General features: G+C 33.5%; 5 protein-coding genes and 2 long non-coding RNA genes across 12 annotated transcripts; 2 read left to right on the forward strand and 5 right to left on the reverse strand.

Moving 5' to 3' along the window:
- Nucleotides 1-36,300: 36,300 nt before the first annotated feature.
- LOC118198045 (uncharacterized) lies at nucleotides 36,301-44,556 on the reverse strand. The gene is made up of 2 exons (XR_004759692.2): nucleotides 44,294-44,556; nucleotides 36,301-36,464 (listed from the first exon to the last, which is right to left on the reverse strand). It is a non-coding gene; the product is annotated as an uncharacterized LOC118198045 (long non-coding RNA).
- Nucleotides 44,557-92,743: 48,187 nt separating this feature from the next.
- Dys (Dystrophin) lies at nucleotides 92,744-763,732 on the reverse strand. The gene is made up of 72 exons (XM_085813682.1): nucleotides 763,531-763,732; nucleotides 498,603-498,664; nucleotides 498,416-498,508; nucleotides 495,622-495,699; nucleotides 495,438-495,530; nucleotides 493,323-493,414; nucleotides 489,645-489,725; nucleotides 489,413-489,528; nucleotides 488,276-488,394; nucleotides 487,642-487,809; nucleotides 485,130-485,311; nucleotides 481,603-481,747; nucleotides 480,931-481,021; nucleotides 480,595-480,833; nucleotides 479,989-480,171; nucleotides 476,607-476,693; nucleotides 475,896-476,093; nucleotides 471,449-471,536; nucleotides 469,937-470,184; nucleotides 467,475-467,628; nucleotides 465,134-465,306; nucleotides 462,950-463,165; nucleotides 458,766-458,879; nucleotides 455,581-455,727; nucleotides 449,971-450,150; nucleotides 449,556-449,769; nucleotides 446,912-447,015; nucleotides 446,682-446,834; nucleotides 446,103-446,264; nucleotides 441,865-441,993; nucleotides 441,577-441,750; nucleotides 435,943-436,089; nucleotides 428,325-428,492; nucleotides 425,966-426,124; nucleotides 424,500-424,646; nucleotides 424,068-424,220; nucleotides 421,287-421,514; nucleotides 419,029-419,334; nucleotides 417,817-418,188; nucleotides 415,843-416,015; nucleotides 415,225-415,375; nucleotides 409,079-409,254; nucleotides 408,734-408,881; nucleotides 408,542-408,652; nucleotides 406,087-406,260; nucleotides 405,470-405,725; nucleotides 400,489-400,667; nucleotides 260,752-260,860; nucleotides 222,325-222,536; nucleotides 194,666-194,820; nucleotides 192,147-192,336; nucleotides 138,541-138,713; nucleotides 138,117-138,385; nucleotides 137,831-137,994; nucleotides 134,668-134,802; nucleotides 133,560-133,785; nucleotides 132,178-132,238; nucleotides 132,019-132,080; nucleotides 130,137-130,211; nucleotides 129,847-130,051; nucleotides 127,919-128,007; nucleotides 127,672-127,751; nucleotides 122,414-122,491; nucleotides 116,427-116,593; nucleotides 113,579-113,690; nucleotides 111,008-111,216; nucleotides 109,810-109,857; nucleotides 109,263-109,332; nucleotides 108,285-108,376; nucleotides 107,047-107,290; nucleotides 106,098-106,224; nucleotides 92,744-94,281 (listed from the first exon to the last, which is right to left on the reverse strand). Exons 1-72 carry the CDS (start codon nucleotides 763,589-763,591, stop codon nucleotides 94,157-94,159), a joined length of 10,869 nt encoding a protein of 3,622 aa, XP_085669808.1. The 5' UTR covers nucleotides 763,592-763,732; the 3' UTR covers nucleotides 92,744-94,156.
- On the forward strand, nucleotides 605,388-632,227 carry LOC146998224 (uncharacterized). Its single transcript, XR_015040379.1, has 3 exons — nucleotides 605,388-605,639; nucleotides 615,995-616,075; nucleotides 631,944-632,227. It is a non-coding gene; the product is annotated as an uncharacterized LOC146998224 (long non-coding RNA).
- On the forward strand, nucleotides 761,497-885,211 carry LOC118180045 (phospholipid phosphatase 5). 6 transcript variants are annotated; one of them, XM_085813687.1, is made up of 8 exons: nucleotides 761,497-761,616; nucleotides 837,643-837,756; nucleotides 840,370-840,475; nucleotides 846,951-847,038; nucleotides 849,097-849,160; nucleotides 858,135-858,259; nucleotides 860,957-861,127; nucleotides 873,142-885,211. In XM_085813687.1, the coding sequence occupies exons 2-8, from the start codon at nucleotides 837,683-837,685 to the stop codon at nucleotides 873,333-873,335; spliced, it is 822 nt and encodes a 273-aa protein (XP_085669813.1). In that variant the 5' UTR covers nucleotides 761,497-761,616; nucleotides 837,643-837,682; the 3' UTR covers nucleotides 873,336-885,211. The 6 variants fall into 6 exon arrangements, with proteins under 6 accessions (XP_085669813.1, XP_085669811.1, XP_085669812.1 ...); XM_085813685.1 differs by lacking the exon at nucleotides 761,497-761,616 and adding an exon at nucleotides 837,179-837,328; XM_085813686.1 differs by lacking the exon at nucleotides 761,497-761,616 and adding an exon at nucleotides 837,183-837,312.
- A 2,843-nt stretch (nucleotides 885,212-888,054) lies between these two features.
- On the reverse strand, nucleotides 888,055-914,875 carry Trs23 (trafficking protein particle complex subunit 4-like protein Trs23). Its single transcript, XM_085813689.1, has 5 exons — nucleotides 914,570-914,875; nucleotides 911,320-911,494; nucleotides 909,391-909,494; nucleotides 896,407-896,533; nucleotides 888,055-888,196 (listed from the first exon to the last, which is right to left on the reverse strand). Exons 1-5 carry the CDS (start codon nucleotides 914,742-914,744, stop codon nucleotides 888,124-888,126), a joined length of 654 nt encoding a protein of 217 aa, XP_085669815.1. The 5' UTR covers nucleotides 914,745-914,875; the 3' UTR covers nucleotides 888,055-888,123.
- A 29,332-nt stretch (nucleotides 914,876-944,207) lies between these two features.
- On the reverse strand, nucleotides 944,208-945,455 carry LOC146998225 (uncharacterized protein F54H12.2-like). Its single transcript, XM_085812470.1, has one exon. The coding sequence runs from the start codon at nucleotides 945,453-945,455 to the stop codon at nucleotides 944,208-944,210; it is 1,248 nt and encodes a 415-aa protein (XP_085668596.1).
- A 2,442-nt stretch (nucleotides 945,456-947,897) lies between these two features.
- LOC146998226 (uncharacterized) lies at nucleotides 947,898-950,301 on the reverse strand. Its single transcript, XM_085812385.1, has 3 exons — nucleotides 949,114-950,301; nucleotides 948,839-948,997; nucleotides 947,898-948,749 (listed from the first exon to the last, which is right to left on the reverse strand). The coding sequence occupies exons 1-3, from the start codon at nucleotides 949,165-949,167 to the stop codon at nucleotides 947,898-947,900; spliced, it is 1,065 nt and encodes a 354-aa protein (XP_085668511.1). The 5' UTR covers nucleotides 949,168-950,301.
- Between the last annotated feature and the right edge of the window lie 80,575 nt (nucleotides 950,302-1,030,876).

Genomic DNA, 1,030,876 nt, shown 5'->3' on the forward strand with positions numbered 1-1,030,876 from the left:
AATTGGTGTCAAATAATTTATTCTAGAAACAAAAAATATAATCATTGCTCAGCATAAGATATTCTTTCATAATGCTTTGCATTAAATTGCATTTATGATTACAATACACCTACTTTTATTATGTTTAAATAACAACAAAATATGCGATTTTGAAACTAAGCACTCTATAAATCCATAAATGCACTGCTGACCATTAAAATTACTAAGCTATGAAGGTTCGTACATTAAGTGAAGGCGGTCTGCAACAAACTTCAAATTTACATGAAAGGTACTACATGCTGGGATCTGCAAATAATTAGCATTCTAACGCATTCTCAATTCATATGCATTGTAGATGGCGTTACAAAGCAGGTATGTAACGTCATCTACAATGCATACGAATTGAGAAGATTGTACAACGGGTTTCTTGTTGGAAATCGAGTTTCAATCGTGGTTATTAGAGTAAAGCTCGTTTTATGGCTCGCGTCAGAAAGATAAACTCTTACCTGCACTTGATGGAATTCGAATACGGCAGGACATTGGTTTATCGGGACTGTGGTTTATCATTCCTCGGCACTGCTGATCAGGTTGGACAGAATCTCATAACGGCCAGATGAATACGAAATTTATGGATTTAGGAAAGGCATACTGAATGTCTGCAGAATATCAGCAGCCCTGGGTGGCCAATGTTAGGGAGGATGGACATGTTCTTATTTTAGCCTAGCGGAATCGTACAGCTATGTCACTAACCATCAGTCAGGAATTTGACTCGTGGTCAGAACAATAACGTCCCGCAAGGACATTCTAGTGATACTTGCAGCACCATGGACTGTCAGCATGGCGATCACTGCTCTGCTGAAGCCACTGTCTCAGCTGAAGCATCACTTGACGCTTCAGCAGAAACAGGCGCGCTTACAGCTGTGCAACGAACGACGACCCTGGACGTAGGAGGGACACCACGTCTTCTTTTTAGACGAAGCCCGGTTCTGCATATAGCATCATGATCGTCGTATCCGTGTATGGAGACGCCGAGGAGAACGAAAGTTGCCAGATTGCATTGTTCATCGTCATATGGATTCCGCACCTGATGCACTTGGTTTATGGGATGCCATTTTGCGTACACATCCCCATCATCTCTTATGCACACAGCCGGTAATATGAACAGCATCCATAACGTTACTGAGGTGTTACGTAGCGTGGCTGTTCCGTATCTTCTAGGCCTGCTTTGATGCCACCTTTCAACAAAACAATGCACTGCCGCGTGTTGCTCGTGCATTCCTGATTTTCCCCAATACAGAGGGTGTTCGACCGTTACCCTAGCCAGTCTGTTCTTCAGATTCTCTCACCCATTGAAAACATCTGGTCAACCCAGGTGATTGGCATTACCTCACCCCACAGCAAATACGATTATTAAACTTTGACATATAGCTGAGGCCGCACTGAATGAAGTATCTGTACCGGTCATCCAAACTCAGCTCGACTCTATACTCAAACAGATAGCCGTTTTTGCTGCCAGAAGTAGATGTTCTCTCTAATGAATCTTTCACACTGTTTATCCCAAACCATATGCAAATTTAATTATGTCTTCTTCCCTTTATAATATGTGTGTGACTATACCTAATACTGTTTGCTTTCCTTTCTGGTGTAGCAATGTTAATGGCCTGCAGTGCATATTAAACACATACCTATAATTCTAGTCTAGATAACTTGTACAGCATGATGAACATTATTTAAAATACAGCTATTCTATGTTAGAGTGCTGTTCGTTATATCAAGAAGTCTGATATTACGCCTATAATTAAGACACAATAACACGCCGAATAAATACTAATTCAGAAGACAAACAACAAAAATCAGCGTTGTTGTTTGTCTTCTGAATTAGTATTTATTCGGCGTGTTATTGTGTCTTAATTATAGAAGCCCCAAACAGGCTTACTTTTGCTTTCTTTTTTGCACGTTGTGTGGCCGCCATTTTGTGATTGCGTGAGTTTCGGTAAGTACTTTTTTGCAATTTTCAAGTTTTGTTTATGTTTTGTATATTTAGATATTGTGCTTTGCTTGTATGATTTCATGCATTTTGCTTACAAACCTTTTGTTTTCTATTCATTTTAGTGAGGGATTTTTCTGCTGTTTTGTGTGTGCTTTATTATTGCTTAGTTAATTTAGTTTGATTTTCTGCATTGTTTATCATGCCCTCATCCGTTAATCGTTTCACTAAATTACGCCTGAAGCGGGGAAAATTCCTGAATCATCTTGACTTTTTTTATTACTTTTTATTTTTTATTTTTTATTTTTTTAAAATTTATCCCCAATTTTATTCAAATCAAATCTAATCAAAAACCTTCGAGTCGCGTTTCAAGAATTCTGTTAAATTGCAAGCTTGCCTTACTTCGGTCCGTCATTAGGGATACACGTCAACAATTGTCCAAAATTGAACTTGAACTCTATAAGCTTCATCTGGAACTCGCTAAATCATATCCGAAATTCACCGCCCTTGAACAAAGGAGAATGCAGTTAACCGTCATAAAAACACCCTTGCAGTTAAATTTGAAAAACTCCTTTTAGAGTCTTCCAGTTCAAGTAGTTCAAAAAATCTTCCCATTGTAAACATCAAGCCAATAGTTAATATTTCTAATGTTAGTCTTTCAGAAGAACAAGAGAGAATTCTAAAATATAATTTTAACTTCTCACAAACCTGTAAACCCTCGATTCCAAAGATTTTGGCTCCTATCGAAAAAGCTTTCAAGTTCAGTAAAGTTTCAGATTCACAGAAAGAAATGATTAGGCATCTTATCGCTCATAATGTGAAATTCAATAATAAACCTTTGAAACCAAATCTAACTGCGAGAGAAAGAGCTACAATGCGCGAAATTCATTCTAACCCGGATATTATCATTTCAAAGGCCGACAAAGGTGGCCAGATAGTCGTCATGGATAAGAACACTTACATCGATGGTTAACTAAACTCTTAAACGAAGGACCATATAATCCGATCCCTAAAGATGCTTCCGAATTGTCAAAAATAAAAACTCCGATCAAATCTTCGAAAATCATTTCAAGCAACTTAAAACATTCGCTTATCCCCTCTGTTGCGAATTGTGCCAGATTATATGCTCTTCCCAAAATTCATAAAAGTGGTATTCCTTTCCGCCCTATTGTATCAAATTTAGGTACTGCCTCGTATCCATTAGCTAAATATTTGGTTTCTAGATTTTCCACTCTATTAGACCATAAACATTTACACCATTAACATTATTTACACCATTTACACCATAAACATTTTTTATAGACATTTACACCATAAAAAATTCAATAGAGTTTGTAAAAAAAGGTTAAAAACATTTCTCCTAGTAATTTATTCATGGTTTCTTTTGGTGTAAAATAATTATTCACCAATGTCCCAGTGGAGGGTGCATCAAAACTTCCCGGCATGGTTCCGCTATGTAGACGATACTTTTACCCTGTTTGAAGGTAATAAAGATGATTTAAATAAAGTTCTTTCAACAATAAATTCTATTGATCCTGCTATTCAGTTCACTTTTGAACCTGAGACTTGCAATTCTCTTCCGTTTCTCGACATTCTGGTCACACGTAACACATCCAACTTCAGTACTACGGTTTACCGTTAACCTTCATCGGTTTGCCTTCCACCACACTTTAAATGACGTCATCCGACTAAACAAAAGTTAGCTTCATTTTATTCCTATGTTTTCCGCACTCTTCAGGTTTGCTCCTCCAAACTAGCCCTTGATGAAGAACTAAATTATTTAAAAGCAATAGCTATTGACAGGGGCTTTTCACCCAACATTATTAATCAAGCAGTTAAAAAATTCTCATCTCAACACACTAAAAGGCACACTCTTGTTTTAAGAGATTATAAAAATTCTGTTGTCATTCCCTTCTTTCCATCAATTAGCTATAAAGTTGCACATATTTTGCAGAAATTTAACTTTCGGGTTGTTTATTCTCCCATCAATAAAATTCCGAGTTCCATACTTAAGGACTCCATTCCGAATATGAACTCCTGGGGTATTTATAGGATTCCTTGCCAGTGTGGTTTAATTTACATTGGCCAAACTAAGAGAGCCTTAAAATTTCGCGTCAAGGAACATGAGGCATATGTTAGAAAAAAGGAAACACAGAGGTCTTCTGTTGCGCAACATTGTTGGTCCGAAAATCACACTTTCAATTTTTCTGCCGCCCAAATTATTCAAAAAACATCTTCCATTGGAGAACTGGATTTTCTAAAGGCATTTCACATTCATAAAAATATTTCTGTTCTAGTTAACGATCCTAATTCCAATCCAAATTTTCCTTCGGCCTTTAAAGAAATTATGTTTTAGTTCTGGCTTCACCAACAGATGGCGCCACTTGCTCATTCTTGTCCAGGCTTTCTTATCTTATCTAATCATTTTTTCCTATCTTGTTCATTTGCGGTTTTGCAGCTGAGGATGGTGGTTCGGTAAAACCATCGAAACTAGTCCTGTGAACATTTTGTAAATATAACGCTGATTTTTGTTTTTTGTCTTCTGAATTAGTATTACGCCTATGTTAACTAAAACTACATTGTTGTAATATGTAGTTTTCTAATAGAAATTGTTTTCAATATATCAAAATTATTCAATTAATATCATTGATCTTACGCCTCTAATTTATCGTTGTATTAGTCGCTAGCGCATCAGGCGTCTAAAATCTTACATTATAAAAAGCGAAGACCAAAAAAAGTATCAACTATAAACTCAATCAGGTGTTAAGCAGTCAATCAGCTGTTAAGACGCAATCAGCTGTTAAGCGTTGCCATAATTTTTTTATATTCGATGTACAATCTATGTTTGTGGTATAAACTGATGAAAGTATTCGAATTTACTACGGATATTTTCTTCTCTAAAAATTGCCACTACTTAATTTTGTAAAAAAGTTTCAAAATTGTTGGTTAATTTTTTGTTCTTCTGACATGTTTATTCAAGAAGTTTATAAGAGTTGTTAACGCACAAAATCACTAACACAGTATTTGATACCACCGGAGAATACCTGAAAGTTGTTTATTTATTTTTGTTTAGTTTTGAAGCTGTGGATAGCAGCGATTTTAAAGCAATTTAAAATGACATTCTAAGTTTTAAAATTTTTATTTCGGTAAACAGTTAAGGTGTTATTTTTATATATTTAAAACTGTGAATTTTAAGATTTTCATAAAACAGTCAATAGGATTTTAAAAGCTTTAATATTATGATCTAAATTTATGATTTGCATTTTGCGAGCTGTTTTGATGTCAGTTTTAATGTATTAAGAGATGAATTATATGAATGGGCTTTAAGACATGAGTTTCTGCTTTAGTTTTGTTTACTTTAATTATTATTTATTGTTATTTTGGTTATTATTTCCAATCTTGCCAGTGACATCAGCGTCTTGGTTAATATGATTTAGAAGGAGGAAATAGAATAATCGAAACAGAGTAATCGAAAATATAGATTAATCGAAAACAGTGCAAGAGATTGAATAGGGAAAAGAGCTTATTTCTCTCTAAATGCCTGAAGAGTTGACATTAATATTAACACATGAAAAAAATTATTCGATTGGTTCATTGGGACCAAAAAAAGAGTATTATTAAAAAAAAGGGAAGATATTGGACAAAACATAAGTACGTTGTTTGGACAATTTAATTTAAAGCATAATACGATTCGTTAAGGAATCTGCTTCCTAGTGGCTGTTATAAAAAGAAATATACGTAATGATTTTAATAAGTCTAGCTACTATAATTTTATAAAATATTTGATGAATATTTTAATTATAAATAAACTTATTATATTTTATATTGCACATTCACTCTATCCCAAAGGTGTTTAGACTCAAATTATATGTTTCAGAAAAATAAAAAAGTATAAAGTTACACAAGTCAAATACGTGTGCCTAGCATTAAAGTAAATATTTAATTAAAATATCAGTCTGTCTTTTACAAAATCGAAATAGGAAAAATATGTGTCCCAAAAGTTTGCAGACAAATGTAATTTTATGAAAATTAGTTAACAACAACCATGATGGGGAACTTGAACTTTTATGTGATAATGCCCTCACTCAAACTTCCAGTTTAGAAAAGAAAAATATCACTTGAACTGCATTTAAGAATGCCTAAAGTTACACAAATTTCTGATGCTGAAATTCATAACATTCTGAACTTTGAATTGTATGGTAGGACTGTTAAAACAATTATTTCGAAACTTAAACTGCATTTCAAACCGCGGTTCAAAACAAACCGCGGTTCGATTCCCGGCGAAGGCGTTTGCTAAGTTTTCATCTCTCATGCTTCAAAAGAAATCTTAATGTCTCTACTAGGTATATGATAGACTAAATGTACTGTTACGAAATGTACAGGCGCGGTGAGATAGCTTCTCCGCAAAGCAGTTTTAGGGTTGCCATAAAATGGCAAGAAAAGGCAAAATTGCCATATTCGGCGAAAAATCGCCCATATGGCGACAAAATTCGCGATATACCATAGACGGAGAAAGAAACTTCTGGAACGAATTCTTACCGGTTTAGCCCAGAATGTTCTTGACCACAAGCCGAAAGCTATATAAACCCTGCTGGTCCGCAGTCAGGGAGAGTGTGCCTCGTCGAGAGGGCGAGTATAGTTTGCGCCTCGTCTGGAGAAATGATAGCCAGTCAGTATCGATTTGGCGTCTCATCTAGCGAGTCAATTCCTGTCCGAGTTGACAGTCGGGCAGGGAGTGCCGAGTTGGTCGTCTAGTTTACCGAAGGAGTATCGCGGTTAGTGCATCGTCGAGAGAGCGTGTTGAGCTCCGGAAACAACTGAACCGAAGAGTCGGGAGCTGTGCTCGTATGTCGTCGGGGGCATCGCGAGTTGTAGCGTGGAGTCTCGAGAGTACGTGGAGTTCTGAGAACGACCAAGCAGAGTCGGGAGCTGTACTCTGGTGCTTTGCAGGAAGTTGTCTAAAATAGGAAACTAATTGAAAATGCTTAAATGTATGGAGTTTTTTGCGCCTGTATTGAAAATTAACACTGAATAAATACCAATATATGCTCAAAAATAGTATTTTTCATATTGCTCAAAAATAGTATTCAAATCATACTCCAGGTTCATTATTTGTTACGAAATTCAGTTCTACAGTAAAATGAACAAGATCAAAACCGGAAAATTACTAAACAAATATGTGTAAATAGCAAATGTTGTTAAAAACTGATATTGCAAAAATAAAACATGATTTAATAAACTTAGGATTAGGGATTTTTAGTTTTAATCAACTGTTAACTTGCCATTATGCATTATTGTTGCCTTTTTATTAAGGAAGAGCATATTTAGTAAAATATATATTCTTCAAAAAACAAACCAGCAACAGCCAGATCTTAAACATGTATTTTATTACTACCATCTTATTACCATTTTATTACTACCAAAGTATGTTACATCGATTTCTGTACTATTATTTTAAATGTAAAATTATTTAAGAAAAGTTAAGATACGTATTTGAAATTAGGAAATGCAGTCGATGAAGGGCAAATCGGATATACATATTTATTTATTTAAAACCAAATGATATAAGCCTTCTGCAATGGGGGACTACGTTTCATTTTCTCTCGTCTTAAGGGAATAACAGCGATAAGTTGCTTCATGTGGCAACCATGCTGTCTGTAGATAAGGACGACTTTAGTGACGTAGTGTCAGCCGTGCTGTGGCTTTCTTTGTAGGAGGCAGTGGTTGAGCTCCGAGAACGACTGAACCGACGAATCGGGAGCCGTGCTCTGTGTGTCGTCGAGTGCATCGCGAGTTTTAGCGTGGAGCGTCTCGAGAGTACGTGGAATTCCTAAAACAACCGAGCAGAGTCGGGAGCTGTACTCTGGTGTTTTGCAGTGAAGCTGTCTCCACCGTTATTGCCTGACAGTGTAAAGGCTGTGTCGCTGATTGTTCCAGCGTGTTTATAGTAGAACTTCGACGACTGTAAAAAGTGCTATTGGAGCTGTCCTGATTAATATTGGCTAAATAAAGTGTGTTTCGATACTTCATCAAGTGTAGTCGTTATTCACTCCATACGAACCCCTTTCGAACGGGAAGGAAGAAAATAACGTAACAACTGGTGTCAGAAGTAAGAAAGAACGCAACAGTACTAAGTATGATGAATGCTGTAGGCCTTTCCTGCGAATTGTTAGCACGGTTTCAGCTGAGTGGCACAGTTTCATCTAAAATCTTCACATTAAAATACAACATCTCAAAGGAGGATTTTGTTTTTAAGAAATGTAAAGGCAATCAAAATTTCAAAATAGTTTCAATGTTAATTACGTACCACATGTCTTTAGTAAAATCTGTATAAATTCAAAAAGAGAAGACAAAATTACAAATGCTCATGAAATTTATTAGTTTGTTAAATCATGAATTAAATACATTTTCATTTAAATTAATCAGATACATTATTTAAAAAGTTAAAAAAACGTATCATTAATGTTTTTAATTTGTGACTTAATAATTAATACTTTTAGTTTATTAATCAGACTAAATTTAATGAAATTTGAATAAATATCTTTCACTTTGCTAAATGATTATACACCAGCGAGTGGAAAGTTAAATGCTTTATATCTAGCAAGATCAATATATTTCTTTTAAAACTCTGAGTTTGTTAAGCAAAAATTACACGCAACGTCGAAATAAAATTTTTAAAATATAAAAAATATCTGAAAGGGTTCGGATTTTAACTGTCGCTCCAAAATCGTCCTTTTAATATTTGATAGGGTTTATCAGTGCAGATTATCGGTATGTCTAGACATAACAGCGAAACATTTTATAGGATACTACATGAATATACATTTAAACTACCAAAGGAACGTTATTTATGTCTCCTTTATATCTGAAAAAATGAACACATATATACCATAATCCTAACAAATGGCTTAACCTTTTTAATCAGATATATCATGAATTAAATGCACTTTTATTTAAATCAATCCGATTAAAAAGTAAATAAAATAATATTTATAAGGGCTGCATCTATTGCTTTCAAATAGCCTAGTTTGTTAATTACAGACAGAATGAATTTGAAAGATAACTATATTTTGCCGAATGGCAACAGACTCCAATTAAAAATGAAACACGGCATTGACAGTGAACAACATTTGAAGTGAATCAATGCAAAATCATGGTTTAAACCTATTAGCACTTTTTGGCTGAAAATTCGAAATTCTAATTTCGACCTTTTATTTGCAATTGTTGAGTGCAAGCCTCCCTATGTGAATTTTAAATTTGATAACTCTAAGTGCTGCAGTGTTTCCATAATTCGAAGATGTTTGGCTTATTTGATTATGGCAAAGCGTTCGACGGCTATGTGGGCTAAGGAGAGGGATGCCTTCATGGAGGACTTTCTAAGGATTTGGTTTACACAATTATGGCAAAGCACTCGAGTGCTATCTTCCTAAGGAAAATATTTCTAAGCATTGGAAAACTTTCTAAGGAAAACGTCCCATACAGCTAGCTCGTTCACCGAGATTTGAATTCGGGACCGAACCACCAGTATTCAGCGACTTGTTGTCAGGCCGCTGTTGGCCCCATGATTCGAAAAACAAATCACAATACAGATTCTTCAATATTTAATCATATAAATTTATCAGATTATTCTCTTATTACGTAAACAACAAAAGTAAAAGAGCTATCGTATCAACAGACGATGTGGATACAACTTTGATTCTTTCTCGCTGCCTTGTACTGTTGCACGGAAAAGGCCAAGTAAATGATGATTTTTTATCATTGCTTCATGCTGACAGAGGGAGCACGATTCGCTACGCGGTAAACTTACAACATTTATCTCATCGCCCGTAATGGATATGATGTTCTAATGCACCTTATTAACTGAATGAATTATAAATCATCCTATAACTGGTCTTTGTTCTTCATTCCGATGCGGGATAAGCTGAGATAAGAAAATTATCTTATGATCGTTGTTCATCAGTTTAATATTTTAAGCGTTTGGACATTTTGATTGTAACATAAAATTTTCATATTAGCTGCCCTCAAGAAACATATTGTGAATAAACAGGTTCCACTTCGGCATTTGAAGCATAATTAGGTGATCAATACAGTTAGCACCCTGTAAAAATTAAACATATTAACATTTTTAATCATTATACTGTATAGATATTAGGTATTTTTTGGAAGCAGGCAAGATTAAATATAAGCAATCACCTTTGCCGGGAATCGAACCACGGACCTCTGGAATACCACTATACCACGAAGGCATGCCAAGAAGGTGGGAGAAACACCTTATATACTCCCCCTTTTAAAGGGCGACTGAGATTTTTAGGGGACCCAATCCCCAAATCCTGGGTGGGGAGAAATCATTTCCCACCACCCTTTTAGTTCTGGCGCCACTGTAGAGACATTAGGTGTTTTTTTGGAACTAGGCAAGATGAAAAATGAGCAATCGCCTTCATCGGGAATCGAACCACGGACCTATCAATTACGCTCTGAGCGTGCAGACCACCACACCAAGAAGGCGGGAGAAATACCTTATAATATAGTGTGCAAATTAATTCGGGGAAAGCAATTTTTTGTAATTTATCTGCGTACCTTCACTGATAATAATAAAATTAATAGAAAATATGTCTTTTTTTAAGAGAAATTACCTCTAGAATGCTCCCAGACATTGACTCTACGAGTCTTGTGCATATATGTTTCACTTTTTTATTATGGAACCACATTTTTATAGTGTTCTTAATCATGCGCTCTTTTGTCATACAATCCATTTTGCTAAAATGTTCCTTGAGAATGTGCCACAAGTTTTCCAGTGTATCCGACCGGGAAATTTCCAGCCCAATCTAACACAAAAATTTTCTTTTCTAACGCAAGCCTTTTGACAGATTTCGAATTGTGGCATAGAGCCAAGTCATGTTGAAGTATCTCCTCAAAGATTTTCCTGAATGGAACAATCCTGCGTTTAAAATTTTCTATATACTTCGATAAATTCATCGTTCCATGGACAGAAACTAGATTTCCAGTGTCAATTGCAGTGAAGAAAATCCCCAAACATTTGTATTTGAGGATACTTTACGGTTTATTTGATACACTGAGGTTTTATTGATTCAGCCTTGCTTCGACTAACAATATAAGATATGTAACCCATGAACAAATAAATAAGTCTCAGCTCTGAAAATTTCCTCTTTCCAGTCATTTATCTTCCAAGATTTGCATTTTTTTTTCGGGGGGGGGGCTAAAGTAATCGCTTTTGCTTCATTTGACATAGCAAAAAGTGTTTTATATTGGCTTTCTTCCTTTCCGAGTTACAATTGTAGAGTCATTAGGTATGTTTTGGAAGCAAGACAGATGAAAAGTGAGCAATGCTTTCGAACCACGAACCTCTGGAATACGTACCCGTCATGCAGACCACTACACTACGAATGCACGCTAAGAAGGCGGGAGAAATACCTTATACAGTGAGAAGTCTGAACCACACATTTGAAGCAACAGAATGTTAATACCAATAGACGTCTTTCAAGGTCTTTACTAGCTTTTATTGGCCCAAAGGGGCGATAGCCCAGAAGGGATAAAAGTCTCAAAATGGCATTTTGTGGTGTTTCTCTATAAACGCCGATTCACTTTTTAAATTGTTTCGACCAAATATTATTGCCCTATATTATATTTAAAGAAATTAAATAATGAAGAATTTGCATGAATGCATATGTATTCCTCGCATTGTGAAAAAACGACGGTACCTAGAGCCATCAAATTTTGAATAACATAATCCTCCACCCGAACATGAGCCCCTAGATTCGCGAATGTTTAGTTTGGAATTTGTTTCATTACCCGTTTCATATTTTGTAAAACTTAACCAATTTTTGATTAAAAAACTCGAAGATTTCAAAGCGAGCCACGGCAGCACTGTAATCTCTTTCTTGTACCAAACAAACGGCGTTTAAAACTAACAGCAAAACCTAAACCTTCCTTTAATATATTACTTTCAATAGTGCGGAGATGCTTTCCATTCAAACGATTCACGATTAATAATCATTTTGGATTTTGATGTTAGCTGCTTTTGGATCACTTGGATCACTTTGTGTATGATGAAAGAAAGTATATCAAATGTAATCATATGTAAGAAAATTAATATCAAATGTTAATTACGCAATTTACATTAAAATCGGTAAAGTGAGGTAATTTTGTGCAGTCGTATGCTTTTCACAAAAAACAAGGGACAGTGCTATATATCCCGCTCCGTTCTATATCACTATCCGTTCTATATCTTCGGTTCTACTGGACCGATTGACGAAATTTAATTTGCGTTTTTCGTATTTCGGAAGCACTGTTTAGCATATGTATTAAATTTATATTCAGTGCTATTTTAACATAGGTATCTTAGCACAAAACTGGAGTTCTTCTGAAATGACATACCGATTTTTTACATATTTGTGTTCTGCGACTCAAATTATGCCAAAATAAAAGTTTTGTAAAAATCGCATTAGCAGTTTTTTAAAACGTACCGCTCAAAGTTGTGGCTCCTTATTCTTAATGGAATTTATTATATAGTTATTAATATCTCTTATTTTGTTAAACTTAATTGATTATTTCTTTCACATTTCGAAATTTAGATTCAAGCCAAATAAAATTCACAGATATTTTCTGATTTATTTTTAAAGATCGTATTTTGTAATGTTTATAAATATTTTTAAACAAATCACGACCTATAAAGTTTTTGGCGTCATCTTAAAGTAGATATGCTTCTAGCCACATCTAGAAAAAAGAGATTTTTTATTCAAAACTTCCCAAGATATACGTGAATTTACATATTGACGCGTTTCGAAATTTGGCATATTTGTTTTGAGCAATAATAACACCAAATGTGCATTACGCATGTTCTTAAAATTATTTGAAAAAATGAACAATGCAATTTTTTCCCACTCGTGCACAATGTAAAGAAAAGGGAAATAGGTTACCATAAATTAAGAATTTCGCCAAGTGAATTACTCTTGGTGCATCTGAAAAAAGGCGCACGAAGATAAATTTTTAAATTCCTCCTCGGTAAGTTTCTCACCAAATTTTAGAAATTTTTATAGTTAGGTATAATTTGAGCCGTTGAATCGAAATACGGAAAAAATTAATGTGTGATTTCAGAAGAAGTCCGATTTGGGGTCAAAATACCTATGTTAGAACAATGCTGCATATAAATCTAATATATATTCTAACTCGCGTTTTCGAGACATAGAAAAGACAAAATAAATATGACTTATACTATATGTTTCAAATAACATATATGAAGAAAGAAATGTCGAAGCAAAAATTCCATATTAAAACAGCCACACGCCCCCCCTCAAAAAAAAGTCATAAAAGCTTTCAAAACGTTCAAGAAAACATGGGAATCGATACTGCGGTGGGAGAAAAGTCAAACACAAAATGAAAGAAAATTTTCAAATAAAGAGAGTGAAAGAGTGGGAAAAAAAGCAAAAAAAAAAAAAAAAAGAGGAATCCTAACTAATAAATTGATTTATAAAATAAACTCATGTGATTGGAAAAAAAGATTTTTAATTAAGTTCAAAAAGAGCTTTTCTCAAAGACATAAATGAAAGATAAAAGGAAAGAAATGAAATGGCTAATTAAGATCAAAACATAGCAGTTAGAAAATTTCTAATGAAGAAAAAAGCAAGTAACATGAATGATAATTTAAGTTAAAAAAGAAATGTTTCGATTAGTTGCTGAAAGTTTGTGTCAGAAGTAAAAATCTGAATTTGAAGAAGCATTTGAATTTGTTATTTTTAATATATGGAGTATTTTTGTATTATTTAATACTTATTTTATTGCATAATTACTTTAATAATTGTGTTTTCTTGCTAATATAAAATCTCTAAAAGAGTTGCTTGTGAAGTGTGACGTCACAAGCTCGTTTTTCTGGGAATTAGTATGGGTTGTGTGTGTGTCTGTACACATTTTCTGTAGACACACATAAGACGTGCCTGTTTGTGGGCAACAACACTCTTTTATGGAATTGGATCAGTACCATTCGCTCACTGAAAATGAATCAATCCTTTCCTGTGACTTACCGCTCACTAACAATAAACTTAATGAAAAAGATCTAGAAAGACGAGTAAATCAAGAGCGGTTATCAACGATGAAATGCCACCTAATCGGTACGAGAATATCGCAAATAATTGGCATAATGATAGAGAACGTTTTGCGAAAATGTGAGACATAGTCAACTTCTATATAAAATAATCTGTAATTTTAATTTATCGTTTAATGTTTTAAAGTTTATCTTAATAAAACGCTTTGCCATCTTTATACTTAATGTATACTTAACGTATACTTAATGCTAACTGAAGAGCTACGTAAGGTGATGACTTCTGATTTTAAAGTTACTGAATCTATAAGATATTTCCTCCCTCCTTTCCGCCTGCCTTCGTGGTGTAACTTAGAGTACGTCCGGCTAGCAGTCGGGAGTTCGGGTGCTCGAATCAAGGCGAAGGCACTGCACATTTTTCAACTCTCTTGCTTCACAACAACTTAATGACTCTGCAAGTTACTTGATTCTTAAAATTTAGGGAGACGGTTGTGACAGGTATGTTAACATGTTAAGTAAATGACTGAAATAAGAGCGGAAAAGAAAAGAAAGAATGAAAATGAAGTTGAAAAACTAAAAATAGAAGTAAACAAAGAGCTTGTTAATTATAAAAGGAAAAATTGGAAAGGGAAGCCTAAATTTTTGGAAAGTCCGCTGAACTTATTAATAAGGAATAAAATAGTTTCAAAAACTTCCCCAAAGGATTACTTTAAAAAGATGACACAAGTTTAATTTTAAAACTATTGGATACCTGCCAGAAATCATGCTAGTACCTGAACGAAGATGAGTTCTCAAATGATTAGACTCTTTCTGCCAAGCTCATTAATCTAATTGCATCTATGTTACTTTGTTAACTTAATTCAAGTCCATAAAGGTTTTAAAAAATTCTTTCAGTTTCTGTAATCTACAGAAAATATCTAGCATTAGATTTACAGTGAATTAAAAAATTATGTGAGGTCAGAATACAGGCTTTATATCTCTAAAAGCATTTACTGACTCGAATGAATTTAGTAAAAATTATTCTAGATGAATGAACATGATATTCTCAAACTTGCAATACGCATTCATGATTTCGAGAAAATTCGAAGAATTCTTTTATCTGAAATACCTTAATTCTAACGACACTGAGAGAGAAAATTAAATGAATGTACAATATTTCGAAGAACTAAAACACTCGAATGAAACAGATACATCTATCTAAGAAAGCCGCTAATAATCGAAATCCAATAAGAAAAAATACTTAAAATAGTAAGGAAAACGTCTTCAATGAAAAGAAATATTCTAACGATCAATTTAAATTTTTTAACTATTTCTCTTTCCCTAACACTATTGAAAAAAATGCTAGTATAAACCTCGAAGGATAAACACAGTCCAGCTTACAAAAGTCGAAGTAATTTATATTTAATTATTGCATAAATCGAATTTTAAAGTGGATTTACATTAAAAATAGCAACTGAAATATATTTGTATGCAAAACATTATAATGAATTTAACTTCAAGCCTGTTTTAGCCGTAATCAACAAATATATTGCCCGTATGTCTTGAAAATTTGAAAATCCTAAATTGTTTTAATTATTTTTTTGAATTTAATGTGATCTTTTATCTTTTAACTCACCGAACTGGTGACCTGAAAGCTTTCGGATTTTTTTTTATTTCTATTGTTATATGAAAACAATGAAAATATAATTTTTTTTGGAATAATTTTCCTTCCTACCCACATAAAATGTAAGAAACATTAATATTACTTTCAATTTTTTGTAGAGACATTAGATTTATTTCGGAAGCCGGAGATGTGAAACATGTCCTACATGATTCAATTCTAATATCCTAAAACCTGATGTCTCTACATGATTGAATTCTTTGTAGAAACATCAGGTTTATTTCAGAAGCAACGCCTTCATCGGAAATCCAACCATGGACCTCTGGAATTCGCACCCAGCTTGCAGACCACCACACCACGAAGGCATGGCAAGAAAGGTGGGAGAAATACCTTATATCTTTTTTAACGTTTACTTTTCTGAGGGATGTAGGGTTTCCACAAAAATGTGAAAGAAAGAAAAAGAGGGGAAATAAATGCTTTTATGAATTCCTTTAACCGGCAACGTTGAACACCATTCATTTAATCCAATGATTGATAGAGGTGATCCATCTGTACTGCTCAAGCCTTATGAAATGCGGAGTGGAACTTTAGTAACAGAACCTATGCTCCATAATCTCTTCAACGACAAAATTCATAACGGAATTTAATATTTTATTGCGCCGAGGTTCAAACCACAGATCATCCGATGCTACCTGGACATGCTACCATTTACATCCTAAAATCCCGTACGAATATAAGGAGTGAGATGTTCTTTAGATAGTTCCCTCTATTCTTCTGAATTTAAAAGGCTATTAGGGAGCGGTACGAGATTCAGTCAACCAAATCGAGATGATGGCGAATTATTATCCACCACATTTTAATTCGGGAGTTCGTCGAGAAACATTTCGTTTTTCGGAGCAGCAAACACGAAAAATCAGTTATTCCTTCGCAGGGATTCGAGTCATAGATCTTCCAACTAGCTGAATGCCCTACCACTTACACCTGATAACATTCACAAGATAATGCGTACAGATGAAGTATATTTTCAAATGCTAACACAAGAATTAATATTCGAAACGAATCTATAGAAATAAGAAGTTCAAAATATTTGTCAAGTTTTGCATAAGTTCCTTAACTATTTCAGAAATAAAATAAATTCTTTCTGCAGATGTCGCGAAAATTGAAGAAAAACAGAAATGAAGCTAAAGCGTGTTTGCTGTGAGCTAATTCTAAAACGCCGAACGTATCATAACCGTAGAAAAGAGAAGTCGCATCTTTTATATCAAAGATATAAAACACAAAATTAAGCAGAATTCTTTAGGCAGAGAGGCGAAGTAACTAAAGAAAAAAGGAGTGGTTCTTAACTGGAAAACAGTCGACAGGTTCAGGAAACGAAGAGAACTGTGAAACTAGTGATGTACGTGTGAGTAACACGTGCATACGAAAATATCCCTAACATTAACTAGGAAAGCCGAAATCTTAGTTAAGATAGACATGTTACAATTAATAATCAAATTTAATAAGGAAAAGTAACAGTTGCCGGGTACATTATAACGGCTTAAGAAATTCAGAGCACAGTACAGATGCGAGTACACAAGATCACATATCTCGGCGAAAACAGAGACGCACACATTTGTTGAAGTAGTTCCACTTGACTGCCGGGGAAAAATCTTCTCTCTCCGTCAGCCTGTAGGTTTGCCAAACGGGTTTACTGTTTCGCCAATTGGCGCTTTTCTGTACAGTTTTTAAGTCCGTATCGCCTGTTTGGCGCTGCCGCTGCATACTCCCTCCGCAGTGTCAACGAAATGTGACATACCGATGCGGGGGTAGGATTAATCGTTCAGAACGGGTGATACAATTGTCCGAAGTTTTTTTCACACTCTTGGAAGCAACTTGAGAAGAGTCCATGGTTACAAAAGCGGGTTTCAGTCTATCTATGGAGATTGTTTGCTTAGTCCCTTTTATTTCGAGATCAAACGTTTTATCTCGTCTTTCTAGCACCTTAAATGGTCCATCATAAGGAGTTTGAAGTGGTTTTCTAACTCCGTCGTGTCGAACAAACACATATGTGGACTTGTGAAGGCGTGGATGAATGAAACATGTTCGCTGGCCGTGGCTAGATGTCGTGGTCGGGCGGACACTGGCAAAGTGAGATTTTAAATCCTCCACAAACTGTTTGGGGGACGCATCCGGAGGTGTCGGATTGAAAAATTCTCCTGGGAGACGGATAGTCTTTCCATACACCAGTTCAGAAGTGGTTGCTCCTATGTCCTCTTTGAGAGCGGCGCGGAAACCCATCAGCAGCGTTGGAAGGGCAGCCACCCAGTCACTGGTATCGTGCGCTTTTAAGGCAGCTTTCAAAGGACGGTGGAATTCCTCGATCAGTCCATTCGCCTGTGGGTGGTACGGAGACGTCCTGATCCTCTTGATTCCCAATAATTGGGAAAGGGCTCGAAATAAGCCGCTTTCAAACTGTCGCCCTTGGTCGGTAGTAATAACAGTCGGACAACCAAATCGAGTAATCCAGTGGTCATAGAAAGCCTGTGCTACTGTGCGTGCTGTTATGTCTGGTAAGGGTACTGCTTCGGGCCATCTAGTAAATCTATCTATCATAGTTAGACAGTAATAATTATTTTGAGAAGGAGGTAGGGGACCAACAAGGTCAAGGTGGACGTGATCAAACCTCTGTGATTGGTCTGGAAACTTCATTAACGGGGTTCTAGTATGCCTGCTTACTTTTGCTTTCTGGCACGGAATGCACTGCCGTGCCCATTTCGCGCAATCTTTGCGGATGGAAGACCAAACAAACCGTGAACATACTAACTTTGTTGATGCGCGAATGCCGGGGTGAGACAAATTGTGCAAGGTGGCAAAAACTTTCTCACGGAATGCCGGAGGAATGTAAGGGCGGGCGTTACCTGTTGACACATCACAATATATCGGTAAGCTACAATTCGGTAAGGTAAGTTTTTTGAGATGTAGAACTTTTGACTCTTTAAGCAATGTTTGTAATTCTGGGTCGATTTCTTGCATTTTAGCGATTTCCTCATAGTCGATAGGGTTAGGCATGCTTATTGCTTCTATACGCGAAAGTACGTCGGCAGCGATATTCTCCGAACCTTTTATATGGCGAATTTCAGTGGTGAATTGTGAGATAAAGTCTAACTGCCTAGCCTGACGAGGTGAACACTTATCCAAACGCTGTCGGAATGCATACGTGAGCGGTTTGTGATCGGTGATTAAAGAAAAGTTCCGTGCTTCCAACATCTGCTTAAAATGCCTAATAGCAGCATAAGCTGCCAATAGCTCTCGATCATACGCATTATAGTTCCTTTCCGCCTGCGAAAGCTTTCGTGAGAAAAATGCGAGAGGCTGTAAATTTCTATCAACTATTTGTGATAGCGTTCCACCGATCGCGAAGTCTGACGCATCAACCTGTAAAACCAACTGGGCATCTTTCTTCGGGTGTGCCAAAAGAACAGCATTAGCGATTAGCTGTTTGCACTTTTGAAATTCACTCCGCGCTTCCTCAGACAAATTCAGGATTGTCTTATCATTTTTCTTAGCCCCTTTTAAATACGAAGTTAAATGTATTTGATTCTGGGCTACGTTGGGTAAAAATCGACGGTAAAAATTTAAAAATCCTAAAAATCTCTGCAAATCTTTTACCGTTTTAGGAAGTGGGTAGTTAAGTATCGGTTCCACATTGTTCGTCAGAGGCTTGGTACCATCTTTATTGATTATATGGCCTAAAAAAGATATTTCCGGAACGCCGAAAACACATTTCGAAGCGTTAATTGTCAATCCATATGAAGTTAATCTTTCAAAAACAGTACGTAGGTGAGATTTATGTTCATCTTCCGTATCACTAAATATCAAAATATCATGTAAGTAGACGTAGGCGAATTTTAGATCTCCAAGAATTTCGTTCATAAACCTTTGAAAGGTTTGAGCTGCTCCGCACAGTCCGAAATTTAAAAACGGAAATTCGAAAAGACCAAATGGGGTGCAAACTGCAGTTTTCGGTATATGATCTGGATGGACTGGTATATGATGATATGCCCGAACGATATCAATTTTTGAAAAAATTGTCTTTCCGCTAAGCGTATTATTAAAGTCTTGTAAATGCGGGATAGGGTATCTGTCGGGTTCGGTGCACGCGTTTAGTTTTCGGTAGTCTCCTACTGGCCGTATGTCGCCCGAACTTTTAGAAACTACATGAAGAGGTGATGACCATGCTGATTTTGATGGTCTACAAATACCTTGATCTATCATAAATTGAAATTCTTTTTTTACTGCTTCGTATAACTTAGGGCTTAACCTACGCGGTTTACTGTGCACAGGAGGACCGTTTGTTTCGATGTAATGAACCGTACTATGCTTTACTCTACCCGAATCGGATTTTAACTTCAGTACTTCCGGAAAGTCTTTCAAGATTCTGTGATATGGTGAATCACCAGATATTAACTTTACCGAAAAATAATTTTTAGAATCGGAAAGAGAACCAATACGAGTTAATTTCGTAGTATTATCGATAAGCCTACCTCGTTTTAAATCGATTAAAAGATCAAAATGCCTTAAAAAGTCGGCTCCTATTATAGGCACTGGTACATCGGCGATTAAAAACTTCCAAGAAAAGTTTCGTCTAAGTCCTAAATTCACAGTTAACAATTTTGTTCCATACGTAGAAATTCTGGAATTATTCGCGGCAAATAATTGAAGCGAATCAGGATGCATTTTCTTAAACTTAGAAGTCGGTGTCACACATGAAACATCCGAGCCCGAATCAATCAAAAAGTTTAAATTTAATCTGTTATCGTAAACATGTAAACGACATGAATGCGCGACTGCCGATGAATTTCGATCGACAGCCGCTGCTACTAGTTTTCCTGGGCCGTAGTGTTCTGAGAAAAGGAACAAGGTGCTCGACATTTTCGTGCATTATTACCGAATCGCGAATGAAAATAACAATAATTGTTCACACGCTCTCGGGAATGCCCACGCGAAAAACTACGTGCTTTGTTATGTTGATCCCGGGGGAAATTATTCCTCGTTTTTCCGCGGGAGAGTCGCTCGACTTGTTTACTTAAGGCAGAGATTTCACTCCTTAAGGCCTTAAGCTCCTCGAGGGGGGCACCAGAATCGTTAGGGTTTCTGGGGGAACTCACCGAAGCTGCCTGGACCGCGAACACGCTGTTGTTCGTTGGCGTGCGCACTTCAGCTATTTTATCAGCCATTTTTGCTAAATTGTCTAAGGATTCCGAACTTATTGATAAAATGGCATGCACCTCGGAAGGTAACCTTTGCAGCCATAATGATTTTAAAAATTCGTCAGTTATACAGTTTCCACATAATTCTCTCATTTTTCTCAATAAGTGAGATGGTTTGTCGTTCCCTAAATGCAATTCAGAAATAAGTCTGCGTATTTGCTCGCTTTCCGAATCTGAGAATTCTACTATTAACCTAGCTTTAAGGACATCATATTTAGCCGTCGCTGGGGGATTAAATAAAATATCTGATACTGCGGAAAGAGTTTCAGGGTCTATCGAAGAAACCACGTGGTTGTATTTTGTACTATCGCTACTAATCTTCGCTAAAGCAAAGTTACTTTCAACTTGAATAAACCAAAGTTTAACATTTTTTTTCCATAAAGGGGGAATTTTAACTGCCACGTGTGAGATTTGTGGCTCCTGAACCGCCATATTCGATTCCTCGTTGGTTTGGCCTTCCGATCCTGGCATGGTTGACAATTATAAATATATCGTAAATCGTAAACTTAATGTTTTGCACTATACCTTATCAAAACAGTATCAATTTAGAATAAAATAATGAAGACATTCAATATCTCAATAAAAGTGTGAGCACGAATATTACCCAAAGATCAATTTTAAACAATCAATAATTAAATTAAAACTATAATTTTAGAGCAAAACATATCACAAAAACATAATTAAGACCAATCACAGATAATTAAAAAAATTTGACCACATACCTGTAAATCCTCCTTAAGTGTGATAAACCACGTGTAAACCGTACGATAAAATGAGGAGGAAATAAATAGGGAAGAGCCTTTATCAGTCATAAGGAAGAGCATTGGCATCAAAATAAGGCATATTTTTAGTTTTTAAACAAAGATTGAGACAGATAGTCATTAGGGATCGAAACAGAAGGAGCGAGGGACAGGGTCACCAATGATGTACGTGTGAGTAACACGTGCATACGAAAATATCCCTAACATTAACTAGGAAAGCCGAAATCTTAGTTAAGATAGACATGTTACAATTAATAATCAAATTTAATAAGGAAAAGTAACAGTTGCCGGGTACATTATAACGGCTAAAGAAATTCAGAGCACAGTACAGATGCGAGTACACAAGATCACATATCTCGGCGAAAACAGAGACGCACACATTTGTTGAAGTAGTTCCACTTGACTGCCGGGGGAAAATCTTCTCTCTCCGTCAGCCTGTAGGTTTGCCAAACGGGTTTACTGTTTCGCCAATTGGCGCTTTTCTGTACAGTTTTTAAGTCCGTATCGCCTGTTTGGCGCTGCCGCTGCACTAGTTTGCAGTCAATAGTTACTAATTGAAATTTTTAACAGAAAAGTGGAATAACAGACGGGCTAGCGAAGAATGATGGGGAGAAAAGTGAATATTCATACATTTTTGTACCTCTTGCTGCTTCCTTTTCTTTCAAAGTTTTGCATACATTGAATTCTTTTAATAAGCAATTGAATAAGATAATCATAAAATGTAAATAATTAGTTTGAAAGTAACTCACAAATATTTTAATAATTATAAATGTTTACTTTGCATATTATTGTATTATCGTTTTTGGCAACCGTTTTTATCTTTGGAATCTAATTTGTTTTTAAGAAATAGAAGATGCGTGTTTGATTACTTGAGTTGGTGAATAAAATTATATTTGGTGTGGCTAGGGTAATCGTTTTATTTTTTAGTAGTTCACTCAAGCATCCTTGGAATAGCAAAATTTTGTGTGCATCTTATGACGCTGTATCAACTGAGGATTCATAATAGGTGTACTTATAAATCTCTTCCATTCTTTAACATTATCTTTATATATTTAATCGACTTAAGTGCATGTCGCCGATAGTTTATTGTTGCCACTCGGAAAAATGAGCGCAGTTTTTAATTAATATCTCGGCCGATTAAGTCGTACGAAGATGAGAACGGTATCGATAGATTCGGAGAATGTTTTGGAAAATAATTTAACCAAAAGCACGGCGGACCAAAACGTGATTTCCTGCAATTTTCAGAGAATAAAAGTTGATCAATTTTCAATATATTTCATTAACTGTACATGGCAATTTTAAGAGCTGTTTAAAGCGATTTGGACTTGCTTTACAAATTTACTTTGTACACTTTCAGTAGCGGCGTTGAAGATATTATTCTTCCTGAGTGCGTTCATCATGTCCAGGATACTTCAGGCAGCTTTGCAGCACCGGTATAGATCTTGGTTACCGATTTTCTCTGAACGTTTTCGGAATAAAGACATAATTTCTGCTTCTCGGAATTTCATTCTCAATTTATAGTACAGGTTTCTCCTTTCCGTTACTTTTTTTTTTTTTTTTTTTGTTTCCTCTATCAGAGTAATTGCGAAAGGTTTCTGATATCATATTTCAAACAAAATACCCATTTTGACAGCACTTTAATCCATTTGAACGATTTTTTTACGTGGCATCTGTACATACGGGCAGAATAAAGAACTTTTTTTCCAAAAAAGATGGTAAAATGATTTGAAATGGATTCAGAAGAGATTTTTGCGTACGTATAGACATAATAGTACGTACATATGTGAGATACATATGATCTCGCACAACTCAAACACGAGTAGTGGTAGAATGTTGAAATTTTGTATGTGCGACTGCTATAACATCTTGTTGTGCATTTACCCGTACCAGACATGAATATCTACGTATCTATATTGCCACTCTGTGAGCAACTCTGTGTTCCATGAGCTCCATTCTTTTATTATAATATTTTGGTAAACTGTGCATTTTTCCCTTTAAAAATAAATGAATTATATTGTTCTTATGTTCCGATTAAGGTTTTAGGCTATTAATTAACCTGCATACAATAGTTGTAAAATTATTAGCAAAATTTAAAAATTTAAATGGAGTTAAGCTAACAAGGCCGCCATTTGTTTACATTTGAAATTCTTAGTAGAATAATGAATTAAGTCAGTTAGTGCACCAATTTCAGTGTCTTTTGCCCAGTGTCACCCAAAGTTATCTTTCACTTTCGTTCGCGGAACATTTTATCTTCGTGCCCTCTGGCGAATTGCTTGCTTTGATTTAGAAACTCTAATTTCAATTGTAAGCATTGTTTTCTAACTGTTTTTAATTATATTTGGTGTTTTAAGTTTTTCTTCATTTCACAAATTTTATTGAAAATTGATTTTTTATGCATTTTTGCCTTGTTTCGAATTGATTAAATTAAAAATATATCTCTAATAAAATTCGAAGAAATAAGTTTAAACGAAGTGCAACAAAAACTGTGTATAATTTAGTATTCCTTACAAGGAAATTTTGTGGTGTCCATGTCACATATTTTTTATTTAGTCTTATTAGCCCAAAGGGACTTTAGCCCGAACGGGCTTGTAGTCTCCAAATGGGATTTTCCGTCACCCCTTATAAACGGCAAACCACTTTTCAAATTATTGCCACCAAATACTATCCCCCTGTATTATCTTTAAAGAAAATAAATACTGAAGAATCTGCACATATGCATGTATGTTCCTTGCATTGTAAAATCGACGGTACCTAGAGTCATTAAATTTTGAATAACGTTGTCCTCCATTCGAACATGTGCACTTAGAAGCCGGTATTTTGAATTTCGAATTTTATATTTAATATCTTGTAAACAAACTTTTATTGAATTTTTGATTAACAAACTCCGGTGGCTCGAGAGACTGTCAGTCGGAAATTCTAAAGATATGCTGTTTTTAAATATTTTGGGATTTAGGTGTTGAATTTAAGTGTATGTGAAGCTGTTGAATTGAAGTTAAGTGCAAAGAACGTGATGTCTAATAAATAAAGATAACACACAAAGCATTAATAATAAAAAGACACAATTTTTTTTAATCCATTTTACTAGGACAACTGAACATTGATATGATGAAGTGAGAAAAGGCTCAGAACGGAAAAAAAAACAGAAAAACGTATGCCAACAATTAACACTGCAACGGAAATTCTAAACATATGTTGCTACGCTGCTTTTAAAATTTTTGTAATTCTGTAGTTGAATCGTTTATCGTGTAACTGGGAAGAAAATGGTGCTTAATAATAAAGCTAACAGGAGTGAGTGCAATAGCAGACTTGTAGACTGCGAGCTAAGCGAAAGGGTAAAAAACTTATACAAATATATTTATAAAACAAATACTTTTGGACGATCGTTAAAATCTGAACTCTTTCAGATTATTTTTTTCTTTTACTTGTTATTTATTTTAATTATTTTTTCCTCGTTTTCAGTTCTATTGTACATTTGCTTATTTATTTTGCTAATGTTATAACTTACTTGCGTAAGTCTCGTGGTATACTTTATGGAACATACTTGTAATTAAAGTTAACTAAAAAAAAAAGGCAAAGTGTTTTATTTACGACTATTTTGAACTTATGATTATTTTAGGTTATGACTATTTTCAACTTTTCGAATTAAAACAACTTTTATTTCGGTAGCTAAAATTCTAAACATTCTGTTAGATCCTCGCATACAAATTAAACACGAAATACACCAACCACTTAACAATATCACACATTAAAAGAGACACGCAACTAACATAAGCTTCTGTATAAAGTGGTGATAACATTTTAAGAACACGGGTATGTCGGCCTGTTAATCCCCTAAGACTTTTCTCAGGTTTACGACACACTCCATGTTACGTCAAGATTAGCTGTGACATGTTACCAGCCCATGCAGTTTTCTGTTATAGTAAAAGGAAACCTACGTGATGCAAATTCTGATACTTTTAGAGCGTAAGTTTCCTTGAATTAATCTTAAATTTTCGAGCAACTTCTTCATAAATACTTTTACAGCTACAATTCATACCAGACGCTGCGACTGGATACGAACAAATATCTGGATCTCCTGTGGAATTCCATGCTGCTTTTGCTTAAGAACTTTAATCACTTCAAAGGTCCACAGTTGTATTTTGTCAATCAATCAATCAATTTATAAGCCAGGAAAGTGTATAACGTGAAGATAGTTTAGAACATTTGGCCCAATGAAAAACACACTTCAAAGAGACATTGCTCCATCTTCTTTTAAATTTAACTTAATAAATTATATCAGTTCAGTAAGATTTTAATCCCTCTTGCCACTGCTCTGACCATTAGAATTAAGCGAAAAGAGAAAACTTTTTTGGCGTAGATTTTGAATAAAACATTATCAATATTGAGAGGATCAGAGACAAGTCTCTTTTTACAGAAGCAAAACGAATTCTGCAAATTGGGAGGAGATATGACCGTATTTATACCGAAAGCAATAGTCGGAACCAAATACGAGCCAAACTGAAAGCGAATATAGCGCCATCTCTCAAGGAAAATAATAATGAAATGTGAAAAATAAAAGTATTAGTATTCTAAAAGAGTTAGTAAGACCTAGATTTAAATTATCATCAATACGTAAGAAAGATATATTTTTGTGAATATCAGAAGTTTCATGTAGATGCATTTCACCAACTGAGGAAGCTTTATTCTAAAAGAGTTAGTAAGACCTAGATTTAAATTATCATCAATACGTAAGAAAGATATATTTTTGTGAATATCAGAAGTTTCATGTAGATGCATTTCACCAACTGAGGAAGCTTTATGGATTATTTCCGCAGATCCGAAATTTAAGAAAATACGAAGATATTTCTGCAGAAGTCGAAATTCTGATTAAGTTTCCAACAATCATTAGCTATAAAAGATTTGTTTATTTCTTCTTTTCGGACAGAAGATTCGTATTCTTTGACTTTGAAGCTTTAACCCCCTTTCAGTTTGGCCGATATATCTCAAACCACACTGACAAAGTATGCTATGAATTCTCCAGGAATTACAGTCAGCAATGGAATTTTTTAAGAATCGAACGAATTTTACAGATAGAAGTGTAAATGGCCTAAAAGTTCTGCAGAATTCCTGTGACTTTATTATATCTGACAGAAAGATAATCTAGAATGATGATAAAATTCTTAATTTTATTTCTAACAGCGAGTGTCTCTTTGATGAAAAGAGGAAAATTGTTTAAAAGCATTATCAACGACCATCGGATAAAACCCCTGTTGATTGCGACCGATTTCAAATAATTATGTTCATTAGAGACAATGGAAAACAAACTTTGATAGCGCGATATACATGTAATAAATAGAAGCCATTCATTGCGTAGCAGGGTGGTATGATTTAGCATGGGAAAGAAAAATACAGAAAATGATTCACGAGAAACAGTGGTGCTGAAATTAGATTCATTGCCGAGAATTAGAATATCAAGATAAAAAAGGGAATTTTCAGATCCAGTTATAGTACCTCGTTCTTTATAAACTAACGAGCTTTCAAAAGACTATATGAGGATTTATCCCCAGATCTTTATAACAACAGACAAAGTCAGGAGAAGGGTGTCAAGGACCCTTTATTCAATCCCATTTAGTTGAACAGACGGCCCCACTTCGACTTACATAATGTCAAAACTTCTGTTTTAACACAAACAGGTAATGTTGAAACTAAAATAAAAGGTAATTTAACTAGCCTAAAAGCTCACAGGATAAATTAACGCGTAGGTCGACTCTGACTCATAGAAGCTGGCGGAAACAAGCTTAATGGCTAGAAGCACTCAGGGCCACAGAATCAAATCGCTAGTAAGTCAAAGTAACAACGTGGCCTCAAGCAGGCATAACACGCTCTAAAAATCTCCTTCCGAACCCTTCGCTTCAGTAGGATTTCTTTCTCCCTTAATTTGAATACACGCGGGCTGTCTGATTAACATTCGGGCAGGAATGCGTGTGTGAAAACGGGAATATAAGAAAAGTCGCTTTAACTAAAATTAACTGTTAGTTAAACTAAATAAATGAATTTTCATATAGTTTCAAATGTTGATTACTCTGTTAGATCAATCGATATCATAATAGGTAAAATCTGAGTTAAATATTCTTTATAGAAACTATATAGTTAGGCTTCCAGCCTTGCTCGATCTTTCACTATGGGGAAGGCCTTTACTAACGATTTTTTGAAATTTTCAAATGTATATTCCTGGCTTCCAAATTCCTCTAATAAAAATTTGCCTATATTCTTCCACCATAGCGCGGCCTGTCCTCTTAGTGCAGATGTGGCGATGGCAACTTTTTGTCTTTCAGGCGCAGGGTAGAGCTGAAAGTGATTTTCTAGGCCTTCTAGAAATATCGCCACCGAATTTTTTCCGTCGAAATTGACGTTTGGCTTGATTGACGCTCTCAAAGTCTGGACCAGGTATCCAAATCCTTCCAATTGGCTTGCCATTTCTTGGTGTTGTCCCGCGGCTTCCATCCGATTTTCGGCTATTTCAGTTGGATAAGTGTTCGGGCGCCAATGTAGAGTTGCGCGCCTCCACCCTGCACGCAACCAAGAGGTGACTGTTGAAACTGGAAAACAGACAGAGTCTTGCTAAGGGTTTAAGTCCCTTTTTATTCAACTTAAGAAATTACAATTGCGTGCTCTTGACGCTCACAAACTACGCCGACCCGGCGGTAAAATAAAAATAAGAACCTGAAAAGAAAATAATAACAAGACTCTAACTACGAGGCTCTCTAAAAGTAACTAACCTCACTGCGTCTTACAATACCGCTGCTAATTCAGCAAACTTTGAATATCACGTTGAACGATTAACAATTCTCCGAGGCAAGCACACAGGCCGAAACGCGGGGTTCTTCAATTTCTGGCTAACTACCTCCGCGCTCGTGAAGTAAGAACAGCACATTTCGAACTCGTTTCCTTTCTATTTAACTCAAAATACTTCCGCTGATAATTTGAATCCTTGCGCGTTCTACTAAAATTTACATACTCTGGCATTGGCAGTTCCAGGGGAAAGTAAGGCTTGACAGGAAAGATAGTTTAAACTTAAAATAAATGTTAGTTAAAATAAATATAAACCCTACACCTGTTTTGACAATAGAAATTTCAAAAACGAAAACTTAATTTTCGACAAGTAACGAAACGTAACTTTTAATGCGGTCCTACGGTTCTGTACTCATATTTGGGAAAGTTTTATACTCGTTATGGAAAAACAAAGAAGTTTGATTCCTGTATGACAGAAATTGATTGGGATATTTACTTTCAAAATTTGCAGTTGGTGATATCGTTTTCAGCTTGCCTTGAGAAATTGGTTAAATAATTTAGAACAATTCGAGGAAATACGAGTAAATGAAATTCAGCAAAAATATGTATAATTTAATAGGCCGTGCAAGGAAGTCACGTGGTGTCCATATCAAATGTTTTACAACCACGAGAAGACCAAACTATATATGTTTGATCTTCTCGTGGAGATAAACGAGAGATATATATGTTTAGAAAGAAATCAATGGAAAGCTATTGTACACATTGCACACACAAAAAAAAAAAAGTGGGCAACTCAATATCTCCCGTTCTACTGGGCCAGGTTGACGAAACTTAACTTGCATATTTCATGCGTTTCGAAAGAGCGATTTAGGATATATACTAGGTTTATATATAGCATTGTTCTAACATAAGTATTCTGATACAAAATCAGACATTTTCTGAAATGATATACAGAATTTTTTTTTTCCATATTTCGATTCTACAATACTAATCAAATTATGTCAAAGTGCCAAGTTTAGTTAAAATCGCGCGAGTGGTATTTTAAAACATTTAGCTCTCCAAATTTTAGCTCATCAGTGTTAACTGAATTTGGTATAGATTTTAAACTTACTTGATTCCTTGTTTCACGTTTCGAAATTTATGTTCAAACCAAATATAAATGTTCAGCTATTTTCTGCTTTGTATCTAAAATTTGTATTTTTTAGTAATTGTATAACGTTTTTCGAAAGGATTTTTGAATTATAACCTACCAAATTAAATCATCTTAAAGTAGATGTATTTCTAGGCATACCTGCAAAAAAAAATTTTTTTTTTTTCAAAATTTACCAATATATATGTGAGTTTGCATGTTGCCGCGTTTTGAAATTAGTTTTATTATAAGCGATAATAACGCCAAATAGGCGTTACATATTTTGTTAAATCTATTTGAAGGAGTGAACAATGTACCTCTTCCCGCTCGTGCACAATGAAAAAAGGGAAAGTAAAATAGCTTGCTATAAATTAAGAATTTCGCCTAGTGACTTATTCTTGGTGTAAACTGAAGAAAAGGCCTTCAAGATAAATTTTTCAATTTCTCGGTAAGTTTCGCACGAAATTTAATTATTTGGACATAATTTGCGTCGTAGAATGGGAGTCTGGAGAAGAAATCGGCATATCATTTCAGATAAAGTCCGAAATTTTCACGGAATCAAATTGTGATTAAGCGATGGAAAAGAATAGCTTTTCAAAGATGTTTTATTTTCCTTTTCCAAACATAGGATTCGTGTTTTTCGATGTGAAATTTGAATGCTATGTTAATTTGCCTATATTCATCAAATGACACTGAATAGAAATGCTGTAATTTTTCCAGGAATTAAAATCAGAGACACGATCTTTTGTAACCGAATACAGTATAGCACTGATAAGAGAAAAAAATGACCTGAAAATTGAACTTCTGAGAAATGCGAGAAATTGAACAGAAGAATAAAATGAAATGATGGCAAGGTTATTGCTGTCTGTTCTAAGAGCAGAATGTTTTTAATGATGGCTAGAGGAAAAATTCTATTAAGGCTTTATCATCAGAGAAAACCCTGTATCAATGACAACCAATTTAAAACAACAGTCCCTTGAAAAAAAAAGTATCTGAAGGAAACTCTAGAGAGTTGGACATAAAAATAAAATGAAGCTGTGTTTGTTTATTAGGGTGACAGGATTTAGCACTGGAAGGTAAGGAAAGAGAAAAAAAATTCGGTAAACAGCAGTGATGAAATCAAACTTGTTTCAAATAATTCGAATGCCAAGAAAGGAAAGTGATTTGTCCGATTCCCTTCCAAACGTTTATTGAATAACTAGATCAGTTCCAATTCTTAAGACATGAAAACTATTTAATCTACATTATTATAGTCAAAAAAGCCAAAGTTTCATCAGCATTGCGAGTCTGGAGAGAAAAAGATAGGTTCTACACATTTGACCTTAAAATAGTGGATGTAAAAGTCAAAGTAGTACACTGAAGTGATTACATATAGGTAATCGTACAATTTGAAAACAGAAATTATTTTGATAAAGAGTAATGAGTTATTAATTTAGAAGTCAAATAACAAAAACCATAGTTATATTTTCAAATTTTCACAGGACTAGTTTCGATGTTTTACCAAACAATCATCCTCAGCTGCAAAAGCTCAAATGAACAAGATATAGTGATTAGATGAGAAAATATAAGAAAGAATGGATAAGCGTCAAGCTACTGGCGCCAATTAGGTTTGATGGAACCAGAACTAAAACATAATTTCTTTAAAGAACATAACTGAAGGCAAAGATGGATTGGAATTAAGGTCTTTAACTATAACAGAAAGATTTTTTTAAATCTGAATTGCCTCTAGAAAATCCAGTTCACCAATGGAAGGTGTTTTTTTGAATAATTTTGGCTGCAGAAAAATTGAAAGTGTGGTTTTTGAACCAACAATGCTGGCCAATAGAAGACTTCTGTGTTTCCTTTTTTCTAACATATGCCACATGCTCCTTAACGCGAAATTTTAAGGCTCTCTTAGTTTGATCAATGTAAATTAAACCACACTGGCAAGGAATCCTGTAAATACCCCAGGAATTCAAGTCCTGAATGGGGTCCTTGAGTATGGATCTCGGAATTTCATTGATGGGAGAATAAACGACACGAAAGTTAAATTTCTGTAAAATATGTGCAGCTTTATTGCTAATTGATGGAGAGAAGGGAATGACAGCAGAATTTTTATAATCTAAAACAAGAGTGTGCCTTTTGGTGTGTTGAGATGAGAATATTTTAACTGCTTGATTAAAAATGTTGGGTGAAAAGCCCCTGTCAATAGCTACTGCTTTTAAATAACCACTTCTCTCGCCATCTTAGTTAATCATAGAAACTTATCCTGTGAAAATTTAAAAATATAACGCTGAGTTTTGTTGTTTGACTTCTAAATTAGTACTTGTTTGGCGTGTAATGGTTACTTAGTAATGAGTTATGTAAAAATACCTTCTATACTTGCTGTCTTTCTGGGTGATGTCGTTCATCCTGCCATAGTCAAAGCCAAATCTAGTTGAACCGCTTTCTTTCTGACCAAGACTATGGGAGAAGCCCAAGGAGTTGATGAGGGCTCAATAAAATCGCGTTCTTACATGTCCTTTAAAAGTCCTTTTCTGACTTCCTGTTAGAAAGCCGTATGCGTCTTCGATGCTGCTTGATCGGTGGATGATCCTTATTATCAATTATATGCTGTGCCCAATCGGTTCGACCTATGATAGAATAAGTGCGGAAAAAACATCTTGAAATTAGTAAATGACACATTCTGCAGCACTTCTCTGTCATCTTCTTTGGAAAGAAGTCCAAAGGGGTTGTGCCAGGTGTGGTAGCCATGACAATTGTGCATTCTGCAACAACTCGGATGTAAGTTCTCCGAAGACACAAAGATTGGATAGACACAAAATCTGGAAGGCAACGCAGATGAGTTTATCTCTCATTTGTTGAATCAAATGTTTTCGAATGATGATAACATTGACTCCTCTATCGGTGGTCATATTGGAAGGAACTCCATTTGTGCCAGAAAAACTGTAGTTACCAAAGGCTCAATAAGATCAAAGGCAATGCTGTTTCTAGTCCTTAGGTCTGACCACTCTCAAGTCTTGTAAGGCCTTGTTTAGATTATCAACCAGTTATTTTATGCTAAACTGCTTTCCTGTCCTCCTCTTTTCTCGTTTTTCTGCTAGAATATAAATTTCTAGCTCTCGTGAATTTCAAATTAGGTAGAAAGCAGATAATTTTTAAAGGAAGTTTTTAGATGGTAGAATCATAGCGTGTTCTACCTAATGAAGGCCACGTTGCTAATTTGTGCAAATTATCAGGCCTATATTCCAGCTCTGTTCATATGCGATGCGACATGATGGGATCAATGACTGCAAAGGCAATGCTGTTTCTAGTCCTTAGGTCTGACCACTCTCGAACGGTGAGCAATATCTTTAATATAGTCCCACAGAAAGAAGTCCAAAGGGGTTGTACCAGGTATAGCAGCCATGGAACTGATCCATCTCTTTCTATCCATTGTAAGGGAATGTTCTGTTGAGAAAACAGCAAACACAACATTCAGTGTGGTGGTGTGCCGTCCAGCTGAAATGACCTCTTGTTTAACACCTCTAATTGATAGTCTTTTTGACAAATGTAATTATTCAATGTGTAGAGGTTGATTCCGGTTGTTATTGTTTGTTCATATACGAAAAATCATCCTAAAATCTTGTCATGCAGCATCTCACACCAAAGACTCATTTTCGAGCTGTTCCGCTTCAACGCCTTTGTGACATCAAGATTTTCGTATCCCTAAATCCTCACATTATATGTATATAAAACCAAAAGAAATTGTTGGACGAAAGATGTGATGTGTTTGTAATAATACCACAAAAATTTACAGTGTTACCTATTTCATGGTGCCCACAATAACAGGGTAATATTGTTTAGAGATTTTGTGCACACCCTGTATATTAATTACCCTTTCTTCAAAAAAGTTTATTTGAAAGGCTTAATTTTAAAATATGGACTTTTAGTCTCTCAAATGTAGTTTTCAATTTGATCCAAGTGTATCCTCAAAAGTCTTCGAATAATTAACTGTGTCATCTATGAAGATAGATATTCTTTATACATATATTCATGACTCTCATTTTACTTACTTATAATTTTCTATCAAATAGTATATTCTGCTTAAGCTTAGATGTTGTGATGTTGTTAGATGTGAAAGATTGTCTAAAGCGATAGACATAAACTTTGAAGGGCAATGGGAGGATTACGCATACCAAATGAGGTGCGTTACGTATTCATAACTCCGTGAGAGAGTTGAGAAACTGTTTTTGAAAGTATTAGCTACACATATTTTCACTACTTTCGAAAGTATTATCTACACCGATTTTCATTTGAAAGGTACCGGAAATCAAATCAAGTATGAAAAATATAATTTGTCCCCCTCGAAACTTTTCAGTAAGCTGGATCATGTTAGTTAAAGAAAACCAGTGCTATACAGTCTTTTCTTTGAACTATCTGATACTGTTTTTCGAATAACATTGAAGCGTTGTTACGGTTATTAATTCCTTTCATCGTGTTCGTTTCATTAAGTTCCACAATCTATGGGTCAAGCATTTCTCTAAGATCATAAAGTACTTAAAGTTTTGCCTAGTTAAACTATTGCTGGAAAATGCCCAGTTGGAGTAAGATAGCTGAAAAACAACTGCTACTACTTTAATTTTATAGAAAGGAATACTTAAATAGGAGTTGGAGAAAAATGCAAAAATTGTGTTTTGTTCACGAGTAGTGATCTTCAGTTGTTGCTAGTAGTTTCGTTAGCAATATACAGGAGAGTCTATCAGCGTCACGGAGAAGTCATCTGCCTGATTCGTTAAGGTGGCGTCGATCGGATGGATGGAAATGGGGATGTCATAAGCTGATGCTGCTAAAAGTCTCAGTGTCTCTCGTAGTGTTGTCCACCGACTATGGAATCAGCTTGAATCCCAGGAGTCTTCCAGGCATATAAGAGTTAGAAAATCTGCGGGAAACCGTCATTTAGCTCGTTCGAACCGAAGGGGGAGCAACATAACTATGCTTCACCTCATGGCAGAGCATTTATGGCAACAGGAATAAGAATCTCAACTACTACAGTGTCCAAAAGCCTGCACAATACAAGTCTGTATGCAAGACGACCAGTTGTTTGTGTCCCCTTGACTCGAAGACACAGAGGTACCCGTTTATGATGGGCAAGACAACACGTCTCCTAGATCATTCAACAACGGGCGTCTGTTCTCTTCACAGACGAGTCCAGATTCACACTGGACAGAGATTCATGTCGTCAGCTGATCTGGAGGAACAACGCAACGGATACAACCAATCCTGCATTTTTGAAAGACACAGTTAAAGAGGTAGTAGAATAATAGTTTGGGCTGAGATCTGTCTCGTTGGCACACTGCCCAGCATGTGTTTTAATGGAGGAGTTTTGACGGGTGTGCGAAGTTGGTAATATATTTACTAAAGTTGTTTTTTATTTAATCTGGAGACTTCACCTCTCTATCTTAAAAATAGCGCTACAAGTCTAAACTGCGTCATTGAAATTAATCATGCGATCCTACGTAACGCATAATGCAGATACCTCTTGCCCAATCAAATAATTGTAAACCAAAACTTTTTAACTCGAACTGAAGCTTTTGTCACCCTCCCTTCTTCCTCTGAATTGATGCTTCACTTTTCGTTTCAACTTCTGTACTGCGTGGATGCTTCGCTATGCTCGCTTCTATTGTCATCAAAATGTAAAATATTCTGGAAATAGACACGATTGGAGTGCCAAGTGAATTGTGGCCACAAATGTGAATTTAAATAAAATAGGAAATTAATCCTGCTCGACTTGTTCCTCTTTAATGGGAAGTATTTACGCTAAACAACATTGCTACGCTTCTACATCTCAGTGTTCTTACATCAGTGTTTCCAAAATTGTGCTTTCATTACATATATATATACACTCTGTTACCCGGCTCGGTGAATTCAGTTTTCTTATTCTTGTATGTTGGTGAATTGTGCTTTTTTTTTTTCGGCTTAAAAGTTGTTGAATTATCTTGTTCTTATATTTCGGCGAATGTTTTTATGCCTTTAGTTAATCTGCATGTAATAGTTGTAGATTTATCAGCAATTTAAAAGTTGCGTAAGTGTTACTGATCATAACAAAGCCGCCATTTATATGCCTTTCAAACTCTTATTAGAATAGTGAATTAAGTCAGTTTCTGCCCCAACTGCAGTGTCTTTTTGCGGAGTGGGACTAAATAAGTCTTGTGCCCGCTGACCGTATTGCTTGTTTTTGTGTAGAATTTTAATTCCAAAAAAAAATTTAACTGTATTTGGTGTTTTATGTTTTCCTATATTTTACAATTTTTAATGAAGATGTTTTTAGTTTTTATGTATTTTTGCCTTGGCGCGAAGTGAGAAATATATCTTTAATAAAATTCGAGGAAATAAATTTAAATGAAATGCAGCAAAAACTTAATATACTGTACAAGAAAGTCATGTGGTGTCCACATCAATTTCTTTCTACTTTAGCTTGTTATTTTTCATACGAATGCAAATTCTGCAGATATCAGAATCGAGGTTCAAACTGTTACTGTAGTGACTTTCTAGAGACTATATGAGCTCACGGATGTAATAAACAAACAATACTGAAACTTGATTGAGGAATAGTTACGTAAAAAAATAGATAGATTAAAAATACGTGTTTAGTGAACATAATTTTGTAGGTAACTGTAAGTAACAAAAAGTTTTAAAAAATTTTAACGTATTAATTGTTTAAAGTAAAACAGACATAATTTTAGAAATTAAATAAGCATGAAGTGATAAGTTGTGATGTCTAGTACTATTAAACAAACATTTCTATTCACAAATTTCAAAACATTTTATTCTTCTAAAATTGGGAATGTTTTAAACATTTTCATTAAAAGGCAATGAATTTCTGAAGCTTTTAGAATTTATTAACGTCTGCAGAGAATTTTATCCATGTAGATATGTAGATGAAGTGTAATCCAATTCTCCATTTACAGATTCCTGAAAGCAAATAAATTAATTAATTAATAAAAAAGCATCTAAGAAAAGTTACTATAAATTTAGTTTAATAAATATCAAAACTACTCCTTAATGTGGATTTTCTGCAATTAAATTCACGCATTTATAGATTAAAAATGACTACATTTTAAAAAGAGACAATTTTATTGAAACGTTAGCTTGTTTTCTGTGCTCAAAAAACTTCGAGAATTGTAAGCCGGGGATAGCCTGGCTGCTTTTTTTTTTTCGTTTTGGATGCGTGAAAGTTAAAACTGAAAACTGAAAACAGTACTTCAGTTAAAACTGAAAACAGTACTTGCCAGAACCTGAAACAAAATTTTATTATTGGTCAAAACGAACATGTTTCTATGCATGTGAAATAAAAAAGAGCATTCAGTACTGTTGCTGAATTTAATACACGTGTACAAGCAAAGGAACTTCCTTTTCTGATCAACACTATTTTTACATAATGGTAGGAAAGATATTACACTTTAAAAATGGGCAATATTCGTAAAGTAATATTATTCAATTTAAACATACGTATCTTTATTTCTCTATTCCAAATCTATAGTAGTCTAGTTTCCAAAATAAATTTTAATCTTCCTAACTGAGTACAAATAATAGTGAATTTACTGCGTATTATGTTAACTCACAACATTTTTGCTGTACGCGAAAACTGACTTGTCTCATATTTTCGGAGATCACTTCTGCAGAGAATGGATATATCATAAACGTGAAATATAGAATTAATAATTACTGCATCTTTTACTATGAACGGTTAAGTTAAGAATACATTTATTAAAAATCTCTGCATCTAATATTAATACCACATTTACGGATTTAGCACTCTAGAAGAAAGAATACTTTTTCTCTCTAGGGAAAATATTCGCCACAATTTTTAAATTCACCACACTACAATGCCGCAAGAAGTGTAATCTCATGGCATCAAAAATATAGCGCACATCATTAAGAGTAATAATCTTTTCATTACTGCTATCAAAACGTAAACAAATGGTATGAAGGTGTACTCTAGAGCCTATGCAAAGGCTTCCTAAACGTAGAAGAAATGATGTCATCAGAAGCTATACCCAATCCCGAGGATGTATTTTTCCCTATGCGCGTGGTGCGGTGCAGAATGCTTATATGCATACCGGTTACACTAGTAGTATACTATCGCTACCGGCATATTATAGTACCATCAGTATTGCACATCAATAAAACCACGAAAACGACCATGCAGCCAACCCGGTCGCGGGATTCGAACCCCGGACCGAACTACCAGTGTTCAGCGACTTTACCGCTCGGCCGCTGGTGGGCGTTTCTTGTAAAGAATTCTGCAAAGCAGAGCTAATCCGTAGAAAAAAGGCGATGCCCATTATTTGTTTTCGTCTTTTTAAGATACGAATGAGCATTAATCACTTTGTTGTAGAGTTGGCGCTGAGCATTTTAATGATTGTGCAACTGTTCTTTGACTTGTCGAGTTTCCTTTCAACATTCCAAATCTTACCTTTGCAATATTCGAAACATTCCATTTTTTCCTTGGATAAATATTTGGAGCAATTTCTCTCCTTGAAGCTAAACTTCACCGTTTTTCTCCCTTTCATGTTGACAATACTACCTATCGGGGCTGGCTGCATGGGTGTTTTCGTGGTTTCCCCGTGTGTAACGTGTATACGAGCCAGTTTCCCTTAGAAAGTCCTCCACGAAGGCATCCCTCCCCTTAGGCAGATAGCCCTAGTGTGCTTTGCCATAATTAAATACTCCACCTACTACCTATCGTAGCTTCAGATATCGAAAAACCATGGCTTTCCTGTAGCTAACGGAGTTTTCTAAAGAATTAAAGTAAAACTGATCCTGAACTTTAATTCTTTAAATATATTTTTTTATTTATTATTTTAAAAGTTAAGTACTTGTTGAAGTAAGCTGTTAAAATATCAAATGCATCAGAAGCATAAAAATACTTTATTGAAAATAGAAACTCGGTAAAATCTTAAACAAATTTAAAACAAATTTTATATTTTATTCTATTTTAATAAAAATATTTCACCAAAATAGAAACTCTAAAATCTTAAACAAATTTAAACTTTTAAAACAACTTTGAAGAACTGACGAAATTTTAGTATGATAGGAAAACATTTTATATAGATAGTGAAGTGATTTATTTTGTAGTTTGTTGGGAACAAAATCATTTTACACTTTTTGAATAACTATTTTATCTTTTAAAATCGCTTCTTTGAATGGACGAAAAAGAAACGGATTATGACAGATGCAACACTAAAAATATAATAGATTCTATATCAAATTTAGTAGAATATTTCAGCGATGGCGAACACTTTAGGCTTGAATAAGAGATTCGAAAAATGAGTAATTTGGCTAGCAGTACATAGCAAAAACCTTATTAGAAGTTGCCAAATTTTCAAAATGCGCAAATTCTAGCAACCGTGCAATAACTATCCTTCAGGCAATTATGCTTATAGCAGTACTTCAACCAAGCAACGTCTTCATTCTATTATGCATTCTTTTTGTTATATTTGGAAGTCCAATGTTTTTTATTGAAAAATCGTGATGTTTTTTGCCACAAAATCAATTTTAAAACATGCGCTTGTGGAATCTCGCAGTAGTGGGAGAAACTCCAGTAAAATTTCTGCAGGAATACAGAATTTCGCAACAAAATCGCTAAAGAAGGCAAAGATGAAATGCGTTTCTTAGACAGTTGGTGTCGCCGAAGTTGCGTGATGCCGAGTTTATGCGGTTCGCTGATGTTTTCTAAAGCGAAGACCGGTGTCTGTGTACATGGCAAGACGAACAACGCAAAAAAAAAGTAACACTTACGCGAAAAATACGTTTTATTTCTTTAATGTATCGTATAATTCTTATTTAATAATTAAAATTTGTATTTTAAGTTGAAATGCAGTTCTTTTTTTTTTTTTTTTTTTTTTTTTAAATACGTTGAAAATGTTTTGGGCACAAATACTGATAGTTAGGGAATCTTTTTTTAAAAAAATCGCGAAAATCGTCAATTTGGACCCAACAAGTAAGTTTTACCTTTTCATTTGTAAAAAAAAATTCCAGATTGCGCTTAAGTGGTTGCGTTAATACGTAAGAACTCCACCCTCAACCAAACGGAAAAAAAGCAAATTTTTAAATATTCTGTTATGAAAGTTATAGTTAAATCATGCATAAGATTGTTATGAGATTGTACAGTTAACTGCAAATAATTATGAAAATTAAATATGAGTAAAATATCCTACTGTAAAAGAATAACAACATAAAAACATTTTCATTAAAATAGCTTCATGACTCAAACCAATTTCATATAGTAGATAATTTAATTGAACGGCAGATAAAGCTCAGTTTACGAAGAAGGAAAGACACGTTTAAGAAAAATACCGTCCCAGTATTCAAACATTCACCGAGAAAAACTTCTTGAGAGTGATTTATAACTAATACTTACATCTGTATTTTTTTCCCCCAAATGGCGGGCACTTGCCTATGCCGGAATTGGCCACACTAAGGCCAGATGTGGTGGTCTCTTTATTATGGAGACACCTAATATGCGGGCCACGTTTGCCTCCTATGAAGGGACAGACAATTTTTACATCCATGCCTTCTCCGGTATCTTCTTCGGTATCGCAGTCTTCTTCGGTATCGCAGTCAGACAACCACTATACCGTCTAGGTGGCATTTCCATACTGTAATTGAATGTATCATCTCTGTCCACATATCTGAATCTTGCATTAGCTTTAAGTAAGAATAATTGCATTTAAATAAATCGTTTTCTAGTTTTGTGAGTTCATTCAATCGTTATTTGCGGGGACTAATCTACGGAAAAAGATTTACTCCAAAGTACTGCAATGAGAAGGAAGAATGACCTTGTTTGTTTACATTAGCTGTACATAAATCACGCGATGTCTTAGGCCGTCTACGCATTGTTTATTTACGTTAGCTATACATAAGACATGTGTTCTCTAAGACCATCGGAATGTATCTCATTAATGCTTGAGCATTTTCTGGCAAATCAATTACATTTAATCTTCTAGTGGTTAAGGTATTTCTCTCGCCTTCTTAGCATGCCTTCGTAATGTAGTGGTCAGCACGCTCGGCGCGTATTCGAGAGGCCCGTCGTTCGAGTCCAGGCGAAGGCGTTGCTCATTTTTCATCTCTCCTGCTTCAAAGTACCTAATGTCTCTACAGTGGCGCCCGAACTAAAAGGGTGGTGGATGATGATTCTCTACATTCAGAATTTGGCGGCTGTGTCGCCTAAATCCCAGTCACCCTTTAAAAGCGGGAGTATATAAAGTATTTCTCCCGCCTTTTTAATGTAGTGACCAGCACGCTGGGTGCGTATTCCAGACGTCCGTGGTTCGATTCCCGGTGAGGGCATTGCTCATTTTTCATCTTTCCTGCTTCCAAAAATTCCTAATTGTCTCCTCAAGGAAATGATAAAATTTGGATAAAAATTTCTTTGCTATGTTAAGGAGAATTTTCTAGATTTCTAAATAGTTGTAGTTGGTAAATAGTTGTAGTAAAATTTTAGCATTTGTAACCGTAGGCAATAATCGCGAGTAACAGAGTTGTCTTTTAGTTTTTGGTCACGTTAATGCAAGTTTTGTTAAGATTAAAACTCGCCCGAAATAACCGATTGTTAGATAAGTGATTATCTTACCTGTAATTAGTTTTTGTTAGCAAAACAATTTTGAAATACGCATTAGTCTTCAAAATATCTAGATAGTAAGTAACTCCAAATTTACGATGTTATGAATTACGGTAAAGAATGTGAACTTATATACCTAAGGTATGGGATCTTTGCGAGGCCGGATTTAGCCTTGATAAGGCCCTAAGCTATTTGAGATATGGGGCCTTTTATAAGTCTGTTATACTATATTTTAAAACCATATTTACACTATATATTAATTTTTTGGGAGCCCCCAAGAAAGTGGGGGCCCTAAGCTATAGCTTGTGTAGCTCATACGTAAATTCTGCACTGATCATTTGGTGAAGAACATTCTACGTGAGGCCAGTCCAACTCAAAAGGCTTGCCGTGCTGCCTTGGAAATGCATTTTACTCCGGGGGGTTGCATTGTATACATATATATAATTTTTTAAGTTAAAATTTAAGACAATATTATTAAAAACGTTTTTATCTTTATTCATAAATTACCAATAGAATAGTTACTGATTTATGCCTATGCATAAATTATTTTAACAATTAAGTCAATAAAACAATCGAATAATATTATAATTAGTGCGATATTGTTTCTGTATTCTTTCGTTTAGTTTTTTTTTTCAACTCGATATCACTTTTTGTATTTGCACACTGAAATTGATGTCAGAGGTTTTTGTTATTTGAGCATGCCTGTGATTTATTGTTTTGCGAATTTTATTTGCGGAATTAAAAATTTAATATTCGCAGGTGTAAGTTAATTCAAAAGCACTCACAGCTTTTTGTACCCTATTTCTTAATTTCTTTGGAGTGGTGAAAGGGTTATATAAGTGTCTTATAAAAGTCAGTTTTTGATTCTGATGTTTGAAAAGTGCATTTCAGTTCGTCAATGCAAAGTCAATTGGAGATTTTTTCGACCCGACTCGATATCAACGGGAAAGGAAGTGGAACATATTTCAAACATATTACAGTGTTTGCCTAAATTGCTGAATCGATTGTCAAAAGCAGTTATAAGTTTTCCTTTTTTTTTTTTTTTTTTTTTTTTTTTTTTTTTTTTTTTTTTTTCCTCTTTTGGCATATTGAGAACCATTGCCATATTTCGAATTTTTAAATTCTTTCAATGATGGAAAATGTTGAGCGTTACTATTTTTGATACTGTAAGAATTATGTTAATTTTATTAACAGTTAAATTTTTAGTTAAACTTCCTTTCCTATACCTTCTTAATTTTAACTTACCACTTCTGGCCTAAACGTAGTTTTAGAATCACGCTTGAATGCAAATCGAGGAAGAGCGATATTTAACCGCGAAGTTCTACTGTTTTAGAGAGTACAGATCATAACATCTGCATTTGATGTAACTCAAATTGATTCTCGATAAGACAAATTTTGATTTTATGAATAAGGATATAAATTAACTATTACTACTGTATTTTTTCCTTACATTTTCGGAAAAAATGATTAAAATTTGAGACCTGTCTTCTACAGAACAGCAAGCAATGCAATATTTGATTCTAATATGCTAATCGCATTAGAATAAGTTTAGTTGTTAAAGAGAAAATTATCGTTTTCTGTTTGGATGTATTTAGATTTGTAAAGGAATCGTATTTGGAGCACACGATAACAGAATACGCGATAACATTTCGTTTCAGAAGTGGCAAAACTGCTAGTAAAACATATCAGATGATGCAGAACGCTTACGGTGAAGAGTGTTTGTCGCGTTCTAAAGTGTTTTTGCGGTTTGGTAGATTTCAAGATCGTACAAATGACGTAAAAGTTCACGGGACGTCCTCGGAACAAGCAGAACTGGCCCGAACATCGAACATAAATCAAAAGAGTCGATTAATAATTAGAATGTTTGCAGAACATTTAAACACTGATAAAGGAAATGTTCGTACAATAATTGGCGAGGATTTAGGAAAACGGAAATTGTGTGATCGTTTGGTTCCACATTCATTCGCAACAGAAAAAAAGGTATGATTGAGGTTCGGCTTGTCAGAACCTTCTTCACTTGCGAAATCCATACTTAAAAAAAATCATCATAAGTGATGAATCGTAGTGCTTTGCCTACGACTTAGAAACGAAAGAGACAGAGTGCAGATTGGGTTGGCCAAAACTCGTCAAAGCGAAAGTGCGTTTCCAAAAATCCAAGATGGAGGCAATGTTAGTGGTTTTTAACTAAAGAGCACTGATTCACCAGGAATTCCTTCCTGAAGAAAAAAAGACAAAGAACGCTGTCTTTCATACAGGCGTATTGGATCGCCAAATGAAATGCATTGCGCGTGTCTGGACTTTCATACAAACGAAAATTGGTTCTTCTTGCGCGATAATGCTCCGTCTCACAACGCGTTTTTTTTCGGGGGGGGATGAAATTGTGTCACACGCACACTAATCTCCGGACTTATCACCAACAGGTTACTTTGCATTTCCAAAACTGAAATTAAAGCTGAAAGGCTATCGATTCGGCGATATCAAGAAGATAAAACAAAGCGTTACGCGGAATTTAAGAAGCATTCCAGCAGATGACTTCCAACTAACTATGAAACGGCTAACCGCGCTAACTAATATATAACTTTATAAGGGTTATAGGTAGAATAATTGGTTAAAAGATTACTGCACTTATCTTTTTTTTTTTTTTTTTTTTTTTTTTTTTTTTTTTTTTTTGATGAGCTCAGTCCTAAAACATTTCAACCGGATTGTGTATAAATAAATAGAAATATGTAAATACAGGTATAATCATTTACTTTAACATATAACTCTATATTGACTTGATGGTATTTAATAAAATACAAGATGGATTTAAATCTGAAGTCACATGCAAACGAAAAAATATTTCATTATTCTTTAAATGAAACCGAAATAAAGGAATAGCATGGTTTAATGCCACATGTAACAGCTACATGACCCAAAGAATGTTAGGCTTATAGATAGCACAAAATTCGAACATGATTTTTGTCCAAATTAATAAGACCAAAGGCACTGGACCTGTATTAGCAACTGTTACATTCATCTTTTATTGCCGATATTCAAAATTTAATTTATTTCTAGCGATCCCACTCTTTTAACATAAAAAATTGAATATAAAATGTCTTTTAACTTCGACAACTAAATGAAAATAAAAATGAATTTTAAATAAAATTGTATTACTTAACTATCAATAAGTATCACATACTTATCGGAAGATCAATGAGAATTCAGCCTAGCGTGTCTCCCAAATATCCTAGAAGATCTTCGTTCTGCTGCTCCGGCACAGGTTGAGCCTGAATGGCAATCATTGCTGCCAGCGCCAGCGTCAAAAGGAAAACCAAACTGCCTCGTAATACCTCCATTTCGAAGATGCAAGAAACTGATCTGTTTGAATGCTGTTAAAGATATTCCATTTATAAGAAAATTTATCCACGAAACAATGAATAATATCATGCAAAATAATGAGGATGCAAAACAGGAAAGAAATGAGCGAAGTCTGTTTCGAAAAGGCGGAGCTATACATATTTTTTCACCTGAGTCAAAGAGGTAAAGCCGCGCCCTTGTATGCAATGCCATTTCATGACACACCACCAAGCAAACAAACAAAAGAGAGATGGAGAAATACACATACAATAAAATTTTAGCACATCTGTACGCTTTTGTTATTCATTAAAGTTAACTACTCTGTTTCCAATCACACTATCAAAACTCTTGCAATAAGTTTAATCATATCTTTAGATATTCAGAAAATTACACATGTATAGAATTACAGTTTTGAAGAAAAAAAGCATTAAAAGAATCTGAAAGCTTTCAGATTTTATATAACGCCCAAAAAGCCTTTTTTTTTTTTTTAATTTATTTATTTATTTATTTATTTATTGACATGTTTCGAGAGCATTTGGGCTAACGGTACATTCCGCTAAAAATATTTAAAAATAGCATATCCATGCATGAATTTCCGGTAGACAGTCCCGCGCGCTGAAGATCAAAATATTTTATTTCCTACAGAGTTGCCACTATTCGGTTTGGAATTGTTGATTTTTTTTAATCAAAAATTCGTTTAAATTTTATTACATATGAAATAAACAATAAAACAAATTCCAAATTCTGGCTTCCAGGTGCCCATGTTCGGGTGGAGGACTATGTTATTCAAAACGTGATGACTCTAGGTACCAACTCTCTGAACTACTGTGATGACTCTAGGTACCAACTCTCTCATCACGTTTTGAATACTCTAGGTATTCAAAACGTGATGACTATTTGTTTTTTCACAATGCGAGAAACATACATACATTCATATATATTCTTCTTTATTTAATTTCTTTAAATATAATACAGGGAAATACTATTTGGTGGCAATAATTTGAAAAGTGATTCCGACATTTAAAGTGATTCGACGCAAAATCCCGTTTCGAGATTAGCTCTTTTATCCCTTCTGGGGTAAAAATTTTCCTTTTTTATAAATGGCATAGGCATATATCATTGAAATAACATAAATAGTAATAAAACTAATATAAGAAGTATTATTACACTAAGTTGTCTAGTATTTTAATTCTCTAATTTTTCTTGCTTTTAGCGAACCAAGATCATATAAATTTTCAAAATCTATTAATTCATTTTATTCGTATTCTATAGAAAAAATGACCATGTTAGAAAGTTTTTAATGCTGCTTGCAAATTCGGATACGATTGAACTAAACTATGTTCATGAATTATACTTCAAAGATCTAAACTTAGAGATACTTTTAGTGTCCGGAATTATTGAAATATTGCGTTTATTAAAACTCTGGCTGAATTTCTCCATAATTTATATCATTTCGAACGTTGAAACATTTAATTTGTTCTCTTAACATTTCGCTTAATTTTTCGTATCTCTATTTCAGTTGCAAGATTAAAAGAACTATGTACTAGAACACATCGATAATTTCTATTATGAAAAAAAAAATATTTTTCTGAACGGGGCGTTTTTTTTTTTCATCTGATACCTGATAATAATAATGATAATCTGTTTGGTTTTTTGTTCAAATTATGTTGAACCTGATAATCTGTTCGGTTTTTGTTCAAATTAAGTTGAATCTCTAGAGTTAAATTTTTACATCCAAATGATCTGCATAAAGGAAAATGAAACCTTGTATTAAGCATGCGGCTTTATAAACAGTTAATCGCTTTTGATTGTAGTGCTTTAGTCCATTTGCAGTACTACTGAATTCCAAGCAGAAAACCTGCAGAGATATTAGTTTATATTGATACAGGAACGTGATAAATGTGCAATGCCCTAGCAGTGCCGGATTTATGTATGAGCTGCACAAGCTATAGCTTAGGGCCCCCTTCAAAAATTGTACTATATCCCGCATTAAGAAAAAAAAAAATTTCTTATCCCTCATAAAGGGCTCCATATCTCAAATAGCTTAGAATCCCGGTCAAATCTAAATCCGGTTCTGTGTCCTAGACGGGATTCGATCTCCAAAATGCACGTCTAGCGTGCTTCCAGTTGCACTATGAAGGCATGCGGAAAGGAGGGAGAAAATACCTTAAAAACATTACATAAAAGTTTAACTTTGATTTACTTCAAAATGCGTTTAATTTCCTTCCAATGCAATAATTTATCATTTGATGCCACAATTTTTAATAACCAATGTACTTTGGTTACTTTTAAATGCAATGCTTTAATAGCAATTGTTCTTGGCGTCCATCGCATATCCGTGTTGCTTGCTTTGAAAAGAATAATATAGTTAAAAGCGATAAGACTAAAAAAACATTTCTAATTTACAGGGTGCTACAATACTGGCATAGGTCTCTGTGTAGAAATTTAATGATGTCTACACAGGTATCTCTGTGTAGAAATTTAATGATTGACTTGTTGTTCTTACTAAAATCGTTTAATTTTCTCAAATTCTCATAACACTTTGCCACCTGCTGGTTGGAATCCTATTACTTTCCATGAATTTTAAGGATCGTCAGTTTACTTTAATTCACCTTTACCATAGATCAAAAAATATTTTCTTCCGACATGTTAAGTAAAACGTACAACTTTCGTTTTAAGAGGCATTCCTGCCCGCAAAAACATTTTCTTAATAATTGCTTGCTTTTAGGTTTTCTGCTGATCTTCGTTATCACAAGTTCGAGTGGATAATTCTGGAAACTTGTCTTGGTACGCTTCAAGGAGAGCGGGTAGCTGAACTGTATAGTTTCCAGAATTTCCCCATGTGTAATTTGATTATGAAACAGTTCCTGCCATATCATCAACGAAAGCATCCCTCTTAAGCAACGAGAGCATATCTTCAACGAGAGTATCTCTTCTTGAAGGTTTGCTTATGCAAAAACTAGTTTGCCGTTGGCTTCCCCATACTTTAATTGAGCACCAAAAAGAGGGGCTTGTTAGAATCAGCAAGAAGTCCTTCAATTACTTAAAGATGACAGCCATCGCATTATTTCTAAATTTGTAATTAGTGATGTAACGTACATATTAATTTTTATAATATTTGAAACGTACATATTATTTTTTAACTTAAAACACACGATGATGTGCCAAAATAGCCTTAACCACCACCCCCAACAGTCTTGATTTTATTCCTGATTTAGCCCGAACTGAAACAAGCTTTTGACCGACATTCTCATATTAGCCTTCGTTTTTGCCCTGTTCACACAAACGTAAAGAAAAGTGAGTTTATCGCCTTTCGCCAAAAATTTTTAATTCTTTAATGGAAGAAAAGCAAAGCTCCGGCGATACAGCAACACCAAAATTCTCATTATAAATTGTTTACCTTCACCCACCATTTCTTACACCGAAACAATCATGTGGTACATATTAGCTTATCTTCGCACTCAATCTTTCTGAAAGACCCTTTTTCAACATGACATTTACAGCACTTTTATTTGCTTCCTTTTACTTCCTTGTACGAAGTAAAGGAAGTATTGTAATCACGAAAAATTCTGGATATTATATTTCAAAAAAAAAAAAATATCCATTTTGACCGCTATCGAATGCAATTTAAGGATGTTTTTGCATGACATCTGTACGTAAGAACAGCATAAAGGACTCTTTTTCCCAACATGAAATATAAAACTGGTTTAAAATAGATTCAAAAGAGAATTTTTCGTGGCATCTGTGCGTACGTACGTACGTAAGTATGTATGTATCTGGCATAACTCAAAAATGAGTAGCCTCAGAACATTGAAATTTTGTATATCGGACTGCTATAACATGGAGATGTGCATGTTATAGCACCAAAAGTAGCAATCGGTCGCACCAAAAGTATATAAATATATCCACTGTGTTACTCGGTTCAATGATCTCAGTTTCTTTATACTCATATGTTTGTAAATGGTGCATTTTTGGCTTTAAAAATGATTGTATTGTGTTGTTCTTATCTTCCGGTTAAGGTTTTTATGCCTATAGTAAATCTGCATGCAATAATTGTAGAATTATCAACAATTTATAAGTTGTTTAAACGCGGCCAAGTCTAAGTTTTTTACAATAGCAGCCATATTTGTTTAAATTTGAAACTTAACAGAATGGTGGATTTGTTGCTAATCTAAAGAAACTAAGCTTCGCAACAACAAAGAAAAGTCTTCTTTTATTATTGAGAGTTAATTTATGCTTAGTCCATGCTGGAACGATCATTTAAGTTATTAAATTATTCCATATATTGACTCAGGGTCCACAACAAATTAAATCAGTTTCTACACTCTCAGTGTCTTTTTTCTGAGTGAGACCAAAAGTAAGCTTTCAGTTCTGTACACCGAGAAATCTGTCTTCTTGCCCGCTGGCCAAATTGCGTGCTTTTGAATAGAAACTGTAATTTTAATCGAAAAAAAGAATTATTGTTTTAACTATATTTGATGTTTTATGTTTTTCTATTTCATTCAATTTTTATGTATTTTTGCCTTGCCACGAAGTGAGAACTGAAATAATTGAATGAAAATACACCTCTAGTGAAATTCGAGGAAATAAGTGTTTCATATTAGCAGAAAATACTGTCGCCAGTCTGCTTCGGACTGAGGAGAATGCTTACGAGTAGGGCATGCGCATTAGGTAAGCAACGGTGAATCGTCTGTGAAAAACTGTTTATTTTTTATTTGCTTAATTTCTTTTATACTTTAGATTTATTTTAGTATTTGAATAGAACATGTGGCAGCGATTAGATAATTCTTCAGATGATATTTTTTTTTTCGCTTCTGAGTTATAAAAGGAATGAAATGTTACGCTGTTGTGAATCTAGTGCCAGTGTATCGCTATGGTTAATAAATATACTGAATTTTAAAATGCTCATTTATTCTATTGGGATTTATGCACTATTGACGAAGTAGCTTTAATTCAATTCAATAAGTTTAAATGAAATGCAGGAAAAAATGCGCATAATTTAATATTCCGTACAAGGAAGTCACGTAGTGTACACATCAGATTTTTTTTCTTTTGCTAACTTGTCGTGCTATCCTTTAGTGGTTACGATAGGAGTTCTTTTACCAAAGTCATAGAAAAATGGAACATACTGAGATGCAGAAGGCCTAAAAGCGATTGTTTATGATATTAAAACATACGTATAAAAGAGAAAGTAGGCGTTAGGTTTGCCAATTACAATGGAAGTATTCTCATAAGCTTGCGCATACTGTATGCACAAGAGATGAAACAACAACTGAAGTACAAAAACACAAAATGAATTGGTTTAGAAGATGCCGCGAAGAATTAGCAGCCATTCTGACGACATATAAAAAAAACTTTGCACATGCTTCGGATTTAAAGCTTTTCCTTAGTAGTTTTCCTTAGTAGATTTCCTTAGTAGTTAGTTCGTTGTCGCTTCCAATCAACAAAATCATCCATCAGACTTTGCCATAATACTCTTGGGTATCAAACATAATGTAGAATTCATCATCATTCCAGAAAAATATTCTCAATTTCTTTTATTATTTGATGAGAATTCGAAAAATAGGATTTTTGAATTCGGAACTGTACTACGAATAGTTTAAAAGAAAACGGAAAATGTTTTATTAATAGAACTCTTGGGTTATGTCTGTTGCAGTTTGGTTAGCTTTGTAGTATTCACGTATGTGTTAGAAGCTCGGACGATGTAGCAAATATTGCCATTTATATATGGGTTCCTCCCAAATAAAAATCAAGAAGCACATGAGAGATTATTTTTTCCTTTACCGAATAACAAAATGGCATTCAGTTGTTAAAGTCGATTTTGAATTATCTGTTATTAGTGCTATTAAGAAAGTTATCCCTTTCATTGAATTGAAAGCCTTTAGCCTCCATTATAACCAATGCTTGCGGAGGAAGGTGCAAAACGTAGGTTCAATAAACTTACTATAAAATCAATCGAGAAACCAAATCTCACATTCGAATGTATTCTGCACTGGCTTACGGTCTTTTAGAAGCAGTAGACAGAGGATGCTTATGTATAATGAAAAGATCTTTGCAAAAAGAAGAAATAGAAATTCTGAAATTTTTAAGAAACTCTATGCTTTTAAAGTTATACTTATGAAGTCTGGAATGTTCAAAATAGTCTTCTTCAGCATCAACGCACTTCTGCAGACGAATTTTCAAATATTAAATGCTTCAAAATATTCATCTCTTGGAATCGATGAACAGAATAGACTTATCTCATCTTCGGATTAGAAACGATGTCCATTGTTGTTCTCTTAGATTAAAAAATAGCTATAAGTCACACAAAGCTAGATCTGGTGAGTAGGGTGGTTGTTCTATCACTTTGATTTTTCTCAAGAAACTCTTATGTCAATCTTTCCGAATTTGAATATGCATTGTCATGTATATAGTATTCTAATATTCATTTCTTGAAGAATTTCTCTAATATTCATTTCTTGAAGAATTTCTGGAAGACAGTTGTGCACCAGTTAACTGTGACTGTCTACTGTCCTTCTAGCGTGATGTTCCAACCAGTCCTGTACTTCTGAAGAAACTGACATACATTAGTTTTTTTCATGGCACGTTGTCTTTTCACCATTGTGAGCGTGGGATCATATTCAACAACACATACTTATACTATACGACTGTACTAAAAAAATATTGGGTTATATAAAAAGTCTTTCCGCTTTTTTTTGGTACATTTTGGAACAAAAATTTCCTTTATTGAAATTCAATTTTAATCAAGTACATAATGACGATTATTATCTATGATCTTTTGCCATTTTTCGGGTAACTTCATAATTCCATCGGTGTAGTAGTTCTGCGGTTATCGTCGGAAAACTTGGAAGAGTGATTTTCAACTGCTCTTCGGTCGGCCAATTTTTTAGCATCAAAAGAGTTTTGCAGAGACCGAAGAAAATGATAGTCAGACGGTGCAAGGTTCGGGCTATATGGTGGATGCATCAAAACTTCCCAACCAAGTTCCGGCAATTTGTTCTAAGTCATCAAAGATGTGTGTGGCCGCGCATTGTCATGATGGAACACAATTGTCTTTCTTTTGACCAATTCCGGTCGCTCTTTCTGTATTGCTTCGTGAAAAAGGTCGAGTTGGGCACAGTACAGCGCCAAATTGATGGTTTCGCCAAATTGATGGTTGCAATTTATGTGGCACAAAAACACTAAGCATCTTTTTGTAACCTGCTCTTTTCAAATGATTCCAAACTGTCGTGTGGTTGATGTTTAGTGCCTCTGTTATTTCCTGACAGCTTGCGTGACTGTCTTGCTCGACCAGTTGCAAACTTTCATCGTCTTTTTCAGTGACTGGCCGACCAGAGCGAGGTGCATCTGTGATTTTGATATTTCCGGAACGGAATCAAGCAAACCACTCCTAAGTCCTTCGTTCACTCACAGCATTCTCACCATACACTTTACAAATATTTCGGCATGTTTTTTCAGCCTTTTTACCTTTTTTATAGTAAACCAGCATCACATAACGTATTTCTTCACATATTTCACTCATTTCCAAATCAATATAACTTTTTACACAAGCAAAGAATTAAAAAACTATTTTCACAAACAATGGAAGCTGATTGTCACCTTCTAAGGACATGTTCGTTTGAGACAATCGGGTGAATGTTGCCGGATATATAAGCATCAACACCGTCTAGTGGCAAAAAAACGCGGAGACTTTTTATGTGACCCAATATTATGTACGTTTCATCACCACTTACGATTACCATCTTTAAATAATTTAAGGGCTTCTTTTCTGATTCTGGCAGGCTCCTCTTTTTGGTGCTCAATTAAATTATGGGGAACCCAATGGCCAACTACGTTTTTCATATGCAGTTCTTCATGAATAATTTTTGTATAGCGGCGATCCAATATTAGCTCTTGCTGTATCATTTGATAGGTACAGCGGTAATCATCGATTAGCATTTTCCGTATGGCAGACACATTATTTGGAATTATTGCAGACAATGGCCTTTATGTATGTTCTTCATCCTGAAGATAATTGCGAACTCTTAAAATTTTGTGAACCATCTGAATACAGTAGCACGAGATGGAATTTTATTTCCAAATGTAAATTGACGACGTTGAACGCATTCTTCTTGATTTAATCCCTGTTTATAATCATAGAAAATCATAGCGCGATAATGTTCTCACGCCAACTTTAATTTTCCTTCTGCCTAAAATGTATTCTACGCTAAACCACTTGCAACTGGCCAATAAAATATCGTCTTCTGGGCTAAGATAATTCATATTTTCAAATCTAACCGTTATTTCTTTTTTCTGCCAGTTATCGTCTGCACGTATCTCGAAAATTTCAGAGTGACCTCCGTATTATAAAATTTTAAAAACTGAATAATCAACTGAAGTAGTAGTAAGCTGCATTAAAATATTTTAGAAACCAAACAATGCTAAGCCATGTTGCAAAATTTTAGAAAATGAATAACAAATTTCAAAAAAAAATAAATATTAGTAAGTAAATCTTTTGTTGCATTTCCATGTAAGTATCACATATTTTAACTTATTGAAATAACAGTGTATTTAGAATTTCATTTTTAAAATTGTTTACAAAATTATTTTCTCAAACACGAAAGAATTTGCAGTGCATTTGTTGGTACTAAACAGATTCGTGCTGAATTAAATATGAATCTGTAGAATGCAATTGATGTACATAAACAGTGAAATAACGTCTATTTAATATGTTTCATACTAATTTACGAGCACTTCAAAGCCCTGATAAGCATTTTATCACATTTGTTATTAATTATATTATAATATATTCCCTGTTATTCAAGAAAATGAAGAATAATGCTATCATGGATAAAATCGCAAATCATAATTAATTTTGGAAGGCTAAGCAATTGTTACAAAAAATGTCATCAATTCATATAGCATTTTAAGCATTTTTTCGTAATTGAGTTAGGTACTATTTAAAAGTGTTTTGCAGAGGAGATAAATAATAGATGGTAGATCGCATCATTTATTAAACATAATAACAGTATAGACATAATGAAATAAGTATATAGCTTAGGAATAATGTTTTCTCTTTGAACTAATTTTATAAACATAGTAATATTCTTAAAAAGTGCGCATATTATTTTTAAATCACCCAATTTTCTGAAAATTCGGTTATGTTTTGAAAAATAAATTACAAACCTTATTCTACATAGAATGGCAACACATAGAGATAGGTGACCTTCTGAAGTAATTTACATTCTGCAGCACAAATTTTTTTTTTTTTTTTTTTTTTTTTTTTTTTTCGTTTTTAATTATTTTTATTTAAATCTCAAAATGAGAATATTTAAAATAGCAGAGTAATAGGAAATTCAGTGCGAATGTTTATTAAACTAAATTATTTAAACTGGAACTTACGCATTAACGGAACCACTTTACAAATATTTGGCGATTTTTTACAGATGAAAAGTTAAAGTGCAATTTGTGTTTCCTGTAACTTTTTTAAGAAGATTCATCAATAGTTTTCGTAAGTCAGCAAACATTATCAACATATGAAAAGAAAACAAACTTCAGCAATTAAAAAAATTAATTATTAAGTAAAGATCATGTAATCCATTAAAATAACACTTACGTTCTTCATAAAATCTTTCTATATTTTTTATTGTGCTGTTGTACTCCCAAGTACACAGCGATTTGTTTTCAATTAAAAAAAAAATCAGGGAGTTGCAAAGACTCGGCATCAGTCCATTAGCATGGTTGTCAGAGTGTGGCACATTCTAAAAATCTGCAACTTCTACTAAGGTGGTTGCCATAGCACGTAAGTACCGAACAACCTACTTGTATATTTAGAGCTTTACTGCCACTGCTACCACAGTTTAGTATTTCTTACGAGTGACTGTGCTTAATATGGCCGACAAATCTGAAATAGATGGCAACAGTGACTTTCTAAATAATTTCATTTTCTGCTCAATATTAAATTTAAAAAATCTGAAAGCCTTCAGATTTTACATTACACGCAAAGAGGCGTGCTTTTGACGTTTTGTGTGTTACCTTTATTTATTAAATATCATGTTCTTCACAGTTAAACCATAAAATTCGATTCAACAGTAATATCGCAAAATAAGTTTTAGATGAGCATACCTTTAAAATTTCCGATACACAGTCTCGTGCACGGAAGATAATTTTTTTTTTTTACAGTGTTGCCATTGCTCGCTTTGAAATCGTTGAGTTTGCTAATCAACAGTTTGTTAAAGTGTTACAAAAAATGTAATCGAAAATGAAACGAATTCTAAATTAGGACTTCCAGATGCCCATATTTCGGTGGAGAATTACATTATTCAAAATTTAATGACTCTGGGTACCGTTGTTTTATCACAATGAAAGAAACATACATACATTTATACAGATTCTTCATTATTTAATTTCTTTAAATATAACACAGGGCGATAATATTTAGTGGCAACAATCTGAAAAGTGAAGCGGACAATTAGAGTTTTCGACGCAAAATGCCAAAACGAAATTAATAGCCCTTCTGGGCTAACGTCAAAAGGCGTCAGCCCAGGTATTATATCATGTATTATATCTATTGCAGATGAGAACAGTGACCTTTCTAAACAATTTCATTTTCTGAATAATATTAGATTACATGAACTTTATTATACTTCATGATGTTGCATATCGTTTTCCGAGGAAAATTTTCATATTAAGACAGAAAGAAATGAAGGCACGATCTGTATACAAATCAGTTCCATGCAGCTGGAAAATATACATAATTTCTTTTTTCTTTTTGACGTTCAATTTATCAGGAAGCAATTTCATGTTCTGATTAATGTTATATTGTAACAGCCTTATTATATTTCATGATGTCGCACATCGTTCTTCAAACCAAACTTTTATGTTATGAGAGAAATTAAGTACCGATCTGCATGCAAATCAGTTCCGTGCAGCTGCAAAAACATATTTAATTTTCGCTTTGGCAAATGGCGACACTGCTACACTTTAGATTGCACGTTCGCTTAGTACAATAGTTATTAAGAGTTTCAGTGACTGTCGCCTTTGGAATCTAAAAGTGAGATCTCCCTTTAACACCTCGTGGTAGACCAACTGAAAAAAAAAAACAAAAAAACTTACATCTAGCAGGCAAACATATGTTTAAAAAAGGTTACTAAAGTGCCATTTTTGGTGATTTAAAAAAGTGTTTTTAATTTTTCTATCAATAAAAAAAGCTAAAACTTTTTTTTTTTTTTTCTGATCTTTGGCTGTCGTAAATTTTTTCCTAGCTTCATCAAAATGAATGTTTCTAGCTACCGCATTTTCAATGGAAAGGATTTCCAATCTATTAAGCCTTGTATGGCTCAATGTTGATCGAAGACAGCTTTTAATCAATTTCAACTTTGGAAAGCTTCTCTCGCAAGAAAAAACACGCGCTGTCAAAAATGTCTCTAGTGACCAATTATAAATTAGGAACTGATGCTTGGAAGTCCATTTCCACAATAAACTTCAACATTTTCAATGCAGCCCACATTTCAGCTTCTTGCATTTATATATTCCTACATCTAGGTACATACACAGATTGATCATAAAAAACTTCCCCGATGTATAAACCCTTGTCAGCATGTTCGCTCAACCAATCGAAATAAAATTCCAAACGTTGTTATTTCATGGTATGCTAGCGCGATTGTGACGGTTTTAAACAATAGAAGCTCGCGTAATGGCAGACTGCACATTCAGTTGGTCAGTGTTAAACGAATTTCGCATACTGCGCATGCCCAGAGAATTTGGCGTAACTACGACTTTGGCGCAATTTTAAAAGAAGATAAATTCAGTATTTGGTTGATATTCTGTTGTCTGTTATCGTAAACAGTTCGGGGTTTTAAAACTTGTTAATTCATTACTTAGCGTGTAAATATCCATTGTAAACTACGCACATATTCATTTAAGAAGGATTACAAAACAGAAAACATTAAAAGATATATTAGCTGAATGTTTATTGATTATACTTTTGGAGGATAAAAGCAATCGAGTATTTACCATACCTTCCATTCGTATATACTTAAACAAATTAATGAATAAATTTAGTTTAAATTAATCAATTAAAGTCGAAGAAATTATTATAAGTAACTGATATTAAATGTAATGTTTATGAACAAGTTAAACCAAAATGAAATGAAACAGAAGCAAATACAATAAGCACAAACAAATTTCCGCAGTATTGCAATTGTAAACAGTCGATAAGACCTACATGACGAGCAAGCTTCTGTACGGTTGCTTATGCCCCCCCTTAGTCGCCAGTATTTCGTCCCACACCAACGGTACATCATTGAGCATTCGCAATAAGCGAAATTCAGTAACATTGATCAACTCAATGTGCGGTTTGCCATTACGCGCCCCCGGTTACAGTTACAGTGAAAACAATTCGAAATTTTCAAATGGCATCACCCACCTTTTTCCTACGCAAACTGATCAGAGCACTGAAAGCATTAATGGCGTTCGAACGATAAGCATAGGAAGAATATTGCCGGCATAAAACATTTGAAAAGAAGACCAATGTAAAGGACAAATGACAACCTAAAGACAGGGGGGGGGTAAGTCTTATTGGAATTACAAGATTTTAACGTGCTCTCCTCCGCAGACAATAACACATTCCATATGGGAGATTGTTGACAACAATGACTAAAAAAACATCGCACGAGGAATCTGTATAACTTCCCGTTTTATCGCATCTTTCAATTCTGACAAATCTAGTGGATTTGATGTCTACGCCTTAGATTTCAGATAACCCCAGAACCAGAAATCCATCGGAATGAGGTCGGGGGATCACGGTGGCCACGTAACTGCAAAGTTAAGAGAGATGAATCTATCTTCAAAGTGCTCTTGTAGCACTTGCTGTACACATGTGGTGACATATTAAGGTGATGCACACGACCTTGCATCCATACAATGCCTTCAACTACATTTCGCTGCTCCAAATTTAGAATTTTGTAATTCTGCAAATTCATACCTGTGAAAATTGCCTTTTCAAAGAAGTACGGACCGAGAACGAATATGCTTGCTATGCCGCACCAGACAGTCTCTTTAGCTTTAAAGCCGATGGTGCCATATCAGGAAGATTTTTGTTAAATAAAGTTATAAATAAATTATTAGGATATGATTATGTAAAAATGTGTCCGTGCACCTCTTCTCTGTCTTGCCATTGGTCTCTACAATGCTCTTCTTTGCAAATGTATCATGCCAGCAATTTTCATCATGCACGTATCTTTCTAACACCATTTATGATTTTTCAGTGCCCTGGTCAATTTGAGCAGGAATAAAAATGTGTGTTGTCATTCGAAAATTTTGAAATTTTTATACTGTAACATTAACCGTGTGAGTTCTATTGTTATAAATCATGACAATGTCGACCGCATATCTTCAAATAACAATATTTGAAATTTAATTTCGATTGGCAGATAAGCCGCTAGGGCTTCGCATATACGGAGAAATTTTATTTTATGACCACCCTCTTTATATTTGTGGGTTGGCATCGTTCATTTATAATCGGATGACGCGGCAAGCTGTGAGAGTAAATCTTTCACTTTTTCGATGACGAAGGCAGTGGATTCCGCCATTAAGACGATGACGCGATTCAAAGATGTTTGCTTATGAAATACGATTCCTTCTCTTCGTTTGTAAATAATCTCACCTATTTCCTTCTACGTATGTAATTACTTTGTAGTTTGTAGCAACTATTAATGTTTCGTTAAATATTCAAGTTATTTGTAAATTGGACTAGTTTATTAGCCCCTAGACAGCGACATCGGATGTAAGTTTACGAACATCATATTTCTAGACAGTAAGTACCGATTCTACAGATTTGGGCGCTCAGGCCGCGATGAGCCTAGGAAGAAGCATTATGAATATTACAAAATAAGAGAAGTAAGTTTTGTTTCGATTATTTCCACATTGTTACTTCTAAGAATAGTGTTCTATGATACTGTGCATTAAGATGACTACCTTAAATTCTATTCCTAGAATTTCAAATTCTTTAAAGACTGGGCCTACTAAGTCAATTAAACTTTTACATCAAATTGTGTTTGGAACTTTGGGTGATCGAAAAAATAGAGCTAGATTGCGTAACTTTTGTGGTTTTCCATCTGATTTTAATATTGAAGAAACAAAACAAAAATTACTTAAAACTTTTACTGCAAATGATTTTATTTCTGTGTGTAATTTGTTACATCTTAATTATGACTCAAATCCTGATAAAAACTGTGATTTAATATTGAATAGTCTTTGTGATTTTAAGCTTTTAAAATCCGAAAGTGATGACGATGAGGGGTTATCTGAAAACGAAAGTGTTTATGATTCTGATAGAAATGATGATATTAAGTCTGTTCTGTCAGAATCACCTCCCATAAATAACTCAGTGAATGAAAACATTATAATGCCTAGCAATATTTCCTTACATTTTCGTGATATTTTAGAAACTGTTTCCGAATTTAATGGCACTGATACATATCCAGTTGAATCCTTCATTGGTGATTTAGAAGAATCTTTAAATTATTTAAGTTATCGGAATTACAGAAAATCGTGTTTGCTAAAAAATTGCTTACTGGTTCTGCTAAAGTATTTATTAGGTCTTTGAAGGGTATAATATCATGGAAAAAATTAAAAGAAAATCTTTTATCTGAATTTGGTTCTAAAATAAACAGTGTACAACTTCATAATTTGTTACAGAAACGACACTTAAAACCTGGTGAATCACTTTCCGAATATTTAATTGCCATGCGTGAAATAGCCAGTCGCGGTTCTGTTGATGATTCATCAATTCTTGATTATGTAATCAATGGGATACCAGATCAGAGTAGTAACAAAATTGTTTTGTACGGTTGTAAAACTATTTCTGAATTCAAAGAGAAATTAAAAATTTATGAGAAAATTCGCGTTCCAGATACGAAGAATAAGGCTTATTCAAGTACTAACACACAAAATAAAACACGCGCTGTACCTAGTAAGATTAAAGAGCCAAGGTGTTATAATTGCGGAAGTTTAGGTCATAAGTCTAATTTTTGTTACAATAAGAGTAAAGGATTTAAGTGTTTTAAATGCGATTTGTTTGGACACAAAGCCATAGATTGTTCGAAAACATCATCTAAAAATATCCAAGATGCCAAAGCTGTTACTCCGATAACTCAGACTTGTCAGAAAGAAATGCATAAAATTGTTAATTTGGGTAATTTGCAAATTGATGCTTTAATAGATACTGGTAGTCAGGTAACGTTAATCGGAGAAGATATACATTAGAAGATAGGTTCTCCTGAACTTAAGTCGGCAGATCTACAGTTAACGGGGTTTGGTAATGGGAAAATTAAGCCTATAGGAAGATTTGAAGGTGAATTCGAAATTGATGGTTCTTCATTTCGATCAAATATTTGTGTTATCGCAGAAAACGAAATGTTTTTACAAGCGATCATTGGTACTGATATTATAAGGCAAGGGGAATTAACTGTAAATGAAAAAGGAGTCGAAATTAGAAAATTGCAACCTGAAAACTATTTGATGTGTATTCGTGATATTTACAATGACGAGGAAATTGATTTAAGCCATATCAAAGAAGGAGTACATAGAAATGAAATACTACACTTAGTAAGGAATTATGAGCCAAATAAAATAAAAACATCTGGCCTGAAGATGCGAATAGTGCTGACAGATCAACTTCCAGTTTATTGCTCGCCGCGACGCTTTCCCCCAGCTGAGCAGCGTGAAATTGATAAACAGATTTCGGAGTGGTTGGAGAAACAAATCATTAAACAAAGCTGTTCTGATTACGCAAGTAATATCGTGCTAAGTAGAAAAAAATGTGGCTCATGGAGACTTTGCGTGGATTATCGGCGCCTGAATAAAAAAATAATTCGCGATCGCTTTCCTCTGCCATTAATTGATGATGTTATTGATAAATTACAAGCAGCAATGGTATTTACAACACTAGATTTAAAGAACGAATTTTTTCATGTTGAAGTGGACGAAGAAAGTAGAAAATACGCATCTTTTGTGACACAAAACGGACAGTATGAATTTCTGAAGTTCCCGTTCGGTCTTGCCAACAGCCCAAGTGTTTTCCAAAGATACATCTACGATATATTTCGTGATCTTTTAAAGGACAATATTGTTGTAATCTATATGGACGACATCATTATTTCTTCCGAAAATGAAGCTCAGGGAATTCAAAAATTGAAACGCGTATTACAGATTGCATCGGAATATGGACTAGAACTAAACATTAAGAAATGTCAATTTTTGAAGCGCGAAATCGAATTTTTAGGACACAAAATTAAAGATGGGAAATTATATCCTTCTTCTTCTAAAACGAAAGCAGTAATTAACTTTCCAGAACCTAAATGTGTAAAAGATGTTCAAAGTTATTTAGGTTTAACTGGTTACTTCAGAAAATTTATACCTAATTATTCATTAATTGGAAAACCGCTTAGTGATTTACTGAAGAAAGATTCTAAATTTAAATTCGAAACTAAAGAACTTTATGCTTTTAAGGAATTGAAACGCATATTGACATCAGAACCTGTTTTGTGTATTTATAATCCGAAAGCAGAAACCGAAATACACACTGATGCTAGTGCTGACGGTTATGGTGCGGTTCTGTTACAGAAATCCTTAATTGATAATCAGATGCATCCGGTTTATTATATGAGTAGGAAAACGACAGGTGACAGGTGACGGAGGACGGGGACGCCTGACGTATAACATAGGTAAACAGGCATATGTCCCACGTCCTCCACTATCTCGAAGAAGCAACTCGCTGGAGCCCCGTGAGACTGCACCAGGAGTTTACATGGCCATACAGGGGCTAGATGTCGGGTAGTTTTTACATAGGACGTTGTTAATAACACAAAGTAACTTAGAAAGAATATAAAGGATAGCATTAAAACACTAAAACACTCATATAAGCTGAAACACATAGATATACAAAATTAAACGTAAAAGCATAAAAACACACTCGTAATTACGTAACATAAAGACATAGAAACACACACGAAAATACATATCATGACACATAGAATACATATGGAAACACGTAGAGCACATAAATGCAAATATTACACTCAGAGGAAACATATAAGACGTAGTAAGGTGTGCGTAAAGCAGTAGTGCTGTGCGGAAATATGCTCAGTTCCCATAATACATAATGTACATACTTTCATTAGGGGCTTCTGTTGCATGAATTACATATTTCGTTGCATACACTACATTCGTGCATTGTACGGATATTATATATTTCGATTTACGATAACACATCATTCCATTGGGTGCCCAGTGCTTCACACTGATAAACATGTCAGTAACATTATATCTGCAAGTTGGTGGCTATTGAAAGCAGATGTTAACACGAGGCTCGAAATTGAATGTGGAATGTGTATTACAGAATGTGTACATACTGCGAATATCTAATAGTTGAGTACATTGTCTGCAGTACCATGCTACTGTGGCTCGCAAATGTCTTGCCCTAGGGCGTTGATTTGCTGTACAACTGCGCAGATGCTCCTTATAGCTGGCGGGTGTTTGATTATGAAACGATAGTAAAGTGTTCTATCATTCGTTGGATGTGGTAAGTGGTGGTTTGTTGTTAGACTGCAGTCAAATAGATAGTGCTCGGGAGAACCTAGCATGCCACAGACACAATTGTCAGATGCTGAGATGCCATGACGCATAAAATAAGATGGAAATGGGCCATGACCCGTTATGTACTGTGTCAGTGGGGCTATTGTTATAAGACGTTCCGTGTCTACCTTTGGTAGGAAGTTATACGTCCTTCTCCCTGTGTCGCCACTATTCCATTCTTCTTGCCACTTTTCTTTACAGATGTTACGCAGAGTTTTCTTGAGGTGTGAGACGGGGGTAGGGGCACTTATAGTTTGAGCGTGGATGTTGTTGGCAGCCTCATTAGCCAGTCGGTCTGCGACGTCATTCCCTTCGTTGTCGGAGTGTCCTTTTACCCATACCATGTTAAAGCGGGCTTGATGATTATTGCGTAAAAGTTGCTGTATATCTATGATGATGGGTGAAGTGTGGTGATGATCCCTGAGTGCGTGTAGCACTGACATGCTATCTGTGTAAAAAGTCGCATTGGTAAGGGAAAGGTTGAGGGCATGTCGTAGCGCATTCAATATTGCTAGTGCCTCTGCTTGGAAAATACTATTGCTGTTAGTGAGATGTCCTTTCCATTCCTTTACTAGTGTGCCATGTTCGTAGTGAGCAAACGCGCAGCCCACTCCCTGATCATGTTTTGATCCATCAGTGAACAGTTGTGTAATCGCACAGGAAGTGCGTTGTCTGGAGTGCGATGGCTGATGTTGGATTTTGACATGGATCCCTCTACCTTTGATGGCAGGGTGGATGTGTTGCACACTGCCAGGGAGTGACATTGAACGTAAATATTCGAGCTATGAATTAGAGGTCAAAGCAGTAGTAGAAGCTCTTAAAAAATTCAGGGTGTACGTATTAGGCATACCATTTAAAATCGTGACAGATTGTAATGCATTCAAACAAACTATGAGCAAGAAAGACATTTGTACTAAAATATCTAGATGGGCATTAATGTTACAAGATTATGATTACACATTCGAACACAGATCTGGCACCCGTATGGGACATGTGGATGCTCTTAGTCGAAATCCTGTATGTATGGTAATTCAAGATGGTATAACATTTAAAATAATTCAAGCTCAAGAAACTGACGAAAATATAAAAGTTATAAAAGAAGTTTTGAAGTCCAAGCCACATGAAAATTATTGTTTGCGGAATGACGTGCTTTACAAAATGGTGAATGGATTTGAAGCACTAGTAGTACCTGAGATTATGCAAATTGAAGTAATTAAAGACGCACATGAACGAGGTCATTTTGCTGCCAAACGTGCTGAAGAACATGTGAGACAACATTTTTATATCCCTAAATTGAAAGAGAAAATTGAAAAATGTATCGCAAATTGTATTACCTGTATACTGGCCAACCGGAAATCTGGAAAGAAAGAAGGATTATTACATCCTTTACCTAAAAAAGATATTCCTCTAAACACTTACCATATAGACCATTTAGGACCTTTGGAGAGTTCTAACAAGAATTATAAATACATTTTCGCGGTTATTGATTCGTTTACAAAATTTGTTTGGTTACCTCCAACTAAAACCACCTCTAGTAAAGAAGTAATAGCTAAACTTGAAATTCAAAAATCATTATTTGGAAATCCCTGCAATATAGAAGCTGACAGAGGTACTGCATTTACTTCTCAAGAATTTGCTGATTATTGTACTAAGGAAAATATTCATCTATCCTTAATCACAACAGGATTACCAAGAGCCAATGTACAAGTAGAGCGGTTGAATTCCATTATCATATCAGTCATTTCTAAGTTGGCTATAGATGACCCTACGAAATGGTACAAACACGTAAATGATGTCCAGCAAATAATTAATTCGACTTTTCAGAGGAGTATCAATTCGACACCTTTCGAGCTTTTGTTTGGTACGAAGATAAAGACGAATAAAGACAGGAAGATTAAAGAACTAATAGAAGCTGAAATCCAGAAGGACTTTATCGAGTCTAGAGAAAATCTACGTAAAGAGGCGAAAGAGCAGATTCGGAAGATCCAGAAAGAGAACCGAAAGACTTACAATCGAAGTCGAAAAATCCCTCGTAAATGCAAGATCAATGATATGGTAGCTATTAAACGCACTCAACTAGGGCCAGGTATAAAGCTAAAATCCAAGTTTTTAGGTCCATACAAAATCACCAAGGTGAAACCTAATGACACATACGACGTGGAGAAGGTTGGTTTTACCGAAGGACCTTTCAAGACTAGTACCTGTGCTGAATACCTGAAACCATGGACAGACGATCTTTGATAATGAAATACCAATTATGATGATTCCTGATTATAAACATTTTCCCAGGTTGACAAATTTCTTCCGATTTGACTATTATTTTAAAGACGTGAACTAATTTAAGAAGACTGAAGATGATGTCTAAGGATAAAATGTATGAAGAAATACGGCTTAAAGAAGATGATTTTGAGAAGACGCATTCGAATGACGGATCTTGAAGATATCTAAGACGCATTCAGAAGACGTATCCAGACGGTATCTAAAAAGACGCATTCAGAAGACGTATTCAGATGATGTTTAAGAAGACGTAAATACGAAGATGAATTGTTCCAGACAACATCAAAGGAAGACGTGTTTGTAAAATACATGTATTCAGATAGACTGTTAAAGATGAACGAACACTGAAAGAGCATTTAAGAAGAGCTAACGCCGTTATTTCTGAGGATGTTAAGATGATGAGAAAAGATGGCTGAAATGAACCATTTAAGACGACTTTTCCATCAATAGTAACTAAAAATCTCTTTTTTTTTTTTTATTTTTTATTTTATTTTTCAGATCCCTAGATGTAGACAGGGGTGCTACGAGAATGCGAGGCCGCATTCCATCAGGATGGACGAGCAGTTGTGGGTTGGCATCGTTCATTTATAATCGGATGACGCGGCAAGCTGTGAGAGTAAATCTTTCACTTTTTCGATGACGCAGTGGATTCCGCCAATAAGACGATGACGCGATTCAAAGATGTTTGCTTATGAGATACGATTCCTTCTCTTCGTTTGTATAAATAATCTCACCTATTTCCTTCTACGTATGTAATTACTTTGTAGTTTGTAGCAACTATAAATGTTTCATTAAATATTCAAGTTATTTGTAAATTGGACTAGTTTATTAGCCCCTAGACAGCCACATCGGATGTAAGTTTACGAACATCATATTCCTAGACAGTAAGTACCGATTCTATATATTTTAGTCCAAAGAGACAATTTGCCCAGAAGGACTGTGAATTTCGTTTTGGCATTTTGCGTCGAAAACTCTAATTGTCCGCTTCACTTTTCAGATTGTTGCCATTAAATATTATCGCCCTGTGTTATATTTAAAGAAATTAAAAAATGAAGAATCTGCATGAATGTATGTATGTTTCTCGCATTGTGATAAAAAACAATGGGACCTAGAGCCATCAAAATTTGAATAACGTAATCTTCCATAAAATATGGGCATGTGGAAGCCTAATTTGAATTTGAAATTTGTTTCATTATCGATTTCATATTTTGTAACACTTTTTTGATTAACGAACTAAACGATTTCGAAGCGAGAATTTTTTATTAATCGAAGCAAGAATTTTTTATTAACAAACTAAACGATTTCGAAGCAAGCAATGGCAACACTCTACGGGTGGGGAAAAAAACCTTTTTAACTCCAGCGCGTGGAACCGTGTATGGGAAATTCTAAAGATAGGCTCATTTTAAAATTATTTTGCGACATTGCTGTTGAACTGAATTTTATGGCTTGTGCAAAGAGCATGATAATAAATAAATAACGTAACATACAAAAATGCCCCTTTGGACGTAATTTAAAATCTGAAAATTTTCAGATTTTTTATTTATTTATTTAGAAAATTACATTTGTTAATAATAAAATAACCAAATAGATTCACATATTTATATATACATACAAAATAATATGTCGCTTTTAATGTCTACATTCTTATTATATATTCTTCATAATACTTTTGAAGCGACATTCATTTTTCGAAAGAGCCAGACCTAAGGTGTCAAGTGCATTTAAATTATTTCTAGCCTTTTTTTAGTGCCAGAGGCGTTATTAGCCTCGATCATCAGTTTTTTGTCCGTATCACTTTTCATATAAAAAGATGTCGCCTCCAAATGTAATAGCTATGTTTTATTTTCAAATAAACAATATAATGAATATGAAAAATATGTATGGCAACACTTGACAGGCATCAACAATTTCTGAAGGTAGGCCGTTTTGAATTTTTTTTTTTTTTTTTTTTTTCTTTTGTTGAACTTTATGTTGCAAAAGTGCAAGGAAAGGGATGTTTCATAAGTTAAAAAGAAAAAAAATAATAAAAAGACAACAAATAGTTGTAAAAGTCATCTTACTAAGAAAGCTGAACATTGTATGAATTGAGAAAAGACTTGTTGTTGCTGATGCTCACTTGGCTGATGTATAGTTAGCCCAAGCCTACTAAATTCTTCGTAGCAATGCGCGCAGGATTACGCCTGTCTTTGGCAACAGCCTTGAGCACCATCCAGGTGACAGTGCGATTTAGCTCAGTTCCGACCCCCAATTTTGATGGAGAGAACCCCAAGGGGACGGGTCGGAGGGTCTCCAACCCCTCTTTCCCCTACCACCAACCTCTCGAGAGGACTTTCGGCTCGCCGAATATTTAGAGGGCACCCATGACGCACGGATACTATTCATTTACAAACATCAATCAATGTCTTCTCCGGGATTCGTACCTGGGCCTTTCGGCATGACAGTCAGCGACGCTAACCACTATACTGCTTGGGTAGCGAACACTTAACGCTGCATATGGGAATTCTAAACAAATGTTGCTTTAAAAAACTTTTGTAATTTTACTATTGAATTTTATATGGCGTAAGTTTAAAGAAAGTAGTGTCTAATAATAAAGTTAAAAAAAAACAAAAAAAAGTTGTGCAGGTCATCTTATTAAACTTAGAAAAGAAGGTGGAATAGAAAAGTTAAAAATAACACTTAACACTGTATCGGGAACTCTAAAAATATGCTGCTTTTAAAACTTTTATTAAATTAATGTTGAATTATATGTGGCATAAATGCTCAGAAACCGATGATAAATTCGCTAAATAGCATTAGTAGACTAATGCTATTTAGCGGACTAATGCTATTTAATTAGTGGAATGTATGTTGTGGTTTAGCATTAAGGATAGCTCTCAGAAATTCTTGAAGCTTTCGAAACTCAGCTTGTGGATAACTTTCACGAAAGTTTATGAAATTACGCATATAAAAGAAACAAGATTTGCTACCGAGAAGTCAATCCATCACCAGTGGCTTATCCGCAAGCATTATCGGCTATTCGAAAGAAAATGAGTGGATTGTTTTATCGACATGGAAGTTTAAGGACATATTTTCTTGCTTTGTCGTTTATTGAAGGTTATGAGAGCGTGAACTTCATATTCTTTCCAGAATCTCTATTGTGTTTTTCTGCATGATAGTATAAAATAATATATTTCACGTGTAGTCTCATAAATAATATAAAGTTACATTTAAATATAAAATTAAAGTAATATTCTCAAAAACTGTGCTATTTTTTTAAAAAATGATAATAATTGAATTAGATAAGTTATAAGGCATTTTCTTCCACCCTCCAGCATGCCTTGGTGGTGTAACAGTAGCACACTCGGCGCGTATTCGATAGGTCCAGGTTTAAGTTCCGGCAAGGACATTGCACAATTTTCACATCCTTTAAAATAAACTAATGACTCTACAAGTGGCAGCCGAACTAAAAGCTGGTGAATAATAATTCCTCATCATCAAGATTTGGCGATTGGTTCCCTTAATCCTCACTCGCCCTTTGAAAGGGGGGAGTATATAAAGTTTTCACTGCCAGGAATGACTACTGGCCTGGCTTGGCTACTACTTTATTACGGAGGCACCTAACAGGCGGCCACCGTTACTTCCTTTGAAGGAACAGACAATTTACAAAAGTGCTTAATATTAGTTAACAACCGCTTAGTGGTTGAAAGAAGTATGATTGCCTGTTTAACGAGACAGAGAGAGAATGAATGACCCTCAGCAAAGCTGAAAGAACAGCGAATTCCATGGAGGTAGGAAGTAAGATGGAGTGGCCCTAAACAGGTTTCTCCCGTACCCTGCTCTGAAGCACTAGAGATCCCTACGTGGTGACCAAAACATTGGGTCATTTACCATTAAGTTCAATCGGATGTAAATATTTTGTAATTACGTCGTAAATATACATATAAATGTATATATTTTCTTTTTCTACAACACTTCAGAGTCCTAAGTATATGAAAACAACATATTTTTAAACAACATTTTATTCTGAATGGAATTAAATGCTATACTTTTCACAGAACAGTTTTCTCAGAATGGTTTAATTTGAATGAAATATTTTCGCAAGTTTTCGTTAATTACATTAGAAAAAATATTTAAGGTAATTCGATTTTATTCGTTAAGATACAAAAATTAAGATCAAAGTTTATTGTATTATTAATATTAAAATTATGCATTATTTCTTTTATATTTATAGAGCTTCTTCCTATAATACTTTCTTAAATATGACATGATTTTTTGGCTTCTGAGGCATTTTTAAATCGAAAAATATAAGTCAATTTATAATTAATGGTCTATTCGGTTCATTTTAAATTAGAGAATTATTAGAAATTAGCGAAATACTTTATATAGTACTTAACTTTCTCTGAACATTTCTGAAAGAGAATAAAATAAGTTTTTTTTTTTTAAAAAGAATTATTTAAAACTTGTAACTGAGGTATTATAACATGTAAGGGGAATAATTCTTTTAATTATACTTATCAAATTTTTTTTACCCTTAATTTCAACAATACACATTCCAAAACTCTTTATTACTTTCTTAAGTGCGCATCTCATAGCATTTGCTTTACAATACCATTTAACAGATTGCTTTCCAGTACGAACAATTCTTGCTTAAATAGCTTTATAACGTATTTGTCAAGAGGATTTCAATTTATGTTTACAGTTCAGTATTAAGGTTATTATATATTTAGATAACATTTACAATCATTATAAATCAGATACATTTAATAATTAGATTTCTTCACAGTTGTTTATAAATGAATAAATTCTTCATTTCAAATACATTTATAAATAATTTAATGAATATTTATGTATTTTGTTAAAGGCAGATATCTGCTTTTTGCAAGCACATGCATAAATACCCATACATATTTCCTATTTTTCATTTCCGGCATGTGCAAATCTTTAATTTCTGTGCATTCACTATATTTTTCGAGTAAAGTAATTTACACTAATTTAGCATACACCCGAAAGTTTTACATAGAAAATATATATGAATATAATTTGAATGATGGATTGCAGCATTTGATGGTATTTTTTTTTTAATTAACCCAAATAAGTAAAATGTGTAAGCCCAAATTGATTATTTTTCAGACATATAAAATTTAAACGATGAGTTTAAAATGAGCAGCAGTAAAGCCTCTCCTCTAAAAAATTTTAAAAGGTACATGTTACAATAATATATGGATGTGAAAATCATTTATTTTACTTAAAACATTTTGGCGTTTGGAACATAAAATAAAAGTAGCGAATACTCTATCAAGGATATCGAAAGACGTATACAATTTTAAAGGTACCGTCAGGTATTTTTCACTCTTTAAGCATAACATTTTTGTTAAAATTTATATTTTTGTAGTTCAACAGCTTAGAATTTTATAAAATAAATTCATAATCAAAATCGCTGTTGTTAGTTATCGAAAAATAACCAAGATGTGATTTTTGCGTAAATGTCACTAAACTATACAAATTGCTATTATCCATCACACTATGAATGTTTCTTTCATGCGAAAGTGTCCCTTTTTCGATTTGTATGGAACTGTCGTGTGTCGAAATACTATCAGAACACTGTCAAGGGAGCTTCTGAATGTAAACAAAGAACACCCCATCTGGTGACCGAAGCTTCGAAGCAGCATGGACCTTATAAGAAATAGACTAACCCAAACGGGTTTTCTCCCTCGTCTGAGGTGTTGCCGGCTGTCACCTTGATCACGTCCGGAAGAGTAGGGACGACTTGTAGAAATTTATCATTTGTTGCCTATTGTAGCTTGTATAATTGTCAAGAAAAAGCTGGTTGTAGCGCCTCATTTCACAAATTAAAATTTCTACATATTTTTATTTTTTAAATTGAGATTGATTTTTAAAAATTTAGCATATTTATCAAGCATAATTATCGTTCCAAATAGTTATAAAGCTATTGCATGCTTTCAGGGCTGGATATTATTTTAGCTTTTCCTATGCTGTAAGGAAATTTGTAACTACTTCTTTTAGAAAATAATATTTTAAATCTGAACTAATAGAAAATTTCAAACAAGCAATTTTCTCTTGCAATTTTTATGCTTTTTATTGGTGTAAATAAGTAAAAAATACTAAAATATTTAAAAACGAATTTTCGAAAGTTTCGTTTAAAATTCTAAATTGTGCTGCTTTTTTAAAATTATAGATGAATATTATAGCACAATTTCTATAAAGAAATTTTATTTCAATTATATTTCATAATACATCATAGTGATAAACACATTTGACACCTTAAAAATTTTTATACATTTAATTCTAATATTAAAATTGTATTTAACCGTAATAATTAGTTTTGCTTGTATTTTATAGTGATTATTTTTTTAAATTTATTTTTAGTTCTGCATAAGATTTTTTTTTTATTTACTGTTAATTTAATGTATTAGCCCAAAGCGGCGATAGCCTAGAAAGGCTGTTAGTTTCGAAGCGGCATTTTTCGCTGTTTTACTATAAATGTCCGTGTCTCCTTGCAAATTGTTGTTACCAAATATTATCGCCCTGTATTATATGTAAAGAAATTAAATAATGAAGAATCTGCATGAATACATGTATGTTTCTCGCACTGTGACAAAAACGACAGTATCTAGAGCCATCAAATTTTGAATAATGTAATCCTCCACTCGAACATGGTCATCTGGACGGCGGAATTTCGAATTTGTTTTAATTTATTTAGTATTTTGTAAAACATTAATGAATTTTTGATTAACAAACCCAACGAGTTCTGACCGAGCAGTGTACGGAAAATAACAGTTTTATCTCCAGTGCGGAAATTCCAAAGATATACTGTATTCAAATGTATGTGGTTTACGGTCGAAGAAGATGATATTCAATAAATATAGGTAACACACAAAACTTTAAAAAAAGGTTCCTTTTGGGCGTAATATAAAATCTGAGTGCTTCTAGATTTTATTTTATCTTTTTTCTTTTCCTTCATTACGCTCAGAAAATTTTATGCTCCGAAATTTATGAATTATTAAAATAACGAATCCACTTTAATGTTAATAATTTAATGATCATATAGTCAAATAAATATGATCGTTTCGTAATGTTATTATAGTTTTGAAAATCACTGCCTGAAAATGTTTATTAAATTTTTTTAAAAAATTATCAGATCTTGTTTAATTTTACCTTATTTATTTCAAAGCATCACGTACTATCAATCTTATTTAATTTTACTTTATTTTTACGCAAAATTAAGTTTATAAATTTTGTTCCTAGAGTTTTCACCGTTTTACCAAAGTAAAGATGTTTCTACAAGAATTACCCGTTAAAAAAATGCGCGAAATTCAGTAAAAAGTGCTTTAATAAGATATATTAAATCCTATTTGGAAGAAACTGTGGCTTTCAAAATCTCATCACTATACAACGTATCACATTTAATAATTAAAAAGAGTTATGTGATACAAACGCCATAGGTTTCAGTGTTAAAGTAAACCAGATCGTCCCTACTCTTTCTTGCCGACATGTCGGTGACGGGCGCCCTGCCCACTGGGTTAATCTATCTCTTATAAGGTCCATGCAAAGCAGTGCTTCACTTCTAGTACCGGTTGGCCACGCCTTCCCTTTTTACCTTCATGGCGAATTCGCTCAGCCGGGGGGCGGGTTGCTGCGTAAACGAGTAGAGTGATACTTTCTAGGCGCCTCCCCTCCATAACAACGCCTCTTGGGAAATGGTAACGCATTATATGCACTTTCTAGAGTATTAACCATGGACCTTATAAGAGATAGACTAACCCAGTGGGCGGGACGCGCGTCACCGACATGTCCGCAAGAAAGAGTAGGGACGATCTGATTTACTTTAACACTGAAACCTATGGCGTTTGTATCACATAACTGTTTTTAATTATTAAATGTGATACGTTGTATAGTGATGAGATTATGAAACTCGCAGTTTTTTTCAAATAGGATTTAATACATCTTATTAAAGCACTGTTTACTGCATTTCGCGCAATTTTTTCAGGCGTAATTCTTGCAAAAGCATCTTTACTTTTGTGAAACTCTAAGCACACAATTTATTAACTTAATTTTGCTTAAAAATAAAGTAAAATTAAATAAGATTGATAGCACGTGATGCTTTGAAATAAATAAGGTAAAATTAAACAAGATCTGATAATTTTTTTAAAAAATTTAATGAACATTTTCAGGCAGTGATTTTCAAAACTATAATAATATTACGAAACGATCATATTTATTTGATTATAGTATGATCATTAAATTATTAACATTAAAGTGGATTAGTTATTTTAATAATTCATAAATTTCGGAGCATAAAATTTTCTGAGCGTAATGAAGGACAAGAAAAAAGATAAAATAAATTCTAGAAATACTCAGATTTTATATTACGCCCAAAAGGAACATTTTTTAAAAAAGTTTTGTGTATATGTGTTTCTATAATATAGGTAACCCTATATTTATTGAATATCATCTTCTTCGACCGTAAACCACATACATTTGAATACAGTATATCTTTGGAATTTCCGCACTGGAGATAAAACTGTTATTTTCCGTACACTGCTCGGTCAGAACTCGTTGGGTTTGTTAATCAAAAATTCATTAATGTTTTACAAAATACTAAATAAATTAAAACAAATTCGAAATTCAGCCGTCCAGATGCCCATATTCGAGGGGAGGATTACATTATTCAAAATTTGATGGCTCTAGATACTGTCGCTTTTGTCACAGTGCGAGAAACATACATGTATTCATACCATGGAGACATGTATCATGGAGACATGTATTCATAATTCTTCATTATTTAATTTCTTTACATATAATACAGGGCGATAATATTTGGTAACAACAATTTGCAAGCAGACACGGACATTTATAGTAAAACAGCGCAAAATGCCGCTTCGAAACTAATAGCCTTTCTAGGATACCGCCGCTTTGGGCTAATAAATTAAATTAACAGCAAATAAAAACAATCTTATGCAGAACTAAAAATAAATTTAAAAAAATAATCGCTGTAAAACACAAGCAAAATTAATTATTAAGGTTAAATACAATTTTAATATTAGAATTAAATGTATAAAAATTTTTAAGGAGTCAAAAGTGTTTATCACTATGAAGTATTATGAAATATAATTGAAATAAAATTTCTTTATAGAAATTGTGCTATAATACTCATCTATAATTTTAAAAAAGCAGCACAATTTAGAATTTTAAACAAAACTTTCAAAAATTCGTTTTTAAATATTTTAGTATTTTTTACTTATTTACACCAATAAGAAGCATAAAAATTGCAAGAGAAAATTGCTTGTTTAAAATTTTCTATTAGTTCAGATTTAAAATATTATTTTCTAAAAGAAATAGTTACAAATTTCCTTACAGCACAGGAAAAGCTAAAGGTATATCCAGCCCTGAAAGCATGCAATAGCTTTTGGAACGTTTTGGATTATTTGGAACGTTAATTATGCTTGATAAATATGCTAAATTTTTAAAAAATCAATCTCAATTTCAAAAATAAAAATATGTAGAAATTCTAATTTGTGAAATGAGGCGCTACAACCAGCTTTTTCTTGACAATTATACACGCTGCAGTAGGCAACCAATGTTTTCTGCAAGTCGTCCCTACTCTTCTGGATGTGATCAAGGTGACAGCCGGCAACGCCTCAGAGGAAGGAGAAACCCCGTTTGGGTTAGTCTATTTCTTATAAGGTCCATGGTATTAACGTGGTGACGCAATTCAAGGATGATAGGTAGGCAGGGTGTGGAATACGGGGCTTCCGATCGAAGGAATCTTTTTGGAAAAGTTAACCAAGTTCGAAGTTTTCAATTTTATACCGACTTGGGATAAGCGCCGAACAGTTAGAGCAAACGGGCGAAAACTGAATGGGAAAATAGAGTGGAAAAGCTGTAGACACATGCGCAAATTTGGCTTCAATAAGTGGATACGGCTTAGACCCTGTGTCGCAGGTGTGAATGGAATTGGCGCATTTTATTCCTTGTGACTATACCTCTGTGACGTTTATGTCGCCGTCTGAACGCAGCCTTATGGTGTAGAAATATAGTAAAAAGGTAATCAAATAGAACATTTAAAACACAAAAATTGTAGGTAAAATATTTGTGTAAATACAATGAAAATGGTCTAAAATGTGCGAATAGCCTATATATATATATATATTAATTGAAAAAGAAAATGTAAAGCGAACTGGTAATTAGACGTAAGACCTATCTGGTCTCAAAACCTTTTGCGCATAATGATGCAAAAAGATATGAAAGAATAGTAGTAGGTAGGAACATTGCAGCAACCTTGCTAAAAAGTTACCAGGAGCTAACATAGTACTACATAAACAAAAAGAAATTTGCCTGGTAAAACTGGAAAAACTGTATAAGCGCGATGAAACTGCCAAATTTTAGTGCTGGAAGACTTGCTATTGCACGAAAAAAATTAATTAATCTGACCGTTGTGTAATGTGAAAAGTTAACTCACATGAAAAATAGATGGACGGAAAAAATATATATATATATATATTAGGAAGTTACAAAAAACATGGATTATAAATGTCAATATATAAAATGCCTATACATAAAAAAATTAAAATTAAAAATTGCCAATATATAATATGCCAATACATAAAAATTAAAATCAAAATTAAAAAATATAATAAAGACACAAAAAGCATCAAAAACTAGCTACAAAAACAATAATTAAATAGCGGGAAAATGGTATATTAGCCCACCCGTACTCTCAGTTGGCTTTTCAAGGGAAAAAAACTGTTCTACGAAATAGGCTAAATACCATTACGCGTTTCGCCGAAACAGACCATTGAAGCTCTTGTTTAATGCGAAAAAAACTTTTTACAAAAGTATATTAGTATTTCCGAAAAAATTCTTTTGGAATAAATCCTTTTTAGTAGCTCCACTGCTCTGTCTCTTTTTCCCGACGCGTCCGCTGAAAAACACATTAAGGTGTCAAAGGCTATTATGATTCCGAGCGATGTAAAATAAAAATAAAAATCAAAGTAGAAAAATAATAAATTAAAATAAATAGCGGTCTGCTATTAGTCAAAATACACATCAACGTACGGGGTGGTCCTTTAGACCTTAAAGACTTCGTAACTTTTATTAAAATGTATTTAAAGGTGCTGTAAACAGATAAATATGTAATCAACATTGTAAGTAAAAAAATGTATTCAATTTAGTAAGTAAAAACGTCGCAGGGTCTTATTAGGACCAAAAAACTTATACAAAAAAACTGACCTGAGAGGTTCCGTCCTCAGCTTTCGAAAAAATTTTTGGAAAAGGGCGCAAAATCCTTGTTCAAACCAACCTTCCTTATTGTACAATGACGTCATCGTGCGAAGCTATTAAAACTGAAGAGGCCAATGGGCTGAGAGAGTAAGTTGGCGGGAAGTCTTGTCCCCCTCTTTTTTTACAGAAGGGGGTGACATATGAGAAAAGACACGGAAAGAACTCAAAATGCCGTCAGTCAAGTTGCAGGAAGAACAAAACTGTTAAAAATAAGTGAAAATGGCTAATTCAGCTAAAATTACTTATTTTTGGCCACAAAAGAAAGTGTAAATTGAAAAATAATCATCTGTTAATAAAAGTCGTCATTCTTCAAGCTAGAGGGCTGTCAAGCTACTATGAAAAATGAAAAGGCCCGATTTTGTTAATAAAAGCAGAGTCTGGCCTTCTAAGTAATTTAAAACTATTACATAATAGTATTAAAGTAGAGTGCCAAAAACTTTGGAGGAAAGAAAATGTTTGTAGAAGAATTAACTGTACATTTACATTTGTACAATTTTTACATTAGATAATCTGAATTAGCCATCCATCATCTGCCCTCCAATAGGCTTTAAGCAGAAAATTTCATTATCCAAAACTAATTATCTAAAAATTGGTAAGGCTAATGCCAGCTTTTTTTAAGGTATTTTTAATTATTTTCTTAGGAATTTGGTTATTTTTCAAAATTGTGAAGAACTAAAGTACTTCTTCTTGTAAGTGTTCTGTTGTATTACAGATCCTTTTTATTCTAAGAAGCTGTGAAAAAATTGTGTTAATGATGATTCTTTTGGAAATATTAGAATTCCAGTTTGTTAACTTTAGTGTAGAAAAAGTGAATTCTCTCCTCTTGTCGTAGACTTTAATAAAGTTGTAATCAATGATATTACGGTCAAGGTATACTACATTATTTTGCACCGTATTTGTTTTATTTAGCTTTAAGCTAGTTGGGTAAATATTAGCTGCTTCTATTTTGTTATGGTTGTTAAAGGCTATGATATCATCAATGTAACGATAAATGTGTTGAAAACATTTTTGTTCTGCTACGTCCAGAGATCGGACAAATGTCAATTCTCTTGTGAAAAGGAATAATTCGCAGACGGAGCTCGAAAAATTTCCACCCATTGTGATCCCTTGTATTTGTTTAAAGATACAATTGTTAAAGAGAATATAATTATTGAAAAGCATGCTCGTAAGAAAAAGTTGCCATTTTTCGTTATCAATTATTGTAGAAATCTGAGGAATTATATCTGGTAGAGCAAGTAAGCTGGTATAAATTTCTTCAAGCGGTAAGGTAGTATAAAGGTTTTCGAAATCGTAGCATTGTATATGGTCGGTTTTAATTGAATTAATTGTCTTAATTACGAGTTCGTTACTTGAAATCATCCAGTTGCAATGCAGATCTTGAAAATCATAGTTATTAATCAAGTCACGTATTAAACGAAGTTTTTTTGCAAAAAGATAATCTATTTCTTCAAGATAACTTTTGGTACTAATGGCAATGAACCTGAATTTAATAGGTGACTTATGAAATTTTGGAAGGGCATAGAGATTTGCGAATCTGTTATTATATTTCCGTGGATGTATCTTAAGTCTTTTATGTAGTGCGTTAAATTTATTGATAAGAATTTTGATGTTGGTGGTAATTTTTTGGTAAGTGCCATTACTATTTAGTTCTTTGTGCAGAAGGTCGAAATAAAACTTTTTTCAGAGAACGCTAAAATTGTTGCTAGCTTTGTCAATTTTGTAATGATAAAATTATCTTGTAGTTTGTTGATTAGATCAAAGAGTCGTTTCTTATTGTGTAGAGAGTTGAAAGAAGGTGCCTTGAAGAGTGAATGTTGAAATTCTGTAATCAGTGCAGCTTTCCATTCAAGAAAAATGGTAGTAGGTAAATTGGATTTATTACTAGCTAACATGATAAATTTATCAAGATCTAGATTGAATTGTCTGAGGCAAAGATGTTTATTGATTCTAAAAGTAGGACAAAATTTGGTGCCAAGTTGTAAAAGGTCTCGTAATTCTAAGTTTTCAACGATGTTAAGATCTCCTGTTATCACATGTTGGTGGAAAGGATCGACATATTTTTGATAAAGAGCCTGTTGGCAATGACACATGCAATTTTCTTGAATCTCGTGGTGGTTGATAACTAGTTGACCTAAGTTCTTTTCAAATTTAAAGCAGGGCTTAATTTGGAGTTGTTCAGGAAGCAAGTGTAGATATTTTTTGAAAATGTTAGGTATTTTTAGTTGATCGTAAGAAGGGTGTGACCTCATTTCAGATGTTGCAGACTCATTAAGAATCTTTTAAGAGGTCAATGTGGCCAGCACTTTGCACACTCTTTTGCACACAATGTTGCATTACCCGTCTGAGTTTGTTTCTGACCGCTCCGTTGTTTGTCAAAACTAAAGCCCCTGCATTCCGATTTGTTGCACTTGGCGACTTAAGATGAAATCCTGCCGTGTGTGGGCATTCAGATACATAGTGATCGGGAACTCCAATAGTCGCAATTTACTGCTGTCAATGTTTGCCCAAAGAAAGCGTTTAAAATAATATGGAAATAGCCCATACCTCGTGAAAAAATAGGTCATATAACCACTTTTTATCCTCAGCTCCATACTGACTCTTGGAAAGAAGCTGAAGGTTTTTCTTCCTCTTGAAGAATCATCCCATCTTTTTTGAAAAATTTCCATTATTTTTATTTTTATTATTCGTTTCAGACAGGAAATTGGGGCCTTTTCTCTGACCTCCAATAAGTTAGGATTGTTGGCAGTGGATTTAGCTATCTTATCTGCCTCCTCATTGGAATACATAAGGTATTTTCTACCACCTTTCATCATGCCTTCGTAGTGCAATTGAAAGCATACTCGACACGTATTGAAAAGGTCCAGCGTTGGAGTCCCGGCGAGGACAGTGCATATTACTTACATGTTATGCTTCAAAATAACCTAAAGACCTATTTAAAAAAAAAAACTTTAAATAGGCATTAACTCGTAATTTTTTTTTTCTGACGGGGGGGGGGGGTTCTTCGCTTTCTTCTTCTTAGCTGTATCGCAATTATTCACTCTCTTGATTTATGATTGAAAGATTATGCTCCACATGATTTCGTTATTTATACAATCTTAATTTATCATGTTTTTCACTAATATTTATATTTTGTCAAGCTTTTTACGAAATGTATTCGCAAAACAGGAATTTTTTTTATTTTTCAAAAGGGTTAAAAATGCCTCAGTCAAAATCATACATTAACTTTATGTTTAAAAAATAGATAAAATATAGTTAATGACTGATATCTGATAAAAATTAAGAAAAAACAATATATTCCTTTTAGAATTATTTTTCGATTGAAAATAGTACGATAGAATTAAATTTTGTTAGTTTTCAGAATTTATTGAAAAAAAAAAAAAAAAAAAAGAAAAAAAAAAAAAAAAAGAAAGAAAGAAAGAAACTAGATTGTAATTTAAAGCCCTTTCTTAACTTTTAAATTGATACAAATACTTATTTTTTAAATTGATACAAATACTTAACTTTTAAATTGAGATATGCACTACCAGCTTCTACCTTCTACTAAATTTTTATTTTTTATTTTCTGTAGCTGTAACTTTAATAAATGCTTGTATTCAAGATTCTAACGCAAATGCTTTTAACTGAAAGCATTCTAACTTTAACATAATAAATAAAAGAATAGAACTTTATTAATTCCCAGAACTTTTCGAGTATGCGAAATGTCTTCTGTATCATTACTGTTAAAAAATAACACGTTGCTACCTTAATAAGAAATCGTAGCGGCATATATAAAAGACAAATGAAAAGTGGAGACATTTTTAATCCTTTCTCGTGGAAAGAGAGAACTGAAATTTGTGCCAGTCAAAATTATGATCCAGATTTTCGAAAGCGAAATAAAAAATTTTCTAAGTCAAAATAAATAAAACAAATATTCAGCTTTCATGTAAGCAAATCTGAATAAATATATTTTTCCTTGCTTTCTCTTCCCTTCCATTTACACTCTCGTATTTGATTATAAAGGAAGAGATGATTTTGCAATAACTGTTTGTTTATTTTTTAGTAACTGTCTTAAGTCGATACTTTCTACTATTGGATGCGCCTTCAATATTGTAACAATATATTAATAAAGCAAAATTAAGAAAAGTTTTTATACGGTCAGCTTTTATTTATAATGGATGTGATAATTAGCGTAAAAAAATGGAAAATAATTTGTCGTATAGTTTAATGGAAATTAATTTACAGAATTCATTTACAATTTTAAATCGAGAGTAAAAAAAAACTTGAGACATTTATGAAAAATTAAAAAAGACAATGGCAACGTTGCAGTTTCCCACGGCTACATTCCTTCGGTCCTTTTCCATCCCTATAGGCATCGCAAGATTGGCTCCACTTGTGTATATCATCTGTTGCATTATTAAAGCAGAAGCGTTCTCGAACCTTATGTAGTCTTCAATATTTCGAAGTGGTCACCTGTCGTACTGCCATGTAATTTTGTAAGGACCTTCTTTGGGATCTTTGAAGTATCAGCTACCATCGGAATTCCTTTCCATTATCCGAGTCGAACGTCCGGTACAGAATGCCATTTCGAATGTAGAGTAATTCCCAGAGAGCCCAGTATTATTTTCTTCTAAGATTATGGACCGAAATTTTCTGCCAGCTAGGTTTCCTATTTCAAGACTCCACTAAAACAATTATGGATTTAATGTCGCCGTTTTCCAATTGGTGTTCCTTGATTTCTTCGTTCCTGCATGGGTATGGGTCAGCACAAGTTGAAGTTGTAAGAAGGCGTGCGACCAGATTAACGAGCTGGCATTTCGCTTCGACCCTGGGACAATATCGGCGGTTTTCTGTGCAGGGTCTTTTAGACGCACTGGAGAAACGGTATAGCACCACCTACCCCTTGTCGAACAGATAGGTAATTTCGAATGCTGTCAAAAAGTAATTAGCATGCGATGATAACTAAAGTTAATTTTTTTACAATTTTAAAGTTCTAAGAATGGACAAAACAGGAAATAAGTTCAATAGGAATTTCAAAAGCTTAAGTGCGCGCCAAGTTTCAATAGGCCTAAGAATGCCATGTGGGAAAACTGAAAAATGGGGGATCTAGCTGGCGTTAACCTGATACAGGAAGAACATACATAACATTCATATAAATATTAGGTAAAAAGTATGAGTCTCTCGGTGCACTAGTGGGAAAAATTGAACACCTTAATTTTGGTAGAATGAGCAAGCAGAACCTTAATTATCAACACAATATAACAAGCACACAACACATTATTTACAAATTAATCAATATGGCTACTAAGTATAGCAGTAGGCTATTTACTGTAATGTGGATCAGTCTAATGCCTGGTATTACATTACTTCGATTGACATTATTAACATTATTAGATACATTATCTTTACATTGCTCCTTGACTTGTATATTTTTAACATTTCTAGCAATGCGGAACTTCGGACAACCACGGTAATTGGCCGGGTGCCCTGGTGGTTTGTAGTTACAGTACATAACATTGTCAATTTGTTTTGCGTTACAGTTTTCGGTTTTATGTGTTCCCGCACACTTGACGCAGCGGGGCTTTAGTTTACAATTTTCTGACGAGTGGTGGAAGTGTTGGCAGTTATGACAATGCACAGCACTTTCGATAGCATTATATGGGGTAACAGTAACATAGAAACACATGAAGTAAGTTATATTGTAAATATCTTCTATCCCTGGTCCGTTCTCCAACTGGATTTAAAATAGGGCATAGGAATCTTAAGTTTTGAATCTGTGCATTTGGTGAGACTTTACGCACTTCACAGCCAAGAGCTGTAAGCTCTTCATGAATCTCATCTCTATAGCAATCTTTGGGTAGTCCTCTGAAGACAACTTTAATAGACGTTTCTACCTAGGGTCTTTTAGACAAGGTGTCGGCATTTTCGTGTGACAGTCTTTTCCCATGACGGATAGTTAAGTTCCTGGAATCTATACCCATCTGGTTAGCCAGGTCAATGATGCATGATCTGTGCGAAGCAGGAATTTTCTGTCGTAGAGTTAATGGTGGAATCGTCTACAGTTTTAACTATGGTCTTACGATGGAAGAAAGCTTCTCCACAAATCTCCTCTAGCAACTGAAAGCCCCAATAAATTTCTCAGCTGATGGATTATTCTCATTTCAGTGCATCTTTATTCTTTAATTGCTGGCACTTCTTATGGATCCGTACAAACACCTTCAGCAGAGATGACATGTCCAGTAAATCCCTTTCTGTCTGAATAATTTACATTTGGCGAGACTTAATTTTAGATTGACTTCCTACAATCTCTGAAGCAATTTCATAATATTTTCTAAATACCTTCAAAACTCTTTCTGATGATAATGATGCCATTAAAGGATATCCTACACGCTTTGTACGAAAGACCTCTAAACACGGTCTCCAAGAGGCATTCGAATGTTGCCGTTGTTTAACATTATCCAAACAGCATCAATTTAAACTGCCAAAATCCTTACATAATCCAAACGGCAGAACTTAAACTGACAAAGTCTTTGTCCGGTAGTAAATACTGTCTTTTCTCTGTCATCAGGGTGTATCTCTCTTGCTATTATCCACTCTTTAAATCAAGCGTTGAAAACCACTTGCTTCCAGACTGAGTGCCCAGAATGTCGTCAATTCTAGGAAGAGGGTAGATGTCTTTCTTCGTGACATCGTTCAACCGACGATAGCCAAAGCAAAATCTAAATGAACCATATTTCTTTCTGACCAGGACGATGGGAGAGACCTATGGACTTGCTAAAGGCTCGATAACGTCGCTTTCTTGCATGGTCTTTAAATTTTCTTACCTGTTCCTGTTTAACAATCTGTAGACGTCTTTGATGTTGCTTGATTATTCTATGATCCCTCGTATCATTTCTATGTTGTGCCAAACTGATTCGATCTGCATCAGAAGAGAATCGGGAGGGAAAACAAATTGAAATTATTGAATGGAACATTCTGTATAATTCCGATACAGGTTCGTTTAACGCGGGTTACTGGAGTACATATTGTAACCAAGTCGCCTTTCCTAATAACTTTCGCTTTATCACTTACGTAGGCAACTCTCACTGATATTACCGTCCTTGATAGGTTGACGAGTGACGAGGCTGTTAGTTCTCCTTTGGAGCTAAGTTCTTAAGTTACTCTATGATGTCGTACCGAAAATTTCTGCATTCGACGGTCAATGCAGGAGGTAAAAATCATGTTCTTGTTGGTACTGTGACACTTTCATCTTTAATTCCGAACAGGGTTATGCCTCCGAAGACAGAATGCATTTCGTTACCTTTAAAATCCAAAGAAACTTTCTATTTTCTTAGAAAGTGTAATCCGAATATGCAGCTGTCTGTCATATCTACCACATATGCCGTGTATGGTTGTCGACTGTTCCAAGTGTGTTGCTAACATTTAACTTTCCATCGATGTCGATTTTATCACCGGCTACAGTGTGGAGGGTAACACGAGATGTCGTCCAGATGAATTTACTTTCCAGTCGTTGAAACAGATCGTTCCGGCTTTTATGATGATGGCTTTTATATCGACAGTCATATTTTGTAAGAAACTCTATTTATATGTTCCTTGATGACAAGTCCATTACTACCGCCACACGCTGTAGAAATCTGAAGTACCGTATATACCCCCGTATAAGTCGAGATATTTTGGACAAAAAAAAGGCTTCAAAGTGTGGGGGGGGGTCGACTTATACGCGGGGCCATAAAAAATTAAAAGAATCGTTCAAAAATTTCTTTATATAATGCAGTTGTTTTCTTTCCGCACTCAAATTGGACGACTTATCAAATAAGTCACTTTGTAGTAATTTCATGACTTAAATTATGTGACGAACTAATCACAGAGTTTCATACTTTAACTAGAGTAAGTTTCGATTAAACCAAAGAATTTTCGGCCCCCGAACAACCGATCAATATCGAGCAATAAAAAAGTTTCGCCAACATGCCAAGAAAAGAGAAATGCAGATAGTTTTTACGTACGTATAAGTCTTTATAATAGTTATTGTTCATTCAAAATTAAAAAAAATAGAATTCAAAATAAATTCAAAATTTAAAAAATACATATCATTTAAAAAATGTTGTATTAGCATCGAACTAGACAGCACGGAAGATGATACTGTTTTTGAAAGTGAAAATGACAACGAAGGCTCTAGTAGTGATCGTAACAATACAGAGTTCGAGACTGAAAATATGCATGATGACGAGCCAATGACGACAGAAGAGTTCTATGAAATGTTTGGCGAATCTGACCATGACGTTGAAGGATTTTGATTTTGTTTATTTACCAAGGTATTTTTTATCGTATATTTACTTTTTTTTCTCAGATGATTTTGAATAAATGTAGTACTTAACAAAAATTTTTCGAAGTTTCTCGATCGATTTCGGAAGTGGGGGGGGGTCGACTTATACGCGGGTATATACGGTACTTTAGTATGGGGCTGCTCCATATCTGTTAACTTCTGATCTGCGAGATGGCCGCTAATTTGTTTCCTGCTTCCTTGCTCGGAAGTGGTCTTCGCTTTCGTGTGTTGGGGTGTTCTGCACTTCTTTCGTACGTGGCCTTCAGAACGGATTTTAGGGTCAGTTGGTTGTCACTCGGATACCTCTTCAAGGCCATTCACTTGCCTGGTTAAATCGTCTAAACGAGCAGACAGTTGATCGAATGGCTCCTGGAAATAAAGTTTTGATTGGGTGGCGGTCTGTATAGGTTACCTGGAATTTCATTTTTATTCTTCACATCCGCCATTCTTAAGTAATCTGTATCTCATGATCCCGGATGCCATCGATGAAGTACTGAAGGGACAGGATTTCCCTTGTTTCTGTTCGACAATCTTAAAAAGCGAGATGAGACAGCCTTTTAACAACCATGACCTTTTAGAGTATTTCTGTGGGCAAGATTTTAATCGAAATTTTAATCTTATAAACATTTCTCACTAAAGCACAGGTTTAAAGCAGCGCAGAGCTTAGAAATCTAGCCTCTGGTTTTCGGTCAGAGTTTGAAGGCTATCCTTTGCGTATGCTCTCAGAAAAGCGACGAGATGACAGGCCTTAGTTTCGGCATCCCAACCATTTGCATTTGCCACTATGGAGAATTGAATCTTGTACATTCTCCAGGAGGTTTTCTACTATTGCAAATGTGTAGCTTTAGAGATAGGGTCGAGAAGGCATTGAATTTGAAACAGTCAAAATTGCTTTCTGCAGTCATTATTGTCAGATGTCGCCCAGTGATCCTATTCCTATCGACCGGTACTATTCTTGCAGCTAGAGTATACACCTATACTGAATTTAAAACATTCATATCTTTCTAAATTAAAATTGTTTCAGATTAAATTTAACTGATTTTTCACAATGAAATATTATTTAAATTGGAAATGTCAGTTGCCACAACGCCTTTTTATTTTCTCTTTTATCAATCTATCTATCAGTGTCGATCATTTTATCTTTTCTCCGCGAACCTCCTGAGTCCATTTCATGGACCTCTGGGGGTATGCGTAAAACGCGCCAGCTTCCGCAGCAGGAGTGAGATATAAGTACCATGTACTTTTTCAAGAACTGTTCGACGGGCAAAGTTTCTTCAGAAATCCGATCATTCGAAGACCTTCATTAGTAGCATCACTTTCTCAATGTGCTTGACAACAGATGCCTAAGTCTTCATCTGATATACGGCTGTTTTTTTAATCTGGACAACAAGTCTGTGATTTAAGAAAAGCATTATCTTTAAAGGTTTGTCGAAACATAACAACAGCTGCAATTTTCCTCAAGGAAAAAAAAAAAAAAAAAAAAAAAATTCAAGTCTACTCTTTATTCGTTGTGATCGCACGTCACAAAAATGGTAGGATACAGCGAACAGAAACACGCACAAATGAGCACTGAGAACAAATCGCTTTATTCAAATTGATGTTACTTAGCAAATAAGCGGGGTCGTGGAACAGGGCCGCCCAGACGGTATAGTGGTTAAAGGAGCCGACTGTGATTCCAAAGGGCCCGGGTTCGAATCCCGGAGAAGGCACGGTCGTAAATGTCCGTCCCTTCATACGAGGCAGTGGTGGCCGCCTGTTAGGTGCCTCCACAATAAAATAGCCACCACTTTTCGCCTCAGGAGTAGCCATTATCGAATGGGCAAGTGCCCGCCATTAGATTAAAAAAAAGTTCATGTAACAAGGCCTACGTACATGTATGTACACTAATGGAATAATTTGGTTTTTGACTAAAATACAGTATCACATACCAAATCTTAGCTATGAGTTTTATAATTGAAGTTTTCACTATGAAATCTCAAATGGAATAATATTTGTTGTGCAAAGCTCTTGGCATAATTTCGAATAACAAACAGGCATATTTTCTCTCTTTCCATTTATCTATTTCATTTTCTACATTCTACTTTCATAATAAAATATTCAGTATAGGAGTTTGTAACTCACTCTTCACCAAAGTTCCACCAGAATACCTCTCACAGACCAGTCCTTACTTGCCCCTTTATTAATTAAATTTTCGTCTATGACAAAGCAAAGGTACAATGGCAGTTCTACCTTTGAATTTCCAAATGGTAGAAGATGCAACAAATTGTTATCAGCACACACACACAAAAGTTTTTGTTACACATTAAAAGTCCATTCACACTCACTAGTTTCTTTCAGACAACATTCACAGGCAAAGGCTTTTCTACAACCTAATAACAATCTACCTACATTCATTGACAGATAATGGGAAAGGCTTTCTCTGACTCATCACTTTGTGCTTTTTCTTTACAGCAATAGCAATGTAATTGTAACAACCAGTTCATACTTTATGAGTATTTCAGAAATAGTATGGTAAGTATCTTAAGTTTTACTAACGTTTATTTTATTTTAAAACTTTACATCTCTTATTTTCCACTTTCGGCCAGAATAAATGCGTTAAATTGTTTATGCAAATTGTACTTGCTAACGCTTAAGTATTTAAGTTGTGGCTTTTTGCCAAGAGAAGTGTTAGATGGGGAGAGAGTGAACTTTCTTGCCACTACACTTCACGCGCGCTTGCAATCAGTTGCTGTCCGCCTTTTAAAGCCAGATGTTTTAGTTCTCCTGAAAACTAAAGACATATTGTAGTTTTTCGCAGTTTGCGTACTACATACGTAATAATTTAAAAGGCCAGTCTTAGTGTTAGTTATTTGTGTAAAGTTTTCAAAGTTAACTCTTATTTTTAGTTAATTAGTAGTTTGCATATTCTTACGTTCAGATCACAAAAGGTTCATCTTTGTATCCCGAAGTGCGGGAGAGCCTATAATATTGTGGAAAATAAAGGGTCATTAAACCCTTTTCATCTTGTCCATAGGACATAGTTTGTAGTCAAACTCAGGATGCGTCATGTTCGCCAAGCAAATTAAGAGAAATACAAGTCCTGATAGTATAACAGAATTTATCTTGCAAAAGATTTGCAGCTTTATTTTGTTCAACAATACATTTTAATTAAAATAATTTCCTTTCTTTATGAATGGCAATAATCTTCATTTACATGATTAGCATGAAGATAACTTGGGCCCAGTAGCACCTCAGAAAAGATATACATGGAAAAGTTTTATCTCACAACAGGGTTTCCAGCATTTAAGCTATTAGTTTCTATTATATGCAGCCCTGTACATCCATCCATCATAAAATCTCCACAGTTGACTCTTATGGTGTCAATTCGCCAAAGTAAATTGTTATACTAAGTGATCACTGGTTCTATGCAGCTGGTTTGCAATTGTTATGTAGCAATCATATGGCTTTCAGCATACCAATGTTCGGATTTTTTTTTTTTTTTTTTTAAATTTTCAACAGGTAGGCAAAATGTTACAATGAACTAAAATCTTATAAATAGAGGTTACAAACAATAGAGCTAAGAACAAGAAAACCGAAGTCATTGTCTAAAAAGCGTTCTTGCCTCCCAGTACCTCTTCTGCAAGACCATGAACAGCTCCACATCAGAACAGGTAGTCCCCGCCCATTTCTTCTCCAGAATCACAAAGTAGGCAAATAGAATCGCTTGAAATGCCTATGCAGTGCAGGTTGGCGGCAAGGCAATAATGCCCTGTAAGCAGACGGAAAGGCACAACTGTATTGCGTCTTGGACTATCATGTATAAGAGAAGGACTTACATTCTGCAACTTTTTAAGGCTGCGCAAGTCTGAAGATCTCATAAGATATTAGATGTATGAAGATCTCATAAGATATTAGATGTAAATAGCATGTTTTTTTAAAAATAGTTTAATCCTCCAATACAGCTGTATTAGGACGTTGTAGTTGTGAGTGGAAAGGCAAGTAATATTTGCCTGACGGTCGGTGGTAAAATTAAATGTACAAAAAAACGTGAGTAAATGATCCTTGCCCTTGTAGTAAGAGAAAAATACTTCCTGTCCTGTTGTATTAATCAACAAATCATTTCAAAGCTGTTCGAGCTCAGTGCAAGTCAGTTTCTCGATGTGCTGCCAGAATAAACTCCCAGAGTGCATTGTTTGAGTTTGTTGGTAGTCCAACATACTTCATAGACTCAAGATTTGTTTTTGTTTGTTTACATATTTTTATTTTGCTCATTCTTTTTCAATATTTACTTATCTATAAGTGACTTTTGATATTACACATTTGACAATTAAATGTTTTATGTAAAATTCATTTTTAGCATAAAATTTCAAAGTAGTTATCTACACATAGTTCTAATTTGCAATCCTTGCATTCATAATAGCTCATCTACCTTTACGTGGCGTTGTGAACAGATGAAGCATCGCAATTGCACTTTCCTAAATTTCCATTTGAACAAAGATCTTCCTGTCTATCTTTGAAAGCAGTTTCATAATCATTCTTTTTTCTGCAAAACCAACATCTCACCAATTTTTATTTTAGGCAGCAGAAAATTTTTAGTCATTTCTTTCCTTCTTCTCATTTACAGTCCCACAAGTGTTTGTTTTAAGTCTAAAGAGTTCATCCACTAATGATGGAGACACAAACAATGAATATATAAATGATATCCTTGACTACAAGGTTCGAGTAGACATTTAACAACTTTTTCCCATGTATAATCCTAAAGTTTCTCTTAACTCTGTATCTTTTCCCACACAAATGATAAAGTTTCAGATATAATCTGCTTTAGATTCACATAATTTGTTAAAAATTTTTGAGGCATTGACATTGTAAAGCTCAAAACAGAAATATTACATATAAAAGGTACAATTCTCAATTAGAATCTCAAATGCAAACCCAAATACCCAATGCTCTAGGGAAGGAAACAAAATAATAATTAAAAAAAAAAAAAAAAAAAAACGACGATGGGGGGGGGGGACTCCCATAATAAATAAATACCAAGCATGCATTTAAAGAACCCTTGGGAAACCTGCAAGTGCAGAGCATGCCTTTTGCCATAACTTTTATATAATTAAAATCCACGTGCATATGAGTCATCTTTGTCTCATTTCGAGTAGGAGTCAAATCTACATGTATCACAAATCCTATACAGTACAAAGTCCGAAATCCGAACTCGTTGGGACTTCAGCAATTCCAGATTTGGGATTTTTCCGGATATTAGATTATCAGTTTAAATCTAGTGGGATGGCATGTAGAAATTATAAAACTAAAAATATGAAATCGTGATTTATGAAATAATGAAGTATTTATGATCTAAAGGGTATCAAAATTTACAACAACAACAACAACAACAACAAAAAAAAAAAAAAAAAAAAAAAGAGGGAGAGCTTAATATTTATTTGTTTACCCTATTAAACATTTCTTTCAATGTAAGTTGTTTAAGTTGCTTCGTTTTTTGTGCTAATATGTTCTCTTTAATTCTGTAGACAGACATAATCTCTTGTTTAGTTACATTGTTGAAGTCCTGTAATTGGTGTTTGGAGAATTCCGGCTAACTTGTTAATCGAAATTTTCTCGTTTTCAGTAACTTCTCTGTCACTTTCTTCACTATCGGTAGCGGTATTTTCTGAATCTAGAATCATACTACAAATTTTTCCATTCATTAATTGAACGATGATTGAGAAGCATTGTCATCACAATGAAAAACTTCTTTTATATCATCTTCATTTATTACCACTTCTCCAAATTTCTTTACAAAATCGGTTAATTAGAAAATTTCACCTTTGTTTTGCGATATCCGAAAACCTTTAAAATTAGCGGCTATCATCATCAAATTTAGCTATCCTTCACTATATATATTCTGCTATGCATCAAGACCTTGGCGACTAATGACAAGTTGTTCCGTTAAGTTTTATCTTGCTTCTATTGCGCACTGAGACAATTAAGCCTGAAATGTATTAGTTTAATTATTATACTTATGTCTATTTCTTGCACACGTTTAAGGCTTATAAGAGTTCGATGCAGATACGCAGCAATGGAGCCAACAACAACTGATCCTATAAATTTATGCTAAAATGATTGTTTCTTCAGTAACAAGGTATTTTATTTAGTGTTGAAGTGAAATTAAGAATAGAGACTCTCCATATGTTTTATTATGCGCAGAGGGAGGAATCAAATGTGCATGCATAAAGCCTATGAGAAAATGTTGTTGGTGGTTTTGAGGTCTGGATTTTAGATCATTCCGGATAATGAAGTCCAGATTTCAGACTTTTTACTGTATGAAGGTTGGTCATAAAAAATTTCCCTGATATATAAGGCTATTAGCTCAACTAATTGAAATGAAATTTCAGATTGAAGACATGCTTATTATAATATGAAATAATTATGAAATAATTATGATTTGAAACAATACAGCTGTCAAACTTATTGTTACAGTGAAAAAAATTTTGAAATTTTTGAATGGTAACATCTACCTTTTCCACTGTACAAATTGATCAGGACATTTAGAAAAAGCATAAATTGGTTGGAAATAAGTGTGTATGACAAAAATTGCTGGCATAAAACATTTTCACAGAAGAGCACCATAAAGGAGAAATGACAACAGAGAGGACAAGGAAAAAAACTTTTATTATAATTATTTGTTTCTAACTCAATGTCCTCACCATAGCAGATGATAGAGCACTACATGCAGGAGGTTGACAACAATGACAAACATAACATCATAGAAGGTATATGTATACCTTCGCATTTTATCGCATCTTTCATTTCTGACAAATCTCTTGGATCAGATATGTACATCTTAGATTATACATAATCTCAGAATTAGAAATCTACCAAAATGAGGTAGGGGGATTGTGATGGCCATGAAACTGCAAAGTTACGGAAGATGATTCTATCTTAAAACATTGTACGTTTTGAACACTTGTAATTTCAATAAAAGTTTTTTTCCCTCCCATCTCTTAAGTTATCATTGGTCCTTTACAATGCTTTTGTTCGCAAATATTTTAAGCCGACAATTTTCATCATGCATATATCATTCCAACACTATTTATGCTTTTTAAATGTGCTGATCAATTTGTGGACGAAAATTTGGGTGTTGCCATTTGAAAATTTTGAAAGTCTTTCACTGTAACCATAAAAGTTCTACTGATTTTAATTGTTACAATCTCTACATACCTCCAAATATATATATTTGGAATTTCATTTTGACTGGTTGAGCAGATAGACTGCTAGGTGTTCATATACTGGAGAAGATTTTATAAGTACCCTGTATATCTGGTACCAAAGACTGATGACTCTAAAATGTTCCAAAACTCTGACATGAATGTGTTATGGGCAGTGGTGAACAAGAAAACACACATGACGGGATGCTAGCCAGGAAATGAGTGCATTTCATGCTGGCACATCACAGGCAGCATGAAAAGGTTTAATATTATCCAATTAATATCAGAATGTGTAGTCGCTAATTTTTAAATGCAAATACAGTACAGCTCCAAAAACCCAGATGTCCAGTATTTGAACCAACAGAATTTGTTCTCTTTTTATTGTTCGAAATCCCTGCGAGTATAGACATTATACAATAATAAAAAAATACTTACATGAAAAAATATTATTAATATCTTTTAACCGAAAAATAATAATTCAATCTAATTTTTGTTTTGTGCAACTGTTAGGAACAAAGACAAACCCTGCCTCCTCTAAGAAGTAAGCATTGCAATTTTGTTCTTAGTATTTGGCCATGGCCTTCTTTTGTTAATAATAGTTGTCCATGAGCATTTGCATACATATATGTCTAAGAACACTAGTTTTTTTTTAACCATGTCAAATGGAAAATCAAGATGGCATGCATCATAAATCTATTATATTTCTTGATAAATACAATGAAAGAAAAGTAATCAGTGTATGTTTTTTTAAAAGTAAATCGGCATTTGATATTTTTCAGCTATCACATTAATGAATGATTTTGATTAGACAATTTTTCCAGATGTCAGATTCGCAGAAGCAATGAAAAAACAAAAACTACTGTCTTGCTCTCTTCCTATACTAGGCTCTTAGCTCTTTATTATTGCCAAAACATAGACAGAAGCATTTGATGGTCACAGAACTGAAATATGATGTCTTCAGACTTATTTACTTTCTTTCATATGCATTTCATATAGCATGTATAATATTTCAGCCTTCTGTTAAAGGTAATTTGGGAGAAAGGCACATGTGTGAAAAAAGTTATTTCAGACACTAGAAATAATGATTTTGTGTGTAAACAACAAAATAGTATAACATGAAAATCTTAGAAAATTTTAGGAATGCGAAAACGTTGGAAGAAATATGTTGTACATCAAATTAGTGAGAATACAGTCAAAAACTGGAATAGAAGAGACCTTAGCTTCCGTTTTTAGTTAACCATAGAGAAGGAAATGGCCAACCGTGACATACTGAATATGGCTACCAAGGGATGCTACCATGTGTTGACACAAGGGGCTTTTCAAAATGATCCCTCAAAACCTACATAGATAGATATTTAAAGGTGCTTGCTGTGACACCCTGCTTGCCATGTAACATCCCAACTAGCATCTTTCAAGGATCCAGCATACTGCTGCTTCAGTTCTGTGCCAACAATAATAAATGGTACAATATTCTCATTCTCTTGGGCAATAAAAGTGCATATTTTCACATTAAATATGTTTTCTGCCATATTATCTGCAACAAAACAGCACTAATTTCAACGTATAATACTCAATTTTTTTAATTTAAATTCACACACATATTTTGATATAAGTTAGATAAAAAGAAAAAGAGAAGAAAAGATTCCTCACTTAATTATTGACTTTATTGCTGCTAATGGGTTTGAACATTTTACACTCACCATGAAGTGCAAAGAATCTCCAATTTTAATTACCATATAAAATATGTGCATGTAAACATCTTATTGTATTCATTTTTCCCCACTGGAAGAACCACAATAAAATGTAAAACTCAAATATGACATATGGGGGAAAATGATGAACTCAAGAGCATAGAAAAGAAATTAACATTAGATTTTACTTGTCTCAAGCAATTATTTTATTTAATAATTTCATAGGCATAGAAAAAAAAAAGGTAGAATTGATGCTGCATGGGAGAATGTCTTCCTTGCTTCCCAAGACCATGTATTCCTAATATGAAGTACAAAAACATTATGAAAATTACACAAATTCTTTTCAACAAATGATATGAATTTTAATGCTTCCTTTAATCTCTAATTTGTACGAGTACCACTTGTGTATATATTAAAAAAGAAGGTACAGGAAAATGCACATCATACAGACAATGTTGAGCGATGTCGCAAACATTTGCAGTTTTTTAATGTAGTATTCTGTGAGATGTTCGTGATATGGCACATGAAAACACTACTTTGTGTAATGAATTCTTCTGCCCAGGTTCCTGGGACCTGAATTGCTTCCAAAAACAACTTTTGGTCCAAAATTATAAAGTAAACATAATAAAGATACAATATGATACAGTTAGTAGGCTCAAGAAGACAAACGTCCACTTGTTTAACTGAACATAAACTACAGGATCTCGCTTACTTAGGTTTCATCTAAATTATGAAAATATGTCCAATACATACATTACAGTTATGTTACTAATGGAATAAAACAATGAGCATTTCAGTACAACTTTGATCAAGATTAATTTTTCGATAATTTAAAGTACATTGCACGAAACACTTTGTTTCTATAACACTCTTAATTTACAGAATATGAAAAATATAAATTTGAAATGATTATAACAAAAATCATGATATGATGAAAAGGTTAATCTCCAAAGTAAACAAATATATTCACAAAAAAGACATATTAAAATTTAAATTTCTAACAATGACACAGATGGAAATTTTAGGTGCCGAGCTTCAGCATTTCGGAAAGAAATATAGCTATTTGCATCCTAAGCAAACAACCAGTACTCAACGCAAAAGCGACTTAGATACACAATTTAAAAAAATACTATTCATAGTCACATATGAAGAGACACCCCTTGTGCAAATACTAAGGCAAACACGAAGTGACGTCCAGACAATGGTCTATGATATGTTTCGCATCCAGTTTACACAAATGCACATGCATGAGGTATGGTCTTTTGAGATATCTCGATGCAAAAGGTTTTTTTGCTTTCTTCTGCATTTATGCTGGTCCAGTACACATGAATTTAAGGAGAAATTATGACAGACTAAAAAATGAGTCACTGTTTCAGTTCATCCTCTGAGGCGCTAGCATCTTCATCATCTGTCATTACTGTTACGAGTGTGCCGACAGCTTTGCCTAAGTTTCCTGCCATGTGTAACAGATCACCAACACGAGCAGAACCTGAATAAAAAGTGATAAAAATACCACTTACTAAAGGTATAAAATGGCTTTTCATGATAAATACAATGTCTTTTAACGTTAGGCAAATTACAGTATATTTTGAATAAGTAACATTATTAAATCAATACCTAATAGCTATTTAAAAAATTTTTGAACTAAGAAGTAAAGTAGCCTTCTATTAAAAAATTTACAAAAATAAATAAATAAATAAATAAATAAATAAATAAAATAAAAAAATAAGCATATTACTTACAATATTTAAATTTGGTTGTCAGAGAACATCCTAATACTTACCTTAAATAACATCTATAAACAACATCAAGAAAAACAGTTCATGTTATCTTTTAAACTGAATTTAAACCATTTTTAGACAAATTGACATGGTGCCTTATTTTGAGCATATAACATTTGTAAAGAAATTTAATTTATTTGATCAAAAACAGACCTCAGTTGTGGTATGATCACCTGTTTGCAGAATTTCTCACCCTCTGATCATGCTATGCTCTCCTATCAACTATTATAGTTTGCTTTTTCTTCATTCATCTTCTTGTATTGCTCTTTAGTAGGGAAAGGGGCAACAAGAATCATGTTATTATATGAACCTTTATTTTTTATTGTTAACAAAGTACCCTGGAATCCTGTGATTAGTAAAATGATTCAATGGGTTTGAAAACACCTTAATGCATAAAGAACTGCAAATAAAATAAATGAATCATAAAATGAGGTAAAATCTCTCAAATTTTAATCATATCCTCATTTTGCATGGCAAATGTCCTTCAGTTTTGCTCCAAAATGGCACTTCAGTTTTGCTCCAAACCACCATAAAACATTTCAGTGTTGATGTTGACCAAAGTAACTGTAATGTGTTGGAACTCCTCTAATGCTATTGCCATTAATGTTACATAACATATTCCTAAAGGAAAAGAGGCATAAAATTAAAAATTAAGACACTTTGGTGGTCGTTTTGAACAATGGTAAGTCATCTTTCCCAAGCTGACAAATACAACAATGTCATCTTCCCGAAATATAGAATTTTCTGAATCATCTTTCATTTGAGAAAATTAGTGCAATTGGCAATATATCAAAATATAGTTTTGGCGAATTCTTTTTCTGCTCAATGAGAGAATGACAATGTCCATTAACTGGGCACTCACTGTAATAGGTTATCACTTTGCATAAATGGAATGTTGAATTATCATTGAATAATAGAATGGTAACATCTTGAAATGCTTCCTGCATGCAAGTGCAAATTCACAGCTCTTAACAAAATCATTTGCCATTTGCTACATCTGCAAACAGTATGATTTTAATTGCAATAACAATAACCATCATAAAATCTTCCAAATGGTTGGTTGAAAAATAGCAAGTTCACAGCAGCTCAGCTTGTTGATTTTTGTAGACTATATTACAAGAATCTCTTAAAAGTTGTCCACTATTCTATTAGAATATTTGATTATTTAGGATTCATGTATTTACACAGACAACCACTGCACTTGGACTCCACTACAAAATGCTGTAGTGGCTTAGTGGATCTGTATCATACTAACTTTGAAATACAAATTCCACAATAACAAAGGATAAGTATTTAGCATATTCCAAAAACATAACACACTTTTTGCTGCAAGTTCACTATTCTAAAAATGGAACTCATAGCTGTTACACAATGTGTTGGAAAAAAGTCTGTGCACAAAAATTTAAGATTATTATTATTATTTTTTTTTTCATTGTGTGAATATTAAGAACATGGACAATACATAACTTAAAAATTAAATACCGTCAAAACCACTCAATAAATCATAAAATATCCTGCGTTTAACTTAAAATTCCTGTTTTTTTACTGTGCAAGTCAATGAGTGACAGCTGAGTTGTTGGTATGAAGTCTAGATTAATCACAATGAATTTTTTTCATCAGTTCACTTAAAAATCTTGATTTATATTTAATCACAGTTTACTTGTCTGAGTTGAGAGAAAGAAACCATTGCAATGTCATGACCTTTCACCAGTGAATCTTCAAACAGTTCTTGATATGGAACCATAAATTAGATTTTATTATCGAAATAACCCTAGAGATTAAATACAGTTTAATATCTCATGTACTTCAAACAAAAGATCCTTTTTTAAAGAATATTTTACGGTTCTAAACATAAATAATTTCTATTAACAGTAACAAAAAAAATTGTTTTCATAGTACATTCTTATTCTCTGTGAAAAATATGTGCTGAAGCAAGTGTGAAATTACACTATAAATACAAAAAGGAATACTAACCAAATTATTTGGAAATTTCAAATATATAAATGAATTGAAAATAATGAATAAATGTTTAATTTGTTAAATTTTTATATAGATTGTGGTACTGAAATCTAATATTAAAAATAATATACAAACAATATTAAAATATTTAATGAATAATACATTACCTAAAAAATAATTAATGCTCTTAAAAATCCACTTGTTAAGAATAAAAATAGAATTAAATTTTAACAAATAATCACATAAAATTCATGCAAATGGTAAATTAATCCCACACAACTGATAAAAATATTTTGAGCTAGAAAATAGAAGTACGTCCAACAACCATATAAAAGTACATTTGCATGCAAAGTGTTAACATATTTTCATGCACAAAATACTAAGACAATTCACCACATACCACAAAATGAAAGACAAGAAGAATCACAAAAAGCTTTGTACAATTAGTAACACACATCAATAGTTAAGAAAAATGAAGGAAAAAAATATTTAAGTGCAGGCATACCCCAAGATTCGACCGAGATGAGTTGCTTGAAATATGGTTGAATCTCGGGGCATGATTTTCCACAGAATTACATGCTATAATGGGGGTTGCATTCTTCATCGAGATAAATATTTCGAACTTCTAATGCTATATAAATAAAAGGATCACCTTATCTCTATGGCTATACATGAATAAAATCATTTAAACAATAAAAGTCAGTAAACAATTGAAAAATTATTAAACATAACTTGCACAAAAGCAAATCAAGTAACTCCAAATACACAATATATAGAAACATGTATATTTAATATCATTATGTTTTTAGCTAATAGCTATGATTCATTGAAAAAAAATCCTGCTTTGTCAAAAGGTGTTTTATTGTAATAATTTTACAAATACTGATATAATTCATCCAGTATTTAATTAGTTACATTCAAAATGCAATATATTTTGTAATATGAATTATAGCCTACTTCAGTATTACATGTAAGACATACATACATGAAGACGTTTCCTTCCTTTTGTCTTGCTTTTATATAAAATGTTGCAGATATGATAAAATATTTTATTTTGTGTATAATAAATAAAATTTATTCATAAATTGAAAGCTTCACTGTCAAAATTGTTTAAGAGTAAAAAATTCATGCACACAAAGTTTAAGAGTAAAAAAGTAAAAAATTTTCAGAACTTCTAAATGGAATATTTGAAAATGGAACTGATAAGATGTAATCCAGCTAATATTTGAGAGGTTACAATATTTTGCAGAGTAGTTTAATGCAACTAATTTTTAGTACTCTTTATATTTTCATAGTTTAAAATTTATTGACTTTAATCAAGGTTAATTAATGTACTAGCAAGATTTATTTACCTTATATTGTTAACATTGCCATGTTCATACATCTTTTTCTTACATCACACTATTCCTACATCCTTTCTTTCTCATAATCCATTACAACATCATACAGCAATTAGAAAATAAATATGCATCTACATACTTTTATTGTAATGAAAAGTTAACATTTGAATTTTAAGTGTGAAATATAAAATATCACTCAAGTAGCTTAAATGCTTCACACATTTACATATACATTCATTTTGATATATTTCTAAGATTTGCATACACAAAGATATTTTGTGTAACTCATGAATATATGTACTTCAACATTAGTTTTAAAAATAAATTTACAGGTGCACATTTTTAAGGTTCAGAATCTTTATATACCCATAATAATTGCAATAATTTTAAATTTTACCTTCAAAAATTACTGTTCATAAATTACTTCAGAAATTACTGTTCATAAATTTATCTCATTTAAGATATTACCACCACCTCCCTTGACATAACTTCCAAAAAGGTATTAATAAAAAAGGTTTATAATAGGCTTCAAATTTAAACCTACTGTGATAATTGATTTAAACAACCTTTTCAGATAATTTAGTGGGCATATGAAGAATAAATTATTTAGTTTATTATATGGTAAAAAATTGCTGAAAGTTGGTAATGTCTGCCTTCCATTGTGTTTTCTACAGTCATAATGCTTTTAAAAATTTTTAATATGTTGAAATATATGCAGTTTCTATCCTAAAATTCTTCAACGAGATAAACTATGTACTCTTGTAGTCCAACATACTATAGAGGATTAAAGCACTTGGCTGCAGCAAAAAGTTACATATGCAATTTTCCTGCAGGTAAAATTTTTAAATTCATTCAAAAAAAAAAAAAAAAAAAAAAAAAAATTAAGTGTTGAAAATAAAAAAGAGCTCTATATGAGATAAGACAGTATATTTTAATAATGCACATATTTTTTTTAAATAGGATAACAACTTGAGGTTTAATATAAATTGCTTTAATTTGTCAGTGATGGATAAATTGCTATTCTACACATTAAATCTTTATATTTGTCTCTTTACAAAATTTTAAATAGCACTAAAAAAATATTCCAACCATGTTCAATTACACACACACATGTAATAGTCTGAAGGAAAACAGATAGATATATTTACAATCAGGGTCAACAGAACTATTCTCTCATTTTTTACCAAAATAATGCTTTTATTACAGATGAACATTTTTGATGTATCACCGATAAATTGATGCAGTAAGCCCGGCTATTCTTGAAAAACTTACACGTTTTTAAGACACTATGTGAGAAAAGCAAGAGCAATCTAGCTACATGCAGAAGGAAGTGTATGTGATGTGTCAAGTTTAGCTCAGAATAATTCACTTTCAATTAAAATTTATTCCTATTGGTGAATATTAAATTTTGGCTCCAAATTTAAAATCATTATTGGCTGAGGCCTTCGTAAGTATTTGCATCATGAGCATTTGGCATGGATTAGTTTTAAAATGATGGATTTGGGAGAGATGCATTACAAACAACTACTATTTTTAGAATAGAAAGGGGGAATAACCAAATTAAATATTTAAGGAACTACTGCAAATTAAAGTTGGCAGTTTGAGTTAATTACTTTTTTATCTTATATATCTTTAGAAGGTTATCAAGGGGGTATCTTACATGTCAAGGGGTTCGGAGGTTCGTGACATGAAGACAGGCAATAATCATACATGAGTATAGGATTGCATGCGCAAACCCTATGCGCTACATGCCTACAAAAACAGAGACAGAAAGATGCAAGGCAGATCACACATAATGAGGATTTATTAGGCAAAGCATACACAACATTAATGCTTCAAATGAAGCAGTTAACCCTATGTGGCTCAGTGTTCCATTGGAACACCCAAATTGAATCGCTTCTGAAACCTTTAAATTCAACCGTAAATAGATAAAAAATACCTTTATAATATACTTTGAACTTTTCTTTTTAAACATTAGATAGCAGCATATCACAAGAGTCACAGAAATTTCATTTATTATGTGTTATTAAAATACACTTTTTTCAAGTAATTTTCTCTATTTTTTAATGATATAAAAAATTTTATTTGAAAAAAAAAGTAGGCATAATTTTGCTGGCTGTACTCCAAATTATTTGTTTTATATTTTTTTTTATCTTTCATACAAAAAACATACACAGAATGATTGAATAAAACCGGGTGTTCCATTAGCGAGAACACTGCGCCTTTAGCGATCTCATGCTGTTACGAATCAGAACATCTGTGCTTAGAAGAGAACATCCGTTGTTTACGTTTTCTATTTCCGTTGTTTTTTTTGGGGGGGAATGAATTCAAACAAAGCTGTATTGAGGAGTGAGGTGTGTTTTGTGTTATGAAAACCCTAATATTGGCATCTCAAATTTTTTGGGAGTTGTTTTTAGGCGGGAATTTTATTAGTAGGACTCATCTTTACTTAGACCTGCGTGAATTTTTTTGCTGTCGCTTTTTAGTCTCATTCCCATTTATTTTCAATAATTGCGTAGATATTTTTCGTGTATGTATATATTATAGGCTTATTTTTTTATTGTTAATATTAATCGTAGTTAATTATTTTAATCGTAGTTGGTTTGTGCTTCCATCAAAAAGATGTGACTTGCTTTGAACAATTTCACGAAGCTAAGAAATAGGAAAATTCGTAAATATTTTTGTATATATGACTTGTGTATAGAGATATTTATCTCTTTTATCTGTATATATTCAAGAATATTGTGTATATCCAGGAAACCATGTATACAGCCATAATACAGAGTTTTTTCGTTCTTGTACAAACGCTTCTACTCCTTTTCGTGCTTCACTGCAATGCTCGCTTATCAGTATCACTGATACGTCGCTTAGTTGTAGTTTTAAAAGCTCTGGTGGCACAGTGTTCCACCTCACGAAACACCCACAGAATTAAAACGGTAAGTGCAATTTTTACAAAATTTTACCTGTATACTACATAGACTTCATACAAAGTTTTTTGTTGAAATTCCGATGTTAAAGTATAGTGCGCCGCAAAGGGTTAAAGAAAGTGTTTGAAGTTGTGTCCTGCAAATGCAATACACACCTTGAAATGATGACGCACTGGCCAATGAACACAGGTGTACAGCAATAACACCACTTGCAGCAACGACATATGCCACTAGATCCATGTCTGATTCCACAAGTAGTTTTCATTATGCTAGGCTTTTCATGTAGTATAAAAAAATGTAGGGAATAGATCTGGGGATTGATGTATGAGCAAGAACTGCTTCAGATTCTTGCTTTAGATACCAGAGTGGTGCATGTGACTCTATGTTCCTATATGATTATTGCCTGTTATTATGTTCTGAAGCTCCATGCACATTTCTGAAATACCCTGTATATTTCAGTTTAGTAAAACACTGAAAAACCTACATGTTTCGATGTTTTACTTAACGTTTTTACTGCATAATTTTACTAGCCACACATCTTTCACACTAAACTTCACAAATTTCCATAAAAAATAAAAATATTTAATTTCCATAAAAATAAATTTAAATTTTTAATATATAATCCCTAAATAAACTGATTGCATACCACTAAACATACACACAATTCCTAGGCTTGATATAACTTGTTTCATATATGTGCTGCTGTATTATCAAAGTAAGAACAAAATTTTAAACCACTTTGTGAAGCGGACTGCCAAATTTTGTGTTCCTGCCAGCTTTCAAAGTTTTTGAAAAGTAGAAATATTGTGGACTTTAATTTTCAGTAAAAAATTAACACTCGCAGCCTTTGTTACTATAATTCACACACAGATGACAGCTGATTTTACAGACCATAACTTAATTTATCCACAAGCTCACCTAATTTCTAATCGCACTGCACAAAACCCAAACATAACTAAATGGACTAGATTTTGAATCTTGAGATAGGCTGCCTTGATGGCATTCTCACAAACTAGTTCAACTGATTAAAAATTTGTCAGACTAAGGAAATTGTTGAACCATATATGACTAGATTAATATGGTATAATCTTATTTTATTTAGTTTTGTTTTGTTTTACATATATCTTCACAATAAATAGAAAAGTTTTAATTTCCCACAGTTCCATTTTTGAGCTCATGATATAATATAAATTTCTGAATATATCTATTTACACCTACTTAAATTATGAAATATTTGAGTGCATTTTTGAACTGATAATCATGAGTATACAATATATTAATATTTTTAAATAATAATAATTATTATACATATACACACAATTAATACTCCACAAATGTCCCCATTAATTTCACCCATCATTATTGCATTAAGGGAAAGAACAGAGCTATGGTGTCTGACTGATAGACACATCAACAACAGTTAATTGCTTCAAGAAAACAAAGTTTTCTAATGTTTTTTGTTGGCTCAGAAGCTCACTGCATGTGACAAGACAAACTGAATGATAACAAAGACAGTGACAATGGCAATGACCTGCAAGCTGTGGCAGATGAACAAACAACAATTTGAGCGGCATTAAATGATTTGCAGTCTAAGGATTATCAGTTGACAACAAAAGGAAACAACATTCAAGATACAGGGAAACAGACATGAAGATATTTTATTAGATAATTTTGGTGTTATTAGATAGTTTTGTGTTAATGTACCATGTGTTCTTAAAGGAATGTATGTTTCTTTGAAATAAATTGTACTGTGATAGTTAGCGGTAGTTTATCCATAAATTTTTTTCATTTCTTTTGTACTTTCTGCGATGGCGTCTTTCAAAAATTAAATTATTTACATAATTTTCTTCTCGATTTTCATACAATAAAATTTGGAATTTAAGCTGGGAAAATATGTGAGTAAGTACGGTATTACATAATCAACAATATAACACACCATGCACAATTTATGTAAAGTTATTCTTCACATAAATTGTGTAAACAAAATTTTATTCCTCTTTTTTTCCTTTCAATTATGATATTGCTATGAAAAGTCCAGGTGCGATAAGATAGCTTCCCCGCCACGGAGTATAATGAAGGAGGTGAAACTGCCTAGTAGAAAAACGGTCCTAAAATTTCACGTTCACTAGATGGCGCTGTTGTTCCATCTTAGTAGTTCCAAATGTAAACATTTATTGAGTAGCCAGGCGGCGAAGCTTACTACCAAATGAAAAAATGTTTATGTTTTTAATGTCATGGATTGCGTTATTATCAGCGTTATAATATTCTGCTCACTAATGATTGTATTTTAATCCTCAAATTATAAAATTAATTTACAGCTTTCATGCTGTAAGGCTTGTAGTACTTTTTATGAATGATTAATTTAATGATTATTTTTCAGTTCCTCTCCCTTAGAAAAATAATCATATTAATAGTAATAATACTTGCTTTACATATGTTAAATTTAATTAGAATAGTTTCTTCGCTTCTCTCATTTTGTAAAATGCCTAGATACACAGCTTGATATAAACTGTGGCGAAATTTTAATGAAGCTTATATAATTTTTTGCTTCAGTCAGTACATTTTCATGACTATCATAATAAGTTATTCTTTTTTATGAATCAGATGTCAGTTTTCATTTTGATATTTTTATCATTTTCTGTTAAAAATTTCCATATATTTGTTATTTGAGAAGTATGTTTCAAATTGATTTCAAAAGATTTTAAAATAGAATTCGGATTTGAATTCAGTTAAGTATTCTGAACACTTGGTTATGCTGAACTATATTATTCATAATTAAATATAAAGAGTAAAAAATATTGACTAATTCAATATATCTTTAATTTTGTCCTGCTTGAACTAACTTCTAACCAATAAATGCAGTATTTTAAGTAAAAATATAATGCAGATCTTTTTTATTTTAAAAGTACATGTCCTCTTTTCTTTCCAAAGGAGGAAAATTCTATCCTATTCAATAGCCTAAAAGATGAATTTCTTATGTTCAGAAAAATTTTATCACAGCTATCATGTTATGATATTTTCTCGCTGTTAAGTTTCAAATTGGCACATGTAGCTTTTTTGAAAAAAAAAAAAAAAAAAAAAAAAAAAAATGCTTTGCATGTGTTATGTTTTACTGGAAAAGATCCCCTATTTTTTATTTTCATTTACTGAACTGATCATTTACTAATAGACTCTAATTACATTTGTTGCAAAACTACCAGTTTAATATCAGAATACCTAATGTATGCTTGCTGCGGTATTTAAAAAATATCATTAACTATATAAAAGTCTATATAAGTACTATATATATAAGTCTGTTTTCTCTTGCAGTAATTATTTACATTTTTATTCTCAATTTAATATCTCTTTTCCAACGATTAAAGACTCGCAGTGAAAGAAATTTAATGATTAAAATTTAATTTGAAAATAGTAATGGCAAATTAAAATTTAATTGCAGCACATAACGCTTGAATAGTTTTACACATTCAAATTTAAAATCCTTGGGCATAATGGTTCTCACTGTGCAGTGTATCAAGATTTAAAACTTAATTTTTAACAGCCATTCAATTATGTGATTAGGTGGCATGATTTTATAATATTCATAACTTATTTAATATGCTGAATTTATCTCATGGAAAATCAATTTTTCATTACACTTATCTGCTGTTATGTTTTCACTCAACCATGCAAGTAAAGTTAATTTTAAGCAGCACAGTGTTCATTTCCATTTATTATAAAAACCTACTTCAAACGGAAATGAAGGGGAAATGAGTTAATCTTCTTTTCTGTAAATGAAATAAAGAGGCAAATATTCCATCATTCTTGCATAATTCCAGAAATTTATTTAACTTTAAAATCTCAGGATTGCCTGCTTTCATGCACGAAATGCAAATGCACATAAGTTATGTGAAATATTTAACTAGTTTCCAATTTAAAGTTCTGTGAAATATTTAACTAGTTTCCAATTTAAAGTTCTGTGAAATATTTAACTAGTTTCCAATTTAAAGTTCTGTGAAATATTTAACTAATTTACAATCTATTAATTTTTAAATAACCTCTTATTTACTAGCAATCCAGACGTTCTCTAAAGTTATATAAATTCGTCTGACTGTGATCAGGCATGATATAAATGTTGCTCACCTTTGGAGCTCTAAATATACTTGGATTCTTGATTCCCAAGCTTTTATTCTTCTGCCTAACAGATGTATAACCACTGTTGCATCGAGGGACGAAGCAGGTTGCGTTACAAGAATTACTCATGATGGAAATTGATATCAAATCAATATTTTCTGTATTGCTGCCTATGTCATATCCTATGAAAAGTAGAAAAGCTAACGATTGCAGTGCCCTCTATAAATAATGCAACAAAAGTGGACCATTTTTGGGAAAAGTTGTAATACCAGTTTCTCCTCCTTCTTTATACTCCGTGTTCCCCACAAAGCAGGTTTAGGGTTGCCAGAAAATAGCAAGGGAAGGCAGGGTTACCACATTTGGCGGAAAAATTACCGATATGCCATAGACGGATGGAGAACCTTCTGGAACGAATTCTTACTGGTTTAGACCAGAATGTTCTCGAACACAAGCCAAAAGCTATATAAATCCCACTGGTATGCGGAGTTAGTCAGTGTGTGCAGAGTTAGAGAGTCCATCGAGTTGATAGTCAGTCAGCCAGTTAGTCGTCGAGTGCATCGAAAGAGTCTCTTAGTGTATCGTGGCTAGTGCATCGTTGAGAGAGTGTGTTAAGCTCCGAGAATGACTGAATCAAGGAGCTGGGAGCTGTACTCTTGTGTATCATTGAGTGCATCGTGAGTTGTAGCGTGGAGAGTCTCGAGATTACATGGAGTTTCAAGAACAAACGAACAGAGTCGGAAGCTGTACTCTAGTGCTTTGCCGTGAAGCTGTCTTCACCGCTATAGCCTGATGGTGTGAAGGCTGTGTCGCTGATTGCTCCAGCATGTTCATAGTACTTCTTTGATGACTGTAACATGATTTTGGAGCTGTCCTGATTAATATTGGCTAAATAAAGTGTGTTTCGATACTTCATCAAGTGCTGTTGTCGTTATTCACTCCAAATCCGCACGAACCCCATAATGTACGAATGTCAAGAGGAAGGGGGGGGAAACGCAACAATATTAAATTCAGAACTGTTATTAATTAAACAACAAAAATGCTGTTAAACAATTTCAAATACTATACAACATTTAACTGAATTTAATCAACTTAATGTTAGTCAAAAATCTTTTATGGTGCTATTTTAATAAACATACAAAATATCGAACATTTTTGATGATGCACTCAGTGTTAATTTCATGCCCTTACCACTATGATCTGATATTTGGCCATTTCTCCTTGAATTTTGCTCGACGATAACAGTACGATTCCATGAAGTTTGAGGTGTTCCATAGCCATTATTTTGAGGATTGCCACGGCCTGGAACTGGTTGAGGCTGTAAGATAAATTCATGATCTATAAATCATTTTACACCACACAAATGATTTTTTTATTATGAAATATCGTAAAAATTTTATAAGAAATATCTGAAATATTAAAAATACATAAAATAATTTTGCAGAATAATGTAATATTAAATTTCATTATCTTTTGCTTAAAATGTCACAAATATTTCAGACAAGATATTTGAATCATTGCTTAAATGATAATGATGAAAAAAAATAGTAAACAAAAGTTTTCTTCGTTAAAATATTTATAGAGAATTATTTTCATGCATGCAATTTTAGATTTATTAAGAAATTTTATTGCAGATCAGATGCCTAGAGATTTAACAAGAAAAAGGTTCTTTTCTTCCAGCTGAAACACTGAACAAATTTCTAAATTTCAGTGCTATAATTGAGGCTCTTTTTAAGATTCATTATGACATTATATGGAGAATATCAATATTGTTTATATGATTGAAAATACAATAGACATGGAAAGTATAACTAATCCTAGATATGAGAAATCTTTCCCTTCTCCTCTTATTAGCTCATTACACATTTAATGATAGCAAATAGGAAAATAAGGCTAAACCCATATGTATTTTATGCAAAGCTTTTTATTTTTTACAGATATTTCAAACCTATACAGTTTACCTATGAACTTTTTATACTACTACAAATCTCAGAAAATTTTCAAATACATTTACTGATAAAAAAATCTGCAATCTGCATGTAAATAAATCTACACAGTCTAAATTCAAGCTGTTTAAAACTTACTGTGTACACCTTTCAATTATCATAATATTAGTTTTAACATATTTTTTTTTTCTTACTTCATCTAAAAGCTGCCTCAAGCGATGTAGCTGTGCTTCTAATTGCCTATTGTGATCTTCTAGAATTTGCATTCTAGCTTCTAAACGACCTTTATGCTGCCTTAATAACTTAGCTTCTGCCAACATCTCTTCATCTCGGATTGGCGTTAGAGGTGTCTGTTCTTCTTCTTCTTCTGTGACTGTTGGTGAAACACTCCGACAGCTTCTAGATCCTTGAAGCCTTTCATATTCTGATTGTAAATGCCTAAAAACCCAATATAAATATATATATTAAAGCACAAATAATACAATTTTATATGACAGAAAAAACATAACCACATAATATAAATTAACAAAAAAAAATTCTTTGAGAGTTTTTAAATGAATTAAAATCCCTTATAGTATACATATATATGCAAATTTTGTTTCATAATACATTTAAATGGAAATTAATCATTTAAAAATCATCAGACATATTACATTATTTTCTGAATATATATAGGAATCCACAAGATAAGTACAGCACATTAACTTAATTCATATCCTTTCAGGGGCAAATGTAAAATCAAATAACTGTATAAAATGTTGCTAAACTTCATCAAAAAATAATTTATCAACATGGTATATCATTAAAATTTTAAATCAAAAAGGAATTCAATTATAACTATAATTCTTGATAACTGATACCTATTAAAAAGTACAAAGATCTGAGAAAATTAAATATTGGTTAAAGTTACAATGATCATCTTGAGTGTTGATAAAAGACACAATATGGTTCTTCTAAAATAATATGGTTCAAAAATATCTCTTAATTTTCAGTTCAGTATGGTTTTTGTCTTATACTAAAACTAAGATTAAATTTCAGTATGATATTCATGGGTTTGGGACTAAGACAAATTTACTAGAAAGTAATCACAAACATTAATTTGCTTAATTCAGTTTTCATGGGGCAAACAGTACAATTTTTTGTTATTTACAAGAAAAACTCATATTTGCTATATTTGTGCTCTGTATACATTACAATTTTAGATAACTGATGAATTATTGTATTCGTGAAAAAATTGCATTAAGCTAATGAAAATTGGTTGAAGTTTACTTACGGAAGATACATATATGAATGGATTGTTATACCAAGGGTTACATAAATGTATTATTTTAATAAAGTAGAATTTTCTCTAATAGTAAACATAAAATCTAATTCCACTGATTTTATTTTAATTTTAAAATATCGCAACTAGCAAAATAATAGCATTTCTTACCTGTTTTCTTCTTCTAATTCATGAATCATTGCTTCCAGCTCTTCTCTTTGTTCAGCATCAATTGAAGCCATAATTTGTGCAGGACTTCTTGGCTGCAAAATAAGCATAAACAAAAATTATATATGTATATGCAATTAAATGGATAAGAAATTGAATACAGTTCCGCCTTAATTATCCATACACTAAATATTAATAAAGCAACACATTTAAATAATAGTGAACTGGAAAAATAATATATGCATCAGAATATAGTTTATGCTACGTTATTAAAGAAAAAATACAAATGAACAATCCTGGAAACCAAATAATTCTTCTTTTCTCTCTTTTTTTAATTATAAAAAAAGATATTTATTACATTTGCTTATGATATGCAAACACAGACATGAAATCAACTTATCAAAATAATTAACAGCTACGTGCAATAACTATATTCCCATGGCAAATGAGTACATGTTTGTTAAACATCTTGCATGCATATTTGTGATATATATATAAAATATCTACACATTTTTAAAACTCTTTTTTAATTTATGAAGTGTTACTTTCTAGAAGCTGATAATTAAAAAAATTAAAGCCAGGAAACTAATGTGGACACACAAAATGTTTCCACCCAAAGTCTGGGTTTAGTTACCAAGACAATCCTTAGATAAACATACACTGTCTTAATATACAAGCTATATCATGCCTTTAATATGTGAAAAGTAAAATTTAAAATTCCTAATTGAGCTACTAGATTCTTAGATGTAAATTTAAGATTATTACATCAACATACAGCTGCCATAATGCAATTTTCAAGAAATCAATTTTTCAATGTATGAAACACGAACAATAATATGATTACTAACTGAAGCAATTGAAAATGATAAAGTTCTAATTTCTATAAAACTGCATTAATTTTACTTCTATAAAATTCACAAACATTTTTAATTACTCCACAGATAAGAAAATTTATACATTTCAAAAACAGAGAGAACTTACCACAGGTAATGCCAGTTCTCCACTCAAGGTCTGACAATACTGTGCAATCAACTGATGTTCATCTTCACTTCTAAAATATTTTTATTCATAAATTTTCATGATAATTTCACAGTCACATTTGTTTTAAACAATAAAATACTGATTAACTTATACATAATATTTAATAATAAATTGGCGAAACTAGGTAGCTGCCTAAGATAAATTTAGGCAAATAAACTGCAGTTAAATATTACAAGAAATTATTCAACTTAAGAAAGATATAGAGAAAATTTATTTTGTCCTTAAAGATGCATGTTTATTTTAAATATACACATATTTAATTATTATAACTGAAATGAGATACATTAAAAACACAGAAACTATCAAAAATTGTAAAATACATTATCTTTCTCACTTCCCATTTCAGAATATAAATGCTCCATATTTGAAATCCTTGCATTTATAACAGAAATATTTTAAATTAATTAAAAAATTTCCCATTCCTGAAACAAAGCACTCTTTTATTTAAGAATTTAAATAAATATAAATTACATAAATGTATTCTTACGAATCTGGCGTTGAATTGCTCCTTGCTCTCAACTCTACTTCAGCTAACCTAAAAACAAAAGAAAATTTTTATAAAATTATGAAAAATGAATTTGTTGAAAAAATTCTTCATTTTTCCATACGATACATAGATTTAAGAAACGTTCTTTTATCAATTATAAAAACAATGCCAATGTTCAAAAATGTTTATAATTTGATATAATGCAAAAAAAGATCTAATTTATGAAGAACAGTATCCACAGCTGATAAAATATGCAGTTTGTTATACATTTGCAGACTGGTTAGACGAGAGAGATAAAATCAGAAAAGGAACAACCTTGTTGCTGGTTTAGTCAAGAACTCAATCAATTTAAAACACAAACAGGTACAGGTCCCTTAAGGAGCAAAGAAGTCTCCAAGACTGGATTCCCACTTACGGGTTTCTTTGCTCCCGATAAAGAAGGACAGTTTGCCTCCAAATCGATTGAGTGTTAGACTAAATCTATGCCAAACACGACACTGTTGCTTTGCTAATTTTATATTTAACTTTGGCATGTTTATCTTCTGTTTTGAGAGAGATAAATTAAAAATCTCATTCATTTCATACAATTACAATAACTAACAAGTTGTGAGCATAATAAATGCATGGCAATAATGTAATGACAAGTTGTGTCAATAATAAGCATATGGTAGAATAATGTAACAACACACTGTATGATGATGAATGCATGGTATTATAATATAAGCAATGGAGAGGCATTTTAATGTTTGTAACTTTTTAGATTCCAAAGCAAGAATTTAAGTATTTAAAATCTAATTGCATCATTACTTATAAAAAAGATGCAAAGATTGAAAATTTAAATTTTGAATTTATCACAATGACTATCTCAAAGGTGAATTATGTAATTTTTTCCCCCCTAATACTTACAAAAACCATTATTTAACTTACTTCTATGGCTTACGTTATATGTAATTTCATTCACAAATTCTGCTACACATTATTAATGCTTTTAGTATTACCAATATCATAAATTGTATATTAAAGGCCTAACAAAAAATGAAGTCAATGTGAGAAAATTGTACTTTAAAAAATAAGAATCTCAGCACAAAACATATAAAAAATGAAGTCATTGTGAGAAAATTTTACCCTCAGGGATTAAAATAAAATAAATAAATAAATAAAAACTTCCTGTTTTCTCAATAATAAAACTATATAATACCTGCTAGCATAAAGTTCAAGTCTGGAATGCATTTCTTGTGATGACAGTGTATGTTGAGGAGATGGAGCAGGACTTTCCAGATCATCCCCTTCTAGAACTGTTTGTACAGGGAGGTAGCCTAGCCTTTGATGCTTTTTGAAGTATCGTTTTGACTTGAATTTGTTCTTCATTATTTTTGTGAAGTCTCGGACATCTTCACCTGATGTTGTCTGATAAATTAAATATATAAACACACACATAAACATACATAACTAAAATAATATATAACCTGAGTAAAAATGACATTGTCTCAGTGTTCCCCAAAAATAAAATAACACATTTGTTACTTCTGTTAATATTTACTGGGCGACTGCAATAAAATTAAATTTAGATTTTGTTATTTGTCATCACTCCCCCCCCCAAATTTGACATTGCCAAATCTAATATTTTTGTCATTAAAAATACTTCTGTAATTGGAAGTGTATGAATACAGCCAACGATTGTAATAATAAAGGAAAGAACTTTCAAGGTGGGTTAGGAGTGTATGTACGTAGTGTGTTTTTAAAGTAAGGGCCGTTTTTGTTGTATACACTAAAACTATTGTATACACAACTATTACTAATAATACAATAGTTGTACACATGGTAAAAGTACTGGAGATGTTATACATTACTGATCGTATATTTCATGATGTAAAGTTTTATAAAAATAGATTTGAGTATATTTTATAGCAGTAAATGGTAAAATAGACTGGTATGTACACATATTTTGTGTATTCATCAATATCCAAAATTTTCAATTTTTCAATGTTAACATTTCAAAATGTTTCAAATTTTTGCACGTTTTTTAACCTGCAAATGAAAAGAACCTTTGAATAATATTTCAAATCTGCGTTGTTATAAGACAACTATAGGTACAGACTAAAATAAATACCCCTCTCACCCAAAAAAGTTTTTAAGTTACTCAAGTTTTATTAAATGCATTAAAAATTCATTCTTTTTGAGAGATAAAGCCAAATGTGGCTTACGCACTTAAAGTACGAATGATGACTTTTTTCCCGCTCATCTAAAATGAAAAACAGGAACAGAAAAATAGGTTGCTATAAATTAAAAAGTTCGCCAAGTAAATTATTCTTGGCGCAAACTGAAAAAAAAATCCGAAAAGATAAATTTTGGAATTTCTCTGAAAATTTCGCACCAAATTTTACAAAATTTAGGCATAATTTGAGTCGTAGAATCGAAATATGGAAAAAAAATTGCAATGTCGTTTAAAAAAAGTCAAATTTTGTGTCAAATACCTATGTTAGATTAACTGCTATATATAAATCTAATATGTACCCTAAGTCGTGTTTTCGAGACATGAAAAATGCAATTTGAATTTTGCCAACTGCCCAGTTAAACGATAGACATAAAACTGTCCAACCCTCCTCATTTTCTTTTTAGTCCAAAGGAGCTTTGTCCCTGAAGGTCTACTGTTTTCATTTTGCGATTTTGCGTTGAATCACTTTAAACAGCAAATCACTTTTCAAACTGTTGCCACCAAATGTTAGAGTCCTGCATTATATTTGAAGAAATTAAATAATGAAAAATCTGCATAAATGTATATATGTTTTTCGCATTGTGATACAGTAACAGTACCTAGAACCATCGAATTTTGAATGACATAATCCTCCTACAAATGTGGGCATGTGGAAGACCAAATTTGAAATTTGGAATTTGCTTTACTATGGATTTCATATTTTGTAACACTTCAATGAATTTTTGATTAACAAACTCGGTGATTTCAAAGCGAGCAATGGCAAAACTGTATGAAAAAACCCATTTTTATCTCCATCGCATGAGACTCTGTATCAGAAACTCTAAAGATAGACTCATTTTAGAATTATTTTGCGATATTGCTGTTGAACTGAATTTTATGGTTTAAGTGCAAACAACATGCTATTTAATAAATAATAGTAACATACAAAACGTTAAAAAAACTATCCTTTGGACATAATTTAAAATCTGAAATCCTTCAGTTTTTTTTTCCCCTCAATTAAAAAATTTTTATTTTATAATTTGGTGTTGTGCTGCCCCACAAAACGAACTGTTAATTCAAGCTTCGCACGAAAAGAACAATGAATATTCGTGTCGCTGTCCAACGTGTTAAACCACAAAATTTGTATCTATTTTTATAGCAGATGATTTCTTTGGACTCTCTAATAAATTAAGTTCAGTCCATACAGCACTTTTCCCTTTTTAATGACACTTCCATTCACAAACATTTTTTGGGACTTGTTTAAGTTTGTAACACTCAGCTCAACATATATAATCATTTTGCAGTCCTGGAAAAGCCTTTTGTGAATTTTGAGAACTAATAAAGTTTTCCCAGAAGGTCTGCAAAACCTTACTACTACTGTTTTAATATTTAGGCAATCTTTAGATTTGTATATGATATTCAACAGTGTCAGAAAAATGTTTCTACAGATATTTTATTTCATTTTCATGCTTTATATTACAATATAAACTGGTATAAGAAAAATAAAATCAACATTCATATTGAAAGTTATAATTCAAGATTTACAGTTCAAAACAAAAAGTTATAATTACTTACAGCTGTGCAATATTCTTGCATAGGATGTGTGAGCTTATGATTTTTAGCTTTTCTACCAGAGAAAAAGCAATTCTGACATAAATCGATATTAAAACATTTTAGACAACGATACCTGCAAAATAAAGCATTATATAAAATTTTTAAAAAATCTGAAAGTTAGGCATTAAATTAATACAAATATTTAGAAATATTAAGTTTTAAAGAAATCAAATATATACTAAAAAATAACATGCCAGAGAAACTACACACCTTTACAATATATATTGCAAGTTTAAAAGAAAAACGGAAAATCTGACTTAATGTTTAAATTTAAATCTTTATTACAGTACAAAGTCTTTAATCCGGACTCCTCAGGACTTCGGCGATTCCGGATTAGAGGTTTTTCCAGATTATAGATCATCAATTTAAAAATCTGGTAAGATGGCATGTAGAAATTATAAAATTAAATATATGAAACCTAATTTATGAAATAAAGAGCAATTAATATCTAAAGGGTATCAAAATTTACAAAAAAAAGCTTAATATTTATTTGTTTACTTTATTAAACATTTCTTTCAATGTAAGTTGTTTAAGTTGTTTCATTTTTTGTGCTAATACTTCCTCTTTAATTCTATAAACAGACATAATTTCTTGTTCAGTTCCACTGCTCAAGTCCTGTAATTGCTGTGTCGAGAATACCGACTAATTTGTCAATCGAAATTTTTTCGTTTTCAATAACCTCTCTGTTTCTTCACTATTGGAAGCGGTACATCGAAACATGCTTTCGCTTTGTAGATCCTTTGGCAGCTCCAGAATCGGAAACTCTTTTCGACATAATCGAAAGTTCAAGCTTACTTTATATAGCTAAGTATAAAATTGCTCTAACAGTCTGCAAAAAATAATAAGCCGGATCCAATTAGAAGATTAAGGAACAATGCAATCTGCAACATTAATTGAAATAGATAATTAGATAATTTTAGCCTAGCTTATCCGTTATATATTAAACGTGCATGCATAAACGTATTATGCGCATGCACAGAGGTTTTATGTGCAGAGGTAAACGCATTGCATTTATGCATGTGCATCATTATCATCACATTATGAACAATAAAGATAATACAAATAACTACATACTTTCAGTGCCTAAGCTAACAAAGCCCAAAGCCCTAAGCCCTAGGTTTCAGGAGGCTAGGCTTCTTTTATATTTCCCAATAATCCTGTTTTTTTCCCCTTTATAAAAGCAAGGAAAGTGGACATTAAGGACACCTGAAACAGTGCTACCACCTAGGGCCTAAGACTGGAAGTACATATTTAGATTTTAAATTAACCATCCTTACAGGTAGATAAAGCATTGGTTTTTACGAGGGCCATCCAGGAAGTAGATTACGTTTCCGTCTGTGTCCGCTAGGGGCGGGGCTAGCGCGGCCATCTTGGGGTCAGAGCGTTGCGCAGCTCAGTCTGCATCTAGCCGTGCTAGTGAGAGGTTCGTGCTGTGCTCCGTTCAGATACTGTGACGGTTTGAAATGTCTGCGTTAATTGAAAATCCCGCGAGCTGCGAGGTGCGCTCAGTAATAAGGTTTCTGACTGCAAAAAACTGTAAACCGATAGAAATCTATCGGCAGCTTCGTGAAGTGTATGGGGACAACATTATCACTGAAGGTGGAGTGCGTTAGTGGGTCATAAGATTTCAAAATGGCCGAACCAATGTTCACGACGAAGATCGAAGTGGGAGACCCAGCATAGTGACCGCCGAACTTCTCAAAAAAGTCGATGCTAAAGTCCGTGAAAATCGAAATTTCACAATAACGGAACTTTCTTTGAGTTTACCACAAATTTCGCGAAGTTTGTTGCACGAAATCATCAGCGAAAAGCTTGGTTACCACAAGTTTTGTGCAAGATGGATTCCAAAAATCTTGACAGAGGACCACAAAAATCAACGAATGGCTGCAGCGTTGAACTTTTTGGATGCTTACCATAAGGATGGTGACTCTTTACTCGATCGCATCGTTACTGGTGACGAAACATGGGTGAAACATGTGAACTGTGAAACGAAATTGCAATCAATGCAGTGGGGCCACACAAGTTCTCCCCAAAAACCCAAGAAATGCATGCAAACAATGTCGGCAAGGAAGATGATGGCGACTGTTTTTTGGGACAGAAAAGGTGTAATTTTGGTGGACTTCCTGGAAAGAGGTACTACAATAAACTCTCAAAGGTATTGCCAAACTCTCCAAAAACTCAGAAGAGCAATTCAAAACAAGCGCAGAGGAATGTTGAGCTCTAAGATCTTGTTGATTCACGACAACGCCCGGCCCCACACGGCAAATGTCACTCATAAAGTTCTTGAATCTTTTAAGTGGGAGTTGTTTCCTCATCCACCGTACAGTCCCGACCTGGCACCGAGCGACTTCCACCTATTCCCAGCAATGAAGAAGTGGCTGGCTATGCAGCGTTTTGATGACGACGCACAGCTGCAAGAAGAGGTAACGAAGTGGTTGAAGGCGCAGGCGGCCGAATTTTTCGACGAAGGAATTTCCAAGCTCGTACATCGCTACGATAAATGCCTTAATTTGTATGGTGACTATGTAGAAAAGTAGTATTTGAGTGTGGCTTTCATCTGTATATAATAAAATTTGTTTCCTATACTTTGTTTATTTTTTTATTCCAAAACGTAATCTACTTTCTGGATAGCCCTCGTATAATGATGCACGGGATAATCACAGAATTAGCTGATCCAAAAATGCATTTAACTATATATAAGAAATGATGAATAAGGAATACCTCTTAAAAATCAACAGTGAGGTTTAAATTTAATTTATTTGCATCGCAATAGTTAAATTCAATGTTTAAATTTCATAACAGTAGTTACCTAAATCCAACTATTGGATACTGTTTACAAATATTGCATTTTGCCTGATGTTTAGCAGTTTCTGCTGCAGCCATCCTATGAAGAACTGGAAGCCAAACTAAAGATTGAGGTTCTTGTTGCAACCATGTTAAGAAATGACTAGCTTGGATTTCTTTCTGATTTCCCGCCTAAAATATAAAGAAATGAGCAAATATAAAACATATGAATTTGCAGCAACCATGCAACGAACTTTTAAATTAAATGTTAACTTTGTTTTTTTCTTGTATAGCAGTGCTGCAACTAAACTCTGTACTTTTCTCTCAAGTGAAGTGAACTGATTTGTTGTAGTTAGTTCTTCCTCGTGCTTGTGCCATTATCGCTAGCGTGCATATACGCTGCATGATATGTTTTTGTAGAATGTTCTTTTTTTTTCACTATGTAAATTAAAAATAAATGTGATTGATTGAATAAGTAGCTTATTTGTGAATACACAGAACGCAACCTTGCCGTAATTGGTGACCTATGGACGAAAAATAAGTTACGTTAATTGGTCACATGCTTCGCTAAGCCTTGCTGTGGTAAGCCCATCCCACTGTGGCGACTTCGCTTTCTGGATAATTACGATTATTTTGTTTCTGCTTTCCGGAACCATTTCCACATACTAGCGATGCCTCCACCCGATCAGCAGAGCCAAGTAGCGAAAGTTGCACTTCGCATTCCACCTTTCTGGAAAGCTAACGTGCGGTTGTGGATCGCACAATGTGACAATGCCTTCATTTACAGCGGAATTACGAGTGATGAAACGAAATTTTCTGCTCTTATAGCGAATATAGATGCGGAAACTCTGTCGCACGTCTCGGACATTGTACTAAACCCTCCGGACTTGGACAAATATAAAAAACTGTCTGAGAGGCTCATCAGTGAATTTGAAGATTCTGAACACCAGAAAATTAAAAAACTCCTCACTGAACTCCAGTTGGGGGATGAACGGCCTAGTCATCTCCTACGGAAAATGAAAGAGCTTTCTGGGAAACAGCATAATGATGACTTTTTGCAAAATTTATGGATGCAACGGATGCCAGCCCATATCCAAACAGTTCTGTCTGCTTCTTCTGAAACACTTGATCAGCTAGCAATTATAGCTGATAAAGTCGCTGAGGTTGTTCAACCTAGTGCAATCTGTGCTACTTCTGGAGCTGGAACATCCTTGGATCCCAATGCCATAACAACTGAAACCCTAGCCAGGCAGATCGAAGAACTTACACGCCAAGTTTCTGAACTTTCCCACGATCGGAGGACAACTAGGTTCCTGAGTCGCTCAACCTCTCGCTCCAGAAAAAGTAATACTTCCAGTAATGTGTGCTTCTATCATAACCGTTTTGGTGATAAGGCACGCAAATGTGCTAAGCCTTGCGCGTACCAGCAGCAAAAAACCCTGTAACTCCCGTCTTAGCTGGGATGACGGAAGTATCCAAAAAGCCCAGTCGATTATTTCTTCACGACAGGAAGACTGGTCAAAAATTTTTGATCGATTCTGGTAGTGAGATCTCAGTGTTACCTCCTTCTCCTAAAGATAAGAGAAACTGTTGTGAAACATTTGCCCTTTTTACTGCCAACAATTCTAAAATTCCTGCATATGGATTTGTGCGCAGACAAGTCGACTTGGGTCTCCGGAAGCCCTTCTCATGGACATTTGTGATTGCTGATGTAACTTCTCCTATCATCGGTGCAGATTTTTTGAAACATTTTAATCTTCTTGTTGATTTGAAATGGCAGTGTCTTATAAATCCTGAAACTTCACTGTTTACTTATGGCAATGTTGCTCACAAAAGCCAACCTTCTATTGTCACAGTTTCTGTTAATTCAGATTATGACTCCTTGCTTTCTGAGTTTCCAGATATAACAAATCCTACTCTAATTAAGCAGACTGTTCCTCTTAACACAGTGCATCATATCTTGACTCGTGGACCACCTGTGACTTCAAAACCGAGACGACTCCATCCGAAGCTGCATGAAGCAGTGAAATCTGAGTTCGAATTCCTCCTGGATCAAGGGATAATCCGTGCTTCCAAGAGTCCATGGAGTTCACCATTGCATGTCGTCCTTAAGCAGGATTCTACAGTTCGTCCGGTTGGAGATTACTGCAAGCTGAATTCTGTGATTGAATTTGATAGTTATCCTATTCCGTACCTTCAAGACTTTGCTCATTCACTCTACGGTAAATCCATTTTCTCAAAAGTAGACATCTAAAGCATTTCACCAAATTCCTATTGCAGACGCTGACATTCCTAGAACAGCAGTGACAACCCCATGGGGTCTCTACAAGTATACTCATCTGTGTTTTGGCTAAGTGAATGCACCCCAAACCTTCATGCGCTTTATGCACGAGGTCCTAAGGGGTCTCCCATTTTGTTATGTTTATCTTGATGATATACTATGTTTTTCAAACGATGCAGTGGAGCATAAGAAGCACTTGCATGCTATATTTCAAAGACTGAGTACTTATGGTCTCAAGTTAAATGTTTCAAAATGTGTGTTTGGTGTCACTGAGTTGGAGTTTCTTGGTCACCATATAAGCCCAGAAGGGGTTAAAGCCTTGCAAAATAAAGTCCAAGCAGTCCTAGATTTTAAGTTGCCTGAAACTATTGGTAATTTGCGTAAGTTTCTAGGCCTAATGAATTTCTATCGTAGGTTTTTGCCTCATGCAGCAGATAACCAAGCTTTGTTAAGTGACATCCTAAATGGTTCTGGTAAGAAGAATTCAAAGAAACCAATTATTTGGACTTCGCTTGCAACAGAGGCTTTCAAAAAATGCAAACAAGCACTAGCTAATGCCACGTTACTTGCTCATCCTTCTCCAACTGCCCCACTTGCCTTGCATGTAGATGCATCTGATCATGCTATTGGTGGTGCATTGCATCAGGTTGTGGACTCCAAATTGCAGGTTTTTTCTCGAGGAAGCTCAGTACAGCAGAAACTCGGTACAGTGCTTATGACCGGGAGCTCCTTGCTGCTTATGCATCCATTCCCCATTTCAGACATATGTTGGAGGCTAGAGACTTTGTCCTCTATACTGATCATAAGCCTCTGTTATATGCTTTCCATCAAAAGAATGACAAGTGCTCTCCACGCCAGGTGAGGCATTTAGATTTCATCTCGCAATTCACAACTAACATACAGCACATTCCAGGGCCTGAGAATATTCCTGCAGATGTCATGTCCCGTATAGCTGCCTTAACTCTTCCTGCAGCAGTTGATTATTCTGAAATAGCTAAAGCACAAACATTGGATGATGAGTTGAAGTCCTTACTGTCATTAGACACATCCCTGCAGTTAAAAAAAATTACTCTCCCGAAATCAAACATTGATCTATTCTGTGATGTATCGACTGACAGAGTTCGTCCCTATGTCCCAACACAGTTTCACCAGGATGTTTTTGCCTCATTACACAACATGGCTCACCCTGGTGTACGCAGAACACAACACATTGTGCGGTCACGATTTGTTTGGCCTAAAATGTTATCGGATATAGCAGAATGGACCAAGTGTTGCATCCCATGTCAAAAGGCTAAAATTCATCGCCATTCAAAAGCACCTTTGGCAAGTTTTAAGGAGCCTTCTCAAAGATTTGACCATGTTCACTTGGACCTTATAGGCCCTCTCCCTCCCTCAAATGGTTATTCTTACTGCTTGACTTTAATTGATCGTTTCTCTCGATGGCCAGAAGCTCAACCACTCAAGGATATCTCTGCTCAAACTGTTGCAGAAGCATTTTTCACATGCTGGGTCTCCAGGTATGGAGTGCCCTCTACTGTGACAACTGACCAAGGATGCCAGTTTGAAGCTTCACTTTTTCGCTCTCTCACTCATCACTTGGGAATTCAGAAATCCAGGACGACTAGTTACCACCCCTAGTCGAATGGGTTAATAGAGGAATTGCATCGACCTCTTAAGACTGCTATCAAGTGCCATGCCACTGAGCGGTGGACTGAAGTCCTTCCTGTGATTCTTCTTGGTTTTCAAGCTGCTTTGAAAGAAGATTTGGGTTGCACACCAGCAGATTTGGTTTTCGGCACCACCATTCGTCTGCCTGGGGAGTTCCTGTAAAACAACCGGTTGACACCACAGATTTTGTCAGCCACTTACGTGCACATATACAAACACTTCGCCCCATACCACCCAAGAGACATGGTGATAGCAAAGCCTTTATACACCGTGATTTAGCCACAGCTGCCCATGTTTTTCTTCGTCATGATATGGTGAGACGCCCACTTCAACCTCCTTATGATGGACCATTTTTAGTTGTTCGTAGAACAGAGAAGGTCTTTTACCTAGACATAAATGGCAAAACTGTACCTGTATCCATTGATCGTGTACAGCCAGCTTATGTTCTGAACAGGGATAAACCAATCGCTCCACCACCAACTTCACCTCACCGTTTGCAGGGCACTCTGGTACATGATTTGCCACTTAACCCAGATACCCCATCAAATGAGTGTTCATCTGATATCACCACTTCAGCACAGCCTGCAACAAAGGTGCAACCTAAGACTACACGTTCTGGGTGTCATGTTCATATCCCTGTACGATATCGTTGACACTGGGAGGGGAGTATGCAGCAACCATGCAACGAACTTTTAAATTAAATGTTAACTTTGTCTTTTTCTTGTATAGCAGTGCTGCAACTAAACTCTGTACTTTTCTCTCAAGTGAAGTGAACTGATTTGTTGTAGTTAGTTCTTCCTCGTGCTTGTGCCGTTATCGCTAGCGTGCATATACGCTGCATGATATGTTTTTGTAGAATGTTCTTTTTTTTTCACTATGTAAATTAAAAATAAATGTGATTGATTGAATAAGTAGCTTATTTGTGAATACACAGAACGCAACCTTGCCGTAAATTAATATAAATATAAAGAAATGTAACTGTAATGCTGCATGCAATTACATGTTATAAAATAATATGCAGGTGGTAATGATTATGCATAAAAACAAATGTGGAAATACACAAACATCATATACAGATACTAAAATAAGACTAATTTAAAATTATGGCTTAATAATCTTAAGATACATATATAAAGAAAATATAATTCATGAACCAGATATACTAATAAATAATACTATGTTCAATACATTAATGAAATGATATTTTAAAATATACCGTGGAAATTATTTAATTAATTAATAGACATTTTGTGTTAAATGTGACATTTTGACTTTTCAGAGTCTCTCCACCAGCAGCTCTGTTAGATACATGCTTGACTTCACACACTAGTTGACTAGGAACAGTGAAGTTCCTAAAGTGTGGTCATGGCTAATATCAGTGAATGTACAGTGGTTGGCCACAGTGAGATTCCCTAGCCAGCAACTATTTGAAAGTGATACATAGGAATACATAATATCTCAGTTAGTTGGGAGAAAAATCGCTTTTGTGACATACAGTTCTTTTCTAGAACATTAGATTCTCCATTCTTAAATTGTGTAAGCGAGGGGGGGGAAATAGGATAGTGGCATAGATATTTTATTTATTAGATTACTCTGAATATTGGATTTTTTACTGTAATTAAAGTTTTATGTATATCACTAAACAGAAACATAAAAACCAAAAAATAATAAACAAAAGAATAAATTTTACATATCGTAGAAATATTAAATTTCTTCAAGAAATAAAATATGTCTATGATTACAGTAATAAAAAATTACATAAAAAAGCAGGGAGGAAGCAAAGTCAGACTAGGTATTCTCACTTTTACATTTGAGCAAGGAGTTCTGCCATACAATATATAGTTAACTAAGATATAAAAAATTTGCACAAGGTACATAGTTATAAACCTAGACTCACTAAGGCAATATCTGTTTTGAAATATAGCAAGATAAATACAAATTCATTAGATATTAAAGAATAATTCAAGAAGTACTTAAGCATTCAGTAGAATTTCTTTATAAGAATTTTTTAAGAATAAACTACAGATGATTATAACAGAAATACTAACTATAAAATTAATTACCTTTTCAAAACAGCTTCTAACACTAGGTTCAATGTTGCTTCCACCAAAAGCTGCTATTTCTCCAAGAAGACGAGGAATCTTAAAACATAAAAGTAACTTAAAAGCTAATAAATAATAAGAATTTTACATTATATTTAGGATAATCAAAATGTTCATATTTTTTTATAACTATATGCTACACATGTGTCCAAAAATTAAGGAAGCAAAATTATTGCCACAGAATCTGATAAGTTAACTTGCAGTATACACATTAGAAAACAGATGAATATGCAGATCTCGATTTTACATTTTGGGGTCATGAAGAAACTCAAAGCATGTGAAATGAAAATTAACATTATTGCAAAACTGTCTGAAACTCTGAATGTAAAAGAATATATCTGTATATGTGACATTTATATAATGCTTCAAAGATGTCATCTGGATTATTTTAGACCTTATAAGGAAGCTGAAAGAAGGAATCTAATCATCAGAATTGCAATACAGTTTAAAATCTTATGAACTGTTATCTCCTGGTTTTCATAAATGTTTAAAATCATTAAAATTCCTAGACACTTTGCTGGAGAAGGGTTTTTTGAAATATACAAGACAACAAATATTAGTGGTATTAGCTGTATGCAGTTGACACTATATGGGCAGCTAACATGTCAGGACACCTCTTCTTTAGCAAGGGAATACGGATATATGCAAAAGAGTAGCCTAGATTTGAATTAAGTACATATGCTAAGAACAAATTTGTGTGATGCTCGCCAGTTAATACCACAGAAGGTGTTTACTGTAGTATCAGACTCACTAAGGCAATATCTTATTTACTAATGACAATCAATTCAATTTAAAATTGGATATTGGATTCAATACACCAGTTCATTTGACACGAGCATACCAGCAGGTAATACAAGAAAACTGTCATTATGGTGGTGCTGGAGTAATGGTTTAGGCGATATCATAACTGATTTATATATTGAACTCCAGATGTTGGATAATAATATGATGGCTAGCAAATGCTACTGTAAAAGGGTTACTGAATATTATGTTCACTTTCTGTGTGGTGACAATGGTCAAGCATTTCATTTTATAGATGATAATGCCCACCTCATCAGACTAAAGTAATGGAGAAATCTCCTCAAATATACACATGTTTCTCAAAGAAACTGGTCTGCGTGCTCTCCATACCTCAAACAGACTGAATATGCATGGGATATTATGAGAAGAGGAGCAGAGCTTAACAGTTTTTTTGTCAAAAATTAGTCAAGCAAGGAATGAAAATCTGCATCTGGAAAGAATGAAAATCAGCTAAAGAAGGAACCACTCAAGTTGTCCCAGGAGCAACTAAACCCCATAGTGTAAGGAGAATACCAGGACATTACAATTGCTACAGCTCAAAGCTAACATATTCTCTACTAAAAACACAAACCAAGTGGGCACTGATAATATCGACCCTTTACCTATGTCTAACTCAGAGTTAGTTTTCATCGACCTTTTACCTATGTCTAACTCAGTTGCAAGTAAGAATGGCTACCAGAGCTTTGATTTGTTATATCCAACAAATTGCTGGTTACTGAATTTAATACAGGAAAATAAATAGTTTACCATACCATTCAAGTACATGCCATATATGCATCCATTCAAGTACCTTTCCCTTTATATATACAATAATGTCCCTCCTACCAGAAATTTTAACATGTGTATATAAAATTAATTATTATTTTTTGTCTAATATGCTTATTATGCAAAACTTAATTTGTTAATTAAAAATTCAAATACATGCACTAACTTTATATTCTGCAGTACAAACAAGCGTTCAATTATAACAGTGGTTTTCAATCTTTTTTATTCTATTCCTCTCTTTTTCCTTATGGTAAGAAAATCCCTCCCATTAACATATAAAACACAATTTACAATAAAAGTGATATTTGTTTTACCATATTTAGAAATAAATAATAATAATCAATGAGATACATTTCACAAGAGAAGAAGAGGGAAAATGCGGTCACGTAGTTTAAGAAAAACAACATCCGAATGTGCTATGTTTACAATGGAGTCGATAGCAGATATTAATTGATTTTTCGAATTTAGAAATTTATGGCTATTGCAAGAAGTTAAAAAATACGCTTGGAGAGAATTTCTCTTTCCTTCATGTCAACAAGAAGGGTCTTTTGTCACTCTGGGAAAAACATGTGAACAATTTTTGTTTCAAACTAATCCCAGATAGCACGGTACTTATGATAAGCTGTGTTAAGACCGAAATGAAGAAATCAATTAATTATAAAACATCTGTGCAAATTTCTGCAGAAAACGAGGTAAGATTTATAATTTTTTCTTATGCATGATGCTTACCAGTATTAATAATGTTTTCATTAAGAATATTAAGTGTACATAAATTAACTGAAAACTATTCCCGAGACCTTGAATAATGTTTTTAAACTTTTAAATGTAAATGTAATAATAGTATATTCATAGTTCATGAATAGTTCTTCTAAATTACTGAAATAGCCGAATTCGTGAAAGATCTGTTTATCTGGAAGAACATAAATACAAAGCCAATTTTCTCTTGTTCATAATAATTAGTGTCATAGAATATTTTATGCAGCTAAAATTTTATTAATTTCATCAGGATAAGTTTTAATATTTTAACTTTTGTAATCGATTTTTAATGAATACACATAAATATCAAAATGTTCATTTTTTAAATACCTTCCCATTTTAGATATTAAGGATACCAAAAGCTTTAACCAGAAGCATCAGTGAAACATTTTAATATAAAAGGATGCTTTTATAAGAATTTATACTTAATTCTAAATTTTCATGGGAGATTGCTGAGTTTTTTAGTTTAAATATTAAATAAGTATGTATATTTATTTAGTTCTTGAAAATCAGTGGTTGTGTCAGTCCATAGTTTGAGATAACATGTGCCTTAGGTATATGCATTAGAATTACACTAGTCTATTTCCTATGGTAGATCTTTTCAATAAATACACTTGAAAATCTTTCTGAGCGAGATGATTTTAAAATAAAAAAATTCTGCACATAAATTATATAACTTACAAGATTACAAATAACTTACCAGTATTAATAAATGAAATTTATTTTTTGAATATTTAAAATTTATACAGATAGTACTTTATTATTATTAATTATTATAAAATGAAGAAAAATGTATAATGAAAAATTATTAGTTTCACAGCTAGTACTGCAGTGAACTCAGTTGCACAAATTTTTCTCTGTTTTTTTTTTGTTTTGTTTTGTTTTTACATTTATATTATAGTATACAAAATGTGTTGATTTGCAGTTTATACTATCAACAGAATAATAGTTAGTTGCTAAAAATTAAATTTTAAATTGTATAAAATTATACATTAATTTTGAACCGCACAGAATATTGGTATCGTTATCCTTACATGATTGAAGGGCCAATTGCATTTACAGTGATCTGGAAATATGACTATTACGATTTTCTGAAACCAGCTACTTATATTTACTGTTCTGCTTGTTAAACTGATAAAATGACTTTAAAATATTTATAGTAACATTATTTTCAGTGTAAAAGAACAATCTACGTAAATATGATTTTATGTATTCATTTTTACATTTTTATAAATGAATTAATTATCAGATCAAGGAAAGAGTTCATAAATATTAACAATCAAAACATGGTAAAGCAGCGAACAAAAGAGTATTGTAAAGATAACAATAACATATAAGAGTTACCAAAATTATACTAACCAAATGAATGAACAGTTAATTAATGGATGAAATAGTAATTAAAGATGAAATGCAAATTTCATAACTAATTAAAAACAAATAAAGTTTTCGAATTTTCAACACATCTATCGCAGCACAAGCTTGTTTGTTTACATTAGCAGTTCTTACATCACGTGACCTCCGACATCACCTGGATGTATCTCATTACCCTGTTTATTAATTTTTGCTGTACCTACATGAGCTTAAACTTAACTTTTCAGCTATTTTCAATGATGTAATGTCATACCATACGTACTTTTTGTCAGCTTCAACATACATGAAAAGTGACTTCTGTCACAATTCAGAATGACAATCTGAAGTCAAGCAAATCTTGAAAACAATGGGATTTTCCCTGGTCAAGAATGTCTGGAACACAGTAATTCAAAACTACCCCCCCCTTTAAATTTAGAATTATATTTCCCCTCTGTGAAACACTTTTCATAATTTATTTTGAAACCTATATATGATGATAGCATGAAATCTTAAGCATCAAAACAAAAAATCTGATGTGGACAACCACATGACATCCTTGTATGGCATATTAAAAATTATACACATTTTTTGCAGCATTTCATTTAAACTTATTTCCAATTTCTTTAGAGATATATTTTCATTCAGTCAATTCAGTTCTGACTTAATAGCAAAGCAAAAATACATAAAAACTCAAAACACCTTCATTAAAAACTGTAAAACAAAGAAAAACATAAAACACTAAATACAGTTTAAACAGTCAAAATAATATATATAATGTAGAATTAAAATTAGTTTCTATGGCAAATGAAGCAATTTGGCCAGCAGGCAAGAAGGCTGATTTTTCAGTGCACAAAACTAAAAGTTTATGTTTAGTCCCAATTGGCAAAAAGGCAACGAAGCTGGTGCAGAAACTGAATTCACTATTCAACTAAAAACTTCAAATGCAAACAAATGGCGGCTTTGTTAGGCTTAGTAACAGTTAAAATTTTTTTCATTTTTGATAATTTTACAACTATTACATGCAGATTAACTAAAGGCAAACATTAACTGGAACATAAGAATAACATAATTCAATCACTTTTAAAGCAAAAAGTCCTCAATTTACCAACATATACGGATAAAAGAGCAGAGCACACTGAGCTGGGTAAGACAGTGGGTATATATACATATATTTTTGGACCCTGACTGCGACCAAAAACAAAGGCGCATAATTATATGTTATAGCAGTCCCTCATAAAAAATCTCAACATTCTGAGGCTATTCGTTTTTGAGTTACATGAGAATATATGTACGTACAGACGTCACGAAAAAATTTCTTCTGAATCCATTTTACTATCCGTTTTGGGAAAAATAGTCCTCTATTCTGTCTATACATACAGATGTCACACAAAAACATTGATCAAATGGATTCAAAAGTGGTAAAAATGGATATTTTCGTTGCATATTTCAACGAATGATATATTATGATGATAATATTTTTCGCAGTTACAATACTTCCTTTACTTCATACAAGGAAGTAAAAAAGCACAAATTCATAAAGAACATACCTGTACACAATCATGTAGCAACAATCCTAATTTCCTTTCATCAGCACAACCATTAACATCAGCAATCAGACAAAATAAATCTACAAAAAGGAGAGAATTTCTTAAATCATACTTTTAAAAACATGGAAATACTTTATCATGGTTAATGAACAAAATCTTCATTAAAAAAATGGTTTTGCATTTTACTTAAAAATCATCTTTTAATTTGACTTTTTTGAATGAAAATATACATGATCCATTTACTAACATCGAAATTTGTCTTCCAGGCTGCCTCGGCTAAGTAAGATAATTCCAACTTTGAAAGATAATATACGAATATAACCAGTTCTAGTGACCCTAAAAAATAATTGTGTGTTAATATATAAACGTATAATATAGACAACATACATATTAAATATTTAAATAAATTTTGTTATTATAAGTCACAGAATTTAAAACATTATATATTGTAAGAAAAATAAATTTTAATGTACCTAAAAGACAAAGCCACATGGGAGACAACTTTAACTACAAATGTTTTGCTATGAATTTATTACACTAACATTTGAGAAACTTAAAAGAACATGTAAATTGAAGTTTACTGTCTCACCAGTTTGACAAATCACTATCATACATGATCAACTGAACTAAACTGACTGAATTTTCTGATAGTGCATTAAGAGTTATTAAATCAGGAAATAAAACATATATTAAGAACAACAATAAATTATTTAAGATATTGCACTTTGCCTATGCAAACAGTGATTATCAATAAAAAAGATAGAAAAATAATCATAAATTTATATGCTTCTAATGGGCTTCATGTACAACTTAATATAATTTTCTCTTGAAGCTCTTTGCATATTAAAGGAGACGTTGAAAAGCAGTTAATAGCGCATTTGAACAGCAAGTCCTGGTTGCTTTTATGGACTCCAAAATCCATCCAAATCACCCATCCAACCTAAATATCTGGGTGTGCAAAAGTTAACAACATTTCACACTGGATATCTTTAGAATTCCCAATAAAAGGTTAAATACACTATGCATTTACATATATATTTCCTATATTATTTCTTCAAAAATAATAAATGGTGATAACAGTTGGTGGCAGCATCCTTTTATTTGTTTTCAGAGTACAAAGTCCGAGATCCGGACGTCAAAGGACACTACCAACTTTTTTTTTTCTTTATTATATATATATATATATTTGTGTGTGGTTGTACAAATGTGCATTTGATCCCCCCCCACAGTGCATAATAAAATATATGGAGTGTCTCTATTCTTAATTTCACTTCAGCACTAAATAAAATAACTTGTTACTGAAGGAACAATCATTTTAGCATAAATTTGTATGATCAATAATTTGGCTCCATAACTGCTGGTCATACATCTCAAACCAAAACATTCTACAGATACATCAGTGATTTTTACACCTAGTAATATTTCATACCTTTGATGAATCATTATTTATTATTTATTATATTTTGCTTTCATCACCAAATGTTTATCAACACATGACAACATGAGTAATGACTCATGGAGCGATACCTAAACACCTCTTTTATATATATACATATTAGTAGTTGAGAAACAGCATGGTAACCTTTTATGTTGACATTACGCTTAGCGATGATTACAGATTTTTACATATTTAAGCTAAATGTGCTAAGAAATGTTGACAGCAAAAATTTAACAAAAATTTCTTTCCATATGCTAAAAGTAGATTTTGTTAATGATACTCATAGGCCAAAAGATTACATTTAGTTCTATTTGAACTATGAATAATTGATTTGTTATTCACATAAACCCAGAACCAGCACGAGTTCATATGACCACACCGGGCAGCAGAATTTAAAGAAGACAAATGGAGGTGGTTAGTAGCAGAATTTAGGAGCCACAGAAACTGCATCAGGCACCTGCCATGAATTTTTGGTAAATTTTGATATGCTCTAAAATGATTCATTATTTCATAAATCACGATTTCAGATTTTTATGTATTATTAAAACAAATAATACTAAATATTGCATAAAAATGGGAACTGGCACAGTTCTCACAATTTCTTGAAGAAACTAATATAGCAAACTTCATCATGCTAGGATGAAGGAACATATTACACATGAATTTCGAGTATGAATATGTGACTATTAAAAATAAGATAAAGAAAAGAACTAAAAGTATTCTTAAATATAACTCACGTATCATACAAGTTGAGCAACCAATTAAGACACAAATCCAAGGACAAAGGAATATTAATTAACGAATTGTTCTCTGTGGCAATGCCTTCATAAATAGTAGAGAGGCATGTAATCATTTCAGGAACACTTATTAGTTTGTCATTCTGTGCTCTTAACCCATGCTGGTCAAAAGCATTTATGGCATTATTCATATTCACCATGTCCACTAAAAGTGAAAATAACATCTTAATTAGTAAAAATTAAAGAAAATTTTGAAGACAAATAAAAAAGGTGCATTAAAAGTGACTTACAGCAAACTCTTTTTTGTACTGTCCGAAGCTTCATTGCTGTTCTATATGCAGAGTATCGTATATCATTTAATTCAGCTAAAATATAAAGCAAGCATTATTTTCAAAGCAGGGAAACCAAATGCTTATTCACAAAATGATTATCATTAATATTCATTACTATTAAGCTAACATTTCTTTCAGACCACGTCCACAATTTTAGCTGATGTTGTTGTTTCTAAGAGGGATAGAATAGCATGTATCATTGATTAAGTAGGCCATGAGTACTTTAGAGGTGACATTATTGTTCTATCACTCTTCATCCCAATTTTAATAAAGAACACACCAGGTACAGATCCAACATCTCAAGGGATCTTTCAGTTTGATAGTATTTTAAATGCCCTCTTACCCCAAAGGCACAAAATATTTATAAACATCCACATCCTCTTCACGATCTTAAACAAAGTGCAATGATGTGGCAGCTGGAACTACCACCCGCTTTACTAATCACGGCAGCATTAAATTAAATGTTCTGTTATAATGCACATTTTCCTTATTCTAGTTTTTCTGATAATTATTAATATTTGTGTTGGTTGAATGTAATTTTTTCTTATTTGAAAAGATTTTATTGATGCTTCAAGTATCTTTAGCAGACTATTTCCAAAGCTATGGTTCATTATCTCATGTTACATCATGTAACATTAGCTGGTCTTCTAACTTCCACATTTCTGCAAATAAGTAGCTTCATAAGCATACTACCTATACCATAAAGGCAGTTTCATTAAAGTGATATTTTATAGTCATCTTAATACTATTTTCTTTCAAATTATTAATAATGTATCTAATTGATACATTATTAATTTGATTTAATAATATTTAATATTATTGACAATCTATTTAAATTTGAATATATTCAACTGATAATTTTTTGACATTTGCATGTTAATCAATAAATATATGTTAACTAATAACATATTAATAAACACTGTTTCTTACAGCATATTTCATGTGCTTAGTACAGAATCATTTTCTTTTATATTACGTACCTTAAAAATATTAAAAATCAGAAAATTTGAACTAATGCCATTAACACCACACATTTCTCTCCTAGAGGTGAAATTCAAAACTTTCTTTCAGTAGTCAAAACTTTCTTTCACAGCAAACCCAGAATTTTCAATGAAAGCTATGCAACTGTGTCATTCACTTATCTGGGAGACACTGAGCTGCCATGATGTAAAAAGTAATTTGTATGGCCCAAAATATCTCATCTTCCAATGTGGCCCATGGAAGCTAAAAGGATGGATGCTTCTGCTTCTCCTTTATATAGTTATTGAAAAAAAGATCTGCCTTTAAACCTGAATTATTAATTTGAGTAGATAATTATGCCTAATTAATAAGCTACAATCTGCTCTGAGGCATGCAGCAGTTTGGATAAAAGCACTTTAAAGAATTTTCCAATACGAATCATAGCATCAGATCTAAAAAGTTAATTATTGAGAGAGAGAAAAAAAAAAAAAAAAAGAGAGAGAGAGAGAGAGAAAGAAGCCTGTACTGATACTACAGCAGAAAGAACTATTTGGAGAGGGAAAGGGTAAGCATAATGAATTAAAGAGAACAGACAATTCAAAGAGACTTTTGTTGATTTCATTATGGAAATCTTCAAGAAGGAAAATTAAAATAAAAAGATTGATTATTGAAGAAAAAAGGTTAAAAAATAACTCACATTAATTTTTTTAACTCATTTATCTTCATCCTAATTCATAATTATTCTTATTATTAAAATAAATCAGAAACAATATCAACTAAATTTTACAATTTTACCCATCTGAGCATTTTAAAATATATTTGGCATCTGAAACATATATAGAACTAAAATTTCTTAAGGCAAGAAATTTTCAGGGCATACCTAATGAATCCATTAGTTCAATCATTTTTGGATGGTCCCAATGAGTAGTTTCAGTTAGATGACTGAAATAAATAAATGTTGAGACATTCAGGGATTATTTATTTTCATACAGTTCAAAACTTAAATCCATTATATGTATTTTACACAAATAGAACTTACTTTACATAATAAGGCACTTTGTTTCCAGCAACAGCTCTTTCCCACGGATGAGTAACAGAAGCTATGGAAAAACAATGTCAGGTAAAATTTCTTCATTTAAGAATTAAAAAAAAAAGTAACAAAACATATAATTAAATGAAACTGAAACATTTTCCTTCCTGAACTACAACATACCCTTCAACTTTTATAGCTTAGAATGGTGTTTTTATTTTTCAAAAATTATGAAATTAAAACTTTCTCAATCACCTATAACAAAAATTACCCTATTTGGAATTGATTAAAAATATAATTAATGCTAATTAATATTAAAGTAAAATATTAATTCATTTCAAGTATATATTTTTCAGAAAAGAACCTTTGATAATCTGAGTGAACTTTATACTTACAAAATTTCTATAATAGGTAAAGCACTCAACTTTAGTATATGATGCATCAATAGAATTAATGATAAATCTTGCAACCAGAAATAAATGTGTATACAGCAATATAATTTTAACAATTTGTACCACTAAATGTTTAAGCTCCCCAATCAATGTCCAGAAAATTCAAGCAAAATGTTATAATGAACAGATACAAGACAGTTAAAAATATAAATATTCCTTACAAAACACCCAAAAATTTATTAATTATATTACTGAAAATTCTCAACAAGAAAAATCATTAAAATAACATACAGACAACATATTTCACTGGGAGCTAAATTCAAAATTAACAACAATTGTCCTGAAGCTTCGATCACTCAACCAAAAGTGACCTCGGATTTAACTTAAAAAAATAATTATTCTGCTTTATTAATGCAGAACTATACACACTGTAAGAAAAAATAATTTAAAAGTACCAGTACAGACAACTGATAATTAGAAACAATGTGCCAGTTATTAATACTAATATTTTAAAACGTATTTTGCATACAAGAAAGTACAACTTCAGTTGAATAATACAAAAGCTTCTTTTGAACTATCTGATTGGACTAAAATATGTTATACTTCTTCTGATACTAAAAAAAAATATACAGCCCAATCTTATGACTACACACCCATCAACCCTGCCCCCCCAAAAGAACTTTCAAAGGGGATGTTATAGCTCTGAAATGCATAGACACAAATGATAAATTTATGTTGGTACATCCAAACATACCATTCTGCAGTTTTTTTCTTATCGCACAATTTTAATACTTTAACTATGCAAAAGCAGAGATTTCAAGACTCATTTTCCTCTTAAAATGAAATACACTATTATATGTAATAATGACTATCTTAACTGAAATCAATTATACTTTTGAATTTAATTATCTAATTAACAATTTATTAATTTTACACTCTTAACTGAACATTTTAAAGCTTTACAAGGAAAAGTAATTACATCAATTTCAAATGACTTACCACTCAAAAATTGCTGCTGAGCTGAGCCCTGATCTAACAAACAGTGCTCTAATTGTTTACGTCGATCATCAACAGCTAACTGCAGTAATCTCCATCGTGTATTTAGTTCTTCTAGTCTATTGAGATTAGAGTGAGACAGCAATACATTACAACCCGTAATGCGAGCAGCAGCCTCATTCACCTCATCAACATGCATTTGAAGGGGTGCAGTACGATCCTTAAATGCCTAAGCAGATACCAAATATGTTTATTTTTACATTAGAAAAAATTTTTGAAATTAAATTTCTTGCTTATTACAGAAACATTAAAAATATTAAGACAAAAATGTGACATAGTTCTATAATCAGTTTTCAAGCTCTTTACAAAACGAGTACATTAGTATTTATATAAACAATTAAGTGTAATTTTGCTTTATATAGGTAATCAATATTTCAGATTTTTTAATTCTTCAAGTCTAAAAAACTCCAGTAAAGCAATTTAATATTTCTGATAATTTTTGAATGATCCAGATTACATACAAAAAGATTTTATTACTGCAGCAACATATAAACAAAAGCATCAGGAGTGTTTTACAAAATTAACATTATGTTTCTTTATACATAACTGTTTTATTCGCTATAGAGAAATCATTATGTAATATATGATTTATTAAAAAGTATTTATTTCACTTTTCAATGAACATTAAAATGCATACATTTGCAATCCATTTTTACATAATCATCATCATACTTATAATAGGCTAACTGATGCACATGATGATTCACTTTTAATAGCACATTACTACTTATTACCATAAGATTACTTATACAATTCAAAATAAGAACAGCATTTATGAAAGAAAACAATGTTTTGTATGAAATGTAGTAAATCTGTCATTCTAACTAAAATAGTAACTTACAAACAAATCAAAGGCTGAACCTTAATGTTTTCTGTGGGCTTATATAATGATAAATATCAAGTAAAAATAAAAACGGGGGGGGGGGGAAATATAGTTTATCACATTTTTTCCTAAACTAGATCTTCTAGCTAGATCATATATATATATATATTCCAACTGATAACAATTTCGTTTTTTGTAAATTAAGTTAATGCATTTTATTTTACTTACTTTAAGTTCATCAACTTGTTCAGGCAGTTGGTCTAAGACAAATTCAGAAACTGGAGGCCACTTAGATTTTGCAGTCTCAGCTGAATGCAGCCTTGTGTTAAGATCATCCATTGCTCTTTGTAAGGTCTGCATTTTCTGTAAAATCAATCTGTAATTATTACTACTATTTCATGTGAATAATGAATCTAATTACAAAATACACAGATATGTATAATACAGTCAAAAGTCGTTAATCCGGACTCGTCGGGACTTCGTCGATTTCGGATTATCGATTTTTCCGGATTATAGATCATCAGTTTAAATTTCGTAAGATGGCATGCAGAAATTCTAAAATTAAAAATATGAAACCGTAATTTATGAAATAAAGAGCAATTAATATCTAAAGGGTATCAAAATTTACAAAAAAAAAAGCTTAATATTTATTTGTTTACTTTATTACGCATTTCTTTCAATGTAAGTTGTTTAAGTTGCTTCGTTTTATGTGATAATACTTTCTCTTTAATTCTATAAACAGACATAATTTCTTGTTCAGTTACAAAGTTCCGCTGTTCAAGTCCCGTAATAGCTGTGCCGAGAATACCGACTAACTTGTCAATCGAAATTTTTTCGTTTTCACTAACCTCTCTGTCACCTTCTTCGTGTCTTTATCCATTTTCTGCAGCAATTCCACTTTTTGTTTGATGGACATCGAAACATACTTTTGTTTTGTAGATCTTTTGGGAGCTCCAGCATCGGAAATTCTATTTGACCTAATCGAAAGTTCAAGTTTACTTTTATAAAATTGCTCTTACAGTCTGCAAAAAATAATAAGCCAGATCCAATTCGAAGATTAAGGAACAACGCAATCATCAACATTAACTGAAATATATAATTAGATAATTTTAGCTTATACCGTCCGTTATACACAAAACGTGCATGCGAAAACGTATTCTGCGATTGCGCACAACCATATGCGCAGTCGTAAAGGTCTTACGTGCGCGCATAAACGCCTATGCACATGTGTGAACGCGGCGCATGCGCAGAAAGTTTTTAGCTTTGAGGTCCGGATTATAGGTGTCCGAATTAACGACTTTTGACTGTACCTATCTTACATAAGATACAATAAATGTGGATTTAATCTCTTAAAATCCGTTTGAAGAGGCCCCACAGCTGCATACTAATACCACTTAAGACACCTTAAAATTCAAAAATTTGCAGCAAATGATTTATGTCTCCACTGAGTTGGATAATATGATAATTGCCACTTTAAAAGGCATATGAGTAGCACAGGCCACCTGCTATGTTGTTTGCTCTATGTTTGATATTAAATCCTAGATTAGGCATATGCATATGCCACTGTAGTATCTGAGAAAAATAGGGCCATTTTAAATCAGTGAATCAGAAAATTCTTTCTAGAATGCATGATGAGTAAAAAACTCTTGAAATTCATCTTTGGGATGCTTCTCTGTGAAAAATGGACGAGACAGACATTTAGCCATCACAGATGTCAGTCTTTTAGCAGACATAACCCTAGATTCAATTATGTGTAATCATGAGCCCATTCATAAGTGGCTATATGACTGGAGATCGAGAATTAACAACTAAGTATAAACTACTTAGTTAACCTAGCAAAAATGGATGTTAAAGTTCAGTTTAGATTTAATTGATCCTTTTGATGATTTAAATATAATGACAAGAGGAAAAGATGTATACAGCTCATACAGCTGTCAACAATGAAAATTAAAAGAAATTCTTTTAGAAATATATATCAAATTTAAACAAAAGTTTAGAAATATACACAGCACAGCACATAAAAATTCTACATATATATTGTATTGTGGGAGCCAGTTTAATATATTGTATAAGAATTTAATAGTATAAATGTCAATGTTTTTAATAACAACAGAATATTACAAACATCAGTGTAATAACTTTTATTTTAATGCTAGATACAATGAGCTAGAAGAAATACTACTGCTCATGCAAGAGTTAAAAAATACAGTACAAAGTCCGTAATTCGGACGTCCATTATCCAGACCTCAAAGCCACAAACCTTTTTTTTTTTTTTTGTATGCTTTACGCATGTGCATACATTACGCGCCCTATACTTCCACAGTTATAACACCTTGGTTCTTTACTCTTATTAGGTATAGCGCATGCATATTTTGTGTGTTAGCACTTGAATAACCCTTATTCTTCGTATCTGGAACGCGGATTTTCTCATATATTTTTCTCTTTGAATTCAGAAATAGTTTTACACCCATACAAAATAATTTTGCTACTACTCTGATCAGGTATTCCATTGATTACATAATCAAGAATTGATGAAACATCAACAGAACCGCGACTGGCTATTTCACGCATAGCAATTAAATATTCGGAAAGGAATTCACCAGGTTTTAAGTGTCATTTAAGTCCAGACATAGTCTAAATGAACTGCAATTTTTTTTTTTTTTTTTTTTTTTTTTTTTTTTTTAAATTTAGCACGCTATTACTTGCATAATCAGAACAGCTTAATAATTTGTTTCTCTAACCATTCCGAAATCTGTTTATCAATTTCATGCTGCTCTGCGGGGGGAGGGAGGGAGAACGTCGCGGCGTGCAATGAACTGGAAGTTGATTTGTCAGCACTATCCTCATCTTCAAGGAATTTTTTTTTTTTATTCAGCTTATAATTCCTTACTAAGTGTAGTATTTCATCTTGATGTACTTCGTCTTTGATATAATTTAAATCAATTTCCTCCTCATTATAAATATAACGAATACACATCAAATAATTTTCTGTTTGCAATTTTCTAATTTCGACTATGCGTAATGCATGCTTTATGCATGTGCGCGTTGAAAGAAATGTTTAATAAAGTAAACAAATAAATATTAAGCTTTTTTTTGTAAATTTTGATACTCTTCAGATCATAATTGCTCTTTATTTCATAAATCATGGTTTCATATTTTTAATTGTATAATTTCTGCATGCCATCTTACCAGATTTAAATTGATGATCTATAATTCGGAAAAAACCCTAATCCGGAATACGGATTTTGTACTGTAATATGTTTATGAAATTTTGAAACCACTGACCTTGTAAGATTTAGAATTAGCCATTTATTTTGTTATAAACTTTATTTTTTCATTTTACACAACTGACATCTACTTATACCCTTCAAATAAGTAAAATATTACTTGCCACTAGAACATCATCAAGTCGCTTCTGTCTCTGTTCTGTTCTTTGTAATAGACCATTCCATTTGTCTGACAGCTTTTTAACTTCCCTCCTAATACTTCGAGTGATTTCTCTTGCTTGTTCTTCAGCACTGCGATAACCCCGACTATCACCTTCAAATTCTTTTGCTACAAAATAAATCACAATCGAACAATTTCATATGCTATGTTTACATATGTCTATAAGTATTTCATTGCTTTCACTTAGGAAATGGTTGCATTTTACAACTAATAAAAGGAAGTACACTAACCTTCTGAATCACTGGTATCAGAAAGAGGTGGTTCTTTTGCAACATAATGTCTACCTGCCAGAAGACTACTTTCTACAACAGGTCTTTTGTCGTCGAGCTGCCTTCGGAAAGCCCTGTGCTCATCTTGCTGTTTAACTATACAACCAACATCTCCACCAATAGCAGGTTGAGCAGATAATTCTGTTTCCTTTTTTATTACCCATTCAGTTAGTTCTCTTAATGACAAAAGAAGTTGATTCCACTGATCTGCACTACTTTCTAAACGATTTCTGAAATATAATAATTCTGAATATTTACATAATTCATACAGCAAAGCTAAAAATTTAAAAGATTTATTTCCAGACCTGACTTTTATTCAATGTATTAGTATTGTAATGAAGTTAAAATTGAATTATTTGCTTATGACAGTGACATATAAAAGTACCTGAGTGACACCGTTTTCAGCCTGAGGGCATTCCACCTATGATTCATTTCCTGTAATTTACGCCCAAGAAGCAAAGCATCATCTTGACTTTCCAGACTTTGCAACAAGTGGCTACTCCTTTCACTTAAAGTTTGGTGGAGATCCCTTTGAGATTCTATTTCTCTCTGTAAATCCTATGTGAAAAAATATGTTAAATAAATAAAATATAATTACACACTTTTAAATTCAAACTATTTTAATACCTAATAACCACTGAAAATAAGTTTTCATAAGAAAGAATTAAGAATCTGAAACAGTAGATTATAATCAACATAATTATGCATTTTGTAAAATGAATTAATATTTTTAAGTAATTGAAGTCAGGTTAAATTACATTATTTGAATACAGCAGAGAACACACCTGTACACTAAAGTTATGATTTGATATTAAATGTTCTCTAAGTTCTAGGAAAATGATGTGATAGCATCCTACTCATTGCACGATGCAATGGCATCATTCTTCCATCATCAGCAAATGCTAATAATCCAATTTACACTCATATGCAACTTATTATAGAGATAATTATTTTTCTGAAGGTTATTAGAATTAAAATGAAAAAAAAAATAAATAAAAATATTGTTTTAAATTCAAAACTAAATTCAAAAATTCAAAAAAAAAAATTAGCATAGGAAAATAAAACTCGCACTGGTTTTTTAAACCAGAGTAATCTTTTGCAAGCTTTGTAATGCTTCCATTACAATTATACTTTCATCTCCTATGTTCTGATACAATGTTGCCCTTCTCTTGAGGGAAGGGAATTTTATGCATGTTACCTAAATTTGGTTGAAATAGCAGTTTTAATTTACCGTAATTTCCGGAAGAAACGCCACGGCGTTTACGTGTTTAAAATTTAAATTTTCAGCGGGTGTGGCGTTTCTACCCATGCGGAGTTTAGGTGCACTAAAAATAAAATATTTCCTATGATGGTCATTGTACATAGTTTTTATGGCCTTGTCATTGTGCATAGATTGGTGCTGTTCCCACACAAAAGACCACTCAGTTGCTTTTTGGGAACGTTATTTTGTTTACGTTCTTTCCCTTGAACGGACCTACATGCCTTATTCACCCTAAACGAGATCTCAGAACAATAACATTCTTCCCCCTTTCAAATCAACATTCTCATCAGTTTGAATAGTCTCTCTCCTCTGCCATTCGATGAATCTTCCAGAACCCATCCTCTTTCCACCCCTGCCTTTTCTGCAATTTTTTTCAAAGGCGGACACGACTCCACCTGCCTCGCAATAACGAACTCTGACGTATTTCCCCTTCAGCATGAATTGATTTTTCTTGGAATTCTGCCAAATACAGATCCCATCAGTTAGGGTACAAGTACTTGTTGGATAGTTTTTAATTAGGGAACGGAAAATTTTTGAAAATGTCTCTAAACGGCACAGAAGCTATACATTCCTTACCTTTAATTTATTTTTGAGTTATGGTTTCATTTCATGCATTTTTCTTAACTGGTATGTCATATATCAGGACTTAGGTTGAGTTTTTGCATCTATACGACCCACGACGATGTCACGCGCAATTTAATCTATTGCGGGGTTTCTGTGTAATTTTAATTTTTTTCCCGCCATTTTTCTCGAGTGCGGCGTTTACGCTGATGCGGCCTTTCTTCCGGAAATTACGGTAATTTGATTGATTTGTATTTTTATGACTAATATTTTTAACACTACTTAAATTTAATCTAAGCCCTTTATCTGTCTGTTAAGTTTTAAGGAAAAAATTATTTATTTTTTATTACATACAAATATTACATCTATTAGCACCTCTTTTATTGAACAGATATATAGAAATGACACCTTTTTCTTTTAATTCATTCGTGTAGATTATATTAATCATACCAACACCAAATTCCTAAAATCTCTATTCATAAATGGTTAAGAAAAAACTGTAAAGTATTTTCTCTTTCCCTACTGTGTGCCTTCATAATGTAATTTGGAAGCACCTCTGGCTAGCAGTTAGAATCCACAGTTAAAATCCCAGTGAGGACATTGCCTGTTTGTCATACTTCCTGCTTCGACAAATGTAATGATTCTACAAGATAACATAGCAATGATAACATGATTAAAAATAAATTCTCATAATCTGAGTCTTACCCTCCCCTGGAAAAAAAGCACACCATTGGAAACATACAGGATATAACGTCAATTATGAATTACGTATGTTTTTAAAACGCTTTTCTTCCTCTTTTGGTTGTAAAGCAGAAAATTTACACATTAATTAAATAAATATGCCCAACTCGAGCAAATTAAACTTACATTTTTTTTTTTTTTTTTTTTTTTTTTTTTTTGTGAATATACACGAAGTATAGCTATACCATGTACATTTAAATTACCACTTCTAGTCAAAGCACATCTAATGTTTCAATAATTAGACATTAGAAACATTTCTAAAATTTAAAGAATAAGCATGAACAAGAGTACAGCATTAACAATGATAAACTTCATCAAAATTATAAAGTTCATAGGTTTAAATTGCATGCAATTTAATACAATAAATTGCATTAGGGTGATAATTTATTTTATAATCGGTGAAAATTCTAAAACTTCACATCCGATATAATTTTAGATATTGAAACTTTAAAATCATAAATATGAAACAGTCTAAAAATCGAGTAATTAAAAAAAATTCAGAAATAAAATTACACTTTTCACATAATTTTTGTATAATATTTTCCCCGCTCTATTCGATGGTGCAAACAGTAAAATTCTGGTATGCTTAATTCCCTGGTTAAATAAAGACATGCTCAAAAATCGTTTAAACATTGAATTTAAAGAAATCTAAACCGACTTTTCAAAAAAAAAAAAAATCCTTTCACTACATTGCATTGTCATGGAAAAACAGTGTGTGCACAAAATTTGAGCTCGATAGCTAGTCAGGAAGGAGGTTAAAAACCGATGACAAAATCCACCCACCATGAAACACCATAAATAAACTAAATAAAAGCTTATAAAAAGTCCCACAAATGCAAAAAGGTGACCTTAGAATGAATTCAATATAAGTAAATATAAGACAGATAGATTTTACACCAAAAAATAAAAAGGGAGATGGTAGTTTTCTGGTAACTATTCGGCAAATTTATGTGGTTAGCAGGCATACATGTCCCGACTCCCGACATCTTACATTAACAAGGATAAATTAATATAAGTTAAATATGAAGCATAAAGATCCAACACGCTTTTATGCTAAGGTATTACAGTGAGAACTCTGTTCTTGTTTTGCCGTACAAATGTACTTTAAAAGGGTGTTAGTGCGTTTTACTACAAAGCAATGCTATAACATGAATTTCGGGCAATTTGAGTTGCAACACTTTACGATTCCAAAGACCAAAGGGGTAAAAAATAACAGTTTACTTTTGAAGCGCCTTTTATACATTTACGTAAACGTATTAAGTCCTGAAAAATTGGAAAATCGAGTTACAAAAGTGCTTCAACATATTTTTAAACAGCGATGGGAGCCATTTTTATGCACAGAAACAATAAAAATTTTGGGACCCTCCCATTTTTAATACTTCTATTTACCAGCACTTTATACCAAAATCAAAGATTATTTTGCACTGCTTACAAATTACTCTCATTTAAAAATAATTACCCTATAATACTACCATTCGGTTTTAAAATCATTTAAAAAATCAAAACACGAAATATATCTTAAGTCTACATTTTATAACCTCTATGTTCTACAGGCAAAAACTCATAATTTAGTAATTATTTCATGAAACATATTCTTTATTTTACAGTTATTTCTCAATTAATATCATTAAAAGAAAGAGTTGGAGAATATGAACTAGCAGAATTATTTTAGAGAATTTGCAAAAGTTGTTATAAATTTCAAAGCTACAATATCTCCAGTGAAATCAGCTGCATTGCCGTTTCTAAATTTTCAAGAAAACTCTTAAAGAAAACTGTCATTTTTTGGGGGTGGGGGGGCAATAAAGGTGCGGCAAAATATGATGATATAACGGTGAAATATTTATGATGATTAAGATAACTATTCAAACAGGAAAAATTATTGTAGAGGGGGGGGAACTGAACGTTGCTTTGCCATAAAACACAGACAATATTTAGAATCACTTTTACCGTGTTTTTTTAATAATTAACACACATTCATAAACACAGAATTACACATAAATTATTTAATTATGACATACACGAAAGGAATAATTAAGAACTTCATTAACTGCATCTAGGAGAAAAGGACGTAATGAGAACGTATTCCTCCACATGTCATTTATACAACTGATCTTAGACAAGTCAGTAGAGCTGATTTTTTCATTCTTATTTCCAGCTTCTAAGTTAACTGATTATTGTAATTAATAAGATATTCATTTTATACGATTAAACGCTAAAGAATTAAAACGAACGCATCTTATTCTAATACAACTCATATTGTAACTACGTAAATGCATATTTATTTCTTATGAAAGAATCAACTATGTGGTGGGGTAGAGGAGGGAATTATAATATTTGTAACAATCGCAACATACGTACTTTTAGCCATTTCATGTAACGTTGTAAGTAATTAAATCCTAATTGTGAGCATTTCCTATCCTAGAGCTTAACAAAAGAATTTTAAAAATTCGGCTGCGAACTTTCCTTTATTGCCGTTTGATTTTGGAGATATCAAATGATAAATTTCACTTTACAACTAATTTCTTAAACATGAAAGTTCAGAAAAGTAAGAATATAGCTTCATAATCCCATTTAAATTTGAAAACCAACTTACTCCTTCAAATTGCCGTAAAGTCCTCTGAAGTGCAAGATTTACAAGAACAAGGCTCTTTGCATTTATTACACTTGTCTTCATTTCTTTTAAATAAGGTAAAACATTCTAATTAACAAACAAATGCGCATATATACAGCTGAAGCACAGCAGTGAAGATTCTGCATTCAAAGCAGAATTTATTTTTTCAATATTAAAGAAAATTTCAGCAAAGTTCTCACAAAATTACTTTTAATAACTTGCAGCAGTTCTTCATTCAAAGATAGGAGTCATATTTGCTGATTTTCTTTTACCCTAAAGGCCTTTTTAACAAAAGAAATCACAATGACGACATCGTTCGAACCATTATGGCAGATGGAATATTCAGACAGCTGAAGAAAAAGCTTGCCTAGTTCCATCGAAAAGAATAACAAAAGAAGATGTATAACGAACGCAAGGATTTGAAAAGGAACAAAATTAAACGCTAAAAAACGTAAATGTGGCCGCTCACCGCAGACAGTTCTTCGAAGAGTGAATTTCAACCTCTCCATCTTACCGCTAAACTTCCTCGAGATGTGCTATTTAAGGTGCAGATAAAAAAGTATGTAGAGTTTGAAACTAGCTTCCTAAAGATACACTACTGCCCATCATGTATGGCTGATGGTATATCTGAGCTCCAGAAGTCCAGACACTTCAAAACTCTTAAAGGGAATGTTCCAAAACTGAAAGAGCTAAGAAATCTACTATAACTTAGAAAATAAAAGTACTCCCATCTTCTCTAGTCATATAGGAATTTTCCCTCGAGATATACTTATCGACATACAAAGCTCTTGGGGAAAAAAAAAAAGTTTCCCCTTAAATACATAAAAACTGTTTTAAAGTAGGCGCCAACTCCGTCTCATCTCATGAGGCAGGTGTAAACAAAACGAGTGGACATCTTTAACTTTTACTCGGATTATTCGTGGATTGAAATCGATATTCAAAATGTCCCTCGTAAACCGAATAAATAAACAAGAAAGTATAGTTTTATGTAAAGCAGGGATCATAAGAAAAAAAGCGCGCATTTGAAATATTTTAGAGTGTCCTTACAGTAAAAAGGATTAAAGTACAGTATGCTAAATAAAAAATTATTTTACTAGTACGGGAAATGTTTCCCTTCATAACTGACAAAAAAAAAAAAAAAAAACTGAAAACTTCATTATTAAATTTCAGAAAGTTAAAAAATATCACAGTTATACAATTAACAAAAAATTACAATCTGATCTTCGTAAATACCGAAAGTGTCTTAAAAGTTTTAAACTAAATTATGATAGACCAGCTTGTTTAAAAATTAGTTCCGGAAAAATTAAAGACACAGAACATGAAACCTCATTGAAAAAGATGGCATCTAAAGTCGAACAGACTTGCGAATTACGCTGCTGCATCTTAAACACTATTAATTCAACAAAGTAAGAGACAACAAATAATATTTAAAAAAAAAAAAAAAATTAAGGTCAATTCCTACTTAGGTCAACAAAGAAAAATTTTTTTAAATTTAAAAATAAAAATACAATAAAAATTAGTTAAAAATTTAAAACATTTTTAATATGTGAAAAAACTGTATTTTAACTTTAGTGGATGAATAAGAAAAATTTTATTAACGACTGAAAATTAATTAATAATTAATTAAATAAAAAAATTAAAGTCAATCACTTAGGTCAACAAAGAAAATTTTAAAAACACAAAAAAATTTAAATTAAAAATTTAATATGTGAAAAAACTGTACTAACATCAAGTGTCATCCACTACAAGTTTAAAAAAATGTATTCGAACTTGAGTGGATGAATAAAAAGAGTTTAATATAACGACTGAAAATTTGAACAAGATATAGGAAGAGTGTAAGCTAACAGTAAGAATTTAAAAAAAAAAAAAAAAAAGACATTTTATCGCAAATTAACGACAAGTGTAGATCTGTGTATTTATTTAACAAAGAACAGATTTCATAATTTACCACTATTTAATTTCACTGAATCGCATGCATATGACTCCAATAAATTTTCCCCACAACCGTCAATTTTCATTTTGAGAAACGTCAAATCCGCTTATTAAAATCAACAAGCACACTAGAAGAGGTTTTTTTTTTTTTTTTTCCCCATGTAAAATAAAAACAGAAATAATAAATAACTAATTGGTGTTAACGTCTAAGCAATCAAAAGTCAAATAGTATTTAAAATCCGCACATGGCCAGAACATGCTATTCTTTTTTGTTATTACGTGCTCCGCCCTTGGGCACAACAGGGAAAGAGAGGGATGCCCCATGGAAGTCCTTTTAAGAAAAACTAGCTCGTATCCACGTTTACACATGGAGGAAAACTTTGAAAACGACCATGCAGGCAGCCTGTTCGCACTCGAAACGAACTACCAGTGTTCAGCGGCTTTTACCGCTCGGCCGCTGGTAGGCCAACATTCTACTTTGGAAATGCAACAATTCTAACCTCGGTGATGCATTACTACAGCAATCTTTCTCCTCAAGATGGGGGGTCCACCAGCGGCTAAGCGGTAATATCGCTGCACACTGGTAGTTCCGACCTGGGCTTAAATCCAGGCGAACGGGCTGGCTACATGGGCGCTTTCATGGTTTTCCCCGTGTGTAACGTGTATACAAAGAATAGCCCTTAGAAAGTCATCCACGAAGGATTGGATTGGATTATTTAATTATGGCAAAGCACACGAGGGATATCTGCCTAAAGGTAGAAATGCCTTCGTGGAGGACTTTCTAAAGGAAACTGGCTCGTATACACGTTACACGTGGGGAAACCACGAAAACGCCCATGCAGCCAGCCCGTTCGCGGGATTCGAACCTCGGACCGAACTACCAGTGTTCAGCGTCTTTACCGCTCGGCCGCTGGTGGGCCCTGTACGAAGGCGTCCCTTCCCTAAGGTAGATACCCCTAATGTGATTTGCTATAATAAACTAAACCAAACTAAAATGTCCGCATGATGAACGCAAAACTACCCAGGCAACAACAAAATATTTAAGAAATATGCAATTCCAACCGCTATTTAACGATATCCGTGATTTAACGTCTTTTTAATAGATCTAGTTCGAAATGAATATATATATATATATATATATATATAAACAGTGGAAAATTATCCTATATTTAGTAATTTTTAAATAATGTTTTTACCGTGGGTGCGCTTAAAACATAAAAATCGGGACGTTAGCAAAGAGACAAAAAGAATAAGCATTTTAAGATGTATTCATGCTTAAAATTGATTTAATGTGATTCTTTCATTTAATGGTAACTCTGTCTGAATGATAACTCTTAGCAATCCCCTGACAACTGAACTTGAGATTTCACTGTCTTTCATTACTAATAAGAATAGCTTCAAATAATTGAAAATGGGAAATTTATTTATTTTACATAAGTAAAATAAATAATAAATCAGCATATAGTAGGAAACTGTCGTATCTTGTTAACGAAGCGTTCTGAGAAAAATACAATTTAAGCAATTAAAGTTGCAAGAAATTTTACGTGGAAATATATTTTAATCGCCAAAGAGGGCGCAAATCTTTCATGATGTTATACTTCTTGTTCTTGGATCGCCAGTTGACTGTGTGTTAGACTTGAATAAACTTGGCAGTTTTGAAATCTGTTTCGTAATGTTCATTTACTTTGATGTTGTGATTTGAATTAGTGTTTTTTGAACCAGGATAACTTGAAAATCTTAACGGCTATTATAATATTTTATATTTTTTGGCGCCCAACAGTTGCGCACGAACAATTTTTTTTTTTTTTTTCATTCAGAATGCGGTGTTTTTCGTGTTAGTGAAAATTTATTCCTTTGCACTGAACGTGGCAGGATTAACGTTCAGAATACTTTTGAATGCGCTTCACCAGGAAAGTGAGTTCCTAAATTTGGATTATACCATTTGAAGCCTGCACCAGGTAAGAGAATAAAATTACTTTTGTTGTTATTATGGCAGACGATATTATTAAATTGAAACCTACTAGAAAAGTCATGAGACAAGCTATTTCTAAAATAATAAATGTACTAGAACCTGAAATTAAAAAAGACATTTGGGTGTTTTTACTTACTTTTAAACAGTCTGCGTTGAAAGAAATTAATGAAAAAATATTGGATTGTTTTAAAGGGGATGAATCTGAAATTGAGAAAGAATGTAATACTGTGTTAGAGTATGATGAAAAAATAAGTTCATGTATTTTTAGGGCTAAAAAGAAACTTAATTTATATTCTCAGATAGTGAGCATTGAAAGTGAATCACCTGGTAACCATACTGCTGCCGTAAAGGTCGAAAACAAAACTAACATTCGGTTACCTAAAATTTCAATTCCTAAATATTATGGTGATCCTAGTTTATTTTTGGAATTTTATAATTCCTTTGAAAATGCTATTGGTAATAATAATGAGTTAACAAAGGTCTAGAAGTTTACCTATCTTAAATCCTTACTCGCAGGACCTGCTTTAAGTGCAGTATCCGGGTTTGCACTAGCTAAACTATCTAATGAAAATTATGACGCTTCTATAAGTTTAATTAAAGAAAGATTTGGACGAACAGATTTGGTAATATCTTCGCACATGAATAAACTCTTGAATCTTGAACCGGTTAGAAGTTCGTCCAATGTGAAAGCACTAAGAACACTATACGATTCCTGTGAAATCAATATAAGAAGCTTAAATTCATTAGGTATTGTTTCGGAAGCTTACGGAACCCTTTTAGGACCTGTTATTTTAAAGCTTTTGCCAGACGATATGAATCTGGAGTTTAATAGAAAAAGAAACTCTGAACTGCAATATTGTTCGAGATTTGCAAGAACTACCCATTCTCCTTTCTCCTAATAAACTTAAAATAAAATAACTTTACATATAAAGTTCGAAAACGTCATATTTATTTTCAAAATCTGTACAACTGCAACAAACTACAACAAAGATCAGATGGTTGCCACTCTTACAGTGATAAACTATGAAAAGAAAAATAACAACTGAGGCTGGGTTCTAACAATACTCCCACCTTCTGATTGATGACATATACTTAATCAATCAAAACAAAATATAATAAAAAATACTGTCCACACAAATATTAAGGCTAAATAATAAACAAAAGAAAAAATTAAGGTCTTGAATTTCTACTCTAAAATAACTCAAGTAGTGTTCAGGTTAGAAATCTAGATGGAATTTTAATTTGTCGTCCACTTCTAGTCACGACAGTCTTAATGTCCTTTGATAAATCTGCAGCTGAATTATTCTTTGGTAATTTTGAGATTAAACTTTCTTCACCCTGCGTCTCAGTTTCATTTGCCTCATCTGACTGCAAAGATGAAGGTATTTCGAGAGGGAATATTCTCTGGATTGGTCGAACTAATTCTCCAGACATGGTTTTGACACGAAATACTCGAATGTTGCCGTCTTTTCCGGGGTATAGTTAAATCACTTTTGCTAGAGGCCACAACACCTTGCGTTTGTCATAACATTCGATAAGAACTATATCCCCGATTTTTATCTGTTGAGAAATCGGCACTGTAGATGGACGTTGCACTAGCAGGCCGAGGTATTCATTTCTAAATCTCTTTCTCAAGAGCTCTCGTAAATTATGTAAATGTCTCAGTCTCTTGTTGAAATCGATCCAAGTCAGGAACTCCAAAGACTGGAATTTCACCTAAAAACAAGGACGGTGTCAAAGGGATGAGATCATCTGAGTCCTCTGATACATAAGTGAGTGGTCTGGCATTCACAGTTGCTTCGCAGTCGCACAGCACACTCATCAATTTTTCATAATTCAGACATGACTGGCCTAGGACTCGACGCAAAAGCTTCTTAATCATTTGAACAAGTCGTAACTTTTAACTCTCCTGAGGCCCACCAGCGGCCGAGCGGTAAAGTCGCTGAACACTGGTAGTTCGGTCCGAGGTTCGAATCCCGCGAACGGGCTGGCTGCATGGGTGTTTTCGTGGTTTTCCCCATGTGTAACGTGTATACGAGCCAGTTTCCCTTAGAAAGTCCTCCACGAAGGCATCCCTCCCCTTAGGCAGATAGCCCTAGTGTGCTTTGCCATAATTAAATACACCACACCACTTAACTCTCCTGATTCTCTTTCTTCTTTCCTCTTTCGGGTATTTCCTATGAATCTGTGTATCCACCCAATCATTCTAAGTATTTTCTTATACTTTGAAAAATAGCCAAAGAATTGTGAAGACATATCGCTAACATTGCTTAACGAAACTATAACTGCTTTACGTTTTTCAGTATTCACATCTTCTTTATTATCGATTGGGATAGAACGAGGCCATTCTTCTTCCGGCAGTGCCAACCAAGCTGGGCCCTCCCACCATCTTGATTCAATGAGTTTCTTCACAGAGCATCATCTTGATGGCATATCGGCTGGGTTTTCCGCACCTGGTACATGATGTCAATTTTCACGATCCGATAGGATTCTAATTTCTGAAACTCTCTTATTCACAAAAGTGCTCCAAACTTCTACAAGGGCGAGTCAAATGAAAGTGAGCCAATGCGAATATATGACAGACAGAGTACTTTATTTAAAGGTAGTCTCCATGAACATTGAGACATTTATCCCATTGACAAATGAGCCGCGTGATCCCCGTCTCATAAAACTCCTTGGGCTGTCGATTCAAAAAGTCTGTAACCGACTCCTTCACGGCGTCGTCCAACACGAATCTGGTACCCTTCAGATGTTTTTTCAGTTTCCCGATAATGTGAAAGTCGCATGGCGACAAATCTGGGCTGTATGGAGGATGTTGCAGCGTGTCCCACTTGAACTTTACCAGTTGTGTCTTAACATCATCAGCGACGTGGGGACGAGCATTGTCGTGTAGCAAGATCACACCATTCGTCAATCTTCCAGGTCGTTTGTTCTTGATTGCGAAACGCAGCCGATCCAATATCGCGAACTATTGATAGTCTTTCCACGTTTAGCAAATTCAATCAGTAATGAATGGCCCCTGACGATCGAAAAGAAAAGTCAATAGCACCTTTCCCGAGGAAATGACAGCCTTTGCTTTCTTCGGGGGTGGTGAATTCAAATGTTTCCACTGTAAGCTTTGCCGGCGTGTTTCAGGTTCGTAGTGGTGGCACCATGATTCGTCTCCGGTCACAATTGCAGACAAGAAGTCGTCACCCTCATTGTGATACCGGATGAGATGAGTCAAAGCAGCGCCGAACCTCTCCGTCTTCTGGCGGTCGTTCAAAATCTTGGGCATCCATTGAGCACACAAAAGCCAATAACCGAGATGATCATGAATTATGGTGTGAACCGAACCGTGACTGATGTTCACACGCTCTGCCAGTTCATCGATGCTTATCCTCCGTTCTTGTCTAATCAGCTCATCAATCTGTGCAATTGCGTCGGGGGTGATTGCAAGGTGGCTTTGGCCCGGTCTTGGATCGTCTTTGCAACTTTCACGTCCTTCTCTGAACCGTTTGCTCCAACGCTTCACAGTGGCCAATGCGATGCAATGTTCACTGTACACAGCAGTCATATGGCGACTAATTTCATGTTGGGAAACACCTTCAGCTGTCAAAAACCTGACTACACCACGCTGTTCCTCTTTTGGAGAGTCCATTATGTCACGCTACCGTCTTCAACCCAGTGTAAGAGCGCCTTAAAGAACTTTAACCTCACACTTTCGCGCCACTTTCGTAAATGAAGGCTGTCTCTGTGCTACCCGCATGCGCCGCAGATGATGGACCGAACCATTCTTGCTGAGGAGGGGTTGGCTCACTTTCATTTGACTCGCCCTTATACGTTCTTCATCCAGAACAGTGCTGTTGACGAATCGGTCCAGTAATTTGACGAATCGGTCACTTTGACTTCTTTATTTTGACTTCTCAAATATACTGCACTTGCATAAGATCCCTGTGAAACATCGGCAAACGTATGCAAAGTAAAAGATTGTCCTTCTGTCAATGAAATTAGTCTGGGAATCTTCACAGAGGATAACAAGGGCAATTCTTTGACCCACTTCAAGATTTTTCTTTTAATATCTTCAGGTAGCTCTGCATCCCAGCTCTTTTGCAAGTATAACTTTGGAAGGAGAGTAAAAGGGCATGTGAAACCTATTGGGTCAGAAACTCTCTGTAGAATTGATAGTACGTTTCGTCTTGTCACTGAGAGATCAGTCAAGTTGATATTAGGGATGTCACAAAACAAAGAATCTTCATATTTATCCCACAGAAGACCAAGTACTTTCAATAGTTCGCTCATTGTAGATTTTCCACTGTTCAGTTCTGTTTGCTCCCACCCTCTTAAGTCAAACTGAGTTGATTTTGCAATATTCTGCTTCTTCATTCGAATTCACTGAAGTGACAGTTGTCAACATAGAAGGAATTTTTCAATTTTGTAGCCACTTCCTTCAAAGAAGGTTCACATTGGTCTAAATCAGAGTTGATCACTGCCCCTAAAAGAAACGGACTGCATTTTAGTCCGAAGACTACTCTGCAATGGCGAAATTTTCTTATTTCCTTTTGTTCCGAGTTTTTCCACCATAGGAATCTTAGGAAATCACCATCAGATCTTTGAACAGATATTTGAAGAAAAGCTCTTTTAATATCTGAGATAATCCCTATTTTTCCTTACCTAAATTCAAGAAGCAATCTAGGTATTAATTCGATTAAATTTTGACTTTTGCTAAACAGTCATTAAGTGACAGCAAATCTTTTTGCTTGCATGAAGCGTCAAATACAGGCCTTACTGCTGTTGTACAGTTATCTTTGAAGACCAGTCTGTGGGGAAGATAATGATTGTTAACTCGTTCCTCTTCTTCTGTTACTTCTTCTATTACTACAGATTCGAGCCATTCTTCGAACACTTCATTGTATGTTTCAAATTTATCTTTCAACATGAGCTTCTTTGTCGTGGAAATCAATCGCTTTTCAGCAACTTCTCTGTTACTTGGTAAAGCTTCTTTATCGTTGATCCAAGGTAAACTGACTTCATAGCGATCATCCACCCTCTTCAGAGTCTTATGAAAGTGATCCCACACTGCTTCTTCTAACTCTGAGTCAGTTTTACTTTTTTGGCATCTGTAATTCCCAGTGCTTCTAGCTTCCACAAGTTTTCTATGTCACTGCTGTGAGTCAACATCGACGTTATGGTTGAAGACATGGACAAGGAGTTTCTTTCTGAAAAGTTATCTTTTATCTTTCCCATGATTGTCCATCCAAGTAGTGATTCCACAGCAGTCAGCCCATTTTCTAATTTCTGAATTCTTCCGGTTAACAGAACACCTGCGACGTCAGCTCCAATAAGAACTTCTATTTTCAAATCCTTTTTTCCAGCATCAGATGCATGGATATTCTTCTGTCTTAGTTCTATCCATGGTCCAGGCTGTAAACTGACTAATGGTCCACAAATCTTCAACTGTTCCAACAAGATTAGTCGTCTAGAAAAATCACTTCTTAGGCTTCCTAACGTTCACTTCATAGCGTTTGTGAATTTCTCTCTTTGTTGTTACTCCTCCAAAAAGTGCAAGGATTAAAGATTCAGATCCAATTGCGTGGCACCCTATGTCTACAGCAGTCTCCTTTAATATGTATGAACGTTGCGATCCTGTATCGATAAGTGCCCTTACTGTTTTCTGCTTTTTGTTTGCGTCTATATTAATTAATAGTGTTTGAAGAAACACTTCATCTAGGAAATTAGTGCTCGCAAGTGATACGTTTTGAGTGTCCTCTTCTTTATTCTTTTCAACATCATTGCTCTTTTGATTGGTGGACAAATCCGGACACATGACACGCCAATGTCTTTTCGAGCATATCAAACATCGTACATTTGTCTTGTACGATGTGTCCGATTGGAAATGTGTCCGATTTTGAGGCAGAAGAAGCAACCCTTCTTTTTTTTAATTTCATCATTCTTTTGACTCAGAGGCATCCTCTGAGCAACAAAGCAATCTCGACTTTCATGAAATTTTTCACAAAATATGCAAGAATTCTTCTCATTATAATTGGTTGCTTTATTTTGGCCTGAGAATAAATCATTTGCTGTAGGCACGAAATGTTCACTCTGGTACTTTTATCGTTTCTACTTTCTTTCTTGGCACCCGAATCAATTAATTTAAATCCAGCTTTTGCCAAAGAAATTCTCTGCTCTCTTTCCACTTCATTCTTTAAAAACAATAATAGTTGTTTCAATTTCTCAGATTGAGAATTCTCTGCTGTAATTATTGATGCATAATTTCTAATCCAAACTCGTAAAATTTCCTCTGGAATGCAAGATTCCACGAGCGGAAACAGCATTGCAGCGTATTTATCGCTTGTCATTCCTATTGACTCCAACGAACGTAAATACGACTCTAACTTGTCCTACAATTCTGATATACTGCATTTTCCCTTTTGATCAGTGACATTTTTAATAATCAAACCCAATTATTCCCGAATATAGAATTCTACCAACAATTCTTCCCTGCCAAACCTATTTTTTAAGCTTTCTATAACCTTTTCATAATTTTCGGCAGTTGCAGGGAAGCTATTTACAATATCCCGTGGTCTCGTACCGGGTTACGGTCGCTTGAACGAGATAATGCATCTTATCCTCGTTTTGAATTTCTTTATCTTCATGTATTCGCCGAAATTGTCCCCAAAACGGTAACCAATCTTTAATTTCGCCACCGGATTGTTTTAATTCTATTTTAGGTAATTTCAGTTTCCGTTTGTTCGAATTCGGTGGAACAGTGCTAGTTGATTGTATAATTTGGCGACTGAAGAATAATTCCGTTTTTACTCAAATTAAATCTAATTTTTCTTTGTATTCTTCAACTTTCGCCCATTCATTTTCAAACTGATCATTTGAAGAAAATTCTGAATTTAATATTTGAGTATCAAATGCATTAAGTTCAACAGATAAACGTTCTAAAGTAACAAGTTTCGTTTTTATAAATTCTTCATCAGGAATTACCTTTTCTAATTCCTGCAAAATTGCATTAATTGTTCTCGTAAAAGACACTCTTGACAGGTTTTCGTTTCTCAATTAACGATTGCATTTCAATAAAAATAAATTTAATAAAGTCAAATAGAATTAAATTCGATAAAACCAATAAAATTACCTTGATTTGTTTTACCGATCACTTCCGTCGTCACCAAAATTGTTTGAGATTTGCAAGAACTACCCGTTCTCCTTTCTCCTAACAAACTTAAAATACGAGGGTTGGAACTTTGATAGTGGCAACTATTTATTTACAAAGAATACAAAAGTGATTGATGTCACCATGTTTTACAGTCCTTCAATATAGTCGCCAGCATTGTGTACAACCCGTTTCCAACGATGTGGAAGTCGCAGAATACCTGTAGCAGCAGCTGTTTTGTTGATAGTTGAAATGGACCGGTCTACTGCCGCAAGAATCTCAGGAACAGTTTGGAAGCGAGTGCCACGAAGTGGTTCCATCATCTTAGGAATTAAGTCATAGTCACAAGGGCTTAGATCTGGGGAGTATGGTGGATGGTAATGCACTTCCCAGCCCCATCGCTTGAACAAATCAGTCACAGCTTGTGCTGCATGCGGCCTAGCATTGTCATGCAAAATGAGAGGAGCGTTCTGCAGAAAGTGTCGCCGTTTTTTTCTCAAAGCTGGTCGGAGATTGTGCTCCAAAAATGAGCAGTAATAATGCGCAGTGACGGTCTGCTGTGGAGAAAAGGTATGCATTAGGATGACACCATCACAGTCGTACACGAGAATCACCATAACTTTCACATTGCTGGGGTTCTGACGAAATTTCGAACGTCGTGGTGACCCGTGATGACGCCATTCGTTTGATTGGCGTTTCAGTTCTGGCTGGTACGATCGGGCGCAAGTCTCATCCAGCATAATGATACGGCGTAAAAAAGCATCTCCATCGCGCTCCAGGTGGGTTCGGGCAACATCGTATCGTAGCCATTTCTGCATTTCCGTCAACTGATGTGGAACCCATCGTGAAGCAATTTTCTCATGGACAGGCATTCCTTCAGAATGTGCAGCACAGTTGTATGCGCTAATCCTGTTTGTCCGGCCAGCTGACGAATCATTTGGCAGCGATCACTGTCCATTAGTATGGCAACAGCTTGCACGTCTGCATCGCTGGCACTCGGACGACCTGGCTGCAGCATGTCTGCCACGTTTTGGCGTCCTTCATTGAATGTTTTCACCCATCTTGCTACGGTTCTGTAAGGCAATGCAGATTCCCCCAAGCCTCTTGAAGCCCTTGATGACACTGTCGTGCTGTACGACCTCTGGCACATTCAATTTTTATCCAACATCGTTGTTCTTGTTTTGAAAACATCCTGACAACACTTACTTTAGACCGCGAGCTAATACAAGGATCGTTCTTCGCGTCACTCTGCATGCGCGTGACGTAGGCAGGACGAGTCTTTTTGCTGAGAGGTAAGGTAGGTATGTAGTTTATGTGTGGTATAGGCGATATTCCTTGGTTTTGTTGCGTAGCGTTTTTTCAGCTGTGTTGCCACTATTAAAGTTCCAACCCTCGTAAAATAACTTTACATATAAAGTTCGAAAGCGTCATATTTATTTTCAAAATTCGTAGAACTGCAACAAACTACAACAAAGATCAGATGGTTGCCACTCTTACAGTGATAAACTATGAAAAGAAAAATAACAACTGAGGCTGGGTTCTAACAAATATAGCCTAACAGAACTTCTCGAATTCATTAGATTGGAAGTTGAGAGTCGGGAAGCTTCTAATTTAATAATAAACTCAAAGAAAAGGGACACAAATTACAGAGTTAAGCAGAATAAAAATAATTACTTCAAAGGGGCAAGTGCGGCGTTAGCTACAGTGACTAAGCCGTATTGTTTCTATTGTAATCAAAATACACATGATGTAGGAAAATGTGAGAAACAAATGAGCAAAAAAAGAGCGATATTAAAAAACAATGGACGTTGTTACAGATGTTTTAAGAGAGGCCATGTATCTTCCAGATGTAAAATTAAACTTCAGCTTGTGAGTTGTGTAATGGTTAAAATCATAATAAGCTATTTTGTAAAAATATAGTTCCTGAAGTGGAAGCAGTTTCAGATGTTAAACAGAAAGTAGTTACAGTGTCAGATTCTAAGCAGAATGTAGTTGCATCCCCGTCGTTTGACTCTAAGACTGTTTCTGAAACTACTGATAAAGGTGTATATTTACAAACTTGCACTGTTTACGCTTCAGATACAGATAATGTTAGAAGCCAAATAGTAAAAATCTTAATTGATGGTGGATCACAGAGGTCATTTATTAGATCTGATTTGGCTAAAGAACTAAAATTAAGGACTTTAAGAAAAGAACGGTTATATATTTATTCATTTGGGTATATCCAGGGTAGACTAATGGAATATAATGTTGTTCAGATTACTCTGAAAAGTATACATTGCCCTAATGAATCAATCACTCTTGAAGCTCTTGTTACAGATAAAATTTCTGGAGCGATCACAAAAATTCCCTCCAAAAACATTTTAGAAATATTAAAATCAGAAAATCTAAAATTAGCCGATAATGGTAAAGCAGCTGAAATAAAAATATTGTTAGGATCTGATTCATGTTGGGAAGCGCAAACAGGCAAAAAGAAAAGAGTAAGTAATAAATTATTTGCGGTGTCTTCTATATTTGGTTGGTCCTTAGTTGGATCTTTAGAAGGTGATCAGTCTAGTGCCTGTATTTTTACAACTGGTGCTTCTCATTGCTTGAAGGAAGATAATAATTCAGTTAATGACTGTTTGCGAAGGTTTTGGACTCTGGACCATTTGGGTTTAGAGGAGAATGAGAAATCCTGACGATAAATCAGTCATTGAGAAATTTGAAAAAGAATTGCATTTTACTAATGGTAGATATGTAGCTCGTTTGTTATGGAAATCACATCATGCAAACTTGGGTAATAATTTAGAAAATGCCAAGCGACGTCTAGTATCTTTGGTTAATAAACTAAAAAGTGATGAATGGCTTAAGGCGAATTATGATAGCATAATAAATGAACAGTTAAAAAATGAAATAATTGAAAAGTGCGAAATTGAAAGTTGTGATAGTAGTAAAATGTATTACATGCCACATTCTCCAGTTGTAAGAAAAAAATGTATCAAAAACTAAAGTCCGTATCATGTTTGACGCATCTTCGAAGTGTAATGGGGTATCTCTAAACAATTGTTTGATGCCTGGCCCAAATTTGAATCCTTCGGTTTTGGACTTGATATTGCGGTTCAGACAATACAAACATGCGTTCTCAGCAGACATTGAAAAGGCCTTTCTCCAGATTGGAATCTCTGAAACTGATAGAGATGTATTAAGGTTTTTATACTTTGATAATAATTACAATTTGAAACATTATAGAATGACTCGCGTTCCTTTCGGTGTGTCATGTAGCCCTTTCATTCTGGCGTGCACTATAAAAAAGCATATAAAGAAAATAGAGTTAGAAAATCCAGACATTTTTGAGATGTTGAACTGTTCTATCTACGTAGATGATGTTTTCTATGGTGCAGATTCTGTGGAACAGGCTTTAAAGTTAAGTACTGGAGCCTATTGCGTGCTTAAAGATGCCGGAATGAATTTGCGTCAGTTTAATACAAATTCGGAGAAACTCAAAAAACTTTGGGATGATTGTGGAATAATTAAATCAGAAAATGAACTAAATAGGTCTTTAAAAGTATTAGGGCTTAACTGGTGTACGAGTAAAGATGTAATTTCCTTGAACTTGGACAACTTGTGCGAAACATTAAATAGTTGTAGAAAAACCACAAAAAGAAATATATTAAAGGTGACTGCTACTATTTTCGATCCAGTAGGTTTCTTGGCGCCATTTGCCTTACGTGCAAAATTTATAATACAAAACCTTTGGCAGTTGGGTTTAGAATTTGACGACGAAGTTCCAACTGAATGTAAGCAGTTGTGGTCCGAGTGGAGCGGTGAAATTGAAAAGTTAAAGAAATTTGAAATTTCTCGAGAATATTCCCCCGGCAAATTGAATCAAAATAAGGATATCGAACTTCATTTATTTTGTGATGCATCTATTAAAGCGTATGGTTCAGTTGCATATTTTGGATCAGTTGAAGAAGGACAGGTAGCATTCATTATGGCAAAATCTAGAATTGCACCAATAAAACAAAAACTCACACTTCCAAGTTTAGAGTTGCTAGGAACATTAACATCGGCAAGACTTGCTAAAAATTTAAAAGAGCTGTTTTCAATTCATGAAGAAAGTATTTATCTGTGGACTGACAGTATGATTAGTGGTTCACTGGATTCATAGTGCTCCTGAACGATGGAAAATGTTTGTAAAAAATCCAGTATCTGAAATACAATCATTAACTTGCCCAAATAACTGGAGACATTGTAATGGGAAGTCCAATCCAGCGGACATTTTATCTCGAGGATGTTCAGCCGAATATTTGTTGTCTTCAAGATTATGGCAGTTTGGGCCAGACTGATTAGTTGAATCAGTGAGTGCTTGGCCTAGTAAATTTATTGCGACAACGGAGTTTTCTGATACTGCCGTCTATTGCAGAAAAATCTAATTCTCTGTTGAATCTTGAAAATTATAGTAAATTAATTAGAGCTATTAGAGTGACAACATGGATATTTAGGTTTATTCACAATCTGAAAAATAAAACTGACAAGAAAACAGGACTCTTGATAGCAAAACTCTTTGCCACAGAATTATATTTCATAAAAGAAGTTCAATATGAACATTTTTCTGATGAAATAATTAGTTTAAATTCTGGACAGTTCATTTCGAAACACTAAAACATTTATGAACTAAATCCTTTTCTAAGTGAGGAAAGAGTTTTGTTAGTAGGAGGAAGACTACAAAAATCAACTTTGAGTTTTCATGAAGAAGCATCCTATAATTATTCCTTCAAAAACTCATTTTACAGATCTTCTGGTAAGTGATGCACATGAACGAGTTCTTCATACAGGTGTAGCTAGTACTCTCATGTTCCTCCGTAATAAATACTGGATAATTAGATCCAGACAAAATGTGAAACGTGTTATAAGAAACTGTGTACTGTGTCAGCGTTATAACTCCCGACCAATGTGACAAGTCATAGCACCATTACCTCCAACTAGAATTGAAAAAGCAAACCCTTTTGATGTTTTATAGGACTGGATTATGCAGGTCCACTTTTCGTGAAAAATGAAGATACGAAGTATTATATCCTATTATTTACCTGTGCAGTAACTAGAGGCATTCATCTTGAACTAAAAGAAGATCTCACAACTAAATCTTTCCTACTTGCTTTTCGTCGATTCATATCAAGAAGAGGGTTGTGCTCTTTAATATACTCAGATAACGAGCGTACATTCAAGGCAGCTGATGCAGAGCTCAGAAAGATGTGGCAGGTATTAAGCCATCCCGATGTAAAGAATTATTATGTAGCAAAGGGCATTCAATGGAGGTATATCATCGAAAGAGGAGCCTGGTGGGGCGGATTTTACGAGACTTGTGCGATCCGTCAAAACAATATTAAGAAAAATTCTTGGTAGAACATCACTGCTACCTGAAGAATTGGAAACTGTACTGACTGAAATTGAGGCGGTGATAAATCGTCGACCCTTGACTTACGTCCAAGATAATGAGCCCCAAGTTCTGTCACCTGCTCATTTTCTGCTAGGGCAGAAACTTGCTACTTTGCCTGCTGTCAAATACACTCATGAAGTGTGCAGTACTAAAGAAATTCTTTTAAAAGCGCATCTATATCGTGAAAAATTATTAAATAACTTTTGAAAATCTTTTATAAAGGTTATTTGTTGAATCTGAAATCTGCAAATTGTGTGAACAATCACCGTGCAAAGGACGACTTGAGTGGGAACAATATAGTGATAATACATGATGAACATTTACCACGTAACATGTGGAGATTAGGAAAGGTTCTTAAAATATTTACTGGTAGAGATGGACTAATTCGCAGTTGTGAAATAAAAGACTGAAAAAGGCTTTATAAAGAGACCTTTACAATTATTAGTTAAGTTAGAATGCTAAGAGTGTTAATATTGTATGATAGTATATTTCTTATTGAAAATGTAATCTTAATGCTACTAATGTTGTATCTATTTTATTTAATTGCTATTTAAAGAAATGTATAAGTGTGTTTAAAATTTTAATTTAATTCTGAAAAAAAAAAAAAAAAAAAAAAAAAAAAGACAGGTTTCTTGTAAAAATTCTGGTATTTTAGTTGAATTATGATAATCTTGATTTTGAAATCATTAGTTTAATATTATCTTGAGTTATAAAAATTCTTGATTTAAATCCTGATGCTTGAACAGGAATGTTATAACAATAATTCTTGATGAAATTTACTTGAAAATTTACTTGATATTCTTGAAAACATATGGTAAGTTTTACATGTTCTTGATATTTATGTGACATTTCTTGATTACAAAAACTTGAATTTGTATTGAAATGCATAATGATTCTAGAAAATAATTCTTGAAAATGTTCGTGTATTACTGATAATCTTGATTGTTCTGAACTACAGTTCAGCCGGGCCCAGTGTGTAAGAAATTTTACGTGGAAATATATTTTAATCGCCAAAGAGGGCGTAAATCTTTTATGGTGTTATACTTCTTGTTCTTGGATCTGGCAGTGCCAGTTGAATGTGTGTTAGACTTGAATAAACTTGGCAGTTTTGAAACCTGTTTCGTAATGTTCATTTACCTTGATGTTGTGATTTGAATTAGTGTTTTTTGAACAAGGATAACTTGAAAATCTTAACGGTTATTGTAATATTTTATAAAAGTAATAACGAAGTAAACAGCTCTCGCTGGATCTCTTTTTAACATGTTTTGATGCGTAAGAGATTTTTAAGCCAATAGAAACTCAATGTATAAACTCACGTTAGAATAAAGTAACAAGAAAACTTTACAAATCTGGAGACAGGCAAGAAAAAGAAATACACTTAAGAATTAAAAACCAAAAGAAGTTCAAGATGGAAAAAATAGTTATATTTGTTTTCAGGAGATGCTTTTCAAGAAAACACGCATGGAAACGCTAAAAAGATAAATACATTTTATTAAGACACAATAACACGCCGAATAAATGTTGATTCAGAAGTCAAACAACAAAAATCAGCGTTAATTCACAAAATTTTCACAGGACTAGTTTCGATGGTTTTACCGAACCATCATCTTCAGCTGCAAAACCGCAAATGAACAAGATAGGAAATAATGTTTAGATAAGATAAGAAAGCCTGGAGTCACATTCATAAAAATCTTTCTGTTCTAGTTAACGATCCTAATTCCAATCCAAATTTGCCTTCGGCTTTTAGAGAAATTATGTTTTAGTTCTGGTTTCGCCAACAGATGGCGCCACTTGCTTATTCTTGTCCAGGCTTTCTTATCTTATCTAAACATTATTTCCTATCTTGTTCATTTGCGGTTTTGCAGCTGAAGATGATGGTTCGGTAAAACCATCGAAACTAGTCCTGTGAAAATTTTGTGAATTAACGCTGATTTTTGTTGTTTGACTTCTGAATCAGTATTTATTCGGCGTGTTATTGTGTCTTAATTATAGAAGCCCCAAACAGGCTTACATTTTGCTTTCTTTTTTGCACGTGGTGTGGCCGCCATTTTGTGATTGTAGGAGTTTCGGTGAGTACATTTTTGCAATTTTCAAGTTATGTTTATGTTTTGTACATTTGGATATTGCGCTTTGCTTGTCTGATTTCATGCATTTTGCTTACAAACATTTTGTTTTCTATTCATTTCAGTGAGGGATTTTTCTGCTATTTTGTGTGTACTTTATTATTGCTCAGTTAATTTAGTTTGATTTTCTGCATTGTTTATCATGCCTTCATCCGTTAATCGTTTCACTAAATTACGCCTGAAACGGCAAAAATTCCTGAATCATCTTGACTTTTTACTTAAATGTAAATGTAAAAAATTGATCCCCAATTTTATTCAAATCAAATCTAATCAAAAACCTTCGAGTCGCGTTTCAAGAATTCTGTTAAATTGCAAACTTGCCTTACTTCGGTCCGTGATAAGGGATACACGTCAACAATTGTCCAAAATTGAACATGAACTCTATAAGCTTCATCTGGAAGTCGCTAAAACATATCCAAAATTCACTGCCCTTGAACAAAAGTCTTGGTCTAGAACGGAGAATGCAATTAACCGTCATAAAAACACCCTTGCAGTTAAATTCGCTTCTTTTACAGTCTTCCAGTTCAAGTAGTTCAAAAAATCTTCCCATTGTAAACATCAAGCCAATAGTTAATATTTCTAATGTTAGTCTTTCAGAAGAACAAGAGAGAATTCTAAAATATAATTTTAACTTCTCACAAACCTGTAAACCCTCGATTCCAAAGATTTTGGCTCCTATCGAAAAAGCTTTCAAGTTCAGTAAAGTTTCAGATTCACAGAAAGAAATGATTAGGCATCTTATCGCTCATAATGTGAAATTCAATAATAAACCTTTGAAACCAAATCTAACTGCGAGAGAAAGAGCTACAATGCGCGAGATTCATTCTAACCCGGATATTGTCATTTCAAAGGCCGACAAAGGTGGCCAGATAGTCGTCATGAATAAGAACACTTACATCGATGGTGTCACTAAACTCTTAAACGAAGGACCATATAATCCGATCCCTAAAGATGCTTCCGAATTGTCAAAAATAAAAACTCCGATCAAATCTTCGCAAATCATTTCAAGCAACTTAAAACATTCGCTTATCCCCTCTGTTGCGAATTGTGCCAGATTATATGCTCTTCCGAAAATTCATAAAAGTGGTATTCCTTTCCGCCCTATTGTATCAAATTTAGGTACTGCCTCGTATCCATTAGCTAAATATTTAGTTTCTAGATTTTCCACTCTATTAGACAATAACATTTACACCATAAAAAATTCAATAGAGTTTGTAAAAAAGGTTAAAAACATTTCTCCTCGTAATTTACTCATGGTTTCTTTTGATGTAAAATCATTATTCACCAATGTCCCAGTGGAGGGTGCATTAAGATGTCTAGAAACCAGACTTCGCGAATTTCATTTCTCTTGCATCGAAATTGATGAGCTAATTTCTCTCACTCAACTCTGTTTGAAACAAACACATTTTGTTTTCCAAAATAAATATTACAAGCAAACTGAGGGATTAGCCATGGGAAGCCCCCTCAGTCCCATCCTGGCTGATATCTACATGCATTATTATGAATCAAAATTGTTTGAAACTTTAAACTTCCCGGCATGGTTCCGCTACGTAGACGATACTTTTACCCTGTTTGAAGGTAATAAAGATGATTTAAATAGAGTTCTTTCAACAATGAATTCTATTGATCCTGCTATTCAGTTCACTTTTGAACTTGAGACTTGCAATTCTCTTCCGTTTCTCGACATTCTGGTCACACGTAACACATCCAACTTCAGTACTACAGTTTACCGTAAACCTTCATCGGTTTGCCTTCCACCACACTTTAAATCATGTCATCCGACTAAACAAAAGTTAGCTTCATTTTATTCCTATGTTTTCCGTGCTCTTCAAGTTTGCTCCTCCAAACTAGCCCTTGATGAAGAACTAAATTATTTAAAAGCAATAGCTATTGACAGGGGCTTTTCACCCAACATTATTAATCAAGCAGTTAAAAAATTCTCATCTCAACACACTAAAAGCCACACTCTTATTTTAGGAGATTATAAAAATTCTGTTGTCATTCCCTTCTTTCCATCAATTAGCTATAAAGTTGCACATATTTTGCAGAAATTTAACTTTCGGGTTGTTTACTCTCCCATCAATAAAATTCCAACTTCTATACTCAAGGACCCCATTCCGGATATGAATTCCTGGGGTATTTATAGGATTCCTTGCCAGTGCGGTTTAATTTACATTGGCCAAACTAAGAGAGCCTTAAAATTTCGCGTCAAAGAACATGAGGCATATGTTAGAAAAAAGGAAACACAGAAGTCTTCTGTTGTTCAACATTGTTGGTCCGAAAATCACACTTTCAATTTTTCTGCTGCCCAAATTATTCAAAAAACATCTTCCATTGGAGAACTGGATTTTCTAGAGGCATTTCACATTCATAAAAATCTTTCTGTTCTAGTTAACGATCCTAATTCCAATCCAAATTTGCCTTCGGCTTTTAGAGAAATTATGTTTTAGTTCTGGTTTCGCCAACAGATGGCGCCACTTGCTTATTCTTGTCCAGGCTTTCTTATCTTATCTAAACATTATTTCCTATCTTGTTCATTTGCGGTTTTGCAGCTGAAGATGATGGTTCGGTAAAACCATCGAAACTAGTCCTGTGAAAATTTTGTGAATTAACGCTGATTTTTGTTGTTTGACTTCTGAATCAACATTTTATTAAACTAGAAATAGGGTCGAATTAGCGAATAATATCACCTAGAAAGCTGGTTTTTTCTTTTCTTTTCTTTTTTTCTTTTTTAAGCCCATAGGGGCAATTTGCTCAGAAGGGCTATTAATTTCGTTTTGGCATTTTGCGTAGTTCACTATAAAACGGCATTTCACTTTTTATATTGTTGGCACCAAATATTACAGTCCTGCATTATATTTCAAGAAATTAAAGAATGAAGAATTTTCATGAACGTATGTATGTTTCTCTCATTCTGAAAACATAGCGGTACCTAGAGACATAAAATTTGAATAACGTAGTCCTCTACTCAAATATGGACATATGGAAGCCCTAATTTGGAATTTGTTTAATTAACGATTTCATATTTTGTAAAACTTTTACGAATTTTTGATTAACAAACTCAACGATTTCAAGGAAAGTAATGGCAGCACTGTACGGGGGGGATATCTCCAGCGCGCGAAACTGTGTATTTAAAATTCTAATAATATGCTCGTTTTAAATATTTTGTGATATTGCTGTTGAATTGAATTTTGTGGTTTAAGTGCGATGAACACGGTACTTAATAAATAAAGGTAACACATAAAACGTTAAAGAAACGTTCCTTTAGGTGTTTTCCCCCCCATAAAGCAGCCGTTTCTAAAACAATGTAGAATAGGGCGGGGGGACAACATTAGCGCCACCTTTTTTCTGAATTCTTCACTTTCTTTAGCAGCTTGAAAATAACCCTTAGATAGTCTACACAATTATTTGTAGAAATATTATCAATATGTATTTTGACAGCCTTCAAAGAAACAAACCTTCTGCTCATTCATGGAATTCTGAAGTGACCTAAACAAAAGGCAAGCTCGGATGAACATAGCAAATGAACTAAACATCCCAGTCCCACTTTGTCGAACCATTCACTAAAACGCGTGGACAAACATTGTCGTGATGACACATACTATCACCTCGACGACTGGTCAGCTCTGGACGCTACGCATCGATTTCTGCTTTTACAATTGCCATCCGAAAATAGTATTTCTCTGAATTGATAGCTGATTGCATGCCGATAATTCATAACAAATTATTCCCATGTAAGTCCAATCACACACAGAGCACCACTTTTGGGGGGTTGAAGTATTCTAAAGGCACTTTAGTACCTTTTAGAGTTTCATTGCGAACCAAATCAAATGGTTGTTGATTACCAATCAACGATCAAAGTTCGTTCGATTTTTCAACGATCTTTTTCTCGTAGCGTGCTTCGTTTCGTTTCAAAAGAGAATCCATGACAAAATTTGAGAAAGCATATTCGAATGTGTCAGAGCATGGGAATTGACATATCGTAACGGCTTACAAATACAAGTTCCTTAAAGTGATCATGTACTCCGTTTTTCAGAATATTTATTCTGTCTGCTGATTCTTAAACTGTATAATGGAGTTTTGTGAAAGGGGGGTAGATAAGATACTTGTTTACAAAGAAGGATGACCACAACACGCGTCATTTGGTGGGGGGGGCTGTAAACTATGCTTCAACTTTTTAAATCATCGTCGAACGGTGTCATCAGAAATAGCCCTTTGTCCAAACAGTGTACCAATTTTACGATCTGTCTGAATGAACCATTTTTTACTTTTTTTGAAATAAAACAGAGTAATATGACGAAAATGAAACTTAGAATGAAGAGTAATATCACGAAAATGATCATCTATTTTTTTTAATCACACTGAAACAAAAGTTATGTTACAATGCATGCAACACAGAGTAGGAATGAATCAAGGACATTCATTATGAATGATAACAAAAAGCGGGGAAAAGGGGCGAGAAGAAAGAAAAAGAAAGGAAATGTTCCTTTGTTTAAAAAAAAAAAAAAAAACCTCAGAATTTTCTGGATGTCTCATTATTTTCAGCATTAATACATGACTGCTCCCATGAACATACACACTCCAAAAAAATACATGGGTATACATTGATACTTTAAATATGATTTTATCACAGTTGTTCCGTAATACTGTGAGGTAACACATGTTCAGGATAATATTTATATTTTTAAGATTAATCTATCAAATCATTACTTTACTTTTCCTCACAAAATGTTTCATTTACAATATAAATTTAACCTGAATGATCTATCAAGCTTCATGTATACCCATCCGTCGGCAACCGTAAAACCATTAAGATGCTCCATACCATATTCCATAATGTATGTGCCTTAACTTGCATAATTATGACTGCGAGTCCAAGATATAACTGAGCACTGCTACACAAAGGAGAATGTAGACAATGCATTTCAGATATCCTTCGAACCAAGCCGAATATGGACTTACTGATTGGATTAGAAGTTCTAAGCGTAATGACTCTAGAGATATCTTAAATCCGTATTCCCAAAGGCTATCCTAGAACTGTAGTATCTGCTATTATGGCTCATACTTTTACCGAACCACTTCGTCCAATTTAAGCTAGTAAATTCGTGACATATACCCTTCAGCTATATAACTGATGTCCATCGCTCTGAAATAAATTGTTCATAAATTTAAGTTCTTAAATCTGGAAAAAGATATAAGATTTAGATACTTTGAAAATATCTACGTAATCCATTTCAAAGCTGCTTCATAATAAAGAGATTCAAAACTGTCATTTTCAACTTTCCAATAATTCTTTTTTTTTTTTTGACATATTAGCTAATAATTTTAAACATTTCGGAAGTTTTAAAATACACATACAAGATTTTCTAATTTTTATACTCCAACTGATAAAAAAATTTTCTGTGTAATTCTGTGTCATGCGAGAGATTAAATATACATTTATATGGATTGTCAATTATCTTATTAATCATATCGAATGAAATTTCATTATCAGTAAAATTATAGGGTTGGTATTAGGTAAAGAGTTACATCCCTCCCTCACATTACAAATATATTGAGAAATAGTGACATTAATGAGGACCAGAAAAGTTAAAATTCAATCATGCATTCCAATAATTGAGGGGGAAAACCAATAAAGCAGACTTATGAAAAAATAAGAATACAGAGGAGGGAAGAAAATTTTACGATTACTGAAAAAGTTACATGTACAATTTAATGAAACTTACCCACAATATACAACACATAGTAAGGTATCAAATTACATAAAAAGAAATTACCAGACAAATATGGTAGTATAGAAATTAGCACATATATAAATGAACAAATCGAAGGTGTCAGTTTGCTATAGGAAAAGTACCTTCAATATGGAATATGATCGCCTCTAGAAGCAATACAGCACATACAGCGATGTGTGATGCTTTCAATTATGCGGTCTATCAGTTCCATAGGAAACGAGAGCCATTGCTCTTGCAAAGCAGTTGAAAGCACGACAAAGGTTTGAGGGGGCAGATTGAGAGCAGCTAGACGTCTCCCTAAAGCAGCCCAAACGTGCTCGATAGGATTCAAGTCCGAGGATCGAGCTGGCCACTCCATGCGCATAATTGTTTCCTGTTGAAGATAATCATCTACGATGCGAGCCCTGTGTGGTCTTGAGTTATCATCCTGTAACAGGAAAGCATCACCTATTGCCCCGGCATATGGGCGCACATGAACATCAAGGATGTCATCTCTATAAATATGAGCATTCACGGTTCCCCTTGGAAAGACATGGGGGTCTGTGCGTACACCCAAACAGATGCTACCCCAAACACAGACACTGCCCCTTCCGTATGCATCTCTTTCACGGAGGTTTGACGGATGATAACGGGTTCTGGTTTCTCTCCATATCAAATAACGCCTACTATCACTTTCTACTGGACTCATCCGTAAAGAGAACTGCCTTCCATTGATCAGACGTCCAGTGGACATGTTGTCGTGCCCACTGAAAACGGTCCCTCCTATGGCGTGACGTGAGCGGCACACAAATGGCTGGTCGCCTAGCATACAGACCACCTTCGTGAAGCCTTCTACGCACAGTTGACGTCGATACGAACCTTCCGGTGGCTGCAGCAAGGGAGGATCTAGGAAGAGTCGGAGAAGCGGTTTTATTCCCGAGTGCACATAATGCCAAATATCGGTCATCGGTGCTCGTCGTAGCAGTTGGCCGTCCTTGGCTGAACCTCCTAAATGCCGAATCTGTGGTTTAAAATTGCCTCCAAACTCTATCAACCACAGAAGGACTCATATTTAGGCATCTGGCCACTTCTGTTTGACTTTGTCCTGCCTCTAGTCTCCCAACGGCTCTCCATCGCAGTTCTGCAGGCAAATGGTGCCTGGAGGTCATTGTTACGAATTGGCTATCTCAGATTTCTGATGTCACTATCACAGTGAAATATGTGGACTTGCTCTCAAACATGGACTTTTATGCTCCTCGCAGATGACATATTCCGAAAGCAGCGGCACTAATTTGCATATCGCAGTTTTACTCAGCTACTCTTACTTGGCAACATATTCAAATTTTACACGGTTTGGCTTATTTTTGAAGGAGTTATCGCTACTTTTGTGATTTTTCCTTAATTTATGATAACTAGTGTAATTACAAAAATTTCTTCGATTTTTTTGTAATTTTTTAAACACCACTCAACGTTATTAATACACCTAGTTTGTTATGCAACACGCTGTGGAACTTATAAATTCTACGCCTCTGGAAAAGAAAATTAATAACAGCTCTGCAGAAAGTATGCTGTTCATATTCACAAAATATTCCTGTATATTTGTGCAGACCCCCCCCCCTCTAACCGCACAGTGGCATGTGCGGCTTTCGGAACAGGCAACTTCTCATAAGCGTTATCTGATCAAACAGCCAGCATTTCGCATCAAAATATGCAAGATAATGCAGAAACTGGAGGAATTGGGAACAGATTTGTGCAGTGTGGAGTAGTTCCCTGTCAATCTCTCTTCTATCTTTATTTATTTATTTATTTATTTATTTATTATTATTATTATTTTTATTGTATATATTATGAAACATGTATGTATTACGGCCCACTGTATATATTCTGAAACATGTATGTACTATGACCAATGAAAATTATTATGAACTACTATGTATGTATTATGTAGCATGCTCAATATATTATGTACTATGTAAGCATGTATATGTATGAACTACGTATGTAAGCATGTATATGTATGAACTATGTAAGCAAGTATTATGTAAGCAAGATCTATGTATTATGAACTACTTGTATATAAGCATGTACAACTATGTAACTATGTAAGCATATATTATGAACTATGTAAGCATGTATACAGGACTAACGTATGCCCTTATAGTCCCCATGAGGTGTTGCCCCGGATAGTTGCGGAACCTGGACTAGACCCGAATAGTCTTAGTAAGCCGCACGGGTGTCCAGATTCTGCTCTCAACTCAACTCAACCCCCAGTTCTAGGCTACTGTGAACGACTTTAAACTGTAACGTTGATGTACAGAGCCGGATTTAGACTTGATTAAGGCCCTAAGCTATTTCAGATATGGGGCCCTTTATAAGTCCAGATTTTATATGTCAGTGCCAAATATGATTTTTGGATACCTAGAGGGTTTTTTAGGAGCCCCCCCCCAAAGCGGGGACCTTAGCTCTAGCTTGTGTAGCTTATTCGTAAATCCTGCACTGCTGATGTATATGATTTTAGAATACTATCAAGAAAATCTTACAAGGAATAATAATAAAAATGAGTATGACGCTAGTGACATTGGATAAAATCTAGCAAAGGTGTAGTACAATGTCCTTATCATAGACTATTCCAAAAAGATTTCATATCATAGAAAGGAGGAAATGGAATGCAATAATCATGAAATAAAAAATATTATGCAACCATCATAATACAAGAACAGAATGGTTTCACCAACTGGAAGACCGGAAAGTAGATTTACGAGTGAAATTATTCTCTTAACAGCTTTCTTTTATCAATCTTCATCATTAAAAACTGCGGGTATTGATAACAAACGCGACAACAATATCTTTCTCACATATTTTTTTTTAATATGGATTTAACATAAAACAATGGTTTGTTATTCAACTCCTAGAAGTTAAGACAGAAATAAATCATCAAAACCTGACGGTTTCAGCTCCCACTACCACATCCATTTTATTAAATTTATATTTCCTTTCCTATTCATATTGCTTTCGTTTCCTTTTATATTCAAATTTTTCTGACGTCATCGCTTTTGCATTGGAAGGATTTAACAGTTGTTTTTGAAGGATACAGGATACTCAATGCTGGATATAAAGGGGATTAGATTATTCAAACCGCATGTTTAAATTTCTTAATTTTAATACGTTATGTATCTTATAGTAATGTCTTACTGCATGGTTATTGAAGGATAATTTTGAATATGAAAATGTAAGTGATTTTTATTACTTCATTTTAAATTACTTATTGAAAGCTTTGAGCTAAATTTATATAGACAGTAATTTAATAAATTTCAAATTTTTATAAGTAGTATTAAATGAAGTAAAACTCTTTGAGGAAAGAGGCTAATCATGTTATTAAAATTTACTTTAATTAAAGTAATTAAATTCATTACCTTTTCATCAATTTGAACACACTAAACTTCGGACGTCATGAAAAGATTTTTATACTTTAACCATCAAGAATAGTCATTAGAAAATATTGATAAAATATATCCTGAAATTCATAAAACCGGTCCTTATTTTGAAAAAATTCCTAATTTATTCTGACTCCAATGGGAAAAAAAGTATTATCACTCAGTATTTAAAAAAAAATTACGTATAATTTATATAAAATAATTTAAATTTTAAATTTATTATAAAATAACAATTTTAAGATTTTTCAGTAAACTGAATTAGCTATTATTAGTCCAAAGGGGCTTTGTCTCTGAAGGACTATTGTTTTCGTTTTGCGATTTTGCGTCGAATCACTATAAACGGCGTAACACTTTTCAAATTGTTGCCACCAAATGTTAGAGTCCTGCATTATATTTGAAGAAATTAAATAATGAAGAATCTGCATAAATGTATGTATGTTTCTCGCATTGTGATAAAGCAACGGTACCTAGAGCCATCGAATTTTGAATGACATAATCCTCCTATGAATATGGGCATGTGAAAGACCAAATTTGAAATTTGTTTTACTATCGATTTCATATTTTGTAAAACTTTAACGAATTTTTGAGTAACAAACTCAACGATTTAAAAGCGAGCAATGGCAACACTCGGGCAACACACGGGGGGGGGGGACACCTTTTTATCTCCAGCGCGTCGAACTTTGTATCGGAAATTCTAAAGATAGGCTCATTTTAAAATTATTTTGCGACATTGCTATTGAACTAAATTTTATGGTTTAAGTGCAAAGAACATGATATTTAATAAAGGTAACACACAAAAAGGTTAAAAAAAACGACCCCTTTGGACGTAATTTAATTCAATTTTTTTCCCCCTTTAATTTCTGTTTCAGGTTGTGTTGGCGCATTTTACGCCAACGAATCTTGCCAATGGATGGCGTCCTACGATTGAGGCAGGCAGAGTTAGAAAAGAAATCTAACCGGCTGACGTGAGCAATTACTATAATCCAAAAAATTTTTGTATACGATATATTTCTTAATAAAATAATTTAAAAACGAAGCCGTGAAGCTGGTCCATCGATAAAAATAAAGACAATTAATTTTATTCAGGTTATTTATCAGATGAAGAATTTACGAATTAATTACATTATCTTTTTTTTTTTTTTTTTTTTTTTTTTTTTAATCACTGCTATCTACAGCAGTAAGGTGCATACAGTATGGCATCCACAGAATACACGTTAATGATTCGTCCATGATTAAGAAGCAAAGAATGCATCAGGCTGTTTCAAAATTTTACCTTCAAGCCTATTCCTGTCCCATTAAGGAGATGGATACTTTGTGTCACTAACGCCTTTAATATTTATGTATATAATTTAAAAAACAGCTGAATACATTTATAAAAAAAAATAAACAATTACAAAGCGATGTACTATCCAAACGCTGAAAACAGAGGAAAATGCGTAGATTACTTGAAAACAACAACTTGGCTGGACCGTAAAAGGAGCAGAACCAGGAAAATTTAATCCACAGGACTGCACCATCAAAGAAAGAGTTTTAACGATCAAACGAGAGATGCTCGTAGCTACTCCATTTTCTTCTTAGCACCAACAGGATGCGAATTACTGCAGCTGTGCCTCTGATGTGTTGAAGAAAATATGCTAGCCGATGCTTAAGTGCTGATTCCGAAAATACTGCGAAGAGAAGCCGCAAAACCGAGATACGCATTGCTGAAAAGTCCATTCTCCATCCTCCTCTATTAAGTACCGGCAATTTACAAATGATTCAATTTCTTCAAAATAAAGCTCTTCGGGAGACTGGTAATTCCATCTGGTCCGTCGGCAACGAGGACATCGACAAGGTACGCTACATTGCCATCAAGTTATTTCAGACAGACCAGTAACAAAAATGCCATGACATTAGCCCATAAACATAGTCCTCTTTCACTGGAATAGCGTCTATATTAAGCAATAAATCTTACTTCAAAACCAGTTTATTATCCTTTCGTCAGGCACAAAACACGATAATCTTTTCAAAACAGATTTCGCTACTTGGTATATCAGGCAGCAAAAGAAATCTCCTACGATATGTCAGTTAAGATAATTTCTTCAATTAGCCCTGCAATTTTACGACATAAACATAATACTGAATACGTCACTGATAAGAAATAAAAGCTATTTTTCTTCATCTATACCAAACAAAAGCGGGTTTCGCCCCCAATCCACTACTAAATAGGATCTTAAATATACCACATTCCCCCCTTTTTTTGCTAACTAATTTTATCGTCCGACAATCGAGAAGGGAAAATTATGTGAATAATTTGCTTTCGGAAAGTCTCGGTAACAGTAAGAACACAGCAAATGAAAAGCAGTCGCGGTAACTATCAAACTATCACAATATTATTTCTTTAAAAGAAACGTAAATTCCAATAAAAATGCATAGTAATATAATAATATTAATATTGCAATATCTAATAGATATCTTCATTTCTAGTTCTCTGCAACTTAAATCTCGATCGTTCTAACTGCTGTCTCTGCTATTCCTTATGTCTCAAATCCTATTATAAATAATTCGAGAAGATGAGTGCAGCTGATTCAAAGAAATTGTAAACTAAATGTCAGTTCGTGTTTGCTTCGCTGCGATTGGTCGGTTCGTAAATTAGGCTGCGAGAAAGTTTAACAATTAAAAGAGAAAGATTCGGCGTAACCTTCGCAGGAAATTTGCAAATCATTCTCAAATCTATTCGCAGGTAGCTTGCAAGGTCGTAAGGTATTTCGCAAGTTTTTGTTAGTAAGAACAATAGAAATAGAAAACAATAACTAAGTGTAAGCCCGTTTTAAAATTTACGGAATGTCGTTTCCTGAACGCATTGAGATGAAAAAATTACTCGACCATTTTTAAAATTTTCAGAACCTGGCCTTTAAAAGCTAAAGGGTGGGGGATAATGGAAGCAATACGGTAATACTGGAATTATGTATTTGAAATCTGTACGTTATTAATTGATATCCGAGTCAAACATTAAATTTCTAGAGAAAATTAAACCCTTCGTTGCACTAATAAGGGGGGCTCAGGCAATGACAGAATAAAAAAATTCAAGGATAAGAACTGCTCCTAAAACTGTTGCTGCTGCATTAAATATTAAATTGCAACATATAAAAATAAAATACTAAACGATTTAAATAATCCCTTCTTGAGCTTACTGAATTTTTACAATTTTGCAAAACCGGATATCTTATTCTTCTACAATGCAATTATAAAGCAAAGAGAATTGCCATTTAAAAATACAGACTCCAGATAAAGTGATATTTTTTCTGAATAGTATAGTCCTAAGACATGGTCAGTATTTTAAACATTTCACATGATTAACTGCGGCATAAAATATAAGATTGAACTGCGGCATAAAATGCCGCAGTTCAATCTTACATGCTTATGCTTTTCAGTAAAAAATATGTACAGTTTCAATCTTCTAACAGAAGACTTCGTAAGAATTATCTGTTGACAGAAGAAAGCGCTAATTTTACTGGATGCTGTAGATCACAAAGCACATGGTCATATTTTTTTAATCAGACTTTTGTCAATTTTTTATTCCCCTATGAATTAGAATACATAGAAAATTTACTGCGTAATATTTATTTTTCCATAACAAGAGCTTGGTCACGCTTAATAAGGGGTTAAGAAGTTTTGCATTAGTTTTAATTTCCGTCAATAACCATTGAAAGAGAACTCTGAGAATTTTTAAAATACTCTTTCATAATAGCCAAAAAGTTTTCACAGTACTTTTATATTTAAAACATATGTAATATTTATATGGAACATACCTGCATATGTTGAGAGAAAACTTTCAAAGTGCAATGTACTCTCGATTATACGGGCGCGAATTATCCACGCCTGGCGGTTGGCCGCACACGCACATTCAACGGTATGCTCCAACAGCCGATGGATTGCATCATTAGGTTTCTTCACGTAACTCTTTCTGAGGAAACTAATTTAATAAAGCTCTGGAAAAAGCTCATCGTACTGGAAGTTGTATACAGAGTAGCAAAAGCTTGATCGAAAGTAAAATCAATTACATTGGTTCGATGACGAAGAAATATTCTTTCTAATATAGAAATCGGAGATTAATCTGATTGTTAAAAAATCAAGGCAATAACTGAAGTTGTATGCCAAAAAAAACTGGAAATGTAAAATTCTTTGAAATAAATATCGGTCGGGAAAACATCGAGGAATCGTTCGATGGCGATTCGACTGAGACGAGCTTTCAATGTTTGAATGATGAGGATATCGTTTCAGGTTTGGTTTATTTGATTATGGTAAAGCCTCGAGGGCTATCTGCCTAAGGATCAGCCTTATCTGCCTTAATGAAGGACGTTTTAAGGAAAAGTGGCTCGTATACACGTTACACACGGGGAAAACCACAAAAACGCCCACGCCGCCAGCCCGTTCGCGGGATTCGAACCTCGGACAGAACTACCAGTGTTCAGCGACTTTACCGCTCGGTCGCCGGTGGGCCGACATCGTTTCAGATGTCACAAGAACAGAAGGGGCAGAGAATGATAGTGAAAATACAAGCGATGTAGATTTTACAACAGTCCCGAGACAGCACCGACTTCTCTTGAAACTCTATTGGATTTCGTCGACCAAAGGGGATCTAAATACAATAATAAAATAACACGCAGTGAAATTCGACAAATATTTAAAAGTTTTCAAACAAAAAGTAAAATTACTGATTATTTAAAGACACACATACGCGATATGCAAGAAAATTGATAGTATGGATCATCTGTAGTTTTCAATCATCCGTGACCTATTTCGCCGGCATTACCCCGGATAATCGAGGGTACACTCTTTTTGATATATCTTGCTCGGGGGTGCCACAGCTAAATCTACCAGTACACAGTCAAGAAACGCAAATTATTTACCTCCTACACTACATGGCCTGGTAAGAATAAAATGTCATTCACCTACCTATGATCCCTTAAAAAGCACAATTAAACTTATCCGGATGATTATTTTGAATATCTTCAAAAGAAGGTACTGTTCTGTTATCGGGACCGGAGTCATCGCCAAATGTTGTGCTAAACTCGCCAAAAGATTGATTTGTATGAAGTCGCCAATGCTTAATTTTAAAACTGTTATAATATTTACATTTAAAAAAAGTAAAGAATGCATTTCAAAATTGGGAAGGAGAACACAAGTTCTTTAAGATGTAACGGTCATATCTGTTATTATTATTCTTGTATTTACCATGGATTTCAAAATTTGGGGCTTACCTAATGATGAAACATCTTCTACACAATTTCTTCATGAACGAGGAATCATTCACTATGGAAGAAAGTGCACGAAAAACCATAATATGAAGTTCTACTTCAATTCGAAAGGAGCAGCAGAATGGAGATGGGAAGATCCGGATTTGAACACTTCTCTGTTAACCAGAAGTATGTAATTTTATCGATCCCGATACTAGTTATCATACTCAAACTTTGAAACATTATGAGACAGTGCGAAACAGACTTCAACGCGACACTGAATGTAACCAATTAGATTCTTTTTTTGAGTTAATGTGGCGGCAGTAGCATCCTAAAACGCAAATCTTTTAAGATGTTTTAAATGATATCCGCAGTTTAATGCCTCCGCATTAATCTTAATTCTTTAACCGATTTTTTTCCCTAATTTCTTTGGTAAGTTGCTTAATTTATATTAAAAATTTCTAATTGTACGAATTATCTGTTGTTATTTTTTCCCTTGGATTTTTCTTCAACTAAACCGTATCGTAAATATTTTGGCAATTATTTTTATGCTTCGAATTGTTCACCAGATCGTCACTTCTGGCGATGTCTGAACCCGGTCTAGATTAACAGAACAGTACCCAAAAGAAGGACCACTTCTTATTTTGTCTTACCACGCAGATTTTATTGTGGACAATATTTGGGAACATTCAAATATTTATGGCCATAATACTTCTCTTCATAAAAATAAACAGCAGAGACTTTTCTCATCTTTTTTACAAAACTAACTAAGAGGCGATAAATCGCGGATACGCATTAGTTGAAAACGTCAAGCGCACAGCAAAGCAAAAGACATCGAAGTATTTCACCAAAATATTCGTTTCTTAATAAACTAACGTCTATTCCACGAGACATTAATATTTCATTTTTCTACACATGGTTTCCTACAACTCAGATACGTGTACTCCGGCATGTAGACATTTGCAAAACAATTAAATGAGTTCCTAATGGCGCATCCCACAACATTCCTTGAATAATTAACTCCCCCTCAGGCTTCCTTTTCATTTATTTTATTTTTTATAATTCCAGGGAGGCGCAAAAATAAAGTCTTGCTGAATAAAGAACACACTAAGTAGGCATTTTGAGAAAAGAAAATGTCCAATTACCATTAGCATTCAGAATATGCCACCCACTACAGCACAGGAAATGTTTTCCCGCTAGAAATGGCTTTCTCTAAAGAGAATATATTATAACGAGAAATTATTGACGTTTAATTGCTTTTGGATAAGAGCCAAGTGAATTATTATGCAGTCGGACGAATCAATTAAAATATAATCATGCTATGCATATTTGGATATGAAGTTGAAAGAATGCTCAACTTTCTGAAATGGAGATGGAGTAAATGATACGATATGGAACTGAAAACAGAATAACGATAAAATAATGCGCAATAAATATTTCATCAGCACCGCATATTTTCTTTTCGAAGCAAAACTGCTCTAAGTTCTTCATCGTTCTTTAGTAAGACATTAATAAAACTGTCACAAATCGATATTTACCCACGCAGGTTCTATAATAAGCAATCTCCAAAATGGCATATTATACCTTACTTATATTTTGGCGAAGGACTAGTGGTGTAAAATTGGTGGCGGTGGACAATAGAAACTAGGCTAGTCCAATAGTTTAGATGACGTATTTTCAAGTAAATTTTTACATAACATTCAAAAGCATTAAGAATATTTATCTCTTTTAAGAACATACGGCATTTGACTGCAGTCGGATTTTCGTGCGATTCGGACGCATCGCGGGCCCACCAGCGGCCAAGCGGTAAAGTCGCTGAACACTGGTAATTCGGTCCGGAGTTCGAATCCCGGCGAACGGACTGCCTACATGGATGTTTTTCCCATGTGTAATGTATATATGAGTCAGTTTCTATTGGAAAGTCCTCTACGAAAGCATTCCTTCGTTTAGGCAATAGCCCTTGAGTGTTTTTCCATAATCAAATAAAACCAAACCGGATGCGGCTATGCAAGGAGAGATCAGCTAAGTTTCACCAGTTTTCATATCCGTCTTAGACATGCCATGTACCACCTAGCAGTAGCAGGTCATAAAAAATTTTAATTTTCCCAGGATCGTTATAAGCGAAATAAATTTAACTTTTAATGCTGTATTTTACTTCATATTCATAAAATTGCTTCCGTGATACGTAAAAGAATTCTAATTAAATAAACCGGAGCAGTAATTCTGATTTAAAAATTTGGAGAGGGAAGCCATACGAAGAACGCATCTCCAAACAAGAGATACTTAACGAAGCATGCACAAACAACACATACAAAGTCACATATGACAATGCGCTAATCAGCTGTCAATATCACAGACCTATAATCTCGATCGCCTCTCTACCACACCTTTTGGGGTATTACGTACTATTTTGAAAAGAAAGAAGAAATATTCATAAAAGAAACGCTTATTCTGTACAAACATTTGTTCTAATTGTACGAACACGAAACATAAAACAATTTCAAAATTATTAACGATATGCAACCTAAAATGTATTCTGTTTTATTTGGCTTGTATTCTTTTTGAGATAAAAATGTTTCCACGTGTCTACACATAAAAGCAACAACCGCTGTGCAGTTTGGCAACTTTTTGCATAGGAAAAGGAAATACGATTTTTAATTGCAAAAACTTATTTTTTACATACACATTTTATGTTTGAATTACATATTTAGCCCCAAAATCAGCAATAAACTTATCCATATGCCGGTTTGCTTCTGTTTGTTATAATTGAAATTTCGTGACTATCGCTTTAAGAATAGATTTAAAGTATTGTCCCTTTAGCAACTTTATAGGGAACATCTGAAATTTCTGTAAAAATTTTATCGCAATTACTTCCACTGCAGGCAAATTCCCACAAGCAGGTATTGTTAAATTGAGTTTAAGGCAAAAACATCACGATTTGTCTACATAAAAAATGAGGAGAATAAAACTTGGAATAAAAAGAACGCGCATGAAAATGCCGACATTTGTTGTTGCTGTTATCTATCTTGTCCATGTATTTCATGAAAGAATGATTGCCAGAGCTTTAAGGAGGTTGGATTTCTACTTCACCCCAATTTTGAGGAAAAGCAAATCGGAGGGGGGGGGGAAGGTTCTCCCATCCCTCTCCCCTACCACCAAATCACATGACAGTTCTTTCAGCTTGCCATATATCTAGAGTGTCCATATGTCAAAGACATTATACATTTACAAATATAGATGCCTTCTCCAGGGTTCATCAGTACTGCAGTACCCTTTACCACTATACCGTCTGGGCGGCCTGATTATTAAAACTGAAAAAAATTTTATTCGCATAGTTCCCTGAGCTAGACACATTTTGAAAATGTGGTGACTTCTACTAAGACGGTTGCCTTAATATATAAATACCGTTTTTAATTATAGTAGACTCACGAGTATATGATTCGCGACTATCCGGCCTCCGTACTGCCTGGCCTAGTTTTCTTTTACTGTAATTAAATGAGGAACAAATTACATGGTAAGGCGTTAGAAGCAGTCGTCTGCTACTATCCTCCCACGTGTCGTGTGCAAAATACAAGTCGTGACAGGAAAAGAACAGCGTTCTGCTCTTTGTTTTATTGTTTCGGCAAGTATTCATAAATTGTTCTCAGGGTGTACTCAATGTTTTTCGTAAGCGTACTGCAGTACAATACCGAGTATTACTGAAGATTTCAAAATGGGTGATAAACGAAAGAAAGTTGTAGTGACTATGGAGCAGAAATTGCGCGCTATACAACGACTAGACTCTGGTATAACAGCAAAAATTATAGCTTCGGAGCTAGGATTGGAAAAGTACAGTTGGGGATTGGGAAAAAAAATCGAGCAGAAATTAAAAAGTGGTGTGCTGCACAAGTTAGTGGAAGTGGAATAAAAGTAAGAAAAACCACGCTGAAAGATAAGCATAAAGAAGTTGAGGAGGCTTTATTTTTGCGGCATGAACACTTAAGAGGAAAATGTGCACCTATAACTGGGCCAATATTGCAGGAAAAAGCTTTAGAATTTAAGCCACAAATAAACGGACATGATTCATTAATTAACTGCTAGTAATGGATGGTTAGATCGCTAAAAAAAAAAGATGCGGCATTTGCCAGCTGGTGTCCCCCATAATTTTACCTGTACATGTACCGCACATCGAAAATGAAGCCGCTGCACCAGGATACAAGAAAAGTAAGGAACGAATCACCATTTCGGCTTGCAGCAATGCAACCGGCAATCACAAGCTCCGGTTGACTGTAACAGGAAAATCTAATCAGCTTTTAAAAAGCTATAAAAATCAGGAATCAATGCCCCTATATTACTGACATTAAAAAAAAAGCATGGATGAATTCAGAAATTTTTAAAAACTGGTTCCAAAATTAATTCGTATGAACTGTAAAAAAAACAAAAAATTGCGAAGAAAAGCTCTGTTAATTCTTGACAATGCACCTTCGCATCTGGCCACTGATGAACTCACAGAATGGGGACATTAAATCTTTCTTTTTACCAACCAATGTAACAGCCGTTTATCAGCCCATGGACCAGGGAATCCTTGAACAGCTAAAGTAAATAAATACCACCGGCATCTTCTCCGTTCATTGATATCAGGGATTGATAATAATGAAAACTATGTATCCACTCTGAAAAAGACTGACACGCCATATGTCAGAAGGTGGTCGACAGAAGCATCGGAAGAAATTCCAAAGACATCATTTATAAGGTCTTGGAAAATTCCTTTGGACCATGAAGATGGGCATTCCAACTCTGAACAAATGTGCGAAACCGAAATGGAAGACTAAAACGCTCAACTTGTTTCATTACTTGAAAAGGTGCCAAGCTGTGAGGATATCACTGCAGAGGGCATTACAGAATGGGTGGTAAACGATGAAGTTGATGAAATAACAAAATGATATTATAGAAATGGTAACACAAGGAGAAGTAATAGAAGAAGGGAAGCAGGAACCCTTAGATGATAGGAAAAAATCTCATCCCACATTCGGAAGGGCTCCAGACAATTGAAGCAGTGTTGCAGCATATCAGCAGGAAGAAGCAACACCAGCTGACATCTGTTTGTGTGAGTGGAGGGACATTATGCAGCGAAAAACAGCCAAAATGCAGAAGCAGTCATCTATAAGGGACTTTTCAAAAACTAAAAGCTGCAAGTTTTAACTCTTATCTTAGGGCTACCTTTTCATATCTGTGTAATCATTTATCAGTGAAAAATAAATGAGTTTGAATCAATTTTCTTCAGAAATAGGCCTACGAATTCCATTCATGTTCTGATCATGTTTCCTGTATTTAAGTTATGCATTACAGAATTTATGTTAAAATGTAAACAGTTTATATTCTCTAACTTACCTTTTCTCTATTAAATTCTTGAAATGTACAGTGCAGTACGTAAACATTTATAAACTACCGGTACAGAGCCTTCTATTTTAACTCAATACATTAGCTGCAACTGCTTCAATGATTCATCGGGCCACGTTCACATTCTATGTGGCTTGAGATAAATACTGGAGGGACTAAATAAAAGGTGAGAAAATACAATGGGTTTTGGTAAAAAAGTTTTTGTTTTCTGGTACTGAGGGAAAAAGAAATGAGTTCATAGAGGTCCAGCCTATCATGCTTTTTGGTTATCCGGCCTGCCCTTCTGTCACATTAGGCCAGATACTCGGGAGTCTAGTATAATTACTAACTTTTTAATATATCCATCAGATTAAAAATTTATTGATTTATTATGCCATTACCCCTTTTATCCTCCTATGATTTTCACTCATTTATTATATTGCCATACTCTCATATTGTATTCAAAATACAGTAAACTCTGTTGTGGCGACAAACTCTTTAAGGCAACCATTTCTGAATGTGACCCATATTTCTAAGAACATAAATAAACACTGGTACTGAACCTCCTTTTTCTAAGCTAACCACCTCCATCAAAAATCGAAATCATATTAGATTTAGGCATGCAATTTTGATTCATGCACAGCATTTTTTGGCAAAAACCACAGCATTGTGACAGATAGTGTACTAAAAAACTCATTATTCCTAATGGACAGGAATCAGATGATCTCCATTTTGTATTGGGAGAGATAAAATGTTTTGTTCCACAATTACAGAAAAATATCAACTTTGCAGAATTTTTCTGTAAATTCCAACAAAGAATTATTATGTATGTATTATTCCAATAAAGAATTATGTAAAATATGTAACTCAAAGCCAGCAAACATACTCTCTTATTACAAGAATCTCACATCAGCAATAGCAGACAACAAATCTCAATTACAACACTGAGGTAAGAGCATACAGAAGAGATAAGAGATTTAAGTGGCATGACTGTTCTAATAAATACAAATGATGATGAAATGTTAATAAATGATTTCTTTTTTCTCGCTCCTGCACCACAATTTTCTTGTACTTGCACCAACCCAGCCTTTAAGGATTCCATTTCACGTACCTTCACCAAAAACCACTTTTCAGCGTATCAAATCAGCTCACTGCCTTCCTAATTTCAGAAAGTGACATCGTATTGCATTGCATATGCATACATGTAATTTCTGTTTCACAAGTCTAATTTATTAGTTTTCTTATATATGTTATTAATTAGCTATATATGTTTGATGTGTACTAAATTCATATAAAATATTTTAAACTACATATATGTTGGCATACTTAAATGTTTTAGGTATATTGAGGAAATTTATCAACTTTCATTTAAGCATCACATATTCAGTAAAGCAGAAGAAACAGTTAACAGTTACTTGAATTGGAGAAATGAAATTACAATCTAGTATTACTCCTAGTAGAATGGAGTCTGCAGTGGTATTTTCATTTGTAGATGCAGAAATCCCTGAATTAGAACTAAACAAGTACATTCCTAATTTTGATCATAAAACAGTCAATATGAGTTTTTCTGGACTTGTTTGACAGGCAATTAACCCTTCAGAAGGTAAAATCTCAAAATGAGTAGTGTATCTTGTTGATCTTCTGCCAAACAATGTTACAAAACTAATGGCAAATGAATTTTCTGATGATGGTCAGGATCATCAGAACAAATTCTTTTAAAGTGCTTCAAATTAAATGCCAGGAAACTTCGACAACTGCTTACCCAACATAGGAAAAATCCAGAAAACACCTGGACAGCCTTTTATTTTGATTTATAAAGCTATTTCAGTGGGTGGCTTAAAGAATCAAAACTCACAGTATATAAGCAGTTTAAGAATTTTGTACTGGTAGATCAAATTAAGAAGAAAGTCCCTCCAGATTAGACAGAATGTTTTTTGGATAACTGAAATGAAAAGAATAACCCACTTCAGCTTGTGGAAAAATTAGATCTATATAAATAAGTTAGACATGCATGAAATAACAATGTTAGTAAGAAAACCCCTAAGTTTCAACTACAAGATGGTCTCTTACAGGGGTAATCCTCAACATACTAAAAACACCTCATCAAGAGATAATGCAAAATATGAAGATTGACAAACTGTTAGTTGCAATGGTTGTGGGACGTCAGGCTTAATTAAGGCTAAATACCCCATCCGCTTCCTTTCTCTCCAGACAGTAGAAGCTGATTTCATAACTATACACCTTCAGACATTAGATGATACTATAACCTTCAGAAATTTTGAAAGTAAAAATAAACAGGTTATATGGAATTGTATGCACTGACACTGGAGCCAGCTGCACTATAGTGTGAGAAACATTATATCATCTTTGAGAAAAAGAGGAATAGAATTTAGGAAAACCAGTATGATTGTTACCCTCGCTGATGGTCTCCAAAAGAAATACCCAAATAGGAAAGGAATACCAAATAAAAGGAAGTTTATACGACCCAAATAGATATTGAAATTGATGGACTTTTGTTCTGAACGACTTTATCTGCATTACCTACAGCAAAAGATAACAGAATGCTTTTAGGAACTGATTTTTTAATGCTGTACTGGAATTGTTTTAGACTTTCTAAATAATAGATGATCATTAAACAGAAATTTAGCTTTAGTCATGATGTTTTCAAAACAACTGAGTGCCCAGAAAATAATGCAGAATTTGACATATTTTGATTAAGAGAAAATAAAGGAAGACAGTTAATTGAAAACCAAAAGCAAAATTTCAATGCTCTGTTAATGAAATACAAAGCTGTGTTTCAACCAGAGGGAGAAGCAGTGCTCTATATTGAACGCCATATAGGAAATAATCCTTGAATTTTAGTACCCCCATATTGGATGTCTCAGCTAAGAAGGATATTCTAAAGAAGGACCTTGATGATCTGCTGAAAAAGAATATCATTGAAGAATGCGATTCTCCATATGTTGCTCTTGTGCCCAAACCAAATGGAAAAGTCTGACTGCGTCAATTACTGAAGATTGAATGCTATTATGATGTCAAGACTTTTATTCAGTACATAAGATGAATGATTTACTGCATGCTGCTAAACATACACTGTTTATGACAACCACTGATTTGTGTTCGGGGTACCATTAAGTGAGTATTTGCCTTACAGATAAAACAACAATTGTTTGTCTTTTTGTAACTTTCCAGTTCATTTGAATGCCTTTTAGAATGAAAACTGCTCTTGCCACTTTTCAGAGATTAACAGATAAATTCAGAAGCAATTTGAAAGCTATGTTAATCCTTTCTTACTTAGATGATATTATAGTTACTATCATACACTTTCAAAAACGTTAGCTGATCTAGAAGCAGTTTTCAAGAGACTATTCTAATTTAAAATTAATACAAATCACAAGAAATGCAGTTTTGCTTACTGTAAAGTGAACTTACCATGGTCACTGGATTACTAGTAAATTAGTAGAAGTTTATCCAGAAAAGATATATGCTATACAGTAAATGCCTGCTCCAAGAAACATGAAACAAGTGCAGTCTTTCTTACGGACCTGTTCCTGAGATTCATATTGAAATTTTCAGAGAGAGCTAGACCTGCAAATGATCTAACTAAAATAATGGTCGGAAAGAATACACTAGCCACTTGCTGTCGGTAGTTGAAAGAAATTACTCTACAACAGAATGAGAAGCTCTTGCTGTTGGTTGGGGGCCTTGAGTAAATTCCGTGACTTTATTGATAGTCACGACTCGTGACTCACGAGCTTACTGTGGCATCTAATCACCAACCATCGAAATAGCTTTTAAGCTTAAAGACACCTACGAGCAGACTTGCTAGATGGGATATGCAATTATAACCTTATAATTTGAAGATGGAATACATTATTGGAAGAGCTAATTTTGTAGCCAATTTGTGGTAATGTTCTGTGTGCAAATATAAAGGAGAATCACGACGTTTCTACGATAACCTTTGAAAAGACAACGAGAACTGCAGCAAAAATTTATGGAGTATACAAACCTTAAAAAGATTATAGGATCTTTTAAAAGTGAAGTAAAAGAGGAAAATTTTCCTAATTGGATCAGATGAGGTTATACAATGAATCTAATTTTGTATAGCCATTTCCCAGATGCTGAATTAAAGGAAGCTCAACTAGTAGTACCAATACAAGAATGAGAAAGAATTCATAAGCAATATCATGATGCTCCTACGGCATGACATTATGGTGCTGAAAGAACATATCACAGAATTTCCCACATATATTATTTCACAGGAATGCACAAATACATTGCTGATTACATCAAAAATTGTGATGAGTGTAATCACCACAAACCTTCAAATCAGAAACCATCCCGGTTGCTCTAAACATAAATATATGGCCAATGTTTTGAAGCATTTGATATTGATTTATTTAGTCCACTGCCTTAAAGTACCAATCAGAAAAAATGGAGTTTTATTCTTGAAGACTGCAGCATGAAACGGGTGGAGCTTTTCACTTTAATCACTGCTGCAAAGGAATGGTATCATTACATTAACCAATGAGGTTTTCTTATGATATGGATTGCCTCAAAAGCTAATCAGTAATAATGGAACTCAGTTCATTAGTGCTGCCATGCAGACAGAATCTTGTAGAGCGAAAGAACAGAGATTTGAAACCTAGATTAGCCATACTTGTGGGCAATAAACATTGTTCTAGGGCAGAAAAGCTTCCAACAATCTGCCTTGCAATGAATACTCAGAAATGCCAAACTGCTACAATCCTCCAAAATGGAAGACAGCTACATACACCAAATGATGTTACACATAACCTTAGGCATATTATCTCTAATGATAAATTTGTAACAGAAACTCTCCACACTTGAAAGTTTTTCCACCACAGTCAACCAGCTGAAAAGAAACCAGAGTATCGAAAACATTATGCTGATATATGACAAAGACCTGAATTCCAATTTAAAGGTGGAGATTGAGTTGAACAGAAAACATTCAAGTTTATGCCTCGACGAAGCAGCCCCTAGGTTATTATGACTCAACACTCACCCACTACCTATGACATTTCAAAACTAAATGAACCAGATACTCCATTCGCTGTTTATCATTCCTTGCATTGACTCAAATTTATCACTTCTCCAACCTCTTCACAAAAAAAGATGCCCCAGGAAACCTACAGCTAGTTCCTCCTCAGGATGACGTTGGAGCCAGAGGGAAAGGCTCTAACAAATGAAAAACTGTATTAACTTTTCTCCCCTCATTCTGAACAGAGGGACTGTGATCTCCTTACCCCTAAGGTTCTAATTTGGATTGTGCCACCACTGGCTGACAGAAAAACGATGACTGCTTAGTATTCTTCAGAACAGCTAACGTGATATAATGTTATATATTCCAACTGAGCTGTAAATATTATTTAAGTTAAATATTTTGTTTGTAATTCTTTTTATGTTATATTTAAAAGAAAATATATTAAATATTTTGTCAGTTTTTTTTTTTTTTTATTTTTTTATTTTTTTTATTTTTAAAGGAAGGAAACGTACATTCTTGTTATACATATCTTTTGTTTTCAGTCCAAACAGACTCTGTCCCGAAGGAGTATTGTTTTTGTTTTGTGATTTTGCTACGATTCACTATAAATGTCTATTTCACTTTTCAAACTGTTGCCAAAAATGTTAGAGTCTTGCATTATATTTGAAGAAATTAAATAATGAAAAATCTGCATAAATGTATGCATATTTCTTGCATTGTGATAAAACAATGGTACATACAGCCATCGAATTTTGAATGACGTAATTCTTCTATGAATATGGGCATGTCAAAGACCAAATTTGAAATTTGGAATTTGTTTTATTATCGATTTTGTAAAACTTTAACGAATTTTTGAGTAACAAACTCAGCGATTTAAAAGCGAGCAATGGCAACACTCTACGTCAGGGGGGGGGGAAACTTTTTCTCTCCAGCGGGCCCAGAACTGTGTATCGGAATTTCTAAAGATACGCTCATTTAAAAATTATTTTGCAACATTGCTCTTGAAGTAAATTTTATGGTTTAAGTGCAAAGAACATGATATTTAATAAATAAAGGTAACACACAAGAGGTTAAAACAATGTCCCTTTAGGCGTAATTTAAAATCTGAAACCTTTCGTTCTTTTTTTTTTTTTTTTACTTTATATTAAAACAGATACTGATTAACTTTTAGTTCTTAAAAATTGAAATATTGTTTAAATGATCAAAGTCTGATGCAAGAGTTCTCTTCAGTCTTCTTATTTTTTGCAGAACTTAAAATATTGGTACGTTATTTTCTTCCTTCACATTTGTACGGCGTTCGTAGATTTGGAGTTAATAACTACGACACTTGATGAAGTATCGAAACACACTTAATTGGCCAGTATTGTCAGGACAGCTCCAAAACACGTTTTTACAGTCGTCCATGAACAACTATAAACACGCTGACACGATTAGCGACATAGCCTGCAAATTATCAGGCTATCACGGTGGAGACGGCTTCACTGCAAAGCACTAGAGCTCGCGACTCTCTACGCAATGCATTCGACGATACTCAGAGCACAGCTCTTGACTCTTTGGTTCAGTCGTTCCCGGAGTTCAACACGCTCTCTTGACGATGCACTAACAGACTCCTTTGGTGAACTCGATGACAGGCTCGGAACTCACTTCGAGACACTCGCTCAATGACTGACTGTCAGCTCGCTAGGCGAGACACTCACTAACTGACTGCGGGCCAGCAGGGTTTATATAGCTTTTGGCTTGTGTTCGAGAACATTCTGGGCTAAACCAGTAAGAATTCGTTACAGAATGTTCTCCATCAGTCCACACACATTGCCAACTTTGTCGCCAAATGGGTGATTTCTCGCCAAATGTGGCAACCCTGCCGTCCCTTGCCATTTTATGGCAACCCCAAAACTGGTTTGCCGGGGGGGGAAGCTATCTCACCACACCTGTACATTTCATAACAATATTATTATTTATCAACAATACTGTTTTTACAGAAAACACTGGTTATGAAATGATTTAAAAAAAAAAAACAGTTTTGTGGCCTTTTTGGGAATTTTACTCAGCTCAGCTTTTTCTTTTACTGGCTATGTTGTTATTATAATTTTTATATTTTAGAAAATTATTATAACTTTTACATTTTAGACAAAATAAAATAGACAAACATAGTTTGTCAAAGAAGTAATTTCTGCAGAATTAGATACAAAAATAAAGATAAAAGTTTAAAAAAGTAAATTTATTAACTGCAAAATGACGGAGAAATTAGAACCAAATCTATTAGCATGAAATAAAACAGACTACAGAAAGTATAAGAAAGGAGAAGAAACATGCATTAAACAAAAGTGGTGGTAGCAGTTGATCTCACAGTATTTGGGAACTCTTCCTTTTAGCAACAACAGATAATTTAGCTGCATGTAATACATAAACATTGATCAATTGCTTAATCATAAAAACAACTAAAGTACACAGATATAAGTCTTCTGTTTCATAATGACTTCTACCAAAATGCAAGAGTAATAAACCATAAAAACAAATCAAGTACACAGAGATATTAGTCTTCTCTTTTATACTGACCTCTATCAAAGCGCAAGAATAAGAACATTGTTTAGGCAAATGTGCTTATTTGCCAGATTAAACTCTTTAAAACATAGATACATTCTTAATAGTACTTTTCTGTTAATTATAATATGGATTTACCTCTTTCCTGTTTTTTTTTTTTTTTTTTTTTTTAAATTGGCCTCAAATTTCCTATAAGATCATCACCAGTATTCCGCTAGTAAATCACAAAATGGCTATATATCCACTATTCTCTTACCTCTTTTATCTATAGTACAGATAAGAAAAAATTTATTGTCTTTCTGTAACAAAATTTGTTAAAAATTTGAAAATTTAATCCCAAGATCTTCCATGAACTAAAACTGTATGAAAATATATAAACGTAATTTGAAAAATTCAACTTATAAACAAAGAAATTCTTTGGATTTTAATATTGCTCCAATTAAATTTTTTTTAATATTATCTAGCTCGCTTGACTTGCCACTGTCTTGTGCCAGCACCAGTTAGTAAATAATGAAAAATGTCCTTAAACTTGGTAAGTGACCTTCAGGAATCAAACTAAAGCCTATGAAAAACCAAACATCATACTACCAGGCAAAAGTGTGCTTTGATCTGTCATGCCAATATTGGGGTTTTCTTTCCTGGAGGAAACTCAGTAATTTACAAACTATAGTGCCAGTTGGTTGACTTTGATGCTACTACATATTATTCTATCAAGCATATATTCACTTGCTTTGCTAAAGCTACTGACATGTAGAACATAATAACTTTAATTACCTTCCTTGGATATGATCAGTCCTCAGTGCTCCCATTTGGTAAAACATATCATCTTTAATTTATATTTCACATTAAATCAATTTGTAACTGCTTAACAAACTGAATACTTAGTATTAAGTGCATTTCTTAAGAATTAAAATCTTTATTATATTATTTAAATATATCTTTTGATATATATCCACCTAACGAATTTTAGAAGAATTTGGAGTTATCGTAATTAAAAAAAAGACATTGCTAACATGCACATTACAAAATGTTTATTCTTGTAATTACAGATCTCTATTATGAGTTTTCTAAAATTAGTGAAAATTCCATTCAGTGCTCTAAAACAAGTAACATTTCCCTGCATCATCATTACTTTCAGTTTTATTAACTTTATTTAATGTAAACCTATTAATACTGTAAATTAAGATTCATGACATTTAGTGAATTTTGGAGAAATCATTTCTGTTGAAGCACTTGTAATACTTCAATGTTAAATATAAATACTCAACAGAGTTTGCAAAATGGACAAGCCAATTAAATACATTCACTAATTTAGATAATGCTATGTTCAGTACTGTTCTAAGATTTAGAAGAAGCTGAGTTGTATTATAAGCTTTTCTTTAATTACAAAACTAAATTATTCACAAAAACAAATTTTATCATTTGGCAATTTACAGTAGGTTTAAGGAACTAACAAAACCATTATCCCTACTTTAATGATTTTCTTTAGTGCATTCACCATTCTTAAATCAGTATTTAAGAATATTAAATAAAATATTGTTGCGTTTTTCTTTTTCTTCTGACAAAAGTAGTTACGTTATTTTCTTCCTTCACATAAGTACGGGGTTCCTGTGGATTTGCAGTGAATAACGATGACACTTCATGATGAAGTATCGAAACACGCTTTATTTAGCCAATATTAATCAGGACAACTCCAAAGTCACTTTTTACAGTCATCGAAGATCTACTATACACACGCTGACACAATCAGCAACATAGCCTTCACACTGTCAGGCAATAACGGTGGAGACAGCTTCACTGCAAAGCATCAGAGTACAGCTTCCGACTCTGCTCTGTGGTTCTCGGAACTCCACGTACTCTCGAGACTCTCCACGCCACAACTCGCGATGCACTCGATGACACACAGAGCACAGCTCCCGACTCTTCCGTTCAGTCGTTCCAGGAGCTAAACACATACTCTCGACGATGCACTAACCGCAATACACTAAGAGACTCCTTCGGTGCACTCGCTGCCCGGCTGTCAACTCTATCGACTCTGCACGGACTGGCTAACTCGAGACACTAACTAGGACACTAATTTGGTCTTGCACTAACTAGACACTAACACAGACTGGCTAACTCTAGACGAGATGCTCACTCGCCCTCTCGACGAGGCATTCTCGAAGACACTCACAACTGACTGTGGACCAGCAGGGTTTATATAGCTTTCGGCTTGTGTTTGGGAACATTCTAGGCTAAACCGGTAAGAATTCGTTCCAGAAGGTTCTCCATCCGTCCATGGCATATTGCCAATTTTGTCGCCAAATGGGCGATTTCTTGCCAAATGTGACAACCCTGCCTTCCTTGCAATATTATGGCAATGCTAAAACTGCTTTGCAGGGAAGCCATCTTACCGTGCCTGTACATTTTGTAACAATATGAAATATTATCATATTTAAATAAAAACTAAGGAAACATTTTTGTTGGTTTTGGTATACTTGAATAATTCTTACATTGAACTTTATTAGTTCTCTTTAGTCAAGCGATTTCAACTACACTGTTAACCAGTCCTTTAACATCCTTCTTCTGTTACAGTTGGAAACTACTACGCCCAACAAATCCTGTTCCTGAAAACAAGACTGACGAATTCCCAATTTTGGAAGATACTGAATTTTCTAAAATGTTATCGTTAAACTGAGGGAATCAATTGTTAAACTTGTGATAATTTGGAACTAATTTTATATGTTTTAGTTTGCAATATGGAAGCAAACATTCAATTAAGAATATCATTAAACTGTGCATTGGTAGACTGGGGTTGGAAACATCCCATCCTAATTATCCAGCATTTATATATTGTACTTGCTCACAGATATAAATATAGCCTAGCATACCTTAAAACTGAAAGACTTCCAAAAAGCTACACAGGACTGGAAAGTTGAAGATAATCATGGATTCGTAAAAATTTTATATGTTTTCAACTTACTCTGATCTGTTCATGACACCCACGAGACCGATGGAAATCATCTCTAGGCCCATACTTTTCTTCTTCAGCTTCAAGTAATTCTAATGCAGATTCTGTCTCTGACAACCATGCAAGAAATCGGTCTAGAGCTTTGTCCAGTTGTTGTAGGGAATTCAAAGCATTTAACAGTGCTTTTCCTCGTGACTGCACACTAAAATATACAGATAATATGAATAAAAAATTAAAAGCGTGATTCAGAGAACACTGAAAGTATCTATTTGAATTGAAAAGATCTGAAAAAAATCTTTTCACAGATTTGCAAAGAGATTTTTTGTTTTGAAGAAGGAAAAAAAGTATTTATTTGAATTGCAAAAGATCTCTGAAGATTTATCTAATAAATTGATAGCTGACAGACTTACACAAATTTCAATATGTGTAATTTATGGCACACTCGGCAGAAGATTTTAAGAATAAAACTATACTCAGGTGATGGATTTTGAATTTCCTATTAAATATTTTATTTAACACTAAAGCTAGTAAACTTATTCAAATGATGCATTTTGAATTTTTCTTTTAATATTACTGAAATTATAAAAATGTTTTCATTTGAAATTAGTTGTTTTTTTTAAATTATGAAAAAATAATGCCTGAAAATTAACTTTCATTCATTACTTTAATTTGAAAAAATGAATATAATATACAAAATCTGTCAAAACAAAGGATTTGACAACTTTATAGTTCTTAATCAACAATAAGAAATAATACTAAGACTACAGTATAGATTACAATTACAAAAAATATTTCAATAATATTCTCATTCCTGTATACGAGGATTACCAGAAAGTTTTCTTTGAAATAATTTAACCTGAAGTTCATATTAAAAAAAATAATTATTATCTTATTGAAATTATTAGCTATGCTGTAGCAGATTTTTTAAATCAATTCTTCCATTAGTCCAGAGAAAAGTGTAATCCTGTTATTATGTAGTCCAATTAAAAAATAGCACAAAAGATCTAATATATCTATAGTACTTCTATGAAAAAAACTGTTGAATTATAAGCTTCTCTTAATAAAAAGCTAACACCAGGTATCCCAGAAAAACTGTGAAATTCGATTAAGATCAAAATCAAATGTTTGACTGAGATAGGACCTTGGCCCAAGTGCTTAGGCATGGCTTGAGTTTCATAAAGATAGATTTCGTAAACAGGACATTTGTCAATCTAGATAAGGCAATTACCATTCAATATGTACAATTTAAAAATTTAAAACACGAAACTTCTAAATTCAACTTGAAATGTTAATACAAACTATTTAAAGTATAAAATTCAATTCAATTGTGGCATGTCTGCGTTTTGCATTTATAAGGAATTTAAAGACCTGACTCGTATAAATTCTCTCGAAACTGAACAAAAATTTTAATTTGGAACCTCTCCTTGGTACTTCTTTGTTAAAGCAGCTACCTCGATTAACAGTTGAAATTGCCAATTAGTCAGCAGAACTAACAAACTTAATCAGTGCATTTTTAATATGCAACGATTTAACTTTTAGAACAGATCTGATTACAAAACTGTTCATGTGATATCAGTGATTAAATTGTAGATACATTAGGATTATTTGGAAGCAGGCAAGATGAAAAATTAGCAACTCCTTTGCCGGGAATCGAACCACAGACCTCTCAATTACGCGCTGAGCATGCAGACCACTACACCACAAAGGCTTGCTAAGAAGGCGGGAGAAATACTTTATAATTTTTTTTTTCTTTAAAATGTTTACTAGTTGTAATTTATTAGTAATTAGAAAAGAAACAATATTTTTTCAATACTACTGATAATGTGCAACATATTTGGTTATCATGCACACTTTAGATCATGGGATATGACTCCTCCATTACTTTTTGTTTCTTATAAAATATGCACCATGTTTAACTGTTCATCAAGTGGAAAATAAGCAGAAGTTCTTTCGTGATATCATTTGTTTCTTCAGATTCCTTTCCTTTAAAATATTAACTGTATTTATTTCACTGTAAAAACCCCACTGGTTTTTGGTTTAAAATAATAAAATTTTGCATATTGAATGAAAGTGAAGAAATGGTTACCATTTTATTGGCAGATAAAATAGATGGAAATAGTTACATTGAGAGAGGGGTGCATCTTCATGCAAATAATTTGTTTCCTAGCTCCAAGATTCCTTTGCTTATTGCACTGAACTTCATATACTGTTGAGTGGAATACTAATTTCAATCAGATGGTACTATACATAATTAAATATGGGTACCAATATTTTAGTCTACATCAATTGCTGAATTATGGCCTCCATGAAGGTAAATAAATGCTGTCTCCCTCCGACACATCGAAGTTTTTTGTTTTTCGAAGGCTACTACAGTGTTTTTGTAGTTTTCGTCAAATTAATTTTAAATGTTGCAAAATTTCGCAGAAGCGTTTGCAATGGCTGTTTGAACAAGGAAGTATCCTTTTCTTTAAAAGTAATCAATGCAACATGAGATATACAATGGAATAAAAAAAATCTGATTTAAGCCTTACCTGATGGCAAGTTCTGTATATCTCTGATTGATACGATCAGCAATGGTTCGCAGTCTGTTTGCATCATCGTGCGGGCAATCAGCGGCAATTTTATGTGCGGTCCGTGTAACTCCTTCAACAGCGCTTTTCCACTGGCTTACTTCAGCTTGCAAAACCTACGAATTCATAACAGATATAAAAATATATGATAAGTAGATAATTCTGTATGGCTCAGAAAACGATACTTTCTTGTTAAAACGGCCTTCGCTAAGTTTTCAATGATATCTGAAGTTTCAAGTAACAGATTTGAGAGCTTAAGTTTGCCAATTTTGACTACTAAAAACCGTGGCCGTTTTAACAACGATGAACGCAGAAATTTTTCTGACATCTATCAAAAACAAGCTATCGAAATAAATAACAATGAATATGAAAATAAAACTAGAACACAATATAAACGATGATAATAAAGAGAAAGCACAATTTCATTTTTATTCAGGTATTTGATAAACCATAAGCATTAAATGACACAAAGTTACAAAAACCACCTTAAAGAAGAACAACATTAAATTTCACACACTATCAAAATGAACTTTAATCAAATATGTACAGTATAAAAATTATAAGCACTAAGAGCAAGTATTACAATATCATAATTAATCAGTTAAACATTTCATTTTTCTCAAATCCAGAATCTTAGCGATGTATTACCGTTCTTCTTATATATTAAAAAATTAAATGGGGAAAATTATTTCACTCCTATTAAAAGCGTCCTCAGACAACCAACTATGTGAAAGAAAGTAGCATTTCCGAGAATATAAACAAACATCAGTACTGAACATCTCCAAAAAATTATGCCCTTCATAAAAGACCTAAACGAGGAGGAACTGTGGATGATCGTTTTAGAGAGGGCTAGCTGTATGTAACTTTTGTATTCTAAAGCCGAAATATACAGGGTTGTTATTAAAAAAACGTTCTCAGTATAGGAACCACCAGCGGCCTATACGGTCATCCAATCGAAATGAAATTTAAGATATTGTTATTTGAAAGCATTCGCTCGAAATTATTTAAAAGAATAGAGCTCTCACGGTTACGGTTACAGTAAAAAAAAAAAAAAAAAAAACAATGAAAACACTCACTTTTTCCTGCGCAAATTGATCACCGCATAGAAAAACCATAAATGGCTTAGAGCAATACACGTATGATAGGACCAATAACAAAACACAGAGGTGGTACACTTGACGACGCACTTTGCATAACTTCGGCGAAATCATAAGCTAAGATTAAGCCAAAGCCCATGTTTCTTAAAAACTGTACGTGATTTCACAGAAAATTTTCAAGAAATTGGGCGCACATGCGATAGACTGCGATCCGGACGACCATGTGTTCCTACTGAAGTTGCTGAAAATAGTATATAATATTACTGCAGGTCCATTGCATACTGCAAGAAGTGATGCCCGAAGTTTGGATGTACGAAAACCATAGTCCTCAAATTCTATGGATGTTTCCTTATGGATTCCATGGCGGCGAATTCGTTAATGTTTTTCCTCATCAGATATGATGAATATAGCAGGCAACCGCTGGATGGATGAGGCGCATTTCTCCTTAACTGGGAACGTTGACTCCACGAACTGCGTTCACTGGGCTGACAAAAATCCAAACACTATGACACCAGCGCTGTTACCTGAAGTTACAGTGACTGTGTGGAGCAGCTTCACAAGCACATTCCATCACAAGTTGTTCGGTATACAACAATATTGCTGAATTACGTAATCCATGAATTGAAGCGGCGAAATGTCGATTACGACATTGTATGGATCCAAGATGGTGTTCCTCCATACATCACCATGCGTTCAGCAAATGCTGCAACGACACTTTGGAGACAGAGACAGCTCCCGTAACTTGCAGCTTCGTAACCGCTGCAATTTCCCGCCCTCACTCCGAAGGATTTCTGGTTCTGGGGTTATCTGAAATCTAAGATGTACACATCAAATCCACATGATTTATCAGAATCGAAAGATGCCATAAAAAGTGAAGTTGCACAAATTCCTCTTGCGATGTTATATTGATAATTGTTGTCGACAGTCTTACGCATAGAATGCATTATCGTCTGCGAAGGTGGGCACGTTGAAAATTGTAAATTTCAATAAAAAAAAAGTTTTTTCCCTTTCCTCTTTTATGTTGTCAGTGATCCTTTACGTTGCTGTTTTCTCAAATGACAAAACTGTTTGTCACATATTTATCGTTACAACGCCTTCACTGCTACCGTAATATTGAGAGCTCTAGTCTTTTAAATAATCACAATTCTCGAGCACAGTATTTGAAATTTCATTTCAACTGGTTGAGCGGGCCCGCCAGGGGTTCATATATCGAGAATTTTTTTTTTTTTTTTCTTTTTTTCTTTTTTTTTTTTTATGACCACCCTGTATTATTCACGTATTTACATTATTGCGATAGGAGGTCAATATTCAGTAATTGCTCAATCGAAAGCTTTTTAAGTATTTTTTTAATCCCACCAATATGGATAAACATTTTGTCCCCTTCCCCCGATAATCATCTTACTAACAAGCCATATGCAAAATTTTGCCCAAAATAAGAAAAGCTTCATTACCAAATTAACAAACATCAGTGCCGCTATTCGGCACACAGCTTAAATAAGAGGCGCAAGTATCATTATAAAATTTGTGACAGATGTTTCTAATATACTTCTTCTTTTCTTGCATTTCATTGCAAAAAACAGAAATATCATTTAACTCAAAAAGAAGATTTTGAATGAATACAAAAGACAGGGCACCTGTTGTAGAATTTGCTTCTATAGAAACTCAAATCTTCCAAACCCTACTAGACTGACAGACAAGTTGCAGCTCTAGTCTGAAGAAAATGACAAAAATCTTACAACGATTAAAATTAACTTTTTTATTTAACTCTTGAAGCTTAAAAAAAAAAAAAAAAAAAAAAAAAAAAAAAAAAACACTACTTGTGTTACAAACCAACCTCCTCCACTTGCAGCTACTTACAATAACATAAACTTAAATGCAAATTAAATTACGTGCTTTAAGACTACACACAAGATAGTTTACTTAAGCTGGCTCAAGTAATTAACGGTGCACTTTTAAAGTCGGTTAGCTACATGGCTGAAACCGGAATAAAGTAGTAGAGCTTGGCGATAATACGTAACTGCAAGCAAGGCTGCTAGACGCTCGAACTCCTAGTTTGCATTCTTGTGAGGACTAAGGAAAGAAGTTTTAGCAAAAATTTAAAATCATAATAAGTAGTTAATTAACATAAAAATCCTACAATGACAATAACGGAACAAATATGCAATAAAAACAACATAAACGTGTCAGCTTTTTACTTTAAACCAAATGAATAACAAAGCAGAAACCGAAATAGAATCATACAGAATGACAAACAGCGGAAGAAAACATTTTTATAAAGAAAAAAGTTAATAATCGGAAGATCACATAAAAAAAATAAACTGGAAAAAACATTTCCCGCCCTCCTCCCACACATCAAAAAAAAATTTACTATACGTAAGTCAAAAAGACAAATACATACATATATATAGAGAGTTAGTTAAGAATAAGCACACAGAAAATTTTTAGCACATTCTTTTGAAAAATCTCATACCATTTATAATAAAAATAGCACTGTGGTGGAGCTAGTGCCATAAATTACTCACGAATTCAATTTTTTTAAACAAAATTCAACATGATGTGAAAATATTTATTTCATATAGATTATAAGTCTAGAAATAATGCTACAACCGAATATATATATAGCATATCTGGTTCCTAAAGAGACAAGGAAAAACAGCTGGTTTTGCAGACACTAACCAGATACGAAATGAATCATCTTTCGCCTAAGAAAGCTATCTGGCAACGGAGTCATTTCAAATAAGATCTTTCGAATAACCCATCGTCAAGTTTATTTTGGGAAAAAATAGAAATTATTTATTGGAACACACAATTTTCGAAATCACTGTTATTAAGAACATATTTTCTTAATTTTCTTTTTAAAATCTTTGTTTCCATTTTAATCTCCTTAAAGAATTTATCTGCATTTTTTACATTCATCACAGTTATCGATTTAACCAACATTCTTTACCTGAAGTTGGAAAAACGCATGACGGAAATTAGCAGTGGAATTAAATGATAGATTTTCAAATAAAACAAAATTCATAAATAGTAATTCTAATTCAAAAACTCATAAATAAAGCCATATATAACACCAAATTTCCAATTTCAAAACTTCTCCTATGAACTTCTCAAAATTTTGTCTCCACTCGATAAATTTCAATAACAAATGGCAAAAATTTCCCTCTGAATGAACAATAAGAAACTTCTTAAAAAAAAAAAATTACGGGAATTTCTAATGCTTTCATTTGGAGCTATTTTATTCTCTATTACAGAAAATCTCAACACAATCACGCATATTTTAAAGCACATAGCTTCATTCAATGGACGAAGATACTCGAAGCTACCTCTTTGACAATTCACATAATTCACATCTCGCATAGAATAATTCACATCTCGCATAGAACATAATGCAATAATGCTTTTTCTTTAGAAAGATGCGTTTATTTGTAAAGAATGAAATAATAAACATGCAATAAAAAAATGAGACAGCTATTTTCGATCTTACATATTTTTGGTAAAAAGTAAAGTTATTTTTTTTTTCACTATTGCGGTTCAACTGATTTCTGTTAAACTGGATTTCGATTACTGGAAATTCGATTAAACGAAGTTTTACTGTATACCTTTGCAGAAAATTAGTACGTTTTGTTACATGAGTATACAGATCTAAACAACGGTTTAAACATTTAAAAAAAAAAAAAACATACACTGCTGGTATTTTGTTATTTACAGGATTAAAACTTAAAATAATTCACGATCTTTAAGATATTCGGCGAATTTTTTTTACATAGACCTCTGTCACATAGCTCAATTTATCTTAAGAAATAATTGAAGCTCTAGTTTCTTAAGGCAGGCAAAGATTATTAAACTAAATGTCTTCAACCATTGCAAGACCGCTATCAATATGATGGATAATAACTTCTACTTTGTAATTTGCGCTAGCTTATGTGAGGTCAGTCTATTACGGGATTTACGACTTCCACAAAGGCTTCCAGAAAGATTATGGCTTCCATATCATTTTGTACAGTAGGCTTTTATCTCTCTGGGCTACAATATACCCGATTACTGGCGCTACATTCCATTGATTACTAGAGAGTTACAATTCGATACTAAGAAGAAACTACTTGAGATAATCAGTTATATGACACAAGTTAGATTACAAAAACGTTATGTTCGGTATTGGTTCTGAGAAAGAAGATAGTGTTTTTTTAACTTTTTAAATGTACCGAGTAATTGTCATCAGGTAAAGACAAAATTACATCTATTACACTTTTAAATTATTGTAAAGCGAAGAAAAGCTTGTTCACGCAAAAATAATTAAGTACTCTATATAAATAAAAACGGAGAATATGTTAATATTAAACACTAAAGACAAACGACAGAGCAAACTTTCAAGCAGAAATAAGAATAAAAATAAAATATGCAATGTTAACAGGATTGGTCAAATTATGTAACTAGTAGTGCCTTACGAAATGTTAATGCGAGTGTTTTGCATCCATTACAAAGCAAATTTTCGACGCGATTTTTTGTATACCTGCTGCCGGTTTGCAAAAACTCACTCCACCTTCTATCTCTGCGCCAATATGGTTCAGTCCACAATGATGGAATATTTTTTCCAGGAGGACGAAAAACAATGATATTTTAAGCAATTATTTAGACTCACTTCCGTTCATTTTGCTTTTCGTCGTTGGTAAGTAATATAACAGTGAGAAATAAGTTTTAGAACACTTATGAGTTAACCGTGTGTACTTTAAAAAGAAATGTATTTTCGCATTTTCCCAACAGACGAATGTAAACAAATATTTCATTTTCATACGAAAATCACATAAATACATATACACATTATTTTACCGCTAAAGTGTCAGTCGATATCATAACCAGATATAGCTAAAGACCTCCAAAATGAACAATGCTACTTACTCCCTTTCGAATAAGCGGATTGAGGCAAGCTGCGAATAGACGGCTTGATATTCCACTCCACAACTAACTCAGGTGTACGCCTGACTCATCCTCTCCTATATAGAGTTATATCTTTCATTATACTATGTACATTCTTCTTGTAGATGATAATGAGCTTCTCTTCTATTTCTCATAGACTCCAGAAATGGAGAACAAGCTGATTCGTGACGACTTTTACCTGGTGAGACCGTGATATATGTAGCCATTCCTCCGAAAAAGAAAGCAATCAGTTAAGCATACATTTTTATATGACGCTGTATGCTGCTCTACATCTTTGATGAAGAAATCGTGACTGCACTAACAACGGAGATAATATCTGACGAAAGAAATCTTTTACTTGGCGTCATACTTTTTCCAAAGTGGCATCGAACCTCATTTTATTTTTATGGATAGCGATAATGCGCAGCACAAAGCTCATTTGTTTCCGAATTTCTTATAAAAATAGAGCATTCGTTGAATGAAGATGTATTCTACCCTCTAATCCACAAAACAAAGATGAAATGATCATAAAGGTGGTCACTTGACAATACTGCTCCCTTTCAAATCTTATGTGATTTAATACATAATAATCATACTGCAACTTCATACATGAAAATGCTTACACTGCTGAGCATCGAATTTGAGAGTGCAGGGATGATATGATGGACAGTTGCATCCCGCTCCACGTCTTCGATGAAGGTGGTGTGACGGCACAGCGCAAAAGAAAACATTTGACGAAAGAAATCCTCTCACTTCACGTCAAACTTATTCAAAGTGCTGTCTGACCACCTTGCACAACATTCCAGGATGAAAATATCTTCTCAGCTTTTTAAAATATCATTGCTCATTATATTGTTGAGTATATTTTGTACACGATTTTAAGAAACCTGAAAAACGCAGAATTATAACCACTTAGCTGCCATATTTGAGAAATTTTAGCAGGCAGAACAACACGTACAAAAATCGAGATCGAACGACAGATCATAGAGTGAGCTGGAAAATTCTCCATTTTCTTTTGCAGACAAATTTTCAAGATTTCCGCATGTTTGCACGCATCATCATCATAATAATAAGCATGCTAGAAGAAAGTGTATAATGATTTCTCACTTTGGCCAGAAAGAAAAGAGATTATTAAAAAAATTAAAAGAAAGAAGAAGAAAAAAACGGAAGAAAGAAAGAAAAGGAAAAAAAAATTGCTCTTAACAAAAGGAGCAAGAAAAAAATATCTATGAAACAAAGCAACTTTAAAAAAATTCAGCGTATAGGTTCATAGCACTGAGGCAAAAAACAAAAACAGAAGCATCTGATGTCTCTAAAAGTAAAGCGCTATCGTTACTCTACTCGCAACAACAGCGTTATGTTCTCCTTATCTTTTCCAAACACTGTAACCTGAGAAGTAAATAAATATCGGACTAAAATACGATTACTGAGATTATTTATTTTAGATTATAACGGTGGAAGTGCATCTTTATCTTTAGTTATTTTTCCCTTCCCTTTTCCCCACGCTACAGACGCTACGCTTATTGCTAAAGATTATTCTTCCGACTTCATTTCGCGCATGAACAAAAATGGCAACTTGTCGACGTATTTGAATTAATCGATCATTTACCGAATTTGATTACAGTCACAATTTAACTATTATGAACCCCATCGTGATAACCACCTCGACTACTCTCTAAAAATTATTACTATTTCTGCGGATAAATAATCATCAATACTGAACTGCATCTCTCTAAGCCGACCACCTCCACAGATGACCCAAATTAGACAGCCGTCTTGGAGAATGTTCACAGTAGTTAAAGGGAAAAAATAACACATAAAATATTCTGTAAAATATTTTTGGCGTGTTCCCGTTTGACAACATTCCGCATCATCTAACTCTCAAACTATTTCAATAATGAATTTATTTGTATTGCATGCTCATATATCTAATATTTAAGACTAATTACGAAGCACAGTTAATCCTTTAGTAACGGCCACCTCTCATACTTGCTTGCATTTTGGAGAATATCTTTATTATATGCGGCTTAAGTGTCTGTTTGTCGCCGATAGTTTATTGGTTGCTTGCGTAACCGGACTAGCCAATGGGGTTAAGTTGCCACCGGCATTCAAATAGTCCATATACACTGATACCATACATGCAGTTATCATTGTTTTAATTAAATTATCATGGTATTTAAGAACATTTAAATATTTTTAATTCATATAATTGTTGCTTATTATGCATTTAACTATATTTACATATGAATTACCTAAAAACTTGCAAACGTTGAGAAATTAAAGGAGACGAAACCAACTAACGAGTTGTGCGTAGTACATCTCATCAGGTAGGTTTACCCAAACTCCTATGCTAAATATCTTTTAGTGTAAAGAGTGTAAAATTTTACCCGATTATATTTAGACATTGTATTTTAAACTGAATCTTCAGCTGAACGGAAATTGAGCACGTGATTTGTTTACATTAGCAATCATCTGTTTTTGAAATGGTTTACAACTGAACGCAAGAGTTCGTGAGTTCTTGTTCGAGAGAGTTCGTGAAAGAACAAACATAAAATTAAAAATAATGGATGGTCCTCTGCAAGGCGAGCTTAAACATGATGGAAAGATCTATACAAGAAATGTTGTGTACAAAGAGACCTTTGACATGAGAATTAACATTTTGTTATTTAAATCACCTTTATTTATTGAGTTAGCGGTGGCTTTTAAGAGATGTACCGCCACTGGTTTCCTTCATTGCACTCTACTTTAAGCAATTAAGCAAGTAGAAGGGGGAAAACCGTGGGGCAGTAAACAAAGGGGCGTCCTCGCCGCCTGACCTGTGTAATTCAGTTTGAATTAGCAGACACCTTTGCACAAATCATTTTAATTACAATTTATAATATCTAGGACAGCGATCATTTCGTATGATCGCCGGGCTTTCTAGTATTATACACTCATGTCCATAAATTAAGGATAATGCAAAATCAGGCAAAGGAAGAGTTAGAAGCAAAACAAATGACTTATTTGTAAAGCTTATTTATTAAACAAAAGGTAAAGAGCAAAAAAAAAGATGCTATATGTTTGATATTATTAAAAAAAATTAGCGATTTTTTTTCTCCCTGGAGCAAATTAAAAAAAAAAAAACTATTTACAAAAAACCAATATTACATGGTTGGTAGGATTGTTAATACATGGTAGGTCTCCCAGACGATGCAATACAGTCCGTACAACGCCTACGCATGTTGATTATCAAATTATCGATCTGATCTTGGGGGATATTAAACCACTCAAAAAGCAATGCTCTCCGAAGTTCCGGTAGACATTTAGGAGGAGGTTGACGGGCTGCAACTCGCCGGCCAAGCACGTCCCACACGTGCTCTACTGGATTCAAGTCCGGTGAAAAAGCTGCCAGTCCATACGGGTGATATCCTCCGATTGGAGGCATTTGCTTACGATGTTTGCATGGTGAGGACGGGCGTTGTCATCCATAAACACAAATTGTGCGCCAATGGCGCCCCGAAACAAACGTACATGTTGTTCCAGAATGACGTCCCGATAGATTTAGCTTGTCATGGTTCCAATTTGAACATGCAGGTCAGTTCAGGAACCCAGAATAATTCCACCCCGAACGAGCACTCCTGCACCACCGTAACGGTGTCGTTCAATGATGTTTTCTTGGTGGTAACGGGTACCTGGAGCTCTCCATATGAAAGTGCGGCGAGAATCAGACTGCAAGCTAAACTGCACTCGTCGGGAAACATCACACAAACCCACTGTTGCGGTGTCCATAATGCATGCTCTCTACTCCAGGCTAACCGCAGGCGACAGTGAGTTCCAAGAAGTGGAACGCATCTGACACGTCTACGAGCATATAAACCAATCTGCCCTAAGCGTCTGTACACGGTCTGCCTTGAAATTGTCGTACCAGTGGCTGAAGAGAGCTGACGAGACAGGTCTGCGGCTATGCTCCGCCTGTTTCTTTTGGCAGTAACTGCTAAATACCGGTCCTCATTCGGCGTTGTAACTCTGGGGCGACCTGTGCTGTAACGTCTACTCACATTACCATTATCTTGGAATCGTTGCCAAAGCCTGGAGATGACACTCAGGGCAATTCCAAGTTCGTCTGATACTTCCAGTTGGGTACGCCCACATTCCAGACGGCCGATAATTCTACCACGTAAAAAATCATCCAAATGCGTCCTTTGTGTCATAACTATTCGGTTATTGCACTGAAATGCTTATAACGCGCCTGCGAACAATTTTACCTCTTTGCCTGTATTACTTATATATCACTCTCTTACACTCTCGTCATTGTGACGTACCATCGGTGCCATCTGGTTACTTCCTGAAATTTGCATATAATTCTTAACGATGTGTGCAGTGATTTTACAGGTGATATATTTATTTTAGAGTTCGATTTCCGCGTGACTCCAAATTATCCTTAATTTATGGACATGAGTGTATAATGAACCTTATTTCCCTGCCAAAACCACTACCATAAAACACAATATCACACGGAATCGCGGGCAGTCGTCTTAGAGAGGGTTTATTATAATTTTATAACAGGCGTTCCCAACAAGGCAGTAATTCCCCTCTGAGGGGGAGGGTATTTTATACTTTCAAGGGGCGGGAGAATGCAGTCCGTTTATTCAATTATTAAGGATTTAAGTTTCAATTTATGAATTTAATAAACTACTTTTACTCTGATATTTATCAATATTCTATATTTTTTCTTTAATTCAAATAACACACAAAAAATGTAAGTTTAAATGAATGTATATATATTTTTAGAATTTTGGAAAGAAGGGGAAAAGAATAACCATCGAATGGTGAAAAGGATGCATAGGGCAAAAAAGGTCGACAGACGCTGTTTTGTAATTATTTTGCATTTTTTAATTTATTATTTATAATTTTTAAGTTATCCATGTAAAATATTTGAAAAAAAATTCCCCAAAACATCTATTTAAAATAATGATAATAATGTAACATTGTAATGTATTTTGCAGTAATTTACAAACAGACAATCTTCTTAGTAGAACATAAATTTTATTTCTAGTCACGGTGGTAGACAATTTTATACAATTCTTAAGCGGCAAAAATTTCATACTACTCCTAGCTGTAAAAATCTTCAGAATCCTAGCTTTTAAAACAATATCTCACGTTGCTGACGTTTTAATACAAATATGGCGTTGCCACTTCAACAATAATTATATTTATTTATTAAATAACAAGATATTACAACCTCTCCCCCCTCCAGATAAATTTTAATTTATATTTTTATAAATTAAAGTTTACGGTTGTTGTTGTTGTTGTTGTTTTTTCCCCCCTCCTCAAAACAACAATATTAGCACAATACAGAATTTAAATACAAGATATAACATAATAACATACACTGAGGAAGAGAGGAAGGAACAAAATATTTTTTTATCTATATAGAGAAACAAATTATTTAATCAGGCCAGGGAGCACGACTTAATGCGTCTACATTTTTATGGATTTTACCACTTCGATGAACGATCGTGTAATTGTAGGGTTGTAGTACTAGTGCCCATCTCATAAGTCGTGGATTTAGACTCGCATTATTTTTTAGCCAAACTAAGGGATTATGATCGGTCATGATGAGGAATTTAGTATGCCCGTCTAAATAACATTGAAGTTTCTTCACAGCAAATATTATGGCGGCGCATTCCTTTTCTGTGGTAGAGTACTTTTTTTCAATTTCTGTAAACTTCTTACTGAGGTATAATACTGGATGCTCATTGTCTCGTTCATCTTTTTGAGCTAAAATGACACCCATACCAGAGTCTGAAACATCAGTTTGCAAAATAAACTCCTTATTGAAATCAGGTAAGTATAACAGAGGCTTTTGTGGCAGTTTTTCTTCTTCAACAACTTGCTCTTGTCTGTTTAGTTTCTTTAAAAACTTCTCCTTGACTTGCATCTCAACTCCAGAACTTGGCAATTCATCTGGAACTTTTAACTGAGAATCGTTTAATTTTTTCAATTCTTTCTTTTCAGATAGTTTTTGCTTGTTGCGAGATGAACCTTTGTTCTTATCTGTTACTTGCATTCTCATTGAATGTGGAAACTTTGAGTATCCTCTATAATGTTTATGCCTCTTTGATAAGTTTTCTGACGCGAGCTTATATATTGAATGCATTTTTAATTTCTCAGCTTTAGAAGCACCTTCATGAGTTCTTTTATAAGAATTTCTTTGATCTGCTGCTAACAAACTGTCAAACACATCTTTACTTTTTGGAGAAGAAGGAACTGGGGAACTTATAGAGGAATAATCATACACATGATCCATAGAAGATGAATCACCAGGTAAATAAGGTGAGTCAACTTCCATATAAATAACTTCAGTTTTCTCATCAAGAGATGAACGCTTAGATTGTTTGTCAGATTTCTGTGAAGCATTGACAGGAGCTTGACTTTTAGGAGGGTGAGTATTGACCAAATTACCTTGAGTTTTAGTACTATTATTTGTTTGGTTCTGTATCAAAGATGTATAGTTCTGCATTTGATCCCTATATTTTTCAGGAATAACAATTAATTCCCTTTCATTTCCCTTTTTATCTATTTTTCTCTTCGCAAACAACCCGTTTTCTTTTTCTTTGAAATCATTTGTGTTGCTGAAATTTTGGCTTTTAGTTTCTCTAAACAATGAGGCTAGATCTCTACTTTGATGCTGAGATTCAATTAATTCCTTAGAATTAACATTAATTACTTTCTTCATTTCTTTGTCTTTCTCGTCAGCTTGCATTAAAATATCTTCATCAGTCTCACTAACAGACAGTGCTTCTGGTTTTCCCATTTTAGTGTCTCTACTTCGATCTTCTTCACGAGATCGTTTTACTTGAGATCGTGTCAAAACCGCATTTATCTTTTCTAAATTTAAGAACTGTTTATCTCTGAACAACTGGGCAGTTTTGTTACCCAATATGTATCTGCCAGGATCATTTGTAACAACGGCTGCATTTGTCTTTATATGACCAAGATGGCAATTAATTTCAACTTCCGCTAACGGTAGACACACTAAATGGTCATTTAAAAGATATTGTACCCAGACATATTCTCCAGTCATTTTTGCGTTATCAATGTATTTTCGAGAAATAACATCAACAGTGGCTCCTGTGTCTCGAAGAATAGGCATTTCATACCCATTCACTAAACCGTTAATTGTATACGTCTCTAACAAATCATCATTCGAAGATACGCAATTTACCTTTTCATTTGGTTTTAAACGAGGACACTGAGGCTTAAAATGTTTATATGATCCACATTCGAAACAACGTGGTCGATATCTTTTGTCATATAAATTTTCTTGGTTTTTGTTTTGGAACTGATTCCTTTGCTGATGATCTTATCAGGTTCAATGTTCCGTCTTACTTTCTTTGGGAACATGCACAGACCTGACTCGGAACAGGGAGCTTACTAAAGCTATGTTCAATAACTGTGGGAAGTAGACAAGATACACAGGAAGCGTATACAAAACCCTTTATTTTTCACTCTTTACAATAATTTCCGTACTTCGGAATACAGAGACCAACTACTTGTGGTCTGAACGTAAGAATATAAAAATATAACTAAACTCTAACTTAAATTTGGAATAATCAACAAGGGCCTACGTGTAAGATTGGCCGGATATTAACAGGAAGCCGTATGTAGTACAGAGAACTGTTAACACTACAATACGTTTAAAATTATCACGAGGATTAAACCTCTGGCCTGGAAGGCAAACAGCAACCGAGTAAAACTTCTAAGGCAAGCGGCCTGCTTCGACTAACTCCTTCCTCTCTCTCGCTTGGCAAAAAGACACAACTTAAGTACTTGGCGTTCGCCAGACAAATTTTGCAGAAATAAGCTAACGCTTTTAATTCTGGCCGGAAGTAGAAAATAAGAAGTGATAGTAAAGATTTAAAATAAAATAAACGTTAGTAAAACTTAAGATCCTTACAATCTTTCTTGTATTTTGAATCATCCCATCTATCAGAATGCTTAAAATGAGGCGGATGCTCTATTTTTTTCACAAAATTATCATAACGCGGTTTAAATGATCCTTTGTTAATTTTCTCAGTCTGATTGGCAGAAAATTTCGGTTTTATTGTTTTTCTCACATCTTCAAAATCTTCAATTTTCTTAACCATTTCAGTAGGTGAAATGAAGGTTGTCCATTGATCCATAAAATGTTCTTTGAAATCAGGAGAAGTACGCTTTTTTATTTGATCAACCAGCATGAGATCTTTTAGCTGTTCAAAAGTTTTAATCTTTAATCTGTTAAGCCATCCTTCTAAATAATTCTTTAATTCATAGAAGAAATCATACCAAGTACTTTCAGTAGATTTTTGGTGTTTATCAAACAGTTGTCGACATTTTTCCGCACCCAATTTAAATCGTTGTAACAGTAAAGTTTTTACATATTCATACTTTTTCGCGTCCTCTTCCGGTTCTCTAGCAATAAGCTGAACAATTTCAGGAGGCAGCAATGAAATAAGTTGAGTCACTTGATTTTCAGCAGGTATATTCATTATTTTAGCTTGACGCTCAAATAACACCAGAAATAAACTTATTTCCTCTTCTTCAGAGTTGAAACGTGGCATGACATCGTGAATTCTGATTTTTAAAGGCTGCTCAGGTAACTGCGTAGTTTCTACCGGCTGTGCTGTGGCAGCCATTGCTTCCAGCTGAAGTTTCTGTAGCTCAAAGGCTCTAATTCGCTCTTCTCTTTCAAGCTCTTTTTTTCTTTCTTCTCTTTCGTGTTCTTCTCTTCTTTCTCTTTCTTCTCTTTCGCGTTTCTTTTCTCTTTCTTCCCTTTCGCGTTCTTTTCTTCTTTCTCTTTCTTCCCTTTCGTGTTCTTCTCTTCTTTCTCTTTCTTCTCTTTCGCGTTCTTTTTCTCTTTCGCGTTTTTTTTCTCTTTCTTCTCTTTCGCGTTTCTTTTCTCTTTCTTCTCTTTCGCATTCTTCTTTTCGTTCCCTTTCTTCTCTAATTGCAGACAGTAGTTCTCGCGTAAACTCCTCATCATAATCGGGACTTTCAGTAATCAGTTTATGCAATAGAGCAATCTTAAATTCAGGTTTCACGGTTAAACCTAACTCTTCTGCTAGTACTTTTAAATCCTGTTTTTTACTCCTAGCTAAGAATGACATGTTGACACAAGTTACTTTTAATAGGCTTCCCTTTGAAATTCAATCTGAAAGCTCGTACTTGTATTAAAAATATATAATTTTTGGAGAGACTTAATTTCTCAAATACGAAATTCACACTAACCAATTGGAGAGAATTATTTAAACAACTTTGCCAGGTTGGCACAAAATACTATAATACTACGTCGGATTGACGTTTTAACCAGGGTTGCCACTCAAACAGGAGAATGAAATTCCCTGACTTTTCCAGGTTTTCCAGGTGTGTTTCAAGAAAATTCCAGTCTATCCGCGTAATGTACATTGGCTGTGCTAAGAGGTAAATTAATTATGGTATTACTTGTATTGTGTAGCAAATTCACTTAATTATTCAATAAGTCCCAGAGGACATTTATTCTTAATTATTCTTGGTATACTTTGTTTGATAATTTTGTTTAGTTTTCCACTTAAGAAACTTAATAAAATTTAAGATGTATATATTGGATAACAAATGTATGTTTTATTTAATTATTACTCATGATCATCACCAGTTCAACATGAGGCTAATCCAGTCCTCATAAATCACAACGCAATGCTAAATAGTTAGGTTAGATTTTAGGTAAATTTAATTTGCGTGAGGTATTTCTTAAAAGGCACCTTAACACTTGAAAACACAAATATAATTATAATAGTTGTTGTTTTCTCCACTGAAGATTGAGATTAGAATCTTCCCAATCTGGAATAAAATAAGGCTTTTTTTGCAGACATTCTGCAGCTAAACGAAAGAAAGAAATCTATTTTAATAAATTGAGGTATTTTATATTTATTTCGCAGCATACATAAGGAAAAAATATGTGCATTAAATTTCGTGATGGTATGTCATCATACTGCTATAATTAATTTCAGGATTATGCCAGAGAAAATTTCCTGAAATTTGGAAATATTATTTACTAATAATAAATAAATTTAGAGGGAAGAAGCAACATTAAATTATATGAATAACATAAAAATAATTACTTAAAAATTGAATTAGAATAATCAACGATATTTTAGCGAATATAGTTATATTACATGGCTAGCCTAGATGACTGATTACTATTTTTTTATTTTACTGCAAAATGGCAAGGTATTTATTAAAAAGAAAAGAAAAAAAAAAAAAAGGTTTAAAAAGATTTTGCGGTAAAATTCTAGTATACGGTAAGGCTTTGGCACGATTTTGAAAATTTTTGCCAAGACCAAAATGACCCGTTTACTGCGCATCAAGATGTCGCCAAATCCCATTATTATTCTAACCAAAGAACGTCTATGTAAAGAAGAAAAGGTTCCATACAAGTAAAATGCTATTACGCCGCTAGAATGCGGAGGGAAAATTTGCCAAGGGATTTGGCGACGGAACCTGGCGGCCAGAATTTCCCTCTCCGCGATGTGTACAGGAAATTGAGAAACACGTGTTAAGAAGAAACGCTCTTTAACAAAAAGAAAACTACGAAAATCCGTTTTTAAATTATTGCGAAAAATCCAAGAAGAAACGTTTTATCAAAGGACGTTTCTTCTTGGATTTTTCGCAATAATTTTAAAAACGGATTTTCGTAGTTTTTTTTTTTCCCCTGAAAATAACTAATCCATGAATTAATTTACTTGCGCCAAAAAATATTTTCTTTTCCTTTAGAGTTTAACCACTTGCGCTAAGACTAAACTTCACAGTTGCGGTGCCGTGCGCTACAATATAACAAGTCGTAAAGTGTCTCATTTACGCCGCTCCGCATCTGCGAGTGCAATCCAGAGCTGTAACTCGAGAAATAAACAATCTCGTTGTTAGGCGACGTTTGCACCACGTTATTTTCATTTTTGCGATAAATGCTTATCGACGTGGTGTTCACGTCGATCGCGGTTTGAGACAAAAGCATCTTGACGTGCGTGGCACGTCTTTTTAGCGCAAGTGGTTAAAGAAATTTTAAACGATATTCATTTTATGAACTCTTGATAACGTGACCTTCGAACTTCGACACCGGTTTCGAGCTTTGGCGACAGATATATCAGACATGCACAGCTGTTTTCCCTCTATGATGGAACGGAGCCACAGCCACGCCTGTTGCAGAGAAGTTTTCCTTCTTTACAATACATATTCTTTGATTCTAACCTCCATGGTACCGTATACTAGGATTAAACCCATTTTGTTTTATACAAGAACAGGTACTTTCTTTAGTTCATGCACTGCACATGCGATTCTCGAGAATATTGGAAACCAACAGTTGCGGGAAAGTTGCTTTGCCTTTCTAAAAGACAATCAAATTGGAGCTGCGAAAATTGGCTCTATGCCAGCTACCCGAATGACACTCACGTGATACATAATTCGCCAAAAAAAGTTACCTCTTCCGACGTCGGCGCAAAAATCGCTTTTTTTGGAGGGATCATTGTATGAACTTCCCTGACTTTTCCAGATTTTGACAAAAATACTAAAATTCCCTGACTTTTCCCTGAATATTTTGGTCAATTTTCGAATTCCCTGACTTTTCCCGGTTCTCCAGGTAGCGTGGCAACCTTGTTTAACTCACTATTCACAAGCCTCGTTAGCTATAACTATATAAACACATTTGCCAGTTAGGCAATACAATGGAATTTTACCCACGTCAGTTTGACGACTTTACTATCTATCTCCACGCCTGGTTGGCGATAACAAAAACAATTTTTGCCAGTTTGGCAATACAACTTTTAGAATATACAATCTGTAATACGTCGGGATGACATTACTATCTATCACACGTCTGGATGGCAAGAACTAAGAAAAAAATCTTTGCCAATTCAGCAGTATAATCAAATTACACTTCGTCAGTTTGACGTTATTACTTATTTTTCACGCGCGTGCTTGGCAACAAATTCAAAACTCAGCTAGCAGTTCTTTTTTTTTTTTTTATAAACGCCGTGATGGCTTACACATATCAGTTACCAACATAAAAATTCAATACAAATAAAAGTAAAGCATAAATAATAATTTTAAAATACTTGGCTAAATCGCAGAATAGGCTGCATCAGTCGATGCTGTGTTTACTTCTTATGCTTGGACACGCCTTTTTATGACGTAATATTGGTTACGCCTCTCCTTAAAAACAAGTATGCTATAGCTTCGTATTTAAAGAAAACTTAAATGAAGTTTTAACTGAGTTGAAATGGTGGGTTTATAATGTTCTGCGCGAGATTTTTTTAATTATAAATCTACTTTTGTGTGGTGTGTGGTAGTGTTAGCATTTAACGCAACGAATTATCTCTGACAAATGTATTATTAAGATACCAAACGATGGAAAACGATCATTACCAAACGATTGAAAATATTGAATGCATGAGTTAAAAATTATAACCGTAACTTCTGAAAATACAGAAAAGAATTCTTTTGCTTAAAGAATGTTTTGATTATTGATGAGTGTGTCAAAATCGATTCTTACTGCAGAATGGATGAGTATCTGAATCTGGATTTTTTTAATCAGTTGGAGCGAAGAGGCAAAAAGAGCGTTATTGAGTGGTGTATGGAGAAAAGTTTGATTGCAATATCGTATAAGTGCCCAATTTGTGGAACAAATATGAAACTAGTAGAGAGATGGTTTTGAGACGTATAGACGATTTTGAGTGGTGCCCAATGCCGAGTTTGTGCAATTCTGAGATTTTTTTTTAAGTGAAAATAGATCGATGTGCACATGCGCAAAGCTAGTGTGGTGCGCAATGCCGAGTTTGTGCAATTCTGGGATTTTTTAAGTGAAAATAGATCGATGTGTACAAAGCCAATGTGGTGCGCAATGCCGAGGTTGTGCGCGATGCCGAGTTTGTGCAATTCTGGGATTTTTTTAAGTGAAAATAGATCGATGTGCACATGGGCAAGCCAATGTGGTGCGCAATGCCGAGGTTGTGCAATTCTGAGTTGTTTTTTTTTTTAAGTGAAAATAGATCGATGTGCACATGGGCAAAGCCAATGTGGTACGCGATGCCGAGTTTGTGCAATTCTAGGATTTTTTAAGTGAAAATAGATCGATGTGTACATGGGCAAAGCCAGTGTGGTGCGCAATGCCGAGTTTGTGCAATTATGGGATTTTTTTTAAGTGAAAATAGATCGATGTGCACATGGGCAAAGCCAATGTGGTGCGCAATGCCGAGTTTGTGCAATTCTGGGATGTTTTCTGAAGTGAAAATAGATCGATGTGCACATGGGCAAGCCAATGTGGTGCGCAATGCCGAGGTTGTGCGCGATGCCGAGTTTGTGCAATTTTGGGATGTTTTTTAAGTAAAAATAGGTCGATGTGCACATGGGCAAAGCCAGTGTGGTGCGCAATGCCGAGTTTGTGCAGTTCTGGGATATTTTAAGTGAAAATAGATCGATGTGTACATGGGCAATGCCGAGTTTGTGCAATTCTGGGATTTTTTTTAAGTGAAAATAGATCGATGTGCACATGGGCAAAGCCAGTGTGGTGCGCAATGCCGAGTTTGTGCAATTCTGGGATTTTTTAAGTGAAAATAGATCGATGTGTACATGGGCAAAGCCAATGTGGTGCGCAATCCCGAGGTTGTGCGCGATGCCGAGTTTGTGCAACTCTGGGATTTTTTTTTAAGTGAAAATAGATCGATGTGCACATGGTGAGTTTGAGCAATTCTCTGATTTTTCTTTAAGTGAAAATAGATGGATGAGCACATTGACACCGAGTTTTGGAATTCTTTGATGTTTTTCGAGCGAATACTGATCGTTGTGTAGAAGAGAAAACGAGGTTGTGTGTGATGCCGAGCAGTAATGTAACTTTATTTATGTGCAATGTTTAACATATCGTTAGTGTATTTTAAATTTGTATTGTTGTTTTAATTGTGAATTATATTTAAGACGTCATTTTTCATTTAAATTGTATTTTTAATTTTTTGGCTTTGATATGTTTATAACGCTTTCCGACTTACGGCATATATCGATAGTCCGACGATCTACTCAACAGTAGCAAAATTGTTAACTTTAACTCTTGAAGTAACGTTTACGTCATATTTTAATACGTAGTGTTTGGTATCGTAATTGCCCTTGATAATATGAGTTCATTGATAATATGTGTGTGTGTGCGTATGTGAAGCATTGCTTAGTGTTCGAAGTTTGTAGTATTTATTTTATTATATTATTTTCTTTCATTCTGAGAAATTAGATTTTTTTATTTATTAATGCATAGAATTCTAGCATGCCTACACAGAATATGACGTGATTTAGGAATTTTAGAAACTGATATGAAAGCTGTGTAATGATGTTCATATGCAATAAAAAATATTCTTTTTTTATTAATGTAAAGTTTAAAATTTTTAGAAATAATGAAAATTGTCTATTTATTGGTATGTAAGGAATTATGTCGTTACGTAGCAAGAAGGTAATTTGTAAAAATGATAAAATTGAAATGTTCCACAATATGAATTTAAATTCTAAAAAAAAATATTTTATTTGTATAAATAAAAAAAATAATAAAAATAATAATAATAATTTAATAAAAATCTTTGAAAATATTGAAGCTCTGCAAGTATTAGAGACTCCGACGTTGTTTATCGTTTTAACAATTGGTAGAATTCGCTCACTGTATCATGGTAATTTTAAATATAAACAATTTATTATACTTATTATCAGTAACGCCTAAGCTTAAATGTTATAAATGTAAATTAAAAGTAAAGAATTTGATATTAATTTACAATAATAAACAATTTATTATTGTTATTTTTAAGAGAAAATAGAAAGTACACGTAGTGTAAATGCGAGACTACATTGTGACGTCATAAGCTTAGTCCCACCCATTTATGGATGTCACACAGCTCCTCCTACTGAACTTTGTTGATGCAGCCTATTCTGCGCTTTTACCAAATACTTCTTTACCACAAATATCAATTATAAATTTAAGCTGAATTTTTTAGTGTCAGTTATTTTAAACAAAATCTTACACGATAAACTATAATTCTGAAAAAAAGTATTAAAATTCAATAAAAGCTTTTTTAAGAAAACCAAAAGTTGATCTTATCTTCAGAGATCAGCAATATCCTATTTTTGACAAGTTTTGCTCGGATGCAAGTTATAGAAGCACAGAAGATAACCTTTGAATGATCTGCTTCAAATCTGGCTTTAAAACAGCAGACTTCTTACATCCATTTCTCCTTGAAATAAACAAACTCGGCAATTGGTATTAGCAAACTTGTACTAAAAAATTCAGCAAATTTCTGGGATTAGGAGACCAGCAGCATCGAAATTGATAATTGCACTCCTAATTTCCAGTATCTCGGTGGAACCTCCAATTAATTATGACTGTAATGTATTTTGCAGTAATTTACAGACAATCTTCTTAGTAGAACATAAATTTTATTTCTAGTCACGGTGGTAGACAAATTTTATACAATTCTTAAGCGGCAAAAATTTCATACTACTCCTAGCTGTAAAAATCTTCAGAATCCTAGCTTTTAAAACAATATCTCACGTTGCTGACGTTTTAATACAAATATGGCGTTGCCACTTCAACAATAATTATATTTATTTATTAAATAACAATATATTACAACCTATTTTTTACACACAAGTTCTTTCAAATTTTAATCAGGCAGAAATGTAAATAAAGAAATTATAATAAAATGTAAAAAAGAATTATAGTATTTTTAATTAAATTCTCAAATGGAAAATTGACAGTTAAAAAGTTAAATATTAGATCCATGGAGAGGTAGCTTAAGTTGCGTGATATTGAAAATACGAGTTCTTAAGTAACAGAAAAATTAAATTAACTTGATATTGTACAATAAATAAATGAATACGCATTTATACAATAAAGTTCGTACTTTTCATCAAATTCTAAAAAAATCAAAAGTTAATATGCAAGTCACATTGTCTCTAGAAATAACAAGCAATCTACAGTTCAAGCACTTTAAAATTTCTTCATCACACGAATAGCAAACATATATAAAAAAAATCATAATTAGCTAGGAGCCATATTTCGATTTAAACAATAGCCTATGAAATAGAAATTTCGAAAGCAAGAAAAATTTTTCAATCTTTGCTGAACAATAAATTATACTAAACTAATAATAATTAATGGACCAGAAACATCTTCCCATTTCATTAAGAGATCATGATACAAGATATCAGAGGATAAATAATAATTATTAATTTCTAAAGTACCATTTTAAATTTAATTAATAGTTCCAAAAATATAAAAGCTAAAAGATTAACTTACCTGAGCAGAAACAGCGCTTCATTCCCCAAAATCGAAAACAAAAAGAAAGGATAGCATAAAAGCTAATGAATGAAAGTTTCCAGAATGCTAATTACAATATTAATTTTCTCGTTTCCAAGGAACTATTTCATCAAGGAAAATGTTCAGAGTAAACAACATATGAAACCACTTTTATTGGAAAACGTAAAGAGAAATAAGCAATATCAACTATCATAAAAGCAATTACAAAAGGATCTCTTCAAGCAAGTCCATTTTGGAAATTAGGAAGACTTTTAATGAACAATAAACATGTCGATGTACCTTCAAATAAAAGCAACAACATAATACATATTTCAAAGGATTTTTTTCGGGAGGGCCGAATTTGCGGTATTCTTCGATTTCTGCAAAATTTTCCCAAAGCTGACTGTCGGCCACATAAAGAGCTCTTTGAGCTGAAGTTAGGCGTCCAATGAGAATAATGCACGCTTGTTCGAAAGCTTCAAGGCCGTATTCGCTTCTTAAGGAGAATATAAACACTAAATAACGAGAATGTTTTAAACAACTCCTTTTGGCTTGTTCTTTTTTCGTTTCCGTTCGAAATGGGTAAGTTTAATTTTTATACTACTCACTATAGGAAAACAATGTACGGCAAAACTAGTAGCATATGCATGGATTTTCGAATTTAGCAATTCAATATTATTTTTTTCACGGTTTTCTTAAGCAAGGTTAAGATTAAGGGAAGATCGCTTAAATGGAGCTTTACTTACATGTTTATCACGCCATATCTGCTATGTTTTACATTATTATTTACTACTAAGTGTAACACTAATCTGCATTATAATTATAATGTCATGTAGAATCGTCTGAACAACGAAAAGTCAGAAACATTCTATATTCACAATGAAAAATTCTGCCCTTGCATGAAAAAATAATAACAAAGCTTTAAGATTTTTCCCCCCGGTCACAGGTTGTGAAACCTTCAGAAATTTACACATGGAGATTCAGAACTCAAGACAACTGTTTGACTGCGAACGAATGCAAAGATTTAAAAAAGATAAGACATCAGTGATGCAATGATCAGTGCCTCAGTGATTCTTGCAAGAGATTTACTATAAAATTAAATGGCTATTTAACGACTTTAAAATATATGCTTTACTATAAAAGTCGTTTATGTAGCCGCCAAAAATTTTCTTCGACAAAAAAAGAGGCACAAATTCAGAAAGTTTAAGAATCCTTCACCTGAAGTAATAATACGCAGTTTTTATCGTTCGAATTCGTTTAATAACATGTCTAGGTAATTGGTACTATCATTTTGCTTATGAATATTCATTTGATTTATTTCTCGTAAAATAAATATAAAATGGGCGCCTAGTTTACTAGTGAACGATTAAACATCCATGAGGATAGGAATTAGCAGCTAACCGCGTCCAGAACTCTGCAAACCTAAATCCTAAAAATCAGTTTTCTTGAAGTTGGCGAACTATCAGGCCCGGTGTAAATTCTGTCAGTCCTAAATTTTGCTGCCCCGTACCTTCATAAATTCTAAAAATTTTGCCTTCCTTAAATTTTTTATTAAAATCTTCCTTAAATTGCTGCTTATCTAAATACTAAAAATTTTGCCCCCCCCCCTGTGCAGTCGCACAGATTGCAACGGCTATGGCGCTGGCTCTCTGGTCTATACCTTTCAAATAAGCAGTTTTAAAATTACCCTTAATCATAAAATAGATGGTATTAAAATAAAACTGAATATGCTACAATAAAAATCTGTGAATCTAAGATTTTAGAGAATACTAACATTAATAACCTTCTGATGTTTTCTGCATAAAGTGGCTAGGATTTAAATAACACAGATAAATTTTACTCATGAGCTAATACTTTAAATATGAACCTTAATTTATTTTGTTGATGGTAAGTAAGTGGACGTGTACTGCTACACAAGGGGAAAAAGAGAAACAAAAGTCTACAATACATTCCTTTTAAGGAACTGACTTAACATCCTTCTAGAAAACCGTAAACGAAACTAGAAGATAGCTTCTAATTTTTTACCGCCCTAAATGGAAGGAAAAGGTAATCTGCATTATTTGCAAAGCTTCTTGAACCAATTTTCTTTTCCTTTGTATCTCTTCTTTTCGTTCCTTCGAAGGCTTCAAAAAACTAGCTGAACAAGTCTAAACCGTGCGGTGCATAATGATAAAATATTATCCATAACAGTGTTTGGCTAAGGTCTTAAATCACATTCTTTAATAAATAAAGAAAGAAAATTAAAAAGAAAAGAGCGAATAAAGAAACTAACACGTAGTTGACACGGAATCCGACAACAGTCAGCGAAGCAGTCAAGTACGACTTTCTAAAACTTTTGATGCTTTTTTCTCGTATTTTTAGTAAAATACCTAAAAGTTATTTCAACTATTTTTTTTACTTTCAAAATTTTCAACTATTTATATTTTCTAATACTATTAAATTCTTAAACAAGGATAACTCCACCTTCCCCACACACCGAAATTAGACACTCTAAGCTATTCAAGCCACTGTATCATTGTGTCTGCAACACACATGTCAAACTCGCGCCCCGCGGGCTGCATATGACCAGAAGTGGATGCAGCTATTTGGAAATTCGAAAAATTTCCAGAGGCACAGTCCATAGCGCCGCATCATCACTTAATGTGAATGACTTAAAAAGGGTGAAATATTAACCATAACTGTAGGATTTATGTAGCCAAAACAATACACTCATAGGAAGAAAATACTCAATGGAACCCATTAAAGAAATATCAATAAATTAATAAAAATAAACTTATGGTAAATATACTAAACCCATCATCTTAGGTCCGTCGGCACTAGCTCATCAGGTATTAATAAATTATGGATCTAATTATTTGCTCCATTGCACAGAATCAGGAAATTTCCTGTTCCAACACTTCGAAGATTTCATAACGATGCCTGTCATAAAGACGGCGGCACCTTTATACAAGTTGGTGGCTATTTGCCAAGATAAAGACGTTCACATGGGCGGCGCGAATTTCTGCGTCTTTATGTCGCGGCAGCCCTGCGTCTAGTGTAAAGGTGCCGATGTACGTTTTTTTAATCTGACCGCGCCGACAAGTCAGCCCCAACTGGCCCTGCATATGGTCCTTAGCTCATTCCCGACAAAATTAAAAATAAATAAATAAAAATTTTAAAAAATCTAAACGGTTTCAGATTTTAAATTACATCCAAAGGGGCGTTTTTTTAACGTTTTGTGTGTTACCTTTATTTACAAAATATCACGTTCTTTGCACTTACCATAAAATTCAGTTCAACAGCAATATAGCAAAATAAATTTAAAATGAGCATATCTTTAGAATTTCCGATACACAGTTCCGCGCGTTGGAGATAAAAAGGTCCCCCCCCCGAAGATTGTTCCCATTGCTCGCTTTTAAATCGTTGAGTTTGTTGATCAAAAATTCGTTAAGGTTTTACAAAATATGAAACAGATAATAAAACAAATTCCAAATTTGGTCTTCCGGATGCCCATATTCGGGTGAAAACGTACGTTATGCAAAATTGGATGGCTCTAGGTACCGTTGTTTTATCAGAATGCGAGAAACACACATACATTTATGCATATTCTTCATTATTTAATTTCTTTAAATAAAATACAGGGCGATAATATTTGGTGGCAACAATTTGAAAAGTGAATCGGACATTTATAGTGAACCAACGCAAAATGCCAAAGCGAAAAAAATAGTCCTTCACAGCAAATTGCCCCTTTGAACTAATAAATAAATTATAGCTATGATACATTAATAAAAATTGGAGCTCCAATGAACATCGAGTTGTATATATAACTTTGGACTCTCGAAATGATATCATTACAAAAGTATTTTCACAACCGATGTTGAAAAAAAGTACTATCCGATTTGCGTAGTCATCAGGTTAACTTCTGGACAGGAAACATGAGCATGAACATCGACCTTCGAATGAACATCGGACCTTCCGATTGCTAGCACCCACATAATGAAGGCATACGGTGAAGAATGGGAAAATTCCTTGCACATTTAAAGATGGAATTAAACAGAAATTCAATGAGACTCAGCTCTAAATGAAAAAATTCAGCAAAGTGGGTATTCAGTGAATTTTGCAAACACTTGCCAGCGCTGTAACTAGAAATCCGCAAATTTGCATTGTATTTGATTTCGATGTTGGCTATATTATGCAACAACCTAGTTAACTTTTCCCATGTATGAAAAGGACCAAGCTTCAGCGAGCTCCAGGTTAACAGACATTCATCTAACCTCTGCTCCGAAAATTTAAAATACCAGCAGCAGTCTTCAGACATCCGAGAGCTGGTTGCAGGAAAACGAAAATGATGCCAAGAGTCGGAAAAGAAACACAGGTATATATATCAACTACACGGATTCCATCTATCAATCCGCCAAAGAACTACAGTACCAGATAAGAATTTAGATATTTACCCATACTTTAATTACACCAACCATTACGTACGAAAATGACATGCTTTCCCATTACAACCCATATTACAGTGCACTGATGACTGTTCGACCCACTTGAGATATATAGCTAGACACGCCTGGTCTACACCTTCCAATTCCCTGCTGGTTTCAAGGCAACCATTCCCTTTTAGGTCTTTTTGGTTTTCCATTTATTTCATTTTCATTTTGGATTACAGTAGTGTGTGAAATCTCTTCCTAGGGGCTAAATTCTACAAAAGAATTACTTCAATTTATCACTTTGACCACATCAGAGAAGTCATACTTTTTTTGCAGAAAAAGGCATGTAAGCAAGCAAAAACAGTTTATTTATACTACGGTATACACGACTAACAAATAAAATTTATTAGCCCCAAAATAATAGCTTGAAGCACATGGATAACGTAAGTGAACTTTTACAGTGGCTCGACATCTGTCGGGCTCGCGTTACACCATGTCGCATCATTGTATATGTAAACAAGCTACCGACACACATTTTTAGTATGAGGAATATATTTTCCTCCTCTACTCTTGAACTTGTGGCAAAGTGTTAAAAATAACATGCGCGTAATATCAGCAGCCTCGGTCCGTCAAGTCACGTTTAAAACCAGGCAGTGTCTTAAGCAATTAAAAGCAGTTGCTTAATGAAAACTTTCAATCGGTATGAACATTTTATTAAAGCAGCTTCTTTTGCTAGCAAACTAAAGAAATCTCCACGAAAGTTGTTTTGGAACTAACAAAGAGCTAAAAAAGAATTAATTTTAGGGAAGTCATAAGTTGAGCTTTGTTCGCCATAGGTGGTGGGAGCTCTGTTCGCCATACGAGGAATGAATGAACTTTCTCACTTACTTTTTGTTCTTTGAGCTGCGCTTCTAGAATATCGAGTGTTTGGCCGACGGGTGGAAGACGTTCCAAACGAGACTGCAATCTAGATAGCCAGTTCTCTACTTCCCTCCTCCTCTCGTCGAAGCTGCGTCCGTCGGACAGCATCCCTTCCAGCTGACGCTTCCGTTGCATTGCCCCCTCCCGCACCTCCTCCCACTCGGAGTGAAGATGCAGAGCTGAAAGATGAAGAAAAACATGCTTCATACACTTATTTAAATAACGAGGCGTGAATGAAGCAGATCACTTTGCGAAGAACTGTTACAGAAATAAAAAAAGCACAGATAATAAAAGCGTTCGCTGTTGTAAGTAGGTAGTATGCGTTGGCGTGCCTTTTTGCAAACTTCTTTTGTATCACATAAAATCTGTCGGATACAGCAGCGCTTGGTGAAGTTGTCGCTTTAATTAATATCTCAGTTTATTCACTAACGCGCGCAAAGGCAAATATTTGTACACTGTGGTAGTAAGTGGGTAGTGTGGGGGCTGAAGGAGGATTTCTGATAACTTTCTTCTTTGCTGAGGCTGAAAATGATACTAAATAAAATAACAGAAGTAGTATACGTTTTTTTAGAAGAACATGAAATCGATACAAGTAAGGTCTTTTCCCGGAATAATTAAAATCGAAGTAAACAAACCTACTCGTGCTTGCTTTTAAATTTTAACGGCAAAATCATTAAAATACTCTTACAGCCTTTTTGATTCACTCTGTTGGACTAGTTCGCGTTTTCCTTCATAATTGCAGATTAATTTTTACGTAGATTTATTCTTAGAATGATGTACAATAAATGCACGATGACGATTCACAAGTCAAAGAAATATTACGGTAGGTGATTTTCTAAGGTAATCAACCTAACAAATTCAGCAACCTAGAGATGAATACCTTATTTAACATTAAGCAAAAATGCAACTTACGATTGATGCATTTCAAAGGGCATGATGTTTCTTCTCTCTCGTCGTAAACCCTATTTTTCAATAAAACCAGAGGAGATCAAAGGACTGGCTTTCACAAACCTAAAATTTGAAACTATTCCATTTGTTTATAATTAGTTTCCAAATCAGTAAAAAAGGGTTTATAAGACTTTTCGCCCAAATGATGTTTCGTCTTATTTTTTTCCATCACTTGCAGGGGAGAGCCTTTTTCCCAGTCCCCCCTGTCCGCCTAATCTCAACCTCACGTGGCAGATGAGGAACTATATATGTTACTTAATTTTCATTCGGTTATCATTAAAAATGATTTAGTAAATTTAAGAAAATTTTCTTATACATTTATCTCTCTCTAAAGTGTGTTTCAGAAAGTTTGCACTATATCAAGAATTTATTGTTAGGTATTGCGCAAATGATTACTCTGCATTATGGTACGTAATATATGACATTAGAAACATCTTTTATGAATTAAAATTATTTGCATTACCACAAAATGACCCAAGTATTTTAGATGAAAAATATTATAAATGAAGAGCCATTTTATTTCTGAGTTTAACTATTTTCCTTTGCAGAAATATCTAAAATTTGTCACTTCTCAAATGATGGAGGGCCAGAACTAATAATCACATTTGATGAGTGGCATTCCAAGTTGAATAAAAAGCTAGCGGTCCAATTTTAAACCTATATTCATTGATTCAACTTTTACAGCAAGATGCAGCAGGTCATGCGGTTTCTAAGTTGCTTCAATAAAACATGGAGATTCCACACAAAATACAAAGAATTCAATTAAAAAAAAAAAATTAAGAAAAATTATTACGCAACGAAATTTTATTGGAAAATTATTTCGATACTGTGTGCTACTGCATTCATTTAGAAGCCATTATTATTTTGTAAATTTCATGTCAGATCTTCGCATATACATTTTTTTTTAAATTTACTTGATTTTATGTAGCGTATTATAGCTGAAAAAATTAACCAAATTATTTTAATACTTTGGATATAACAATTTTAATCTTAATTTAGATGTGTATTTATTTACATACGTTTATTTACACAGTATACACAATTTTAGATTATAAGCAATAATAAAAACGCTAGTTAATTCCTTAAGATAACAGTTAAAGAAGTATTTTAGCATTATCAGTTTCACAAATTAGACTTCCAGATATACAAAATAATGCTTACTTTCATGCAATAATAATACATTATATTTTGCTCGCATTATTTCTCTTTTAAATGTCAAACGAGATTAACGAAGAGAAACATTTCGGGAATGGGTATTTTAAATTTAATAAATGGGTAAAAAATTGGGGGCTTGAACTGTATGATTAATAAAATGTGACTTTTTTTAATATCTCATTTTAGTAGCTTATTTGGGGGGGGGGGATCTTTTTACTAAACGAATACTACGATTTTGTTTAAAACTCTTGATAATGAATTACGATGCTAAGAATTTCTTTTCACTTGACTGAGTTTAGAGCAATAATATTATAAAATCCTTATTTTAGAAAAATGTATATACATTTATGTTAAGCTATTTCTTTATGAAAGACTAGCTTGTTAGAATTTTCCCCACTATGACAACCCTCCTGCCACACTAATAGTTTTCGCGTGTCAGCAATTACACAAAATCCAATCTTCTTCCAACCTAAATCAAAAATATGATACTTTGATTAAAATTCAGTTTAAAATTAAATACCGAATTCAATCCGCATTAGCCTTCTCAATTATTATGACATAATATTTTTTGCAAATTCTACAGGAAATTTTTGGCTCTTCAGGTTATGTTAAATAGTAATATCTAAACAAGAAGCGTCAAATTTTCAATCATGAACTACCAGGAAGTCACTAGAGGGCTTTTAATAGCTCATGTAAAAGTACTTCAGTTTTAAGTTAATATAAATTAATATAATAAAGTCATATCATAATTCGCGAGTCACATGAAAGCTGTGACAATAAACTGCTTTAAAACTGACACTATTCAGCTGCATTCGGAATTCTCCAGAACTGAACTGGAAAATATTCATTTAGCTGTATCATGGGAAATTCAACAGAATCAAAAGTGGCTCGTCTCTAAGAATACCGCTCAAATTGCGGAAATTTGAATTTCTGCCTCAATAGAAAATTACGTCTTTGACATTTTTCAGAGAATGTGTAAATTTTTAACAAATGAGTTAAACAAGCATCGCATAATCCTAAATTCTTCCGTGCAGTTGTTCAAATGCTTTAAATAGGTTCGTAGTTATTAAATAAATTAAAATTTTAGAATATTGCACGTGTATTAAATTTAGTAATTATCATATAAATACATAATGGCACTATATAAAATACTGTTATTTACATTGCATTGTTATGTAGAATATTTTATGCGGCCGAGAATACTGTTATGAATTTTGTATATAAAATAATTTTAGTGAAAATCTAAGTGAAATAGTAGTATTTTCTAAGTGAAATAGTAGTATTACATTACTTATAATGTAACATGAATAGCCTGAAGAAAGCGAAGCTCTGCTGGAAAAATACGATTACAGGGGCAAACCTATTTAACTTTAAGGGTAACTGGTTGTCTCACCAAATTGGCAAGATATCACCAATTTGGCGATGGTTTTGGTCACAGATTTTGGTCACCAAACTTCGCGACAATTTGATGACATTTCAGTAGGGTCCCTTTATAACTGTAATTGATATTGTAATTGAATAACTGTAATTGATCTCTATATGTAATTGTAGCAGCATCCGAACCTTTTATTAACTTTAACCGTATATGCCTTTCAGTAATTTTGATAAATAGAACATAGTAACGATTTCTTGGCGCCCCTCCTTTATTTAATTAACGGCCGGGGAAAAACTAAACACGAAGAGAAATCAGTTCTCAGTTTTCAAATCAGAGCTCATTTCAGTGTACTGAGAGGTGTTCATGCGAATTTCGCTCTTTACATGAACTCTGCTTTGCGTTCTCTTTAACGTTCTTAGTAGTTTAAAGTGGTAACTACTGGTTGTTATCCGTCATACTGAGAAGAGCTGTACGAGTACTTTTTGTGGAAAGTTCTAGAATTGTAAAGCGTTTCTTTTGTGAAAATAAATTTTATCTAGTTATCGTCGATTCTGTGTGCACTCAATTTATCACGATCCTACACGCAAGGTTATCTTAACCAGCAGAAAATCGAGAACAATCTCGGCTTTTGGATAAACGAGGAAGAAGTGAGTGTTATCGGAAGGATAGCTGCTCTGCTGGGGGGGGGATAAAAATAATATGGGCGAAAGAGATCGGATGAGGAGAGAGAATCATTAAAGGCAGGTCTAACTGTTACCCGTCGATAGGGGAAAGGAATTTTTGGAAGAAATCGCATCACAGAGGGTGACTTCAATTTTCCATTTGGTATAAACTTGCTTCTAAAATTTTGAGTACTCACTGTCCATATCTTACGAGGCCCACATAACATAACAGTAAAAAAACAAACGCAAACGTATAGAAAAATATTTAGCTGTGTGTCTTAAGTGCCCAACATAATGAACTCATTAAGCAAGAGTTCATTTTGCTGCTGAAGTTCCTTCACCCAATGTCTACATCGATTCATTTCTCTTTTTGCCACTAGGGGCACAGCCACCCTTCGTCGTTAGGATAAAGCTATTCAAAGATTTCTGCTTCCATCGATCATCGGGAGTTTTTAGTCAAAAAAAGCCACATGTTGGTTGAACCCATTTGGAGATGGCCGCATCTCTGGAAAGCCCATTTATTTTAAGTGACAAAAACGCTTTGGAAGCTTTCCAAATCGCCCTTTGAATTCCAAAAACAAACTCTCCCGACTCATAAATGGGAAGAAAAAGGGGCTCGAAATTTATGCCGTTTTCTTTGCGAATGTCCTTATGCGATGTTACAGAAGCTATTCCACATATTTAGAACAATGTTATGCGGGAGCTTTGTAGCTTTGTTCTGGGAATGGCCGCTATCACAACTCGATTTATTCCGCAATTCTTCTTTTGTCCTTTCGGTATTTTCCATTTGTTTTCTTTTGAATGAATAGAAGCGAGATTGTTTCATAACAACGGAATTCAGACGGCATAATAACTAAATTTTTAAAAAAAATCTGGAATGAAAATATAACTTTTTTCGAACTGTAATTATTTTAGTCATTCGTTTAAGTTCTAAAAGATATCTCCAAACATTATACATACACACACATTAACAACTTATAAAGTAATTAAGGGAAAATATATTTAAAAAAACAATTTTTTAATGAAATGAATTTCTGTCTGATATTTGAGACATTGGTAATGTGAAGAAGACTTGAACTAAATAACCAATCTAAATCCTGAATTTACAGAGAATTAAAATTCAGTCATATAACCGCATCCTCCGCCATATTTTGGAGAAAAAAGCGAATGAGTTCCGCTCAGGCTTTATTCAAACCATTTCGACTAATTTTAACAATTTTCTGAAGTAAGAAGAAAATATGTATGTAAGCCAGCAGAACAGAGAGTAATTTTTTTCGACATTACTTTTGCAAAATAAAATGTCAGTAGGGATAACAAACTACTAAAATGAGTCATGGAATACTTCGCAATTTGTTTATAACGGAAACATTCTAATCGTAATAAAACATCCTTACCCTTTGCGGCGCAGTATGTCCGGTCTGGACGCACCTAAAAATTTCCTTGAAAAAAACAGAAAAATTGAATGAAAAAGGATTTATAGGTTACTATAGGTTACTCTGAACCTTCTTTATTTATAGCAGATGGCAGCTCAACACAAACCAGTCCATATATTTTAGCCATGTTTAGTTTTTTAAGACCCTCCTTTTTCAAAGAAATCTTCCAGATCTTTTTTAAGGTATAAAAGGAATTGTTTGAAAAGAAATTTCTATGTTATTTTTTGGCTGTATGCTAATCTCCTTATTCTCTATTAGTTTTAAATTTTTACCTTGAAATCTTGCCTAAAATCAAACGGCGAACCCTAGGTGTGCCCAGATAGGGCTCACCGATAATCTAGGACAACTGAAAGTCTGTATTCTTTGTTTCTCCGCATCTCATCGGTAAATTCATTGACAACAATGCTCGTTTCAGCACTATTTTCGAAGCTCTATTCAATTAGTGTGCCACTTTGGGCACATCCACAGAATTAAAACGATAAGTGCTATCTTTACAAGACTTTACTTGTGTACTCCTCTAGGCCTAATTAGACTGCCAACTTTTTTTTTTTTTTTAATTCAAATTCAAAACTCCGACTTTAAAAAGTAGCGTGCCGGAAATGGTTAATATCCTAACCATAATCTTGCAATCCTGCCTTTAGAGTAAAAAAGAGTCAGGGAACTGCAGCTTGAATGGATAGTAGAAAGTCAATATTTAGAATATGACATTCTAGTGAAATTCAAATATATAACAAAAATTGATTTCATAATGAACAATGACTTCATCAATTAGGTTCGGGCATATTTAAATAAATGGATAATTGGTTCGAAGCACATTCCGAAAAATCTGTTCGATAACTCTCCATCAAAACTAAATAATCAACATCATAAGATGATTCATATACCATCCATCACATCCCTATTACTTATTAATATGTAATAGGGATTCACTTCAAGGTCAATAATAAATTTAAAAAATAAAATATTCACTTCAAGGTCATTCCCTACCAAATCATGCCTCACAACCATCGCAACGGCTGCTGGGGGAAAATGTCAAATCCTCTAATTCCTTTTATGCAGTGATGATAACAAACGTTATGCTCATGAACATAGGAAAGGTCGCTACGACTTTGAAGTACATATTTTAAAGTCGTAAGTATAGTTATTGAGAAGATTCTGTCACTGAATATCGGTAATTTGACCCAAGTTCGAAACGGCGGCTATATATTTGTTTTTCCTCACGTTGAAAATGAATACAAGCCATTTTCCCTTACCACGTCCTCCATGAAGGCATCCCTTCCTCAGGCAGACAGCATACACGTGCTTTTCCAAAATGAAAAAAAAAAAAAAAAACAACTCCTTCACATTGCTTTCTAAATGAGGGGAGAACTATAAAAACTTCTCAGCAGCCATTAAAAGTCAGTCGAGGAAAAATTAATAGTTTGAAGTACACACCAACTGACCGTAAACAATGTATTTGAAGAGAGAAAAAAATTCTACAGCAGTTATTTAAGTATTAAGATGTGTTTTTACTTCCTTTTATAACGGTTCATCGGTACTTAAAAGTGTTAAATAAATGTGTATAAATTTAGATAAAAATAATCGCATTTCAAGTTTTATGACCTTTCGTAAGCAGCAAAAAATGCATTTAACATTTACCATACCCAATACCCATTCTGATGATGAAACCTTATGAATTTTAGCTTATATTTACTTAAAAGTTTTCTTTGGCGCGTACGTTCATTATAAGACAATTTGTGAGTTATAAATTTAAAACCCTTACATTTTAATTTCTCGTCATCGTTGCCAAATCCATAAATTACGTATTCATTTCTACTCACATTCTAACATTTCAAAGAGGACTAAAAATGTACAAGCCTTAGGAAGCAGCGCTTTCATAAAGTTATTTTAATTAGATAACTTTGAAACAATTTAAATTTAAAAAAATAATTTTAAATAAACTAATTTAATTATTATTTTATTAAAAATTAAATATTAATCATAATAATTAAATATTAGTCATAATAAATTATTATTTATTATTTTAACTTTAAATAAATTTCAAATAATAATTTAAACTTTTCATGAAAACGAGGGGCCCACCAGTGGTCGAGCAGTAAAGTCGATGAATTGGTTCAAATTGCGTTCTTCATGTCTCGAAAGCGCGACTTAGGATATATCGCTTGGCGAACTTCTTAATATATGGCAACCTAGTTTCCTTTTCCGTAAGAGGAAAAAAAGTCACCCTCGTTTCCTTTTTTCCAAATAATATTCTTTATATTATATTTTTAATTATAACTTATTAAGTAATTTTTTCTTTTTCGAATTTCATTTTAATTGTTTAAGTTGCATGTTTTTTTTTTCTTTTCTTTCCCCCCCCCCCGAATAACTGTTTTAAAAATTTCTGTTTACCTATTCGAACTGCGTAAATAAAGGTGCAGTGTTTATTTCGTTTATTTATTTATTTTTTCAAATAGTTTTCTTTATATACATTTTTTGTCATAGTTATTATTTTAGGTAATTTTTAAATTTTTATACTTTTATTTTAATTGTTTGTGTTGCATTGTCTCTTCAGATAATTGTTTTAAAATTTTCTATTTATTCCTTCGAACTGAGCATTTGAAATATATATTATGAATATCAATTTTCCAGAATTTGATTTTATTTATTTGAATTGCGTTTCCTTCGGAAGAATACTTTGTAACCCAGACTACGATGCGTTTGAAAACTGCATATATTAAAAGAGAAAATACTAAAGCACAGCTTTTCAATGTTCCGTTCAGAAAAGATATATATAAATAAGAGAGATGTATAACCGATATTTTAACTTAGGATGACTTGCATACACTGCTTTAAACAGTTTTATCATTGTGCCCATTGCTTTACACAATTTTATCCTACATTCGGTTTCTTAAAATGTTATTCATATTTTAGTCAAATATTTTTTTTTTTTTGAAATCGCAAGAATCAAATATCATAAGCTTAAAAGGTTTTAAATTTAAAAAAAAAAAAATTAAAAATACAAAATTTTACGCAAAAATTTATTTTTTCTTCTCTTTTTCTTCAAGCATTCTACTTCATTCTTGCTCTTTTTCTTTAGCCATTCTGCAAGTATATTAAAAAGCACCCAACTTTTCGAAATATCTTGATATTTCTGACAATCACTTTAAATAAAGTTATCGCCTACGATTTCATAAAGGCCCACAAACGACCGAGCGGTAAAGTCGCTGAACACTGGTAGTTCACTCCGTTGTTGGAATCGCGGTAAACGGACTGGTTGCATGGGCGCTTTCGTGGATTTTCTCATGTGTACCGCGTATGCCAACTGGTTTCCCTTAGAAAGTTCTTCACGAAGTATTTGGTAAGAGCTTTTATCAGTCTTTAGAGGCTAAACATTTTGAAGGTATGAGATAAAAGGAAAGACTGGTTTCATCAAGAGGTTTTGGTTTAATTATGACAAAGCACACTAGAACTATCTGCCTAAGGGATGGGATGCCTTCGTAGAGGACTTTCTAAGGGAAACTGCCTCGCATACACGTTAGACATGGGGAAAACGTCCATGCAGCCAGCCCGTTCGCGGGATTCGAACCTAGGACCGAACTACCAGTGTTCAGCGACTTTACCGCTCGGCCGCTGTTTCATCAGGAGGAAAAAAAAACGTCTTTAGGTGACATCCACATACATCACTGGATAAACTCCTGAATCTTCAAATAATTCGAATGAGAAAATTATGGGATTCTCCATTTATGATACGATATGATGTTCTATAACGTAATTTAAATTTATACAACCATATAGTCTAAAACCAGTAACTCTTCACTTTAATCTGCAATCATATCGTTTTTGTCTTTTCTGTTAACCACAAGCTCAATTGATGGTATTTGCTGGTGTACACATCCAAGTGTTTTCTCTTTGAAAACCTAAATTCTTTGAAATATACTGAAAGTGTATTCAAAAGCGTCCAACTTTTTGAAACATCTTGGTATGTCTGGCAGCCAAATTTCCCTGCAAATTTTTCTTACTTTTCTCCCTAATTTTCTTCTTTCCTTCTACAATTATTTTCAGAGCTCACACTAGAAAATTAAGATTTTTCAATTGCTTTACTTCCATAAATTTTGCATTCTTGTCAATTTTTTAAAATATCAATTACATGAATTGCGTTTCAGCTGAAGACAGCTTTTCATTTTCTAGTCATTTTAACTATAAATAAAGTTTAAAGCGAAGTCCAAAGGATAAATATTTTAATTAAAAGATTTTTGCTAAATTGCAAAGAAATAAAGCAGTCCAGCAGGGTTTATTCTGTACCACCGAGTGGCCCGATTCTTATATCGGCTGAAACAAACTAAATCATATTAAAGATCATGTTTTTTTATACAATCTATAACGCGAGAGAAATCTAGCTTCTTAAAACATTCTTTCTAAGAAGATTAACATAAAAAATTATATATATATTTTTTCAAAGCTGGGACTTGATCCAAACTGTCAAACTTTTCAAGTTTAATTTACATGATGGTTATAATTAAAGTTTCAATTTGAAATGGTCATAAAAGGAAAACTACCGGACCAAATGTTATCAAACTAGGGAATCGTGTAAAGGAGGTTATGGGAATTTATTTTCCGCAGAAAAAAAAAAAGAGTTCAAAAACTCACCACCAGGGAAAAAATGGCTCTGTATACAATATTGTCAAATGAAATAAGACACGAAAGCATCTGTTTAAAATGTGTTTAATAGTTTCCGAAACGTGTTACAAAGCATGTTCAAAGTAGCGTCCAGCATTTTCCGAAAGCAAGTTAAATTCTGTTACTGCATTCTCAACAGCTCTTAGCATATCAGGAGGAATGTTACGGCCATGTCAGTGTATCACATTTTTCATTTCTGCCAAATTGTTTAGACTATCACAATAAACAGTGCTTTTGAGATAACCCCATAGGAAAAAGTCACAGAGGTTGAGGTCTGGTGGGAAGAGGGGAAGTGTTGGCCTATAAGACGTTCATTCGTGAAATGTTGCCTAAGTAACTGTGCGACACATGTGAGGTGGGGCCCAGCCTTGCATAAAAATCGTAGTATCTAAATACCACGTTACTGCAGTTCATGTATCACGAAAGATTTTAACATTGACTCTAAGTGAGCTGCAATCACAGTGGTCCAGCTGTCGACTACTCTTCAGAGAAAAATGGTTCAGTTATAAAACTAGCTGTCATTCAACACTAAACGGCGTGGAATGACTACTATGCAATCGAATGCAGAAGGAGAATGCAATGGAACTAGATAGATAGCATGAGGGATTTCTTTGGCCCAAATCGATTAAAAGCGTTTTGAATCAGTATCTTCATGTTTTAGGGCCGAATTCAGGCTTCAAAAATTACAAATTAGCGATCTCTAAGAAAACGATTTCCAGATTGTACGCACTTGTGCGAGAGATTTGCGATATCACATTTTCTAATCGCTAATTCGTGGTTTTCACGGGCGAATTTCTCACTTACACGGATGGCGCACTCGACTTTTATCGAATTTAAGGCTTTTAAATGGTAATTTGCCTACTACAAAGTTTCTTAAAGCTATACAACACATTAACCCCGTGTAACAAAATGTTAAGTTAGATTCCGACCCAAATTTCGTTTAACGATAATGCATACAGCAGCATTTTCTCCCTGGTGGCGAGGTTTCGAACTTCTTTTTCTTCGCGGAAAATAAATTCTCATGACCTCCTTTACACGATTACCAAGTTTGATAACATTTGATCCACTAATTTTCCTTTTATGACCGTTACAATGTGGAACTTTAATTATAACCACTCTGCATATCATTAAATTTTAATTTGAAGCTATGCGTTATATGTATACCATGCGTAATTTTTTCGCTTTTATGGAAAAATAAAGAATCAAAGCAAATATTCTTAGGATAATGGACTAAAACTGAATTTCCCCTCCCTCCGAAAATAAAATATTGAAACTTCGACCTTGAATTTATTGGGTTATCGAAATATTTAATTTGACTTATCTTCTAAGTCCTAGTTCCGACAACAATTCCGTCAAAAATTCCAAATTACTTACGCTGAAGTAAAAGATTTAGTATATATTCACTGTATGTTATTAAAGTAATCAGAGTGTAATAAAAATAGATTATAGAATTTACTCTGACGCAACTTTTTGTCTGACTGCACAACATGTAATGAAAGAGAAGGCTTGTAGAGATTTGTTTTTAACATGCCTCTAAAAGTAGATGTCATACTCCTTTTGTCTCTTCAATGTCAAAAAACTTTCCTTTGAGAGGCAACTTTAGTTTTTGGGAAGGATAAAAAAATCACAAAAAGACAAATTTGAAGAACATGCAGGTCGATTGAGTACACATACTTATTTTCGGAACAGAAGCGATTCTCCGACTGGTTATTGAATGAAAAGATGCATTGTCATGCAATACAAAATATTTGGAATACTTTTTTTGACTGAAAACGTAAGATTAAAATTTATCTGCTTAATTTACAGCCATTTACAAGTCAACTACTCGGGGAATTGCATAATCGTTTTGATCCTGAGCTTGTAAGACAAACTTAATATCACTGGATTTATACACTTCTTTAATCTTCCGAGAACGTTCCTTCTTTAGCTCATATTCCAAGAATATTAAGTGAATACAATTATTGCAAAAGAAATTGAATATTTATTTGCACTACGGCTTGGTAGTTTACTGACGAGTTAACAAAACTTAAATTCTGCTTTTTGTGTCTAAGAATACAACAATATTTTAAACATTTACAAATAAAATATTAAATTGGAGTTTAATTGGAGCCTCACCAGTTGCCTAGCATTTGAAGATTGTTAAATACTAATTGTTTGTTGCGAAGTCTAACCCAAGCTGCATGGTTGGTTTTCGTAGTTTTCTAGGTTTTCTTTACAAAGGTCCTCTATGAAAGCATCTTAATCAAATAGTTCCCATGTGCTTTCTATGCTCAAATAACCAACTAACCTAGTTTAAGCGCGATTTCCAAGTGAAGTTACTAGCAAAACCCGAATACTCATTAAAATTCATGTAGCTTGCCAATCTGGAGTAACATGAAAGATACGGCGCCAATAATTGAATTGCTGTTACGGTACGCTGTTTCTAAACTTAAATGGTCATTCTTTAATTAAATAGATCACCAGCGGCCGAGCGGTAAAGACGATGAACACTGGTAGTTCGGTTCGAGGTTCGAATCCCGCGAACGGGCTGGCCGCATGGGTGTTTTCGTGGTTTTTCCCATGTGTAACGTGTACACGAGCCAGTTTCCCTTAGAAAGTCCTCCACGAAGGCATCCCTCTCTTTAGACAGATAGCCCTCGTGTGCTTTGCCATAATTAAATAATCCAATCTAATCCAATCCAATCCTTAATTAAATATAATTCATTTGTAACTTCTACTAGAACTGACGGTAAGAATTGAAGTGCAAATAAATAATATCGTGTGCAATCTTGATTAATAAAAAATATTTGCATGCAGACAGATTGTTCTTTGAGATATTTGCAATTACTTTATAAGAAGGATTTATCAATAACCGTAATAATTACTTATTATATTACTGATGATTAGGATTCAGATCTTGACAATTACATTCTAAATTAGAATTTTAAGGATATAATGAAAATACGCTACACACAAAAATACATTTTAGGATAAAAAATGAGTTGATTTTTTATGTTTTAAAACTTCTTAAATTCATTTAATAAACATCGTATCCTCGTTGTTAATTGAATCCAGCATGTTGGGTGTCGTTTATATAATTATTCTTACTTGTCCACAGATTCTGCTGACTTATCTAGCCATTAAGTAGCTGCAGATCATTTCTACGTAATCATTGAACTTCCATTAATTCAGTCTCTAGAGGGTTGTATGTTTATATCATAATTTGACTTTTATAAAAATGATTATTCTAAATCTTATGTTTCTATAAAAATAAATTGTGCTTTAAAAATATGGATGATAGTATCAGCCGCTCTTTCAGCCACTTCAAAAGCAACACTTTGTTTAGAAATAAATTATGCAGTTAATGTCATAAAATTCAAATAAACATCAAACGAAAATTCTCAGTTTTGGACAATTCAATTTAAACGAAGTAAAGTAGCAGACGATAAAACGCCGAAGGTAAAAATTTACTCTTACAAAAATTTACTCTTATTTAAAAAAAAAAAAAAAAAAAAATAGAGAGAAATTTTAAAAAATAGTTAAAATTTGAATTATATCATCTATAATTAAAAAAATGGCTTTTCATATAGTAATATAAATATTTATTACGCATCATTGAGGGAAAAATATCATATAATTAATTCTCCGTAAAATTTCACTTGAAATTTAAGCTTAAAAATAGCTGTGACTATTCACTGTAACAAAAATCCATACACCACATTTAACGTTATTCTCGCTCAAAAAAAAGATGCCAAATTTCAAAACGCGAAAATATGTAAATTCGTGTATATCTTAGCAAAATTTTGAATAAAAAAGTCTAATTTTTTGCAGATATGCCTAAAAATATAGCTACTTTAAGATGATGGTAAAAATTTTATAGGTTATAATTCAAAATTTTTTTCGAAAAATTTATAAAAATTATTTAAAAATAGAAATTTAAAAAATAAAACACAAAAAATATTATAGGTTATATTTCAAAATTTTTTTCGAAAAATTTATAAAAATTATTTAAAAATAGAAATTTAAAAATAAAACACAAAAAATGGGTAAATTTTATTTGGAATGAACCTAAATTTCGAAATGTGAGAGAAAAAATCAAGAAAATTTAATAAAAAAAGAGATATTAATAAATATTTGCCAAATTCAATTAACATTGAGGAGCTAAAATTTTTAGAGTTAATATTTTAAAAACTGCTCGTACGATTTTTACAAAACTTGGTATTCTGGCATAATTTGAGTCGTAGAATCAAAATGTGTAAAAAAAAAAAAAAATGGTATGTTATTTCAGAAAAAGTCCGATTTTGTGTCAAAATACCTATGTTAGAATAGTGCTATGTATAAATCTAATATATATCCTAAGTCGCGCTTTCGAGACATGAAAAACGCAGTTTGAATTTTGTCAATCGGCCCAGTAGAACGAGAGATACAACACTGTCCACCCCCCTTTTCTTTTTTTTTTTTTTTTTTAGCAGTGTACATCGACCGAGTTCGAATGGTGAACCTGGGTGGCTGCATAGGAGTTTTTGTGGTTTTCCGCACGGGTAACGTGACATCAGGCCAGTTTTGCTTAAAAAGTCCTACACAAAGGCATCCCTCCTCAAGGCAGGTAGCTCTCATGTTGCTTTGGCTTGATCAATTAATCTTACCTCAAGAAAATTATTAAAGAAATTTTACTCAGTGAGCTTATTCCTGAGAGGTCAGAAATCTGTGGTGTTCAATGATTTCATTCACTAAACTTCGAGAGATAAAACTCACAGAGCGATCAATAAACTCACATTATTTACAACTAAATTTTTGACCGAATACATTTTCCGCTCGTTATCTAGAATTCGACATAATCATAACTATTAATTATTATACGATACTTAAAAGGAAACTAATCAAAATTAAACAGTAGTCAGAGTTATATTCCTGTTCTTTTAATTTTGAGCATCTGACAAGGAGACATGTAGTTTATCGATTGTTTTAAAATTTGCTTACAGATTTCAATAATCTGTTCTAAAATAGATCTGTTAGATTATAGTTTAAATCTAATTAAATAAAAGAGATTTGTTTTATTTTTTTAGTTAAAAATTCGAATTTTTTTTTAAACTTTTGTAATTAAAGAGTAACTTTTGTATTTTGCTTCATTAAGCTCTTTCTAACTTTGTATTTTGTTTCATTAAGCTTCTTACGAATCTCGACCAGATTTCACATTTAGATTCATGCATTTCAAGGCTGAAAACAACATCTGAAAGCATATTCTTAAATGATTTGAACAGCTTTAAGTTAAGCAACAAAAGAGAACACTCTATAACGTCGTGTATACTTAGCTATCACAAAATGTTCGCAACGTTGAAGACTGTGGGTGAATTATCACCAAATTTTCTAAAGTACTACAAAGTCAGAAAGAAGAAGGATCTTAAAGGGCTTTTTATTAACTCAAATAAAGTTTAACAGTTGGCATCAAGTCGTGCTTATCTAACAGCAACTTTTGGCTTAACTCAAAAGGTAATAAAAAACTTAATCGAAGTCGGCGTAAACAAACCTAATGGCAGGAATAGCTCAACGCCGCCGAATTCTAATCGCTTCAGAATCAAAGTTAGCGACATGACTTTCAAGCAGACAAAACACGTTCTGATTTCACCCTCCAAAACCTTTCTTAAAACGCTTCCTTCTTCTGCCTAATTTGAATATTGCGCTTGCTGGAAATTTGCATTCCGGCGGGGAAAAGAAGTTAGGTGTGATAGTAGAGGTACTTAAAATAACGGGTTAGAAAATTAAACGGAACTCCACAACTTTAATAATTTAACTCAACAACAACAACTCTCAACAACAACAAAAGAACAATACCACACGCACACAAAGAGAAAAAAAAATTACATTACTGTTCTAAAATGCTTCCGCAACGCATAATTAAAGTTAACAAACTCGGAATGAATATTCTGAGAAAAGCAAAGTAGTGAATTATAGAAACAAATAAATAAAATGCAAATAAAAATAAGATTATAAAAAATCTGAAAGGCGTTCATATTTGAACTGTTTGCCCAAAAGGACTACTTTAAATTTCAGTAGGGTTTATCAGCAGAGATTATCAATGGAGATGGCCCAGGTGCAATAAATAGCATTGCAATTTTATAAGCTACTAGATCAATACACAATTACACTAACATAGGAACATTATATATCTTCTATATTTCTGTAAAGTGAACAAAATATACATTTGCCGAACGGCAACAGACCATGGACCTTACAAGAGATAGACTATCCCACTGGGCGGGGCGCGCGTCACCGACATGTCGACAAGAAAGAGTAGGGACGATCTGGTTTACTTTAACACTGAAACCTATGGCGTTTGTATCACATAACTCTTTTTAATTATTAAATGTGATACGCTGTATAGTGATGAGATTATGAAAGCCACAGTTTTTCCCAAATAGGATTTAATATTTCCATTAAAGCACTTTTTACTGCATTTCGCGCATTTTTTTCACGCGTAATTTTTGTACAAACATCTTTACTTTGGTAAAACGGTAAAAACTCTAGGCACAAAATTTATGAACTTAATTTTGCGTACAAATAACGTAAAATTAAATAAGATTGATAATACGTGATGCTTTGAAATAAAGTAAAATTAAGCAAAATCTGATCATTTTTTTTTTTTTTTTTAAATTTAATGACCATTATCAGGCAGTGATTTTCAAAACTATAACATTACAAAACAATCATTTATTTGATTATATCATCATTAACATATTAACGTTAAAGTGGGATATTTATTTTAGTAATTTATAAAAATTGGAGCATAAAATACTTTGAGTGTAATGAAGGGAAAAGAAAAAAGGTAAAATAAAATCTAGAAGCACACAGATTTTATATTACGCCCAAAAGGAACTTTTTTTAACGCTTTGTGTGTTACCTATATTTAGTGATTATCATGTTCTTTGCCAGTAAACCACATACATTTGACAAAGCATATCTTTAGAATTTCCGCATTGGAGATAAAACTGTTATTTTCCGTACATTGCTGTCTCTGAACTCGTTGAATTTGTTAATAAAAAATTCATTAATATTTTACAAAATATGAAATAGATTAAAAGAAATTCGAAGTTCAGCCGTCCAGATGACCATGTTCGGGTGGAGGATTACATTATTCAAAATTTGATGGCTCTAGATACTTTCGTTTTAGTCACAGTGTGAGAAACACACATGCATTCATGCAGATTCTTAATTATTTAATTTCTTTAAATATAATACAGGGCGATAATATTTGGTAACAACAATTTGCAAGGAGACACGGACATTTATAGTAAAACAGCGCAAAATGCCGCTTCGAAACTAACAGCCTTTCTAGGCTACCGCCCCTTTAGGCTAATAAATTAAATTAAAACAATAAATAAAAAAAATCTTATGCAGAACTAAAAATAATCACTATAAAATACAAGCAAAATTAATTATTACAGTTAAATACAATTTTAATATTAGAATTAAATGTATAAAAATTTTTAAGGAATCAAAAGTGTTTATCACTATGATGTATTACGAAATATAATTGAAATAAAATTCCTTTGTAGAAATTATGTTATAATATTCATCTATAATTTTAAAAAAGCAGCGCAGTTTAGGATTTTAAACAAAACTTTCAAAAACTCGTTTTTAATTATTTTAGTATTTTTTATTTATTTACACCAATAAAAAGCGTAAAAATTGCAAGAGAATATTGCTTGTTTGAAATTTTCTATTAGTTCAGATTTAAAATACTATTTTCTAAAAGAAGTAGTTACTAATTTCCTTATATCATAGGAAAAGCTAAAATAAATATCCAGTCTTGAAAGCATGCAGTAGCTTTATAATTATTTGGAACGTTAATTATGCTTGATAAATATGCTAAATTTTTAAAAATCAATCTCAATTTCAAAAATAAAAATATATAGAAATTCTAATTTGTGAAATGAGGCGCTAGAACCAGCTTTTTCTTCACAAATTATACACGCTGCAATAGGCAACCAATGTTAAATTTCTGCAAGTCGTCCCTACTCCTCCGGATGTGATCAAGGTGACAGCCGGCAATGCCTCAGACGAGGGAGAAAACCCGTTTGGGTTAGTCTATTTCTTATAAGGTCCATGCAACAGACTTGAATGAAGAGTGAAACAAGGAAAATCGCTTTTTGAGACCAATAGCCGTTTTGGGCTAAAAATATTTTTTCATAAATCTGATTATGCGCAGCTAAGTACAAGATCGGCAACATCTGGAAGAAACTAAATTTAATTTTTCTTAGAGCCAGATATTTTACGATTCTTCTGGTTACATGCTATCTTTCTATATGAGAATGCAATTTAAAATAATAATAATAATAATTCCATTATCTGAAACATTTTGATTAAAATTTAGAATTTAAATAAAATTTAAAAGAAAATATAAATCATAAATATCCCCCCCTGCCTTAAAAAGATGCAATTTTATTTTTGTCTACAGATTCCAACTAAACAGTTACGGCAGAATTAATCTTTGGAATTTCAGGATACAAAATATAAAACAAATTTTAAAACAGCTGTTCCGAACAGTATCCCAAATAGTAATAGTGGTTGCTGTGGATATTATTCGCGCATGAATTAATGCTACATGAAGACAAGCATAATTATTCACGATGTAGCTACATACTTTTTCCCCTGCATCGCTCGTAAGATACAGCAAGAAAAGTAGCACCAACTGTGGTTTTTATCAGATCACGAAGAACCGCGCAGTGAAAGCAACATTTCTCTTGGAAATGTTCGAAAAGACGGGATATGTAACAGCTGAGTTTAACTTTTCATTATTAACATGCATTAAAATATCATTTTTGCCTCTTCAGTTTTTTTCATTGCATAGCACCAATACTTTCTCCTCTGTCATTATACTTTTTATATTAAATTACTTTAAAATTGCAACTCTTATTTATATTTAGAATTATTTATCAAGCTTCATACGTTTATAAATCATTTTAATTTCTTTTCTTTTGTTTCTTATCAATAAAATGAAGAATTTCAAACAGCTTCGTTCACGCTACGAAAAAAATATAAAGGAGTAAACAGGACATTAATAAAGTTCAGTAATAACACATACATTTTTCATTTATTCGCCTTCGTGTTCCATTCCTAGAAAGCAACATTAAAACGAAAACTTGAATTCACAATCTTGAAGTTACAAAAAGTTATCACACGTTATCTTTTTAAGCAGAAGATTCCAATACTTAAATGACAGAAATAATCTCTTACCACTCGGTTCTGAAGCAATGACTCTCGAAACCAATATTTCCACAAAAATAAATTGTTCCCGCTCTTAAAATATTACAAAAATATAATAAACCTCTAAACTCCACTCTTTTTAACAAAAAGTTACTCTAATAGTTTGACATCTCAGATCGAATTGTATTTACGCCACATGCTGCATTAATTGATGATCATTTCTGGCGTTATTTATTCCTCGAGGATTGGAAAAATAAGACTCAAGATAGTTTTCTTCTCTCCCGCTTTATCATCTCGTGGAAAAAGCAAGAGAGATCAGACGAGATTTCGTAGTCGTGCTGACAGATCAGCGGTAATGGCCGCTTGCTCACAACTGGCGAGAAAAGTTCCATCTGGCGCAGGAAACAGCTGGCCCCTGAAAACATTTCTGCAAGAAAGAAAGTCAACAGCACACAGGCTTCCTATGCACCATTCTAGTTTAAAGTCACTAAATTTTCAAGCAAGTTTCTGATAAGATTTAAAAATAAATTTCCTTTAGATGCACATGAATTAAGAGCAGGGGGAAACTGAATATAGGATAAGTTTTTTTATCTTTAAAATAGTTACAATAACAAGCTCGGAAATTTACGGTCACTTGTTATATCGTTACATGAACAGAATATCAAAGTGGGAATAAGGAAACTCAATGATTTAGTATTTTTAATTTTTGCATGAAAAATAAGCAAAAAGTATTATTTTTTTATACAAAAGGTGTAACAAAATTTTTTTCACATGTTCAGCCTCCAGATGGCAGATGCGTCGATTCAAAAAACAAGTCAGCTTAAAAAAAAAAGTTGTTTGTTTATTATGGAAAGACGAAAAAATTACTATCACAAACCAAAAGCGCAAAACAAAACTGTCTGCGGGAATACTAAAAGAGAAAGAAAAATAAAAAACAACAGGGAAACAACAGGGATCGTAGATGATGTCTGTTAGGATCCTAAACTCCATCCCCTACCCCCCCCCCAAAAAAAAAAAATTCTAAGCGCTTTTGCTTCGCGAGTTTCAGCTCGGTGCTATTTTTCAAGTTCACTTGTAAATTCTATAAATTCTTTGATGCCATTTACAACTTTGTTCCTAATTTTAAATGCTGTTTATTCTTGCATTTTAAAAGATTCACATTTGTTATATAAAAGAAAAAGGTCTGAATGTTTTACAGAAATGAAGAGTAATGATGATAATCATATAACTTTCCCTCAAAATATAGTAACTCCCATAACTAAAATTAAAAAAAAAAAAAAAAAAAAAAAAAAAAAAAATCCTTTGCTAAATTTTAGAAAATTCGTATAACTAAAAATTAATAATACTCTTTTCTGGAATTTAAAACAGAGTTCATAAACTTAATTCCAAATAAACTCGAAGCAACCTATGGAAATCTAGTTAATTTGCTTTTTTTAATTTTAAATAAATAATGTAACAAAAACTAAATAAATTTCACAAATGCGATTTTTTGTGAAATTATTATATGATTATCACTTCTGTATCTTAATCAAAATTATTGTAAACAGTTTATGAAGCACAAAAACTTAATTAGTTAATGTTTTTTTTTTTTTTTTTTTTTTTTTTTTTTTTTTTTTTTTTTTTCTCCAAATGGCAGATTGTAAACAATTACAAATGTAACCCAGTCTATTAACCTATACAGGGCCGGATGTGGTGGTCTCTTTATTATGGAGGCACCTAATAGGTGGGCCACCATCGCCTTTCCTATGATTGGACGGACAGTTACAACCATGCCTTCTCCGGAATTCGAACCCAGGCCTTTCGGCATCGCAGTCAGCTTCTCTGACCGCCATACCTACTGGGCGGCAAAATTAGTTAATGTAGTTAATGAGAATATTCAAGGACAAAAGAAGAGCTCCAGAAAAGAAATTTTAAAATACCGATAGCTTCAAATTTCTCAGCTATCATTTTACAATTGAAAGAAAACAAAATTAAAAACCCATATATTTCAAATGAATAAAATACTTTATTCTAATAACGTAAATATATTATTAAAACGAATTATATGTTAATTACTAAACATTTTTAATAGGCTTTACAATCTGTAGTTGCTATATAACTTTACTTATTCACCATTATTATTAAATGCGATAAAAATAACTTGTTAATAAAAGAGATGTGGTTTAAACTACATCAAGACAAGTTACATCAAGACTACATTTTTAGTGTCTTTTTGTTTTCAACATTTTATACCCACGAAAACAGCACAAGACTCCAAATTCCAGTTCACTATCTTTCCCAACGATATGGCAACTGTTACGCAAGCATCCTTGTTTAAAAAGATACCATCCTCAACTGCAACATTGACATATACTTGAAAACTGATTGGTCGGCAAACGTATTGTCAAGGAAAACTTTCAAAACGACTATCTTCAGAAAAGCTACTCCATAAACACGCCAAACACTATATATTTTTTCGTACAGAAATTGACTGGATTTTTGAGGCTTAGTATATGGGTATAATACTTGGCAACAAGTTGACTGTTTGTTTGTATAGACTTACTCTTAAATTTAATGTCAAAACTTATAACTCTACATCCCATCCTTTGGAAACTTCACGTCCTTTTATTCTTCATCTTCACCGCAATAGCTTACAAAAGATGCAGATTAGTAACAGGAAACTATATGTCGCAGATGAAAGAGTTATGAATATAATTGACGGATACATTCATTGCACAGCTCATAGACAATTCGGGGAATGAGAAATTACTAATCAATGTCTTAATCCAATTAATTATTAAATTCAATCACATTAAGTCATTTACCGTTTATAAAGCTCTATTTCATACATTTAAAAGGTATTACAGTTCTGTTAAGAATCTCTACTTATTAACATTAAAAATAATAATAATAAAATTTGGATAATAATTTAAATTATTCTTGGTTTAAACCTACATATAGCACAGGATTTGGAATTGTAATATCTGTTTGATTTTGCATCGTACCTAACCGGGACTCGAATTCTGTATGTACCTCTCAAATACGCCTCAAGTATGATTTCGGTTACAACACAAAGGCATACGAAAGGAGAGAGAAAATACACTGGTTATCAAAAATGCGCCTCAAGTATGACTTCGGTTACAACACAAAGGCATACGAAAGGAGACAGAAAATACACTGGTTATCAAAAATTAAGAAAAAATCACAAAAATCACGATTATTGAAAAAGTGACATGTAGAATTTTATGAAACTTACCCACAATATACAACACATAGTAAGGTATCAAATTACATAAAAAGAAATTACCAGACAATTATAGTAGTATAGAAATTAACACATGTATAAAATGAACATATCGAAGATGTCAGTTTGCTATAGTAAAAGTACCTTCAATATGGAATATAATCGCCTCTAGAAGCAATGCAGCACATTCAGCGTGCTTTCAATTATGCGGTCTATCATTTCCATAGGAAACGAGAGCCATTGCTCTTGCAAAGCAGTTGCAAGAGCGGCAAGGGTCTAAGGGGGCGGATTGAGAGCAGCTAAATGTCTCTCTCAAGCATCCCAAACGTGCTCGATACGATTCAAGTCCGCGGATCGAGCTGGCCACTCCATGCGCATAATTGTTTCCTGTTGAAGATAATCATCTACGATGCGAGACCTGTGTGGTCTTGCATTCTCGTCCTGTAACAGGAAAGCATCACCTATTGCCCCGGCATATGGGCGCACATAAGCATCAAGGATGTCATCTCTATAAACATGAGCAGTCACGGTTCCCCTTGGAAAAACATGTAGGTCTGTGCGTCCACCCAAAAAGATGCCACCCCAAACACAGACACTGCCTCTTCCGTATGCATCTCTTTCACGGATGTTTGACGGATGATAAACGGGTTCCAGGTTCTCTCCATATCAAATAACGCGTACTATCGCGTTCTAGACTAAACCTGGACTCATCCGTAAAGAGAATAGCCCTCCATTGCTCAGGCGTCCAGTGGACATGTTGTCCTGCCCACTGCAAACGGTCCCTCCTATGGCGTGACTTGCGCAGCACGCAAATGATAGTTCGCCTTGCATACAGACCACCTTCTTGAAGCCTTCTACGCATAGTTGACGCTGACACCAACCTTCCGGTGGCTGCAGAAAGGGAGGATCTAAGGAGAGTCGGAGTAGCGGTTCTATTCCTGAGTGCACATAATGTCAAATATCGGTCATCCGCGCTCGTCGTAGCAGTTGGCTGAACCACCTAGGTGCCGAATCTGTGATTTGAAATTGCCTCCAAAGTCTATGAACCAGAAAAACACTCACATTTACCCATCTGGCCACTTCTGTTTGACTTTGTCTTGCTTCTAATCTCCTAATGGCTTTCTGTCGTAGTTCTGCAGGCAAATAATGCCTGGAGATCATTGTTACGAATTGGCTATCTCAGATTTCTGATGTCACTATCACAGTGAAATATGTGGGCTTGCTCTCAAACTTGGACTTCTATGCTCCTCGCAGATGACGTATTCCGAGTGCAGCGCCACTAATTTGCATATTGGAGTTTTACTCGGCTACTCTTACTTGGCAACATATTCAAATTTTACACGGTTTGGCTTATTTTTGAGGGAGTTATCGCTATTTTTGTGATTTTTCCTTAATTTATGATAACCAGTGTACTTTAGATGCTCCCCTTTTTAAAGGGCGCCTGAGAATTAGGGGACTTAATCGCTAAATCCTCTTGGTGACGAATTATCGGCCACTACCTTTTAGTTCGGGCCCCCGCAGTGAGCAGAAGACGTGAAACGTGTACAGTGTTCTCGCCGGGACTCGAACCCTGAACCACCCGAATACGTATCGAGTCTGCTTCCAATTGCAACACTAAGGCATGCGGAAAGAAGGAAGAAAATATCTTATCATGAGATTTCGGTTAGAATCCAAAAATAACAAGCAAGATAAGCTAAGATCTTACAAGCAAGATAAGCTAAGACCTTACAAGCAAGATAAGCTTGTAAGAATTATGTTAATTTTATTAATAGTTAAATTTTGAGTTAAACTTCTTTCCTGTCAAATTCTTAACTTCAACTTACTACTTCCGGTCAGAACGTAGATTTAGAATCACGTCTGAATGCTAATGAGGAAGAGCGGTATTTAACCGCGAAATTCTACAGTCTTAGGATGAGAGATACCAGATATTCTGGCTGCACGCGTCCGCCTTTTTTAGGCTACTTTCTCGTAAGCTATTATTACGCTCGGTCGTACTTTAGGCCCTTGATAGCTTCGCAGTCAATTAACGTTAAGGGGCCAACTCTATTAGAATCTTGATAGCTTCGGCTATATCTCTTTAGTTTAGTTTAGTTTAATTCTTAGTTTTTTAAGTTCAAGCACAAGTATCGGTTTTATTGTACAACTCCAAGACGAAGTTCTGTTACACTTGATTGGAATAATAAAGGGTTATTTTACCCTTCTGTCTTGTTGTTTCCTGTCATACAAACTCAAGCGATTATTAGCTTATTAATTCTTAAGATTCTTCACTTTCAATTGTAACTTAGAAATACACAGTGAAGAATCCCACAAGCTGAAGGTAGATGGCTTCGCGAACAGACTTGTGTTTACGGGTGAAGTCAATCTTCACGTTTCTGACAAAGTTAATCACCATAATTTACTATTTTGGATCATGGGAAATTCACATGGTGTAATGGAACTTGAGCGTGATTCTCCAAAGGTGAAAGTTTTCTGCGTTATTTCCAACATCTGTGTTTTTGTCCCTTTTTTTTTCCGTGGAAAAATCGATTATTGATAGCATTTATCAACCTATGCTATCAGAGTTGTTGTTCGTCGGATTTCGAACCCCGGACCGATCCACCCGTGTTCAGCGACTTTACCGCTCCGCCGCTGATGGTCCCCAAAAAGAAAATTTCTCTTCGTGTCTTCCATGATTGCCAAATTCGTACATAAATGCGCCTGTACCAGTCCAACTACTGAATAGGACTAAACATTACAGCACAGGACAGCTGCACAAACATGTCAATAAACAAGTCTACAGCCCAGTCCCCTTTTTTTATCATACGGCTGGCTTGTGCCGGCTGGGAGGATCAGGTCTGTGCCCTTATAATAATAACAATGATAATGTCTATAGCTCAATAGCACTGCCTGTAAGTTCTGGGTACTGAACTAGATCTTATTTCCTAGAACTTTGGACACATCCTATGAATATTCACAGTTTCATATACACAACAAAAACAATTTTACTTTTCTGCAATGATTAAATAGCGTCTTCATAAATTGCAAACACCGCTAATAAGATCCATACTGTTATGAATCAAAAAGAGAAACGCGATAAAATCTCCCGACCCATAGCGCTTTATCGAAGTTACTAGCCGAAACGCTTTAGCTTTATCATGAATTCATATTCTGCCTCAAGAGCTTTTCTGCTTAGGGAATACAAGTCAATGACGCAAAACAGTAATGAAAGGTGCGAATTCTCGCAACAGTTCCCCCATGCTTTTAACGGAGCAGGTAAAGCGAGTTAATTTTACTCTCGGAGCAAATGCTTAATGTAAAACGCTGCTATGCTTCATCAGATGAGAATTTCCATTTCTGTCCCAGCATCATAATTAGTGCTCCAATGAAGATTAAAGGCGAGAAGAATGGGAATGGAAGGACTCGAGGGAAGGACGAATTCTGCACAGAAACTAATGGCGCTAGCCGAGTCGTTAATCCTGTTTACAAGATATGTTCCTGTCGTTGCTCATCAAGCCTTTCTCTCAAATGCATTCTGAAAACTAGTTCGTGCATGGAAAGCCGATCTCAGAGGCCAAAACTTGCAGGATGTGCTAAAACAGTGTAACATATGATGATGACGATGAAAGTCAGAATAACGCGAACATTTAACTAAAGTCAGACATTATGAGGGTTAAGAATAAATAAGGAAATTCGTATAAGTATCTCAGCAGCACAATTAATTTTTGCTCTGTAACAGTTCATATGAAAATGCACGAAAAATCAGGAAAGAATATATCATTCTTACCACACAAAATTACAGCAATTTTGTTCATTATAAATAATGTACACAATATTCTGTTTTGAATACTGTGTTTTCAATAATATACTTATTTATATATTTCTCCAGCTGGATAATTACATTGCATTTGGCATGTGACAATGTCCAGATACTTAAGCCGCCAACTGCAACAACACGATTTCGTGGACAAGTTAGCTCTCGATTCTCTAACGAATCCAATAAACGAACGCATGAAACTCGCTACGGTACGAATTGCATGGGAATAAGAATGGGAGAATTAAAAAGTAGAGCATAAATCCAACTTTGAAGTTGTATATACATTTTGAGATACGTCAGATTTTGCCACAAATCATTGACTCTAGTTACTAACCTTTAGGATAAGAAAGGTAAAAATTTCGCTCAAATAATTTTCCATATCCCAGTCACTAACCTTTGGGAAAGTAAAATAAAAAAATGTAAGATTTTTTTCTCAAATCACACACCTTACACTCATCAAGGAATAGCCTAAGTTGTTCATATATGCTTTAAATTTTAAAATGACCATCCACGCTTACCTGTGTGCAGCCCACCATTCAACCCTTTCTCAAAGGTTCCAAAAGATTATTACTTGTTTTCAGTCCCCAATTATCTGTCTCGAATAACTTTTTTGATGTGTTAATAATAATGTTAAACAGCTGGCGCAAGGAACGAAATAAAATGATTTGATTGTTCAATCATCTCTTCTCAGATTGTTTTTCATTACTCTCATTTCCGAAAACATTACATACAAACATAACCATTAATCAGCTGACTACGTTCACCGCGAAAACATTTTTTTTTTCCCCCTACTTGTCCTTCTTTATAACCATTTTTTCCTCTTCAACTTTCTGAATCATATTAACCAAGATGCTGACGGCGAGGCTAACGCTAATAAATACTAATTAAAGCACGCAGGTTATACCTTAAAGTTCATTACCTCATAATATCTTAAATCTAACAACCAAACACTTCGCAGAAAGCAAATCATACAATTATATCATAATAATCAGGCTAACATCCTCTTGATTCTATTATTAGAATCTTAAAACTCACAATTTTAAATTTATAAAAATAACATTTTATCTGCTTTCCAAAATAAGTTTTAAAACTTGAGATGTCCTTTCTAAGTGCTTTAAAAATCATTGCTATCCTCAACTTCGAAACAAAGAATAATTAAATTAAATATTTGATATTTTCCAGTGTTTTCAAATAATGAGTTAGCATTTTTGCGTCTTTACAGTTCCTATAAACTTTGTGAATAAACATGGTAAAAGATCACCCCCCCCCCCAAAAAAAAAAAAAAAAAAAAAAGGAGAGAGAGACAGAAGAAGAAGAAAAAGATTCATTACAGAATTGAAAGCTTATGAGTTTCTTTCTAAAAGGTTTCATTCATCAGATATTTTGTATTATCAACTCTGATGGTCTACTCTTTAAATAAATATTGATATTAGTTATGTTATTTTTTATCGGAAGCGTTTGCTTAGTTTATTGCATAGTTTATTCTTTCTCACAAGATAAAAGAAATGAAATTGCTTTCATTGTACAACTTTCAAATGACATTTATGTTTATTACACTTCTGAAATGTTCTCTGTTCTCAGGATCTGAATTTTTCCAAACTTTATCCTAATTTTGTTCATTCAGTAAAACTAACATCACGAAAAAGGTGAATTAATTTTATATGATGCATACTCAGAAATATTACAAATATTGTACTTCTATAAATAGCTTGCGACAATATTTCCAAGTGTATATATATTCTTGGTCAATATTTCTTATTTTACTATGATTTTCAGAACTATATTGTTGCCCTTCAGCAAACTGTCGGTCTTAATATTTCTAATCTAAATCTCCCAGTATCAGTCATCAATGCATACTTAATTAAGAATTAATATGATTAATATCCAGTTTATTGGAAAAGAAACGCATTTCGCTTTACGGGCTATAAAATTTCTCACCTTTTTTTAAAATATCTGATGTGGACACCATATGACTTCCTTGTACGGAATTGTACTTCCTCCTATTAAATTATACACATTTTTTTTGCTGCAGGTCAATTAGATTTATTTCCTTGAATTTCATTAGACATACATTTCTAATTCAATCAATTCATTCGCGTCAAGGCAAACATACATCAAAACTTCATTAAAAATTGTAAAATACAGAAAAACCTAAAACACCAGATACAGTTAAAAACAATTCTTATAATTAAAATTAGAGTTTCTACGCAAAAACAAGTAATTCGCCCGGAGAGCAGGAAGACAAAAGTTTTTGTGCACAGAAAGTTAATATTTGGTCACACTAGGTAAAAAAGCACTGAAGTTCGCGCACCAACTGACTTAACTCACTACCACAACTCACTTAACCACTATTCTACTAAGAGTTTCAAATGTAAACAAATAGTAGTCTTGTTAGGCTTAGCACCACTTAAAACTTTTAAACTGCTAAGAATTCTTTAAAAAAAAAAAAAAAAAAAAAAAAAAAAAAAAAAAAAACACTCAACTGGAACATAAGAACAACATAATTCAATCATATTTAAAGCAAAAAATGCACAATTTACAAACATTTAAGAATAAAAAACTGAGCTGACAGAGCCGGGTAACAAAGTGGGTGTGCGTGTATATATAGAGAAGAGAGATTTCAATTAATTTCAAAGTTCCTCCCCCCCCTGATGAAGTGACACTGAGATTGATTGAATTCCTCTTCAGTTTTTGATCATTTTTCTTTAAATTTCATAATTTTTCGAGAGGGTTTTTGCTTGTTTGCAATGTTTTGGTTTTAAAATTTTTAAATTTATTGTTGCATTTCTATGATTATTTTAAAGTTATCAATTATGAATTTCAATTTTCGGTCTTTCACAGCAAAATATGCTCTAAATTTCTTACTTTATGTATATTAATTTATTATTAGAAAAGGTATTTATATGTCATCCATCTCCAAGGAAAAGAAATTTAATTAAAGCTATGAATTATTAGAAAAAAACTTTAGTTCTGGTCTTCAATCAAAAACTTCCATTTCTGGTCTTTGTGAAATATTAGTTCTAAATTTCTTATTTTATGTCTTTAATGATAATTTTTCTGCAGCTTAATGCGCGAAAAAATCTAGGCATGTTTGTGTTTTGTTTTCAAAATATATATAGAATTATTTAATATATTATTTCCATTAAACTACACGATAATTTTTCTCCTTAGTGCATTAATTATCATATCCATTTTAAATAAAAGTTTATTATACAAAACTTTCTTTTTAACTGCAATGTACGATTTTTTCTAGTAATTGAACAAAGCAACCTAACACAGGTCAACTGACCTTCTGGTGATATACGCAAAATAATAGCATGCAGTGAAAACGATCAATTCTAAACACACAAATTTCTCTGCCATGCAAATTATTTTTCATGAACGATATCCATTTCATCATCTTTACTAGCATAGCCACAGAAGGTACGAATTTTTTTACGACATTTTATTTGCATGCAAGTTCATCACTCGCTTCCTTTAGACACACACAAAAGGTATCACAAACGGAATGCGTGAAATACTGAATAACTGAAATACAAGTGATATTCGATACGAATCGGAGATGTATTTCATACTTTGTTTCTCATTTAGCATTCTATAGAATGTCTAGGAAATGTGTGAAATATGAATCGTTTCATACATTGTCGACTAGTTCTAAGCATTATATACAATGCTAGACATTCTATAAAATGCTAGGTTTCAAACTTCGCCGGTAACACATATATTAATTAATATTCTGTTCCAAGAATCAAACCTAAAAGTTGTGGATAATTCCCAAATGATACTAAAGGGATCCGGCCCCAAACCGCTGTTAATCCGTTATACCGGTTGTCTAATGAATTTATGAAAATTATATAGAGAACTTAATTAGCTTTTCCCCTCATTATAGAATTATACTGTAATTTTAAAGTAGCATATTTACATATTCGATAAGACAGGTACAATGAATTATAGTGACAATTATATACAGAAAATAAATCTTTTCCTTAGTTCATTTGACTACATGATAATTCCAAATGGCACATTTACATATTCGACAAGACGGCTATATTTCGTTCGCATTAAGTAACGGATAACATGCTCCCATCCCTTCCCGGTACTATAAAAGAAATGAATATACAACAACATGTATGTTAAAAATCTCAGTAACACCTCAAACCAACAAATATTTAAATTTATGGTACATGAGATGCTAAACGAAAAGCCTTCAGAATGAAAATACTCTACTCTGACACCAAATTCAATTTGGGTTTCTTCAGGAGAAATATCAATTTCAGTTAAATATACAACCAGCCAGTTAATCAAAGGTGGTCCTATCGCAACTTTCGGTGATCGATAATAGGGAACGTACACTGGAGATCACTCTGCAGCAGCCGCTGTGAGATATATAAAAGTGCTGCAGAGGAAGTTGAAAAAGAAGACGAATTCAAATTGAATTCCGCCTGAACACCCATCCAAGAGCAGGGAGGATTAGATTCTTACGCTGCGCCTCACCAATCGAATTATTTTCCTCCATGTCGCATTATGCGTTGAAACTCCATCCAATGGTCCGGTGAAAAGAATTATTTCAAGTTTTGAAATAGGCTGAAGAGATAGTCTGCATTCTGAAAGCGAGAATACAGAAGTTTCTGATTTAAGTAATCTGCAAAACACAGTCGCCGAAAAGGAAGAAAAATGAAAATAGGGAATTTTGGTGCGGCATCTTCCCAAAAACTTATTTACGGTAGAATAAATCAGCAAGTTTGAGAAGAAATGCATCACGTGAGAGTCTGAAAAAAGAATCCATACTTATTAAAGGATCCTTTGAAAGCTTATATATTGAAAACTTTTCTTCACTCATGCAACAGGTGAATTCTTTATACACTCATGTCCAAACTTATGTTTACATGCATAAATTCACGGATTTCTCAGAGACTATGACTTATAATTTAATGAATTTTCGTGGAATCATACATAACATGATGACACATAAATGCAAAAGAAAAAATTGAAGATCGCCTCATATGATATAAAATTGTAGCATGAAACAATAAAAATGGTAATAAAGTGTGACAAAGAGAGTTCAGAAAAAAAGGAATGATTCAGAAAAAGAATTAAGTCTTACGAATTTAATATGGAATATTATCTCCCCTGACTAGTACACACATATCACAACGTGTTTTAAGGCTGGAAATAACGTTGTTAACCACATTTTGGGGAATTAATCTAAAGAACACTTCTTGAAAATGAGAAAACTTCGTTAGCTAATAAATGATAAAATCGTAAAACGATCGTTTTGGACAAATGTTTTCACCGACTTTCTGCACCAGCCTACCGTTAATGACACATGGTTGTCTACTTCGTCCCTCATCATGTTTTACGATTTAATTATTATCTACAAAAGTTTCCTCAAGTGCGACAGAACGCTTAAATTATCGGAAGTTATGCTCACGCTAGGGTAAGAAATGGTTACCAAACTAGACTTCTACGATGATAGAATTTAGTCATAATGATACGATAAGCGTCATTATGTAGTGAAAATTATGTTGAAAAGTAGTTTAAGGCCCTGACATTCATTTAAAAATAAAATAGTTAAAAATTGTCCCAGCATTTATGGAACCACTCTTGTTTAAAAAACTTGCCTCGTATGATTAGTTAGTTCATAAGCAGAAATTACGAAATTTGATGTCGGAGATAATAAAAATGAATCAGCTCAGGTTACAGTGTAGAGTCATCAGGTTATTTTTGAAGCAGGAGACATGAAAAAAAAAAAATGATGCCCTCGCACGGACTCGAACCTGGATCTCTTCAAACAGGCATCCAGTATGCTACCTTTACAACACGAAGGCGTGCTGGAAGGAGGGAGATAATACCTTATATACTCTCTCTGTTAAAGAGCAACTGGGGATTAGGACACATAGTCGCCAAATCTGGGTGGTGACGAATTAGTCCACCAGGATTTGGTTTTATTGTCCACGACCTTCGTTCGGGCGCCACTGTAGAGACATTACGATATTTTGAAGCAAGAGTGACAAGAACAGCCCTTTCTCGAACCTGGACCTCTTGAAACGCCGTGCTACTTTTACATCACGAATGCGCCGAGTGTGCTACTTTTACATCACGAAAATATGAATACTGGAAGAACAGGACAGGGACAGGGAAAAGTGGACGAAGCACCAGAACTTCGTCAGTGACTTTTACAGGTGTTGCTCCGCCGCACTACTGTACCCCGTTGGGCTTATAGTTGCCCCGCATCGGATGCTAGCCTACCAAGACATTTACATAGTAATTTTACATTAATACTAGACTTAAGTACTGAATATACAATTACAAAGACACAGTATACAATTATTACAAAGAAATTGACCTATTAACAAAAGTTGGAATATGGTAGATTAATATAACATAATTACTTCGAACATACATACAAACTTACATTGTACATTGTACTTCATACAAACAATATATTTACGTTAGTATATCAAGTTACATCGAATTACAATAAACATCTTTTTAAAGAACTGATTGGGGAAGAATTTTTTTTTTTTTTTTTTTTTTTTTTTTTTTTTTTTTTTTTGGTGCATCTTATTATACTTAGTTGAATTACTAAGGAGAATTATCTTATTAATACACTTCCTTTCATTTTTTAACTTGTTACACACAACTGCATCAGCACTGAAGTGTTACATTATTATTTTTGTAAATTAATGTATCATAAACACAGAAAATATACATTAGAAAATCACATAATACTTACATTTACACTAATATATCTAATAGAGTCGTATATTATTTTTTAATTAATGATTTAATTATTACAAGATTTTTCCCTCTCATCTCCTAATACAGTCCAAATTCTTAATGTAAATATTTTGTAAAAACTATTCATACTATATTTAGCCTGTTACAGACATTTGCAATATTTCTGAAATCTTGCATTATCTTTGCAAGTTATGGAATAAGAGGTATTTATACAGATGTGATAACATCTTGACATATGTCTTCTCTTTTATATGCGAAAAGTTTCTTCATAATCAAGGAAACCTTTTGTTGTAATTGAGGGATCGTTAGCATGCATTTAATGTACTCAGGCGTAATTTGTGACCTTCCTTTGCAGTGTAGCTGTTTTGTGAGCTGGCACTTGAAAATATAGTGCTCTGAGTCTCCCTTTTCCCCACATACGCACTTGTCTGAATCGCTCAAATTTCGTGCAAAGTAGTACGTGGGGAAAGGACCATGTCCAGATAAGAATATGTTGATGAAGAAGTTATAAGAGATTGGATCATATGTGGGTTTCTTGTAGAAGTTAAAAAGCCTTCTACCTACTTCTGCATTTTCCCATTCAGCTTGCCATTTCTTTAATGTAATTTTTTTTTCAATATATGTTTCACATACGATTTAGGGAATGGGACATTGATTGGAGGTAGAGATGAATCTTGAGCTGCATTCTTAGCAAGCGCATCTGTCCTTTCATTTTGGGCTTGTCCAGCATGCGTTTTTACCCACTTTATTTTTATAGATGTTCTGTTGTGCTGCGATATTAAATCGTAGATCTCTTGTACTATTGATGATTTGTTTCTTGCATCATCGACAGCTTTAATTGCCGCTTGGCTATCACTGTAGATGGTAACATATGTTAGAGCTTTTGATGAGACCATAGAATAGGGTGTTTTATGGCTGAAAGCTCAGCTTGGAAAACGCTGTTGTTATTCCTTAGGTGTCCTTTCCATTCTGTTGTTTCTTGTTCTGAGAGGAGTGCAAAGAACGCGCATCCTACTTCTTCGTTTAACTTTGACCCATCTGTATACACGACTGGAAATGAAGGTACACTGAGGGTGTCTTCTTTTGTAGATATTCTGAGTTTTGCATGTACTGCAGGGTGTCTTAGGTAAGGATTTCGTGGCTGTTCAAAATCAATGGGGTACAGGTTTTGATCTTATACCTCTATGTTTTTTTTGAGGTGGAATAACGTGGCTAAGTCTGCATCTTCTTTTGCTTTCAGATGGAGGGGTGGGATTCCTGTTAATACACAGAGAGCTGCCGTTGAGGTAGATCTTTATGCTTTTGCTGTTTGTAAGAGGAAGGGGTGTTGGATCGAAGCTAAGAGTCTTTTTTTATTCACTGTCATAGGGTGAGCCCATGCTGATGCCCTGTAGAGGATTATTTTTTCGATCACGGTATTATAAAGAATGTTTTGCATCCTCGACTTGAGGCCTCACGTCGTGCCTTGCATCCTTGCGAGGGCTCTAGAAATAGTTTGGGTCTTCTTCCGAATTTCCGTGAGGTGTGGGATCCAAGAAAACTTTTGGTCAATTTTCAATCCAAGTAATTTGATTTCTTTTGAGATCTTCATTCTTCTATTATTGATTTTAATGCAAGGTAACCTTTGTAGCGATTTGCCCGGTTTTGGAAATAAAATAATATGTGATTTGGGCTCTGATATTATTAGTTTTTGATTGACGCAGAGGGAATGGAATATGGAGAGAGTCTCGTTACTATTCTTTTCTAGTATGTCTCTTGAATGTCCATTTGTTACAAAGGCCACATCGTCGGCAAAGGCGATGAGCTTTGTATGGTCCGGCCACTTGTAGGAGGTGAAAAGTTTCTTCATAATCAAGGAAACCTTTTGTTGTAATTGAGGGATCGTTAGCATGCATTTAATGTACTCAGGCGTAATTTGTGACCTTCCTTTGCAGTGTAGCTGTTTTGTGAGCTGGCACTTGAAAATATAGTGCTCTGGGTCTCCCTTTTCCCCACAGGTCTGCCCCACAGGTAATTGAAGGTGATGTTCCACAGGTCTGTGCTTAGACAAGAGCCCTGTGGTCAGCCCCTTGTTATCCTTCTTTCTACTATACAGTTGTTGCTGATGATTATCGTTGCTCTGTTTGTTAGGAAACTATTCATTAGCTTGAATATGTTCTGAGGGTATTTAATGTTGCGCAAGGCTTCAAGGATACCAGACCACCACACGGAGTCAAACGCATTTTTGAGATCCGCTGCAGTCTTCCGCTATGTCAATATTTTTGTGTCTAAACTTGGTGTTGGTGTATTTAATTATGGCAAAGCACACGAGGGCTATCTGCCTAAAGGGAGGGATGCCTTTCGTGGAGGACTTTCTAAGGGAAACTGGCTCGTATACACGTTACACATGGGGAAAACCACGAAAACGCCCATGCAGCCAGCCCGTTCGCGGGATTCGAACCTCAGACCGAACTACCAGTGTTCAGCGCCTTTACCGCTCGGCCGCTGGTGGGCCTGTGTCTAAACTTGAGTTTGAACATAGGTACAACGCAAACTGGGGAAAAAGTTTATAAAAAATTATTCAGGAAGTATCACATTAATCTGAAAGCTGAACGCCTCCTTCCTTAAAATAATCACGTGTTGAATTACCAATTAATGCACATTGAAAGAAAACAATAAAAGTATATAATTCCTCTATCATCACCTGAAGGAGGAATAATAAGATGTATCAGATTACTAAATCATAAAAAGTAATAAACTGGATTGTATAAAATGTATTTATTATTTGACTAAGATGTTTTTAACACCGCCCGTCAAAAAATAAATAAATGAATACAGATGTTAGAATCGTACCTGAATTATTCATCTTGCATGTAATCTGTGCTAGATTTAGAAAGACTTCGAGAACGTTCAAAGTTTCATTTTATAGAAGGATCAGTAACAATCTTCTTCGCATATGCTGTGTAATTGAGAAAGTTACCTTCTTAATCTCTGGCTAAAAAGCGAACGGCCAAAAAGCCGGATAAAAGAATTTATGTAAGAATAATTTTTACTTCCTTGTACAAAGGAAATTCGAAAAATTTCGGGTAGCGTATTTTAACGGAAATATCCATTTTGACCGATCCCGAACACTTTTTTACTATTTTTTTGTTGGACGTCTGTAAACAGAATAAAGGAATTCTTATTCCAAAACGGATTGTGAATAGATTCAAAATGGATTTTTTCATGGCGTCTTATACATATTTACATACACATATATCTCGTATATCTCAAAAACCACTAGCTTTAGAATGTTGAAATTTTGTATATGGGACTGTTTTAGCATCTTTTCCTGCACCTTCTTTTCTTTACTGCAGTCGGCATTACCTAAAGTATCTATCTATCTCTCTCTCTATATATATAAAATTTTGTTTTTTAAATTTTTTAAAAAACAAAATATAAATATGCCTAGTATTTTTTCGCTTTAAGCTGCAGAAATCACTTTCGGTTTCAATTTTTTAAACAAAATAGAATTCTCTTTATTTAAAGTACAAGTTCTAATTGAATTTTTTCCCGCACTTCGGGAAAGGGCCAGAATTTTCGGAGGAACTGTTATGATTAAATTTTGATTAAACGATTTTGGAGAACTATTATGATCAAAAAACATTGAAATAGTTCATCGGCTAATTCTGGATACAGAAAAGCAAGGATTTTTGTAGAAGAGAGATTTCAATTGATTTGAAAGTTCCTTTCCTCCGATGAAGTGGCACTGAAGTTGGTTGAATTACTCCTTTGTTATTTTTTTTTTTGGGGGGGGTATTGCTTGTTTAAAAAAGTTTTGGTTTTTACGTTTATTAAATTCTTTGTTGCATTTATTAGATTATTTGAAATTTATTAATTATGAATTTGAAAATTTTTGTCTTTGTGAAACATTAGTTCTAAATGTCTTACTTTTTATGCTCAATCCCTTACCCGGTCTTCGTTTTTGCGATTGTCATATACTTCCAGTTACAGAAGTGTTTTAAATGAAAATTTAATGTCAAATTAAAAAAAAGAAAATTGACCAACGAAGAAATCTAACTTTTAATGTGGTCTCCTGGTTTCCTACACTTAATATAGGGAAAGTTTTATACTCGATACGAGGGGGAGGAAAACATAACAACAAAAAAAGTGGGAAAAGAAGTTTGATTTCCGTAAGACAAAAAATAACCGGGATATTTAATTTTAAAATTTGCAGTTTTGGATGTCATTTTCAATTGGTCTTGAGGAATCGGGTAACTAAGTTAGAAGAATATGAGGATATAAGCTTATGTGAAGTTAAACCGAAAAGTGTATATTTTAATAAGGAAATCATATGGTGTCCACATCAGAATTTTTATTCTATTTAAACATTCCCATAACATAATATTAATGAAAACATCTGCATACTATTTCTTTAATACAAACCCCCAAACTATTGAAAAAAATTACTAAACAAATTAAAATACCTTACTTCCTGCAGATAGCGAATAAAAATGTAAGGTTTAGCGAAATAATAATAATAATAATAAATATAAAAAAAGGTTTATTGAACAATCACTTGCTTAAATCAGGAAATATTGTGAATACTTTCGTGTGGATCACCTCCCTAAAACAACTGCTTATGAAAGTGATCAAAATTTCTGTGAACAAATAAAAGCCACTACATCAGTTCTCTAGCAAGATATCTCCACAAAAGACCAAAATCATCTGTAACCGTAGATGATCGTCTTATAGCAGAAGAAGCATTTCAGTCAACCGCACTAATTTTTGCGCGATCCAGCAATGGTCAAGTAGTTAAAGAAGGCTGAATGCTAAGAGTGTGACCCGGGTTCAATCCCAGGCGATGGCGGCAGTTCCATAGTCGGTTTTCGTGGCCTTCCCATGTGTAACATGGATACACTTTTGTTTCTCTTAGAAAGTTCTCTGCGAAGGTACCCCTTCCTTTAGACACATAACCATTTTATGGGAATTCCTACTTCCATACATAAACTTTCGGTTTTCACTTTTCATACTATCTTTTCGCGGGTTTAAACTTTCAACCCACATATACAACACTATGAAAATAGAATATAAGCTCTAAATCTGCAAGAAAGTTTGAGGGCAATTTCTAAATGATCTTCCAAAACAATCTACGGATTTCTCATAACATTTCGGAGGTGACGGATCAAATTATTGAGAAAAACCATTTGGCTGGTGAAGTAGCGAGGACATGAAAATAACAATCTAATGGGGAAAACACTTACCTCTAGCTTCTAATTCCTTGTTGTAGTCTCCTTTCTGCCTGAAATGCGCAACAGCCGCTAACAGTTTCTTTAACTGTACATTCCTCTGCTCTTGTTCGTTTAAGAACTTCTACAAAGAAAAAACAAAAAGTTAGCTACGAATGGAGAGCCAATGCTTCATCTTATCGCGAGAAAAGAAACATACAGCTGTAGTGACAACAATGATAGATCTTTCTTCTTTCTAGACATATTGACAAATCGGCAACACGTAATAAAGCCAGGAAGAGAAAGGCCCACAGCGGCAGCAATGTATTTATAGTGAGACATCGTTTTCCTTAGGACCTCAACGCGATAAAAGAAAAACATTTCTCCTTCTACGGAGGATATTTTTCCCCAAGCGGAAAAAGTGCCCATAACATAAAAACTTATTAAATGTAACAGAAAATGGTATAGAGAGTAATACTGTTTCACACAAATTAAATGACAGATGTTGCGTATAGTACTTATATTACAAGAAAACGAGGAATTTTTACTTCGTATTAAAGAGATGTTTTTATATTAAATAATTATAAATTAAATGTACATTAAAAATATCGAAATTTACACTACTTTTAATCAATTTTTCAATATTTGAGAGTTGCTATTCACTATTTCACCCAAATTTAAAATGGAGCGTAAGATAATATTTCTCTTTCAGTTTTAATCCACAAAGTCGGCTTTCTAAAAGCAATGTGTTGCCTCTGCTGAAAGAGAATCTTTATTATCTCCACGCACCAACGTGTTGCCATTTCAGTAAAGCGTAAAGTGCTTAACTTTCATATTTAATTTTTCTGTTACTGAGTAGGAAACCAAGTGATTAAAAAAAAAAAAAAGTAGTTCAAAAAATATTTTTTCTACCTTTTAACCTGATTGATTAATAAGAAAAAAGCATTCTAATCATGAGATGTATTATATTTAAGAAATGACACTATCTGGATTTATTAAAATCATTATATACTTTTTTTTTTTCTTTTTTTATAGCTCTTTTAGGCGGCTCGAGCGGTGCGTTTTAAAGAAATAATACAACGAATATAAAAAAAAAGGTATGGCAACCGCTACAACTCTTATCGGAAATTCTATAGATATGCTATTTTCATATGTTTTGTGATTTCACTCTTGAATTTTATGTCGCGTACGTGCGAAACAAACGGTGCTCAGTAATAAAGCTAAAAAGACCAAAAAACTGTGTTAGCAGGAGTCAGCCAAAGAACAGATTGGGTAACCTGCAATGCTCAGCGACAGAATACAAAACCTTAACAAGTCTTCTCGTGCAACATTAATATCTAATCATTTTCCGATTTCCTTTCTTTTTAATTTTTATTTCAATTTCTTTTATAAACAACAAAGGAACAGTTTTCGCTTTGTTTGAAATTTTAAACATTGCAGATCCTTCATAAATAAATAAAAAAGTTAAATATATGTTGTTTCAATAATTGATTAAAAAATATCTTTGATATTAGTTGAACTATGCTTCTACACATTTGCAATAAATTGATAAATTACATCTTTTATAGTATTTACTATTTCATAAGCAATAGAATTCCTTCTAGTAATTGCCCTACCTGTGCCCGAGTTGCTAAAATCGATGAATATTAGGAGTTCGACCCCAGGTGAACGGACTGCCAGCATGGTTGGTGTTCTTTATGTGTAATGCGAATACGAATCAGTTTTTCTTTAGAAGTTCCTCCATGATGGCATTCCTCCTCTTAACCAGACAGCCCTCGTATACTTTGCCATATTCAAATAACCATCATTCTAGCAACTTATAAGGTTCATATCAAATTTTCTCCATTTCTTTGGAACATCTTTACTGACTACTAATAATATCAATACCTTCTTGAAAAATTTCGGGGCATAAACCTTCAGCTTAATGAAACACTGCCAAATCGTTAGCAACAAAAATTGTATATCTTAACATTTAACCATCATTTAAATAGATAAAAAGTATATCCCCCTCCCAAAACGAGGAAAGGGGATTAAAAACGTATAATCCTATCAAATTGCTTAAATTTATGGACAGTACGTCAAACACACTTTTTGAAAAGATGCCTTTAGATTATATTCCTACGTTAAGTCCTAAAAAATTTGGATACATATTTTTAAAAAAATCTGCTAAAAGGTTTCAGATTTGAAATAACGCCTAAAGAGAAGTTTTTTAACATTTTGTGTGTTACCTCTATTTATTAAATATCATGTTCTTCGCACTTAAACCATAAAATTCACTTAAGAGCAATATCGCAAAATAATTTTAAATTGAGCATATCTTTAGAATTTCCGATCCAGAGTCTCATGCGCTGGAGATAATTATTTTTTCTATTTTATTTATTTATTTATTTTTCTCTCCCTGTACAACGTTGCTATTGCTCGCTTTGAAATCGTTGAGTTTGTTAATCAGAAATTCGTCAAAGTTTTACAAAATATGAAATCGATAATAAAACAAATTCCAAATTTTAAATTTGGGCTTCCAGGTTCCCATATTCGCAGGAGGATTACGTCATTCAAAATTGGATAGCTCTAGGTATCGTTGTTTTATCTCAATGCGAGACACATGCATACATTTATGCAGATTATTCATTATTTAATTTTTTCAAATATAATACAGGGTGATAATATTTGGGGGCAACAGTTTGAAAAGTGAAACAGACATCCAGAGTGATTCGACGTAAATTCGCAAAACGAAAACAATAATCTCTCAGAGACAAAGAACCTTTAGACTAAAAATAGATTTTCATTCATTTATTTACATCTATGGACATATTGCAACACTGTTAACAGCGCAAAAATCCATCTAAAATTGCCAATTTAACCTAATTTTAAAGACATTAAATCTGCAAAAATGGGACAGTGCCATCTATCGATGAAAATGCGAACTCTATGGTACTTAATGTCAAAACAATTCACTTCTGTAATAAGTTTTTTGGTGCGTACACCAATTCGTCGAGTCCATGGACCTTATAAGAAACAGACTAACCCAAACGGGTTTTCTCCCTCGTCTGAGGCGTTGTCGGCTGTCGCCTTGATCACATCCGGAGGACTTGCAGAAATTTAACATTGGTTTCCTATTGCAGCGTGTATAATTGTCAAGAAAAAGTTAGTTGTAGCGTCTCATTTAGCAAATTAGAATTTCTCTATATTTTTATTTTTGAAATCGAGATTGATTTTTAAAAATTTAGCATATTTATCAAGCATAATTAACGTTCTAACTAATTATAAAGCTATTACATGCTTTCAGAGCTGGATATTTTTTTAGCTTTTCCTATGCTGTAAGGAAATTTGTAACTACTTCTTTTAGAAAATAATATTTTAAATCTGAACTAATAGAAAGTTTCAAACAAGCAATTTTCTCTTGCAATTTTTATGCTTTTATTGGTGTAAATAAGTAAAAAATATTAAAATATTTAAAAACGAATTTTTGAAAGTTTTGTTTAAAATTCTAAATTGTGCTGCTTTTTTAAAATTATAGATGAGTATTATAGCACAATTTCTATAAGGGAATTTTATTTCAATTATATTTCATAATACATCATAGTGATAAACACTTTTGACTCTTTAAAAATGTTTACACATTTAATTCTAATATTAAAATTGTATTTAACCGTAATAATTAATTTTGCTTTTATTTTATAGTGATTATTTTTTAAATTTATTTTTAGTTCTGCGTAAGATTTTTTTATTTACTGTTAATTTACTTTATTAGCTCGAAACGGCATTTTACGCTGTTTCACTATAAATAAATGTCCGTGTCTCCTTGCAAATAGTTGTTACCAAATATTACCGCCCTGTATTATATTTAAAGAAATTAAATAATGAAGAATCTGCATGAATACATACATGTTTCTCGCACTGTGACAAAAACGACGGAATCTAGAGCCATCAAATTTTGAATAATTTGATGTCCTCACCAGAACATGGGCATCTGGACGGTTTACGGGCGAAGATCATTAGGTACCACACAAAACATTAAAAAAAAAAAAAAAAAAAAACACGTTCCTTTTGCGTAATATAAAATCTGAGTGCGTCTAGATTTTATTTTATCTTTTTTTCCCTGCATTACACTCAGAAACTTTTATGCTCTGAATTTTATAAATTACTAAAATAAATAATCCACTTTAATGTTAATAATTTAATGATCATAAATAATCCACTGTAATGTTAATAATTTAATGATCATATAATCAACTAAATAATCGTTTTGTAATGTTATTATAGTTTTGAAAATCACTGCCTGAAAATGTTCATTAATTTTTTTAAAAAATATATCAGATCTTGTTTAATTTTACCTTATTTATTTCAAAGCATCCCGTATTATTTAATTACATCCAATATTATTTAATTTTACTTTATTTTTAAGCAAAATGAAGTTCATAAATTTTGTGCTTAGAGTTTACCATTTTACCAAAGTAAAAATGTTTGTACAAGAATTACGCGTGAAAAAAAATGCGAGAAATGCAGTAAAAAGTGTAATGAGATATATTAAATTCTATTTGGAAAAAACTGTGGCTTGCATAATCTCATCAGTATACAACGTATCACATTTAATAATTAAAAAGAGTTATCTGATGCAAACGCCATAGGTTTCAGTGTTAAAGTAAACCAGATCGTCCCTACTCTTTCTTGCCGACATGTCGGTGACGCGCGCCCCGCCCACTGGGTTAGTCTACCTCTTATAAGGTCCATGGTCGAGTCGACATGACGGTTTTAAATTTGCCCAGATCAATAGAACACAAATACTAGATAAACAGCTGTTTTTCAATACTTTTACAATTTACATTGGTGTGTAAACAGAAATCATTAAAGTTTCATTAAATAATAGTAAAGCTTTGAGAAGTTATCAGGATGCAATTCATTATCTGGCATTTAGATTTTAAAACAGCAATTCAATAAACCACATATTAAACCACTAATCTGGAAATGGGCAAATAAGCAATCGAACAGAAAAACTGATAAAAAATGTGAAACGTTTAAGATTAAGCATAATTACAATCTAATCCAACTAATATTCATATTTAATTCACAAACCAGCCCATATTCATTTATAATTCAAATACAAATCCCAGCTTTTCTTTGCAGCTTATCTCAAAAATCATTTATGATTTTCGAATGATTCAAACTCATAAATGAATTCGAAAATCATTAATAAAAAATCATTTATGATTTTCGAATTCATTTATGAGCTTGAGTAAAGTATATATTAAAGACTTGATACACCTATAATAAAACCGGAGACTCCTGATGTCTTTTGCTTATGCTGAGAATGACATAAGAAAATCACAGCTCAAGGTACTTGTAATATATAATAAAAGACCATCACTGACAAAGGATTAGGAACGGAAGGATTATGTACCATATCAGCATCACAGTAAACCTTTTTTCTTAATAAGTGCATCAGCAGAATAGAGGTTACTGTAGAAATAAACTAATGTAATGTCGAAAACGGGGGCATGAATTAAATTATATGAACAAAAATGTGAAAGTCTACTTTTAACGAAGGGGCAAAGTTATTTCGCAGCAAATAAAAATAAATTTGAAATAAAGACCGTTATTTTTCCATTAGCAAAAGTAAATAATTTGATTTCGTTGGCTCGTTGCGAGCATTTTGTATACATTACGGATAATTACATTAAGTCCTGATGCTTAAAGAAGATTAAAAACGACGAGAACCTAGTGTCTTATGAGCACGCAGAAGCAATACTCACTTAGAAAGGAGGAAAAAAGAAAATTCCAAGTTCATTTTAATTTGTTTGTTGCAATTTCTAATAGCTCAATGATTTAAGTTGCATTCATTTAAATACTTTGTAGCACAACGTGCCAAATGGATTAGTCGGTTGATTAATGAATGAGGACAAAATATCCAAGTTCCAAGTTCTTTTGCTTAAAAGACTTTCTACGAGAAAACGGCATGCTTTCATGTTACAGGTTAGGTTGGTTAATTTAATCAAGAGCTCTCCAGGGCTATTGGGAAAGGGAACGATGCCTTCATGAAGGTCAGTTTTAGGAAAACTGGGACATACTGATATTATATACGCATGGAAAAAAAAAAATGGAGCTAGCCCATTCACCGGAATTTGGACCTAGATTGGGGCCCAATAACGGCCGAGCAGTAAAGTTGCTGAGCACTGGTAGATCGATCTCGGGTTCGGACCCCGGCGAAAGGGCTGGCTGCCGAGCTAACAGCCATCAGGCGTCTTTTCCACTCAATTATTGTTATACGTAAACCTTTCGAGACGGCGCGCCTTTGTTTCAGACGTTCCCTCGGGGCGGAGGAGAGTCGAAAGGAATGCTTCCACAAAACATACCTAAGACTAACTAATCACTACAAAATAGTTTAAGTCCTAATGTCATAATTTTTGCTAACATTTTAGATTATTATTTAAGTTATAATATAGTTAAAATTAGCATTTAATAGTCTTTTTACTTTACAGGAAAACATATTAAAAAAAACTGCTTACTTTTAAAATAATTTTCGGATGAGCTATTCAAATTATTCCGAAGTTTTAGTTGAAAAAACGCATTAATAAACTTCAAAATTAATTTTAAAAAGTACAAGAAAGACTTTTTACAAGAAGAAGTAACAAAATCTTTCAGGGAAATGGAAGGCAGACACTCAGAGAGCTCAGTCTCTGACAAATGCCTTTATCAGGATCACTAAAAATATCACTTTAGAAAATGAATCATCACTCCAATCCATGCCATGAATTCGCTCATTTACTACACGAGTATATCTATCTCTGATAAATAACGCTTTCTTCCCATAATAAACTGGAGTGAACGTTTTCCAAAATAAAAAGGGAAGAACGCGAAATATATCCGAAAGCAACATTAAGCGTAACAGAACTCCATACATAAACCTTAAAAGACCCTGCAAAGTAGAGGGGAATTAAAAAGGATTCGGAGAAGTATCAGAAACGCGAGAATGTTTGTATCACGTGGCGAGTTACAGGGGAGACGATCCTCTGTTGTTTACATTATACTTCCCTCCCGAGTGAGTAATGTGTCTCTTATTTCGAGTAGAAGATCAAATCTACATGTATCTCAAATCTATGGACATTCAATGCTATCTTGTTGCAAAAGTTATACTTTTTAAAACGTTCCAAGACACTGGCACAAATATGTGACGGCCGGGAGTGAACGAGAAAAAGCTCTAGCACGCCACGGTGCCGGCCCGAAAATGAGTACGTTTCTTTCTGGCACGTACGCGTGACAATCGGCGAAAAAGCGTTAATGAAAACCACGAAAACCCCCACTCCAATTCATTCTGCCTGTTGGAAATCAACCTGGAAAGCTGCATACAGGGCTCTCGAGAAAAGGTAGGCAAATTTTTATCAACAGATTGAATGATACTAAGAAGGAAAAAAAGAATGAAAAAACTAAGAAAAAATCCTTACCTCTGAAAATAAGCGTTATATTTAGAAAGTTACGTAAGATCTAAAATTAATGCACCCAATTATGAATGAAATTTCAGAGGCAAATAAGAAACTTATGTAAATTCCTCGTAAAATAAAAGTACTGAATTTTAATACATAACTGAAAATCAAACGATGATTTTATACTAAAAACTACTATAACAGATGCCATAACTTTTATCAATGAACAATATATAAACACTACAAAACTAATATAAAAATTACAAAATCCTTATCTTCAGTCTCTGAAACTTCTTAATTTGATATCGGGGGAACACTTTAAGTACGGCATTTAATACTATTATAGCTTTGCAATACAGTTAACTGGTTTTCACGAGCGAAGAAAATATAATAGTAAAAGAGCAGCTAGGGAGCTAGACTTTGTTCCATAAGCTCAGTCACTGTTTATCAATAATCCTTTTTTTTTTCCCTCTTTTAAAATTTGATACTTAGACGCTTTAATTTTTACTTCAAAAATATTTATGCTACAGTTGAAACGCTAAGAAAACTATCTTTAAAAAAGTTTCTCAGAGCAAGAGTTTATTTAGAATTTAGGATTAACAGAGTTCTGGAAAAGCTAATTGTTAATTATTTTCTCATTATGTCGATAATCAGTTTAATTAACAAATATCAACAACTACATTGATCCTTAGAGCAATGAGTCAAACAGTCTTTGACAACTAACATAAAATGCAATTATTTCATAAAACTCCGATTTAAAACTCCGAATTATATATTGTAAGGATCTTACGTTTTACTAACGTTTATTTTATTTTAAATCTTTACTATCACTTCTTATTTTCTACTTCCGGCCAGAATTAAAAGCTTTAACTTATTTATGCAAATTTGTCTTGCTAACGCCAAGTACTTAAGTTGTGGCTTTTTGCCAAGCAAGAGAGAGGAAGGAGTTATTAGAAGCAGGCCGCTTGCCATAGTAGTTTTACTCGGTTGCTGGTTGCCTTCAAGGCCAGAGGTTTCATTCTCTTGATAATGTTGCGTGCGTACGGGTTCGTTATGAAATGAATGCACAAGTCCGATGAAAAATGAACAAAAATTTATTATTATCACTACAAAAATGCTTAAATTTTCTCAAATTATCATGCAGTATTACAATATCTCACAGTAGTTATCTTTTAACTACTCAAATGTCCAATAGAACGTCATTCAAAACAGCTAAAGAACGCTAATCCGCGAATTCGCTACAATCAACAAGAGCAGTTTTCTAAACAACAACAAACTAAGCAACTACTCCAAACTGAGATGTTTTCCTCCTTTTATAAGATTTTAAAATCACGCGCTAGAATTTTCCAGCACTTTCTCGAAATCAAAAAGAGATATTTATTTATTTAACGCACGCGCTCTTGTATTTTTAATTTTTCCGGCTTAGCTTTCTTTTAATATTCGTCACGCGCTGCACTGCGCGAGAAATAAAACCATTTAATTTATAATTGAACTAACATTAGCTTTTTAAATACCAAATTCGTAACAATAATTTTAAACGTATCGTAGTTTTAGCAGCTCTCTGTACTACATACGGATTTTGTTAAATTACGGCCAATCTTGAAGTTAGGCACTTGTATATTAATCCAAAGTTAGTTTTAGTTAGAGTTTTTAGTTAGTAATTTTATATTCTTACGTTCAGACCACAAGTGGTTGGTCTCTGTATTCCGAAGTTCCGGAAATCGCTGTAAAGATAGAAAAATAAAAGGGTTTTGTATACCGTTCCTGTGTGTATTGCCTACTTCACAATTTATTGAACATAGCTTGAGTAAGCTCCCTGTTCCGAGTCAGGACAGTTCATGTTTCCAAAGCAAGTAAAGAGGAATACAAGTCCTGATAGTGGCGCCCGACGAAGAAGAATAAGCATGGTCGAGTTTCAAGAAGAACCTGTGGTGCCTGCAGAAGGGGATCAGAATCCAGAAATGCCAGATGCCGCCCTGGAAGGATTTGGTTACATCGTCCAGACCATGCGCGCGCATCGATGAAACCAGAAGCAACATTCAATGGAAACTCACCGGTAACCAGTTTTTTTGAAAAATTGGATGACCACTTCATGCTGTATCCAGTCCATGAGTTCCAGAAAGTCACCTTAGCTACCAGCGCTTTGAGGGGCCAAGCGCTTAATTGGTACAAATGTATAGGCAGAAACCTCTTGAGTCAAGCGGGAAGTCCCACCTATACTTACGAAAATTTCAAGACTGCCTTAGTAAAAGCCTTTCCTGCCGTAAGAAATCGTTCAAAGTTAAAGCGGAACTCTTCAACATATACCAGCAGCGAATCGAAAATCTTTCCACCTTTATTTTAAGAAAAATTCACGTCTTTAAACTCTTGTATGGAAGCCGTCCGGATCCTGAGATAATCCAAGTGATTTTCCCCAAGTACAAGACTTTATTGAATTAAGGAATCCGACTACACTGGAAAAGTTATTTGAGCTAGCAATCCAGTTTGAAAGTAAAAGAACGGCGGACATTCAAAGAAGACGCAGTATGAGCAACGAAGCCAATTTGGTGCGCCAAGACCACAGCAAAGGCAAGAACACGGCTACGGAAGCAAATCGAATCAGTGGGCAAGGAACTTGAGTAACCAAAAACAACCGGCGAACGTCGACAGTTCAATAGTAAGCCAGAAAAAAAGTCTGAAGGCCAGCGGAAAAAGAAGGAAGGCATGGAAAGGAAGAAAGAAAATTTAAACTAAAACGGATTTCTGCTGACGGGAGGGTGCGGAAATCCGAAGGCCAAGAAAACCCCTCTTCCTTCAAGTTAAATACAGTTATTGTGAAAAATTTGACTCTTCCAAAGACTGAAGTTCTGGTGAACAACATCCCAGCCACCGCACTCCTGGATACAGGCGCGCAGTGTTCCTGTGTGGCAGAAGATTTTTTTAGGAAGTATTTCCGTAAATACCGCATATATAATTCGGATAATACGACAGTGTTAAATGCGCAGGGAGAAAGATGCAAATGCATAGGTAAAATACCATTATATATTCCTATCAAGGACGAGAAAGTAAAGATCATGTTTTTTATCGTAAAAAATTTACAAGCACATGTCATTTTAGGGATAGATTTTTCTTTCAGAGGCAGAAGCAACGCTGGATTTTAACGAAGCGTCCCTTAAGCTGACGATGAAATTAGTTCGAGAAGAAAAAAGAGAACCACCGACGTTAAATCTCAACCACCTGCCTACGGGAAAGCAACAAAATATTCGCCAAGTGGTAAGTGAATTTGCTTCGTTATTTAGTAATATTCCCGGATTTACTCAAGTTACTAACCATAGTATCGACACCGGAGATTCACTGCCAGTTCGCCACAAACCATATCGGTATGATAAGAATAAAGAAAAAATTATAGAGTGGCACATTCGAGATATGTTACGTAAAAAGATCATAACGCCCATCTCAAGTAGTTATGTTGTGTTATGTAAGAAAAATAATGACTATCCGGTAACACATCCGAAAAGGTGGCGTTTTGCAATTGACTATCGTAAATTAAACTCAATGACTAAATATCCGGTATATCCGTTACCTATTATTGAAGAAATTCTAAGGAACATAACTCCTACCAAATATATGACTACGTTAGACTTAACGACTGGTTATTTTCAAATAGGGATTAAACCAGAAGATGTGCCTAAGACTGCTTTTATAACCAAGTCTGTCACTTATGCATTCTTGCGTATACCGTTTGGCCTTTCAGGGGCACCGGCAACATTTCAGCGATGTATGGACATTGTGCTAAGGCCTGTTCTAGGAAAGACCACATTTATCTATTTAGACGATATCATTATTACTAGTGATAATCTGGACCAACATGTACAGGATCTAAGACAGGTGTTTTCATTATTAAATGAGGCCGGTCTAAAAGTTAATGTCGAAAAGTGCAAATTTGCAGCCCCTGAATTAAAATACTTAGGTTACAAAATATCTCAGAAAGGAATCGAGACGGATGAATCAAAAATAATCGCTGTGCAAAAGTATCCGCCGCCAAATACGGCGAAGAAGCTCTCTTCTTTTCTAGTACTTTGTTCATATTATAGATCCTTTATAAAAGATTTTGCAGCTATTGCTGAACCATTGTTAAAATTAAAAAGGAAAAAGGCAAGATTCTCGTGGACCGCCGAAGCCAATAGTGCTTTCGAAAAATTAAAGCAAGCATTAACGCAAGCCCCTGTTTTGAAATTTCCTCAAAACGATGAGAATTTAGAAATTTCAGCGGATGCTTTGGATTATGCGGTAGGAGCGGTACTTTCGCAAAATCAGCAGCTCGTGGCATTTTTTTAGTAGAACTTTAAATCAAACACAAAGAAATTATTCCGCGACTGAGAGAGAGGCACTTGCAGTTCTGTTAGCAGTGCAAAAGTTCCGAGTCTATTTTGGAAGGGCGCCAATAACAGTGTATTCTGATCATGCGGCGGTAACTAGATTGTACTCAGGGAAAAACTTATCCCCAAGGTTAATAAGATGGGCACTCAAGTTACAAGAGTATAATCTGGTAATCAAGCACACCCCCGGAAAGGAAAATATCGTAGCAGATGCCCTATCCAGAACAAAAGTAGATGAAGAAGAATACTGTAAAGGTGGCAATGCTCACAGCATGTACGATACATTCCCGAGAAACTGTAATAACCGAAATGGGTAAGGATCCTGAATTTAAAAATATTTATGATTATTTAAAGGATCCTGAAAATTTTAGCCACCGAGATATGGTGGCGATAAGAAATAGGGCGGCCCATTACGAACTAATAGATGGTCTATTATTTTATACAAAAACTACGAATTCCAACAACGAATTTCGACCTGTTATCCCAGCTAGTCTTAGATTAAATATACTGCAGGAGTTACACGACTCCCCTTTAGCTTCTCATGCTGGTATTCGAAAAACCATCCAACGCGTACGCGAAGCAGTTTATTTTCCTGAGCTGCAAAAGTTAACAAGGCCGTATGTTCAGTCCTGCCCAACATGTCAAGCAGTTAATTATATTAATTTACGCCCGGCCGGGTTTCTAAATAGCATTAAATCGGAATTTCCAAATGGAATAATTGGCATCGATTTATTGGGCCCTTTCCCAAAAAGTCAGTTAAATAAAAGTCGGTATCTCCTTGTTATGCTTGATCATTTTAGTAAGTGGACCGAAATTGTTCCCTTAAAACGAGCCTCCGTGAAATTAGTTACTGATTCTTTTTTAAATAAATATATTTTAAAATACGGGGCGCCCTAAAAGTTATATCGGATAATGGTCCTCAATTTGTAAATAATATATTTGAAGACGTGTCAAAAACTGGGCATACGTCGTTTAAAAATGGTCCCGTATCGGCCGCAATCAAATATAGCGGAACGGGTCAATAGAAATATAGTGAAAATTATCCGTAGTTAGGTTAAAAATTTTCATAAAAGCTGGGATAACTATGTCAATGAATTAGCTTTCGCCCTCAGGACCGCAAAACATGATACGACGGGCAAAACTCCTGCTGAGTTATTTTTAGGCAAAACGATTATAACGCCGTTAGATAAATTATTTTATGTTCAACAAAGAGCCCCAGAATTTAAAATGGGCGATATAGAAAAATTAATTAAAGAAGCAAAAAAGAACACTGAAGTAACACAGAGAAAACAGAAGCTTTATTATGATATGAAACGACGGGGAGTAACTTATAAAGTAGGGGATGAAGTGTTAAAAATTAAGCATTCACTTTCTTCAGCACCAGAAGATAAAACCGCCAAATTTTATCCACGATTTGAAGGACCATATGTCATAAAAAAATTAACTCAGGCTGTAGTGGTGTTACAAGACAGGAATGGTGAAACCTGCACCGCAAACGTTGACCAGACAAAACCATTTTATAATCGTAATAAAATGCGAATATTTCAAGATCTTTTGCAGGATCCGGCACCGCAGGCACAAGCTCCAGAAGTGGAACAACGACAATCACAAGGGCAAGCCATGAGTAGATAGGAGCAATTGAAAAGAAAGTTCCCCCCTTGGAAAACTGAAGGTTACAAGAAAAAGAAGCCCTTCCATCGACCAGAAAAAAGAGGGCACGACCACCCCCAGAAGGGAGAAGTACGACTAATGCAAAGAGAGCCAGGAGAAATGACAGCAACTATAACCCGGCTCCAAAACGGAAGATCTACCCATCGGATAGGAGTCTACGCAGCAAATGTCGACGAATTGATGAAGGAAGACCAGCTGCAGATGCAAAGAAGCAAGAAAAATTTGAACAGCCAGCAACGAGATCCAAGCAGGAAGAGAGAGAGTAATCCTGAGAGAGAGTTGTCCCGGTTCCGCCAAGACCAGCTGCCATCAAACGGCCAAGACCACAGGCAGAGGCTAAAAAGTAGGTCTTCAAGGGTGACCGAACTGGAAGGAAAAGAAAGCTCATGGAGGAAGGAACCGAAGGGCGAACCCGCACAAGAAGGAAGATAAACCAAACGGTAGTCTTCGCTACTTTCCAGGACTGGGCAGAAAAAAGAATGTCTGAATATCACAAAGATAAGTAAAACTTTATGTTACTTTGAAACCTTAAGTTAATTTTTCATTCTTACTGCAAGTGGCAGAATTCAAGAAGTTTTACCTCATGTGAGACCTACCTTTATCGCCAAAAAGGCGAGAAATGAGTTGTTACCTATTTTGGTATTGTTTTTCAATTACTCGCGAGTAAAACTAAAATTAATGTATAATAGGAATGTGTAAATACTTGAATATTGTAAAAGCATTGATAATCTTTGAGAAAGGTACCTTAAGAAAATTGTAAAAATTATTATATAAAATTTTATTTAAAAGATTCTGGCAAGAAAGAAGTTTTAGTCTGAAAGACTTTTGAAATGTAGTATTTCAATGTAGAAGAATTGGCACTTGCTTGGAAAAGAATAGAAGTTAACAATGTACTACTAATGTATGTTTTAAAATGCGTAAAATTAAAGGCACGTTAATATGTTCTTATATACAATGTGAACTGTTATCTTAAAAGTTAAGAAATACTGTGATATGTTAAAAGTGAAATTATTAGAGTAATGCAAAAAAAAAAAAATTAACTTATTGGTGTGACTGTAAAAAGAGCAAATTATTGTGAATGTGTGTTAAAGGTTGAATGAATGTAGTTAGGCTCTCTGACGCTACACTTCAGAGTTAGCCACTTTTCAGAATAGTACCTCAGGGTTTAGAGATGAATATAAGGTGTGTTCTGAGGTCTTGTTATGTTGAATTTTAACACGTTAGTGTTTTGATTGCAGGCGGTAGTGTTGAACATAGACACGCTCGTGTCTGGTGTTTTTCTTTATAACACATGTCAGAGAGCACGGGGAGATAATTAAATAACGTCATGAATGAAATAAGAATTTTAAAAGGAGAAATATAAATATTCATGTTACTTGCCATTTGATTGTGTAACATTTCATTAAACTAGTTTTCCTTCCAGATCTCTGGAAGGAACCAGATTTCAACTAAGAAACTCTTGTTTATAGATGCAGTACAGATGAAAAATCTTGTCCATGGAGTTGATAATGTAAAAACGACTTTTTTTAATTTCTAGTTTCTAGTGAGAAATGTTTGTAAAAGATTGGCCTCGCGTTAGATTCTAGAGCTAAAAGTTTTCAACAAGGTCGTTTTAGACCTCAGTTTCAAACTAATTAACTCTGGCGGGAAGTATGTAAGGATCTTAAGTTTTACTAACGTTTATTTTATTTTAAATCTTTACTATCACTTCTTATTTTCTACTTCCGGCCAGAATTAAAAGCTTTAACTTATTTATGCAAATTTGTCTTGCTAACGCCAAGTACTTAAGTTGTGGCTTTTTGCCAAGCAAGAGAGAGGAAGGAGTTATTAGAAGCAGGCCGCTTGCCATAGTAGTTTTACTCGGTTGCTGGTTGCCTTCAAGGCCAGAGGTTTCATTCTCTTGATAATGTTGCGTGCGTACGGGTTCGTTATGAAATGAATGCACAAGTCCGATGAAAAATGAACAAAAATTTATTATTATCACTACAAAAATGCTTAAATTTTCTCAAATTATCATGCAGTATTACAATATCTCACAGTAGTTATCTTTTAACTACTCAAATGTCCAATAGAACGTCATTCAAAACAGCTAAAGAACGCTAATCCGCGAATTCGCTACAATCAACAAGAGCAGTTTTCTAAACAACAACAAACTAAGCAACTACTCCAAACTGAGATGTTTTCCTCCTTTTATAAGATTTTAAAATCACGCGCTAGAATTTTCCAGCACTTTCTCGAAATCAAAAAGAGATATTTATTTATTTAACGCACGCGCTCTTGTATTTTTAATTTTTCCGGCTTAGCTTTCTTTTAATATTCGTCACGCGCTGCACTGCGCGAGAAATAAAACCATTTAATTTATAATTGAACTAACATTAGCTTTTTAAATACCAAATTCGTAACAATAATTTTAAACGTATCGTAGTTTTAGCAGCTCTCTGTACTACATACGGATTTTGTTAAATTACGGCCAATCTTGAAGTTAGGCACTTGTATATTAATCCAAAGTTAGTTTTAGTTAGAGTTTTTAGTTAGTAATTTTATATTCTTACGTTCAGACCACAAGTGGTTGGTCTCTGTATTCCGAAGTTCCGGAAATCGCTGTAAAGATAGAAAAATAAAAGGGTTTTGTATACCGTTCCTGTGTGTATTGCCTACTTCACAATTTATTGAACATAGCTTGAGTAAGCTCCCTGTTCCGAGTCAGGACAGTTCATGTTTCCAAAGCAAGTAAAGAGGAATACAAGTCCTGATAGTGGCGCCCGACGAAGAAGAATAAGCATGGTCGAGTTTCAAGAAGAACCTGTGGTGCCTGCAGAAGGGGATCAGAATCCAGAAATGCCAGATGCCGCCCTGGAAGGATTTGGTTACATCGTCCAGACCATGCGCGCGCATCGATGAAACCAGAAGCAACATTCAATGGAAACTCACCGGTAACCAGTTTTTTTGAAAAATTGGATGACCACTTCATGCTGTATCCAGTCCATGAGTTCCAGAAAGTCACCTTAGCTACCAGCGCTTTGAGGGGCCAAGCGCTTAATTGGTACAAATGTATAGGCAGAAACCTCTTGAGTCAAGCGGGAAGTCCCACCTATACTTACGAAAATTTCAAGACTGCCTTAGTAAAAGCCTTTCCTGCCGTAAGAAATCGTTCAAAGTTAAAGCGGAACTCTTCAACATATACCAGCAGCGAATCGAAAATCTTTCCACCTTTATTTTAAGAAAAATTCACGTCTTTAAACTCTTGTATGGAAGCCGTCCGGATCCTGAGATAATCCAAGTGATTTTCCCCAAGTACAAGACTTTATTGAATTAAGGAATCCGACTACACTGGAAAAGTTATTTGAGCTAGCAATCCAGTTTGAAAGTAAAAGAACGGCGGACATTCAAAGAAGACGCAGTATGAGCAACGAAGCCAATTTGGTGCGCCAAGACCACAGCAAAGGCAAGAACACGGCTACGGAAGCAAATCGAATCAGTGGGCAAGGAACTTGAGTAACCAAAAACAACCGGCGAACGTCGACAGTTCAATAGTAAGCCAGAAAAAAAGTCTGAAGGCCAGCGGAAAAAGAAGGAAGGCATGGAAAGGAAGAAAGAAAATTTAAACTAAAACGGATTTCTGCTGACGGGAGGGTGCGGAAATCCGAAGGCCAAGAAAACCCCTCTTCCTTCAAGTTAAATACAGTTATTGTGAAAAATTTGACTCTTCCAAAGACTGAAGTTCTGGTGAACAACATCCCAGCCACCGCACTCCTGGATACAGGCGCGCAGTGTTCCTGTGTGGCAGAAGATTTTTTTAGGAAGTATTTCCGTAAATACCGCATATATAATTCGGATAATACGACAGTGTTAAATGCGCAGGGAGAAAGATGCAAATGCATAGGTAAAATACCATTATATATTCCTATCAAGGACGAGAAAGTAAAGATCATGTTTTTTATCGTAAAAAATTTACAAGCACATGTCATTTTAGGGATAGATTTTTCTTTCAGAGGCAGAAGCAACGCTGGATTTTAACGAAGCGTCCCTTAAGCTGACGATGAAATTAGTTCGAGAAGAAAAAAGAGAACCACCGACGTTAAATCTCAACCACCTGCCTACGGGAAAGCAACAAAATATTCGCCAAGTGGTAAGTGAATTTGCTTCGTTATTTAGTAATATTCCCGGATTTACTCAAGTTACTAACCATAGTATCGACACCGGAGATTCACTGCCAGTTCGCCACAAACCATATCGGTATGATAAGAATAAAGAAAAAATTATAGAGTGGCACATTCGAGATATGTTACGTAAAAAGATCATAACGCCCATCTCAAGTAGTTATGTTGTGTTATGTAAGAAAAATAATGACTATCCGGTAACACATCCGAAAAGGTGGCGTTTTGCAATTGACTATCGTAAATTAAACTCAATGACTAAATATCCGGTATATCCGTTACCTATTATTGAAGAAATTCTAAGGAACATAACTCCTACCAAATATATGACTACGTTAGACTTAACGACTGGTTATTTTCAAATAGGGATTAAACCAGAAGATGTGCCTAAGACTGCTTTTATAACCAAGTCTGTCACTTATGCATTCTTGCGTATACCGTTTGGCCTTTCAGGGGCACCGGCAACATTTCAGCGATGTATGGACATTGTGCTAAGGCCTGTTCTAGGAAAGACCACATTTATCTATTTAGACGATATCATTATTACTAGTGATAATCTGGACCAACATGTACAGGATCTAAGACAGGTGTTTTCATTATTAAATGAGGCCGGTCTAAAAGTTAATGTCGAAAAGTGCAAATTTGCAGCCCCTGAATTAAAATACTTAGGTTACAAAATATCTCAGAAAGGAATCGAGACGGATGAATCAAAAATAATCGCTGTGCAAAAGTATCCGCCGCCAAATACGGCGAAGAAGCTCTCTTCTTTTCTAGTACTTTGTTCATATTATAGATCCTTTATAAAAGATTTTGCAGCTATTGCTGAACCATTGTTAAAATTAAAAAGGAAAAAGGCAAGATTCTCGTGGACCGCCGAAGCCAATAGTGCTTTCGAAAAATTAAAGCAAGCATTAACGCAAGCCCCTGTTTTGAAATTTCCTCAAAACGATGAGAATTTAGAAATTTCAGCGGATGCTTTGGATTATGCGGTAGGAGCGGTACTTTCGCAAAATCAGCAGCTCGTGGCATTTTTTTAGTAGAACTTTAAATCAAACACAAAGAAATTATTCCGCGACTGAGAGAGAGGCACTTGCAGTTCTGTTAGCAGTGCAAAAGTTCCGAGTCTATTTTGGAAGGGCGCCAATAACAGTGTATTCTGATCATGCGGCGGTAACTAGATTGTACTCAGGGAAAAACTTATCCCCAAGGTTAATAAGATGGGCACTCAAGTTACAAGAGTATAATCTGGTAATCAAGCACACCCCCGGAAAGGAAAATATCGTAGCAGATGCCCTATCCAGAACAAAAGTAGATGAAGAAGAATACTGTAAAGGTGGCAATGCTCACAGCATGTACGATACATTCCCGAGAAACTGTAATAACCGAAATGGGTAAGGATCCTGAATTTAAAAATATTTATGATTATTTAAAGGATCCTGAAAATTTTAGCCACCGAGATATGGTGGCGATAAGAAATAGGGCGGCCCATTACGAACTAATAGATGGTCTATTATTTTATACAAAAACTACGAATTCCAACAACGAATTTCGACCTGTTATCCCAGCTAGTCTTAGATTAAATATACTGCAGGAGTTACACGACTCCCCTTTAGCTTCTCATGCTGGTATTCGAAAAACCATCCAACGCGTACGCGAAGCAGTTTATTTTCCTGAGCTGCAAAAGTTAACAAGGCCGTATGTTCAGTCCTGCCCAACATGTCAAGCAGTTAATTATATTAATTTACGCCCGGCCGGGTTTCTAAATAGCATTAAATCGGAATTTCCAAATGGAATAATTGGCATCGATTTATTGGGCCCTTTCCCAAAAAGTCAGTTAAATAAAAGTCGGTATCTCCTTGTTATGCTTGATCATTTTAGTAAGTGGACCGAAATTGTTCCCTTAAAACGAGCCTCCGTGAAATTAGTTACTGATTCTATTTTAAATAAATATATTTTAAAATACGGGGCGCCCTAAAAGTTATATCGGATAATGGTCCTCAATTTGTAAATAATATATTTGAAGACGTGTCAAAAACTGGGCATACGTCGTTTAAAAATGGTCCCGTATCGGCCGCAATCAAAAATATAGCGGAACGGGTCAATAGAAATATAGTGAAAATTATCCGTAGTTAGGTTAAAAATTTTCATAAAAGCTGGGATAACTATGTCAATGAATTAGCTTTCGCCCTCAGGACCGCAAAACATGATACGACGGGCAAAACTCCTGCTGAGTTATTTTTAGGCAAAACGATTATAACGCCGTTAGATAAATTATTTTATGTTCAACAAAGAGCCCCAGAATTTAAAATGGGCGATATAGAAAAATTAATTAAAGAAGCAAAAAAGAACACTGAAGTAACACAGAGAAAACAGAAGCTTTATTATGATATGAAACGACGGGGAGTAACTTATAAAGTAGGGGATGAAGTGTTAAAAATTAAGCATTCACTTTCTTCAGCACCAGAAGATAAAACCGCCAAATTTTATCCACGATTTGAAGGACCATATGTCATAAAAAAATTAACTCAGGCTGTAGTGGTGTTACAAGACAGGAATGGTGAAACCTGCACCGCAAACGTTGACCAGACAAAACCATTTTATAATCGTAATAAAATGCGAATATTTCAAGATCTTTTGCAGGATCCGGCACCGCAGGCACAAGCTCCAGAAGTGGAACAACGACAATCACAAGGGCAAGCCATGAGTAGATAGGAGCAATTGAAAAGAAAGTTCCCCCCTTGGAAAACTGAAGGTTACAAGAAAAAGAAGCCCTTCCATCGACCAGAAAAAAGAGGGCACGACCACCCCCAGAAGGGAGAAGTACGACTAATGCAAAGAGAGCCAGGAGAAATGACAGCAACTATAACCCGGCTCCAAAACGGAAGATCTACCCATCGGATAGGAGTCTACGCAGCAAATGTCGACGAATTGATGAAGGAAGACCAGCTGCAGATGCAAAGAAGCAAGAAAAATTTGAACAGCCAGCAACGAGATCCAAGCAGGAAGAGAGAGAGTAATCCTGAGAGAGAGTTGTCCCGGTTCCGCCAAGACCAGCTGCCATCAAACGGCCAAGACCACAGGCAGAGGCTAAAAAGTAGGTCTTCAAGGGTGACCGAACTGGAAGGAAAAGAAAGCTCATGGAGGAAGGAACCGAAGGGCGAACCCGCACAAGAAGGAAGATAAACCAAACGGTAGTCTTCGCTACTTTCCAGGACTGGGCAGAAAAAAGAATGTCTGAATATCACAAAGATAAGTAAAACTTTATGTTACTTTGAAACCTTAAGTTAATTTTTCATTCTTACTGCAAGTGGCAGAATTCAAGAAGTTTTACCTCATGTGAGACCTACCTTTATCGCCAAAAAGGCGAGAAATGAGTTGTTACCTATTTTGGTATTGTTTTTCAATTACTCGCGAGTAAAACTAAAATTAATGTATAATAGGAATGTGTAAATACTTGAATATTGTAAAAGCATTGATAATCTTTGAGAAAGGTACCTTAAGAAAATTGTAAAAATTATTATATAAAATTTTATTTAAAAGATTCTGGCAAGAAAGAAGTTTTAGTCTGAAAGACTTTTGAAATGTAGTATTTCAATGTAGAAGAATTGGCACTTGCTTGGAAAAGAATAGAAGTTAACAATGTACTACTAATGTATGTTTTAAAATGCGTAAAATTAAAGGCACGTTAATATGTTCTTATATACAATGTGAACTGTTATCTTAAAAGTTAAGAAATACTGTGATATGTTAAAAGTGAAATTATTAGAGTAATGCAAAAAAAAAAAAAAATTAACTTATTGGTGTGACTGTAAAAAGAGCAAATTATTGTGAATGTGTGTTAAAGGTTGAATGAATGTAGTTAGGCTCTCTGACGCTACACTTCAGAGTTAGCCACTTTTCAGAATAGTACCTCAGGGTTTAGAGATGAATATAAGGTGTGTTCTGAGGTCTTGTTATGTTGAATTTTAACACGTTAGTGTTTTGATTGCAGGCGGTAGTGTTGAACATAGACACGCTCGTGTCTGGTGTTTTTCTTTATAACACATGTCAGAGAGCACGGGGAGATAATTAAATAACGTCATGAATGAAATAAGAATTTTAAAAGGAGAAATATAAATATTCATGTTACTTGCCATTTGATTGTGTAACATTTCATTAAACTAGTTTTCCTTCCAGATCTCTGGAAGGAACCAGATTTCAACTAAGAAACTCTTGTTTATAGATGCAGTACAGATGAAAAATCTTGTCCATGGAGTTGATAATGTAAAAACGACTTTTTTTAATTTCTAGTTTCTAGTGAGAAATGTTTGTAAAAGATTGGCCTCGCGTTAGATTCTAGAGCTAAAAGTTTTCAACAAGGTCGTTTTAGACCTCAGTTTCAAACTAATTAACTCTGGCGGGAAGTATGTAAGGATCTTAAGTTTTACTAACGTTTATTTTATTTTAAATCTTTACTATCACTTCTTATTTTCTACTTCCGGCCAGAATTAAAAGCTTTAACTTATTTATGCAAATTTGTCTTGCTAACGCCAAGTACTTAAGTTGTGGCTTTTTGCCAAGCAAGAGAGAGGAAGGAGTTATTAGAAGCAGGCCGCTTGCCATAGTAGTTTTACTCGGTTGCTGGTTGCCTTCAAGGCCAGAGGTTTCATTCTCTTGATAATGTTGCGTGCGTACGGGTTCGTTATGAAATGAATGCACAAGTCCGATGAAAAATGAACAAAAATTTATTATTATCACTACAAAAATGCTTAAATTTTCTCAAATTATCATGCAGTATTACAATATCTCACAGTAGTTATCTTTTAACTACTCAAATGTCCAATAGAACGTCATTCAAAACAGCTAAAGAACGCTAATCCGCGAATTCGCTACAATCAACAAGAGCAGTTTTCTAAACAACAACAAACTAAGCAACTACTCCAAACTGAGATGTTTTCCTCCTTTTATAAGATTTTAAAATCACGCGCTAGAATTTTCCAGCACTTTCTCGAAATCAAAAAGAGATATTTATTTATTTAACGCACGCGCTCTTGTATTTTTAATTTTTCCGGCTTAGCTTTCTTTTAATATTCGTCACGCGCTGCACTGCGCGAGAAATAAAACCATTTAATTTATAATTGAACTAACATTAGCTTTTTAAATACCAAATTCGTAACAATAATTTTAAACGTATCGTAGTTTTAGCAGCTCTCTGTACTACATACGGATTTTGTTAAATTACGGCCAATCTTGAAGTTAGGCACTTGTATATTAATCCAAAGTTAGTTTTAGTTAGAGTTTTTAGTTAGTAATTTTATATTCTTACGTTCAGACCACAAGTGGTTGGTCTCTGTATTCCGAAGTTCCGGAAATCGCTGTAAAGATAGAAAAATAAAAGGGTTTTGTATACCGTTCCTGTGTGTATTGCCTACTTCACAATTTATTGAACATAGCTTGAGTAAGCTCCCTGTTCCGAGTCAGGACAGTTCATGTTTCCAAAGCAAGTAAAGAGGAATACAAGTCCTGATAGTGGCGCCCGACGAAGAAGAATAAGCATGGTCGAGTTTCAAGAAGAACCTGTGGTGCCTGCAGAAGGGGATCAGAATCCAGAAATGCCAGATGCCGCCCTGGAAGGATTTGGTTACATCGTCCAGACCATGCGCGCGCATCGATGAAACCAGAAGCAACATTCAATGGAAACTCACCGGTAACCAGTTTTTTTGAAAAATTGGATGACCACTTCATGCTGTATCCAGTCCATGAGTTCCAGAAAGTCACCTTAGCTACCAGCGCTTTGAGGGGCCAAGCGCTTAATTGGTACAAATGTATAGGCAGAAACCTCTTGAGTCAAGCGGGAAGTCCCACCTATACTTACGAAAATTTCAAGACTGCCTTAGTAAAAGCCTTTCCTGCCGTAAGAAATCGTTCAAAGTTAAAGCGGAACTCTTCAACATATACCAGCAGCGAATCGAAAATCTTTCCACCTTTATTTTAAGAAAAATTCACGTCTTTAAACTCTTGTATGGAAGCCGTCCGGATCCTGAGATAATCCAAGTGATTTTCCCCAAGTACAAGACTTTATTGAATTAAGGAATCCGACTACACTGGAAAAGTTATTTGAGCTAGCAATCCAGTTTGAAAGTAAAAGAACGGCGGACATTCAAAGAAGACGCAGTATGAGCAACGAAGCCAATTTGGTGCGCCAAGACCACAGCAAAGGCAAGAACACGGCTACGGAAGCAAATCGAATCAGTGGGCAAGGAACTTGAGTAACCAAAAACAACCGGCGAACGTCGACAGTTCAATAGTAAGCCAGAAAAAAAGTCTGAAGGCCAGCGGAAAAAGAAGGAAGGCATGGAAAGGAAGAAAGAAAATTTAAACTAAAACGGATTTCTGCTGACGGGAGGGTGCGGAAATCCGAAGGCCAAGAAAACCCCTCTTCCTTCAAGTTAAATACAGTTATTGTGAAAAATTTGACTCTTCCAAAGACTGAAGTTCTGGTGAACAACATCCCAGCCACCGCACTCCTGGATACAGGCGCGCAGTGTTCCTGTGTGGCAGAAGATTTTTTTAGGAAGTATTTCCGTAAATACCGCATATATAATTCGGATAATACGACAGTGTTAAATGCGCAGGGAGAAAGATGCAAATGCATAGGTAAAATACCATTATATATTCCTATCAAGGACGAGAAAGTAAAGATCATGTTTTTTATCGTAAAAAATTTACAAGCACATGTCATTTTAGGGATAGATTTTTCTTTCAGAGGCAGAAGCAACGCTGGATTTTAACGAAGCGTCCCTTAAGCTGACGATGAAATTAGTTCGAGAAGAAAAAAGAGAACCACCGACGTTAAATCTCAACCACCTGCCTACGGGAAAGCAACAAAATATTCGCCAAGTGGTAAGTGAATTTGCTTCGTTATTTAGTAATATTCCCGGATTTACTCAAGTTACTAACCATAGTATCGACACCGGAGATTCACTGCCAGTTCGCCACAAACCATATCGGTATGATAAGAATAAAGAAAAAATTATAGAGTGGCACATTCGAGATATGTTACGTAAAAAGATCATAACGCCCATCTCAAGTAGTTATGTTGTGTTATGTAAGAAAAATAATGACTATCCGGTAACACATCCGAAAAGGTGGCGTTTTGCAATTGACTATCGTAAATTAAACTCAATGACTAAATATCCGGTATATCCGTTACCTATTATTGAAGAAATTCTAAGGAACATAACTCCTACCAAATATATGACTACGTTAGACTTAACGACTGGTTATTTTCAAATAGGGATTAAACCAGAAGATGTGCCTAAGACTGCTTTTATAACCAAGTCTGTCACTTATGCATTCTTGCGTATACCGTTTGGCCTTTCAGGGGCACCGGCAACATTTCAGCGATGTATGGACATTGTGCTAAGGCCTGTTCTAGGAAAGACCACATTTATCTATTTAGACGATATCATTATTACTAGTGATAATCTGGACCAACATGTACAGGATCTAAGACAGGTGTTTTCATTATTAAATGAGGCCGGTCTAAAAGTTAATGTCGAAAAGTGCAAATTTGCAGCCCCTGAATTAAAATACTTAGGTTACAAAATATCTCAGAAAGGAATCGAGACGGATGAATCAAAAATAATCGCTGTGCAAAAGTATCCGCCGCCAAATACGGCGAAGAAGCTCTCTTCTTTTCTAGTACTTTGTTCATATTATAGATCCTTTATAAACGATTTTGCAGCTATTGCTGAACCATTGTTAAAATTAAAAAGGAAAAAGGCAAGATTCTCGTGGACCGCCGAAGCCAATAGTGCTTTCGAAAAATTAAAGCAAGCATTAACGCAAGCCCCTGTTTTGAAATTTCCTCAAAACGATGAGAATTTAGAAATTTCAGCGGATGCTTTGGATTATGCGGTAGGAGCGGTACTTTCGCAAAATCAGCAGCTCGTGGCATTTTTTTAGTAGAACTTTAAATCAAACACAAAGAAATTATTCCGCGACTGAGAGAGAGGCACTTGCAGTTCTGTTAGCAGTGCAAAAGTTCCGAGTCTATTTTGGAAGGGCGCCAATAACAGTGTATTCTGATCATGCGGCGGTAACTAGATTGTACTCAGGGAAAAACTTATCCCCAAGGTTAATAAGATGGGCACTCAAGTTACAAGAGTATAATCTGGTAATCAAGCACACCCCCGGAAAGGAAAATATCGTAGCAGATGCCCTATCCAGAACAAAAGTAGATGAAGAAGAATACTGTAAAGGTGGCAATGCTCACAGCATGTACGATACATTCCCGAGAAACTGTAATAACCGAAATGGGTAAGGATCCTGAATTTAAAAATATTTATGATTATTTAAAGGATCCTGAAAATTTTAGCCACCGAGATATGGTGGCGATAAGAAATAGGGCGGCCCATTACGAACTAATAGATGGTCTATTATTTTATACAAAAACTACGAATTCCAACAACGAATTTCGACCTGTTAATCTAAGACTAGACCCAGCTAGTCTTAGATTAAATATACTGCAGGAGTTACACGACTCCCCTTTAGCTTCTCATGCTGGTATTCGAAAAACCATCCAACGCGTACGCGAAGCAGTTTATTTTCCTGAGCTGCAAAAGTTAACAAGGCCGTATGTTCAGTCCTGCCCAACATGTCAAGCAGTTAATTATATTAATTTACGCCCGGCCGGGTTTCTAAATAGCATTAAATCGGAATTTCCAAATGGAATAATTGGCATCGATTTATTGGGCCCTTTCCCAAAAAGTCAGTTAAATAAAAGTCGGTATCTCCTTGTTATGCTTGATCATTTTAGTAAGTGGACCGAAATTGTTCCCTTAAAACGAGCCTCCGTGAAATTAGTTACTGATTCTATTTTAAAATACGGGGCGCCCTAAAAGTTATATCGGATAATGGTCCTCAATTTGTAAATAATATATTTGAAGACGTGTCAAAAACTGGGCATACGTCGTTTAAAAATGGTCCCGTATCGGCCGCAATCAAATATAGCGGAACGGGTCAATAGAAATATAGTGAAAATTATCCGTAGTTAGGTTAAAAATTTTCATAAAAGCTGGGATAACTATGTCAATGAATTAGCTTTCGCCCTCAGGACCGCAAAACATGATACGACGGGCAAAACTCCTGCTGAGTTATTTTTAGGCAAAACGATTATAACGCCGTTAGATAAATTATTTTATGTTCAACAAAGAGCCCCAGAATTTAAAATGGGCGATATAGAAAAATTAATTAAAGAAGCAAAAAAGAACACTGAAGTAGCACAGAGAAAACAGAAGCTTTATTATGATATGAAACGACGGGGAGTAACTTATAAAGTAGGGAATGAAGTGTTAAAAATTAAGCATTCACTTTCTTCAGCACCAGAAGATAAAACCGCCAAATTTTATCCACGATTTGAAGGACCATATGTCATAAAAAAATTAACTCAGGCTGTAGTGGTGTTACAAGACAGGAATGGTGAAACCTGCACCGCAAACGTTGACCAGACAAAACCATTTTATAATCGTAATAAAATGCGAATATTTCAAGATCTTTTGCAGGATCCGGCACCGCAGGCACAAGCTCCAGAGGTGGAACAACGACAATCACAAGGGCAAGCCATGAGTAGATAGGAGCAATTGAAAAGAAAGTTCCCCCCTTGGAAAACTGAAGGTTACAAGAAAAAGAAGCCCTTCCATCGACCAGAAAAAAGAGGGCACGACCACCGCCAGAAGGGAGAAGTACGACTAATGCAAAGAGAGCCAGGAGAAATGACAGCAACTATAACCCGGCTCCAAAACGGAAGATCTACCCATCGGATAGGAGTCTACGCAGCAAATGTCGACGAATTGATGAAGGAAGACCAGCTGCAGATGCAAAGAAGCAAGAAAAATTTGAACAGCCAGCAACGAGATCCAAGCAGGAAGAGAGAGAGTAATCCTGAGAGAGAGTTGTCCCGGTTCCGCCAAGACCAGCTGCCATCAAACGGCCAAGACCACAGGCAGAGGCTAAAAAGTAGGTCTTCAAGGGTGACCGAACTGGAAGGAAAAGAAAGCTCATGGAGGAAGGAACCGAAGGGCGAACCCGCACAAGAAGGAAGATAAACCAAACGGTAGTCTTCGCTACTTTCCAGGACTGGGCAGAAAAAAGAATGTCTGAATATCACAAAGATAAGTAAAACTTTATGTTACTTTGAAACCTTAAGTTAATTTTTCATTCTTACTGCAAGTGGCAGAATTCAAGAAGTTTTACCTCATGTGAGACCTACCTTTATCGCCAAAAAGGCGAGAAATGAGTTGTTACCTATTTTGGTATTGTTTTTCAATTACTCGCGAGTAAAACTAAAATTAATGTATAATAGGAATGTGTAAATACTTGAATATTGTAAAAGCATTGATAATCTTTGAGAAAGGTACCTTAAGAAAATTGTAAAAATTATTATATAAAATTTTATTTAAAAGATTCTGGCAAGAAAGAAGTTTTAGTCTGAAAGACTTTTGAAATGTAGTATTTCAATGTAGAAGAATTGGCACTTGCTTGGAAAAGAATAGAAGTTAACAATGTACTACTAATGTATGTTTTAAAATGCGTAAAATTAAAGGCACGTTAATATGTTCTTATATACAATGTGAACTGTTATCTTAAAAGTTAAGAAATACTGTGATATGTTAAAAGTGAAATTATTAGAGTAATGCAAAAAAAAAAAAAAAAATTAACTTATTGGTGTGACTGTAAAAAGAGCAAATTATTGTGAATGTGTGTTAAAGGTTGAATGAATGTAGTTAGGCTCTCTGACGCTACACTTCAGAGTTAGCCACTTTTCAGAATAGTACCTCAGGGTTTAGAGATGAATATAAGGTGTGTTCTGAGGTCTTGTTATGTTGAATTTTAACACGTTAGTGTTTTGATTGCAGGCGGTAGTGTTGAACATAGACACGCTCGTGTCTGGTGTTTTTCTTTATAACACATGTCAGAGAGCACGGGGAGATAATTAAATAACGTCATGAATGAAATAAGAATTTTAAAAGGAGAAATATAAATATTCATGTTACTTGCCATTTGATTGTGTAACATTTCATTAAACTAGTTTTCCTTCCAGATCTCTGGAAGGAACCAGATTTCAACTAAGAAACTCTTGTTTATAGATGCAGTACAGATGAAAAATCTTGTCCATGGAGTTGATAATGTAAAAACGACTTTTTTTAATTTCTAGTTTCTAGTGAGAAATGTTTGTAAAAGATTGGCCTCGCGTTAGATTCTAGAGCTAAAAGTTTTCAACAAGGTCGTTTTAGACCTCAGTTTCAAACTAATTAACTCTGGCGGGAAGTATGTAAGGATCTTAAGTTTTACTAACGTTTATTTTATTTTAAATCTTTACTAACACTTCTTATTTTCTACTTCCGGCCAGAATTAAAAGCTTTAACTTATTTATGCAAATTTGTCTTGCTAACGCCAAGTACTTAAGTTGTGGCTTTTTGCCAAGCAAGAGAGAGGAAGGAGTTATTAGAAGCAGGCCGCTTGCCATAGTAGTTTTACTCGGTTGCTGGTTGCCTTCAAGACCAGAGGTTTCATCCTCTTAATAATTTTAAACGTATCGTAGTTTTAGCAGCTCTCTGTACTACATACGGTTTTTGTTAAATAACGGACAATCTTGAAGTTAGGCACTTGTATATTAATCCAAAGTTAGTTTTAGTTAGAGTTTTTAGTTAGTAATTTTATATTCTTACGTTCAGACCACAAGTGGTTGGTCTCTGTATTCCGAAGTTCCGGAAATTGCTGTAAAGATAGAAAAATAAAGGGTTTTGTATACCCTTCTTGTGTGTATTGTCTACTTCACAATTTATTGAACATAGCTTGAGTAAGCTCCCTGTTCCGAGTCAGGACAGTTCATGTTTCCAAAGCAGGTAAAGAGGAATTTAAGTCCTGATAATATGAATGCAAATTTTTGTTTAATATAAAATTCAAAATCTCTCAACTAGAGCATCAGTCATTCTAAAGTTCGCGCAGCTAAAGTTTTTTCCTACGTAAACTGACAAACCAGATTAAATCTTTTCACAAGCCTAAACAAAGCTTTATTCTCGAAAAAAGAAAAATTATAAATTAAGCAAAAACTATTCTAATATTAAAAAGGGAAAATGAGATTTGCTTACAATTTTTTTTAATTCGATTTTACAAAACTTAGCTCCCGCCGGAGGGGGGGGGAAGCGAAGAATTATTATAATTATTATAAGCGAAGAAGATTATTCAGAAATCTTAGAAGAATCGGTAGAATGCATTTATAGTTGATTACATGCCAACAGTTGTTGTTTTTCTTAAATTCGTTTTCTTTATTTCGTGTGATAGCAACGCCGCTGTATCATTCGCCTTTTATAAGAATTATTTGAAAGTTGATACTATGCACAAAAATGTTCACAAAATATTCGAAAGAGCCAAACACACTTATGTCCATAAATTAAGGATAATTCGGAGTCACGCGGAAATCGAACTCTAAAATAAATATATCACCTGTAAAATCACTACACACATCTTCAAGAATCATATGCAAATTTCAAGAAGTAACCAGATGACTCCGATGGTACGTCATAATGACGAGAGTGTAAGAGAGTGATATATAAGGAATACAGGCAAAGAAGTAAAATTGTTCGCAGGCGCTTTATAAGCATTTCAGTGCAATAACCGAATAGTTATGAAACAAAGGACGCATTTGGATGATTTTTTACGTGTTAGAATCATCGGCAGTCTGGAATTTGGGCGTACTCAACTGGAAGTATCAGAAGAACTTGGAATTGCACAGAGTGTCATCTCCAGGCTTTGGCAACGATTCTAAGATAATGGTAATATGAGTAGACGTTACAGCATAGGTCGCCCCAGAGTTACAACGCCGAATGACCGGTATTTGGCAATTACTGCCAAAAGAAACAGGCGGAGCACAGTCTCAGACCTGTCTCGTCAGCTCTCTTCAGCCACTGGTACGACAATTTCAAGGCAAACCGTGTACAGACGCTTAGGGCAGATTGGTCTATATGCTCCTAGACCTGTCAGATGCGTTCCAGTTACTGCAACTCACTGTCGCCTGCGGTTAGCCTGGAGTAGAGAGCATGCATTGTGGACACCGCAATAGTGGGCTTGTGTGATGTTTTCCGACGAGTGCAGTTTAGCTTGCAGTCTGGTTCTCGCCGCACTTTCATATGGAGAGCTCCAGGTACCCGTTACCACCAAGAAAACATCATTGAACGACACCGTTACGGTGGTGCAGGAGTGCTCGTTCGGGGTGGAATTATTCTGGGTTCCTGAACTGCCCTGCATGTTCAAATTGGAACCATGACAAGCTAAATCTATCGGGACGTCATTCTGGAACAACATGTACGTTTGTTTCGGGTCGCCATGGGCGCACAATTTGTGTTTATGGATGACAACGCCCGTCCTCACCGTGCAAACATCGTAAGCGAATGACTTCAATCGGAGGATATCACCCGTATGGACTGGCCAGCATTCTCACCGGACTTGAATCCAGCAGAGCACGTGTGGGAGATGCTTGGCCGACGAGTTGCAGCCCGTCAACCTCCTCCTACATATCTACTGGAACTTCGGAGAGTATTGCTTTTTGAGTGGTATAATATCCCCCAAGATCAGATCGATAATTTGATACTCAGCATGCCTAGACGTTGTACGGACTGTATTGCATCGTCTGGGAGACTATTAACAATCATACCAACCATGTAATATTGGTTTTCTGTAAATAGGCTTTTTATTTGTAATTTGCTCGAGGGAGAAAAAATCGTTATTTTTTTTAATAATATCAAACATATAGCATCTTTTTTTGCTCTTTACCTTTTGTTTAATAAATGAGCTTTACAAATAAGTCAAATTTGTTTTGCTTCTAACTCTTCCTTTGCCTGATTTTGCATTATCCTTAATTTATGGACATGGGTGTAATTCAAACTGCGTTTAGAGAGATAACAAAGCCTTTGATATTAAAAACAGAAAAGATGACCAAGACACAAAATCTGCATAATCACAGAACTAAAAGAATGTAGCTTAATATTTTCTAAAAAGATGATGAGGAACATGAAAACTCATTTAGCAGAACTTTCCATAATGAATATTCGAAAAACTAATCAAAATTTATACAATTCTGAGACCACTCGCAATAATTAAGTTTACGAAATTTTCATTCGGACAATTTTCTTGAAATTTGAGTATTGTGCATGTGCAAAATGGTTTTACCGAACCACCATCCTGAGCTGCAAAACCAAAAATTGAAAAAAAAAAAAAAAAAAAAAATTTATAAAATATGAAATCGATAATAAAACGAATTTCAAATTCCAAATTAGGGCTTCCACATGCCCATATTCTATGGAAGATTACGTTATTCAAATTTTGATGGCTGTAGGTACCGTCACTTTATCACAATGCGAGAAACATACATACATTCACGCAGATTCTTCATTATTTAATTTCTTTAAATATAATACAGGACTCTAATATTTGGTGGCATTAATTTGAAAAGTGATTCACCGTTTATAGTTTTAAACACAAAATGGCAAAACGAAATTAATAGTTCATCAGGACAAATTGCCCCTTTGGACACTTCAAGTTAATATGTATACGTATGACGTCATGATTTAAATTTACTGTAATATAATAACGTTTTCTCAGTATCAATAAAAGAATTAACATGTCAATAACATACTGTGTCAATTATCTTAATCTGAACCAAAAAAAAAGTTGCCAACAGCAGCTATTTATTTAAAATGTTGACATTAACGAAACATTTTCGACATCATGGACCTTATAAGAAATAGACTAACCCAAACGGGTTTTCTCCCTTGTCTGAGGCGTTACCGGCTGTCACCTTCATCACATTCGGAGGAGTAGGGACGACTTCCACAAATTTACATTGATTGCCTATTGCAGCGTGTATAATTGTCAAGAAAAAGCTGGTTGTAGCGCCTCATTTCACAAGTTAGAATTTCTACATGTTTTTATTTTTGAAATTGAGATTGATTTTTAAAAATGTAGCATATTTATCGAGCATAATTAACATTCCAAATAATTATAAAGCTATTGCATGCTTTCAGGACTGGATTTTTTTTTAGCTTTTCCTATGCTGTAAGGAAATTTGTAACTACTTCTTTTAGAAAATAATATTTTAAATCTGAACTAATAGAAAGTTTCAAACAAGCAATTTTCTCTTGCAATTTTTATGCTTTTATTGGTGTAAATAAGTAAAAAATATTAAAATATTTAAAAACGAATTTTTGAAAGTTTTGTTTAAAATTCTAAATTGTGCTGCTTTTTTAAAATTATAGATGAGTATTATAGCACAATTTCTATAAGGGAATTTTATTTCAATTATATTTCATAATACATCATAGTGATAAACACTTTTGACTCCTTAATAATTTTTATAAATTTAATTCTAATATTAAAATTGTATTTAACCGTAATAATTAATTTTGCTTGTATTTTATAATGATTATTTTTTTTAATTTATTTTTAGTTCTGCATAAGATTTTTTTATTTATTGTTAATTTAATTTATTAACCCATGCATGAATACATGTATGTTACTCGCACTGTGACAAAAACGACAGTATCTAGAGCCATCGAATTTTGAATAATGTAATCCTCCACCCGAACATAGACATCTGGACGGCCGAATTTCGAATTTGTTTTAATCTATTTCACATTTTGTAAAATTTTAGCGAATTTTTGATTAACAAACTCAGCGAGTTCAGAGCGAGCACTGTACGGATATGCTGTTTTCAAATGTATGTGGTTTACGGGCGAAGAACATGATATTTAATAAATATAGGTAACACACAAAACTTTAAAAAAAGAGTGCTTCTAGATTTTATTTTATCTTTTTTTTTTCCTTCATTACGCTCAGAAAATTTTATGCTCCGAATTTTATGAATTATTAAAACAACTAATCCACTTTAATGTTAATAATTTAATGATCATATAATCAAATAAATATGATCGTTTTGTAATGTTATAGTTTGGAAAATCACTGAATGAAAATGCTCATTAAATTTTAAAAAAAATTATCAGATCTTGTTTAATTTTACCTTATTTATTTCAAAGCATCGCGTACTATCAATCTCATTTAATTTTACTTTATTTTTAAGCAAAATTAAGCTCATTAATTTTGTGCTTAGAGTTTTTAGTGTTTTACCAAAGTAAAGATGTTTGTGCAAGAATTACGCGTGAAAAAAATGCTCGAAATGCAGTAAAGTGCTTTAATGAGATATATTAAATCCTATTTGGAAAAAACTGTGGCTTGCATAATCTCATCACTATACAACGTATCACATTTAATAATTAAAAAGAGTTATGTGATACAAACGCCATAGGTTTCAGTGTTAAAGTAAACCAGATCGTCCCTACTCTTTCTTGCCGACATGTCAGTGACGCGCGCCCCGCCCACTGGGTTAGTCTATCTCTTATAAGGTCACCATGTTCGACATACAGGGACGTCACATGGAATCACGTGCTTTCTTCAACATGACGTTATATAATAATCATAATAATACGTTTAATGTTTGGCAATGCTATTTGTATTTCATATTTTATAAAACTTACATGCTTTTTATTAACATACTCTACGATTTGAAAGCGAGCAGTTGCAACACGTTTCGAAATAAAGCAGACTTTTATCTCCAGCATGTGAAACTGCTGCCACTCGGAAAAATGAGGGCGAAAATTAGCGTTTCTAATTAATATCTCGGCTGATTAAAGTCGAAGGAAAATCAGAATGCTCGAAATGGCTTTCCACGAATTTTTAAAATCCTCTCTCGAAACTCAACTCCCCTCCGCCGCAAAGAAACAAATAAACAGACAGACAGACGAGCACAGATTTTAATAGTATAGATATTTGGAATTTCACAAATTTTTATCTCTTTAAATTTTATCTTGTTTGTTTTACTTTCATTTCACTACAGATAGACAGATGCATTTTGATGAAAACTGATACAGCTTCCTCTTTTGCGTTAATGCACAACTAGTTTGGAAATGTGATTAGCGGAATGTTTCTTTTCTTTAAAAATGAACTCCTTAAAAGTAGTGTCAATCTTTCGAACTCCAAATGCATATAAGTTTTTCTGTAAAGAAGGGTGGTTTGTACAATTAAATGCACGTATTTCTGAATAAACTGAAGTTCTTGGTCGGCTTTGAATTTTGCACTTCTCTTAATGCATTGCAGTAAATTCTAGCACCTGAATGTAATTGGCTTTCTTAAATATTAAAATTTAAACAAAAACTAAAATGACAAATGCCCATACTATTTTATACATAACGCCCACTGTTATAATCATAATTTTCACGTATACGTCTTTTTAGAGGCAGCACGCTCAAGGAGTTGGAATTTACAATGTCCGACTGTTCGAAATCATTGGCTCCAGACAGCAGCAGACTGAAGAAAGAAAAGAAAGGTCCATCTCCTCGCCAAGGAAAAGCCAACAACCTCTGAAACCGGGCAGAGGACCAACAAGGATGTCTAATCGGCGGCGAAACGATCGATGGGCAGACGACGCACAATCAACCCCGGGCGGACGGCTTCCGGAGGATGAGACTATGTCCCGGCACACTAATTTAGTGGCAAACTAACATCCGAAAACGGAGACAACTCATTTTCGCTGCGACGATTTAATTCTCCTTAAAGAAGAATGGTGTCATTACGAAGGAGTTGTAGTTTTCCGTTCACATTACACATAATACAAAAGCACTACCTTCTCATTCTTCTTAACAATGCGTTCTTCTTATTTGATGACATTTTGCACACTGATTAACGAATGTTCAAATGTCTCGCCTTACGAGTAAACTACCATACTTTTTATGATTTTGAATATTTTGTTGAATTCTATTATCTTTTTATAGAGCAGGTCTATTTTGAGAAAAAAAAGCATTTCTAATAATACATGATAAAAATCAAGAGTATTTTCTGTATGTATGTTTCAAATGCCGTCCAAACACTCAAATTCAGTATTTTAAGTAAAAAGTAATTAATAACTAAAGAGACAAAAACTGTAATTTATTTAACTTCGGTTTATATAATGAAAAATACTCGTTAGATAGAATAATGTTAAAGATTATAAAAGGAGATTTTTGGATAATAATAATTTATCTTTTAATCCAAACAGAATGAAATAGAAACACAGAGGATAAAAAAAATATTTTCGTATTAATTAGCAAACTAAAAAACACGTTTTATAGCTCAAAAATTAACTACAGTTAAGTATAAATTTTCTTTTTGCAATTCTAAATCCAAGACTTTCCCTTTGTATATGTCCAAAGCTTTTTAAAAAGTTTGGAGGGATACTCTTGCTCGAGATTCATTTTTGAAAATCTTTTATTAATATTCCTTATTGTAGTGAAGAGAAATAATAACTTCTTCCATTATTCCATTCCGTCTACGTTAAATTTGCATAGCAAATTCAGCACAAGGATCTCAACAACGTGCTGCATAAGCGCGGTCGGGTTCGGTTCCCGGAGGTTTAACGGCTGTCTGCACGGGGCTTTTGTAATTTTCTCCACTTATTACGTAAATAACAGACAATTTCCTACAGAGCCCTACACGAAGCACTCCTCACCTTAGGCAGATAGTTTATAATTAAATTCTCTCTTTCTTTCTCTCTCTCTCTATATATATACGCATTTAAAAATCGTCTACTGATATCGAAACTTAACATACACATCTTAGCAGTAGAAAACACTGTGTAAAACATACAGCCAACGCACAAGAGGCAATGCTCCATAGAACGTACGTAAATCAGATTGCTGAACTACCATTAGAACTTATGGCTGTTATTACTACCAAATTAACATGCCTTGAAAACATAACCGATGACGATAGAATTCATTTAATTATTTCTTCAAAAGGTTACATTGCCTTCAATGAAACGTGCTGGTCGCACTCATAAATCGATCCGCAGAAAGCATAAAGGCTAACGGTATAGAGGTTACGACAAGTTCAGCATGAAATCTTGTCGAGAAGTTGATGGCATAATGAATATTTGCCATAAATACATGGACAGCTTCATTGTTTGCCATCCAAAATCTCTAACGCAAAACTCTTAGATCTTTAATATTCAAACTACCGTTGCAAGAAAGATTCAAACTACGGCTACAAGACAGAAGCAGTATTACATTGCTAATATGCAATAAAAACATCTGCTACTCTATTGTCGATCCTGGACATCGCCAACAAAGTTTACTCTGTACAAAGTTAACAAAGAAACTTTATATAGAAGGGATTGGAGGCGTATTGCACACAGCCATGAATACAGGTTTTCGCGTTGCTCGGATGTCCGGTTAATTCCTCTGTGCTCATCCAACGCAATATGCAGCGACAGACGTCCATCATACAAGCGCTAATATTTAAGAAACTCTGTCATCATTGATGGTTCGTAGAAAATTCACAAATTTTTAACCACTTGAGGGTGCGATAACAACAGCCTGCGACCTGGTATCTTGCCCATGCTGTCTCACTTCTCGGGTTCCATCTTTCAGATAGATAATTCCTGTCCGCTCATGACCAACATTTCCAGAGCTTCGCTAGTTATCTTTGACTTTGCCAGGTTTTCAGAACATTTCCCAATCGAACAGTTATAGGACGTATTTACAGCCATCTCTGATCTGAGTGAATTTGTTGAGCAATTTCAAAATATATGCAAACAAATTTCGTGGAACAGCTTTTATATCAGTCCATGACAGGTCGAATAATCCTTAAATATTACACTATTAGGTAGTTATATAAAACTAATATGCATAGATTTTGGACCTATGTTTGCTAAATACATAAAATGATTACTTTCCCATTTTAGTTAAGTTTTTCATCTTTGTTCTCATTCCTGATGTCAAGTTTCACGATGATCAAAAAAGTCACCAAGGACCAAATGGTTAACAGATCGCTGAATACAGGCAGTTCGGCTCGAGTTCTAACTCTAACCAACGGGCAGGCTGCATAGCTGTTTTTAGTGATTCTTCCCATGTGTAACATGAATATGAGACGCTGTCCCATAGAAATAGCTCGAAAAAATTCAAAAGCTCGAACTCTAACGAACGGCCAACCTGCAAAGCTATTTTTTTGTGATCCTTGCCATGTGTGAATATTCTTTCGTGAATATGAGCCTGTGTCCCTTAGAAATTCCTCCTCGAAGGCATTTGTCCCTTTCGGCAAATAACTGTTCTTTGCCTTGCCATTTTCAAATAACCTAAAAAGACATAAAGAGTGCTTTCGACACAGAGAGCACTTGAGTCTATATAAAGGCGCTTAAGAGATATTCTTTCTTTTTCCTGTGCAATTACTGATTACATTTCAGTAATATTTTTCTTAAAAAAACAATATAATTATTTAATCTGTTTTTTAAACTTCTCATAAGCTATCATTACCCATCTTTTCAAGAAGATGGTCAGCTTTGGTATTTCAAACCCATGTTTCAAAATCTTTAGAAAGAATATGGTAACTAAAAAACACAAAGTAATTTTCCAGAAATGACACAAACAACATACACATATTTTAATTAAAGAAATCATAAACAAATCAGCAGAGACAATTAACAGTGAAAGAGAAAGAATGTAACTGAAGACGTTAAGACCAATAATCTGCTTTTCCTTTCGATAAAAAACAGAAGAAAAATTCCCCATACAACTAAAAGAAAACTGTCATGCATCAGAGTTTGTTTAACAGATGTGAATTTTCTCATTTAACGGAAATTATAGACAAAGTGCGAGGAAAAAAATGCAAGAGTATAATAACTCAGCATTCCACTCCAATGGTCCTGCTCTTAAGCAAGTCCTCGTTTCAAATTGCAACACGAGCGAATTACGATCCCGGCAAACGATGCTACTCACTACATCCTTGCTCTTCGCTTTCTGAAAACAAAAAGAAAGCTTGGATAAAAGAAAGCATTTCGCAGCTTAAGTGGAGAAACAAGAACTAAAGCAAGAAGAAACGACGATAAAAGGAGGCAGTGCTGACAGGCTTGTTGAGCGATCCTCTTTAGATCTGTCTGAACTTGTTTCTTTACAGTCTTGATTAGCCAAGAAAGAGAAGACGAACAAAACCTCAAGACACAAGACTACTTAGTCTCTTTCTTTTTCTTGTATTATTCAATATACTTCGAACCATCGATTTAGAAACGAATATGAAACCATGAACTATATTGTTACGAATTTGGTATTTAAAAAGCTAATGTTAGTTCAATTAGAAATTAAATGATTTTATTTCTCGCGCAGTGCAGCGCGTGACGAATATTAAAAGAAAGCTAAGCCGGAAAATTGAAAATACAAGAGCGCGTGCATTAAATAAATAAATATCTCTTTTTGATTTCGAGAAAGTACAAGAAAATTCTACCGCGTGATTTTAAAATCTTATAAAAGGAGGAAAATATCTCAGTTTGTAGTAGTTGCTTAGTTTGACATAACATACAAATTTTCATGCAAAATTATTTCTTTGAGTATATTATAAAGCTCATTTAATTTTAAATTATTTGTACAAATTTTAGACAAATGTAACATGTATCAGTTAAAGATTTATCAAAGCTTACTTGTGGTAACAAAGAAGTGTGAAAGATATTGTCACATTAGCGAACATGACGATCATTGATGCTTAGTTTAGTAATTTAATAATAATACTGAGAAATGCTGGGAACTTTCAGAAATGGACATTTTGGAAATGATGGGCTTCATAAGAAATTTACATGGTTTTATTATTTATTTTTTAGTTAAGAATGAATTTTGGATGTTCATATGAAAGAATTGTTATAAGTTTGTCATTTAAAAAAAATGATTTAATAGTATGCAATTATCTTTTTATTATACATATATTACTATATATTTCTAATGCACTATGTAAATGCCAGTGCTAAACAATTGAGATATTATTGTAAGTATAATTGCTAAAGTAAATTTTTTCTTATACTCGTACATGAAAAATTCTGATACTTTCTGATCATCTGCCCTCACAGCTTCAACTTATGCTAAAACTACAAAAGTATGTACACGATAATAGCAAACTATGGATATGCATACCACACACATGTATTTACATGCTTTGCAGATAGTCAGAAAGCACCAAAATTTGTAATAATGTTAAGTTTAAATGATGTTCTATACTTTTGTGTTAATTTTTCTATTCTGTTAATTCTATTATTGTGTTATCAAACTTTCTGTAGGGATTTCAACTGGTTAAGCTGTTATTACCATGCGGAGAGGAATTTGGTTTTCAAGCTTGAAAAAATCGCAGCTTAAGGATTTTGTGGAAGGTTAGTCACACTGGTTTTAATTAATTATAATTTAATTTTGGGTGAGGAAGTCTCAAATTTATTTATCATAAGTGTCTAAAAGTCTTCTAAATTTAATTCTGCTTGTTTTGAAATTTTTCATGACATTTATACTTTGATTATTATTTTTTTTAATTCACTAACTTATGTCCATGCATATAGTTTTGCATTTAATGCCATATCTTAAATATTATAAAATGTTAAAATTATACATTTCACTTAAAAATGTGGTTATGACAGTAAATTTTCTGTTACATTTAATCATATCTATAAGCACTGGTATAGATCATTTTTAAATAATCTATACTATTAATCTATATATTATTCTGTGTATTTCTTTTACAATCAAGATCTGGCATATGACTTGCTTTTCAAATTGATAACATGGTGTAATAATGTAATCTAATGGTTAAAGTTTACTGTGGAACTGACCAAATTTAATTATTCTTTGATAGAAATTTATTCATGTGTTCAGTCTGTCTCATCTCTTAAAATTGCTAAAGTAAATTTTATGTACTTGCATTTAGGAATTTTGACTGTATCAGTGTAATTTTGTTTCAGTTATTATAACATGGAAGGAAAAAATTCCTACATAGCTCTGTATTTAAAATTAGTAAATTAAATTCCCTAATAAAGAGGGATGTTTTGTTGTTTTTAAAGTCGATAGAGTTTAATTCAAAAATATGCCACATTAAGGGTTACTTTTTAACCTAATTTATAATTTTCATTACCTTAACATGTCCAATAATTGTTATTTGGAATGTTATTTTAACTCAGATATTGTAATAAAATAAAAATTCCGTACATTTTGATAGGTAATCCAAATGTGAAACAAGAAAATAAAAAATTAAAATGTAGAAGTATTTTTATTTCATAGCTCTAAGAAACAAAAACAACATGTGCACTATTTACTGTCAATCTGCATAGTGTGGCATGTCCAGTAAGACTGAGACTTGTATCGTCAAACCCATGTTTCAATTAAAGGAAATGCATGCACAGTCTTCTCATTTTCACTTCGATTAAGGATTCTCTATATACTCACATAAGAAATCTATTAGTTCATGCAGTGTTATATATCAATATTTATAGACAATTATTGCGGCTATGTTTATTATAATCTTGTTCACCGTAATGGCTGGAGTGCCTAAACCATCATGCTGTGTAAACAAAACTCAAATCTTCATCTCTGCATACTGCTCCACTATTGTTTAAACCACTGAAATGGTGATTGTGGTAGAGCATCTTTGGTAAAAATTTACTCTACGGTAACCCTTGGCGAATCGTTTCTTTTTTGATACCAAGATCGTCACCTGAGAGAATCAGCACCAATTTCAAGATGGCCGCTACAAAAAACCAAAATAAGAAGTCAAAGACGTACACAAACTCGGTGTCCATGTACACATCAACCTATTTTAACTTTAAAAAAAAAAAAAGAAAAGAAAAGAAAAGAAAACTGCACAAACTAGGCATTGTGCACTGCCTTAAGTTTGTCCATGTACACATCGATCTATTTTCACTTTAAGAAAATCAGAAAGTTAAAACTATCATGTTAACCAGAAAAAATTCGCCGCTGTCTTAAAAAACAGAGACCAAAAAAAAAAAAAAAATACACAAACAGAGTGGAATAAGTTAGAAAAAATACATATTTCCTAACATAAAAACATTAAACAACAAATCCTTTAACAAAAATTAACACACAGAGACGAATAAATAAATGAAATGTCATTTTTTAACATACCTTTTTTTCACATGCATATGTTTAGGCTTCCCACCACCATCTCTTCCATCCTCCAGGTAAGCAATTCAATTAAAGTTTTCGTCTCTTAGTCACCTCAGACGTACTCAAATGATGGTACCCACACCAAAATAATAGCAAGTTCAAAATACAAGACCATACCACTTACGTGCAACCAAACACAGCAATTGAAAAGAATGGTAAGAACCAAAAACCCGGGTCCATACAAAAGGGTTTCTATTACAAAAAAGAGCCCAAAACTAAATTTATCACAATACGTTGGCAATATTTGCGGAAATAACCCTTTTTTATTGACAAAAACTTAATTACCCTCTCCCAAGGCTACTTTCGCTAACATTATCAACAATAGGATTACCAAAAAACTTATTTGACACAATGGGCTTCCAGATTTCATGAACAACCAATACCACTTTGCGATTTTTTTCAGACAGAAACCAAGGTGTACCATATAGTAAAGATTAGCCACATCTTCATTTACTACTGTTACAACATAAAATATACTTCTTTGGTAGATTTCTGCAGTTAAATAAAAAAGTTTAAAATGAATAAAATCTACACTTATGTGTTGTCAGATAAATGTTACCAGATGCAGTTAATTATTTTTTACTTGCCAATCTCATGAGACAAGTTTTTTTTTGCTCCTGCAAGATAACTTTACTTTGTGTTGCAAAATAAATTCATTCTCACTCTTTTTGGACTTGCCTACACATTAAATTTAAAATAGTTTTATGATTAGGTAAGATGTGATTATCATAATTCCGTTTCTCTCTTTATCTTGGCAACTTTATATATATTGATTCGGTATCCAAGTTACCTACCAGTGGCTGATTGATAAAACTGCTCATATGTTCAGCTGGTGGTGTGAGTTTAGTTTCTGACATAAAAAATTTTAAAAGGCATCCTTCACATTTATTTTACTATAATCGAATAATCAAATAATTTCTACTCTGTTTATAGGAACTAAATGTTAGAATATTTTAAATGCTTCCTTTAATTTGCATTCTAATAGTCATTTGTTTAAATTTAATTATGAATTATATTCACATATAGTAAATGTGAGTGTTTTTTATTTTAGATGCTGTGAAAGGCAATGGCAGAGATCCAGTTTATCAAGAGTTCTTATATACATAAGAATACATATTGATTTTTTACATGGATATAAGATAATTTTTCAGGAATTAAAAGAAAATGTCATAAATTGGATTACTAAAAACTATTTTGAAAAGTGTTTTTCCTCTGTTAATCATAATATAGTGCCATAAATTTCTGAATGTGTTTATTTTTCATCCAAATAAATATTTTTACAAAATTTGTCATATTAATAGTTATTGCAGGATTTAGCATTATTATAAATATTTATTATAACAGATTTGGCTGAACTACTTTTTTAGTCTCTCTGCAGATAAGTCACAAAGGTAAGTGGTTAGATATTTTTCTGTATTCCCCATTAAGTAATTTTATCTGGTAAATTACCATTACGTATATACTAAAGGTGAAAGAATAAGCTTTCCTTGAAAATACAAAAATTTTTAGACATTTAAAAAAATTGGTATACTTAAAAAATTCTCAATTTGCGACATATGCGAAATTGAAAATGTTATATATGAAATATTTCAGAAATATAAATATTTTCACTATTTGTTAACTATAATTCACTGCATTTGTTATATATAATCACGGATTAAGGTAGTAGTGCTTTTCTCACTCTGAGTTCTCATGTATTTTGATTCATAAATCCACGTATTTGGATTTCTCTTTTGAGACCGAATAAAAAATTAACTGAACATTTTCGTTGACATTAAGAGTTGAATAACAGCTCACCTCAAAATAAAATGAATGATTAATTTGTGGAAAATTTTACACAGCATATATTAAGCAGAAAGAGTAAACTGAATATACTTAGAAGTATTAATAATTGGTTTAAAATATTGGTTTGATTGCAGAATAAAATGCCTTAATTGCATGGTAAACAGTAGATCTTCTTTTTGAGTTTTTTGTGTGTTGCATAAAATGCAGATTTAAATTTTTGATATTGATTGTCATATAAATGGCAATTACTGTGTTATTCTGCTCTGAAATGAATGGTTAGTAATAAAATTCTGGATGAGATAACTTTTAACATGCGCTAGAATTTACAAAGTTTAATTTGGTGCTGATTTCAACTGGTAAACTTCATTTTACTGAATTTTGCATAAAATAATACCAATGAACCATTGCAAATTATTTTCAGAACTTTTTTTTTTTTTTTTTTTAAATCCTAAAGGGCTATTAGTCATGAAATGTGACTTCATATCGTCAATCGTAAACTTGTTTCGCTTTTCATTTAAGTCTTGCCATTTGGCAATATTTAACATATTTCCCTTTAAAATCTAATCTATTATTGATTAACAAGCCAAGCTGTTTAAAAGCAATACACACAGTTCTTAACAATGCTTTTTTTTAATTTTTAATCTGATTGATTTAAAATGCATTTAATTCATGATATATCTAATTGAAAACATTAAATATTTTTGCATAATTACATGATATATAGAAGATATTTAACTTTCTAGTGTCAGTATCTTATAAAATGTTTTGCTATTTTCCACTGCCCCATCTGTATTAATAATCTATGCACTAACAAACTTTGAGCCCTTTTGAGTGACTGCTAAAATCTGAGGGCTTTAAGATTTTTTTTTTTTTTTTTTTTTTTTTTTTTAAAATTCTGTTTGCTATTTTTCACTGCCCCATCTGTATTAATAATCTATGCACTCATAAACTTTGAGCCCTTTTGAGTGACTGCTAAAATCTGAGGGCTTTAAGATTTTTTTTTTTTTTTTTTTAATTCTGTGATCAGAAAGATAGAATTTTAGAAGAGCTTCTTGAGTTACTTTTTGAATGATATAAAGAATTGTTAACATAATGTCAAATTTTTACAACTAAATATTAAATATATAAAAACATATTTATTTATTCTGAGGCTAGGAATTGATTTAGTTTTAAAAATACAATTTATTCCTTTTAACAATTTCCCAACAGTGTCATCAAAACACTATAAATTCCTTACATGTTTTAAAGAAAGATGATTCATTTATGTAAAGATTATTAAATGGCTGATTTCATTACTGAATTTTTAATACAAATTAACTGATTTTGTAAAATAATTTAATTATGAATAATTCAGTTTGGGGGCTATTGGATGTTTAAAAATGTTCAAAAGATTTTTAAAATCTTAAAAATAAAAGCAAAATTGTCAGTTTTAATGTTTTGCATTAATAATTCATTTTAATTTCCTTGCTCAGTTTTAATATATTCACAAATTCAGATTTAAAAACAAAATAAGTTGTATAAATATTTTCAACATTTCATCTGATTTTTCCATAGTAACCATAGGAGAAGGATTTGAGACTATTTGTGTAAAATAAGTAGGTTTTAGATCATCACACCACCTTCACATACTTTTCACTGGAAGTTTCCTCTGTATATATAACTGGGATTTGACACTAAGCAGTTGTGAGCATGTATTTAAGAGGTTAAAGGGATATTGTAACTAGTATTTCAAATCCTGATAACATCCCATATGCTGTCGGTGGGACCTAGATAGGATGTCCTAAGGATATACTGGGATGTGACATTAAGCACTCAGGAGGATGAGTTTAGGAGGAAACTGGGATATTACGGGATGTCCTGAGGATGTAGTAAGTAGGACTTTAAATCCTAATAACATCCCATACGCTGTCGATGGGACATAGATAGGATGTTTTTAGGATATGATGGAATGTGTTTAGGAGGTTAGTGGGATACCCCGGGATGTCCTGAGGATGTAGTAAGTAGGAGTTCATATCCTAATGACATTCCGCACACTGTCGATGGGACTTAGGATGTCCTGAGGATATCCCGGGATGTGACATTAAGCATTCGGGAGGAGGTGTTTAGGAGGTTCGCGGGATATTCCGGGATGTCCTGAGGATGTGCGCATATCCCGCGAGCAACATCCTTGGGATATCCCAAGGATGTTTTTGTGCTATGTGGGCCTGTTTCGCGAGTTGCATCGCGCACCTCTAGCATACAAAAAAAATGACTTGCCTGTTGTAAAATAGTGGATGGTTTTCAATTTAATTACAATGCTGATATCACACCAGGGAAAAAAAAAAAGAAAATAATTTACTTGACACTCTGGTCGTGCCTACTCAAGAACACTTACATTTTTTATACTGACTGTAATAGGAAAAGAGCACAGCGAAATAGCGTCCAACGGCAACAAAGGTAGAAGTTGCAAAATTATCCATATGGAAGCTCATCAAGAGGAAGGTTTTGGTTTAGGTTAGAAAAGTTTCAGTTCTCAAATTTTAGAGTTCATGCTCCGAATTAGCTATGTCACCGGAGTCATGCAAGCAGTGTGACATAGATTAATCTGGAAATGGCGCAGTCAAGAAAACTTACTACTACTTTTAGATTAAAAGGGAGAATATACCCAAATTAAAAGCTATTAGTAAATTAATTTACAAAGCTGATATACATATTTTTTATCTTACATACAGTGTCTCACAAAAGTGATGGGACACTTGTGCTTTACGAAAGGAAACTGTAATAAAATAAATTAAAAAAACATGTAAAAGTTTTTTGTGGGTGTGTTTCATACTTAAATTTAGTAACAATTATTACGTAACATACATTTTCTCAAAATATTAAAACAGTAATTTAATAAAAATACAATTGTTTAGAACGGAGCAAAAAATGGCTCACATAAGTGATGGGACACTTACTTTTCCATCAAATATTTATCCAAAAATTTTACTTCTTAAAATGTTTTAATATTTTGTTGGATTTCCTTTTACTTTTAAAACGTGATTTAATCTTCTTGGGATGGATTCGACTAATTTTTTTGTGATTTCTGGAATGATTTTACCCCATTCTTCTTGAAGCAATGATTTTAATTGTTGTTTTGAAGAAATGGTGTGTTTGCGAATTCGTGATTCCAATTCTTGCCAAATATTCTCTATGGGATTTAAGACTGGAGATTGTGGTGGTGTTTTTATTATTTCAGGACAGTTATACAGCAGCCAGAGTCTAACGTTCAAAGCAGTGTGCTTGGGGTCATTGTCCTGGTAGAATTTAAAATCGTTATGAAGGTTCAATTTTCGTGCTGACGATTTCAAATTCTGATTTAAAATCTCAATATACTTGCACTGATCCATTATCCTGTCAATAAAAACAAAATTACCAACTCCAGCGCGGACGACATACACACCCATACCATCACTCCTCCTCCACCATGTTTTACTGTTGGCACCAAGTTCTGTTTACGAAATTCTTCCCTGGGTTTTCTCCACACCAAGATTCTACCGTCAGAACCAAATATATTAAATTTACTCTCATCAGCAAATATAACTTCATTCCACTAATCAGAATTCTTATTTATGTTGGATATTGCGAAAGCCAGTCTGAGTTTTCTATTCTTTTTACTTACGAGGAATTTTTTCCTGGCTGCTCTACCGTGAAATCCAGCAGATCAAATTACTCTTCTAATAGTCTCAGGATTATTAATTACTCCATATAATGCTTGTAAATCAGCAGCAACTTTAGGAGCACTCGTTCTTGGATTTTGTTTTAATACTTCGAACGATAATTCGCTTTCTTCCATTGGATAGCTTTGATGGTCGGCCAGGTCTTCTTTTATCCTGAATCATATGATTCTTTTTATATCATTTAATGATATTGGAAACTGTTGAATGACTCAAGTTAACTGTTTCAACAGTTTCTCTAATAGATTTTCCACGTTCAATATGCAAATTAATAACTAATTTTCGAATTTGAGGCAAAGTTTCTTTTCGTTTAGCATTCATACAGAGAAAAATTCCAAAACAAAATGGAGAAAAATACTGCAGACGATTTTATAAATTATTGCCAATTGCTTTTGAGTAAAAATAAAAACACCAAAAAATATTTTTATTGTAGTATGTTAGTGGCATCTAATGGTGTCCCATCACTTATGTGAGCCATTTTTTTGCTCCGTCCTAAACAATTGTATTTTTATTAAATTAATATTTTGAGAAAATGTATGTTATGAAATAATTGTTACTAAATTTAAGTATGAAACACACCCACAAAAAATGTTTACATGTTTTTTTAATTTATTTTATTACAGTTTCCTTTTGTAAAGCACAAGTGTCCCATCACTTTTGTGAGACACGTCATTGCTGGGCCTTTATTTTCGACATATAAAAATGTTTTAAATAACGCAAATATTCCTATTTAGGATTTTTACGATTTAAAAAAATCAATTTTGTAAAAATTATGAAACACAGCTTTTGGTATATTCCCTCGGTCTTTAAACTTATATTTAAAAAAATTTTATACGCATTATGAAAAGCACAATACAAAAAGAATTTGAATGACAAAAAATGTAAATGACATATTTAGTTTTAACGTTAGAAATCATATTCAAAGGTTGTACAAAAATTAAAGACCGAAGTGTTTGAATTTGTACTTAACTAAGAATGAAATATCGGTTTAGTAAGAGTTTTCTGACATTAATAGATTAAGCGACTAGCATTTCTATGCAAATTGCCATGAAAAATATTGACCAATATAATTCTTATCTCCTTTTTTTTTTTTTTTTTTTTTTTTTTTTTTGCCTCAAAATATATCTTATTCACATAATTTAATAGAACTCTTCCAGTAAATACTACAGGCTTCAATATTGTCATACTGTCAACTCTTAACATTATTAGCATAAATAAAAATTTTAAATATTTCTAGTTTAATGAACTTTGCTATAATTATTAGTTTAGGATTCTAAACTAAAAATTACGAAGTATTAATATGCTCTTCCAAAAGTCCACAAAACCGGTATTCCTTTTCGACCAATTGTTTCCAACATAGGTACTGCTTCATATCCTTTGGCCAAATATTTAGTTTCCAGATTTTGTCTTCTACTTGCTAACAATATTAACACTGTAAAAAAATTCTGTTGAAGTCATTAATAAACTTAAAAATATTTCTCCACTTCGTTCCATTATGGTTTCATTTGATGTCAAATCACTGTTTACTAATGTTCCGGTCGAAGGAGCACTAAATTGTCTTGAAACTAGGCTTCGGGAATTTCACTTCACACATACTGAAATTAATGAGTTGGTTTAGCTTATTAAAGTTTCTCTAAGTCAAACCCACTTTGTTTTCCAAAATGCATATTTTCGTCAAGTTGAAGGATTGGCTATGGGTAATCCTCTCAGTCCGGTACTTGCTGACATTTATATGCACTATTTTGAGATGAAATTATTTGATAAATTATCTTTTCGTCTTTGGATTCGGTATGTTGACGACACTTTCGCACTTTTTGACGGTTATAAAGATAATTTATCCGAGATTCTATCTATTATGAATTCAATTGATCCAGCCATCCAATTCACTCTTGAAATTGAATCCAACAATTCCCTCCCCTTCCTCGATATTCTTATAATCCGCAATGAAACCGATTTTAGCACCACTGTGTACCGTAAACCCTTTGCAGTTTGTTTACCACCCCATGCCAAGTCATGCCACCCTGTTAAGCAAAAAATGGCTTCTTTTTGCTATTATGTTTTCCGCGCGCTTAAAGTTTGTTCCTCTGAATCTTTGCTTACCAATGAACTTAATTATTTGAGAGCAGTTGCGATTGACCGTGGATTTTCTCCCGTGATTATTGATAAAGCCGTTAAAAAATTTTCAGATTCCCATCAAAGAAGACATTCCACTGTTAGAAATAATATTAATGACCTTGTCGTGCTTCCATTTTATCCTTCTGTTAGCTATAAAAGTGCACGGATTCTCCAGAAATTCAATTTTCAAGTCGGTTTCTGCCTTATTAATAAAATTCACCCTTCGATTCTAAGAGATTGCGTTTCTGTCTTGAATTCTTGGGGAATTTATAGTATATCGTGTCAGTGTGGTTTAAGATATATTGGCCAAACAAAAAGAGCGTTGAAGTTTCGTATCAAGGAACATGAATCTTATGTCAAAAAAGGCGAAATTAACAAGTCTTCAATAGCGTATCATAGTTGGACTTTTAACCATAATTTTGATTTTGGGTCTGCAAAAATCATCCAAAAGGTTTGTTCCATAGGTGAATTGGATTTTCTTGAGGCTTTTCACATTCACAAAGATTTAGCAAGTTTAGTTAATGATTTGAAGTCCAATCCAGTCCTTCCTAATGCCTTTAAAATTCTACTATCTTAATTCAGTTATTCTTGCCGATAGATGGCGTTACCTCCTCGCGTTTGGTACTACCAGAGGGTACAAAAATCCGTTTTTGAAGTTCAGATTTTGAGCGTAAGGTGCATTTGCCCCTCGCTCCCTATTTTAACTCGCTAATATTTCTTTATGCTTGATCAGATAGCCTGGCTCAGTAAAAGTAGGCGGCCAGTGCAACTCTGATTAAACATCTAGTTATAACCACGTGCAGTGCTGATAAGGACCACGTGTTTCTGTGACTCCTTCTCCTATTTTCTTCTTTCTATGTATTTCTTTCTCCTGATGAGGAGGGACCTTTAGCTGCCCTCGAAATCGATTGAGTGTTTCATTATACCTACGCTAAATACAAGGTTGTTTTTTACGATTTTGATTATTAATAACGTATTTCTAACATTTTAAAATTTTTTAATTATTTTGCAGAAATTCTTTCGGCATACCAGTTATATAACAAAGTTATAAATTAAAAAACGCCCCACACTGGTAAATTAAAGAAAAATACTACTAAATGGCATTTAAAAGGGGAAAAAATCAACCTCGAACTACTTCAATTTATTTATGATTAAGCAACACTAAGAAAAACTGAAAATAACTTCAAAAACCGCAATTACTGAAATTAAATAATTCGTTTAATTTTTGTCGTACGGAAGTCAAACTTTTTGTACAGTTTGTTAATTTTTAATATATGACAAAAGCAACTTCAGATCAACATAGATTTTTTATTTAATTCCTATTATTATTCCTATTAGTTGCAATAATCACATTTACTGACAGTACATTGCCGTTTATTGGGAATAATAATAATAAAAAAAGAAAAAAAAAAAAAAAAGAAGAGGAAATATATAACCTAAACAGGAAGACAGAAGTAGGTTTCTTGAAACATTTAAAAGAGAAATACCGTATTTCTTCGCGCGCAATATCCCGCCTCTTTTTTTAGCCCGAAGGGGCAATTTGCCCAGAAGGCCAATTAATTTCGCTTTGGCATTTTGCGTTGGTTCACTATAAAAGTGTAAATCACTTTTCAAACTGTTGCCACCAACAATTAGAGATCTGCATTATATTTAAAAAAATTAAATAATGAAGAATCTGCATGAATGTACGTATGTATGTTTCTTGCACTTTATAGGCGTTGGTCATTACTAAGATCGGAAGCGGTGGCCTCTTTATTATGGAGACATCTAATAAATGGGCCACCGTTGTCTCATGTGAAGGGACAGACAATTTACATCCATGCCTTCTACGGGATTAGAAACCGGGCCCTTTAATACAGGGATTGTTCAATTATGGCAAAGCACACGAGGGCTATCTGCCTAAAGGCAGGGATGCCTTCGTGGAGGTCTTTCTAAGGGAAACTGGCTCGTATACACATGGGGAAAACCACAAAAACGCCCATGCAGCCAACCCGTTCGCGGGATTCGAACCTCGGACCGAACTACCAGTGCTCAGCGTCTTTACCGCTCGGCCGCTGGTGGGCCAATGCCGCAGTCAGAGTAACTAATCACTGAGACCATTCTTCAAACTTATAAATATGTCTACTACAAACAATTGCAAAAATTAAAGACAAGTAACGACTTTTGTGAATACAGTGTATAAAGAACAAGTAAAACTAAAGATGTTATAAACATGAGAGAACAAAACAGATATATCAAATTCAAAAATGAAAAAATTTCCAGCATCACAAATAGCGTACATCTCATTGATTAAAGAAATCTCTAGCGTCACAGATATCTTTAAATTATTTGCGCTAATTTCTTTTCCTATTTCAATTCTCATAAGATTTAAAAATAAATAAATAAAAAACGCTTTGGATTCCATTAGACCTCACGGCTGTTTGTCATTTATTTTCTCCCTTCCCTGAAGTTCTGAAGTCAATTCATTCACACAATAGCTCAGTTACTCTTTTCTATTCACCGAAAAGGTAAACCGATTGATTAAAAAAAAAAGCAGAAAGTTAAATAAGTGAGGAAAGTTCATCCTTCCAATAGAAAAATGCTCTAATATCACAAATAAGTACCTGCGAATTAACTGTCCCATTTTAACACCCTGAAGAAATGTAACAAATTTTTTTGGAACGAACAAACGAAAACTCCTAGCGTCAGTGAATAGAGTTGCCATTACAAAAAAGTAATAATAATAATAATAACAATAAAATTAAAAAAAAAAAAAAAAAAAAAAAAACTGTTTGAGATCAATATTAAAAGAGAATTAATTTCAAAACTTACTGCGCATAACGGCTGATTTAGTTTTGAGATCTATTGTATTTTTTGAAAGTTCCTCTTCCCTGTAACCAATATAAATATATCTAACAAGAAACAATATTGTATTTAATTTCACTGACAGGGCTCTTATTGAAATTCATTTTTTAATTTCCCTGACTTTCTTTAATCTTCCATGATTATACGAAATAATTACCTTAATCCAAAATAATGAACTCATAATCACATTAAATATAAGAAATTAAAAATTTTTACATGTTTACTACAAGATAATTAATTTAAATTCACGAGCTATATAAAGAAGATGAAAATGACACAGAAGAATTCAAAGCAATAAGAGAAATTTTATATTAAAGCATCATTGATTAATTAAAATAATTACAATAATAAAAAAGACGAATGAAGGAAATGACATTACTGCTCAGAATCAATAGTTAAAAAATTTAAAACGTAGGGATACTTTAATATTACGAGGTTCCCACTGAAATCCATATCTTTATTTCTCTTCTTTCGTGCGTACGGGTTCAGAAATGCACACAGAACCAATAATAGCTAGATAAATTTCTTTTTTACGAAAAGAAACACTTTACAGATCTGAAATTACCCCCCCCTTAAAAAAAACCTCGTACAGCTCTTTTCAGTAGAGTACAATCAATGCAGGCCGAGCGGTAAAAGTCGCTGGCCACTGGTAGTTCGGTCCGAGGTTCAAATCACGCGAACGGACTCGCTTCATGAGCGTTTCTGTGGTTTTTCCCATATTTAACGTGTATACGAGCCAGTTACTCTTCGAAAGTTCTTCACGAAGGCACCCCTCCGCTTAGGCAGAGAGCCCTAGTGTTTTTTTTTTTTTTTTTTTTTTTTTTTTTTTTTTTTTTTTTTTTGCTATAATTAGATAAACCACTCTGAACTGAAATATCTTCAATTTTTCGAAATTATTGCAAGGCATATACGGTTAAAGTTACATAAATGCGCCAGATGTGGTTACAGTTAAATATAGGGATCAATTACAGTTACTTAGTTAAAGTATCAATTAGTTATACAAAGATCATGCCGCCAAATGGTCGTCAAGTTTGTTGACTTTGGCGATTCCTCGCCAATTTAACGGGATTGCCATTTACTTGGATGTTAAATACACTTGCCCTTCCAATATTTTTCCAGCACAGATGCGACTCTTATACATTTTCATGTTACATTACATAAAAGATTCTACAATTTTAAACATAACATTTCACTAAAATTATTTCCATATATATACAAAAATTCGTAACACTCTGATCAAATGGAGCAATTTTCCTGATCAAATGGAGCAATTTTCCTGATCAAATATAATGAACTAATTACGACATTAAGTATAAGTAATTCAATAATTTTAAATGCTTGCTATGAACTAAAATGCAATAACTACGAACATTATAAAAATTTAATTTTTTATACTTATTATAGTGGGAAAAAATATGTATAGAGTGCAAACAATTTACACGCTACATATAACACCTCTATAATATCTAGCACGAGATAATGTTCTCTATTACTGAAAATGAAACACTTCATGCATATAAATAAAACTTTACTGGTAAAGAAGAAAGAATTATAGCTTTATTTAACAGTAGCTAGCACAATACTGCAATAAGTTAACTTTTCAGCCATACGAGATGATAGGACTGGTTTGAAATAAAGGAATACAAAAAACGAACACAGATGTGAAAAAACAGAATACAAATTAATACCTTCAAATAACATACTGTTTTTAGTCGGTGCATCGTAAATTTAATGCAAAAGAAGTTTAGAAACAGAATGTTACTTTTAATACAAATTCAATAATTACTTAACAGAATAATAACAAATTTAGAAAAAACATGAAAAATAAAATACGAGGATATACAGAAATAATATGAATTCTTAAAACATGAACTGCCAAAAAATAAAACAAAAAGCAAAATAAGATAATAAAGGAATTAAACGCCAAGTATTAGGGACTGAATCCTTATAACAATAAAAACTTCTATAACGCATTCATAAAGTCTCAGAAAACCCTGAACTACCGAAGAAGGAAAAAAGACAGCTTCACACCTATTTTTATTGTTAGGAAGCATTTATCAAAGCGATTACACAAGAATAAAGAAAAGAAGAAAAATAAACAGTTTCAGTCCCGTAAATGCGCAAAGCGAATCGTTTAGTTCTATCACACGGTAAAAAATTTCGATCGGAATGCATGGGGGTGTGTTTGATATTCGTATCAATTCTCAGCACGTTCAAGACTCGGCATTTCTCATTCCGTCTAGCGAATCAGCAACTTTCATATTCCCAAATCCCCAGCATTCTGGAATCGGGTGTCACGTACTATAGCCAACGCTGTAACGACACAGGGGGCCTTCAAGAATCTGCATTTCGGGTTCGACCGAGGACAACAATTTTTCACACTTTCTGCATCATTCTTCTTTTCTTTCCCCCATTTTCTAAAGTATACCGAACTGGACGCTGAATACTAAATTTAAAGCAGTGAAAGTATTTTGCTAAAATATTCAAATGCCTGAACGTCTTAATAGAAAAATAAAAATAATTTTAAACTTCTTAAAAGGCATTAAACATACTGAATTGCTACACCTTTCGCACCAAGAATTAAAAATTGCGTAATAATAAAATTTGCAATTATGTACCTAAACATTCAGTAATTCGTAAAATCATCTTTCTGACCCTTTCGTTTCAATAGACAGGGTCGGATGAGAGTAGTATCGGAAATTCGGGACATTTCCCGAGGCGCCGGTGCGTGTGACGCTACTTGGTTTGTTACTCGATTATCGGTGGTATGAAAAAAAGGGCAACATTATTGTATAATTCCTGCAAGAAAAAACAGTAAACTCTGGCACTCTATAAAACTAAGACATAAACTAATCGTATTAAAATCAATGTCTTAACGTCGTCATTGTTAGTTAATTGCAAATACTAATTCTTCACACCTTTGCATAAAAGCAAGGAATTGTGTCGCGCCACTCGAGTGATTCAAAAACACACACACACAAAAAAAAAAAAAAAAAAAAAAAAAAATTCAGAAATGTTAATTCCAGAGCCTTTATACGTAGGTAACTGTTTGTCAAGATGAAGACCTTCAAATGGGTGTCCCGGGAGCTTTGATGATGCTGTCTGCATGATACCGAACTTCATTTCGTACATTTCTGTTATCGGGACCGGATTCAGAAATGTATGCCAATGTACTATATGTACACACACATACACGCATATACATGCATACATTTCTGACTCCAGTCTTAATAACACAGAAGTATCCTTCATTTATGCCTTTTTCAGTACATCCCATCTGCTTTGACGACTGACTATCAATTTGGGAAAGGTGCTGGAATCTTTATTAAAGTTGGCAACTGTTCGCAACGATTAAGATCTTCAAATGGATGTCCCGGCAACCTTGATGAGGGCTGCTTTCCTTACAAAACTGAACTCCATAATGGCTTCTGGCACGTTTGCACAACGACACAAAATTTAGGATTCGTTCCAAGCTGAGTACAATATACGGTTAATGATTTTGAAAATCAACATAACCAAACTTTTTTATAACATTTATGTACTTTACAATATCGACTATTTTTCCTCTAAACGAACCTTCACCTTCAATAAACTTATTATATTTAATTTACCTGGTAAAATAATGCAAGACGTGGAACTATAACAAAATTCCAACGTAAGCTTTCATAAAACTTAATTTATCTCGTATTGTTTTTAACGAAATACTTTTAAATTATTTTTAAAAAATGATGTCATTCAGATTTTCAATTATTTTTAATATGGATCTGTAAAAGAAAATTGAGAATATCCTTCAAACTTCGGTATCTTCTTACGCTCGCTTTTAAAGATACAGTTTTCAATACAACCAACAGATTACCTCCAACACAGAAAGAAGAGCTCCGCTCCAAGATGGTCTAGCAACTTGCCTTTTCCCCGTACTTTACTCACTCTCTCACAACGGTCTGCAGTTACTAGGATTAAGAAATCAGACACCATCTCGTTGCTAAATCATCATCTCGTCTTTGAAATTTCTTTTTCGGCAGATTAAAGATTTCACATGCTTCGAATTCCATGTTTTTTATTTTATTTTTTAAAGCCACCTTTTATTTCGGTATTATAGATCTCAGTTACCAAACTAGATATCGAATATAATCTGAAGAGGTAAAACATTTTCTTTCGGATTTTCACTTTCAAACAACATCCTGTTTGCAGATAAGATTTCCTCGTCATGAGTGTACATCAGGTTACATACAATTATAAAAAAATAATAATAATGGTTTTACTTTTTTTAATTTAGTGTATTTCTGTAGAGTTTTATATTAATTATAATTCTACTAACATACTTCCGCTCTAGATATCAGATCTCATATATATGGTTGAATTATTTGGTTCATTTCTTTTATCTAGATAAATTTATCGAAGTGATTCTTCCTCTCCCACACACGCACGTCAGATTCTTCGTTAATAATGCATTTAATTTTTTTGTCGTGTATCTTGAATTTTTAGCTGACTATTCATTTATGATTCCAATCTCTGCTGGATTATTCTTCTCCGTTGGATTAGTTATAATAGCAAATACTTAATTTCATCATCATCCAGTGGCACCTAATTAACAGATTACAGTAGGAGTTTTAAAGAGATCTTAGTTCTGATTCTATAGTGTTTTTTTTTTTTTCCCCTTATCTTAAAGTCAAAAGCATAGATATAATTAAATCATGAAAATGAAAATCATCATGTCACTAAATTTAATGTAAAGGTATTGATAATTTTTATCTCTTATAAACAATAAGAGTCAAGTAAGAAGAGTCTACAAATTCAAAACGACAGGAGCAATAAAGATGATTTTGCAGTCGTTTGTTGTCGTCTCTGAAGTTCTCAATTTGCTAGCAGCTTCAAGGCAAACCACATAATAAAATATCTAGAATGAAGTGAAAATTCCTCTCACGTTTTCATCTCAAGAGACAGTTTGTTAAATTATTACGCACATAAAATTACAGGAATGGAGAAAAGTTGTTTCTTTCAAATCTTTTAAACAACTTTTAGTATGATATAGTAGTAATTCAGAAATATAAGGCTGTTCGCAAATTATTTTTGCACCCTGTTTGTAAGTATGCTCGATATGAAATTATACGCATGTGAAAAATGTGAAGTCATACATATATAAAATTCGAAATGCCATTTTTTATCAGTTTTATTTTTATTACAGTTCATAAATATTTTAGATCTCTGCCCTTCAATTTTTTAGTTTATGGGTTTAAATTTTAATTTGCGTGGAGAACAAATTACAGAAATCATTCAAGTGAGTACAATCCAGTGTACAATCTACTTCCAACTACACTATTGGCTATACCTGAAAATGCTATTTTTCTTCCTCCGCCTACAGAACAACAGACCAATCTGGGAGAGGTGCCTTTCGGCTAAGTCCTGTCGAAGATTTTGACGATGCTTCGGCGCCATACGGCCTGCCTCTTGGATATTGTCTTTGCAAAAGCGCCGATATTAAAAAAAAGTCAACCTTAATTTAATATAGTGCACATTATCAGGAAACAAATGAAAACATAGGTGCATTATTCTCAATAATAATAATGAAAATAATAAATGTTATTAACTTTTGCTATGAGTATACGGCTGGGCACCACAGAACTATCGTGATTTCTGACTTTCTCTGGGCTAAAACTGCTAAAATGTAATATTCTTTAATAAAAATTTATATAGTTAAAAAAATAATTCGGATTTTTTTGAACTAAGCCTCTTGTAATTTTACAATATACACACATAACCTGGAAACAAAAACACCCGCTGATCAAAAAGTATTTTTTATTCATAATCTTATTGGGGGCGTATGTTTCGCGTTTTTTCCAACTTTTAAATAGCTTTTAAATAGACTATCACATATTTATTTATTTATCATCAGATGACCAGCTGCACCGCGTTTAAGACATTCAGCTTTTATGCTCAACTGATGAAGTCATCTACCAACTGTGTTGTTATAAATACAATTCAATAAAGTTATAGAACTTTGATAATTACATAACAAAAATTAAATATCAAGAAATAAATACATAAATAGATACAAAAAATAAAAATTAAAAATTTAGAATTAGATAAATCCCTAAATACAATGTTGTTATATATAAAGTCAATATAGTATTAGGATTGTGAGAATTATATAATAAATTTTTTTTTAAAATTAAATATATAAATACATAATACCTAAATAAATATGTAAGTAAATGAAACATAAATACGCGAATAAATACTTACGAAGATCATTACAAATTTTGAAAATGAACAACATAATGTATGAGAATGTTAAGTTTTGTAAAGAGTTTAGAATAAGAGTATAGTTTTTGATTATGGAGAGTGAAATCATGACATTATGGAGAGTTTATGAGATTATGGAAGAATGAGATTATGGAGAGTGATTATGGCAGTGGTGCCCAACCTTTGGCCTATCGCGAGCACATTTTGGCCTATCGCGAACACATTTCCAAAACATCAACATTTTTGTTAAACATATTTCATTCTTATGTGATACATCTGAAATATTAATTTCGGCAAATGAGTTTGAGATGAATAATAATATTGGTTGAACTTTATGGAAATCAGAGAAGCGGAGTACAAAATTATTTTTCAGTACATTTAGGTTTTCAGAGTATTTATCTGTTTCAATCTTCTGTTCTGCCCTGTGGTTATTAATATGGCTTGATAAATTCTGAAAATGGGTGAATTTTTTCCATCTGATTTATCCACAAATTTAACTTTATCTGAAAAGCAGTTAAAATCTCAATCAATTCAAAAAGTTTTTTTTTTTTTTTTTTTTTTTTTTTTTTTTTTTTTTCCCCCTGGAGATCTTCGTTCACTTTACTCAGTTTAGCTGTTATATCCGTGAGATCGGATAACCAATTATTATCGTCCAATTCCTTATAACTTTCGTTTCCGGATTCTAAAAACTGCTTTATTGGCAAAAGAAGTTCTACAAATCGTTGAAGTACTTTTCCCCTGCTGAGCCATCTAACATCGGAATGAAGCAATAAGATTCCATATTCGCTATCAAGTCCATCAATCAGCAATCAATTATTTTATAACGTCTTGCAAGATATCTCTTATGACTATAAATGCATATTTTAACAATTAAAAATATAAATGAATGGTTGGTTATTTTTAAAATATTTTATGTTAATAGTACCCAATCGGGCTGGCGAGCACATACAAAACGATCGGCGAGCACAAGGTTAGGCACCGCTGGATTATGGAGACTATCACATATGTAGAAAAAACATCACTAATACTCAAACAGTTATTATTAATTTACAATTTATTTACACGAATTAAAACGAATTATGTAAGACACGGCCATGCAATTATAACTGTAACTGAATGACACAACTATAATACGCCATCTAGATGAGTGTGCAGAACAGCAAGAGCAACTATGACAAACAGGTATATGCAATAGTGTCACGAGTATTCTTCTTTTTCTTATCACTTTTAATTCATGAAAATAAATAATACTTTAGTAATAATAGGATGAGTATTAGTGATGTTTTTTCTACATGATTAACCTTCTTATTGCATACGTTCTCATGATGACAAGCTCTAAAAGTGACCAGCATTTCATTACCAGCACTAAGCGTCTGTAAGACACCCAATTCTTTAACGAGACTATTTATATTGCGATTTTGACCACCAGAATTTTGCTGATATTCCATGTATAGAAATATCTCAAGGACTATAAATGCATATTTCTGCATACATTCTGTATTAACTGCATACATTTGCAGTTCTTATTATAGTATCAGAACTAATTTTCGAAAAGCAGTACTTTTTTTTATTGATAACTGATTTTATTGTTTCTCAGTATAGTATTACGCCCTGTGTAACTGTAACTATAAGTATAATGTAACTTGGCTTGGTGGTCATCACATTCCTAAATTGTTAATACTAACTACATCTTTCAAACTAATATCAGCTTTGATGTTAATACTAATTTCATCTGTGCAACCAGCGAAGTACAATAGATGAAAGTGAAAGGGTCCCAAAATAGTTTATTTCTGTTTTTGACATTACTGCGGACCGTCGCGCCTTTATCGAGTTTCGGCAGTTCAACACACGTATGCGCGTATTAAAGTTTTTTAAATCTTTAATTAGATTATGATGTTTCAGTAACTTTAGATCAATGATCAACAATAATCATACATTATGACTGCAAAACAAAACAAAAAAGTAAAAGTATTACACTTAGAAACATAACTAAAAGTTACTGAAAATGCTGCTGGATGTCTGTCACAAATAAATTTGGCAGAAAAGTATAATAGACGGCAGATAATAATACCATGTTTGGCTCATTTAATACTTTATAAGGCTAAAACGATTTTTAAAAGACTAAAAACGAAAATCTAGGAGTAAATTCACCGCACAAAATTTTTAATAAACAGTGAATGTTTTGAAATTATTTAAAAAATTATAGTCGTCGTATTTTAAAATATTACTCATTTAAAATAGCCCAGAAAATTAAGGCAACTGTTTCCCTAATCTTCCCTTTTTTTTGCAATATTACCCACTTCTTAATAATATAACAATATATTAATTTAGAAGTCAAACAACAAAAAATCAGCGTTATATTTTCAAATTTTCACAGGACTAGTTTCGATGGTTTTACCGAACCATCATCCTAGTCGACCTAGTCCATCGAAACTAGTCCTGTGAAAATTTGAAAATATAACACTGATTTTTGTTGTTTGACTTCTAAATTAATACTTGTTCGGTGTGTTATTGTATCTTTTAATAACAATATATGTTGTAATTCTATTTCCATACTTTTATACATAGATTTAAGAGCCCTGACTAAGATAAAGCCACAATGTTAACCGATAATGAAATTCTATATGACTATCCCCCCCCATAGTCGATGGGTTGTCTTAGAGAGGTTTCAATACATCATTTTATGAATAAGTTTTCTTTAGAACACACGCTCGTCTTTTCCACTTTAAAACCAGCTGACCATTCTGAAATTTCCTCATAATTTTCCAGCTTAATAAATTCGAAATCTATAGGTGTATTCTTTATTTTTGATCTCAGTATTACAACAGGTTGCTTCGGTCTAGCTTCATCGCCCAGAAAATACACATGGCCTCAATTAGATAATATTTAATCTCACTGTTATCGCTAAAGCTCCTTAAAACTGATGTTAAGCTTTTTCCGACACACCGCTGATCCACTTTTTAGGTCGAAAATAAACCGTCTAACAGAATACACTGCGTTAGAAAAAGGAATATTCTAAACAATTATACAGATTTCAAAATCTACAAGGTTATCGTTTCATTTTTTTGTTTATGATTTGATATACACAGCGTATTCAAAAAATGCCACTTGTACTAAAGTACAAATGGAGATCTGAGATTTGATTTCTCGTGGCCGTTCAGATCAACTTTTTTGAAAAACATTTTCGACTAAGATTAGACTTAGTGTTTTCAGTATGATATGGAGACAAACGGCTAAAGCGTTGAGTGGACAAACGAGGTGAGACCGAAAACGAGTCGGCCGATGGAAGTTCACACAAACGGAAACGAAGCCGATCACCTTTTTTATGATCGGGCATCATTCGTCAAAAATTTCATCATCAAGGTTCCACTGTGACTGGTATTATTCTACATGGATATTTTGCATCAGCTTTCGAAACGAATGCGGTGTATGAGGCCCGATTTGTTGGACAATCGAAACTGGTGTCTCTTGGACGACAATGCACCGTCTCACAAATCCATCCTTGTGTAGCCATTTTTGGCGAGAAGGCAGGTCGTGTGTATGCATCAGCCACCACCACCCCCGTACTCACTAGATTTGTCCGCCCGGACTGTTTTTTATTTCTCAAGTTGGAATTGAAAATGAAGGGGCACCGGTGCTGGTCGACAGAAGAGACTGAAGCGACTGTGACATCGGAAACTCCATAGTGTAGCAATGGAGGCTTTCAGAAAGCGTTTACGGATCTGTTCCACGCGCTGTACTGAATTGGGAGGAGACTATATAGAACTTTAATATCAAATATAAGTATATCTTCTGTGTTATATGTTCTGTGTGCGATCAGTCAAGGAACTTTTAAATAAACTGTGTACACATGCACGAAGTAAAACAGTTAAAATGTGCCCTCAAAGCATTTGCCTCTTAATACAGAAATTTGAGTTTCGTAAATAGTATAGATAACAATACAATTTCCATTACCTTCATCAACTGCACACCTGGAACACACTTCATAGAAGAACTAGCACAATGTTTAAGTATCTATTTCCATAAATGTATAATATTGAGAATGGTTCAGATTTTTCCCAGGGGATCAGTACCCAATTAATAAAAATATTAATACAGATGTACGATGTTTTCCTCTATATTCGACTTTTTGAAAACAAATAGCACTCTAGATGATTATCAATTGCCGCACAATTCAATACTAACAAAATATATGATGATACACTCAAAAACACAAACTATATACAGTTCAATACTGACAAAATATATGATGATACACTCAAAAACACAAACTATATACAGTTCAATACTGACAAAATATATGATGATACACTCAAGAACACAAACTATATACAATTCAATACTAACAAAATATATGATGATACACTCAAAAACACAAACTATATATTCTCCACTCTTCTTCTATTCTTTACTTCACGTTCGGACAGAATGTATAATAGCGCGTACCGCGATAAGCGCAATTTTCTCTTTTGTCACAGTTCATTTTCAGAATTTGCGCAAAATTTATACATACTCCCGGAAATTACATAATTTATGGAATCAGCTTACGGATAAATAAATAAATTTACGCATTTATATATCTTATTAGTTAGTTTATGGATACATATATTGTCCAACGTAATTCAAAATGAAGTTTAGTACCAAGAAAACGCACTTTTACGAAATATTCTTTACAAAAACTAAAATTTTATAGATTCAGTTTTCTGAAACCTTTGAATACAATCTTCAAAAACTTTCAAGCTTCCTGAAAACAATATTAATCAGGTGATCCTTGTCAGTTCAGCATCCATGGAAACCAGAGAGTGCATGCTCTAAGTATAGATAAAGTTCCTTCTCAAAATGCAATACACGAAGGATTTTCGTACACATAAAAATTTACTTTTAATACGACTTGCATTCTGTAATATATCCTGTACAAATAACAATAAACCAAACATGCAGTCAACTGCCCATAATTGGGAATACCGGGAACTATCTATTAGCTTAACTCAACTAATGAGCGTTAATCTAAGAATGATTAAAAAACAAAAGAAAGAGAAATAATCCATACTACAATTAACAATTTAAATGAATTTCCAATCAGTTTAATGAGGTTCGTTTCATACTCTAAATCCGAATTCGCTGCCCTGATAATACGATTTACATTCTGTAATACACTGGTGTGCAAAAATTATCAATTGCCGCACAATTCGAAAATCGAAAAATTAGCATATCAGCTGAACGAAGAGGCAGAGCGGACAGAAAGACCAATCAGGAGATTGAGTAAGGTGATGTACGGTAGCACATGCGCAGATATGCAGGTAAACGTAATGGAGGAGTGTCTGAGTAGTATAAAGCATGTTGTCGGTGTAAGATCAGTATTTCTGGCAAAGAGATTGCACGCCGTATAGCAGTTAAAATCACACCGAGTTGCTGCCTCAGCGAGAAATGGCGAATAATCAATCTGTTAGACGACATCTGGATGCTTTTACCCGAGGTCGAATCATTGGGAAGTTGGAGGAAGGCCGCAGTGTGACAAGTGTGGCTGCAGAGTTCGGAATTGCTCACAGCATCGTTTCACGACTTTGGAGACAATTTCAAACTACAGGAACAGCTATCCGGGGGGTTAGTAGTGGTCGTCCACGAGGAACCACACCCGCAGATGACCGGTATATTGCCTTACAGGCCAGAAGAAACAGGCGGCAGACAGCGGGAGAAATCGCTAGACACAAGAGACAGGCGACTGGACGACCGATATCGCGTTTTACCGTTGCCAGAAGACTGCACGGTGGTGGTCTGTTTGCACGACGCCCTGTACGGTGTGTACCTCTAAAGGCCCGTCCACACGAATACGCTCGAAACGTATTCGTGTGGACGGGACGAAGCGCTCGAAACGCGCTTTTACGTTACCAGCGTAAAAGCGTCCAAACGAGTACGCTTGCGAAGAGTGCGTTTAACCAATAGAATTATTTTGGGCAAAAATCACGTGACGCTGTAATATAGCGTCAACAGAGCCGTATCTTATTACTTCGCTGTTCTTCTGTATGTTTGCGGCAAGTTGTCCGAATCAGATGATTTTTTTATAGCTGAAACTTTATGTACAATTATTAAGCAGAGGCAAAACCGCAAAAAATGGCAAGAATGGGTCCGAAAGATTTATTTAGAGCGACCTGTTCAAAGAGTTTTTTTTTTTTTTTTTTTTTTTTTTTTTTACTGCCTTGTTTGCGAAAGGAATATCTGGAATTATTAAATTCCTACTATTAGCTCACACTCTCCCTATATCTTGTTCAAATTTTCAGTACGTAAAATGCTTTTTATTCATCCACTCAAGTTCAAATACAATTTTTTAAACTTGTACTGAATGACACTTGATGTTAATACAGCTTTTTCACATATTAAAATTTTTTTAATTTTTAATTAAAAAAATTCTGTTTGTATTTTTATTTATTTATTTATTTTTGTATTTTTAAACTTTTCTTTGTGGACCTAAGTAGGAATTGACTTAATTTTTTTTTCGGGGGGGGGGGAAATACTTGTTTTTTAATTCCTTCAGGCATGAGTATCGACCAGTTTGACAGACTTGCAGATTCTATATTGTATGAAAATTAGGATTTATAAAATTGGTTTGGAATACAGTATATAAAGAGAATTAAATTACTTAATTCTCTTTATGTACTCCATCCACCATATAATAAAACCAACTTCATATTTTTTTAACTCGCTCTTCCTTGGTCTTTTGTTTTTATTTATTTTTAAATTTAGAATGAGGTTCAAACTTTGGACAGTTTATGAGAAATTATGTGCATGATAAAATATGCAATAAAGTAAAAATAAAGAGAGAATTTATAGATGATATATGATAAAGAGATGCAGATATATTACTACATAAGGATTTCTATTTGCACTGCACATTTTAAACTAAATTAAAAACAATAATAATAATGAATAAAATAAGAAATGAAAACAATAATAATAGGTAAAATAAGAATATAATGATTCACGATTAAATATAAGAAACACGTTTCAAAATGAGAAAAGCTAACTGAATTTATATACCGTCTACGGGTGAGGTTCGAACTCGCCACCTTTCCATTCCTCCGCCACCAGAGCAGCGCGCTAACCACTCAGCTATCTGTCATAACAGTGTTTGTGAAAAATAATGTAACAAGTAGAAGTCGCTGCAAAGGTAATTTAATTATATTTCAATAAATTATTGCTATATGACACAAGTTGTAACTTTCCTCCAAAATTTCATAATTCTATTTTATTGAATACTCTTTCACAGTCAACTGCTTTATTTTAGAAGTTTTTATATTGCTGAAGTTAGTTTTTGGTGTATTTAATATTGGGATATTTATAGAGCTTTTTATTCCACATGATATAGCCAATATTTATAATAATTAAGGAGAATTTTGTAAGACAGAAACTGTAATTTATTTAGGTTCCTATTACTTACGGTGTTATAAATAGGTGAAGCATATGGATATACTGATCGGATCATTGCTTAATAAGTATACAGTCTTCCCCTTTAATGAGAATTTTAAATGTATACCAATATGTACGGTTTGAGAAATCTGAAGATAGCGTGAACAATGCTGATTATTTTATTGCTGTATACAGTTATATTTCTAAGCAAAAACTCATCTCTGTGTGGCTCTGACGCCATATTGAAACGGGTAAGCAAGAAGGTTTTCTGATTATGACACGTGATAAGAACTCGGTTAGCTATTGGCTATACGCGCGCGTCGCGGGCGAAAAAGCTGAACAGGAGCGTACTCAGTTTTACGTCTTCTGCGTCCTGCGAATTTACGCCGGCGTCAAAAAAGTTACGTCAACTACGTCGGGAGCGTCCTCGTGTGGACGGGCCTTAACGCCTGCCCATCGGAGAAGGCGTTCTCTGTGGTGCCGGGAACACCGGAATTGGAGAGACAATGAATGGGGACGAGTACTCTTTTACAGATGAGAGCAGATTCAATCTGAGTAGCGATTCTCAACGCATATTCATCTGGAGAGCGCGGGGAAGCCGCAATCATCCCTCGAACATCATTGAAAGGGACAGGTATGGAGGTGGCGGTGTTTTCGTTTGGGGAGGCATCATGCTTGGTAGTCGTACAGACCTTCACATCTTCGACGCAGGTTCAGTCAACGGGACCCGTTATTGTAACGAGATTCTTCTTCCATATATGCGTCTTTTTAGAGGCGCTATGGGTCCGCAGTTCCTTTTCATGGACGACAATGCACCATGTCATCGCACAGTAGCTGCCGAACAGCTCTTAGAGAGTGAGGATATTGAACGTATGGATTGGCCGGCACGATCTCCGGATCTCAATCCCATCGAGCATGTATGGGATTTTCTAGGCAGACGCTTGGCAGCTTGTACCTTACCACCAGTAACGATTCCGGAGCTTCGATTGGCGCTGCAAGACGAATGGACAGCAATGCCTCAACAACTCATTGACACCCTCATTCTCAGCATGGGCAGACGCTGTGAAAACTGCCTAGCAGTCAGGGTAGATCATATCCCCTATTAAAGACCGGATGTTTCTTGCTGGACACGTATCACAGGGCTGTTTCGGCCTTCAGTCGCATTACGCTCCATGCTACTTTTTCAATAAAGCTTCTTTTTATCCCTCTGATTTCTCTTTTAGTAAGCGTTGCTTACATTACTCATGTCCTTGCGTATTGGGGATCTTACGGTATTAAATGTGTTGATTTGGAAAGCTTTTGTACAAAGTTATATTGAAAAAACCGTCTCGTCCTTAATTTTTGCACACCAGTGTATATCCTGTAAAAATGAACGGCAGGCATTAGTCTGCCGTTCATCGTTAGGAACATTTTGTTAGGATTGGGTTCGAATCCGGAAGAAAGCTCGAATCGTTAGGATCATTTCATTAGGATTGGGTTCGAATCCGGAAGAAAGCTCAAATGTTGTAAGCTTATCGAGTTTGTACGGGATGGAGGAACTTAAAATACACATCCTCTCGAGTGGTATGGTAAGAAAATAAGGGCGAGAAATTCTTGGATTCCCCAGAGGAGGACTCAAAACTGAGGCGGAAACGGTAAACTGTCACTTACAAAAGGCGACCAGGGTGAGGCCAACGAAAGACGTAATTCCTACGTCGCGATAAAATTCGTGGACTTACTCTGATGTTACTGTCCGACAAATGAGATGTATCGCAATACAAATCTGTATTCAAAGCAAAATCAACATTACATACAGAAAAAAACTGAAGCATAAACATCCTTAGAAATGAGGAAACTAAGTTAAAATGGCATTAAAAAGCCAATATTTACAAGACAGCTTAAAGTAGCATTGACTATAAACTCGTATAAAAAGGGCAGTCAGAAGCTTTTCGTTTTTTTGGCAGATATCTGCTGTCACTGTTGTTACCCAGGCATTATTCTTTCTCTTTTAGTATTTCCCAAATATAGTTAAATTAATTTAATTTTTAACAAACACGTATAAAAGTAAAAAAGCACATTTAAATCCTAAAAAAAAATTTAAAACAAAACAAAAACAAAAAAAAAAAAAAAAAGAGCAAACATATAAAAGATTTAATTATCGAACTAATCTACAATATCATTTAAATTCAGAAGCATAAGCAAATCAAGTGCAAGATCAATCCATGAAAATAAATTCACTAATTTAGCAAATTAAAATTAAACTAAATAATTTTTTAAAAAATGCATAAGTGAATGACCGTTGAGTAGGCAGGAGACAGACTTATCAAGGGGAAGTTGCCTCCAAACCTAACTCTCCAATCATTCAATTCGTGTTTCGTCATTCATGCAGGCAAGGGTAAAAGTCAAAACCAAAAGAAATACCAATAAAGTGGTACCCTTAGAAATTAACATTTAAGAATTAAATTTAATGACGAAACACGAATTGAATGATTGGAGAGTTAGGTTTGGAGGCAACTTCCCCTTGATAAGTCTGTCTCCTGCCTACTCAACGGTCATTCACTTATGCATTTTTAAAAAAAATTATTTAGTTTAATTTTAATTTGCTAAATTAGTGAATTTATTTTCATGGATTGATTTTGCACTTGATTTGCTTATGCTTCTGAATTTAAATGATATTGTAGATTAGTTCGATAATTAAATCTTTTATATGTTTGCAAATTTTTTTTTTTTTTTTTTTTTTTAATTTTAGTTTTTTTAGGATTTAAATTTGCTTTTTTACTTTTATACGTGTTTGTTAAAAATTAAATTTTAATTTGTTTAAATATATATATTTCAATTTTTTATTTTCAGAACAGGTCCCGGTTAATTGGCAGTTAACTATGCAATCTGACACCATACTTTCCAACAAATTATCAATACCATTATGAGAAAAATATACGAGAATTTAAGCAAACTACTTTTTTCCTACTTTCCATTTGGCACTTTTTTTAGACCACTGCGGCAGTGACATAACAAGAAAAGCTTCCAATAATGCTTAACCCAATGAGGAATTTATTCCAAAGATTATTTGGTCGATATCTCCTGGCTAGACACTGTATTTTCCCAATCTGCACACCTTTGACGGGCTCAGGTGTGCATCCTCACCTTTGCAAAACTTTCCCGGGCTTTCCAGCATCTAACGCCAGACGATGGTGTGGTGATGGCTAACGCGTGCGGTGATTCGGAGGAGACACCATAAAGGTGGGGAGAAATCCAGAACAGCCACTCGAAGACACCGCCTCCATTATTTAACAACATAGACATGAAAATCAATACTTGAACAGATTATTTGTTTTTCGTTAGGCAAACACGCAACCTCCATCTAACTCGATAGCTCTTTGTGGCTCTAACGCCAGATGAAATTCCAGTTGGTTGGTGGAAGCCAATAATCATCCTTTTTGTGATGTAATTATCGTGTTTTCATGTCTGCCAAAAATAATTATTATAAAATTCGCTTTGAACTATATCATCTTAAAAAGCTACTAAACACTGTAATGAAAGAAATTTAATAATACATATTTTATATACATTACTTATTATTTCTACACGTATTTCATATTCTCCATCTGGATTACATACTAGAATAACCAGGCTGTAAGGTTATCACAGTTACGGACTTAACCAATCATAAATCAAATTTTTATCACTACTGAATAAACAATTGTTTAAAATTACAACAAGCTTAAAAAATACTAAAAAAATTTTAAATATATAAAAGTTTTAAGCTTAAAAAGAAATCACGAACTGCCCTTGATAAGCAGATTTAAGTTCAACACCTGAAAATGTTTTAAATTACGGATTACTAGCTTAGATATTAGTAATTTATATTAGTGTCCCAGAAATTTAAAATCTAACACATAAAACCTTGTATTTAAAATAAGTTGCTCAAACGATAAAGTCAGATGCAAAGGGAAAAAGATATTAGGCTATTATTTAATAAAAAAATAATACCAAGTAAGATTTGTACATTTACTTAACGATTTGTACATTACTTACTTACATATATTTTTTAACGGCTGAATATAAAAAAAAATTAAAAAAATACTTTCGCATTTTGACTGAATCGCTTCCTTACGAAGCTTGAAATAAATATTTCCTCCAAACGGCAGCATTTATTGCCATTTACTATATTATTTACATTTCACTGTAAAAATATTTCGGGATATATGTAATTTATTTTAACATTCTATTTGTGGAAGTCGCAAAAATACAAAATTATCCAATTAGAAATTTAAAATATTTGTTTGATAATTAGTCAACTGCATTCTAGAAAAATGTACAAGTGCATTAATGAAAGAGCTATCTATCTGCAAGACAGACGTGAGCATGCCTCAAATAAATAAATATGAATGGGGGAGAGATAAAAAAAAAAGAAAAAAGAAAAAAGCTATTAAAAATTTTTCTTCTCATAACAGTTACTTTTCTTCCTACTACATTTGTTTTCTACTAAATAACAGTGCAATATATATATATATCAAATATTGTATGATCTTAAATTCATTTAGTTCGAAAACAAGTTACTACTACTTGCGCAATTGCTGCAAAGTAAGTTAATAATAATTTATTTACTAAATAATATTGAATAATTGATTATATTATCTCCTAAGTTTAATTAAAGTAGAATTATCTTAAAAGAGTGAATCCATACCAGTACGTTATATTTTGAAAGATGTTTTGAAGTAACTTGAAAGTAAAATGTTAATAACGTTGAAGAACAAAATTTCAATTGTAAATGGAATAAATTAAAGGCAAGAATTAAATTAAATGCATGTAATCATTGTCAATGATCGGAAATTAGTTGACTTTTCGAGGGGAACAAACCAACTCCCGTTCAATGAACAATAATTAATAAATAAATACGAAGGTGTTTCATCTTTACTCGAGCAATAAGGCTAAGCTAAACCGGCAATTCAAGTCAGGCCAAATATTTCCGTGAATAGAAGGGATTATGAACCAATGCTGATATTCAAAGAACTTATTCCTACGAAGCATTTAGCCAATTCAATTTTGAGTGAAAAGCAATTTCTGCAGTGAATTTCGAAAAAACTCGAGTAACCGTCCCCCGACACCCTCGTGTTTATGCATTTGAGTTCAATATTATTTGTAAAAATTAAACATTGGAAATTGTCATTATGAAATAGAATTCAAAGTATAAAGTTGAAATAAACATTAGAAGATTACAAAATATAAGAAAATAATGCAAATTTTGTAAAAACAAATCAAAAATAATATAAAAATAAAAAATATAATTAGAAAAGTGAATGTACATGAAGATATAAAGGCCAGAAAAAGTATTAATTAACTTACGTTCTTTCTAGTGGGGAGTCGGCAAAGTGTTCTCTTCGCGTCTGACTCAGAAGTGTAGTGTTTCCGAAAAATTCTTAGCGGCAGCGGGGGCTTTGAATAATATCAGTCGGTAAAACTTGGGTGAAGTAATTTATGGTAGTGGGTGGGACTCGGAATTCTTGAGGGATGTATTCTGTGGAGTTCTTATTTGAGTGAAACCGTCTGTTAAATTTTTTTTTTGAAAATACTAGTGAATGGAAATTAATTAATTTCTGGCTAATTGTCGTGTCGAAATGATTAAGAATTCAAGAAAGGAAAAAAGGAATTTTTACTGTCAAAGAGCTATTTGACAGACTAAAGATTATGAAATAGCATGCTTCAAATAAATAAATAAATATAAATGGGGGAGAGAGAAAAAAAAGAAAAGAAAAAAAGCTATTAAAAATTTTTCTTCTCATAACAGTTACTTTTCTTCCTACTACATTTGTTTTCTACTAAATAACAGTGCAATATATATATATATCAAATATTGTATGATCTTAAATTCATTTAGTTCGAAAACAAGTTACTACTACTAGCGCAATTGCTGCAAAGTAAGTTAATAATAATTTATTTACTAAATAATATTGAATAATTGATTATATTATCTCCTAAGTTTAATTAAAGTAGAATTATCTTAAAAGATAATTTTTTTAGTAAGAGCATAAGTCTGAAGACAATTAGCTTTTTACAATATATACAACTGAGTAATTACACTATATACAAATCCTTCAACTGATAGTCATCCAACTTATATCACCTTCTCAGGTTTAGGAACAAATTATCATACCCCTATTAGTTAAATGATTTAGAGTGAGTATTTAACGCCGGCTCTTTTAAGGCAATGGTTAATAAATTGAATGGGTATTAGATTATTTTTGAGAATTTTAATAAGAAGCAAAATTTCGCGTTGTAAATCTATTGTATCTGTGCAAGATAATTTTAATTCGTTGTATTTGATTTATTATTGTATTGTTAATTACTTTTTTGGATATGCTGGAATTCCAATTTATTAATTTGTTAGTATTGAAATTGAAGTTTCTTGTTTTGTGAAAAAGAAACATGATTAATGATTTGAAGATCTAGATAGTCTATGCTATTTTGTGAATTATTAGTTTTATTAGGTGTAAGACAATTTGGATAAATCTCGGAGTGTTCAATTTTACTAAAACTATTAATTGTAATAAGGTCATCAATATATCTGTAAGTGTGCTTGTGGTAATTTAACTCTTTATATATATATATAAATTCTAAAAATTCAATTCTAACTACGATCGAAATTAGCAGGCAGGATGCTTAAAGTAAATATTTGGAAGTGCCATTCGCCAGTAATTTTTTTTCACAGCTTAATTGATTAGGCCAGACTATATTGCACTAGACGTAATGACTGCGTGGAAGACTTTCAGAAGGTAACTGGGCTCGTACTCACGTAATTCGTAACAAAAAACAGAAAAAACTCATACAACCAATCGTTTTGCATTCTCATATTTGAACGGGGGAAAATTTATAAATTTTCGTAATTATCATTTTTTAAGAAAAAGACAAAAATCTGTCGTCTTATTTCAAGCTTAAAGCTAAAAGATTAAATACATTTTTTTTAAATTCATAACATTTATAAGCGTTTTACCTACTCCCCCGAAGCAGTATGTTCTGCAATAAATCTTCAACTGTCCGAAAATGTCCACGCGATATTGCAAAGTTTACTTAATTAGAAAATACGCATGCAACACGTATGATGCATTTTTAAATTTTATGAAACGTAATTTTTTATACAGTTTTTCAGAACACAACTAAAAAGAACACATGACACAAAATTCTCACATTAGACTGCAGTAAATCCTTTCACTTACTATGAAAAAAAAGTTAAAAAGGTAAATAAAATAAAATAAGAACGCTTAGTACCTATAACAAAGTATTATACGAAAAACATAATCATTAATAATCTAATCAAAAAGGGATAAATACAACCAGCTGTTGTCAATTCTTAAAAACTAAATTAGAGTTCAAATCTAATTATTCTTTGTTACATTTATTCTACATTTGTTTTTTAATAGATAGAAAGAGAATTTTACACCGCGACTGTCTGCAGTTACTTCGTTTATTCTATGATGTTTGTCGTATTTAGCATATTCTGCTTTGTGGTAATCAGTTACGCAATTGAATTCCGAATGAAAAGAGGATTCTAATTTAAATCATACTTATTTCAAACTTCCGGGATTAAATAAAACGCATGTAATTCAGCTCTTGGCGCAATTAACAAACATATAATGACCCAAAATAACGCACCAAGCTACTGCTAGTTAAAGGGAACGTAAACTTCTTTTTCTTTAGCAAGTCAGTACACACGCCAAAGCTTTCTCTAAGAATTCTAGCCTTAGACCCAATTAGGTGTGGAAATAATTTATTCCGATTTCTTGTCTTACGAGAATCGCAAACTTATTACTGCACAGGAAATGATTACAAGTCATTTCAAATGCGAAAATTCCAAAGTAACAAGCTGATTTACTTATTTCTACCTCATTAAATATCATTACGTACACGCAAACTGATTTCCCTACAGTGAATTCTTAAAAATTACTAAATTTATTCATACTTCGGTTCTTTCAGATCTTCCGCTTCAACTGCCAGTGCATATCAGAAGAAAGCGAACAGCGCACAGATTAAATGCTAACTGATAGTTAATTAAAAGTAATATAATTACAACTTAAAAAAATAATTTTAAATATTTAATATGCTTTTGATGCTGCGTTTAACAAAAATGTTAAAACACAAAATATATTTGCTTTCGTTAATGCTGAAATGAATCAAGCAATTACTTTTTAAATTAACGATAAAAAATGACGTTAAGTAAAATGCCTAGTTGCAATTAAATTAATCTCCAAAAGTAAAAGTTAAAAATTCGATCATCATAGCTATGTCTCTAATACCTGACGAACACTGGCTTCAAATAATTATTTTACTGCAATAAATTAATAATTAATTTTAATGACTAAAACTTATTGCAATCATGACATAAATTAATGCACTAAAAACTGTATAAACAAACTTATATTAATAGAATCATGATTAGAATAACTGCATTATTTATTTCAAGATTTCTGTATGCTTTAATTCCAAGTTCCTTTTTTACGAATATTTCTTATCAAGATTTTCGGTAACTTAGATTACTCGTATTAAAAACGTTCGAAGAGGTGGGGGCTTTTTTTTTTCCTTTAATACAGATTAAACATAAACTACCCTGTGTAAAGTTTCTTAAGAAAAGACAGAGAATTTTATAAAAAATAATAAAAAACAATAAAATTTATAAAAATTACTTCGATACAGTTGATGGAGAGCAAAATAATTGCTTTGATTCAATGGACATCTGCGGTCATGGACTCGAAAGCTGAGCAAAGTATTAGTTATGCTGTAAAGCGAAAAAGTCGCAATATTTTAATAAATATAACTGAAGATGAAATTTGATGCTTTGTTTTTATGATCTAGAGGAGAGTTTCTTAAACTGTGGGTTGCAATTCCAATTGGGACCTGCAGCAGGGGGTCGCTAAAAATTTAGCAATTTTGATATTTCTTTAACTTATTATGATTTTATAATTACCAAATATTTTTACATAATGTATCTGAAAATAGATTAGATAAAACAGACAAAGAAAAAACGAAAACATTTCGACGCATTTTTTTATAATAGGAACGTTCATTTTATTTTAAAAATTAAAATTAATGACCTAAAACTGCAATAGTGTATTATAGTACAAACGAAGAAACTGATAGTTTCACTCACGCGTGTGTCGGATTTGCGCAATTCTTATGGGTCCCACAAATATTTTTTGTAAATATTAGGGGGTCCCTACACAAAAAAGCTTAAGGAACCTTGATCTAGAGATAAACGTCAATCATCGCCTTCGGTTGCAGAACCTCCACTAAGGCTACAGAAGCTTCGGTTTTCTAAATTAAGGTAAAGACCATGTTCATAATTTGTTTCGACAGAAATCGGACAATTTCTTCCTGTGAAAAGATGGCTAATTCCGTGTTTTGTAAAAAATGTAATGCAGACACTTTGGAAGAGAACTTAGCAAATTTCAATCGAATAGCTGGTTTCTAGCACGATAATGCGATGGCACACAACACACTCATCGTCAAGCAGTTTCTAGCCAAGTGCCACAATTCTTATCCAGCCCGCTTATTCACCAAATATAACATTTGGAGACTACTTTCTGTTCGCTAAAGTGAAGCCTTACTATAAAGGTCATTATTTTAATAGCACTAAAGAGATTCAGAAAACCATAACCACGGGTTTACACAACATTACAAAACATGAGTTCCACGAAGGAATCAAGCAACTATATAAACTTGCTAGCATTCTAAAGACTTACGTAGAATGCATATTGAAGGCCATGAAGTAAGAATGCTTTTTTCATTAACTTTCGATTTTGCGTGAACTTAAGATGCACTACATAGGTTGATAATCATTGTTCAAAAAAAAAAAAAAAAAAAAAAAAAAAAAACTAAACACAAGTTCAAAGATGAAACTTCTCCCTCACAGTTTTCTCGAAATTCTTGAATTTGGTCAGTGCAAGGACATAGGTTAGTACGTTTCAATCGAATGGCTGATTTCTGCCGCACGACAATGCGATGGCTCACAGCACAATTATCGTCAAGCAGTTTCTAGCAAAGGAAAGTATCACAATTCTCATCCAGCCCTCTTATTCACCAGATCTGGCATTTGCATACTACTTTCTCTTCCGTAAAGTGAAGTCTCACTATAAGGGTTATTATTTTAATGGCACTAAAGAGAATCAGAAAGCCATAACAAGAGGTTTACATAACATTATACTCCGGCTAAAATTTTTATGCTTTCAGTTAATCTGCATGCAATAGTAGTAGAATTATCAACAATTTAAAAGTGTAAGTAGAGCTAGGCCTAACGAGGCGGATATTTGCTTACATTTGAAACTCTTAGTAGCATACTGAATTAAGTCAGCTGATGCCCCAACATCCGTGTTTTGGGGCCAAATGGAATCAAAAGTTAACTTTAAATTTTTGTACAGCGGAAATAAATATTACGTGCCTTTTGTTTTTCGTTAACCAAATTGCTTATTTTTGCGTAGAAACTCCAATTTTAATTGCAATTTTTTTTAAGCTGTTTTTAACTGTATTTGGTGCGTTAGGTTTCCTGCATTTTACAATTCTTAAAGAAGTTTTGAGTTTGTATGTATTTTTGCTATGCCACGAAATGAGAACTGAATTGATTTTGTGGAGCGCAGAAAGAAATGTGTATAATTTAATAGGCCGTACAAGGAAATCATGCCGTGTCCACATCAGTATTTTTTAATATTAATTAATAAGTCTGAAAAAGCAAAGAGACTGGCGGATGAGCATCTGTAATTCGTGATAAAGATATTTTCTGATAATTTTTTAGCATAGAAATGAGCGATCAAATGAGCTTACTTCACAGCCGATGGAATCGCTATACTTTCCTGAAATTTTTAATTTCATTCAAGGAGGTGTAAATTCTTTCTTCTTCAGATATAAATTTTAAATTTCAAATAGAAAATAAATATAAATTGGAATTCTTTCTTTGCGTTATTATTTTATTACTGTTTATGCAAGTCTTAAAAAATATTAAATGAATAAAATTTAGTATAAAAAACTCATCATCATCCCGTCATCTACTTTCAGATCGTGGATTTGGCCGATATGAAATTTGTGTTTGAGACTACTGGGCATAGATAATGGAGATTTTGAGTTTAAAAACAATATCTTTAACATTCTTCTTCTCTCAAAAGAAGCGAAGGGAAAGGAGCCTGAATCTAAAGGATTGAGATCTGCAGAATTTGGAGACTTAGGTGAGAAACGGTTGTTCGCTTGCTTCTCTGGATTGCAGATAAAAGGCTTTCAAATAAAATATCTGCTACATGTGAAAACAAACTTTGTCAGTCCCAACTAATGTCATTCCTTTCAAACGATTCCTCATTAAGCAAAGTTAATTCCTTATTAGGCAAAACTTTAAATTTGTAAAATTATAAACTTATTAATTTTTTTTGCTGAAGTGGGAAATAATACTTGTCAGCCCGAAGCTGAAGTGGGAAAAATCTAAAATAATACTTGTAGTAGCATATTTGCTTTTTCTTTAAATTCATTAATTTATTTATAAGCTCATATTAACCTTATATTATGAGCATAATGTGTAAAAGCTTAATTAAAACATTGAGATTATTTGTATGATCGCTTTTATGGTTGCTTGATATTGAATTTTATGGACTTCCCGAGCAGTGGACATTCTAAACATTATTTTTAATGCAATTGCATTTTACTTTTAGTTCTTTATTCTTCTTTCATTTAAATAAGTTTCAAAATTTATACTTTTAAAGCTTTTGGATTGTAATATGAAAAACAAAATTAATTTGATAATTATTATTTAAAGTTAAAATAAATCTATTTATTGGTGAATGTGAGACAATACCTGTTAACCGATGGTAAAGACCAGGTGTCCCCTTCATGTTATTATTGTTGCTAATGCTCCCTTGTCTGACCTATGGTCAGCCCAAGCCCACGAAAATCCTCCGCAACAAGGAGCGAGGATTTTATGCCCTTGTATAAATACATAAATTCTGGCAAGAAACAGAAATTTTGTCACGGGCTTTTTGCACTTTGGGGACCACCAACTGATTGTCAGCATTCTCAAGCTTTAAGATCCATTTTTTGTGCTCTTGAAAATTACTCTGTGATAGAAATTTAATTAGTTAATCAAATCTGTGAAATTCACGCATATGGGAAGAAAAAAAATTGACTGAAAATTTTGGGCCTATACCAGCTGAAATAAAAAAATTAATTATAAAAGTTCTAATATGACAGAAATTCCCAAATGTATTGTTTTCTCAGTCTTCACATCGAGTCGAAATGTATAAACACTGTTTTACGTAGATTATGTTGGCATTTTATATATCCAATTTCCATCCCGGTTTATCAAAAACATGGCATTTATACCGTTGCTCGTAATTAAATCCACCCCTGAATTTCTAGTATATGCGTGTACGAGGTATCAATATTATTTTTTCTTACATGTTTTCCGTAATATCTTCTTCCCCAAGCGGTACTTTATTTTTACTGCGACGTAGATAAGATAAAAATCTTGGCGCAGAGAGAGATATCGGGAGAAAATTGCCGCTGCTGTGTTGGTATTTGAACTTCAGCGTCACGTATCTCCACTACGGTGCCCATCGTTAATTAAACTTCCCTTTGATGTACGGAAATGAACCAGCGGGGGGAAAAGAAAATTCAATCCTCCGCAGTGCACCTTTTTTATAATTTTTTAAACCAATCGAAACGACTGGTAAATGAAAATACTTGTGTGTTTAACTGTGCAGAGAGGTTTTAATATTGCTGTTGGTTAATTGCATTTATTACGCTTGCGAACGGTTCTTCCATTAGCTCTTCTCCAGAGTTCAAGGATTAATATGATGTGCTTCAGAACGTTACGTTTATAAACATTTTTAAATTGTAAAGTTAATTTTACGCCTCAATGATCTTTCGTCTTGTGTATGCTATTATAACTTTGTTGATAATGTCTGTAACTGCACTAATATTATATAAATTTTTCGCAATATTAAGGAACTACTTCTCAAAAATAAATTCATTTTGCATAAAAAATTATTATACTACATTTTTACAATTAAAAAAACTACCAGTTGTTTATATTCATTCGTTTACTATTGACTAGACCAGTGGTGCGCAAACTAGGGGTCGCCAAATTTTTATGAAATGCATTTTGCCTGCATGCTGCATACCATACAGTGTACATATAAAGAGTGAAGCGCCGTCACTCACTGTTTAATTGCAATTTCATGCTGTCGGCTCTTTCTTTGACCGTAATGCGTAATGTATGTAAAGTGTGAAGACGTAAGTTTTTCACTCCGGTAGATAGCGCCTTGTTCGCGGTAATTCGCCAGTTTTACTGTAAAGTGTTTCCTGAAATGTCACGAAATATCGAGTCAGAAGTCATAAAACGCAAACAAAATTCATCTGTATTTGCTTTACAACTGGACTAGACTACCGATATTACTAAAATGTCACAACTAATTATTTACGTTAGGTTTATTTTTAATGAAGATATATAACAGAAATGTTTTTATGTTGCAAAAGTTTGGAAGGAAAAACAACTGGAGAAAAAATATTCGAAGTAATAAATGAATATTTTGAAACAAAATCCCTTACCTGGGCAAACTGTGTTTCGGTTTGTACTGATGGTGCTGCAGCATTAACAGGTTCGAATAAAGGGCTCAGAGGCTTAACTCAGAAGGTGGCGCCTCATATTGTATTTAATCACTGTATGATTCATCGGCAAGCTCTTGTTGCAAAAGAAATGGATGAAGAGTTGCACAACATATTACAAGACGCTGTTAGTTCAATTAACTACATTAAATGCAACAGCCACAACAGCCGTCTCTTTTCAATACTTTGCAATGAGGATGGGTTCAACGTATGAGAGATTACTGTTACACACCGAAGTCAGATGGCTTTCACGTGGGAAAATACTGCGACGGATATTTGATTTGAGAAATGAAGTGTACATGTTTTTAATCGAAAAGAAACATAGATTGGCAAGTTATTGTATCAATGAAGTTTGGCTAGGGAAGCTGAGCTATTTAGTTGATATTTTCGAAAAACTTAAACGACTTAAATCTGAGCTTGCAGGGTGAGAATTCAACTATCATAACTTCAGCCAGTAAAATTCAAGCTTTTAAGAATAAGCTTAGTCTCTGCAAACTTAATAAAAACAACACCGACATGTTCCCTTGCTTTAACGATTTTATCAAGGAAAATAATACAGATATATTTACATTTAAAAACATCATTTCCAATTACATTGAAAAGTTAAAGGAAAAATTTTCGAGAAGATTCGAGGATTTTCCTGAAAGCGATCTTGGTTGGATTCGTGATCCATTTTCCTTTGACATATGCAGTTCAACTCTTCAAATTAGTTATAAAGAGCAATTGATAAATCTAATTAGTGATTATACTCTTCGAAATCAATTTAAGACTCAGCCTTGTCAAAAATTTTGGCTATCCGTGGTAAAACAATATTCCGTTTTACGCAAGAATGCCATCAGTGTGTTAATACAATTTGCATCAACGTATTTATGTGAAACTGGATTTAGCAAACTAGTTTCAATAAAAACTAAATACCGCTCGCGTTTAAATCCTGAAGATGATATGCGAATTGCAATTAGCAACATAATCCAAACATCGATGAGATAATTAGAAACTTGCAGCCACATACGTCTCATTAAAGGGCAATTTACCGATTTTTGTGTTATACAAAAAGTATTTTCTTAAAATTATAAATAAAATTAATACGAGTCAGATATGATGATGTTTTTATTCGATGAAACGAAAGAAATGCGCTAAATATACATCGTATTTGTGAACATACGTCACCAAAAATTTTCTCTCTACAAAAGGGGTCGCAGTCGAAAAAAGTTTGCGCACCACTAGACTAGACTTACAATAAAAATGACTATGGTTTGTATTTTTTAAACTACTAATCTTAGACCTTTTCGAACAGCAATAGTATCAGCTTTTGCAATATAAGTAAGAAGTTTCTTTCAGTAATTGCAATTTAAAATAAGCAGAATTTTATACTAGAGAACGTGACACTCTGTTATATTAAATTTAAAAATATTAAAATAAAAATCTGCAATCCGAAAACTTCAGGTTACAGTCTTAACACATCGCCGTCTTAAAGGTTTATAAAGCGGGAAAAAATACTTAAAAATTTGAAAAATACAAAACTCGTTAGTGTAACAACAAATTGCATCAGTTTTGAAACAATTTTAAGGCCAGCTTGGTTTATTTGATTATGACAAACCACTCGAGGTCTATCTGCCTAAGGGTTGTATCTCATGGCACTAAATGAAAGCTTTAATAGCCTTTTCTAATCCACTTACTTGAAACAGAGAACAACACAGTTAGGAAAGGTAACTGACTTAAGAAACCCCAACGCTATTTCCCAGCCAAACGACCAAGGCTTTTGCCTATTAGCAGAATGTTTCCATAAAATGGGAATTCATTAGTCTATATATATTCATTTCCCGATTATTCGGGTTGTTAAATAACTGCCCTTCTTATTTCATATATTTATATATGTATATATAGGGTGTATATACAATCCTGGCGGTCAACCAATCGAAATAAAATTTCAGATATTGCTATTTGAAGATATGAGCTCGAGATTGTGATGATTTAAAACAACAGAGCTCTCACGGTTAAGGTTACAGCGAAAGATTTTTGAAATTTTCGAATTGCAACAGCCTTTTTTTTTTTTTTTTTTTTTTTTTTTTTTTTTTTTTTTTTTTTTTTCCCTATGCAAATTTAATTAGCTCCCCTAAACTTTAAAATGGATTGTCCACGCAGGTATTGCTTTCATCTTTAACAAAAAAGGCCCTCGCAAACTACCTTCGAAGGTCATGCTAAACCTTTCCCTTCTACATGTTGAACTTTATGCCAGCCTAACACAAGAACTGATTCATCACAGCGAAACAAACACGACTGACATTCAGTCTACGATTCCACTCAGTTAGCTGCCTATAGACCTTTTCTGATTATTTAAGGATGATCTGAGGGCTAAGGAGTCGCAGAGACAACAGTAAGAACGGTAAGAATGAGCAAGATTCAAGTTATGGGGCAGTGGAAATTGAGATATCTTATTAGATATTGCAACGTTCAAATTACTATGTATTCTTATTGGAATTAGGCTTCTTTTAAAGAAATAATGTGCTAATTACTTGTAGTTTATCCATGACTACTTTCTATTTTTACGTTCTTACTGTAGCGGTTTTCGGAAATTAAATTATTCGCATAATTTTCCCTTTTCGGACGATAAAATCAGTAAAAAAAAAAGGGGGGAATACACAAGTAAAAAGTGTATTAAGCGATTTCTATCCAAGTTTCTCGTTTTCGAGATTAATGGTTGGCTATTGGATAATAATACTTGTTACCAGCTTTGCAGCTGTGATCCTGAAACTATTAATCACGAATGTCTTCGTAAATTTTACACGTAAATGAATATAACATTCTGTATTTATGTTACTTAATGTATAAAAGACATTTACTATTCGATCATTTTACTCTACTCTACTGGAACCATATAGAAAGTTAGAATTTGCACTAACGATGATGGCATTGTTACTATGAGATTAATTATCTTATTTTTAAAAACTCTGCAATTAGATGAACACATCTCTTAGATTAATATCTGAGGTAAAACATGAAGCTACCCTTTTTTAAACACACTAATGTTATATTCTTATTGATAATTCGATAAAATTCAATTTTTTAATTGCTGCTAATATTTAAAAAAAAAAAATAGCACATGCGTTTCAAAGGATTCTGACACGAGTCTCTCTTCTTCAAAAAGTAAACATAACTGAATTTTTGTTCAATTTAAAATTCAAATTAGCATATTCTTGCTAATATCACTTTAAATTAATAGTGACTCAGTAAGCCACTATTTATTTAAATTAACAGATGTCTTACTGCATTAAGATAATTAGCATTAATTATCACAGCTTTCATAAATCAGAAAATTTTTTTTTAAATTAGCAACGAAATTGAAAGATTTAAATGGATTATTTTAACATTCACTACTGAGGCGATAAATGAGTTGTAAGACTAAGAGATAAGTGGCTGGTGACAAAACTGCCTCATATCTCCCCCCCCCATTTACCCTTTTCAAAGCCAACTAAGTTGCAGAATAGAAATTAAAAATTTTGACTTAAAAAAAAAATCTCATTGCTGAAGTGGGGGAATCTAACTTTCAAATGAAAGAAAATTAATCATCATCGATTTATGCAGAAAATGGCATATTCAGCTTTTGAAAATTACTAGATTTGCGTGATAAAATAATGATGATATCAAAAAGGAGCAAGTTAAAATGAGAGGAGAAACATATATTCAGATTCATGAAACAATAAAATTAAATTAGATTACACACATCAGTATTTTCCAAGCGAATACTCAGAAAATCATGCAAATACTTACACTGCGATGGAATACCAACAAGATTATTTAAAGCGAAACTGATAAATTCCAATACTCCTCGCTATAAACTGTGGCACATTATCTAGTATTTAATTGTTTGGCAGTGCATTTCGCGCCGAGAGGTGACGATACAGAAAAGGCTTCTGGTGACAAACATTTTAACGTGTTTCACATTTCAGAGAGCTGCACGAATCGAACTCCATCTCTGCCCTACAACGATACAAATAATTCGGGATTAGCGACTAGACAATCTTGAGTCACCAAGACGACGCGTCCTAATGAGCGGTGACCTTCGACCGCTAAGAACGCGGATGGATAAATAAATCATAACACACGAGTTTTATCACTGGGCAGAATAAAAACTAAGAACAGACAAGAACGAAAAAAAGAACTAAGAGAGAGAGATACGAACATTTAGAAATTTAATAATTCTGCGAGACTTCATGTTAGAGGACTGAATTAAAAAAAAAAAAGTGCGTGGGTTAGAAACTCACTCACTATGCGGCCCCAAGGGCGGCTACAAGAAGGAAGTAAACGAATTTAATCCTTGCAAGACCTTTATTTTCCTTTTTTTTTTTTTTTTTTATCAACAAATAAAATTTAATTTTTAATAAAGTGCCTTTACCTTATTTTTTAAGCACGCACAAGTATTTTATGATTTATTTTATGCCATTCTGATATTATAAAAATATCCACTCTCTTAATGAGAAACACGTGCTTTCTTCGCTAGTCAGAAATAAATTATTTTAATCGCCAGTACGATCCAATATTAGTTGAAAAAAACTAAAATTCAGGTATTGATAATAAATTACATCCTATCGTACATTTATGAGAGGTGGGAGCATACTCATAAGCAATAACATGAAATGGCTATAAAAATCCACAGGTAGTTTTTATGGTCTAAAAATGGATTAACCTAATTGTTATCTAAATTGTTATGTAGATTTTTGCATAATTTTATAATTTTTTGTAAATATTTAAAATATTTTTGATCACATTGCTGTTTTCCTGCATTTCTTGTAATACTGTGCTGTGTTTTATTTAGTTATTTATATATTTATTTCTTGGCTTTTAGGGTGATAATAATTTTAGGTTTTATATTGTTTGTAAATGAATTGTATATAAATGTTTATTTCTTATTTAGAACTGCCGATCTTTCAAGTCCAAGTCCAACAATGTATAAATTGTAAAAATAGCTAATGAAGAACACTATATACTATAGACAAACACGCTCCTGAATGGCCCTGAAGAAAATGTTTGTCGGCAAGTTGGATGCATTATGGCGATTCTTCGCCAACTTAGCAATATATTGGAAGACTCTGGAAAACACATTTTCGAAAAAGCTTTCTTAAGCTCGTGCTACAGCTATATTCCGACAGCTAGATTTCAGCTGCGAGCGTTAGGGTCAAAACAGAGTTAGCTGAATTGCCTTTTACAGTTTACGCCGTTAGTTATTTGTAGAGTTTACGATATTTTTTTCATACGCTAAGGAGGAATTGCTTCAGATTCACCTTGATTTATTTACAGCTATTTATTTTACTGTGTGATGTTAGTTTTTTTTTAATAAATTACTAATTACTTTCTGCTCATCCGGAGCGATTTTTAAAGACATATCAACGAACCCCTAGCGCACAATAATAATCATAATTATACATTTTCCAGAAAAGGGAATTAACGACATTATTAACCATCATATTGAATATTTAATACATAAAATAAATAAACAGAAAAACATTTCGCCAGTAATTCTTGTTTCTAATCTATCTAATCTGATTAAATCCGAGTATCTGAAATAATGTAATAATTATGTAAATTAGGTAATTATATCCTGAGCCACGACAACAACAATATCTTACAATTTTATTTGATGGTAGCTCCTAATGTTAGATATGCGAGGACGCGAGACAGTACCACCTAACCTCTAGATAATGATGGTGTCTTCCTCCAACTGTTTCTAATTTAAACTACAAAAACTTAAAACAATTATGATATATGGAGCATAATACGCATTCAGACTTAAAATAAAGATAAAACTACAAATATGATATAACCAAACAAACAGGTTTCGGGAGTTTCACCGGGAATCAGTAAGAAAATACATTATTGAACCTATCATAATCTTGATTTTACAACATGCAATTTACAATATACGATTAACAATATACAGATTAATATACAATTCACAAATAATCAGGGTTCAATGTACACCTAGCAATATTAGAACCCTTTTCGAAGAATTATTATTATTTTTATTTTTTATTGTTTATAATCGCAAAAATTAAGGGATTTTCCTTATACCTAACTGTGAACAATCATTAAAAATTCAATGATTCGTTTTATTTCAGTTATTATCACAAATAACGAGTTTACAAATATACATAGCGAGTTAACAAGAACAGAAAATTTGATAAGAATTGCAGTTAAACCAGGCTACAACAAACTTTCCAAAAGGCCGAAATTTTATTCGCTAATTGTCCTATGGTTCGTTATAACCGATCCCTTAAGAAAAATGGATTTGCCCAAAAACCGTAAAAATTGACTGATAATCACGACAGAATTGATTGCATTGGCTACATCTACTAAAAGATGTGAATAACAAGTTAAATGTTAACTGCAACTATTTTACGCATAACTATTATTTTTTCGTTCGTTTTCAGTTTTACAACACGTTAATCATTTTGCGCGATAAAGTACTTACCATAACATTTCCTCCCTCAAAATACATATCTATTTCCAAAATATGCTTTTAAAATTAGAAATAATCATTTTCATGACAAAATATGATCTATTAAGGGGTGTAATGTGTGTCCTATTACTCCAAGAACTGGGTATTACACGGCTTCGAATTAGAACACAAGTGAAGGTGTTATTTAAAGAGCGAAAATGTAAAAGGGTTTTCCGTTATTTTGATAATCTAAACACGAATGATTTTAAAGGTTAGCAATTTTTCGATTAAATCTTTCAGATATGCTGAAAAAAATTACAAAAAAGAGTTCCAGCCTAAGATATCTCTGAAATCGTTATCACTCGGATACTGTTATTAAATAGTCGAAGTTCCGCCCGTTTTTATAAGAATATATGGAAAGTACCTCGCTTTTTATGATAAAAAAATCGGTTAATATGATCAAAATATTATAGAATGAAGTTTTTAAACTAAGATAAAGTCGTAAAATAAAAAGCAAAGTCGTCAAATATGGTAAAATATATTATAAAAATTATTAAGTGACACAGAAATGTCGTCAAGTAAGGGATTTAATAGCCACACATCTTGGTCTCATCTTTAGTAAACTATTTTATAACCAATTAAATGAATAATTAACCAATTTATTTTAATTTATTTATAGCCAATTAATTTATAACCAATTAAATTAACCAATTATAGTTTTCTTTCGATTTTGAGGACAATTAGACACAAATCCCTCTTCTGGAGCGAAAACATTTCGGAAGAATTCTTTTATTTTCTTTATTTTTTTTTGGGGGGGGGAACACAAAAACACCTACGCTAAACTAAGATGGCGTTTTTATGGGAGTATTTATTAAGATGGGGGTATAATATCAGCCAAACAATTTTCAGAAATGTTACAAACAGTTCATAAATGAACTTTTACATTAAAGTCATTATACCAAGTTTTGTCTTTCCCCAAGTAAAATGCTGCGAAAGCACCTATCTGATATGGTTCTAGTTATATTTTATTAAATTAGTTAAGTTCCATTGCTGTTTTGATCAATATTTTTTCTCAATGTTTAATACCACCATTCGGTTAATGTTATCAATGTTATCAAAAGGGATTGGACAAACGTTTCACATTAAGTGTCGCCTACTCTATATCGGATTTTCATACAGACACACTGTATCCGTATAAAATAATACTAAAATGCAAGATTAAAATTTTATTAAAGAAACTAGATAGGTCTAAAATGCTCGTTCATTATATGCGGGAGTTCGTTATAAACCTGGTGCGCTACTATAGTCTTATTGAAAAAACATAAGTGTAAAACAGCTTACCTATCACACATCTGGTGTTGGCAGAGAAGCTACATATACAATAGTGCTAACCGCTCCCATAAATTAATTAGATCCTTCCGTTTCCCCTACTGTCGTCGAGAAAGACCTAATTTCGCGACTTCCTACTGTAATAATTTAATGCATAACCCCACTAATATTTTAAGTTAAAAAGAGAAAAAATTGAGTTATAAATCTAACGTATAACTGATGTCCAGACTTAAAAAAGTTCCTTACATTTTTGTCGTCTGCTCTAAATCCAAAATCGCGCCGACAGATTTTAACACTTCAAGCTAATCTAAAATCTGCAACCCTTAAAAGTACGCTTTTTTATTACTTTTGTATTCATATTTTATTTCTGAAATCTTTTTTTGCGTTTCCTCTTACTTTTCATTAAGGCAAATGCCCCGCTCCCTCCTTCCGGCACGGTTCTGTCTTAAGCCTCCAACCATGAAACTGCATTTTTCAGCTCAATAAAACAAGCTAATTAAATTATTCGTTACGAAGTAAAAGCTTCCCCTTTTTCTTAACGAAAATATATTTACAGGCATAAAACCATCATGATATTATTCTCAAAAGACGAATTACAATACTTTGTCTCGTTCTCTGCTTTACGCAGATCTGATTACCCAGTTCAAATACTTCTATTTCGGGAGAAAAGTTGATCCCCAGAAACATATCGATCCGATCCTCAAATTTCTCTTTTGTAAAAATCTTCATGGAAAGGATGTGCAAGATTCTTCAGGTACAGTCCGAAGACTTTAAATGGATTTCACCAAGGACAAAATCGGTTCTAATGCAAACAGGTTAAAGCTTTCTTCGCTTCTGATGCCCACAGGCGCTCGAACCAGAATTGCTTTAATCATGCAAATGCCCTTAGCTCTTAACTCTCTATCGTCATTCGACGCTAATGGCGCCTTCAGGCGTTTTCGACCAATATTTCTCAAATAAGACTCCTTTCCGAGTTAGACACTTATGCATTATATTATTATTTTTACTATAAATACTCCACTTCCCCCTTATGAACTTCATAAACTGTAATAACCTTTTATAACTGAAATAACCCCAAGGACACTTACCTCTTTAGTCGTTCCCAGTGCTCATTATTGCTTTATCAATATGTTTATCTGTATACTAATTATGCTTATCTGTTATTTTTTGTTGCACTGTAGGGATTTATATTTATTTTAAATAACCAATTTTATTTAATTTTTCCTTTTTTTCTATAACCCTTCATTCCCCTAATTGTCAAGCGAGAGCGAAGAGAATATTTAAATTTGGTAGCGCACGTGAAGCAATGCAAATTCTACGTAGAGGAGAAAAAGCTTAAATACCGAGTTTTAGAAGGAAAGTTAGAGAGTTTAGGCTATTGCCGTCCCCTCTGTTGCGTGAGCTTCGATTTCCGCAGTTATTGCTGGTTTACGTGGCATAACAGCATTTATTTTCCTGCCACTAGTTTTCTACGCGGGTTTAAAAAACAGGAATATCTGAGCCCTGTATCTTAATTTCTTCTACTTGTTAATATCTTCAGATTTTTAGTTTAGTTCTTGTTGTTTCAGTTGCCGCCCAAGTGAGGCGTAGTGTGTTAGCGTCATCTGTGGATTTCAAATTGTATTAAGACTATATTGCAATCTCTTTATGTCTTAAATCATTTGTACCATAATAGATAAAATATAGATCATTTGGAAAGCTTCAGTTGTCCATTTCCTCAACATTTCTTTGTAAATTCTAATGAAGCTTAATTTTTTATTTATTTACTATTTTATTTTATTTTTAAGAGTTAGTATGAGATGACATTACAAGCTGACCCATGGTACATTGCTGCTGTCACCCATAATTTTACTCGTACCTATACATAAATGCTACCGAAAGGGAGGAATCGCATCAGTCGTAGTTGAATGTTTACCACTTGTTACAGCGAAAGGACTACGAAGAACATTCAAGAGTCTTCAGGAGTGGATGGGGCTTTCAAGAAATTTTCTCGAGGCGGCGGTGGCGGTAAGTCAGCTTATTTACCTGATATCGATAGTTTAAAAACGAATAAAACATTAATCAGAATTCAGGATTCATACAACAAAAAGCAATTAACTTCTTGGAAGAAAAAGAATTAACGACACAAAAATAAATAAATAAATACTGGATTATTCGGATGTGGATTATACAATTCTCGCTGTGCGCGAGAGTGTGCAAATATCAAAGCGCCACGAAGAAATATTCTTCGTAACATAGATATTAAAAATTTATCTCATTGTGAAGAAGTGGAGACGATGATCGAAGTTGTATGCCAAAAAAAAAATGTAAATTTCTTCGAGAATGTCAATCGGGAAAACATTAAGTCATAACTGACTGATCTAATTCTTAAACCCATAGCATAAAGTGGGAAATTTTTTTGTTCCGCTATCCTGAAGATTTCAAAATGATGCTGGCATTTTCATGCAACTCGGTGACTTTACGCCATCGACAAAACGGCTGGCCCACCGGGTTAGATGCTCTTCAGCCTGTTGGATCCCGCCTCCGAGAATTGATTACATTTAGAGCTTAGTGCTGTGTCCTCCGGGAATTGACTAAGTGAGGAATACTGAAAGAAGGACCAGAACATCTCAAGAATGTGTATGGTGGGGATTGTTGAGACTAAGGGGAAATGCTGACGACCATTTGTCTTGAGCATTGCAAGGTTGCTGTTGCTTGCAAAAAGGTTTTGTTATTATCAAGTACAATGTGTTCATAGTTGTAACGCGTACTGATAGTTATACAATTAAGTTAAATATATATTAAATACACAGAAAATGCATGAAAAAAAAATGATGCCGTAGATGCTACAGTACCCAGAGCTTTACAAAATGGTACAGATGTAAAAATGGAAACTGAATTACATTACAAATCATGAAATACATTAAATGAGTGCTGGATTAATCATTATAGTAAACATTATTTGACTATTCACTCAGATCTTCACAGTGGCGCTCCAACATCTTGATGAAGGTTTCAAACGAATCTGCAAAAAGCTGCTGGAACTGTTAAGCAAGCTGGCCGCACTGGTCAGACAAGCCCCATCCGGCCTTACAGGTATTAAACGGTATTTTAACAAATTATATCATTCCTGTTTTCTATTCTGATTTAAAACGGCAGCAGATAGAAAAGATGAAATGACATGATGATGAGGGGGAAGGGAACAACGAAGGCTGAAATACAAAAGAAGTGGAGGGGAGAAAAAAACCAACGGCAAGACGCGACAGTGAAAGGGATTGGACGCTATTCCCTGATATGACCATTAGAGCAGACTATCAAGTTCCGAAAAGACTTAACGGAACAAGAAAAACATTTTATGACAGTCATCGCATCATCGGTTCCTCCCGTTTAATAACGCCAGGCACAGCAGTCCCGGGCGGCCATCTCCTTTTTTTGTTTCGGCTCCAATGGCCATTTCTTTCCACGGGAATTTTCTCTTTTAAATCCAGACGCTATTTGCATCGATCCCAAACCCTCTCGGCCTGAAAACAAAGGAGGGGCGTCACTCTTTTATTCCAGGCACTACGCACGCAGAACCTGGGGAAATGTTTCTGAGACAGATGCTGCATGGGTCACTTCATAAAAAAGGCGGTACGAGAAATACCCTGCCATTTATTCTCGCTCACCTAAAGCGATAAACTATATACACTGGCAGCAGCAAATCGAAGACAGCTTTGTTCGATTAACACTTTCTATTCCTTTATACATTGATGTTGTTATGTTTTCTTGTATGAGCAAGAAATATTTCGGAAGAATAAATTCATCATTCCTTATCTCTACTCTTAAATAAGGAAGAATCTATTGGTATGTATGTATGTATGTTCCTCGTACTGTGGAAAAAATGGCAGAACCCACCAAAATAGCAAATTTTGAACAGATGCAGTCTTCCACCTGAACATGTTAACCACGAAGCCCAAATTTTGAATTTCGAATTTTGTTCCAACCATATTTCGTAGGAATTTAATGAATCGCATTAGCCTAGAAAGGCTATTAATTTCATTTTGCTATTTTGCGTTGGTTCACTATAAACGGTGTTTCACTTTTCAAATTGTTGCCATTAAATATTAAAGAAACTAAATAATGAAGAATCTGCATGAATGTATGCATGTTTCTTACACTGTGAAAAAGCAACGGTATCTAGAGATATCCAGTTCTGAATAACGTAGTCCTCCACTCAAATATAAGCAACTGGAAGCCCCAAATTTGGAATTTGTTTTATTATCTATTTCATATTTTGTAAAACTTCAAAAATTTTTATTAACAAATTCAACGATTTCAAAGCGAGCAATGACAACACTATAGGGGGAAAACTTATCTCCAGGGCGCAAGACTGCGTATCGGAAATTCTAAAGATATGCTCTTTTTTAATTATCTTGTGATACTGCAGGTGAAATTAATTTTATGGTTTAAGTGCGAAGAATATGATATTTAATAAATAAAGGTAACGCACAAAACGTTAAAAAAAAAGCCTCTTTGGGCGTAAATCTGAAAGCTTTCAGAGGTGTTTTTTTTTTGGGGGGGGGACTAATAAACTGCGATTTGAAAGTGAGCAGCGACAACACTGTTCGAAATAATGCCATTCGGCAAAATTTGTCTTTCAGTTTTAATCAACAAACTCCGCTATTTAAAACCATTATGTTGCCACTGTCTGAAATAAAACATTTTTATCTCCGACGTGCACATGTTAATCTAACTGCCTGCTAGAGTATAACTAACGGATTCAAAGGAAATAAACGCAATTCTTAAGAATGTATTTCCACTTTTTAACCTGACTGATTTAAATAAAAATGCATTAAAATCATGAGATGTCTAATTAGAAATATAAAACATTCTTTTGAAATTACACTAGCTGGACTCATTAAAATCGTTATGTATTATTTCATTTTCGTCACAACTATTTAGAAGGCTAACGTCGTAAGCGGCTAGCAAATAAAATTATCAAATTATGTGGAATATTATTTTAATTTTGATACAACTTGAGATGAAAATTTCTATAAAATCGGAACTCCTTCCACTATTAATTATATATTTGTCATTCTATGAATCCACTTTTGTGTTAAGCGAAAGAAATTAATGTGCTACGTTTCTCTAAGCAAAAATATGCATTTCCAGACGATAAATTTTCAAGACGTCTGCTTGACAATTATATCGTCAAGTAGACAGTAAATTTTCCTTAGAATTTTCAAAATATTAGTTTAAAGTCCAGTTCTTCACATTTATATCAGTTCAAGGCAACAATACAACTGTAATTTTTTTCGTTCTGGAACTCCTGCGATCTTTTGAAAAGTAAATGCTACATATTTTAAGCGAAATAGAAAAGAAAATATCATTTATAAATTTTGTTCAGAAAAGCAGATCCACTTGATTTTAATTTACGTAACAATAACAGTAATTCTTTTTAACATTATTCATTTAATTACTTCATATGCTTAGCTTTAAGGTTCATATGGATTAAAAATGCTCTTTCAAATTTTAATTTTCATTTGCGGATCCCCTATAAGAGTTCCATGAAACCCAACTTTTTGAAGACCCTAGTTTAAATAAAAATTCTTATTATCCATTATAATTCAATTCCTAAAGTTAACTCTTAAACTAAAATACACAGCAGAAAGTTGTAAACAAAAAGCTCCCTAAGTCAAAATATATATCTCACAGTAGCATACAACGAATAGAATACATAATACCTTAGCTAGAACCCACTGCAATAATAAGCGAATTAAGTTCATAATAAAGCATTTAAACGGTAATTATATTAATGTATCTCTTTCCTTCAATGAAAGGATTAAAAAAAACCGTAACCACAGTAATTAATCATCTCTGTAATTAGCACTTAAAAGTCTGCCGATTATCAGATTTTATATAATGCGAAAACACGATCTTTATTTTTTCAATGTTCTTAAAAATAACTTCGAAATTTAATTAATAATGCAAACAAATTTTTATTATATTATTAAACCACTTATTAGTAACTAAAAATTACTGTTTCATACATGGGATCTGTTTTTTGCTTTTTTAAGTTACCTTTTAAATAAAAATCTAAATATGAAACTTCATATTTAGAACACCTCAATCTGCATTTATTTTTCTTGCATAGCAATTGTAGAAGGATCAACAGGTAATTTCTTAATACAGTTGTCATAATATTTAATTAAAGGTACATAATACATGCCTACTGGCGCTTCATCCTTTTCAAAAATAAGATAAGAGATAATGGTGCGACATTGTGATGTTCGAAACAATTAAACTTGTTCTTTTGATGTTCCAAATTACTGTTTTTTTTTTTTTTTTTTTTTTTTTTCCCAACCACATTATCTCCCGCCATCATGGCATTAAATATTCAAATGACCTGAAAATTTGCCAGTATGCAGATATTTTGCCATTTCATGCAGCATATGATATTTAATTTACCATTCATGCGAGCAAATTAGTTTTGAGAGCTGCTGTCATCCCATTCCGCATAAAATCTTTAATTCATATTTCAAATTAACACAATAGGTTGCTTAACAATAATATACACCTTTATTTAATTTTAGTAATCTGTCTCAGTGATATAAAAGCGTATATTTTACGATTGTTCACATAATTTACATCTGGTAAAAAGTTGCAATGAAATTGATATAATTAATACATTTATAAATACTCGCATCTTTAGTTTCTAACGCCATATACTATATCGACCATGACTACAAAATAATTGTCCATACACTAGTTAAGAAGCAGACAGTTACATTACATATTGCTGCGAATTTTGCGTAATGCAATATGAAAAGTCTGAGAACAGAATGAAGTTCCGCCGGAAAAATAAGGTTACAGTGGCAAGTCCATTTAATATCGAGGTAAATGGGTATCTCGATGGTCTATATCTAGTGGAGAGATATCGCCAAACTACAGATGGTTTTGGCGACTAATTTTTGTCGCCAAAATTGCCATAATTCGCTTAACATGGGGATCATTTGAAGACATTTTGCTCCGATCCCTGAATAATTGTAATTATCCGTATATGTAACTGTAACCGTATACGCCTTCCAGTAATTTTGAGAAATGGACGGTACTAGAGCTTTCTCGACACCGGGGGGGGGTGAACTATGTAAACCCAGAGAAAGCATCAATCCTCAGTTTTTCGGTTTACAGTAGTTTTCGGAGTATTGTGAGATCTCCGTGACAGCTTCGCTCTTTAGATGCGTTGCGTTTAATGTTCTTAATAGTTTGATGTGATATATTTGCGCATTTGCTGCAAAGTAAGTTAATAATAATTTATTTACTAAATAATATTGATTATATTATCTCCTAAGATTAATTATAGTAGAATTATCTGAAAAGAGTGAATCCATACTTAGTAAGTTCTATTTCGAAAGATGTTTTGAAGTAACTTGAATGTAAATTGTTAAAAATGTTTAACGGGGACTTGAATTAAATCATGACAAACACTTGTCAGACCACAATCATTTCATTTATCACAAAATTTCTGATTCTCTGGTCCCGCTCTTCTCTCTTTAGCAATACAATTCTACGAATTCAGTGTTTACAGGCAATTGAAGCTATCCTAAAAGGTGAAACTTCCTTCTAAGGATACGTATTAAAAGAGGCATTCCTTCATACAAGACAGAAGAATTTCAAAAGCGCTGAATGCCCAAGAATGTCAGAAATGTTAAAGCAAGTATACATATTCCGATGGATGCTACTTCGAACGTGAACGTGTTAAATATAACATTTGAGATTTCAAATAATAATGTCACACAAGCAGATTCTGTATTTTTTTTTCCCCCCTTCTTTTTAATATAGGAGCATTATAAAACAACTCATGAAGTACAGACCATGAGTTTGTGAACTGTTTGGAGAAGATGTGTCAAATGAATGCACAAATCCTCACATTTCGCAAAGGATACGACTGCTACAACATAACTGAAATGACACAATAAATACCAAACATCACACCGTTTCTACCATAGATGATAGCCCCATGAGTAGACGAGCACTTACGATCGCTAAATACTGGTAGTTCAACACGATTTCAAATCGAGGAGAACGACCTGGTTGCACGGTTGGTTTCCATGTATGTAACGTAAATACCAGCCAGTTTTCCCTATAACGTCTTCCACGAAAATATCCCTCCCTTTAGGCGGATAGCCCTCGAATGTTTTGCCATCTTCGAATAACTTAACCTCACCAAAGACAATAAAAAACTAAATTTCCACGGCAAGAAATGCTTGCAGTTTGATATCTGTATTTTACACTACACTTTCTTTTTCTATAAACAAAAAACCAATTGAAATATAAATTTAGCTCAAAATTGTGTTGAGTATTTATAGGAAATTCTATTTTTTAATTGAGGGAAATGATGGAATAATAACGGTTTAGTAAACACTTAAATTATAATTAGGCAATTCATGAATAATTAATCAATCTAATTTGCAAATTAAGTGTCCATTAATAAGGTCATGCAAAATAATTTTTTTTTTATAACTGCCACGATTACCCAACATATATACATACACGCACATATAAGAAATACGCCGCATCCACAAATTATTTACCTAGCCTATATTTTCGATTTCGTTGGTCAAACATATATACCTATAAAAAAATTTCAAATAATGCAAATATTCATGTTTTGACATTTCTTAATTCTGAAAAGTGAGTTTCGTAAAAACTGCGAAATATTAACTGTTAAGACGTTTCCTCGGTCCCTAAGCTTATATTTTAAATTTCGCACTTATAAGGAAGGCGACTGTGTAGAAGAAGCATTCAGAATTTTGGGATGAACAATAATAATTAAATAATTTTAAATGGTTCATCAGCTAATTTTGGATGAACAGAAACACAGCGGTATTTCTAGGAAATGGAGTTCAACTGAAACCTATCCTGATAACGTTGAATCAGATTTTAATTGCATTCCTTTCCCTTTTCGTTTAAAAATACTGAGTTGAAGGCTTCGCTTTTACATTTTTTTATTGGGAGATTTCGGGACAGCAACTGGTTTTAAATTTCGTTACTTTTTTAGTCTATAATTTAATTAATTTTTTGCAAGCATTTTGCGCGGAAACGATTTTGACATATTTCGTAAAAAATTCTATATTACAATATATATATATATATTAAAAAAGCACACATACAAAGTATAACCGCCATTCGGCAAACATTGACTGAGATATTTGACATTAAGTTCGGAGATCGTATTCAAGGTTAATCATACACAAACTGAGGAGCAAAATGTCGGCATATGTATCAATTTAAAAAAGATTTTCTGAAATTAAGTGATGAGTATTTATCTGAAGGTTATTGCGAAAAATATACATCAATGTACACTTTTTTCAAAACAGAGATCTTATTCACAGAATGTAATAGAATTCACGTTCTAGAAAACAGCGGCAGGCATCAGTAGTGGTACGCAGGCGATTCGTAATATTAATTGCATCAATTAAAAATTAAAAATATTTACAGTTTAATAATTTTTGTACGGTATAAGATTATGTTTCTTAAGAAATAAAACTTTATGAGAATATCAAATAACGTATTTCTAGACTTACAAACTTGCGTGAGAATTCGGATTACAAATTACAAACTTGTGTAATAACTTTCACACTTCTGTCAAAATTCTTTCAGCATACCAAATGCAACAAAATTATAAATTAAAAACATTAGTAAATTGCAAAAGAATAGCATTTAAGAGCGGAAAATCAGCTACGAAGTATTACAATTTATTTATTAATTAATACTTCAATGCAAATCGAAAATTATGCAAAAAATCCTAAATTTTGAAACTAAATAGCTCGGTTAATTTCTGTCGAACGGGAATGATATTTCTAAGCTTCATTTTTTACAAAGGGTACAACATTTTCCTAATTATAATTACAAGGCACGGGGTAGCATATAAAAAGTTAGCCTCCATAATGGCTTACACAGCTTAAATTTTTTTTATTAAAAAAATTTAAAATGAATTTTAAAAAATGTAAAAACAGGAATATTTGCGCTATTTAAAACATGTTCGCTATTGGAATTACATGCCTATAACCTTACTTACTTACCACCAGCTGAGTTGCTTTAGCCCCTGTTATATGATTATCAGCATTTGTACTCAATTGGTGGAGCCTTCTATTGTCGCTACGCCTAGCCAAAAACCTTGATAAAGTATTAAAATTTGTAACGGAAATTATAAAGTTACTTCGGAAGATGGGTATTTGTTACCTGTGGTTATTAAAGAGACCATGTTAAGACTTTGATTGTGCTGAATGAGAATTTTAGCAATGTTTTATACTCATTGTGATTCTAAGTTTACAGAGAATGTTTGCTCTCGAAGTCTGTGGTAACCTGGGATACAAGTCATTCTGATGCATTATACTGAACAATATCATCTAGGTATATTAATGCACATCATATGTGCTGTTCACATATTTGCAGAGTTCCAACGGTTGCGAACGCAAAGGCCAGGTAATAACTCCTGTGGATATAATTTGCATATATATATCCTAATCACACATATTCCTACACTTAGCAGGTGGCCGAGCGGTTAAGGCCGGTGAATACTGGTAGTTCCACCTGACCAGGGTTCAAATACAGGCTAATTACAAATACAGGGCTAGCTACATGATTGGTGTTTGTGGTTTTTCCACAATTGTGGATCGGTTTGTTTTACACTGCAAAGATATTGTTTTTGTTACCAGAGATGCTTGTTTTGAAATTAAATCTTAACACTTGAAATACATTCCGAATGTTCATGAGCACCGTGGCAGCTCAAAATGATGACAGGAAATGAGATTGCAGAATATAATATTTATGACGAAACTAAAATACTTTTATTCAAATTAGCAAAACCATTGACAAAGCTTCCTAGAACGGAGACGACTGAAGTAAAAATAAGTAACAATAATAATAATGTTTTGAATGCACAGAAAAATAAGGGAATCGATTAAAAAAATTATTCTTTATAACATTTTTTCTGCAAACAATCCCCCCTCCAGTTTCCAAAACAACTGCCCATATGACAAAATCCTAATGCTATATAATAACCATAATTTATGTAATAACTATAATTTATATATTATTCCTCATGTAACTATATTCTTGAAAGTAATACATATCTGCAAATTATAAAACATGAAAACCTCGAATTAAAAGTAAAATAAAGATCTAAACTTCTGTAACTTTTCAAAAACGCATTAAAATCTTTAGTAATTTTCAAAATGATGATATTCTTATTTAGAAAGATAATTAACATGAAATGCAAGATTATATTTAGCATCTGACAAAGAAGAAATCCTTCACGGAGGACTTTTTAGGGAAAACTGACCATTGTTAAAGCTGTACACACAAAAAACAACAAAAACCTCATGAAGATTGTGAGTTACCTGCATTAAAATCCAAGTCACCCTGCAGGTATAATGACGCTGACTGTCGTACCGATGAGCTCATGTTTGAATCACGGAGAAGGCACAGGTATTTGTGAGCGTTAAGTGTCTGTGTGGCAAGGGACCACTAAAAATAAGAGCGAGTTGAAAGTCCTTTTGAGTGTTTGATGGTAGGTAAACAGGGGTGGGAGACTATCGAACCACCCTCCCCGGAGTTTTCTTCATAAAATCTGGGACGGACTTAACAGTTAGTAAGGCCATGAGACACCTAATGTAGTTAGTACCTTAAGGAATGAACAGATGCCCGCTATGCTTCAACCTGTACCTGCATAAAATCCACCTGCCCTAATCGGTATAGTGGTTAGTGCTACTGGCTGCTATGTCGTTGACTCACGTTTGAATCCCGGAAAAAGCAGGTGTCTCTAAGTTTATATAGTGTCTATGCAGCATCGGGTATGTAAGTTTATATAATATCTACATGATACAAAATACATGACCAGACGGAAGTCCTTTCGACCGGCTGGTCGCAGGAAAAAAGGTGTGGAAGACCCTTGAACCATTCTCCAGGGTGCTCTTTATCAAAATTGGGGCATCATTAAAGGGGCGGAACTATACCTGCGTAATGGATGTGAAATTATGCCCCCCCCCCAGCTTCTGCCTGCATTAAAATCCAGAATATACAGCACTGACATTCAGCAGCTTCAGCTACAGCCGGCTGATAAAAAAAAAAAAAAAAAATTGAAAGGTTTCAAATTTTAAATTACGTCCAAAGGGGCGTTTTTTTAACGATTTGTGTGTTACCTTTATTTATTAAATAGCATTTCTTCGCACTTAAACCATAAATTTCAGTTCAATAGCAATGCCGCAAGATAATTTTAAAATGAGCCTATCTTTAGAATTTCCGATACACACTTCCGCGCACTGGAGATAAAAAGGTTCCTCTCCTCCTGTAGAGTGTTGCCATTGCTCGCTTTTAAATCCTTGAGTTTGTAATTCAAAAATTCATTAAAGTTTTACAAAATATAAAATCGAGAATACGACAAATTCCAAATTTCAAATTAGGGCTTCCACATGCCCATATTCGCAGTCAGCTGTGATTCGCAGTAGGATTACGTCATTCAAAATTCGATGGCTCTATGTACCGTTGTTTTATCACAATGCGAGAACTATACATATATCTATGCAGATTTTTCATTATTTAATTTCTTCAAACATAATGCAGGACTCTAACATTTGTCGGCAACAGTTTGAAAAGTGAAACGGACATTTATAGTGATTCAACGCAAACTCGCAAAATGAAAGCAATAGTCCTCCAGGGACAAATAAAAACTAAAAAACAATACTGATTAATTAAAATTAAACAATACTGAAAAACACTACATTATAAACTAAAAAACAATACTGATTTTCCCAAAATATTTTACGACTTCAAATACCTCACAATTTTGGAACTTCTGGGCAGTGCTATGCATTCATCATAAATGTGACAACAACAAGTTATAACACATGTCTTCCATCAAAGAATGATGCCCAATCAGTGCATAAGACTACTCACGAATGTTAGTCCCTAATACAGTTTTCAGTTCTTACATGAGATTCAATCTTTTAGGGGGTTCATCTGAAAATGTTTGAAAAATTTATTGCACGAAAGGGTTTTTCTGGAATACTTTAATTCAACGGTATAACGTTGGCTACCATTTATGCTAATATGTAAGTCCGTTCAGTTCCAAACAGCTTATGGTATTCTGGTACCTGGCTATTTTTTTGCTTCTGTGCAAATATATTGTAATTTTTTTTAACAATAGCGGAACGAGAGACAAAAAAAATATTGCAATTAAAAAAGTGTTACATGAAATATCATTAAAATTACATAAAATTTATTCCATCACTAATAACAAAAATACCCAACTGCAAGTAATTTTTGTTTATTATTAAGTTACTGTCCACAATAATTCGTAACATTCTGTGCATTTTTTATGCAAGTTTATTTAGGTGTTTTCACTGCTTGCTAAGTTCCCAAAAACTAATCACGAATCAAACCTTTAGCCAATTCTATCCAAGTGATTTTCTTGAAAGCTTACAGACATATCCATCTGCAACAGCATCAGAGTATGTCAACAAATTTATCCCTCCCCTTGGAAGGATTCTTCATATCCTTTGAAAGATAACAAAGATAGTAACAAAACAGCTAAACGCTGAACATAAAAAGTGCACTGATTAATGCTCTTATAATTACAAACAACATAAATCTAGGTCATATTGCTAAGAAACGAATAAAAAACAAATTTAATATCCGAAAATACATTATTTTCATAATACTCGAGGGTCTTTTTTAAACCATTTGCTCATACATCATAATTTGCATTTTAATGTCAGCTAACACTTTTTTTTTAATTTCGCTTAATTTTTTTTAATTTTAATTTTAGTTTTCATAAGCCATTAGAAGCAAACGAAGAATACAAAACCTAACTCATCAATAACATAAATTCAAGGCTTCAATTTAGTATTCCCGTCTTTCTGGTTAATCCTCTTTCTGACATGAAAGATGAACTGAGAGGGAGAGTAGAGATCTTTAATTTTCTTTAATAAAAAAAATTCTCAGTTTTACTTCGGTCTTTTTTATGTTAAAAGACGATAAAAAAATGCTCACATACATCTCTCTTATAGTACGATGCATAAGATTAAATGCCAGAAGGCGGCAACGGCATGGGTTTACCTGGAAACCCTACTCCCGCTGCCCCCTAAAGTGAAACATATTTGGCAGTCTGCCAAAAATGATTTGACACCTGCTGTGATGTGGAGCGCCGTTGAAATGGTATAATCAAAAATTGATAACAGGCTTTCTCGAATTCCAATACGCTTCATGACAAATGCAACCGAACCTGGAATTCTACACGATATATAAATTATTAGAAGCAACGAAAATTCTATTGAATTCCATCAGTACTTTCCGTCAGCAGAATTGGAATTCCAGTTCAATAATACAGTTTTAACACACAGCAATATAATTGGCTACGATTTAAAACTATATTAAATATATTAAAAAAAGTTTTAACTAGTAGAAATTTTCACAAACTGTAATTAAATCACAGTTATCGGTTATGCAAGATAATGATACAGACTGTATACAGCTATTTAACATTTGAAAGCATTACAAAAAATCTTATACACAAACATGAAATCGCTTCTCCATACTAAAGGCATTACAATAACAATGCAAGCAATGTATTGCTTTCTAATGCATTTAAAATGACATTAGAAATGTTTTAATGGATTAAATTGTAATGGTATTATAATAGACTTTTCTTGGTTTCTCATTTAATAGTCATATTACATTAACACGGTCAAAATTCTACTGTACAATGATTATTTTAATACACGTACAAATTCGCAGAAAAAGATTTATATATTATATACTAGTATGAGAGAAAAGTATAACTAACAAGAGAATTAAAAAAATTACAATAATCCTGAATGGTAGTTCAATTAAATTTCTCTAATATTGAATGAAGTTATAATGACAGCTTTCGATTGTTTAAAATTTTATTTCTATTGGTCTATTACTACTTTGAAAACAAATTCTCATCTGTCTTGCATGTAATCTTTCACTAATTAAAATTCAATTGCTAAAATTTCATTACGTAATTACTTAAAATATTTAAGGGGAAATAAATTCTGATCTATCTTGCATGTAATCTTTCACTAAATAAATTTAAATGCTAGAATTTCATTCAGTAATTATTTGAATTATTTTTAATTTTTGTAGTTTTCACATGAAGAAATTTAAAATTTCCTAAGACACAAAAGAACTGTCTATAATTAATAATATGTTTTATCTACTAACGAAAAACTATCTCAGGTAAAAATTAAAATAAATGAATTAATATGAGAAACCAAAAATTAATTAACTTGATTAATGTTTTTAAAAATATCCCCATCTGGAAATTCTTAAGTTTGAACAGTTTGTTTTAACATTGAATATGAATCAACCATACGATTACACGAATGTGAAATGTAATTAAATATGTTGGCTAATCATAAAATACTAAGAATTTATAATACTAAGAATTTTGCTACGTACATCCGTTACATTTGTCTAATTAGTATATAATAAAGTCTATTACTTTGATCTTTATTACCTATATGCAAGAAAAATCAATCAATTCCATTGCCCTTTTTTGTCCCCTTTTCAAACAAACCAGTTTCTAACAATCTTACGATTCACAGAAAGGAAACTGCATTGTAATAAAGATGGAGGTAGAGTAGAAATATTCGACCATTCAAAATCTCTCGCATAAAAAATACACCATCGGTTTCACTTCAAAGCAGCGCCAGATTCCTGACACGCGCGCGGATTGGATGTCCAACTTCAGACCGCAGCACATCGCTTTCCTCATTGAGAAATAGGAGACGTTAAGAGAACACGTGGAAACCACGGATTGTAAAAAACTCTCACGCAGCAGCTAAGCCGCATATTGTAACCAAAATCAACATTACGTATCGTACTTTTATAAACATAAGAGTTTTATTAAGAAAAATTATTACAATACTTTTAAATGAACTGATATTCATCTGAACTTATACCTGACATGAGAGAGTAAATGGATAATCGATATGGAAATAAATAGATATGGAATGCTCTTAATTGATATCGTATATCCTGAGAGCTCTAAGTACATCTAAGAATATAATACAGATGAGATCGACTGAGAAGGAAAGATAGTACTTACAGTGATAGAGTGAAGTACAGTAGACGTTCAAAAGAGGTAAGCGGCAGGTGATTTTACGTTAGATCTATTGAAGAGAGTTTACAAACAGAAGCGCGGACAGACAACCAAAGGCAGGGGCCTAAAGGCATCTGATTGACTAAAAAAATAAGAAGGGGGGCCTTTGCCACTCCCGGCAATGGCAGCCTCCAGTGGGCCTCGAGGATCGATGGGAGCGCCGCCCCGAAGCATGCCGGGAAGAGGCCGCCGGTCACCAAGGCAACAGCGAGGGCGGCTCAAATCGACAAGCAGGGATGGCTGGCATTTATCAAGACTCTCTCTATATCGAAGCATTCGGCACCAGAATGAAAATAAATTGTTACTATCAAGAGAAAAGGTGGAAAAAGTAATTAAACATTACAAAGAAATTCATGAATTAATAAGGAAAAAAGTTTGCATCTCTTGTAATTTCTTTGCAAAACAGTCTTCAAGCACTGAATGTTACGCGTGCATTTTAAAGGAAATGTTATGAAAAAGTTTCCAAGATTTATTCTACACCTCAAAAACACTTTTTTGAATTTATGTGCTTTTGATTATTTACGAAGAAGATTTTAAGGAAAGTCATTATTTGAAAATTAACTTCATATAACTATGATTTCGTACAAAAGTAATTTAAAAATACTGTACTTCTTTCTTTAATGTCAGGTCGCAAATTTCAATAAGTCTGCACTTCTCAAAAAAATAATAAAGGTGGAAAGCAGGGGGGGAAACTATAATTTACAGGAAGTCATATACTTTTATAACTTTTAAATACTTCTGGCTCTGCTAACTACCAAGAATCGGCATTTCAAATATATCACGTTGATGTGCAAACACACACAAACACCCTCACAACATCATAAAAATTCGATGAATATTTCTTCCCATCCCGTCCCAAACAAAATAAACAATTACGAGATCGCGAAAAACATATTTTACAAAGATCCTTAAAGAAGGAAAAATTAACTTGAAAATTAAGATTTTTACTCAAGCTTAAATTAAGCTAATTAAAGCTTACATTAAAAGTAAGATAGCTTAAATTAAAAATTAAGCTTAAATTAACAATTAAGAAATTTTTACTCAAGCTAAGCATTTGCTTACTCGAATTAAAGAAGGAACTCCAATCTCCAAGCTTGATGACGTAATCTATTGATGTACTAAATTTACTATAGTCCTGACTAACAGAAGTAATGTTGATACAAAATCAATGGTAATCCAAAAACAATTAAAAAACTACACATACACTCAAGAAAGATGAATAGCCCATATTATAATTCAAAGAAAAAAAAAATCTGATGTGTACACCACATGACTTCCTTATACCGAATATTAAATTATATGCATTTTTTTCTTGAATTTCATTTAAATTGATTGGATTGAATCAAATCTACTTCGTCGACAGCGCATAAACCACAATAGAATAAATGCACTCTTTAAAATTCACTATATTTGTTTACTATAACGACACTCTGAATGCACAAAATTTATATCATTTGAAGAATTATCGTTGCCACATGTTCTATTCAAATACTATAATAAAGCTAAAACGATGTATGAAAGAAACAGAAAAGAAACAGTTTTTCACAGACGATCGAAGGCAAAAATACATAAAAACTCAAAATATCTGCATTAAAAATTAAAGTAAATCTTAAACACTTATTTCCTCGAAAAAATTCCAGAAAGGATTAAGCATGATTTAATTCGCAATAATAAATGAAGGCGTTATTTTTGTGTTGCGTAGCTTAGTCTCTCTAGATTGGCAACAAATCTACAATTCTGCTGTTTCAAATGTAAACAAATATGTTCACCATGTTATTTAAAACTTAACCGCACAAACAGCTTTTAAATTGTTGCTAATTGTACAAATATCGCCTCCAGAATTACGAAAGGCATAAAAACCTTAACCGGAAGATAAAAACAACATAATTCAATAATTTTTAAAGCAAAAAATGTACAATTTACAAACATATAAGAGTAAAGATACTGAGATTACTGAGCCGGGTAACAGAGTGCATATATATATATGCATATATTTATATGCTTTTGGTGCGGCTGATTGCAACCAAAACATAAGGTGCCCATCTACATGTTATAGCAGTCCTATATACAAAATTTCAACGTTCCTAGGCTATTCGTTTTTGAGTTATGCGAGATACGTACGTACGCACGTACACTGCTCAAAAAAAAAAAAAAAAAAAAAAAAAAAAAATGGGACAGTGCTATATCTCCCGTTCTACTGGGCCGATTGACAAAATTCAACCTGCGTTTTTCATGTCTCGAAAGCGCGACTTAGGATATATATTAGATTTATATATAGCACTATTCTAACATAGGTATTTTGACACAAAATTGGACTTTTTCTGAAATAACATACCAATTTTTTTTCCATATTTCGATTCTACGACTCAAATTATGCCAGAATACCAAGTTTTGTAAAAATCGTACGAGTAGTTTTTAAAATATTAGCTCTCAAAATTTTAGCTCCTCAATGTTAATTGAATTTGGCAAATATTTAATAATATCTCTTTTTTATTAAACTTTTTGATTTTTTCTCTCACATTTCGAAATTTAGGTTCATTCCAAATAAAATTTACCCATTTTTTGTGTTTTATTTTTAAAATTTCTATTTTAAAATAATTTTTATAAATTTTTCGAAAAAAATTTTGAATTATAACCTATAAAATTTTTACCATCATCTTAAAGTAGGTGTATTTTAAAGCATATCTGCAAAAAATTAGACTTTTCTATTCAAAATTTTCTAAGATATACACGAATTTACATATTTTCGCGTTTTGAAATTTGGCATCTTTTTTTTTTTTTTTTTTTTTTGAGCGATAATAACGCCAAATGTGGTCTATGGATTTTTGTTACACTCTATTGCCACAGCTATTTTTAACCTTAAATTTCAAGAAAAATTTTACGGAGAATTAATTATATAACATTTTTTCCCTCAAGGATGCGTGTAATAAATATTTATTAATACTATATGAAAAGCTATTTTTTTAAATAAATTGTTTAATATTTTTTTTAATTTCTCTCTATCTTTTTTTTTTTTTTTTTTTTTTTTTTTTTTAATAAGAGTAAATTTAAATCAAATTGTCTAAAACTGAGAATTTTCGTTTGATGTTTATTTGAATTTTATGACATTAACTGCACAATTTATTTCTAAACAAACTGATGCTTTTGAAGTGCCTGAAAGAGCGGCTGGTACTATCATCCACATTTTTAAAGCACAGTATACTTTTATAGAAACATAAGATTTAGAATAATCATTTTTATAAAAGTCAAATTATGATATAAACATACAACCCTCTAGAGACTGAATTAATGGAAGTTCAATGATTACGTAGAAATGATCTGCAGCTACTTAATGGCTGGATAAGTCAGCAGAATCTGTAGACAAGTAAGAATAATTATATAAACGACACCCAACATTCTGGATTCAATTAACAACGAGGATACGATGTTTATTAAATGAATTTAAGAAGTTTTAAAACATAAAAAATCAACTCATTTTTTATCCTAAAATGTATTTTTGTGTGTACCGTATTTTCATTATATCCTTAAAATTCTAATTTAGAATGTAATTCTCAAGATCTGAATCCTAATCATCAGTAATATAATAAGTAATTATTACGGTTATTAATAAATCCTTCTTATAAAGTAATTGTAAATATTTCAAAGAACAATCTGTCTGAATGCAAATATTTTTTATTAATCAAGATTGCACACGATATTATTTATTTGCACTTCAATTCTTAACGTCAGTTCTAGTAGAAGTTACAAATCAATTGTATTTAAATAAGGATTGGATTGGATTATTTAATTATGGCAAAGCAAACGAGGGCTATCTGCCTAAAGAGAGGGATGCCTTTGTGGAGGACTTTCTAAGGCAAACTGGCTCGTATACACGTTACACGTCGGGAAAACCACGAAAACACCCATGCAACCAACCCTTTCGTGGGATTCGAACCTCGGACCGAACTACCAGTGATCAGCGTCTTTACCGCTCGGCCGCTGGTGGGCTGTTTAATTAAGGAATGACCATCTAAGTTTAGAAACAGTTCAATTATTGGCGCCGTATCTTTCATGTTACTCCCGACTGGCAAGTTACATGATTTTTAATGAGTATTCGTGTTTTGCTAGTAACTTCACTTGGAAATCGCGCTTAAATTAGGTCAGTTGGTTATTTAAACATAGAAAGAACATGGGAGCTATTTGATTAAGATGCTTTCATAGAGAACCTTTGTAAAGAGAACCTAGAAAACTACGAAAACCAACCATGCACCTGGGTTAGACTTCGCAACAAACAATTAGTATTCAACAATCTTCAAATGCTAGGCAACTGACGAGGCTCCAATTTAATATTTTATTTGTAAATATTTAAAATATTGTTGTATTCTTAGACACAAAAAGCAGAATTTAAGTTTTGTTAACTCGTTAGTAAATTACCAAGCCGTAGTGCAAATGAATATTAAATTCCTTTTGCAATAATTGTCTTCACTTAATATTCTTGGAATATGAGGCAAAGAAGGGCCGTTCTCGGAAGATTAAAGAAGTGTTTAAATCCAGCGATATTAAGTTTGTCTTACAAGCTCAGGATCAAAACGATTCTGCAATTTCCCGAGTAGTTGACTTGTAAATGGCTGTGAATTAAGCAGATGATTTTAATCTTACGTTTTCAGTCAGAAAACGTATCCCCCCCCAAGAAAAAAGTACTTTGTATTGCATGGCAATGCATCTTTTCATTATTCAATAACCAGTCGGAGAACCGCTTGTGTTCCGAAAATAAGTATGTGTACTCAATCGTCCTGCATGTTCTTCAAATTTGTCTTCTTCTGATTTTTTTTTCCTTTCCCAAAAACTAAAGTTGCCTTCTCAAAGGAAAGTTTTTTGACATTGAAGAGACAAAAGGAGTATGACATCTACTTTTAGAGGCATGTCAAAAACAGATCTCTACAAGCCTTCTCTTCCATTACATGTTGTGCAGTCAGACAAAAAGTTGCATCAGCGTACATTCTATAATCTATTTTTATTACACTCTGATTACTTTATTAACATACAGTGAATATATACTAAATCTTTTACTTTAGCTTAAATAATTCGGAATTTTTGACGGAATTGTTGTCTAGGACTTAGAAGATAAGTCAAATTAGATATTTCGATAACCCAATAAATTCAAGGTCGAAGTTTCAATATTTTATTTTCGGAGGGAGGGGAAATTTTTTCAGTTTTGGTCCATTATCTTAAGTATATTTGCTTCGATTCTTTATTTTCCACAAATGCGAAAAATTTACGCTTGGTATACATATAACGCATAGCTTCAAATTAAAATTTAATAATATACAGAGTGGTTATAATTAAAGTTCCACATTGAAACGATCAAAGAAGGAAAACTACTGGATCAAATGTTATCAAACTTGGTAATGGTGTAAAGGAGGCCATGGGAATTTATTTCCGCGAAAAAAAAGGAAGTTCGAAACCTCAGCACCAGAGGGAAATGGCGCTGTATGCAATATTGTTAAACGAAATATGGGTCGGAATGTAACTTAACCTTTTGTTACACGGGTTTAATATGTCGTATACCCTTAAGAAACTTTCAAGTAGGCAAATTACCATTTAAAAGCGTTAAATTCGATAAAAGTCGAGTGTGCCATCCGTGTAAGTGAGAAATTCGTCCGTGAAAACCACGAATTAGCGATCAGAAAGTGTGAGATCGCAAATCACTCGCACAAGTGCGTACAATCTGGAAATCGTTTTGTTAGAGATCGCTAATTTGTAATTTTTGAAGCCTGAATTCGGCCCTAAAACATGCAGATTCAAAACGCTTTTAATCGATTTGTGCCAAAGAAATCCCTCATGTTATCTACCTAGTTCCATTGCATTCTCCTAACTCCATTCGATTGCATAGCAGTCATTCCACACTGTCTGGTTTCATAACTGTACCATTTTCCCTGAAAAGAAGTCGACAGCTGGATCACTGTGATTGCACCTCGCTTAGAGTCAATGTTAAAATGTTTCGTGATACACGGACTGCACTAACGTGGCATTTTAGATACTAGGATTTTTATGCAGGGCTGGGCCCCACCTCACATGTATCGCACAGTTACTTAGGCAACATTTCACGAATGAACGTCTTATAGGCCGACACTTCCCCTCTTCCCACCAGACCTCATCCTCTGTGGCTTTTGGCTATGCGATTATCTCAAAAGCACTGTTTATTTCTGCCAAATTGTTTATAATCTAAACAATTTGGCAGAAATGAAAAATGTGATACACTGACATGTCCGTAACATTCCTTCTGATATGCTAAGAGCTGCTCTTGAGAATGCGGTAACATGATTTAACTTGCTTTCGGAAAATGCTGGACGCTACATTGAACATGCTTTGTAACACGTTTCGGAAAATATTAAACACATTTTAAACAGATGTTTTCGTGTCTTATTACATTTAACAATATTGTATACAGCGCCATTTTTACCCTGGTGGTGAGTTTTTGAACTCTTTTTTTTCCGCGGAAAATAAATTCCAATAACCTCCTTTACACGAACATTTGGTCCGGTAGTTTTCCTTTTATGACCATTTCAAATTGAAACTTTAATTATAACCACCATGTAAAAAAGCTTTAAAACATTAAAGTTTTTAAAAGATTAAAGATTTTAAAGCTTTAAATGATTGACAGTTTGGTTCAATTTCCAGCTTTAAAAATATATATATAAATATAATCTTTTATATTAATCCTCTTAGAAAGAATGTTTTATGAAGCTAATTTTCTCTCGAAAAGCTAATTTTTCTTTCCTATAGATTATATAAAAAACATGATCTTTAATTAGATTTAATTTAGATTGTTTCAGCCGATAGAAGAATCGGGTCACTCGGTGGTACAGAATATTAGACTGCTGGACTGTTTTAATTCTTTGTCATTTAGCAAAAATCTTTTAATTAAAATATTTATCCTTTGGACTTCGCTTTAAACTTTATTTATAGTTAAAATGACTAGAAAATGAAAAGCTGTCTTTAGCTGAAACGCAATTCATATAATTGATATTTTAAAAAATTGACAAGAATGCAAAATTTATGGAAGTCTAGCAGTCGAAAAATCTTAATTTTCTTGTGTGAGCACTGAAAATAACTGTAGAAGGAAAGAAGAAAATTAGGGAGAAATGTAAGCAAAAATTTGCAGGGAAATTTGGCTGTCAGACATACCAAGATGTTTCAAAAAGTTGAACGCTTTCGAATATACTTTCAGGATACTTCAAAGAATTTAGGTGTTCAAAGCGAAAACACTTGGACCGGTACACCAGCAAATACCATCAATTGAGCTTGTGTTAACAGAAAAGACAAAAACGATATCATTGCAGATTAAAGTGAAGAGCGACTGGTTTTAGACTATATGGTTGTGTAAATTACGTTATAGAACATCATATGGTATCATAAATGTAGAATCCCATGATTTTCTCAGTCGAATTATTTGAAGATTCAGGAGTTTATCCAGTGATGTATGTGGATGTCACCTAAAGATGTTTTTTTTTCCCTTCTGATGAAACAGCGGTCGAGCGGTAAAGTCGCTGAACACTGGTAGTTCGGTCCGAGGTTCGAATTCCGCGAAAGGGCTGGCTGCATGGGCGTTTTTGTGGCTTTCCCCATGTGTAACGTGTATGCGAGCCAGTTCCCTTAGAAAGTCCTCCACGAAGGCATCCCTCCCCTTAGGCAGATAGCCGTAGTGTGCTTTGTCATAATTAAATAAACCAAAACCTTTTGATGAAACCAGTCTTTCCTTTCATCTCATACCTTCAAAATGTTTAGCCTCTAAAGACTGATAAAGGCTGTGACGAAATACTTCGTGAAGAACTTTCTAAGGGAAACCAGCTGCCATACGCGGTACACATGAGAAAATACACGAAAACGCCTATGCAACCAGCCCGTTTACCGGGGTTCGAACCCCGGAGTGAACTACCAGTATTCCGCTACTTTACCGCTCGGCCGTTTGTGGGCCTTTATGAAATGGAAGGCGATAACTTTATTTAAAATGATTGTCAGAAATACCAAAATGTTTCGAAAAGTTGAATACTTTTTAATATACTTTCAGAATGCTTAAAGAAAAAGAGAAGAAAAATAAATTTTTTCGTAAAATTTAGTATTTGTATTTTTTTAATTTAAAACTTTTCAATCTTATGATATTTGAATCTTGCGATTTCAAAAATAAAATATTTGACTAAATTATGAATAAAATAAAATATTTGGCTAAAATATGAATAACATTTTAAGAAACCAAATGTAGGATGAAATTGTGTAAAGCAATGGGCACAATGATAAATCTGTTTAAAGCAGTGTATGCAAGTCATCCTAAGTTAAAATGTCGGTTATACATCTCTCTTATTTATATATATCTTTTCTGAACGGAGCATTGAAAGGCGTGTAAAACTGTGCTTTACTGTATTTTCTCTTTTAATATACTATGCAGTTTTCAAACGCATCGTAGTCTGGGTTACAAAGTATTCTTCCGAAAGAAACGCAGTTCAAATAAATAAAATCAAATTCTGGAAAATTGATATTAATAAATATATTTTAAAAGCTCAGTTCGAAGGAACAAATAGAAAATTTTAAAACAATTATCTGAAGAGACAATGCAACACAAACAATTAAAATAAAAGTATAAAAATTGAAAAATTACCTAAAATAATAACTATGACGAAAAATATATAAAGAAAACTATTTGAAAAAAAAAAATAAACGCTGCACCTTTATTTACGCAGTTCGAATAGGTAAATAGAATTTTTTAAAACAGTTATTCGAAAAAAAAAACGTGCAACTTTAACAATTAAAATCAAATTCGAAAAAGAAAACATTACTTAAAATAATAAGTTATAATTAAAAATATAATATAAAGAATATTATTTGGAAAAAAGGAACGATGGTGACTTTTTTTCCTCTCACAGGAAAGAAAACTAGTTTGCCATGTATTAAGAAGTTCGCCAAATTCTTGGCGCAAACTGACAAAAAAGTGCCAACATAAATTTGTGAATTTCTCCGTAAATTTCGCTCCAAATTTTACAAAATTTCCTATTTTGGCGTAATTTGAGTCGTAGAATCGAAATATGTAAAAAAATTGGTATGTTATTTCAGAAAAAGTCCGATTTTGTGTCAAAATACGTATGTTAGAATAGTGCTATATATAAATCTAATATATATATCCTAAGTCGCGCTTTCGAGACATGAAGAACGCAATTTGAATTTTGTCAATCGGCGCAGTAGATCGGGAGATATAGGACTGTCCCCCCCACCTTTTTTTTTTTTTTTTTTTTTTTTTTTTTTTTTTTTTTTTTGAGCAGTGTACATACGTTCGTACAGACGCCACGAAAAATTCTCTTCAGAATTAATTTTAAAGCAGTTTTATAATTTTTTTGAGGAAAGGTGTCTTTTATTCTGTCCTTACGCCCAGATATCGGGCAAAAACATTGTTAAATTGCATTCGATAGCGGTCAAAATGGATATTTTTGTTGAAATATGTTGCCTGAAACTTTTCGCAATATTTCCTTTTTACTTCGTACAAGGAAGTAAAAAGCATTTACCATTCCTCTGTATTTTCACGCAGTTTAATCTGGAGAACAAATTAATTGTATTAGATAAATTAAAGCAATATTAAAAAAAAGTAAATAACGGATGAGGGAAGAACAAACACCACGAAAAGTGTAGAAACTAATTAATCACTGAAGAACAATACTTAAAAAGCTGAATAAAGACGTTAAGTTTAATCTCTCATAAAACGTCTGAACTTTCTTCTTTCTTAAAAAAAGAGAATTTGATTTTTTTTTTTTTTTTTTTTTTTTTTTTTTTTTTCCCGTACAGTGTTGCCATTGCTGGCTTTGAAATCGTTGAGTTTGTTAATCAAAAATACCTTAAACTTTAACTAATTTGAAATATACAATAAAATATTTAAAAGCAGTATATCTTTAGAATTTCCGATAGACAGTTTTGCGCGCTGGAGAAAAAAAAAAAATCCCCCCCCCTTCATACAGTGTTGTCACTGCTCGCTTCGAAATCGTTGAGTGTGTGAATCAAAAATTCGTTGAAGTGTTACAAAATATGAAATTGATAATAATACAAATTTAAAATTCAAAATTCAGGCGTCCAGGTACCCATGTTCGGATGAAAGATAACGTCAAAAATTTAATGGCTCTAGCTACCGTCGTCTTTCCACAATGCGCGAAACATACATACATTCATGCAGATTCTTCATTATTTAGTTTCCTTAAATACAATATAGGATGATAATATTTGGTGGCATCAATTTAAAAAGGGATTCGCCGTTTATAATGAAACGAAATAAAATGGCGTTTTTAGACTAATAGCCCTTCTGGGCTATCGCCCTTTTGAGCTAAAAAAAAAACAGCGCCCGGTTGATCCGCAAATCGGTTAATCTGCGCTTGGTTAATGGAGAACTGATTGTAGATGCTACCCTCACAACGAAATGTACAGCACAAAATTTAAAAGTACCATCGGTCCCTCTAAAAATAAAAGATTCTTTCTTATTTATTTACTTACTTCAGGATAATTGAGTAGATGTACTTTCCATAATTAAATATAGAGCCCACAACTGAAAAATACCATCCGTATAAAATACAGAAATCCTTATAAAATACAGAAGCGAGAAATTGAACTGACAGCATGTTCTTAAGTTCCTATCTCGATCTTCAGCGATGCCACGTTATTACAGATTTTATGCCGCCCATACGGTATAGTACTTACTGACGTTAACTGTTGTATCGATGGGCCCGCAATCGAATCCAGGAGAAGGCACAGATGTTTATATGTTCAATGTCTGTGCAGCATGTGGGCACTCAAAACATAAGGCGAGCCGCAAGTCCTCCGAAGTGTATAGGCCGAGTGATTTAGTCGTACAGAAGAGATGTGGGAGACCCTCGGAAACGCCCCCGGGATGCTCTCCTTCAAATTCTATGATATTCTATGCGGAACTGAGAAAAGTCGCATTGTTACTTATACAGTGATTCATACCAGCGACAGACGCAGTCTTACACTCCTTGTTACGACAAAATTTGCGGACTTCTTCTAATTAGATGAGATAAGTGAGATTAGTCACAAAAACATGTATTTTATATAATCATAGTGATATTACTCTATTAATTCAAAACATCATTAAAGTGATTAGTTGTCATTTGCATTTATTTTCTAACAAGCGTTCTTCTGCCCTTTTTCCTTCATCTTTTAAAGTTACCTTATATTTTTGAACTTTTCCCGCAAGCGTTCAGATTCATTCACACTGAATATCTGATGCAGTTGGCTTCAATGACATCAGCAAGTGTTTTCAGAATTTCTTTAGCAACTACGACATAATTTCATTAGTCATCTTGACGTAAAACTGTAAGATCTAGCTTTTTTAGCTATAATGCAATGTGATTAAGATCTCAATGTCCAACCTGGCGTCTTCCCGCACATGCGTGAAGGTGAACATGACAGGAAAAGGGTGTAAAAAGCCCTTTATATTCAGCACAACTCTTTAAAAGAAAGACAAGGACTTACAATAGCACCGACTACTTGCGGTGAGAACGTAAATGTAATTTAACAATAAAATTCTAAAGGTAAGATGTAGTGCTAGACTACACAATTTAATTTAATCTAACAGGCTGACTCAGCAAGCTACACCGGTGATAGACTAACTCTTCATGGTGAAACAAAATTTAAAAAGAACATGGTAAATTATATTCAAGCAGTAAACAGGTAAAAGTGCATCAGGCACTACAGAATCGATCGACTTCACTACAGAATCGAACAGGTATTCCTCTTTTGTAGCTGCCGAGAATACCACCAACTTCAAGCAATTCTGGTATATTTACCATCATTATAACTGAAACTGACCCATCAGATGCCGAGCGATCAAAGCCGATTAACACTGGTAATTCGGTCCGGGTTCGAGTCCCAGCGAACGGGCTGATTGCATGGGCGCTTTCGTGGCTTCTCCATTGTGTAACGTGGATGCGGGTCACTTTCCCTTAAGTCCTCCGTGGGGCATACCTCCTTTTTCTTGCAGTGGTCTAATGACGGAGCACGTAATCAATTAAAAAAAAATTCGTTACTGATACACTAAAATGCAGAAAATTTATAAATGATTAAGAATCTCAGACACAACGCTTAAGAGTTAATGTGAGTGAACAAGTCACATTGTTGATGTTCTTCATAAAAATGGAAGAAGGCTTCACTTTAGACGCTGTTCAAAATCCTTGTCGAAGTTACCTACATGTCACAAAATGGCGTCCCTAGAGATTGGTTTTGAGCTTAGGGAATAAAGAAAATCAGCTGAACGATAGATGGTAGAATCTATCGTTCAGCTGATTTCCTGAGACTGACAAATCCTGAGACCTTTTTTTTAATCAGATTTCCTCACAAAAAACAACGCGAAGAATGAATGGCACAATGAAGCGGTGAAGAAACCAAACACAGTAGAACCTAGATTATCTCAGGTAATCCGGTCCGCAATCACTTCGGATAATCGAGAACTCAATTAACTGCCTAAATTTTTAATTACGAAAATTTTACTTTCCATAAGTCTTTCTGAAATGGCTTACTTGAAATTTTAAATTTAAAGCACAAGTACTACTGATAACATTTCAAAAGACTTCTTTACTAGAATTTTTTTTACTTTAATTAGACAAATAATTCATGCAAGATCTTTTTTTTTCTTTTCGCGACACAAATATTAATGAAAAACTAAGGTAGACAAATTCCATCAAAATGTTTCCGAACTGTGAAATTTTCTTCAAGTTTTTATATATCTATTTTTGTCCCTTTAAAAAAAAAAAAAAAAAAAAAAAAAAAAAAAAAAAAAAAAAAAAACGTAAATTACCCGCTACATGATTACGCCAGTTTTTGATCAGCCAAAGATCCACAGAAAGAACATATTAGGGCTTTGCTCTAAATATTAAAGAGATTTCCTCAAGGCTTCAATGACCAGTAATGGCTTAACCGTAAAACTACTGAACGCTGGTAGTTCGACCAGAATTAAAATACCGAATAATAGTTCGGTTACATGAGAGTTTTCAAACAATTTCTCATATGTTAAGTGAGTACCAGTCAATTTCCCTTAAAAAGTCCTCTATGATGGCATCCCCTCTCGTGTGCTTTGCTATGATCAAAATAAGGCAAAAATAAAACTTCAGCGAGGCTATTTTTATGCTTGCTTCATTGTCAGCGACAAAGCAGTTTTTTGTTCTCAGCCATAAATGATTTCTTCGTCACTCAGAATTTGAAAAGTTGATTCGCTAATTTCTATATTTATCCATTTCGAAAATTCATCCCTTTACCATTTGGAATAAGGCTACGAATTAAATATAAATGTTTTAATTTTTAACAGATGCAGCTTCCGCTCCAATTTTTATTGTAATGCGAAAGAGACCAAAATGCCAATCACTAAGAAGAAAATTCGCGAAAGTTACTGACTTCCGCTAAACCCTACTGTGAGTGTGTGATTATGGCAAAGCTTCGAGGGCTATCTGCCTAAAGGGAGGGATGACTTCGTGGAGGATTTTCTAAGGGAAACTGGCTAGTAAACACGTTACACATGGTGGAAAACCACGAAAACGCCCATGCAGCCAGCCCGTTCGCGGGATTCGAACCTCGGACCGAATTACCAGTGTTCAGCGACTTTACCGCTCGGCCGCTGGTGGGCTTGATGAACCACTTGCAATATTGCTGTTGAACTAAATTTTAGAGTTTTAGTACGTAGAAAATTATATTTTAATAAATAAAGGTAACACACAAAACGTTAAAAAACGCCCCTTTGGACATAATTTAAAATCTGAAAACTTTCAATTTTTTTTTTACTTTTGTCCCTAAATGACTATTGTTTTCGTTTTCCGATTTTGCGTCGAATCACTATAAACAGCGTATCACTTTTCAAATTGTTGCCACCAAATGTGAGTCCTGCATTATATTTGAAGAAATTAAATAATTTACTCACGCACTGGGGAAACGGTGTAGCACCAGGGTGCCTGGGTCAAGGACCCTACCCCTTGTATAGCAGATATGTTATTCCGAATACTGTCATGAGTAACTAGTATATATTTAGAATTATATATATATATATATAATGTTGTATGATCTTAAATTCATTTAGTGCGAAATCAAGTTATTCTACTACTTGCGCAATTGCTGCAAAGTAAGTTAATAATAATTTATTTACTAAATAATATTGATTATATTATCTCCTAAGATTAATTATAGTAGAATTATCTGAAAAGAGTGAATCCATACTTAGTAAGTTTTATTTCAATAGATGTTTTTAAGTAACTTGAATGTAAATTGTTAAAAATGTTTAACGGGGACTGGAATTAAATCATGAATAACAAAATTTCAATTGTAAAAGGAATAAATTAAAAGCAAGAATTAAATTAAATGCAAGTAATCATTGTCATATATATACATATATATATATATATAATTAAATCATGTTTTTAACATTTTTTTTAAATTATAAGAATAGAAATAAGATAAGAGATAAATTAAAAGATAAATTTCTAAAAAGACTAAAGTGTGCGTCAAGTTTCAATAAACCTGAAGTACTATCTGGGAAGGCCGAGAAAGGAAGAATGAGCTGGCTATAGCCTGATGCAGAAAAAACATTCGTATAAATAACAGGCAAAGTAGTGTGAGTTCTTGGCGCACTAGTAATAATAAAACCTTAAATCTATAACACAATAAAATTAAATAATGAAGAATCTGCATAAAATGTATGTTCCTCGCACTGTGATAAAACAACGGTACCAAGAGCCATCCAATTTTGAATGACGTAATCCTAGTGCGAATATGGGCATCTGAAAGCCAAATTTGAAATTTGAAATTTGTTTTATTATCGATTTCATATTTTGTAAAACTTAACGAATTTTTGATTGAAAAACTAAGCAATTTCAAAGCGAGCAATGGCAACACTGTACGGGAAAAAAAAAAAACTTTTTATCTCCAACCTGCGGAACTGTGTATCGGAAATTCTAAAGATATGCTAATCTTAAAATTATTTTGGGACATTGCTGTTGAAGTGAATTTATGGTTTAAGTGCAAAGAACATGATATTTAATAAAATAAATAAAGGTAACACACAAAACGTTAAAAAAAAAGAAAAGATGCTTCCACGTAGGACATTTTAAGGGATATTGGCTAGTATTCACATATTACACATGGAGAAACTACAAAAACTACCATATAGCCCAATCCACTCGGAAGGCTTTCTGCGCGCTGTAGAAAAATAAGTTGTTGACACTAGATACGTAAGATGTTAAAGGATAATTAATTATCTATATTCACGTCAAGATGCATACAATCAATTTATGTTCACTCACTTCCAACTTACAACCTACAGAAGAGGGAATCATTTTCACGTAAAATTTACAACTATCGAAGCCACAGAACATGCGCTTTTCACAACATTAGGTTCCAGTTCACAGCAAAATAATGGGAGATACCGGCGTAAATATAGGTATGCAAGGTATGCTGTCACTTAGGGACCTTTCGAACTGACAGAAACAGGGAAGGGGAGAAGAAGCTACGCATATCAAAAAGTTAAAAATGAATTCGAATAAGTTGTAGAGACATTAGGTATTTTTGGAAGTAGGCAAAATGAAAAATTAGCAAACGCCTTCGCCGGGAATAGAACCACGGACCTCTGAAATACCGGCCCAACGTGCAGAACCACTACACCACGAAAGGAAGACGGGAGAGATACCTTATATACCCCCCTTTTATAGACTGGGGTTTTTAGGGAACCCAATCGCCAAATCCTGGGTGAGGAGAATCATCATCCAACACCCTTTTAGTTTGGGCGCCACTGTAGAGACATTAGGTTAATTGGAAAAGCCGGAGAGATGAAAAATGAGCAATCGCCTTCGCCGGGAATCGAGCCACGGGCCTCTGGAATACCGGCCCAGCATGCAGAACCACGAAGGCACGCTAGGAAGGCGAGAGAAATACCTTATAAAGTAATAAAACGAATTACACATGCTTTGACTCTTTGATGCACAAACGGAAAACCAAGACATTTTATGATGGTTCTGGACTATTACTTTTATCAAACACTTTAGCCAACTACAATATCAGTTTAATTGAAAAAAAAATTATAGAACACTGAATAGAAGAGAAATACGGAATAAAAGAGTATACAGAAGGAAGGACCAACAATTTATATATTTTTATATAAAAATTATATATTCAAAATCAATTATGTTTACGAAGTTTCCATTATAAATTCATGTTTTAAAATCAATCTGTTTATAACAACTTACGAGAAAGGCTCTTTTTGATGAAAAGAGAGAAGATTAAATGAATAATTTCGATCTACAAGAATATACATCAGCATTATTACTTTTTGTATATCTACTTATGGAGCAGTCTGTAACTTTTCCCGTTTTCATTTATTTACTCATTAATATATATCCAAAAAGAAAAAAGAAAAATTGCGAAAACAATTCATTCCAAAAAGCAAAAGATGGATTAAGATTCTTTGATAGCCTCAGCACAAGGTCGAACCGAAACTCCAATCTGCAAATTCTGAGCTTTAATCAAATGCTTATATTGCTTAAAAGTTCATCCAAACCATTATTATTCAAATCTTGAGCACTAGATGTTCCTTTTCCTGGCGCTGTAAATCGGGTAGAGGGGAGATAATGTTACACGTAGGGGACAAGAATTCTCGTTACGCCCCTACTTAAACACAGAATAGTTAATTTTATAAATATAAGAACAACCCATACTAAAATCAAAACTATCGCAATTCCTCCATCTGGCTGTCTAATAAAAAGAAGCTAAATCTGATTCCAATTCTCGGATTTTCTAGAAGCATTTCACATTCATAAAAATCTTTCTGTTCTAGTTAACGATCCTAATTCCAATCCGTATTTGCCTTCGGCCTTTAAACAAATTACATTTTAGTTCTGGTTTAATCAACAGATGGCGCCACTTGCTTATTCCTGTCCAGGCTTTCTTATCTTAGCTAGTCATTATTTCCTATCTTGTTCATTTGCGGTTTTGTAGCTGAGGATGGTGGTTCGGTAAAACCATCGAAACTAGTCCTGCGAAAATTTTGAAAATATAACGCTGATTTTTGTTGTTTGACTTCAGAATTAGTATTTTTGAAGTTGCAAAGACCTATCGCTACGAAACACTGTCCTTGATTGGGTTAACATGCAAATGCATCATCTAAAGATGCTATGCTGGAAAATCACAGTCGGTGGATGAAGACAGTTCTTCAAAGTACTGGCCAGCCTAGATACAATTCTTTAAAAAAATAAAAAAAAAAAAAAAGAGCAACGATTCAATTCTAAAACGTATACTTCTCAATAACGTAGATTAATTCACGCAATGTTACTGGTATAAAGTGTCACTCAATTATCCTAGCATGTCCCTGGAGTTTGTTAAGTACTCTCCATTGATAAGCTGATATGCTGTATGTGAAACAACAGCCTGGCAAATTGCGAATGCAATGGATGAAGAGAAGTTTCTGTACAGTTTTGATTTTCTGTGCACATTCACTCTTGAATTGTTTATTCCCGATAATTCATTCTACAGGCATACTTTTTTTAATATTATATTGTCCGACGATTACGGGCCAAATTCACATAGCTTGATGGCTGGCTGCCATATGCAACTGTCACTACGTCACAAGAGCACTTGTACTATCTCTGTGGGATGGAAACAGACATATCAGACTGATAACTTAAAACATATATTTCGGCTCACAGCACGACTGCTTAAAATAGACTGAACACACATAAAGGCAGGCGACTCTAAAATCATACAATTATGAAAGATGCGACATTTTGCGCTTTAATTTTGCAAGTGCGATATGCCATACCAGACTTCTACTAACAGCAGCACCCGTTGCGCAAGACATGTATAATGCATATATATAACGGACATCATCGTACAGAAAAACAACTCGTGATTTAAAAAATTTTACGCTTAACTTCACATATGAGACTATCCGTGAAGAACTCATTCCACTGACGAAGACCAACTCTATGCATTACTCTTCTGCCTCTGAGCTTCCGTCGGTTAATATGAAATTCACAAGAAGTATTGAAACTAACGGAATCCACCATCCACAAATATCGATTGAAATTCGATAAAGCCACCATCCGTCAGTTTACGTTATTGTTAGTACGATCTACGAATCACGGTTTTTCCGAGAGAAATTCGCTTGACCGTATTTCCATCAGCGACAAGCTTCTTGAAGGGGTGAAACCGAATTTTTTGAGAAGGCTGTTCATGAGAAATGAATTTTATACGAATATTTTGAAGAAAATGTCATACTGGAGAATTGTGGTACATAATTAAAGCCACGTAAAGCTACTCAGAATGATTTTGTTTGTTATTGTAAATCTTAACAATGAGCTTTTCTCAGGTTACCAGAAGGTTATTAGGAGCAAATATTGCTCATAGCAAGATGTTCTGAATGCAATAATTGAAATAAGGCCAAACATTTTAGCGACAGAAAATTGGCGTCGTATTCCAGCTGTAAAATTGTCAGACTTCCTGTTTCACTATGAATATGAGAAACTGTCGGGCTTTAAGTAAAGTAACCTGCCTCGCGCGGTAAATATTGCTTCCTCGAGTAATCATATTTTCATATTTCCTCGTGCAGATTCCGTTTCTTTGGAAAAACAAAAAATTACATACTAGGAAGGTCTGCGAACTTTCAACTCATTTCAGAGGGGAAGGCTAATTCTGTCCATTCAAAAACAATGATATCATTTAAAATTACTGGTTAATTTTTTTTTTTTTTTTTCTCCGCAAATGGCGGGCACTTGCCACTACTAAGGCCAGAAGTGGTAGCCATTTTATTGTGGAAGCAGCTAATACGCGGCCACCGTTACCTCCTATGAAGGAACAGAAAATTTTACATCCATGCCTTCTCCGAGATTCGAGCCCGGGCCCTTTAGTATCGCAGTCAGGCTCCCCTAACCATCTGGGCGGCATTACAGCTAATAAAGAAAAAGTATTAAATACGAAAAAAAAGCAAATATTCTGATAAAAACTTTTTTTAATAAAGTTAAAAAAGCAGCATTTTAAAATTTCGGATAGTAGGGAAACAGCGCTGCATTGTTTAGTTTTCATCTAAATATTTTAAATCGTTCTTTTACATCAATTATGCTGCGGTTTTCTTTAATATTGATCTTTTATATGAACGGAAACATTTGAAAATTCTAAATTTTTTTTTATTTAGCGGCACTTAGCATCTTGAACGTCTCTCATCAGAAACAAATCTGTTCACGAACAAATTACCTGATCAAAAACGGTGACAAACTATGTCTCAAGTAACGAATACTCAAATCGGTAAAAGACGATTTTGAAAAATTTTATGAGGCAACCTGTGATTCAGAATTAACACTTGGAGACAAAAGCATAATACCAGTAATTTTTTAAGCTAAAGTAGCAAGAGAAGAATGGGAAAGTCGCAAAAATATCGTGTAACGTCAGAAATCACACGTTTTGTAATGCCGTAAGTGCGTAAGCTCACATAATCTCTGAGGTCATCATAAATTCAGTCTCCGTGTTACGTAAATTACGTACAGTCATGTGATTGCCGATCATTTTACTTACGTTATTAGTTTCGATGAAAATTTTAAACTCACATGACTAATTTACCATTGTTTATATCTCCATTTCATGTAATTAATGCTCGGTTAATTTAGGTTGTTATTTTTTAGTTAATTTGTTCATATCCGTTGTTAAATGCTTTCTCAGGTTTGCATTGTTAACACTGTTGTACTAACTCTTTTGACTTTGTTATTTACTTTTTGAAGTGCTCTCAGTTCACATTTACGTAGCATGCAATAAGATTTTATTTCACCTATTTTCATTCTTTCTAATCGAATCCCAAACATACGCATTTAACTTTGAAATCCTACTCAAAAATTACTAAACTATTAAACAAAACAATTAATCAAGCATGTGAAAACATCAGCGGTTAGTGTTGAAAACTGAGTGCACATGCGGTCATGGAGTACGACTGCAGGACTTCCAGCTGACAATTTTTATTTAAGCTTTTAAAGACATTAATACTTTTCCTTATATTGTAAATCAATCTTAATAGATGCATAGTAAACAAATTTGTGAAAAATCACAATATCTGGCAACACAGGGTTCCTACACATTTCTGCACAAGGAAATTAAGTTCTTTTAAGGACTTTAAAGGACCATTAATGAAAAAAATTAAGGACCTATGAACAAATGCGAACTGAATAAATTCAATTAAAAATATTATATCTATGCCTGAACGTGAGTAGGATGCATTATTATGAAACATAACTTAATTAACGTAATTATTAATATGTTCGAAAATAAAATTAATTTTCATAAATTTATCAAGTAACATTAAATATTTTACACTCATAATAATTCGACATATTTGAAAGAAGATATGTGACATTTCAGTTACATTTTACTAATAGTTAGCTTTTTTTTTAATGTCTCATTTTGTCACATACTTGCTCAGTCTAGAGGTTCAGTAAATAGTAAGTAGATTTTATATCAAGCAGCATAGGTTAAAATGAGCATTAAAATCATAATCAGCATGATTCATAACAAAAGACTGGCTGTTGTCACCGCTCCTGCTTGCCTATAGAGAAACCTGCTGATCAGAACAAACCTGAAAGGCCTGATGTAGGCAGAATTAGTAAGTTTTGAAAGTTAGCTGATCTCTGTCTGACCCTGTTAGTGTCATAGCTTCGTGTAGATTTCCAGGGGTTGTAACTCAGTTAATATACTTTAAGGTTCTATTAAGCCACTAAAGCATTAGCAGTGATAAGTTGTTTTGCATTAAGTCTCACTAGATGCAAAGAATGAGTTTCACATGAATTTTTATATTTTTGTGTTTTACCTTGTGACCACGGTAAAGGTTTAGCACGTTGAGCCCGGCGCCGAATTTGCTGTCCTCTCCGTTCAGCCGGCTGCAATATTACGATCAAGCGGTGCAATATTGCCGAGTTAAATTATTAATAAATTATACAAAAAGGAAGGAGACGCACATAAAGTCCAAAAGTATTGTTCGAAATCTTATGATGACAATTCAAAACTATTTGGATGCAAAATAGCCAAAAATGCTACCAAAATAGTTGTTTCGTATTGTAATATGTGTAAAGCTAAGCCGTATTTTTGTTTAGAATGTTTCAATAAATTTCATTAAAACTACATTTGATCACATTTTATCGAGACTAGACTTATTTTTAAACTCTAATATTGTCGGTCTGCACCAGCCAAACGAAAATTCCAGTGTCGGTTCCCAGGGACCGACGCCGGGCTCAGCGTGTTAACGAAAGGCAATAACTTGCTTTAATATAGAGAGATAATTTTTAAGAGAATACATTTAGTTATAATTAAATTAGGTATTAGATAACCTTAGTCATTATGCATTTACATGGCCCCTATTAAATTAAATTTATTTTTTAATAATATTTGTTAAAAAACCCCATTAATATCACAATCTCATAAAATTTCACAGTTTAAAATACATGCAATTTATAACATTGATTTGTAAACAATATTAAGATAATTATACATTAAAAGCTACAAAACATAAAACTCAACAAAATAATCATGCGTCTTTTTAATTTGAAGGCCTGCCCAGACATTTTGGCTAATTTATATTGATTTCCTTCTCCTTAAGCATGTTTTCTAACAATTAAAAATTTGTCTCAATATGCAAAACAATGTTCTCATTAGATTCTGCATGTTTTATCTCCTAACTGCCAAACTCTCCACAATGTACTATCTATGAAGATTTACTTGATCAAGTAAAAGTTAAATAGTCCGACCCCCCTTCCCCCCGACAGACGTGAGACAAATTATCACTATGTCCTATGTATGACAAATTATCACTAAGTAACTATAAATCAGATAATAAATGTAAATAAAGGTTTAAAACAGCTTTTCATTCAAAAAGAACTTGGAACATATAGCCCTGTTCTTATGTTAACAAAATCAATAACAGTTTGTGGTGATATAATTAAACAAGAAGAGTCAAATTCAAACTAAAAATATGGACTAGTGGTCAAAGAGACTATACAATTTAATTTCAATTTAATCTGGTGCAGTAACTCTATTGTCATAATAAACTCAAATGTCAGTAGCAGTAATGGAAATACTAATAATTACAAATTATCAGAGCTGACAGAACTAATGCAGGGAGCAAGTGGAGGTCATAAACACACTTGTCTTACACTCCAAACCCCTCAGTTTAAAAACTGTCTAAGTGATTTGCATTCTGGTGAGGAAATAGAAATGGGAAATTATAGTAAAGGCTGAAACTGTAAATAATTGGGTAATTTACATAATAATAACTGTACATATCTTTGAAGAATAATTTTCTTTCTCTTTACATATTTAGTTTCCTTTTTCAACATGTTTCCTTTGATACGAACATTCAGAAGAAATATGAAATACATATTGTAAAGTCTGGTCACAGAGCTGGTGTGGCATAATTTTTAAAATTCAGGGACACACTGAGCAACAAAATCTAGAAATGGCAAAACGTTTGGAATTTAGAGCAGGCATTGGAAGCAGAATTTAGAAAGGCACCAAGCAGCAGAATTTAGGAGCCACAGAGACTGCCTCAGGTGGCAAAATGCCTAGCGCCAGCTCTGTTTATAATGCATCAAGACATATTAGATGAATCTTTTGAATTGACAGTTTTCAATTTCTTTATTAATAAAAAAAAACCTTTCTATAATGTCTGCCCATATGATAAGATTAGAAGTACTTTTGATATTTTCCATGCTTGTATCTAGTGAAAAGTAAAGAAAATAAAGGGAAGATAAAAATGTTAAGACAGCGATTCTAGAATCAGAAGTAAAACATTCAACTATTATGTTTTCATTGTTCTTCCAGATGTTCTCCAAAATGTAAGAAACTGCGCATTACTACCATGGAGACATTTTTCATTTTATCACATTTTTCTGGAATCTTTTAGAATTGTGGATCTATAAATTTGCCTTAAAATCTTTCTAAACTTTGCAAGCTCCAATGTCTAAAATCCTAAAGAAATATTACACCTACCAATTCTGTAACAGCAATAGGCCAGAAATGTTTTTAAAAAAAATCGGAGGAAAAAAGTGTGAAATTAATTTTATAGAGAAAACTGGTGCATTTTCTAAGAATTCTGATCATTCTGAGAAATTGGAAAAATTCTTACCATGAAAAAATTACAAAAGCATTTTTAATAAATTACACAGCTATTTTGCTTTTGCTAAAAACTGTTTTGTAAACTGTGCTTTATAGCATTCATTATTGCTTGCTTATTTTTCAGATTCAAAAAATTGTATAATATGTGGCCAAAATGGAACTTTATAATATGACAGTGAAAAATAAAAATGCTTTATTTTAATGTTATTTCTTAAATATAACTCCAATATATTACCATTATTTTAATGAAATTTATCAATGTTAGAATGTTCTACAAAAATCGTCAAAGTTCCCAGATCTCGGAATTAAAAATTTTCTATAGAAATCAATCTTAAAATCGCCAAAATGTTGTTAATCGCCAAATTTAGAACTGTTTAATAAAAGAATTCACATCCAAAAGCACAAAGTTGTTTGAGAGCTCTTCATTACAAAATATGAAATAATTTTGAAATGCTTATGGTTCACTTCTTGCTCAGAAACTCGAGTATCCCACCATTATTTATATTACAAATAGGAACAAATTATAACTCATCAACCCATTAAAAAAATAGCCATATTTGTCAGTGAATCACCAAAAATATTAATGCAAAATGCTAATTCACACCCAAAATGGCAGTCGTAAAAACAGACAGAAATTTCAGATGATTAAAATTAAGGACCTTCTGCCAATTTTGGCCAAAATTAAGGACTTTTAAGGACCAAAAATCGATTCTAAAAAACTTAAGGACTTTTAAGGACTGTACGAACCCTGCAACACTAGGTTTAGGATCTGGCAACACTACGCAACATGATGTTAAATAGTTTCTAAAGCTCAACACTTATTAACAAAGTCTGGCAGAAAATGATTTACAGAACCCTGAATCCTGCCTGGAAGAAATTATGGTCAAATTGTGTTGCAGCCATACACTTTGATAGTGTTTTAGTTACTTAAGATTATTATGCGTCTAGTGAAAATTAACAGTGAAGACGTCGAAGAGTTACAAAAGACGTTGTAAAAGAAACAACCAACTTATCTATTCTTGTGCAAAATAGGATGTAAGATTCTCAAGTTAATTAATCAGTTATTATTACGTACAAGTCAGTTATTATTAATAGTACACTTCTTTACCATAGTTTATTCTTTCCATATTTCTCACCAGAATGCAAATTTTGATTATATTTAAGCTGAGGGTTCTGAATCTTAGAAATGAAAGAACTTCAGCCACTCACCTCTGCTGTTAGTTTCTCGCCAACTATATTTAAAAGTGATAGTCCACTGCCTTTGGCTTTCTCGTCAGCCGATGCTTTAGAACTACACGCAGTTAAAATAAACGAGCCAGCTTATTTATTATTTTACTGAATATGTAGTTTTAGACTACCCATTCCACGTTACCTGCTTTTAAATTTAATTGTCCCTGTAATACCTGCATTTAAATTTAAATCTGTCGCTACTTAATAAACAGCCATAAGTGGTGGCTTGTCTATAGCACAAGCCCAGCCTTTCGATATCTTATCTAATAGGGTCTGCACGACTTAACTTCAGTTTCGAGTACACTAGCAATCCTACAAGGTTAAGGCACAAATTAGGAATAGCAGGCTATAATTCAGCATTTGCAATAACAATGCTATGTCTCACTTAAGAAACATTTTACTTACAAACACTTAAGAAACAAGTGCAGACAACAACAAGTAACATAGAACAAATTTTGAGGGAAACGGAGGCCAGTGAGTTTCAAGTAAAGTAGTGCTGTGAGACAAAGAAATGGAACAAAGTCTCCCCAGCAAGACAGTTTACCTCATGGTTAAAGAGACTCCTCATTCAAACAAAACATCTTTTCTCTTTCTCGTCCTCATCATTTTGGACTTATGCCTCTAATCTCCTTCGTATGAGCACGGTAAAATTAATTCAATTTTCGCAACCTTATCTGTCTAATATTATGTGTATCTTTTCCATATTAAATCCAATGATTTCTTTTGTTTTTGTGTTATGTGCTTCTAAAAGTACTGTTTCAAAATTTAAATAAATAATCCTCTGTGATCTAGGAATGGATTAATCCACATTACATTATTCATTCATTAGTATTGGGAAAATAAATTTTGATTTACAAACACTTAGGTTGGCGAATGGTCTTCAGAAAACAATTACATTCATGAACTGAATTTCACTGTATGTTGATATTACTTTTAACATCGTACTTGATGCATATACTTTCATTGCTTTATCAAAATAGCTGCTTCATCAACGTCCACCAAAATTATAATCTGCATTTCAAGTAAAATTATTAAGTTATTTTACTGGGGATAGTGATTTACTCATATATGTTTACATAGAAGCAAACTGTTGCTAAAACTTATCTGTGTTCGGCAGAAACTACAAACTTTTACAATTCTCAAATTTTCCCCCTCTCCTCCAAATAGCAAAATATATTATTGATCTGACTACTTCTTCAATGCATTCATTCTTGCACTATGCATTCATTTCATAATCAACGTACTGATTGTCACATAAAGTATTATGAGTATATCTTATCTTGTAAGTGCAAACTTGCAGTATAAAGCATCTTCCAGCAATAAGATGTTCAGAAACTGAATTCTGAACTCATTTTGCAAACGTTAAATTTCTTTTTTATAGAGCTAGTTCATTTACCCAAAAATGATAAGTATCTTACACAAACTGTTGTAAAAGCGTGAACAAACACTGATTAAAAACAAATATCTTGCTAATCATAACTTATAAATAATAAAATATAGGTTTTAACGAAAATTTCCCGCCACCGCAAATATCGTCTGTGAAAACACAGTTTGCGTTGGCGGGTTTAATCATTTTTCTCAAATAATTTTTGGCATTTGAAAGAAAGAGAATTGCTTTAGAACACTGTATTGTGAAATCTGCAATACAATGTCATTAAGTACAAGATATCTGAAATGGAACTATCACACGACCAGATTACAACCATCATTTACTTCCGGTTCTGTTACAAAAGTCAATTACAAAATGTCACCAAATCATGTGCACAGCTTTAGGTACTAATGTTGTATCATATGACACAGTGATGGTTTAGTACCGAAAGTTCAAAAACAAGGACTATGACATTCAAGAAGCAGAGTGCTCTGGCCGGCCTACTGATATTGATGAAGCCTGCCTGCGAGAACTTGGGAAAGAAGATCAGTAATGCAACCACTCGAAAACTTGCTAACGAAATTAAATGTTAGTGCCATGTCTATCAGTCGCGCTATGCTTCTCATAAACTTGACGTACAAGTTCAATTGCTGAGTGCCGTATGAGTTGACTCATGCAGATAAGGACAGACGTGTTCGCGCCTGCACTAATCTGCCCGAATATCAACGCAAGGACAAAATTCTGGACCGGATCGTCACTTGTGATGAAAAGTGGATTTACTTCAACACAGGCCGAAAAGATGTTGATTCCGGTGAGCCGGCGGCAGCGTCGCAAATATAATTCGGCTAACAAAATGATTATGCTTTGTATCTGGTGGAATTCCATAAAGAGTATCTGGAAAACGGTAAAACCCTCAACAGTAAGATGTACAGCGAGATGCTAGCCCGTGTTGATGCTGCTATCAAGGGCAAACTTTGAATTGAGTTCCGGCGAGTGATGTTCCATACAAATAATTTAAGAACGTATGTGTCTGCATTCCCCGGCTGGACTCTACTACGGACTCCAACGGGATCTTTTGCCACATACATAATAGTCCCAACATCGCTCCTTCGGACTTCTACCTTTTTCACACCTGGCAGATACATCTTGCTGGCGCTATCTTCCATTTTGCAGAGGAGATCCGAAATGAGTTTGATCTGTTTTTAGATTCATGGCCAGTAGTTTGACTTGTGACATGTTAGGAAGACAAATGCCATGTAAGGGTGCACCTAATCTGCAGATAGTCTACAGCTTTAATGGTCTGTTTTACCATAACTAAGGACGCAAGAGCCACCCATGAGAACGTCTCCCAAAGCAGGTCATACACAGTACTGTACAGCAATACTGTACATACCCCAGTACAGCATACACAGTACTGTGCAGGGGAAGAGCAACTGTTCGCCAGGAAAACAGTGTACCCTGACACTATCATCGACATGATGAAATCGTGATTTATCGAACCAGGCAACTGTCTGCCAATTATCCATGGTCCAGGATGGATGCTTCCAGGCCCACTGTAGGCCTAGTTGGCAATGACGCTTGATCAACAAAGGCACACCAGTGGGACGTCTGCTGTGTTGTTCCATATCCAACAGTGTCCGCTGAATTGTGTGTTCTAAAACACTTACATTTGGACCTGCATTATATTCGGCTGTCAGCTGAGCCACTGTCTCGCGTCAATTTTGCTGTACCAAGTGGTACAGCCTACAACACCCTTTTTCTTTAGTGACACGTGGACATCCAACACCTTGGCATCTACTACTGGTTTCACAGTCATTTACCCACTTTGTATATATACTAAAAACAGCAGATCATGAATAATTTAAGAGTTGTACAGTTTCGGAGATACTCGTTCCAAGTCTTCGGCCCATTACCATCTGCTCTCCATCGAATTCACTTAGATCAGCAGCCTTTTTTATCACTCACAAATTAAATGCAAAAATGATTCTTTACCTTCTAGGGCAGCAGCTACATACCATTCTCAATTAATCACATGCCCTCCATGTCATCCAGACGTGTTCATTTAAAAATGTGAGGATGTTCATAATGTTTTAGCTCACCACTGTAGATTAGAAAAAAGTTTCTTAAAGGTTATAAAAAGTTCGAAATACCTGTAAGTCCTATTGTCGAATTTTTATAGGTTCACTCGTTCCCATAAACTTCTTATTAATTTAAGCGGTATACTCACCGTGCAGAATTTTCTAGAACATGCTTGATACATTTGTGAGACACTTTAACAAGAGGTAGTCACCCAGAGAGGAATTCCCCTTGGCAGAGAAAGGAATTTTATAGTTTCAGGAGGAGGAATAACATCAGCGTTTTATTTAGTTGTTAAGTATTTAGTTTACGAATGAAAAAGCTACTTTTTTTTTTTCAAATTTTGGCATTTATCAACTTTTTTTTTTTTTTTTTTTTTTCTGTTTGATTTATAAAAACATTTTTTAAAATAATCCAAATCTCAATAAATGTGCATGTATTTATCGAGTTTTGTAAAGGGAGGGGAATGATCTTTCAGCAATGGTCGAAACAGTGCATGGAGCAAAACAGGTAGAGAAACAATGCTTTAAACCTTCCTATTTAATATTAACTGTGCAATTTTTCAGTCTGAAAATAATGAATTATGGAAAATGTACTCTAATAAAGAGAATTACACAACAGAATTTAAACATGCCTCAATTTGCAAAACCTTTCAAGTGGGTAGCCCCCACCCCCCAAAAAAGGCTATTTTACATTTTTGTGAAACTAAAATATTCAAAGTATTTCAAAAATTAACTGAGCATTTTCTACATCCATTAAGTAGGAAAATGAAAATAGTCAATTTGGCTCAGAAGAGCCTTTGAAAATGAAAGTTAATTACTTTCATTGTCATTTTCTTTGATCATACACTTGAAACAGAGCCGTGATGAAAACTGTAAGCACTCATTTCACAGCCCACACAAAGAAACGAGATTTCTTTTCTTTGAATGGATGCGTAAAATTACAAATCCTTTTTTATAGGGATTTAGTGGAAATATAATAATCATTACAGATTTCTTTCTCAGTTTAGACAGAGAATCATAATTGCCTGGAAATTATAATGTATAACTGATATTTTAACAGAAGTTTGACTAGCCATTTAGCAAACATTTTTCATAAAATCAAATCCTGGCCTAATTTGCTCTCTTTATTTGCTTGGAATAAAATGCACCTACCAATGATGCTTGATTCTATAAATACAGCCATTGTCCAATTTCTTCCAAAGCTGATATAACTTTCACTCCGACATATACATCACTTGCATGTTTAAATATAACTTGATACAAAATCTTCATTCTTAAGTTTTCAAGATTTGACTATCCATGCTACTATTTAATTCTAAATTACGTGATAAATATTACATATTTCTATATGTAAAAAGGGTAGAGATATTAAAGAATAAAAGAAGATATCCCAGAAAGACAGTTATCTGATATTCTTATTTTCAAATAATAATATCTCTTCTTTTATCTTTCTCATCACTTTGGACTTATGCCATCTACATTCTTGTACAGGTATGATAAAAGTAAATTAAATCAAATTTTTGTGTATTTTATCTCATTAATATTATTTGTCATAGATTTAACAATTTCCATTGATTTTATATTATGAATTTGTGCAAAAAAGTACTGTTGCAAATTTTAAATAATCAATCAGGTATAGACCATGAATGGATTAATATATTAAATCCTATGCAGAAAATAGTTCCTGTTTATGAACATTTTGATTGACAAATGGATTTTAGAAACTAATAAAATTCATGGGTAGAGGTTACACAGTATAATGAGGTCTAGAAGCTAATAGACCAAGTTAATTAAAATTTAAAACCACTGACATTAAAAAAGAACAAATATGTAACATATACACCAAACACCCAGTTATTTTCCTCTTTCTATTCCTTAATGCAACAATCATTTCTCTACTAATCCCTATTAAAATTCACCTTCTGTAAATTAACACAATAAGTTGGCCTCTATATCAAACAGATACTACAGTCAAATACAAAAATCCGTCAACTCCTGAAATCCACATTGCCTCTCAAAATACAAACATTTAGTACGAAATATCGAAAAAATTACTTACCGAATAATGACGTCATAATTACCGAATAATAATAAGTCATAACAGAAATACCAAATTATTGGCATCATGATAAAAGTTTTTCCCCTCTAATCTGCATCGAGGTAAAAAAAGCAGACAGTTTACTCAACTCTTCTTTCAAGTTCACGATTTGCGTTGTTGTATTTTCTTAACTTTGTTACTTCACGAGATTATTTAGTGGTGCCACTTTTTTTATCCGGATAGTTTGTGGATAAATTAAGAGTATTTTAAATTTCAGTCCTTTTTAATACAATGACAGATAAGAAACGCGCTCATGATTTTGGTGCTTGTAACGTTGAAAAACGTAAATATGTTGCATTGATGGTAATGCAAAAAGTGCTAATTCTGCAAAAGATGGAGGCAGGTGCTACTCCTCGGTTTAGAGCAGAATCGTATGGAATTGCGACACGATTGTGTATGATATACAGAAAAATAAAAAAAAGCTGTTGAAATTTTACAGCAACAGTGATTCTAACACCGAGATCCGAAACCGGAAATCTGCATGAGGCAAAATCGGCAAACCTCGATGCTGTGTACATATAACACAATGAATAACATAATCAATTTATATATGTAATAATAATTTAATGCATATAATTAGTTATTGCAATAATGTATATAATAATTTAATTAAATGCATCTAATACGCATTATTTATTTTGCACTTTTAGTCTGAATATTACGATTTATCTTTTCTGTCCTGAAATCTGCAAAATCCTAAAATCCACACAACTTTTGGTCCCAGGCTCTGCGGATTTCTGGACTTTTACTGTATCTGAAAATTTTAGAATCATGGCAATTTTTATTCATCATAACTGTTATTTTTACTAAATATTTCATTTTTTTTTTAAATTCCAGCAAAAATTATTATCTAAATTTAAAATAGTGTGCCACCAAACAAATCCTCACCATTTCAATATTACAACTTCAAACATGAAGTATCAACTTTTAGGTTTATTACAATTATCAGTCTACTTTAATTACCTAAAAAACCCTGTGATAATTATGCATGAAATTAGCATCCCCTCATTTCTTTAATCTACTTCATTCAAAGAAATGCTTCACATATGATTATTTATCAAATAATTTCACAACCTAAAGAAATCCTGAAAACTGAATTCTTCAAATGAGGCATAAACAATTTGCCCAATCACTGACATCACTGCATTTTCATGGATACTTGAAAAGCAAACAGAAAATAAAAGCCTAAAACTATTTTAATCAAAGTTATCACCAGCAGTATCAAACATAATATCAAGAGCAATATGAAGCAGTATTTCAAGTGACATATTTATACTGAATGAGATGTATAAATGAGTACACACAAATTCAAAAGAAACACATTCAAAGTTTACTTTTGCGAATAAATGCACTGCAGTTTAATACAGCACTGAGAACGCAGTTGTTGAGAGGAAACTAAATGTACTAACCTACTATACTGACTGGTTGTATTTATGGATGGAACAGTACGTCCTTAAGCAGGAGAATGGGAAGAAGACATGCATGACTGCATTTCTCAGACATGCATAAGAATGCAAGAAAGGAATATTATACTGACAGTTTGGAAAAAATTTACTGCTTTTTATTGCAAAGCTTTTGATGATATATGATACTGATAAAACATTGAGTGATTCAAAATGTTCTGTAGTTTTTTATGTTAAATAGAAATGAAGTAGTATAGAAATTTAAAAACGTTTCATAAAATCACAGAAGCACCAGTTTTTACTATCTCCCTGGCAACTGGAAAACTCCTTTTTTAAAGAAAGTCATTAGATTTATTCATAAAGTAGTAATCAAAATACTGTTTACCAGTCTTCAAAGAAGTGAATTCCAGGTTGTTCAGATAATTTTAAAGTGACCTGAAGCTACAAAAATCCAATGAGACAAAACCTAGGGAATATGAGAGGTGACAAAAACATTCCAGCCAGATTCAGTAAATCTATATGGCATTCATTGAAATGTGGGTCCAATAATTATCATAATGGAAGACAATACCTCAATGATTCATCAGTTACGATATTCAATACTTTGTAACAATATTCAATTCTTTGCTTCAATTTCTTCCTTCAGAACTGCCATTCAGGCATAGTATTTTTCCAAATTTATTGTCTGATTTGGTGGCAACAATTCATAATATATTATTCCTTTGGCACAAAGCATTATTATTATTATTATTATTATTATTATTATTATTATTATTATTATTATTATTATTATTATTTTAGGAATAGCCCTCTCTAAGCATTATTAAAGGAGGTTCTTTTGCTTACCCTATGATCTCTTGCTTGTAATTTTATTTATTGTAAAGTGTCCATTTCTCCTCTCAAGTAAAGAACATTTTAAAAAAGAAGCTTCTTTATTTAAGACACAATAACACGCCGAATAAATACTGATTCAGAAGTCAAACAACAAAAATCAGCGTTAATTCACAAAATTTTCACAGGACTAGTTTCGATGGTTTTACCGAACCATCATCTTCAGCTGCAAAACCGCAAATGAACAAGATAGGAAATAATGTTTAGATAAGATAAGAAAGCCTGGACAAGAATAAGCAAGTGGCGCCATCTGTTGGCGAAACCAGAACTAAAACATAATTTCTCTAAAAGCCGAAGGCAAATTTGGATTGGAATTAGGATCGTTAACTAAAACAGAAAGATTTTTATGAATGTGAAATGCCTCTAGAAAATCCAGTTCTCCAATGGAAGATGTTTTTTGAATAATTTTGGCAGCAGAAAAATTGAAAGTGTGATTTTCGGACCAACAATGTTGAGCAACAGAAGACTTCTGTGTTTCCTTTTTTCTAACATATGCCTCATGTTCTTTGACGCGAAATTTTAAGGCTCTCTTAGTTTGGCCAATGTAAATTAAACCGCACTGGCAAGGAATCCTATAAATACCCCAGGAATTCATATCCGAAATGGGGTCCTTGAGTATAGAAGTTGGAATTTTATTGATGGGAGAGTAAACAACCCGAAAGTTAAATTTCTGCAAAATATGTGCAACTTTATAGCTAATTGATGGAAAGAAGGGAATGACAACAGAATTTTTATAATCTCCTAAAATAAGAGTGTGGCTTTTAGTGTGTTGAGATGAGAATTTTTTAACTGCTTGATTAATAATGTTGGGTGAAAAGCCCCTGTCAATAGCTATTGCTTTTAAATAATTTAGTTCTTCATCAAGGGCTAGTTTGGAGGAGCAAACTTGAAGAGCACGGAAAACATAGGAATAAAATGAAGCTAACTTTTGTTTAGTCGGATGACATGACTTAAAGTGTGGTGGAAGGCAAACCGATGAAGGTTTACGGTAAACTGTAGTACTGAAGTTGGATGTGTTACGTGTGACCAGAATGTCGAGAAACGGAATTTCGCGTCAAAGAACATGAGGCATATGTTAGAAAAAAGGAAACACAGAAGTCTGCTGTTGCTCAACATTGTTGGTCCGAAAATCACACTTTCAATTTTTCTGCTGCCAAAATTATTCAAAAAACATCTTCCATTGGAGAACTGGATTTTCTAGAGGCATTTCACATTCATAAAAATCTTTCTGTTTTAGTTAACGATCCTAATTCCAATCCAAATTTGCCTTCGGCTTTTAGAGAAATTATGTTTTAGTTCTGGTTTCGCCAACAGATGGCGCCACTTGCTTATTCTTGTCCAGGCTTTCTTATCTTATCTAAACATTATTTCCTATCTTGTTCATTTGCGGTTTTGCAGCTGAAGATGATGGTTCGGTAAAACCATCGAAACTAGTCCTGTGAAAATTTTGTGAATTAACGCTGATTTTTGTTGTTTGACTTCTGAATCAAGCTTCTTTATATCTTTTCAGCAAAGAATCATATGCCAAAACTTCAGTAAACCTATTCTGCCCTATTAAAATATGGGGCACCTATGCATCACAGCAGCTTATATACCTAATTTTTTTCAATGATCATGTACTGTATTTTTCAGATATTTAGTCTGATAGTTCCTGAATAGTATAACATATATTTTTAGCAACAGCTTCTTTTAATAGGTTCTTGTTTACACAGGATGGTTGTCCAGTGCATGAATCACCTTCAAAGCTGAATTTCCATGTTTAAACTTTCTCAGACCACCTTGAAACTAGGTCATCAGAAAAAAGCAATTTGTTCATACACATTATCGTAATTTCCGGAAGAAAGGCCGCATCAGCGTAAACGCTGCACTCGAGAAAAATGGCGGGAAAAAAATTAAAATTACACAGAAACGCCGCATCAGCGTAAACGGCGCAATAGATTAAATTGCACGTGACATCGTCGTGGGCCGTATAGATGCAAAAACTCAACCTAAGACCTGATATATGACATACCAGTTAAGAAAAATGCATGAAATGAAACCATAACTCAAAAATAAATTAAAGGTAAGAAATGTATAGCTTCTGTGCCGTTTACAGACATTTTCAAAAATTTTCCGCTCCCTAATTAAAAACTATCCAACAAGTACTTGTACCCTAACTGATGGGATCTGTATTTGGCAGAATGCCAAGAAAAATCCATTCATGCTGAAGGAGAAATACGTCAGAGTTCGTTATTGCGAGGCAGGTGAAGTCGTGTCTGCCTTTGAAAAAAATTGCAGAAAAGGCAGGGTTGGAAAGAGGATGGGTCCTGGAAGATTCATCGAATGGCAGAGGAGAGAGACTATTCAAACTGATGAGAATGTTGATTTGAAAGGGGGAAGAATGTTATTGTTCTGAGATCTCGTTTAGGGTGAATAAGGCATGTAGGTCCGTTCAAGGGAAAGAACGTAACCAAATAAAGTTCGCAAAAAGCAACTGTGTGGTATTTTGTGTGGGAACAGCACCAATCTATGCACAATGACAAGGCCATCCAAACTATGTACAATGACCATCATAGGAAATATTTTATTTTTAGTGCACCTAAACGCCGCATGGGTAGAAACGCTGCACCCGCTGAAAATTTAAGTTTTAAACAAGTAAACGCCGCGGCGTTTCTTCCGGAAATTACGATATATTTTATGAGCAGTCTGACAAGCACTTTTTCCTTCATAATGCAGAGATGGCAGTGGTAGCATTTATTTTTATATCACAACCAGCATGAAGGTAGTCAATGACATTTTGTGACATTGCAGAACACTGCATAGCATTCTGAATATTGTAATGCAAATGAAACTCTTGAAACATGGTATTGTATTGTTCTAGATACTTCTTTAATACTGCTGCTGATAAATTTGATTAAAATAGTTTTTGAGGATATATGTTCACTAGTAAAATATTAGGTCCTTCACAGAGTTCTGCAGTTTCTTGATGAAAAATACAAATGAAGCAATACAAAAACTTTAGAAAATTTCATTGAATCACAAAAACCCCATTTTTACCCGACTTTTTGCCATCTCTTCTGACAACTGGAAAATACACCCCCCCCTTTTTTTAAGACATTATTTTTTTGCTTTTTAAGCTTCCATTCACTGCAATTGCATTGACTTAAATTAGACGCAATATGCCTCAATAAGCAAGGATTTGTTATTTATCTTTCATCAAATCATTACATTCTCTATAAGGATATTTATGAACTCAAATTTCTGTAGCTTTTTGCAAGTTACAATATTAAACTTCATTTTGTAAATCAAACACTGTATTATTATTTTTTCCCATTTCATCTGTAAGTCAAAGTGTTCTAATTTGTGTTAATTTGCTGTAATAATTAATTAAAATTTTATTGCTAGACATTCTTAATTCAATTTCTTTTTTTTCTGAATGTAAATATCTCAAGTAAGGGTACAGAAAACAAAAGTTATATCAAGACCAGTTATTTTAAAATGATCGTCAATTAGCCAAATTCATTTCATTGTCTTCACTTAGCCATTTAACACCAAATAATTAATTAAAGAGCTAAGCTCTAAATTGCTAATTATCTCATAGTTCTTGTCATGCAGACTTAGGAATTATTAACAACAAAATTAATATTTTCATAAAAATCTCTAAGATAATATGTATTGAAAATCTTTAATAAATATTAAATGTTAATTTTTAAATATTATTTATTACCAAAGAAATTTTTCATCAAAAACAAATCTTTCAAAACTTACAATATGCATTTTATACATACAATGAATTTCAAATAAATGCCTAAATCATTCAGTATTATTTCAAAAAGAAATGTTATTTTTAATAAGTAATTAAAAATAATTAGCTGCATACTATTAAATTTCAAGATAGGTTAGGTATTTAGCAACTGCAAAGCAAACAAATGCCTCAAGATAGAAACGTGCATTCAGATGGAGAGGGGTGATTGCACGGAGGACTTCCTAAAATGGTCTTCCATAAAGGACTAGCTCATATTTATACTATGAATGAAAAAAAATTAAGATTTAATCAGCCTTTTCTACTGATAAAACTATCAATATTTAATGGTAATAACCATTCAGCTATTGATGGGATCCTTAAATTTTAAGGATCTAAAATAAATTTTACAGATCAAAATACTTTCATACCTTTAAAAAAAATACACTTTTTAAATCCAGTTAGTTAAAAGAAATTATCTTAATGATAAATATGCTAAGAAAAATCAGCAAACTGTAACAGCAAAACTTCTTCTGGTAGGGAAAAATCCAACTAATGAAAAATTAAAAAATTCTAACCTGCACTTTTTCCACAACTGCAACTATGGCATCTGAATCAGTCACATCCACCACCTGCATCTGCAAACTCATATCTTGTGTTTCCAACCAATCTTGCAATTCACACAATTGATCTGCCCATACCTTTCCAGGGCCACTTGCAGGAAGAGAACCCCCAAAATTAGTCCTTGAACGACGAGCTATAAGAATTAAAAATATATTAAGGATAATGTTTCAAAATGTTAATGTAATTAAATTTAATTTAAGGTAATAATTTTTAAATTCATTTTTAGCTTCCTTTATTTTAGCTTTATTCACTTTTAGTTTTAATTGATCATAAATTTTATAACACCAAAATCCGGAATTGTTGCAACTTTGACAATTCCAGATTTTACATCATTAATTTAAATCTTTTAAGATTACAAGTATTAATTAAAAAATTCACAATATGAAAGGCTGTTGCAATAATAAAGAATTTATGATCACAAGGAAAAACAAATTAAGTTGTTGAACATAAGTTGTCTACATAATTTCGCTTTCTTTTTAATTTTATACAGCGAGATAATTTCTAGTTTAGTTATGAAGCTCTGTTGTTCAAGTCCTGGAACTGCCATATCAAGAATTGGTAGTCAATTGAAATGAGTGATATGAAATTAAGGTTCTTAAACATAAATTGTTCATGCAATTTCATTTTACATGTTCATACTTTCTCTTTAATTTTATAGAGACATAATTTCTCATTTTGATATCAAGTTCTATTATTCAAGTCCTGTACTTGCCATGTTGAGAATTCTCATTAAATAGTCAACTGAAATCTTTTTATTTTCAACAACCTCTTAATCACTTTCTTCACAATAGGTGATATTTCCTGGATTTAAAACCATACTACAGGTTTTGTCACGTGTTGACTGATTGAAGATCAGAACATTGTCACAGCAATGAAGATTTTATCATCTTCAACCAGTACTTTTTCACACATTCCTTTAATCAGAAAATTTGAGTTCTTTTTATCAAAGCCTCTCAGTCTTCCCTCCCCCCCCCTCCCCCGCCTTTTCTTTCATGTATTTCCTTCACACCAAACATCACCGTTTGGTTTCTTTTCTGGCACAAGAAATGAACAAGTAACTATCCAATTTTTTAAAAAAACAATCTGATGTGTGCACCACATGACTTCCTTGTACAGAATATTAAATTATATGCATTTTTTCTGGAATTTCATTTAAACTTATTGGATTGAATTAAACCTACTTTGTCGATAGCACATAAACCACAATAGAATAAATGCCCTATTTAAAATTTACTATCTTTGTTTACCATAGCGACACTTTGGCCCTAGGCTCACTTAAAAGCACTGCATTTCAATCATTTTTTTAACTCAGAATGCACAAAATTTATATCATCTTAAGAATTATCTAATCGTTGCCACATGTTCTATTCAAACACTATAATAAATCTACAAATCTTAAACACTTATTTGCTCAAATAAATTCCAGAATGGATTAAGCATGATTTAATTCGCAATAATAAAAGAAGGCATTATTCGTTATTGCGAAGCTTACTTTCTCTAGATTGGCAACAAATCTACTATTCTGTTGTTTCAAATGTAAACAAGCAATGGCCGACATGGCAAAAATTATTAGGCTTAGCGGCACTTAAACAATTGTTAAATTGTTGATCATTCTAAAAATATTGCATACAGATTTACTAAAGGCATAAAAACCTTAACCGGAAGATAAAAACAACATAATTCTATAATTTTTAAAGCAAAAAATGAACAATTTACAAACATATAAGAGTAAAGAAACTGAGATCACTGAGCAGAGTAACAGAGTGGATATATATATGCATATACACTCATGTCCATAAATTAAGGATCATTCGGAGTCATGCGGAAATCGAACTCTAAAATAAATATATCACCTGTAAAATCACTACACATATCTTCGAATCATACGCAAATTTCAGGAAATAACCAGATGACACCGATGGTACATCACATTAACGATAGTGTAAGAGAGTGATATATAAGGAATACAGACAAAGAAGTAAAATTGTTCGCAGGCGCATTATAAGCATTTCAGTGCAATAACCGAATAGTCACGACACAAAGGACACATTTGGATGATTTTTTACGCGGTAGAATTATCGGCCGTCTGGAATGTGAGTGTACCCAACTGGAAGTATCAGACGAACTTGGAATTGCCCAGAGTGTCATCTCCAGGCTTTGGCAACGATTCCAAGATGATGGTAATGTGAGTAGATGTTACAGCACAGGTCGTCCCAGAGTTACAATGCTGAATGAGAACCGGTATTTGGCAGTTACTGCCAAAAGAAACAGGCGGAGCACAGCCTCAGACCTGTCTCGTCAGCTCTCTTCATCCACTGGTACGACAATTTCAAGGCAGACCGTGTAAAGACGCTTAGGGCAGATTGGTCTATATGCTCGTGGACCTGTTAGATGCATTCCACTTACTGCAACTCACTGTCGCCTACGGTTAGCCTGGAGTAGAGAGCATGAATTGTGGACATCACAACAGTGGGCTTGTATGATGTTTTTCGACGAGTCCAGGTTTAGGTTGCAGTCTGATTCTCGTTGGACTTTCATATGGAGAGCTCCAGGTACCCGTTACCACCAAGAAAACATCATTGAACTACACCGTAACGGTGGTGCAGGAGTGCTCGTTTGGGGTGGAATTATTCTGGGTTCCAGAACTGACCTGCATGTTCAAATTGGAACCACGACAAGCCAAATCTATATTGACATCATTCTGGAACAACATGTACATTTGTTTTGGGGCGCCATGGGCGCACAATTTGTGTTTATGGATGACAACACACCCGTCCTCACCGTGCAAACATCGTAAGCAAATGCCTTCAATCGGAGGATATCACCCGTATGGACTGGCCAGCATTCTCACAGGACTTGAATCCAGTAGAGCACATGTGGGACATGCTTGGCCGACGAGTTGCAGCCCGTCAACCTGCTCCTACATGTCTACTGGAACTTCGGAGAGCATTGCTTTTCGAGTGGTGTAATATCCCCCAAGATCAGATCGATAATTTGATACGCAGCATGCCTAGGCGTTGTACGGACTGTAATGCATCGTCTGGGAGACATACAATGTATTAACAATCATACCAACCATGTAATATTGGTTTTTTGTAAATAGGGTTTTTTTTTTTTTTGTAATTTGCTCCAGGAAGAAAAAAATCGCTAAATTTTTAATAATATCAAACATATAGCATCTTTTTTGCTCTTTACCTTTTGTTTAATAAATAAGCTTTACAAATAAGTCAAATTTGTTTTGCTTCTAACTCTTTCTTTGCCTAATTTTGCATTATCCTTAATTTATGGACATGAGTGTATTGATATGCTTTTGGTGCGGCTGATTGCAACCAAAACATAAGGTGCACATTTACATGTTATAGCAGTCCTATACACAAAATATCAGCATTCTGAGGCTACTCGTTTTTGAGTTATGCAAGATACATATATACACACAGATGCCAAGCAAAATTCTCTTCAGAATTCATTTTAAATTAGTTTTACAATTTTTTTTTTTTTAGGGGAAAAAGAGTCCTTTATTCTGTCCTCACGAACAGATGTCAAGCAAAAACATCGTTAAATTGCATTCGATAGCGGTGAAAATGGATATTTGCATTGAAATATGATGCCTGAAACTTTTCGCGATTACAATACTTCCTTTTTACTTCGTACAAGGAAGTAAAAAGAGAGAGAAAACCAAATCAGTGCAGCTCTGCCCCGACCGATTTTAACTACAAATGAGCAAATGGGGTGTTGGATGGATTGATATAGTGCAGGCAGGTGGAGGTTATGTGATGTGGAACAGGCTCATGTGACTAACAAACGAGTTCAGTGAGAGCTAATTGATCACAGCTTGTATGTCTGTGTGTACAGTGGTCAGTGCCTGGCATGTCGAAAAGTCTTAGATGTGTATCTACTCAGCACATTAAGTTACTTTATTTTTTAACCAGCAGCAGATCTCGCAGGTATTTTCGGCATCAATTTAATAAATTGTTATAATTTTTTACTGCTGCTTTTATTGTTATAAAATGAAACATATTTTAGATTCCACCATTTTTGACATGATTACGATGAAAAACAAGGAAAAACGGAAGACCAAAAACTGTCAATTTAAAGTTAAATGGACCAAATCACTTGCATTTATACAAAACTCCGAAATGTCTTACATGTCAAGAAAAACAGGTGCATGACATCAAATTTTTAGAGGCACTTTACAACTAAACAGATGTATTCAGTATGTGTTCAATTATTACTACCCTAATGTCATTTTAACAATATTTTCCTAAATCCGAAAATAAAGCAACTACATATATAAAAGACACTTCCAATGCGAAACCTTTGTGCAGTTGTTATTAAGTACAGCAAAACACTCTGATATCCTGACCTAGCAAGCAAATCAAGAGTTTCACTAGCAAAAAACTTAAATTCATGAGATTTTGAATGTTTACACTTAGCTAATGGAAATTTTCATCCATCACTCAACTTTTAGTTTTACCTTTTGCACAACATACACTTTTTAATTGAATTTAATTTCATGCACTAATGGTAGAGAGCTTTCCTACTTAAAAGAGATTTTCTGAAACTTGATTCAAACATATTTGACAGTTTTTATTTTGGTCAATTTTAAAACACAAAATGCCTTCTCCATTGCAGACATGGCCATTTTGTCTACTCAATCGTATTTCATCTAAAGGTCATCTAAGTCACCACACTGAATACTGAGAAAGAAACTTCACATTTGCGTCCAAATAATCCTTTAGGTTTCACTCTGATATTTTGTAAAATAGTTTTTAATGAATTATTGTAACTGTATACTTTAATCTGTAATAAGCTGGATATTGTCAAAAAATACAGCAAAAGACAAGACAATATTACTGGAAATCAGTACTAATTCCATATACAGGTTACATTCTCAAATTGTAATGCAAAGAGTTAAGAGATTAAAATAAATCTCACCTTCAACTATAGCTGCATTTGTAGGAACTGATGCCAAGGTCTCTAAAGGCAGTGGCGATGGGCACCTTTCATAGGGACTTAATTTCTTAAGAATTTGTGTCAAAGCAGACCATTCTGAAAGCAAACCATTTGCATTTTTCTTTACAGATGGAGGCAGAATCAAAGAAGCTTTCTGAGCTGCAGATTCCAATTCATATTGCTGACGCACCAATTTTGAAACAGCAGCATGGTGTTCTCTTAGTTTATCTTGAGCCACCTGTAGCACAAGAAAACACGAAAGAGAATTTTAATTGCACACATACATATTACATATATATATCATTATGTGTGTTAATTCTGTTAGATTGAGCTTCTTTATCAGTATGAACATATAATTAAAAATTATTCTTAAATTTTAATTATGTAAAAGAATAAAATACAAATAAGCGATTTAAATAAAATAAATGATCTTGCGAATACTGACATAAATATATAAATTAACTTCTTGAAGCAAACTGCATTGTAATGTCCAAAATTAGGGATTAAAACTCGCTATTTAATCATTCAAAAGATCTGCTTTTACATGATCAATTATTAATCACTTCCTGATATTACCAAGGAAATAAATTGATACTTACAATATTTTTCTCATCAACAGTTCTTCCTGCACTGTATAGTGCAAGTCGATCTTCCAATTTCTTTCTAGTCTCTAGTAACCAATCCTTTTCAATTAATGACTGCTCCTCAAATTCTGAAAAGTTTCGTACATAACATTCCAAATGCTTCCTTCGTTCAGGTATAAGACTAGTTACCTACAAAAATGTATATAAAACGAACTTTGTAACTATGTATATAGGCAAATAGTGCAGCATCTGAATTAATAATAAATAAATACACTCAGGTGATCATGCATAATGTGATCATGATTAATGTTATCATTGTGATACTCTTATCAGATTGCCAAAATCCCACCCATTTGTGTGTGAAACCATGAAAAATACATTGGTTATTGTGATCAACAATTTGGTTAATGATGTCAAATATATTATTAAATATTTTTTTAACTGAAGTTTAGAAAGCCAAAATATATAGCAGATATTGCAGCCAAGTACCAGAAAAATTTTGCTAAATAAGGGATTATGTTGCCAAGCAGCTGTTTTCGATTTTAGTTAACCATTTAGAAATTGGCAAAAAAGCAAACTTAGTTTGGCTTAGATATTGGATAACTCTAGTGATTATGAGGATGATCTAATACAAGACCTCCCTCTTTAAGAGCAAAAAAATTTCTGCACACTTTTTTCCTTTCTTAAAAACGTTTGTGCTAAATTAAGGTTGTTTGCATCTGTATTTTTATGAGTAGGTGTCTGGCATCTGTGAAATAATTTCCAGAAATGTTTTGAACTACAGCCATAAAGATATTTTGAACAGTTCATAAATAATTTTTGTATTTTCTTAACAATAATTCTGTGAAGGTACTTATTTATACGTTTCTTGTGTATTTATATTAAATTCATGAAATTTCATTGCTGCTTTGAAGTGTATTTTTTCTCATTCTCATATTATCATTTCGTTAATGTTATCAAAATAGTCATGGACAAACAAGATCACATTTAGCAGTGCCTACTGTAAATAAATAAAATAAGCTTGTTTTAAATTTAAGTCCAGCAACCATCTCAGAATTGTTAGAAAGTAAAGATGCAGAAATTTAAAGCAATAATAGAAATTTTACATCAAAGCAACATTTATTAATAAAATATCAGTTACAGTAATAAAATAAAAGATGAATGAAAGAAATAATATTACAGTTGCAAATGAAATATTATGCATAGAACATATGAATCTAAAGCATTTTAAAAAATAAATAGTGTTTTTAAAAAACATCTAACTCTGGGGAGGGTGATTATTAATTTGCAAACGAAATTTATAACAAGACATCGTAAATTGTTTAGTGTTTCAAAATAACACTAGAAAATTAGACTTATACTGGACTGAAGAAGATTTTACTTATTACAGGTATTTAATATAATGTACTATACAATGTAAGAAATTCTTAACTATTTATTTTTGAAGCACAATCACAGCAACAAACTTCTAGTTCTTTGATTACACTTCTAAAGATTGATATAGAAGAACAGTTATGTCTCTAAAGAAAAGAATAAATATTTGCTTACTACAAGTGAAAAAGACTGTGTGTCGATAAAATTGCATCAGAGAGGGTAAAATAAGAAAAGCAAAAATTACACTTTTTTAAGGAGCAATTTATTTATTTATTTATTTACTTTTATTGAGTACTATTAAAACAAGCTTTTTATTATTTGAATAGTTCCTTGACCACTTACCCACTTACTTCCTTCCACCCAGGGTTACAAGTTAAGCGTGAAAGTATGTCTGATCAAGCTTTATATGTAACCTTTAAAATGTTATGTTAAAAACCTTAAAATGCCAATTACGATATAATGAAATATAACTTAAGAAGATGTTAATTATATACAAAATATCAATTATGCTTTTGATGCTTTATCTTGATTGCATGACTTGTATGTATTGAACTTATTTATTATAACATTTTAAATGTGAACAGTGTCCAAAAACATTAGAGTAATGAATTTCTGTTTAAGTTGAGGTCCATCAGTGGGTGAGTGATAAATAGCATAACATGGGAAATTTCATCTTGAAACTTGAACCTTAAGTAAAACATTTCTAGCTGCATAGGCAATTTCACTGTTTTGCATACTTGTAAAATAAATAGAAATAAATTGTCAATAAGAAATTTCTACATAAATGCTCTGCTCTCCAACTAATGAACTGTTGTGACTTGCCATAATTCAAATAACCTAAACTTTTAGTTGATATGGAAAAAATTCAAATAAATGTCAGTCAAAGGTTAAATTTATTACAGAGTGTTTTGATCTATTTCTTTCTTCAAAATCAGTATATCTAACTCAATCTAAGTCAATCTCACAAATATATAATTAATTCAGATGTTAAAACTAAACCACTGTTACATAAAATTAATAAACTTGGAAAACTAAGATCTAAAATACATTCTCTAAAACTAATAATTTATACATTTACATTCTGAATTATTCAAACCTTAGAATATCGCTGCTCTAATGTTTCAACTTCCTCTGTGTTAACTAAAGTTCCAGCCAGCATTATTGTCAGTAAGCTACTTCTTCGATATGGTATATCTTGTTCAATATCCTAAAGATTTCAAAAATTGAATGATATATTTTCAAAAGAAGTAAAAACTGTCAAAGAAATTTATAAATTATCAATTCATACTTTTAATTTTCCAAGCAATATTTTAGCAGCAGACAAGTCTGTTGTACGTGGTGTTCCACATAGTAACATTTCTGTTTCTTTCAACCACAATGAAAGATCTTCTATTTCATCTTTCACAACAGCTAAAGTAGTTTTATCTTCTTCCAGTCTTCACATTAAAAAAAGAAAAATTAGAATTATAATGAAAATATTTAATTTAATAATTCATTGGTGTTAATATAAAACTTAGAAAAAATATTTAACACAAAATAAAAGCTAAATTTAGGAAATTAATGAATGAAACAATAGATTGATGAATGAATTGGACAAAAACAGGGAGGGGAAGTCTTGGAGACTAAAACTTACTTTGCTTTTCGTGCTGCCAGTTCGGCAACTAGAGATTTCCAGCGCTTATTTAAAGAATCAAGTTGTTCTTGTAACAGAATTGCATCAGGTGCAGAACACTGTTCTAGTACTTTATGTCCTATCACATTTAAACGTTCCATCATAGCCATTTTTTCACTCACTTGTTTTTGCAGCATCTAAAATTATTACATTAACTCAAAATTTTAAATATATAAAGGTAAAAAAATAATAGTTTAACATATAGATGTCATTAAAAATTTTAAATAAATGTAGTATCTGTAAGTGCAACACAGCCACCAGAGGGCCTCACCTATGCGCCTGCAGCGAGAGCAAAGTGAAAGAGGAGTATGACAGATAGACCGATATGGAGCCCACGAGAAGATGGTAAGATGCAGGTCTACACATGAAGGTGGTGAATATAGAAGTGTATGTTTCCACAAAGAGGTGGTAACTTAACTGCATATACGACAGTTAGTGTGAGTAAGTGCTAAGCTGCTATTTAAATTCTAAAAGTGATAAAAAAACGGCCTTTATATCTAACAAGTGTGAGAAGGTGCAACAGCACTTTTATTTAATTCAATCTGCACCTTTTCTGTTATTTTCATTAAATGCTCTGTGGTGTGGAAAACGTTGGAATTGTTAATTACCCTAGACTAGCATCTTCAACTTCCACTGAAAATCTGGAGGCTCGGCCAGGATACTTGGATACTTTAGAGAAGGTACTGTGAAAACTTTTTTGCTTTTCTTCAAAAGAGTGATACTTTTGTTTCGTTTTTAAAATGAGTTTCTTAAATAATTTAAAGAAAAGTGATTTAATAGTAATTGCGGAACAAATCGGAGAGACTGTTCCAGAGAATGCTAAAAAAAAGCTGACATTAAAAAAAATTGTCCAAAATTCTGATGCCTTCAAGACGAACGCTGAATTTGTTTGTGGCCTCGTTAAATCGATCGCCAAGGATCGGACGCCTACAACAAGTAATGAACACTATCTGTTAGAGATCGAACGTCTTAAATTAACTCAAATTGAGAAGCAGATTGAGTTAGAAAATTTAAAATCACAATCATTATTGGGTAATAGAAGAAACGCGCAGACTAGTGTTGAAGATAAGAGCATTAAAACACTAACTATAGCTGTACCCCAGAAACCGGAAGCTCTGCATTTGTTTTTTTAGTCACTTAAGAAAGCTTTTACTACTAAAAGCATACCAGTGGAGTTAAAATCAGAAGTGTTGATTAATTTATTAGGTGATATAATTAATTTATTAGGTGATAAATGTAATAATGTTTTGACGTATGTTTCTGAACAAGAGATTGCAGATTATGATAAATTAAAAGCACTAATATTGAAAGAATTTCAGACGACACCACGTGAATGTTTGAACAATTTTAAAAATGCACTGAGATATTCATCTGAATCGCATGTTCAGTTTGCGTCTCGACTCAGTGCAACTTTCAATTATTATTGTAAGTTAAGAGAGGTAGATGACTTTAAGAAATTGTGTGATCTCATTGATTGTATCTGATAAGTTGTATGACACTCTGGATTCTAAAACAAAGGAACATAATAGTGTTCTGGAGGGCCAAAGTTGGTTCCCAACTAATCAATTGGGAAGAGAATGTGATTTATTTTATTAATCCAGGGGTAAGTCTTTAGCTGATACCAGCAACATGCGAATCGAAACTCCAGAAAATAAAAAGCTTAATTTTTCCAAAAACAATCATAGAAAAGCTCAGAGCAATTTCAAGGATTCAGGGAAGCTTGTAAATCGTAATAGTAGTAAAACAGAACGTATTTGCTATGTATGTGGAAGTAAAGTGGAATTATTTCCTTTTGCGAGAAATTGTCTCAAACGGTTAGAAAAGGAGGAAAGTTTGTCTCCAAAAAAGGTATCTGGGTTAAAGATTCGATCGAATAATGCAGCTAGAACTAAGTTAGAATTTATTGAACTGCTGATTGATGGTAAGAAAGTAAAATGTTTAATAGATTCTGGGAGTGACTTGATACTTGTAAAGAAATCTCTTTTCCCGAATAATATCATGTGGATGTATAGAACTCAAAAGTTCGTTTGGTCATGTGGTTAAAGCAGAAACAGCTAAGTTTACTAAGTTTACTTGAAAGCAAAAAACAAATAAAGCTAGAAGCAGCGATGGTTTATGACTTGATAACAGACTTATTTTACCCCCTTCAAGGTGATGATTACACAATATGAAAATGATTCCATCTCTCTGGAAAGGAATTTTTTGTCTTTTATTTTTGCAGCCATTGAGGGAAACAGCAAAATAGATTTATCACACATTAAGGATAAAGGATTATGCAATACTGTTTCTACTGTTTCTACTCTTATTAATGAACATAAACCCCTAGAAAAGCCACGCAGTACAGACTTAAAAAGAAAGTAATATTAAAAGATGAAATTCCAATTTCTCAGCGTTCGGGGAGAATTCCTTTTGCTGACCAAAAAATTGTTGATGATCAAATAGATGAATGGTTAATGGATGGGATTATAAAGCCATCGTGTTCAGAATATGCTTCACCAATTGTTTTGTGGAGAAAAAAATGTGGCAAGACATGAATTTGTGTTGACTTCAGGCAATTAAATAAAAAAAATAGTTAAGGATTCTTTTCCCATGGCACAAATAGGAGAGGTTTTAAATCATTTGGTGAAGCAAAGGTTTTTTTGACATTAGACTTAAAGAATGGTTTTTTTCATGTTCCACTGGAGGAAAACTCCATTTGGCATTTATTACTCATGCAGGTTTTTACGAATTCCTAAAAGCACCTTTTGGTTTGTGCATGTCCCCTAGTGTGTTCCAAAGATTTATTTATAATGTGTTTAGAGATTTAATTCGTGATGACATTGTTGTTACTTACATGGATGATTTTATTATTCCAGCACGAAACTAGAATGAAGGTTTAGAAAAGTTAAAATGCGTTTTAGAAGTAGCCAAAGAATACGGTTTGGAGATCAATTTCAATAAATACCAATTTTTGAAAAGAAAAATATAATTTCTCGGGTATGTTACTGAGGATGTTACAATTTGCCCCTCTACTGAAAAAAACCAGGGCTGTTCAAAATTTCCCGGAACCCAAAAACCTTAAGCAGATTCAGTTTCTTGGGTCTTACTGGGTATTTTAGGAAATTTATTGCCAACTATTCAAAAATAGCGAAACCACTAGGTGATCTTCTTCTTAACGCAGCAGAATTCAAATTTGGGTCTGAGCAAAAAGATGCATTTAACAAACTGAAAGAACTTTTATCGACAAGTCCAGTTCTTCATATTTTTAAACAAGAAGCACCATTAGAATTGCATACAGATGAAAGCAGTCATGGTTTCGGCGCTTTATTGCTACAAAAGTCAGATGCTGGACAGTTACACCCCATTTACTTCAAGCGTAAAAAAATTAGCCTCCAACAAGAGAAGCTATCTAGTTATGAGCTTGAAGTTTTAGCTTTAATAGAAGCTCTAAAGAAATTCAGGAATTACCTTTTAGGATCTAAGGTCAGAATAATTATCGATTGCGATGCTTTCCAGAAGACTATGTTCAAGAAGGATCTAAACCTTAAAGTGGCGAGATGGTCATTACTTCTAGAAAAATTTCACTATGTAATTCACAGATCTGGGCAGAAAATGAAACATGTGGATTCGTTAAGTAGAAATGCTGTCATGATGGTTACCTGTTCTCAGGGAGAAGTTATGGCCAAAATTGCAGCTGGGCAAAGAAGTGATGAGCATCTCCAGTTGCTAAAATCCTCAGTCGAGCAAGGACTAAAGAAAGATTTCCTAGTGAAGAATGGTATACTATACAAGTTCGACAGTTGTTGCGAGTTACTTGTGGTACCCAAAGCATTAGAGCCAGAAATCGTATGTATTATCCGCAACGAGGGACACTTTGCAGTGTCTAAAACGGAAGATCTGCTGAAAATAGACTTTTATATTTCTAATCTTAGAAAATGAATTGAACAAGTTATCTAAAATTGTCTAGAATGTATTTTGTGCAACAGAAAATGAGGTAAGGACGAAGGGCTGCTGAATACCATACCAAAAGACAGTATCTCTTTGAGCACTTTTCATATCAATTTTATAGGACCATTACCTTCGACAAATAAGAACTACAATCATATTTTAACCGTGGTTGATGCATTCAAGTTCATGTGGCTCTATGCAGTAAAGTCTACATCAGCTTAAGAGGCACTGCAGAAGCTGAAATTGCAACCATCAACTTTTGGTAATCTGTTGAGAATAATAAGTGACAAAGGTACGGCATTTACCTCTAAAGACTTTGAAGATTACTGTAGTCAAGAGATCCAGCACATATTTACAACTAAAGGTGCTCCTAGAGGAAATTAGCAAGTTGAAAGAATTCATCTCACTCTGATTCCAGTCCTATCCAAACTATCCATAGATGATCCAACCAAGTGGTACAAATATGTTGTAGATGTAAAACGTATCTTGAACAGCACTAAGACCAGAAGCACAAAAAGTTCTCCATTTGAGCTCCTCACTGGTGTTAAAATGAGAAATCAAGAAGACCTAAAGATTATGGGAATTCTTGAAGAATGAAATATCATGATGAAAGATCGAGAAGATATAAGATAGGAAGCAAGGAAAAACATTCTAAAAATTCAGGAAGAGAAGAGAAAAACATACAATAAGAAGAGAAAAGAGGCACAAGTATACAATGTGAACGACCTAGTTGCCATACAAAGAACGCAGTATGGAGGTAGTCTAAAGCTAAGGCGAAAGTTCTTTTCTCCTTATCATGTAACAGCGAGGAAAGGCAAAGATCGGTAGATCGGTAATTCAATCTGTAGCTTTTCTGTTATTTTCATTAAATGCTATGTGGTGTGGAAAAGGTTGGAATTGTTAATTACCTTAGACTAGCATCTTACACTCCCCTTCCACATAAACATAATGCAATTCCTTTTGTAGAATTTTATAAGTTTTCATAAAAGTAAATGTATTATTTCATTATGATGCTTTTGAAAAGAATGTGTACACAAATACAGCATAATATTAAATGAAAATACAATTTCTAATAATCTGCAATTGTAGCTTAAGGTAAAATAAAAAATTTTAAAAACTTTCATGTACTTAGAAAATTGTACACAGAAACTGTTATGAAGCATATATGGATATTTTAATCTCTTGCACTATTGTTCAATTTATGAAACTAATGCAAAAAGTATTTCTTTTTATCCAAGAAATAAAGCAATTATCAAGAATACAAACAAAATACACAATTATTTGCTATTTTAGGATTTAAAAAAATAAGCTCATACAGAAAGATTCAATTTTATCACAAAAAAAACTTGCATGTACAGATTTCGAGGCTTAAATGATTTTTATACGCAGATTAATATTTTTTAAAAATTTTAATAAATTTCTTATAATGGTTTATTAGATTATAAATTTCTATTCATTAAATTTCTTATAATGGTTTTATTAGATTATAAATTTCTATGCATAATATATAAAGAAAAATACTGTTATGATCTCTCGCAGAAGACAAAATGTCATATCATACATGTTAAATAACAATACATTTCTATCACTGCTGTCATCAGATTAATTATCTGAAGTAGTAAATTATCATATTAGAGAGTCATTATCAAGTAACTAACACCATAATAATACTTAAATAGCATATGTTTATATATATCATAAAAATATCTGCATTTGCATGCCAAATTTCAGCTGCCAAAACTATAATAAATCACAAAGAAGTTAGCAATCTTAAATATCAAAATTTTTTAAAATATGTTTCACTTGCATTGTAAGGTATCTGCTGTCTTCAAATGTATTATGCAAAATATGATTTCTTCAACTGCACTATGGAGCATATGCATAATGGCCTCATGAGTGCAAAAGAAAGGATCAACACTTTAGCCCATCATATAGACCAAGGAAAATTTTACTGAGTTTCCTCTGAACATAAATATCTCAATGCAGTTAAGATAACATTTACATACTAATACCTTGTTTAAATAATATTAGAAACAATCTAAATGACGAAAATGGAAAAACATCATTAAAATTTCTCACTAAACACGTTTCTACAAATTTGAAACCCGTTTGTTTAATTCTTAACAAATATAGAAAATTATCATTAAAAATTTGATAACTAAAGACAATAAAATTAATACCTCTTGATGCATTTTTGCTCTCTCATAATCTAAATCCCCATTTGGTAGACGACTATGAGCTAAAATTGTATCTGAACTCACAAGCCATGATGTCATACTACGAAGGTCACTTTCAAAGCCTTGCCACACATCATGTGCTTTTAACCATCGCCTAAAAAAAAAGGGAGAGAGAGAGAGAGATAGAGTCATTTTGTAAGTAACTTTATTTTTTTTAAGTTTAAAATTCCTCTAATTTTGAAAACAAATTTTCATTTTAAATTTCTAATTCAAATATGTTTTAATCACATTACATAAAAAAAGGCTTCATACATATTTAGATAGTTTCATTGATTAATTTGAGAATTAAAAAATACTTATGATGATGAATTACAAGTTTTTGAAAGAGCTTCAAATAAAGAATTCTTACTTTTATTAATAATAAAATATCCAAATAAAATACTTACTGCATTTTACTAATGCTTTGTGCTTGGATAAATAACCTTAATTTATCATATACAATATAAAAACATTTTATGAGCATGTATTTGTGCTCATAAAAATATTAATTCTTTATTCTGATAAATAAATCCGTTTATTCAAACATAAATGTAAGTTTTAGTATAATTTAGGCTTTCTTACTCATGTCTTTCATCATGAGCTGCATTCAGTTTATTCCATTCTTCACCAAGTTTTTCTGCAACTCGCTCAATCTGTACAGCATCAGATTTGGAAGCTTTTTTCACGACATTTTCCTTCTCTGCTAAAACAAGCTCTACATTTGGCTTTAAGGCATTTATCCCATCCTTAATAGCCTGATTTAAAAAAAACACTTTTTAGTTAAAATTAAAATAAACTTATAATGAACTTAATGAACTTTTCAACTTAACACATTTGCTGCTGATCACACATTAGTGCGTGATTCGCATTATTGCTGAAGAGCCAATCACGCCTTGGCGTGTAGTGTGGGGTCAGTCACACGCTGGAGGGGGAAAAAGCATCGTCTCATAGTTTATTTGCAAGTTCAAATGGCATGATGTTTCGACTATGTATACTGGCATTGGTGTGGAGTGAAGGTTAGAAACTAGTTGTAAATGTATGTGGTTTGGAATGGAAACAAAGTTTCATTTCATGCCAAAATCATACACGAATAAGATTCTGAAATACATACTTTGCAATAATATCATAGTAACTATCTTATAATAAAATCATTTGCAATATATATATTTATTTGCGATATAGTTTCACTCAAAAATAACATATATTGTTACTTATTTTGATTAATTTTTAAATGTGATGCACCAATGCATAATGCAGCATTGCAGAAATAATTTTACCTCTAGTGCCGATCATGCATTCGCATGTAGTCATAAAATTCTATGCTTAAAAGGCTTAGTAATCAATATGGTACACATAATAATCTTTTATTAACTAAATCATATTTCTTATAAGTAAGTCGGCATATGGGTCCAATCTATTTCTAAAACACAGGATTCTCTATCACCACAACCTCCCATGATCAGCAGTAAAAGTGTTAATGAACAGTATGACACACTGTACACATGACACTTCAGTTTTAGTTACAGTATTTATTGTAACATTTTATTTCCCATTTAGCAAGTTCTAAACTTAATTTAAAAAAAAAAAAAAATCTTTTCAGTTACAATTTGCTATGTATGTGTATATAAAACATAGAGGGGGGAAAAAACTTAATTTTAATCTACTTGATGGTTATTAACTATCTAACAAAAACAAACATGATGAAGCAAAAACTTTGAAATTAACAATGGACTAAATATAAAGTTAAACAAAACAAAACAATTGAAAAATCTTTTTTTTTTTTTTCTTAAGAAGCAACCAAAATAATTGATTGTGAAACTCTTTTTTTTTTAATCATGTATAGATAAATTACTGTTTTGAGACAAAACTGAATTTTATAAACAATTACTTTTGGGAAAAAAACATTAATTTAATATACAATTAATAATAAGAAGAAGAAATATTTCTACTACAGTTATATAAACCAACTTACTGTCTGAAAGGGAGGAAGCTGAATTGACCAAAAATAAAAAAATCTAATTTTTAAAAATTTTAAATAAATGAGGGAAGAAAAATTAAAAAGAATAGTTTTGACATACTATTGTGTATAATAAGGAAGTAGACAAAATAAGCATGGTATACCTTATTTGCTAAAGTAATAAATAAACAAATAAAAATAAAATTATAGCAAAGTTAAAAATTAGATAAAATACTCTAGTTGACAATCTGGAAGTATGTTTACAGATAAATGAAAGTAGAGAAATTACTGCTAAACCATGCTTAACAAAGATCTCCCCTACAATCTTTCATATATCTGATGTCAATTCTGAGTACAGCAATGTGTAGAAACAAAACAAGATGATAAACATGATAAAATCATCCATGCTCCAGCTGATGAGGCAGACGGGTTGTCTGTGAAATCTCCTATACTTTTATTTATGTATTTTATCTCATTTTTAACTTCATTTTAACCATGCATCAAAATTTAATCTTAACAAGCAAATTTTTAAAATTATAATACTAATTATTATATTTCTAAAATTATAAAGGCATGTGCTATAGATAATAAACAATTACCTTTAATGAACCTTCTTGCCTTCCAAAATCTTCAAAATCTTTACCAGAAAGTTCTGGCTGTGTTAGTTGCCGATTTACTGCAGCAATAGCTTCCCGAACTTTGTTCACTTTTGCGATAAAGTCAGGAATAATTGCTGTATTTGAAGTTTGTAGGAGAATTACATTTTGTTTATCAGTTTGTGTTCGAACAGTTTTCACAGATTTTTCCCTGGATGCTTCAATTTCATCAATACGCATGCTGATTCCTGCCAGAAGTGTAGTTGTATCTTTTAACAGTTTTTGGAGATGCATTTTTGAAACACCATATTCAGCTGCATCTTGTTGCAAGTCTTCAACTTCTTTTTGAAGTTTCTTAGCTTCACTTTCTAGAACCTAATAAGTAATCAAAATATTAGTTTTATGAATTCCTTATATAAAATAATGATTAACTAATTATAACACTTATGATTAAAATCTCTTGCAATTTTGACTTTTCCATCAATATCATTGTTTCAAACATTACATCAACAAAACATTAGCATCATTATGAGTTTTGCCATGACACATGCTAGAATTACGAATGTATTTTTCAAAAACTATATTTAAACATCAATCAAGATCAAGATCCTTCAATCAAGATCCCTTCTTAGCAGCAGTAATAAAATAATTAAAAGAAAATGCACTTTGATTTGAAAAACCAAAGAATTTTCTAGATGACCTAATATTATACTCTTTAATTTATGTAAGATCTTTGAATTTTCAAGAAACATGATATGAAGCTTTAAAATCAAATAACTCAGATAATTTTTCCTAAATAAGGTCAAAATTTTTTAGTTTCATTTCATAACAACTGTAAACATTTATTAAATATAAATCTAATACAGACTACAGAATTCGAAGCTAAATTTTATAATGTTTAGAAAATTTAATTTTTTTAATTTAAAAATGGCATAACATGAACACTAACTAGCCTTATTCAAAATATTTTTGTAACAAAGTGTATGTCTGAGCATTACCTTTAAAAATAAAGGAAATAAACGCCATATTAGTTTATAGACACACTGTATATCAATTAGTTTATAGACACACTGTATATCAAAATCTTTAAAAAAAAAAAAAAACTAGCATTGCCATCATGCCTACACATATTTAGAAATAGTTCACTAATTTTTCCAGAACATTAATAACAATATTAAACATTTTATATGACATAAACAAGATATTAATACTAACTTTTTGTTCGCTGGGTGAAATTTTTTCTGCATCATTTAACTTGGACATAAGGCACAATGAACATTCATAAAGGTTGTTCCTCCTCTCTTCGATTTGAGAAAAGTTTAAAATTTTTTTATTTAATTTTCTGTGATAATCTTCAGAAAGTTTCTGTGTATGACTCCATTTTTCTCTCAAAGACTGCATTTGGTGCTGCAGTTTTGTAAAATTCTGGTCTGGATGATCAGTTTTTCTCTCTAGGACATCCCAATCACTAATGAGCTGTTTCACATGGTCTTCAGTATCCAGAGCTTTTTCCTTAAATGCCTGTGAAAATATATGATTATATAATGAAAGAACACTATACAATAAAAAAAATTAACAAAAAAAAAAAAAAAATCTGAAAGGATTCAGATTTTAAGTCACATCAGAAGATTCTGAATCCTTATGTTAAGTTTTCAAGGGTCCAACTGATAGCAACTTCTTCTTAATGGACAATAATGCTTGTCTCCAACCTGTTTCACCAGTGATGAATTGAGACAAACAAATCCAATGGATAGAATAGCTCTTTGAATTCAAATTGAAGTAGGTATGAGATGCACTAGGATACCGGTTTACATCACTGCAGCATACACCAACACTCTTCAGGAGCTTCAAGGCACTAGTATTGTGAATATACATTGTTACTGCAGGAATTCCTGGGCCATCTAATACAGAGCATGGTAAATCACTGTAAAATTTGATGGTCAGGAGTTATCAGATACTTTGCTAATCCCCCCTTATGTATCTCTAAAAGTTGTTAACATCAACTTTTCCTTACTGAACTTTATATCACATTACCTATGCTCCTATTAAAATGTATTTTTTACAAGAATAGGTAATTGTGCATGCTGAAGATATGTGAGATATGAGAAAAAAATTAAGTTCCATGTTCTAAGCTGCAAAATCATTGAAGTTACATGAGCTTTTATGGTTGTTCTTTTAGTTTCTCCCTCTTGTGCATAATGGAATTTTTGAGCAATCAATCTTTGTTCCCCTCCTTCCACAGCATTTAATGGATTGTCAAAAGCTCAAAAAACTTAGGGAACCAAATTAAAACATAATTATTTGAAAACAAACCTTATCATACTTCAAAATTCAATGTAATTGCATCAATATGCAAACCTCACAATTCAAGAGAAAATCTATAATATAGTGAGCAAAAAGGAAAACAGGGGCCTATTTAAATAGGTGACTTGAATCCCAGCATTAAATTTAATTTACATTTCTGCTGGTGTTGGCCAGACACTAACATATGCTCAGGAATTTGAACCAAAGACCACATCTAAGCACATCACAGCAGTGCTGGTTGATTGGCTCTCAAGATACGTTTGACTGTGAGTTTCTTTCAGTTTCTAATGTAATTAAAACGAAGCTGCAATTCACATGCACAGTCTAAATTAGTAGATACAAATTCTTTTTATTGAAGCATGTCAGTAGGTTTTTAAACAATATTCTTGATATATCTTGATCAGAACATAACTAGGCTACAGTAAATCAAATTCTCATGAAACATCCAGCTTGTGTGATTATTAAGGTATGCTTACCAAGGAAAGAATCATAATGCAAAGCAACCACAACCTACAAATACTTCAAAGAAAACGAATGGCTGGCTAAACATGCAGGTATTATATAAAAGTCTGCATTCCTGTAAGAAATACTCAAGTGAAATTTCGCATGCCCTTTTTTATGACCTATCAAGAAACTACTGGGCCAGATTTCCTTCTAAAACACTTCAGTATGCTCATCTAGTAGACAAGTACTTGAAACTGAAGGATATCATTTAAATACAGGCTACTATATCTGCTAGACTGTATGCTCTCAGTAAGGTACAATTTATAAATTAGCCTTTAATTTTGCACAGTTTGTATTACATATGCTGATATGCCACCAATGTTCATCCAAATGTACACATATTGTCAATTCATTTCAATATATAGATATGCCCAATATAAACTGAATGACTACACCAGCTCCAATACAGCAAAAATCCAATCAATAAAATCATATAATATACCAAAACTTACAGAATACTTAACATCATTTTTATATAAACAAAGTTCACAGAAAACATCAAAATCAGAAAATGCACTGACTAGGTTAAACAGAATGTGCAAACTTGCTGACTAATTAGATTTTATATGTATTTTAATCAAAACATAATTAATCACACAAAATATACATAATATAAAACATTTATTAAACAAAAAAGAAACATGGATGAAAAATTCAAAACTCACTTTCAAAAGATCTTCTAAATGAGCAACTGAGTCAAAATTTTGCATAGCAGTTTCATTCAAAGCTGATTTTTCTAGATCCTCTATACGTAAGCGAGTCTGCCTTATTTTTGTGCCAATATCTCCGGTTCTTGGAGACCCTGGTTCAGAATTTGGAAGCAATACAGGTGATGCTCTCAACTGCTCTATGGTAGTGCGTTTTACATCAACTTCATGGTTTTCAACAAGACTCTGGGGGGGGGGGGAAATCACAGATTTAGAAACAATACTTTGATTATCTTCTCAGTGCTTTTGTTTAACTGTCATGCACTTCCTAAACATTCCATATTCAGTATGTTAATGTTTTATTTTACTGATTATGAAGAAACACAAGAGGATTATCAGTCTAAAGGAAGGAATGGCTTTGTGGAGGACCTGGAAAACTGGTTCTTGGAGGGAAAAAATGGTTCATATTAATTGTGCTTTTCAAATACAGCAGATAACTAAAGCAGTTATTACATATTAAATAAGTATTATAGGTTATTGGAGAAGTTAAACAACAAGAATCAGCATAATGTTTGTAAATTTTTGCAGTACTGGTTTCGATGGTTCAAATACAGAATCATTATCTTCAGCTGGCTAAGTGCAAATGAACGAGGTAGAATATGGTGTCAGTACCTTGACTTCTTTCCACTCATGTTTATCTTTTCACAATATTCTATCTCGTTCAAATACCCTTAGGCAGTTGAAGAAGATGGTTTTGTACTTAAACCATCAAAACTAGTCTTGAAAAAATTTACAAACATTAAGCTGATTCTTCTTGTTTAACTTCTCCAATAATCGTTATTTGAAATGTCATGTTAACCTAAAGGGAACTAACTACTCTTATATGCACCCTCAGGTTGCCAAATTACTACCTAATTTTTTTGTCTACATTTCAAATTTTAAGCCTAAAATGTCTCCAAAAACCCCGTTTTGAAGACACAATTTAAGCTAAAAATCTGGAACAAAAACAAAAAATTTAGATACCAAAAATATTTGACAGGAATCCATGTACACAGCGATATGTTTTAACTTCAAAAAACATCTACAAATTGCACATTCTAGGCAGCGAAGGAATCTACAAACTACGCACACCTCGCTTACCATGTACACAGCATTCTGTTTAAACTTTAAAAAAATCTATGAATTGTGCAAAAATCAACCACATAAACTAAACTAAATTACAAACAATTCAAAAACCAACAATAACAACAGAAATTCATAGTAAAGAAAACAATGAACATAACATTCTACAAAATAAAAACAGTAAAATAAAATGCACTTACATGCTTATACATTCTTAAATAAAATTTTGCCAGTCACACAACGTATCTGAACAAAAATGCCACGATTTCGCTATATCACATGTCTTTCTGAGATTCAAAATTTCAAAAGTAACAATAAAAACTCCCTCCAAAGTTAACTTACTATACCAAAACCACAATCCAAATCTATGTATGACAGCCATATACTTTACCAGCACCCATTTGACTGCAAATCCACACAAGAACTATCAGAAACACCCTTCTTCATCCGAGTTCTCATAGCAGCTCTGCATTTCGAACTCTGTTTGAAATGTTCCACAGAAATTCCAAAAATAAACTTTAATCATCATAAACACACCCGTGAACACTGTGAACAAAAGACTCGTTAACAACTCCAATATCGTACCTTTTAAGACTAAATTTACTTTCCACACAATCTAAAAATATGCGACTGAAATCTTGCCACCACGTCTATCATTGCAAAATAGGCCATTTCAAAACACGCACGACACGAACGATCGAGCAATTAAACCACTCCAGCAAAAGATTTTTCAACGTCAACAAGGTTGCCATACAACATGCAATCGCGCCAAAAACCAACACAGAACACATATCACCACATTTGGTGATGGTGCATATAAGAGTAGACCCACCTAAAGTATTATAGCTATTATATTACATTACTTACAAAGTCTAGAAGTCTTGCATGATATTTAAAGAAATTTAATACCATATTTTTTTCCTCACTTTAGTTCTGCACATTTAGATAATACATATGAAATGTAACTTATTTCATTTTTAGTATTTCTATATCAAAATACATCACGTACAATTTCTAAGGAAAGGAGCAGGGCATCAATATGAGCCATATTCATATAGGAACATAACGCCAGAAAAGGTTAGAAGGATCCAAAGGCACAGAAGCAATATACGACTACTCAGAGTAAAAAATATCCATTACATCCAATATAACAGCTCATTGTAAACAGTGAATACATTGAGGTAAATACAACAGATACTATTAGTTAATGTCATAAGCAGTAAAGCTGGCCTCCACTAATGCTGCATTAACTGTGGACAAGGTCAAACAAACCCCGTACTTCCAGAGATAGCAGCAATGATGCAGGCAGTTCAGGCCATAAGTTCTATGTCAGATACAGAGAGTTGAGTCATCTATTTTAGCATCATTTACTGTATCCAACATTTATATTGAGCTATTACATTAGATGTAATAAAATTTTTACACTGCTGGTAGTCTTGAATCAGTACCTTGTGTCTCTTCTAACATCATTCTGTGGCATGTCTGGCATGCTTTCCAATGTGAATGAATGTTCCATATTTTTGATCATTTCATATTGTGTTTTCTACCTTCCCTTTTAATACTAAATTTAAGTCTGTATGCAGAGTTTTGAGACACCCTGCATGTCATTTGCTTTCCATATACAATTAATATCACAAATAATTTTTATACAAATATTAATTGAATTTTTAATATTACCTGAATTTTACTGGACAGTACTTCCCACTTTTCTTGAACTTCAACAAGCTCTGGTTCAATCGCATATTTCTCTTTCATTTTATCCATTTGTTTATTAGTTTTCATGAGTTCTTGCTTCTTCTGTTCTATGCTGTACAACTCTTCTTGAAGATGCTATAAAATAATTAAAGTAAATATATCCAAAAAGTAAACAATTATGAATAAAGTTAGAAGAAGAGTGAAGCAAAAGCAAGAAAGCTTAGAAGCTGGTAAAATGCAGAAGGTTGTTTGTTTCTATTCAGAAATCACTAATGTTATTCAGTTTGGCCAATTACAGGTTAGCTTATTACGAACCTTATTTTTAAAAATGCACATCCAAATATGCTCTACACAAGCAATAGAACACAACAAATGCTTCTGGGTTACATCAAACTGCCCTAAAAATTCACAAACCTTAAGCCTTTGGTGCTGAGAATCTGAAAGTTTCTGTTCCTTAGGAAGCTTCTCATAGTTATAAACAAAGTTTGCTGCAGTCTGTAACCAGTTCTTCACTTCAGCTAATGACTGAAAGAATTCTTTTGACTGATCTTTAGGATTACCCTAAATTTCAAACAAGAGTAGAAGGGCACATAGTTCATGAAAGACAAGTCAAGTAGAGAACATAACAGAGCTTATTGAAAGAAGAATAGGAAAAGCAAAGATCATATATAGCAACATCAAAATTATTATTAATTATTTCATATTATTAATTATTTCATATCTTTTATGGTTATACATTATTACATGGTTATACATTACTTTTATGGTTATACATTAAATTTAATTAAGGAATAATTTAGAAGAAGAAATAATAAAGCTTAACAGCAGAACGTTTTAAGTTTAAAATAAATTACAGTCATAAAACAGTGCTACAGAATTCTGTCTCATGCATATTAATTAGAAATGGCTAAAACCATTTTTTCTTATTCAATTTTTTTTTTTAACTTGCACATTCATACTCCCTTAAGATGGCAATATTATACCGAAATCCCCTATTTATTTAAAAAGAAACTGGAGTGCATTCAATACCTGAAAAATCATTACAAACTAAAACACATTCAATTACTAAAAATCTTTAAAAATCAAGTATGTTTCCTTTAAAAAAAAGGGAGGAGTGCAAATTTAATTTCATTGCAAAAATTTCAGTAATGGGCTGCAAATAATATAGAAAGCATTAAAATACATAAATGTACTTAAACAAAAGTTCACCTTTAAATTTACAAAATATGACATAACGGGTCACAAACAGATGCATCACACATACAGATTCTAGTTATGAATGAAAAGGTGTAAAACGGTTGTTGAAAATAATGGAATGCCCATAACAGGAGTTCTGAATCACTAACTTTAATTATTTGCTTATAATTTAATAAAACTATAATAGTCTTAACTATGAGATATTAAACATTTTAAATCATATTATCAAAAGTTTCTTGAAATACAATCTCAAAAACTGAGAGAAGGAGGGTGCATTAATTGTTAAAAATTGAAGAAAATTATGAATTACAGAAAAAAAACCTTAAGTATTATTATCAGATAAATCATTTTCATAAAAAATTAATAATTAAAACTGTCATCATAAAAAAACACAAATTATCATTTTATTCATCCATGTTAATAAATACCTAGAACAAAAATTTATCCAAAAATACAGTATCAATTTTTTGGCATATACTAGCTGAGGCACAACCATAAGAGATCAAATGTAGTACAAATTATGCATTATGTTTTAAAATAACTGTCACTTTTGGACTATAATAAAATCTTCAAAGATATTATTAAAAAAAAACATGGAACAAAGTAAAATTATGAAGTTTTGTTGCTTAAAAAATTACTAAGAAACTATAATAAAGGTATAGTTTCAGGGTAATTTTGAATACCTTTAAAGTTTCAATGCGCTTCATTAGCTTTTGTTCAAATGATAAATACTGATTCTGCAAATCCACTAGATTTTCATCTCCATTTTCATCAGCTGATCTGTAATCCTCAATTAAAGAATCCAACAAATTTTTCTTATTTCTAACCTCAGAAAGAATATCCTGCAAATAAATAACATAATACATTATTAAAAACAGATTTCAGAATATACAGAAAATAAAAGAGAGAAATAAATTCTGAAGTATGCATGCTGTAATTTTACAGCAAATTGAAAATGATTCACAACACACTTCTCTTTGTGAAATAAATTAGTTTAAGCTTACATCAAAATTATTGCAATTAACATTAACTAGAAAGGCTGAATATTTGGAGGTCAATCTCCAGGAATCTCAGGATGACTGGGAATATTTAATTAACATCTAATGAGGCAGATGTATTTCAAATTTAATTCTCTCTCAATAAATAAACTGATCTTTACTTTAGCCCCTCATTTTACAGAAATTATCCTGCAAATTTTCTTCTGCATTAAAGTTAAAATATCAAAAAAGTTATTTATTGTCACTTATCTCATTTTTCTGACAGTAATAAGAGAATAAGTTCATTAACTTTATTATGACGAGGAGTGCAGGACTGCATCTGTCATTGCTATGTATTTTGGGCACCCTATAGGTGATTATCTGCCTTAAGCTCCATCGTACCTTTGAAAGAGAATCCCCTAAGGCACAGATCGAAAATAACTCCCCCCCTCTTTCCTAAACATCAAGTGTTTCAAGAGGACTTTCAACTTGCCATGTATAAGCATCTCTGTGCAGCAAAGGCACTATACACTTATAAATATCTAAATCTTTTCCAGGATTTGAGCCTGGATCCAATGATAGATAATGCAACCAACATTGTTAACTACAATACTGATCACATCAGCACATCAAAAATATTAACAACTTAGGTACAGGATAAATTAAATTAGTTCTTCAAATGAAACAGCATTATACAGAATACATGAAAACATCTTAATGCACTGATATGCAGCTAAAAATATTTATGGCAAGCTATGCTAAGTTTCTATGCTAATAAGTTAAAACTTATTAAACTTGTAATATCAGTATAACTAACTACTACAAAATTATAAGTTATAAAACACATTTTAATTTTTTTAATGAAATCAGAAATTTTTGTTTACCAATAGAAATTCAATCTAATACTATAGATTTATCATAAAAACAATTTTATAAATACTTAAGGACATGCAAGCATAATAAATAGAATTATTATTCCACACAGAAATAAAATTTCTATTCCAAACATTTATCATTTCAAGTAGTGCATAAATTTATGATCACATTCATTGTAAATTTTTATGATCATATAAATATTCCACATCTGGTAATCTCAATGTGTCAACTTTCAGAGAAAAAGAATCTGATGTGGACACTGCACGACTTCCTTGTATGCCTATGAAATATATTTTGATGCACTTGAACTTATTTCACTTGGCAGATACGATTCTCCAATTCTTCAATAAAGTGGACAGTTATACAATTGTTAAAATACGAGTTTTACTAACAGCAACTGTTTATACAATTAATAAATCAACAATATTACCTGAAATATTAGGATAAAGTAAAAGTTACAAATAAATATCTTTTATCTAATACTATATTTTTAATTATGATGATGTAACCATCAACAAAAAAAAAAAAAAAAAAAAACACTGGAAGGTTATTAATTTTTAATTTACATCTGTAATATCTTTTTACTTTGTTTAGAAACCCTTCCACTAATGTGCCTTTTTGGTACTGCTGACTGCAATTGAGTTATGCAACATATGTATGCATAGGAATCACAATATAATAGTCAAAATGGATATTTCTGCTGAAATTTGAAAAATTGAAATTTTTTTGCAATTACAAAACTTGCTTTAATCTATACAAGGAAGTAAAAAATTAGAAAGGTGCACACAACTAGATGTTATAGCAGACCCATATTTAAAATTTCAACATTCTACAGCTGATCATATTTGAGTTATGCAAGATACATATGTACATACAGATGCCATCTATCTGGGGGAAAGAGTTCTTTATTCTGTTGGTGTCATGCAAAAAATCATCCAAATGGATACGAGTGCAGTCAAATTGGATATTTGCAATGAAATCTTAAACAAAATGTTTTGCAATTACAATACTTCCTTTACTTCACACAAGGAAATAAAAAATTAGAAAGTTTTTAATTGCATAGGAAGAAAATGCAGGAAAATTAAATAATTAGTAGAAAAAATAAGCATTTCTATGTGTACCCTTGAAAATGAATTTCTTAAATGACTGAAATTCTTAAATGCACAAAAATATTGGAAAAAAGTCTTACACTACAAAGTTGTATTTCAGAATCACCAACACTCTTGGCCTTTTCTGGCGCTGCTTTTTCTGCTTTCATTCGCGCTGAATGAAGCCATTCTTGAAAATGAAAAAGTTGAGCTTCTATACTGTTACCCTTTCTTACAGCCTCTTCTAAAATTGATCTATTTTCTGTTACCTGATGGTGAAATTGCATTAAATTAAACAATCAATGAAAAATAATTAAACTATAAATACCAGAAAATCAAAATGGATAAGTACCCAGTTTAAATTTTAACAGAGTAAGTAAACAAATAAATTACAAGCAGTTAGCAAAAACACAGCAAATGGTATAACTCAAATTATGAGAGTTTAAAATTAGTTCTGTTAATCAGCCATAAAATTTTGTAAAATTTAAAGAATGCATATAAAACTTTTAACAAAATAAAGTGGAACACATAAAAAATGAAGTTTTCAAGATTAAGAACATAAAAGGCAATGCAATGCTGATTTCAAATAGTAATCAGACTTTGAAAACTTGGTATGATACTAGTGAAAAAGCCAAATATTTTGATAGCATAGCAAAACAACTGACCACATGCAAAGCCTTACCTCAAATTAGCCAATGTTCTGCATCAAAATTTTTGTTTTTCATGCACATACCATCACACATGAAGAACACAGAAAAGTGGAACAAAATATATGTTTGGGATAATTTAATGTTAATATTTCTAATATATATAGATATATAGAAATTCAAATATTCTAATTAATGCATCATTAAAATATTAATTTGTCTGTCTAACTATAAAAATTTTAATAATTTGGCACATTTTTTATTGGGTAAAGTTTAAAGAAATGTTTTCAATAAAACAATAAAAATCTTAATAGATCTGATTAAAAAGTTTTGAGACTGCCTCATATCTATAAATTCTTCCCAATATTAGATGTGTCAATTCTGTTCTGGGTTTCATGACGGCTATATATTGGTGTACTCAAACCTGCAGGTGGACAGCTATAGTCTTCAGTATTTAGTCAATTAAAAATGAAATATCTAGCATATTTTGTCAAATGATGATATATTTATGACTATACAGCACAGATAAAATTGAATCTTGTGTTAAACTTGTAAAAACCCATAAATGTTAACCCCAAAATATTAGAAGTGCAATATTGCAATTACAGTATGCCCACTATAGCATAACTCTAAGCCCTTGTTTCAACATTCCAAAGAAAGAGACACTTTCAAGTTTAGTGTCTCTATCATTAACTTTCAAGGCGTAAAGTGTCTCTATCAGCTGCCCAGATGATATAGTGGTTAGGGAAGCCGACTGTGACACAAAGGGCCGGGTTCGAATCCAGGAGAAGGCGTGGTTGTAACTGTCCGTCTCTTTATAGGAGGCAATAGTGGGCCACCTATCAGGTTCCTCCATATTAAACAGACCTCTGTCTCTGGCCTTAGTAGTGGACAAGCCAAAGTTGGCTGAGGGGGAAGGGGAGTGTCTATATCATTAACACTGGCAGGAGTGACTAACAAAGAATATTCTAATAGGCCTTTTCTGCAATTTAGGAATATTAACATTGCACACCGATCAATAGAGAGTTAATAGTTATTATTATGAAAATGTGCTGAAAACCAATGAAAATAGGAAGAAAGAATAGGATTTCCTCCAAGATAATGCCTAGCTGCAAGCTGTTGCTACTGTGGCATCAGCTGTACTCTTTGAAATTGTTATCTCTAATCGCATTCTTACTGGTTAAAAGGAAGTATAGCTTTCTGCCAGGTCCGAGTTATTCTGAAACTTAATCCCATTCTGTATATTTCTTTTGATTGGTTATTTATTGTGTCTTGTTTATGATTTGTTAAACCATGATCTGTTATAAATTTATATATATGACCTCTGTAACTGCTTATGGCTGCTAGTACTTGTACTTACTTATTTCTGCTTGCATGTAACTCTGCGTGTATCTCTGCATATCTTGGTAATAAATATTTGCTTTGCGAACCATGGCATTTTCTATGTTTAACAGCAGAGCGTGGTTCCTTCAAAAGTTAGAATTCGCTGATATTTTCCCTAATTGAACCTTCCAGTGTAATAATTTATCGTTCGCGTGATTTTGTGAATGATGGCTTTTTCCAGAAGTCAAAGGGAAGCTTTTGGTGTAGCGCCATTTGATGGTGTTAATAACTTTACTGTGTGGTGTCAAAGAGTTCAGGCAGTATTTACTGCAAGGGAATTGGATACATTTTTGGAAACAGAAGCAATTGCGGACAGAGTTTTGAAATCAAAAAAGGCTTATGCCTTAATACTTGCGCTTCTAAGTGATAATGTTATTGCTTCTCTTCAACGTGAAGACACAGCATGTAAAATATGGAAGAAACTACAAGCTATGTATAGCGCTAAAGGTGCAGTGAGTCAAATTTTAACGCGTAAACGTCTAGCTACCATAAGGAAATCCAAGGATGTGTCAATGAGACAGCATATCGACAGCATAATGAACTTTGTGAGTAGTCTACGCGTCTCTGGCTCTGAAGTAAGCGACTTTGATAGTATTATTTACATTTTAATGTCTTTGCCAAAGGAATATGAAAATATTAAGGCATCTCTAGAAAATCAACCAAATAATAATTTCAGTTTAGATTTTGTTATAAGTAGACTTATTGATTGCGAATCTCTTATGTTTGATTATAAAAATGAAAATAAGTATTCTAAACCAAATACGGATAACTCTTGTTTTTATTAGTGCTCATAAAGAATTGTTTTGTACTTATTGTAAAAGAAAAGGACATTCTGTTAGATTTTGTTGGAAAAAGAACTGCGTCTGTCATAACTGTGGGAAAACTGGTCATTTCAAAAGTGAATAATTCTAAAAAGCAGGCAAATTCAAATAGTAATAAGTATGCATCACCTGCAATATCTTTTATGGCTGGAAATCTTGTACATGATCAATTTATTATTGATTCTGGTGCAACTTCTCATATGTCTTCTCACAAGCACTGGTTTACCTCAATTAAGCCTAAGACTGGAACTGTTAAGTGCGCGTCTAAGTCGGCGGTTTTAGAAGTGGAAGGAATTGGTGATATTTGCAGTAAAACTAAGAATGGTGTTGAAATAATGTTAAAAGATGTTCTTTACTTTCCAAAATTAAATAGACAATTAATTTCTGTAAAAAATATTGAAGCAGCAGGTTTAAGCGTAATTTTTAAAAATGAAATAGTTTATATTGAAAACAAAAAAAAAGTGGTGTTTTAGATTTGGATATTTGGACAAATGCGGACAATATTTTAGTGATTTTTCACCAAATTTATTTACAGCTTTAGCAGTAAAGAATGATGATCTATGGCACAGAAGGTTAGGACACTGCTGTGATCAAAAATTAAAACTAATGAATCTTCCTGCAAAAGAATCTTTTTGTGAAGTATGTGTTCGTGCCAAACAAAGTGCTCTGCCTATAGGAAAGGGTCCTCGCATAAAAGAATCCAAACCGCTTATAACTATACACACTGATATATGTGGTCCAATAGAACCTCAAACACTCCATAGGGAAAAGTATTTCATGACTATAATTGATGACTATTCGAGATTTATGGAAATCAGACTGCTCAAAAGAAAAAGTGACATTGCTGATGAACTCAAGCTGTTCTTTAAATTGAATCCAACTGTTACAAAAGTGCACTGTGACAATGCGAAAGAATATGTCAGTGGAGAATTGCATGAAGTTGCTGAAAGAACAGGTGTAAAAATAGATCCTGCACCTCCCTATACACCTTTTCTAAATGGTGTTGCTGAACGAGCAAATAGAACTGTGCTGGAAAAAGCTAGAGCAATGATACTTGAGGCAAAATTACCAAAATTCCTTTGGGGTGAAGCAGTACTTACGGCTGCTTATATAAATAATCAACTCCCAAATAGTACGATTGACAATCGTGTTCCTTATTTTCTGAAGTATGGTGAAAATCCTGATTTAACAAACATTCATGTATTTGGCTGTGATGCTTATACTCTAGTGCCACCATCCCAAAGAAAGAAACTAGATGCAAAATCTGTCAGAATGATATTTGTAGGTTATTCCACAATGGGATATCATTTAATGATTCCGGAGGCGAGACGCATCATTGTTTCCAGAAGTGTTAAATTTAATGAAGAAAAGAAGAAAGTAGAAAAATAAAAATATATTTCCGATAGTTCTGATTTGAGTGAAAATGACAATGATGACAATTAAAATGAAGACAAATCAATTTCAGACATTGATAATGGCGAATTAAATGCTACAAATAAGAAGGAGGAACAAAGAAAATGTTCAAGAGAAAAGAAGCAGCCAGTTAGGTATCCTGATCCTGAGATTTACCAAGTAAATGTTTGCACAAGACGACACTCTGATATTGTGTGTGTGTGTGTGTGTGTGTATTTAATTATGGCAAAGCACACTAGGGCTATCTGCCTAAGGGGAGGGATGCCTTTGTGGAGGACTTTCTAAGGGAAACTGGCTCGTATACACGTTACACATGAGGAAAACCCCGAAAACACTCATGCAGCCAGCCCGTTCGCGGGATTCGAACCTCGGACCGAACTACCAGTGTTCAGCGACTTTACCGCTCAGCCGCTGGTGGGCCGACACTCTGATATTTGAAGATATTATAAATCTACCACAAGTAGAACAAAAGCTATGGAAAAGAGCTATGGATGAGGAAATGAAACCTATGGAAGATAACGATGTCTGGGATCTACAAAGTTTACCACCTGATAAAAGAGCCATTTACTGCAAATGTGTACTACGTAAAAAAAAAAAAAAAAAAAAAAAAAAAAAACCGAGATGGAACTTACAAAGCCAGGCTTGTTGCTCGTGGCTTTATGCAAAAGGAAGGCGTAGATTATACAGAAACATTTTCTCCAGTGATGTATGTGCTCTTTACGTTTAATCCTGGTAATTATCAATAATGAAGGTTTGCAAACTTTTACTTTAGATGTCAAGACAGCTTTCTTGAACGGTAAGTTAGATGAGGTCATCTACATGGACCAGCCAAAAGGATATGATGATATGAGTGGTAAGAAATGTAAACTTAAAAAGAGTTTATATGGTCTTAAAAAGTCTCCTCGACAATGGTATCAGAAATTTCTTAATTTTGTTATTAAATTAAATTTTAAGCAATTGGACTCTGAACCATGTATTTTCATCGGAAATTTAAATTGTAAGAAAGTAATTATGGCTCTTTATGTGGATGACTTATTAATTGCAGGTTCAGATGTAAAAGAAACAAATATTATAATATCATTGTTGTCTAGTGAATTTCAAATGTCAAAATCTGAAATTGTCTCAGGATGTTTGGGTATTAGACTGAAATTTGAGTCTGGTTGTTTGTATTTAGATCAGAAACCATATATTGAAAAATTACTTGATAAATTAAAAATGTCTGATTGTAAAACAGCCCAAACTCCCATTGAACCAAAATCTACAGCAGCTGATTTTCAGAAAGGAAATGCATTGCATGGCCCATACAAAGAATTAATTGGATCTTTACTTTACTTAGCATATATCACAAGGCCAGATATTGTGTTTGCAGTAAATTGCTTAAGCCAACTGCAGGAGCATCCTACTGATGTTGCCTGGTGTGCTCTAAAAAGAATTCTTAGGTACTTGAAAAACACCTTAAATTTAAAATTGATATACAAAAAAGGGTAATTTGCAAAGGGCAAGCTTGTGTTTGTATGTAGATGCAGATTGGGTGGGGGTGAGATACTCAAGATAGGAAATCAATTACTGGTTACTTTATAATGTTTTCAAACTGTCCTATTATGTAGTGCTGTCATAAGCAAAAGTGTATTGCACTTTCATCAACAGAAGCTGAAATAATTGCTTTATGTAAAGGTATTCAAGATGTTTTATGGATAAAAAATGTAGTAAATGAAATTTCCAGTGTTAAAAATGTTTATATTTTTGAGGATAACCAGTCATGTATCAAAAGTATTGTTAATGAAAACTTTTCGGGTAGGTTGAAACATAGATATAAAATTAAAGTTCACGCGTAAGACTGTTAAGGAAAATAATATTAGAATTGAATATCTACAATCAGGTTTACAAATTGCAGATATGTTAACTAAGGCTTTGTCCAAAATAAAATTCTATGAACTGTTATCATTGAGCTGTTTAAAAATTGTGTAGCGATTAAGGGGGAGTGTTGAGATATTTGTAATCGCATTCTTACTGGTTAAAAGGAAGTACAGCTTTCTGTCAAGTCCGATACATTCATTAGCTTTCTGCCAGGTCCGAGTTATCCTGAAACTTAATCGCATTCTGTATGTTTCTTTTGATTGGTTATTTATTGTGTCTTGTTTATGATTTGTTAAACCATGATCTGTTATAAAGTTATATATATGACCTCTGTAACCGCTTATGGCTGCTAGTGCTTGTACTTACTTATTTCTGCTTGCATGTAACTCTGCGTGTATCTCTGCATATCTCGGTAATAAATATTTGCTTTGCGAACTACGGCATTTTCTATGTTTAACAGAAATCAACACAATTAACATCCTATAACAATCTATTGGTAACATGTGAATTCTGAGTACTCTCAATATTATAAAGGTAAGGTACTTAGATATCACTGTAACAGGTATTTACATATTAATGTAACAATCTTAGAAGAAATCACCAAATTTTCAGAATGTACCAAACTCGGGCAAACCTGCTCATACTCATTCTTCTGGCTACCATACTCATAACAACCCTTCAATCAAGCAATGCTCCCAGTTTTGTATGCGTTTTCTTTGGAAGAAAATACAGTAAAATTTCAGCAAGAATACAGAAATTTTGCTGTAAACTTTCTAAAGGGAACAACTGAGTTTCCTCAATAGCCACTGCTGCTGAGGATCGGACAAAACCAACTCTCTACAATCTCTAATTTTTTTTTTTTTTTTTTTATTTTTTTTTTTTAAGAAAAGAGATTCCTCTGTACCTCGAGAGATGAATGGTGCAAAAAAAAAAAATTACAAAAAGGTCTAACGAAATATGTAAGTGCTTTGTATTTTAATGCATCATGTAATCCTTGTTTAATAACTGAAATTTGTATTTTAAAATGTGAAAGTATGTTTTCTTTTCATATGTTGATAATGTTTACCGAATTATGATATATATCGATAGTTTGGATTTTTTTTTTTTTTTTTTTTTTTTTTTTTTTTTTTAAAGGTACAAAAACCACCAACTTGCATTCAATAAGTAACTGTTACATTTTCATCTGTAAAAAAAGCAAAATTTAATGTAAAAGACTAATTGTTAACAAAAAACAAGAACACAAATCTGAGATAATATTCTCATTCTGAATAAGAGAATCAGTCTCAAATCTTTTCAATCAGCTTATGAACTACTCATCAAAACGCTTACAAGTTTATTAAAAATATTTACAGAAATATTATTTATAGAAATACTTATATGTGATGAAAGGTGTAAGGTAAAGAGACTATGCCTAGCTAGCTTCATCAATTACTTAATTATAATTAACTATCATAAAGTAGTTATAAAATGTATTTTGTTCCTCTTTTCAAACATACTGCCACCTCGAAATAAAGACGGTTTTCATCACAAACAATATCCATTGAGATGCAGACAGTTATTGGCAACAACCATGCAAGAACAGGCTTATCTAATCTAACCTTAGAACCAAGAAGATTGTATTTATTCTTGTAGAAGTCTAAACGCTCTTTTAATTGAGCAGACTGCTTTGAATCAACTATCTGCCTCCCTTGACGAATACACTGTTCCACTTCTGGCTTCATTTCACTGAGAACTTTATACAATTGCTATAATAAAAATGCACTTTAAACACCCAAATATGCATGCTTTGCAAGGAGGTTAAAAAAAATTATATACAGTACAAAGTCTTTAATCCGGACGTCCATAATTCAGATCGCCTCCTGGTACAACGGTGCTTTGGTACACCAGGGTACCTGGGCCGAAGGCCCTACCCCTTGTAGAACATTTTGTAGCTTCGAATTATGTCAGAGAAATAACCAGTTAATTTCTAGAACAAAAGCTGGTGAAAAAACATAGATCATAATTAACATGGCATAAACAGTTACGTAAAAATTTGGGTACTGGGAAGCTGAAATACAAATAATTAGCATAGAAGATGGTTAACGTGCTAATAGCGGCGAGTTAGGCATAAACCGTCGAGCTGGTGAGTATAGTCCTCTCTGTAGTGGTATAAAGTCCTGCCGATAAACGGTAGTTGCTCATTCATCAGAGCCAGTCACGTGGGAGGTCAACCTCCCAGAAACTGACCCCACTTGATGCTGCTTGAGAAACCAGGTTAACTGGTGAGTAGAATAAGTGAGATCAAGTAAGAAAAATGAAGTAGAACGTTGAATTACTGCATTGCATGGAAAAGCAAAGTCCTTAATATCCTTCGTCGGCTATCTTCATCAAATACATTTCAAAGCTACAAACTTTCTGCGCATGTGTAGCATTTACGCATGCACATAATACCTTTACGCATGCACATAATACATATAATGGACGGTATAAGCTAGGCTAAAATTATCTAATTATCTATTTAAGTTAATGTTGCAGATTGCATTTTTCCTTAATCTTCTAATTGGATCCGGCTTATTATTTTTTGCAGACTGTTAGAGCAATTTTATAAAAAGTAAGCTTGAACTTTCGATTATGTCCGATGAAAGAGTTTCCGATTCTGCAGCTGCCAAAGGATCTACAAAGTTAAAGCATGTTTCGATGTCCATCAAACAAAAAAAAAGGAATTACTGCAAAAAATGGATAACATGAGGAAAGTGACAGAGAGGTTAGTGAAAACGAAAAAATTTCGATTAACAAGTTAGTTGGTATTCTCGGCACAGCAATTACAAGACTTGAACATCGGAACTTTGTAACTGAACAAGAAAATTATGTCTGTTTATAGAATTAAAGAGAAAGTATTAGCACATTAAACGAAGCAACTTAAACAACTTATACTGAAATAAATGTTTAATAAAGTAAACAAATATTGTTTTGTAAATTCTGATAACCTTTAGATCATAATTGCTTTTTATTTCATAAATTATGATTTCATATTTTTAATTTTATAATTTCTGCATGCCATCTTAACAGAATTAAACTGATGATCTATAATCCGGAAAAAACCCTAATCCGGAATCGCCGACAAGTCCGGATTAAAGTCTTTGTACTGTATATATAGCTTTTATTATGTTTAAACAATTACATACACACCAATACAACTTAAAAATTTATACAAGTATATATTTATATATACTTGTATAAAACGAGATAAGTTTCCTTGATAAACAATATACTACGTGCCTTCTATTTTAATAACATAATAATCTGACAGCATAGTAATGTAAACAAAGAAATTCAGTCAAAAACAACAACACTGTTTTCTGAAGCAGGTAGGATTAGTATTAAATTTCAAAATAGAAGCAATTTTAAATTCAAATATAAAAACTAAAAAAAAAATTCAATCAAAACTTTCAAATATTATCTTTAAGCCTTTTAAATGAACAGTTTATAGTCAATAGATTAAGGTTAACTGAAATTGAACCACATTTCCAATCTATTTTTTACATAAAAAATCACTTGTAGAACATTTTGTAGCTTCGAATTATGTCAGAGAAATAACCAGTTAATTTCTAGAACAAAAGCTGGTGAAAAAACATAGATCATAATTAACATGGCATAAACAGTTACGTAAAAATTTGGGTACTGGGAAGCTGAAATACAAATAATTAGCATAGAAGATGGTTAACGTGCTAATAGCGGCGAGTTAGGCATAAACCGTCGAGCTGGTGAGTATAGTCCTCTCCGTAGTGGTATAAAGTCCTGCCGATAAACGGTAGTTGCTCATTCATCAGAGCCAGTCACGTGGGAGGTCAACCTCCCAGAAACTGACCCCACTTGATGCTGCTTGAGAAACCAGGTTAACTGGTGAGTAGAATAAGTGAGATCAAGTAAGAAAAATGAAGTAGAACGTTGAATTACTGCATTTCATGGAAAAGCAAAGTCCTTAATATCCTTTGTCGGCTATCTTCATCAAATACATTTCAAAGCTACAAACTTTCTGCGCATGTGTAGCATTTACGCATGCACATAATACCTTTACGCATGCACATAATACATATAATGGACGGTATAAGCTAGGCTAAAATTATCTAATTATCTATTTAAGTTAATGTTGCAGATTGCATTTTTCCTTAATCTTCTAATTGGATCCGGCATATTATTTTTTGCAGACTGTTAGAGCAATTTTATAAAAAGTAAGCTTGAACTTTCGATTATGTCCGATGAAAGAGTTTCCGATTCTGCAGCTGCCAAAGGATCTACAAAGTTAAAGCATGTTTCGATGTCCATCAAACAAAAAAAAGGAATTACTGCAAAAAATGGATAACATGAGGAAAGTGACAGAGAGGTTAGTGAAAACGAAAAAATTTCGATTAACAAGTTAGTTGGTATTCTCGGCACAGCAATTACAAGACTTGAACATCGGAACTTTGTAACTGAACAAGAAAATTATGTCTGTTTATAGAATTAAAGAGAAAGTATTAGCACATTAAACGAAGCAACTTAAACAACTTATACTGAAATAAATGTTTAATAAAAGTAAACAAATATTGTTTTGTAAATTCTGATAACCTTTAGATCATAATTGCTTTTTATTTCATAAATTATGATTTCATATTTTTAATTTTATAATTTCTGCATGCCATCTTAACAGAATTAAACTGATGATCTATAATCCGGAAAAAACCCTAATCCGGAATCGCCGACAAGTCCGGATTAAAGTCTTTGTACTGTATATATAGCTTTTATTATGTTTAAACAATTACATACACACCAATACAACTTAAAAATTTATACAAGTATATATTTATATATACTTGTATAAAACGAGATAAGTTTCCTTGATAAACAATATACTACGTGCCTTCTATTTTAATAACATAATAATCTGACAGCATAGTAATGTAAACAAAGAAATTCAGTCAAAAACAAATCCACTGTTTTCTGAAGCAGGTAGGATTAGTATTAAATTTCAAAATAGAAGCAATTTTAAATTCAAATCTAAAAACTAAAAAAAAAATTCAATCAAAACTTTCAAATATTATCTTTAAGCCTTTTAAATGAACAGTTTATAGTCAATAGATTAAGGTTAACTGAAATTCAACCACATTTCCAATCTATTTTTTACATAAAAAATCACTTCCCCCCCCCCAATTTTTGGAAGACATATACGTTGTGCAAGAACAGAAAAAAAATAACAGTTCTTACTTTCAAATAATTTTAACAAAATGCCTAAACCACATTTATGATAACACAAAGCAATAATAATCGCTTTCAACAAATATGCCAAATTTCAAAATGTGCCAATATATGAATTCACATATATCTTCGGAACATTTTGAATAATAATTTGTAATTTTTTGCAGGTATGCTCAGAAATACATCTACTTTAAGATGGTGGTAAGAATTTTATAGATTATAACTCAAAATTTTTTCGAAAAATTTATAAAAATTATTTAAAAATACAAATTTAAAAAATAAATCACAAAAATTCATGAATGTTATTTGGAATGAACCTAAATTTTGAAATGTGAAAGGAAGAATCAAATAAGTTTAATAAAAAAATAGATATCAATAAATATATACCAAACTCAATTAACATTGAGGAGCTAAAATTTTTAGAGATAATTTTTTAAAAACTACTCCGATTTTTACAAAACTTGGCAGTTTGGCATAATTTGAATAGTAGAATGGAAATATGGAAAAACATTGGCATGTTATTTCAGAAAAAGCCCGTTTTTGTGTCAAAATACCTATATTATAACAATGCTATATATAAACCTAATACACCGTATTTGAAGGCACATAAGACACACTTTTTTTTTAAATTTGGTCTTAAAAAGTTACCTGTGTCTTATACGTGAAGGACACAGGTTAACTTTCAATACTGAATGCTATTTTTAGCCTGGATAAAGGTCTAGACACACATAACTTTTTCTACATCTACATGTGTGTGGCCTTCTAAATAAGGGTGTGTCTTATATGCCAGTGCGTCTTATATGCCAGTGTGTCTTATATGCTGTCAAATACGGTATGTCCTATGTCGCACTTTCGAGACATGAAAAATGCAATTTGAATTTCTTCAATCAGCCCAGTAGAATGAGAGATATAAACTTGTCCCAATTTCTTTTTTTTTTTTTTTTTTTTTTTTTTTTTTTGCAGTGTGTACCAATGAGTTCAAATATAGCTTGAACAGTGATTGTTTTATGTGTTTTGATCTGGAAAGAGTGAGAAATAATGCAGCTTGCTATCCCTTGTTTGTAAAAGATCCACTCACACAGATGTGATTTCACAGTTGGGGAAAAATCATCAAAAATGACTGTGTGTATCTATGATGCAACCAGTCATATATTTGAAGTAACCATTCTGTAACCAGTCACAGATGTGTGGATGTTGTCTTGGAACCCCATGTAATGCTATTTAAAAGTAATTTTTGGTCCACAGCTTTTACTAATGGATGACGGTGTCTGTCCACATCGAACATCTCTAGTGTCTAGTTTATTTGAAAACAAAAAATATCATTCAAATGACTTGCCTATTTTACTCAGCAGACCTAAACCTCATTAAGTATGTAGGAGAAACCCTAAGCAGCCGAACTGTAGCTTATCAAATGCTTCCCCAGACCATACCAGCGATATAGTCACTGAACACTGGTACACACAAGTTTGGTCTGGGGTTTGAATCCCAGCTAACAGGCCAGCTGCATGGGCATTTTCATGGTTTTCCACATGTGCAATGTGTATATGAGGTAGTTTCCCTTAGAAAGTCATCCACAATGGTATTTCTTTCCCTAGGGAGATAGCCCTCTTGTGCTTTGCCTTATTCAACTAAACCAAATCAATGTCAAACCATCCAGGATCCTAAAAATGCATTTTCAGAAGAATGCCATACATTCCAAAATATGTGATCAAGAGTTTGCTAAATTCTATGAAATCAAGACATGAAGTTTACATTCCTGTCAAAAGTGATCATTCCTCACATTGAAAGATTTGTTACAAAACACTGGAGATCCCTTTCAACAAATTTGATATTAAATTTAATATTTTGACATTAATCAAATAAGAAACATGCCACCTAATGCTTCTGTATAAATTGTTTTTAACTTTTTTAATAAGTAACCGTTAAGTTTCCTTTCCATCAACAACCTTTAATTTTTGACAAACAGTGTAAATTATTTTAATTTTGAAATGAGTATGAATATGAATAGTGAAATTTACCAAACATTTTTCTAACTGGCTTTCAGCAGAATCTGAGTCTTCACCTGACAGATTAATAGAATTTAAACCATCTTCAACTTCATTCAGCATATTTCCCACATGATTGAGTTTTGCTTCAAAATCACTAGGTTTCTGGAACTTGATAAACTTTTCTTGTAATTCAGAAAATTTTTGCTACGATTAATAAAAAAAATCAAATTAAAAGAATGAATAAATTTGGCATTACATTACATTCACAACCTTTTTTTTAATCCCTTCTCTAAATAAAAGTTTGAATATAAAAAATACCTCTACTAATCGAAGTTGTTCTTCAAGCCGATGAGCAGCTTCCATACGTCCTCGGGATCTGTAACGCTCTACATCTTCTTCTAAATCTTTTATACTGGCTTCTTTTTCAGAAAACTCAGCTTCTAATTGCTAAAAAATTATTTTGCATGATAGTAAGCATAAAACATTTATAGTTAATTATTAAGTATATATCACAAGAACATAATTTTCAAATACCTCAAAAAAATAGAATTTGATATCATTTGCAGTGAACATCTTTTAAGACATTTATACACATCCAGCCTACTCAATGATTTTCAAGTTTTGCTTCAAAATCAAAATTAAAAATCTTAAACCTAAGGGATTCCCCCCATTTTTATTTCGTTCATTAATACCACAAATTCATTGCTATTTAATAAGGTCTTCCATGACATATTCTGCTATGTATGGACACATTTAAGGGACTCAGTTCACCCTTTCATGAAATAAATATTTTGATGCTAATACTTATTTTATTAAATTATTATATTCTATTATCAGGGATGCTTATAATATAAATATAATACAGTAACCTCAAATGCTAAGCAGATCCTTTGTAAAAATGTTTTGCATTACCCAGCACAATGCCAGATTGTTATTGCTCCAGTGTGGGTTATAAACAAAACTAGTTAGCAACTGGAAAATCTGTGATTTGAATCCTGGCAACAAAACACTTGATTTTTCATGTTTCTTCTTCAAAAAAACCTAATGGTATCTATAGCAGCACTCGAACTAAAATGTAGTAGCCGACAATTTATCACAACCTGGATTTGGCTGACTGGGTTATGTGTCTCTCTGCAATCACCTTTTAAATGGGAAATACTAAATGGAGTTTTCACATTTTCCCATCCATGCACTCATTGTGTCAGTGATTAACATGCTCAGCTAGCATATGGGAGATCTGTGGTTTGAAACTTGACCATAACACAGCTGATTTTTCATGTTTCTGCTCTGAAAAACTTAATGGCCTCTACAATAGGAGCTGCATCTAAAATGCAGTGGCTGCCTATTCATCACTACCTGGATTTTGATGATTGTGTCTCATGCCTCTACCTGGTCACCTTTTAAATGGGAAAGAATATATACATTTTTTGCATTTCTTCTTACATGTTCTCATTCTGTAAGGTGATCAGAAGTATGCCTAATTAGCATATGAAAAAACTGCAATTCAGATCATGGCTACAGAACAATTAATTTTTCCTGCTCCTGCTTCAAAACACCTTATGGTCTTTACAGTGACAGCCGGCCTACAATATTGATACGAAATGCCCAGCCACTATAAGATAGCAACCCTGCAAAGTAGGTATAGATTTGTCAAAAAATGGCACGGTTGCCAGATTTAGTGCAAAATTGCCCATTTGGTGACATCTATTAGACAGAGTGAGAATATTCTAAAACAAATTCTTAAGGATGTGTATTAGATTTATATACAGCATCATTCTAATATAGGTATTTTGACACAAAATCGGACTTTTTCTGAATTTAACATACCATTCTTTTTTTTCCATATTTCTATTCTATGACTCAAATTACGCCAAACTACCAAGTTTTGTAAAAATTGCACGAGTAGTTTTTAAAAAATTAGCTCTCTATATTTTAATGCCTCAATGTTAAGTTTGAGATTTTAAGAGTTTGGTATATATATTTATTACTCTCTCTTTTTTTATTAGAATTATTTTATTCTTCCTTTCAGATTTCGAAATTTAGGTTCATTCCAAATAAAATTAACCCATTTTTTATCATTTATTTTTAAAATTTGTATTTTTAAATAATTTTCATACATTTTTCAAAAAAAACTTTGAATTATAATCTATAAAATTTTTATAATGATCTTAAAGTCAACATATTTATAAGCATTCCTGCAAAAAATTACAATTTTTTATTCAAAATTTCCGAAGATATACGCGAATTTATATATTGGCGCGCTTTTAAATTTGGCATATTTGTTGAAAGCGACAAAACATCAAATGTGGTTTAGACACTTTGCTAAAATTATTTGGAAGTAGAAATGATGTGATCTTTTTCTGCTCATGCACAATGTATAAAGGTAGGAACGAGTTGCCTTTTTTCTGCTCCGGCATAATGGAAGGGAAAGGAAAATTGGTTGCCACATATTATAAAGAAGTTTGTTAAGTGAATTATTATTGGCGAAAACTAAAAAAAAAATTGTGCCAAGATAAATTTTTGAACTTTTCCGTAAATTTCGCACCAAGTTTTACAAAATTTATTAATACTTAGGCATAATTTGAATCATTGAATAAAAATATGGAAAAAAATTGGTATGTTATTTTAGAAAAGGTCCGATTTTGTGTCAAAATAGCTATGTTAGAACAATGCTATATATAAACCTGATATGCATCTTCAGTCGCGCTTTCGAGACATGAAAAATTCCTTTGAATTTTGTCAATTGGGCCAGTAGAATGGGAGATATAGAACTATCCCCCCCTTTTTTTTTTGCACGGTGTACCAATTGTTAAAAGTACCAAGCTGAACTGTACACATGAGAATAAACTACAGAGTGGTAAGCAAACTGTTTCAGATCTTCATGTGGATGAAAAATCTGAAAGAACTGAATCTTCAGACTGTGATAAGCAAAACAGAAATACATCTGAGAACTGCAGTGGAAAAGTATTTAACCCAGTTATAACTTAATGAAAAACCTGGGACTAAAATTCATTCTGAACTTTAATTTGTATAATTTAAAATTGTCATACGGTAATTTGTGTTAATAACTTGTAAATAGTATAAATATTTGTTTCTTTTACCTTTATTTATCTTATTTGTTTGTTCTATTACTTTTGTTGTTTGTATTGAATTTGGCTTCTGATGGATAGCTTCCCCCGCAAGGTTGGTATAGGGTTGCCAGAAAATGGCAGGTTACCAGATTTGGCGACAAAAATGGCAATAACCCATAGACACAGCCAGAACATTTTAGAACGAATTCTTACCGGTTTACACCAGAATGTTTTCAAAGGCATGTCAAAAGTTCTATAAACCCTGCTTGTATGCGAAGTAGCAGTGTATTCATTGAGTTTTATTCTGAGTGTATTGAGCTCTGAGAGCAATCGATCCAGCCAGGAACTGCACTTTAGTGTTTTACATGAAGTTGACTTTATGCAAAATGCTAAAGTACAGACACCATTATAACCTAATAGCCTGAAGGCTGTGTTGTCGATTGTTTCAGCGTGTTTGTCGCAGTTTTTCAATGAATGTAAACATGATTTTGGAAATGTCCTGAGTAATACTGGTAAAAAAATTTTGTTACACTTTTTCATCAATTATCATCAATCAGTGCAAATCCACGAACCCACAGAATGCAACAATATAAAAGCAAATCATCAAACCTGAATTCAACTGATTGGGTCTCATGCCTCTTCCCTATCGCCTTTTAAGTAAGAAAAACTATATAGATTTTTTGCATTTTCCCATGTGTATGTTGCATAACTGATTAGCATATCCAGCTAGCAACTAGAAGATCTGCAGTGCAAAGATCTAGTTGACTTTTCTATTTCCTGATCCAAAATGTCTAATGGTCTCACACCTTAATGATGCCAAATGTACTTTTATTAGATATTGTTTATATTATTTAACTTCATGTTATTAATATGTTGAATAGTATTTTTGTTAGCCTAATTACCCACTAGTTATAATTAAATAGCTATCATAACTAAAATTAGAATTTTATTACTGCAATTATTTTGCTATAATGTAACTGATTACAGCAAATTAGAGAAATTCTGCAGCATCATAGGGAAGAATTGAAATTTTATATGCATGCATATTGAACTCAATTCATTTCAGTAAATTGATTAGCCATTTTTAGAGGGGATGCAGCTTTATTTTTAAATCCATTACAAATACTAGCAATTTTATTTTCTATTTATAACATATGCATAATCTATGTTGAAATCACTTCTCAAAAACACTATAAATCATTACAAACAGCCATTGTACTACTGCTTTTTATAACACATTTACTTTTTCAAAATAACCTTTTTAATTAAAAGCTATACTTTCACTAATCCAATTATTTCTAACCATTTTAATTAAATTTTATGTCAGTAAATATTGTTTTAGTACACTATTTAAATCATTCTTAATATAATACAAAATTAATCAGTTCGACAAATTAGCTTGTAAGACAAGCAATGAAAAAAATTTCATGAAGAAGTAACTTAAAAACTATTGTATGAATTAAATAAAAGTTTATTTATACATACTGCAAGTTCATCAGGCACATCTTGAGAAGATATGTCATTATCTAGTCTGTTTTGCAGGACAGTATCAATGTGTGAAATCCAAGCTTGCACAGTCAAAATGTGACGCTCACATTGTTGAGCTTCTGCAATACTGTTCTCTAATACTTGCTGCCTTTCTCGACCCTATTCAAAATGCCATTTTATAAAAAAAGGGAATATATTTAAATTTTAATTCATTGTTTCACGGTTAAAATAAATTACAAGTATACCTCACTTTGTGAGCCACATGTGATATACTTGAATACAAGTTAATATTTTAAAACTAAAATTCAGTTAAATTTAGTGGAAGAATGAAAACTGTATAATTTATTTTATTTAATGCAATAATCATCATCACAGTAATGTCATCTGAGACATAAAAAATGCAAATTAATAATTATATTTTACTCTAGAAACATGCAAACTACTTTTATACGAGTAAAAACAAGGTATTCATATACGTAATAAAAATAATGAACTTGTAACTATTTTCATCCATAAGTGGTATTTAAAATAAAATATGAATAGTTAATGGTTGTATAGCAGTCCAGTAGTACATACCTGTCTACTGAGGTCTTCAAAACGTTTAGTAACAGTTTTTACATCTTGATTTATTTGATCTATCAAAACACCCTTCTCAATCAAAAACTGGCCAATATTCTGAATTTTTGTAATTCTTTCTGATGGGTGATGTCTCAAATAATTTTCCAAATCCTACCAAAAAGAAATGAATATTTCAAAATGAATTATAGATCAAAATTAATTTTTAGGATGAGAAAAAGAACACTTACATCTAAATTTTCGGAAATTTCTTCAGCATCTGCCGCAGACTCTGGAGATCGTTTAAGTTTCTTTTCCAGCCTGTCCAGCCAATCATTCTCTCTCATTACTAAATCTTTTATAAAATAACTCTAATGAATTTAATACATAAAAGTACATAGGGAAATACTACATGTTTAAAGATTACAGAATTTATTAAAAAAATACAATAAAGTAAAAATATCTATATTTTAAACATATTTTGACGTAAAAATTTCAGAAAAAATTCCAATATCTTACTTTGTGTTAAGTACTTTTCCAGTGAATGTAGATTTTAATTATTATATTTTACATTAATTTTTCAAGCGCATTTTTGTCATTGCAAGCAGACTGTTGCATGAACTTTGATCTCTTTCATTTTCAAATAAACAAGATGCATTTGAATTTCAACAAGCTTTCAAAACCTTATACCTGTGTTAACTTTCTTTACATTTAAAATTGCTGAAGATTTACATGAAGGGAAACTGAAATTTACCTAATTTCTTGACATTACTTCTGAATCAAAAACTGATAAATTTCCTTAAATGACACACAACTTTTTCTCCGTCCTTTCTCCATAATTGGAATTTAAATTATATTCATTATGGAAAATATGAATTATAGCCAAAAAACTTGTAATCAAAATAAATATTAACAGATACAACGTAATTTGAATTTTAATGATTAAAAAATCTATCTCTAACTTATAATCATATTTCATAAAAAATACAAAAATTATTTCTCATTAAGTGCATTTTAGACTTACATTTAAAAGTAGCATTTGGAAGAACATTATTTTTGAAACATACAAAAATTCCGACCAAAAATTCCATTAAATTTTGCAATTTAATTGAAATATTTTATATTTGTTTATAATTAAAATATATAAAAAAGCTGCTTTCTGAAAACTTCAGATTATAATCTAACACCTCAAAGAGTTTACCATCAAATTTTCAAAAAAATGCAAGGGAGATCTTAAAATACAAGGTGTTAATAAAGTCTCTATACATTTTTTAGAAATACACTTTAATTCCAATTTCTTTGGAGGAGATTTGAAAGAATGCTGTCAGCAGAAGTACAGCCACGGTTTGTTCCTGTACACATGGATTAACGTACCAACAAGTGCAGGAGGATTTCAACTGCAAATTCAGAAAGCAAGCCCCTACCACAGCAGGTATTAAAACCTTAGTAAAAAAAATTCAAATGAGCTGATAAAGATGAAGACCATTCTTGGAGCCCTTCAATAACATCACAAGTTGAGCATAGCATACAAGAAGTGATTATGCGTAGCTCTCAGGCATCTACACAAAGAATCAGCCGGAAACTCGGTGTTTCGTTTATTACTGTTTGGAAAAGTCTACTCTGTCATTTAAACAAGGATGCCTACCACATTCAAACCGTGCATAAGCTTGAAGCCGAGGCCTTTGCAGCTCAGGAAAGTCATGTGTTAGTGAGAACTTAATGGAGAATGTTCTCTTTAGTGAAGATGGCACATTCCATCTCAGCAGCCATGTTAATAGGCATGGGCTGATCAACAACCAAATGTGTTATACGAATCTCAGGGAGCCACACCTAACAGTTTATGTATGGATTGGAATAACTAAGCTCTGTGGACCTTTCGGTTTGCAGAAAGGACCACCACTAGAGAAATGTATCTCGATATGTTCCAACAATATCTTAAACCATAGGTAGTATCAAATGACATTATTGACACTGTTGTCTACCAACAGGATGGGGCACCTCCCCATTTTGCCATTATTGTGCGTAATTATCTTAATAAAACTTTTCATGATAGGTGGATTGGTTGTGGCTCTTAATGGCTTTGGGCTCCACAATCATCAGACTTAACTCCCCTAGAATTCTTTGTATGGGGGTTTTTTCAAGTCAAAAGTGTACCAAGAGAAGACTGGCAGCATTGAACAATTAAAACCGTAAATTATGGCTGCAGTAGCTAAGGTGTTCCAGAGTGCAGTGGAATGGTGGCAATTGTACCTACTCAGGGGGGCCACATTGAATTAATTTTACTAATTCATTGAATTAACTATTAATTAATTCATGTACTAATTTAGTGTTCTATTATGTTGCATTTTCATGTAAATAACTTATATTTCAGAATAAAGCCTGTTTAAGCAAAAATGTATAGGAACTTTATAATCAACCTGTTTAAAAATTATAAGATCACAAGGAAATATCAACCTGAACCTGGCATGCAAGTTTTAGTTTAGCATTAGAAACAATGAGTAAAACTATGCAGTTATAATTAGGTTTCTAGTTTTCTCCATAAATTAAAGATATAGAATATAAAATCTTATATTTAAAATGAATTATACATAATGGCAAATCCAAAGGATACGAAAAAATAGTTTGCTATGGTAATATTTTATACTAAATTTATATCACAGAGACTCGTGCACTTATTTAATTTTAAAAACATACAATTTTAGACACAACTGTGCTTTTATTTTATTAGATTGCAGGCAAAAATATTTTTTCAAGTGGTATTACTTTTTTATTTTGCTAGAATACAAACTGAAAACGATAATTACAATGTCTTATTGACTATTTTAACACCTTCTGTAGAGGTTTTCATCAGAAGTTATCAAATTGGTCAGTAAGGAAAATATATTAACAACTTACTGCAAAATTCACTGTATTTTGTTGCTATTTCTTTATATTTTGCAGATGAATCTTTAACTTGTGAAAAAATTTCATTCCATTTAGAATTTAGTTGTGAAAATTCTTGCAATGATTCTTCAAAAGAATTATTCTTTTCCATGGCAGCTATATTCTGAACAGTTGAAGTGAGTTTCTCAAATTCTTGCTGCTTACTTTCTAGTTTACTTTGTAAAAACTGAAATACAAATAAATTATAAGTAACTATCTTTTGCCTTTTCCAAGATTTGCAAATATTACATATAAAAGGGAAAGGGGAAATTAATTATTTAGCACAGTAACTTTCATAAAAAATTTTAAATAATTTGTTACTGATCTTTTACTGAAGTTAAGGGAAAAAAGTAGGCATAATTATACATAATTGAATTTCCAAACTCACTTGAAATTTCTTGTTTTTTGAATTCAAATCTGAAGAATTTGAAACTGGCCCATCTTCTGGAATTTCTGTTTCTAATTTCTGCAACCAAGAACTTAGGTCTGTAATTTTTTCTTTAACTTCTTGAGTTCCATGAAGAGCATTCTTTAATTTGCAATTCTTACTATTTGCTTCTTCTACAACCTGAAAGCATAAAATGTGTTTAAAATAAAAATGGGAAATAAAAGCAAAATAATAATTAAAACAATTTTAAATGACAGAATGTAGAAGAATATTTTAAAGCTCTGGTAAAATTTTATTATTCTTATAATATTATGATAAACTTTAAAAAAAAAATCAATTCAAATTTGTAAATTAAATACAAGAAAACAAAAATATTAACTTTTATATTTAACAAACAAATAGAAAATGTATTTCCTATACAATTTTAGAACAGTACTGAAATTGTTAGTCCACAGGGGCTTTGCCTAAAGGACTACTGTTTCCGTTTTGCAATTTTGCATTGGTTCACTATAAATGTCTGTTTCACTTTTCAAACTGTTGCCAACAAATGTCAGCGTCCTGCATTACATTTGAAGAAATTAAATAATGAAAAATCTGCATAAATGTATGCATATTTCTCGCACTGTGATAAAACAATGGTATATAGAGCCATCGAATTTTGAATGACTTAAACCTCCTGCCAATATGGGCAAATGGAAACCCAAATTTGAAATTTGGAATTTGTTTTATTATTGATTTCATATTTTGTAAAACTTTAACAAATTTTTTATTAACAAACTCGAGGATTTCAAAGCGAGCAATGGCAACATTGTACAGAAAAAACATTTTTATCTCCAGCACGCAAGTCTCTGCATCAGAAATTCTAAAGATATGCTCATTTTAAAACTATTTTGTGATATTGCTGTTGAACTGAATTTTATGGTTTAAGTGCGAAGAAGATATTTAAGAAGATATTTAAGAAATAAATGCAACACACAAAAAGGCTCCTTTGGACGTAATTTAAAATCTGAAACCTTTTTTTTTTTTTTTTTTTTTTTAAGATAACTAAGAGTTGAAGATAATTGAGACTGTAATGTGATCTAACATTTATACATTTAACATTAAAAAATATTTATGGAGAAGGGGGCTCGAATGACATAATAGTTTGTCCATATAAAGATAAAAGCTTGGCCAGCATTTAGATTTATGCACATCTTGCATACACATAATTTTTCTCAAAATTTCAAATTTCAGAGATAATATTTTATTATATAAAAATATTTAAAATGGATAATGATGGCATGTTATAAAAACAAAACATAATATCCCATTCTTTATATTAGTAGCATTTAGATCATAAAGGGTTCTAAAAGAGGACAAATAAGCTGCTAAATGAATTGACAGCAACTTTCCTGAATAACATTCTAAGTATGTTCAATACGTAATGTTGAGATAACTGCGATCTAGCTGACCAGTTCATTTTCTGAATGTCCTCATTCTGCAGAAAGTCATCAACAGATACAGTCCATTGAAGTTAAACAATGACACCCCTCGCCAACAAAAATGAAATGTCAACAGTTTTCTTAAAAACTTTCATAAAGTTTTATAGTCTCTCTCCTGCAGTATTAACAATTCACTTTTGAATAGAAGCAGCCTTTTTGTATAATTCTGCTTCAAATCAGTAAACTAGCTCTTTAAGGAGACTGATTTCTGAACATGCAAAGAGTCTTTAGAGAAAAAGTCTTTAGTTCTTTTTCTGACAGATGAAATTATGACAAAAATTAATTTGTAAGCTGATTTACCCATTAAAAGGATTTGCAGTTAAGGTAAAATAACATGCTGAAAAATATTAATTTAGAATGTCAAACAACACAAAACAGTGTTATATTTGTAAATTTTTACAGAACTAGTTTAATGGATATTTACTATTTAAGTTTATCTATTTGCTATTTAAATTTGGATGCCAGCTTACCAAATATAATGGTTCAACAATAACAACAAAAAAAAAAGGAATAAGAAGCCATTTCTAATAAAAATTTAATGAAGTTTTGTGCTAAAGATTTTTAAAATGTCAATCAAAGAAAAATGAAATTACTATTTAAGTTGTTAAATAACATTAACAGACCTTAAATGTTAAGTTCTACTATATTGTAATTATGATATACATCACATCTGTCTTTGAAAATATGGATTGATACAATAATAATATTCACTACCCTTTATTTTCAAAATGACTAAAATCTCATAATTTGTTAGAAACTTCTGTTTTTTCAACTTCTCTACATATTCTCAATGTGTAGTTTTTCCTTCACTCGTTTCAAATTACTTATACACTCGTTATTTTACATTTTATTTACTTATCATTATAATATTCAACACTTTACTATTAGGAAAAATAATAAAAGCCCTTTTTCATTATATTTTCAAATACATGGAAACTTTATTCACAGAAACAAAATCTGAACAATATAGAATGATACATAAAAATACATTTTCACAGATAAAAAAAATTCTTTTTAATGGCAATGCAACAAAACAATGAAAACATACAGAATGAAGTATCATTAAAGAAAAATTATCACATCACATTTGAACAGATACCGATATAAATTTTTGTAAAATGATCTTAATGTTTCATATATACTGTCTTTTGATAATACAACTACTGGTGTAATGTAATATTTATGTAAAAACTAGAAAAGGCTTGCTTTCTGTGTGCTAATGCTCATCTAGAAAAATGTTTTATGTCTTCCTGTAACCTTGGTAGACTCATCTTACCAAGGAAAAAAAAAAAAAAAAAAAAAACCTCTATTAAAAATTTACATATTCAAGCAAATATAAGCAACTGTTGAGTGTTTCATGAACTTGTTGAAATATTATGCTTTGAAAAAATTCACAAAATATTACATCCATTACATTATAAATTCCTTTATATTAGGCTTATTTATAAAGGAGTCATTTGTCCATTTTGTGAGGAAAAGCAATCTTCATTTCTCTTATTTCATTTGTGCAGCCCTGAAAAAGGCCCTTTTTTAAAATAAGACTGCCTCAGGATAAGGTCACCTATATCACACTAGGAAACTGATCACATTTAAAATTTTACTGAAGCGATCATTTTACTTTTTTTCAGATACTCTTAATTTCATCTTATGGAATTCAGAATATGTTTTCTCAACACATAACACTTATTTTGCAGCATATTGCGCAAGATGTTTTCTTGACCAAAATTGTTATTACTGCTTTGCTTGATAAATTATTTCTTTTTCGCAGCTATTAGCGCAAAAAAGTGTCATTAAGTTCTGATATAATCAGTTTTTCAGGTTTTTGAGCTTTAGCTTATAAGTTGCCGGGAACTTTTAACAGTTCCACTTTCACGATAGGTTAGTCTTCCTCCCAAAAAAACACTGTAAAGCAGGAAAACGTCTTTAACCTTTTGGAGCAGCAGCTCTTGGTAACTTTTAGGCGAGCTTTCTACAATTTTTATTTTTTACTTATTTTGCAGCATATTGCGCAAGATGTTTTCTTGACCAAAATGGTTATTACTTCTTTGCTTGATAAATTATTTCTTTTTCGCAGCTATTAGCGCAAAAAAGTGTCATTAAGTTCTGATATAATCAGTTTTTCAGGTTTTTGAGCTTTAGCTTATAAGTTGCCGGGAACTGTTAACAGTTCCACTTTCACGATAGGTTAGTCTTCCTCCCAAAAAAACACTGTAAAGCAGGAAAACGTCTTTAACCTTTTGGAGCAGCAGCTCTTGGTAACTTTTAGGCGAGCTTTCTACAATTTTTATATATATATATATATATATTAAATTTCTTCATTTAATATATATATATTAAATGAAGATATATATATATATATATAATAAACAATATAAATAAAAAAGCTCTAAACTGAGAAATATTCCTGACCACGAAATAATTTTTTAAATGTCCAGTGAAAGCAACTTTATAAAAGTGAATGTACCATTACAGCTTTAGTTAATGTACCTAATAAACTATACATAACTTAGCTGTAGTAATTAATTTAAGGTCTTGAATCTCCAAATAAAAAAATCTGATGTGTACACCACATGACTTCCTTGTACGGAATATTATACGCATTATTATACGCATTTTTTCTTGCATTTCATTTAAACTTATTGGATTGAATTTAATCTACTTCGCCGACAGCGCATAAACCACAATAGAATAAATGCATTCTTTAAAATTCACCCTATTTGTTATTCACCCATAGAGACAATCTGGCGCTAGGTTCACTTAACAGTATTATATTTTGTTCATATTATAACTCATAATGCACAAAATTTATATCATTTAAAGAATTATCTAATCGTTGCCACATGTTCTATTCAAATACTATAATAAAGCTATGACAATGTATAAAAGAAATTAAGCAAACGAAACAAAAAAGAAACAATTTTTCACAGACGATTAAGTATTTCTCATTTAATTAATTCAGTTCTCACTTCGCGACAAGGCAAACATACATAAAAACTCAAAATATCTGTATTAAAAATTACGAAGTAAATCTTAAACACCTATTTCCTCAAAAAAATTCCAGACAGGATTAAGCATGATTTAATTCGCAATAATAAATGAAGGCGTTATCTCTGTTGTTACGAAGCTACGTTTCTCTAGATTGGCAACAAATCCACTATCCTGCAGTTTCAAATGTAAACAAGCAATGGCCGCCATCAAAAAAATTATTAGGCTTAGCGGCACATAAACAACTTTAAAATTGTTGATAATTCTAAAAATATTGCCTACAGATTTATTAAAGGCATAAAAACCTTAACCGGAAGATAAGAACAACATAATTCAATCATTTTTAAAGCAAAAAAAAAAAAAAAAAAATGTAGAATTTACAAACATATAAGAGTAAAGAAACTGAGATCACCGAGCTGGGTAATAGAGTGGATATATATATAAATATATTTATATACGTTTGGTGCGGCCGATTGCAACCAAAATACGAGGTGCACATCTACATGTTATAGCAGTCCTATATACAAAATTTCAACGTTCTGAGGCTACTCGTTTTTGACTTATGCGAGATACGTACGTACATACGTTCGTACAGACGCCACAAAAAATTCTCTTCAGAATTAATTTTAAAGCAGTTTTATAATTTTTTGAAGGAAAAGAGTATTTTATTCTGTCCTTACGTACAGATATCATGCAAAAACATCATTAAATTGCATTCTAAAGCGGCCAAATGGACATTTTCGTTGAAATATGCTGCCTAAAACATTTCACGATTACAATACTTCCTTTTTACTTCGTACAAGGAAGTAAAAACAGTAACTACACAATGTAACTTCAGTTTTAATACTGTATCTCTTTTGTGAATTTTGATATATGTCAAAAAGCATTTTAACCCATCAAAAAAAAATATATGCATCACAATTTTATTTTCAATATTTTATCTCATTTTGCAAATTTTGAAACATTTCAAAAGATATATAAGTTCTCTCTAACAAGTTCAAATACTGTCAAAATATACAGAGTTGTTTTATATTATTAAAAATAATTTAATTAAGAATGATTATTCTAATATTCTTGTGAGGTATTATAATGAATAAAAAAAAAAAAAAAACAGCCCCTTAATATGACATTAAAAGTTGGTTACCTTCTTCCATTTTGATTTTAAATCAGACATTTTATTCCTGAGTTCATAACTAAAGGGAGAATCCTGTGCATTTTCTATAAGCTCTTTAGCAGTTCTCTCTATTTGTTCTACATCAGGCTCGAGCTTTTTAATATCATCTTGCAGTGCCTATAAAAATAAATATTATATTTAAGTTCTCAATATCTTCAATTAAATAGCGATCATTAAAAATAATAGTTATTAATTAATTAAATGAAAAAATATATTAAAATAATTCAAAATAAATTTTGGCTAAAAAAATCTTTAAACATCTATGAATTATGAAATACATAAACATACATCACTAAATTTTCCCATGATAAGATTTTGTGATATAAACACTGATTCTCAAAATTAATTACTAATGTGTGCATCTATTAGAAAATAATGATGCCTTTGAGGATTATATACACAGTGAAAGTCAGCAAGTATATTTTACAGTGAAAGTCAGCAATTCATAACCTAAAGGATATAACAAATTTACCCTAATAATTGCTCTTATATATGTTGAATCATTAAGCTTTTCCTAAGGAACATCATTAATTCTTAAAGAAAATGCTTAGTATATTCTAAAAGCCAGCAATACATATATTAAAAGAATATTGTGTTACTTTCGTGAAAATATGAAATACAATAAAACAATCTCACTCGACAAATCAAAGGAAAATATCATATCTATATTGTTGTGTGCTCACAGGTTTGTAAAAGATTAAATACACACAGGTCCAATGATAAGTTGATAAATTTTATTTTATCAGAAGAAACATTTGAGAGTTCTGGAACATTCCACAGAAATATTCGCACAGGTATTCACAGTAATGGGGAATAAGTTAGTAAGTTACACTTCAGACTAATAAGAATGTTAAACATAATGCAAGCAAAGGACATCTAAAAGATGAACTTTTCAATGCTCCAAAGTTGCTCTGAACTAACAACTCACAACAACAACTGAGAGCAGATGCTCTCTCCAGCCTTTACACCAGGCCACTGAGATATTTTACTTTTACACCAGGCCACTGAGATATTTCTAGTACTTTCTGTTTCTCAAAATTACTGGAAGGCATTTGGATATGATTGAAACAAATATATAATGATCAATTACATTTATTCAATTACAATACCTGTTACGGTGATATGAGGCCTAGACCCAAATGCCACCAAATGGTTTTCTGACTTCTGGAGATTTATCGCTAAATTTGGCAAAAATTAGTCATCAAAACCATTGCCAACTTGGCAATATCTCCCAATTGAGCAAGACAGCTATTCAGCTATTTACAATGTTAAATAGACTTGCCCCTGTATTTTTATTTTTTCAGCAGGGCATCATTCCTCTAAATTTTCATGTTACATTATACAGAAAAATGAAACAATTTCACATATAATTTTACTAAAATTATCCATATATGTACAAAATTCTTAACAATATATATATAAAGTACAGAGATAATAATATACCACAACCAAAAACTGAGTTATTTCTCAGCACTTTTATCTTGAAAAAAGCAGAAGGCGAAAGGAAAGGAAAACTATTATATGGATAAGTGCTTGCTTATAGCTATGAAGGAAACATAATAATACTGTGTAAAAAAAACATATTTTCTGAAAAATTCAACACAAACTGGGCAATTTACAACTATTAACACTAAGTAATATATACAGTGAAATATTTTTTACATTTGATAAGACAACACAGAAATACTATGAATCTTTATATCATCTTCAATTAAAATATCATCTATTTTGCTAAAATATACCTTTTCATGGAACTTTCTGTGAAAATTTATAAATATTCTTCCTTCAAGGAAATGCTTCAATGAAGAAATTTTTAAACAAGCAAAGTTCATTCTGAATTTTGTTTAGCAAAAAGACGAAGCTGATTGAAAGCATGAAGACAAAGATTAAAATTAATCCAGAACAAAATCATGATTTTATTAACAGAATCTAAGGATCTTGGATTTTGAGGAAATTTTGAAAAGTCTTTATTATTGACATCATTTTACTCCCAGCAAAAACGAATTTTCAAGCTAACATTTATAAAGTAACATATAATCTTGCATTATTATGTCATTGATATTTATGTGAACATTTAAAAATGAAAGATTTAGAGCATGGTTGCAACTTTGATTTTAAATTATTTTAACAAAAACTACAGAATGTGCTTGTTTAGAGCTCACTAATATAAAATGGATAGTCTGAGTCCCAATATAAAATGAAAAACAAAATACTGTATTAATTTACTCCCATACATATTACTTGCATAATTTTCCTCTCAATTTTTGTATGAAAAAATCAGTAAATAAAGGACAGGAAAATACATGCAAGTAAATACATTTAAAAATTTCTATGACATATCTTAAATTACAAACATATCATGAAGGTAAAAATAAATGTCATTAATATGTTTCCAATCTTTGATATCTTATATATCAGCAAGGGTTAAATAATAACAAAATAAAATATTTTATTATTACTAAGCAATAAGTTGAATAATAACACCAAAAAGTAAATGAATTGAATTTCACTAATCAAACTTTTTTAGTTTAGTATTTTAACATAAGCACAACATGCATGAATTTTATCACGTTTTTGCTATTTATTTAGTTATTAAGTTAAAAGCATTTCATCCACCTTTAAGAATTGAAATTCAAAAGGATTAAAATTATTATTACTACTACTATCATATCCATGTGAATTTAGTGAATCAATCACTTTCTCACAGCATTTTAACATCAATTAAGCACTGTACTTTTTTAATGACAACAAAAGGATCATTTTTCATGGGACAGAAACAAGACTTGACTTTTACCTGCTCAAATATGTGTTCAATTTATAATTAAAATTTAATTTATCTACTTAAAATACATTTTATATACTTAAATTACACTGAGGTGTACTTAAAGTATCCTCACTAGAAAGGAATTAAGACACTCAAATTTTACAACTTTTTTAACCAACACTAGATATTAATGTTGGTTATCTTTCCATATTTTAATTTTTTTAACTAAAACTAGCTATTAATTTTAGTTATCTTTCCATATTTTGATTTTTAACAAGCAAAGAAAATAATTAAAGAAATAAACATAATCTTTTTTTCCTTTTGTCAGTTTCAATATATTTTAAATTATATTAAAAAACTCAATATAGTAATATGCAGCAAAACTACTTACATTACTCTGTTCTAATTGTGCTTCTAATATGCTTGTATCACCAACAGCTGCATCTTCAGCAACTAAAAACTTATCTACATCTTGAATCCAGCTGATGAGACCAGCAACTTCATTCTAAAATATTTAAATATACATTTTACATCCATTTTTGTCTAATTAATACAAATAAAATTAATATGTTAGCAAGAGAGTTAAAACATAAAACACTATTTTACACATAATTTTTCTATATAATTATTCACAGCTTTTCCACTTTCATTCTTTACATCTAAACATGCCTTAAAATTGTGTGATTTTAAATCTCTTCCTATAACTTAACTTTTTGCAATGTATTTAACCCCTACTAGTTACCCACTTGAAATTATTACCACTGCCAAATTTTTCTCTACATTTTAATATTAATCTAGGGAAAAGATGAAAAACATTTGTAGCAAATTTAGTATAGTGTAGGTGATTAAAATTTCAGAGCCAAAATCATTGAGAAAATTATTAACTACAGCAGCAACATGATGGGGCATAGCCATGCAATTTATATATATATATATATATATATATATATATATATATATATATATATTATATATATATAAATTTAAACAAATTCAAATTCTTAACAAATACGTATAAAAGTAAAAAAGCAAATTTAAATTCTAAAAAATAAAAAAAAAATTTTTTTTTTAATGTGCAAACATGTAAAAGGTTTAATTCTCGAACTAATCTACAATATCATTTAAATTCAGAAGCATAAGCAAACCAAGTGCAAAATCTATCCCTGAAAATAAATTTACTAATTTAATAAATTAAACAATTTTTTTTAAAAAAATGCATATGTGAATGACCGTTGAGTAGGCAGGAGACAGACTTATCAAGGGGAAGTTGCCTCCAAACATAACTCTCCAATCATTCAATTCGTATTTCGTCATTCATGCAGGCAAGGGTAAAGGTCAAAACCAAAAGTAATTCCAATAAAGTGGTACCCTTAGAAATTAACATTTAAGTATTAACATTTAAGAATTAAAGTTCAAAAAGGAAAATACTAATGAAGTCTTTTGAGAAACAAGCTAGTAAAGTCAAGAATTAAACTTTTTCTTAAAAAATTAAAATTTTTTAAAAAATTAATTTTTTATAAAATAATATAATTTTTTATAAACAAGCTAGTAAAGTCAAGAATTAAACTTTTCTTAAAAAATTAAAATTTCTTTAAAAATTAATTTTTATAAAATAATAAAAAATCTACAATTCAATGTATTTTAGAAACCCTTGTCTACAGAAACTTCGCCTACACAAATATGCATATCAATAAAAAGAAACTATAAAAGAACTATACATAATCCATATAAACCAATAAGAAACAAAAAGAACTAATTCACAATTTTTAAAAAACAAATATATATTTAAAAATATAATTTCATTTTTAGGAAATACTTAGATACTACATAAAAAATTTTTAAAAAATACTTAAAGCAAGTAAATAGTAAGTTTTAATTCTAACTTACCTACTATATGAGTGTTGGGGTCTGCAAAAGTGTTGTGAAAGAGAAGTAAGTGTGTTCTTCAAATTATATAGATGGTGCTTATATAGGTAAAGTTGAGTGTCAAGCTGCTATCTTTGTTATAGTAAAAAATTTTTTGTAAACATTAATATTAAAAATTAAATTAAATTAAATTAAAAATCCTAAAGGTAGTAATATCAATTATTTAGGGAGTTAAGTAACTGAGCCAATCAAGAGTTGTAAATTTGCTTGAAGGAAATTAAAGTGAAGTGGTATGTGAAAAAAATGTAAACTGTTTGTAATTTGAAATGTGTGTTCTGTTGAAAAATTGTGAAAATTGTTAAAAAAATTAAGTGAAAGAGTTTTTGTGTGAAAATTGCAAAAAAATAAAGTAATTAAGAAAAACTGAAACATTTTAATATTAAAGTTTTAAAGTAAAATTTCCCAAAATTTTTTTGAAATGAAGTCTTTAAAAAACCTCTAAAATTTGCAGAAATTCCTTTAGGAAATTAAATAAAACTTAAATTTGATGAAAGAAAATATTAAAAGTTTAATAATTGATTTCAATTTGATTTCAATTGGTATATCAAAACTTAACTAAATACTGGCTAAAGTATGGAAAATTAGAAGAAGATTAAAATTTTCACTCAATTTGGGCTATAATTGAGACTTTTGAAAAGAGTTGGCCCTTTATTAGTAAAAGGAAAGAATCCAGTATTGATTAAGTATACATATTTACAAAATATTTACAAATAAAAATTTACAATAATTTCTCTACTCTTTTATATCCTTCATTACCCTCCAGCTAAGGTTTAAGGTAATGTTATGATATCCAAAAGAGCCAAAAAATTATAAAGTCAAGGCCTGCCTTTTTAATATAGAAATTAATAAATTTTGGTGGTACTTGGTTATCAACTTGTACATTAATTAGTTTTATAATTTCTTCCTTTAAATCGTCATTTTCAGTACATATATTTTTTATTCTGATAATTTGGCTATGAAACGTGTTTTCTATTACTTTTCTAGAGATATTAGAGTTCCAATTAATTAGTTTAATAGTAGGTAAATGGAAATGGCTTAGTTACTTAACTCTCTAAATAATTGATATTACTACCTTTAGGATTTTTAATTTAATTTAATTTAATTTTTAATATTAATGTTTACAAAAAATTTTTTACTATAACAAAGATAGCAGCTTGACACTCAACTTTACCTATATAAGCGCCATCTATATAATTTGAAGAACACACTTACTTCTCTTTCACAACACTTTTGCAGACCCCAACACTCATATAGTAGGTAAGTTAGAATTAAAACTTACTATTTACTTGCTTTAAGTATTTTTTAAAAATTTTTTATGTAGTATCTAAGTATTTTCTAAAAATGAAATTATATTTTTAAATATATATTTGTTTTTTAAAAATTGTGAATTAGTTCTTTTTGTTTCTTATTGGTTTATATGGATTATGTATGGTTCTTTTATAGTTTCTTTTTATTGATATGCATATTCGTGTAGGGGAAGTTTCTGTAGACAAGGGTTTCTAAAATACATTGAATTCTAGATTTTTTATTATTTTGTAAAGAATTAATTTTTTAAAAAATTTTAATTTTTTAAGAAAAAGTTTAATTCCTGACTTTACTAGCTTGTTTCTCAAAAGACTTCATTAGTATTTTCCTTTTTGAACTTTAATTCTTAAATGTTAATACTTAAATGTTAATTTCTAAGGGTACCACTTTATTGGAATTACTTTTGGTTTTGACTTTTACCCTTGCCTGCATGAATGACGAAACACGAATTGAATGATTGGAGAGGTAGGTTTGGAGGCAACTTCCCCTTGATAAGTCTGTCTCCTGCCTACTCAACGATCATTCACATATGCATTTTTTAAAAAATTGTTTAATTTAATTTTAATTTATTAAATTAGTAGATTTATTTTCATGGATAGATTTTGCACTTGATTTGCTTATGCTTCTGAATTTAAATGATATTGTAGATTAGTTCAAGAATTAAATCTTTTACATGCTTGCACATTTTTTTTAAAATTTGCTTTTTTACTTTTATACGTATTTGAATTTGTTTAAATTTAAATTTCATTCCTTGCAGCAATGGCGCAAAGAATATTTAATTAAATATGTATTTAAATTTAATTTCTTCTTATGAAACAATTATATATTATATATATATTATATATATATACAGATATATAAAGAACTCAATCAAAAGCCAGCCTTTTTCTATGGAATCAGGAATAATTAAATATGTTTTCATTTTTATAATTTCTTAAAATAAGTCTTTCTACTCAATAAGGGAATTCTGATACTGTTCTGTTATTGGGACCAGATTCAGATATTGCCAAAAGCTGATGATCTGGCAAAGAGTTTGAAGCTGAAATACAATCACCAAAACATTTAAATTACAATATATGATTACAAAAATGATTCAGATACTTTTAACCTAAATATTAAGAGTATCTATATATAAGTATCTATATATTAAAAAAGGAATAAAAGTATACCATAAAGATCATATACCAATCATAAATTGAAAAATTATTTTTTTTTCAGTGTTTTTGGTGCCAGAAGAATTAATATAAAAAATACTCAGAACAAAATTTTACAAATGGGAAGGGAGGGATTAAGAAAGAAAATCATTACCAGAGAGAAATAAATTATCAAATAAAAATAATGTACCTGAAGCTGTTGAAGTTGTGAAATATATTTTTCTAATTTCTCTGTTTTAAGTTGAATTTCTTTACAAACTTCTGACCAAGTGGTTTCTAAATGTTTAAGTTGTTGCCTTAAATCATTAGCCCACAGAGCACCAGAATCAGATTCTAAAAGATTCTTTCCTGTAGTGATAACAAAATGCAGATCATGCTCTTCCTCTTCAACAGTAGATTGTATTTCCTACAATAAATAACTTAAAGTTCTAAAAGCAATAAATTGCAAAATAAATAAATAAAAAAATTTCTTCCTCAAATCAAGCACACTACATCTATTAAAAACTACTACAGGTTAGGTTAGGTTATTTAATTACAGCAAAGCTCGAGGGCTATTTGCCTAAGGGAAGGGATGCCTTCGTGGAGGACTTTCTAAGGGAAACTGGCTCGTATACACGTCACACATGGGAAAAACCATGAAAACACCCATGCAGCCAGCCCGTTCGCGGGATTCGAACCTCGGACCGAACTACCAGTGTTCAGCGACTTTACCGTTCGGCCGCTGGTGGGCACTAAAAACTACTACAGAAATGTATTATAATACATATTACACTAGCAAACGGATCAACTCGCATAACTCCAAAAATGGCAAACCTATTGGTCAATGGTTAACTTCTGAAAAACACTTTAAAAGAGAAAAACAATTAGCTTCATTTTTAATGTTATTATAGAATTAATTATTATATTTAGAAGCCTAAAAAGACTTTTAAATTATTCAAATATAAAACACAAAAGGTTAATAAATATGTATCATCACCGTCACCAATGAAGGTAAATTCACAATCAACATGGCATCATGTAATTGCATATCGTGCAATTACATGATATACATCACATCAATAAAATTAATCTGTTGGCAGATATTTTTCTTCATTTTGTAAAATAAACTGTATTTTAAATGCTTTTCCCACCCTACTAATATGATTCAAGTTATTAACAAATGCTTTTCCATGAACATGATTATAGCACATAAAATTATGAATCTGAAATCTTATAAGATCGTTTTACATTCAGAATTCACAAGTTATAATAGTTCAATTGTAAAGCTAAAGATAATTACATATTTTAACATTTCGCCCAAAAGAAAATTTTTAATTTTATAAAACCTCTAAAAACTTGTTACATAAAGTTTTAGCTTTTTGCAAAATAATAACAAATGCAAAACTGCTTCAGATTTTTACATGTTACTGATCCACTTTTGGAGTAAAATTTTTTAAAAAATACGCTTACTGAATATATCATAAAATGGAAAGGAAGGGAACAGTATTAATTTTCTTTTTAGTCCAAAGGGATTTCAGTCCCGAAGGACTATTGCTTTCGTTTTGGCATTTTGCGTCGGACTCATAAACGTCCGTTCACTTTTCAAACTGTTGCCACAAAATGTTAGAGTCCTGCATTATATTTGAAGAAATTAAATAATGAAAAATCTGCATAAATGATTGTCTATTTCTCGCATTGTGATAAAACAATGGTACATAGAGCCATCGAATTTTGAATGACGAAATCCTACTCCGAATATGGGCATCTGAAATCCCAAATTTGGAATTTGTTTTATTATAGATTTTATATTTTGTAAAACTTTAACAAATTTTTGATTTACAAACTCAATGCTTTAAAAGCGAGAAATGGCAACGTTATATAGAAAAAAAATACTTTTATCTCCAGCTCGTGAGACTGTGTATATCGGAAATTCTAAAGATATGCTTAATTTAACATTATTTTGCAATATTGCTCTTGAACTGAATTTTATGGTTTAAGTGCAAAGAACATGATATTTAATAAATAAAGGTAACACTCAAAACGTTAAAAAAACGCCCCTTTGGACGTAATTTAAAATCTGAGAAATTTCAGATTTTTTTTTTTTTTTTTACTTTGTTTCATAGAAACGAAACAATTTACTAAAAAATTAGAGAATATGAATAACTATATTTCTCCTTCAATCTCTCTAAATACAAATAAAAGAAATACTTTTAAAACAGGAATTACTTTTTGATACGTACTTTATGCAGCTGATATTATGCTTTTGTGAAAGATAAAAAGACCCAAAGTATAAATAATTAGAACCGATTTATTAGCAATGAGAGGAATGAAATAAATTCTGAAAATTTGTAAACATTAGTGATACAGATAAAGAAAAAATGAATAGGCTAAATACCTTTAGTTTCTTTAGTTCTTCCTCCATATTTTCAATTTCAGACACAAGAATCTTTTCAGACAACAAAGCTTGATGCACATCAACCAACCATGCGTCAAGAGCCTTGGCAGCATTTATTAATTTCAATGGTGGGGTTTGAAGCATTTCATGATTTAAGCTGCGCTCCATTGATGCTATAAATTATTTTTACATAATAAGACTAGTTCTAAAAAATACAATGCTCTATCAATTAGAAATTACTAATGTATATTATTTTTCTAATTAGAAATCAAAATAATGTAAAATCTTAAGTTTTTTAATTACTTTATAAAGTATTTCTCACACCTTCTTGGCCTGCCTTTGTGGCGTAGTGTTCCGCACACTTGGCATGTATTGAGAGGTCCGTGGTTCTAGTACCAGCAAGAGCATTGCTCATTATTCATGTCTTCTGCTTCTGAAATAACCTAATGTCTGTACAGTGGTGGCCGAACTAAACAAGGTGGTGGATGATGATTCTCCACCACCAGGATTTGGCGACTGGGTCCCCTAATCCCAGACACCCTTTAAAAAAGGGGAAGTATATAAGGTATTTCTCCTGCCCTCTTAGCATGCCTTCATGGTGTAATGGTTGGCACGCTCGGCGCGTATTCGAGAGGTCTGTGGTTCGAGTCCCAGCGAGGGCATTACACATTTATCACATCTCCTGCTTAAAAAAAAACCCTAATAATTCTACAGTGGCACCCTAACAGGGACAAAAGGTGGTGGATAATGATTCTCCAATAACAGAACTTGGGGATTGGGTCCTCTAAAACCCAGTCGCCCTTTAATAGAGGGAGTATATAAAGTATTTCTCCCGCCTTCTTTGCATGCCTTCCCGATGTAGTGGTCAGCACACTCAGTGCGTATTTGAGAGGTTCACCAGGGGGCGTTACTCATTGTTCACGTCTCTCAGCATTAAAAATCTGAATGTCTCTACAGTGGGGCCCCAACTAAAAAAGGTGGTGGATGATGATTCTCCACCACCAGGATTTGGGTTCCCTAATCCATAATCGCCCTTTATAAGGGGGAGTATGTAAGGTATTTCTCCCACCTTCTTAGCATGCCTTCATGATGTAGTGGTCAGCACACTTGCTGCGCATTGAGAGGTCCGTGGTTCGAGTCCCAGCAAGGGTACTGTACATTTTTTATGTCTACTGCTTCAAAAAAAAAAAAAAAAAACCTAATGTCTCTATAACATTTTAAGTCCTAAAACATTTGTATAATTTCCTCATTGACCTGGTGACTCTGAATGACTTCTGTCCCATGAAATAAAAAAGGGCAAAATGTTTTTATTTTGAACTATTTAAGAAAGATTGTTATATAAAAATGGATAATATTTTTGTTAGCAAAATTTATGTTAATGAATTTTGATAGTAATTTATGTAAATGTGAGATCTGCATTGCACAGTTACATATAAGAATATTATTTTTTCGGATCTTTAATATTCTGTAATTAAATAATTGTCGCTTCTCACAGTAAACAGCACTAGTATACAGAAAGAATTCCCAAGTCTTTCTAACTGCATATTATTAACTTTTAAGAATAAAAAATACCTTACTTTTAAACTTAATTTTATAATTAAAAAAGTTAAATATAAAAATAGAAATTTAGTTAAATATAACAATTATGCCATAAATTAATTACAAGCTGAATAGTTGTTTGATAATTTTCTTTAATCTTCATTTATCATTACATACAATTTGCTTTAATATATACTTTTTATACGAGATATTAGTTTTTAAAAAGATTTAATTTTGCTTTAGAGAATTCTACACTGAAAATCATTTTGGAAAAGTCAATTGTACAGTACAGAAATGGTAATTTAAAGAATTTGTGATCAAATTTTATATAATACTGGGTTTTCTTCCATAAAAAAATTAGAATTTATTAAAATGAGGGAAAAGTAATCAAAATTCATATTTATTAGTTTGTGATACAAATGATAAATATATATTTGTTGAAGGTATTTTAGATAAATTATTTTCAATTTTTAAATTAAAAAAACTTTTAAAAAATAACTAAACTAGCTTCACCTTTGGATTTTCTTAAACTAATAATATTCATACATAAAATAAGAAGTGTATTTATACAAGAAATTATTAAAATGGTAAATTACACTTAAATAACATACATATATTGATAAACTTAATATTTTAAAAGTTTCTGCATACTTTTTTCTTTCATTTGATGATTGTACAAATACTTTAATTTCATACACGGTAATATCACATTTGCTTAAAAAATACAAATATTTAAAACTCATTATATAATATTTAAAACTTTTTATGATGTCCTTCAGTATATTAAAATCTATATTTTTACCTAACCTCCCAGACATATCTTCCCAGTCTTTGCAAAACTGATCAACCTCAACGGCAAAGGACATGAGGGCAGGAGATTTCTTTTTAGCTTCATTCGTTTCTCTCTTCAACCTTGAAATTTTTTCTTCCTGGGCTTGCAAAGACTTAAGGCGAAGCTTAAGAAAAAGAAGAAAATAAATTTAAAAACTGAAAAAACAGGTAAAATACATATAGGACAAAAAATAAAGCAAATTTGCAATATGCAATTAAAAACAAGTTTTCGGATACATATTTTTTAATAAATTAGAAAATAACACCAAACTTAAGAACAGTTTAAAAATCACAGTGATACTTTCTGTCATCTATAATTAATCAAAGAAGCAACATTTCAAATATTTTGTTAGTATTAATCTGAACCTAAGCAAGGTCCACAAGGGCCGAGTGGTGAAATTACTGAACACTGATAGTTTGAACTGGATCTCAATCCCAACCAACAGACTGGCAGGAATCTTTATGGTATTCTCTTCGAGTAAAATAGATACAAACCAGCTCCTTATGGAAAGTCCTCCATGAAGGCACACCTCCTCTTTGTTTAGATATTCCTCCTATGCTGTACCATAATGTAAATAATTCAATCCAATCCGAAACTAGAATCAGAGCAAATATGGAAATACACAACAATCTTCTGAAATGTAAAATTGTCAGCTATCTTTCAAAAGAAATTTTTGAACTTCTGATACAAGGCTGGTTCCGAAACTACTTAAGCCTGTGTTTACCCTAAAAATATTTACAGATTATCTTAACAATAAATTCCTATCATTATCAGAAGATGCTTTTTCATATATAAATTTAATATGCCGGAAACAAAAGCAGCATTTAACTTTTGCTCAAAATTTAAAAAGTTTCAAAACAACTAATTCACTAGTGATGAAATGGGTAATTAAAGGCATCTAATACTAGTTATTTACTCCAAGTTATATTCCAGATGTTGAACAATACTGCATGAGAATTTGATAGTTTTATTCACCACAAGAAACCTACATTCTTAGCTCCAGCATCCTAAGCAATCAATACAGTTGGTGCTGCACATAAATTCAATATATTTACAACCCAAAGCAAAACATACTTAACTTTCATTTACGAGAACAATTTATGTGATACCCTTTAAAATCAGGAGCCTAGATGGCTGCCTATAGCACCCATGCTAATAGCCAGGCTTTGCTAACACAAATACATGTTAGTTTTTCTTTCAAGCCCAGCATGATGTTATTCCACCCCATACATTGATGACCCTAATGCATTTTACAATAGTAAAATGATTCAATCAAATCCAAAATAACCATCCCCCTTAGCACCTTCAATGAGTGCCTCCGCAGAAATTTTTAAAGAATGGTTTCATGCACTAATTCTCAATGGCTCCATGTACTAGCAAATAAAATTATCTATTTGATCACTTTAAAATTTTGATTAAATTTAATGCACTAAACCAAAACCACTGCATTGTTTCAGAAGAACAATTAGCTTGAAGATAAAAGGAATACAATAAAAAGTAATTAGCTTTAAGGTAAAAGTAATTACAATAAATAGTAATTAGCTTGAAGATAAAAGCAATACAATAAACAGTAATTTGCTTGAAGATAAAAGCAATTATAATAATATAAAGGTAACCTGTATATGAAAGAGTTAACAAATATGCCAAGAGTGAGTATTCCTAATCACTCATTAACAATTCACTTGCTTTCGAAAAACTAAGTTTATTACATCTTCTTACAGAGAAATTATTTAATTGCTAGTTAACATAGCCTACATAGCATATAAATTATAAATAATTTCCCCAGCAGTATCATTTTTTAATAGAGTAAAATGTAATACTATTCAAATCAGTAACTTAAAAGGTTAAGCTCTTTTTTTTTTTTTTTACTACAACTGTAGAAGGAAAACTGGTTCGAGTAGATTTAAGGATGCTCCTTGGATCATCGCTAAGTTGTTGTTTCATTTATCACCAAGTTTCATTTATAGTAAGTAACCTGAGTAGTTGAATGTTATGGAAATCCTATTATGACACAATCGGCTGCATGATTGTGACGAATTTGTATGATGAGAAAAAGATTAAAATGTAGTATATTGAGATTATATATTTTTTGTTGGCTGCTGCTTTGACTTTTTAAGTGAATATAGATGAATTTGTACATGGACCAACAAGGGAGTGCGCAATGCCTAGTTTGTGCAATTCTCTGATTTTTTTTAAGTGAAAATATGTTGATATGTACATGGATACTAAGTTTGTGCAATTTTTTGACTTATTTTGGATTTGTGTAGCGGCGATTTTTAGAACAAGACAAAGAATTGCACAAACTCAAGTGTCCATGTACTGCCAAAAATTGCAAATTATCGCCAAGGGGCACCCGTAAATATATTTTTACTGGAAAATTTTTAAATGTATTTATCTGAAGAAAATTACCAAGTAAATGTTCAATATCTTACTTTACACTGCTCAGCTAATCTTCTGCTCTCATCAGGTTTTGCATCAAGAAGAGAACGCTCTGCAGATTCCATCCATCGGTAATGTGAATTAAGAATTAGTTCAAGGGCATCTTTCTCACACCTCAAACGGTCGGCATCCACTTGCAATTGGACGTTCCGCTTCTGATTTTCAACTGAAGATACAAGCATTTTCCAACGATGCTCCACTTCAGAGAGAATCTTCTTAATTTTTTGTGGATTCTGACCTTCTACAAAAGGAAAAGAAGGAAACTTTACAAATGAATTTTGAATTATATTCTTGCAGCTTTAATTCTCAGATGAAATTCATTATGTCAGATTTATATATGGGAAACAAGCAAACAATGTAATCATATAGATTATGTCCAAATAAAAATGCAAAATATATATTAAACACTCTTTAAAGAAATAAAACATTATCTCATAAAGATTTCACAAAAGATTTTTTTTAAAATGGAACTTTCATTTATTTGCTATATTTTTAATTTTACAACTTTTCTTAAATTGTTTTAATCATTTAAAAAGGGAAGGATAGACAATAACTATAATATTTTCTGATTAACCGCATTCCCACCAAAAAGTATTCATACGACAAAGTATGTCATCAAAATGTTTAAATGGAAACCTAGGTATGCAGCATGTCTGTTTTGACTGGTGCAAAACATGGAAATTGTGCAGAGTCAAGTTTGTGCAATTCTCTGATGTTTTTTATATTTTTTTACGCAAAAAACATATCACTTTGCATATGGCAAGAACAACGGTATGAAAAATAAGGATTTTTTGAAAAAGGTAAGTTATTTTATTTCTGATGCTGCTTGCTTTTCTAATTTTATTGATGACTGTTCAATAAAATTAGAAAAGCAAGCAACATCAAAAATAAAATAATTTAAAAGTTAGCTAACTTATCAGTAGGGACTGTGAATAATCAGAAAGTACCATTATTTTGTTTGAAATATTCATCCCTTTGAAACAATTGCTCATATAGCAAAGTATGTTAAAATCTAATAGTTTTCAAAATAAAAATTTAGTGCTTCCCCTTTTTTTTCCCTCCTCTCTTCTCTTCTTCTCAGCTATATATGAATTGACAGACATTTTAAATTTTCTTAAATTTAACATTAATATAAATGATTTACACATCTGCTTATATAAACATAAAAAATAACTGACATTAATTCATCATATTATTTGTTTTAAGTTTTGAAATTAAAATGCATTTATATAAATGAAAATTTAATAAAAAATAATGAAATTTAAATCAATTTTGCAATCTGTATTTTCTAGAGTTTTATTTCTAAAAATTAATTATCACATGCAGTTTTTACAATAACAAACTATCACATGCTTGAAACTAACTTATCACATGCAGTTTTTACAGTAACAAACTCAAATTACTATCAAATTTTCTTAGAAGCCTTTTAAATTATGTTGTACAATTTATCACAAACCAAATTAGCTCTTACTATCTTATGATCAGGGGGAAAATAAAAACCTTACTTGATTCTAAATCTTTTATGAACTGTTGACCTTCATAAATGAACTTTTCTATTTTCCCTTTTTGGATTCTAAAATCAGCCTCTGTTTCCTACAATTATAAACGAACAGTGACACTATAAGGATGCACTTCAATAACTATAAAAATATTTATTTTGATTTGGTAACATAAATTAATATATAAATTAATGTAACAGGAACAAACTAAAAATTATATGCATTTACATAGAAAATTGCAATTTTTATTTCAAAAACAGTATGAAACAATTTCAGATTAAAAGTTGCTACTCGTTTGTATTTTGGTGCAGAAAGCAAAGAAAAAGTAACAACAGAATTTAATATTTGCGGAAAGATTAACATCATAAGATGCTCTTAATACAATTTTAATTGATGGATAGACATGTACTGAAAATAGGAATAGAAATTATCCTATAAAAATATATAAATAATAACAGTTATAAAAAAAGATAAAATTAAATATTTATCATTATTATATTTTAACATATCCATGTCTGAAAAAAGACTTTTAAAGTTCAGTATAGATTATCAGTAGGAATTATTAATTGACACAGCCAAGATGACTCAGTACTGTGAAACATTTTATAGGACATTAGATGAGTATGCATTAAGATTAACATGCGAATGTTCAACATCTTCTGTATATTTAAAACATGAAAATATATATAATGTGGTTCTGTAAAAATATTTAATGTTTTTAATTAGATATAACATGAATTAAATGCATTTTATTTAAATTAATCAGATTAAAAATTTAAAAATTAATATTCTTAAGCATCTATCACTTTTAAACAGTTAAATTTGCAAATTAATAACAGGCAGATTAAATATAAAAGAATATCTTATGTTTTTCCAAATGGCAACAAACTCGAATGAAGAGAGAAATAATGCAAAGTCATATTTTGAGACTAACAGCCTTTTTGGGCTTAAAAAAAAAAGATGCTAAATAATGAGCCGTTTTATGCCTTAAATATCTATGACTTTTTTATGTCCTTTCAATACAGTTCATTGTTTGCTTGCAAGTACTCAATTATTTTTAAGTTAACCATTTCACTTTTCTTTAGCCTTTCTTTTCATAGTAACAATTTGTATAGTTTCAAAATTTAACATATCAGTTTTACCTTAATAATATATTCAATTTCACTAATGCTATTCATAGAGCAACAAATGAGGATCAATTGTCTATTGTTAATCAATAGTATAGAATAAGGCATTAATTATAAGGTCTACTGGAAAGTTCTGTCCGATAACAATATTTCAAGTTTCAACATGATACTGCTGTCTCCTGTTTATCATAGCATTTATGTACATGTAGTCTTCTATATTAAAAAACTCTTCTAAATTCTGTCCGATAACGATATTTCAAGTTTCTACATGCATGCCCATGTTCATTTGAGATATATACGGCTGTCTCCTGTTTATCATAGCATTTACGTACATGTACTCTTCTAAATTAACTGAAACAAAAATGTCTCAAATCATTATTAAATATGGTGGGATGGTATAAACATGGTTGCAGAAAAAGCTCATTTTGTACCCTAAATTTTGCACGAATTTCAACAAGAAATACTATAGAAGAATGTTGGAATTTAATGAAAGTTTTTGGTGAAAATACAAACAAATGTCCAATGAACAAATGTCTGAACAAAATGTCCAGGAGATAATTTGGAAACTTTGAAGCAGGGGATTTCAACCTAAATGATGAGCCAACTTCCGGCCTGCCATCTTTAATCGATGACAATATTGTCAAGACCATGATACAGCAAGATCATTTTCTGACGTCGGAAATTGCAGAAAAGCTTAACTCAGCTCAACAAACCATTCTGGACCATATCTGTAAATTAAAATTAGTTTGTAAATATTCCAAATGGATCCACATGAGTTAACCAAGAAAAATTTGTATGATTGAGACTTCATATGCACATCTCTGCTTACTCAAAACAAAAAGCAAACCTTTTCATGGACCAAATAATAACTTGTTTTGAAAAATAGATTACCTATGAAAACATCATTAGGAAAAGAGCTAGGCTGAGGAAATCTGCCACATCCACTATTCTCCCCATACTTAACACTCTGATTATAACTTGTTTCTCTACTTGCAAATTTTTTGAAGGGAAAAAGTTCAAAACTGAAGAAGATGTCAGTCAAGCACTACCTGAGTTCTTTGGCTCTGCCGCCCAGATGGTATAGTGGTTAAGGGAGCCTACTGCAGTACCAGATTTGAATCTCGAAGAAGGCATGGTTGTAACTGTCCGTCCCTTCATAGGAGGCAATGGTGGAAGCCTACTATGATGTTGCCTGCACAAAAAAATGGCAACCACTTCCGGCCTTAGAAGTGGCAAATAGGCCTTAGAGTAGGCAAGTGCCTGTCATTGGGTTAAAAAAAATTTTTTTTGGCTCGAGGCACAAGATATTTTTCAAAAATGGTGCTTACAAATTATCACCATGCTAGGAAGATGCATAAGTAACAATAGAAATTATAGTATACAAAAACCATTATTAAAAGTATGAAGAATGTATTATTGCCTTTCACTTCCCAAACAGATATAATTTTCCGGTAGACCTCATACAGTATACTATATTATGCATTGTAAGATATAACAGAATGCAAAATGTTATTATTGACAGCACTGGATAAATATCAGTTCTGTTTTGTAAAAAATTATTCCTTTTTAGAACTACAAGTTTGCTTTATGTGATTATATTATTCTCCATTGGTAAATAAGTCATTCAATCTTTAACTCATTCAGATGAACAACAACAGGTAATACAAGTCATAAAAATGTATGCTAAACTGGTCGAAAAGAAACTGCAGAACACATTTGACTCACATATATATTCTAAATTTGGATGCCATTATCCAATTTTGTTTTTAGTCCAGCAATTTGCCCAAAACGGCTATTAATTTTGTTTTGGTATTATCTGTTGATTCACTATAAACAGAAAATCACTTTTCAAATTGTTGGCACCAAATATTATCGCCCTGTATTATATTTAAAGAAATTAAATAATGAAGAATCTGCATAAATGTATGCATGTTTCTTGCATTGTGATAAAACGATGGTACCTGGAATACTAAAATTTTCTGCACCCTTAATTGCATTTAATTGTAATCAGTCAAAAAAAAAACTTAAAATAACCAAAAAAATTACTCTTTACACCTTATGCAAGCCTAATAGGCACTGTAATATATCAAAATGTTTGTTAAAAAACATTTACTTGACTGCAATTATTACTGTAATCTAAAACTTAACTAATTAATCTTAAGCAGGTTAATTAACTTTTCCCCCCACCCCCAATCTTTTAATCACCCTTCAAAATTAGTATGGAACTGGTAAGAGCCTTGACCCTCCCTCCCCCAGCACATTATTAGACCACTTAGCCAGCCTAGCTCCTCCTCCGAGCCAATTGCTTTCTTGCTTTCCTGACTACTCTCTGCTCACAGACCCACAAACTTCTACAAACTTCCTAATAATTGCAATAGAAATCTTCAAATGTTATGCCTCTTTGACATCAACTTCATCTTCTTCCATATTAATTGCTTCAAACTTCATCTCTACCTGATATGCCTTCCCATGCTACTACTAATGTTCGAAAAAAGATTATGCGGATATATTGAGATAGTGGTCTTGACCCAGGAGCCCGAGTAGATAAACCAAGTTCAACGAGCCAGTACCCAGAGCCATCAAATTTTTGAATAGCGTACATCTCCACCTGAATATGGGCATCTGGAAGCCCAAATTTGGAATTTGTTTTATTATCTATTTCATGTTTTGTAAAGCACTTATGAGGTTTAGATTAAGAAACTCAATGAATTCAAAGTGAACAATGACAACACTGTATGGGGGATGGACAGATTTTTATCTCCAGTGCTTGAGACTGTGTATCGGAAATTCTAACAATTCACTCTTTTAAATATTTTGTGATATTGCTGTTGAATTGAATTTTATGGTTTAAGTCTGAAGAACATTATATTTAATAAATAAAGGTAACGCACAAAACGTGAAAAAACACTCCTTTGGGCGTAATATATAATGCGAAAGCTTTCAGATTTTTTTTTAATTATTATTTTTCTTTAAACCATAGTTTAATGTCATAAAATTCTTTTAGCATGCATAATAATATAAATGTAAATAAAATAGATTATTTAAAATGAAATAAGTATCACAATACATATAACTGGACTTATCTGATGTGATTCATACTAAAATAGACAGAATGAAAGCAGTTGGTTATGTAACTACGGAAGAAAAAAAAAAGATCCTGGGACTTCAGAAAATTTAACAATTGACTTATTATAAAAATTAGTTTCTTTTATATTAATTTTCATTTTTCTTTTACCTTCTCTTTGCACTACCATAACTTTACAACACAAAACTCCCTATAGCATGTTTTTTACAAAAAAGAACTAATAAACTAAGCAAATGTTTACCTCTAAAAGAAGTTGTTGATCGTCAAGAGATAACGTATCCCATGGTGAAACATCATTCCCAGAGCTTTCATAAGCTGCTAAGCCAACAGAGGATTCAATACGATCTAGCCATAAACTGATAATTTCAAAATTCTGATACCATTCCTTCATATGCCAGCTGTCTAAACGTCGCTTTTTTGCACCTCCTTGATCACTATCCTACAAATGAATATGAATGAATTATGATTATGAATAATTGATGATTATGAATAATTAAGCAAAAATTGTATTTAGTCATCTTTAAAACTTCTGATTTTAAAATATTTATGAATATTAAAATCACAGTTTTAACTGAGTTAAATGCTTTAAAATATCTAAGAACTGATAAAGCTTTTACATCTTAAATCTGGTAAAATGTCATTTGGAGCATTTTGAATTTGCAACCACAATTTTTAGATTCATGGTTGCAAATTCAAAATATGCCTGTATTAGCATATGCATATTAATTTATTTTATACAGGCATATTGCTTTTCACTAGAGGGAAAAAGAGCAATATAAATAGATTTAACTATATAAACTGATTATAATTATATAAAAAAATCAAAAAATAATGCACATATTAAAATATCAGTAAACAAAATAAATAGTCATTTTATAGTCTACTCAAATTTAAATATATATCTTAAGAAAAATGGATACAATATTGAAATCATTGAGGAAAAGAAACAAACCTCTTGGCTAGTGAGGGACTGAGAAGATTGTTCATAACTTGCCTCATTCTTGTTATTTGTCACAACATCTTCTTCCATACTTGATAACTGAATCAATAAATTATTTTTATGAGATTAAAACTTTTACATTAAAACAAATGTACTAAAAATAATACCATGAAGTCACTTATATAAGTTATTTATATATACTATTATGTGTGCATGGATTCATATGAGTGCACACAGAACCAATGACAGCTTGAGAAAACTTATTTTTCTGAAAGAAAAAACAGTTTACAATTCTGTCACTCTTCACAAAAGTATTCATACAGCTCTTATCAGTATGACAGAGCACAATCAGTACTTACCACTTCAAACTATTAAGAATGTTAAACAGAACATAATGCAAAGTGCATCTAAAGATAGAAGCTTACATGGAGATCTCTCAGTACTCATTACCAAAACCTGAGAACTGATGCTTGCTCTGGTCTCTCCATTTTCCCTTTAGCCATCAACAAATTTCATTACATTCAATTTCTTGAAATTGCTGAAAGGTTTACACAGTTACATAGGATCGGATATGGCTACAATTAGCTAGTGATACGATTATAGTTACATAGGGGTCGGAAACAAATGTCACCAAGTCTGGCGACAATTGGATATTTCTTGCCAAATCTGGTGACAAAAATTAGTTGCCGAAACCATCTCCAACTTGGCAAGATCACCATTTATTTACCTCAGTGTTAAATGGCCTTGCCTCTGTAATCTTATTTTCACTGCAGCACTCTACTCTCTTGAACCCTTTCGTGTTATATACAAAAATAGTTATATACAAAAATAGTTTTTTTCACCAAAATTATTTACATATATATATAATTTACAACAACAGAAATAAAAGCATGATATATAACCAAAAAAAGTCATTTTAAAATGAAAAACCAAAAAATACAAAATATTTTAAATACATTTTTCTTCTAATTAAAAAACAATAAAAACCAAAATTTAAAAGATAATTAAGAATAGCATTTGTTGATACTTTCTGCACTGTGGCTAAGGTTGTGCTTTTGGTTATTAACAATGATCTAGATTCATAGGTTGTCTGATAGCTAAAGGTGCTTGCAATCAGTATACAGTACAAAGTCCATAATCCGGACTCACCAGGACTTCGGCTATTCCGGATGCGGGGGTTTTCCGGATTATAGATCATCAATTTAAATTTGGCATACAGAAATTATACAATTAAAAACATGAAACTGATTTATGAAATAAAGAGCAATTATGATCTAAAGGGTAGCAAAATTTACAAAAAATATATTTATTTGTTTACTTTCGTAAACATTTCTTTCAATGTAAGTTGTTTATGTTGCTTCGCTTTTTGTGCTAATACTTTCTCTTTAATTTTCTCTTCTATAAACAGACATAATTTCTTGTTCAGTGACAAAGTTCCACTGATCAAATCCTGTAATTGCTGTGTCGAGAATACCAACTAACTTGTCAATTGAAATTTTTTTGTTTTCAATAACCTCTCTGTCACTTTATTCACTATCAAAAGCATGCATCTGTAAATGCTTCACTAGCTTCACGCGCATGCATAGTGGATGCGTGCATCAAACGCGCATGCGTATGTTTGTGGCTCTGAGGTCTGGATTATAGATCATTCTGGATAATGGACGTCCGGATTACGGACTTTGTACTGTATAACTCAAAGAGCATTACAGCTACAATTCCCATTTCTCAATAATTAAAAGAATCTTGCTGCCCTTTTATTTTCCATAATTTAATATCTTCTTCTGTAACTACTGCCAATAGTCATCCATGAACTATGCAGTTCAGATAAAGGGCTCCTGAGTTCAAACACAGAAGTGAATTTTGTGATTGTTAACAGCTTTGTAAGAGTACAGCATGCTTCTCTTATGATGTCAACGGGCTACTGGGAAGTGCTAGTGAAGAAGTAGAATATTGTGCATTAAGTGAAAACTGTGTTGTGACTTTTCTCACTTGTCTGACAGTAACAGAACAAGCCTATGAAATACATCATGGCAAGGACAGCAAGACTGCACCTGTCGTTGGCAAGAGCCTTGAACACCATACAGATGATAGTACAACAGTTCCACTTCCAATTTTGACGGACGGCACAAAGGAGGGACAGGTCCGAGGGTTTTCCAACCGTCTTTCCCCATCAACAACCTGTCGAGAGGACTTTCAGCTCGCTGCACATTTAGTGAGACCTCACGCCGGGCAGACAATATACATTTACAAACATCCACGTCTTCTCCGGGATTCGAATTCAGCCCTTTGGTATTTGCAGTCAGCACCACTACTATCCTGGTTGGGCAGGTCAGGTGAAAACTAGAAAACTGGATGGTGGAGATGTGAATTCTAACTGGATGAAGAGGATGTTGAATTTCAAGTGATTGCTGATGGGTTGAAGAATGTCATATGCAAGCAAGTGGAAGGGGTGTAATAAAAAATTAAGTAAATCAAGTGGTACGAATTTAACCTCTTCGTCATCCGTAATGCATCTAGCGTGTTCAAGGGAAACTTCTGCAGGGAGGCCATAACACGCGTCAAGCGTTCTTCTACATTTTAAAACTTTTAAATGTTTAAAGCGCTTTCTAAATATTTACTTCTTTGAGTTTTTATTTTTGTTTGTTCTAATACCTCCTAGAGGACAGTACTAATCAGGCATTCTATTTCTAATTGAATTCCCCCCCCAGGGTTTTATGAATATTTGCGCCATTTTACATAAGATACAAGACAGTGAGAGATCTTCAACGTCTACTCAGTAGAAAAAGAGAAAAAAATGAGGTTGTGAATCGGAAAGCCAAGAAGGATATATGTTTGATGAGTACAGTTCATAGTAACTCTATGATTGATGTTGAAACACGGAAAAGAACTTTTAAAAAACAATAATTGTAAAAGATTACAATAACAAAATGGCAGATCGCCTGGATCAGATGTTATTAAATTAGTCCTGCTGTTAGAAATAAGCAGAGATGTTATTACTTTCCCATTATGCATTTTTTCCTTATAAGTTTACTTAATGTTCATTTACATTCACCCACTATGAAAGTTATGTATGTACACAGAAAACAACACTACACGCTGCGAAAAACAAAGGGCTGCCGGGGAGAAATTTTCGCAGGAGAGAACGGCGAAAGGGTAAAGCAAGGATAAATTTTAAAATATAGCAGTAAGAAGTTAATGTATATTAAACAACTGCAATAGTTTCTAGTATTAAACAATTTATAATAAAATTTGACATACTCTTCTTCATAATTTTTTATTTTAAGATTTTAAATTAGACAATTTAATAAGATAAATATTTTCATACATAATACTTTGAATACACACATAAGTAACATTAATATTTTAAAATACATAGCACTGAAAGCAACATTACCTTTTTACTGAGACTTTCCATCAACAGCACAAGTGAATCCCACCTCTGTGTAAGTTTTTCAATCTTTTCGGTAATTTCGATAACACCCAGAGATCCTTTATCAAGTTTATCTTTAATTTTCTGAGCTCTCTCAGTAAGTTGATTAAACAATCGGTGATGAATATCCAGATCTTGCTCCACAGACTGAAAATACAGAAATATTTCAATATTAGCTCATTTCTGTTTGTTTTAGGAAGGAAAGATTAATATATCAGAATATGTAAAACTGGGTCTTATATGAAACGAAACTAATAATCAAAAGAAAAAATTATCTTATTTTAATTGCAAAATAGTGATGTAAGCATAAAAGAAAAAAGTGAAGTGAGCATATAAAGCAAGGGAAGTCATATTTAAAATGCATTAATAATCATTAAATACCAATCAGTAAACATTCTATGCAGTTGTAGAACTGCAGTTATTCAGAACATTTTTCAGAAACTAAATATGATTAAGAAGTCAATATTTGAAAATATCATTAGGTAATTAATTTTATTAAAATAATAACAATTCTACAAAATTTATATAAATTTGAGTTTGGAAAGATAAATGCTTAATTATATCTTTTACCTGGAGAAGCTTCACTTGTTCAAGCAATGAAAGACTGTCAGATCCTGATTTTTGACCAATTGTTGAAAGTTGTTGTTCCTTTCGATGAAGCCATTGGCTGAAACATAACTCTTCATCTTCCAGCTGTTGCCACTGGGGTACAATTGTTTGCAACAATTCACTTCGATCTTTCACTGTCTGGCAGATGTTAGACCATCTTTCTGCTATTGTAGATAACTGTTTGGCAAGAGTAGCATAATCTGCATAATAATCCATTTGTAAGTAAATGTTGTTAAATTTCAATTTTTTTTTTTTTTTTTTAATAAGACCTTTTGACACATATAAAATGCTTCTTACCGCTCTGACTACCATTTTCATCAATAACAACTACTATTTCAGGAAGATAATTTACAGCTTCTTGTTTTCCCTTAACTTCGTCTTGCAGATTCTGTAATGTCATCACACCAAAATAAATCAATTTACTTTAATCAGTAATTCATGTTAACACAACTCAAAACAAAACAAAAATACACAAAAAAAATTCCTTTTTCTAATAGTTCTTATTCATTCATCCAAAAATTCTTAGTTATTCAACCTAAACATATAAAAAGTATAATAAATATTCTTTCCAAGTGCATTTACTAAATTTTTTCTTCTTGCCATAAATGAAAAAGAATTACTATAAAATCTTGAACTTGGACTTGGCATAAACAGAAAGAATCATTTTAAAATATACATATTAAAACATTCAATGAAAATTATTTTTTTCCATCACACACACAAAAAAAATCCATCAAATTTGCATATTTCAACAAATAAAATTGATAATTGCGTAATGCTACTTTCATAAAGTTCAAAAGAGTATAAAAATCAAATTCTAAAAAGGAAGCATCAGATTTAAAAAAAAAAAAAAATAAAAAAAAAAGCTTTAGCCTTTTCTGATACAGTAGAAACCAATTCTATTTTATTTCATATTCAATGATTACTTTCTCAAGAATTCTATGCACAATAGTCACAAAATGCACAAACCTTTTGCATTTCAACTTGTTTCTTTATAGTTTCTAAATTTGGTCCTAATGGTGGTAAATGGTTTAGTTTATTTTCCATTTCATCGAGCCATTTATTTAATTTTTCTAAGTGAGCTTTCTGCATATCTGTCAATTTTTTGTGCAACCTAAAGAAATTAAATTATTTCAATAATACAATGGATGAAGAAATAATTTAATAAAAAAGGAACTGAGTAACAGCACTTATTGCACATTTTTAACAAACAATTTACAAATAACAAAATGACACTTTCTAATTACCCATACCCCTACTGGAAAGTCATAAAAAAACTATACATAATGCAAAGCAGTTATGTTGCCAAAAAGTATTTATACGGTAACCCAGGTACTATATGCATAGCATGTTTGTTTTGGTCGATACCAAAGTTGTATAGATGTGGAGTTCATGCTGTTTTTTAAGGGAAAATATGTTTCATATCTGAAATAGTTTTTATATGTGAAAACAAATTGCTGCACACATAGAGAGAACAATACAGCAAAAACAGAGAAATTTTTTTAAATGGTAAATGCTTTATTACCAATGTTTCTTGCTTTTTAAAGCATTTTGATTAATTGCTCCTTTACGATGCTCTTATAGCAGGAGCGCCCAACCCTGGTGCCCACAGTCATAGGTGGGCACACGTTAAATGATCGGTGGGCACCCACTGTGCGATCACAAAAAAAAAAAAAAAGCGTTTTAGTTTTCAATAAAATTCTATGTGAAAGTTTTCTCATTTGTAATGAATAGAAATTGCATCCAACACAGATGCCAGCACAAATCAAAATGCAACTGCTCTCTTTTTTTATGTGCATGTATTATTAACACTATCGGACTACAAATTCACCTTGAAAAAGTAAATGATGCCCACCATCAACAGATATTCTAAAATGCAATCTTAGGCACAAAAAGGTTGGAGTCTGCCTTAGAGCATCACCATTTTGAGAACAGCTACAGTATAAAGTCCGTAATCCGAACTTGTCGGGACTTCAGCAATTCCGGATTAAGAGTTTTCACGGATTATAGATCATCAATTTAAATCTGGTAAGATAGCATGCAGAAATTATACAATTAAAAATATGAAACTGTAATTTATGAAATAAAGAGCAATTATGATCTAAAGGGTATCAAAATTTACAAAAAAAACTTAATACTTATTTGTTTACTTTATTAAACATTTCTTTCAATGTAAGCTGTTTAAGTTGCTTCGTTTTTTGTTCTAAACATGCATGCGTAAACATTAAACACGCATGCGTAACATTAAACGCACATGTGTAAAGCATACAAACAAAAAAAGTTTGTGGCTTTGAGGTCCGGATTATACATCATTCCAGATAATGAATGTCCAGATTACAGACTTTATACTGTATTACTTTTTGCAAACTAGCTTGGTGAAAAATCAGGGTTCATAACCACATTTTAGTTAAAAAAATAAGCACCTATAAGCACTTTTCAAGCACATTTTAAGAAAAAAAATAAGCACCTGTCTAATTACATCATAACAACTGCATAACCTTAAAAATTAGACTTGTAATTTAAAATATGAGAAATGAAGTACTTATTAAGAGAAAATAAGCATTACCTCAACCATGGAAAATAATTACTTTTTTTTTTTTTTTTTTTTTTTTTTTTTTTTTTTTTTTTTTTAATTTTAAATAATAGTTCAATTTACAGAACTAGTTTACAATGAGAGAAAAAAATATGAAGAACTAAACTATATTACAAGATTTAATGATGAAATTTCAGTTCAAAATAGAGAAAGTTAATAATAAGGCATATTTATTGTATTCACTTGGAACCTAATAATAAATACAATTTATTTTTCCACTCATATTGATATTTAAATAATTTAAATCTAAATTCTGAACATTTTCTAAATTTTCATTGTATATCAGTTTTCTCTTAAGAGATATTGCAAGCAAAGTAATTTAAGTAAAAAAGAGGAACATTTCTGAAATCAGAAGATAGAAATTTGTTTCGTGCAGTCATATTTAACAGTAAAAGCTTAACTAACCCGCATACTTGGCGAATATTCGGACAGTCGAGCGTAACTTAAAGGAGCGAAGGGGGGGGGTAGACCGTAGCCGCCCTTTAGAATTTTCCGCTAAATAAATGCTTTTGACATTTCAATATGTGCATCATATAAAAATAAACCAACGGAACTAAAAAATATTCTGCTTAGCAAGCACAGTAAAACTCTTTTAAGTGTTCATAAACAAATCTCGGACCGAACATCAACATTAACTATATCTGGAAAATATCGCAAACGTTATTGCACAATACGTGCGCCATAATTCTTCCCTACGTGATATTACGCAATTGGAATCAACAACTGCCGATATTGGGAGAATAAAGAACTAAATAACTGGGGTGTTTTTCATTCTAATTATCAACAGACGGCGTTAAATTTCTGGAATAGAATCATTCTTCGCTTGGGTTGGTAGACCGCAGAACGTTTAGTCCTATTCAATCCAGATTGCAAAGTGACCAAAAAAAAAAGGGGGGGTTCCGTTGCTTGTTTTGCAGCTAACTGTAACAATTTCAATATTCAAGATTTTGCAGAGAAAAAGGAGACCTCCCAATTTTCGTACCGTATAATATATTGGCCAAAAAAATTAAATTATTTTGACTATTCGATTACTTTCCCTTTATTTAAGCCATTCCGAATATTATTCCTTAGAAAGCTAATCTGTGTTAAAACACAACCATTTTTGGAAGTTTACTATACTTCAGCAGTTACTGCAACTATGTTATTATAAACATTCATACATATGCTCATAATATAAGCATAACGATCATAATAAACACAAATATGAACTGACCAAGCAGAACGAGAATGCACATTTTTAAGATCTTGATAGAATTTCAAACGTGTGTAGTATTTGGGTGGGAGGAAAAGAATGCCGAATGCAGTGGAATTTTCTACTGCTTTCGCAATTCTTTGACCAATAGAACGACGGCACCTGTCTGTACTCTTCGTGCACACCAAAGGTTATGTTAATGCAGAGAAAGGGGGAAAAGCTATTTCCGGGAGTATGACTCACCATCTGACATTCCATATTAGGAAGAAAATTTGTTTATTTAGTTTCGGCTTTGGTACGGGGAAAAATAACGCGTTCATTAAAAAAAAAAAAACCACTAAAAGCAAAAAATAAGCACTAAAAACAAAAAATACGGGCTTTAAAGAAAAAGTAAGCATCTATAAGGGCCTTTATATTTTATTTTCAAATATAAGGACTTATAAGCACTTATAAGGACCGCTACGAACCCTGAAAATTATTCACAATGAATTTGCAATTCTTTTAAAAGGGGTGGGGATAGTCAGAAAGTACCAATAAAATTAACATATTGCTTCATTAGTGCTTAGAAAAAATTTAAATATTTAAGGTTACATTTGAATAGAATGACTGCATAATATGTGCTTGAACAAATGCTACAAAAAATACTAAATAGACTAATACTGACTCAAATACTGTGAGTGTGAATTATAAACAAGAATAAAATTTATATACTCATTCTGTCTCTCTAATGCTTTTGATCTGAGATCTTCCCATCGGTTATATAACAGTTGCATTTGTACTTCAATTTCTTCATGCTCAGCAGCATTTACTTTTCCTTGTGTCAGGAGACGGTTGCCATTAAACAAAACATCCTCCACAGCTTGAGAATGATTTTTGAGTTCTAACATGAAAGACTGTGGAAGGAGAAAAAAAAAAAAAAGATGAATTAACTCCAAGCATTTAAAATGCATTAAATGCCAAAAATTAACTAAACTGAATATGCTTCAAAATTTTTATCAAAAGATGAGAGGAATAATACTATTTTTTTTTTTTTTTTTCTTTGGTACTTTTCATTCACTGGAGTACCAGTTAATAGTGCACGAAAACATGGTATGTGTTAACCTATTTCTTTCACCTTAACAGTGGCAATACTATGATGTCACTATGAATAAGCATGAAGAATGTTTATCAGTTCAGTAATTTAATCTCTGATGCTTCCAATTGCTTATAATGTTTATTTATTTACTTTTAACGGATCAACACAGTTTTGCTATTACCAAACCATGAAGAGCTGTGATTAGTTTCTTTCTAAGACAATCATACTATTTACCCATAATGAAACTGTATGGGAAAATTACAAAATGAAATCTTATTATTTTACTGCCAAATTATATGCCAAAAAGAAAACTTTATGCAATAGTTGTGGTTTGAAGGTCTGGCCATTCTTTTTCTGATAGTTATTCGGTTTATTTAATACAATCAGGAATATTAATTAAGTCAGGAGCTCATATTGTGACACTGACTTCCAAAAGTTGAACATGCAGCAATAAAATAAGCAAAAATGGAAAAGTAAAGCTATGATTAACACCAAATTGCTCATGAAAGTAGCAAATATGTTTACACAGGAAAAAAAGCAAGCATTATGTACAAATATGAAAAACTATATTTGATTTTTGTCAATCATATGATGTCACATTTAGGTAATTAATAAATTGAAGTTTAGAGCTAAAAACAAACAAATAAATGTTACATTAATAATTCAAGTGACCATCCCAGACCTTCACACAAACTTGACAGTATTGCCTACACTTCCAACCAGATAATCAACCATCCTAGATGCCACCAATGATCATTTCTCCATTATGGAGGTTTCCAACTGTCTGATGCTGGCTGGAGGAGGTAAATATGCACAGGCAGTATGCCCGAGAGCATAACAAAGATTTTTTATGGGATTAAGGGCATGGGAATATGGCAATAACTCTATACAAAGAATGCAAGTACTTATTATAATGCTGACTCGATGGAAATGGGCATTATCTTTCATAAACAGGAAATCAGGAACAACTGTTGCAGCATAGAGTCTCACAATGGGGTGTAGGACTTCATCCTGAAACCTCGCAGCTGTCACATAACCATTTTTAAAAATGCAGCTACTTTTAATATCCCACTGAAATTCCAGCACATATCACTGATGCTGCTACCTTTGAATGCATACAGTTCTGGGCCTCCCGACTCTGTGTATATCCCCTTCTCCAGACACTTTCGTACTTTTCTTACGATTCCAGAGCAAATCTTGACTCATCTGTGAACAGGATATTGCACCAATCTAAGACAGTCCAATTGAGATGTTGATGACAGCACTTTATTCTTACTTCTAGAGCAGGAGGTTAATGGAACACAAACAATTATTGCTATTTTAATAATTGCTTATTTGATTGAAAAAGGCTAACTTTTCAGGAGGCAATTGCCCTTCTCGATAAAATCACCAACAATTATTAAGATCTGATAGTGTTTAGAACCTCATATCTATATGAACTGAAAGAAATTCAATCCAATACAATGAAAATAAATATTTCAATTTAATTAGTTCATATTAATTCATTTTCAATATATAACATATAATACCATACTAGGATATTTTTCTTCTATGTTTGAAAATATATTGAATAATATCAATTAACTTAATTAAATTGAAATATTTCTTTGGATTATATTGGACTGAATTTCTTTCAAATAGAAGAAAAGGATGAAACATGATCAGATCTTAATAATTGTTGGTGATTTTATTGAGAAGGCTAATGTCCCTTGAAAAGTCAGCTTTTTTGATGGAATCAACAATAATATATATTTCTTAAATAAAATTTTTCTACATTAAATGACCCTAATTACTAAGGTCTATTTTTACAATAGTTTATATTCTACCTTTTCCAAGGGAATAATCTCTGTTAATAATTTATATATATGCAAAGTTAAAACTAAACAGGCAAAAGTGAGCAAATGCAAAAAACATGCATTCACTCAATTTATTCTACATTATTTTTTTATTTGTTTTTCTTTTGCCTGTTTAAGTTTTAATATAATAGATATTTAAAAATGATACCTTAGCAGCACTATGTGTAGGTATTGTTTTTAAATCCTTATTGCATATATTTTTTTTTTTCCAATTTACGTGCATATATATGTGTATATTGTAAAACAATGCAATGATGGTACATGACATTAGAACATTTGGGTATTTCCTTACTTCATGTTCATTAAATTGTCTTCTCACACTATCAACACTATCACATTCTGGCTTTTCTTCCATTAGTTTTTCCTCAACACTTAAAAGCCAAGTTAAAACATCTTCTAATGCAGATTGGTAAGAAGTGATATCACTATTATAATTTAGATGACTAGACTCCACATTTTCCTATAACAATAATATATAAAACATGAATACACGATAACAATACATATAAATAACAATAATAAAAAAAAAATTCTATGGCAAGCAAATTCAAATCACTGTGTTTATTGAAATAATTCCATACTTAAAGAATTACTTATTTTACGTGTAAAAATTTAATGCATCACTATTTCACATATGGTCAACAATTCTAATCGCCATATAAAGTGAAGCTTATGGTATATAGATATCCTTTCCACAACAGCAAGAAAATCTTTATTACAATATAAAATTAATATTTATTTTATATTTAAACAAAATATTAGCACTTAAAAGCCGATGACACCATAATAAAAGAGCAATATTACATGAAGAAATAACCCTACTACTTATTCGCAGCCTAATTGTTAGAGCAAAACCTATTTTTAAAATATTGTTATTCATTAATGTCACCATTATTACTATTATTATTAACAGAAAAATGCCTTACATCTGATAGGTCAACAGAGTCCAATCTTCTAAGAGGTATGCTTTGATTGTGTAACGCTTGGAAAAAACACATTATATACATCATCACAGACTTTTTATCAGGGAGACTAGTATTCACATCTAAAGGATTTACAAGGAAAAAAAAAAAAGAAAAGAAATTACACAATCTTCAAATTGTTATTGTATGTTTAAAAAAGAAAATAATTTCTTAAGTAAATGTTGATTTTAATAATACTTATGCATATAAACAGCACTCTAAAAGAAAGGCTGGATTTTAATAGGGTATCTAAACTAGAAAATTCAGTTACAACATTCATTTGGTAGTTACCATACCCAAAAAAAAAAAATGTATCATTTGCTTGAATTTTCTCTTTTATGTCAGGAATGATATCTTAAAATTTATGACCAAGCTGGTCTAATTAGAACCAATTCCTATAGCTATGCATATAATATTAATTTAGTTTCAACAGTCAAAACATCACTTTCAGCAACGTTAAGCCTTGTTCGGCTACACTGGTTCCATAGTTTTTATTCAGTACAATCTTGACTTTTAAAAGCAGAAAACATCTCTACATTCTTTTTTCTCCCTCAATGTTTTTAACTTCCTTCTGCTAAAGATAACATAAATTAAATATAAACTAAACAATGGCATAAATTCGCAAGTTTCATAAACTGCAATAAAAACCAGGCCATTTGCCAGGATTTAAATCCCAGTAAAGAGACCACTGTTCAGAATTTTACTCACTTGACCAGCTGCATGTTTCAAATTTGCAGTTACAGCTAAACTACATTTAAAGCTACTGGTCTGAATATTCCAAAGCTATCAATTTATTTCTCTCATTAAAATTAACATATAATTCAATCCAAAACCAGGATCTCTGAAATTCATACTATCTTGAATTAAAATGCAACTTCAAATTAACAATAATTTATTAATTGCACTTTCAAATTCTAAGAAAACAGAAATACTTATATTTAAACATTAAAAAAAATTTTTTTAAATTGTAAATTTTTCAAATAATTTATATAATTCCAAAACACAAAAATTTAAATTAATTACACATATCAGTTTACAAAAATGCAAACTTATATTTTCATTCCTATATTTAAAAATTAGTTGAATCAATTCAAAAATTACCCTCTGGATCTAGTAATTTATCAATCCCAAGGTTCTTATATGCAATTTGGAAAGCATGTTCTAGACGAGAATTCACATCTTTTTTTAATATGCTTTCATAATCAAACAAATGTGGCCTGCAAGTAAAGAAAATTATTTTTATACATACTATATATGTGTACATGGAAAATAACCTAACAGATCTATCACAATATTAAAAAAAAAAACAATAATTAGAAAAATTCTTCGTTACCTAAACCGATGGATAATGGCATTGAATGCCAAACCATCTGTCCAACTTGTTGTGAAATTATGCACATATACCCCAGAATAGCTGGAAAAAAAGTTTCAGTATTGATATAATTTGATATATTATGTACATGAATGCAGCAAATTTACACAAAGCAAACATTATATTTGATGGCATTAAATTTTGAGATTAAACATCTACTAGAAGTGAAAAATTTCTTTGTAACTCAGTAACATCTTTAAATTACTTTCAAATATTGTACAATGGTGAATTAGTAATGAAACTAAATTCTAAGCCAAATTTAATCAATACTTATAGATCTGAGAATCTTGTCCTGAGTAACTTGAATTTTTTTCCTCTCATTAGCAATTGTTAAAGGCCTATGTTAAAAAAAGCATATAGAAAAACAGGAAGAATCACTTTTTTCTTTTAATTTCGACTGCTTATTTTCATTTAGGTAAGGCATAAATACACTTATTGCTTTTACAAGTGATATTTTTATCCTGTATTTCAATATGGCTCCTAAATGTCAATTTGCTATTAAGAATTACTCCTAAATATTTGCCCTCTTTTTTGAAGTTGAGTATCATGGTTATTGATTTTGATTCAGTTTCAGCAACTGATATTATTTCAGCAATTGTGTTAAAAACTCTACTTAATTATTTCACATTTTTAGTGGCTTTAGCAAGAACTAAATGCCTACCAATCTGCACATAGGCACACGGTTTATATTTTTTTAACTATTAAAAAATTCTCAACTCTTTTAAAATATTATTTTGAAATGTTCAATAATGAATATGCTTACAATTTTCAATCTGCCCTCAGCAGAAAAGAAAAGTGGGAGTACAACCATGGGTGTAGGGGGGGAGAATTACATAGTTTCAAAGAGGAATGTGATCAGCTTATGCTTCAGCTTCTTTCTGGAGTGATGTTAAAAAAATAATCTAAATATAAAAAAATATACGAGTTTTCGAAAGTGGGATAACCTTCTATCAATTGTTAAGAAGCGCATGTGGGTAAAACAGGAGGGAGAACCACCGAGTCATATCCCGTAGAATTCAAGTTCCTGTATCATGGCAGCCATAATAACACACACACACACATTATTAACAGTAACATCAGAAAAAGACTATTAAAAATAAAATGTTTACATGTATTGTCTTTTAATATACTGTTTATAAAATTATATGAATAAAATAATATATAAGGTGTATAAGAAAGTCTCTTTAAAACGAAAATTTTTGCGAGTGGAGAGAGATACAGCTATGCAAGTGAGGTAATGGTATAGTAAAGCGACTACACCCAACATAATGCACACAACAGCAGTGACCCTGGTGGTGAAATTTCGAAGATAGTCATTGCAAATTGAAAAAAAAAAAAAAAAAAAAAAAAAGGAGATAGAGCAAAATTTCCAATTAAAAAGGTTTAAAGCATCAATTAATTGGTACGAAACAACATTTGGTTCACACAGATAAGATAAACTGTCGCCTGCATATCCAAAGATATCTGCAATGAACACACTCCATTTAGTGTAAATATATGAAAGGAACAGCCATAGGTATTAAGAAATATGCATTTTTATTGCAAAAAATATGTACAGTCAAAATCTTTAATCTGGACTCATCGGGACTTCGGTGATACCGGATTATAGATCATCAGTTTAAATCTGGTAAGATGGCATGCAGAAATTATAAAACTAAAAATATGAAACCGTAATTTATGAAATAAAGAACAATTATGATATAAAGGGTATCAAAATTTACAAAAAAAAGCTTAATATTTATTTGTTTACTTTATTAAACATTTCTTTCAACGGGCACATGCGTAAAGCATAAATTACGCATAGTCGAAATTAGAAAATTGCAACCAGAAAACTATTTGATGTGTAATCGTGATATTTATAATGACGAGGAATTTTATTTAAATCATATCAAAGACGGAGTACATCGAGATGAAATACTACATTTAGTAAGGAATTATAAACCGAATAAAATAAAAACATCTGCCCTGAAGATAAGGATAGTGCTGACAGATCAACTTCCAGTTCATTGTGCACCGCGATGTGCGAGTGGAGAGAGATACAGCTATGCAAGTGAGGTAATGGTATAGTAAAGCGACTACACCCAACATAATGCACACAACAGCAGTGACCCTGGTGGTGAAATTTCGAAGATAGTCATTGCAAATTGAAAAAAAAAAAAAAAAAAGGAGATAGAGCAAAATTTCCAATTAAAAAGGTTTAAAGCATCAATTAATTGGTACGAAACAACATTTGGTTCACACAGATAAGATAAACTGTCGCCTGCATATCCAAAGATATCTGCAATGAACACACTCCATTTAGTGTAAATATATGAAAGGAACAGCCATAGGTATTAAGAAATATGCATTTTTATTGCAAAAAATATGTACAGTCAAAATCTTTAATCTGGACTCATCGGGACTTCGGTGATACCGGATTATAGATCATCAGTTTAAATCTGGTAAGATGGCATGCAGAAATTATAAAACTAAAAATATGAAACTGTAATTTATGAAATAAAGAACAATTATGATATAAAGGGTATCAAAATTTACAAAAAAAAAGCTTAATATTTATTTGTTTACTTTATTAAACATTTCTTTCAACGGGCACATGCGTAAAGCATAAATTACGCATAGTCGAAATTAGAAAATTGCAACCAGAAAACTATTTGATGTGTAATCGTGATATTTATAATGACGAGGAATTTGATTTAAATCATATCAAAGACGGAGTACATCGAGATGAAATACTACATTTAGTAAGGAATTATAAACCGAATAAAATAAAAACATCTGCCCTGAAGATAAGGATAGTGCTGACAGATCAACTTCCAGTTCATTGTGCACCGCGATGTGCCCCCCCCCCCCCCCGCCGCAGAGCAGCCTGAAATTGATAAACAGATTTCGGAATGGTTAGAGAAACAAAGGATATGCCTTTATCCATTTTTTGCAGCAATTCCACTTTTTGTTTGATGCACATCAAAACATGCTTTCGCTTTGTAGATCCATTGGCAGCTCCAGAATCGGAAATTCTTTTTAAATAATCGAAAGTTCAAGCTTACTTTTATAAAATTGCTCTAACAGTCTGCCAAAAATAATAAGCCGGATCCAATTAGAAGATTAAAAAACAACGCAATCTATAACATTAACTGGAATAGATAATTAGATAATTTTAGCTTAGCTTATACCATCCGTTATACATTAAACGCACATGCGTAAATGTATCACGTGCATGCTTCAACGCATTATGCATTGACGCATGCGTAGAAAGTTTGTAGCTTTGAGGTCCAGATTATAGATCATTCCGGATTATGGACGTAGGGATTAAAGACTTTTGACTGTACTTAAGTAAATATAGTTTGATAACATCAAACACAAAAACAAGGGAGGGAAATTCAAAAGCAAATTGTCACCCAGTGATAGAAAGTTAATATTATCTGTCATCGAGATTATAATGAGGTTTGAGATTAGGCTAAGTGAAAGCCAACACCTTTTTAATTAAATTTTAAATGCATTGGAAATGAAAGTTTTACAGACGTTACAGTACAGTACAACGTCACAATCTGCAATTGCACACTGCTACATTTCCGAAATGTGAATATGCAGAGTAGAATCATCACACATCAATCAATGGTATGAAAGAAAAAATTAATTTACCCTTTTGTTGCATCACGACACCATGCCAATAGTGTTTTTTCTAAATTTGTCTGTGGTAATTCTTTGGATGCACTTTTGAGAACACCATGCACCTATTTCAAGAAGGGAAAATTTCCACATACATCATTATAAAATAATAATTATAATAGCAATAATAATAAAAAAAAAGAAAATTTGTTTAATTAAGGTCTAAATCAAAATGAGAGCATTTTAATACTTTGATAACTTTTCCTTAAAGTACTAGAATACTTTAGACATAAACAAATTTATTACATAATTTTCAAATATAAAAAGGATAAAAAAATTGTTTGAAACCAAGATAATTCCTTTGCAGAAAAATACAAAAGCATTAGAAAATATATCAATAACTGTCAAATTTATTGAACATAATATCATTTTGTGAAGTCTTCTATATGAATGAGCATGATATATGTTAACATATTACCCCCAAACTTTTATTCCAAATTTTATTGTAGTATAACAGATATAGCATGTAAAGTTAATTTGATTAATTTTACTTCTTAAGTAGAACTGCACTTTGTCGGATGTAAAATGAAAGCTCTATTTCAACTACAGAATTGCTTCAATTCTCAAATCTATTTTTCTTCCCAAAATGTTTTTAAAAATTAAGTATGTATATTATAATCCAAAGCAAGCTTAAAATCACAGCTTTCTTCATATTTCTCATACTTTGCATATGACACCAGTTTGTTGTTACATGATTAATTGATTTTAAAAAGTGTGTTCTCAATGTCTCAAATACAAGCAATCTCAATGGATAAGATATTGATATATTCTGATAAATAAAAAAAGAATCAGATTTAAAAGAATCAGATTCTGAATGTGAATTACATTCTGTCAGATTAAAGTTTTATTTTATTTACTTATTTTTTTTTTTTTTACAATTAAAGTAAGGAATTACATTTTTTGTTTCCTTTTTGGGGGGGGAGGGGGTACGTGTGTGTGTGTGTGAAAATTCTATAAATGAAACTACCTAATATAATATATATATTACATTGATATTTTAAATTACCAAAAAAAGTGTATTTGAGATTTTAATTTTGGACACTAGCTACCAGTTACACTGCTGCACATGTATGCAACAAAATAAAAGGGCTCTGCACATGTATCCTGCAATTCTTTAAAGTAATCATATCATACACTGCATCATAATCTTAGTGAACTACATTCTTATAAAATGAAATATAAAAGAAATTCAATTTCAGTTTGCTAGTGATATACAGTACAAAGTCTGTAATCCGGACTCATCCAGACTTCAGCAATTCCGGATTAAGGTTTTTCCTGCATTATAGATGATCAATTTAAATCTGGTAAGATGGCATGCAGAAATGATACAATTAAAAATATGAAATAAAGAACAATTATGATCTAAAGGGTATCAAAATTTACAAAAAAAAGCTTAATATTTATTTGTTTACTTTATTAAACATTTCTTTCAATATAAGTTGTTTAAGATGCTTCCACAAAAAATTTCAAATTGTGTCATATATAGTGGACTTTCCAATGCCATACTTCTCGCATAACTTTGAGACGGATAGGCCTTTTTTATCCATTTTTTGCAGTAATTCCACTTTTTGTTTAATGGACATCGAAACATGCTTTCGCTTTGTAGATCCTTTGGCAGCTCCAGATTTGGAAAATCTTTTTGACGTAATTGAAAGTTCAAGCTTAATTTTGATAAAATTGTTCTAACAGTCTGCAAAAAATAATAAGCCGGATCCAATTAGAAGATTAAGGAACAGGGCAATCTGCAACATTAACTGAAATGCCTTAGATAATTTTAGCCTGGCTTATACCGTTCGTTACACATTAAACGCGCATGTGTAAATGCATTATGCGCATGTGTAAATGCATTATGCGCATGCACATAAAAATTGCAGATTTGAGGTCCGTATTATAGATCATTCTGGATTATGGACATCCGGATTACAGACTTTCTACTATATTTAGTTACTATTGACATGATTTTATTCCTTTCATCCCACAATAGTTTCAAAAACATTTAAAAAGAAATGCACTAAATATTCTGTTACATTTTCCAATTAACAGATCTAAACCACTGATTCAATAAATGATAATTCAAGATTTTCATACCTGCCAATGTAAAATAATACTCCATACTAATCCCAAAGTTAACTTGGTGTTACCATCCACAATATCATTTGTACTAATGTTAACAAGCTTTACCTAAAAAAAGTACAAAACAAATAATTTAATGACATTTATTTAAAAGTAGCACAGAAATTTATAACTGTGAAAACTAATTTAAAAAACTTACATTATTATCTTTCAAAACTTTCAAAGCAAGGCCTACATTATTAAGGTGATGAACTCTTAAGCGTCCTTTTTCTCGCCTCTATAAAAGCCAACAATTATAAAAAAAAAATAAAAATACATATCTCAGAAATTCAAAATCCTGCGATAAATTACAAAATAATACACATATAATAATTATACACTCATATATGTATTATTTTGAAATCAATATATGCGTATGCAATAGCATAATTTAAATTAATTAAATAAAATGTATTTTTAATTAATTTTCAAAATAGTACACATTTAATTAATTTAAATAGAAATATAATATATTTATTATATTATCATTTAAATTAAATTTAAAAAATAGAAATAAAAACAAGTTAGCCATCTCTCATTACTTTAATAATGATATAAATAGTTACTCATTGATGAACAACATGAAAAATTCTGAAAGATTTTTAACCATCTTTATCCTTTGACCCTTTGGATCTTTTCCACTTAGGTATGATGCCTTTATCTAGTCATAAGACTTTTTGTCACTTAATAAGATTTATCTTATAATTTAAAACACTTTACTTTCTTACTTTTTTAATGATGTAAATACCATCTTAATGAATGGAACTTTAGTAAAACAGAGGCTAAAATATGTAATTGTACAAATTTAATTAATAAATGCTGTTTAAATAGTTCACAATGAGCAGATTCAAAGAAACCTAGGAGGGTAAAATCTGTACTTATGTAAAATATTGGTACTTCTACATTCATATTACAACAGCACTAAACTAAAAAAAAAATCAGATTTTTAGAAAACAATTACTTTATAATAAAAATACAAAGATAATAAACATATATATGTAACTTTAAATAATAAATTATAGCCCACATTTATATTTCTTATGAAATAAATTCACATTTAGCATGCAGTGAAGGCTAATTGAAGCTGGCCATCACTACATCTGTCTTTTTCTAGAGGCCACTGTTAAGTTAGCAATATATATTTTTATTGTTTCAATTCCTGAATTTGTGTAGACTCTCTTCCTTCTAATTATCTTAGAATTTTTTTTCATACAATTTTTATTTGAAATACCATATATACCCGCGTATAAGTCGATATCGCGTATAAGTCGACCCCCCTACTTCGACATAAAAAATTCGCATAAAATAAGAAACCCGCGTATAAGTTGACCCCCCACTTCCGAAATCGATCGAGAAACTTTGAAAATTTTTAAGTACTACATTTATTCAAAATCATCTCAGAAAAAACAGTAAATATACGATAAAAAATACCTTGGTAAATAAACAAAATCTATTTGCATTTTCCCTTTTTAAAAGTCAAAAGAAATATTCAAAACTGTTCAGTTATTGCGCGGGCTATTTTTTTAAATTTTGACATGTACGCCTGTTAACAAAAGTATTTCATGAATGAACAATAACTATTATAAAGACTTATACATACGTAAAAACTATCTGCATTTCTCTTTTCTTGGCGTGTTGGCAAAATTTTTTATTGCTCGATATTGATTGGTTGTTCGGGGGCCGAAAATGTTTTGGTTTAATTGAAACTTGCTCTAGTTAAAGTATGTGATTAGTTCGTCACATAATTTAAGTCAAGAAATTACTTCAAGTAAGTGACTTGTTTGATAAGTCATCCAATTTGAATGTGGGAAGAAAACAACTGCATTATATAAAGAAATTTTTTAACTTCCGTATCTTTTAATTTTTTATGACCCGCGTATAAGTCGACCCCCCCACTTTGAAGTCTTTTTTTTTGTCTAAAATATCTCGACTTATACGCGGGTATATACGGTAAATGTTACAAAAATATTGAAATAACCACTTGATTATTACTCCAGAACGTAATTGTAATTAGCACAATATTTTGCACAGCCTCAAGACACAATTTAAACTGGCCCTCAGAGCAGAAGTCGGCTGTCATTTATATGTATACATTCATAAAAACTCCAAGATTCTGTAAAAACGAAATGCTAATTCTAGTAATAAAAATGAAATTATAACTAATTTTTCTCTTGAAAAAGAAATACTTCCCCTCATTCCCTGAAAATGTGAGCTAAATTTTGCTGAGGAATTAATTTTATTTATTAAATTATACAGAAGTGAGTGGCAATAATAGTATTTTGAAATGAATAACAATATTTAACATCCTAGTTTTTTCTCTTGTTATGTAAAAAGTCTGTTTCTGCTTTCTGAAATATAATGTTGTTGGCACATAAATACTGAGTTGAACTAATAATGTTTTTGTGTGAAATCATATGTATTATTATATACAGTAAAAATATGCTTTTTCATACATACACATCCAAATTCTTCACAAATTTCACAGTCTTATAATCAAATAATAAGAACTTAATGTTAGGTAATTTACCATTAAATAAGATACAAAGTTACTTTTTTTTATAAAGATAATCCTCCAATGCAGATCCATGAGGAAATGTTGAAACTCTTGAAAGTAAATAAACTCTTTAAATTAAGCAAGTTTTTGCTATGCCATTTCTCAGCATTTAATTAACCTTCAACAGTAAATACATTACAAAAATTAATATTTTTTATATAAGAGAGATTTAAGATTAGATAAGATATTTAAGATTAGATAAACTTCATTCTTGCTACTATAAACAACAACCTAACATGGAAAAATAGGTGTTCCACTGTAACGATGCATTAGAATCCATTTATAAATAATACTACTAAATAAAGTTCATAACAACAGCTTTAAATTTTAGTTATTAATATAAGTGGAAAATCTGATTTTTTAAATAGTTATAATCACTTAAATAAAATATAACACTCACCAGTTCTATACCACACAAGACTTCTAAAAGGCTTAAGAGACGGGTCCCATCTCTTAAATCATAAAACAAATCTTTTACTAATGGATGATTTCCCTATTTGAATGGAAAAATTATTTCATTTAATGTAGACAAATCATATATACTTCGTTTTAAATCAAGCAGTTAAAAAGCATGAATTTTCTCTCACCTTTCCAAGCTGAGAATTGATCCATTTGGTAAAAGTTTTCTTTTGAACATCTTCTCGTTCATCTATCAAAATAATACTGAATATTAAAAATGAAACAAAAGAGTTATAAAATTTATAAAATTAACGACTTGTATAAGGAATGTTAAAAAAAACACAGGTCAAACTATCTTCCACATTTCCAAAACTCAATCAGAAAAATAAACAGACAAAATGGGTATTATTATTCTGAATCTTTTCGCATAGTAACCGAAAATATTTCATTTTATGTTCATACTTGTGCATTAACTTAAAATGATAATATCCTGCTGCACTGCATTTTACATGAAGAATCGCGATGACGCATGCTTTAAACATAGTAAACAAGAAAAATGTAAACAAAACGTTAAGTCACCTGAGCGGCAATTACTGACATTAAATTTTCTCATTGGATGTGATATAACACTGTACGAAAGATTATTTCCATTCAAAGCCCAGAATCAAATACAACTAAATTAGAATTATATACAAAAAAAAAAAAAAAAAAAACAAGAATATGATATGTTATCAATAATTTGCCACAGATAAGGATGTTTCGCACGAAGGGTGTGAGAATCGGTCTTCGGCTATGGCAGAATGCAGTTCATGATACAAGATTCAAGCATTTCGGTGTTTATTGTTCTCCAAGGTATTCATAACCCTTAATTATAACTTACCAAAGAATACTACATCCATTGTACACGTGGTTTTTAAAACCACACTCAAAACATACAACAGCTGGACGTAACATGTGCATAAAATGCCATGCTTAACTTGATTGTCGGAATCTTTAGGGTTGCTACATCTAAGTTGGTATTTGGCTATATTCGGCGCTCCTCAAAACACGCCAATAAATCGTCACAGACTATTAATTAAATATATAAATGCAATTTATTTTAACAGTAAACTTATAATTTTAATAAATTTTCAGAGGTTACTTATATGTTTAGTTTTAATCAATTTAAAAAATACCCATAATACTTGATTTAAAAAAAAAAATTTAGAACAGCCGAAATTACTCTGTCATTAAATGCTGTAACATTTAATATGCTTTAGACACATATAATTAATTTACATGTATCTGAGAGTATTAAATCAGCCAAAAGCGCATTCCGCTTAATACAAATTCGAAGAACGTTCCAACCATTAAAAAAAAAAAAAAAAAAATCCTAGCAAGTTAAGCAAAGGTGAAAGAACTTCTGAATCTACATTAGTCGGAACCTGAATGCTTTACTATGATACATAGACGGCCGCTGAATAAACAAACGATGCATTAAGAGAACCCGAATTAAATACTGGTTTTATAGATAACTTCAGATTAAAACAAATAAATTAGTTTCGATTGCATTACTGGTTTAGAATAAAATCCATAATATATGTATTTAATGTTATGTTATTTTATTATACAAAAAAAAAAAAAAAGTACACGATGATTAATGACTCGAAAGCTCGTGAATGGATTTGTGAGCTCAACTGATTGAATTCCAACTGCGTTATTGGTTAGAATAAAATTATAACTCAATAAGCAGGGAAACCTACGATGAGGAATGAGCAGGACCGGCGCTAGAATTTTTGCCGCACGTAAGTGAAATTATAAAACTTTAGTGTCTTACATTTTCAATTCTTTGGATAATGTTCTCTTTGTTTAAAGGTAAAATTTTGATCTGAATTTTTCACTAAAGTTTTTTTTTTTTTTTTTTTTTTTTTTTTTCAATCTCACTTGCGTTTTCAGTTCTTTCAATAGTTACCTTTATTTAAAAGTTTAAAAAAAAAATAATAATAATTAGAATTTACTTTCCTTTTTCCTTAGGAAAGGGCCAGAATTTTCGGGTCAATTATTATAATTAAAATACATTAAAATAGTTCACCGGTTAATTCTGGATACAGAAAAGCAATGATTTTTGTGGAAGAGGTTTCAAATTATTTCACTGTTCCTCCTCCTGACTAAGTGCCATTGAAGTTGACTGAACTCCTCTTCTATGTTCGTTTTTCTTTAAATTTCATTGATTTTTTTTAATTGGGATATTGCTTGTTTGAAGTGTTTTGTTCTTAACATTTAAATTCTTTTTTGCATTTATAGGATCATTTGAAATTTATTACTTATGAATTTCAATTTTTAGTCTTTCTGCAAAATTGGTTCTAAATTTCTTACTTTATATATATTAATTTATTATTAGGAAAGGTATTTATATGTCATCTCCAAGAGAAGAAATTTAATTAAAGCTATGAATTATTAAAAAAACTCTTAATAAGTACTTTTAACTAGCTTTCTAAGTCAGTATCCAAAGTTATCTAGGACTATTGTAGTAAAAATTATTTAAAATCTGTAAAGAAATATCCTTTGACTGTAAAAAATTCCATATTAAAATCAAATTCCAAACTACTGTAAAAGTAGCTATTGTTATTGATCGCAAATTACGAGTAATTGACTTGTCAAAGGGAACAAACCAATCTACTATAAATTAACAATAATAAAATTGAGTGATAGTGGTTCGTCTTTTTTTCAAATAAGGATCAAATTTTTAATTTTGTTAGAATTAGTTCATAAGTTAATTACAATACTCAATTATTAGAAAGATATTGGTCTACTTAAGACAAAAAAATTTTTATCATAAATAAAATCTAAAATAAAAATGAGTAAGAAATTCTTAATTTAAGATATGATATCTAAATACCTAAATTTAAGAGGTGATATATAAATACCTTTTCTAATAATAAATTATTGTTTATTAGTTAGCAGCTTTAGCACAAATTTTAGGCATTTTAGGGCAAGTTTTAGGGATACATATACCAAACCCCTTACCGGCTTAAAAGTCCTTACGCGGTCTTTATTTTCGCAATCGTTGGTCGCAGTCATACAATTCCAGTTAAAGAAGTGCTTTAAATGATGAAAATATTTATGTTTTGCCAATATTAAATTTTTAAAAAAAAATTATTTTGAACAAATAACTAAATCTAACTTTAATTGTGGTCACCGGTTCCTATACTTATATTTGGGAAAGTTTAATACTCCTTACTAAAAAATAAAAATACAAAAAGTTTGATTCTCGTACTACAAACATTGACCTGGACATTTAATTTCAAAATTTGCAATTTTTGATGTCCTTTTCAACTTCTCTTGAGGTATCAGTTAATTAACTTAGAATAATTCGATGAAAAGAAGCGTGAAGTGGAATTAAATGAAGTGAAGTAAAAAAATGTCTATAATTTAAATAGAACGTACGAGGAAGATAATTGGTGTCCACACCAGAATTGTGTTCACGATACTTCACGGTAATTAAACATCAGTTAGAGTAACACATTTGTATGCTTTAGACCTTTGAAATTGATTACATGTTTATTTATATGCTGATAATTTAAAATTTATTTCAAAATTATATGTTTGTGTTATTCGTTATAACAATACTTAGATTGGAATTAACATTATACCAAAGATGGAGAAGTATTGGAGTTGGGCCCCGGATGCTGAGGCGGAGGTTGGGGGTCCTCTGACTGTAAAAAACTCGGCTTCTATCTGACTATGTAAGCTTTCATAATAGTATGCTTTCATAATAGATTTCCTAGTGCATTAACGTCGTTAGTGATGCTGACTGCCGTATCGACGGATCCGGTTTTGAATCCCGGAGAAGGCATGGATTTTTGTAAGTGTATAATACTTGTGCGGGAAGGGACACTCAAAATACACTACCAGCAAGTCCTATCGAGAAACTGATGATACAGGATGAGGAGTGAGAAACCCTTGTGTCGCCTTCGGAGTGTTCTCCCTCAAAATTGGGGAGTGAGAGAGGCAGAACTATATCTGTACGACCATATCTGTACTTGAAAAGAGCCCTGAAAAGAAGTCATATAACATACGGGAAATATCTGCGAAAAAGGTCTGTGGTACATATAACAACTCATTCCCCGGAGTTAGATAGTTTGGTTTATATAATTATGGCAAAACACTCGAGAGCAGTCTGCTTAACGAAAGGGATGCCTTCGTGGTAAGTCTTTTTAAGGAAAACTGGCTGGTATCCAAATTCACATGGAGAAAATAACGAAAACGTCCATGCTGCCAGCCCGTTCTCCCCGTTTCGAACTATTAATGTTTAGCGACTTTTACTGTTCGGCCGCTGGTGGGCCTCACCAGAGTTAGAACCCAGTTGAACTACTACTGTTCAGCGGTCTTACCTTGGCCACTTCGCAGGAAAAGCATCAGTATCATCTTAAAATTGTTGGTTTAAATTTGGGAAGAGTTCATTTAATTCAAAATCTCTTTTCGAACACTAAACCCAACTTTTATATATTATTCATTCAATCGTTTTTTTAAAAAATCTCCAGCAGTACTTAACATTTATTACATTTTAAATATTATCTATTATTAAATACTTCCAAGGCTAATTCAAGTAAATAACTTTATTGAATCTAGGTTTGATAATTTTCTTAAAGCACTAAATCAAATTTTAAGAATTTTTTCCGTACTCATTCATTTTTTTTAAATCAAAGTTTTTTTAGAAGCTGTCCCCCCCTCTTCAGCTAAAAAAGCTTTCAGAAAAAAATTAATGTTACTAAAGATATGAAAAAAAGCTCTACCTCGATATATTTACACTTTTTTATGAAGTTTTTACGAGACATTAAATCTTCCAGACCAGTGGTTCTCAACCTTTTTTGCTTCATGCACACTTTCACCATTGCTAAACGATCATCTCCCTTCCACCCAAAAAACTCAAAAAATACGTATACATTTATTTAAATTTAGATTATTTTTATGCCCTTTATAAATTAAATAAGAAAATGATAATAAAAGCCAAAACTTGAAAAGAAGTCTTTTATATTCATAAAATAAAACCAAATACTAAACAGGTAAATAAAAGGTTCCGCGCATCCCACCCTGAAGCCATGAAATTCCCTCCTATGGGGAATTTTTCGCCCTATTGAGAAGACCCCTGTTCTAGACGAAGTAATCAAAATCAGCCCGATATATTATAAAAGCAAGTTAAGATGAGGGTAGGACCAGAACGTTTTCTATTTTTTTTCGGGGGGGGGGGGAGAGCACGTGTAGGGGTATTTTTTAGAGGTTTTTTGTTTTAATCTTAATTTAAGACATTTCTTAAAGACTTTTTCCCCACAGACTTGGCTACTGTTATTAAATTTAAAATATATATAAATTGGAAAAAAAAAGTATTTCCAACCCTTCTGATTTTTATCAAGTATTAATTGTTGTATACATTACACTGTTCTGTTACATTTACAACAAAGAAGTTTACAAATTAGGTTGTTTTGAACCGGGTTTTGAAATTAGGTTGTTTGAATCAACAAGAGATATTTTTTGAGGCATTGTGATTTAAAATTATTTGACCTAAAAATGCGTCAATGGACTTACTTATAGAGGAAAAAGTTATGTCGAAAGTAACAGCTTCTTTCTCTATGATTCTATTTAAAAGACGTTTATAAATTAACAAGAAATAGTCAAGTTGTTTTAGCAATTATTCTTAACTTAATCATTTCACGAAAGAACAACAAATGACATTCACATTTGTGGCGATCAATTGAAGAAGGCGATTAAAAAAGAAATTAGAAAAAAAAAAAGAAGAAAACCTGAAAGGCTTAATACATCCAAAGGGGCGTTTTTTTTAACATTTTGTGTAGTTTATTTATTAAATATCATGTTCTTCGCACTTAAACCATAAAATTCAGTTCAAGAGCAATATCGCAAAATAATTTTAAATTGAGCATATCTTTAAAATTTACAATACACAGTCTCACGCGTTGGAGATAAAAACGCATTTTTTGCACAACGTTGCCATTGCTCGCTTTGAAATCCTTGAGTTTGTTAATCAAAAATGCGTTAAAGTTTTACAAATTATGAAATCAATAATTAAAAAACAAATTCCGAATTTCAAATTTGGGCTTCCAGATGCCCATCTTCGCAGTAGGATAATTTCATTCAAAACTGGATAGCTCTAGATATCGTTCTTTTATCACAATGCGAGAAACATACAAACATTTATGCATATTCTTCATTATTTAATTTCTTCAAATATAATACAGGGCGATAATATTTGTGGCAACAGTTTGAAAAGTGAAACGGACATTCAGAGTGATTCGACGCAAAATCGCAAAACGAAAACAATAGTCCCTCAGGTACAAAGCTCCTTTGGACTAAAAATCTTGCGTGGACACCCGCATGACTTCCTAGCACGGCCTTTTAAATTATACACATTTTTTGCTGCACTTCATTTAAACTTATATTTCCTCGAATTCTAACTTAATTAACAGATTCCTTTTCAGGGTAAGTTAAAAATGGCATACAAAAACTGCAAATTTTGAAATTAAATATCCCGCTCACGTTTGGGCGTACGGGAGTCAAGCTTCTTATAATTTTATTTTTTCATAAATGGGTATAAAACTTTTCTAAATACGTGTATAGGACCGGAGACTGCATTTAAAATCAGATTTCGTTGTTAAACGAAATTAATTTTCTTTAAATTTGACATTGCAAAACATAAACATTTTCGTTATTTAAAACACTTCTGTAACTGGAATTGTACGATTACGACCAACGATTGCAAAAATAAAGGTTGCATAAGGACTTTTTAAACTGGATAAGGGGCTGCATATATACTGTTGCGTACGTACAGGTTCGAAATAGATTGAATGCACAAGTCCGATAAAAGGTTAATAAAATTTATTCTTATCGCAAGTAATATAACAAAATGCTAGAATTTTCCTCAGATATATTCGTACAAGTATTCACAATATCAGGCAGTAATAATCAGTAGAACGCAAATACGTTGAATAGAAGGCAATTCACAGCGAATTTAAAGAGAAAGCTAATCCGATCTCACCGCGAATTCGAAACAATAACAACAGCAGCTAACTAAACAATTGGAGCTAAGATGTTCTCTGACTTGGCTTTTTATAGCTTTAAATCGGTCGCGAGGAATTTCTCGTAAATTTCTGCTTCTCAAGATTTCTGGAAAGCGAAAGAGTAGAATTACGGTTACAGCTAACATAGTAGTCAATTACATTTATTCAAACTAAATATAAATTACCGAGATAAACTTTTATTCTATGTTAAATGCACGTGCTCCTGTATTTTTACTTTTCTGGCATAGCTTTCTCCTAAAACTTGTCTCGCGCTGCATTGCATGGGGGAATTAAACAATTTTAACTGTCATTCTACTAACATTAGCTACCTAAATGCAAAATTCATAACAATATTTATACGCTTGGCACTGCCGATTTCAATAAAAAGGGGAAGTGCAGAATATGTTACAGCAGTCCTATATAAAAAAATTTCAACGTTCTATGGTTAATCTTTTCTGAGTAACGCGAGATTGCCACCAAAAAATCTCTTTTAAATCCATTTTACAAGCCGTTTGGGAAAATAGAGTCATTTATTCTATCCGTATATACAAACGCTACGCAAAAAAAACCGTCCAAATGGATTCGGATATGGTCAAAATATATACCGTATATTCCGGCGTAAAGTGCGCACTTTTAATGCTTAAAATAAGATCGAAATTTACGGGTGCGCGTCATAAACGGGATATAAAAATGGCAAATTTAAAATAAGGGGAAAAATCAGCTTACAAAATTTAGATTTTTACATGTACCCAAATGCTGCTTATTTAAAAGAAATGACATACATTATGAACTGAAAATTTTCATTATATCATGAAAAGTTCGTCTTCCACTATATCTTCAGCACATCATCGATTTCTGTATTATCTTCACTATCATTGTTACCCTGATCCATAAAACAATAGTCATCATCCATTCTATCTTTTACCATCATGAAGCATCCTTACTGCAGCACGATTTTAATTTCTTTTGCAAACTGAATGGCTTTGCATTTGGAACCAGCACTGTGTTGTCTCGTTGGCAGGAGCCATATTTGCTACTAAAAGGAACACTAGATATACTGTATTTCAGCTAAAGCAAATATGGTTTACTAAAGCCTTCGAAGTTCACTTCGAAAATCAGGCTTCGAATGACTATAGAAAGAAAAACATCTGACTCCTAACTTCGTGAATTCATTCGGGTCAGAAGGGTATTCAGACCCCAAATTCTGTCTCTCTTTTCTCAAAACCCTAGAATAACATTCTTGTGCACACCTGCACCGAAACGAAACCACCCTCTTTGCAGAATGAGTTACTATCTCAAGCATTTTCCCCACACTTCTTGTTACCCTTATCGCTTGTATTTTTTTAATGACCGGGCGGGGCCGGAAGCAGAAGCCGTTTCATTACGGAAGTACCTAACAGGTGGTACCGTTGCTTCATATGAAGGGACGGACAGTTACAACCATGCCTGCTCCCGGATTCGAACTCGAGTCCATCGCTACGGCAGTCAGGGTCACTAACCACTATATACCGGCCGGGCGGCTGTGAATTCAATATAATCTTATTCGAATGCCTGGGAATAATCTTAGAGTGAAGGACTTTAGAAGATAAGAGCATTTCAAATATATTGTTCAGGTTTCTTCATAAAGAAAAGTGTGCGCGTTATACGGCGAATATACTTCTAAATTAATAAATGTAGTTTGAAATTACAGATGCGCATTATACACCGGGACGCGTTGTACGCCGGAATATACAGTATTTCCGTTGAGATATGATTCCCGAAATTTTTCGCGATTACAATGCTTCCTTTACTTCCTACAAGGAAGTCATGTACACCACATGACTTCCTTGTACGGAATATTAAATTATACGCATTTTTTCTTGCATTTCATTTAAACTTATTGGATTGAATTAAATCTAGCATTAACCACAATAGAATAAATGCGTTCTTTAAAATTCACTCTAATATTTGTTTACCATAGCGACACTCTGGGGCTAGATTCACTTAACAGTATTATATTTCGTTCATATTATAACTCATAATGCACAAAATTTATATCATTTACAGAATAGAATTATCTAATCGTAGCCACATGTTATATTCAAATACTATAATAAATAATAAAGCTAGAGTGATGTATAAAAGAAATTAAGCAAATAAAACAAAAAAGAAACAGTTTTTCACAGACGATTGAGTATTTCTCATTCACTTAATTCAGTTCTCACTTCGCGAGAAGGCAAAAGTACATATATACTCAAAATATCTATATTAAAAATTACGAAGTAAATCTTAAACACTTATTTCCTCGAAAAAATTCCAGAAAGGATTAAGCATCATTTAATTGGCAATAATAAATGAAGGCGTTATCTTTGTTGTTGCGAAGCTAAGTTTCTCTAGATTGGCAACAAATCCACAGTCTGCTGTTTCAAATGTAAACAATCAATGGCCGCCATAAAAAAAAATCTGATGTGTACACCACATGACTTCCTTGTACGGAATATTCAATCATACGCATTTTTTCTTGCATTTTATTTGAATTAAACCTACTTCGCCGACAGCGCATAAACCACAATAGAATAAATGCATTCTTTAAAATTCACTTTGTTTACCATAGCGACACTCTGGCGCTAGGTTTACTTAACAGTATTATATTTCGTTCATATTATAACTCTGAATGCACAAAATTTATATCATTTAAAGAATTATCTAATCGTTGCAACATGTTCTATTCAAATACTATAATAAAGCTAGAACTATGTATAAAAGAAATTAAGCAAACAAAACAAAAAAGAAACAGTTTTTCACAGACGATTGAGTATTTCTCATTCAATTAATTCAATTCTCACTTCGCGACAAGGCAAAAATACATAAAAACTCAAAATATCTGTATTAAAAATTACGAAGTAAATCTTAAACGCTTATTTCCTCGAAAACATTCAAGAAAGGATTAAGCATGATTTAATTGGCATTAATAAATGAATGCGTTATCTTTGTTGTTGCGAAGCTACGTTTCTCTAGATTGGCAACAAATCCACTAGTCTCCTGTTTCAAATGTAAAAAAGCAATGGCCGCCATCAAAAAAATTATTAGGCTTAGAGGCACTTAAACAATTTTAAAATTGTTGATAATTCAAAAAATATTGCATACAGATTTATTAAAGGCATAAAACCCTAAACCGGAAGATAAAAACAACATAATTCAATAATTTTTAAAGCAAAAAATGTACAATTTACAAACATATAAGAGTAAAGAAACTGAGATCACTGAGCCGGGTAACAGAGTGGATATATTTATAAATATATTTATTTATATACGTTTGGCGCGGCCGATTGAAACCAAAATACGAGGTGCACATCTACATGTTATAGTAGTCTTATATACAAAATTTCAACGTTCTGAGGCTACTCGTTTTTGAGTTATGCGAGATACGTTCGTACAGACGCCACGAAAAATTCTGTTCAGAATTCATTTTAAAGCAGTTTTTTTTTTTTTTTTTTTTTTTTTTTTTTGGAGGAAAAGAGTCTTTTAATCTGTCCTTACGTACAGATATCACGCAAAAACATCGTTAAATTGCATTCGATAGCGGTCAAAGTGGATATTTTCGTTGAAAAATGCTGGCTGAAGTTTTTCGCGATTACAATACTTCCTTTTTACTTTGTACAAGGAAGTAAAAAGACTTAGCGGCACTTAAACAACTTTACAATTGTTGATGATTCTAAAAATATTGCATACAGATTTACTAAAGGCATAAAAACCTTAACCTGAAGATAAAAACAACATAATTCAATCATTTTTAAAGCAAAAAATGTACAATTTACAAACATATACGAGTAAAGAAGCTGAGATCACTGAGCCGGGTAACAGAGTGAATATATATATATATATAAATATGTTCATATACGTTTGGTGCGGTCGATTGCAACCAAAATACGAGGTGCACATCTACATGTTATAGCAGTCCTATATACAAAATTTCAACGTTCTGAGGCTACTCGTTTTTGAGTTATGCGAGATACGTACGTACGCGCGCACGTACGTACATACGTTCGTACAGACGCCACGAAAAATTCTCTTCAGAATTAATTTTAAAGCAGTTTTATAATTTTTTTGGAGGAAGCGAGTCTTTTATTCTGTCCTTACGTACAGATATTACGCAAAAACATCGTTAAATTGCATTCGATAGCGGTCAAAATGGATATTTTCGTTGAAATATGCTGCCTGAAACTTTTCGCGATTACAATACTTCCTTTTTACTTCGTACGAGGAAGTAAAAACAATTGAATAAAACTTTATAATTATTATATGGTCTTTTCTTCTTTATTGCAACCGAAATAAAATAAAGGAAAATAATACAACACAAATAAAAAAAAAAAAAATCTGAAAAATTTCAGATTTTAAATTACGTCCAAAGGGACGTTTTTTTAACGTTTTGTATGTTACTTTTATTTATTAAATATCATGTTCTTTGCACCTAAACCATAAAATTCAGTTCAGTAGCAGTGTCGAAAATAATTTTAAAATGAGCCTCTCTGAAGAATTTCCGATACACAGTTCCGCGCCCGCTGGAGATAAAAAGGTCCCCCCCCCCGTAGAATGTTGCCATTGCTCGCTTTTAAATCGTTGAGTTTGTTACTCAAAAATTCGTTAAAGTTTTACAAAATATGAAATCGATCATAAAACAAATTCCAAATTTCAAATTTGGTCTTCCACATGCCCACATTCCTAGGAGGATTACGTCATTCAAAATTCGATGGCTCTATGTACCGTTGTTTTATCACAATGCGAGAAATACACATACTTTTATGAAGATTTTTCATTATTTAATTTCTTCAAATATAATGCAAGACTCTTAACATTTAGTGGCAATAGTTTGAAAAGTGAAACGGACATTTAAACTAATTCAATGCAAAATCGCAAAGCGAAAACATTAGTCCTTCAGGGAAAAAGCCCCTTTGGACTAATAATAATTTCAAGTAGTAACCACTACCGTATTTATGCGAATCTAATGCGCCATCGAATCTAATGCCCATCCCCATTTTAAAACTTTAAATAATAAAAATATTGTTTGTCGGCGAATGTAATGCGCATCAATGATATGAGGAATTTATTGAATCTTATTTTATACAACAATGGATTTGTATATAAACTATCAATTAATGGTATGATAATTTTATTTAAATTTAGATACCATATTTTATACAACAATGGATTTATACATAAAGTAGTAGAACATAGAATTAACCTATTAGTGGGCAATTGTTATGTGAAACAATCATTGTTAATTACCACTACCGTATATACGGTATCTATCGTAAAATATGAAAATGAAATAAATCGTAACATTTCTATCTAGCTAACAGTTTCTACAATTAGTGATTAATAGTAAACGTTCACTTTATTCACTGTTTTCATCACTGGAATCCTCGCAGCTCTTTTCGTCAGCCGCAGATTCATTTCTTCTTTCCTCATCATCATCATCATCATCGTCATGCAACATTTCTTGAAAGATTTCACAATCTTTGGTGCTTCGATGCTTTTCCAGGCAGCAGAAACTCAGTGCAACAATGTGCGGTGCAGCACGCTTAATTTTTCCTGCCGGGGTTAATTCACGGTCATCGGCGAACTTTGCACTCGAATCTAATGCGCCATCGAATCTAATGCGCACCCCAATTTTGAATACTACATTTGGCCAAAAACGATGCGCATTAGATTCGAGTAAATACGGTATTTACAGCGTTGAAACAAATATCGAAATATAATTTCCAGAACTGTAAGAATTCACCGCAAATAATTTCCACGTTTATGAAGATGCAGTACGGCAAATGAAATGCTGCGTTTTATGAATTTCTGCGGGAAACCAAATAATCTTAAAAAAGAGATACATCGATCCAAAGTCACACTACATTACAGAGGTTTAATAAGGATAGTAAAAAACGAAATAGATGGCGTTTCTGTTGGAGTCATTCCAAAGGGAAAATGAGCGCAAAAACAGAAAGGGTGCCTGTTGCCAACTGTCCATAATTACAATAGCTTATTGCTCTCATTCACGAAATGATCTCAGAGCTAAGAAAAATATTTCAATACTGCAAGATTACAAAACAATCATGGCGAGCTCCAGATGCAGTTCTAAGCAAAATCTGTCTAAAAAGAACAGACGCGACATTTGAAAAGATGTTTTTTAATGGAATCTAACCGTTTAAAGGTTTAACTAATTTAATGCTCTCACATGCGCAGAAAGTATAAATTTAAAGCTTGAATGGCATTCAATTTTGTCGCGTGAAAAGAATTATTAATAAAATACATCCAATCGATATGGAACTAAGTCCCTTTTCACACTGATGTGCGACTAGGAGGAATTTCGAATAACGTCTGTATGTTTCAGTTATATTAATGAAAATGCTCGAAATATCAAGAAAATAGAGCACCCAATCTGTCCAACGGAAAAAGAGACCTTCCTGGAAGATTTTTCTTAGGAAAATTGGTTCGCCTTCACGTTACACATGGATAAAGACAACCATGCAACCAGTCCATTTGATTTGAGTTAGAACCCACACCAAACTACCAGCATATAGCGGTCTTAATCACTTGGCCACAAGTGGCGCACAAAGCCATTAGCTTCAGAGAATGATTGTCTGACAGCTATATCTTTAGCATTTCCATCTGAATTTTTAAGAAATTTGAACTCGAACGCATCACATCGAGCTCTATTACCCACCAAACCGACAAGATAGCATTTTATTAGCAGATAGTTTTATCCTTTATAAAATGGCATGTATTACCCTTTTCAGTGTGGCGGAATACGATAAACATTTACTTACTTGTGCTTTATAAAACGGAATGAAAGCGAAGTACTGATTTTTTCACATAAATGTTTATAGTGGGTTTTTTTTTTTTTTTTTTTTTTGTCGTCAATAGCGGGCACTTGCCTATAAGCCGGCATCGGCCACTCCTAAGGCCAGATGTGGTGGTCTCTTTATTATGGAGGCACCTAATAAGTGGGTCACCTTTGCGTCCTATGAAGGGATAGACAATTTTTTCATTCATGCCTTCTCCGGGATTCGACTCCAGGCCCTTCGGTATCGCAATCAGGCTCCCCTAACTACTATACCGTCTGGAGATTTTATAGCATAATTAGTTTAGTCCTTTTGGCTGAGTATTATTAAAAGAAAATCTGTTAAAACTGTAGGCCCCGCCAATAACCAATTAAAATGATTTGCTATTTTGGAACTTTTTGTTTACATAGTGTTTTTATAATGCTTCGTTAAAAAGCAGTTAAACAATTTTGTATTACATTAGATGTGTTTGCAAAAAGACAGGAAACTTTAGTTTTTTTTTTTCTTTTTAAAAACAATGAAAAGATTAAATTATAATGATGCCATGTTCTTCAGCAATCTACATAGAATATTGCAAGCTTTGCTCGAGGTTCGATTTCTAACCGAATGGCCCAAATGTATAATCCGGTTTCATTAGTTTGTGAATATAAATTATACAGTGCCAGTTAGCCAGTCCTATATGCAAATACTTTTCACAAAGCACACAGCCCTCGAGAGCTTAGCCATAATTTCGTCAGCACCATGCCAAAACAAAATATCTAACTGCTGCTCTCACTTAAATGCGTTTTCTACATTATTTTCAGCCGCTCAACCTAGTGGTTAGCGATGCTGATTGCCGTACCGAAGGGCTCGGATTCGAATCCCGGGGAAGGCATGGATGCTTGTAAGTGTGTGCTTGTGTATTGTCCGTGCGGCACTGGGGCACTCTAAATATGCAGCGAGCCGAGAATCCTCTCGAGAGGTTGTGATAGGGGAAGAGGGATCGGAGCCATTTTCCCCAGGGTGCTCTCCATCAAAATTGAGGGCGGAACTGAGCAAAGTCTCACTGTCACCTATATGCAGCTCAAGGCTATTGTCGACGACAGGCGCCCTCCCGCGCTCCTTGCCAGGAAGAATTTCGTGGACTTGGGCTGAGTTATAGGTCAGACAAGTGTGCATGAGTCAACAACAACAGCATTCTTTTCCGGTATTTCACATTATAGAAAAATACATCTGTGCATATTCTCTAAGGTTAGTGTGAAAAAATTATCATATAAAAGCGTTAATCTCAATTTTTTCGTAGAAATCCGTTTTGCTCCAAAGAAGGATTTCCCAGAAATCCTCCAAAGAAGGATTTCGCTTTTGGTTTAGTGCCGGAGACTTTACCTAATAAAACCTATTCATTAATGAATGGCTTTTCTTACGCAAGCAAATGGCAAATATTTTAATAGTTCTCCTTTTTGTGGTGTCGCAATACAAGTACCCCTCCCCCGCTCTTTGAAAATAAAACAATCTTTTGAAACCTTTCCAAAACCAAAAAGAAGTCGAAAGAAGCAATTGCCATTAATTCATGAAAAAAAAAAAAAAAAATTTAGTGCTCTAATGCACAAAACATAACCCATTTAAATCATACCAAATTACAACAAAATTTTAACTGATACAACATACGGTAAAAGCAAAAATGACAATGATCAATACAAGATCTATAGAAAGTAGAAACAACGTATGTGTAATATAGTTCCATCTTTACGGATAGGAAAGACAACAGTTAAGCAATATAGACTTCTAAGGTAGTTTAGCCACAGTTCATTTTAAATAACTACAGTCTGCGTACCAAAATCCGTTTACAGTTTCATTTTAATACTAAGATTTTTATTTCTTTTAATTTGCCGCTCAGACGAGAAAAAAGGTTAATGACACTTACTGGCGTACCCGAAGAGCCCAGGTTCGAATCCCACAGAACGCATGGATGTAATTTGTGTGGGAGGTAACGGTTACCATATCTCCATAATAAAATGACCACCGCTTCTGGCCTTAGTAATGGCTAAAGCCTAAAATGGCTAGTGCCCGCCATAAAAAATATAGTAATAATTATCTTTTACGTTAAATTCTTCACGAACTGGTTTTTAAATCGCATTTTTTTAAAATCATACATATCATTCTTTACGAACAATCAAAAATAAAGTCTGCTTTACAAGCAGAAGGCCCTTGGTTCGATCCCGGGAGGAAACAAGTCAGAAGTTTTTTTTTTTTTTTTTTTGTTTGTTTGTTTGTTTGTTTGTTTGTTCTTGGTTGGAAAAAACCTTTTATATTTTCATATGTGTGTACTTTTAACTGTAAAAGTAAATTTATGCATATACAATTAGTTAACGTTAAGAAGTAAGTGTGCCTAAACTTACGTCATTTCTCACAATTATACAATTTTCTACAACTATTACCCGAAAATAAATGCCAAGATATTTTCGCTTAGCCCCTGACCCCCATCCTGAAAGCAAATTCCTCACAGCTTTTCGTTCAACCAGTGGAAACAATTAATTATTTAGATTAGGGGTTTCCCATGGTGTCGGTAATGAATCTCTAGAGCGGTTAAAATTTTAAAGGGGGTCGGTGATGATTGAATTGTTGACTGAGGCTAAATATTCATCAGCAATTGATAAGCATAATCAAGATTCCATTGATTGTAAAAAAAATTAATAAATGCTGATAATTTTTACTTCCTTGTACGAAGTAAAGGAAGTACTGCAATCACGAAATATTCCAGGTATCATATGTCAACGAAAATATCCATTTTAACTGCTATCCAATGCAATTCAACGATGTTTTTGCGTGACATGTGTACGTATGAACAGAATAAAGGACTCTTTTTTTTTCCTTTTTCCCAAAAAATTACAAAACTGTTTTAAAATGGATTCAGAAGAGTTTTTTTTCGTGGCGTCTGTACGTACGTACATGCGTATGTATGTATGTATATCGCAAAACTCAAAAACGAGTAGCCTAAGAACATTGAAATTTTGTCTATAGGACAGCTACATGATGTAGTTGTGAACCTGCCTTTTTGGTGGCAATCAGCCGCACCAAAAGTAAATAAATAAACATATACATATACACACTCTGTTATTCGGCTCCGTGAGCTCAGTCCCCCCCCCCCTTCTATGCTGTTAAATTGTGCGGTTTTTTTTTTTTTTTTTTTTTTTTTTTTTTTTTTTTTTTTTTTTTTTCTTTCGTTAAAATAATTGAACTATGTTGTTCTTTTATTCCAGTTAAGATTTTTATGCCTTTAGTTAACATGCATGCAATATTTGTAGAATTATCAACAATTTAAAAGTTGTTCAAGTGCGGCTAAGCCTTAATTTTTTTAGTATAGCAGCCATATTTGTTTACATTTGAAACTTTGAAGATCAATGGATTTGTTGCCAATCTAAAGAAACTAAGCTTCGCAACAACATTTATTTCTTTTATTCGTCTAATTTTTTTTTTTTTTATACATCGTTTTAGATTTATGATAGCACTTGAATAGAGCATATGGCAATGATTAGATAATTCTTCAGGTGATATAATTTTTGTTTTTTGCATTCAGAGTTATAAAATGAATGAGTTGTAACGCTGTTACGTGAACCTAGCGCCACAGTGTGATTATGGTAAACAAATATAGTGAATTTTAAAAAGCGCATCTATTCTATTTTGGTTTATGTGCTATCGACAAAGTAGATTTAATTCAATTCAATAAATTTAAATGAAATGCAGGAAAATGCGCACAATTTATCATTCCATGCAAGGAAGTCATGTGTGCAGAATTTTTATTGATATAAAGCTGTGTCATGTAGCAAGGAGGAAAACATATAAAATAAATGTAAGAGAAAAAAAACCCTAAAATTATTGAATACATTTTAAAAATCGATAACATTTTTTAAATATATTTATCTTCTTTCATGCACAAGAAAATTATATTAAAAAAAATACGAAGAACGCGAAACTAGAATGGAAAACAAGAAACAGGTTGAATATTTTTGAAGAAATGAATTTAGGAATGAAATTAAGCATAATTAAGCATTTAAGAGCAGAGCAATCGCATTAAGTAAAACTGAACTTCTGTGCAATCAGAACCTGCGATTTTGCATCTGATATTTTTTTTTTTTTTTTCATTTGTAAGATTAAAAATAATAATAATCCAAAACATAATTTAACATTTATCTAATAAACCATTTTTTCCCTAAAACTTGTGTTCTTATTCTTACTTTAAAAGTTATCTTTAAGCCATTTTATGTGCAATTATTTGTGATATAATTATATTGCATATTACATATTACATATAAAAATATAAGGGTGTCATGACGAAAATCATTACTTTAAAACAGAAAAGGTTGGGAATCTGTAAAACAGTTCTTCAACAAAATGACTTCAAAGAGAGTTTTCGCAGAGCAGTTGAGATACCTATAATTATTTTATATTAATTTTTATTCAGGAAGCTCCCACCACGATATGGAATTTCGGTAGCACATACTATCTATAGAATATATTCTTCAGTGCTTAAAACTCTTCAGCTTAATAACCTGATAATTTCTTTTTAACAAATCACCGTAGAATACACGAAAGAAATACACACCGTTTATTCACGCTAGCTGTATGAAAAAAAGTTGCCAGATGTCGGGCTAGGTAGCGCTTTAAAGCAAGGTATTTGGAAATAAATTGTGCAAATGATGTCGCACAGCAGCGAAATAAACGATATAGGAGACGAAATGATGTTGTTCGTCACGCTTCTTCGCATTTTGAGTCTCATTTCAGCCTGGGGTTCCTACATTTTTTTAAAATTACCTTCTTAGTCTTTTCCTCAACAGAAATCGTGAAGAAAAATAAGCTAACGATTCGCTACAGATGTAATAACTCCACAGTCGCGTCTTTTAGATTACTCAGAAAGGATACAGGAAACTAGGTAATTAGTTCTAGTAAAGTAAACAACAAAAAGAAATCACATTTCAGTGCTCAAAAAGGGTTTGAAAACCTGATGTGGTTAGAATTCCTCTACCTACACAAAGGAAAGTCGTGTCAGTAGGACATCTTCATCCTGGCGAATAATGTACAGTGGCTCACAATTTGTTTCTGAACGCTTGTGCCTTTCACTTTTATTTGAAAATGTCAGTTACTAAATATTAGCAAAATGACGCCCCCCTCCCAAAGAACACTATTACATTGGTCATCTTTTGCAGAAAACTGGTTGTTTTGAAAAAAGTTATTCAAAACGTTTTTGATTGGAAAAAAATCAAAATGTTCTGAAAATGAACTCAAGTAAATATTCTGACAATTTCAACAAAGAGTTTGTACTTAAGAAAACATAAAAGTAATGGGACACGTAAAAGATATTTCTCCAGCTTCTTAGCATGCCCTCGTGGTGTCGTGGTGTAATGGTCAGCACGCTCGGCGCGTATTCGAGAGGTCCGAGATTCAAGTCCCGGTGAGGGCATTGCACATTTTTCATGTCTCCTGCTTCGAAATAACTGAACATCTCTAACAGCCGAATATTTCGTTGGATTTTCTTCAGTTAATATTATATTTTCATGTGCTTTTGAATGGATTTAACTCATTTTTCGAATAAGACTTTTGTTCCATTACTTCGAAGACATTGCTTTAGGTAGAGCTTTTGAAGAAATGTCATCTTGTCTTATTCTTTTCTTCAACTTACTCCATACAGGTTCTGCAGGATCTAAATCTAAAAAATATGGAGCAGTTCTGGTAACTTCAGGACAGCTATATAATAACCACAAGCGAATATTTAAAGGGTTGTACGTTTAGAATCGTAATCCTGATAGACCTTGAATCTATTTTGTATTCTAATTTTTCTTGCAGATTCCTTCAGGTTTCCATTAAGAGTATTTATATATTTATACCAATCCACGTTATTTTCTATTAAAACTAAATTTCTCATTCCAAAGGCAGCAAAGCATCCCCAAACCATTAATCTCCACTCTCCGTGTTTAAGAACAGCTTCGCGGATTCTGTTCTTCATTCGGCTTTCTCCACATGGCAATTCGTCTATTAGACCAAAATATATTTAATTTTGATTAATGTTGATATAACATTGTTTTAATATGCTAAATCTCCGCTTACCTTAGATTTTGAGAACACCAGGCGTGTTTTCCTTGTTTTCATATTGATGAAAATTTTCCTCCTTGCTAATCACCCATTGTATTCATGTTCCCTAACAATTCTTATAAAAAGTTCAGGGTTAACTTGCAAACTGTTGTTCTGGTATTGCTGTAAGTTTCACAACACTAATTTTTGGGTTTTGTTTGATTTTTCGTAGGATAAATCTCCGATTCCTTTGTGGTAGCTTAGAATGTGGTCCAGACTTCAGGGCATTTCGAAAATTACCCGCAAATTCCGTCATTTTAATAACGATATTTGAATGCTTTTCATCAAGGATTTCCGGAATATTCTGAATACATTTCGTCTTTAAAATATTTAACAGAACTTTTCGTTAATTTGTGGGGTCTTTCCGTATTCACATCAGATATGAAACATTTAATGTACTTTGCTACGCTATTTGTTAAATCTGATAGTGTTTTAATTAAAATTACATATTGTTTAGTTTCCGTTTATTGTTAAAGTGTCGTTAACATTTTCATGTATAGTGTGCAATCAATTGTTTTGGATGTCGATTTGTTAGTTATGACGAAAGTCAGTTTTATAATATGTCACTATGCGATTTGAAAAACGCATGTATGAGATGTTATCATTATGCCATGATTTGTAGGTAAATTTAGGAAAACGTTAAAATACTTTTCCTCATTGGTTAAAACAATCTGTTGTTGATAAACCAACTAACAGGAATTGGGTTAAAGTTTTGTAAACTATATGGGGTAATATGATTTTGTACAAACATTTTGAAGTGCTTTTCTATTTTGAAACACCGCTTAAATCTATAAAACGCATTAAACTAGTTCAACTTTCATTTGAGTTCTTAGCGATTAATAGCAAGAATATGTTTAGTTCTAAATGGTAGATCCTTCCTTGCCTAATTATATATTTATTATCTTAGTAAGTGGTTTACTTGTTTAACCTTAATTGAGTAATTTTGCTAAGGTGATTGATGTTATCCTGAAAACAGGATGTTATCGAAATAGAGCTAATAAGATAATTTCAAAAGGATGAATCACGTGATAATGAGTGTTCTAGAATGTTCCACATGTATTAGTAAATGGAAAGCATTTGATTGGTTAAACAATATTGATTTTCGATCCATATTATCTGATTGGTGATTTATGTGATTTCCAATTCCATGATATAGCATATAAATTCATATCTTCCAAAATCTTTATTACAGTGCCTTGTAAACTAATTTTACGATTGTGCGTTGTTTACTTGCTTCCATTTTTATATTTAAAATGGATAACACTTCAGTTTCTTCAGTTGTACTATTGCTGATGCATTTATACCTAAAAAGGTAGGTTTTGCTATGTTTTATGAAATATATTTTAATATGTTTAAGGTTTATTACACGTATAATGTTTATGTTATTGGGACGTGATGTCCTTAGTAAAACTAATATTGTGAAAAATGGCTTAAGATGAAAATATTATGGTGTTAACGTTTAAGATTTATGATTAATTCAGGCATTATAGCCTAAAAATGCGTACATATTATTAGTATTCTAATAAATTCCATTTTTGGTATGCCAATGTTTGTGTATAAGATAGGTGTATGTACATATGTACTAAGTCATTCTACTAATTATGATTTTCTGCTCTTTTCTCTCAAGTATGTTCTATTTGTGATAAAGTGTTTGCTCTAAAGCACAATTTGAGTCGTCACCTAAAGATCCATTCGGGAGAGAAATCCTTTCATTGTGTAGCATGTGAAATGTCATTCGTTCGACATAACGATTTAAATAAGTATATGAAAATTCATGATAAAAAAAAAAAACCCCTTTCCAATGCAGTATGTGTTCCAAGCGATTCACTCGCATTGATAACTTGAGAATTCATGAAACGATTCATCTTGGAAATTATACTTGTGCAATATGTTCATGAAAGGAGCTACAAATGTGGTAAATGTCCTAAGAAATTTAGTGAACTTGATCATGTGGAACATCATGAAGCTTCCCATCTTAAAAGATGCACTGAATGTTCGGAAGTTTTCAAAAGTTAGAGGGATTTTAGGAGACATATGAAAATTCAAAAAGTTACTTTTAAGTTTAAATCCTGCTCAAAGGTATTTGGTGAACTTGATCATTTCAAACAGCATGAAGCTTCCCATCTTAAAAATTGTATTGAATGTTCAGAAGTTTTTACAAGCCAAAGGGATTTAAGAAGACATATGAAAACAGGCGAATTTGTTTTTAAATGCAGTAGTTGCTCAAAGAGTTTCACCAATGATGATGCTTTGGAACAGCATGAAGCTTATCTATTTCTCGAGTACATAAAACAGCAACTTGTAGAAAAATTGAGTGATAATATAGCAATATACCGGTGTCTGAAATGGTATGCAGTAGTTAAAATGAGTCGTGAGTATGAAAATGGGGAAACCGAATACTTTTACCCACATTTCCGTAGTAATTGTTTGAAGTTACTTAAAGCGTATGATGTAGAAAGAGAAATTACCGAAGCTTTCGAAAAAATAAAAAAGAGCTATGATGAGTTTATTGAAAATGGCTCAGAGTGGATTCTGGGAAAAGTTATTAAATGTGAAATAAATATGGTCAAATACGGAGCCCTTTCTTATAATAGTTAATTATTCACGTAAAGTAAGAATATTAACTTGAAAATAAAACAAGTAAAAAAAATATATGCATGTATCGAATGATGATATTACATTGATTAATGTAAATAACTGATGATACATGTACTAAGATAGTTAATGCTGACTTTTATGCAGTCTTGAAGCATTACTAAAAATATCATTCATAAAACTTTGAATTAATTTTATGTGATAGATTTACGAATTTAATAGTATTTAGTAAGTTTTTCAAAGTAAAAGACTAATTCTAAAATTATTTCATTTCATTAGATATGTAATACAAATAAGGGCTTTTTTTTTTCAGAGAGTTTCCTATGAAGGTAGAAATATTCTTAATTATCTAGCGTAGGAAAGGCTAGTAAGAAAAAAAAATAGTATATTCAGGGCACCTAAAATTAAAAAAAATAACGGCATGATAGCATGCAATTGGCAAAATATATTAAACTAAAAGATATTATATGTTAAAAATATTGGGAAGGACTTAATATTGTCCCTTATTGGGAAGGACTTCATATTGTCCATCCAATATTTTAACAATATTAAAATATTGGATGAGGACATGAAATAGTGAATATGTCCTAAAATACACATGAAATTTGACACTTCATTACAAAAATTCGGTATCTATCAAGCTAGCTTAAAGATAATTGGGACTCAAAACTAAGCAATGGTAACAGCAAAGAGTGTAAAAATATGCGTTCAAATATAAATGGTATTAAAAATTATATGAAAATATCTGAATATGCAGAAAACAATAATGGTTAGAAATGCCAATAAAATTAATAATATTTTCTAAATGAAGTGAAATAGTAGAATCACTTCATTCTACTATTTCACTAAACTAAAGGTGGTACTAAAGGTTTTCAATTTTTGTTTAGATGGTAGGCGTTACTCAAAACGTTGAGAACAGCTGGGCTAGAGTCTAGATCAGCGCTTCTCAACCTTTTGACTAACGCCTACCATTTAAACAAAAACTGAAAAATTTGAGTATCACCACATTTTACAATGATTATTTTTCAATTTCTCAATGGAAATATTAAAAAAATATTTTTTGCCATTTGTCTATTTGTATTAAATATGCACACATAAAAAATGTCAGATTAAAAATTGGTTACCATTATAATTATCAAAATTTAAGTTATAATACGTTAATTCTAAAATTTAGTGTGAAATTTGGACCAATTTGAGACAGATCAATTTCTTTATGTTTGGTCATATTTCACTTAGTTTTAATCGCAAATTAGGATACACTTTTAATTCTGTTCTGTATTTATTTTTCGAATATAACATGGAAGAAAATCCTTGTAATGCCTTTAATTTTTTTTCCCTGGTTCAACGAAAAGTTAACAAGTGTGTTATTTTTGAAATCTTCAGTTAGAGTTCGATCACAAGAAATTTCTACCGATAGTTTTTTTTTCCTATACTCATCTATTATGAGGCTGGTGTTTTATATCTTCTTGATATCTTTAGATAGGCGAAACAACTCTTCACCAAATGATTTGCCTTACCACTGAATAAACATAAGAACGCATCTTACGTTTTTCAATAGCTTCCATTGTTAACTGTTGACAATTTAATTAATTAAAAAAAAAAATCTGAAAGGTTGTTTCAGATTTTAAACTACGTCCAAAGGAGCGTTTTTTTACGTTTTGTGTGTTACCTTTATTTATTAAATATCATGTTCTTTGCATTTAAACCATGAAACTCAGCTCAGTAGCAATGTCGCAAAATAATTTTAAAATGAGCCTATCTTTAGAAATTCCGATAAACAGTTCCGCGCCCGCTGGGGATAAAAAGGATTTTTCCTCGCCCGTAGAGTGTTGCCATTGCTCGCTTTTAAATCGTTGAGTTTGTTACTCAAAAATTCGTTAAAGTTTTACAAAATATGAAATCGATAATAAAATATATTCCAAATTTCAAATTTGGTCTTCCACATGCCCATATTCGTAGGAGGATTGCTTCATTCAAACATCGATGGCTCTATGTACCGTTGTTTTATCTCAATGCGAGAAATAGACATAGATTTATGTAGATTTTTCATTATTTAATTTCTTCAAATATAATGCTAGACTCTAACATTTGGTGGCAGTAATTTGAAAAGTGAAACAGACATTTATAGTGATTCAACGCAAAATCGCAAAACGAAAACAATAGTCCAGGGACAAAGCCCCCTTTGGACTAATAATTTTAGTTTTATTTCTTTTTGATTTACTAATGCACAAGTTTTTAATAGTAAATTTCCTCGCGGTTTCTCTTTGATGCATGAGCACAGCAAACTTTTAGCTTAGCCCCTTTCCTTTCTAGTCTGATTTCATTCAAAGCCCGATATAAAGCATTCAAAGCACAACATTCTTTCAAGAAATTCTCACACTGAAGCAGAAATAAAAAGAATACATTTTTTTAAGTACCGATATGACCCAGTAAGCTGTCAAGACCTTGAACTCTAAGCTCGCGATTTTATGAGCTTACGAGAGATAATTAGTTCCTGATTACAGGCATATCTTCCACTATCTATTTTATGTTTTTAAGATAGAGGTGAGATTTCAGTCTATTGATATAATTTTGACAAGTGATGAGTGAAAAATGTCCTTTTCAGATCATTCAACACCTTACATAAAGCACAATTTTAAAATCATCATTTAAATAATTTCAGAATCTCTTGCTTTAAATTCGGTTCCATTGTCAGCCCCATGTTTATTTTCTGAAGTTATAAAATGGTTCATTTCAGATTTCTTTCAAAAAGGTGTAAGGAATGCGTCTTATTTTCATGAATATGAAAATACTATACTTCCATTTAAACTCGCTCCATGTATTATGAGTAAGCTTTTAAATATAAATTCGAGTAACTGGCTTTTGTATTTTTTTAAATTGAAATTTAGAGCTTAGCATTTATCAGAACGCTGCATGAAAGAGATGTGGGCTTGTGTTTAGAAGCAACACCACTACCAGTCAACATCAAAATGCTAGAAATGAGTTCAAAAAGGCCCCGAACGTGATGTGAGCCTCAAGGTATTACAAAGAATTTCCACCATAAGAATGTGTACAGAATTTTAAGAAATGAAATGAAGAAGAATATCCGAGAACTCTTAAAAGCACATTTAGTTTGATTAAATCGTCAGAAACAAAAGCTGAAACGATACTGTGAGGCAAATTTTGCTCTAAATCCTATACTATGTCTTGACAAAAGTTCTAAAAGGAAGCTTTGTGAAAAGCATGATCCCATGTTTTGCATATGTGTGCAAAATTTTTTCTGTAAATCAGGAATTCTGTCATCGACGGCTTTGCAAACTAGAGTAGCCCCAAAAGAAATTTTTCTATGAATAATCGTCTCTCAAAATGTTCTTAATAAAAAATATTTAGGTCCTGTCATGACATCCCTTTTCCCGAAAACAAAATGGGTTTTACAGCCAAAAAATAAGGAAGGTGTTATCTGCACCCCTCTTCCATAATTTGAAATTAAAATTAGAAGAAATGACATTAATTTCAAGTACCGCCATCTACAGAATGGTGACGTCAAAAACCATCTTCTCTGAGTAAACTTTATTTCGAGAAATTACTTTACATAATCAAGAAATGCGTCCTAATTTAAATTCTGAGAATATTAAAATAGTAGCAATTAAAATGCATTGCAAAGCATTACCATTACAGAAATGAATTGCATATAATTCTGTATCTCAGTGCTTAATACTTGAAAAAGTAGCATCGGTTAGAAAAGTTACCTAACCGCATGAGATGTTGACTTGATTTTTAATTATCACTAGAGGAAATGCCTGTCAATAAAATAATCAAGGTTATTCCGAATAAGGTCTAAGTGGAAGATTAGTGCGCCAGTGCAACGTTTTAACGACATTGATAAAAGCAACTTCAAATGCCGTAGAATTTTAGCCCAAAGGGTAAATTTGCCCAAAAGGGCTATTATTTCATTTTGGCATTTTTCGTTGTTTAACTATAAACCAACAAAATTAAATATGCGTTTCACTTTTCAAATTGCTGTCACCAAATATTAGAACACTGCATTATATTTAAAGAAATCAAATAATGAAGAATCTCTATGAATATATGTATGTTTCTCGCACTGAGAAAAAACAACGGTACCTAGAAACATCACATTTTGAGTAACGTAGTCTTCCACTCGGATATGGGCATCTGGAAGCCCGAATTTGGAATTTGTTTTTTATCTATTTTGTACTTTGTAAAACTTTAACGAATTTTTGATTAACAAACTCAACGATTTCAAAGAAAGCAATGGCAACACTGTACGAGAAAAAAAAAAAAAAAATCTACAGCGCGCGCGCGAAACTGTGTATCGGAAATTCTAAAGAAATGCTCTTTTGAAATTATTTTTTGATACTGCTGTTGAATTAAATTTTATGGTTTAAGTGCGAAGAACATGATATTTTATAAATAAAGATAACACACAAAACGCTAAAAAAACCGCTCCTTTGGGAGTATTTTAAAATCTGAAAGCTTTAAGATATTTTTTTTATTTAATCCCTAATTTATAATTAATTATTCCTATAAGTTTCAATAATCCCATTTACTGACTGTAGATTGCCGTTTATTGGGACAAGAAAAAGGAAAAGAAAATGAACTATGTAACCTAATTAGGAAAACAGGACTAATTTATAGAAACATTTATAAGAAAAATACCTTTTTATGCTAATTTTATCGTTCGAAAATCAAAGAGGGGGAGATTATGTGAATAATTTAACCTTCGAAGTACGCCGTTATACAAAGAATAGTAGCAAATGAAAAGTAGTCTCGGAATAAACTACAGGTAACTATCACACTATTATTTCTTTAAAGAAATCTGCATACCAATAGGAATGCATAGTGATATTAATATTGATACGGTTTTTGTATTTATTTAGCTATTATAGTAGAATTTTTAATTAATATTGTTTTATACCCCCGTGTAATGCAGCACGAGACTTATTTGCAGAGGAAGCTACGCCGAAAAATTAAAAATACAGGAGCACGCGCATTTAATAAATAGATATTTCGTAATTGTACGCTTTTGCTTCCCGAAAAAATCGAAAAAATACCAGAATATTCTCGTCCATTTGGAGGAAAACATCTCAGTTCAGTTGTTGTTTGGATAACTGTTGCTTTTTACTGTAGCGAATTCGCGGTGAAATCAGATTAGCTTTCTCTGTTTTGAATTAAGTTCTGTTGAACGTTTTAGTAGTTTAAAAGATAACAACTGTGAGATATTGCGATATTGTACGAATATCTCTAAAGAAATTTAAGCATTTTTTTATTTGTTTGTTTTTATTTGTTATGATAATAATAAATTTTATTCACTTTTCATCGAACTTGTGCACTCAGTTTATTACGAACCAGTACGCACGCAACAATATTACAATATCTAATAAGGTAGCTTCTTTTCCACTTCACGTAAACTTGAATATCGCCTATTCTTATTCTTGTCTACGCTTATTCTTAGGCCATCCACAAATAATTAGAGAAGGTGAATGTACAGTTGGCTTTGTGAAATCGTAGACTGAATGTCAATTCGTGTTTACTTTGCTGTGATGGCTCGATTCTTGTATTAGGTTGGAATAAAAAATTCAACAGTTAGAAAGGAAAAGTTCGGTGTGAAAGATAGTCTACGGGGGGTTGTCTTTTGTCAACAAGACTGTACAGTCATTAGGTTATATCGATGGAGGAACGTGAAAAATGTTCAACGCCCTCGCCAGGTTTCGAACTCTGAATACGTATGGAGAGCGCAGTTACATACATGAAGGCACCAGGAAAGGAGGGTGAAAATACCTTATACAATACTCTCTCTTTTAAAGGGCGAGAGAATATGAGGACCCAACCGTCAAATCTTGGCAGTAACGAATAATCGCCCACTCCCCCTTTTTTGGGGGGGACCAGGCGCCATTTGTATAATTATTTTTAATTTTTTCGATGTCAGGAAACTGAAGAAACCGAAGTGCTGTCGCCGGGATTCGAACTACGGACACCCTGAATACGATTCGAGCGTGCTTCCAGTTATATGACGAAGGCACGTTGAAAGGAGGGAGAAAAAACGTCATAAGACCAAAATAATCTCTATTTGGATGAATCCATTTTAAAATTTAGGGATTGTAAAATTCGTTCTGTGAATGCATTGAGAAAGGGAAAAATTACGCGAATATTTAAAAAATTTTCAGAACTTAATGCTAAATCCTCGCAGGAAAAATACACGAGGGAATTTTGTAATTGTTGTATCTTTTTGCTTCTGAATTATTATGGTCTCAAGTCGTGCTTTCGAGCCACGAAAAATGGAAATTTAATTTCATCAAATGGCCCGATAGAACGGGAGATTTAGAACTGTATTTTTTGTTTGTTTGTTTGTTTATGTGTATGTGTGCAGAGTGTACGCCTAAGCTTGCCTTTCTTTTATCCTAATTAAATTCCCTAATGTATCACAGAAAATTTAAAAATTAATCAATAGCTAAACTTATTATTTTCCCTTAGGAAGTTGATATTGCCTTCCGTTTCTCTGGGAGTTTTAGTAGTCCAAGATAGAATTATTTGAACAGCATTACCACGAATAAATAGGTTTCTAAAAACTAAATACAACCCACGAGCTCACTACGGTTTCGATATTGACCCCCTGGGAGTCGCTGCAATTTTGAGGAGATCAATGATGGTCAAGGAGTTGATTGCAAGTCGATAGTCGAAAACAGACTGGCCGGTGATCCGCATAATCAAAATCTCATTGATTAAAAAAATTTTGATAAATAATTGTTTATTGATATAAAACTGTACCACGTAGAAAGGAAGAAATGACATAAAATAATTATAAGAAGAAAAACAGATAAAAAGTATTTAGTACGTTTTTATCTCAATAATATTCTTCTTTAAATATATAAATTTTTTATGCAGTAAATGCAAAAAACTTTTACGGAAACAACACAATATCTACTTTTCATTCTTCTTACGTAGTAAAAGCAAGCTTTAGTCAAGTTAATATTTTAGTACAGAAAACAAGAAGCAGATTAAATATTGTAGAACGAGGTGATTTAAGAGTTAATTTAAGCAAATTTATGCCAACCATTAAAATCATAAAGCGTATTATTAGTTACATATTACATTAATAACATACATTACATATTATATTACTTAAAATCAAACTATTGCACAATTAGCGTCTGGGATTTCTTTTTTCCCTAAAAACTTGTTTATATTTGTAAAAATAAAAATAATAATAATAAAAAAAAAAAAAAGTCGATAAAACCTAAATCTTAAACTTTTCCCCCCAAAACATTTGTTCATATTCTTAATCGAATTGTTATCTTTAAGTTATTTAAGTGCAATTATTTGTAATATGATTATGTTGGATGCTGTGCATTATAGAGTACAATTTAAGGGGGTCGATGAAGATGAAGAAAACCATTCTTTTAAAACGAAAGAAATGGAATGGGAAACTTTGATCTAAGCTATTTAACTTATATTTTTCATACTCGGTAATAGTTTATTCAAAACATTTGCAGTGTTACCTTTTATCTACATTTTCAGTTTTGCGAGATACAGTCGGTCCCCATGATCTCAGATAAAAATCTGCAGCATGTATATATTTCAAATCGTACTTTATAATATCTTAAATATTCGTAATACAAAGTAATATTTCCAGAAAATTGTATTAATTACTGTAAGATATCAAATACCGAAGTATTTCATTTTCATTTATCTGTACCAAAATTTTACTATGATCTAATATATTCGCAATATATTTGCAAAAATTATAATACAATTATTTTTACTGTTAATTATGAATGCAATGGAGAAAAATTTATCAGAGGTTAGTAGTCAAATATTGGCATTCACCAAGTTTTTATTCTTTGCGTTTCTGTTATTAAACAAGAAAGGAGCTAAATAATAAAAAATGTTGAGGAAATTTCAAATCAATAACTAACAAGACAATCTATTTAAAGTTATCATCAGTTAATTTAAAACACGTGTATTGTTACATAATAACTCAAAGTGACGGCAGAACAAAGACAGGAAAAACGAAAGAAATTATTGAAATGTTTCGTAAAACAGTTTGAAAGAAACTCTCACGGATTTAAAGTATGTCGATTTAAAATGTTTAAATGCGTTAACTCACAAAAGAATTCAAGCGAAACTTTCCTTTTCAGTGCAAAATTCTCGAACTTGTCTTCTTCCATTTAATTCGTTAAAAGATTACAATTTCAGAAAAGTGTACTGGAAAGGAATATATGTTGCTATGAGAGGCAAAATTTTGTGTTTTAATGTAAACTATCCATAATTTGAATTTAAACTAGCCATTATTCTAAACGGCCTATCACTTAAAATAGTTATTGTGATAAAATACAATTATTTAAAATGAATATGATTTATTACAAATTTTTATTTAAAATGGGTATGATACTTATGTACTAGAAGAAAAATAAATTATCATATAATTCAACAAAAATAATATATTAAATGATTCCATTTACAGAACTCATCTACAATTTTACATCGCGAATATTATGTATGTATGCATGCGTGCATGTATGCATATAGGTATGTACGTACGCATGTATACATATATATAAACACATGCATATGCACAAATAGTAGATACATGCATACATTAAATACATTTCTTAATCCGGTACCGATAACAGAAAAGTACCAAGTTTTGTATATCAGTTTCTATCTTTCAGTATATTTTAACTCTTAGACTTAAAATCAAGAAAATATAATTAAATAATGAGAAATATAAGATGGGGCTTCTAATCACTTTCAGTTGAATCATTTAATGTTAAGAAATGACGCAATCTATACATTATACCAAATATTCTCACACCCCTTGATAAAAAGATGTATTTTTACATGACCCGTGACACTATTCTGAAATAACGCATTTAACACTTCACACAGACTGGAACTTAAACTACGCGTTTAAGGAAAAATGATATTAATCCTGTGTTTTGCGCTGTAACTCTTAGGTTCCAAATTAAATTTCGCCAGCTCACTTACAATCAAATTAATGTGTCACATGTATATTCTGTTAGTGAGTTTTCACAACAAGAACTTCTAACTATAAGAAAAACAGACACACAAATAAAATAACTTAATAAATAACACAAATAAAACAAATTAGCTCACCACTTGTGAGTGTTAAATTAAAATGTACAACACAAAATTAACAGTCATCTGGACCTGGCTAAACACAAGATTTTTCAAACTTCTATGAGTTCAATCAATTTAACCAAGAAGTACAAGCTTTGCCTAGACCTCGACAGAAATTCATACGTAGGTCTCACTAACACAAAGCTAGCCTTTTACAAGCTAAGTAATTCAAGATCAGAGTCGTCAGTAGAGATGTAAAATTTTATAAAGCAACTGCGGTTAGAAGGCCAAAACTCTCACAAACAACTGTTCGTAATTCTTCTAACGTCATAGTAAAACTGCTTCCCTCGAAAATCTACATAAATTCTGGAATGAGCGAATTCGTGGCGAAATTGAAGCAGAAAGGAAAGATGTAAATTAAATAACATTTCGTTAGTAAAACTTAAATATAAATGCCACATTGCATGCGAGCAATTTTTCAAATCTTTCAGATTAACAGCATACTTTCTAATCCCATTTAACCGAATTTCGGTTAATGGTAAATGTGACTGATACTGAATGGAAAACGCTGACAATTTTTTCATGGATATTTCTTCATTTTTACAATATTGAAAATTTGTCAGAAATATTCCTCATACTTCTCTTTACGCTATTATTCTAGCTCCAGTGAAACCCTCTAAATATTTTTGATTGGTCAATTTGCTCTCACTGAAAGTTTTGATACGAACGTGCTCCTTGGAAATTCCTTAATTTCTGCCTTATTTACGAGTATATTATCAACTCCGAATTCCTGATTCCAAATCTAAACACGCACAAAATTTCGGCTGCAGATCTGCAGTTCCAAGAAGCGCTACAGGTTGTTTCATTTAATATTTATTTATATATCTTAAGAAATAATTATATTTATACTACAGTTACTTTAGTGTAATGATCCGCGCATCTTCATTCACTTACCTAGAATATCTTTATGTTTTATGAATACGAGATAATCCTTGATAGCTTAATCAATGAAACAAAGCTATGCAAGGGCAAGGATAATTTTATCTAATATGGAAAATAACTGACGTTAAAAATTATGAGGTCATGGAATAAAGAAAGAATTCCCTCTTGATCGCAAATTTTCATAGCCAATAAAACGTCCATTAATTAGCACAGCTGTTAACTCTTCCGGCTTTTCGTTACATCTCCCGACGTATCACCGAATTCTCCAGATTTTTATATTTTAACCCTTAGTAAGGAAAATATTTCTCAGAAATGAATGAAATTTATTGAACTAATATAACTTAAATGCATAAATTCCATTCCTTTACCTTTAGCGATTTTCAGGATAACATCTGCAGAACATTTTATGAAGATTCAACCAATGTTTAGTAAGTTAATAACTGCATTTAATTTTGTTGTACATCACTATATAATACATTATTAATTTTATATGCACAATATTATGTGCATAGATTATTAAATTAACCTTTATTGTATTTTAAATTACTTGAAGAACTAAAAACTTTCTTCCCTTTTTCGAGATTAAGTGTACAAAACCTATAAAATGAAATCAGTTAAATTACGTAAAATTTAGAATATCTAATTGAATATTAATATATTTTACATAAAAATCATATTATAAATAGTTCAGCAATCTGGATCATGTATTATAAAGTAAATTTAGGTCAATTTGGAGTTCTTTTGACTTGGGGAGAACCTTCCGAAAGCATCCGGTTTTTGCGCAAGAATCTCCCGGTTTTTCATGTTTCAAGGTTGGCAGCTATGATTTAGAAACGCTTCCAAAATTAAACAATAGAAATGTAGACGAAAAAAAAAGAAAAAAAAAACTCCGATCAATAAACAAACAAAATAACTGAGATTTTGATGTGCTGTGTAAAATTTGAAGTCTCTTATAACAAGAAAGACTAAAATTTCAAGAAATTTTGAAAAGCGATATTACTTAAGATGTCCAAGCTCCTGCTTTTAAGGACATCGCGATTCTTATGAAGTAAATTTGAAAAGCAAGTGAACGAGCTGTTGAAAAAAAAGATTAAAAAAAAAACGAGTTCGTATTGACTACAGTTCTATGTCAGCGGCTTTAAACTCAAATTCATGCACATTATCTAAACCAGATGACGGGCCGATTTATTCTTTTCAACCAAAACAGAAAGGTTCTTTTTCATTAGAACAAATTTTTTAACTAGGTTTAAAATTTTATTTATTAAATATTTATCAAAATATACAAAAACATTAAATTATATATTTACGACATTTATAACACATACATTATAACAGTAAATTATATAAAAATATAATGGTGAAAAGGAAAAAATTAAAATTTACATTTATTTTCTGTTTGAAATCTAACTAGTACCTGCAAAAAATTTCTATTGGTTACATTTTGTAAATCAAATATATTGATAGTTAAATATTAAGTTTTCAGACTGAACTTTTATTACAAATAATTATAATACGTTGAATGAACTATTAAATAACTTACTCTTTAATTAACCTAAACAAATTACGAAAATTATACAGGTGGGACAAAGCTTGAGAATAAATAAAGACAATATATTGTCTTTCTTTTATTTATTAACTTTTTCTTTGAAGCATACAGAAAAAATACATATATTTGAATGTAAATAATTATAAACCTTTTACTAGAATTTTAACTGCAACACCTCAGGGTGTTTCATTTTTGATAAGGATTGTAATCTTGGAGGAAAATTAGAAAACTGTCTTTGCCACGAATTGTAGATGTTCATAGGTCAGTTAGTTCTTTAATTAATTTTCAGTTACAGAAAAAAAATGCTCACATAAAAATATATATTCTCAAACAAAGCGATTATTATTATTGAAAAAATTCGTAATTGAGTGTATTTGTCTTTTGACTTTTGAAATATCTGATGTGGACGCCATATGACTTCCTTGTACGGCCTATTAAATCATACACATTTTTAATGCATTTCATTTATACTTATTTCCTCTAATTTCATAAAAGATATATTTCTCATTTAATCAATTCAGTTCTCATTCCGTAAGGCAAAAATACATAAAAATTCAAAACATCTTCATTATGAATCGTAAAATACAGAAAAACCTAAAAAACCAAATGCAATTAAAAGCAGTTAAAGTAAAACAATTTTTGAATTAAAATTGAGCAATTCGGCCAACGGGCAGAAGAGCAACATTTTCGTTGCACAACGATTTAAATTTAACTTGTAGATCCACTGGGCAAAAATACGCTGAATTTAGTGCACCAACTAACTTAATTCATTACACTACTAAGAGCTTCAAGTGTAAACAAATAGCCACCACATGAGGCTTAGCAACTTCTAAATTGTTGATAATTCTAAAAGTATTGCATTCTGATTAATTAAAGGTAAAAAATCTTTAACTGGAACTTAAACATACATACGTATGTACTTATAGCGGTCACGAAACAATTTCTCCTGAATGCATTTTAAATCCAATTTACAATCCGTTTTGTAAGACTCTTTTACTCTGTCCGTGTGAACAGATGTCAAGGAAAAAAATCGTTTAAATGTGATTCGAGAACTGTCAAAATTAATGTTTTCATTGAAATATGATACATCAAATTTTTTGCGATCGCAATACTTCCTTTACTTCGTACAAGGAAGTAAAAAAGGTTAATCAAATCTAAATCTTTCAATTTTTGCGTATGATTTATATCACAGTGTAACTCAATCTCCTCTATCTGTAAATTTTCTAGGACGTTCGTTTTTATGATAACAAATATTATGTAAAATTTGACTCAAAATCATTAAAATCTTTCTTTAAATTCTTGCCGTAATAGTTAATATCATAACAATGCTTATTAATTTACGGAAAAATCATTCGAAAGATGCATGCGGCAAGCTCCGCCAATTTGAGACCAATGGTCTAGGCCATTTTATTTTAGTATCTTATTCTACTAAGAAAAGATTAATCCGTACCTGGAATGTGATTCAATTAATCAAGTCTGTGGGTTAAAGTTCAATGACATGCATTTAAAATCAGAAGTTTTCTGAGACTAATATTTGATTTGGAGTTCCCTGGAAAAAAACTTTTGCTTTTTTGTTGCGGTGAATCTGATTGTTCTAAGACTTCCAACGATGCTGTAAAGAGAATGCTGATTCATAGCTGGATTCAAAAAATATACTTTTTCCTAATATCGCAGGAAGAAAGTGTCTGGCGTTGAAAAGATAACATCATTGGGTCTTAATAGATATCATTTTGTTATTTATTTTAAAATATAAGAAATTTTAGGCTAGACAGCAGAAAGACAAAACTGACGTGGCTTACAGGATCTTATGAGACTAAGACAATTCGCTTACAGACACTCAACAGAAGCTAATAAAAGAACGAAAGCAGGAAGGAAAGGTGGAAGCGAAACCGCAAGATTAGTGATGGAACATACTTTGGAATGTGAACACGCATTGATGGACTATATGTTTTAAAAATTAATTCTTTCACTTTAATGATGTAACTTTACTGAGCATTCGCCAAACTGTCTAAAAAGAAAATACCTTGATCAAACAAAGGTATATAAATATAATAAGAATAATAAATAATAACAGACTTTTGGGAGGAGGGAACAGAAAATTTATGCAATTTTCAATAACTTTTTTTTTTTTTTTTTTTTTTTAAATCTTTCTAAAAATAATATTTTGCAGTGCAGAGAGCTGTTTTCGAATAATTCTTCTTATTCACCCCGCCCTCCCCCCTTTTTTTGCTTTGTTTTTTGTTCTTTTCGCAGCAGATATTCTCAAGTTTTGTTCAACAAGGAAAATTTTCTCTGAAAGCTTAGAGCATTTTCATAATTTGTTTATTCTTAGTTTAAGTAAGTTATTTAGTGGTTTAGTTAAACATGCTACTATTATTTGAAATAAATGACAGTCTGAAAATTTAATTAGTATATATTAATTATAAAGTGTAATCACCAAAAATGTCTTGCAAGTATCATACTGTAGATTTCAGATAGAAAACAAATAAAAATTTGAATTTTTTCCTTTGCGATAGTATTTTTATTATTGTTTGTGCATGTTTTAATAAATATTTACCAAACGAAATTAAAATTTTTTTAATACTTGTATATTTTTAGCCCAAAAGGGCTATAAATTTCGTTTTGGCAATTTGCGTCGAATCACTCTAACTGGCGTATCACTTTTCAAATTGTTGCCACCAAATATTATCGCCCTGTATTATATTTAAAGAAATTAAATAATGAAGAATCTGCATAAATGTATACATGTTCCTCGCATTGTGATAAAACAACGGTACCTAGAGCCATCAAATTTTGAATAACATACGTTTCCACCTGAATATGGGCATTTGGAAGCCCGAATTTGGAATTTGTTTTATTATCTATTTCATATTTTTAAAAACTTTAACGAATTTTTGATTAAGAAACTCAACGATATCAAAGGGAGCAACAGCAACTCTGTACGGGGGGGGGGAACATCCAATTTTGAATAACGTAATCTTTCACCCGAATATGGGCATCTGGAAAAGCCCAAATTTGGAATTTGTTTTTTTATCTATTTCCTATTTTGTAAAACTTTAACGAATTTTTGATCAACAAACTTGACGATTTCAAAGCGATCAATAGCAACACTTGTACGGCAAAAAATAATAATAATAATAATAATAATGTATCTTCAGCGCGCGAGAATATGTTGAGAATGAATATGTCACAGAATATATGAGAATATAGTCATGCTTTGACTGTGTTTCAGTAATTCTAAAGATAGGCTCATTTTAAAATTATTTCGCGATATTGCTCTTGAACTGAATTTTATGGTTTAAGTGCGAAAAACATGATATTTAATAAATAAAGGTAGCACGCAAAAAGTTTAAAAAAAAGCCCTTTTGGGCATAAGATATTTTTTTTTATTTTGCTGTTTGTTTTATTAATAAAAAGTGTTCAATTTTTTAAAAAAAATCTGCCTCGCCAGCTGTTCCCAGATTGCGCATTCGGCTCACATGCATTTGAGTTTGAGAACACTGGTGTAAAGCATGATTTCCGCAATTTTATTTAGCAATATGATATGTAATGTTAACGAAGAGAATATATATTGTTATTACTTTATTTAATAGTGGTAATGCCGTATCACGAAAGGGTTGAAATCCCGGCAGGGAAATCGGGCTACTTGGGGTTTGTAGGATTTTTACCATGTGTACCGTAAATACGAGCTTCCATTAGGTGGGCAGCTTTCGTGTGCTTTGGCCTTGACAAATCAACCAGTAACTAACTTCAGTGTGCATAATTTACAAAACAAACTTTATAGTTATCCTAATTATGTAATTCTACATACATTTATCCTTCCTGTGTGCCAAGAAAATGCGAAGAAAATTATGCTTAATAATAAAGCTTAAAAGTCAAAATGAAAGGTGTTTAGGAAAAATAAAGGTTGATAGGACAAAAACAAAGGTAAGTAGGAATGACTGCTACAGCAGATTGGTACACTACGAGCTCAGCAAAAGCGTAAAAAAGCTTAGCAAATCCTTTTGGGAGTGCATTAAAATCCGAAACCTTTCAGACTTTAATTTTATTTAATTTTATTTTTTACACATTTTTAGTACCATAATAAATTTTTAAAACATATGTACCGTTATAATCTGAACGATTAATTCAAGACTTTATGCCCATGAGTTAGCGAATGTCGTGCATTAACCTAAGTGTCAAAGTTCACGAATCACGAAAATCATAAAAACTGGAAAAGCTTAGTGGATGTTAGCAGACGTTAAAAAAAAAAAAAAAAAAAAAAAAAAAAAAAAAAATTACTTTTCTCAATAAAATTGGTTATCTTATGAACAAAATCCTCGTAATATTCGCGCTCATTAAGATAAAATTCAGCTATTTCAGGCATCATTATCGTTATATTTTTGAATCGATATTTGGTAACGAGGAAGTATTGCGTCAATTCTAATCATTTTTCACCCTCGTGACTTCATAAATTGGATTCGATATATTTTGTCATTTAAACCGAATTGAAACATTAAAGAGATAAGAATCTTTTTAAATACTTCCTTCAATAAGAACTCAAATATCTTTTACGGTCGCTAAGTTTTAAAATGTTAACATCTGCACATATAAAAAAAAAAGAAAAAATTCTGAACTCTTACCTTTTCTCTTCATCCATTTTAATCTTGCAGCAAGAGACATACTTTCCTCGTTTGAAACAACCAAACGTGAACAGACAATCAGCAACAATTATTAATATCAAAGAGAAATAAGTAGAACTCTTTTTTAAAAAAAGCTTATCCAGTACTTATCTAATAATTCTAATTAATCTATGAAATGCAACAGCTACTTTCTGTTTTCTATTGTAAGAACACAATAGGCTTGGACGAGCACTTTCTTAAAAAGCTTTGATTTTAAATGCCACTGTTTGGTTTTCGAACGCTAAACCTGTAGAACAAATTGCCTACTGATCTCCAGTTTATATCCTTACATCTATTTTCAAGATTTGTCTTCAGAAAATTCATAATCCTTTACAACAACATACAAAAAATATCTTTCAAAAGCTTTACAGTTGCCAATTTTGCAATCCTAAAATATCACAGCAAGGTTTTATTTTAACATAATTTATTGTGAATGGTAAATAAATAACTTACAAATGCACATAATTTTTTTGATATTAAATTATCTATTGTTTTAAAAATTCTAAACAAGAGATTTTTTACTTTATAAATTATTAATTCAAATGTAGCACTTCTGTTATAGTCATATGACATGTAAACGCGATGACTAAAATAATACAGTAATGCAATTATATACGTAATTCCAACAAAACAACGTTATTTTTCACTTCTTGTTTAATGCGCAGTTTGTACATACTGTTTTAATTACACTTTATCTTCTAAGATTTTTCATTATTTATTCAAGAACATTAGGAAGAATTATTTTCCTATAAGGGATATATTATATAATTCTTTTATAACAGTATATGATGCAATAAAATCATTTCAGTTATTACCTTAGGAAATGTTTCTATCTTGTAAATGTACATCAATATTTAAATAAAAATCATTTGTGTAGATTATATAATAATTTTATCAAACATATAATTTTATATTGCGTTAATATATCACTTAAGAAAAATATATCCAAAATGTTTTTGAAGAAAATCGTCTGGCATATGTCATATTCAAAGGTAGTCTAATAACTCCTTAATGATGTAGCATTGCATTTAAATCCGCATAACTAAAATTATGCACAGTTTACATTTATTAAAAATAAAATGAAATCAATGCTAAATGCAAGGCTGTCCATTGCAAATTGACATTTAAAATTTAATTTAAATTTCTTTATAAGCCAATACTTCTCGTAAAGAAATAATGGTACATTCCAAACGTTACATATACCTTTTTGTAGTAATGAATAATTCCATAAAGAACACACATTCTGTGTTTAAATTATTTAGAAGCTACTTCAGAAGCATATCTTTTCTCAATAGCCCTTACTTTATTTGACAATGATTGTTTCAGTAAACAATTTCGCTTCCGCGAAAACATTCATTATTTCCGTATTTCATTGACATTTCTCACAAACTATAGGTATAAACTTACAAACTTGGCACCGTCACCTCACTATTTAACATCATACATTTGTTTTAAACAATTATTATGGGTATTCAGTTAGCACAAGCATTATTGTGATTAAGACCATTCAGAGAGGCATAACACTGCACATTAATCACAACTTTCCGAACAGTTTCGGAACGCAAATCACAATGTGTAACTTATCCAAATCACATGTTTACGCGACACATTAAATTGATCAAGTGGATGGAAGACTTCTAATATATTTAATCACTGGTAATAAAGAGGATTACAAGAAATCAAGAATTTATATATTCATATATGGATGTGAAACACATGGAAATTCACATATCCGCGCACATTTCTTCTTATCAGAATTTATGCATCACTCAAATCTAATCACAGTTCGAAAGACGCTGGAAAATCAACCAAAAACCTCGTGGTTACGGCTAGATGCTGCAGATGTTTACTGTTATAAAATTTGAAGGTAGGGGTGGGAGTTTTCATTTCATAGGAACAATATTCAATTACAATAGATCCAATCCTAGTGAATTAAATAAAATCCAAAAGCCTCTTCTTCACATGGCCTTCGCCGTAACCGTGACGATTGTAACCGGCCACCGGTTCTCGTAATTGCGTCACCAAACGGCTCAAAAATACTCACGCAGTAGGCGTACCATTTCGCCGTCTGAGTCTCGGAACAACACAGGATGAATAACTTTTTTTATTACTGTTATTCTCTCATCTCTCTTTTGTAGGACAGGTGGTCATGCGTGAAGAGGGCGGCTACACGACGTGCGTGCGTTTCCGTGGTAACCGAGTCTCTGGAGGGGGCTATCGGTGTAAAATTTGTAGCTCTTCCACCTCCACACCTTTTCCTCCAGCTTCGATTTCCTCTACGCGTGATGTGGTCCAGCTCCGTGAAGGTATTAAATATTTGAAGATGGCTTTCCAACTACTTAGCGGGGAAAGTGGAGTTTCGTCAACTAGCCGCATTATTTCAGTATTAGTAAGCTTAATATTATGCTCGCTCTTAACGCCCTTTTTAACATCCAGTAGTATCTAATTACCACTGAGTTGACATCTACAATTTGACAACATTAGTTCTAATACTTTCTCTTTGATAATACATACGCGTGTATTTAAACCTAGATGTGTGAACAGAGAACAAGGTCAAGGTGTCTAGGGTTCATTAGTCTCATAATAAGCCATTTACCCGCCGAATTCACTTACTTTTCTTAATTATTATTATTATTATTATTAAAAATAAAAACAGTTTTCCATGTACCACAAAGTATCACATGGGTCTTAAGTAAGTACAAAACACAATACAGAAAAATAAACATTTAAAAAAAAAACAACTTATGAAGGATTACAATAACTTACAATGAATTTCTAAAAATAGTCAAAAGTAATTTATTCTCTCGGAAATAAACTGGTGAAAATCAAGAGGCCAGTTAATATTAACATTTTTAAGTGCCAGTTTTAAGATCTTTCTTTCACTGTAAAATTTGAAACACAGCAAAAGTACATGTTCAAGAAGTACACTAAAAATCAGAGAATAGGAGGATATTATTCGTATTTAGTTATTGAAAAATGCTATGAAAGCCATGATTTTTCGGTATCTAAAGCAACGACAGACAATAGTGTCAATAAGAAAGGAAAACAAAAAAGCATCAAAGTTTGGCTTCAGAGAAAGCTTTATTCAAGAGAAAAATTGTTCAAAATGCATATCCAAGGAAAAAACGCGATATTTCGAATGTTGCAAAAGTAATTATTTAATGTTAAAAGAAATTCCGCCAAGTCAAATAGCAGTTCATTAAAATGCTGAGTGCCATCTGTAAACAAAGTGATTAATGCTGATTAGAATCTTAAAAAAAAGTGGAAAACATAATGTGCATTGTCTTTTTCCATGATACATCGCCGAACGGAGAACACGTTGCGTAATCTTTATGAGAAACATCCATCCGGACAAAAATGGAAAAAAAAAAAAAAAATTTGTTACAAGAGATGAATTTTGAGTGTATTTAAATGACTGCAATAAAAAGAGGTCCATTTACACTCATGTCCATAAATTAAGGATAATGCAAAATCAAGCAAAGGAAGAGTTAGAAGCAAAACAAATTTGACTTATTTGTAAAGCTTATTTATTAAACAAAAGGTAAAGAGCAAAATAAGATGCTATATGTTCGATATTATTAAAAAAATTAGCGATTTTTTCTCCCTGGAGCAAATTACAAAAAAAAAAAAAAAAAACTATTTACAAAAAACCAATATTACATGGTTGGTATGATTCTTAATACATTGAATCATACCAACTCCCAGACGATTGGGCTGACTCCCAGACGTTGGCTCCCAGACGATGCAATACAGTCCGTACAACGCCTAGCCTGCTGCGTATCAAATTATCGATCTGATCTTGGGGGATATTACACCACTCGAAAAGCAATGCTCTCCGAAGTTCCGGTAGACATGTAGGAGCAGGTTGACGGGCTGCAACTCGTCGGCCAAGCATGTCCCACATGTGCTCTACTGGATTCAAGTCCTGTGAGAATGCTGGCCAGTCCATACGGGTGATATCCTCCGATTGAAGGCATTCGCTTACGATGTTTGCACGGTGAGGACGGGTGTTGTCATCCATAAACACAAATTGTGCGCCCATGGCGCTCCAAAACAAACGTACATGTTGTTCCAGAATGATGTCAAGATAGATTTGGCTTGTCGTGGTTCCAATTTGAACATGCAGGTCAGTTCTGGAACCCAGAATAATTCCACCCCAAACGAGCACTCCTGCACCACCGTTACGGTGTCGTTCAATGATGTTTTCTTGGTGGTAACGGGTACCTGGAGCTCTCCATATGAAAGTCCAACGAGAATCAGACTGCAACCTAAACCTGGACTCGTCCAAAAACATCATACAAGCCCACTGTTTTGGTGTCCACAATTCATGCTCTCTACTCCAGGCTAACCGTAGGCGACAGTGAGTTGCAGTAAGTGGAATGCATCTAACAGGTCCACGAGCATATAGACCAATCTGCCCTAAGCGTCTTTACACGGTCTGCCTTGAAATTGTCGTACCAGTGGATGAAGAGAGCTGACGAGACAGGTCTGAGGCTGTGCTCCGCCTGTTTCTTTTGGCAGTAACTGCCAAATACCGGTTCTCATTCAGCATTGTAACTCTGGGACGACCTGTGCTGTAACATCTACTCACATTACCATCATCTTGGAATCGTTGCCAAAGCCTGGAGAGGACACTCTGGGCAATTCCAAGTTCGTCTGATACTTCCAGTTGGGTACGCCCACATTCCAGACGGCTTATAATTCTACCACGTAAAAAATCATCCAGATGCGTCCTTTGTGTCAGAACTATTCGGTTATTGCACTGAAATGCTTATAAAGCGCCTGCGAACAATTTTACTTCTTTGCCTGTATTCGTTTTATATTACTCTCTTACACTCTCGTCATTGTGACGTACCATCGGTGTCATCTGGTTACTTCCTGAAATTTGCATATGATTTTTGAAGATGTGTGTAGTAATTTTACAGGTGATATATTTATTTTAGAGTTCGATTTCCGCGTGACTCCGAATTATCCTTAATTTATGGACATGAGTGTATTATCATCAAAAAGGACACAAAAATATTAACACATGGTTCAAAGAACCTAAAGTAAGTTTTCCAAAGGAATTTATGACTGTTGTTGGTTTTTTTATATATAACGGGAAGTTAAAGAGAGTGGTGAAAAATGTTAACATCAACTCAACATTTTATTAAAAACATATTTTATACCCAATTTGCAAATATGAAATATCTTCTCTTTACCCACAGTGCCATTAATCAATAGAACTGCATGAAGACAAAGCAAGCACCCAAACGTGAAAATCCGCAGTTAATTTTATGGAAACAATGGAACAAGAAACGGGTATCAAGGCCATATCCTTCACTCGTATCCGTACTAAATCTCTTGATGTATCATCCATGCACTTTTGGACTTCTAGAAAGAAAACTGTGCAAACGTCGACCAACCTTCCTTAGACTTTTAAAAAGCTTTTCAAGAGGAATGGAATAAAATATTTCTTCCGATACTACAAGAGTCTTCATTGTCTTGGAAATTACGGTGTAGAAAAAGTGAAGAATAAGGGTTACCAAATAGAACATTAAAACATAAAAGTTTTAGGTAAACTATTTCTGCAAATATAATGAAAATCATCTAAACAATAGGCGAGCAGCAGTTTTTCCAAGCTTAACACAACCATCATTTCTCGTTTTCATTTCGCGATTGCAGTGTTTGAAAGTGATTTAACTGTTTCTCATTAAAATTTTCAGCAAACAAACTAAATTTCGCCGTAAATGCTCTGATTTTTTAGTGTACATTAAAAGCGTATTGCTTTTTCTTCTTTGCGGTGCAATAATTCTGTAGCCGTCCTTGCAATTTGGTGAAATAAGTTAACCCAGTTAAGTATTTAGCATAGCAATTTTCAGTTTCGTCAAGTATGCCGAACACAGGATCTGTTCCTAATAGTCATCAAATGATTGGCATGTATACTGTTTCATTCTTAAATAAAAATTTAAGGGTACACTGGAACCTCGAGATACGAGCACCTACCTCTGTATACGAGAAATTTGAGATACGAGGAAACAATGAGCGAAACATTTGTCTCTAAATACGAGCATTGACTAGAGTAACGAGCAATGAGCCAGACTGTTAATATGAGCGGCGACATTTCCCGATCCGGCTTGACTCAAGGAATCCCCTCGTCATATCACTCGGTATTCTTTGATCTACGTGTGTGTGCGCTTGTGAGTCAATTGCCTCCCAAGAAGATTTTGGCCAAAAGAGTTACCATTACTTCCAAGCACCGTCCAAAACTCCTAGAAGATGTTGAGACGCTGAAGCAGTTAAAAGGTTGGTGTCAGAAGTTATCATTTGTCGGTGAATTTCTAAAGTAGAGCTTCTGGAAATGATAGGACTATATTTTTCGGTGGATGCACTTGCTTTCTAACATATCCAGTATTCTTAACTTAGTTTGACTGCTAAAACAGCCATGCGTATATGTGCATATACACTGTAACAACAGATGTGCATATGTGCTGCTGATATCAATAATTAGCGTAAAAAATCGGATAGAATACAGACGAAAATACCGTTACACAGGATTTCATAACAGGCTGGCTTAAACAATTAAAAAGTCCTCAATAGGTGCCCAGTCCACCAGTTGCCCTTTCCTGTAATAATCTAACTTACTTCATTAAATACTTATAGTATATATTAAAAACAAAATCGAATAGTTTGATGAAATTTTGTGTTACTATATATATATTGCAAGTCTAATTATATATATATATATATATATATATATATATATATATGTATTTTTTTTAACTGTGTTCAAACGTTGTTGGATTTTATTTAATATTTTGTATTTTTTTTTAACATTTTTCTTTTATAAAAGAAATGCAGAAACAAAAGTTAAGAATTTTAAGATAAAAATTCTTTCTGAGCTGACTTTAAATGTTATTTAGCAATATAAATTTAGTTTGATGAATTCATGGTTGCAGATGTTGTTCTTATTTACATAACAGGCGAAACATTTGTATAGACTTTTATATTTTTTAACTTTTTTACACATTTTAATTAATTTTTATAGCAACTCTTTTTTGAGGTAGTATACTCTAAACAAAATTTTTCATTTTTTTGACTTTTAAATTCATTCATTCCTTTTATTATTATTATTACTGATTTTCTGTTCCACTAATATTCAAGTACTCGAGGAATGTAAATATATAAGGAAAGAATCATCTAAACATATAATAAAATGTAAATATATAAAGTTGAGAGTTTAACTAGACGCACTTCGTGAACAAATTTTGTGTTACTTGTACTTTTCAGCAATGTACAAATTCCAAAACTAACAGAGAAACTGCTAAAGATCACTCTTTACTGTTATGACACAATTATCACTTTTCAAGCAGAAATGGACAGCGTTTTCACAAAACCAACGGTTATACCTCAATATTTGCACCTGAAGCTGGATACAGAAATTATTTCAATAACACAACCTACAATGGAGCTATTTTTTTGATTTATTTATCTTTAAATCTGTTTATATTTCAGTCATTGCCAAACGTATCCTGTGAAGTGCACAAGTATTTGTGTGTGTTAAATTATTTTATTATTATTATAATTATTTTAAACATATACAAACATCCCGTGTATTACAAATGTAGAATACAATGCTTGCAGCATCACAAATGTAGAACACAGGATTTACAAAAGTAAGTGAATTAAAATATTAAACCTAACATGCATTAATAATACAAATAAAAACGGAGATTAGTAGTCTAGACCTTCCCGAAAAAAGATAAGTTCATTGCCCAAGTCACCTAGCCTTCTAAAATCTTTCTGCAGGCATAATCTAGGGCCATCCGAAAGCAGCACACACACACACACAAAAATAAATAAATAAATAAATAAATGTTCCACAGTTTGAGCTAATTTTTTTCATAAGTTACTTGATCTTAGTTTAAAGCGAAACAAGAAATTTGCAAATTTACCGGCGTGATCAGATAAAAACTGAAATACTTCAGAATTAATAAAGAAGAAGGACACAGAATTTAGTCTATAGCAGGGTTAGCCAAACTTCATGTCAATAAGAGCTGCACGTTTGAATTCAGGAATGTTCGAGAGCCGCATCTAGATTTCCTAAAAGCCACAAGTTCATATTTACATCATTATAGAAGTAGTGGAGGAGGCTTTAAATAAAACGAAATCCTTGATAACTTTGTAAAAAGAGTCTAAACTAATTAATTACTTCTTTTTGGACACTGAATAGTTTTAGTTTACCATATTTCATACATATATTTTATATGCACGAGCCACACAAATTGACTACGAGAGCCGTACTTTGGCCACCCCTGGTCTATAGTTAATAGAAAGAAAGAATTTTTTCGTATTCCCGACATTACGAGAAGAAACATATTCTCCATTCCACTTAGATAAAAGCTTCGTATAATAAAAGGACTTTCAATAACTTGGAACACTTACACTGATGTCGACGGGTAAATTTAAAGCAGCTTTAGCTAGAAAATCAACTTTTTCATTTCCAGAAATTACATGAAGATCATGCATATAAGCAAATCGAATATCAAACCTCTTATTTCTAAATGATATCATAGCTAACAGGGTTTCGTTTACCATTTTGTCGCTGCTCCTAATACTTTTCAAAAGGCGGAGGAAGGAAAGGGAATCAGAGCATATAAAAGTATCTTGAAGATGCACTGTCATTGTCTTTGATCCGCTTGACGGCAAGATAAATGCAGAAGAAAAACTGTGTATTCATTTCGAATACAGTGCTTAAGACAGCAAATCTCATATTAGTATTAAAAAAAAAAACAAATGTTAGGCCAACCTCATTAATAATTTTACTAACATCCATAAAACAAGTAATATAAAAACACTTTTCAGCAAACACAGAAACTTCTGGGCTGTAACGCAGCTGGATGAGGAATACCGGAAAAGAGTACATTTATGTTTATGCAATGTTCCAAAGTATCAGTTGACACTGCTTCAAAAATACTGTTCTTACGTTCAATTTCGAAATCAGTACGCGGAACTCCTAACAGAATCAGCGTTAGACATTTTGCCATCCTTTGCAATCGCTGCGGGTCATAAGTTCTGCTACCAGATGCTACCTACATACTAAAAATTGTCTCGCCCCTAAATTCTGGCACCTAATACCTCCCATTAAGTCTAAAACTTTTGTCATCTCTAAATCTTCAGCTGATTGCTTCTCTAAATTCTAAAAATTTTGTCGCTCCAAAATTGCACCGGTTTCACCGGCTCTGGCAAAGGTCCTGATTCCTGCAAAAATAAACTAGCCTCGTAACTGAGCATTTTATGACCACTGATAATACGAAGAAGTCTCCGTTGAATCTAAAAAATTGAATGTATGCTATTAATTATAAAATTTTAATTCCTCAAAGTAATCCTTTTAATTAATTAACTGCATATGTAGCCCTTTTAAGAGAAATGGTTCTTAATTTTAACTAAATTATTAATTAAAATGCATTTGTTTTTATTTAAATATTTTTTTAGATCAAAAGGATGCTAAAATACTTTACTAGAAAAAAATCACATTTTATTTGAAAGTTTTTATCACCCCTGATGTCATAGATCATTTTAAAATTTAAGTTAAAAATTTTATTAAAAAAACGAAAATTTAATCCAGTCTTTTTAATCCCAAAAGGATTGCCAGAAAATATCAAGGAAAGGCAGGATTGCCGGATTTGACGCAAAAAAGCCCATTTGGCGACAAAATTGGCGATATGTGGTACAGGGAGCGAGAACATTCTAGAACGAATTCTTACCGGTTTCTCAAAGCAGGTCAAAAGCTACATATATCCTGCCTGTACGTGGAGTAGGAGAGTATTTTGAGTTTAGTAGAGTAGTATGTAGTTCAGTAGTAGTGCTTTGAGTTCAGAGATTAGCTTGAAAGCGACAGAACCGAGTCGGGAGCTGTACTTTAGTGCTTTGTCGTGATGCTATCTTCACCGTTATAGCCTGATAGCCTGAAGGCTGTGTTGCTGATATTTCAGAGTGTTTGTCGCAGTTTTTCGACAACTGTAACGTTCTTTGGAACTGTCCTGTGCAACAGTAAAAAAAGCGCAGCTTCTATGAAAATTTTTTAATAAAAAGAAGCTTATGAAAACATTCAGTCATTGAATAAAATTTGAAATAAGACATTACCTTTATTGCCTTTTAAATGCGCATACCTTTCTGATAAGCAAGATAAATCTGAGAGCCTAACTTTATCTCCTTGTATATATTTATTTTATGCGTTCGTAAAATAAATCTTCTTTGCGAGCACAACTCAAAGTAAGAGACCTTGACAACTTTTCTTAATAAGCTTAGAAGCTCTTTGATTTTAAAAAAAATGAACAATGGAAAGGAGAAAACTGCATCGATAAAGAATAGGGAAAATCACGCAAGACGTAGCCCAAAATGCATCGCTAAAAAGAAACAGATCTATCACATACAAAATGGCAGAAAATAGCAAAATGATATGCAAGGAAATCACATAGAATTCAACAAGTTTTTGTATTCTGATTTATATAGAAATATAATATATATATATTATATTTGAAATACATTATCTTTCTTGAATATAATAATACATAATATATATATTATATTTCAAAATATATATTATATTTCATATTTACTTCTGAAATGAATATATGTTTCTATATTCTTCTGAATTCAAGAAGTTTCTATATTCTTTTCTATATTCTGAGTTTTTGAGATTCAGGTTGCCGTATTAACCTATATGTACACTGCTCAAAAAAAAAAAAAAAAAAAAAAAAAAAAAAAAGGGGGGGGGGGGACAGTTTTATATCTCCGGTTCTACTTGGCCAATTGACAAAATTCAAATTGCGTTCTTCATATCTCGAAAGCGCGACTTAAAATATATATTAGATTTATATATAGCACTATTCTAATATAGGTATTTTGACACAAAATCGGACTTTTTCTGAAATAACATACCAATTTTTTTACATATTTCGATTCTACACCTCAAATTACGCCTAAATATGAAATTTTATAAAATTCGGAGCGAAATTTACGGAGAAATTCACAAATTTATGTAGGCACTTTGTTTTCAGTTTGCGCCAAGAATAGTTCACTTGGCGAAAGTCTTAATATATGGCAACCTAGTTTCCTTTCCCGTGAGAGGGAAAAAAGTCACCATAGTTCCTTTTTTCGAAATAATATTCTTTATATTATATTTTTAATTATAACTTATTATTTTAAGTAATTTTTTCTTTTCTGAATTTCATTTTAATTGTTTAAGTTGCATGTATTTTTTTTTTTTTTTTTTTTTTCCGAATAACTGTTTTAAAAATTTCTAATTACCTATTCGAACTGCGTAAATAAAGGTGCAGCGTTTATTTTTTTTATCAAATAGTTTTCTTTATATATATTTTTTGTCATAGTTATTATTTTAGGTAATTTTTAAATTTTTATATTTTTATTTTAATTGTTTGTGTTGCATAGTCTCTTCAGATAATTGTTTTAAAATTTTCTATTTATTCCTTCAAACTGAGCATTTTAAATATTTTTATTAATATAAATTTTCCAGAATTTGCTTTTATTTATTTGAATTGCGTTTCTTTCCGAAGAATACTTTGTAACCCAGACTACGATGCGCTTGAAACCTGCATATATTAAAAGAGAAAATACAGTAAAGCACAATTAACACGCCTTTCAATGTTCCGTTCAGAAAACATATACTATATAAATAAGAGAGATGTATGACCGACATTTTAACTTAGGATGGCTTGCATACACTGCTTTAAACAGTTTTATCACTGTGTCCATTGCTTTACACAATTTTATCCTACATTTGGTTTCTTAAAATGTTATTCATATTTTACTCTAATATTTTATTTTTGAAATCGCAAGAATCAAATATCATAAGATTAAAAGGTTTTAAATTTAAAAAAAAATACTAATACTAAATTTTAAGCAAAAATTTATTTTTTCTTCTCTTTTTCTTCAGGCATTCTACTTTATACTTGGTCTTTTTCTTTAGGCATTCTGCAAGTATATTAAAAAGCATCCAACTTTTCGAAATATCTTGATATTTCTGACAATCATTTTAAATAAAGTTATCGCCTTCCATTTCATAGAGGCCCACAAACGGCCGAGCGGTAAAGTCGCTGAACACTAGTAGTTCACTCCGGGGTTCGAATCCCGGTAAACGGGCTGGTTGCATGGGCGTTTTCGTGGATTTTCTCATGTGTACCGTGTATGACAGCTGGTTTGCTGTCATACACGGTACACATGAGAACATGAGGAAAGACTGGTTTCCTCAAGAGGTTTTGGTTTATTTAATTATGACAAAGCACACTAAAGCTATCTACCTAAGGGGAGGGATGCCTTCGTGGAGGACTTTCTAAGGGAAACTGGCTCGCATACACGTTACATAAGGGAAAAACCACGAAAACGCCCATGCATACAGCCCTTTCGCGGGATTCGAACCTCGGACCGAACTACCAGTGTTCAGCGATTTACCGCTCCGCCGCTGTTTCATCAGGAGGAAAAAAAAACGTCTTTAGGTGACATCCACATACATCACTGGATAAACTCCTGAATCTTCAAATAATTCGAATGAGAAAATTATGGGATTCTCCATTTATGATACGATATGATGTTCTATAACGTAATTTAAATTTATACAACCATATAGTCTAAAACCAGTAACTCTTCACTTTAATCTGCAATCATATCGTTTTTGTCTTTTCTGTTAACCACAAGCTCAATTGATGGTATTTGCTGGTGTACACATCCAAGTGTTTTTTCTTTGAACACCTAAATTCTTTGAAGTATCCTGAAAGTATATTCAAAAGCGTCCAACGTTTTGAAACATCTTGGTATGTCTGACAGCCAAATTTCCCTGCAAATTTTTGCTTACTTTTCTCCCTAATTTTCTTCTTTCCTTCTACAGTTATTTTCAGTGCACACACAAGAAAATTATGAATTTTTCGATTGCTAGACTTCCATAAATTTTGCATTTTTGTCAATTTTTTAAAATATCAATTACATGAATTGCGTTTCAGCTGAAGACAGCTTTTCATTTTCTAGTCATTTTAACTATAAATAAAGTTTAAAGCGAAGTCCAAAGGATAAATATTTTAATTAAAAGATTTTTGCTAAATGGCAAAGAAATAAAACAGTCCAGCAGGGTTTATTCTGTACCACCGAGTGACCCGATTCTTATATCGGCTGAAACAATCTAAATTATATTAAAGATCATGTTTTTTTATACAATCTATAACGCGAGAGAAAAGTTAGCTCCTTAAAACATTCTTTCTAAGAGGATTAATATAAAATATTATATTTAAATATATATATTTTTAAAGCTGGGACTTGAACCAAATTATCAGACTTTTAAAGTTTAATTTACATGGTGGTTATAATTAAAGTTCCAATTTGAAATGGTCATAAAAGGAAAACTACCGGACCAAATGTTATCAAACTTGGGAATCGTGTAATTGAGGTTATGGGAATTTAATTTCCGCGGGAAAAAAAGATTTCATGTTAAAGATCATTTTTTTTATACAATGAACGTCTCACTTTCATACGATGAACGTTCATTTATACAATGAACTTACCACCAGTGGAAAAATGGCGCTGTATACAATATTGGTAAATGAAATAAGACATGAAAAGATCTGTTTAAAATGTGTTTAATAGTTTCCGAAACGTGTTACAAAGCATGTTCAATGTAGCGTCCAGCATTTTCCGAGAGCAAGTTAAATCCTGTTACTGCATTCTCAACAGCAGCTCTTAGCATATAAGGAGGAATGTTACGGGCATGTCAGTATATCATATTTTTCATTTCTGCCAAATTGTTTAGATTATCACCATAAACAGTGCTTTTGAGATAACCCCATAGCCAAAAGTCACAGAGGTTCAGGTATGGTGGGAAGAGGGGAAGTGTCGGCCTACTAGACGTTCATTCGTGAAATATTGCCTAAGTAACTGTGCGAAACACGTGAGGTGGGGCCCAGCCCTGAATAAAAATCGTAGTATCTAAAATGCCACGTTACTGCAGTTCATGTATCACGAAACATTTTAACATTGACTCTAAGTGAGCTGCAATCACAGTGGTCCAGCTGTCGACTGCTCTTCAGAGAAAAATTGTTCAGTTATAAAACTAGCTGCCGTTCAACACTAAACGGTGTGGAATGAGTGCTATGCAATCGAATGCAGTAGGAGAATGCAATGGAACTAGATAGATAACATGAGAGATTTCATTGGACCAAATGGATTAAAAGCCTTTTGAATCAATATCTTTGTGTTTAGGGCCGAATTCAGGCTTCGAAAATTACAAATTAGCGAACTGTAAGAAAACGATTTCGCATTTGTGCGAGTGATTAGCGATCTCACATTTTCTAATCGCTAATTCTTGTTTTTCAGGGACGAATTTCTCACCTACACAGATAGTGCACTCGACTTTTATTGAATTTAACGCCTGTAAATGGTAATTTGCTTACTTCAAAGTTTCTTAAGGGTATACAACGTATTAAACCCGTGTAACAAAAGGTTAAGTTAGATTCCGACCCATATTTCGTTTAACAATATTGCATACAGCGCCATTTCTCCCCTGGTGGTGAGGTTTCGAATTTTCTTTTTTTCGTGGAAAATAAATTCCCATGACATCCTTTACACTGTTACAAAGTTTGATAACACTTGATCCAGTAGTTTTCCTTTTATGACCGTTTCAAAATGAAACTTTAATTATAACCACCCTGTATATTATTAAATTTTAATTTGAAGCTATGCGTTATATGTATACCATGCGTAAGAATTTCGCTTTTATGGAAAAAATAAAGAATCGAAGCAAATATGCTTAGGCTATTGGACCAAAACTGAAAAATTTCCCCTCCCTCCGAAAATAAAATATTGAAACTTCGACCATGAATTTATTGAATTATGGAAATATTCAATTTGTCTTATCTTCTAAATCCTAGTTCCGACAAGAATTCCGTCAAAAATTTTGAATTACTGTAGCTGAAGTAAAAGGTTTAGTATATATTCACTGTATGTTAATAAAATAATCAGAGTGTAATAAAAATAGATTATAGAATTTACGCTGATGCAACTTTTTGTCTGACTGCACAACATGCAATGTAAGAGAAGGCTTATAGAGATCTGTTTTTGACATGCCTCTAAAAGTAGATGTCATACTCCTTTTGTCTCTTCAATGTCAAAAAACTTTCCTTTGAGAGACAACTTTAGTTTTTGGGAAAGAAAAAAAAGTCACAAGAAGACAAATTTGAAGAACATGCAGGACGATTGAGTACACATACTTATTTTCGGAACACAAGCGGCTCTCCGACTGATTATTGAATAATGAAAAGATGCATTGTCATGCAATACAAAACATTTGGAATACGTTTTCTGACAAAAACCGTAAGATTAAAATTCTTCTGCTTAATTCACAGCCATTTACAAGACAACTACTCGGGAAATTGCAGAATCGTTTTGATCCTGAGCTTGTAAGACAAAGCTAATATCACTGGATTTAAACACTTCTTTAATCTTCCGAGAACGTTCCTTCTTTAGCTCATATTCCAAGAATATTAAGTGAATACAATTATTGCAAAAGAAATTGAATATTCATTTGCACTACTGCTTGATAGTTTACTAACGAGTTAACAAAACTTAAATTCTGCTTTTTGTGTCTACGAATACAACAATATTTTAAATATTTACAAATAAAATATTAAATTGTAGATTTAATTGGAGCCTCACCAGTTGCCTAACATTTGAAGATTGTTAAATACTAATTGTTTGTTGCGAAGTCTAACCCAGGCTGCATGGTTGGTTTTCGTAGTTTTCTAGGTTCTCTATGAAAGCATCTTAATCAAATAGCTCCCATGTCCTTTCTATGTTCAAATAACCAACTAATATAGTTTAAGCACGATTTCCAAGGGAAGTTACTAGCAAAACCCGAATACTCATTAAAAATCATGTAGCTTGCCAATCGGGAGTAAAATGAAAGATACGGCGCCAATAATTGAATTGCTGCTACGGTACATTGTTTCTAAACTTAGATGGTCATTCCTTAATTAAATAGCCCACCAGCGGCCAAGCGGTAAAGACGCTGAACACTGGTAGTTCGGTCCGAGGTTCGAATCCCGCGAACGGGCTGGCCGCATCGGCGTTTTCGTGGTTTTCCCCATGTGTAACGTGTATACGAGCAAGTTTACCTTAGAAAGTCCTCCACGGAGGCATCCCTCCCTTTAGGCAGATAGCCCTCGTGTGCTTTGCCATAAATAAATAATCCAATACAATCCATTCCAATCCTTAATTAAATATAATTGATTTGTAACTTCTACTAGAACTGACGGTAAGAACTGAAGTGCAAATAAATAATATCGTGTGCAGTCTTGATTAATATAAAATTAAAAATATTTGCATAGAAAAATATTTGCATTCAGACAGAAAGTGTTTTGAAATATTTGCAATTACTTTATAAGAAGGATTTATTAATAACCGTAATAATTACTTATTATATTACTGATGATTAGGATTCAGTTCTTGACAATTACATTCTAAATTAGAATTTTAAGGATGTAATAAAAATACGCTACGCACAAAAATACATTTTAGGATAAAAAATGAGTTGATTTTTTATGTTTTAAAACTTCTTAAATTCATTTAATAAACATCGTATCCTCGTTGTTAATTGAATCCAGAATGCTGGGTGTCGTTTATATAATTATTCTTACTTGTCCACAGAATCTGCAGACTTATCCAGCCATTAAGTAGCTGCAGATCATTTCTACACAACCACCGAACTTCCATTAATTCAGTCTCTAGAGGTTTGTATCATAATTTGACTTTTATAAAAATGATTATTCTAAATCTTATGTTTCTATAAAAATATACTGTGCTTTAAAATTGTGGATGATAGTATCAGCCGCTCTTTCAACCACTTCAAGAGCAACAGTTTGTTTAGAAATAAATTATTCAGTTAATGTCATAAAATTCAAATAAATATCAAACGAAAATTCTCAGTTTTAGACAATTCGATTTAAACGAACTTAAGAAGCAGGCGATAAAACGCCGAAGGTAAAAATTTACTCTTATTTTTTTAAAAAAAGGAAGACAGAGAGAAATTTTAATAAAATAATTAAAAATTTGAATAATATCATGTATAATTTAATAAAATAGCTTTTCATATAGTATTAATAAATATTTATTACACATCATTGAGGGAAAATATCATATAATTAATTCTCCGTAAAATTTTACTTGAAATTTAAGGTTAAAAATAGCTGTGGCAATTCACTGTAACAAAAATCCATAAACCACATTTGGCGTTATTATCGCTCAAAAAAAAGATGCCAAATTTCAAAACGCGAAAATATGTAAATTCGTGTATATCTTTGAAAATTTTGAATAAAAAAGTCTAATTTTTTGCAGGTATGCTTAGAAATACACCTACTTTAAGATGATGGTAAAACTTTTATAAGTTATAATTCAAAATTTTTTTTTCGAAAAATTTATAAAAATTATTCAAAAATAGAAATTTAAAAAATAAAACACAAAAAATGGGTAAATTTTATTTGGAATGAACCTAAATTTCGAAATGTTAGAGAAAAATCAAAAAAGTTTAATAAAAAAGAGATATTAATAAATATTTGCCAAATTCAATTAACATTGAGGAGCTAAAATTTTGAGAGCTAATATTTTAAAAACTACTCGTACGATTTTTACAAAACTTGGTATTCTGGCATAATGTGAGTCGTAGAATCGAAATATGGAAAAAAATTGGTATGTTATTTCAGAAAAATTCCGATTTTGTGTCAAAATACCTATGTTAGAATAGTGCTGTATATAAATCTAATATATATCCTAAGTCGCGCTTTCGAGACATGAAAAACGCAGCTTCTATCTTACTAAGAAAACTGATAGCTTCTATCTTACTAAGAAAACTGAACATTGGTATGATAAACTGAAAAAAGACCGAAAAAAAAAAAAAAAAAAAAATCTGAAAGCTATCAGAATTTATATTTCGCCCAAAGGGACATTTTCGTAACGTTTTGTGTGTTACCTTTAGTTATTAAATATAATGTTCTTCGCACTTAAACCATAAAATTCAATTCAACGGCAATATCACAAAATATTTAAGAGAGCATATCTTTTGAATTTGCAATAGACAGTCTCGCGCGCAGAAGATAAAAATGATTTATTTTGCACAGTGTTGTCGTTTGTTGCTTTCAAATCGTTGAGTTTGTTAATTAGATTTCATTAAAGTTTTACAAAATATGAAACATAAAATTCGAAATTCAGAATTCGGACTTCCAGCTGCACATTTTCGTCTACCGTATTCAAAATTTGATGGCTCCAGCTACCATCGTTTTTTCTCACTGCGAGGAACATACATGCAAATTCTTCGTTATTTAATTATTTTAATAAACAACACAAAGGCGATAATATTTGGTCGCAAAATTTTGAAAAATGTTTCGCCTTTATGAACCGACGCAAATTCCATTTCGAGACTAATAGCCCTTTTTGCGTTAATCAAAAAAAAGTTTCAGTAAGTTTAAAATGTTAGAGGCGAACGCAATCAACCAAAAGAAAAGTGCGGGTAGAGAATATGCTAGAAATGCCACCAGCATAATTTGAAATCATTTAATAACGCGTAATAAAATCTGAAATGAGGCATTCTAACTATCCTTCCTTGATAAATTAGTTGCAGTATATCTGGAGAAATAATCACGACAGTTCAAGGTTTTCGTGATACCACGATCAATACTTACAGCCATTTATATAACGAGCTACCCTTATCTCACTGTCTTTCGGTTTCTTTGTCGCTTTTGCATGCTCAACGGCGCTCAAGATAACGATGTCAATGCGAGGAAGCGTAAAATATTCCTCACTCAGGGTGAGTTGGAAACACGGGAAAAGAGAAAGTATTCAAATATGTATAACTCAACTGTTTAAGAAGTGACAGAGTATAGTTTTAGAACAGTTCTTTCGAATAAGAAACGCGTCATTAAACAGTTTCTATTCAGAAATAAATTTTTGAAAGCCAATATTTCTTATTTATTGCATTATTTCTTTAGTTAATGAACCATAAATCTACAGCTAGTCTGTATATTTTCGAAGCATCTACTCTCTCTTTTCAAAAACTGCTGATAAGACCTTGCAAATTCTCTAAACTTTCTTTATAAAACCACATAAACTCAAATTAAATAATATTTTTGAAACAAATCATGAAATTCTGTTATATATTTCAGTAGCTTAGAGACCGTCTAGACAGAATAGAGGTTAGGGAAGCCTACTGTGGTACAGAAGGGCCCGGGTTTGAATCACGGAGAAGGCATGCATGTTTTTAAATGTATAGTGCCTTTGCGACATGATGGCACTCCAAATATATGGTGAACGTAAGTCCTCTCGAGAGGTTGTAGGTAGTCAAAATTGGAGGCGTAACTGAGTGGAAGTCGCACTGTCAGCTGTATGGAGCTCAAAGCTCTTGCCAACGGTAAATAAAATAACAAATCAATATTTACAAATTAAAAAATCTCAAAAGCATAAAACCTTAAGAAACTCTCCACAAGAAATCTGAAAATTTGAATTTTTCACTTCGTTTTCTGCGTTGGTTCACTTTTCCAACTGTTGCCACTAAATATTATCGTCACGTGTTACATTTAAAGAAACTAAATAATGAAGAATCTGCATAAATATATGTATATTACTCGCACTGTGAAGAAACAGCTGCATCTAGAAGCATCAAATTTTGAATAACGTAGTCCTGCATTCGAATATGAGCATCTGGAAGCCCAAATTTGGAATTTATTTTATCTATTCCATATTTTGTCAAACATTAAAGAATTTTTTATTAACAAACTCATGGATTTCAAAGCGAGCAATGGCAACACTGTACCAAACAAAAAAACATTTTTATATCCAGCGCGCGAGACTGTGTATCGGAAATTCTCAAGATATGCTCTTTTAAATATTTTGCAATATTGCTGTTGAACTGAATTTTATGGTTTAGGTGCGAAGAGCATGATATTTAAGAAATAAAGGTAACACACAAAACGTTAACAAAAGACCTTTTTGAGCGTAATATAAAATCTAAAGGTGTTTTTTTTTTTTTTTTTTTTTTTTTTTTTTTTTTTTTTTTTTTATGTAACGTTGCAACTTAGTAGGATTTAGAAAAAGATGAAAGAAGTAACACAATGAAACGAAGAAAACTACTGTAAAGTGAAGCTTGTATTAACACTAAATGATAACTGCACGTTTTATTTAAAACAGTTTTAACACACCTGTACATTTATAGAGTAATATAAAACTATTTATGTACGAAATGAAAAGAAATTAATTTCTAAAAATAAAAAGGCTCATGAACTTAATAAAAATCTTCATGAACTACTTCATAATAAAAAGGTTCAACCAAAAAACAGCTTATGAGATCAAGCGACAATAGGAAGAACATATGACGACTGGATATTAATTTTGTATCATTAAATTATCCTTATTTTGATTTTATGTGTAAATAACTGCGTCGAATCGAAAGCGATAGACAAGATCGAAATATTTTTTTTAATTTAAATCATTTATTCCCCTTGACCTTGACTGATCAAGGGCGATGGAATGAATAAGGGACACAAGGAACTGATAATGTTTTCTTCTAATCTCAAAACAGAATCAATTTAGCAGTAATCACGTGTATGTGGTAAATTGCAGAAATGAACTCATGAATAATTTTTCAAATGGCTTTTCTATTTACCTTCTAATGACTATACATAAAGAATTATTTTCCCTTTCAATAATAAAAACTGAAACGACTAAAATTGTCCAAAAATGTCAATTAACTTGTAAATTATATATTAATTATATAAGGTTACAAAAGCTGTGTATGAAATAATCTGAGCTAAAAATATTTTACTATTTATTTTCGATGACAATATTCCAAGTTTCAGAAGTCTTATCGTCTAGAAGAAAGATCATCTTGTATGGCCAAAATGTCCCGTTACAGCTGAACTAAATACGTGTAACTTTTTAAGATGGTAAGATAGTTCAGATTTGAACCTTTCATACTTATTATTGATATGGCAAAAGTGCTCCTCTAGTGAATTTCAACGTTATTACCGCGTAATTGCCACGTTACTGCCCGGGGAGCAGAATAAAGTCTGCTCGTAGACCCAATTCATTGTCTCGCCTCTCTGTGCTTGATGAAGAAACAATGGCAGATACCAGTGACTGGAAGAGTGCTCAGTGAGTGCTTTGGAGGAGTGCTCAGTGACAACTAGCCACGCTAGAATCCCTAAATCGTACTTATCAGTCACAGTCACCAGTAACATAAAGGATAAAACCACCGACTGCTGCATTTTGATATGAGTTCTGATCTCAACCAGTGAGCTAGCTACGGTTAGAAATGAATTACTATGAGAAACTACTTTTAGAAAGTCCTCCACGAAGGTATTCCTCTCCTTAAGCAGAAGGCCCAAGTGTGCTTTGCTATAATCTGATAATCAAAATTCCATCTTATCGTTAGCCAATATACTTTTAGAAGAAAATTGTATTTTTATACTAAAACGGTGAATGTCTGGTTTATTCTTTAGTTAGCATGAAAATAAAATGGTCCTCTGATGTTATCGGAAAAATATGGTTTATTTGATTACAGCAAAACACACTCTGATTATATGCGTAAGGGAAGGGCCTTTCTAAGGAAAACTGGCTCGTATCCTTGTTGTTATATTCGGAAAACCATGAAAACGCTCATGCAGCTAGTCCATTCGCCTGAAATAGAATCTAGGTCGAGCTACCAGAGTTCGGGGACTTTATCCCCCTCTGATGTTATCAAAAGTAATACGTGAATTATATTTCAACAGATAATATTCAAATCATGTAACCAAAGGTGATAATTCCTAGAAAGTAAGCTAACCAACGAAAGAAAATGACCGCACTTTTAACCAGCAGAAAAATGGTCAAACTCTTTTACTATGCATTCCACTACACAGAAGTAAAATGACTGCATAACAATAAGCGTAATGATTTAATCAGATATGGCTGTTATCATTCATGTTATTGTCAGACATGATTACATCATTCAAGTATGATAAATCTTACAAGGGGTTTGATTATCTATAACATTGCAATAAAGTCTAAGAATTGATACATAGGTGAAAACGTTTTTCTGGTGTTCTGTTATATACAAATAAATACATACAAATAAAGTTTCTCGAAATCGTCTAAGTACTATCAATAAAGTATTTTAGTCTGAAATCGTTGTCAGACAACATAACAAAATACAGTGAAACAAAAACCATCATGGTAAGGTAGTTTAGACACTCCCCACGAATTTCTTTACACTTAGAAAGTTGTAGAGTCTCGCTCGTTTTGATAACATACACTAAGTCAAGATTCTAAGTAGAACTAATCGCTATATCTAATTAAGGAAACAGAAACATTTGAAGGATGCAAAATATCCTTTTATTAAGAACTTCGAATAAGTTGAAAAGAAGGCACTGCTGGTGCTTACAAAATAAGCCAGCAAGTATAAAAATTCTACTTAAATTAAAACTAAGTTTTAGTTACCGAAAGACTAAACAGAAATATTAAACTCGCAGGCTGGCTCAAGCCTACACCGTCGCGATAGCACTATTTGCAAGATTAAAGCATAGAATATCAACTAGTAACGTGGCCTTCACCAGGCGGAAGAAGACACTGTGACTAAAGCAATCACAAAACCTCGCTTAAATAGACACGAACTGAAATTTCCATTCTGGCAGGAAGGAAAGTGACAAGTGACATTAAAATTTCAGACCATAAAATAACTAGTTAATTAAAAATCCTTAAAGATTTGGGAATACTTAAAGATTAATACTTAAGATTACTTAAACATTTGGGATTCGAATTTCTCATTTGCCAAGAGTGTACCTTCCAGTTTCTTTACTATGTGTGACTTACTTGACAAAAACTTAGCAAATCCTTTAGATTCAACACACAAAACAGAAACATACAAAAAGATCTGTAATTTCGATGTAATGAAAGGAGAACAAATGAAAAAAACCTCAACAGTATAGAATGCTAATAGCTACCTTTAAGTTCGATTCGTTTAATATTTATTATTTCTTTGCAAAATATTACTAATGTAAGTACTAAAAAGTTACTTACTAGTTCAACGTTATTATTGTAATACAACTTAAATATACATACAATATGAATAACAATACCATTAGCACTACAAAACAAAGAATATTTTAATATTTAATCAGAGATGAATTAGCTTGCAGGACAGCTAACTGTTTATTAAAATTTGTGATAAGAAATCGCGAATCACCATAGTAAACAGTTTGAAGAGAATATTTTTTGTTTGATCAAAAGCTAATACAAAAGTATTCACATACGTGAGTAATTAATTCCCGGGCATATTGCGGGTATGTTAAACCACACATAAGAACGAATATAATATAAAACAGGATATTCATATACACTGCGGGGGGGGAGTTCTATATCTCCCGTTTTACTGGGCCGATTGACGAAATTCAAATTGCGTTTTCCATGTCTCGAAAGCGCGATTTAGGATATATATTTAATTTATACATAGCATTTTTCTAATATAGGTATTTTGACACAAAATCGGATTTTTTTCTATAATGACATGTCAATTTTTTTCCCATATTTCGATTCAACGACTCGTATTATGTGAAACTACCAAGTTTTGTAAAAATTGCCGGAGTAGATTTTAAAAAATTAGCTGTCAAAATTTTAGGTTCTCAATGTTAATTCAATTTGGTATTTATTTAATATCTCTTTTTTTTATTACACATGATTCCTTGTTTCACAGTTCGAAAGTCGGGTTCATTCAAAATAAAATTCACCCATTTTTTATGAGTTATTTTTAAAATCTGTATTTTTAAATAATTTTTATAAATTTTTGGAAAAAAAATTTCAATTATAATCTAAACATTTTTACCATCATCTTAAAGTAGATGTATTTCTAAGTATACCTGCAAAAAATTAGAGCTTTTTATTTTGAAATTTGGCATATTTGTTGAAAGCGATCTAATGTGGTTTAGGCACATTGTTAAAATTATTTGAAAGTAGGAACGAAGTGACTTTTTTTTCCGCCCCTGCAAAATGTAAAAAGGTTAGAACGATGTGACTTTTTTCCGCTCCTGCACAACAGAAGGGATAGGAAAATAAGTTGCCATAGAAGTTCGCCATATGAATTATTCTTGGCGCAAACTTAAAAAAATGCACCAAGCTAAATTTTTGAGTTTCTCCGCAAATTTCGCATCAAATTTTACAAAATTTAATATTTTGGTATAAGTATTAAATATTGAGTCATAGAATCGAAATATGAAAAAAAAAACGATATGTTATTTCAGAAAAAGACCCATTTTGTGTCAAAATACTTATATTAGAACAAAGCTATACATAAATTTAATATATATCCTAAGTCGCGCTTTCCAGAAATGAAAAACGCTTTTTATTTATTTATTTATTTATTTATTTATTTATTTATTTTTTTAAGTCAGTAAACTTTATTTGACATATATATAAGCTCTGCATGTAAAGGCTTTCTAGACAGAAAAAACACATAAACACATATCTAGGTGATTAAATTATTTAAACTAACTATTGGTGGAGTTAGATTAGTGACTATTTACAAATGAAAAAGAAATGATGATTGAGAAGTTACATCTTCGCTGCCTCATCACTACATCTTTGTCCAAGCGCGCGCACCCCTCTTATTTTCCACCATCCTTCTGCCTGCGAGATTATTAGTCATGTTGAGTTTGTGACGCTCCTGATACTCACATATATGTCATAAAAATGTTCTGTACACTATATCCCTTCATACACTGTATAATTAATACAATAGTGCTCAATTTACTCTTCAAATTTACTTGCTTTCTCTCTCTAATGGATAACATGTCCTGGCTTCATTTAAATTTAGAAAGACTGGTAGCATCATTCCTCTTCGCGCCTAGAAACAATTAAATAAAAAATTTCTGAGCATGACAGCTGTGATAGAATGTCACTAATGAGAACATAAGCCGCGCTGCAAAAAATGGGTGGTAGAGGGAGAAGTCAGATGTTTTGACCACTGATAACCTTGGTCGCTTGTTGATGTTTTTATAGTCATCATGGGACAAAGATCAGTTCAGAAAGCCGCGATTTTGAGCAGCGAACTTTAATCTCAGAATGTACGTGAGGTTCTGAAAATGACAATATTCATCCCCATCCAGGGTTATCATTAGTATCCAAAATGACGACAAGTTCTCATTTTTCAATTAAAATATAATGTGCTCCATCAACCTTAAAATGTCCTCCTTTTATAAAAAAAAAATCGCATGTTATAATATTTTAATCTCAGAATGTACATGAGGTTCTTAAGATGACAATTTTTGTTCCCATCTAGTGTTGTCATGTGGTATCCTAACGAAGGACAAGTCCTTCTTTTTCAACTAAAATATAATATGCTCTATCAATCTTAAAATGTTTTCCTTTTTCTGAAAATGTTTGTGCCAGTATAATACTTTAATCTCGGAATGTACATGAGGTTCTGAAGATGACAATTTTCATTCCCATCTAGGGTTATCGCATGCTATCCAAAAGGAGGGCAAGTTCTTTTTTCACTCAAAATGTTATATACTCCATCAACCTTAAAATATCCTCCTGTTTTGAAAATATTCGTGCAGTATAAAAGTATTATTTCATTATGTGTAGATGCTTCTACAATCATACTATTTTTAAATTCGTACGCAACACGAACAGCCATGAATTATTCACACGCATGGAAAACTGTACGGTCAATTTTGCAATTTGATATCATTCCTCAAACCTGAAAACAAATCCATTATATCCATTGAAGGTTATAATCTGCATGAACAATCGACAGTATTTTTTTAATTTTGTTCTAATACTCGTTGCTTTTCGTAATAATTGAAAATATGCGAATTTTATTTTTGCATTCCTGCTTATTGTGATATCTGGCGACTGTTTGGCGATCAACAGAGCATGCTTGGCGCAGGTAGCTCTTCTTCGAGAAGGGTTAATGTATTTATTAGGGTTGCATGTTAGCCTCGGAAGAGGAAGGTAGTAGATTGTACTATGCGGTAGGAGCGACGTACTGCTCTGAGTAACTATTATATTATGCTTTGAATTATATATTTAATAAATGTTTGTTTCGTCTTGCTAAATGGTGCCTTATTAAACCACGAAGTCATCACAACACGCTCTCTTACGAGAAAACCAGAGAGGTTAGAAGCTTAGAGCGTTGAAAACGGAAGAGGCGTAAAGTTAAGCCTAACTAACGAAAGAAGTGTTCATTTGCAAAAGAGAGTAAAAACGTGAGAATTATTTAATCGAGAGTTTGAAAGGCTTGATTCTAAAGGAAAATAGAAGAAAATGTTCAAAAACGCAAAGAAAGAGGATTTAGTAACAGTTCTATTGGAAATTGGCGAAGAAGCATCCCCAGATTTGAAGCTGGTAGAACTGAAACACAAACTCCAGAATAGCAAGGAATACATCGAAGATGCTGATTTCGTGAAAGAAATTCTGATTACTACAGTGGAGAATAAAAAAAGAAAAGAAGAAATGGAAAGAATGCAAATGGAAGAAGAAAGAATAAGAACAGAAAGAGAACACGAAATAGAACTAGCGAAGATTCGAGCAACTCAAAATGAAGGAAGTAGAAGTCCAACACCTTTAATCCAAAACACAGAACGAAAAACCGAAATTTCCCTGGACAAGCTGATCAAAGGAGTAGAAACACTGACTATACCAGTACCGAAGAGAGCAGAAGAATGGAATATATTTTTCGATTCTATCGAAAGAGCATTTAAGCACAAGAAGGTTCCTGAAGAATACAAATCAGAAATATTATTGAAATTAATTGGAGAAAAAGCTTCAAATGTTCTTGTTTATATAAAGGAGGAAGATCTGCAAAATTACGAAAAAGTGAAAACTCTTGTTCTGAAGGAATATCAACCTACTCCTCAAACCTGTTTAGAAAACTTCAGAAAAACTAAACGTTATTCCGGCGAAACGCATATCCAGTTCGCTTCAAGACTAACAGCTACATGGGACTATTACTGCAAGTCAAGAGAAGTAAAGGATTTCGAAACACTCAAGGAGTTAATCATTTCCGATAAATTATTCCAAGCATTAGATGAAGAAACAGCTGCACACGTCGCAATACGCCAAGGAAATAAATGGCTGAAGCCTCAAGAATTAGCTACAGAATGTGATATTTATTTCACGGCCAAAGGAAAATCTTTCGACGAAGTTCGAAATGGAATTAAGCGATCACCGAGATTCCTGGATACAACATGTGCACACGACAAATATATTCCACCACCCATGAGAAAAGAATATCCAAAACACGAAAGATTTCACGCGAGAAGAAAAGAATGTTATATTTGTGGAAATTATCAACACATCGCGAGAGATTGTCCAGACAAAAGAAGAAAGAACGAAACTGCAGTAAATAAGAAGGGAAAGGATGATTCCAAAACTCAAAAAAATTCAAACAGAACATCAAAAGAAGAAGCCATCGTAGCTAAAGTAGACTCATCCCATCTACGATCTGAATTCGCAGAACGCATCGTTCAACCACTGCAAAAAGTAGATATTTTTATTAACTCTGAGAAAATCGAAGCTATCGTAGACTCTGGAACGCAGATAACGATCGTACATTCATCGCTCATTCCAAATTTAGAGGAGAGAGAAGGAGGTAAAATATTGCTAACACCTGCTTTCGGACAACCAATTGAAGCAAAAGTTTGCCGTGTACCTATTTACCATAAAGATCATGGAAGCAATATATTTAATTTTGTGGATACATTAATTGCAGTGACTGATAAGCTAAATGTGCCTTGCCTAATAACTCCAGAAATATACGAACTGTTGATTAATCCTGCGGCAGAAGAACCAAACGCAGAAAGAAATAATTACGGAAGCGAAAACTTACAAACTTTTTTCGCCAATGCACAGTCAAACGACAGCGTCGATTCCCCCCCCCCCGCTAATGCTTATGGAGGAGAAAAACGAAGAGGAGGAAGGGGAGAAGGCGAGTGTTTATGTAAACACAGACTTATCGTCTGCTGAACGCCTACGCGAAGAGCAAGTTAACTGTCCCTCGCTGAGAGAAGCATGGAAGCTAGCAATAGAAAAAAAAGGAAATTATTTATTTATTGATCATCTTTTACATCACAAATCAACAATCTTACGACGGGGGTGTGATATCTGGCGACTGTTTGGCGATCAACAGAGCATGCTTGGCGCAGGTAGCTCTTCTTCGAGAAGGGTTAATGTATTTATTAGGGTTGCATGTTAGCCTCGGAAGAGGAAGGTAGTAGATTGTACTATGCGGTAGGAGCGACGTACTGCTCTGAGTAACTATTATATTATGCTTTGAATTATATATTTAATAAATGTTTGTTTCGTCTTGCTAAATGGTGCCTTATTAAACCACGAAGTCATCACACTTATAACACAAACATTTTTCACTGACAACTCTCAGAAGAACCAAGGAACAAAATAGACTTTATGTGGAGTCAGTGAATTCTCTCATGACATAATTTTAAGAGTATGGCTTGGTCGGATTTTTATTTATTTAATAAGAATTACTGCGACACTGTAATGTTAGTCTGGGGCTGTATTGCTTATGAAGTACTTCCTAGAGGAATTACAGAGTTCCTTACGGAGCCTTAGAATGAATGGTACATGAAATTTGTCCCTTTGTAGGAGGTTTTCGATGGTGAAAAGAAGTGGCGCTTTGCCTTTGTAGTCGTCGCGCGTTTAGTGCCATCTATAGCACTAGAAGAAATTCCAGGTCAGTGGAGGGGGAAGATGAGTGTTCTCAACTGTGGGCTCAGCGTGAGCTTCCAAGTGACGGTGAGCAATCCAGGCTATACACGAGAAAGAAAAATATACAGTATTTAAGAATTTGCATCATGAAGCATAGCAGGCAGTTCGGCTAAGTGTAGGTTGAGGGATGAAACCGCATGTCAGGTGACAAATCCTTCTTGCCGAAGAAGATGTGAAGCATACGGACGAATGAAAATATTGTCCACTAAGATTCTATAATTTAGAAGTACAGCGAAGTTGGTAGTAGTACTGGCTGTGCCTTATCTGCGAATTTCACATTAAGCTTGTTTGCATGTTTCTTTCTCGTGCCAATTTTCAAATCATGACACAAATTTTCATTTCGTGTGAAGGAAGGGGCTAATAAGAAAAAGAACTTTTGTCAAATATAGGTAGCGCTAAAAATATATATTTTAATATCCAATCGGTATAAGCACGATGTTCTAAAAATTATTTTAATATTGAAATTATTTTTTTCACAATAAAGGTTTATAGTATATCCTAAATTTAATTTTATTCTGAAATGGCTCCCTTTAAAAATAAATGTCCTCCTTTTTCACTTTTGCATCTGGTAACCCGATCCCCATCACATTTAGTTATATCCATTAGAGAACTGTATTCGTGCGCATATTAGTCGTGATTACTGAGAGAATATAGTACTTACGTTACGTGGCTGTGTTTTCCCATTTGGCCACACCTGGTGTTCATTTTGGAATTTCAAAGGACTTTTCCGTACGTTGTAAGACTGCGTACAGCTTTAAAACCTCGCTTCACTAACTATAATATTGAGAGTGATACTTTTTGCAGGGAAATTGCAAACATTCTGCATTTAATGAGTTTAGATTATTAGATAAATGTTCTACTATTATTATAATACTACTATAAAATCACTGCTCGTACTGCCGCCCCTAAAAACCAATAGCCGCCTTGGATCATTTAAGAGAGGTGATACTGTCCACTTTGAAAAACACTGGGATAGACGGACGATAGGTTACCTATTCGATAATGTATAATTTTCACCATATTTGATTTTAAATAACAACAACTATATCCAACTTTCATCCCGTGACAGGATAAGATTCCAGAAAGTGCACTTACAGTGACAGAAAGTGCTGCTTTAAATTACAAATTTAAAGGAGCAGTAAACAAATCCTGACAACCATCTACATATTTGTTTTTTTTTTTAATTTCCTTCTCGAGTCCCTGCGTCACCAAAGTAGGTGTAGTTTTTACGGGAACTACGAATGGATGCATAAATTGTATGTTATGGAGAAGAGAGAGAGAGACAGTTCGAGACATACCGGAAGTGGCCAATTTCCATTTGCCGAGATAATGAATGGGTCACGCAAGGAATATTAAAATACCAATCACTCCATATGCCCACGTTACAGATGGGTTAAAATGGTTGGTATTTTTTGACAGTAATTCAGGTAACAATATTTTCGTTAGAGAAATTAGAATTAAAATCTCACACGCAAGTGATTTAACAAAATAGATGTATTTTGGAGAAAAATAATAAATGATTTCGGTGGTAAATAAAAAGCCCCCTTAAAAAAAAACCTGTAAAACCAGCCTCAATCGTACTAAAATAATGAGGGAACTAAATATAGAACAATTTCGATTATGAAGTGAGACCAGAAGGGATTCGAGTATTCCGGCTTCATATAAAAAAAAAAAAATTAAGAAAAAGCACTATTCTCACACATTACATAACTTATTTTAACTAAACAGATACTTTATAGAGACATTAGGATTTTTTGGAAGCAGGCAAGATGAAAAATTAGCTACCGCCTTCGTCGGAAATCGAACCACGGACCTCTGGAATACCGGCGCAGTGTGCAGAACCACTACACCACAAAGGCGCGCTAGGGAAGTGAGAGAAATACCTTATATACTTCCCTTTTTAAAGGGCGACTAGGTTTTTTAGGGGACCGAGTCGTCAAATCCTGGGTGTAGAGAGTCATCATCCACAAGCCTTTTAGTTCGGGCGCCACTGTAGAGACATTAGGATTTTTTGGAAGCTGGCAAGTTAAAAAATTAGCAACCGCCTTCGCCGGGAATCGAGCCACGGACCTCTGGAATACCGGCTCAGTGTACAGAACCACTACACCACGAAGACACGCTAGGGAAGTGGGAGAAATACCTTATAACTTATTTTGAAATATTAAAATAGAACTTCGGTTATTCGAATAGTTAAGCTAAGTTATTTGAATATGGCAAAGCACAGAACTACCTACCTAAGAGAAGGAACGCCTTCATGGAGGATTTTCTAAGAGAAACTAGCGTTTTTACCACTCGGGATCCAAACTGACGGGAGAGGGTTGGATAATAAGCCTTTTGTATTTAAAAATATGAGCATTTCAAGCAACAGCATTAAGTCTAGATATTACATTGTTGATTTTAACTGGAAAGAAATTTATTTTCAAGTATTAAGTAATTTATTTCGCTTTTAAATTATACATTTTAGAAAACTAAAAAAAAAAAAAAAAAGGCTTACCTATGAACAGAGCACTTTGCAACATTTTCAGCGCCCTTAACTGATTAGTACAGTCCACACATCCTGCTTCCATATATTTTACAAAATCAAAGCCCGATGGCGCAGTGGCTAGCGCGTCTCGCAGCAGCCCCACAGGGCCGAGGTTCGATCCCCGGGCTGGACAGTACCTCCTACATACTTATGTAGGAGGTACTGGCTGGACAAGGTTGACTCAGCCTTTCATCTCTTGAGTGGGTTGATAAAATGAGTATCAAATTCGCTTGGGGAATACACACCGGGGAGGGTAGCCTGCAACAAACTGACCACCTATCTAGGGTTTATGCCCACTGTCAAAAAAGCGGATATTAAGGCATTTCAGGCCATGGCCCACTAAGGGACGTTGCGCCATTGAGTTTAGTAGCATTTCATAGAATCATTGCTAATATCCGTCCAAAATATGCTTCAGTGAACCTGGTAATTGACCTTTAAGATAATTAGTTTTCGAGTAATAAAAGCTCTTCTATAATTATAATATTATAATTATGTGATCCTGCATTCAGCAAATTAAGATTCATCACATATATTTAAAATATAAAATAGAATCTCTCAAATGGATTCGACTAAGCAAATCCATAAAATTATGCTATAATAGGCCCCAGCATCTTGCTGGTCAAGTCTCAACACCTGCAGCGCTTATTCGTGAAGTCCTCCAATGTTTCCTGAGAAGATTGGCTTACGTGAAGAATTAACACGCATGACAGAATCATTTTGTTAAATTACCTTGCAAAACTGTGAAAAATAATTCGTGACTACCTGAAGACATAATTCTTTTCCAGATCATGCTTATTTAATTGCTTAATATCTTTCCAGGAAGAACTGTCTGCAGCAATAAAAGTGTGTCTCGTTCTTGAAATAAAGAGATCCACACAATTCTTGGTTTAATTGGAAACCAGAATCTTGATTTGAAGATGTTTATAATCAGTTTTTTTTTTTTTCGTATCAAAGCATTGTAGAGACATTAAAATTATTTGCGGAGAAGGAATGATGAAAAATGAGCAACGCCGCTCATTTTTCCGTGAATCGAACCAGTGACCTCTGGAATACGCGCCCAGTGTGCAGACCACTACACTACGAAGGCGTGCTAAGAAAACCGGAGAAATACCTTATATACTTCTCCTTTTAAAGGGCGACTGGGGTTTAGGGGACCCAGTCGCCAAATCCTGGGTGTGGAGAATCATCATCCACCACCCTTTTAGTTCGGGTGCCACTGCAGAAACATTAAGATTAATTTTTTGGAAGCAGGCAAGATAAAATATGAGCAACGCCTTCGCCGGGAATCGAACTGCGGACCTCTGAAATATGCGCCTAGCGAGCAGACCACTACACCACAAAGGCACGCTAAGAAGGCGGGAAAAAGACCTTATAGCATAAGTGTTGCTCGAAATTTTATCTTTATTAATAAAGATTTGTCATGAAATATTTGAATTTAAAAAAATTAGAATCAAAATGAAGCTATTTTTCAACATTATTTTAATTTGCTCAATATCATCGCTACTTTATTGGTGTCTTAACGTTCACATCCTAGTGTTATGTATGAAATTCGGCAGTGATACGTAATTTTTTCCGTGACGTCCCATCTCAGCCTTTCACACTTCAGACTTTCTGAAAGTGGCAACGAAAATCGTGCCACTTCAGGTTTTATTTTCCTAATTCTGCAGGTGTTTATCATCTCAAACTGATGAAAGTGATCGGTACAGTAGTTAGCGATGTAGGATTCCTACCGTATTGTAGGATTCGGATTCGAAACCCAGGAAAGGCTTGAATATTTGAAAGTATCTTAATTGCATGGGAGCACTTAATATAAACGGCGAACCGAAAGCTCTTTCTCCGGAGATTTTGGTGGCGGAAGGAAGTGGGTGGAAGACGCTTGGATCCGTTTCCCGGGAGATTCTTCATCAAAATTGAGACGGAGCTGGGCAAAGTCGTACTGTCACCTATAAAGTGCGCCAAGCCAACGACAGATGCAGTCTTGCGCTTCGTGGACTTTCTCTGATGCTAATGTGAAACAAGTAAGATAGGTCACAACTGTAGACCTATTAGGTTATTTCGAAGCAAAAGACGTGAGAAATCAGCAATGCCCTCACCGGGAATCAAACCACGAACCTCTCGAATACACGTCGAGTGTGCTGATCACTACACCACGAAGGTAGGCTAAGAAGGCGGGAGAAATATCTTATACACTCGCCCTTTTAAAGGGCGACTGGGGATCAGAGGACCCAATCGCCAAATACTGATGGTGAAGAATCATCATCCACCACCTATTTTAGTTCGGGCGCCACTGTAGAGTCATTAGAATTTTTTTTTAAAGCAGGAGAGATGAAAAATGAGCAATGCCCTCACCAGGACACGAACCACTGACCTCTCGAATACCCGCCGAACATGCTGACCACTAGCTGACCAAGGCATGCTAAGAAGGCGGGAGAAATACCTTATACAACAATAACAGCAACATAAAAAAGTGCCTTTGTTCTCTCTTCACTGTTGACAGAGGAACATTTGAAGGGTAACCAGATGATTAAAGAAAGATGCTGGACACAATTATAAGTTATGTTTTCCTTGGTGCTGTTCTTCTATAAGAATTTTTCCTGTTTATCATATTAAGCGTCCACACCAGCGAAAGTAATATTAAATTTAAACAATTCCTGAACCAATTTAATGAGCATAGCATGATTTTATGGCATCTTTATACTTCCTCGCAGTCCCATCATAGGTCAGGTCTCACTACATTTTCGCTTTAGTATGAATCCTGAACAAAAAGGACAAAATGTTAGTCCCTCTTATTTACCCCACACTAAAAGGCTGAAATGGGACGCTTTTCAAGAAAGTCTCAATTGAGAAAGCACTAAATTGTACATTAACACTTTTTTTTTTTTTTTTTTTTTCGTACATTAATATTATTTTGCAGCAAAACCTGAGATAAGAAACAAGTTTACCTTCACTAAAGTTTTCTCTTAAATATATTTTTTTTTCATTCTGTTTTTCATTTATTTGCATAATCTGATTTTTTTGTACTCTGAGTGAGAAAGTGTTACAAAATTAATTCAATCTATTCTTTAATAATTGTTTTTATATACAAATTTGTTGATCAGTGGCAACTTTATGCACATTAACAAAAGATATGAATTAGAATTCATGAATTAGAATTGCATACATATATATTAAATGAAGTTAACTTTTGGTTTTACGAATTTATAAGAGACTAAAAATTTTTGTGAAACAAAGATTTCATAAATGAGAAAGAATTTAAGAAAATAAATAAATAAATAAATAAAAAAATGAACCTACTGAAAGTTATAATAAATAACACAATATTCGAGAAAAATTGTTAACTAGAAATATTTATTTTTTTAACAGGATAATCGATTATTTTGACACTATTTTAGTCCATCCGCAATGAATGCAACTGGTTAATTATTAGTTATAAAAAACATAGAGCAAAAGTGATTCAAAATAATGCAGGATTCTTGTGGATTTTGCAGATTATTGAAATAAGACTCATGAACAAGTACTTTTTCAGTACACTGTCTCACAATTAACAAATATGATCTTAGGTGTAGCATATGTTCCAATGATGAATTAAAAAAAAAGCTGGCAAACTTTAAGTGCACTGAAACAAAATTAAAAACATCGCTTGACTAATTTCTGACTTTTTTTTTTTTTTTTTTTTTTTCCGGGAGGAGAATTATATTTGAGTTTATTGACAAAAGACAGTTTTATGTAAATATTAGCCATTTAATCTTTATGTCATTAATTTATATCGATTTTGAACGTTGCCAAGCTGAACAAAAAACAAAAAGATTGGCTATATATGCATATACAGGGTGTTTCATAGATCATGGAACAAACTTGGAGGGGTGGTGGAGGGTATTGAAAACATGCATTTTTTGTATAAGAATGTAGGGTCTAAAGTGACGGGTTAAGACAGAAACGCAAAAAAACGACACGAGAAGAAAATGTGTTTATGTACAAAATCAACGCAAAGTGCTTCTTTGCAGCAGTGCAAAATTCACAATAAATGTTCAAAAAAGGGAACACTAACAGTAATAAAAACTACAGCTGTGATTGGCTGGCAATGCAGCGGTAGAGGGCGGTAGTGAGCCGGACAAACCACGATCCGATGCATCAGAGGATCATTCGCAACTCTGATGTCGAGCGTGATGGGTGAGTTTACGTAGAGGGAAAAAGCTGACATGCATCTCATATATGGTGCTGCTAATGGGAACGGCAGAGCAGCGCTACGGCTGTACCAGGAATGGTGTCCGAACAGGCGTATGCCGAAGCACACAATGTTCGAGAGGTTGCATTGGTCTCTGTGTGAAAACGGGTCATTTGAAGCCACCTCTGACACTAGAAATGGAAGAAGTACACAACATGCTCGCATTGAAGAATCTATCTTGAACATTGTGCATGAATCACCTCAGACAAGTACAAGAGCTACTGCACGTCGTCTGCAGTTGAGTCATTCCACCGTTTTGAGAGTACTGCATGAAAATGGTTTGCACCCATACCATTTGCAGGAGAATCCAAACCTTGCAAGAGACAGATTGCCCTCTTCGAGCTCATTTCTGTCATTGGTTCTTCCAGCAGTGTGCGGCGCAAGCAGATTTCCTATCGGATGTGCTATTCACGGACGAGGCAACAGGATGGCATCTTCAATAGCCACAATATGCACGTGTGGGAAACTCATAATCCACACGGCGCACGTCCACATGCATTCCAAACCCGCTTCTCCGTGAATGTGTGAGCGAGTATTGTTAACGACTACCTCATAGGCCCATAGCTCTTACCTGCACGTACAAATGGCTTATGTTATCATATTTTTCTGCAAGAGGCGCTACCAGAATTGCTGCAGGATGTTCCGGCTGTCGTTCGTGATCGCATGTGGTTCCAGCATGATGGGTGCACTAGCCCATAACCACGTGCGGGTCCGCAATTACTTGGATGAGACATTTCCGGGCCGATGGATTGGCCGTGGTGGAGCGTTCGATGGCCACCCCGTTTGCCAGATTTATTCAGCTTGGATTTTTTTTTATGGGAAGATCTGAAGAGCATCATTTACGAGACACCCGTTGACTCACTGGAGGACCTCTTTGCACGACTATCCATTGCGGCTGCAAGCGTGCGCGTTTTTCAAAATGTTCGTCAATCCCTTCTCCGACGTTACCAAGCATGTATTACTTACTGCTAGTGGTCGCAAATTTGAACATTTATTGTGAATACTGTATTGCTACAAAGAAGCGCTTTGTGTTGATTTTGTACATAAACACATTTTCCTCTAGTGTCTTTTTTTTTTTTTTTTTTTTTTTCGTTCCTGCCTTAACCCGTCACTTTGGAACCTACATTCCTATAAAAAAATGCTTGCTTTAGTACGCTCCACCACCCCTTCAAGTTTGTCCCATGATCTATGAAGCACCCTGTATATATGTTACCGTGAAAAACCGAAACTGGAGATGTCGACTTTCACCGGAGAATATCAACATTCACCAAATACGTCGGTGAAAGATCAAATATTGCACTAGATTCTTGTATATTCGGTCCCTCACCGGTGTATGTCGACAATCACAGAAATGCTCTGGTGAAAGTCGAAAAGAGAGGTCATAAAGTGCCATAATAGTTTAAGTTGCTGCAATAAATAAGATTTGAATCACATAATTTAGTATGTTTTTTATTACTGTTATTTTATTTTCTCATTTAGAACGTACTGTATATTTAAGTAAGTTTTTAACTTCTATTATTTTCCTTTCTCATTTTGAATTTATTGTGTGTTTTAGATTCTCATGTTCTTAAGTTCTTATTTCAAGTTTCAAGTGCGTTTATTCGCGACTGAATTACGGAGAAGAAAATATAATATTGTTATATGTTTAACATTCACCATTAGTACATGGTGAATGTCGACATTAAACCATTAGTACATGGTGAATGTCGACATAAACCGGTGTAAGTCAGAAATAAGAGTATTTGGAAAATATTTCGAACATACACCAAGAGAACTATGGGAATGTTGACATTCACCGGTGAAAGTCGACATTCTCCAGATTTCGGTGTTTTACCGTAACATATATATATATATACATATATATATATTTATAGAGAGAGAGATGTGTGCTTATATATATGTATTAATCACAAAATTTTTTTAAAAAACAAAATATAAACAAGGCTAGTATTTTCGCGCATTAAGTTGCTGAAAAATTGTTAGCATAAATTTAGGTATTTTGCATAATGAAACTCGAAAGGCATACGAAACGAACGTGCGCCAAGGTATATATTGGCGAGAGAAAGTAAAGCTCGTGTGCAATGCAGTATATTTGATTTTCACCCTAGCTACTTGTACCTGGCCAAAGGTCTAATCCAGTAGTACTTTCTTCTGTTTCAGGTACGATGGCAAAGTATGTTCCTGTTTATTTTTCTTATTGCATAATATAGGTAAGCCTGATGATATTTAGGACTGATGAAGATTCTCTGTAAGTTATTCTTTTGAATACTTCAATTTTAATGTCTGTGAAGATTATTACTTTATTGTTATGCTTAAGTTAAGCAGAATTATCCTATTTTATTAAATAAAAATTTCGTAGTTAATCTTTTGACTTATGATTCTTTAATTCTGTGCTTGAGGAAACGTACGCATTACGCCTTCAGTGCTAATGCACAACCAACAAAAATTATCAGTAAATTTCTTACTTTGTCTTTATATATATTAATATATACAACTCGGGTAAATTTCTCGCCATAAATTTGGTCTTTAAATATCATTCACAACAGCACTGGTCATTCCAGCTACAGTCTGACAACAGACTAGTTATCAACAAAATTTAACTATCCAGTCGCGAAATTTTGAGAATTGTATACCTGTACGTGCTAGATGATTAAAGTGACAGAAAGTTACATTGAAAAGAAAATACAAGTACAAAATACTATTCAGTGCAGGCTCGTCAGATGTAGAGTTAAAGACTGCTGAACGTTGATAATTCGACCTGTGTTTGAATTCAGGCGAACGGGTTAGCTGCATGGTTTTTACCAGAGGTAACGAGAATACCAGCCAGTTTGCTTTAGAAAGTCCTTTCCGAAGGCATCCATCCCTTTAGGCAGATAGTCCTTGTATGCTTTGTCATTCTCAAACAATGTAACCTATTCCCGTTCTTGACTAAAAAACAAATATTTCTTACATTCTTCTAACAAGCTATGAATTGTATGACTAAAAAATATTAGAAAAAGGTAAAATAGAACATTTCATTTTCATGTTTTTTAAAAAACTTGAAAACCCTTTAAACTCTTTCAGGAATACATATGAAATAAAGGCCGCAGAGATACGGTAAAGGACTTCTTAAGAACTAGAGTACTTTACTACAATAGGCACCGCTTAATGCCACCACGGGCCAACGTTATCACTCAGATATTCTCATCGAACTGTTGAAGTCTCATCCGTTTGTATACGAAAACATGGAAAATGTATCACTTATTCTGATTAACAATTCACTTAATATGACCAAAGTATTGTGGAATAATTTTGTAAACTGAAGTAAAGTCGCCAAATAAGATCAAAATATATTATAAAAACATGTCAAGAATGGGAAATGTCGCCAAGTAAGGGATAATGCCGCCAAAGAGCTTGTTTTCAGTTTTAGTTAGCCATTTCAAACTAGGCAAAAATGCAACCTCAGTTTGCCTTAGATTTTGAATAACTCAATACACAGATTCCTGTTTTTCAGGAGGAGAAATATTTCCTCTGCTGCTTGAAAAGAGAGAACTCCTTCAAAACATTTACTCCAAACTTATGGGTTTTTATTCGCCTAATTTTAAATTTTACATGTGCATGTTCTCTTCCAATGAATGAGGTATGCCATCCGAGTATTAAGGTTAGAGATATAGCATCGGTCAAAAATTTCCAGAAATGTTATTAAAAATTCATGACCGTTAGAGTCATTATGAATAGTTCATAATTTTTTCTTTTTTGTATTTCAATAATTAAAATTCTATGAAATTTTCTTGTTCCACTTATATTAAATTAGTTAAATTTCACTGCTGTTTCGAAGGATATTTTTCTTCGTTGCTTAATTTTATCAAACTAGTTATGAACAAACGTCCTGGAAATCTTTAAAATTTTTCCAGGATATAGGGGAGAATAGCCTAATTTGAACCAATTTTGTATTGTTCACTATATAGAAGGACGGAAGATATGCCAATAAAAATTAAGTAGTAGAAAATAAACTCACTAAGTGTACCTTCAAAATAAAACCATTTATTAAATTTTAAAAATTATTTATAACGGTGAAAAATGAATTAAAAAAATCGTGTCATCTGTTCAATTTAGGAAATCGGTTTCCTTATTTGGACGCTAGTTTCCTAAATTGGACCATGAGCTTTCTTAACGGCAATTACAACAAGATCCTTTTAATTGCAGCACTAATTTCAGCGCACCGAGTATGTATCCAAGCGTGACAATTCATGTATTGTATCATTTCTTCTTCCTTGGTTTCTTCACATAATATACAAACCCATGAATCACCAGTTTCTTTTTCATGTTTCTGCATTTTGTTAACCTTTGATGAACTGATTTTTGCTACTACAGACTTTGGCTACTAAGAACTTTCATTCTTGCGGAAATATTTTTGCAATTAGCTTTTAAAATAAGCACGCTTACGCATACTTTTATATCGCATACTTTACGCATACTTTTTTATATACTTTCGTGTCCGAGACACTCGGACACGAATGGTTGCCATTCCCGTAAGTTTTTCGAAGGCTAGCATTCTAGGGTTAATTATAATTTATCCATGAAAAAAATGTCGTTGCCGAAATTAGACCGGTTCAATTTCGGCATCTGTTATAGGTCCGACTTGGGAAACTTGAATATTTAATGCTTGATATTGTACAGAAACGTCAAACTAATATAACCCCTCGAAATTATAATTACAAATTGTAGATGAATAAGCAAGTTTTGTGATGTTATAATAAGATATGTAATTACTTACGTTTAGACGAAAAACAGATTTTCTTCTTAGCCAAATGACTAACACTTCTCTCAATATAACCACGAGGCGTTTCTTTACAAGCACAATTGCATTAACCTCTTCTACATCTACGTATAAGAAAATGCCTACCTCAAATCTCGCAGATATCATCAGTCTTTGTATATCATAGCGGTCCAAATAAGGCTACGGTCCAAATTAGACTACCTTCCCCTAACCCAAGAAAAAACGTCCACTAGGTTACGACAAGAGCTATTATTTGCGATTAATTAAAGTACATTATCTTCTTCCTCTCCAAGTATTAACAAAAAGTTTTCCTCATGGAAGAACGAAAATCAGTTCGTAAGCTATCTTTAAAATATTCATATCTGCAAATGGATTATGTTCAACTTTGAGCTGTTTTGTTAGGTCATCGTACTCTTAAGGTCAGGAAAATGAAGTGAATAAGTAGCCACTCTATCGTGACAGCTCATCTATCTAGTTGATATGGAAGAATACATAATAGAAATGTTTCATACTTCATCGTATACAAATCAAAACTGATAAAATAATTCCCAGAGCATCGCTTTGCAGCGTTATTTTTTGGCCTTGCAGTGAACAAATCACAACCTTTAGTAAACCATGCTAATTTAATGGGTATTTTATCTTCAGAATTTAATTTTACCCTCCAAACGTCTTACCTTTCAAATATATATTTAACTGAAAAATACTTATTGGACAAGAAAATAAACTATTTTGAAAAGATTCCCGTTTTCTGGAGTTGGAAGATGCATACTAAACGCATATCGGATTTCCTTGCGTATATTTCCCTTCCCGAAGAATGCGGTTACAGTAACAGCGTAATTAAAAGTATTAATGGGTTCCAGTAGCAATAGCTATAACAATATTATTTATTTACAAGAAGCCTGCATTCTAATTAGAATACACAGTAATTTTAACATTACAATTATCTAATAAGATAATCCTCATTTCTACTTTCCTATAACTCAAATCTCGTCCGTTCTTATTATTGTCTCTGCTACTTCTTAGGCCTTAAATCATTCATAAATAATTACAAATGGTGACTCAGAGAAATCGTGGAGTGAGTTAGAGGCCGAGCGGTATAGTCTCTGAACACTGGGACTTCGGTCCTAGGTTCGAATCCTGCGAAAGAGTTAGCTGCATGAGCGCTTTTGTGGTTTTTCCCAATTATTTTAAAATTTTGAAGAGTTTATTCTCTGAATACATTGAGAAAGGGAAAAATTACAGGAATTTTTTTAAAGTTTTCAGAACTTGGCATTAGAGTCTTGGGTGAGGGTATGCGAGGAAATACGGTATTAAATTTCCTGTTGAATAATTTGCTGGAAAATCTCACATTTTTCTTTATATGCTTTTCACCTCTCATATTTTCCAAATGCTGTTTTCCTTTACTTTTATGAAATTTTTTAAGAAAATTTAAACAGCGGACGAATCTGTGAACACTTTTATTCACCAGCACAGCTTGGATTTATAATCTTTTATACTATCATTTTCAAGTAAAAATGCTAAGAAAACTAACAAATAATTGAGGCCAACCCCGTTAAAAGATCTAGCATATCAAACATAAATGCGAGACAAACAAGTCAAGAAGATATAAGAAAAAGGAAGATAAAGGGATGCTTTCATGGATGACTTTCAAAGAAAAACTGGCTCGTATACACGTTACACGTGGGAAAAACCACAAAAGCGCTCGTGCAGCTAACTCTTTCGCAGGATTCGAATATAAGACCGAAGTCCCAGTGTTCAGAGACTATACCGCTCGGCCGCTAACTCAGTCCACGATTTCAGTTCCCAACATGATACGAACTTTATTAATCTCACTATCACGCCTTACTCTTCCAAAAATCACTGACCTCCTATTGTTAGGTTTTTCTTGCTGTTGATTTTGATAAATTGTAAAATATTTAGAACGATTTTGAGAGTTTATGTTCAGGAACCATTTAAATATCATACATTATAAAGAAGACAGAAACCCTCCTTAATTCTTTTTATTGGAATCGCTTTCTTTCGAAAAGCGAGGTAAATTAGTTTAACGGCTTTAAATTAAGTTGCTATGATTAATTCCTAAACTTATTAGATTAAAATATGCATAAGGACTTATCTTTCTGAAACTAAGTAGCATTTTTTACATATTTAATACCTTTTTATATATATAAATAAGGCATGTATGTATGTTAGTTTAATTTACTCATTTGATACAACTTACTGCTGTTTGAAAATACATCGACTTAGACTCTGAAGGCAGCAATATTATCATAAGGTCATAAATACATAATTTTTCAGCTTGTTGAGCTATTAATTCCTTTTACAAGAATCATTAGCCCAAAGGTCTTTAACCCAAAAGGGCTATCGATTTCCAAACGGAATTTTGCGTTGATTCACTTTTCAAACTGTTGCCACCAAATATTATCGCCATGTATTATATTTAAAGAAACTAAATAATAAAGAATCTGCATGAATACATGAATGTTTCTCACATTGTGAAGAAACAACGGTACAAAGAGACATATTTTGAATAACGTACTCATCCGATCGAACATGGGCACTTGGAAACTCGAATTTTTAATTTCGAATTTGTCTTACTGTCTATTTAAATTGTTTTTAAACTTTAATGAATTTTTGATTAACAAACTCAGCGATTTCAAAAGCGAGCAATAGCATCACTGTACGAAACGGAAAAAGTAACGGAAAATATTTTCAAAATTCAATGGAAGATGCATATACTTAAAACACGAAAAGTGAAAAATTATGTTTTACAAAATACACAGCTGAAAAAAAATTCTCCAGTTAAAATCATTAATTCAACTTTTAAATCTGGTTCTGTTCCACTTACATAGTACCTGAAAGCAATTAAAAATTTAGGCTGAAACGTATATATCACTGCCATTTTAAAACGCATTTCGATAAAAAGCTCTACACGGAAAATAAACGTAAAGAAAAACCCGATATTACCAATAAATGCCAGTTTTCTAAAAGAGAATTTAATTAAGTTCTGACACTTGTTTCACTTGTATTTAAAGTTTCAAATACTTTAAATAAAGTTCCAAATAAAGTTCAATTAAAAAAGTCGGTTCCTTTCGAGTAAATACTTTTCATATTAGATTAAGCGTATCTAATATTTATGTTCCTCATTTAAATTACTTTGAGTTTATGTTTTTAAAGAAACGACTTTCGTAATGCGTTATATATTTCGGTTACTGCTTTCAGACATGTTTTCGTAAAATGAAAGTGGTACAAGTTTAAATTTAAATGTATTACTTATTAAAATTGCAAAGCATATTAAAATTTTCGTTATTGAGTCTGACAACACTTTTTTTCAAACCCATAGATTATTAAATTATTATGCAAAATGATTAATCAATCTAAAATATCCCTTTTTAGATCTTGCAACATTTTATGATTCTAACAGCCGATATGTAATGGCATCCAGTTCATTCGATTAAAAAGACCTTGCCTGAACATACGAACAGTAACAAGGAATATTCTGAAATTGAGTTTTACTCGGCAATATTTTGGATAAAAAATTATTATTGAAGCATTACGCTATAAACTGCGTGCGTGCAATGATTTCCTTAGACGCTCAGAAATTAAATACCATTTTTTTTTAAATTCAAAAGCATTTTATGGCATTTCTATTTTAAAATATTTAAGATAAGATTAATAAGATTTAAAACCCTCACGAAATGCAAAATACGTCTGCCATCTATATTTCTAGCATTGCGTGTGAATTCTTTCGTGAAATAACTAAGAAAATCATACGCACAGTGGCCTGAGACGCTTTTATTAATGGAATTTTTAGCTCGAAACAAAGCATACGTTTAGAAAACTGCGCTATGAACTAATTTTCGACAAGCAGTTCGAAACAAGAGGTACGAAATAATCATTCAACATGTAGCCGTGCTTTGTGCCATGACAACCATATATCGCCATATATTCGCTCAAAGCCAAGCCGTCATTAAATCCTCCCGCTAAGAGTAAATGGCTTATCCTTCCCACAGCCCAGACTTTAAGTGGCTTTTACAATTTATTGCATTTGAGATTTCCTCACCGGATAACAGTTCATTGAAAAAGGGATTCACGATGACTGAATGCGCCGAGGAGGGTAAGTCCCAATCACATATGTTTCCGCTACAAGGGAATAGACATCGAAAGGGACAATTCTCAGAACCTCCGCACATTTCTACGAAACCTACGTGGCTAGGTTACCATTTTCACCTACTAAACAGACTTGAACACCAAACAGTAATCGATTACACAAATTGTGATCACGTGATCCTTCAGAAGCAGAACTTTAGTCTGATTGGCTGATCTCTACCCGGGACAGAGCTGCAGCAGAAACATTTTCCGTTAAACCGTTATCACATTAGCTGTTTGTTGCCGGGACAAAACGCTTGTAGCAACAGTTCTGAGAAACGGCCTTTGGCGAAATAGGGTTACCATCTTCACTTGGCAAACAGGCTAAAAGCCAAACAAGAATCAGTTATCGCTCAGATTGGCGAAAGTGACGTTTCCTTTCAAGTGACATTCGCTTCTTCGTGTTGTTTTGTATCGCTCACACGCTTTTCGTTTTAAACTTTATTGTTAATAATGGAAGATAATAGAAAGGTGATTGCTATTAAGTTAATCACTTTGATCTCCACTCTGGCACTTCATGTAACAGATAAACACACTTCTGGTTATAGCAATCAATTACATCAGTAATAGCCAAATTCTGTATACACTCTAAGAATAGTTTAAAAACATGTGCTGGATAAGTCTATTTATCACACATCGCTTATGTGTATTTTCTGTTGTCTGCATTTCAATGAAAATTTGATGGCTCACTGGAAAATTTGTGACCTGGTGAAAGCATTTTCTAACTTTATGGCTCATAATTACTGTTTTGTCCATTCAAATGACCAAAATCTATATGGCTGATATTTACTTCCTCACAGCCAGCAGATACTATTTAGCAAAATGAAGATCAAATAAAGCATATGAATACATGAGCAATCAAACATGTGCGAGTTGTTTACTGTCCCATAGAACACTCGGTAATATACCTAAAACACATTAATTATACCAACTCTAGAAATTAGGTGTTCACATCATGAGTTTGTTTTATGGTTTGATTTATTGAGATAACAGCAAAGCACACTAGGGCTATCTGCCTAAGGGAAACTGGCTCGTATACACGTTACACATGGGGAAAACCACGAAAGCTTCCATTCAGCCAGCCCGTTCGCGGGATTCGAACCTCGGACCGAACTACCAGTGTTCAGCGACTTTACCGCTCGGCCGCTGGTGGGCTCAGTTGGTTTTATGTGATTACCGCAAAGCCTCGAGGAATAACAACAGGAGGGATCCCTTTGTAGAAGATTTTTCAAAACTGGCTCGTATACCAGTTACAAATGGGGCAAACCAAGGAAACGTCATGTAGCCAGCCCGTTCGCGGCATTCTAACCTGAGACAGAACTACCAGTGTTCAACGACGCTTCGGCCACTAGTAGGCCCGTGCAGTTAATTGGAAAGTGCAATTCATTGTGTAAACAGACATGAAGGTGATAATCAGTTGTGCGCTGTTTTAAGTAATCAAATGTTATAAATGCACAGCTGTTACATTTCTTATTATTTATTAGTCATGTTTTTATTACGTAGATCATACGTATGATATAATTATGAATTAACCCAATAACAAAATGTATACTCTTTAGTACTCAAATACTCATCAATTATTTTTCAACTGATTATTACATACCCATAATAATTTGCAAAGAACTGATAACTATAGTTCTGCCAATTACATAATCGTTATCTGAATTAAAAGTAACTTCAAATAAACTTCTTGGCAATGTTCATTTATGTATTCATACATACATATATATATATATATATATACATCTAATAAGTCATATATTTACATACAGATAGAGAGATGCGATGTTTTAGAAGTTGTTTATATTTATTAGTATTAATGTAATGAATAAGATTTATATTAATGAATGTATATACAAATGTTTTTCATCATGCATAATAATAAATCCATAAATTTTCAATGTTTCAATAGGTAGCATTTCCAATAAAAGTATAGTTTCTAATGTATTTATAATTCAAAAAGTATTTCATTAATAACATGAAAATAATAGACAAATTTAATGAGTATTCTCATTATTACATAAGCTATGCTTTTCTTTTTATGCATCTTTTATGCTGTTTAAAATGTGTCACTGATTATGCAGTTAACAATTTAAAAGATAAGTAATTAGGAGAAAAGCCGCGCATATACAAACGGATTTTAAAAAATTATTCAACTTAAATTTAAGAAATAAAATTCTATTATATAACAGTGTTATAATACACGATCAGCACGAAATACGACAAATTTGGCGAACTTTTGGCTACGAACAATTTGTAAACAAATCCGAAATGCAAGAACGTCGTAAAATAATGTCAACTCTGAAATTTCTACGATTACATATTTAATGAATATATACACATTTAAAAAATGACTCAGGCAGTTGTATTACAACAAAACAGCAATAATTAAATCGGCCTCTATTTCCACCGTCCATCACTTCACAGTGAGAGCCATCGCAATATTGAAAGTTACCTAGATCCTTCAGAAGCTGACCTTTCGTCTGATTGGTTGAACGTTCGAGGAACACGTCTCCGGCCGGAACATTTTGGGAAAAGTTCTAAAATGTTGCTCGTAGCCGGGACACGTTCCTCCTAGCTAGACGAAACATTTCTCGGAAGCCTGCAGCTTAAAGCCGTACTACTAGAAACTCGTTTCTCGGAATTGTCCCGGGTAAGCGCGCGTGTCTATAGATGTGATAACAGCCTAAGGTTTCAAAAAAAATCCCGCGAAGCCGGTACATCATTTCGAGGCGGGACTTCGCTCCCAGCGGAGCTGTTTTTTTCTAGGAATCCTCCCGCTTAAAGCAGTGCTACCAGAATCTCATTTCTCAAAAAAGTCCCGTTTAGCAGGGACCGACGCTAGATGTGATAACCCCTTTTAGAATAAACGGAGTAATCCTCCTCCGTATATCCCGTGACATGAAGTCATGAAATATCACGGAATGACGTCAAGACTTATCATGGCTGCTACCATAGGCGAGCTTCTGGTTGGTTTTGTTTACATTCTAATCGGTGCTGTCTACATGTTATATAAGTCTCCCGTTTTAATTTCAAAACTTACAATCAATGGTTTTCTACTTGGTGCACAGAAAAATCTCGAACTGCAAATAAGTTTCAAATTCAATAAAATCTAGGTACATAAATATCTGTAAATGATAATTATGGGCATGGTAAAAACCTAGAGCATCAATGAAAGTTTCAACGGTATTTTACAAAAATTATGAAAAATTAAGATGTAAATTATGTATTAAAATATGTGATTCTGGTATACCGGTGATTCTCAGCGTATTTTGACCCACGCACCCGTTTCGCTATCGCTAGAAGATCATCCCTCTTCCCTTATTTCCAGAACTCGAAAAATGCATGTATACTTTTACTTAAATTTAGATTAATGTGTTTTTTATAAATTATTATTATTATTTACGTGTTCCACCCTAAGGTACTACAGGGAAGGGTAGTTCCCTTCGTGGAGGGCTTTCTAAAGACAACTGGCTCATATTAACAAGTTACACATGTGGAAAACCACGAAAACACCCCCCCCACACACACACACACTGGTTGAGAGCTTCTACGATATAAACTATTCTACGGCTCATCGTGTTTTTAGCTATGCTTGTATTGTGGGGAAGGGAAGATGCGTTCGAATTGAAGAACATGATATAATTTCTTTCAATTAATAATATTTATTAATGAAAGATTACGGTTATTGGAATATGCCAAAGCTCACGAGGACTCTCTCTCCGAGGTCAGAGCTGCCTTCGTAGAGGACTTTCTATAAAAACTACGACGTATTCACGTTACATAAGAAACAAAACTACGAAAAACAATCACTCAGACACCCGTGGTCTGGTTTCACTCAGGGAAAATTACAAGGATTCAGCAAATATATATATATATTTACTTTTGGTGCCAGCGGATTGCCACCAAAAAGGGAGGTTCACAACTACATCCTATAGCTGTCCTATATACAAAATTTCAACGTTCTGAGGCTACTCGTTTTTGAGTTATGCGAGATACATACGTATAGACGTCACGAAAAAAATCTCTTTCGAATCCATTTTACATCAGTTTCAAAATTTTTGGGGGGAAAGAGTCCTGTATTCTGTTCATACATACAAGTCATGCAAAAACATCGCTAAACTGCATTCGATAGCGGTCAAAATGGTTATTTTCGCTGAAATATGGTACCTGAAATTTTTCGTGATTACAATACTTCGTACAAGGAAGTAAGAAAGCCTAAAATTGAAAAAGTACTAAATTTTTCAGTGTCTGCCAACATCATATCAGCATTCGTTTTAAATTTCAATTAAGTCACTTTTGTTATGTGATGTTTTTATACCCGTTATAAAAGTAAATACGAGAGCTTTTATTATGATTTTATTATGATCGTAAATAAAAAATCAGCAAGGAATACAATACTGTAAATAATAATAATAATAATAATAAAAATTCTGGAAGGTTTGACATTTTAAATTGTGCCCAAAGGGGCATTTTTTAACGTTTTGTGTGTTACCTTTCTTTATTAAATATCATGTTCTACGTACTCAAACCATAAAATTCAGTTCAACAACAATATCGCAAAAATCTTTCAAAATGAGCATACCTTTAGAATTTCGGATACAGTCTCGCGCGTTGGATATAAAAATGTTTTTTTTTTTTTTTTCGTACAGTGTTGCCATTGCTCGTATTGAAATCGTTTAGTTTTAATCAAAAATTCGTTGAAGTGTTACAAAATATGAAATCGATAATAAAACAAATTTGAAATTCAAATTAGGAATGCCCATATTCTATGGAAGGTTACATTATTCAAATTTTGATGGCTCTAGGTACCTTGTTTAATCACAATGCAAAAAAACATACATACATTCATGCAGGTTCTTCATTATTTAATTTCTTTAAATATAATACAGGGCGATAATATTTGGTGGCAACAATTTGAAAAGTGATTCGCCGTTTATACTTTTCAACACACAATGCCAAAAACGAAATTAATAGTCCTTCAGAGCAGATTGCCCCTTTGGAATGAAGAAGCTTTGGAAATAGTTACAAAAGTTAACAATTTAATAAGCTTAACATTAAGCGAAGGAGAAAAAAAAAATGGTGTAAAAAAAAAAAAAAAAAAAAAAAAAATTGCTAAAGTTTTAAAACACAAGGAAACATTTGCAAAGAAAAGGAAGGAAAACTTAAATTTAAAAATTTTCCACCAAAATGTAAGTAAATGTGATATTTCCTTAACTATACGTTGTATTCTTTAAAAGAATGGAATCGAGCGCTAAATATATAAAATAAACTTTTGACGATGATTATTAAACATGAGATGAAACTTCCGCTTGAAGTAGCCTGTTTCGTCATTCAATGGAATGGTATTTTAATCCTTATGGATTAGAGGGCAGCACTGTACAGCAAACGCTCGCATTCGCTTGAATAGTGGTTTGCCATACTTGGCATGTTATCGCTCAAAACATGTTTTACTATTTAAAGATTTCTTAAAGTAAATAAAGAAAAACACCGTGTCACAAGGGATACTTTTCAATTTTTTTTTTTTTTCATTCTATTAGCGCATTTTAGAAAACAGAGGTTTCAAAACCATTTGCTAACTTTTTTTCGTTTTTTGTATGAAAAAAAGGTATTTTGTAAGCAATGCATGATTTCCTCCTTATCATTCAAGAATATTCAAAAACCGGTTCCAAACCTAACCAGTTGTATTATTAAAATGTTACGTAATAGTGAAAACATCGAAAGCAGCATAGAATAAAATGAAATCTAAATGTTAAAATTAAAACGCCCCAATTTGCATCTAGTTTTTTTAAGTTTCATTCCTTTGCAGTTTTTTTAAGCATGTTGAGTGAATTATGCAGAATTTATAAATAAAATGTTGCAGACTAATTTTTCCTCACCATTGCCTCCAGAATTCTTTTTCCTAGACATTCCGTATAAAATAATCGTTTTCTTTTTAATCCAATTATATATATCTTATTCATTATTACTATGCAGTTTTTCATTCGAAAGCAAAGCTTCTTATGCAACACTGTAAGAACCACTACGGCTTCCTTGATTTTGCTTCCAGGAAAAAGTATCTTAACAATTATAACGAAAAATAAATAAAATCATCGCAAATAAATAAACAAAATAATTTTTTATTTCGTACAAAGGGGCGTTTTTTTAGCATTTTGTGTGTTACCTTTATTTATTATATATCATGTTCTTTGTACTTAAACCATAAAATTCAGTTCAACAGCAGTATCACAAAATAATTTAAAAAGAGCATATCTTCAGAATTTCCGATATACAGTCTCCCACGCAATCGAAAATTCGTTAAAGTTTTACTAAATATGAAATAGATAATAAAACAAATTCAAATTTAGACTTCGAGATGCCCATATTCGAGTGGAGGACTCCGTTATTAAAAATTTGATGTCTCTAGGTACCATTGTTTTTTCACAGTGCGAGAAACATACATACATTCATGCAGATTTTTCATTATTCAGTTTCTTTAAATATAATATTTCTATATTAATTTAATATTTGGACGCAACAATTTGAAAAGTGAAACGCCGTTTATATTGAATCAACATAAAATGCAAAAACGAAATTAATAGCCCTTCTGGCCTTTGAGCTAAAAAAGTCTGGAAGCTTTCAGATTTTATATTCCGTTTAATATTTCGTAAACGTTATGTGGTGTACAGATCAGACTTTCTTTCCTTATAAAAAATAAATAAAATATAAACATGCACACCCACACCCCCCCACAAAAAAAAATTTTAGGATTTTTACATTACGCCCAAGGGGCGTTTTTTTAACGTTTTGTGTGTTACCTTTGTTTATTAAATATCATGTTCTACGTACTCAAACTATTAAATTCAGTTCAACCGCAGTATGGCGAAATAATTTTAAAATAAGCATATCTTTAGAATTTCCGATACAGAGTCTCGCACGCTGGAGATAATTTTTTTCCCTCCCTCCATGCAGTGTTGCCATTGCTCGCTTTGAAATCGCTGAGTTTGCTAATCAAAAATTCGTTAAAATGTTATAAAATATGAAATTGATAATAAAACAAATTACGTTATTCAGAATTTGATGGTTCTGGGTACCGTTGTTTTTTCACAATGCGAGAAACATACATCCATGCAGGTTCTTCATTATTTAACTTCTTTAAATATAATGCAGAGCTCTAATAATTAGTAGCGACAATTTGAAAAATGAAACGCCGTTGTATGGTGGACGACGCAAAATGCCAAAACGAAATTAATAGCCCTTCTCGGCAAATTACCCCTTTGGGCTAATAAATAATTAAAAAAGAAAAGAAGAAAAGGAAATTCTTTATTTCCTAACTGAGAGAACAGTGTTTTTTTATGGTAAAGAACTGAAATTTTGCGTATTATAAAAACATGTTTGCTAGAATATGCAGCAAAACAAATTATTTATTTATATTTATACATGGCCTATTAATTACTGATTGATACTCTACTCCTGGCAGATGCTAATAGATTAAAACAAAATGTTCTTTACCAGTACGTTTTGATTAATCCAAAGACTACAAAAATCCAACTTCAATACAAATACAACACAATATTGTAAACGCACTGCAGAATGTAATTGAAATCATAGCTGTCAACCTTGAACTGTGATGCGATCTGGAAAGAGGTCCAAGTTGACTTATATTTTCATAATTCGCGTTATTGAATTATTTAGGTCATCGTTTGCACCACAAGGTCATCGGTAGTATTACATGTAGCATTAGAAGATCCGATAAGAAACATTAATCAAATTAATCATTTTAAAAGATATCTTTATGCAAGGTATGTTCTTATGCCCAATCTCTCTAGAATCAGAGATAATTAAATGAAATTGTTAATGATTGAAGTGTCGAGATATTAAAAATCGGCCGGTGTTTAAACTCGACGGCATCAGAGTCGGCAACTAGTATAGGTGATGTAGGCAGCGAGTATTTGGCGTGGGACACCTAAATATTTTTCCGTTCTTAATTATTAAGATATTTAGTTTACGCGGGACGCGAAGTTTTACTAATGACCTAGGATGCCAATAATCCTGGAACCGCGCCTGGGCAGCATATAGTTTATGAATGGCGTTTGCTGTGTGGAGGAATTAGTGTTATGCAACCATTTACTATTCTGAGATAATAGTTTTATACATATATATATATAACGCCTCCTAAATCTGGAACTTTTAAGACCTTGCATTAATGATCGAAATCATACAGTAAATTTCATATCTGATATTTTACAGTTTTTATTCTTTTAATTTAAATATTTTTAAGTTTAATTTTTTCCATGCCCAATTGTTTGTAATTTCTGTTTTAAAAAAGTATAACATTTCATTATAACTTGATATTTTGCTTATAGTTGTCATTGGAACGATAAAGTTTTTCTTTCTCCCTTTCTTTTTTTTTTTTAATAATCAACTTTTAAACCTGAATTCAAACCCGAATTAACGATCGCTATCCTACGGGAATAATCACTATTTTGAATTTTCTTATTTTTAAAATTTCAATATTTTTAAAATTTTAAAATGTTTTTTTTTTTTTCTGCTTAACTATTTGTAATTTCTGTTTTGTGAAAAGTAAAATATTTTATTAGTATTTTATATTTTGCGTTTATTTTTCATACAGTGACATAAGTCTTAAATATGCAATTTTTTAAAGACATGGGATAATGATCGATATCCTACGGGAATTAGTATATCTGATATTTTCATATACTGTTTTTTAAATCCTTAAAAACTTTTTCATACTTAATTTTTTATAATTTCTATTTCGTAAAATTGTAAAAAGTAAAACATTTGACTAGAATTTTGCTTTTATTTCTCATAGAACGATAAAGTTTTTTTTTTTTTTCTTTTTTTAATAACCAATTCTTAAATGTGGAATTTTTGACCTAGCATTAATGATCGACATCCTACGGGAATTATCGTATTTGATATTTTGTAATTCTTTTATTTTAAAATTTTAATATTTTTATCATTTAAAAATTGTTTTCCCATGTTGAATTGTTTCTAATTTCTGTTTTGTAAAAAGTAAAACATATCATTAGAATTGATATTTTTCTTATATTTTTCAGGGGCGATAAAGTTTATATGCATATATAAGCAACTCTTAAATTTGGAATTTTAAGACTTGGCATGAATATCCTACGGGAATTGTTATATCTGATATTTAGCCCCAAAGCGCTATTACGCGATTTTGCGTTGCTTCACTTTTATTATAAATGTAAAGTATTTATCTTTCAAATTTTATCCATCTGTTACTGACGAACAAACCAAACTATTTAAAAGCAACAAATGCAGTTCTTAAGAATATTTTTTTTCTTTTGAATTTGATTTAGTTAAATAAAAATTCATTTAGTTCATGATATAGCTAATTAAAAACAATATTTTTACAGAGTTATGCTGTAGAGTTTTCACTATTTAAATATACAGAAAATACAGTTTTCTTATGTTATTCTAAATATATATTTATCTAGTATCCTATAAAATATTACACCTGGGTCATCTCTATTGATAATATCTATCGATAAACCATATTAAACTTTAAAACAGCCCTTTTGGGACAGTATGAAAATATGAACCACTTCAGAAGTTTTTGCAATTATTTTTATTTTAAAAATTATAATACACTTTATTTTTATTCCTTGCTTAGTTACTTTTCTCGTTATTTCGGTTTCTGTAAAAAGAATTACTTTTCATTAGTATATATTTTCCTTTTATATGCCAACGTGCGTTTTTTGATAAAATTTTCATACCTCACTACTGATAAGGCCCCAGTAATGAGCTTTGTGGTACATCACCAACCAAAAGAAATATAGTTTATAATTTAGTCCAGTGGGAAATATAGTTTATGTTTCCAAACATAGACGGTAAAATGTCCACCGCTCAAAGAGAAATAAATGATGTTTCTAATACCCGCTGGAAAACTAGTGAATTTGTATAATGAAATATGAAGCATAAAATTACGCATGAGCAATTATTGCACTCAAGCGTGCATTCATTTAGAAGACGTCGATAAATCGATTATAGGTTATGTCCATAAAAAACATTCAAAAATAGAGGATAATGTTACCTTCCTCCTCATTAGCAATGATGAAATCATTGCGAAGCAACCCTTTGTGCATTTTGAGCTTATTGATTTTAAATGGAAGCTAAAGATATCCTATTGATAAATAAAACATTCTGAATTTTTATTCCAAAAAGATTAATATTTTAATCTAATTTTAACTTAAATTTCCTGCCCAAATAGGGTTATTGTAAAGATTTTCCATACAAAATCCCTTGATTTCTGTTATATATAGTTTTTGTGCTACTGCTTATAGATATTTGCAACTTCTCAACTACATATACAAGTATAAGAGAAGTATAGTTGACATTTGAATAAAACAATGGTGGTAATTAGAAATGCATTCTCAACTCTATGCTTTTTAAAACCTTTATATAACTTTTGACTCCCTTAAGACTCTTATAATATACAAAGGAAGCTAACACATTTTTAGAAAAATTTTGGGGAAATTTAATTAACGTTTAAGATATAAATATTTATTATGTAAATGTTCGAACTGATGGTTTTTTATGGACTGTAAGTAGTAATGTTTACCATGACAGGACTTTTCCTAAAATTTCCAAGGGTATTGCTTCCCATTTCTCTTTATAGCTGTTTTCCAGAGTCCATCAATCGTGGAAAATTTCGCTTAGGTCAGAAATGGATTAACCATTAAGCAAAATAGTCGCGTGCTTAGGGCATGAAGGACATTATAAAAAGGTGCTTGGGGACTTAGGAGGCACCAGAAAAATTTCCCATTGACGGTTTTACCATGAAATGTACAGTGCAGCTAAACCAAGATCGAGAGAAGAGGAAAAGGGAGAAAAAGTGGCTAAAATAAACGCGGATGTGACACTAAAATTTTTTTAAGTGAAGTCTTAATTCGGCCATGGTTGGGGTAGATAATTTTTCAGTAGACTAAAAGCACAATAGTCCATACGAAAATGTGAGAGACTTTTTATTAAAAATTGCTAGGATAAAGGTATTGAATTTGTTCTGTAGATATTTGAAGTAAAGCATTTCTGATAATATTTGAATAAACGTGGATGCGGCACTAAAATCTTTTTAAGGGCTTAGAGTTTCTAAAAGTCTTAATTCGACCCTGGCTTAGGTAGAGAAGTTTTCAGTAGACTTAAAGCATAATAGCCCATACGCGAAATGTGAGGCACTTTATGTTAAAAGTTGCTGGTATAAAGATATGGAATTTATTCTGTAGATATTTTAAGTAAAACATTGTTCTGATAGTATTTAGATAGAGTTAAACATGGATGCGGCACTAAAATCTTTTTGAGTGCTTATAGCTTCTACAAGTCTTAATTCAGCCTCAGCTTAGGTAAAGAATTTTTCAGTAGACTAAAAGCACAATAGCCCATACGCAAAATATGAGGGACTTTATATTAAAAATTGCTGGAATAAAGATATGGACTTTGTTCTGAAAATATTTGAAGTAAAACATTTTTCTGATAGTATTTAGATAGAGTTAACTTAAAATTTTTTGCTCCCTTTTCTCATTTTAAACTTTTTACTGTACTGCCTCACCTGGAAACCAGCAAAAACAATGGATCCCTTAATGAAACTTCCTTTGCACTATCGTAACGTACATATTTTGTTCCTCATTTTCGATAGATCTATCTTTTCGATAGCATTTTCCGATAATTATCTCATTTTCAATAGTATTTCAATCATACACTAATCTTCGAACTGTGTTCCGCGGTACACCGGGATTTCGCGTGTTGGACCAGTACCTCCTACACATGTATGTAGGAGGTACTGGTTGGACCCCAGAGTTCCGCGAATCAAAATGGCACTCGCACTAGTTGTCTAGTACGAATAGTAGTAGTATAATGACGTCATTAACTAAAACATAAAGATACATACAGTTACAGATTAGTCCTCACTCTTACCTCACTCTCAGCAGCCCTCACTCTCAGCAGCAGTCACGCTCAGAGAGCCCTAACTCTCAGCAGCAGTCACACTCAGAGAGCCCTCTTTCAGGAAGTCCACAATAATCGTCTTTGGTACCCCCACATCCGCAACAGCAGACGACATACGTGAGGCTTTTGCGAGCCTGCTGCCCTCAGCAAGTGAAGAACAAATACATCCAAGAAATCCCATTCGCACAACTATTGGCCTCACCTGGATCGTCGACCTACAGCAGAATCTGTACGAGGATATTAAGGACCTTAGAAGAATTCTTATAGGACTCAGCTCTTGTGCTTTCAGAAAATACTTTCAAGTTGCAAGGTGTTTTAATTGTCAGCGGCTGTAACTCTTGAGTCATTCTTGTAAAGCAGCGTTGACCTGCGTAAACTGTGGACAAACTCATAGCCAGGATAACTGCAAAGCAAAGACTCCACACTGCGTCAATTGCGCAACTCACAATAAATCCAAAGGCACTAGCTTCGACACCACACGCCCGTCTAGTGCAAGACAATGTCAAGCCTACAAGGCAGAACCATTCAGAATGAAAACGACGGCGCAGTGGTAGATGAACAGCAGGCTATTGCATATCCAAGAACAGTTCATGATTTTGCAGTTCTTCAAGGCAACTTGCAACGCAGCCAAGCCGCAACTGTCCATGTAGCACATGTTATTCTAGAAAACAATCTTATTCTAGAAAACAATCTTATTCTAGAAAACAATGTAGATCTAGCCGCACTACAAGAATTTCATTGCATTAACAACAGGATCACAGGATTCAGCAACTTCAAAACTTACCATTCTGTAGGCAATCAAGCAGCCATCGCCTACAATGGTCCACTCACGCCCCTGCTAATGCATAAAGGAGATTACACAGTTACTGTACAAATGGAAGGGCCTTGTGGTCAGATTGCCATTTCGCACGACATTGTCACTGCACTCCAGGAGCTGGAACAAGTCATGATGATTCCGACTAGGAATAAGATAATCGCTAGCCCTCTATGGGGTGCGCCAGAGGAAAACAGGCGTGCTTGCCCTGTTCTTGACTTCATCACTTCTCATAACATTGCAGTCGTCAACCCTATCGACAGCCCTCCTACATACTGGACTACCAGGGCTCAGGGGTGGCCTGATATCACTTTAGCCACCACTGGTATACTTAATAATATTCACAATTGGAAGGTTAGCGAAACCCCCTCGTTCAGTGACCATCACTACATTGAGTTCAGAATTGATTCGGAGCACCAATTTATAACAAAGAACAGATGGAAAACTAAGTACATATACCTCAACAAATTTAAAGATGCACTCTCAACCCATATTGAGTCTCGTAGCACAATGTAACAATTGCAACAGTAGTAAAGACATCAACGCCATGCATGAAGATCTTATGCAAACAGTGCTCTCAGTGTGCGAAAAAGTCTTGAAAAGAAAACATTACGCAGCCCCGAAATGCACTCCTTGGTGGAGCACCACGCTGACTGCTGAACGCAGCAAAGTCCGTGCCCTAAGGCGCAGAATGCAAGCATGCAAGGATCCCTTAGAAAGAGAGACACACTCGCTAATTTTTCGAAAGCACAGAGCTGCTTACAAAAGACAGATTGCAAAAGCGAAGTTTTCATCCTGGAAAGAGTATTGTACCAACACTGCGAATAAGTTCAGAACTGTCTTCCATATTGCCCATGATAAGATGTTTACACCTACTAATCTTACTCCCACAATAAGCCACGGAGCAGCAAGTAGCACAGAAGTAGTCGCGCACATTCTGGACAATATCTTTAGACCTGATAACGCAGACACAGATAATCCCGCACAAAGAAATATCAGAGCCACTGTTGAGCAACATTACAATACCAAGAAAACAGATTTTGAACCGCTGCCAAACGCCGAAGAAATGAGCGACATTGTTAAAGCGTTAGACACCAATAAAGCCCCAGGTCCTGATGGGATGGATAATGACATTCTGCAAGCCATTAACAGTACGCATCCGGAGTTACTGTATGCCTACATTACTGCGTGTTGGCGCAACAGATATTTCCCAGCCGGCACGAAACTTGGTGAGGTGGTGCTCTTCCTCAAAGCGAAAAAAAACCGTAATGTACCAACGTCTTACCGGCCTATTTGCCTTCTTCCTGCCTTGGGTAAAGTACTATAGAGAGTCGTCCTTCAAAGACTTAAACACTATATCCTGTCTGGACAAAGCATAAATGACAAAAAATACGGCTTCATTCCTGGCAGATCGGTGGATCACGCGCTGCAACACCTACGAAAAATAATAGCAAATAACAGAAGAAATAACCAACATAGTCTCATTATCTCTGTGGACATACAGGGCGCTTTCGATTCGTTGTGGTAGCCCGATGTACTGAAGAGATTACAGGACATGGGTTGCCCTAAGATTCTCTTTGACCTTATTTACAACTATCTAAGTGATAGCCGCTTACAAGCCACTACGAACGCAGGAGTGCACTCACGTTCCATCAATAGAGGCTGTCCTCAAGGATCCTGTCTGGGTCCACTGCTCTGGAATCTTGTAGCCGACACAGCGCTGACTCTCTTTAACACAGATCCTCACACGGAAATACTGGCTTATGCCGATAACTTTTTGCTGGTAACCAAAGGGCACAGCCGCAACGCATATGCGACTAGGCCGCAACAAGCAATGGAAAAGATGGCCAAATGGACCAATGACCATAAGTTAATTATTGCCAACTCAAAAACCCAAGGCATGCTTATTTGCCCAGGTAAGCGCCATCGAAGAACCCCGTGCATCAATCTTCATGGGAAAAATATTAAAATAGTCAGAAACTTGAGGTACCTTGGAGTTATAATTGACGACACATGCACTTGGATGCCACATTTAAAGGAAGTCAAGGCACGACTTTACAGGATATTTCATTCCATGCTCAGAACAGCAGCACCAACACGGGGACTTTCTTCGAGGATGCTTAAGACGTGGTACTCTGTAGTTGCTGAACGTATTGCACTGTATGGGGCCTCCATGTGGGGCATAACGATCACTACTAAAATGGAGAATCTTCTACGCTCAGCACAAAGACCATTCCTCCTAAGCATTGACCGAGAATATAAAACCTCGCCCACTAATGCTCTAACGTGATTTCAGGACTACCGCTCAGAACTGCATCTCTTAGCTCAGCGCGAGAGTGCAATAGTGCAAGTGCTCCGACTCAAAGAGACAATAAGTTTATGGGACAGGACTTATGTTTATACTGACTATGTGCAAGCACATCTCTGTTACGAAATGCATATAAAGGCAAGGGTAGGTGATACCTGGAGCACGAGTTAATGTTATATTTTCACCCTCCTTTCTGCATGTTTCGTGGTGTAACGGTTAGCACACTTGGTGTGTATTCGAGAGGTCCAGGTTCGAATCCTGGCGAGGACATTGCACATTCTTTACGTCTCCTGGTTCAAAAACAAAATTCTAATGTCTCTACAGAGTAAATTACATTAAATTTATTATAATTTTTTTAAATAAAAAAAATACGATACTTTTCTTTAATTGTCTTTACTTAAAGTACCTATAACATATTGATGTACTTTAAATATTATTTTAAGATATATTTTTCTGACAGTGAAATGGGGGTTACCCCAAAATCTTGCAGCTCTAAGCGTTCCATGAGTCGACAAAGTTTGAAGGACCACTATATGTTGTTGTTGTCGTTGTCGTTGTCGTCGTCGTCGTCGTCGTCGTCGTCGTCGTCGTCGACGACTCTTGCTTCATCGAGCGTCACAATGCACCCTGGTTTATGCCCTGCTAAATGATGTTTATACAGAGCTCAAGAACAACTTTTTCGCTAACCAACATGCGTCGACAAAAGGCCGGTATTATAAACATTTCTGTTTCTTAGCTTTTTACTTCCTTGTACGAAGTAAAAAGGAAGTATTGTAATCGCGAAAAGCTTCAGGCAGCATATTTCAACGAAAATATCCTTTGACCGCTTTCGAATGCAATTTAACGATGTTTTTGCGTGATATCTGTACGTAAGGACAGAATAAAAGACTCTTTTCCTCCAAAAAAACTAAAAAACTGCTTTAAAATGAATTCTGAACAGAATTTTTCGTGGCGTCTGTACGAACGCATGTTTCTTTACTCTTATATGTTTGTAAATTGTACATTTTTTGCTTAAAAAATGATTGAATTATGTTGTTTTTATCTTCCGGTTAAGGGTTTTATGCCTTTAGTAAATCTGTATGCGTCTATGCCTTTAGTATTTTTAGAATTATCAACAATTTTAAAACTGTTTAAGTGCCACTAAGCCTAATTTGATGGTGGCCATTGGTGTTTACATTTGAAACAGGAGACTAGCGGATTTGTTGCCAATCTAGAGAAACTTAGCTTCACAACAACAAAGATAACGCATTCATTTATTATTGCCAATTAAATCCTTAATCCTTTCTTGAATATTTTCGAGGAAATAAGCGTTTAAGATTTACTTCTGTAATTTTTAATACAGATATTTTGAGTTTTTATGTATTTTTGCCTTGTCGCGAAGTGAGAACTGAATTAATAGAATGAGAAATACTCAATCGTCTGTGAAAAACTGTTTCTTTTTTGTTTTATTTGCTTAATTTCTTTTATGCATAGCTGTAGCTTTATTATAGTATTTGAATAGAACATGTGGCAACGATTAGATAATTCTTTAAATGATATAAATTTTGTGCATTCATGAACTTTGCAGATAAAGATTAATTCGAAGCTTCTCTCAAGACAAGCATAGCCGAGCGACAGAAATTCTCAAGTTGCAGATCCTCACATCGTGGAGCCACGTTTACTTCTCTTCTAGAGACTGCACTAGGTGCAAAAAGTGCGTTCCATCTTACTGGATTCAACTCATCATTAAAGACACCCTACTTATAATATATTGGTAAAGGCCGCACTAGGCCGGTTGCCTCTTAATTGTGTTATGACATAGACATTGACATAGTTATAATTCGAACGAAATATAATACTGTTAAGTAAACCTAGCGCCAGAGTGTCGCTATGGTAAACAAAGTGAATTTTAAAAAATGCATTTATTCTATTGTGGTTTATGCGCTGTCAGCGAAGTAGGTTTAATTCAATCTAATAAGTTTAAATAAAATGCGAGAAAAAATGCGTATAATTTAATATTCCGTACAAGGAAGTCATGTGGTGTACACATCAGATTTTTTACCTTGTAATCCTTGTTTATTATTTTTTTCATTCTTGTTACAAATGTATTTAAAGATTCTGCGATTGATTTTTCCGTAACGGCAAATTTTCTGTTCTTACCAGAGACGTTACTTTATGGACATAATACGTAGCGTTTTCAGGTACTTATTTGGAGATTCCCCTTAATAATAATAACTGATAATTTTTCTCTTTCCCATTAATAATTTCTCTACTTTATTCCTTGCTTAAGTACGCATCTTATAGAATTAGCTTTACAATGCCTTTTAACAGATTGCTTTCCAATACGAAGAATTCTTGCTTAAATATTTTTATAAACGTATTTGTCAACCGGATTTCAAGTTACGTTTATAATTCAATTTTAAGATTATTATATATTTAGATAATATTTATAATCGTTATAAATTTAGATACATTTAATAATTAGATTTCTTCACAGTAACTTTCACAGGAGTTTATGAATGAATAAATCCTTCCTTTCAGATACATTTATAAACAATTTAATAAATAAAGGCAGACACATGCTTTTTGCAAGCATATGCATAAATACCCATACATATTTCCTATTTTTCATTTTCGATGTGTGCAAATCTTTAATTTCTGTGCATTCACTAAGGGTTTGAAACATAAAATAAAAGTAGCGAAAACTCTATCAAGGGTATCGAAAGACTTATGCAATTTCAAAGGTACCGTAAGATTATTTTTCATTCTTTAAGCATAACATTCTTACTAGAATCTGTATTTTTGTAGTTCACCAGCTTAGAATTTTATAACACAAATTCATAATCAAAATCGCTGTTGTTAAGTATTGAAAAATAATCAAGATGTGATTTTTGCGTAAATGTCACTAAACTACACAAATTGCTATTATCCATCACACAATGAATGTTTCTTTTATGCGGAAGTGTTCCGTTTTTCGATTTGTATGGAACTGTTGTGTTTCGAAATACTATCAAAGCACTGTCAAGGGAGCTTAAAATATAAACAAAAACAACCCATCTGGAGACCGAAGCCTCGGAGGAGTGCTTCACTCGTAGTGCGGGATTGGCTCCTCCATCCTTTCTTACCTCCATGTTCAGGTCCAATCTGTCAATAGACGTTAGCCGCTACTAAGGCCGACAGCAGTGGTCTATTATAGAGTCACTTAATAGGTGAGCTATCATTGCCTCCTACGAGAGGATGGACAAATTATATACACGCCTTCTCCGAGATCCGAAACCGGGCCCTTCGGTACGGTAGTCAGTCGCTAATCTTTTTTCCGTCTGAGCGGCTTTATTCTCGTAATAAACCAAGCAAAAGGAAAGACTGTGTTTTAGAATACACTCTCATTTTTAAGAAAGAAAAATGTATTTTTAATACTATATTAGTATATTTATGAATACTTAAGTTTATTCTTTTTTCTTCTAAAGATGAAAGTTTCATTTGCCTACCTACATGAGTACTGTCATATGGTTATATAAAAACATTAAATGCTGCACATATCATTTCTAAAACTTGATATAAAAAAGGAAAGGTTTTTGTTACGAATCTCTGTATATTTTATGATGTATCATATGTAAGTAAATGATAAAATGGATTAAAATATACATATATTTTTAATGCATTCTAGACATAAATAATATGTCCTTAATTTCTTCCACTTTAGGCGGCTATATCTTACGATTCTGGAGTTGTTTAAATCTTCAAAAAAATTTTTCTACACTCTTATTGAAAACAAGCTGCGTACAAGGTTCAATCGATCCTAAACAGCAAACTCTCGTTGTTTATGACTCAACACAGCAAGCTCAGATCGCATTCAACAGTAATATTAAAGACATCTATATGTAAATCTACAAATTCTGCGTGAGCTGCAGTATAATACATAACTCTTTAACTCTTTTTTTTTCACCAGACTGCGGGTAGAAAGGCTGTAAAAACTTGAAGAATTTTCTTGGAAAGCTTCTATTTGAACAGGATAAAAAAGTTATCTTTTGCATTACAGCTATGGCGCCTCTGTTTCTAAGTTTTTAAACATGGCCTCTTGACAGGAAAAGATATTATCAGGAAAAGTCCTCCAAGCAGAACAAAATCACGATAAGAGAAGAAATTCGAATTTTATACGTTGGATAAGAAAAAAAACCGAAACAATCTAAACGTTCTTTCTTAATCAGCAAATAAAAGCAGAAAAAGGATTGGCATATCTTCTCCAAATACCGCACTTTTTGGTTTTTTAATTTTACAAATAAGAACTGCGACGTTATTTCTTTGATACTATTAGCTAACTGTTTTTGAATGCTGTGATTTAAAATTTAGCTGTTTACCCTAATATGGCTTTAAAGCAGTGTTAACAGTGTTGCCAAAAACATGATCCAAGTGTAACAGTGACAGGTTGCGACATACAGAATGACATGTCAGCTTCATCAACACCTGACAACAATCACTTCCTCTGCTGGAGTTCAGTTCAGATTTAACAGTCATATAAATAAGAACTGTTGGATAATTTTTTAATCTACTGTTATTGTAGGGAAATTTCCGTGACACATAATAACTTTACTTGCTTGAGCTTAATGGTGACATATTATCCGCTTTTAAATTCAAACTAATCCATAAATACGCAGCAGCAAAGGGGGCACTACCTGATATTAATTGAATTAAATAAAATCAACTCCGAATTTACCAAAATAATATTGGGGAGGATGTCTGTTGCTAATTCAAAATCAGTTAATCGAAGACAGTAAAAAAACTCAGGAAAAAGGAATCGCCCATATAATAATAGAAAAACACTATTAACGATTTACCTACATTTTAAAGCACTTTATAAGGTATTTTCTTCCTCCTCTCCGCATGCCTTCGTGGTGTGTAACTGGAAGCATACTCGACGCGTATTCCAGAGATTCAGGGTTCGAGCCCCAGGGAAGGCAGTGCACGCTTTTCACGTCTCCCGCTTTCCTTGTCGTCACCAACATGTGGCGACAGCGTCTCCTCATTCCCAATCGCCATTTAAAAGGGGTCGTATATAAGGTAGCTTTCCCCTCCTTTCCGCATGCCTTTGAGGTGTAATTGTAAGAATACTCGCATATTCGAGAGGTTCTGGGTTCGAGTCCCAGCAAGGGCACTGCACAATTCTCCCGTCTCCTGCTTTTAAAAAATCTGATGTGTACACCACATCACTTCCTTGTATTGGAATATTAAATTGGAACATTAAATTATACGCATTTTTTCTTGCATTTCATTTAAACTTATTGGATTGAATTAAATCTACTTCGCCGACAGCGCATAAACCACAATAGAATAAATGCATTCTTTAAAATTCACTCTAGTAATTGTTTAGCATAGCGACACTCTGGCGCTAGATTCACTTAACAGTATTAATAATTATATAACAGTTAACTAAGTTTCCGTTATAAAATTATTATATAAGTTAACTGTTATATAATCCAATAATTATATAACAGTTAACTTGTATATTTCGTTCATATTATAACTCATAATGCACAAAATTTATATCATTTAAAGAATAGAATTATCTAATCGTTGCCACATGTTCTATTCAAATACTATAATAAAGCTAGAATGATGTATAAAAGAAATTAAGCAAACAAAACAAAAAAGAAACAGTTTTTCACAGACGATTGAGTATTTCTCATTTAATTAATTCAGTTCTCACTTCGCGAGAAGGCAAAAATACATAAAAACTCAAAATATCTATATTAAAAATTACGAAGTAAATCTTAAACGCTTATTTCCTCGAAAAAATTCCAGAAAGGATTAAGCATGATTTAAATAATAAATGAAGGCGTTATCTTTGTTGTTGCGAAGCTAAGTTTCTCTAGATTGGCAACAAATCCACTAGTCTCCTGTTTCATATGTAAACATCAATGGCCGCCATTAAAAAATGCCTTAGCGGCAATTAAACAACTTTAAAATTGCTGATAATTCTAAAAATATTGCACACAGATTTACTAAAGGCATAAAATCATTAACCGGAAGATGAAAACAACATAATTCAATCGTTTTTAAAGCAAAAAATGTACAATTTACCAACATATAAGAGTAAAGAAACTGAAATCACTGAGCCGGGTAACAAACTGGATATATATATAAATATGTTTATATACGTTTGGCGCGGCCGATTGCAACCAAAATACGAGGTGCACATGTACATGTTATAGTAGTCCTATATACAAAATTTAAACGTTCTGAGGCTACTCGTTTTTGAGTTATGCGAGATACGTACGTACGCACGAACGTACGTACATACGTTCGTACAGACGCCACGAAAAATTCTCTTCAGAATTAATTTTAAAGCAGTTTTATAATTTTTTTGAAGGAAAAGAGTATTTTATTCTGTCCTTACGTACAGGTGACAGGTGACGGAGGACGGGGACGCCTGGAGTCTAACAGAGGTAAACAGGCATATGTCCCACACCCTCCCCTATCCAGACGCAACAACTCCCTGTGGCCCCATAAGGACGCACCGGGAGTTTATCGATACTTCAACATAAATTACTACTTACTCATAAATTACTGCCTACTGATAACATATAAATTCTGCTTTTTAGTAAATTATCGCATACACATAAGTTACTGCTTGTGCTTGTACCCGAATTACTGCTTACACATAAATTACTGCTTACACATGAAATACTGCTTACACATGAAATACTGCTTACACATGAAATACTGCTTACACATGAAATACTGCTTACACATGAAATACTGCTTACACATGAAATACTGCTTACACATGAAATACTGCTTACACATGAAATACTGCTTACACATGAAATACTGCTTACACATGAATGACTACATTAATATGGTGCATTAATATGATACAAATACTGAAAAATACTGCTTACACATGAATGACTACATTAATATGGTGCATTAATATGATACAAATACTGAAAAATACTGCTTACACATGAATGACTACATTAATATGGTGCATTAATATGATACAAATACTGAAAAATACTGCTTACACATGAATGACTACATTAATATGGTGCATTAATATGATACAAATACTGAAAAATACTGCTTACACATTAATATGATACACAATTGCATAATACATTGTACATATGGCAACATTCAGATCGCAGTTCACTCATATTGGGTTATTCAGTGCAGAGTATGAAACAAAATGCTGTTTCAGTTAAAGAATATACTACATAGTTGCAATGCACCGTTGCGTTACACACATATACTGTTGCACTATACATAACTGCTACTTTACACATAAGTTACTGCCTGCTGATGACACATAAATTATTACTTATATAAGTTACTGCTTACACTTAAAATTCTGGTTACACATTAATATGATACATTATTACATATAGCATTGTACATATGGCAACATTCGGATCACAGTTTACACGTATTTGGTTATTCAGTGCGGAGTATGAAACAGCATGCTGTTTCAGTCAGGGATTATATTACATAGCTGCATTGTGCATAGTTGCGTTATACCATTGCATTACATACATATTCTGTTGCATTGTACATAAATTACTACGTACTCATGAATTGCGGTCTACTGATGATACATAAGTTCCTGCTTACACATAAGTTACTGTTTACAGACTAGTATCATACATAAATACTCATAAATTACTCCTTACACATAAGTTACTGCTTGCATATGAAATACTGCTTGCACATTATGTTAAATAGATACTCATTAATTACTGCTTACACATAAGCTGCTTGCACATGATTTGCTGCTTGCACAGAAGATACTACTTACATATTAATATGATACATGATTACATATACACATTACCTTACACATTAATATACTTACATATACACATAAATATATGCATTATATAAGATTACATACATATTCAGTTGCACTGTACGTAAATTACTACGTACACAGGAATTGCTGCCTACTGATGATGCATAAGTTCCTGCTTACGCATAAGTTACTGTTTACATATGAAATACTGCAGATATCACGCAAAAACATCGTTAAATTGCATTCGATAGCGGTCAAAATGGATATTTTCGTTGAAATATGCTGCCTGAAACTTTTCGCGATTACAATACTTCCTTTTTACTTCGTACAAGGAAGTAAAAAAATGCTTTATGAATATATAGCTTTAATCCGAAGAATGAGTTCATTTAGTTACGTAAATTAAACCAGTATTCAGAACAAAAGAACACATAATAAATGCAGAAGAATAAACATTAGAAATGAAGAGATTAAGTTATACATGGCTTTGACATTATCTACTATCACATTATTATCTCACCCATTTTTATTTTCATTTTTGTATTCTTCGCAGACATTTTTATTTTACGATGATAGCTTGTAATAATTTTTCCATCGCCCGCAACAAAAAACTTCAAAATATAATAATAAATAAAAATGAAGCAAGAAGACTGGGCGGGATTAATCTACACCGTCATTATTTTTATTTGATAATACCCGGATAAATACACTGTGATCACAAAAGTCCTTCCCCGGTATTTTTTTTTTTTTTTTTTTTCCTCACAGCCATTGGGCGTAGATATGTATTTTCAAATAAAGCAAGCGTTCATTTTGTGGCATTTTAAAACAATAATAATTTTAAAAAATCATTAAAAAAATTACGCAATTTAACATTTGAGACGTTTGCCCGGTCCCTATACTTAAAAAAATGTTATTATGTAACCCAACGGCTGTCGAGCGCGTCACCTAGCGGTCGCCGGAGAGAATGACGGCATGAAAGACAAAAGCCTTTCAGTCAGTGTATTCTAGTCAAGTATTAAACATGGTATACTGCCCTGCGAATTATTTTGAAACTTCAATGTTTAATTATAATGTCTTTATAAGTTTTACGTCCTTAAGCGTAATGTTTTTTAATTGTGTTTCATAACTAAAACTCAAGGTGAGTCTTTTGTTTAGTGTATTCCTGTAATTCTATTTAGCTGTTAACCTTAACAGACTTAAAATAATGGTGTCCTGACTAGAATTATGAAAAATACAACACAAAAGGTTTAACTCCTGTAGGACAAAAATTGACGAAATTAGAAAATTTGCGATTTTTGACATCATTTTCAATTTGCAAAGAGGATTCGGTAAATAAATAAATTTAAAAAATTCGGGGTTGACTTCCCCCCCTTAAATGCCATTGGGCGATATTCGTTTGTAACTTACTATTAGATTTTCATTTTTTTCATAAATAATTATCGATATAAAAATTTGCTTTTAATTATTATAAAATCGCTTTCACTGTTGCCATCAAATTTTCATATTTTTCATAAGTAATTATTCGTATGAAAATTGCTTTTAATTATTAGAAAATCTCTTTTTCTGTTGGCATTCGATTTTCACACTTTTCATAAATAATTATCTGTATAAAAACTTTCTTTTAATTATCAAAAAATCGCTTTTACAGTTGGCATTCTATTTTCACACTTTTCATAAATAATTATCTTGCTTTTAATTAGACAGTCACTTTTACTCTTGGCATTCGATTTTCACACTGTTCATACATAATTATCTATATAAAAACTTGCTTTTAATTATTAGAAAATAGTGTTTACTCTTGGATTTCGATTTTCACACTTTTCATAAATAATTATCCATATAAAAACTTGTTTTTAATTAGAAAAATCACGCTTTCATTCTCGGCATTCGATTTCCATATTTTTCATAAAACCTAATAAAATACGAACGAAGTAATTATCGCATGAATCTCTACTAAGGCTACAAATGACTAATATCTATAAAATATCAAGTTAATTTGACAGTTAATTTCAGGTCTGAAATGTAAACGTTCGATGCAAATTTCAATAAAACTTCCTAAATAACAAAATTTAGGAAGTTAATAATAAAACTTCCTAAGTAACAGTTGGGTTGACATTCTTCAAAGTTAAGATAAAATTTTATAAATGTTTTTATAGGTCTTAACTTCTTACATTTTTTGCTGTTAGCAGTTAAAAATAATATGTGTTTTTCATTGCACGAAGAATGAATTAAAACGGTCACTTTTATTTCTTATTTTTTTAATAATTCGTTTTCTTTAAAAAAAATAACGTGTTCGAAATGTTTTATTTTTTTATTTTATCAGAAAACTTATCATTACTCGTTTAGAAATCAACTACCATTTCATGTATGCTAACTTCTTGACACAAACACAGCATAAAAACGAAATAAGAGTTGACACTCTTGCAGAATCGAACTTTTTTATCTTGGGTGTTGTTAAAAACTTCTGAACTTCAACTCTTGAAGTAACCTAAATCCTTTTTTTAAAAGTTTGTTTAATCACTTAGACTAAGTGGTTCAGCTCATAAGTGGTGGATTGCCTTGCCAAGACATTTACTTAAAAAAAAAAAGAAAGAAAGAAAAATTTCTTCGTAAACAAGACAGGGATGAAGTGAATAAAAAAGAGGAAGGTTCTACCTTTCCGGAAGAAAGCAGATCCCAAGAGGAATCCATACTCTTCCTTTACATAGCTTTCTTCTTAATAGTTAATGTACTTAGTATTAAGGAGCGAAAGCTTCTTCAAAAACACTCCTGTAACAGCTGTAATTTCAAGATAACATTAGAGACATCTTGTTTTTAAAATTCCTTGTTATTTTACGTGTACAGGAAAGTCCATTACTTTCTTTTTAAATTTCGGAATAAAACTTGGAATCTGCGCCTTGATTAACGCCATATAGCTCTTCCAATACAACATCTATATTATGATTTCCATAAAAGACGATGAAAGTTAATTGGAATATGCAGTTTTGTCTTTCCGGAAAAACACCAGTCAAATTTTAACCTGGTAAATGTTAGTGGATGAATTATGAAATGCCTCAAAGGATATTTGCTTAACAGAATAAATTCGGATAGTGTTCTCTAACAGAAATTTTTCTTAAATTTCCGATAATAAAGCAGCTTATAATATTAGAAATCACCAAGGATATATCAATAGCAAAAATTATTAATAATTACAGTGCAGTTAATAAGTGACAGAAGTCATTGTCTCAAAAATTTGGAAATCATCAACAAAAGGCTGCTTTGGAGACGCCACCAATAGGCAAGTGTTCCACAAACATGGAAACGCATTGTTTGTTCACAAACTGAGTCGTATTATAGATGTGAAGTTTATTTAGTTTGTTTAACCAGTTATTTTACGTTTGGAATCTTTTCTGCCACTGCACTCTTTCCGTTTTCCCGCCAGTATGCAAATTAGTTCCTGAGTATGTAAGTTAGGGTTTAAACGTATTTTTAAGTTAGAGCGTATTCTGACTCTTGAAGGCCACGTGACCAGGTTTGCTATTCTGGACAAGAGTTCCTGTCTTCGTTGCATTACTTCTTGCTGCTAGCTAAATTCACGCCGATTAAGTCCAAGCCAACTTCGCGATGAAATTGTTCTGTATAGCCACTGGCAATCAGATATTTAAATTTGGCTTTACATTTGAATTTCCACTATGAATTTCTCGCCATAAATGCTTGCGGATTTGTGAGCACCCAGATATGCAATTTTTTCATCCATTTTAATTAAAAATAAGGGGTGTTTTACATCCTTAACCCTTTCACGACGAAGTCGCCCTTATCGCCTGTGCAATCAGACATCGGCAGGTCGTCCAAATGCCTACATCCGTTTTCTACCTGGGGAGCTTTCCCCCATCTCATTAGTGCATGGCTCATTGGTTTCGGCAGTTGTTAACACATTGAGCTCGGCGCCAGTTCCTGGGGACCGGCAGTGAACTTTCCGTGTGGCCGGCGTCGGTCCCGGAGAACCGGCACTGGAATTTTCTTTTCGCCGACAGTATTAACATTCGCGACCTTGAGCTTTGTCACGCACAGGCAGGGCTTGTATGTCGGTAGCTGGCAAAACTCACCAACAGATAAACTCTACTCAGTGCATGAAGTCGCGGGTCACCTTGCAAATTGCACCGCTTGCGCTGGCTGAACGGAAAGCACAGCAAATTCGGCGCCGGGCTCAACGTGTTAAATGACATGTCAGTCATTCTTTTGAAGCGACTTAACTAGCTCTCCTATTTGAGTGCACCTTCCCTCTCCTTTATTCAGCATCAACGTTTAGCTACTGATGCTCGCAGTTGCAATTCTGTCCTAAGGGTAAACTATACACACTGCGTGAAATCGTACAAAGTTCCCTGAGAAAGAGAATCCATCATTTCACTTAAGTAGGTTATTGTTAACGCCGGTATCATTCTACTTGGCAGGGAGAAGGAAATCCATTCAAAGAGAAATTCGTATACACGGGCGTTTCAGATGTTTGAGAGGAATATATTTTGGTCTTTATCAATGCAAAAAAGTTGCGTTTCTGTTGTTGTACTCAGATATAGCGATAAGTCGCTCTACGGTTATCAAAGGTTTGGTCACAGTTTACAGCAGTGAAAGACTCTAAACTTTATAAAGAGAACAACATAGATGGCCTTAAATGCCAGTATAATGGAAATGGTCGCATGACGGTCAAAAGTCACCCAGGTGGTCATGGCCCGTCAATAACCATGTGGTAGTCTATCGGAAATATTCACAAAATCCTCGTTCTTCCATCTTTTTCTCTCGATTGTGCTTTAATCTATTCGATTCAAAATCTGTTTGGTATAGAACTTAACGATAAAACATCTCGGAGTGTGTAGGTTGTAGCAATTTCGAGCATGTTCGTTCGGAACCGGTTTGTTCAATCGTTTATTTATAAAGTACTGGAAATCGTAAAGTAAATCAGTTTATTCGTTTATGCAATGCACTGCAATATCGCACTGCAATGCCCATGAATATACTATAACACAACTCGTTTATTTTTTAATATCATACCAGAAGAAATTTTCAACATTTATGACAGAAAGTACAGGCTTGTACTGTAGAGACATTAGGATTTTTTTTTGAAGCAGGAGACTTGAAAAATGAGCAATGCCGTCGCCGGAAATCCAACCACGGTCCTCTCGAATACGCGCCGAGCGTGCAGACTACTACACCACGAAGGCACGCTAAGAAGGCGGGAGAAATACCTTATAGTACTTTCATTGTATATGGGGAAATATTATATAAATTGTAAGCCATATGATGACCGGATACGATGACTGAAGAAGATCTAACATATTTCACGAATTTAGCCCATCACCATCTGCCAACATGGTCATTCAGCCCCTAGGCACTAGACACTGAATGGTGTCATAACATCCTCTGGAGTATGATACAACCGATTTCTTCTTAAATTTACATTTTACATCATTCACAAACATCTACGATAACGTCTCTAGCATATTCACCGTGATAATATTACTTGAATAGCCAGCTCTCCAAAACCGTTAAAGTGTAATAAGTTATTTTATTTTCCCAGGAAATGGAATGGCTCCAGATCATCAGTATGAGCAGCAGTGCTTACTAATTCGTTTACTTTTATATTTGATGATCAATCAGATGACTGAAAAACGACTTGTTTTAATCAAAAATATCGGCTGAACAAGCTATAAGGTTACTACTATTATTTTGCCTAATCAGCTATTTATAATTTCAGCCTTTACTGTCACTTCTCTCTTCTGTTTCCCTCCAAAAAGCAAAGTAACCTGAGAGTATTTAAGCTGAAGTGCTCGGACTGTAAGACAGAGCATGTTTCGCGCCTCTGGAGGCCATGTTACTAGGTTTCGAAAGCTCAGATAAGACTGAATTTATTCAGCTTTGCGTTAAAGCTGTAGATATTTAAATTGTTACGCCGGTGAGAAGTTTGAGCATACTCCGCAGTAAATAATTTGTGTAGCCTTCGACTACTAGATTTAGATTAAATTCATTTACTGTTAGTTTAAGTTGCATCACCACAAGTGGTTGAGCTTGTGAAGCACAAGAAGTGCATTTTATGTTCAAGTTCTGACTTAATAAAAAGGTTGTTTTAAAGCCTTTTAAGGACTCTCCAGTTCTTTTCAGATGAAGAGATAATTCGCCCCTCTGTTAGGAGTTTGATGCTAATTTTGTAAAGGACATTAGTTTTTTTTTTTTTTTTTTTTTTTAAAGCCGGAGAGATGAAAAATGAGCAAACGCCTTCGTCGGGAAACGAACTATGGACCTCTGGATACCAACCCAGCGTGCAGAACCACTACACCACGAAGGCACACTATAAAGGCGGGAGAAATACCTTATAATTTATGCTATCAAAGGAAGACACACTCTATAAGTTAATAACTAAATTTTAGTAATTTTATTTTAATAATTTTTTAATAATTTAGTAATTTTATTTCCACCTACAAATTGTAGTAACGAAATACTTCCCTTTCTCTTCACAGAAAAAAGAATAATTTTTTAGTTTTGCACATCAGCTAAGAACAATATGCAAAATTCCATTGAGAAATTACGGCGAAAAATAAATTGTTATATTTACCAAGAAATTCTGATCACTGTATTTTACAAAGAAAATAGCTCATTAGAGACGAGGATATAAGACTATTGAATGTTGGTTTCCCTATACCAGTAGGACTTTATCGAATCACAGAACACTTACAACTAAAAGGTTTTTTCGAGGAACACTAAACCACATTAGAAAAAAAAATCTTAGAAAAAAAAACCCTTAGAAAAAAAAATCTTAAAATAATATTTGAAGCAGATCAAGGATTAATATGTTATAGGTACTTTATGCAAAGCCAATTAAGGAAAAATAATTTATCCTTTATTTAAAAATTTCAACATAAAATTAACATAATTTACTTTTCAATAGCAGTAAGTCGTACTTCAAATTCCTCGTACACTTGCATTATTTAATGTCAGGTACGTGCTTGCATTTTCTTGCACAAATGACAGGGGTATGCTTGCATATTTTTGCACAAACTGTCGAAGATATCGAATTCATAAAAAAAATCTACTCATATTTTTTAATATAACTAAACGCTATTTCAAAAACGAAATTCAGTTGTATTAGTAATCTATATCTCTAGTCCTCCCCGCCCCCCAATTCCAAATGAATTTTTTTGTTTTGGCATTATGGACGATTTAAGTACTTATAAAAGCATATTAATACCCGTATCTTTTATCTCACTAAATCGTCAATAGGTTCAACAATAATTCTAGAAACATTCTCATAAATTATGTTCATTTTTAAACAATTTTTTATTAATTATCAGCCTAAAAAGGCAATTTGAAGGGCTATTAATTTCGTTTTGGCATTTTGCGTTGATTCACTATAAACGGCGAATCGCTTTTGAAATTGTTGCCACCAAATATTAGAGCCCTGTATTATATTTAAAGTAATTAAATAAAAACGAATCTGCTTAAATGTATATATGTTTCTCACTTTAATAAAACAACGGTACCTAGAGCCATCCAATTCTGAATAACGTACGTCTCCACCCGAATATGAGCATCTGGAAGCCCAAATTTGGAATTTGTTTTATTATCTATTTTATATTTTGTAAAGCATTTATGAGTTTTTGACCTGGAAACTCAACGATTTCAGAGCTAGCAATGTCGACACTGCACGAAAAAAAATACTCAACGATTTCAGAGCTAGCAATGTCGACACTGCACGAAAAAAAATACTCAACGATTTCAGAGCTAGCAATGTCGACACTGCACGAAAAAAAATATCTCCAGCGCACGAGTCTGTGTATTGGAAATTCTAAAGATATGCTCTTTTACATATTCTGCGATATTGCTGTTGGATTGAATTTTATGGTTTAAGTGCGATGATATTTAATAAATAAAGGTAACGCACAAAACGTTAAAAAAATTTTCCTTTGGACGTAATACAAAACCTGAAAAGCTTCTAATTTTTTTTCTAATATTTTCAGTCAGATGCATTTATGAAAATAATTTAAATACGTTATTTATCATATAATTTCCATCCTTATTTACTTAATTATTGATTACATTATAATGGCTGCAATTTAAGCGTCCTTAGTCTTTTTTCCTTATAGATTTTCGGTACGTAAAAGCTATTCATTTTCTTTTTATTATTTTTTTAAAGAGCTTAATAGGAAAGAGATTAATGATAGGATCTACAGTTTTTTCGCAGTCACTTATCATATCATTTACGTGTTCCTGAATTGCGTGGTTCCTTTTAGAAAGAAACTAAGTTGGAGTGATGCCAGGTTATCTTGAGATTCCAAATGCGCTTTAAACAAATTTTACTTGTTATAGATTTTTCAACTCATTCAGAATACAAATAAGTGTTGTTTTTTTCTGGAGAACGCAGTTTTTAACGACGCATTGATTCCACTTTTATTTGTTTATTGATTGGCCATAGGGCTTTTGTTTGTTACGCTTCTTTTAAATGCAGACGAGGGTAATAAATTTTCGATAATGCGAAATCTTCTATAAATGAACAAAACGCATTAAAAATTAACTTTTAAGTCGAATTTTTAGTTACAGTTCTCGCCGCCGGGGCTTTCTCTTATTTTACTGCCTGGGACAGCCCTGAATTTATCGTCTCTCTTCATACACAAACAAAAAAACTTTTTAAAAAATGTCAAAATGACCTACAGGAATTTTAATATAAACTCAATGCTTATTTTTGAAGAACAATTTTAATTCCAACATTTTATAATTAGAATATTATTTTGCTTTTTTTTTAGTCCAAAGAGGTTTTGTCCCTGAAGGACTATTGTTTTCGTTTTGCGATTTTGCTTTGAATCACTATAAATGTCCGTTTCATTTTTCAAACTGTTGCCACACAATGTTAGAGTCCTGAATTATATTTAAAGAAATTAAATAATGAAAAATCTGCATAAATGTATACGTATATTTCTCGCATTGTGATAAAACAACGGTACATAGAGCCATCGAATTTTGAATGACGTACTAATCCTCCTACGAATATGGGCATGTGGAAGACCAGATTTAAAATTTGGAATTTGTTTTATTATCGATTTCATATTTTGTAAAACTATAGCGAATTTTTGAGTAACAAACTCAACTATTTAAAAGGGAGCAATAGCAACACTCTACGGGGGAGGGGAACATTTTTATCTCCAGCGCGCGGAACTGTGTATCGGAAATTCTAAAGATATGCTCATTTTAAAATTATTTTGCGACATTGCTATTGAACTGAATTCTATGGTTTAAGGGCGAAGAACATGATATTTAATAAATAAAGGTAACACACAAAACGTTAAAAAAACGCCCCTTTGGACGTAATTTAAAATTTGAAAACTTTCAGTTATTTTTTTTTTTTTGTGTGTGTGTGTGTGTGTGTGTGTGTGTGTGTGTGTGTGTGTGTGTGTGTGTGTGCGCGTGTGTTTGTGTGCTGTTGTTGTTGTTTTCAAAAGCCCAAAATGGGCTGTTAGTCTAAAAAACGGATTTTGCTTCGAATCCCTATAAATCCGTCGTTTCACTTTTCATTCTGTGGCTATTCGACAAAATGTTAAGATTGTTGTAAGGTAAAATGTTAAGAAGAAAAGGTGAATCTTTCAGATTGAATCGATATGTTGTGGGTTCAGAAAGCAGCAGATGCAATTCTTAAGAATATTCGTCTTTTGCTTTTGAATCTGACTGATTTAAATAACAAAATTGCATTTAATTTGCAATCTATTTAACAAAAATATTCAATATTTTCACAATATGACGCTATATATGTATTTATGTATATATATTTGTTATTTTTTGAAACTTTAATGAATTTTTGACTAACAAACTCAACGGTTTGACAGCGAGCAGTGGAAACATTTTTATTATCAGCTCGCAAGACTGTCTATCAGAAATTCTAAAAATATGCTGTTTTTAAATATGTTGGAATTTTGCTGTTGAATTGAATTTTATGTAGTGTATGTGCGAAGAAAACAATGTTTAATAATAAAGCTAAAAAGAAAAAAAACAATTGGTTAGCAAGTAGTGATTGTAACAGCGGACTGGGTAGACTACAAGTTCAGCTCGAGAGGGAAAAAAAAAAAACTAAAAATTCTTTTGGGCGATTGTTAAAATCTAAAAACTGTAGATAATTTTTTCTTTTCTCAAAATTATCGATGACATTGTAGAAGTCTACTTGATTGCTCCAATTGCTGTAATATAGATAGTATAGAATGATTTATTAAATGCAAAAGAAATAGGTATATTTCTGAAATGCATTTTAAATGATTTTCATTTTGAAAACTCTTCTCAATACCAGTAACGTCTACAGCTAATGTAAAGAAAGTTCTCACTAATGTTACAATATTTGGAATTTTGTTCTGGACATTTTATTTTAGAATAAACTGCAAAAAATCGATAAGACTGCCCTTCGAAGTTTTTGTTTCGTTTTCCTTAGCAATAACGGAAATAAAACTGTTGAAATTACTTCTGTCTTAACAAGGAATTCTTCATTATTAATCTCATCGTCATTATAATTTAGTTGATATTCGTCATTTTCATTCAAAAGTTTCGACGGAATAAAAAAAAAGTATAATAAGGATAGGATATGTAGCTGTTGAAATCTCGGGATGATTTTTTGACCACTTTACCTCGAATAAAAATTATCTTTTTTCCTCGGTTTAATTCGGCATGTAATTCAGAATCTCATTATTCTTTACGTGCTGCGACGATCCTCATGACTAATCCTTACAAAATAGCGTGTTTTTGCTAAAAATGCTATCCTAAAAAAGTGCCGATGGCCGCCCTCTCCACCCTTTTCTGCATGTCAAGCCCCCAAGGATGGAGGAATATTCCTTCCTTCGTGGATCAGGCCGGTATCGATGAGATCTTGACCTTTGATTAAGAAGCCTTAAATGCGAATTAATTGGTAATCTGTAATTAATTTGTAACTAATAATCTGTAATTAATTTTAATTAGTCGTTTTGTTTATATTTACAGTAAAATTCCGTATGCTTAGTTTCGTAACCCAATAATCAGGCGCTTCTTTCACTGACACGCCTGCCGTAAGATGGCGCTACTAGCATTTCATTTGGCGATATTCGGAAAGGCTTTGCTGTAGTTTCGCGTCTATCTCCGCAAAGTCTTTTGACCCTTTTAGAAAACGAAGCTATTCAGTGGATTAAAAGGGATAAAAATGAATGTCTAACCGAATTTTTCAATGTTTAATTGACTATGGCAAAGCTAACGAGGGCTATCTAATTTAGAAGAGTGATGCTTTCGTGGCGGATTTCTTAAAACTCGTATTCATGTTACACATGAGGAAAACCACGAAAGCCAACCATTCAAACAGCTCTTGAGCCCAGATATAACTCCAGTATTCGCTCGCCAAAAAAGGAGATATATACGAGAAAACTATACACAAATCTTCTATTAACTACAAGTTTACCATGTTCTTTAATATTAATTCAATATGGAATAAAATTGTAATATGGGACTTTTTTTCACGACCGACAGATGGAGCTGGATGCTGTTCGACAGAACTCTTATGTGAAGAAAACTAGACGAAGCGGCCATGACAACAAAAGATGTTAAGACGTGAGTAGAAGTTGTACGGCGATCTAAAGATGAACAAATTTATTATTTTTCTTTACTGTTACAAATTTCTTGTAAATATTCCTGCTCCTGTCGTTCATTTTCATAATGTGTAAAAATCGTTGATAATCTTCAATAATTTTTCGAGTTAAAATACCCGTTGGACTAATGTAGACGTAAGAATGTTTTAGCCATTTTTACAAAGTGTGTCTTCACACACTAATTTAAGACGGAATCTACAGTAATATATTATAATATAATTAAGCAGTTTACAATATTAATAATATTATAATTTTATATTAAGATTACATTCTAAATGTATTTATAATATAAAAACCTGTTAAGTTCTGCAGATAAATATAAAATGAAATAAAGTTCGGCGAAATGAATACATAATATTAGAAGCAGCTAAGAGTAACACGAAAAGGTTGCTGACCTCTATAACAAGCAACATTTATTGATCGATAACAGCAGTTAACCCGGAAATTTATCTCCAGATGTTCCCGTTAAAATGAAAATACTATTGCATTATATTCGGTCTGCATAGTTTAAAATGCAGTTGAAAGAACAACATTTTCCAACTCTCTTTATGTATTTTATTTTACGAAAATTAAAATAGTTTTGTTTCATTAAGTTTCGGTTATTGTTGGATCTTTCGGCATTGTCATTTTTATTCTCAATATATATTTTCTTGTTGCTCACGACTTCTGAATAACTCATTTCTAGCAGAAGAAATATTAATACCGGTATGTTTATTTCTACGAAAACTGAAAATTTATTTAGAATTTATATTAAAATTCTGACTCTACAATAAAGACGAAATACTTCAGAATTATTGCTATAGTTTTTGATGAAATCTCTTGGCAATAAAAACAAATTAATACTTGTAGAATAAGTATTCAGGTTATTAGCTTTATTTCTTTGAACCAAAAGAGAAGTACAGGAATACTTTTTAGATTAGCATATGTGATGGGTTTAATCATTCAGATGTTTGGATAGGAAAGTACATAAATTTCAGAGTTAAATATAGAAATAAGCTCTTTTTTTTTTTTTTTTTTTTTTTTTTTTTTTTTTTTGTCCTCAGAAAGGAGAAAGTTAGAGCTGAGCCTCTTTGGAAGTGGGTGCAGACTCCTGCTTTTATATATACTAAACCCATAATTTAATATACGCATAGCTATGTATTAAAATTATTCAGTGTTTGAAAGAACTTGTAAGGAGTTATCCCTCTCCTTACTGCTTCCGTATGTGTTAAAATTGGAAGCACGTCCAGCTAGCATTCGAAAAGTCGGAAGTTCGAATACCAACGCGATTCTTGCTGATTTTTCGTGTTTCCTGCTTCTTAAAAAACAACAGCAAAATAATAATAATAAGGTTTGAGATTTTAACCGTCGCTAAAATGGTTTGTTAAGGTTTTTTTTTTACGTTCTCGAAAGCTCGCAGTCTACCAGTCTGCTGTTGCGGTCAATACTGCATGCAAACTTTTTTCTTGTGTGTGCCATTTTGGCTTTATTTATTAAACTTCGTTTTCTTCGCACTTAAGGCATATGCTATCCAACTGAACAATAAAATCACAAAAATTTTAAAAGTAGCACTGCAGCATTCTTGGCATTCTTTATTCTATTTTTTTCCCCTCCAATCATTTCTCGGTTCATCAGATCAACGTTCAGTTTTCTTGGTAAGATGGCTTACAAAACTTTTTTTTTCTTTTATTATTATTAAAGTTTTGTGTATTAACTTTGTTTTTTGCACTTACGCCACATTAAATTCAAGTCAACGGCAAAACACAAAATATTTAAAAACGGCATATCTTTAGAATTTCCGATAGACAGTCTCGCAAGCTGAAGATAATTTTTTTTCTCCCCCGTTCAGTGTTGCCATTTCTCGCTTTGAAATTGTTGAGTTCATTAATCAAAAATTCGTTAAAGTTTTACAGAATATGAAATAGGTAATAAAACTAATTCGAAATTCAAAATTTGGACTTCCAAGTGCACGTGTTCGGATGGAGGTTTACGTTATTCAGAATTTGATGGCTTTAGGTACCTTCACTTTTTAACAATGATAGGAACATACATACAACATACATTCATGCAGATTCATCATTATTTAATTTCTTTAAATATAATACAGGGCGATAATATTTGGCGGCAATAATTTGAAAAGTGATATAAGGCTTTTAGTGATTGAACGAAAAATGCCGTTTCGAGACTACTAGCGCATCTGAGCTAACGCCCATCTTCTCAACGTTTTAAAATTCTAATGCGTCACAGTTTTTATGCTTCATTGCTATTTTTCTCAACAGATGGCGCTCATTCGTTTTCAATTTACTCCATCCATTGATTTCCGTCTAAAATGTTGCTTCTTTTCCCTCTGCAATTCTCCTTGCTAATGAAGAAAGGGGACCAATATCTGTCACCCTTGAAATCGATAACGTTTTCTACAAAATCTACACTAAATTAATGTTGCTTTTTGGCGCAGGCTTACGTATATTATTATTAAATTGTTTCAAAGTAAATTTTCTTAAGAATTTAAAGCTTATTATTATAAATCTTAGATCATATACCTAGGCATGACAGTGTAAAATAAAACATACAATGGTCTGATTTTGTCTATCCCTGTTTAACTCATTATTATTATTAAACAGAATTTTGAGTAATAAAGGGAAAATAAAAGGAAAATTTGATACTCATGAATGTGATCATGGTATGAAAATTTACATTATTATTTGCAAAATGTTTTTTCTGTATTTAGGCATTACTTTTATTCCTATTCAACTTAATGCGCAGGTGAAATTTGTTACGTAAAATTAATTTAAGAGAACTATTGTATTAAAATATCAGAATGCATATTTAAAAAAAAAAAAACAAAATCTTTAGAACATCAAGTTTTAACTTCATTCATACTTTTAAAATAATAACTTTAATAAGTAAAGGTTTCTCCTTTGAAAAATGAATTTATTTGCAAAATTATGGGAGTTTTTGCATGTTTTAATATATCATAATCTTTAAAAAATGGAAAAATAATTTTTATGGCACGATTATATTGTTGCGTTTTTTTTATTCTTCTGCCACCAGTTGTTACGTTATTTTCTTCCTTCACGTTCGTACGGGGTTCGTAGATTTGGAGTGAATAACGACGACACTGGCTGAAGTATCGAAACACACTTTATTTACTAATACTCTCAGGATAGCTCCAAAATCCCGTTACAGTCGTCGAAGAACTACTATAAACACGTTGACACAATCAGCGACACAGGTTATCAAGTTATAATTATCACAGGTTATAATTTCAGGTTATCAAGCTATCACGGTGGAGACAACTTCACTACAAAGCACCAGAGTACAGCTCCCGATTCTGGTTGATCGTTCTCGGAACTCCACGTACTCTCGAGACTCCACGCGACAACTCGTGATGCAGTCGACGACACACAGAGCACGGCTCCCGACTCTTCGGTTCAGTCGTTCTCGGAGCTCAACACGCTCTCTCGACGATGCACTAACCGCGATACAGTAAGAGACTCCTTCGGTGAACTCGACGACACACTCGGCACTCGCTGCCCGGCTGTCAACTCGGATCGACTCCGCAGGGATTGACTCGCTAGACGAGATACCAACTCGATACTAACTATCTCGCACTCTATGCGAGGCACACGCTCTCGCCCTCTCGACAAGCAGGGTTTATATAGCTTTCGGTTTGTGTTCGAGAACATTCTGGGCTAAACAGGTAAGAATTCGTTCCAGACGGTTCTCCATCCATCCATAGCATATCGCCAGTTTTGTCGCCAAATGTCGCGAAACGGGCGATTTCTCGCCAAATGTGGCAATCCTGCCTTCCCCTTGCCATTTTATGGCAATATTAAAACTGCTTTGCGGGAAAGCCATCCCACCGTACCTGTACATTTCGTAACAATCAATATTAATCATATCTAATTATTTTTTTTTCACTTAGGTCTATATTACACTTTTTTAGGTCAAAACATAAGATATATTTCAGGTAATGCGCGGCCAAGTATGGCGAAAGGTTACGCGGTAATCTTGTAACACTTTTCTTTATTGCAAATACAAATGTTCTAAATAAGATTAAGAAGCAGAACTGTAATAATAATTTTATAAAAATTTGCTTGACTATCTAAGAAATAAGTACTATAACCAGCTGTAATATTTTAGTATTTTAAAGATAAACATAATATCTTTGGTGGTATCGAAAAAGCAATAGCATAGAAAACTGTTGATATCTACTATTAAGTATTGAAGAAATTTTGTATGTTTGTATATTTTTGGCATTTCGAGAAAATCTATAATTACAAAATTGCATCATCTAGAATTACAAAATTTTGAATACACGTAGCCTTTCACTCGAACATGTGCATTTCCAAGCCAGAATTTTGAATTTCGCATTTGATTTTGATTTATTACCTATTTTGTACGAATTTAACGATTTGTTTAGCGATTTGAAAACGAGCAGTGGCAACACTATTCGAAATAAAACATTTTTATCTCCAACGCACGAGATTGTTGTCGTTCGACAAAATGCAAGATACTAAACCTTTCAGTTTTATTCACCTAACTCCTAATTAAAAGCAGTATCTTGTCATTTCCTGAAATAAAGTAATTCTAATGTCGGCCTTCTTTAAAGTGTAATATATTTAATTATTTAATAATAAATTTAATAATTTTTCAAATCTTATCTGTCTGATATTCAATTAACAAATCAAGCCATTTAAGAGCAATAAATTCAATTCTTAATATGTTTCTTATTTTTTAATCTGATTGATTTAAATAAAAATGCATCTAAATTATGAGATGTCTAATTTGAAATATTAAATATTTTTATGAAATTACACTAACTGGTCTCATTAAAATCATTACATATTTTTTCCCTTTTTATGATAACTATTTTAGATGGCAGGCTGTGCAATCGACTAGTTACAGAAAAAGAATATAACTTTTATGATTATCGCAAATGTCGATAAATCGGTTTGAAATACAACTTCCTTTTTCGTTTTAAAAGCAAGATCGATAATATGCATAACAATCAACTTTGATATCGATGTTTCACGTGTCTCCTAACATTAGTACAACCCTGCTATAAATATAGCAAGCAAATGTACCGACAGATACAAAGACAGGAAGCAAGCAGTTCCATCACGTCATAAGAAAACGCATTACGATGAGAAAATTGCGTTCTCGCATTGTAGGAATTAATGCGCGTCAACAATGATGTTATACTGTCATCAGCGGAGAACTGAATTTTTAAAAGGGTAATGCACATAATAAAACTTATCATCCGATAGTCATTGAAATGCCGTGTTTTTTTCTTTTTTTTTTTCCAGAAACCTTTGAATTTATATGGACTGATTTTTGCATCGATCTTTTCCCATTTCACTCATACGTAATTATCTGAACAACTGCCGTATAGACATCAATTATACAATCTTGTTAAAATTTATGCGATACTTACAAAAACATCTCGATTTTAGACACTTTTACGTTCATTTAGTGTTGGTTTTGCATCGATTCCTTCCACTTCATTCACAAGGATCAATTATCCGAACTTGTAAACACATACGCTAACCGAACTTGTTAAAAGCTTCAGACGGATGTCAATAAAGATGCCGAAAAAAGTTTAGTAAGCCTTTTTTTTTTTTTTTTTTTTTTTTTTGTACGAAAATTTTAGTTCTGTTTTTACGCTCGACTTCATAACAGCAACATATAGCAGACAAAATGTTTTAGTTCTGTCCTTGCGCTCGAGAGGTAATATCGATATTAACACATCAAAAAATTATTCGAGACGGTTCACTGATATTTGAAAACAAAGGTTGGATGTTGGACAGGACAACAGGTACGTTGGTTGGTCATTTTAAATTAAAGAATTATTCGATTCGATAGAGAATTGGAGGCTTGCTAGCTGTTCAATAATCCATTAAAAGTAAAATTCTAAATCATAAAAATAAATTAATTGTAAAAGATTGTTTTCTTGTTTACTATTGACGCCTAGAGAAAAACAAGAGTTAATATTAAAAAAATAGTACTTCTTTTGGTTTTGAAGTGTGTATGTTGATTTAATTTACATAATCAAGTGAACATATTGTCCAAATTAAACTGCTCGAAAATGCTGTTTTTATGTTAATTATATAATGGGCTACTCACCATTCCCCTTTTCTGTGTTTTCAAAAAAAAAAAAAAAAAAAAAAAATTAATCGTGAGTTTGAGTTAACTGTGGATATAATATTCTGACTAGTGGTTCGCAAATTACGACTTTTTTTTTTTTTTTTTTTTTTTAAAAAAAAAGCTTAATTATTCATCTTAGTGTGTTACATCAGTTCTCACAGCGTAGTGTGTATCATGGTGAGTGTGTTGACATCAGTTCTTACAGTGTAGTGCTCATTAGTGCGTTATAGTGATCTGTTCTAATTGTGTTGTGCCTTCGCTTTTGGATTACCTAATTCAACAGATGAAATACATAGAAGATAAACGACCAAGGATTTCCCAGCTGAAAAGAGCAATTCACATAGCAGTGTGACGTAGCAGTACGAATCAGAAACTTCGGTTTTCTCAGCTGAAACCAACAATTAACGTAGTAGTGTGAGCTAATTAGTGACACAATGATAGTGTTGTGCGAATACAGTGTTCTACAGCGTGTGTGTGTAGTACTCAGCACTATTAGTGCTTAATAAATATTATTGTGTTTACTTCATAGAGAACAAAGGAAGCGCAGAAGAAGCCCTGCAATCAAGGTAGGATTGTTTTAATTATCCGGTAAACAAAATATCCGATAATCCTACGAGCAATAATTAAGATTGCATTACATTTACACAATAGCAGTCACCTAAATAGCATCAGGGTAATAATAGCTGTTTAAAACTTATGATTTTGTGCGTTCAATAAGGAGCTGGTAAATTAGCTGCGTATTCATTCCTTAATCCTGTATACCACCCTCCTAAATATTAGCAGTTTTGCAAGGATTCGTTTCAGTGATCATATCTTGTATATTTTCCTGTTTTATACATTTAACTATACTCATATTTGTGAGTGTTTATATATCAGTAAGTGCTAGTTTTTTTTTTTCTTTTTTTCCCTTGATGTGCGTTATATAACTATGGCTTACAATAATTTAACTAATTAAGTATTTATGCTGATATTTTGTGTTATGTACTTCTAGCTAATAATAATAATTTAATTGATTTAGTTTTTATACAGAGAATAGTTTCAGCGCTTATATTCTGTGTGATATCATGTTCTATACCTTTATTATGCGGCCCATAGACTTATTCATTGATCTTTACTAATTAAGCAGTGTACAGCGCTACTGCTACTTTATTAATTGAGCAGTGTGTTACCTGTCATATTTGATTGAGCAGAATATTTGTCATATTTAATTCAGTCATATTTGATTCAGTGATCGTATCTTGTATATTTTCCTGTTTTATACATTTTACCATACTTATATCTGTGAGTGTTTATATATCAGTAAGTGCTAGTATCTTGTGTAATGTATTTCTAGCTTACAAAAATTTAATTAATCAACTTTTCCCCCTAATGTGTTGTATAATTATATAATTCTGGCTTACAATAATTTAGCTAATTAAGTATTTATGCTGATATTTTGTGTTATTTACTTCTAGCTAATAATAATAATTTGATTGAATTAATTTTTATACAGAGAATAGTTTCAGTGCTTGTATTCTGTGTGATATTATGTTCTATACCTTTATTATACGGCCCATAGACTTTTAATTGATCTTTACTAATTAAGAAGTGTACAGCTCTACTGCTACTGTTTTAAATGAGCAGTGTGTTTTCTGTCATATTTGATTGAGCAGAGTATTACTTGCATTACTTGTCACTTTCCCAGATTGAGCAGAATATTCCCACTATCCTGATCGAGCAGTGTATGACCAGTGCTTATGTATACTTATACAACTTTCATGCAACTTATCTAGCGGCATTTCTACACTGGTAAATACACCAAAATACCCCTTGATTGCTATACTCAACTTCATCATCACCCATATTCCTTCCAGCACAAACCAGCACTATGCCTGATGCAGAAGCGTCAGTGCGCCTTTGCAAATTCGACGCAGCAACAATCGTATTAACTGAAAGTCTTAATTACGAACAAAAGATTAATACACTCTACGAGAAAGCCAAAGACATTGGCACCAGTACAAAAAATAACAAGTACCTGTTACCGACAGAGCAAAGAAAGAAACTATTGGCCATTTTAGAGGCCTTCTGGACTCTAGCCACCAGAGGACCTGCTGCCACTCCACCTCCAGCTAAAACCAACACAGGTGTTAATACTGATTCAGGACTTTCCTACTCTCCACCTCAACCAACAATACACCCAGCAGCAGCTCCGGTTATCGAGCGTTCCTACGCGCAAGTGGCATCACATTCTACGAAACACACACTTCTTATTTACCCAAAAGAAGACTCGAACGCCACAAGGAAAGTACTAAAGGAACACCTGAACGCCAAATTCCCTCTCCCATCACTAGGTGTAAAAATACACTCAGTTAGAAATATCCAGAAGGAGGGGATTGCTGTTGACTGCGCCACCAAAGAGGATCTCACCCACCTCACAAAGACACTAGAAAGCACGCAAGGCAAACAATTTGCCAAAACAAAACTGCCAGCAGTCAGACTACCTAGAGTCGCAATCCACGACGTAAAACTAGACGTCACCAAGGAGGACATTGAACGGGCACTAGGCTCTGAACACAACCTTACCAGCAGCACTACAAAAGTCTTATACCGGCTAAAAGATAAAGCAAATGGCGTCAAATGGGTGCTGGAATGTCAGCCATCAGCCTTCTACCGCATCATGCAATATCCCAGATTGTATCTTGGCTGGAGAGTGCACCGAATTGCTGAATTCTTCAACACCAGACGATGCTTCCAGTGCCAGGAATTCGGGCACACGCAGCAAGACTGCAAGAACAAAGTCTACTGTGCGTACTGCTCCGGAAGCCACAACGTCAAGAACTGCAAATCCGGGATGGCCACCTGCATCAACTGTGCAGACTATAACTACAGAAGTAATAACAAAATATCCTGCGCCCACCCCGCCTATGACATCTCCTGTCCCACCTACAGCAGGTACGTTGAAAGAATCAAACGCAGCACAACCTATGAGTAATAGCACTGCAGACATCCATCAATCTATGCCTAGAGACCACAACAACCAAGTAACATTTAGCCCCATAAAATGCGTCCAGATTAATCTACAAAGAGCGCAGGCAGCGACATCTCAAGCAGTCACTCATGCAACATCCTACGATGCAGATCTACTCCTGATACAGGAACCTTATTGTAGAGAGGGTCAAGTAGCAAGCCTTCCCATATCGTGGAAAGTCTATCAGCGTAAATCAGAAACTAACGAAAAATCCCCCAGAGCCGCAATAGCATGCACCAACCCATCCTGGTCTCCAATAGTCATCAAGCAAGAACGAGACTTCGTTGCCATCTTACTAGCATTCAATAACGCACAGTACATAATAGCTTCAATTTACTCTTCCCCAACGGACAGTATCACTGGGACCACCTCATACATTCTTGACACCATACAACGATGCCCTTCAACCCCTCTGCTTCTTAGTGGTGATTTTAATGCGCATAACACCATATGGGGATATGCAGATACTACGACGAAGGGACAGGAGCTTGAGGACTTTCTGGCAGCCAATAACATTCACCTATTAAATACATCCGATTCCCCACCTACATTTGATAATACCTATCATGTGGGCTGGCCAGATCTCACCCTCTGTTCAAGCAGTATCGCAAACCTAGTGCAAGACTGGACTGTGGTCGATGATGAGAGCTGCTCCGATCACAAATACCTTCACTTTCTCATAAACTGTGACACGAAAATCACAGTCCTACGTAGGTACAGGCTTCCAGGCAACAAGATCCGCCCCCTCAGTCGCTCCTTCACACGCATCTTAAGTAATGAGGAAAACAACCTTGCGCTTCACAACAGCCCAGAAGGCATGGAGATTTTCACAGACCGACTACTTGGAAACCTTAAAGCAGCCTGTAGTGAACTACTCCCCACACGCGCAGCGAAGAAAATACAAGGAGTTAAGTGGTGGACGAAAGAGCTCAGACAACAACGGCAAAAATGCAGAGCTATCAGACGCCGCATACGTTCCACCACCAATGAAGACAGAAAAATCCAACTATTGGCGACATTCCGCAAGGAGCGAGCTCTTTACAAAAACAACATACTAGCGGCCAAAATTACCAGTTGGAGGAAATTTTGCACCGAAAACAGCAATCCGTATGGAATCCTCCACAAGCTAGCCTCAAGTAAAATATATCAGCCAGCTCAAATCTTCATGCAGCCACCAAATACAAGCAACGACAATCCAGTACAAAATACAGCCACCACAATCCTCAACGAAGTCTTCCCCACAGACAACGCGGAGGAAGATACGCCAGCACAGAAAATTGTTCGCATGAATACCACCATCCCACCGACTCCACATGATATACCATTTAGTGACAAGGAAGTCAAGCAAATTTTCCAACACCTACCCCTGAAAAAGGCCCCCGGTCCAGACGGCTTGGACTATAGCATCATCAAAGTTGCATACAAAGCACGTCCCTCCTTCTTCTACAAATTCTTTAACCAACTGTTTGACAACCAAATATTCCCGCAGGCATTCAAGAAAGGACAAGTTGTCCTATTCCTGAAAAAGAATAAAAGCCCGCAAGACCCGCGTTCTTTTCGCCCGATATGCCTTTTGCCAACCCTGGGCAAAATTTACGAGAAATTAATTGTTAACAGACTAAAATATCATCTCCATAGCAACAATCATCTCAGCCCCAGGCAGTATGGCTTTCGCACTGGTCTGTCCACTACGCATGCCCTCTGCAAAATTCGTGAAACAATTCAACGCAATAGCACCACAGGTTTCCATACAGCATTCATATCCATTGACCTCCAGAGTGCGTTTGACACACCCTGGTGGCCAGCGATAAGACAGGCCCTCCGAGACGCACAGTGTCCATCCAACCTCTTCAGCGTTTTTAGTAGTTATCTAGAGAATCGTAGTCTTCTCATAGCCATCAACAACGACACTACCTTCAAAGTGCAAGAAAGAGGATGTCCCCAAGGCTCTTGTGCTGGACCGATTCTCTGGAATTTAACATTCAACTCTGTACTGGATGCAAACTGGCCACGACATACAAGTGTCATCGCCTACGCAGACGACGCAGCTCTTCTTGTCAAAGGTCGCACTCGTGCGGAGCTCGAGAAAAACGGCACCGAAGTCTGCTCCCTCCTCGCCAATATCTGCAGCAACTTAAAGCTTACAATCTCTACCGCAAAGTCATCAGCAATAATAATACCCAAAGCAGGCACGAATCCAACGCGCCGCCCCTGCATCAAACTACAAGGAGCCAACATAAAGATTGTCCAAACGCTAAAATACCTAGGTGTAATATGGGATAAAAAACTAACCTGGATCCCTCACATCCAAGAACTAAAAAACAAAACATCAGCTATTGCCAGAAAGGCCCGCGCCTTCCAAGGTAAAAACTGGGGTCAGAATCATCATATTCAGAAGATCCTCTACCATGTGGTAGCTGAAAAAATAGTCTTGTATGCTGCTGCCGTATGGGCCCAACCGATGGGAGGACGAAAGATCAAACATCTTACATCTCTTCAACGACCATTCGCCCTGAATCTCTGTAAAGCGTACCGCACCACAGCCACCAGCTCAGCGACAGTCCTTGCAGGGCTCATTCCACTCCACATACGGGCAGAACAAGAGGCAGTGTACACCACCCTCATATACCTCCGCAAAGATGCAACATTTGGCAACATAACATACAGCCCTCTGCAATTTCAAAGCCCAGGTAACACTCTTCACACTCATCCTGCACGTAAAGGCACAGGAATAAGAATTAACATCTCACGGATACAGCCACTGTCAATGACGCGAGTTTCAAGGGATACGCAAATATACACCGACGGCTCTAAGCAGGAAGATGGAGTAGGCAGCGCCTTTGCACACTATGACAAAGGAAGAATCATCCATGTATGGAAAGGACGCCTTGACTTAAACAACAGTGTGTTCCAGGCGGAGGTGCAAGCAATTATAACCGCGGTAGATTACATTTTCAATAATAATATAGAACGGGCGAAAATTTTCACTGACAGTATGTCAACGCTTCTAGCACTAGATAATCACAACCACACCTCGCCCTTGATCATCAAATTACAACAACTTTTACAGCGCAACCCGCAGAAACATCTCTCCTTAACATGGATCAAGGCACATGCAGAAAATGAGGGGAATGAAGCAGCTGATAGCCTGGCCAAGCAAGCAGCCACTGATCCAGAAGCTGAAAAAATCACAATCCCAGCCCCTCCTTCCTACCTCAAAGGGCTATTACGGGGTCAAGGCCTAAATCTTTGGCAGGAAGACTGGACGCACTGCACAACTGGAAGACGTACATACAGCTATCTCCCGAAAGTCAGCACTGAACGCAACATTGCAATAGCTCCTCTTACGGCTTATATTACGGGACACGGCCCATTCCCGACCTACTTCAATAGACATGGCATAACAACCACGGACATATGCGCCTGCGGAGCGGAAGGCTCCCCAGACCACTATGTTTTTGAATGCCATCTGACAGCAGGAAATCACCTCCCTCTTCCTATCAACAATAGTGAAGCTTATCACCGCTTCCTTATAAAGCACAAACCGGCAGTAAATACAATTTGCAAAGTTGTTAACAAGCTCAAGAGAATGGGCCAAGATTTGTGCTCTCCTCATTAACCAAAACTCTCAAGACATGATACACTAACTAAGTCAGCATGCAGTTCCACATTCTCAGACACATAAGACTACTCCTAAAATTTACATAAGTCCCTATTACAGACACCTTTCAAATAATGCACAATCAAATGTATTTAACATTTCCTCTTCTGTATATGCATAATACTATTTTTTTTATTTTTATTTTTATTTATTTATTTATTTATTTTTTTTCCCTATGAGCGTGTATTTTGATCCTATTATTTTGTAACTGTATTTTTGTATCTGTATATTTAATTTGTATTTTATTAGAATTTTATTGTGAATGTGCAAAATTACCATAGCAAATTGCAACAACAAATGTCAAAACGGTAAAACGAATGCAATCTGCCCTTGTATGGCCATGTAAATGATCTTGTTAACATCCTAAAAAGCTCCCGAGGCGGCCTCTTGAGGCCCCAGGGAGTTGTTCCTGGTTAGTGGAGGGCGCGGGACACATGCCTGTTTACCTCTGTTAGACATCAGGCGTCCCCGTCCTCCGTTACCAACCAACCAACCATTAGAATCTCGTTAAATCGGAGGATAACCGCATTCTATGTGGAAAGAAAACGAAACGAATCCCTAAAACTACATGTCTCTGAGATTTTTAGCCCGAAAGGGACTTTTAGCCCCGAAAGGAATATTAATCTCGATATTTTGCGTCGAAACGCGCTGTAGTGCTTTTCAGATTTATCTTAAAGAAATTAAACAATAAAGAATCTGCGTGACAGTATGTATGTTTCTCAGACTGTGTAAAAACAACGGTACTTAGACAAATCGTATTTTGTAAATGCAGTCTTCTAGCCGAACATGGGCACCTGGAAGCCCGACTTTTGAATTGCGAATTTCTTTTATTATCTAAAAAGCGAGGAATGGCAATAATGTACGGAATAAAAAAATTTTATCTACAGCGCGCGAGACTATCGAAAATTCAGAATATATTGTTACGAAATGTACAGGCGCGGTAAGATGGCTTCCTCGCAAAACAGTTTTAGAGTTACCATAAAATAGCAAGGAAGGCAGGGTTGCCACATTTGGTGAGAAATCGCCCATTTGGAGACATGCCATGGACGGATGGAGAACCTTCTGGAACGAATTCTTACCGGTTTAGCCCAGAATGTTCTCGAACACAAGCTGAAAGCTACATAAACCCTGCGGGTCCGCAGTCAGTTAGTGTGTCTAATCTAGTTAGTTCGTGAGGAGACGATCGAGTTGACAGCCGGCCAGCGAGTGCCGAGTGGGTCGTCGAGTGCATCGAAGAGTCTCTTAGTGTATCGCGGTTAGTGCATCGTCGAGAGAGTGTGTTAAGCTCCGGGAACGACTGAACCGAAGAGTCGGGAGCTGTGCTCTGTGTGTCGTCGAGTGCATCGCGAGTTATAGCATGGAGAGTCTCGAGAGTACGTGGAGTTTCGAGAACGACCGAGCAGAGTAGGGAGCTATACTCTGGTGCTTTGCAGTGAAACTGTCGCTACCGTTATTACCTGACAGTGTGAAGGCTGTGTCGCTGATTGTTCCAGCGTGTTTATTGTGGATCTTCGAAGACTGTAAAAAGTGACTTTGGTGCTATCCTGATTAATATTGGCTAAATAAAGTGTGTTTCGATTCATGAAACCCGTACGTAACGTAACAACTGGTGTCAGAAAAAAAAACGTAACAACTGGTGTCAGAAGATAAAGTAATAATATGCTGTTTTTAAATATTTTCCAATTTTGCTGTTGAAATGAATTTTATGTGGCGTAAGTGCAAAAAACGAAGTTAACACAGAAAATGTTAACAATAAAAGGACAAAATGTTTTGTAAAGACATCTTAGTAAAGAAACTTGACATTGATATAATGAACTGAGAAAAGAAAAATATATGCCAGTACTTAACGTTGCATTGGTAATTCTAACGTACAGTGATTGGACTAGAAGAGAAACACGCTAATGTGACAATCAAAATCGTAAAAACAACCTTGTATTTAGCGTAAGTATAATATGAAACACTCAATCGATTTCGAGGGCAGCTAAAGGTCCCTCCTCATCAGGAGAAAGAAATACGTAGAAAGAAGAAAATAAAGGAGAAGGAGTGTCAGAAACACGTGGTCCTTATCAGCACTGCACGTGGTTATAACTGGATTTTTAATCAGAGTTGCACTGGCCGCCTACTTTTACTGAGCCAGGCTATCTGATCAAGCATAAAGGACAAGAAAAATTAGCGAAGTTAAAATAGGCAGCGAGGGGCAAATGCACCTTCACGCTCAAAATCCGAACTTCAAATAATGGAAAGCAACCACTGAACGGATTTTTATACCCTCTGGTAATACCAAACGCGAGGAGGTAACGCCATCTATCGGCAAAAATAACTGAATTAAGATAGTAGAATTTTAAAAGGCATAGTTAATGATTTAAAGTCCAATCCAGTCCTTCCTAATGCCTTTAAATGTTCTTTTCTCATAATTTTCAACTGTTAAAAAAAAGCTGTAAACATATAAATGTATTCCCAAACAAAGGATATTCTTTGTGCAAAAATTCGTAACTGAGCCTATTCAATTTTGGACGGAAGTTCGAATAAAATTTATAAGGTATTTCTCCCGCCTTCGTGGTATAGTGGTCAGCACGCTCGACGCGTATTCGAGAGGTCCGTGGTTCGAGTTCTGGCGAGGGCATTGCTCATTTTTCACGTCTGCTGCTTAAAAAATCCTAATGTCTCTACAAAGTTAATAAAATTTGTATCTTAAAATTTTTGTATCACATTTATATTGTACTGTGAATTAATTAGACCCATAAATAAATTTTCGGTGCGTTATTCATGCTCGATTTTAATTGAAATGAAAATAATAGAAACTTGAACTTCAATAATTAAACCTCTGAAAACTTCGCAAAACAGTATTTGCAACAAATTAACAGAAATATTTTCGCGCGTCATATAAAACTGCTTCGTAGGCCGCTGACCTACAGCATCTATATTTAACTAACATCGCTAACGTAATTTTTGTTACAAGGTAAAAATGGAATCTCACAAAGTTCATCTGCAATCACTTTATATGTTTTTTTGTTCCAGATGTCTTTTTTGTTTCAGATAAAAGGATGAGAGCGGGAAGACTGATGTGGAAAGAAATCGGATCATCTATGAAACCTGTGGAAAGAACTTTTATCCGTTCAATCTGGGTGTACTCCAACTGCGCTGATGAAAATCCCCCCCCTCGTCCTGCTATAGTCCAACTGCGCAGATCAAAATTTCTTTCCCCCGTTGCCTACAGGGTTACAATTTTATTTTTCGAAGCCAACTGTAGCCAAGAGGAAAATAAAAATAAAGAAATATTTTTTTTTGTAAATGAATATTGGATTTGTTGCCAATCTAGAGAAACTAAGCTTCGGTAACAACAAAGATAACGCCTTCTTTTATTATTATTGCGAATTAAGTCATGCTTAATCCTTTCTGGAATTTATTCCAGGAAATAAGTGTTTAAGATTTACTTCGTAATCTTTAATACAGATATTTTGAGTTTTTATGTATTTTTGCCTTGTCGTGAAGTAAGAACTGAATTAATTGATGAGAAACACTGAATTGTCTGTGAAAAATCGTTTCTTTTTTGTTTGTTTAATTTCTTTTATACATCACTTTAGATTTACTTTTGTTAATTGCTCTGTAACACAAAAGAAATTTTCAGAAGACTTTCGTAATACTCTTGCAGGCATTAAATTCATCTTTGTAAAAACATGTGGGGCTACAAGGCATTCTTCATGAGCACAACTATTGGCTCTCACCTTTTTCACCCCTACAACCGGAAGTCAGTGTATATTACTTAAATAGCTAAATTTTCAATCAGTTCCGAACGATTCTTTGACTATCTTGGTGAAAAATATATTTGCTTCTGAATATTTGCTGAGAAAAATATTTAAAAACAGGTTAGCATCATAAAGGATAAACTTATAGAAAATGCTAAAGTATGAATAAAATAAATAAATAAGTATAAAATATTAAATCATGAAAACGATTTCTAGAGTAAATGTCTTAGGGGTTGAAATTTAAAATATACAGTAGAAATGAAAAGAGAATTTAGATCTCTTTCATATCATAAGTTTATTAAGCATTATATACCCTACACGGAGCACGCATTCCTTGAAACTGAAATACGGACATAAAAATATTTTTTTGAAAAGAACTATGTAGTAATGCATAAATGAAAAAAAAATTAAATAAAAAATATCAAAGAAAATAAATAAGAATTATTACATCAAATACTCTCTTGATCGCAAGTGATAGAATTTTGTTTTCTCGTTTATCTTTCAGCAAAGCTTATACAATTAAATAATCACTTTCATTCCCGTAAAATTATAAACAATAGTAAATTATTATATAAAACGCACAAAGTTAAACACTACAGTGTGAAAGGAAAATTCTGGAATAAAAATGTTAAGAAAATTAGATGACAAATAATCCATAATTTATTGATATTCATATACTAAACTCTATGCTTTTGGAAAAGTTACACATAATTTGCACTGAGGTATCAATCACCGAAACCAAGTTAATTTCTTTCCTTACTTTTTCTTATCAGAGGGATTTGTAAAAAGATAAGCTAGGGTGAAAAATTTTGCAATATTTTTAAAGAATAAATTTTAAAAGTATTTTTACTTCATGAATTGAAATTTTTACTATACATTTTTACACAGTAAATAAGTACAAAAAAAAAAAAAAAAAAGAAAGAGCTAGGGGATCACTGAGACTAGAAACTCGAGTCGGAATACCAAAGTTTAGTGACTTTTCCGCTTGATTATAAGACCTTTTGAAATTAGGCTGAACAATATATTAAAGAAAATAGAAGATACAGCACACGTAAGAACAAAAGTGGGCTGAAATAGAGATTTACATGTTTAATGAATAAGTTAAACTTACCTGTATGCCATTATGAAATCTTAGGAAGTAGCATAAAAGCATGAGTGAAGAAGGCAATGGCAATCTAAATCATTGTAATCTAAATGTATAACATTATCAGTATCTGCTAGTAATTTCAATACTGCGGATAAAATTATAAATGAATTATATTATAAATCACACGAACTCGTTGCGTTATAAATTACACTAGTTAGAAATATTATTAGCGTGATTTAGCGACCATCTTTGTTAACAAATAATTTCAAGTAATTAATTTTATAAATAATTCAGCCTGAAACTAGGTTAGAAAGTAAGCTACATGCTGAAGATTAAGCTTTGCCAAGGTGTTAGAAACATCTGTTAACTAGAATTGTGATGCAAGAATTTGTAAAAATTATCATTTAAATATAAATTGGCATAAATACAATACAAAGTATATAAATTCTACATAGAGTACAGTGCAACAGTGTGAAAAAGGAATGGATTAAGAGGGAACTGAAAATCCCAAGATATAAATAAAAGGGAGTTTGATTTTTTTTTCTGTTAATTATGAAAATTCTGCTGACGCTCATAATTCTTAATTTATTAATTAAATGTGTATTAGAAATTAAATGTATGCCAAAGTACATCAGGTGGAAAACAGAATAAATATTTAAACGTTTCTCATATTAAAATATGGAATTTGTAACAAAGTTAAATAACCTTAAAATAACTTCAATGACTAAAAATAGGAAACTTATTACGGAAATATATTGCAATAATATTAGTGTGAATTTAGAAAAACTTAAGAAGTCCAATTTTTAGATTTAATAAAGAGAATTTTTAAATTTAAATTAGAACTGTTTACCTAAAATGGTAAATTTGAAAGTTAAATCCATTCTACTATCTAAGAAGATTTGTTAATATTTATCTAGACAAGAAATTTATTTAAGGTGATCTACAAATCCGATATTGATAGGTTGATTATGTATCCGTTTTATGTATGTCATTAAGCTATCAATTTTACAATTCAAAACTGATATATATATATATATCAGCGACTAAAATCTACAGCTTGGAAAGTTTTTAATTCTTAGAGAATAAAAAAGATCTGGCTCATCATTCCTTTAAGCATCATAAAACTTTAAAATGAGTGTAAAAGAAATTTATTTTTACTTTAACACACGCCAAACTTTAAATTAATATTTGTTTTGCATGCACAATTTTTACAATATTGATAAACGAAAATAAAGGCTTGCAGTCTCAATAGAATGTCTCAATAATGGGGATAAATGACTTTTTGTAGCACCCAATCTTCTTGGGAAAGAAATAGGGGACAGGAAATGTCGCGCAGTTCGTGGATTAGATAATAGGGGGACGGGATCTTCGATCAAATTTGGCGCAGTTCTTATCCTACCCGTCAATGTTAATATGATAAGCTACGTTCAAGAAAACGAAAGGAATTTTGGAGCAAATGAAATGTAAAAATATCTTGATGAGGCGTCGATTTAAACACTTGTTGACTTGAAAAATGAATATATGCGTTTCTTACTGTTAAAGTAAATAAATACATTTAAAATCTGACGAACTATTAAAAGTACTTAATCAACACAAACCTGTTTTCTTCACAAAGGCCTTGACGAAAGAAGCCTTAACGACGAAAATAAACAGGATAAAATGCATCTATCTATTCTTAGAACGTTAACATATCTCTTAAATATTTAATTAACATGGAACAAATAATTAAATGTGCTTTTATAAATACATACTAGATATTATGAGATAAAAATGTACACGAAAGAATGCTGAATCCTTATATTACGAAACTGCAAGTACACAAGTTTTGTTATTATTATTATTAGGTTGGCTAGAAAGTAATTTTGGTTTACTTAAATAGATAGATTTATGTTACCCAAATAGATAGCGTTTATCTTTTCAGATTTGGCAGCTGACACTTTTATGTTGCAATAGAAACAAATTCTGTGTATTTTTGTTTACAGCTGTTAGTCTAAGGCTAATTTTAACATGGGGGGGGAGGGGTAAAAAAAATCAACATTTTCCACATATTTCACTTTTTACTTCCTTGTACGAAGTAAAAAGGAAGTATTGTAATCGCGAAAAGTTTCAGGCAACATATTTCAACGAAAATATCCATTTTGACCGCTATCGAATGCAATTTAACGATATTTTTGCGTGATATCTGTGCGTAAGAACAGAATAAAAGACACCTTTCCTCCAAAAAAATTATAAAACTGCTTTAAAATTAATTTTGAAAAGAATTTTTCGTGGCGTCTGTACGAACGTATGTACGTACGTGCGTGCGTACGTATCTCGCATAACTCAAAAACGAGTAGCCTCAGAACGTTGAAATTTTGTATATAGGACTGCTATAACATGTAGATGTGCACCTCGTATTTTGGTTGCAATCGGCCGCACCAAACGTATATAAATATATTTATATATATATATCCACTCTGTTACCCGGCTCAGTGATCTCAGTATCTTTACTCTTATATTGTTGTGTAATTTGAAGAAAAAGGCTAGAGGGCGCTGTTGCTCGCTTAGTTGTAAGAGAATAAAGTTTGTTCATGTTGAAGGCGGCGGCCTAAGAATACGCTCTGTATATAGTAATTAAAATATTGTTAAAAATGAAAAAGTGTTAAAATTAGTGAACTCACTGAACCACCATCATCTGATTTGGAGATGCACAAAATTATTAGATGGTGCATCGGCGTAAGGAATTAAGGCTTTGTGAAGATTTTAGGTGTTCGATCCAAGTGTTTCGATTTCAATGGATATTTCATATTCAAGGGCCAATGGAATTCCAAATAAAGGTAGGGAAATCTTAAATTAATTATTTAGTGATTATTTGTAGTACATTAGTAAGTATTTATTATTGCTGTCGTGGATGTATTTAAATTAAATAAAATGGAAGAGAAGTTAGATAGATTGAAACGTAAACGTTTCACATTGAGATCGTCTGTTACTAGGTTAATTAAAGTGATGAAGATAAATTAAAAATTGAAGGAGAGGAAAATTCGATTAAAGAATTACGAGAATTGTTTGAATTATTAACCGAAAAGAAAAATAATTTGAGAACGCTTGATGATGAAATACAAGAGTTAATTGATGTTAACTTAATTGAAGAAGATTGTAGTATAAGCGAAGAATACAATGACAAATGTATAATTGCTTGTAGCAAATTAAGCAGTTTCTAGGTGCGGTTACCGCAGTACCGCCAGCGAGGAATCCCCAAAGTTCTGATTTAAACCAGTCTAGTGGTAACGGAATTTTGCATGTAAATTCCAGTTCTAGTGGGAGTAGTACGCTGAAATTACCAAAATTAATGATTGATAAATTTTGGGGAGACCCCAAACAATGGAAAGAATTTTGGAATAGTTTCGATAATTCGATACATAAAAACGAAACGCTTTCAAAAATACAAAAATTTGTATACTTAAAAACATTCTTAACGGGACAAGCTTCGAATGTTGTGTCAGGCTTTGAGTTAACAGAAAGTAATTATGATAGTTGTGTAGCATTACTAAAGGACAGATATGGTCGAAAAGACCTGATCATTAATTCATTCATGAATAAAATTCTCAATTTAGAAGCCGTTAAAAATTCTGCTAACGTAAAGGCTTTACGTAAATTATATGACGAATTAGAAGTTTCGATTCGTAATTTGGAAACTTTAGAAGTAACTTCTGGCTCATATGGACATTTATTAATTCCAATATTATTAAAATTAATTCCAGACGATTTAGTTTTGGAATTTAATCGGCAAAAAGGATCGAAAGATAAAGTTGAAGTTTCGGAATTAACACAATTTATTAAAACGGAAATAGAATGCAGGGAAGTTTCAAATCTAGTATTAAGCAAAAGGAAAAATCCTGTGCCTCCGCGAGTCGATCAATCAAAATATGAAACTAGAAAATATGTAAAAAATACACCCACGGCTGCATTTCATACTGCAGTTAACTGAAAATGCATCTTTTGTGATAATTTGCACGAGTCATTTAAATGCGAAGTGAATGTTTCTGATAAATTAAAGAAACTAAGATCCGAAAACTGCTGCTTTTCTTGTTTTAAAAAATTCCATACATCAAAAAGGTGCAGAAATAAAACTAAATGTAATAAATGTGGCGGTATGTATCACAATGAATCGATTTGTACTAATAAATCCCTTGTAAACAAAAAGTCGTAACAAGGTTATTCCAAAAATGAAACTGAATCTCTGACTTTGAATTCTGAGGAAAGAAATAAAGTTAAAAACTTAAAATTGATTGCTTCTGTTCCTCAAGGTGATAATAATAATGACTGTAATGCCAGAGAAATATTATTACAAACTTGTACAGTTTATGCTTGTTCTAAATATAAATCAAAATTAACTAGATTAATTCTTGATCAAGGCAGTCACAGATCCTTTATAACGAAAAAATTGGCCGACCATTTAAAACTTACTCCAATCCGTTATGAAAGACTTTCTGTTTATTCATTTGGTGCGACGAAGGCAATGAATCATTCCTATCCGGTTGTTGAAATCGAAATTCAGAATTGGAAACAAAATAATAAAATAAAAATTGAATATTTGATCTCGGATGTTATTTCCTCGGCGTCCATCAGTGTGCCTAGTAAACAAATTGCAGACTTCATGGAGCATATGGGGTTGCAGATCGCCGACTGCGCAAGAAAAAATAACATAGGTGTTGAAATATTAATTGGGGGGAATGAATTTTGGATTGTAGTTTATTCTGAAAGAATTAAAATATCTGAAGGGTTGTACGCAGTCAGTTCTGTGTTTGGTTGGGTTGCCGCAGAAATCGAGAAAAATAAAACAAACAAAAATTGTTCTGAAAATTTAGCGGTAATGACAAACACTGTTGTGTTGAAAGATTTAAGAGGTTTTGGGGAATTAGAACATATGGGAATTAATGATTCTGACGATTATTCCGATATTGACTGCTAAATAGTAGACCAGTTAGAAAGAAATTTGCAGTTTAAAAACGGAAGATATGAAGCAAATTTAATCTGGAAATACAGTCCGAATAATCTAGGAAATAAATTTGAGGTAGCTAAGAAACGATTCGCAAACCTTCACAATAAACTAAGTAAAACTCCGGAGATTTTTCAGGAATATAAAAATATAATTGAGAACCAGATATTAGAAGGAATTGTGGAGGAATGTCCGAATAATGATACAAATTTGGGATATTTTATGCCTCACCGAGCAGTGATACGACCTAGTGAAACTACTAAGCTAAGAATTGTGTACGATGCTAGCTCAAGGACAGAGGACACGAATTCGTTAAATGACTGCCTTGAATCGGGACCAAATCTAAATCCAAATATACTAGACATTATGTTAAATTTTCGTAAGTTTAAGATAGCGTTTTGTGGAGACGTTGAAAAAGCCTTTTTGATGATAGGAATTGCTGAAGGTGATAGAAAATTTCTAAAATTTCTTTGGTTTAATGAAAATAATGACTCCTTTAAGATTATGCAAATGTGTCGCGTAGCTTTCGGTTTGACTATATCTCCTTTCATTTTGGCCGCCACTATAAAATATCACATTCGAAAATATAAAGATAAAATGCAGGACAGTTTCCAAATGTTAATTCTTCTGTCGATGTCGACGACCTATATTTTGGAGCAGGAACGGTTAAAGATGCATATCGGTTATCTGTAGATGCGGTTAACATATTTAAGGATGCTGGGATGAATTTCAGAAAATTAAGAACTAATTCTAAAGTATTAAACGATTTATGGGTCTCAGATGGGATTAAGGAATCAGACAACAAATTAACTAGTGAATCGAATTTCTTAGGCATGATTTGGAATTCCATTGAAGACAATATAAAGTTAAATTAAAAAAATTTAATTGACTTTTCTACTGGAAACGAGTTTGCTACAAAAAGGAAACTTTTGCAAAGCATCGCCCAAATATACGATCCATTTGGATTTAGTGCACCCTTTGTTATTCGGGCGAAAATTATTATGCAAGAAATCTGGTGTTCCGGTTCTGACTGGGATGAGGTCCTTCCTGCAAAGATTAAGGACAAATTCAACATTTGGCGGGAGGAACTTAATGATTTAACTGAAATATCGATACAGCGAAATTTCTTTGATGATGATCCAATGAATATAAGCCTTCACCTATTTTTGGACGCTAGTCCTAAAGCATATGGGGCCATCGCATATTTCAGATATTGTACGAGTGATTCTAAAATTAAAACTTCCTTTATCATGTCAAAATGCAGGGTTGCACCTTTAAGAGCAATCACTCTTCCTCGTTTAGTGTTAATGGCAGCATTCGTGGCTGCTCGAATGTATAAATATTTGAAAAAATTGTTTGGTGATTTAATTGAGGATGTTTATTTTTGGAGTGATTCCGAAATCGCCATTACTTGGATTAAAGGTTCGCCAAATAATTGGAAACCATTTATCGCCAATCGTGTTACAGAAATACAGAGTATATGCAACAAAAAATTGTGGAACCACTGCGAAGGAAAACAAAATCCTTCCGATTTACTAACTCGAGGAATTAGTGCTCAGTCACTAATTAAGAATGATCTGTGGTGGCATGGGCCACACTGGTTACGTTTTCCTACTGAAAACTTTCCAAAACAAAAGAAATTAAAACTAAATTCAGAATCGTTGGAGTTAAGAAAAAGTATTATTTTGACTGCACCTGTAATTAACAATGAATCCCCAATTTTCCATATAGAAAAATTCAGTTCTTTAGGAAAATTACTTCGAATTACTGCCTATGTATTTAAATTTATTGGGAGGCTTCGGAAAAGGTCTACAGGGAATGGACATTTAAGTGCTTTTGAGATTAAAGCAGCTGAACATTATTGGGTAAAAATTACGCAACGAGAATCGTATCAAGCGGAAATAATTAAGTTATCAAATAAAAAATCAATTCTCGATTCTTCCATCTACTCCCTTAATCCAAGGCTTGATGAGGAGGGAATTCTTCGGTTGAAAGGTCGCATTCAATTTGCAGACTGTCACGAGAATTTAAAACATCCTATTCTATTACCTTCAAAATGCAAGTTTACCGATTTGATCATCATGGACTCGCATGAAAGGGTATTCCATGCTGGAGTTAATTCGACACTAATTTAGATCAGAGACAAATATTGGATCATTAAGGGAAGACAGCGTGTTAAGACTATCATCAGCAAATGTGTGATATGCAAACGATATAGTGCTCGTCCTGGGGTACAGGATATCGCTCCACTTCCTCCAGACAGAATCCAAGAGGCGCCTCCATTTGCTGTGACCGGGTTGGACTTCGCCGGTCCATTTTTTACGAAAGACAGGCAAGGTAAAGTTTACATGCTGTTGTTAACGTGTGCGGTCACTCGTGCCTTACATATAGAGATAGTAACTGATCTCAGCACTGAAAGTTTTTTGCTAGCGTTCCGAAGATTTTTAGCTCGCCGAGGACTGTGTACCACCGTGTACTACGATAATGCCAAGACTTTTAAAAGAGCTGATAAAGAACTAAAACATATTTTTAAAACTTTGAGTGACTCATCTGTGAAAGAATTATTTTCTGCTAGAGGCATAAATTGGAAATTTATTATTGAGAGGGGGCCATGGTGGGGAGGGTTTTGGGAGCGTATAGTACGAACCATAAAATCCAGCTTATGCAAAATTATTGGTCGAGCATCCCTTACTGTGAAAGAGCTTGAAATCCAGGCAATGATTAACTGTAGACCAATTACCTACGTGTTTACCGATCCCAATGAACCTTCTCCACTAACGCCCTCTCAATTTCTGGTTGGTAGACGATTACTATCTCTGCCCTGCTAATCAAATAACATCCCAGAAATCTCTGGACAATAGGGCAAATTTTGGAATTAATGCCAGGCAGATATGGTAAAATAAGATCTTGCATGATTAAAACACCTACTGGTACCTTAAAAAGGCCTATACAATTGTTATATAATATGGAACTTAACTAATGTTTGTAATTTGTATTTTTAGGTTTGATTCTCCTGACCTTGCTGATAGGTATCATTTAATGTTTTGTAAAATTTTATGTGCTTATAATTATGTATGCATGTTTGTTATAGTTAACCATTTCTCCAGGATTTATTGTCGAAATATTAATTGAATATTCTAGAATATATTATTGAAAGATGAACTCTCCACCGAGTTCAGGTGGGGAGTGTTGTGTAATTTGAAGAAAAAGGCTAGAGGGCGCTGTTGCTCGCTTAGTTGTAAGAGAATAAAGTTTGTTCATGTTGAAGGCGGCGGCCTAAAAATTACGCTCTGTATATAGTAATTAAATTATTGTTAAAAATGAAAAAGTGTTAAAATTAGTGAACTCACTGAACCACCATCATCTGATTTGGAGATGCACAAAATTATATTAGATATATGTTTGTAAATTGTACATCTTTTGCTTTAAAAATGATTGAATTATGTTGTTTTTATCTTCCGGTTAAGGTTTTTATGCCTTTCGTAATTTTGGAAGCAATATTTGTACAACAATCAACAATTTAAAAGCTGTTTAAGTGCGGTTAAGTTTTAAATAACATGGCGTACATATTTGTTTACATTTGAAACAGCAGAATTGTAGATTTGTTGCCAATCTAGAGAGACTAAGCTTCGCAACACAAAAATAAAGCCTTCATTTATTATTGCGAATTAAATCATGCTTAATCCTTTCTGGAATTTTTTCGAGGAAATAAGTGTTTAAGATTTACTTCGTAATTTTTAATGCAGATATTTTGAGTTTTTATGTATTTTTGCCTTGTCACGAAGTGAGAGCTGAATTAATTAAATGAGAAATACTAAATCGTCTGTGAAAAACTGTTTCTTTTCTGTTTTGTTTGCTTAATTTCTTTCATACATCGTTTTAGCTTTATTATATTATTTGAATAGAACATGTGGCAACGATAATTCTTCAAAAGATATAAATTTTGTGCATTCAGAGTGTTGTTATAGTAAACAAATATAGTGAATTTTAAAGAGTGCATTTATTCTTTGGACACTATACACACTTTGCATTGGTTTATGCGCTGTCGACGAAGTAGATTTAATTCAATCCAATCAATTTAAATGAAATTCAAGAAAAAATGCGTATAATTTAATATTCCGTACAAGGAAGTTATGTGGTGTACACATTAGATTTTTTATTTTCATAAAGGTAAGAAAATGACTGAGGATCACAAAGAGATATGTGACGTTTACGGCATTAATTACCTAACAGAATGCATGTGTCAGAATTGGTTTACAAAATTTCATTCTAGGATTTTTCATCAGAAGATGACCAACATTCTGGCCAGTCTTCTGAAGTTGATAATGACAAAATTAAACCCATAATTGAATCGAATCGTCATTTAACTGTGAAGCACGATTAGAGTGCCAAGTAAGTTGTGACTGCAAATGTCAATAGAAATAAAGATGAATATTTAATGTGACTCGACTGCCAAGTTTGTTGTTCATTACGGATTCAGCATTTTACGTTTTATACCATCAATATTGCTACGTCTTTTTTTTCATTATATATCTATATATATGTGTAAAATTAAAGAACGAAATAATATATATATATATATATTGAAGAGCGGAAGGAATTCAACTAGCAGCGGGATCGCGATTTGTTAGCCAGGTTGGAGCCAAGAGCGAAAGGAATCGATCGAGCAGTAAGATCGGAAGAATAAACTGAATTAAATGCTAACTCCTAGAACTGATTTCTTTCAATTGTAGTTTCAAGATTCACTAAAAACCCCCTTTCTACACAGAACTAACAACAAAATTCTATACGAAGAAAATTTTCAAAAATTTGAGAAATTATAAAAATTAAACTCACTTTTCAGATGAGAGAATAAGCATTTTTTCCTCGTGGGAATTGAAAATTCTTAGCACGCTTTCAACAAAAAGCTTTTTTTTTTTTTTTTTTTTCCCGAATCAGGCGTATCTCTGTTCCTTGCATGATTCCAACAAGAGCTGTCCGTGAACTGTAAAAACACTACCCCTACGTTTTCTGGAATCAACACTTGATGCAATTAGTAGAATGAATCGGTTACTCGAATCAGTTCCGGAGCGAATTGTCCAACTCTAATGAGGACAGCGTAATTGGCGGATACGATTTGCGTGCAGCTCAAACGTTCTATAACCGTAAAAAAGCTATCTGGTTAATCCTGCCAGTAGTCATATGCTTGTCTCAAAGATTAAGCAATGCATGTCTAAGTACATTTCGTACTAAGGCGAAACCGCGACTAGCTGATACAAACATCCATGCCTTCTCTGGGATTCGAAACCGGGCCCTTCGGTACGGTAGTTAAAATCACTAACCACAAAACATATTGTTGCGCGCGTACGTATCCGTAATGGATTGAATGAATTGACACATAACCGAAGATAGCTTTAAAAAAAATTATTTTTACAAAGAGAAACACTTTACAGTTTTGGAACTTTCGACAAAAATATTCATACAGTTCTTCTCAGCATGGCAAAGCACAATTAGTAACTACACTTAAAACTACTAAGAACGTTAAACACAACGCAATGCAAAGCGAATCTAAAGAGCGAAGCTAGCACGAAAATATCTCAATACTCCCAACTCACGCTGAGCTAAATAGAGAATTTAGAGCATAATTTAGAATTCTCGTGTGTATGAAAACCAGAAGACAAAACGTTTAAACAAACAAATCTATGTTCTTGGAGTTTAGAATTCTGGTAAGAGAGATCAGAATTCGCCTGAAGGAAATTTAAGTTTAAACAGATAAATCTATAATTAAGACACAATAACACGCCGAATAAATACTAATTCAGAAGTCAAACAACAAAAATCAGCGTTATATTTTCAAAATTTTCACAGGATTAGTTTCGATGGTTTCACCGAACCACCATCCTCAGCTGCAAAACCGGATTTTGTGGTTTTGCAGCTGAGGATGGTGGTTCGGTGAAACCATCGAAACTAGTCCTGTGAAAATTTTGAAAATATAACGCTGATTTTTGTTGTTTGACTTCTGCATTAGATAAATCTATGTTTTTTGAGTTTACAGTTGTGGTGAGTGAGAAAACCAGAATTCCTCTGAAACACAGAAAGATTAAACAGATAAATTTACGTTTTTGGAGTTTATAATATTGGTAAGTGAGAACACCAGAATTCGTCTGAAACCCAGTAGGGTTAAACATCAGATAAATCTATATTCTTAAAATGTAGTAAGTGTGAAGATTAGAATTTGCTGTAAAGTTAAACAGGTAAACAGGTTGCCACAATAAGGTTAAACACGTAAACCTATGTTCTTGGAATTTAGAATTTTGGTATGTGCGAAGATGAGAATTCATTCGAAGCACAGAAAGGTTAAACAGATAAATCTACATTCTTGGAGTTTAGAATTTTGGTATGTGAAAAAAACTAGAATTCGTCCGTGGCACAGAAAGGTTAAACAAATAAATGTCCGTTTATGGTTGATTCGGTTTATTTTAATTACAGAAAAGCACACTGAGGCTATCTGCCTAGTTGTAGGGATGCTTTTGTGGAGGACTTTCTAAGGAAAACTGACTCGTATACACGTTACACATGGGGAAAACGCCCATGCAGCCAGCCCGTTCGCGGGATTCGAAACTCGGATCGAACTACCAGTGTTCAGCGATTTTACCGCTCGGCCGCTGGTGGGCGTTCGTTTATGGAATTTAGAATTCTGCTGAGAAGACCAGAACTCATCTGTAGCACAGAAAGGTTAAACAGATAAATCTACGTTCTTGGAGTTTAGAATTTTGGCAAGTGAGAAGACCAGAATTTATTTGAAGCATGGAAAGGTTAAACAGATAATCTATGTTTAAGGTTTAGCATTTTGGTATGTGAGAAGACTAGAATCTGAAGGATAGAAAGGTTAAACAGATGAACAGAAGTTCGTGGAGTTTAGAATTCTGGTAAATGAATTCCTCTGAAGAACAATAAAATTAAATAGATGTGGTGTAATAACTAATTAGATTTAGCCTTACAACTAAGTTATGCATAGAATTCACTTTTGATATTTATTCAGTATTTAATTCTTTTACAAGAATTTCAAAGAGTAATTTTAGTTACAAGATTAATTGCATATCTTAAGTGTGAAATTTTCATGTTCCGTATGTGGATTATGCAATATTTTTTGTAATATATTTACAACATCGAAAAAAAATTGTAGCTTCATTCACTGTAAACAAGAAAACTTTAAATTCGCTGTGCTCACCGGTAAGACTACGTTTAAATTTTTCAGCCGACCCCTCGCGATGAAATGTTAACAGCAAGCTGTAGGACCCATCATCGAGATATTTATAGCGGTTTCTCTAACATACAGTCCTGGGTAAAGCTGAAATAACAGAAAACACAGTGCCTCATTTATCGCAATTTTGCTTCCTTTTTCCCTCTCGAAAAGGGAATTAGATGAGAGGTTTCGTCCCCTTTTTTTGTTGTTAATAACCATAAAATGAACTCCGTTTTCATGCCACTGATCGATCACAATTTGCGTTCCTCTACATTTGTAAAGATGTCAATGCACTCATAAAACATTCCTTGCGAAGAAAGAATTTAATGATTTTTTGGAAAAAGTACATTTCAGATACATATTAAAGGAAGGGCAGCTATAAATAAAAAGAACCATTAAACCAGACGTATTATCTTGATCTGTGTTTCATGGAATTCTTACGAGCTCAGCACCATTTCACGAGAATTTCGTTCATGATATTGTGTTTGTTATAGCTTTCTCCGATTTTCGAAAAGAATATTAAGATTAGGTTAAACAGATGAATTAGTATTAATAAATTTCAAGTAAGTATTAATAAATTTCAAGTAAGTATTAATAAATTTCAGTATTCTGTATTAGAGCAATGTAAATTATATATTAATTTATAGATATTTTATGAACGTACAGATACAATGAGTGCCAAGTATTTACACTGTATAGAAGGTGCATTATATCATTCTGTAAATGCCTACCACCCACTGAATGCGTTATGTAGAATTAAAACCCTGTCCTGGACAAATTAAATCCGCAGACACGATTATACCTTGGAAATTAACGGACGATTAGAATGGAAAAAAGTCTAGCAAAAGCCCTACGCAACTGGTTGAAATAAAAATCTATAATTTATTTTCCATGCACTCTGGCGCATAACCTGTTCTCAAAATATTGCCATTTGGCAATGTATAAGGTCATCATTCTTCTTCCAAATGAAGCTGTTTTATTTTTTCTCTGTTATTAAATACTGGAGAATCTGTGTGTACGTACACTTTTCGTTTCTCGCACTGTGGAAAACCGGCGGAGCCTAAAGCCATAAAATTTTGGGCAAGCATAGTCCGCCATCCAAATATCCTGAAGTCGGAATTTCGAATCTGTTAGGGCTATTTGTCTTATAACGCCATTTTGTAATTGTTTCACTTTTTATTTAAGTCTGTTGCCATTCGGGAAAATGTAAGGGATATTTTCGAACTTAATCTCTTTGCTACTGATGAACAAACTACGCTACTTAAAAGCAATAGATGCAGTTCTTAAGAATAGTAGTTCTCTTTTCTTAATCTGATTCAGTAAAACAAAAATCATTTGTTTCATGATAATAAAATATTAAAAATATTAAATATTTTTATCGAATCACTTTTGTAAGAAGTGCTTTTTATATATTTTTTCACTTTTCAAATATACAGAAGATATATAACGTTCCTACGTTAAACTCTCTTTCTCTCTGTATATATGTGTCATAATAAAAGCAAAGGAAAAGACGGAACACTGTAGATGTGTGATTAGGCCCACTTTCAAGAAGAGTTTGATTGCGTAGTATGCTAGTAATGCTAACTTGGTAATATCTAAAGAACTTACCAGTCGAGGCAGTTTTAAATCCATTTTTATTTGCAACTGATATTTGTGGTCACAATCACTTGACACTCTAGTCGTGTCTTTCCACAGAAGATTTACATTTTTGATATTGTTGAGATAGAAAGCAAGCCAGCGATATTACATCTTAGCAAAAGCTGAAGTGCGTAGTTATGAAGGATGGAAGCACGGCGAAGAGAAAAGTTTTGGTTTACAAAGGCAGTTTCAGTTCCCAATTATTACGTCATCAGAGCTGCGCGGGCCATAGAGTGATCTAGAAATGACGCAATGCAGAGAAGTTATTGCGATTTTAGAATAGAGACGAAGAATTAATGTTTATAGTTATAATTCTAATTCATATAATTTTATCTTACATATACTATATACACTCATCTAGTATCCTATAAATGCTTCGCTAATCCACCTGCGCCATATCTATTGATAATCTATACTGGTAAACCATATTAAGTTTAAAACAGCTTTTGGGTTGAACGTTAAAATCTGAACACTTTCAAACTTTTTGCTTATCAACTGATTATTTTTTTATTTATTTCATGTTTTGCCTGAATTCAATGAAATTTTGAGTGACAAACTCAACGATTTAAAAGCAATATGCTGCCACTCGGCAAAGCGTAAGATATTTAAATTTCAAATTTAATCGGAAAACTCGACGATTTAAAAGAAATTCGATCTTCGAAGAGCCAGTCGGCAAAGCGTAAGATTTTTTCTTCAAATTTAATCAGCAAATTCAGCAGTTTGAAAGAAATGAGTACACTACACGAAATAAACTATTTTTATCTTCTACACGCCATTGAATTGCTGTTCTGCAGAACGTAAGCTATTTAATTTTTTTTCACGTTTAATCTGCATGTTTTTGATTAATACGCTAAGAAATTTCAAAGTACTAATATACACAGTTCTACGTCCCTGTTATTATTAATTACAAGCTGGACCTGTGAAATTAAACTACCTGGACTCATTAAAATCATTATGCAATGCATTTCATATTGAATGAGACAAAAAGAATAGCATAAAACAAATTTTTAATTGTCTTATTAAGCTGTAACAAATTAATTCTGAAACTACAATTTACAAGCTTTATCTGGCAAAGGCGAAAAATCTTCCAATGATGAAATTGCCGCTAAAGGCATTGTTAATCAAAATAGTGCCATCCACTGTGTTTTGGAATATGCCAAACATCATCGTTTGCGTTGTTCAAAGACATTTCCGCACGAAATTTGGTAAAAAACCACCGTATCGTCAAGACATCGAACAGTAGGTGAGGCAATTTCAGGACACTAGCTGTCTGTGCCCAGCCCAAAACGGAGAGCAGGAAAAACCGAAATGGCTAAAAAAAATTCGAGAAATTCACGGAAAAATTTACGAAATCACACAAAAGCAAAGTTTCGTACTATTTCTGAACTCAATGTCCCTTATGTACCGGTGTGACGTCTGTTACGTAAACGTCCACAATTCCAGCCATAAACCTTTCAAATGGTAGAGGCGTTGAAACCTTCCAACAAACCGTTGCGTAAAGGTTTTTGTGAGAATCTGCAAGATAAGCGGAAGGTAGACTTATGTTTACGGATGAAGCCCATATTCATGTTTCTGGCGAAGTTAATCGCCATAATTTACGATTCAGGGGCACGAAAAGTCTATATGGTGTATGGAACATGAGCTTGATTCCTCAAAGGTGAATGCTTTCTACGCCATTTCCAACAGTTGTGCTTTTCGTCATTTTTTTTTTTTTTTTTCATGGAAAAAATCGATTAACGGGTGCATTTTACCAAGATATGCTGTACAGGTGACAGGTGAATGCAGGGCCCGGACACCCGGACGGCTTAATATGACAAATCGGGTGTCGTCCGGTACTCGCACCTATTTAGAACAACACAACCCTGGCGACTTCCTAAAAGGGCTGCATCGGAAATATATTAATGGAGAATATGTGGTATTGACGTGGCCAAACAAGGGCGTGTGCATATATATGCTTCAGTATACAATTAATAAAAAGTTTCATACATAGGTACATTGGTGGTATAGGTACATTGGATACATATGTATATTGGTCAGATATGCTGTACAGAGCGGTTTATTCCTCAGACGGAGGAAGTTCTCGGCTTCATTCTGTAGTAAGACGGTGCTCATCTACATTAGCATACAAACGTACGCCAGCACATAAATGACAGTGTACCCCATTTATTTGACATATCATTTGACCCAGCATTGGAAATGCTAGGCCAAATGATATGCCACTGCTTTGTCGGCCACCAAAATCCCAAGATCTATCCCCTTGTGATTTTTTCCTACAAAGTGTTCGTGCCTCCACTTCTTCAGGACTTACAGCAACTGAAGGGACGGATAACTGAAGTGCTCGAATCATTAACAAAGGATATTATATCAACGAGTGTGGCAGGAATTAGAATATCTCACAGATGTTTGCCCTGTCACCGGAGGGGCACACATAGAACATCTAAAAGAACTTGGATAACTAGAGTTAACTGTTGATTTATCAAAATAAAGTACAGCAATCACAGGTACGCTTTCTTTTAGTCTCATTCAGTATGAAACACCCTGTATATATTTTCTTTTTTATAATCAATACTTACAAAAAAGTCAAAGCATTAGGCAGCTAGTTGCCTAAGCTGCTAGTTTGCCTAAAGGATTTAAAAACTATAAGTGCACTACTTAATACTCTTTGAAGTGAAAGAATGATTAACTTGTTAGAGCTTTAACGGCAATTCGGACTTGAAATTTTTCAGTTATCATTCTATTTGAACAAACCGAACAAAGTAGCAGAGAAGCCTCATCATTCCTGCCATTCGAGAACAGGATCATGACAAAAAACTTAAAAGCAGTTTTGGGAAATTAGAAAGAAAAAGCTTTAATTCTTAAGACCAAGCTATAAGAGGAGACATACCTTCGAACAAGTCTTCCTTGAAGACATGTCGCCTGACAGCATTTAATCTACACAGGGAGATTTGCATCCAAGTTGCTCTGAGCTATTAAGCCAAGCAAAAAAATCAAAGCATATGATGTGAACTGTATCCAAAATAAGATCTCCATCGGTCTCATAACAACAAACTTTCATTTTATAGGGCTTAGAGTAAAAAATAAATTATAATAATATTAACAGTAATAATAAACAGGATGCTCTGTGGCAGATCGGAAGTAATAAAATGAATGAAGCGGGAAAGTAAAGCAATTAATTGTATGTTATATATATAATGTAAAATGTTTAAATAAACTGTTAACACAAATACTGAGTATTTGATAACGCTGAAAAATACCAAAGAGATTAATTATTCTTTGTTTTGAAGCTGAGAACGACGACGATTTGTAAAGCAATTTAAAATGGAATCCTAAGTTCTAAAACTTTTACTTTGGAAAACAGATAAAATGCTATTTTTATATACTATTTAAAGCTGTTAATTTTATTATTCCAATAAAGCAATAAGTAGGATATTATAAGCCTTATCACTATGATCTAATTCTGTTATTTTCATTCTCCGAAATTTTTTTATTTTAGTTTAAAATATGATGAGATGAAAGAGCTTATTGGCAGATTTTACGCGTTCGTTTATACGATTCGTTAGAGAATCGGCGGTCTTGCTAGTTTTTTAACTACTAATCATTATAAGAAGTGGAACTTTGGACCTCGCGCAAGGCAACTAACCATAACTAATCATGTGAGAATCACCATAACTCTCTGAGGGACAGGAAAAGGCAATTAACGTTTTCAGCAAAACTCTTGTTTTATTTGCTATATCAGGTGTCACAAAGAAATTATTTGCGACAATTACACATATTTTGTACAAGACGCGTGATAAAAAAATGACCACTTCTATTGGCTAGTGTCAGTGACCACCACCCACAGAACACATTTCTACAAATCAGTCTCTATGGTACTCATGGAAATAGTTTTTTTTTAAATATATATATATATATATATATATATATAAGCACAGTGCAACTTTATATGTGCTGCATTGCCACACTGTTCTTGCAGGCTTTTTCTTGGTGCTGCAGAGTGCACATCGCCGTGATGTTGTCTTCGATGGCTGATGCTTAGTTTCTTGATGACGAATTGCTGCAAAGCTACTGGCTTATGTTTCTTGATTGCCATCTAGTGAGCTACTAGGGAACTTCAGGAACAGTCAGTCTTGAAAATCATTCACACGAGTGAGTAAGACGTTCAATAGAAAAGGCGGTTACTGTAGGTAACAACCGACCTTCAAAGAGTTAAGTGCGAATACAAGCTTTGAAGAGTGAATTTTGCATTCGATGATGATAAAAGTTGAGTTACATAAACCCCAGCTGAAGCGGATTTAATTTAGTTGCAGAAATGAATTAGACTGGAAATTCCACAAACAGGATGGCAAATGCGCATTTGTTAATTTTTAGTTGCACTATAATACATAGTATCTTTTAACAAACCTTTTGGTTAAATTTTGCCTATTGTTTGTGTTATTGTTATTTAGTGAAATTTCTGTTTAATTTTGTAAAGTAATAATTCAATCACTATTAATATGATGACTATTAATCAATCACTATGATATCTCACTCTAACACTCACTATGATATAAATCACTATAATATCTCACTCTCACTAACACTATGATATAAATCACTATTAATCACTATGATGTCTAATGAATCATAATTTGAAAACTGATAACTAAAATTGATTTTGGAAAGTAATAATTGGTGGGCACAAGAACGGTTAGTGTAAATTAAGTTTGCAAGATAATGAGGATATAACTAGAATCTTATAATAAGGAAGCACATGGCATAAGCAGATTTGTCCTTTTTTCCCAAACCTTCATTTATTTGCCAACCTTGCTAAGTAGTAAGGACCTATTAAGTTCCAAAATTTATCGAAATATTTCAGGAAATCCATCACCCCGCTGGGTTTCCTGATATATTTCCGAAGATAAGAATGGAATACTTTTTGTAAAAAAAAAAAAAAAAACTCAGCTGGAACTCTGCGCTTCCTTTCATGATATCGGAATTGCTGATACAGCATATTTTCCTCTTAGGAATTTAGTCCGACGGTTTCCTATTTTTCATTTTACTTTTATAGTTTTCCCCTTTTAGGAAAGAAGTCGAAAAGTTATCCGAAGAAGCCTATGTCATTCTGTCATACCACCCCTCGCTGGGATACATTACTTTTCTTAAAAAATTATTCCATTATATGGCCCTTTCGCAGAAGGGGAGGAAGAAAGTTACAGGACGTGGAAAAATTTATTGCACTCTGCGGATGAATAATTTAAAAGTACACTGCAGATATACGACTGATGAGAGAAACTCCAAGCAACGTCAAGGCATTAAAATTTACCTGTATATAATTCAAGCAACGTGTACATTGATTTTACTAACTGATTAAAATTGTAAAGGATTCTTATTCGTTTTACTCAGAAAGAATATTTTTAACATTAATCCAAAAATCGGTTTTTAATTGATTCGAAGAAAGAATATTTTTAGCGTTAATCTGATCAACTGATTTTTAATCGATTCGAAGAAAGAATATTTTTAACGTTAATCCAAAATCGATTTTTAAACGATTCGAAGAAAGAATATTTCTAACGTTAATCCAAAATCACGGTTAATCCGACAACAGTTGAGGGGGGGGGGGAAAGAGCAGTAGCCCATATTATCACTAAACAGAAGAAATACTATTAAAAATTTGCCTCTATTTGTAAGCAGTTTGATTTAAAAAATAAGTTCACTTGGTTATCTAAATTAAATCATTGAAACATTTCAAATAGTTTAATAATAATTATGATTAATTACCGTATTTGCCGGCGTATAAGACGCACCCCCTTTCTGTACACATTTTTGAAGGATAAAATTTTATTACTGATCATTATAATGAATTTACAGTATTTTAAATATAAAGTAATAGAAATACAAAGTAATGCTTTCTGCAAATACCCAGTCTATCTGGGAAAGAACACCTTTTAATCTCCTTCGTCAAAACACAGACACTCATATCCAGAGCTAAATAAAGAGTCACTTGAAACCTTTTCTAAATCAGCATTTGAGCTCACCAGCGGCCGAGCGGTAAAGTCGCTGAACACTGGTAGTTCGGTCCGAGGTTCGAATTCCGCGAACGGGCTGGCTGCATGGGTGTTTTCGTGGTTTTCCTCATGTGTAACGTGTATACGAGCCAGTTTCTCTTAGAAAGTCCTCCACGAAGGCATCCCTTCTCTTAGGCAGATAGCCCTAGTATGCTTTGTCATAATTAAATACACCACACCATACTAAATCAGCATTTGAGTCTTCATACAACAAATTGTCCTCTATACCATCCACTGCATTACTAATACCATATTTCGCAAATAATTTAACCACCGTCTCCGTTTTTACAGCACCCCATGAAGCTTTGACCCATTCACAAACGACATATCAATGCAATAAGTAGCGACGTATACATAGAATTCAATTCAACAGCCAAATCACAAAATATTTTAAAACAGCATATCTTTAAAGTTTCTGACAGACAGTCTTCCATGCTGGAGATAAAAATGTTTTATTCCGTACAATGTTGTCAGTGCTCGCTTTCAATTCGTTGAATTTGATAATCAAAATTACTTTAAATTTTTACAAAATATGAAATAAATAATAAAAAAATATTCATCATTCTATGAAAATATTGAACATTTTTATTAGATGGATCATGAATTAAATGCATTTTTGTTATTTAAATAATTTCGATTCAGAGAAAGAGAAGAATATTCTTAAGAACTCATCTATTGCTTTCAAATAGCTTAATCTGTTAATCCACAACAGATAAATTCAGTTTGAGAGATAAATATCTTGCATTTTACCGAATGGCAACAGACTCGAATGAAAAGTGAAATGATGCATTTATAGTGATTCGAGGCAAAATCGCGTTTCGAGACTAATAGGCCTTTTGGTAAGGTGATCATACATCTCGAATTGTTGGTCCCTGTCTCGATTTTTTTACAACTCTTTTTTTGGTGCCGAATTTATGGCATTTGTCCAGAACTGCCGTGAAAAACAGTACAGTGAAAACGCAAAAGTTTAAATTCCTATATTTGTTTAAGTAGTTTAGACTTCAAATACTCGTGTCTTTTTTTTTTTTTTTTTTTTTTTTTTTCTGTATATTTAAGAGCGCAATGCAGATATACTTAGCAAAACGTGACTGAATTGAGTATAAAGAATTAAATTTTGTTTCTTTAAAAATGAGCCTAATAGAAATAATTTAAAACTACTTCCAAAATTTTTTTAATTAATTCATTTATTGAATCTGACCCGTATATTTTGTGTATGTGCATATTTGCAGCTGCCACTTTGACACGAGCTTTTCCTAGTTTAACTGTTACAATTAGGGCTATTAAAGTGTTTTATTGATTTCAATATAAAATTTGGAGAAAGAAACTTTTTCAATAGGTAGACAGCTCTCGAAACTTACTCTTCATAAATTTAATGTATAAAGCTTATTTAGTCCTCCAACCAGCTTTTTTCTTATATGGAGTCCTTCTAGCTTTTATTCTCAACTTGTCTTTGACTTTATAAGAAGATAAAAAGCGAACATTGCCTACAATAAGTGAAAATAGTGTTGTAATGAAGGTTGCTGCACTTGAGAATGTTAAGTTAGGTTAGGTTTGGTTAGGTAATTTAATTACGGCAAAGCCTCGAGGGCTATCTGCCTAAGGGGAGGGATGCCTTCGTGGAGGACTTTCTAAGGGAAACTGGCTCGTGTACACGTTACACATGGGGAAAACCACGAAAACACCCATGCAGCCAGTCCGTTCGCGGGATTCGAACCTTGGACTGAACTACCAGTGTTCATCGACTTTACCGCTCGGCCGCTGGTAGGCCGCACTTGAGGATGAATGCGATTAATAACAGGTGCAGTTAAAGTTGGAAGCCGAGTATAGTATAACACTCCTTTCATATATGACGAGCAAAAGCGTAAGCCCAACTGATTTTCTGATAAATTTAATTTGTTTGATAAATTTAATTATATTTGTCCTATTATTAATTTTTTGCCTTGTGTCATAACTTGCTGTGAGGACAATGTTAAGGAGTTGATTGGAAATGCAGAGCAGCTAAAGTTCGTAGTACATTTTTTATAGATGACTTCACGAAAAAATTGGCAAGTTTCGTGATATTGCACATACGTTTCATTACATTATTTTACAGTGCCTTGTAAATGGACTATGTAAAGATGTAGACTCCCTGGTTGGTATTCAGAGCTTCTGTAAGCCACGCCCCGCCAATCCGTAACCATCGACGCCTTGGTAGAGTCGACTCACATTTTAGTGATCTCTCTCTATATATATATTGACCTACATACCACCTCCTGAATAATAACAATAATAAATAAATAATTTATTTGTGAAAAAAGTATTTAAAAGATTATATAGATAGCGCCTCGAATTTCGAACGTTGGTCCCCCTTTTTTGGGGCTAATAATACTAATAATAATAATTACTTCTAATGCTACCCATAAGTCAACTGAAATTCTGGAAGGTCCCAAGTCCTTAAAAAAACAGAGGTAAAGATTACTGCTCATTTTGTATATATATATATGTATACACACACCTATCTGGCAGACGCACCTGTCGGGCAAACATACCAGACCCCGAATTACACAGGCATTGACGCACTTCTTTCACAGTTTTTGGAGGAAAATATTTTTAGGAAAAAATATGTTAATGCGCCTGGAAGTTCACATGCAGTGAATTAGAACGCAAAAGCGGCAGTTGTTTGTTGTAGCTAAGTTTATGTTTGGATTATTTTTAAAGTAAAAGACAAAAATGAATCTAAATGTTGAGCTTAGTTGAAGAATCCCGCTTTTAAAAAAATACACAAAATGCGCCTTTAGAATAATTACTTCCAGAATGAAATGCATGGAACAGAAATTTTGTAAACTATGTCATTATCAGACGTCAATAAAGTGCGACTACACTTTGGTGAAACGCATTCTTTTCATTAGCAAACAGTGAGAGGTAAAATTAGCACCATTCTTGATAACAAACATAACTTATTTTAAAAGCTTGTTCCGTGATGTCTCGGAGTTGGATGTTTGCCAGATGGTCATCCTATTTCGAGAAAAGACGTTAACACGGAAAACTTTCATAACGACACAACACTGACATTTGCGCCATTAATTTTGATACCATAGTTAGAGAAACGATGCATAATTATTGCTTTCAGCTTATTATTACTCACAGAAAATAAATTATAAACTCAAAGCAGTGTTTTCGACTTGTAAGTAACGTCATGTCGAGCCAACGTTTTTACAGAAGTACTTCAAGGAGAAGTAAATATTATTAGAAATTATCACAAATCAGAAAATCAATTATCAGAAAACATAGGTAATTGTTAAAATAAATAAATCTTGTTTCATATACAGTAGAATGAACAATAAATTTCTAAAATCCTTCACATAAAAAATAACAAATTTAAAAAAAGTTTTAAAAAATTGTCATTTAAGAAAAATTTAAAATTTTTCAGTACCTGCAGAAAAAATGGTTTAAATGGTTCTCAGTACCGCAAATGGTTCTTAAAAATTAAAATGGTTCTCAGTATCACTAGTATGTGATAACTGAAAATGCGATGTTTCGGTACTTATTTTTTCTCCCTCTCATTTTTTTTTTTAATTATTATTTATTTTTCTTAGCACAAGAGCTGCTATTAGTCCTGAAACGAACTTTTTGTCTGAAATAATTTCCCGAATTCTCGCTAGCAAATGTTATCGCCATGTATTATTTTTAAAGGAATTAAATAATAAAGAAGCTGTATGTATGTATGTATTGTCCTCGCATTGTGCAAAAACAACGGCATCTAGAGCCACCAAACTTTGAATTCACGTAATCCTCTACCTGAACATGTGCAAATGGAAGAGCGAATTTCAAATTTGTTTATTTCTTTCTTAATCGGTAAAAATTTAATATTTTTGCTTAATAAATTCAGCGATTTGAAAGCGAGCAGTGGCGACACGGTTCGGAACAAAACATTATAAACTGCTTGAAATAAAAAATAAATAACTGTTCGTAATAATTATTAAACTGTCTAAATTAAAATATTATTAAACATATATATTATCTCGCCAGACTGTTGCCAGTCGGAAGAATGTAAGATATTTATCTTTACATGTTAATTAAGAAACTCGGCTATTTGCAGCTTTTTCTGTGCTAAGTACCATCACCTTTATATACCCATGTAGTATTCCTGTATCTAGTGTTTGTATATATGTAATTTATTCCATTTCCTCGAATTCATTTTGTTACTGTATATATTCTTTTTGTATTACTTTTTAACATGGATTCATGTTACTAATATTTTCATATACTTACCATGTATTTTCATACTAGCCTCACCAGCTCGACTGCCTCTGTGTCTAATCCAATTAACAGCTTATCAATTTCCCAGCTCATTTACATATTACTTACTTCTTAATTGGCATCTGACCTTACTCAAGTTAGGTTCTTTAATTATTATGAAAACAATAATCATAGCCATTAATTGACTGGTTACTCTCATATTAACTTTCTAAGCAACTAAACTATTCTACAAGGAGTAGAGCCTAGGACTCAGGCACCCTGGTGTCGCAAGCACCGTTACACAGGGAAGCTATTTGCACCAAAGCAGTGTGTTGCCACTGCCGGAGTATATCTTTATTTTCCGTGCGCCAGGTTATTGCCATTCAGTTGTAGGGTTTATATTTATTTTAACTAACATTTATTTTAAGTTTAAACTATCTTTCCTGTCAAGCCTTACTTTCCCCTGGAACTGCCAATGCCAGAATATGTAAATTTGAGTAGAACGCGCAAGCATTCAAATTATCAGCGGAAGTAGTATGATTTAAATAGAAGGAAACAAGTTCGGTGAGAGAGAGTTATTCTTACTTCGCGAGCGCGGAGGTAGAAATCGAGAATTAAAGAACCCCGCGTTGCGGCCTATGTGCTTGGCGGGAAGTAGTTGCAATTGTTCCAGTGAGCTTCAAGTCTGCTGAATTAGCTGCGGTATTTGTAAAACGCGGTGAGTTAGTTATTTTAGAGAGCCTCGTAGTTAGAATATTGTCTTTACTTTCTTTTCAGGTTTTTATTTTTATTTGACTGCCTAGTTGGCACAGTTGTAAGCGTCAAGAGGACGCAATTGTAATTTAGTACGTTGAATAAAAAGGGACTTAAACCCTTTATAAGACTCTGTGGTTTATACAAGCTTTCACAGTCACCTCTAGGTTGCGTGCTAGTTAGAGGCGCGCAACGTTATATTGGCGCCCGAACACTTATCGAACTGAAATGGCCGAAAATTGGATGGAAGCCGCTGGACAACACCAAGAAATGACAACGCAGTTAGAAGGATTTGGATACCTGGTCCAGACTTTGAGAGCATCAATCAAGCCAAACGTCTATTTCGACGGAAAAAATTCGGTGGCGGTATTTCTCGAAGGTATAGAAAACCACTTTCAGCTCTACCCTGTGCCTGAAAGACAAAAGGTTGCCATCGCCACATCAGCACTAAGAGGACAGGCCGCGCTATGGTGGAAAAATATAGGCAAATTTCTTCTAGGTGAATTTGGAAGCCCGAAGTATACATTTGAAAATTTCAAAAAATCGTTAGTAAAGGCCTTCCCCATAGTGAAAGATCGCGCACGGCTGGAAGCCGAGCTATATAGTTTCTATCAACGGGATACAGCACAATTGACGGACTTTATTTTACGAAAAATCAAGCTAACGGATATGCTGTATGGCAAGAAACCCGATGCGGAGATTATTGAAATAATATTACCAAGATTGTTACCCGCTGTCCAAGACTACTTTGAAATTAGAAACCCAACCACATTGCAGGAACTTTTCGAATTGGCGGTGAAGTTTCAAAATCGCAGAATCGCGGAAAGAGCGAGAGGGGAAACATATTCTCAAAGTACCAGAAGGAAGGAGGAAACAAGAAATGGAAATCGCTCATATGGGGGAAAGAACTATCAAGCTAACGCATCGAAACTTGAAGGGCAAGGCCCAAAAAGAAAATTTGAAAATAAGCATCCGCGTACCCAGAAGACACAGATTGAAAGGAAAGCTTTAAACGACTAGAGGGGCCTGTGAAAGGGAGGGTCCAGACCCCGGAAGTTTTAGAAAAACCCTCAAATAGACATCTAAATACAGTCATCGTAAAAAACTCACAGCTACCAATTATACAAGTCCTGGTTGGCGATGTACCAGTAGAAGCCCTCATCGATACAGGAGCAGAAGGAAATTTCATGAGTGAAAAGTTCTTCAAAAAGAATTTTTATAGGATACGACTCTTTAAAACCAGAAATACGGAAATTATAGCGGCGCAAGGAAAAACATGTCACTGCATCGGGAAAGTATCATTAAACATACAGGTAAAAGAGGAAAATCTCAAAGTATTAATTTTTGTGGTGAAACACCTCCAACACTCTCTTATTTTAGGTATGGACTTTTTAAGGGCCGCGAGGGCCAAATTAAATTTTCAAGATAGTTCCGTGGTGCTGGAGATGGACCAGAGGGTGGTGGAACCGGTGCAGACACCTGAATTGGACCTTAGCCATTTGAATGACCAGGAAAGTAAAGCAATACAGCAAGTGGTGAGTAATTTTTCTCATTTGTTTTCAGAAAAACCGGGAAACTGTCAGATCGTGACTCACAAGATTCAATTAAATGCCGAAAAACCTTGTAGGACTAAACCTTACCGCTATGACAAACAAAAAGACTTAATCATCGAAGAACATATTCAGGAGATGTTAAAGAATAAAATAATAACGCCCATAAATAGTGAGTACGCGAGTCCAGTAGTACTATGTAGGAAAAAGAACGAGTTTCCTCCTTCGGATAAAAGGGCTTGGAGGTTTGCTATCGATTATAGAAAACTAAATAGCATAACTAAATTCCCAGTTTACCCTTTGCCGGTTATAGACGAGATCATTAGACAGATCAAATCGACGAGATATATGTCTACTTTGGACTTAACGTCTGGCTACTATCAAATAGCTATGAGACCCGAAGATATACATAAAACCGCGTTTATAACAAAATCGGGCACTTATGCATTTTTACGCATGCCTTTTGGGTTGTGTGGGGCCCCATCAACATTCCAGAGAGCTATGGACATTGTTCTAAAGCCTGTCCTAGGAAAATCAACTTTAATTTATCTAGATGATATAATTATAACGAGTAGTACGTTGGAACAACACGTTAATGACCTCGAACAAGTTTTTAAATTATTAAAAGAGGCCGGTCTTACAATTAACGCCTCAAAATGCAAGTTCGCAACTAAAGAACTTAAATATCTCGGTTATAAAATTTCGCAAAAGGGTATAGAAACGCAAGATTCAAAAATAAAAGCTATTAAGAATTTCCCACCGCCCAACACCGCCAAGAAACTTTCGTCTTTCCTTGGACTATGTTCTTACTATCGATCTTTCATAAAAGATTTCGCTAATATTGTTGAACCACTCTTAGTAATCAAAAGAAAAAAGAGTAAATTTACGTGGACAGCGGAAGCTAACACGGCTTTTGAAAGATTAAAAGAAGCGCTTATTAATGCCCCTGTTTTAAAATTCCCTAAGGGGGACGAAAACCTGGAAATTGCGGCAGATGCATCAGACTATGCGGTGGGTGCGGTTCTTATGCAAAATAACCATCCGCTGGCATTTTTTAGTAAAACATTGAATCAAACACAAAGGAATTATACAGCTACAGAAAGAGAAACATTAGCCGTATTAATGGCTGTACACAAATTTCGAGTTTATTTCGGCAAATCGCCAGTAACAGTCTTTTCGGATCATGCGGCTGTTGGTAGACTTTACTCGGGAAAAAACCTAACGCCCAGGTTAATAAGATGGGCTTTAAAACTCCAAGAATATAATATCACAATAAAATATAAACCGAGTAAGGAAAACAATGTAGCTGACGCACTTTCTCGTATAAAACTGGACGATGAAGGTAATGAACTTAAATGCGCTGTGTTGACTTCAAAAATTTTAGATTCTAGAGATACGGTTATTACTGAACTGAAAGCTGATCCTGAATTTGGAAATATCTATGCTTATTTGAAAGACCCCGAAAGCTTTGAGCACACAGATATCGATGCGATAAGAAATAGAGCAAAAAACTATGAAATAATAGATAATTTATTATTCTATAGGAAAACAACGAACGAAAATCTTGAGTATAAGCCAGTCATCCCAGCCTCGCTTCGATTAAGCATTTTGAAGGAATTGCACGAAAAAAAAACAGCGGGCCACCTCGGGGTCAGAAAGACTTTAAAAAGGGTACGCGAGGCGGTATATTTCCCGCAATTATACAAAATAGTAACGGCGTATGTCAGGTCCTGCAATCAATGTCAGTTAATAAATGATATTAATTACAGCCCGGCCGGGTACTTAAATAGCATTCGCGCTACATTTCCGAATGAAATTTTAGGCATAGATCTCCTTGGTCCCTTCCCCCAGAGCGAGTTAAATAAAAATCGTTTTCTTTTAGTAATAGTAGATCATTTTTCAAAATGGATAGAAATTGTTCCACTTAAACGCGCGTCAGCCAAAACAGTCGCAGATGCATTCTTACACAGATACATTTTAAAATACGGTACACCGATAAAAGTCATTAGCGATAACGGAAAACAATTCATTAGTCAAATATTTGAAAACATATGCAATGGACTTGATATACGCCATATCAAAATGGTTCCGTATAGACCACAGGCTAACATAGCAGAAAGAGTTAATAAAAACATTGTAAAAAAAATTCGCAGTTACGTTAGCACACATCACAAGCGCTGGGATGGCTACATAAATGAATTAGCTTATGCTTTAAGAACGGCACGTCATGATACTACGGGAAAAACTCCAGCAGAATTATTTTTAGGCAGAAAGTTAATTACGCCTTTAGATAAATTATTCTTTGTGCAACAAAGAGAGCAGGAATTTAGACAAAAGGACGTGCAAAAACTAATTGATCAGGCGCTTAAAACTTCGGATACGGCAAGAAATAGACAAAAGTTATATTACGATAGAAAACGCCGTGAAGCAGATTTTAAAGTTGGGGATAAAGTATTGAAACGGAAATTTTCTTTATCAAGTGCCCCAGACAATTTTATGGCAAAGCTAGCTCCAAAGTTTGAAGGCCCCTATGTAATTCAGGAAATCAAAGGAGTAGCCTTATATCTTAAAAACGAGAGAGGGGAAATCTGTAAAGCAAGTCCCGACCAGGTGAAAAAATACTATAATCCAAATGATTTTGAAATCCTTAAAAGTTTCTTGCAGGACTCAAGTCTAAACGAAATAGAAGGGCCAGAGACTGCAACAACTATTCCACCACCCAAGAAACGGAGAACTGAAGAGAGACCTAGCACTTCTACAACCCGGACGTCGGTATCAAAAAGAAAAAAGGATTTTCAAACTCCGGCGTTTAAGAAAAACAAAAATACAGATGAACCGGGTAAAGAAACCGTGGTAAAGACGAAAACACCACCTACAAAAGTTGGCAGGAGAAATTACACATCAAGGAGAACGCGCACACGGCCACAGAGTCAGGTGCCAGCAAGGCCGCCGTTCCGGAAACTGAAACGCCAACAGGAGGCACAGAAGTACGACGAACAGAAGAAATTCAAGAAGGACTCCAGACCGGAGGACGTCAACACCAGCCGTCCCAGGCAGAAACGCAAAGGCCAACAACCGGACGATTACTCCGTCAAGAGGCCAGCATGTAGAGGACGCAAAAGAAAGATCAACGGGGACGACACGCGGAGATCAACAAGGAGAAGATTGACATCCATGACACCTCTAACTTGGGATCAATTTTGTCAAAAACGGATGACGGAGTTTCAAGCATCGAAAACTCAAAGATAAGTTAAAACCTTCTATAAATTTTTTTCTCTTTTGTTCCGAAATGTTATGCATAAGTACGAAGTTCTATGTTTTGACGAAAGTCAATATGTCTCGGTTGAGACTTAGTTTTGTTTTACTTTATTTAGCTAAGGCAAAAGTATTATTTTCTTTAAGTGTAAAAGCTAAAAACAAGCATTTTCTGTTGGTCGAAAGACTAATTCTGTTATGTTAAAGCCAAAATTTGGCCGGAGACAAAAATAACTTCGTATTCGTGTACTAATAAGAATTTTAGTTTCAGGGCCGCCAGCTTGGCGAAGAATGAGTAAAGTAAAAATTTATTTTCTCTTATTCATTTTATGGTAAATTGTAAAAAGCATATGTATTAAACTTTTGTAAATGTATGTAAATACTTGCATGTTATGTAAAAGTAGAATTTAGTCTAGAAGCATAAAATTGTAGATGCTAAAAGTGAATGCTTAAAAGCAATGAAGTCAAAATTTAAGTATTAAACTGTAAAGTCATGCTTTAGAGCGAAAGCCTTCATGTTTAAAGATGAATGAGGGGGAAGCTAGAATGAATGTGTTTCGTAGGGTTCTCCACCTACATTTGAATTTTTAAGACTGTTAAAGTAGCTCATTGAGTTGTAGAATGTCGAGTAAGGTGTGTCTATTTGGTTGTTGAATTCTAACAAATCATGGTGGTTAGGGGAAGTGTTGTAAGACTAAAACACGAATATTCCCGTTTGACACCACACACGGTGGAGAGCCAGGGTAAAGTTAAATTAATGCTTGAAAAATTGAATGAATGTGAAGTAAGCAATAACTAAGAAAAACGAAACGTTAAAAACAAAAATTTATTGTGTTAAGAAAGTGTAAATTATAATGTATGTAGAAAGATACTGATACTTATTCCTTCCAGATGCTGGAAGGAAAGACCAAGATTGATTGATGAAGTCCAGGAAAAGTTGCTGTAAGAAGAAAGCTTTGTAACGACTAACAGAATTTTAATTGTTACATAAGATTTTTTTTGTGTAAACGAGGCTTTCGCCAGTTAGTTCAGAATTAGATAAACTTACAACAGGTCGTTTGTAGGACCTGCTTCCAAGTTTTCCAAATTCTGGCAGCGGCAAATGTAGGGTTTATATTTATTTTAACTAACATTTATTTTAAGTTTAAACTATCTTTCCTGTCAAGCCTTACTTTCCCCTGGAACTGCCAATGCCAGAATATGTAAATTTGAGTAGAACGCGCAAGCATTCAAATTATCAGCGGAAGTAGTATGATTTAAATAGAAGGAAACAAGTTCGGTGAGAGAGAGTTATTCTTACTTCGCGAGCGCGGAGGTAGAAATCGAGAATTAAAGAACCCCGCGTTGCGGCCTATGTGCTTGGCGGGAAGTAGTTGCAATTGTTCCAGTGAGCTTCAAGTCTGCTGAATTAGCTGCGGTATTTGTAAAACGCGGTGAGTTAGTTATTTTAGAGAGCCTCGTAGTTAGAATATTGTCTTTACTTTCTTTTCAGGTTTTTATTTTTATTTGACTGCCTAGTTGGCACAGTTGTAAGCGTCAAGAGGACGCAATTGTAATTTAGTACGTTGAATAAAAAAGGACTTAAACCCTTTATAAGACTCTGTGGTTTATACAAGCTTTCACAGTCACCTCTAGGTTGCGTGCTAGTTAGAGGCGCGCAACGTTATACAGTAAAGCCTAAGATATTTAACTTTTAAATTTAATATGGAAGATTACTGTACAACAACCTAAGTTATTTAAAAGCAATAAACACAATTGTTAAGAATATTTTTCTACTTTTAAATATGATTGGTTTAAATAAAAATGCATTAAAATCATAAAATGTCTAATTAGAATATATTAAATATTTTTATGTATATTCGAATATTATTATTATTAAAAAGACAAAAAAAATGTGTTATCAGGAGTGAATTCAAGAGCAGACTGGTAACCTGCGATGCTCGGCGAGAGCACAAAAGACCTTAACACATATTCTTCGATGCGACTTTAAAATCAGAATCTTTTCAGATTTTTCTTCTTCCACCTTTCTTTTTTATTAAAATTCCTACTGAATTCAATAAGAATAACCTTTTTAAAGTTTTAATTTAAAATATTAAAACTTTTTGAGTTAATCATTCCAGTGTTTTGAGTTAAAAAAAAAAGAATTTAAAATGTTTAAGTTAAAAGAATCGAATGATGAGAAAAGAGATCGGAAATTTGGAATTTCTCACAAGATTCGCGCAATTCGAATATCCCGTGCCAAATTCATACGAACAGCATATCACCATGTCCACCCATTAAAATGCGAACATACATTTCTCATCTTTGTTTACAGTTAATCATATTTTAAAAGGAGTGAACAAGTACGTAGAACTTCCCCTGTGGAGGGAAGCAGTTGAAGGAAGGGGACTCATGATTTCCCTAGAATCAAGTAAAAATTTGTATTTTCTATATATATGTGTGAAGTATACGTATAGTAAACGTGTTTTTGAATTGATGCAATATTGTATTCCATAACCTACTTGTGATACTACAAATTAAAAAATTAAATCAAATTTGTAGATGTAATTATATATTATTATTATTTATTTGTTGATTTAATTATTTATCTCCAATATTCAGCCTTGAAAATTTTATGCGGATGCCCATATGCAGAACACTTAATGAAAAAAATTAGTTTCGATGGTTAGAAAGGGGCACAACACGTCAGTTACACAATCCTTTATGACAGATAAAAGTAATATTCAGGAATAAAAGGAAACAAAATACTGAAGATATTGAGAAGAGGAGTGAACACTTTGCAGCATATCTGTTCCGAAAACAATGCGAATGGCTGGGACTCTTGTTGTTGTTGTTCTCATCTTGCATATTTTTCATCAGAAAATATATCCTTTATTGGCATGAATTGAAGTGAGTATGAGTATTTAGTCCGAAGACTTTTACTCAGCAATTAATTACTCTAATCCTTTATTGGAGTCTCTTCGTCGGATTTTATATTGTTGCGTGCGTACAGGCTCGTAATAGATTGAATGCATGCAGGTCCGATGATAGGTTAATAAAACTTATTTTTTCAAATTAAAATATTTCAAAGTTCTAGAATTCTCCACAGAAATACTCGTACAGGTGTTCACAGTATCACAGAGTACAATTGGTAGTTACACTTAGAACTACTAAGAAAGTTAAACACAAAGGCAAAGTAAAGCACATCTAAAGTGGAAATATCTTAAGTCACGCTAAACTAACAACTCGCAATAACCATAACTAAGCAACTAAGAGCAGATACTCTCTCTCTGGCCTTATTCAGTTTTGAACCGGCCGCTAAGATATTTCTAATTTTTCTGCTTCTCGAAATTACTGGAAAGCAATATGAGGGTCGAATTACGGTTACAGGTAATATAATGATCAATTACTTTTATTCAATTACAATACCTATTACGGTGACAGGGACCGGACATTGGCGATAAAAAGTCACCAAAATCATTATCAGCTTGGCGATATTTCGCCAAATTACCGAAACATCATTTTACTCAGTTTTAAATGGACTAGCCACTGTATTCTTACTTTTCCAAGATAGCTTCTCTCTTTAGATTTTTCGCGTTACATTACACAGAAAAATACAACAATTTCACTTATAATTGCACTAAAATCATCTATTTATGTACAAAATTCGTAACAATATGTTTACTAGCTGCTTACGCGCGGTCAGAGAGCTAAAATAGTTATTATAAGAAAGAAAAAATACATGATGATTTTAACGAACCAACTAACGCAATATCACGAGTCCAGCTAATATAATACCATGGTTCCAGCTATTATAATACCATGGGTTCAGCCATAGCTGGATTAATCATTAAGCAATATAAGCAAGTGCTTAGGGCACCATAAGAACGGAACACCACAAAAAAAAAAGTCCTTAGGTAAGAGGGCACCGAAAAATTTCCCATTGCCAGTTTTACTACGGAATGCATGGTGCAGTTAAACCAACACCGACAGAGGAGTGAAGAAAAGGCTGGCGTAAACATACACTGGTGTGCAAAAATTAAGGACGAGATAGTTTTTTCAATATAACTTTGTACAAAAGCTTTCCAAATCAACACATTTAATACCGTAAGATACCCAATACGTAAGGACATGAGTAATGTAAGCAACACTTACTAAAAGAGAAATCAGAGGGATAAAAAGAAGCTTTATTGAAAAAGTAGCATGGAGCGCAATGCGACTGAAGGCCGAAACATCCCTGTGATGGGTGTCCAGCAAGAAACACCCGGTCTTTAATATGGGACATGATCTCCCCTGACTGCTAGGCAGGTTTCACAGCGTCTGCCCATGCTGAGAATGAGGGTGTCCATGAGTTGTTGAGGCATTGCTGCCCATTCGTCTTGCAGCGCCAATCGAAGCTCCGGAATCGTTAATGGTGGTAAGGTACGAGCTGCCAAGCGTCTACCTAGAAAATCCCATACATGCTCGATGGGATTGAGATCCAGAGATCGTGCCGGCCAATCCATACGTTCAATATCCTCACCCTCTAAGAGCTGTTCGGCAGCTACTGTGCGATGACATGGTGCATTGTCGTCCATGAAAAGGAACTGCGGACCCATAGCGCCTCTAAAAAGACGCACATATGGAAGAAGAATCTCGTTTCAATAACGGGTCCCGTTGACTGAACCTGCGTCGAAGATGTGAAGGTCTGTACGACTACCAAGCATGATGCCTCCCCAAACGAGAACACCGCCACCTCCATACCTGTCCCTTTCAATGATGTTCGAGGGATGATTGCGGCTTCCCCGCTCTCTCCAGATGAGTATGCGATGAGAATCGCTACTCGGACTGAATCTGCTCACATCTGTAAAGAGTACTCGTCCCCATTCATTGTCTCTCCAATTCCGGTGTTTCCGGCACCACAGAGAACGCCTTCTCCGATGGGCAGGCGTTAGAGGTACACACCGTACAGGGCGTCGTGCAAACAGACCACCACCGTGCAGTCTTCTGGCCACGGTAAAACGCGATATCGGTCGTCCAGTCGCCTGTGTCGTGTGTCTAGCGATTTCTCCCGCTGTCTACCGCCTGTTTCTTCTGGCCTGTAAGGCAATATACCGGTCATCTGCGGGTGTGGTTCCTCGTGGACGACCACTACTAAACCCCCGGATAGCTGTTCCTGTAGTTTGAAATTGTCTCCAAAGTCGTGAAACGATGCTGTGAGTAATTCCGAACTCTGCAGCAACACTTGTCACACTGCGGCCTTCCTCCAACTTCCCAATGATTCGACCTCGGGTAAAAGCATCCAGATGTCGTCTAACAGATTGATTATTCGCCATTTCTCGCTGAGGCAGCAACTCGGTGTGATTTAACTGCTATACGGCGTGCAATCTCTTTGCCAGAAATACTGATCTTACACCGACAACATGCTTTATACTACTCAGACACTCCCCCATTACGTCTGCCTGCATATCTGCGTATGTGCTACCGTACATCACCTTACTTAATCTCCTGATTGGTCTTTCTGTCCGCTCTGCCTCTTCGTTCAGCTGATATGCTAATTTTTCGACTTCGTCCTTAATTTTTGAACACCAGTGTATGTAGAGGGCACTAGAATCTTTCAAGAGCTTAGGACATTAATCCTTTATTGAATCCGCTTACTAATGAATTAATATTGGAAATCGCCTTTAAATCGCTCAATTTTCTAATCAATAACAGACGGACTAAATCTGAAAATAAATAAATAAATAAATATCTTATATTTTGGTAATGACAACATACTGGTGCGTAACAGATAAAAACTTTTGCATGAATTTTGTAATCCTTTTAAAAATTTAAAAGCTTCTTTATTGCTGATACCTATAATAGATTTCTTTTCAAAGATTAAATACTATTCATAGTGAAAAAAATCCTTTGATCTGATGCATTCATATTTGAAATTCATTAACTAAACGGCAAATAATTCTTATTTAAAAATCACTAACATTTTTAATCCCATACACAGCCCTGGGCGTAATTACAAATTTTGAACTGTAAATTGCGTTTATTAGTAACAGTTCCCTCGTTCAAAAAACTCACGGATACTAAATACGCACTGAAATGTGCTGAAAATCAATTTTATTCAGCGAATCTTGAATCAAAGTACCGAGAAAGAAAAAAGGAAAAGCATAAACAGAATACAAACTGAGATCAAAACGAGAATCACCGATATAAAAACAACAATGAAAACCTGTGAATGGGGGGAAATAGCTCGCGTTCAAATAGCAACTCTTTTTATATTCTTTCAAAAAGAATCTAAAATCAAGCGAGATGGGGAAAAAGAACCCTAAAGATTTCTAAGAAAATTCTTCGGAGTGTGAGAAAAAGCAACAAATAACAGTAAAAGAACTAAGAAAATACATCCAACGGAAATAATACGACAAGTGAATGCAACAGAAATAATGCAGCATCGAATACAAATTCAGATCTTGCGGAGTTCTAATTTTTTTTTACTGATTCCAGCAAAATGTTGAGAACAAAGTCTCTGTTCTTTATTTCCTGGTCTACCAAGCAGAAATACTAAAAAAGAGATCTATAGTTTGTTAATTATAATACCTAGGTATTACAGTTATGAAGCATTATTATTATTCATATATTAGATTCCTGGTTAACTGTCCATTTATGGACTACAAATGAGCGACTGTTTAAACTGAATATAAAAGCAAATGAACATTTTTAATTTGTAAATCAGATTTAAAAAGTATTACATAAGTGTACATTAAGTGCATTATCATAATATTATATACACTATATATTAATAAATGTATTATTATAAGTGCATATAAGTGTGTTAAGTGTGTATTAAAGATTTACACATTTTATCTCGTTATTAGCCCCTCAATTTTTTTCGTATTCCATTTCATCATTTAAAATTAACGTAAATTAAAAAATCAAAAAGAAATAGCAAAATAAAAGAAGAAGAAGAAGCGGCTACAATCTACAAAGCTCCCTAATAAAAACCACCAACTGAAGCACAGCAGTGATTCTTAGCCTGTTTCCCTCCATACTTACGGACCTTGCCTCCATACACACCTTTCATTATTGCTAAAAGATCATTCGAAAACTACATATATTAAAAAATATGAAAGCAGACTTCTAATTTTAATTAACAAGAGCGTATTTTGTTCTTCATTTTAATTTGTGTATTTCCTTTTCTGGCCTAAAATAGTAACTGTTTACAGTATATCAATCTAAACTGTGTCGTACGATCTTTCTTACATAACACTGCAATGCAGATACAATTTTAGCCAATCGCCGAATAAGATTTCGGTCGAAATCAAAACTTTTTTTACACTCTTTCTGGTGGAATAGATTGAAGAGTTTTATTGTGTAAACAGAATGATGAAATTTGTAGACAAACGTATATTTAAACTAAACATTTTACTGCTCGATAAAATAATTTTTGAGACGCACAGCCTGATTCATCAATCATTCTAGGTTCAATCTGCACCCTAAATTTTTGAAGTTTACTGCATCTTAACACAATGGATGACAGAGAGAAGAGAGCCGCTGCAAGTTAGCTGAAGGAAGGCAAGGGAAAACGCGCGACGCGCTCAGAAGAAAGCGTGGGAGAGTGTCAAAAACGTTTTGGTTTCAATTTAAATCTTATTCGGTAACTGGCTAAAAATGTATTTGCATTACAGCGTTATGTAAGATAACATGATACAGTGTGGATTGATATAACTGAAATGGTTACTATTATCAGGCTAGGAAAGGGAAATCCCCAAATTAAAATGACGAATAAAAGGGGCTGTTGCCAATTAAAATTAGAAGTTTGCTTTTATATTTTTATCTTACATATTTTCATTTGTTTATATTTAGATTATGTTTTAACGTCTTATAAATTAAATGACAAAATGTATTTATGGAAAATGTTGATAAATGCCAAATCTTGTAAAACTAGATTTTTTATGTTCATGGACAAAAATTAAGTACTCAAGAACTAAATTAAGGCTGACTGCATTACCAGTAGGGGAAAATTTCCTTTTGGTCGAGATTTCCTGATCTACAGTTTTCAAAACTCGTCCGCTGTCCAAAGCTTTTATTTCATTTTATTTTCTAGAAACATAATACTTGTTGTGGAGTACAATACACTTTACTTTTATGTAGTATTGTAAAGTAAATTTGATTAAAAAAGTCTTAACATTATACGGCTGTTTAATGCGAGAATGAATCCACTTTTTATTTATTTATTTATTTTTGACTATCTAGGAATCCTTATACAAAACAGCAACTACCACTTGCTGTTTTGTATAAGGATTCCTAGATAGTCAAAAATAAATAGTATGAATTTAATCGATTACCTTTGTTAACAAGAGATCTAAATGCATTAATTAATTTTAAAAAAATTTAATTTAAAAAAAAATTAAAAATTAATGTTATAAAAGAATTATTTCTTCAAATGTAAAATTTATTTGGACATATGAAGATCGACGTATTTGACTAAGCAAGGGATAAGTTTTCGATAACTATCTCATAGGATGCGCTCTCCTAGACATCCATACTCCGTGTCATTGATACTTTTCAAACCTCAGCCCCAAACCTATCACACCAGGAAGTTCCTTGATGGAAGAAAATAGGAAAAATTGGTTGGCATCAGATCGAAATTATGCAACAGATGGTCTAAGGTCTTCTACTGAAAATCTTGGAAGCATTCCCAAAGCGAAGCTGCCGTATGTAGGACAGTATCATTAAGGAGACGTAACACACCTTTTTATCAACTGCATAAAATGATGACTTCAGATCACAACTCGTAAACGTACAATATGAGCTAACTATTACTCGTTTTTTCTTTTTTTTTTTTTTTTTTTTTTTTTTTTTTCCCAAGCTATTTATCAACAATGCAACTTCTTGGTACTAAACGCACCTTCTTGGATAAATTTCTTAGCTGACAGTATAGAATTTTGAATTTCTATATCCTGTTGAACTCGCTTGTTTTCATTCTATGCTAAACATTTTCCAGAATGTTATAGTGAATCCACGATTCATTATCTTTGATAATGCATTCCGGAGATCTTCGTCATAGAGAGTACATTCATCTTAGAAGGCACGTGATAGGGTTTATACCATTTTTTTTATGTTTTGGGGTTTTCAAAAATGGTTGCTGGATTTATCATGCACATAACGTTATAAAATCTAAACAGGGTAATCATTTGTACACTGTTCAACGTGACAGAGTCACGGCAATTGTCAGTTCATTCGCATTTACCTGTTTGTGTGCCAGTTAAGAAATATTTTGCAGCCGCTTATAAGTGAGACAGATGTCAAAGTGATATGGTCATTTTAGTGTCCAAGAAATCATATTTAATGAAAATACCATCCAGAAATTTGTGAAATTCGTGAACAATGTGTCAGTTGTTACGTCGACTTGACGAAAAAAAAAAGTGAAAAGAGTGTTTACATATTTTAAGAATGATTTCTAAGGAGTTCAATGAATGTTTAAAATGTGAAGAGTTTTTTCTTCCAGTTTGATATCCTTTTTTCTGGATTATAAGTCTTTTTTGTGATTTCCATAATAGAAAGGCTTTTCGAAAAATTTCCAGAGGTGAATTTTCATTCTCTTCCGCTACTTTCCAGAGTTTATCATACGCAGCGGGTTTGTTCTTTGAAAGAGCTTTTTTTCATGAGACCAAATGTACAATAGTCCATAGTTTAAACATAAAGGTAATTTGCAAGAATACGTTGAAATGTTATACCACATGCAATATCTGTATCAGTCTTTGTTTTTTCAAGGAATGCAGTGGTACTTTCCGAAGTATGGCTTGTTGCTCTCTGTTGGTGAAGTTTCATTTTTTTAAAAGTGACTGGGATAAAGAAATGTAATGTCTTCTGTAAATGTAAGGTGTAAAATTTTCTCTCGATTATACGTTGATTGATTTTAACATTTTCCCCCAGTCTTCTTATTTTTAATTTCTCACTGTAAGCGATTCCTGGACAATCATAAACGCCTTACTGGCACTTTCTTTGCATTGACAGAACCTGGATGGTACATTCTTTCTCTTCGTTTTTTGGTTATAAATAGAATTTTTTTTTTTTTTTTTTGTTGCAGTCATTTAGTTAAATCCATGCTTTATAAAGGGTCACAACGTATTTCCATTTATCTCCTGCTAAATACTTTTCGTACAGGGTTCTAAAAATTGCTCTGCGTTGAGCCACATGCCTCAGCAAAAGACATATTTTTATATCGAGAAATATCAAGGCAAAAGCTGTGAGCATTATATTTTTTAGCTTTTTCAAGTTGGAAATCTAGGTTTATTATTTTATTTATTGTTGCTAGAGATACATTTAAAAACTTTGCAATTGATTTCTACGACGGTGGATTTTCTCTTGTTACCAAGGATTTAACTTTGGAACATTAGAAACAGTACTGATCTTTTTCGGGTAATCGTTCGGGGTCTTCTTTCTATGTGATGATTGGCGGTTATGACTAAAGTGGTGACTGGCGATTTTTGATATTTCCGATTAATGATATTTCTTATTTTGCATTTAGAAATTTTAATACAATGAATTTCATAAAGTTTTTGAATTCTGGAATAGGAATGTTTCTCTTCGGACAGGGTAGAAACATATCCTTCAATCTATAACTTGTTTACACGCGACATTTTGAAAGAAGAATAAATTTAAAAGCACTAGACGATATTTCTCATTTTAAATAATCTGTTGCCAGAATTGTTTCAAATCATTCAGAATGGTTCCGTTCAGATATCTTGCCAGAAATATTTAATGCAAAACATTTGCTTTTCCTTTAATTCTTTATCGAAATCATTCTAAAAATCCGCATATACACCCTATGTGTCTATCCACAAACAAGGTATATACTGTTTTATGAGCAAAACAGATTTGCTTTTCGGTATAGACCTTCTTTCAGGATACCCCTTCTAACGATGCTACCGAAATTATTCTCATGAGGAGTGTTTATAAGCGGACTGGCAAACCTGGAGGTTATATCAGAGATATTCAATAGTTTTTATTGTTCAGTAATGCTATGGTGTGTTGGTGTATTTAATTATGGCAAAGCACACTAGGGCTATCTGCCTAAGAGGAGGGATGCCTTTCGTGGAGGACTTTCTAAGGGAAACTGGCTCGTATATACGTTACACATGGGGAAAACCACGAAAACACCCATGCAGCCAGCCCGTTCGCGGGATTCGAACCTCGGACCGAACTACCAGTGTTCAGCGACTTTACCGCTCGGCCGCTGGTGGGCCTGTCAGTAATGCTATGAGTAATAAGAGAAAGTATCTGTGTGTTATTGTTATAATTAATGCTCGAAATCTGCCGTATGAAAGAGGCCTGTACAAACCAAAATATTTTGAGGACCGCTTTAGCAATGCAGTTTATTCCGTAGGCCGCACTGAATACGTGGTGTATGTGTGTAAGATAACAAAATCTGTAATTCAAAATTATAGCTTAAATTAACAATAGCCCCGTAATTCCTCATCTTAATCTGTGCATCTCCAGTTTCTGTTCTATATTGTATATAATAATTTTTCTGGACAGCATTTTTCCTTTTTACTTCCTTGTACGAAGTAAAAAGGAAGTATTGTAATCGCGAAAAGTTTCAGGCAGCATATTTCAACGAACATATCCATTTTGACTGCTTTCGAATGCAATTTAACGATGTTTTTATGTGATATCTGTACCTAAAGACAGAATAAAAGACTCTTTTCCTCCAAAAAAATTATAAAACTGCTTTAAAATGAATTATGAAGGGAATTTTTCGTGGCGTCTGTACGAACGTATGTACGTACGTATGTATCTCGCCTAACTCAAATACGAGTAGCCTCAGAACGTTGAAATTTTGTATATGGGACTACTATAACATGTAGATGTGCACCTCGTATTTTGGTTGCAATCGGCCGCGCCAAACGTATATAAATATATTTATATATATATCCACTCTGTTACCCGGCTCAGTGATATCAGTTTCTTTACTCTTATATGTTTGTAAATTGTATATTTTTTGCTTTAAAATTGATTGAATTATGTTTTTTTTTATCTTCCGGTAAAAGTTTTTAATCCTTTAGTAAATCTGTATGCAATATTTTTAGAATTACCAACAATTTTAAAGTTGTTGAAGTGCCGCTAAGCCTTTTTTTTTTTTTTTTTTTTTATGGCGCCCATTTATTGTTTACATTTAAAACAACAGAGTAGTGTATTTGTTGCCAATCTAGAGAAAAGTAGCTTCAAACAAAAATAACGCCTTCATTTATTATTGCGAATTAAATCATGCTTAATCCTTTCTGGAATGTTTTCGAGGGAATAAGTGTTTAAGATTTACTTCGTAATTTTTAATATAGATATTTTGAGTTTTTATGTATTTTTGCCTTGTCGCGAAGTGAGAATTGAATTGATTGAATGATAAATACTCAATCGTCTGTGAAAAACTGTTTCTTTTTTTTGTTTTGTTTGCTTAATTTCTTTTATACATCGTTCTAGGTTTATTATAGTATTTGAATAGAACATGTGGCAACGATTAGATAATTCTTTAAATGATACAAATTGTGTGTATTCTGAGTTATAATATGAACGAAATATAATACTGTTAAGTGAACCTAGCGCCAGAGTGTCGCTATGGTAAACAAATAGAGTGAATTTTAAAGAAGGCGTTTATTCTATTTTGGTTTATGCACTGTCGGCGAAGTACATTTAATTCAATCCTATAAGTTTAAACGAAATGCAATAAAAAATGCGTATAATTTAATATTCCGTACAAGGAAGTCATGTGGTGTACACATCAGATTTTTTTCTGGACAGAATCTTTCTGCCTTGCTTATGCAGTTCTCCTGCATTGCGTCAGCTTGTATCCAATCGCTGATCCAGGATTTAAACAAAGCAGCTCTTTTTTTTTCTGCTTTGGCTTGCTGAATTTGACACGCAGAATTTGCTTTTCGCTTTGTCTTTTGTCTAAAAAAATGTAAGCTGTACGAAACTGTGAGGTCCATCGTCTCCAAACTGTGAGATCTACAAATGAATACTGTTTGAATTTGTTTAAGTGTATCAAGGCTTGCTCTACTACGAAAATGAAATTATATGATCAAATCAGAGACCACATCTGAAAGTTTTTCTTCTTCATTCTCTCATCTTAAGTATTCACGCAGTTTTTTTCAATTCCTCAAGGCATCTACTATATTGCAAATTTATATATATATATATATATAATTTTTACAACAAAAATTTCGCGTTTTTTTTAACATTTTGTGTGTTACCTTTATTTATTAAATACCATGTTCTTCGCACTTAAGCCAGTTCAAGAGCAAATATCGCAAAATGATTTTAAATTGAGCATAGCTTTAGAATTTCGGATTCTCACGCGCTGGAGATAAATATGTTCTTTCTGTACAACGTTGCCATTGCTCACTTTGAAATCCTTGAGCTTTTTAATCAAAAATTCGTTAAAGATTTACAAAATATAAAACCGATAATAAAATAAATTCCAAATTTCAAATTTGGACTTTCAGATGCCCATATTCGCAGGAGGATTACGTCATTAAAAATTGCATAGCTGTATGTACCGTTGTTTTATCACGATGCTAGAAACATACATACATTTATGCAGATTCTTCATTATTTAATTTCTTCAAATATAAAAAAGAGCGATAATATTTGGTGGTAACAGTTTGAAACGTGAAAAGGACATTCAGAGTGAGTAGAAGCAAAATCGCAAAAAGAAAACAATAGTCCCTCAGGGACAAAGCCCCTTTGGTCTAATAATAACCAATTTTGTTTTAAATTTTCCCGTACATTTTTAGGTGAACATTTAACTAATAATTTTAAATAAAAAATTATTATAGCTTAACCATGTTATTTTTACTTACAAAAGCCAGGATGGATTTCTCAATGTTTGCTGTGTTAACAGAAAACATTGAGATAGTAAAAAATTCTAAATTGTGTCAATTCTATCGCAGGTCACAAGATTTTATAAGATGGGTTGGCCATCTCTGGTATAGAAAACGTACATCCTAAGGATAAAAATTCCAAAATAATACTAGAAGAGAACATTGTCATCTACCCAGAATCATCCATGTTTCAGATGTATTGACTCAATATGCCCAGAATTGATAGACAGAATGATATTCAAGTGAATAGTACATTTTTAATAATTTCACGTGAAACGCTCTCGTAACAGCAATTGCTTGTTAAAACTTTTAAGCCGTATTTATTATTCAGATTACTACATCTCCTACGCTGTTAGTATAAAAAAGCAGAGTAGCATAAAAAAAGATCGATCGGTGTATATGCTGCACTGTGTAACATCTAACAAATTACCCTCTTTTAAAATAAAAATATCTACGTCCAACGTTGTCTTTGTAAAAAGCTGAACTTTATTTTTTTTTTTTTTTTTTTTTTTTTTTTTTTTTTTTTTTTTTAAAGAAGAAAGTTATATTTAGCAACAAAAAAGTCTCCAAGAAGTGCCGACGCGAGTTTTTTTAATCAATTCTGGAAGTTTTGAAACTTCTGTAAACAATCTGTTGGCCATTACGGAATCTATAGATATTGATATGCGATGGTGGAATTCTTTTTAAAAATTACTATACTGAATTTCTAATGTTTTTATTATTTTGTTAATAAGAAATACATCATATTATTGCATTTATATTGTTTCTTTGCTTCCAAAATATTCATTCGGTGTAAAAATATATAAATAATAGCAGTAAAAAACAATTCACATGAAGCTTCCGAAATCTATATTGTTAATTTCTTGCAGAAATTGAAATTTAGGTGCTCTTCCCATTATTTAGTTGTTTTAATCTGGATAAGTTTTATAAGTGTCATAACTACTCACAATGGAAAGCGAATTCAATCTCATTAAATTTGAAATAGATAACTTATCTAAGTGATAATTTTTAGTGTTTGCAAATGCATCATAACATTACCATTATTTTATTTCTTTTGAAGTACGCTGTTCGCTTTACATTTTCTGAATCGTTTTCGGTAAGTGTTAGCCAGTATGGACTGTACCCTAACCTTCCAAGCGGGGGATCCAATTGATTACACATAATATTTTTTTAACGATAAATAAATAAAAAATCTGAACGTCTTCAGATTTTATATTATGCCCAAATGGGCGTTTTTTTTAACCTTTTGCGTGTTACTTTTATTTACTAAATAACATGTTCTTCGCACTTAAACCATAAAATTCAATCCAAAAGCAATATCACAAAATAATTTAAAAGCAGCATATCTTTGAGAATTTCCGATAGACAGTTTCGCGAGCTGGAGATAGTTTTTTTTTTTTTTTTTTTTTTTTTTTTTTCCCCGTCGGTACAGTGTGTTGTGGTTGCTCATTTTGAAATTGTAGAGATTTTTAATCAAAAACTCGTCAAATTTTATAAAATATGAAATAGATAATAAAGCAAATTCCAGATTCCAAATTTGGGTTTCCATATTTCAAATTTGGGATATGCTCATATTCGAGTGGAGGATGTTGTGTTCGAGTGGAGGATGTCTCTAGATGATGTTGTGTTCTGACAGTGTGAGAAACATGTATATATTCATGCAGATTCTTTATTATTTAATCCCTTTAAATATAATGCAGGGCTCTAATATTTGCTGGCTACAATTTGGAAAATGAAAATCATTTATAGTAAACCAACGCAAAATGCTAAAACAAAATTAATATGCCGTCTGGGAAAACTGACCCTTTGGGTTAAAAAAAAGAACGAAAGAAAAAAAAAAAAAAAATCTGAAAGCTTTCAGATTTTATATTAGGCCCAAACGGACGGGCGTTTTCTCATTTATAGACACATACACATTTCGACAGCATTTGGGCTAACGCCACTTAGCATTTGAGCTAATGCCTAAAAATATTTAAATACAGCATATGTGTAGAATTTTCGATAGACAGTCTCGCGCGCTGGAGATAAAAATGTTTTATTCCCGAGAGTGTTGCCACTGTTCCCTTTGAAATTGTTCACTTTTTTTTAATCAAAAATTGGTTAAAGGTTTACAAAGTATAAAATAGACAATAAAACAACTTTGAAATTCCAAATTCGGGGTTCCAGGTGCCCATGCACGGGTTCAGGCCTACATTATTCAAAATTTTATGTCTCTAGGTTCCGTTGTTTTTTCACAGTGCAAGAAACATACATACATTCATGCAGATTCTCCATTATTTAATTTCTTTAAATATAACGCAGGGCTCTAACATTTGGTGAGAACAATTTGAAACTGAAACGCCGTTTATAGTGAACCGAAAAACGTAAAATGGCAAAATGAAATTAATAGCCCATCTGGGCTAAAAGGAAAATGTAAATTTAAAATATTACAAATACTACTTTAGCGTTTGCAATATATAACAATATATTTTAAAGAATGATACGTGATGCTTGAAAAATAGATTAACCACCTGGTTAGTATGAATGAAAAGTATTATTGATATACAGGAAAAATTATAAAAATATATTAACACATTGTGAAACATTTGGAAAAGAGGGAATAGTTTTTTGTTTCCTCTCGTTGTTCTCGCCATCTCATGTCTTCCGTAATTTCAGTTTACTACGGGCCACCAGCGGCCAAGCGGTAAACTTGCTGGACACTGGTAGTTCAAAATGCTGAAGACTGGTGGCTTTATTCAAATACCGGCAAATGATGCGCTCATTGTATGAGAATTTAAGTGGTTTTCCCCATGTCTAACGTGAATACAAGCTAATTTTCTTAAAAAGTCTCCACGAAGCCATCCTTTATTTTAGACACATAATCTTCGAATACTCGAAAAATTCAAATAATGAAGTCCAATCTCTTTCTAGAATACTTTTGGCATCTGTTTCAAACAAGGACAGTGCTCTCATATCTTCAGGTAATCGCTAACCTTATACATAAATGCAAATATTCATCTAGTAAATATAAAAACGAAATTTTGATTGATAAATTACATCGGTAAACCATTAACACCGTTAAAAATTCTGATGTGAAAATGACTTCTTTACACGGGTATTAAATTAGACACATTTTTTCCTGCACAATTTATTTTCTGGAATTATTTCAAATTAATTAACCGATCCCTCAAGGCAAGTTGAAAAAGACATTAAAAATTGAAAATTTTGAAATTCAATGTCTCGATCAATGACGAGACTTACGGCAGTCAAACTTCTTATAATTTTGTTTTTTCATAACGATTACAAAACTTTCCTCAAGTATAAGCACAGGAACCGGGAGATCGGATTAAAAATTTAGGTTTTGTTATTTGTACATTTTTTTTTAAATTTGACATTGACAAAACATGCGTTTAAAATGCTTCTGTAATTGGAAGTATATGACTGCGACCAATGATTGCGAAAATAAAGGTCGGACGTAGACTTATAAGCCGGGTAAATATATATGTATTGTAATATTTTATGATTTAATATTTTATGATTTAATATATATGTATTGTAATATTTTATGATTTAATATTTTATGATTTAATATATATGTATTGTAATATTTTATGATTTAATATATATGTATTGTAATATTTTATGATTTAATATTTTATGATTTAATATATATGTATTGTAATATTTTATGATTTAACAAATAATTATATTTATTATCCTTGACATTGGAGTGACAACGCCATACTTTTTTCTGTAACCGTGGCTGAGCAACGTCAGAAATGTTTAAAATTATTATTTTAAAAGTTTTACCAGTAGTAGATGTATAAAAAATTTATAGAGAAAGAAACTGTAATAATAAGTTGGAGTGTCATTCGGAGCGGGGATTAGGTGGATGAAGGTTCACCGTCGGAGATTGTTCCTGCCTCTCAGATCCGGTTAGCAAGTACGCCCGTCTCGTGTGGTTTCACTGAGAGACCACGTGCTCGTACGAATCTGATTGCATCAGCATTTTTCAATGCTATTTTGCGGTTAGTATTTTTTGTGAACGCTTATATGCTTTCACGATTTAATTTGATTATTGTATTTTAGGATTATTTCACAAAATTTTGATTTTCACCACCACGAGTCTTGCCATAATTGCCTGATTGCTAGTTTTACATGCCATATTGCTTATCATTAAGACTATTTGCGCGTTTTAACATCTAATCGGATTATTTTATTTTTGCGCGTTTGATTACATCTAACACCGCTAAAAACTTAAATGAAAATAGCAGGACCAGAAGTCCTATAACACTTCATGATGATTCAATCAACAGTACTGAGGAAAAAGGACTCGATCAAGACACAAGTTCAGATGAGGAACCAATTAAGCGCCGCAGAGGCGACCAGACCGTGAGAACAAAAATTCACAAACCCATTGCTAAAAAAGTGAAACTCAGTACGCACACACAAATAATCTCTCCGATCATTACAGCTAATCAAGTTTGTAATAGCATAAATGATCATACGCCGATTAATAGTGTGCAAACACAAGTTGAACAAAATCAAGATAACGAAACTGATAATAATATGGATACTAATGTTAACGAAACAGAAAATCAGGATAACATAAATAATCAGACGATAACTAATAATGACCGCACTGAAAGTAATACACAAAATTCAGAGACTAATACGCAAAGAAAACTCCCACCACTAATTCTTAAGGAAAATGTCATGACTTGGGGAAATATCAAGAAAATATTTCACACCAAAAAATTCTCATTTATCGGACAAAATCTGAGGAATGATGGCATAAAGGTCATTGCTGGAGATGCTGAAAGTTATAGAGGCATGGTTAAAGTGCTCAAAGAGCTCAAAGTTGAGCATCACTCCTACATACTGCCTCAAGATAAAAATTTAAAAGTGGTCATAAATGGACTTTCTACTACTTCTGATATAGAGGAAATTAAAACTGAATTAGAAGAATTGAACTACAAAATTATCGAAATTAAACAAATGTCACGGCGACGAGGGAGGGGAAGTCATTCCACTCCCATTGTTTCTTGTTACCTTACCAAAAACTGACGATTCGAAGCGAATCTATAATGAATACAAACTCTGCGACATGAAAATCAAAGTAGTGGAGTATAGAGGCAGACAGGGGCCCATACAGTGTTTTCGCTGTCATGGCTTCAATCATACCCAAGCCGGATGCAATTATGCACCGAAATGTGTCCGATGCGGCGGAGGCCATTCAATTAAAGAATGCCCTGACAGAAAAAACCCTGATAAGCCCCTAGTCTGTGCGAACTGCGGGGGACCTCACACATCCAGTTTTAAGGGTTGTGAAAAGTATCCCAAGAACAATAATAGCACAAATAACACTGTCAAAAACAAAACATTCTCAAACCGTATCATAGAAGGAAAAAGTTATGCACAAGCCATATCATCAGGACTGTATTCAGAAACTATCAATGAAGCAAAAACAGTTTTTGCTAATCTAGCTGAGCTAGTAAAAATCATTAAAGGCGCTTGCTTTTTACAATTAACTCAACAAACAAATCAGACTATTCAAACCAATCCAGAAACTGCCAAAACACAGACTTTAGATAATGGGTCAATACAGAAATAGTCGGGCCCCTATTCAGTTCATGACCTGGAACGCACATAGCGTCCAGAACAAAATTACGGAGCTTCATAACTTTTTACTTGTGTATGATATTGACGTTGCACTCATCACAGAAACGTTTGCGACTCCCAGCTACAATTTGAACATCGCAAACTATAGATGTTATAGATGTGACAGACTAAGCCATAGAGGTGGTGGGGCCGCGATTTTTGTGAAAAACACCCTGCAATCTTGCCTCATCAGCGAAGATCGTGATAATGGATATGAAGCAGTTACTGCCTCAGTTTTACTCCCATTTTATGGAGTTGTCTATTTTATTGCAATTTATAATCCACCGAACAATGTATTGGATATCGACAAATTAGCTGAACTTCTCCCAAATAATAAACAAATCATCCTGGCTGGAGATCTGAATTCAAAACATACTGAATGGGGCTGCCGAAGAACCAACAATAATGGCGAAGTCCTAATCGAGTTTATCAATAACTATCCTATCTATTTCTATGCACCTTCAGTTTATACGTACCTCCCAGAAAACCCTAGAAGAGGAGATATTTTAGACATTGTGCTCACAAATACTGACATTCCAATGTATTTGGATGTTAAAGTTGAACTAACCTCCGATCACGTGCCGGTTATCGCTATTTTGGGCACTAACAAATGCGAAGAAAACAAATTTAAAAACATCACTGATTGGCGGCATTATTACGCACAACTGTTAGAAAACCCTCCTATTATTAACTCACTCAAGAATAAAGAGGATATCGATAATGCGATCGAAATTCTCAACAATAGTATCCTCAGTGCATACAACACTGCTACCAAAAAATTTCTATTGATAAAGACAATTTCCGTTTACCCAGAGAAATTAGAGATATGATTAAACAGAGAAACCGTTTGAGAAAAAGGTGGCATATCTCTTGGAATCCAGGGGTTAAGAAAGAACTTAACAGACTTAATAATATAATCAGTTGCAATATTCGGAAACATCGGGATGAGGTCTGGAATAATAAAATTGAGAGTTTTAATGAATCTGGAAATGACTTCTGGTCTTTTGCAAAAACTCTTAGGCGCAAGCCCCCTTGCAATAAACCAATTTATAGTAATAACAGAATTGTACTCACTTATAAGGAAAAAGCCGCCATTATGGCAGAGCACTTAGAACAACAATTTGTACCGAATCAAGATCCCTGTGACCCTCTTTTCTCATCTTACACTCAACAATTTATCAAAGACTGGCTCGAAGGACCAGGGGCCAAAAATCGCACTGAATATACATCTCCGACAGAGGTTAGAAACATTATCAGAAACCTGAAAAACCGGAAAGCACCTGGCTATGATGAAATTACGAATGTTGCAATTAAAAATATGCCACTTAATACTGTCACACGTTATGTCAGCATTCTCAATGCCTGCCTGGAAAATAACTACTTTCCCGAAAAATGGAAAAAGGCCAAAGTCATTCTTCTACCTAAGCCAGGAAAAGATGCCACCAAGCCGGAAGGATACCGTCCGATAAGTCTACTCCCAGGACTTGGTAAGATTTTCGAACGGGTCATTTATAAAAGAATTGAACCGCATATGGATAAGCTCCCAATGGAACAATTTGGCTTCCGTAAAAATCTCTCAACGACAAAACAACTTGTTCGTCTGTGTGAATTCATTGAATCCGCTTTATTTAGACATCAAAGTGTCGCCTTACTCATGCTAGACGTGGCGAAAGCTTTCGACCGCGTCTGGCATGAGGGGCTCATATTCAAGCTCATCACACTTGATTTCAGTAGAGACCTCATCTTACTTAACAACTCCTTCATACGAAACCGCAAATTCTTTGTAAACTTTGGATATGAACACTCTGAGACCAAATATCTGAAAGCCGGGGTAGCTCAAGGATCTATTCTTGGCCCAATTTTGTATCTCTTTTATGTTTATGATTTACCCAATAGTGCCGATCTCAATACGTACCTCGGATGTTAAGCAGATGACACCGCCCTTGCCGTGAAGTCACATAATCAAGATCATGCACTGATTAAACTTCAAGAAAAAATTCCAGCCATAGAAGAATGGTACGCTAAATGGAGAATTGCGATTAACGGACAAAAATCCCAATTGATTATCATCGGTAAGAAACATTCCAGAATCCCTTTGGACAGAAAAATTAATATCTTTAATGAAGAAGTGCCATTTGTTAAAAAGGCTCCTTATCTTGGTATAGTTTTGAATCTCAAATTTACCTGGAAAGACCATATTCACAGTATTAAAAGGAAGACCTCCTATACTATCAATAATCTCCTCCCTCTAATAGGTAAAAACTCTAGACTTGATCTCAAAAGGAAACTACACATCTATACTGCAATTATCAGACCAATTTTCTGTTACGCATCACCTGCCTGGGCGACCTACACTCAAAGTGACATGAAAAAACTCCAAATTACGCAAAACAAACTTCTCAGAATAATTACTAATGCGCACTTTTATGTTTCAAATGAGACCTTACATAGAGACCTACGTATAGACAGAGTTGAAGAGTTCCTTCATAAAATTAATAGAAAATTCTTTGAAAAAGCAAAAAATTGTCCTCATATGAAACACTTCAAAGTATTTGATTACCAGATTTTTGCAGAAGACGCACGTATTCGACCGCTTGCGGCTTTCACCGCCCGAGATTCGAACTTCCCTACATAACTTTATCACGAGTGCAACGTCGCTGTATATATGTATATAGACTTTTTTGCCGTATTTTATTTTATACTCTTTTCTTTTATTTGTGTGTATTTTTTGTTCTAATAAATTGTATATGCTTCAGCTTATTTGTATAACCTTATTATGACATGTACCTATCATGAACAACAGAACAAGTTTGATTTTCACCCTGTCTTTGCCTCTCCTGGTTCTGAGCTTCGTCTGTGTGTTTAAATGGACTTGTGATGTCATGCTGTCACCCCCTCTTCGCACTACTGACGCGTCCTTTCAATTGTCATTGCTTTCTACGGTCATGCGCCCTTTGGGCCTAAGTATCATGAGCCGGAAACATTGCGTAAAAGCAGCAATATGCCGGCAATATCGATGATGATGATGATGATGATGAAGTTGGAGTGTGAAGTTGTCACGAATAGAATTGTATTTAAATTATTTGTCTTCGTGAATTGAGAATAAAATTTATGTTTTATTAAGAAGCTCATCTGTTATTTCGTTAAATACTACAGAAAAAGTGTAGAGACATTAGGTTAATTGGAAAAGCCGGAGAGATAAAAAATTAGCAACCGCCTTCGCCGGGAATCGAACCACAGACCTCAGGAATACCGGCCCAGCATGCAGAACCACTACATCACGAAGGCACGCTAAGAAAATGAGAGAAGTACCTTATATACTCCCCTTTTTTTTAAAGCGCGACTGGAGTTTTTAGGGGACCCAATCGCCAAATCCTGGGTGTGGAGAATCCTCATCCAACACCCTTTTAGTTCGGGCGCCACTGTAGAGACATTAGGTTAATTGAAAAAGCCAGAGAGATGAAAAATTAGCAACCGCCTTAGCCGGGAATCGAACCACGGACCTCTGGAATACCGGCCCAGCGTGCAGAACCACTACACCACGAAGGCACGCTACGAAAGTGAGAGAAATACCTTATAAACGTTACAATATATATATTTCCGATTGCAATAAAAGGAGAGGTGCGCAACTAGTAGATGTTATAACAGTTTCATGTTTAAAATTTTAATGTTATACGACTAATCGCTTTAGAGATCGGTGAGATACATAGGTACATACTTACTAGATACATACATGTCTGCATACGTACGGGTGTAGCAAAAAAAAAAAAAAAAAAAAAAAACTCTTTTGAATCCATTTTACAATTTTTTTCCGGAAAAACAATCTTTTATTCTTTTCGTACATACAGATGCCACACAAAAAAAATCGTCCAAATAGATTTGGGAACGATCAAAATGGATATTTCTGTTGAAATAAACTTCTCGAAATTTTTCGCAACTTCAGTACTTCTGTTGCTTTGCACAAGGAAGTCTTCTTAATAATCCCTCTGATCTGAATCAGATCATCATGTTCATTCGCCTTCATAACGTCCATCACGAAATTTGGTTTCTTCAGCAGATCACGCACTAAGCACATGCTGCGCCATAGTTTCATGGTTTTTACATTTGGCGCAAGTGGGAAAGGTTTTAGAATCACAAGTGGGAAAGGTTTTAGAATTTTAGACTATCCAAGGATGCTTAAATGTCGTGAAGTCAGCCGAGTCAGAGCCGTTTGGTCCTTCCTACCACCCTTGAAACCAGCAGCGGTACCAGGACTTGTACTACGATAACATGAGTGTGCTGATAGCTGTTTCCAGGAATTCCCCCCCCCGGGGGTTGACTCAGTCGAATGCCTGGGAAGTACTAGTTAAGATCTGTACCTAGGCAGTCTCAACCACGGGAGCATAATAACAACTTCACAGAAGGCCTGAGGGCTCTCGGGACAGAGGCTCAGCAGGGACCGTACTGGTACTGCCTTGTCTGCCCTTGCTCTGTGGGGTCGCAACATTGTGAATTGATCAAAGGGTGTTGTGTAATTTGAAGAAAAAGGCTAGAGGGCGCTGTTGCTCGCTTAGTTGTGAGAGAATAAAGTTTGTTCAGGTTGAAGGCGGCGGCCTAAGAATACGCTCTGTATATAGTAATTAAAATATTGTTAAAATGTAAAAGTGTTAAAATTAGAGAACTCACTGAACCACCATCATCTGATTTGGAGATGCACAAAATTATTAGATGGTGCATCGGCGTAAGGAATTAAGGCTTTGTGAAGATTTTAGGTGTTCGATCCAAGTGTTTCGATTTCAATGGATATTTCATATTCAAGGGCCAATGGAATTCCAAATAAAGGTAGGGAAATCTTAAATTAATTATTTAGTGATTATTTGTAGTACATTAGTAAGTATTTATTATTGCTGTCGTGGGTGTATTTAAATTAAATAAAATGGAAGAGAAGTTAGATAGATTGAAACGTAAACGTTCCACATTGAGATCGACTGTTACTAGGTTAATTAAAGTGATTGAAGATAAATTAAAAATTGAAGGGGAGGAAAATTCGATTAAAGAATTACGAGAATTGTTTGAATTATTAACCGAAAAGAAAAATAATTTGAGAACGCTTGATGATGAAATACAAGAGTTAATTGATGTTAACTTAATTGAAGAAGATTGTAGTATAAGCGAAGAATACAATGACAAATGTATAATTGCTTGTAGTCAAATTAAGCAGTTTCTAGATGCGGTTACCGCAGTACCGCCAGCGAGGAATCCCCAAAGTTCTGATTTAAACCAGTCTAGTGGTAATGGAATTTTGCATTAAGTTCCAGTTCTAGTGGGAGTAGTACGCTGAAATTACCAAAATTAATGATTGATAAATTTTGGGGAGACTTCAAACAATGGAATGAATTTTGGAATAGTTTCGAAAATTCGATACATAAAAACGAAACGCTTTCAAAATTACAAAAATTTGTGTACTTAAAAACATTCTTAACGGGACAAGTTTCGAATGTTGTGTCAGGCTTTGAGTTAACAGAAAGTAATTATGATAGTTGTGTAGCATTACTAAAGGACAGATATGGTCGAAAAGACCTGATCATTAATTCATTCATGAATAAAATTCTGAATTTAGAAGCCGTTAAAAATTCTGCTAACGTAAAGGCTTTACGTAAATTATATGACGAATTAGAAGTTTCGATTCGTAATTTGGAAACTTTAGAAGTAACTTCTGGCTCATATGGACATTTATTAATTTCAATATTATTAAAATTAATTCTGGACGATTTAGTTTTGGAATTTAATCGGCAAAGACGATCGAAAGATAAAGTTGAAGTTTCGGAATTAACACAATTTATTAAAACGGAAATAGAATGCAGGGAAGTTTCAAATCTAGTATTAAACGGAAGGAAAAATCCTGTGCCTCCGCGAGTCGATCAATCAAAATATGAAACTAGAAAATATGTAAAAAATACACCCACGGCTGCATTTCATACTGCAGTTAACCGAAAATGCATCTTTTGTGATAATTTGCACGAGTCATTTAAATGCAAAGTGAATGTTTCTGATAAATTAAAGAAACTAAGATCCGAAAACCGCTGCTTTTCTTGTTTTAAAAAATTCCATACATCAGAAAGGTGCAGAAATAAAACTAAATGTAATAAATGTGGCGGTATGTATCACAATGAATCGATTTGTACTAATAAATCCCTTGTAAACAAAAAGTTGGAATAAGGTTATTCCAAAAATGAAACTGAATCTCTGACTTTGAATTCTGAGGAAAGAAATAAATTTCAAAACTTAAAATTGATTGCTTCTGTTCCTCAAGGTGATAATAATAATGACTGTAATGCCAGGGAAATATTATTACAAACTTGTACAGTTTATGCTTGTTCTAAGTATAAATCAAAATTAACTAGATTAATTCTTGATCAAGGCAGTCACAGATCCTTTATAACGAAAAAATTGGCCGACCATTTAAAACTTACTCCAATCCGTTATGAAAGACTTTCTGTTTATTCATTTGGTGCGACGAAGGCAATGAATCGTTCCTAACCGGTTGTTGAAATCGAAATTCAGAATTGGAAACAAAATAATAAAATAAAAATTGAATATTTGATCTCGGATGTTATTTCCTCGGCGTCCATCAGTGTGCCTAGTAAACAAATTGCAGACTTCATGGAGCATATGGGGTTGCAGATCGCCGATTGCGCAAGAAAAAATAACATAAATGTTGAGATATTAATTGGGGGGAATGAATTCTGGAATGTAGTTTATTCTGAAAGAATTAAAATATCTGAAGGGTTGTACGCAGTCAGTTCTGTGTTTGGTTGGGTTGCCGCAGGAATCGAGAAAAATAAAACAAACAAAAATTGTTCTGAAAATTTAGCGGTAATGACAAACACTGTTGTGTTGAAAGATTTAAGAGGTTTTGGGGAATTAGAACATATGGGAATTAATGATTCTGACGATTATTCCGATATTGACTGCTAAATAGTAGACCAGTTAGAAAGAAATTTGCAGTTTAAAAACGGAAGATATGAAGCAAATTTAATCTGGAAATACAGTCCGAATAATCTAGGAAATAAATTTGAGGTAGCTAAGAAACGATTCGCAAACCTTCACAATAAACTAAGTAAAACTCCGGAGATTTTTCAGGAATATAAAAATATAATTGAGAACCAGATATTAGAAGGAATTGTGGAGGAATGTCCAAATAATGATACAAATTTGGGATATTTTATGCCTCACCGAGCAGTGATACGACCTAGTGAAACTACTAAGGTAAGAATTGTGTACGATGCTAGCTCAAGGACAGAGGACACGAATTCGTTAAATGACTGCCTTGAATCGGGACCTAATCTAAATCCAAATATACTAGACATTATGTTAAATTTTCGTAAGTTTAAGATAGCGTTTTGTGGAGACGTTGAAAAAGCCTTTTTGATGATAGGAATTGCTGAAGGTGATAGAAAATTTCTAAAATTTCTTTGGTTTAATGAAAATAATGACTCCTTTAAGATTATGCAAATGTGTCGCGTAGCTTTCGGTTTGACTATATCTCCTTTCATTTTGGCCGCCACTATAAAATATCACATTCGAAAATATAAAGATAAAATGCAGGACAGTTTCCAAATGTTAAATTCTTCTGTCTATGTCGACGACCTATATTTTCGAGCAGGAACGGTTGAAGATGCATATCGGTTATCTGTAGATGCGGTTAACATATTTAAGGATGCTGGGATGAATTTCAGAAAATTAAGAACTAATTCTAAAGTATTAAACGATTTATGGGTCTCAGATGGGATTAAGGAATCAGACAACAAATTAACTAGTGAATCGAATTTCTTAGGCATGATTTGGAATTCCATTGAAGACAATATAAAGTTAAATTTAAAAAATTTAATTGACTTTTCTACTGGAAACGATTTTGCTACAAAAAGGAAACTTTTGCAAAGCATCGCCCAAATATACGATCCATTTGGATTTAGTGCACCCTTTGTTATTCGGGCGAAAATTATTATGCAAGAAATCTGGTGTTCCGGTTCTGACTGGGATGAGGTCCTTCCTGCAAAGATTAAGGACAAATTCAACATTTGGCGGGAGGAACTTAATGATTTAACTGAAATATCGATACAGCGAAATTTCTTTGATGATGATCCAATGAATATAAGCCTTCACCTATTTTTGGACGCTAGTCCTAAAGCATATGGGGCCATCGCATATTTCAGATATTGTACGAGTGATTCTAAAATTAAAACTTCCTTTATCATGTCAAAATGCAGGGTTGCACCTTTAAGAGCAATCACTCTTCCTCGTTTAGAGTTAATGGCAGCATTCGTGGCTGCTCGAATGTATAAATATTTGAAAAAATTGTTTGGTGATTTAATTGAGGATGTTTATTTTTGGAGTGATTCCGAAATCGCCATTACTTGGATTAAAGGTTCGCCAAATAATTGGAAACCATTTATCGCCAATCGTGTTACAGAAATACAGAGTATATGCAACAAAAAATTGTGGAACCACTGCGAAGGAAAACAAAATCCTTCCGATTTACTAACTCGAGGAATTAGTGCTCAGTCACTAATTAAGAATGATCTGTGGTGGCATGGGCCACACTGGTTACGTTTTCCTACTGAAAACTTTCCAAAACAAAAGAAATTAAAACCAAATTCAGAATCGTTGGAGTTAAGAAAAAGTATTATTTTGACTGCACCTGTAATTAACAATGAATCCCCAATTTTGCATATAGAAAAATTCAGTTCTTTAGGAAAATTACTTCGAATTACTGCCTATGTATTTAAATTTATTGGGAGGCTTCGGAAAAGGTCTACAGGGAATGGACCTTTAAGTGCTTTTCAGATTAAAGCAGCTGAACATTATTGGGTAAAAATTACGCAACGAGAATCGTATCAAGCGGAAATAATTAAGTTATCAAATAAAAAATCAATTCTCGATTCTTCCATCTACTCTCTTAATCCAAGGCTTGATGAGGAGGGAATTCTTCGGTTGAAAGATCGCATTCAATTTGCAGACTGTCACGAGAATTTAAAACATCCTATTCTATTACCTTCAAAATGCAAGTTTACCGATTTGATCATCATGGACTCGCATGAAAGGGTATTCCATGCTGGAGTTAATTCGACACTAACTCAGATCAGAGACAAATATTGGATCATTAAGGGAAGACAGCGTGTTAAGACTATCATCAGCAAATGTGTGATATGCAAACGATATAGTGGTCGTCCTGGGGTACAGGATATCGCTCCACTTCCTCCAGACAGAATCCAAGAGGCGCCTTCATTTGCTGCGACCGGGTTGGACTTCGCCGGTCCATTTTTTACGAAAGACAGGCAAGGTAAAGTTTACATGCTGTTGTTAACGTGTGCGGTCACTCGTGCCTTACATATAGATATAGTAACTGATCTCAGCACTGAAAGTTTTTTGCTAGCTTTCCGAAGATTTTTAGCTCGCCGAGGACTGTGTACCACCGTGTACTCCGATAATGCCAAGACTTTTAAAAGAGCTGATAAAGAACTAAAACATATTTTTAAAACTTTGAGTGACTCATCTGTGAAAGAATTATTTTCTGCTACAGGCATAAATTGGAAATTTATTACTGAGAGGGGTCCATGGTGGGGAGGGTTTTGGGAGCGTATGGTACGAACCATAAAATCCAGCTTATACAAAATTATTGGTCGAGCATCCCGTACTGTGAAAGAGCTTGAAATCCAGGCAATGATTAATTGTAGACCAATTACCTACGTGTTTACCGATCCCAATGAACCTTCTCCACTAACGCCCTCTCAATTTCTGGTTGGTAGACGATTACTATCTCTGCCCTGCTAATCAAATAACATCCCAGAAATCTCTGGACAATAGGGCAAATTTTGGAATTAATGCCAGGCAGAGATGGTAAAATAAGATCTTGCATGATTAAAACACCTACTGGTACCTTAAAAAGGCCTATACAATTGTTATATAATATGGAACTTAACTAATGTTTGTATTTTGTACTTTTAGGTTTGATTCTTCTGACCTTGCTGATAGGTATCGTTTAATGTTTTGTAAAATTTTATGTGCTTATAATTATGTATGCATGTTTGTTATATTTAACCATTTCTCCAGGATTTATTGTCGAAATATTAATTGAATATTCTAGAATATATTATTGAAAGATGAACTCTCCACCGAGTTCAGGTGGGGAGTGTTATGTAATTTGAAGAAAAAGGCTAGAGGGCGCTGTTGCTCGCTTAGTTGTGAGAGAATAAAGTTTGTTCAGGTTGAAGGCGGCGGCCTAAGAATACGCTCTGTATATAGTAATTAAGATATTGTTAAACTGTAAAAGTGTTAAAATTAGTGAATTCACTGAACCACCATCATCTGATTTGGAGATGCACAAATATATTAGAAAGGGCGAGGCGGCACTTAATTCCGATAGGCGCCTATTAGGCCGCATTAGGACGGAAGCTGTCCGGTTCCAGGATTGTTAATTAAAGCCTTTCTATTCGAGTATAGTTCAAAGCAATTCAAAAGTGCACAAGGAAGTAAAAAAGTTACTGTGCGCCGTAGTGTGCATTTAGTAAAGGTTACTGTGCGCCGTAGTGTGCATACTGTTCTTCTCAGTGGCTAGTTGTGGCTTTTATAGAAAGGGACTAGATATGAAGACAAATTATAATCCTTTCTAAGATGACAGCTCATGGACAGTGATGGTGGTCGTCTTGTAGAGGTGAAATTCAGTAGTAATGTGTATTTATGTTCGCAGAAATTAAAATTATTTTCAGATGTCATCATCTTAGAAATGTGGTCTGTAGGACCGGATTTTGAATAACGAAGACTAATGATATAATTTTAGGACTAATGAATACATATAATATGTAAATTAAAAAAAATCTAATAAAAGAGGAAGTAAAAGTGGTCATAACACAGCAAACAGATGATTAATTTTAATTTGATGGTATCATAAAAATAAATAATTAGTTAAAAATATTTTATCGAAAAATAGACACAAAGCCAGCAAAATATATTACTTCTTACTTTGCATATAGTTAATCACTTTGAAATTGTACAGTATTCCGCTTTGGAATGGCGTGAACCTGCAGAAGGATCATTACCAATGGTCAGATTTGTCTGGCAAAAAACACTGGAAATCTCGGCAATGGAGGTTCGCTTTCCTTCCCTCCGCTACGAGCCACTAAGCGGCGTGCCAAGTGCATAAAAATTCGAATTTGATAAATCTTTTGAAATTCCAAGCGGTTTCATACCTATATCGAGGTGCCTAGTATTTATTTCCCGGTCGTATAACGACCACAAGAAGGAGGTGTCGGACTTTCGAATCCAATGCTAGGCTCAAAGGAATACCACCGTAGAAGGTGAACCAATGGGACCCTCTAAAAGAAGAGCTACGGGGAGCAACAGATTTCGACTAGGGGTCTAACAGTGAGTCGAATTGCAACCCGGACTTCCTCAGAAGAAAAGATATTCTTTCACATATTTCAAATGCAAATAGAACCTCCGGGGATCCATATAAATAAAATTGACAACTCTGAAGATTGGATCACTCGGCTCACGGAGTCGATGAAAAACGCAGCTGCAAGAATTGGTCTGAACTGCAGGACACATTGAGCACTGATTCATACTTGCACAAAAGAGAACGTATAGACTACCTTCACATTTTTGTTATTAATCTTTGTTTATTTTGAAAATACATTATCCTGAAAAACTTGAAAGACAAGCGATCAAGACGACAGGGGTGTTATTGACAAGCCGATCAGCGCGTTGTTATAAAATAGCTTCACAATCGGATAAAGGGGGAAGTAAAAGTGTTATGTTCTTGCCAACACATATGCTTACGCATACTGGAACAACGCTTTCATGAACATGAACTAAAATACAGCACTTAAATTAATTTCCTTTCTAAGAATACAGAAAAAATTAAATTTCTTATGACCTGCCGCCAACAATACACAGCATATCTACGGTAGCTTTGGAAACAGGTGAAAGGCAATTGGTCCTTTCTCGCGTTAGAGAGTCATTAACTCGAGCGCCTCCTCGTGCGAAAAAATCGACTACACTCGAATGAGAAAGGTTTCAAAAGGGGTAAAATAATATTCCTTTTAATGGTTTGGTTTGGTTTAATTACGACAAAGTACTCGAGGACTATCTGAGGGAAGGATGCCCTAAGAAAATTTCTGTCATATACATCATAACTGTATTGTCGAATGATGCCAATACGCATGCTCAGCTATTTAAAGAGCTGAGAGACTAAGTGTAACAGCAATCATTTTCCTACGTATCATTAATTAAACGTTTCTCCAGAAGACTGTAAATGTTCAAATAAGGCAATGATAACGGACAGGTGTTTAAATAGTTTGCGAAGAATGATACGATTCCCTTCTGCTTTGTTATTTGTCGATATCTTAACAAGCTAGATGATACAACAACTTGCAGATTTCGTAAACCGCATGCAGCGACTTTTTCCATTACTCTTGCGTATAGAATCTTAATGCTTATGTGTAATTTCTTAGCCAATATTCTTACGTGTAGAATGAAAATATCTATATCATCCGCTTATTTAAAATATCGATATTTATTTAAACCTTTTATGAATGAAAGTCATTATATCAAGCTATAAAATATCCTACCTAAGAATAAATTGTGCTATGTAATTTTTGATAAATTAATTAGTTAAATGATTTTTTGCCAATTTAATGTTAGTTAATAGAACTGCCTTAAATAAACCAATTTTTTTTAATTAATAATAAAATAGTTATATTTAAATCCCTTTCAGGATTTAGTGCTTTATGAAGCGCAAAACTTCATGTTTTTTGCCACCATATGTCTAACGGGATGTCTTTATAATGGTTTCCCGTTGTTTTTCATAAGCGTACCTTGCTTTGAAGGTGCCAGCACTCTTGCGGAGATCAGTTTCTACCTTGTAAAAGTAATCCGTATAAAGGTGCAGGCACCTTTAAACTAGGAACTGCTATGGAAGCAGAATTTTCATTAAATTTGCTAATCAGAATAATAAATTAAAATCCTACTTCTTAGATTAATAAAAGTGCGCACATCTTTGTGAAAGTCGCCTTTTATAAACTAGAAAGGGTGCAAACTCCTTTATGACGGACAACATTACAAAACAGCCCTTGTCCATGTAACATTACTCAAAATGAAAGAATAAACTCAAAAACTTCTTCGCCGCCTAAATAATTTTATCTTATTAGATGACATCGGCGGATATATTTTTAATTAAAAATTAAAGGAATGTATATATGATTTTATTCTCTGACACTAAAACTAAAGAGACTTATTTCATAGGTTTAAAATATAGATTACGTTTACAACGGGTAAGAGCGCTTTAATATAAATTATTCACAATTAAACCTTCTGGGAAAATGTTTTGTCAATAAGTGCATAATTATTTTAATAAAACTCCTATCAAAGAATTCGAACAGTTCTACTTTACATATCATGCGTATAAAGAGTAAATTTTCTCATCATAAATGGAGCATTTACCGAAGAAAAGTAAAATCTTTAGATACATGCAAAATGTTCTTTGATTTTGACGGTAGAAACGTCCTTACAGCAGTCTTCAAAATTTATTGACCATTCTGTTTACTTTACTATCTTAATATCATCCACTATTCTTGACAAGTGTTGCCACTGCGCGAACGGTTTTTAATTTATTTTCTTTTATTTAACTGCTGCTATTCGGCATAGTGTAAAATCTTTAATTTTTATTTAGATTTCAATCAGTTCGTTATTGCTTAATAAAACCAGCGATTTAAAGGCAACAAACACACTTTAAATAATTTTTTATGATAATCAATAAACTTAATATAAATTAAAATACATGAAAAATGTGATTACAATTAATAAAAGATATTTCTTACACCACATATGACGCATTTAAAAATCGTTTGGTTTCCTGACTAAATATACCAAACTCTGTTTTTTTCAAGCCAATTTTCTGTTACATTTTAAAATGTGAAAATTATTCCGTGAAAAAAGTGCAAATTATATTTATTTCGCATTAAGCATTTTAGTCGCAACCGCATATCAGTTTTTCCGATGTTTCATAATTAATCTTTAATAAACGTTTTCTCTCAGTCAAAGCATTAATGTCAGTTAAAAACTACATAAATCCATCAAAAATTGTAAGAATTGCATATGATATCTATAAATATGATAAATAATTAGCATATGATATATGATAAATATTTTTATATATAGCATATGATAAATACTTTTACCATAAAATAAATATTTTTACCTATTCCATACTCGACGACTTTATATTAACGTTATTTTAATCACGCATAATTTTTCCTGTCTTATAATTGTCTATAGTGTTTTAAACATGCCTTTCTTTGGGGGGGGGAGGTTAATTGATTATGGCAAAGCACACTATGGCTATCTGCCTAAGGAAAGGAATCCATTCGTGGAGGATTTTCTGAGGGAAACAGGCTTGTATACAGGATAACCACGGGGAGAACCACGAAAACGCCTAAGCAGCTATCCCGTTCGCCTGGAATCGAACCTAGGTTGGAACTAACAGTTTTCAGCGATTTTACTGCTCGATTGCTGGTGACCACGTTTTAAACATGGAACCACGTAAAAAAAAGGAATCTTACAATTCACTTGAATTATTTCAAAACATCTTGAATGAAGGAGAGTAAAATAAATGTTTAGTTACTTAAGTATATTCTCAGCGGAATGCCTCTTCAGCTTGATTCCGATATACTCATTTTACAGCTTTTTAACATCTGACACACTAGTTTGCAGACATTAGGTATTTTGGAAAGCAGGAGATGTGAAAAATGAGCAATACTGTCGCCAGGAAGCGAACCACGGACCTCCCGAATACGCGCCAAGCGTGCTGACCAGTACACTACGAAGGCATGGTAAGAAGGCGGGAGAAATACCTTATAAGTTTAAAACGTGAGCTTCTACGTTAACATTAATAAAGTACTTCTCACTGTTATCCGTTGTTATATCATTACTACAACATAATCCCTCTCTTATAAATATTGAAATTAATCTCGCTATTCACATATGCTGTATATTATGTTTTATCTCCTGTTTTAAAATAAAGGGGCAAGGGTGCGCTGTTTTAAATATGAAAACTCGTCAACCGCTTTTCTCATGTGAGAAACGGCTATAGTTTTTAGAATCATTAGGTTATATTGATGCAAGAAACGTTAAAAATGTGTAATGTCCTCGCCTGGATTCGAATGGTTTATGTGATTAAGGGGTGATCGAGGGGATCGAGAGCTACCTGCCTAAGGGGAAATATGTCTTTGTGGAAGACTTTCTAAGGGAAACTGGCTCGTATTCACGTTAGACACGGGGAAACGCACGAAAACGCTCATGCAGCCAGCCCGTTCGCAGGATTTGAACCTCGGGCAGAACTACCAGTGTTCAGCAACTTTACCACTCCACTGCTGGTGGGCCGCCTAGATTCAAACTCTGAATCTCCCGATTACGCTTCGAATTTGCCTCCAGTTACACCACGAAGGCACATGGAAAAGAGGGATAAAATAACTTATAAATAAAATTCAATTTAGAGAATAGTATGTGAAATGTAACATAGATTGAAAACGGTTTGCACACTTTTTAATATACAAAATATTATGGAAAAGTGGGCATTAAAATACTCACTAGACCTATGAATCACTAGCCAATATGCAAGACATGTTCAGTATGTCTACCTTTACGATGCACAACCTTTTTGAAATGGGTGGACCCTTAGGTTTTACCTTGACACAACACCCATGTGCAACACAAATTTTCTATCAAGTCGTGGAAGAAAATCATAGCAGCATGTTGCAATTGTCTCACATTTGCTGATCATCCTACAAAAAATTCGCAGGAATTAAATCAAAATTCAACGATGACTGCAGTGAACCGTACTGAAAATGTGCTGGATAGCGATAGGACATCACACAGATCTTAAAATGTTCATACAAAGTACAATGATCTAGAAAACTTTTTCACAGCGCTAAATTCTAGTCTTGAAAACTTTTCAGACTTTCTGCATAAGTCCGAGGCCGGATAAGACTTTAAAGGTCCTTAGCACTTAAAAGATTTTGGTGCCCTGGCATACATTTGCATGGTTTTTCCCCCTATTCCTTTTTTGTCGATCTTGGTTTAACTGAGTAAACTATACTTTCCACGATAAAACCGTCAATGAGAAGTTTTGTGGTGCTACTTTTCTCCGAGTTCTGAGTAAGTAGTCTTTCTGTAACGTCCCATTTTCTCGACGCTCTAAGCACGTGTTTATTTTGCTTAATGGTTAATTGAGCTCTGTATAAACCTTAAGCCAACTTAAAAACAGTTATCACAAACTTATAAACCCTCCTCCGGAAAGGGTTATACTACACCGAAGTGAAAATATTGATTACTCTGTTATTTTAAAATCAGAGCTTTTATATTCCATATGTTAAAAATATTTCATGTTATTTAAGTACAACATTTCCTTTGGCACCCTACAGATTCTACACACTTCGAACGTCAAGCTAGAATCTGAAAAAGCAGTTTGTAAATTATCCCATTCCTTCATATTTAAATCTATTTAATATTTCCTAGAAATCCATATTCTTCTCTAGAAAGTAACTATCTTTCTCATAGTTTTTCTTCTGATCAAATGAAACAAAAAACGTATACATATATCAATAAAAATTAATGTAAGAACCCTAGTTATTTTAAGAGAACTACTACAGTAACATATATCAACTTTAATAAAAGATCTGGATTCGAAGCAACTATTACTTAATGTGAAACGGAAAAAGGAATTCAGAAGAGGATGGGAATTTAAGACAGCTCTCAGTAAAAAGTGAAAAAAAAAATAAAAAATAAAAAATAAAAAAAAATAAATCTGAAATATTTCAGATTTTAAATTATACCCAAAGGGGCTTTTTTGAACTTTTTGTCTGTTACCTTTATTTATTAAATATCATATTCTTCGCACTTAAACTACATTCAATTCAACAGCAATATCACAAAATATTTAAAAACAGCATATCTTAAAAATTTCCTATAGACAGTTTCGCGCGCTGGAGATAAAAATATCTTATTCGCTACAGTGTTGCCATTGCTCGCTTTGAAATCGTTAAGTTTGTTAATCAAAAATTCGTTAACGTTTTACAAAATAGGAAATAGATAATAAAACTAATTCGAAATTCAAAATTCGGCCTTCCAGGTGCCCATGTTCGGGTGGAGGATTATGTTATTCAGAATGTGATGGCTCTAGGCATCTTCGCTTTTTCACAATGCGAGAAACATACATACATTCATGAAGATTCTTCATTATTTAATTTCTTTAAATATAATACAGGGCTATGATATTTGGTGGCAACAATTTGAAAAGTGATACGCCGTTTATAGTGAATCGATGCAAAATGCGGTTTGGAGACTAGCCCTTCAGGGCTAACGATCCTTTGGTCTAATAAATAAAGTAATATATCATGAAAACATCCTTTCCATTATTCTATTACAAGAACGTGTAAAAGATCATCAGTTGCTTATATCTCGTGATCATCCGCATAAGAAACGTTTTGTAAGTGAAAGAAGCCTACGTGAATACTCTATCTTTCAAATACAGCAGAAGCCACTTTCTAGTACTTAGATATTTTTCTTTACAATGAAATAAGCAATGTATAAAAGCATAAATACCTTTGGAAATATTTTGTTATTGTTGAAGAGAACAGATTTTGAGGATCTGAAGTTTCAAGAACAATTTTCATGGAACAATTTATGTTAAATTTAAATATTTTCTCTCCCTTTGCTTCAATTAAATATTAAATTTAGTCAAACCAATATTTTTTAATTAGCCTACTTAATATATTTTAGAAAATGTTGATTCAAACATTGCTTTATTATATAAAATTATCTTTTTTACGCAAATAAATAAAATAATTTACCGTTTCATGGTTGAAACCAAGTCAAGCTCAGGAAATAAGATTTCAAAACAAAGTGAATTTAATTACTACAAATCTTTGAAGTTAAATGAATAAAACTTTATTCAGAGAACAAAAGTTACGAAATGTATTCAAAATCCATCTAATCAATATTTATTTTTTTTGGAACTTTGGGAAAATTTTGCTCCAAAATTCGATTTATTTTATCGCTTAAACGGTAGGGTACGAACTGCGCCAAATTTGATCGAAAATCCCCGTCACCCTCTTTTTTAATCCACGAACTGCGCGACGTTTCCTGTCCCCCATTTCTTTCCAAGAAGATTGGGTGCTACAAGAAGTCGTTTATCGCCATTAATGGGACATTCTATTGAGACTGCAAGCCTTTATTTTCGTTTATCAATATTGTAAAAATTGTGCATGTAAAACAAATATTAATATAAAGTCTGTCGTGTGCTAAAAAATAAATTTCTTTTACACTCATTTTAAAGTTTTATGGTGCTTAAAGGAATGATGAGCCAGATCTTTTTTATTCTCTGTAAGAATTAAAAGCTTTCCAAATTGTAGATTTTAGTCGCTGATATATATATATCAGTTTTGAATAGTAAAATTGATAGATTAATGACATACACAAAACTGATACATTATCAACGTATCAAATTTCGGATTTGTAGCTCCCCTTAAATAAGTTTCTTGTCTAGATAAATATTAACAAATCTTCTTAGACAGCAAAATGGTTTTAACTTTCAAATTTACCATTTTAGGTAAACAGTTCTAATTTAATTATAAAAATTATCTTTATTAAATCTAAAAATTGGACTTCTTAAGTCGTTCTAAATTCACACTAATATTATTGCAATATACTCCCGTATTAAGCTTTCTATTTTTCATCATTGCAGTTATTTTAAGGTTATTTAACTTTGTTACAAATTCCATATTTTAATACTAGAAATGAACTTTATTATATTTAATACTAGAAACGAACTTTTAACAAATTCCATATTCTAATACTAGAAAATACTTATTCTGTTTTCCACCTGATGTACTTTGGCATACATTTAATTTCTAATACACATTTAATTAATAAATTGATAATTATGAGCGTCATCAGAATTTTTATAATTAACAAAAAAAAAAAAAAAAAAAAATTCAAACTCCCTTATATTCATATCCTGGGATTTTCAGTCTCCCTTTTAATCCATTCCTTTTTCACATATTGTTGCACACACTCAAGTTTTCATGTATGTAAAATTTATATAATTTGTATTGTATTTATGCCAATTTATATTTAAATGATAATTTTTACAAATTCTTGCTTCATAACTCTAGTTAACAGAAGATGTTTCTAACACCTTGGCAAAGCTTAATCTTCAGCATGTAGCTTATTTTCTAACCTAGTTTCTGGCTGACTTATTTGTAAAATGAGTTACTTGAAATTATTTGTTAACAAAGATGGTCGCTAAATCACGCTAATAATATTTCTAACTGTTGTAATTTATAATGCAACGAGTTCATACGATTTATAATATAATTCATTTATAATTTTTTCAGCAGTATTGAAATTAATAGCAGATACTGATAATGTTATACATTTAGATTAGAATGATTTAGATCGCCATTGCCTTCTTCACTCATGCTTTTATACTACTTCCTAATATTTCATAATGGCATACAGGTAAGTTTAACATATTCATTAAACATGTAAATCTCTAATTCAGCCCACTTTTGTTCTTACGTGTGCTGTATCTTCTATTTTCTTTAATATACTGTTCAGCTTAATTTCAAAAGGTCTTATGATCAAGCGGAAAAGTCACTAAACATTGGTAGTTCGACCCGAGTTTCTAGTCCCAGTGATCCCCTAACTCTTTCTTTTTTTGTACTTATTTACTGTGTAAAAATGCATAGTAAAAATTTCAGTTCGTGAAGTAAAAATACTTTTAAAATTTATTCTTTAAAAATATTTCAAAATTTTTCACCTTAGCGTGTCTTTTTACAAATCCCTCTGATAAGAAAAAATAAGGAAAGAAATTAACTTGGTTTCGGTGATTGATACCTCAATGCAAATTATGTGTAACTTTTTCCAAAAGCATAGAGTTTATATGGATATCAATAAATTATGGATTATTTCTCATCTAATTTTCTTAACATTTTTATTACAGAATTTTCCTTTCACACTGTAGTGTTTAACTTTATGCGTTTTCTATAATAATTTACATTTGTTTATAATTTTACCCGAATGAAAGTGATTTATAAGCTTTGCTGAAAGATAAATGAGAAAACAAAATTCTATCACTTGCGGTCAAGAGAGTGTTTGATGTAAGAATTATTATATATTTTATTGATAAATTTTATTTAATTTCTTTCATTTATGCATTACTACATAGTTCTTTTCAAAAAATATTTTTCTGTGTCGCTATGTCCGTATTTCAGTTTCAAGGAGTGCGTGTTCCGTGTAGGGTATATAATGCTTAATAAACTTATGATATGAAAGAGATCTAAATTGTCTTCTCATTTCTGCTGTATTTTTTAAATTTCAACCCCTAAGAAATTTACTCTAGAAATCTTAAATACTTATTTCCTGGAATAAATTCCAGAAAGGATTAAGCATGACTTAATTCGCAATAATAATAAAAGAAGGCGTTATCTTTGTTGTTGCCGAAGCTTAGTTTCTCTAGATTGGCAACAAATCCACTATTCATTTATAAAAAATATATTTCTTTATTTTTATTTTCCTCTTGGCTACAGTTGGCTTCGAAAAATAAAATTGTAACCCTGTGGCCAACGGGGGAAAGAAATTTTCATCGGCGCAGTTGGACTATCTCAGAACGAGGGGGGGATTTTCATCAGCGCACAGCGCAGTTGGAGTACACCCGCTTAAACAACAACAAAAAAAAAAAAAAAAAAAAAAGTATTAAAATTATAATCATCTTTCTTTTATATCATTTGAATTTTTCTCCCATACTGAATTTCCGCTCCATACGTTTTCATATCATGATATACTATTTAAGAATCATATTTTAATACGTTTAAGATACATATTCTTTACAATTAAATCTTAAAGTAAATGTTAAAAAAGTGTTTCCTAATATTCAATGAACTCAAGAACCATTGATTTTCAAAATTATGTTTATAAAACTTTCTAATATCTAAATCAAATCACTTTACACGATTCAAATTTGGAAGAAATCCGGCGCAAAAATTTCTTGTTAATTTCTAAAAAGACGTCTTCTCCAGTCGGAAACTTCAAAGATTTAGCTAGAAAATGATCCAGAAAATAATGCCTTTTTAAATTTTTTTCCCTTAAATTCCAGCATTAACCATAAACGAATAAATTCGATAAACTCTAAGAAATTAATTAAGAAATGGGTAAACCGAAACACTGACTTCGGTTTCTCGTTTAACAAGAATTACCGTGCTCTCGTTCTGAAAAATCAATATTTCCCTTCCTGTTTCGAAGAACTTTCTTAAAGTCACCTGTCTTTCACTGTCAGCAGACGAAAATAAAAGAATTTTCTTCACCTTTCTAGATGAATCAGCGTGACAGAAATAAATCAAAATCCATATCTTAAATACTTACAATTATCTTCTTCGGAATCATCCATTCTTAATGCCAGATAGAATCTTAGACTCTTTCGAACAAAGTCGATCTCACATTTTTGTCGACTAGGTACAAGGATTTTCTCCTTTCCTGGCCCAATAAAACGCGCGTCCGGTGGTGTACTAATACGTCGCTCTTTCCATTCCCGGACTAACCTCGTGTTTGACGGCAAAATTACGTAGTAGTGTATATTCCGATACACAGAAGCATAAGGAACTCTGGGAAAGCAAAGATGCTCGTTTTTTACAAAAGATGGCGCCACTTCTCGACTGTTCTTTTAGTTTGTAAAGTATCAAATTACAGAGAAGTGATTGAAAACGCGTTTTTTTGAAGTTGCGATTGAAAAAGTTTTTTTCTGAAGTTTGCTTGGAAAATGTATCAAACAATTTTTCTAAATTCTGCTAGAATGTGCGTCGGAAGGTTTATTATAGAATGGAAAGTATTTATCTGGAGAATCGGAAGGTGTATTACAGAATGGAAAGTATTTCTCTGGAGAACGTTTTACCTAGAATAGGATAGTATTTTATTAGCAGCACTAATATTAATTATTTTAATTTTATGATTGCCATGAATGCGCATGAAAATTTATTAGGGACAAATTGAATGGAAATAATAAATGCATTTCTTTTTCATTATTTTTTTTCTTCCGTACCTCAGAAAAATTTCACCGTCCCATTTCTATGGAAAAAAAAAAAAAAAGTTTCTGGAACGAATTATATATATATATAGAATATATAGAATATATATAGAATTTATGTTTTTAAAGCAACAGAGGTCTAGAAAATACTAATATAAAATAGTAATTAAAATACCGATTATTTTTTTTCTTTTAATAATTCATGGTTTTAATTGAATTTTTCTTCCTTGGAGATGGTATATAAAAAGGTTTATAATTATAAATTATTGGTTTATATATATATATATATATATCACTATACATCATGAATACAAAAATAAATAGACAGTCTTGAATAAGAAACCTTAGAAGCTTAATTTTTAAAGAATTAAATGCATCATTCACTGGAGTATACAAACGTTAATTTTCATTAAAAATAGAAAACATCGAAATTATATAAATACACATTTCAGTCATGGTTTTACCCTTAAACTGAACTAGCTAACTAGCTCTGGTATCTATCGCGATTGCCTGAATATGGAATACTATAAATATTCGAGCATTAATATTTAGAAATTTAATTCACATAATACGCACAGGTATAGGCAGCGCAGGATTTACGTGTAAGCTACACAAGCTACAGCTTAGAGCCCCTACTTTCTTCCTTCTCCCAACAATTAAAATACAGTATGACAGACTTATAAAAGGGCCATATTTCAAAGGGTGTAGGCCAGGGGTTCTCAACCGGTGGTACTCGTACCACTGGTGGTACGCAAGAGAAAAATAGGTGGTACCCAAAGAAGCAAAATATTTTTAACTATTAAATTCAAAAATTAAAACTCTAATATCCTGATTGAGGTTTTCTCTAACACTCGTAAATTTATGCGACCTGAGCTTTGTTCAAGAGTGTGGTGGTGGTAGTAGTAGTAATTTGTAGTGGTGGTACTAAAGGTTTTCAATTTTTGTTTAGATGGTACGCGTTAGCCGAAAGGTTGAGAACCGCTGGTCTAGGCCAAAGCTGTTTGAAGAACACATATACAGCTTTGATCTATGCGCTTATCAAGTCTAAATCCGGCTCTGAGTACAGGTAAACATGGGCGGGACACCAGAACTTCACCGTTGGTCTTACAGGTATAGCCCGCTTCACTTACTATACAGTTTTACCCCAATTTTTGAGGAAGAACACCCTTGAAGGTGGTCCGAGTGTCTTCAGCCTTCTTCTCCTAACAACAACCTCTCCGAGAGCCCACCGGTACGGTAGTCAGCTTCATCAACCACTTCACCGGCTGGGGCGCAAATAACGCCCTATAAAATAATGCCATTCGAGGTAAAATAAAGCGGTATTAAGATTCGTTTAAAAATACAGTGTACATTTTACAGGAAATTTTCTCTAACGTTCCTTCTCTTCTTCTCCCCTCTGCCTTTACAGTCTCAAGGAACGGGAAAAACATTAAAAATTGTACTTTTTTTTTTTTTTTTTTTTTTTTTTTTGTCAAGGCAATACATAAGCGATGAACGATCAGTCAAAGGCTGCTTTCACACATACATTTGTTTCGGATGAACAACTGCTCCAAACAAACTTTTCTACCTGATTTGCCATTTCAAAAAAGAACGATTGTTTCTTTCCTTTCGCAAAAAAAATGAAGTTGTTCTTTTCAATCAATCAGCTATCAGCATCGAATTCCTCCTCGTAATCATAATTGAGAACCAGATTTCCTTTACATGATAACCTCAAAGTGATCTGTGGTGACTGCCTGTTCTATAGAACTGACTAGAAATCTATATTCATCTCTACAAAGAAAAAATAACTAAATAGTTGTCCTATGTTTTGAGTGATACGCCCTTAAGTCACGCATACGTATTTGTGCTTATTGTTCGAAGAGCTGGATTCGTTTGTGTTATTTATATTGTTAAATTGTAGAGTCATTAGGAGCAGGAGATTTCGAAACACGAGATATAAAATTCAGAAATACCATCGTCGGATTCGATCACTAGACCTTCCGACTGCCATGCGGACGTGCTTCCAATTACACTACAAAGGAAGGAAAACCTTTCATTTTCCTAATGGGCAACTGCGCAGGACCAGACCCAGTCGCCGAAGTTTCTGATGGCCGAATCAGCTGTAGTTCGAAAACCACTCGTAGAGTCATTAAGTTTCTTCGAAGCAGGAAGCATCAGCAGTGCCTTCGCTGGGAATCGAACTACGGACCTCCCGGAGACCTCCAGACCCTGCTAAGTGGAAGGGTTTTCAGTTAGGTTCCAATCACATTATGTTTCGGCTACGCGGACTTGACATCGAAAGGGACAATTCTCAGAACCCGCACAATTCCAGGAAACGCACGTAGCTAGGTTACCATTCTCACTTACTACAAAGACTTGAACGCCAAACAGTAATCGATTATCGCTCAAATCGGGATCACGTGATCCTTCAGAAGCAGAACTTTCGTCTGATTGTTTGTCTCTACCCGGGACCCGAGATATTTTCGGTGAGGTTTAAAAAAATCCCGCGTAGCCGCAACATTATTTCCGTAGCTAGGCGGGACTTCGCTTCCAGCGGGGCTCTTTTTTCTAGGAATCCTTAAGCCGTTATCATATTAGCTGTTTGTTGCCGGGACAAAACGTTTGTAGCAACAGTTCTGAGAAACGGCCTTTGGCGAAATAGGGTTACCATCTTCACTTGGCAAACAGGCTGAAAGCCAAACAAGAATCAGTTATCGCTCAGATTGGCGAAAGTGACGTTTCCTTTCAAGTGACATTCGCTTCTTCGTGTTGTTTTGTATCGCTCACACGCTTTTCGTTTTAAACTTTATTGTTAATAATGGAAGATAATAGAAAGGTGATTGCTATTAAGTTAATCACTTTGATCTCCACTCTGGCACTTCATGTAACAGATAAACACACTTCTGGTTATAGCAATCAATTACATCAGTAATAGCCAAATTCTGTATACACTCTAAGAATAGTTTAAAAACATGTGCTGGATAAGTCTATTTATCACACATCGCTTATGTGTATTTTCTGTTGTCTGCATTTCAATGAAAATTTGATGGCTCACTGGAAAATTTGTGACCTGGTGAAAGCATTTTCTGACTAACTTTATGGCTCATATTTTGTCCATTCAAATGACAAAAATCTATATGGCTGATATTTACTTCCTCACAGCCAGCAGATACTATTTAGCAAAATGAAGATCAAATAAAGCATATGAATACATGAGCAATCAAACATGTGCGAGTTGTTTACTGTCCCATAGAACACTCGGTAATATACCTAAAACACATTAATTATACCAACTCTCGAAATTAGGTGTTCACATCATGAGTTTGTTTTATGGTTTGATTTATTGAGATAACAGCAAAGCACACTAGGGCTATCTGCCTAAGGGAAGGGATGCCTTCGGGGAGGACTTTCTAAGGGAAACTGGCTCGTATACACGTTACACATGGGGAAAACCACGAAAGCTTCCATTCAGCCAGCCCGTTCGCGGGATTCGAACCTCGGACCGAACTACCAGTGTTCAGCGACTTTACCGCTAGGCCGCTGGTGGGCTCAGTTGGTTTTATGTGATTACCGCAAAGCCGGGAGGGATAACAACAGGAGGGATCCCTTTGTAGAAGATTTTTTAAAACTGGCTCGTATACCAGTTACAAATGGGGCAAACCAATGAAACGTCATGTAGCCAGCCCGTTCGCGGCATTCTAACCTGAGACAGAACTACCAGTGTTCAACGACGCTTCGGCCACTAGTAGGCCCGCGCAGTTAATTGGAAAGTGCAATTCATTATGTAAACAGACATGAAGGTGATAATCAGTAGTGCGCTGTTTTAAGTAATCAAATGTTATAAATGCACAGCTGTTACATTTCTTATTATTTATTAGTCATGTTTTTATTACGTAGATCATACGTATGATATAATTGTGAATTAACCCAATAACAAAATGTGTACACTCTTTAGTACTCAAATACTCATCAATTATTTTTCAACTGATTATTACATACCCATAATAATTTGCAAAGAACTGATAACTATAGTTCTGCCAATTACATAATCGTTATCTGAATTAAAAGTAACTTCAAATAAACTTCTTGGCAATGTTCATTTTTGTATTCATACATACATATATATATATACACATCTAATAAGTCATATATTTACATACAGATAGAGAGATGCGATGTTTTAGAAGTTGTTAATATATATTTATTAGTATTAATGTAATGAATAAGATTTATATTAATGAATGTATATACAAATGTTTTTCATCATGCATAATAATAAATCCATAAATTTTCAATGTTTCAATAGGTAGCATTTCCAATAAAAGTATAGTTTCTAATGTATTTATAATTCAAAAAGTATTTCATTAATAACATGAAAATAATAGACAAATTTAATGAGTATTCTCATTATTACATAAGCTATGCTTTTCTTTTTATGCATCTTTTATGCTGTTTAAAATGTGTCACTGATTATGCAGTTAACAATTTAAAAGATAAGTAATTAGGAGAAAAGCCGCGCATATACAAACGGATTTTAAAAAATTATTCAACTTAAATTTAAGAAATAAAATTCTATTATATAACAGTGTTATAATACACGATCAGCACGAAATACGACAAATTTGGCGAACTTTTGGCTACGAACAATTTGTAAACAAATCCGAAATGCAAGAACGTCGTAAAATAATGTCAACTCTGAAATTTCTACGATTATATATTTAATGAATATATACACATTTAAAAAATGACTCAGGCAGTTGTATTACAACAAAACAGCAATAATTAAATCGGCCTCTATTTCCACCGTCCATCACTTCACAGTGAGAGCCATCGCCATATTGAAAGTTACCTAGATCCTTCAGAAGCTGACCTTTCGTCTGATTGGTTGAACGTTCGAAGAACACGTCTCCAGCTGGAACATTTTGGGAAAAGTTTTAAAATGTTGCTCGTAGCCGGGACACGTTCCTCCTAGCTAGACGAAACATTTCTCGAAAGCCTGCCGCTTAAAGCCGTGCTACTAGAATCTCGTTTCTCGGAATTGTCCCGGGTAAACGCGCGCGTCTATAGATGTGATAACAGCATTACATTTAAACCAGTGCTGCCAGAATCTCGTTTCACACAAAAGTTCCGTCTAGCAGGGACTGTAGCCATATGTGATAACCTCTTTATTTAAATTGAACAGGATATTTATTTAAAAAATCTATGATATCATTTTTAACTTGCCTTGAGAGATCAGTTAATTAATTTAGAATAATTCAAGGAAATAAATTTAAATGAAATGAGGCAAAAAATATGTATAATTTAATACGGCGGTATAAAAAAGTCATGTGGTATACATATCAGAATTTTTATTTTACGTTTCATATTTTTCCATATTTGTTATTTCAATTATTTATTTTTTTAATCATTGTTTTTTGTTGAGAGGAGAGCAGATTTTGTTTTTAAATTTTAAATCCACTTCGATAAATTTGGGGATTATTCAAATAAGCAAACAGTTAACAGATGGGCAAGATGAAACAAAGGCTTCAGTTTGGTGCCCTCGCCTGAAGTATGAAAACTCCAACTCCAACTTGCTTTATTTGCCGCGATTAACCTGCGAAATTGCAGGTTGGGTTCAGGCTATCGAAATTTGGTGCTTCTAAGAGCGCTGCAGGTAAGGAAATGCCGAACGTAGTTCTCATGGAGACACGATAGCAGATGCAGGGGGTGTAACCAATGTCACGTGATGAGCGATTAGACATCTGGTTGGCGATGAGGTATCCAGGCATCGTAGCGCTGTAAATCTGAAGTTTTACAATAGTTATACATAAAATAGTACTAAATCAGTTCATAAAAGGTGTGTGTTGCAGTCATAAATGTAGAAAATAAAATACGATTCCAAAAATTATAATAGTATATACAGGAAAAATATAAGTAATATCTTGTGGGCGTGGCTGTGTCACATGATCATCCGGCTAAGATTTCTAAACATCATTATTTACAAGTCAAATAAGTATTTCAGAGTACTAAATACTTAAATCACAAATTATGTTGGAAAATCCTGGTTTTCACTGAGTAGAAAAGCGGCATATGGACGGAGGTGCCTGTCCTCATGTAAAATTTCATAGTGAAATAGGTTGAAAATGTCCATATGTTGACACTCCTTAGCGGCGTCATAAAATGCCATGTTAGTTCTTCTTAAATATTCCACTATTGTATCCATTTTTAATTCTTCATGGAGACGTTTGTTCTTCACATACGGGTGTGCATTTGTGATAATTCTTAAAAATTGGTTTTGCACAACCTGTAATTTTTGGATTTCACCCTTCGAAGCGGTAGTCCATGCTGGCGAAGCGTACGTCATGATAAGTCGGATTGTGGCAAGATAAATAAGTCGTTTCTTGTCCAACGAAAGTTTTGAATATTTCCCTATCATGGGATATAAACATTTCATGACTTTAATCGCTTTATCCCTGATTTATTGGATGTGATCTTGTGATCTTGTGATCACCATGTGAGCTTGTCGTTGATGGTGATGCCCAGATATTTGGCTTGTTTCACGATAGGCACAGCCTCGTTAAAAAGATAAACATTTTGCCTGATCGGAACATTTTTCTTCCTTTTCCTTATGAGTAGGAGCTGCGATTTTTGAGCGTTAATTCGTATCTTCCAATATCCACGCCATTGTTCTATGGAGGGAATAGTGTCTTGGAGTTTCCGAATAGCATGATTGATGTTAGCAGACTTCACTGCCAAGGCAGTGTCGTATGCATAACAGGCTAGCATAGAATTATAATTTAAATGTAATCTCGGAAAGTCTGAAACGTAGAATAGATAGAGTAAAGGGCCAGTCACAGAACCCTGTGGAACACCGCTAGTCATTATTTTAGTGCTGGATAATTCATTTTTTACCGAAACTCTGAATGTCCGATCCCTGATAAAAGAATGGATTAGCAGAATGAGTTCTCTGTCCAGTTGAAGGTCAATTAATTTAGCAATTAAGCCCTCATGCCAGACGCGGTCGAATGCTTTCGCCACGTCTAGTATGAGTATAGCAACATTAAGTTTGCAGTGCAGGGCTGCACTAGTGAATTCGGTTATTCGGACAAGTTGCTTCGTTGTTGAGAGGTGAGCACGGAACCCAAATTATTCCGGCGGAAGATGCTGAAAATATGGTTTCAGTCTATTCAGGATAATTCTCTCAAAAATTTTGCCTAAGCCCGGCAGTAGATTAATAGGACGATATCCGTCTGGTCGGGTGTATCTTTGGCCGGTTTAGGTAGTAAAATAATTTTAGCAATTTTCCAAGGTGTTGGAAAGTAAGAAAGAGCAAGACAAGCATTAAAAATACTTGTCCGGCTGCAGATGATGTTAGGCGGCAAATTTTTAATTGCTGTATTGCTGATTTCATCAATTCCTGGAGATTTCTTTTGTCTCAGGTGTTTGATAATATTAGTCGTTTCAGTAGGAGTGGCATATTTAATCGGAAGTCTGACTGAAGGGGCGTTGGGCCAATCCCTCATTCGTAGGAGAGTCTTTAATTCGAAATCAGAGTCATTTGGCCAATCATTTGGCGAGAACTGTTCTTGGAGGTGTGCTGTGAAGATTTCTGTCTTTTTCTGATTGGAGATGGCAATATTATCTCTGTCATAGAGGGGTCGATTACTTGTGAAGGTAGTTTTAAAATTTTTGATTAAAGACCAGAACGTACCTTCTCTAGAATCCAGATTTAACATTTTATCATCCCATAGTTCTTCTTCAAAGGTTTTAATGGCCTTCTGAATTTGCTTATTTTTACGATTTATTTCACGTTTAAGTGCCGGGTCCCATGTTAAATGATAATATTTCCTGAGTCTATTTCGCTCTCTCATAAGCTGTCGTATTTTAGTCTGAAAGCCTTATCACGATTAGTAATTTCAGTACTGGCTTCCTTAATTGCACCTTGAATGATTTCACTTAAGGCATTAATTACGGTGTTTATGCCTTGTTTAGTATTGAGATTTTGCAGTCGAGGAGGTGAATTTCTCATGATATTGCTGAAGAGATTGCAATTCGTAATTCGCTTAGTAGAGAACTCAGAAGTTTTTGTCACTCCTAATGTTGCGATTACGGGGAGGTGGTCAGAGGACAATTCATGAAATACTTCCATTGCAACGGGGATAGTCGTTGTAGTGACTGCAATGTCTAGACTATCCCCGTTGCAATGGAAGTATTTCATGAATTGTCCTCTGACCACCTCCCCGTAATCGCAACATTAGGAGTGACAAAAACTTCTGAGTTCTCTACTAACCGAATTACGAATTGGAATCTCTTCAGCAACATCATGAAAAATTGAGTTTCTTTCAGGAAATGCACATATTTTGAGCGAAAAGAAAAGAGTGGTGAATATTTAAAGAACAATATTTAGCATTCTGAAAACATTATTTGCTTTTCTAAAACTATTTTTAATTCCTTTTTTATACAATGAAAAATATGATAGTGGTAGAACACCTAAACCTCAGATCTCTTTTACGCATATTTTAAATGGACTTCATTATTTCTATTGGAATAATGTTTACTAATAAATAAGTTTATTTTCAACAGTTGGCTAAGGGGATATGTATTTATTATCCATATTACTCCTTGAAGTGGATACTCTGAATAAATGTTGAGGAACGAAAAAATTCTACATGGAGAAATAAAATCATTGAAGTAAGGATAAATAAATTATTTTACCTCTTTGAATGCAAAAGAATTAATATGTAATTATTAACAACAAATTAATGATATTTATTAACCTTGAGAAAATTTTAATAACTTTTTTAGTATCCTATTAATTAATAACTGTGATTATTAACAAAAAAAATAATAAAAACCTCAACATATTGTTGCGTGCGTACGGATTCGTAATAGATTGAATGCACACAGAACCTATGATAGCTTGATAAAATTTATTTTTTACCAAAGTAAGCACTTCCCAGATCTGGATTTTTTCCACGAAAACAGGCATGCAATTCTTCAGAGTGTCACAGAGTGCAATCAGTAGTTACACTTGAAACCACGTTAAAGAACGTTAAACGCAACGCAATCCAAAGTGCATCTAAAGGGAGAAGCTCTCTAGAATATCTCAATACTCCGACTTCAAGTCTGAACTAACAACTGGTCTTATATAGTTTCACCCAGCCGACGAGACACCTCTAGTACCTTCTCGAATTTACTGGGAGGCATATGAAAGCCGTGTACGGTTACAGTTACATATAAGACAACAGTTACATATAGGATCCATTACAGTTATCCAATTAGAACACCGATGACAGCTACACTGGGACCAGACAATAATGTCGCCAAGTTTGGCGACTTTTGGCAATTTCTCGCCAAATTTAGCAATAAAATTGCCAAAACCATCGCCAAGATAGCGATATCTCACCAATTTAGGGAGGTAACCAATTAAAGAATGTTAAATAGTCATCTACTGTATTCTTATCTTTTCCTTCAAGCATTTTATGTTGCATTATACATATCACGGAAAAAAAAGGGGGGGGAAAGTTCAAATGGATTCGGGTACGATCAAAATGGATATTTCCGATGAAATCAGAAACCCGAAATTTTTCGCGATAACAATACTTCCTTTACTTCGCACAAGGAAATAGAAACGCTCTCCTTTTCTCGTTCGATAAAGGACAAAATCCTTCTTTTATCATATACAAATGCTTGAAAGAAAAGATAATTTGCTGATGTGAATGATAGTTTCAACCAGTAGTTTTAATCAGTTTTAATAATTTTAATATAATAAGGGTATTTTCTGTTACAGAAATGTTATAAAACTTGAGGATACCGTAGTACGAAACTTAATCTTTCACTGTTTAAATAATAACTATTAACCATTATAGGTAAATTTTTTTAGATTAAATTAGGTAATCAATATACTTTACATAAGCAAAATACTAACCTTTTTTTAAATGCAGCTCCTTTTTTATTATGTTAAATGCGGGAAATTTTTAGTTAATATACAAAAGTAAATATAGTATGTTGTCATATATTTGGGATCATACACTGACTAAAAATTATCATATGACTATAAATATATGTTAATATATAATGGTATAATGTTAATATATAATGGTTAATATATAATGGTAGTTATATATATAAATACATGTTAATATATAATGGTATAATGTTAATATATAATGGTTAATATATAATGGTAGTTATATATATAAATACATGTTAATATATAATGGAAACCGCTGGACACTGGTAGTTCGTTCCAACTTTCGAATACCGGCGAACATATGTTTGAAATACTTTTTAACATTTGTAGGGTTTTCCTTATTTTGCATAACAAATTTATTTTAAGTTTGGTACCTATTCTAGACTTCTCAACTTCCCCTCACATTCTCTCGCCAGGATGTATATTTAAAGTTAAGTGAAGTGCTTATTTAAACAGGTGAATATCTGAGTTTTTCAGAACGTGTTTCGCTAGCCAAAGCACATTTCGTTGTTATTTCACGGTCAAGGTAGTAAGCCTCTTGGTCTTATCAGATTAGTATCACGCCGGTCAGATTCCTGTGAGTCCACCTCTTAGGCGTAACTTAAGTGCTATCTTGCACTATTTATTTCAGGTTTGAATAACATTATATTCTACGTTTTAGTTTCTACCGCAAGTTGACGGTGTCTTTGTAATGCACGAAGTCCGTGCCTTTCTGTTAACTATTTTGGATTAATAAAGGGTTATTTTTACCCTTCGCATGAGTCAGTAGTTTTATTCACGCCTGTGCGAGAATTCACCAGGTCATTATAGGATCTGTTCTAGTGTATGTGGAACAAGAGAGACAAACTCTATAGGTTTAGAAGGTAAAATGTTTCCAGATAGTTATCACTAGGATCTTAATAATTCATAACCGCGAAAGAACATCACATAAATAAGTCATTAAATTATCTGATAATTTATAGAAAAATATTTCCTACGTCCAGCTTATTTCAAAATTTTTCAAGTCAGTCCTAATATCAAGGTAGATATTAGAACTGACTGAAAAGTTTTAAGACCATATCCTTTTCCCATTTTATAACGTGATAACCCTGTTCTGAATTTTGTAAAAGTATATTTGAACCTTAGGTTACATAACCACGGTTTTTGATATTTCACCTTAATCATAAACAGTTGTAGCCCGTTGTATATATTCTCGTGGCAGATGAGAATAGTATCTCGGCAAAAGTAGAGCAAAACATTACAGAATTTTTTGATCAACAAAGCACGTTTTGGCAATCTCCATCGGTTACGAAGCAGGCAATCCACCATGCTTTACAGATATCAATATTTCCGACCTGTGAGTAAACAATAAATCTGTTACGAAAACTTCTTGAAAATATCTTTAGGTAAAGTCATGAGGGAAAAATAGAATAATTTCTCAAGAAAACCTTTTTTGGTTCCGGGCATGCCTTGAGAAAAAGTGTTGGCGGTTTGCCTGGTTATATATTTCTACTCTGATACCGGTATCATAGATAAAGTTATAGTACTAAAATACCTTCCGTATAGACCGGACTTAGCTTCAGGTAATTTGTGAGCATTCTTAAATCTGAAAAGACAGTTGAGTTGAAAGAGGTTATCTTCGGATGAGAAAGTGAAAAACGATGCGGCCGCATTACTTAAAAGGATGTAATACAACTCTCTTATTTAATAGCTTTGAATCTCCCATAAAATGCTATAAAACGCGTAATTGTGTGAGAGATTTTATTCTGAAAAAGAAAAAGTGTAAAACGTACAGAATTAAATATTTCTGGATAATATTTCAATCAGCCTCTAGTTAATTACAACAATTGCTCAAAAATTCTCACCAAATTTGTTACCTCAAGAACTATTTATTACTCGAAAATAACTATCTATATCTCTTTAGTTATTTAAGACTCTAGAATAATTAAATAGTTCTTTTATTCATACTCTCAAATGATGAAAGCAAAAGTTACACTTAACTCTCTAAAAAGAACAACATCATAGTATGTTGCCATTCTCTGAAACATAAACTGTTACAAAACATAGATAATAATAATATGAATAGATAATGAATAACAAAAAAAAAAAAAAACCTATAGAGTAAGAAAACGATTACATCTGCTTGAAGCTCATGCAGTATTACTCAGAAGCTTCAAGTTAGATAAAATATAAACAAAATATTAGAGTCAAAATATTGTTCAACAATAATGAAAAAAATCTTGAAATACACAAATAAATGTCTATTCCTAAGGATCATAAAAGTCCAATAAAACTTCCATTAAAGTCCATTAAAGGACTCCTTTTGTATTAAACGAATCAAGATATTTTCAGCTTCATTTAACTCAGATACAGTAAGTTCATCCTTTTTCTTGTTTTGATGTTTACAGTTGTAAACAAAACGACACATCCACGCTACCAGTCTGATTGTCTTACGATAACTTGAGAATCTAGTAGCAACTATTTCACTAGCATTAAGATTTATTAAAGACGAAATAATCCTTTCCTTTTTCTCAAGAGCTTTTCTTCTTCATCAGCACTAAAATCTTCTTTTGGCCATTTTTCAGGTGATAAATATAGCCATTTAGGTCCTTCCCACCATCTGTATTTCATTAAATAAGAAGCAGAGCATCCTCTACTGGGCAAATCAGCAAGATTCAGTGATCCTGGTACGTGCCTCCAGGATTCAATAGAAGTCAGTTGCTTTATTTCCTTAATTCTGTTGTGAACAAATACGTCCCATACTTCATTTCTCTGTATCTAAGCTAGCACAGTAGACGAATCTGTCCAAAAAACAAATATCATCAGCTTGAAATTCAGGTATTATGCTGGATGCTAAACGCGCATATATTGTAGCTCCAAGAAGTTCCAATCGAGCTATTGTTGTCTTTTTCCTTCCGCTGGGTGAAACTCTCGCTTTAGCTTGCACCAAATGAACTTGAACCGAATCTCTTGTTTGTACTCGAACAAAGGCCACAGCTGAATATGCAAGTTTACTCGCATCACTGAAGAAATGAAGTGAGATATTTTCAATCTCACGATCAAAGTTTAACCATCTTGGTATTCTCATTCTTTCCAGACATTGCAAATCATTCAACCATTTACAAAATTGTGATTTTGAATTTGAATCAACTTCTTGGTCCCAAGATAACTTAACTTCCCATAGGTGCTGAAGTAAAAGTTTCGGCACAAGAGTTACGGGGCAAGCTATTCCTAAAAGGTCGAATATTTTGTGTGTAGTAGCTAGAATCTCTCTTTTAGACAAAATTTCTGGTAGACTGTAGATGATGTTAGTAATATTAAGCCAAAGGTAATATCCACATCGTTCCCAAATCATTCCTAATACATTTGTGATACTAGAGGAATTATCTTTTGGGTCACTATATTCCTAACCGCGTAATTCTAGCTTTCTTGTAGCTAAAGTATCTGAAGCAACTTGTATGAATTGTTGCAATTCTAAATCATTTTTCACACTCGCTAAACAATTATCTACATATAAGCTCTTCTTCAATTGCTCAATAATATCCACTTTATACTTTGGGTTTCCATTTAGTTGTTTCAAAGTGGATTCTAGAAGATGGTGAGTTACAGAAACTAGCAAGAAAGGGCTGCTTGTAACTCCAAATACTACCCTACAATGCCTGTAATACTTCAGTCTTCCATCAGTTCTATACCGTAAGTATCTTAGATAGTTTTTATCCTTAGGGTTGAGACTTATTTGCAAGAATGCTTTTCGTATATCTGCAGAAACTCCTATTCTGTTCATTCAGAATCTATGAAGAATTGAAGGAATCAGTTCGATAAGGTTCTGACCTTTTTCTAGACAATCATTGAGACTAGGGGATCCTTTTTGCTTGGCCGAGGCATCAAACACTGGCCTGATTCGTGTAGTATTGTTTTCTTTTACTACGTTTCGATGTGGTAGATAATGGCATGTTACATCAATTTCGCTTTTTAGTACTTCTTCTATGATGCCTTCTTGTTCCCATTCACTAAAACCTTCTCCATAAGCATCATAAAGTTTCTCAGCTTTTAGTCGTTTTACTGTAGAAGCTAATCTCTTTACAGCTAAGTCATAGTTATCTTTTAACGGTAGATGGTTGTCAAGCCACGGCAAGCTGACTTAAAAACGCCCCTCTTTGTTCACCTTTACAGTAGACAAGAAATGATCTCTTGCTTCTTCTTGAAGTTCCAGTTTACTTTTCTTCTCTGATGGATCTAGAATTCCAAGTGAATCTAGAGACCATAGATCGGATATCAATATTTCCTTATTCAACATGGATGTGACGAGCAGTGCGGAATTGTCCGAGATCTCACGTATACCATTTTTCCCGAAAAGAGTCCAACCAAGTTTTGTTTCTATAGCAGCAAGGCCTGAAGTAAGCAATTTAAATCCTCCGGTCATCATCTTGCCTGCAATGTCAGCACCAATAAGTATTTCTATTCGTCCATTACTATCGTCGCATACGGAAATATTGTTTTCTTTAAGCTCTCGAATCCACTCGCCATTAGCAACTGGTAGCATACGTCCACAAATAATATCTTGGCTAAGAGCTTTGAAGTTACAATGATAAGTTCCATCCGTTTTAGACAAGAACACTGTAAAAACATCGTGGTTTATGACATCAGTGCATGACCCGCCAAATAATGAATGGCTAAATCTTTCTTTAGATGTACTCTCAAATTTCATTTCATCTGCAGTGGTTTTTGAAATATAAGATCTCTGTGAAGCTGCATCGATAATAGCACGGGCCTGGCGCTTTCTATCTCGCCCTTTCAATGTAACCGTTAAAGTTTGCAAAAACACATTTGTTGTTCTCGCCAAATTGGCGAGGTTTTCATCTCGTTCAGGTACTGCATCCGTATTTTCATCCTTATTCGTGCTAACAGGAACTGGAGATTTTGATTCAGCTTGGATATTTCTACATAAAAGTATGTGGTGTTTCTTCCCACAAATCACACACGATGTTCGTTTTTTTTACATTTAGCTATTACATGTTTTCTATCTAAACATAAAAAGCAACTGCGACTATTTAGAACTGCTTTTTGCCTTTCCTCAGACGGCATCTTTCTTGCTTTAAAGCAATCACCAGATGCATGGTTTCCAACACAAAAAATACATCCAGTTGAATTTTGTTCAGATGTTGCTATTAGAGTAGAAGCAAAAGGTGTATAATAAAATTACTAATCCTGGGAATGCTTTGGTTTCAAAAACCGTGGAGAATTTTTAGTAAAGCACTGAGTAGCTATAGATACTCTCTCTTCACCTTCAATTTGATCGAGCAAAAATGAAAGCAAACCATCTAAATCCATGCGATGTGTTGACGCATTTTTTTTTCTTTTTGCTCACTACTTTCAGATTCTCTCTGACTGCGATTAATAACTCGGAATCTTTGCCATGCTCTTAATGTATCATCCGGCAATGACGATTCGACTAGAGGATATTACATCGCTGCATATTTATCTCTAGCAATACCCAAAACTTCTAACGCTCTTAGTTTCGATTCTAAGTTATCATAGAGTTTTCGTAATGAAAATTTCTGCTGAGAGTTTTTTAATAATACTAACGAAAGTAGATCTCTAACATAGACTTCTATAAGAAGGTCTTCTTTCCCAAAATGCGATTGTAGTTGTTCTAAAGCTTTACTATAACTTTCGTCACCAGGCGGAAAGCTTTTGATTAACTCTTCAGCATATGACCCTTTTTCCATAGACTGCAATAAATATGCAAATTTATCATGATCATCTAAACTGGGATCATTATCGATCTTTTTAAACTGGCTCCAAAATCCTAACCAGCTTTTAATATTCCCGTCGAAAATCGGAAGTTTAAGCTTAGGATAACGAATAGTAGCATTTTGAGTTAAGCTTTCATTAACAACAGAACCATTTTCCTTTTCAGCTAAAAGCGAAACTAATTTACTTTCTACCATTCTCCACTTATCAATATAGCATTTCGACTCATCAAACTCGTTATTTATCACAGTTTCATCTTCCTCAATTTTAATCAATTCTTCTCTATAAGTCTGTTCTATTTCAATCATAGGTTCTCCACTTATGAATATAGCATTTCGGCTCATCAAACTCGTTATTTATCACAGTTTCATCTTTTTCAATTTTAATCAATTCTTCTCTATAAGTCTGTTCTATTTCAATCATAGGTTTTGCTTTGTCCTCAACTGATTTAAGTTGCGAAATTTTTCCGTCTAAATATAAATCATTTTCATTCTTCTCAAAATCATTTAAAGCTTTTGTAAACAATCTCCTAAATTGAGATCGTTTGCACTTCAAAACATCCATTATAAATAAACGAAAGAATTCTATAAATAAGCGAAAGAATTCTACTTACAGATAACAGTCCTGTCACGGACGCCAAATTGTTCAAAAAATTCTCACCAATTTCTTACCTCAAGAACTATTTATTACTCGAAAATAACTATCTATATCTCTTTCGTTATTTAAGACTCTAGAATAATTAAATAGTTCTTTTATTCATACTCTCAAATGATGAAAACAAAAGTTACACTTAACTCTCTAAAAAGAACAACATCATAGTATGTTGCCATGCTCTGAAACATAAACTGTTACAAAACATAGATAATAATAATATGAATAGATAATGAATAACAAAAAAACCTATAGAGTAAGAAAACGATTACATCTGCTTGAAGCTCATGCAGTATTACTCAGAAGCTTCAGTTAGATAAAATATAAACAAAAATATTAGAGTCAAAATATTGTTCAACAATAATGAAAAAAATCTTGAAATACGCAATAAATGTCTATTCCTAAGGATCATAAAAGTCCAATAAAACTTCAAGGTTATCTGCAAGCGATGACACTTTATCGAATCGTATTTCTTTTGTTTCTTAATTAAAAACTGGTGATCTTAAATAATACGCACTTCCTAATGCGTCATTGGAAAAGCAGAATTTAAGTAATGAAGTATAATGGAGGCGTTCGTGATCTAAGGATTACGAACGCCTCTCTTCACGAACCAATCGGTTAACGAATAAATTATCTGAACAATATACATCTCGCCTGTGGAACAGGGCTGGTATTCCAGAGGTCCGTAGTTCAATTCCCGGGGAAGTCGATTACTTATTTTTCATCTTGTCTGCTTCCAAAAAATACCTAATGTCTCTACAGTGGCGCCCGAACTAAAAAGGTGTTGGATGATGCTTCTAATCACCCAGGAATTGGCTATTGGGTCCCCTAAAACCCCAGTCTCTTTTAAAAGGGGAAGTATATAAGGTATTTTTCCCGCCTTCCTATAGCATGCGTTCGTAGTGTAGCGGTTCTGCACGCTGGGCCTGTATTCCAGAGGTCCGTGGTTCGATTCCCGGCGAAGGCGATTGCTAATTTTTCATCTTGCTTGCTTCCAAAAAAAAAAAAAAAAAAAAATCGTAATGTCTCTACAACCTCTGAGATAAAATTTTTATTCCAAGATTTCTGGAAACATTTTTTAAAAAAATTTCGTTGCTTAACCTTTTGTAGACGGATGGCCAATATATTGGCAGTTGTATTCCCTGTTTTAATGGACGGGGTTGTCCACTTTAATGGCCATGACTTTTTCCCTCATTATACAGGCTGAAAAGTGGGGTGAAATGTCAAATTTGACGTCCCTGGGGTTTCAACCACTTATCTCTTTCAAAGATCTCCCTTTTGCGACATAGATGCACCCCTCTGAGAATCCATTAAACTACACACAAGAATCTTTGTTGCAAATAGGAGGTGATTTCTTTAAGGGGGGAAAGCATTCGGTTCAAGATTTCCCGTCTTTTGGTAGCTTTTACTGCTACCAAAGCCCCGGCCTCAAAAGGTTAAGTCTGATTGACGAAGCTTCGAAACACGTAATTTAAAGGCCTGTATAGTCGGCCTGAAGGAAATTATGCGATACTGTATTGCAAGCACAGACTTTGAATTGAAAGCTGCGACACTATTAATTTTTATTTCTTTTCCCCAGTCTATGATACTATGCCTCTAGGCAAATCTATTGCTTGGAAGCTAACAATGAAGAGAAGAAGGAACTACTAAAGAACTGCAAAAATGAGTTCAGCGAGAAGAAATTGGAGCAACCGCAGAAGCACCAATAAAAGACGACTGAGAAGGAAATATCTTCAGAGGAGGAAGGAGGAAAGGAAAATAATCGTAGTTTTCTTTGATTCGCAAAATATGTGCAAAATGAGCTAAGGTGCCAAGTTTTCACGTAAAAATAACAATAACAAGCTACAATATAAGCCGTTTCAAAGGGAAAGCCACGTTTCACTGTTGAAATATTTTAAAATGTAGACATTGGAAAATGCTTTTTGTTGAGATATTTGTAATCGCATTCTTACTGGTTAAAAGGAAGTGTAGCTTTCTGTCAAGTCCGATACATTCATTAGCTTTCTGCCAGGTCCGAGTTATTCTGAAACTTAATCCCATTCTGTATGTCTCTTTTGATTGGTTATTTATTGTGTCTTGTTTATGATTTGTTAAACAGTGATCTGTTATAAAGTTATATATATGACCTCTGTAACCGCTTATGGCTGATATCAGGGATCGGACATTCAGAGTCTCGGTTAAAAATGAATTATCCAGCACTAAAATAATGACTAGCGGTGTTCCACAGGGTTCTGTGACTGGACCTTTACTCTATCTATTCTACGTTTCAGACTTTCCGAGATTACATTTAAATCATAATTCTATGCTAGCCTGTTATGCAGACGACACTGCCTTGGCAGTGAAGTCTGCTAACATCAATCATGCTATTCGGAAACTCCAAGACACTATTCCCTCCATTGAACAATGGAGTGGATATTGGAAGATACGAATTAACGCTCAAAAATCGCAGCTCCTAATCATAAGGAAAAGGAAGAAAAATGTTCCGATCAGGCAAAGTGTTTATCTTTTTAACGAGGCTGTGCCTATCGTGAAACAAGCCAAATATCTGGGCATCACCATCAACGACAACCTCACATGGCAGCATCACATCCAACAAGTCAGGGATAAAGCGATTAAAGTCATGAAATGTTTATATCCCATGATAGGGAAATATTCAAAACTTTCGTTGGACAAGAAACGACTTATTTATCTAGCCACAATCCGACCCATCATGACGTACGCTTCGCCAGCATGGACTACCGCTACGAAGGGTGAAATCCCAAAATTACAAGTTGTGCAAAACCAATTTTTAAGAATTATCACAAATGCACACCCGTATGTGAAGAACAAACGTCTCCATGAAGATTTAAAAATGGATACAATAGTGGAATATTTAAGAAGAACTAACACGGCATTTTATGACGCCGCTAAGGAGTGTCAACATATGGACATTTTCAACCTATTTCACTATGAAATTTTACACGAGGACAGGCACCTCCGTTCATATGCCGCTTTTCTACTCAGTAGAAACCAGGATTTTCCAACATAATTCGTGTTTTTAAGTATGTAGTACTCTGAAAAACTTATTTGACTTGTAAATAATTATGTTTAGAAATCTTAGCCGGATGATCATGTGACACACACAGCCACGCCCACAAGATATTACTTATATTTTTCCTGTATATACTATTTTACTTTTTGGAATCGTATTTTATTTTCAGCATTTATGACTGTAACACACACCTTTTATGAACTGATTTAGTACTATTTTATGTATAACTATTGTAAAACTTCAGATTTACAGCGCTACGATGCCTAAATACCTCATCGCCAACCAGATGTCTTATCGCTCATCAAGTGACATTGGTCACACCCCCTGCATCTGCTATCCTGTCTCCACGAGAACTACGTTCGGCATTTCCTTACCTGCAGCGCTCCTAGAAGCTATAAGTTCGATAGCCGGAACACAACCTGCAATTTCGCAGGTTAATCGCGGCAAATAAAGCAAGTTGGAGTTGGAGTTATGGCTGATATTGAACGTGCTATAACAGACTTTACTTCGTACCTGCATTCTGCTAAGTCCCTGGCTACGACTGAGGTTGACCGTGTCAGACATGAGCACACGCTTTCTGCCAATATTCGCGAAATAATCTGCTTTCGAAATCATCTCCGAAAGGAATTTAATCTCACCTGGGATCCTGCTATCAAAACTCAAATTAACAGGCTTAATAGGAAAATCAAGCAAAAGATTCAGGACCATCGTTCTAGCTTATGGCAGGATAAGATGGAAAAGATCAACGACGAACCTGGCGCCATCTGGCGTCATACAAGGACACTAAAACGCCCCTGGTCTGTTTTAAGCGGTTTCCTATCCAGGAAACCGCTTAAATGCGATAACGGATTTGCTTACTCCGATCAAGACAAAGCGGAACTTTTTGCGGAACACCTTTCTAAACAGTTCATTCCAAATTCCTTCCCCTCAGATCATAGTTCGACATTCAAGTTCATTACTTTAACGATCAATGGCTGCACTCCCCTTCTACGGAACCTTCTATCAAACTAACCACGCCGCACGAAGTGCAGAACATTATTAAGAGACTTAAATTAAAGAAAGCTCCAGGAAAGGACAAGATCACGAACCAGATGCTGAAAAACATGCCTTTTAAGACCGTATGCAAATTAACAGGCATTCTCAATGCATGTTTGTATCAAAATTATTTCCCGCTTTTCTGGAAGCAAGCAAGCGTCCTGATGATTCCTAAGCCAGGGAAAACACAGGATTACCCGGCAAACTTTAGACCCATCAGCCTGCTGTCCTCCATAAGCAAGATCCTGGAACGTATTATTTATCTCAGAATGCAAGAAAACTTGTACTTTCTCGTTGATCACTAGCACGGTTTCCGGAAAGGACTTTCGACTACAACGCTCAGGAGTGACTATGCACGGCGCGGCTATGCACAACAGAATGAGTGTTGCTAGACCTGGCAAAGGCTTTTGACCGCGTCTGGCATCCAGGTCTAATCTATAAGCTAATTCATCTCGGTTTCCCCAGAAATCTGATACTCATTATCAAGTCCTTCCTTGAGAATAGAACTTGCACCGTTGGAGTTGGAAATGCAACTTCATGTGTCATTGATGACTATTCGCGATTTATGGAAATCAGACTGCTCAAAAGAAAAAGTGACATTGCTAATGAACTGAAGCTATTCTTTAAATTGAATCCAACTGTTACAAAACTGCGCTGTGACAATGCCAAAGAATATGTCAGTGGAAAATTGCATGAAGTTGCTAAAAGAGCAGGTGTAAAAATAGATCCTGCACCTCCCTATACACCTTTTATAAATGGTGTTGCTGAACGAGCAAATAGAACTGTACTGAAAAATGCTAGAGCAATGATATTTGAAGCAAAATTACCAAAATTCCTTTGGGGTGAAGCAGTACTTACGGCTGCTTACATAAATAATCGACTTCCAAATAGTTCAATTGAAAATTGTGTTCCTTATTTTCTGAAGTATGGTGAAAATCCTGATTTAACAAACATGTGCGTATTTGGCTGTGATGCTTATACTCTTGTGCCAACATCGCAAAGAAAGAAACTAGATGAAAAATCAGTCAGAATGATATTTGTAGGTTATTCCACAATGGGATATCGTTTAATGATTCCAGAAACAAGACTCATCATTGTTTCCAGAAGTTTTAAATTTAATGAAAAAAAGAAGAAAGTAGAAAATCAAAAATATATTTCCGATAGTTCTGATTTGAGTGAAAATGACAATGATGACATTAAAAATGAAGACAAATCAATTTCAGACACTAATCACGGCGAATTAGATGCTGCAAATGAGAAGGAGGAACAAAGAAAATCTTCAAGAGAAAAGAAACAGCCAGTTGGGTATCCTAATCCTGAGATTTACCAAGTAGTGTTTGCACAAGACACTCTGACATTTGAAGATATTGTAAATCTACCACTAGTAGAACAAAAACTATGGAAAAGAGCTATGGACGAGGAAATGAAATCTATGGAAGATAACGACGTCTGGGATCTACAAAGTTTACCCCCTGATAAAAGAGCTATTTCCTGCAAATGGGTTCTACGTAAAAAACGAGATGGAACTTACAAAGCGAGGCTTGTTGCTCGTGGCTTTATGCAAAAAGAAGGCGTAGATTATACAGAAACGTTTTCTCCAGTGATTAGTATGTGCTCTTTACGTTTAATCCTGGTAATTATCAATAATGAAGGTCTGCAAACTTTTACTTTAGATGTCAAGACAGCTTTCTTGAACGGTAAGTTAGATGAGGTCATCTACATGGACCAGCCAAAAGGATATGATGATATGAGTGGTAAGAAATGTAAACTTAAATGAGTTTACATGGTCTTAAACAGTCTCCTCGACAATGGTATCAGAAATTTCTTAATTTTGTTATTAAATTAGATTTTAAGCAATTGGACTCTGAACCATGTATTTTCATCAGAAATTTAAATTGTAAGAAAGTAATTATGGCTCTTTATGTAGATGACTTATTAATTGCAGGTTCAGATGTAAAAGAAACAAATATTAAAATATCATTGTTGTCTAGTGAATTTCAAATATCAAAATCTGAAATTGTCTCAGAATTTTTGGGTATTAGACTGAAATTTGAGTCTGGTTGTTTGTATTTAGATCAGAAACCATATATTGAAAAATTACTTGATAAATTTAAAATGTCTGATTGTAAAACAGCCCAAACTCCTATTGAACCAAAATCTACAGCAGCTGATTTTCAGAAAGGAAATGCATTTCATGGCCCATACAAAGAATTAATTGGATCTTTACTTTACTTAGCATATATCACAAGGCCAGATATTGTGTTTGCAGTAAATTGCTTAAGCCAACTGCAAGAGCATCCTACTGATGTTGCCTGGTGTGCTCTAAAAAGAATTCTTAGGTACTTGAAAAACACCTTAAATTTAAAATTGATATACAAAAAGGGTGATTTGCAAAGGGCAAACTTGTGTTTGTATGTAGATGCAGATTGGGTGGGGGTGAGATACTCAAGATAGGAAATCAATTACTGGTTACTTTATAATGTTTTCAAACTGTCCTATTATGTAGTGCTGTCATAAGCAAAAGTGTATTGCACTTTCATCAACAGAAGCTGAAATAATTGCTTTATGTAAAGGTATTCAAGATGTTTTATGGATAAAAAATGTAGTAAATGAAATTTCCAGTGTTAAAAATGTTTATATTTTTTAGGATAACCAGTCATGTATCAAAAGTATTGTTAATGAAAACTTTTCAGGTAGGTTGAAACATACAGATATAAAATTAAAGTTCACTCGTAAGACTGTTAAGGAAAATAATATTAGAATTGAATATGTACACTGCTCAAAAAAAAAAAAAAAAAAAAAAAAAAAAAAAAAAAAAAAAAAAAAAAAATCTGAAATGTTTCAGATTTTAAATTACGTCCAAAGGGGCGTTTTTTTAACATTTTGTGTGTTACCTTTCTTTATTAAATATCATGTTCCTCGCACTTAAACCATAAGATCCAGTGCAACAGCAATATCGCAAAATAGTTTTAAAACGAGCATATCTTTAGAATTTCCGATACAGAGACTCACGCGCTGAAGATAAAAATGTTTTTTCTGCACAACGTTGCCATTGCTCGCTTTGAAATCCTTGAGTTTGTTAATCAAAAATTCGTCAAAGTTTTAAAAAATAGGAAATCGATCATAAAACAAATTTCAAATTTCAAATTTGGTCTTCCACATGCTCATATTCGTTGGAGGATTACGTTATTCAAAATTCGATGACTCTATGTACCGTTATTTTATGACAATGTGAGAAATATACATACATTTACGCAGATTTTCATTATTTAATTTCTTCAAATATAATGCAGGACTCTAACATTTTATGGCAACAGTTTGAAAAGTGAACCGACATTTATCCGTCCGACGCAAAATGCCAAAACGAAACTAATAGTCCTTCGGGATTCAAATCCCTTTGGACTTTTAAAAAAAAAAAAAAAAAAAAGGACAGTCCTATATCTCCCGATCTACTGGGCCGATTGATAAAATTCAAATTGCGTTGCGCGACTTAGGATATATATTAGATTTATATATAACACTATTCTAACATAGGTATTTTGACACAAAATCGGACTTTTTCTGAAATAACATACCAATTTTTTTACATATTTCGATTCTACGACTCAAATTACGACTAAATATGAAATTTTGTAAAATTTGGAGCGAAATTTACGGAGAAATTCACAAATTTATGTTGGCACTTTTTTGTCAGTTTGCGCCAAGAATAGTTCACTTGGCGAACTTCTTAATATATGGCAACCTAGTTTCCTTTCCCGTGAGAGGGAAAAAAATCACCATCGTTCCTTTTGTCCAAATAATATTCTTTATATTATATTTTTAATTATAACTTATTATTTTAAGTAATTTTTTCTTTTTCGAATTTCATTTTAATTGTTTAAGTTGCATGTATTTATTTTTTTTTTCCGAATATTTTTAAAAATTTCTACTTACCTATTCGAACTGCGTAAATAAAGGTGCAACGTTTATTTATTTATTTATTTTTTTTCAAATAGTTTTCTTTATATTTATTTTTTGTCATAGATATTATTTTAGGTAATTTTTAAATTCTTAACTTTTATTTTAATTGTTTGTGTTGCATTGTATCTTCAGATAATTGTTTTAAAATTTTCTATTTATTCCTTCGAATTGAGCATTTTAAATATATTTATTAATATAAATTTTCCCGAATTTGATTTTATTTATTTGAATTGCGTTTCTTTCGGAGGAATACTTTGTAACCCAGACTACGATGCGTTTGAAAACTGCATATATTAAAAGAGAAAATACAGTAAAGCACAGTTAACACGCCTTTCAATATTCCGTTCAGAAAAGATATATATAAATAAGAGAGACATTTAACTTAGGATTGCGACATTTTAACTTAGGATGACTTGCATACACTGCTTTAAACAGTTTTATCATTGTGCCCATTGCTTTACACAATTTTATCCTACATTTGGCTTCTTAAATGTTATTCATATTTTAGTCAAATATTTTATTTTTGAAATCGTAAGAATCAAATATAATAAGATTAAAAAGTTTTTAATAAAAAAAAAAAAAAATACAAATACAAATACTAAATTTTACCCAAAAATTTATTTTTTCTTCCCTTTTTCTTCAGGCATTCTACTTTATTCTTGCTCTTTTTCTTTAGGCATTCCGCAAGTATATTAAAAAGCATCCAAATTTTCGAAATATCTTGATATTTCTGACAATCATTTTAAATAAAGTTATTGCCTTCCATTTCATAAAGGCCCACAAACGGCCGAGTGGTAAAGTTGCTGAACACTGATAGTTCACTCCGGGGTTCGAATGCCGGTAAACGGGCTGGTTGCATGGGCGTTTTCGTGGATTTTCTCATGCGTACCGTGTATGCCAGCTGATTTCATTTAGAAAGTTCTTCACAAAGGCATCCTTCCTTTTAGGCAGATAGCCCTGCTTTGACGTAACTTAATAATTCAATTCAATCCATTTCATCAATATTTGGTCAGAGCCTTTATCAGTCTTTAGAGGCTAAACATTTTGAAGGTATGAGATGAAAGGAAAGACTGGTTTCATCAAGAGGTTTTGGTTTATTTAATTATGACAAAGCACACTAGGGCTATCTGCCTAAGAAGAGGGATGCCTTCGTGGAGGACTTTCTAAGGGAAACGGGGCTCGCATACACGTTACACATGGGAAAAACCACGAAAACGCCCATGCATACAGCCCTTTCGCGGGATTCGAACCTCGGACTGAACTACCAGTGTTCAGCGATTTACCGCTCCGCCGCTGTTTCATCAGGAGGAAAAAAAAACGTCTTTAGGTGACATCCACATACATCACTGGATAAACTCCTGAATCTTCAAATAATTCGAATGAGAAAATCATGGGATTCTCCATTTATGATACGATATGATGTTCTATAACGTAATTTAAATTTATACAACCATATAGTCTAAAACCAGTAGCTCTTCACTTTAATCTGCAATCATATCGTTTTTCTCTTTTCTGTTAACCACAAGCTCAATTGATGGTATTTGCTGGTGTACACATCCAAGTGTTTTTTCTTTGAACACCTAAATTCTTTGAAGTATCCTGAAAGTATATTCAAAAGCGTCCAACGTTTTGAAACATCTTGGTATGTCTGACAGCCAAATTTCCCTGCAAATTTTTGCTTACTTTTCTCCCTAATTTTCTTCTTTCCTTCTACAGTTATTTTCAGTGCACACACAAGAAAATTATGATTTTTTGATTGCTAGACTTCCATAAATTTTGCATTTTTGTCAATTTTTTAAAATATCAATTACATGAATTGCGTTTCAGCTGAAGACAGCTTTTCATTTTCTAGTCATTTTAATTATAAATAAAGTTTAAAGCGAAGTCCAAAGGATAAATATTTTAATTAAAAGATTTTTGCTAAATGGCAAAGAAATAAAACAGTCCAGCAGGGTTTATTCTGTACCACCGAGTGACCCGATTCTTATATCGGCTGAAACAATCTAAATTATATTAAAGATCATGTTTTTTTATACAATCTATAACGCGAGAGAAAAGTTAGCTCCTTAAAACATTCTTTCTAAGAGGATTAATATAAAATATTATATTTAAATATATATATTTTTAAAGCTGGGACTTGAACCAAATTATCAGACTTTTAAAGTTTAATTTACATGGTGGTTATAATTAAAGTTCCAATTTGAAATGGTCATAAAAGGAAAACTACCGGACCAAATGTTATCAAACTTGGGAATCGTGTAAAGGAGGTTATGGAAATTTATTTTCCGTGGGAAAAAAAAAAAAAAAAAAAAAAAAAAAAAAGATTTCAAAAACTCACCACCAGGGGAAAAATGGCGCTGTATACAAGATTGTTAAATGAAATAAGACACGAAAACATCTGTTTAAAATGTGTTTAATAGTTTCCGAAACGTGTTACAAAGCATGTTCAGTGTAGCGTCCAGCATTTTCCGAAAGCAAGTTAAATCCTGTTACTTCATTCTCAACAGCAGCTCTTAGCATATCAGGAGGAATGTTACGGACATGTCAGTGTATCACATTTTTCATTTCTGCCAAATTGTTTATATTATCACCATAAACAGTGCTTTTGAGAAAACCTCATAGTTAAAAGTCACAGAGGTTGAGGTCTGGTGGGAAGAGTGGAAATGTTGGCTTATAAGACGTTCATTCGTGAAATGTTGCCTAAGTAACTGCGCGACGCAAGTGAGGTGGGGCCCAGCCCTGCATAAAAATCGTAGTATCTAAAATGCCACGTTACTGCAGTTCATGTATCACGAAACATTTTAACATTGACTCTAAGTGAGCTGCAATCACAGTGGTCCAGCTGTCGACCGTTCTTCAGAGAAAAATGTTTCAGTTATAAAACTAGCTGTCATTCAACACTAAACGGTGTTGAATGACTGTTATGCAATCGAATGCAGTAGGAGAATGCAATGGAACTAGATAGATAACATGAGGGATTTCTTTGGCCCAAATCGATTAGAAGCGTTTTGAATCAGTATCTTCATGTTTTAGTGCCAAATTCAGGCTTCAAAAATTACAAATTAGCGATCTGTAAGAAAGCGATTTCCAGATTGTACGCACTCGTGCGAGTGATTTGGGATCTCACATTTTCTAATCGCTAATTCGTGGTTTTCACGGACGAATTTCTCGCTTACACAGATGGCGCACTCGACTTTTATCGAATTTAACGCCTTTAAATGTTATTTGTCCAAAATAAAATTCTATGAGCTGTTATCATTGAGCTGTTTAAAAATTGTGTAATTCTTTTATGTTATGTATAATGTGCGATTAAGGGGGAGTGTTGAGATATTTGTAATCGCATTCTTACTGGTTAAAAGGAAGTATAGCTTTCTGTCAAATCCGATACATTCATTAGCTTTCTGCCAGGTCCGAGTTATTCTGAAACTTAATTCCATTCTGTATGTTTCTTTTGATTGGTTATTTATTGTGTCTTTTCTATGATTTGTTAAACCATGATCTGTTATAAAGTTATATATATGACCTCTGTAACCGCTTATGGCACAGAGCTTGTACTTACTTATTTCTGCTTGCATGTCGCTTGGTGAAGTGTTCCTGATCGTTCGTGCGCGTAAGTAGTTTTCGAGTTTGGTTTTTGATTTTTGCAAGTGTTTTCATGATGGACTTGCCTTTCCGTTAGGGACGGTAGGTTTTTTGGACTGTTGCAAGGAATCCAAATTTAGAGTACATTCAGACTTTAAACTTAATTAATGATAAAAATATTATTGAAAATCTTATTGAAAGTGGTTCAGAAGAGGAATTAAATGCTATATCTACCTATTTGCAAATCCAAAAAAATCTTATTGATAGTGGTAAAAAAATAGTTGATCCAGAAGTTGAAAAATTGTTTCAGGTTATGGTAGCCAAACTCTTCAGTAAGCGGCAATTAAAAAAAATGTTAAATCTTCAAAGGAAATTGATGAGATTGTAGGAATTGGTCAGATTCTGACCCAACAAAACATGAATAATGTCAATGTGCAAGACAATAACTCTCTTAAGCAGGGCGAAACTTGGATTAAACCCAAAAAAAAAAAAAAAAAAAAACGCACAAGCGTACTTTAAGTGATAGCAGTAACTCATCTGTTACAACAATAAAAAATAGATATTCTACCCTTAGAATAGATGACGGCATGGAAGTCAATCAAACGCCCAACACAAACCCTCAGGATATGGACCAATCAGAAGAAGGCGAATTCATAGCTCCTAGAAAAACTGCAAACCGTGTACCGCCGATTATAATACCTGATGTTACATCTTGGAAGCCCCTTAGAGATGAAATTAAAAAATTTACCACAGCTATGGAGTGCATACAAAAAGGTGGAGACATCCACATAAAAGTCAAATCTGACGATGACTATCGCTCAGTCACAAAATTTTTGGATAATAAGGAAATACCTTATCACACTTTTCCCCTACCAATGGATAAGCCCATTAGAGTAGTAATAAAGAAGCTTTAACCTGAAGAAATATTAGAAGAACTCCAACAATTAAAAATTCCAGTTAAAACGGTTAGACAGATAACCAAAAAGATTGACAATGAAATTGTCAAATTGTCAACTTTCCTTGTAGAAGTCCCACGGACTGTTGAAGGAAAAACGATATTTCAGGTAACACATATCTTGGACCTTGCGGTCAAAATTACCTCTTTCCAACCAACCCCAGGACACAAACAGTGCCATAACTGTCAGAGATATGGACATAGTCGCTCCCACTGCAAACATAAACCAAGATGCTTAAAGTGCGGATTAAACCATATCACCACTAGCTGTACAAAAGATAGCAATCTTCTAGGAAAGTGTTGCCTTTGTGAGGGACTCCACGTCAGTTCCTACATGGGTTGCGAAATGCACCCTGACAATATTAAACGTAAGATTGCTGAAAAAGAAAATCAAAGAGATGCCTGGAGAAAGACAAGAACAAATCCTCCAGAAAACAACTTGGAGAACTTCCCCCCATTACCGAGTAGGAGAAACACTAACGAAAATGTTAATGAAGCCTGTCCCTCATCAGCCAACCAGAATGAAGCTCACGAAAGAGGACAATTAGGCTCCGCCCCGGATTTCCTGAAATGGATCAAAAATCTATTTACTGAAGGCAAAGCGCTATGTGAGCGCTTTTTTAAAGCCAAGTCAATAATGGAAAAGCACCAAATAGGGTGGGAAGCCTTTGAACTTTTAGCAAATTTAAATTATGAATGTTAATATTGTAAACAACTATGCAAGCATCCAACTTACTGCCTCCAGCAGTTTAAATTTCGCCTTCTTTAATGCCAACGGAGTTCGCGGCAAGAACACTGAGATCATAAACTTTCTTAATTGCCATGACATTGATATTTTCTTAATTAACGAGACACATCTTCGAGCTAGTGATAAATTTAACATCCGAGGTTATAGAACCTTTAGAAAAGACAGAGAAAATAACAAGGGCGGTGGCACCCTGTTTCTCATCAGAAGACACTTGCAGGCCACCTATTTTAATCTCCCAAGTTCTAGTAATATTGAAACTACTGCCATCATAGCTCACTCTCGCACTAATGAACCTATTGTGATTATTTCTGCTTATAATCCCCCCGGGACATAATATCAGCAACAGTGACATGAGCATCTTTAGCGGCATTATGCTTCCCACAATACTAGCCGGAGACTTAAACGCGAAGCATCACTCCTGGAACTCTCGACGTGCAAATGCAAACGGGAACTTCCTTCATAATTATGCCCTTACAAATGATTTAAGTATCTTTGGACCAACGGATACCACCAGATACAGCCATACTGGCAGTGCTGAAGTTCTTGAAATTGTTATCACAAAAAATATTGCACAAAGTCCCTTCCTACAAGTTTCACACCAGCTAACTTCCGATCATCTGCCTGTCAGATTTACTTATTACGGCTTTGAAAAAAATATTCCACTTAGAAAAATCACAAACTGGGATAAATTCATTCATTCTCTGGAAAAACTACCAGCGCATCCTGCTTTAGCCGATATTATTGACATTGAGTATCAAATCACTAAGGTCAATAATTGTATAAAAAGTGCTCTTGACAAATCTACTAAATATGAAGAACATGAAAGAGAAAAACTTCCGGATAACATTATTGACAAAATTAAGGATAAAAATCGCACCGCCAAAATTTGGCGCCGTACTGCTGATCCTAATATCAAAAGAATTCTTAACAGAAAAAAATAGGAATATTAAAAATCTTCTAAGTGAATACAGATCTGATAGTTGGAATAATTTATTAGAGTCGATGGACTTCAACCCTGATACAGCGTGGCATGTTGGGAAAGCGCTCAGAAAAACTCATAGCGACAACATTGGACCGTTGCACACCGATACTGGAATCGCATATTCTGAAAAAGATATGGCAGAAGTTCTTGCAACACATCTTGAAAAAACCTTCATGACAAATAACTCACAAGTTGAAGATACAGAAGAGGAAGTTTTTAATTTCATTATTCACCTTCCTGATAGAACAGATGGACAGCCTATTGGTTACACCTCGCCCATTGAAATTCAAAACATTATAAAAAATCTGAAAAATAGAAAGGCCCCCGGCTACGACGGGATAACAAAGAAAGTGCTCAAAATTCTCTCCAAGGGATATATTGTCCTAATTACCAACATAATTAATGCCTGCATAAGGCTTAACTATTTTCCGCAGCAGTGGAAAATGGCACATATCATTACTTTTGTTAAACCCGGCAAAGATCCAAAAAATGTTAACTCTTATCGCCCAATTAGCCTGCTTCCAAGTCTTAGCAAAGTTTTTGAGCGAGTTCTACAGAAACGGCTGACCAGACACTTGGAAGATAGAGGGATAATTCAATATGAACAGTTTGGTTTTCGCCCACAGCATAGCACAGTACATCAACTTCTCAATGTTACTGAATTTATTGCCGATTCTTTTTCCAAAAAGAATACTATTGCAAGCTGTTTCCTAGATTTAGAAAAGGCATTTGACAAGGTGTGGCATGAGGGACTCCTCTTTAAGCTACACCTTGCTCATCTGCCTATAAATTTTATCAAACTAATGCAAAGTTATCTAAAAAATCGCAATTTTCATGTCAAAATCAATAATACTTTATCCTCAAGAATCAAAAGCGGCGTCGCCCAGGGAAGTGTTTTGGAGTCAATTCTCTTTAATATCTTTACTAATGATATGCCAATCCCACTAAATTCAAAACTTGTGAAATATGCAGATGACACCGCTATTTTTACAAAATCTTTAAAACCAGAGTTTGCTGTAGACAAATTAGAAGAAGCAGTTAACATCATCGCACATTACTTCAAATCTTGGAAACTTAAAGTCAATACGGCTAAATGTCAAATTCTGCTCTTTAGAAGGTATAGAAAATTTACTCCAGTAAACGTAAATATAAAGATAGAAGATCAGCCACTCCCCGTCGTCAATAGTACTAAATACCTGGGTGTCATTTTCGATTCACAACTCCTCTTCAAGGAACAGACTGCATATGCCTTACGGAAAGCTACAGCCGCAAAAATGGCTCTGTACCCTCTCATCGAAAGAGACTCAAAATTAAACATTCAATTAAAGAAAAGAGTTTACATTATGCTGATTAGACCGACACTACTTTACGCAATTCCCATATGGGCTACAGTGTTCAAAACGTACAGACAAAAGTTACAAGTCTTTCAAAACAAGATTCTAAGAGAAATAGTTAATTCTCCTTGGTTCGTTAGAAATTTGCAAATACACAAAGAATTAAAAATCAGACCAATTGCTGACCAAATTATTTCAACCTGCCACAACTTTTATAGTAAAATTGAACAGTCTCAATATGATCATATTAAGGAACTAATCAATTATGATCCAACACTTGAAAATGCTGCTAAGCGTCCTAGGAGCATTCTTCATAATCCAAAGTGGTGAAACTTGTAAATAGCTGTACATACTGTAAATATTTCCCCACTAGAGACTTTTGTGTTTTTTTCAACTTATTTAGGACTTATAAAAGCTCAGTGGATTACTACTTTATATCATTATTTTCATTATTTTCAAGAATTTTATATTTTATTAGTGTTCCTATAAAGAGACTTTGTTAGAACTATTGAACTTTGGACTTATAAACTCTTTCAGGACACACAAACTGAATTAATTATGTGTGTTTCACCATCCCGCCTTCTAAACTGTGACTTATGCTGAAATATTGTGTCTTTTAAAATTACAAGTGTTTCTTAAAAAGTGTGTTTATTCCAGAACTTTGTACAGTGTGAACTGTTTGTGAATACTTTTAATTTATATGACTTTAACATTTCTCGTACGAGAACTCTTGAAATTCACCAGAAATATATTACTGTTGACTTATTTCTCATCTGAGCTACTCCCACCAGTATAATTACGATCCATTTCATTGTGAACCTGTTTCAAAAGCATACTTAATTTAAATTACTTAATGTTTATTTTTTCAAATGCTTTATTAAGCAAACTTTTCAGCTAGTTATCTTTTGTCACAGCTCGAACAGCTCCCAGATGCTTTTTCACTCTACATACCTTTGTATTTGCTTCAGCTTCGCCTAGTAGGCGCGGCGTTACACGCCCATTTTTTCAATTATATATATACCAACGCCTAAGGGCATTTTTTTTTCAAAAGCAGTGGTTAAAGCAGCAGAGGCTGCTAATTGCCTCCTAACCATTCAAAAGACAAAAGACAAGGCTTATGGCTGCTAGTGCTTGTACTTACTTATTTCTGCTTGCATGTAACTCTGCGTGTATCTCTGCATATCTCGGTAATAAATATTTGCTTTGCGAACCACGGCATTTTCTATGTTTAACACTTTTAAATGGACACATTATAAAATTATAATTTTAAGGTTAAACAAATCTTATAAAAAAATTAATGAGACGGCAGCATAGTAAACTTTGAGCAGAGTCTGTAGAGTCATTAGGTAAATTGAAAGCAGGAGAGATGAAAAATGAGCAACGCCCTCTGCCGGATTCGAACCACGGACCTCTGGAACGCCAGTGTGCAGACCAGAACCAGAACCACGGACCGCACAGTGTGCAGACCACCACACCACAAAGGCATGTTAAGAAAGCGGGAGAAATACTTTATATACTCCCCCCTTTTAAAGGGCGACTGGGGTTTTAGGGTTCCTGATCGCCAAATATTGGGGGGGGAGAATCATCATCCATCACCCTTTTAGTTCGGGCGCCGCTGGAGAGACATTAGGTATTTTTGGAAGCTGGCAAGATGAAAAATGAGCAACGCCTTCGCCGGGAATCGAACCGCGGACCTCTATAATACCCGCCCAGCTTGCAGACCTCTACACCACGAAGGCACGCTAAGAAGGCGGGAGAAATACTTTATAAGTCAAGTGTTGCTAAGAGACAGTCTTATTTGTCTTATTTATCTGTTTGTCTTATTTATTATTATATATTTATCTATTATAGTTGTCTTATTTTATCTGCTTAATATTGTGTTTATCTTTTACTCTTAGATTTGTTGAATACCTTTGATTTTGTATTATAAATTATGCACAAAATAAAACTTGAATGAGCAATCGTTTGCAGACCAAAAATGAATTAATTTAAATTTTTACAATAATTCTTACGTTAAGAGTTTCGGTTTACGAATAATTTCGGATGACGAACAGCCTTCAGTAACGAATTACGATCGTAAGGCGAGATTTTATTACATTACATTATTATTGAACTTTCTTTCTTTCCAGCGACAGCGGGGTAGCCGATCCAGTACGGTAATTTTGTTTATCTTCAAATATGCTTAGTCTGTTATTAACTAGAAAATCTCTTAATACATAGCTTGTATGATATGGCCTTGAAATAAAGCAAGCTAGAGAAAGGGACATTTTAACCGTTTTGAGTGCTATCGCGCTGCTGTACTATAATTTTCTCGCTGCCCACCCGGTACAGTGTTCAGTGGCCCTGACTGCCATAGGCCCGGGTCCAAACCCCGGAGAAGGCATGGTTGTAACTGTCCATTGCTTCATAGGGAGGCAACAGCGGTAACTTATTACGTGCTTCCCACAATGAAATAGCCACAACTTCCGTCCTCGGTAGTGGCGTAAGGCTAATGGCTGTTAAATAAAGCGCCAGGTCATTAAAAAAATTAAATTAAAAAAGAAAAAAAAATCTGAAAGGTTTCGGGTTTTAAGTTGCGTCCAAAGGGGCGTTTTTTTAAACATTTTGTGTGTTACCTTTATTTATTAAATATCATGTTCTTTGCACTTACCCCATAAAATTCATTTCAAAAGCAATGTCGCAAAATAATTTTAAAATGAGCCTCTTTGCACTTAAACCATAAAATTCAGTTCAATAGCAATGTCGCAAAATAATTTTTAAATGAGCATATCTTTAGAATTTCCCATACACAGTTCCGCGGCGGCGCTAGAGATAAAAAGGTTCCTCCCCTTCCGTAGAGTGTTGTTATTACTCGCTTTGAAATCCTTGAATTTGTTCATAAAAAATTCGTTAAAGTTTTACAAAATATGAAACCGATCATAAAAGAAATTCCAAATTTCAAATTTGGTCTTCCACATGCCCATTTTCGCAGTAGGATTACGTCATTCAAAATTCGATGGCTCTATGTACGTTGTTTTGTCACAATGCAAGAAACATACATACATTTATGCATAGTCTTCATTATTCAATTTCTTCAAGTATAATACAGGGCGATAGTATTTGGTGGCAACAGTTTGAAAAGTGAAACGGACATTCAGAGTGATTCAACGCAAAATCGCAAAACGAAAACAGTAGTCCTTCAGGGACGAAGCCCCTTTGGACTAATAATAAAAAGACAATAAATGTTTTGCAAGCTTTCTAACAAAACTGAACAATAATAAACTGAGAAAAGACTTTAAAAAAATAGAAAAGTGTATGCCAACACTTAAACGCTGCATCGGGAATTCTAAACATATGGTGCTATACTGCTTTTAAAATTTTTGTAATTTTGCTGTTGAATTGTAGTATATTGCGTAAGTACGAAGAAAATAGTGCTTAATAATAAGCTAGCAGGAGTGAGGGCAATAGTTGACTAGTACACGATGAACTCACCGAGAACGTAAAAAACCTTAACAAAACCTCCTGGACGATCGCTAAAATCTGAAATCTTTCAGATTTAAAAAAAAAATTAACGAATACTTAAGGTAAATACCAAATTAAAATTTTGGCCTTGCCTTTGCTTTACTGCTAAGAAGCTCTATTGCGTCGATTTTTCACGCATGAAAAATGTCTATAAAATGAGATAATTTCATTTCATTAATTTTCTAGCATTTAGTAGTAATATTGAACTGCGTCATATGCATAATATTTGAAGCTTCGACACGAGCCCTATTAAAACAAATTTACACAATAAAAAGGCCTGCCTAAAGAAATAACGATTTGTTGGGCAAATTTGTTACCTCTTAAGACAAATTGACATTTCAGAAAATACTTTCGTTGATTTAATCACTAAACAATCTATGTTCAATTATCTTTGCAATCAGTTTCTATAAATAACATCTTTTCATCATTTGTGAGGCAATAGAGGTAATATTTCAAGCTGTGTATTATGTAGTTGCTACCTAAACATAAAGTGATTGATGTTCATGAATATAATATGAAGTTCCCTCGATAGCAATCGAAATAGATTTGTCAGAAAAATAAGTTTTTAAAATTTAGTAGCGCCCAATAATGTTCCCCTTCTTTTCGGCGAAATAATGTTCATGTTAACATGTAAACATGTTATACTCAAACAATTAAAAGACGCCTTTGATTCCGTAATGTGAATAATGATGACTTATCGTGGCGACGAACTAGTCCGCCGGAAAAGTGCCCATTCGATTCTTAACTCTCTCATTAAGACAAACTCTAAAATATAATACATCTTTTTAAGAAAGAATCTTTTAGAGATCATCTTTTAGAGAAAAATTACACGTTTATTTTTCTTTAAATGTTCCAAATTTCTAAACTTCGTTTTTGTGTCTGAAACTTCCAAACGATGTAGATGTATTCATCAATTTAAATGGTTTATGGAGAGTAATTTGTATAAAAACGAAATACATTCCGTAAAAACTATTTCCTTAGATGGTTAATTAGTGTCAAATAGAATTCTTACTAATTTCGTGACATGCAGTCTGTTTAATGATCTATTATTTTCTTCAATGACATGCACGATTTTTAATTCAATGTAACGCAATGCATGATTAATTATGAGTGCGGTTTAGTCATATCTCAGAAATCGAGATATTTCCAGTGAGTATCCAAATATTTCTCGAATGTTTCAACTATATTCTTGCCTAATAGTTTGTAATCTAGAATTTCAAAACGTTTGTATAACAGTAGAACTTTATTTACAAAAATAATACTCAAATTTTTGGTCCACATTATTTGTATTCTGATATTAGTTCTTTTGTACACCATTGACAATCTTGTATAAAACTTAAGATTTCCTCATTCAAATTTTAGACATCATGTGTTTATAATCTTAGACCTTTTACCAAAGATAGCCCGAGTTCGTCAATGGCGTAGCTGGAGGGGGACGACACATTTTTAAGGGCGGCATTTTTGGCATGATACATTATTTTATAGGAGCTAGTCAAATGGATCGTCGAGGCAGGTGAAAAATAATTAGATTCTAAATTGCCATAAGGAATAAAACTGAAAAGAAAACGAGATTTTGCTGTACATAAAGTATTCAAAGAAATCACCACGCGATTTCAACTGCTACATATTTTTGTTATGCCTTTTTTGTCCCTTCAGAACTTTTGAATGCAAATCACGAATATCAACTAAATTTTGAGCACAGTAGTATTAATAAATAAGAATTTCTCGTTTAGAAAGAAATATTTGAGAGTTTTATTTCCGATATTGCCAGGAAAATCGAAACAGGAACGTGAAAGAGCGGTGCTTTCGAATTTTTGCATTTAATTCTAAAATACAGTTTCCAAAACAAAATTCCAAATATTGTAATACACTCTTTTGCAAAAACATCGAAGCACCATGAAGGAAGTGGTTGTTTTTGATGAAATTGAATGTGTGTACAGTTCATACCCAGATAATAAAATGATTAAAAAATCAAGGTCATAGTACCTGTTCACTGCTCACAATCACCCATTGAGTGTTCAAATTAGTAGTTGGTCAAACCGCCCCTGGCGGCAATGCATGCTTGAATTCGTCGAGGCAAGGAGTGGTAGAGGTTCCTAATGTAATGTCGTTCCTAATGTAATTCTGCCAAGCATTCATCAGTTGTCGCTCCAGATCTGCGACATTTTGTGGTGCCCGAATCTGGCGACCTACCATATCCCAGACATGCTCGGTTGATGAAAGGTCTGGTGACCTTGCTGACCAAGGAAGGGTATCAGCCGCACGGAGACAGTCCAAAGGTATGCGAGCGGTATGTGGCCTGGTATTACCTTGCTGGAAAATGGCCCCAGGATGGCGTGCCATGAAGGGTAATGCAACCGTCTGCAGGATGGTAGTAACATATTGTTGAGCTGTTAAAGATGTACGGAGAATGGCTAAAGATGACCTGCTGTCATAAGAAATAGCGCCTCACACCATCACACCAGGGGTTATAGCTGTATGTAAAACAAAGGCTGATTGGGATCGCTGGCCCCGTCCTCTTCAGACACGAACACAGTGGTCATCTGCTTCAAGAGTGAAGCGGGGATTCATCGCCGAATACTATACGATACCAGTCTGATGGCAGCCATCATGATCGGCTGCGACACCACTCCAGACGACTCCGTCAATGTTGTGGGGTCAAAGGCAAACGTCTTAAAGCGTAACCCCACCTCAGACAACCCTCTGTGAGCGTAACCCCACCTCAGACAAGCGCCGTGAGATGGTGGACGGCGGAACCACGGAACGGTACCACGGAAGGTATAGACGTGGCTGTAGTGCGTTGAATAGTCGATAAGGATACCGTTGGGGCTGTTCTGGCCTGGCGAACAATCATCCTATATTCCCTCGCATTTGTGCTTCTTGGCCTTCCAGAGACTTCATTTCGTCGGCAATTTCCTTGTAGCAACCATTGCTGGCAACATCTTTGCAGAGCAGTATCTGTACGCTGCAGGCGGCGGCCTATTGCTCGGTATGATCACTCAGCTTCACGGAACCCTACAATGCGACCACGTTCGAAGTCGTCTAGTTGTCTGTAAGGTTTTCGATATTGTCGCAATGACGTCTTTATTTGCTTCTTTACGGAATTACAATGGCAGCAACCAAAAAAAAAAGGAATAAATTTTCCGCCTCTGTTACTGGTTTTATACTTTGCGAATTACGCACTAGAAATGATCGCAATACCTGTTCATTTGCCTTGAAACTTCGATCATTTGCATGTTCGATCAAGATGTTTTTGCATACCAAATTTCACCACGATCGCAAAAGTCTTTCTTGGTGCTTCGAATGTCACTAACGATATTGCGAACAAAGAAACAAGAAAAGTGATTGCATAACAAAATTAATTTAGTGTATTACTATAGTGCTGATCACTTGGAGCTGTGATGAAAACCAGATGCCGTGACGTCATTCTCACTACGAGCTCCGAAAGCGCCAAGCAAAAATTAGGGGAATTACCGTTTTGAGGTGATAGACGATTGACGTGGGAGCAGAGACGCTGCTTCTGTTCAAAAAGAACTTTGACGAATCATTACTTGTTTAATTCTCTTAAATGTTAAATTTATGTAATAATCGTTTGTGTAATTAAAATGTCTTTCGTTAATTAATTTGTTCATCGTTTAAAATCCCCACAAAAATTTTCTCAGAAGTGGGATAGCACTTCAGCACTCGAATGAACTGTAATTTTACCTGCTTTCCTGGATTACTACCGGTTACGATTTACTGTTGCTGTGCTGGACTGTTTTACGATGTATAATGAACTGTGTTTCGAACAAAACCCTCGTCAAACTCATAGGAATGTATGCTGATTTACCTGAACTGAAACTGCGTAATTGTGAGTAAATAGTGTGCAGCTCTATGAAAGACTGTGGAATAATTTTTAATAATACTGGATGTCAAGTGTCAAGACGTGAATTGTGGCCAAAAATCCATCGGACATAACCCGTTTGTACTCGCCTTTTATCGATACCATTTGTGATCCATTGGATGGTATGGAAGTACATTGTTTCGTTTCTGTTTCCGGATTATAGAACTAGGAACATCGTGGATTACCATTATATGAAGTGAGTGATTTTCTCAATTTTATTAACTATGTTTCTAATTGATGTGCCGGGAATGGAAGACGCCATGAAAAGTGAAAAAGCACATAATATAAAATTATTACACAAAATAATATTTAACGATGTGGGCGACAGAAATAATCGAAAAAGGTTAAGATAATTTAGTGGTTTCTCTTTAGCAGAGAATAGTAAAGAACTTAATGAAAAACTAGAAAAAATCAAACAAGATTTTCAGGCTTATGAACTAATTTCCATTGCCAATGGCTTACGCATTGATAGCTCTGGCACACAAGATGACTTAGCAACCCGAATTGTTTCTTATCTGAATAATTTAGAATTGCTTAAAAATAATGTAATTTTAGAAGAAAGTGAAAACGAAAGTAATTTAGAGGGTGTGGATGGTGGGGATAAAAATGAAGTATATTAAAATGTTCGAGATGAAACGAAACTAAGAAACAATTCTTGTGCCACAGTGAGACAACTTCCTTCCCAATGTGCTAATGATAAGATTATTAGTACAATTGAAAACAAGTCGAATGTATTTCATAACTGTAGTATAAATGTTACTATTGAAGACATCAAATCTTTTATTGCTCAATTTGATGGCCAAAGCCACGAAAACGTCAGTAGTTGGGTCGAAAGTTTTGAAGATGCAGCTACCATTCTTCAATTAAATGATGTACAGAAACTAATTTTTCCTAAACGCCTGATGACAGGTAAAGCAAAACTATTTGTTCTTAGTGAACCAAAGTTGAACTCATGGCAAGTTTTTAAGCATGCCATTCTTGATGAATTCCGGTCCAGCTGTAATTCGGCCGAACTACATGAGTAATTATCAAAACAAAAAATGAAGAGCAATGAAACATTTGATGGGTTTTTTTTAAATATGAAAAGAATGGCTAAAAATGGTCAAATTGAAGATGTTGCTTTAATACGATATGTTATAGATGGTATACCAGGATCCGCGTTTAAAAAATCTTGCTTGTATGGGTCACAAACATTAACTGATTTTAAGAATAAATTGAAGCTTTATCAACAGATATGTGATGATGAAGAAAAGTCGCGAACGTCAAAAACAAAATCTGAAAGTAAACAAAAATTGAATCCAGACATAAATATTACTCAAAAAATTCTGTTAACCATACAAAGCGTAACGTAACCGATAGTCGAGAAACAATTCCTGAAATTAAACGTAATACAACCGGTTTCAACTGCGGTGAAAGCGGTCATATTTCCAAAAAAAATCTGAAATGTTTCAGATTTTAAATTACGTCCAAAGGGGCGTTTTTTAACATTTTGTGTGTTACCTTTCTTTATTAAATATCATGTTCCTCGCACTTAAACCATAAGATCCAGTGCAACAGCAATATCGCAAAATAGTTTTAAAACGAGCATATCTTTAGAATTTCCGATACAGAGACTCACGCGCTGGAGATAAAAATGTTTTTTCTGCACAACGTTGCCATTGCTCGCTTTGAAATCCTTGAGTTTGTTAATCAAAAATTCGTCAAAGTTTTAAAAAATAGGAAATCGATCATAAAACAAATTTCAAATTTCAAATTTGGTCTTCCACATGCTCATATTCGTTGGAGGATTACGTTATTCAAAATTCGATGACTCTATGTACCGTTATTTTATGACAATGTGAGAAATATACATACATTTACGCAGATTTTCATTATTTAATTTCTTCAAATATAATGCAGGACTCTAACATTTTATGGCAACAGTTTGAAAAGTGAACCGACATTTATCCGTCCGACGCAAAATGCCAAAACGAAACTAATAGTCCTTCGGGATTCAAATCCCTTTGGACTAACAATGTGTTCATAAAGATAAGGGAGTCAAGTGTTTTAAATGTAAAGAATTTGGGCACCGAAGTTTCGAATGCTCAAATACGAATTCGAAACCAGAAGTATCAACTGTGAATATTGATGTAGTCTCGAAGTTGACCAAAGAAGTAAAAATTAATGATGTATATGTAACCGCGTTAATAGACACAGAAAGTCAAACTACTTTGTTACGTAGATCGACTTTTGATAAACTGAATATCGAAGGCCTCGTGCCCGTAAGTTCAACGCTGAGTGGGTTCTTAAATGTCAAGTAAAACCTCTAGGTTTCTTTAAAGGTAACATTAAAATTAATGATTTCCAGTGTACTGAAGATATTTGTGTTGTAGACAATAATGTGATGACACATGAAGCCATTTTAGGCTTAAACGTAATATTAAAAGGTGAAATATTAATAAACGAAAATGGGGTTACCATAAAAAATAAGTCACAGAGTGTAGAAAAAGTAAATATTGTATCTGTTTTACCTGTTAACCTAGCTAATAACGAAGACGAAGTAAACATTGCACCTAGTGTTCCAAACTACTTTAAAGGGACTGTTCAACAGTTAGTTTCGAACTATATGTCACGTAAGACCAAATCTACGGACATACAGTTAAAAGTTTGCTTTAAAAATAACGAACCAGTATCGCATCAACCGCGTAGATTACCGTTTGCGGAAAAGAAATTTCTCGAAACCCAAATATCCGAATGGCTTGTAGGGTTTATATTTATTTTAACTAACATTTATTTTAAGTTTAAACTATCTTTCCTGTCAAGCCTTACTTTCCCCTGGAACTGCCAATGCCAGAATATGTAAATTTGAGTAGAACGCGCAAGCATTCAAATTATCAGCGGAAGTAGTATGGTTTGAAATAGAAGGAAACAAGTTCGGTGAGAGAGAGTTATTCTTACTTCGCGAGCGCGGAGGTAGAAATCGAGAATTAAAGAACCCCGCGTTGCGGCCTATGTGCTTGGCGGGAAGTAGTTGCAATTGTTCCAGTGAGCTTCAAGTCTGCTGAATTAGCTGCGGTATTTGTAAAACGCGGTGAGTTAGTTATTTTAGAGAGCCTCGTAGTTAGAATCTTGTCTTTATTTTCTTTTCAGGTTATTATTTTATTTTGACTGCCTAGTTGGCACAGTTGTAAGCGTCAAGAGGACGCAATTGTAAATTTGTACGTTGAATAAAAAGGGACTTAAACCCTTTATAAGACTCTGTGGTTTATACAAGCTTTCACAGTCACCTCTTGGTTGCGTGCTAGTTAGAGGCGCGCAACGTTATATTGGCGCCCGAACACCTATCGAACTGAAATGGCCGAAAACTGGATGGAAGCCGCTGGACAACACCAAGAAATGACAACGCAGTTAGAAGGATTTGGATACCTGGTCCAGACTTTGAGAGCATCAATCAAGCCAAACGTCTATTTCGACGGAAAAAATTCGGTGTCCGTATTTTTAGAAGGTATAGAAAATCACTTTCAGCTCTATCCTGTGCCTGAAAGACAAAAAGTTGCTATTGCCACATCAGCACTAAGAGGACAGGCCGCGCTATGGTGGAAAAATATAGGAAAATTTCTACTAGGTGAATTTGGAAGCCCGACGTATAAATTTGAAAATTTCAAAAAATCGTTAGTAAAGGCCTTCCCCATAGTGAAAGATCGCGCACGGCTGGAAGCCGAGCTATATAGTTTCTATCAACGGGATACAGCACAATTGACGGACTTTATTTTACGAAAAATCAAGCTAACGGATATGCTGTATGGCAAGAAACCCGATGCGGAGATTATTGAAATAATATTACCAAGATTGTTACCCGCTGTCCAAGACTACTTTGAAATTAGAAACCCAACCACATTGCAGGAACTTTTCGAATTGGCGGTGAAGTTTCAAAATCGCAGAATCGCGGAAAGAGCGAGAGGGGAAACATATTCTCAAAGTACCAGAAGGAAGGAGGAAACAAGAAATGGAAATCGCTCATATGGGGGAAAGAACTATCAAGCTAACGCATCGAAACTTGAAGGGCAAGGCCCAAAAAGAAAATTTGAAAATAAGCATCCGCGTACCCAGAAGACACAGATTGAAAGGAAAACTTTAAACGACTAGAGGGGCCTGTGAAAGGGAGGGTCCAGACCCCGGAAGTTTTAGAAAAACCCTCAAATAGACATCTAAATACAGTCATCGTAAAAAACTCACAGCTACCAATTATATAAGTCCTGGTTGGCGATGTACCAGTAGAAGCCCTCATCGATACAGGAGCAGAAGGAAATTTCATGAGTGAAAAGTTCTTCAAAAAGAATTTTTATAGGATACGACTCTTTAAAACTAGAAATACGGAAATTATAGCGGCGCAAGGAAAAACATGTCACTGCATCGGGAAAGTATCATTAAACATACAGGTAAAAGAGGAAAATCTCAAAGTATTAATTTTTGTGGTGAAACACCTCCAACACTCTCTTATTTTAGGTATGGACTTTTTTAAGGGCCGCGAGGGCCAAATTAAATTTTCAAGATAGTTCCGTGGTGCTGGAGATGGACCAGAGGGTGGTGGAACCGGTGGAGACACCTGAATTGGACCTTAGCCATTTGAATGACCAGGAAAGTAAAGCAATACAGCAAGTGGTGAGTAATTTTTCTCATTTGTTTTCAGAAAAACCGGGAAACTGTCAGATCGTGACTCACAAGATTCAATTAAATGCCGAAAAACCTTGTAGGACTAAACCTTACCGCCATGACAAACAAAAAGACTTAATCATCGCAGAACATATTCAGGAGATGTTAAAGAATAAAATAATAACGCCCATAAATAGTGAATACGCGAGTCCAGTCGTATTATGTAGGAAAAAGAACGAGTTTCCTCCTTCGGATAAAAGGGCTTGGAGGTTTGCTATCGATTATAGAAAACTAAATAGCATAACTAAATTCCCAGTTTACCCTTTGCCGGTTATAGACGAGATCATTAGACAGATCAAATCGACGAGATATATGTCTACTTTGGACTTAACGTCTGGCTACTATCAAATAGCTATGAGACCCGAAGATATACATAAAACCGCGTTTATAACAAAATCGGGCACTTATGCATTTTTACGCATGCCTGTTGGGTTGTGTGGGGTCCCATCAACATTCCAGAGAGCTATGGACATTGTTCTAAAGCCTGTCCTAGGAAAATCAACTTTAATTTATCTAGATGATATAATTATAACGAGTAGTACGTTGGAACAACACGTTAATGACCTCGAACAAGTTTTTAAATTATTAAAAGAGGCCGGTCTTACAATTAACGCCTCAAAATGCAAGTTCGCAACTAAAGAACTTAAATATCTCGGTTATAAAATTTCGCAAAAGGGTATAGAAACGCAAGATTCAAAAATAAAAGCTATTAAGAATTTCCCACCGCCCAACACCGCCAAGAAACTTTCGTCTTTCCTTGGACTATGTTCTTACTATCGATCTTTCATAAAAGATTTCGCTAATATTGTTGAACCACTCTTAGTAATCAAAAGAAAAAAGAGTAAATTTACGTGGACAGCGGAAGCTAACACGGCTTTTGAAAGATTAAAAGAAGCGCTTATTAATGCCCCTGTTTTAAAATTCCCTGAGGGGGACGAAAACCTGGAAATTGCGGCAGATGCATCAGACTATGCGGTGGGTGCGCTTCTTATGCAAAATAACCATCCGCTGGCATTTTTTAGTAAAACATTGAATCAAACACAAAGGAATTATACAGCTACAGAAAGAGAAACATTAGCCGTATTAATGGCTGTACACAAATTTCGAGTTTATTTCGGCAAATCGCCAGTAACAGTCTTTTCGGATCATGCGGCTGTTGGTAGACTTTACTCGGGAAAAAACCTAACGCCCAGGTTAATAAGATGGGCTTTAAAACTCCAAGAATATAATATCACAATAAAATATAAACCGAGTAAGGAAAACAATGTAGCTGACGCACTTTCTCGTATAAAACTGGACGATGAAGGTAATGAACTTAAATGCGCTGTGTTGACTTCAAAAATTTTAGATTCTAGAGATACGGTTATTACTGAACTGAAAGCTGATCCTGAATTTGGAAATATCTATGCTTATTTGAAAGACCCCGAAAGCTTTGAGCATACAGATATCGATGCGATAAGAAATAGAGCAAAAAACTATGAAATAATAGATAATTTATTATTCTATACGAAAACAACAAAGGAAAATCTTGAGTATAAGCCAGTCATCCCAGCCTCGCTTCGATTAAGCATTTTGAAGGAGTTGCACGAAAAAAAAACAGCGGGCCACCTCGGGGTCAGAAAGACTTTAAAAAGGGTACGCGAGGCGGTATATTTCCCGCAATTATACAAAATAGTAACGGCGTATGTCAGGTCCTGCAATCAATGTCAGTTAATAAATGATATTAATTACAGCCCGGCCGGGTACTTAAATAGCATTCGCGCTACATTTCCGAATGAAATTTTAGGCATAGATCTCCTTGGTCCCTTCCCCCAGAGCGAGTTAAATAAAAATCGTTTTCCTTTAGTAATAGTAGATCATTTTTCAAAATGGATAGAAATTGTTCCACTTAAACGCGCATCAGCCAAAACAGTCGCAGATGCATTCTTACACAGATACATTTTAAAATACGGTGCACCGATAAAAGTCATTAGCGATAACGGAAAACAATTCATTAGTCAAATATTTGAAAACATATGCAATGGACTTGATATACGCCATATCAAAATGGTTCCGTATAGACCACAGGCTAACATAGCAGAAAGAGTTAATAAAAACATTGTAAAAATAATTCGAAGTTACGTTAGCACACATCACAAGCGCTGGGATGGCTACATAAATGAATTAGCTTATGCTTTAAGAACGGCACATCATGATACTACGGGAAAAACTCCAGCAGAATTATTTTTAGGCAGAAAGTTAATTACGCCTTTAGATAAATTATTCTTTGTGCAGCAACGAGAGCAGGAATTTAGACAAAAGGACATGCAAAAACTAATTGATCAGGCGCTTAAAACTTCGGATACGGCAAGAAATAGACAAAAGTTATATTACGATAGAAAACGCCGTGAAGCAGATTTTAAAGTTGGGGATAAAGTATTGAAACGGAAATTTTCTTTATCAAGTGCCCCAGACAATTTTATGGCAAAGCTAGCTCCAAAGTTTGAAGGCCCCTGTGTAATTCAAGAAATCAAAGGAGTAGTCTTATATCTTAAAAACGAGAGAGGGGAAATCTGTAAAGCAAGTCCCGACCAGGTGAAAAAATACTATAATCCAAATGATTTTGAAATCCTTAAAAGTTTCTTGCAGGACTCAAGTCTAAACGAAATAGAAGGGCCAGAGACTGCAACAACTATTCCACCACCCAAGAAACGGAGAACTGAAGAGAGACCTAGCACTTCTACAACCCGGACGTCGGTATCAAAAAGAAAAAAGGATTTTCAAACTCCGGCGTTTAAGAAAAACAAAAATACAGATGAACCGGGTAAAGAAACCGTGGTAAAGACGAAAACACCACCTACAAAAGTTGGCAGGAGAAATTACACATCAAGGAGAACGCGCACACGGCCACAGAGTCAGGTGCCAGCAAGGCCGCCGTTCCGGAAACTGAAACGCCAACAGGAGGCACAGAAGTACGAGGAAATTCAAGGACTCCAGACCGGAGGACGTCAAGACCAGCCGTCCCAGGCAGAAACGCAAAAGCCAACAACCAGACGATTACTCCGTCAAGAGGCCAGCATGTAGAGGACGCAAAAGAAAGATCAACGGGGAAGACACGCGGAGATCAATAAGGAGAAGATTGACATACATGACACCTCTAACTTGGGATCAATTTTGTCAAAAACGGATGACGGAGTTTCAAGCATTGAAAACTCAAAGATAAGTTAAAACCTTCTATAAATTTTTTTTCTCTTTTGTTCCGAAATGTTATGCATAAGTACGAAGTTCTATGTTTTGACGAAAGTCAATATGTCTCGGTTGAGACTTAGTTTTGTTTTACTTTATTTAGCTAAGGCAAAAGTATTATTTTCTTTAAGTGTAAAAGCTAAAAACAAGCATTTTCTGTTGGTCGAAAGACTAATTCTATTATGTTAAAGCCAAAATTTGGCCGGAGATAAAAATAACTTCGTATTCTTGTACTAATAAGAATTTTAGTTTCAGTGCCGCCAGCTTGGCGAAGAATGAGTAAAGTAAAAATTTATTTTCTATTATTCATTTTTTGGTAAATTGTAAAAAGCATATGTATTAAACTTTTGTAAATGTATGTAAATACTTGCATGTTATGTAAAAGTAGAATTTAGTCTAGAAGCATAAAATTGTAGATGCTAAAAGTGAATGCTTAAAAGCAATGAAGTCAAAATTTAAGTATTAAACTGTAAAGTCATGCTTTAGAGCGAAAGCCTGCATGTTTAAAGATGAATGAGGGGGAAGCTAGAATGAATGTGTTTTGTAGGGTTCTCCACCTACATTTGAATTTTTAAGACTGTTAAAGTAGCTCATTGAGTTGTAGAATGTCGAGTAAGGTGTGTCTATTTGGTTGTTGAATTCTAACAAATCATGGTGGTTAGGGGAAGTGTTGTAAGACTAAAACACGAATATTCCCGTTTGACACCACACACGGTGGAGAGCCAGGGTAAAGTTAAATTAATGCTTGAAAAATTGAATGAATGTGAAATAAGCAATAACTAAGAAAAACGAATCGTTAAAAACAAAAATTTATTGTGTCAAGAAAGTGTAAATTATAATGTATGTAGAAAGATACTGATACTTATTCCTTCCAGATGCTGGAAGGAAAGACCAAGATTGATTGATGAAGTCCAGGAAAAGTTGCTGTAAGAAGAAAGCTTTGTAACAAGCAAAAGAATTTTAGTATATAATTGTTACATAAGATTTTTTTTGTGTAAACGAGGCTTTCGCCAGTTAGTTCAGAATTAGATAAACTTACAACAGGTCGTTTGTAGGACCTGCTTCCAAGTTTTCCAAATTCTGGCAGCGGCAAATGTAGGGTTTATATTTATTTTAACTAACATTTATTTTAAGTTTAAACTATCTTTCCTGTCAAGCCTTACTTTCCCCTGGAACTGCCAATGCCAGAATATGTAAATTTGAGTAGAACGCGCAAGCATTCAAATTATCAGCGGAAGTAGTATGATTTAAATAGAAGGAAACAAGTTCGGTGAGAGAGAGTTATTCTTACTTCGCGAGCGCGGAGGTAGAAATCGAGAATTAAAGAACCCCGCGTTGCGGCCTATGTGCTTGGCGGGAAGTAGTTGCAATTGTTCCAGTGAGCTTCAAGTCTGCTGAATTAGCTGCGGTATTTGTAAAACTCGGTGAGTTAGTTATTTTAGAGAGCCTCGTAGTTAGAATCTTGTCTTTATTTTCTTTTCAGGTTATTATTTTATTTTGACTGCCTAGTTGGCAAAGTTTGTAAGCGTCAAGAGGACGCAATTGTAAATTAGTACGTTGAATAAAAAGGGACTTAAACCCTTTATAAGACACTGTGGTTTATACAAGCTTTCACAGTCACCTCTTGGTTGCGTGCTAGTTAGAGGCGCGCAACGTTATAGGCTAAAGTCAGGAATTATAGAACAGAGTTCTTCGGAATATTTCAGCCCATTGGTCATCGTTAAAAAGAAAGACGGGACACCAAGAGTTTGCGTTGATTATCGTCGTTTAAACAAAGTTGCCGTAAAGGATAGATTTCCCCTTCCCCTGATTGAGGATATCCTAGACCGCCTTCAAGAAGCACGTGTTTTCAGCGCTATTGATCTCAAAAATGGCTTTTTTTCACGTGGACGTCGAAAAGGTAAGTCGGAAGTACACATCATTTGTTACGCATGAAGGACAGTACCAGTTTTTGAAAGTGCCGTTTGGACTCTGTAACTCACCAGCTGTATTCCAGAGATTGATAAATACCATTTTTCGACCGTTAGTTAACGATGGCATCGTTTTGCCGTACATGGACGATATCATCATTTTGTTCGCCTCATACGAAGAGGGAATCGAGAGGCTGAGTCAAGTTTTAAATCTAGCGAGTGAATACGGGTTGGAAATAAATTTTAAAAAATCCCAATTCTTAAATAAACGAATTGACTTTTTAGGCCATGTCATAGAAGAGGGTAAAATTTTCCCGTCCACCTTGAAGACACAAGCTGTTATAAATTTCCCTGAACCATCTAATTTAAAACAGATCCAAAGTTTTCTTGGGCTGACAGGATATTTCAGAAAATTTATTCCTAAATACTCTATAATTGCCAAGCCACTTAGCGACCTGCTAAAAAAGGGTAATAAGTTCGAATTCGGTGAAGAACAAAAGATCGCCTTCAATCGTTTGAAATCAGCGCCAGCTGAGAAGCCTGTGCTTGCAATTTATAACCCTAATTATGAAACCGAACTACACACAGACGCCAGCATAGAAGGATATGGGGCGATTCTAATGCAGAAACCCCCAGGTGATAGCAGTTTTCACCCCACTTATTTTATGAGTAGGAAAACCTCTGATGCAGAGAAAAAGTATTCAAGTTACGAGTTAGAGATCCTCGCGATCGTAGAAGCACTGAAAAAGTTCCGTGTTTACCTTTTGGGAATTTCATTTAAAATAGTGACGGACTGTTCAGCTTTTCAACGGACGATGGAAAAAAGAGATTTAGCGACGCATGTTGCTCGTTGGGTTCTGTTGTTACAGGAATTCGATTATGTTATAGAGCATCGTAAAGGTGTTAGAATGCCACATGTAAATGCTTTAAGTAGAGCTCCTGTAAACGTCTTATGTAATTCTGTTGAAAATATCTTACCTAAATTAAAACTTGCTCAAGAAAATGACACTGAAATAAAAACCATTAAGGAATTATTGAAAACCTCGAGTTATGAAAATTATTGTAATAGAAATGGCGTACTATACAAGTTTATTGACGGTAAAGAATTGATAGTCGTACCGGAAAGTATGCAGACTGAAATCATAAAAGATGCTCACGAGAAAGGGCACACCGGTATCAAACATACAGAGAAACACCTGGATGAATACTATTTTATTCCCAAACTTGGGCAGAAGATAGAAAACGTTACCGCCAATTGCGTTCATTGCATCTTAATAAATCGCAAAGCAGGGAAAAAGGAAGGATTTTTACATCCGCGATTCAAGGAGAACATTCCGTTGCATACCTATCATATACACTGGTGTGCAAAAATTATGGACGAAATCGAAAAATTAGCATATCAGCTGAACAAAGAGGCAGAGCGGACAGAAAGACCAATCAGGAGATTAAGTAAGGTGATGTACGGTAGCACATGCGCAGATATGCAGGTAGACGTAATGGGGGAGTGTCTGAGTAGTATAAAGCATGTTGTCGGTGTAAGATCAGTATTTCTGGCAAAGAGATTGCACGCCGTATAGCAGTTAAAATCACACCGAGTTGCTGCCTCAGCGAGAAATGGCGAATAATCAATCTGTTAGACGACACCTGGATGCTTTTACCCGAGGTCGAATCATTGAGAAGTTGGAGGAAGGCCGCAGTGTGACAAGTGTGGCTGCAGAGTTCGGAATTGCTCACAGCATCGTACGACTTTGGAGACAATTTCAAACTACAGGAACAGCTATCCGGGGGTTTAGTAGTGGTCGTCCACGAGGAACCACACCCGCAGATTACCGGTATATTGCCTTACAGGCCAGAAGAAACAGGCGGCAGACAGCGGGAGAAATAGCTAGACACACGACACAGGCGACTGGACGACCGATACCGCGTTTTACCGTGGCCAGAAGACTGCACGGTGGTGGTCTGTTTGCACGACTCCCTGTACGGTGTGTGCCTCTAACGCCTGCCCATCGGAGAAGGCGTTCTCTGTGGTGCCGGGAACACCGGAATTGGAGAGAAAATGAATGGGGACGAGTACTCTTTACGGATGAGAGCAGATTCAGTTTGAGTAGCGATTCTCATCGCATACTCATCTGGAGAGAGCGGGGAAGCCGCAATCATCCCTCGAACATCATTGAAAGGGACGCGTAATGGCAAACTGCACATTCAGTTGACCAATGTTAAACGAATTTCTCATACTGCGCATGCCCAGAAGAGAATCTGGCGTAATTACGACTTTGGTACAATTTTAAACGAAGATAAATATGGTGTTTGGTTGATATTCTGTTATCTGGGCGTAAATAGTTTGGGTTTTAAAACTTGTTAGGTTGTATAATTATTTATTACTTAGAGTGTAACTATCGATTGTAAACTACTCAAATTTTCGTTTAAGAATGATTACAAAACAGGAAACATTACAGGATATATTAGCTGAATCTTTATTGAATATACTTGTGAGGAATAAAAGCAATTGCGTATGGTAAATAACTATAGTGTTTCATTCGTATAGACTTCAAATTAAAGAATAAATCCAGTTTAAATTACTGAATTAAAGTCAAGGAAATTATTATAAATAACTGATATTAAATATAACGTTTATGAACAAAGTAAAACAAAATGAAATGAAACAGAAGCAAATGCATTAAGGACAAATAAATTTCGGTAGTATTGTAATTGTAAGTAGTCGATAAGACCTACATATTGAACAGGCTTGTGTAACGGTTGCTTACGCTTAGTCGCCAGTATTTCTTGCCAAGCCAACGGTATACCACTGAGCATGCGCAGTAAACGAAATTCGTTAACATTGATCAACTCAATGTGCGGTTTGCCATTACGTGAAAGGGACAGGTATGGAGGTGGCGGTGTTCTCGTTTGGGGAGGCATCATGCTTGGTAGTCGTACAGACCTTCACATCTTCGACGCAGGTTCAGTCAACGGGACCGTTATTGTAACGAGATTCTTCTTCCATATGTGCGTCTTATTCGAGGCGCTATGGGTCCGCAGTTCCTTTTCATGGACGACAATGCACCATGTCATTGGACAGTAGCTGCCGAACAGCTCTTAGAGAGTGAGGATATTGAACGTATGGATTGGCCGGCACGATCTCCGGATCTCAATCCCATCGAGCATGTATGGGATTTTCTAGGCAGACGCTTGGCAGCTCGTACCTTACCAACAGTAACGATTCCGGAGCTTCGATTGGCGCTGCAAGACGAATGGGCAGCAATGCCTCAACAACTCATGGACACCCTCATTCTCAGCATGGGCAGACGCTGTGAAACCTGCCTAGCAGCTCTTAGAGAGTGAGGATATTGAACGTATGGATTGGCCGGCACGATCTCCGGATCTCAATCCCATCGAGCATGTATGGGATTTTCTAGGCAGACGCTTGGCAGCTCGTACCTTACCACCAGTAACGATTCCGGAGCTTCGATTGGCGCTGCAAGACGAATGGGCAGCAATGCCTCAACAACTCATGGACACCCTCATTCTCAGCATGGGCAGACGCTGTGAAACCTGCCTAGCAGTCAGGGGAGATCATATCCCCTATTAAAGACCGGATGTTTCTTGCTGGACACCCACCACAGGGATGTTTCGGTTTTCAGTCGCATTGCGCTCCATGCTACTTTTTCAATAAAGCTTCTTTTTATCCCTCTGATTTCTCTTTTAGTAAGTGTTGCTTACATTACTCATGTCCTTACGTATTGGGTATCTTACGGTATTAAATGTGTTGATTTGGAAAGCTTTTGTACAAAGTTATATTGAAAAAACCGTCTAGTCCTTAATTTTTGCACACCAGTGTAGATGACTTGGGTCACTGGAAAGTACACATAAAAAAAAAAAAAAAAAAAAAAAAAAAAAAAAAAAAAAAAAAAAACTACAAGCACATATTAGTAGTGGTCGACGCCTTTACTAAATTTTTTGGATTTATCCAACAAAATGTACGACCTCTGCTGAGGTGATAGCGAAGTTAGAGAATCAGAAGGCCATTTTTGGAAGCCCTTGTCAGATTATTTCTGATAGAGGAACGGCTTTCACATCCAGTGAGTTTTCTGACTACTGTGCTAAAGAAGATATTAAACATCATCTAATCACCACAGGCCTGCCGAGAGCAAATGGACAAGTCGAACGAATCAACCAAGTCATTATATCAGTATTAGCGAAACTGTCCTTAAAAAAACCAACCGAATGGTATAAACATACTCACGAAGTTCAGAGGACGCTTAACATATCAAAGAAGCATTAACACCGCTCCGTTCGAATTGCTCTTCGGTACTAAAATGAACAGTAAGTGCACCGATCAGCTCAAAGAACTGATAGAAAGTGAGTTTCAATCTCAATTCGAGTCTCAAAGAGAAGAATTACGAAAGCAAGCCAAGAGGCAAATTTTCCAAGTCCAACGGGAAAATAAAAAGACATATAATGCCAAAAGAAGACAAGCACAGCCGTACAAAGTTGGTGACTTAGTGGTTATCAAAAGGACTCAATTCGGACCACACATAAAATTAAGAGCGAGGTATTTCGGACCTTATAAGATCACGAAAGTTAAGGGTGGCAACACCTGTGACGTAATAAAGGAAGGGTGCCATGAGGGGCCCATATGCACCACCACATGTGTCGAATTCCTCAAGAAATGGACGGCGCTTTAAAAATTTTCACGAACACTTATTTCTGTTATTGTATATTCCTTGCTTGTTTTTATTTTTATTTTTTTTTTTATTTTGCAGTGTCCTGGAGAGCCAGTCCACCCTCGGATGGCCGAAAATGTAGTGCCGATCGCTTGGAGCTGTGATGAAAACCATATGCCGTGACAGGGGCGTAGCTAGAGGGGGGCAAGGGGGGCATCTGTCCCCGGGCGCAGAATCCAAGGGGCGCCAAACTGATGTTACGACATTTTAGAATTAAATGTTTTCCATCCTTGGCAAGCAGTAGGGGGCGCGAAATCTTCAGTTGTCCCTGGGCGCTGAAAACCCTAGCTACGACTCTGTGCCGTGACGTCATTCTCACTACGAGCTCCGAAAGCGCCAAGCAAAAATTAGGGGAATTACCGTTTTGAGATGATAGACGATTGACGTGGGAGCAGGGACGCTGCTTCTGTTCAAAAAGAACTTTGACGAATCATTACTTGTTTAATTCTCTTAAATGTTAAATTTATGTAATAATCGTTTGTGTAATTAAAATGTCTTTCGTTAATTAATTTGTTCATCGTTTAAAATCCCCACATTACTTTATTTCTTTACATGTCATTTTGATATTTTTTTGCAGTTATTTGTTTGGATTCTAAGAAAGAATGAAAATTCAGGGACGGCCTCGGGAGACGAAAGTTGGAACTCTTAAAAAACATTCTTGACTCTTACGTAAAATTCTGGAAATTCTTATATCAAATTTGTGACTTTGCAATTTCTTTTTTCTAAAAATTAATGTAAAAATATGTTTTACAAAAAGGGGAATCTTTGTGAATTAATATGTATGATCCATTAGAGGAGGTAAATTCCTCCTCATAACGTAAAATTCCTCTAACTGGTACTCCAACCGTCCCACAAAGAGTTCTCACCAGAAAAACTTGCATGAACTCTAATTTGAATTTAAATGCTAATTAGAGATTACTGTTAATTAGAGAATTTGAAGTTAACTGTTAATTAAAGTTAAATAGAGATTTAGATTTTTTTTTTCAAATTAAAAAGAGAAATTTATTCCTCATTAAAAAAGCTTGAAGACACAAAAATCATGAACCAGCAATCTCTTGCTTTAAATCAAAAAAGCAATTAAAACTCATCAAACAAAACTCAAAGATGAAATTTTGCTTATTTATTAAAAAAAAATGAATTAGAAAGAGGTGTGAATATGCGAGACATTTTTTTTCTTTTGCTCGCTTTACTTCCTTGTACGAAGTAAAAAGGAAGTATTGTAATCGCGAAAAGTTTCAGGCAGCATATTTCAACGATAATATCCATTTTGACCGTTTCGAATGCAATTTAACGATGTATTTGCGTGATATCTGTACGTAAGGACAGAATAAAAGACTTTTTTCCTACAAAAAAATTATAAAACTGCTTTAAAATGATTTCTGAAGAGAATTTTTCGGGGCGTCTGTACGAACGTATGTACGTACGTACGTACGTATATCGCATAAGTCAAAAACGAGTAGCCTCAGAATGTTGAAATTTTGTATATATGACTACTATAACATGTAGATGTGCGCCTCGTATTTTGGTTGTAATCGGCCGCGCCAAACATATATAAATATATTTATATATATATCCACTCTGTTACCCGACTCAGTGATCTGTTTCTTTACTCTTATATGTTTGTAAATTGTGCATTTTTTGCTTTAAAAATGATTGAATTATGTTGTTTTTATCTTCCGGTTGAGGTTTTTATGCCTTTAGTAAATCTGTATACAATATTTTTAGAATTATAAACAATTTTACAGTTGTTTAAGTGCCGCTAAGCCTAATAATTTTTTTGATGGCGGCCATTGCTTTTTTACATTTGAAACAGCAGAGTAGTGGATTTGTTGCCAATCTAGAGAAACGTAGCTTCGCAACAACAAAGATAAAGAATTCACTTATTATTACGAATTAATTCATGCTTAAACCTTTCTGGAATTTTTTCGAAGAAATAAGTGTTTAAGATTTACTTCGCAATTTTTAATACAGATATTTTGAGTTTTTTTGCCTTGTCGCGAAGGGTGAACTGAATTAATTGAATGAGGAATACTCAATCGTCTGTGAAAAACTGTTTCTTTTTTGTTTTGTTTGCTTAATTTCTTTTATACATCGTTCTAGCTTTATTATAGTATTTGAATAGAACATGTGGCAACGATTAGATAATTCTTTAAATAATATAAATTTTCTGCATTCTGAGTTATAATATGAATCCACTACAATTTATTTCCAAAAAAACCCTTCCAGAAGACATCTCAACAATATCACAATTAATAATATCTCCATCGCAAATGAAAAATGTGTTAAATATTTAGGCGTTTATCTCGATCAAAAACTAACCTTCAAAAACCATATCGATCTGTAAAAAAGCCAACCAAGCAATAGGCAGTATCTATGCACTCATAGGGAGAAATTCTAAACTTAGTCTCGCTACAAAAAGAGTTACCTATCTACAAGCTATCCGCCCGATTTTAATGTATGCTTCCCCAGCGTGGGCTGCAACTGCAAGAACTCATCGCGAAAAAATACAAAGAATTCAAAACAAGGCCATCCGAATAATTACAAATGCGCCTTGGTTCGTACGAAACAGCACTCTTCACGATGATTTAAAAATTAAACCCACGGATTCTGAAATTCTAAAAGCTTCTCATAACTTTTTTATGAAATGTGACAGTCATCCTAAGAATATCTTCAAAAAGCTAGGAAATTATGATTTCACAATTGAACAACGAACGCCACAAGAGGCCCGCACTATTCACCATAATAGTCGGTGGTAATGTATATATTTTCGTTTTCTTCTTAGTTAGCCAAGATTTTACTTCATTTTCTTTACTTATAGATTTACTTATCAAATTACAAAGCGCTATGGACTTTGTTCCTGCCAAAGCAGGTAGACTTTGTGTGTAAATAGTTTTTACTCTTATGAAACGTTTCAATGTACAGCAAATTATGTTTTTCATCATTTTAATTGCCAATTATTGCTTATCAAAAGAATAATTTTTATGAAATTTTAAAAATGCCTTACAATACATCCTGCAAGATATGGCGCAACCAGAGCTCCTGTCAACTAAAATGCTTTTGTTCACTACTAATAGATGGAGTCACACGAGCACCTCATTTGTTCAAAGTTTGCTTATTCTACGGACGGCAGCACAGGAGACTCCGTCGATAGTAATCTCTGAGTTCTAGCACAGCATGTGTACAAGTACTTCCATATTATTGGATACAACTTACTGGATTCTGCAAGCATTTAAAAGTCAAGTATCATATATTGGTAAAGGCCGTTAATGGTCGATTGCCTCTTACTAAGGGATAAGACATAGACATAGACATAGTTATAAAATGAACGAAATATAATACTGTTAAGTATGCAGCCAGAGTTTCGCTATGGAGAACAAATAAAGTGAATTTTAAAGAATGCATTTATTCTATTGTGGTTTATGTGCTGTTGGCGAAGTAGATTTAATTCAATCCAATAAGTCTAAACGAAATGCAAGAAAAAATGCGTATAATTTAATATTCCGTACAAGGAAGTCATGTGGTGTACACATCAGATTTTTTATATTTGCAATCTCGCATTTATTTTGAATGATTTGCTAGAAAAGTTAAATTCAATAATCTATGTTAAAACGTCTCTAAAAAAGGTTTTCAAAACCAATAATAAATGTTACATAAATCAGTATTATCTGGACTCTCAAGTAACCAGCTAGAATGAGTAAACCGGGCTGTGGTTAAAGCGGGATTCGTGGAAGAAAACATTCAGTTTATGTATAGGGGTGGGGTGGGGGGAAAGTGCGTGCATAAAATACAAAGAGAAGACGAACAAATGCGTAGGATAAAAAGAGAAAACGCAGATGATGTCTGCCAAAAGAATAAAAAGTTCAATCTACTTTTTTTATAGTTTTAACTCGGTGATACTACTCATATTCTCTTAAAAATACTGTTTTCCGCCTTCATTTACTGTTTAGTTCCTTCATTTCTAACCATGCTTATTTTATTATCTTGCTTATTTTTAATCATGCTTTTATTATTTTACGGTGTTTTCTTTTTGCTTTGAATATTGATTTGATTTAAGCAATCCAATCAAATACTATTTTAGGCGAGTTCGAACTCAGTGACACCATTCACGTTCTCTTGAAAATATTGTTCTTTGACACCATTTTTAACTTATTTTGGTCATTTCTGAATGCTACTTTATCTTTAATTATTTTAGTATTTTATTTTTGTTTTGAATATTGATTTGCTTTGCGTAGTGTTTTAGGTGAGTTTGAACTTAATGGCATCCTTCGTGTTTTCTTGAAAATATTGTTCTTTGACGGCCATTTATATATTAATTTGTTCATGTCTACTGATTATTATTCTTTCATTATTTTACAATGTTTCCTTTTTGTTTTGTATATTGATTTGCTTTATGTAATCAAATACAACTATTCTCCAAATTACGCTGCTTGAAAACACTGTGGACATAGTCCCTGTTATTATCTTGAAAAATTGGCTGTTGACTGTACTTAAAATAAAAAGACTATTTCATTTCTCTAAATATTTACGAATTGATACTATGCGTAAATTCTTAGAAAGCATTAAAAAACTATGCGACTCAATTCAAAAGAAAGAAGTGATACAAATTTATGCAAATGCTTAAAAAAAACTGTCATTCTTTAAAAAGCTGAAAAGATTCATTACTTACATTGAATCGTCTTGATTTTGAAAGAGAGCACATCGTCCTCATCTCCATAGTAGCGCTCCATCCAGCCGCCTGAAAAAGGCACGGCTGCTGCTTTATCTTCCCATATTCCGAAATGAGGTGATTCAAAAAGATGGAAATTCGTAGTGTCTCGACATCGTGCCGCACAGCCGGCGGAAACGGGAATACCAGGAAAAGCCTTTTGTGAAGCTATCCTCTCTTAACGAACCTTAATAGCGTCTTAATGAAGACGGGGGCTGGTATAGGAGGAGTGCAATGACAGATGTAGATCTCACAACCGCTTCATTTGCTGTCACTCGCTTTTGACCATTTTGTTAAATGTCATAGTTTGCACGGAGCTCGTAAGTTCGGAATTCTTCATAGATAAAGCTTCACATCTACAGCTTGACTTCTATAAATTAATTATAGAAAATTGGAAATTAGCACACGCGTAGTGTAACATAATATGAATAACTATATAATATAATATAAAGTATGTCAATTAAGCAATGAGAATACTTTTTTCTTTAAAAAATACAGAAGATTTGTTGAATTACCCAAAATATGATCTTCCTATGACACGAAGATCCCTCAGAAATTTTTGGAGATATACACAAAGTTATACTTAAGTAATTTTAGAAGTATTCAAAAGCGTCTGTGTACTTCTGTAGGCGATTTTTCTAAAGATTAAATGCATTCATTCCTTGGAATCCATGAAAGAAATGCATGTATAACCTCATCAATCTCATCTTCGGAATGAAAACGACGTCCACGTAACTTCTTCTGAAAAATAACCAAAAGTCACACTTAGCTAGATCGGGTGATAGGGTGAATGTTCTACGCTATCACTTTGATGTTTTTTTTTTTTTTTTTTTTTTTCCCGGTTTCAATAAACCAAACTGTCAATCTTACTGAATGGGAAGATGCGCTATCATGGAACACGAGTCTCTAACATTCACTTCTTGAAGAATTCTGGAAAACACGCACTGGGGTAGCAGTTAGATATGAATGTCTTCTCCAGCTTGATGGTTCTGCTTCCAGCTTCCAGCTTGACGATTTTAACCAGTCTTGTACTTCTGAAGTAAACAATATACATTTCTTTCTTTTCACCATTGGAATCATCTTCAAAGACCCATACTTTACTTTCTTGACGTGTTGAGACGTCAAAAAATGGTATGTACGTTTCGGCGCCAATTGCAGTTTTAGAAATAATGCGGTGGCGACTATCTTTAATTTAAGGGTTTCCTTAATGATTCTGACACGCTTTTCTTTTTGGTGCTCAGTTAAATTATGGGGTACCCAACAGCAAATTAGTTTTTTCATATGCAATTTTTCATGGATAATTTTATAAATGGCGGCGGATTCATTGTTAAGTTCCTTTTGTATCATTTGGTAAGTGCAGCGATTATCATCGATTATGGCAGATCCAGGATTACTGCTGACAGCGGCTTTCCTGTGTGTTCTTCATTCTGAAGAGAGCTGCGACCTCTGTGAAATTCTGTAAGCCATCTGACTACAGAAGCGTGAGATGGACTTCATTTCCAAATGCTAACTGTAGACGTTAAACGCATTCTTCCTGATTTAATCCCACTTTAAAATCATAGAAAATCATAGCACCATAATGTTCTCGAGCAAACTCAATTTTTCCTTCTGCCTAAAAATTATTCTACACTAAACTACTTGCAGCTGGCCAATAAAAAAATCGTCTGCTACGCTAAAATAGTTCATATTTTAAAATCTAACCTTTAATTCTTTTCTGCCTCTTATCGTCTGCGCTTACCTAAAAAATTTCAAAGTGACCTTCATAGCAAGTAGTAATAAGGTCGGGTAACGACATGGGAAGACTGTTAGACGTCTGTTATTATAGTAAGGCTCTAAGACACTGTTCTTTAAATCTCATAGGATATGTTAAACACACAATGCAGTTGTAGACTGTAATAATATTTAACACTTTATTCTCATTAATTTTACAGTTCATGACCACTCTTAGCCAAGAATTCTCTCAAAGGCTCTAAGCACACATTCTCACGTAATAATATCCAAGACCTGAAGACGCGTGAGCAGACTGAACAGGATACTAGATGAATATACATTTAGACTAACATGGGAACGTTACATATCTTTTGTGTATTTAAAATATTAAAAAATACGCAATGTAATTTTCTAAAAATATTTAATGTTTTTAATTAGATATATCACGATTTGAACGTATTTTTATTTACATCAATCAGATTAAAAAGTAAAAATATAATATTGCGAAGAACTTCATTTATTGCTTTTAAATAGTTTAGTTTGTTAATTAATAACAGACAGGCTGAACGAATAATGTCTTACGCTTTTCCGGATGGCAACAGACTCAAATGAAATGTGAAACAACGCATGAAAGCGAAACAGAGCAAAATCGTGTTTCGAATTTTTGGGCTAAAAACAATCCCTGAGAAGGAATTTTAATATTGGAATAAAAGAGTATTCACAAGAAAACAAATGTGGAGAACAGTAAACACACTCATTTTAGAACCTGAAATTGTTGTGTACGCACAAAAACAGTATGAAGGAGTTTATTTGAAATACAGCACGTTTGGAAAAATAATTTCCTCTGCATAATGTAGGCCCCGGGGTTAAAAATCTTCTGCTTACTTCTCCGCGTTAAAAACTCTTATTCGGTAGGGAAGTAGTTGGATAGTGTCACAAAATATATGAATAAACAATACTTCCTTTACTTCGAACAAGAAAAGAAAAAGAAAAAAAAAAGGGGGGTTACAAATTCTCTAATTAAAGACTGGACTCGGTTGCAGATGATAATCCAAATGAATAGCAACTGGTAATTTTAAGTCTTCATTTATATGTGTTTTTGGGGTTTTGTTCATATTAACTAATTCAAAGGAAGAGTATGAGCTAGCTTTATATATTTACGCAATGCATTTGTCCATGTACTCTGCGAAAAAAAAATTAAAATTTGAAAGGTTTCAGATTTTAAATTACGTCCAAAGGGGCGTTTTTTTAACGTTTTGTGTGTTACCTTTATTTATTAAATATCATGTTCTTTCCACTTAAAGCATAAAATTCAGTTCAATAGCAATGTCGTAAAATAATTTTAAAATGAGCATACCTTTAGAATTTCCGATAAACACTTCCGTGCGCTGGAGATAAATGGCTCTCCCCCCCCCGTAGAGTGTGGCTATTGTCGCTTTTAAATAGTTAAGTTTGTTAATCAAAAATTCGTTAAAGTTTTACAAAATATGAAATCGATAATAAAACAAATTCCAAATTTCAAATTTGGTCTTCCACATGCCCATATTCGTAGGAAGATTACGTCATTCAAAATTCGATGGCTGTATGTAGCGTTGTTTTATCCCAATGCGAGAAATAGACATACATATATGCAGATTTTTCATTATTTAATTTCTTCAAATATAATGCAGGACTCTAACATTTGGTGGAAACAGTTTGAAAAGTGATTCAAAGCAAAATCCCAAAACGAAAACAATAATCTTTCAGCGACAAAGCCCCTTTGGACTAAAAAGAAAAAAGAGGGGGAAGACAGTTCTATGTCTCTCGTTCTACTGGGCTGATTGGCGAAATTTAAATTGCGTTTTTTCATATCTCGAAAACGCGACTTATATTAGATTAATATATAGGAATTAATCTAATATAGGTATTTTGACACAAAATCAGACTTTTCTGAAACGACATGCCAACCTTTTTTTTCCATATTTTGATTTTACGACTCAAATTATGCCTAAATTTTGTAACATTTGGTGCGAAATTTACGGAGAAATTCAAAAATTTATCTTGAAGGATTTTTTTTTTCAGTTTGCGCTATTTTTAGCAACCTATTTTCTATTCCTTTTTTTCATTGTAGACGAGCGGGGAAAAAGGCATCGTTAGTACTTTTAACAAAGTACGTAAGCCACATTTGGCGTTATTATCGCTCAAAAAGAATGAATTTTTAATGCATTTAATATTTGGTGTTTTTGGTGTATTTAATCATGGCAAAGCACACTAGGGCTATCTGCCTAAGGGGAGGGATGCCTTCGTGGAGGACTTTCTAAGGGAAACTGGCTCGTATGCACGTTACACATGGGGAAAACCACGAAAACACCCATGCAGCCAGCCCGTTCGCGGGATTCGAACCTCGGACCGAACTACCAGTGTTCAGCGACTTTACCGCTCGGCCGCTGGTGGGCCTAATGCATTTAATAAAAATCGAATAACTTAAAAACTGTTTTGGGTGGGGGTATTCTGTATCTATAGTTGTCTTATAACAACGCAGATTTGAAATATTATTCAAAAGTTTTTATTTATTTATTTATTTATTTATTTATTTTTATTATTCGAAGGTTCAAAAACTTGCGAAAATTTGAAAAATTTTGAAACGGTATCATATAAACACTGAAAAACTGTTAAAATTTTGGATATTGATGAATACACAAAATATGTGTATGTACCAGTCTATCTTACCATTTACTGCTATAAAATATACTTTATTTTTATAAAACTCTACATCATGAAATTTATGTCTGTTATACTATCAGTAATATATAACATCTCCAGTACTTTTATCATGTAAAATAGTATTAATGTAAATTCTAATAGAAATGTGATATCTGCTCGAGGAGAGGGTATAAACTTTGGTGTCAAGAAATGCCTTAAATTGCTGCAAATCTGATTCATTTTGCTTAAGTCAGCGGTTCTTAACCTTTTGACTAACGTGTACCATTTAAACAAAAATTGAAAACCTTTAGTACCACAACTATAAAGTACTACTACCACCAACACTCTTGAAAAGCTCAGATCGCATAAATTTACGAGTGTTAGAGAAGAAACTCAATCAAGATGTTGGGGTTTAAATTTTTTAATTTAATAGTTAAAAATACTTTGCTTCTTTACGTACCAACTAGTTTTCTCTTGCGTACCACAGATTGAGAACCCCTGACTTAAGTAAGCTTGTCTAGCTTATTTTATTGACAGAATGCAGTAAGAATATAATTATGTATAACATACAAATCAATTATAAATACAACTGGTAAGGTCTCCAGTCAACAGTAGGCTACTGATAGTCAAAATTTTGGGAAGTCAGAAATTACACGCAAATTTTGTGTGGCAGGGAGGGGGGACGTCAGACCTCTCACACTACTGATCAGCTTCCTGTATCATTTTCCAAGGCTGAACTATAGCCGCAGTCTTAAGTTCAGCATTATAACTTAGGTTTTAGAATAACTATAGCATGATACTTGAAGGTCACAGAGCAACGCGAGCAAGTGCAGTAGACTTGCTTTGGCAGCACAAACTAGTATCAAATTCCTTACCGATGTAGGATGAATTATGGTTGGTTCAGAGAAAAGGTTTAAATTACCGTTTTATTTAAACAGAACCTGAACATAAATGCACGTCTCGTGCTTGACAAGATCAGCCACCCCTTGTGACGAAGTAACTTAAAATAACAGACAATTTCAAAAGTTAAACTAAGTCTAGAAGTGAAAAGACCACACAATTTATTTAACACAAGGTTGGCTCTAAACTTCTCACTGACGTAACGATTTAAATGACGGCAGCAAAGCGAATACAAAAAATTGCAAGTTAATCTGAGCTGATGAAACCTAGCAACGTGGCCTCTAGTGGTAGAAACACGCTTTGTCTTACAATCCAAAATACTCGACTCTAACTGATTTGCATTCTGGTGAGGAAACGAAACCCTACGAAACGAAGCGAAGAATTTTATATGTAACTCTACTAACACTTCGGAAGATGTTGATAATAAATACAAATTTTTTGCTTTGTGATAAGGACAAATTATTATACTTCAATAAACATAAACATATGAGCACTTACTACCCTAATGAAGATACATTTCTTTCTTAAAGACAAATACACAATACTTTCATAACTCATTCCATGTGTTTAGAACACAGCAAGTTTTCCCAGAAGGTTATCTTAATCGTTTTCGTAAGTACTGTAGGTAATAACAAAATATTAAAAAACAGGAAAGAAAACAATGAGAAAAACAATTTATTGCCCGATAGTGAACGACGAAATAAATGCAGATAGTGATGCAAATTATTTCTTGCTTATTCAAGCAAGACAAAAAATAGACGAAATACAAACACAATGCCCTTTCGTGGAGGAAAAGAAAATTAAAAGAAATAATTGCTGCTTATTTCAGATAATAAAAAATTTAATCAGATTGATTCTATAAATTTCAATGCCTACAATAAGTTTGAGAAGAAGTATAGTTAGAGAGGAACATAATTTGAAAAACGCTATGAAATATAATTCAATATTACAGGCTCGTAACAAATGTTAAGTTACGCGAACTCATATTACTCCAAACAAAGAATCCAACGAGAATGGGGGCAAAACGATTAGATCCATATATTTGCAAACCTATATGCTTTTCCTATAATGAGTGCAAAGAAATTGTCATTGTGATACGTGGATTATGTGAAAGGAACTAAAAGTGCTTTTAATTAATTCAATTATTCAAAAATACCATGTGTATAATTTTTGTTGTGTACAAAAGATGGCAATAAAAAAAATCTAAGAGTCTCATGTTCATAGCCCTCGAAAACACGTTATATGTCATAGATAAGAGTTAAGGCTACCTAAATCCGATTGTATATGACGTCACTTGTTAGAGATTAAAGTTATATTAGTGTAAAATTCAACTGTAGCATTGAATAGAACCATGAAACAAGAAGAAGAGGGTTATTTTATGTTGTTGGAATGTTATAAAACTTTTGAAAATGTATTCTATTTAGTTAGGGCCACATTCTCTATAAACGATTGAATAAATCATCACAATTACCAAACTCGGGAGTCTAAAAATCTACTTGTGCTTCAATAATGCAATTTAGATTCTTGTAATGCCGGGTGCTGCTTAGTTAGTAACAAGATTTCTGGCCCCTTTTTCTGTATTGAAACTGATATCAACTTCAGTGTGTTTACGGACTTACTACGGTTCATTTTTTTCCCCTTAAATCGAAATAATGAAAGCCGAACATGCTGAGTTGACCTTTCCATAAGATGAAGCCCCACCTCACTTTGTGACTAGTTGAATTATCGATTTTCAGAATTATGGTTTGGCAGGAAAGAGACTCTCAAAAGGTTCTGATCTTACCTCACTAAACTTTTCCGCCTGGGACTTCGTTAAAATAAGTTTGATAAAAAAAAAAAATAAATAAATAAAAATAAAAAAGACATGATAGTCTTTACCATTTACATAAAAATATCAAATCGTACAAGCAACTTAATCGTTATGTCAGAGGTTCTTGCCAAAGCATACATAGAAACTGAATATTGCTATGACATTTGTTATATTGAGCATCGAAATTTTTTAATTTTGTGTGCTGTTTTGTGATAACTGAATGAAGTAAAAGAGCTTTCAGTCCCTTTCACATAATACATACTTCCCAGACGCCTCATAAAATCCCGTCGTTCATTCTATACAGGCGCTGAACTCGCCTGTATGCCTTTTGATTCTAGGAGGGGAAAAAAAAAAAAAAAAAAAAAACAGGGAAAAAAAAAAAAAAAAAAGCCCACAGGAATAATGTTCGCAGAATAATGCTCACAAGTATAAATGCTCACAGGAAAAAAGCCCAAACAGAAATATGCCCACATAGAAAAATACTCAAATGGAAAAATGCTCACATAGATATATACTCACATGGAAATAAGCCCACTGATAAATAAAATACGTAGAAATATCCTTACATTAATCAATCAATAAATTAATCGATTTGAACATCGTAAACATACCTTGAATTTTTTAGAGGAAAAATATTTGATCATTTGAAAAAATTATTGGACAAATGCTCATATTAACCTTTTCAGAGGCGGTATATAAAAGAATAAAAACTATAGTAAAATTTTGCATGTACTGTAATATTTTATACCATTGCCCCCTGTGCGACATTTTTTTTTTCTGTAACTGCCAATAGTTTATTCTTGATTTTTATTTACTCTATTTTTGCATACTTTTGATCTGTATCTATATAAATTGGTGTTTGAATGTAGTTATTTAAGTTTGGAGCCAAAAAAGTTTTAGAAGAGCACAGTTTCCAATCGAAGTGTGGAATCATTATGAAGCAACCTTCAGAAAATCTCCTAAAACAACTAATTATTACGAAAGCTTTCATAAGGTACTAAATTCATTATTTAATTGTAGCCATCCTAGTATGTGGTTTTTGTTTGACGGACTAAAAAAAGATTTAGCCTGTCAACGTTTATTGCTAGCTATTGTAAATACAAGGCGTACTGAAGTTAAAAAAAAAAAAAAAAAAAAGAAAAAAAAATCTGAAATGTTTCAGATTTTAAATTACGTCCAAAGGGGCGTTTTTTAACATTTTGTGTGTTACCTTTCTTTATTAAATATCATGTTCCTCGCACTTAAACCATAAGATCCAGTGCAACAGCAATATCGCAAAATAGTTTTAAAACGAGCATATCTTTAGAATTTCCGATACAGAGACTCACGCGCTGGAGATAAAAATGTTTTTTCTGCACAACGTTGCCATTGCTCGCTTTGAAATCCTTGAGTTTGTTAATCAAAAATTCGTCAAAGTTTTAAAAAATAGGAAATCGATCATAAAACAAAATTTCAAATTTCAAATTTGGTCTTCCACATGCTCATATTCGTTGGAGGATTACGTTATTCAAAATTCGATGACTCTATGTACCGTTATTTTATGACAATGTGAGAAATATACATACATTTACGCAGATTTTCATTATTTAATTTCTTCAAATATAATGCAGGACTCTAATATTTTATGGCAACAGTTTGAAAAGTGAACCGACATTTATCCGTCCGACGCAAAATGCCAAAACGAAACTAATAGTCCTTCGGGATTCAAATCCCTTTGGATTAAAAAATGAAAACTTACATTTGGTAATCGCGAATCATGTAAGAAACTATGATGAAATCGATGATAAAATTAGATATTTACGTATATTAGCTAATATTCAGTAAGTTTGTAGAGACATTAGGTATTTTGGAAGCACGAGATGTGAAAAATGGTTCTAGGAAAAAACCCACAGGAAAAAAGCCCACAGGAATAATGCTTACAGGGGCATTTTTCCGGTTATCATGCTTTTTACTTTTAGGACTGCGAACGGAAACGGTGCAACTGCTCAGAAATAATTCTCTGTAACACGTTTGAGTAGCTGCTCTGTTTCTGTTTGCTTCCCCATGGATAAAATAATGCAAATTGGCGAGCTCTAAGTTCGTTTAGCAAAGCGTACCGCTCCAAACATCTCGGGGAACGACGATTTACTCCAGCTGGAAGCTTTTATCTGCCGCTCTAGAGTGTCCTATACCATCTGAATGCGTTATTTCTGCACACACACTTACGAAACTGACTGATTTTGGTCCTATTTGCCTGCATTGTTGTTCTCAGGGGAAGAATCACGTAAGCAATTGGCAAGACTAATAGTCCTTGCTAGAATATGACCCGAAACTGAACCTAGCTATTACAAGGTAATTTACGAAATCCCACCATTTAATCTCGAAAGTCCTCTCTAAAGAGATAAATCTGGTGTGGCCACCACATGACTTCCTTGTACGGCTTATTTTAAATTATACACATTTTTAGCTGTATTTCATTTAAACTTATTTCCTCGAATTTCCTCCAATATAGTTTTCATCCAGCTGCCGATAAACCTCTAGCAAATTCGATATCTCTAAATTATGGAAGGCATATACGACTAAAGTTACATTTAAGGGCCGAATACGGTTACAGTTGCATATATAAAGTAATTACAATTATTCGATTACAATATCTATTACAGTTGGCTCTCTATTACAATTTTATTACATATTTGGCGACAAAAATAATCGCCAAAACCATTGCCAGCTTGGCGATATCTCACTTATTTAGCGAAATAGTCATTTAGTCAATGCTAAATATACTTGCCCCAGTATTCTTGTTTTTACGGCAGAGCATCATCTCTTAAGTTTTTCGACTTACACCATTTAAAAAAAAAAAAAAAAAAAAAAAAAAAAAAAATTGACATACAATTTTACTAAAATTATTTATATATGTACAAAATTCGTAATAATATGAATGAAAAGTTCTTAAGTTGGAAACGGTACAGCGAAATAAAATGACAATTAGTGAAATTTCGGAAATAGAGGGTGGAGAGAAAGAAAGAAAAGAAAGGGGAGAAAGCAAAGTTAGGTATAGGTGAAATTAGAGTTTTTTTTAATGAATGGCGAGAATATTAGTTGATTCAAAAAAGCAATTTTAATTTCAGAGATCAGAAGCCGAAGAACTACTACATACATCAAGTCGATTTCAGTATTTTGTTTGCTGCTCACACAAATACGTAGAAGCAAACAGAATTATAAATTTTAAAGCACAATTGTAACGTTACTATATTTCATTTTCATTGATAATAAGACCAGCGTATGCAGGAAGAATATGCAGAGAAAGAATGGCTAAAAGCATCACAATCACAGTGTTTTATATTTCTAGCATTTTGCTTCTAAAACTAGAGTAGGAAGTCCATAAATAGGATAATCGATAATAAATTTCATAAAATATCGGTGTTAGGAGAAAACGAAATAGACGATTGCCATCTGTGATTTCCAAATCTGAGATTTTCAGTTGCAGTTCATTTTAATTTTATTTTTGTCTCTTTTGGAAATCTAGAAAGATCACAAGCGCAGACTTCGAGGACCACAATTTGAGAAACGCTACTATCCGGTTTTTCAAAGAATTCTACCACAAATCAAATCACATATTTTAAGTTAACTAAAAAGTTTTATATTATTGTATATAATATGTATAAATAAATACCTTCATAAATAATTTGAATCTTAGTCACTCTTTATATTTAGGTAGTTATTGACCATACATCAGAAATAACCCACTAATGGAATGCCACCCACCTAAAATAGAGGAAAACCCACTTAATGGAGAGGCATTTCGGAATGTTTGGGAAAGATAGCACTAACTTAAAATCATGTCCAATTTACACTCATGTCGATAAATTAAGGATAATGCAAAATCAGGCAAAGGAAGAGTTAGAAGCAAAACAAATTTGACTTATTTGTAAAGCTTATATATTAAACAAAAGGTAAAGAGCAAAAAATGATGCTATATGTTTGATATCATTAAAAAAATTAGCGATATTTTCTCCCTGGAGCAAATTACAAAAAAAAACCTATTTACAAAAAACCAATATTACATGGTTGGTATGATTGTTAATACATTGTATGTCTCCCAGACGATGCAATACAGTCCGTACAACGCCTAGGCATGCTGAGTATCAAATTATCGATCTGATCTTCGGGGACATTACACCGCTCAGAAAGCAATGCTCTCCGAAGTTCCGGTAGACATGTAGGAGGAGGTTGACGGGCTGCAACTCGTCCGCCAAGCATGTCCCACACGTGCTCTACTGGAAGAATGTATTTTAATTGATTTTCGGAAAGTAAATATGGGTCCACTTTTAAAATTGGTAAAGGCTGCCCGCAGGGTTCCTGCAGCGCTCCTCTGTTCTGGAACGTGATTATGAATAAATTGCTTCAATGTGAATTTTTTGGCAATGTGGAACTTGTTGCTTATGCTGTAAGGATCCTAAGTTTTACTAACGTTTATTTTATTTTAAATTTTTACTATCACTTCTTATTTTCTACTTCCGGCCAGAATTAAAAGCTTTTAACTTATTTATGCAAATTTGTCTTGCTAACGCCAAGTACTTAAGTTGTGGCTTTTTGCCAAGCAAGAGGGAGGAAGGAGTTATTAGAAGCAGGCCGCTTGCCATAGTAGTTTTACTCGGTTGCTGGTTGCCTTCAAGGCCAGAGGTTTAATCCTCGTGATAATTTTAAACGTATCGTAGTGTTAACAGTTCTCTGTACTACATACGGCTTTTTGTTAATATACGGCCAATCTTAGAGTTAGGCACTTGTTTATTAATCCAAAGTTAGTTTAGTTAGATTTTCAGTTAATATTTTTTATATTCTTACGTTCAGACCACAAGTGGTTGGTCTCTGTATTCCGAAGTTCCGGAAATCATTGTAAAGAGAGAAAAATAAAGGGTTTCGTATACCCTTCCTGTGTGTATTGTCTACTTCACAATTTATTGAACATAGCTTCAGTAAGCTCCCTGTTCCGAATCAGGACAGTTAATGTTTCCAAAGCAAGTAAGGAGGAACACCAGCCCTGATAATGCTGATGACGTCGTTGCATTGTTTAGGGGGGACTCACTTGAAAAACTGGAAAAATTGTTTGATGAGACCTGTGCAATTTTTGATAATTGGAGTAATGGGGGAAAATTGAATTTTAATATGGATAAGACACAGGCTAAGTTTTTCCCGAGGGAAAGACGTGTGGTGAGACCTCTTCGAATTCGGTATCATAATAGGAGAATTAGATTTACAGAAAATGTGAAATATTTAGGTGTTGTGCTGGACTGTAAGCTCACTTTTGTTGAACACTTTAAGAACGTGCAGCGAAGAACAGATCAGCTTTTACTTGCCTACAGAAGGAACTTTGCGGGCGATATTTTTGCTAAGAGATCTGGTATACTATTGGTTCTATATAAAGCCGTTGTATTACCTATTGTGATGTATGGAATTGGCACCTGGGGTTCCAGAGCGGGGGAGCTGGTGAGGCTCCGGATGAAGTTAGATTCTATACAGAGAGCTTGGGGTCTTGCAATTACTCGCTGCTTTAGGACAGTCCCCACGGAGGTGGTTTGTGTATTGGCCAGACTGCCTCCCCTCTCAGTTTATTACGAATTTTATTACAAGAAATATCTTTTACGTTCTGGAAATATTGATATGATTTGTTTTGATTCTAATATTATTATTAAATATGTTTTTGAAAAATTTAATGTACATTTATTACACCTTGTAAATAGAATCAGTTATGGGTTTGATAGAGAAATTCCAAAAATTGGAATATATGATATTTATACGGATGGTTCGGGGTTAGGAGGGTGTACTGGAGCTGCTTTTGTTGTATATTTCTATGATGTTGAAATTGATTATGGTTTATATAGATTGAATTCTTATAATTCAGTATTTCAAGCGGAATGTATTGCTGTTTTGAAGTCCTTGAAATGGATTAAAATGAATATTAAAACATGTATTACTATAAATTTGTATATTGACTGTCTTTCTTTGCTCCAGTCGCTCTCTTGCCCCGATAATGTTAACTGTATTATTATGGATGTTAAATTTCTGTTGCAATCTATCAGTTCTACGATTTCTTTTCATTGGATTAAAGCCCATGTGGGGTTTTTTGGTAATGAGAGGGCTGACAGTCTGGCCAAGGAGGCATGTGTTTCAACTAATGCACCCATTGTGGAAATTTCTGGTTCTAGACAAATTGCCATTACGAGTATGAAGAAATATTATATAAATATATGGAAAGATGCATGGAAAAGTTCAACAAGGAAAAATAATTTGTTGATTAATATTGAAATTACAGATAAAGTTTTAATCTATGATGACATTGATATGAATCAGATTATCACCGGACATGGTAGGTTTCCTCATTATTTAAAAAGATTTCATGTACAAGATAATGATCTATGTCCAAATTGTAATGTTTTGGGTGATGCCAAACACTTCGTGGTGGACTGCCAATTGACTGATTTTATTAGACGAAGTTTTTGTGATATACATTTTGATTTATTGAATTTTGATTTTAAACATTTGAAATTATATGCAAGGGAATTGATGGCCTTTATTAATGGCAATAGACATGCGATTGGGGTTTTTAACTAAGTTCATTTTATTTTCAATGTGTTTATTTTAGGATTCTTTTTCGTCGTGTTTTGATGATATGTGTGACTGTATGTCATATTTTCGTTGTGTGTTTTCCTTCCTTATTTTATGCTATCATTTTTACTAATACAGTTTTCTTGATTTAGTTATTTTTGGTTTTCTTCTTTCCTGTTGTGTCGTTAATCCAGCCATTTTAAAAAATAATAATAACAAATAAAAAAAAAAGATAAAATTATATAGTCGTATGGCATCCTTGCTGGATGTATAATTATTATTTTCTTTAGTTGATTATACTAACATTGTTAGTTACTCGGAATGTGGTGTGAATGGGATGCCCCCTTTTTGGACCATAAGATCACTTTGTGATCAGGCAGGTTGGGGCGTTCTAGCAAAAACAAAACAAAACAAAACGTGCTCTACTGGATTCAAGTCCGGTGAGAATGCTGGAAAGTCCATACAGGTGATATCCTCCGATTGAAGGCATTCGCTTACGATGCTTGCACGGTGAGGACGAGCGTTGTCATCCATAAACACAAATTGTTCGCCCATGGCGCCCCGAAACAAACGTACATGCTGTTCCAGAATGACGTCCCGATAGATTTGGCTTGTCATGGTTCCAATTTGAACTTGCAGGTCAGTTCTCGAACCCAGAATAATTCCACCCCAAACGAGCACTCCAGCACCACCGTAACGGTGTCGTTCAATGATGTTTTCTTGGTGGTAACGGGTACCTGGAGCTCTCCATATGAAAGTCCGGCGAGAATCAGACTGCAAGCTAAACCTGGACTCGTCGGAAAACATCACAGAAGCCCACTGTTGCGGTGTCCACAATGCATGCTCTCTACTCCAGGCTAACCGCAGGCGACAGTGAGTTGCAGTAAGTGGAACGCATCTGACAGGTCTACGAGCATATAGACCAATCTGCCCTATGCGTCTGTACACGGTCTGCCTTGAAATTGTCGTACCAGTGGCTGAAGAGAGCTGACAAGACAGGTCTGAGGCTGTGCTCCGCCTGTTTCTTTGGCAGTAACTGCCAAATACTGGTCCTCATTCGGCGTTGTAACTCTGGGGCGACCTGTGCTGTAACGTCTACTCACATTACCATCATCTTGGAATCGTTGCCAAAGCCTGGAGATGACACTCTGGGCAATTCCAAGTTCGTCTGATACTTCCAGTTGGGTACGCCCACATTCCAGACGGACGATAATTCTACCGCGTAAAAAAATCATCCAAATGCGTCCTTTGTGTCATAACTATTCGGTTATTGCACTGAAATGCTTATAAAGCGCCTGCGAACAATTTTACTTTTTTTTTTTTTGGATACTCTTATGCCTGGCTGTCGCTGTTGAGCCCGCGACGTTGCCGGCTCTCTGACTAAGTATCCCAGTAGGGCACAAGACGTTGAACGATCTGGCCGGGGAGTGAGGAGGTGTCGGAAATGAGAAAAGGGGGGGGGTGACCAGCGTCACAAGAAGAAAGAAAACCAAGAAAGCCGCGCGCATGGAGAGGCTAAATACAAGTTGGTATCTGGTAGTGTTGTTTCATGATGGATGGGTGGTTAAAATATGAGAACAAATCTGAGAAAAGTTTTATTCTCTAAATCAGATATTGTAACATATTACATACAATACAAATACAAGACACATAAAAAGATGCAAATGATAAAATAACATATATACGCTATATACACTATATACAGGAAAATCCGTGAAAGCGAACTATGTAGTGAAATTATCGTCACGGGTGAGGTGAGCCGCGTAAGCCTCTCTCAGTGGAAGATAATCAAAAACCTTAAAATGACGCAAAAAGTCGCATTGTATGGCTTTGTCGAAAAAGTTCATGTTCATTTTATGGAGGTATTTTTCAACAGTATCCAGCTCAAGATCTCTGTGAAGAGTGTCATTTGACACATAAAAATGTGCATTTGTAATAAGTCTCATAAACTTGTTTTGTAAAACTTGCAGTTTATAAAGGTCTTTAGTAGTAACTGTAGCCCAAGCAGGGGATGCATAGGAAAAAATTGGTTCGTTGCCTGTATTCCTTATATATCACTCTCTTACATTCTCGTCATTGTGACGTACCATCGGTGTCATCTGGTTACTTCCTGAAATTTGCATATGATTCTTGAAGATGTGTGTAGTGATTTTACAGGTGATATATTTATTTTAAAGTTCAGGTGATATATTTATTTTAAAGTAAAGTTTTAGAGTTCGATTTCCGCGTGACTCCGAATTATCCTTAATTTATGGACATAAGTGTATTATTTCCCCTAGAAATCTTGGCTGTACGCTTAACTAATAAACTGTGAAATAAATATTTTTCAGAGTTACTTTTAATGGTTTTTCAGATTATGTCAGTTCGAATTAGCGTTGTTATAAACAAGTAAGTAAAGCTGAATCAGAAACATCTAAGACTTTATTTATATTTAAAAGTATTTTATACAACAACTTATGTTTTTAAGTGGACTTCGATATTTTATCAGGAAATTTATCAGTGGTGAATTATAGAATTTGACAATACACTGAAGTCTCAGTTATATATATGTGAGTTATCTATGTTGCGATCGATGGTAGTACAGAAATATTTCTAGCCTAGCCTAGGAATTATACAGCTGGAAAAAAATAAGGACAGTAAAAGATGTAGGATTTTATAAGACCAAGGCAATTTAATAGAAGCCCACAGAAGAAAGAACAGAAGCGAAATAAAGACGAAGCTAGTAATATAAAAAAAATAATAATAATAAAGTCAGTTCCTACTTAGATCAACAAAGAAATATTTTATTTTAGTTACTTTTTATTAACATTTTTTCGTTTCTAAGTTATGAAGCTGATGGTGGTCTATAATTTCTCATTCTATCCATGTCTTGTAATGCTTCATTATTGCAAGGAACCTTTCCAGTGAGTTTCGATGACGAGTCAATTCTTCAATTAATATTACATATTAATTTAAACGCTTATGTTTAACGATAATTTAATACCTTTATTAATTTAAACGCTTATGTTTAACGATAATTTAATACCTTTATTAATTTAAACGCTCATGTTTTTCTTTCTCTAATCGTCGCTTGACTTGTGTTGTAGTTTCTTTTCGCGTTCTCCGTTTGTGACATTTTAAAGAATTATATTTTAAACATATATTATTATCACTTTAACACAGAAATATAGGGAGAATTTTCCCTACATAATGGGACATTACATCCGCTTCGTCGAACTCTATAAAACTACAATTCTTTAATTCCATACATTTTAAAAATCTTTAGAATTCTGTCTTACTGTTGCCACTTATTTTTGTTAAATATTGCAATCCCATTTATCAGAGTCATGTACTATATAAGTTGAAATGAAATTAATTTTTACAGCACGTGAGAATTCCTAATAAACGATCATCATTTGTAAGTCTTATAATATATTTAATAAAAACAACATATCTTTAGTTCCGATAAATAGGAATAAATAAGTAGTAATTGACTTTAATATGTGAAAAAATTGCATTAACATCAAGTGTCATCCATTACAAGTTAAAAAAAATGTATATCAACGGGTGGATGAACGAAAAGTATTTTATTAAATATTGAAAATTTGAATAAGATATAGGTAGAGTGTGAGCTAATAGTAGGAATTTAAAACCGGAATAATAGTGATAAGGCACTGAAATTTGTACATAAGTTTTTTACACTACAGGGACAAAAAACTGAAATTGAATTTAATGCTGTTATGTCTTCTCACAGAGCTGCGGTGTTGATTCAATTATATGACTTTAAATAAAGGAATATAAAAAAAAAAGTTTTATAAGGAAATATTTAAAATAAACGGGACTGAGCTTTATGTCTTCCAGAGCCTATAGAACTCACCCCCCTAAATTTTGTCGCCTGGTGTCGTCACAACGCCTCCGCTACCACCTCAAAATTTGCTTACCTTTTATTACGGGCCCACCAGCGGCCGAGCGGTAAAGTCGCTGAACACTGGTAGTTCGGTCCGAGGTTCGAATCCCGCGAACGGGCTGGCTGCATGGGCGTTTTCGTGGTTTTCCCCATGTGTAACGTGTATACGAGTCAGTTCCCCTTAGAAAGTCCTCCACGAAGGCATCCCTCCCCTTAGGCAGATAGCCCTAGTGTGCTTTGCCATAATTAAATACACCACCTTTTATTACGGTACTTTTCCGTTTCGCCGGCGCAAATTTCGCCAAGCAGACTTTGTTGCCGACAGCATACAGTATACACATAAGAAATGTTAGTTCTAAGAATTTTTTATTTTGAAGGCATAAACATTTCAATATGGTTTAAAATTTTGTAAAAAGCCAATAAATAAAGGCAATAAATCTGTAAAAAGACATTAATTTAAGAATTTACTATGCTTTCATGATTCAACATCCTGATTCGACGGTTCGTATCAAGTGACTCCAGGTGACCTTATCTAACGTAAACTACGCTACCAAAATCTAATTATCTCAGTAATTATCTACATTAATTTCAGGTTAAATCTTTATAATCGAATACAAGTTTAAATGCAAGAATTATTTCAATTCATACGAACAGCTTACTCAGAAATTATGTAAAACCGCAGTGCTTTACTTCGCTAGTGCATTCTCATTAGATTTGACGGATTTCCCCCTTGATTTTGCCTTTTCTATGTTTTCGCCTTCGAGTGAGTGGTGTGATTGCATCCTAATAAATTACCGCTAATGGTCGTAGGGCATAAAATTTAACAAGTAAAAATTCTATGTAATTGTATGCCAGTATTGAAAGAAACAATCAATCTGATAAGAAATGGCTGCGACCCGTTTGGCATCAATGTACCATTATTGGCGACTTTATAGTTTGCTCCGGCAAAACGGAAAAGTACCAATTTTACTATTCAATTTCATTCGAAAAATATTTCATATTACATTGTGAGTTTACATTTGTTTTGCTTACTTTATGATTTATATTTTTACTGTTACTCCTCCATTCCGTTTCCGTACCAGAATGCAAATTTAATTTGAGAGTATTTAAGCCGAGTTTTTTGGATTGTAAAACAAAGTGAGTTTTCAGGTAAGATTATATTCCTTCGGCTTTGCGTTATTGCTGCCGACATTTAGTTGTCACACCGGTAAGAAACTTTGAGCCAAATTATATAGTCTTTAGACTTCTAGACTTAATTTCAATTTTTGAATTTGATTGTTATCTTTAAGTTACATCGCCACGATGGTGGCTGATCCTGTAAAGCACGAGATGTACAGTTCATGTTAAAGTTCTGAATTAATAAAAGGGCTTGTTTTTGACCCTTTTTGAGACTTTACAGTTTTTTTCAGACCAAGCGATAATTCGCCCTAAGTCCGTTTGGGCTTAGTTTATGCTATCAAAGAACACCAAAGTCTATAACATATTTGTATTAAACGCAGTTTCTATCATTATACATTTTTATAATTTTATTATTTTCAAAATATTTGTTTATAAATTCATAAATACTGTTACTAATTTTGTACCTAGATAGGTAATTTTAGTAGAATTATAAGTAAAATTGTAGTATTGCGTTTGTACCATGAAAAATCTAAAGAGAAGCTATGCCGGAGAAGTAAGAATGCGTGGGGAGAGTTCATTTAACATTGAGTAAATGGGTGTCTCAGTAATTTGGGGAGATATCGCCAAAAATCGCCACATTTGGCAACCAGCTGGCGACATTTTGGTCTGGCCCTGTATAACCGTAATATGTATTGAAATTGAATAAATTGCAATTGACCACTATATTAGCTGTAACCGTAATTCCACCCTCGTATTATTTCAAGTAATTTCGAGAAGCAGAAAGTACTAGATATATCTCGGCGGCCGATTGGAAACCAATAAGGCCGAAGGGAAAGCGTCCGCTCTCAGTTGCTTAGTTATTGTTGTTTCAAATTGTTAGTTCCGCGTGAACCGAGACATCCGAATTAGGTTTCTCTTTAGATGCGCTTTGCATTGCATTGTGTTTAACGTTCTCAGTAGTTTGATGCCTAACTACTGATTGCACTTTGTGATACTGTGAACTCCTATACGAGTATTTCTGTGGAAAATTCCAGAACTTTGAAGTGTTTATTTTGATAAAATAAATTATTAATAACTTATCATCAGACCTGTGTGCATTCAATCTATTAATAACCTGTACGCAACGCAACAGTATCACTTCGACCGTCTCAAGCGCAACCCTGGTTGGCATTCTGCCAAAACACAAAGACTCACACAAAAGGGACAGTATTACTTGCTGCGACGTCTCTTCTCCGGAAAGAGCTATGCTAGAGGGAAAGAAAGTCCCCATCCTTCCACCCTATTTTGAGAATAATTCGGTCCGAATGGCGCATGTGTGTTTGCGCTCATGGTCATGGATGAGGCGATCGAACTATATTAATTAACAAAAATGCGTTTGATTGTTATCAAGGTAGCGCCTGCTGGCGCACTTTTCAGCAGAGAAAGCCTTGCAGGCCCACTTTCCCCGAGCCTAAGTATACACTGGTGTGCAAAAATTAAGGACGAAGTCGAAAAATTAGAATTTCAGCTGAAGAGGCAGAGCGGACAGAAAGACCAATCAGGAGATTAAGTAAGGTGATGTATGGTAGCACATGCGCAGATATGCAGGTAGACGTAATGGAAGAGTGTCTGAGTAGTATAAAGCATGTTGTCGCTGTAAGATCAGTATTTCTGGCAAAGAGATTGAACGCCGTATAGCAGTTAAAATCACACCGAGTTGCTACCTCAGCGAGAAATGGCGAATAATCAATCTGTTAGACGACATCTGGATGCTTTTACCCGAGGTCGAATCATTGAGAAGTTGGAGGAAGGCCGCAGTGTGACAAGTGTGGCTGCAGAGTTCGGAATAGCTCACAGCATCGTTTCACGACTTTGGAGACAATTTCAAACTACAGAAACAGCTATCCGGGGGTTTAGTAGTGGTCGTCCACGAGGAAGATATATGACCCGCGGATGACCGGTATATTGCCTTACAGGCCAGAAGAAACAGGCGGCAGACAGCGGGAGAAATCGCTAGACACACGACACAGGCGACTGGACGACCGATATCGCGTTTTACCGTGGCCAGAAGACTGCACGGTGGTGGTCTATTTGCACGACGCCCTGTACGGTGTGTACCTCTAACGCCTGCCCATCGGAGAAGGCTTTCTCTGTGGTGCCGGGAACACCGGAATTGGAGAGACAATGAATGGGGACGAGTACTCTTTACAGATGAGAGCAGATTCAGTCTGAGTAGCGATTCTCATCGCATACTCATCTGGAGAGAGCGGGGAAGCCGCAATCATCCCTCGAACATCATTGAAAGGGACAGGTATGGAGGTGGCGGTGTTCTCGTTTGGGGAGGCATCATGCTTGGTAGTTGTACAAACCTTCACATCTTCGACGCAGGTTCAGTCAACGGGACCCATTATTGTAACGAGATTCTTCTTCCATATGTGCGTCTTTTTAGAGGCGCTATGGGTCCGCAGTTCCTTTTCATGGACGACAATGCACCATGTCATCGCACAGTAGCTGCCGAACAGCTCTTAGAGAGTGAGGATATTGAACGTATGGATTGGCCGGCACGATCTCCGGATCTCAATCCCATCGAGCATGTATGGGATTTTCTAGGCAGACGCTTGGCAGCTCGTACCTTACCACCAGTAACGATTCCGGAGCTTCGATTGGTGCTGCAAGACGAATGGGCAGCAATTCCTCAACAACTCATGGACACCCTCATTCTCAGCCTGGGCAGACGCTGTGAAACCTGCCTAGCAGTCAGGGGAGATCATATCCCCTATTAAAGACTGGATGTTTCTTGCTGGACACCCATCACAGGGATGTTTCGGCCTTCAGTCTCATTGCGCTCCATGGTACTTTTTCAATAAAGCTTCTTTTTATCCCTCTGATTTCTCTTTTAGTAAGTGTTGCTTACATTACTCATCTCCTTACGTATTGGGGATCTTACGGTATTAAATGTGTTGATTTGGAAAGCTTTTGTACAAAGCTATATTGAAAAAACCGTCTCGCCCTTAATTTTTGCACACCAGTGTATGTAACTAAGAAGATTTCCGTTGGTTAATCCAGCATTTTTAGATACTTAATCTTAAAACAAATCCATAAATCTGAACTGGGGTATACAGTTTTCGAAATACCACAAATATTAATCTAATGGAGATACTCACAACACAGTACAGTAGAAACTCAATTATATAGCACTTCTCTAACCACCTATTTCTTTTATCCCTCAAGACAATCCTATAAACAGAATAAGTCCATCAAGTCGTAATTAGAAATAAGACATATAATATAGTAAAATACGTTTGTTTCGTCTCCGAAATTTTTAAAGGTATTTAATACTGCACTTGTGTGCAAAATTAAGGGAATTTGCGAATTATATCTATTATTACGAAAAAGTATTGGAACAAAGGTACTAATTATGCCCTCGAAGAATTATGCAAATATTCAGTGTCGAATACGTAAGTGTCCTTGTGCGTGTCTTCAGAGCTGTGATTGTAGAAGGGACATAAGCACACGAGGGGTTTTCGGGAATTTGTGTGCTCGTACTCCTTCACGACATCCTTCGTATTTCCCGCAATAGTTGCGTGAATTTTACAAGTTTATAAGGTTATTTCTCCCGCCTTCTTAGCGTGCCTTCGTGGTGTGGTGGTCTGCACGCTGAGCGCGTATTCCAGGGGTACGTGGATCGATTCCCGGCGAAGGCTTTGCTCATTTTTCAAGTCTCCTGCTTCGAAACAACCTAATGACTCTACAGTGAACTAAAAGCCCGAACTAAAAGGGTGATGGATGATAATTCTCCACACCCAGGATTTGCCGACTGGGTCCCCTAAAACCCCAATCGCCCTTTAAAAGGGGGAGTATATAAGGTTATTTCTTCCGCATTCTTAGCGTGCCTTCGTGATGTAGTGGTCAGCACACTGAGCCGGTATTTCAGAGGTCCGGAGTGCGATTCTCGGCGAAGACGTTGCTCATTTTTCATCTCTCTTGCTTCCAAATAACCTAATGGTAACAGGTATCAGGTAAAGTGAGTGGACACCATGAAAGTCTTACTCCATTGTGGACACGAACGTATGGAAGACGGAATGAGTTGGAGAATTAGCGGTAGGTTTGAGGCAGGCCAGTCACAAACGCCGGTGTTCACGTACCCTTTGCATACAAAAGGGGAGTAACAGTTTTAGATCTCTCGCTTTACTGAGCCGAATAACGAAATTTAACTTGCCTTTTCTATGTCGAAAAAGCGCGATTTAGGACACATATTAGATTTATTTACAGTATTGTTCAAATATAGGTATTTTAACACAAAATCTGACTTTATCTGAAATGACATACAGAGTTTTTTTCCATATTTCGGTTCTATGACCCAAATTATGCTAAAGTGCCAAGTGAGAAAAATCTAACAAGTAGTTTTAAAAATATTTGCTTTCAAAATTTTGACTTCTCAATGTTAATTGAATTTCAAATATATTTATTAAAATTTTTTTAATTAAACTTACTTGATTTCTTTCTTCAGAATTCGAAATATAGGTTCAATCCAAATAAAATTTGCAGCTATTTTCTGATTTATTTTAAAAATTTGTATTTTTATTAATTTAAAAAAAGTTTCGAAACACTTTTTGAATCACAACCTATTAAATTTTTACCATCTTCTTAAAGTAGATGTATTTCTAGGCATACATGCAAAAAATTAGAACTTTATTATTCAAAATTTCCCAAGATATATTTACATATTGACTCGTTTAGAAATTTGGCATATTTGTTATAAGCTATAATAACGCCAAATATGCTTTACGCACTTTGTTAAAATTATTTAAAAGTATGAACAATGCACCTTTTTTTTTTTTTTCGCTCATGCACAATGAAAAAAGAGAAAGAAAAATCCGATGTGAAAACCACATGACTTCCTTTCATGGCCTATTACATTATACACATTTTTCGCTGCATTTCGTTTAAATTTATTTCCTTGAATTTCATTAGAGATATACAAGTATTTCTTATTCAGTTAATTAAATTCTCACTTCATAGCAAAGCAAAAATACATAAAAACTAAAAACATCTTCATTAAAAATTCAAAAATACAGTAAAACATAAAACATCCAATACAGTTAAAAAGTTAAAGAAACAATTTTTACAATTAAAATCAGAGTTTCCACTCAAAAATAAGCAATTCGGCCAGCGGCAGATTTTTCGGTGCACAAAACTAAACGTTTACATTTGGTCCCACTCGGCAAAAAGATATTGAAGGTGCAGAAACTGATTTAATTCACTATTGAGTTTCAAACGTAAACAAATGGCGGTTTGTTAGGCTTAACTCTCCACTTAAACTTTTAAACTGTTTATAATTCAACAACTATATTTCATGCAGATTAAGTAAAGGCATCAAAACTCATTCAGTTAATTAATATTGATTATAATTCAATCTCTTTAAAAAAAAAAATGCACAATTTGCCAACATATAAGAACAAAATCTAAGCTCACTGAGCCAGGTAACAGAGTGGGAATGTATTAGATCAGTTCATAAATTCGTGCGAACTTTTTGGTAAATTTTTAAATAATATAAAAAACACAATTTAACGTTTTAATCAATTATATATTTTCCTCCATTATCTGCAATGTCTCGCCATCCTACAGGCAACTTTTTTATGCCATTGCTATAGAAAGACTCTGTTTTTGATGCAAAAAAACTTATATATATAAACTTATGGGGCAATATCTGGGGAGTCAGCAGAATGTGGCAAAAGCTCCCAATTAAATTCACTCGTTGTTCGAGCCGTATGCGGTCTAGCGTTATCATGATGAAACAACACTTTCTTGATATTCGCCAATTGTGGGCGTTTTTTTGACCAATTCTGAGTTTAGACGGCAAAGTTGTTCACTATAAACTTTTGAATGAATCGTTTGATTTGGTTCTAAAAGTTCAAAACGTCCTGAACGGGGTTCATCATCAATACTGCTTTTTCCAACTTTAAGTTTTTTAAACTATTTGTGGGCAGTCCTTACACTAATAGTGTGTTCACCATGTAGACGATCAATTTTTATCGCTGCAAACCTGGCAGATTCACCACACGAAAATAAAAAATGTAGCACAGCAAGTTTGTAGTGATTATCTATATTCATCTTATATGGGTACTAAAATGCGTTTGATATTTACGAAAGTTGGTGATAAACTGAATAATATGTTAGTCAAACGATGACAAGTTTCAACAGGTTCAAAATTGTATTGTTTTAGTAAATGCGTCATAGTGAATTCCACGCATACTTTTAATGCGCACGAACTTATGGACTAACCCGATATATTTATATATGATTGGTGCAGCCTATTTCAACGAAAAATGAAGGTGCACAACTACATGTTATAGCAGTCCCATATACAAAATTTCAACGTTCTACGGCTACTCGTCTTTGAGGTTATGCGAGATACATATATACGTACGTACGCAAGTTCGTATATATGTATCTCAGATAACCTCAAGAAGAACGACTTTTTTGTCACGTACAGACGTCATGAAAAAAATCTCTTCTGAATCCCTTTTAAATCCATTTTACATCTTTTTTGGCAAAAACAATCCTATATTCTGTCTGTACGTACGCAAACACATCGTTCAAATGGTTTTGAGAGCGATTGAAAAGGATACTTTCGTTGACATATTGTACCCGAAAATTGTCAAAATATCTGTAAGAACAATGCTATATGTAAATCTAATATCCTAAATCGCGGTTTCGAGACAGGAAAAGCAAAAGTTAAATTTTTGTCAATCGACGCAGTTAGAACGGGAAATAGAGAACTGTTTTTTTTTTTTTTTTGGAAAGGTGTACGCACTTATTAAACAGTTCTAAAAATACTTTAAATTCAATTTTTTTCCTTTCCCCCTTATAATTAAAATAGCACTTAAATAGCACGCGCTTTCCGAAGAAGAAATCCACTAAACAAGTTTTCTTTAATGCAGTACTTCAAATTTCTCCTCCTGCGTCGTCTAAATGCCCTGAAAGTCTAATTGTTTGCATATCGCAACCTCTTCTTCCTTTCTTGTGATTTTGACGTCCGTCAGATCATTCCTTCCTGGTGTTGCAATTTTAATGGCCAACAGTGTACATATAAAAAACTAAAAACTTTCACGCAAGAAGTTTGATATATATGTTTTGAGTATTTATTGCATTATGTAAAAATTACCCTACCCATTTTATTTTACATTAAATTATAAACACATTTATTTTAAATTTATTATTTTAAATTAAAGCTCTCTAGAAAGAAAACAATATTTGAAATTTATCGTATTTTGTGACAAAGATCGTACAGGATTTATTTAAATATTATATTTTTGTAGAACATAATAATACTCAGTTTGAGAAGTTATGGGGCCAATTTTTAGTATAAATCTTAATTCCGTACTATTTATTTAATGTATTATGCTAACAATAGATCTTCGTTACGACTGTCTATATGCGGTGATGGTGGTATGAGGATTCTCTTTTATCCGTCTTTCTTTTAACCGTCACAACAATGGTCTCGAGACCGACAAATAATCGAAGTTCAATTATAACACATTCTAGGAGAAATAATGACAAATAGCATAGCAAATGACGATAATTTTCTTTCGCTGAATTCAAAAGTTCTGAGCCAAAATAAATCATCTTGTGTCTGAAATATGTCTTGGAAGGAATGATTTATTAGCGAAGAAGACACCAAAATTTGAAACAATGTTTAGCAGAAGAGAATAAAACCTTGATCTCCAAGAGCAGTCTATATTTTTAATGTAATAATAGTAAGGTGAGTATTGATTTGAAGAAGAATTCTTTGAAGTGACTGATTTGTTTTTGTATTAGTAGTATATTAAAAACTCAGCAAAGAATTAACCATCAGTTATCTTCTTTTCTTGATGATACGGTTTGCGTTACTCTTCCAAAGAAAACGTAAGATTAATTATTTCCAGTAGACATTCAAATTCTATTTGGGATCAGTTTATCCATATTTTAAAGCTAGAAAAGACATTATTACGGCGGCGGCAATAGAGTGCTGTAAAAGAGAATGCAAATCGAGAAAAGGTATTTAAAAGTTAGATCGAGATTAAATTAATAATAACTTGAAGAAGCTCTCGATTCTAAATCAAGAAGCTTTCAGAAATCTAAATTTGACTTATCAGAATTCTAATCTGATGAAATAATTCATTATCCTGAGCATTCACTCTCTAATTATTATACTGACCATTCCATATAATTCTTTACATGGAACATCTGTTCTCCACTCATTATACTGAACATCCTCTCTCGAATGTAAAGTGCAGTTTTTGTATCAATTATTAATCACAAAAATCTCTAGAAATCTAAATTTGATTTATCAGAATTTTAATCTAATGAATTAATTTTCTGTGCCTAGTGGGATATTAAAATTCAAGTATCATTTGCATTTACAATCGCTAAAACGAGTCAAAAATCAAGGATGGGTTAAAAATTAAATTATTTTTTTGACAGAGTACAAAAATTCCTTTCCCCCTTAAAAGTTGGTACTCTTACAACTTCCTTCAACTCTTTTTTCGCCAATCAAACGTGAACGCTTCCAACAAGAGCTCTCCGTGAACTTTAAAAGAGCTAAACTCTTCTGGAATCGGAGCAAATTCGCTCAATAAAATGAATCGGTTCTTTTAGTCCGTTCCGGAGCGAATGGTCTAAATCTGTATCGTGAATCAATTGAAAGAGATGCCACTAACAAAGGAAGAACGGATGGACATCATTCCTTTGGCTGGGAGTGGTAAAACTCGTCATGTAGTGCTCATGTTCAATGTAACTCATAGAAAGCAGACAACACATGACCACCGTGGTAAAACTTATCAAGAAATTCAAACCCACAGGTTCCGTTGCCGATGAAAGCATCTGTGGAAATTCGGCAATAGATGTAGGTAGGTCAACGTACTGGCAACAATGATAAGGTTCCGACAGAGGCGAGCCGACGTATCTCTATGGGAATTGGAATCCGCCAAAACAGTGCCAGGAGCATTGCGCAGTTTAACAAATAGCACCCCTTCAAACTCCAAATGTTGCAACATCTGATAGATGACGATCCCGGCTACAGTAGAGAGTCCTGTGAGTGGGCACAGTATATGAACGAAAATATTCCCTGTGTTGTTATTTCCATCGTTTTTCAGATGCGGCAAATTTTTATGCCATTGGTGAAGTGAACAGAGAAAATGTCAGGTACTGTACGCATAGCAATCCACAAGGGTTGTCGGACTATCAAGATGTGTGAAAACTCATGGATTAGGGGTAACAGAACTATTGGTCATTTTTTCGTAGAGACCTCAACGCTATGGGTTATCTCGACATGTTGAAAATTATATCTTCATGTCAATCCTGGACGAAAGGGAGGACTTCCCTGCGTTCTTCCAGCAAGACGAGGAACCACTACATTACAGCACTGAAGTGCTCTAGTGGTTGGACCAACAGTTTCCTAGACATTGGATTAGCCGACATGGTACGGTGGAGTGGCCGTCAAGTCCTCAAACTTCATTCCAATGGACTTTTACTTTCGAAGCCACCTAAAATCGATTGTGTACGGAAAGAAAATCTATAATGTGGACAATCTTAAAAGAATAATCACATTAGCTGGCACACAAACAACAGAAAAAACATTGCCATGTCTTCGTCAAAGTTGTTTAGAGCGACTATCTTTGTGTTTGGACATAGAAGGGAGACATGTGAAATATATCCCTTAACTAAAGTATCGTATACACTTGTAAAAAAGAAAACAAACATTAGAGTTGTTTCACCATTTATATGGAAACTTATCCTCTACTGCTAGCGCATTTCTCCAAACGAATAATGACAGGGCCACTGAAATTAAACTTAACCAACGTAAACCGAGGGCCCATTAATTTTACCTATGATTAGAACTGTAGAAATTGATATTTAGGTGTTCTGTGCTTAAGGCAAATCTACCTAAGTTTATTTTTTTATCATTATTAGCATTAAAAATATAATATTTTCTTTCCTAAATAATTCAATTCACTCTACATATTTGGTTGGGTCGCTGAGATGTTTGTTTTATATTTGAAGAAATTCAGTTTACAATCGGTTAAATTTAAAAGGCATTCATTCAGCTTTAGTATTTTCAGCTTTAACAATAAATGCAATGATTTTTAATAAATAAAATGTCTCCTCTCCACCACCTCCCAAAAGCTAAACCTATCCATTTGCGAATAGGAGCGTACCACATTTTTTCTCAGTTTTTTAAAATTATTTCGATAACCACCTTGGAATGGAACCTTATGTTTCTCTTGTCTTTCTTCCAGTTAAAATTAGGTTAGTAGTAGCTAAACTCCTGCACACTTTGCTTTCGTTACTTTTACATACTGATAAATAGTTTCATAAAATAACTTTGAAAATCTATTACAATGGTTGTTATGATTTTAGTAAGCTGTTTTACGAAAGACTATCCGTTTCGTGGATCGCTTCTTTAAAATCTTAAAAGGCGAGATCCAAAATTCTTCAGATATGAGGCATTTGACACTACAAAACTTTCGTCCCAATTTGTGTAATATATTCCATATGTTACTGATTTCACTTTGCGTGCACAGACATGTGTACACCTTCATGTCAGGGCACCCTTATGTAAGTCCTGTTTTCTATTTGCAAACATAAATCTCGATGCAAACAAAAATCAGGCTTGCATAAGGACACGTCGGCATAATGGTGCCCCTCATGAAGGTTACTTTTTTCAAGTTAAAAATTGATAATCATAAAGGTGCCGGCAAAACGGCGCAGTACAACTGGTACAACTGGTACAACTCGCCAATAATGGTACAACTGGATGCCAAACGGAATATCCTCGCGGGTAACCTTTTACGCCTCGTTTTCAAAACAAGTCGCAGCCATTTCTTATCAGAATGATTGTTTCTTTCAATACTGGCATACAATTACATAGAATTTTTACCAGATAGTTCAATTTTAAGCCGTAAGGACATTCGCAGTAATTAAGTCAATTACGATGTAATCACACCGCTCGCTCGAAGGCGAAAATATAGAAAAAAATATAAAAAAGGAAAAGTCAAGGTTTACATTCATCAATTCTAATGAGAATGCATTAGCGAAATAAAGCACTGTGGTTTTACATAATTTCGGAGTAAACTATTCGTACGAACTGAAATAATTCTTGCATTTAAACTTGTATTCCAAATTAAGATTTAACTTGAAATTAATGTAGCTAATTACTGAGAGAATTAGGTTTTTGTAGCGTAGTTTACGTGAGATGAGATCACTTGGAGACACGTAATATGAACCGGCGAATCAGGAGGTTGAAATGTGAAAGCATAGTAAATTCTTAAACTAATGTTAATTTACAAATTTATTGTTTTTATTTATTGGCTTTTTACAAAATTTTAAACGATATTAAAATGTTTATGCTTTCAGAATAAAAAATTCTTAGAACTAACTTTTTTTATGTGTATAGTGTATGTTGTCGCCAATAAAGTCTGCTTGGCGAGATTTGCACCGGCGAAACGGAAAAGTGCCGATATTTCTTTTTACAACATATATAACTAGTATTATTATGACAATAGCCAGAAAACCAGAATCAAGTAAAATCAGTACAAAGTCTTCTTCTCAAGAATTTAAAAAATTTTGCTAAATGTTCACTTCAGTTCCTTTCCTTAAGCAAGACAGCATCTGAAGGAATCAGGCACGAACTGCATTATATTTCTCTACTTATTTTTAAAAATTCCACTTCCGAATATCAAGTAACATAAAGTTACATCGCGTTATATCGGTACTCTTAGCTTTTATCAAAACTAAGTCTAGTATTCGGCAAATCTGTGGCGGTAGAGAAACAATATGGTCGACAAGAACATTGTAACTCGATCTCCTGGGCGGGGACAAAATCCTTGCTTCGTTCCGTTCACTGAACTCAGCCGTTCCTTTCCTATTAGCTATGTTGTTAAAGCAATTCAAGTGGACTAGACAGGACTCTTTATCATAAGACGATCAAATTACCTACCTCTCTGACGTTCCATCTGTTCCTCTGATGCTTTCCTATTATTATGACTAAGCTTCTTTAACTTTCGAGGTACAGGTGGTGTGATTGATGTGACGTAATTGCCTGGCTAAATGCGGTGAAGAAAACATAGTTATATTTACTTAGTCTTCACTCATTAAAATTCGTGTAATTTTACTGTTTTATTTATCATCATTTCGTGTATTTATTTTCTAGTTTTAGTTATTTATCATTTGATTATTTGTTTGGACAAGGAAATGTGCATGCAATATGAAAAAGTAGGGTCTTTAATTCGCACAGAGAATTTCTAAATCTCTTTGTTATATATCAAATTAAAAAAAAAATGCTCCTGGGAATTATGAAAGTAATTTAGATTTTATATTTGCTAGACAAAGTATTCAGCCAATAAACAATTGTCTAATCTTTCCTCCTTGCAGTTTAAATTCTCACGTGTAGTTTATCTTAATTCGCTTATTAACGCCTGAGTTAATGAGCTTTCTTAGATAAAGTGCTGTTACTTTTTTCAGTGGGAATAAATTTTTCCTGAGAATTATTTGCTTTCCGGGAATAAGATAAAATTGTAGAGTTTGGTTTAAATGTTATTTATTATGGATCAGATTATTCAGTTAAGTAAAACCTCAGGACCATCTCCCTAAACAACATTCCAGTTTGACCAAAAGGCAGAGTAAGTATTAAGGCTTTGAATTTCTTCTTCCCTTACAAACAACTTGCCGAAAGGATATACATATTGAAGGATTCTAAGTGCCTCCACTGTTAAAAAACATAAGACTAAAAAGTCCATGACTTATTTCGGTTTCGAATTGGATCCCATTGACGAGCAGACAGCCTTCGTCAAACATTAGGTTATTTGGAAGCAGGAGACATGAAAAATGAGCAATGCCCTCGCCGGGGCTGGTACCATGGACATCTCGAATACGCGCCGAGTGTGTTGACCATTACACTACGAAGGCATGCTAAGAAGGTGGGCAATACCTTATAACCTTACCAAGCAGCGTGGCTGTCTATCATGGCAAAGCACTCGAGGGCTAAGTGTTAAGTGGGATACCATTGTAGGGATTCTTTTAATTTTCTGATAGTTATTTTAATTTAAAACTCTTTCCTTTAAATTCTTTTTTTTTCTACCTACAGCTCCCTGCCAGAATGAGATTTCAGTATCGCGTTTTATGTAAATGAAGTAGACCTGTATTTAATGGGAAGTTCAGTCACTTTCGTAGAAAAGTTTTCTGCCTTAGGCCACGTTGCTGCTTTAAGCCTATCTTACTACGTTCGGGCGTAGTCTTGCGTGCCTGTTAGTATTCCCCGGTGAGGTTTAATTACGGGCCTACTCGGTAAGTTATTTTTTCACAGCTTCGGCTAAAGTTTATTAGAATTAGTTATTTTAAAGCTAATTAGAATTAGTTTAGTTCCTTATTTTCTATATTAAGTTAAAGCCCAAGTGGAGGCTTTCTTGTAAGGCTTTTCCTTGAGGCTTTCCTTGATAAGGGGCCGACTATATAATTTCTCTGAGTCAATCTCTGAGTTCAAAGGGTATTTCAACCCTTCTTTGGACTCATCCTTATATATGATATCGTATACTATATAATACGAAAGCGTTCTAAAAAATCTAAAAACACCTTCTGTAATTTATATAATATTAATTGAAATATTAACTCTACTGTATACCATATAATACGAAATGTACAATATATACGTCGTATACTATATAATATGAAATCGTACTAAAAATCTATAAACACCAGAGTGTAATTCGTATAATATTAATTGAAATAGTAGCTCTAATTTATACGATATAATATGCAATGTACTATATATACGATATCGTATACTCTAATAATACGAAATGTTCTAAAAAATCTATAAACACCTTCTGTAATTCATATTATATTAGTTGAAGTAGTAACTCTATAAGATATAATATGAAATGTACGATATATCCAATATCGTATACTATATAATACGAAATCGTTCTAAAAATCTAGAAATGCCTTCTGTAATTCATATAATATTAGATGAAATATTAACTGTACTGTATTAATGAAAACTCCAACTACTGCAGAAATTTGTTAGTAAAAAAAAAAAAAAAAAAAAAAAAAAAAAAAAAACCTAGACAGTATGTCATTTTTAAAAAGACAGCCTTGTGGAATTTGTGGAATTACTATTTACTGAACATTAATCTAAGAAAAATTAAAGCGAATTAGACAAAACTCAAATATATCAAAACATCAAGGATTATTTTATTTCTATATTTAATGTAATTTATAGTTTCCCTATTTGTTTTCACTTTTTATGAATATTTTAATGAATGCCATACATGTAACTACAATGAAACAATGAACATTCATATGGAAATGAAATAAATTCCTGAATATGCGATTATGATTCAAAGAGAGATCTAATTTAAAAAGCCTGAGCTCTATTCGTATATAATAATGAAATCTCTTGCTGAAGCATCTGCAGATAAAAACTTTTTTACCATTTTATTTATTTGTTATGCATTTCGCGTAATATATGAAAGAAAAGAAGTTCTTCAGTTGCTCATTTTTATGCCATTTTTGCTTCCTTTAAGTAAAGGAAGTATCGTAATCGCGGAAAGCTTTGGATGATCATATTTCAACGAAAATATCCATTTTGATCGCTCTCGAAGCGATTAGAACGATGTTTTCGGGTGACATCTGTACGTATGGACAGAATAAAAGACTCGTTTTTACCAAACGGATTGTAAAATGTATCTAAAATGCATTCAGAAGAGATTTTTTTCGAGACATCTGTACGTACATAAATATGAATCTATCTCGCGTAGCTCAAAAACGAGTAGCCGTAGAACATTGAAATCTTGTATATAGAACTTTTATAACACGCGTTTGTGCACTTCCCATTTTCTTTGCAATCGGCAGTAACAAACCTGTATGTATATTACCACTCTGTTACCCGGATCGCTAAGCTCAGTGTTTTTATTCTTATATGTTGTTAAACTGTGCATTTGTTACTTTAAAAGCGATCAAATTATGTAGTTCTTATGTTCAAATTAAGGTTTTTATGCCTTTAATTAATCTGTAGAGACATTGGGTATTTTTTGGAACCAGGCAAGATGAAAAATGAGCACCACGAAGGCACGCTAGGAAGGCGGAAGGAATACCTTATATACTCCCCCCCCCCTTTTAAAGGGCGAGTAGGGTTTTTAGGGGACCCAATCACCAAATCCTGGGTGAGAATAATCATCATCCAAACCCTTTTAGTTCGGGCCTCACTACACAGACATTAGGTTATTTCGACCCAGCCAAGGTGAAAAATGAGCAAAAGCCTTCGCCGGGAATCGAACCACGGACCTCTGGAATACCGGCTCAGCGGGCAGAACCATTACACCACGAAGGCACATTAGGAAGGCGGGAGAAATACCTTATAAATCTGCATTCAATAGGTGCAAATTATTGAAATTTAAAAGTTTAAGTGGTGCTAGGTCTAAAGAGGCCGCCATATGTTTACATTTGAAACTCTTAGTATAACAGTAAATTCAGTCGGTGCACCAAATTCAGAGACTTTTTGCCCAGTGGGAGAAAAGTTAAATTTCAATTTTGTGCTACGAAAATTTTGTCTTCTTGTCCACTGTCTGATTTACTTGTTTGGGAGTAAAAACTGTACTGGTAAAAAAAATTTTTTAACTGTTTTTGACTGTATCTGGTGTTTTAGGTTTTTCTTGCATTTTCAAATTTTAATGAAGATGTTTTGAGTTTTCATGCATTTTTGCCTTGCCGCGAAGTAAGAACTGAATTAGTTGAATTAGAAATATATCTCTAATTAAATTCGAGGAAATATGTTCAAATGAAGTGCAGCAAAAATATAAGTATAATTTTATAGGCCGTACAAGGAAGTCATGTAGTATCCACATCAGATACTTTTAACTCTGTTTCCACTGTAATTGAAAATCAACTCTTCAATGGCAGGAAGTTCTGTGGCTTTGCTTTTCCAGTCTTATCATGTCTGAAGATTCGTTCTACCTCCAAAATGTTTAGCAACAATTTGAAATTTTATATGGACAAAAAATGAGTTCGATTATTGTATTGACTTGAAAAATACCTCCTCCAAGTGTACTTTTTATTTTACATTTTAAACAAAGATATGCAATATCTTTAAAAAATCCAAAATAAGTTTAGCAAAATGTTTGAAAAGAATAAAACAAGGTCATGTTTAAATCACTATTCTCAAGTTACTGAAGCAAGGTAATATGTAAAAGAAAAGAATTTCCATTTACGGCTGAAAATCTTCTTAAATCCATACTGAAGTAATATTTTCTGAATCAATGTAGTTTCTTGAATGGAATCGAAGGAAGTAAGTAATCACTTAACTTGTGTTTAATCACTTTGTGAAAAGTAGTCGTAGTATACTATTAATATTTGAGTCGAAGGCATAAAAAGAATATATATATTGCTAAATATGATGTTATTTTATACTCATTAAATCTTATTACTTAAGATATTGCAAAGAAAAATAACAATATTTTAAAAAATTATATATTAATATTATTTTTCGTATTAATTATCTTTGTTTTTAAAAAAATATTTTTTGAAACTAAGAAAAAACAATCGTTAAAATGCAAATGGAATTATTCGTTTTACGTTGAAATATTCTGCAACAGAAATGTTAGCCATTTTTTCATAAATCAATTTTATTAACCATAAATTCTTTTTAAAAATTTTAAATATCATACTTTTTATTTATTTATCATAAATATTTCTTTATAAAATTTTCATTCCATAAGCATTTCAAGACTACTGTTATGCATGGCATATCATATTTAATCGTGTAATTTTTCTCCTAGCTTTTTAGCACCAAGTTTTGAAACTTAAAAAAAAATTTCGCGTAATTTACTTCTTCCCCGATACGTCCAGAGAACAAGCTTCCTTAAATTTTAAAGTGTACCACACTGTAGTGATTGCTCTTTTTTTATTAACAAAGACCTCAAAAAAAAAAAAAAAAAACTGCGTAGGTCACGCAGAATCTATCATATTAACCTTTGAACTTTACGCCAGTCTAGTACAAGAACCTACCTACCACAGCGAAGCAAACACGAACTGACATTCAGTTTACGGTTTCGCTGCCCCGACAGCACATTCGTGTTCTCTAATTATTTATGGTTGTTTTGAGGCCTAATGAATAGTTAAGATAGCAATAAGAACGGGCGAGATACAAGTTACCGGGTTCGATAATATTACTGAAATGCCGCTGTGTGTTGTCCGCTCCAGCAATCCCAAGCTGAATATTTGAACTCACATACATAAGTACATAAGTACAAGTTAAAGGGAAGTGGATATGCAAATATCTCATTATAAATTGTAATGTTAATATTACTGCGCATGCTTACTGAAATGTAGTTTTCTTTTAAAGAAATAATATTGCGAGATATACTGTAATTCATCCATGACTACTTTTCATTATGTTCTTATTGTAACTGCGTCTTTCAGAAATTAAATCATTCGCTTAAGTTTTTTTTTTCCTCTCGATTTTCGGAAGATAAAATCCGGTAAACACTGGGGAAATATGCGAGAAAATACGCTAATTAGTTATTATGAATCTCATGATAATATTTGAGGACGTGATTAAAATTAAATCTCTTATGTTTTTGCTGTGAAGTAATAGGAAGAAAAAAAAGCATTACAAATCAACAACTAAATAACAATAATTAATTGTTTATTATTGTAAATTAACATCAAATTCTTTACATTAAATTTACATATCTAACATTTAAGTTTAGGCTTTACTGAAAATAAGAATAAAAATCTGAAAGGTTTCGGATTTTAAATTAAGTCCAAAGGGACGTTTTTTAAAACATTTTTGCGTATTACATTTGTATATTAAATATCACGTTCTTCGCACTTAAACCATAAAATTCAGTTCAACAGCAATATCGTAAAATAGTTTTCAAATGAGCATACATTTAGAATTTCCGATACAGAGATTCGCGCGCTGGAGACAAAAATGGTTTTTCTGTACAGCGTTGCCATTGCTCGCTTTGAAATCCTTGAGTTTGTTAATCAAAAATTCGTTAAAGTTTTACAAAATATGAAATCGATAATAAAACAAATTCTAAATTTCAAATTTTGTCTTCCACATGCCCATATTCGTAGGAAGATTATGTCATTCAAAATTCGATGGCTCTATGTACAGTTGTTTTATCACAATGCGAGAAATAGACATACATTTATGCAGATTATTCATTATTTAATTTCTTCAAATATGATGCAGGACTCTAACATTTGGTGGCAACAGTTTAAAAAGTGAAACGGACTTTTATAGTCAACCAACGCAAAATCGCAAAAAGAAAACAATAGTCCTTGAGGGACAAAGCCCCTTTGGACTAAAAATCATATGTGAAAATTTCAAGACCGCCGCGGTAAGATATCTTTTACGTCGTACTTTTTCAGCGGTAAGATATCTTTTACGTTAAAAAATCTTTTAAGTTGCTTTGCAAACTCATTATTAGAATTTGCAGAAGCGTTATAAGAATAAAAGTTACTCTTTGTTATTAAAAATATGGACAGCGATGTCTTAAAACAAAATTCAAATTTTATACTATTCTTAAAGAGAATTGAAGAGGTTTTTCTATTATTAATTGGTCATTCAAAGGAAAAGAAATGGCAAATTGTTTGCGACTTGAAAACAAGTGTACGAAATGTGCAGATAAAAATTGAAGTATGTAAATCAGAAAGAAGGTTCACATACGACATAACATAAAAGATCAAAATAATTTAGGAAAAAAATATTCTTTGCATTGTATATTCATAAACTATAAATATAAGATTTAAATACGATCCTAAATATGACGTCTTATCAAGCTCAAAAAATAATCTTAAGATCATCAGTTTAAATAAGCATTTGTTGAAAATCATGTATATAATTTTACTTCTAATGATGAAATTTTGTTTATCTCATTTGATAGAGAAAGGCCACCAACCTATGCGACGAAGTACATATTAATGAAATTGCTTTTAATTTAAAATCTTTAATTTCCCGCAAACTTTTTAAACTTTCTGTTTTTAAGATGGCATCTCTTTCTAATAGTAATTTTCTAATTTTCTTGGTTTGAAAATATATTGAATTGCATATTAGAAATAAGCAAATGAAAGGAAAAAAAATTAATTAAAAAAAAGCTGAAAGCTTTCAGATTTTACGCTACGCCAAAAGAGGCGTTTTTTTAATGTTTTGCGTGTTACATTTATTTAATAAATATCGTATTATTTGCACTTAAACCATAAAATGAATTAATTCAACAGCAGTATCGCAAAATAATTATTTAAAATGAGCACATCTTTAGAATTTCCGATACACAGTCTCAAGCGCTGGAGTAAAAATGTTTTTACGTTTTCTTTCGTACAGTGTTGCCATTGCTCGCTTTGAAATAGTTGAATTTGTTAATCAAAAATTCGTTAACGTGTTACAAAATATGAAATCGATAATAAAACAAATTCCAAATTCCAAATTAGGGCTTTCAGGTACCCACATTCAGTAGAGGATTCTATTAGTCAAAATTTGATGGCTTAAGGTACCGTTGTTTTACCACAATGCGAGAAACTTACATACATTTATGCAAATTCTTCATAATTTAATTTCTTTAAATATAACGCAGAGCAATAATATGTGGTGGCTACAATTTGAAAAGTGAAACGGACATTTAAAGTTTTCAACTCAAAATGCCAAAACGAAATTAATAGCCCTTCTGAGCTAACGCCCTTTGGACTAAAAATGTGTTGCTTGAGCTAAACTTTCAATCAGCCTTGTTCTCATAGTCAGATTCAGTTTAAAGTTACATTAAAAAACTAACGTAAAATTTCCAAATAATTTAGGAAAAAAAAAAAAAAAAAAAAAAGGATTTTGTTCATGGTAGCTTCATAAACTCTGATCATAAAAACGGAGTATATTTAAACTAGCATCAAATATATTTAACTAGCAGGAAGAAAACTTTAACTTTAACTGGTATGATTTTGAGAATAAGAATTAGGGAAAACCAAATAAAATTTCATAATAAGAACTTTAGGACACGCCCATAATTCAAGGCTATACGAATTTTAGTAAAAAACGCTATCTTTGCATAATTTTTCCTTCTTTACCTATAACACACTAAACACTTAAGAAAGAAATGTTGGATCAAGAAAGCTATGAAATAAAATTAAAATAATGCACTAATATGAAACTACATCGCTTTAATATCTCTTCAAAAGGAATGGAGTTATAAGAAGTAAGAAATTCTTAGTTATGTAAAACATTTTTTAACTATTTGACCATTTAACTACATGCGTCTAAATTTATTATGAAAACTTGATTTCAAAAACCTAACATTCTAGCTCTTATGCCATTAGATGCTAAATTCCATAAATTCATAGCGTTTTCATTAGGTATCAATTAAAGATTTATAATATTAAATAATTCATTTATTTTAAAAGAAAGGAATACGAGTAAAGATATGTAATGTAAACAATGAAATATGAGTAAGTACGGACGCATTTTGATGTTTTAAACATATTTCTCCAATGTCATGCTTTCTTGGAAACAAAAATGTCTTTGCTTGAAAATGTTTTGGGGATAATGTTATTACACATCATTTATGTAACCTCAATGAAATAAGGGTGGAACACTGCAAATTCAAAATCTCAAAAATACAAAATCTCGTATTCTTTTCGAATACTTTTAGTGCTAGAAATGCAGCTCAATTAGTCTAAGAATATTTTTCAATCAGTTTCAGTTCTCATAAATAATTTCAAATAGTTATTACCTGTATTATTTTCTGCCTCACTTAATAAGTTAACAACTGAAACTGGCAATAAAATCATGTTAAAAATGGCAACTTATGTTTTTTAAATAAATAAAACACTAAAACCTGTTGGCAATATTAAAAATACCGGTATTTTTGGATGTCAGTAATATTTTTAGAAATATTTTTAAATTTCATTCAGTTACTTGGTTATGTACACGTTGAACCAGAAACCATTACAATTCAGTACAACCTTCTACAGATAAAATTTTATCGGTTTCTGTTATTTATAGTAAGGGTCTTTTAAAGCTTTGCAATAATATTTAGACTTTTGCTTAAATCCATACTAAACTTTACCGAAATTTCTACACAAGACTCTAAATGCCCCAAAGCTTACAGAAAAAAAAAAAAAAAAAAAAAAAAAAAAAAAGATTCTTCGAAGCAATCAAAACGAAATATTTCGTGCAGACAATCAGCGCATAGAGCTTACCTGGTGAAAAGAATCTGCTCTTCGTGCTTGTACTCCTCAGAGGGAAAACTATGTGTATGTCTAGAAAGAATATCTGAACTTGACTGACCGGGTCGGAGCTGCGGGGGATAGAGGCAGCACGTAATATGACGTTGAACTTCCACCTGCCTTCACCCTCAACTCATCACAGAATTCTCTAAGTAACGGGATAGCTATAGGGCCAGGGTAGCCAAATTTCATGTTTGAAGGAGTCGGATTGTTAGAATTCTGAAATACTGAAAAGCGATCACAAGATATCTGTACCTGTTTTAAACGTAGTAAATCATTTTTTTTAATAGAATAAAATGTTTCAAATAAATAAAGATTTCACTTTTTTACTTCCTTGTACGAAGTAAAGGATCTGTAATCGCGAAAAATTTCGGGTATCATATTTCAACAAAAATGGCTATTTTAACCTCTGTCGAATTCATTTGAACGATTTTTCCCCCCTCGTAACATTTTGTACGTACGGACAGATTTTTTATCCAAAACGGATTGTAAAATGGGTTCAGAAGCGACTTTTTTTAAGTAGTATTTTTATTTTTATTTAATTGTAAATTGTACACTTTTTGTTTTAAAAGTAGTTGAATTATGCTGTTCTTATGCTCCTATCAAGGTTTTTGTGTAGTTAATCTGCATGCAATAGCTGTAGAATTATCAACAGTTTAAAAGTTTAACTGGTGTTAGGCCTAACGAAGCCGTCGTTCATTTACATTTGAAACCCTTAGTAGAATAGTGAATTAAGTCACTTGATGCACCAGCTGCAGTGTGACAAAAGTTGACTTTCAGTTTTGTGCACCAAAATTTTGGTCTTGTTGCCGGTTGACTTATTGCTTATTTTTGTGTAGAAACTTCAATTTTAATTAATTTTTTTTTAACTTTTTAAAACTGAATTTGGGGTTTTAAGTTTTCCTGTATTTTACAATTTTTAATGAAGATGTTTTGAGTTTTCATGTATTTTTGCCTTGCCACGAAATGAGAAGTGAATTGGCTAAATGAGAAGTATGTCTAATAAATTTCGAGGAAATAAGTTTAAGTCATGCAGTGTCCACGTATATTTTAATAAGTTCATAAAGCGTCCGGAGTTTTTAGAATTAATATTTCAACTAATATTATATGAATTATTAATTAACACGTTACACATACTGGTGTTTTTGTTTGACATCTTTGGTAAAATCATTCTATTTGAGGAATAAGAATTAAGCATTTTATTAATTTATTAGATTAGGAATTGATTACGACTAAATTATGCTTTTGGAAATCTAACTTGCAACTAAAAACTGGGTATTATTCAATACGATTTGACGTACATCATTTTAACGGTATACTATTTTGCCTATGTCCTTTTTTTTTTTTTTTTTTTTTTTTTCCTGTCTCTATAGTCATAGTCTGTTCCAAAAAGTATCTAGTAGTAACGAAAGTTTTTCGCCAAAGAACGCTCTTAATAAGGTTTGGAAAAAAAACCGTGAAAGCAGTATCTTTAGTGCGGGTGGTATTAACCACCAAATCTATGATTTTCTGCCAACGTTTTGGTAGTTTTTCAAATCTTTCGGCCCAGAAACTTCGTGACTGCTTGTCCAAAAATAGATCAATCTCATTTCGGACGTCCTGAGCAGAATGGTAAATAGCACCAGCAAAATGTAGCTGCAGATTTGAAAAAATGTAGACGTCCGAAGGAGCGAATTCGGGGCTATATGATAGGTGTGGCAAAAGATTCCATTCGAGTCCGTACAGAATCCAGCCGGTGAATTCAGACTCATGTGGTCTTACATTATCTTGATAGAACATTACCTTTTTGGGCGGGAACTCAATTCGACGTTTTTCCTTGATAGCAGCGTCAACACGGACTAGCATCTCGTTGTATATCTTACTGTTGAGGGTTTTACATTTTTTTCAGATAATATTTGTGGATAATACCACGGCAATCCCACCAGACACAAAACATTATCTTTTTGTTAGTCAAATCGCGCTTTGCTAGACGCTGCCGATGGGCTCACCGGGTGCAGACCAATCTCCTTTTTAGCCTCTGTTGTTAAAGTAAATCCACTTTTCATCACAAGTGACGATCCGGTTCAGAATTTTGTCCTTGCGTTGATATTCGAGCAAATTAGTGCAGGCTCGAACACGCCTGTTCTTATCTGCTTGAGTCAGCTTATCTGCCAAATATATTCGATTTATAGCGATGCATAGCGCAAGCGATGCATAGCGCAACTAATGGAATGGCCCACCAACATATATCTCCATAGTAAGCTTTTGAGTGGTTGCATACTGATCTTTTTCTACAAGATTAGTTCAGGCTCGAACACGCCTGTCCTTATCTGCTTGAGTCAGCTTATATGGCACCCAGCGATTGAACTTGTATGTCAAGTTTAAGCGATGCATAGCGCAACTAATGGAATGGCCCACCAACATATAACTCCATAATAAGCTTTCAAGTGGTTGCATACTGATCTTCTTCTACAAGCTCTCGCAGGCGGGACTCATCAGCAAAATCAGCGCTCCTGTTCGTGAAGTGAATGTCATAGTTCTTGTTTTTGAATTTTCGGTACCAAATCTTCACAGTGTCATATGATACAACATTAGTACCTAAAGCTACACACATGATTTGCTGACATTCTGTAGCTGACCTTTTGCAACAGAACTGGAAGTAAATGATGGGTCTAATCTGGTAGCGTGAGAATTTCATTTCAGACACCTTGTAAGAACGATAACGATATTTTTTTTACAAATTTCACAACACAGTGTTTTAAAACAAGTCTCTTTTTTTCAAATGCCACAATTCGTTTGACAAAATACGATTAAACACATCAACGGGAACTCCAATAGCATCATTGTGGTAGTAAGTCATCAAAAAAAATTAATAAATAAATGTCTTTTGCTTATTTCACAATTTGTATTCAGTGTACATTTTAAACTTGTGTTAAAATTGTTATATGCATTATATAATTTTAAAAAATTTAATTTTTCTTATGAAAGTGTATAGCATGATTATCTGTTTTGCATAATATTGCAAGGTACATTTCAATATAAAGCTATGGCTTGGTAGAACGTCAGACGCATAAGGGGAAAACCCGTATGTGGATTGTGCGCCGTGGTTTGAAAAGTAGGTTCTGATAGAGTTATTACAGAAACTTTTCCAAGAAACGCATTTCTTCTAATGCTAACTTCAACGGGAGATTGCTAGCCAAAACAGTTGCGCTTACGTCTAGTGACATTTTACAAGGCTTCGGAAAATGTATCGCCTGTGCCTCGCGTAGAGGAAGCAGAGGATATGCTTCTGGGAGGTCTCTGCATTGATCAACAAATCCGATTTTCAGGAAGTGAAGATTTCCTGTAATATTTCTGTAAACGCAATGTATTTTATTTAAAATGTATTTTCCCGATTGGCAACAACAGTTTTTTTTTTTTTTTTTTTTTTTCAGAACGATAATAATTTGAACGGTAATGTTTTTTGAGCAGTAATGTTGACGGTAATGTTTCTGAATAAAGCAAGTATTTAACAATTAATGTTTGACGGAATGTGTTTTTAATAAACTAATTAAATGCTAACATTTCAGAAGTGGGATAAACTAGAATTATTATCTAGATTTAACAACGTATTGCCTTAACGTACGCTAAGCCTAAACTGAATGCGGAAGCTCGCCAAAACTGAAAGTAGAAAGGTACGTGAATTTATAAACTGTTTATGTTATGTCTAAGTATTAAACGGAAAGAACTTAAGTATAATTATTGTATTAGTATTTGAAAATTGAAGTCTAAGACGGCTTATTTGGCAAGAGGCAAGAAATGTGATTTAAAAGAACTTGCTTTGGAACTTGATGTAGATGTCCCTTCTGATATTAAAATTGTAGGCTTAAGAGATATGATTTTGAATAGTAAGAATTATAACGAAGACTTTACTAAACAAATGCTAGATAGAATTATAAATGATCGTTTAGACAGGGAAAAGTTAGAAATTTTAGAAAAAGAAAAAGATAAGCAAAGAGCATTTGAACTTGAAAAATTCAAAATAGAAGCGGAAATCAGAAGTAGTAATGTAAATGATTCTGTTCCTTCTAATGTTAGTAGAAGTAATATTTGTGATATGAGTAAATTAATGCATAAGTATGATTTGAATGAAGGTGATATAAGTTTTTATTTAGTTTTATTTGAGAGACAGGCACGACGTATTGGGTTAGAAGAACAAAACTGGGTTTCTCAGCTGTTGGGTCTATTGCCTTATGAAATAACTCAATTAATTGCCCGTGAATCAGAAGAAAAAGCTAACCACTATAAGCACGTTAAGCAACTGCTACTGAGAAAATTTAAGTTAAGCTCTGAACAGTTTCGGCAAAAGTTCGTTGATCATATTAAAACATTGCGTAATACGAGGAAGGACTTCACGTTTGAATTAAAAAATTATTTTGAAGAGTGGCTTGCTGGATTAAATGTAACAGATTTTGACTCTTTAAAACAACTTATTATTACTGATCAATTAAAGAAGAGGGTCCCCGCTGCTATCCGAGACCATTTCATTGATCATTGGTCTAAATTCATTAATCCTGAAGAGTTTCCTGAAAAACTAGATGAATATGAAAGTATTCGGGCAGGGATAAAAGTACTTCAAGTAGAAAATAAAACTTTTGGGCATAATTCAAAGCCCAAATCTGGTTCTAAATTTTATGAAGGATCCTATAATCAGTATTCAAGACAAAGAAATGTTAACGATTCCATGCAGACAGATGGTAATTTCAAAGTGGGTTTTAAAAACAGTTTTGATAATAAATACAATCTGAGAGATAAATTTTATAAAACAGACGAAAGGAAAAGGGAATATAATTCTGGCATCCGCAATGAAAAGGGTGAGCCGAAATGCTTCAATTGTAATGAATATGGACATATAGCGACGGATTGTCCTCAGCCTAAAAAAGAAAGGTGCTACTTTGGTAGACGGTTGCACGGATTTTTGGCGATTTACGTTGGCCGAATTGTTGGCGCGATTTTTACAAACGTCAGCCATCTTGAAAAACGCTGTTTTTACGCATAGTAAAGTATTCGAAACTTAAAAAATAAATAAATAAATATCGTTAAAAGTAATGGATTAATTTTTTGTTGAAAATGTCATTTTTTAAGATGGCAGGCAAGTGTAAATAAATACATTTACTATGAGTATAAAATACTAAAGTAAGGTTATTATTACTTTCATATAGCAAAGAAGAGAATAAAAACACCGCTATAAAAACATTGGGCCAACGTTTAATTAGATTAAAATATTACTGAAATTGAATATCGAATTAAAAACCATCATACCAACATTTAAAAGAATTAGAATATTATTAAATTCAAATACTTTAAAATACGTTATATAGAATATAATTAACATTAAAACATATGGACAATAATTATCTCAGCAATTTCTGAAAATAGTGTATTAATTTTTTAACAAAAATTGAAGTATACAATTATAAAATAAAAGAAAAATATGTACTTACATTTTTTTGAGTGTTTAACCTGTTGTTTATTGATAAGTCCCACAATAAAAAATCAAAATCATAATTTAGATAACATCTTTGAAGGAATTCGAAGATATAAATTAAATTTTAAAACGGCGCGGAAATGCACAAATTGTCAGTAACCAATGAGGGAGCTGATTACAGCTCGTTAATGCACAAATATTCTATAACCAATCAGAGAGCTTATTACATCACGGCTAGAATTAAAATTATTTAAAAATTCATACATAATAAAATGATTTTTAAAAAAATGCAAAATTAAATTGTATTTTAATATTTAAGAGCCATAAATAATGTTTAAAACATTAGATTAAATTTATACATATTAAAACGAATTACTTTTAAAGTAAGGGGACGTCATTGATTACATCATCCACAACATAAAATTTCATAAAATATGATAAACAATAAATAATATTTTAAACACAGAATTTATGCACAATAAAACGCACTATTTTTTAAATAAAATGACAACAAAGTATCGGTTACCATAAATAACTTATCCAGCAATGGGTTTACCATAAGTTGTATTACTTGCCAAAGGAAAATCGCCAAAATCCGTGCAACCGTCTACCAAAGTAGCATCAAAAGAAATTATTTGCAGGAAATGTAATGAAAAGGGTCATACTTTTAAAAGGTGTACGTCTAAGAATTCAGACTTGACAAATGTTAAAAATAATTTATCCGTGGACCAGAATTCAGGTGTTTCACCAGCTGTATATTTAAAGTATGCTCGCATCAATAATGGAGAAGAAATTACTGCAATCATAGATACGGGTTCTAGTTCGTGTTTATTGAAACAGTCTGCGGCTATGAGACTGAATCTTATTGTAAAACCTGATGTGGAAGAATTGTTTGGCTTTGGGAACCAGAATAAACCAGCCGCTAGAACATTGGGAAAAGTAACTGTTAACTTAGAGATTGATAATGTGGAAGGAAAGGACATTACAGTTCTAATTGTAGGAGATGAAACGCAACCATGCGACTTATTAGTTGGTCGAACATGGATTGATTTACCGCATATTGCATACGTCAAGATAGGAAATACCTTGCACATACGCTATGCTAATGACTGCCCATTTTCACAGTTGCAAAATGATAGCAACACTCCGCGAATTAAACTGAAGGCTTCCCAAGAAACTCAAATCGAAAGTAATACTATTAATTTCGTGAAAGTTAAAACTGATGAAATAAATAACGGTTATGTTTTAATAAATGGATCGGAAGATGAGTTAGGCTCATTATTGGAAGTAATACAGGGAGAAACAGTGATACCAGTCACTAACTACAGCGATCGAAAACTAATTTTGAAAGAGAATCAATGTATCGGTAGAGCGGAAGTAGCAGAATTAGTTGAACCAAGTTCAGATCAGAAAACTGAAAATTCAAGTCAAAAGGAAATACTGATAATAAATGAAATTAAGAAGTTTAGGAGACCGATTACTTTAGAAGAAATTAAAATTAATAACAATATTACGCCAGAGAGAAAACAGGAAGTTTTACATTTGATAAATGAGTATCGAGATTGTTTTGCATTAAATATGGAGGAATTAGGGTGTACAAACTTAACAAAAATGGATATTAAAGAAATTGAAGGGAGTAAGCCTATTTGCATGAAGTTGTATAAAACCAATGCCGAAGAGCGTGCTTCTATAAAGAAGATAATAAATGAATGGAAGAAATATGGAATTGTTACTGAAACAAGATCTCCGTATGCTAGTCCAGTTTTACTCGTAAAGAAAAAAACAGGTGAATTACGATTAGTGATAGATTATAGAAAGTTGAATTAGCAAACTGTTAAAGATAAATTTCCACTCCCTAGGATAGATGATCTTCTTGAATGTCTTAGTGAGTGTAAAGTTTTCACTACATTGGGCTTAGCTCATGGATATTTGCAGATTCCTTTAACTGAAGAAGCGAAACTGAAAACAGCTTTCATCACTCCAAATGATACTGGTCAATTTGAACGTATGATCTTTGGGTTAGCTAATGCACCTGCAGAATTTCAGAGACTTATGAATCAAGTTTTAGGTCCATTGCTTAATAAAGAAGTATTGTGCTATTTGGACGACATATTAATTCCGGCTAAATCTTGGGAAGAAATGATGGAAAAACTTAGGAAAGTGTTTGATAGATTGAGAGAAGCAATGCTGACATTGAAACTGACAAAATGCGAATTTGGAAAAGATGAAGTTGAGTATTTGGGATTTCTAATAAAATCAAATGGTATGCAACCTGGACCAAGAAAAGTACGAGCCATATTAAACTTTCCTAAACCAACCAATGAACATGAAGTTAAACAATTTTTAGGTCTTACAAGTTTCTTTAGAAGGTTTGTACCGAAATACGCAGAGAAAGCTGAGCCGCTAACGAGACTGACGAGGAAGGATGAAACATTTCGTTGGAACGAAGATCAGCAAGAAGCATTCAGTACTTTAAAGGCTCATTTAACTAATGAACCAATACTAGCATTATATAATCCCGAAGCAGAGACTGAAGTGCACACAGACGCGAGCAACAAAGGACTGGCAGGAATGCTGTTGCAAAAAGGTGAAGATAGAAAGTGGCATTTAGTTTATTGTGTAAGTAAAGGAACAACAGAAACAGAAAAGAATTATCGTTCAAGCAAATTAGAATTAATGGCTATAGTTTGGACTTTGACACGACTTCGACAATTTTTATTTGGAATCCGATTTACGGTAATTACAGACTGCCAAGCTTTAGTTTATTTAAACGCGAAGAAAACTTCAAATCCTCAGATAGCAAGGTGGAGTAATCTGATCCAGGAATACAATCTTGAAATAAAGCACAGGCAAGGCAAAAGAATGAGTCACATAGATGCATTGAGCCGATCGCCAGTTGATCAGCCAGAAGAAACTTTAGACTCTATAATTGAAAACAACTTGGAAGTTTGTTTAACGCTAACGATAGATGAACAAATTCTTATGATTCAGCATTCAGATACAGAATTACGCAAATTAATAGACATTTTAAAGAAAAAGATAAATGATAGAACGAATGCAGAGAAATATGTAACTGAAAATTACGTCTTGAAGAATAATCGATTGTTTCGTAAAGTGAAAGATCAGGAAAAGGAGAAATTGTTATATGTCATACCTAAATCGATGAGAAAAGGTATTGTAGTAAAATTTCACGATCTTTTGGGACATTTTTCAGCAGACAGAACTGTTGCCGAAATCAAGGAATCATATTGGTTTAAAGGAATGAAACGATATGTTATGCGTCACATTTCGATGTGTTTCGAATGCCTAGTAGATAAAATGCCTAGTGGTAAGAAACAAGGAGTACTGCATCCAATTAGACCTGGTAGAAGACCTTTTGCAATTGTACATATAGATCATTTAGGACCATTCGTAAAAAGTTCAAGAGGAAATACAGAATTATTTGTAATAATTGATAATTTTACGAGATTTACACGCTTATATCCTATGAAAAGTACTGCAACCAAGTATGTGTTAGTTGCATTGAAGAGTTTTGTAGATGATTTTGGGTTACCAGAAAAAATTATCAGCGATAGAGGAACATGTTTCACAGCGAAGGAATTTCGAGAGTACTGTCAAAATAATGGAATCAGTCATACACTCAATTCAACTCAGCATCCAAGTGGTAATGGAATGGTAGAAAGAGCAAATCGAACAATTTTGGCTACGATTAAAACGAGTATGGAAAATCCGAATTAAGGGGCTGGGACAAAAAGATTAAGGAATGCGAAAGAAATCTAAACAATATGATAAATAAGACTACAAATAAAACTCCTTTCGAAATGCTTGACGGTTATTCACCAAAATTTAACGACGGATTGATGCGGATGATTACAGATGAAGACGCAGATGAATGGGAGAATCCAGTAATCTTACAGAATGAAGCTAGAAAGAGAATTGAAGATATGCAGATGAAAATGAAAGCAAATTATGACAAGAAGAAAAGTAATTCTTTAACATTCGAACGAGGAGAAATAGTAGTTATGAGAAGATTATCTAAATCAAATGGAGAATCAACCAAAACACAACAAAAGTATCGAGGACCTTTGGTAGTTACAGAAGTTTTACCAAGTGATACCTATAGAGTGACTCAATTAGAAGAGAAGGTGAAAGGACATTTCTTTAGTACGACAGCTCATGTGAGCCAATTAAAGTCATGGCAGTGTCAAGCTGAATCAGAAGAAGACGATGATGATGGTGATGACATTAGTGTTACTGGGGATAACGATAACAACACGCCGCATATTATTAAAACTAGGACACGGAAAAAGAATAGAAAACGACGGTGAATCTATATGACAGCTAAAGACTTTCGAACTATAAACATTAATATTACAGATTTAATTTTAAATATAAGTTCTTAATGTTCCGAGGTCGTAACTAAGTCAGGATGCCCGAATGTAAACGCAACGTATTAATTTTATTTAAAATGTATTTTCCCGATTGGCAACAACAGTTTTTTTTTTTTTTTCAGAACGATAATAATTTGAACGGTAATGTTTTCTGAACAGTAATGTTGACGGTAATGTTTCTGAATAAAGCAAGTATTTAACAATTAATGTTTGACGGAATGTGTTTTTAATAAACTAATTAAATGCTAACATTTCTTTCAAGGCATAATTGAGGTAGCTAGCAGGTCTGATGGCAGGCTAAGGCAGATGCAGCAACTTATCTATTGTAAACCTTTCTTTCTTTCTTTGGTCAATTGCAAAGTCAGGTAATATTTTTATGGCTTATATTGCAGCAGCAATTTGTATATTATACCCCTGGCATGTTGTCAGCAATCTAGCAGCATAAAATTTCTACATAGTCACTTGGTTATTAGACGCACAGATTACTTTTTGTACTACATTCTCAAGTTTAAGTTACAAGAACAAGACATGTGATATCTGAAAAAACTAGCTTATTGCAATAAAAGTTTGTACCAATATGCTCAATTTTATAAGACAACCAACAGTGACATAACAAAATAGACAAGGGTAAATGTTTTATGAAGGGCAAACGAAACCAGAAACAGCCAAAATGTGATACCTCATACTTCCAAAATGGACCGACTGTGAATGTAACCACGCATTACAGCTCTATATGCCTTACAAATGATCTTCTTACTGTAAATGAATTAGTTTATCACAGCGTGTGGGGAGAAAAAAAAATCCCGTTCTTCTAAAAGTAATGATTTTAATGCCTGGAGGATCTAACAAGGTTGGACATCATGCAATGGCTCTTTGCGGGGCATCTTAAGTATGCTTATAGGATTTTAACCAAGTGACTTCTCTGGCCACACCATAGAGCAAACATCTTTTCCCTCCAGAAAATCGTTGACCATTTGAGCTCTATATGCACTCATTTTATCGTCCATAATAATAAAATCCTCTCCAACAACTTCCCAAAAACTCCTCACAGAAGATTAAAAATCCCTATATTGTTGTGCGAATATAATACCTGCATCTAAGACATGAAGGATGTGCGACTGTCTAGCATGACACTTTCCCCTAGAACGAATTCCATTTTGTCCGATGTGATAGATTCCAATATGTTGGAAGGGTTATAGTGGGTTCCAAGCTTTCTCCAGACGGAGCTTCATTAAGAATCATTCTGTGTACTGAAACGTGACTCATCGTTGAAGAGGACATGGCCACAGTCTTGTTGTGTCCACGGTTGGTTGACTGGCTTCGCAAAAGACGGACTTTAATCTGAAATCATATGAATAGGAAACATGCCATTGGTCGTCGGATGTAAAGGTCTTGTTTTGTTGAGTGTCTGTATACAATGTGCAAGGAAGTTATTTCAGACTCAACAGCGATATCCTGAGAGAGCTCTGTGATTGTCATATCTCTATAGTCTTGGTTTTCAATCTTTCTAAAGTCAAGGAAAACTGATCTCTAACATGATTTTGTGCGGAACATTTACAGTGCAACATAAGCTTTAAAGAAATGGCCTACCTTTTTGAAATCAAAAGAGCAAAAGGGGAAAAAGGATGACTTAGCATGCAAGCATAACACTCCAGTATTGAAAAGAGAGAGAAGAGGAAATGCAGTCATTTAGAGGACGCATAGTGGGGGCGGGTTCGCCATCCCTGCTTCAAAGTTTTGCTTTTTATAAAAGAATAAAATGGCAATATTGATTCATACAAATACATTGATTTCAAAGTCACTTAAAAGTGCCATAATTAAAAAAGAAATTTTAAAATTTAATGCCATACATGAGCTTTGTGATCTTTACAGATTTCCGCAATATTTAGATAAATAAATAACAAAGGCCTCATCTAATTTTCGCAAGCTGTCGCATTTCTTTGGTTGAATATTAAGCATCGTTGAAAATCCTGCCTAGAAAAGATATGACATGGAAAATAATAATTATTATTATATAATTAATGTTTCCCCCTAGACCTGCGTATTTATATTTATCTTGAACATATATCTGGGATAATTCAGGATTATTTTGAATGAGCTTCATTTTAAATCCATGATTTGGAGAAAGCAACGTTTGGTCTTCTTCTTCAATCGGAAAAAGAAAAATATAATGTGGAAACGACATGATTTCCTTATACGGTCTTATATTATGCGCAGTTTTTTGCTGCATTTCATTAGAGATATTCAATGAATTGAGTTCTCACTTCGCGGCAAGAAAAAATTACATAAAAACTCAAAACATCTTCATTAAAAATTGTAAAATACAGAATTACCTATAATATGAATGTGAATAGTTAAAAACCGTCAAAACGAACACAATTTTTACAATTAAAATTTGAATTTAAATTAATTAAAATTAGGCATAAAGACAGATTTTCCGGTGCATAAAACGTTTGGCCCCATTCAGCTAAAAGACACTGACGTTGGTGCAGACACTATGCTACTAAGTTTAAAATGTAAACAAATGGCGTCGTCGTTAGGCTTAGTAGAACTTAAACAACTTTTAAACTGTTGATACCCTCCTTCTTCCCACATTTCCTTGTTTACATGTTCGCCATCGCCCATGCACCGTGCTCGCATCCATATGTGGGTGTCAGCTGAGATTTGACGTAAGGACCAACCCGCCCTTCTCAGTCCGATCACCACCCCTCGTAAAATCGTCTATCTGCGGAAAGTGACTTCGTTGACGGAGGCCTAGCATTCTTTCTTATTACACGTATCCTCCGGGACAAAAACCAACTTTCTTCGATAATTCGTCTGACAGAAATAACGACACGAATATTGCCAATTCTCAGTTCAGTTCAGTTCAGTTATCTGATTTAGACAGCATTTAGCAGCCCACTGCTTTAACTGCCTGTCATGGTATTGCCCTAAGAGCTTGGAAAAATGAAAATAAGGCGGTAACCGCCGCGCCTCTATAGGCGGAGCTAGAATAGTACATGAGTACACAATGAAATTTAGAAGTGCATCTGGGAAAACTGTTAGAGCTGGCAACAAAATATGAAAATATATTAAGTTATGTAGTAAGCTAGTGATGAACAATCATAATTAAATCACTAATGCTTCGAATTTCATAAATTAAATGAAATGGCACTTGCCAGGCTGAATTGCAATGAGTTCTACCCAGTGGGTGTGGCTTGAAACGTCGTGGGTCGGCGGCAGTTACGACAGGAGTCACCCTCACGTAAACTGACCTCGGCCAATACTTCTTGAAAGTTCACATTCCGGTGGAAAAAGAAAACAGTACTTGCAGGTAAGCATAGTCAAATTATAAAGTGAAAATGAAGAATTCACACTTGAAGACACACAATACTTGTAAAGCATAGTAAATTAAATGTATACACAATGAAACAGCAAGAGAACACTTGATGAACCAACAACACAGTGGTTTTAGTCTTGTACTCTGTAGCTGTTATTCTCAAAACGCGAAGTGGTGAATTTCTTTACATACACAATATGTACACAAAAGCAGATACCTATGAGCTAAGCCATTACCCATTTGGGTGTCGCAAAGTCAATCATAAGTAGTAGAAAACAAATTGAATATAAAAAATATAAAAAGCTACCAAAGAGCAATGCCATTATCCATTAGGATGTCGCAATGTTCATCTGAGGTAGTTGAAAATACGAAGAATAAGTGAGCTTTAATCCAAAGTCCGATGCTGTGGGATATTATACAGTCTCATGTAATATAATTTTTTATATACACTATTTACAATTCACCACTTCACATTATGGAAGATGCTTCTGGGCCTTTTTGCAGCACATTCCAGGGTAGGATCATAATTAATTAGCTTCCTTATATGGTCATATCTTGAGTTAGCTATTTTTTGAAAGAAATTGTGGCTTGTAGTGAGTATCTCATCAGGAATGGGCCGGATCTTCAATTCTTTATGAATCTGTAAGTTTCTAACAAACCAGGGCGCATTGATGATATCGCGTAGAATTTTATTTTGAAAAATTTGTAGTCTTCTTCTGTAGGTTTTATAAACGGTGGCCCAAACAGGGATAGCATACAGAAGTATCGGGCGAATAAGTGTAATATATATTTTCTTTTTAATTCTCACATTTAACTTGGATTATCTGCCAATCAAGGGTTGAAGAGCAATTTTTGCGACAGTCGCTTTTCTGAGTGCATATTCGGAATGTTCTTTAAAGAGCAATTGTGAATCAAAATAGATACCTAAATATTTAGTGCTGTTAACCACAGGAACTTCTTGATTATTAATTTTAATGTTCACTTCAACTGGGGTGAATTTTCGATGTCGGCGAAAAAGTAGAATGTTGCTTTTAGATGGATTAATGCTGAGTCTCCATGATTTAAGGTAATGCACAACGTGATTCACTGCAATTTCAAGCTCATCAACAGCAAGTTGTGGTTTCATTGATCTGGTCAATATCGCTGTATCATCAGAAAACTTAACTATTTTTGAATTAAGTGGGACGGGCATGTCATTTGTATAAATGCAAAAAAGACTGGGTCCAAGAACACTTCCTTGTGGAATTCCGCTTTTGATATATTTCTTCGTAGAATAAGTGTTGTTAATTTTTACTTGAAAGGTACGGTTTCTCAGATAACGTTTTAGAAGTTTAATGAAGTTAATTGGCAGATGAGCAAGGTGTAGCTTGTAAATTAAACCATCATGCCACACCTTGTCAAATGCTTTTTCTAAGTCCAAAAACAACTTGCAATTGTATTCTTTTTAACGAATGAATCAGCGATATACTCTGTTACATTAAGCAGTTGATGAACAGTACTGTGTCCAGTTCTGAAGCCGAATTGTTCACTATTTATGATATTTTTATCTTGAAGGTGCTTTGTAAGTCTTCTTTGTATGACCCTTTCGAAAACTTTGCCCAGCCCAGGAAGCAGACTAATTGGACGGTATGAGTTAAGCTCTCTTGGATTTTTCCCCGGTTTAAGGAAAGTAACAATATTTGCATGTTTCCACTGCTGTGGAAAATAGTTTAACCTGAGACACGCATTTATGATATTAGTTGTTAGGACAATGTAGCTTTTAGGCAGAATTTTTAGAATTTTATTTGAAATCCCGTCGAAACCTGGAGCTTTTCTGATTTTTAGATTTTTGATTATGTCATAAGTTTCATTAGGTGAGGTGGGATTAATATGCTCATTACCAATACGGTCCGAGAGGTGAATATTAAAATTATAAACATCCTCTTCTATTTCCTCATTGTAATAATTGTTGTTAGTAAAAGTATTTTCCAGATGGGCGGCAAGAGCTTCTACAATATCTTTTTCAGAGTAGGCGATGCCATAATTAGTGTTAATAGGACCAATATTATAGTCTTGATTTTTACGGAGTGTTTTTGCAATTTTCCAGACAGTTCCTGCGTTAAAGTCCATGGAATCAAGGAGATCATCCCAAGAATTTGACCTATATTCAGAAATAGCTTCTTGAATTTCACGGATTTTTCTATTTAATTGGTTTCTAATAGTAGGATCAGCTGTCCTTCTCCATTGCTTGGCAGTCCTATTTTTGTCTTTAATTTTATCAATTAAGTAGTCAGGTAATTTGGGCTTCTGATATTCTTTAAAAGTAGTAGAATTGATAATAGCAGCGTTAATTCTTCTGTTGATTTATGGATTTGTTCTTCGATGTGTGAAATATCAGCTAAAACCGGATGTGCAGGTAGTGTTTCAAGGATTTCCTTAAATTTAGTCCAGTTAGTGATGCTTTTGAGAGGGAGTGACCTTTCATATCCATAAAATGTGAAATTGACTGGAAGGTGATCTGAACTCATTTCATTATTGACTTTAAGATATGGAATTTGAAGAATATTTTTCGTAATGACAATGTCAAGAACATCAGCTGTACCTGTATGGTGGTAACGAGTAAGGGTCAGTAGGGCCATAAATTCTGAGATCGTTATTTAGTGCGAAACTATTGAGTATGTTACCATTAGTGTTCCTGATTCTTGAGTTCCATGAATTATGTTTGACATTAAGGTCGCCGGCTATGACAACCGGAAAAGCGATGTTGCTAAAGCTGATGAGATCGTGACCACTGATGGTGTTCCTTGGTGGATTGTAGGCAGAGATAAAAACCACTGGTTCGTTGGTACGAGAGTGCACAATGATAGCTGTGTGTTCGATGCTGGTATTTCCGCTGAGGATAAATGGAGTGGAGCGAAGATAATTTTTAACAAGAATCAAAGTCCCGCCTCCTCTATTATGAGAGCGGTCAGAACGATAAGTTCTAAATCCTTGTATTTTAAATTTGTCACATGCTCTAAGATGAGTTTCGTTAGCGAGAAAAATATCAATATCATGACGATTAATGTAATTAAGTATCTCGGTATTTTTATTTTTTATACCATTTGCGTTAAAATACGCGACATTTAAACTACTCGAGGCAGTGATATGATAACTAGTAACATTAATATAAGGATTAGAATTCATAGTTCATATTGCTTAAGAGTTCAAATGCTTCAAATCCGATTTGGATTTTGTCAATTAGTGATTTTGCTGTCATAAATTTCTGGAAAAGTAATTTGCCTTGGTTGAATAAGTTTTTTAGCCATAATATGAATCCGGGAGCGGAGTTTTGTTCTTCTCCTGAACTTTCTGTGTTCCGATTGGTTTGACTTGTATTATTTTCGTTGTTATTATTTTCAATATTTTGGGTTTGATTTTGAGTAGGAAGCGGCGGAAAATTTTCGAAGTCCCTTGGAGGTGGGGGTGGGTTATTTCTTTTGGTATTACGATTTTCTTCTCTTGATTTCTGCTGGGCTATCTTCTCTTTTATATTACCAGGGTGCATTTCACACCCACGATAAGAACTTATATGCGGACCTCCGCAAAGGGCACAGGTACCAGGTAGATTTTTGTCTTTAGTACAAGTATACGTAGCATGATTTTGGCCGCATTTTAGGCAGCGCGTTTTATGCTTGCAGTGCGTTTTACTATGACCGTACCTTTGACAGTTGTGACACTGTGTCGGACCTGGCGTAGATTTGAAGCTAACAACTTTAATTCCTAAATCTAGGATATGTGTAATTTTATAAATATTTTTCCCTTCAATGCTTCTTTTTACTTCCACTAAGAAGGTGGGCATTTTGACAATTTCGCCATTAATTTTCTTGGTGAACTGCTTAACAGCTTTAACTGGAATTCCTTTTTCAGTTAACTCTTCAAAGATGTCTTCTGTTTTAGTGTGTGCTGGGAGTTTTTTAATCACAGCGCGTATGGGTTTTTCAGTTGGCAGAGGAAATGTGTGATACGAGATAGTTTTATCATCTAAGAATTTAGTGATTAATCTGTAATCATCTGAACTTTTAACTTTGATGTGTATATCAGTGCCTTTAAAGTTGCATTCCATTTGGGAAGTTAGTTTTTTAATTTCATCGCGGAGTTTTTTCCAATCGTTTACGTCCGAAATGATTATAGGAGGTATTTATTCTATTAGCGGTTTTTCTGGGTTTAACGAATCCTTCGCTATCTTGAGAGTTCTGAGAACTGATGACTTGAACATATCGTCTTCGTTAGGGAGAGCGGAATATTTATTTTTAACAGATGTGGTTGAATGATTGCTATCTTAGCTAAGATTGCGTTTGTGGGTTTTTTTGGGATAGATCCATTCCTCTTTCTGTTTATCAGCAGTAGCCTTCTGAATATTATCGGGAGGTATTATTATGCTTTGCATATTTTGAGAATCAGTTGGTTTACTAGTACTAGGCTTACTAACAGAAGATTCATTATCAATGGGAAAATTTTCATTAAGTTCATCAACATTTTTGAACATTTTCATGCCTAAGTTAAGGACTTCAGTGAGTTTACAAATTTCATCAAGAATATCAGGAGCAACAGTAACCTTTCCATTTAGAATTTGATTACGATGCGTATTTAAGTTAATCCATAACTTATACTTATCCTCCGGAGTGCCATTATCAATAATATCATGAATTAAATCCCTATTCCTAAGAAAATCTAAATCCATAACAAAAACCTAAACTTTACGAGATCCTTAACGTAACTCGAAGCAAGGCATTGTTCATCAAAAGAAAACAATCGCTAGAACAAAGCTTGAAAATGCTTACCAAGAATCCGGATGCGTGAAAGACAACCAGCTCGAAGCAAATCCAAACCAAAAAAAGGTTGCCAATTCTGACTGATTGACTGATAACTTATAGCCAGAATACCACTGAGATCAGTAGTTTATCTGGCTCAATCAAATTTATGCCGGATGGGCACAATAACATAGAACTATCTTCACATAATGTCCGCAGTAAGGAGGAGAAAGACGGATAAAGAATAGGAAGACCAGCAACGCAAGAGCTCACAAGCAAGTAACCGGCCCGGTAAAGGCGTGACTAAGTGGGAGTCATAAAATGAGTGTAGAATGTGAATAAAACTAGAGAATTTAAGAAATGCACAGTACAATAAATGAGTAAAATACAAAATTAAGAATGCTAATAAACACATTGGGTATATCATTTACAGGTGGGCACTAGGTGGGAAAGTTCGGTTGCCAATTCTGAACGTTCCTTCCCTTATATCTTACTTCACGTGCGTCGGAGAGCTGCGCATTTCACATCATTCGCATAACTCAGTGACGTGCGTCTGCTCTAAAATTTGCATAAATTTCTGACCACTTCTTCTTAGTGACGCATTTTCAATGTCGAGCAGTATTTATATTTATATACTTCTGGTGAGGCCGATTGCAACTAAAAAGGGAGGTGCACATCTAAATAATATAGCAGCCCCATATATAAAATTTCAAAATTCTGAGGCTACTCGATTTTGAGTTATGCGAGATACATACATACATACGTAAAGACACCACGAAAAAAAATCTCTTCTGAAATTATTTTAAATCCATTTACTCGTTTCGTGAAAAAGGGTCGTTTATTCTGTCCGTACGTACAATGGTGAAAATATGCTTTAGGCCCCTGCTTGGCGATTTTCAGCAGCGGCGATTTTTTGAAAATCGCCAGTAAAATATCAGAATACGTTGCATAAACAAAGTTGCGAAGGCGGAGCTATGTGACGTTCATAAATGGGTGGGACTAAGATTGTGACGTCACAATGTATTCTCTACAGATGTAGAAATAAGTATACTAAATTTTTTGTATTTCAAACTACTATAACACGGTAAGTGAATTGTAACAATTATTAAAACTGTAAACAACTTCGCAGTCTCTCATACAGGGTGAATATTTTTAAGCTTTAGTATTTATACAAATAAAAACAGATTTTTTTGAATTTTAATTTCATATTGCGGGACATTTTAACTTATCATCTTTACAAAATTACCTTATTGCTACGTAACGACACCATCTCTTACATACTAGTAAGTAAACAATCTTCATTATTTTCTAAAAATTTTTAAGCTTTACATTAATAAAAAAGAAAAATATTTATGATTGAATATCAACATCATACACAGCTTTCATTTCCCTGTTTCTTAAGTTCCTAAACCACGTTCTATACTCTCGTATTAGAATTCTACACATTAATACATTTAAAAAATCTAATTTCTCACAGTGAAAGAAAATAAGAAAATATTAAAAATAAGCAATTTTAAAAAGAAAAAATATTTTCACTTACCCTTTTCAGGAAAATAAAAAGTCTTTTTGAGGGTTTTTTTTTTTTTTAAATTTTATTTATATCGGGGAAAAACCTCCCTAAACCCCGTCTTTAAGAAAATTTACTCAGTTTTATCGGCCGTTTCCGGCGGATAAATCTTTATGATTGCCGCTAAAAAGGCACGATAATGTTCATCACTTAGTGAGTGGTTGTGCCATTTTCGCCACATATATTCCGCTAAATATGAATCAAATTCGCCATCTACGTGGTTTGTATTTCGACGTAAATGACGTTTGATTCCAGACCAGGTACCTTCTATGGAATTAGTGTGCGCACCCGACTCGGGATCACGGAAGTACAGACTGTGGTTGACAGTCAGATGGCTATAACCTAAATTTTTTTAGTCCACCATATGCCTTCCAGCAGTCTGAAACCACAGTTGATCCCGGCAACACCCATTCAATTATCACTCTCTCCAAACTCTCCTTTGATCTATTCTCAACCTCTCTAAAAAAACATCTGTTCGTTCCTCTCTATATACCACCAATTACCCAATGACCGTCCACAGGCTTTCCTCTTCCATACTTCATTTTCCCGAATTTGCTCTCATCCACTTCAATTATTACTCCTTCACCACCAATTGGAACACTATCATTTATCACAGTCGTCATACACACTTCTCTGCAAAACATAAACCAAACCAATCAACAGCAGCATATTCATGCACTTTCACTTCTTGAATTCAGATTCATTTCCCATTTTCAAAAACCAACACCTCGTAATTCTCAAAATATCACATATACTCAAATGGCTATGACTAAACCATGAACCTTTCCTTATACTCCTACAAACATCATGCGCATTCACTTTTCCTTGCTTTCTACATCGCCATTCAAATCCATCTATACTTCCCTTTCTCTCACAAAAACGCATATTTTCACCACATTTCGAACAAACAAAAAAAGTACCAATCAAACCAACTTTCATACACCATTCAATGACGGCACGTTTCCCTAGCACTTCCAATAAAGTAATAAATTTACATGTACAATCACTCACTTCTCTCAGCATCACAGATAAATCCATAGCGACTGTTATTTAACGAAATATATGCAGAAAAATGTTAAAAACACACAGATAAAACCACTCGATTGATAACTACCAAATAACATTCAAACGGCAACTGAATTAACTGCCCAAATTACGAAGTAAAAATTCCAAGAGAAATCGTCTGCTTCGAAATTCTTTTTAACTGCAAGTATATATTTTTGAAAACATAAATTACCGTCTGCTACTTGACATTTAGTCTTCGGACATTTGTGCTCTCTCCGAAGAAATTTATTCGTATCTAGTTATTAAAAAACGCTGTGAAAGCCATGGCTTTTCGATATCTAAAGCTACGATAAGTAATATTGTCAACGATAGGAAATTAAAAAAAGACAACAAATATAATGAAATTAAAAAACAAAATAAAATCTGAAATTTAAGTTTAAAACACAAAATACCATTAGTTTCGCTTAAACGCTACGTGTAATTCACAACAAATGCGAGAGGCTTAAACCTCGTAGAAAATTACAACATTTTCATTCAAACATGGAAGTTTATTTCTCGCAAAATGCATGATTCATGCGAAGGATTCATTTGTTAAAATTTATTTGCGTGCATACATATTTTCTTAAAGACATATCAGTCACTATGCATACCAGAAACAGTGTATAGAAAAGCCTGCTATACAATTTGAAGTCAATTAAATAAGATTAAAAAATTCAGATAATTACACAAACTTGGCATTCGCACTGCCTTGGCTTTGTCCATGTGCAAGTTGATCTATTTTTACTTAGAAAACATTAAAGAATTGCACAAACTCGGCATTGCGCGCTACATTGTCTTTTCCCATATACACATCGATCTATTTTCACTTAAAAAAACATCCCAGAATTGCACAAACTCGGCATCGCACACAACTTCGGCATCGCGCACCACATTGGCTTTGCCCATGTGCACATCGATCTATTTTCACTTAAAAAACATCCCAGAATTGCACAAACTCGGCATCGCCCACAACCTCGGCATTGCGCACCACATTGGCTTTGCCCATGAGCACATCGATCTATTTTCACTTAAAAAAACATCCCAGAATTGCACAAACTCGGCATCGCACACAACCTCGGCATTGCGCACCACATTGGCTTTGCCCATGTGCACATCGATCTATTTTCACTTAAAAAAACATCCCACAATTGCACAAACTCGGCATCGCGCACAACCTCGGCATTGCGCACCACATTGGCTTTGCCCATGAGCACATCGATCTATTTTCACTTAAAAAAACATCCCAGAATTGCACAAACTCGGCATCGCACACAACCTCGGCATTGCGCACCACATTGGCTTTGCCCATGTGCACACAGTAGTGTCCCTCCGCCGAGGAGGAAAGACGTGTGTGTTGAAGTTCCTGGATTATCTTTCGTAATTAGCGGAAATCCTAATTAAAAGTGCAAACAAAATTGATAATCAGTTGTCTAAGTGTTAGCGGAGCAATTCGATATAAGTTTTGTGTTTGTGCGTGCAGTAGTTTTCAAGTAATAAGTGTTCTTGTGATTCGTCTATTGTTGTGTCATTGTTAGCGTTCATTGCGTGTTTACAGCATTGTGAAGCATAGGATAAGTGTATGGGATTTTTTTTCTAAGTCTCAAAATTAGTGCATTAATTGTGTAAAATTCATTTCTTTGGATTACCTCGTTGTAAGAAGTTCATCTCATCATTACCAAAGTAGGCAAATTTTTAACTTGCTATTGAGCTGTGTATTTTCCTAATATCTTTGATAATTCATGTAAAAGCATTGTTAGTTAAATCGTAATATCTTATGTAATTTTGTACTGTTGACTCTGATTTTTTACGTCAGCCATCTTGCCAAGAGGACGCAACAACAACTCGTCCTTGGCAAAGGTTACATACACAGCTCAATAGAGCCTAGTAACAGGCACTTCCTTTGTATCACAGTTTCTATGATTGAACAATTTTAACTCAATAGTTTATATTAATTTTAATACAGCTATTAGCATTTAATACGCCTATTCTACTCTTAACTGAAAGTTTCTCTTTGTACATCACATCTAAATGTTTGATAACTATGTTTTTGTAATATCTTGTATGCAACAGCATACTTAATAGTAAGATGTTCACTGGTTCCCGTCTGCGTCTCAACTCTTCAATGTACCTCTTGTAATATAAAGTGTCATATTTTTCTAATATACTTAGAACAACCAAACTTTTTATATCAATATAGTAGATCGAGTTTGGCAAACTTGTCGAGGCAGAATTTTGATCATTCTTTTTGTTTAATTAAAAAAAAATTAATATGTATAAAAGTTATGAACACTGGTTCTATTCAGCATAACCAAGTCTTGAGTATTTACTGAAGTAAATTCGGCTGCTACAGTCACTTTTAAGCAATTTTTAACTGATTTGAAATGTTCTTATACATTTACTAAGCTCTTAATCTTAACCTACATATACATTAGTGTGGTTTATAATGATCTCTTGCTAAAATGTGTTTTTGTTAATTAGTAATTAATCTTCAAACCTAGCCGCTTAGGCAGTTTAGAAACTTAAGGGGAGTTTTCTATTTAATATCCCAGCTATTTACAGATGTTTTAATCGTATTTAAAATGCTTGCATTCATGATTTTCATTACTAACGACTGTTCACATATCTAATTGTTTACTCTAAAATGTTGCATTTATACCTTAAGTACATCATTTATTCATTGTTAAATTAATCTCGTTAGGCTATTTTCGTTGTTGAGCCAGAGTGCTAATTTATGTTATCTCTATATTTGGTACTGCATTATCTCTTTAATTGCCTACATTAATAAGCGTATATGTAATATTACCTGTTGACAGTATCTAAGAGTTGACAGAGTTACAGTTGACAGATTCTAAGTCTTAAACAACTGCTTTATTTTTGTAAATCAATTTCTCAGTAATGAATTGTGGTATTTTACCATCTAAAGAAGTATTTATTATCTTGGAATATATTACTGCATCATTCTATATTATTAATTTTGTTTAATTGCATTAATTAGTGTTTTGATTTTGTATTAGCATATGTATGTTTAATTTTTTTTTCCCTAAATCCTGTATGTCGGCCTTTTTGTCACCTACACCAAATCCTTGTTAATTATTTTGCAAAGCTGCATTTAAGACCTGTTACTTTACACCAATAAGTGTATAGTACCTATATTATTAATTCGCCATTTTATCAGTCATAATACTGTTGTCAGTCACTGTGTATGCCATTTCATCATATGACCATTTTCTAATGGCCGCTAAAGACTGCTCACTCCTTCCCTCCGCACCCCCCTCCGTTACATCAGAAGGCTTACCGTGTCCACCCGTTATCGACTCATCCCTTTCAAGAACGCAGAACGTTTTGGCTCAGATGGCTTTCATTTCCCGGTTCCTGGCCGCCAACAACGCCAAACGCAAACTGAACAAAGAGGATCTCAAAATAATCCTGGACTTTGTGGACCTGGCTCAGAAATTGGTGCTTGAACAGGAATTAATAATAAACTCCCATCAAGCACAACTGGAAGTCTACAACGGACAAGCAGATTCCCTGCAGAAATTGCTAACATTATTCGAACCTTCCTCAACATCAGTTTCTGTTCCAATCTCCTCTCATCTCCCCACCACTGCAGAGGCACAGCAGGAAGTTCAAGAAGACGAGGGAGGTTCATTCACCTTGATTCAACGGAAAAAGAAACGGCCACAGAAAAAGCTGTCGGACAACGTCCTACTTCTAGCCCCCATAGATTCCACCACTTCCCCGTTTGCCATCCAAAAGCAGCTTACTTCTCAGCTAAACCCCTCTAGATTGGGCATCCCTATAGAGCAGATTCGCACCACAAGATCCAAAGAGCTTTTAGTCAGGTGTAACACCCGCGAGCAATTACTCAAGCTGAAAAGTTCAATAGAACAAGTACCATCTTTAAAAGATTCACTCACCCTTCGAGAGCCAAAGCCAAGAAGAGAGTCGATAATCCTCTTTGGTGCACCGGAAGAATTCACTACAAAAGACATCGTTACGGCATTTGAGTTACATCTCCCGTCCAACAAAGTAGGGGCTATCCACCCAAGAACTCCCCTACACCAATCCAACTCCAAGAATAACTGGATTATCCAATTGGATAGGGACTACTTCAACAGGCTTGGATCTAGCGGCCGCATCTACTTAGGCTTCTTCTCCTGCCCTTTTAGAAGATACATCCGTGTCCCTCGTTGCTTCAACTGTCAAGGTCTAGGCCACATCAGCAGGAATTGCCAAGAACAACCCTCTTGTGTGCAGTGCGCAGGCCCACATTCCATGCCCGTAGGATCCTGCAAGGAGCATCCTATATGCAAAAACTGCACATTGGCAAATCAGCAACAAGGTACAGATCACGACTGCCACCACGCGGCTAGTTCAAGACAATGTCCTGTATACAGGACTGCGGTCCAGAAACTCCTGCGGACAGCAGGACAACAATAGATAACACCCAAAGATAAAGAATTCCAGTTCTCAAAGTCATACAATGTAACTTACAAAGATCCTCAGTAGCCACAAGTCACATGCTGCATGTCCAATTCCAACAGCAGGCGGACTTAGGTATCTTTCAAGAGGTTTATATTACTAAAGAAGGTTTTCCAGTTGGCTCATCTTCACACAACAAAATTTTTCTTTCCCATAACAAGCTAGCTATGATCGTCTATAACGGTGGAATGAATCTCATGGTCTGGAGAACGACAAACCACACAATTGCCGTCATTCTGGACTCAATAGAGGGAACCCTCATGGTCATTTCATGCTACCTTCCCCCTAGTCTCAGTATCAACGACCTCCTAACTGACCTTGACTTCTTACACCATACTCCTCTTACCCACATCCTGATCTGCGGGGATTTTAACACTGCTAACCGCCTTTGGTGCTCACCAACAGACAGTCCTCGCTCCTTTCCTGTCATAGATTTCATAAGTTCTCATGGATTGGTCATCCTCAATAAAAGCGATTCCCCTCTCACCTTTGACACAATACGTGCCAGAGGCTGGCCTGATCTCTCTTTGGCAACACCACAGCTATCCTCACATATTGCAGCCTGGACAGTAGCAGACTTCCCTTCTCTTAGTGACCATCAAGCTATCATGTTTAACTTGCAATCTCCACGCAGCATTGTAATTAAACAAAGATTTAAGACAGCATATGGTGGGACACAAAAACTGGAACAACACCTTTCTCCCTTCATCCCCTCTATTAAAACAGCACTTCAGAATAGCACGACCAGAGCAGCTCTAGACAAAACCTATGACCAATTAATTGACCAATGCTCTGATGCCTGCCGCAAGACTTTCAAGACAAAAAAAATTAAAATTCGGACATCAGCCTCATGGTGGACACCCTAGTTGTCACAGGAACGGAGCAAACTCAGAAAACTGAGACGGCAAGCTCAATCCACACAGGAGCCAATGGTCCGCAGGACACTCTTCGCCCGTTACAAAATACAACAAGCGCAATATAAGCGACAGATCTCTATAGCCAAGCAAGACTCCTGGCGCGAATACTGCTCTCGCACCGTTGAGAAATAAGACAAGGTTTTCAAGATTGCAACCAACAAGGTCTTTAGACCAACACAAATCCCCCTGGAGCACTAGTGGCTCCAACAGCCACTAGTGCAACCGAAGCAATCAGCTACATACTTAAGTCACTCTTCAAAAAAGACCCACCGACAGATGACAACCTTGCGCAATCAGAGATAAGAACTTCATTCAATAACTTCACCAGATATCAGACTTCTTTGGAACCCCCTTCTACTAGGCATGAGATAGAGGCTATCGTCAAACACCTAAACACAAAGAAGGCACCAGGCCCGGACGGGCTAGACAATGCCGTAATACGCATGATTTATGCTTTTGCGCCTGACCTAGTCGACGAGTACATCGGTGCCTGTTGGAAGAATAGACACTTTCCGAAATCGACCAAAAATGCAGAGGTAGCACTCTTCCATAAAACGGGCAAAGATCCACAACAACCCACATCCTACAGGCCAATATGTCTCATCCCCTCGTTTGGCAAGCTGCTAGAAAGGGTAGTACTTGGAAGACTAAATTTTTTCCTACAAAGAAACAATTCCATAGACCCCAGGCAATTTGGCTTCCGAGGAGGACTTTCTACAGAACACGCGATCTCCAAGTTAATGAACTTGATAGAGTGCAACAGAAACAAGGGGCACCACTCCTTGATCATTAGTCTGGACATCCAGGGAGCATTTGACTCCCTGTGGTGGCCAGACGTTATACATGCTTTATCTCAGGTGAACTGCCCGGCAGAACTACAAGAGCTAATTCATAGTTACCTCAGCGATCGCACACTCCAGTATACAGCGAACGATGGTATAGTCAGACATCACCTAAAGAAAGGATGTCCCCAGGGCTCATGCCTTGGACCAGTACTTTGGTCGATAGTTGCCAACTCAATCTTCAAGGAATTTGATGACAATTGCCAGGACTGTGACATACTGGCCTACGCGGACGACTTCTTGATTATAGTCCATGGAAGATCCAAATTAGAAATGACAGCGCAATTCTACCTCGACAAGTTTAGCTTCTGGGCAAGGGACCACAAGATCACGATCTCTGCCTCAAAATCCCAAGCTTTGCTCATAGGCGCCAAAAGACCTCTCAAAAGGAATCCATCCATCAAACTTTATGGCAACCCCATCAAGATAGTTAAACAACTCAAATACTTGGGCTTAATCATTGACTCAAGGTTATCCTGGCTTCCGTATCTTCAGTATCAAAAATAAAAACAGACAGTCTTAAAAATTACATGCAGAGAACAGAGGCTCCAACCTGGGGCATTTCATCGAAACTGCTAAAACATTGGTATCTCACCGTTACTCAGGCCATAGTTTTATACGGATCCGGCATTTGGGCAAAACATCTAACGGTACAAGAGAGGCGCCTACTTAACTCACTCCAACGCCCACACCTTTTGCAAATAAGCAGAGGATACAGGACAACTTCAACAGCGGCACTGCAAGTCCTAACAGGGATACCACCACTAGACTTGGTGGCAGAGCGAGAGGCGGCCATCTCCAATACTCTCCGACTTGGGAAAGACTATAAACTCTGGAACAGGAACTTGCATACCTCGGAGTATATGCACAAGATCTTTGACTATCCCTGCCACCCAGCCCAGCATAACCTCGCGGAAAATATATACACGCAGACACTTCTCTGTTGGCAGAACTCAATAGCCATCTACACGGATGGTTCCAAAACAAAGGATGGCACTGGATGCGGCTTATGCACAATGATCGATGGAGAAATCAAATACCGCTGGAAACGTAGACTCAATACGAACAACACAGTCTACTAAGCTGAATTGTCAGCTATTAAAAAAGCAATTGATCTCTCATATAGTCACCAAGAAACTGTCTATATCTATAGTGACACACTGTCGAGCATAGCCGCCATAGAAGGACCAGCCAGCCGAGACCCCTTCGTACTCAACATACAAAGGGCATTAGTCAACCTCCCACTCAATTATCGTCCCATCATTAGCTGGGTACCAGCGCACACAGCTGTAGTTGGCAACGAGCTGGCGGATGAACAGGCAGAACAAGCGGCTTCGGGTATCTTCTTGCCAGAACATGCTCTACCTCTGCCTTCCTCTTATCTCAAAAAGATTACACGCGGCGACCTTTACGCAGAATGGCAGCAGAGATGGGATACTTCCCGGACAGGTCGAAGGACGTATAAATTTATCCCAAAAGTTACAGACCTTGTCTACTCCAACTCATCTTCATTGACTACGTTCCTCTCTGGGCACGGCCCGTTTCTTGATTACCTACACAGATTTGGACTTAGAGACTATGATCTCTGTGAATGTGGACTAATCGGAACGCCAGACCATTATGCATTTACATGCAGATTGACAGAGGCGCACCACATGCGTCCTCCTTCAGATAGATATTGGAGGGAATGGACAAAAGTGCTACTAGAACGGAGGGGTGCGTGCTTTAAGCTTCAGAAGATCATCAAGTTCTGCAGGGTACACTTTTCATTTGTCACCTAATACCTTCCAGCGCATAACCCTGCTACCAGATAAGTAATATCTGTTTACTACTGTTATGTCCATATTATTTTCATCATACTCTTATCCTATTCGTTAGATGCATTTAACGTATTACCTTAAATACTACACTTTATGTGACTTTTACTTGACTGTAATAATCATCCTCGATGTGTTTATAGTATTAACTTAAATATTATAATTGATATCATATGCTTTCATTTTAATCTGAATTATGTAACTACAGTATATGTTGTCAACACTTTAACGTCTCTAATATATTAATTTAATCATTATAATCGTAATCTTATGCTTTCCACTTAAATTGAATGTAGTAAATACATAATCCAACGTATATATATGTAAGTGGATTCCCATCAGCATTAGCTTTAGTATCATGCTATAGATATATTATACTATTATATAATATATCTCTAGTAGCTCTACCCATAGGTATAGTAATACTATAGATCGCGAGGCAGGCGGTAGCGAGAGCGAAGGTTGTTATCCCTAACTCAGCAATAGCAAGGATTGTTAATAGTTCACCAGCAAGAGAATAATTTTCAAGTAATAACTATCATTTACAAAGACGAGGTCAATCTATATACATGATAATGTTCAAATTATATAGAAAAGGGGCTCTAGTGTAGAATTGGGTGCCCCTTCAAAATTTTGAGTGCCCCGACAATTATTTTTTAAATTTTGGCAATAAAACCTCATTTCTGGTTACTATGATAGTTTTAACTTTGTTTTAGATTCCTGATTTTTTTTTAAATGGAAATAGACTGATGTGTACATGGACAAATTTAAGACAGTGCGCAATGCCTAATTTGTGCAATTCTGGGCCTTTTTTTATGTGAAAACAGATAGATGTGTACATGGACACAGAGTTTGTGCAGTTCTTTGACTTCTTATTTTTGGTTTTGTGTAGCGGCCATCTTGAAACTGTGCCTTCCTGGAGCCAATCTTGGCGTCAAAAAAAGATCGCCAAAAACAATTGACACCCAATTGTAAACTTTTACCAAGTGGGGATTTAATCATGGTTCTAATTGCAAGCGAGGACGTGTAATTAGTTAAAAAATCTTTAATGTATTGACAAAAAGCCTACAGGAATTAATTCTTTTATTTAACTCAGGAATTTTTATTTAAGCTTAGACCCTAGTCTAATTTTATCATAGCATAGGACTGTCAGAATTTATTATTCAATAAGAAAACTTACTAAACATTGTAATATTCTTATATATTCATAACTCTTTCAGTATCCACACATATCTATAGGTTCAAATTCCATATTTCAAAATCAAAGTTATTTATGAAATGAAACCTTATATAATCTGATAAATCATTTGTGTGCGCAAATTTTGAAATCTAAATCTCTTACATTAAATTATTTCTGTCTTTTAAATTAGATCCCATTTTAAATTTTCAATTTAAGTTATTAATGTGTTTGTACTAATATTTCAAACTTCTTTGAAATACTTTTTGTGTCCTGAAAATGCCAAGTATTTCCATAAAAAATAGTTAATAACCAGTATTATATGGTTAATTATTCATTTAATAGTTGATTTAATGGCTTTAAACTTATTTCATGCCTAAATTTTCTACACAGAAATCCTCTGTCTAATTTCTATTATCTTCTCTCAGACAATTTTGAAAGAGGAATGAATTATTGACTGTGCAAAACACATCTTTGAAGCTAAATGTAATCTAAGAAGTACAAAAAATGTACTCAAGATTTTGTCCCCCCCAAATGAGTCATTTAAACTATTCCAACCGTTCAGGAAAACGATAAACATTGTGAACATAAAAATCTGCCCCTTTTTATATATACTTTAATAAAAGGAAATGTGTTCCTTCTTTTAATATTCTTGCGTTTTTATCTTCTGACACCAGTTCGTACGGAGTTTCTAGATTTGGAGTGAATAACGCCAATACTACTTGATGAAGTATCGAAACACACTTTATTGGCCTGTATTATCAGGACAGCTCCAAAGCACGTTTTTAGAGTCGTCGATGAACTACTATAAACACACTGACACGATCAGCGACACAGCCTCCAGGTTATCAGGCTATCACGGTGGAGACAGCTTAACGGCAAAGCAATAGAGTACAGCTCCCGACTCTGCTCGGTCGTTCTCGGAACTCCACGTACTCTCAAGACTTTCCACGCTACAACTCGCGATGCACACGACGACACGACACACAGAGCACAGCTCCCGACTCTTCGGTTCAGTCGTTCCCGGAGCTCAACACGCTCTCTCGACGATGCACTAACCACGATACACTACGAGACTTTTTCGTTGCACTCGCCGACCCACTAGGCACTCGCTGCCCGGCTGTCAACTCGCAGGGATTGACTCGCTAGATGAGACACCAGCTCGATACTAACTCTCCGCGTACCAGGAGGGTTTATATAGCTTTTGGCTGGTGTTGAGAACATTCTGGGCTAAACCGGTAAGAATTCGTTCCAGAAGGTTCTCCATCCATCCATGGCATATTGCCAATTTTGTCGCCTAATGTCTCTAAATGGGCGATTTCTCGCCAAGAAATGTGGCAACCCTGCCTTCCTTGCTATCTTATTACAACCCTAAAACTGCTTTGCGGGTAAGCCATCTTACCGTGCCAGTACATTTCGTAACACTGCCCTCTCCCAAGGACTGCGCGTCTCGGGCAGTACAATCCTTGGTCAGAAGCCAAATTTGATAAAATCAAATCGCTTTGAAGCATGCAGATAACATAACTAAAGAAACAAATATTTACACTATGTACAAGTTATATACACAAATTAAGCACATCATAATTTTAAAAGAAACAAATATTTACACTATGTACAAGTTATATACACAAATTAAGCACATCATAATTTTAAAAGAAACAAATATTTACACTATGTTCAAGTTATATACGCAAATTAAGCACATAACAATTTTAAATTATACAAATTAAAGTTCTGAATGAATTTCAGTCTCAGTTTATTCACTAAAATGTACCCGGGTCAAATACTTTTCCACTGCAGTTCTTAGATATATTTATGTTTTGCATATCACAGTCTGACGATTCACTCCTTTGAGACTTTTCATCCACAGAAAGATCTGAAACAGTTTGTTCACCACTCTGAAGTTTGTTCGCATCATGTGCACAGTTCACCTTCGTATTTTCAGCAGCTGATACATGCACATTTTCCTCCATTTCCTGAGAACCAGCTCCAAATTCTGCATCAGAGTCATGAACGGAACCCGATAATTTACAAACGCAAGTATCCTGGTTTAGAATCAAAATCAAGTCCTTGTCTGCAAAACTTGCACTATGAGGCATACACCCAGTTTGTGAGGTGGGTGAATTTTCTTACAATACCGGAACGCACTGCTTAAGCTGCACATCAACTTCTCTCATCTCTGCACCACATGCAATTTTAGATGGTTCAATACTCGCTAACTGCGACTTCATAACTTCACTATCAGTTTCTACGAACTTGACAGTCGCATTTTCACTTTCTTCCGCCTCCACTTCAGGCACTTGAGAATCAAAAGTTTCTTTACCGTCTTTTATTTCTTCATATTTTCGTTCTTTTTCGTTAATCGCGTTAGATGCTTCATCCATCATTTCTTGATCTTTCGCAGGCAGTTCGTTAGTTACTTCTTTCATTTCTTCAAATCCTTTGATTCTTCAGAAGCCATATCTCTCATTTCCACATCTTCTTTTATGGCTTTAGTTTCTTCTGTAAGCTCCATTCACCTGTTGGAGTTGCTCTCGCACCTTTTCTTGGCCGACATTTATTTCTTCTCGTCGGCTTTTCTTCTCTTCTAGTCCGGCTTTTATCTCAGCTGTCATCTCTTTATATCCAGCTTTTATTTCTTTATATCCAGCTTTTTTTTCTTTATATCCAGCTTTTATCTCATCATGTCCGGCTTTTATCTCAGAACATCTGGCTTTTATCTCAGCATATCCGGCTTTCATCTTTTCTTGGAATTCAGCAAAGGCAGTCACGAGCTGTCTTAATAGATCTTACATTGGTCTTGTCGCTGGCATTCACCCTCAAATCCCACTTCTGACACCAGTTGTTACATTATTTTCTTCCTTCACGTTCGTACGGGGTTCGTATGGATTTGGAGTGAATAACGTCAATACTACTTGATGAAGTATCGAAACACACTTTATTGGCCAGTATTGTCAGGATAGCTCCAAAGCACGTTTTTACAGTCGTCGATGAACTACTATGAACACGCTGACATGATCAGCGACACAGCCTCTATATTATCAGGCTATCACAGTGGAGACATCTTCGCTGCAAAGCACCAGAGTACAGCTCCCAACTCTGCTCGGTCGTTCTCGGAACACCACGTACTCTAGAAACACTTCACGCTACAACTCACGATGCACTCGACGACACACAGAGCACAGCTCCCGACTCTTCAGTTCAGTCGTTCCCGGAGCTCAACACACTCTCTGGACGACGCACTAACCGCGATACACTACGAGACTCTTTCGGACCCACTAGGCACTCACTGCCCGGCTGTCAACTCGATCGATTTCGCAGGGATTGACTCTCTAGACGAGACACCAACTCGATACTAAATAGCTCTCCGCGTAAGAGCAAGGTTTATGTAGCTTTCGGCTGGCGTTCGAGAACTTTCTGGACTAAACCGGTAAGAAATGGTTCCAGAAGGTTCTCCATCCGTCCATGGCATAACGCCAATTTTGTCGCCGAATGTCGCGAAATGGGCTATTTCTCGCCAAATGTAGCAACCCTGCCTTCCTTGCTATTTTATGGCAGCCCTAAAACTGCTTTACGGGGAAGCCATCTTACCGCGCCTGTACATTTCGTAACAATATATGTAAGAAAAGGAACCCATTTTCCTTTCTAAACTTTTGAAAGTCGCCAATGCTAAAAAATGATAAACTACGCCAAGGTAGTAACCCGCCTTTAAAAAAAAAAAAGATTCACTACAACACTTAGGCAGTTCACGTATGTAGAATCCGTTCTTTTTGATTGAGTTCAAATGACGGATCCGTCAACTCAGTGCGCATGCGCGGTTAATGTTGGTGCGAATAGATCAAGCGGCTAATCGTACCGCACTTTTGGAATGAATATCATTACTACGATGTTTTTGACTCAATTTCGATTTTTTGATCTATATCATTAGGCAGAAAGACTTGGTTTCATGGTGCACTAAAAGGCATCTGTAAACTTTTTTTACTTTTCTGAAAACGTGAAGCATATACTTCGTGGCTGAAAAATGTGAACGCTTATCTCTGGTGAAAAAAATATTACGTAAAGTAAACACTTGAATCTCATTAACTGTATTGCTGTTCACAGATTTTGATATCATGCTGTAATTAATTTTTTCGCCTGCTTCGGCGAGCTGCTTTTTTTTTCTTAGCGATATCCTTACGGCTTTGTGTAATATCTCAGTAAACAATAGAGTCTAAATTTACTCAATTTATGTACCTGCAGACTTTATGAAACATTGTAATCTTGGATATTATCACGCGATTTTTAGTCTTTTCATTACTTTACATTTTGTGATGTTAAATGATATTCAGATTTGTGAGATATTCGGCTTATGCAATTTTTTTTTCTTTTAGATTTAGGTTGACATTGGAATTCTTTTCTTTTTTTTTAAATATGAATGACAGTAGAAGTCACCAATATATCTTAGCGGAGTTTCTCCTGCGTTTCGTGTTAGGTGTTATTTTTTTGTAAGTATTAATTAAACCAATCATATACTGAACGGGGAAAATGCATGTTCGTAATTAAAATGATCTTGGCTTAATAAGTTTCATGTTATAATGTTACATATCTTGAATTAATTTATTTGCATTAATAAGCCAAAAAATATTTTACCGTTATTGTGAAAAAAATATTTTTAGTTTATTTGTTCATGTTATTTCAATCCTTAATTTAAATTATAATTGAGTGAATAGATGCAAAAATAGGATTATACTAGAAAATTACAAATGATCAATTAAATTCTGTTTGCTCTTTTTATTAATAATAAACTATAAACTTTCTGCATTTTAAAAAAGAAAAGAGTAGTTTTTGATATTGTTCAAGGAAATGAATAGATTGCTGTAGAAAGGTGAGAAGTTATTGTTTTCGTATCTTGGTCATAGAGTTAATTAAATTCTGCTGTATTTTTTTAAAGGGAGTGGGGGATCCTTTAAGTATGCCTAAAAATTAATTTTCATTGTTAACCTCTATGTTAATTTAAATGCAAGAAAAATAATTTATTTTGCATTATTCAATATTGACAGTATTACATTCACTGATAATAGCAGATATTGTTGATCTCGCATAACTGGACATTTTGCTATATATTTCTGTTGTGTAAAGTCTTGAAAGAAGAAATAAATTAGATGGTCTGCAAGGCCATTGCACATCATATCAATATCTGATAACTCATTATCTAAAATATAATTCAAGATTTTCTTAGAAGTATGGATATTTCCCGTGACAGGATTCTTGAGCATAATCAGTTCATTTCATTTAAGCTAGCAGATGATGCTACAAATACATAACAATGGCAAGTTAACATAACAGTATTCTTAATTTCATTGTCAGACAAAATGTCCATTAGGAGAATGAATGAATTTTATAAATGCCTCAGGAATATAATAATATGTTTTATATAATGCTATATATAATGAATACATATATATTTTTATTTCTATTATGTTACATTTTTGTAGATCAATTTTATCTCCTCTCCTTAATCTCAGCATTTAATAGCTAATTCTTTATATACTGCTAGCCATTCTAATTGCGGGGATGTTTCCATAACCGGCACTTGGCGAAATTGCGGATTTGTTTACATCGGAAGTGAGCGTACGTGCGCCAGAATATGGTAACCCTGATAATTGTTGCAACCCACACAGGGAATTTTCCTGAAGGAGGAAAAGGAGTTTATTGCACATTTTCTTTACAATTGCCCCATTGTAAAGAAAATGTGCAATAAACTTGAAGTTTGCTTGAAATTGTTATGTGCAGATGATTGACATTTCATGGCATGTGCACATTGCATGAAGGGTAATGATACCTTAAAGCAATATGAAAAGGTAATCTGAATACCAATTTTTCACTGTTGTTTTTTGTATCAGAGATCATATTATGCATGAGAAGAAGGAGCTTGTAACAGCATAGCTTAGAATTTGATTGCTGGAGATTTAAAGCTTTTTGGGACTGGGGAAAGGACTATTGTACAGCGCAAAATGCTGCTTGACTGATATCCAATGACTGTAATGAAAATTTTGCAGTCAATGGATCTAGGAAGGCCTCATGGAGTAACATGGATGATCACATCAGCTGCCCTCTCACTAAAGCCTGAAACAACAGCTATCCACATTGCTGTTAAGGATGGTGGAGGTCCTCCATGTCCTTCAGGAAATTGAGTATGTATGCTCAGATTATGACTGCAATGTCACAGATTGTGGGTAAATCCATTTTTGCTTTAAATTATAATTAATTTTGGCTTCCTTTGATTACTACAGTACGGGAATTAGTATCTATAATATTGCATTCATGGTGTAAAAGCTTATTTCCTGACAAATTTACATTTGCTCTCAACATCATGATAATAGAATCTACATGTAGAGGCACTTGGGGATAAACATTGGAAGCTTTATCATCATACTGGCCTAACACCTGAATTGATGGTGTGAGGTGTTATATAGCCTCTAATTTGTATGTGAGGTTTTGTACTTAGACAAGCCATTATTACATTACTGAAGTTTTAATGCTGGTGGCTGATTTATTTTTTCAGAGGGCCTATGTTGTCCTACCATTCAATAGGACACTGTCAGACTGTTTGTTGCCTACATTATCCTACATTTCTTCAGCATTCAGGCAGTTTGACTCCTGCTCTGGGTGGTATGTTCTGTAGATATCTTACCAATTGAAATAATATTGTCAGTTATTACAGAGAGAGATAACTGTTACAATACTTATTAGATAATAGGAAACATGAACTGTGGTATAGAATTGAAGCCACATAAACTAGCTGCTATCCAAAGTTTAGCTTTATGCTTAGATGTATAATAATTAACTATTGTTTTTAGATGGAACTATTAAGGATACTGATTTGTATATGTTCTCTGTCTCAAAATTGCTTGAAAATTTAATAATTTCATTGCTCCATTATAATGCATTTCCAAAATAAATATGATTCTGCTAGCTGCTTTAACTCATGGCATACAAATTTTAATGGCCAGAAATGCATATACATGTTTTTTGTAACATTAAACTTGCATATGCGAGTAGTTTTTTGTAAATAGTTATGGAGGTTTTAATTATTAAGTATGGTTTTATTCTAACAGAATATTAGAATATGCTGAACCATTCCGTAGAAAGATTCATCCTGATGAATTATGGTTGTATAAGAATCCAAGAACTGAAAGTTACATTCCTACTCGCATTTTATGGGTAATTTTTTTGCTTTATATATACTTAAATAATATTGACTTGAATATCTCCCTTTTACTTATTTTGCCTCTTGAAAACTGTAAAAAGATAATTACATGATGTATGCCAATTCTGAGGAAAAACGTTAAAAGAAGAAAGATTTAAAAGTGCATATAAATAGATGTTCTAATATAATGTATTCTATTTTTCAAAGAAATCAGTTTGAGTGACTGCTTTTAATACAGTTTTTAAAGTTATATTTTACACTTTTATATTTTATCCATACTTGCATATTACTGTCATAAAGCAGAAATAACTAAAGCATATGCAGAAAAAGCCATGGAAGATTATGCGAGGAAAAGACACATCAGAGTAAAGGTTGTGCTTCATTATACTGGCATACATATTAGAAGAATTCTCTAAATTAAAATAGTGGTGTCTTGCATAAGTGCATTCCATTCCAGGACGGTTTTTGGTATGCAGAATGCTTTTTTTTTTTTTTCGTAATTTACCATGATCCAATTCTAAAATGGTATACATTATAAAAAATTGTTTAGAGTACAGTAGAATTCCAGAAATCCGGAAAGCTTTGGACCAGAGGTTGTGCTGATTTTGCGGATTTCAGGACAGAAAAGATAAAGCATAATATTCGGACTAAAAGTGCAAAATGAATAAGGCGTATTAGATACATTTAATTAAATTATTATATACATTGCAATAATTTATTATATGCATTAAATCATTATTACATATATAAATTGATTATATTATTCATTGTATTATATGTACACAGCATCGAGGTTTGCCGATTTCGCCTCGTGCAGATTTCCGGTTTGGGATTCCGCGATGTTAGAATCACTGTTGCTGTAAAATTTCAACAGCTTTTCTTTATTTTTCCGTATATCAAACACAGTCGTGTTGCAATTCCATACCATTCTGCTATAAATTGAGAAGTAGCACCTGCTTTCATCTTCTGCAGAATTTGCACTTTTTGCGTTACCATCAATGCAACGTGTTTACATTTTTCAACGTTGCAAGCAGTAAAATAACGAGTGCGTTTCTTATCTGTCATTGTATTAAAAAGGGCTGAAATTAAAAATATTCTTAATTTATCCACAAAATATCCGGATTTAAAAAAAGGCAGCACTAAACAATCTCGTGAAATGAAATAACAAAGCTCAGAAAATACAACAACGTGAATTGTCTGCTTTTTTACCTCGATGCAGATTAGAGGGAAAAAACATATATTTTATTTTATTTTTTTAAACTTTTTTATATCACTAATTTGGTATTTCTGTTTTGACTCATTATTATTCGGTAAGTATTTATTTCTTCGATATTTCATACTCAATGTAGCGGTTTCCGGAACCTATAAACTGAATGTTTATATTCTGAGAGGCAACGCAGATTTCAGGTGGATTTTCAGTATTTGACTGTATTAACATAACATGATTAAGGAAAAAAATAATAAAATTTACTATTTTATTAGTTACTATCTGCTAAGCAGCCATCCTTCGCCTGGCTTTTAAATGTACTGGAAAAATGCCTAAAGGGAACATCAAACATTAAATTTGAAAACTGTGCAGAATTTTACTCTGCGAAACAACTTTGTCACAAAAAAGAAAAGGAAATCAATAAAAGTGTATTATATATAAAAACATTGCAATGAAATATGCAATATTCTTTAATACAATATTAATGATCCTAATAAATAAATTTACCAACTTTCCATTGCCTTCTCTTGACAAACGTCCAGTATCCAAGAAAAGCATTAAATTAAAAAAATTGCACAGAATTACCGCCCTCATTTTTTTGAGTGGGAACAGTGCTGATATCAGTAACTGTGGCAACAGTGATATATCAGCAACAATGGGTGCATGCCATAATGAGAGAGAATTATCGATTTGATGTGATTTCATTAAAAAACATAAAATTTAAAAAAATCTTATTCAAATCTTGAAAAAAATTGCTTCGAGGTACACTGCTTCTTGTCTAGATGAACCTGTGTACCAAATTTCGTAGCCCTGGATCTATTAGCTTATGCACAGCACGAACGACAGACTCTTCCTTTTATTATATGTAAAGGTAAAAAATAATTATACCACTGTATACATACAGTATGTACCTACATGTTGTATTTTATAGTTGCATGTTCATAGTTATTTTTATCGATACTATGCAACCTACCTGAGGTAGATTATTAAGCTACTTTTAAGTTTTTCTACTCAGTTTACTCTGAGTCCTCCTGATCTTCCATCTGAGGTGGAAAGTTTACTTCTTAACCATTTAGCATATGTCTTTGACCTACTTGCTTTTGGTTTGTATAAGGTCTAGGTTTCAAGGTGTTGTTGCAGATATAAAAATATAAAGAAAAATTCTTAAATAAATTAAAACTCAATTAAAGCAAATTGACAGTAGACTTTTAGATTACTAATTTTCAATTAAAGCACAACTCCTACAAGACATCTGCAATTTCCTTGCATTTATTTGTATTGCTGTAAACTCTTAACCAATTGCTGCGTAAGATTAAAACAAAGCACTTTGAAAATTATAAGTACTCTGTTCACAAAATACACACTCTCGTCTCTTACAGATTCTCATACACCATGACCAAGGGCCATACTCTTCTTCTGCCTATTCAAGCTTTCGTTTCTGCATAATGCACTTTCAAATAACATTCAGCATCAAGCAACAAAGTGCCCAAATTTCAACTTAGCTGGTAAAATTATGCTTCTTGCAATAGAGCAGAAGTAAAATACTATTGGGTTGGCAACTAAGTAATTGCGGATTTTTTTTAGAAAATCAAAGACAGTTTTTTCATGGAACTAAATAACTTTATTCTGTAATGTATTGCCCAGTTTGATCAATGACCTTTTGCCATCTTTCAGGCAGCATCATAATCCCACGTTCATAAAACTTCTGATTTTTATTAGCAAAAAACTGAATCGGGTACGATTTGACATCATCATCATTATTGAAATTTTTACCATTCAAGGAGTTTTGTAAAGATCGAAACAAAAAGTAATCAGATGGTGCAAGGTCAGGACTGTATGGTGGATGTGGCAAAACATCCCAACCAAGCTCCAATAATTTTTGCCGAGTGACCAAAGATGTGTGTGGCCTTACATTGTCATGATGGAATGCAACACCTTTTCGATTTGTCAATTCGGGCCGCTTTTCTTCAACTGCATTGTTTAATTTCGTTAGTTGTTCAATGTAGACATCAGAATTGATCGTTCGGTTGGGTGGTAAGAGTTCAAAGTAGACAATTCCTTTGTAATCCCACCAAACTGATAACAAAACCTTTTGATGAATATCAGCTTTTGATACTGTTTGAGTTGGTTCACCTGGCCTGCTCCACGATCTTTTCTGCTTGATACTGTTGTAAACAACCCATTTTTCATCACCAGTTATCAGTCGTTTTTAAAATGGATCATTTTCATTATGTTTCTTTAGCAAATCGCAGCTGTTAATGCGTTGCGTTAAATGCGTTTCTTTCAGTTCGTGAGGAACCCATGTATCGAGTTTTTGAACATAGCCAAGTTGTTTTAAGTGATTTTCAATGGATGTATGTGATACATGAAGCTTCTCTGCAATCTCACATGTTCTACTGTGACAATCCGAATTGATTATTGCTTTGATTAGGTCGTCATCAACTTCAACTGGATGACCAGAGCATTTTTCATCTTTGAGTGAAAAATCACCAGAACGAAATTTGGCAAACCAATTTTGACACTGCCGTTCTTTTAAGGCTTTGTCACCATAAACAGCACATAACTTTTTATGAGCTTGCGATGCGTTTTTCCCTTTGCGGAAATAAAAAAGCAAAATATGACAGAAATGTTCTTTTTGATTTTCCATTTTTCAACGAACACCAAACGAAAACTACGCAACCGATCAAAAAACTTTTTTTACTGATTGACGGCTGAATTGCCAACTATCAAATAACAAAATGTGTTTTACATTTGTACTACGTCTGCAACCCTAAAAATTCAACTGAAGCCATCTATGAGTGAAATCCACAATTACTTAGTTGCCAACCCAATATATTTGTACTTGTATTTGTACACACTCTCTTTTGCTAGCTGAAGGACATCTCTGGCTTGGCTGCTTCTATTAAAAATGTAATGCGTCACCATGAAACATTTGGGGTGCAGATTATGCCCATCATGATCTGCAATGCCACAGAGTAATCTACAAATAATAAAGATATGTTTGGATTATCAAGTGATTTTATAATTCTTCCAAAGCTCTTATCATTGTGTACTATGTAATCGATATTTCAGTGATCTTCTAACTTTTCTCGCAACTGAAAAATAATTGGTGTTTTCTGTAGTCAAGCACTTAATTTAATATCAAATTAACTGCAACAAAATTATTATCATGACATGCATATTTAAAAACCTGCAACAAAATTATAATAATCAGATATGTATTTGAAAACAAGTTTTTTTTCCTGTTGAAACTGACAAAAATCTAAAATAAAGCAAAATTTCAAATGGATGTTTTATTATATTTGTTACATTCTTTCCAATTACTACACACAGCACTAATATTCAAGAAACAAGTTTGAAGTTTACAATAAAAATTCTAGATTTATATTTCTTATGATAAATTTTAGATTAAAAAATAAATACATTTTTATCAGAAATGTAGTGATGTAACTTGTATTTTGCTTGTTTATAAATAGTAAAGTCTGTATGTGGTTCTTGTATATATTTGTTGAGATATTTTTGGGGATGCTATGTAGATAAGAAGGCAAGAAAAGTTGGACACATTTAGTTTAACCCTCTCAACGTTATGGCCGGAAAATTCTGTATAGAAGGCAGCCTCCTATATTCACACAAAGATTTCTGCTAGCTTTTAATGTATCTGATTTCGGTTTGGATTTATATTGGAAGAAAAGGAATCAAGTACAAAAGGAGAGGGTAATTTTCTAATTAAAATCAAGAAAATACCACTTATATTCATGACATTTTGAGAAACTTTGAAATTTCAGATCTAAACCGTAACGCTCGGAAGGTTAATAGAAAGTATTATCATGTTGGTATTATGTAATTTCATATATGGAGTCTTGGCTTGAAAGTGTTGAGTCATTAGAATTTTTATGATGCAGGTGACATGAAAAATGAGCAGTTCCCTTGCCGGGACTTGAACTTGGACCTTTTGAATATGCACCAAGTGTGCTACCGTTACACCATAAAGGCATGCATAAAGGAGGAAGAAAATACTCTCCCTTTTAAAGGGTGACTGTGAATTAGGGACCCAGTCGCCAAATCGTGGTGGTGAAGAATCATCATCCACCACCTTTATTTTAGTTCAGTTGCCACTGCAGAGTTATTAGATTATTTTGAAGCAGAAAGACATGAAATGGGAATCAAAAACCTGGACTGACACACTGAGTGTGCTACTGTTACACCACAAAGGCATGCAGAAAGAAGGGAAAAAATTACCTTATAAACCTAAAATCATTTAGTTTGTAGTTACATATATTTGATATTTTAACTTTATTCCTCATAAGTATATCCATTATCTAAAAGATTAAAACCCAAAGCAGTAAATCTACTTCTGCGTAGATTTACTTTGTCTTTAATCTGTGGACAAAAGCCACAGGTTGCCATAAAGAATGTTTATTTTCTAAAAAGAGACTAAATGAACAGAATAATGTTATTTCAATTCTTTTATGATGCAAAGAAATTTTGTATTATGGTATCAGGTATTTTTGTTACCCTTGTAGTGTATGTAGACAAATGAAAAAGAATATCATTGCTTAATTCTGTAGCGTATAAGTTTTGTTTCTGATTGAGGATTATTGAATTCATATTACATTTTTTAATTTTATGTTATTTCATCTTGTAGCATTTCTTTGGCTTGAAGGATTTGATGATATTTAGTCAAGCTTATGTAAAATTCTTTAAGATCATATTGAAGTCATGGGCTGTATCGTTACCGGATAATCTATCAGTTTTTCTTTTTGTGTGAAAGAACTTTCTCACAATACTTCTTTTATTCTCACCAAATTCTGATGCTCTCAAATGACTGAAGGAGAAATTTAATTCTGAGATACCTCTCCCCCATTTTTTTTTTTTTTTTTTTTTTTTTCCCCCCACTATCTGCTCACTTCTGGAAGAGAACAATAAAAAAGATCAGACTGAATAGTGTTGCTGAAGAATGCATCAGCATTCATCCATGAGTTCTTTTCCTATAATCTTCAATCAATATTTCAGATTTTTTAATTTTAAATCACAAACCCTCAAAAAGGCAACCAAATCAGTTTTCCCCAACTAGGAACTAGCTACTGAAATATTTCTAGCTATCAACATAAGTAAGGAATTTTTTTAAATAAAAACAATGCTATTTAAATATTTTCTAATGTGTTTAGTTTTAATTGTCTGAAAGTTAGTTATGTTTCATGTTTATAATTTCAAGAAAAATTTTTTTAAATCTTATATTAGACTTTTTATGTTTATAAAGTCTCACATATCAATTTCTGTAGGTTATCATATGCATCATTCCATTTCTTATCACCTTTCTGACAAATTTGCTCAACAAAAGTAAAGCAGATGGACTTCAAGCCTTTTTGGGTAATTAATTTTTTTAATTCTTTTCTTTCTAAAACTGTAATAAAAGCTGATTTATGAAAATTCTGTTAAAGTATTCTCAAATTTGAAGTTCATAGATTAGACATATTAAAACACTATATTATAAACTGTATATATACACTGTATATTATAAAAAAATGACACACCAAGAAGGAGGTATCCAAATGGGGTGGAAATTGGTAAATAGGATGCACTTGTATTGAAAACAAAACACTGACACTATCGTAAGAATTGAATGTTTTGTTCAAGAAATACAGCTACAAGAACAAAAATATCAGTAATGCTTTAGTCCCTGTCTGGCCCTGATACAAGCTGTTATTCAGCTGGGCACTGACTCACAGAATTGCTGAATGTCCTCCTGTGAGATTTCTTGCCATACACGTTTCAAATAATGGGTTAGATTGAGGGATCCAAGAACAATCAAAGATGCCTGCTCTTAAGAGCCCCCAAACTTGTTCTGTTGGGAAGAGATCTGGTGATCCTGCCAGCCATGGAAGTGTTGGATGATAAGCTACAGAAAGGCATGTCATGTGCTGCCAGGCTTATCCTGTTGAAATATAAGCCAGAGATCTGTGAAGGGAAGAGCAACACCAAGAGACTTAAAATCTTATCTATGTGCCACCATACTGTAAGAGTATCACGGATGACAACCAAAGGATTCTGGCTATCAAATAAAATGGCACCTCATGCTATAACTCCTGGTTGTTTTGCTGTGTGTGTGTATCTCCCCACTGACCTGGATGTCTCAAGATGTGTCTTCACTGGTTATCAGGGCTCAGTTCAAAGTGGGACTCATCACTGAAAGTTCGGTCAGTTCTGCTTCAGTCATGAAATTCCAATGCAAGTATGCCTGGTGGGGTTTAATAGTGAGGGACTGTCGGCCCTTTGGCCTCCATAAACTCAGCCTCCATTTGCTGAATTGCCTATCAATGATCATAACTGTCAGTGGTGTTCCAGTTACACTTCAGATTGTTGATAAGGATGCATCAGGGGCTGTGAGCACTGGTCAGATGATCATTCTGTCTTAGCATTCTCTGTAGTCACTCTTGGCTAACCACAACTTTCTTGATGCTCTGAATGGCCATGGTTCACCCTTGCCAACATTGTTGAATGCAGCATTGCTCTGACCCAAATATCAAGCAATCCTGTAATTTGGCCATCCTGCTTCCTATAGTCTAATTGTGTGCCCCCTCTCAAATGATGACATCTACTCGTACTGTTCACAAAACCACCTGTGAGGCATTGCTATAGTACATGTGGGTCAACAGAATCACATTCACATGGAATTTATTTCTTAGCGTTGGAATATCTCCAGTTTCACACACCAGCCAGATGTTCGGAGCTGCAGCTGGTCAGTTGCTGGCCTCCAGAGTTAATCATTTGCATATTCTATTGTAAGGTATGAGCATCTGTGATTTTGTCTTATTTTTATAACTACTACTTGGTGCATTATTTGTTATGTTACAGAGTGTATATACAAAAGATTTTGCCGAAGTTTTCTAAATAACCACTACTATGAAATCTACAATATATGTCTATTTGTTTGCCTTTTGTACAAATCTGCAGTTTAATTCCAATCTTTAATATACTTGCTGCACTCTACCTTTAAAACAAGAGGAAGCTCACTGTCTACATAAAAATTTCTCAAAAATCAGCACATGAGGGTCTACATTCTTTATATACTTATATTTTCTGTTAATTTAACAAACTTTTGATTAAAATTCAGCAATTTAAAAGCTTTGCATTGTCACTTTGGAAAGCATAAGCTATATATGTTTCAAATTTAATCAGAAAACTTGATAGTATAAAAAAATTGTGCTGCCACTCAGGAAAACACAATTTTATTAATTTGTGTATAAATTATTTATTAGTTATTAATGTATATAAATGTTATTTTTATATTTCATAAGGCAGCTGTATTTTCTTTTGTAAAAATATGTTCTGATTTTTAATAACTTCAAATTTGAGATTTTTATTGAAAGAACTGTTATTATCTTTCCATTAACTATTTTAGTTATTGAAGTCATTTTCCTTTTAAAGCACTGTCTCTTGCATTTGGTATAAATGGTGTAGTTACAAATACTGTGAAGCTTATTGTAGGCAGGTTAGTATAATTTTCTTATTCTTGTGAATTATATGTGTATAAAAGTATAAAATAAATTTGCTCTTTTTTGTTTCAAATAAGCTTTGTTGTATGTAACCATTCATTGCAATGTAATAAATGAATAAACTTCCATATGCAGAGTAAGATAAGGATTGCTGCATTTTACCAGTGTGGCTTAGCTGCACAGAAGAAAATCAATAGTATCTTATGTATGCACTTATGTTGGTACTTCCATCATCCTGTATTTTACGTGCTTAGAGTTTTTTTTTTAATAATGCTTTCTTCAGAGACTGAGCATATTAACAAAAGTTTTGTATTTATTTCCTTATAACTTCAATATTCATATATGGTTATCATATAAATACTACAAATTTATTTATATAATTGTCAGAAATTGGTCAAATGTGTGTGAATTAACTTTGATAAGCTGAAAGTCCAGAGATAAAAAAATAAAATAAACTGAAAAATAGAATTATGAAGAAAAGTTAACATTAATTTGTAATTCTGCATTTTGATTTATAGTAAATTACTTCATTTTGAAACTGGAGTGATAGTATAGCTCCATTGTAGCATATTATGAACTAGTATCTGTTAAAAGTTAACTTGTCTAAAACTTAGCATTTAATTTTTGTTTCACATGTATCATAACATTAATGAATTTAATTATTTATGCATTTTTAATTAATCTATATACATCTCATTATGGTGAAATCTGGCAACAAACTTAGTTTTCTAATGAAATATTTTTCATAAATAAAAAAAAAATTTAAAAAAAAAAAATGAGGCTAGTTATAAAATGTTCAGGTGTCTTCAGTAAAATTTTTTAGTGATATTAATATATAACAGGGGTGGCCAAGCTCCTTGGTAGTCCGAGCCATTTTTCAAAATTTGAAATTTTTTACGAGCCGTATTTAAATATGTATTTAAGTTATGCAGAAAAGGTATTAGAAAAATTTTTTTACAGAAATTAAATTTATTGAAAACTTATAAATAAAAGTACAAAATGTGTGTGTTGAATTTAAATATTAAAAATTAAACACATTTACTTTACTTCTCTTGATAATTCTTTAAAATTTGGTGAATAATTGGTGACAGCACTTCTCAGTAATTCTTTGAGATGCTCGTTAGTTAATACTGATCGGTGTTTGGATTTCACGAATTTTAAAGTAGAATAAAATGATTCACATAAGTATGTTGTTCTGAATGTTGAAATAATTCGACAAGCAGCCTTTTTTAATTCAGGAAACTTAGATTCTGGTACAAGTTTCCAAAATTCGGTAATTGGTGTCGACTTATATTTTAATTGTAGAGCTTGATCTTCTTGCATCTCTATTAATTCTAATTCTCCAGATGCTTTTTGGATCATAATTATGTTGGAAATGGAAAACTCACCTTGAATTATGTTAATTTCAAATGGATTCAGAAAAAAATCAAGAGGCAATTTAAAATATTTCAAGTCTTGAAATTTATTTTGGAATTCCATCAATATTCCTTCTAGCTTTTTTATATACTCGTTGAGTTTTCCTTTAACCCATTAACCGCCAAAACTAAAAAAAATGTTTCTTATAAAAATAATAACAAATATTAAATTAAGCATTTATAACATAAACTTACATTGAAAATTAAAAAAAAAAAAATGCTCTTACCTGTGGAAAACGCGAGTGTTGCATTCATGTAACGTCAGCGGAATAAGACTACGGACGTTTAATGAATAGGATTGTACTCGTGTCATGTTGCTTTTGAGTGGAGCGCAGGATTACTTTTTAGCTGTATAACGTTTTATAAATCTACAAATCACTTTACTTGTAATTAATTTAATATTAAAATATAGATTGTATTTCTTTTACAAATACAGATTATTTCAATTGAAAGATTCAAGCATGAAAAGCTTGATTACAATCATGATGTAAAGCTACATTACATACTTTGCATCTATAAACAGTCTGGCTATGGTTCTCTTTACAACAAAGTCTTTTGTTATCAACGGACTTTACGATAAAATATCTACCACCTCCATGCAATGGTTTTTGAATGCTGAATTTAATAGGTCTTCCTGTCGCTGATCAATTTCTGGCTAATTCTACATTCTGAATAGGAGTTTGCAAAAGGAATAATGCGTTCTCGCGTCTGAAATCTAAAAGAGACTTTATATTTCCAGTAGTAAAAAGTGGTGATATTTAATAAGTTTAGATACGGTTTCACCTCATATAATTTATCAGTATTGTCAATTTAACTATTGTCAAATGCAAATTCTGCTTCATATTCCTGTTCCGCAAACGTGATATTGATTCTCGTAAAACAGGAACAGAAATGTCCTTATCAAAACCTTATCAAAATACCAATACATTTTTTCTTGAGCTAAAGAATGATATCCTGTAAGCAACAATATTCCAATAAATCTCATATAGGCTTCAGATACAATAAATTCTGGGCAATTTTTTTTTTTTTTTTTTTTCCTGAGCGTATATATTTGTCTGTTCAACGAGAAGAGAGTAAATGTGTAAACCAAAACAAAAATTAAAAATCTGTGCACTAGTTTTACCTTGTACTTTCTCTTTTATAATTTCTCTTCTATCGCTTTCTTCATGTTCTTCCTGAGGCATAACTAACAGTTCCTTTTTTATCCACTTCAAGATTTCAGTCTTCTGCTTTTTAAACTTTTTAGTATGACTATAACTGCTTTTAGAAGGCTGAAACTTACTTCTTACGTGAATTTCAACTTCCCCAGCATTATCATTTAGTAAAATATCATTATCATTATTTAAAACATTGTCATTCCTTTCTCCTTCATCACTAGCTTCTGCAATTTGTGGGGGAACAACAACAATATCAGTTTCATTCTGGTCATTATTAACATTATCATCATCTGTTTCTTCATCAAAAAATCTTTGAAGGGCTTCTTATAATGTAAGATACCTCATTCTAGGCATTTTTAAACAACCAGAACATGAAACAGAACATTGAAAGGAATGAGTGAAAAAGGAGATTGACTACCCGTTTCCTGCTGACGTTGCGTCAGCGCAACACCTGTTTTCCCTTCCTTCGCAACACAAATATAAACATCTGACTGATGTAATGTTCTGATAAAGAGTGACTTTGACTAAAAATAGATCACTCATAAAGACGGCGATTCTTTCGTTAAATATTTTCAACAAAAATACCCAGTCGAAAATTTTGCTTAAAGTATGAGATTAATTATTATAAACAAAATGATTGTTGAAGCAATTATTTTTTTACAGAAATAATCTTCATAATATTCCTTACACAAAATCATCTACTGGTATAAAATATCTTAGGTAGTTATATTTATATATGCATTTATTTTGACTGTTGCGTCAACACAACACCAGCGGCTAATGGGTTAACCTTTTAACTGCCATGCCCGAAATAATCTCGGGCACAGCACTGATATTCCAAAATGTCATGCCCGAATATTACTCGGGCTAATTTTTTTTTTTTTTTTGAGTGCATCGTATTGTGATATTCAAATATATAACGTGAGAAGCTTATTTCGGCTTCAGTGGTATTCCAAAATGTCATGCCCGAATATTACTCGGGCTAATTTTTTTTTGAGTGCATCGTATTGTGATATTCAAATATATAACGTGAGAAGCTTATTTCAGCTTCAGTTCAACAGATGGCAGCATTTGACTGAAGGTTTCAAAGGATAGAGGTTAAATTTCAAAGTGTGCAGGATTTTTTTTACTTTTTTTATTTTGAGGCAAACATTTCATTTTTGGAATAAAAAAAAATTGACAATTTATGCACCCAAATCATCAAAATAACTTGACAGTTAAAAGGTTAATATCGGAACAAATTTTTTTAATTCAAGGAAAATGACAAAATGTTTTATTTTTAATGTCCTTTTGAAAAAGCTGCAATATAGTTTGAAAACTAAATATACACTGTGAGAGGTCAGATATTATTTTATCTTTTCCCTGTAATTGTAAATTCAGTGTTTGCAAGTGTTCCATGACATCAGTCAAAAACATTAAGTCTTGTAACCACTCATCATTGTCTAATTCTGAATAGGTTATTTCCTTTTATTTTAGAAATGCAGTTATCGGATCAAACAAATCTACAAATCGATTTAATATGTTGTAGCTAGATAACTATCTAACAATGAAAAAGAAATTATTGTCATTTGGAAGTTCTTCCTTTAATTCTTCAAAGAAATTTTTGAATTCTTGATGATTTTTATTAAAACTTCTGTTTTCATGCTCGTATTTTCTTCTTTTTTATTTTCGTTCTCTTTTGTCATATTTTTAAAAAAACTGGAAATAAATAAAGAAATTTAGAAAATAAAAGTTTTGGTGTTATTAAAACAATAACAACACATGTTCCATACAACGAAACAAATTATAGTTAACTTACCAAAAATGCCAGATTTACTAATTATATCTATAGCAAGAGTGATACAAATTGTTTCTTCCAGAGCACAATGTCAACTGTCCGTTGCAATGAAAGTTTACAAATTCAAAATCAGTCTGGAGTTGATTACGTAAGATTGCCATTCATTGAGAAGCAATCGGCCGGACAAGGCCTTGACTCTAATGTGTTTCTCATAATTCATGAGGCAGTCTGAGGGGAAGAAAATCTGACAAATGGAACTGTTAAGCCGCTCTTTATGTTCGTTCATGCAGTTTTCGATGAGTCGTATCATTTTTAACTTGGACGGAAAAGAAATTTGTTACAATGTTGCACTTAGTCTTTCATATTTGTTGTCAGTAATTTAAAATACATTTTGAAACACATATGGAACGATAATAATTAAAAAAAATATAATAACACAAAAATGAAAAGGAAACTCGGGTACATTTATCAAGAGCCACAAATAATCCTTCGAAAAGCCACATGTGGCTCGAGAGCCACAGGTTGGCCACCCCTGATATATAAGAAAACTGGTGACCAGAAAATTAAATGAATTTCATTCATCATGAAAAACATGAGATTAACATATTGTTACAAAATGTCAAGGAGCGATAAAATGGCTTCCCCGTAAAGCAGGTTTAGGGTTGCTATAAAATGGTAAGGGGATGATGGAACCGAGGAGTCAGGAGCTGAACTCTAGGTATCGTCGAATGCATCATGTTTTGTAGCATAGAGAGTGTCGAGAGTACGTGGAGTTCCGAGGACGACCGAGCGGAGTCGGGTGCTGTACTCCAGTGCTTTGCAGTGAAGCTGTCTTCACCGTGATAGACTGAAGGCTGTGTCGCTGATTGTTCCAGCGTGTTTATAGTAGATCTTCGACGACTGTAAAACGTGACTTTGGAGTTGTCCTGATTAATATTGGCTAAATAATGTGTGTTTCGATATTTCATCTGTTGTCGTCATTCACTCCAAATCCACACAAATCCCGTAACGAACATACTAAAGGAAGAAAAATAATGTAACAATATGAAAATAATAATAAAAAAGTACATGTATGACTATATAATGGCCAGAAGTGACAGCAAAGAACAAAATGAACTTAAAGTATACTATTATTTCAGTAAAGAATTAAAATACTGAAGGCCAATTATAAATAATGAAGAGTATGTAGTAGACTAAAATAGTATGCAGATAAACAAGCTCTATAATTTATGTAAATGCCCACGGATTTTGCTATGCCCATCGAACAAGAAAGCAAGAAACAAAACTTAATTGTTAATAATTTCTAACTTAATATTGAAAAAAAAAAATAGATAACTAGAGGCCTCATTCAATTGGAACAGCAATGATCACTCAAACAGTGATCGTTGCATCCAGCATTTTGAAAACGAGTGATTTTTCGTATTCAATTGAAACACTTCCCTACCAGTCGATCTCATAGGGGTTACCAGAGGTTTCTTGATGCGCGATGCTATTTATCACGTGGTCGGAGGTTGCATTGTTTTCGAAATAACCAGTGATAAAGCTACTGGATAGATATGCAGGGTGACTCCTTGTAACCGATCTTGAGGGTTGCAGGTCAGGTTTGGTGGGCCCTCTTTGGCTTTTTAGCGCTATTGTTTCAAAGTTTTATCCATGAAAAGTCTCCAAAGGGTATCATTTTATTTTAATTCCTGTATGAAAATAGCTAACCTAAAAGACACATTCCATTCACATAAATCACATACATGTGAAAAATATAGGTCTAGTAAATTTTACATGCATACTGAAAATAAAAGTTATTCAAAAGACGTAAAACTCTGTAAAGAATAATATTCATAACTATATAATAAATACTAACACACATCACATCATGGTACATTAACTCTGCTGTGAAAGGTACATAACTCTGCTATTTAGTTAGAAACATACCTTTTATATTTATTTGATAACACTATTAACACAGAAGACATAAAAGATGACAAGAAAATATGAAATCAGATTATGCAACTTAAGAAACAATAAGAAGCCTTTTAAGTTATTGCAATAAATAAGATGCTGATTACAAAGTAAATATTATTTTTTCATTCTTTTACATCAGTAATAAGTTTTTCATTAAAATATTTAGCAGTGAATGCCAAAACAGATTTATTATTGGTGCCTTTGATGCAAGGTCACACAAAAATAAACTTGATTTAGCAAATTTCTGAAAATGTTAAAATCAAAAGTATTAAATTACACTAACATGTTATTAAATTATTTTAATTACACATTAAGAAAGAAATTATCTGAATTAAATTAAGAATGAGTGACTAAGCTTGTTCAGCATTTTAAAACATATTTCATGTTCATATAATGGAAATAAAGTGACAGGAATTGCAGTTAAATGAAAGAGCTGGATAGTCTACATGATGTATAAAATAAGGTAAAAAATTATTCGTTAAATATTTAAATTGATGCTCACTTTCTTAAATAAATATAAATACGATATATTTATGTTACTTTAAGGGAAACATTATATAATGCATAATTTTAATCATATTATCCGATGTTTACAGTTTTCTGACATTGGGGCCAACTTACAGATTTGGCAACAATATAACAGACTAAAAAAAAAAATACAATTTTAAACCATGAATCCTGCATTAAAATTAAAATAAGAAGCACACTTCATAGTTATAATCATGCAAAAAATTGAAATCAAATGTAAAATATAATTCTATAAACTTTATCCGTTCTCGAAAATAACAATAAAAAAAAATCACATCAGCATCATCGACTTATCAACGTCAGTAACTGTGTATTGACTATAGAGACATATTTTGCACGTATAAATCAATTTGTCATTAATTAGCAATACTTAAATGAAAATACACATTTTGCTGAAACATATGAACATTTATTTTTTTTAAACAGTTATGAAAACATGAAGCTGTAATTCAGAAGTCAAACAAATAAAATCAGCGTTATATTTACAAAACTTTCACAGGACTAGTTTTGATGGTTTTACCGAACCACCATCCTCAGCTGCAAAAGTGAAAATTTTGTAAATATAACACTGATTTTTGTTGTTTGACTTCTGAATTAGTATTTATTTGGCCTGTTATTGTGTCTTAATTTTGAAGCTGTACTTACTTTTAAAGCACATGGTCATGTGCTCGGAATCCATTCCAATGGACAAGAATTAATTACCCATTTTCTTCGTATTTCTTCATTTTTCGGGAAACAGAACATAAAGTTATTTCTGGAGCAATATGAATAATTTGATGCAGTGCATCTACTCATATTTCTCAAAATTAGGTTGCAATCCATCAATACAAATGTAAACAACACAACGCTAAATCAATATCCACTAGCAACAAGTGCCCTTCATTTGGATACAGCACAGATGATGAGTCGGCTACCCATGCTAGGATCCTCATATACCCTATACTTTGATATAAATGACTGCCTACTCGGTAGATCTAAAGCATTTTCCTTAGCACGCTTGAATTCTGCCCTCATAAAAGCATAAACAACACAGCTGCCATATTAATTTGATCGTTTTTCGCCACGGAATGATAGATCAATCATTGTGTTTCAATTGAATACCAAAACAGAAAAATCAGTCGCAAGTGATGACATATGACAACTAATGATCACTAAATGTTTCAATTGAATGAGGCCTTAAAAGTAATTTATTTCATGAGCTTCTACCGTCTTTTTCCGAAAATAAGACATTGTCTTACTTTCGTTTTTGGTCCAAAATACGCGCTAGGGCTTATTTTTGGGGGAGGGCAAAAATAAAAGTATATTTATATATTTTTATTTAATATTTATTTTACATAGAATACAGAAATTTAAATTTATTCAATTACAGTCATGTCATCTTCTTCTGGAACATCGTCATAAATAAAATTCTGAATTATATTCTGATTTTCTTCCAAATCCATTTCCTGTTGAATCATTGGTCCGAATCTCTCATGTCTTGCTATCATTAAATGAATAGCTATCATTAAATGAATACTTCTTGTCTAAGTAGCCTGTTCGTAGGACACTGGAAACATCACTATCAGTTATTTTGTCCCATGAATTTTTTACCTATCAATCACCCCTTTTGATTTTCGACTCATTCTGTGGGGGTTGGAAAAAGGTCGCTGCATCGTATGTGTCTCGGGGGTTACGGTTCAGCCCAAATTTCACCTCGACGAGAGTCTGTTGACGCTAACAGATGACGATGCCTTTCCTGTGAACGTATCTCTCTCAGAGCAAATGGTGAACTGGTTAAGATAAATTCCAAGAATTAATTTGAAACGAACTGTAGAGGTAAACAATTAATTTCTCGGAATATTTTGTTTCAAACATTTCTCTGACGTACGAGTATTAGGAAAGCTAAACATATTATTACTTAATAAATCAACAGCATTTTTTAACAAATCCTTTTTGTCACATTATTTTAACTAGGGATTATTTTCGGGAAATGTCTTATTTTACAAACAGTTCCGAAAATCACGATAGGGCTTATTTTCGGAGGATGTCTTATTTTCAGAAAAAGACGGTATCAGCTCTGTATTTCTAAATATTATATATTTGTCTTCAAATTTATAAATCATTCCTGATTTCATTGATTTATTTCTAACATTAGACCACGTCCTGATTTCTTTTATCGCTGTTTCCCTGATGGAAAAGGTGATTTACAACTTCCATGTTCTGGGAAAAATGAAGATATTATAGAAGGCTTGAAGAGTTTTCCAAGTGGACATTCTTCATGTAAATAATCATTCTGCTACATATTTAATTTATTCCCTAAAAACTTAGATTTTAAAATCCTCTGAGTAATGTACAAAATAATTTTTTTAATTTATTATAATTTACTATAATAATTTTGCTTTTTTTTTATTATGAAAATCTTCAAAATAAGATTTTTGTATAAGATAACTAAGTCCTACTTCTTATATTTTTGATGCATTCATCAAATCTTTCTTTTCTGTAAATATTTTTAATTGTCATCTATATAGGTCTTCAAATATTATATTTCAATGCTTGAAAAAGTTTCTCAATAAATTTATATTGATGTATTTAATAGCAAATGTTCAAAAAATTTATTATTGTTCTTAAATTTCAAATACACCACTTTCCATTTTTTAAGAGTTTGTGAAGAGCCACTTTATTCTAACTCATGTTAAAATTTTTTCCTTGGATTTTAGATATGAAGAAGCTTATTCTGTAATCAGTTTAAATATTATTAATATTGTATTTGTTAAATATGTTTCCATTCCATAATATTAATTAATGCATTTATTAATCAGGTATTTTTCACATTATTATATTATTTATTGAATTTTCTCTAGTTAATTCTTACAAAATTGCTTGACTGGTTTGCTTTTTAAAGTGTACCAACCAGCAGTTTACTTTGATATCAGTTAATGAAATACACTTGCAACTCCCTGAAACTATTTAATTTTTTTTTTTTCTTTTTTTTTTTTTTAACTAAAGCATTTAAAATTTTAACAAGCATTAAAATGATACACAAATTCTTTTCTGACAAAAATGTTATATAAAAAAAGTTTTCATTGCCCCCCCTAAAAGAACTTATATAATTAATCTTATTATTGTTGGAATTTTGCCAAAGCACATGAGGGCTCTGTGCTTAAGAGGATGAATACCTTTGTGGAGGATTTTTGTGGGAATTGGCTTGTATTCACAATATGCTTGTGGAAAAACCACATAAAGCTCCCACAGGTTCATCTGTTTTACTGCTTGACTGCTAATGTGCACTATAATTAAAAATGGAGGAATATTTTCCAAATTGGGATAGTTTGAAAAATTCAGTTAGAAGAGTTCTGGAATAATAAATGCCATCTGCATACATACATACATACATACATACATATATATATATATGAAAGAAAAGCGGATACTTTGGTGAAATTTGGTATTCCAAAGCAGTTCTGTATCTTAAGATTACAGACGTATGGGACACCATGAAGTTTGGCATTGAGAAATGGCAAGGATATTTGTTGAGGTTATGCTAAATAATCATGTAGTGCAATTTCAGTTCTTATAGTTAATGCTAAATAATCATGTAGTGCAATTTCAGTTCTTAGAGTTAATGCTTGTCTTTTAGGCTAAAATTGATTTAATATAAAGTTTCTTTATACTCCTGCTATCCATTCATATAAAAAAGAATACTTTTGCACATCCAAGTTGCAAACCTAGAAGCAGAGATATTGATTTTACTATCTTCATAATTTATGCTGTTCAGCAAATGATTCATTTATTTAGAATTCTTTCATTTGTGCAGCATGTGCAGAGCATGTATGCGGTATTGAATGATACAGTTTTCTATTATAAAGCAGATACGTATTTTTAAGAAACAATCAATAGCCTCTATTCTTGATGTTTGTGTTACTGCCCCAAAATATATAAAATCATTCTTTTTAGAACATAAATTATTTAAATCAATTCTTGTTGTCCCTGATGTAAACTTTTGTGCTTTTCTGTAAAAGATTCATGCCTTTAATTTTATGCATATTTTTAGTTATTGTTTTCATACTGATGATTTGTAATCAGTTGTTAATTTATTCTTCATGAAAGTTTTCATGAGCCGAACCCTTTTCACATTTTCAAAGGAAGTGAGAATAATTATGAAAAAAAATTTTAAAAAGGGGTTGTAAGGGGGAAAAAATTGTTTAAAAATTTAATGAAAAAATCTTTGAATGCAAGAAATTCAGTAATTTTTTAAACAAAGTTTAGAGATTATATATGCAGATTAATTCTGTATAAGAAATATAAATCTTTTTAAAATGTTTATTTTGTCAAAGACCAGTTTGATAAAATAATTATTAAAACCATTAATTCCTAAAGTAAGGGGCAACAACTAAGGAAAATAATTTTTATGTTTTCAGTTATTAAAATGGATCATTATCAAGCATGCAGTTGCTTTGAAATTTATTTAAAGTAATAATCAAGCATGGTTTCCTAACATTTCTGTTCCTAAAAATTTTATTTAGTTGCGGTTAAATTTTATTAGTCTTATTTCAAATTTTCTAGTATTAGAACAAAATGTATGAACATAATTTTTAAGAAAACTGATGTTTTTTTGCTGCTATTACTAAGACATATTTGATGTTAAAGTATCTTCAGATACATTATCAAGCACTGATGATATATTAGTTGCAAGGTTAAAATTTTGCAAATATTTTTTGGAATTTACTAAAAATATATCAAAATTAAATATAAAGGCTTGATGCTTTTAATTAACTATAGTGATTTTGGTTTTGTCATATAATAACATTCCAAGAGGTTATTTAAATAGCTACATTAAATCTTTGCAATTAGTTGTGCATAACAGAATATTGTTCTTGTAATTTTAATCACTTTTAATAGCCTTAGTGAGAACTTTATAAAATTTGAATATGTGTTTCTGATGGTCATTAATTAATATAATCTTTTATACTATTACAGTTGCATTTGCTAGTATGATGTTTTGTGCTCTATATATGTGTGGAAAGCTGCAAGTATTCAACCAACGAGGACGTGGTCAATCATGTAGATTAGTTCTTGCATTATCTCCTCTACTTGCAGCTGTATTTATTGCTCTTAGTAGGACATGTGATTATCACCATCACTGGCAAGGTAAAATTTGCTTCTCATGTCAAATCTTTTAACCATAGTAAGATGCAATAAAGATAATAAAAACAGTACTTGTTTAGAAGTGAAGCATTAGCTAAGTACATTAGTCTTTTGAGCTGCATAGCTAACACTGATAGTATATGGTCCTTGATACACTGAGCTATTCCATTACTTATAATAGCGTACAGGAATTCTAAGATTTATGTTATTCACCCACTTTTAAATAATGTAGATGGATTAATTATTTATGCCAAAGGACTAATTAATTACACCATATTAAGTTTGCAAGGCCTGGTTGCAGTGGTGGAATGAGTTACTTAAGGAGTTTTGGGTGTAAAATTAGCATTTAAATCAACCATAAAAAAGGAGTAAAAATATCCATGCCAGCCAGCTCTTATCACTGCTGAGAATTGTTGTTTCTAACCCTCAAAGTTTCTAACCTCATCAAATCCATTGGCCATGATCACTCTTGCTGCCATTTGTATATATTTGAAGAGCATCTTTAGGTATATGATTGATAGTTTCAAAAGCCATCTATCTCATGAATTCAGGGTTATCAACATTTTTATGAACTTTTTTCAAAAGTTCAGTGTGAAAGTGGATGCCACTAAAGTTGCAGACAGGGTTAAAGCATGGCTTCAGAGAGTGACATTCAATGCGGCAAGGGGAAAGCAAAGTTACTTAAGAAAAGAGACCGTTTCTTTACAGTCTTACTATCAAGTTATTGATATTTTTTTTCAGATAGGAAGAAGTACTATTCTGGTCACCATAACTAAGAAGCTTATTGTAACATTTCACAAGAAAAGAGTTCCTTCTCATACTCAATGGCTAGTTGTCACATTCAAATAAAACAATATTAATATTCTTAAGGCAACTATGCCTCAAGCCAGAAATGATTTTAACTGCAGTAACTTGAACTCTTTCCAGCCTGTTGAGATAAGAATCTGCAGCACTATTAAAATATATTTCTAGACAAGATTGGGAGTGGATGCCCCAACTCTGAAATTAACTTATACTTCCCTTATTAGACCAATTTGGAATATGGTTCCCCTATTTATTTCTGTGCTGCAGATTCTAATCTGAATTCTAATCTGCAGCACAGAAATAAATAGGGGAACCATATTCCAAATTGGTCTAATAAGGGAAGTATAAGTTAATTTCAGAGTTGGGGCATCCACTCCCAATCTTGTCTAGAAATATATTTTAATAGATTTAGCTTTTCCTGCATCTCAGTTCCAAAGTCTGGATGTGCCTATTGCAAAGAAACTCTTTGTCAGTAGTAAATCCCAAGTTCTTATCATAAGGCAAGGTTTATCCATTCATGTTTGTAGTAAGTTGATAGTTATAGATGTGTCTATTAGTGATATAAAATTAGTCTTAGATTTACAAAAATTGAAAGTCAGCTTGCTTGCATCAACAAAATCACTCTTTTTAGAGTCTTTATGAATAAGGTTAATGCTAACTTCAGCGATCATGATAACAGAGTGCCAGAGGACAACATCGTCAGCAAAAATCTGAACTTTACATGTCTTATATATCACCTTGGCGATTCCAGCAAAGAACAGTGAAAAGAGCAATGGACCCAGGACTAAACCTTGGGGAATATCCTGACTAAGCCTGAAGTCTTTAGACAGGATATTCTGGAATATAAACTTGACAGTTCTGGCTTTTACAAAATTAGAAATCCAGGGTAGGACATTGCCCTTCACGACATATTCATCAAAAAGTATTATTAAAAGTTTATTATATGTCATACCCTATCAGAGGCTTTGGTCAAATCCAGGAAGAAAACCACTGTATGATTTTGTAGGCTATAAATTATGGGCATTTTTAACACTTTGGCAAAAATATAATATTTGATCAATGGTACAGTGTTCTTTCCTAAAACAGTCTTGCTCCTTTGGAAGCAGGTCATATGACTCAAGATAGTATGTAACTCTGTTTAGAACCAAATTTTCCATAATTTTACATGGAATACAAGTCAAGGAGATGGGTGTCCATAATTTTACATAATATTTTTTCTAATTATAATGCTTTGGTTAATTAACTAATTATAATGCTTTGGTGCAAATGTTGACAGTATGCTGAAGCCTATTTAAAAATAAAATGAATTAATATCTTCATGGTAAGTATGCAGTAGGTTTTTTTTTTTTCCTTTCCCTCCCTTTGGTAGAATTTTCTCAATAATAATATGGAAATTTCCTGATTCATATTTTGAACTTAATAACACAGTAATTTGCTGCAGCATTATAGTTAGGAAACACTGGTTTAAAATACCATATTAGGTAAAATGTTTGTTCAACTTCATCTGCTCTACTTTATGAAATCATAATTTAGTTTAAAATAATGCAAGAGTATTTTTATATCTATTTCTTGCAGAAGAATATACAAGTTTCATCATTATTTATATTTATGTCCAGAATAATATTTATTTAAATTAGGATAGACTAAAATTTTGCAGCTAAGATATTTAAAATATGTTAAAAATTTACCTCTCTTTTTATTTGAACTTTTATATCTTTCTTTTTATCAATAAAAATATGGCACTCTGATAGCAACATTCAAACACCTTAAGTAAATATATGCCAGGGTTCGTATGGTCCTTAAGAGTCCTTAAATTTTTTTGAATTGATTTTTTGGTCCTTAAAAGTCCTTATATTTGGCCAAAATCAGCAGAAGGTCCTTAATTTTAATCATCTGAAATTTCTGTCTGTTTTTATGACTGCCATTTTGAGTGTGAATTAGCATTTTAAAGGAATAATTTTTGCAATTCACTGACATATATGGTTATCTTTTGAATGTGTTCATGGGTTATAATTTGTTTCTATTTCTAATAAAAATGATGGGATACTCGAGTTTCTAAGCAAGAAGTGAAACATAAGCATTTCGAAATTCATTTTTTCTAATAGAGAACTCTTAAACAACTTTTCGCTTTTGGGGATGTGAATTCTTTTATTAAACATCTCTAAATTTGGCGACTTGTCAACATTTTGGCAATATTAGGATCAGTTTCTATAGAAAGTTTTTTTAATTCCGATATCTGAGAATTTTTTGACCAGTTTTTTTTTTTTTTAAAGCATCATAACATTGATAAATTTCATTAAAATAATGGTAATATATTGAAATTATATATAAAAAATAGCATTAAAATAAAACATTTTATTTTTCGCTGTCATATTATAAAGTTTCATTTTGACAATTTATACAATATTATGAATCTGATAAATAAGGCATATTGCTATAAAGCATGATTTATGAAACAGCTCTTAGCAAGAGCAAAATTAGCTATGCAATTAATTAAAAATGTCTTTTTTTAATTTTTTCTCAGTAAGCATTTTCCCCATGCAATTGTCTCGGAATATTCAAAATTATCAGAATATGCATCACTTTTCTCTATAAAATTAATTTTACACTTTTTCCCTCCTTCTTTTTTTTCCAAAATATTTCTTACTTTTTGCTATTACAGAATTGGTAGGAATAATTTTTCTTTAGTATTTTAGACATTGCAACTTGGAAAGTTTAGAAGGGTTTAAGTCAAGATTTATAGACCCACGATTCCAGAAGATTCGAGACATATGTGACAAAATGAAAAATGTCTCCATAATATTGACACATTAATGGATGTATTTTACAGAAAGTTAGCGATGAATTTCTTACCTTTTGGAAAACGTCTGGGAGAACAATGAAAACATAATATTTGAATGTTTTACTCCTGATACTAGAATCTTTTTCTTAACATGTTTATCTTCCCTTTATTTTCTCTACCTTTCACTAGACACAAGCATCAAAAATGCTTCTAATCTTATCACTGGGCAGGCATTATAGAGGGGAATTTTTTTATTAATAAAGAAATTGAAAACTTACAATTTAAAAGATTCATCTAATATGCCTTAATGCATCATACACAGAGCTGACACTAGGCATTTTCCCACCTGATGCAATCTCTGTGGATCCTAAATTCTAAACGTTTTCCTATTTCTAGATTTTGTTGTTCGGTGTGTCACTAAATTTTAAAAATTCTGCCACACCAGCTTTGTAACCGAGCTTTACCATATATATTTCATATTTTTTCTGAATGTTCATATTACTAAAGAAATAGAATTAGCCACTTTTTCTATACATTCTAAATGCATTTAGTGTTTTTTAGAATAACAGAAACAATTAGATCCAAAAATTCTAATATGAAAAGGAACCGTGCTGAAGAAAGAAATTGAAACATAAAGAAAATTATTCCTCAAAAATATGTGCAATTATTATTATGTAACTTACTCAATTGTCTATGATTTCAGCCTTCCAGTTTATGATTCAGTCGGGGGTTTGGCACTATTTAACTTTTACCAGATCAAGTAAACCCTCATAGGTACCCTGTGGAGATGTTGACAAGTTAGGAGATAAGCACGCAGAAACTAGCGAGAGCATTGGTTTGCATATTGAGACAACTCTCTAATTGTTAGAAAAGGTGCTTAAGGAGAAGGAAATCTATATAAACTAGCCAAAATGTTTGGAAAGACTTCAAATTAAAGTGAAGGATAAATATTTTGTTGAGTGTTGTTACAAAACATTTATGTTTTGTAACAACAAACAATGTTTTGTAACAACAAACATTTAGATTAGGATTTGATTGGGATACACATTAAAAGCTAATGTTTTGTAGCTTTTAATGTGTATCCTAATATCGTTTAAGAATCAATGTCATAAATTACATGTATTTTAAACTGTGAAATTTTATTAGATTTTGATTTTAATAGGCTTTTTTTAACAAATATTGTTAAAAAATAAAATTTAATAGTGGCCATGTAAATCCATAATGATTAAGGTTATATAATTACCTAAGTTAATTATTTATAACTATCTGCTTACCCTTAAAAATTATCTCTACATATTAAAGCAAGTTATTGCCTTTCATTAACACTTACTTTGGTCACAAGATAAAACACAAAAATTTAAAAATTCAAGTAAAACTTATTCTTTGCATCTAGTGAAACTTAAAAATAATACAAAACAACTTATCATCTCTGGTACTTTAATCGCTTATTGGAACATTAAAGTATATTAACTGGGCTACAATCCCTTGGAACTCTACACAAAGCTATGACACTAACTACATCAAACAGAGCCTGACTAAGTTTCAACACTTGCCAACTGCGTCTACATCAGACCTTTCAGGTTTGTTCTAATGAGCATGTCTCTCTCTAGACAATCAACAGTGGTGATAACATTCAGCCTTTTGTTATGAATCATGCTGATTATGATCTTCCTTCTCATTTTAACCTATACCGTTTGACATATAATCTACCTGCTATTTACTAAACCTCTAGACTGGCTAAGTATGTAACAAAATGAGACATAAAAAAATCAACATAAAGCTAACTATTAGTAAAACCTAAGTAAATGTCATCTTCTTTCAAATATGTCTAACTATTATAAGTGTAAAATATATAATGCTACTTGATAAATTGTATAAAAATATTTTATTCTCAAACTTATTAATCATTAATTAATTCATGTTTAGTAATAATGCATTCTACTTAGGGATCTATTTTATTTTTAGGATGGTATTACAAAAGTGAAATTCAGGCACAGAATAGTATTTTTAACTGAATTTATTCAGTTCCCATTTGCTCATAGGTCCTTAATTTTTTCATTAATGGTCCTTAAAAGTACTTAATTTCTGTGTGCAGAAATGTGTACGAATCCTGAATATCTTGATATTTCTGACAATATAATTGTCAGAATTATATTCCTTCCATTTCATAAAAGCCCACAAATGGCCGAGCGGTAAATTCGCTGAACACTGGTAGTTCACTCCAGGGTTCAAATCCCAGTAAACGGGTTGGTTGCATGGGCGTTTTCGTGGATCTTCTCATATGTACCGTGTATGACAGCTGGTTTCCCTTAGAACGTTCTTCACGAAGTATTTGGTTACAGCCTTTATCAGTCATTAGAGGCTAAACGTTTTGAAGGTATGAGATGAAAGGAAAGCCTGGTTTCCTCAAGAGGTTTTGGTTTATTTAATTATGACAAAGCACACTAGGGCTATCTGCCTAAGGGGAGGGATGTCTTCATGGAGGACTTTCTAAGGGGAACTGGCTCGTATACGCGTTACACATGGGGAAAACGCCCATGCAGCCAGCCCGTTCGCGGGATTCGAACCTTGGACCGAACTACCAGTGTTCAGCGACTTAGTTTCTCCTCCTGATGAGACCGCTCGGCCGCAGTCTCATCAGGAGGGAAAAAAAAAAACATCTTTAGGTGACATCCACATACATCACTGGATAAACTCCTGAATCTTCAAATAATTCGGCTGAGAAAATCATAGGATTCTCCATTTATGATACGATATGATGTTCTATAACGTAATTTAAATTTATACAACCATATAGTCTGAAACCAGTTGCTCTTCACTTTAATCTGCAATGATATCGTTTTTGTCTTTTCTGTTAACACAAGCTCAATTGCTGGTATTTGGTGGTGTACACATCCAAGTGTTTTCTCTTTGAACACCTAATGTCTTTGAAGTATCCTGAAAGTATATTCAAAAGTGTCCAGCTTTTTGAAACATCTTGGTATGTCTGACAGCCAAATTTCCCTTCAAATTTTTGCTTACTTTTCTGCCTAATTTTCTTCTTTCCTTCTACAGTTATTTTCAGTGCTCACACAAGAAAATGAAGATTTTTCGATTCCTAGACTTCCATAAATTTTGCATTCTTGTCAATTTTTTAAAATATCAATTACATGAATTGCATTTCAGCTGAAGACAGCTTTTCATTTTCTAGTTATTTTAACTATAAATAAAGCGAAGTCCAAAGGATAAATATTTTAATTAAAAGATTTTTGCTAAATGACAAAGAAATAAAACAGTCCAGCAGGGTTTATTCTGTACCACCGAGTCACCCGATTCCTATATCGGCTGAAACAATCTAAATCATATTAAAGATGATGTTTTTTTATACAATCTATAACACGAGAGAAAAATTAGCTTCTTAAAACATTCTTTCTAAGAGGATTAATGTAAAAGATTATATTTATTTATATATATATATATATATATTTAAAGCTGGGACTTGAACCAAATTGTCAGACTTTTGAAGTTTAATTTACATGGTGGTTATAATTAAAGTTCCAATTTGAAATGGTCATAAAAGGAAAACTACCAGACCAAATGTTACCAAACTTGGGAATCGTGTAAAGGAGGTTATGGGAATTTATTTTCCGCGGGAAAAAAAAAGAGTTTAAAAACTCATCCCCAGGAAAAATGGCGCTGTATACAATATTGTTAAATGAAATAAGACATGAAAACATCTGTTTAAAATGTGTTTAATAGTTTCCGAAACGTGTTACAAAGCTTGTTCAATGTAGCGTTCAGCATTTTCCGAAAGCAAGTTAAATCCTGTTACTGCATTCTCAACAGCAGCTCTTAGCATATCAGGAGGAATGTTACAGACATGTCAGTGTATCACTTTTTCATTTCTGCCAAATTGTTTAGATTATTACCATAAATAGTGCTTTTGAGATAACCCCATAACCAAAAGTCACAGAGGTTGAGGTCTGGTGGGTAGAGGGGAAGTGTCAGCCTATAAGACGTTCATTCGTGAAATGTTGCCTAAGTAAGTGTGCGACACATGTGAGGTGGGGCCCAGCCCTGCATAAAAATCATAGTATCTAAAATGCCACGTTACTGCAGTTCATGTATCACGAAACATTTTAACATTGACTCTAAGTGAGCTGCAATCACAGTGGTCCAGCTGTCGACTCCTCTTCAGAGAAAAATGGTTCAGTTATAAAACTAGCTGTCATTCAACACTAAACGGTGTGGAATGACTGTTATCCAATCGAATGCAGTAGGAAAATGCAATGGAACTAGATAGATAACATGAGATATTTCTTTGGCCCAAATCGATTAAAAGCGTTTTGAATCAGTATCTTCTTGTTCTATGGCCGAACTCAGGGTTCAAAAGTTACAAATTAGCAATCTGTGAGAAAACGATTTCCAGATTGTACGCACTTGTGCAAGTGATTTGCGATCTCACATTTTCTAATCGCTAATTCGTGGTTTTCACGGACGAATTTCTCACTTACACAGATGGCACACTCGACTTTTATCGAATTTAACGCCTTTAAATGGTAATTTGCTTACTTCAAACTTTCTTAAGCGTATACAACATATTAAACCTGTGTAACAAAAGGTTAAGTTAGATTCCGACCCATATTTCGTTTAACAATATTGCATACAGCGCCATTTCCCCCCTGGTGGTGAGGTTTCGAACTTCCTTTTTTTTTCCCGGAAAATAAATTCCTATGATCTCCTTTACACGATTACCAAGCTTGATAACATTTGATCCAGTAGTTTTCCCTTTTATGACCGTTTCAATGTGGAACTTTAATTATAACCACTCTGTATATTGTTAAATTTTAATTTGAAGCTATGCGTTATATGTATACCATGCGTAAATTTTTCGCTTTTATGGAAAAATAAAGAATCGAAGCAAATATACTTAGGATAATGGACCAAAACTGAAAAAAAATTCCTCTCCCTCCGAAAATCAAATATTGAAACTTCGACCTTGAATTTATTGGGTTACTGAAATATTTAATTTGGCTTATCATCTAAGTCCTAGTTCCGACTACAATTCCGAATTACTTAAACTGAAGTAAAAGATTTAGTATATATTCACTGTATGTTAATAAAATAATCAGAGTGTAATAAAAATAGATTATAGAATTTACGCTGATGCAACTTTTTGTCTGACTGCACAACATGTAATGGAAGAGAAGGCTTGTAGAGATCTGTTTTTGACATGCCTCTAAAAGTAGATGTCATACTCCTTTTGTCTCTTCAATGTCAAAAAACTTCTTTTTGAGAGGCAACTTTAGTTTTTGGGAAAGAAAAAAAATCACAAGAAGACAAATTTGAAGAACATGCAGGACGATTGAGTACACATACTTATTTTCGGAACACAAGCGGCTCTCCGACAGGTTATTGAATAATGAAAAGATGCATTGTCATGCAATACAAAACATTTGGAATACGTTTTCTGACTGAAAACGTAAGATTAAAAGTCATCTGCTTAATTCACAGCCATTTACATGTCAACTGCTATCACTGGATTTAAACATTTCTTTAATCTTCCGAGATCGTTCCTTCTTTAGTTCATATTCCAAGAATGTTAAGTGAATACAATTATTGCAAAAGAAATTGAATATTCATTTGCACTACGGCTTGGTAGTTTACTAACGAGTTAACAAAACTTAAATTCTTCTTTTTGTGTCTAAGAATACAACAATATTTTAAATATTTACAAATAAAATATTAAATTGGAGATTTAATTGGAGCCTCACCAGTTGCCTAGCATTTGAAGATTGTTAAATACTAATTGTTTGTTGCGAAGTCTAACCCAGGCTGCATGGTTGGTTTTCGTAGTTTTCTAGGTTTTCTTTACAAAGGTTCTCTATGAAAGCATCTTAATCAAATAACTCCCATGTTCTTTCTATGTTCAAATAACCAACTAACCTAGTTTAAGCGTTATTTCCAAGTGAAGTTACTAGCAAAACCCGAATACTCATTAAAAATCATGTAGCTTGCCAATCGGCAGTAACATGAAAGATACGGCGCCAATAATTGAATTGCTGTTACAGTACGCTGTTTCTAAACTTAGATGGTCATTCCTTAATTAAATAGCCCACCAGCGGCCGAGCAGTAAAGACGCTGAACACTGGTAGTTCGGTCTGAGGTTCGAATCCCACAAACGGGCTGGCAAATGGTCTGAGGTTCGAATCCCGCAAATGGGCGTTTTCGTGGTTTTCCCCATGTGTAACGTGTATACGAGCCAGTTTACCTTAGAAAGTACTCCACGAAGGCATCCCTCCCTTTAGGCAGATAGCCCTCGTGTGCTTTGCCATAATTAAATAATCCAATCTAATCCTTAATTAAATATAATTGATCTGTAACTTCTACTAGAACTGACAGTAAGAATTGAAGTGTAAATAAATAATATCGTGTGCAATCTTGATTAATGTAAAATTAAAAATATTTGCATAGAAAAATATTTTCATTCAAACAGAAAGTTTTTTGAAATATTTGCAATTACTTTATAAGAAGGATTTATTAATAACCATAATAATTGCTTATTATATTACTGATGATTAGGATTCAGTTCTTGACAATTACATTCTAAATTAGAATTTTCAGGATATAATGAAAATATGCTACGCACAAAAATACATTTTAGGATAAAAAATTAGGTGATTTTTTATGTTTTAAAACTGATTAAATTCACTTAATAAACATCGTATCCTCATTGTTAATTGAATCCAGAATGTTGGGTGTCGTTTATATAATTATTCGTACTTGTCCACAGAACCTGCTAACTTGTCCAGCCATTAAGTAGCTGCAGATCATATCTACATAACCATTGAACTTCCATTAATTCGGTCTCTAGAGGGTTGTATGTTTATATCATAATTTGACTTTTATAAAAATGATTATTCTAAATCTTATGTTTCTATAAAAATATACTGTGCTTTAAAAATATGGATGATAGTATCAGCCGCTCTTTCAGCCACTTCATAAGCAACAGTTTCTTTAGAAATAAATTATGCAGTTAATGTCATAAAATATTTTCATAAAATTCAAATAAACATCAAACGAAAATTCTCAGTTATAGACAATTTGATTTAAACAAAGTTAAAGTAAAGTAGCAGACGATAAAACGCCGAAGGTAAAAATTTACTCTTATTTTTTTTTTTAAAAAAAAGGAAAAGGGAGAAATTAAAAAAAATAGTTAAAAATTTGAACAATATCATCTGTAATTTAAAAAAAAATCACTTTTCATATGATATTAATAAATATTTATTACACATCATTGAGGGAAAATATTTCATATAATTAATTCTCCGTAAAATTTTACTTGAAATTTAAGGTTAAAATAGCTGTGGCAATTCACTGTAACAAAAATCCATAAACCACATTTGGCGTTATTATCGCTCAAAAAAAAGATGCCAAATTTCAAAACGCGAAAATATGTAAATTCATGTATATCTTTGAAAATTTTGAATAAAAAAGTCTAATTTTTTGCAGGTATGCTTAGAAATACACCTACTTTAAGATGATGGTAAAACTTTTATAAGTTATAATTCAAAATTTTTTTTGAAAAATTTATAAAAATTTTTTAAAATAGAAGTTTAAAAAATAAAACACAAAAAATGGGTACATTTTATTTGGAATGAACCTAAATTTCGAAATGTGAAAGGAAAAATAATAAAATTTTAATAAAAAAAGAAACATTAATAAATATTTACCAAATTATATAAAATTAAATATTAAAAACTACTCGTATGATTTTTACAAAACTTGGTATTCTGGCATAATTTGAGTCGTAGAATCGAAATATGGAAAAATATTGATATGTTATTTCAGAAAAAGTCCGATTTTGTGTCCAAATACCTATGTTAGAATAGTGCTATATATAAATTTAATATATATCCTAAGTCGCGCTTCGAGACATGAAAAACACAGTTTGAATTTTGTCAATCAGCCCAGTAGAACCGGAGATATAGCACTGTCCCCCCCCTTTTTTTTTTTTTTTTTTGAGCAGTGTACATCTCATTTTGTAAACATTGTTGCAAGTTTAATATGGTCAGGAATAAGACTTAATACTGTCTAGAGCTATTATGCTGTAAAGTCCTTATAAAAAGTTTACATAATAAAGTTTCATAAATGCTGTTTTGCCCAATAAAGAATATATTTATAAAGTTGGTTTAATAATGTATACTTTCTCTCACAGCATTAGTAAAATTCAGTGTAGTTTATAAATATCTTTCATCTTTGTTTAATTTATATGTTATGCTCTTATAATTGTTAAAAACTTTTAAGTAAAAAAAATGGATAAAATTTTAAATGCCTAGTTGAGCATTTATTTTAATTTTGAAATGGGAATTTAATCATTAATTGTAAATTATTGATAAATTTATTAGTTAAAAATTCAGTTCTCAATGAATATCATTGTTTTTATTTTCAGATGTACTTGTTGGATCTATTCTGGGAATAGCCATTGCATGGCTGTGCTATTTTCAGTTCTATCCTCCTCTTAGTCACCCAACTTGCTCACTACCTTACAGCATTTTAATGACTTTATCCAGTGCTGAGATTAATAATTTAGATCAGTTGAAGAAATCAGACAGTTTAGAAAGCGTCTCTGTAAAATGGATATAATTTTATGATATGCATTAAAAACGGAACCCCTTTTCTCGAATCACAAGCAAAAAACTTTCATATTTCACATCTAATAATTTTTGACAGCATAACATTTTGCTTATGAAAGTAAAATTATTCAGGAAAAACACATAATAATTAAAATATTTTGTATTTCACCGATTTAAATTTGACTCTGCTGGAATGTAGGACGCAGCATTTTTCATTATTTTAAACCTTGTGAACAAATTTTGTATTTAAACCATTCTCAGATTCTTATAAATTCAGTATATCATTTAGTACTGCTAACATAACGTACAGAAACCTTCTTTGAAAAGTAATATTTGAATTATTTCACTAATATAGTAATGTATCTGTGTTTAATTAACCTCGTTCTGTATTTTTTTTTAATGTAATATGCTGAAAACAGGGACAGCCCATCTTTTGCAGTGTGCTTAATTTTAATTGGCAGTATGTATATAACACTAAGAGTTTGATGGCTTAAAATAAAGAATATTTTTAAAGAATATACAATTAATTAGTTCCTGTTGAGTTGCAAACAGAAAGTTTTTTCCTTTTAGTTAATAAATATATTTGTAAACTCTTACAAGTAACTACTTTCTCATACTAAAACTATTGATTATTATCAATTTCTAGAAATAATTAAATAGCTAAAATGTGATTGCTATGTCAGTTGCTCCAAACTCTACCAAAGAATGGTGTTTCAGTATGTCAAAACATCATCAAGACAGTCACAGTTTTGTGCTAAAAAAAGCTTAGTGTTTTCAGATACTTAAAGCTAACTAATATTAATGAAATTTTCTACATAAAAGAATCAAAGTTTAGAGTGTAATATATATTAGTATCAGAATTTTTAATCAATATACACAGTGTTGGTCATGATATTACTTTTTATCTAACTATTAACTATGTGCTCATATGTTGGTAATATATGTAAGGTCTTTCTTACTGCTATACAGTCAAAAGTCGTTAATTCGGACACCCATAATCCGGAATGATCTATAATCCGGACCTCAAAGCTACAAACTTTCTGCGCATGCGGTGCGTTGACGCATGCGCGTAAGACCTTTACCGCTGCGAATTTGCGTGTGCGCAAAATACGTTTATGAATGCGCGTTTAATGTATAATGGACGGGATAAGCTAAGCTAAAATTATCTAATTATCTATTTCAGTTAATGTTGCAGATTGCGTTGTTCCTTAATCTTCGAATTGGATCCGGATTATTATTTTTTGCAGACTGTTAGAGCAATTTTATAAAAGTAAGCTTGAACTTTCGATTATGTCAAATAGAATTTCCGATATATATTTACTAATATGTAAAGGATATACAAAGCGAAAGTATCTTTCGGAGTTCATTAAACAAAAAGTGGAATTGCTGCAAAAAATGGATAAAGGCATATCCTTTGTTTATCTAAACTTTAACGTTTATTTATCTAAACTTTGTTTATCTTTAACGCCTCTGTCAGCACTATCCTTATCTTAAGAGCAGATGTTTTTATTTTATTTGGCTTATAATTGCTTATTCAATGTAGTATTTCATCTCGATGTACTCTGTCTTTGATATGATTTAAATCAAATGCCTCGTCATTATAATTCGCTTCCGATAGCGAAGAAAGTTGGTTATTGAAAACGAAAAAATTTCTATTGACAAACTAGTCGGTATTCTCGACACAGCAATTATAGGACTTGAACAGCGGAACTTTGTAACTGAACAAGAAATTTTGTCTGTTTATAGAATTAAAGAGAATGTATTATCACATAAAAAACGAAGCAACTTAAACAATTTACATTGAAAGAAATGTTTAATAAAGTAAACAAATAAATATTAAGCTTTTTTTTTTTTTGTAAATTTTGATACCCTTTAGATCATAATTGTTCTTTATTTCGTAAATTACGGTTTCATATTTTTTATTTTATAATTTCCGCATGCCATTTTACCAGATTTAAACTGATGATCTATAATCCGGAATCGCCGAAGTCCCGATGAGTCCGGATTAACGACTTTTGACTGTATATATATATATATATATATTTTTATAATCCCAGTTGCTTTTAAACTTGGGAACATTTTACCTGTTGGCTTAATGAATATTGCTCAGATAATATATTTCACTTCATAAAGGTCATTTTTGTTGATGTATGATACTTCAAGACTGTAAACTTGATGATGAAAAAAACCTGATATCTATTCATAAAACACTGCATATCAAAAGATCATATTTGCATTCAGTTTGAGGTATTTCAATATGTTATAATTTTTCTTTCCATTTAAGCCAATATTTACATCAAGGGTTCCTACGGTCCTTAAATTTTTTGGAATTGATTTTTGGTCCTTAAAAGTCCTTAATTTTGGCCAAAATCAGCAGTAGGTCCTTAATTTTAATCATCTGAAATCTCTGTCTGTTTTTATGACTCCATTTTGAGTGTGAATTATCATTTTGGAGGAATATTTTTGGCAATTCACTGACATATATGGTTATCTTTTGAATGGGTTCATGGGTTATAATTTGTTTCTATTTCTAATAAAAATGATGAGATACTCGAGTTTCTAAGTAAGAGGTGAAACATAAGCATTTTGAAATTCCTTTTTTCTAATAAAGAACTCTTAAACAACTTTTCGCTTTTGGGGATGTGAATTCTTTTATTAAACAGCTCTAAATTTGGCGATTTTAGGATCAGTTTCTATAAAACAATTTTAATTCCGAGACCTGACAATTTTTCAACCAGTTTTTTTAAAGCATCATAACATTGATAAATTTCATTAAAATAATGGTAATATATTGAAATTATATATTAAAAAAATAACATTAAAATAAAACACTCTATTTTTCTCTGTCATATTATAAAGTTATTTTGGCAACTTATACAATATTATGAATCTGATAAATAAGGCATATTGCTATAAAGCATAATTTATGAAACAGCTCTTAGCAAGAGCAAAATTAGCTATGCAATTAATTAAAAATGTCTTCTTTTTAATTTTTTCATAGTAAGCGTTTTTCCCATGCAATTGTCTCGGAATATTCAAAATTATCAGAATATGCATCACTTTTCTCTATAAAATTAATTTTACACTTTTTCCCTCCTTTTTTTTCAAAATATTTCTGACTTTTTGCTGTTACAGAATTGGTAGGAATAATTTTTTAGTATTTTAGACATTGCAGCTTGGAAAGTTTAGAAGGGTTTGAAGTCAAGATTTATAGACCCACGATTCCAGAAGATTCGAGACATATGTGACAAAATGAAAAATGTCTCCATGATATCGACACATAATGGATGTATTTTACAGAAAGTTAGCGATGAATTGGTTACCTTTTGGAAAACGTCTGAGAGAACAATGAAAACATAATATTTGAATGTTTTACTCCTGATACTAGAATCTTTTTCTTAACATGTTTATCTACCCTTTATTTTCTCTATCTTTCACTAGACACAAGCATCAAAAATGCTTGTAATCTTATCACTTGGCAGGCATTATAGAAGGGGTTTTTTTATTAATAAAGAAATTGAAAACTTACAATTTAAAAGATTCATCTAATATGCCTTAATGCAGCATACACAGAGCTGGCACTAGGCATTTTCCCACCCGATGCAATCTCTGTGGATCCTAAATTCTAAACGTTTTCCTATTTCTAGATTTTGTTGTTCGGTGTTTCACTAAATTTTAAAAATTCTGCCACACCAGCTTTGTAACCGAGCTTTACCATATATATTTCATATTTTTTCTGAATGTTCATATTACTAAAGAAATAGAATTAGCCACTTTTTCTATACATTCTAAATGCATTTAGTGTTTTTTAGAATAACAGAAATAATGAGATCCAAAAATTCTAAAATGAAAAGGAACCGTGTTGAAGAAAGAAACTGAATACATAAAGAAAATTACTCCTCAAAGATATTATTATGTAACTTACCCAATTGTTTATAATTTCAGCTTTTCAGTTTATTATTCAATCAGGGGTTTGGAACTATTTAACTTTTACCAGATCAAGTAAACCCTCATAGTACCTTGTGGAGATGTTGACAAGTTAGGAGATAAGCACGCAGAAACTAGCGAGAGCATTGGTTTGCATATTGAGACAACTCTCTAATTGTTAGAAAAGATAATTAAAGAGAGGCAAATCAATATAAACTAGCCAAAATGTTTGGAAAGGCTTCAAATTAAAATGAAGGATAAAACACATTTGTAAACATAAATGTTTTGTAGCTTTTAATGTGTATCCTAATATCGTTTAAGAATCAATGTCATAAATTACATGTATTTTAAACTGCGAAATTTTATTAGATTTTGATTTTAACAGGCCTTTTTTAACAAATATTGTTAAAAAATAAAATTTAATAGTGGCCATGTAAATCCATAATGACTAAGGTTATCTAATTACCTAATTTAATTATTTATAACCAACTCCTTACCCTTAAAAGTTAGCTTTACATATTAAAGCGAGTTATTGCCTTTCACTAACACTTACTGTGGTCACAAGATAAAACACAAAAATTTAAAAATTCAAGTAAAACTTATTCTTTGCATCTAGTGAAACTTAAAAATAATACAAAACAACTTATCATCTCTGGTACTTTAATCGCTTATTGGAAATTTTAAAGTATATTAACTGGGCTACAATCCTTTGGAACTCTACACAAAGCTAGACACTAACTGCATCAAACAGAGCCTGACTAAGTTTCAACACTTGCCAACTGTGTCTACATCAGATTTTTCAGGTTTGTTCTAATGAGCAGGTCTCTCTCTAGACAAGCAACAGCGGTGACAACATTCTGTCTTTTATTATGAATCATGCTGATTATGATCTTCCTTCTCATTTTAACCTATACCGTTTGACATAAAATCTACCTGCTGTTTACTAAACCTCTAGACCAGTGGTGCGCAAACTTTTTTCGACTGCGACCCCTTTTGTAGAGAAAAAATTTTTGGCAACTCCTAGAGATAAATGTTCACAAATACGATGCATATTTCGCGCATTTCTTTCATTTCATCGAATAAAAACATCATCATATCTGACTCATTAATTTTATTTATAATTTTAAGAAAATACTTTTTGTATAACACAAAAATCAGTAAATTGCCCTTTAATGAGATGTATGTGGCTGCAAGTTTCTATGCAATTCGCATATCATCTTCAGGGTTTAAACGCGAGCGGTATTTAGTTTTTTTTTAAACTAGTTTGCTAAATCCAGTTTCACATAAATACATTGATGCAAATTGTATTAACACTCTGATGGCATTCTTGCATAAAACGGGATATTGTTTTTACACGGATAGCCAAAATTTTTGGCAAGGCTGAGTTTTAAATTGTTTCGAAGAGTATAATCACTAACTAGATCTATCATTTGCTCTTTCTCACTAATTTGAAGAGTTGAACTGCATATGTCAAAGGAAAATGGATCACGAATCCAACCAAGATCATTTTCAGGAAAATTCTCGAATCCTCTCGAAAAATTTTCCTTTAACCTTTCAATGTGATTGGAAAAGATGTTTTTAAATGTAAATATGTATATATTATTTTTCTTGATAAAATCGTTAAATCAAGAGAACATGTCGGTGTTGTTTTTATTCAGTTCAGTTTGCCAGAGAGTAAGCCTATTCTTAAAAGCTTGAATTTTACTGGCTGAAGTTATGATAGTTGAATTCTCACCCTGCAAGCTCAAAAGTCGTTTCGAAAATATCAACTAAATAGCTCAGCTTCCCTAGCTAAACTTCATTGATATAATAACTTGCCAATCTATGTTTCTTTTCAATTAAAAACATGTACACTTAATTTCTCAAGTCAAATATCCGGTGTAGTATTTTCCCACGTGAAAGCCATCTGACTTCGGTGTGTAACAGTAATCTCTCATACGTTGAGCCCATCTCATTGCAAAGTATTAAAAAGAGACGGCTGTTGTGGCTATTGCATTTAATGTAGTTAATTGAATTAACAGCGTCTTGTAATATGTTGTGCAACTCTTCATCCATATCTTTTGCAACAAGAGCTTGCTGATGAATCATACAGTGATTAAACACCATATGAGGCGCCACCTTCTGAATTAAGCCTCTGAGCCCATTATTCGAACTTGTTAATGCTGCAGCACCATTAGTACAAACCGCAACACAGTTTGTCCAGGTAAGGGACTTTGTTTCAAAATATTCATTTATTACTTCGAATATTTTTTCTCAAGTTGTTTTTCCTTCCAAACGTTTGCAACATAAAAATGTTTCTGTTATATCTTCATTAAAAATAAACTTAACGCAAATAATTAGTTGTGACATTTTAGTAATATCGGTAGTCTCGTCCAGTTGTAAAGCAAATACAGATGAATTTTGTATGCGTTTTATGACTTCTGACTCGATATTTCGTGACATTTCGGAAATCCGCCGAGACACGGTATCTCTTGATAATGGTATTGTTTTTAGTTCATTTCCATATTTATCGCCATGCATAATTGATGTCATCTTAGTTGCTGCAAGAAAGATAAGGGATTCTCCAATTGTATAGGGGTTTCATTGTTTTTCCTATTAGATAAAAAAACTTCTAAAGAAGCTTGTAATGCTTTCTGAGGTATTATTGAAAATTTTTTTAAATGTGCACTTTGAATTTTCAGATTTTCAGCTCGTCTTTGAAAAAAATCGGCATGTTTATTTTGAAGTTCTTTATGTTTAGTTTCCAGGTGCCTTTTTAATTTAGCTGGTTTCATGCCGTCATTTGCTAATTTTTCGTTGCAAATGACACATATCGAGCGTTCTTCATCATCAACAACACAAAATGTAAAACTATACTTAATAAATTCCTCATTGTATTTTCTTATTTTTTTAGATCGGGCATTTAGTTCAGTATTTTGCGACTCCTCATCAGTATTTGTTCGTTTGTTAGCTGAAGATGTACCTGGTGTACGTATTTCGCATTTATCCATTATGAAGATAGATGTTAAGTTATTTAAACTAAAACAAATAATATATAAAATTTTATCATTTGTTTTCGAGAAATTCAATAAAATTAACAGAGATCTTTCTCTAATGATAGTACATAACTGATAACAAAGAGTAGAAAAACCCGATAAAAATATAAAAAATCATAATTACACAACGTCACATGATAAAACTCGAGGATAAACTAAAACAATTGCAGGCCAACTGCTACATGCTACAACTTCATGCGAACACTGGTATGCAGCATGCAGGCATAATGCATTTCATAAAAATTTGGCGACCCCTAGTTTGCGCACCACTGCTCTAGACTGACTAAGTATGTAACAAAATGAGACTTAAAAAAATCAACATAAAGCTAACTATTAGTAAAACATAAGTAAATGTCATCTTCTTTCAAATATGTCCAACTATTATAAGTGTAAAATATTTAATCCTACTTGATAAATTGTATAAAGTTTATTTTATTCTCAAACTTATTAATCATTATGTTAATTAATTGATGTTTAGTAATAATGCATACTACTCGAGGATCTATTTTATTTTTAGGATAGTATTACAAAAGTGAAATTCAGGCATAGAATAGTATTTTTAATTGAATTTATTCAGTTCCCATTTGCTCATAGGTCCTTAAAAGTTCTTAATTTCTGTGTGCAGAAATGTGTACGAACCCTGTTGCATGTCTTCAGCATTCCAGAAAGCTATGTTCTGCTTTTTTTACATTCAAATTCAATCATTCATCATTTCCACAGATAAAATTGATTCTCAAATTGTATTAAAACAATATATCAAATTATTATTTTTGCTATTTTTTAGTTTTTTATTTTAATTCCATAACAACAAAAAGAGAAAATCTTTCATTAAACAAAAAAAGTATGAATTCATATTATGCATGATAGAAAAGGCAACATAAAATAAATCGTTTGCCAGTCTCCTATTGTAGATTCAAATTATTCCAAATGCTGTTGAGTTATATGGTAAAAAAAGGGAGCTCTGGTAAGCGTAAAGTTTTAATGAATGATAAAGCAGATGTTATTCATAAATCATTTAACTGGATGAAGACAGTGAACTCAATTAAGTGAGTATATTTGGTGGATGTTTAAAAATGCACCGTTTATAAAGGTCACATATTTAAAATGCCAAACTGAAGCTTTTTCTGATCACCTTACATCTACTTCTCACAATTAGAAATAAATTAAAGCACTTAAATGAGCCACAAGCTGAATGAAACAGAATTTGATCCTAAATGTAAAACTTATGGAAATGTATTGTACACATATATATATATAAAGTAAGATTTATGTTTATAGGTGAGTGCTTAGTTTCAAAAACTGTCTTCAGTGTGAAAAGTTTAATTTTGATTGATAAAATTTTTTCATTTACTGTTGCATTGATTTGAAAGAAAAATGTTTCTTCTGTGAACTGAACTTAGTGGTAGCATCTGTATTATATGAGATGTATGTTCTTTGTTGGGAAATTTGCTGCTAGCAATTCAAAATGTCATAAATATGAAGATATTGAAGTGCTGCAAAACATCATTTGTTTGTGAAATGTTGTGGATGAATAGCATTTGTGTATCAGGAAAACCTTAGAGTACATACACAGGAATAATTTTATGCAGCAGTTATTCAGTCAGTGTTGGATTGAATTGTTAAAAATCGCCCACTCACTCATCAGATTGCAACACAGTGAAAAATATTTAAATAATATCTATGTGCCATGCATGGTTACGAGATGTATGAAACTTTAAAGCAGCTCGAAATTGCATTTTTGACAGTATGGTAGAGTTTTAAAGTGAATTACCATCAAAACCTGATAGATTCAATCTTACTGTGAGCAGAGGAGGACCAGTTTCCTTGTTAAATTAATTTTGTTATTCATTGTTAAAGTTTAACTCAACTATAAATGGACATACTCTTTTGAGTGGTCTGAAACTCATGTATGATTTACTTGAACTTAAAAACATGCATGGAGAGGTCTTTCCCAGATGCTAAATAATAGAAAAACATTGTTTCAGATGGGAAAAAAAAAAGCATAGTACCAAAATCCAAGATAGATGTAAAATGTTGATACATTGTGTATATGTAAAAATGATTGTTTTAAATTCTACCTTAGGCATTTTGTTGTCTTTTTGTTCTATATTCATATGTTATTTAATATATAACAAATGAGTTTATAACATCAAATCTCAACTGTAAATGATAAAAGTCATTTGCATGTCTTTTATCTGCATTTGTATAGAAGACGGATACTAAAAATTGCTTTTGCTCAATGGAGGTACATAATCTCTCTTTTAGTCTTTTTATCTTCTCGCTCTTTTAGTTTATAAACTAATTAGTTTCAAACTTTACAGAAGGGAGGAAAATAACTTCTCTTTTAAAAGTTGTTTTGCAAAATATAATGAATAAAAATTGTTTTAATTATATAAAAAATATAATTAAATTATCTTCCAAAGCATTATGGAAACAGCTATTAATATAATAATTACAGTAGAAAATGTAAAAATACATACTTTTTGCTTTAATGATTTTTATGGAAACAGCTATTAATATAATAATTACAGTAGAAACTGTAAAAATACATACTTTTTGCTTTAATGATTTTTTATTTCAGATGTATGTACATGATTTTTCTCTCAGTGTGTAAATTTCAGAGTTTCTTACTTTTCATCTTTTCTGCATTTGTTGTAACAACCATGTCTATTAGAATTACTTGCAGATATCACCAAATGAAAATAAATTAAACATTCCATTTAGTAATATCTATTATAACTGAATACTATTTAATATATGAAACTATTTATAGAGAATTATCATGCTGCAAATCTTGCCATTGTTTATCTCTTTGTTTGCCCTGAAGTGTATTTATATGTTTGAAGTATATTGCTAAAAGCAAACAATAACTTGGTTACATATTATCATTATTATTTTAGGAATTTGGTAAATAACTCTTATTGTATTAGTTATGTTGTTATAAAACATTATATATATGTGTGTACAATGAAACTTTCCCAAGATGACCACCCATAGTTCTAGATTATAATCTTGTGTTGGAAGTGTTCGAATTAGAGGTGTGGTATTCCAATACCAGTATTTAATTATGTTTCAGAGAAATACTAGTCACTTTTAGAGGTGGTCACTATGAGAAATTTCATTTTATTTGTGTGGAACGTAAGAAATTTTTCAAGGAATCTGCACTAAAAATCAGATTATTTTTCTAAACATACAATTAAAATTTTTGCTTATTTAATATATATACAGTACAGATTGTTTGAAAAAAAGTGGATGCTTGTTTTATTGCCTTAAATATGAATCTTGGATACATAACTGAACCCTTTCTAAGATGGCACCAACAGTTCCAGACAATTTTGGGCTTTTTAAATAGTTGTCATTTTAAAGAGATGATGTCCAATATCAGTGTTATTTATAACATCAGAAATACTGGTCAATTTTAGAGGTGGTTGTTCATGAGTTATAAATGTAATATTAATATTGTTTTACCCAAGGTAAAAATTATTAACTCCCCAAATCACCAGGTTTTTAGGTGTTTTTTAAATCTTTTTACGAAAGTGTGAAATTTAAATCAATATTGGCATAACTTAGATTTTATTTTACAAAATTATCCCACTCACATTCTTCAAATTATCTTCATAAAATTTTTTATGCTTAGTGACTAGAATACTTCTCCAAGATTTTATTTTTACAGAATCCTTTCATTCACAGAGTTGAAACTATTGTCAAAAAGTTCTACACCTTAATTTTAAAGTGTGCTTTGTGATTGAACTGTTTGCATATGTCCAGTATCAATATTTAAGGGAATAAAGCCTGAAATCATCTTTTCTTTTTAACTACTTGATATGAAAATTCTAAATTTTCTGGGAAAAAGTACTTTTTAAAGTTATTGTTATTTCCACCATTCATCTTAAAAAGCTCCTTAAAATCAGGCAGCTTTTTTTTAGAAATGCATTTCTTTTTCTTTCTTTCTTTCTTTCTTTTTTTTTTTTTTTAATTATTTATTTAGTCAGAAAATTTTTGTATTACTAACTGGCTGAAAAGTTTAAAAAATAAAATAGAGCAATTGTCAAATTGCTTATAATTTCATTCCAAAGTTTTAATTCCTTTTATGAATGTTTTGATGTTTTATAGATTTTTTATTATATATTTGTACAGTACAAAGTCTTTAATCCGGAATGATCTATAATTCGGACCTCAAAGCTACAAACTTTCTGCGCATGCATAAACGCATGCGCATAATACGTTTACGCATGCGTGTTAAATATATAACGGACGGTATAAGCTAGGCTAAAATTATCTAATTATCTATTTCAGTTAATGTTGCAGATTACGTTGTTCCTTAACCTTCTAATTGGATCCGGCTTATTATTTTTTGAAGATTGTTAGAGAATTTTAAAAAAAGTAAGCTTGAACTTTAGATCATGTCAAAAAGAGTTTCCAATTCTGGAGCTGTCAAAGGATCTACAAAGTGAAAGCATGTTTTGATGTACCACCTCCGATAGTGAAGAAAGTAACAGAGAGGTTATTGAAAACGAAAAAATTTCGATTCACAAGTTAGTCGGTATTCTCGACACAGCAATTACAGGACTTGAACAGTGGAACTAAACAAGAAATTATGTCTGTTTATAGAATTAAAGAGAAAGTATTAGCACGAAAAACAAAGCAAGTTAAACAACTTACATTGAAAGAAATGTTTTTAATAAAGTAAACAAATACATATTAAGCTTTTTTTTTTTTTGTAAATTTTTATACCCTTTAGATCATAATTGCACTTTATTTCATAAATTATGGTTTTATATTTTTAATTTTATAATTTCTGCATGCCATCTTACCTGTTTAAATTGATGATCTATAATCTGGAATTGCCGAAGTCCCGACAAGTCCGGAATAAAGATTTTGTACTGGGTTATGTTGTACATTTTTTTTTTTTTTTTTTTTTTTTACTAGATATGAAAATTCTAAATTTTCTGGGAAAAAGTACTTTTTAAAGTTATTGTTATTTTTAACATTCATCTTAAAAAGCTCCTTAAATCAGGCAGCTTTTTTTTAGAAATGCTTTATTTATTTATTTATTTATTTATTTATTTAGTCAGAAAATTTTTTTATTACAAACTCGCTGAAAAGTTTTAAAAAATAAAGCAATTGTCAAATTGCCTATAATTTAATTTTATTTTTAAGTTTTAATTTCTTTTATGAATGTTACACATTTTGATGTTTTATAGATTTTTTATTATATATTTGTATTATGTTTAAAAATTGTTACTGGATTAATCCCTATGGCAATATCTATTTTCTCTTCTGCATTTATTTAATAATAAATGTTATTAAAAATTTGTTTAATATTCCTCAATAGCTCTTAATTTCATAATTTGATCAACTCTTTTAAAAAAGAAATTTTGAAACCTATTAGATAATGCTGACCAAACTATGTATTAAGCTTTATGAATGATAATTAGTTGTTAGTTTAAAAAAAAGCAAACATGGTATTTAAAAGTTATAAGATTTGATTGCTGAAAGATATTCTGATAAAATAGAAGTTATGTCATATAAACTGTACTAGCAAGTAGGTGATTAAAATTCAATTTCTTATATTATAAAATAGCTATTTCTTATATTATAAAATAGTCCAAACTTTGAAAACACTATGCAAGTAAATATTTTCAGTTTTAAAAATTACATAAAGCTGTGATAACAAAATACACCAAAAATTATTTTTAAAAACTAATAAAAATTTGGTTCTAAAATTATCAGTATTTATTTATGCAACAATAACATATGGATCAGCAATTAATACTAGGGTTTATAAAATATGACATTCTTAATCATGTTTTCCTTTCAACTAATTTCACAAATTGGTTCAAAACTTCTATTTTTCTCTGCATTCATATCGAACAGCCAAACCTGATTTATCTCGTTGCTGTCTAAATGGCATTACAAATGAAACTTACTCTGTATGATAATTAATGAGTTACGCTTTTTCACTGGAATACATGTTAAAACATACATACAATGTCAAGTTAGTCATCAATTAGTTGAGTTTATTCAAATCAAAATCCTAATGTTTCCTTCACATTTAACTATTGACTGTCCCAAATTTCTCTTTTAACTGAGTATAAAATAATAATACAGTATAAAGTCTGAGATCTGAATGCATTAGGACTGGTAATTTTGGATTTCGGAGTTGGTTTTAGATCTTCAATTTAAAATGAGTAAGATGACATGTATAAATTATAAAATTAAAAATATGGAATAATGAGGCATTTATGATTTTACAAAAATCAAAATGTACAAAAAAAGCTCCATATTTGTTTTATTGAACATTTCTTCCAGTGTAAGTTGTTTCAGTTGCTCCATTTTTTTGTGCTAATAGTTTCTCTAATTTCTGTCCATCTATAAAAATAGATGGACATAATTCCTTGTTCATGCCCCTTAATTGTTGACACTATTGTCAACTGAGAATCTTTTATCCTCAGCAACCTCTGTTACTTTCTTCATAATCAGAAGTGATATTTTCCAGATTAAGAATCATACTACAGAATTTTGTTGTCCATTAGTTAGTTGACTGGTGATTAGGGCACTATCATTGCAATGGGAAACTTCTATTATCATCTATTTTTATATCATCTTCATTTAGTATCATTTCACCACATTTTCTCAAAAATTCCGTTAATTGAAAATTTTTGTTTTTTAACTATATCATAAATTTTAACATCCACTGTGTGCAACATAACATGAGATTCGTGACTAGAGATGTGTAATTTTGCTAAATTTTATCTTGCTTCTATCGCATGCTGAGGAAGTTAAGCCTGAATTGTATTAGTTATATTTACGTCTATTCCTGCATCTGCTTATAGCTTTCCTGAATAAACAAGTTTCTGCATATATTTATCTGAACAACAAATCCGTTATTCTTAATTCAAATGGCGCTAAATCTTTTGAACTATAAATATCATTTATACAATCTATTTTTTGCATATGGAAAAGAATATCTTAAATTTCTCCTCATCAACATTTCAAAAGGTTACCACACTGTTTGGTATTTAAATACTAAACATTTAAAAAAAAAAACTTTTTTTATCCATCAAATCATGATTTATTTCTTAAGCTGTCATGAATTAATAGTCATGTGGTGATGAAAGCAAAAATTGATTGGCCAGTTTGGAATCGGGGATATAAGTTGATTCGTATTTTTTTTTTTATTTTTAGCTCTGAAGTGAAAAGGTGAAACTAAAAATCTTTCTGTGTGCTTTATTATCAAGATAAAGGTCTACTATGCATATATTAAGCATATGCCATTACTCTCTGGGAATGTAATTCTTTCTCCCTTTTTGCAAAAAAATTTGCTGGTGGGTCCTGAGGTCTGGATTTTAGACTTCGTATAGTTATTCTCTTCTTTACATGTAAATTTTAAATACTTCTGTTCCTGAAATTTCTTTCTGCATCCTTAAACATAATTTTTTTTTAAGAAATTTCATACAAACTTCAAATTTAAAGCCATAATTTATAGAAAACATTAACAGCAATGGATTTTATTACTTCAGATTACAGTCTCTAAGCTATGTATATACATTTTTATGTACTGATTTTTATGAAGCTGCAAAAATGAATTTGTATGCACAAAAAAACTGCAGGTCATTTACTAATGTGTACATATGGAGCGTTCATGTTGATGATTGCACATATTTAATCTTGTTCAATAATTTTTTGTACAAAACAATTTCTCCACACTATGTATTAATAAGATAATTTAAGAAAAACAATCATTAAAAGTTAGTTGTCTATAAAAACGTTTTTAAAAATGTCAAAATTTATTTTGCATTTACATATCTCACAGTATTTATAACTCGTATATAATTAAATATTACTCATGCCAGTTTTCTCAATTTGTTCCAAAGTAGCTTGAAGGTTAGTATCAAAAAATTCACATCTACAAAATAAAATTTGAAATAATTAAGTTAAAAAAACGTTTTATCCATACTGAAAAATGCATTTGAAATTAATCTTTATGCCACTAATTTTTATAAATTTTAATCACTATAACAGTTTCAAAATTAATGTTCTTGTTAAATGATAAATTTCTTCAATTAATTAATAAACAAATTTTGAAATAGCTAGCACAGAAAAATGCAATAATAAATTTATAATAAAAAGAAAATTCATTTATACATCTACTCTACTTTCATCAGCTTTTATGGAAATAAAATAGCAGGTCATTTTGCATAAAGTTTGTTACAGTTGAAGGTAATAAAATGAATATTCTGAATTCAACTCTTGCACTTACGAGGGTAAGGCGAGTTCTCGGCCTGACCCAAAGATGGCACTCCAATCAGCAAAACTTTCCCATCTTGGTGTACCTGTCATTAGTTCATATGACCAGTTTCAACTTGTTTTCTCAAGTAGTTTGTTTACATAAACTTGAATAACATGTGGTCATAAATTCTTCGTTTGGAATGGATTAACCCCTAAGGGAATTCATCCAAAGTTGACAAAAGTGTACAGAGACTTTGCTCCTTCCATGTCGACTGTTAAAAAGCGGGTAGCTGAATTTAAATGTTGTTGCACATCCCTCGAAGATGACTCGTGTGAAGGATGGCCAAAAACCGCAACCACACCGGAAACCATAGAAAACCAGCTTGATATTGTGTTGGACAACAGGCAAGTGAAGCTATGGGGATATGAGAGGAAAGTGTGAAACATCTTGCACAAAGAATTAGGGATGAAAAGCTCTGCACAAGATGGGTGCCACATTTGCTGAATGCTGATTGAAAGCAAATGTGCAAACGATTTTTGCAGCAATCTTTGGCCTGATTCAGCAGGGATCCGACCAATTTTGTGCTCCAAGGCGTGGATTCACCACTACACACCAGAAAGCAGTCTAAGTAGCGGGTGGAAGCCAGTGGTTCAGTGCCGAAGAAGTTGATCCCATTGCTGGAAAGGTCATGGCCAGGGATGAAAAAGGAAGCCTTTTAATTGATTATTTTGAAAAGGGAAGAACAATTACGGGTGAATATTGCTGCAACCTTCTTGACCAGCTGGATATCAAAATTCACGGGAAGAGGCCTGGCTTGAAGAAGAAAAAAATCATCTTTCACCAGGACAATGCACCTGTGCACAAGGGTGTATTAACAATAGGAAAACTGCAGGATTTGGGGTACAATTTGCTCAGCCATCCTCCCTATTCTCCTGATGTGGCACCGTCAAACTTCCATCTGTTTCCAAACTTAAAGAAATTTGTTTCTGGGAAGCACTTCACATCCAATGAAGAAATTGAGAGGGTTGTATACGAATATTTTCACAACCTTTCAGACTCTAACTTCTGGGAGATGCTGGACCAAGTGAAGTCAAGGGAGATTATGTAGAAAAACAGAATAATTTTTTAACTGAAAGTCACAATCTCGTTGTTACACCAAGAACTTTACACCTTACCCTCATATGCAAGGATGTTAGAAAAATATTAAACATAGTATTATTACTTTCAGTTTCAATGAAATCACATCTATTACAAACAAATATTATTACAAATTGATGCTAGAAAACATCTAACTCTCATCCTCAATATCATAAACAAAGGATACTCAATACAGCATCATACATTTGTTGTCTTGTCCATATTACATGGAAGAATGGTTGCCAGAGCTGACTCCAAAGAGAGGTTGGACTTCTATTTAACAGCTCGGACATTGTACAATTAATCAATTAAAAAGTCATTTTATTTTGTAGCAAATGTTGATTTATAATACAAGTATATAAATTTATGAAATTTATAATTTGTTATTTATGCATATTACTATTTATAATTTTATTTGAACAGTAATATATATTTTAAATACTTTATTATTCTTCTGTTTATACCACTTTATGTTTAAAAATAAAATGCAGACACAAACACTGCATATTTTAAAATGGAAGTAAGTTCTTTGAAAAATGAAAAACTCGCAAAACCCAGCTATTAAAGAACTCGCAAACTATGATCCCACAGAGGAACATGTAGTAAAAAAAGACCGCGAACTATCCATTATAATGCATTATGGTGGTAGTGTACAGTATGTATATTTTATTCTACTTATTTCACGTATTTTAATACTCTTCATTTTATCAAGTTTTGCTTATGTTTTGGACTATGCTCTAACAAAGCTTATGGACTTTGATTGCAACTTATATTACTTACTCATTTTACTTATTATTTCTATTTAACCAAGAATTTATTTAGTACTGTAAAGTGTTTTATAGCAAAGACTTTGCTTACAGTGAAAAATTTTAGTTCGCGGTCTTATGACTCCTTCACTCGCTACGGCCATCTCGCATCACGTGGTGTTACTTCTACAGTCTTATTTTACGTTTTATTCAGCAATTTTATGAAACTTAGGACTTATTTTGCACCGACCACTGCTAATGACATGCCATTTAATTGCATTTAAAATTTATATTTACTAAGTTTGTCTCATGACTTCGATCTCGCCTTCGGGTGTGGTGTATTTTTCAATACACCTCTTAATTTATTATGATTACTAAGGGCCTTTGGTAAAATGTTTAGCTACTGGTTAGAACTCTTAGAAGTTGATGCCAGAAGAAAAGATACGATCCTAGATTCTAAAATGGAAATTTTATTATAAGTTGGTAGATGTATACTGTAAGTGGTAGATGTATACTGTGTTAGAATAGCAAATTCAGATATCTGAATCATTATTTTTTAAAAATTATGCTAAACAAATGCATGTTTATATGGCAACAACTTTAAACAAAAGGCTTCTTTCAAACTGTTCTAAGTACAGTCATAGTGAATGAAACTCTAGCCTAGCATATGCAACAAGCAAGAATTTCACATCACCTCATTTATTCTGCAACATCCTGTATACATATGTATTTCAAATTTTTAACTTATATATTTAATTTAATATGTAATATAAGGAAGATAAAATAAAAGCTTTACATTTTAAAATAATCAAAATTTAATGTTTGGTTGATACTACTTTTGGAAAGCTCAGGAAAAAAAATGAATGAGTGAAAATTCTAGATAACTAAGTATATAATGCACAATTAATGGTAGGAAAGCCAAATGAAAGGAAAAAATTTCTAGTCTAAAATTACAATCAATCATCATATTTGCAATGAACTTTAATATCAAAAACCTATATTTAAAATTATGCAAGATTTTGGAAAAAACATTGCATTTCAGACATAAAAGCCAACATAGTTCCTAAGCTTTAAACACATGAATGCATATCTTATACAATTATAAAATCCTGTCAACTATGAATGTTAGCAGTGATGTTGCTAAACTTGTGCTAGTCATTCCAACAGAAGTTTAAAGAAACAAATCATTCTTTATTTAGTTGGACAATCTACAGATATAGCTTATAAAAGTACTTAAATTATCCATCATGATTTTTGACGTTGCTTTACCATTCTTGATCCATTTCCAAATAAAGACCCATGCAGTGGCCATTAACACTCCTTTTTTTTTTTTAATGCCAACTTTGAAAGTACCCCAGTGTGGCCTCTTATTACATACTGCATTACAAGCTGTTCCATAAAAGGCAAGTCCAAAATTTCAATATTTTTTTCAAAATGTGATGGGAAAGAAAAAGATAAATAGCAGTCAACTTACACTCTTCTTTATAAAAACTAAACTAGTTTATCTAGAATTAATTGGGTTTACACAAAACAAAGGCAAAGATCTTTTGATTGTGTTGTGATGTCTCATCTATACATTATTGGCATTAAGTCACATTAGTGACAGTATCCTCTACTTGCCTTATAATGGCTTTACAAGTCACATTTCTCAAATTTTTCAGAGGGAAGGCAAGGCGTTTCTTAAATAATTCCAATTACTTGAGCTGTAGCGAAGCAGTATCTTAACTTTAAATTAATAAACCTAAGAATACATCACTGTGAGTGGACTGTAAATTTAACCTTCATTCAGCGGTTTGAACTTTCGAACACAACACAGCACAAAGGTAAAAATGACAGAGATACAATTAGCGGTTTTAAGAATGACAGAACAAAATGCGAGCTACGCATACAATCTGCGCATATCTCACAGACAGGCAGAGAGCTCTGGTGGCCGAAACATTCCACCCGGCGTTGAAACATCGTTTCAAACTAAATAGCTTTAACAAAATGAAATTATCATAACAATATTAAATTATGCAAAAATGTATCATTAAAATATTCACAAGAAAACATAATATGAAATTATACAATGAAACTAAATTGTTCTCAAAACAGATGCACAGAAGCCTTGATACAATTCAGGAACTTAATTATAGCTAAAGCAAAGTACAAAGTTATAATGCTTTAGGAAAAAACTTAATCATTGATAGGCAAAACACTAAGTTTGTGAATTGGCCTTTTGAAAACTCCGGTAGCAGTTTTGATCTTCACGATACGCACAATATTATCTGAGCTAGGAAAAACTTCCAGCACCCTTTCTAATTTCCATCAAATTGTCTTCCTTTATGATAACTAAATCATTAACCTTTAAATTAGGTTGCACTTTCAACCATTTTGAACGTCGTTGCAAATTAGAAATGTATTCATTGGACCATTAAAATTATTCTTTTAGTAGAACACTCTCTGTTTTCGAGATTTCCAAAGTGACAAGTAAACTCGTCTTGCGTTGGATACCACTCCAAACCCAATAATTTTATTGATTTAGTATCAACTACTGTACATGAAGAATTTGAGTTCCGAGCACTCAAAGCAGTTTCCAAAATCGAGCGATCATTTGTACACCATTTATGCAATTAAAAGCCACCTTTTTGTAAAAGTTCACTCAGTTGTGAAATTAACTCTACTGCGTCCTCTACTGTGTCTGAACCAAATAGGACATCATCAATATAACAATTGTGTAATACTATTTCAGCTGCCTTTGGGAATTTAGTTCCTTCGTCAATTGTTAGTTGTTTGAGTACGCGAGTAGCCAGGTATGAAGCGGAAGTAGTGCCGTACGTAACTGTGCACAACCTGTAAGTTTTAATCGGCTTCGATGGATCATCTCTCCAAAATATTTTTTGGAAATCGCGATCTTCATCATGAATTTGAACTTGTTGATACATTTTCAATAAGTCGCTAGTAATGGCTATCGGATAGCATCTAAACCTAAAAAGAATAGTAAATAAGTCGTCTTGCACCTTGGGACCATTCATTAGTGTGTCATTAAGCGATATCCCTGATGTAGTTTTGGCACTAGCATTGAAAATGACGCGTAGTTTTGTGGTAAGACTGGATTCTCTTAGCATGTGATGATGAGGTATATAATAATGAAAATTTATTTTATCTGGATTATTATCGGATAATTCTTCCATGTGTCCAAGTGATAAGTATTCGGACATGAAGTCTTTATACTGTTGATATACTTCAGGAGTTTTTATTAATTTTTGTTCTAGACTAAGAAAGTTGCGAAAGGCTGATGGTCTGGAATTACCCAACTCATTTCTTTTAGGCTTGACTGGCAATTTTACTGAGTAACGACCCTTTTCACTACGCACGTGATTTTCCACGAAATGATTTTCAAACAATCTTTCCTCTTTAGTTAAAGGTTTCGATGTGGGAATTTGTTCCAAATCCCAAAATGATTTAACTAATTCCTCCGTGTTTACGTTTAGCGTATTGACAGAAACCTGCTTACGGTTTGGGAATTCAAAATGTGTAGTTCCAGCAATTATCCATCCTAACTTAGAACAACATGCAAATGGAAGATTTTTGCCCCTTTTAATTACCTCGCCATTTATTAAAGAAAGGAATACATTAACTCCAAGTAAAATATCAATTTCTCCCGATTCATGAAATGTAGGATCTGCTAAAGTTAAATCTTCGAAACTTTCATATAAATTCAAAGGTAATGTTACACTTGAAATGTTTCCTGTAATTTTGTCTATTATATAAGCGGATGTTGAAATTCTGTAATTAGTATTAAAATGAGGTGTAAACAACAACTCAACTTCTCCAGTAGTAGTTGTATTGAAAGTACCTAAGCATGACACTAATATCTTCGAATCCTTTATGCTCAATCCTAAATTGATAGCTGTTTTTCGACGAATGAATGATTTTTCACTACCTGAATCTAGTAAACATCTACAATTTATGAATTCATTTTTTGAGTTTTGAACCTTAATTAAAGCAGTACACAAAAGTACATGACTACGTTTACCATTAGCATGAGCTCCAAAATGTTTATTTTCATAGTTGTTTGCACAGACAGTTGGAGAAACCTCACTCAAGTTGTTTTCTGGTTTAATTTGCAATTTCGGAACAAACACTTGTGCTTCCAGTGAAGGGAATGTAGATGCATTTTTTGGTTTGAAATTATTTTCTAAATGCAAAATGCTATGATGATGCTTAAAACAATGCTTGCAGGTGTTTGCACTCTTACACATTTTAACTTTATGGACATTAGACAAGCAATTAAAGCAAAGTTTATTAGTCTTAACAAACTCTATTCGTTTTTGCACTGGTAAATTAAAAAATTAGAACACCTGTATAAAAAATGATCTTCTTTACAAAATAAGCAGGTAGAATTAGAAATCAGAGAAGTAACCCTATTATACACTGGTGTTTCTGATTTATGCGTTTTACTAATTAAAGGTTTACTGTTCTGTAACGTTCTAGCGTAATTCTTCAAAAATTCTATCAAGTCACTCAACTTTGGTATTTCGTCTTTTTTTAATTGACGCTCCCACCACAACTTTGTCGAAACGTCAAGTTTTTGCTAAATAATATACAACAAAGTATCACTAAAATTATCTATCCTTTGATCTAATATTTCCAATGAACGAGTTATTTCGTTTACGTTATCTACTAAACTTAATATCGAGGATGCAGATTCCTTTTGTATTTGTGAAACGTTAAGAATTCTTTTAATAAAAGCAAATATCTGTTCTCTCTTATTAGAAAATCTCTCTTCTAGTAAATTCCAAGCAATACTGAAATTTTGATCAGCTATGGGAATTGACTGAATAATGCGATAAGCATCATTTTTCAAAGAACTCTTTAAATATTGTAATTTTTGAGCTCCAGAAAGATTTGGATTGTTGCGAACACTAGCGTTAAATAAATCTTTAAATGTGATCCATTCAGTTAAATTTCCGCTAAATGTGGGTAAAGATAATTTCGGTAACTTTAAACTTTCAGAGATTGATTCAGGTACGACAGGTTTATCGCCATTTGCATTTACGACCTTGTAAATCTTTAAATTACGAATAATTTTTAAGTGAACCTCCTCAATTTTCCCTAAAATCGACTGTTCTTCCTCAACGAAAGTGTCTATTTTTTCATCATCACAATTTGTATAAATTTCTCTAAATAGAGATTTAAAATCTTCCTTAAAAATTTTACATTTTTCTAAGATTAATTCAGCTTTAGCATTATCTAAGTTATCATAATTTATTCTCTCAATGAATTTAGTTAACTGTGTTTTCAAAATTTTCTTTCGTTTTTTTTCTATATCTGACATTTTGAAAATATTCTAAATTCTCGATTTTACTAATACTTTAAACACAACAATAGTAGCAATAAGGAAATCTCAAATGCAATTAAAATGCGTTAACTATTTCACTCACCTCGAACACTGTATCCATTCTGTAACTCTTGAGAATTCTAAACCGAAATTGCAGTATCAATTCCATTACGGACACGTAGAATTCTTATTCACAAACGTGGGTTTTACTCAAAGCTCCGGCGTAGGACGACCAAATAATGTAGCGAAGCGGTATCTTAACTTTAAATTAATAAACCTAAGAATACATCACTGTGAGTGGACTGTAAATTTAACCTTTATTCGGCGGTTTGATCTTTCGAACACAACACAGCACAAAGGTAAAAACGACAGAGATACAATTAGCGGTTTTAAGAATGACAGAACAAAATGCGAGCTACGCATACAATCTGCGCATATCTCACAGACAGGCAGAGAGCTCTGGTGGCCGAAACATGAGCTTTCAGGTAAACTGAATGCTGGGTAGTCAGGCTTTCACTGTCTACTGAATTCAAATTCATCCTCATCTCATTTTCCAGGATATTATATATACATGAATTAGGTTATCAAAGACAAAAAACACAGTCATTCATATCTCATAGTAATTTTATACAGCTAGATTAAAATTTAATAAACCGATAATCATGAAGATGGTGGCTTACCTGATAGGCATTTCTAAAGAATAGAATGGATTTTTGAGAGCATAATCAGTATACAACTCATAAATCTTCTTTAGCAAATTTTCTACTCCAGTTTGTTTAGGATCAACAACAACAATAAATTTGGTACCTAAAAAATATATTTGATAATATAAATGATTTTAATAAAATCATATATAGCTTTCAACATAGAGATAAATAAGTTTACACACATTCAGTTTTACAAGAAAAAATTCATTGTTATTTCTCTTCACTGAAACAGCTAATACAAATGTGAAAGAAAACCAGAGATATGGTGTCATATCTTAATATATTCATAAAAACAATTTGCAATTACTTTAAATGTAATATTTTAAATTTCTTTGCATTTAAAATAAAACAGAAATATGATTAGTCTATAAATCTCAATCATAAACAAAATAAATTCTTATATATTAACTGATAATTTGGCCACATTTAGCAGTTTTGCATCAAAATTGATCTTACATTACAAATACTTTACTAACATTTTTATCACCTCCCTTACAACCAAGTACAATTCACACATGTTTAATCTTCTGCAAGAAATAATACAGTACCAAGTCTGTAATCTAGACGCCCATTATCTGAAATTATCTATAATCCGAACATCAAAGATACAAACTTTTTTTTTTTGGGTATGCTTCACGCATTTGTGTAACGCGTTTACGCATGCACATTTAATGTATAATGGTCGGTAAGCTAGGCTAAAATTATCTTTACTAATTCTAAGGCATTTCAGTTAATGTTGCAGATTACACTGTTCCTTAATCTTCTAATTGGATTCGGCTTATTATTTTTTGCAGGTTGTTAGAGCAATTTTTAAAAAATTAAGCTTGAACTTTCGATTATGTCAAAAAGAGTTTCCAATTCTGGAGCTGCCAAAGGATCTATAAAGCGAAAGCATGTTTCGATGTCCATCAAACAAAAAGTGGAATTGCTGCAAAAAATGGATAAAGGCAAATCCGTCTCAAAATTATGCAAGGAGTATGACACTGGAAAGTCAACTGTATATGACATAAGCAAGAGAAAAAGGAACTTTTTGAATTTTTTGTGGATTCCGACACCCTACTTGCAATGAATAACAGAAAAAGGGTTTGTTATGCTAAAAGTGACGATCATGACAAAGTGATGATTGAATGTGTCAGACAGCGTCACAGCGAGCGTGTGCCATTGACAGGTCCAATGCTAATGGCTCAATCCAAAATATTTTATGAAGAAATGAACTTAAACACTGAGTGCACATATTTGACAGGTTGGTTAATCAAATTTAAAAACTACCATGGTATAAGACAATTAAAAATTTCAGGTGAAAAAGCTTCAGCTGATACTGAAGCTGCTGAACAATTTACAGATGGATTTATTGAACTCATTATTAGTGAACAATTATCTCTAGAACAAATTTACAATGCTGATGAAATTGGTCTTTTCTGGCAATATGTACCGCGAAATACCTTGGAAAATTTTACAGAAAAGGCTCCAACTGGTGTCAAAGATTCCAAAGCGAGACTAACAGTTTTAGCGTACGCAAATGCTGCAGGAACGCATAAGTGCAAACTTTTCGTAATCAGAAAACATGCACGACCTCGAACATTTAAAGGAGTAATGATTTTCAGCTGATACTGTTAAAAATTAATTCTGTTACTGCTGATACTGTTAATAATTAAGGAGTAATGATTTTCTCTGTTATACATCGCGCAAATAAAAGAGCACGGATGACACAAGCGTTGATGAATGATTGGTTTGAAAATCATTTTATACCCAAGGCTTGGCGACATTTGAATTCGGTTGGTTTACCTGATGACTCAAAAATAGTCCTGATTGTTGACAACTGTTCGGCAAATTCTCTTTTTGACATAAATGAAAGTTCAAGCTTAATTTTTATAAAATTTCTCTAACAACCTGCAAAAAAAAAAAAAAAAAAAAAAAAAAAAAAAAAAAAAGCACTTAAAGTTTTAGTGAAAGATAATGTATCTGTATTATTCTTCCCTCCAAATTGCACATCTATCATTCAACCTATGGATGTGGGAATAGTGCACATGCTGAAATGCAAATATAAAGTAGCATTTAAAAATCTATGTTAAATTTCTTGAACAATGGTAAGACTATTCAAGACTTTTTGAAATTTTTTAGCATAAAATCTGCTGTGTGGAGCATCCCAAGATCATGGGAGGATGTGTCTTCAGATACGTTAAAAAATACTTGGCAAAATTTATGGCCAGCTACCATATTTCATGGTGAGGACGATGAAGATGATAGCCACAAATCTGAAGGTTTTCGGACATCGCAAACTAAAGGTGAAGTTCTCCAGTTAATGGATTTTGTAAAGAAATGTGGAGAAGTGGTAATAAATGAAGATGATATAACAGAAGTTTTTCATTGTGATGACAATGCCCCAATCGTCAATCAATTAATGGATGGCGAAATATGTAGTATGGTTCTAGATCCAGAAAATACTGCTTCCAATAGTGAAGAAAGTGACAGAGAGGTTATTGAAAACGAAAAAATTTCGATTGACAAGTTAGTCGGTATTCTCAACACAGCAATTACAGAACTTGAACAGTGGAACTTTGTAACTGAACAAGAAATTATGTCTGTTTATAAAATTAAAGAGAAAGTATTAACACAAAAAAAAAAAAAAAATAAGCAACTTAAACAATTTACATTGAAAGAAATGTTTAATAAAGTAAACAAATAAATATTAAGCTTTTTTTTTTTTTTTTTTTTTTTTTTTTGTAAATTTTGATACCCTTTAGACCATAATTGCTCTTTATTTCATAAATTACGGTTTCATATTTTTAATTGTATAATTTCTGCATGCCATCTTACCAGATTTAAATTGATGATCTATAATCTGGAATCGCCGAAGTTCCAACGAGTCCGGATTACGGACTTTGTACTGTATATATTTGCATTAATCACAGTGTTTGCATCTATTTTCTAAATACTACATAAACCACATATTTGATTTCACTCAGTATTTACAGTATGCTGTTTCAGATATTACCTATTTATATTTAATTTCTGAGATATTTCTTACACAATTGTGGATGTATGGGATTTATTTAGTAATGCAAGTCAAGATGTCAGACCATTTTCAAGATAAGGCATGTTGCCAAATATTCAAATCTGTGATGATTCTCATCCAATTTTATCGGACTACTAGTGACAAGCCCAACGGATGACCGGGCTGCGTCCCCCCCCCCAAAAAAAAACTTTAAAGTTCTATGTACACCTGAAAAGAAAATGAATAAAAACATTTCAGTATCAACAAAATCAGTTAATTCTTTCCAAACGACAACCAGTTCATAAACAATTTTCTGTTGCCAAATCAGAAAACACAAACATTTGATACATCAGGTTAATATGTATGACATCATGATTTAAATTTAATGTAATATAACAACTTTTTTCTAATAGCAATTAAAGAATTAACATGTTATCATGACAATTATAACACAAGACAATAACATATTGTGTCAATTATCCTAATGGAACTCTGGATATAACATAGCATATCATGTTATGATAACATGTGTAACAATAACATATTATAACATGTGTAACAATATATCGTGTCAATTATGCTAAGCTGAAACAAAAAAGTTGCCAACAGCAGCTTTTAAAAAGCTGACATTACCAAACATTTTCAGTGATGTCACATGCAATCACGTGTTTTCTTCACCATCAGAATATGACATTGATTTTTATCTCCAGTGAGCGAGACTGTTGCCACTCAAAAAAACGAGTGTGAAAATTAGTGTTTTCAAAGTGTTTATTTAATATCTTTGCTGATTAAAAGTCGTATGAAGACGAAAATGGTCAAAATGTCTTTCCATGAAATTTTGAAATCCGGGCTTAACTCTCTTGAAGCTCAACTTCCCACCATTCCGGAGGAAATGGTGTCACAAACAGACAAACATGCATTGATTTAGATTACAACACAGCATATAGAAATTGGCTTGTATTCATGTTACACAATTTTAATCATATGAAGTTATATATCATCAAACATTGGATTTTATGGAAGTACAACACTGACAAATGCATGTTCAGACATTTGTTTGAATGAGTACAAATATATACAACAGCTGTACAATTAGATAACACTAATTAAATTTCATCACAAAAAATAAAGATGGCAGATAAAACTGCAACAAAATGGAATAACTACACACAAAATACTCCAGAGTCGCATTTTAGTTAAACTTGAAAGTTGATATATCATTAAAATCAGTATAAAAGTTTTTAAAGATAAAACTGCAACAAAATGGAATAACTACACACAAAATACTCCAGAGTTGCATTTTAGTTAAACTTGAAAGTTGATATATCATTAAAAACAGTATAAAAGTTTTTAAAGGAAAATGTTTAAAAAAAACATAAGAGATCAACGTTTTGGTAAAAATAAATCAGTTGCCTAGAAATAAATTTCCCTTTATTGCTTTTTACATTTATAAAATTCACAACATAAAAATTTTAAAATTCCGTTAATATATCAGGGTTTTTTTATAGCATCATCTTATTACTATAAACAATGAAAAATGAACAACTCTGAGGTAGATAAATCTTCATCATTAAAGTTAAAGGACTGACGTTGTTAAAAATGAAATTTTCAACTCCTCAATTAACTGTTTCGTCCTGCAAAACAGACTTCATAGCTAATATTATTGCCAGCACTTTTTAAGGTTCTGCGAACAGGCTGTTTTCTGCTACACATTTCAACTTATTTCAAGACTGTGATGCCTAAAATCACAGTCTTCTGAATAGCTTCAGTATCCTTATATTACTTGATACAGTACAAAGTCCAAAATCTGGACATCCATTATCCGGAATGATCTAAAATCTGGACATCGTAACAACAGTTTTTCTCATAGGCTTTACGCATGCGCATTTGATTCCTCCCTCCGTGCATAATAAAACATCTGGAGAGTCCAGATTCTTAATTCCACTTCGACACTAAATAAAATACCTTGTTATTTAGAAACAATCATTTTAGTATAAATTTGCACCATCAGTAATTTGGCTCCGTTGCTGTGTATGCGCTTGGCACACATATCAAACCGAACCTTTCCACATAGATGCATCGTTGATCTGACAACAATCTGGCGAATCGTTATTTATTATACTTTTCTTTCATCACCGCATGTTTATCAAAACATAACACCTTGTGTAATGACTCATGTAGCGATGGCTTTGTGATGATTTCAGATTTAAAGTAAATGCACTAAAAAATGTTGACAAGAAAAAATTTATCAAAACTTTCTTTCCAATATGATAAAAATTTTGTTGAGGATACTCAGACCCATAAAGATTACATTTAGGGCTATTTGAATTAAGAATAACTGATTTGTTATTCACATAAACACAGAACCAGCGCCGGGGCTTATATTTCCGCACTGAGTCGCAGAATTTAAGACCCACAGAGACTGCATTAGGCGGTAAAATATCTAGTGTCGTCCCTCAATAAGGCTTAAATATATATGAGAATTTATTTATTCAGAACTCTGATAAGCATTAAGCATGTGCAAAAAATATACGTATAATAAATAACTAAACTAATGCAACTCAGGCTTAATTGTCTCATGGCGCGATAGAAGCAAGATAAAATTTCACAAAACAACTTGTCATTAGTTGCCAAGCTCATGATACATAGCCAAATATGTATAGTGAAGGATAGCTAAATTTATGATGATAGCTTTGAATTTAAAGGTTTTCAGATATCGCAAAACAAAAGTGAAATTTTCCAATTAACCGATTTTGTAAAGATATGTGGAGAAGTGGTAATAAATGAAGATGATATAAAAGAAGTTTTTCATTGTGATGACAATGCTTCTCAATCGTCATTCAATTAATGAATGGCAAAATCTGTAGTATGGTTCTAGATTCAGAAAATACCACTACCGATAGTGAAGAAAGTGACAGAGAAGTCACTGAAAATGAGAAAATTTTGATTAACAAATTAGCCGGAATTCTCCAAACACCAATTACAGGACTTAAACAATGTAACTAAACAAGAGATTATGTCTGTCTACAGAATTAAAGAGAACATATTAGCACAAAATCGAAGCAACTTAAACAACTTAATGGAAAGAGAAATATTTAATAAGGTACACAAATAAATATTAAGTTTTTTTTGTAAATTTTGATACCCTTTACATCATAAATACTTCATTATTTCATAAATCATGATTTCATATTTTTAATTTTATAATTTCTACATGCCATCTTACTAGACTTAAACTGATGATCTAATATCTGGAAAAATCCCAAATACGAAATCGCCGAAGTCCCGACAAGTCCGGATTTCAGACTTTGTACTCTATATCAATAGCCCTTTTAGAATTTTCATGCTACCCATTACAGTGGTTAGTACTCCTGTCTGCTGCATTGGTTGTTGGGCTCAGGTTTGAATTCTGGAGAAGGCATAGATGTTCATATAGCATCTGTGTGGCATTTGGGCACTGAAAATACACAGTGAGCAGCTCAGCAAAGTTGTACTGTCACCTATATGGTGCTCAAGGCCCATGCATGTTATTTTACAGAAATTTAAATTTCGGATTGTCTTCTCTTCTGTCAATAAAATTTGAAATTCCATACTTAAGGATTCATTCCAGGTATGAACTCCTGGGGGTATTTACAGGATGTCTTACCATTGTGGTTTAATTTACACTGGTCAAACTAAGACAGAATTAAAATTTTGCACAAAGGAAAGTCTCATATTAGGAAAAAGGTAATCGGTAAATCCTCTATTACCCAACACTGTTGGTCAAAATATTCCATTTTCCACTTTTCTGTCATCAAAATTATTCAAAAACCATCTTTTACTGTAAAATTAGATTTCCTAGAAACATTTCCCATTCAATTTTTTTTTTTTTTTTTTTTCTAGTTAATGATCCCAATTTCAATCTGTCTTTACCCTCAACTTTTGAGGAAATTATTTTGTAATTGTTTCACTTTTTATTAATAGATGGCACCAGCAGCCTAACTTCCTTCTTTTTTATCCTACAGCACTGGCTTCCCTTCCAACATCTGCAATTCTGCAATTGAAGAAGATTCCATATTTAAACCTTTGAAACTAGTCCTGCAAATTTATGATTATCTTGCTGATTGTTGTTGCTTTAACTCCTCTAATAATCGTTATTTGGTGTATTATTTTACCTCAAATTCTGGCATTTGTTTGACTGTTTTAAAAAAATTTTAATTTCAAAAAGCTTTTGATCCTTTGATAAAGCATTTTCTACTTTTTCATGTTGTTTAACTCTTTCGTGAATAATTACTAAACTGAGTACACATTAGCTTTCAACACATCCATTATAAGTCAAAAAACAAAAACAACAAAAAAAAAAAAAAAAAGAAAGAAAGAAAAAAAAAAAATTCCATTTTATTTACAAGTAATTGTCCTGTCATGCAACATCAGATCTTTTGAAAAGCACTCTTATCAAACCAGCTCAAATAAAAAATAAACTCTAATAATCTAATACAAACTTAAAAAACATAAAACTCTGAGGAAAAACTAAAATGCATAAGTTCAAAGATGACAGGTTGATTCTGAATTTTTCTATTCTAAAATACACTGGTGTGCAAAAATTAAGGACGAGACGGTTTTTTCAATATAACTTTGTACAAAAGCTTTCCAAATCAACACATTTAATACCGCAAGATCCCCAATATGTAAGGACATGAGTAATGTAAGCAACACTTACTAAGAGAGAAATCAGAGGGATAAAAAGAAGCTTTGTTGAAAATGTAGCATGGAGCGCAATGAGACTGAAGGCCGAAACATCCCTGTGATGGGTGTCCAGCAAGAAACATCCGGTCTTTAATAGGGGATATGATCTCCCCTGACTGCTAGGCAGGTTTCACAGCGTCAGCCCAGGCTGAGAATGAGGGTGTCAATGAGTTGTTGAGACATTGCTGCCCATTCGTCTTGCAGCACCAATCGAAGCTCCGGAATCGTTACTGGTGGTAAGGTACGAGCTGCCAAGCGTCTGCCTAGAAAATCCCATACATGCTCGATGGGATTGAGATCCGGAGATCGTGCCGGCCAATCCATACGTTCAATATCCTCACTCTCTAAGAGCTGTTCGGCAGCTACTGTGCGATGACATGGTGTATTGTCATCTATGAAAAGGAACTGCGGACCCATAGCACCTCTAAAAAGACGCACATATGGAAGAAGAATCTCGTTACAATAACGGGTCCCGTTGACTGAACCTGCGTCGAAGATTTGAAGGTCTGTACGACTACCAAGCATGATGCCTCCCCAAGCGAGAACACCGCCACCTCCATACCTGTCCCTTTCAATGATGTTCGAGGGATGATTGCGGCTTCCCCGCTCTCTCCATATGAGTATGCGATGAGAATCGCTACTCAGACTGAATCTGCTCTCATCTGTAAAGAGTACTCGTCCCCATTCATTGTCTCTCCAATTCCGGTGTTCCCGGCACCACAGAGAACGCCTTTTCTGATGGGCAGGCGTTAGAGGTACACACCGTACAGGGTGTCGTATAAACAGATCACCACCGTGCAGTCTTCTGCCCACGGTAAAACGCGATATCAGTCGTCCAGTTGCCTGTGTCGTGTGTCTAGCGATTTCTCCCGCTGTCTGCCACCTGTTTCTTCTGGCCTGTAAGGCAATATACCAGTCATCTGGGGGTGTGGTTCCTCGTGGACGACCACTACTAAACCCCCAGATAGCTGTTCCTGTAGTTTGAAATTGTCTCCAAAGTCGTGAAACGATGCTGTGAGCAATTCCGAACTCTGCAGCCACACTTGTCACACTGCTGCCTTCCTCCAACTTCCCAATGATTCGACCTCGTGTAAAAGCATCCATATGTCGTCTAACAGATTGATTATTCGCCATTTCTTGCTGAGGCAGCAACTCGGTGTCATTTTAACTGCTATACGGCGTGTAATCTCTCTGCCAGAAATACTGATCTTACACCGACAACATGCTTTATACTACTCAGACACTCCCCCATTATGTCTACCTGCATATCTGTGCATGTGCTAAAGTACATCACCTTACTTAATCTCCTGATTGGTCTTTCTGTTCGCTCTGCCTCTTCGTTCAGCTGATATGCTAATTTTTCGACTTCGTCCTTAATTTTTGCACACCAGTGTATAGCCTAATGCTCTCTTGAGAGATTCACTACTGTTGGCACAAAAAATCTTTAACATGAAAAATAATGATTGCATATTTAAGACACAAGTTCTGTCATAGTGCATTAATATTTATCACCTTGGTCCATCCCGAGAAAATACCAAAAATGCATAATTATATAACATATTAACAGAAATTGAATTCCACTCGGTAATAAGGCATATCAAAAACCTCAGGTGGTAGAAGAGGATTGTTAAGACAGTCTCGTTACTAGAAATATTTTCTCAACCGACATTAAGAATGTGCTAACTCATTTACAAATGGAATTAGCAGACATTTAATGCAAACAAACTACTAAAACGAAAATTTAGTGATGTGGATATCCCAAATTTTCACAAATACTTCCGTGTTTCATCACCAGAAAGCCACAATTTGCATTGTATGTGATTTTCATGTTTTGTTGTATGTTCCAGAATGAACAATTTTTCTCACTCAGGGTTTGTAGCCACATTTTATTTTAAAAAAATAAGCACTTTTCAAGCACATTTTAAGAAAAAAATAAGCACCTGTCTAATTACATTATACACAACTGCATAACCTTAAAAGAAAAATTAGACTTGCAATTTAAAATATGAGCAATGCAATATTTATTAAGAGAATGAGCATTACCTCAACCATGTAAAACAATTTTTTTTTTTTTAATTTTAAATGACAGTTCAATTTACAGAATTAGTTTACAATGAGAGAAAAAAAAAACTATGCAGAACTAAACTATATTACAAGATTTAATGATGAAATTTCAGTTCAAAATATAGAAAATAAATAATAAGCCATATTAATTGTATTCGCTTGGCACATAATAATAAATACAATTTATTTTTCCACTCATATTAATATTTAAATAATTTAACTTAAATCAAAATTCTGAACATTTTCTAAATTTTCATTGCAGAACAGTTTTCCCTTAATATATATTCCAAGCAAAGTAATTTAAGTAAAAAAGAGGAACTTTTCTGAAATCAGGAGACAGGAAATTGCTTAATGCAGTCATCCTTTAACAGTAAAAGCTTAACTAACCCCATACTCAGAAATTGCCGAATATTCCGTATAGTCGAGCGTAACTGAAAAAAGAGAAGGGGGGGATTGTAGCCGTTCTTTAGATTTCTCAGCTAAATAAATGATTTTGACATTTCTATATGTGCATCTTATAAAAATAGACCAACGGAACTGAGAAATATTCTGCTTAGAAAGCACAGTAAAACTCTTTTAAGTGTTCATAAATAAATCTAAGACCGAACATCAAAATTAATTAATTTTCTCTGCAAAATACCGCAAATGTTATTGTGCAATTTTTCCATATGTGATATTACGCATTCGGAATCAACAGCTGCCTGTATTCGAAGAATAAAGAACTAAATAAAGAGACTTACTAATCCGGGTTGTTTTTGATTCTAATTTTGAACAGACTGCGTTAAATTTGAGAAATAGAATCATTCTTTGCTTGGGTTGGGTAGACTGCAAAACTTTTAGTCCTATTCAATCCAGATTGGACAGTGACGAAAAAAAAAAAAGTCCGCTGCTTCAATATTAGAGATTTTGCGGAGGGAAAGGGGAGAACTTTCCAACCTCCGTACTGTACAGTCAAAAGTCGCTAATCCGGACTCGTCGGGACTTCGGCGATTCCGGATTATCGATTTTTCCGGATTATAGATCATCAGTTTAAATCTGGTAAGATGGCATGCAGAAATTACAAAATTAAAAATATGAAACCGTAATTTATGAAATAAAGAACAATTATGATCTAAAGGGTATCAAAATTTACAAAAAGAAAAAGCTTAATATTTATTTGTTTACTTTATTAAACCTTTCTTTCAATGCAAGTTGTTTAAGTTGCTTTGTTTCATATGATAATACTTTCCCTTTAATTCTATTAAACAGACATAATTTCTTGTTTAGTTACAAAGTTCCGCTGTTCAAGTCCTATAATTGCTGTGTTGAGAATACCGACTAATTTGTCAATCGAAATTTTTTTGTTTTCAATAACCTCTGTGTCACTTTCTTCACTATCGGAAACGAATTATAATGACGAGGAACTAAATTTAAATCATATCAAAGACGGAGTACATCGATATGAAATACTACATTTAGTAAGGAATTATAAGCCAAATAAAATAAAAACATCTGACCTGAAGATAAGGATAGTGCTGACAAATCAACTTCCAATTCATTGCGTTCCCCCCTACCCCCTACCCCCCGCCACAGAGCAGCGTGAAATTGATAAACAGATTTCGGATTTCGAAACGTACTTTCGCTTTGTAGATCCTTTACATATTAGTAAATATACATCGGATATTCTATTTGACATAATCGAAAGTTCAAGCTTACTTTTATAAAATTGCTTTAACAGTCTGCAAAAAATAATAAGCTGGATCCAATTCGAAGATTAAGGAACAGCGCAATCTGCACTATTAACTGAATTAGATAATTTTAGCTTAGCTTATACCGTCTGTTATACATTAAACGTGCATGCATAAGCATATTATGCGCATGCGCACACGCATATTCGCAGCCGTAAAGGTCTTAGGGCACGCGTAAACGCCTATGCGCATGTGTCAACGCGACGCATGCACAGAAAGTTTGTAGCTTTGAGGTCCGAATTAATGACTTTTGACTGTATTGGCAAAAAAAAAAAAAAGTACTATTCGATTACTTTCCTTTTATTTAAGCCATTCCGAATATTATTCATTAGAAAGCTAATCTGTGTAAAAATACACCCATTTTTGGAAGTTTATCTACACTTCAGCACCTACTGCAACTATATTATTATAAATATTCATACATATGCTCATAATATAAGCAAAATGATCATAATAAACACGAATATGAACTGACCATGTGGAACGAGAATGCAAATTATTAAAATCTTGATAGAAATTCAAACGTGTGTAGTATTTGGGTGGGAGGAAAAGAATTCCGAATGTACCGGAATTTTCTACGGTTTTCGCAATTCTTTGAGCGATGTGCACCTGTCTGTACTATCGCGCGCACCATATAGGTTACGTTAATGCAGAGAAAGGGAGAAAAGCTATTTCCGGGAGTATGATTCACCATCTGACATTCCATATAAGGAAGAAAAGTTGTTTATTTAGTTTCGGCTTTGGTACAGGGGGAAAAATGTGCATTCATTAAGAAAAGCACTAAAAGCAGAAAATAAGGACTAAATAAAAAACAAAAAAATAAGGCCTTTAAAGAAAAAGTAAGCACCTATAAGGGCCTTTATATTTTATTTTCAAATATAAGGACTTATAAGCACTTGTAAGGACCGCTACGAACCCTGTCACTTATGAAAAGAAACAAGCCACCAGGCAGTTCCAGGTGAACAGATATACATCTAACCTCTGCTCTGAAAATCGCTACTATGAGCAGCATGTCTCAAGACATGCAAAAACTAGTTACAGGAAAAAGAAGCTAATATGTTAGGAAATAATAATAGGTATTGATTTGCTATAAGATTTTACATGCCTACTCTCTTTTTAAATATATCATTAAGCATGAAAATGGCTACCCCCCCACATGGTCCGCTCTACTGTACACTTATAACCATCTGTTTCATTTAATGTAATGAATCTGACATGTCTGATGTTAACCTACACAGAATGTTTTGAAAATTATGTCTGATGTACTTTAAAAATGCCAATCTAATAAAAACACTTTATAAAATAAGCTGGACACGTTGCTTAAGCAAGAATATATGGCTATGAAAGGCTAAATAACATCGAATAAAGGATACAAAAATATTAAAATTAATGAAATGTGATAAATAATTCAGATATGACAGACATATTAAAGAAGGATAATAATACCAGTGATGGTTTGATGACAATATAATTTAAACGTATCAGCTTCTAAAACTTCAATTCCTGAAGAATGTGGTTCTGGGGATAACTGAGATGCTATTGCAAACAATCTGAAAGAAGGAGGAAGAAAATAATAAACACATTTGTGTAACATAAAATACAAATTTTTAAATTAGACTTTTTAGCACTGTTCTGTTATCAGGACTGGATTCAGAAATGTATATATGCATGCCTGTATGTATAGATGCATGTATATATATATGCACATATGTATATGTGTGCATACATACTGCAACATATATATACTGTGTATGCACAAAACATATGAGTACCAACTTTTTTTTTAAAACACTGCACACAACACTTTTAAACACAAACTAAAAAATAGGACTGTATAAAATTGAGCTGCAATCATTTTGCTATACTGTATATTTGAACCATGGAAGAAGGCAGGAGAGTAGAGGCCCTGACCAATTTCTTCCAAGTACTGGCTTAAGTTAGACACATAGCTTGCCTTGATAATGAAAATATCAATTTACCACCGAGTAACAGAAGTTGGTACTTTTCCGTTTCGCTGGCGCAAATCTCGCCAAGCAGACTTTGTTGGCGACAGCATACAGTATACACATAAAAAAATTTTAACAAATGTTAGTTCTAAGAATTTTTTATTTTGAAGGCATAAGCATTTTAATATGGTTTAAAATTTTGTAAAAAAACAATAAATTAAGACAATAAATTTGTAAATAGACATTAATTTAAGAATTTGCTATGCTTTCATGGTTCAACATCCTGATTTGCTGGTTCGTATCACGTGACCCCCAAGTGATCTCATGTAAACTATGCTACAAAAATATAATTCTCTCAGTAATTATCTACATTAATTTCAAGTTAAATCTTAAAATAAATCTTATGGATTACAAGTTTAAATGCAAGAATTATTTCAATTCGTACGAATAGCTTACTCAGAAATTATGTAAAACCACAGTGCTTTACTTCGCTAGTGTGTTTTCATTAGATTTGATGAATTTAATCTTTGATTTTGCCTTTTCTATATTTTCACCTTTGAGTGAGTTTTGTGATTGCATCCTAATTAATTACCGCGAATGGTCTTAGGGCATAAAATTTAACTAGTAAAAATTCTATGTAATTGTATGCCAGTATTGAAAGAAACAATGCATCTGATAAGAAATCGCTGCGACTTGTTTTGAAAATGAAAAGTAAAAGGTTACCAGTGAAGATATTCTGTTTGGCATCAGTTGTACCATTATTGGCGACTTTATCGTTTGCGCTGGCAAAACAGAGAAGTACCCAGAAGTTTAACTTCATTTGGAAGTTAATTAAAATTTCATCTAAAATTTCAAATATAATAATAAAAGCATATATAAATTCCTTTTAAAATACTACAAATAATAGTATTAACAATGACAGATGTAACTTTTTTAAAATCATATTTTGTTCTAAATGGTATAAAATACTACTACTTTCAAGTGCTCACAGTAATTTTTAACTGAATGAAATATACACTCTTAATTATATTAAGTTTAACAATAATTTCAAAAGAATTTTTTGCAGTATAAATATAATTAGAAAGAAAGATATTTCTTCCTAATTTGATTTCACTTCACTCTTTTTTTGTATGTGGGTGTGTGTTTCTTGCAATTCTTCTGTTTCTCCTTTTGTAATGTTAATTCTTTAAAAGCTCTGGTAAAAATTAATGCTGTTATTTTCACTACACAAACTTTATTGCACATACATAAAAAGAACTTGAAAAAAATTATATTAAATCAAGAACAAATAACAGTAATTGCTGACTAGCAAACACTATTTTCTTAAAGGATTTCAAATATTTTCATTACTGATAGTTTAAAATTTGCAACTTTTTTAATTTACTGGAATATTTATTGCTGTAAAAAATTATCTATTGAAATAACTTACGAATGGAAAGTACTAGCCAAAACAATTTTCTCATTTGTTCCAAGTCTTGGACGACCAAATTTGATGTTTATAGGATAATTCTGTTCATTCTTCAAAATATCAAACACATCTCTACCATCACTTAGTTTACAGCCACTGACAGGAATTCCATTGATAGCCAAAACAATGTGACCAACTGAAAAATATATTAGCACATAATAAGCTAAAAAATTACACAATAAATTTGAACTGTACATAATAACTTAATTAGGTTTATGGTAACTTTAAAATGTTTCTAAATGCCCATTAGCTGAAACAGTGATTAAAATTTTAGTTGAAAAACAAGAACATATATATATATATATATATACAGAGGTTCAATAGGATTTTATTTTGAATAACATATGGCAAATAAGTTCCATGTTTTGAGAAACAAAGATATATACATTCAAACACTTTTTATTAATTTAAATTTCATTTCTACCATTTTAATGTTTTCATTATGAAGTGCTTATTCCTTTGCTTATTTAAGATTTCTTAGTTGTTAATTTAGAGCACATAACAAAACTTGGTTAGGGTAGATTGAAGGGTGCTCCTTGTATTATCTCGAAGTTGTTGTTTAATTTATCACCAATCTGTTGTTTGATTTATAGTAACTGAGTAGTTGAATTTTATGGAAACCTTAGTATGACGTAATTGGTTGTGTGATTGCAGTTAATTTTGTATTATGCGAAAAGATTTGAAGGGCTTGTGGTATGTGTTGGTTAGGAAGTACATTGCTTATTTTGTGGTTTAGACAGTAGAATGGCTGAATGTGGTCAGATTAATTTGAAGTTCCTGTATGATTTGGAATGAAAAGGGAAAAGAGCATTAACTGACTGATGTGTAACGAAGGTTTTACTTAGTAGCCATTATAAGTCTCCTGTTTGTTGGAAGGAAATGGTTGCACATCTTAGGATATCAGCACTACGGGAGGATATTTTTTACTCATATTTTTGTGAATTTATGTGGTGATGCCGATATACGAATTCTAGTTTAGATCATTTTAGGAAGTTTTTGGATGCTGTTAAGAAATTTTTCGTGCCACAGACTGAAGATGCAGAAACTTCTAAATAAGGTAAGCTTTGTGTAGTGCTTAGATGCATAACATGAATTTCGTTTTTTGTGTTATTTTATTGTTTTATTTAAAATGTAGTTTATTGAGATTATGTATTTTTTATTTGGCTCTACTGCAGAACTGGGTGCTCTTTTGACCTTTTTAAGTGAAAATAGTTTGATGTATACATGGACAAAGTCAAGGGAGTGTGCAATGCCCAGTTTGTGCAATTCTCTGATTTTTTTTTAAATAGGTCATTGTGTGCATAGATACTGAGTTTGTGCAATTCTTTGACTTGTTATTTTGTCTTTGTGTAGCGACAATTTTTGGCACAAAAATTTCTGCTACACAAAGCTAAAATAACAAGTCAAAGAACTGCACAATCTCAGTATCCATGTACTGCCAAAAATCGCCAAGGAACACCTGTAAATATATTTTTACCCAAAACTTATTTTAATAATAATTTTAATTTGTGGTATTTGCATATTATCCCATTGATTACAAAAGTTGGTTACCAATGAACCATTAAAACTGGGAGAGATTCCGCCAAAGTTGTGGCAATCGTTCTAGCAGAATTCTATAAGAACTAGTGCCTCTTCATTTAATAAACAATTAGTATTTGACCTGCTTTATTTTTTCTCTTTGTAAAACGACTTTTGTTGGTTTGAACTATTTTATTAGGCTTCCAGAAGCTTTGTTTAGAAATACTACATACTTCCCACAGGTAACTGTTCCAATCTATTTTATCAGCCACATTCAGCTGATCATATCACATCCATTAATATAGACCTTTATTAATGGCAGGACCCTATAGCTTATTGAATATAATCCACTGCCTTATTGTTCTGTAGAAGATATGTTTTAAATTTTAATATTTTTTTTTCAAAATTCAAGAACAAAATATAGTAAGTTAATTTATTTATTTGTGCATACAAGCAAAAGCTGGCTTATCAGTTCTGATTGCATAAAACAAAAGTGCAGATGTTATGAGTGTGTTGCGACATCACACTTTAATCATGAATGGTGCTTAATCTTGCTGCCTGGCAAGTTTCGTGATTGACAAGATAATATGTAAGTACCTAATTTCTTTGACAGTATATTTAATTATTTATCTGCACATACATATTTCATCCTTGAGAAACGATATATTCACAAAATATATACGCAAATATACATAAAATAAACAAATGCTTAATTTTTAGTGATTAGGTATTTTGAAAAAGTGTTCTTATTTTTCAATTTTAATGACTCGCTCTTAATTCAGTGTATTTTTGCTCAGAATTCAACTTTATGTTAAAGCTTATTTAAATGTTGCATATAGTCATATATTCTGAAGAAAATGAATTTCTGTACATATTTGTTCTGCTATTTCAGCTAAAGCATTTTGAAACATTTTCAGTAGGTATTTTTCATCCTTATTTCAAAGATAAAGCATTTAATTCAGCTAAAATATTTAGGAACAAAGTGAAAAAATTTCATCAGAAACACAATTGAGCTAAAAATCAAAATGGTAATAAAAAAAAGCATCTCCCTTTCAAAAATATCGAATCACTATTCCAGTTAACAGGCATTCAGAAACATTGTAGTATGTATTTTTCATCTCTGTTTCTGTATCTATACAGTAAAGCATTCTCATTCAATTGAAATAGTAAAAAAAATATAAATGCTCATAAAAACATAGCTCGCCTGATAGTCAAGACAGGAAAAAAATGGCATTCTCCTAAAAGAGTGGATTTATATCGCCAAATTTTCACCAAGTTATTCACTCTTATTTAAATAATAGTGATAGTCACCAAGATTCACTCTTATTTAAATAATAGCCAAAACTTTACTGGAATTTTTTTCATTCACACACAAACCAAAAATAATATTGAAATGCAATATTAATCCTCTTTTTGCCATTGCTATCTCTAGATACTCCCTGAACATTACTTTCAAGTCTGCCAACAGCCAAGTGGTAAAATCACTGGACATTAGTAATTTGACCTGGATTCAATTCCAGGTGCACTTATTATTGATAAAGAAACACTTTCCATTAAGAGGTTATCACTTCTAGCGACAGTCCCTGCTATACGGTACTCCTAAGGGACTGGTAAATTTTATTAAGATTGAGTATTTATAAATAAAATAACCATATGAAAAAGCTCAAAATCAAACCGTACACATTTTACAAACCTTTAATGTTATCCATCTGCCCAAATGTTACAACAGTTCGATTATTCACATTTTCAAGAACCAGATCTAATGGATAGCTAAAAGTTTTTTCACATTCAATGGGAACAGCATTGTGATCATACTGATATATCATACCACCGGCTTTACTTACGATATAAACACTTACTACAGCCATGAAAAAATCGTAAATACTAAATTCAAAATAACAGAAAAAACACTACACAATTATTTCGAGCATTCAATGTTTACATTCGGCATTCAACAAAACGTCACGCCTTCACTATTGACAAAATAAAGTAGACAAATGACTTCTTTTGCATGTGCTAAGTCTTTCTGCCAGTAGGCGAAAATTAGGAAAAGAGCAATGAGATACATTCCGCAGGACTAAAGAGAAGGGCTAGCTCATAGAGCGTTTCCCCCTGAAACAGGCAGTGAGGAGTGATGACGTAGCAATGATGCAATGATGGCGTTTAACTTCACTAGGTGATGGATGGTCGTTAAACCTACCAAACCCTCGAATCTGACTAAAGAGACCTTCAAGTGCATCCTGAGTTAATCTAGAGGTTAAAATATATTTAGCATCATACGATGATTTCAAATCCTGGTGTAGGCCAAAAAGAGAATTTATTGAAATTATTATTCCTTTTTGGATAGGCAGTAAGTTGGTTTTTCCCTGAACTCTTAATCCACCAATGACTTTCTTCATTAATTCCAAAACTTGAATTTGTTTTTCACGATGTTCATTTAATCCAAATGCTGCTTTAAGTATTTTATCTGAAGGAGGGTATGTTATGTTTATTCATAATATCGAAAAAATTGTCGATTAACTCAAAGAAGTCGGATGCTTTTTTATTTCCTGTGAGGTGAAGTATACCTTTTGCTGTAGTTCTTGAAAATAATGTTTTCGCTGGAGCGACTTTTTGTCTCTCGTTTCCCTTGACCATTAAATAATTTGTTTTTAATTTGTGACACAATTTAATTTCTCCTGAATCTTTATTTAAAACCTCTTTAATAATATCAACATTTAAAACAGTTCCATCTTCTAAAACAAATCCTTTATCTAAAAAGTGGTTTCTCATTAATTTGAGGCAGTGCGCTAAATCTGCAAAAACCCATATTTTTTTCGTTTGGAATACTGGATTTGGAAACAGAACTATTAATCGAAATTTGTAACTCTTTCCACAAAGTAGTAGATCCTCCTAAATCAGACACTATTGCTTTCACTTCTACTCCAGATGATTGAATATGTCTTATGAGTGAAAAAAAAAAGTTCAAAAAATATTGGTTGTTTCCACTGCGAAATGAGACCTCTGATTAAAACAAACTGCACTTTTTGAAAAGGACCGAGAATTTGGTCCAGTTTAGAATCTATGTGCATTTCGTCGAAACTGAGAACGCATATTTTTTCTACAGAATTCAAATATTGGCATCTTTCCTTCATTACAGCAAGAACATCACTCTGAATTCCTGGACTACATGAAAATTTAGCGCACCATCTCTTTAATGTGCTAGTGCTAGGTAAAGGAATTCCCATTTTTTCTTTCCAAAAATCGTAGCTTTTAGATGACAGAGCTCTTATGACAATGCAACGTGAAATATCTTCACTAGTCCACCTGATTTTTTTCCTTCTTTTCTAGCAATGCGTTAATCTGCGTCTTTGTAGAAATATGCTTTAGACGTTTTTCCAAATTCTCCGATCAGTTCTGTTTTTTCCTAAATTTCGCTGTTTGGGATTTTAATTTTTGAGTTTCCGATACAAATTTCTTTCTAGATGTCGTCCACCTTCTTTGTCGCTGAGCAAACATTATAAAATTTTTCTTTTCTCTATTTTTCAATATTTTATTACAATTTTCTAAGGATATTATTTTGTTCTTCAAATTATCAATACATTCTTGTTTATCTTTACACTTAGGGCACTCAGGGATATTGTCACATAGGGCATTGTCACTTTTGAGTTTTATTTCAAAATCATTCACATTTGATTTATTATTGTCAACTTCAATTTCGTTCTCGGCCTCAAAATAAATTTTCTTTGGGCTTAATTCGTGTAGTCTTTCAAAAGCACTCTGCATTAGTTTTCTTTTCAAATGTCTCCGATTTCTTGGTGTTATTTCGTTTACTGCACACGATAAATTTACTTTCGGCACAGCATTGCATTTCAACAGTTTCTTTTGCGGCAATCCAAGCAAGCGATTTCTCATGTCATCTTCATAATCACTGCACAGAAAATGTTCGCTGCAAATTCTTGCGTTTTTCACATTATCCTGTCTTCGACATTTATGTACCCATTCTTTCGACAAAAGCAAATTGTCCTTTGGGAAAGCATGAAATACAATATCTCTTCCTTTCGTATTTCTATAAGTGTTACGGCACGTTGCTACAGCCCAAGAAGCCATATTACATAAAGGATACTTTAAATATAGAATTTAAAAGGAAAACTGACTAAAACTACTATATATATATACACACAAATTATTTTAAATATTTGCATTATTAGAAAACAAATATGTATGATTAAAATTAATTTGGGATATGCGATCTCCAGAAAATCGTGTCGCAACTGAATGAAACTACAGTTTTAAAGGCAGGCGCGAAATCAGAGCAGGTGCAACAGAGACACGTCAGATTACTTCCAGTTCCCCCCCCCTCCATGAGGTTCGCGTCGGCGCGGAGTCGAACAAAAGAATGACCTAGCCCTTCTATTTATCCCTGTACATTCCGCAAGAGAAGAAGAAAATGTGGTTACGTGGTTTAATAACAACAACATCCGCATGTGCTATGTTTACAATGGAGCGGATTATTAATTCCGCTGGGTACTACTTAGTCGGTTGCACGGATTTTTGGCGATTTACATTGGCGCAATTGTTGGCGCGGTTTTACAGTCGTCAGCCATCTTGAAAAATGCTGTTTTTACGTATTTATGCATATAGTAAAGTATTTGAAACTTTAAAATAATAAATATCGTTAAAAATATTGGATTAATTTTTTGTTGAAAACGTTGTTTTTTAAGATGGCTGGCAAATGTAAATAAATACATTTACTAAGAGTATAAAATGCTAAAGTAAGCTTAAATTATTACTTTCATATAATAGAATAAAAACACCGCTATGAAAACTTTTCGCCAACATTTAATTGGATTAGAATATTACTTAAATTGAATATCGAATTAAAAATATTATACTAACGTTTAAAAGAATTAAAATATTACTTAAATACTTTAAAATAAGTTTTATAGGATTTAATTATTTAACATTAAAACATATGTGGCAATAAATATCTCAGGAATTTTTGAAAACATTCTATTAATTTTTTAATAAAAATTGAAGTATACAATTATAAAGTAAAAGAAAATTATGTACTTACATTTTTAAAAGTATTTCACCTGTCGTATATTGATAAGTACTTCCCCCCCCCCGAAAAAAAAACGGTCTTCTAACAATCTTCATCTGTGATCCACCTCTCTCGCATTTTATAGAAGAATCAGTTTCCCTTCAAAAGCCTTCTACAAAAGCAAATATAAAACCTCCTCTTAAGCAGATAACTTTCATGTGCTTTGCCTAAATTAAACAACCTAAATAATTTCTAAGTTATAACATAAATTGTCATATCTCAGATGCTAATTAATTTAAAAGCAAAATAAGTAATGCTAATTTTTATTGTCGAACTGCATTTGAAATGCAGGCAACTTATATATAAATTAAATTTTACAACAAATGTCAAAGCGCTATCGTATGAATGAAATGAAAGTGAGAAAACGAAAATGCATAAATAAAATCTATGTATTTGTTATAAAAAATGTATTTTTACCTTAATTTCATGGTTCTTAGAGGCTTTTTGATTTTATTATCACTTTAGAATAGAAAATTTTACATGACTTCTACATCATTATAGCAATGTATAAATATTATTAAATCAAACTGAATCATGAAAGTAAGGCAGTTTGATTTAATAATATTCGAGAAATGAATTGGCACCCTAAAATGTACTCCATGAAAACATTATTCTTCTTAGTTTAATTTATATAGTGCATATGTTTTGCCTTAATCAAACAACCTAATTTTCATTTCGAAATGATAATGAAAATTATTACATTTGATCTGGTTAACTTAAAGCAAAATTAGCAATGTCAAATTTTTATTGTTTGAATGTAGTCAAATAATGTGCAAATTAGATTTCAAAACATTATTAAATTATATATGAATGAAATGAGAGAAATGACAATACACACACACACACATATAGTATAAAAAATCCATTTATTTGGTGGAAAAATAAAAGAGATACTTTACCTTGATGTAACCCTAAATTTATTTTGAAAGTTTTTTTATAGTTAGTTGCACATGTGGACAATAAGATGCCACAAGAGAGTCACTGTTTAAAGCTTCTAAATTTTATTCTAATTAATGAAAAAAGAATTTTGAGGGAATACAGAGATATCAAATCATGATTGTATGTGCAAACTGCATTTCGAAGAGCATTTTATTGATACATTTTACAGCCATACTGTCAGAGTTGAGGAAACAAAAATTTTATGAGGCAAATCATTACATAAACCTGAAGCAATACTTATCATATTTAACGAATCTTACGCTATTCAGAACTACAATGATCAGCTTTGATCACTGAAATAGTGAAAGATCTTGATCACATTTATTGCATCAATTTTTTGACATTGTTGTACAATAATGGCAAAAATGGTTTGACAAAATATTATTAAACAGGCCAATGTCAATGCAGATGATATTTGCAGTTGGGGGGGGGAGTTTTCATTGAAAGGTGATATTTCTTGTATCTTGAAATTCTAGCTTAAGTACAGCTTCTTTTCATCGAGTTCTATGAAGTTTTAAAAATTTACCTTTCTGACTTGTGTTTGCTTGCTTGTTTAAAGCTTTTGTGTAAAAATGAAATCGTGTGATAATATAAAATCTTAGAATTTTTTTGGTCAGCATTATTTTATGTAAATCACAACCTACATAATGACTTAATTTGAACGTTGATACAAATTGTACAACACTGCTTCTTTCTATTATATTTACATTAAAAAAATTCACAAAACACTTCTCAAGATATTCAATCAATGCATATAAACTATTTGAAGGATGTGTAAGATTCTTTTTACTAACTAAAGAAATAAATTCAGAATTTACTGTGCTTTCTAGTCCAACATTTCTTAAAACTTCTGAACAAGCAATACATTTCTCCACTTTAATCCACTTTCTAGCAACATATCCCGCAACGTAATAAACTATACGCGAGTCACTTTGTTGCGATGTGTACGTATGATCAACAGCTGTACAATAGAAATCAAATGATGAGCATGCATCAACCAACTGACCTTTTTCAATCAGTTGGTCAATTACATGCTCAATATGTTGACTATTTTTTACAGCATGCATTTTATCAATGGAGGGTGCAAGAAGTGCAGTTATAACTTCCTCTGATACATTTCCATGCTTTGGTGACTTGGCAAGATTGTAAAAACGCAGTGTTTCAATAATATTCAAAAATTCACTAGGTGTTGGATGATCGTTACAACCTTTAGACTGTCTGATAATACCAAATAAATTTTCTAATGCATCTTGACTTAGTCTTGAAGTTAAAATGTATTTTAAATTTAATTCTTCTGTCATGTAATGAAGTAGAAATAATGTTGATTTTAACGTTACACGTAACCCTTCAACAGTTGCATGACTAATCAAACCAAGTTTCATATTTTGTTCTTTAGTGAGCTTTTCCCATTCATCCAGAAATGACAAAAAATTTAATAATGCTGTGTGCTTGTCTGAATTTAAAAATAAAGCTTCTGCAGGATATCTAGATGTCATTGTATGAATTAATGAATTTATCTGTTTCACAAACTGTATTGTACCTTCTAAATTCCCGTACATTTCTTCTATTTCATTATGGAAGAAACTAAGGCCATTGACTACTTCATTTCCAAACAACTGAAATGCTAAATCCACTCGCATCTTTTCAAAGTTATTCGGAAAAAGATGCTTTCTATTAATATGTGGCATTGCTTTTAAAGTAACGGCACCACAATCTTTCTTCCATGCACAAATTACATGCTCTGGGCGCACTTCTCCATATGGTGTGTAAAATCCATGTTTCAAAAAGGCATTTCGCATACATTTTATTAAATGTGGAAAGTCAGATATAAAATTTAACTTGCGTGTTTCATCACATGGATGATTTATCTGATATTCAGTTGTATTATCTGATTGAGTACCTATACCAAATTTCTTCCACATTACTTTATTCCACGTAGCCCCATCACAAGTTATAAAATCTACATACAGACCTGCATTTTCTAACAAAATTGTTGCTTCTATTATCAAGTTAGCAAGCAAGGTTCCTTTAATATTGTTGCATGTGGCAAAAACTGCAACAATCTGCTTCCAGTCACCCACAAATGGTTGAAATAGGAATACTAATCCATGATTGCTTTGCTTTTTTCCATTTTGAAAATTTTCCAAGTCCACAAATCCTTCAATTTGACCATCTGAACTCACGTGCAAATTTTCAGATAACTTCATTTCATCTATCAATATACCACCATGGAGAAAATATGGTTCCATGCTTTGAGTTTTTACTTTGATTGCCTGAAAAACAGAATCACAGAAACCAAATCCACTGCGGTAATTTTTAACATATCTTTGTAGGCAGTTCTTTCCAGGCACAATCAGAATTTTATTTTCACGGATATGTTCATAAAGTTTTGGTCCTTTCATTCTCATTATTATACATTCAATTAACCATTTTGGATCATAAATCATACCTTGAGTACTTTTACGTTTGGAGGCATTATTAAAAGCATTTATAGCAAGTAATTGCTTCGGATTTGAGGCAACAACAGAAGTGCCCATTTCATTTGTTTTTTGTTCCTTCAGTTTTAAGGATAACTCTGTAATTTTTTTTCTTAAACAACATATCAATTTGTTTTTTCTATTATTGCTTAATTTTGATTTCAAATAATTATTTTTACAAATTTTTTTTCAGTAATCTATTTACATATTTACAATGCACACATGTTGCAGACTCATTAATTTTAATTGCACACTTTTTACTGTACATCTGATCATGCATAATATTTACATTTTTATGATAGTGCTGATTATATTCCAAAATGGTTCCAACACCACTGCAGACAGATATTGCCTCAATATTATTCAGTAAAATTACCAGCTCGCTCACAGCACTAAAAGTAACAGATTGGGTTTTTTGGCCACACATGAAAACATCTGCAATGAATTCATTATTTTTTTCAATGATACTGACTAATTTTCTGACCAAAGGGTACGGAAAATTTTCATTATAAATCAGATTTAAGAATACTATGGATTGAGGACAGCTTTTGATTTTTAATTTTGACCAAAATGAGAAGGTAACTGGACAGTCTCTACATCACTTATCGCTACAGTTCTTTTAACAGGGATGTTTGAAATATTAATATTTTCTTTATTCATACATGTTTTTTTTGTCACAGTTGTTATATTATTTCTGACTTTCCTTTTTTGTGGTAGAGGTTTATTAAAATACTTTGGAGCATTCGGAAATATGCTAGGTATTGCTTCAGGTTTAAGCAGTGGTTTACCTCTTGGAATTTTTATTTCCTCACCGTTAACAATATGATGATAATATTTCTCAATAAAATGTTCTTCAAAATGCAGTTCACACACACTGTGGTGAATCGATAGTTCTGTATCTCCTCTGGAGATTCTTTTCGCCCATTCTCGACGAAGATTTTCATCTTTGGGAACTTTAAACAGTGATGCTTTTGTGGCATTTTGGTGACCAGATATACAGCCGGGAACAAAACACTTTCGTGAGAGTTTTGCCGACATATCAAATTACGTTTCAGCAGCTCACAACAAAAAAGAATACCCAAGATTATTGTGTAAAATTATTAGCTCACTTACAGCATTAAAAGTAGCAGTAATGATTCGATCTTTAATAGGAAGATAGCAAGCGACAGATGTCAACGATTGTAAACAAACGTCTACCTGATTTCGATGGGGCATATGCGCTGACAGCGCCCTCTATTATTTGTACGAAAAAGATTACCGTGTTTTAACACGGGGTGTATGGGGCGATAATCCCACTATATCTTCTAGTACACTATAATAGAGCTTTCGACGTCATTTGTTTTGTCACGTGGTAAAGCTTCTCGAGGCCTTGTAATAAAAAACCTTTTATGGAGTACAGCGGTTATGTTTTAATCCTTTAAAAAATCAGTTAAGAAGTCAGAGGTGATTTTATGTACAACTGAATTAATTCATGTTTATATTTTTACTTTATGCAATACACACTTGAGAAATACCGGATCATTACAAAGGAAGGAAAGTGGGTTATTTGCTTGAGAAGGTTATATCCATGTTCTATTTTGCTAATGGAATGTTGAAAAAACACTATTTAACATAGTTTATTAATGTTTTATCGTGATACATATTAAAGTATGTTAATAAAAATAATAATAATATAATATATAGTTTAGATAAGTTCTGGCAACAGTGAGTGTTGTCGTCATCAGGAGATCGTGATTCGCGATACTGTCGTTCAAAAAAAAAGCTATAGTTTGTAATTCCAATAAAAGCATCGTATTTTTGCTCTGCTATTCGTTTTTCTCTTTATTTTTAGAAATACCTTTTTAGGTTATGTATTTTTAAGAAATACTTTTTTAGGTTATGGGTCAAGCAAACTCCCATATTGCGTCAAATGTTTTGAATTGATGTTTTCTAGAAGAAACGGAACTCGTTAAGCCTAATCAAGTAAGTGTTTTGTTTTCGTTATAGCAATCGAAAGTTGTTTAGAAATCAAAGTATGGAATTATCTAAGGTCCAAGTAAAGCCTTTATCAGGTGAAAGCGATTGGCTTATATGGAAATACAGGATAAAATTTGTTTTAAATTATCATCTTGGTGCTTTAGAAATTGTAGAAGGAACTATAGTGAAACCAGAAATTCTTCCTGTAGATGCTCCGATTGCTCAACAAGAGAAATATAATGAAGCTGTTAAGAAGTTTCAAAATGCAAACACTAGTGCTATGATGGCATTAACGAATTCCATGACGGAAGAAACTCTGCAAAAAGTTATGAGATTTCAAACTGCTAGAGAAGTGTGGTTGGAATTACATAAGTTATTTGAAGCATCATCAGAAAATCAATTGTATAATATATGCATGCAATTTTTTCAATTCAAGTGGAATGAAAATGATAATATGGCGGCTCATCTTTCCAAATTAAAAAACTTATGGAATGAGTTGAATTCAGGACTTGAAAAGAAAAATGAAAATAAGTTACCTGACATGCTACTCAATTGCAAGATTTTAGATGTCTTACCAGGACAATACCATTTGTTTAAGTCAAGTTGGTTACTCTTGGGTGAAGACAAAAGAACAGTTGATGAGTTAACAGCACAGCTTTGCTCTCATGAAAGAGAATTTAAAAGTCATGAGAAAGGCAATACGAATGAACGAGTGGCATTAGTAATGTCAAAATCTGAAAAACAAAAGCAATATAAAAAAGATAAATTCAGAAGAAAACCAAGAAAAGAAGATATTTGCAATTATTGCAAAAAGAAAGGACACTGGGTAAAAGATTGTAAACAGTGGATTGCTGATGGAAGACTACACAAGAATAGGTTAACGAAAAACAATGAAGCAAATACAGGCAGTGTAATACTGATGTTCATTGACGAAGAGGCTAAGACTGATCGAACATCTTTTTGGATTGATAGTGGAGCTACAAGACATATCATGAATTGTTTCACATACTTTATTGACTTTATGAAGTTTGATAGTCCCTGTAGCATCAAGGCTGCTGGAAAAGAAACTTTAGTTGCTCTTGGTAAAGGTACAGTATGTGTCAAAACAACTATGGTAGTAAAATCCAAAGAATTTACCTTAAAGATGTTTGGTATGTCCCTGAGATAAACAGAAATTTATTTTCTTTACTTGCTGCTCAAGATAGAAATCCGAATAGTAAATTTATTTCAACAGTTACAGAATGCTGGTTAAAGGTTAATGGTCAAGTAGTGCTTTTTGGAACTCGCAAAGTATATGGTACTTTATACAAGGCAGCTATCGAACCTATTATGCCTGATAAAATTATAGAAGTTCATGCTGCTGAAGCATACAATTTCTTGTTAGAGTTATAGCATCAGAGATGGGGACATCAAGATAAACGTCACATTAAGAACATGCTTGAGAAAGAATTAGGAATTAAAATCCCATTTGAAAGAAAATTGTGTGAACCATGCATTTTTGGCAAAGCACACCGTTTACCATTTGGCATAAGAAAGCCAGCCAGCAAGCCTGGTGAATTAATTTCATCTGATGTCTGTGGACCTTTTGATGAATCTTTCCAAAAGAAAAGATACTTTGTTGTGTTTAAAGATAGCTACACAAAGTTTCGTTATGGGTATTTTATCAAAGAAAAATCTGCTGTTGTAAATATGTTACAACACATGCTTGCACACGCTAAAATTTTAGGACATTCAGTCAATGAATTTCTCAGCGATAATGAAGGCGAGTTTGACAATGACAAAGTGCGTGCTATTTTGCATTCTGAAGGTATAACTCAAAGACTAACAGCACCTTATTCTCCTGAACAAAATGGCTCTAGTGAAAGAGACATACGTACAATAATCGAAATGGCAAGAACATTTAAGTACTCAAATTCTGAAGCTCATTTTCCTGCAGCAATGTGGGCTGAACTAGTCAACACTGCCATATATGTACTAAACAGAACTGGCAAATCATCAGTAGAAGGCATGAGTCCTTATGAGCTATGGTTTAAAAAGAAACCTCGAATTAAGCATCTTCGTATAGTAGGATCTGTGTGTTATGCCCATATTCCTAAACAAAGAAGAAGGAAAATGGATAATAAAGCTACAAAAGCTTATTTAATTGGTTATGATGCAGACGAAAGATACCGACTATGGATCAAAGAAACCAATAGTGTGATCTGTTCACGTGATATTATATTTAACGAAAAGCTCACAAATTGTGAAGAAAGGGTGCAGTTACCTATTCAAGATCAAGATAGCCTAATTTCTGGCTCTGAACATCAACAAAATTCAGAAAAAGATAAGTCAGAAAAGTTTCTTTGTGAAGAAGATAATTCAGAAAAAGAATACAACAAAGAAATATCTGGAAATATATCAGAAGAACATTTTGAAAGACAAGAATGTGAAGATATTAATTTGCAAAATAATGCACAGTCAAGATTCCTAAGAGATAGAGCTGACTTGAGAAAGCCAAAGCGTTTTGAAGATTATATAATGATAAGTGAAGCTTTTATTATTGATTCTGAAGAACCTGAATCTTATGAAGAAGCGATCAACTGTAAGCAAAGTGTTAATTGGAAAGAAGCTATGGATTCAGAAATGAAGTCATTGATAGAGAATGAAACATGGAGTTTAGAAAAGTTACCAAAAGATGCTAAAGCTATACCATGCAAGTGGGTTTATAAGATCAAAAGGAATCCTGATGGATCTATTGATAAATTCAAGGCTAGACTTGTTGCCAAAGGATGTACTCAACATTTTGGAGTTGATTATGATCAAACGTTTAGTCCAGTAACAAAGTTAGGAACTATTCGTTCAGTTTTGAGCATCGCAGCCAATGAGAAAATGCATCTTTCTCAGTTTGATGTCGGTTCAGCATTCTTATATGGAAAACTTGAAGAATCTATATACATGCAGCAACCATAAGGATATAGTGACGGTTCGAAGAAAGTCTGTAAGTTGAAACGCAGTTTTTATGGACTTAAACAATCATCACGCTACTGGAATAAATATTTTGGAGATTTTGTGTCACAGCTGGGCTTCAAGACAAGTGAAGCTGATCCATGCTTATATATAAGAAACAATAACGGCAAGAAGCTAATCGTATGTTTATATGTAGATGATGGTTTAGTAGCATGAACAGATCTACAAGAATCTGAAAAATTTCTCAGAGAATTGAATTCGAGATTCAGAATCACAACTAAACCAGCAGTATACTTTCTTGGACTTGAAATTAAACATCTTGAAGATGGAAGTATTAAAATTAGTCAGCAAGCTTATGCAAGAAAAATTCTTCAAAAATTTGGGGTGGAAGATTGCAAGCCAGTGTCAACTCCTATCCTGAAGGAAGGTCTAACTGAAAAGAAAAAGGAAGATAAATCAAACAGAGAAATTTTTCCTTATAGAGAAACTGTAGGAGCTTTAATGTATCTTATGTTAGGCACAAGACCAGATTTAGCTTACTGTGTTGGCATTCTATCACGTTACCTAGAAAATCCTTCGAAAGATGATTGGACAAAAGTGAAACGTGTATTCAGATACATAGCAGGTTCTCTAACTAAAGGTGTTACATACAAGAATAAATACAAACCAGGAATTCTAGAATGCTATAGTGATGCAGATTTTGGAGGCTGTCAAGAAACAGGAAAATCAACGAGTGGAGTAGTGATATTATATAGTGGTGGAGCTATATCATGGATTAGCCAAAGGCAATCAGTTGTTGCAACTTCGACGACTGAAGCAGAAGTAATTGCAGCTAGTGAATGTTCTAGAGAAGTAATTTGGTTAAAGCGACTATTTAGTGATGTAACCAAGTTACGTGAAACTCCAGTAATTCAAGTAGACAACGCCGTTGCAGTGAGACTGTCACAAAATCCGGAGTTTCATCGACGCACAAAACACATTGATATCAAGCACTTTTTCACACGAGAGAAAGTTCTAGAAAAGGAAATCATTGTGCAGCAGGTACCTACAGAGGCGCAAGTTGCTGACATAATGACTAAACCTTTATTTAAACCGAGACTGTTAATTCTTTGTGATAAGATGGGACTTTTGTGACTTTTTTCTTTTAATTTATTGTTATTATTTTTTTTTACAAGGGGAAGTATTAAAGTAAGTTAATAAAAATAATAATAATACAATATATAGTTTAGATAAGTTCTGGCAACAGTGAGTGTTGTCGTCATCAGGAGATCGTGATTCGCGATACTGTCGTTCAAAAAAAAAGCTATAGTTTGTAATTCCAATAAAAGCATCGTATTTTTGCTCTGCTATTCGTTTTTCTCTTTATTTTTAGAAATACCTTTTTAGGTTATGTATTTTTAAGAAATACTTTTTTAATACAACTACATTTTTAAGAACAACATTACAAAGCTTACCATTATACACCTAAATTTATCTCAGTTTTCACCCTGAGATGGAATCCCAGGAAAAATATTGTTAATGATGGACTAGATCAAAGTAGTGATATAGAGAAAGCACACGTGGGATCTTTTCCTTTACTGAATAACAACTGCCAGTCAATTTACAGCAAAATATATATGCCTACATTGCCTACTGTCCATTAAATTAAATATAACCTTTCAATCGCTCTTAATATTATTCTTGTTTTAAAAGTAATTGTTGTCAGTTAATTCTATCAGTAACCTTTAGTATGCATAAGGTAGTAAGGAATATGCTTTTTAGACACATAAACATTGCTTGGAGTATCCTAAATTTTCATTTATATTTTAAAATACACAGTGTAACAAGTAACAAGAGCCATAAAATATATGGAATTTACATTCTTACCACAGATGTGGTAAGTCATGAACTCATTGGCACCGAAAAGTCATGAACTCATTGGCAACTTTGAAGAGCATTTGCAAACTAGTTGGTGAGTTAGGAGAGGGATGTTTGTTTGCATATCTTTAAATTTATTTCAACGATGCATCCACCACCACCTATTGTTTTACATTCTTCCTCTTCAATACAAGACACGCACAATTATAGGCTTTTTTTCACCGTTATTTTCCCTATAAATCTTTTTAATAAAAAAAAAAAAAAAAAAAAAAAAAAAAAAATCAGAAAATTGCAAAATTTTGGCACCAGAATCCTAAAATGAGAAAGGAAAGGGAGGCATGTGATGCCTTTTATGCTGTATGCATGCAGAAAGCTACGTCGCCAAAGATTTTACCATAGACAACAGAAACTGCAGTATATGGTCCACCCCAATGCTGAAGTACTGAAATTCCCATAAGAGGGATCATAATCTGCAACCACACTGGTGAAAATAGCTGGAGAAGTGCTGTCTGGGAGAATGCTATGTGTATACTTGGGTTGCCACATAAATTATTTTTAGTGACATGTGTAGCCACATAAAGTTATCTTCGCAACATGGTTTAGACCATCAATATTTTTTCACAGCATTCTGGTGAGGTTCAGAAAATTAGAAAGTACCAAAATTCATCATTTTAGAATTATTTTGAGTAAGTTATACACTTTGTGAACTGTGATGGACAAAAATTAATAAGCTGTGCTTCCCTCAAACCAATTTCCTTTCTTCCACACAATGATTTATTTGCATATATCAGAACTTTACTATTGCAATATGCTTTTGGAATGATTATTAATTCATTCTATGAGATTTTTAATATCCCATGACATAACAGACTGAAACAAGAAAAAAAACGAACAGTTTTCTGTTTTCATTATTTTTACCAAATCAAAAAGACCCATATTTATAAAATGAGAACGTGGCTAGCAAAAATGAAATATAAAATTACATACACAATTATCAGAAGTCAGTTATGATTATACATGACTGTTACAGTTAAATAGTACTATTTATTGGCACTTTACCACCAAAGAAAACGCGCAGACATCATTGCTGGGAAATAGCTACCTCTAAAATTCTGAGATGTAATAAATAATCAATAGGTACCTTTGTCAAAATTTGAATTATCATTTTTAAAGCACATTGATACTTAATTATGTTAAAAGAAAAAAAAAGCACTATCCTACTTGATCTGGTTTTCCTAAAGCTGGTGAATGCTTAAGCTATGAACTCACTAGTTTGACTCATTGATTAAGATAACATAATCTATATGTATGGCTGTTACAGTTATATTATTCTTCAGTTTAGAACTACGTAGGTGCTACATAGCAAAAAGTTAAAGTAGTTTTTTTAAAAAAGACCATTGTTTAAGCTAATTTTGGTAGAAAAAAGCAGCCAGGTGCTTTGCCATATTCAAATAACCTAACCAAACCCTCATTAAAACATTATAACTGATTACAGCTATAATTGTGCATAGAACTTTACAAATAGAAGGATAAATAATATAAATTCATTGTTTCCAGATGAATCTTAATACATCAACACCATCAAGGATCACATCCATGGTCTGCATCAACAAAATGCCACATTATGTCATGCATTATGCATCCCCATACAGGTTTGAAACCAAGTGTAATCGTATGGTCCATTACATAGTTGCCTTCACGTTTAATGCTCATCGGTGGCCAGGGCAACCTGTATGAGTGCAATAGGCAGCAAGACATAGGAGCGTCAAAATTTTTAGAATTTTGGCAGGAACTGGAAGGCATAATTTGCAAGCAGCCGTTATTCTATTAGGTGATAAAATGTCTAGCTCTGGCTTCGCTAGCAGCCAAGCAGTAAAGTAGTTGAATACTGGTAATTCGACCTGGGGTTCACATTCTGGCGAACAGGTTAGCTGTATGTGTGTTTTCATAGTTTTCCGCATGTATGAAATATGTATAAGCTAATTTCTCTTTGAAAGTACTCCATGAAAGTATCTCTACCCTTAGCCAAGTTACTATACTGTAATCAAATAAATTAAACACCCCCCCTCAAAAAAAAGAACAGCCTCCATGTTTAATGTGCAGTTGAACAGGTGCCATTGTTTAGGGCTACTGTAAATGATTTATCAGATTTAAAATTCTAATATTGAAAATATTATGCATATTATAATGATCGAATCCAAGTAAAGAATGATAAATTATCCAGATTTTCTTTACGTAATGTTTTGCTGTGTATGTTATGTGAGCACCAAGTACATTATGTACAAAAAAACCATGTGAGCACAAGGTACATTTTGTACATAATGTATTAACAGTACATTATGTACAAAAATGCACTCCTTAATGTTTGCCCAATGGAAGACTTCAAATGTGATAGATGATGCAGTATGGAAACTCGGGGTACAAAAAATGTGAAATCAATAGCCATTTGGAAGTGTGCTATGTGATCAATGTTCATAAAATGTCTGTAGCATGCGAGGTGATTTTTTAGTTTCTAGTTCATTTCCATAAATTGATTATTGTATGTATACTACTAATGAAAAGGCAGTGTTTTTAAAATCTGATGAATCATTTATTATTACTCTGAGGTTTTCAAAGCTCACTGCTATCTTTAGAGGTTGTCTAGAACTAGTGATCAACAAGTAATGTCTGGCACATAACAGAGAACAACTCCTAAATTCCCACCACTTTTTTATTGGTCTATTTATCCCTTGATCTATGATTTCATCAGATCTGTTATCTACTGAATATATCAGGCCTATGATTATAAAAAAATTAAAGCACCACAGTCTACCCATGGCTATATCAGCTGAACACTGGTAATAATTGAAATCTCATTTTCTCACATATTTTAGGTACACATCCAGTATCTGTTTATCTTCATGCAATGGCTGTACGAGGTTATATTACAAGTTTAACTGTTTTTTAACCATGTATTTTAAGTCTAACTGATTTGCTTACCTATGTACAGTTAAACCATGTATTAAAATTTATTTGTATAATAAATATGGCTTTATCTCCTGTCTTCAATAATGTTACGCTTTTAATGGCCGTCAGTGTTTTATGATTACAACAGTTATTTATATTAATGTTAATCCCCCAAAATATTAAATCACTGTGGGAATCTACAAATTAGAGAAACTGCAATTATCATTTTCTTCTCATATTTGATCTAAGGCAGAGGTTCTCAACCTTTTGACTAATGCGTACCATCTAAACAAAAATTGAAAACCTTTAGTACCACCACTACAAAATACTACTACCACCACCGCTCTTGAACAAAGCTCAGATCGCATAATTTACAAGTGTTAGAGAAAAAAATCAGGATGTTAGGGTTTTAATTTTTGAATTTAATAGTTAAAAATACTTTGCTTCTTTGCGTACCACCGGTTGAGAACTGATCTAAAGAAATGCCCTCATGTTGTTTAGATTCATCCACACTCATTCCGCAAACTAACTGTGGCAATTTTTACATTTGTGTCCATTAACAGTCATATGGTAAGTGCGTTAAGTGTTAATATCAGTAGAACATATTCGCTGCACTGATGATTTTCATACTCTTTCTCAAATGTACATATATCTACTAATAATTTATTCATAGTAAATCATTAACAGAAGATTTTATTCTTTGATTTTACTTACTACACATTTTACCTAACTTGTTAGCTTTTATGCACTTTTTTAACATACATGTATACACGTAAGTTTACATATTTCCTAATTAATATTTCTTTCCCTTTATTCAGCATTTCCTGAAAAACTAATATTGCTGTTTGGTGTTTGTTATTAATTTTTCATTAAAATGCATGCATAAAATTTTTTTTTTTTTTTTTTTTTTTTTTTTTTTTTTTTTTCCCCTCAGAATTTTACTTCTCATGATGAATAAGCATTATTTCCATCAAGTTGGAAAATTTGGATCTAGGAAAATATAAATTTTGTCCAGTTTTGTCAGACATCATTCTAAATCTCAAAACAAAGCTATAGCACATTATTTCAGAGACAATTTTGATTAAAATCTGTGCAAAATAACATCAACAAGAGAAATTATCCTAGCTGTATCTAAGCAAATGTTCTGTGATACATATTTATGTAGGTATAATATATTTATGATATATTTTATTATAAAGATTAAGAGTTTTACTAAACATGTATCACTATTACCTAGCTCCATAATTAAAGCCACAAAACATTCGTACGCTAATCTCAGGCAGGTCATGGCTGGCTTGGTCTTTCATGTATTTTCTAATCGGAAAAGCAGATATGAGACAAATATCATTTAGTAAGATAATCTACATGAGAGCATCTCTCAAGCAAAATACTTGCCAGAATTAATTACCTTTTAAAGGTACATTAAAAGCATGATGTTATGAAGAAAATTTCTACAAAGCAAACCCCCCCCCCCCAAAAAAAAAAGTCTAAAGTACAAATTAGCAGGAAATCCAGCCTTAGTCCTATTTATTATAGCATTGTTAGATTTATCGTTTTAAACTCTTAATTAATTTACTCAGAAAAAATATTCTATTAAGAAATTTTATATTCTCATCATCAAGAAAAATATATTGTTTTAATATGTTTTTATATGGCTGCTTCATTTTACACAATATATTACTTTGTGAAGCCAAATAATAGATACGCAAGCTTTAGTTAAAAATCAATTGTGTAAACCATGTTTTGAAATTTTTATATATAATTAGGTGCTTTATTAGTGTTGGAAACAAGATTTTGTAAATAATTATTTTCTTTTCACAAGACATGCTGTATTTTTGTGTTAAATCTGGCTGGTATTTTCATGATGTTCACTGAGCACTGCTACTAAAGCATTAATTTTACATCACTATGCACAATGGCAAATGGTATGAGGACAACTAAATGGTGACAGTGATTACTTCTGGTGCTTTTTATTAAATCAGATCTGTAGATTTCATAAACATAATAAAATCTGAGATAGAGTTAATAATTAATCACGAATCAACCTGACTGCTTTATATAATCTTAAACAATGCCTGAGACTTATGGAATAGCCACTTTAATGAGGAAGTACCGAGTGTCTAATTTTACATCTGATGTCACTCAAAACAGTTTTATGTATCTTATCATGCACATGAAGTATATCATGATGTAAAATTTTTGATCAACAAGATGATAATGTAAATCGAGCCTCCAGCAATGGACACTTCACATTATCAGATATACCCCATTAATAGACAGTTCCTTAATTTCTTGATTTCGAAGCAGAGAACTATTGTACACATACCTAGTGATCCTGTAACTGTCCAGTAGCGGGTGGGTTTACTATACTTCAATTTGTTGTAATGAGCATACATGATGCCATTAATTATATCCTCAACGATATCCCTGCCACTATGATAATGAAAAACTGCAGTTGCTTATCATAGTGTTGAACTTAATTTTCCATCTGTGAAAATATTAATTTGATCCAAGACACTCTGATATTGATAAAACAAAGTATCATGCACAAATTTCATGCGAATATAATTATTTTTGCTTTGCATATATTGCTAATGTTTACTTCAGGACAATCTGGCTATTTTGTAATTGTAAGTCACTTCGTTATTTAATTGCTCTACTGGTAGGTAGGAAGAGTATAAAAGAAAATCGGAGAAAGTGCAGAATCACACACTGCTTAGCGCGTTTTTAAGAATTGCAAAAAATCGGTATCCATCAACCTATTTTCACTTAAAAATATTCCCAGAATTGCACAAAAATGGCATTGCGCACTCCCTTGATTTTATCCATGTACACATTGACCTATTTTCATTTATAAAGTCAAGTAAGTAAGTATTTAAAGTAAAGAAAATTGACAAAAATCCAATTCTAAGTAATGCCAAAGTAATGGACACCATGCTGATAAGTCCAGGCTGATGCAAACGTTGATGCACCATACGAGCAGATAATAGGCGTGCTGCAAACATGCCCATTTTCTGACTAATGATCCGTGATGTGGTTGTCAATTTCCCAGGGTTAACCTAACAATATATCTATCTTCTCGGGCGTTAGTCATAGATGCATGCCGTTCAGTATAATCCTCAGCATTCCATTGATGACATATTCACATAACAATGGTTGGATGTCGACTAGTGCAACGGGCGATATCACAGAACATTAATCACACTCTCAATAGACAAAAATCCTGGCTCTATCGAATTCCGACACTTGCCGGTAAGCATTTAAAATTATTATTCAAGGCATAACATGATATTCTGAGAAAATTCCAACTTACAATGTGCTTTCTGAATGACAAATCCACTACAAAACTTTTTTAAATTATTAATTCATCATGCCAAACTCTACCTAGAAATATCATAATGACTGTTTCCAAGTTTTTGAATGCTTATTTTTTTCCTGTTATTCACATAACTTAGCATGCAACTGAATACCCACATCCAAAACTGAAACAATGTTTTTTGATGCATTATTGGTGACAAAATAATATTCTAGTTTGTCTTTTTGTACCTTTTTAAAAGGCGGACATCATCAGAAGTTGTTCTATATTTTTAAATGATCGAAAACATTCAGAATATCGGTTATTACTGTAAATATTAACAGTCCTCCATTTTATAATTTTGGTTCTAGAAAATATTAACATACCAATGAAATATTAAAAGATTAAACCGTTCTGCCAAAAATTTTCAAAAATACAAAACCAGTCTTGTTTTATTATAAAATAAATAAAAAAAAGCCCTTCATGTCACCCTCAAAATTGAATCTCTTATCTTAAATCAAAAATCTCTTACATTATCTCACAACTTCTGATATTTGAAAATCTAAAGTACAATAATAAATACTTTTATGCTCCAGTAAAGAAAATTTTTTTTTACATATTTATATATTTCGTTTGACGAAATTTGTCTTCCTAGTAAATATATATTATACCGTCCAAATAAAATAGTTCAAGCACTATGTCTGAAGAGCTTTACGTTCTATATTCTTTACCAGATATGCATACAAAATTTATTACGTTTTATACAGCACTTGTTGTGAATCCATGCAATCGGCTTGTCACGTGACCAAACAAGTGACGTTATTACGTAGCAAGCCGATCAGCCAATAGTGATTCAGCATTTTCTCAGCAGGGAGTACAGCGAGTACGTTTTAGGAACATGCGCACCTTCCGCTGAAATTAATTGATTTTTCTAATTTAGAAATTTATGGCTATTGCCAGAAATTAAAAAATATGTTTGGAAAAAATTTTCTCTTACCTTGATGTCAACAAAAAGGGTCTTTTGTTATTCAAGAAAAAACATGTGAACAATATTTGTTTTAAAGTAATGCCGGATATCACGATACTTGTAACAAGCTGTGTTAAGGACGAAATGAAGAAATCAATTAATTATGAAACATTTGTGCAAATTTCTGCAGAAAACGAGGTAAGATTTATAATTGACGCTTACCAGTATTAATAATATTTTTATTAAGAAAATTAAGTGTATATCAGTTACTTGAAAACTATTCCCGAGACCTTGAATAACGTTTTCTAAACTTTTAAATGTAAGTGCAAGAATAGTACATTCATAGTTTATGTATAGTTGTACTAAATAGCCGAATTCGTGAAAGATCTGTTTATCTGCAAGAACAAAGCCAATTTTCTCTTCTTAATATTAATTAATGTCATAGAATATTTTATGTAGCTAAAATTTTATTCATTTCATTAGGATAAGTTTTAATATTTTAGCTGTCGTGATCGATTTTTAATGAATACACATAAGTAGAGGGAAAAGGCCGGTTTGGAGCCATGAGGTGCTGAGGTGCTCACAGAGGGGGGGGAATTTACAGAGGAGCACGTGGGGTTGCTGCGTCATCAACCCTGTGGCTCAAGCACGGATGCGTTGCATCCTGTTCCTGACGTCATCACGCTTTATCACCTCGGATTATCTTGCTACGTCAGCCACATGTTTCATCCTGTTTGTGTTGTAATCTGGTTTCATGTCCGCGCTTATCTATTAACGAAAATCCGCCATGTGATTGCAACATGAGAGAAGTTTCTAGTGCATTCTTTTTAGTTCAGCAACGACCGCTAGAGGGCAGTAGTCTTACCCATAGCGCTTTCTGATTGGTTCTCGTGGATCCATACCAAGGCCTATATAAAGAGACGCTGGACCCTATCATATCATTTTTGGCCTGCTATGCGGATGACACCGCTGTAGCGGTCAGATCTATTCAGCCTAACAGGGCAATTTCTGTTATGCAGGATATAATTATGGACATTGAGGAGTGGTGCTCCAGGTGGAAGATTTCCATCAATGCGACTAAATCACAGCTACTTCTTGTTAGAAGGAAGAAAATACTGGTCTCAGTTCAGCCACTTTACCTATTCGGCCAACGTGTCCCGATGGTAAACAAGGCCAAGTATTTAGGTGTTTACTTGAATCGAAGACTCACGTGGAGTACGCATGTCAATTACATTGCAAACAAGACCAGAGGAATTGCTCAACAATTACAAGTACTGCTAGGGCGCAGCTCGCAGTTAGATCTGAGAAGGAAAAGACAGATTTATATTTCCATTTTAAGACCAATTATGTGTTATGCGTCCCCTGTCTGGGAGACTGCTACGAGCTCAGATATCAACAAATTGCAGGTGACTCAAAACACAATCTTACGCACCATGACAGGAGCGCATTTTTACATCCGTAACAAACTCCTGCACGATGATTTACAAGTTGAATATATTGACAAATATCTGCAAAAACTTAACAGCAAGTTCTTTGACAAAGGCTTGAATTGCAGTAAAGGAAACTTTAATGCTGTACTGAACTATGTCTGCATTCCTGAGGACTACAATATCAGGCCTTTCACGGCTCACAGAATGAGGGATCACAATTTTGTCACTTAGCCCACTCGTTTTCAAATATGTAAATATCACATTTTTATGCGTACATTACTTCACTTTCATTTGTTTATTACATGTTCAACACTGTATCCTATGCACATTTCATGTATTTTCATTTCTTTTGCATCTTCATAGCTCCATACACGTGATTATTACTCTTGTCTCGGGGGTAAGAGTTAAGTTACTTTGATGACTGGACTTTGTCCCTTTGGCCGATGGGCCCTCTTTTCCTTACCCGCTCCGATTTCCCGGCTGGGAACTAGCTGATAGTTGACATTCTGATTGTCCTTAGGGGATTAGATCAATATAGCTTATTAAAGCCCAACTGGGCTAATATAAGCATAAGCAATTAGCATTTAAGCATTTAAGCATCATATCATTTCCGTCTGTGCTGTATGCTTCGTTCCTACTTTCACGCTTACTGTTTGAATCAAGACGTGTTATTCGAGGTACGTATTATTTTTATGTTTTTTTTAGTGTTCGTACCCATCTATTCAATGTTAATACTTAATTTATTTTTATTAGATATTTTACACAGTTTTTATAATGTCTCCTTTATTTTTCTTTCAGATTTTTGCTTGTGATTATTTTAGTTGAACTTATTTCGTTTTAACATAAGTCATTCATTTTTGATACCTTTTTTACATTAAATTTTATTCTGTGCTTTTCCCTATTATTCATAGATTACATTTATTGAAATATGATACCTAATGTAAATTCTCTTCGTTAAATTAATGATACTTCGTATTTTCACGTAAATATTAATCGCATTTCTTAAATTATCTGTAGCATGTTTTCTTCTTCCTATTGTAATTCTTAGCTAAATTAATGATACTTCGTGTTTTCATGTGAATTTTATCGCATTTATGAAATTATATGTAGTATGCTTTCTTTTTCTTAATGTAACTTTTCTTGGTTAAATTAGTGATACTTTGTGTTTTTATGTCAGTATTATTGCATTTATTAAACTGATGATTTGCCCTTTGCATTCTTTCTATTTAACGCTGCAATATATTTTTTAATGAGTTTGTTTCCATTTTACTATTGTAAGTAAGTTTATTTTAAGTTAATATTATTTTAACTTTCCTGGTCATTTTTATTTGCATAACAGTTTTTCATGAACAATCGAATTTTTTCTTCATTTTTTCAGATGGAACATACATCTGAGGCTGTGCTTTTAAATCATGAGGCTGCTCAGCCGCAAGGCAACGTAAGTATCTTTCTTTTTTAAAAATCGTATGTTTGAAAATTTTTGAGTTATAATACTTATTTTTGTACTCTTATATTTTTAGATGGATGCTGAATATGTTTTCGAACATGAAGACATACCTCTGGATGATCAAACCATTGCTATAATGGATTTTGGTGATCTTACATCATCGCAGCTTGATTTGCCTTTTGTTGATACCCCGAGTTTAACTTGCTCGGAGTGTAATAAAACCTTTGCATACCAGAGAAGCTTGACAAGACATATTAAAGTGCAGCATTCAGTTCACAGAAACATTTGTGTCATCTGCAAGAAGGAGTTTCCACGCAGGGACAATTTAATGAAGCATATGAAAATGCATTCAAAACCGCAGAACTGCATGCCTTCTCACGCAGTGAAACGAGCAGCTTTCCCTGCCACCATGCCTGCATCTAAACGACCACGACAAGAACACCCACCCTGCCTTGGTACGTTTGCTACGGAAATCATTTATCCTAGTGAAGAAACCAAGAATGACTTTCAAGTGTTTTTAGAATTTTCAAGAACCGAAGTCGCAGGAAAGATTCAAGAAGCTGCCGCACAGCACCAAGGTATCAAATGGTACTTGAATGCTTCTGTGAAGATGGTCAGAAAAGTGTCAGAGACCGAGGAAGAGACATGCACCCCTTATTTTCGGTCCAGATGCAGCACCACTCTCACGGGAGAAATGCCTGATATGCAAACAGCTATTGAGAAGGTAAGGAAATTCATTTTACATGAATTATATATACAGTGTACAACACAAGAATTAGTGTCACTCATGAAATATTTTTTTTACAGGTACTAGATTCCTTGGACAAATTTCTGAAAAAGTTTCAGGATGGGTTTTAGACTCCGTTCAATACCTTGAGCTCAAGACCGCTATCTACAAACCCCTGGCGGCCTCTTCTTACATACCTCTACCTAAATCCTTAGCCAGTAAAATGGCTGTCCTCAATATCCAAAACGAAGACCACAAATGTCTTGTCTGGAGCGTCTTGGCGGCTCTTCACCCCGTTGAAGATCATAGAGAGCATGCATATAGAGTATCTCATTACAAGCCCTATGAAAGAGAAATAAACGTGGATGGCTTGTCTTTTCCCACCCCCATTCGCCAGATGGACAAGTTCGAGAAAATGAACAACCTATCGATCAATGTGTTTGGTTGGGAAAACAATGAGATTTTACCTCTTCGGATCACCAAGTGTCGAAAGGTTAATTTATTCTTATTTTGTAAACTTTAATAGACATGTTTTAAGTTTGAAAATTATTTTATGGAATGATATCTTTCTCTTTTAGGTGATCACCATATCAATCTGCTACTCGTTTCCGATGAGGAGAAGAGACATTATTGTCTCATTAAGAACATGTCTCGTCTTCTTGCGGGCCTCACAAAAATCGAACATGCTACATTTTATTGTGATTACTGCCTTCACCGATTCAGGAAGAAAGAGACTCTCGACGCGCATGTAGAAGACTGTCGATTCCATGGAGCACAAAAAAATTAAAATGCCGGAAAATAAATGGTTAAAATTTGACAAGCACCAGTTTCAGCTTCCAGTACCTTATGTTATCTACGCCGACTTCGAAGCTATTTTAGTAAAGCAAGCTACCTGCCTACCGGATCCTTCGAAATCCTCCACCACCTCTGTAGCTGACCATCTTCCTTGTGGATATTGTTACGTGATCGTGGGCCCCGACGGTTCATTTATAGGGAACCTCAAGTCTATAGAGGAAAAGATGCCGTCAGCCACTTTCTAGCAGCTTTATTGGAAGAAGAAAGGGGCATCTTTGAAATTTTGAAAACTGTAGAACCCATGATTTTCACCCAAGAAAATCAGTGGGCCTACGAATCTGCCTCTGTATGTCATATCTGTGAGAAGCTATTGAATGGAGATAAGGTAAGTATTATTTGAATATTCTAACTTGACTCAGTAATATGCATTTATAATAATGTGTTTTTAAAACTAATTTTTCTCCCCAGGTGCGGGACCATTGCCATCTTACGGGAGTCTACAGAGGAGCAGCTCATAATGGATGCAACATCAATTTCAAATTTGAAAATTTTCTACATGTGGTCTTCCATAATCTAAAGGGGTATGACTCTCACCTCCTGATGCAAGCAGTGGGAAAATTCAAAGACGAAGAGATTAAGTGTATCCCACAGAATTCAGAAAAATTCATTTCTGTTTCCTTGGGTCGTTTACGATTCATTGATTCTCTACAATTTCTGAATGCTTCCCTAGACAAGCTGACGGCTAATTTGGAACCACAACAATTCCAACTGACAAGAACCTATTTTCGAGAAAAAACAGATCTGATGCTTCGAAAATGTAATGATAATTTCTGTATCACAACATTTTATATACGATAATGTATTATTACTTTTTTATATAGGATATTTATCTCGATATTTTTAAAAAATTTTTTCCAGGTGTCTACTCTTATGAGTACCTAAATTCATTTGAAAGATTTGATGAGCCGAAGCTTCCACCTCTGCCTGCCTTCTACAGCCATTTAACAGAGAGTATTATCAGCGATGAGGATTGTCAACAGTTGATAGTTGATAGTTGACGGGGGACGTGTGCACCATCCCTTTACCGTAATGGTTAATTGAGGATTTGCGAACAGAGTCTGGGAAGCATTCGGATTACATCATCTAGGAGACTACCACGACCTCTATGTAAAAAGTGATGTTTTGCTTCTGGCGGATTAAAAAACTAATTCTTCACTAAAGAGAGAGTTCTCTTAACCTTTTTAAGAAAATGTTTAACACGTAAGAGTATTTTAATCAGGTTAGAATAATTAACCTAACAAGTTAGAAAAATTAATTTTAGTTTTATCAAAAAATGGAAAGTTAGAAAAATTCAAAAATCTAATAGAACGGCTATAAATAGAATTGTGTTTCGAATAAGAATTTAGTTAAGATGGAACTGTTGAAATTAAAGCATCCTTTCACGATGTTAGCTGCTGGTCCTAGTGGCAGCGGAAAAACCATGTTTATTAAAAAATTAATGAACCACCAAATAATCATCCCTTTTCCTCCTAAAATTATTTGGTGCTATGGTGCTTATCAAAGTCTTTACGATGAAATGAATTACATCGAATTTTGTGATGGTTTGCCTGAAAACATCCAAACTTTATCAAATTTTCTGATTATTATTGATGATCTTATGTCGGAACTCGGAAATGATGTAAGATTGACCAAGTTATTTACCAAAGGATCTCATCATCGAAATCTTAGCGTTATTTTCATTGTACAAAATTTGTTTCATAAAGGTATTCGGGAAATGTCTTTGAACGCTAATTATTTAGTGCTCTTTAAAAATACAAGAGACAAGTCTCAAATTATGCATCTGGGAAGGCAGTTATATCCAGGAAAGAACAAGTTTTTTCAAGAAGTGTATCAGGATGCTACATCTAAACCTTACAGTTATTTACTGGTTGACCTCAAACCTGAAACATCTGACTCCATGCGTCTGAGAACGGGGCTTTTTCCAAACGATAAATACTACGTCTATCAGCCTCGCTAGTCATTTACTGGTGAGCTGTCAACGAATAAAGATGTCTGTGGTGATCGACTTTGAAGGCTTCCAACATTCTTTTTTATTAAAGACAGTTTGTTATTAAAGAACTTGCAGCTTTTGCCGTAGGGGACCCAACATATCGTGGCAGATGGACTTTTCAACCCCCATATTCCTTTGAAGATATCGGCAAGAAAACACAACTCACGTTTTCGTGGATATCTCGCAATATACATCATATGGACTGGACGTATGGAGATATGCCATATACAGATTTAAATTTAGTCCTTCAGGTGCTGTTTCATTCATTAAAAAAAATATATGTCAAAGGTCTGGAAAAAAAGAAATTTTTTCAAAACCATACCAGAAAAGAAGTGATTAATTTGAATGATGTAAATTGTCCCCGTTTTTGTGACTTACCTCCAGGAGAAATAGTCTGCCCTTATTTGCATGTGAAGAACTTTTCACACTGTGCTGTGCAAAAAGCGGCCGCTTATGCACGCTTCGTGGAGACTCTATAAAAGCCAAACGCTTTTTTCTTTCCTGTCATTTGCGTACAAAATGTCAAACTGTTCGCAGCACCAATTAGAGCAACTGAAACTCATCTCGAAAAGTAAATTTTCAAGTGATTTGCTTCGTAAGTGCCCCAATAGTGTCATAAAAACTGTGTGTGAGTGTGCCTTAAACTTGCTTCGAGGTCATCTCACCGTTTCCCCCAAGCGAAAGGCTCAATTAGCGCCTTATAAACGAAGTTTACGAAAACTCGCCAATAAAAAAGTACCTCTTTATAAGAAAAGAAGACTGCTTGTACAAAAAGGGAAAGGTTTTCTAAGTGTTCTCTTACCTGCGGCTATTTCTGTCATTAGTTCTCTTATTCATGGAGTTCAGTAAAAAACTTCTCATCGTACCAGAAGAAAGACGACAAACAGTGGAACATCTTACCGAACTGGATGAGAAAATGGAGGAGATTTAAAGAAAAAAGACCTTGATGAGAGTGAAAAAGCAACTTTGTATCTACAAGTACTCCAGAAATATATTACGTATCAATTACCAGCACCCGTTGAAAAAGCAGAGAAACCTATGGAAAAGAAAGAAGACACTTTGGTAAAGAAAGAAGAAATTCCTACGGAAGATCCATTTGAGAAAAAAGTTGTGAATGTGGCTCCTGTAAAATACAAGTCTCAAGCAAAAGGCATTTATCATCATGTGAAGAAACATATTTCATCTGAAGGTGAACTCATTTATCGGGATCAAGTCGTTCCAGGAACTCATGTTGCAACACTCATCAATCATTTTTTAAGAAATAAGAAAAAACCAGCTGTTGGACAAAATGAATTTTATGCTGTGTTAAAAGAATTAGGTTTACCTACTATGTATGATGTTCATAACAAATTAAATGTCATGTATGCTCGAAGAAATGTATGGATTAGATATTAAATAAAACAATGTTAACTTGATATATGTGTCTCTATTGTGTTCTTAGGAATAAGATACTTTACCGAAATTAAAAATAATTATTATGGCTAAAAAGATTTTTTCTAAGACGGAAAAGTTTTATTTACGGTTTTTATTAACTCGAAAAATATTCATTTAGTTTTTTTTTTTTTTTTTTTTCGGGTCGAAAAATCTTTACTTTTATTTTGTCTATGGGGAAAACCCATGTTAAGTTCAAAATGTAAGGCGAAAAAGTTACACTTTGATTTTTTAATGTCGAAAAAAATTCATTTAGATATTTTTAGGTCGAAAAAGTTTCACTTTAATTTTTTTTAGGGAGAAAAATCTTCACTTTTATTTTGTCTATGGGAAAACCTATGTTAAATTCAAAATGTAAGGCGAAAAAGTTACACTTTGATTTTTTAATGTCGAAAAATATCCCTTTAGATTTTTTTAGGTCGAAAAGTGATATTTGTGTTTTACTTCATATGAAAAAGTTTCATTATTTAAAACTCAATAAGCTTTTATATAAGTTGAAAAAAATTTACTCAGTCAGAAAAATAAAACAGAGAATAAAAAAATATATTTCAAATATTTTATTGTTTAAAAATCATTCTTACACCATAAGTTTTTTTCACAAATTGATACAGGTTAAAATCACTCATTTTACATAAATTTTCAATAATAGCGTACATAGATTGGCCTTGGTTTCGTTTAAGTACATAATAAATACAGTATGCTCCACATACATTAGAAGTTATACTCTGTAATGGAATATTATTCCATTTTACATTTGAACAGTGAAATCCATAAAAATCTGGAGATTGTCCATAAGAATCAAAAAATTCTAATTCTTCATCTTGAAAAAAGGCTACTCAATGCGCTCCGGGTTCTGTGGACTTGTCTGTATTCACAACGATAGCTGATCTTCTAATTAAAGGAGGTATTTTATCTGCTGGGTAAACTCCTCGAAAGACAGCTGCTGCTTCACGAGATAAAATGTCTTGTATAATACGACCATCCATCAGTTAAAGTCAAAAATGATGTTCCTCGATTTATTAATTTCAATCACGTTATCAAATTCTGCAAAGATAATCACACACACAGTTTGCTCGAGAGGTTGGCTGAACTTTAACTCAATCCGTAGATTAGAATGCTTAATGAGATTCATGTGCTCCCCATCACAAAGGTCTGGCGATAATTCAAAACCAAATAACACATTACCTTGTAAATAGTCTTCTCTGGATATAAAAATGCCTTTATCTTGTTGGGATTTATTGAAAAACAGACTATGATAAGCTCGAATATAATTGTTGTTATCAAAATTTGGTTCCAGTGGATTGTGAGGCACAGGCTGTCCATCGACGTACACTCCAATGAAATTCAGGTGATAATGTTTAAACTCAAATGGTGACTTGGCAAAATTTCCATGAAAAACGTCATTATCAACACATCCAATTACAATTCTTTGAGGCATCTGGCCAACAAAAACGTTGTCTTGTATCAAGGACATGCTATTTTGGGGAATGGAATAGACTTTACATAATACTCTATTAATAGGATACTTGGCATTACTCTTCTCTAACGCTTTGGCATGACCTAGGATAACTCCAGGGCTCACACGCACTTTTCTCACGAAAAGCGATACATGTTCTAAAACCACTTTATGACCTGCTTTTCCTTGCAAACAAAACTCCGGCTTGCTTCTTATGAGAGTTAATTTAACATCCACCATATTTAATAAAAGCCTTTCTTGATGAAATAAATCAAAATGAATGCCACCAATCATATCAACAGTAGAACTCAGTTTGAAAAAGGAAGATCGCTTCTCTAGATCTTTGTCATACATTTCAGCTGTTAATTTTGAAGTTTTACTATCATAGCCGTGATTGAGCAAAGTTTCGATATAAGCTCTATAGGGGTATGTGTTACTAGAAGAAGACACCAGTCGTTCGTTTAATGTGACATCCACCTGAGAAAATAAAGAATGCAGGAACAAATTTACTGGACCGATGGTAGCATCTTTATCCAGAGGTGAACCATCCGTTTTTATTATTTTTGCTCTCACGTAGAGTTGTGTTTGTGACAAGTCAATATAATCTTCTCCACTGCCTGAAATATGAAATTCTACGGGACCTCCATCAAATACATTAGATAGAGGATGAAACTGAACCCATTGGCCGCTCTGAATCGCCGTTTGAGTTCCAGGTAAATGAAAAAGTTCTAATTCGGATTTAACACATTCAGGGGAATCTTTCATGATAAAAGCCATTATGAATCGAAAATATCACGTCTTCTCTGCTTCACAGCTTTCGGAGAAATGAAGTGTTTTGACTGTTTTCGCTTCCTTTTATACTTGCCACTACCAACCATGGTCTGGGCTTTACGAATAGCTTTTGCCGCTAATACATTTCCCGCCTCTTTGGCTCTTTGTTTAGCAGCAGACTTAATGTTTTCACCTGCCAGCACATTATTTGCGATGAGAGCTCCGGTGCGCAAAGCTTCTTTCCCCACCGTTTTGGCTCCTTTCACAAACAAAGGCATAGCAGAGCGAAATAGACTACGAAAAAATCCCCCGAGACCATAGCCCTTTTGATAGGGTTGACCTTGATAATAAGAAAATCCCGAGCCGGTTTGATAATGATTTTCATAACTCTGAGTACAACATTCGTATGGTACGAGCATCTTGATGTCTTCTTTACAAATAAAACTTTTCCTCTTCTGTTGTCATATTTATAGGATTTGTCGCCTTCGGAAATGAAGCACAAGAATTAACTTACCCCTCTCAAAAGGAACGAATGTACCTGAATTGAGTCGGATTTCCACTTCGATTGTATTAAATGAATTTCTTGCTACTGGTACATAATGCGGTCTGTCGTACTGTACATTTACGGTATCACCATCTTTTCCGGTAACTGTCACGACTCTTAAGAGGGGAGCTTGCACATTACCAACAATCTGAGGCGAAACGATATCACTATACACATAAAGTAATGTATAAGCAGAATGCAAATCACCCACATATGGACTATTCCAAGTACCTTCGACAATCTGCGGTTCGAAGCCTAATAAACGTGCCAATCCCGAATCATAAAAGATTAACCGAGCTCCATTTTGCGTCACAATTTTCACTCTTTTTGTTGAACGATCATACTGTAAAGAGATTTTATCTTTAAATGATGCTAAAGTCATGGCTTTTAAAAGATCTGGAACACTTTCGTAACATCCTGGTGGTATTTTTCTATTGGCAACTTCCCTTACACCCGAAGATCACCCAAATCAAAGCCAAAGAGATTGTTATCTTTGTTAATATTGTACCAGGTGTGCGGGTAAATGATCTCAGAAAGACCAACCTCCCATTCCCCGTTCAAAGATAACGTCATATAGAAAGACATCTTGGCAAATGACGATTCTTTACAGGATGTGAAGTTTTTATATTCTTTTCACATCTGTCACCCATGCATTAAATTTTGGTGGATAACCTAAGAATTTCACATAGTATTCCGTCATACCATTTCTATTTCTTTCTCGCAACACTTTTTCAACAGGATAATATCCCGAATCTGAAATTTTTTGCAGTTCCTTTTCGTAAAATGTTCCTTCAATGACTTCTCCAGCGAGGTCTTTAAGTCGATAAACAGGTGGATTTCTAGGAAGGATTTCATGGATCGCAAAGATTTCTCTCGTCCAGTTACTTTCATAGCCTTTTTCAAAAATCATTTTTAATTTGCTAACGCGCACTGTATCTCCCACTTTGAACTTAGATTGAGGTTTAGGTAGGTCTTTATATAATTGATTCCACACTTGTTTCTCATTGTGTTTATTGACATTCACTGGTTCAGTTTGAATAGAGCGATGCCAGGTATGATTATAACTGTGAATTAATTTATCTATTACATCAATATAACGGTATGTATTCATTTCACTGAAGTACTTCCACATTTTGCTTTTGAGGGTTTTATGGAATCGTTCAATGATGCTTGCTTTCACTGTACTGTTCTCAGTTGTGAAAAAACGAACTTTTTCTTTTTTAAGATAAGTTTGAACGATTTTATTTTTATATTCTTTACCTTTGTCAGTCTGTAAAACATGTGGCTTTCTTTGGCTAAAAATACGTTCGAGAGCTGATTTAACACTCTGGCCTGTTTTGTCTTTGAGTGGAATAGCCCAAGCATATTTGGAAAACACATCAATACATGTTAGCAAATATTTGTACCCATCGTTGTGTTTGGCAAGAGACTGCATATCTGCCGAATCAGATTGAAACTGAGCGTCGATGCCTCTGACGAGGACGCGATTGCGACGAAAATGTCGTTGGACAGGCTTGTGTAAAGTATATGACTCTTTGCTGGTAAGCCATTTCTTGATCGCCTTGTGACTTTCTTTGCCTTTTAAAGCACGATGCAAAGCACTCACTCCACCAAAACTGGCGCGAAGGCTGGATCGCGATACATCTGAGTCAAATTAATGATATGTACAGCAGTGATTTTTACTAATAGAAATGTGAACGCTCATTTATAGCTTTCTTTAAATTTATAGTTTATTTATAATTTATAGTTTTCTCTAAAACATGCAACCTCTTATTTCTACAACTATCCTTCTTATGAACGAAAAGCAAATGTGTATGAGTATTTATAGTGTTCCCTTAATTTTATATATATTTATTTTTAACTTAATTATGAGACAGTAAAGAGACCATTATAAACAAATAATTTTATTTATTTTCTAAACATTCATAATATTCAATACCATAAGCACCATAATTTTCCAAATTGTTAGGACAAAATGTTTCTTTCACTTCATCAAGTACATCTTTGAGACAGACAGATTTTAAAAAGTCTTTTGTGATATAATGTGCTGGTTTAAGCAGAAGTAAATAAGGCTCTTCAGTCCATACATTTCCATAAAATTGCCTGGCTATGTCGACAGAGTTTAATTTCAGAGCCAAGGAGTTGATAGTTTCTGTTTTATGAATAGCGAGCTCTTCACAGTCTATAAGTTTAGGATACTTCAAATCTCCGTGTTCTTGGATCAACTGTTCTAGTGATGTCTTCAGAATGGTTTGGAGGCATGTTGTTCCCAAAGAAATGTCGAAGGATTCTGGAAGCTTTTTCTCGTTAATAGGCTCCTCGGATACACTTTCGTAGGCTTCACAAAAGTCCATACATTGATATACGAGGTTAGTGACGATGGTACTGATACGACTGTAATTTGTGGACAATTCTTCCCACTGGACGATTGTAAGTCTAATATTGTTTTTCTCCACTCCTTTTACTGTTATTTGCTTTAACGTGATGTGGTAACCATCATATTCCACACTAAAATTCTTAGGTAGTTGCAGATTCATTGTGAACACCTCTTGTGGGCTGTGTTGAGAGAAGGTGTCCAAATACGAAGGCTCTAAATTCACACCGTTACGAGTCGGATAGTATGAACTCCCGTATTTGCTGTATTGCCTGATGTGCACGGTGATCTTTCCGTTGAAAAGAGTAGGCCCCACAAAGACATTGTTGCCAATGTGTGTCAGCTCCTCTGGGATTGTGTCTTCAGTAAACCGTCCATTGCACTAAAAGAGAAAAAATAATGATGAGTCGTTTTGTAAAAGAATAATAAGTCTATGTTATAGCAAGAATAAACTCTTTTCGTAATACTTACTTTCTTCTTAGATGTATTATCTTCGTCTATTTTTCGTTTGCCATTAGCGTTCTGCGAGATGGGTGTTTCTTTGGGCTTTTCATGGTATTGTTCAGAATCTGAAATCTTCAGTACATCCACGTTGAGAGGCTCGTTCTCAAACTGTTGTTCCGAATTCATCTGAAAAATATAAATTCAAACTATAAAGGTAATGCAACAAATGCAGATTTTCGTGCTCAAATTAAATATCGAATCGAATATACGAACACAAAAAATTTATATGATAAAATACATACCTCGAATAACATGTCTTGATTCAAACAGGAAGGGCGGAAGCAGGAGAGAAGCATACAGCACGAACAGAAATGATATGATAGGGTCCAGCGTCTCTTTATATAGGCCTTGGTCTGGATCCACGAGAACCAATCAGAAAGGGCTATGGGTAAGACTACTGCCCTCTAGCGGTCGTTGCTGAACTAAAAAGAATGCACTAGAAACTTCTATCATGTTGCATTCACGTGGCGGATTTTCGTTAATAGATAAGCGCGGACATGAAACCAGATTACAACACAAACAGGATGAAACATGTGGCTGACGTAGCAAGATAATCCGAGCTGATAAAGCGTGATGACGTCAGGAACAGGATGCAACGCATCCGTGCTTGAGCCACAGGGTTGATGACGTAGCAACCCCACGTGCTCCTCTGTAAATTCCCACCTCTGTGAGCACCTCATGGCTTCAAACCGGTCTTTTCCCCCTACTCACATAAATATCGGAATGTTCATTTTTTTGATATTAGAAGTATCAGTAATACTGAATATCTTTTAATGATGCTAATTTTAATATAAAAGGATGCTTTTATAAGAATTTGTAATTAATTCTAAATTTCCATGGGAGATTGCTGAGTTTTTTAGTTTAAATATTAAATTAGCATGTATATTTAATCCTTGAAAACCAGTGATTGTGCCCGTCCATAGTTTGAGATAACATGCTCCTTAGGTATATGCATTAGAATTACAGTAGTCTATTTCCTATGGTAGATCTTTTCAATAAATATACTTGAAAATCTTTTTGAGCTACATGATTTTAAAATAAAAAATTCTGCACATAAATTATGTAACTTACAAGATTAAAAATAACTTGAAATTTATATTTTGAATATTTAAAATGTATATAGATCGTACTATTTTATTATTTATTATTATAAAATGAAGAAAAAATTATTATGAAAAATTATTAGTTTCATAGCTAATACTGCAGTGAATTCAGTTGCACAAATCTCTATATTTTTCTTTTTGCCATTTATATTATAGTATAAAAAATGTGTTAATTTGTAGTATATATTATAGGTAGGATAATAGTCAGTTGCTTAAAATTAATTTTTAAGTTGTATAAAATTATATTAATTTGAACTGCGTTGAGCATTGGCATCGTTATTCTTACATGATTTAAGGGCCAACTGCATTTACAGTGCTCCGGAAATTTGACTATTACGATTTTCAAAACCCAACTATTTATATTTACTGTTCTGCTTGTTAAGCTGATAAAATTATGACTTAAAAATATTTATAGTAACGTTCTTTTCAGTGCAGAAGAGCAATCTATGTAAACATGAATTTATGTATTCATTTTTACATTTTTTAAAAAACATTTTTACATTTTTTAAAAATGAATTAATTATCAGATCAAGGAAAGAATTCATAAATAAATATTAACAATCAAAACGTGGTAAACAATAAGAGTTACCAAAATTATACTAACCAAATGAATGAACAGTTAATTATTGGATGAAATAATAATTAAAGATGAAATGCAAATTTCATAACTAATTAAAAATAAACAAAGTTTCCGAATTTTCAACACATCTAGCACAGCACAAGCTTGCTTGTTTACATTAACAGTTCTTACATCACGTGACCTCCGACGTCACCGGAATGTATCTCATTCCCAAGAAGATGGGTGCTACAAAAAGTCATTTATCGCCATCAATGGGACATTTTATTGAGACTGCAAGCCTCTATTTTCGTTTATCAATATTGTAAAAAGTGTGCATACAAAACAAATACTAATTTAAAATATCGCGTGTGCTAAAGTAAAAATGAATTTCTTTTACATTTATTTTAAAGTTTTATGATGCTTAAAAGAATAATGCGCGAGATCTTTTTTATTCTCTGTAAGAATTAAAAACTTTCCAAGTTGTAGATTTTAGCTGCTGATATATATATATATATATATATCAATTTTGAATAATAAAATTGATAGATTAATGGCCTACATAAAACGGATATGTAATCAATCTATCAAATATCGGATTTGTACCGCAACTTAAATGAGTTTTCTTGTCTAGATAAATATTTAAAAAAATCTTCTTAGATAGCAGAATGGTTTTAACTTTCAAATTTACCATTTTAGGTAAACAGTTCCAATTTAATTTAAAAATTCTCTTTCTTAAATTTAAAAATTGGATTTCATAAGTGGTTCTAAATTCACACTAATATTATTGCAACACATGCCGTATGAAGTTTTCCATTTTTAGTTATTGAAGTTATTGTAAGGTTATTTAACTTTCTTACAAATTCCATATTTTAATACTAGAAATATTTAAATATTTATTCTGTTCTCCAGTTACTCTACCTGATGTACATTTAATTTCTAATACACATTTAATTCATAAATTGATAGGGCCCACCAGCGGCCGAGCGGTAAAGTCGCTGAACACTGGTAGTTCGGTCCGAGGTTCGAATTCCGCGAACGGGCTGGCTGCATGGGCGTTTTCGTGGTTTTCCCCATGTGTAAAGTATATACGAGCCAGTTTCCCTTAGAAAGTCCTCCACGAAGGCATCCCTCCCCTTAGGCAGATAGCCCTAGTGTGCTTTGCCATAATTAAATACACCACACCATAGATTGATAATTATGAGCATCTGCAGAATTTACATAATTAACAAAAAAATTCGAACTCCCTTATATTAATATCTTCGGATTTTCAGTTCCCTTTTAATCCATTCCTTTTTAACATATTGTTGCACTGTATTCAAGTTTTCATGTATATAGAATTTATATATTTTTTATTGTATTTATGCCAATTTATATTTAAATGATAACTTTTATAACTTCTTGCATCATAACTCTAGTTAATAGAAGATGTTTTTAACACCTTGGTAAAGCTTAATCTTCAGCATGCAGCTTTTTTTTTAACCTTGTTTCAGGCTGAATTATTTGTAAAATTAATTTAGTTGAAATTATTTGTTACCAAAGACGATCGCTAAATCACGCTAATAATATTTCTAACTGTTGTAATTTATAATGCAACGAGTTCCTGTGATTTATAATATAAATATAATTAATTTAGAATTTTTTCAGCAGTATTGAAATTAATAGCAGATACTGATAATGTTATACATTTAGATTACAATGATTTAGATTGCCATTGCGTTCTTCACTGATGCTTTTATGCTACATTCTTAATATTTCAAAATGGCATACAGATAAGTTTAACTCATTCACCAAACATGTAAATCTCTAATTCAGCCCACTTTTGTTCTTATCTGTGCTGTATCTTCCATTTTCTTTAATATATTGTTCACCCTAATTTCAAAAGGTCTTATGATCAAGCGGAAAATTCATTAAACATTAGTAGTTCGACCCGAGTTTCTGATCCCAGAGATCTCCCAGATCTTTCTTTTTTTGTACTTATTTACTGTGTAAAATGTGTCGTAAAAATTTCAGTTTGTAATGTAGCCCGGCCCCAACCTGCACGCAACAATAGTGGTGACTGCTATGAACTGGAAAGTACACAAAGTCTTGAGAAGGGTTTAAATCCCTTTTTATTCAACTTTAGAAATTACAGATGCGTGCTCTTGACGATCACAAACTACGCCGACCCGGCGGTAAAATAAAAATAAGAAACTAAAAACGAATAATAACAAGTTACTACCTACGAGGCTCTCTAAACGTAACTAACCTAACCGAGTTCTAAGATACCGCTGATATTTCAGCAAACTTCTGAATATTATGTTGAAAGATTCAACTATCTGCCGAGGCAAGCACACAGGCCGAAACGCGCGTTTCTTAACTTTCTACCTAGCAACCTCCACATGCGTGAAGCAAGAAAGCACACTATTGAACTCGTTTTCCTTCTATTTAACTCAAAATACTTCCGCTGATAATTTGAATACTTTGCGCGTTCTACTAAAATTTACATACTCTGGCATTGGCAATTCCAGGGGAAAGTAAGGCTTGACAGGAAAGATAGTTTAAACTTAAAATAAATGTTAGTTAAAATAAATATAAACCCTACAAGTTCATGAAGTAAAAATACTTTTTTAATTTATTCTTTAAAAATATTGCAAAAATGTTCACCTTGGCATACCTTTTTAGAAATTCCTCTAAACAGAAAAAACAAGGGAAGAAATTAACTCGTTTTCGGTGATTGATTCCTCGGTGCAAATAATGTGTAACTTTTTCCAAAAGCATGATGTTTATATGGATATCAATAAATGAGGGATTATTTCTCCATCTAATTTTCTTAACATGTTTATTCCATAATTTTCTTTTCACAGTGTAGCGCTTTATGAGTTTTCTATAATCATTCAGTTTCTTTAGCCATGGCAACTTTGCATACCTTCTGACAAGTAGTTGATTTTTAGCCACTGTACTTTAATTTCTGTTGACTATCACTACATTATTCACTTGTTTCACAAGTGCAAATATTTATTTTATACGCAAATCTACGTAAAATAGCAATAAAACTTAAATTATGCGGAGTTCCTGATCGTTTGCTTGTTTTAGATTGAATGAAATTAAGCTTAATGTTACTGTTAATTAGCTTGTTATTAATTTAATTATACATTTCTAATTAATTATATGTTCAGATATTTCCAAGTATATTACTCAATTTTTTGCATCCCAATTTTTAATTTTTGGTTAAAAAAATAAACTTTTATTTATTGAGAGGCCTGATTGATTACATTAATTTGCAGTACTGTTTATCTAATTGTTTTCTTCTAGATAAATTTTAGGAAAAACGTCTTAGCATAATAATTTAAATTTATTTACAATTTATACGTCAGTGTTCCAAACGTATAGTTATGTTGTTATAATAGATTTCATGCTAGGCCTTTTTTTAATTTAACTATTAATTTCTGCAAAAATTTACATGATTACTTTAATTAAGAACAAATATTTTTAGCAAACTTTAACACACTTTGACATGAAATAATTTTTTGCACGCCAGTGAACTCTATTAAATTTTCCAGTCTAGTTCAGATATCTAGACTATTATTGATATAATTTATTAAAAATATAATTGGTATTATTATTTAATTTATATTATAATAAATGAAAGATGTTTGTAATGCTAATATGTATGCTTACCAATACTTTTATTTTCTTTGTTAGCTCTCGCATTTATTACTGTTATTCAAATAATTAGCGTGCTTGTTAGATATTTTTAACTTATTCTTGTGATATGTAATTCTATTTCTTTATTTTTATTTTCCTCTTGGCTACAATTGGCTTCGAAAAGTTAAATTCTAACCCTGTAGGCAACAAGGGAAAAAAATTTATTCGTGCAGTTCAACTACAGCAGGACCCGGGAGATATTTTCATTAGCGTAGTTGGAATACACCCTTTCAAGATTATTATGTCATTACCTCACGTGATTCTAATTTCTTCTCTACAGATTTCTTTGCATTTACTATTCTTTATTGTTAATCTCAAAAAAGAAGACTGATTTTACACATTGTTTGGCATTTAAAATTACTTACAATGAAATCTACATACTACACTACAAAGTACGAAATCCGTACTGGTCGGGACTTCCCGGATTAGGGATTTATTGGATCATAATTTTAAATCTAGTAAGATGGCATATACAAATTGCAAAATTAAAAATATGAGATCGTGATTTATAAAATAATGAATCATTTATGATATAAAGGGTATCAAAATTTACAAAAAAAGCTTATTATTTATTTATGTTTACTTTATTAAACATTTCTTTCAATGTAAGTTGTTTAAGTTGCTTCGTTTTTTGTTCTAATACTTTCTCTTTAACTCCACAGACAGATGTAGCAAAAGAGATTCTTTGGATGTAGTGCCGATCGCTTGGAGCTGTTATTGATGAAAACCAGATGCCGTGACGTTATTCTCTTTACGAGCTTCGAAGGCGCCAAGCAAAAATTAGGGGAATTACCGTTTTGAGATGATAGACGATTGACGTGGGAGCAGAGACACTGCTTCTGTTCAAAAAGAACTTGAAACTATTTAATTCTCTTAAATGTTAAATTTATGTAATAATCGTTTTGTAATTAAAATGTCTTTCGTTAATGAATTTATTCATCGTTTAAAATCCCACAAAAATTTTCTCAGAAGTGGGATAGCAATTAAGCACTCGAAGGAACTGTAGTTTTACCTGCTTTCCTGGATTACTACCGGTTTGAAGAATAACTGTTGCTGTGCTGGACTATTTTACCATGTATAATGAACTATGTTTCGGACAAAAACCCTCGTCAAACTCCTAGGAATGTATGCTGATTTACCTGAACTGAAACTGCGTAATAGTGAGTAAATAGTGTGAAGCTCTATTAAAGACTGTGCAATAAATTTTAATAATACTGGATGTCATGTGTCAAGACGTGAATTGTGGCCAAAAATCCGGCACAGCTTTAGTATAGCCCACCCGGAATTTTAAACAAAAAAAATATCGCCAAGAGCGGCGATAAATGATATGATCTGGTAACCCATACTATTCGCCAAACGCAATGTAAACAAGAGGATGGAATTACGGTTACAGCTAATTTAGTAGTCAGTTACATTTATTCAATTTCAATACAAATTACCGACACATCCTCAAATGTCGTCTCAAAGTTTAATGCATGTGCCCTGTATTCTTACTTTTCCGGTATAGATTTCTCTTAAAATTTGTCTCACGCTGCGTTGCAGGAGGAAATACAACATTTTAAATTAGAATTGTACTAAAATTAATATCTAAATACACAATTCGTAACACTGTTATTGGCGATTGTTTAACGCTCAGATACCGTGAATACTATTTTGTATATATATTTTCGGCTACTTGAGGTGATATTTTTGCGTTTAGTTATTGCTTGCTCTAAAACTGCTGCTAGTTATGTTGTAATTAAATATCAGGAGATTATAAAGGAAAATTTAAGGTGGGAGTTTTCAAACAAGCGTAAAATTTTGGGAACAGATATTTTATGTATGAATTAACAATAGAGTATGAACGTTTTAGAGGATTTTTGATGGATTGTCGATTATTGAAGGATAACGTTTTCTGTGAAAAATTAAGATACCATGCTGGTTAGTTAGTCAGAAAAAGTCATCAAATGGTAGTATTTGCAAGAAATGTACGGCTGAGAAATCAATTAGGCTAGGATCTTGATTCGCCTGTAGTAAGCTCAATTTTTCTAGAAACATTTTTTTTTTTTTTTTTTTTTTTTTTTTTACAACGCGAATCAATGGAGTTGCTTATGCGCGAATTTCTGCAATTCTCTGATTTCTTTTAAGTGAAAGCAGATTTCTTAGTATATGAGCAATGCAGAATTTATTCAATTTCTGATTTTTAAGTAAAAAGAGATCGCTATATACAAGGGCAAAGCCAATGTAGTGCGCAATGCCGAGGTTATGCGCGGTGCCTAGTTTGTGCAATTCTAGGATGTTTTTTTAAGTGAAAATAGATCGATGTGTACATGGGCACAGCCAATGTAGTGCGCAATGCCGAGGTTGTGCGCGGTGCCTAGTTTGCGCAATTCAGGATGTTTTTTAAGTGAAAATAGATCGATGTCTACATGGGCAAAGCCAATGTAGTGCGCAATGCCGAGGTTATGCGCGGTGCCTAGTTTGTGCAATTCTAGGATGCTTTTTAAGTGAAAATAGATCGATGTGTACATGGGCACAGTCAATGTAGTGCGTAATGCCGAGGTTGTGCGCGGTGCCTAGTTTGTGCAATTCTAGGATGTTTTTTTAAGTGAAAATAGATCGATGTGTACATGGGCAAAGCCAATGTAAAGCGCAATGCCGAGGTTGTGCGCGGTGCCTAGTTTGCGCAATTCTAGGATTTTTTTTAAGTGAAAATCGATCGACGTGTACATGGGCAAAGCCAATGTAGTGCGCAATGCTGAGGTTGTGCTCGGTGCCTTGTTTGTGCAATTCTAGGATGTTTTTTTTAAGTGAAAATAGATCGATGTGTACATGGGCAAAGCCAATGTAGTGCGCGGTGCCTAGTTTGTGCAATTCTAGGATGTTTTTTAAGTGAAAATAGATCGATGTGTACATGGGCACAGCCAATGTAGTGCGCAATGCCGAGGTTGTGCGCGGTGTCTAGTTTGCGCAATTCTAGGATGTTTTTTAAGTGAAAATAGATGGATGTGTACATGGGCAAAGCCAATGTAGTGCGCTATGCCGAGGTTGTGCGCGGTGCCTAGTTTGTGCTATTCTAGGATGTTTTTTTAAGTGAAAATAGATGATGTATGGAGTAATTGTTAATCCTGAGACTATTGGAAGAGTAATTCGATCTGCTGGATATCACGGTAGAGCAGCCAGGAAAAAATTCTTCGTGAGTGAAAAGAATAGAAACCTCAGACTGGCTTTCACAAAATCCAACATAAATAAGAATTCTGATTACTGGAATGAAGTTATATTTGCTGATGAGAGTAAATTTAATATATTTGATGTGTACATGGGCAAAGCCAATGTAGTGCGCAATGCCGAGGTTGTGAAATTCTCTGATATTTTTAAGGTGGAAATAGATGGATGTGTACATGGACACCGAGCTTTGATGTTTTTCGGGCGAATACGGATCGTTGTGTACAAAGGAAAACGAGATAATGTGTGACGAGCTGTAATGTAACGTATTTTATATGCAATGTTTAACATATCGTTTGTGTATTTTTAATTTGTATTGTTGTTTTAATTGTGAATTATATTTAAGACATCATTTTTTATTTAAATTGTATTTTTAATTTTTTGGTTTTGATATGTTTATAATGCTTTCCGACTTACGATATATATCGATAGCCCGACGATCTACTCAACAGTAGCAAAACTGTAAACTTTGACCCTATAAGTAACTTTTACCTCATTATTATAATACGTAGTGTTTGCAATCGTAATCGCACTTGATAATGTGAGTTCTTTGATAATATAGTGTCTCACAAAAGTGATGGGACACTTGTGCTTTACAAAAGGAAACTGTAATAAAATAAATTAAAAAAACATGTAAAAATTTTTTGTGGGTGTGTTTCATACTTAAATTTAGTAACAATTATTACATCACATACATTTTCTCGAAATATTAATTTAATAAAAATACAATTGTTTAGAACGGAGCAAAAAATGGTTCACATAAGTGATGGGACACCATTAGATACTACTACGTATTATGCAACAAAAATCGTCTGAAGTAAGCAATAAAATATTTTTGGGGGTTTTTATTTTTACTCAAAGGCACTTGGCAATAATTTATCGGAATCGTCTGCAGTATTTCTCTCCAGTTTGTTTTGGAATTTTTGTGTTTTTTATCTCTGTGCAGCCATGAATGCTAAACGAAAAGAAATTTTGCCTGAAATTCGAAAATTAGTTGTTAATTTGCATATTGAACGTGAAAATTCTATTAGAGAAACTGCTGAAACCGTTAACCTGAGTCATTCAACAGTTTTTAATATCATTAAACGATATAAAAAGAATCATATGATTCAGGATAAAAGAAGACTTGGCCGACCATCAAAGCTATCCAATGGACTAAAGCGAATTATCGTTCGAAATATTAAAAAAATCCAAGAATGAGTGCTCCCAAAGTTGCTGCTGATTTACAAGCATTATATGGAGTAATTGTTAATCCTGAGACTATTGGAAGAGTAATTCGATCTGCTGGATATCACGGTAGAGCAGCCAGGAAAAAATTCTTCGTGAGTGAAAAGAATAGAAACCTCAGACTGGCTTTCACAAAATCCAACATAAATAAGAATTCTGATTACTGGAATGAAGTTATATTTGCTGATGAGAGTAAATTTAATATATTTGATTCTGACGGTAGAATCTTGGTGTGGTGAAAACCCAGGGAAGAATTTCGCAAACACACCATTTCTTCAAAACAACAATTAAAATCGGTGCTTGAAGAAGAATGGGGTAAAATCACTCCAGAAATCGCAAAAAAATTAGTCGAATCCATCCCAAGAAGATTAAATCATGTTTTAAAAGTAAAAGGAAATCCAACAAAATATTAAAACCTTTTATAAAGTAAAATTTTTGGATAAATATTTGATGGAAAAGTAAGTGTCCCATCACTTATGTGAGCCATTTTTTGCTCCGTTCTAAACAATTGTATTTTTATTAAATTGATATTTTAATATTTTGAGAAAATGTATGTTATGTAATAATTGTTACTAAATTTAAGTATGAAACACACCCACAAAAATTTTTACATGTTTTTTTAAATTTATTTTACTACGGTTTCCTTTTGTAAAGCACAAGTGTCCCATCACTTTTGTGAGACACTGTATGTGTGTGTATGTGAAGCATTGCTTAGTGTTCCTAATTTGTAGTATTTATTTTCTTATAATATTTTCTTTCATTGCGAGAAATTAAATTTTTTATTTATTTATGTGTAGAATTCTAGTATGCCTGCCTACAGAGAATATAATGTGATTTAGAAATTTAAGAACCTGTTTTTCATTAATGTGAAATTTAAATTTTTAGAAAATAATGAAAATTGTCTACTTACTGGTATATAAGGGATTATGTTGTTACGTAGCAAAACGTTAATTTGTAAATATGATAAAATTGATATGTTCCAGAGTATTAATTAAAAAAAACTTTTTTTATTTGTATAAATGCTAAAGCTTAAAAATCTTTGAAAATATGGAAGCTGTATGAAATACAAGTATGAGAAACTGCGACGTTCTTTATCGTTGTAATAACTGGTAGAATTCGCTTACTGTATCATGATAATTTTAAATATAAACAATTTATTATACTTATTTTCAGTTACGCCTAAGCTCAGAAATGTAAATTTAAAGAATTTGATGTTAATTTACAATAATAAACAATTCATTATTTTTTTAAAGAGAAAATACAAATTACGCGTAGCATGAAATATACATTGTGACGTCACACCAAATTATTTATTAAAGGTGAAATAGCTAAAGGTTTCCGGTATTGTTTTTAAAATTACATCCTTTTAACCTTAATCATTTTTATTAATCATTTCTTAATATTTCTTTCTCTTAAAATCGTGTATAATAGTCGTAAACTTATTTCTATTATCCACGATTTCTGGTGAAATCAAGATGGCCACCATTTTTTGAAACACGGAATTTCGTCGAAAATCTGGATGGCAACCATTTTTCAAAACAACGTATTTCATTTGCTTTGGCGCCAAACCAAATTCGCCAAACTTTCAAGGTGGGCTATACTAAAGCTGTTCCAAAAATCCATCGGACTAACTGACACCATTTGTGATCCATTGGATTGTATGGAAGTACATTGTTTCATTTCTGTTTCCGGATTATAGAGCCAGGAACATCGTGGATTACCATTATATGAAGTGAGTGATTTTCTCAATTTTATTAACTATGTTTCTAATTGATGTGCCGGGAATGGAAGATGTCCTGAAAAGTGAAAAAGCACATAATATAAAATTATTACACAAAATAATATTTAACGATGTGGGCGACAGAAATAATCGAAAAAGGTTAAGACAATTTAGTGGTTTCTCTTTAGCAGAGAATAGTAAAGAACTTAATGAAAAACTAGAAAAAATCAAACAAGATTTTCAGGCTTATGAATTAATTTCCATTGCCAATGTTTTATGCATTGATAGCTCTGGCACACAAGATGACTTAGAAACCCGAATTGTTTCTTATCTGAATAATTTAAAATTGCTTAAAAATAATGTAATTTTAGAAGAAAGTGAAAACGAAAGTGATTTAGAGGGTGTGGATGGTGGGGATAAAAATGAAGTAGATGATAATGTTCGAGATGAAACGAAACTAAGAAACAATTCTGGTGCCACAGTAAGACAACTTCCTTCCCAATGTGCTAATGATAATATTCTTATTGAAAACAAGTCGAATGTATTTCATAACTGTAGTATAAATGTTACTATTGAAGACATCAAATCTTTTGTTGCTCAATTTGATGGCCAAAGCCACGAAAATGTCAGTAGTTGGGTCGAAAGTTTTGAAGATGCAGCTACCATTTTTCAGTTAAATGATTTACAAAAACTGATTTTTGCTAAACGCCTGATGACAGGCAAAGTAAAACTATTTGTTCTTAGTGAACCAAAGTTGAACTTATGGCAAGTTTTTAGAAATGCTATTCTTGATGAATTCCGGTCCAGCTGCAATTCGGCCGAACTGCATGAGGTATTATCAAAACAAAAAATGAAGAGCAATGAAACATTTGATGAGCTTTTTTAAATATGAAAAGAATTGCTAAAAATAGTCAAATTGAAGATGTTGCTTTAATACGATATGTTATAGATGGTATACCAGGCCCCGCGTTTAAAAAATCTTGCTTGTATGGGTCACAAACATTAACTGATTTTAAGAACAAATTGAAGCTTTATCAACAGATATGTGATGATGAAGAAAAGTCGCGAACGTCAAAAACAAAATCTGAAAGTAAACAAAAAATTGAATCCAGACATAAATATGACTCAAAAAATTCTGTTAACCATACAAAGCGTAACGTAACCGATAGTCGAGGAACAATTCCTGAAATTAAACGTAATACAACCGGTTTCAACTGCGGTGAAAGCGGTCATATTTCCAAACAATGGGTTTATAAAGATAAGGGAGTCAAGTGTTTTAAATGTAAAGAATTTGGGCACCGAAGTTTCGAATGCTCAAATACGAATTCGAAACCAGAAGTATCAACCGTGAATATTGATGTAGTCTCGAAGTTGACCAAAGAAGTAAAAATTAATGATGTATATGTAACCGCGTTAATAGACACAGGAAGGCAAACTACTTTGTTACGTAGATCGACTTTTGATAAACTGAATATCGAAGGCCTCGTGCCCGTAAGTTCAACGCTGAGTGGGTTCGGTAAATGCCAAGTAAAACCTCTAGGTTTCTTTAAAGGTAATATTAAAATTAATGATTTCCAGTGTACTGCAGATATTTGTGTTGTAGACAACAATGTGATGACACATGAAGCCATTTTAGGCTTAAACGTAATATTAAAAGGTGAAATATTAATAAACGAAAGTGGGTTTACCATAAAAAATAAGTCACATAGTGTAGAGGAAGTAAATATTGTATCTGTTTTACCTCTTAACCTAGCTAATAATGAAGACAAAATAAACATTGCACCTAGTGTTCGAAACTACTTTAAAGAGAGTTCAACAGTTAGTTTCGAACTATATGCCACGTAAGACCAAATCTAAGGACATACAGTTAAAAGTTTGCGTTAAAAATAACGAACCAGTATCGCATCAACCGCGTCGATTACCGTTTGCGGAAAAGAAAATTGTTGAAACCCAAATATCCGAATGGCTAAAGTCAGGAATTATAGAACAGAGTTCTTCGAAATATTCCAGCCCATTGGTCATCGTTAAAAAGAAAGACGGGACACCAAGAGCCTGCGTTGATTATCGTCGTTTAAACAAAGTTGTCGTAAAGGATAGATTTCCCCTTCCCCTGATTGAGGATATCCTAGACCGCCTTCAAGAAGCACGTGTTTTCAGCACTATTGATCTCAAAAATGGCTTTTTTCACGTGGACGTCGAAAAGGAAAGTCGGAAGTACACATCATTTGTTACGCATGAAGGACAGTACCAGTTTTTGAAAGTGCCGTTTGGACTCTGTAACTCACCAGCTGTATTCCAGAGATTGATAAATACCATTTTTCGACCGTTAGTTAACGATGGCATGGTTTTGCCGTACATGGACGATATCATCCTTTTGTTCGCCTCATACGAAGAGGGAATCGAGAGGCTAAGTCAGGTTTTAAATCTAGCGAGTGAATACGGGTTGGAAATAAATTTTAAAAAATCCCAATTCTTAAAGAAACGAATTGACTTTTTAGGCCATGTCATAGAAGAGGGTAAAATTTTCCCATCCACCTTGAAGACGCAAGCTGTTATAAATTTCCCTGAACCATCTAATTTAAAACAGATCCAAAGTTTTCTTGGGCTAACAGGATATTTCAGAAAATTTATTCTTAAATACTCTATAATTGCCAAGCCACTTAGCGACCTGCTAAAAAAGGGTAATAAGTTCGAATTCGGTGAAGAACAAAAGATCGCATTCAATCGTTTGAAATCAGCGCTAGAAGCCTGTGCTTGCAATTTATAACCCTAATTATGAAACCGAACTACACACAGACGCCAGCATAGAAGGATATGGGGCGATTCTAATGCAGAAACCCCCAGGTGATAGGAGTTTTCACCCCACTTATGAGTAGGAAAACCTTTGATGCAGAGAAAAAGTACTCAAGTTACGAGTTGGAGGTCCTCACGATCGTAGAAGCACTGAAAATGTTCCGTGTTTACCTTTTGGGAATTTCATTCAAGATAGTGACAGACTGTTCAGCATTTCAACGGACGATGGAAAAAAGAGATTTAGCGACGCGTGTTGCTCGTTGGGCTCTGTTGTTACAAGAATTCGATTATGTTATAGAGTATCATAAAGGTGTTAGAGTGCCACATGTAGATGCTCTAAGTAGAGCTCCTGTAAACGTCTTATGTATTTCTGTTGAAAATATTTTACCTAAATTAAAACTTGCCCAAGAAAATGACACTAAAATAAAAACCATTAAGGAATTATTGAAAACTTCAAGTTATGAAAATTATTGTAATAGAAATGGCGTACTATACAAGTTTATTGACGGTAAAGAATTGATAGTCGTACCGGAAAGTATGCAGACTGAAATCATAAAAGATGCTCACGAAAAAGGGCACACCGGTATCAAACATACAGAGAAACACCTGGATGAATACTACTTCATTCCCAAACTTCGGCAGAAGATAAAAAACGTTATCGCCAATTGCGTTCATTGCATCTTAATAAATCTCAAAGCAGGGAAAAAGGAAGGATTTTTACATCCGCGATTCAAGGAGGACATTCCGTTGCATACCTATCATAGAGATCACTTGGGTCCTCTGGAAAGTACCCATAAAAAAACTACAAGTACATATTAGTAGTGGTCGACACGTTTACTAAATTTACTTGGATTTATCCAACAAAATCTACGACCTCAGCCGAGGTGATAGCGAGAGAATGAGAAGGCCATTTTTGGAAGCCCTTGTCAGATTATTTCTGATAGAGGAACGGCTTTCACATCCAGTGAGTTTTCTGACTACTGTGCTAAAGAAGATATTAAACATTATCTAATCACCACAGGCCTGCCGAGAGCAAACAGACAAGTCGAACGAATCAACCAAGTCATTATATCAGTTTTAGCGAAATTGTCCTTAAAAAAACCAACCGAATGGTATAAACACACACACGAAGTTCAGAGAACGCTTAACTGAACATGTCAAAGAAGCATTAACACCACTCCGTTCGAATTACTCTTCGGTACCAAACTGAACAGTAAGGGCACTGATCAGCTCAAAGAATTGATAGAAAATGAGTTTCAATCTCAAATCGAGTCTCAAAGAGAAGAATTACGAAAGCAAGCCAAGAGGCAAATTTTCCAAGTCCAACAGGAAAATAAAAAGACATATAATGCCAAAAGAAGACAAGCACAGTCGTACAAAGTTGGTGACTTAGTGGCAATCAAAAGGACTCAATTCGGACCACACTTAAAATTAAGAGCGCAGTATTTCGGACCTTATAAGATCACGAAAGGGTGGCAACACCTATGACGTAATAAAGGAAGGGTACCGTGAGGGGCCCATATGCACCACCACATGTGCCGAATTCCTCAAGAAATGGACGGTGCTTTAAAATTTTTCAAGATTACTTATTTCTGTTATTGTATAACCTTGCTCGTTGCTTTTTTTTTTTTTTTCATTATTATTATTATTTTGCAGTGTCCTGGAGGGCCAGTCCGTCCTCGGGTGGCCGAAAATGTAGTGCCGATCGCTTGGAGCTGTGATTGATGAAAACCAGATGCCGTGACGTCATTCTCTCTACGAGCTTCGAAGGCGCGAAGCAAAAATTAGGGGATTTACCGTTTTGAGATGATAGACGATTGACGTGGGAGCAGAGACGCTGCTTCTGTTCAAAAAGAACTTTGACGAATCATTACTTGTTTAATTCTCTTAAATGTTAAATTTATGTAATAATCGTTTGTGTAATTAAAATGTCTTTCGTTAATTAATTTATTCATCGTTTAAAATCCCCACAGAGATATAATTTCTTGTTCAGTTACAAAGTGCCATTTTTCATGTCCTGTGATTGCTGTGCCAAGAGTTCAAACTAACTTGTCAATCGATTTGTTTTCGTTTTCAATAACCTGTCTGTCACTTTCTTCACTATCGGTAGCGGCATTTTCTGGATCTAGAAACATATTACATATTTCGCCATCCGTTAATTGCTTAATGATTGAGGCACTATCATCGCAATGAAAACTTCTACTATATCATCTTCATTTATTACCGCTTTTCCACATTTCTTTACGAAATGCACAAATTGTAAAATTTCACTTTTGATTTGCGATATCCGAAAACCTTCAAATTCGCGGATATCATCATCATCCTCCTCACCATGAAATATGGTAGGTGGCCATAAATGATGGCAAGCATTTTTTAAAGTATCTGGGGACACATATTCCCACGACCTTGTGTTGCTCCACACAGCAGATTTTATGCTAATTTATTTCAAAAATTCTTGAATAGTCATGCCATTATCCAAGAAATTTTAGCATGGATATTAAAAAGGCTATTTTATGTTTGCATTTCAGCTCGCCCTCTATTCCGATATCCACTGGCCGAATGATCGACGTACAGTTTGGAGAAAAGAAGTAATACGTAACACTATCTTTCTCTAAAACGTTAAGTGAAGTATGAGCCATACATTCCTTTACAATGTTCCTTTACAATCAGGAAAATTTTGCGTCACCAGGTAAACCAACCGAATTCAAATGTTGCCGTGCTTCGGCTATGAAATGATTTTCAAACCAATCATTCATTAATGCTTGTGTCATCCATGCTCTTTTTTTATTTGCATGATATATAATGGGGAAAATCTTCACTCCTTTAAGTGCTCGAGGTCATGTATTTTTTCCGATTACGAAAAGTTTACACTCGTGCGTTCCTGAAGCATTTGCGCATGCTAAATTTGTTAGTCTTGCTTTGGAATCTTTGACACCAGTTGGAGCCTTTTTTGTAGAAGTTGCCAAGGTATTTTGTGGTACATATTGCCAGAAAAGACGAGTTTCATCAGCGTTGTAAATTTGTTCTGGAGATATCTTTTCACTATTAGTGAGTTCAATGAACTCATCTGCATCTTTTCACTATTAGTGAGTTCAATGAACTCATCTGCAAATACACTCCTGTCCATAAATTAAGGATAATGCCAGCTTCAGCAAATAAAGGTTCAGAAATAAAACAACGTTACTTATATCATAAAGTAATTTAAATGTAAATGAAAACAAGCAATGCATGAAAAACTTCTTATTAGGAAATATATGTACATACATATATAAATGGACAATATGACACTAAAAATATGGCAATAAAATGACATGACAAAAAAATTACTTTAAAAATCTATCAAAAAGTACTATACGTTGAAAACGATACGACTTCACAAGAGAATTCAGTAAAGTATGCAATTTTTATTTCTTGCTGACATGCTGTAATTCTAGCAAATAATTTGCTCACTTGTGTTATAAAAAATCAAAACTATAATATGGATTTCTTTTTCGCCGCTTTCCTTCCTATTTGAATTTAAAATGCATGCAAAACTGAAATTAAATATTTAAAATTGATACTGTTGTGTAAATTGTACAAAAATAAAAATAATTTTAAGAAGTGTTTACAAAAAGTACCATCCATGCATATAGCTTGTTATCGTGTTAGCAGTATGTAATAAATAAAACTACGTTACAGCATTACACTCTAAAGCAAATTTACAGACACCTTAAAGAAAGAGCAAACTAAAACTACTTTTTATTATAGCCTTCAATTTTTTTACACAACTATAAGACTCTAATTTATAATGCTTAAGATATTTATATTGACTGTATGTATGTTTTAAAAGTGAACTTACTTTTGGCAAAGGAGGTGGATCCATTGTTTCGACTGTCCTCGCTTGAAATGGCGAGCTTTAGATTTGTCATAATTGCAGGTGGCGAAACATATTCTGTTACCAAGACAGTAAACCTGCGTTGTTTAACGCGAAACGGAGCAAAAGCTGCTGTCACTCGGCAAATTCCACTCTGAGGGATTTAGAGTATAGGAGGTGCTTGACGGGCTGCAAATCGTCTGCCAAACATGCCCTATCGGATTCAAGTCTAATGAGAATACTGGCCATTCCATACGGGTAATATCCTCATATTGAAAGTATTCCTTTACAATGTTTGCAAGGCGATAAAGGCCCTCCATAAACACAAATTCTGCTCTCATGCTCCCCTAAACAAAAGTATATATTGTTTCGGAATGATGTCCCGATAAATTTGGCCTGTCATGCTTCCGATCTGAACATGCAGCTCTGTTCTGGAGTCTAGTATAGTTCCACCTCCACCCCAAACGAGCAATCCTGTACCACCGTAACGGTGTAGTTCAATGGCACGTAGGTACCTGGAATTCTCATTATGAAAGTCCGACGTGAATCAAACTGCGGGCTAAACTTGGAATCGTCAGAAAACATTACAGAAGTCCACTGTGACGATGTCCACATTGCATGTTCTCTACTCCAGTCTAACCGCTGACGACAGTAAGTTGCCGTGAGCGGAGCGCATCTGACAGGCTTGTGCGTATTTGGACCAATCTGTTCTAAATATCTATACACGGTTTGCCTTGAAACTGTCGTATTCGTGGCTAAAGATATCTGACAAGACAAGGTCTAATGCTGGGTTCTGTTTGCTTCTTTTGGCGGTTACTGCCATTCGGTTACCGCCATTCAGCGTTGTAACTCGGGAGCGACCTATACTGTAACGTCTACTGACATTTCGATCATTTTGGAATCCTTCCAAAGCCTATAGTTGACACTTTGAACTATTCCAAATTCCTTAGATATTTCCATCTGAGTACGCCCACATTCCAGTCAGGCGATAATTCTACCACGTAAAACATTATCCGCATGCCACCTTTTGTATGATAACTATTAAGTTGTGGCACTGAGCGGCGTACCGAACGGTTACGAACAATTTTACTTCTTTGCTACCGTTCCTTATATACACTTCTCTTACTCTCTCGCCATTCTGACATATTATCGGCGTCATCTGATGGCTTCCTGTAATTTGCATATTATTCTTGAAGAAGTATGCGATAATTCTACAGGTGAAAATTTTACTTTAGAGTTCGATTTCCATGTGATTCTGAATAAGCGTTTTCACCTGAAATGTTTAATTGCCTTATAACATGGCGATTTTTTAAATTGGTTAACCAACCTGTCGATTATGTGCAGTCAGTTTCTTAAGTTCATTTCTTAACGAAATATTTTGGCTTGAGCCATCAGCATTGGACCCGTCAATGGCACGCTCTCGCTGAGACGCTGTCTAATCCATTCAATCATCACTTTTTCACGATCGCGTCACTTTTAGCATAACGAATAATTTTTCTGTAATTCATTGCAAGTGGGGTGTTGGAATCGACAAAAAATTCTTATTCTGTTTTCTTATCACTTTCCAATGCCATACTTATCGCATAATTTTGAAATAGATATACCTTTATCTGCCCACGGTCAAAAAGCAGATTTTGAGCACTGCAGACCTTGGCCCAATAGGGCTGTTACGCCACTGAGTTTAGTATACTTTTATACCTTTACCTATTTTTTGCAGTAATTCCACTTTTTGTTTATTGGACATCGAAACATGTTTTCGCTTTGTAGATCCTGTTGCAACTCCAGAATCAGAAACTCTTTTTTGACATAACTGAAAGTTCAAACTTTAATTTCCATAAAATTGCTGTAATAATAACAGCCAGCATAAAGTAATAAGCTGGATCAAATCAGAAAGTTAAGGACCAGCGCAATCTGTTATATTAACTGAAATTCCTTGGAATCAGTAAAAGATAGCTATAGCTGGCGCCCGCTATACATTTACTCATGAGATTGTCGACGAAAGACAAAGTTGTTCCGCTGAATTTTGTTTTGCTTCTACCGCGCACTGAGACAATTGAGCCTTGAATTGTATTAGTTTAATTATTTATTATATTTACGTCTATTTCTTGCACATGCTTATCTGAGTCCTGAAAAAATAAATTCCCACATATACTTAAGGCTTATCGAGGGCCAGCGCTAGGTATCTTACCGCCTGATGCATTCTCTGCGGGTCCTTAATTTTGCTACCAAACGCCTCCTAAATTTTTCCGCCCCTAAACTTTGGGTCCCAGTGCTTTCCTTAAATTCGAAAAATTTTGTCATGCCTTCATTTTATTGCTCGGCCCAAGGCCCAAGGCGATATTTTCCGGAGTACCTTTGCAACTTAATGCAATTACCTCCACCACTTCGTTAAGAAAACTGAAGTAATTAAGAAAAAGCACTGGCTAAAGGGTAATGAAGGAAACCATTAAGGGTTTACGGGGAAAGAAGTGAGTAAGGAGTCCACACTGAGGACGAAAAAGTTCTTTCTGCTTTCAACCTGTTTTACAGGATTGAAAGAGAGAGAGGTGATGAATAAAGGTGAATTCCTGAATGCATTGCATTAATGGAATCGAAAAGGTTGGAAGACAATCAGCCGGGAAACATAATTTTCCAGGGCTTGGGAAAGGTATATTAGGTAATACGGAAAACCGCAGTAGTTGTTAATGCCTTGGGGATGGGCTGGGGGGGAGAGAGTCTTACGACTAAAGCTCGAAGCAAGGGATGGAGGAGCGAAGAGAAGGGGGGAAAAGGATTCAAGAGGCGAAAAAGTTCTCCTACCGCCCGTGGCGAAGGAAGAATAGGAGCAACTTTTGAAGCGGAAAGAACCGTGAAGAAAGTTAACTGTAAAAAAGACGGAGAAGTTTTTAAGAGTTAAAGGAAAGAGAGGCGAGGAAAAGTGGTTTAAGTTGGAGAAGAGAGGTGGATTAAAAAGGGGGGAGAAATAAAAATAGGGACAGGATTAAACTGAATTACCTGATTGAAGATGATAACTGAAGATATGCAAGCTTGTATATTTATATGCAGATTGCTGGAAACAAAAATTCATATCATAAAAGTGTTTGGAGTAGCATTATGAAAGAGATAAATTTTGATAATTAGAGTAATTATTTTAAATTTTAATAGTTAAATAGTTTAAGTGGATTGATAAAGCATTTAAGAATCTTTAAAGCTATTGTAATTTTGAATTTTAGTTGTCTGGACCGTGTTTTATGAAAAGATGAGGTCTTGGCAAGTGGAGGAGCATGTTAACTATAGCAGCACGGATATAAAACCGAGAAACGAGGCCGAATTAGGTCCGGCGGGCATGTGGTAATATAGAGATAGTTAAGGGTCGCCGGGTTAGGCCCGTGAAGTGCTAGTTAATTTTAAAAATTTTTAGAAAGAATTCCTAGTCAAGCAGACACCTCCGCTTAGGCTTCCTAGGAAAGATGTTGAATGTTCTATCTAGAACGCTCTTAGGTCGCTTAGCTGAGCTGGGCTCAGCTGGATCATAAGCAGGAAGTGAGTGCAAGACTGGGTTTTCAATCTGTGATAATCTATTAAACAATTTTGCCGAATTTTGCCGGAAAAAGGCATCAAGGGGTAGAATTTTGAGATCGTTATGAAGCACTTCATTACGGACGAAATAATGAGCATTTGTCAGAATACGAAGCGTGACGCTCTGGAATACTTGAATTTTCTTCAGGTGGCTATTGGCGGCAGTTGACCAGACGACAGCTGCGTAGGTCAGGATCGGAAGGATGGTGCTTTTGTACAGGAGGATCTTATTGTTGAGAGAGAGGTTGCTGGTTCTTTTGAGAAGGGACATCAGTTGAGTTCTTGTAGTACGGGCTTTGGATATTGCGTAGTTGATATGGGTATTCCAGAGCAGCTTCGCATCCAGATATACTCCCAGATATTTGTATGAGTCCACCCAGTGTACATTTTCTTCAAATAATCTGAGTGGAGGGAGTTGACTATGGACATTCCTCTTTCTGGAAAAGAAAACTGTGGCGGCACTTTTTGCGACATTAATTTTGATTTTCCAGGTAATGAGCCAGGACTCCAAGTCTGCTAAATACAGCTGTAGGTGATTGAGAGTGGCATGTAATGTTGAGTGCTGCGAGATGATGGCTGTGTCGTCTGCATAGAGTGCTAGATCGACACTTGGTGTTTGTGGTATGTCATTTACATACAAGTTGAAGAGCGTAGCGCTAAGAATTCCTCCCTGAGGCACCCCCGCCAGGATAGGACGAGGAGAAGAGACAGAATATTTAACTTTAACAGAAAAGGTACGATTAGTGAGGTAAGAGTGCATTATGTGCACAAAATTTGCCGAAATTTCAAGTCGCATGAGCTTGAATAAAATTCCGATATGCCAACACCTGTCGAAAGCCGTCTATGCTACGTCTAAATAAACAATAGCTGTAGGCTTTCCACTGCGAGATCCTGTGTGAATGATTTCAACTACCCTCAGTAGCTGGGCCTGAGTTGAGTGTTTAGCACGAAAACCGAATTGCTGAGGAATAATAATATTTCGGTTTCGGCAGAAATCATTCAGGTATCTAAGCAGTATAGCTTCGTAAATTTTACTAAGTGAAGACAGGAGGCTGATCGGTCTATAATTTTGAGGGACCTTTGGGTCCATTCCAGGTTTCAGAATAGGAATGACTAATGCATTCTTCCAGCTATGAGGATAATATTTTAACCTTAGCATTGAGTTTATCAAAACTGCTAGGTAAAATATGAATTTTACTGGTAAATTTTTAATCATGCGATTAGAAATCCTATCCAGGCCAGGTGCTTTTGCAGGGGTGAAATTTTTGACAAAGGCAGAAATCTCAGTCATTGTTGTGGTCATGGGTTCCTCAGAAGTTGTATCTGAAGAGAGAAATTCTTCAACTTGGTGTTGGACTTCATGCGTGTGCTCTGCACAGGAATCGAACATGAGTCCAGTGTTAGGTGAAAATTGTGTTTGAAGGCTGTCCGCTATGCGTTCAGCCTTTTCAGTGTCTGTTAATGCCATCCGGTCGTTGACCGTGCCCATTAGGGGGGAATGTCGTGTTTTGGTTTGCGAAGCCGTGCGCTAGCAACCCAGAGGCTATTATCAGAAGTCTTTAAGGACTTAAGGTAGTTTGCGTATTTTTCGTCTGTGTATTTCTTAATGTCAGACTTGATCTCATTCTGGATCCTTCGCAGTTGTACTCGAAAGTCTTCCAAACGTGTATTTTGCCAATCTCTGCGAAGGCGGTTTTTAATTTTGATTTTTTCTTTAATGTGATCAGGTAATTTATAATAATTTTGCCTGAATTTGGGTTTGGAAGCTGCTGTAAATGCACTTCCTAGGGTTTGGTTGAGCCTGTCAATGGCTAAGTCAACCTCCTGATTATCGTTAATTTTGATAAGGGGGAGAATACCATTTTCCAAGACATACCGAAAGTTGTCCCAATTTGTGGAGACTTGCGCCGGTAAATTTTGGATGTTTTAAGGGTGAGGTGAACTGGATAATGGTCGGAGGACAATTCCGGAATCACTTCGATCGAATAATCTACTGGAATATTTTTAAATAAGGCCAAATCAATAATGGAAGGAGCACCTAACCCCCCAGGAAACTGGAAATGGGTAGGTGTGTTTGGCGCAATAATTTGGATACGGGCGTCCTGAGCCCAAATTTTGAGTTTATCGCCATAGTTGTTGGCAGTGACACAATCCCAACTTCTATGACGGGCATTTAAATCTCCTGCGATAATCAGGTTATTTGCAACACCACTTAATTTTCTGAGATCAGGGATAAATGCAGGTCCCTGTCTCGGAGGCATGTAGCAGGACGCTACTGCTATTGGGGGACAATTTGGAATATGAATTTGTACTATAGTCGCTTCTAAGGCCTCCAGTGGTGGCGTGGGTATCCTAGAATGTTTTAGGGAGCGTTTTACATATATGCTAGTACCGCCACTAGCACGAACAGTGTCACTGATGCATACCTCTCTATCATTTCGGTAGCAGAAATAATTCGCGATGTTCGCACTAAGTCCCTCAACCAGATGTGTCTCCTGAACGAGGAAGAGGTCCATGTGATGCTCATTAATAAAATCCCGGACTTCGTGAATCTTCTTCTTGATTCCATTGGCATTCCAGTAGGAGATCAGGAGAGTATCTTCACCAGTTGCACAGTTGAACGTGAAGCCTTTAGTTTAGGAGGCCACAGTATGCCTCGTAAATATAAAATGCTCTCTCAGGCCCCGTGGAGACATTTCGGAGCCTAGGGAGAGCATTTCTAAAAGCTTCAAGGAGAATCTTATGTTCAATTCCAAATTCTGAGGCAATTTGGAAAACGCTCCGGAGAGTATCTGTGCAGCTGCCATCATCTACAGTTGGGGCTGGAGCCTGGGCCATTGGTGTTGGCTGGAGGAGAGGACTCTGCTTCTGTGCTTGCTTCGGAGCTTGCTTCAACGCAGGAGCTTGCTTCTGTTCTTTTGTAGATGATGGTAGTCCGGGATTTTTCCGTCCGGAAACGACATCACTAAAAGAGGGGTCCGTGCTGCTATGTGGAGCTTTAACCGGAGCCAGTACAAATTTTGAAATCCCGCTATCCGATCTAATAGGGGGGGTATTCTTATTTGCTGGGTTTCTGGGGCAGTGAAACCAGTTGGCTGCGTGCCGCCCAAGGTAGTTCGCGCAGGTGTTAGCTTCCTCCGGGTCTTTGGTGCATTGGTACGCGTAATGCGGTCCGGCGCACCTCAGACACCGGATTGGCAGTGTGCACACTGCGGAACTATGGAAGAAGCCCTGGCAGCGCCAACACTGGCTCGGCCCCTTCTTCCCGATGTGCTTTTCGAATTTAATTTCTATGCCGAACATTGACGTTTCTTCAAAGATATCATAAACGTTTAAAGATGGGTTTAATTGAACTAAAAATAATGGCATGGGATAGCGGGACCTGTGCCTACGGAGTTGTGTTACATTGATAACAGAGTAACCCAGAAGCTGCAATTCACTCTTAATTTTATCTGCTTTTGCAGTGTTAGGCAAGCCGCGTAATATGGCCTTTACGGGCCGATCTTGCTTTAAATTAAACGATTTATACTCGGCGCCCTGATTATTTAAAATTTGGGCCACCGAACGATAATCGTCTTCAGTCTGCATCTCTATACGCAAAAACTTGCCCTTCATCCTGCATATAGCCGTAGGCACAGTTGCTTGCACTAAAGATGTTAGGAATTCAAAATCTTTAGGCTCGACAAAAAAGAATGGAATCTTTCTTTGAGATTTCTTAGAGCTTTCAGTAGGGGGGGGGGAGTACCGTCGCCGGGTTGCTCCACTGGATCATCATTCTCTTTCTCCCTCTGAGGGGGGATATCAGTAGGCTGAGTGGGAGGTAATTCCTCCTCTGGTTTCTCGCTCCAAAATGGCGGAAGGCTATTGTTCAAGACTGGTTTTGTGGGGGAATTCGGCGCTCCTCGTGCAACAAGATGGCGAGGAGGCCGCTGAAAACCTTCATCGTCGACTTTTCGAATTTTCTTATTTTTGGGAAATTCAGTATTTTCGCGAGAATTTAAAGATAATTTTTGAATTTTTTTGGTACTGGTAAGGATTTTTTCAGCATGTAATTTTGCTGGCTTTAGGATTTGGTTATTGCTTTGATTTTTAACTAAATTTTGATTTCTATCCAAATTAACAGTTTTTTCAGAGATAACATCATTTGAGAGTTCTTTTGCAGATTTAAGTAATTTCTTAATGCATTCATCCTCAGTTGAGGGGATTGCAAATAAAGGCAAATTAAGGCGTTTGGCAAGAGAGGTAAGGTTAGAAAGCGTTACCTGTGATTCATGCTGAACGCACTTCATGTCGAAACTGGCGAGAGGCGTCGATCGTCGGGCTCTACTGAGATTCTGTTCCAAGTCGGTGAACCGGGCCTTGAGAAGATACAGTTGTTTAATTTGGATGAGAAGATCATCAGGATTCATTTCTTGAACGGGATCGCAGTCAGAGACAGGGACCGTAGTATCCATCTCGGCGTTGGTATCGTTGGGGTTGCCCCGGCGTCGCGTCGCTGCAGGTGGTTTGTGGGGAGCTCATTGTAACACGTCCTCACTCCACGAGAGACACCCTGCTAATTTTATTTATTTTTATTGCTCGGTGCTTCTCTAAATTCCAAAAATTTTTCCTTCCCTAAATATTGCCAACCGGTGCGGCCATACGTGGTCTGGTGCCGGTTCTGCGTTTATATGAATAACAAATCAGTCATTCTTAATTCAAATAGCACTAAATGTAATCTTTTGGACTAACATTAACAAAATCTATTTTACCATATGGAAAGATTGATTTACGATGGAAAGCTATCATATAGAAAAATACATTTGATTATCATTAACAAAATCTATTTTAGCATATGGAAAGAAATGTTTGTTAAATTTTTCGTCGTCAACATTTCTTAGCGTAACTTAAATCTGTAATCATCGCCAAGCCTAATGTCAATAAAAAAGGTTATCACACTCTCTGTTATTCAATTACTAATACGAAAAAATTTTTTATGAAAATACCGTTGCCCAAGATTTTTTGTTAACGGGTTGTATTCGCCTCGCGGACTGCTTTTGCTGAGCCCTGGATTAAATCATTCTGTTCGCAAAATTCATTTATATTTTTATATCATGATTAAAGTTTGGGTGCTCAATAACAAAATCTCTTAATAGAAGTGCATTGTATCAAAGGCATAAGACATTATCTAATTTATCATGAGCTTTTATTATACATAATATAAAATCGTCTATTATTAGAGAGAATATGGAATTTAGAGAATTATTTAATTTTGTTCCCATGACATTATAAATTATTTTTCCTCTTTCAGTTAATTATAATTATTTTAAGAGTTTGAAATAAAAGCTTATTTATTTATTTTATCTTATTTTATCGAATGCTCAGAGCAAGCAATTCTGACTATACTTTCTCATTCTGGCAATTAATGGTAGTACACTGGATAAAACTTTTGTGAACAGCTTTGTAGCTGATGATAAGTAGCCTGCAATTACTAATATCCATAAATCTAGCACATAATCCCACCCCACTACAGAATTTTGTGTTTAACTTACTGAAGGATACTGAAAAATTCACTAATCACACTTTTCGCTCTTTGAGAAGCCTATGAAAAATTGGATTTGGTATTTATAAAAGGACTCATTTAACGCAAGGACATACATAGATGTGCGATTCAGATTTACATATTTACATATCAGGGAGAAAGAATATGAAATCAAAGTCAATGGATTTTTCTCTTTTTATTTTCTCCCTATTTATTTCGTACAGCATTCAGTGATTATAGTTAAGAAAGCGGATATTTCCTTTTTGTAATATTAAAGTTGATATGCTGATAATCAGGTAGAACTATTTGATTACAATGAATTTAACTGTTCATTTGTTTATGAATTTATGTACTGGTAAAAAGGATTATCCTAAAAACTTAATTTTATAAAAGGACTAAATTGAACAATGAAAGGGGGACTGTAATTGAGTCTGATGCACAATCTTCTGGATAACATTACATCAGATTTAATTGAATTCATCTGCTGTATTTATTTTTCTGTATTGGTATATTTTGAGGTATATTTATAATTTTTAGATTCTTTAATTCTTTAATTCTCACATTTCTTTAATTCTTATTTTGCATATTTATAGTAGGATATTTTGAAATTTGTTGGTAATGAATTTCACTTTTTGGGGGTCTTTGTGTAAAACAGGTTCTAAATTTCTTATATATATATAAGTTTTAGGCTTTTTAATTTACTTTTAATTACTTTATTTTGAATTTATATGTACACATATATATATATTATCGTATCAAAAGAATATAGTACAGTTAAATTACATTTAAATAATTCTCTTGCGCCATTGCTGCAAGAAGTGAAATTTGAATTTGACAAACATTCTCTATTCGTAAAAAGCAAATTTAAAGTTAATTAAATTTTAAATGAAATTGAATTAAAAATAAATTTAATTATTGCTGCGAACTAATCTACAATATCATTTAAATTCTGAGAGCATATGTAAATCAAGTGCAAGTATAAAAATATAATTCCAATAAATTATATTTTGTATATATAATATATAATGCCAATCAATTATATTTTGTATATATAATTCCAATAAATGTTTTAATCCTAAAAATTTATTAAAATACGTTAGTGAATAATTGTTGAGCAGGCAAGAGACAGACTTATCAAGGGGAAGTTGCCTCCAAACCTAACTCTTAATTATTCAATTCGTGTTTCGTCATCCATGTAGGCAAGGGTAAAAATTCAAAACCAGGTTTTTAAAATAGATCTAATAGATAAGCGACGGAGAACGTGGGCACTGTCCCTTTACCATTTGGATTAATCAGTACAGCAACACGTCCACCTTTATCTTACATTTCATATTACATTATATATTACGATACATAATTTACACATTGCATTATATATTACGTACCAAATTAATATCTTACTCTAACATTACATTAACTTCACATCAACTTATTACATTAAAATTCTTTCCTAATAAACCCTGTATTGGTAGATTATAAAAGGGTTATTTTGCACAGGATTCGCATTAGACACAGGATACGCATTATATTATCATTATACACTCGTACGCATTACATTATACACGGAGAAATTAATGATATATAGGAACATTATACGCAATAGGGGGTTATAAGCATGATACAGGGTAAATTATTCACAGGAAATTAGTTATATACAGGTATTGTATTATACAGGATAAATTATACACATGATAAGCTTTATACACTGGATGTATATTGAATTGTCATCAGCACCATGCCAATTGTACTCGTTACTCGATACACTGCCTACATCGTTATACATAATACTATTATACAGTTTGCATTCACATTGTTTCAGTTGGGCTTTGCATTGTGTGTCATGTTGCTTATTAATCAGTCCATACTACATTACATATTACATTATATATTAAGATACTTATGACACTATTACGATCACATTACATATTACATTATATATTATGATACATATGAAACTATTACGATTACATTACATATTACGATACTTGGCTTACGCATTTGATTATGTACTACATATCAAATTAACAAGATAGTGTATAATTCGTTTATCAGTACATACTACACTACATATTATATTATATATTGCGATACGTGGTTTACACATTACATTATATTCTACACATCAGATTGACAAGACAAAATAACGCCTTACTTTAACATTACATTGGTCTCCAGGTTGAGAATGAATATAAATCTTCGTATTTAAGCCTCCAAGTATCAACCAGATGCATAAAGTGGAGAAAAATCTTCGTGGCTGCCGCTCAGACGGGAAAGTGACTCTGACCACCGTATCGAATGGCCCGCGTTCGAATCCCGGAGAAGGCATGGATGTAAACTGTTTGCCCCCTAACAGGCAAACAAACAGTAGCTCACTATTAGGTGCCTCCATAATACACTCTCAACTTGCCCAGGACGTTGTTGAGCTCATAAACACAATAATTAGCTGTCCCAAAAGCCCGCACTCTACGGAGGATTCCAGGGCACGTTGATATTTCTGGCAATGAGGAAGCCGACTACCTCGCCAAAGCAGTTCGAAATAGTACTCAACTTTCCAATAGTTTAACTCTTGCAGATGCAAATGCAATAGCCAGCCGAAGACTCATCTTCCCAACAATTTACCAAAAATTCTATTTCGGAGCTAAACTGCAACCGAATTATTTCATTTATCATAGCTAGACTGAAAACAAAAGACTTTAAAAGAATGAAAATATCCCTCTGATGGTCAGCGAAGTTATAACTACTGCCCTCACTGTCCTGGTACACAACTTTCTCTGGAATACGTGTTTGACTCTCCTGCCATACTGCCTCATCAGAATTGATTTTGCCCCCCCCCTCTTCCGTAGCACCAAGTCCTATATTCTTCGAGGATCGTCGACGTCGCTAGGCCTGTTTTAGATACTTTGGACCCTATTTGACCTTTCTACATTAACATTTGGACAAGACAATAATAACAATTAACAAACAACTATCACTTGAGACATGCCTCATGTATTAGACGATTTTGAGAGGGCACAAGACCACATTTTCACTACACGAACACATCTGAAAGCAGCTTTTAGATGAAATAATCTGCTGAATTATTTGTATCATTCATTCATTTAAATTCCATATTTTTATAATATTTAAATGAATTTTAAATGAATTTGACATGCACTATGGTTGTGGAAAAGAGTTGGAAAGAATTAATCGTTTGCAATTATGATGTTTGTGGGAAATCGCACTTTGTATAATCACTGTAATCCTGAAACGGATCATTGCAGATCTACGTAATTTAGTTTTGCGTATTTTTATGGTGTTACAGCATCATTTTCTTATTAATTATCTGACGTATGGATTATAGAGATGGAGCATCACACATACTGACAAATTGAAATAATTCTCATTAAATGCCTGGAAAGCAGGACTGAGAGAAACCAGCTAATACGCAGATTATTATAAATTATAACCCTATCTCTTTTCATAGTATTAGGAAATAATTTTATTTTCTCTCCATGAATTTGTAAGTGGAGGCAAATTTTTTTCCTGATCTAATAATAGAAACTGGAGTCCTTTTCATGCATGGAATCATGCATGGAATCATGCAAGGAGACAAGTATATCAAAAAACAGAATCTTTTATCTTGATTGCAAAGAGAATTGCTTAAATTTAAACAGTAAGGAAAATATGTTTTGCGAGAATTTGAGGAAAATACGCTAAACATTTGAAAAATCTTAAATTTTATAATACCCTCATTATTATTCTAGGTGATACAAAAATCTCATTATCAGTAATGATATATAAAATATTATATATGTATATACTAAATCGCTGTTCATTTTGTTCCCGATACAGCATTATTTAATAGAAAAGAAACGAGATATAAAAAAAAAAAAAAAAATAGCCTGGCTTCCTACAGAACAAAATAAGGTAATCAAAGTTGACACACCTTAACAGTCTAAAAGAGGAGGAATATATTGCATCTTACGTTTCAACTCCAGCCAGTGCAATTCACTGATTTTTTTTTTTTTTTTTTTTTTTTTTTTTTTTTTTTTACAATTTAATATCACAGCTGGAAAGTGAAATAAAAATATACACTGGAAACAGAAAAATTACCTAAAAGCTAATCATTTACATTTTCCCTTCCCATTCACAGTATAGAGGATTAAATACAGGGTGTTTCATAGATCATGGGACAAACTTGGTGGTGGAGCGTACTAAAACATGCATTTTTTGTATAGGAATGTAGGGTCTAAACAGTCGGGTTAAAGCAGGAACGCAAAAAAAAAAACGACACGAGAGGAAAATGTGTTTTATGTACAAAATCAACGCAAAATGCTTCTTTGTAGCAATACAGTATTCACAATAAATGTTCAAAAAAGACAACAATAACAGTAATAGGAACTACAGCTGTGATTGGCTCGCACTGCAGCGGTAAGGGCGGTAGTGAACCGGACAAACTACGATCCGATGCATCAGAGTATCATGGCTTCGAGCTGGTTGTCTTTCACGCATCCAGATTCTTGGTAAGCATTTTTAAGCTTTGTTCTTAGCGATTGTTTTCTTTTGATGAAAAATGCCTTGCTTCGAGTTAAGTTAAGGATCTCGTAAAGTTTAGGTTTTGTTATGGATTTAGATTTTCTTAGGAATAGGGATTTAATTCATGATATTATTGATAATGGCACTCCGGAGGATAAGTATAAGTTATGGATTAACTTAAATACGCATCGTAATCAAATTCTAAATGGAAAGGTTACTGTTGCTCCTGATATTATTGATGAAATTTGTAAACTCACTGAAGTCCTTAACTTAGGCATGAAAATGTTCAAAAATGTTGATGAACTTAATGAAAATTTTCCCATTGATAATGAATCTTCTGTTAGTAAGCCTAGTACAAGTAAACCAACTGATTCTCAAAATATGCAAAGCATAATAATACCTCCCGATAATATTCAGAAGGCTACTGCTGATAAACAGAAAGAGGAATGGATCTATCCCAAAAAAACCCACAAACGCAATCTTAGCGAAGATAGCAATCATTCAACCACATCTGTTAAAAATAAATATTCCGCTCTCCCTAACGAAGACGATATGGATGTTCAAGTCATCAGTTCTCAGAACTCTCAAGATAGCGAAGGATTCGTTAAACCCAGAAAAACCGCTAATAGAATACCTCCTATAATCATTTCGGACGTAAACGATTGGAAAAAACTCCGCGATGAAATTAAAAAACTAACTTCCCAAATGGAATGCAACTTTAAAGGCACTGATATACACATCAAAGTTAAAAGTTCAGATGATTACAGATTAATCACTAAATTCTTAGATGATAAAACTATCTCGTATCACACATTTCCTCTGCCAACTGAAAAACCCATACGCGCTGTGATTAAAAAACTCCCAGCACACACTAAAACAGAAGACATCTTTGAAGAGTTAACTGAAAAAGGAATCCCAGTTAAAGCTGTTAAGCAGTTCACCAAAAAAATTAATGGCGAAATTGTCAAAATGCCCACCTTCTTAGTGGAAGTAAAAAGAAGCATCGAAGGGAAAAATATTTATAAAATTACACATATCCTAGATTTAGGAATTAAAGTTGGTAGCTTCAAAACTACGCCAGGTCCGACACAGTGTCACAACTGTCAAAGGTGCGGTCATAGTAAAATGCGCTGCAAGCATAAAACGCGCTGCCTAAAATGTGGCCAAAATCATGCTACGTATACTTGTACTAAAGATAAAAATCTACCTGGTACCTGTGCCCTTTGCGAGGTCCGCATATAAGTTCTTATCGTGAGTGTGAAATGCACCCTGATAATATAAAAGAGAAGATAGCCCAGCAGAAATCAAGAGAAGAAAATCATAATACCAGAAGAAATAACCCACACCCACCTCCAAGGGACTTAGAAAATTTTCCGCCGCTTCCTACTCAAAATCAAACCCAAAATGTTGAAAATAATAACAACGAAAATAATACAAGTCAAACCAATCGGAACACAGAAAGTTCAGGAGAAGCACAAAACTCCGTCCCCGGATTCATATTATGGCTAAAAAACTTATTCAACCAAGGCAAATTACTTTTCCAAAAATTTATGAAATCACTAATTGACAAAATCCAAATCGGATTTGAAGCATTTGAACTCTTAAGCAATATGAACTATGAATTCTAATCCTTATATTAATGTTACTAGTCATCATATCACTGCCTCGAGTAGTTTAAATGTCACATATTTTAACGCAAATGGTATAAAAAATAAAAATACCGAGATACTTAATTACATTAATCGTCATGATATTGATATTTTTCTCGCTAACGAAACTCATCTCAGAGCATGTGACAAATTTAAAATACAAGCATTTAGAACTTATCATTCTGACCGCTCTCATAATAGAGGACTTTGATTCTTGTTAAAATTATCTTCGCTCCACTCCATTTAGCCTCAGCGGCAATACCAGCATCGAACACACAGCTATCATTGTGCACTCTCGTACCAACGAACCAGTGGTTTTTATCTCTGCCTACAATCCACCAAGGAACACCATCAGTGGTCACGATCTCATCAGCTTTAGCAACATCGCTTTTCCGGTTGTCATAGCCGGCGACCTTAATGCCAAACATAATTCATGGAACTCAAGAATCAGGAACACTAATGGTAACATACTCTATAATTTCGCACTAAATAACGATCTCGGAATTTATGGCCCTACTGACCCTACCCGTTACACCATACAGGTACAGCTGATGTTCTTGACGTTGTCATTACGCAAAATATTCTTCAAATTCCATATCTTAAAGTGAATAATGAAATGAGTTCAGATCACCTTCCAATCAATTTCACATTTTATGGATATGAAAGGTCACTCCCTCTCAAAAGCATCACTAACTGGACTAAATTTAAGGAAATCCTTGAAACACTACCTGCACATCCGGTTTTAGCTGATATTTCACACATCGAAGAACAAATCACTAAAATCAACAGAAGAATTAACACTGCTATTATCAATTCTACTACTTTTAAAGAATATCAGAAGCCCAAATTACCTGACTACTTAATTGATAAAATTAAAGACAAAAATAGGACTGCCAAGCAATGGAGAAGGACGGCTGGTCCTACTATTAAATACGAATTAAATAGAAAAATCCGTGAAATTCAAGAAGCTATCTCTGAATATAGGTCAAATTCTTGGGATGATCTCCTTGATTCCATGGACTTTAACCCAGGAACTGTCTGGAAAATTGCAAAAACACTCCGTAAAAATCAAGACTATAATATTGGTCCTATTAACACTAATTATGGCATCGCCTACTCTGAAAAAGATATTGCAGAAGCTCTTGCCGCCCATCTGGAAAATACTTTTACTAACAACAATTATTACAATGAGGAAATAGAAGAGGATGTTTATAATTTTAATATTCACCTCTCGGATCGTATTGGTAATGAGCATATTAATCCCACCTCACCTAATGAAATTTATGACATAATCAAAAATCTAAAAATCAGAAAAGCTCCGGGTTTCGACGGGATTTCAAATAAAATTCTAAAAATTCTGCCTAAAAGCTACATTGTCCTAACAACTAATATCATAAATGCGTGTCTCAGGTTAAACTATTTTCCACAGCAGTGGAAACATGCAAATATTGTTACTTTCCTTAAACCGGGGGAAAATCCAAGAGAGCTTAACTCATACCGTCCAATTAGTCTGCTTCCTGGGCTGGGCAAAGTTTTCGAAAGGGTCATACAAAGAAGACTTACAAAGCACCTTCAAGATAAAAATATCATAAAAAGTGAACAATTCGGCTTCAGAACTGGACACAGTACTGTTCATCAACTGCTTAATGTAACAGAGTATATCGCTGATTCATTCGTTAAAAAGAATACAATTGCAAGTTGTTTTTTGGACTTAAAAAAAGCATTTGACAAGGTGTGGCATGATGGTTTAATTTACAAGCTACACCTTGCTCATCTGCCAATTAACTTCATTAAACTTCTAAAAAGTTATCTGAGAAACCGTACCTTTCAAGTAAAAATTAACAACACTTATTCTACGAAGAGATATATCAAAAGCGGAATTCCACAAGGAAGTGTTCTTGGACCCAGTCTTTTTTGCATTTATACAAATGACATGCCCGTCCCACTTAATTCAAAAATAGTTAAGTTTGATGATGATACAGCGATATCAAATGAAACCACAACTTGCTGTTGATAAGCTTGAAATTGCAGTGAATCACGTTGTGCATTACCTTAAATCATGGAGACTCAGCATTAATCCCTCTAAAAGCAACATTCTACTTTTTCGCCGACATCGAAAATTCACCCCAGCTGAAGTGAACATTAAAATTAATAATCAAGAAGTTCCTGTGGTTAACAGCACTAAATATTTAGGTATCTATTTTGATTCACAATTGCTCTTTAAAGAACATTCCGAATATGCACTCAGAAAAGCGACTGTCGCAAAAATTGCTCTTCAACCCTTGATTGGCAGAAAATCCAAGTTAAATGTGAGAATTAAAAAGAAAATATATATTACACTTATTCGTCCGATACTTCTGTACGCTATCCCTGTTTGGGCCACCGTTTATAAAACCTACAGAAGAAGACTAGAAATTTTTCAAAATAAAATTCTACGCGATATCATCAATGCGCCGTGGTTTGTCAGAAACTTACAGATTCATAAAGAATTGAAGATCCGGCCCGTTCCTGATGAGATACTCACTACAAGCCACAATTTCTTTCAAAAAATAGCTAACTCAAGATATGACCATATAAGGGAGCTAATTAATTATGATCCTACCCTGGAATGTGCTGCAAAAAGCCCAGAAGCATCTTCCATAATGTGAAGTGGTGACTTGTAAATAGTGTATATAAAAAATTTTATTATATGAGACTGTACAATATCCTACAGTATCGGACTTTGGATTAAAGCTCACTTATTCTTCGTATTTTCAACTACCTCAGATGAACATTGCGACATCCTAATGGATAATGGCATTGCTCTTTGGTAGCTTTTTATATTTTTTATGTTCAATTTGTTTTCTACTACTTATGATTGACTTTGCGACATAATTTGGTAATGGCTTAGCTCATAGGTATCTGCTTTTGCGTACATATTGTGTATATAGAGAAATTCACCACTTCGCGTTTTGAGAATAACAGCTACAGAGTACAAGACTAAAACCAATGTCTGTTGGTTGATCAAGTGTTCTCTTGCTGTTTCATTGTGTATACATTTAATTTACTATGCTTTACAAGTATTGTGTGTCTTCAAGTGTGAATTCTTCATTTTCACTTTATTATTTGACTGTGCTTACCTGCAAGTACTGATTTCTTTTTCCACCGGAGTATGAACTTTCAAGAAACATTGGCCGAGGTCAGTTTACGGGAGGGTGACTCCTGTCGTAACTGCCGCCGACCTACGACGTTTCAAGCCACACCCACTGGGTAGAACTCATTGCAATTCAGCCTGGCAAGTGCCATTTGATTTAAATTATGAAATTCAAAGTATTAGTGATTTAATTATGATTGTTCATCACTAGTTTAGGAAGCACTTCCGCAGAGAACCCGGTAAATGTAAACATTGCCAACTTTGGCGATAATAGTTCAAACCTGGTAACCTAGCTTATTCATTCTATTCGCTTGCATAGGTTGTCGTTGTTCGCATTTGGAGATTTATATTCTTCTCTTATTTATTATCATTTTTTCTGAATTTTTTAACAACTAATAGATAGAAATATTTTCGCATAATTAAAGAAGTTTTCGTCTAAAGATGCCGGTTCTCGGCTCGTCAGTTCGGGATCAAAGGAAAAAAATATGGAGGGAGGGGTGAATGCTAATTTGTAACATGGCTGTTCACGTTATGTTCTTAATTATTAACAGCTGTAAGCGCGCAGAACCATGAGGTTTCCAACCCCTATAATAATTTTAAAATGTATAAAGTTCTAGTTTTATTAACAATGCTACTGAAGAAAATTTGATTACTGTTGAAGGTTATTTGTATTGTGAAATATATTATGAAAAAGGACAGGTATTTGTTTCAACGTAAAATGCTTTAAGCTGTACGCAAGTAACTTGGAAAAAAGAATACTGAAATCTATGTAAAATGGATAGGTTATGCATTCATTAATTTATTACTCTTACCGAAATACATCATTCAACAGGCAAAGTACTTAATAATAAAAAAAGACACTTGTAATAGAAATATTAGTATTCCATATGAATTAGGGGAAATACATATAAGTATAATGTAAACGTATGTATAAGAATACTAATTGTTATTTTTTAAATGAATTTTTACATCCCGTTATGGCGATAACTTTCAAAATTGCGCCAAGGCTGCACCGTATACTAGGATTTTATCCCGTTATGTTTAATACATTGTTTTCTGTGCTAACTTGAATTTAATACAAATTTATTTTTGTATATCACGTTTAACCTGTTAGTTTTACATCTACATACTTATTATCTTTGAATTTTTACTACATTGTCTGCTAACTTGAATTCACATACACTAAAAACAACGTTTACAAAATATCACGCTTACGGCTCGGCTCAAGCTTGACGAGTAAAAATGCAACGGCGCCAACGGGTTCTTTCTCGAAGCGCCAACGGGTTCCCTGCGGATGAAAACCCCTAGTTTACTACATAACTTAATATATTTTCATATTTTGTTGCCAGCTCTAACAGTTTCCCAGATGCACTTCTAAATTCTAAATTTCATTGTGTACTCATGTACTATTCTAGCTCCGCCTATAGAGGCGCGGCGGTTACCGCCTTATTCTCATTTTTCCAAGCCTTAGGGCAATACCATGACAGGCAGTTAAAGCAGTGGGCTGCTAAATGCTGTCTAAATCAGATAACTGAACTGAACTCAGAGTATCATTCGCAACTCTGATGTCGAGCGTGATGGATTCCTCCTTAGAGGCGCTCGCAGGCCAAGGCCATTGACTTTCCCCTACGGCTTATTCGCTCTCCGCGTTGTTGACGTCGCAAGATCAAGTATCAAGGAAACACCTACTCTTATGTTCTAGTCTAAATTTGAATGATGACTGCCCCTATCTAAATTATTCTGGCTCTCATTTCGGCACAAAATTAAGACCTTCTGAGTGTTTAGCTTTTTCTCAGCGTGAAGGCACTAATTCCTAAAGGCTGAGCTTATCAAATTTTTTACCGTATTAGAAAATCCCCTCTTTTGATGATAAATATTTTTCTCTTTTGATGATGTGGAGGTAAAGGCGTTTATGGCCTAAGAACTCCGTAACACGAACTTCCTTGATCCTTGAGCGTGAATGGGTGAGTTTACGCACAGGGAGAAAGCTGACATGCATCTCATGTATGATGCTGCTAATGGGAACGGCAGAGTAGCGCTACGGTTGTACCACGAACGGTTTCCGAACAGGCGTATGCCGAAGCACACAATGTACGAGAGGTTACATCGGTCTCTGTGTGAAAACGGGTCATTTGAAGCCACCTCTGACACTAGGAGTGGAAGAAGTGCACGACAACCTCTCATTGAAGAATCCATCTTGAACCCTGTACATGAATCACCTCAGATAAGTACAAGAGCTATTGCACGTCGTCTGCAGCTGAGTCATTCCACCGTTTGGAGAGTATTGCATAAAAATGGTTTGCACCCATACCATTTGCAGAGAATACAAGCCTTGCAAGAGACAGATTACTCTCTTCGAGTTCATTTCTGTCATTAGTTCTTGCAGCAGTGTGCGGCGCAGGCGGATTTCCCATCGGATGTGCTATTCACGGACGAGGCAACTTTCTCACAGGACGGCATGTTCAATAGCCACAACATGCACGTGTGGGCAACTCATAATCCACACGGCACACGTCCACATGGATTCCAAACCCGCTTCTCCGTGAATGTGTGGACGGGTATTGTTAACGACTACCTCATAGGCTTATACCCCTTACCTGCACGTACAAATGGATTATGTTTCACCTTTCTAATTGCTGCAGGATGTTCCGGCTGCCGTTCGTGATCGCATGTGGTTTCAGCATGATGGTGCACCAGCCCATATCCACGTGCGGGTCCGCAATTACTTGGATGGGACATTTCCGGGCCAATGGATTGGCCGTGGTGGACTGTTCGATGGCCATCCCGTTCGCCAGATTTATCCAGCTTGGATTTTTTATGGGGCCATCTGAAGAGCATGATTTATGAGACTCCCGTTGACTCACTGGAGGACCTCGTTGCACAACTATCCATTGCGGCTGCAAGCGTGCGCAAAATGCCTGTCGGTTTTCAAAATGTTCGTCAATAACTTCTTCGACATTACCAAGCATGTATTACTGCTGATGTTCGCAATTTTGAATATTTATTGTGAATACTGTATTGCTACAAAGAAGCACTTTACGTTGATTTTGTACACATTTTCCTCTCGTGTTTTTTTTTTTTTTTTTTTTTTTTTTTTCGTTTCTGCCGTAACCCGTCACTTTAGATCTTACATTCTTATAAAAAATGCATGTTTTAGTACGCTCCACCACCTCTCCAAGTGTGTCCCATGATCTATGAAACACCCTGTATACTGTAATATAAAAATTTCAGAATTACATGACTTTTCACCATTTAGGACCAACAACATAGATGCTTCGCTTTAAAAGAGTATCACAAGACTTGGCGTGGGAAAGGATTGAAAAATGTTTAAGAAATAATACACTAACAATATGAGACAGTAATTTTAAATATTTTAAAATGTCTGGTATTAGAAAAAAATGATCAACGACTGTTAAATCTTCATAATATACATGAAATCAGGCTAAATTGAAATTTTAAAAAGGCACCACTTTACTACAATATATGTATTAATAAATATTACTTTAAATGTGGAAAAGACCTAATTTTGCTGAATATGCCGAGTATGTATAAAAAATCTAATTTTCTCAAAAATACGATGGAAACAAAGCACTAAGATTGATGAGGCACTTTTTTCAATTTACAATCGTCTGATCAACCCCCTCTTTTCTAAAAGTGCCATACCACCTAAGTAGAAAAATATGCAATACATTTTCTTCAAATTATTATACGAATGATTTTTTTCTTTTTGTATGATCTTTTTCTTTTGGCCAAACATTGCAAAATAAACACAGCGACTGAAGTGCTTTATCATACAACACTTTAGGTAATTTTTTATACACTATACTTTTTCTATCTCAAAAACTATTTTAAAAAACAAACTAACTATATTTAATTGCACAAACAATATATGATTTTTAATGAAAATCCAGATTGATGTCTAAGAAATTCTTGCATCACATATCATGACTTCTAAAAAATTCGAAAGTTAACTTGATGTATCCATATACCACAACGGAAAGTAGCCTTTAAGTCCAACTTCGTTAAATTTTATGTTACACACCCATCATTCATCGTCAATAGATTCTTCGGATTCAGCTTCTCTTAGCCATGTGAAAGATGATCTTGCAGACTTTACAGCAACATCTTTGCCTTCCAATTCATTCGGATCATTACTTCGCTCCCACAGATTAAAATTCTCTTCACTAATCACAAACTCATCATACAAAATATCAAAAATTTGTCTAAGAATCCCTGAAAAGTAAAAATCACATATTAGAAATTGAAGAATTATAATTAAAAAAGATAAAATCATATTTCTTGACTTTCACATTAGCTCAAAATTGATATTTTAAGATGGCAGGTAAACTTCCACGCACCGCTCTCTTCCTGATAGTAACAGCAGCTACTGTAATAATAAAAACCATAGAAAAATGCTTTTTTAAAATGATAATGATTAGGTTAACTGCAGCAAATTACGTCAGGGATATCTGCCTAACTGGGTGTTCTTTCTTGGATGACTTTTGCCTCGGGTCGAACTAACGATCCATAACCATCTATTATATTAACTGCAGTAATACACATCGTCCCCAAAAGTTCTTAAAAAGCCTTCATTTTGCAACCGCTGGTCGGAGATATAGATTCAATCCTTTAAATGACAGTAATATTTTACGCTTTGGCAACAGTAATATTTTACGCTTTGGCATTTTCAAATTTACAGAAATCATTTTGAAAAAAATTATGAAATTACGAACTTTATACATCGTAACTATACTATTTGGATAAATTCTGCACTCATAAAAAACAAAGCACAAAAAGTGGGACACCCATGCGATAAAAGTGCTATAATCAATATTATAATCGGCAAATCACATTCAGACATGGACCTCATAAGAGATAGACTAACCCAGTAGGCATGGCGCGCGTTACCGACATGTCCATTAAAGCACTGCATTTCGCGCATTTTTTTCACGCGTAATTCTAATACAAACATCTTTACTTTGGTAAAACGGTAAAAACTCTAAGCACAAAATTTATGAACTTAATTTTGCGTATAAATAACGTAAAATTAAATAAGATTGGTAGTACGTGATGCTTTGAAATAAATAAGGTAAAATTAAACATGATCAGATATATATATATATATATATATATATATATATATATTAATTTAATGACCATTTTCAGGCAGTGATTTTCAAAACTATAATAACATTACAAAACAATCATTTATTTGATTATAACATCATTAACTTATTAACATTAAAGTAGAATATTTAATTTAGTAATTTATAAAATTCGGAGCATAAAATTTTCTGAGTGTAATGAAGGGGAAAAGAAGGTAAAATAAAATCTAGAAGCACTCATTTTATATTACGCCCCCAAAAGAAAACTTTTTTTAACGTTTTGTGTGTTACCTATATTTATTAAATATCATGTTCTTCACCCGTAAACCACATACATTTGAAAACAGCATATCTTTAGAATTTCCGCACTGGAGATAAATATGTTATATTCCGTACAGTGCTCGCTCTGAACTGGTTGAGTTTGTTAATCAAAAATTCGTTAAAGTTTTACAAAATATGAAATAGATTAAAACAAATTCGAAATTCGGCCGTCCAGATGCCCGTATTCGGGTGGAGGATTATATTATTCAAAATTTGATGGCTCTAGGTACTGTCGTTTTTGTCACAGTGCGACAAACATACATGTATTCATGCAGATTCTTCATTATTTAATTTCTTTAAATATAATACAGGGCGATAATATTTGGTAACAACAATTTGCAAGGAGACACAGACATTTATAGTAAAACAGCGCAAAATGCCGCTTCGAAACTAACAGCCTTTCTAGGCTACCGCCCCTTTGAGTTAATAAATTAAATTAACAGTAAATAAAAAAAATCTTATGCAGAACTAAAAATAAATTAAAAAAATAATCACTATAAAATACAAGCAAAATTAATTATTACGGTTAAATACAATTTTAATATTAGAATTAAATGTATAAAAATTATTAAGGAGTCAAAAGTGTTTATCACTATGATGTATTATGAAATATAATTGAAATAAAATTCCTTTATAGAAATTGTGCTATAATACTCATCTATAATTATATAAAAAGGCAGCACAATTTAGAATTTTAAACAAAACTTTCAAAATTTCGTTTTTAAATATTTTAGTACTTTTTACTTATTTATACCAATAAAAAGCAAAAAATTGCAAGAGAAAATTGCTTGTTTTAAATTTTCTATTAGTTCAGATTAAAAATGTTATTTTCTAAAAGAAGTAGTTACAAATTTCCTTACAGCATAGGAAAAGCTAAAAACATATCCAGCCCTGAAAGCATACAATATCTTTATAATTATTTGGTGTTAAATTTTTAAAAATTAATCTCAATTTCAAAAATAAAAATATGTAAAAATTCTAATTTGTGAAATGAGGCGCTACAACCAACTTTTTCTTGACAATTATACACGCTGCAATAGGCAACCACTGTTAAATTTCAGCAAGTCGTCCCTACTCCTCCGGATGTGATCAGGGTGACAGGCAGAAACGTCTTAGACGAGGGAGAAACCCCATTTGGGTTAGTCTATTTCTTATAAGGTCCATGCATTCAGAGGCTTTACACGAATTAACCGCGAAATATTTGCATTTGTTACTAATTAATATCTGATGTTAAGATATTACGTAATGAGCATTTCCATGCAAATTATTGGGGAAAACATTGATAAAAAAATTTTAATAAAAGTATTAGTAAGTTTTTTTTTTTGTTTTTTTTGTTTCAGAATTCTATTTTTTGTTCCAATTTTTAGCGTTTTGAACGATTACTTTGTGGCCACAGTATTTTAGTTTCGCCAATGAAGCCAAAATGGCAAACCTAAACGTCAATACTGTAACGATCTTATTCATAATTTCGACTTTGTTCTAAATGAAAGTGCTCTAAGTTTTTAATTATTTCATGTGAGTTTTTATTTAAGTCTTTTCACTAAGGTTTTATAATTTCACTTACGTTTTAAATTCTTTGGATTATGTGCTTTTAGTTTAAAGGCAAAGTTTTGATTTGAATTTTTAATAAACTATTTTATTATTTCACTTACCTCTGACTATATAAATACAGTGTCTCACAAAAGTGATGGGACACTTGTGCTTTACGAAAGGAAACTGTAGTAAAATAAATTAAAAAACATGTAAAATTTTTTGTGGGTGTGTTTCATACTTAAATTTAGTAAGAATTATTACATAACAAACATTTTCTCAAAATATTAAAACAGTAATTTAATAAAAATACAATTGTTTAGAACGGAGCAAAAAATGGCTCACATAAGTGATGGGACACTTACTTTTCCATCAAATATTTATCCAAAAATTTTACTTCTTAAAATGTTTTAATATTTTGTTGGATTTCCTTTTACATTTAAAACGTGATTTAATCTTCTTGGGATGGATTCGACTAATTTTTTTGTGATTTCTGGAGTGATTTTACCCCATTCTTCTTGAAGCAATGATTTTAATTGTTGTTTTGAAGAAATGGTGTGTTTGCGAATTCTTGATTCCAATTCTTGCCAAATATTCTCTATGGGATTTAAGTCTGGAGACTGTGGTGGTGTTTTTATTATTTCAGGACAGTTATACAGCAGCCAGAGTCTAACGTTCAAAGCAGTATGCTTGGGGTTATTGTCCTGGTAGAATTTAAAATCGTTATGAAGGGTCAATTTTCGTGCTGAAGATTTCAAATTTTGACTTAAAATGTCAATATACTTGTACTGATCCATTATACTGTCAATAAAAACAAGATTACTAACTCCAGCGGACGACATACACCCCCCATACCATAACTCCTCCTCCACCATGTTTTACTGTTGGCACCAAGTTCTGTTTGCGAAATTCTTTCCTGGGTTTTCTGTACACCAAGATTCTACCGTCAGAACCAAATATATTAAATATACTCTCATCAGAAAATATAACTTCATTCCAGTAATCAGAGTTTTTATTTATGTTGGATTTTGCGAAAGCCAGTCTGAGTTTTCTATTCTTTTCGCTTACGAAGAATTTTTTCCTGGCTGCTCTACCGTGATATCCAGCAGATCGAATTACTCTTCGAATAGACTCAGGATTAACAATTACTTCATATAATGCATGTAAATCAGCAGCAACTTTAGGAGCACTCATTCTTGTATTTTTTTTAATATTTTGAACTATAATTCGCTTTATTCCATTGGATATATCCAATAGCTTTGATGGTCGGCCAGGTCTTCTTTTATCCTGAACCATATGATTCGTTTTATATCGTTTAATGATATTGAAACTGTTGAATGACTCATGTTAACTGTTTCAGCAGTTTCTCTAATAGATTTTTCACGTTCAATATGCAAATTAATAACTAATTTTCGAATTTCAGGCAAAGTTTCTTTTCGTTTAGCATTCATGGCTGCACAGAGCTAAACTGGAGAGACAGACTGCAGATGATTTTATAAATTATTGCTAATTGCTTTTGAGTAAAAATAAAAAACCAAAAAAATATTTTTATTGTAGTACGTAGTAGTATCTAATGGTGTCCCATCACTTATGTGAGCCATTTTTTGCTTCGTTCTAAACAATTGTATTTTTATTAAATTATTATTTTAATATTTTGAGAAAATGTATGTTATGTAATAATTGTTACTTAATTTAAGTATGAAACACACCCACAAAAAATGTTTACATGTTTTTTTAATTTACTTTATTACAGTTTCCTTTTGTAAAGCACAAGTGTCCCATCACTTTTGTGAGACACTGTATATTAGTAAAGACATACAGTAAGAAATTTAGAAAATTTTTCACAAAGCCCAAAAATTGAAATTCATAATTAATAAATTTCAAATAATCCTATAAATGCAATAGAGAATTTAAAAAAAGTTTAAAACCAAAACTTTTCAAAGAATCAATACTCCAATTAAAAATTAATTAAATTTAAAGAAAAACGAACATAATGCAAGAGGAATTCAACCCACTTCAATGCCACTTCGTCAGGAGGAGGAACACACTGAAATAAATTGAAATCTCTCTTCCACAAAAGTCCTTGCTTTTCTGTATCCAAAATTAGCCGATGAATAATTTCAATTATTTTAATTATAATGGCTCACCGGAAAATTTTGATCCCTCCCCAAAGCAAGAGAAGAACAAATTCAAATTAAAGTCTTGAATAAAGAGAATTCTATTCAAAGAATTGAAAACGTAAGTGAAATAAATCCAAAGACTTTAAGTGAAATTATAAAACCTTAGTGAAAAGACTTGAATAAAAACTCACAAGAAGTAATTAAAAACTTCGAACACTTTCATTTAGACCACAATCGAAACTACGAATAAGATGGTTACCGTAGTGATGTTTAGGTTACCAACAGAAAAACTTTCTAATACTTCTAAAATTCTGATCTCACCCCATTCTTTTTATAATAAAAGGGAATAAAGTATTAATAAAAAAGGGAATTTTTAATAAAGAAGGGAATGTCATTCAGTGTAAAACTTTAATTAAATTTTGGAATCAATCATTCATTAAAATTAGTTGTCTCAAAAAGTGTGCTCAAAAAGAATCAAAACGTTTTTAATAATAGTTTTGTAGAAATGAGTAGAAAAACCCATAAAGTTGATTTTTAGAATTTTTTATTTAAAATTACAGAAAAAGACAAAAGAAAGCTTGAAAGAGGAGCTAATGAACTATTGTTATAAAAGTAGAAAGTCTTCACGTCCTGGGCTTATCATGACGACTTTGAATATAGGAGGCCTTTGTCTTAATAATAGAATAGTAATTAAGAGAAAAAATTACATAAAAAGATAAAATTAAAACCTACAAACATTTAAAAACCTTCTTCTTTATCCTTCTTTTTTTTTGGAGCTTCCAGATAAAAAATTCATACCTTTAAAAACTATTATAGGGTGTATGTACACTTCTCCAGATTTTTTTAAAAGACTGATAATGAATTTTATAGAAATTTCATTTTCTTTTAAAATTTTGGTGAGAATTAGATTTTTTTCTTTTTGTATTTCTATTTATAAGTGTAGATGTTTTAAATTCGTTTAATAATAGTATTTGCAATAACGTTTTTAGAGATGTTGGAGTTCCAATTTACAAGTTTAATAGTAGAAAAATTAAACTCTTTTCATTTAGGAAAAAGTTTAATTTCTGTTAGATTATAAACACTTAAAGCAAGATAAACTATCTCTGTTTGGTTTTTATTGGTCTTTTTAAGATTTAGACAGTTTGGGTAGATGTTGCTGTTTTCGATGAGATTATAATTGCTGAAAGTAATAATATCATCAATATATCTATAAATGTGTTCACATGTATTGAAATCATTATCAGAAAGGCCCTTTAGGAATGTGAATTCTTTAGAAAATAGAAATAGGCTACAAATATGACCCCCCCCCACGAAAAGGCTGCGTTTAAACTTGAAATTTCTCAAACAGAACTGTGCAATTCACTTAAACAATGAAGTATAATTGATGAAGACCAAGTACAAATGCAAATCCCTGCGTTAAATATCCACCACATTAAGTTTTATTTTGGAGATTAACCGGCGCTGCTGGACACATGAATAAAAGATATGCAACATTTGCTATCTTTATCTTCATATTGCTCACAATCTCAGTTGCAGAAATTTAATGTTGTTTATTAGAAATTACATGACAAGAAAGAAGGAGCACACCATCATGCAATTATTAACTTTAAAAATATAGAAGTTTTACTTGGTCTGTTAAGTGAATACAAGTCACACGAAATTTACAATACAGACGAAATTGGACTCTGTTACAAAACATTATGAGAACACACATTAATATTTAGAATGAAGCAGAAGATGGCTTAAGAAACTTAAAGAATAAATTACTGTGCTATTAACCTGTAATATGGGGACAACAGTTAAGAAAACAACACTGATTATTGATGAAAGCAGAAAACCTTGATATTTGAAAGGAGCCAAGATAACTTGCCACAGCAACCAGAACTCACGGATGACAAACAGTATAGGAAGTCCCTAAACAACATTAGCCTATTATTGCGAGCCTTCTGTAAGAAATATTGCTGTAAATGTTTTATGTGTACATGTACACATACATAACAAACACGTATTACATGTATTACATTTTCCCCAACACGTATTACATTTTCCCCAACATTTGTTTTGGTTTAATACAGGCCCACTACGGAGATCCGAAAATCTTCAAGTCAAGGACATGCTCGGTTGCAACATGTGCAACATGCATCAAATTGCATTTTTAGGACAGCCATCTCGATAATGTCTCTAAAAGTCTAGGTACTGTCACGGATAAGCAGCGTGAGCGATTCCACCAATATTTGAAGATCATGGAGGCATGGTACCAAGACAGATGGGAAGTGCATATGATGGCTGACTTATTGCTGGAGCATTAAGCGAGAATGTCCACAAATTAAACACTCCAGAAAAAGGTCATAATCGAAAATTTTTCCCTTAATATATATGTTTACCGTCTGATAAAAAATTAATTTTTGTAGTAGACGTAGATAGCTTTGTATAACTAGAACTATTCTTTGTGAACAGTGTATTTGGTAAGATTTCCTTGTATTTACCTTTATACGTATAGGTTGATGAGATAAAGAAAAGGTATCCTGTAGCTTAAAATGTTCACGTCATAGACAAATCTTAGGTTATATTTATTTCAGAGTCCAAACGTTAGTTAAAAATAAGTGACAAATCTAAGATAAGGAAATTGCTGTTCCCCGATGTTATTGACAAAAGCAGAAAATCTTGATATTTAAAAGGAGACAATAATTTACTGATTTGCCATAGTAATAAAAACTGATCGATGACAAAAAGTATATGGTGCCTTCGAAGTCCCTACGCAACTTTAGCCTGTTGTTGTGAGCACCCTGTAAAATGTAATGCAGTAGATTTTGTGGTGTTATTATATGCACATGAGAGTTTTATCTCAACGATTTGTTTCGGTTTAATAAAGACATACTGTGAGGATTTGGGGATGAAAGAAAATCCTCAAGTCACAAGGAAACTGAAATTGGACAAGTCGCAGGTATAGATTGCTGCAAATAAGATTTCAGAAACATTTTTCTTCAAAGAATTAACAATTACAGCCAAGGTTTACCTTGATAGATTTATTAATTAAATTTTCCTACAGTTGGTGGGCTGTCAACCAGAGGTCATTCTGTCGCATGTAGAGGATGTGTAACTTATGTCAACTGTCACAAAAACTTTGAAAATTCATTGTGAAAGTGAGAACAGTACCAAACGTATAAGTTGCTCCGTTCCCAAACAACAAACTGTTAAGTTTATGTCGATCCAAGAACGTGAAAAATGTGCAGTGCCCTTGCTAGGATTCAAACCCCAGATCTCCTGAATATGCGTTGAGAGCGCTTCCAGTTACAAAATAGAGGCTTACAGAAAGGAGGGTAAAAGTACCTTGTATCCAACTCCTTTTTAAAGAGTGCCTGAAGATAAAGGGATCCAATCGTCAAATTGCTGTGATGCGAATTATCATCCACCACCTTTTAGTTTGGCGCCACTTATACAATCATTAGGTTGTGTCGATGCAGAGACGTGCAAAATATACAATGTCCTAGCTCCGGACGCTTAGCACTCCGGACATCCCGAATATGCGTCGAGCGTGCTTCCAGTTACACCACGAAGGCATATGGGAAGGAGGGAGAAAATAACTTATCAGTTCTTCAGGGACTTTGTGGACACCTTGCATTTTTACTGATTTTCTTTTGAAATAACAAAACGAACTAAAAAGTGGACAATTTTTTTATTAAATTATAAGGTATTTCTCCCACCTTCCTAGCGTGCCTTCGTGGTGTAGTGGTCAGCACATTGAGCCGATATTTCAGAGGTCTGTGGTTCGATTTCCCGCGAAGGCGATTGCTTATTTTTCATCTTGCCTGCTTTCAAAAATCCTAATGTCTCTACAAAGTAAATGTGTAACATACACATCTCCGATCTCTTTTTGGAAAACAGTATCTGTTTCTGCAAATACAACTTTGGACATTCAACCTTTAATTTTAAGGTATTGTAAAAGTTTTCAAATGCCACTGCAAAGCTGTTTAGTAAATGATGAACAGAATTGAATTTTATGACAATGCAAGTACTTCGAAGGAGATAGGCAAGTCGATATCTCTGCTAGAGGCTTGCATATTATAATCAAAGCAGAGGGGTAATCTCTTAAAAACTGTCAAACAATGTTTTAAAAATTGTGATTTTTGTGCTGAAGAAGCCTTAAATGAATCGCAAACTATAATTAATGTCCCAGTGTGAGGGAAGTTATCTTAATTCATTTTAAGAATATGTGTCAATTCACAACAATATTGAGACGTGTATAAATTAACTGATTACGTATTAAAAGAACTGCAGAAACTGACCTCGAAAAAAGGTACAGGAAAAAAATGATGACAGGCCATCATCAGTTGAATCTACAAAAGCATTGCAAATTTTAAGAAAATGTCTTTAACTGAAAGGTTCTTATCAAGATCTAACAGCAGTATAATAGAAAACCGTTGATAAGCGTTTGATTAAACAAATACAAATAGAATAATTGTATGTAAGAGATAAAACTTCTCAAGAACGTAATCATATATATACTTTTATTAAAAAGTTTTTAAATTAATTTCAAAACTACGTAAATATTAAAATTTTAGTATTAATTTTAGGAATTATTAATAAATTAGTTATCATTTTACTTGAAAAGTTAACTGATATCATGGTTTGCAAAGCACAAATTGCCGTTTAAGTAACTCAGCCTTTGATAAACTCAAATAGGTTTGGAACTGAAGTGATTTTAGTAAGCGATGCGTACTGTATTATATACCTATACAGACCAGAAGAATAAAGCTAAGATTTCATAATTTTTTACAAACTTTAAAATGCCACAACATGATTATTTGCACCATTTAAGACAGGTTAGCTCATTACTATGGCCATAGTACGTAATGTAAATAATTGTAAATAGTGTAAGACCATGGTCCTTTTTGTTTCTAAATGTGTATTTAGTATTTGATTTCTTTTATTTATTGCATTTATTGTTCATGTTGTTTATTATTGTAATGTAATGCTTATTATTGCATTTATGCCACAGTTGTAAGTTTGGTTTCCTGTCCAGGGATTGTACTGCCCGGGACGCGTAATAATGGCAGACCGCACATTGAGTTGAACAGTGTTAAGCGAATTTTGCTTACTGCGCATGCTTGATGGTGTACCTTTGGCGCGGGGAGAAATATTGGCTACTAAGCAACCCTACGCTAGCTTATTCGTGATCTCCATGGCTGTCGAGTGTGTTCGAGTGATGTTTACAATTGCATACTAAGCAACCCTACGCTAGCTTATTCGTGATCTCCATGGCTGTCGAGTGTGTTCGAGTGATGTTTACAATTGCAATGTTGTGGAACTTTGCTTATTAGTTATTTTAACGTCCATATCGATTGCACTTGCTTATTTTTCTAATATATGTTTCATTTTAATTTGTCAATAACAGTGCATTTAATATTTAATATTTGTTAACATATGTTCGTAATAATTTGTTATTTAAATGTAATTTGTTTACATGTTATAATTCAGTAATTGTAAACTGGAGTATCTCGCTTAGTTTGTTAGCGTATATTCGCGCTTTTATTTTCTCATTTCAAAGAATTTAATAACTAGCATTAAGGAATTGTAAAATTTCTTCAGTGTTATTTGCAAGCACTTGTTATATTACTCAGTGTTTCTTATGTACGAATGGATCTTATGGTAAATTCTGAATTGTTTTTATTGTTTAAAAGTATAATGAATAAATTTTCAACTAATATATCCTAAATTGCAGTCTTTTTCTGAACGAAAATTTGTACAATTCCAAAGGAATGTGCAGAATTTCATAAGTATTATATTTTACATTTTAAATGCAAACACTACTTCACATTACTTCGCGATAATTTCAGCTTTCTAGTTGTTTGAGAAGTACAGCAAAAAATAGTATTTTAACACAGTAATTAATTTACATTTACATTATACTCTACGAAGATTTAAACGCCAGATTTGTTTACAATCAGATGGCGGTACATCTACCATATACCGTATTTATCTTCTTTTCAAATCGCGCCAACATAGTAATTACTCCAAATTGTTTTCTGGGCATGCGCAGTATGCGACATTCGTTTAACACTGTTCAACTCAATGTGCAGTCTGCCATTACGCGCCCGGGACGTTCAGTCCTTGGGAAGGGGGCAGTGTTACGGATTTGGTCTTTAAATAGCTTATGTTGAATTGTAAATCAAATGGTTTTATTTCCCGCGCAGTGCAGCGCGTGACGAATAATAAAAGAAAGCTAAGCCGGAAAATTGAAAATACAAGAGCTCATGCATGTAACATTTAATAAATATCCCTTTTTGAATTCGAGAAAGTACTATAAAATTCTCGCCCGCGATTTTAAAATCTTATAAAAGGAGGAAAACCTCTCAGCCCGTTGTAGTTACTTAGTTTGTTGTTGCTTAGAAAACTGCTCTTGTTGATTGTAGCGAATTCGCGGATTAGCTTTCTTTAGCTGTTTTGAATTAAGTTCTTTTGAACGTCTGAGTAGTTAAAAGATAACTACTGTGAGATTTTGTAATACTGCACGAATATTTGAGGAAACTTAAGCATATTTGTTGTGATTATAATAAATTTTTGTTAATTTCCCATCGGACTTGTGCATTCATTTCGTAACGAACCCGTACGCACGCAACAATATTATTATTAGCATTTGATATATTATTATTATTATTTTGTATGTATATGTATTATTATTAATATTTGATGTATCTAAGAATTATGGCAACATGCGCCCAAGAGCATCACTAACGCATTCTAACAGCTTATATTCATGCAGCTAACTTATTCATGTAACATCATCCAGGTCCCTGTTCGTTCATGAGACTTTCACAAAGAAGCAAATGCATTCCCTAGGCAGGTCTCCTGGGACTCAGGAGCTGCCGGTTCAGTGGAGGGCGTGAGACATATATTTGCTTACATTTGTTAGACATCAGGTGTCCCCGCCCTCCGTCACCTGTCACATGAACTCAAGCGATTATTCGCTTATCAGTTCTTAAGATTCTTCACATTCAACTGTAACTTAAAGTAAACAGTACAGAATCTGTATTCATCAAATGTTTTACTTTTGACGGGCAATTAAAATATTCCTTTATCTGATAGAAATAATCATGAAATGAAATTTAAATAGTTTCTTTATAAATGTAGGTTTTACTTTCAAAACACGCACATAGAGCACGAATATTGCATTGTTACATACTTTTATTTTACTAATAAGAAATAGATAAAAGTAATGAAGGGTAAGTTAAGTAAAAGGTGATATTGCAAGGAATGTCCTGAACAGTCCACAGGATTCATGTAATGATGAGCAATTCACACACACTATTAGTTCCACCGGCGTTGATAGAATACGTTATCCTCTTAACATCCACAGCTAGCTTTAAATAGTATGATCAGCTTGGTTAAAGTAACTTAAAAAGGAAACCCTCCGTTTCCTACAACTCTTGGAGGACAAGCAAGCCATCCGCTTGCATCTGCTACTCTCCACTCTCTTCAACGTCTGGCCGCTATCTGGCCTTGTGTTAACTGATCCGCACTGCGCGAAGTTGGGATGACGTCACCACGCTCGGTATTCTAATTCAGTATCGGTCGTCAATGATCTCCACAGCTTCGTCCAGCCTGAAGGGGCATCGTCCTCGATGTCTGTTGAGTGGACGTGACTATCATCATGATGTACCTGCAAAGATAATAAAAAAAAAGAAAAAAGAGTATCAGGTCCTTAGATTTGAGCTGATACAAACATCAATCAATTTGACCATGGCTTCATATGGTCAGCCGCAGTAGATGTCAAATTCGGTCCTTCATGGCATCCTACTTTTTCGACTTCATATCTGTCATTTGATCTAACAGCTATGATTTTATACGGTCCATGAAACTTAGGTCGTAGTTTCAAACCAGTCCTATACGGAGTTCTCTGAATGGCTACCAAGTCGCCAATCTTGTACAGTTTCGGTTTCTTACGTCTTTTGTTAAATTGCTTACGATTCTCTTCTTTTATCTTCAAAATGTTGTTTTTGGCATCTTCTCTCATTTCATCACCTTCTTGCATCAACTGCTTTAGATATTTTTCATTCAATATCTCACTAATTCTCAGATGTTCCTTGTTCTTCATTTTCGTGCCTATGAGAAGCCCAAACGGTGAATATTTTGTACTCCTCGTAGTTGTACTGTTGATTATTCTCTGGACATCTGGAAATACTTAAACCATTTCGTTGAATCCTCATGTGATAATTTTGACAAAACAGGATTCAAAATTCTATGGATTCGCTCAATCTGTCCGTTACCTCGTGGAATACCAGTAGTGATTTTAACATGTTCTATGCCTGTTTCAGTACAATAAGCTGAAAATTCTTTCGATGTAAAGGTACTACCTCGATCTGAAATAATTCTGGCTGGATTCCCAAATACAGTCTGTTGTTGCTTCAATTTTGAAATAACTTCTTGCGTAGTTGGTGATTTCACTGGATAGAACCAAGTAAATTTCGTAAAAGCATCGACCCCAGTCAAAATGTGTTGGTATCTCTTGTTCGTCGATGGAAGAGGTCCGATAAAGTCGACATGGTACGTACTCAAGGGAACGTTTTCTTTCGGTACAGTTTCTTCGGTAAGTTTTCTGCTTTTCCTTGCTTCTTATTGTACAGTATACATTCTATACAGTTAGCAATTACTTTTTCAACTTTGCATTTCAGTCTGGGAATATAGAATTCTTGCTCTACGGCATTCACAGTTTTATCTACAGCAAAGTGACCTTTTTTATGTATCTTCTGTATGATTTCGTTCTGTAAGGATTCTGGCATTACTAGCAGATCTTTACCATTTTCAAATTTATACAAAATATCATTTCTCAGGAAGAATCCATTTTCTTCTCCCTTCTCAACTAAATTCTTGATCAATTTCACATGTTCATCTTCATTCTGTTGTTGTGCTAACCGAAACTTCTCAGTTACATCGGATGTGTATGATGTTAAAACTTCTTGATGTATAATACAATGCATATGATGAATGTTTGAACCTTGAATTTCACTAAGTTTTTTTCTTAGTAATGCTACGAAGCCCTTGTTTTCCCGGTCATTGATGGAGCGCCATCTGTAGCTACAGAATTTAATTTTGCCAAAGGTAGATTGTATTTCTGCAGAAGTCCAAAAGCACAAGTAAATATATCTTCTCCTGTGGTAGTACCATGCATCGGTATTAGTTCCAGTAATTCCTCAAAAATGTTAAAATTCTTGTCACAAGAACGAAGAAACACTGCTAATTGAGCTTTGCCACTAATGTCCGTGCTCTCGTCACAGGCAATGGAGAAACTTTCGAAACTAGATGATTTTGCTTTGATCTGATCACTTAAATTCGCGGCTTAATCAGTAACTCTTTCCGCAACTGTACTTCGAGACAGTGAAATTGATTAAAAAGCCTTCACATTTCCAGGACAAACAATTTCTCCAGCTTTCATTAGGCATTCCTTGATGAAATCACCGTCAGTAAAAGGCTTCGAATGTTTAGCTATCAACTCGGACAAGACGTAGCTTGCATGTACCGCCGCTTCACTTTCTTGCAATACTTTAGTAAACATATACTGTTGCTTTTCACTCCTAACTTGAGCTCTTTCAACTTTTCTTCTCTCATTAATCCTTCGTAGTTGTTATATTTCGATTTGTGTTGTTCGTAATGACGTTTAATATTATATAACTTTAGTACATTAATAGTATTATTACATATCAAGCAGATTATTTTATCTTTTATTTCACAGCAAAAATATTCTAATTCCCATTTTACTTGGAATATTCTATGTTCGTCAGCGATTTTTCGTTTAATTTTACTACCACTTGGTTTTGATATAGACATACTGAATACAAAGGGCTGGAATAAACACGGTTAACGTTAAAAAGTTAACAAAAATTTATTCTTACCACAAGAGATAGATCAAAATGCTGAAATATTTCTTCAAAAATATTCTAACAATATCACAAAATGTCAAACGTTTAGCAAAAATCAATTCAAAACAGAGAAACTAATTCTATCTCATAGCGAAATCGCTACAAATCAATCACAGCATTAAGTAAACAAACAGTTCGCTAGAACTACAGCTACTACTGAGATGAGTTGTTTGTTCTCGGCTTTTATAAGCTTTATAATTAATTTCTCGAATATACTGGAAACATCTATAAATATTTGTATTTTTTGGATGGCAACAGCAATTACGAGATATTTATTTATTAGGTATTAAATGCACGCGCTGTTCTATTTTTAACCTTCCAACGCAGCTGTCTTTTCAAAAATCGTCTGCGTTGCTAAGGCAACATGAAGCAAATCTAATTACAATTCTAAATAAAAAAAACTAAATAAATAAATGACTATAAAATCCGTAACAATATGAATTAAGTAATAATTAATAATAAAGCAAAGTGCATGCACCAATATATCGTACAAAACTATGATTGGAAAACTGAGACCAGAGTTCGGCCACATTCGGCTATCGGGGGATGCGTACAAGTTCTGAGTGCACGTGTCCCCCAAAAGCCGAAGGTAGCTGAACGCAAGCTACTCACACGCATTTGTAATTTAAGTAGTGTGTGTGTCAGCTCGCTATGAGTAATCTAACAACACTGAATAAATTATCGTTAATTACTTAGCAGTAAACATTTCATTTTTTTTCTTCGTCGATATGTTATTTTATAATTAAATTTAAACAAATTTAAATTCTTAACAAATACGTATAAAAGTAAAAAAGCAAATTTAAATTCATAAAGAAGCATAAGCAAATCAAGTGCAAAATCTATCCAATAAAATAAATCTACTAATTTACTGATAAATTAATGAACTGAATTTTTCAGATTCTACAAGTCTTATAAGTAGACTGATTATCTTCAAATACCTTTATCGGTAGAGTTTGGGGTAGATTGAAATCTTCTGTTAATTTTAATAGCCATAATAGTTCTTGCGTAGCTTGTGATAGTGCAACATATTCAGCTTCTGCTGAGGATAAAGAAACACAAGTTTGTTTTCTTGAAAACCATGAAATACAGTTCCTTCCTAATAAAATAACACTTCATGATGTAGATTTTCTATCTTCAATATCTTGTCCCCAATCAGCATCTGAATAAACTGTAATATTAGGTTCTTCACTCGACGAAATTTGTAAGGATAGGTTCTTTGTCGTGTTTAAGTATCTAATGATTCTTTTAACAGCATTCCAGTCCTTTTGACGTGGATTATTACACCTTCTGCTGAGTATGTGAGTTGAAGCTGTGATATCTGGTCTTGTGATAGACGATATATACAAAAGACATCCAATAGCTTGGCGAAATTTATCATTTGAAGTTAGGAGATTTTCTTCCTTGTTTAGGTTATAATAGTTCGTTTCCATTGGTGTGCTACCGTGTTTCGCTTCTTCAAGTTGAAATTGCTTGACAAGTTGATTTATTTTATTTTTATGTGATAAGAGATAACTTCCATCTTCCTTGCGATTTATTTCCATGCCTAAGAAATATTTAGCTTCACCAAGATGCGTTATTTGATAACGTTTCTTTAAATCATTAATTGTTTGAAGAATTAGTCCTTCTTCTGTAGAACTTATTAGGATGTCATCAACATACACTATTAAATTAATTCTTTTATCACGAACCACTTTTGTGAAAAGACAGGGATCTGCTTTGCTTTGACTGAACCCCAGATTCTTCAGTGTATTTTCAATTTCTGCATTCCAGCACCTAGCTGCTTGTTTGAGACCATAAATCGACTTCTGTAATTTACAAACTTTATGTCTTTCTTCCGGAACCACGAATCCTTCTGGTTGTTCCATATATATTTCTTCATTTAAGTTGCCATACAAAAAAGCTGTTTAAACATCTAGTTGATGTACCTTGCATTATTATACGCTGCCCATGCTAAGAAAACTCTTATCGTAGTGTGTTTCACTACTGGTGAAAAAGTTTCATCATAATCACTGCCGTATTTTTGAGTAAATCCTTTGGCTACTAAGCGTGCTTTGTATTTTATATTTTTACCAGTTTCATCATATTTTATTTTAAACACCCATTTGCTGCCTACTGCATGTTTTCCTGGTGGTAATTCTGTAAGTTTATAGGTTTCATTTTCTTTTAGAGAATGTATTTCTTCTTGCATAGCCTTGATCCAAGCTTCTTGTTCACGTTTTGATAAGTTTAGAATTTCTTCAAAGCTTTCTGGATCTTTAATTTTAAGTAAGATTGATTCTTCGTCTTCTGCTTTATACGAGAATCTTTCCGGTGGGACCCCTTTGGTTGATCTGCTAGAAACCCTTCTTTCTACATTTTCTTCACATTTAATTAACTCTTCGGAACATTTTGAATCTTCTGTAAAATCATCGCCAAGAGATGTTTCTTCATTATTTTCTTCATCTTCTTGCGAGTTATTGAAGTGAATTAATTCTAAATCTTCAGCATTATTTTCTGCAAGTTTGTCAGGTAAAGACGCGTTTTCTGAAAATTTAACAGTTCTACTTACTATTATTTTTCTTCCACCTACATAAATCCTGTATCCCTTACTTCGTAAATCGTATCCTACGAATATTCCTTCTTCGGCTCTGTTGTCGAATTTACGCCGTTTTTGTTTGTTCACATAATAAAATGCTGTACAGCCAAATACTCGTAAGTGACTTAAGTTTGGTTTTCTATCATTCCACGATTCATATGGTGTTCTATCTGTGGCTTTAGTTGGTAACCTATTTTGAAGATATGCAGCAGTAGCTGCTGCTTCAGCCCAGAATCCTGTCTGTAATTTAGAGTTCATTAGCATAGATTTTGTCATTTCTATTAAAGAGCGATTTTTCCTTTCTGCGACGCCGTTCTGTGCCGGACAATAAGGAACCGGAGTTTGGTGAAAAATGCCGAGTTTCTTTAAATAATTTTCAGTACTTTCGTTACAGTATTCTGTACCGTTGTCGGATCTGAGAACCTTTATTTTCTTTCTAAATTTATTTGTTGTCGATGCAACATACTGTTTAAGTTTGTCGAATACTTCATCTTTTGAAGTAATAAAATAAATTTGAGTATAACGCGAATAGTCATCAATGAAAGTTACGAAATATCTTTTCCCTCCTAAGATGTTGACTTCAATTGGCCCACACACATCTGTGTGCACTAAATCCAGTGGATTTTTAGATCTAAAACTAGTTTTGGGATAAGGTGTTTCAGTTAGTTTCGCTTTTACACAAGTAGAACATTCCACACTATGAGTGCATTTGCCAAGTTTAATGCCGTCTGCCAAATCATTTTTCTCAAGTGTTTTTATGGCATCTATATATCTGTGGCCTAATCTTTGATGCCAGTTTAGTATACAGTTCGTATTTGAACATGAAACATTATTAGCTAAGTATGCTTTCTCATCAATTGGGTTTACGATCAATTTATATAAACCTTGCTGAGCGTTGCCGTCGGCTACGCGTATATTGTTACGCTTTATGTAACACTTATTACTATCAAATGTCACAATGCAACCTTTATTGGTAACAGTTTGAACAGAAAGTAAATTACTATCTAAACCTGGTACATACAATACATTTTCCAATTTTATTTGTGTAACCTGACCCTTTAAGTTTTGAACTTTAAAATAACCTTCACCAATACCATAAGAATTTAATTTAGCACCATTGGCTACAGTTACTATTTGTTTATTAGAGTCATTTAACTGAGAGAAAAAATTCTTATCACTCGTCATATGAGTTGAGGCTCCCGAGTCGATAACCCATTCTTGCGATTGCGTGTTTTCATGTTTATTTTCCGCTTTTAGAACTTGATTAAACTGAATCTGTGTATTTTCAGTTTCAATACTTTTAAAATACCTATTTTCTTTAAGTTTTGTTATGTTTTCTACACTTTGGGTATTTGCTATTTGGCATGCATTACTTTTATAACTTTGAGAATAATTTCTTACTTTACTATTATTTACATCTGTTTTCGGGTAAGTTCTAGCGTTTCGTTTTAAATGAAAACAGTCATTTATCGTATGGTTATTTCTCTTACAATAAGTACAAAATTGTGTAACATACTTTGGTTTATTTTCGCTTTTACTTTTTAAAGCAACTGAATCGTACTTTTGAACTTTCTTAGTTTCCACACGTCTACAATACTCATCTATTAGTTTGTTTTTAACATATTCTAGCGACAATTCAGCTTCCGATTTACTTTCTATTGCAGTTATTAAGGAGTTGTATGAATTTGGTAAAGAACATAGTAGTATTGCTATTAAGTTATTTTCTTTAATTTCTTCACCTATACTACGCAGCTTTTCAGCCAACTCTAGTACTCCTTTGATATGTTATCTAATGGAATATATTTTCTAAGAAGAAATAATTTATTTGTTAAATTTACACGTTCATGGACATATTTTAACTTCTGCCAAACTTCTTTTGCAGATTTACTATGTAAAACATGGATAATTTGCGAATCCGAAATGTTTAGACATATTAAAGCTTTAGCTTTACGATCATTCTTTAACCAAATATCAGTATCAGTTTCCGTTTTTTCCTCGAATACAACATCATCTAAACCTTCTTTTATTAGAAGTTGTTTTATTTTAAATTTCCACACTGAATAATTTTCATCTGTTAATTTTTCTATACAAATTGATTCTTTTAGAATAGACATTATTACTTGTTACAATTATTCTTATAAACTTTGTAACTAGTTTTTTTTTTTTTTTTTTCCAAGAAAGAGTTTTTAACACTTTATGCCCCTGGAATCTTACAACATTACAAAATTTCAATTTCTCAGTCTCATAATCTTTTGTTGGTTGTGCATTAGCACTGAAGGCTCAAGCACAGGTACGTTTCCTCAAGCACAGAATTAAAGAATCATAAGTCAAAAGATTAACTACGAAATCTTTATTTAATAAAGTAGGATAATTTTGCTTAACTTAAGCATAACAATGTTCAAGGATATTAAAATTGAAGTATTCAAAAGAATAACTTACATAGAATCCTCATCAGTACTAAATATCATCAGGCTTACCTATATTAGGCAATAAGAAAAATAAACAGGAACATACTTTGCCATCGTACCTGAAAGAGAAGAAAGTACTACTGGATTAGACCTTTGGCCAGGTACAAGTAGCTAGGGTGAAAATCAAATATACTGCATTGCACACAAGCTTTACTTTCTCTCGCCAATATATACCTTGGCGCACGTTCGTTTCGTATGCATTTCGAGTTTCATCAAAATACCTAAATTTATGCTAACACATGTTCAGATTAGTTTTCTGAAACAGGAGCTCCTTGTGTCAATCAGCACAACTTACACAGTAAACTTTTTAGCAGGAATCATAATTAAAAATACACCAAAAGTCGGTTTGGTGTAAAATTTCATTGGCAACAATACGTAATAAAATTTAGTTCACGTAACAATGAGTTGTATTATTTCAAATTTAAAGACTATACTGTAACGTATTTGCCTTGCTACGCTACCAACATAATTCCAATAAGAAACGTAAATTACCGCAGACGATTATCCGCAAAGAATATCCGCAGACGATGCGCTTGCTTAAAAATTGTTTTTCAGTTATTCTGTAAGTTTTGACTAATAAAGTTGGTTGTTGGTTTAAAAATGGCTAGAGTTCTTTAACCCTTTCACAACCAGTTTTTTCTTTAAAAAAAAAAGATAAATTAGAGGTTTATTAGGTAAAATAAAGTAGAAATAGCAATATTCTGCCCAATTATAAGCAAAAATTTACTGTAAGGGCCATTTTGGAGGTGGGACATATGTGTCCCACTGGTCTTTTTAGTTGGGACACATGTGTCCCATTGGGGTTGAAGTGACAATATAAAACATAGTGAAAAGTTCAGTTTTCTAGTTCTAAATGAATTTCACAATACTTTTGAAACAGTTTTATCAGAAAACACCTACCTACACAACATTATTTATGAAATTTCTATGTATGGTACATTGCAAAACAGTTTTTACATAGTGCAATTTTACACATGGCGCAAACAGTTTTTGTTCGGGTTTCTTTATTTTGTTTGGCACAGCGGGCACATCTTCTTCTTGCTGGCCCTTCTAATGGCAAATGATCTCCAACATTCAACATCAGTTTTGTTGCATTTGACGGTCGACCTGATTTCTTCCTCTTGACAATTGCATTTTCTTTGCCATGAGCAATCATTAATTCGGCTAGGGGGACAATGTATTGCAAGAGAGGTATTTTCCTATGTTTGGTTTCTTGAAACAATATGTGTGCATTCACAACAGCTGTCATCAAAAGTTTATAAAATACTTTTTTCCACCATTTTGTAGATCTTCTGTCAAAATCATATAGGCATATCTTTTGATCAGACAAATCTACTTCTCCCATAAATCTGTTATAGTCGGCAATAGCGGTAGGACAATTTGTCATTACTTTTTCTCCATCTTTCTGCTTGCGTTTTACTTGTATGACATCAGGTCCGTGGCAATTACTCAGAATCAGAACTTCCTTTGAATCTTGCCATCTTGCTGCAAGAGTTCCTCTTCTATTCTGGAGAAATTCTGAATCACCTTTTTGAAGTTTTTCGTCAGAGAATTTTGGCATGTCTTTTCTACGAGAAATACAAGTACCAACAGAAGGAAAGGATATGTTATCCAATAAGTTTACACTTGTAAAAAATCTATCAAATGTAAGTGTAACATCTGGGTTACGTATTGTTGAGGAAAGTTTTAGAACAACTCTTTCTCCAAGTATTGTACCCTCATGATCTGTATTATCCATGTCTTTGCCAGAATATATATTGAAGTCATAGGTGTAGCCCGTAGCAGCATCACATCTCTCCCACACTTTGATTCCCCGTTTTATTGGCTTTAGGGGTAAATACTGCTTTAGGCTAGAACGACCTTTGAATTTAGCCATGGATTCATCGATGCTTTGAAAGGGACTATCTTCGCGAGCTTGCATAAATGTCCTTTTGAAACATGCCACCACTTCATCCATATAATATGTCTTTGGAGCATTCGCATCTTTTTCTGGATCATTGAAGTACATTTTTGCAAAGAGCAATAGGCATCTGTTACGGGAAATCGCATTTTTGATAGCTTTGTTTCCCAATGAAGAATTGCTGGACCAATAATCTGAAAAGTTCGGTACTTGATTATACGACATGACAAGCATAACTCCCAACACAAGCATAATTTCTGAAGGGTCTGTGTCAGGAATATCTACTTTTTTTTCATGTCTCAGTATTTCAAGGCGCTGGTTGGTACATTGAGAAATAAAAATAAGAAGACTTCGTGGAAATACACATGAGAAACATTCTAATTCATTAGAGGATCTGTTGATTTTGGCCAGTATTGCAGTTGGACGGTCTTTAGATACATGGAGCCGTGGCTCAAAATTTGGACCAACATTTGACCAAATGACAGGATCATTAGGTTTTGAAATAGTTTTTTTTATGTTTATTTTTTGCCTTGCACTTATATTTTGATACCTGCTCCGCTTCATCGGGTAAGAAATCATCAGAGTCCGAGTCAACGGAGGGTTCTGATGAATGGTCAAGACATGACAGCTTTCGTTTCGGTGCCCTTGATGTTCCTGAATTTTCTCTCAATTCTTCACAGCTATCACTGTCTGAGGAACTAGGGACATATTCCTTGTCTATATCTGAATCGTCCAATTCATCACTTGAATCCGGTTCATTCAATAATTTAATTATTTCTTCTTTTGTCAATCCCTTCCTGCGATTCATGATATTGCTATGCCTAAAAATACAGAAATGACCACTTTGAGAATGAGGCATAGATATATTTCAATAACCACTGGGACAATAATGTCCCAATAAAACAGACCATTGGGACATATATGTCCCATAATATTATTTTTTTTCAAAATCTACAATGAAAATTCACTTACTTCAAATAAACTGCTTGATATGGCAAAAATAGACGAAAATCACATACAACGAAAACAGCACGTGTGTCCACTCATGTATCTTCGCCTAAAATGGCTGCCAGAATGTCCAAACTTTCCCGCTTGTCAAAACTGTTACGATAAAACAAAGAGCTCACAGGGCACTAGTGTCATCTATCGAGAAAAAATTACACTAAAAGGTAGATGTAATCACAGGAAACCAGTGGGACACTCGCGGCAATAAATTTTACGCTTGTTTTTCCCATTGGGTGATTTGGAAACATTTGCGGGACATATATGTCCCGGTGGGGCCGAAAGGGTTAAAACTTCATTACAGACGTATACAAGAATAAATATCTAGTGGTAGTCGCTGGGATTCGAAAGGTGAAACCAGTGTTTATTTAAAAACAAAAGAAAATATAGTACTTGTGAGTATAAGTTTTAATGAATACTGTACCATTTTCTGTGAAAATGTTACATTTTATTATTGAATTCGGTGAAAATGTGCTTTAGGCCCCTGCTTGGCGATTTTCAGCAACGGCGATTTTTTGAAAATCGCCAGTAAAATATCAGAATACGTTGCATAAACAAAGTTGCGAAGGCGGAGCTATGTGACGTTCATAAATGGGTGGGACTAAGATTGTGACGTCACAATGTATTCTCTACAGATGTAGAAATAAGTATACTAAATTTTTTGTATTTCAAACTACTATAATACGGTAAGTGAATTGTAACAATTATTAAAACTGTAAACAACGTCGCAGTCTCTCATACAGGGTGAATATTTTTAAGCTTTAGTATTTATACAAATAAAAACAGATTTTTTTTAATTTTAATTTCATATTGCGGAACATTTTAACTTATCATCTTTACAAAATTACCTTATTGCTACGTAACGACACCATCTCTTACATGCTAGTAAGTAAACAATCTTCATTATTTTCTAAAAATTTTTAAACTTTACATTAATTAAAAAGAAAAATATTTATGATTGAATATCAACATCATACACAGCTTTCATTTCCCTGTTTCTTAAGTTCCTAAACCACGTTCTATACTCTCGTATTAGAATTCTACACATTAATACATTTAAAAAAATCTAATTTCTCACAGTGAAAGAAAATAAGAAAATATTAAAAATAAGCAATTTTAAAAAGAAAAAATATTTTCACTTACCCTTTTCAGGAAAATAAAAAGTCTTTTTGAGGTTTTTTTTTTTTAAATTTTATTTATATCGGGGGAAAACCTCCCTAAACCCCGTCTTTAAGAAAATTTACTCAGTTTTATCGGCCGTTTCCGGCGGATAAATCTTTATGATTGCCGCTAAAAAGGCACGATAATGTTCATCACTTAGTGAGTGGTTGTGCCATTTTCGCCACATATATTCCGTTAAATATGAATCAAATTCGCCATCTACGTGGTTTGTATTTCGACGTAAATGACGTTTGATTCCAGACCAGGTACCTTCTATGGAATTAGTGTGCGCACCCGACTCGGGATCACGGAAGTACAGACTATGGTTGACAGTCAGATGGCTATAACCTAAATTTTTTAGTCCACCATATGCCTTCCAGCAGTCTGAAACCACAGTTGATCCCGGCAACACCCATTCAACTATCACTCTCTCCAAACTCTCCTTTGATGTACTCTCAACCTCTCTAAAAAAACATCTGTTCGTTCCTCTCTCTATACCACCAATTACCCAATGACCGTCCACAGGCTTTCCTCTTCCATACTTCATTTTCCCGAATTTGCTCTCATCCACTTCAACTATTACTCGTTCACCACCAATTGGAACACTATCATTTATCACAGTCGTCATACACACTTCTCTGCAAAACATAAACCAATCAACAACAGCATGTTCATGCACTTTCACTTCTTGAATCACAGATTCATTTCCCATTTTCAAAAACCAACACCTCGTAATTCTCAAAATATTACATATACTCAAATGGCTATGACTAAACCATGAACCTTTCCTTATACTCCTACAAACATCATGCGCATTTACTTTTCCTTGCTTTCTACATCGCCATTCAAATCCATCTATACTTCCCTTTCTCTCACAAAAACGCATATTTTCACCACATTTCGAACAAACAAAAAAAGTAGCAATCAAACCAACTTTCATACACCATTCAATGACGGCACGTTTCCCTTGCACTTCCAATAAAGTAATAAATTTACATGTACAATCACTCACCTCTCTCAGCATCAGAGATAAATCCATAGCGACTGTTATTTAACGTAATATATGCAGAAAAATGTTAAAAACACACAGATAAAAACCACTCGATTGATAACTACCAAATAACATTCAAACGGCAACTGAATTAACTGCCCAAATTACGAAGTAAAAATTCCAAGAGAAATCGTCTGCTTCGAAATTCTTTTTAACTGCAAGTATATATTTTTGAAAACATAAATTATCGTCTGCTACTTGACAATTTGTCTTCGGACGTTTGTGCTCTCTCCGAAGAAATTTATTGGTATCTAGTTATTAAAATACGCTGTGAAAGCCATGGCTTTTCGATATCTAAAGCTACGATAAGTAATATTGTCAACGATAGAAAATTAAAAAAAGACAACAAATATAATGAAATTAAAAAACAAAATAAATTCTGAAATTTAAGTTTAAAACACAAAATACCATTAGTTTCGCTTAAATGCTACGTGTAATTCACAACAAATGCGAGAGGTTTAAACCTCGTAGAAATTTACAACATTTTCATTCAAACATGGAAGTTTATTTCTCGCAAAATGCATGATTCATGCGAAGGATTCATTTATTAAAATTTATTTGCGTGCATACATATTTTCTTAAAGAGATATCAGTCACTATGCATACCAGAAACAGTGTATAGAAAACCTGCTATACAATTTGAAGTCAATTAAATAAGATTAAAAAATTCAGATAATTACACAAACTTGGCATTGCGCACTGCCTTGCTTTGTCCATGTGCAAGTCGATCTATTTTTACTTAGAAAACATTAGAGAATTGCACAAACTCGGCATTGCGCGCTACATTGGCTTTTCCCCTATACACATCGATCTATTTTCACTTAAAAAAACATCAAAGAATTGCACAAACTCGGCATCGCACACAACCTCGGCATCGCGCACCACATTGGCTTTGCCCATGTGCACATCGATCTATTTTCACTTAAAAAACATCCCAGAATTGCACAAACTCGGCATCGCCCACAACCTCGGCATTGCGCACCACATTGGCTTTGCCCATGAGCACATCGATCTATTTTCACTTAAAAAAACATCCCAGAATTGCACAAACTCGGCATCGCGCAAAACCTCGGCATTCCGCCCCACATTGGCTTTGCCCATGTGCACATCGATCTATTTTCACTTAAAAAAACATTCCAGAATTGCACAAACTCGGCATCGCACACAACGTCGGCATTGTGCACCACATTGGCTTTTCCCATTTGCACATTGATCTATTTTCACTTAAAAAAAATCCCAGAATTGTACAAACTCGGCATCGCGCACAACCTCGGCATTGCGCACTACATTGGCTTTGCCCATGTGCACATCGATCTATTTTCACTTAAAAAAACATCCCAGAATTGCACAAACTCGGCATCGCGCAAAACCTCGGCATTGCGCACTACATTGGCTTTGCCCATGTGCACAACACCCATCCCTCCGCCGAGGAGGAAAGACGCGTGTGTTGAAGTTCCTGGATTATCTTTCGTAATTAGCGGAAATCCTAATTAAAAGTGCAAACAAAGTTGATAATCAGTTGTCTAAGTGTTAGCGGAGCAATTCGATATAAGTTTTGTGTTTGTGCGTGCAGTAGTTTTCAAGTAATAAGTGTTCTTGTGATTCGTCTATTGTTGTGTCATTGTTAGCGTTCATTGCGTGTTTGAAGCATAGGATAAGTGCATGGGATTTTTTTCTAAGTCTCAAAATTAGTGCATTAATTGTGTAAAATTCATTTCTTTGGATTACCTCGTTGTAAGAAGTTCATCTCATCATTACCAAAGTAGGCAAATTTTTAACTTGCTATTGAGCTGTGTATTTTCCTAATATCTTTGATAATTCATGTAAAAGCATTGTTAGTTAAATCGTAATATCTTATGTAATTTTGTACTGTAACTCTGATTTTTTACGTCAGCCATCTTGCCAAGAGGACGCAACAACAACTCGTCCTTGGCAAAGGTTACATACACAGCTCAATAGAGCCTAGTAACAGGCACTTCCTTTGTATCACAGTTTCTATGATTGAACAATTTTAACTCAATAGTTTATATTAATTGTAATACAGCTATTAGCATTTAATACGCCTATCTACTCTTAACTGAAAGTTTCTCTTTGTACATCACATCTAAATGTTTAATAACTATGTTTTTGTAATATCTTGTATGCAACAGCAATCTTAATAGTAAGATGTTCACTGGTTCCTGTCTGCGTCTCAACTCTTCAATGTACCTCTTGTAATATAAAGTGTCATATTTTTCTAATATACTTAGAACAACCAAACTTTTTATATCAATATAGTAGATCGAGTTTGGCAAACTTGTCGAGGCAGAATTTTGATCATTCTTTTTGTTTAATTAAAAAAATTAATATGTATAAAAGTTATGAACACTGGTTCTATTCAGCATAACCAAGTCTTGAGTATTTACTGAAGTAAATTCGGCTGCTACAGTCACTTTTAAGCAATTTTTAACTGATTTGAAATGTTCTTATACATTTACTAAGCTCTTAATCTTAACCTACATATACATTAGTGTGGTTTATAATGATCTCTTGCTAAAATGTGTTTTTGTTAATTAGTAATTAATCTTCAAACCTAGCCGCTTAGGCAGTTCAGAAACTTAAGGGGAGTTTTCTATTTAATATCCCAGCTATTTACAGATGTTTTAATCGTATTTAAAATGCTTGCATTCATGATTTTCATTACTAACGACTGTTCACATATCTAATTGTTTACTCTAAAATGTTGCATTTATACCTTAAGTACATCATTTATTCATTGTTAAATTAATCTCGTTAGGCTATTTTCGTTGTTGAGCCAGAGTGCTAATTTATGTTATCTCTATATTTGGTACTGCATTATCTCTTTAATTGCCTACATTAATAAGCGTATATGTAATATTACCTGTTGACAGCATCTAAGAGTTGACAGAGTTACAGTTGACAGATTCTAAGTCTTAAACAACTGCTTTATTTTTGTAAATCAATTTCTCAGTAATGAATTGTGGTATTTTACCATCTAAAGAAGTATTTATTATCTTGGAATATATTACTGCATCATTCTATATTATTAATTTTGTTTAATTGCATTAATTAGTGTTTTGATTTTGTATTAGCATATGTATGTTTAATTTTTTTTTCTAAATCCTGTATGTCGGCCTTTTTGTCACCTACACCAAATCCTTGTTAATTATTTTGCAAAGCTGCATTTAAGACCTGTTACTTTACACCAATAAGTGTATAGTACCTTTATTATTAATTCGCCATTTTATCAGTCATAATACTGTTGTCAATCACTGTGTATGCCATTTCATCATATGACCATTTTCTAATGGCCGCTAAAGACTCCTCACTCCTTCCCTCCGCACCCCCCTCCGTTACATCAGAAGGCTTACCGTGTCCACCCGTTATCGACTCATCCCTTTCAAGAACGCAGAACGTTTTGGCTCAGATGGCCTTCATTTCCCGGTTCCTGGCAGCCAACAACGCCAAACGCAAACTGAACAAAGAGGATCTCAAAATAATCCTGGACTTTGTGGACCTGGCTCAGAAACTGGTGCTTGAACAGGAATTAATAATAAACTCCCATCAAGCACAACTGGAAGTCTACAACGGACAAGCAGATTCCCTGCAGAAATTGCTAACATTATTCGAACCTTCCTCAACATCAGTTTCTGTTCCAACCTCCTCTCATCTCCCCACCACTGCAGAGGCACAGCAGGAAGTTCAAGAAGACGAGGGAGGTTCATTCACCTTGATTCAACGGAAAAAGAAACGGCCACAGAAAAAGCTGTCGGACAACGTCCTACTTCTAGCCCCAATAGATTCCACCACTTCCCCGATTGCCATCCAAAAGCAGCTTACTTCTCAGCTAAACCCCTCTAGATTGGGCATCCCTATAGAGCAGATTCGCACCACAAGATCCAAAGAGCTTTTAGTCAGGTGTAACACCCGCGAGCAATTACTCAAGCTGAAAAGTTCAATAGAACAAGTACCATCTTTAAAAGATTCACTCACCCTTCGAGAGCCAAAGCCAAGAAGAGAGTCGATAATCCTCTTTGGTGCACCGGAAGAATTCACTACAAAAGACATCGTTACGGCATTTGAGTTACATCTCCCGTCCAACAAAGTAGGGGCTATCCACCCAAGAACTCCCCTACACCAATCCAACTCCAAGAATAACTGAATTATCCAATTGGATAGGGACTACTTCAACAGGCTTGGATCTAGCGGCCGCATCTACTTAGGCTTCTTCTCCTGCCCTTTTAGAAGATACCTCCGTGTCCCTCGTTGCTTCAACTGTCAAGGTCTAGGCCACAACAGCAGGAATTGCCAAGAACAACCCTCTTGTGTGCAGTGCGCAGGCCCACATTCCATGCCCATAGGATCCTGCAAGGAGCATCCTATATGCAAAAACTGCACATTGGCAAATCAGCAACAAGGTACAGATCACGACTGCCACCACGCGGCTAGTTCAAGACAATGTCCTGTATACAGGACTGCGGTCCAGAAACTCCTGCGGACAGCAGGACAACATTAGATAACACCCAAAGATCAAGAATTCCAGTTCTCAAAGTCATACAATGTAACTTACAAAGATCCTCAGTAGCCACAAGTCACATGCTGCATGTCCAATTCCAAACAGCAGGCGGACTTAGGTATCTTTCAAGAGGTTTATATTACTAAAGAAGGTCTTCCAGTTGGCTAAACTTCACACAACAAAATTTTTCTTTCCCATAACAAGCCAGCTATGATCGTCTATAACGGTGCAATGAATCCCATGGTCTGGAGAACGACAAACCACACAATTGCCATTATTCTGGACTCAATAGAGGGAAGCCTCATGGTCATTTCATGCTACTTTCCCCCTAGTCTCAGTATCAACGACCTCCTAACTGAACTTGACTTCTTACACCATACTCCTCTAACCCACATCCTGATCTGCGGGGATTTTAACGCTGCTAACCGCCTTTGGGGCTCACCAACAGACAGTCCTCGCTCCTTTCCTGTCATAGATTTCATAAGTTCTCATGGATTCGTCATCCTCAATAAAAGCGACTCCCCTCCCACCTTTGACACAATACGTGCCAGAGGCTGGCCTGATCTCTCTTTGGCAACACCACAGCTATCCTCACATATTGCAGCCTGGACAGTAGCAGACTTCCCTTCTCTTAGTGACCATCAAGCTATCATGTTTAACTTGCAATCTCCACGCAGCATTGTAATTAAACAAAGATTTAAGACAGCATATGGTGGGACACAAAAACTGGAACAACACCTTTCTCTCTTCATCCCCTCTATTAAAACAGCACTTCAGAATAGCACGACCAGAGCAGCTCTAGACAAACCCTATGACCAATTAATTGACCAATGCACTGATGCCTGCCGCAAGACTTTCAAGACAAAAAAAATTAAAATTCGGACATCAGCCTCATGGTGGACACCCCAATTGTCACAGGAACGGAGAAAACTCAAAACTGAGACGGCAAGCTCAATCCACACAGGAGCCAATGGTCCGCAGGACACTCTTCGCCCGTTACAAAATACAACAAGCGCAATATAAGCGACAGATCTCTATAGCCAAGCAAGACTCCTGGCGCGAATACTGCTCTCGCACCGTTGAGAAATACGACAAGGTTTTCAAGATTGCAACCAACAAGGTCTTTAGACCAACACAAATCCCCTGTCAATAGCTCCAACAGCCACTAGTGCAACCGAAGCAATCAGCTACATACTTAAGTCACTCTTCAAAGAAGACCCACCGACAGATGACAACCTTGCGCAATCAGAGATAAGAACTTCATTCAATAACTTCACCAGATATCAGACTTCTTTGGAACCCCCTCCTACTAGGCATGAGATAGAGGCAATCGTCAAACACCTAAACACAAAGAAGGCACCAGGCCCGGACGGGCTAGACAATGCCGTAATACGCATGATTTATGCTTTTGCGCCTGACCTAGTCGACGTGTACATCGGTGCCTGTTGGAAGAATAGACACTTTCCGAAATCGACCAAAAATGCAGAGGTAGCACTCTTCCATAAAACGGGCAAAGATCCACAACAACCCACATCCTACAGGCCAATATGTCTCATCCCCTCGTTTGGCAAGCTGCTAGAAAGGGTAGTACTTGGAAGACTAAATTTTTTCCTACAAAGAAACAATTCCATAGACCCCAGGCAATTTGGCTTCCGAGGAGGACTTTCTGCAGAACACGCGATCTCCAAGTTAATGAACTTGATAGAGTGCAACAGAAACAAGGGGCACCACTCCTTAATCATTAGTCTGGACATCCAGGGAGCATTTGACTCCCTGTGGTGGCCAGACGTTATACATGCTTTATCTCAGATGAACTGCCCGGCAGAACTACAAGAGCTAATTCATAGTTACCTCAGCGATCGCACACTCCAGTATACAGCGAACGATGGTATAGTCAGACATCACCTAAAGAAAGGATGTCCCCAGGGCTCATGCCTTGGACCAGTACTTTGGTCGATAGTTGCCAACTCAATCTTCAAGGAATTTGATGACAATTGCCAGGACTGTGACATACTGGCCTACGCGGAGGACTTCTTGATTATAGTCCATGGAAGATCCAAATTAGAAATGACAGCGCAATTCTACCTCGACAAGTTTAGCTTCTGGGCAAGGGACCACAAGATCACGATCTCTGCCTCAAAATCCCAAGCTTTGCTCATAGGCGCTAAAAGACCTCTCAAAAGGAATCCATCCATCAAACTTTATGGCAACCCCATCAAGATAGTTAAACAACTCAAATACTTGGGCTTAATCATTGACTCAAGGTTATCCTGGCTTCCGTATCTTCAGTATCTAAAAATAAAAACAGACAGTCTTAAAAATTACATGCAGAGAACAGCGGCTCCAACTTGGGGCATTTCATCGAAACTGCTAAAACATTGGTATCTCACCGTTACTCAGGCCATAGTTTTATACGGATCCGGCATTTGGGCAAAACATCTAACGGTACAAGAGAGGCGCCTACTTAACTCACTCCAACGCCCACACCTTTTGCAAATAAGCAGAGGATACAGGACAACTTCAACAGCGGCACTGCAAGTCCTAACAGGGATACCACCACTAGACTTGGTGGCAGAGCGAGAGGCGGCCATCTCCAATACTCTCCGACTTGGGAAAGACTATAAACTCTGGAACAGGAACTTGCATACCTCGGAGTATATGCACAAGATCTTTGACTATCCCTGCCACCCAGCCCAGCATAACCTCGCGGAAAATATATACACGCAGACACTTCTCTGTCGGCAGAACTCAATAGCCATCTACACGGATGGTTCCAAAACAAAGGATGGCACTGGATGCGGCTTATGCACAATGATCGATGGAGAAATCAAATACCGCTGGAAACGTAGACTCAATCCGAACAACACAGTCTACCAAGCTGAATTGTTAGCTATTAAAAAAGCAATCGATCTCTCATATGGTCTCCAAGAAACTGTCTATATCTATAGTGACTCACTGTCGAGCATAGCCGCCATAGAAGGACCAGCCAGCCGAGACCCCTTCGTACTCAACATACAAAGGGCATTAGTCAACCTCCCACTCAATTATCGTCCCATCATTAGCTGGGTACCAGCGCACACAGGTGTAGTCGGCAACGAGCTGGCGGATGAACAGGCAAAACAAGCGGCTTCGGGTATCTTCCTGCCAGAACATGCTCTACCTCTGCCTTCCTCTTATCTCAAAAAGATTACACGCGGCGACCTTTACGCAGAATGGCAGCAGAGATGGGATACTTCCCGGACAGGTCGAAGGACGTATAAATTTATCCCAAAAGTTACAGACCTTGTCTTCTCCAACTCATCTTCATTGACTACGTTCCTCTCTGGGCACGGCCCGTTTCCTGATTACCTACACAGATTTGGACTTAGAGACTGTGATCTCTGTGAATGTGGACTAATCGGAACGCCAGACCATTATGCATTTACATGCAGATTGACAGAAGCGCACCACATGCGTCCTCCTTCAGATAGATATTGGAGGGAATGGACAAAAGTGCTACTAGAACGGAGGGGTGCGTGCTTTAAGCTTCACAAGATCATCAAGTTCTGCAGGGTACACTTTTCATTTGTCACCTAATACCTCCTAGCGCATAACCCTGCTACCAGATAAGTAATATCTGTTTGCTACTGTTATGTCCATATTATTTTCATCATACTCTTATCCTAGTCGTTAGATGCATTTAACGTATTACCTTAAATACTACACTTTATGTGTCTTTTACTTGACTGTAATAATCATCCTCGATGTGTTTATAGTATTAACTTAATTATTATAATTGATATCATATGCTTTCATTTTAATCTGAATTTTGTAACTACAGTATATGTTGTCAACACATTAACGTGTCTAATATATTGATTTAATCATTATAATCGTAATCTTATGCCTTCCACTTAAATTGAATGTAGTAAATACATAATCCAACCTATATATATGTAAGTGGATTCCCATCAGCATTAAGTAATGAACTGACAGTCTTATAAGTATGTTTCATAAGCAAATTATCTTAAGATTGTATTATATTATGTATATTTAAGCATTGCCATAAGTAATGTAAGCAAGATCCTGTATGCGTATCAATAATATGTGTTGCCAGTTGTACAAAATTTCATGCTTGTTTAATCATTGTACCATGGTATTCTGTGCTTTGCTTACTGTACTCAGAAACTTCATTCTTAGTACTCATTCATCTCAGTATGTTGCCATTTTTATCTCTTATGTTTTTATTGCATATTACCAAGAAGTGTCATGTAATCAAAATGCGCACTAAGTCATGTCAGCCATAGCACTTCTCTATATTCTTTATTATTTTACTGCTATGTAATTATGCCTTATTGCAAATCGTGTAACCTACTAAGCAAGCATATCTAATCTAGAATTTATTATGCGCTTACTTAGTATTAATAGTTATAAGATAGTTGCATCATTTCGATTTCCGCACAAAATTCCTGAAACACAGCTGTATGTTTTGCATTAAATTAAGAAATTTTGAAACTTATAGTACTATTTGCGAACTTTGTTATGCACTTATGAGCTTTAGTATTAAATACTATTCTTTAGTTACTCACTATTAATCGTTATTAATGTATCTCAGTATCATTCATTTACTTACCTATTCAAATTTGCAATGTTCTGCATTCGAGTATTTAATTATTTATCTTATAATCCTATATATTATGTAAGCGCATATTATGAAACGCATATATTATGTAATATGTAAATAACGTGTGGCTGCTAGGACCTATTTAATGTTTATAATATTCTGTGTGCACAGCTACTAATGAGTACAATATTTGTGCGGATAGTAAGTTATATAATTTGTTCATTGAGCAAAACAGTAATAATGTTTGATGCTATGTATATTTTTTTTAATGCTATGTGTAATTTTTAGTGCTATGTATAATCTTCATGCTATGTATGTAATCTTCATGCTATGTATATCATCATGCTATGTATGTATGTATGTACAGTATGTCTTTAGTATGTGACAAAGCCAAGTTCACCAATAACGATTTGTAGTGAAGTCCGGACACCTTACTAACCCAATGTACTAAATTTCATGCAGTGCTCTTAACCCATTACTGCCGATGGAACATTACACAATCAGAGCAATTGTAATTACACGCGCGTATGAATAATACTCAGCTCAGTACAGCACTTACATCTTTTCATGTAGCAGACAACGTCTGCAAAGGTGCCATTGTAACAACCATTACTGTGAATCGGTAACTTCTGACTTAGACTCAATAAATGCCGCTGGTTTGCGGGGCTCGCCCTGGCAGTGGCGGAAGTAGATAGTAGATAATTTCTACAGGTCAGGCACTATTCCGATTGGTTATACCTGAGGCCGGAAGCCTGGTCTGTAGTGCTCTGCTCTGCCCATGTGCACATCGATCTATTTTCACTTAAAAAAAATCCCAGAATTGCACAAACTCGGCATTGCGCACCACATTAGCTTTGCCCATGTGCACATCGATCTATTTTCACTTAAGAAAACATCCCAGAATTGCACAAACTCGGCATCGCGCACAACCTCGGCATTGCGCACCACATTGGCTTTGCCCATGTGCACGTCGATCTATTTTCACTTAAAAAAATCCCAGAATTGCACAAACTCGGCATTGCGCACCACATTGGCTTTGCCCATGAGCACATCGATCTATTTTCACTTAAAAAACATCCCAGAATTGCACAAACTCGGCATCCCATACAACCTCGGCATTGCGCACCACATTGGCTTTGCCCATGTGCACATTGATCTATTTTCACTTAAAAAACATCCCAGAATTGCACAAACTCGTCTTCGCGCACGACCTCGGCATTGCACACTACATTGGCTTTGCCCATGTGCTCATCGATCTATTTTCACTTGAAAAAACATCCCAGAATTGCACAAACTCGGCATCGCGCACCACATTGGCTTTGCCCATGTGCTCATCGATCTATTTTCACTTAAAAAAACATCCCAGAATTGCACACACTCGGCATCGCACACAACCTCGGCATTGCGCACTACATTGGCTTTGCCCATGTGCACATCGATCTATTTTCACTTCAAAAAAACATCCCAGAATTGCACATACTCGGCATCGCGCACAACGTCGGCATTGCGCACTGCATTGGCTTTGCCCATGTACATATCGATCTATTTTCATTAAAAAAAACATCAGAGAATAGCACAACGTCAGCTTTTCCAATCTTCTAGGATTGAGCCAAAAATAAGCAACTTTAAAACGATCCATACAAGAAAAATTTTTTCACTTACCCTTTTCAAGAAAAATGTAAAATCTTTTAGAGGGATTTTATATATGAATTTATCTCAGGGAAAAACCCTTTAGGATCCCTCCTCATCTTTAAATAAATTCACTAACGTTTTATACGCCGTTTCCGTAATATATGCAGAAAAAAGGCTAAAACCCACAGGGGAGAAAACACTCGATTAAAAAAAGAACCACCGCATAAGAATATTCAAACCGCAAGAGAATTAACAAGTAAAAAAATAAATAAATAAATAAATAAATTTTAAAAAATGAAAGCTTTTAGATTTTACATTACGCCCAAAGGGACTTTTTTTAACGTTTTGTGTGTTACTTTTCTTTATCAAATATAATGTTTTTTACACTTAAACCATAAAATTCAGTTCAACAGCAATATCGCAATATAATTTTAAAATGAGCATATCTTTAGAATTTCCGATACACAGTTTTGCACTCTGCAAGTAAAAATTTTTTTTTTTTTTTTTTTTCTCGCACTGTGTTGCCGTTGCTTGCTTTGAAATCTTTGAGTTTGCTAATCAAAAATTCGTTCAAGTTTTACAAAATATCAATCAGATAATAAAAAAAAAATTCCAAGTTTGGGCTTCCAGATACCCATATTAGGTTGGAAACGTATGTTATTCAAAATTTGATGGCTCTAGGTACCGTTGTTTTATCACAATGCGAGAAACATTTATGCAGATTTTTCAATATTTTATTTCTTTAAATATAACACAAGGCGATAACATTTAGTGGCAACAGAATAACAACACAGCTTCAAAACATCGGGTTAGCCATGTTGGCGCGTTTATTGCCCATTGAAAAACAATCGCCAAGCAGTGGGCTAAACCGCATTTTAACCTTGAATTCAACTAATAGAACGTGTGTGTGTGTATTTAATTATGGCAAAGCACACTAGGGCTATCTGCCTAAAGAGAGGGATGCCTTCGTGGAGGACTTTCTAAGGGAAACTGGCTCGTATACACGTTACACATGGGGAAAACCACGAAAACACCCATGCAGCCAGCCCGTTCGCGGGATTCAAACCTCGGACCAAACTACTAGTGTTCAGCGACTTTACCGCTCGGCCGCTGGTGAGCCAACTAATAGAACGATATTCTAAGTTTAAGCTTTTGGATTAAAGCGTCAAAATATTTAATGTTTTTTTTTTTTTTTTTTTTTTTTTTTTTTTTTTTTTTTTAAATTTGAGCTCTTGTATTAAAGTGGCAAATTTATTACGTTAATATTAGAATATTTCTACTGTGAAATGAGCTTTTGTATTCGAGTGGCAAATTTACTACGTTAATATTAGAATATTTCTACTGTGAAATTTGAGCTTTTGTATTCGAGTGGCAAATTTACTACGTTAATATTAGAATATTTCTATTATGAAATTTGAGCTCTTGTATTAGAGACCCAAATCAAGAATTTTCTTGTGTGAATTAACTTAGTGGCTTGAATTCTTTTTTATTTTCTTTAGTATAATTTATTAAGAGTAAGCTTCGCAGATTTTTGTTTATCGGACATACAAAGCACATACGTTTTATTAAGTGTTTTAGAAAAAAATACGTTGTGTCATACTTGAATTTCTAATAAAAAAAAGGTTAGATTGAGCACCTTGATTTGAATTTTTTAGTATTGACTAAAAGTTTTTTAAAATTAATTTTGAAAACGCTGTCGAAGAGTTTCTCTATTTCTAAACATGTCATTTTTCCCCAAAGGTAGAAAACAAGATTTAATAGAAGTAGCCGAAAAATTAGGCGAGGAAGTGCCGCTAATTAGTAAGGTCCCAGAAATGAAAAAAATAGTCACTGAAAGTCAGTTTTACGATGAGGAAGAAGTTAAATTAATTCTAGACTCAATAATTGCAGAACGTCTGGCTCGAGAAGCAAGGGCATATGAATTGGAAATAAAGCGGCTTGAAATTGAAAATCAAGTAATACGAGCTAAAGAAGCAAAAGCGAGTATAATAGTAGAATCGAGCAACAAAATCCATTTGTCACAAATTACTCCAAAGTTTGACGAAAAAAGGGATGAAATGGGACTATATTTGATAAATTTTGAGAGAAAAGCTGAAATGGCTCAGGTGCTAAAAAAGATTGGGTGGCTTACCTTTTCGGTGTTTTACCCATCGAAATCTCCAATATGTTAGCCAGAACCATCTGAAGATGCAACTAAGTACGAATATGTGAAAAATCTAATATTAAGAAGATATAAACTTAACAGTGAAAAGCTGAAACTGTGCTTTTATCGACAGAAAAAAACTCCTGAAAAATCTTGGAGAAATTATGCTCATGAACTTTATAGTTATTTTTTTGGAGTGGATTGCGGATTTAGAAATTAAGACATTTGAGAATCTGAAAGATTTAATAGTTACCGAGCAAATTAAATATAAGGTTTTCTTGGAAGTAAAGGATCATTTTCTCGACCAATGGATGAAATTAAAAACTCCATATGAACTAGCAGAAAAATTAGACGAGTATGAGAGTATTAAACAGAGCTTTAAGAGGGAAAATCCTAGAAAACAAGGTTTAAAACTTCAAGAAAGTCATCAAAACGTGAACAAAATGCAAAGAGGTCATCATAATAGACATGATCCTAAAGAATTTTCGAAATATTTCAATCCTAAACCTATAATTAAAACAGAATGTACTAATAAAATTCATGAAAAGGAATTTAAGAAACGGAGACAACTTCGTTGTTATGAATGCGGATACTACTCGCGTCTTCGACCTCAGTGTCATAAACTCATAAAGAATTTAGAAACTGTAGCATCCAATGAAACTGTACCCTCAAATGAATTTTCCAAAAATAGTTTTAAGTATATTATGACTCCATATACCAGCCCAGGTAAAGTAAATGGCTATAAAATGCCCATACTTTAGAGATACCGGTGCAACTTTGGATTTAATTTGCCAAAAGTATGTACAGCCTTCCATGTATATGGGTGAGACCGTGTGGATACGAACACCTGGAAGAACATCCAGTGTGCTTGCTTACTTGCTCACACAAAAGTTTTCATAATCATAATAGGTTATTTTCATTAAGACAAAAGTTCGACTTTAATTCTTCTTTCTGCATATTAAATTCATTATATATTACTTTTAAATGATTTATAATATAATAAAATTTATTATTTGTATATTATGCAAATTTAAATGCAATTTATACTTGTAATTTTATAGAATTAGGGAAAGCAACATGGCTGGCATTGCTTTTTACCTCCTTTTAACGGACTTATTCAAGGTTTAAATATAACACCCCGAGGTATACTACTCAGTCAATATTCAAAACACACACAAAAAATTAAAACAATTAAATTAAACCTTTTTTTGTAAAAACATACAAAAATATTTAAAATGTAATACCATTGTGAGAAACATAAAAGCCTGTGGCTAAAAATTACCGTTAATGATTGTTTAAAACGAAACGCATGAAAATGAAAAGTATACAATTAAAACACATTACATTTATCTAATTATATATATATATATATATGTGTGTGTGTGTGTTTAAGATAAAAAATAAGTAAATCAAAATTATTAAAAAATTAGCATTATCACCTTAATTCCTCATGTTAATCTGTCCCCCCTTTCTGTTCGAAAAATAGCCGCTGCTTTAATAACTTTTCAATACTGCGTCATTTTTCGATTAATCCATATCATATTACTTTTACTTAGCGATAATGACGTAACTAATTCGGAACTCAAAATTTTGAGAAGTTTTCGTATTTAATAACTACGCACTTTGCTTCTGTTACTGTTAAGATGGTGCCACGCTGCTTCTCTTCTTACCGCAAAGCTATCAAAAATGTAAAACGTTTAAAATAGGCACGATTAGATTGACAAGTGAATTGTAGCCACAAATGTCAATTGAGATAAGAATGAACATTTAATCTACCAAATTTGCTGCTCATTATTTATCAACATTTGTACAATCAATATTACATCTAATTTGGTTGTTGTGACTTATTTCAGTTTTCTGATAGTAACATCAGAACAAGCCTACGAAATTCATCGTGCCAACGACAGCAAGATTGCTCCTGTCATTGGCAAGAGCCTTGAACACCATTCATATGAGAAAACGACTTCACTCAGTTCCGGCCCAGTTTTGAAGGAGAGCACTTCCGGAAGGGGACGGGTCCGAGTGTCTTCCAGCCCTCTTCCCTCTCCAGAGGACTTTCGGCTAGCCGCATATTTAGAGAGCCCTCACGCAGCCCAGACACTATATATTTGGAAACATCCATGCCTCGGAAATTCGAACCCGGGCTCTTCGGTATCACAGTAGGCTCTTCTAACCACTATACCGTCTGAGTGCACATCTAATTCTACATGATTACATATGTATAAATAAATGCAAAATAAAATGCAGTTCAAAATCTAATGCAAATTGCACGCTGAAAACAGCTACAAGTGGTGATATAATGCAAAATATATAAAATATAAACATAACGTCTAAAATTCCTTCCATATTCAGTTCGGAATAAACCATATACAATAACCAAACATCAGAAGCACAGTGGCAAACTACAAGAAAGGGGAAACGTATCGCCCCCCCCAAAAAAAAATGAAAAATGGAATTTACATCTTTTGCTGCATCGTCATCAGGGGCTTGGTTCAACGAAAGAAGTAAATAAAATGGCCTGGTTCTGAACTAACAAAGACATAAATTAAAGTTTAAAACTTCAAATAATCTCAGAAAAATAATCAATTATCTTTTAAGATGTATAATCCAAATGTTTTTTCATGTTTATTTCTGCTACAAATTATTCATTTTTATTGCATCATATTAATGTAACAGTAGAAATTTGATTCTAATTATTTTATTAATATTAATCAGTTATTTTGCACATTTTTGGCGTAGCAGCAGTACTTTGCTACAGAACATGTCGATATACATTTTTTTTCGTTTGAATACTGTTGTTGATGTAATGTTACAGATTTTAAGTACTTACTCCTTTCCTTATTTTTATTTTATATCTTTTTTAAGTGAAATTTTCATATATTATTTTTTCCATGTGTTAGGCTATTGCTGTTCTACATGTTTTTTGAACTCGTTTCACTTAAATTAAAAATTACATTATTACAATTTTATGCTTTTTTTGCTTATGATTTTGATGCTATATATATATATTTAACCTGGCCTGTAGAGTTTCAAAATGTTCATATATTTTTATTTGTTTTTTCATGTATTGTATTGCTTCTATTTGCATGTTCTGCTTTTTGGTATTCAGTCTCTTCAAAATAATAATTTTTGCTTTTTTAAATGTGTTTATATTTTTAAAGCTATAATTTTACAATTTTTCGCAGTATTTACTTCGGCTGTAGGAGTTAAGCTGATAACATATAGATTACAAACACTGATTACTTATTGATTGTTTTTATGAGATTATTTTACGTTTTAAACTTTAATTTGTATCTTTGTTAGTTTAGAAGCAGGCTAATTTATTTACGTCTTCTTTGCACCAACTCTTTGATGATGATGTAGTGAAAGATGTAAATTCCTTTCTCATTTTTGGATTCGACGTGTTTTGCCCCTTTCTTGCAGCACGCCACGGTACTTCTGA

Source organism: Stegodyphus dumicola, chromosome 3 (genome assembly GCF_044657685.1).
Source record: "Stegodyphus dumicola isolate Sdum_Otavi_A_Nest chromosome 3, ASM4465768v1".
Classification (NCBI taxonomy): domain Eukaryota; kingdom Metazoa; phylum Arthropoda; class Arachnida; order Araneae; family Eresidae; genus Stegodyphus; species Stegodyphus dumicola.

What these genes read in the sequence shown, in the direction of transcription:
- LOC146998226 (XM_085812385.1), bottom strand. Translation starts at nt 949,167, where the DNA reads ATGCTTCTCTCCTGCTTCCGCCCTTCCTGTTTGAATCAAGACATGTTA. An exon ending in ATCAAGACATGTTATTCGAG is followed by an intron (nt 948,998 to 949,113) that starts GTATGTATTTTA and finishes TATATTTTTCAG; the next exon opens with ATGAATTCGGAACAACAGTT. An exon ending in ATAATACATCTAAGAAGAAA is followed by an intron (nt 948,750 to 948,838) that starts GTAAGTATTACG and finishes TTTCTCTTTTAG; the next exon opens with TGCAATGGACGGTTTACTGA.
- Dys (XM_085813682.1), bottom strand. Translation starts at nt 763,591, where the DNA reads ATGGAGCGCTACTATGGAGATGAGGACGATGTGCTCTCTTTCAAAATC. An exon ending in TGAGGCAGCTTTTAGATGAA is followed by an intron (nt 106,225 to 107,046) that starts GTAAGAAAAAAA and finishes TTTATCTTACAG; the next exon opens with CCTCAACCAGTTCCAGGCCG. An exon ending in CCAAATATCAGATCATAGTG is followed by an intron (nt 94,282 to 106,097) that starts GTAAGGGCATGA and finishes CTTTTTATTCAG; the next exon opens with GTTCTGCTCGTGTTGGTGAT.
- LOC118180045 (XM_085813683.1), top strand. An exon ending in GTGTTAGGTGTTATTTTTTT is followed by an intron (nt 837,757 to 840,369) that starts GTAAGTATTAAT and finishes TTATTCTAACAG; the next exon opens with AATATTAGAATATGCTGAAC. An exon ending in TTCCTACTCGCATTTTATGG is followed by an intron (nt 840,476 to 846,950) that starts GTAATTTTTTTG and finishes CAATTTCTGTAG; the next exon opens with GTTATCATATGCATCATTCC.
- LOC146998225 (XM_085812470.1), bottom strand. Translation starts at nt 945,455, where the DNA reads ATGGCTTTTATCATGAAAGATTCCCCTGAATGTGTTAAATCCGAATTA.
- Trs23 (XM_085813689.1), bottom strand. Translation starts at nt 914,744, where the DNA reads ATGGCTGTAGTAAGTGTTTATATCGTAAGTAAAGCCGGTGGTATGATA. An exon ending in GCAGATGGATAACATTAAAG is followed by an intron (nt 911,495 to 914,569) that starts GTTTGTAAAATG and finishes TATATTTTTCAG; the next exon opens with TTGGTCACATTGTTTTGGCT. An exon ending in TCTTTAGAAATGCCTATCAG is followed by an intron (nt 888,197 to 896,406) that starts GTAAGCCACCAT and finishes TTTATTTTGTAG; the next exon opens with ATGTGAATTTTTTGATACTA.